At 44.5% G+C, this 1,030,404-nt stretch overlaps 5 protein-coding genes, 4 long non-coding RNA genes, 1 other non-coding gene and 1 pseudogene across 14 annotated transcripts; 5 read left to right on the top strand and 6 right to left on the bottom strand.

Moving 5' to 3' along the window:
* Positions 1-538: 538 nt before the first annotated feature.
* Positions 539-5,564, top strand: LOC128776317 (uncharacterized). Its single transcript, XR_008421398.1, has 2 exons — positions 539-1,383; positions 4,264-5,564. It is a non-coding gene; the product is annotated as an uncharacterized LOC128776317 (long non-coding RNA).
* Positions 5,565-13,802: 8,238 nt separating this feature from the next.
* On the top strand, positions 13,803-16,066 carry LOC109266111 (uncharacterized). Its single transcript, XR_008421409.1, has 2 exons — positions 13,803-14,081; positions 14,689-16,066. It is a non-coding gene; the product is annotated as an uncharacterized LOC109266111 (long non-coding RNA).
* Positions 16,067-96,113: 80,047 nt separating this feature from the next.
* On the bottom strand, positions 96,114-98,275 carry LOC109265818 (transmembrane protein 126A-like; annotated as a pseudogene).
* A 5,580-nt stretch (positions 98,276-103,855) lies between these two features.
* SLC7A1 (solute carrier family 7 member 1) lies at positions 103,856-184,699 on the top strand. Of its 2 annotated transcripts, none has more exons than XM_053900641.1 (13): positions 103,856-104,166; positions 142,388-142,484; positions 157,952-158,335; positions 162,103-162,261; positions 164,310-164,484; positions 170,258-170,379; positions 171,035-171,257; positions 172,028-172,167; positions 174,975-175,077; positions 176,800-177,017; positions 177,276-177,442; positions 178,065-178,173; positions 179,683-184,699. In XM_053900641.1, the coding sequence occupies exons 3-13, from the start codon at positions 157,966-157,968 to the stop codon at positions 179,784-179,786; spliced, it is 1,890 nt and encodes a 629-aa protein (XP_053756616.1). In that variant the 5' UTR covers positions 103,856-104,166; positions 142,388-142,484; positions 157,952-157,965; the 3' UTR covers positions 179,787-184,699. The 2 variants fall into 2 exon arrangements, with proteins under 2 accessions (XP_053756616.1, XP_019303426.1); XM_019447881.2 differs by lacking the exon at positions 103,856-104,166 and adding an exon at positions 112,988-113,021 and having other exon boundaries at positions 142,385-142,484.
* A 5,671-nt stretch (positions 184,700-190,370) lies between these two features.
* MTUS2 (microtubule associated scaffold protein 2) lies at positions 190,371-561,589 on the bottom strand. 3 transcript variants are annotated; one of them, XM_053900643.1, is made up of 14 exons: positions 559,246-561,589; positions 550,129-550,369; positions 505,220-505,414; positions 362,250-362,411; positions 334,114-334,212; positions 322,793-323,004; positions 247,014-247,080; positions 212,458-212,672; positions 205,321-205,426; positions 202,923-202,996; positions 198,824-198,922; positions 197,572-197,691; positions 194,956-195,053; positions 190,371-190,981 (listed from the first exon to the last, which is right to left on the bottom strand). In XM_053900643.1, the coding sequence occupies exons 1-14, from the start codon at positions 561,448-561,450 to the stop codon at positions 190,768-190,770; spliced, it is 4,107 nt and encodes a 1,368-aa protein (XP_053756618.1). In that variant the 5' UTR covers positions 561,451-561,589; the 3' UTR covers positions 190,371-190,767. The 3 variants fall into 3 exon arrangements, with proteins under 3 accessions (XP_053756618.1, XP_053756617.1, XP_019303425.1); XM_053900642.1 differs by having other exon boundaries at positions 505,220-505,417; XM_019447880.2 differs by lacking the exons at positions 322,793-323,004; positions 334,114-334,212; positions 362,250-362,411; ... (1 more) ...; positions 550,129-550,369; positions 559,246-561,589 and adding an exon at positions 257,886-258,341.
* Positions 214,992-215,076, bottom strand: TRNAR-UCG (transfer RNA arginine (anticodon UCG)). Its single transcript has one exon. It is a non-coding gene; the product is annotated as a tRNA-Arg (tRNA).
* On the bottom strand, positions 561,583-756,877 carry LOC128777285 (translation initiation factor IF-2-like). Its single transcript, XM_053903668.1, has 5 exons — positions 756,849-756,877; positions 755,421-756,254; positions 733,512-733,584; positions 637,351-637,433; positions 561,583-561,693 (listed from the first exon to the last, which is right to left on the bottom strand). Exons 1-5 carry the CDS (start codon positions 756,875-756,877, stop codon positions 561,654-561,656), a joined length of 1,059 nt encoding a protein of 352 aa, XP_053759643.1. The 3' UTR covers positions 561,583-561,653.
* LOC109266115 (uncharacterized) lies at positions 569,432-571,683 on the top strand. Its single transcript, XR_002079561.2, has 2 exons — positions 569,432-569,623; positions 571,472-571,683. It is a non-coding gene; the product is annotated as an uncharacterized LOC109266115 (long non-coding RNA).
* Positions 756,878-786,618: 29,741 nt separating the features above from the next.
* On the bottom strand, positions 786,619-837,609 carry LOC128776398 (uncharacterized). The gene is made up of 4 exons (XR_008421451.1): positions 837,578-837,609; positions 822,040-822,112; positions 793,939-794,023; positions 786,619-786,979 (listed from the first exon to the last, which is right to left on the bottom strand). It is a non-coding gene; the product is annotated as an uncharacterized LOC128776398 (long non-coding RNA).
* Positions 837,610-842,070: 4,461 nt separating this feature from the next.
* Positions 842,071-862,284, top strand: SLC46A3 (solute carrier family 46 member 3). 2 transcript variants are annotated; one of them, XM_019447885.2, is made up of 6 exons: positions 842,071-842,633; positions 843,048-843,260; positions 850,106-850,976; positions 852,559-852,642; positions 857,782-857,938; positions 861,039-862,284. In XM_019447885.2, exons 2-6 carry the CDS (start codon positions 843,072-843,074, stop codon positions 861,121-861,123), a joined length of 1,386 nt encoding a protein of 461 aa, XP_019303430.1. In that variant the 5' UTR covers positions 842,071-842,633; positions 843,048-843,071; the 3' UTR covers positions 861,124-862,284. The 2 variants fall into 2 exon arrangements, with proteins under 2 accessions (XP_019303430.1, XP_019303428.1); XM_019447883.2 differs by having other exon boundaries at positions 842,072-842,332.
* Positions 862,285-873,092: 10,808 nt separating this feature from the next.
* POMP (proteasome maturation protein) lies at positions 873,093-889,642 on the bottom strand. Its single transcript, XM_019447886.2, has 6 exons — positions 889,440-889,642; positions 886,529-886,626; positions 884,078-884,138; positions 881,137-881,238; positions 877,306-877,399; positions 873,093-873,921 (listed from the first exon to the last, which is right to left on the bottom strand). Exons 1-6 carry the CDS (start codon positions 889,440-889,442, stop codon positions 873,854-873,856), a joined length of 426 nt encoding a protein of 141 aa, XP_019303431.1. The 5' UTR covers positions 889,443-889,642; the 3' UTR covers positions 873,093-873,853.
* Positions 889,643-1,030,404: the final 140,762 nt, after the last annotated feature.

The raw sequence follows: 1,030,404 nt of genomic DNA on the forward strand, positions 1-1,030,404 counted from the left end.
AAGCGTGAGAGGAGGAAGTGGGTGTCACCGCACAGCCGGTGCCTGGCCCGGGAACGCAGGCCGAGCTGTTTACAAATCGGTGCCTGCAAAAAAGTTTGCGCTGCAAAGCTCATTTCTTGCCGTCTGACCCCTCCCCTGGGGTGGGCCTTCCTTTAAACAAAGGACAGCTTCAGCAGCACTCAGAAACAAATGTTTGCTTCCCCGGAGGGAGAAGGAGGGAGAAGGAGGGAGAAGGAGGGAGAAGGAGGGAGAAGGAGGGAGAAGGAGGGAGAAGGAGGCGCCCTGCGCGATGCCAGAAATAAGCCTTTCTCCTGTCACTTAGGAGCCTGTGCCGTCTTGTCGTCTTGTCGGCAGGAGACACTGCAGCAAGGGGACAGGCACCTGGAGAGAATCAGATTCCACAGATAATTACAGGAAGGGCAACCACAGGTCCCAGTGAGGCCAGCTGTCTGTGGGCGGTTTTCATCGGGCTCTTTTTCACTCTATTGCTGATCTGCACGGAGTCAGTCTCCCCGAGGTGCCGGAAAGTATCGCACACTGGGCGCCTTACACACAGAAATCGATCGCCCCACGGTTCCGGAGGCCAGAAGCCCAAGATCGAGGCCTTGGCAGGGCTGGCTTCTTCCGAGGCCACCAGCGAGCATTTATTCCATGCCTGTCTCCTGGCTTCTGGCTTCTGCTGGCAAGATTTGACATTCCAGAAGCATCGTCCCGGTCCGTGTCTTGGTGGCCACGTGGTAGGCTCCCTGTCGGCATGTCTGTGTCCAAATCTGCCCTTTTTATGAGGACGCCGGTCATCCTGAATCACTCCGGGATGGCCTCGCCGTAACCAATGGCACCTGTAATGACCCTATTTCCAATATGGCGACCTTCTGAGGCTCTGGGAGTTAGGTCCTGAACGTGTACGTTTGTGGGGGATACAATTCAACTCCTAACACCTGCTGTGTGGCACACCTTTGCTAGAAGCTGAGGGAGAGAAAGAGGTGGTGACACACAGCCTGTGCTTGGCTTACCCACAAGCCAGCCTGGAACACGGCCAGCAGGGCATTCTGCAGCCCGGGATACGGTTGATGAGCGGGACAGTGGAGATACGAGCCAAGTTCCATGGGAGCAGGAAGGAGGGCACCTTACAGAAATGGCATTTGAGGACTGCGTTGAGACGTACAATCTTTAAGTTGCTCTTTAGTGTGACGCTGAGGGGGGCTGTAGTATCTGAGACTTGGTTTACCAGGACACAAGTTCAAAGTCCTCCCTGGTATATGTCTGGTCTCTCTCTGGTGCAGAACTGCATGGCCGTTGTTAAAGCCAATATGCTGTGGAATATACACAGGCCGGTCTGGAGTATGAAGTGGAAATACTTGAAGTTTCAAATAATCAGTCACGGTGAGCCTATAATTGTAATTTAAATTGTTTGGGAAATGCATTGAAGTAAGCGCGTAACCAATGTTCAGGTGTTCATGAAGAATTGTACTCCTCATGTGGTTTATTAAAATGGTTTAGTATTTGGGGCACCTGGGTGGCTCAGTCGGTTAAGTGTCCGACCTTTTTTCTTTTTTTTTTTGGGGGGGGGGCAGGAGGCACATGCAAACAGGGGAGGAGCAGAGAGAGAGGGAGACAGGGAACCTCAAGCATGGGTGCAAAGCCCCCATGCAAGGCTTGATCCCACGACGGTGAGATCATGACCTGAGAGGAGATCAAGAGTCAGACGCTTAGCCAACTGAGCCACCCAGATGCCCCGAGCGTCTGACTCTTGATCTCAGCTCACGTCCTGATCCCAGGGTCGTGAGTTCCAACTGCACGTTGGGCTCCACGCTGGGTATGAAACCTCCTTAAAAAAATAAAAATAAAAATCGCGTTGCATTTGATAGAAGCAGGCTTAATTCCCATAACAACAAATGAAATAAAACGAACACCCTGTGTTATGGGCCGAATTGTGTCACCCGCCAAAGTCATGTGTTGAAGTCCTCAGCCCCGGTACCTCAGGACGTTGACTGGACGCAGGTAGGATCTTCAAAGACGTGATCCAAGCTACTGTGGAGCCTTTAGGGCAGGCCCTGGTCCAATATGGCTGGTGTTCTCAGCAAAGGATATGAGTCCATAGAGGGAGAGTCCCCCGGGGGACGAGCACCCATCTGGAGAAAAGGCCACGGGGGACACAGGGAGGAAGGGCCACCTGCGAGCCGGGGGAGAGGCCTCCGGAGAAAGCAAGCCTGCCGACACCTTGGTCTCCGACTCCCAGCCTCCAGAACCGTGCGAAGCCAGATCTCTGTTGTTTCGGCCCCTCCATCTGTGCTATTTCGTTACGGCCGCACTAGCAAACTAATACACGCTGCGACTCGTTCAGAAGCCTCGGGGTTCTCGGTTATTTGTTGGCCTGTTTGCACCTGGTTTTGCTCTGCTCCTTAATGTCTACCTTCAAAATAAGACCCAGACACGTCCCCTTTGCGCCCCGTTGCGATCTCCTCTTCCCGCGGGGTCCTTGTTACAGTCTGGAGTACGTGAATGCATGCCTCTAGAGGATTCTTTTTCTAGAAATATTATACGTATCATTCGGCAATTTTGCTTTTACTTAATCAGACGGCGCCGAGGTCTTCTGTACTTTATGAGCATTTCCTTTATTGATATGCTTTTAAATTGTTTCCGGCGTTTGCTGAGAAAGACTTTATGTCACAAAATAGCTCTTTGGGTCGAGCTGGTAGCTTACATAGTCCAGTTTCCTTAAACTTGTCAGGGAACAGGAGCGGTGATAGCAGCCTGAATAAACTGTCGTGCCTTTGGAAAAAGCAAAAAGAACCAAAGCCCTCAGTTTAAGAAGTCAGCAGAGCCATATTCCTTAATGTCACGGTTTCGACGATAAAAGACAAAAACCCGAAACTCCAATACAGCAGTGCTACTTTTCTTCCATGTGTACAACTTAAACCCAAACCTAAATCGATCTCTGATTTATTGGCACTTAATTCCCTAAAATGTTGACTGAGTGTTGCCAGGAAGGCCTGGTGGGACTCCACTTAAGTCTTTAGCTACAAACCCGGAAACACACAAGGCCTGACAATCATTTGCATTTTACTGCAACTTGGTATGGAGCTGAATTGCTTTGCTAAAATCAACCCCTAGATTAAGAAAGGCTGATATCATTTATTGCAGGCATTGAGTGACATACAAGAGGCGACAGCCTCTCTGATTTGCCATTACCTTGGAGAGATTTAACTGTGTTTTACGATACTTTTCGGCGCATACTATTGTTTTATTCTATTTCCAAAGGATTTTTACTTCAACGAGCCATGAGTGTTTTGTCAATTATTCCTGGTACGTTTTAGCCATTCAATTTAGCAGCGACTAACTTCTATTGGAAGTCTACAACAAAAGCGAACACAATAACCTGAAAGAATGCGTGCTGATTGAAACAAACCTGTGAGTTGTATTGAAAAATCAATTTGAGGCAAAGAGCATACAGCATGTCCCAAGGCAAGTTGATAGTAAGTTCCTGCTAGGTTAGAACCCACAACTTTAATGAAATACAGTGATCATTTCAATTTAATTATTTTAAATATTCACAGTACCCACTAAAGTGTGACCTCTGTGGTGCCGAACACTGAAAACAGAAAGCTTTCATTTTCAGTTGTCATCAACACTGCCACACCAGAGGTGTCTCGAACACCCTGCCACGTTCGCGGCAGATCACGAATCCACCAGGAAGCCCCAATCAAGGGCGGTTGAGTTAGGTATCTGAAAACCACACCCCATAGTAGCAATAATTGTGGTAGTATTAGCAGGAAGAGCAGGAGTACTTGTTATCCAACTTAATTTTTTTTTTAAGTTTATTTATTTTTTTGAGACAGACAGCGACAGAGCATGAGCGGGGGGAGGGTCAGAGAGAAAGGGAGACACAGAATCTGAAACAGGCTCCAAGCTCCGAGCTGTGGGCACAGAGCCCGACACAGGGCTCGAACTCACGGACCGTGAGATCATGACCTGAGCCGAAGTCGGACGCTCAACCGACTGAGCCACCCAGGCGCCCCACTTGTTATCCAACTTAATAACTGGACCACCTGCAGTTAAAATTTTACAGGAATTTGAACTTGAGGAAAGCCTCCCCAGATGTTCCTATAGACAAGGTTCTCCTCATTCTCCTAGTGGGTTAACCAGCCTTGGAAGCAAGAGTGAAAAAAAGAAGACCGTTCTCCATTTTATTTGTGCTTTGTTGTTGTTGTTGTTGTTTTTTTTGGGGGGGGGCTTTTAAAATACAGTTTATTTATTTTTGAGAGAGAGAGCGCGAGAGAACGCGTGCGTATGAGCCGAGGAGCAGAGAGAGAAGGAGAGAGAGAATCACCGACTGTGAGACCATGATGTAAGCTGAAACCAAGAGTCGGACGCCTAACCGACTGAGCCAGCCCAGTGCCCCACGTCTCCATTCTATATGGGGCTCGCAACGCCCTGCAGAAGGTAGGGTACCTCTGCACGGTGGCCAGTTCGGTTGTTTCACCCTCTGCAGCTGGGGACTTGGCTCAGAAATTCCATCGCCGTGTTCTGGCACAACACAAAACCACTTCAACCCTTCTTCCTTTTCTCTTAGAAAGGCTGGGGCTGTGTTCTTGCAAAAACACAATTTCGGGTGGTTCCTGCCATGAGCTAGGGAGGCAGAGCCAAAAAGGCTTCGGTGTCAGACTGGTGTGGGCTCAGCTCTTGGTTCCCACACTCAGTGGCTTTGGGATCTTGGGGATGCTACTTAACCTCTTGAAGGCCTAGTGTCCTCAGCTGAAACATGGTACCAGTGCCACCCGCACCATAGGGTGACGTAGTGATTGAGAGAGACACTTGCCATATGCCATGCAAACGTCTGTCCTCTTCCTCTGGGTGAAAAGCCACATGGCCTCAGTTTGGCTCAGGTACACCAGCCCGGTCAAGATCGCAGCAAGTAAGCTAGGAACACTGTGGTCAACAAACCCGATAAAGGTCAAACTTTCCAATCGGCGCAAAGCATCACATAACAGAGAGTGCCTGAGGGCTGGCCTGTCTCCCCCTCTGGCCACTGCTGGTTTCTGGAGCCAGGCAACAATAGTGATCACAGAACTGAAACAAAACAACAACGTGGGCATGTTGTCCATATCGCTTTCGATTTACAATAAAGTATTGGCACTGACACTAATATTTTTATGACTGCAAAATTTATTAAATAAAAAAAAACAGTGAAAACAGAAATTTTATATCTTACACATCAGAGGAAATATGCTTGTAAGCATATTACAAATAGCAAGAAAAGCACTTATAATTGTTATGTTTTGGTTGTTCAGACATTCAATTATTAGGAAACCTCACTAAAAATTGAAGTGTTTGGAAACTGAGCAAAAACGACATAAAATGAGGAACACTTAATCCTCAGTAATGGATCTTTCTTTTCCCCAGGGTTCGGTCCTAAGAAACAAAATGGCCCGATGATATCATTGGTGAATGGTGAACATATTTGTGTGGAAAATTTTGCTGCCACTGGAAAAGTTTATTTTCATCTTACACCAGTTTAGAAGTTGTCGGGAGATAGTAATAAACCAGATTCCATCTTCAAATAATCTTTTCCCCTGTTTGATGACTCCCAGAGTTCTTTCAAAGTAACTTTTGGGGGGTTTTGGGTGGAGAATGGTGGTCAGAAACTGGAAGTTTTCACTGATAGCGACTTGTAGTTTTATTCCTCGAAAGAGCACTTCAGTCTTATCTTTATCCTTGTTGCTTTGTCGCCAATAGAGAGTCAATTCAGTTTCCGTGTTACTCTCAAAGATATTCCATTTATATCCTGCTTGCGAGAAAATGTTTTCACTGGGGTAAGAGTCTTCCCATAGAAATTGTCCTGCTCCAATGTCTTCTAAAGGAATGTAGCTTTGTTCTATTTGAAAATTAATGCAGCATGGAATTCTCTGAGTACCTCTTAAGAAAATGCAGGATGTCAATTGCAGATTATTTAAGTATTTCCCAAAAAGGTTTTACCAACAAAAGTATCTATAGGTCAGTAATCAAGACTAGAGCCCTTACTGACAGAGTATTAGTTATTGATGCTATCCTTATGCATTCATGCAAAAACCATTCTTTGAGCACGGGTTATCTGCAGGGTGTTTTGCTAGGCATGAAGGATAAGTGACAGATGTTTATTATCCCTGTCCTTGGGATGCTTATGGTCTAATGGGAGCTGCGATAAACAAATGAATAAACGATTGCAAATGGTGATTTGTGCATGAAGGAAAATAAGGGCTACGGCAGAGAATAGGGTGGCCAGCGAAGGTCTTTCTGAGGAGGCGACATTTTGACTGAGTCACAACTCAAAGACAACACCGGGCAATAGAGGAAAGTGATCTAGGCAGAGGGAAAAGTGGGTGCCAAGGCCCTGGGGCAGAAAAGAGTTTTGTGTATTCCAAGAACTTAGGGATGGCCTTTGTGCCTGGGACAAAGTGAGAGACAGGAGACAAACACGGATGAGGTCATAAAGTCAAGAGGGGCTAGAAGAGGCAGTACCTGGGGGACTGGGAGAAGACATTGGCCTTTATCTATCGGGCAACGGAACATCATTGAAAGATTTTAAGTAGCGAAGCAGCGTAAATAATTTGCCTTTCAAAGAATACTCTGTGGAAAATTTCTGTTGTGAGAAGAAGAGAGAAAGCAAGAGAGACAGTAGTGGGACCAGTTAGGAGACCGCTTGGTCAACCACAAGAAACATGATGGTAGCTTTGACCCAGATGGTTGTGGTGGAGGCCACAGGGAGACAGGCTCATCCCAGATGTATCTGAAGGAAAGCAAATAGAACTGGCTATTGGGTTAGAGGAGAACAGAAATGCAAGGGGCCAAGGATGGTCCCCAGTAACCCGGGGACATTGCTAATCAGGTGCGTGACGGCGGAGGAGTAGGAGAGGGCCAGAAGAGACTGACAGACGGGCTGGTGCAATAGGACAAACAAGGACAGTGGGGTGTCTTCCATGACGAGGCAACGGAGCTTCAAGATGGAAAAGGTGGTCGAGTGTGTCTGACAAAGCGACGTAAAGACCCAAGAGCCTATTAGACTGGCCAACGTGGAGGTTGTCGGTAACCTGGCCACACGGTTTCAGAGCAAAGGTGGGTATGGGGAGAGGCTGGTGAGGAAGCACGTAGAGCGTGTGTAAGCGGCTCTTTTGAAAGCTTGTCCTTTTTGCCAGGCAGGGGAGCCCAGGACGGAGCTCGGGACCACTGGGCAAGAGGACAGTCATTTCTCTCAGTAAACCACCCTCAACCCTTTAGCCCAGACACCTTTCCCAGAGAGTAAGAGACTCCTTCTCCACCTCTCTACCTTCATCCCCATAATCCTCATAATTACCCTGGCGAGGGCAGGCGTGACAAAGAACCACTCGCTTTTGACCTCTTAGGTGGACGTCTGCCCAGTTTTTGGCTCCGGGACCCTTCTCCCCTCCTGTCAATGAGCCCCAGGCCTCCCTCCACACCATTCTCACGTCGGCCAGCTCAAGGTGAGCTTCTGACTCACACACGCTTTCCTCTTAAATTTTCTCGGCTTTCTCACTTAGCCAACGATGAGGTAGGACATGAAAAAGTCTAAGAAATGTCGGAGGGCAGGAGATTAAGGAGGACTTGTAAGGACGCAGTTGTTCTCACGTTTTTGTTTTTCAAATTGCATTTTGTTAAACTAACCACGTTAGGGGAAATTGCCAATGGAGGAATATTGATCTTTCAAAGCGACGCACGCTTTAGGAGGAGATGACATGGCTTTTACTGAAATTGCAGAATGGCTTTACTCTGTACGTGCCCTCTGTGATGGCCTACGGGGAAGGATGTGTGATATGTGTAAGAAAAGGAGTAGAAGGAATTTCATTAAGGGTAGGATGCTAGAAAGTGAAGGTTCCAGCTCTTACGTAATTGACGAAGGGTAGAAGTTGCATTTCAGGGAATAAAGGAAATCAGGTGCCACAAATTTAACTGATTCTCATCACCAGCCAGTTAAACTCTCTTTTGCAGATCAGACATCTTTCCTCTATTTGCAGCAAAGCTTCAAAGCTGCGGGCTGGGCATCAGGCCATCAGAGTCACTCAAACCACAATGATGACATTTCCTGGAGTCCAGCATCCAGCCCTCATCCCTCTCTCCCCTCATCGTCCTCTGTCCTGTCACCAAAACAGAAAGAGATGGGAAAGGAGAATATTGTTTCCTTCCTGCCTCAAAGCTCCCTGGGCCTCCTAAGAATACAATATAACCCCCAACTTTCCCCAAATCTCCACATCCTAACATTTCCAGGAAGTTATAAGCCATGGGAGTCCGGGCAGACCCAGAAGAACATGTGTCTTTTTCTCTAAAAGCCCTTGTGGAAAGTCCCCACTATTCTGTGGGGGAGAAACAGTGTCTGCTTTGTTCATTCTGTCTCTAACGCCTAGTACAGTGCCCGGTCCAGGATCAACAATAGTGTTTCTTTAATGAATAAACAGGCGAATGAGTGAAGCTTTCCAAGTGGATATATTCAAATGCTAAACACTTGGGCTCTACGTCTATGTGCTTCCATTTACCCCGAAAGAAGTTTCTCCTATTTGTTTTTGTATCTTTATTCCCTGGGAACAAGAAAATCAAAACAGTGAAATGACTTTTTGCTGGGTCACAAAGCATGAAAGTAAAAGCATTAGAGCCTGGCAAGTCCGTGAGGCTGATGACAGCTTTGATGTGTTGACTTCTCTTCCAGGGTCCCGTTCACGATCTCCGTGTCCCTCCTCACCTCTCCGTTTCTCTTGATCCCCCTCCCACTCTCCCTGATTTCCCCGGGCTCAGCTGTGAATTCAGCTGCCTACCATAGAGTTCATGAAGACTGGACTCACCTAGGGTTATCTGAATTTTGGTAGAAGATCCTTGAACTCAAAGGAATAACACTGAGCGTTAAAATTTCCGAGGGGTGGAGGCAGGTGGTTTAGAGGGACTTAATTTTCCCATCTCAAATTATTCCAAATAGGCCGTTATATATTCTGGCCATTCATAAGGCCAGGTCTGCTCATTGTTCACTCTGCTGGACCAAACTGGATTAGGACCCAGACTAGGGTTGCAAGATCATCTTTTAAGAGTAACTACAATCCCTGTTGTCCATCCATTCATCCATCTACTTCATTCATTCGTTTGTTCTCTGGAGACCAATGGTGAGAAAGGCAAGGACGTGTCAGTTTTCTAGCAACTTACAGACTCAGGGAGAGAGATAGTGATCTCATAATCCTGCAACTGAAAGAAACACCTTGGATAAAAGGAGTCAAGCTCAGGGAGTTTACAGAGGAGCCACAGAGGCTGGGCGGGTCTAGAGGTGCTTCCCAGAGGAAGGAGGAGTGGGAGCCAAGGGTGGATAGACAGAAGACCCAATGGGAGAGGGAGCTCCCTGAAGGTATAGAAAGCAGGCTGGAGTGGCTGGTGTTCAAACCTCCAGGTGGACAATCTGCCGGGGAGGAAGGCAAAAGCCAGAGCATTTAGTCTCTTTGGGACCAGATTTAAGGTCGTATTCTTCATCTTAAGGTCGATAGGGAGCTCTTGAATAGTTTTAAGTGGGAGAGGAGCCTGGGAGGAGCCTGGGCATTATCCTGCCTTGAGCTACTTGCAAATATATTCGTGTATTGCTGTACTTTTCTTCTTGTGCATGTCTAACTCAGCACATCTCTTCCTGGGGAGAATTAAGACTGGTGCTTTCCTGGGTAGCAGAAACAAAGACAGGGTCAAGGTTCAACCATTGGCTTTCACTCCAGAGATAACAGTTGTAAAAGCCCAAGCTTTGTTTTGTAAGAGCAGAGCTCTCAGTGAATCAAAAGGCAATGGCCAGAAGAGATCGAGGGGATAAAGTTCCCCTAAAATGAGTAGATAATAAACTGGCCCCCGTGTGGGGAGGAGGGAAGTCATGAGAAGAAGCAGGAGGGCTGAGGCCAGAGAGACTTCTTGGCTGGTGGAAACCACGTAGAGGGAAGCGTCCTCGGCGTGGAGACACTGCCCCACCTCTGCCCCAGCAGGCATCAGAGAGCCAGCTGGGAACCTCGCAGTCCCTGCAGACTGCACCTGTTGGGGAACACGCTGAAGTGTGTGTGTGAAGGTGGCCCGGGCTGAGGAGCCGGTCTTTCTCACTGCACTTCGCCCATCATTTACTCAGCAGGAGTGAGAATCACCTCTCAACACACACAAACTATCCCCCCACCCTCCCTCCTCAAAGGCTCAGGACCCGCTTTCTCCCCTGAGAGCTAACAGTGAAATAGTTAACCTGGATAGAGTCAAAGGCGGTACAGTGACGCTGTGGATGGGCAGGCCCCCTCGTTATCTGTGCCGAGGTGAGAACAATAGAGTCACTCGGGTCAAGATCGTGGTGAAACCCAGCCCAGTTGTAAAATGAGGTTGGCCATTTTCAAAGGTTAATCTGGCTGCGGGGTGGAGAGCTGAATGCCAAGGGGCCAGAGCTGAGGTCGTGTGACCAGACAGGAGCTTATGTCAGCGGTCCGGGCAAAAAGTCGCCATGGCTTGGGTTAACATGGTGGCCCTGGGGATGGAGAGGAGTGACTGGATTCGAGAGATATGACTGAGGTAAACAGACAGGACTTGAAGGAGCAGGTAAGGCAGTGTAAGAGAGCTTCGTTAATTGGGTTTCTATAATAGATCCAAATAGCTTCGATGGTTTCCACCACAATGTTGAAAGCAAACAACCCCAAGTTCTCAGTGGCTTACGGTAATCTTTTTGTCTTGTTATATAGGTCTGCAGATTGGTTGGACATTTCTGTGTCAGGTCATAGTAGGTCCATGTGTCTCTTACTCTAGGACCTATGGTTACACGGGGGTGAGCTCTTCCAAGGCGGGTGGCAGGAGGCCAAGGGCCCAAGCCAAAACACACAAGTATGTTGCAATCCTCTAGCTGGACAGGGCCTAGGAAACGTCTACTCATATACCATCGGTTGAAGGATACTAGGAGACAAAGCCCAGAGACAGCGGGGCAGCGAACTAAACTGCCCCAGAGAAGCCATGGCAAGACTGAATTGTAAACAAATAATGTTCTCTGTCTTAAGAATCAAGGGTGGCCCCTAGGTTTCTGGCTTACCCAGCTGGATATATTGGGGTGCCCTTCCCTGAGAAAGGAAACCTAAGAAATGAATCAGGCTTGGGAGACCCCCTGGGCTCAGTCTTGGATATTTGGTTTGGGATGTCTTTGGATAGCAAAGTGGCAGGAGCTACGGAGAAGCGTGGCCTGGAGGTATGTACTTGGGAGATTATGGCAAAGACTGCCAGTTGTACCCAAATATCCGTCCACTTACCCCTTCTTCTTCAGTCGAACCTTGAGTTTTTCTTTTCTTTTCCAACCTCTCTTGAATGGAGTAGTTGCCTGACTACATTTTAACCAATGAAATACAGGAAGTGTCAATTTTGACTTCTAAAAACTATCCTAAAAGGAAAGAGTACGTCCTTCCGCCTGTTTTATCGGTCCCTCCTGGCAGAAATGTGGTTGCGATGGTTTAAGCCCAAGGGGTCAACCTGGGCCGTGAGGTAAAAGTCCGATGTTGAGAACAGCAGAGCAACGGCAGAGAAAGACTAGTTCCCTGAAAAGAAAAATCACTTTTATAGTATTTAAGTTACTGCCACTTGTAGTCAAACCCAGTCCTAACTGTCACAAGTCATGGGAGCGAGGAAGTGTGAGACACCGCTCAATTTAACACCAGGTTTTCTTTTTTTTTTTTTTAATTTTTTTTTTTTTAACGTTTATTTATTTCTGAGACAGAGAGAGACAGAGCATGAACGGGGGAGGGGCAGAGAGAGAGGGAGACACAGAATCGGAAGCAGGCTCCAGGCTCCGAGCCGTCAGCCCAGAGCCCGACGTGGGGCTCGAACTCACGGACCGTGAGATCGTGACCTGAGCTGAAGTCGGACGCTTAACCGACTGAGCCACCCAGGCGCCCCAACACCAGGTTTTCAAGAAGAGAATGTGGAACGAGAGGTGAGGAGGGCCCAGGACTGAGCTTCCGGGAGCTCTAAGTGCCAAGTAGAGGAGGGGACCACCCACAAACAGAGACAGAAGCAGCTGAGGGGTAGAAAGAAAGTGAAACTTGGTTGTTCTGGACAGGAAAGAAGGAGAGCATGTCAAGGAAGAGGAAGTGGCCAAAAGTGGGAGACCATCCAACAAGTGAACAGCAGAGGAGATGAACTAAGTTCAGAAGATGACAAGGACGTGGGGGAACGCGGCCTTTGATTCGCAAGAGTATCCTCTGAAAGACTTAGGAACAAAATAAGGCTGTATTGGGGCTATTAAAACATGATTCCTAAAAAAAAAAAAAAAAAAAAAAATACCCATAATTCCAAATATTTCTAAACCACCAATGGCCCAGAGTACCGTCCAGGATGCTTTAAGAGGAAAACGACTCCATTCTAGACTTCTATTAGAAGGTAAGCGGAAGTGATGGAGAAGACAGATGAGCCTCAACATGACTTTCTGTCCTTACACGTCAGGTTTTCCTCTCCACTCCTCTCCTTTGCCCCCACCTCTGCCTTCTGCACAGCTTCCGGCAAAAGCCTCCACCTCTCTGGCCTGTCCTTTGTCCTGTCCCCACACTGCTTCTCATTGTTTTCTTAGGAAAGACATGATAACTTCACTCTCTTGCCCCAAATCCTTTCAGGACTTTCCACTGACTACGTTTTCAAGTTTCAGTTCCTTAGTCAGGCATATTAGTCTTTCAAGATACAACCCTGACTTTTCTCTCTCATCTATCCATATATTCTGCCTCGACCATATCAAAGGACAAGCTCCAGTCAAAATCTAACTGTAGTCACGTGGGAAACCCCAAGGAGTACCACTCGTCTGTGACCAGTCAGAACGAGAAAACATTAAATATTGCTGTTTTAAGACACTAAGTTTGGGGGGGGGGTGTGTGCTACACAGCAATAGATAAGCAGAACAGAAGTGGGTACCGGAGGGGGGGGGTCTGGCATTAAAAACTTAAACCATACGGCATTGGCTACTTTATAAAGTAGGATGACCAAAGAGCCTCTCAAGGATGTGGCTCTACTTTAGGACTTCAGAAATACTTAGGGGTGTGCCTCCTACCTAGAACCCTCAGCTAGGCAAAAGATTTCTGAGAGTTTTAACAGCATTGCCCCACAGAATCCTAACCTCAAGCCCAAAACCAGACAGGGTCCTATCTCAAAACCACTTGTGAGTGTGGCTTTTGTAAACTGCAAGATTCCTAGGAACCCCACGATGTGTTTATGAGTTTGAGTGGATGGGTGCACCATCAGCCAGCGTGAACTAAAAGGGGCAGAATGACTCAAAACTGAAAAGAAGCCTCTCGACCTTCGAACTTCTATGGGCAGGAAGCCGGCTAAGGGAGCTATTCGGTGGCAAAGGCGAGCCATCTCCGGATTTCAGAAATGCTACCGACAAGTGACTGCTCTACGTGCCTCCCATTCTTCCTGCCCCCTCTGAGCAGGAGTGTCTCCTACAGGTATTTGTACACCCCAGTGTATATTGGGTGCTTGTGTGTAGGGGTGCAGGTAGCCCGTCTTTTTCGTTCACAGGTAGTTCTATTGACAGGAAACTGTTTGAGGAACACCACCGGAAGAGGAAGCCATTCGCGCCTGGACTGTATTTAGATGACAAGTTCCAGGTTTTTCCATCTGATTCTTACGCGCTTTGGGGGCAGGTGCAAAAGGGTGTGAACATTTTTGCTTGAGGGAAGGATGTGAATTATCGTGCCTGGAGGGCAGACGGGATTTTCTGAAGACAGCCACCACAGAGTCTCCATCCCCCAAGCTCTTCCGCACTGGTGGGAACTCGCCACTTCCTCATATGCTTCTACTGGGAAGGGCCTGTGTCTGCCGTGACCAGTAGAATATGGCAGCATCACTGCTGGGCCCACCGTGCCCGCTGTGTCCACACAGTGTTTCACTGGCCTGGCAGTTTTCACTTCCTGCCTTTTAGAACACTCCCTCTGGAGCCCAGACTCCATGCTGTGAGGGCCCCAAGCTACACAGAGGGGCCACAGCCAACAGCCCGCATAAGCTGTCAGCGCCATCTTGAATGTCCGGGTCCCGCTGTGGCCAACATCTGACCAAGACCACGTAAAGGACTCCTGGTGAGAACTACTCACCGAACCCAGTCAACCCTCAGAGCCACGAGAGGATTATTAACGTTGTGATTTTTATGTTACTAGGTTTCGGAGTGGTTTGTAAGGTCCTCAATACTTGTTCGTTGAATTTGTGACCCAATTCACTGCACCCTGGAATTTTTAAAGCAAGTAATACCACAGAGGACAAAGACAAATATTTATACCACATGCTAACTTGCAAGGTTATCAATTTTTTGGTGTGAGGTGATAGATGACCCACCTGTAAATGGCTTAAATTGGGGATTGGCAAACATTTTTATAATGGGCTAGATAGAAAATATCTTAGGTTTTGCCTCTGTCACAACTCTACAACTCTGCCATTGTAGCTGTAGTCAGTAAGTAAAGGAATAAGCGTGCCTGTTTCCTAATAAACGATTTTACTTACAAAAGCAGGCCGCAGGGTGCTTTGGCCCACGGGCCATAGTTCGCTGACTCCTGCCTTTAAACATAGGGACTCATTATTTTGTAACAAGAATTGAGAGTTAATTCAAATAGATCAACAATATAAGCACGAACGTGGGTTCTCTCCACCTTTCTGCTCTGTCATCCTCAATTCTGTGAATTTTGTTCTCAGGCTGGTCCCTTCACGCGGTTGTAAAATGGCTGCCACCTCCTCGTGCCTCCGGGCATCACATCCTGACACGCACGTCCCCAGTGGAGAGAGAGGACTGCTTCTCTGCATCCTGTTTAAGAGCTAAGAGAACTTTTCCAGAGGTCCTCCAGCAGACTGTCACGCCCCATGGGCTACAAGTGCATCTCACATCCGTTCGTAAACCATGAGTTACCATTATCTTGACCTCAGACTACTCCAGCTTCCCCCCATCGGAAGCTTTGCCCAATACGGGAACAAGATGGGGTTCCGTTAGCAAGGAGTCTAGCTACTGGGTAGGCGATAACCCAGAAAACCAAGCAGAAGCCCAGAGGCATTGGCGATAGGGCGCGCAGAAGATTCGAGGGCCAGATCCTGATGCCCAGCTTGGTTGGTTAGGGGAACAACAAGGAAACAAAGCACGTGTCGTCCAGTGGCTTCCGGAAGTTCCTAGTCCACAGCGTCAAGGAGCTTGAAGTGCTGCCGGTGCCCGACAGATCTTACTGTGCAGAGATTTCTCACGATGTCTCCTCCAAGAAGCGCAAAGCCCGTCTACAGATTGCAGGTGGCAAGAGGCATGAGGCTCTCTGCGAATGCCAGGCGGCCAGGCCCAGCCGAGGCCATGGAAACAAAAAGCCCCAGCCTTTCGGCGTGTACTGCTTGAGGTCGCTTTCTCCATGGAGATTTTCCTGAGCCCCCCCTCAGGAGACACTGCCGGCTCCCTCCTTCGGTCCTCAACCCACACAGCATGCCTTCGGCCCCCTACTTGTCTATGCCCCCCTGAACTGGGACTTCCTTACTTTGATATCAAAGTGGCCACTGCCATTCCTGGCCCACAGAAGGCCATCACCCATGTGTGATGGCGGGCGGAGGAGGGTGCAGAGGAAGTCAGCCCCCCCCAGTTCCGTGGGTCATTAACGTTAACACTGTGGAATTATCTCTGCCTTGCTCTTCTTTTCGGAGCGGTGGCCTCAAGCTTGCAGACTTGTGCCCTTGAGCCAGGATCCCGTCAAGCTGAGAAACCCAGTTTGCTTGTTTTCCTTTTAGTTGGGGCCGGATAGGAACCCCGTGGGCAGTGTTGGGCCATAGACTTTTGGCAAGTGGTGCCATGGGCTTGACTCTTAACTTTTCCCACATTCCTTCAAACGGACCCTCTGCCCTGCAGGATGGCTTTTAGTGGAATGTCACATGTCCTCGGCACTCGTCTGTGGTCCCTGGGACGGCACCTACCACACTATTTAGGCTGCGTGTCTTTGGTCTGTCTCTCCTGCACGATGACCAGCTTTGGGAGGACAGGCGTGCTCTTAGGATCATTTCTGAACCCAGTGCCTGGAAAACGCAGAAGAGATGTTTAACGAATGGATGAATGTCAGTGATGTTTCTGTAAGCACACACACACACACACACACACCCCTTTCTTTTTTCTTTTCTTTTTTTAATGTTTATTTATTTTGAGAGAGAGACACAGCATGAGCAGGGGAGGTGCAGAGAGAGAGAGGGAGAGAGAGAATCCCGAGCGGGCTTCCCACTCAGTGCAGAGCCCGACTCGGGGCTTAATCCTTGGAACCATGACCTGAGCAGAAATCAAGAGTCCGATGCTTAACCGGCTGAGCCACCCAGGCGCCCCTCGCGCACACACCTTCCAACGGCCCCAGAATCAGATGTGTTGGCGAATGCTGGCGCCTTCATCCTTTAACCTGGCTACCTCCCAAGCACCTCTGCTCAAAGCCATGGAACCGCCACTGCCACAGGGAAGCTCTGAACTGAGAGTCCTTGCCAGTGATGGCCTGTTGATCTACCCCAGTGCCTCTGTGTCCCCTGCAGCCCCAGCCAGCCAATGCTCGCCTGGCCAGCACTGCCCGGATGTGTGCTGACCTGGGGATGCGCTGCGGGTCGAGGGAGGCGCCCACGCAGAGCTCACTCCGGGGGTGGCCGCCCTCCTTTCATCCTGCAACTCGGGCAGAATGGGGAGACCCAGCAACCTGAAATTCACAGAAATCCTGGAGTGGACCAAGGAAGGGTGGGAACAGGAGAGGAGGCACACGTGGCAGCTTGTCCTGAAGGCGACAAGATGTCTATTTGCATATAATAATTACCGGGCTCCTAGCTGCACCAGCCGCTGCCGAGCCCGGCTTGCACCGGTGCACTTAATGCCGCAGCTGTGACGGGAGAATTTCAGCTGAGTCATATCCCCGCCTTAGGGGGCGAGGGGGAGAGTTGAGCCTGGGGGAAGGTAGCTGACTTGTCAAAAGTCACACGCAGCTAGGAAGCGGGGGTGGGGGTCAAGATCAGAGCCAGGCCGGCTTGCCCCAAAGTCCATCTTCCTGATCACTGGAGCACACTGCTCGCGAAGAAGCAATCGATCAGCAGCTTTGAACGTTTCCGTCTGTGGACACAGTCTGGTTGACGCACTGCCTCTCTCAGGAGGCCTGATCTCCGGGGCCTGATCCTTGTCGCGCCCCACGTCATGAGAAGGGGGAGGCCCAAGGCCACGGGCAGACCCCTGCCAACATCTTTATGTCCCCCCTGTGTCTTTATGTGGGAGGAGAATGTGCCTGGAAATACAAGCAGATGAGCCTCCCCTCCCGCATCCATCTGGTCCCCCCATCCTCAAATACACCCAATCTGAGCCCCACACCCCCGTCACCTCCGTGGCCCAGCTGGGTGACTCAGCGCCAGGCCCTTTATGGCCCCGAAGTCACACACAGTGCCGGCCCGGACCAGCCAAGCACCTTCAGCCCCACACCCACTCTTCCCTCTCTCTTCGGGTATCTGTGAAGGAAGGTTCCCGAATCCCAGATCATAGGCTCCCCCGACGGTGCAGCTGTACTCCTCACGTCCAAGTAGTCGTGGACAAGCTCCCTAACCATCTGTGGGCCTCCATTTTCTCAGCTGAACAAGGAGGATGAAAACAACAGCTTCTCTTCGCTAGACTGTGGCAAAGACCAGATGACGGAACACACGAGAGCCCTCTGCACACTGCCTGGTACCTTCCCCACCACGAGGGCACGGTCGGGGCGGCCAGCCCTCAGGACCGTGTGCACGAGCCGGCTCCTAAGCCACGCGGCTGAGAAACAGCAGGGCTCATTTCCTCTGCTGGCCTAGGACTTCCCTCAGGGTCCCCGCGTCTCTGGTGTCTGAGTCCCCGTCTCCTAGGCGAGTGTGACCTCCCTCCCTCTTTCTGCAGAGGCTCCCTTGGGAAAGTGGTATTTCGCAGAGTCTCAGGACACTGAGCTCTGCTTATCTCCGGGACTTGAGTAGTTGCAGAAATGAGACTTGTGCTTCCAGCCTGCATCGGTCCCAGCCCATGACCTTCAGGGAAGGTCATGCTTAAGCAGAAAATTTCAGCAGGTTTCCTATACAGCCGTGCTCACCTACAACTGCCTTTAACTGTGTTAACTAACATCTGTCTCCACGCAGCCACCCTCCCCCCTCCGCCCCACGGCCACCGCATATAGGGACCTCGAGAGGCTGCCCGAAACGCATATTCAAACACAGCTTCTCTGTTTTCCGTTGGGCAAGTCCGTTTTCTCAACTATAAAATGAGACTGTGATGCCCCGTCGATCTCGCAAAGCTATTGAGTGGAACAGATGAGATCCATGAGAGGGTTTTTCCCTAAACCATGAAGTCTGCATAAATGTGCATTATGGTAATAGTAAAACTCTGGAAACTTGGCTCACCTGGGTGGCTCAGTTGGTTGAATGGCCGACTCTTGACTTCCGCTCAGGTCATGATCCCAGGGTCAGGGGATCGGGTCTTACAACGGGCTTCGTACCAAGCTGCATGGAGCCTCCTTGAGATTCTCTCTCTCCCCGCCTTCTCTCTTTCTGCACCTCCCCCACTCTCTCTCTCTCTCTCTCTCTGAAATAAACTTAAAAACAATACATAAAAACAAAAAAGTCAATCTCAAAAGGTAACTACCTTCGGCTGGCATTGATTTAACACTATGGACGTTACAAATCAGAAGTTGGGGAGTGAGTGAGGGCTGTGCAAGGGCAACATGGGGGACCCCCGTGGGGGCAGAAGTCTTCTGGGTCTTGATTGTATCAGTGTCAATAGTCTGGTTGTGATCTGGTTTTTTAGAATATCACTGGGGAAAACTAAGTCATCTCTCCGGATTACTTCTTTGCAGCTGCATGTGAATCTATAATTATCTCAAAATTAAAACTTTAATTTAAAAATGTGCTGCAGAGTTATCTAGTTGGATCCAAAGTTTATAAAATAGCGACTGTATTTACTGATCTTGCATCATGTGACTTTATCTGTTTGGCTCACTTACTTGTGCAATGTACCGTTGTTGGCCTACTTTGCAGATATTAAAACTGGGCGCTGGAAATAGTAAGGCCATAAAAATAGTGCGTCACATTGTTGGGGTTCGGAGCCCTGAGCCACTCTGCACTACGGTCAATTCTAATAAGACATTAGGCACACTCGGGATTTGAACCAAGCGGGGCTGAATCCTCAAACCAGTTCTGGGTATATTTACTTAAGTACAAGAATCACCAGCAATGGGAAGACTAAATTCAAAGGTCATTCTTTAGGGTTCCTTTGGGGGATGATGACAGTGTTCTGGCTTAGATCCTGGTTGTGGTTGTACATGTCTAAGGATATACTAAAAACCACACACAGAATTACACACTTTAAAAGAATAAATTTCATGGTATGTGAATTATCTCTCAATTTTTAAAATCAACCCCACTCCCCACCCCCTCCCCACCCCCCCCACCCCCCGGCAGAAAAAGTTCTTGTGGTCTGGAAGTAAAAAAAGTTGACCTCTAGTGATAGTGGTGGTAGTAAGGAAATCTCCAAGGAAGAATTAACTTCTGAAATAAAATGGGGATAGGGGCGCCTGGGTGGCTTAGTCGGTTGAGCGTCCGACTTCGGCCCAGGTCATGATCTCACGGTTTGCGAGTTCGAGCTCCACGTCGGGCTCTGTGCTGACAGCTCAGAGCCTGCAGCCTGCTTTGGATTCTGTGTCTCCCTGTCTTTCTGGCCCTCCCCAGCTCATGCTCACACTCTATCCCTGTCAAAAATAAATAAACTTAAAAAAAAATAAATTGGGGACCATGGCAAAGACATAGAAAGTGTCTAAGATCCTGCCTCTGGTGACAAGAAGGAGAAGGGGGCACAGGAGGTCATAGAGGTGTGCTGAACTTGAGATGGCTTGAGCAGCCTCTCCTAGGGACCTCTAGTGGACTGATTAGGGGTGGAAGCAAAGACGCAGAGGTTTGGGATCCGGAAGTAGATGAGATATCTCAGGGAGACAGGATGAACCCGGACGGTCATTTATTAGGAGGAGTCAAAGTGGAAGGCATTGATTTCCAACAGAAAAATAGAGCTCAGCACGCAAAATCTGTCGTCTCTAATCACGCACCAAATTCACAATTTTTCTTTCCTCCTTCAAAGGGCAAAACCAGATCCAGTGACAGAACATGACTCATAAGAGCAGAGTAAGAAAAATCATGTTCGCCTGGGAAAGCACATCACCTGGTGCCTCTGGTTATCCTGGTTATTGTAAGGTTTCTGTTGTTCCAGAGGAGACTCTGAGCACAGAGAAGACGGCTTCGGTGTCGAAAATTAATATGCAACTTTTTTAGGGTAACATATTCTAAAATCCAGGTTTTCACAAGCTTTCAAGTTAAATTTAACAAAGCTTATTATTTTACTTCTAAGTCTATTCAAAGTCCCGTGACTGTTTTCAAGAAGACTTCGGAACTTGGTTAATTAAATTCCCCTGACCAGTTCAGAGTCCATTTATAGTCTAAATATGCTTAATTTTCTTGTAAAGCACTTTAGGCATCAAATAAACAAAACTCTCCCAAATACTTAAATAACGCTCGCAAACTGAATAAGCCAACCCTTACACACATGGTGAGAATGAAATGCTCTGAAACAGGGGGCCACTGGCTGCATTGGATGATGCCCCAGACCCTAGCGGCCTAGGAGCGGCCTGGCGTGGACCACTTGTAGGAGAAGGTAGGCCCGAGAGGACAGCTGTTCCCTACAAAGAGCAGGAGAACTGGTCTGGAGGACCAAGGATGTGGTACAAACCCGCCCCTGGAAAAATCTAAAGTTGTCCATGCCTTCCAACAGGAAGACCTTCTTGTGCCCGATCCACATGTCAAATTTGGAGCATCATCCCTCTCTCACCCTCTGTCTGTCCAGATTCTACCCACCACCCAAGACATATTCAAGGCCTCTGTCCTTTGACTACCCAGGTCTCCAGGAACAGCCCCATCTCCTCAACTCTGGTTTGTATATTCTCTCTCTCACTCTTCTCTAAGTATTCCAGCTGTAAACATCTTTTCAACGTATTCACACATTTCTTCAAGCAATTCTTACCAGTTTTTAAAGCCCCAAGGGGCTTATCACAAAGCCTGCCACATGGCTCTACTCTTCGGTAGAGAATCTGTAATTCACTTTAAAACAGTTCAGTTGAAACTGTATGGTATTATGTGGTCACTGGTTAGTTCAAGCTACAATGCTAGAGAAGTCGGTTGCCAGTTTTGAGGATTCACACTCCAGAAATATTGGATTGATAACCAACCGTTGATACCCAAAGCTCTGATACCCAAATCCTTAGCAATATTAAGGCTTTATGAATGTGTACAGTAAATGTCTGAAAAGGGTATTGATTAGCAATTAGTCACTAATAAATTAATATAATGAATATTGGAATGGATCTCATTGATAAAAATAAAGGTGCTCAAAAATACGAGTTGGCTAAAATATTTAAAGGACACATTCCCACCCTGAACAGAGAGTCTAAGTCTAGGGGTATCTGTGGCCTGTATTCTTCAGGACGACACTCAGGCCTTGATCTGTGAACAGCCCTGTGTCCAGCCACGGCTTTAGGAGCGTCCCTGTGCCTAATGCTGACCGTGAAAGTGACAGAGCCTGTGTCAGAACACTGTTCTAGGTACCTTGGGATCCTTCACAAGGTGGGGGGGAGGGGCGGTCAGAACACCTAAAATATGGGGATCTGGGACCTCTGCAAATTTACAAAACAGACTGGGGGTACGATTTTGGCCTTTTTTAGTGGAAATACGTCTGTCTTTATTAGCGAACAAAGTAAAGGGAAAATACATAAATTCACAGGTTAGAGTCACAATATTTCTCTCAATCTAGGAGTATGGAAAGCACATAACAACAATTTATATGCCACCCTGCTATTCATAAGTTGTATTTTTAAAAATAGAGAAAAAAACAAGTGACAAAATACTGTAAATGGGTTCAGTGGATCTGATTCACTGGCAAAATGTTTCAGATTCACAGAAGCATTTCAAGTATTTTACCACTGTGTAGTTACTCTAAGTCAATACCTGATCTTTATAATCTGTAAGTTCCTGAGGAGTCCAGATTGCCATTTTTTTTTCCCTATTTCAAAATAAAAGTTCACATAAGAATTTAATTTCTAATTGTTTTTATCTTTTTTTTTTTTTCCAACGTTTTTTATTTATTTTTGGGACAGAGAGAGACAGAGCATGAACGGGGGAGGGGCAGAGAGAGAGGGAGACACAGAATCGGAAACAGGCTCCAGGCTCCGAGCCATCAGCCCAGCGCCTGACGCGGGGCTCAGAGCCTGACGCGGGGCTCGAACTCACGGACCGTGAGATCGTGACCTGGCTGAAGTCGGACGCTTAACCGACTGCGCCACCCAGGCGCCCCTTGTTTTTAATAATAAAGTATGGTAACACACTAATTTTACATAAGGCATTTACTTCATGTTCATCTCTTTTTATGTGAACTTTAGAAGTTGAATTATAAATTAACTAGAATCCTAGCTTGCTACAGAAAAAAAATGGGACCCCAACTGGGAATTTGGCTTGGTTTTGTCCCTCAAGCTTATGTTAGTTGTATGTTCGTATTAATTTTAAATTTTAAGAAACTTAACTGAACAATTAATTTCATCATTAATAGTTTAAGTACCCTACCGCAAGGATCCTATCCTTAGCCTATCCTTTTTAAAAAAAATTTTTAAACTTCATTTAAATCAAATTTAGTTAACATATAGTGTAATAATGATTTCGGGGGCAGAATTTAGTGACTCATCACTTATATACAACACCCAGTGCTCATCCCAACAAGTGACTTCCTTAATTCCCATCATCCATTTAGCCCATCCCCCACTGAACACCCCTCCAGCAACCCTCAGTTTGTTCTCTGGACTCAGAGTCTCTTACAGTTTGTCTCCTCTCGGTTTTTATCATATTTTCCTTCCCTTCCCTTCTGTTCACCTGTTTTGTGCTTTCTTATTAATAAGTGTTTGTTTGTTTCCTTAAATGAATGTGACAGAATTTGATTTGAGACTTCTTTTAATTACAACCTGGTTAGGAAGGTTGTGGAGAGGACTAACTCTCTCCCATCAACATCTTCCAAAAAGGCCCTAAGAGCTGTGTGTGGTCAACAGGCTGCCCTCTAGTGTTTCTGTGAGCCCACTGTTGGGAGGGTCAGACAGATGAAGGGAGTTCTGTGTTCAAAAAAAGCTTGGCAGGAAAGAATTCATATTGTTCCTCTTGGGTTTCCACAAGTGTCCTGATGTATCTCTGAGGTAGCTTGGGAGCTGTCTTGCATTATGATCCCCTGTAAATATAGCCGAACTCCACCTCCGTGAACATGAATGCCTTTTGGGCCAAATTGCCTTCAAATGGTACCCATGCAGCATTCTAGGAAACCAACTCTTGGGGATTGACTTCAAAATGGGTTTTCCATTTTCCGTATTCTAAAATTTGTTTTAACGTTCATTTAGTTTTGAGAGAGAGAGAGAGAGACCAAGCATGAGCAGGGAAGGGACAGAGAGAGTGGGAGACACAGAGAGAGTGGGAGACACAGAATCAATCCAAAGCAGGCTCCAGACTCTGAGCTGTCAGCACAGAGCTCAAACTCATGAACCATGAGATCATGACCTGAGCTGAAGTCGGACACGTAACCAACTGAGCCACCTCGGAGCCCGTCCACATTCTAGTCAGTAGTGAATAGCAAGAGTCCAGATCCTAAGAACATTTACCGAATACCTAATATGCGTAAAGCAATTTCATTTATGGTTTCTCGTTTGTTCCTCAAAAAATCTTGCGAGAGAGTTCATATTGTCACCAGTTTGCAGCTGAGCAAACAGAGGACTGAACAAAGAATTTTTCTTTGCAGCGATTTCTGCAGCTGATGTTGATTTGTCGACAAGCCTCCTTCTTCCCTGTCACCTCTTAGCAATAACTTATAATATTGATTTGTCCAGCCACCAAAGGAAACCCAGACGGCATCTCTTAGAACTTATGAATTTGGCCCAAGCCACGGGGAACTCTGAAATCCAGTCCATAGGGTTCTGTATTCTTTGGGAGAACAGCTGGAGGTTCTGGAAGATGCCACCAGTGTGGACAGATGGTTAAGGCACAATAGCACCAGCTCTGAGGCCAACACGGAAGCCGTCTCCCTGCCAGCTCGTGACTCGAACTCCAACTAATTAGCCACACTTAATTTGACTGTTACTCAAGGAGGTGGTGAAAACTCATGCCTGCTTTATTCTGGATGAAATGCTGGACCAGAAGTCTGGGAGACCAGAACTGTGTCAGCGCTCAGCGGATGGCTCCATCCCGGGTGCTCATCCCATGCCAGCCTTCAACACTCCAGCGGAAAGAAGCAGACGTGTGGAGCAGTGCACACGGCTGGGTCCCTGAGCGCCCACGTTGTCTCTGGCTCTCCTCGCGGATGAGGCCCCGCCCACAGTCTCAGCAAACACAGGCCCTGTGGCTCTATGGCTGGGGTTTGGGAACATCCATTTAACAAGGGGGTACACTTGGCCATTTAGAAAATGCATCTCTAAGACTGTGCTTCATTGGATTCCTGCCATGGAGTGGGGGGAGGAAATGAGCCAAGTCTAGTCCCTGCTGCCAATGGGCTTACTGCACGGGGGAGGACAGAGGGCAAGAAGAGTCACGGCCTCCTCCCACGGTGACTCTGGGGGACGCAAGGAGCTGAGAACAAAAAGACCCAGGCACACAGAACTGGAGAGGCTGCTTCCAGTTGGGCCAGTGAGGGAGGTGGCAGGAGGCCCTCGGGTCCGTGTAGGAACTCCGGTCCCGAGGAAAGGCCCCACGAATTGCCCTTGAACTCCCTGAGCCCTCGTTCCCACTTCAGCCAAGCCCAGGCAGTGGGGGCAGAACCATCTTCCGCCTTTGACTCCTCCACCGTGGCCAAAGCCTGAAAACACAGCGGCCGCTCTCAAGTGGCTCTTGCTACGGAGCAGGGAGGCCTGTGTGGCGAAGGCTGACGTACCTGAGACGTATATACTCTCACGAGTGGTGGAGCTCAGAGGGAAGCCAAATGCTTGTGCCCCAAGACTGCGTTAGGAAACGCTGGCCATGACTCTTGGTGTGGTCTGGGTATTCACGTTGATCAGTGAGTAGCTCAGGTCTTAAAGCCCTTTTATTAACATGGACCCGGGTTGGGTGTGAGGGGTGAGAGGTGTGAGAAGTGTGTCTATCATGTTGAAAGCCTCCCCTTGAGGAGTCAGGGTGGCTGGGCTAACAGGACACGTGGGCAATCCCTTCTGACCTGCTGGGGGAGTCAGCACAATTGGAATAGCTCCCCTCTCCCATCGGAGCACAGAGATGCCTGGTCAGCTCTGCCTTCAGAAATCACTTATTTGGAGTCCATTTATTATTAGGAACCTGCACTCATGCCTTTAAAAGAGAAAAAAAAAAAAAGGCACGGGCTGAGGCACATTGATTTGTTAAGACAAAAACCATAAGGCTGTTACTCATGGCGAGATAAGGGTAAGTTATTTAAGTCTTTGGCGCCTCTGTGAATCCTCGCTCGCAGGGGTTTGATTGGGGGCAGAACAGTGCCTCTCAATTTTTAATGCACTTACAACTCATCTGGAGATCAGATTAAAATGCAGATTCTGGGGCGCCTGGGTGGCGCAGTCGGTTAAGCGTCCGACTTCAGCCAGGTCACGATCTCGCGGTCCGTGAGTTCGAGCCCCGCGTCAGGCTCTGGGCTGATGGCTCGGAGCCTGGAGCCTGTTTCCGATTCTGTGTCTCCCTCTCTCTCTGCCCCTCCCCCGTTCATGCTCTGTCTCTCTCTCTGTCCCAAAAATAAATAAAAAAAAAAATTAAAAAAAAAAAAGAAAAAAAAAATGCAGATTCTGTTTCGGGGCGTCTGGGGCGGCGGCAGGGGTTCCTGAGAGTCTGTATTTCTAACACATTCCCCAGTGTCGTTGCTGCTGCCAGTCCGTGGACCGCACTTTGAGGAGGCAGCGACCAGACCACGGTCTCATGCGGGGTCTTCACAAATGCTGTTCCCTCCCACAGGAAGGATCCCTACCTTGTGGCAGAGTAAATGTTCATTCGGTAATATCAAATGGATCATATGTATACCCCAATGAGCTATATCGTAGTTCATGGTCATGTTGACAATTGATCCATGAGAGCTAGTTTTATGTTAGAAGTCTTGACCTTCAGGGGTAATCTATAGCGTTGGGACGGGTGCTGGTGATATCCGATCCCTCTCTTTTCCTTAGACCCTTGAACCAGTGGCTCCTCTGGTGACTTGGGTCAGGGTGAGACGGCCTTTCACTGCCTTCAGATTTGCACAGGGGCTTTTCAGGCCGCCTGCATGTTGCATACGGAGTGCTCTATCTGGTTCCCTCGGCCCCAATACCCCGGACTCTGACTGGATTTGTCATACCTGGGCGGCAGGGGGAACATTCTACATGCGGCCTATGAGGAAGCATGAAGTGCACCTGTGTTGGGAGCTCAGCATTCTGGGACATAAAGGGAGGTCATGCCTTTTGTGGTTGCTGACTCCTGCACCAAATTCACCTAGATGCTCATTTAAAATACAGATTCCTGGGGCGCCTGGGTGGCTCAGTCGGTTAAGCGTCTGACTTCAGCTCAGGTCACGATCTCGCGGTTCGTGAGTTCGAGCCCCGCGTCAGGCTCTGGGCTGACGGCTCGGAGCCTGGAGCCTGCTTCTGATTCTGTGTCTCCCTCTCTCTCTGCCCCTCCCCTGTTCATGCTCTGTCTCTCTCTGTCCCCAAAATAAATAAACGTTAAAAAAAAATTTTTTTAAATACAGATTCCTGGGGCACCTGGGTGGCTTAGTCAGTTAAGTGTCTGACTCCATTTCAGTTCAGGTCATGACCTCCTGGTTCATGAGTTCAAGTCCCACATCAGGATCCTCTCTCTCTCTCTCTCTGCCCCTCCCCTGCTCGTGCTGTCTCTCTCTCAAAAATAAATTAAAAAATAATAAGAATAAAATAAAATGCAGGTTCCTGGGCCTCACCTCAGATCCACCTAATTGAGGTCCCTGGGAGCAGATTGGAGTCCTTTTGCGTGTTGGATTTTGAGACTCGCTTCACCGCCCAAGGCCGGCGCGGAGCAGGCCGGGTGTGGGGGGAGCATTTGTGTGAGTGTGAGAGCTGTAGGCAGCTCTCCTCGGAGCAAGGAATTCTGGAGCATCTGTAGGTTTCCCCCAGGGACACGAACACCCGTTCCGCAAGCACTCCCCTGAGCCCAGTTAAGGAAGTGGTTTCCTTCCCTGGTGATAGGGTGACAGAACCTTTTTCTCCTTGGAATGCCACCATACCCATTTCACGGGCAACCCCTTTCCTGGAGCTTCAAGGTGAGGCCGGAGATGTTGGTCTTAACTTACACACACAACAACGTACCTCGAGAATATGGAGAAATCGGTACAAACACACCCGAATAATCCACAAAGTGGGGAACCTGGTGCTCACAAGAAAGCCCCAGCTTCCCAGGCTCGAGGAGTCAGGTGGGCAAATGCGAAGCGACCCCCTCCGCAGTGGCTTAGCTTTCCCAGAAGGTGTGTGACAGAGCTGGCAAGGAATATCGTACCAGGAAAGAACTGTTCCGCTTCGTCTAGGCCAGGTCTTCTGGCTGGGTGAGAGGCCAGGCGCTCTGACCAACATTTAAGCTGTTTTCCACACTTCGTAGGAAATCAATGCCTGTCCCCCGCCCCCCCACCCCCACCCCCCGGATGAATGAATTTGGAGATGGTGCCAGAATCAGAAACATTTCTGTGGAGTTCTCCTAGAATTTTAAGGGTCTGTAAATCCTACGGCTGGCTGGGAGCCTACTTTGATTATTTTTAATGCAAAAGAGGATGTATTTGAGCATCTGGCCTAGAAATCGACTAAATCTGTCTATAGCATAATTGGTTCGGAAAGAGCTGGAAGACAAATGGAGACTGGTGGTTGTAAATAGGAGAAGAGGTGGCAGAAGGGGAGCCAGATGGATGGGCTCAGACATAAAACACACACAAACAAAAGCTGCCTGAGAGACCGGGGGAGCACATTTGCATCTGGGGTCTGGAACTCGACTGGCATGAGGGGGCCTCGCGGGCTTGCAAGTGTTCAGACCCAAAGCCTGGCTCCCAGGACAGAGCCTGCGCTTGGCTAGCGGGACTCAAAGTCGGCGTCGCTGTGACGGGTGGTCCCAGATCGGCCTCAGTGGGGAATTCGGAACACAAATCATAGAGAAACCACTCGGTTCTTTAGAGAATGGAGGCTCAAGGCTGAGGCAGGGGTATGATCAGAGCCAAAGATGAGGGGAGGTGACTTTTTGGTTACTTTGTGCAGCTTTCCCTTTTAGGTGGCATCTTTCCGAGGCGGCACGTAGCAGAGCGTCTTGCACGTGGTGGGCCATCAGTGCTCGTGTGAAGATGGCGATGACTTCCGTTTGGCGATAAAGAGAGGTCCTGGTTTGATCAAGCCTTGTCGCGGCAAGGAGGGACAAACATCTATCAAAACATCTATCTGCCGAGCGCCATCCCCGGCTCGTTCATCAGTGGCGACGGTGAGAGCATCCTGTCCAACAGGCACAACTTGTACCTCTACCCAACAGATACGTGTAATTGAAAAATAACACAGGTTTTGTTTGCTGGCAAACACTGAAAACCCTTTCCAAGAGGACCAGGAAGAGCCTGGCAGGGACGGTAGCTGTATCACTGTAGTTAAAGAGCACATCAAATAACGAGCAAAAGCTTGTTTTGAGCAAGACACCAGATGCAAAAGGCCCCACGTCCCATGATTCCATGTATGCATTTATACATTCCATGATCCGTGAATTGTTAGAACAGGCAAATCGGTAGAGACAGAGAGTAGATGAGTGGTGGCCAGGGGCTGGGGGCGGGGGTGGGGGCGCGGGGAGAAATGGGAGTGACTGCTAATGGGTGAGGGGTTTCTTTCTGGGGTGAGGAAAATCTTCTCCAGCTGATCGTGATGCTGGTTGGGAGACTCTGGCAATATACTAAAAACCACCAAGTTGTATACTTTAAATGGGCGAATTGTACCCTATATGAGTTATATAGCTCAGTAAAGCTGCTCTATTAAAACAAAAGTTAATAAAGACTTAACCCACAGAAATGCTAGAAGGGAAAAACAAAAAAGGTCGTGCTCGGTCTTTCTGCCAGCGAGCACTCTCTGTACTTTCAGGGCCCTTCACAAGAGGCCGGTTATTCATTCTGGAAGGATGTGGTAACTCCTGTTGGCCTCTGGAGGGCCCCTTGCACACAACTCCTGCATTTTCACGAGGCTCGTAGGATCAAGAGAAGGAGTATGAGGTTCTTCACAGTCATTGCTGAGAATCAAGGTGTGTGGGTTGGCCTTTAAGGGGTGGGAGGTGTCAGTGGGGACCCACATCCTGAAGGCAGAGATGAGCCTAGTAACGTTTAAGCCCAGTAACAATGGCTGTTGGCTGGAGGGAATATGGCAGAAGATTCTGAGTGGGACTTGCCCTTCTTCATTCGTGCCCCTTGCTAGTGGCTTCCCAGTTAGGAAGGGGGAGGGAAGAGTTACAGGTGGTGGTGGAGATAGGTATGGGGACAGGAGTTATTCTCCCCGTAGGAATTCAGTCCATTATTCCTCATGCAGCACAGGGTCAGAGTGGGAACAGACCTGCTCATTTAGGCACCTCTAGGAAGCAAAGGACAATGATGAAGGGTCCACTTGACAGGAGGACCCCTCAGCCCCAGGTCCTTTGAAAGAGATTATGGGACCTGTAATATACCCCGCTCCCAATCCACCTATCGGAATTGGGTCCCTCATTCAAGGGAAGGGAGTTGAGCTTGAAATCTATAAGAAGATTGAAAATTTACATTGCGCATTTTTATATCCTCAACCCCTGCCACAGGGCTTGGCACTTAGCAGTGGTTGTTTGGGTGCACGGGTGGACAACAGGGTTCACGTGAGCAGAAAAGGCTACAGATACAGCCTGGTGTCTTGGCCCAAGGCTAGGGTGCTGGGTCCAGGCCTCCAACAGAGGGCGCTATACGCCTGAAAGAGGAAGCGTGGGTCCAGCGCCAGAAGCCTGGTTGGCACGTTAGGGCGACGGAGCTGTCGGCTGAGTGCAGACCGGAGGCGGAGATGGGGCGTTGAGCATAGGAGCTGGGGAAGGCAGTGAACCCAGTGACCACACGCTCAGGGCAGGGAGGAGACAGACCCGTTCTCCTGCCTGGGCATTTCCTCAGCATCAGGGAAGGAAAGCCAATCGCTCCGGGGGAGGATAGGATCCATGTCAGTTTTGTTCATCAGTCAATCCACAGGTGTCCAGCATGATGCCTGGTACAAGGAAGGCTCACAAAACACACTTCTCAAATGGAATGAATGAACACATGAGTCTAGGGAAACTAATTCATGCTGGACCGTATTATTCTTGGACTAGATCTAAATACATATGTTCTTAGGCTACATCTCTGGCCTTTGCCTCGTCTGTCTCAGAAACCAGAGTTATACATAAATTCCTGTAAACTGCCCAGTGGGGTCAGTAACCTGGCTGGTCTTCGCACTGCATAGAGCTGAGTGCTGGCAAGACCAATGGTGAGTCTAATTAATTTTGCAAGATCAATCCCTATTCCCCTGCCTTTCCTACCCCCCAAACCATGCGTGTAACGGAAACTAGGACAAAGCCCTCCCACTGGGGCTACAACGTCTTCAGGTGAGAGTGTTTGAAGAGTCTGAGACACAGCTGTTGGGTGAATCCAGGAGGTGAATCCAGGAATGAACACGGTGGAGTTGAATATGCCTTTTGCGGAGAGCCCCGGCATATTAATTCCTGCTCTTCCACACTAGTGTCCATTTCTTCCTCAATTTTCCTGTCTGTCTTTACCATGGTCAAGGAAATCTGCAAAGAGCGCAGTCAGGAATGGATGGGAGGGCCACAAAATGAAGAAACGGAAGGCCCCTCTTCCCCAACCCGGGGCCAGTGGCAAAGCACATCCATCCCAGGCAAATCCTCTGGGCGGCAGTCTTGTCTCTGGGAAGGTCACTCAAGGGCAAAGTTCATGAAAACAGGAACAATGAGTCCCTCATAGCCAGCACCTTCTACCTGAAAAGGTGGGTTATTGCGGACTGAAATTCTTGTGGATTTGGAGTTCTCTGTAAGCTTGAGTGGTTGAAAGCATCTGTGAACTCCTTATTTCTTCCCTTAAATTCTCCTGGGACAAATTCCACTGAATCTTAAGATGTTAGAGCTAAAGAGGAAAAAGAGTAAGACTTTCAAAGCTTCTCCCTTTATTTATAGTTAGAGGAAGACAAGAACTTTGGTGGCCAGTGACTGACTCCCACCTCAATGCACACACATTCGGTCTCTCTCTCTCTCTCTCTCACACACACACACACACACACACACACACACACACACAGAAGGGGGGTGGGAAAGAATAGCAAGAAAGACTCTGCCATATGTTAAGCACCAACTAAAGATCATCACTTTGGCACCTTGCTTATGGCTACCCAGCTCACATCAGGAGGGCCAGTTGTGTCCCATGGTTGTAGACCCCAGTACAGCCCCATTAGCCATCTTGCCAATGAGTGTGGAGTCCCAACCACACAGTGCCTCCCCTACTTCTGGAGAACATGGAAATTGTCCTTAAGTGAAACTGGTTGAAATAAAGGAGATTTTCCACAACTGTGGAAACCGTCGGCAAACATGACTAAAGAAATTGGAACCATCCAAACGCAAGGTGACCCAGAGAGGAAAACTGGCCTCCGGTCATAATGTAGTAAGTGGGGTCCTGGTCATGCCTTGTTCAGGGGAAGGCAGTGAGAATCCCCGGGGTGAGTCTGTGGGCCTCAGGGCAGCACAAAGAGAGGAGGTTAGCGAAGCCATACTGGCCACGCGACCTCAGGAGGGAGAGAGGGTGCCGGTTAGTGCCTGGCAAGGTGGCCCCCAGAGCCGGGCTGGACCTGAGCCGGGAGGCTTTTCTTTCTAAAGATGGAGCACAGCCTACGTTTGATTTTCTGGCCTGGGGCTCTGCCCACACGGGGAGAAGGCACTGGGCAGACGGTGACCTCCCTTTCTCCATTGTGTTTCTCTGTAAATAGGTGACCCCTTATTCTGGGGGTGGACAGGATGCGTGTAACTAGTGAATCAGGCCCCAAGAGCAGGAGTGGTGGTCGCCTGTTAGTTTCTCGTGGCTGTCTTCCCAAACGAACACAAACTTCGTGGCTCACAACAACAGAAATTTCTCCTCTCGCACTTCTGGAGGCCAAGAGTCCAAAATCAAGGGGTCGGCAGGGCCAACACATGCTCTGAAGGCTCTGGAGGACCATCCTTGCTTTCTTCTTCCAGCTTCTGGTGGCCCCGGGTGTTCCTTGGCTCATGGCGGCACCACTGTGTTTCTGGGTCCGTCATCATGTGGCCTTCTCCCCTGCGTTTGTGTCTCAAACCTTCCTCTGCTTTTTTGTCTAAGGACAACTGTCATTGGATTTATGACCCACCTGAGATTCAACGTGATTTCATCTCAAGATCCTAAAACTAATTACATCTGCAAAGATGCCTCTCCAAATAAGTCACGCTCACAGGTTCTGGGAGTTAGGACTTGGGCATGTCTTTTGGAGGGGGCACAGTTGAACCAACTGTATACCTCAGGGCCCTGGGCCTGCCATGTAGTGCCAGCCTCTGAAGGGCACAGACTTTCACAGGGAGAGCCAACCTACGGGACCATCTGGGGGCGAACTGCTTTCACTGAAGATGCCCCTTCAAAATGCTGTTGCATTTTGTGCCCTTATGTTAAGCCGACTTCACCACCGGCTCTGAAAAAGCACCTGTGAGGACCTGGCTGGCCCAGGGCCTCCCCTTGGGCCAAACGCTCAGCCTTGAGGGTCATATCACCTGAGACCAAAGGGTGTGGGGAATTCTTCCCTCTGCAGTTGATGTCTCAGCAACTACCCAGAAAGGAGCTTCTAAAGAGGGTTGCGTGTGCTTGGGTGTGCGGTCAACAAGAAGCTAGGCTAAGCCCGTCCATAAAGCACACAATTTCCTCATCTCTCCCCCCCGCGGGATCATAAAGAGAATTTGGCCCGGGTCTGCCAATCCTAGACCGTCCCTGTGCTTTGGCCCCTCAGTCCTGAATATGCAGGCCAGCTCCTCAGGGAGGGCGGCTGAGAGTCTGACAGACGGTGATGGGGCACAGCCTAAACTTACAGGCCGTGGGTAAGTCCCTAGACTCCACAGTCAGCCTGGATTTGAAGCCTAGACCTGCCACTGACCAGCTATGTCACTACCCCCTAATCATCCTGCTTTTCTTTCCCTCAAATGTCCAAGTTGTTCCCACCTCAGGGCCTTTGCACAGGTCGTGCCTCTTGCCAAATACATTCTTCCTGGGGTCTTTGCAAGGCTGGCCCCACTGCATCACTCAGGTCTCAACTCAGATGTCACTTCCTCAGGGGTGATGCCATCTAAACACTCCCCACCCTTCATTTGGAAGTCACGTAGCTAGTTTTATTTTCTTCCGTCAAGAAGCAAGAATTTCCTGTCCCTTTCAAGGTCCTTCTCATAGGACTAAGTATCAAATTGACAAGAGCCAGATTAACAGGAGAAAAGAAAATTTAATTTTGTATGTACAGGGAATCCACACAGACATGGGGATTCCAAAGAGTCAAGGAAAAATGAGGTATCTATGTCATCCTGAACAAGGAGAAGGGACTAGAGGGGTTCAAAGGGAAGGAACGCAATTCACAGGGAGATGAAAAAGAGCAAATGTTTGGTCAACGAACGTTTCCTGGGCCACTAAGAAACAACGGGACAAAGAGGACTTTGGTCAAACAGGTCTTGCTGGATTCCTCCCTGTTCACTGTATGTAGTTCATAGTATAAAGAGTTATCTGCGGAGATAGCTCTCTTCCTGGAGTGAGTCCTCTAAATTCTTTTTAGGTACCTGTAGGGGAGGGTCCTGAATCTGCTGGGTTTTGATTGCTTTTTAACTTCAAATAATCTTCATGACAAAGTAGTCCATCTTGGGGCAGCCTGACCTTGGCCCCTACACTTCACAGTGCTCTGTATTTTGTCTTTTTTTTCTACGTTTGCCAATTTACTGTCTGCCTTCTCCTCTGTGGAGGGCAAGGGCATCTGTCCTGGCAAGAGGTATGTACTGTGAAGCTTCCTGAGTGCTGAGGGTAAAGAAGAGGGGAAACGCGGGGAAGATTTAATGGGTGTGGTGGCTACTGAACAGCGAATACTGTTTGGAGAGCTGAAGAATGGAACAGCATTGCAAGGGAGGGTCCCAGCAGAAACGAAGGCTCTGGGGCCAGGATGATGGTGCAAGTTCTGTAAGCACAGTGGGTTCATCCTGAGGTTGAGCAAATGACATCTACCATTGTCACTCTAGCCTCATCAAATGCTGCCCAGGACCGGGACGGGAAGAGCGGAGAGGAATGTACCCAGGAGGGGTACAGGAGGGGCTGGAGCCCTGGAAGCCAGGGAGAGGTCGGGACCAGTAGGGGCTGAGAAGCAGAGCATGAAACACAGGACCCCGGGGTCCTCGCTCTGTGTGCTAGAGCAAGCCTGGGAGCAGGAAATGAGTCACCAGAGGCCCCCAGGGCAGACGGCAAGGTGCACCTCTGAAGTGAGAGGCCACAGTCAAGCTACAAGCCCTGACTCTCACAGAGAGGGAGGCATTCTTTAATAGCTATCTGCTGAGTGAGCGGTGGGTGAGTCAATTTAGAAAGGGTGGGAGAGGCAAGCGCTTGCAGTGCTGATCGCTGCTCCCTGGCTCATCTCACGGAGCGCATCTGTCCGTCTGCCAGGAGCCCAGGTCGCTGCGGCTCAGCAACAGGCAGTCCGTGGCTCTCTCTCTGTGGGATTAGGCGGAACTGTCCACTCCCCACCTGTCTCTTCAGGAAGCTGGGAGGATCATCCGGTTAATCTTTCCAAAGCTCTTTGTAGACCTTTTGTGCAGAATGTCCCAAAGATTTCTGGAATAGTGATACTGTACTTTGAATTCATGTGGCTATTTTCTTTTGAAAGCCTTAGACGGCCTTATTGGCGGTGGAGTGGATTTTCTTACAGTATCGTTCGGCTTCTGTTTCTTCACCTCTAGAGACATAAAAGGTGAACTTTGCCTTCAGGATCTTAATCAGGACCACGTACTTACTCGTTTATTGGATGGTTAACCCGTTTATTATTGAGTTATAAGAGTTCTTACTATATTCTAAATACAAATCCTGTGTCAGTTATATAGTATCAATATATAGTATAGATATAGTAAAATTTTTCCCAATCTGTGATTTATCTATTAACTTTCTTTCTTGTCTTTTTTTTTTTTTTTAAGAGAGAGAGAGAGAAAGAGAGAGAGCACGAGTGGAGGAGAGGGGCAGAGGGAGAGAGAGAGAATCTTAAGCAGGCTCCACACTCAGCACAGAGCCCGACGTGGGGCTTGATCCCAAGACCTAGGATCATGACCTGAGCCAAAATCAAGAGTCAGACACTCAGCTGATTAAGCCACCCAGATGCCCTAATCTACTAACTTTTTGATGGTGTTTTTTGATGGGCAGAACTTTTTAATACTGTGAAGTCCAACTTATCAACATTTTCTTTTATGCTTGGTGTTCTCTGTGTCTTAGGTAAGTAATTTTTGCCTCCTATGTGCTTGCAAATGTAATCTCCTATGTATTCTAGAAGCTTGATAGTTTTGGCTGTTACATTTAGGTTTATAATCTATCCAGAATTAATTTGGAGGTAGGGTGTAAGGTAAGGTCAAGATTGATTCTTTCTACATGGACATCCAGTTGCTCTGGTACCAGATGTTGAAAAGATTTTCCTTTACTCCATCGAATTGCTTTGGCAGTTGTGGTAAATACAAATTGACAATTTAACTATGGGTCCGTTTCTAGACTCCACTGATGTACAGGTATATCCTTATTCCAATACCATATCTTCTTGATTAATGTACCTTATAGTAACCCTTGAAATTTTGTTTAAAAATTATTATTTCATCATTTATAGTTATTTAACGGTAACTTTTGGAGCTTGTTCAAAATTAAGTATTCTAAGTCCTTTTTACTTCTTTATAAATTTTAGAATCTGCTTGCAAGTTTCTATAATAAAAGCCTTCTTGGACTTGATTGGGATTGCATTGAATCTATAGATCAATATGGGGGAAAATGACATCAGGTAACAATATTGCTTTCCAGTCTATGGACATGGTATACCTTCCTATTTATTTGGATCTTCTTTAATTTCTCAACATATGGGTCTTGATCATATTTGTTAAATTTATCTCTAAATATTTCCTGATTTTGATGCAACTGTAGTGTTTTATTAAATTTCATTTACAACTGCTCATTGTTAATATATAAAAATACATCTAATTTTTGTATATTAACTTTCTATCTTGCAACCTTACTGAATTTGCTTATTATTCCTAAGATTTGGGGGGAGGGAGTTGGAGGGTTAGATTCCTTGGGATTTTCTATGTATGCAACCATGTCAACTGTGAATAAAGACATTTTTACTTCTTTCTTAAAATTTTTTTAATGTTTACTTATTTTTGAGAGAGAGAGACAGAGTGCAAGCAGGGGAGGGGCAGAGAGAGAGGGAGACACAGAAACTGAAGCAGGCTCTAGGCTCTGAGCTGTCAGCACAGAGCCTGACACGGGGCTCCAACTCACAAACTGTGAGATCATGACCAGGCCGAAGTCGGCCACTGAACGAATCAGCCACTCAGGCGCCCCTTTGCTTCTTTCTTTACACTCTTTATGTTTTTCTTTATTGCACTAAGCCCTTCAGTACTATGTTGGAAAGAAGTGGTAAGGGTGGAAATCCTTGCCTTATCCTCAACTTTAAGGGGATACACTCAGTTTTGCATCAGTATGATATTAGTTGTAAATTTTCACAGGTGTCTTTTACTGTTGTTATGAGCTGAACAGCGTTCCCCCACCTTATTCATATGTTGCAGTCCTAATCCACAGTACCTCAGATGGAACCATATCTGGAGACAGGGTCTGTACGGAAGTGATACAGCTGAAATGAGGTCATTAGAATACACTCTATAATAATTGGACTGGGATAAAAAGATGGATAAAGACCATGTAAGAATATAGAGAAAAGACAGCCATCTACCAACTGAAGAGAGAGGCCTCTGAAGAGACCAAGCCTGCTGGGACCTTCATCTTAGACTTCTGGCTCTCAAAATTGTGAGAAAATAAGTCACTACTGATTAAGCCACCCAGTCTATGACAGCCCGAGCAAACTGACACAGACATTGAGGAAGTGCTTCTTATTCCAAGTTTGCTGAGAATTTTTTTTTTTTAATTATAAACAAAGCGTTGAATTTCTCAATGCTTTTTCTTTTTTGTTTTGGCTTCAACTGAAATGATTTTTTTTTTAAGTTTATTTATTTTGAGAGAGACAGAAACAGCACAAGTTGGGGAGGGGCAGAGAGGGAGAGAGAGAGAATCCCAAGCAGGTTCAGAGCCCAATGCTGGGCTTGAACTCATGAACTGTGAGATCATGACCTGAGCTGAAACCAAGATTCAGATGGTCAACTGACTGAGCCATGCAGGCGCCCCTGAAATGCGTTTTAAAAAATTTTGTTAATGAGGCAAATTACAATGATTCATTAAATTAACTAAAATAACTCTAATTTGCATTCCTGGGATAAATTCTTTTTTTTTAATTTTTTTTAATGTTTATTTTTGAGAGAGAGAGAGAGCGAGCGAGCAGGGGAGGGGCAGAGAGAGAGGGAGACACCGAATCCGAAACAGGCTCCAGGCTCTGAGTTGTCAGCACAGAGCCGGATGCGGGGCTCCAACCCATGAACCATGAGATGACCTGAGCTGAAGCTGGAGCTTAACCAACTGAGCCACCCAGGCACCCTTTGGGATAAATTCTAATTGGTCATAGTATGTTGTACCTTGTATATATTGCTGAGTTTGACTGGCTCAAATAAACATTGTCTCAAGGATTTTTGTGTCTATGTTTATGAGGAATATTAGTCCGGTTTTTATTTTTGGTCATACATATTCTTTCCTGGTTTTGCTCTCAGTCTCAACCTTGAGAAATTGAATCAGAGAAATAGGTTGAATCAGAGAAATAGAACCAGGAGGAGATGCATTAAGGAACTTATTGTGAGGAATATGTGATCGTGGGGGCAGACGAGGCAGGTCTGAAATCCCTAAGGCCATCAGGAGGGGCAGGCCAGGACTCCCAGGCATGAGCTGAAGCTGCTGTCCACAGGCAGAATTTCTTCCCGGAAGCACAAACTCTGCTCTGGATTAGCCTCACCCAGAGCATCTGGGATAATCCCCCTTGAGTAAAGTCAACTGATGATGGACTTTAATCACATCTGCAAAACACCTGCACAGCAAACTCAGCGTTCCGTAACAGGGGCGGTGGTACAGCCAAGTTGATGTGTCCAGAAGACCATCACGGTGTGATGCTGGCCTCATGACATGAGTTGGAAAGCATTTCCTCTTTCCATACTTTTTTTTTTTTTGAGATATAATTCATATACCATAAATTCACCATTTTAAAGCGTACAGTTCTGTGGTTTACTAAAGATTTACATGACACTGTGCAACCATCAGCACCGTCTAATTCCAAAAAAGAAACCCTGTCATTCACGAGCATTTTCCATTTACTCCTTCCCTCAGCCCTTGGCAACCACTAAGCTACTTTCCGTCTCTACGGATGTGCCTGTTGGGGACATTTCGTGTTAATGGAATCATACAACAGGGGGTCTTTCGTGTTGGGCTTCTCCCACTGAGCTGACATTTTCCAGGTTCGTTCCTGCCGCGGCAAGTACAAGGACTTCACTCCTTTTTAAGGCTGAACAATATTCCATTGTATGGATGTAGTGCTTTTGTTTATTCATTCAACAGGTGACGGACATTTGGACTGTTGCCACTTTTTGACTATTAAGAAGAACGCTGCTGGAAATATTTGCATACAAGTTTACGTGTGAATACGCATCTTCAGATCTCGGGGGTACATACTGGGAGTGGAATTAGTGGGTCACATGCTAATTCCATGTTTAACATTTTGAAAAAAATACCAACCTGTTTCCTGGCAGCGATGTTCCAATTTCACCACATCCTCACCAAACTTCTCCTTTTCTGTTGTTTTTTTTATAATAGCTGTGCTGGTGGGTGTGAATTCACATCTCATTTTGATTTTGACTTGCGTTTCCCTAATGACTAATGTCGTTGAACATCTTTGCTTGGGCTTAATGGTCATTTTTATATCTACTTTGGAGACACGTCTACTAAAATCCTTGGCCCCTTTTTAAAAAATGTCCTTTCTAATGCTGAGTTGTAATAGTTTTTTTTCCCCAAGTTCTAGCAGAGACATGATTCGTGAAGTTTTTCTCTTATTTTCTCTTCACTTCTCACTTTCACTTTCTCGAGAGTACACTTTGAAGCGCAAAGCTTTACATTTTGCTGAAGTCTAATTTACACAATTTTTCTTTTGTTACTTGTACTTCTGGTATCATATCTAAGAAATTGCTACCTAATCTCAGGTCCCAAACCTAAGAGTTTTACATTTAGCTCTTTGATCCGCTTTAAGTTCGTTTCTGTATATGCTGTGAGGGAGGGATTCAACTTACTGTTTTGCATGTGGACATCAATTGCCCCAGTGCCATTTGTTGAAAAACCTGTTCTTTTTTCTCTATGGGTGGTCTTGGCATTCTTGTCAACAATTGGTTGGCTGTATGCGTATGGGTTTGTTTCTGGCCACTCTGTTCTATTTATGGACTTTTTAACTCCCCATTCCATTGATTAATAGGTCTGTCCTTAGGCTAGCACCACACTGTCTTGATTACTGTAGCTTTGTAATAAATTTTGAATACAATAAATGTGAGTTCTCTCAATTTGATCTTCCTTTTTAAAACTCAATGTATTTAAACTAAAAACAAAAGCAGTTCACTCATTTCTCCCACCCTTCCCCCCACCCCATCTCTGGTAACCGTCCATCTGTTCTCCGTATCTATGAGCTTCACTTTTTTTATTCATTTTTAAGATTCCACTTATAACAGAGATCATATGGTATTCATCTTTCTCTGACTTATTTAGCATATTGCCCTTGACATCAATCTATGTTGTCACAGATGGCAAAATTTCATTCTCGGTCTTATTTAATCTCTCTCTCTCTTTTTTTTTTTTTTTTTTTTTTGCCTTTCCTGACTTCTTGTGATTACCTCAACGTTTCTTAGCACTCAGTTTTTCTTCCTTTATTTAACTGTACCTCTTTGTTTCATTTTATTCACTTATTTATAATATATTAATTGAATACCTGACATCTTCATGTCTTTGATTTCTTGAATCTCCACACCAGCCATTAGCTTCCTTGAGGTGGCAAGAGTGAAATTAATACAGGGAAGGTCAAAGACCTGACTTGAAAGAACTCTACCACAATACGATGAGAAGCTTAGAGGAAGAAGAAAGAAAGAAAGTAGAAGGTGAGCAGAGGGATGGAGGGGAGAGCTAGAGGAAGTAAAGGCAGACAAGAATTTCAAGAAAGAAGTGATGGTCGAGAGGGGAATTGAATAGAAAATTCCCCCCAAAAGATATGCAAATGGCCAATAAGTACATGAAAAAGATGCTCAACAACATTGATCATCAAAATCAAGATCACAGTAAGATACCACCTCACACTAATTAGAACTGCTATTATCAAACTCCTCTCTACTGCCCCCCTCCAAGCCTCAGAAAATAAATACTGGCAAGAATGTGGAGAAATTGGAACCCACGTGCATTGCTGGTAGGAATGTAAAATGGTCCAACCACTGTTGAAGACATACGTATGGCCGTTCTCCCAAAAATTCATAAAATTACATACGATCCAACAATTCCACTTCTAGGTATATACCCCAAAGAACTGAAAGCAGAGATTCAAACAGATATTTATGCACCAATGTTCATAGCAGCATTATTCACAATAGCCAAAAGGTGGAAACGACTCAAAAGGCTATCATCAGAAGACTGAATAAATAAAATGTGGTATATACATACAAGAGAATTTTAGCCTTAAGAAAGAATGAAATTTGGATATGTGCTACAACATAGTTGGACCTTGAAGACATACTAAGTAAAATAAGCCAGACACAAAAGGACAAATATTGTACCGAGAATAGCCAAGTCCACAGAGACATAAAGTGGAACGGAGGCTAAGTGTAGGAGAGAATGTGGAGTTAGTGTTTAGCTGATGCGGAGTTTCAGTTTAGGATAATGAACAAGTTCTAGAGATGGATGGTGGTGATGGTCACACAACAATGTGAATGTACTCAATGCCACTGAACTTAAAAATGCTTAAAATGGGGGGCGCCTGGGTGGCTCAGTCGGTTAAGCGGCCGACTCCGGCTCAGGTCATGATCTCACGGTCCGTGAGTTAGACCCCCGCGTCGGGCTCTGTGCTGACAGCTCAGAGCCTAGCCTGTTTCAGATTCTGTGTCTCCCTCTCTCTCTGCTCCTCCCTATTCATGCTCTGTCTCTCTCTGTCTCAAAAATAAATAAAAAAGTTAAAAAAATGCTTAAAATGGAAACTTGTGTATATTTTAGTTCAATAAAAAAGTAAGAAGACGTGCCCGCAAAAGCACTGCATTTCTTATTTTATAGATCAAGGAAACAGCACAGACTAAGGAACTTATTCAAAGTTGCACTAGGGAAGGGCAGAACTAGAATTTGCATACAGAGAATTCAAAGGCTGTGGTCTTGACAATTCGCCACATTGTCTCTTTCCAAAGTAGTTACTGTGTTAGTGTTTATAATAGCAGAAATATGGAAACAACTTAAATGTCCCAAAATAAAGCTCCATTGTGAACTGTTATAAAGCCATGAAACTTACGTTTCGAAAGACTTTTCTACTGACATGGATATCTATTTACGCATTAAGTGGGGAAATGGCAGTATACAAAAATGAACGTACGTTATGAACCAAGTTATATTTTTTTAAAACGACATGCATTGAGCTTAAGTATGTTTGAGCATAAAAAGAAGGAATTCTGGGGCTCCTGAGTGGCTCAGTCGGTTGAGCATCCAACCAGTTCAGGTCATGATCTCACAGTTGTGAGTCTGAGCCCCACATGGGGCTCACTGCTGTCAGCGCAGAGCCCATTTTGGAGTCTCTGTTCCCTTCTCTTTCTGCTCCTCCCCTACTTACACTTTCTCAGAAATAAATAAAACATTAAAAAAAATTTTAATTGGAATCTTACGATCGGAATTGTAAGATTCGAAGTGATTTCTTTTTCACACTTTTCTGAGTGTTTTCTGTACTAGTTATCCAATTGCTGTGTAACAAATTGTCCCCAGACTTAGCAACTCGAATGCACAACAAATATGTATTTTCTCTCACAGTTACCATGGGTCAAGAATTTTGGAGCAGCTTCATTGGGTAGTTTGGGCTCGCAATTTCTCGTTAGGATCAGTCAGATGTCAGCAGAGGCCGTGCTCACTTAAAGCTTAATTGGGTTTGGAGCTTTTGCTTCCAATGTGCCTCATTTACATGGCTGCCAGGTGGGTTCCTTCTCCACAATTACCCTTGAGTGTCTACACAACATAGCGCTGACCTCCCCCAGAGTCAGTGCTACCCTCGAGACCCAGGGGAATCGCCGCAATGCCTTTTGTGACCTGGCCTCAGATGTCACACACGGTCACTTCCACGATGTTCTATCGGACACGCAGACTAATCCTGATTCGTGGAAGGGGACTACACAAGGGGATGAATTCCAGGAGGTGAGTACCATTTTGGAGCTGGCTTCCACAGGCTCACACTTTGCAAATGAATTCATGGGGCACAGCTGTAGTGTCATGATTAGAAGTGTGGGCTCTGAAGCGACACAATCTAGTTCAAATCCTAGTTCCTCCACATCAAGTGTTTTTATCAAATAGCGAAATGTATATAATCCTGAGAAAGATACGTGACTAATTTGTGCCTCACTTTCTTCATCTGTAAAACAAGAATGAATACGGTAACCAGCTTACGGGATTGTTGTGAGAATTTAACGAGTTAGTATATGTAAAGCCCTAGAATACCACCTGGCCCATAGGAAGTGCTACATTGACTAGTATTGACTAATATTATTTACCATTTTTAAAATCATAAAACTGATTAATGGAACAATCATTTAAAAAAATGTACAGTATGGGGGCGCCTAGGTGGCTTAGTCGGTCAAACAGCCGACTTCAGCTCAGGTTATGATCTCGTGGTTCAGGAGTTCCAGCCCCCCATCGGGCTCTGTGCTGACAGCTCAGAGCCTGGAGCCTGTTCAGATTCTGTGTCTCCCTCTCTCTCTCTGCCCCTCCCCTGCTTGCCCTCTGTCTCTCTCCCTCCTCTTGCACTTAAAATAAAGGCCCCAAAGCCAACATCAGCAGAAAGAGCTCAGTTTCATATCCACTTTGGAGTTGGTTTTTTTGTTGTTGTTGTTTCTACCTCCCATCAGAGTAAGTGGGCAACTCTGAACTGGGCCATGGTAACATAAAGCCAGCAAATATTTCCGATATACCAATAGTGTGCCAAGTCCTGCGGGAGGCACTTGACGGAGTAGGTCTCGATGCTTAATACTCATTAGAAGAAAGGAATGTGACGCTGTGATGTTTGTGATTCGCTATGCCTTTAGCTTTGCAGACGCAGCCCTGAAGAGGTTTATTCCACTTCTCCCAAAGTCGATCGTACACGATAGCCAGCCATCTATCCTTAACAAAGCCACGCAGATTAACCAAGTGGAAACAAGATTCTAACTGAAAAGCTGGTAGGACCTCCGTGGCGAGTGGTCAGGATCAGACCCAGCCTAGCAGGTGGCTCTTCCTGGAATCCATGACTTACCTTTAAATGTTCGACTTCATTAGTGTCAAAAGCTAGATTCCTCTTTTTTCTACAATTGTCATTCAAATATCTACCTTATTTTACAACTTCTTTTTTAAATGACCTTTTTATCTTAGAATAATGATAGGTGCACCGAAAAGTGATGAATACAGTTTCCAGATATCCTTCATGCAGTTTCCACTAATATTAACATCTGTCATTACCTATGGTACACTTGTCAAAACTAAGAAATTAACATTGGTACAGTGCCATCAGTTAAACTCCAGACATATCTGGATTTTATCCATTTTCCCACTAATGTCTTTTTTCTGTTCTGAGATGTCATCCAGGATCCTACACTGTACTTAGGATTTCTCTTTATAGGCTCCTTTGATCTTGACAGTTTCTCAGTCTTCCCCTGTTTATCATGAACTTGACAGTTTTGAAGAGTGCTGGCCAGACATTTTGTAAAATGTTGCTTAACTTGGGTTAGAGGGATGTTTTCTCTTGATTAGACTAAGGCCTCAGGTTTGAGGAAGAATAGCCAGAGGTGAAGTGCCTGAGGAGGATTTACTTTTTGAGAACATTCTTCAACACCTTTAATGTGAAGGTGATGCTATGTATCATGAATTCTCAAGAGGGAAAGCGGTTTCTTAGAGAATTTCAAGGAAGGTGTATCAAAGGGTTCCTTTCTCGTGTATCCTTCGTTTTTTTCTGTGTTTTCACCCTGATCATATTTGCTAATTGGATGTCTGATTCTGTCTCAACGTTTTCAAGCTGGCTCTGCAATAAGGGTCTTTCAAGGGTCCTGTCACCCCTTCCATACTGAGCACCTCCTGCTGGGCCAGCTGCAGGGGGAGGGGCTGGAGTGAAACACTACTAACACAGGTCCCGACTCTCGAGCTCACCTTCGGTTGGAGAGACAAAGCGTTGCAAACTGAACTAAACCAATTTGGTTTCGTGATCATCGAGTCCCTTTTGGTGGATGACAGTGGCCTCCAACGCGTAGGGTACAAGAAAGGATACAGATGTCCCTTGTCCCACCCCCCTCCCTACCAGGTGGTATAGCACGATGAGGGCACATCTTAGCCCACTTTCCACACGGTGAGCCAACTTTTATTAGCAAGCAAGTGAAAAAAAAAAAAAAAACAGCTCTCAATCTGTTCTGTAATTCTGGTGAAGTCCTTGCTCTCTGTTCTTTCAGACTCTCCAACACCTTGCGCTGAAAGTTTCACTAGAGGCAAATGCATCTGTATCCTGACAATTGATGAAATCAATCAAATCAGATGGGAGAAGCCTCCAGTAAGTGCAACACCCAGGGCTGTGTGCGGTTTAGATCTTGGCTTTTCTCTGTTCTGCCCACGACAGGACAAGTTGAAGTCCTTCTGCTCTACTGTATATTTTGAATACCACCCATTCTGTAAGTGAGAAATTACTTCCACACCCCTTACTCAAAGAGCAAGTCCTCTGGTGCGGACTTAAATAAGAATATTTGAAGTCGGGCAGCTTTTTAAATGTTCACCTATCACCCTTGGTATAGGAGTTCCTGATTAAGAGACTTCAGACAGTAACTAAAAGCACCAGATCGTGGATTAACATTAATTCACACACACACATTATACTGTTAAGGAAAATATCACACAAAGAGTGAAACAAGTTTGCTACAGCGAGACAGGGACAGATAAAGGTCTGTATAAAGTGCTGTGAAGGGGCTCACGAGGGGAGGCTCGGAGCAGAGAAGTCCACAGAGGGGCAGTCTTAAGTACAGCTACCCTGGGCTAGTGGCTTCTCATCAGGGCGCTCACGAGAAAGGGATTCTGGGTAGAGGCAGCTGCCAAGAAAGGGAGCAGAGGCAGGACATGGTTGGGTGTAGGCTCGGCATGGAATCACAGAGGGGAGGGGCAGTGGTAATGGAGACTGGGAAGACAAGGGGGGAGGTGCAAGTCTTGAAAGGCCCCCCCCCGCCCCCCACCACGACTGAGGAATGTGGATTTGATCCTATGGGTAACACGCTCTGAGCCGGGGCCCATTCTAAGTCCTCTCCGCATATTTAATTATTTCAGCCTCACAATCTGATGAGACTGGTACCTCATTTTAGCAACAAAGAAGGCGAGTCCCAGATAATTTTGCCGATTCAAATACTGCGTGCCCAATTACAAACTGAATTTCAGATAAACAAGGACTCTATCTTCAGTATATGTCCACGCGGTATTCGGTTGAAAGCTGGCGCTCCTAGGTCCAGAAAGGCGAAGTAAGTTGCTCAGGGAGTCACAGCCGCTGAGCGGGAGGGCCACAATTGGGACGGGTGGGCAGGTGGGGGCACGTGCTGGGCTGCACCCTCCCTGCACCCGCCAGCCTCCGCAGGTACATGCACAGGGTGCAACAGGGCCACGGAGAAGATTCCCAACGGGCAGGAACCCTGGCCAGGCTGTTAGTCACCAGCCAGCCCTGCGTTTGCCCTTTCAATCTTTCTCAGAGGGCCTATGTTCTCACAACAGGTCTACAAACCGCCCATAAACCATCTTGATGCTTAGAACAAAATCCATGCCCTGTGACTAAGCAACGAAAATCCCCTGGATCTCCAAAGCTCTCTCTGCCCTAAGGGTTCTGAAACTTTTTAAGGGTTTCCAGTTCCCCTCTCCAGTTGAGCACCGTAATTAGGAACCTATTCAGACCGGATCTGCACACACTATGCATTTACCGCTCTGCCTACCTGTTGCTACTGGCCTGGGATATAAAACACAGAAACGTTTGAACAGATTTAATAAGGTTTCACCAGAGGTGCAACAGGCAATTGTATTTTTAACATTGGAACGTTTCAAATATTTCAGCGAGGGAATGCTAGGTGCTGGCCATGCAGTGAGGCCCCGGGCAGGATTACTACCCTTACGAGATGACTACTTTTCAGAGTGTCATGAAAAAGGTTGGATATAAAAAACAGACCGAGAGCAACGCAATGGATGTTATAATAAGGGATGTAGAGGAGGCTATGGAAATCTGGAGCCGGGAGCTTCTAACTACCCAAGAAGAAGGGTCTGGCTACTATAGTGTGATTCTGACCTGTGCCACCATTGGCATTACCTGAGAGCTTATTAGCAAGGCAGAACGGGGGCCCCCACCCAAACCCGCGGAATCAGAACCTGCATTTTAATAAGATCTAAGGCTGACTCCTATGCACGTTGAAGCTTGAGAAGCATTTCCTTGGAGAAAACCAGAGATAGATGAATAGAAAATGAATCTGGAAGGATGGAGTTTTCCACGTGGGGTCTAGAATAGAAGACCTTGGGGGGGTGGGTGGGGAAGAGCATAAGCAAAAGCATGCAGCTGTGCAAAGGAATGTATTCAGGAAACAACAGGATTCTTTGGTATCTCTGGAGCCCAGTAGTACACAGGAGTGATGGACGGGGGGACTGGAAGGATCCGCAAAGACAACCTCAGAGGGGGCAAGACCGTGGGTGACTTTGTTGCCATGGTGAAGGGCTTGAGTTTTTAAAAATTTTTTTAAACGTTTTTTAATTTATTTTTGAGACAGAGAGAGACAGACCATGAACGGGGGAGGGGGAGAGAGAGAGGCAGACACAGAATCTGAAACAGGCTCCAGGCTCTGAGCAGTCAGCACAGAGCCCGACGCGGGGCTCGAACTCACGGACCGCGAGATCGTGACCTGAGCTGAAGTCGGACGCTTAACCGACTGAGCCACCCAGGCGCCCCGGGCTTGAGTTTTTAAATATAATTATTCAAGCATATAAAGCCGTGTAAATAAAAAGCATAAAATAGGATAATGAGTGTAAGATAGAAACAAGACATTACAGATACAGCCTTCTGTGTATTCCCACCCTCCTCCATTGCATTCACCTCCCCTTTTTTTTTTTTTTTTTTTTTTTTTGAGAGAGAGAGAGAGAGGGGCAAAGAGAGGAGACAGAGAAAGAGAATCCCAAGCAGGCTCTGTGCTGTCAGCGCAGAGCCTGATGCAGGGCTCAATCCCACAAATTGTGAGATTATGACCTGAGCTGAAACCAAGACTTGGATGCTTAACCAACCGAGCCCCCCAGGTGCCCCTCCACCTTTCTTAAACCTAACTACTATTCTGAGTTTGGGGCTTACCATTTTGATATTTGTTTTATAATTTTCATACGTATGTTTGTGCACACAAAAAATAGCGTTTTTCATGCTATGTTCCTACACTTATTTCACTACAACTTGATTTTCTGCTTCAACATTATGTTGTCGGGATTTATCTGCGGAGATATACAAGGCTCCGGTTACTTCCTTCTTAGCTATCATACAGAGTACCTCCTTGGGTGACTAAGTCACTATTTATTTGCCTGGTCTCCTAATGATGGATATTTTGTTTCCAGTATAAATGATACTTGAATGATGCTTGGGTCCTGGGTCCATGCCTTAGTTTCTCCAGGAAACATTGCTAGGAATGGAGTTTCAGGTCGTCAACTTTGCACCTCTTCTTCAAGGTCACTAGATACCATCAGAGTGTTCTCTAAAATGCTTGTACCAGGCGGTGCCCCGGTGGCTCAGCCGGTTGAGCCTCTGGCTTCGGCTCAGGTCATGATCTCGTGGTTTGTGATTTCAATCCCCGTGTCAAAATGCTTTGGATTCTCTGTCCCTTTCTCTCTGCCCCTCCCTCACTCGCACTCAATCTCTCAAAAATAAATGTAATAAAGAAAGAAAGAAAGAAATTACTTGTACCAGTTTGTTCTCCTACCAGGAAAGTATGAAGGTGCTTTTTTTTTTCTCTACATCCTCTCCAACACCTGATAGGGCCACATTTTAAAGCCGTTGCCACTTTGGTGAGAGTGGGAATCTCATTTTTGTTTTCATTTCCTCACTGACGAGTGAAGTGGAACATGCCATTGCATATTCACTGGTGGCTCAGGTTTTCTCTCTTGTGAATTGCCAATAAATATCCATCGCCTGCTTACCTACTGGGTTGGCTGACTCCTACTGATGTGTAGAATTATTAACATATCCTGGATTCTGCTCCTTTATTAGTTACCTGTATACACCATTTTCCTCCCAGGCTTCGTTTACATTTTCATGTTGCTTATGGTGTCTTTGGTTGTACTCAAAGGTTTTAAATTTTAGCGTAATCGAACGAATCTGTGTTTTCCTTTTTGTTGTGTGTATGTGTGTGCCTTCGACTTTATTTCCTTCCTCGATGTGAAAAGATGATTCTACTCTATCTTCCTTTTAAAAGTTTTAGGTTTTGCTTTCTCTATCCGAGTCCAGTTTTTATGTTTTCTCCTATAGATAATCATTTGTCTCATGGCCGTTTATTGAAGAGTCCATCCTTTCCCTCTGAGTTGTGGGGTCCTTCTGTCATTGACCATGGTTACGTGGGTACATGATCTGTTGCTGTTCTGTCCCACTAGCCTGTGTGTCTTTTCCTGCTCCTGTACCGCACAGTCCTGTTTGACACAGCCTAATAACAAGGAATGACATCTGGGAGGGCGAAACTGCCAACAGCCCCAGAGATTCTCGACTCTTTGTTCTTACACCTGCACCTTAGGGTTATCATGTTAAGTTCCCCACACGTGTGCATGGACACGAGCACATAGTGGACTGAAGTATGACTTTTCTTGCCCTGTGCTTCTAGAACAATTTGGGAGATCTGGCATCTTTAAGACCGTCCTGCCATCCACAAACATGGAATAGCTTTTCATGTATTAGAGCTTGTTATGTCTTTCTATAATGTTTTATCATTTTCTATGTAAAAGTATTGCTCATAGTTAGATTTTTAGACACCTTATTTTATGTTTTCTACTGCTACTGTAAATGATTTATTTTAAAGTATGCTTTCTAGTTTTTGTTAGATTTTTTTCAGACGGTCTGTGCGTTCACAAGTAACTTATAAATGCAAATTGATTGTTTATATAAGCTGATCATTACCAGATCCTGTTGCTGACTTTCCTGCCCTGCGTCCAACTATTGATACAAGCACCTTGCACAGACTCATGTGGTGATCTGCCCATTTACAAATCATTCACCTTCAAGCCCCACTGTGTGGCTGATGGCCTCTTCCATACTGGAGCACTTTCTTCTTTCGATTTCTAGAAAAATCAACATTACTTGCTTGGCTTTGTGAGTTCTACATACATCCAAGAGTCATCTGTGAGAGCGAAGGCTAGTCAGTTAAAAAGACACCATCCAGGTGGCTCTTTCCACCTTCCAGATCAGCTCACAGGTTGACAGCACAATGTCTTGAGCTGCCCTGAATCCCTACACTCACCCCACGAAAACAGAGTTTTAAAACAGATTTTTTTTTTGCCCCGGTAAGTCTTTGACATTCATTTGAATCCTCCTGCAAAGGTCAAACGCTAGAGGAAGAAAAACTGTGATTTGTCCTGTGGCCCTCCACCCTAAGAGAGAACCTGGACTCCACATTTAAAGGTCCTACTAGAATATCCAGTCCTCTCCTCTCCATCCATCCCCCCTGACACTGCCTCATTCCGACTCTCACCATCTGCCCCTGGGTACCAGTTTCTCATCGTCGCTGTAATGAATCGCCACAAACTCTACAGCTTAAGACACCACACAGCGGTGAGAGACCTATGGGTGTCACTGCGGAAAATCAAGGCGTCATTCTTTGAAGCCTCCGGGGGAAAATCCTACTCCTTATCTTTCCTACCTTCTAGAGGAATACACTCCTTGGCTCATGGCCAAGGATCTTCAAAACCAGCAATGGCCAGCTGTACCACCCTGACGCTGCTTCCTTCAACAACCCTTTCTCCTTCCTTGTTCCTTTATAAGGACCTTGTAATTACCCTGGACCCACCTGGATAATCCAGCATAGCCTCCCATCTCAAAGTCCTCAATGAAATAAATTCTGCTAAATCCCTCTTGCTATGTAAACTCGCATATTCCCAGGGTCTGGGGATTAGGATACGAACAAACACCTTTGCGGGCTATTAGTTTACTTTTGTACTCTCAGACCTAGGTTTTTCAAGCTAAAAGCTGTGGCTCTTAATCAACATGGTGGCTTGGAAGCAATATTTTTTCCACCTTTATTGAAAAATAATTGACATATATTACATAAAAGTTAAAGGCGTACAATATGATGGTTTGATTTTCATACACTGTGAAAGGATGATTGTAATATGCAACCAGCATTTTTTAACGAAATCAGAGTACTCTGCTTCTAGTAAAGTGAAGCATTGTTGCACTAAGGCTTTGTGTTTTGTGGACTCTGGGTTTCATATAGATATACGCACATGTATACATGTGTTTGTGTGTGTTATTTGGCCGGCGTTATAAATATAAAATCTGTTCCTTCCTGGGAGTTTGATATTTAAAAAAAAAAAAGAGAAGGCAACTCTGGAACTTACATAATAGCCTTCTAATTGGTCTTTCTGCCTCCAGGCTCTCCAATCCATCCTCCACACTGCTGCCAAAAAGTTGTTCCTAAAAACTAATTGGACACGTCACTCTGCTGAAAAAAATCTCTAATGGCCCTCCAGAGCTGAGCTGGATATTCTCTGCTTGTTTCCAGATTCACGCTATCCATTTTCTCCCCCAGGGCCGACCGCCACGGACTGCCTCACCCCAACACTTTTGCTTCGACTTCCATTTGGGTATGGACAGTGAGAGGCACTGGAAAAGGTCAGGGGGCTGGAAGAGAGAGAAGTCTGGGGGGCACTCGTCCTTGGCTATTTCTCCGCCGGGCAAATCCAGCTTCACAGATGTTTGACCTGTACAGATAGATGCACAGGGCCCTGTGCTCGGAAGGGCAGCATGCTTGCTTTAATGCCCTGCTGGCATCATCTTGGAGTTCTCAGCAGTGTCTGAACGAGTGGCCCTTTTGTTTCATGTTGCACCGGGCCTGGCAAATTATATCACCAAGTTCCACTTTCGGGCTTCATGTTGTGGCGGCGAGGTCCCTCTACCAAAAGCACAGCTCCTGTCCGAGACCCCTTTCCTACGACTACAGCTGCAGGGTTCCGGTACCTGTTTATCCACTTGCCTCGGCAGTACTAGAAATGATTCCTGCAGTTGCTGGCCCTGGGGTGCTTCGCCAGCCCACGTTAGTCTTCTTTGGCCCTGCCCACCTCTTGTAGAGTCCCTTCATTGAACTCGCGCCACCCTTTCAAGAGTGCTGTCTGTTTCCTCTCAGGACCCTCGCTAATAAAGAGTCTATAGGAGTATATCCATGGTCTTGGCTGTCTGAGACTTCACATGTCAGGCCCTCCTTTTCTCGTAGCCGACCTCCCATGCTACCTCATTCACCCTACGGCCCGGCTCCCATCTTCTTGCGATTTCCGCAAGGAGCCTGTTCCTTCTCAGGTCTTCAGGGTTCTTCCATAGAATACAATTTGGGTTGGACACACAGCTATCCAGATTAGCACATCTCAGCTTCTCTTGTGGGAAGAATGGCTGTGTGACCGAATTCCGGCTAACGCCGTGCAAGTAGAAGCATTTGTGTGCATGGCAGATTCCAGGAACCTTCCGGCACAGACTCCTGGAACACTCCTCCGGCTGGTTCTTCTTTGTTCTTTCTTCCATCTTGGGGTCTGAGATGTGGACTCTCTTGGACCACGAGGATAAGGAACACACTCTAGAAATGGCAGAACAGTGGTTTAGAAGGAACTGGGAAATTCCGCGGAACAAAGCCTTCCTACCAGCTCTGCATTAAACGCCTAAGGGCTTAAGAATTTTACAAAAGGGAGAGATAGACTCATTTTTAAGGCACTGATATTTGGGTTTTATTACCAATGAACCTGACCCTAGCTAATGCTAGACTTATCACTCACTAAACATTTATCGAAGAGCCTCCGGGGTTCTGGGCACGGTTGCCGGCTCTGGGGCCGCAATTTTGAATTAGCAGGTGGCAGTGGGGCCACGTGCAGGTGAAAGTAGTGTAGTTTCAAGTGGGCAGAGAGAGAGTATTCGTGGGAGCACTAGTGAAGAAGATGTGGAAGAGTACAGATAAGACTTCAGGCAGAGCAGGGATAGTGACATAGGTGCTAAAGTCCCAGGAAACACAAGAAGTCACAACCTGCAAAAGCCAAAATTCAACCACATGCTGCCCCAAAGGAACAGTACCAGACCAAGTGACCAGGAAAGGTAAAAAGGAAAACAAGGAATAGATAAGTTGTGCAAATACAAGCAAAATCAGAGTAGGAACTGAGTTATTAATATCAAATGGAGGCTTCTAAGGGGAAGTATTAAAAGGACATGGCGAGTGACCTTTTCTTGAAGGAGAATACAAAAGACAAAGAAAATTGCCAGCATAAATAATTATGTGCCCGATTACTGACACAAAAATGCAGAAACCCAAAACGGTTACATGTATAAAATTTCAGAAAAGCAATAATATTGAGAAAATGTTAATAACCCTCTTACTTAGTCCTTTAAAGGTTAGGCAGATAAAAAATATTTTGGATATAAAAGACGTGAACACCGTATTTGTAAAATGACTTACTCTATACCATTTGTAAAATGCCAACTCTATACCATAAAACAGATATTAAATCTTTGTAAATGCCCATGTGCTATGTGTGTGAGGAGACAGAGGGTATATTGGAAATCTCTGTACCTTCCCCTCAATTTTGCTGTGAACCTAAAACTGTTCTAAAAAAGTCTTGATTTTTTAAAAAAACATTTATTTTGAATCTTTTTCAAATTTTAGACACAAGAAAGGCCTTAATAAGTGTACAAAAAACAGGTACAAATAACAATCTAATCAAGATAAAACTAGAAATCGGTACCACAAAAAATCTCTACTTCTCTTAAATAATACACACACACGCACACGCACACGCGCACACGCGCACACACACACACACACACACACACACGCACCAACATATACACTGTACATATTTCTGGGGTTAAAGGGGAAACCAAAACTGCATCAATGTAACATTAAAAAAATAATCACAGGGTGCCTGGGTGGCTCAGTCGGTTAAGCATCCGACTTTGGCTCAGGTCGTAATCTCAACATTCGTGGGTTTGAGCCCTGCATTGGGCTCTGTGCTGACAGTTCTGGGCCTGGAGCCTGCTTCACATTTTGTGTCTTCCCTTCTCTCTCTGCCCCTCCCCTGCTCATGCTCTGTGTCTCTCTGTCTCTCAAAAATAAATTAAAAATGTTAAAAAATTTTTAAAAAGTTTTCTTTTTAATGTTTATTTATTTTGAGAGAGAGAGAGAGAGCGGGGGAGGGGCAGAGAGAGAGGGAGAGAGACAATCCCAAGCAGGCTCTGTGCTGTCAGCGCAGAGCCCAACATGGGGCTCAAACCCACAAACCATGCGATCATGACCTGAGCTGAAAGAAAGAGTTGGACACTTAACTGACTGAGCCACCCAGGCATCCCTAGAGAAGCCTTAAATTGACAGTATAAGCTTCCACCTTAAGAAATTAAGAAATAAAGATCAAATTAAACCCAATCCAAGCAGAAGAAAGGAAATAACAAAAAAGAAATTAACGTAATCGAAAACAGAAAAATTCCAGGGAAAATCAGTGAAATAAAAAACAGATTCCCTGAAAATATCAGTAAAGTTGATAAACTCCTAGACATACTAAGAAAAAAAAAAGAAGGTATTGATATTAGGAATGAAAGAGGTGATATCACTATATATCTTGCAGATATTAAAAGAATAATAAAATTAGGAACAATGCTATCCCAATTCATTTCATGACTTACATGAAATGGACAAACTCCTTGAAAGACATAAACTCTCAAAACTCACTTAAGGAGAAATAGCTCATTGATTAGCCCTATGTTTATTAAATAAATTAAATTTATAGTTCACATCCTTCCTACAACCACCATTTGGTCCCAGATAACTTCCCTGATGACTTCCACCAAATATTTAAGGAAGAAATAATACCAATTCTACTCAAGTTCTTTCATAAAGATGGAGGAGGAGGGATCACTTCTCAATTCATATTGTAAGGACACTATTCTGATACCAAAACATGACAAGAATATTGCAAGGAAACTGCAGACCAATATCCCTCATGAACACTGATGCAAAAACCTTTTTTTTTAAAGTTTATTTATTTGAGAGACAGAGAGAGAGAGAGAGAGAGAGCAGGGAAGGGACAGAGAGAAGGAAAGAGAGAGAGTTCCAAGCAGGCTCTGCACTGTCAGCACAGAGCCCTATGCAGGGCTCAAACCTGAGAGCCTTGAGATCATGACCTGAGCAGAAAGCAAGAGCTGGGCGCTTAACAGACTGAGCCACTCAGATGCCCCAATGCAAAAATCTTTAACAAAATACTAGTCAATGCAATCCAGCAAGAGAGAATGCCTTACACTGCTAAAGACAAAGAAATGCTTTAAGACGAAAGAGGGTGCCACAGAGCTCAGTCAGTTAAGTCACTAGATGTTCACATGGTCTTGAAGCATCATTCTGCAGATTACTTATAATTACAAAGATTAAAAAGAACTTTAACAATGGAGAGATAATAGATAACAACACCAAACAAGTGGCCAAACTTATCAACTATTGCTTCCAAAATATCATATCATGCATCATCCCCAAACTCAATGACTTCCAAATGACGGTCATTTATCTTTGTAATTCACCTATCTGTGAGTTGGCCGAGTTTTGGCTGATCTAGGCTGGGCTTGGCTAGGTGGTTCTGCTGATCTTGGCTGGGCTCACTCAATTACCTGCAGAGCGGTTGAGGAGCTCTGCTCTCAACCAGAGCTCTGCTCAGAGCTTTGCTCTGCTCTTTTCCTCCTCCTGGACCCAGCAGGCTGGTCCGGACATATTATTCTCATGGCAAGAGCAGAAGTACAAGACAGCGGGTCCAACTGCATAAGCACTCTTCAAGGTTGTTGTGTCATATCTGTTAACATCCCACTGGCCAGAGGAAATCACATGGCTGAGCCTAGGAGCAGGAAATTAATTACACCTTTGTCTCAGTGGGACAGTGCCGGAAAATTATGTTTGATTTTGCTTTAATTAAAAGCCGAGGAAAACAGAGGGGATTGAATTCAGAGATGCTAAGATCTCTTTGGGATCTGACATTTTAGAATTAAACCGTACAGCTCCCATTCCCAGAAATGGGGCAAAGAGGAGGGAGATGGGCAAAGAGCGTGGGCCATTTTGACTGATTCAGGTCACTGGAGTGGCCAGGGCCTGTCGACAACGCATCAGAAGTGCCCCTAACTGGAGGCTTAATTCCACCTAAGTTACCGAAGAAAAAAATATTCATTGCATTTTATAAGTACATAACCATTCCCAGCCTTCTTCATTCAGTTTGTCATTTACAATTCAGAGTAATCGTAGTGGCACATTTTAAATCAAGCTGAGGAAGATATATAATAAATGCATGTATTTTTAGAAGCCTGCTTCAGTTTCATGGAAAAAAAATACACAGCCAAGGAACATAATCGGAAAAGAGATAAAATTCATAGTCTAGGCCAGAACATTTAATTCGTTGTAATATGCATAAGAGAACAATGTGGCAGCGGGAGATTTCTGACTTCATCTTGAGTGATTCATAGACTCACTCATTTCAGTGCGTTGCCAGTTACATCAGGGATGGATTCTGAGGCAGCGAGCTGCGCCCTGTAACATCAGAATGAATAAAATTCACATCACAGATTCTATTATGAGGCTGCTGGCCTCTATGGGGCTTTGTAGGTGACCACGAAGGAGACATCTGGGCAGTAGGGGAGGGGGAAGCCGCCTGCTTAGAATGAAGCCTCATATGTCTGAAATGGAATATTATGGACTCTAAAAATAGGTGCTAAGTAACCACTCTTTCAGGAAATAATAGATCACACAGTTGAGCTTTCCACTTAGGAAATGTGAAAGGACTTTTCTTTTTCTCTGCTGTGATCTGTCACAGTGGGGAAGAAGAAAGCACCCTTCAGAAACAGAACTCAGAATCTGGACACAGGGGTATTCTGTACCTTCTCCATCTAGGTCACTTTTTTTAATTTTCTTCATGTAATGTTGAGTGGTGAGAGTTTTTCCAGATCCTTTTGCTAAGAGTAGAGTCTCTGTTACATTCTTGGACCAGGGTTCTGGGGACTGGATGGCTAGGAAGCTGCTGCCTTCAGCAAAATACCCACACCCTGTCCTCACTCTCACCTTCAATCGGTGCTTTTCTCAAATGAGTATTGTAAAGTTATTCCTTTGAGTTACAGATAGTTCAAACACAAGCCATGGCTGACGGCGACAGGAAAGGGAAGGAGTGTAGGGAAAAACGATTGGGTGAAGGGAAGGGTTATGAATCAGATTGCGTCCCCCCAAAATGCATACATGACGCCTTCACCCCCAGTGTGACTGTTTTTAGAGATGGGGCCTTTAAAGAGGTAGTTGAGGTTAAAGGAGGTTGTAAGGGTGGGGCCCTAACCCAACAGAGCTGACGTCCTTACATGAAGAGGAAGAGACACCAGGATGCTGGTGCAGACAAGAAGCCATGCGAGGACACGGCAAGATGGCGCCATCTGGGAGCCAAGGAGAATGGCCTCCGGAGAACCGGGCCTACCAACAGCTTGATCTGGGACTTCCAAGAACTGGGAGAAAATGAATGCCTCTTGTTTAAGCCCCCCAGTCTGTGCTATTTTGCGATGGCTTCCAGGGCTGACTAATACAAGGACTAACACGTATTAATCATGCGCTGGGTGGCCAGCATTGGGATCAACTCTCAGCACGTGCCATTAACTTAATCCTCCCTACAGCCCCGCAAGCGAGGTAAACGCGCAGACGGCGTTAGCCTGCTCACGGTCACAGAATGGTGGCCTCTTAGTCTGAACTCATGCCTGCTGGATTTCAAAGCTCAAACCGTTTTCACCGTATTAGAGGTTCTCAAATATTGATGTGCTTCAGAATCGTCGAGGGAGCTTGTTAAAATTTCAGAGGCCTCTATCCCACCCAAGATCTACTGAATGAGCTCAAGGCAGGGGACCCAGGCCTCTGTATTTTTAATAAGCTCCCCCGGGTATGTCGATTCACACCCCTGCCTAGTTCATGAGGCTGTGGGAGGAAAAGTTTGCTGTCTGGTGGTTTTTCAATGCTGCATGGGTAGACAAGCAGCAAAGACCAGGAAAGCTAATTTAGTATCTTTCTCAACCTCTCAACTTCACAGGAACTCCGGAGGCTATAATTTTCATGAGCTTTTATAGAGGGAAGCGTCCAGCAACGTCAATTTCAAATGTAAAAATCGACTCTGCACTGGCACATGATCTTGGGTGATCATGTAGTACCCACGCCCTTGGTTTGGTGAGACGGCTTTCTTACTCTACAGTCTGGGCTATTCACGTGATGACGCTGAGAATTTTCAGCATGGAAATTTCTGTGTTCTCTGACCTATGTTGCTGTCAGCCATATCCAATGCGACAAAGTTTCAAGCAGGACAAAAAAGCCAAATTGTTTGGGAAAGCTAGTAACTACTCCTTAATTCTTAATGTTTTGTGAATTCAGAATTGCTATTGTATTCTCATACAATTATGAGCACCCATGGTTATTTCTGGCCACGGGATTATTAATTTGCATGGGCAACCAGACAAATATCACCTATTCCTTCCCTGACAAGGCTTCCTGAACTGTCTAATTAGTTTCAAGGAGAAAGATACTCACTTGTACAAGCCAGCCCATTATTTTCTTAACATCAAGGAGTATCCTGTCTCGGCAAATGTCATCCCTGAAGCTATGGATTTGCTGGGCTGCCTCGCAATCAGACAGGAACGTAATTTGCTTTTACGTGATATTTTTGAGGCTCCATTTTTTATTTCTTTCCCCCTGTTTTAAGAATGCGATGAATTCAGGAGCTCAGTTTGGCTTCAAGGATTGTTAGCTACTTCCTAACTGTCCCTCTAGGGAAAGAGGGAGGAAGGGGGGGGACCAAGGAGATAGCAAAAATCAATAGAGTCTGCTTGAATTCTCTGTCTCCCTCCATCCGACGCCAAGAACCTGAGTGAAGTGTGCTCTCAGCGTAGGGGAAGCCAGCCTGAGTGCCAATCAACCACAGGCAGGAGGCTATGTCAGCTCGGACAGAGGCGGCTGTAGGGGAGAGCAGACCTCCTATTTTCTTGCAGCTCTTTTTTTTTTTTTTTGCCAGGGGGAAACAAATACAGGAAGAACGTTGCTTCTCAAAAGAGCCTCTACAGAGAACAACCCGCAAGCACCCGGAAGAAAAACAGACCCCAGTGAAAAAGTCTCTGCTAAGGCCACAGAATTGTGCACCTTAAAAGGGGTGAATGTTATGGTATGCAGATTATTATACCCAGCTAAAAAAAAAAAAAAGGTTGTACGAGAAAATAAAATACGCCAAGGGATTCTGTTTTACATCCCGAAAGGAGGAAGAGAAACGTGTGACGAAGAGTGAGGAAACACACACATGCACAAAGAACCTGGAAGTCCCAACAGACAGGGCACCTGGCTCTGTGCTCACCATGTGCACACGGTATGTGTTTACAGGTCTCCTGTCACGGGGGGCAAGTCTCACTTTACGTCAGAAGAGTCCCATGCCCGTGGAGTCAAAGGGAAAAGAGTTTGGGGGCACCTGGGTGGCTCAGTCGGTTAAGCGTCCGACTTCGGCTCAGGTCGTGATCTCGCGGTTTGTGAGTTCGAGCCCCGCGTCGGGCACTGTGCTGACAGCTCGGAGCCTGGAGCCTGCTTCGGATTCTGTGTCTCCCTCCCTGTCTCTGTCTCTGCCCCTCCCCTGCTCATACTCTGTCTCTCTCTCAAAAATAAACATTAAAAAAATTGTTTAAAAAAAGGGAAAAGAGGTTTTCTCCCAAAGTAGCAACAAAATGGCAGAGGCCCCAAGATTATATACTTATTTATTTGACTTAGATTTATCACTTAGTTGACTTATATCTCCCAGTACTACCCATGAGATAAAAGGAGACCCCTCTTTAGGTTGGACTCTAGGACCATGGCCTTGTTCTTCCTCTGTGACCCACGCTTTCCCTCAGCAGTGACTCACCCCACTCTTGACTCTTACGAGAAGCTACTTCATCTCAATTATAAACTATTCACAAGCATAGCATCTCTGGAGGCAGCTTCGGTCATAAAACTGGCGTCTTTGCTCAGCTTTGACCTATGTGTGCTAGGTCATAGAGGGTCCACCTCTCAGCCACCAGCCCTCGAGCCAAGGGACATCCTGGTTCTCCAGGCACAACTGACTGAAAAGGTTCTAACGACCCCAGCTTGGGACCGTTGCTCCTCTGTTCCCTCACTTTGAATGTCCCGGACAAGTGTCTGGGCACACAGTCTAGGGCAAGTTTAACCACTAAGATCATAGCTGTCCTTCTCTTATTCAAGTTCTCCTTTCAGTCATTCCTTGGCCTTGTAACCCAGGCCAAGAGTTCTTTCTTCTTGCTGACCTTAAATGATCAGTGCCCAAGAAAGATGCATAGGTGAAAACTGACACTATATTTACATTATATTATGTTCATATATGTGTAAATACATGTATATATAGATATAGAGTATGGTCTGGAAGGATATACACTGAACCAGAGAGAGCGGGTATCTTTGGAGAGGGGAGTGAGGCTAGAACAGGGGCCCAAGAGGAACCACTGCTTTGTCTCTGCTATTTGTTTCTGTGTATGTCTTTACAATTTTTAAAATAGCAAGAAATGTTTGATGAGTGGAGAAAATTTTAATTGCATGAAATAACTCTTGCTGGAACAATCAAAGGGTACCCAGACATAGATTGCGTAAGAGGATCGAATTAGTTCCCCAAGTCCTCGTGTGTGAGTCCACTTTTCTTAAAAATAACCTACTAGGCAGGTGCACCTGGGTGGCTCAGTCGGTTAAGAATCCGACTTTGGCTCAGGTCTTGATCTCGTGGTTTGTGAGTTCGAGCCCCTCACCGAGCTCTGTGCTGACAGCTCGGAGCCTGGAGCCTGCTTCAGACTCTGGGTCTCCTGTTCTCTTTTCCCCTCTCTGGCTTGCGCTCTGTCTGTCTCTCTCTCTCTTTCAAAAATGAATAAATGTTTAATAAAAAATAAAAAAGTTTAAAATTAAATAAACTTAAAAAATATATACTATGTGATAGTTGGGATATGTCAAAAAAAAAAAAAAGGGATAAAGAATAATACAAGGACACTCATGTCCTCCTCACCTAAGAAATCAAACATTGCTAATACAATAAAGTGCCCCCCACCCGCCCCCCCTTGTCATTTCTACTCAACAATTCCAAGAGAATCGAGAACTACTCATCATTCTGTGACCAACATAGTAACTGCTGTTGGAGTTGCCCTAAGTTTTCCAGATGGGAATTCCAGAAAATGCCTCTCAGGAAACAGAGAGAAGGGATTTGAGGAAAGCCTTGGGCTTTTTTTTTTTTTTTAAACCTTTTTGTGTTATCTGCATAATGCTCTCTTCCTTTGGCAAGAAGGTATTCGTTGAGAGGATGCCCGAATCAAAGTCAGCAACAAACTCTGGGGGCAGCAGCCCCTTGTGCAATGACCGGCCGGCTCCCCGTGAACATGCTCTCCACGACCCTGTGTCCGCTGTGCCCCCCGGTAATGAAGAATTGGCTGTCAGCCACTCATTTTGCGTGTACGTCGGGGCAGGCCATCAGATCAGCATTCTACCGGAAGGCGGCTCTGTGACCCTGCAGCTGAACGACACTGTTGCTTTCTGAAAACTAATAGGAAATAGAGGAAGTAGAGATTGCTGGTGAATGAAACCTTTTGTGTCCTCGTTTTATTAGCACTTGAAATTGGGTTTCCTCCAATATATTTATTTCCATTCTGCAAGCTCAAGTGTGATGGATATGCCTTTGGAAATTAATGACGCAATTAAAGAATCTGTCCCCTCTGGATCACTTGCTGGGGGTTACAGGTGTTTTTCATCTTCTTCTTTCAGCAGATCTGATGAAGCCCCAGTTGATTTTACATAAATAGACGAAAGAATGCTTGCAAAGATTGCCTATAAATAGGAACCACGAACTGAACTTTTCCTAACGGCAAAGATTCTGTTTTTGATCATTCTAACCCCTGCTTTTGGGGGGGGGGCACGTTATTATTTCCAGTTATTGTTATTTGTTTTCCTGAAAGAAATACAATTTAAATAATGCTAACTATATTGATTTACCTGTATGTTAGTGCCTGGTGATAAGGCTTGGAGTTCCCCTCGATTTGATAATTGTACCCAGGACGTGACACATACATTGTCTCTGAAAATACCTAGTGCTCTGCCAATTAGCAGCATCGGCTTTCATGTCAATTTGAAAAGGTCTAGATGTGAAGGGATGGCATACCCCTACCAGAATGATCCCTCTTAGGTTCCCATAATTAAAGAGAGGTGCTCACTGGGTCTGCCTCATGCATCCGTCACGGAGCCAGAATAGGGAATGGAAATGGTTCACTGATCAAAATACCAGAATTAGCTCCATCTGATTCGAATCTCTTTCCTTAACACCATCCAGAGTTCCTCTAACTTGGAAAATTAAAAAGACAAAAAAAAAAAAATCAATTGAGAGTAACTGAAACATCAAGTTTCTCTCTCTCTTCCTTTCTTGGGATAATATAGAACACATATAAGCATTTACACCATAATGTGTTATGTATTATAACTTAGTAAAAGTTAACTTAAATAGAGCCAAATACACTACAATGTCAAATAGCCGTTACGAAGGGTGGTCCTGCCCCCAGTCTCTGCCCCTGCCCCCTGCACGCTGGGGAAGCCCTTCCAGAGACGGCAGTGAGGTCCTGCTGTGATCACCCTCTCCCTTCACCTTCCTGATTAAGTGTATCTGATCCTGATCTTGATCCTGATTAAGTGTACCTTCTTAGTGTCGGTCTCATCCAAATTTTATGCTGATGTGGTCATGACATTTGTCCTAACAAATCAGATAATATGAATGAGCCGTAATTATTTTACCCTCATTTTATGGACAAAAAGTGAGGCCAGAGATGCTCTGACTTGCCCAAGATCCTGTTAGTCAGTGGTGAAGTCAGAGGTAGAATTCTGAATTCCTAGCCCCCAGTGTACCATGCTTCGGCCCGAATGCTCTTGACTTATAAGACTGAAGGATACTAATTAAGGAAAAGCTAATTAATGCCGCACCTTGGGAAACTTGCAACATTACATACAGGAAGGTCAAGAGAAAACATTCGTTTGAGTAGGCCTCATCTTTGACATCATGTGTCTTCTTAGAGACAGTAAAATTCTTAGGATACTTTTACTGAGGTTTGAGGATTGACACGTGCTTAAAAAGACTGTTTCAAAGAATGTCAGAAACCCTGACGTTCTGTGGATTTGTACTATGTTTGGATTTGCCATCAATTTCTCAGTGATTGTGTTAGCATTTCAAGCCAACTGGGGCTAGGCCAGAGAATGAGAAAATTAGCTGGAAGAATCCAATGCCCTTGATTTAATAGCTGCTTTCATGGAGTTAACATCAGGCTCTTTTTTGGCCAGTAATGATTAATTCTTGTAATGATTCACTTTTCTTCTGCCATGGCTTGTCTAAAATACTTGTCTTACATAACCATCTGTCAGAACTTTTTTCGTTAAAAAAGACACTGAGGCAACTAACAGATCTAAAGGACATTTTTTAGCTATCTCCACAGAACGAAGTTAAAAGCTCAGGACCCGGTGTCACCTTCAACTTGAGTTGGACTAGTGCCAGCGAGGCACAACCCTGCCAGCAAAGCAGAGAAGTGTGATCCCATCAGAAGGAAGCGGACTGTCCTTTCCCAGTTGAGACACGGTACTCAGGACGCAGTTACGATATCCTACATTTGCCATCGCTCCAAGGGCAATGGGTTGATGGGTCCCCATGACCAGCAGATTCATGGCTCACGCTTTGGTAAAGTCTCTCAAAGCTGCACTTGGCAAGATAACTCATGAGACGGACGTGTTACTCCTCTACTTCAACACAATAGGGTTTTCGATGGAACAGAGTGGGTGCACCCTCTTTTGGTTTATTCGCACTGCATCTAAACCTAGTCCTAATTATATCTGGGCTCCAGGCAGCGATCAGGGCTATACCTTCCATCTCTTGCGGGCTAACAGGGCTCTGCATGACCTGTGAGGTGCCGCATCCTGGGCTGCATGGCCGCTTCCCTGAAATACAACGTGGGTACCTGGTGTTGGCATTTTCCACGGCACTGCAGCAGTGCCCGCGTATCTTCAGAAGAGGACCAAAGGCTGCCGGAGAAGAGGCCTCAAGTTGACAGACTCCCACTCGGAGTCCACAGCGCTCACGGAGATGAAGGGGTTTACATAAACATCTTGCATGAGACAGACAGGCCACACTGTCCTGTGGCCTCAAGAATAAATCTAGTCATTTTCAGCCCCCAAGATTTATCTGTCACTCATGCTTCATGTGCATCAAAGGTTGGCTGTCACTCTCCTGCATACGTCCTCCCTTTGGGATCCCAACTGCCATTGCAACCTCTTCTCGGGACATTGCTAGTTATCACAGCAGAGGGCAAACAGGACATGGAATACCATGCATCGGCTCTCTGCACTTTTGCTCATGTTTCATTGGCCAGACCAAGCCAGATGGCCATGCCAGCATAAGCCTCCCCAAGGCAAGCTAGTGGATATTTATGAACAATACAACAATCCGTAATGCTAATTAAATGCTAGATTCATAGTTTTCAACATCTTTCATTCACAGGCCTTTTGGTAGGCTGGGGACTGCCAAGCCCGCCCATGCCTAGTCGTCATCAAAACCACTATTTACTTGGTGCAGGATGTCCTTTTTTTTTTTTTAATGTTTATTTTTATTTTTTTTAACGTTTATTTATTTTTGAGACAGAGAGAGACAGAGCATGAATGGGGGAGGGTCAGAGAGAAGGAGACACAGAATCTGAAACAGGCTCCAGGCTCTGAGCGGTCAGTACAGAGCCCGATGCGGGGCTCGAACTCACGGACCGCGAGATGATGACCTGAGCCAAAGTCAGCCGCTTAACCAACTGAGCCACCCAGGTGCCCCATTTAATGTTTATTTTTGAGTGAGTGAGACACAAAGCACAAGCAGGGAGGGGTAGAGACAGAGGCAGACACAGAATCCAAAGCAGGCTCCAGCTCTGAGCTGTCAGCAAGGGAGCCCAATGCAGGGCTCAAATTCAAGATCTGTGAGATCATGACCTGAGCGAAGTCGGATGCTTAACAGACAGCCACCCAGGCACCCAGGGCACCCAGGCACCTGGTGCTTGAAGTCCTTTGAACTAAGCTTGCCTAAACTAATTTTTTGCTTTACCTTTAATTACATAAAATACACATAAATATATTCTTGTTGTGAGATATTTAGGTGATAAAAATACAACAAGAACCATAAGGTGGTTCCTCAAAAAATTGAAAACATCTACCAAATGGTCCATCAATCCCACTTCTGGAATATATTCAACGGAAAGGAGAACAGGGTCTCAAAGAGATATTCACACATCCATGTTCATAGCAGCACTATTCACCATGGCCAAAAGACAGAAGCAACCCAAGCATCCAACTATGAATAAAGGAATAAATGAAATGTGGTTTTATACACACACACACACACACACACACACACACGAATATTATTCAGCCTTAAAAAGGAAGGAAATTCTGACACATGCTATAACATGGATGAACCTTGAAGGCATTCTAAGTGAAATAAACCAATCACAAAAAGACAAATACTCAGTGATTTCTCTGAAACGAAGTATCTAAAGTAGTCAAATTCATAGTAACAGAAAGTAGAATGGTGATGGCCAGGAGCTGGGAGGAGGCGAAGTGGGGAGTTGGGTGTTTAACAGGGACAGAGTTTCTACTCTGCAAGATGAAAAACTTCTGGAGATCCGTTGCACAACAATGGGAGTATATTCAGCGCTCCTGAACTGTATACTTGAAAATGGTGAAGATGATTAATTTTATTTTTTTTTTTAACCACGATTAAACTTTAAAAATTAAGGATACATTGAAAATAAAGCAAAAGCCTCCTGGATGACCACGTTCCAATCTCATTTACCTCTACAGAGGTGACATCTGCTTATTAATTTGATGTGTATGCTTACAATAATTTTTCTATAGGTTTACATAATACATAGATAAAAATAGAATTTGTGTGGATTTTTGGTTTAACACATACTACATAGTATATTTTAATGCTGGTGTATATTCATCCCGTTTTTTTTTTTTTTTAAAACGGCCACACTGACGCACAGTATTAAGAGTATAACAGATGATTTAATGATACTACTTCTAATAGACGTTTCCGATGTTTGTACTATAACAATCAATATCTCTTTGAGCTCACGTGAGAGTATTTCTTTATATTAGATAGCTAGAGACGCATTTTGGGATCATACGGTGTGCATATTAACATTCTATCTCCTACTGCCATGTTGCTCTCCAAGAGGGCTGAACCATCCGCGAGGCAGGAAAATAACCATTTGCCTACTTCCTCATTAACACTTGCTATTATCAGTCTCTTCAGTTATTTCCAGACTGATGGTTGGAAATGATAGCTCATTCCTGTTTGATTTTCATTTCCCTGATTGCTGTTGAAATTGAGGATCTTGTCATTGAGTGGTTGGCCATTTGGATGTTTTTCTCTCAATCGCCTTTCCACATTCTTTGCCCACTGCCCACTTTTCTTTGGTGCTTTCTCTCACTGATGTGTAGGGATTACTTAGACAGTCTGTGTATTTATGCCTTGTCTTTTGTTATATATGTTGTAAATTCCTTTGGCACCATTTATTTTCTAAAATCATTCACTGAATTTTTTACTTAGTGGTTCAAAGGATCACCTTTGTCATTTACACAATGCCTGTATATACATAGGCCTGTTTCTGGACTCCATTTTCTGAACTCTGTATTTAAGGGATCTATTATTCCCTTTATGTCATATTCTAAGAGTGACTAGAACTATAACGTACTTTGATGCCCTCATTAGTCTCCTTTTGCTGGTCTGGTGCATACTCTGCTCCTAATGAATTTTTGAAAACATTTGACATGGGTTGGAAGATTTGGGCTGTGGAAGTAGGGGCTTTGGCTCGTATTGCAATGAATGTACAGATTACTTTGGGGACAAGTGACATTTAAAATATATTGAGTCATGCAAACTAGGAACCTGATGCTCTTCTTTGTTCTTTAACACGTTTTATTTTCTGTTCTCACAAGTGTTACATTTTGCTTGTTGGGTTTATTCCTAGGAATTGTAGAGGCTTTGTTGCTGTCGTGAATGGAATTGTTTGTTTGTTTGTTTGTTTTTTTCAATTACATTTTCTAATTGCTTTGCGTTAGCATACAGGGAAGCTATTACTTTTGATATGTCAATTTTACACCCGGCCACACTGATACACTTCTATTGGTCAAATAGGTTTCAGTGTAATCGAATTGGATTTTATGGGTGGATAATCATGTCATCCTATGTCAAAGACATTTTTTGTCTTTCCTGCCCAATATTACATCTTATTTCGTTTTCTTATCACACTGGCTGAAGATTTCTAGCACAATGAATGCCATAGCAGCCTTTCCTTGTTCTTTTAATAGGAATACTTCTAATTTTTCATCATTTGATGTGGCACTTGCAGGAGATCTCTGGCATATACGTCTATAAAATCAGACTTCCAGTAAGAAACCCATGGCATTTTGAAATATCATGATCTGAGAAGGATTTGTGTATAAAGGGACTAGAGTCAATCCTCATTGTTCATGAGTCATATTTGCAAATCCGCCTGCTTGTTAAAATGTATTTGTAACCCGTGCTTTCGCACGTCTACACACGTGTAGAGTGGCAAAAAATGTGTAACTGACATGCACCCTTCCAGCGGAAGCTGGCAAGGCCACACTGCCTTTTTTGTTTCAGCTCTCATACTGCAAACAAATGACATCTTTTTTTTAAAAAATATAATTTATTGTCACATTGGCTAACGTACAGTGTGTGAAGTGTGCTCTTGGTTTTGGGGGTAGATTCCTGTGATTCATCGCTTACATGCAACACCCAGTGCTCATCCCGACAAGTGCCCCCCTCAGTGCCCATTGCCCATTTCCCCCCTCTCTCCCACCTCTCATCAACCCTCAGTTTGTTCTCTGTATTTAAGAGTCTCTTATGGTTCACCTCCCTCTCTGTAAATAATTTTTTCCCTTCCCTTCCCCCATGGTCTTCTGTTAAGTTTCTCAAGATCCACATATGAGTGAAAACTCGTATGATATGATATCTGTCCTTCTCTGACTGACTTATTTCACCTAGCATAATACTCTCCAGTTCCATCCACGTCGCTGCAAATGGCAGGATTTCATTCTTTCTCCAGGCAGTATTCCATTGTATATATAAACCACATCTTCTTTATCCATTCATCAGTTGACGGACATTTTGGCTCTTTCCGTAATTTGGCTATTGTTGAAAGTGCTGCTATAAATATTGGGGTACACGTGCCCCTCTGCATCAGCACTCTTGGGTATCCCTTGGGTAAATGCCTAGCAGTGCTATTGCTGGGTCGTAGGGTAGATTTATTTTTAATTTTTGGAGGAACCTCCACGTTGTTTTCCAGAGCGGCTGCACCAGTTTGCATTCCCACCAACAGTGCAAGAGGGTTCCCGTTCCTCCACATCCTCGCCAACATCTGTTGTTTCCTGAGTTGTTCATTTTAGCCACTCTGACCAGTGTGAGGTGGCATCTCAGTGTGGTTTTGATATGTATTTCCCTGATGATGAGTGACGGCGACACCTTTTTTGTATTTTTGTACTTTTGTCGACAACTTTGCTGTTTAAAATGGCCCCCAAGCATAGTGTTGAAGTGCTGTCTGGTGTTCTGAAACCCACAACAGCTGCAACGTGCCTTATAGAGAAAATCTGTGCGTGAGATAAGCTTCATTCAGGCACACGTTATAGTGCTGCTGGCCCTGAGTTCAATGTTCGCGCATCAATGGCATATATTCAATAAGGTGCCTTTAAACAGAAAACAGGTAAAACACGGTTCTGTGTTGACCAGTTGACAAAAATGTTGTGAGCAAAGTCTTCCTGGAAACTAACCCTGTCCTTCCCCTAGGACCAACGGGTCAGTATTCCCTAATTCAGTGTTCTTGGTGACTTTATAGAACCGCGAATAAAGAGAATCTGTATTTACAAAGATTTGGGTGCCAGAGTACCGCAAAGAGAAATGTACCTACCCAGGGCTTAGGAGAGAGGCACGTTCAGCAACTCAAAGTCAGTCAAAAAACAGTGGAGGGAGCAATTATGGGAACCCAAAGAGTCCTGGGGAGTCCACTGCCCTGAGAGGCACAGTGACAGTTCCAATGACCTAGGGGGGATGGAGACTGAGGAACAGATACCTTGAACTCACTCCTCTCCTCCCCTCAGTCTTCTTGCTGAGGTTCCTGCTAGTCATTCTCAGCATGGAAGCAGAGGATGCAGCCGAGGAGAGGAAGTGCTTGTCCTGTCTACACAGATGAGTGAAGACTGGACTTCAGGGCACAAGCAATAGAGCAGCACGATGGGATCACCTGCTGGCAAGATCCTTACATTCCTAATTTACTAACAAGCTTTTTTTTTTTTTTTTTCTAATAGGTATTACTGCCACATTTTATCTAATTATTTTTCAGTACCTATAGTTTCTTCCGTTCATCTGTTAAGGTTGTGAATTACATTAACAGATTTTCTCCTGTTAAGCTACCTTCTGTTACCAGCATAATTCAACTCGATCACCTTGCCTTACCCTTCCAATATACCGATTCAATTTGCAAATGCTTCAGATTTTTGCATGAATAATCAGTCTAATTTTCTTTTTCAGTTTTGTTATTTTGGTAAATCTAGCGTCTAAAAATTAAATCGGAAGGTTTCCATTTTTCCTATGCTCTATCGCTTTTATAACATGGGAATTATCTCTTCCTGGAAGATTTTTTAGAACGCATAACGTTTTCTGGGTGCCTTCTTCTTATAGTTTGTGCTTCATATTTCAGTTCTCTTCCTCTAATTTTTCTTTATGACATCACTCTTTAATGGCCAGATTATATATGCTTGCATAATACGCAAAACGATTTAACATATTTTCAAAATGATGACGCTCCCCCCTTCTTGCTGTCATTATCACCCACTAAGGTGGCCATTCTTAATACTTTATTTGCCCTTCTCCACCCTCCTCTACACTCACACAGACATATACAAATGACTAGTGTTTCTTCAAAAACGAAACACACTATATACATCACTCTGAAACCTCCTTTATTCCCCACAAATAATAGAGAATATATATCCCTTCAGATAATGAGAGAGTATAACTCATTATTTTTAATGGATATATAGTATTCCATCAAACAAACATATTGTGATTTTTTTTTTCAGACGGGGGGGAGAGAGGGAGGGGGATAGAGAGAGAGGGAGAGAGAGAGAGAGGGAGAATGTGCACGCACACTTGAGTGGGAGAGGGGCAGAGAGAGAGGGAGAGAGAGAATCTTAAGCAGGCTCCACATGGGGCTCAATCGCACGACCATGAGATCATGACCTGAGCCAAAATCAAGAGTCGGATGCTTAACTGACTGAGCCACGCAAGTGCCCTAAACATACTGGGTTCAATCAAGCATTTCCCCATTCCTTTACAGACGGAGGTTAAGTTTTCTTTCCTTTTCCTCCCTCCCTCCCTCTTTCTCTTTTTTCCACTATAAACGCTGCCCTTGTAAATATCTTTGTACATCAGTACTTCTATTTCTATAGACTAGATTCCCTAAAAGGGCTAAGGCAAAGGGGATGTAAATTGACAAGAGGTAAAACAGGACTCGATTTTAACCAGAGGCCCCAAGAGTCTGAGAAAAAGAGATGGTGGGCCTTTTCATATTTCACAGAGGTCCTACCAATGTATGTACAGGAATTGCAAAGGTGGTGGTCAAATTCGTTTGGCCAACACTCACTTAAGAGTCAAGAGTGATGGGGCACCTGGGTGGCTCAGCTGGCTAAGCATCCAACTCTTGGTGTCAGCTCAGGTCATGATCTCGCAGTTTTGTGAGTTCGAGCCCAGCATCGGGCTCCGTGCTGGGAGTGTGGAGCCAGCTTGGGATTCTCTGTCTCCTTCTCATTCTGCCCCTTCCCCATTCGTGCTATCTCTGAGAAAAAAAAAAAAAGAGTCAGGAGTGGGGATAGAAGAAGCCGGGCTGAGAGACACTTTCTGTGCAGAGAGTTCTTGGACAGCTGTGGCACTGTCCTTCTTGTCACCCCAAGGGGAACACTGCAGGATGTGTCTCCCCCACCTCAAGCTAGTGACGGGTTTCAGGGGACCACCATGAGAACTCCGTATGTGTCCCTTGGAATATGAGGTCATGATGAGCTGGTTTCGGACTCTGCAGTCAAGAGGCTGACGGCAGTCGCCTGAGACAGCAAAGTAGTAAGTTGCCTCTGCCCTGCGCCTCCCTTCCACCGTCAGCAGAGACAAAAGAGTGTGGGTGTTTCCCGTGGACTAGATGAGGCACGTGCAGGACAGGGGGAGCCTCGAGGAAGTTTGAATCCTGCTCAGAGAGGTGCCTGGGGGAGCGATGGGCATCTACGAACACGGAGTAAATGTGGAAGACAGTGCCCAGGCAGAGGAGGACACTTAAAGTGGCCCAGGCAGGTGGCACTCTGCACATCGCAGAAGTAGCAGTTGGGGGTTCCTAGTGGCCAAACCTCGAGGAAAGTGCTCCATGGGAAGAGAAACATCACCTCTAAGGATCTACCAAGCCCAAAGAGCATCCCCCTCACCACCCCCCCCCCCCCCACAAGGCTAGCAGACAAGCAACGCCTTGCCTGGCCTCCTCATCCTTACCTCCCCTTCCCTACCTCCAGCCTGGGCCAGGGGTGGAGGCGGGCAGGAAGAAGACCAGCAGCCCGCCCACCCCTCCTCTCCCTCTGCCGCACCTGCCTGGCGCAGGGAGAAGCTGCACGCAAAATCCAGAATTTTGACTTTTACACAGGACTGAACGTTTTAAATGTTGTGAATAAAAGCGACCAGAGAATTTTTTTTGCAAGGGACGGAAAAAGGTATGCCTGCAAATTTAGCCAGGGAGGAGGAAAAAGAATCACGCCAGAGGCTTGAAGGGCCATTGAGGAGAGAGAAATGAGTTGCTTTCTGCTTGCTTCCGTCGGTGCCCTGCTTCTTCAAGATTAGGGACGTGTGAGTTATCCAGTGTACCAGATGTTGTCTCACTGCTGTGCAAAACAAATTGTAGCAATGCACGCACCTAGTGGCAATACATGAGAATGCTTCTTCCTCTGAACCTTTGCCAGGGCTACATATTCTCATAATTGCAGCCCTGCTGAATAATATTCTGTTGTGTTCATTTGCTGCCCTGGGCTCAGAGACAAGGTCAGGTCTATCACAGAAGGACAGCATTTGGAAGCTGGATTGGACATTGGAAATGACTGAAACTTAAGAGGCGGGGGGGGGGGGCCTGTCAAAACCTCAAAGTGAATCATTACTACCACTTGGTAGAAGAGTTCTCAGGTCCATGCCATTGACTAGACTCAAAATTCTTCCTGAAAATTCACCTTTTAAAAGGAAAGACTGTCTGAGGTGCCTGGGGGGCTCAGTCGGTTAAGCGTCCAACTTCGGCTCAGGTCATGATCTCGCGCTTTGTGAGTTCGAGCCCCACGTCGGGCTCTGTGCCGACCCTTCAGAGCCTGGAGCCTCCTTCGGATTCTGTGTCTCCCGCTCTCTCTGCCCCTTCCCCACTCACACTCTGTCTCTCTCTGTCTCTCAGAAATAAATAAACATTAAAAAATTTAAATGAATAAATAAATAAGTAAATATTTATAATAAGTAAATAAGTAAATAAATAAATAAATAAATAAAAGGAAAGACCATCTGGGGCACCTGGGTGGCTCAGCCGGTTAAGCGTCCGCCTTAGGCTCAGGTCATGATCTCACGGCTAGTGGGTTCGAGCCCTCCGTCGGGCTCTGTGCCTACAGCTCAGAGCCTGGAGCCTGCTTCGGATTCTGTGCCTCCCTCTCTCTCTGACCCCTCCCCCCCCCCCCCCGTTTGTGTACTCTCTCTGTCTCAAATATAAATAAACATTAAAAAAATTAGAAAAAAAAGAAAGATCATCTGCCATGACCCCAAAATTTCTGGCAATATGATCGCATCATATGAAGATCATTGGTTATATTTACCGGTTCTCACAGGAGGCATCTCAAATATCTGGTGCTTTGATGTGAACTAACATCCAGATATATTTAATGAAATCTCACTGACTTCTTCTCATGTCGGTTTTATTTTTTAGCTTTCCCTATTATATTTTTTAGATGTTTATTTATTATTGATTTTGAGACAGAGTGACAGAGAGGGAGGGGCAGACAGACAGGGAGAGGGAGAGTCCCGAGAGTCCCAAGCAGGCTCCACAGCAGAGCCCCACACAGGGCTTGAGCTCACAAACCGTGAGATCATGACCTGAGCTGAAATCAAGAGCCGACTGCTTAACCAACTGAGCCACCAACCGAGCCACCCAATTTATTTTATTTAAAAAAAATTTTTTTTTAACGTTTATTTATTTTTGAGACAGAGAGAGACAGAGCATGAATGGGGGAGGGTCAGAGAGAGGGAGACACAGGATCTGAAACGGGCTCCAGGCTCTGAACTGTCAGCACACAGCCCGACGCGGGGCTCGAACTCACGGACCGCGAGATCATGACCTGAGCCGAAGTCAGACGCTTAACCGACCGAGCCACCCAGGCGCCCCTCGAGCCACCCAATTTAAAACCGCAAATTGTTCACTTTGAGAAGCAAGGTAGGACTGTTTATGGTTGGACAGGATGACAGGTGCGAGAGCAAAATGGTCCCCAAACCACACAGCTGTGTGTAAAAGCCAGCCACCTAAGAAGCTGCCATAACATACGTCTCTTCCGAGAAATATGTCTAGCTTAGTGAGCTTTATGACCTCGTGGCCCGGAACTTCAAAGCCACTCACCTGTGCGGAGAAGGCAGTGGGAAAGGAAGACGTGGCCCCCAGTATCGCTTTCTGTGGATCAGAATATGCTGGCCAGCTGCCCCAGAAAAAAAGAACAACCAGAGAGGAATTTTGAAGAGCAGAGAATGTAATTATTTAATCTTACTCAAGGGGAATAAGAAGCGACACAGCACAATAGATACCACATGTGTCTCCTTCGGCAAGAGCCTGGCTGTTCTCAAGTCCAAGGTATATGACGTCTCTCTCCCCCCAAACACAAATTCCTTCCAGTTTACTTGGTTTTAACTCAGCACGCATCCTTGCGATTTTTTTCTGTGTCACGTCCAGAGAGGCTGTACAGATTTTGTATGGGGTTTTAAGGGTATTTTACACAAATAGCATGCTGACCAGGCGATTTTCTCACGACAGTCTCCTTCAAAGTAATATCACGTTAATATCACAGTTGAATTTATCAGATACACATTTCTCTTCTCTCACACCGTCCGCTCTGTCCTCTGGCAAACGTTAGATCCCCAGCCCTGTGGCAGAACTATAAACTACCAGAGATAAAGAGATCCAACGGCCTCCAAGGGTCATTCATTAGGAATCACACAGGAGCCGAGGCATAGGTGGCAGGCCTAGGGGCAGGGTGTAAAGAACGTTTCTTTTCTTTCTTAAAAAATTTATTTTTGAGAAGAGAGCGACGAGAGCACGAGCGGGGGAGGGGCAGACAGAGGCGGAGACACAGACTCTGAAGCAGGCTCCAGGGTCTGAGCCATCAGCACAGAGCCCAAGGCAGGGCTCGAACTCACACACCGTGAGATCACGACCTAAGCCCAAGTCGGACACTTAACCCACTGAGCCACCCAGGCGCCCCTAAAGAATGTTTCCAACTGAAGAACGCTGTTCTGTTTTTCACAGAAGTAGAATCACCCACATAGTTTAGGGGTACACGCCTAAAAATGAGAACACCTTCACCCCCCGGTGGTATTTATTCAGTACCTGCTCCGCGTTCTTCCAGCGGGAAGCCAACTTTTGTCTCCCGTTTCCCGGACACACCATGTCACGCTCTGCCTCGTCGATCACGTCTCTTCCTCGACGTCTGCCCACCCCCCCCCTCCTCCCGGGACCTTGAGCGCATGCCCTGCCCGCGCTCGTAGACGGAGCTCCGCGCCCCCTGCGTCATCACGTCATCACGTCACCATGCTCTCTGCGGCCTTTGCGGTCACGCCTGCCTGCTCACGCTTCCCCGGTCTTGAAAGACCTCCTGGCCTTCCTTCTGAGCTTGGGGGCGACCGCCATTCCCTTTGTGGCCGTGTGTTTGTTATTTTATTCGTTTTCCTTTTTTTTTTTTTAATTTCAGCAGTGAAACACACCTCGTGGAAACGTCCGCCGGAAGTGCAGCCCATGTGCGCAAAGCCCTCTGCTCTGTCGCCCGCCACCTCCCCACCCTCCCAGGAGGCAGCCACCGGTAACGCTTGTGTGTTTTTCTCAGACAGGTGTAGGAGAACAAATGTGTATCTGTTTCCGCGGAGTTCTTTTTACCCCATTGGGAATCTATACGCAGCTCTGTAGCTTGCTATTTTGTTGTTTTCAAATCACTTGAAAAATGTAAATCACATAGGAGTATATTCGATGCAAGATAGAAGTCTCTCTCGTGGTATAGTTGCCCATGATGCCAAATCGTTATGTCATCATTCTGGGTCACCAAAAAAAAAAAAAAGGTAATAGAGAAAAAAAGTTCATTGCCCCAAAACACGGTAAAGCCATTTGAATCTTTATTGAAGTCTCTTTTTTGTTTTCTTTCTGTAACTCCTTCCCTCTCTCCCGCTCTACACACAGTACTGATGGACATTCAAGTTCCCTGCTGGTGACTGTCACAAGCAGTACTGAATAAACAGCTTCATGCATATCCACCTTTGTGCACATGTGAATATTCTGCAGCACAGAATATTCGGTGCAAATGTGGGTTAGCATTCAAGTGACACGCATTTAAGATTATATTAGATCGTGCAAATTGCCCCCCCCCCCAACAATGTGCACTCTCGCTAGCAGTGAAAGAGACGGATTGTCTTCACGTCCACATTAACACGGCACTGCCAATCTCTGAAATTTTTTCTTTTGCCGATCTAACGTGTTCAAAGTAGGATCCAATTATTTCATTTGAATTTCTGTTGCATATTTTACAAGAATTGCCACTCAGCCTGTTGTCTTTAATGTCATTTGTGATGCCCTTTGGTATAAAAAAAAGTGCTTAACTTTTATATAGTCAACTTGTCAAGATTTGTCTTTATGTTTTCTTGTTTTCCTTTTGTCCTCAAAAAATTCCTTCCCCCGGCTAAGCTTATTAAATACCTTTATAGTTTTACATAAATACGATTTAAAATATACAAAATGTGTGTGTGTGTGTGTGTGTGTGTGTGTGTGTGTATTTCTGGGCTTTTTTTTCCCCATTATGCTCCGTATGTCAGCAATAATGGCACCCTATTGTAGTTACTGTAGTTTTAAAGTCTTTTGATGTCTGACATAGAAAATCCACTTTGCTGTTCTTTTTGGCCAATTTCAGGAAACAACTCATCAGAGTCCATTTTTAAAGTCATAGAAATTTTTAGTGAAATCTCCTTGCATAAAGATTATTTAAAATAAAGTCCGTGGGCGGCGGGGGTGGGGAGCGGCATTGACAAGCTCCTACCTGTTCACCTTGAGAATCAAGGCTAAAAGGCAACATGCACGTGTACGTGGCTGTGTACAGGCCTAGGGTTGTGTACATTCTTAGGAGCACCTGAGAAGGCCATATATTCTCACCTCTCGCTGACCTTTAAGCTCTGCACAAGCAAGAAGCAAGAACTAAGGTAGAGTTATCAACTGCTTGCAGGAGCTTTGAAGATACGTGTCCACACACACCAGAGCCAAAGGACGAGAAACATACGGCATATTCGCTTTAAAGGCATAAAGGTTAAGATAGCTTTCCCAGAAATCCAACCCAATGACTTCCACTTGAATCCCAATGATCTGATCTAGGTCATATGCCCACATTTAACCATAAAGACACCTGGGAGAGTGAGGGCCTTAGCTCCACACGTTGCTACTATCCAGGAAATCAGTGTTCCGTGCCTACGAATGGCAGGCTGATCATTGATAAGGCAACTAGCAGCACCTTCCTCAATGTGTTCAATTTCTACTTCTTGAAATTATCTTGGAAACTAATGGATTTTTTTTTAAGTCTCTGTGGTAGGAGTTCGGTGGGTACAAAGTTTTGCAATGAATCAATTAAAACAAGATTGTCGATAGTATTTTTATATTCTTGATTATTGCTGTCAGTAGAGGTGTGTTAGTCTCTCATCATGATTGTGCTTTTTTACCTGGCAATACGAGGACCTTAGAATGCTTTATTGAGAATCATGGCCAATATACTTGCTCTATATCAAGCATTGTCCTAAGTGGTTTACATGTATTAACTAATTTAAGCATCACAATAACCTGATGAGCTCAATACTGATACTACCTTCATATTAAGAGAAGTATAGAGACATACAGAGATGTGGGTTAGTTGTCCAAAGCAAATTAGTAAGTACTAGATAATAAGTACCAGAGTCAAGATTCCAACTGAGGCAGTCTGGCCCTAATATCTGTTCTCTAACCCAAGCACCACTCACACCTGACCACCCATCCAGTTGTTCAGTATTTTAGTTCTAGTCTGTTACACTCATCCCCAAATTGGGTATTACTTTTTTTTTTTTTTATTGTATGCCATCTATATTTATGTATATTTAGCAGTATCTGTTCTCACAATTTCTTCTGGTCCTAGACATTACAATTCCATCTGGGGCACGTTTTCCATATTTCCTTAAAAGTTGCCTCTGTGGATGCTTCTTTATTGTCTCTTAATACAATGAAAATAATTCACTATGTTACTGTCACTGAAAAATAAGCTTTTACTCTCATTGACATTTCTTTGTAGGTAATCTGGCTTTTTTCCTGGTTGTTTTCCAGAGCTGCTTTTGATCTTTTATGACCTACAGTGCCTCTATGTTTTATCTAGTTGTAGACCTTTTTTGCTACAATGAGTTGGATAGAGGCAGAGAGAGAGGGGAGACAGAGAATCCCAAGCAGGCTCTGTGCTCTCAGCACAGAGCCCAATGCTGGGCTCAAACTCACAAACTGTGAGATCATGACCTGAGCCGAAACCAAGAGCCAGAGGCTTAACCGACTGAGCCACTCAGGTGTCCCAGAAGTCTTTTGTTTAATAGTATTCATCGATCAGGAGACAATAGCTTTGCAGAGATAATGCTCTCTCTTATTATGAATGCAGCTTCCAGAACAGGGAATTAAGGACCTCTGAACCTTTACTCCTCCAGAAAAACAAAGAACAGTGGCAAAAACTGTCAAAATCAACTTTTCCCCAGAACTCGGGAAATTAAAATCTTCAGCAATCTTATGAGTGCTTTTTCAAGAAAAACGGCTGAATCTCAGTAAATGGAGTGACCTTGTGACATTTCAACTTGACCTAATCCCATTTGCATCTCCCTAGCTGTTCAGTGGCCTTGAAAACTAAATAAAATAGCTCTGAAAAACAGCAGCCTAGCAGCTACTAGAGGGGACAAAATGAGCCCCCAAAAGGACCATCCCCTAAGAACTGCCACTATTTGATGTGTTTCTCAGCTTGCTGAAAAGTTCTGCCCTTAAGGCTTCTTTTTCCTTGTCTTGTTCCTGATTTTAGAGGAAAAGCTTTTAGCTTTTCACCATTAAGTATGATGTTATCTGTGGATTTGTCATTTATGGTCTTTATTATGTTGACGTATGTTCCCTCTAAAAATCCACTTTATTGAGAGTTTTTATCATAAATAGATGTTGAATTTTGTCAAATGCTTTTTTTGCATCTATTGAGATCTTACGAATTTTTATCTTTCATTTTGTTAACATGTTGTACCACATTGATTGATTTGCAGATATTGAACCATCCTTGCATATCTGGAATAATCCCATTTAATTATGGAGTATGGTCCTTTTAATGTATTTTTGAATTTGGTTTGCTAATATTTTGTTGCAGACTTTTGCATCTATGCTCATCAGGGATATTGACCTGTAATATTTTTTTGTGGTATCTGTTTAGTTTTAGTATCAGGGTAATTCTGGCCTTGTAGAATGAGTTTAGAAGCATTCCTTCTATTTATTTGGAATAGTTTGAGAAGGATAGGCATTAAGTATTTAAATTTTTGGTAGGATTCACTTGTGAAAAGTCCTGGACTTTTGTTTGTTGAGAGTTTTTTTAAATTACTGATTCAATTTCATTGCTAGTAATCAGTCTGTTCAAATTTTCTCTTTCTTCCTGATTCAGTCTTGGAAGACTATGTTTCTAAGAATTTATCTATTTCTTGTAGGTTTTCCAATTCGTTGGCATATAATCATTCATAGTCATCTCTTATCCTTTGTATTTCTGGGGTATCAATTGTAACTTCTCTTTCATTTCTGATTTTATTTACTTTGGCCCTCTCTCTTTCTTGATGAGTCTGGCTAAAGGTTTATCAAATTTTTGTCTTTTCAAAGAACCATCTTTTAGTTTCATCGATTTTTTTCTACTTTTTTAGTCTCTGTTTCATTTATTCCTATTTTAATCTTTATTATTTCCTTCCTTCTACTAATTTTGGGCTTTGTTTTTCTTTTTTAGTTCCTTTAGGTATAAGGTTAGATCATTTGAGATTTTTCTTGTGGTGGGTATGTATTGCTATAAACTTCCCTCTTAGAACTGCTCTTGCTGGGTCCCATAGGTTTTGAACTGTTGTATTTTCATTTTAATTTGTCTTGCGGTGTTTTTCTTTATTTCTTCATTGACTTATTAGTTGTTTAGTATCAGACTTTCCTTCCTTTTTATGGCTGATGAATATTCTATTATATGTACGTACTGCATTTTATTTATCTTGTTGGATATTGGATACTTGGCTTGTTATTGGATACTTGGCTTATTTCTACCTTTTGGCTACTGACAATAATGCTGCTATGAACATTTGTGTACAAATATCTGCTTGAGTCCCTAGTTATCATTTTTGCGGGTTATATACCCAGAAATTGAATTGCTGGATCATATGGTAATTATTTTTTTTGATTTTTTAAAAGTTTATTTGTTATTTATTTTTGAGAGAGAAAGTGTGCACAAGTGAGGCAGGGGGAGAGAGAGAAAAGGAGAGAAAGAATTCCAAGCAGGTCCCGCACTGTCAGCACAGAGCCCGATGTGGGACTTGAACTCATAAACCATAAGATCATGACCTGGGCCAAAATCAGGAATTCAATGCTTAACTGACTGAGCCACCCAGGCGCCCCTCGTATGGTAAGTCTATGTCTCATATTTTGAGGAACTATCAGTCTGTTTTCTAGAGCAGCTGCATCGTGTTACATTCCTACCAACAGTACAAGACGGTTTCAATTTCTTTATCCTTGCCAACACTTGTTATTTGCTCCTTTTTTTTTTTTAAGTTTATTTATTTATTTGGCAGGGGGGGAGGGAGAGTGCATGGGGGAGGGTCAGAGAGAGGGAGAATCCCAAGTAGGCTCCACACTGCCAGCACGTAGCCCAATATGGGGCTTGAACTCACAAACCGTGGGATCTTGACCTGAGCTGATAACCAAGAGTTGGACGCTTAACCAACTGAGCCACCCAGGTGCCCCATGTTTGTTTGTTTTTAATAATAGTCATCCTATGGATACAATCAATTGAGTCTTTAGTTTCAGTGATTACGTTTTTCATTTTTAGAGTTTCCATGTTTTTCAAACTTTTATTTCATTTTATTTAATAACATTAAATATGACTATTTGTTATTCTGAATGTGATATTTCTGTATTTGAAGTTTTCGTATATCAGGTTCAATCATCACTTTTACTACTCCTTTCACTAATGGTGGCTTTCTTCTCTGCTTAGTTTTTAAATTATTATTATGAATTTCTTATTTTCCTTATACACTTGTCTGTGGGAATTATTTGGGTTTTTGGCTGAGTTCCTTCGGAAAGGATTTGTGTTGACTTTTACCAGCACCTGGAAGGCACTGCTAATTTGGGACTACTTTAAATTTATTTCTGGCTTGAGGTTGTTCAGACTCATAGGTAGTATAAACTTGTACCGAAATTTATGTGGGGAGTAGACTAAGATTATGAATTCTCAAGAGAGACTTTTACCCCTCCAGTGAACAGCAAGGTCAAGGTTTCTCCATTGTTTCTTAATGCATGTTGGTTTTTATTTCTTTTTCACCTTAACACAGACAGAATATTTCCCTTGGGTTCCATTTGAATGCAGGAGGGAGTGTCTCCTTTTATATTTGCTCATTTTAGCAGGCTCTCAGCTTTATTTCATTGCCTGAGCCTTAATTAAGATAAGAGATATTTTACATTCCTAGTGGTAAAATGGACCACAGCAAAGGTACAAATTCTTCTCAAATTAATTTGTAGTTTAAAAGAAATTCCATTCAACATTCCAGAGTTATGTGTGTGGCAGGAAAGAAGTGTGGTGAAATAATTCTAAGAATAAATTCATGTGAAGAGGAAGCAATTGAGAAATAGGAAGAGGGAAGAATTTACCTGCTTGATATTGAGCTATATCATAAAGCTGTCCAAAGGAAATGGTATATAGATAATTAATAATAAATAAATGTAAGAGCCTGAATGGCTCAGAAGTAGACCCTATAAAACATAAGCTTAATATATAACGGAGAACTTGTCATGAGTCAATGGTAAAGGGGTGCATTATTCAACAAATGTAAACAGATTATGCGGTGGGCGAGGTCTATATTCTCCCTTTATTGCACACATTTGATAAATCTTGGATAAGTGAAATAATTGTCTATAAAAGCAGTTGTAAAATCATATATTGTGTGAGTGACTCACAGTCCCTGGTCAAGAAAACCTTTCTGAAAACAAAAGCAACTGGAGACATAACATAAGGAAAAATAATTAGATAAAAATAGAAAGTGTGTATGGCAAAAGTCATAGAATTAGAAAACTATCACCTAGGGAAAAATCCTCAACAGTATAAAAAAGAGAAAAGATTCCTCTGTCCTTATGACATGTGACATTGCTTTGTAACTCTAAAATATTTTAGTTTCTGCTTTTTTCCCCCGACTCACTTATTTCCCCACTCAAAATGCTACCTCCAGGTATCAGAAATGTGTCTAATAACCTGGTAAAAGCATTATGACAGGATGCTTTCCTTCCTGTAGATTCAGGCCTCAATCCATTATAATTTCCCTTCAGCCCAAAGAACATCTTTAGTGCTAAGAAATGCTAGGGCAAGTCTGCTGGCAACAAATTCTTTCAATTCTCATTCATTAGAAAATTGTCTTTCTTTCAACCCTAGGATATTTTTTGCTGAATACAGAATTCTGGATTGGCTATTTTGGGGGCGGGGTTGTTTATTTATTTGTTTACTAAAATGTCACCCATTGCGTTCTGGCCTCCAATGTTTCTGATGAAAATCCATGTTTTTTTCTTGTGTTTGTGAGCTTTCTTCCCGCATCCCCTCTGGCTGCCTTAAAGAATTTCTCTTTGAATTTCTGCAGTTTGACTAGGTAGTGTGTTTTTCTTTGTATTTGTCCCATTTCTGGTTTGCTGGGCCTCTTGGACCTATAAATAAGTATTTTTCATCAAATTTAGGGATTTTTTTGCCATTATTTCTTCAAATACCTTTTTCTGCCAAGTATGTGATTACAGGCAGCAGCAAGTTTCTCTTAGGGCCACATAGTGTGGAGAAGGAGCTGGGGTGAGGCTGTGAGGCCTTTTGGACAAACCATTTAAACATTTAGTTTTCTCTTCTTCAGGAGAGAAAATTATAATCTTCACCTTGTGGGATTTCTTTGACACTTAAATAGCATGGTGCTTATATAAATCGTGCTTAGAAGGTATAAGTAAACAGTGAGCCTTATTTTGTTTAAAGCATTTCTCGAGGAGGCCCCAGCTAAAATGCACATATAATCAATTATCTTCTATTGGTATCCTAAGAGACTTCTTTGTTGAATTACTTGGCAAAGAACAAGGAAACTATATGTCCTTTTGCTGTTTTTAGAGTGGAAAAAACACAGGAAAAGTTTCCAGCATGGGCGTCAGGGTTCTGGGACACTATGAAGGCAAGCGGACACACACATTCCAGCTTGCATCGATCAGCAACCCACCTTTCCCCAGGCACTAGCCTGTGGCCAGGAGAACCGGTCCATTGTTAGGAAGTATGTACCACACACGAAGGAATGTGCAAAACTGGAGATGTCCGTATTGTTATACTCTCTGCTACCCAAGACAAAGCAGTAGGACAGATTTACTGTCACAATTAATGTCGTCCATTTCTCTCAGTTAGCGTCGGTGTAATCTGACAAGTGTTTGCGTTAGACCTTGATTCTTTGCCTATAGGTAATTTTTTTTTTTTAATATATGGAATTTACTGTCAAATTGGTTTCCATACAACACCCAGTGCTCATCCCAAAAGGTGCCCTCCTCAATACCCATCACCCACCCTGCCCTCCCTCCCACCCCCCATCAACCCTCAGTTTGTTCTCAGTTTTTAACAGTCTCTTATGCTTTGGCTCTCTCCCATTCTAACCTCTTTTTTTTTTTTTTTTTTTTCCTTCCCCTCCCCCATGGGTTTCTGTTATGTTTCTCAGGATCCACGTAAGAGTGAAACCATATGGTATCTGTCTTTCTCTGTATGGCTTATTTCACTTAGCATCACACTCTCCAGTTCCATCCATGTTGCTACAAAAGGCCATATTTCATTTTTTCTCATTGCCACGTAGTATTCCATTGTGTATATAAACCACAATTTCTTTATCCATTCATCAGTTGATGGACATTTAGGCTCTTTCCATAATTTGGCTATTGTTGAGAGTGCCGCTATAAACATTGGGGTACAGGTGCCCCTATGCATCAGTACTCCTGTATCCCTTGGATAAATTCCTAGCAGTGCTATTGCTGGGTCATAGGGTAGGTCTATTTTTAATTTTCTGAGGAACCTCCACACTGCTTTCCAGAGCGGCTGCACCAATTTGCATTCCCACCAACAGTGCAAGAGGGTTCCTGTTTCTCCACATCCTCTCCAGCATCTATAGTCTCCTGATTTCTTCATTTTGGCCACTCTGACTGGCGTGAGGTGGTATCTGAGTGTGGTTTTGATTTGTATTTCCCTGATAAGGAGCGACGTTGAACATCTTTTCATGTGCCTGTTGGCCATCCGGATGTCTTCTTTAGAGAAGTGTCTATTCATGTTTTCTGCCCATTTCTTCACTGGGTTATTTGTTTTTCGGGTGTGGAGTTTGATGAGCTCTTTATAGATTTTGGATACTAGCCCTTTGTCCGATGTGTCATTTGCAAATATCTTTTCCCATTCTGTTGGTTGCCTTTTAGTTTTGTTGGTTGTTTCCTTTGCTGTGCAGAAGCTTTTTATCTTCATAAGGTCCCAGTAATTCACTTTTGCTTTTAATTCCCTTGCCTTTGGGGATGTGCCGAGTAAGAGATTGCTACGGCTGAGGTCAGAGAGGTCTTTTCCTGCTTTCTCCTCTAAGGTTTTGATGGTTTCCTGTCTCACATTCAGGTCCTTTATCCATTTTGAGTTTATTTTTGTGAATGGTGTGAGAAAGTGGTCTAGTTTCAACCTTCTGCATGTTGCTGTCCAGTTCTCCCAGCACCATTTGTTAAAGAGACTGTCTTTTTTCCATTGGATGTTCTTTCCTGCTTTGTCAAAGATGAGTTGGCCATACGTTTGTGGGTCTAGTTCTGGGGTTTCTATTCTATTCCATTGGTCTATGTGTCTGTTTTTATGCCAATACCATGCTGTCTTGATGATGACAGCTTTGTAGTAGAGGCTAAAGTCTGGGATTGTGATGCCTCCTGCTTTGGTCTTCTTCTTCAAAATTACTTTGGCTATTCGGGGCCTTTTGTGGTTCCATATGAATTTTAGGATTGCTTGTTCTAGTTTCGAGAAGAATGCGGGTGCAATTTTGATTGGGATTGCATTGAATGTGTAGATAGCTTTGGGTAGTATTGACATTTTGACAATATTTATTCTTCCAATCCATGAGCAGGGAATGTCTTTCCATTTCTTTATATCTTCTTCAATTACCTGCATAAGCTTTCTATAGTTTTCAGCATACAGATCTTTTACATCTTTGGTTAGATTTATTCCTAGGTATTTTATGCTTCTTGGTGCAATTGTGAATGGGATCAGTTTCTTCATTTGTCTTTCTGTTGCTTCATTGTTAGTGTATAAGAATGCAACTGATTTCTGCACATTGATTTTGTATCCTGCAACTTTGCTGAATTCATGTATCAGTTCTAGCAGACTTTTGGTGGAGTCTATCGGATTTTCCATGTATCATATCATGTCATCTGCAAAAAGCGAAAGCTTGACTTCATCTTTGCCAATTTTGATGCCTTTGATTTCCTTTTGTTGTCTGATTGCTGATGCTAGAACTTCCAGCACTATATTAAACAACAGCTGTGACAGTGGGCATCCCTGTCGTGTTCCTGATCTCAGGGAAAAAGCTCTCAGTTTTTCCCCGTTGAGGATGATGTTAGCTGTGGGCTTTTCATAAATGGCCTTTATGATCTTTAAGTATGTTCCTTCTATCCCGACTTTCTCAAGGGTTTTTATTAAGAAAGGGTGCTGGATTTTGTCAAAGGCCTTTTCTGCATCGATTGACAGGATCATATGGTTCTTCTCTTTTTTTTTGTTAATGTGATGTATCACGTTGATCGATTTGCGAATGTTGAACCAGCCCTGCATCCCAGGAATGAATCCCACTTGATCATGGTGAATAATTCTTTTTATATGCTGTTGAATTCGATTTGCTAGTATCTTATTGAGAATTTTTGCATCCATATTCATCAGGGATATTGGCCTGTAGTTCTCTTTTTTTACTGGGTCTCTGTCTGGTTTAGGAATCAAAGTTATACTGGCTTCATAGAATGAGTCTGGAAGTTTTCCTTCCCTTTCTATTTCTTGGAATAGCTTGAGAAGGATCGGTATTATCTCTGCTTTAAATGTCTGGTAGAACTCCCCTGGGAAGCCATCTGGTCCTGGACTCTTATTTGTTGGGAGATTTTTGATAACCGATTCAATTTCTTCGCTGGTTATGGGTCTGTTCAAGCTTTCTATTTCCTCCTGATTGAGTTTTGGAAGAGTGTGGGTGTTTAGAAATTTGTCCATTTCTTCCAGGTTGTCCAATTTGCTGGCATATAATTTTTCATAGTATTCCCTGATAATTGTTTGTATTTCTGAGAGATTGGTTGTAATCATTCCATTTTCATTCATGATTTTATCTATTTGGGTCATCTCCCTTTTCTTTTTGAGAAGCCTGGCTAGAGGTTTGTCAATTTTGTTTATTTTTTCAAAAAACCAACTCTTGGTTTCGTTGATCTGCTCTACAGTTTTTTTAGATTCTATATTGTTTATTTCTGCTCTGATCTTTATTATTTCTCTTCTTCTGCTGGGTTTAGGCTGCCTTTGCTGTTCTGCTTCTATTTCCTTTAGGTGTGCTGTTAGATTTTGTATTTGGGATTTTTCTTGTTTCTTGAGATAGGCCTGGATCGCAATGTATTTTCCTCTCAGGACTGCCTTCGCTGCATCCTAAAGCGTTTGGATTGTTGTATTTTCATTTTCGTTTGTTTCCATATATATTTTAATTTCTTCTCTAATTGCCTGGTTGACCCACTCATTCGTTAGTAGGGTGTTCTTTAACCTCCATGCTTTTGGAGGTTTTCCAGACTTTTTCCTGTGGTTGATTTCAAGCTTCATAGCATTGTGGTCTGAAAGTATGCATGGTATAATTTCAATTCTTGTGAACTTATGAAGGGCTGTTTTGTGACCCAGTCTATGATCTATCTTGGAGAATGTTCCATGTGCACTCGAGAAGAAAGTATATTCTGTTGCTTTGGGATGCAGAGTTCTAAATATATCTGTCAAGTCCATCTGATCCAATGTATCATTCAGGGCCCTTGTTTCTTTATTGACTGTGTGTCTAGATGATCTATCCATTTCTGTAAGTGGGGTGTTAAAGTCCCCTGCAATGACCACATTCTTATCAATAAGGTTGCTTATGTTTATGAGTAATTGTTATATATATCTGGGGGCTCGGGTATTTGGCGCATAGACATTTATAATAGTTAGCTCTTCCTGGTGGATAGACCCTGTGATTATTATATAATGCCCTTCTTCATCTCTTGTTACAGCCTTTAATTTAAAGTCTAGTTTGTCTGATATAAGTATGGCTACTCCAGCTTTCTTTTGGCTTCCAGGAGCATGATAAATAGTTCTCCATCCCCTCACTCTCAATCTAAAGGTGTCCTCAGATCTAAAATGAGTCTCTTGTAGACAGCAAATAGATGGGTCTTGTTTTTTTATCCATTCTGATACCCTATGTCTTTTAGTTGGCGCATTTAATCCATTTACATTCAGTGTTATTATAGAAAGATATGGGTTTAGAGTCATTGTGATGGCTGTATGTTTTATGCTTGTAGTGATGTCTCTGGTACTTTGTCTCACAGGATCCCCCTTAGGATCTCTTGTAGGGCTGGTTTCGTGGTGACAAATTCCTTCAGTTTTTGTTTGTTTGGGAAGACCTTTATCTCTCCTTCTATTCTAAATGACAGACTTGCTGGATAAAGGATTCTCGGCTGCATATTTTTTCTGTTTAGCACACTGTAGATATCGTGCCAAGCCTTTCTGGCCTGCCAAGTTTCAAAGGAGAGATCAGTCACGAGTCTTATAGGTCTCCCTTTATATGTGAGGGCACGTTTATCCCTTGCTGCTTTCAGAATTTTCTCTTTATGCTTGTATTTTGCCAGTTTCACTATGATATGTCGTGCAGAAGATCGATTCAAGTTACGTCTGAAGGGAGTTCTCTGTGCCTCTTGGATTTCAATGCCTTTTTCCTTCCCCAGTTCAGGGAAGTTCTCAGCTATAATTTGTTCAAGTACCCCTTCAGCACCTTTCCCTCTCTCTTCCTCCTCTGGGATACCAATTATGCGTATATTATTTTTTTTTAGTGTATCACTTAGTTCTCTAATTTTCCCCTCATACTCCTGGATTTTTTTATCTCTCTTTCTTTCAGCTTCCTCTTTCTCCATAACTTTATCTTCTAGTTCACCTATTCTCTCCTCTGCCTCTTCAAGCCGAGCCATCGTGGTTTCCATTTTGTTTTGCATTTCGTTTAAAGCGTTTTTCAACTCCTCGTGACTGTTCCTTAGTCCCTCGATCTTTGTGGCAAGAGATTCTCTGCTGTCCTGTATACTGTTTTCAAGCCCAGCGATTAATTTTATGACTATTATTCTAAATTCACTTTCTGTTATATTATTTAAATCCTTTTTGATCAGTTCATTAGCTGTTGTTATTTCCTGGAGATTCTTCTGAGGGGAATTCTTCCGTTTGGTCATTTTGGAGAGTCCCTTGTGTGGTGAGGACCTGCAGTGCACTTCCCCTGTGCTGTGGTGTATAACTGGAGTTAGTGGGTGGGGCCGCAGTCCGACCCGATGTCTGCCCCCAGCCCACCGCTGGGGCCACAGTCAGACTGGTGTGTGCCTTCTCTTCCCCTCTCCTAGGGGCGGGATTCACTGTGGGGTGGCGTGGCCCGTCTGGGCTACTTGCACACTGCCAGGCTCGTGTTGCTGGGGATCTGGCGTATTAGCTGGGGTGGGTAGGCAAGGTGCACGGGGGCTGGAGGGGCAGGCTTAGCTCGCTTCTCCTTAGGTGATCCACTTCAGGAGGAGCCCTGTGGCAGCGGGAGGGAGTCAGATCCGCTGCCGGAGGTTTGGCTCCGCAGAAGCACAGAGTTGGGTGTTTGCGCGGAGCGAGCAAGTTCCCTGGCAGGAACTGGTTCCCTTTGGGATTTTGGCTGGGGGATGGGCGGGGGAGATGGCGCTGGCGCCTTTGTTCCCCGCCAAGCTGAGCTCTGCCGTCCGGGGGCTCAGCAGCTCTCCCTCCCTTTGTCCTCCAGCCTTCCCGCTTTCCGAGCAGAGCTGTTAACTTATGACCTCCCAGACACTAAGTCGCGCTTGCTGTCGGAACACAGTCCGTCCGGCCCCTCCGCTTTTGCCAGCCAGACTCGGGGGCTCTGCTTGGCCGGCGAGCCGCCCCTCCGCCCCGGCTCCCTCCCGCCAGTCCGTGGAGCGCGCACCGCCTCGCCGCCCTTCCTACCCTCTTCCGTGGGCCTCTAGTCTGCGCTTGACTCCGGAGACTCCCTTCTGCTAATCCTCTGGCGGTTTTCTGGGTTCTTTAGGCAGCTGTAGGTGGAATCTAAGTGATCGGCAGGACGCGCTGTGAGCCCCGCGTCCTCCTACGCCGCCATCTTCCGGAACCCCCCTGCCTATAGGTAATTTTCAACACCAGAAAAACAACGGGTTGTAATTGCAAGAGATGAACAAGGATTTTTAAATTACCTGTTTCATTTCCTTATGTTGGTTACAACGCTAATGTCAGTCTGGAAAGGTTGGCTCATTGTGAGGGAATGTGTGTGTACGTTGGAGGGCAGGGCTCCCGAGTTGCTGTTTCCTGACTGGTTATTTGCGATGGGCAGATAGATGGAAATCAATGCTGGAAATGAGTGGCACTGAATGAGGTCTACTGGGAGGAAAGATGCACAGATTAGGGGGTAGTGATGACATATGTTGGAAGCCAGGAAAAGAGAACGCATGTTAGGTGGGAGAATGGGCACCTGGCCACAACGTGAGTCTACATGCTCGTTTGCTCATTATGGGTGCAAGAGTGTAAAAGCGTACTGAAATACTGCCCAGAGTGTCTGCCAACATCTAATTGCATATTATCGTTCCCTTTCATTGACAGTATGTCCCATGAACGGGAAGAAAGTTTTGGTAGAGACAGGTCAGGCACCACTGCAAACATACTTTGGTCACTGTAGAGTCAATCAAAGTATTTCTCTTTGGCTTGAACACAGTTCTGCCCATAGTCCATTAGTAAGTCAACAGTTACATTAACTGTGACATCAATTGTTTTATGGACAGGGTTTTAAAAACTTAAGATTATTACATGGGAACAGAGATATACAAATCAAAACATCCCTGCTACCCCCCTCCTCCCCAAGGAAAGCAAATTCCAAGAAGAGACATGGATGCTTTTTGTTTCTGTGACAACGGATTAGAACACCGCCCAGCCAATCTGACAGTTGCTCAATGGTGGGGTAAAAGCTGTTCAGGATAACTAACAAATAAATCTGTCTAGTGACACTTAAATAGGAAATCTAGTAAGAATAAGATATTCTTCTGGAAATTCCTCTTTAAAAAAACAAAAACAAAAGACAAAAGCACAGCAGTGATCCCAGCTTTATGCTATGCTCAGTGACCCAGCTTGATCTAGTGGGAGTGTGGGGTTGGTCCGCCTGAAGCCTATTGGCATGAGAGACGAAGGAAGCTTCTGGAATGGAGCTCAGACTAAGGAGAGAAAGTGCACGTTCACAAGTTTGGTCCAAAGCCAGTATGAAAGAAGGAGGACGTTTCTCATGATAGGCGGGTTGCTCATATTGTATCCTTCCGTCTCATTCCCGGGGTCTCATGGAAGAAGAGACTAATTAAAAGAAGGGGTAACACATGACAGGTCTGTCCATGCAGTGGCAGCACAGGGCAGCACTGGTGTGTGGTTTGTGCAGCTGTGTGTCAGAATTAGCGCAACCGGACGTTAGGCATATTGTCTCCACCCGGGACAAGCTTGGAGCACAGGACAGATGTGGCTGGGGAGCTCCCGGGGGCCAGATGGGAGATGTGGCAATTAAGAACGCAAGGTATAGACCCCTCTGGGCACTCTGGGAATGGGTTGGGACACATCTGAGCAAGTAGGGGAGCGGGAACAGACAGTGGACACCGGTTTCTTTTTTGTCTGCTCACATTCCTTTCCTTTGGGAACTAGTGATCCTAGTTATTTCTGTGATGCTAGTGGAACCACCGATCGGCCTTCTCCCCGCATTGTCCCCCGGGCCACAGAGAGGTATTCGTGTGACCCAGGCTAGCCCACAAGAGAATGCCACTCCACTGCAGTCAGTGAAAGGGGCATACGTTCGGGCAAGTGATGCGAGCAGACCCTACGAGAGTCCTCTTGAAGGAGAGATGTGGCAGAAAACACAGCCGGGAGAAAACCTGTGAGGCAGAGAGAACAAGACAGGCTTCGAGGACCTAGCTTCAGCCCTATGTACACCTGGCAGATCCTAAACTTCTCAGTTACATGACAACGACAGGTAGGACGGAGCCTTGCCTTTATGGAATTTCAGCCTAGCTGGGGGAAGATAGACAACTCAACAATTACTTAAGATGAAATGTAATATGTGTCACGAATGGAGAAATATGCAGTGTTAATCAAGACTCTTAACAAATGAGAGAAACCACGTTGAAGCTAGTTGAGGTAAAAAGAGGCTGTTTACGTCTTTTTACAACCCCGGGCGCATGTCTTCAGGCTTGGCTGGATCCAGGGTCCCAAAAATGTAACCCAGTCTCTCTGGCCCTATTGCCCTCCTTCTCCTATCTCGATCTCCCTCTGACCTTTGCTTTTCTTCTGCATCATCCTCATTCTCAGGCAGCCTCTCTTGCTGGCGGGTTAACTCCCAAAAAACATCATCCTCAGTACATGAGATCTTGTAAAAAGAGATCTCCTTTTCTCTCCGTCCTCACAGCAATCTCCTCAATTATTCAGATAGCCTTTTTTGTTTTTTATTTTTTTGGTTCATCCCTACCGCTGTATCAATAATTGTGCCCAGAATTTTGAGGTTTTATTCATGGCAGGTCTTGTTTGTGGGTACATCCTGAGGCTGCACTAAGAATCTGTGAGCTATACTTTTTTTTTTTTTTCTGAGAAGGAGAGAAGAGAGAGCGTACGAGCAGGCAGGGGCAGAGAGAAGGTGGGGAGAGTCCCAGATAGACTCCAGGCCCAGCACACAGCCTGATGCGGGGCTCAATCCCACTATCCTGGGATCACAACCCGAGCTGAAATCAAGAGTTGGACACTCAACCAACTGGGCCACCCAGGTGCCCCCGTGAGGTGTCCTCGTGAACGCTTTTTGGCAGCCCCTGAAGATAACATGTGTACCTAATTAGGAGCATCAAGACAGGTTTATTGGAGGATATGGACATGTGAAGGATGAATAACAAGTCTCGTAACAATAGGTAACATTTATTGCAGGCTTGCTATGTGCCAGGCTCTTCACGCATGTATTCTCATTTGATATTCACCACGTGCCGAAGCAGGAATGATTATTCTCCCAAATCAGAGGAAATGAAATCGAGGCACAGAGAAGTTAAGTAACGCCCTCCAAGCCCGGCAGGTAGTAAATGAGTAGAGTGTTGGGTAGGTGGGCCGGGAGGGAAGCTGTCCCAGGTGGGGACGCGCAGGTGGGCAGACCCAGAAGCGCCTCTGAGAAGTGGACTTGGTGGTAGACATGAGCGAATTGGGGACTTTAGTACCCCTGTTTCTCCACTCCCTTTAACATTCTTTTAGAGCTTTGTTTCTAGAGACTGATAAGCCTGTTCAGCAACAAAGGGGCTGGATGATAAATGACATTGAATCCCCTACTCACATCCAGAACCGTGGTCCAGCGCTCTTACCGAAAACCATGCCTCGAGGCGCCTGGGTGGCTCAGTGGGTTAAGCGTCCGACTTCAGCTCAGGTCACGATCTTGCGGTCCGCGAGTTCGAGCCCCGCGTCGGGCTCTGGGCTGATGACTCAGAGCCTGGAGCTTGCTTCCGATTCTGTGTCTCCCTCTCTCTCGGCCCCTCCCCCGTTCATGCTGTGTCTCTCTCTGCCTCAAAAATAAATAAACGTTAAAAAAAGAAATTAAAAAAAACAAAAAACAAAAAAAAAAAACCCATGCCTCTATGTAAACTGGTCTTTTGGGGAAGGTTCACATGGGTAGCCCATTATTCCAATGGTTTTAACAGCATTGCAGCGATTGTGTGGTTGCCTGTGGCAATTGTGTGATTTTATTTGGCAAATGGGCTGGTCTCGGGGAGTCCCTCGACCTAATTGATCTTTTATCTTCCCCTTGGTCCTGAATTCATTAGTACTGCTGTTCCCTGTGTTCCCCCTCTCCCTTGCCCCACATTGGAGAACTGCCTGGACATGGGTCAAAACCGGTGGCAACGTTTCCGGACGTCTTTCGTTTTATAGCAGGGTCACCATCTCCACTGCAAGCTCCCTGGGACCCAAAGTCTGAAACCATCCTGTAGAGAAACATGGTATGCCTGTGTCACCCAAGAGCCTAAGGATATATCATCAGAAATGGTATATCTCTGTTTCCAGAGACATTTGGAGGACAGTCGTCTCCTAACACCTGCTCTGCAAAACTCCAGAACCAGGTAAGCAGTCTGTAGTCATCATTAACGTCAAGCAGTCTGAAATGCCATTCTGTGCTGTGGTTGGGAAAGATGAGGAAGAAGACAGCAATGAGTGAAAAGACCATACTGAGGCATTGTTGGAAGGCTTTGAGGTAGAATAACAACCATCTGAGTACTTCTAGCCACCACGATGCTCTTTGAATGAACTCTGTCTTTAGTACATGAACAGCTAGGATCTCCTTTAACCTTTACTTCTTTTTTTAAAAAATTTTTAATGTTTATTTATTTTGAGAGAGAGAGAGAGAGAGAGAGAGCACAAGCAGGGAAGGGGCAGAGGGAGAGGGAGACGCAGAATCTGAAGCAGGCTCCAGGCTCTGAGCTGTCAGCACAGAGCCCGATGTGGGGCTCGAACCCACGAACCGGGAGACCATGACCTGAGCCGAAGTCAGAGGCTTAACCGACTGAGCCACCCAGGTGCTCCTAACCTTTACTCCTTTAGAGAAACCTCAACCTAAGGTTCACTACAATGTAGGAATTATATTAAGCATGTTTGCTAACCAGTATGGCACAAACACCAATCAATCAATAAGGATTGGACTATAAACAGTGGTTCAGTTGAACTGGCACCAGCCAGCTGAATCTCAGCCCTGCTTGTTGCAATCATGTATTCTCTTTCCACCAAGAGACAATATTCACCACCCTGTGAAAGACCATCAGAGTTCCTCTATGCCAGTGGCTCTCAAAGCCGGGAGGGTTGGGGGGCGGTGATTTTGCCTTCCAGAGGCCATTTGGCAATGTCTGGAAACATTCTGGGTTGTGGGAGGGTGCGATTGGCATCTAGTGGGTAGAGGCCGGGGATCCTGCTGACTTTTGTACGATACAGTGTGCAAGGCGACAAAGAATTATCTGGCCCCAAATGTCAACGGTGGAGAGAGTGAGGAGCCCTGCTCCAGTTAACATCCTCAGCTGCCCCAGAGCTACCCATGCTGTGAATTATAACAATTCTGCAGATGGTCGTGTTGGCGACTCCTTTCAGCTTGTCAACTTGGGGGTACACCACTGGTTCGTATGGAAAAGGCCTTTATAAGTACTACTGCCCCTGTGGCTTTTTTTCCTCCACTTAAGCCTCTTAGTGGTCAGATAATAAAATAAGCAGGGACTAATCAAGGTATTCCATTTGTATTTCCTTTTATCAGCGAAGCATGTGTTAGGTGAAAAATATTAATGATAGTAGTAACAATGATGGGTAGCCTTTATGGAGTCATTATTATTATGTACTAGGCACTGCATAGGGGCTTTTTAGGCTTTATCTCCACTCTTACAGCAGCTCATTAGCTTTCCTATTTTTTTTTTTTTTAAGAGGAGGGAACTAAGTTCTAGAGAGGGCAATTACCTACTGAAAGTCCCACAAGTAACTCTGTCTCTACCACCCACTACACTGGGTTTGTTACCTTGATAGCCCACTCTCCTAGATGGAATGTTCAGTGTGAGATGCAAACATAGAGACCTAATTCCGAGATTGTGAGGTGAGGGTAGCTTAAGCCTGGAATGGGATGGCTAGGGTTATGGGCAAGCTATTTAGAAGCTGAAAATGTCTTCGCATCAAGTTCTACTTTTGCTGTATCAAGTAGAGACTTCTGGGGTGTTTGGGTGTTTGAGATCTCATAATTTTTTATCTTAATGCGGCGAGAAAGCTTTATCAGCAATAAACATTTCCAGAGTGCAAGAACCACACTGTGCTAGGCTTGGCTGAAGCCGGCCTATCACCCGATGGCATGCCTTCCTAGAAATCCAGAGAAAGAGATGGCTTCTGCCAGATCAAATTCCTGCAGACATTAGCTAAGCCTCGCAAACAGTGATGATCTGGTGAACTGCCCTCAGGTGCCATGCAGAACCCTAAGATCTATAGGGAGACCTTCGCTGCTTGAGTAGACAGATGGAAAGGGCAGCGGAAGAGAGTCAGAAATCTGGGTACGAGGGTGCGTGACCTTTTTTTGATTCCTTTTCTTCAGGTCAGAAGGCAAGAGGAAGGAAGAGTAGGAGGATAGAGGAGAGGACACTGGATAGGGGTGAGCTAGTGTCTGTGGACCATCGCCTGCCTTTCCCACATCATCTCATTCAATCCTCACGATATCAGTCAAGGGTAGACAGTGTTGCCCTCATTTAAGGGAACCCTGAGACACGAAAGAACTTGATCAAAGTCACAAGTTGACTAACAACGGAGTCACAGTTTTCTGAAGCTCATAGCATAGTGCTCACATCCACTGAGAGAAAATGGACTGCTCGTGTGGGCAGCACAGCTATGAGACTGCAAGTTATATAGACAAGGAGGACGGGGAGAACCTTGAAGGTTTACCTGTCATCCACACTGGGCTCAGGAGCCAAGTGGGAGAGAGCAGTTGTGGGAAACACTTTACTAGCAATGAATTGACCAGTGAGCAAATGGAGACATCGGTCTTAGGTGGAGAAGAGCCCTCAGGGGCCCTGGCTCTGCCTCTACTTGGTCCCAGGACCACAGGGACTCTAGGGTGTCGCCCTGTTTCTGTAAAACCAGATGTGTGCTCTGGTGGAGCTTAGGTCTTGTGTTTTTCAGCTCTGACAGTCAGTCTCCATTTAAAATATGATTTCCACTGGGGAGCCTGGGCGGCTCAGTCGGCTAAGCGTTTGACTCTTGATTTCAGCTCTGGTCATGATCTCGCGGTTTGTAAGATTGAGCCCTACATTGGGCTCTGTGCTGACGGTGCAGAGCCTGCTTGGGATTCTCTCTCTCTCCCTCTCTTTCTGCCCCCCCCCACTCTTTCTCTCTCTCTCTCTCTCTTTTTCTCTCCCTCTCTCAAAATAAACAAACTTAAAAAAAATAAAAATAAAATATGATTTCCACCATATGTTAATTTGCTAGGGCTTCCATAATTAAATACCATAGGCTGGGTGGCTTAAACAGCAGAGATTTTTTCTCTCACGGTTCTGGAGCCTGAGAGTCCAGAGGGTTTAGTCTTTTTTCTTTCTTTCTTTCTTTCTTTCTTTCTTTCTTTCTTTCTTTCTTTCTTTCAACATTTTATTTATTTGATAAAGAGAGAGAGAGAGAGAGAGAGAGAATGAGTGGGGGAGGGGAAGAGAGAGAGACACACACACAGAATCCGAAGCAGGTTCTAGGCTCTGAGCCCGACGTGGGGCTTGAACTCACAGACCGCGAGATCATGACCTGAGCTGCAGTCGGACACTCAACGGTCTGAGCCACCCAGGTGCCCCTGTTCTTTTTTTTTTTTCCCCATACATTACAATTTTATTTTCATGTACACGTTTATTTAACCGTCACTGAATCTCTAAGCCAGGGCCAGGTAACTGAAGAGGCTTTATACTTCGCTTGTATCGTCTAGACCCAGGGTCTGCTGCAAACGAAGTCTGGAGCAAAACGGGAAATAACACCTTTCTAAAGCCAGGCTTAGAAATTCTAATCTAGTAAGTTGTTTCCTGTCTCTGGTGTCAGGGCTGATTCCTACCTGGCCGCTAGGCCTCCATTCACAGGTATAGCCAAGAAAATAGAGTACAGACCGCCAAAAACAAGACCAACCAATCACCCTGTGTTGTGGTACCAGCTTGACAGCTCAAGTCCCCTGTATTCAAAGGTAGACTTACAAAGCCTTCATCAGCTGTGTGCGCAGTCAAAAAGGGGATCGCTGCCACGGGTAAGCCAGCAGCTACAGGAGCCTGTGTCACACTTAAGAGGTGTCAAATAACTATTTGCTATTTGACCACAGGAAGCAGCATTGTGTCCAATATACGATCTTCCATGTTCAAGTAGATTCCTTTCTGCTTCTGGGAGTTGGTTAATTTTTCTGGTTATGATATAGAAAGTTAAGTTTTCCTTGACAGTATCATCTGGTTCATGATTTTCCACCTGGGGCCTTATATTCTCCTCACAACAGCCGGTGCCTCCATTGGGCTTCCTCGGCCACGCTGGGGCTCACTCCAACCTTTGCTTGACTAGCCTGAGTGCAGCCATCTTTGGCCGACATGTGACTTGGGTCCAAGTTTAGTTTCTTTTGAAGCTTGTAGATGGCCGTCTTCTCACTGTGTCCTTAAATGGCCCCTCCTCTGGGCTCACACTTCCCTGGTGTCTCTCCGTATTCTCTGATCTCCTTTTCTTATAAATATACCAGTCATATTGGATTAGGACCTCATTTACTTTAATCGCCTCCTTAAAGGCCCATCTCCAAATACGGGCTACAATCCAAATTTTGAGGATTTGTAGTTTAGGGCTTCAACTCAAGAATTTTAGGGGGGCCCAATTTGTCCATAACACTGTATAATGCAGAATGTCCTCATGTGTTTCCCAAGTTTAGATGTCAAAGGATATAGCATTTGTATGTTAAAGGACACAGCAAAAGTATGGAAGATTAGTTAAAAACTCTTTCACGGAGCACAAAAAAACTTCCAAACACTTTGGAAACCCGATAGGAAATATGTACCATTGGCCTCCACATTTGAAACAAATTTAAACTGGGAAGGTGAGTGAGGAAGATTCCTCTCTCAGTGGTGACCTCGCCAGGGCTCAGATTAGAGCTTACGTCAGTACTGGAGGGCTGGCCTGGCAAAGCGAGCCCAAGCCTAGGGCTCTAGTTAAACAGGGGCTCCAAAAGGTTTTCATTTGAAAAAAAATGTGATGTTAAGGAAAAAAAAAAAAATTGAAGGGAATCACAGCAGTAGGGGGAAAGATGGAAATGGTTAGACTTCCTCAAATTTATTTCAATATTTTTATTTTAATATGTATGGAGAAGACAAGGCATCATCAACGTCTCAGAGCTCCTGCTCTGGTTCCCTGGTTCCCCAGCACTAAATGCCTGCAACGCGTGTCAGTAGCTGAATGGCAGGCCCGCGCTGGTTTCTAGACAAACCACAAAGATGAGTGAGAGCTGAGAATGAAAGCGTGCGTGTTCTTTGACTATCTAGATTTGGGGGTGAAAAATGGGGCTGGGGGCAGAATCTTATCTTATGTCTGGGCGACAGTTCTGATTTTTAATAACAGCTATTGAGTTTCTTATAAATTTTCGATGTGGAATATTGAGGGAAGTAAGTATACAAAACAATTAAAACTCTTAGGGACCACATTTTTATGTTTCCATCTTGATTATCTATGATATGTATGTATAACAGGTTTACATATGTGAATATAGGTGCATGTGTGTGTATATACAGTTTTTCAGACAAAAACATTCTATCCCATTCTCCTAATCTGAGTACTTCCCGCACCATTAACTACCATTTGAAAACATGATACTTAATGGCAGCTTAATAGTCTGTTTCATTTTATGAATGGAACAGGGTGTATTTAACCAATTATTTGTATTTGGACCTCTGTGCACTTTCTTCTTTTGCTGTTGCCAATAACCCCATGATAAATATACATGGGCATAAACCTGTGTGGCATCTCTCACCATTTTCTTACAGCTGCATATTCTTACAAAGATGTACATTGTGCGAAAGACAACGCGTCTGCTTGAGGGTAGGCACACTGTGTTTGTGGTGGAACAGAAGCACTTTCTGCCATAACACAGTGGTGCGTATAGCTGGTTTCAAAGGTCTCCTGGAAATTTGGCAGAGTTCTGATTTCATTCTCTGTCAGCTAACCAGCAGTCAGATCCTCTAAGCCCAAAGGCCTGACTTTTCCATGCTAACGGGCGTCAGGCATGTCTCTGTCTTTTCTGGAGGGGCAATATTTTGCCAAGGTGTCTCTAAATTCTTCCCATGTGGCCCAGGGTAGACAGCCCCGAGGATAGGAAAGCTGTATTAATTGGGAATCTTTTGCGTATAAGTGACAGAGACCCAACACAAATGGCTTTGGCAAAAAGGAGCATCTCTACCCAGGTGGGCAGCCCCAGTGAGCACCGGGACGGGGACTGTTAGCACTCACTTCGTCCCTCACCTTAGACTTCTTTGTGTCCACTTCATCATCTCAGACCGGCTAATTCCACACAGCTGCTGTGGCTGCTGGTGCCACCTGGCTGACCCCTGTCTAGCTCTGCTGACAAGGAGGAAAGAGACTTCTCTTTCTTCTAATTCCTCAAGGGCTTGGGACGGCTTCTAAGGTGATCTCAATTCATGTCATCTGTCCCCCACGCTACGAGTCCTCACTGAAGCCAGGGAGGAATTGATCGGCTGGGATCAGGGGCCTCCCCACCCCAACAACATTTCTGTGCTGACAGAGGTGAACCCCGTGAGATGGTAGTGCCCGTTGAAGACACAATAGCAGGGGAGGTTGGGAGGGACAAGAGCAGAATCTCCCAGAAAAGGAGATAATGCTGGTTCCAGAAGTCCAGAAAGGAGCTGGCCAGGCAACAGTAGAGGTCCTCTGAAGTAATAACTGTGTCCTTTCCCTCCCCACCCGGGCCCCCAGGGAACCAGGGCGGTGACAGTTTGCCCCTCAGTTCTTGAAGGGCCAGCTGACAGCCTTTTCCTGCAAAGTGTCTGGTTGTAAGAATAGTCCTTTATTATAGAAGATGAAACGCTCCAATTTAGTATTTTGCCCGACCCCACAAATCAGTCTAGTTGTTGAAGTGAATCGCGATGTTCTCTGGGCATTCGTTATGGGCCGGCTGTGCTGCTAAATGCTTTGCGTGCATATCATCGTTTATTCATTACCAGAACCATAATCCTTATTTTAGAAATGAGGAAGGCGGAACTGGGAGACAAGGAACTAATTTGCCTAAGTATATGTAACTTAGCAGTTGCACAGCCAGGATTCGAAGCCATGTTCTCTGACTGCCGAGCCCGCGTGCTTAACCTGTCCATTACACAGTCTTGAAACACTAGAAAACGAACGGGCTCTGTTTCCTTGATCTGCTTAATAATAATTATTAACTGAATACTTTCTATGTGTAGACCTATACCAGGTGCTTTACATATAGTCTGTCTATCTATCTATCTATCTATCTATCTATCTATCTATCTATCCTTAATTATATTTTATATAAATGTACATAATATACAGTTGATCCTTCAGCAACGCAGGTTTGAATAGTGCAGATCGACACATAATGGATATTTTACAGTGCCCATAACATGTATTTCCTCTTCCTTATGATTTTCTTCATAACATTTCTATCTAGCTTACTTTAAGTGTCAGCTAACCAATAGTCAGATCTCTAGCTTACTTTATTGTAAGCTAGAGAAAACAGGGCATACAAAATATATGTTAATTGACTGTTGATGCTATGGGTAAGGCTTCTAGTCAATAGTAGGCTATAAGTAGTTAAGTTTTTGGGGGAGGCAAAAGTTATACACATATCTTAGACTGTGTGGGGGTACAGTGGGTGGGGGAGGAGGGAGTTTGGTGCCCCAACCCCTATTTTGTTCAAGGGTCAACGGTAGAGTCTAATTATATGTATAATAAATAATATATATAACTATACTACACAATATCATACTGTATATAATACATGGTGTTTATATAAATTTCCTTTTATATACACACACTGTGTACAGTATTTCTATATATACTACAGTTTTAGGTTTACAAAAATCTGAGGGGAATATATGGAGAATTCCCATATACTCCCTTACCCCCCATTCAGTTTTTTATTATTAACATCTTGAATTAGTGTGGGACTTTTGCTATAGTTGATGGGCCAATATTTGAACTCTTATTATTAGCTAAATTTCATAGTTTATATTAAGGTTTACCCTTTGTGTTGTACATTCTAGGGATTTTGACAAATGTATAATAACATGTATCCACAACTACAGTAGCCTTTAAAGTAGTTTCACTGCCCTAAAATACCCTGTGCTTCACCTATTCACCCCTCTCCCCTCTTCCCCCCACAAGCCCTTGGCAACTAATGATCTTATTATTGTCACCATAATTTTGCTTTTTCCAGAAGTTGGAATCATACAGCATGTTGCTTTTCAAACTGGCTTCTTTTACTTAGCAATATACCTTTAATGTTCCTCCTTGTCCTTTTTATGCCTTGCTAGCTCATTTCTTTTTGTCAAGAAGTATTATTCCATTGACTGGATGTACCACAGTTTATTTATCCAGTCACTTATTGAAGGGCATCTTGGGTGCTTCCAAGTTGTAGCAATTACGAATAAAGCTGCTATAAACATTCATATGTAGGTTTTTGTGTAGACACAACTCACTTGGGTAAATACCAAGGAATGCAATTACTGGCCTGTGTGACAGGGCTATGTGTAGTTTTGTGAGAAATTGCCAAAGTGTCTTCCAAAGTAGCTATTCCAGTTGTCCCTTGCCAGCATTTGGTGGTTTGGCATTTGGGGTTTTTGCTAGTCAATGACTGTGCAGTGGTATCTCATTGTTGTTTTAATTTTCAGTTCCCTAACAACGTATAATGTTAAGTATCTTTTCATATGCTTATTTGCCATCTGTATATCTTCTTCAGTGAGGTGTCTGTTCAGATCTTTTGCCCATTTTTAAAATTGGGTTGTTTTCTCATTGTTGAGTTTTAAGAGTTTTAAGAGTTCATTTAAGAGTTTAAGAGTTCTTAAGGCCAGTACTTTATCAGGTATGTGTTTTACGAAGATTTTCTCCCAGTCCATGGCTTGTCTCTTCATTCTCTTAACAGTGGCTTTTACAGAGCAGAGGGTTTTAATTTTAACGAAGTCCAACTTACCAATTTTTTCTTTTGTGAATTACGCTTTTGGCATTGTACCTAAAAAGTCATCACTGAACCTAAAGATCACTTAGATTGTCTCCTCTGTTATGTTCTAGCAGTTTTACAGTTTTGCATTTTACACTTAGGTCTATGATTTATCCTGAGTTAACTTTTGTGAAAGGTGTAAGGTCTGTGTCTAGATTGTTGTTGTTGTTGTTTTTTGTTTTTTGTTTTTTTTTTTTGCATGCGGCTGTCCAGTTGTTCAGTACCATTCGTTGGAGAGACTATCCTCTCTCCATTGGATTGCGTTTGCCTCTTTGTCAAAGATCAGTTGACTGTTCTGTGGATCTATTTCTGGGATCTCTTTTCCGTTCCACCTTTATACGTATTTTTCTTTCTCCCCCCCAGCTTTCCTGAATACATATTTTTCATTCTCACCACGAAGTTGCACGTATCCAGCAGGTAGTAAAATCCTTACTTTGAAGTTGGGGAAACTGAGGCCGAGAGAGGACAGCAGCTAGCAGGAAGCAGAGGTAGACGTGAAAACCCCATCTGTCTGACTCTGATTCTCTGCACTTTCTATATCTCCATGCTGCCTGATGGTGCTAGGCTGGGACCTGGTCTGTCAAGCTTAACTTTCTAAGATGCTTTGCAGGGCCTAAATTCAAGCATCTCCTTTCCTTAATGGTCTCTGAAATCATGGCTTATTTGCTCCTTGATTCTAATCAAGGTTGCCTGTCACTCATTGGTCCCTCTGGGCCTGCTGTGTGAATCCTAACCTGCCTGAAATTTAGCTTTACTGAAAACATTCAGCCAGTTTGTTTTTTTTTTTAAAGCTTTTCCCCTTTTTGCTGAGACCTTGAGCATATTTGTTCTTTCCCTGGTTCACACTGAATCCTTTTTGCCAGGAAGTTGCTTGCTTATGGGCCTTGTCATTGAGGGTCTCCTATTGTCCTCCTGATGACAAAGCCTGCTGGGTTGGATTGCTAAACTGAGCACAGTGCTAAAAATCCCCTTGGATAAGTTCTCCCCCATCAGGGCCTGAAATACTTGCTTTTAGAATGTACACATCTTAACTGTATGTACCCTCTCTGTGTTGTCCAAGCAGGGCACCTCTACAGCCTTCTAAATTCTATTTTACTGCCAAGAGTCTTAAAAAAAAATCCCACAGTCATATTTCAAACACTAAGGGATGGACTTCTGATAAGAATATAGGGTTTAAAAAAAAAAAAAAAGAACATAAGGTTTAGATGCTCCAAACAGAGGTGGAATAGCTCAAAGAAGACCACACAGCAAATGGTAGAATTCAGATTCAAATCCAGATCTGGTGCAAAGGCAAAGAGGATGGTCCCTGAATCACACCAGGCTTCCTTCGGTGGGAAGGGGACATCCTTTGATGGCATTATCAGCAAGTGAAGGAAGCTGTGTGGGATTCAGGAAGAGCTCCAGCACGGGAGACCTCCATAATGCAACCCCAGCAGATGGTTTCAGCACCGTACAGCTGAAACTGAAATTCGTTTTGAAACAACACACACCTAGTTGCTTATTAGGACACCAAACACTGTTCACAGTGCATTACCAGTATTAGCCCATTTCTGTGTGTTCATTAAAACCTTTCTGAAGGGGGTGTGTTTAGAAGGTGTGGAAAGGATTCCAAGGTCATGAACACTGTGCTATCGTTTTTCTGTTTTCTTACAAAGTTAGGAGGCTGGCGGGATTCTCTGACCCGTTCATGTCTCCCGTGTCACAGATTACTGGATCTTTATAGGCTGTGATTCTTGCGTGGGTTTTTGCAGCAAAGAGAGACAGTAAACAGGGAGCTTGTTAGGTGAGCACTGTGGGGTTCGGTTCTAAAGTTTTTGCCATCTCCGGAAGAGTAACTCTGGAAGTAAGCCGCTGGGATCAAGCCACCCGGTCAGGTGTGCTTGTCCTACTGCTAAGGGACCCAGGCAGATTCAGGCTTCCTGGCAAAGGGTGAGGATAAGTTACTCATTAAAAACACAGGAATAGCAAATGATAAAACAATCCAATGACAAAGAAATGAAGATTTATTAAGAACAAAACAAAACGAAACCTTGAAGCGCCTCTCACACGTTTCATTTCTGGAAAAGGAACACTGGACTCGAGCTCGGTGTCAGCTCCGCTCGGGGTGGCACTGCAGAGCCCGCGGCACTGGCCCTGGCCCGCGCGGACGGGCTGTCAGAGGACGGGAGGATGCGGTCGCGCCGCGGGCTCCGATTGGCTGGGCTATGGCAACAAGAGGGCGGGGCAGCCGCGAAAGCTCCGGGAGGCACCGCCCGGCCGGCCCGCCCGCCGGGGGAACCCCAGGTCCGGGCGCAGGGCGCGAAGACGCCCCGCCCCGCCCCCCGCCCCGCCCCGGCCGCCGCCCCGGGCCCGCCGCCGCCACCGCGCCGCACTCCCATTGGTGCCCGGCGGTGACGCGCGCGAGCGGGCCCGAGGCTGCCAGGGCCCGGGGGCGGGCGCTAGGGGCGGGGGGCCGGGCGCACGGCTGATGAAACCCGGCGCCGGAGCCCGCCCGCCCTCCACGCTCCATTCAGTCAGCGCGGGCAGGTGTGAGCCTCCGGTCATCTGCGGCGCGGGGCGCGAGGCCAGCCGGCATCCGCTCCCCGCAGCTCCCGCTCCCCGCGCGCCGCGCCTCCGTCCGAGCCTCCGTCGTCCGGCCGCGCGTGCCTGAGTCCCTCGGAGGACCGGTCCGCATCCTGCCACCGGCAGTCCGCCCGCCCGCCGCCGCCGCGGTGAGTGCCCGGCCCCCGCCGGCGCCAGGGCGGCTGCCCGGGTCCGGGTCACCTTGGAGGGGCCCCCGGCGCCGCGTGGGGCCGCGGGAGGGCGGCGCGGGGAGCGGGGAGGGGCGGGCGCCCGGGGCGCCGGCATCCTCCGGGGTGGGCGAGGGCAGGGCGGGCGCGGGGCTGTGCACGCGGGGCCGGTGCCCATGCGGCTGTCTCCGCCACCGGAGTCCATTTTGGTTCCCTGAAGGCGCGGTGTGGTGCATGATGCAACACCGAGTGAGTAAGCGTGGACGACCCGGCGCCGCCGTGATGCCGGCCGCGCGCGCGCGCCGGCCAGCGACCCCGCGCCGGGACGCTCGGGGTGGTCGCGGTGGGCAGGGGGCGAGAGCCGGAGCGGGCACGCGGGCCGGCCCGGGAGGCATCCGGAGGCCTGCCCTTACATGGCGCGGAGCGGAGCACCCCGCCCCGCCACGAGGTCCGCGATGTGTCATCGCAGCGGTGGGAGCCCGCCCTGCGGCCGCGGTGGGGGGGGGGGGGGTGGTCCCGCGGCAGGTGGCCCGCCTGGGGATAGCGGTTCACCCCCGCACCCTGCCTGCGGCGCCCACCTCTCTTCCCTAGAACTCGTGTCACTCCCCGGCCCGTCGACACCTCTTGTCTGAGTCTCCAGGGTTATTTCGGGCAAGTTCCGCCCCCCCTGGGTGGGCTTCCTCGTGACTAGATTTGACCTGCGAAGGCTGAGTTCTTCAAGCCTTCCAGATGGTCTGGAGCGAGAGGAAGTTCTTCCGGCTTAATAAAGACAACCTATTCGCAGTGTGTTCCTTTCTGCGTAGTAGGAAACGTCCCAGACTGAGCAGGTCAGGCAGGCGTTCTAAACCCGTGTGTACACAGAGCAGCCGTGAGGCTGTAGTACTACAGCAGCGTGCTATTTTATTTTAGCTCCTTCCTCTTTTCAGCGAGTGTGGGAGATAGGAGTGCTGTTTGAGTTGTTAAGATTAGGATACAGACATGTGCCTTCAGCAAGAAAACTACACCTCCCAATACACAGGGTCAGGCTCTCCTATAGAATTAACCTACGGTTGTGTTTTATTGCAGGTTTAGGTACAGGAGGAGGGGGTTGGGATTTCAGTCCCTGGTGTATTTCCCTAAAAATGTGCTCTTTAAAATTTGACCGGGCAGAACTGTGTACGTTTGGCCTGTGGTTGAATTTCCTCGTTGTCTTTAATTGGAATTATAATTTATTAGGGAGTTATCGTAACATTTCTTGTCCTTTATGTTTGGTTCAGATAATAGGAAACCATGATACATTTATTCCCCTGATATTTTTAGTTGGTCTCAGTGGAAATTATCGTTATTTTTATATGAACACACCCTCTGTCATTAAAACAAAAGGTCTCATTTAAGTCACACACAATCAGAATAGAAGTTAGGGAACAAAGTCAACAATGGCTTAAAATAGTTTCTAAAGGTTTAGCATATTAAGATCAGATTTGGTCATTATAAAGAAATCTAAAGAGTGTTGAGGGGGTTCTGACTAACAGGACAAAACTTCATAGAGATCAGAAATGTACACGGTTGTTTGAATCTGGTTTTGAGCCACCTGAGTGCTCTTATGTGTATAACTATTTGCTGTAGCGGAAAAGGCTTGGAAGACAAGATTGCTGACCTTGGGGAGCTTGAATTCTAAGACGCGTATTAATTATATTCGGTAAAAATACATGTTTATTGATTGTTCTAGTCTGGAGTTTCTTTTTGCCTAAGGCAAGTAAAAATAATGTAACTATGTTGGAGAGGCCAGCATTGTGTCTAACTGGATTCATCCCTTTCCATTACTATGTATTTGGAGGTACTGGTTTATTAATCCTAGGGAGGAATTTGAAATAGGAATAAGTCCGTCCTTGTTATAGAGAGAAACATTTTCCTCTAACCCGTAGGCATCACGTAGTTATTCATCATTCCACCTGGTTCTTGGTCCTCACTCCAAGCAGGACCTGTGGACGGGACCCTCGTGTTTTTCTGTGTCATTGGCTTCTTTGGGCCTGGGGGCTGTCTCTACCACTGCCTTGTTCCAGTCGAGGGCAGATCTCATGGACCGTGAGCACTCTGCTTTTACTTTAGATGAAGCGGAGAACCATCAGAGGATTACCTGAAGTGTTTGTGAAGAAGAGACAGAGGTGGGGGGGAAGTAGGCAGGCATAGAAGCCTGGAGACCAGTTCAGAGACTTGTGTAACTTAAGTCTGGAATAAAATCCAGCTCCAGGTTATTTGTGCAGAAGAGAGAGTGGCCATGTGTCGTTTCCTTGAGAGGTGGTGGCGACTTGGACCGGGGTGGAGGTGGTAGAAACCGGAGGTGGTTGAGTTCTGCCCCAGCTCTAGACTTAGCTCCTTGTTCCATCTGTAGATTTTAAAGGGAGACTCAACAGGCTTGGCCAGTGGATTCCATGTGTGGCGTGAAAGAAGTTAAATACAGTTCCAAGGAGTAGAACTGCCGTATTAACGGGATGGGGAAGGTAGAGGAAAGAGCATGTTGGGAAGGACCTTTTTTTTTTTTTTTTTTTCCTTAAGTCACAACTGACTGTTTTTAGGTGTTTCCATCCTCAAGGGGCAGAGCTGAACTAGATCTGTCCTCTTGGGGCCCCTTCTCACAAATGCATGACTGTGTCACAGCCACCTCTCCCAGGTTGCTGACCATCTTCCTTTTCACCTAGCTTTCTTGCTGGCTCACACCTAACTGGGGGATCTCTTTGTGCTTGCAGACTCCCTGTGCTTCCCTACCACCCTCCAGTGGACTCCTTGGCCGTGGGTTCGTCCCACTGCCGGGATGGGGACCTCTGCCACGTGGGGTGTGCCTCCTTTTTCATTCTTGGGTCTTCAGGGCACCTGCCTTCCGGGGGTTTCTTGTGCCTTGGGTCGCTGGCATCGGATCCCCGGCCAAGGTTCTATCCAGCACAACGATTTAGGTCAAACTTTAGGGGCTTTTCTTTTCTCTTTCTCCATAATCCACCCTCCCCCCCCCATCCCCAATGCTGACTCCAAAGAAGCTTTGAATATAAGCACCCCTGCAGTTGTTCAAACTGCGCCCTGATTTATCACGGGAGGTTTAGTGCATTTGCCACCTGTGGGTCAGAAGAATGGGCAACAGATTGGTAAAACGATTTGGTGGACTGCTAAATGTGTTCATTCCATTCTAAAGGCGTTCCTTCAGATACGCATTGGCAGCGCTGTGAGTGAAGCCCTTTACGTTACCCATTGGTCTGGATTCATTCCTCCCAGAAGCATAGGCTGTAGGAAAGACCTTTCTGGACATTAGGATTGATTCTGGCATAGAGTTGACCCATCCTGCCACACCCAGTGTCTGTTCTTTGTCTTTCCCCCTCTGTTGATTGTCAGTAACTGTTCGGACTACCAGATCGTACATTTGGTGAACAAACTGTAAACAAGTTAGAGCCGTGTGTGGTTAGAGGCCTTTACAGCTTCAGTGGAGCCTGAGATGATGTGCCCTGAAGGAGGTTGCTTTGGGGAGCCCAGGACGAGTAGTACCAACCCTAGGCTTCTGGAGTACTCGCTTTGCTACTCTGCGTGCAGCTCCCAGAGCATTTAGACTCTCCCAACTCAGTAGACCTGCTCCATCCACAGACTGGGGAAGCCTTCCCTCGGCCTCACAGTAAAGAAGCTCACAAACTATGACTTCCATAGTGTACTTTAGAAGAGTCAAGGTCCCAAATCAGTACATTTAGATTTCTTCCGTGGAGTAAGTTCTTTCTATTACCAGTCTGTTATTCTGATTATGGGAACCAGAAGTCAAGCTCAGGGAAGCCTTCAAAGGCTGCTGCCAGGTGGACTTTTCTGGAGGTAGAAGAGCGTCCCTTAGTTGGGCCGTGTGTAGTTCTGTATCCTCTCTCCCTTTTTCCTGAGCGGATTGTCAGCCTTTTCTCCCTTTTTCTGGAGGCGCAGAGGGCATGGGCGGTTGTGTTCCCTTAACATTCCATATTTCTGCTATAGTGCTTTCTCCAGAATATTTGTTCAGATAACGTTCTTGACTGTGAGAACAACTAAATATTTTCCCGTTTGTTTAGGAATGGGACCTGCATGCTGTGTTCTCCATGCGTAGCGAGTTCTCCATTGTAGAGACCACTTAGCAGGTGGTCTAGAGACTCTGGCTGCAGGGGGGTAGCCTCTGCTCTGCGTGGCCACCCTGAGTTCCCCACGGGGCCATGCACTGCGGGGTCAAAGGAGATGCCATGGATCTTGTCATGCAGAAAGTTCTGGGTCCTGGAGTGCGGTCTGCTTACAGGATAAGTGCCTTTCCTATCGTATTTTTCATACTTGAAGTCTTTTCCATATTGTTGGCATAATAATCGGCTCTTAGTGCCAACCTTGTAGGATTGAGAGGATTTAAATGAGCTAATCTATGTTATGTACTTGACACGGCTTCTGGTACATACCAAGTGCTTCAAATAAATGGTAACTATTATACTGGAAAGAAAGCTCAGTTCTTTGATTTAGGTGTGGAGAAAAGTAATTCCTAGGACAAGTTTGTTTCAGTCTCCCATTTTGCCAGGGGGTTAAAACACAGTCCCTTTCCCTTGCAATTGTGTCTGTATTGCGGGGCTCGGACATAGTGCCAAGGTTTTGGGGGGACATTGAGCTTTTGAGGCATCTGCTGACCCAGGTCTAGGATCTGTGGATATGACCTTAGTTCCTGTATCATTGTCCCCTTTAGACCTGGAGGGCGGTCTCTACCACTGTCCTTTTACAGTTGGGGTCATTCTGTGGCCTTTTTGCTACAATGGGGAAGGGAGATATGGCGGGGAGGAACCACGGTCTCTGGGGCTGTGTTGGCTCTGACTGCCTCGGTGACCTTGCAACCATAAGCCCTCTGGGGATCAGGGACTGCTCTGGGTGTGTTGGAGGTCAGGTTCCTTTAGATGTCAGATCCACGCACTTTGGGTTTAGCCACTCCTTGTCCCTCTGGAAAGCGGAGCTCACAGCCTCATTCTCGGTGCTTGCTGGTGTGTGTCCGTGTGTGCACGCGTATGTGAGTAACAGGGTGGGGGTGTGTGCGCGTGCGTGCTGGGGTGATCTGCCCTCGTCAGTCATCCTGATCCCCCACATACTTTGTCCAAATTACCCTGACGGCTTTGAGTTTGAAAACCGTAGCCACACAGTTAGAGCCATCTCTGTTTTCCACCTTATTTCCTCTCTTCCTTGAGGTGGCAACGTGGGATCCCCTAAGTGCCTTGGGGTGGAGGTGGTGGACGCTTCGGGGCGGGGGGCAGCAGTGGGAGGGAAGGGCGCAAACCCGCTCTTAGCCGCTCTTACTGTTGCTTCATCGCGGTGTTGTAACTGTTGTCTTCCCATCTTAAGGTCAGCTTGGAAATGTTCTTTTCTTCTGTGTCTTCTTATCTGTCTACCAAGTACCATTAGCCAGAGTCTGTTACATCAAATAGGAAGGAAGGGAGAGGCCCAGGGCAGGGTAAGATGAAGAATCACAAGCGCGTGGTGAGTACTCACTGTGTACTTGGCATTCTGTGTCTTCACGGAATCCTCATAGCCGCCCAGTGAGGTTGATGCCACTATTTTGAGAGATGGGAAACGGAAGCCCTGAGAAGTGGTGCAAGTTGCCCACAGGCACGCGCTCGGGCAGTCGGTGGCAGAGCGAGGATTGGACCCCTAGGGGCCCGGCTCAGAGTCCCGACCGTCAGTGTGCCTTAGGGCTGTTTGCGGCAGCCTGTACGGGCCCCGGCCTCTCCTGGGACCGCGTTCTGGCACGCACACGCAGCAGGCAGTGCCAGGCCTGAGGTTTCAGCCCGTGCACCCGCGGCCGCTCAGCCCCACGCCCCCCTTGTTTCTGAGCGAGTCCCGGAGCTGCGGAGCCCGCCGTGCCACTGGACGGTGCCCTGCTTTTCCTCCACTCCCGCTGGCCTGGAACACAGCGCTTCCCCCCCTCTGTGCCCAGAGCGGAGCCCTGTGTTCGTGGCACGGCTGGAGCTCTGGTGCCCCGGACAGCTGTGCAGGGAGGTGTCCAGACGGGGAGCCGGCGTGGGTGTCGGACGTCAGGAGGGCCGCAGTCTCCCTGGGTCGCAGTTTGGCATCCTCGTCACTGGAGCAGAATGGATATGGGACTTGCCGCCCAGGCCACGGGAGAGCCCTGTTTTACTCCTGCACGTCCAGCCGTCTTGGCTCGAGGAGAGCCCTCTGCAGGGAGGAGAGCCCTCTGTGGGAACCAGGGACGGCGTGTGGGACGAAGTCGGCCGCCCTCTGGAGACCCAGGTCTTGACTCTGTTGATCAGTGTGCTGAGGCTGGCTGTCCCAGGCAGGGTAGCAGCCAGGGCCATGAAGCTGGCAGGTGGAGGGAGGGAAGTGTTCCAACCCCCTCCTGCCTTTCTCCATTTCTCCTGTGCTCTCCCCACCTTGTTTGTATAACGTTTCAAACTTAAAAGTTGCAGTAGTACAAGGAAGCCCTGTGTACCCCTTTCTTAACCCATTCTTTAACTTTTTCCTTCTATTCTTCTATGTAGGTATCTATGGCTTTATCTCCATTGATCTGTCTGCACACACCTATATGCGTTTTTTTTTCCCTGAGTGATTTGAGAGTAAGCTGAAGACATCATGCCTTTTATTTACCCTACCCCTACATCCTTCAGTGTGTATTTCCTAAGAATAAGGATGTTTTCTTGCATGACCACGGTATGTTATCTGAATCAGGAAACTGAACATTGATACACATTTGATATACGTTGCTATCTAGTCTACGGTCCGTATTCAACTTTCACTTGTCCAGATAATGTCCTTTATAGCCATCTCTCTCTACATATAATTAATGTGTAGATGCATAAAAATATATATGACTTTAGTGTGTATGGGAGGGGATCTTTCAGAGGAACTGTGGTCTAAATTTCTCATAAGCCTCTTTTTAGAAAATGTTTATTTCTGGGGCGCCTGGGTGGCTCAGTCGGTTAAGCGTCCGACTTCAGCTCAGGTCACGATCTCGCGGTCCGTGAGTTCGAGCCCCGCGTCAGGCTCTGGCCTGATGGCTCAGAGCCTGGAGCCTGCTTCCGATTCTGTGTCTCCCTCTCTCTCTGCCCCTCCCCCGTTCATGCTCTGTCTCTCTCTGTCTCAAAAATAAAACGTTAAAAAAAAAAATTAAAAAAAAAAAATGTTTATTTTTGAGAGAGAGAGAGTGCACACAGGACAGGCCTGGGGTGGGGGGGGGGGAACAGGGGATCCTAAGCGGGCTCTTGCTGACAGCAGAGAGCCTGATGCGGGGCTCGAACTCACCGGCCATGAGATCATGACCTGAGCCAAAGTCTGACCCTTAGTCGACTGAGCCACACAGGCACTCCAATCTCATAAGGGTCTTTAAGAAAAATTGTTTCTGAGTGTTAGAATGCTCATTGTGAAAAATTTGGAAACCAGAAAAATAGAAGAGAACGGGAAAACAAAAACCATTTGTTATTCCAGTGCAGGAGCTTAGCGCCAGGCTAGGTAAGGGGCTTGCAGAAAGGTGAGTGGAAGACTTCCACTCAGGGTGACCTGGTCACCCAGACCTACACCCCAAACACCCAGGGCAGGAGCCCATGGCATCCTTGGGCTGTGAGGAGGAGCGGGCTCCCTGTCTGGAGCTGGGCAGAGTGGAATCTTTCCTGCTCCTGCCCACTTCTTGGGCGGTCGCCCCCCTGAGCAGCTGAACTGAACCACCTCGGGGCAGGCGAGAGTGGAGATCCTTAGTACCCAGAACTTGTTCAAGACTTGAAAAGAAATGTTGCAGGTCCTCTCTTGTCCGCTATGTACCCCTGACTTCCTAGACTTGGCAGAAGGGGAGGTTGGGCACGGGGCCTCGATCCAAGAAATGGCACTGGCCGCTTGGCAGATAATTTGTGGTTATTTAACATGGTTGTTAGGCTTGCCTGTTGTTGAACCTCTTGGGCCCCCACGAGTGGGCCAGTGGAGAAATCGGGCCAAATTCTTCTTCTTTTTTATTTTTTAATTTATTTTAGAGAGAGTGCACGGACAGGGGAGAGGGCAGAGGCGGGGGAGAGAGAATCTTAAGCAGGCTCTGTGCTCAGTGTGGAGCCTGATGCAGGGCTTGATCTCACGACCCTGGCATCATGACCTGAGCCAAAATCAAGAGTTGGACACTCAACCCACTGAGCCACCTAGGCTCCCAGAGGTGAAATTCCACATTGTGAATTTTGCTCTTTGTTAGTAACTGTGCTGCCCTCAAGTTTCTAGGGGAAAGTTCCAAAACTTCCATGTGAAGGGTGGATCTTGCTCCCGCATTTCATTTATCCAGGCCACGCCCTTAGTCATTACCAGCAGTAACTGAAAGGGGCTCACTTTTTCCTGGCCCCGAAGGGGACTTTGCTGAGTGGTTTTGTTCCAAGAAGCTGCGATGTCCACGGCTTCCCATCCTTTGGACCTCAGTTTCCCTGAGCTGTAGTCCTACATTATGTGTGAAAAAGGGCTTCTGAAGGGCGTGATCAAAAGCCTCAAGTGTTTTTCCATGTGTTTATTTTTTCTTCTCCTGCACCAGACCCTCTCCTTGAAGGAGCTGGCCTTGAGAGTGACACGGTGGGCAGACGCCCAGATGGTGGACGCCCCGCTGAGGCCACGGAACTCCTAACCTGGATGGGCCAGGACCCGGAGGGCTGCTCTTCAAAGAAACCCTTTGAAGTGCAAACATTTCCTTTCCTGAAAAGAAGGGAAATTGAAATGAAAACGTATTGTTCTGTGCAGACAATGTTCTCTTGGATCAAAGAGGGAGTGAGGCTTATAAAGGGAGATTCACAAATTAGACCTTCATGTGGTGCAAGGTGAGGAAGGTGTCGCCGTGTTGACGTCCGCTGCCCGGGGTCTGTGAGTTGGTAAGATTGTATTGGTCTCCCCTACCTAAGGTCCTAAATCTAGGTTTTACATGCTATATTTGACTGTGTCTCTTGTTTGTATTTTTGTCTTGTGGTAAGCATTTAGAAATGTCTTTTGGTAAATTATGACACCATGTAGAATGGAATATTATGTAGCCATTGAAAATGTGTGTGTTTTTTTTTTTATGTATTTATGTATTTTGAGAGAGAGAGAGAGAGCACAGGAGAGAGGGAGAGGTAGAGAGAAAGGGAGACAGAATCCCAGGCAGGCTCTGCACTGTCAGCGCAGAGCCCGATGCAGGGCTCGAATTCATGAACCGTGAGATCATGACCTGAGCCGAAATCAAGAGTTGGACGCTTAACCGACTGAGCCGTCTACGCGCCCCCAAAATGGTATTTTCTTTCTTTCTTTCTTTTTTTAATGTTTACTTCTGAGAGAGAGACAGAGACAGAGAGACAGAGGGTGAGCAGGGGAGGGGCAGAGAGAGAGCGAGACAAAGAATCCGAAGCAGGCTCCAGGCTCTGAGCTGTCAGCACAGAGCCCGATGTGGGGCTCGAACTCACCAACCGGGAGATCATGACCTGAGCTGAAGTCAGACGCTGAACTGACTGAGCCATCCAGGTGCTCCCAAAAATGGTATTTTCAAAGAATATTTGATGTTATGGAAAAACTTTGCTGTCGAAAGTGAAAGTGAAGTCTGGATACAATTTTCTGTGTTCAGCGTTATCTTATCTGAGGTCTATGTATTTGCGCAGAAAGAAAACACTATTAAAATTGGACTTTGGTTTGTTCACTGCTCTGTACGTAGCACCTAAAGTGGTGCTCCACAAGTATTTGTTAAATAAATATTTTCATAATTAGTGAAACAGTAGTGTTCTAAAGGAGGAAATGTCTTTGGGCTAAATAGTAACATTTTGGCAGGTGGAAAGAATAATAAATATTTTAGATTTTTATTGTACTTTTGCCCTGGCATCTCTGTTTGGGGTTTATTTTGGGGTTTTTTTTGGTACAAATATGTGCCACATTTTGTGCTTCAGTACCAATCAGGCTACGAATGAGTGACTTTGACATTTCTAGTTTTCAAATAATCCTGTTGTGTTGAAATTAGAGTATCAGAATATTAAATTTTTCCTGGGTTGGCTATTAGGCACTTTCACAGATGGGGTAAAATTACAACATCTTTTTACATACTCTGTAGCTGATGTACCATCAGAGTGGCTTGTCCTGTCCTGTTGAGAATTTTTACCTGATTTGTCTAGGATGTCTCATCTTTAAGCATCAGTCCTACCAAGAGACACCTACACGATGTCCTGATTTCTAATTTATAAGTTCTGTAACGACACAGCGTCGCATTCTTACCTGCAAGGTAGGTTAGCTTTGAAAATGGCCCTGATGTCGTGATTTTTTTGCAGGGAGGATGCATGTTCCAGCTGCCCATACCGCTCTCTGGTGATATCGTTTCGTTCATATCAGAAGGACACAGGTACTTAGTTTTCAGAGCTGTGCTGGCTGCCTTTCCACCTGCCCTCCACACAGGGTTCTGGAAACCTGGTCTTTGGGAAGGCTTCCTTCAGGCTGTGTTTGGGATAGGGCTGGTCGTGCCCGCACAGTGGTTCTCCTGAGGGTGGAGGCTTTCAGACTCCTCTGGCTGCAATCCACAGTAAGAAATCAGTGTATCCTGTGATCAAGTACACACACAGGCACATACACGTCTGTAGATTTAAATGAAAGTTTTTGTGAAACAGCACCCATTCTTGTACCTGCGGTGCACTCCGATACTTTTTGTTTCTCTTGCGTGAAAAAAAAATGCTGGTGGCAACTTGCAGTTTGCAAACACTGTTAGGCTTGGGCACGCTAGCCCTCGAACCCACCTGCCGCTCCGCCTTGATGTCCTGAATTTCAGGTTCCCTGGGCTTGGGCCTGGGCGTAATTCTCTGTCCAGACTGGTTTGGACAGAGACAGCCAGAGGGTAGAGGTTTCTTTTCGTGGTGGCGTGGGAGTTTCTAACCGAAGTGGACATTTCTTGTTTGTGACGATTCCCAACAAGGTGAATGGGGACACAGGGCAAGACCTGTATGAATTCCTCCTGTGGTTTCCTGCTGATGCAAACTAGATGGCTCTTGCCTTCGCTGACCTCACATGCTGGTGGTTTTGAAGGTGGCCCGGTCAGGCTGTGTGTGAATTTTCAGAGATGGCTCAGAGTTTGTTAGTTTCAGCACTTTGAAAAGCCTTTTTTTTTTTTTTTAATTTATTGTATTCATTATGAGTTGAGGAAGAACCTATCTGAACAATGAGCCTTTTAGAGTTAAGGATTTATAGGAAGAAGAGGGAGAAAAGATACTCTAATAGAAATATTAATTTTTGGACTCCTAAGTCTGGTGGATTAAAATTGAACAGTGTGTTATAACATTAGCAATAGCAATGGTGCCATTAGTTTTCCTTGAAAAGTTAGAATGGGTTTTACATAAACGTACATCTTACCTGAGAATTGTTTGAATTTTTTTTTTTTTTTTTTTGCCTAGAAAATAAATATTTTTTAAGGACAAGCCTGTGTATATAATCCTTAAAACAATTGTAAATCAAGGGAATTGATTGTAGGAACAAAAGCATGGTAAAAGAACAGAACCAGAAGAAGATAAATTGCCTACTTTGTTGAAACATTGTACAAATATCTGTCCTTGTTTCTTGTAAACTTCTTTTATTTATTATGCTCCTCTATAAAAGCATATAGAGCACTTAGTTTACAGTCTTTTAAAAACTCTTCGGCACGATGCAGATATTACCACCACTGTTGATACTATTTGAGAAGAATCATCATGAACTTGATTTTATGATCTTAGATATGTTAGTATTATGCGAATTAGGGGATAATCTATGATTTTAATGGCTTAACACATCCCCCATAAATCTATAATCTCAAATTTGTAGCAGCTAGTTTTGCTTTAAAAAAATACTTTTGTTGGAAGACATTTCTTTCTTTCTAGAGGGCAATTTTGGATGATATTAGGCAAGACCATTCATTAATTCTTTGGGTTATCTGAATTGAACTGGGAAGAAAGTCTTCCTACTGTCAGAGTTGGGTACAATCAGAATTTTGGAAAGTTATCAGGTGTAGTTTGTGGTAGGATTCTCTCAGGTCTATGTCTGGTGAGTCAAGGCAGGGGGATTGCCATTCTGGATTTCTTGGGTGACTTCGAATGGGGGCAGAGGCTGGGGAGGAGAACATACTCCGCACAAAGTCCCAGCACTTTCCCGTTGCTCCCGGCTGCCTGTTGACTGTTTTGCCTTGAGGATCTGCAAGGGAGCTCTTGCTGAATCACCCTGGAGAGCCTTTGAGCTGGTGGGAGATTTGGGGCCTCTTAAGGGCTTAGGGGTGTTGGCACCTCAGGAGGGGTCTCTTTCCAGCTAGGTATGTGGCTGTGCACAGGAAGGAAATACCATTTGCCCTGGAGAGACGACGGGAGCAAGGAGAGAGGGATGGGAGTGATCCCTCCATCCTGATGCGTTGTGGGAACAAGCAATGCAGCCCCAAATTCAAAGGAGCAGTGATTCAGAAACTGTGGTTCCCTCCCCTTCTCCCTAGAATTGTTCTTGCTGCCAGACAACAGCTGCTCTTGAGCTAGCAGGACCGCGTGGTCCACTTTGTTACGTGTGTGGGCATGGATGTAGGCTCCTTTAAAATTCCACAGCCTGGAGGCTCACTTGGTTGAACGTCAGACGTCAGCTCAGGTCATGATCTCACGGTTTGTGAGTTCGAGGCCCGCGTTGGGCTCTGTGCTGTCAGCCGAGAGCCTGAAACCTGCTTCAGATTCTGTGTCTCACCCCCCCCCCCCCCCCGCCCTCTCTGCCCCTCCCCTGCTCATGCTCTGTCTCTCTCTCTCTCTGTCAAAAATAAATAAACATTAAAAAAAAATTTTCATTCCCTGGTCTGAGGCCATAGCCCTGCTAGGCCTAGACTTCACCAACGGCCTGCACCTACAGATGCGGTTGTACACTAATAAAATAGAAATGTGAACCTGGGGTTGAGACTAAGCATGTAGTATTTTGTTTCTGGAAATGTAGTACCCAAAGCAAGAGACTTCCACTGTCACTGGATTTTGCGATACGCTCCTTCATTATTACTTTTACTCCTCCGTCACTATCTAGAAAGCATGGAGTAGGTACACACATATGGATTGGGCAGATGTAATGGGGCAGGCATTAAAGACAGAAAAGGAATACGTTTCAGCAAGCGTGTAAGTGAAATAAAATAGAGGCTTTCATAGCCTAAAGTCAAACTTCAGGTGTCCTTTAACCACCCGGCCCAGTACGTGCACAGAGATCCTCCCCTGGGGAGCCTCCCTGAAAAGCAGGTCCGGGGTGGGCGTGTCTAACCAGCTCCTGGGATCTCTTGGACTAGCAGGCATCCATAAAACTGCCGGAACCTGGAATGAAGCGAGGAGACCTCCAGCTCCCCGGGACAGGGCCCGGGCACATGTGGCTCCAGAACCTGGAAGCGGTCCCTGGTGTGGAGCAGATGCTCAGAAGACACCTTTTCAAGAACTGAGGCGCCTGTCACAGAGCTGCATGCTTCAGTGCCCTTGGGGCGGGAGGGGTGTACTCAGGTCTGACTGGCCTGGTTATCTGTTGACAGCCGACTGCAGGTAGGAAGTGGTAATCGTCAGCAGAGGTGGGGCTCCTCACCATGGGACAAGTGGCAGCTGAGGCCCTGGCAGCAGGAGAGGGACGGCACAACATGAAAGGAGATGCAAGAACTAAATAACAGGGGCGCCTGGGTGGCTCAGTCGGTTGAGCGTCCGACTTCGGCTCAGGTCCCAGTGTCGCGGTTCGTGAGTTCGAGCCCTGCGTCGGGCTCTGTGCTGACAGCTCAGAGCCTGGAGCCGGCTTCAGATTCTGTGTCTCCCTCTCTCTCTGCCCCTCCCCTGCTCATGCTCTGTCTCTCTCTGTCTCAAAAATAAATACAAACATTAAAAAAAATAATTTAAAAAAGCCCACTATGGTTTAGGATGCTTCCGCAAGGTGGCCAGCAACCCGACCCCATTTCAGGAGGTCTGTGTGCACGACCGTCTGCAGCTCCGTGCCTCAGTTTCCCCATTCGAAAAATGGTGAAAGTGACAGTCCCCACGTCGTAGGCTGTGTTGAGGATCAAAGAGATAAAGTGAGTTTAGAACATTGCCCGGTATTGAATAAATGTGAGCTATGTATTTTATATCAGGGTTGCCTGGCCTATAAAGGGTTAAGCTGCAGTAGGCGTGGGAGGGTCCTGCCAAGTGAAACATCCAGTTCCTGAGGTTGCACATACATGTGTTGTTACTTTGCTGGTGGAGGAGGAGGTGTAAATTAACACTCAAAAGTGATTCCTCCAGAAGGCTGGGGAGTGGTGCACGTGGGCTCAGGAGAGGTTGCTACTTGTTTTCTCTTAGTCAGGAAATTCTTCATGCAAGAGATGGATGTCAGGCGCTTTCTAATTAAGGGGTGGGGGGAGACGTGCCAACGGACGGGGCATGGCGGTGCCAGAGCGGCTGCAGGCGGCGAGGTTCTGCGTCCCCTGCTCGGAAGACCTTCAACCAGGATGCCACTTGGCAAAGGAGGGCCCGTGTCTGGGCGGACGCTCAGGGGTTTAAGCCCCCTTGCGGTTCGGTGTGTTTGGTTTTAGGCAGTCGTAGGAATGGATGGCTGAAGGTAAAAGGGGTGCTTGTCCGTGAATCCTGTCCGCCTTCGGCCTCCCAGGGGCGCTGGCTTGGCCAAGGGGAGAGACTTGGAATAGTTGGGGGAGAACTTACCTGCTTTTGACAGTCTTTCAGTTAGAAGGTTTGTGCTTAGTACACGTATTTGCACTGGGACATTGAAAGTAGGGAAGAAAGCAAGGCAGAACGGTTCCTCCAAAAGCTCTGATATGGTCCTGTTTCCCCATGTTTCACTGCAGATGGGGTGAAAACATCCAGAAGCCCTCCAAAATGTGTTGATACCTTTTCACAAGGTTACAAAAGCCGGGGGGGGGGGGGGGAGGCGTGAGGAAGAAGCAACAGGAATTAAATGGTATTAAATTCAGTGAGTGTGAGTTTTATTTTTGCTGTGTTGTCTGGTTCATTAATTCATATGCTCATTAGAAATCTTTCTGTCAAATGGTATATAAAAGCATCATTTACATTTTTTTTCCTCTAAATTTGGGCTTGTAATCGCTTCTGTAAAAACTCGTGAGCCAAGACCGGACTCTGTAGGGAGGTCCGGGAACGGCGGTGGTGATGGTGCGGTCAGGGTGTGGAGGGGACGGACCGCTGCCCCGCACTCCATGCCCTCTCGTACCTTCTGCATTTTGCCTTCTGCATGAAATCCCATGACGGCATCGTTTCTTTGCGAAAACCAGCCTTAATTTATGGCATCTCATACGGGGGTGTAGAGGGCGGTTTACACTTCCCAGTCTGTAGAAACCTGCACGTTGCTTATTTGTCTCACCAGGCCTTCAGATGAGCAATGAATTACCCCGGGGGAAACTTTGCAGTTGGGCCTGGGAATAGTCAATCGGCTCTGTAGCACTCTCGCCTTGGCAGAGACAGGGCTTTATAGTTCAGCAAAGCGGCCAGGTAAGGAAATTAAGACCTGTTTTAAGGTATAAAAACGCCTTGTAAAGGAGAAGGCTGTGTATACCATCCAGCGCATGTTCTCTCCATGCCCGTCTGTGTGTTGTCTGAATACGAGGGGTAACTTGTAGAATACGGGTTTTGGTTTGTTTTTTTTTTAAATTTTTTTAATGTTTATTCATTATTGAGAGATAGAGACTGAGCATGAACAGGGGAGGGGCAGAGAGAGGGGGAAACAGAATCCAGCAGGCTCCAGGATGCAGGCTGTCAGCACAGAGCCCGATGCGGGGCTCGAACTCACAAACTGTGAGATCATGACCTGAGCCGAAGTCGGACGCCCAACCGACTGAGCCACCCAGGCGCCCCAGAATACGGGTTTTTTCTCTGAATGTGCAAGGACGTCAGACGCAGAGAGGAAGCACGGGCTCTAAACATGGCTTGATGAGAGGTGGTTAGCGCCGAAGGTCCTTTGTCTTTTGCTGCCCAGCCGCAGGGTCCCCCTGGGGATTTATCACGTCTTCCTCTCCAAGGAAGGCCACATTTTCTGCTTTCGCATTCAGATGAGATTGGACCAGGAGACTGTCTTTGGGGTTTCCGGCCCTAAGCAGGAAGTTGGTGACGTTCCATGATTATGGAGCTGCTAAAGAGCTCCGTGCGGCTTGGTGTCCATACCATAAAAGTGGGTGTGGAGTGGGAACGGTAGTAATCTGATGTAGTGGAAAACAGATGGTTTGGTGTTAGGTTGGCGCAAAGGTCTTCACTAAGAAGCGTCCCCTTGTCTGTGTTAGTCCAGAAATGATGAGCCGGGTGACTACTGCAGCCAGGGGGAACACAATGGCTCCTGTAAGAAAAAAAACAGAAGGACCTGGCAACCAGCATCCCCACGGTCCACCACACTCTCACCCCTTCCCCCTTAGCAGTCTTCCAGAAGAGCCCGTGCTGGTCCGAATTGTGCGTTCCCTAAGTGCATCTCAGGGAAGAGTGAGGAGTTTGGACCAAGTGTTTCGAGGTCCCGCACGGCACTTGTGGATGTTTACCCTTGGGCAAGGGCAAGAACTTTCCAGCAGGGGCAGCTGGCCACCGGTGTCAGGCCCTTGGCAGCAGTGTCCTCTTGTGCGGGGCGTCTCCTGCGGAGGTTCTGGAATGTCGGGATAGGTCATGAGCAGCCCAGTCCCACGCTATCTCACCAGGGAGGAAGCTCGAGAGACGTGATTTTTCCCAGGACTCGCCAGCCATACACGTCAAAATATATACAGCCCCCATCAAAGGAAACAGAAAGCAAACTCGCCCGTGAAGCCACCCTGCCTGACTTTAGGGTGAGCCCTTCAGCAGCAGCAGCGGGCGCAGAGCCCCTCCGAGGCTCCGTGTTGTCGTCTCCAGACAGTGGTCTTCTGCTGCGGAAACGGTGTTTACGGAAAACCCTTCACCGTGTTCTTGCTTCTGCTTCTCCCCCACCTCCTCTGAGAGACTTATTTCTCCTTAGTGGAATGAAGAAAAAAGCCTGAAAGAGAAGGGACAGGTTCTTGCCTGCTTCCTCGCATCACATGCAGAGAAAAGGGCACGCGTGACTCTTTTTCATGCTGCTTTTGACAGGCTGTGACAGGGAGCCAGTATGGGGGGTATCGAAGGGTCACCGCTTCTCCGGCGGTGGGTCTTCAGACTGCACGGAGCACCTGACGTCCAGGGAGAAATAGCAGTGGAGGGCGGAGGGTCCCGGACTCGCCTTTGTCTCCGCTTGGGGCAGCATTCCCTTGGTGGCTGCTTCCTGGGGCAGACCCGCCTGGGGACAGATGGCGGGACATTGGGCACCTTTCGCGGGCTTCAACTTCAAGGACTCCCCCCCCGCCCCCCTCTTCTTAAGGGCGTTCTGTCCAAGGTCCTTTAGATTTGCCTTAGTGGACGTGATCCGGCTGATGATCGAGCTTTCTGATTTAGATATGCAGATGTGCGTATATAAAAATAACACACCGGTGTATCAAACAGCACACTCCGCTGTGCCACCGGGTTCATATAAGGTTCAAAGGAGGACAAAGGATGGCAAAGAGTCAAATTTGCAAAAAAAGATTTCACTTGTACAGCTGAAGTTCAGAAGTCTTAAATATCTGCCCTCTGGACAGAAATCCGATAAGGGTTGTATTACAGAAGAGGGGAAATTTTTAGTCTTTGAGTTCCAGAGGCTTTGGCCTTGTTTGAGAATGGAGGAGAGTTTGTGGGAGGGTTTACTGGAAGATTTGGGACTGCCCAGTGTGGCAATACCAGGAAAAAGAGGTGTGACCAGAGTTTGAAGCTCCCGTAGGCCAGGGCAAGGTGAGCCTGCAGATTTATCGGCCATTTCTGGAAGTCAGAGGCTGTCCCTTGTCAGGACTTCAAAATGTCTTAGGATAAATACAAAGCAAATAGTGCTTGGGGCTCTTGGGTGCCTCAGTCGGCTGAGCGTCCAACTCTTGATCTCAGCTCAGGTCTTGATCTCAGGGTCGTGAGTTTGAGCCCCACGTTGGGCTCCGTGCTGGGTGCGAAGTTTACTTAAAAAAATAAATTAAAAAATAAATTAAAAAATTATTCTTCAGTAAGAAAATTTAAAAGAAAAATAGTGCTTTCTGCCGCTGGTAACAAATGGACAGAACCAGAGGTAGTAGAGGCAGAAAAGGGCAGCGGGCTCAAGAAGAATGTCCTTCTTGATAGTTGGATGGAGCCAGGGATGCTTGGGGTTTATCACCGATCTTTTGCAAATGCTATCGTGGGACGTGCCTGCTTACAAAGCTTGCTTTGTGAGCTTCTCTGAAGACAGGACTCTTGTCCAGAGCACGCCAAGTTTGACTGAGATGTTATTTCTTAACGTTCTCGGTTCTCCAGATCTGGGCTGCCTGGCATTTTGGACAGGAGCAGGACAGACTTTGTACCTGGGAGGCCCATCTGAGTTGTCTTTTTTTTTTTTTTTAATAAATATAATTTTCTGTCAATTTGGTTTCCATACAACACCTAGTGCTCATCCCAACAGGTGCCCTCCTCAATGCCCATCACCCAGTTTCCCTTCTCCCCCACCCCCCATCAACCCTCAGTTTGTTCTCAGTATTTAAAAATAGAGTCTCTTACAGTTTGCCTCCTTCCCTCTCTGTAATTTTCTTCCCCCCTTGAGTTGTCTTACTTACATTCTGTGGTTCTTGTAAAGTGAGTTGCAGCCCCAAGATGGACACAGCCCCCTCTTGGAACCAAATTCCAGGAGATTCCTTGGCTCTCTCCTGGGTGTTCTCCACCTTGCCCTCCCTTACCTGGGACCGCAGAAGGCCACCCCCATGCAGGCACCGCTGCCCTGCAGTTAGTGCCTGTTCCTCACTCCTCTGGCTGCTCCGTGCCCTCCACACCCTCTCCCACCCCCAGTGGGGTACTTGCTGCTGGCTCCTGCATTTGGCTCTGACCGTGGGAGCCATTGAGAGAGGTGCCCTGCTCCGACTAACCCTGACCCAGTTGGGTGGCAGCATGGAGTTAGAGCTGGAGTGCAGCCAGCTCACTGGCCAGAGCTGCGGAGAAAGCCCAGGATGCCATCAGGAGTGGTCTGCCCTGGAGGGAGGGTGGCCTCAGAGAAGAGGCACAGGCAAAGGGGAGCCTTCAAGCCTTCAGCCCCATCTGACTGTCGAGGTCGCTGTACCTTTAACCAAAGCAGACTTGAAAAAAAAAAAAAAGAAAGAAAGAAAAGAAAAAGGCTACATTATGTTTGGAACTTTATTCGAATTCTAGAATTGACCGGTGTTTCACTGTTGATAGTTTATAAAGTTTCATGTTGGCATTTAAATTTAGGTCATTAATTTAAAAGATCAGCTGTGGATACAAGGGCAGGGACTCTTCTGACCTAGAGCTCCCTGGATGACTTTGGGTCCCAGACAGACCTGGGTTTCGACTTTCGCTCCAGACACGGCGACCTGTACCCAGCCTCGTTCTGCTCATCCTTCAGGCAGCTCCCAGCTCCCAGGGTGTCTGAGAGCCCAGGCAGTGGCTGACCCGTGCTCTCGGCTGCACACTTAGCAGTCGGGCAGTAGATGTTCATTCCCGGTGTAGATCACTCCCTATTTTTCTGTTTGCCTTCTAATGGTGGTAGAGATGATGCATTTGTTGTCCAGGAAAACCCCAGCCCACTCCTCCAACAAGGTTCCCCAGCAGATGAACGGGTACGGCAGCCCGTCGGTGCAGGTGTGTGGCAGACGGCCCTGAGCAGCTCAGCTCCCTTCCAGCGTGGACACTGTGCAGGTCCACAAAGTACAGGTTTGTCGAAGGTGGTATTGTTGGTGTGCCCTTGGGAAGGAGGGAGAGTTTGGGACCCTGGGAAGCACGTCAGTTGCATGAATTCCCAGCTGTGAGAGAACTGGTCCGTCTTATCTGTCGGAGGCAGTTGGCGGTGCTTTCCACCTGCAGAATGCATAGCGTTTCCTGCCTCTGCCGGGCTCACGAGTTAATGCTCTCATTTACGGCTGCAGTAGGCAACGTTAAGCGTCAGTGATGTTTGGTGAAGAGGATACCAGAAAGCGTACCTTCAGCTCTGCCTGGGGAGCTCTGGAGCCCTTGCTTGGAAGTCGCAAGGCAGTGGCGGGCGGCCAGAGCTGGCACCAGTGTCCTCCGTGTCGGGACGCAGATCTATTCCTTGGGACCAACTTGGAAAAATTAGTACTGAGAACGTAGACTCCGTCTGGCATTTAAACCTTTCAGGTGCTGGTACGAAAAACCTTTGGTTTAATTTGTACATAAACTTCCTTCGAGCCTACGTCTTCTAACTCTGTCATTAAATAACTGAAGTCTGGCGGCAGAGCTATTGAGCGTTTGTTTTATGCCAGGAGTTAGCATATCCATAAGCTAAGTACAGCTTTCACTTTGTCCAGGCAAGGTTTGTTTGTAAATTCTAAATTTGGGGCCTTTTAGCAGAATGGAAAGTTCCACAGTAGCAAAGCAAATAAAGCGTTCTTTTTAAAAATTCAGAATATACTGGGGATTTATCCCAAGTTAGAAGCAGTATACATACAGTACTCTTTATGAAAATATATGTCATTTTTTTTTTTAAGTTTATTGTTTTGGTAAGGCGTCCCTGGGATTCCTTCCAACACAGATCAAGGGAAATTGGTGCAGGGTTGAAAATACTTTTATGTTTAAATAAGAAAATTGTGCTGTTTTTAGATGTTTGTTTGATTAAGCGCTCCTGTAACTGAAGAAAACAGTTGCAACGGTTACACAAAGGGGCCTAGAAAAAAAAATTGCGCTCTGAACCAGATTCACTTCAGTTTGGGAGGTGGTGGCCTTTCTTCTCTGCTTGATTCATGTGAATCTTAACATGTGCTTCATCAGGTGGAGTAGCAGGTGTTTTTGTTCATTTGTTTGGTGTAGGCCCAGCACAGACCCTTGTGATTCCTAGTACAGATAATCCTCGGCTGACCAATCAAAGAGCAAAGAATATTAGCTGGCCACTGTGGTGACACTGCCATGAAACGTTCAGATTTACCCTAGACTCGCGTTTTCGATAAACGTAAGATTTCCAAATTTAGAACAAGCTTTTTGAGAAGTGTAGAGTTTATGCTTGCATGCATTCATTCATTCATTCATTCAGCAAGCGCTGTTTGCGTGCCTGTGGGTGCTAACACCGAGTGACCCAAGTGCTTGCCCGTCTGGGGCGTGATTTCTTGGGGTTCTCTGCAGATGCTGTGAAGGTGGAAGCAGTTGGCTGACACCCCTTTTTTTTTTAATGATGAAGCTAACTAGAGTGAATGTCATGTCATGTTCTCACCACCTGCTTTCACCTGAAAAGTAGGCTCTTATTATTATACTAAAACTGCTTTCCGTTGCCTCTTTTTTCCAGTTAGATTCTGTGATCGGTCGTCAGTGCTCACGCCATGTTGTCTCTCTGAAATGTATAATATGGTTGGTCATTCCTTTTTCCTGCAGAATCTCTCCTTTTCTGGGTCTGTTGCAGCAGGCTCCCTGCACTCACAGTGTGTAAGGGGGAGTCCCCCCTCTCTGCTAGGGCTGGGGAAGAGCCTTTGCAGAGAGGTAGTCTGGAAATCAGGGCTGATGGCTGAAGGCAACAAGGTGAGGAGCTCAGACCCGAGCCGTCATCACCAAGCTAGGCTTCCTGGATTTAGCAAATAAAAATACTGGCCGCCCAGTTAAATTTGGGTTATACATAAGCACTGGCTACTTTTTTAGTATCCCGTTTTTTTTAACCGCAAAAAGTATTTGTTGGCATATTTGGGACACAATTATGATACATTTGGGACATACTTCTACTAAAGCATTATTCTTTCTTCGCATGAAATTCAGATTTAACTGGATGTCCTATGTTTGATCTAGTAACTCTCTGCCAGGCTGGCATGAATACCCTCCTCTGTGTTGTGGCTTCTGGCCACAAGGTGATGGTGTGGCCGGCAGAGAGATGCACGGAGCCGCACCCCTTCCTCCTAGAGGGTCCGTAACTCTTTCTGGAATTGCTCTTTTCCTATTCACTAGTGTGATGCTCCCTCCTTGTCTCCCAGGGACAAGGCCTCTCCCTGTCAACACTCACCTCTCACAGGGAGGCCTCCATTTCGGACTTGCACACATCCAGCTGTTTGCAGGTAGGCCTCTGGGCTCTGCTGGACACACAGGTTTGATCTGAGGTTATTTTGACTCTGTGAATGTACACATTTTATCAGCAGTATCATCCCAGGTAAATTTTTGATGAAAATTTTTCCCTGAGTGCGCTTCAGCTCAAGTCAGTTAGGTTTTTTTGGAGCGCAGATAAGCCACCTAAGTTTTGCAGTTTTCAGAAATTATTCTCATCAGGGTAAATTATTTTCCATTTCCATTTTCAGGAAAGGTTTTTCTGCACACGTCAGCCCTTATCTATAGCAGATTTCACTCCATTTAGCTTCCGCCCCTCTTTGTTCTGTGCATCTCGTTCCATCCACGTCTGACTTTTCCTAGATCATGGTTTGCAGAGTTGAAGTTTCACTGAGTTGGCTTCTGTGTGTCCGTGTCAGTTGTTTCTAGGTGGTATCCTCGGTCTATTGTGTTGCTAATTCTCTTCCCTCATATGCTTCTAACCCCTTAGTATATTATGAACCAGAGCAAAGAGAGAGTGGCAGACTCAGACCGTCAGGGCCACCTCATCTCACCTCACCTTGGTGCTTCCAAACCCAGACTTGGGATTCACTGCCCACTTTTGTCTCTGGACATCACTTCTCGAGGAATCCTCAGTCTCCCTGTCAAGCAGGCTTGCGGTTCTAGAGTTCACTCTATCTTGCTCTCACCTCCTGCCTCTACGTTCAGTGTTTCGTTGCATCCCGTTGGCCCTTCCTTCCCCCCCACCACCTGCAACTTCCTTCCTTTCTAGTCCCACTCTCCTTTGGCAGTCCCCTCCATAGGGGTGGCTCTCAGCTCCCCAACCCTCTGTCCTTCTGAAATCCACCTTCGCGTTCTCTCTCTACGCTTCTTCATATGTCCTTTGTTCCCTGTTAAATTACAGGCCCCCCTAGCGCAGGGACCCCGTAGCTTTCTCTGTACCGTGCCGTTCCTAACAGAGTGCACGTGTGATGGAACGCTCAGGAAGTGCCTCTTGGATGAAGGGTCCTACTCTGCCCTGAGGGCCGGGGGCCAGGGCTGGAGGACAGGGCTTTCTGGGGCGTTAGATGAGGTGGTCCAGCTGTGGTGCCTCTTTCCCTGCCTTTGGCACCTCGTTGCACACCCCACAGGTAACCTCAGCGCCGGGAGCCGGTGCCCGCCTGGCCTCTGGCCATCTGGCATCCTTCCCGGTGACATTTCACTTTGACCTTTCCTTTGAAGAAGGGTTTTGAAGCAACATTGTACACGTAAAGGTCAACAAAGAAGAGTGGATGATGTGCCGACAGAATGTGAGTTAAAAGGCAGGAAGCGAGGCTGCTTGATACAACCAGGTTGGAGGGGATGAGCAAAAAAAAAGCGTCCCTGAAATATTCTTTAATCATTTGTCTTTAGAGACGTAAAGTGGGACATGGAAAACAAACATTTCCATTCAATGTATACACAGTTTGGCAAAACAAATAACTGGGCTTTGTGAGTGTCCAGACCTCCTGGAAGGAGGAAAGTGGCCTCTTGACTGGGCATTCTTTCCCGCCTGAGTTCAGAGTGGAAGAAGTCACAGGAGCCGCCCCTGTGGTAGAGCAGGTGAAGGAAAGCATTTTATTTTTCTAAATGGAGGCGAAAACTTCCAGGTTTGGCCCAAGAGCCAAACCGACGAAAAGGTCTCTGGCTGGTGTGGCGTTGTCCAGGGGGAGTGACACACGGCCTGAAGCATGTGACCTGCTCACTCCTCAAGGGGCACTCACTGAGCATTTCCTGGCACCTCAATGACGCAACTGAGATCTAGAACGGCTACGGTCACTGCCAGCCCCCAACACACACGCTGCAGAGAACATCAGTCTTAGTGCTGCAGAAACCGGGATATTGAAGTATTTTAAAATAAAAGCGAGTGGCTAAAGACCCAGTCATTGTTAATTATATTGTTTATACATATATAGTTAATATATTTATATATAAATATTTAAAAGAATTTTTTTTAATGTTTTCTTTATTTTTGAGACCGAGAGAAACAGAGCATTAATGGGAGGGTCAGAGAGAGTGGGAGACACAGAATCTGAAACAGGCTCCAGGCTCTGAGCTGTCAGCACCGAGCCCGACGCGGGGCTCGAACTCACAGACTGTGAAATCATGACCTGACCCGAAGTCGGACGCTCAACCGACTGAGCCACCCAGGTGCCCCAATATATTTATATTTTTAATAGTTTTAAGTCAATTTACATATTTCTAAGCAATAGCTCTGGAGTCTTTTAGCATCTGAATTAGAGGGTAGATAGAAATAAATCAGACTGTCAACCTATGTTTTAGGTTTCAACCTATGTTAAACCTAAACATACATATGTTAAACCTTAACAAACCTATGTTAAACCTAAACCTAAACATACATAGGTTTAACCTATGTATGTTTTAACCTATATGTTTGTTTTTGTTTTTTAATTTTTAAAAAATGTTTTTATTTGTTTTTGAGACAGAGAGAGACAGAGCATGAGCAGGGGAGGGGCAGAGAGAGAGGGGGACACAGAATCCGAAGCAGGCTCCAGGCTCCAAGCTGTCAGCACAGAGCCCGATGCGGGGCTCGAACTCACAGACTGTGAGTCATGACCTGAGCTGACGTCGGACGCTTAACCGACTGAGCCACGCAGGCACCCCTTACCTATATATTTGAATAGTGCTTTGTCAATTACCAAATGCCTTCATATAATAAATGCACAGTTATTCTGAGTACTTAATCTTCACATCGCTTCACGAGTTGGCTCTTAATGAGACCTCTTGTAAATTAAGGAGCTCATAATAATAGCAAAGATACAGCACTTACTATGTGCCAGGTGCTCTTGTGTGCATTGTACGTTTTAATGCATTTGAGCCTCCTCAAACTCTGAAGTAGCTATTATTACTATTCTCTTCATCTTGCAGAGGGGAGGAAGGAAGCTCAGAGAAGTGACTTGCCTACCAAATTTTGAATCCAGTTTCATCTGAGATTTTCATTTCTATCTTGCCTCTGTCTTCCTTGATTTTGCACAGTAGAGAAGAGGCAGCGATGGGGTGAGGTGTAGGTGAGGTAAGTAGTATCCTTATCCCAGTTTTCGGGTGATAAGACTGAAACAGAGAAGTCAAGTGACTTGCCCAAGATCACACAGCTAGGGCCAGGCAGGCCTTCTGATTCCTCAGATCAGTGAGCAGATATAAAATCGGACATAGGAAAATTACCTTCCACTCGGTGTGACTTAAAGTCAGTAATGTAGCTTGATAGGAGTTGCCAGGCCTTCCCACCCAGGTGCACGGAGTCCTGGCATTGTCTTCCAAGCCCAGTTTGTGGGCAGAGAATGTTCAGAAGAGGGACCTCTGCACACAGCAGCCATTTCATTTTATACCACAGAGACATTGTGAAGGCACCTGCCTAGGGATTCACACTCAGGTTGGAGGTACCAGATATTTTCACCTGTTGGCTGGCCCAGGGAATGTGATTGTATATATGAGGCTGTGAGGGAGCTTCCCTGTTAGGTCAGAAAACTTGCTGACCCTGGTCCTGACCTTGTCTTTCTTGTAACCTGATTTGTGTAATGTGACTGGGCTGGCTGTGGATAGACTGGAGGGTGGCCTTGCTGTGTTTCCTGGTGTGGGCAGGGATGGTGGGAGGGCGGGGAGGGGATTGCTGGCCAGCCAAGAGGTGGGTTTAGGTCGGGGCCTGGCTGAGTGAAGAAGGTGGGGACGACTCTCACATCAGCCACTTAGAGCTCTGGTAAGTACCACAGACTCCCTTTGAGGCTCAGTTTTCTCATTTATAACATGAGGATTGATTGTTGATCTTCTGTGTGTGTGAAACGCCGAGGACAGTGTCTGTGACATAGCAGCTGCTCAGATTTTATTAAATTAAGTTGAAGACTTTAAAGAAAAAAGCCTTTTTATAGTGCAGCATGTTGTTGGAACTAATCACTAGAATCTCTCTGGGCATTTTTGAGATCACGCAAGGTCTTGGACAGCTCGGGTCCAGCTCGCTTTGGAGGTGGAGGGTGAATCCGCAGGTGGTCCGTGACTCCGTCCAGCTGTGCAGTTCTAGAACAGAGGCATTGTGCTCGGAGTAGGCCTGGATGGCCACATTCCCGAGGTGGCAGAAGCAGCTGTAGGCGCCCGGAGTTCACTGCCCGTAAGGCTGGCGTCATCAGGGCTCCTGCAGGGAGCAGATGGCCATCTCAAGCTGGGTAATTGGCGGCGAGTGTGGTAAAGCCACTGTTTACAAAGGCAAGGCCAGGGTTACGGGTGGTCCGACGGGTTTAGTGGCCTGGGATTGTGAGGGGGCCCTGAGTGGCCCAGCACCCTGGGCTTGGAGGGGCAGGAGAGGGTTTGGTGAGCACAGCTGGCTGTGTGGGGGGGAATGTTCCATCACAGAGCCGCCCGCCTCCTGCTGGCCCCAGAGAGCTCAGGGTGCACCCAGGTGGGCTCCCAGGGTGTGGTGGAGGAGGGTGGAGGGTGGCTCTGGGGCAAACAGAAGAGGAAGTGATTCAGGCACTGGAGGACAGAGACCATTTAGGTCAGCTGTGCATCCTTACATTTTAGTTTGCTTTAGGCGAGGCTCAGTTCTTAAAATACAGTTGAAGTGATCGGACAGAGGCCCATTTTGAAAGGGTCTACACTCATGGCTTCTTTGGGAAGATTCCTTCAGTTACATAGAATCCTGAAGACCCGCATGCAGGTGCTTCTAAGTCATTCAGATGTGGTATTTTGAATAATAATCTTTCTCTTCCTCTTCCTCTTCCTCCTCCTTAAAAAGAGGGGGGTGGGGGAGAGAATGACAGACTTACCAGTGAAAACCATTTTTAATTTGGGATTGATACAAAAGTGGGCCAAGTGCCATAGTTTGCCAAGTCATAGATTTGGGCCGCTGTTTTTCGAAGTGCAGCATGTTTGTGCCCTGTGTGCAATTTTAGGGAGTGCACAGACATTTTTATATTAATAGGTATGTTAAATGGTAACATAGATTAGAAAAACTAGAGACCTGATGTGTCCAGAGCTCACTACCTGTACGGCTGTAGCCATCAGGGACCCTGCAGGAAACAGATGGCACTTTTCATTGGGTAATGGAGCTGAGTTTAATGTTTGAGTTCAGATCATTTTTGGTGGTATTCCATTTGGGAGTAATACAAAGCTTTCTACAAAATAATATTTGATTTATAAAGAGGTGGATTCCTTAAAAAAAAAAATTTTTTTAACGTTTACTTATTTTTGAGACAGAGAGAGACAGAGCATGAATGGGGGAGGGGCAGAGAGAGAGGGAGACACAGAATCGGAAGCAGGCTCCAGGCTCTGAGCCATCAGCCCAGAGCCTGACGCGGGGCTCGAACTCATGAACTGTGAGATCGTGACCCGAGCTGAAGTCGGATGCTCAAACGACTGAGCCACCCAGGTGCCCCTGGATTCCTTTAACAAACAATGTTATAAGTAACAATATGCATGCTACAAAGATACAGCAAAAACTCCCAAAGCAGGTGTGAGAATAGACTGGTTTGGATGTATTAGATGGTCCTGTGACTCTTTCCCAGCACTGGCATTCCTTGATGGTTTCTTATTTGGGGACCATCTTACACAGATGAAAACGTTTTCAAGAAGTGCCTCAAGAAATTTTGTCTAAGTTTATGGGAGGAAAGAGAACAGAGCCATTTTTAAGTGGAGTCCCAACTGATACATGGCAGGTGTGTCTCGTGACCCGTCTGCCCGTCTGCCTGGCCCCCGCTTCTCCTGGGGAGAACGGTTTCCTGGGTGGGAACCCCGTGGAGTCATAAATCATTCCCTGCACATTAGGTTTCCCTAACTGTGCTCCTGTGTAGGATTGCAGCGACACAGCCAGCTATTTAGCCCCAGGACAACAAATTAAGTCTATCAAAGTACAGAAATTCAGAGGCCGAGGCTTGCAAGTGCTTGCTTAATTCCTTCTGGTAATCACTGGGCTGGCGCAGGCAGGCTCTTCTCTCCTGGATGTGGGCCGCCCTCCTGGCCACATGCAAGGCTCATTTGTCTTCATACGCTTCTTCAGCGCTGCCGTAGGGTTGGGGACACATCCGTGGGAGGGTAGGGGCGGGCTGACACCTGCCTGCAGGGAGTTGTGTACCCAGGGCTTGTAAATGCCCCGGAGAGTAGCATGAACTCACCTGTCAGGTGTGCCTGGGCAGACAAAAGGCCGCCACCAAGCCTCGAGTGCATTCCGAACATTCAGTGCAGAAAGTATCCCGAAATTTGCTTCCCAGACAGTTTTCCTTCCAGCTCCCCAAGTTGGGCATGTCTTCTCCCTGCCTCACTGGTGATTTCTCTGTCCTGGGAGTGCACCTTGATGATCTTTGGAAATTCTTTGCTAGTGCTAAGAGACCTTCTTAATTTTTTACCGCCTGATGATCTTTTACTTCTGATTACCTACTAAAGCCTTCCTATTTTCTTGAGATCCTGCGCACAGAGAGGCATTTCCTGTCTCCTGTATCTTGAGTTAAAAGCTTTAAGTATGTCATTTAAACCAACAAATGCTGCGCTCTTCCTCGGCTTTATTATTCTGTGCCCTGTCACGATGAAGGATCTTTGCTGTGTGTTAAACCTGGAACTTATGTTTGCAGTGGAACAGAACAAGAAAAGACCCAGAGCTTGCAGGGAGGGTGTATTAAATAGGAGTCACTTTCACCTTGGTGAAACGCTCAAAGCAAAATGATGTTACATATAATAAGTGGCTTGTGCAAGGAGGTGGAGCTCCTCTCACAACTGCAGCCGGAGCTACAATTATTGATTTCCGGGGCGGGGGGGAGAATTTTGACTTGAAGCGGAATTAAAGTACACGGAGAACATGCTGCTGTTGCACAGAACTTGTGTAGAGGTCCTGGAATCGGCCCAGGTGCCGTTAATAGAAAACCGTGCTGCGGTCTCTGGCGGATTGGGCTCTTCTTAGCTTTTATTATTTTTTAACGGCTTTATTGAATATACTTTAATACCATAAAGTTAATCCATTTAAAGTATAAATTCCGTGGTTTTGATTATATCCACAGAGTTAAGCAACCATTAGCACATTACGCAACATTTTATTCACCCCTACACGGAAACCCATATGCAGGAACAGTGACTCCGCATTCCCTCCTCCATCCTTAGCCCAGCCCTAGGCAACCAGTAATACACTTTCTGCCTTTATCTGAGACGTTTCATACAAATGGAAGAGCACAATACGTGGCCTCTTGTGCCCGGTTTCTTTCCCTTAGCATGGTGTTTTCAAGGTTCATCCATGTGGTGGCTGGTGTCAGTGCTTCACTCCTTCTAAGGGCTGAATAATATTCCATTGTATAGATATTCTGTGTTCTGTTTATTCATCATTTGATGGACATTTTGGTGGTTTAAGCATTTTGGGGCTATTCTCAGTCATGCTGCTGTGAACATTTGTGTACACATTTATCTTGGTTATAGATCTAGGGGTGAGTTGCCAGGTCATATGGTAAGTGTGTTGTTTTTTGAGGAATTTTGTTGGTTTTAAAAAAATTATGAAAATTTTTTTATTGTACGTTTCAGTGGCATTAAGTACATTCACAATGCTGTGCGGCCATCGCCACATTCCTCCTCCTAGGTTTTTAGGAAACAAGCAACACCATTTCTTGGCCCCCTGAAGAGAAGTAACTTTAACTTTGATTTGGCAAAGGGAGGGGGACAGATTAGTAAGAAGCCTAGTCACTGTTACTTCCTTTTGAGGGCTAGAACGGGTGAAGGGTCCTTGGCCCCAAACCGTAGGGTCTGTCTCTGCATGGGTGCTGCCGCTTTAAAAAATGTTGGTTAAGACCAGCAGCAGGGGAGGGGGTGTGTAACTTGAAGAAGCTGCCCAAGAACTGGGAGTAGGGGGCTAGAGAGGTGGGCTGCTGCCTGCATTCTTGGGGTGCCTCCCGGGTACCTCTCCAGGGCACACAGCAGGAGTACAAGAGGCTTATTTTCCTAGTGGATCAACAGGTCTACCTGGGCTCTGACAGGTGGCCTCAGGGAATCCTGAACGTAAGCGATCACGAGTTCTATTCACCGAGTCTCAGGAAAGTGTACCAATGTAGGGCCAAAATATATGCGTGTGTGTGTTTCCGGGGATCCATCATGGAACTAGAAGAGATCTTGGAGAAGCTTTGTGTAGGCCGTGGGCAGCAGAGCCCCGACATCCTTCTGCCCACGCCCTGGCAGGCCTGCCCCCTTGCTCTCTCGGGACCCCCTTGTGCTCGTCCATGACTCCAGCTTGCGTGTTGCTCACCCCCTGTCTGAGGAGTGCCTGCCTTCTTCCCTCAGCCTTGTCACGCCTTCACCTTGGCCGCTGCCTCCCCTGACCACTCCCTCCTGGGTCTGTTGCTCCGAAATTCCCCCATGCCTCCTTTCTCGGCTGCCCATTTGGAGAATGCCCTGTAGTGTTTGTATTGTATTCGTATGTTTCACCTCTTTTTTTTTTTTTTTTTAAATAATATGTCACTTGCTCACTGGCAAAGACTATTTTATTAAACTCTTAAGGTTCAGTTACTGGCAGACAGAAACATCGAATGACCAAAGTCAGGGTAGGTGCCACAGCCTACCCCCTCAGCTTGTTAACGAGATGATTCTTTTAAAATATTGACAAACCATGTAATTAAGAGCCGATTATTCACACATCAAACAATTGTTCACTTGAACTGGAGAATTTCTTAAAATAGCAGCTCCCCCTGGCTGCATTTATCTATTTGTGTAGCTCATTAGCTGTTTGGCAGAGAAATTTCAAAATGCCACGTAGGACCCAGTGCATTTGAAGAACAGTATGAAATGAAGAGGAAGTATTTCTGAAATATGTCACTTACTCAGAGACAGTCTCCCAGGAATGTATTTACGTTCAAAAGTGCATGATACATTTATGTGGGTAAATATATTTATTGTTGTTTTTAAACAATTGCATGAGCCTCACAGTAGTTTCCTCTTTGGAGAAGTGAGGAAACTAAGATTCAGAATGATTTGCCCCAACTCATTCACCTGGTCAGCATTTGAGCAGAGATTCAAACCAAAGTCTGTCTCCTTGGAAACCTCTGTGCCCTCATTCCTTTGCATGTCACTGTTAAGTGGGGGATCCTCCTCGTGTCTAATTAAAGTCTTGCTGTAATTACGTTATGGCCCATTGCCCTGGGGGACCTATTATAATCTCATGTAGCGTTTCAGTAGCATTAAACATAATGGAGCATCCAGGTGGGTCTAGAGTCGGATGCGCCAAGGTTTGCACCAAGGCTCCGCTTTATAACTACTTTACACAGCTGGCTTGCCCTAAGTGAAGGGGGTGTGACAGCTGTGTAAACTTCAAGGCCTGGTTTGAGTGTTAGATGAGGTTGTACACATACATACAGTGCCTTCCACGGGGGCGTCGGCACATGGTAGACGTTCAGCATGAACGTTAGCCATTCTTACTGTTGTTACTGCTTATGAGGGGTATGGCTGGCTTCAGACGCGTGTTTATTACTCCAGACTCAGAGGCAGAATTCAGAGGCTGGTGGGTGACAACTGGGAAGGGGGCGGGGGGGAGTGGCTGCCTGGAGCGTCACTTCTTCACGCCTGCCTTCAGTAGCCTGGCTCTTCCTCCCTCCCCCACTCTCCCCTCTCTTTCCTGCCCTGATCAGTGTTTCCTGTGACAGCCTGGGAGGATTTCTGCATCAGATGTTGGATTGGTCCCTTCCGACTCTTAGAACTCGTGATTTCATTTTTTGAATCTCGGGCATTAAAAAATAGATGTCCATGGCTCCTTGGAGGGCAGAACGTTTCTGGGAGAGGGAGAACGACCTTCCTCATAGGCTGGACGCTGCCTCATCTCTGTGCTTTCTCGGAACCACAGAGTGGAGATGTCCTTCCCACTCAGACACTGAAACAGTGTGTTTGGCGTAACAAGAGGACTTTTTAGTAAAGTGGCCGTGGGCTCTTTCTGTTGTCCTGGTCACTGCTGTTCGGAGCTTCTGTGCCTGCCCCGTGACCTGGGGATGAGGCATTCTCCCTGGGGCACCTTGTGAGCGTGGTGGGGCTTAGCTGGTTGGCTCCTTTCCCTCACAGGGGCCCTGCCTGGCCGTCCCATCAGCCCTTCAAGGTTTGACCTTCACCTTCCAGGCAGAGTCATCAGAGGGCGAGGGTCTCAAGCCTTCTACAAGATACCAATTCACCCTCAGAAGTGAGAACTCACTTCTGATTAATAACTCAGATTAATGTCTTAGTCCACACGGCGTTTTTTAATCGTTTACTTTTTCCCTTCGTCTCCTTGCCTCTTAGTTATTCTCAATCCTGGTTTGGGTACCCTGGAGGGTTCTCCAGGGATATGGTGACAAGGTTTTGCTCTCTTGTGAATATGTGCTTGTTTTCAGACACTGTACCTTTTGGTTTTTTTTGATAGAATTATTAAACCAGTTCACTTAAAAAAGAAAATCTATGGAACACTTTGCGGTCTGCAGTTTCACATGTAAGGCAGGCTTTCTCCACCCCAGTGCTCCCGAGCCTCTCTGTTGGAAGGCTGTCCGTGCGGCAGTCCTGGCCTCTGAGCAGTAGATGGCAACACCTGCTTCCCTCGGCTGTGGCCACCGGAAATGTCTCCAGGCACTGCCTGATGCCCCTTGGTGGGAGCAGAGTCACCCCTGCTTGAGAACTGCATCCCGCAACCTCTGACTGGCCCCCGCTAGCTTCTCCTGCCACCCCTCCTCTTCCCTTGGCATCACCAGGAGACACGGGCCGATGGGGAAGAGCGCCCTTCACTGGCCCGTTGCAGCGCAGAGCAAAGAAGGGGTTTGTGGCCTTTTCCCGGAGTATTTTGCATCTCAGAGGAAGGTTGAATCATCAAATTGTGAGCCCAGCGGTCTTTTCCTTGGTGCAGAATGGCTGGAGTAATTTTAGTTATCAAAGGATAGGGGGTAGGATAAATGTCTTGCTGTTACTTCCTTGACCATGTTTCCTTTAGAGTTTGTCATTTTTTCCCCCAGTAAGTTTTGTAGAACCCCAGTGTGCGGTCTTTCGAACAGCATTTATGCTTAAATGCTATTGCCGTCTCAGGGAGTAGACAGAAACTGGTATAGGTCCCAAATACAGGCGGGATTAGGACGGACGTTGGAAATTGGAAGAAGAGGTGAGTTACTCACATTCTGAGATGGACGCTGGAATCTATTCTGCGAGTTTTCCTGGGGAGCTGCTGAGTAGCAGCTGTAAATCCCATGGTCACGGGTAGAAGACACCCCCCTACCGTTGAGGAGCTGGTAAGCCAGTGTGTGTTGTGCTCCCGTGGAGCTGTGGAAGTCAGGAAGTGTGGGTCCAGTGGAAACGTAGGAGAACATAGTATTTTGGATGCTGGTACCCTCCAGATCTGCCCCTTGAGGGTATGTTGTTTCAGTTAATAAGGGTCTGATCATTTCTGGGTAGATCTGAAGTGCGGGGTTAAGGCTGGGAGGCCGAAGGAGAGAAGGGATCACTCCCATATTCCTGTGGTTCTCTCAGCGGGTTGCAGGTGCAGCTGGGACAGTCTGGACTGTTCTTGATGCGGTTCCTACAGTGCCCACGCAGCAGGCTCCCCAGGGACCAGGAGAGCCTCTGAGCTCAGTTCTGGATCCTTTCGTGATGCCCGGAAGCCTGCCCTGCTGGTTCTGGGGACACTGCAGGCTCCTTCCTGTACTTGCGGCTTTGGTTCCATCCTCCCTGTCTTTCCTGGAGCAGAAAAGTGGTTTCTGTTTAACTACTCAGCCTCTTAGCCTGTGCTCCCTTTTAACCGACAGAAATCTTATGCTGAAATTTGAAAACTATTCATGCCAAAGAAAACAATTAATTATGATTTGCTTTTTTCAACCACAGATGCTCCCCTTTCAGGATTCTGACAGCCCACACATCCGCTGGGGAACTGCCTTGGGCGTCCCATAGGTTGCTGGGCCTTCCCAGAGGAGCTCCGTTCTTGCCAGCATTCTCGGCGAGAGTCCGTGGACTTAACAGAAATCCCCCGATCGCCTTGTACTGTGCTGTCTGTAGCTTTGTTCCTTACAGTAACCATAACATCTGACCTTCCCGTGTGTAGTTGGGCTCATCTTACTTCTGGTAATTTCATGCAGTTGCTTTAGGAAACCAGAAGCGTTCTTCCTCCAGTGAATATTTCGTCCATCCTTAGTTTTCAAAGAGGGATTTCCAGCGATAGACTTTAAGAAGTCAGAGATTTTGGTCCAATAAAGGTCACTGCCGCCTCTCTGGTTTCTGAAACTGTATCTGGCGCCCAAGACATTTGTGGAATGAATGGAATAAAATCACATTCTCAGGCAAAGCAGGTACTTAAGTTGCCAAAGAGCTGGGGGTTGTGTCTCATAAATGGGAAAGCATTTTTAGTGGTTCATCAGTGTACTTAATGAAAAGACCTGATTCCCTTTGATGTGTAAATTACTCAGTGGAAGTATGTTTGCTGGTGTTTCCATGTTATTTTACGTACATATTTCCTGTCAGTGTGCCAGGTGCTCCCCGTTACCCAGAGCCACATAGTGTCATAGCCACACCCTTTCAGTGAAGCTTGTCAGGGGCGGTGTTGAAATGTTGCTTGCTGTGTTTATGACACAAGTGAAATTGAATCCTTAAGGTCTGAAGTGTATGTAGCATTCTCCTTCCTTGGTAAAAAGTGAGTCGCCAGATCTGTAGGAGTAGAATGGTCGGTTGGAACATTCTTGGATTAAAGAAAAGCAGTTATAATGAGTTTATTTGCTATGCATTCCAACCCCATTAATCCTGATGAGTTCGGCCTGGATTAACGTATGGCATGCTTTTCTTCCGGACTTCCAGCTTGAGCATTAACTGCTTGTATACCGTGCCAGGAGAATGGGAGCAGAGTGGGGATCCCCTTTAGGCTGCTTCATCATGCCCAAAGAAGCAGGAGAGGACCTTGTGTGATGTGAGCATATACCCAGCTTGGTGCTGTGTTCACTTGATTGGGCGGCCCATAAGGGAGCGGTTCTCAAGCTGTTCGGTCCCAGAACCGCCTTGTGCTCTTACAGACTATTGAGGACTCGAAGGAACTCTTGCTTATGTGGGTGGTATGTATCTACATTTATCATCTTACAAATTTGAGTTTGGATCAGCTTCAAATATTTACGTACTAATCCATCTAAAAATAACAATAAACCATTTTCTGTTAATGTATCATTTCTATGAAAAATAACTAGTTGCTAAATAATTTAATAGGAGTAGTGTCATTTTACATATTTACAAATCTCTTTAATGCTCAGCTTAATAGAAGGCAGCTTGATTGTTATGTCTAATTATGCATCAGTCGGTTTTGATGTCTGTTTTAGTTGAAATATATAAAGAAAATAGCCCTCAGGTAGATACTTGGAAAAGGATAGTAGCCTTTTTGGATAATTATGAGTGTTCTTTTTTTTTTTTTTTAATGTTTATTTATTTTTGAGAGAGAAAGACAGAGTGTGAGCGGGGGAGGGGCAGAGAGAGAGGGAGACACAGAATCCGAAGCGGGCTCCAGGCTCTGAGCTGTCCGCACAGAGCCCGACGCGGGGCTCGAACTTATGAACCTCGATATTATGACCTGAGCCGAAGTCAGACACTTAACCGACTGAGCCACCCAGGCGCCCCTGAGTGTTCTTTTTCGATACTGCACAAAAACTTGAAAGGAGGTAGTTGGTTCCACAGTGGAATCTAAAACCATATTGACAGGCTTTTTGTACTTGAAAATGTGTCTGTTTTGTACTTTTTTCAAAAATTCCGCTTTGTACTTTGAATCAGTCGTTTGTCCATGTTTCAGTGAAATACTGTCTTACTGAATTATGCAGATCTTCAAACGTTGACAGATTTCATCATGTAATTGTTTTCTAAAAATCGCATTTGTTAACATCGCCACCAGTGTCATCAGGAAACTGTTTTAAGTTTTGGGAATCTTTTGAGTTCTTGGTGACGGATGCAAGTTTTCCAAAATTCTATTTTTTTTTTTTTTGTTTTTTTGTTTGAAAGCTCAAATTTTATCGTTGGCAACAAGCATTGTTAGTTATTTTCCTTCTAGCTTCTGCTCCTTTTATTTCAGAGTTTTATTCCTAAGATACAGATCCGATCATGGCTCTTGGCTGTCTCTCCCTTCCCGGAAGAACAAAGTGTAGTTTTCTTGGCTTGGCCACAAGGACTTGGATGAATTTGCCCCCATCTCCCAGCACTTTGATAGTTTCCAGCCTTGTTTCCAGCCTCTGTGTTTTTTTGTTTTTGTTTTTTCATTGGCTTAAAACAGCACACATTTATTGCCTGATGGTTCTCGATGGAGGTCAGAAGTCCGAAATACATCTCACCAGGCTCAAGTCAAGGTGGTGGCAGGGATGTGTTCCTTTCTGAGGACTCTTGAGAGACAGTCTAGTTCCTTGTCCCTCCCAGCCTGCCTGCCTTCCTTGGCTCCTGGTCCCCTGACACATTCAAAGCCAGCAGTGGCTGATGGTGTCTTTGTCACATTGCATCCCTCTGACACTGACTCTCCCGCCCCCTCTTCCACCTGGTGGACCCTCGTGACTACATCAGGCTCGCCACAGGAAAATCTTCCCATCTCAAGGTCAGCTGATTAGCATCTTTATTCCTCTTGCAACCTTAATTCGTCCTTGCCATGTAACCTAACATATTCACCAATTCCTGGAATTGGGATTTGGATGTTTGGTGGGGGGACTGTATTATTCTGGCAGCCACATTCAAGCCTGTCTAGTTTCACAGTTAGTTCCTGCTGTGTATATGTTGGCTAGACTTGTCCTTTAGGGCTTCGCTGCAAAGGCCTTTCCTCACGTCTTCAGGTGGGGCCAACCACTTTCTCTTCAGCCAAGACAGAGACTCACATATGAGCCACACCACCTCAGTGCCCTTGTCCCCAGTAAGGCATCTGTAGGTCAGTCTCCCCTCCGGGGCTGTGACCCTCTCAGTGCCCTTGTGGTACCTGGCATATGGTAGAGAAAGAGCAACATGCTGTCAATTTGGGGCATTTGATTATGGGCCGTGTTTTAGATGCCATCGACTGCATTTCAGTTTCTTCGGTGTGATAATGGCATTGCAGTTTTGCCGGAGACGTTGTTCTTAGGAGTTACCAAAATAGAGGTCAAGTGTCACGGTAGCTATTATAGCTCACTATCAAATGGTTCACGAGAAAAGTTTATATAAAAATAAAACGAACATGGCAAAATGAGAAATGTCGGTAAATGTAGATGAAGGGTATGTAAACGTTCCTTTCGTGTTTCTGTAGGTTTGCACATTTTGCAAATAGAAAGCGGAAAAGAACGAAGCCTTGAGTACAATGAGCATACAAAAGGTGTGGGTCGGGATAGAGTAGGATCTCCGTGGCTGGAAATCTGGTTTGCTGCTGTGGAAGTTCCAAAACTCTGTTGATTAACGTCTTGACGTGCATCTTTGGTGTGATGATAATCCGCTCTGGGTTTCATTAGCGCAGATCACGTCAGGAGACTTTAATTAAACCTCTCCAGCTCCTGGGTGAGCGCGTGAGTGTGTGCAGAGTAGAAGTGGTAGGATTGAGGAGACAGAGGACTTTATATCAGCAGAGGTAACTTGCTTTCGGATGGGGGGGCTCCGGCCACTCGATCCCATTCCTTGTGGGACTGCAGGCCACTCCGCTAGGCTCATGGTGACAGCGTGCGTTCTACATTTAGAGCACCCTGGCCCATCCTGAAGTCTCCAGGGCAGGCGTACGTTTGTGCCCATCTGTCAGCCGGTCCAGAGTCTTTGGCAAGATGGCCACTCACAGGTGGAGTCTGTTTCCTGAGGGACCCAGATAAGACTTTCTGCCCCCGCCACTTTCAGTTCTCAGTGCGGTCGTCAGAGGTGGGGGGGCGGGGTGGATTCTCTCCCCACACGGCTTTGTGCCTTCCCATCTACCACCCATCTACCTTTGTGCCCTAGGTCTGTGGAGGGAGTCTGTCTGGGTGATGCTTGTTTGAGATTTGGTCCTCGTTGGTGGAGGTCACATGGTAAGATCTCTGGTTCGGAGGACATCTCGTCCAGTTTCGTCCCCTGCCCAGTGGTGCTTCACCATATGCGTGTTCAGTCCCCGTGAAGGGCCCCTTACCTGCCTGGCCTCTGATGCCACCTACCTTTGCTTGGTGTTATAGGTCGGGTGTCTTTTCTGACTCCGAGCTGAACAGAATCATCCCTCGCCTCACAGCCACAGGCATGGAGGTTCTGGGGCCCAGGTGGGTGGCGCCTAACGTCTCTTCTTTGCTTCCCAGGAGCCGGAGGTGCCCATCCCATCCCTCCTGAGACGTCTTTGCTCCAGGACCCAGGCGATCCTCGGGTGACGAGTTGACAAGTCCTCACATCCTGTTCCAGGTACAGTCTGCCCATCTGCACGCTGGCAGGGCGGTCTCTTGGGCACTAGAATGGATTGTCCGTTTAGACCTTCAGTTGGCTGTTGACTTTATAAATTAACTGACAGCTACACCCTGCGTCATCATCTTTTAAAGCTTATCTATCACTGCTCTGCCTCTTCAGAGCCCTTAGCAGTTCAGGCCCATCCCCTCGTCAGAAAACGCGAGTGCCCTTTCACTTTTGCGGGCTGATTAAATTTCTGCATTTCCTTGAGACAGAACTCCCAATACCCTGCCCAATGCAAGGCTTGGGAACTGGGCGGGGGAAAGACCGACATCCCAGGTGAAATCTATGTCCATCAGGGCAGCTGTGGAGAGAGGATCTGCCGAAGCCTGCCGCTCACTCCCGGTGTGGATGCAGGGCTGCTGCGTGGTGTGTAGCCCTTGGTGGCCCTCGCTCTGGGCAGTGGCCCCTGGCCTGTCCGTGCTGGTGTGCAATGCCGTGACACTGATGGTTTGCACTGCGGTGCTGCCTTTGACTCTTGGAGCCTTGGTGCTTCTCAGGGTCAAGGGCTGGCTCCAGTTTCCTTCCTGCTCTCAAGCCTTTCCTCCTGCTCCTATCTCTTTATTCCTCTGCTTTCCCCCCTTTTACCTAGGGATTCTCCCGTAGCTTATTCTTAGGTTCAGGTGCTGTAGAGATCTGCTATAGGCCAGTGCATTTCAGGCTGGGCCTTGGAGCCGCAGAGTCCTGAGGGGGGGCCGAGGAGCCAGGCAGGGAGGGCGGGGGGCGGGTCAGGGCTAGCCAGCGGGGCTCAGTGGCTCCCATCTCTCTGTGTAAGAGAGGCTCCACTTTTATTTGATTCTTACATTTGGGTTTGGCAGATGTGGTTTGGGAAAGATGGGTTCCACTATTAAAATACTTGAAAGCTATTACTCCTGTTAGCTTTTGATTAAAATAACAAGTTCACTGAGTATGGGCACTTCATTGTTATTGTTGCTATTTTATGCATCATCAAAAGGAGGCAGTTTTTTCAGGTGTGTGTGTTTACAAAAGAACCTCCCCTGACTTCTCTCCCTCCCTCTCACATTCTTAATGTCCTTTGCGGCCATTCATATTCTTAATTCCAAAAATAGCTGTATTAAGAATGCACACGTAGGGGCGCCTGGGTGGCTCAGTCAGTTAAGCGTCCGACTTCGGCTCAGGTCATGATCTCATGGTTTGTGAGTTCAAGCCCTGTGTCGGGCTCTGTGCTGACAGTGCAGAGCCTGGAGCCTGCTTTGAGTTCTGTGTCTCCCTCTCTCTGCCCCTCCCCGCCCCCCAAAAATGAATAAACATTAAAAAAAATTTTTCTTTTAATGTTGAAAAAAAAGAATGCACACATAATTAGGGTCAGCAGCCCATGCTATCCTTCATAAGAGGAACTTTGTGGGGGATATGGCCAGCGGCCCCTGCCACAGGTAGGCGTCTTTGAGCAGTGACCTTGAAATAAGAAGGAGGGGCCAGACTCCCCCAAGCTCCTACCGCATAGTTCATAGGGAGGCTCACGGCTGGAAGTACACCGCGTGTTTATGAGGCCCTTGCAACTGTGTAAATGTCAGAAACAAAGGTGCACAGTTACCAGGTGTACTTTCCCAAAAGACGGTAAAACTGGATCCTTGCCGGCAGGGAAGTGCGGCCGGGGAGGGGGGAACATCCTGTGTGGTGCCAGAAGCCATGGTGAACCTTGAGTGTCCTTTTCTTTCCTCCTCTTTTCAGGGCCTGTTTAGTAAGAGTGCTTAGAGTGAATTCATTCTGCATTCTTCCTCCCCTTCCTGCAGTCGTCAGATGTGTCTCTGCTATCTCAACAGACTATTTTAGAAACCCTTCCTGTTACCTAATACCAGGGCTTGGCACGTGGTGCTGAGTGTTCACATCGGAATGAAAAGTCTATATCAGATCTGTTTCTCAGGATCAGGATGCTGTGACCGAATGTGTGGGGAAGCCATCGATGGTTCTTAGGTCCTCCGGCACAAGTCCTGAACTGCAGCTAAATCGGGGGAATTCACGACCTACTGGAAACCACCGTGAGGTTGCCCCTTCTTGAGTGAAGAGATACAGACCAGGTGCCAGGCGGCGGCAGAGGTGGTGCGTCCCCTGGAGGCTTTTTGGTCTCTGCCATACTTGTTTGTGCGCTTCAGTTTATCATCTTGTCTTCCTGCCCAGAGGGCGGACAGCTTTGTTCCTTTCCCTGCTGTTTCATCGGCACTTCTTCGAAGCGGGGGAGGCGTAGAGTAGGCTTAAGGGAAGTATTTGTCGAATGGGTAGATGGTTGCTTTAGTCTTTCTTTCCAGACAGTGCGCAGTCTGAGCACAGGCACGGTGCGCTGCTCATCTGTGTAGCTCCCGTAACTCCCAGAAGAGTGACACGGGGCAAATACGCAATTTTGTAAACAATGAAATAATAGTCATTTAGTGCATACCATGCTTCCAGAGGAGGAAATTGCTTTCAAATCGTTCATCCTTAACCAAGAAAAAATAGTTTCAGGTCCAGAAAAGGTTAACTCCACCATTAAAACAGAGGAGGAGAAATGTTGGGCTCTGGTTTTAAGTCCTTGAAGGTGTAAGAGAGAACGGATGCAGACCCACTCACTGTCTCGTGACGGGGCCACGGAGGAGTACTCGGTCACCGCACAACGATCACCACAAACGTAGAGGCCTAAACAACACGCATCTATCGTTCCATTGCTCCTGTGGTCAGAAGTCAGGGCCCGGCCTGGCTCACGAGGCTGCAGTCAACGTGTTGACTAGGGTTTGGTTCTCCTCTGGAAGCATGGCTGGGGTAGAATCTGCTGCTACGCTCCCTCAGGTTGTTGGGCAGATCCATGTCCTCATGATTGTACGACCCGGGGCCCTGGCCTCTCTCTGGCCGACCCGGAGGCCACATTCATTGCCATATGGGTTTTCCTGGCGTGGCCGCCGGGTTCATTAAGCCGACGAGGAGGACGCTAGCAAGATGGAGCTCACGTCACGTAAGCTCCGCGGAGTGACGGCCAGCACCGTCGCCATGTTCTGTTGACTGGAAGCAAGTCCCAGCTCTACACACACTCCAGGAGATACCGGGAGTGGATCACGGGGCCACCTTAGAGGCCGCGTACCCCTGAATGCCTTTCCTTGCTCCTTGAGGAGTGGTTCCCGTCTGCTATCCATTTTTGTGGGAAACTGTTTTGCTCCTTTCTTTTTTCCACGGTGATCCACGATTTTAAATCTGTTAAAGGATCACGACCCTAAAGCGTCCATTTATTCTTCTAACCAATTTGGGTATTCTCCTGCCCTCACTGTCCCTGCCGGGCGGTGGATGCCCAGAGTGCGTGGTTCTACATCAGGAATGTTGGCTTAAGTTGCTGCTGTCTGTGACCCGCCTCGGAACCCAGCTGCAGTTTTCTGGCGTTGTTTGTAAAGGAGAATGTGGTCCTGGATAATTGGATGCTGTCGTATTGACAGGCGCCGGGGTTGAATTCGGGTAGCGTTCTGTAGGACAGTGCGGTTACGGTATTGCACTGGGGTCTTGCGTTACAACACAGCAGGTGGCACTGCCTGTGACGGACGATGCACCTGTGGTCTGACCTGCTAAAAGAGCCCCTGCACACCTAATGCTGCCGTCCAGCTCTCTTGCCCAGTGGGAGTAACTCCATTGGTCCGACTTTGCGGGCTGCTTTGTCCACCTCTGACTTTGGCCTGACCCTCTGTCAGGCCTCCCCTGGCTTTGACCGTTCAGTCCGGCGTTCTGGTACGCACACACCCTTGCGGCACTGGCCATTTGCTTCTGGTGCCTCAGAGTCATTTCAGGCCACGAGAAGCACATTCTCGGCTGTGCTGTCTGTGCTGAGACTGTCCTGTCACCACGCACTAGGGTGTTTCCTCCCAGCATATGACATAAAAAAAATACCTCGTGGTCGAAAAGCGCGGCAGGTAGTTGTTTGGACCCAAGACAGGTGAGGTGGCAAATGACACGAGAAGGCTATGGTGTTTCTTTCAACTTTTACATGCTTTTCTTTGGGGACGAATGCCTGAAATTTTGGCTGCCTGTGAGATATGGGTATAGGAAGCCATTTCCTGCTTAGGGATTATTTGTGCATGATACACCACATAGATAATTCCCATGGTAACTTTGGGTGTGAGGAGCGTGTGTATTTCAGGGCTCTTTGAGGAAAAAACAGGGAGCAAACGGCAGGTAAATATCAAAGATTATAGCATTTGTTTGCTCAAAAGTGCTTTATTAGTTGGATTAAAATATCATGCTCAAAAGACAAATATAATTGAATTTGTCCCCCAAAGAAAGAAGGCTGAGCCACGAGCAGTGAGCTCTCCTGGTGCTGTTTCCCGCTCTGGTCTGTCCTTCACAATAAGACCAGATCAAGCCTCCCAAGAAAATATTTTTTTGATGTCCTTCTTTTGCTTAAAATTTTTAGGTCTGAGTATAAATCCCTCAGCTGGCCATGCAAGACTCCTGTAAATGGACCGTCCTGCCCTGCCCTCCCGCTCTGCTCCGCACAGCCAGCCTCACCTGTGTGCTCCCGGCGGTTCTGCAGGCCTGTGCCTTACCTCCCCTGTGGGGCCACAGCCCGCCCAGTGGTGACAGATGAACTACAACACTGTGCTTGTGTCCCTCATAGCGTGTAGCACAAACATAGGCGTGCCTACAAGCCTCTCTCTTTCCCTACAGGTGTCTCTGTTTCAGCAGCTGCCTGCCAGCTTCTGAATAACCTACGAATCACTCCTTTTTTCTTGGAACTGTTCTTTGGAACTCGTGCTACCTTTTCTGATTTCAGTCTAATTCCCCGTGTATGATACAGACCCAAGTCTGTATAGGAATGAGACTGCTAAGAGGTAAGACCAGGCCTGCCGATTACGGATTCTTTGCTCTAGGCTGTTTTTATGTAAAACATAGCTGAATACTGACGATTTTATATGTTTCAACCTAATCCTACATAAAAGACTATTTAACTAATATGTGGCCATGGCTAACAGTGATGAGGGGCTATCCTGGCCCTGATACAGGTTGTTGAAGAATTTCCTCTTTGTTTTCTGGGTCAGCCCTGGATGAATTCCTTTCTTTTCACATTCACTTCTGGAAATTTCCAAATGTGCACAGATGTAGAGAGAAAGCATAATGAAACCCCATGTACTCAATTGTCCACATCTCCAGATAGACTCCTGACATGGTTCAACTTGTCTTTGGACCTTATGCCTTCCTTTTTTTCCACTTATTTGTTGGTTTTATTAGAATATTTCCTTCTCCTTAACTCAGAAGCAGTACCACACTTCTAGAGAAAATTGTCAAAATGCAGAATCTAAAAAAATGCCCTAAGTCCCCTGTTGAGAAACACCTATTTCAGTTTTCTTTCTAGACCATTCTTTATAAAAACTCATATTCAGTATGTTATTATTTCTCAGGGATGCTATACATGGGTTTTTTGGGGCTTTTTTTGACACTTTCTCTCCACTTTTATCAGGATGTAATATCTCCAGCATAAGCTTAATCCATCTTCTTTGGCTGGTTGTTTCCTTTCATACTTTTCTAAGCCTTGCTGTCTGTGTGCTTTCCGGAATGCTGCCTGAAGCCCTGGTTGGGCCCTGCAACCCAAATTACTCACTTTTCCTTAGATAAAGCTCCTTATTGACTCGAAGCCAGTGGGTCTTGGCCAATGGGTGGAGTCCGTTGATTCACTCCACCATGTGAATAACTGACTTAATTTTTGCAGAGGAATTATCATTCAGGAAGAGGGTGTCCCTTAACTCTTGTGAATCTTTTATTTGTAGGACCAGGTGACACATGAAGAATCGTCGACAGCAGGGGGGAATAGGCCTGGTCAAAGTGGAATCCGTTTGGCAGCTGGCATAGAGTAGGGCTTCTGGAATCTGGTGACCTAGGCCAAATCCTGGCTCTACCGCATGCAGGTTAGGTGACTGTGGGCAACAGGACCTGCCGCCTGAACTCCACTCTTACTCTCATGAGAGGAGTAACAATTGCTATTGATGGTCTCTGATGTGGATTAAATGAACTCGTATGTGTCTTTTGAGGAGCTGGTGTAGAATGTTGGTTGCTTCCGGCGGACCCCAGCCCCCTGTGCGGCTGCTCTCCAGCTCAGTTCAGGGAGCTGGACCTGGTTTTTCACCGCTTCTTTGTCTATTTTGGAACCAGTGCGTTTTCTAGAAATTCCAGGTTATTTCCACACAATTGCTTGTGACCATGGGAAGATGGGGGAGGGCGGAAATTACAGGAGCTTGGAGTCTAAATCAGTGAACTGCCTGGCTTTGTCGGGTGAATGCATTAGTAAACGGAAAACTATTGGTCTGGGTGAACATGCAGTGAAAGATGAGTTTTGCGTAGGATCCTCTGCCTTGTGGTGGTTCCAGATGCCAGTTTTCCTTGTGCTTTTGGAAACAGAGGATGCTTCTGGAAAGAGCCATGGAAAACTGTTGTCTTTCAGGATACCTTAGGGGCCTAGAGAATTAAAGAGGCAATGTTGTGGTAGTAAGTCTGAATTCTAATCTGAGGGGAACTTTCTTTAAGATATTTCTTTTCCATTCGAGAGCCAAATGTACAACAGTTTTTAAGGCCCAAATGAAGTGCTTTACAGCTCATATAAAGCCGATTTTATGAAATCTCCTGCTCCTTAGGACCAGGCTTCTGTTTAGTTCTGGTTAATCAACACTGTACTAGACAGGCAATGGCAGGTCTCCCCCTGGACCTGCCCACAGAGTTTGTAGGTCACCTGGCTTCAGATTGCAGATCCAGAACACTTTCGTTACACACTACAGAAGTAAGTGTGATTAAAGGCATGTGGCAAAGAAGCTCTGACCTCCCGAGAGAACACATGTTTTTGTTGTAACGCAGTTCTGTACACAGGGTCAGGGCATCTCTCCTGATACAGCACAACCTTCCTGAGTGATGGAAACACCGTCCAGAGACCCAAATACTGTCTAATCACATCCTGCCGGCTTAAGAAGGAGCATTTCTAGATCGTGTCTGGGTTTTGTGAAAATATCCCTAACAGTTCTCCCATTGGCTTCTTGTTTTTTATGTCCTTCTTCAAGTTGAGTGGACAATGTTGAAAAGATTTGAGCCTAGTGAAGAAGACAACAGCATCTGTGGCACAGCCTCCGCTCAAGAGGGACAACAGCTGTCGTGACGGGAGCCCTTCACTGATAGGGTTGTCTGCTTCTGCTTTCGGAGGCAGAGACAGCTGACAGACCGAGATGTTGAAGAAAGATTAGAAATATGAGGAATTAGGGCCTACCAGCGTGGCAAAAACAGGAGCTCTTGGCATTCGAAGAAGAATGAATTTGGCCTTCCAGTGTGTTCCCTAATGCATCATCTCATTTGACCCTCATTAGCACCCTGCGATGGTAGGACAGCAGTACTGCCTCACCTTTAGATGTGGAAACAGAGACCCCAAATCCTGACTTAAAGATATGAATTTGGACCTCAGAAAACCCTAGGCAGAGGGTGTCACGGGTACTCAAGCTGTCCCCCAGTGGAGTGGGAAAGCTGTCCTCAGCTGGGGCGAGAAGGAAGGTGGGAGATAGAATACACCCCATAGCAGAAAGTATCTGTGAAGAAAACGGGAACTGTTTCAAATTAGTAGACAGCTGGCAGCTGGCAGCTTTTTACATTTATATTCGTTTAGAGAAACAGAAAGGTGCTCTTTAGCAAGTGAAACCATGAACTCTTCAGCCAACAAAATCTCCTTTGATTGAGAGACCCTCATAAGCTATTGATAGTTATGGTGGTGATTACCTACGATGAAGTTTCCTGTCAGTTTCTTACCATTTAAGTCAGCCGATGCTTCCCGCGTGTCCCCTGCGGGTGCTCTGCACGTCATGACGCCTCCTGGGTGCTGGGGGACGGAGGCGGGTTAGGATGCGGCCCTTCAGGTGGGACGCATCGGGGGCTCTCCTGTCCGCCGGTCAGCTGGGCCATCTGTCCCCACTTGTCTACAACCTCGCCACGCCCTCCACGCCCCTCCCCTACACCCGGAGAGCCCGCTTCAGAGGACAGTGCGGGGCTTTGGGGCAGAAAGACTTGGGTTCGAGCCCCGGCTCCATCTTTCGCTGACTACGTGCCCTTGGGCCAGTTACCTGGGGGAATGTGACAGAAGTGACTTGATCTGTGGTAGGCCAGGCGTCGTGGTTTATTTAAAAAACCTCCCCACGTGATCCTCCTGTGCAGCCAGGGTTGAGAATTCCTGAGTCTGGTAATGCTGGGTTCCCTTTTTTCTGGAATGCAGAGTATTGCTGGCCAGATAAAGTGGTGTGAAGGTGAAATACGTGAATTTATGGAAGGGACCTTTCGTTTGGCCAGTGCCCCAAACGTTAGTCGTTATTACTATTGTTATTTTCTGCTTTAAAAAAGTAGCACATCTCATTACAGATAGTATGGCAAATACAGAAAAGAAGAAAACAACCCATAATCTGAAAGGTAATCTCAGTAATTTGGTACTTTACACATACACCTCTCCCCCCCAACATACTCACTGGGACAATATACATAATAATATACTTGTTTGCTTGATGTTTTCCCAGGACATTAAAGCTATTGAAAACACTTCTCTGCCTGCACACCATTTCGGCAACAGTTTTGTACTTGACAGATCTTGTTTTAGTTCTTTAACAGCATTGTCCATTCTCAGCCCCAAGGGTTATCTGCTTGGTCCTCTGCGAGGTGCGAGCTCGTGGGGTGGTGACACCACTTATGGCCACCGTGGAGCCAGGTTCCTCGCTCCTTAGTGCTTCCTGGCGGGCTGCGAGGCTGGTGCTGTGCTCACGGTCAGTCTCTCCATCCTCGTTTGCCTTGTTCTTTGCCGTTTCTGCACTGGAAGCTCCTTGAGTAGTGTGCTGTTCCCTGGCTGCCTCCCGCCCTGTGCCTGGAAGCTGTCCTGCCCGGATCGGCATGCGCCTGAGCGGGGTCCCCGTGGCCTCCTCCTTCTGGGCCTGTCCCCCTGTTGCCTGGAAGTCGGCACTGAGGCAGAACCTCTGCCTTCCTGCCTCCCCGCCACCCCTCTGTCCAGCAGCTCCGCTCTGCAGACTTAGAGCTTATGGCCGTGTGTCGGGCTGTGTACATTGCTGTTGACGGGGCCTCTGGCAGCTTTCTGCATTTAGCCCTGTTGCATCAGTAGAAGGAGGTAGGCCATGGGCGGCAGGGCTGCTGGGGCTTTTTCTGAGATGGCCAAGGTGTTAAAGTCACCAAGGTCTGGAGGACTGTTGGGCACCGTGAGATTCGGCGATCACCTTGGATCTTGTGCCCGCCCGTGCCAGTGAGAAGCCACGTTAGCTGTGGGTTGTGATAGAAAAGCATAAAGCATCTTTCTGACTGAGCTTCTGATGGAAGCAAGCACACTCGTAGGCGGACCTGTGGACTTTATGCCTCTGTCCTTGCTTGATGAGACCACGCCTCTTTTCCCGTGAAAGCACAGGTGTCCCACACTCTTTGAAGGTTTGCATTGTGCATACGCTTCGCCGTTACGAGGACCTACCTGGTTTTTGTTAACCGTAATTGGAAGAGTTTTGCTCATACAAAAGAAGGCGAAAAGCCAGAACAGCATTCAGCATTTGTTTTGCAGCGAGCTGTTACAGAGGCTGCTCAGATCCAGAGTGCCCAGAGCCACGCTCTTTCCCCAGGAATTGTCCCCTGCATCAAGCCTCACCAGAGCTCTGAACTGTGTCTGTGAGCATCTCTGCTTTATCTCGACCTACTTTGTGCATCTGTTAACAAGATGTGTCCTAGCCAGGGTGTCAGAAAAGCCTAACAGAGGTGATTCTTTTGGGTGTGGGAATGCTCAAAAATTTTTCCATAAAGATTAATGGTTATTGTTTCTTTGCTTTAACCCATTTCACTCACGAAAGATTCCATAGGAACGGATAGCAGGGGAAACCTGAAGTGGCCTTTGAGGTACATTTCTGCCTCCTCTGGAGTCCCGTCACCCTGTGGGCCCAGCTCCCGGAGCCATCGTGTGTGCTCATTTCTTCCCGCCCCCACACTCTGCTTCCTGGGGTAGGACTGTGGCTTTCTGCATTTCCATAAACCCTGACTGGGTCGAGCACAGGGCATCAAAACAGTGTGAGATCAGTGATCTTTGGTGGAATTCAGTTAGATCCCCAGCATGTCCCTTGTTTGCCTGGGGGCTTTAGAAGAGTCCAGGTTCTGAAGTCATCTCTCACCGCAGGCTGATGGACTCCCACTTCCCCCAGGAGGACGCGTGGTTGTGAGTCAGCCCCTACGGCAAACCCTGACCGTCGCCTGCTTGCTGCATCGCCCTTGACCCGCCACCCGGCCCCATGCTTCTGGTTCGGTTCTGTCATTTGCACCTCGTTTCATGGCTCCTTGCGTGCTTCTTCACATCTCCATCTTTAGTGGTCTGCTGGTCCTGTTTACACTCTGGTTTTGTTTTGTTTTGTTTTGTTTTGTTTTGTTTTGTTTTGTTTTAATTTAACTTCTTGTTTCTGGGTCTCCTAACGTCTGGGGGATGTGGATCCGACGTTGAAAGCAAGAGTACTTCCTCCAAAGCAGGTTGTTTTCCTCCCTGGGAGCCTCGTCTTCTCCCACCACAGCCCGCGTCCTAGAACGCTCTTTTCTTGGACCTCTTCTGCTGCCTGGTTGCAGGTCATGGTTTTGAGCAGTCCGTTCCCTTCCGTGTTGGACTTGCAGGCCCTCTGTGGCCCTCCAGGTGCCTTGGGGCAGCCACACCCCCCGCCGCGTGATGGGCCAGCTGCTCACGCTTTAGGGAAGCTGAAGCCACTTAATAGGCTCTGTGTGCCCACCCGTTAGTGGTGCCCCACAAGGCCAGCACCTGGCAAGGACCTTCTGCCTCTTGCCTGCTATGGAGGCAGGCCCCAGTGTGTGTAGGTGGTGTGGGAGTGGTAGATTTCACATGGATTTCACTCTGGATGGCTCCCCCTGGCAGGGGCGGGGGGGAAGCAGATCATCTGGGGCCCGGGCCATTCTGAAGACCACTGAAAAGGGGCAGTGAAAGCATTAACCTAGTAAAGATTTCAGTGCTAAGATTTTCTTCAAAGGACGGCATTTACGAACTTAGTATAAAGGCCTATATCTTATCCCTTCCCTCCCTACCTCAAGCCTTAATTAAGTTTGAGACTGAAAAAAGTCATACATTCCCATCTTCCCACCTTTATCGGACCTCTTCAAAACAGCGTTTATGTCCACAATCCTGACCCACTGGATCATTTTACTCCTATTGCTACACGGTGATTACTAGAATACAACTCGGAGTGAGAATTTCCATGGGAAAGAGACACATTTTCTTTGCTTTTATTAGGGGATGTACCACCTGAGGTAAGTGCTCTTTAGTAACAAGTGAGCAGGGGGTAAGACAGATCTGAGACTCTCGCTGTTGCAAGATTTCTGTCAAAACCTCAAATAAAAGTGTAGGTGTTGACCATTGTGCAGATTCCTCCCCGCAAGAAAGGATAGCCTAATTTTCAGGTAATGCTTTCCAAGCACTGTGGCAACTTTCTGTCTAAGCCCCCACAGCAGGAAGGCCATGACAACCCCCATTGCAGGGAGTTGAATGGCTAGATTCGTTTTGTACAGATAAGTATTATTTAGTCTCACTGTTGGTTGGATGATGAGCTTTAGGGTCTCAGCACGAACATAAGTGGTAGCATAATGTGTACAAAATCCTGACAGATGATGCCACTTAGAGAATGTAATTTTATGCTACTTCTAAGGAGATAGGAAGGATATTTCTTAAAAATAAACATGGACATGGTGGGTATCTCATTTTCAGCTACCCTGGAAAGTAGAAACTAACTGGAGACCCTTCCTTCCCTGGGCTATCAACTCTGGGCCCCCCAGCAGCATTTGACTGCATTTTTATTCCAGTGTCTTCCCTGAGCTTACTACCCTTTCCCCAGATAACCAAGCAGTAAGTACTTCCAGTGATAACCAAGGTCCTGATAGAACATTGCGTGTCAACTGTCCTTCAGTAATAAAGACTGAAAAAGAAGAAAAGCAAAGCAAAGTAACCAAGGTAAAAATGGTGGGAGGTTGGTGTCCTGTCAGGGTCCACGCTGTGCTCCCCACGCGGTGGTTCACAGACCACTTTCTCCAGGACTGCTGGGGGCGAGGAACAGCTGAGGACTGTCCCCAGAGAAAAGAGCCACTGCGTGCCTATTTAAAAGAAAAGAACTGCGTCTGTCTGGTCACGTTTTGTACTCTCAACAGAGTTCTCTTTCCACGTTGTGTTTGAAAACCAATGTCTGTGTCTAAATTTCTGTGTGCAGTAACCTGCCCCCTTTGTTTTGAAGACGGTGCTGAGCTCCCAGCATTAGGAAGTGAGTTCTTGGAGCGGGTGTTCGGCTGGCGGACGCGCCCCCCCCCCCCTCCCCCCCACCGGGTGCTGGCGACACACAGGCACCCGGGGCCCCGGGCGCAGCTCCGCACGTCTTGGTGGGTCACTTCGGCCTGAGGTGATCACTGGGCTCTCGTTCGCCTTCCGTCCTAAGGAGGTGCAGAGTGTGTTCCTGGCTTGTGTCTGGGCTCCAGCAGCCTTTCCTTCTGCCCCAGACAACAAGCTTCGGAGAAAGGAGTGTAAATTACAGAGACAGATGTGTCTGTCCTTCAGGGGAAGGCAGGCTCGTCATAGCCCTCTGGGCCCCCGGGTTGCTTTGCGAGGCCGAGGAAAGAGGATGCTGTTTAAGTACGTCTTTGCCTCGCACTGGCTTTTATTGTTTGGGGGAGAGAATCTACTTATTATTAACCAGACTACATCTAGGAGGGGGTGGGGAGCAGGGAGGCGCTCTCTACATGTCAGTTGCGTTTACCGATCAGCTTGAAAACCGCGCAAGTGCACAGCAGTCCAGGACCTTTCACACTCCGCTTCCGTTTGAGATTCCTGTCTACCTCACATACTCCCCGCCCTGCCAAAAATGATGGCGAGAAGTTATTTTACAGGCATTCTGCACAGCCCCAAGCGCTGCTTTTTCTGCCAGCGGTGGTGTTGAAATGGTGCATCTTTAGTTCATTTTCCGAGCAATTGCTTCCTAAAAGCTTTGCTGTGATTTACAATCCGAGTTGAGTAAATCCAGCTAAATCCTATAAGGAGGAAAAGAAAAGGTGGGTCGGGAGGAATCACGCCCTGGGCTCTCTCAGCAGAGCTGGGGCCTTCTCTCGGACCTGAGGTCACTGAGGGCCTCATCTTGACTGTCTGGGAAACCTGTCTTGCCCGGGTATCGCTCGCTGCTGTCCTGGGGCACCTCAGAAGCAGCATGTGGCCTGAAACAGACTGGTGAGCCACTGGTCTCTGTGCCTGCTCTTCCCTTGTTCGCAGCCCCTGCCCTTTTCAGCTCCTGTCACACCCTGGTGTCTGGGGTCTTCCTGCCCCACTGTGGCTCCACAAATAATGTCGTCTTTCCTCATTTCCTCCCCACATCCTCCCCACCTCACTGCACAGTGATGTCATTTCCTTCCCACCTGGAATGCTGGAGCCCTAGATGAGCACTTGGGCCACTGTGCCTTCCCAGCGCCATGACCCTGTTCGACCCTTGGCTCTCTGAGTCATTTTTCTTCATCTTTAGAACAAGGGGATCAGAACACGTGACTGTTACTCCTCATCCTACCTGAAAACTTCCTGAGTCCTGAGATCAACATTTTTTTTTTTTTACTCTCGGTCGGTCAGATGAAGTATGGAGAGGCCCACCCCTGTTCCTGTGTGACGACACAGAGGGTCCTGGCTGGGGCCGGGAGGGTGCCAGACCAAACTGCGTCCGGAGGCTGAGGTCACAGGGTGTGGGTGAGCAGGTCAGGTCTTCTAGGTGGTTAGGTGTGGACTTTGCTAGGTCTGCCATTTTCTGTTTAGGTTATTTTGTTTTCCGGTGACTTCATTGTAGCAAGGTTGGGTCAATAAACGGCAGTTGATGATAAAGATGAAAAAGCAGTGATATTTTTTTTGTACCTCGGTAGCTAAAAGTCATGGTGATAGCTTCTCTCTGCACATGGTGTTTTTTAAAAATAAACTCTCCAGTTTAGAACAGTTTTAGATTTATAGAAAAATTGTGAGTATAGAAAAAAGAGTTCCCATATACTCCACACCTCTGTTTGTTTCCTCTGTTGTTAGCACCTTGCCTTCATGTGGATGATCGGTTATAACTAATGACCCGATATTGATACTTGTACTTTATTTAGATTTCCTTAGTTTACCCCTTACCCTTTTCCTACTTCAGGATCGCACATTACATTTAGTTGTCATGTCTCCCTTAGGGCTCCTCTTGGCTGTGACAGTTTCTTGGCCTTCCCTTGTTCTTAAGGACCTGACAGTTACGAGGAACACTGGTCAGGTGTTTTATAGAACGTATCTGTCATTGTTCTGATATTATTCTCATGATTAGACTGGGGTGATGGGTTTGGGGAGAAAGATCAGAGAGATCAAGTGCCCTTCCCGTCACATCACCTAATCAAATGTTTATCATTGTTTACCATGGCCCCCTGGCTGAGGTAGTGTTGGTTAGGTTTCTCCACTCTTTTCTGCCCTTTCCAGACTGCCTTCTATGGAGGGAAGTCATGTGGGCAATCCCCTTAAGTCTGGGGGGTTACGTTCCATGTGTTTGAGGGTGGGCGCTAATATCCTGGCCAAGTGCCCGCTGGCCCTCTTCGCCCCCTTGGGATGAGCTGCCCAGGCAGGATTGGCCTGTGTGTTATAGGAGAGGGATTGGAATGCTGGCCTGGGATGCTGTCCATGATGTGCACTCATCCTGGGGCCCCACACTGGGCTTGTTCCGGGTGAAATAGGTTGGGGGACATAAGCCATTGGTGAGCACGTGCCCTCTCTTGATTTGTGCTCAGAAGCGTATCATGTAGTACATTTGGCTAATATTTTGGCCCAGAAGAAAAGGGCTTCTTGGAGTGGTAACAGTTACAAAAAAACCCTAACTTGTAATAATTCAACAATTTTTTCTGCTCTGTACCTAACTCTGTGTTAACTTAAAAGTGGAAGCAGCTTGGTTCTTGCCCTCGGGATCTCAGAAAGGTCTGAAAAGGCATCGTCATTGCTATTCAAGGCCTCTGGGTTTGGATCGGTTTGCCTTCCGTAGCATTCCACTTGGAATACTATCTTCTTTTTCATGGTGCATTGTGTGATTAGTGAGGAAAAGAACAATGCCATTAATTTGTGTTTCTCATACTGTGTAATTTCTGTCCATAGAAGGCTGTCAATTGAGAACTGAAGTAAATGTGGAAGGAAGCTCAGAGACCTCAAAGTCCAGGCAGCTGGGTAGACTGGCCTCCGGGGCATTTCTATCCATGCTGGGTAAGCCTGAGACTGGGCCAAGTTGCCGGTGGATGTTCTGACAGCCAGCTGTGGAATTCTGAGATTTACAACATTTTAGCAGTAAATGAGAGTGAAGGACATGGTGGCCGTCTGTGTTGTGATAAGATGAGGTTAACGGGTGGAATGAAAGGCAGTAACGAGCGCTTCCATTCTCTTTCTCCCGCAGATTTGATCAGCACAATGGGGTGCAAAGTTCTGCTCGGCATTGGCCATCAGATGCTGCGCCGGAAGGTTGTGGACTGCAGCCGGGAAGAGAGCCGGCTCTCTCGCTGCCTGAACACTTTTGACCTGGTGGCGCTCGGGGTGGGCAGCACGCTGGGTGCCGGCGTGTATGTCCTGGCCGGAGCTGTGGCCCGTGAGGACGCGGGCCCTGCCATCGTCATCTCCTTCCTGATCGCAGCGCTGGCCTCAGTGCTGGCCGGCCTCTGCTATGGAGAGTTTGGGGCTCGGGTCCCCAAGACAGGCTCGGCCTACCTCTACAGCTACGTCACCGTCGGGGAGCTCTGGGCCTTCATCACTGGTTGGAACTTAATCCTCTCCTACATCATTGGTACGTCCCAGGAGGCCTGGAGCCCGCTCCCTTACCCCTCTGCTGTTTTCACCTCCAAACGGCGGGCCATACTCTGCTTTGCTCTCCAAATGGACTGAGTCTAACTCCTCTCGAAGAGTCTAGCATCCTCCCTTGACTGTTGTTGTTGTACATGTTCCCTTTCCCTTTTATGAAAGGAGGGGGCAGCCTTTGGGTATCGCTGCTCTTTCTGGTCTGTGCCCCTGTTTTTAACTATCAGGCGCATCGGACTGTTAGTGACGATAAGCCAGACCAACCAGGAGGTCAGTCCTGTTAACACAAGAGATGTAGAATCAATGGGAAGCTGTTGTTACTGAAAAGAGCGTAGTCCCTTTTAGTATTTTTGATTACAATTACTAGCGTAAACATACCACTGATAGAGAAAACTTGGGAAATATAGAAAAGCGCAATGCAGAAGGTAGACATTGCCCAGTGTAACAACCCAGAGAAATTAATTCTTATTCATTCATTCTTTCAACAAATATTCATTGAGTCCATCCCCTGTGCCAGACATTATGCTAGATATTAGGGACCCAAGGGAGGAATAAGACAATCTCTGTTCATAAGAGTTTAGGGATCTAGCTGTTGTTAATATTTTTGTAAACAGAAATGTATTTTTTTTGTCCAGTATATCTCTTGACTGATAAAGCAATGTATAGTAAGCATTTCTTACAGTATTAAGGATTTTTCTGCAGTATTATTCCAAATGAGTGTATATCCTTATATAGTTTTCTCTATATAGCATAATTTTTTAGATGTCTTTGTAGGGTATTTAGATTGTTTCCAGTTGTGTTATTATTGTTGTAAACAGTTAATCACTTAATGTCTTCGGGCATAGACATGATTTCTTTTTCTTTTAAAATGGTCTTAAGAAGCAGAATGTCTAGGTCAGTGGGCTGCATATTTTAAAAAAATGTTTATTTATTTTGAGAAAGAGAACACAAAGAGGTGAGGGGCAGAGAGAGACGGAGAGAGAGAATCCCAAGCAAGCTCTGTGCTACCAGGGCAGATCCCGACACAGGGCTTGAACCCAGAAACCATGAGATCATGACCTGAGCTGACTCGACTGAGCCACCCAGGTGCCCCAGGCCTGTGTATGTTTTTTTGGTGTTGAGCATGTCAGCCGTTCTTTTTTTCCTTTAAGTTAATTTATTTAGTTTTAAGAGAGAGAGAGTGTAAGTGGGGCAGGGGCAGAGAGAGAGGGGGACAGAGGATCAGAAGTGGGCTCTGCTCAGAGAGCCCAATGTAGGGCTCGAACTCACAAACCCTAAGATCGTGACCTGAGCCAAAGGCTGGCGCTTAACCAACTGAGCCACCCATGCGCCCCTTAGGCTTATATATATATATATATATTTTTTTTTTTTTTTTAATTTTTTTTAACGTTTATTTATTTTTGAGACAGAGAGAGACAGAGCATGAACAGGGGAGGGGCAGAGAGAGAGGGAGACACAGAATCGGAAGCAGGCTCCAGGCTCTGAGCCATCAGCCCAGAGCCCGACGTGGGGCTCGAACTCACGGACCGCGAGCTCGTGACCTGAGCTGAAGTCGGACGCTTAACCGACTGAGCCACCCAGGCGCCCCAGGCTTATATACTTTTAAGGCCCGTGTTATCTGTGATCCTCCAGATGGCCAGGGGCCCCTTTCCTCACGTACTTGCTGACTCTGGGCACTGACATTAGAAACAAGAAACCAACAAAGACACTAAAAATATAAAGTCTTCTCAATTTGGTAGGTGAGAAGGTGTTTCTCTTTATGTTGTTTGTATTTTGAATACAACCAGAGTTGAACATATCAACTTAAAAGAGACAAACACCTGAATATAAGAATAACCAAAGGATATGAATGGCCAGTTCCTAAAAGTAGAAATATAAATAGCCACTAAACATTCCACCTGTATTTCAGCAAGCTTTCTGTAATATCATCAAAACACAGGAGGATGTGGTGAGCGGGTCCTGGCTCGCTCCTGCGTCCCCCGCACTGGGAATGTTGTAGGGGGCCGTGTGCTGCCCTCTGGGTGCTCCCCTCGGCCCCCACTGCCACTTGCCCAGGCCAGCTGGCAGAGGGCTCCCCCCGGGCTCTCTGAGCAGCACCTTCCCTTTCTTTTCAGTGACTGTGGTACCTAACGACAGCCACAATAGCTCACGCTTCTAAGTTCAAAAATAAAATTCCTAATAATGTGGGTTTTTTTTTTTTTCTTCAGTACAACAGCACAACTTACAACTGCAAATGCTCGTACAAGCTCAAGTCTCTGAGTGGGAACATAGCTGTCTGAAATGGGCTGTTATGCTCCCAGAGGATTTACCTGGGCCTAAAGCAGAACCACGGGCATGAATTGTCCACGGCTTCCACACTGACAAATGAAAGATTATTTGCCAGAGTGCTGTTTGCTTGTAGGGGACTGACTCATGCATGCGAACTTGTGGGTGATTCTCAGCTTTAGCTTTTAGGGAAGGGCCGTTTTTCCTAGCAAATGTGTGTGTGTGTGTGTGTGTGTGTGTGTGTGTGTGTGTGTGTGTGTCTCTCTCTCTCTCTCTCTCTCTCTCTTTCTCTTTTTTTTTCAGCCGTGTTTCAGAGATAGGGAGTGGGGTAGGCCAGGAAGGAAGGCTGGGCAACCCCTCACCCTGCACAGCAGGCTTCAGAGTCTGATCAGCAGAGAGCTGGCCTCTGTCGGGGAGGTGGTGGGGAGACCAGTTTTCTTCACTGGGGCTGTGGCCTTGATGGACAGAAGTCATAATAGACTAGATGCTGAGGATGAAGAAACATGGTTAAATTTTTGAGTCGATGGAAAAATACTCGGCAAGATAGCAAATGACAACATCGCGTCTCTGTAGTTCCCTTTAGCCAAATCCTCTGGGTGATCCAGACCACAGTCACCAATAAGGCCCCCTTTGAAAACAAAGGAAAATGCTCTATGTGAGTACTGGAATTTTAGTGACATTTCCTGGAAAAGCGGTGACTTTACTCAGGTTGATAGGAGGAGAGCGCAGTCAACAGTCGTTGGCATTTGTGGGGCCGCATCTGATTGTGGTCTTCATGGCGGGGGCGTGGAGCTGGCGTTGTCTGTGGTCAGACACCTGGGGACCCGTGGCCCCCGAGTCAGGCGGTGCGAGTCCAGTCTGGGCACACAAGTGGCAGAGGCGGGTTGACGCCCGCTCCGGGGTGAGCCGGTGACTTTGTCGCTGAGCGTGAGGGTCAGCCTGGGTGGGTCCCCTCCTGCTGGGAGAACAGTGTTCACCTGTGGATGGGGACCATCAGCTCTGTTGTCCCAGGGTCTTGGAAAAGGAGCTTCCTGAGCCGGGTGTCCCCGGCTGCCGACCGCACCCCGTGAGTGGATCTCAAAATCGATGCTATGGTTTGCCACCAGTATTTCTTTCAGTAACAAAATAAAGTATGTAGAGTTGAATACATACCATCAGAGCGTGTCTCGGGCGATAAGGGTCATAACGCCGTTTTGTAAAACGTTTGTTAGTCAGTCGTAGATTTGGGACACAGTATACGTGCTCACATTGGGTTGTGATGGGAAGTCGTGTTTCTTTCCAGGCCCGTGAAGCCTGCCCTTAAAGCTTCTCACTTCACTGCAAACACTAATCGAGTCTCATTTCCGAGCTAGCACAGACCGGGGTCCGGCTGCCACCGCCAAGTTCCAGCGCGTCATCTGTGACCCCCGCGCGGAGGCGGAGCTGAGCTCGATGACAAATACTGTTAATCGTTCTTCTTCAGTTTCCTCTGGTACCTGTGTTTCGTGGCAGGTACTTCAAGCGTGGCGAGGGCCTGGAGTGCGACGTTCGACGAGCTGATTGGCAATCCCATCAGGGAGTTCTCACGGATGTACATGGCTCTGAATGCCCCCGGAGTGCTGGCCGAAAACCCAGACATATTTGCTGTGATCATAATTCTTATCTTAACAGGTAAAGCTCCACAGTCACCCACACGTCAGGTTGCAGTGAGGGGCCTGAGGGGTAAGACAGGCTCCCATTAGGTCTGTTTCTTCCCTTTCTCTTTCTCCTTTTCCCTCATTTTCTGTTTTTCTTTCTATAACGAATACAGACATCTTTTTTGTCTTAATGGCTTCTGGTCCACACAAGGTACTTTAATAGCTGTCAAGGCCACATGTCATTTAATTAAAGGGGCGTCTCGGGTGTTTGTGTAGTGGTTTGTGGAGTAAGATTTTGTGAGGGCCGCAAGCTTTTTGTACAAGTGACCCAGGAGTGCAAATTCCCTTGATTCAGTGGATGAGCATCTGGAAAGGAAAGTGGCATTCTTCAGCCCGGAAGATGTAGGGGGTGAGGTCGGTGTGGAGCACCACCGTGTGCCTGGGGTGTTGGAGAAGTCTTAGATGGTTTTACACCTAACAGCTGTCAAAACGCCCTTTAAATGGGTAAGTCTCCTGACAGAATTGTGGGTGCAGAATTTTAAAATTCCAAATATTGCTTGAACGCAGCGGATGGCAGCTTGTTCTTAGTGATGTTTGTCTGTGTCTCAGCCTTGAGGATGGGAGTTTTGTTCTATGTGGCATTTACGGTGTAAGCATTAGACTGAATGCAGATAAATTCCCCTTTGAGGTTAGAAAATCTTGGATGGGTTTTATTTTATTTTTTTCAATTTTTTTTTTTAGTTTATTTTTGAGACAGAGAGAGACAGAGCATGAACGGGGGAGGGTCAGAGAGGGAGACACAGAATCTGAAACAGGCTCCAGGCTCTGAGCGGTCAGCACAGAGCCTGACGCGGGGCTCGAACTCACGGACCGTGAGATCACGACCTGAGCCGAAGCCGGATGCTTAAGCGACCGAGCCACCCAGGCGCCCCTTGGGTGGGTTTTAAAAACAACATGCCTTATTTTACGCACCATGTAATTGAAATCATCTTGCACAGGCCAGTCTCAGCAGTATTCTGGTCCAGCTGGCAGAAACACGTATCAGACATCAAGTTCACACTAGTGAGATTTTCATAAACATGAGAGGGAGGGACGCCAAAGAGAAAACAGGGCAGAACACGATGAGGTATTCGCTGTGATTAATTGCTCACTTCCCTCCTATTGCCTTCACTTCAGAATTCAATCTATCGTGAAATGCATTTTGTATTTTAAGTGTAAAAGGTGTACATGGCAGGGCAACAGTTTTAAGTCATAAGTGGTGGTCACCTGTCGCCTGGACGCCTTTCCAGGCTTTTCTTAGCTAGCCAGGAGTTTAACCACAGAAGTCCCCAAATGGCACGTTCACCCCAAGGTGATCCTGTGGCCTATAAGCCTCAGAGACAGTGTTGTCATATGGTTCCTGTGTATTGTTATCACTTACCTTTTTTTTTTAATGTGCGTTTATGAGCTATAATTAGTCTAGCTTAGACGTTGTTTTACATGCACTGAGTCTGATGATGAACCACATGATCCGTGGTTCCCTAATCATCAAGAGTTGTCATTGCTAACATTCCAAAGTGAGTCTGAATAATTTTCTCATCTGAAGAACTCCCTTCATTCTACCAAGAAACTGAGCAAAGTGTCTCCTCCTTGGAGAAAAAAAATCCTGCCCCACTGAGGCGAGTCCCAGGAAAGTACATTAGTGAGGAGGAGAGGGTGCCAGGAGAGGCCTTCTCTTCTTCCCTGGGTGGGGGGCTTGCTCTCCAGGGTGGTTGGCCGTGGTGCTCCCCATCTCTGCAGTCCTTTGGTGCCCCCTGGGTGACATCCTCAACTCCAGAGGGGAGTTGACCTGGAAGGCCAACTTTGACAGCTTTATGAACCACCCATAAAATAACTTGGGTTATTTTGATACCTACCTCTAGAAAGATTACTGACTCAGCCCCATTCCCAGAGGATCACAGAAATCTTGGGAGGTTTGGTGCCACTTAGATTCTTCTTATAAGTCACCTTCTCGTCCGATCCCCGTTCCTGTCCCAGGAAGGACTTGCCTGGCCCAAAGTCAACACCCTCAGGCAAAATGTTCTTGTTTGTGTGGTTTTTCAGGACTTTTAACTCTCGGTGTGAAGGAGTCAGCCATGGTCAACAAAATATTCACTTGTATCAATGTTCTGGTCCTGGGCTTCATAATGGTGTCAGGATTCGTGAAAGGATCGATTAAAAACTGGCAGCTCACGGAGGAGGATTTCAAGAACACATCCCATCATCTCTGCCTGAACAAGTGAGTTGTTCGTCTTCCTCTCAGCATGTGACAACTGATTCGTACTTAACAATACACACGTGCATTGGGGGCATGTAATCGGCTAGAACATATATATGCCTTTTCAGCAAATATAATTTGAATTTGAATTAATTTTTTTTTTTTTGCAGTAAAATAGCTGAGAATGTTTTATTTGTTTGACATTTGTGTTAGGTTTCATTTCTCTGAACTCGACAGAACATTGTATGATGAGGCTATTCAGGAAAACAAATTTCATTCTAATTCTAAAATTACACATAGTTGGGGATCTTTGTCAGACTCCGTAAGTTATCTGTTTTTCCTCACATTCTGTTTCATGACCAACCTCTAAGTTTTACATTCAGAGAAGATTTTCTCTGCAAAACCATGGTGATGTCACTTGACCCTGAAATGTCTTCCTATTAATAATGCAGAGGGAAGAAATATGTGAAACTTTTATCACAGGCTTTTATCAGAGGTTTTCGGAATGACTAAAGTGTTGAAATGTGATTATAATGGTCTCTTTCTCCCACCCTCGACTTGGGGTACACCAGCCCTGAAAGCCAGTGGCCCCATCTCCCTTACAGTCTCTGACTCAAGATGCCCGGGATGGGAGGCAGGTGACAGGCCTGCTCTCGGACCTGTGCTCTTTCAGGGCCCTCATTGAAGCCTCGTCAGCAAGCTCAGATTACCTAGGAAAGAAAAGCCAGCCAATTAGAATGTTCTCTTTTTGATCTTTTTTTGTCAGATTTTTCAGGTAAATCTTAGGGCTCTAGGATGGACAAGGGGGGAGTGAGGTTTTCTCTGTGATTCTACTTTAATTATGACCAAAGGTTGAACTGCTCTGACAAGGAGACCCTCTTGAAATGCAGTGGCTTTAAAAGGATGTCTCAGATCCTGACATGAGCACACCAAGTTGACTGGCCATCCTGTCTGCACACAGGCTTTCAGGAACCCTGGTCGTCGACCTGATTGTTCCGTCATGCCCTAGGATGTTGTCCTCTTCTGCATGGTCAGACCTGGGCTGTGGGCACAGGCAAGCTCCAGCTGTCCCAGAGGAGGAAGGGGGTGAAAGAGAGCATGCCCAGGGCTCTCAAGGGCAGATCCGGAAGATCCGTGTCCCCTCTGCCAACATTCCACTGGTGGGAATCCAGTAGGTGGCCACATCTAGCTGCAAGGGAGGCTGAGAAACAAGGTCCCATGCTGGGGATCCGAGCGGTCATGGGGAACTTGGTCTCCGGTTAGGGCCCGGTCATATCTTCCAGTGGTCCGGTCACTGGACAGGCATTGATGCATGACTAGTTCACTACAGGAAACTATTGAATTGAATGCATGAAATACTATGTGGTTAATGGTTCAAATCGATTACAGAGATATGAGGATTTTTAATTGTTTTTTAAGTGTGCTCTCTGCCCGCTGTGGGGCTTGAACTCATGACCCCAAGATCCAGAGTCACATGCTGTACTGACTGAGCCAGCCGTGCACCCCTGAGAAATGAGGATTTCTAATGTAGCATTCCTGAGCCGCATTTATGCCACATTTATTGGTGCTCATTAACTCAGCCTGGAGTGAAGCCAGTTCCAAATAGGCTTGGAAGTAACAGTAGATTTCTGAGACGTGGGGGACTATCTTTCTGGTTGCTATTTACAGATCAGGAATTAAATATAGATGGCAGGTCTTATTTCCTGGCTGTCGATCGAGATGTAATTTTATTGTGTTTACGAAGAGATGGTTTGCGCCAGCTGATGGTATTTATTAGCATTGGTTGTCCTCACACACTTTGTGTCCTGGTGGTGATGAACTGTGCTGGCCCCAGCCTCGGGAACACTGCCTCTGCAGTAGAGTGCTGCGGGTCTCGGGTGTAGCTTGCTCTTTTATTTTATTAAAACCTCTAAACTGCTTTCTCTTCCCCCCCCCCCACCCCCCAGCCGTAGATTTGTACTTCTGACCATGGCCATGAAATTGCTTGTCTCTCTGAAACAATAGGGTTTTTCCCGACCAAACCACTGAGCATGGCGGAGCTTCAGCCTGCGTGGCTTTGGTGGCCGTTTGACCACATCGGGTTGTGATTTTATGATGCTTTCTCCGTGACTGGCTGTAAAGGCCCCCGTGAACCTGGAGTCTGTCTCTTGGTCTGAAATAGGAATGTCATGCGACAGTCTGGCTGGTTCCCTATTGCCTTCGCCACGTGCTCCCTCTGGCTTTCTTCTCCAGAGTCCGGTAGATGGATAACAGATGTAGTAAGTGTAAAGATACAGCACTGCATAGAAACCTACTGAGAAGGTTTGGTTGGATAGTCTGTCTTCAGTTGGGATGAAAACCCCAAAATAACATTGGCTTCCACAAGATAAAGGCGTACTTCTCTTAGGTGAACGTCTGCAGGCAGTCCGGCATACTGCTTTGGTGGTTCTTCCATCTGATGGCTCTGTCCGCGGCCCACATTCCCAAGATCACCCCAGGGTCCAAGATGGCTCCCACCAGCAGAAAGAAAATGGGAAAAGTAGAAGAGCGGCCTTGCTCTCCACTTCACCTGCCTGATGTTTCTCAGGACTTGAACACACCAGGCCTGCTTACATCAGGTGGCTCCACCTTGTAGCTGGAGAATCTGAGAAGCATGTTGTCTTTGTTCTTGGTGTTCCCATGTCTGCCTAGAATAATTCAGTTTTAGGACTGTGGAGAAGAAGGGGGTGTGGCTTCTGGGGACAACCAGCAGTTTATGTCAGGGTTGGTGGGTGGAAGTGACAGCGGTTGAGTCTTGGTGAAGGATGTTTTCCACTGATGTCGTGGGAAAAGGCCACACAGGGGGAGGACCCCCCCTCACCACCATGGAGGCTCCGTCTCAAGTCCTCACCCCAGGCTCAGGGATGTTTCTGAACACGAGACGTTTCTTCCTTCCTTCCTCTGCCAGTTATTTGCTAACGACTGGGTAACCGGTTGAGTGGGATGCACAGGAGCCGGTCACCCTGGCTGCAGGGGAGGGGACACCGATCTGAGATCTGGCTTCAGCCTGCTCTGTCGCCAGGCGACGTTCGCCACGTGGTGGCACGATCCTGCCTCCCCATTTCTTCGTGTGTAAGTTGCCAGATGCCGAGCGGGCACGACCACCGCCTGCAGATCACGGGTTAATTATTGATCTATATAAAGAGCCTTTGCAAAATGTTTTGGTTCGAGGCAAAGTAGAATGGGCTCTTTGGTGGTTTCCCAGCCATACGCTGCCACCGAGAGCAGAATCCCCACACTGTTCTTAAACGTTGAACTTAATTTTTTGAGTAGATAATGTTTTCACGTGGTTCGTATGTCGTGATGTTATAAAAAGGTTTACACTGAGAAATTCTGTCCCATTCCTTCATCTACCTCACTGTCCCCCTGCCATAGGTGATCATTTTTACTATTTTTTGTGTAAGCTTTTATTTGTATAAATACAAGCAATTGTAAGTATACATTTACATTTATTTTGAAACTCATATACGTAATTTATATGTATATTCCCCTCTCTTTTCACATAAAGAGAGGTACATTCTGCACCTCGCGTGCTTCCCTTGCTAGCATATCCCGCAGGGCTTTTCGTACGCGAGGACCTTGTCCTTTGTTGTCGATACGTGGTGTCCGAGCCCGTGTGGCCAGTGAGTCGAGAAGGGCCCCGGCTGGAGGGGACACACAGTCGGTGGCAACCTGGTTACTCTTGCTGGTGGCCCCGGGAGTTTATGCAGGGACAGACTTTCTGTGTCGCTCCCCTTCCATCGGAGTCCTGCCCCGCTGCGGTCCTGAGGGGGGAGGGAGGATGCCGTTCTTGTGCTCTGCTAGGCATCCCCAGCTCCGCACTCGGTGGTCACCGCTTCGCCTGTTCGCGTGACAAAGGCACGTTCTGGCCCTAGCCCTCTTCTGCGAGGCCTCTTTCCAGGGTTTGATGTTTGTAATGTCCTGCACTTTCCTCTTCCCTTCAAATGGAATTCTTAAAACCTTTGTGGATGCCTCTGCCTTACGGTTGTTAAAGCAAACCCGTCAGTCCTAGCGCTCATTTATTCTTATTCGCGGCTGTTCCATAGCCCTTGATGTTAGAGGGCTCCGCGGAGGCGGGTAGGCATCTGGAGGCCTTCCACGCCTGTCTGTCTGTCCTGGCAGTTACAGGGAAGCTGGGTCTTGACGAAGACCTGAGGTTCTAGCCATGTTTGGAAGTCGAAAGAGTCTTCCAGGAGCCCCCCAGAAGCCCTCTCGATGGCGAGTGCCCCTCGTTTATCTTCTCATCCCTCTCTCCTGAGGGATTTGGCTGTCAGCGGTTTTGTTCTGGGCTTTGGCCTAAAATTTTTTATAATAGGCATCAGCCCACCAGGGCATTCTATGTTCTTTGTGATGTGTGGATACAGTGGGTGCGTCCTGTGGCTTCTGACTGACTTGTCCTGGGCTGCCGTTTTTGTACTTGGGTCGTGGGTTTATTTTAGTGCTAGCTTAAACTGACAACTTCCCTTTGAGTCTGGCAGCAACAATTTTTCCTGCGTCTATCACTTGTGTGTTTCTTGGGGTTTCCCTCACGTTGCTACTTACTGAACGGTAGTAGGTGCCAGATTGAGGACTGGCTTCACGCTCTGACTTCCAGTGTCTCAGTGGCAGGTTGTTACCAGGAACCCTCTAGGAATCCGTACCAGGCTCAGTCTTTATTAGGAAATATTGGGCCCAAAGTGGCTGTCTGTTTTATTAGTTGATAAATCCCTCTGAAAGCAAATTTGGCCAACAATTTGCTAACCCAACTCTAACATCTGTAGGACTGGAATATTCTATATTCCTCTTCTTATGTTTGGAAGTCAAGTGGTCTGGGGCAGCTTGCTCTGCAGAGCTGGACAGTTGTCCTCTGGGACTCTGTATTAGGTGACCATGTGACAGAAAGCCTGCAGCCTGGCAGCCAGCTATAAATGTATGGCTGATGAAGGGGGCTGGGAGTTCTGCTGATGTTCAGGCGGTGGCAGAGGACCAGGGCGAATGAGGCTTAGAATCACTTGGTGACAGGCAGGGCCTGGAGGAGCCATCCAGGATGATTTGAGTGATGGCCAGCCCCGGGCTCCGTGCGGCTGTTCTGGGCCTGGACACACTATTTAGAGACTCACGTTTCACTTCCTTGGAACTATTTTCTGAATCTTAAAGGACTTACAACATGTGTTGGACTGGGTATTTGTTACCTTGGCAGATATGTCCCGAGCCCCACCCATGTGCCCGAGCCATGTAGGCGCTGGTCCGCACCCACGTAGGCATCCCTGCTTACCATGTGCGTGTGGGGGCTTAGGAGGCGCTTTCGTCGACTAATAACACAGTTGATTTTTTTTTTTTTTAACCTCAGTATCTCTGCTGCTTTTGAGACCTGAGTTACTGGTAAATATGGGAAACTTTTCACATTTGGTTCCTGGGGTGGGGGGCCCTGCACCCAGTTGGCAGCTCTGTGTTCTAAAGTATATGTTGTTCGTTTGAGTGTCCTGGGGGAGAGGCCTCACTTACTGGTTTCTTCCCGCTTTCCCGTTGGACACCCCCATCTCGTAGTCCCTACCCCCTCCCCGAAGCTGACATTTAGAAGGTGCTTCTGGAAAGGGCTTAGCGACTGCACCTGTGGCTGGGCCTCACAAAGCAGAGGCCCGTGGCCCACCGGGTGACCGGTGGGGTGACAGCTGTCTCGGGAATCATTCACTAAGGGTCTGGAGTGCCCCTGCCCAGCAGCGGGTGGGGTGACCGGAATGGCTTCTCTTCAGGACCGTGAAGTGGGTGTTCATGGTCTTTGGCTCTTTTCTTCCAGTGACACGAAAGTAGGGAAACCTGGTGATGGTGGATTCATGCCCTTCGGATTCTCTGGCGTCCTCTCGGGTGCAGCAACCTGCTTCTACGCCTTCGTGGGCTTTGACTGCATTGCCACCACAGGTACGCCGCCCGCCGTCCGGAGCCCGGGCGGAGGGTCCTCCTTTCTCGTCAGATGGGCTGGACTGACTTTACCCACAGGTTGCTGTTTTCCTTCCTGCGGGCATGTGCCGGCTGCAGCTCTTTCACACATGAGTACCGTGTAGATTTGTAGCTTCCTGCTAATCTTCCCCCCCCTTTATCACTTCCCCAAGCGGCAGCGCCTGACAGGAAAGTCTGCATCATGAACGTGACTAACGTTCAGAATGGGATCATGACAGCCGTAGCTGCAGCCTGATTTCATATCTGTGCATCATCCGGGAGAAATGAGGCCATTAAAAATATTGTTCTTCTTGTGATTGAATAGGCTGGGCTCTATCAGGCCTCCTGAATTTTCTCTGCCAAAGAAAACAAGTCTTTTCCTTGGCTGAACCACGGAGTAAAGGCCTAGAACGCCATCCCTGGGCGTCTGGGTCTTCTGGCCTGTGTTGGGAGAGCCCCCCCCGTGGGTCCCAGAAGCCCGAAAGACCGTGTTTCCCACTGGGCCGAGCACTGCGGGGTAGTCATTCATGGGGGGCACGGGCTCTCTGGACACTGAAAGTCTTCAGGCGTCTTCTGGGTTCGTGGGGATGCCCCTCGCTGGCTCGCCCTCCTGGGCCTGACTCCTTGCTGCTTCCAGGTGAAGAAGTCAAGAACCCTCAGAAGGCCATCCCCGTGGGGATTGTCGCTTCCCTCCTGATTTGCTTTATTGCTTACTTCGGGGTGTCTGCCGCCCTCACACTCATGATGCCGTACTTCTGCCTGGACAAGGACAGCCCCCTGCCCGATGCCTTCAAGCACGTGGGCTGGGAAGGTGCCAAGTATGCGGTGGCTGTCGGCTCCCTCTGTGCTCTCTCTACCAGGTGAGGCCTCTGAAGCTCTTGGGAAGGTAAGCTGTAGCGGGCCGTGTGAGGCCTGACGCACAGGGGGTGCTGTTCACGTCACTCTTTGCCCTTGAAGTCGAACCAGCACCCCAACCCTGATGATGTGGTTTCTCCCCTTGTTGTTATCAACCAAACCGCGAGCTGTTACTGATCTTTCATTCTGGAGAGTCGGGGGCCCACTTTCTAACATCATCTGCTCAGCAAGGCTGGCTTTCTGTCCCCAGCTTTGGCCTCTGGACCAGGCCACCTCTTTGAACACCGTAATTTGGCCATAGAGGAGAGGCTCCCTTGAGAAAGGGAATTGCCTTTTAATAAGAAACATTTTGCCCCTGGAATTCCTATTAGCCTGTATATATAGGGAATATTTGGTAAACATTGATTAACCACAGAGAGATCCTCGTGAACGCAGCAGTCCTTTTATTTTCTGTTTGAGCTAGAGTTATCGTGGGAATGAATACAGAATTTCCCTTTCATAAAAATTATGACTAGACCCTACCCTTGTTTACGTTAGACATTTGCCATTCACTGACTCACAGCCACCGTAAGTGCTTTTTTCGGGGTTGATGTATTGAAATTTGTCTTGTAGCCGTGGACTTCACCTGGCTTGGAGGGTGGCAGCTCTTGGCGAGAAGTTCAGGGCTCCCTCTCGGTGGTGTGCATCATGGCAAACCACACAGTGGTCACATTTGGTGCCTTTTTTCCCGAGGAGTTGGTGTCACAGGTGCACTTTGCCTCTTCCTCCCGTCTAGTCTTTTAGGTTCCATGTTCCCCATGCCTCGAGTTATCTATGCCATGGCTGAAGATGGACTGCTGTTTAAATTTTTGGCCAAAATCAACGATAGGACCAAAACACCAATAATCGCCACGTTGACCTCAGGTGCCATTGCTGGTAAGAATTCCACATGCCAGTATTTTAACTGTTGAGTCCTCAGGGAAATATCTTGAGTTGTATTGGTCTGTGAGAAGTTGGAGCTGGCCCTTTTCATGTTTGGTTTTCACCATCGGAACCTGGATTACTGCCAGATAACTGCCCTTTTGACTTAAGGGGGAGGCCGGTTGTACAGAGGATGTGATGGAATTCTCAAAAAGTTGAATTATTTTATTATTATTGCCCTCTGATTGGGCAGGGCGTGGAACACGTACTGTTTCTTCAGAGCTGTTCACATTGCCCCTTTTCTGAATGTCCCTGAGTAGACTTGGGTGGGGTGACATCTTCGTGCGTGGTATAAGCCAGGTGACTTTCTTAGTCCTGGAGATTCATTGTCCGGGTATCTTCGCCTGGGAATTCTCGGGGAAATGAGAATCCCTTAGTATCAGTGTCTTATGAAGTGTGCTCCTATTTTCCAGGAGATATCGAGGGTGTTGCTGGGGTCAAGTGCCGTATGAGTTTATAAATATTGCAGCCTCAGAGGCTCAGAGGAGATTATCAGGTTATCTTCTCAAATATCAGGTTCCTCACCAAGAGGACAGTTTTGAAGCTGAAATCAGTGCCCACAGAACCTTTGGAGTGATGTGATATTCCAGGGGCTCCTGATAAAGAAAAGGGGAGCCTCGAAGGAAACTTACATGCATATACACCGTGCTGTTGGTTTTCTGTATTTTCTCCTTTAATAATGGCCCCTCCTAGCCCCATGGGGCAGGCACTATCCCATTGCACAGAGATGCGAAGTGAGGAGGTACACCCACACCCAGTAGATCTGGCTCTTGGTTCCTGGTTTGTCTTTCTGCCAAAGTGGCTGGCTCCTTCCAGGGTGTGAGTGGCGCAGTGGGTCTTTTTGGTATAGTAGGACACGTTCAGTCTGTACCGCGGGGATTGCCATATAGCCATTGGTAAGACATTTGACCACCTTACATGAACGAATTGTTGTTAGTAGTATTTATGCCCTTAGCAAAGTGTGCTTAGTCGTGTGGATTAATGTTATCTAATGAAAGAAAGCTGGTGTTTCATTATTTAACACATTTGTTGTGTCATTGTACAATCTTGACAGTGACCTCAGTGGTTAGGTTAAGGGACACCGTATGTCAGGATGTGACCAGGATATTTAAGAGGTTAAGGAATTGGAAATAGCAAATGTTTTTTCAGTATTTACATGCAATTTGATTATATTGAAGACTGGCCTTTAATTTCCTTCCTGTGCTGATCAAGGGAGATCAAATTACAATCTTTAAAGTGACTGGAAAGCACACACGTTCACCAAACCGGGGATTTGCTCCTTCTTTTCATTTGGCGGGGGTGGGAAATAAGTGTGTGGTTTTCGAAAACCACCCCACGTGGGAACAGTGTGGCTTGAGTTTCTGTGTGAGTGGGAATGTTGGCATCTGCGGCATGCACGGTCGGGTACTATTCTCGTTGTCCATCAGGCCCAGCATTGCCCTTTGATCCTGTTGTTGAGCCCCGGTTTAAATTTCTTGTAGTCGGAGTGATCTATAGGGGCTTGAGAAGCATTTGTGGAAAAGTCATGGCTTTGTGTTGATGTTTTAACTTGCGTTGTTTGCATGTGATATTTGAAAATATCCCAAAGTAGATATATCCAAGTTTGTTTTTTTTGTTTGTTTGTTTTTTTTTTTAACGTTTATTTATTTTTGAGACAGAGAGAGACAGAGCATGAACGGGGGAGGGTCAGAGAGAGGGAGACACAGAATCCGAAACAGGCTCCAGGCTCCGAGCCGTCAGCACAGAGCCCGACGTGGGGCTCGAACTCACGGACCGTGAGATCATGACCTGAGCCGAAGTCGGCCGCTCAACCGACTGAGCCACCCAGGCGCCCCTCCAAGTTATTTTTTAAATGGGAAACTTTCCATGTATACCCACATAAATAGAGATATATACTCTCATAAAAATTACAAAAGATTTTCAAATAATCATGCATGTTGTATTTTTTTTAAGTGGGGGTCATGGTAAAGCTAATGCTATCGTTTGTGGAAGTAACACTGCTTTCCATGCTCATCTGTCTGGGTTAGGAGCCCCTGTGAGTCCTCCCAGAGCACTGGACTGGACGTCACCCACCTGCTCATTACTGTTGCCTGCTGATGCCTAAGTCTTAGATGATTCACTCAGGGAGGCCAGAGGCTATCTGGTCTGCCCTGTTTGTTGGTGTACATGTAGTGCTCATTGACTGGCACACCCTCAATGAGTGCTGGGTGGATGGATGATGGATAAGTGGTTGGATGGCTGGCCGGATGGATAGGTGATGGGGGATGGATGGATGGATGGATGGATGGATGGTGGGTAGATAGATGGATAGATACACCTGACCGTGAGTCTGCTTGGTACAGAGAAAGACACCCTGGACTCAGAGCCACAAGCACCTAGCTGAGATCCTGACTTTTCCACTTCCTGGCTGTGTGACCTTAGACAAGTCTCCCGACGTCTTTGACTTCAGTTTCTCCCATCTGTAGAGTAGGGATAGCTTGCAAAGTCGCCGTAAGGATCAATAAAGGTCATGTTGATCAAAGTACTCTCTCTATAAATGTTAACTATCATCACCGTCTGCTGAGGACTGTGTGTGTGATTTAATTCTGAGCTTTTCTTCCTTTTAAGCAATATCACCATGTCTTTGCATGGAAAGGGCTGGGGTGAGAAAGCAAGTGAAAGCAACATCCCCTGTGTGGCCTGGATCACGGATGGGTGGTGGTTCTGGCTGTAAGTGTGCGTAGAGGGCCATCCACGGATCCTGATGTTTGTCTCCTCCCCAGCTGTGATGGCCTTTCTCTTTGACCTGAAGGACTTGGTGGACCTCATGTCAATTGGCACTCTCCTGGCTTACTCTTTGGTGGCTGCCTGTGTGTTGGTCTTACGGTACGTATGGCTCTTCTGGGTTCCGTGGCAGAAAGGTGCCCCCTGTTAGCCTTTTAAAAGATCAAGTGAATGGTTTATACAGTGTAAATTTTAGGTTGTTGGTAGCTCCTTTGGGAACTCTCCTGGAGAGGGTGGGATTTGGTGGTTGAGAGCCTAGTTACGGAGAACGTCGTTGAAGAGGAAGAGTCAGGGCACCCGCCTCTCACTACTACGTGCCCTCATTTTTCTGGTGAGATATTGGGAGGATAGAGACAGGTTCTCCGCCCAACTGTCGGGCCTGGATCCAGGGAACAGAGTTTTTGCAGGCTTAGGGGAATGGTTTCGGTTCGGTCCAGGTTCTTAGTTCGGAGGGCACTGGCACGGGGGACTAGTCTTGGTGGGAATGGGAGGAATCCAAGTTGTGTGGAGCTGAGGTCAGTGTGGTGCTTCTCCAGCAGCATTGCACTACCACTGGAGGAGTGAGCTGCTGTGTGGGGCGCGGAGCGGCCAAGGTTGATGACGTTCAACAAGACTTTCCAGGTTCTGGCTGCTTTAGCCTTGTGTGGTCCAGACCAGCCCCAAGGATGCCCATAATAAAGCAGCTCTGGGCCTGGGCTTGGTGTCCCCTTCCCAGCTGCTGCAGTGCCCTGCTCCCAGAGCACCCCCCCCCCTCCCCGACTCCGATTTTCCTTGCTCTGAAAGGACAGGGCTCTCCTTCCTCACTACCAGGAGTGGCTCAAGGGAGCACTTAGCACGGGAATATGGAGTCATGGAGACTCTCAATGGTGGTCACCTGGAGTACTTGCAAGATCCTTAATCCCATTTCTAACGTGCTTAGCATCACCATGTATGTCAGGCCTCAGTTGAGCCTCAACAGGGGCTGTGTGGAATCAGCTAAAACTAGTTTGCTAGTTTTCTGACCACGTATTCCTTCCTAAGGGCTCAACACTGGCGTCTTTTCCGAGGTCCCCTCACATTCTTAATTGACTGGTGTTAACATAAGTGAATCAGTGAAAAACTGGTTAAGTATCTTTATGTTCACTCTTACATTATATGCAAAATAATTCCGCAAGCACTCTGGTTTTTCACAGCTGGTAGAAACGATTTGAGCTCTGTTGTTTTGGGTGGAAGATAAGGAGCCTCATTTAATATGAATGCTTTACTTGCAGGAAGCTCGTGTCTTGGAAATCAGGCCACAGGCTCAGTCCTTCAGCCAGCTGTATAAAGTTATTTATTCTAAGGCATTTGGAGTTTTAAAATAAATTGATCCAATTAAGTCTCACAAACAGAATTTCTCAAATCCGTCAGCATGCAGACACGTTTCTCTGGCTCTCTAGACCAAGTGGGATCCTAATGTTACTGCGTTCTATTTCCGTTTGTATTTTTAGTTCCCTTCAGCCATGGTTCTGTTGGAAGTGGCCTAATATCTTAAGCATCCAAGGGCCAGTGCTACTTCTCAGAGCAAGAGAAACCACGTCAGGACATTCCTCTGGGCTGGTTCACGGGGGAGGTCAAATTGTCTCAAATCCGAGACGCCAAGGAGGGTGTTGCCCAGAAGCGGGAACAGAAGGCGGGGACTCAGCTCCCCTCCTCTGGATCTGCTTTGTCAGAGAATGCGTCATCCTGACCATCTTCTTCCCATTTTATGCTTCGTGTCCTGGGCAACTTAGGACTTGAGTTAGTGTGTGTCCTCCTGCCCTTCTAAAGCACATTTTGGCGGTCATGCACTGCGTTTCTTTACAGGTATCAGCCAGAGCAGCCTAACATGGTATACCAGATGGCCAGAACCACCGATGAACTAGATCACGTGGACCAGAATGAATTGGTGAGCACCAGTGATTCCCAGACAGGCTTTTTACCAGAAGCAGAAAGGTTTTCTTTGAAAACCATACTTTCACCCAGAAATATGGAGCCTTCCAAATTCTCCGGGCTAATTGTGAACATTTCAACCAGCCTCATAGGTAAGAGCCTGCCCTTCCCGTAAGGTGTTTGGGGTCTTGCTCGTCGGCATTGTATGGTTTCTTGTCGCTGGTGGTGGAGGCAAGTGCAGGAAAGGATAAGCCTGTGTCTTGCTGCTGGACCGTGGTGGTGGTTGATGGCTGCAGAAGTACAGCCTCCCTCTCCATAGGTTTTGGGGAAACTGAGGATATCTGTGGGGATTTGAAACAAGATTGAATTGCGCCTCTCTCTCTCTCTCCCTCCCTCTCCCCCCTCCTTAGCAATTCTTATCCTCACCTTCTGCATTGTGGCTGTGCTTGGAAAGGAGGCACTGACAAAAGGGGACCTGTGGGCAATCTTTATGCTCACCATATCTGCCCTTCTCTGCTCAGTGGTGACAATCATCATCTGGAGGCAGCCTGAGAGCAAGACCAAGCTCTCCTTTAAGGTGAGCAGCCCTAAGGGGCCCCTAGGGAGCCACCTGGCAGGTTCCCGCACATGTGCCACGGACCGCGGGCTCTGCCAGGCTCGGGTATCTGCGGGGGGGCTTGCCGGCCAGCCTCCGAAAACATGAGACGCAGACAGTACCTGCTGAGGGGGGCCGGTCCTGAAGGAAGGCACCCTTCCCTGCCCTGCCTCTCAGGTGTCACAGCACACCTCTCCGCGGGGGCTTTTCATCCATGGATCCAGGGGGATCACGTGGCGTCACCAAGCCTTGGAGGTGACACAAATAATAAAGCAGTCCACTGTTGGAGATAAGTGGAAGTCCCTCTTCTAGCCCTTTCTTTAGCAGGAGAATAGGAAGGGGGGGGGAATCAGAATAGAGCTCACTTCGGCACTTAGTAGCTTAGAACCAGACTCCCACCAGCGCTGCCCGCGTGTGGGCACGTCTGTGTGTGTGCATGTGGGCTGGGCTACGCTCACTCCCTCCTCCCCATGTAAATCGCACAGTCCGTCCGAATCTCGGGGACCCTATTGTTTCCTAGGTAGTTTCGCTAAAGGATTCAAAAGGCATCGTCCCCACGCGCCCCTCTCCCTGCAGACTTGACACTCACCTGGTATCTTTGCAGGTGCCTTTCTTGCCCGTACTTCCCGTCCTGAGTATCTTTGTGAACGTCTATCTCATGATGCAGCTGGACCAGGGCACGTGGGTCCGGTTCGCAGTGTGGATGCTAATAGGTACGTGAGATCTTGGATTGCACTGTGACGGCGTCTCTCAGAGCCCCCCCCGCCCCCCCACCAGTCCCCAGAGCCGGTGCTGTGCTGCTCAGTCCTCTTTCCTGCAACTTGGCTGGGTGCCTCTTGTCATTGAGCCTCCTTCCCTTCAGATTTCAAAACGTAGTGAAAACACGTCGTCCGCGGTTTTCTCTCAAAAAGGACCTCCTAGTAGATTGTGGGTCCTCCTCTCCCCTTCAGATGCTTTTCATTTTAATAGCTCTTGCCTGAACTAGTTATGTCACTGGGCGCAAGTGGAAGGTAACAAGAGCGAGGCTGTGAGTCTGCTGTTGACAAAGCACCGATTCACCTCCCCTGACACGAGAAGGCCTGGACCGTGCCTCCCCCGGCCCGGCCAGTAGCTGCCCACTGGCCCACGTGGGCTGTGCGTGTTGGTGGGGTCTGCGGGAGGCTTGGGGGTGACCGTGTGGTTGCTGGCCCTGCTGGGGGCTGACCGTGGCCCTCCCCCTCCCTGAGCCTCCGACACCAGGGACTACGGAAAATGGACTCAGACTCCATCCTTGGCACTGATACCTGGGGAGCGGGCCTCGTCTCTCGCCCCTCGGCGTCCCCGGCAAGAGCAAGGACTCCAGGCCTGTGTTTTCTGCCAAAGCCCTCGGCCCTGCGTCACCACACTTAGGGGCAGATAGCTGCCGCCTCACGGTCGTGCTCTGCAGGCCCCACGTCCGCACGGTGTAGCCTGAGCTGGTTCCACAGATGCCCCCACAGAGCCTTCCTGGGAGAGAGCCGGCTCGGGGGGAGCCGCTCATTCCCGCGTCCCAGACGTGAGCTCCCGGGATGTGCTCCAAGCCGTTGGCTTCTTTCCAGGGCTTTTGGTGGCTGAGCCCTTCCTTTAAGGCCCGCTCTCCTTGCGTCCCTGACATGGGCCCGAGTCCTTAGGTGGCTAGTTAGAAGCTCAGATCTCTGGGCCCCACCACAGACCTTTGGAGCCCCCGACACTGGAATGGACTGAGAAAACAGAGGCAGTCAGGGCCGTGGAGGCCACACGAATAGCCTGGGGAGCCCTGGTTGGAACAGTCCCACCCCTGTTGGAAATCCCACCCTTGCGGGAAACAGTATGACTGCTGGAGCGTCCGTCCTGTCCCCTCCAGTGGCCACGGGGCACCAACTAGGTGGTCAGTGGATGAAGCTGAGGGACCAGCACCCCTCCGGGGACCCCCAGCTGCTCCCCCTGCTCAGGAACTGCTCCAGTGTGAGGCTGCCCCTGGAGCGTGCCTTCGCTGCCTGGAGGGGCGAGACCGAAACCTTTGCAGGCTGGAGCGGAGGAGTCCCGTGTGTCTCCAGATACAGAAAGTGAGCCCACAAGGGCTGCTTGCTGTGGGCGCAGGCCTGGGTCCGGCAGCACGGAGAGACTTTCCCATGGGGCCACGTGACTCCCCCAGAGCTGCTCTGCCCTCTGCCCTTGAGCGCTGCCTGCCCTGTTCACTCCCGGTCTCTGCTCTCGGCCCGCAGGCTTCATCATCTACTTTGGCTACGGTCTGTGGCACAGCGAGGAGGCGTCCCTGGCCGCCGAGCAAGCAAGGACTCCTGACGGCAATCTGGACCATTGCAAGTGACACACAGCCCCGCCCCCAGAGGTGGCAGCAGCCCTGAGGGATGCCCGCAGAGGTCCGGGAGCACCTCGCTCTCTCCACCAGTGCATCAGGACCCCCCCCCCCCCCACATCCAAGCCCCACCGCAGCAGAAGGTGCAGCTACTTGAAACGCAGCCTCGGCCCACAGCCCGTGTGTCTTGCACAGACTTGCCCCGTGGCTGGTGGCACCAGGTCCCAGTCACCTCTCTCAGCAACCCGGCTGGGGCCATTTGGCTGTGGTTTCCACTGTGTCTCCTGACGTCCCTCTGAACAAAGAGAACAGCTCCCGTCCTCGCCGGCTCTGTGTCCGTGCTGCTGCGGCCGCAGAACGGCGGCCACCTTTTCTCGTCACCTTGGGAGTCCAGGCCCCCCCACCCAGGACCGCTCTGGCACTGAACACGTGCATACTCCACACTTTCCGCAGCCACCTCCCTGCTCAACCCTGATGGCCGACCGTACACGCAGGATGAGTCACCCAGACAGTGCGTCCCCAGTAGTGCTCCCCCCGGAGCCAAAGGACAGCTTAGAAAGGAGAAGCAGGACTGGTTTCCTTCTCCCACTCCTGTCCTCTGTGCTTCCAGAAGGGGTCGTGAGGAACGTGAGCCCTCCCTCACTTCCTCTTCCTGGCACCGGCTCTGCCCCGACAGCTGACGGAACCCGGCCCGCTCCATGGTGGCACCGAGGCCACCGCGGGAACCAGGCGGAAGGACCGAGGGCTGGCCGGCTCCGTTCCTCACGCCTGAGCACAGGGCCCTCCGCCAGCTGTGCTCCCTCCGGGCCCAGGCCAGTTCTTGCTGCTTCTGGCGTCTTGCACGAAGGCGGCGTGTCCCGAGCAACCAGAACGTGACGCTGCGTTTACGTGGGCCTGGCCTGAGATCAGCAGAGCTTAGAGCGCTGTTCTCTGTGGGTCTCTGCCAAGCGCTGACTCCCTCCCTCTGGCGCGTGCGGGTCAGTTTCTCGAGTGTTGCCAGGCTCCCAAGGCAGGCGTCTGCTCCTCCTGACGCGATGGTGGCCGGTTCTCCCAGCTGCTTCTGGCCCCTGAGGTGATCTCTTTGGCCCTTCTCTTCTCTGTAATCAAGCTGAGTCCCGTCAGCATCTGTGAATCGCTCCAAATTAAGTTGGCGCTTAGTATTAACTTGGAAAATGGCCAAATATTTACTCGGTGTGGGGTCCGCGCGTAAGAATTTGGGGTCCTGTTGCTGTCCCTGTCGTGTATCTGTTGTCCACAAGCTGCAGGTTTGTATATGGGTTTGTAGCCCGGGCGCGGACCTCCTGTCTCCATAAGTTTTAAGCTGGAGAGCCAGCTGGGGTCCCTGTACACAGCGTGCCCCCTCCCACGCACCGGAGCACTCCATGGCTCACACACTTCTTGCCGATAGGAGCCTGAGGAAACACGAGCACTGATTCCATCTTCCTTCCCATTCGAGTGTGGCTCAGGAGCCAGAAGGGCCCCCTGTTGATGGCAGGTGAGGGACACGGGCCTGTGGATCCCCCGGAAAATGTAAATGCTGCTTTTGAAGCCCAGACTCCCATTTCTTCCCCTTCTGGCCTTTGACACAAATATGGTAGAACGAAGCCTGATAAATCGGCGGCACTTGTTTCATCTCCCTCGGTGGCTCCTTGGAGAGAATTGCAGGAATTCACGAAGTGGCCAGGTGGCAGGGTCAGTCGGTGGGGGGTGGCGGCCCGCCTCTGCTCTAGGCCCCGGTCGCCTTGCCGGAAGCTTTATTCTAAATTATCGTTTGTGAATGTTACAGAGGGAGGGGCCTAAGAGCCCAAAGTGTGGGTTTCCAAAGAAAGATATTTAAATTTATGTAGATTGGTGCTGTACAATATTTTGATAAATATTAACTTATTTTGTTGGGGTTCTTCTTGTCTGCTGTCTTTTAGGGTTTGTTAGCTATTTGTTTGCTTGATTCGTCTGTTGTTTTTCCACATAGGCAAAGAGAACTTGAGGGAAAGAGAGTGCCCAAGACGGAAGGCGGAGGGAAGAGAAAAAAATTTTTTTTTAACTTTAATTTCTCTTTCTGAAATGTCTGTGCAAGAGAGCACACAACAGACTGTGTATACAGTTGACGTTTCAGCTGGCATCGTGGATCGTTCTAGCAACCGACAAGGTGTGTTTGCCTGATAACAGACAACATGCCGCGGGGTGAGGGCCTCCTGGCGCGTGAGTCTCCCCCTTCCTCACCCCAAAGCCGGAAAGTGCCTCAGCAAGGCTCACCCGCGCGGTGGTGAAAAGCCCCCGCTGCCTCCCTGTCAGGGCCAGGAGCCTCCCGTTTAGGACAGGACACCTGAGGGGGCATGGATAAATAGTTGGCGAGGTCACCGCGCTTCTGTTGAGAGTAGCTTCTGTGCGGTTGCCAGAGCTTTCCTCTCCTGTACACGAGGACGGTGATGTCGCGAGCGCCGTTTGGGGTAAGCCTCCCCCGTGTGGACAGGCTTTTTCTTACCCCAGCCTTCATGCCTTCTCCGCAAATACACACACATACACACACACACACAGGCAAGAAATAACCACCAGAAGCGCCCGACAGTTGGCGCTTCCCCCCCCACCCCTGCCTCCCCAGTCCAAGCAAGACTGATTCTCGGTGTCATGGCTTGGCCACTATTTTCCTACATCATCAGAAATCCCACACTTCTAGAGATGCCCTTCAGGGACGTTGTGTCTGCTTTTCTCTGTGGCCCAGCCCCAAACAACCCACGTTGGAAAGACCCTTTTGTGTTGAGTAAGCAGCCCTTCCTGCCTCCCGTGGTCCCCCCGCCCTACGTGTTCTCACGACCCCGTGAAGACTCACAAGAAGCGAGCCGTGGAGCCCCAGGACCTCTGCTGAAGAGCGAGGGGTCGCCGGGGAGGCAGTCGGGCTCCGTGGGTGGGGGAGGCCGAGCCTGCTTCCAGGAGGACCGTCAGCAGAAGATTGGGCCTCTGCACACGCCTCAGCCTGCCCCACCGGCTCACACCCCTCGGCCCAACTCTGGGCCCCGTTTGTTTTTCCGAGCCAATAGCGGGGAGCCATAGGGCCATCTTTCCCAAGCTGTTTCGGAAGGACTGCTGAACTGATACTGTTGCCAGAGCCCCTCGGCCCCCTGACTCGTGGTTTTGCTCCACTGAGTCACCTCTGTCAGGACATGGTCCCAGGTGCTGGTGCTGTGGTTCGGGTATCACAGCCCCCCTGCCTGCCACGTGTCCACAGGTGACCGCACCGCAGTGGGGGCTTCACCCACCCCGAGCTCCTCAGGCCCTGGCCCGCTCCCGTGTGCACACCCGGACGAGGCACCTGGCGGTCGTTCGTGGGGCTTCCTGCGTGGCCGTGGCCGCGACCTGGGCTCTGCTGTCTCCCTGCCCCTCCGTCCCTGCCATCCCCACCACTGAGCGGGCGTTCTGAATTGACTGAGGTTTGCAGTCTGCCCAGGATGACCCCGAGCCTGACACCGGCATAGCACAGGGGCAGAATCTGGGCTCTTTGGGGGCGTGTGGGCATGCCTTGTAAAGGCCCCACCCGACTAGGTGGGCTTGTGGGCATTTCAGGGGCCTCGCCAACCTGTTGGCTCTGTGCCAGGGCCCATCTTCTGGATTCACATGTCCTGCTTTCACACATCTAGTATGAGCCGATTGCTCTGTCGGCTCCCTAGGGCCATCTCCGTGCCAGGCCCCGTCCCCGAGGAGTCCTGGCACGGACGGAGAAGTGTTTCCAGGCACGTCGGCACTCTGCCGGACACAGGTGTGTGACGCTTGTGTGCGGAACTGTTACAGAGTTACCGGCAGATGGAACTGAATATGTGTTACATATATTTGTCACGTATAATTTAAGATCGGTGTTTGCCATCATCACGAGAGTATTGTAAGGCTCCTTAGGGAGAGTGAGAGACCTTTTGTTGGACTCTTGTGGACTTTTTTTTGGTATGAAGTGCTTTATCCAGTGGTGCAAGAGGATGCACTCCGTATTTCATCATCAGAGTTATGATGCCTAATGGGTTTGTAAGGCAAAAAAAAAAAAAACAAAAAAAGTCAACTGACTTCGATACTATATTCATCACTAGAAGCCAGAGTGTTTATGTGCCCGTCGCTTCATTGAGCGGCAGTGCTCTCTTTCAAGAGGGACGGGGACCAGCCAAGGGTCTCAGGGCACAGTTATCAAGGACCCCTACTGGATCACCCTGTAAGTGTGTTGAACTGCTGGCTGAAAAACCCACATGAAATAAAGACCTTGGCTGTGAAGTCCAGATTGAATTTCTCAGGGTATGAGCATGTCCCACAGGGTCAGGAAGACGCGCTAAGACTTTGTTAAATTATTAACAAGGTATATGACTTTGTGTTTCTTGATGACAGACTTTTTTCTTTTTTAAAGTTTGGGATTTATTTTCCCGTTTGAGAAGTTGTAATATATGTATTTAAAATAAGTTTCCCGCTTAAGTTGTGCCTTTCAGCGTCGATGGATCTAAGAAGCACAGAGGGTGATGATCCTGGTGAGGGCTGGTTTATTATCAAACCTGAAGAGCTGTGGTTTCTCCAGTAAACTTTTTCTTCTCCTGAACGTGCAGCCGTTGTTAAAAGAATTGTGTTTCTCATTCTGTAAATTGTATAATGTTTTTTGCTTGTTTGATGTTCTATTTTTCTAATAGTTTTCTTATAGTTTCTTACAATTGTGATACTAGATTAAGATTCTGACACCCAACTGCAAAGCAGCCTGTCTCTGCTGGCCCCTCCTGGTTTTATTTTAAGGACAAGCGTATAGGTCATCCATCACCTTTAAAAAAAATGTGAAACTGCTCTGTATCCCATTTTTGCTGACAACACTGTATGTTGACAACCTCCTACTATATGTTGTAAAATCAAACTATTTTGTGGTACATTATCTCATGCTTCTGCAAACTCTAATAAATTCTGTCTCAAGCATTGTGGCCGCTCACAGCGTGTTCTCAAGCATTGTGGCCGCTCTTGGCTGGGTCCCCAAGCCTGGCAGTGCCCCATAGAGAGTTCCAGATCTCGCCCTTTGCTTCTTGAGTCTTTTCCCGGTTCCCTACAGCCGGATGTTGTAATGCCCTGTTTTCCTTCGGCCATTTGGTGGAAACCCTCATTCCATGAAATAGCACCTCAACCAGGGAATCCACCCCCGCCCCCCGCACTCATTTAGGATCCCCTGCGGCTATCTCCCCAGCTCCCACTCTTTCCAGACTTGGCTTGCGTTTGGGTGGGGAAGGCTTCCCACCAAGGTTTCCGCCAGCCAGGGCGTAAAGCCGCTCATCAGCCCAAGCACTTGGCGCCAATGTGGCCCAACCGCCTTGCATTGCGCACCTTAGCCCGGCACTTCCCAGGAACTGCCCCTTTCCCCCCGTTCCCCCGCTGAGGAAGGAAGCATTTGCTTGCACAGGAGACAGATTCGGTCCACTGGCCTTAACTCTAAGACACTACGATGCAATCAATGATTTGGTGATCACGCTGGGAGGTGTGTTGCCCGGGGAAGACAAGGCCCGACCTTGGCATCTTCTCAGCGGACACCCTGCACCCTAGGAGAGGAAGGGCCAGGGGGCCGCTGCTGGTTTCACATTCGTATCTGGCCGCAAGACCCCCGGACCGTCTCGGGCCCCATCCGCCACACGGCGCACCAGGCCACGGAGCTTGGACCTTGCGCGGCATCCCCGCTCCGCACCCGGGGGTGTGCAGTGTGGCCCGGCCGCGGGCAGGCGGGAGTCCCCTTGGTCGTCCCCCGGGCGACTCCCGGCGAGCGATCTCTCCGTCAAAGGCTCTGCTGACAGCTTGCGGACGCCGGGGAGCGCCGCGCGGGAGCGCCCCGCGGTCCCGCACCCGGCGAAGGCCACGTGGGCCGGTCCCTTCCGGCTCCTTTACGCCGCCGCCGCCGCCGCCGAGAGGCCGCCCCCGGGAGCGCCAGGCGGAGCCCCGTTCCCGCGGCGCCGCAGCGCCACCTAGCGGCCGGCACGGCGCGGGGCGAGCGGCCCGAGGAGTCCCCAGCCGGGCGTCAGTCGTTTCGCAGGGAAGCCTGAGCCCACAGGGGATTCCAACTCGGGACGCCTGAGGGGGAGCCCCCTGGAGCAAGCCGTGCCTCGCACGGTTTGGTTACGAGACGCTTCCGGCGAATCAAAAGCCGCCTCCGAACAGCTGGGCACCGGCAGCCACGAGGAAGCCTCCCGAACTCCTCGCCGGCCTCCAGCCTGCGGCGGGGGGGGGCGCGGCCGCCTATTCCAGCGCGGCCCTGCTCGGCCACCGAACAGAGCCGGCGACGGCTGGGCCACCAACCATGGGCCGCCCTGTCCGCCCCTCTTCCGAAGGGAATAGTTTCGTCTTACAGAATGCGGCTGCCCCGCGAGCCGGAGACGCCGCTGTTGACGACAGTGCCACGTGGCGGGGGGCGGGGGGGGGGGGTGGTGGCGGAAGTGTCGCTGCGTCCGGCACCTAAATCGCGGTGGCTCCGTGGAGGTTTCAGATTCTACTCCTTGGAACGATGACGTTCCGAGCGCCTGCTTAGATGGCAGCCCCCTGCAGGGTGGCGGGAGAGGGGGGACCGGGACACGACCCTGCCACATTAGTGTGGGTGCAGTTAACCCAAGAGACCACTGTGCGCACAGCAGGGGGGGGGGGGCGTGCAGGGGCAGCGTGCTGTGCTCGGGGATCTGGCAGTGTGGGTGCTCCTGGCAGGCGGCCGGGGGGGGGGGGGCGGGGGGGGGCAGGACGCACAGAACGCCGGACGGGGTCCCTCGGTCACGTGCAGCCCGGTGGTCCCCGCTGAGAGCCGCGCATCACCCGACCCCCCGCCCCCCACCTCGTGGTGCCCACACTGGCAAAACTTGCGGATGTGGTGGTGAGGGAGGCCAAATGCACCTGCCCTTCCCCAGCACGTCTAACCCCCAGGCTGAGCGGGAAGAATGGGCCCCCGGCTGTCCTGCCGTTGCCTCCAGGAGTTTAAGAGAAGCCACCCGGCTTTTAAATAAGTGACTCAGCAAACCTCAGTGAATTAACTCCGTCTTCACAACGGGGACAGCTTACCAGCCTTTCATGATTTTTTTTTTTTTTTTTTAAGTATTGGACCCAAAGTCTCCGGGACTCTGACTCTCGATGATCCCAGAGGCAATGACAGGGTGTGGTCCTCGAGTCGTCGCTTGGTGGCCGGCCACTGATGCTGCACGATGCGGCACCAGGCGCGGAAACAGCGTGCAGCTCCCACCGGCAGGTGCGAAGTATCCAGCTCTGAGGTTTCTACCCGACGTGAGCTCTTCCATCCCTCCCTTCTCTGAGATGATCCATTTTTCCTTTGCTTACCTCATGTGTAGGGGCAAGGACACTGGGGAAGTGGTTATTCTGAAAGGGGAGGACCCAAGACCCCCGGGAGGAAATTAACAGGTTAGGACCGGTTGACAAGTACCATCATTAATAAATAGGCAGTTGTCCTCAACAGTCTGGAAGCACGGGTGACCCCGAGGGGACCTGTGGTGTCCCTCTCAGGTCTCTGAGTGACTCGGGATGGATCACTGCAAAAAGTCTCTGGTTCAGCAACTGTTCGGGAGAGCAGACTCGAAGTCTCTCTAAATAGCTGTCCCTGCCACATGCCCTGCAAAGCCTCCACGGGGAGCTGGCCTACCCGGGGGGCTCCCTTGTAACCCCAAGAAGGGGGAGGCCCCCGTGGACGCTCCGGGGTCCGGCTGGCCAGCCTGAGGCCGGGGGATGGTGGGGGCAGGCGCTTTCAGGTTGAGATGAGAGTGTCCTGGCTGCCCTCGGGATGTTGCAGGGAGAGCTGCAGAACTTTCCGGGGTCCTGTGTCCCGCCCCCACCCCCTTGGGGGAAGAAAGCCCAGGATAGGGAATTGCTGTAGCTGTGGACATTGCCACTCAAGGGAAAGGTCAGTGATGATCCAGATAAAACTGGTTGGGATTTAGGACACATCAGACCGTCTGTGGGGTGGAAACATACCCCTGTCTGGGTCTGAATTTGAAATCGATGCTGAGGGGGACTATATACTCAATTTTTTGTGTCCCTTTCCAACCCACTCCAGCACCCCCCCCCCCCCCCCAGCCCACCGAAGATGGCCTTGCAGAGCAGAGCCTCCGAGCTCTCTCAAGTCCAGGGCAGGGCTGCTGGAGATCGGGGCTGGGAGACAGCTGTGGGCACCCTGCACCTGCTGCGTCCGGGGAGAGGGGCTCTCGGTGACGGTCAGCTGACCCTGGCACACGCCGAAAAGGAACCCGGCCTGCGAAACACCGCCCTGCCTCCCTGCCTTGGGTCCCCGGCCTGAATCTCCTGGAGCCTGAGAGGGCGAACGGTCACATCAAGTGCATGTCACAGAAGGTCCCTCAAGTTAATTTTAATATGCTTCAAACACAAATATGCAACACAGAAACGGGAGGGGCCAGATAAATAGCGTGTGGCCCCATCAACTACTCAGCAAGTGTGCCAGCCCGTCAGCCCCCTCCCCTCCCCTGACACCGCACCCCCCCCCCCCCCAGAACCTCATCCCGCTTGTGGTGGGCGGGGGTGGGTGCAAGGGCACGGACATGTCTCCTGAACACCGGGAAGAGGCTGGTGAGGTTTGGTGGGTATGAGGCAGGCGGGGAAGGCTGCAGCATCCGTATGTGGAAACCATTCCAGCCTGGGAGGGGGCGCCAGGGGGACTTCCATGTCAGAGGTCCAAGTCCTAATGGGGTGGGAGGGATGGGGTGGGGGGGGGACGGGGCACAGCGGCTGCCGCCCCCCGCGTTTCAGGATAGGAGCGACACGTGACGGGCGTCCAGGATGAAGGAAGGAGGCCAGAGCAACGTGGGAATTCGCTCAAGTACCCGAGGTCGGGGCCGGTTAGGGCAAAGCTCTAGTACACCTAGCGAGGGATTACTTAGTTCTAACGTCTCTACAACTTTGCAATAGGCTACCACGCCGTCCGTCGCACGTTCTAATGGAACACTGAAACGCGTGTTGCCGTGTAACTGCGTTTAGCAGGTGTCGTGATGGAAGCAGTTCCTGACTGGCAGCGCGGGGCTGCTGAACCGTCCTCTGCAGGTGGCGCCTGCTAACAGAATAAATAATTGTGTCTTTCGTCAACGTGGCAGGATCTACTCTAACGGAATGCCCAACTCAATATCACAACATCATGCAGAGCCACCAAAGGAAAAAAGAAATGTTTCTTCAAGGGGGATCCAATGTGTGGGTCCCTAGGATGGGCAGAGACCCTTGGAGGTTTGCGAGAAATGAGATGTAGCCGAGGCCAGCCAGCCTCGACTCACGCAAGGACCGCGACGGGCCTGTCTTCAGGCTGGCCGCGTGCGTGCCGAGCAGGTCCCCCCACCCCCACCCCGCAGGCCATTTCTTCGGGGCCCGGAGCATCCCTGCGTGAGTCTGTTGGCCTGGGGCAGGCTCAGAGGCAGCCCTGTGCTCGGGACGATTTTGAGGGGCCATCGGGAGAAAGCGCAGGGTCTTTGTCACCAACGGGAACCAAAGGCATCAGTGCCGTCACCGTATCGACCGTCAAAACTACATCTTTCTTTGTGTATTCTGCTCCTATACCTCCAAAGCACTTACGGGGACAGCTTGCACGGTCTAAGTCTACCGATTCCGAGATGCATGCCAGTCCAGGAGCCAGGACCGCTGGCTGGCGGTTTCATGGGCTCCTCCATTGGGAAGAACCTCCTGGGCCTAAGAAGGGACCGCCGTCGGCTGTGGTACTGCTTGGTCGTCCGGCAGAAAACACGCCTGGCTTTGCGGGAGGTCATGTGACGGTCTAGCACAGCTTGGAACGGATCCCCCAGGATGGAAGGGCTGGCTTTCTGGAAGCTCCTGCCAGAACCCCTGAGCCACCTCAATGAACAGTGAGGGGGTTGAGTTACAGAACCGAAGGTTGCCTATGACGTGGGGGCCCAGGGTCCCGTTTCGGTGGGTTGACCCTTTATGGAATCGCATGAGAGCAAACGACACGGGGTGCCAGAGGACGCTTTCCTACTCTGTGCTCAGTCAAGATACAGATCGTACTAGCGGTGCTCCTTCCTGAGGATGGAGTGCGGATGGTCTTGGCCAACTCCAAGGCCATCCTCCCCCTCACTCTAGAAGGTCAGGCTCTTCCACATTTTCCCAAGGGTGCAAGAGCGCGACGACGGATTCCAAGATGCCGCTTGGGTAAAAAGCCAAACTCGTGTTTACGAGACTGTAGATGAGCCACTGTCATGAGCGCCGTCCACGAGAAAAGCCAAACCCCCGAGGGGCTCCCCCCACCCCAACCCTTCGCCACTCACGACAGGAGTAGTGATAGTTAAAACTTGTGAATGGGATAATAGTGACCTCACATCATGTTGACTACGAAGCTGACTGTTCCGAAGGCAGTTACCGCTCACAGATCGCTGGTGTTTGTGTTAGAGGACCACTTGGTGGTAGGTTGCAAGGCGCTTCTTCTCTGTATCTTTTTTTTTTTTTTTTTTTTCCTTTTTCTATTTTGGGTAGAAATATTCCTGGGAAGCTAGATAGAAATGCATTTTCATTTCCCAATAATTCTTAGGCACAAGTTAGAAAACTGCTGACCTTCACCAAAATATGTCAGCACTTCGTGTTATAAAAAATGCAATTCAGAACCGCTGCATGTGTATATACGTGTATCTAAATATACACACAGGTCGGTGCAGTACACAAGGATTATTCAATGTATATTCAAAACTGAGCTATTTGTAGCTAACCTGAAATTCTGCAGTGAGAGTTCATTGCTCGGGAACAACTGGAGTTTCTTTCTTTCTTTTGGCTCTAACTACGGTCAAACGTTTGCACATCAGACACTACCGTTTACGCTTTCCTAAGCGCCAACGCCAGGACAGTCTTACACGAGGATCGGAAGAGGACTTGGCTTAGAATGCAGCTAGGCAGCTACGGAGCATGCGTGCAGGGCCAGCCCCGGGCCGGCCCCTGGTCAATTCTCCCTCCAGGTAGGAGCCCTGGGTGGACGGGAGCCACGGCTCCCGCAGGCGGCGTGGCGGCGGCGTCATCTGGGCGTCGTGCTGACTCTGGCGGGAGAGGAGGGCCCCGAGGAGGAGCCGCGGTAAACAGGGGATGTGGGGGACAGTTTAACCGGGCTGGTCGGGTCCCCGGTTTGGAGCTTCCACAGCAGCTCTTCGTTGGTTCGGCTCAGTCTCTTCTTCTCCTGGGTTTCTTTCTCCACGTATTCCTGGAGATTGGCATTTTCCTCCGACAGTTGTCTGCGGGAAGAGAGTAGGAAACGATCAAGTGGCGATCACGCCGGAAGGCACCTACCTGGAGATCCGCCAGGCCAGTGGGTTTGAGGCAAGCGAGGGGGCTGTATGCGGGGGGACAGGGACAAGGGGGACCACGGTGACCAAGAACCTCGGGTTGAAACGTGAGTTCCGCTCATCCCACGGACACGTCTGTTCCCAGAGTCTCTCCGTCGGCACCGGGTCAGCTCCCAGTCCCTCTGCCCGGTCAGGGGGTGGCGCTGGCTGTCCGGCGGACAGAGCAGGTGCCAGGCAGAAGAGGACGGGAGAGGAGTGGGGGGCTGGTGTGGGCGTGCCGCCCAGGAGGCTCACAGACAGTGGCGACCGACAGGGACAGCACAGGGACGGTGCTGTCGGCCTCGGGGCAAATCTCGGCCTCCCCGCCCCTGGCCTGGGTCTCCAGGAGAGCAACCTGCCTTCCCTTGCTGCAAACGCTCGGTGCGTCGGCCTGCCTGCTGGGCTAGGCGCCCTCGAGGACACGGGCCACAGCCTTCTTGAGTCCCTGGCGTCCAGCCTGGGGCCCGGCCACAGCAGACGCTCCGTGAACGTCTGCTGACGAGGGACGCCTGATGGAGAATGAATGGATGCCGTCTGTGCCGTCTGCCAGGAAGCGTGAGTTGCTTGCTCTGTGGCATTAAAAACTGACGGTGCCTCTGAGGACCTGACCGGGATAAGGACCCAGCTGTTTTGCAGCTGGCTGGACTGAGCCTGGGAAGTCACCTCGCTCGCGTAAGGCCCGGACTTGCTCTTTGGACCGGGGTGCCTTTGTGATTTGCAGGGGAGGCACGGGGTTGCCCCGGGCGGGGAGGAGGCTCTGGCTCCCCCCACCCCCGCCCCTCCCCTGCTCAGGCTGTCAGCAGTGGGGTCTTGCCGCCCCTGCTGGAGGGGAGGTCACAGACCTGCTCCCTGCACAGTCTCCCCCGTGAGCTTCTGCGGTGGTAACGAAATGCCAGCACCAGGAGCTCAGCTGTGGACGCTGTGTGTGCGTGCATGTGTGTGTGTGTTTCATGTGTTCTTTTCTTTTCTTTTTTAATGTTTTTATTTTTGAGACAGAGAGAGAGCGTGAGCAGGGGAGGGGCAGAGAGAGAGAGGGAGACACAGGATCCGAAGCAGGCTCCAGGCTCTGAGCCGTCAGCACAGAGCCCGACGCGGGGCTCGAACCCACGGACGGTGAGATCATGACCTGAGCCGAAGTCGGACGCTCAACCGACTGAGCCACCCAGGCGCCCCAATGTTTCGTGTGTACTGACTGTTCTGTCCACCAGCCAGACACTCCCCTGTCTCCCTCCCTCTCCTTGGGCCTCCCTGTCCCCCAGGACACGCCAATATTGAAATTAGACCAGAGAACGACCCTACAATGGCCTCTAAGTGTTCAAGCGAAAGGGAGAGTAACACATTTCTCACTTGAAGTCAAAAGGGTAGCGAGGAAGGCACGTTGAAAGCCTCGACAGGCTGAGAGCTGGGGCCTCTTGCGTCAAACGGGCAGCCAAGTTGTGAGGGCAAAGGGAAGGTTCTTGAAGGGACATTAGAAGGGACACCCCAGTGAACACACAAACGATAGGAAAGTGAAACGGCCTTCTTGCTGATGCGGAGAAAGTGTGGGTGGTCCGAATAAAAGATCAAACCAGCCGCAGCATCCCCTTAAGCCAAAGCCTACTCCAGAGCAAGGCCCTAACTCCCTTCAATTCTGTGAAAGCAGAGAGACGTGAGAAAGCTGTAGAAGAAGAGTCTGAAGCTATGGAGGTGGGTTCATGAGGCTTATGAAGGAAGCCATCGCCATAACCTAGAAGTTCAAGGTGAAGCAGCAAGTGTTGGTGCAGCAAGTTACCCAGAAGGTCTGGCTAAGATAATTCATGAAGGTGGCTACACTGCACAACAGGTTTTCAGTGTAGAGAAAAGAGCCTTCTGTTGGCAGAAGATGCCATCGAGGACTTTCACAGCCAGAGAGGGGAAGTCAGTGCCTGGCTTCAAAGCTTCAAAGAACAGATGACGTGCTCGTAAGAGGCTAACGCAGCTGACGACCCAAGTTGAAGCCAGCGCTCACGGACCAACCCGAAAATCCTGGGGCCCTTCAGAATCATGCTAAATCCACTCTGTGCTTTATAAATGGAACAGCAAAGCCTGGATGACAGCACATCTGTTTACAACACGGTTTACTGAATATTTGAAGCCCACTATTGAGATCTGCCCCTCAGAAAAATGATTCCTTTCAAAATATTACTGCTCGTTGACGATGCGCTTGGTCACCCAAGAGCTCTGATGGAGATGTCGAACAAGATTAATGTTGTTTCCGTGCCTGCTACCACAACATCCATTCTGCAGCCCATGGATCAAGAAGTCATTTTGACTTTCAAGTCTTATTCTTGAAGAAATGCGTTTGGTAAGCCTATAGCTGCCATAGGGAGTGATTCCTCTGACAGATCTGGGCAAAATCAGTTGAAAACCTTCTGGAAAGGATTCACCATTCTAGATGTCATTAAGAACATTCACGAGTCATGGGAAGGGGTCAAAATGTCAACATTTGCAGGCGTTTGGAAGAAGTTGATTCCCACCCTCGGGATGACTTTGGCGGGGGGGTCAGGACGTCAGTGGAGGCAGTCGCTGCGGATGTGGTGGAAACAGCGAGAGAACCAGAACTAGAAGCGGGGCCTGAACGTGGACGGCATTGCCGCGATCTCGTGATAGGACGTGATCGGGTGAGGACTGCTTCTCGAGGCTAAGAATCGTGGTTTCTCGAGATGGACTCTACTTCTGCCGAAGATGCTGTGAAGCTTATTGAAGCGACAAGGGATTTGGAATATTACACAAACTTGGTAGATAAAGCAGCAGCAGGATTTGAGAGGACTAACTCCAGTTCTGAAAGAAGTTCTACTGTAGGTGAAATGCTATCAAACAGCATCACAGGCTACAGAGCAGTCGTTCGTGAAAGGAAGAGTCCATCAAGGAGGCAAAATTCACTGTCGTCTTAAGAAACTGCCCCGGCCACCCCAGCCTCCAGGAAGCCCACCCTGATCGGTCAGCGGCCATCAACATTGAGGCAAGACCCTCCGCCAGCAAAAAGATTCTGAGTCACTGAAACTTTAGATGATGGTTTGCATTTTTTGGCAATAAAGTATTTTTAAGGTAAGGCATGTCCGTTGGGTTTTTAGACACAATGGTATTTCACACTTAACAGATTACAGGGGAGTGTAAACTTCCCTTTTATACGGACCGGGAAACCACTCATTTGGGGAAAATTCATCTGGCTGCTTCCCTGCGACACTTGCTGCCTTGGGGTGGTCTGGAGCTGAAACTACAGTATCTCCGAGGTATGCCTATAACCTCCCGTTGGCCGACCGAGCCCCAACCCTGCTTTACTCCACATCCTTCCTTGAGAGTTGGAGCACCTCCGAGCAGGGGACTGAGAGGGGAACGCTATTACCCACAATAGCTAGCTGCATTCGGCTACACGGCTTCCCTCTGGCTTCTGCACCCCCCGCTGTCCGCTGGCCGGGCGGCCCAGGAGAACGGCTCAGCGGCCGAGGGCCCCCCACGGGTCTGCCCAGCTCGGCTCAGGGGCTGCTTAGGTGGTTCTTCTCCTTTGCCTGGGGACGCTCAGCTGGCAGGTCTCTCCAAAACGCCCAGAAAGGAACCTTCCACCTCCCAGCTGCGTTGGAGACCCCTGCCACACATTTCTGCCGATTTCGCTCGTTTCCCCCAAGGTGGGGACAACCGAGATGCAGACCCAGGGCACGGGCCGGGTGGCCGACGTGGTGGTGTGTTTTGTCCTTCTCTTCATACGGGAAAGGCCGAGAGCCTGCGTGGGGAAGGCCTCACAGCTCGGAGGAGTGAGGCAAATTGGATGCTGGGACAAAAACAGAGCCCCCAAAGAAGTGCTACGGCAAAGCCACTTTGTAGGTGACACATGCTTTAGGAAGCTCACACAGCCGGACCCCCCCTACCTTGTGACAACGGTGTTCTGGTCGATCCTTGCTTTGAGGTCTTCGTTCTGCTGCTGGAGAACCTGGATCTTTTCTTCTAGAATGATGTTCTTTTCCGCCTATAAAAGACGCAGTGTTAAGAGGTTCTCAGCAAGGCTTCTGGGCTTTGGTTGTCAAGAACAGTGCTTGGCAGACGGCAGTTTGCGATGCCTTAGTGATTACAGAATCAAGTTAGAGGGATGTGAGCAGCCTGTGCCTTTTAAACAGAACAGGACAGAAAATACCAGAGTGCAAACCATACGTAGTAATAAAACTATTATTGTTACACATATTTTAGATATAAACATTTTTTTACCTCTACTGTGCACGTGTGTGCGTACATCAGGTTCCCGTGTAGAATACATTTCTCGTGGGGAGTGTCCCTGCTGTCAGAGGGGAGCTGCGAACACCGCTGGGACCTAGGGTGGCTGACGGGTCCCCGGGTTCTTCCTGACGGGTCAACTGCAATACATCACAATCCCTGGCCCGGCGTGTTTGCACAGTATGACATTCTGAATTAACGGAGGGGTGGGAATACAAATGGCGCGGACGCATTTTTTCCTTCTGAGGGTCCGGGCAGCCAGGAACCCAAAGCCCGAGACTGGCTCGGTACATTATCAGAAACTAACGCCATCGATGGTCAGTATCACCCTGCAACTTACGCCTTTTTCTCTGTCCGTGTGTCCCCCCAGGGCCCTGCTGAAGCACAGTTCCATTCTAAGATAAATTCAGAAATAAATTTTGTTTTGAAAAGAAAATGACAAATTCACCGCTGGGTAGTTGATCTCGGAAGAGAACTGTCACCCTCCCACGAACAGGGCTGGGCGTCAGAGCCAACGGGCCGGGCTCTGTCGTAGCTCTTTAGTCAGGCCCTTGCCTTCAGCCTGCATCTGTGCTCCCAAGGAATGGGAAGTGACTAAACTGGTCTTTTTTTTTTTTTAATGCTGAAAGGTTTCTGCAAGGAGAAGTCACGCATGCTGGCAGAATGCCTGGCACATGGCTAAGAACAGCCAAATAAACCCCGAGGCTTGCGGGTGACCAGACAACTGAATGCGGATGGCCCAGCCTGGGGGCGGAGGGTCGTGGGTCTCCGCGTGGGCCGGGCTGCATGGCACGGCTCGGAAGGGCAGGGCTCTGACATTGCTGGGAAGCTCCGTGTGGTCACCATCACCCAGGATGCTGGCTGTGGACAGTCCCACCCCAGTCTGCCCCCGTCCTACGCCATACAGCGAGAGACGCCTCACAAAGCAGAGGTGCTAGAAAGAGAGGACATGATGGCCGAATACGGCACGTGGTCCTAGATCAGCCCCTGGTGTGGGAAAAGCGGCGGCAAGGGATATCTCAGAGACAGACAGGGACAAACGTTCAAAGGTAAGATGAGATGATCCATCACCGAGACGGCAAGTTAAAGGTCTGCTCGCTGGAAGAGAGCAGGATACGACCATCTGCACGTGGGGGGGGGGGCACACCGTACAGAGCAAAAACTCTGGAAAGCGTTAGCCGTGGTTGGAAAGACATCCTAATCTCCTTACTTGCGTCTATCTTATAATTTTTTATAATGCACGTATTTTCTTTCTGCAGCGTCAAAGTTAATTTTGAATATAGCAATCAAAAAGGAAGAACAGCGATCTGAGACCCCGAGGCCAACCTCCACCTCCAGACGGTGTCTCCTTGGAAGCACGCTGCTCTGCTTAGTGACTCTGACGACTGTCTCCAGCTCCAGCCCTTGTATGACCCTTGTGCCTGCAGGGGAGGGGAGTGAGCTCTGGGGCGCTCTGTTTCTCCAGCGGGCCCCTTTGCCAGTTCCATGGCAACCGGGCTGAAGGGGGAGGCAGAGGGCCGCGAGGGCAGGGATGGGAGCCCTGGGGCCAGGGCTCCCGCCCGGGCAGGCCACTTACGGGCTCTGGGTGAGATACACCCCCTTCCTATACGTCTGCATATACGTCTGTGAAATGAGGCTCCTGACAACACCCGCTCCAGTGGGTCGCTCCAGTGGGTGGAAGAACCAACATATGGAAAGTGCTCTGCTCAGTGTGGCCACCCATCCCCCCAGGGAGGAGGGAGGAAGCAGCACTCCCCCAGGGCAGGAAGGCCGGATGGGGGGCTGGAGACAGGCCATCAGGAGGGCTCCCAGTTGCACAGGATGAAGCCGCTTCAGTTCCCTTATTAGAACTCCCGGCTTTCCAGGGGTGCCTGGGTGGCTCGGACGGTTGAGCGTCCGACTTCGGCTCAGGGTATATGATCTCGCGGTTTGTGAGTTTGAGCCCCAAGTCGGGCTCACCGCTATCAGCACAGAGCCTGCTTTGGATTCTCTGTTCCCCTCTCTCTCTGCCCCTGCCCGCCCCCTCAAAAAAAAAAATACATATTTACATATACATATGTACATACACACACACACACACACACACACACACACACATTAAATAAAAGAAACTCCTGGCTTCCTAAGAAAGGCCTGGAGACCAACCGTGGCATTTCTGCTCAGGTGTAAGCAATGGACAGGGAAGGGCCCACCGTCTGCAGGCTGTGAATCCATGATGCCAGTAAGGCATACCATTCAGGTGACTGGAACTCTCCCAAGGACGCAGGCCGACTCACCAGTTTTTCTAGCTCAATGATCTTCTTTTCCTGCTGGTGTATTTGCTGATTCTTCATCTCTAATACCTGCTTCAAACTCTTCATGTCTTCTTCCAAGTGCTGATAGGGAGCCAGTGCAATCTACAGCGGCAGAGAGCGAGAGCCGGTCACCGGCGGTCCCAGCACAGCCCAGTATGCACCGGTGCCGTGAATCCGGTTAAATCTGGCCTTCCATAACAAGCTTCCCAGGAGGCCCCGGAGTGTCAGCATGGGCGCATTCACGGCCTTGCCTGATACAGACGCCCGCTGCTCTCCCCCTGGAAATGCCAGGAGAGACCCAGCTCCCCCGGGGAATGAGAGAGGTAAGGCCATCATCCACTGACCAGCCCGGAGGCTGGGATGGCTGGAGGCTGCCAGCCCATTCCCCAAAGGGAGCTCATGGAGGAAAAAGAGCAAACTCGACATTGACTTTTAACATTGGCCCAGACCACTTCATTCAGCAGACAGGTCAGGAGTCACAGGTCTCCCCTGTGTCCACGGGGAGTTGGGGGTGTGTGTGAGGGAGGGATTCTTGCATAGGAAGTCAGCAAAGTGGTTCTGAAAGCAGAAAAGGCGTTTCAGAAAAACAAATGCTAGAGTAAGGTTGCCAAGAGGTAATAACTCAACAACAAAATACCGGACATTGAGTTAAGGTTGAATTCCAGATACACCGCCTTTTTTTTTTTTTTTTTAAAGTGTCAGTATCACATGGGACGTATTTATGCTAAAAAAAAATTCACTTATTTATAATTCACACTACACTGGGCGTCATGTATGTTATCTGGCGACCCTCCATCAGAGGGAAGGAGTTTTGCCAGCTTTTCTGGAAAAAACTCCCCTCAAGTTACCAACGCAGCCATCGGGGGTACCTCCTGTGCGGGCCTAAAGGACACCTGGGGGCGAACGAGTGGAGGGGTGGGTCCCAGCCGGGGGGCGGGGGGGGGGGGTGGCGGAGAGCTCCCAGGCGGGGTGGAGCCCAGCTCAGGGACAGTGGCTGGGGAGTGGAATCTGGCAAAAAAATCATGCCAACGGAGAACCCCACGGCCGTCCCCTGTGTCAGGACAGAGGCGTTGACGGGGACGTGTCCTGGCCAGCTGTCGCTCCAGCAGTGGATCAACACAGAGGTCCTGTCACCGGGGGAGACTGCAGAGGTGACTCCTGGGGGGGGGGGGGGGCGCGCCCTGTGGGAGCCACAAGGCCGGGTCGGCGGGGGGAGGGGGGAGGGTATGACTACCTCCAGCTGCTCTTCGGTGTTCTTCCTCAGGGCCTCCTCAAAGCGTCTGGCCCGGTCCCGCAGAGACTGGCTCTGGAAGGTCAGCATGTGTACCTGGTCCTGCAAGGCATGACAAGAAGGCCAGCTTGGTCCGCCGCAGGCACTGTGGCCCGGGGAAGCCGTGAGGCAACGGCCACCCCGCCGGGCCGCAAGGTGGAGGCCGCTTGGATTGCCTGTCCCACGTGGTAAGAGGGGGTCACGTGGCACCCATGCTGCACATGAAGGGTCCCGACCCCGGGGGAGAACTTGGGGGCCGGCAGCCTGACTCCGAGCACTTCCCAAGATGAGAACACTGCCCCTCGTCCCCAAATAAGGAGCCTGCTGGCGGGAGGCATTTCGTGATTTAATATCTGAATTCATTATTAAACTATTATTAATTACTTAATATCTGATTCAATGATCTGATTTAGTATCACAGAGGCAAACTACCGCCAGAGGGAGGCATCTAGTCCCTGACTTTAGGAAGAACAAGATACCTACCTCAACGGAGAGCTGCCCTCGTTTCTACACCATTGAACCATCCTTGACCTTCACCATCTGCCTGAGACCCCTCTTCCCACCACCAAACGCACTAATTTCGGGGTCAAGTCTCGAGTCCCGCCAGTTCCACCCGCGTGATGTTCCTGGGGTCCGCAAGCTCTCCTGGTCCCTCTCCCTGAAGTTTAGCCATGCGCTTGGCCCTTTCCTGCACCCGGCGTCTGGGGTAGGACCCTTCTGCCCTCAAGGTGGAGTCAGGGGGAGCCTTCGAAAGCACAAACCCAACCCCGTCACCCCCTCCGTGTAAAACCCCACTGGCATCAAGATGAAGCACGGACTTTACACAGTGTCCGTGCATCTTCCGAACGGCCTCTCTTGTCTCCCGGCTCGCTCAGATCTCACTGTCCCCTCCAGCCCCGCCTTTCGTTCCAGCTCTCCCACCAGCGGTGCCTCCACTGGCCAGCCCCCTCTCCTGCTCTGCTCGCTTCTGGCCTCCTCCCCTTGGCCTTCCTGGGCCTCAGGGCCGGATTGCACGTCCCTGGCGTGGGCTGCTGTGTGGGCGGAGTCTTTTCCCCTGTGGAGAGCCTCTCCCTGGCTGGACCAAGGCTCCCGGCCCCCGGCTGTCAGGGCAGATGCGACTACACTCAACCTCGCTTGCAACCCCAGCCTGAGCACGGCAGGCGAGCAAAGGGTGCAGGGCAGTGGGCTTTCTCGCGGTGCCCCAGCGCAGCGAGCGACGGGGCCTCGTCCACGCAGCGTGTCCCAAGATACTCTGCCCAGTGACGCCACTTCTGTAACATTAAAACACAGGGACTAGGGTCTCCCCAGGAACTCTGCCAGCATGAGAAGTGACCTCACCCCACTGATACGAAGAGCTAGGTATCGTAAATGATATAATTCCACATGAAAATACCGTAACGTATGAAACGCTGGCTTGACTGCTTTCTTCATTTCGCCAGAGGACCCTGTTTTACAAACCATCTTTGGCGGCTTCCTTTTCCATTTTTTGTTGTTTTTTTTTTGGTTTCCAGTTATTTCCAATTTCATTTTTAAGGCATAAAAGCCCCCACGGTGCCATTAAATGCAAATGCTGGTACATTCGAGCAATATAGTTATCAGTGGGAGTCTGTACCCACAGGAGCTGGTGAGTGGAGATCACAGCCCCGGGCAAACCCGGCTGGGCCCTGGCACACAGCCATTGGGCAGCCCGGTCACCTTCTAGAACATGACTCTAAAAATGTACCGCTACGTGGCTCCTATCCCAAACCCGTCCGCGCTGTCGGAGGAAGCATTTCTTTCAAGTCTCTCCCCGTCCGTTAAAAAAACAAAACCGTGAAGACGCATCAGGCAAATGCCACTTAGGATAGATCTAAAATGTCAAACTGTGTATTTTCTGCCTTCTTCACCATTACTCAAAACAGATCGCCAGGCACACAACGGTGCCACAGCAATCAGACAGAACGGACTATCTTTCAACTTGGGTTCGCTCCTTTTTGTCCAGCTAAGAGGCAGAAAGGCCCAGCACGGTGACCTGGTGACCTGGCCCAGCACGGGCCACTCAGGAGTTAACCAATGGCATGATAATAATAACAGTAAATGGAGCAATGCTTTAAACTATTATAATAGCAATAGCCACTATTGTTTTTGTATTTTATTTTTTTTAACGCTTATTTATTTTTGAGAGACAGAGCACGAGAAGGAGAGGGAGACACAGAATCCGAAGCAGGCTCCAGGCTCCGAGCTGTCGGCACAGAGACCGACGCGGGACTCGAACTCACAAACTGTGAGATCGTGACCTGAGCCGAAGTCAGACACTCAACTGACTAAGCCACCCGGGCGCCCCTAATAGCTGCTACTTTTTAGCATTTACCTTGAACCCACCTCATGTTAGACACTTTACATACATCATTTCCCTTAATCTGCTCACACCTTGGGGGAGGTCCCATTATCATCCCCATTTTACAGATGAGGAAAGTAAGGTTTACAGAGCTCATGTAACTGTCCACAATTTCAAAGCTAGTAAGAGGGGGTACAGTGGGGATTTAAACTGAAAGCTCCAATCTCTTGCCCCAGACCTGTTTCTCTAGCCACCAGTAGCCCAAAAAGGGAGTCTCGACAATTCCATCCTCTTTGCACCAAATAATCTCCAGCCCAAATGAAATCTGCCCGTGGAGAATCACAAGTAAAATACGCGTAATTCATGACGGTTTAATGTCAGCAGCAGCGTGAGGACCCACATATGAAACTAAACTCTCAATTCTTTTTGGTTGTGGACTGGATGGGGTTTTTGTTACATCACAGTATGGTCCTGGTTTGTGCACCTTAGGGGGCGTGCACCTGATGGTGTGGGATGCGGGGTACCCGAAGGCAGTCTGGGGTTCACGTGCCGAGGATAAGCCGTGTGATGACCGCGCAGGCGACCATCGATGGATCGATGAGTCGGGGGTCGGCTTGCAGCAGGCGGTTTCCCATTTTAACTTCTGAACAGAATGCTCAGTAGTTGTGAGACTGGCTAGCTGCACAATCCTGGGTGCTCTTCTTGGGGGGCAGGCTCTGGTCAACGAACATTGCCAGGGGAAAGCGCGCCATCAAGGAAGCAAAATCCCCACCTTTGTGTTGCGGTTTTGGTAATCACCTCCCACAATTTCCCCACGTGAGCGTCCCTGATATTTAACGAGTAATCTGGTTGTGATGGTTGGGAAGGGAAGCAGGGCCACCGACCTCACCCCCGCTTCCCAGGCAGCTCTGCCCTAGGGCCGGGGGTGGCCGGGGTCTCTAGAAGGCAGGAGGGAGATGCACGTAGTCTGGGAGACCCTTCATTCTCCCGCAGAGGTCAGCAGGAAGCCAGGCGGCTCCCTGGCCTCGGAGACCCACACTTTCTGCGGGTTGGTGGTGGAAGGCAAAGAAGGTTCTTTTCATCTCACCCACTTCCAGCTGATTAAAGTCCCTTCGATAATTCCCAGAACATGTCCTATGACACCTATCCTTCACAACGGGATACCGTCACCCCATTCCCACTGCCTGGAATACCGTCCTCAAGCACTCCCTCCTCCTCAGACACAGCTCAGGTCAGACCATGGCAAGTGGGGACCATCATCTCAGAACTTCTGTGGCGCTCACTAACGGTAGTATTCACTGGGCGTAAGTATTTACCTTTTGTGTTGTCTGTCACTGTTCGGGTCACAGCTGTCTGAGTGGACAGTGACTTCCCAAAGGGCAGGGCATATGTCTCATTTACTTCTACATCCCGATGCTTAGCACAGGATCCTGTACACAGTAGGTGCTAGATAAATGTCTGTGGACAGGCATAATGACACCGCCATCATCGTGAGACCAGAGTGAAGAGAATGAATACTGGGGCACCCGGGTGGCTCAGCTGGTTAAGGGTCCGACTCTTGACTTCGGCTCACGTCATGATCTCACGGTTCATGAGATCTGCGCTGACGGCGTGGAGCCTGTTTGGGATTCTCTCTCTCTCTCTCTCTCTCTCTCTCTCTGTCCCTCCCCTTACTCCCTCACACTCTCTCTCTCAAAACAAATAAACTTTAAGAACAAATGCACCTTTAAGAGAATGAATATTAACCTGTAGTGACAGCCGCAGCTTTTCAAAATTTTCTTCCAATTCTTTCTTTTCAAGCTCATGGGCAGACATCAGTTCTGGAGAGAAGAGGTCAAACAGTTAATGTGGTCTCTTGAAAAAGATCAAACAAGACCCCGACAGACTCAGGTAAATAAGGGACACTGGTATATAGCAGGCTGAAGCCTAAACAGACTTCTCCATTATTTTGAAACGATATGCAGTCCCATTTAGAAGACAGTGAAAGAAGGAGCAGGGGAATAGGACAAAGAAAGACAAAGAGGGAAAGAGCAAAGAAACGAGCGAGGGAAGCAAACAGCACAGTCGTGCTCGTGAACACACGTCCCCATACACGTGCGTGCACACATGCACCATAAACGCACGTGCGCATGAAACACACACACACACACACACACACACACACACACACACACGATTCCTACAACCTGCTTTACCACCACCCTGGCCAAGTTGGATTCTCCACGCACAGTACTCATTGATTCTCCAAGCTTTCCTGGGCCATACTCTGGAAACCACCGATCTCTAGGATTTGCTTGAGCAAAGATTCAACATTAAGAAGCTCAGACAGAAGGAAGGACTAATTGGACTGGTTCCTGTCAGACAGTATGGAACAATTCTGTCCCGTGAAAAGTGTCATTCTGGTAATAATTTGCAAGTTAGGCAGAAAGAGATGTCGTGTAAGAGTTATTAAGTGAATGGATTCTATTTTCCTCCAGATGGAAAGAATCTTATTGGCTGGGTGAAGCGCATCTCATTCTGGCCACACAAGCAATTTGTTTTCATGTTAGAACTGCAGTGAGGAAAGGTCTCATTAATCAGCCAGGAGCACATGCTCAGAACAGGAGAGCACTGGAGGCCAGCAATTATCATTCGGGCTGGCATGAGCTGCAATTAGGAAAGACTTTGTGGTTTCCATTGACCCAAATCTTTTAAGTAATGATGGCGAAAGCCTCTAAGAAATCTAGTTGTTTATAGCTGAAATTTGCATTCGGGGGCGGGGGGGGGGAAGTCTGTGCTGATTTCATTGATATAAAGCCATGTGGCCTTCTGGTCTACCTGGCTCTGTCTACATGATTAGTTTTAATAGTCATTGAAAGTATCATCCTGACCATAGTAATGCATTTTTGGCTATCATTAAATACATTTACATTGCCTCCACATTTATATATAATTCAAAGGTCTTGGATATGGTGTCTAAGTGAGATTTCATTCATCACAAAAACCTACCAGGTCTATTTTTTATGAAAATACAGAAACAAAAGGCAACCCAATAGCCTTAAATAATTTTAAGGGGCGCCTGGGTGGCTCAGCCCGTTAAGCATCCCACTCTTGATTTTGGCTCAGGTCACGATCTCATGGTTCGTGAGATTGGGCCCCACGTGGGGTTCCATGCTGACAGCATAGAGCCTGCTTGGGATTCTTTCTCTCCCTCTCCCCCCGACCCCTTGCTCTCTCTCTCTCTCTCCCTCTCTCCCTCAAAATAAATAAATATTTTTTAAAAATTAAAAAAAGTTTAAACTCTAATGTTTAACTTTCAAATTCTTAAAATTCATTAACCTATGTATTACATTTCATTGTTTTTAATACACTTTTCACAGTCAGCGGACTAGGAGAAAAAAAGGGAGGGGGGTTGAAATCGAAAAAGAAGTTGTAAATATTAATGTACACGCACGTCAAAAAAAAGGTTCCTTGGCAAAGTCAAAATCCTGGCAGTAATGAGTAAATGTTGTTACTGTTGTTACGACCCACAAAAACCTCTACGTATTGGAAGATCATTCAAGTTACAAAAATGTAGAAAGAAATCCCACCGTCTGGAACTCTGTTTAGCCCACGGGGCATACGGTGCGTGGCTATGAGGTGTGGAGACGCAGATCCACAGGGGCGCTGCTGTGGCCCTGAGCACACCACAAACGTGGGCAAGTGCACGGACCTACGGCGGCTTGCCATTTTGTGTTGAGAGGCGACGAGACAAGGTAAAGCCCAGGATTTCCAGGCGTACTTGGGAATAGTGCTTCTCAAGATTCGAGACCCCATCAGAACCATCTCAGGAGCTCTGAGCCATCGTGACGGCCAGCAGCAGCACCCCAGAGCAGCCACCGAGGAGCCCCAGCTGGGACCCGGGCTGGGCGTGAGCCCCTGGGACGGCTCCCTAGGGTTCTCGTATCCAGGCAGGGCTGAGGGGGGGCTGCTTCTGAGGAACGAAGTGGTTACCTGGATGGATCCTGGATTTCTAGCTCTTCTTGCCACAGGAAGCGACACGGAAGACGGACCGGAAGGAAAGGAAGGGAAAATGGGAAGAGGAGCACGAGGAGAAGGATGGCAGGAAAGGTTGGGCTCACACGACCCACCCCGAAGGGCCGCACATATGGCGGCCGGTAGCTACCTTGGACCTTGTGGTGGTGGTCATCCTGCAGGATCGCGATGGCTACTGTGTGGTTATTCTCCATCTCCAGGACAGCAGCCTCATGGCTGGCCGTGATGTCTTCTACCTGAAGGAGGCCACGGCTATGGTTACACACAGAGTGGGGGGGGGGGGGGGGTTGTGGCAGCAGTGTCCTTGCTGCCTGGAGGACAGAGGTGGAATCCCAACTGGAAAGGTCCGTGGCCCGAAACGCCAAGGACAGGTCATTCTGCCGAGATGACGGCTATCTCGGCCTTGTGCCGAGGCAGGAGAGCCAGGGTCTGGTGATGACGTGGCAGTCCCGGAATCGGGGGAGGTCACAGGGGAGTCACTGCCACAGCCCGGCTGTCCGCAGGAAGATGGCGGACGGCTGCCCGAGTCATCTCTTCACTGCCCTGGGCCTGGCTTCCGGCCCATCCCCTTCCTCCTCCCATTCCTCCCCCTTCGCCAATCACTATGAGGTAATGGTGCCTAAGGAAAAGAAGAGGGTCCTCTACTGGATGCTCTGCTCTCTGTTGCCCAGTGACAGGCGGGAGCGTGAAGGCACAAGGTACGTTAAGTGAACCGACCTCTATTAACGCACCTGCTATTGGTTACTGCACTTGGCTCTCACAGCAGCATCACGAACCAGGTATTTTCACGCCCATTTAACAGACAAGGAGACCGAGGCTTAGGGAGGTCTGAAGTGTTTTGCCAAGGGCTCGTAAACGGCAGAGCCGGCAGTCGGCGCAGGTCCGTCCGACGCCACAGGCGAAACTCTCTCCAACACACCGTGTCGCCTCCCCCAGCAAGACCGCAGCGAATGCGTCGGGATCCTGTCACCGGCACCGAGGCAGGCCGGCAGATCTGTGCGTGCTCGCTGCACCTGCTTCCCCGTAACCGTGCCCTCCAGATTACCACCTGGGCCTCCCGCCCAGGCAACGTGCAGCTGCTCCGGTTTCTCCGGCTGAAGGCCCATTTCCAGAACGTAATCACAGGCGGTGCAGCTGGTTCAGGATTCTTATTTTCACGCTTCCCGATCGCTGCAACCCAGCACTCCCCACACGTTTACTGTGTTTGTTATTGGTGTGGCTGTTGCTTTAACTTCAAATACATGGCTTTCAGGAGCGATTGCAAAAAACCCCCCGCCTCTCCTCCTAGTAGCACACCAGGAGAACCTTCTTCTAAATTCTTGGTCCGTGACCCACCGGTAGAAAACACCACAGTGTGTTACATCACGCATGGGCGAAACCAAAGTTCCACAAAACAGCACGTTCTCTTCCTATTTGCAATAATCTGGCTTTAACATTTCTGCCTTACTTTGTGTTCCAAAATGCCAGTTGCAAACCACTAAATTCATTTCACAACCTACTGTGTCAAAACCTGGCATTTGAAAAACACTGGACCGGGAAATGGGCCCGGGTCCTAAAGCTCTTCGGTGGACCGGTGGCGAATATGTTGCTTCTAGCCAGTCATATTCAGCCACCCGCTTAGAGGGGAGTCTAGCTCCCTCATGTGTCTGCGGATAATTCACAAGCCGACCTCTGCTCTGAAGGGAGGAAGGGTTCTGCACAAGAAAGGAAGCCCACTCGTGAAGTGGAGGCATTGGAGTATTTTTAGTTTTAAATGGGGCCGATTCCTGTTCTGGATACGATAATCGCATAGGAGAATTTGCCTGACTTCTCTCTCCTGCGGAAAATGAAAACTTCATCCGCTGGAAAAGAAATATCTCTGGCAAAACCAACAGTGAACTCCGCTGTGTGAGGAAAGCTGCCTTATCATAGGAAAACGGACATGGTGTGCAACGATTCTCTTTTATTTACTGGCCATTCTTGGTTAAACGATATTTTCCTTAAGGCTCAGAGCTCTGAAGCCAATCAGCACAAAGGCTGATTACCACAGTGTTTAATTGTCCAATTCCTGTTTATATGAGGTTTTTATGGCATCATTGTCCAAAGCCTTTTAGTCTCTTGGAAAAATAAATCCCTGACTTAAAAAAAAAAAATGGAAATATCTTTTCTTTCTGCTTTATTACTGATGTCAGTGAAGCCCATAGCACACTGTAGAAACAAGTACCCACACATTATTTGGAGTGATGTGACCCGCTTCGGTATAAAGAAAAATCTTTCATCAGACCTTGGTATGATTCAAATGTATCGGGCTCTTCCAGAAACTGCCATGGGTCGTTTCAGGAAAGAGAGATGGATGGAAGGGCTGACTTCCAGAAGAGTCCCATGCATCCCTGGAGGGGGATGTGCCCTGACTGGCAATGCTACATTATGTGTGTGGCCAGATACATGGCCCTCTGGTCAGGTGGAAGGCAGGTCTTTGACTTAGTGGTGATAAAACACTGCCCCCAACATGTTAGGAACGGTGGAAGGGCATGATCTAACTGCTACGGCCCCTCAGAGGTGCTTTTACGAATGAATTAGTAAGTCCCTAACTCTGAAAGCCCATATGCAATGAGAGGAAAGCCCAGTAGGTCTTGAAAGAACCCAAGGAGAGCCATTGAGCCCAAATGTGGGCACAGTAATCCTTACTCTTCAGTAATTTAGGTTTCTGTGTGTCTTTATGGGTTTTGAAGAATACGAGGGAGGGGCTGCCCGCTTTTGGCATCCTCCCTCTTGTCATATTAATCCCTGTGACATTTCCCATGGCTGCTGGCTGCCTTCTGGAGCACGGGCTCACGGTCCCAAGGAGCCAGTAGGGGCTCTCAGCCTGAGAAGATGCGAAAACTTCTCAAGGCACGCGAGCAGGTTCAGCCCAGCTGAACCGAGGGAAACGCAAGCTCCTTTCACGCACCGGCCTCCCAGTCAGAGGCAAAAGGCGCTAAACTAGACAGCCCACGGCACACTTGGGCTGGGTGAGGCATCCTTCTTCTCCTTTTAGAACCCCGGGGTAGGGCCCCCTTGAACCGCTGCTGGACCGCCCTCCTCCCTTCTCCAGGGAGAGGGGGCTGAGGGCTGTGCCACAGGGGCGTCTGTCATCGTGTCCGTCCAACAGTCGCCGTCATGCAGAAATGCCATGTTTACTGTTCTCCAGGGCTCTCTTAATGTTCCTCCCTAGGTAACGAGGAGCCCCCTCCTTCCCTTCCCTTCCATCGCTGCCACAGTGTCCTGGGCATCGACTCAGGGCAGCCTCACGTTCACGGGTGCGCCTCTGTCCCTCTGCAGCTCAGCACGTGGGCACCTGTTCACAGAAGCCCCTATCTTCCTGGTTCCACCCCCCCCCCCGGCGTGTGGGGGCTCTGGTGCTGGAAGAACAGAGGGCCCCCGGGGACCTCATTCTGTCTGATTAGGGAGAGTGTACTTTCCGCTGATGGGAGCTGAATGCCTGCCGAGCAGGACCAAAGAGACATAATGCAAGATGATGGACAAAGCGGCCTCTGTACGTTCTGATTAAGCGTGGGGACACTGAGCCTGCCAGCAAGCCTATGAGGATGATTTCTTCAGGAAAGGGCGGAAGGCATGTCCTGGACACGAGACAGAGCGGGTGGAAACTCCAAAGGGCGAGCACCACTGCTCCTCAAGGAGGGCTCTGCTCCCCCTTTGTGGAGCGCAACCCATAACGCAGGTAGGAGCCAGCAGCCCCGGACTCGAGACTTCCGGGCCGGGTCAGGGAGTAAGACAGACTGCCAAAGGGTCTTGGAGCAAGGGGGTCCACGGTCACAAATCCGATCCCTGAACACCGGACTGTGTGGCGAAGTATCCTTGGGCGACAGCCACAGGCAGCCCAGAGAGGACGGCTGCAAGCTGGGCAAAGAAGGAACTACATCTGGGGCGGAAAGGGAAAAAGCACGTGTGTTTACAGTGAAAATCGGTTTTGCGTGCTTCGGGAAAGCTCTGGCAAGCTGGCTTCTGTTAATGTGTAGCTGGCCACACATAACAGAATGAGAGGTGATGTTAATGAAACACCTTTCAGTCCCACGTGAAAAGTAAAAGTCGTGCCGTGTCTTGAAGTCATAGAAGAAAGCCAAGGGGTGAGGCCATGCCCCCTGCTCGTGCCCCGAAGCAGAGACCGCAGGACAGGGCCCTGCACGTCCCAGGACACGTGCGGTGCTGGGCCCCGGGGAGCCTTCACAAACCACCCCGTGGCAGGACCCACTCAGCAATTCTGATTCAGTTCACGTGGGCCAAGGACGATGAGGTGTGTTTTGTCCCAAGTCGTCCCACGTGATTCCCATGTGTAGGCAGGGACAGTCTTTGCCCCTCCAGGTGACGGAAGGGCTGGATGTGTCCTACGGGAGACCCTGCGGTGAACTGAGAGGTCGGCCTGCCTTAACAGTGAGCTCCCGACCTGAGTAAAGCCTCTGAAAACCCCGCACGTCAAAGCTGACGCCGCCTCCCCCCTGCCCGCCGTGGGGCACGGGGGCACGAGGAGAAGGCAGATGGGCTAGCTTGATTTTGAAGGCTCCAGAAGCCCAGAGATGCCGCTACCTGTGGAGATAGCCCTGCCAAACGCAATCGTCCCTGATAAGGAAGACCCACAGAGCGCGGAGATTCCCGCACGGGTAACTGACACGGGGAGTGGACCATCCAAATCTGTCGCACTCATACACTTGACTCTCGCCCTGCCCTGAACACATGAGCGTTTTTTCTGTCCGGAAATTGGAATCACAGGACTGAGGCGCGTTTCGCCTTCTTCCTCGCCGCCTGCATTGCTCTCTGCTGGGGAAGGGATATGCAGTAGCAGAATCGGGGACCCGAATCATTCACAGATTTAAATCACCACCCATCCCCCCCCCACCAGTGGAATTTCATAGGCAGGGTTTGCTCACACAGGAAGTCTCGAGACGCTATTTCCACCATAAAGCGTTCCCTTATCTTCACAGCTGGAAGTAATCTAAATTCCTCAACACATCCTCCTACTTCTCACCCAGTATTACAGCTTCTCGGGCACTTCTGTCGGGACTTTCCTGATCTGTAACCTGAGGGAGTAAATCCACACCTCCCACATCTTGGCATCTCTCGCGGTGGCCTGCCATAATGCCTTGCGGACCGTGGCATTCGCTAAATATCCTCTGCCTAGATGAATAAATAAATGAATCACTAGCTGTTTATTCTGAAGGATCAAGGACAGAACTCAGAGCCTTCATAAGACAGAGCACTTCTTAAATACACATAGGTAGCTTACGTAACTCGTCCTCAAGTGGGAAAGTCAGGGCCTTTCTTTCTTTCCAGTAATTCCCAGCATAAAATCTCTACAAGGCTGCTATGTCCCAGCTTAGAAGCCAGGCGAGAGCACATCTCCCGGCATGTGTCTCTGCACCAGTGACACTCGAGTGAGGCCCCAGGTGGCGCCCTGCTGGTGGACGGGCCCGCTAGGCTGTGGCTTGTGCTCCGTGGTTTCCATTCATCACACCCCAACACGAGCTTTTGCTCAGAGGGCTCCCTCCAAGCACCTTCTCCTGCTGGTGACCACAGATCTTCAGACCAGAAGTCTTTTAGTGGATATGGAGGAAAAGGCACCCTGCGTAAAAGTGGGAATGAGCCGCCCACACAGAGGCACAGAACTAGTTGATATCTGCACACGTTTGAGATGTATTGAGGGGCCGGGAGATCGGTAAGGCTACAGCAGGTGCAAACGTCGACTCACGGGAGCTCTGCTCTGCAAGCTTAGGAGGAAAGACGCTGGGGCTCAGTTTTTAATCTTAGCAGCAGCAGGGTAACTCTAGCTGTAAGCTATTCTGTTTCCTGATCTCAAGGTCTACAGCACCGCAAGCAGGCAGGTGTGTCCGGTTTCCACAGGCCTCTAGAAAAGGAGAATGCTAACCTGAGAAGCTGAATAAAGTGCTGTCCAAGAGGAGAGTCTAAAGGACAACAACAGTACTTATCATTACTCTGACTTGGGCCTGGTGCCTCCTGAGTTCCCAAGCCCCCGGGGACCGCCACCATCCAGGATGTTTATTTGGAAGCAGTCCGAGGAGGGCAGCCTGAATGTTCATGATCATGAACGTTCGCAATAATGGAGGGCCACTCAGCGCTCGCCCGAGATTGAAAGAGCGCTCTTCACAAATGCCAGCTTGCTTTTGGGATGTCACAAGCAGACGACGTGAAATAACACACCCGTTAGAAGGTGGGCATTGGGGCATCAGAGCCTTGGGGACTTGGAAAGAAGAGCCAAGAATGGGGCTGTGCAGGTGCTCCCAGAAGCACAGCGGACCCCCGTCTCCTTGCATGAAAGGCAGCCCTGGGAGCGGGGAGGGGAGGGCAATGGCTGGGACGGGGGGGCAGCACAACCCTGGGAATCCTCTCTAGTTGCTCCGGGATGCACTGCCCTCTCTGATAAGACGGCTGGGCTGAGGTTAACCAGCGGGATTCATGCCTTCATTCAGCAGGTGCGCGGAGGGCAGGCACGGTCAGGCAGACATCTACCGCTGCCTAAGCAGCCTGGAAGACAATTCTAATTTCGCGCTGGAGAGCATGCACTCTGGAGCCAGACCGGGTTCCACCCTGGCTTTTCTGTGACCAGCTCTGTGGCCTCTGGGTCTCGGTTTTCTCACCCGTAAGATGGGGACGATAATGGGACCCACCTCGGAGGGCCGGTGTGAGGACTAAATGAGTTAGTAGAGGTAGAGGGTTAAGAGCAGTCCCTGGAGCCTCACGAGGGCTGGACGTGCGTCTGCTTGTGATTATCGCTGCCCTCGCGGAATACGCAGATGAGAAAGAGAAGACCCGAGGAAAATTAGTATGTTCGACAGTGATAAGCGCTGAGGGAACCCTAGAGCAAGGAGGGGACACGAAGAGTGGGTAGGTGGGGGGAGGGGGGGGTGGGAAGGGGCTGTAATTTTAGACAAGGCAAGGCCTCACTGAGAAAGCGACTGGAGGAAAATCTGGCTGAGACGGAAAGAGGGAGCCACGGAAGGTCCAGAGGGAGACCATTCCAGGCAGAGGGCACAGCAAGTGCGCCAGCGCCCGGAGCGGGGGGAGCCCGCCTGAGAAGAAGGGAGAGGGAGGCCAGGGCGGCCGGAGGAGAGGGAGAGAGAGGACGGCAGGACGAAACGAGGTCGGAGGGTGAACCGCGCAGGGAAGCTCACCTACGGAGCGGGACTTCTCGCGGGGGGGGCAGCGCCGGCTCCCCTCCACCTTCCACCTGCGGGTCCCAACAGCACAGCCAGAGCCCCGAGCCCGAGACACTGACCTGCTCCTGGTGCTGACACTTGATCCGCAGCAGCTGGGCGTGGTGCCCCTCCTGCAGGCGCATGGCCTCCGCCTGGAACTGCACCTGCAGCCTCTCCTCCAGGTCCTGGAGCTCCGCCTGCTGCCGCCAGCCCAGCTCGCGCACCTGCTCCTCAAACCTCCACTCCAGGTCCTCCTTCTCCTTTTGTAGTTTCTCACACTTGGCCGCGTTGAAGGCTGGTGCGGAGGGGGGGAGAATGACATCTTTGTGACAGCTGGTTCGGGGGCACCCAAAAGGATCGACCCCGAGGGTCTTTAATACCCGCCGGGCGGATCACCGAGGTCAACGTCTGCAGAGCTCCGCGGTTTGCAAAGCGCTTCGCCTCCTACCCCGCTGGATCCTTGCCCCAAACCCTGGGGGTTGAGGTCGAACGTGAGCCCCGGGGAGCTCTGGTGACTTACCCGAGGGCCTTCGGGGTGCGGAGACAGAGCTGCGGAGGCAAACCTGGGCTTTCCGACCGCAAGCACCGGGTTCCCGCACTAGAGCCGGCTTCCTCTGAGGGTCCGTGGACCCGAGGCATCAAAACATTGGGCATTTGTTCAAAGTGCTAGGTGCACCCTCAAAATATTGGGCATTTTGCTAGGCGCACCCTGAGTGGATTAGAACCCCGAGGGGGAGGGGCTCAGGATGTCAACTTTTCACAAGGTCCCAGGCGACTCTCCTGCCCATCAAGGTTTGGGACCAGGGTGTACCTGGGGGCTGGAGACAGGACAGGACGGGAAGGGGGCGGTGGGGTGAGGGCAGGGGCGAGGGAGGACACGGATCCTGAAGGCTGTTCCCTCCAGGCCGCATTGCCCGATGGGACTATCTCAAGGCAAGATCGAGGTGGGGACAGTGACGCAGTTTCACGGACACCATTCTTCTCCACCGGAGGGACTAACCGCCCAGAACCCCTCTGCATGGGCTGCCCCTGCAGCCGCTCTGGCTTAGCGTCTATGCCTCCTCCGGGCTGCAGGCAGGCGTGACTGCTTCCGTTTTAAAGACGGCTGCCTCGACTACGAACGGCTTCCAAGAAGGAGAAAACACCTGGACAACCCACCATGGTCAGTTCAAGTGGAGTCGCTAACACCCAGCTCGTGCACACAGATGCCAGGGTGCACGTGCACCCCATGTGCCTTCCACAAAGACTGGGTGCGACCGTGCCCTCCGCTCCGCGCTGCAAGCTGGGGAAACACTGCCATTTACTTTGTAACTGAGTGAGTGGGTATGTGTGCTGGTTAACTGGGAGGGTGGGTTAGGATCAGGAATATACACCCAAGGTTGGTCACACAGTATTTGAAAACGCCCGAATCAGAAGTCCCTCCCCGCCCTGACAAGGGAGCTCATTCAAGGGCTTCTTTGTCGCATTTGGCTCTTAAAAAATTATTTAATTAGCATGGAGATGTTTATTTATTTTTTTGAAACAGAGAGTGAGCACAAGTTGGGGAGGGGCAGAGAGAGAGGATCCCAAGCAGAGCCGGACGCAGGGCTTGAACTCACAAGACCACGAGATCATGACCTGAACTGGAACCGAGAGTCAGATGCTTAACCAAAGGAGCCACCCAGGTGCCCCTAGCACGGAGATGTTTCAAAACGTGTTTTCCCTGGTAAAATGAGTGGCGGTTGGCTGGAGGTCACATAGGCACATTGTCCTGGGTAAACCATGTGTAAGAATCTGGCCAGCCCCGCAGCCTAACACCGTCCCCATGGCCTTCCTGTTCTAGTGTTTTCCCACATCCCACCATCTGATGGAGGGTTCCAGTGCGCAATCTGGAGAGGCTGTCTGCGCGATTTACCAATGTAATCAGGGTATACCAAGGGTAGGTCGGTGGGTGCCATCGTGTAAGCTGTCTTAGAGAATTTAAAAGCAATAACCGAATCAACTTTGAAAGCCTTCTCCTTTTTGTTACCTTATACCAGCAATTCTGAAGAATGCCTGTGAAAAATAATCCTCCTCAAAAAAGTCTTTTGTTGGCCTAAGTTCTAAACAATTGCTACAATTACTGTGGAGGTTTTTTTTTTTTTTTTTTTCATTTTGTTTTGAACGTTTATTTATTTTTGAGAGACAGAGAGGGACACAGCATGAGCAGGGGAGGGGCAGAGAGAGAGGGAGACACAGAATCCGAAGCAGGGTCCAGGCTCCGAGCTGTCAGCACAGAGCCTGACGTGGGGCTCAAACTCACGAACTGTGAGATCATGACCTGGGACGAAGTCGGACGCTTAACCAACTGAGCCACTCAGGTGCCTCACTGTTGAGGTTTTTAAAAATAGTTTTTGTATTTAAAAAAAAATTACAGACAAAACTTGGCTGTACAGTACAAGTTATTATACATTATTATATAAATGACTTTTTCCTGCTGAACCATTTGAAGTTTATTTTAAAGTTTTAAAAAATATTTTATTTATTTTTGAGAGAGAGAGAGGGAGAGAGGGAATGAGTGGGGGAGGGGCAGAGAGAGTGAGAGAGGGAGACACAAAATCCAAAGCAGGCTCCAGGTTCCGAGCTGCCAGCACAGAGCCTGAGGTGGGGCTTGAACCCACAAACCCTGAGATCATGACCTGAGCCGAAGTCAGACACTCAACCGACTGAGCCACCCAGGCGCCCCTTCTGGCTGAACCATTTGAAAGTAAGACACTGACCTGCTGTCACCAACCCTGAATTCCTTAATGTATATTCCCTACAAACAGGATATTCTCCTCCATAACCACAATAGAATCACTAAAATCGGGACATCAACACAGATCTGATAGTGTTATCCAATGCTCAGACCCATTTAAATTTCACCAACTGTCCCACTAATAACCCTTTCCAGAAAAAAAGGATCTGGGTGTAAAACACGAGTTACATTTAGCTGTATGGTCTCCTTACTCTCCTTCCGTCTGGGGAACTCCTTGGTCTGTTCTGGTCTTTCAGGACCTTGACACTTTTAAAGACGAAAGGCCACTTCTGTTGTAGAATGTCTCTCCATCTGGTTTGTCTGAGGATTCCTCACTACTAGATTTGGGTCACGCGTGTTTGGCAGAAATAGCACAGAAGTGGCACTGTGTTCTTCGCGAAAATTAATAATGTGGATCATCTTTAAAACGAAATTTCTTTTTAAAATGTTTACGTAGTGAGTCAGGGAAAGAATGCTTATTACTGATTATCGCAAGGTTACGTTGCAAGTGATTCTGCAGGAGGCCGTACTCCAAATGGCCCATCTAGAGTGTCAAATATGCTAGCGATGCCCCCGAGTATTGTTGTGAGTATATATTTTAGGTGAGGTTTACCTAAGGGACAGATTGCTGGGGGTGCACTGGGCTGACCATCGGGTAGGAAGACAGCCTTTGACTGCTTGCTGATAAATAAGAGAATGAATAGACTCAGTGTGAGGCTTTCTGGTGCCTGGCAGTGAGGTTGTGGTGGAAAAAGGCCGAGGGTTCACTGGAGGCGACGGTCCCTGAATGTGACACTAACTAACAGCCACAGGGGCTCAGCAGCAGTGGGACAATGCCTGCGCCCACAAGGTCTGGCTCCCTGGCTTTAGCAAAGCTCCAGCTTTTCCCAAAGACCCTCCAGCCAGGGAAAAGTTGTTAGGGGTCTCACCGGGGACCGTAGCTGGTGAAAAAAGCTATCAGGATCCACAGGCTAGGTAAGAGGTGCGTATATAACGACAGGTTTACCCGGGGTGACTGGATTTTAATAGCACAGGATGAAGACCATGGAATGTGCATTTAATAAGAGTTAGTAGCTGGTAGATTGAGACAAAGTCAAACTGAGGCAAGCAGAGGGGCAATAATTTTACCTAACGCCCGGGGAGCCCCCCAGTAATGAGCCCCAGGGTGGGTGTCCGGGTGCACGAGGCCTCTCTGGAGGCTTCTCTTGTTTCTGTAATTTGGATGAACTGACTTCACGGTGGTCTTTGCCCCAGGTACCACGCACCCGTGGATGAGGTCAAATGAGGCAATGACCATACGCTGCTTGTATTTAAAGTAGGTCTACAGAGCAGGGCACACGTAGGTGATCCAAATGACCAAAAAAAATATATAAATAGATGGCCAGCACCATTCAGGATTAAATACGTGCACACCAAAGTAAAATGCAATTTTTCATCTATGAGGCTGAGAAAGGTGAAATATTTTGATAACACAGGATGGGTATGAGAAAAATGGCACCCAAAGGACCATTCGTGGGAATATAATCGATTAGCCATTTTGGAGGGCGAACATAGCTTTCAGCTTTACATGAGAGGGACAGGAGCATTCAGGGGTGACAGCTAAAGAACACGGCATTTCTTTTTGGGGTGATAAAAGTGTTCTAAATAGACCGTGGTGACAGGTGCACAACTCTGTACCAAAACCACTGAATTATACACTTTACATGCTGAACTGTGTGGTATGAAAATTATATCTTGATAAAATTTTTACAAAAAAAGGGAAAAAATTAAAATATAACATGGGGCGCCTGTGTTGCTCGGTCCATTAAGCATCCAACTCTTGGTTTTGGCTCAGGTCATGATCTCACGGTTCCTGGGTTCAAGCCCCACGTCGGGCTCTGTGCTGACAGTGCAGAGTCTGCTTGGGATTCTCTCTCTCTCTCTGCCCCTCCCCTGTCTCTCTCTCTCAAAAAAAAAAAAAAAAAAAAAATATATATATATATATTATGGCAGGGAAAACACCTTAGAGGATAAATGTAGATGTCTTTATAGAAGGAAAGGTCATACTCTGATTTGAACACTCTTTATAACAATAATGAGGATATATGCTGGCAAAATAAAATGAAAATGAAAACCCCACCACTATGCTGTCCTATACACACATACACACATACCCGGATACATGTGGAATATAATAACTTCACCATTTTCACCACTTCTTAACTAGAGATAGATTGAGCATATAAAACTCAAATGAAAATAATAAGAAATGCTAATCATGTATTTTGGCCTTGATAAAGTACTACTTTCTTTGAGAAAAAGTTTATATATTACATAGTCATATCAGTATCATTAATTCCAGAAAATCAAGGCAGTAAGTTGACTCTACAGATTGTGTCGACGGAATGAAACAGATCAAAAAGTAAAGAAATAAATAAAAGGAGGGGTGCCTGAGTGGGTCCCTCGGTTAAATGTCCGGCTTTGGCTGAGGTCATGATCTCACAGTTCATGAGTTTGAGCCCCGCTCTGGGCTCCATGCTGGCACTGCAGAGCTGGCTTGGGATTCTCTCCCTCTTCCTTTCTCTCTGTGCCTCCCCCACTCGCACTTTCTCTCTCTCTCAAAAGAAATACACTTAAAAAAAATTTTTTTTTTTCCCGCACTTAAAAATTTTTTAAAAAGAAACAGAAGCCCCTTAGTTACGTTGGAAAAAAGAAATTAAATAGAGCATGTCTTTGAACCCAACAATTTCACAAGTGCAGAAAAGAAGTTGATCAAGGAAGATTACCACCACGTGATTTGCCTTAGGAGGAAGTGTGGGCTAGTTAGATAAGTGATAAATCCGATACGCATGAACAGTGGGGTATAGGTAACCAGCAAAAAGATAAGGTAAATCGTTTTGTGCCATTACGGAAGGATATCTGCAACGTGTTGTTAAACAAACAAACAAAGGCAAGATGCAGAAATAATGTGAGAGTGTAATCCTACTTGTAATGAAACTGTATCTATATTTCCACCTCTCTTCCCTCGGGAGGTTGTGTGCTTAATCATAGGGCTCACTGTCCAATATGCATTTAATAAACAGCTTTATGATGTGTTTGCGTGTTTTTTTTTTTAAATGTTTATTTATTTTTGACAGAGAGAGAGACAGAGCATGAGCGGGGGAGGAGCAAGAGAGAGAGGAAGACACAGATTCGGAAGCAGACTCCAGGCTCCGAGCTGTCAGCACAGAGCCCGACGCGGGGCTCGAACTCACACACCGCGAGATCATGACCTGAGCCGAAGTCGGAAGCTCAACCGACTGAGCCACCCAGGCGCCCCTGTGTTTGCATGTTTTAAGAGTTAAAAAAATGTTGAAAAAATTACTATCATAATTAACGAAAAGACGGGGTTTGAAAAGGTTATGGTATCCAGTGGTCAGAACTGACAAGACTCTGATCTTACTTGCTATTTCATTTATATTAGTGACAGGATGATTCACGGGCCTGGCAATCTGCCTGGGGGCTCAGAAACGATTGTTTTCATCCCAGGGCTGTCCCTGACCTGCACTGTTGCCTTAAATAAATGAGCTGTGAAGGCCTCGGTTTTGCTGTCTATAAAGTGGCAAGGTAATTTTTTTTTTTTTTTTCACAGCTCCAATCCCCAAATTCCTGGTTGTTATCACATACAAGAGGTGAGACTTCTGTTCTTTCCATGCCTCCATGTTGTAAGGCCCAGGCCTGCAGAAGATAATTTACTCGGAGGAACAGCTGGGGCCCCAAGGGGGACAGCTCCAATAATGGAGTCTCTAAAGAAATAAATAGCCTCTCTCTTCTGGTAAATCTTCAAAAATGTACCTATTCGGGCATTCTGCAGACAGATGAATGCCGGCTAATTTAGCAGCCTTAGACAACATCTGGAATCTCACTCTCCTTCCTTCCTTCTTACTATTCGTGTGGAAGCAGTTGGTACTTTAGAGCGAGACGCAAACACCGTAATAATCAATCCACAGAACCTAGGAGGATAAGAAAATAATTTCAAAAATATCAGGATTTTGGTTGGCCAAGAACATGTAACGCTTGTAATTCATGAAGCAATAGTTTGAAAGCAAAAGCAGGATTAGAGTCTGTTGTGCAGCTTTAAATAATTGAACATATGTATGTAAGAATATATATAGTGGTGTGTACGTATATACTATATTATTAAAGCTGAATTTAGCACATCCTGAGACATACATAATACACAGATACCCATCTATCAACCTATGAGCGTAACACATGAAGATATGGTGATCTCCGGGACACTGGCAGAGTAAAATTGCCGTGGAACCATTTGTAAAACGAGCATCATCTTTACCACAGTTCATAAATCCACCGAGAGGGGAAAAACTCAGTGAGGAAGATCAGTTTTTATCTTTATTTTTTTGCAAGAGAGAGAGAGAGAGAGAGAGAGCACGAGAGCGCTCATGCACGTGTGAGTGGGGAGGGGCAGAGAGGGAGAGAGAAAATCTTAAGCAGACTCCACGTCCAACGTGGCGCTCAACGTGGGGCTCGATCCCATGACTGTGAGATCATGACCTGAGCGGAAATCAAGAGTCAGACGCTTAACCGACTGAGCCACGCGGCCTCCCCAAGATCAATTTTCTTTAAATAATTGCCCCGAACGTCATTGGACTCGTTACAACTTTTACTGGTTTGCCAAAGAGGGAGCAAACGTGTAGTTACGGCACTGGCTCTGTAGATCATGAGAAAAGCTTAAGGGAAAATAGGATACTGCCTTTTGCATCATAAGGAGTGCTTTCGTTAGAACAATTTGTAAAATCATCTAAATATAAAGAGGCAATGCTCTATATAAATAAATGCTCCTATTATAATAGTCACCGAATTCATATGTTGAAGTGTTAACCCCCCAGGACCTCAGGATGTGGCCATGTTTGGAGACAGGATATTTACAGAGGTAATTCGGTTACAACGATGTCATTAGGGCTGGCGCTAATCTAATATGACTGGTGTCTTCATAGGACACAGACGCCTATGGAAAGAAGATGATGTGACAGGGGAAGCCAAGAGGGCAGGGGCCTCGGAACCGACTCTGCCAACACCTTGATCTTGGCCTGCTAGCCCCCACAGCTGTGAGAAAATTGATCTCGGTTGTTTGAGCCACTCAGCCTACAGGCCTTGGTCACTGCCTAGGAAACTAACGTAGTCACTATCGTTACGTATAGATGGAGGGAGATCCCACAGTCACACAGAAGGTGGGGAATAATTAAACGGACATAATAACTTCCAAGGAAAAAACTGAAAAATTGCCCGTCCTCTCGCTACACAGAAAAGATGAAATTTTCAACTGCATGATCGCTTCATAGCTGTTGCACTGGTGTGGATTCTTCGTATTCTGTTAGGCGCTTTCCTTGTCTTTGTGCTCAACATTTTTATGGCTACCTCAGATTCTCATGTTGATGTACCATAATTTACACGCCCTTATTGCTGGAAATTTGGTTCACGTCACCCGTACACTATTTTGATTTTTTCACCGGGATAAATCCCCAGGAGGGCAGTTACAGGGGGTTAAAGTTTCTGAGCATCGTTAAGCTAGGAAGTTTTTGTTTTTTGTTGTTGTTGGTTTTTAATGGCAGTGATTCTGTAACAAACCAGTGCCCGCCAGGGGGAGCTATAATGCCTGAAAAATGCCCTTCGGTGGCAACTGCCTTTGTCCACACTTGTCAGATCACCGTGACAAGCAGGAGGCAAACAGGGTCCGTCCACAAACATGGTGCCTCGGATTTGGCCACACTGTCCTCCACAGCCCTGCCCTCGGTTTCTCTCTAAGATCTTCCTTTTGATGAAAATGTCATGGAGAAAGAAAAGGCGGGGCTGGAAACGGAACGTGAAGGGTTCAGGTACTGAGTAGAAATGAGAGAGGAGACAAGGGAGAGAGTCCTGGGTCCCCTGTCATCTCTGCAGGTCCGGCAGCATCTCCAGGGCCTGGGGACAAAATGGGCATTTGTGCAGTTACGGAGTGCCTCCTAGGTGCCAACCACCTGATGCACCTGCCCCACCTGGGTAGGTTCTGGTAGGAGCCTGATCTCCATTTGCAAGGGACCAGGCTGGGGCTGAGAAAGGTCAAGGACCGGATCCAAGGCCACCGTGTGAGTGGGCCAGGCCACACAGAGCAGGCGCTGGAGCCCTGGCCGGTGCCTCCCCATTCCCACTGTCCCTCTGGAGGGGGCCTCCCCGGGGGGCCAGGGTTGTAAGATCTGGGCTGTAAGGCAAGCCCCTGGCATTGCACCCTTCAAGCACTCACTGTTTTGAATTGCAGTACATCTCTTGACCTGTCTGTGTCCCTCACCCGGGGGATAGAATCCTGTCCACAGGCAGACCCACAGTCAAGAGGCAGTAACGGAACTTACTGAGCACCTGCCGTTTGCCACACCCGGAAGTAGACACACTGTGGACAAGACACACTGTCATGGGGGGCAAACAAATGAGCAAGACTTTTACATAGAACTTTAGAGAGCTAAAGCTTTCTTCCAATAGCTGCAGAGAAGTGGAAGAAGGGCCATGCTGGCAAAGGACCAGGGAAAGGGCAGGTTAGTTTGAGCTGCTATGGACAAGGGAGGTCCCTTTAGGAAGACAGCACCCAAACAGCAGTGAATGATAAGAAAGAGCAGTGCATAGAGAGCTGGAGGGAGGGAGTCGCATGCAGAAGGCACCGCCAGTGCAAAGGTCCTGAGCCTGGACCCTTTCGGAGCACAGAAGGAACAGAAAGACTGCCACAGGGTTCGAGTGTCTGTGACGGAGAGCATGGGGGAAGGTGAAGTTCAAGAGACAGCCGGGGTCAGCTCACTTAGGGCCCACGGTCCCTGGGGAGGAGTTAGGGTTCTACTCTGGTACACGGGGATGTCCAGATAGTACCAAACAGGGGATAACAAGAGCAAAGTAAGCTTTTGCAAGATCCCTCTGGCGGCTGCATGGACGACAGACTGTAGGAAGCAAGAACCGGGACAAGAACAGCAGTGAGGAGGATGTATTTGGAGCCCAGGAAAACCTCATGGTGCCTGGGACTAAGGCTATAATAGGCTGAGGAACGATGGATGTGCGCTGTATTTGGGAAGCAAAGCCACCTTGACGCGCTCGTGGATTGGAGGAGGGAGAGGAAGGAAGTCAGGAAGCATGACTCAGGATACTGGTCTGAGCAACGGCGGGGGGTGGGGGTGGGTCTGCCATTTAAGGAAACGGGAACATAGAGTTAGGAGTTCCACTGGGGAGAAATGCTACGCATTAGGCACCGAACAAACCTCTACTGAACTCACACGTGAATTTATACACATATGAGGGTCCACAGTTCACAGATGCTATGGGGGGATTCTCCTCTGGTCCATGGTACTCAGGAAGGGCTTTCCCGGATGTTGTTGAAAAACACAAAACTCGGGACTCCTGAATTTTGACAAACCCACTTAGTGATTGATGATGGTCCTCCGTATGGCATTGGTTCCTATGCCGTGATCTATTTTATTAAAGTGTTGAGGTGTTAGAAGCCTGAGACCTTAGGATAGACTCTAGTTATTAAGTCTCTCCCAGCAAAGCAGGGGCAGTTTGACAGACGTGTTTTTCTCCCTGCGGGTGTGTAAATGGTTTCTGGAAGAATGCACAAGGTCTGGCTGCGGTAAGGTAAAGATTTTCCAGATGCTAGGAGTTTTGACTGCTACGTGACAGATCCAGAAAGATTTCTTGTCTAGGAGTGTTTTAAAGTGCATGAACATTTTACTTAGCTGTTCGTCAAATTTTGGGAACACAGCCCCCCAGACTGGATGACCATATATAGGAGACTTCAAAAGAGGTTGACCAACAGAGGTCATTATGTGCTAAAGATGCTTTCGCCCAGGCCGATATTAAATAACTCTTTCCACACCCTGATTCCTGAATAGTACAGTTTCCACATGACAGAAGAAGAGAATGGTGGGGGCTGCAGGAGGTGGGGGGAGATATGAAAGTCCAGGGGGAAGGAGAGAGGACACAGGTAGCAAGGAGCCCTCGAGGTGAGGCGGAGCGGGGAGGAACACTGGTCTCCAGGCAGGCCTCTGCTCCAGCCCGTTGACACGGGCTGTGGGAGTTTTAGTATGTCACTCAACCTCTCTGGGCCTCAACAGTCTCATCTATAAAATGAGGAGGAATGGGCCCTGTTCTGCGCTGAATTGGGTCCTGACCCCAAAATAGTATGTTGAAATCTTAACCCCCAGTACCTCAGGATGTAACTGTTTTGGGAGAAAGGGGCCTTGAAGAGGTGACTGAGTTAAACCAGGGCCATTAGGGTGGGCCTTAATCCAGTGGGACTGCTGTCCTTATAAGAAGAGGAAGAGAGGGGTGCCTGGGTGGCTCAGTCAGTCAAGTGTCTGACTCTTGGTTTCCGCTCAGGTCACGATCTCACGGTTCGCGGGATCAAGCCCCGCAGCAGGCTCTGTGCTGACAGCGTGGAGCCTGCTTGGGATTCTCTCTCTCCCCCTCCCTCTGCCTCTCCCCTGCTCACATTTGCTCTCTCTTTCTCTCTCAAAATAAATAAATAAAAACTTAAAAAAACCCTGTTTACTAAGAGGAAGAGACATTAGGGATACATGCTCAGAGAGGACACGGGGAGAAGATGTCTGTCTACCTTCAAGCCAAGGAGAGAGGCCTCAGCAGAAGGCAACCCCGAGGCACTCTGCCCTTGACTTCCGGCCTCCGGAAGTGTGAGAAAATAAGCTTCTGTTGTCTAAGCCCCCACGTCCGTGGCGTTTTCCTACAGCAGCCTAACAGACTGATTACTACAGGCACTTTGAGCGCTACGTCCCCTTCGTGTCCTAGCCTTCTAGAATGCTATGGATGTTGTAATGGCGGCACAGGTCGTCAAGAAGAATCTTCCCTTGAAGAAGACAGGGAAGCGTATGTCATTTGTGTAATTACAATCCCCCTCCCACCCCAAATGGTCCCCTAAAGAGGTCAGTTTCGTCTGCGGAGAAAATGTGCACCATCGGTCATCCCCATGACCTGAGACATGCATAGTGAAATCAGTGCTTGGCATTGGTATGTGCTTTCACGATAAAGTTCTCTAACACACAATACTACCTTGTTTAATCTGCCCAGCACATTTCCAAGTGGGGCAAAATGGGCATTTTTGCTCTGACTTTATAGAACGGAGACAGAGGCTCGGGGGGTGAAGTCACTTGTCCGAGTGGACACAGGCAGAGAGGGACAGCCAGGATTCAGTCCATGTGAATCTTGGTAGTGTTCTTTCCCATAATAATAGGGCTGCCATTCTGCTTTACATTTTGGAAGGGAAACAAAAAAATATAAGGAAAAAAAAACCCATAAAAATCCCAACCCGTGAGGTTCCTTCACGGTAGTAAATACTTGGTACCATTTTCATGTGTTCTTTAAGACAAAGGACAAGCATTTCAACCAATGGATAATGACTGATCCTGCATGTGAATATAATGTGCAATGCTTGTAAGGAAGCTGGGTGTGAGAGGAGAAAAACACAAGGATGATTTATGGAGGCGAGAGACGAAATGGAATTAAGAGGATGCTTAGAATCATAAGGTTTGCAAAGCAAAACAATGTGGTCCACACGAGAACTAATAACATCACTGCCCAGATTGAGGAAACGGCTTGATGGGGAAATGGTTTTGCACAGTCGTGCTTCCTTTCCTCCGGGTTAATTTGGGCTTGCGGAGCTTAAAATGCATCTCCACGGCACATGCTCATCTCAGATTCCATTGGGACCATCCTGAAGGCCCAGGCTTCGGACAGCACAGAGAGCATGGCTTCGTGGGGGTTGCAGTGAGTACTGATTGCTTTTAATTTTTTTTTTTCTCCTTGCAAAATGGCATTGAGAAGATGACCCTTTAATTTTATCTGAACTTAGCACCTGTTACCTAATTGGTACAAGTAATATCCTCTCCGTGTTGAGCATCCCTTCTAGAAGGAGCTTAAGGGGCTTTTAATAACATTCTGAAAAACGTTTCAATAGAGCATAAGCTGAAGTTCTGGGCTGCCGTTCATGGTGGAGAATTTGCCTTACGGAGAGTTCTAGAAAACGAATTCCCAGGACCCCATCATTTAGGAAGCTCCACCGCACGGAGTGGCCCTATTCCACAGCATGGTGCTAGTTTCAATCCTCTGTCCCAGAGTGTGGGTGGCCCGGTCCCCCTTATTTGATCCTAGGTGGGTATGGAGACCAACCGACTGCTAGATAATACATTTTAATGCATTCGGTGGTAGGAGGTTTAAATATATTCCTTCCTTCCTTCAGGTTGTCACATGCAGGCATGCCTTGTGTATTCTGTGTTCTCCACAGGATTCGGGAGATAGCTCTCTGAGGCTTTCCCAGACCTATGATTACCTTCATTTCCTGTGCAAGGATTTACTGCTTTTAATTTTTCACGGGAAAGGAGGATTCATGTTTTAGATCTTTAGGAGCTGATGTTTTCAAAGTTGTGCGTTTCCCTATCAACTCCTCTCAGCCTCTCTCCATTACTACCAAACCCATCCAATCAATTCCAAGGAACAATTCCAAGGAACAGTTGTGCCCCAATGCAGGAGCGAACCCTATTGAATTAGTAGCAGTGTCCCCTGGGCCGTGTCTCCAATAGAATAGCCACCTCACCGCTTCCGGGGGAATCATTACTTCCATGGCGGTGGCTTCCTGCCCACATGCAGACTATCGTAATTTATTTATACAGTCGCCAAAACTGAGAGAACATTCGGAGAAGTGAACTTCGACTGAAAAATAAAGACAACTCTACCTCACAGAGTAGAGCCAGGATTAAATATGTGTTTACGTGTATGAAGCACCAGCACGGTGTCTGGCTGGCTTGAGGCCAGCCCTCACTGGCTGTGTGCGGAGGCCTTCCTGCTCACGGTGTGGTCCATACACTCGGGGCTTGTTAGAAATGCAGGAGCCCAGGCCCAGCTCAGACCGACTGAATCAGAAACTGCATGTTAACGAGATCCCAGGAGCTTCCTGTACGGAGTCTGAAATCCATGGGGTACCTGACAGCACGGGGGAGGCGAGATGTCACCCTCAGTGGCTCTCCTCTCTCTGAGCACACAACCGCTAGGGGGGTGAGGAACTGGCTTCAAGACTACTAATAAAATCAAAATTCTCAGGGCTGAAGGCCTACAAGCACATCCTTTGCTCACAGTTAGCCTTCAGTGAGGCTGTGTGGTGCGAAAGCAGCCAGGCTAAACCAATACACCTGCACCGGGGCTGGAGGATGGGAGGTGGGCTGGGGGATCAGCATGGAGGGTGGGGTGGATCTGGCTTCACGAGCTGGTCAGGTAAAAGGAGGAGCGACTGATGAGCTTCTGAGTATGAGGATGGAAAGACAGCAAGTTAGAGAAAATCAAATCTGCGACCAGATGATGAATCACACTGACCCCTTCTCGGGGCAGGAAATAGGGGCTGGGTGTGCAATCCCAAAAAAGAGCCAAACAGAACCGTGAGAAGGTTACAGGTTTAAGGGTAGCCGACCTGTTTGCAGGTATGAAATGTACAAACAGAGACACCTGCCCCTCAGGTGACATTTCATAGTATAATGCAGAAAATACCAAGACAGCGGTGTTGCTGGACAATGTGATGTGAAGGGGGTTACTTTTACCTTGACTTCTTGCCCTGCTTCCCTCTGCTGCTCGGAGACTGTGGAGGACCCTTGTGCATGGGCACAGTCCCTCCTATTAGAGAAAGACAGAAGACTCCTTGATGAGCGCGATTCGAAGGGGTTACTACCTCTGGCAATAAATAAGGAGCGAGTCGGGTTGTAGCAGCCTGCGCAGTGCTGACGATACACGACAGGCCTCAGTGGGATTCATCTGCTAGCTGCAGGTGGTTCTTAAAGTGACTTAGAGCAAATTCAAACTCAGAGAGAGCACTGAAGGGACCCTGGAAGAGACAGGAGACCTGGCACACACTGGTACAGGGATGGACAGTGTGGGGCTGAGCACTGGGTCAGCAGGATCCCAGCTGGATTGGGGGGGGGGGGGGTCAATAAGACTACAGGTGTTTTCAGTAGGGGACATCTGGTGATTCATATTACATTCCACCTTGTAGCTCTTAAGACAGGTTATAAGATATCTGTAGTTAAGGAAGCTCTTCAGTTTTTTCACAGAAGAGACTCAGTCATTCTTGGTTAATCCCATTATTCTTTACACAGCGCTGAGTTAAAGACCTCCTCCAAGTGCGGTGGCAAGAACATGCACCGTAGTGTCCACCAGACTTGGGGCTGAGCTTCTTGGTTGATGCTCACGTGCAGGGGACGAACCCCATTAAGCCTCAGTTTCCTCATCTGTAAAATGGGGATCGCACAGAGATGACGTCTTAGGGTTAGTGTGAGGTTGCGGTGGGCGAATTCTGAGTAGGTGCCTAGCGTCGTGCCTGGTCTCTATCAATCACTGGATAAACACTAGCCATTTATTGTTTTCGAGGGGGGTCGCAGAATCATCGCAATATTACAAATGGGAGTATTTTCCACCCTTCATGAATGTTAGGCTCGGACAAAGCATAAAAAATGCACGTATCTAAATGGAGTGGACGCAGTTTAGCCATGGAAGCTAAGACTTGGGTACTCAATGAGGCTGTGGAAGGTAACCTAGCTACATACTATTTTCTTGGAGTTTATTACTGTTTTGGTTTGCTGCCACGTCCATAAGCACATATTGTCTGAAGACACAGGTGTCAGATAAGGACCTGGGGCCACTGTCCTGTGTCTCACAAGAGGCTGGGAAGTGACTGCTTAGGTCCAAGCCAAAGTCCGAGATGGTCATGTCCACCTTACGTAACGGACAAGGGTGGACAAAGGCGGTCCTATCATGCAAAGGCCAGCGTGAAAGTGATCTTCATTAGAACTCCCAAGAAGACAAGTTTCCCCTTTTGTTACTGGCTGGTTAAAATATTACATGTCTTTTTTAAAAAATATAATCACACAGGGGCACCTGGGTTAAGTCGGTTAAGCGTCCGACTTTGGCTCAGGTCATGATCTTACAGTTTGAGTTCAAGCCCCACATCGGGTTCTGTGCTGACAGCAAAGACAGACCCCCCCTTCAGATCCTCTGTCCTCCATCTCTCTCTGCCCCCCTCCCATGCTCGCACTCTCTCTCCCTCTCTCTCTCTCTCTCAAAAACATTTAAAAAATATAATCGCATGGAAAGCAAGAGGGGGCTCTTATCACACTAGGTACCAGAAGATGCAACGATTTCTTTCTCTTCCAGTTTTTCAGAAAAAGGTCTCGGGCAGAAAGGAAGGAAAAGCACACCTGAAAAGAGGGGGCCTGAGGCAGTCGCTGTCGGTGGCGTCACAGCTCACAGGGACTGGGCACTCTTCCTGGGCTGAGGCGCCGAGTACTCTACACGGGAAGGGTTACCGATCTTCACCAAGTCTCTCCGAACCGGGTGGGTCCAAGTTGGTGGCAACGTCGAGGCCATGCTACCTCGTGATGGTGCCAGCGAGATCGTCACCATCGCAGGCAGGGCTTGGGATTCAGTGGGGCTGGGGTGGGGCCTGAGAATCTGCATTTCTATCACGGTTCCCCGGTGATGGAGACCCTGCTGGTCCGAGCACTGTAAGCAGACGGTGCTTCTGTATTCAACGTTAATACAAATCACCTGAGGAGCTGTCAAAATGCATACACTGATTCAAGGTCGGGGTGGAGCTTGAGAGTTTGCATTTCAACCAAGCCACACCAGGTGGTCTAGGATGCTGCTGGTCTAGGGACCACCCTTTGGGTAGCGAGGCCCCGGTCGGTGCTCAACACTCAGGTCCACAGAGCCCTGCCTCCGCTGGTGCACAGAAGACCCACAGCCTTTACCACCTGCCTGGAATCTACCTCTGGCTGTGGGACCTGCCCCTTGCTGCCATTCTGAGCCGTCCGCCTGTGTGAATTCACACCTACCTGTTCTCTCTTACCTGGCCCGAGCAACCAATGCTGACTCTGAACCTGTGTGTTCAAACTTAGCTCTGAGGCGGTGCCCTCCTGGCTAGTCTGGGTCTGACGCTGACTTTCCTTCAAAGTTCCTGCCTGTGGCTTCCCATCCTCCTCACTTTGGAGTTGGAATCATAGAGTGACACCCGCCCCCTCCTCCCCGTCATGCACCCCGGGCAGTATGGAGCCCGGCACCCGCTCGTAGCCTCCTCTCAACACCTGTTCCAGCCTCTCGCCATTTACCTGTGACATACCCATGAATGGCCCGTCCGATGCCATGACCTTCGGGTCTCTCCCAGACCCAGCAGCCCCAGCCTCCACCGGCACTCCGCCACGGTGGTCACTGCTGTGCCCTTCACTGGGGTCTGGAGTCCCAGAAATGGCTCCGACGTACCTTTGTCACTGGCCAACACTGTCCCCTTCCAACGCTCTCAGTTCTTTGCTCAGAAGAGGCTACGTGGGGAGGTAGTCAAGAAGGCGGGCTCTGGGGTCACACTGCCTGGGTTCGAATCCAGCCTCTGCTATTTGGGGCTGTGCGAAGTAGGGCAAGTTACCTAACTCTGTGCTTCCTTCCGCTGCCTCATCCATAAAAGGCCCTAACTGGGCGTACGGCCTTGACTTCTACTTTGCTGAGGAAACGGAAGTCAATGGGCACGGAGCCCTACTGTTTCTTATTCTGAAACTTAAAAGACAAACCTTTACTTTGGAAGCTATGTCTTTTCGGAGGTAATACTCCTTGATGACTAGTTCCCTCACTCTCCTGTCTATACCCCCTGCATTAATTTCCTGTAGCTGCTGTAGGAAATCACTACAAAATGAATGGCTTGAAACAACTCAAATTTATTATCTTACTGTTCCGTGAATCGAAAATGGGTCTGACGGGGCTAAAAACAAGGGTGTCGGTAGGTCTGTGGTCCTTTATGGAGACTCCAGGGGACAGTCCGTGTCCCTGTCTTTCCCAGCTTCTAGAGGCTGCCTGCGTTCCTTGACTAGTGGCCCCTTCTTCCATCTTCAAAGCCAATGGCACGGTATCTTCAAATCTCTCTCTGACCCCCGCTCTCATGTCACATCTTTTCTACCTCCCTCTTCTAAGGACCCTCATGATCACATTGGGGCCCCAAAGGACAACGCCCCCCCCCCAACTCAGGTTCCTTAATCACACTTGCAAAGTCCCTTTACCACTTGAGGGACATACAGGCTCTGGGCTTTAGGACGGGGACATCTCTGGGGGCATCACTGGGACTGCCACACACTCTTGGCTTCTCCTGACCTTGTTTCTGCTATTGTCTCTCTCCCTAGGGTTTCCCCTCTCTGGCTCCACACACACAGCCTCTACAAATGTCTGTCTCTTACCTTTAACAAACAGAACAAATGCACGATCATCCTTCCTATGCTGTCCTCTGGCTCCCTACCCTCCGTTTCTTACTCTTCAGAGTCCAGCTCGCCACAGAACAGAGGAAAATCTCCCGTCCCTGCCTCCAATCCCTTTTCTCCCGTTTGCTTTTCCAATCACCGCAATCAGGCAACGTGGGCTCTCCCTCCCGCATATGTCTGGGAATTTGGCTACTTCTGTCCTCCTCCCTGCTGCTGGCTTGGCTGCAGTCCCCGTCATCCAGGTAACTGGAAAATCCCTGCACTGTTCTTGCCGCACCAGTGCCTGTCCCTGAACCATTTTGTCTCACGGCGGCAGCCAGAGGGAATCCTCGAAGACTGTACCTCAGGACTCGCTCCTCTGCATGAAGCCCTCATCTCGCTCAGGGTACAGGCGGGGCCCCCATGCCGGCTCACCAGGTCTGGCAGCATCTGGGCCCCACAGCCTCCTGACTTCTCTCTCACTCTTCTCTCCCTTGTTGAGTCTGTTCCAGCTATACTTGCCTCTTTGCTATTCCTTGAACACTTTTAAAACTGTGGTTCTCAAAGAGTGATCCCCAAACCAGCAGTCAGCAGCACCTGAACACTTGTTGAAATGCAAATTATCGGGCCCCACCCCCTGCCTGTGACTCAGAAACGCTGGGGGCGGGGCCCTACAATCTGTTTCCCAAGGCTTCTCCGCGGTTCCAATGCCTAAGATTGAGGACTGCTGGTCCAGGCACATTCCCACCTCGGGGCCTTTGCACTGGCAGTTCCCTATGCATGGAAACCTCTTCTCAGCTCCTCCCCAGATATCCGGCGCTCTCTCTTTGGTCTGGATCTCAGCCCAGGAGCTCCTCCTCCAACTCAGAGACCAGTGGCCCCCATCAGAGGTCTGAGACTCAGCTCTGTGAAGTGCCTTTTCCAAGCTTCTAAGTTTTCATCATTTTAACCTGAATGCCCGCAGCTTTTCCTACAGCTGCTACCTCCATGACACCTCAGAGTTCTTGTTTTACCTTTTTGGTTGCCTACCTAACAATCCTTTATGTTAAATTCTCACTGGTAAAATAACTGGAGTGGTTTCTGCCTGCTGGCTGTGCCCTGACTGGCAGTCAGGTGAACTCAGGGATCTAACTCCTTGCAAACATGGCCAAATGCAATCATCCTGCTCTCCCCAAAATGAACAGTGAAGGGAACGAAGGGAAAACCATTGTCATTCCAACAGGTCTCTGCTGAATGTATTTTGATGTGCACTTTATGTCTGGATATGTGTGGGCTCTGTGTGTGTGTGTGTGTGTGTGTGTACACTGTGAGGCTGCTTACTGAGATTAAATGATTTATTATCTAAAGTAAAGTGCTTTACTGTTGGTGGGAATGCAAACTGGTGCAGCCACTCCGGAAAACAGTGTAGAGGTTCCTCAAAAACTTAAAAATGGAACGACCCTACAACCCAGCAATAGCATTACTAGGAATTTATCCAAAGGATACAGGAGTGCTGACGCAGAGGGGCACTTGTACCCCAATGTTTATAGCAGCGCTTTCAACAATAGCCAAATTGTGGAAGGAGCCTAAATGTCCATCAACTGACGAATGGATAAAGATGTGGTTTATATATACAATGAAATACTACTTGGCCATGAGAAAGAATGAAATCTGGCCATTTGCAGCAACGTGGATGGAACTGGAAGGTATTATGCTGAGTGAAATAAGTCAGTCAGAGAAGGACAGATATCATATGTTTTCACTCATATGTGGATCTTGAGAAACTTAGCAGAAGACCATGGGGGAAGGGAAGGGGAAAAAATAGTTTCAAACAGAGAGGGAGGGAGGCAAACCACAAGAGACTCTCAAACACAGAGAACAAACTGAGGGTTGATGGGGGGTGGGGGAGAGGGGAAAGTGGGTGATGGGCATGGAGGAGGGCACCTGTTGGGATGAGCACTGGGTGTTGTGTGTAAGCAATGAACCGTGGGAATCTACCCCAGAAACCAAGAGCACACTTTACACACCGTATGTTAGCCAATTTGACAATAAATTCTATTTTAAAAAAATAAACAAAATAACAGGACAGAACATAAAAAAAAATAAAGTGCTTCACAAAAAAATTTTTTTTAAGTTGATTTGAGAGAGAGAGAGAGAGAGACAGTGTGAGTGGGGGAGGGGCAGAGAGCGAGGGAGAGAGAGAGAATCCCAAGCAGGCTCTGCACTGTTAGCACAGAGCCTGATGTGGGGCTTGAGCTCACAAAACCATGAGATCCTGACCTGAGCAGAAACCGAGTCTGACGCTTAACCGATTGAGCCACCCCGGGGCCCCTAAAGTGCTTTAAAATGGCCCCTAAGAAGCAATCTGAGTTAGAACATCACAGAAGAGAATAATGTTACAGCCAAGCAGGAAACACCGTTCTCAGTTTTTGTTCAGATCGTTGACTTGAAGAAAAGGCAGTGGAATTACATTACGTACGATGGATGTTCTGGTGAACAGTTTTTATTAAGAAAAAATCAGTTTATCCCCTGATCTGACTCTACAAATGTTGAATACATGTCAGGAAGGAGTCCCACACTTTTAGCCTTTCCCAGGCACTGTGTGTATCCATCTAGCACCTTCTGGTCCCTCTCGCTGCCGTTTCTGCCATGACACCGCATCCACGTGACAGGGGAAGCCCTTTGCGAACTCACCCCTGCTGGGAACAACTGCAGAAGAAGACAGCACTTTAAAATGCTTTATATCTTAGCAATAGATTTGTGTTCCGTTTTTCCTATTCATGACGGTAGACCATCCTGAGTCAACCTGGAAGGGTTGCAATTTAGAAGACAGGTCACAAACACAAATGAGGGGTGGGCCAGGAGGGCCGTGGTAACCTTGAGAGGGCCCGTGTGCCCCGGCCAAGGGGGTGGCTGCCATTCGGTAAGAAGACAGCTCGCTACAAAATGGGCAACCAGCACCCCAGGAAAGATATCCCAATAGCCGATTAGCGCACAAAAAGTGCTCAACATCATTGGTGATGGGGAAATGGAAATTACGACCATGATGAGAGAGTCTTCCCGTCTATTGCAATGACTCAACCAACAACAGGATCACTCAGAATTAGTAAGAAGATCAAATGTTGGCAGGTGGCGGGGGAATTGGAACTCACACACTGCTGAGTGTAGCGCAAAATGGCACAAGCATCTGGAGAACTGCTTGGCACTTTCTCCCAAAGTTACACGCACATCTGTCCTATGACCCAGTAATTTAGAACGTAGGAACTTATCTGAGAAAACGACAACAAAAGATCGTGCCGGGATCTTCCTAACAGCCTTATTTGTAAGAGCGAAAGTCAACCCAAATGTCCTTCAGCAGACAAAAGGGCAGATTCGTTGTGGCGTGCTCCTGCAAATGAAACACGGCAAACAACAGAAAGGAACACACTACCGATTCACTCAGCCATGTGGGTGCATCTCTCGTGTGGAGCAAAAGCCCCCGGATACACGGTAGGGTATAAAATGTCTCGTCTCATTTGTGTGAAATCCCAGAGCAAACGACACTAATCTATGCCGACAGAAATGACTGAGTGGTTGCTGTAGAGGGGAGGGGTGGACTGAGTGGCAAGAGCCATGGAGAAACTTTCTGGAAGGAGGGTAAATGTCCTAGATCTCGTTTTGAGTCTGTGAACGTATTCATAGCAAGACGTCATCAAACTGAACATTTGAAAATAAAAAGTTTAAAAACAACGAAATGAACGGTCTTCTACGTTTCTCCACATATTTACCCTCTTGATAGCCTGACTTCAGGCGTGTACATCCAAATTTCTATGATTTTTAAAGGACGATTTCTCTGGATATAAAATTCTGGGTTGAATGGGTTTCTGCCCCTCCCCCCCCCCCCCCCCCCCGCCTTTTTCTGGCACTTTATAAATGTCAGTCCAGTGCCTTCTGGCCTCTGTGTGTTTCTGATGAGGTTACCTGTTGTTCGTAACCTCGTTCCCCTGTATGTAACGTGTGCCTTTATCTGATTGCCTTCAACATTTTCTTTTTATCCCTGGTGTTCAGTAGATGACTAGTATGTGCTTAGGTGTGATTTATTTGTATTGATCCCGTCTGGGGTTCAGTGAGCTTCTTGGGTCCGTGGGTTTATATATAATATAAAATATATATATATATATATATATATATATATATATATATATATATATATAAATGTTTATTTATTTTTGACAGAGAGAGAGAGAGACAGAGCATGAGCGGGGGAGGGTCAGAGAGAGAGGGAGACACAGAATCCAAAGCAGGCATCAGGCTCTGAGTTGTCAGCACAGAGCCCGACACAAGGCTCGAACCCACAGACCACAAGATCATGACCTGAGCCGAAGTCGGACACTTAACCGACTGAGCCACCCAGGAGCCCTGTGGGTTGCTCTTTAAAATCAAATTTAGGATGTCTACGCCCACCATTTCTTCAAGTATTTTTTCTTCCCAATTTCTCTCTTTCTCTATTCCCTTTTGCCAATCCAACTACACACCTGTTACCCACTTGTCATGCACATTCTGTTCTTAGTTTCAATCTTTCTCTCTGTTCTTCTGACTCGATAATATCTCCTGATTCTCTTGATAATATCTCCTGATTCTCTTCAATTTACTGACACTTTTTCCTGCAGTCTCCAATGTGCTGTGAGGCCTATCCAGTGACTTTTTCATTTCAGAGCTTATACTTTTGGGTTCTAATGTTTCCATTTGGTTCTTTTTTTTTTTTTTTTTTTTAATGTTCATTTATTTTTGAGAGACAGAGCATGGGCAGGGGAGGGGCAGAGAGAGAGGGAGACAGAATCTGAAGCAGGCTCCAAGCTCTGAGCTGTCAGCACAGAGCCTGACGTGGGGCTCAAACTCATGGACCATAAGATCATGACCTGAGCCAAAGTCGGATGCTTAACTGACTGAGTCACCCAGGCGCCCCTCCGTTTGGTTCTTTTTTATCATTTTCATTTCTCTGTTATGTTTCCCTACCAGTTTACTTATTACATTCTTCTTTTTCTAGAAATGCTTGAATACGTTTATAATAGTTTTTAAAATTTCTTATCTGCTAGATCTGCTAATTCTAACACCTGAGTTATTTCAATGCCCATTTCTATTGACTAGTATTTTCCTTGATTATGGGTCCTGCTTCTTTGTATGTCTAATTTAAAAATATATATATGTTCAACATAATGGATAATATGTTCTAAGGAGCTTCCTTGATGATGTTGAGCTTTGTTTGCCGGCAGGTAAACTACCAGACTCCATTGATTCTGTCAGGCTCGTTTTCACTCTTGTTAGTGTGGGTCAATTTCAGTCTGTCTTTGGTCCTAGAGAGACCCTTACTCCAACTAGGTCATGGCCCTTACTCCTAACGCCTGGCTGTTCTCAGGGATCAACGGATTGCTCAAGAGATCTCCCCACCCTCTCTGGGCTGGAGCTCCAATGTCTCCCAGCACCCCGCAGCCTCTGGTACCCCCATTCAGCTCCCAGCCCTGTAGTAGCCGTCCTCTGCCAGACTTCCCTGTGCACACAGCCCACCCTTCATCTAAAAACACAAGGGAAATCCGGCACAAATTCCTGGGGCCCTCCTCCGCTCAGCTTACTCCTCACCAGGCTCAGCTTACTCCTCACCAGGCTCAGCCCCACAATTTCCAACCCCTTCAATTTTGGCATCTGCTCGTTCAGCTTAGCAAGATGGTGGCCGCGACCTGGAGCACCTCTCTGTGCCGTGGTCTGGGAAGTGGCCCCAGGCAGAAAGCTGGGGCTAATGTGGGGTCCACTTAGTATGCTTCCCTTTTCCCAAGGACCACAGGTCTGTAGCGTCTATTGCTCAATGTTTGGAAACAGGTGCCTCATATATTTTGTCTGTCCTATAGCTGTGTATAGTGGGAAGCCCAGTACCGTACTGTGGCTGGAGGCAAAAGTCCAGACAAGCACCCAAGGGATGCTAAGAGGCTCCGTCTGCTCCCACGGGAAGAGGTTCTAAGAACTGAGGTCCCAGAAAAGCGCAAGTCATGGAGATGACTGCCCAAGGCTATCTCAGCCAAGACGCCATTATTATCTACAGCACATCGAGTTTGGTCCAGCATGCAGTGTTCTGATTAGAATTTTAGCTTTCTAGATAGATCTGCCTGTGGGGGGATAGATTTGTCATCGTCAACTGACAAATTGGCATTTTTATTTTCGTATCAAGCTCTAGTGAACTTAGTTAAAAGCACTTCCTTGAAAGTCAGAGCCCTTCTTGGTGTACTAACAAAGGAAACAAAACAACTGTGCCAAGTAGATCCACCAAGGTAACCGCCCGGACTCAGCTGCCAGCCGGGTCCCTCCGCCTGGAACCATCATTCTGATTAGCGAAACTCCGACCACATTCCTTATCACTAGCTGTTGTTGGTTGTTTTGTTTTGTTATTTATTTACTTACTTATTATTTTATTTTAGGGAGAGAGAGAGAGCACAAGTAGGAGAGAAGGGCGGGGGGAGGGGGGAGAGAGAATCTTAAACAAGCTCTATGCTCAGTGTGGAGCTCTACACGGGGCTTAATCCAACAACCCTGGGATCATGACCTGAGCCGAAATCAAGAGTCAGACACTCAACCAAATGAGCCAGCCAGGCACCCCTGTTTTGTTTTGTTTTGTTTTGTTTTGTTTTTTAAAGACTGTTGTGTTAAGGAGATCTGAGATCAGGATCTGGTTCATTATTACTGAAACCTAGTAAGTCTTTACATGGTTGCTTGTAGGGCTGAATTGGTCTGGCTTTCCTCTTCTTCACCAAAATTAACTTCCCCAAAACCTGGCTGAAAAAGTGCAATTCTGATCAAAAAGAGTGACCTGAATCATAAGTATGCAATATACTGCAATGTATATATTACTTTGTTTATTTTTTTTTAATTTTTATTTTTAACGTTTATTTATTTTTGAGACAGAGAGAGACAGAGCATGAATGGGGGAGGGTCAGAGAGAGAGGGAGACACAGAATGTGAAACAGGCTCCAGGCTCTGAGCTGTCAGCACAGAACCCGATGTGGGGCTTGAACTCAAGGACCGCGAGATCGTGACCTGAGCCGAAGTCGGCCGCTTAACCGACTGAGCCACCCAGGCGCCCCTATCTTACTTTGTTTAAATAAACTGCCAAATTAAGCAAATAGATTGACAGTACTCTTGAATACCTGAAGGTTGCCCTGGTGACATTTGTGGTTATTTGAATAAATGAGAATTCATTGTGGCACTAGACAAGAAAAATCAAACGTTAAAAAAAAAATCTGTGAAAGGCAAATCACTTGAGTTTTATATCCCAAACAAACACTTTTTACACAAATAACTTTAAGAGTTTCATAAACACAAACTCATTCCTTTTCTTGGGGATGGCCACATGGAAAACCTAACTGTCTTCACTATTTTTCCCATTTCCCAAAGGAGAGACCGAGTGAATGGTGCATTAATGCTGTTCCTGTAATTGATTAGGTATATGGAAGAATCACTTCTTCACTGACTCCTTCATTTCCTTTAACACAGCTCAGCTGTTTTACCCCTAAAAGCCTTTCCTGGATCCCTGCCCGGGTTACAACCCCTGTTCTGAGTTCCCACACCTCGAGCACCTTACTCATTACACTGGATTTTAATTAGCTGCTTATGTCTGTCTTTCCAATGCACAGGGGTTCCCCAAAGTCAGAGACCTCGCCACATTCCTCTTCTACTCCTGGCACGCTAATGGGCACCTCTCCTGGGTACAGTCAAATTCATAAAATGAAGCAGTGAATGGTCCACACTGACCATGCTAAGCCCTGAGCCAGGGTACAAGACACAAAGAAAAAGAAGAGAGAGTCCATGTATGAGAAATTCACAAGTGGGAAGCGATTATGATCACCCAATTTGTATGTGACTATCATTTAAAACACATATTTTGCAAAATGCTCTTCAGCAATTTTCAGGTTAAAGCTACAGCAGGTCATGTCTTTCTCTTGGTTTTTTTTTTTGCTGTTGTTGTTGTCTTTTAAATTATCTTCCCTCGATATCAGTTGAGATCTTACAACACAAAGCCAGCGTGCTATCATCATGATAAGACAAGAGGACCCAGCTCTGTTATTCTGCACAGTTATGGGATTGGGGTTGCTTTTACTTTGTATAGGCAATGTTTACTCACTGTTAAAACAGTGGTGGGATTATCTACCTTACTACCTCCTAGTCAGGATCAAATTAAATAATAAATGAAAGGGCTTTGTAAACCATACCCCACCTTAAATATTAGATTTCTAAATATTAGCTTTCTCTTACATTTTACATTTACAGACACATGGCAACAGCAGATTCTGAATTTCAAGAAGCCGCTTGCCCACAGGGTCGTTTACGGTATCCTGATCTATTTGAGTCAGTCAGTTCAGCTTAGCTGAGGATGACGCCCACAGATTGAAAAATATTAGCACATACCAGGAAAGAAAATTACCTTTATTCATAAAATAGTATACATTTTAGGGAGTCACAAACAGACTGTGCATCGGTAAGGCACCTGTCTGGGATAGAAAACTACAATGACATTCACTGGAATAAAATCTAACCATGGCAGCTGGCATTACTGGTCTGAATTTTTCCCAGCTCAGAACTAATGTCATCTCCCTATAGGAGGGGTGTGTAATTCCAGAACCCAGTCATGCTGAGTGGGGTCCAACTTGCAGACAAGGTAGTACATGCGAAGCTAGACGGTCATGCTCAAATTTCTGACAGCAGATTAAATTTACTAGATCAAACCTTCTTTCAAATACACTCATCTCCCCACCAGAGAGCTGAGGACAGTGACAGCACACACCGGGTCTCCTCCAAGTTGTCAAGCAAATTTAACAAGATCCCAACCCTGCGGTTCAGAGGGAACTTTGCATCCCAAAGATTTTCATATGTTGGATTTTTATTTTCATTCGGTTCAACACATTTTCTAATTTACTCTGTGGCTTTCTCTCTGACCCGTGGGTTGTTTCGAAGTACGCTGTTTAATTTCTAAATGTTTGGAGTTTTCCTGGATATCTTCGTGTTTGGTTCACAGTCTGCTTCAGTTATAGTCCAGAACATTTTGTGTGGTTTCGATTCTACTTGTTAAGGCTTTGTTTATGGTTCTACTTGTTAAGGTTGTTTATGTTAACATTTTGAATATATTCTATGTTGCTCAGTATTCCATGTGAATTTGAAAAGAACGTATATTCTGCTTGTCAGATGGAATGTGCTATTAAGGTCAGTTAGGTCAAGGTGGTTGACAGCGTTATTCAGGTTTTCTGTATCCCTACTGATTTTCTGCCTCCTTGTTCTAATGATACTGAGAGAAGAGGGAAGTCTCTAAGCTTACATGTGGATTTGTTTCTGTCTCCTTTCAGTTTTACCCATGTTGGTTGCATGTTATTTGAAGCTCTATTGTTAAGTACATAGATATTTACTATTATTATGTGTTCTTGGTGAGCTAACTCCCTTATCACTATCTCCTGATAATACTATTGGTCTGAAGGTTACTTTGTGTGATATTAAGATAGATACTTCAACACTCTAATTTTCTCTTCATTGGTGTTAGCGGAGCCTATCTTTCCCCCATCCTTTTACTTTCATTTTTAAAGTTTATTTATTTATTTTTGGGAAAGACAGAGAGAGAGGCAGAGAGAGAGAGAGAGAGAGAGAGAGAGAGAGAGAGAGAGAGAAAATCCTAAGCAGACCCCATGTTTGGCATGGGGCCAGACACAGGGCTTGATCCTACGACCCTGGGATCATGACCTGAGCCAAAATCAAGACGCAGGTGCTCAACAGACTGAGCCACCCAGGCGCTCCTCCCGTTTTTCTTTGAAGTCATTTATGTCTTTATATTTGAAGGTTTCTTTTAAGCCGCACGTATCTGCGCCTTACTTTTTTCTTTTTATCCAATCTGACAAAACTGTCTTTTAATTGGTGTACTTAGAAGAGATATTTTTATAAATCAGAAAGTGTGCATTATATTTTTGTGATCCCGAGATTAGTTATTTTTTCTGAGATATCTTCTTGGTTTTGCATTTTGACTTGGGTCTTTTTAAAGCTGTGCGAGGAAGGCAGACAGAATCCAATCTGACATGTAAGGTAATTATAACACACTGAGCCCCCACTATTCTGCCAAATACTATGCTAGATTCCTCTGTTCTCACTCGCCTGCTGTGACAGGACTGTTCTCTCCATCTTCTTGACGGAGGCAATGGGGGTCCCATAGCACAGGCTGGCTAACAACCCCCAATATACACTCTCCCCTTCTTTCGTAGTGATAGAGTAATATTTGGGCAAGGTCACCAAGAAAAAATAAAGAGCACATTTCCCAGTCTGTGTCATGGCAAGGTTTGCCTTGGAACTTCGTTCTGGCCAATGAGATATAAACCGAAGTGTAAATCCTGGGACTTTCCCCCAAAGAGAGCTGACCCACCTGTCCCTGGGTGCCCACCTCTCTTCTACATGAGAGAAATAAAACTCTACTTTGATTAAGTTATAATTTGGGGGGCGGGGGCGGAATCTGTTATTTGTCCTGAACTCAATCCTAACGGATATAGCCTAGGGCCAATTACCATCACACTGTGTTATGTAATTAATTACACTGTCATCCATGTTTAGACAGATTCATACTAACGTCTATCATGGTTTTGTGGGAAAGTACGGAATTGGGAGAAGCAGCTATTTTACTTTATCTGATTTTTCAAATTAGAAATTACCAGAAAAAAAAAAGAAAAGAAAAGAAATGGTGGTGGGGGTGGGGAAGCCATGGTGAACTTACACACTGTATGTAGAATTCCAGGTTTGGGCCTAAGACCTGACTCTGCCCAAACCAGCTGTATGCACTTAGGGGAGTCCCTTAATCCTTCAGAACCCCAATTTCCTGTAAAATAAAGATACCAACACCTACTTCATTCAGTCATCTGAATAAATAAATAAGACATATCATATAACAGAGCTTGGTAGGTACAAGTACTATATAAACATAAGGTCTTATGGTCATAAAACTAGAAGCCATTTTATATATAACCTTGAAAGGTAAAATCATCTCACAAATACCCTTCCAGTGGTGTGTATATGTATGTGTGTGTTGCTAGTTATAAATGAGATGAAATTGAACATTTTATTCTAGTGAGGAACTTAAGAGCATAATAAATAACAATTTAGTGCTTACTGTCACAAACATATATATATAGAGATAGATAGATATATATCTCAAAGTTCTCACAATTCTTTAGTATCTCTTTTTGGATATTATAGAAAATATCCAGGTTTTTGGGTTTTCTTTGCTTTGTTTCAATAAGCTGAATGTGATTTGATTTCAACAATATTTGATTTCAATACTCAAAATGTGGATTTAATAATTTAGCTTTCTGTATAATACCTGAGAAACTCTGCCAGAATGATTGCCTTGTTAAATGCCGCTCGCTGTCTTAAGACTTTATTTCATGTTAAGTATTTTTTAAAGAGTTCGAGAGAGAGAAAAAAGCAAAGCCCATCGCAAGTCTGAGGTTTGCAGAAAGATAAAATGCGTGCGTCTGGCTTGGGACGGGTCTGGCTGGGAGAGCATCAGTGCACCTGGGAGTGTGAACCAGAAGGCTCCATTTAGATACAGCTATGCACTGCATATGTTTTTTTCCTCTGCTGGAGCTCATCTAATTCAGATTTAAATTCATACATTATTATTTATGAATTATGAATTATTTTTTTAAATTCATACATTTTTAAGGCTCAGTGTTCCTAATAAGGCAGCTTTGCTGGACAGAGAACCATAAACATCCACTTGATGGTCATCAACAACTCGAAGCCTAAGGTCTCAAAAGAAAATAACCTGCGTCTAGGAGGAGGAACGTCATATAAACCCATTTCAGCATTTACAGATATAAGCAGGACCCTTCAATAATTCAATACCTGACTTCCAAATTTGGAGAATGTCACTCTATCCAAAAGTTGAGGCTCATATTTTCAGAACTACATTTTCTGGAAATTTTTAAAAAACGTGATTAAAAAATCAAATATTATATCTATTTCTAGCATCTTGACTCCTCCTCCCCGTGGATGTGGTGGTTTCTGGTCCCCTGGGGATCTAAAATGCCCTTCATCCCACAATCATTGTAGCTTGGCTTTTCCAAGGACAGACCCAATTAAGGCCAACTCCAAACACAAGGTAAGAGTCAACTCCAAACACAAGGTAAGAGTCAAGCATGAGAAGCTTTCAAGAGGATGACCAGAGATCCCTGTCTCCACATCCACATATGGTGTAACACAGATGATGGCAATTTTAGCCACTCCCCAAGGACTTGACTCCTGGACCACAAAACGCTCTATCCCAAACTGCACCCTGGTACATAATTGGGTATTATGTGTCTCTTCTCAGGTGCGTGTGTGTGTGTGTGTGTGTGTGTGTGTGTGTGTGAGAGAGAGAGAGAGAGAGAGAGAGAGAGAGATAGAAAGGGATGGGAAGGGAGGAAGGGAGAGAGGAATAGTGATGGAATTTCTTCTTTGTCTACACTGAGATGAAAGCCACCATCATCTTGTGTCTTGATTTATAGAGTAAAAATCAAGGATCTTTCACATACAGATGAATTTAGAACAAATGTGAATTTCTATCCAAAATCTGTCCACACTCTGAGACTAGATTTCCAAGAAAATGACACAAGAGGAAAAAAGCAATTTGCATAATACTGCAAATAATAGCAAAAAACTGGGGCAAATCTAAGTGCTCAAAGGAGAGGAGTGGCTTATTCTAGTGTGCCGCCATGGTTAAATGTTTTATCACTATTAAATGACCATTGTGAATTGTTTTTCTGATACGTGGAGAGGGGAAAAAAAAAATAGTTTTCCTTCCACAGATGTGCAGAACGGTTAATGCCGGAAGACAGTCACGGCATCTGTTGGCCCAGTGCACGTGCGGTGGGCCAACAGGCATCAGTAGGTGCTCGGTAGGAGATGGTCTCAGAGTTTACCTTGAAATCAACTGCCAGCAAGTTCTACTTAAAAATGATTATAATCAGAATCCTCTGTCGGCGTGGGTAACACACATCAAAATCTCTGACTGGGGTAATACACCTTCTACAAGATTCTGCTATAGCTCCTTCACCAGACATGTCCCAGTTGGGAACGTATTGTAAATATGAAGTGTGTCAGCAAATACACCAGGGGATTAGTTTCTGTGGTCGGTTCCCGAAAGCCCGTCTAACCCAGCTGGGAGCGGACTCAGAGACTGACAGCCCTACAGCCTGACAGGCCGAGGTGAAGGAAGGAAGATGATATTCCTTCCCTTCTTCTGGGAGCCAGGCCAACTCCATGGGGAATGTCAGAGCAGGTGGGATATGTCCTCTGCATCTTTCCTTTCTGCACCCTTTCCCCTCCCTCCTGGGCTTCTCTCCCGAGGCCCTCAGGCTGCCCACAGAGCTCGACTAGGGGACCCCATCCTCCCAGACCTACCCCAAATTCCCTACCGCCCCCCTCCCTGTCCTTGACCCAAATCCAAATCCTCACTCCTTCAATGTAGTTCATTGGTTCTCAAATTTCACTGTACTTCATGAACATCTGGGAAATAAATTTAAAAAAAGCCTAGTGGCTCCAGTCCGTTGAGTGTCTGACTTCAGCTCAGGTCATGATCTCATGGTTCGTGAGTTCAAGCCCCGCATAGGGCTGGCTGTTGTCAGCACAGAGCCCGCTTCAGATCCTCTGTCCCCCTCTCTCTGCCCCTCCCTCGCTCATGCTCTCTTCTCTCAAAAATGAACAAACACTTAGAAGAAGAAGAAGAAAAGCCTAGGCCCCAACCTCAAATATTTTGATTCTGTTGCCTTAGAGGTCCTGGGAACTGTTAGTTTAAAAAGCACTGCAGGTGATTCTAATATGCACCAGGGCTGAGAACCCCCGGTCAAGGTGATTCTGGCTAGATGCTAGAAGCCTTTGATTGCATTTCTTCATAGCAAGGATGTAAACAACGGATGGCTGCCTACCAGCAGATACGGGTAGATTCCAGGGCAGCATTTTAACACATATGAAAAGTTTGAGCAGTAGGTTTTAGATTTGGGGAACTGGCCAGCCCTGTTCTGGGGATATACAGTAAATGCTGCTAAACTCTTCTGATTTTCGCAGCGTCTTCCTCTTCCATGTCTGAATTCACATGTGCAAATTCTAGCTCCCCCCACCCCCACCCTGCCCCTCACGGCCCCTCATAGCTCCCAGCTCCAGAAGCCCTCATCTGACTCCGATGACAGGGGTCTAAATGAGGGTAGGGATGCTGGGAAGGAGATAGGATCGCCCATCTCTCTTTCTAGACAATCACTCAAAAGTCAGCTTTATAAGCTTAATTCTCTTTTCCCTTTAAGGGTGTTCCTTGCCGGCCACGCTAAGCCGGGCAGAACTTGTGGCCTTTACAGTTAATAGTAGATCCCCCCACAGTGTAGTGTCGCCTTCTCCCAAACGAAGGCTCTGCAGTGGCTCAGGTGCTCACTGCTAAAACATCCGCTGGGCTCAGTGCTGGGCGTCATGGCCCCGGCCCTGGGGCTACCAAGGCCTTCCGCCCTCTCCCCTCACCCCGCGGTTTATTCATTTGGCAAATGACTTCTGGTTCTATTCTTAGCACGAATGCAGACCTCAAATAACACCGAAACACAAAAACTCAGCGCAATCCTTGCGTGGTTCCTGCTGCGTTCAGAAGCTTCAGGAAAGGGCAGAGGGAAGCGGGGTTGGATTCGGCATGCCCTACCTAGTTGGGTCAGGGTGCACACCCCAGATCCAAAGCTTGCCCACGGGGGTGCAGACATCCCTCCGGGGAGGAATTCAGGCTACAATGGAAGATTTTGTCCTCTATTTTCTGATTCAAGGTGCTGCACACCTTACTAGGAGAGTCTCCTCCTCGGGCTGCGTTATCAGCATTATCTTCTTTAACCGACTTTCCTTTTTAAGAAAGGACACCTGAGGGACAGAGAGGTTAGCCAACTGGCCCTACCTGAACCCGTGTCATTGGTCTGCAAAGTCCATGCTCAGAACCATTCACTCTCAGAACAATCTAAAAACTCATCCATTTGGGATGCCTGGGTGGCTCAGTCGGTTAAGCGTCTGATGCTTGATTTCAGTTCAGGTCACGATCTCACGGACATGAGATCAAGCCCCACATTGGGCTCCGCACTGAGCACGGAGCCTGCTTAAGATTCTGTCTCCCTCTCCCTCTGCCTGCATTTGTGCTCTCTCAAAAAAAAAAAAAAAAAAACAAAAAAAAAACAAAACCAGCTTAAAAACCCATTCATTTCACGCACACTTGTGGCCCTCGGCTTCCCAAGAGCTTCTCTATAAGTTCTGCCATTGCTGCTCTTGGCAGACCTCTCTCGGGAAACCTACACCTGGGTTCATGCACTGGGTTCCTCATCCGGGGATGGCCAGGGGCACGGGGCCACCTTGCTGCTCCGGACCACTCACAGGTGAGGCTGGGAAGGAGGGACCGTTATTTACTGCTTTCCCCCAGGGGCCTTAGAGGGGAGAAAAGCCCACTGTTGACCTACCTCAGTGATGAAAGAAGTCACAAAACTCGCAGGGAAGGAAAAAAAACAACAACTCAGTTAAACAAAAAGGAAAAAATAGAGAGGGGTGATGGGGGTACCGTGTCTGGAAATCACTCTGCAGTTCGCTGCACATCCTCGGCACTCATGTTCCCCAGGGAAGTCTGGTCTTCAGCTTCCACGCCTATTCGCACGGCTATTTGCCGGAAGGACCAGCCACAGCCTCTCTGCGTGGCTGGCCGGAACGAAAGGTGCTGTGCCACCTGCCAAGGATGGCCGGGACCGTCCAAGTCCCCTCACTCATGGAGGGAGCCCCACCGGCACTTGGCAGGCTGCCCCCAGGACCCCAATGGATGGAGGAGATACACTCATTGTAAAGAGAAGACAGCAGGCCGAGGGGAATAGGCCAGGCTGACGTTCCCTTTGCTGACTGATTCCTGAGGAAACACAGTAACGGAACCTCAAGAGAGAACTGAGATCGAGAAATTGGAACGTGGAGAATACGTGCTCTGATCTTTGGCCTAGAGTGTGGAAGCCCACCCGTCTCCATGACACCCCCCGGTCTGGGGATCATCCCATCACTTGCCAGGTCTCCATGTTCAGACTGAGCTCTACCATTTCATTGGCCAAAGGTGAGTGGGAATTTCAACACAGACCCCAGCATATTTAATCCACCCAGGCTTGTGTTTCTGGTCTTGTTCTATATCACAGAGTGTTTCATGGCGAGGCCTGTGGTGGCAGGAAGCCTTGGAATGTCTGCAGAGATCTAGTGCAGAGAGCGCCTCATGTTACCCAGCAAAGCTGTGCTGCTTCCTTGGGAGCTCTGCCTGCCCGGGGGTACCGAGACGGAGGGGCTGTGGTCACAGCTCACAACGCAGACGGATGTATGTGCCGCCATCTGCGAAGAGCGGAGTCGAGGCCAGATTAGTGAACTGTTACGAAGCTGTCTTTGTAACAACAGAGCTGTAAAAATTATGGCTCCCTGCAAGGCCACACCAACGCACCACTGTGCTGGGTGAGATGCTTCATTTTTCCAGGCAGCTCTGCCCTGGCTGATTACGTGAGACGTAACTGCTTTTGTTGCACATTCACAGGTATCAGGAAAAGACATTCTTGGCGTTCCTCATTTTCCATGCCCTACTTACCAACTTCATCCCTGACGTTTGCAAGTTCGATTGACAGCTCTTTTTCTTTCACAAGGGCACTTTCATTCTGAAAAAAAACAAAACGGATACCGAGAGTCCCCTAGTTTTACGCCAGATAAGCCCCTGTGACATGTTTAATTAATGAATCATATTAAGCAAATATTTATGAGTCTAGCCCTTAAGGAGATAATTTTCTCATTATATAAGCATAGAAAAAAAAATTACAAAGCCAAGTCCGACTCATTCATTTGTATCACACTCAAATCACAAAGCTCGCAATCTAATAATAACACCCCGCTCGCGCTTTTCACTCTACTGCACCGTTTACACATCAACCTACAATCCCTTCTTTGCACGTCTATGCCCTGCATGGTAATCAGCTGTTACGTATTATTACACACCGTTAATTATTATCACTAGTATGAGATTTTTGAGCATGAAAACATCCACACCACCTTCTTCTGACGGGCGAATGCTAATTTTACCAACTGTCTCCTTACACGTAGCCTTCTGTCCATATGTACGTGGTCGGCTACCGAATAAGTAACGAGCAGAAAGCTTAACGTGAAACATTTTTTTTTTTTTTGTAATGAGATCAACACCAAAACTTAAGGTTTCCAAGTTTTTTTGTTCCACTGTGTGCATCACTAGAAGGAACAAGACGAAAAGTCCCACGTGAGGTACTATTAAGGGCAAAGGACACCCTTTGTAACCACACGGCCCCTGAGTTGTTTTCAGATCATATGTATTCTATGACATGAAACCAAGAGGTACCTGAAGATATGCTGACTTTGTAATCTGGGTTGAGTCACCAGAAATAGCTACATTTGTTATGATTTTATTGTGACTAATAATAACTAGAAAAGGTGTGCTGTATCAGTTCTCTTCCCATTAGAGATACCAAAAATGTAGGCCTTCAAAGAAAGTCTCTTCATTTGGTTAGAATGTGCTCCCAAAGCAAACATTTCCAAAAAGGGAGTTGAAGCTAAAAATTGTACCAGATCTCTAGCGTGAATATCATCAGGGTCTTGTGAATGTTCTTTCTTGATTAACCTCCTTTGACTTTGATTACAGCACCTCCAAAGAACCTGTTAACCTACCTCAAGGATGAAAGAAGTCACGAAACTCGCCATGAAGAGAAAAAACTCAATTAAAAAAAAGGAAAAAATGGGGGCGGGGTGGTGGTAACACGCAGATCTAGGTAACACGTGTGCTACTTTGGGTTGATGGGACGGACGGTCTCAGGTCATCCAACGGGCATTTGCTACACAATGTCATAATTTCATCGTACCCAAATAAAACTCTATTTGTGTGATACACTGACAGCTATTTTAGTCACAGGCATCAACAAGGATTAGCTCATGGTTCTTTTAAGAATAATGTAGCAATAACGCATCCTTTGAGGGATGGTGGGCCCCCATTTTATTCATAAAGCTCTCTCCTTCCATCCCAGCCCTCCGCATCCTTGCCTTCCCTAAATCTGAAGTCTAGCAATCACACCCGAGAATAGATAGTTTCCTAATCACTAAGGGATGCTGCCTCTATGCCAGGCCCGCTGCACAGGGTTATAAAGAGGGTTGAAGAAATTAATATATGCAAAGCAATTAGTAATTAGAAGTAATATATGCAGCCTGGCACTTGGCAAGCTCTTTATAAGTGTTAGTCGTTCTTAGAAGTCTTTTCTTTCATTTTATTTGCAACTGACTAATATCCTATAGATACTAGGGTCTTATCCACATTAACGATCTAAATGTGTTTAGGAATATGGCATATTCTTATGCTCTATTCTTTGCTTTGTTTTGCTTTTTGAAAATACCTTCCTGGCTCTGCCCTGATTCTGTTCTCAGTTCGAAGTCTAGATACCTGGGGAAGCGTTCTAATCAGATAGACCACAGGGATTCCCTGCTTGCTCTAACACAGCATAATGTGGCCGGCTGACTTTCAACGTGTTACTACAAATTAAGAAAGCCTGGAATTCCAGAGTGGCTAGCTTTCTGTATTCACCCTGAAAGGATCTTAAACTAGTGAAAAAATTAACTTGTTTCTCCTATCAAGAAACACCTGGCTGGCTCAGTTGGTAGAGCATGAAACTCTTGATCTCGAGGTTAAGTTCAAGCCCCACGTTGGGTGTAGAGATTACTTAAAAAAAAAAAATATATATATATATATATATATATATGAATAATAATTTTTAATCCTCAGTTCCTAAGCACAGCCAGAGAAGTGAAGTAAAGCTGACCCTTGACCAACATTGATTTGAACTGGGTGTGTCCACTCCCACTCCAATTTTTTTTCTTTTTTAAAAATTGTTTTAAATTTTATTTATTTTAGAGAGACAGACAGCAAGAGTGGGGGGGGGGGAGAGAGAGAGAGAGAGAGAGAGAGAGAGAGAGAGAGAGAGTGCCTCAAGCAGGTTCCATGCCCGGCACAGAGCCCGATGTAAGGCTTCATCCTCCCTTAACCCTGGGATCATGACCTGAGCTGAAATCAAGAGTCGGACGCTCAACCGACTGAGCCACCCAGGCGCCCCTCGAATTGTTTTCAATAAATACAGTATAGTACTGTAAATGTATCTTCTCTTCCTTGTGATTTTTTAAATAAGAATTTATTTTCCCTAGTTTATTATAAGAACATAGCACATAATACGATATACAACACGTGTTAATCAACTGTTCTTAGTAAGGCTTCTGGTCCACAGTGGGTTATTCGCGGTCAAGTTTTTGGGGAGTCACAAGTTATTCACAGATTTTCTACTGTGCAGGAGTTGAGCACCCCAATCCCTGGTTCTTCAAGGGTTAACTGTACTGTACTTATCAGTCTCAAAATAGCATTATTAAAGTATTCACAGTCAGAGTGCTGACAGATGCAAAGACTTAGATGAGGGTAGGCAGTGAACAACCAGAACTTAACAAAACCCCACAAACCAACTCTGATTTCTAACATGAGCCAACGCTTCCCTCAGCTCCCAACACCCACCACCCCCACCCCGGAAAGAAGCCCTGGGCAGATGTGAACGGTGTCCTACCCAGGGATCTCCCAGATCACAGTAAATCACTCTACACTTTCCGGCCACAGGAGAATGAGACATTTGGGGAAGGAGTGGCTTGGAGGCCCAGTGAGGAGACCGTGCTGATTCTGGTAAAGATTATGGGCAACCTTCAGACCTGAATCACTGTTGTGAAAAGCTACCATTAATACTGACAGCCAGGCTGGACCCACCCATCTTCGCTTTAGGGGAGACACAAGTGAGAGAATAAAAGAAAAGGACCAAGAAAAGAAAGGGAGCAGATGGGAAGAGAAGAGAGATGGAAGGGGAGATAGGAAGGGGACGGGTGAGACCATAGGCCCTGCACCCTCTCCATTTGGGGAGACAGTGACGGGGAAAGAGTGAAGGAAGATAACCCAACTCGACCTCAACCTTTTGCAAGCATAGCCTATAAGCCAACTGCAGTTTCAAACTACGGTCATCAGATGGCTTACCGAGGAAAGACTGGCTGTTAAACATTAGCAACAAACCTGAAGGCTTAAGTGTCAAGGTAAACAACGAAACTCTGGTAAGGTCTAGCTAATGACAGCATTAATATTAGTGTGAACATTTCCAAACACTTCGCGAACGTGAGGCACAGCGCTGGGTAGGCCCTTTCCCTCACTTAGTCCTCCAGGTGAGGCTGTCAGGTGGGTGCTGGGTTCTATTTCCCTGCGTGGAGGATGAAACAGAAGCTCCAGGCTAAGCAAGCCGCCCGTGCACGACTGGCTGGGAAGCGGTGAAGCCAGAGTCTATTACAGACACAGCCTCAGGATCCAAACTGCACCAGTTCTCAGACTGGATAGGAGCACTGATCGGTGGTCAGTGTCAGCTCCTCACCACTTTTTCAATAAAAAAAATTCCCTGGCTGCATTCACACCCCATCCCACCGTTGGAACTACCTGCCTTTGCCCATGGTATGGATTTGTTGGCCGCACGCCAGTACATTTCCAGCATGGCCTGCCTGAGGCTGTAACTTCTGAGAGGGTAGCTGTTCAGCTTTCCCCATCAGCGATCCCTAACCCCTGTGAATCCGTTCCTCCTCCTGAAGATGCTGGCTCAGCCCAGCTCTGCTCGCTAAGGCCAGCCTGTGTGGGTTGGCGACAGTCCTTTCTTCTTAAGTGCTTCTTTTTGAAATGATACCAACCCTTCTGATTTACGAATTTTCTGCCTCAATTAAGTTACTCTTTGTTTCCTGAAAGCTAAACCAGAATGACTAGTGCTGCCCTGCAGTGGAGTGAGTCAACAACGACAGGACTGCAGGAACTCTCTTCCTTAACACAAGAAGTGAACTTCAAGGAACCTTCCATCTCTCCTCCTGCCTCAAGTTACTCTGCCATCCATCATGGCTCAACAGATTCCAAAGGTGATCTCGCAAGGCCGTTAGGTTCCGTTGAACACACAGGAGGAAGGCGGCCCCAAAGACTCCCTCTGAAAGGGTCTCAGGCCACGATTCCCCTTCGCTCCCCAACCTAAGCCAGTCCCGCGCGATGACGTGTTGGGATGACTGAAATATGAGCACGGCCCCCTCTGACGGCCCAGTGTGAGATCAGTGCTTCCCTACATGGGGAATGAGTGGAAAATTCCTAACTGGTGCCAAGCACGAGCTCCTGCTTTCACTCTAAAGGTCTAAAAATAGAACTCAGTATTAACCATCCAAACGATCCCGGTGATACAGCAGTCCAGAAATCGCAAAGTCTAAAAGGCCATTCCTCTAAAATTACTGTTTACTCTATGACAGGCTTAACTGGAAATGGACCCTTGGAGAACATTCATCCAAGCCCCATACCAACAGCTGTGTCTTCTTATGCACCTCTTTTATTTGGTCACGTACCTCTCTTTTGCACACTGAGTTCTCTACTCTTTTTAGCACGATACGCTGTATTCACAGATGGAATCCGAGATGAGCTATCCCCATGAAACATCCAAACTCTCCCCCTCTACCTCTAGCCCTAAACACACCGCTGCAAGTCTGGCACAGTGAAGCCTGTACTTCTCACATACGGCTCTCCACGCTAAGGTGCTCAGCGACTCTTGGCGAATGCCACCATGAATCTCTCCCAGCTACACAAACCTGGCAAAGCCTACAAACCGCTAATCATGCCATTGACTTCAAGTAACTGGATGTGTGTGGCCAAGCCCGAAGCCGGCCTGCCACACTCTGTCATTTTAACATGCTTCGTCAATGGGAGTTACCTGTTCAGCTGGTTGATGCCACCCATGAGAACTTGGTGGTAATAGGGAGTGAAAATGCCACTCTTTGTTAGCGTCACCCACGTGATTCTACACTTGGACATGAGCTCCCTAAGCTCCCCCTCAAATCGGAAACCAAAGGAACAGACTAGTTACTATGAGACCAGAGGAAGAAGGAGCAGGAGGAAAGTGGGAGCACCCAAGGCAAGAGCCAAGAGAACTGTGACCCTAAAAAGCACCTGAGGCTATTTCCGGGAACCTGTGTCACCCCCATCATATGGGCCCTTCTCTTTTCCTTGCCATGCTGCTGCCTCTGGTCTGTGATTCACCCTGAAGGGGCACTTGATCAGCTACAAGGGGGACTGATGACAATTTTGTAAACTTCACTGCAGTTTCTAAGTGTTTTGATCAGCTCCTGCTTCCCCCACCACATTTTTCTTTAAAAAGACACAGATATGCCCAAGATGATGTGACTTTGATATGATGAGTCAGAAGAAAGAGTGTTTGTACTGGGCCCTCAAATATTTGTTGAAAAGAAATGAATTGATAAATGGAACAGTACTCTACCGTCAAAATAGTAATTTGGCAATAAATTAATTAATTGTAATAAATAAATAAATAGACACACACACACACACATTACAAAATATATACATGTAAGTCCACAGACTCCCAACAAATTTCTAATTTTTCCTATCTTTTTAGTCTGCCCTGGAGTCAATGCAGATAAAAAAAAAAATTCAACTGTGCAAAGCTAGGTTTGCTTAGCTAGGCTAAGCAAAAGAACCATACAGGGAATTAAAGACGAAACCTACAGAATTCTGCTATTTGAAGAAACTTCCAGATCCTTTTTATTGTGAATTTTGGAAATTCAAAGTGAGATACATACGTGCACATGAAATCACAAAGGGGTTAAGGAATTTTTCATTCTTCCTAGAAACAATATTGCTTTTCACTCATGGCTCTGTGAGTTCAGGTGAGGGTTTAATGCTACATGGCAGAACCCTGTTTTAATACGGAAATACGTTCTTTTGTATTTCAAGATGAACCAGCCACAAGGTGACACCTCCAAGGCTTCTGTGTTGTTTTCATACCACCGTTTGTGAATGCTGCGTTCAATTTCAGTATTAATACTGTGAAGCTTGGCTAGATTCATAATATAGCTCCGTGGAAAATTCCTCTGGGAGGTGGACTGACCTTTTGTTTTTCATTTCAGTTATTATGGCTTTAAGGCAGTGCTGATGGCATGCTTTGACTTCTTCAATAAGTATTATTTCTTTCACATATAATTAACACAGGCCACTGTGTTTTTCTACCAGCTTTTCTCCTCTGCAGTACAATTTAATAGAGACTGGTCAAGGCAAGTATCATTCACATTTAATATTCTTAAATACATGTCATTGTCTACTTGTATGAAAGATAAGCAGAACCACGTCTTGTTTTAAAAGAAATCAGAAGGAATAAACTCAGAGTGCATCATTCTGATCTTTTTCCTGTGCTTTTGTGATCGCAAAACATCTAGCTGCCTAAGAAGCCGCACTTAATAACTCAATGCCATAACCCACCCGGATTTTCAACTGACAACTAGAAAGGACAGAGTCTTATGGGGCCCAAGGTGAAGGAATGTGAATCCAAAGACGCAATGCTGGGAAATTCTGGATCTCAGAGTAAGCAAAACAAAGGAAGATTAGCCAGTGCCATGATTTTCAATCCATTTATTTATCACTTCAGAGGTTCTTTGACCTTCTCGGATTTTCTCTTATTACCTTCCCAAATCTATTACTGTCAGATGCCAGATGCCTGGGAGGAACAGTGAGGTGCCTTCTCCTAACTGCCACCCCCACCAAGAATTTAGAGGAAAGGTAAATAAAACCAGCCTTCGAGATTAACATCAATGCAGGTAAGGTTAGGGTGGAGATATGCAAAGTAACCCCTAAAGGGACGAGCAAGACTAAGTGACTTGTAGTCCAGGGAGAAAAAGGAGCCTTAGAAGACACCAAGGCAAGTGACAATCATACAGGCCTTCTCAAGTGCATTTCTAGCTAGAGGGGTGATGGGACGTGGACATATAGGCTCTGAGGCCACCGAATGCCTAAAGACCATAACTTGCTGGCTCAGATTCCATTCTTATCAAAGCCTCTTACGAAGCTAGACTTTTGACTCTGAAAAGAGATACGTATTTATCAGCCTTGTTACCATTTGTTTGTCAGTTGCATTTCTCACTGTTAAAAAACAAGTTGGCGTTCTAGTTTACATCTAATTTATTTCTCTCAATAACTCAACATTCCTAAGAATGACTAGCTCTGGAAGGTTAAGGGCAAGGAGTTTCTGTGTGTGCAGAGCGGCCGGCTTGATCCTGGACCAGCCGAGTCCACAGGTGAACAGACTCTGAAATCCATCGGGGTGTTCCAATGGCCTCTCTGGGTCACACTTTTCCTTTCCGAAATACCTACAGAGTGAGTCTTTCCACAGATTGCCTCTCTGTTCAAATCCCAAGATGGATTTCTACTTTCTTGCAACTCAAGTTAAAAAACGTGGGTCTGGCTTTCAGCCTGGAAAATATTTCCCCACACTCCCTCTATGCTTGGATTTCCTACTGTGTTTATGCTCATCTTTCATCAAACTGGGCTAAAGTACCTTTCCTCATGCACTCCCTGCTCAGAATTGCATTCCCGCTCCTCACACAGTTCATTAAAACTCCACCCCCTTCCTCAAAGTGCGGTTCATGTTCCATTTTTTCCAAGAAACCTTGCCTAGGATTCCAGCAGGGATTTCTGCTTTCACTAGATTCCAGAAACAGGTCCGGCCAGTCCCACGTAACTTTCACACTCCAGGCTTGCACTAATGTGTTAATTGCTGTACATGTGTTATTGTTGCCTACCCCGTTCGTAATTTCTCTGGAAAAGGTGAAAGTACAACCCAAGGAATAACTGGTAACTCCACAGGTCAGGTTGTGCCCTTCGGAGAATTCTTTGATAGCCCCCATCATAACGGGGCGATAGATATTATAAATACTGTGAGTCGGCAAGAAATGTTGTCAATGAACAGGTTTTTTGAAGAGGTGAAAATACATAAAGCACAATCGCCTTTTAAAAACCATTTATTCACCTAACACATTTTCATTCATTGAATAACCCTAGACAAGATTCTGTAGTTTCCCCCAGTGAATGAATATGCTAAGAAAGCATCTCAGGTTTATATCTCTTAGCCCTATCTCTGAAACTAGTACTTAAAAGTATCTTTAATTGTCCGTTGACTCTTTTCAGAACATCTTTAGCTGCACTAGAATTAGGAATGTTTTAACAGTTCACAATTAGGGTCTCAAAATTGAGTTTTTAAATCCTGTATCCATATAAACTTCTAAGGAATTCTTTTTTTTTTTTTTTTTTTCTTTTCTTTTAAGGTTTATGAGGCTGGTCTGAAGTAAGCAGAAACAACTTTATCAACAATTTTATCAGGCCTCTTTCAACGTTGATGTTGGGATTGTTAGAGCTCATGAACAGACTGATGGATTTTACCGTGGGATTTAAAGGGGCTGGAGACTGGAGCGGAATCCCGTAACACTCTCCGCATCCCACGCCTGGCCCAATAGGTGACCGCTGAATAAACAAGTGATTTTGGCATACTGCCTGTGAAGGTACCCTGAAAAGCAGACGGCTAAATAAAATAATGACTTTTTTCAATCTTAAAAAAGGAAATCCTCAATTCCTCACATGAGCACCTGTGAATTTACAGTCTCAAAACCTCCCAGGGGAATAGACTCTGAACTATGGCAAAAGACAAGTCAAGAAATGTGGGGGTACACATAATGAGAAAGTTAATATGTACACTAAATTTTCATCAGGAGAGACGAGTCTGTATTATGTTTGGAGTTTTAAAGTTGAAACATTTGAAAGTTACTTAAACATCACTCTGGCTGGAGAGATGAAGTATTACTTAGTTGTCTCCCAACATTTCCACATTCAAACATGACACAGGGATAGATAGTTACTTTCAAGAAATTGATTTGAAACAAAAAAGGAGGAGGAGTTCACTTTAAACTATATTTTCTCAAAGGTCTGCAGATTACAGCTATTTCTAAAACTTCTGTACCACGACTCAGGAAGAGGAACATTATAATATTGTCGTGCATGGAGCAAATCCTTCCTTTTTATTGTAACTATGGTTACAAAGCTTCCTTCAACACCTTTTTGTGACCACTTCTCTTGAAAGAAGGCTTCATCGCTTCAGTATTGGATTTGTAGACAATTGAGTGCAAATGTTTTTTATTTCTGTTTGGTAAAAGCTCATAAATGTACATATAAATATTTTAGTTCGCACTCATGGTAGTCGAAGCCAAACCCATTGAAATAGTTACTCTTATTGGAACAAAAGTACTGGGTGGGTAACTTTTAAAATATCAGTGCAATTTTCCTAGGTCAAAGTTCACAAACAGAACTGATAAGAAAGATGTTTCCAAGTGGCCTCCTTGTAATGAGCTTTATATTAAGCTATTTATTTTCCTTCACCTGGTCACATATGATACCTCAAGCTATCTATGTAGCTGCGGCCCACGTGGGTAGAAAAGAGACAATTTCAACCCCTTATTAAATCCCATTTCATGCGTCTTGGAACAATCCAAATGTGTGTGAGAAAAAAAAAATCACAGAGACAAGATTTCCTGCCAACATATTTCTAGTAGTGAAATTAGAAGCATCCCCCAGGGGCACCTGGGTGGCTCACTGGGTGAAGCGCCCGGCTTCCGCCCAGGTCATGATCTCAGTTTGTGAGTTCGAGCCCCGCGTCTGGCTCTTGTGCGGACAGTTGGGAGCCTGGAGCCTGTTTCGGATTCTGTGTCTTCCCCTCTCTCTGCCCCTTCCCTGCTCATGCTCAGTGTCTCTCTGTCTCTCAATAAATAAATGTTAAAAAAACAACAACAACAACACATCATTCCCCCATCTCTCCTGTGAGCTCACAGGCAAATGTCAAAAGCAAAGAAAGGCTTTGTGTTGGAATTGCCACACAGCTCTGGCTTGCTCCTTCCTGCTCTAGCCTCCGTTCCCTGGCTGTGAATCTTCCTTCCAGTGAAGACTTGAACACACCCTTGGCCTCTCCGGCTCCTTAAGGTTTCACCTCTCTGGGATACCCCCCTATGCCACGCAAAGAAGCGCCGCGAAGACAAGCCTACCGGTGCTTTCTTCTCTGACCCTAAGAATGTAAATGGCAAGCATGGATGCCGCTGGTAGAAACGAGTGGTAAACTTTCAGAGTTAGCAGTTGGCCAGCAGAAGCCTGCCTAGCTAAGAGAAATTCCCCGCCGGAACGTCTGGGGTTTCACGGGTACATTAAAACGCACTAAGAATATTCCAAGGCTTGCTCGGCGTTCCGGATCTCAAGACGTTTGCGCGGAGCCCTACGGGTTTCGGGAATATGCAACAGCTGCCTGTGCGACTGGAGGGACAGGGAATTATGTAAGGCACTGCAGGGTAGGTGAGGCCGACCGTGTCTGCGGACCGCACTCACACCTCAGCACACGGGAACCAGCAAGGGCAGCCTGGGGCTCACCAACAAAGCGCACACACACGCGAGGGAAGAGGGACAGAGGCGGCCGGCTCAGGCTTCCTCTCTGCCCTTGCAAAGGAAGGGGGGAGGAGGAGGAGAGGGAAGGCAAAGTACCGTCTTGTCCAGGCACTGAAGGCAGTTATAAGGCTTGCAGCAACCGTGGCCCATCCCGGCAGGCTGGCTGGCAACGGGCCCTCCTTCATTCAGCGTGTCAGCGGGTGACTCCTAAGGCGAGGTGACGGCTCTGGCGAGAGGGGTGCGCCGCCGGGAGCTGTCACAACTTCCATGTGGCCCCCTCGGCTACCTTATTTCTCCTAATAACTTCAGGAAGCCGCAGCCCGAGGGAACGGGAGGAGGAGCGCGGCGCGGCGGCCGCGTTAGGATCCCGCTGCGGGGAGGGGCAGGGCGGCAGCCGGGAAGGGAGGGTCACTTTGCCACTGGAATCCTCCGATGGAGGCAAATCAGTTGCCGCAGAGCAATCGAGCATTTCCCGGGGCCAGCTCCCCCGGAGGCCGGCGAGCCCGCCCTTCCCGGGAGCCGCGCCGCTCCCACCCGCCCCGGGCGCGGCCGCGCCTCTGCGCGCCGCAGACACGCCTGGAGAGGACGCAGCAAACACAAAAGAAGAGCCCGGTCTTCCAGGAGTACCCAGGGCTGAGCACTACGGCAGGGGCCCGGGGGACTCGGCTCTGCGCGAATAGCGGCTCTCTGCGTTCCCGGCAAGTACAGACATCTACAGGGTGCAGGGCGCGGTCTTCCCTCCAGCGACTCCTGGTCTCCGGGACCGGTCGCCGCCGGGAACCCCCCCCCCCCCCACCCCCCCACATGGCTCAGTTTCAGATTCGTGGGCCACGAACAAATTTGCCGGATTCGATGAAATCTTTGTAACTGAGATAGACTCGTGAAGTCGCTGGCCCAGGCCGACACTCACAAACCACGCGAGTGGCTTAAGTAATTAAAATCGGGGTTTGGGGCACGTCTGTCTCCTGGGCGTATCAGCATAAAAGCCTTAGAGGACCTGATCTTTCCAGGCAATTCGGAATTTTTCAAACCGTTAAAAATCAAAAAGAGAAGGGGATGGAGACAAAGGTTTGTTTTTCAGAAGAGACGTGGTATCTAAAAATATATTTATGTAATCTTTTTTTTTTAATTTTTTTATGTAATCTTAAAAGAACAAGATGCAAACGTTTAGGAGGTAACTTTGTATTTCCTGGTAACTCAAAGGAGAACTCCTGATCCTGAAATGTACCATCTGCAGAAATAAACAATCACATCTTTGCCCACGAAATTTGCCTAAGACTATGAGCAGGCAATAATTGTAACATTAGATAATTTTACTAACTTGAGATTTCCCAAGGAGATTTTAATTAAGGAGCACAGGCTATTTCAATTTGCCTGGACAGATGACAAGGATGTCGGGTGATCAAACGTGAACAGACTGAAATGTCTTCCTGAAACTTGAAACAGTAAGCTTAAACCTTTCTTCAAAGCTGGCAGGTAAACATTGTATATCAATGATACTAAAAAAAAAAAAAAAAAAAAGCTAACAGGTAACTTGGAGCAATTCTTTGTTAAGGCAATATAGCTGTCCTTACCAAAATTGTATGTTTGTGTTTATTTATTTAAATTAAATTCCTATCAGAAATTTAAAGTACATCTATCTTGGGGCCCCTGGATGGCTCAGTCCACTGTATGGAAAGATGATACATTGTTGAGCGAGAACATAAAGTTTTATAAAACACAAAGCAAAACTATACCCATGTACATATTTGTATATGTCTAGAAGAAAGCTTTTGGGAAAATGCACAGTGTTCATATAAGAACATCCTACCCTTGGGGAATGGGAAATAGAAGTGAGAGAGCAAATTTCCACTTCTTTTTTTATCTTTTAAAATTTTTTAACGTTTATTTACTTTTAAGAGATAGAATGCGAGTGGGGGAGGAGCAGAGAGAGAGAAGGAGACGCAGAATCTGAAGCAGGCTCCAGGCTCTGAGCTGCCAGCACAGAGCCTGATGTGGGACTCGAACTCACAGACCTGAGCTGAAGTCGGACCTTCATCAGGCTGAGCCGGCCAGGTGCCCCTCTGCTTTTTTTTTTTTTTTTTTTTTTTAACCCTCTTTCGAGCATGCATTACTTTTGTTGTTTGAAAACAAAGTGTACTGGTGGAAGGCAGCGGGCACCGCCCAGCTCTGTCATGTCAGAGGCACTCAGCTCCCTCCCTCTCACACAGGCTTGTCCTCCTCAGCAGGGAGCCTGGGCACTCCTCTCAGAGGGAGAGAAATTCTGGGTACCCTGAGCTGAAACACCGACTGAGAGCTATTCCTGGGACTTTTGCAACCTTGGAAGAAAACCTCTATATTGCAAAACCTCCTCTATATTGTGAACCCACGTTCACAGCAGCACTGCTCACAGTGACCAAAGGTGGAAATAACCCATGTGTCCACTGACTGGTGAAGGGACAAACTAAATGTGGTACATCCATACAATGGAATATTATTCAGCCTTACAAAAGGAAGGAAATTCTGACCACATGAGCCTCGTGGACGTTAAATGAAATAAGCCAGTCACAGACAAATACTGTATGATCCTGCTTAGACGAGGTACCCAGAGCAGTCTGATCCATACAGACAGAAAGTAGGATGGTGATTACCAGGGACGGGGTGGGGTGGGGGGGGGGGGTAGTAGGGAGGAATGGGGAATTGTTTCATGGGTACAGTTTTGGTGTTGCAAGATAAAAAGAATTGTAGAGATTGGCTGCACATAATGTGAATGTGCCGATGCCCCTGAACTTCCACTTAAATGGTTAAAATGGTCAATTTTATGTTAGGTGTATTTTAACTACAATTATACATTAAAAAAAAAAAAAAAAGTGGTGGCTTGCATTCTCCCTGGAAACAGAAAGTCCTGGCAGTATAGGTATCTGATCTAGAAGGAACCAGGGCTCCTAGAGGGGATGCCTGGTCCCAGATCTGAAGCAGGAAATATCCTAGATGAGCCGGGGATACTGTGTTGTGTACTGTACTTTAATGATAAAGCAAAGTTCCTATTGTAGAAGGAGCCAGCAGGACTGGGGAGGCTCTACGAAGCTAAACGTCTCCCCCACAGTGATGTAAAGCATGCTTTCTTTGGCACAATTGTCTTTCTGCACCACAAGAAAAGGTTTCTTTCTCAATTAGAATTTAGATCGCACCGTACTAGAACATTACTTCTTGTTCTTGGATGATGCATGAGCCTACTTGCTTATACAGTGGCCCACAAGAGATTAGGATGGGACTCGGGAGGCTGTACAAGAAGGCCAGGACTCTGCTTCCCTTCTTGTGCAGAAGGCACTAAGGGCTGGAGAGTGGGGGTGGCCCTGCCCATCCGCTACAGTGTTGCTGAAATCTCACATGTGGTAAAGCCCTCGGTACAGATAACCCAGATGTCGAGAGAGGCACCAATGTCCTAGAGTTGTGCCATATCTCTTTCTGCGTAAGTTAAAAAGCTTCAAACATACTCAAGAAGAGAGGGATAAACACAAAGGACCTTCACATACCCATTTCCAGTTTCTTTTTTCTTTTTTTTTTTTTAACGTTTATTTATTTTTGAGACAGACAGAGACAGAGCATGAACGGGGGAGGGTCAGAGAGAGAGGGAGACACAGATTCTGAAACAGGCTCCGGGCTCTGAGCGGTCAGCACAGAGCCCGATGCGGGGCTCGAACTCACGGACCGCGAGATCATGACCTGAGCCGAAGTCGGACGCTTAACCGACTGAGCCACCCAGGCGCCCCCCATTTCCAGTTTCAATAGTTGTCAAGATTTGGGGATGCTTCCTCCAAGCCCTTTTTTTCCTTTCCATCCATCCATCACCCAGAGTTAGCAATCATGGGGATTTTATCACTTTATTTCCACCTATGCCTTTTATGTTCTTTGTTAAACTATTTTGAAGCAAAATGCGAACACTTCAGTGTGCATTGCTAAAAATTACGAACACTTTTATACAATCCCAATGCCATTGAAACACCGAACAAAACTGACAGTATATATTGGCATCTAATGCCTCGTTCATAACAAAATCTTCCTGGTTTCTCAAAGAAAAAAAATATCTTACAGTAGGTTTTCTTGAGTCAAGACTCAAACTAGGTCCACATATTACATTTGATGTTGCCTCTGAAGCCTCATTTATCAATTTTAGTATATGTGCTGCCGAAGCGAGCACTGAAGCCTCATTTATCAAAGGCAATGCCCACTTCTGCCCTCCCTCCCTCCCCCCTGCCGTTGACTTGTTCAGAAACTCGGTTGACTGGCTTGTAGAACGTCCCACACTCTGGTTTTGCCTCTTTGTTTCCTCATGATACCATTCGACTCATTCCTCCATGCCTGTAAGTGAAATGTAGTTCTCGTGGCTGGATGAGACTCAGGTTTGATTTATTTGGGCAACGGTACCTGAGCTGTGATGTGCGCATACTGTGACATCCCCTCGGGAAGCACGCCATGTTCCATTTTTAGTGACGCTGTATGGCTCAGAGGTGACGGCCTCGCCTCCTCCTCTATAATGTTCCCCATCAACCTTTCATCTGATGGTTTCATCTGTTAATGATGACTCCTGAATCGATTATTTCACTGGGACTTACAACGGGATGTTCTGGTGCCATCATCCTTCTCCATTTATCAGCTGGCATTTCCACGCAAGAAAAAAAATTTTCATCATCAACCAGGGTGATTTCGTTTCCCTGCAATACAGTTTATACAGGAACGATAGGATTAATGCTGAATCCTTTCGCTTAAAGTGCCAATGTTTTGAATGGAGGCTTGGCGTTGGGATGATACCGAAGGAGGTTTTTGCTTTCTCTCGCTTTTACGAAACATTATAAACATGTTTTTACGTGACTGTACACAATGTGTCTTAGTCGACTGCATTTATTACCCTTTTTATTTTATTCTACTTTTAAAAATATTTTTAATATTTATTTTTGAGAGAGAGAGAGAGAGAGGCGGACAGAGGACCCAAAGCGGGCTCAGTGCTGACAACAGAGAGCCCAATGCAGGACTCGAACCCACAAACCGCAAGATCATGACCTGAGCCAAAATCAAGAGTTGGAGGCTCAACTGACTAAGCCACTCAGGCGCCCCCAATATGCTTTTTAGATGCTACATTTATTTCCTCTCTGGCTAATGGGAGCACCTTTTTGTTGGCCCCTGGGTCCTTTGGATGTAAGTCTATCTTCCTTTCTGACACAACACAGTATCCCCGGCTCATCTAGGGTATTTCCTGCTTCAGATCTGGGACCAGGCATCCCCTCCAGGAGCCCTGGTTCCTTCTAGTTGGGAATGAGAATTAGGGGCCTAATCTGGGACCTGTTTGTTGTCTTTTAAGGGCCACCTGGTGGGAGGGAGATTTCCCTTGAAGGAAGTGGTCCCTCCTATAGACAAAATGTCCTTTGAAGAGGTCACTGAAGATATCGGCATGGAGCCCTGGGCTAGGGCGAGAAAAATGACAGCTCCTTCCTTTGGGGCATTTAGAAGTGGAAAAATGCTCAGTGAAACTCACTTTGAGGGAGATAAACTGGACTCTATAACACAAGGGCAAGCCAAGGGCTAGGTAGGGAGGTTCTCTTCCCCTGAAAATTTTCTAAGGAGTCTACAATGTGTCTGAATATCTGAAAAACAAGACTGAACTTATTGAAGGCATATATAACGGGGGTTTAGACTACTGTGATTTGGCATAAAAGGAAGCTGTGACCTCACAAGCTGATGAAATCTGGGGCATTTTAATGGTTCTCAATGTTTTAAACAGTTTGAGATGGTTTTAATTCCCTGCATATTTTCTTGCACTGGAATAGGAATGAACATTTAGATATGTTAGAAGTCCTACTGATATGTGTCTCCAGAGAAAATCTTACAAACACTCTACGTTTTGGAGCCATAACTAATAACGAATCTTCCCTGATCATTAACAGATGCCAGGCACTGTGCTTAGGACTTTGTGTGCAATAGCTTGTGTAACCTTCGAGTAACAATGTAAGATAAGCCCTAATACTGCCTGCATTTTGCAGATAAGAAATATCAAGGATCACCCAACCTAACCTGTCAGGTGAACATAAAGTTAGGAAATGATAGAGCGGGGTCTTCAACTCAGATCTGACTCCAAAGCTTATGTCTTCAGCCACTGAGTCGTACTAATTGCTTTGTATTTGTTGGGCCTTTATTATCTGTAAGCCCTACACCATTGCAAGTTTGTGCGATGTAAAACTATAAAAAGCTATTCAAACATATTTATGAAATAAATATTTTCAGAACTTGGGACAAGAGCCTCTATTGTAGTTTTGTTTTTTTGTTTTGTTTTGTTTTTTTTAACATACATTTACAAACCAATGTGCAAATAACCTTAAACTGACAGTAGAAGGTCTCTTGGGTGGCTCAGTTGGTTAAGCGACCGACATCAGCTCAGGTCCTGATCTCACGAGTTTGAGCCTCGCATCAGGCTCTGTACTGATGGCTCAGAGCCTGGAACGTGCCTGAGATTCTGTGTTTCCCCCTCTCTCTCCCCTACCCCTGCTTGCGCTCTCTCTCAAAAATAAATAAACATTAAAAAAAATTTTTTTTTGAAAAAGTAAATTTAAACTGACAAAGTAGAAACCATGTGCCTAAGTCAATGTTACAATGTTCAATTTTATTATTTCTGTTCATCTTCCTGGAAGTTGGACTTCCTGACCCATCTCCCACTCACAATCACCCCCGTCCGACCCAAGTCTTCTGCTCAAACTTGGCTCCCTTGTCCCCGTCAGTGCCACTTTCCTTCTTCTTCCTGATTCTACCACTGAGAGGGAATTTTCTCCCTCTCTGTGCCATCATGTCATTCTGTATCCTTGCTCTTGCTAATGACATTCTGCTTCACGTGATGATAATTGTTCTTCTCTGTCTTCCCCCCAAATATCACGGCCCCCTTGCTGTGCCTCACTCGCGTTCATACCCACAACACCTGCCCGGAGAACAGGTCCCAGAGACATTTCTTGAGGGATTTGGGATGGGACTCGAAGGAGTCAAGCTAAGCAAAGGTGACTTCCTGGCAGAGGCATTTTGGTACTTTGTGGAGTTTGAAAGCCATGGGGCCATTTGCAGGAGGTCGACGAGATAAAAATTGTATCACTGTCTCACTGTTTATTTCAAAAGAAAACCATGAAAAATGCTCATGAAAGAGCCTCTTACAGATTGTCAAGGCAACCATCTGTTTATTTTGGTTCCACCGTCTCTGCCCCTCCTTTGCCCATGCATTGAAAATATGAGCCTTTGCACTGGCTTATAGCAAAGGGGATGGCCAGGAAAATATGCGTAGCTTTTACTGAACACAATCCATCTAGAGATTTTAATGCGGTGAGAATGGGCTGGAAACGGAAAATACAAAACAGAAATCTTTAAACTGCTAGTGGTAGGTGGTTACAATCATCTGCATACAGACAATAGATGCTCTGAAACACCTTTGATGTAAGATCCAGGATCTAGAATATTAAAGGAATAATAGTAAAAAAGAAACAAATGACATATGTACTATTCCCTTCTTAGAGACTTAGAAAAAGAGAACCGTAAAAACGGCATTTTTCTGTAATAACCCAAGTAGGAAGGTCGCTACTTATGCAGGACAATCTTGTGTTTTTTTGGTTTTTTTTTTATTTCTAGTCTGTCTTTTTTTTTTTTTCTAGTCTGTCTTTGACAGTAACTTTATTATTCTTTTTTCTGTTAAATCAGTGAGGGGGATGACTCCAAGCGAGGCATCCTCCTTTAAATTTCTGCGTTATATTCAGAAGCAGTGACAACTCTCCTAAAAGCAGTGAAATCCAAAATGAGCTCTACTAGCTGGATACAGAGGTTGGACACGAGTGGAGAACTGGTGGGTAGAAGCAGATACAGAGATGGATAGTAGCTGGCGAAGCTCCAAAGCACATCTGATTATTTGACACGCATTAGATGAGAAGGCTGATCACAGCGGACATTGAGCTGAACCAACAATGTAACAGCCATTATAAAAAAACGGGTGAAAGAAACTGGACACTGGAGTGATGTCTGTGACCGATCTAGTATCCATTCCAGCCCCCTAATCCTCTAATCCGCCTCACTATACTGTGGGGAACCAGCAATCTCCCCAAGAACAGACTGGGATCATTGCATAAAGGGGAGTAATGTGTCACTGCTCTCAGCATACGGCCTCTTACCTTTGGTAAGACTGGTCCCCTACCCTTCAACCAGGTTGAGGTTCTCAGAGAAACCTCTGTTTCTCCTTTGTAGCATTTCTCACCAGGGAAATTCAATAGTTATGCGATCTGTTACATGTCTGTCTTCCTACTAGGTCATTAACTTCATGAGAACAGTGACCGCATCTGCCCGTAAAGATACGGCTGTATCCTTATCACTTAGCACAGTGCCAGATACACAGTAAGTACCATTAAATGTTGAAATAAACACAAGATTGAATGGATTTACCCTAGTTAAGTTACTCTTCTTTTGCTTTGGCGCTCTGAGAAGTACAAGATTTTAAGGGTGCGGCTTTCCATTATTACTTTCACGATATAAGAGCGGAAGAAAGATGTCACAGCCACTTTACCATTTTTCTTCTTTTTCCCACTGATGATAAGACCCTGGCCATTTATCTGTGTGTGTCTATCACCAAATAACACCGTTAGCAATGCTTGCTTTAGATTGCCCCACGGCCTCAAACCAATGATACCACATAACTTTTATTCCGCACCATATACCCAGATTCCCGAATCCGCTGCCACTTCAGGGAAGGAAATGTTAGGTGTCCCCCTACTAGTGATTACATCTGGTGTTTACAAAGAGCCTACGCTTACAGTGAAGGTGGCCACGGTTCTTTGCAAATAGTGTAACGAACCGTAATCTCACGTATAATCCAGCGGCAAATCTTGTTTGCTATACCTTAAAAGTAGGTCAGTCATGTGACCACCTCCTACACTTCTAAGTATCCTGGTCTAGGCTGCCAACGTATTTCACTTGGATCATGGCAACAGCCTCCCAACTGGCGTTCCTGTATCTATTGTTGCCCCTTCTTCCAGTCTGTTCTCAACAAATTAGACTAAAAGGAGTATCAGAAATAAAAGTCATAGTATGTCTCCTCTCCATCCTCTGTCCTCCAAATACTTCTATTCTCACTCAGAATGAAAGCCAAAGTCTTTTCAGTGGCCCTTCATGGCCCTTCTCTTACCTCTCTGATCTCATTATGTAGCCCTCTCCCCATCAGCTACCATACTCCAGCCATGCTGGCCTCTTCTAAGTATCCTGGTCTAGGCTGCCAACATATTTCACTTGGATCATGGCAACAGCCTCCCAATTGGCATTCCTGTATCTATTGTTGCCCCTTCTTCCAGTCTGTTCTCAACAAATTAGACTAAAAGAAATATCAGAAATAAATGTCATAGTATGTCTCCTCTCCATCCTCTGTCCTCCAAATACTTCTATTCTCACTCAGAATGAAAGCCAAAGTCTTTTCAATGGCCCTTCATGGCCCTTCTCTTACCTCTCTGATCTCATTATGTAGCCCTCTCCCCATCAGCTACCATACTCCAGCCATGCTGGCCTCCCTGCTGTATTTTCCCATGCTGGGCATTTTGTCCCCATTGATCCTTCTGCCTGGAAAACCATTTCCCCAGATAGCCACACCTTGTTCCCTAACCACTGTCGCCGTGTTGGTAAGCCCTTTCTTAACTACCTATGTACATTCACAACACACCCTCACCTACCCCAGGACTCCCTATGCTCTTTTTCCTGATTTTTTTCTTCTCCAAGGTGCTGACCACAACATGCTTATTGATTCGTTTATCTCCTTCTACTAGAACGTGCTCCCAGTTAGGTTGGGATTTTGATATTCTGTCACTGTTGCACTCGCCACTTTGAGCAGTGCCTAGTACAGAGTACTACTGAATAAATATTTACTGGGTTAACGCATAAATGGTTAAAGGCCAAAAATGGACTCACGTCCAAGAGAGAAGAGGTAAAAAGTACAAACAAATATCTTTAGGAAAAGCAAGGGGGTATATTCTACCAATACAATAAAGATATATAAAGGGGAGATAGAAGAAAGACAACAGAATCTGCCTATGTCCGTATCTCTGAATGTTTCTTCAAAATGGACAAGGCGTAACAAGAAGAACAGAATACGTCAAAACCGCATTCTCAGCATAACTTAAGAATACAGAGCCAAGTGTAGCCTAACGAGAAGAGACCTGAAGGTATGTGCGATCTGAACCGGCAGGTCTTTGCAGCGAAGCAAGGCTGGGGAAGCAGAAAGGCACAAAGGAGAGAGGGCGCTACGGAAACTGGGTGTTGAAGGGGAAAAGAAATTTAAGGGGAAATTCAGGGCCCTGCAAGATGAAGAGTATTCAGAAACCAGAGGACACAAATCCCTGGCTCCACTCACTCCCCCCAAACCATGAAAGAATCCAGACTTGGCTACACTGACGGAAGAAGGCGCTAGACCGGCCATCTTGAAAAGCAGCCCGATATGACAAAAATGAACAGAAAGCAATGAATAAGCAAATACAAAGATCTCACAAATGATCATAATAACGATCCTTACTACACGTTCACTAGATGGAACTAGAAGGTATCATGCTGAGTGAAATAAGTCAGTCAGAGGAAGACAGATACCATATGTTTTCACTCATATGTGGATCTTGAGAAATTTAACCGAAGACCATGTAGGAAGGGAAGGGGGGAAAAAGCTACAAATAGAGAGGGAGGGAGGCAAACCATAAAAGACTCTCAAATACAGAGAACAAACTGAGGGTGGGGGGTGGAGGAGAGGGGAGGAGAATGGATGATGGGCATTGAGGAGGGCACTTGTTGGGATGAGCACGGGTGTTGTATGTAAGCGATGAGCCACGGGAATCGACCCCAAAAACCAAGAGCGCACTTTACACACTGTATGTTAGCCAACTTGACAATAAATTATATTAAAAAAAAAATGGCCTCCAAGAAAGCAGCCACGAAACAGAAAAAATCTATAAAAGAACACTCAAAGCTGTATTAAATATCCAAAAAATAGTATTTGGAAATATGAAAGCAAAGATTTTGAACGAGAAATACATGCCCTAAGAACATAAATGGACAAAGAACAGGAAATAATAAAAAGACAGTGAATTTCAAAACGGAAGAAAAGATAATTATTTCAGAAATGAAGATTAAATTACATGGTGCTCAAGATAAGAAAAAGTAAAATGAAAATTTAACAAGAAATATTTCAAGAAGTAGAAAAACTAAGAAAAGAAAAATGAGAAAAGAAAAGAAGTAAAGTGGGTCATAGAGAAAATACTGAAATGAAAACCAGATCATGAAGAATTAAGACTCACAGTATGAGACTCCTTGAAGAGGGAAAACAAAACAATGGAACAGGTCTAATACTTTAACATTGTAGTGTAAGAAAATTTTCCAGAGAATTGAATCTTCATATTGAAAGGGGCCACTGGGTCCTGGGAAAACGAACCCAGATTTAGCAGTTCTAAGCTGTATCCTATTAAACCTGTTACAATTTAGAGATAAAAAAAAAAAAAAATCAAGACCTCTAGGTAAAAAGATGACCCAATTACAAGGGCAAAAGTATAAATAAATAAATATTCAAAGCAAGACAGCAATAGAATAGCACTTAAAAATAAATAAACAGAAACATCTTAATTAAAAAAATATATGAGGGGCGCCTGGGTGGCTCAGTCGGTTAAGTGTCCAACTTCGGCTCAGGTCATGATCTCACGGTTTGTGAGTTCAAGCCCTGTGTCCGTCGGGCTCTGGGCTGACAGCTCGGAGCCTGGAGCCTGCTTCCGATTCTGTGTCTCCCTCTCTCTCCGCCCCTCCCCCGCTCATGTTCTGTATCTCTCTGTCTCAAAAATAAATATAAACATTAAAAAAAATTTTTTCATCAAAAAATATATATATGAAACAAGGATTTTCTACAAATTTGAAATCAAAGCTATAGGATAACATGGAAACACACAGGACATGAATCTTTCTTTAGGAACAGCCTAGGGTATGAGCTTCATTGGACTAAGAGGTAATTGGAAAATTTTAGCAGAAGGACTGATGTGAGCATTTATAAAGTGGACTGTAGATCTAAGTCAAAAACAAAGGAGACAATGAGGGTGGAAGACGGATATACAAATGCTGTACATCATCACAAATAGAAATAATGCAACTAAAAACTGGTAAGGGGCAGAAGAGAGAATAAAGAAAGTAAAAGAATCTCATTGGTTGCCAGGTAGAAAATAGGTGGGAGTTAAGGATCTAATTTTAAATTGGCAAACCAGATGGTCAAAGGGTAACTAAGAAAACAAGGAAGGTGTGAGTACAAAGGTAACAGCTAGAACAAAAATAAAATGTCCCTAAATTCTGTTCGTTAAAATGAAAGAACCGGCAACATGAATAGACCTTGAGGGTGTCAGGCTAAGGGAAATAAGTCAGACAGAAAAAGACAAATATTGTATGATTTCACTTATATGTGGAATCTGTAACACAAAACAAAATAGAAACAGACTCAGAGATACAGGAAACAAATGGGTGGTCACCACAGGGTGGAGGGGGTTGGATGTGCACAAAATAGGTGAAGGGGATTAAGAGGTGCAAACTTCCACTCATAAAATAAGTAAGTCATGGGGATGCAATGCATGGCATATGAAATATAGTCAGTAATATTATAATAAGTTTTTATGATTATAGATGGCAACTAAACTTACTGTGGAGGCCGTAAATTAAATTCAAGGGCAAATAATACACATCTTTAGAAAAAGAAACACAGACTAAATAACATAATACATGCAATTATAAAACATGATAGAAATGAGATCTAACATATCAACCGTATCAGTAAGTGTAATGGACTGAATTTACCAATTAAAAGCAAAAAGATCCTCAATTATGCTCACAATGGAAGGCCCAGTTATATGCTATCTCCATGAAATATATAAAAAAAGATTAAAAAAACAAAATACAAATGGATGGATAAAGGTATTTCAGGAAAATGGAAACATTAAGAAAGCAGCAGCAGCAACCCTGATTCAAGCCTAAAAGTGTTAAACACAACAAAGAAGGGCACCTTTTATTGCTGAAAGCCAAATCTCCAATGAAGATATAATACTTATGAATATCTATGCTCCAATAAAATTTATATCCAAGATTTACCACTCTTAATTCAAGACAGATTGAATGGACAAACAAAACAAAACATAATCAGTTAGGTAGGTCTTATGGATATATATTGAACTTTATATTTTGATAATATAAGTGAACACACCTTTTTTATCAAGGGCTTTTGAACCATTCATAAAAACTGGTCACAAAGAAAATGTCAGTAGGTTCCATGAATTAAAAATATGATGAACAAAACTATCTGATCACAATGCAGTGAAAGTAGAAATTATTAACTAATGAAATAAAAATAGAAATCCTTAACCAAACCAAAAACAAAAGGGTCATCCACCTGAAAAATTTAAAAAGCCTCCTCCTACATGACAACTCTTGGATAACAGTAAAGACATAAAGTGAAATCAAAGGATTTTTTTTAAGCCATTAAAACAAAATACAAAAACACTAACACATGGGATACATTTAAAGTAGTTTTTGGAGAAAAACTCATAGCAGGAGATGCTTTCATAAGTAATAAATAAAAGGATGTAAATGAATGACTCAAATACTTAGCTGAAAAAAAAACCTAGCAAACAACAACAAAGCAGACTGAAAGAAAGCACTAAGAAGAAAATGACAAAGACAAAAGCAGAAATTAATGAAATACAGAATAGGAAACCAGTAGACTTAATTGAAAAAAATTAACAAAATAGCAAACCACTAGCTAACTTAACAATAAAAAAGAGGGAAAGCACAAATAAAATAAGGAATGACAAAAAGTGAATGGAAAAAAGAATTAAAAGTCTTAAGAGGCTTTGTTTGCCCACCTCTATACAAATAAATTTGAAATCTTACATTAAATTGATAATTTTCTAAAGAAACATAGATTACCAAAATTGAGCCTAAGAGAGGGAAAAGATTTAAATGCACCAAATTTCCACAGAGGATACAGACACAATTATTATTTTTTCAAATGTTTATTTATTTTTGAGACAGAGCAAGTGAGTGGAGGAGGGACAGAGAGAGGGAGACAGAGAATCTCAAGCAGGCTCCACCCTGTAGGTGCAGAACCTGACATGAGGCTTTAACTCATGAACTATGAGATCATGACCTGAGCCAAAATCAAGAGTCGGATGCTTAACGGCCTTGAGCCACCCAGGTGCCCCTACAGAGCAATTATTAAAGATACCACACAAAAAAAGCATCAGACCCATGAGCGTCTACCAAACCCGCAATAATCAAATATTCTAGTGCCCTGTAAATTGCTCTGGAGCATGAAGATTATGGCAGGCAGAATACTGCCTCTCTTCCCACAAAAGGTGTCTGTATCTAAATCCCCAGTACCTATGACTATGCCATATACATGGCAAAGAGGAATTAAGGTTGTAAGTAGAAATAAAATCTGCTAATCAGCTGGCCTTGAAGTAGGGAGATTATCCTGGATTATGGGAAGGGCCAATGTAATTACAAGAGTCCTTAAATGTGGAAGAGGGAGACAGGACAGTCAGCAACAGGGAGATGGGATAAAAGAAAAACTAGATCCCTATTGGCTTTGGAAATGGAAGGAAGCCATGAACCAAGGAACATGAGTGGCCTCGAGAAGCAGGCAAAGGCAACAAAACAGATTTTCCCTGAGAGCCTCCAGAAATGAATGCAGCCTGCCAATATCTCAGTTTAGGTCATTGAGACTCACTTTGGACTTTTGACCTCAAGACCTGTTAGATAGTAAATTTGTACTGTTTTAAGCCACTAAGTTTGTGATGATTACAGCAGTAAATAGAAAACTAGTATAAAATACTAATACAAAAATAAAAACTTCCTTATTCTTTTAATAAATTGAGTATAACCCAATTTTGATACCTAAGCCTGATGAAGACTCTCTCAAAAAAGTAGAAGAAAAAGAAGGCTGCAGACCATTGTCACTCATGAATATTGATGCAAAAAGATTAGCTAAAATATCAGCAAACAGAATCTAATACCACATAAAGAAAATAACATACCATGACGAATTGGGATCTATTCTAGTAATTTAATGTAGTTTCTATATTAGTAAATCCATATTGATAGATCTCAGGAAACAAAATATGGTTATCTCCATAGATGTTCAAAAAGCCTTGGACAAAAATTCAATACCCATTCCAAGTAGCAGCACTCAAGAAAACAGGAATTGAAGGACACTTTCTTAATGTGTTAAAACACCTTAACATGATAAAAAATATATATATTAGTCCTAAAGCTATTATTTTACTTAAATGTGGAAACACAACAAGAATTTCCATACAAATCAGGAACAAGGCAAAAATGTGTACCTCCACGACTATTCAACACTGTCCTAATGGTATTAGCCAATGCAATTAGAGACGATAAAATAATCAGAGGCAAAATATTTGGTAAAGAAGTAAAACCGTCTCTGTCTTTACCGACACAACAGTATAACTGGAAAGCTCTAGAACATCGATGGTCAATGATAAAACGGACTCAAACAGTATAAGAATTCAGTAAGGTAGCAAGATACAAAATTAACAGACAAGTTAATATAGCTTTCCTATACACAAACACTATCTAGAGAAAATATGAAAGAGAAACCCCAATCTACATTGGCAACAAAGAAGATCAAATACACAGGAATAAATTTATCAAATAATATGTAAAACTTATATGAGGAAAACTTCAAATTACTCTAGGAAGACATAAAAATAGACAAGTGGAGAGAATCTCATGTGATTGAAAGGGTGTTTCAGCATCGTAAGGATGTCAGCTCTCACTTGGTTAATTGATGCAATCCCATTAAAAATACCAACAAGCCTTTGTTTTATGGAGTTAGACACATTGGTACAAAGATTATTTGGCAAAACAAACATGCAAGGATACCCAGAAAAATACTAAAAAAAGGAAATCTGCTCCGGGGGACTAGACATATCAGACATTAAAAGATACTACAAAGCTTCTATAATTAAACCGTGTGGCACTACCATAGGACTAGACCATAGATCATAGACCAGTGGAACAGAATAGAAACCCCAGAAATAGCCCTAAGGAGGTATAGAAATTTAGTGGATGATGAAGATGACATCTCAAATCATTGGGACAATGATAGACCTTTAATAAAGGAGGCTGGGTAGCCATTTTGAAAAAGATACAATTAGATCTATACCTCATGTCATACCCAAGAATAAACTTCAAATGTATCAGGGGTCTAAATTTAAAAGAAAGATCAAGCATACAAGTTCTGAAAGAAAAAAAAAAAGAGTGGGTTTCTCTATAACAGTAGTGTGGGACAGTCTTTCTAACCATGATTAAATTTACAGAGGAAATAAAATAATAAGTTTGCATGAATTTTTTTATAAGTTTGAGTGGTAAAAACTACCATAGACATAGTCAAAAAACAGTAACAAACCAGAAGAAAACATTTTTGCATGTGTCACAAGGGTTAATATCCCCAGTATGCAAAGAACACTTCGAAAATGCAAAACCAAAGGCAAAAAACCCAAAAGGAAAACAGGAAGTCAATGATTTATGAAGAGTAAAAAATAGCCCTTAAACATATGCAAATTGTTCCAAGTTTCTCATAATCAGAGAAGTGCAAACTAACACAATATTGGGATACTATTTCTCATCTATTGGGTTGGTTCAAATGAAAACTATCATGGCATATGTGATTGGCAAAGCTTTGGGAAGTACTCTCCTATGGGGCTGGTTGGGAAGTACTCTCCTATGAGGCTGGTGGGAATGCAAACTGGTGCAAATATTTTATTTTTTCATTTATTTAAAAATTTTTTGATGTATTTCGTTTTGAGAGAGAGAGAGAGAGAGTGAGCACAAGCAAGGAAGGGACAGAGAGAGGGAGACACAGAATCTTAAGCAGACTCCAGGCTCTGAGCTGTCAGCACTGAGCCTGACATGGGACTCGAACCCACAAACCATGAGATCATGACCTGAGCTGAAGTTGGATGCTTAACCAACTGAGCTACCCAGGTGCCCCATGGTGCAAATATTTTATAGGAGGACTTGGTAAAACCTAACAAAACTGTATATGTTCTTACTTTTTGACCTAGAAATTGTACATCTGGGATTTTACTTTGAAGATACATTTCTAACAATACACTGCGTTCATTATAGCATTGTTTGTAGTTGAAAGATATTAAAAAAATAAGCTAAGTGCCCATATATAGGAAAGTCATTTCATAAATTATGATACACAATGGAGTTCTATACAATTATTTTTTTATAAAAGGAATGAAAATTTATATAAATTTATTGAATGAGCTCTAGAATACATTGCTAAATGAAGAAAAAAAAAAACAAGGAGCAAAAGAATATCTATACTGGTAGTGTGCTCTCTTCCAGGTAAGAAAGAAAAGGAAACAAACCTGTACCTGTTCTTTTGTAACAAGAAGAATGGACCGGAAACTAATCTCACCCCTCCCAGGGGACTGATGGGAATGAAGTAGACAGAATGAGGAAAAGGAATGGGATAGGAGGAACAAAGGGAGAGTGACACTTCTCTCTAAGTATACTTTCTCACGTATTCTTTTCAAGCCATGTCAATATACCACACACTCATTAAAGCAAAGAAATAATTGAAACCAACTGGGATGCATAGGCAATTCAAAATGGAATACAAACAATGAGCCTGGTTTCTCTTTTGTTGTTTTGTTTGTTTTTTGTTTTTGTTTTTTTTTTCCAAATGAGTAACATACCCACACTGAAGCAAAGGGAGAAGAAGAAAATATAGTAACTGGTAAACAGTATCTTGACTATATAGTAAAAGGCTAACGACAGCACTGTACAGAAGTGGGTGAACAACTGAAACTATTTATACTAGGAAAGGGCAAAAAAAGTAAATATACTGTAGAAAATGAGAGCCATGTTTGTCCCTGTTGGGGGCAGGCCAGAATAAACTCTAGGGTGTTGGGCTGGAATTGGAGGTCTCAGAACTAACTCATGCCTTTAAATATATGTAAGTACACAGATACACACATATAGATACTTGATAAATGACTTCGATTTCATTGCAAACAAGTGAGAAAAGGATGGACTTTTTGAGGGGGGATGGTGTTCTGTTGTTGTTGTTTGTTTGTTTTGGTTTTGGTTTTTTACCAAGACATACAAAGGTACAAACAATACAGAAAAATGATAAATCTGACTCCCATTAAAACTAGAAATTTGAGGGGTACCTGGGTGGCTCAGTCGGACGCTTAGGCGTTCGACTCCGGCTCAGGTCATGATCTAACATTCATGGGTTCTAGCCCAGCATCAGGCTCTGTGCTGACAGCTCAGAGCCTAGAGCCTGCTTTGGAGTCTGTGTCTCCCTCTCTCTCTGCCCCTCCCCCAACTTGCACTCTGGTCTCTCTTCAGCTCTCAAAAAATAAAACCAAACATAAAAAAAAAAAAAAAACCCTTTAAAAAAACTGAGAAATTTGATTCATCAAAAGAAACTAAAAACAAAATGATAATCACGTCGGAAGCTGAAGAAAATTATTGTAATACATATAAACCAGGAATGATTGGTATTCAGAACACATAAAACTTCCATCTGATCGGTAAGAATACGACAAATAACACAATAGAAAACAGAACAAAGAATGTGAAGAGGAAATTCAAGTGATCAATAAACATAAAGAATAGACTCCACAAATAATTACTGAATGCAAATAAAAAAATAAATATCAAAAGCAACAATTCACACCAACAGACTGACAAAAACTCAGGTCTGATAGATCTCTGTTGGTCAGCGTGCGGAATCAAGGGACCCCTCATCGTAGCTGGTAGAAAACAACCACTTCGGACAACAATGCAACTATGTAAGAGAGCTGAAGATACATACACATTGTGACTCAGTCTTTTCACTTCCAAATATATATACCTTAGAAAGTTTTGCACATATACATAAGTTGGCATGCTCCAGAACGTTCAGTGCATTCTCAATAGTGAAAAATGAAAACAATCTTTTCATTAAATACTCGATCTCTAAATCATGGTATTCCACACAGCGGAATGCCATACAACGGAGAAAACAGATGAGTAAGACCATATCAACATAGGAACAGCTCAAAAACGTAAGTGCGTGTGTAGGATGATATACACAGTAAGATGTTTATACGATCAAAAACATGCAAAAAAGCAGTGTTACATATTTCTTATGCTATAGATATTTGTGATAAGAATATAAAAACATTTTTGGAGTTGTAGTAGCCAGCCATCAAGATGGCCCCCAATGATTCCCCCTTCTGGTATTCAGAGCATTGTGGAGTCCTGTCCCATACTGGATCAGGGTTGGTCTCTGTCATCAATAGTACATGGCAGAAATGATGGTGAGTCACCTCCAAATTAGGATGTAAACAACTGTGGCTTCCATATTTAGCAACCCATTTTCGATTTCTCTCTGACTTGCTGCTGATGGGGAAAAGCAAGCTGCCATATTGTGAGCGGTCCTAGGGAAAGGCCCACGTGGTGAGGACTCAAGTCTCCAGCCAGCGAGGAGCTGAGGTCTGCCAACACGTGAGTGAGTGTGGAGGAGGATTGTCAGCCCCAGTAGGACCCTGAGAAGTTTCAGACAACAGCTTGACAGCAACCTTGTGAGACAGCTGGTCTCTCTACCAGCTAAGTCTATCCTGGACACCTGACCCTCAGGAACTGTGTGAGGTAATAAATGTCTACTGTCTTAAGTCACTAGGTTTTGTGGTAATTTGTTATGCAACAAGAGTTAACACAGAGTAGGTTTCTTATTGAGAGGGAAGGTCATCGGGTCATAGAGAGGTAAAAAGAAGTCTTCGCTTTTAGCTGAAATATTTTATTATTATTTTTTTAATGTTTATTTTTGAGAGAGACAGAGACAGAGACAGAGACAGGGTGCAAACGAAGGTGGGGCAAAGAGAGAGACACACACAGAATCTGAAGCAGGCCCCAGGTTCCGAGCTGTCAGCACAGAACCCGACGCGGGGCTCGAACTCACGGACCGCGAGATCATGACCTGAGCTGAAGTCGGACACTTCACCTACTGAGCCACCCAGGCGCCCCTGAAATATTTTATTTTTAAAATAAAATATCAAAAGCAAACATGGCAAGATGTTAATGTTTATTCAACTAAGATAACTAGCAAGCCGTTTTCATCATGAAATTCTTTGTACATTCTGAATGTCTGGAGTATTTCACGTGCAGAAGAACAGTGCTTTGCAGGGTTGTATCTCAGGGGCAGCAAGATATCGCCCCTGCCGTGGGTGATCATTCTGCTGTCTTGTAACTAAATATGCAGAGTCTTTCCTGAAAGCTTTTTTTTTTTTAAAGCTTATTTATTTTGAAAGAGAGAGAGACAGAGACAGAGAACAGGGGAGGGGCAGAGGGAGAGAGAGAATCCCAAGTAGGTTCCACACTGTCAGCATGGAGCCCGACATGGGGTTCGATCCCACAAACCATGAGATAATGACCCGAGCCGAAATCAAGAGTCGCACTCTCAGTGAACTGAGTTACCCAGACATCCCTGAAAGCTTTTATAAATCACTTACACCCTGCAGGACTAAAATACAGAACTTCAGGAGCTAATATTTTGGGGTGGGTTGTGCTATATAATTTGGGTTTCTGTTATGACAAACGAGAAACAGTATTCGATTGGAAATATTTATTTAAAAAATTGTGATGCTCATACACTTTCTAAAAGCCCTCATATTTGGATAATAAATACATCAAGAACAGGTTGTCAATATGATTTAAAGCTGAAAAATCTTATATAGGTTCTGGTGAAATTATTTAATTAAGAAGCAAATCAAAATGCTTAAGCCATAGCTATTTAACATGATTATAAAGTGCTGATTATTCAAATGAAATTAATTAGTCACAAATTCCCCAAGAACATTAAATTACTCCCCAATGGCAGAAACACTGGCAATTTTACTCTTTCATTAAATCTATGCTTGGTTATTTTCTTTTCCTGGAAATATGGACAGCAATCAGATGTTTACTAGTCAGTTTATAAAGAAAAATCAGAAACCCTTTAGTTCCACAACCAATACAGGAATGGTGAACAATAAGAAAAGCTTCTTGAGGCTTAATAACTGTATGTAAAATTTAATAAAAAGGAAAAAAAAAAAGAACCTGTCATGACTGAGCTTGTCTCCAGTGCCCTCCCCCCCTCCCCCCCCCCCAACACACTCTGGAATTAAGTAAGGATTCCAGGAGAATGGGCTTTCCAGAAGGAGGAAGAAAACCTACATTTTTGATTTACTAGAAGTTTAGTTTTTTTTTTAATATGAAATTTATTGTCAAATTGGTATCCATACAACACCCAGTGCTCATCCCAACAGGTGCCCTCCTCCATGCCCATCGCCCACTTTCCCCTGTCCCCCACCCCCCCATCAACCCTCAGTTTGTTCTCAGTATTTAAGAGTCTCTTATGGTTTGCCCCTTCCCTCTCTGTAACTTTTTTCCCCCCTTCCCCTCCCCCCTAGTCTTCTGTTGAGTTTCTCAGGATCCACATAGGAGTGAAAACATATGGTATCTGTCTTTCTCTGCCTGACTTATTTCACTTAGCATAACACTCTCCAGTTCCATCCACGTTGCTGCAAATGGCCAGATTTCATTCTTTCTCATGGCCAAGTAGTATTCCATTGTATATATAAACCACATCTTCTTTATCCATTTGTCAGTTGATGGACATTTAGGCTCTTTCCATCATTTGGCTATTGTTGAGAGTGCTGCTATAAACATTGGGGTACAAGTGCCCCTATGCATCAGCACTCCTGTATCCCTTGGGTCAATTCCTAGCAGTGCTATTGCTGGGTCATAGGGTAGATGTATTTTTAATTTTTTGAGGAACCTCCACACTGTTTTCCAGAGCGGCTGCACCAGTGTGCATTCCCACCAACAGTGCGAGAGGGTTCCCGTTTCTCCACATCCTCGCCAGCATCTATAGTCTCCTGATTTGTTCATTTCAGCCACTCTGATTGGCGTGAGGTGGTATCTCAGGGTGGTTTTGATTTGTATTTCCCTGATGAGGAGTGACATTGAGCATCTTTTCATGTGCCTGTTGGCCTAGAAGTTTAGTTTAAAATACAATTTGAGCACACCTGCTTTCGGGGGGTGGCCCTGCTATTTATCCTCGCCTATTCTGTTTTGTTGTGAAGGCAAGTCCTGAGGGGAAGAGGAGAAAGCATATCTTTCCCTGACCCCATCTTTTCCTTTTGTTCACTTTGTTCATAATCTAGGTTTACTCTGTAGAAGCAGTTCTGGAAGGCTGAGATGATATGGGGCTAACACAGGTGTTAGCAGAGAACTGAATCGATCTCCCAGTTGGGTGGCCTCAGTTTGGGGAAAATAAACCATGGAAGCCTCCTGTGGCTGTAAGGGCAATGTTAAAATGGTATCTCTTGGAAAGGAATGAAGCTGGAATCTTAAATCAAGGAGACGGCCCTTTCTTTTGTTGATCCTGTTATCCCAGAGGGCTGCGAGAAGGTTTTGAATAGGGAAAGAGACGCAAGGCTGGCGTTTGAGGTAGCTCCCTGTGGGAAGCAGTCAAGACTTGAGACAGTTAATACACTAGATAGAGGACGGATCGAGTGTCCTGGAAAGATAAATATACACGTAAGAATATATATAGTTATATAGATAATGTATAATATATTATATATATATATATAATATATATAGTTATATATATATTTCACACAGTTATATAGATAATGTATAATATATGTGTATACTGTTACACAGTAAAAAAAAAACCTGCTTTATGTACATAAAGAGATTCATTATGAGGAGTTGGTTAATGCAAATATGGAGGCTAAAATGTCTCATGATCAGCTGTCTGCTAGCTGGAGACTCGGGAGAGCTGATGGTGTGGTTCCCATCTGAGTCTGGGGGCCTGAGAACCAGGAGGGCCAACGTTTCCACTGAGTCTATGGGCAGGAAAAAGCCAGTGTCTCAGCTTGAAGGCAGTTAGGCAGAAGGAATCCTCTCTTACTCAGCCTTTTTTGGGTGAAAGGCTGTTTTGAATCAACTGATTGCACAAGGCCCACCTACTTTGGAGAGGGCATGCTGCCTTACTTAGTCGACTCTTTCAAATGTTAACCTCATCCGGAAACATCCCCACACATACACCAGAATATTCTTTGAGCGAACATCTGGGCACTCCACGGCTTAGGAAGGTTGACACATAAAATGAGCCATCCCAGAGGGCTGCCAGTCTCCTGGTTTCAATGACTGTAGTGCCAAAATGAACCAGAAGAAACAAGGTTAGGAGAAGGGATGGCAGGAAACCGATGAGCACCATTTAGGATCTGCTGAATCGATGCTCCCAGCAACAGGTGGAAACAACACGGAGGGAGGTGGATGTACAAACCGGGAGGCTCAGGGCTGGAGTCTGGGGAGCCTTTAGCACACCCGTGCAGCAACCAGGACAGGATTATCCAGGGATGGAAAGAGGAACCCAGTTTAAAAAGAGAGGAAGAGAAGAAATGGTAGAAAACAAGGAAAATCAGAAGAGTGTTGTATCAGAAGCTAAGGAAGTAGAGTTTCCACAATTAAGGAGTGACCACAATGGTCAGCAAAGTGATTCAACTTAGGGGCTGAAAAATATCCTTCAGCACTGGCCACCAAGGCCCTCAACGGGGACGCCCTCAGTGAAAGCAGGGCCCACAGGGAGGAGGCAACAGAAGCTGACAGTGGGTAGAAGGCAGATGGGGGGCAGGGTGTGGAGTGCAGGGGCTGTATTACAGGGAGGTGAGCCTGTTTGGAGCATGAGAGCAGTTCGGAATGAAGGAGAAGGTAAAGAAATAAGCGAGCGGGGGTGATGAATGGAGCAGGGCCCAAAGCAGTAGCTGTGGACTCTGACCAAGAGCACAGGCATGTGTCCGGGGCCAAAGGGGAGAGGAATGTAATTAGAAACAAAGGAGGGTGCCCATCCTCTGAGATGGGTGAGAAACAAACAAGGGTTCACAGAGATGTATATAATTTTGTAGGGGAGCAGGGGTGTGAGAAATTGGGGGAGATCATGCTTAATAGTCTTATCCTTCATGATGAAGTAGAGGGCAATGTTTTCTGCTGAGAGAGAGGTGGGGCCCTCATTTAAGAACGGGGGTGGAGGCCATACAGCTAACTCCTTTCCCTTCCCACCCCCCCTAAAGTTCAGGCTTAAGTTTTTAAGTATTTATTGGAAGGAAATACAGAGAAGTGAAAGAACAGTATCACAGACCAACTTCACAGAGGACTGGGATATGTAGAAGACTAGACAGCTCTGAATGGCTCAATAATATAAATTATTCAAGAGGTTGCCCTGGCGATCTTATCATCCCTCAGTAACAGGTGTTTCTTGCTTCCTGCTTTGCAAGTGGGCCATATGCACGATTCAGCATTTTCCTACGTTTTCTATTTGTTTTTCTGCAACTGCTGCCCCCTTGTATGTGTATTCATTTCTCTCTCTCATGTTTTATACTTACTCATGAATTGTACTGCTTCTTGGCTTTTGCTTACGGCTTTCTCGTTTGCAGCTTCTGATTCTACTATCATCTGCTGGCTTGATTATTACATCTCAAAAACAAAGTCTTTCAGAGGGAGCCTCTGGCTGGTTCAAGCAGACATGCTCCAGTACAGAACATGCCATTCATTGGGTACGGTTCTTTTTTCAGGTGATGGTGAAATTTCTTGGGGCTACGGTGGGGTTTTGGTACCAAGCATAGCGACATAATCAAAAAGCACTCCAATATCACAGGTAAGTAACTTACATAGGTAGTTGTGGGCAGAAGTTGAAAGGAATAACAAATCCACGCATGTGCAGAACTAACATGAAAAAGGTATGGATATTTACACACACAACACACACACAAACACAATTACTTAAGTCCTGAATAAATGAGGTCAGGCTATGTCTTATTCTTATGTAAATGACCCTATACTGTAAAGATGTCAATTTCTTGCAAATTAATCTATAAATCCAGTGCAATTAAAACTTTAATCCCAAACTTGATAGGGTTTGGGAAATTGAATTGTTTTAACAATTCAGCTGGTAGAGAAAATGTATGAGAATAGCCATGAAAATTAATTCAAAAATAATAATGATGAGGAGAAAATGCTTGAGATCTCTTTCTATCTGTATGTATATACATATGTATATATAGATATAAGTGTGTGTGTGTGTGCGTGCGTGTGTGTGTGTGTGTGTGTGTGTGTGTGTGTGGTGTCCTGGCCCAGATGCAGATGTGAATCAACGGAATAAAAAGATAACCAGAAACAGAGCCAAGTGTCTTTTAGAACTCAATAATACAAATGGCAATTCAAATCCATGTAAATGATTGAGTAATTCAATCACTGGTGTTGAATCAATGGGCTACTTATATGGAAAAACAGAAAGGTAAATCTTCTCCCTCAAATCATGTACCAAAATAAATTGCACAAGGATTTAAAATCTAAACATTAAAATTAAAACTGTCAAGGTATCAGTGGCAAGTATTTAACGGTATCATTGTAACTTGGGGAAGGAGGGGCTTCCTAAGTATAAATCAGACTCATAAGACATAAAAGGAATGGTCTTAGATTTGACTACATAAAAAGCACAATCTTACATACGTTAAAAGACAGCATAACCAAGTAAAAAGAATCTATAGATTGAAGAAAATATTTGCAACACATAAGATAGGAAATGCTAATATCTCTAAAAAGGGAAAAAGAGGGGCAGAGGATGTAGACATGCCCTGTCTCCTTTGAATAACGGCAAAGAGTATAAGATTTGAAATGTTAAAAAGGCATACCCATGCCTACTCTGCTGGCATATGTACCTCTAAACTACCAAACATGCTATTTCCTGGGGAGAGGGTTTACTTAACACATGACATTTTAGCCTTCATCCTGGCTATTGTTGACAAAGGGCCATCCTATGACCCTTCATTCAGTCCGTGAAAGAAAAAAGGCCAGATTTCAGATTCTGGGACAGATCATTATCTGCTCTGATTAGATAGTAAGTCTTCTCAGTGTATTAAACAAATGTCACAGTAATTACATCACACGATCTGCTCTTTCCCAGAATGCTGGGTGTTCACCATTTCATAATTTCTGTGTTGCCCAGAGATATTTTAAGGACTCAACCACAGTCGTATGTCCTTCAAATGCAAAGACCACACCCTTATTTCTTCTTTTTTGCCCCCCCCCACCCCCACCGTTTTACTGGAGTTCCTCATTCATACTTCATACATGCTGACTGCTTGCTTATAAACACATCCATTTCCAGACACAACGTTCCTTCTTCCATCTCAGACCTCTCTTTCTGAGACTGATTGTCTTATTTGGAAGTTCCTTTATTGAGAGCCAGTAGGTGGGTAAATCTTTCAGTGTTTGTCTACAAAAGTCCTTATTTTCCCCACATTTTTGAAAGACAATTTTACTGGGAGTACTATAGTAGACTGACGGGTAATTTTCCCAGGATTTTCCATTCCATTGTCCTCTGCTCTCCATTGCTTCTAAGGAGTTAACTCTTAGCCCACGTTGCTCTGTTAGTAGATATTCCTTTTCCCCCATGATTGCTACAAAAATCTTCTGTTTGTTTTTTATGTTTAGCAATTACACCACATACTATTTAGGGAGTGAATTTCTTTTTATTTACTGCGATTCATTTTTTTCTCAGTCTGAGGATTCATGTCACTTATTAATTCTGAAAAATTCTTGGTCATTATCATTTTCAATAATGCCTCTCCCAATTCTCCCTATTCCTTCTTTGTGGAATTCTCATGACATATGTTGGCCTATTTCATTCTATTCTCCATGGCTCTTAACCTCTTTGATATTTTCCATTTCTTTATCCTGCTGGGCTACATCCTGGGTAATTTTTTCAAATCTGCAGTTCATGAATTACCTATTGCATCATTGAACTCCTCTATTAAGTTTTAGGTTTAATTGTTCTCAAGTTTGAGAATTTCTACTTGATTCTTTAATCGTTTTTGACAGTCTCTGAATCATATTTTGGATTCCGTCTCTTCTAAAACCACATTAATATGCATGCTTTTTTGGAACACTGTTGATGACAACTTTAATATTGGAAGTCTTCTGGATGAGGGTCTGCTGTTTTGTTGTTTCTGCTGACTCTATCATGAGACTTTGTGTGTACGTGTTTTGTGATTTTTAAAAATATTGTGTGCTCCTGTTTCTGGAACTCTATCTGTGAGAATTCTTTGAGGCCTTTGCTTTTATTCAGACCCCAGGTCATTTCAAACTCAAATTCTTGGCTTACAGTTTTTAAGATTAGGCAAATAGTATAATGAGAAACATGTGGGCTGGCCAGTGGCCACAAATGATCGGGGAAAGCTTTAAAACTTTTCTTTGTACTGGCATGATCTTTAAATTTCATTTTAAAAGTATACAAAAAGCCAAACACACAGAGAAGTATGAGAAGTAATGCAACAGGTATATGGACATATAATACCAAGATCAAAGCAATGGTTTTTGTTTTACTCGTGCCACTTTTCTAATTTCAAACTGTTTCACAATTCTCTTCCTTTCTTGGAAAGATGTATCAATTCATATCAACCAAATATAACAATTATGTTCAAAGTGATTGAAAACAAGAGCGAATACGATGATTTCACTCTTAATACATGGGAACCAAAACTAGTTTAAGAGTAGGATTTGAATCCACGCTGGAAGGAAACGGTAAGCATTCGGAATAGTTGTTGAGAGAAGTTGGAGGAGATGATGAAAACGAGAGGGTTGATAAGCAACAGCCCTGTGAGCTCCACTGTGGCTGGAGGCTTACAACCATGAGCATCCATGTTGCAGTGTCCACGTATGACCGGGGTTCTGCGTGGTGAGTCTGGTAGAAGGACAAAGAGCCAGGGAACTCACAAGTAGAGTAGTTTACAGAAGTGCTTCTCAGATTTAATGCGCATATAAATCCTGGTATCTTGCTGAAATGCAGGTTCTGATTCAGCGGGTCCGGGATAGGACCTGAGGCTCCACAGTGCTGAAATTTCCCAGGCACTGCTATTCCTGCAGTTTGGGGTCTACTCTTTCAGTAGCCGACTGGGCCCAAGTGGGCCTCTTCACCGAAGGAGAGTTACAGGAGGAGTGAGAGATGAGCACTGGGCAAGGTGAGGGCGCTTGTCGGAGTGAGATCACGGCTTAGAGCTCACGTTGTGGAGCAGTTCTGGTTTAAGTCGGAAGCTAGGGTGTAATTCCTGGAGCAGGTGGACGAAGGGTAAAGGTACGTGGAGTTGAGAAGGTCCAGGAATTAGAGGTCTGGTTGTTAGTTCTCGGTTGCACTGTCAGCCTAGGGAAAACTCCAGTGGTTACAAGGGGAGCTGGGATGGAGAAGAGGGGAAACTGCCTGCAGGTCTTTAGTTAACGGGGCTGGATGGGATGGTCGTGAGAGCGTTTGAGAAGCTGGCACTAGCAAGGAGGAGCAGAGGGCAGACGTGATCTCAAAACAGGGTGAACTTTGAGGTCTGGGTGGGAGCACAATGAACAGCTGGTGTGTGCACAGCTGGGAGGGCCGGTTAAGCAAAGGACGTAGGCAACATCTTTGGAAAAGGTTGACCAGTAGGAGATTTTGTTTAAAATGGAATGGAGTCACTAGGGGGGAAGAGGCAAGTGTTAACAGTGAAGGGGTGAGTCTGCAGGAGACGCTTCGGTGCCTTGTCCACCCCCAGCTGCTGTGAGAGCTTATGTCTGTGACCTTCTTTAGCGGAGAAAGGCCATTGGCTGGGAAGAGCTGCATGGGAGGTGACACTCCTACTCCCCAAAGTAGCCAGTAACCTAACTGATGTGGGAGTATGAAAGCTCTCTGCCTCTGCACAGGTTGACTCTGTGGGGTGATTTATGCTCTAGAGGCTCTTTGTGAGTGAGACCAATACTAGCCTTCACTGAGACCACACTCCCGTTCAGTTGCTTCCCTCTCCTTGCCCTGCTTCCCTAGTGGGTTCTTCCTGAAGAGCACTCCCTCCACAAATCACGTGCTCCTGAGTATCTGTCTCAGCTCTGCTTTGGGGAACCTGACGCAAGCCAGGTAGCCCAGAAGTAGTCCTGGGAAGCAGACTCCAAGGATGGATTCTGGAGCTGAATCATCCACTAGCCACTGGCAATGGTGGACTGGAAGAGTAGCAATGGTCGCGGAATGTTACAGCACGGGTGGTGACCTGGGATAGGGTACTTGTGGAAAGCAATACAAAGGCTTGTGCGCTGTTTCTGTCCTTTATGCGGCATGAAGGGAAATGGGAATTTTAAGGACTATGGAACTGGGCAGCCATGCTGAGCAGCATGGATGCTTTGAAGAGAAAATGATAGATCAAGGCAATCAGATATCAACCAAAGCAAAGTGTGAAAACCAGAAGGTCTCCTTGGCAGAACGTAAAGAATATAAAGAATCCATCAACCAGGCTCAGGACCTAGTCTAAGCATAGTAGGCATGTCCTTTAAGAGAAGAAAGATTCTCAGTTCTGGCAAGTCTTCTACACTATAGCCATATCTCTGAGCGGGAGGGAGTCGGATCTTGAGGCTCAGGATGCAGATATCTGGGTAGAAGTGCTTGAAAATATAAATGCTCCCATTTCCTAAGTCCTATGGCCTGCAGAAGTGATTATCACCCCTTTGTTGGTGAAGAGTACAGCCTCCACTCCCTCTCAAATGAAGCAGGTGCCTTATTGGACCATACTTGTCTTCTTCATGATCTACCTTATCTCCCCTTTATCAACCAGACTGTTAGTCACTAGGGTCAAATCTTGGCACGACCCAATCAGAAAGTGCTGGGCCTGCTAAGGGAGGAGAGAGGTTAAAAGCCAAAGGAACTGAAGGAGCTGGCTAACCTTTCATGGCAGGAAAGGGAGAACATGCCTGGAAACGGATGGTTATAATTGGCTACCAGCTCACAGCAGCTTGGAAGAAGTGATGGCCCACAATGAATGAAGTAGGGACATCAAAACTGCCATGGCAGACCATGGAGAAAGGGACAAAAAGTTAGATAAGTGGGCACGCTAGAATGGACCTTGTATATAAGATCAGAAGACCCACCCAGCTGACTGTATTCCTCAGGAGGGCCTTTTACCAAGGTGATGAGGGTTATATCAGTGTCACTGAGAAACTCAGTCGAGGCTCACTGCTGTAGACCAGGGTTGATAGCAGGAGACATTGTTATAAAACAGGACTTTCCAGTGGCGATGGGAATAAGAGGATCCCAGAATGCCTAAGGCCATGTAGCAGCACTTCACCATCGGCCAGATTGGGATGACAGTATGATGGGATCCCATCGGCCAGATCCCATCCCATTGGCCAGATTGGGATGACGGTATGACAGATGATCTGTGGGGATCTATGGAATAGAACATGGTTCCCCTAAAGGTAAGACATACGGGCATCCAACTGCTTAATATGTATAACCAAAGGAAATCTGGAATGGGGGAGCACCTATGGCTTTGACTTGGATAACTGTATTTTGTAAAAAGGGAAATACCCAGATTTTCTGAGGGACATCGGACACAAGGCCATAGTAGACACTGATACCCACTGTCCAGGTGTAAGCACTATTGTGTACCCCCTGTTAGATCAGGATCATATGGGAGTCAAGTATAATTAATAGAATTGTGACCCAGGTTCAAATAGATGTGAGTCCCCTGAATCCACAGATCTCAGCGATTATTTCCTTAATTTATAAATGTATGATCAGAATGGATGTCCTTAGCAAAAGACCCCTCATATTGGCTCCTTTGCATGTAGAGTAAGACCTATCGAAGTGACGGTCCATGGAACTGTCTAACCCGTGGTGAGATGGCAAATTATGAACACTACCGTATCCTGGCAGGAATGACAGAGGTTAATGCCATTCTCAAAGACTTAAAGAATGCAAGGCTAATGTTCCTTATTATATTCCCCCATTTACTTTGCTAGGCTGGTCCCTGGGGTGGGGAAGGTGGATCCTGGTGAAAGACACTGTCTCACCCCAAACCTAACCACAGGAGGCTGAATATGCCTGGTGTGGTAATATTTACTAGAGCAGATGAACACAGACTCTGGTGTGCGACATGTGGCCATTAAGTTGGTAAAGGCAGTCTTCATGCCCGTCAAAGTGAAGGATCTGAAGCAATTAACCCCATAGGGGATGAACAACATCACTCAGTGAAACCCTGCCCCAGGGCCATGTTAATTTTTCTGCTCACTGTCATAGTAAGGTCTGAAAGGACTTAGACCATGTGAACATGCACAGGATTGGTCACTAAATTGACGAAATAATCTTAATCCAACGGGATGAGCAAAAAGTGGCAAGCACAGTGAAGATCTCGGGAAGACAGAAGTGCTCCAGAAGGAAGTGATAAACTCTTCAAAGACACAGAGGGCCAACACATCGATAGTGTTTCTAGTGGCCCAGTGGTCTGTGGCAAGGCAGAACATGTCTTCCCTGCTTCTAGAGAACTCAACCTAACACAAATTCATAGAAGGAATGAGGTAGTCACAGGTAAGGGGGGGGGCGGGCTGGGTTTTATTTGATGGCCAAGGATTACAGGAATGAAGACAAACCATGGCTACATGTGACCGGCCTCTAGTAGCCTGACTGGATGTAGGTCCTGGACAGAGGCTGCCCCCACGGGCCTCGGTGAGGACTGCCTCACGGTGAGTGAACAAGGATCAAACATCTCATTCCATTTCTCAGGCACTGGCTTGTCATCTCCCCAGAAGTGTTTGGGTCTGGGAACTGCAGACACACAGTACACATATTTGGAGAAAATATTTCTGAACAGAGGTGTTACAGTCCTTCCAGCCCCACCCGCTGACGTGGATTTCTGATGGTAGAAACCCAAGCTGATGGTATAGCTACGCAAGGAATCCCTCCTGAATTTAACGAATTTCATTTAAAAAGTGTATGTCTACCAAGCACTGTGATGGTCACAATCTTAATTCCCAACATTTCATTTTTAAATGTATGTTACAAATTGCATGGCACTTTGTAGTACTTCTTTTCATGTCATTTATTCAACAAATATTGGTGAATGCTTTCTATACATCAGGCACTATTCTAGGCTAAGCTAATAGTGACTCTTAGATTTTTTTTTCCCCCCACAGCATTTTCCTATACAGATTTAAATGCCAGAGAATTGGGGTGCCTGGGTGGTTCAGTTGGATGAGTGTCTGACTCTTGATTTCAGCTCAGGTCATGATCCCAGGGTCATAGGATAGAGCCTGATAGAGCCATGCACTGGGCTTCACGTTGAGTGTGAGGCCTGCTTAAGATTCTCTCCCTCTCCCCCACCCCCCCACTCTGCCCTTCTCTCCCACTCATTCACTCTCTCTCTAAAATTAAAAAAAATGTCAGAGAACTGAAACATATACACCAGAAGTTATTATATATTGATTATATGTTCTCTGTGTTTCTGTTTTTGAGTGTTTGGGGAAGTTGGTACTCTTTCCTTCTTTGGATTATATGCTTCTAGATAATACAAACCATGTGATTATTCTTTAAGAAAGTCTTTCATCATGTCTGGCAGTGTTCTGTCCCCAGTGGGTGACTGAGTGACATCTTAACCACCACTGAGTATAAGTTCATGAGTTCACAAACAATTGTTATTCGTTTTACAGAGTTTGTAGAAACAAGACCCCGAACTGTCTCAGTGTAGCTGGATGTCATTTATTTCATTTCAAATCTGACAGCAAGAGAGGCAGACAAAGACTTTTTTCTTGTCTTCTCAGCTTTCTGCTGCTGAATTCTGCAGGGCACCAATTTTAAAAAGATCTGAAAGACACCATATTTTGAAAGCACGGCATGACAATGTTTCCCCTACATAATGAATATATTAATGAATTCTGACAAAAAGACTTATGTTCCTGTCTTCTTAAAACAGCCACTTAAGCAAAACAAGTAGCATCCCTGAAGGGTTTGTTAAGTTGCAGTACAGCATAGCCTAATGGACTGGTAATAAATATGGGTTTTGGGCATCCTGATTAATAATCCTGGCTCTGCCGTGCATAAATGCTATGGATTTTCTTAATAAAGCAAAAACTCAGCTGGAAGTCCTATAGGTACCTTGAGAGCGAGGACATCCCACCTTTTCCACTGGCCCCTCCCCTGGTTTTCCTCATCTCCGTTAACAGCACCACAGATCACTCACTATCCACACCAAGAACCCAGGAGACATCTCTGATTTCTCTCTTTCCCTTCACCGCCTCTCCGAAATCCAATCCACCCACACTGTCTGCTCCACCTTCAAAATATATCCAAGTTCACCTTTCGCCACCTCCTCCACTGTCATCCTGGTCCAAGCCATCAGACCTTGTACCTGGGTTCTGTTCACGGTCTCTAACCTGACCTTCCTGCCTCTGCTCTGGTCTCTCCACAATCCATTCTCCACAGAGAGGCCAGGGTGGTCTTTGAAACACATAAATCCGGTCATACAGGATCCAGGTCAAAACCTCCCAACAGCACTTACCACAGATAGATGAGCTGAGTCCTGCCTAATGCTTGAGCTTTATTTCCTTCTATCTGCCCCCTTATTCCTGGCATCCCAGCCACACGTACTTGCAGTTTCTCGAACACCTCAAACCCGTTACTGTCTCCAGACCTGTGCATTTCACGCTTCCTCTGGCTGGAACGTTCTTCCCTCCACATTTTCACAAGGCTGGCTCCTTCACAGCATTCAAGTCACCTCTTCCCTGATTACCCCAAAGTAACCCACCCCCAGATACCCCCAGATACCCCTTATGCCATTATCCTGGCTTTACTGTCTTTGTAGCATTCATAATTATATGAAATTACGTTATATTGTACATGTGTTTATGTCTTTCCCGCTACAATACAAGGTCATGAAGACAGAAACTCTACTTTGGATCTCCAGAGCCTAGAATAGTGCTGTTATATTGTAAGCATTCAGTAATACTTGTTGAATGAATTCATGATATGAAAAGAATCATTACAAAGTGTTATATAACTTGTAACATACTTTTAAAAACGTAACATTAAAAATAAGATTGTAACTTTCACAGTGCTTAAAGGAGCTCTGTTTTTTAAATGCAATTGAATTCAGGAAGGATTGATTTCCCGGCTATGTGTGCTCAGCATGGTATTGACCATGTGGACAAAATCTAATGGAGACACAGCCTGAATCCCGCCTTCAGCGTCATCCAAGAACTGTGGCCCTTACCCCAGGTGCCTCCTGAGTCTTGGTGACTAATTGGCTACGTGATAAGGGGAGAAAGAACTCAACATCTCACTGAGATTCTGAGCATAGCTAACAGGGAGGACACCAGGCCCACCAGTACTAATTAGGAAGTTACCGGTTGCATGAGTACCTGTTTTGGGAGAGAGGCTAAGGCAAAAGTTTTCAAAGGTGATAGTTCCACTTGGTATCCAGGAAACAGAAATAAGATTTGCTCAAGGTCCTATCAGGTCACAAAAGGAACAACAAAGGGTCACGGCCTTGGGACTCTGCTATTCTCCAGATTGAAGTTTGCGAGGCTGGGCAGTATTCTGGGCAGCTCTAGGGATCAGTAGAGACTGCAACGTATCGAAACAATAATAAAGAGATCAGGAAGTGTGGGTTGACTGCAAGCTTGTTATCTTGCCTTCTTCCTGGCTTTGCTCACCAGCTGGCCCTAGAAAGGAGGGCTGTGCAGTTATGTTACCATCATTCATGCTTCCTCGAGCGATCCTGTGATTGTCTCATGTATGGATTTCTCTAGTTCAGTCCATGAAAAGGAATAGACTTCTTTTCTTTTTTTGGTTAAAGCCATTCTGGATTCCCAAATACCAGATATCGCTGCACAGATGATACACTTAAAACCATTTTTAAGTGTACAATTCAGCACCATTAAGCGTGTTCACCTTATCGTACAGCCACCAGCATCCATCTCCAGAACTTTCTCATCTTCTCAGAATGAAACTCTGCCCCCATTAAACACTAACTCCCTATCCTCTTCTCCCACCCCCAGTCCCTACTTTCTATCTCTATGAACCTCATATATACACTTTGAGTTTTATCAATTGCTGAGCTGGGAGCCCTTAAAAGCATCACTCCATCAAGGGGAGCCTAGGTGGCTGAGTCGGCTAAGCGTCTGACTTCAGCTCAGGTCATGATTTCATAGCTCGTGAGTTCGAGCCTCACAGAGGGTTCTGTGCTGACAGCTCAGAGCCTAGAGCCTGCTTCCAATTCTGTGTCTTCCTCCATCCCTGTGTCTCCCTCTCTCTGTGTATGCCTCCCTCTCTCTCTCTGCCCCTCCCCTGCTTGTGTTCTCTCTCTCTCTGTCTCAAAAATAAACATTAAAAAAAATTAAAAAGCATCACGGCATCAAAACTCATATAAAGTGTACACCCAAAAGTGTGAAATTTTCTGTGTGTAAAGGATTCTCCAACATATTCCTGACTTAATCAAGATTATTGCTTAATTTCCTCAGAACCAGGGTGGTCCGTCCAGAGACAATGTGAGGGGAGTTGAGGACTCTTGCCTCAGCTGGGTGTCCCCATGGTGCTGGGACTCAGCTCTGTTTTCCCAGCACTCTGCACAGATCTCCAAGACCGAAAGTGCACATGTGACAACAGGGATGAACCTGGGGGGCATTATGCTAAGTGAAATGAACTGGACACAAAAGGATAAATACTGTGGGATTCCACTGCTTTGAGGTACCTGGAATAGTCAAATTCACAGGGACAGAGAGCAGAATGGTGGGTGCCAGGGACTAGGGGGAGGGGAAATGGGGAGTCAGTGTTTAATGGGGATAGAGTTTCTGCTGAGGAAAATGAAAAAGTGACGGATGGTGATGAAGGCTGCACAACCATAAGAATGTACTTAACGCAACTGAATTGTACACTTAAAAATGGTCAAATGCTAAATTTTATTTTTATTATTTACTATATTTATATTTCACCACAATAAAAGAGATTGAAAGAACGAATTTAAAAAAAAAACTGATGGAGGGGTGCCTGAGTGGCTGGGTCGGTTAGGTGGCCAACTCTCGATCTCGACTCAGGTCACAATCTCACCTTTCGTGAGCTTGAGCCTCACATCGGGCTCTTGTTGATGGTGTGGAGACTGCCTGGGATTCTGTCTCTCCTTCTCTCTGCCCCCCTCTCCCCAACCCCGCTTATGCATGCTCTCTCTCTCCCTCTCTCAAAATAAATAAATAAACTTAAAAAAAATGTATAAAAGAAAACTGATGGAAGTGTGAAGAAGGTCCCTAAAGCTCTCAAGGGTACCCTCATTCTAGGCTATTTCCCCGAAGCTGTCTGAAGGAAGGAATCAGACCTGTCTAACTTAACACTCCTGCTCACTTCATACTGTACGTTATCACAGTAGAGTCCGGTCACATCATCACCCCAGCAGAGGGCTCGAGAGGGAGGCAGCACTGGTATTGGGACACCTGCTCAGGTGTAACCAAAGCCCTTGGGGTTCCACTGAGCCTGAAACCAACTACAAATATGAATAGCCCTTTAGGAATTTCTCAAAAAGTAATGTAGTGGAACCATCTGCAGGGGCGCTGCTCCCAGCCAACCTATTTCAGCCCAATAGGGACCCCCAAATATCTGATTAGGCTCAATGCAAATGCATCTCACAAATCCATTGTTTGTCTAATACATCAGCTACTCTCCACGGTCTTATAAACCCCTAACCCTGCAAACTTTGGGCTTCATGATTCCTTCCAGTAGTTTCTCTTTGTTAAAAAAAAAAAAAAAAAGATTATCATTAAAAGAACCTTTGTTTTCTCCTTTCTGCCAGTAAAAGGAAACTATGATTAAAACTCCGATCAATTTCAATGAGAACAGAGGCATTGAGTATGTAACTGTGTCTATGAGAGTTTTAATAAGCTTAATTGATAGGTTGTCACTGCTATAAGAAAAAGAAGGGGGTGCATAGACGCAGGGGGCCCTTTGTAATGGCAGTTCCACTAGGAAGTACTTCCGGGGGCAAGACAACAAATGGCTTTGAGCAAGCTATATACAGCAAGACCTAAAATGTTGACCTGGCTTTTTCAGTTCAAACGGATACAAGAGCTGAGAATGTACCCATCAAAACTCCTAAACCAATGGAACCAAACTCAGATTCTACTCAGAGGTGATAATCCCATATAAGTCATTCATAAATCATGTGTCCTAAAACATTTCCCCTACTTGCACTGCCTGCAAAGGTGGCTTAATTATTTTTTCAGTTTTAAAATAAAATGATCTGCAGTGGGAAAGTCAAAATTGACTTTGATGATTATAAACAACCACCTTTGGGAAAATGTCTATTCACGTCTTCTGCCCATTTTTAATCGGATTATTCATATTTTGGGTGTTGAGTTTTATAAGTTCTTTTATATTTTGGATACTAACCCTTTATCAGATATGCTATTTGCAAATATCTTCTTCCATTCCATAGGCTGTCTTTTAGTTTTGTTGATCGTTTCCTTTGCTGTGCAGAAGCTTTTTATTTTGAGGAAGTCCTAATAGTGTATTTTGCTTTTGTTTCCCTTGCCTCAGGAGACATATCTAGTTAAGAAGTTGCTCTGGCTGATGTCAAAGAGGTTACTATCTGTGTTCTCCAGGATTTTAATCGTTTCCTATCTCACATTTAGGTCTTTCATCCATTTTTAAATTTTTTATTATTTTTTTGAAGTTTATTTATTTTGAGAGGGAGAGAGTTGGGGGGGGGGCGGCAGAGAGCAAGGTAGAGACAGAAGCCCAAGCAGGCTCTGCACTGTCAGTGCAGAGCCCGATGTGGGGCTTGAACTCACGAACTCATGACTTGAGCCAAGGTCGGACGCTTAACCAACTGAGCCACCCAGGCACCCAGGTCCGTCATCTGTTTTGAATTTATTTTTGTGTGTAGTGTTAAGAAAGTGGTCCATTTTCATTCTTTTGCATGTTGCTGTCCAGTTTTCCGAACACCACTTATTGAAGAGACCTTTTCCCATCGGATATTCTTTTCTGGGTTGTTGAAGATTAATTGACTATATAGTTGTGGGTTCATCTCTGGGTTTTCTATTCTGTCCCATTGATCTATGTGTCTATATTTGTGCCAGCACCATACTGTTTTGATCACAACAGCTTTGTAACATAACTCGAAGTCTGAAATCATGATACCCCCAGCTTTGCTTTGCTTTTTCAAGATTGCTTTGGCTATTCAGGGTCTTTTCTGGTTCCATATAAATTTTAGTTGTGCAAAATTCTATACAAATTTTCTTCTCACTCTGTGAAAAACGCTGGTGTTATTTTGATAGGGATGGCATTAAATGTGTAGGTTGCTTTGGGTAGTGTAGACACTTTAACAATACGTTTTCTTCTGATCCATGAGAATACAAGGTCTTTCCATTTCTTGGTTCATCTTCAATTTCTTTCACCAGTGCTTTATAGTTTTCAGAGGACAGGTCTTTCACTTCTTTGTTTGGGTTTATTCCCCGGTATCTTATTATTTTTGGTGCAAGTGTGCATGGGATTGATTCCTTAATTTCTCTTTCTGCTGCTTCGTTGTTGGTGTGCAGAAACGCAACAGACTTCTGTACCATGACTTTGTACCCTCTCACTTCACTGAATTCATTTAACAGTTCTAGCAATGTTTTATAGAGGCGTTGAATGACTAAACTATACACCTGAAACGAATATGACACTGTATGTTAAGTAACTGGAATTTAAATAAACACTTAAAAAAATAAACAACGACTTCAGCTTTGTAGCTGGTTTGATAACTAGGAAGCCAAAATAAAATAAGAATTAAATTCAAGCTCTGTGTGTGTAGACGGACGCCAGACTTTGGATCCCAGAGAACAAAGATTGGTTTCAGTAATCTCTTTTCCTGGGTAGATTACCACGGAAGGGAACTAGATGTCATTTTGCTAGACTTCCATGTGTAGATATGCTGCATTTTACCAAATGCCCCTTCATGTTACCCACAAGATTAACCGAGTAAACTATAAAAAAAATAATGAGAAGAGAACAAAGCCAACCTTCCTGATCTTAATTTTTCCACTTGTGGTAACAGCGACTTCACAGTCACCTGTCATGATGCTACTGACGAAGGGAAATACACTGGGGCTGAGAACAGACCCGGAATGAGTTGTAACCTCCCCATCCTGGCTGTCTGCCCAACCAGCGGGTTAATTTCACATAGGCTGGTGGATTTGGGGTCAACTCATCTTGGGCGTTGTGTCCTCAGAGCCCCATGGCTGTAACTCCACAGGAGAGTATGACAAAGTTCTGTGCTCCAGTAAACGCATGCTCAGAGTGAAGTACCATGATACAGATATGACATGTATGTGCTCTATTTCTAGGTGTGACAGACTAAGAGAGTTTCTAGTGTTTATATTGATAGCTGGGAATATCACTCACAGGATTTTAAAATGCTGACTGCCACGGATAGGCATATGCACTATATCAGTCTCAGTAAACGGTACCATCAACCACCCGGCTAAGCGATCTGAAGCCAAGCTCCTTAAACACGTCTCCTAAGCAGCCCCATAGCCAGTCCTACCCCCAGTCCTACTGACTGCTGTCGCCCAAGTATCTCCTCATGTCACCTTCTGCCTTCCACTATTACCCAGGATGTTGTCACCTTTTGGATCCTCACTCCAACAGCCCCCCACCAGGGATCTCCTTGAATTCACTCTGGCCTTTCCGTCCTCTACTCACCCTCTGCAAGAGCAATCTTCATGGGTACACAAAGCGGACGGTTACACATCCCCCCCAAAAGCTTAATCTGCTCTCTAGTGTTCTTAGGATGGAACACCACACCTTAACCTGCTCTGCCTGTCATGTCTCCACGACGCTCCTCTCTCCAGAGTCTCGTGGCCTCTTCTCCATCCATCCCTCATGCTTATGGTTCTGCCAGCCTTCTCCCATTACAGGTGCTTTGTGTTGACACTCCTGTTGTTTGGGATACTCATTCTTTTTCCTCCTCATCTGCTAAAAGGACCCTTGAGTTCTCAGCTCAATCGTTATTTCCTTAGAAGTCCCTCCCTCACCTCCCATGAGAGGTCAGCTCTGCTTTTATATGCCCTCCCTATACCATGTGCCACTCCACACACCCACTCGTTACAGTTCTGATCTTACACGTTACCTGTAAGTTCAACGGGTTTATATACAACCTGTTACCCCCTCCCCACCAAGTCCACCCCTTGTGCCTAACCATCCTGCCTAGCACATAGCAAGCTCTCAGTAAATATTTGTGGAGTGGAGAAATGAAAACTTCAAGATTCTAGGGCTTTAAGTCTTTAAGCTCTTGGAATGCAAGATCTACCAGGACACAAATGGCAAGACTTACTAACGAAAGGACTGTCCCAGGGCCCCTTCCCTTGGTGTATGGAGAGAATGGTCCTATCAGGGGACAGTGAGACTGCTTTCCATAAAGTTCTAAGCTCTGCCATGCAAGCAGGAAAAAGGTGCCATGCCTTTTCCGTTTCCAAAATCTCTATTTAGAGTGCAGGCTTACCGGAGTTATTCTCTTTTAGGGGAGTAATTGGTCCTGTCTTCAGCCTGCCTACAACCGTCTGGCCAGCAAGAATCCTACTTCGTCAGTTTACCAAGAACCTCTCCTATCTTTCCCACATTATTGGGGATCCCCTGCAACAACAGGCTTCTTTATAAAATGTGCTGCATGTACTCAAGTGGGGTACCCTGTTGGAGACAGCATATACCTTTCCCAGTGTAGAAAGAATGCTGGGAAAGGTTTGATCAGAAAGCTACAATAATCATGACTTCCTCTCAACTGGTGGGAGTCTTTCTTCTACTCTGGCAAACAAAAAAATGTCTCACTTTGGTTCACATCTGGATGGGATGGTGTTGTGAGTGTTGGCGATTCTACCACTGGCTGACCTGGCACACAGCAGCTCTGTCCTATAGTTCAGTTGCCTCTAAACTGTATGAAAGGACAAACCAGGGAAGGAAGGACTCCAGCAGTGGCAGGCGACAGGCAACCTGCACTAGAGATTTCAGTATCGGGGGACACTGGAGACCACTGCCACGTGTTTACGTGACGGGGCAGGGGGTAAAGGAATTCTCCATCTCCCCTTTTCTGAAGTGTAGGTAAGAAAAGGCCTGTAGAAGGACATAATCGAAACCCTCTTGGTTATCCTTGACATCTCTACTTTCTGCCCACTCCCTACCTGGGCACCTGGGCACCAAGGTCAGGGCAACTCAGTCATCTGTGAGTGCGGCATGGCCAGCACCCAGGGCTGCCCCACCATCCTCAGAGGACAGGGATGGGCCGAAGGAGGGGGCCACAGGGACAGTGAAACCAGAAATGATCTTCTGGCTGGACTATAAAAGAACATGTGTTGGGAAGGTATTTTGATAGAAGGACCTTGCATTTCTAACAAATGTTGACTCATTTTCAGCCTGCCTTATCATGCTCCTAAACCTTTATCTCATACTGATAAACTGTAGCCTGGAAGCCAGTGTTGGCCTTATTCCCCGCTGGATGTTGCAGCCCTAAGAGCACATCTGGCATTCTGTAGACAGAAGAAACAAGTAAGGAATGCACGAATGTAACTGGGATTGGGATTAAACTCTGGCCCTAACACTAGTGTTACAAACTGATATAGTGGTCCCCCCAATGATGTTTTAAAAACTACAGCTAGATGTCTCTAGGCCACCAGCCCTGCTTCAGCAGGAGCTAGAACCTGTTCTCAGCTGGAAATAACTACGGTTAAATGGCTTAAATTAAGACAGGTTGGACACAGCAGCAGGGCTAGGAGTGTTGCTGGCTGGGGTCCAACGCTGGGGCTGCCATGTTTGAATGATTTCCAGACTGAGAAGATGAGGCCGTGTCTTGTGCAGGCCTTGGCTGCCTGAGGTATGTGTCCCTGGAGCGATGTCAGCAGCTGTGGCTGGACAGGCGTCATGTACCCGAGCTGTTGTCTCGACGGAGATAAGAGAAAAACCATATAGAACATGACACTTTGCAATCACAAGTGGCAGAGGCCGTTAGTTTAATCCTGGGGCTCTCAAGGGACCTAGACTATTAATGGACATGGGAATCCAGACTACAGTTTGGACTGAGCTCTTGCCATTGACCGTTTGGATTCCCTCTCGGTGGGCTGAAACGGTACCCAGAGTGCGAATGCACATGCAAATTCTGCATCCCAAGCAGACCTTGGGTTACAAAAAGCTGGTACTTTTGTTGAGTGTGGACATAAATCATGGTTACTTCAGAGATTTCAGATAGTATCAGGAGTCTGATGAACACAGGATTTCCACTGGGCTTGGATAAGGAAATGGACGCCATCGTTACTCTATTTTGTTATTTAAAAAAAAAAAAAGTCTCTTCCATTGGAAGAGATGATTCTTCATTTAGCTGACATTTTCCCCTGCTGTCTAGGTCTCATAAAATATGTTCATGCAAAGAGATGCTTTATAAATACACAAAGGGTTTTTTTTTTTTCTCTTTCTTTGGGAATTTTGCTGTAGTGCACTACAGAAAGTATTCATTAGCTTCAAAGCAATTTTCAAAATGCAACCCCAACTCCACGTTTAATTATATACAATATAGGTCAACTTATTTTAAATGGGCCCCAAAGTGGCTGTCCCTGAACTACTTTGAATGTTCTGCACAAGTTTCCCTATGACTGAGAAAAAGCGGACAGTTAGAAATTAACAAACGCTCCCTCTTTGCAAGTGGCCGGGGGAGGGAAGCCGTCCTTCAGCAAAGGCCATGCCCGAGGCTGCCCTCCCGCTCTGTTCCACGCACAGACCTTCTCGTGGGCTCTACAACCGCAGGGGCCACACCGCTTCTGAGTCCTGAAAGAGGGGACGAAAGATGGCAGGCCTGATGTGGCGGGAGTACAAAGCTGAATTGCCCAGAATGAGAAATCTTCTTTCTCCTGACATACTTTTTATTCAAGTCGGAAGACGTTTTTCCACGTGTATGAAAATTTGAAAAGGGCCTTGGTTCTGTACGGCTGTCCATTCCCTCCCACTGCAGGGCCCCCACGTTAGGTTACAGGGTCGCCCCCAGCAGCCCCCCAATAGCAGGGATCGTGCAGAAATAGACATCGTCTCCTTCAGGTCCTCTTGTCTATTTTAAAGCATCATTTCTGCTAACTGTCTAAAGCCTTGCATGAGGGAAAAAAAAAAAACATCTAAATATATACACACACTTTACTTTCAGGTCATCTGAACTCCTGTTGGCCATTTGCAGTGAGTGATCTGTCGTTTCACGAGACCAGAAGCCAGTGAGATAGAAAGCTGACAATTCAAAGAATGCCCGTCTCATCCTCAAAGACTGCTCTAAGTGCCGGACTCCGTGACCCAGAAGCATCTAAACGCACACACTGCAAACCACAGCCAGCTGGTCACCCCACCACTTCCTGCCTCAGCCCTGTGCTTATTCTCTCTTCTCTTGCTCACCTTGCTGCAGCACTTTCTTCTCTGCCACCTGTCCTTCAGCCTGTCGGGGGTCTCCCACGTGGGCCTCGCTTCTTCCAGGAAGCTGCCCCACTCGTTTCCAGCAGGCCCCAATGCTTGATAATTCATCACACGCTGACTTACGTTTTCTCACTGTCATGTGTTCACGCAACGTCACAGATGAGGCCAGCTCTCTGAGGGAAGGCTCTGGGTCTTAGGCGAAAGAAGAGTCTGTTTGGGTCCAGACAGTGAATGCCTACAGCAGGGGCTGGGTCGCTTCCTCGCAAAGTGAGTCAGTCAGACAAAATGTCCCAGCCAGGGGTCTTAAGAGTGCCAGTTCTATTTAGCCTACTTGACACCTTCGCCTGATGTCTCAGAAGAACCTCAAACTCTCCATGTCTAGCGGCCCAATTCGTGAACCTCGGCAGAGTATGCTCATCTCTTCGTTTTTACTTCAGTAAGCGGTACCCCCGTTCACCTGGCTCCCCAGACAGACACCTAGACCTCGTCCTGGCAGCCGCTTTTTCTGTACCCCTATTCCAACACATCACCACTTCCTACTCAACTTCCTCCTAAATACCTCTCCAACCAACCATCCATAGACTTCTGTCACCACACCCGCCATGCTGGACCCAGGCACTACCATGCGGTCCCATTTGGATTACTTCCATAACCTCCTGTTTGGTCTCCCCGCCCATCTGTTCTTGGAATATGAGTCTTCTCAGATCACTCTCTAGGCAGAGACTTCCTCTTACTCTTAGATAAGGACAGGATCTCCATCACCACTTAGGATCTGCGTGGTGTGGCCTGTCAACCACTTTCCCAGCCTAGCGCTCGACTGGCCTCCCCTGGCCTCCTTCTACTCTACGGACCTGCCGTGTCCCCTCCCCTCCATGGTGATTTTTTTCGTGCAGCTACACTCCCCTCCGACCGCACCCCTATCTGCTGGCAATATTATTCCCTGACCTCCTTTTTCGATCTCAGGCCACATCCCTGACCCCCCAGACTACGCCACAGCCTCCCCTGCTGCTTTTTATATTTATTTTTCTGGCAACTTGATCATTCCTTCTGCCGGAATCTGAGCTCTAGGACGACACAGACCACGTCCGTTTTGTGCCCTATCGTATTCCCAGTACTGAGCGCAGTTCCGGTCCAGAGCAAGCACTTGATGGTTATTGTTTGAATAAACAGTCATTGTCACCAAGTGTTGAGGCCACTTTTACGTGTATCGTTATGGTCTCGGTCCATCCTCGTAAGAGCCTCCTTTTACGGATGAAGAAACGGAAAGAGAGAGGGGTTCTGTGAGTCTTCCAGGCCACAGTGCTGTTAAGGAGCAGAGCTGAGTCAGGTTTTCTGATCCCCAATTTTCCTCACCCTATTGTACTAAGTATCATTCCAAATGTAAACTACTGGGAGGCAGCAGAGTGCAGTGATGAACCAGGCTTTACCGTTCCAGCCGCCTTGCTTCAGATCTCAGCCCTTCTCTGATTTACTTGTGTGACTTCGGGCAAAGCAACTCACCGCTCAGTAATGACAGGGCCCACTGCAGGGTTGCCGGAAGAATTAAACGGGACTAGGTGCGGGGGGGCCTGCACCCAAGTCCTCCAGCACCACCTGCATCTGGGCAGAAGCCCAGAAATCTGCCCCTTCAGGACCCTCGCGACAGTTTCCCAGCAGCAGCAGAAAGGTTTCCAGCCAGCTGCAGGTTCTAATTTGGGTTGCGCTACCTCTTTCTTCCCTCGCCAAGTTCAATCCTCCTAAAATCAAGGCAGATGTTCCTAGAAGGGAATGCGAGAGCAGCTCTCCCCCGCAGCATGGGATTTATTCTGTAGCAGCCTAAGCTGACCTCCGTGTTTTCTTTGCTGATAAAGGCAGAGCGCCCCACAAGCCCATCTCGGATGCATTCCTTCTAGCAGAACAATTTAAAGTATTACAAGTAGAGGTTGATGATGTCACCAACACAATATACTCACTGGTTATGCCAGATCTAAACCCACGGAGAGATGAGTGTGTGTAGACTGTTAGAGTTCTGGGATCTCATCTGGAGCTCGGGACAAAGAAACACTAATGCCATCATTCTTTCCTGTTTTTTCAGTTGTAACAGTTTTTTTAAAAAGGTATGTTACAGATATGAACTTCAAAAATTCAGAAGTATTAAAAAAAAGTTCCTTATTCTCTTAATCTCTATCCTTGAGCCCCCATTTTTCCTAAGCATTGGGAAATGTAATTTACTTGCTTTTAGGTGAGAGCTAATCCCATCATTTCTCAAGGTAGGTTTACATAAATCAGTCACTTTCTAGTTTAACCCCCACCCCACCCCCCACCCCCACCCCTGCCCCGTGCGTTTTTCTCTACTCCACTCCACCCTGGATTGATCCCAGGGGACTCATGTCACTGATCATGGTAGGAGCAAGGGCTTGGTGGCTTCTGCTTCTCCTCCCATCTACGTCCTGGGCTGGCAGCCTTCGAGTGATGACTCTTCTGGAAGGATCCTGGGAGTGTCAGCTTTCACATCATACCCGCTGCTGAGTAAAACCATACCCGAAGGGCTGTGGTCCCTGGCTTTGTCCTCATGACATCCCAGGAGGACTGTGCCCTCTGGGGGTTGGATTCACACAGGTCCCCTGCTCCATCTTGTATTGGTGGTGTTTTCTACCCTCTGAAGCTTGCAGGAGACTTGCTCTGCCCCTTAGCACTCTTCAGCAACCTCTGCTCCTCCTCCCTCCATCCACTATGGCTTGAGAGAAGTCCGTCAAGTTTGTAACTGCCAGGAGTCCAAGTGGGCTGAACAAGATAAGGGTCCCCACCCCTCTGCGATCCTCCAAATTATGGTGGGGGTTCCACTTATTTAAGTCCCTCCTCTAGGACTAAACCCGAGGCAGGTGCAAACAGACTAAGGCTGAATCTTGAGATTCTTTTGGAACATTCTTTCCCCTTTCCAGCTCGGCTCCTCTAAGGAAGAATGGGAGTCTACACATTAATTTCTACCCAGATTAACTTACTCTGTCAAATCTTTTTTTTTTTTTTTTTTTTTTTTTTGTCTCTCAGGGTTTTCAAGGTGAAGTTGAGAGTCTGAGTCCTCACTGAGCTCTGTGGCATGCTATGGGGAGGGTGCCTGTGTGCCTGGAAGCCCAAATCAGAGGGAACAAATGCTTTGACTATAATTCACCACAAATTAACACTTCACACAGTGTCCTACTGCAGAGGCGACCTATTCCCATAAAGAAGTGAAAATTCACCCCACCAAACACGAAATAGATTTGCCTTCCCTGCAAGTTTCAAATGAGTAAGACCCAAAGGACAATAGGAAAGTGATCACATGAGTTGTCACCTTTTTCTGCTTTAACAAAATTTATTTTAAAAATCAACACAGGGTAATGCTGACTGGGTTATGTGTGCATGTGTGGCTTTTTTGTGTATGGTTCTATACGGCATAAGACATTTATAGATTTATGTAACTACCACCACAACCAGAACACAGAAGTTTCATTACTCAAAAAAAAGAAAAGAAAAAAAGAAAAAAAATCCATTCACAACAACTCCCCACCCCCGACACACACACACACCTGACCCTTGGCTACTACTAATCTACCTTCTATCACTATAGCTTTATCTTTTGGAAAGTGTCACATACATGGAATCACAGAGTATGTAATTTTTTGAGACGAGCTTAGTTCACTCAGCAGAATGCCTCTGAGAATCACCCAAGCTGTCCCATGTATCAATAGCTTATTCCTTTTTAGTATCTGTGTGGTCTATGAGAATATCCCCTCTCTTCATTCCTGGTGCTGGTAAGTTTCTTTCTTTTCTTTCTCTCTTTCTTTCTTTCTTTTTCTTTTCTCTTCCTTCCTTCCTTCCTTCCCCCCTCTTTTCTTTCTTTCTTTCTTTCTTTCTTTCTTTCTTTCTTTCTTTCTTTCTTTCTTCTCTTCCCTTTCTTTCTCTTTTCTTCTCTTTCTTTCTCTTTTCTTTTCTTCTCTTCCCTTTCTTTCTCTTTCTTTCTCTTTTCTTCTCTTCCCTTTCTTTCTCTTTCTTTCTTTCTTCCTTCCTTCCTTCCCCCCACCTCTTTTCTTTCTTCTCTTCTCTTTCCTTTCTTTTTCTCCCTTCCTTTCTTTCTTTTCTTTCTTTCTTTCTTTCTTTCTTTCTTTCTTTCTTTCTTTCTTTCTTTCTACCTTACAACAGGTTTATCCATTTTATTGACTGTTTCAAGGAATCAGTTTGGGATTTCACTGATTCTCTCTTAATTTTTCTATTTTTAATTTCATTGATTTCTCTTCCTACCTTTATTATTTCATTTGCTTGAAGTATGTTTGTGTGATAATTATGCTATATGCTATAAGTATACATTGTTTTCATTCAGTCTTCAGGTGGAAGCTTAGATTACTGATTTGAGACCTTTCTTCTCTTCTGAGAACTTAATGCTACAAATATCACTCTAAGCACTATGTTAGCCATGTTCCACAAATTTCTGAATGTTGTGTTATTTTCCTTCAATTTAAAATACTTTCTAATTTCCCTTGAGACTTCTCTTTGATCTATGGACTATTCAGAAGTATGTTAATTTCCAAATGTTTTAAAATTCTGTTATCTTTCTCACACTGATTTTTGTCTAATTGCATCAAGGTCAGACAACATACTTTGTATCATTCCAATTATTTTTAATCTGTTCATTTTATGATCCAGAATATGGTCTATCTTGGCAATGTTCCATTTTTGTCCACTTGAAAAGAATGTGTATTTTGCTATTGTTGAGTGGAGTATTGTTTCTGTTTGTTCCTTCTGTTCTGGTTCTCCTTTCTCTGCCTTCCTGCCTTCTTTAGGGTTATTTGAACATTTTTTAGTGCTCCATTTTAATTAAAAATTTTTTTTAAATGTCTTTTTTTATTTTGAGAGAGAGACACAGAGTGTGAGCAGGGGGAGGGGCAGAGAGAGAGGGAGACACAGAATCGGAAGCAGGCTCCAGGCTCTGAGCTGTCAGCACAGAGCCCGATGCGGGGCTCGAACCCACGAACTGCGAGATGACCTGAGCTCAAGTCAGACGCTCAACCGACTGAGCCACCCAGGTGCCCCTTTGTTAATTTTTTTTATTGCATTTTTGGCCACATCTTGCATAATTTTTCAGTTGTTGATTTGGAAACTACAATATACAAATTTAACTTCTCACAGACTAATTAAAAGCAGTATTTTACTACCATGAGTGGAATTAAGAAATCATACTGCCACATAGAAACTTCTACCCAATGTCCTCTGTGTAGTAATCTTGTGAACCACATCTCCCTGTGCTGAAAACCCCGTTAGACAACATTATAATTTTGGCTTCCAGCTTTTGCTGTATTTTGAGGCCCTCACTAGGAAAAGTATGGTCCGTTATACACCCAGATATTTATTATTTCTGTTGCCCCTCATTCCTGTTACTCTAATTCCTTCTGGAACTTGGAGGGGTGTCATCTCTCATCTGTCTGGAGAACTTCCTTTAACCATTCTCTTAGACCAGGTCTGCGGACAAAGGATTCTTTTGGTTTTCCTTCATCTGAGATTTTCTTTCACCTTTATTTCTAAAGGATCATCTCACTGGGTATAAAATCCTAAGTTGACGGTTGTTTCTTCCCGTACTTTGAAAATGTTCCACTGTCTTGCGGCCTCCATGGTTTATGATGGCAAATATGCAGACATCTGAATTGTCCCTTACAGGTAATGTGAAATTTTCCTCTGAGTGCTTTCATTATTTTTTTCTTTATCTCTAGTTTTCAGCAATTTGATTATGGTATATATGGGCATGGATTTCTTTGGGCTTATTCTGTTTGAAGTTCACTGAGCTTCTAGAATCTGTAGGTTTATGTCTTTCACCGATTTGGGAAGTTTGGGGCCATTATTTCTTCAAATACTTTCTTCTGCACACACTATCTCCTCTTCTTCTGGGATTCCTGTGATGGAAATATTAGGCCTTTTAATATTGTCTCACAGGCCCCCAAGTCTGTTCTTTTGTTTTGTTTTGAATCGATTTTCTTTCTCTTGTTCAGATTGGGTAATTTCTATTGATCTATCTTCAATTTCACTGAGTCTTTCCTCTGTTTTCTCTCTTTACTGAGTTTCTTATCTTGGTTCTTCTATTTTTAAGTTCTAAAGTTTCCATTTAATTCTTCTTTCCATCTCCTATTTCTTTGATAAGACTGCCTATCTTTCCGTTAATTTTATGAGGACTTGGCTTTACTTCTTGGAGCATTTTAGAAATGGTTGAATTTAATGTCTGCCAGTTAAATCCAATATATGTGTCATCCTGACTTGACTGCCTATTTGTTGACTTTTCTCAGACATGTTGACATTTTCCTGGTTTCTTTTATGCTAATCTTCGATGGTGTCCTGGGGACTTTGGGTATTATGACGTAGGACTCTGGGTCCTGTTTGGACCCTATGGAGACTCGTCGGCAGGCAAGTGGACAAGTAAAGTCCGGGCTACTCGTCCCATCTGGCCTTCTGTGGGCCGTGCCTCTAGCATCACTTCAGTTTGCAAAGACTTTGAAGTGCTGTGAGGATCTGCCCCACGTGTACACCAACAATGGCCAGTCGGGCGCTTGGGTAGTGGCCTATCCTGAGTGCATTTCTCAGAGTCGATGTCTGCCTTTAAGGTGACACTCACAAATGCAGCTGAGGGGTGAGCCCAGGGGTTTATAAACCAATGTTAAAGGGTCATTTTCTTTCCCAAGTCCCTACTTCTTCCCAACCCCTGCCATTCCTTCAGTTCCCTGGGGCTCCCCCTTTTCATCCTGTGGCCAGAGAGCTGGGACCTTGGTTATCCCACTCTGCTGTGCACCTCTCACCCTGCGCTCATATCTGTGGCTAAACGACAGATACACAGGGCAGAAAAGCAATCCGGGTTTGCCTCACCCTCTTGGAATACAACTCCTCCAAGCAGAGAGGAAAGCTCCCCTCCCTCGGGGTCTGGCCGTGGCAAGCTTCTGTCACCACCATTGCTGCAGGCAAGACCACAAGCCACGTACAGATTGGGGGTAGGAGAAAATGAGGTTAAAAAAAAAAGATTTACTTATCCTTCTCTGAGCGCAAGGAGTTCCGTATCTCACTTCTCATAGAACCTTCTGGGCTCATGTCCAGGTCTCCTTCCAGGTCTGCACTGAGGGTAGGCCAGGGAGCACTGGAGGGAAGAGCTTGGCAACCCACTACCAGTTCTGTGATACTTCAAATTCTGGTCTTCGTTCCAACCTGCCTGCTACGTCTTGCTTTTCAGGGTCCTCAAATAGCTTCGTGCATTCTGCTCAGCTCCTATGGCTGCATCAGTGGGAGAGAGGGGATGGGGTCTGTTTTCTCCATCTCATCCAGAAGCAGAATTCAGTTTTGAATCTTCTGGATCCCCTGCTTAGGTTCTGCATTGGGTCTTCAGGTAAGAAACGGTCATTCTGAAGGGTTGCTCATTGTCAAAAGTAGAACTAAAGACCTGAAGAAGAAAAAAACTCTGACCATACAAAGAAGAAAAAATTCTGAATATCTCAGGTCTGAAAAATTGCTCAGGCCTTTCCTTTTGTGAGGGAGGAAATAGAGCATCTTGTGGTTTTCACTTAACAGCCATCTGAATCTGTTTCATAGTTTGCCTTGGGCATGGTGGACAGCCTTCCAGTGGATGGGTATTTGTCTCCAGGGGTGAAGCATAGCACTGACCCTCGGGCCAACCTCGTAACTTAATTTAGGGCAGTAAGACACCAGAAAGGTACTAGTGTTCCTTCACTCATAGTGCCGGATCGCTGAATGAAGCGTACCTTATCACTGCAGCCACGGACCACTGTTCTCCATTGATTCATCTCAGCATGAAATCAAGATGCTGTTTTGCGCTGAGATTTTGTTCTGTTGGCAGTGCTCGTCATACAGGGATAAGGAAAATCAAGGCAGAAACGCTCTCACCGCTGCCTGCGAAAAGCTTATGTGTTAATACTCCAGTGGTATTCCAGAGAATTGTCACTGTCCACGCAGCCCTGGTCAGAGGCAGGGGCCGCAATAAATGTCCCACTATAAATGTCCTCCTGCTATGATGCTGACAGATAAGACTCCCCTCTGTGTCATTCTGACCACCGTAAATCAATTTCACGTCTTTGTCAATAAAATATCATGGTTAAAACAGTGCAAGGTGCACTGGGATTGGAGGCGGGAGACCTGCACGAAGTCTTAATTCTACTGCTTACCAGCCATCAGACCCTAAGCCCAGAAACAACTTCTCTTCCTCTGTTTCTTTATCCGGAAAGTGGGAATGCTCTCCTGAGCTCTCCTGCCTGTCTTCCTGCAATGCTAAGAGGATGAAATGAGGTGACACGGGATATCTGACTGGGATTTTCTTAAGGGAACACCCTGTGTCATAGCCACTCTATGATTTTGAGACTTACCGGGTGCTCCTTAAATATTTCATACATGAAATGATACACAAAACATTATGTGATCCAAGCAACCTGAGTTATCTATAAGATGGGCATCGAAACACCTGCATCGAAAGGTTAATGTGAGAATTAAATGAAACAATGCACGTAAAAATTGTAAAGGGCACAGCAGCACCCGGGGCACATGAGATGTTTATAATTCTTCCTCTCCACCCCCCCCCCCCCCCCAAATCCTGGAGGCTTTTTAGGAGATTTCTGAGATTAAAGCAACAAGGTTCTCAGGACTGCAACAGCTGAGCATTACCTGAATGTAAAAGTCACTGGACCCAAACAGAGTCAGCCTAAAATGCCAACGACTACTTTAATGGTTTACACGTCTTTGGAGAACTGACCTCTTTATCATTATGTAGCGTTCCTATCTCCAAGAAACTTCCTTGTTCTGGAGTCTCTGTCTCAAATTAATACAGCTCTTCTTTATTTCTCTTGATTAGGGTTAGCGCGGTATATCTTTACCTTTAATCTGGGTCTTTATATTTAAACTGGGTTTCTTGTGAGGGGGTGGGACCTCGGCGGGCCAGTGGCCATCCCACACTCCTGCCGACTCTGTGCAAGCTCCTCAGAACTGGGGTGGGGGGGGGGGTCAAGTGCTTCCACACTGGTCTCAGGGACACCTGTCATGCCTGGTCACACACCGGAAGGGCCCTCCATGCTGCCCAGCAATCCCCTGTGGCTTGGGCCCCCTGAAAGTCCTTCTGCCCCACCAGCTCAACCCCAACTCTGCACTCCATGACCCACCCATCTCTACACTCTTACAGGGGGGCCCCTCACCACTGGAAAAGCAGAGACAGGTGGCACAGGGCACCCCTATCTTAGCTCCCTGCCATTAAATTCACAAACAGAAAAAAAAAAAAAAAAAAGAAAAAAAAAATAAATTGGGTTTCTTGTGGACAACATATAGTTAAGTTTTAAAACATCATTTTTTTAAACTATCTTTCTTTTTAAAAAATGTTTATTTCTGAGAGAGAGAGAGAGAGAGAGAGAGAGAGAGAGTAGGGGAGGGGCAGAGAGAGGGAGACACAGAATCTGAAGCAAGCTCCAGGCTCTGAGCTGTCAGCACCGAGCCCAACGTGGGGCTTGAACTCGGTCAACTGCGAGATCGTGACCTGAGCTGAAGTCAGACGCTTAACCTACTGAGCCACCCAGGCGCCCTATCTCTGTCTTTTAATTGGTGTATTTAGACCACTCACTTTTAATGTGATTATTGATAGGCCTGGATTAGTATCTACGATCTTTGTAACTTTTCTATTAATTGCATTCTTTCTTCGGCCTCTGTTTTGTTTATAACGTAAATCTATCATTCTGTCTCTGTGTTTCTTTTAAACTCAGCCAAAAATTAGGGAGATGCGATTGAAGGAAAACGTGAGCAGTTACGTCACCCCCCGTCTATTTTGTTAGCACAGTACTTAGGGTAAGTCTTTGTTTTCAAGAGAACATTGTTACCCGATAAAGTCTCAATGCTTTTGAGTTTTCAATGTTCCTCTTTCTGTTCCTGGTAGAGCGGAAGTGATGGGCTTTCTCTCTCTCTGGGTACTGAATGACAGATACAGAGTGTGTGACTCTTAGGTTTCTGAGATGCGTAATTGCTTTCATGAATTATAGGCAAACTGCTTGCGGTGTATAACATGAATCCTTTTCTTGCTGTCTTAGCGATCGGATTGGCAGGAATCAAATGAAAAATAACAGCTGCTGTGTGCTTTTAAGTTCAAACCTAGTCTCAATTAAGTTTGTGGAATGGGCAGGCCTGTAGTTCACGTGTTAGAACCGCGGGAGGAGAGCAGTATTTGCTTTTTGAGACATTGTCTGGGATGTAACGCATCCCACACATGTAACGTGTGGGGCACGCGCCCTCCTCTCCAGGCACAGAGTTTCACTTCCGGACGATGTCCTGTAGATGTCACCATTGCCACTTCTCACAGGGGAAAGTGCCAGGTTCCTGGGTGGAATGAAGAAACACGTCCGACCGCTACACCATTGGATCCTTGAGAAACCAGGACGACCTGTGTCCAGACTCTTCTCTGAAACGGCCAAACTCATTCTGTATCACTTTCACCCTCAGGCTGGCACCTGCTGTTATAAATCACTCTCCCCTTTCAGAAATTCCTCCCTCATTTGGCTTCTGTGAGGGGATTCTCCTGTTTTCCCACCACGTCTTCTCTTTCCTTTCTCTCCTTTTCCTCTGGCCCCACAGCAGCTGTCTTCTTTGCCCCTCTGTACACAGTCTCCTGCCTCTCTCATCCCCTATGTCACTTCCGTATAAATGGCTCCCACGTTTTCTAGCGCTTCCTTTTTCTCTCCTGACATCGAAACCCATGTTTCCCTCCCTAAGGAAGACCCCAGCATCAGAAAGCAGAATCTTGAAAATCAACCAAGGGGGTGAGGCGAGGGCTATGCTGGGTGTGGACGGACGCTGCAGGGAACAGCATCAGCACAGGCGGAATGGTAGTAACCCATAAACTGAGTTGATTTAGGAGAAGCAGAGATTCAGAGCCACAGGTAACTATAAAAACAGAAGCTCCCCCGACCTGAAATTCCTGAGATTGTGGGAGAGACCTAGGATGTTCCCGAAATGTGGAATGGAGTTCTGGACAAGTTCTTCTCAATTTCAAAGGGACAGGTGATATTAGTCTGCAAAGTATACTTTTTGGGGGAAAATGCCCATCCCTACAGGTCCAATGGACCTGGATCCTAAGGGTTCACTGATACACAAAGTGTGCAGTTCCAAAGACACATGAAAAGACAACCTGTGGCCCCTTTAAACGTGTCTGAGCCCCAAACACACATGCGTCTGAAGTTGTTAACACTTAACACGTCACGGTTCTGTGATTCTTGTTTGTGTTATCAGGGCTGGGGTGGGGGGTTGTCACTCATCCTCTGGAGCATCTCGTCCTAGTTAAAGCCTCACGAGCCCCCACCCCGGAATTGGCTCACCACCTTGGTCCTCGGTCCTCTACCTCCCCTCTCCTTCCCACCAAGACTTCTGGTCCTTCTTCTGGCCCTTCTCACCTCTTGCCTAGATTATTAGTTACACCAGCAGAGCCTCCTAACTGTTTTCTCTGCCTGGAATTTTCTTTCTACCGTCCATCCCTTATGCTGCTACCATAATGATCTTCCTAAAATGCAGCTTCGAACGCTTCAGTACCCTATCCAGGACACCCAGGGCCTCCCGACTGCCTCAAGGAGAGTCCCCAAACCCTTCCTCCTCATGGTGGTCATCATCAGTCCCACACTCCAAGCTTTAGGCAAAGGAGACTCACCCCTTTCCACAGAACCGTCTTGTCCTTTCCCAAGGCTGTGCCTCCCGCAGCACAGGATCTCTCCACCTCTGCCTGATGAAATCTTATTGCTGTCGGAGGCCACTTCGCAAGCATCCGTCCTCTCCGAAGGGCCCCGGTGACCCCGGCTGGAGGAAGACCCTCAGTGCCACACGGCACCCTGCACATCGTGGTTGGAACGAGTGTGCCGCCTCAGGAATGGGAAGTCAGGGTGTGAGCCTTAGTTTTGAAATGCTCCAGTTAACAAGCAGGTGTTGGTTTCAATGGAACGGTTAGGGTGGACAGCGACGTGCCCCTGGGAGCAGACATAATTCAGACTGTACGTGTGTTGACAAGGAGGCAGCGTGGGAGCCGTGGAGGGAGGCTCTCAGCATAACTCACTCCAGGAAACAAACGTCTTATTCAAGTCTGTGCTCTCCCTCTCTCGTGGGAGAGACCTAGGTGGAAAGGCGCAAAACGACCCATCATGGCACTCGCCCCCTTTCAGGAAGCAGATGCCAAAAGGGGGGCGAGGCGAGGGCTCAGCCTCATTAAGCAGCTTTCTCTCTCCGTCTCTTTGTGCTGACCCTGTCCCTGAGAAGCTACAGGAGACAGTGATATCCTGAGACATTCGCTCATGCCTCAAATGTTCCATAGAAGCTGCTTACTTAAAAATGATTTTCCCAAAGAGAAGGCGGATTTGAAGGGGCACATGCACCCCAATGTTTACAGAGGCGCTACCAGCAATAGCCAAACTATGGAAGAAGCTCAAATGTCCATCGACTGACGAATAGATAAGGAAGACTGGTATACACATACAATGGAATATTCCTCAGCCATCAGAAGGAATGAAGTCGTGCCATTTGCAACAACGTGGATGGAACTCGAGTGCATTACAATAAGCAAAATAGTCAGAGAAAGACAGATATAGGATTTCACTCCTATGTGGAATCTGAGAAACACAACAGATGAACATAGGGGAAAGGAAGGAAAAATAAGACAAAAACAGAGACAAAAACCACCAGGGAGGGAAACCATAAGAGACTCTTACTGTTTGTTTATTTTTGAGAGAGACAGAGAGACAGACAGAGCATGAGCAGCGGAAGGGCAGAGAGAGAGGGAGACACAGAATCTGAAACAGGCTTCAGGCTCTGAGCTGTCAGCACAGAGCCCGACGCGGGGCTCGAACCCAGGAACCGTGAGATCATGACCTGGGCCGAAGTCGGACGCTTAACCGACTGAGCCACTCAGGTGCCCCCATAAGAGACTCTTAAATACAGAGAACAAACTGAGGGCCGCTTGCAGGGGGTTGGTTGGGGGGGATGGGGTACATGGGTGATGGGCATTAAGGAGGGCACCTGTGGGGATGAGCACTGGGTGTTATATGCAAGTGATGAATCACTAAATTCTACTCCTGAAACCATTATTACGCCATATGTTAACTAACTTGGATTTAAATTAAAAAATAAATTAAACACGAAAACATAAAACATAAACAAAACACCTCCTGTTTTCTAGACTGTGATTGTCGCCTAGCGACAGATGAACATAGGGGAAAGGAAGGACGCACTTAACGTGCATCACCCATCACCCGAGGAAGGGCTGAGGATGTTCTGGTATTCAAATTATGCCTCACAGAGTTAGAGGGACCCAGTGAAATCCCAGACCCCGGAGCACGAGAGCCCCTTCACGCCAGTCTTGTCTCCGAAGTGGCACCATCGATGTCCCCATTTGCTAGAAAAGCCAAGGTCTGGGAGAGTGAACAAACTCGTCTCTCGGAGGAAAGAGGGTCTGGTGCGGAGGCGGCCATACCTCCCATCTCCCCACTGCTGCTTCTTGAAAGTTATCATTGCTTCGACTCCCTTTTACTTGGAGGGGAGTTAGCAGCAATTCATTTATTTTAAAATCAACTTCCAGTGACTCTGAAACAGAGACTTCCTTATCTGTCGGAGGGCGTGGGTCTAAATAGGACGAGTCGCCTGGTCTCGCTCTGTGCCACCTTCCCTACGCTGGCTGCCTCCCTGGCCTGGAGGAAAACTGCACTAAATTCTGCATCTTAACATATTATAGAGGCAAGCGCTTTTACTAAAAAGCTTTTAACTGGCCGCCAACCAGGGTCTGGGGAAAGCCTGAGGGCTTCCTTTCAAAAGCAGCAAATGAAACTCCCCTTTCTTGTTCCTTGGCATCCATCTGTATTCAAAAGAGGTATCATCTAATTTTAAAACAGAAACTATTTGTGACAAAGTGTTAAGAGAGGGGAGTTGAATGGGGGCGATTTCTACCTTCGTTAAATATCTCTTCCTATTCTTTTATTATGAAAGTTATATTATCATCAGTGAAGATGGCTCTTATCAGGAACCAGTACTGGGGATCTTCCAGAAAAGTTGAGAAGGCTTTGCAATTTTAAGTTTTCTTTTCTTTTCTTTTTTTTTTTTTTAACGTTTATTTATTTTTGAGACAGAGAGAGACAGAGCATGAATGGGGGAGGGTCAGAGAGAGGGAGACACAGAATCTGAAACAGGCTCCGGGCTCTGAGCTGTCAGCACAGGGGCCCGATGCGGGGCTCGAACCCACGGACCACGAGATCGTGACCTGAGCCGAAGTCGGCGCTCAACCGACTGAGCCACCCAGGCGCCCCTTAAGTTTTATTTTCTACATACCTCAATGCTGTCCATTACTGACACCCTAGGCCCCTGGGGTTCTTATGACTTCAAAGAGCTGCTTGGCATGGTTGGGGGTAAGGGGGGATTTCTACCTCTTGATATTGGGAATATTTTGGTATTTGGGGGTTATGCTAAAACTGTCTTAGGCTAGAGCCTTAAGAGAAAAAGCAAACACTCGCTGTAGTCCCAGCAAGGTACTGTGACCACGTTTACTTTTGTGACATATAACTTTCTTCCAGAACAGCAATCACTGCTCTCAATTCACTACATCACCAACATTTCCCACTAGATTAGAGGCAGAAGAACTGTCAGAAGAGCTCACATTTTCTCTAAGCCCTTAGTTACTCAAGGCAAAATTAAGGGAAGAGATGATAGTCACAGGCGTTGTTTATAAGGTGGGGAGGGAGGGCACAAAACACTATTTAAATGGCCATTTCTTTAGGATTTAAGGAGCAACGAAGCTTGCTGTTTTCTGTTTTCGATCAGGTGTAATTCCTGCTCTGAGAGCTCCACTCGATGGAAAAGTCCCTGAAATACAAAATCCCCGGGCTGGTGGACACGATGGTTTCTCTACTGCTTTTGGAGCTCTAGGGCAGACGGTTATCCTGATGAATCCCTGAGTTTAAAATCTGAGCGCAAGAAGTGGCTAGATCAAGAAAGCATTTACTTCACAGAGCGATTCGACCTCTGTCTTTTCTCTCTCCTCTCCTTTAGCACATACCCTACTCTGACCAAACAACAAAGCCAAGCGCTCTGACGCAAGAAGTTGAATCTGGGTCGTCCTCACCATGAGGAGGCTCCAACTGTTACAGAGGGATCACTGTACTTTTAGAAACAGCTACCAAGTGCCCAGGTCTCTATCCACAAATCATTAATACACCAAGAGCTTAAAGAGAGGCAAGAGGACACCGCTTGGCGGACAATTAACCCTTCCCACGGGTGCGTATGCTCTCCCTTCCCCTTTACTCATCCAGAATCCCGCCTCTGTCCAGTGTGGCTCCTCTAAGTCTCAGACCATTCCCTTCCCATTCAAAGAACTGGGCTTTCACCTGAGCACATACCACTTTTTTATGGCAACAGGTTGAATATTACCTCAGACGGTTTTCTGTTAACATCTGTACATGTGTTAACTTTTTGACAATTGTTTTACTTTCTGTTTTGTCCAATTCTGTATTTTTTCTCCTTAACGACATTAAAGTACCTTGAGGGTTAGAGGGCAGAGGGAGAGGTGATGCATCATCTTGTGGAAAAACATGGGTGTTGAATATGGACTAACCTGTTTTTGTATCATGGCTCCATCCGTCTCTAATTATGCTGTCTTTAGAAGGGCTATACAGTCTCCCTAGGCTCAGTTTCTTCAACTGTCATGTGAAAATAATATCTATACCAGGTAAGGGTGTTGTGAGGCTTACAAGAATATCTATTTATAAATAAATACATATACTATACATATAATTATATATATTCTCTATTTTACATAGAATATATTACATATATATTTTAGATAGAATATATTATACATACTATTATATATATGGTATATACTATTCTACACACACACACACACACATACACACACACACACACACAAAATATATCTAAAGTGCCTAGGACATCGGAGATGGTCAATAAGCAGGAATGATACCGTTATGAAGAGTTCTGCCTGTTACTTTTTTGAAATCTCCATAGAAACTTTCTTTTTTTTAATCAGAAATGTTTTTAATGGAATGAAAATTAAAACAGAGCATCTCAAAATTTGTGGGTTTTGTGGATACAATTCCTGAAGGGGATTTATAGCTCTACATGGCTTCTAGCAGGAAGAAGAAAATGTTAAAATCAATGATAAAAACTTTCTCCTCAAAAAACAAAAAATCCAATTAAACAAAAAAAATTGTAAGGACCTAAATAAGGATAAGAGTAAATACCGATGAAATAGAAAACAATCAATGGAGAAAATCAATGAAGACACAAGTTACTTCTTTGAAAAGATTAGTAAAGTTGATAAGCCTGTGGCCAGACTGATCACGAAAATTAGACCAAAGTCACACATTACAAATACTGTGATCTGTGATTTTGGTCTAATTTTCTTCATGGGGAGAGGCTGCGTTGATAAAAATCTTCCACTCACGTAAGTGACTTGAAAAGTTGAAGTTGCAATATATAAACTATATTGAAAAACTTAACTAACAACAAAAACATAGAAGAGTGAATATGATGTGGGAAACAAAGGCAGAAGGAAATGGCGGATAAAATTAAATTTCCTTATAACCTGCAGCCCATTGACAAATACTTGAGTCAGGCAGAGCAAAACGTTTCTCCAGGAACTCCCTACCATTTTAATGCTAATACTTTGCTACAGGGAAAAACCACCTTAGCTTGACAATAGCTAGGCCTCCAGTATCCCGAGTGCGTCTTCTTTAGCATATGAAAATCTCACCGGAAACTTCCCCTGGACTTGACCTACCCCAGCTCCATAGTATATAACCAGTCTCTGCTCTTGGTTCCGGGCAGCTCTTCCTGCCCACGGGTCCTGTCCCCGCACTTTAATGAAATCACCTTTTTGCACCAAAGACGTCTTCAAGGATTTGTTCTTGGCCATTGGCTCTGGACCCCGCGAACGACATTATCACCCCCCACAACCTCATTAAATATAGCAAAATGTTAATAAGTATTAAATATAGATGATGGGTGTTTGGATGTTACACTTTCTACATGTTTGTTTTTAAAATTTTTGTGTGATAGAAGGTCAAATAGTAAAAGCAATATATATATATATATATTATATACACACACATATGTATATATACATATATACATATACGTATATACACATATATACATACGTATATGCATGTGTGTGTGTGTATATATATATATATATAGGAAAAAAGGAGGCGGATGCATTATTAATTTTTAATAGGCTTATATAGTACACAAATGTTTGGTGATGATTTTCAAGTCTTTTGTATCTATTTAATAAAAAATTAAAAAAAATTAAAAACCATCGTGTACTATCACATTCATAGAGCTAATGATAAAAATGACACAAATCAATATGAAAAATATTGAACAAATGTAATAAATCTTAGTAAACATAAGATGAAAATAAATACACTCTCAGATATAAATTGTATAAAACTTGCTGCTACAGAGCAAGGCACGCTACTTAATACGGGACCCATGTCCGGACTGTTTCCCGGATTGGCCGCCAGGGGATGCTAAAGAGTAATATTCCCCGGAACAAGACAAAGATAAAAAAAAATCATTCAACTCGACTCGAAAAAGTTCAGAGTCATGCTCATTTCGACACCACCCGGAGGCCTGGGACCACAGATTTCAGCAGGTCTGTTTGTCCTGTGGTGAGGACCATGCCTTGCCACAGGGGTGGAGCTCTCTGGAACCAGCACAAGTGAGAGGCTGATGTTAGCACCTCAGTGTGGCATCTTGGAATCCCTGGACACTGGGCTCAGGCTGTGTCACAGCTGACAGTTTTCACAACTGCTCTCCCAGGAGCTGTACAGCATGGGGCAGCAATGGAAGATTCTTATCTAGGCTTCTAATTCCTTTTTTTCTGGTGACTTCCCATACACTGAGACTTACTTCCAATACATACTTAAAAGCATCAGCACATTCTGGGAAAAATATGGAGTAGCAGCTGAATAGCTAGCCTAGAAAATTATTTCTAGCCTTAAAGTACACCCCAGGCCACACTCTTTATGTACATATATAATGCAATAAGGGTGGTTTGCACTGTGTTTTAACTCTGTATGCCTCGTCTATTCATACGTTCATCCTGCTTGAGAGTAAAATATCTGAGGGCAGGGCTTTGTCAGATCTCCTCGTACTCAAAAAGAATGTCTTTTTTTTTTTTTTTTTCAGGGCACCTAGGTGGCTCAGTTGGTTAAGCGTCCAACTTCTACTCAGGTCATGATCTCACGGTTCATGAGATCGAGCCCCACATGGGGCTCTGTGTTCACAGCTCAGGGCCTGGAGCCTGTTTCTGATTCTGTGTCTCCCTGTCTCTCTGCCCCTCTCTGTCTCGTGCTCTGTCTCTCTCAAAAATAAATAAATAAATGTTAAATTTTTTTTAAAAAAAGAATGTTTTTCTTCAATAATTGTTTGAAGTACTTTAACCCATTAATTTAATACATTCTCACAACAACCTTGCGAAGCACTATTATTAATCCTATTTAAAAATTGCTTTTAACGTTTATTCATCTCTGAGAGACAGAGCATGAGCGGGAAAGGGGCAGAGAGAGGGAGACACAGAATCTGAAGCAGGCTCCAGGCTCTGAGCTGTCAGTACAGAGCCCGACGCGGGGCTTGAACTCATGAGCTGCGAGATCACGACCTGAGCTGAAGTTGGACGCTCAACCGACTGAGTCACCCAGGCGCCCCAATCATTAACCCTATTTAAAACTGAGAAAACCAAGACTCAAGGACGATTGGTCAGAGGGGACTAGCGGAGACCAAGCAAGGGCTGGGATGTTACTCTTTGCAGTGATGGGACAAGGCTCAGAGAGGGGCAGCTACTTGCTCAAGGTCTTGTTCATAGACGGAGGCAAAGAGGGGCTGACTCCTGCTGGCCCTGTACCCCCGCCACGCTTTGCAGGTGGATATGCTCCAGCGTGGAAACCACACGTGTGTCAAGGTCCAAGAAACACGGTAGAGTCTTCTAACCAGACAAGAAAAGAGATACCGCCTTTTCACGCTGGCTCTAGGGGTCACACGCTTCACAGCTGGCACGATCTGCTCTGAACATTCCCACGCATAACAACGCGCTGGCCTCCCACGAGAGTGACACAGAGCATCTCAGGATCACCAGACCGTGTGACAGAGGGCTCCATCACTGGAGACTGCCTGGTGGCCGTGCTTCTATTTCCCCGGGTGCCCCACCCCACATCACACCTCCTGGTCGAATCTGGTTGTTACTGGCAAACTCTCCGATCAACCGTCCTTGGGACACACGGTAGCCTGTGTGAAAGCCACTTATGCTCAGTTACAGACTTTTTTTTTTTTTTTTTTTTTTTTTAAACATGCTCATTTTTAGTTCTGGGGTTTATCTGGAGAGAGAACTGAGATCAGAAAGACAGAAAAGCACACAATGTGTGGGAGGTGAAATGCCACGGTCGTTTGCGAGGCCTGTCTGGAGCTGCTGGTTGTGATTTACTGAAAAGAAAATGAAATTCATGTCGGTCATCCGTCTTGCTGAAATGTCACGCCGAGTGCAACTCGAGTAGTAGGGAGGTCTGAAGGAGGTGCCTACAAATCACCTGCTAGACCTTTTTGGTCTCTGATTTAAGAGCCATGTGTATGCTACAGACAAACAAAACCCTTGGTCCGTGGGCCAACGGGGAATATGCTGGGGGCACAGAAATACATAACTCCAGGGAACCAACCCTTGATTTCTGCACAGGAACTAACTCCCTTCTCTGCCACAGTGCCATGAATGGGGTCCAAGCGTTCCAAATCGGACACACAGCACATGTTACCAAAATGTCGTATCAACGTCTGTTGCCATGCCTACCCATAGGAAACCTTTATCAAGGATTTGTTATGGGATGAGCATCCGGTGATGTATGGACTAGGTGAATCATTACATTGTACCCCAGAAACTAATATCACACCGTATGTTAACTGCAGTGGAATTAAAATGAAAAACAAACAAACAAACAAAAAGATTTGTTATGACACCGGATGATGGATGGGAAGGGTGATCCAAGAAGGGCGCCGTAACCACGTAAATGTTATCAGAACCTCGGTGAATAACTCTGTGTTCCTCTCTTTATTAAAGATTTGCCAGTCAGTGCGAAAACGCACCTCTAGCTGAAGAACAACAACAACGACAAAAACCCATGCCACTCTTTCTCTAATAAGGAAACTGCTCAGTATTTACAACGGTGAGTCAGGCCTCTTTGGCACCTCAAAACCGTGGAGGTAATTTTAATTCTCACAGGGTCGGGTCTACAGTTACTTGAGCGGTTCACGGTTGACATCGAGAGCAGCAGACCAGAAAGGAAGGTATAAAATACAAATGGGTCATTCGTTGTCAACGTTTTGGTGGGCAAAGAGGCTGAAACTTGAGAAAACTGCCATCTGTTTTTCTTGTCTTTCCTTACACCAACAAATTGGTAATAGGCTCTTTCTGCTGAAAGCGTTAAGGGAAGCAGGAAACACCAACAACAAAAGACGGCTCAGACTGGTACACTAGGGGCACGTCGTGTAGGATATCCTTAAAAGCCAGAGTCCTTCACGCTTTTGCGTGCAGAAGACAAACAAAACCAGTGGGCATGGGGCTACTTCACGTTCTTTGGATTTTCTTCTTTAAATTGGCCATGGCCAGGCATTTAGTTAGTTCATCTTCTTATCTAGAGAGCATTTAGATAGCATTTGTACTTCCTCCCATTTATAGGTACCTGAAGGTCCATATACGAAACTCAAAATGCCCTGTGCGTTCTTAAAATGCAGACTCAATGTTTGAACCTTGAAGGTGAATGTTCATTTCCCCCCCCCCCCCCCCCCCACAAACGTGGCTTGGCCACTTCTTGCTGGAGCACAAATGCATTGAAATCAGATACCAGGCTCCCTCTAACCTCTGTTCCATGCCGAGAGGTGGGAAAGCTTAGCTACACGATGGCTAATAACAGACACAGTGTCTGGATGGCCCCAGGAGCCTCTGGACAACTTATGCGCTGAGAAGAAGCCAGCCCCTTTTTGCATTTTCAGGAAGGCCAAGGGAGCAGAGAGGACGCCCTCCACCCCATGCTGCTCTGTGAACACTGGGCTTGGCCGTGACTCCACGGGCCGGATGCCCCCAGGCCTGGCACACTGAATTTCCCATCAAGGGCCAAAGTGGAACAGCGCTGTGGCCCTGCCTCCCTCTTATCTGAAACGTGCAGAAATTTCAGAATTCGGCCATTTCATCCCTAAAATGCAAACAATCTCCCATTCTCTTCAAAGCGCTCCCCTTCAAAATGTTCCTTTAGGTCATTTTCTATCTCTTTTACATAACTTTCCCTTTTGAAATCAAGGTTACTAAATCACTCTTCCCAGACTGATTTCTTTCACGCCTAAAAAAAAAAAGTATCCGCTTGGCTCCCAGAGCATTAGATGCTGCTGCTGGAGACTGTGCAGGATCTTCTGAAAATCGAACGAAATCTCTAACCCCAGACCCAAACTTAAACGCGCACATATACCCACCCACACACCCACACACCCACACACACACACACACACACACACCCCGATCACCACTACCGCCCTCCCCTCCAGCAAGAAGCCCCTGGACATTCACCAGACGTGGCCTCACCTTTCTGGAGAAATACTGGGTAGACACGGCAAGGGCCTGGAAGCCGCACACGGCCCTCCGCAGCTCCGCCTGGACCAGGACCAGCTGCCTGGCCTGCTGCTGGCACCTGTCTTTCAGCCGCTGCACCAGCTGCCGCTCGGCTTCGCGCACCTGCAGGTCCGGCTTGGGGGAAAAGCCATTTCGGGGAGCCGCTGTCCTCTGTTTGGGGTATCCTGCAGGGGAAAAACAGTCACTTGTGGAAGAACATCCACCCCCCAGCGTGACAACAGCTCTTCGGTGCCGAAGGATTTCATTAAGGGCAAGTGGCCGAGAGGGCACCGCTCACGGTTTGTCATTTCAGGCGCTGAAAGGGAAAAAAAAAAACCGGACGGGGACTTAAAACATTTGCTCTGTTTACGAGGTTCTCAGTGCAGAGTTTCATCTCAGGAAAAGAATGACAGACAACATTGCCAGATTCCTTCCAGCTCCCTGCATTTCTTCTAGGTTTGCTTAGAGAGACTGATGCAGGGTTTTTTCTTTTCTTTTTTTTTTTTTTCTTCAAGGGATTACTCTGTGAAAATGTCTCATGGGAAATAAATCAGTCAATCTAGGTTGAACTCAGAGTTATAAGCTGGCACCCTTCTAATTGGGCATCCAGGAGCAATGCCTACATGCCCCTTCTTTCCCTTACTGTGGTTGCTTTCTTTGGTGGCAGGGTCAATGACCTCTGCTCCAGGGATTTCTGGCTTTAAATTCCTATGGCATCAATGTTCCCCAAAATACTCCCCCCATGTGACCACTCATGCCACCTCCAGAGCTAAAAGGTCCAGTCCAAGCCACCAGAACCTCTCAGCTTTTTTTTTCTTTAATTTTTTTTTTAACGTTTATTTATTTTTGAGACAGAGAGAGACAGAGCATGAACGGGGGAGGGTCAGAGAGAGGGAGACACAGAATCTGAAATAGGCTCCAGGCTCTGAGCCGTCAGCCCAGAGCCCGACGCGGGGCTCGAACCCACGGACAGTGAGATCGTGACCTGAGCCGAAGTCGGACGCTTAACCGACTGAGCCACCCAGGCGCCCCAGCACCTCTTAGCTTTTAACGCAAAGCCCTTCTTCTTTTACTTCTTCTTCTTCTTCTTTTTTTTTACTTCTTTGACTGCACAACAGCCAGAATGATCTTTGTGACTACAAAACAGCTCTTGACCGGCATGGACCCCTCTCTGCGGTGGTGCTCCACTGTGGTATAAAAAAAGTGCTCATTTCTTCCCCTGGCCCACAAACCCTCCGAGATCCCGCTCCTGGATCCAGGCAAACACTGTGTGTGGGGAGGCCACTGAAGAAGGAACCAGAAACTCCACCTGGAGCTGGGAACGGGGTGGGGGAGGCTTTCAGGACAATAACTATTAGGTTGACGCTTCGGGGAGTAAAGGCAAGGCTCCAGGGAAGGGCTCAGAGACAGGCACTGCATCATGGTCTAGACCCAAGGGTAAGCGGGTGTCTTCCTCAGAACCCCCATGCTTCCTGGGTGAGCTGCAGACCAGCATGGCGGTGGTGGACGGTGGGCCTGGGTCCCCTAAGCACATTCTTCCCTCTGCTCGGGGAGAGAACGTGACACAGACCCTGAGCACACAATCGTGAATAAGCTTCAACATTTCAAAAGTTCTTTCGTCTCCCCCCTCCCCTCCAAAATATCAGGGAGTAACACAGAAGACACATCAGAAAACGGTCGTCTCCTCAGTCCCCACTACACTGAGGCACAGCAGGTAACAGGCTTACTCTACCGAACACCCAAGTGGCCTCATCTTTCAAGGGGAAAAGACGGTTAACTGATCTAAATGCTTCTGATTGTTGATGTAACGGTAACCACGCTAATTTTAATGAAATCTTACCCCTTAAGAAATCATCTGAGATCACAATGCAACCTCACATACATCTTAGACTATTATGGCTTAATGGAGTAGTAGAACGTGAAATTAATGCTCCCTTAAAACGGTCTTTATGACAGTGCTGTACAGAATAATCCAGGAAAGTCACTTGCTTGTTGGAGGCACATCAATCTTAACATGTGCTTAATCCTAACATTCTCAGTACTGATAACAAAAGAAAAATAATTACTAACAACACGTGGGAGGTTTTACTGCTGCCTGAATTAAACTCTAAGACACAGCCTAAGACCCAGGGTAGATTTTTTTCATGATGACTGTTTACCATTTTATTGGTGTGGACGGTGATTTTATTGAAAAAAATTGTTTTCGTGTTTATTTATTTTTGAGAGACAGATAGACAGAGAGTGAGCAGGGGAGGGGCAGAGGGAGAGGGAGACACAGAATCCGAAGCAGGCTCCAGACTCTGAGCTGTCAGCACAGAGCTGGATGCGGGGCTCAAACTCATGAACTGTGAGATCACGACCCGAGTGGAAGTCAGACGCTCAGCTGACTGAGCCACCCAGGCGCCCCACGTGTGGCTGGTTGATTTTCTAAAACCCTCCAGTGTTTCATGGGACCACCCAACTGATGTTCTGAGCCCAGACAGAGGTCCCCCTAAGAACATCAGCACCTGGGATCAACACACAAGTGTGAAATCTGTGGCTTTCAGATGCCCAACTACCTTATGGAACCAAACTTCCTTTGGGATTCTTGGTCAGCTGTCCATCTGGCACCCAACAAAAACCAGTATCGTTTCTTGGGCTGTAGTTTCTATTAAGTATGTCGATAGTTAGCTCCCTGAAGTATTGTTCTGTCGCGTACTTTCCCGTCCACCCACGTGTCACACCGTCCCCAGGACCGTGCGTGAGGACAGCCGCACGGGCTCATCTACCATCTTGGAGACGGAGAGCTTATGTCGAAATGAAATGACTGCACGCAGCCAGCGTCGCCTGTCTCGCAAAAAAACAAAAAACAAAAAACAAAAGAAAAACGACTGAGGGTTCTGTTTGCTTCTACTATCTTCTTCTAAAAGCCAGCACGTAATGGAGCTAGAATACCAATCGGCTTAGGAAGTAAGGGGGTAAGGGAGCATGAGGGAAAACTTCCGGAAGGCAGCGATCACGTGTTGCTCATGGAGAACACGCTTGGCACTGACAGGAGGTGTGCTGAGGTGCCTCACTTCTGACCTCTTACACCCGTGTTTTTCTGGAGGAGCCAGAGAAATGCTTTAAATGGGGGAGGAGGGGCATGCCATGTCCCCTGAGGACACCTCCAGGTGCCGGAAGGTTTTGTTATCACCTCCTTCCCTACTCCTTGCAGTATTTATATATAGCTTCTATGGTGGTCGGAGCTTCCAAGCAGGCAGATATGCCACTGGCCTCTCTCCGCAGTCAGGCGGAGCCTCGTGGTGTGTTCGGCCTCTTTCCCCCGAAATCTGTCTCCTACCATAGCCTTCCGATTTCCACTCCATTGAACTAGGAAGCTGATTAATGAATAAAGACTTTCAAATGAGGCTTATTGATGGTTTTGGAGTCTTTAAAAGAAGTGGAAAAGAGAGTAGCAATAACCAGTCTTTTAAGGAGTGCCCCTTATACACTTCCCAACTGTTAGTGAGCCTTGTCCCCAAGGCCACTCTTCCATACGAAGTCTGTGAACAGAAAAACTAGACCAGTGTCTTGCCACGACCTACAGACAGAGATGATTTCACATGCACACTTCGTGTCGTATGTTTTGTGGGGATCCAAAATGTCTGACAGCTTTTACTGAGCACCTACTCTGTGAGGGACATAGGCAAAGTCCAGCGGGGAGGGCAAAGGAATGAGGCCCCGTCTGTGACGTGAGGCAATCCATTGTCCAGGGGCCCAGCCTGGATTTCAAGCTTCTGAGTCCTTGTCCAGGCCTCCTACCACTTCAGCAAGCCGCTGGCCCACTCCACAGCATCTCTGACAGATCTCACAGGTTTGGGGCACATTCTAAATCCAGAACACTCTCCCATTATCGTAATCTTGCCCCAATCACAATTTCTTTTCAGCCACCTAAGGGCCGGACAGAATCTGTGATCATCCCAGTGACATCTGGCAGCTCAGGGGAAAAAGCCAGTAACCTTCTATTCTCACAAAGGTGAATGCAAGCCGCTTGCGTGCAAAGGCAGAGCACTGGGGAGAATGCAGCCCTTAAAAATGGAAAGAGAATATTAAAAATTCATCCGCAGCCATCCGCTCACTATCTAGAGGATTCTAATGGATGGAAAAGCTTGGTTTAATTTTAAAGCTGGAAGCTTAACTGACGTGATAAACAGTACAGCACTGGAATCTGTGTATTTACAACATCAGAGAAGGCCCATGGCCTTAATCCCTGTAAATAAGAAGGACAGGACACAGCTTAGATAGATAGCCTTCTGACTTAGGGAAAAGCACTTCATGAGTTTGGCCAACATCCTAGCAGAAAGGAAATCTGTTTCTTGCACACTGGCACCAGCAGGACCCCCTAGGTAGCACATCTGCCCACTTCTTTGTGGTCTTGGATAGGCATTATGTTCCTGAAGCAGATCTAAATTTATTCCAGAAAATTCTGCCACATAACACAGTATTTTCCGACTTAGTCCTGGCACTTGCTGGCCTGAGGTTGGCTAAGGACGGGGAAGGTGAAGAACAAATGACAGGAGGGTGGTAGGACATTTCCTTCGAGCCAGTCCTGAGCACGGGTGAGGGCAGGAATTACTAAACTGGGTACCGACCTGCTATGCTCTAGAAAGGAGAGGTTTCCATCTCCCATTCCAAGGAAGGAGTGGATTCTTTTCTATATTGATGGATAAGTGAACAACAACAAAAAAATCCCCAGAAGTTATAATCAGGGTTTCTAAAGCCAACTATAAAAATTTGTTACTATAATCCCTTCTTCTAGACAAAATAAAGAGTGACATAAAAATATTCTCATCTTCGGGAAATTTCTTAGTACTTATAAGAGGTATAGGTAGCAAGGTAAACCTGAACTTCTTTCTCCAAGGGTGAAAATATCATGGTTTAATAGTACTATAGCAATTGCTAAATTTTGATATTCAAAAATGTAACTACTTTCGGCCAAGATGGAGTGAGAAGGATCAGACTTACCTTCTGATCTAAAACAAACCCAAAAAACTCAGCCCAAATATATAAGACAATGGTTTTTAAGACGTCAACATTAGGCAATGAAGTACGGGGATCCTGAGCCAGAAAGCAAAGGAGGTGATCCCTATAATTGCCTCAGCCTATTTCCTGGAATGACTTTCCAGGCTGTGGTATGAGTCAGGGAGCCCATGTGGGGCCTGGTGGTTACCCCAAGTTGAGAGAACGGAGCTGGGGGTTCAGGGAGCTGAGGGCTCAGAGGTCACAAGGCAGATTTAGCAGAGAGAATGTCACTCCACAGAGAGAGCACTCTGGACACGCGCAGAGGGTCCCCTCGAGTCTTTGGCCAAGTTCTGATCATTGCATGCCTGGGAAGAGAGGGTCCAAGACCAGGGAAAGAATTCCCCAAATGACTGCGGGAAACGAGTCCTCAGAGCTCATGGAGGCTCAGAATTTGTTCCTGTTCCCATCAGCCAGAATGGAAAACCTTGTAATTCAGGGGGCAATGGATAGTATACCCAAAAGGGTCTTGGCTGTAATACGGTAAAATTAGCTCTGGACTGATCACTAGTTGGGACCGGCATAACGAAGCCAACAACCAAGCCCCAAAATAACTGAACTCTTTGCAAGTAACATACTTTTATTTAAGAACAAAGCTTAAGAATATTCATAGGAATTAAAAATCCACTACCCAACAAGGAAAAATTTACAATGTCTGGCATCTAAAAAAACTCTCAGGCACGGAAATAAGCAGGGACATATAACCCATAAGGAGGAGAAACGCAATGAAGTGAGGCCCACAAGAAATGATGCAGATGATTAACAGTTATTTGTGACTGCATTCCATATGTTCAAGAAGCGAGTGGAACGACTGAATATGTCAAGTAGAAACAAAGCGATTTAGGAAAAAAAAGGCCTAAATAAAAATTCTTGAGATTGGAAACTCAAATGTCTGAAGACAAAAAATACACAGAATGGGATTAAGAGTAGATTTAGACATGACATAAGGAAAGATTGTAACATGAATGTTCATAGCAGCATTATCACAGCAGCCCCAACACTGGATACAACCCAAATGTCCATCAATTGATGAATGTAAATTATCGAATGTGATATATCCATGTAATGGAATATTATTCAGCCGAAACTAAGAATAAAATACCGCCTCATGCTTTAACATGAATGAGCCTCAAAAACATTTATGCAAAGTCAAAGAAGCCAATACAAAAGGTCACACACATGTTGTACGATTCCATTTATATGAACTGTCCAGAATAAGCAAACCCATAAAACAGAAAGTACACTGATGGCTGTCAGGGGCCCTACGAGCTGAAAGTGGTCCCCGACTCTAAACAGGAACCTCAGTCTTATAACTACAGTGAACTGGTTCTACCGACAACCTGAATGCATTTGAAAGTGGCTTTTTCCTCCAGAGCCTCTGGTCAAGAACTGAGCCCCGCTGACATATGATTTCAGCCTTGTGATACTTTGAACGGAGAACCCACGGAAGCCACACCTGGACGTCTAACCTACAGAACTGTGACCAGTAGAACAAACAAATGGGTGCTATTTAAAAAAAAAAAAAAAAAGAAAGAAAGAAAAAGGAAAGGAAAATTAGTAAGAGAAACTATCCAAAATGAAACACTCAGAAAAAAAAGAGTGAAAGAAACAAACAATGTTATCCGTTTGGACAGGAGCTGTGAATCAACTTCAAGTGGCCTGATGTGTATACAGTTGGAGTCCCTGAAGAGGAGGGGTCAGGCCTGAACGTGTCTGAGGAAATGATAGGCAACCCACTTTCAAACCGTATGAAAACTGTACACCCACAGATCTAAGATTCACAGCAAACCTCAAGTGCAAAAACCATGAAGGGAAGGACACCAAGGTATAGCGTAATCATGTTGCTCACAACCGGTGCTGAAGAGAACAGCTCTCAAACAGCCAGAGAAGATGCCTTATGTACAGAGAAACAAAGATAAGGAGAGCCGTGGAAACACATCTTTAAATACTTCAGAGGGGGGAAAATGCCAACTTGAATTCTGAACACAATAAAAGTATCTATGAAAAATGAAGGTACACAAACACAGAAAGATTCCACCACCAGAAAAGCTCTGCCACCAAGAAGGTCAGAGAAAATCCTTTAGGTAGAAGAACAATGGGACCAGCTGGGAATCTGGGTCTGCAGAGAGAATGGCAACTACAGGGATAAGTCTAAAAGACTTTTTTCTTATTTAAATCTCCTAGAAAGAAAACAGCATCGACTGTCAACAGGAACAGTGCAGTGCTGGTTTAGGACACACGTGGAAGGAAAGTGTTGGAATACAGGAGCACACATGTCAGGAGAGGGACGTAAGTATACAGTTGGGAGATTCTTACATAGTTGAGCCTTGAACAACGCAGGGGTGAGGGGTAACAGCCCCCTGTGCAGTTGAAAATCCACATATAACTTTTGACTCCCCCCCCCTCCAAACTTAACTACTGAGAGCCTACTGTTGACTGGAAGCCTTTCTGATGTCACAGTCAACTGATTAACACATAGTTTGTGTGCTGTATGTATCCAACATTGTAGTCTTACGATACAGTAAGCTAGAGAAAAGAAAATGTCATTAAGAAAATGATAAGGAAGAGGAAATATACTTATAATACTGTACTGTATCTACCGAAGAAAATTCGTGTGTAAGGGGACCTGCACAGTTCTAACCCATGTTGTTCAAGGATCAACTGCATTATATGTGAAGCGACATGACATTGCCTCAAGGCAGAATGTGAAAAGTTAAAGACAAAAACTAGGAACCCTAAAGCAACCACTAAAATAACCCAATAAGATACAGATCTCTAAGACATCAATAAAGGGGACGGATGGAATAATAAAAAATTAATTAATATAAAAGAAGGCAGCAAAATAGGGAAAAAACGAAAAAACAATATGTGAGATGGCTAGGAAATAATAGGCAGACCGCAGAGTTAATCCCAATCAAATCCGTAACATTAAATGTCCATCAAAGGCAAAGCTTTCAGATTAGAGAAGAATACAAGAGCCAATTATATGCTGCCTGTAAGAAACCCACTTAAAAATAGAGAGACACACAGGTGACAGGGAGAAGTGTGCAAGGAGGTACAACCATGTTGAACTAATGGAAGGCTGGAGTGGGACAACTAATACTTAATAAAGTGGATTTCAGGGAAAAGCATATTACCAGGAATAAACAGGGTCATTTCCTAATAATAAAGTGGGCAATTCATCAAAATGATAAATGGCCCTAAAGGTTTAAGTACCTAATAGCAGAGCTTCAAAATGCAGGAAGCAAATAATGATAGAACCGAAAGGAGAAATGGACAAGTCCACAATTATACTCTGAGATTTCAACAGCCTTCTCTCAATTCCGAAGAGAACATGTAGACAGAAAATCAGTAAGGATATAGAATACTTGAATTATGCTATCAGCCAACTTGACCCATGACATCTGTAGAATGCTTCACACAGATACGGTGGACTAGACATTTTCTCAAGTGTGTGTGAGTCATTTAGCGAGACAGACCTTGTTGTGAGTCATAAAACACGTCTCAGTTCATTTAGAAGGATCCAGATAATCCAAAGTATATTCTCCAACCACGATGGGATTAAATTAGAAGTCAAATCAGAGAGATCTGGAAAGTCCCAGATATCTGCAAACACACTTCAAAATAATCATGCGTTAAGAAGAAGTCACAGAAGGAAATTTAAAAATAGTTTGAACCCAATGAAGATGAAACCCAGCACATCAAAATTTGTGCACTATAACTGAAGCAATGCATAAAGGGAAATTTATTGTACTAAATACACACATTAGAAAACAAAGAAAGATTTTATTTTTTATTTTTTTATATTAAATTTTTTCAATGTTTATTTATTTTTGAGACAGAGAGCGTGAACAGGAGAGGGGCAGAAAGAGAGGGAGACAGAATCTGAAACAGGCTCCAGGCTCTGAGCTGGCAACTCAAAGCCCAACGCGGGGCTCGAACTCATGAACCGTGAGATCGTGACCTGAGCCGGAGTCGGACGCCTAACTGACTGAGCCATCCAGGCACCCCTAAAAAGAAGAAAGATTTTAAACTAATGATATTAGCTAGTTAAACCCCACATAAACAGAGTAAAATAAATCATAAAGATCAGAGTAGAAATTTGTTGCATGTTACTCTGCAAAAAAAAAAAAAGTGAAGCCACACCTCCCTCACACAGTGTACGAAAGCTAACGCAAATGGATCACAGGCTTAAATATAAAGCCTAGAACTCTAAACCTTTCAGAAGAAAATGTAGGAGAAAATCTTCGTGGTCTAGGGTGATGCAAAGATTTTTTGAAGATAACCCCAAAAGCATAGTCCATAAAAGAAAAAATTGGACTTCGCGAAACTTAAGAATGTGTATTTTTCAAAAGCTCTTCTGGGAGGACGCAAAATAAGTCACAGATTGTGGGGGGAATGTATACGTATACACATATATACATATAAAACCCTTCAAAATTCAATAAGATGAAAAACCAATAAAAACTATAAATTTTTGAATATTTTACCGAAGAGTGTGTACAGATGTCAAATAAACATAAAAAGATGCTCCACATCATAACATCATTCGTTATTAGGGAAATGCAGATTAAAACCGCGTAAGATACGGGGTGCCTGGGTAACTCAGTCAGTTGAGTCTGACTCCTGATTTCAGCTCAGGTTATGATCTTGTGGTTCATGAGATCAAGCCCTGCACTGGGCTCTGTGCTGACAGCGCAGACACTGCTTGGGATTCTCTCTCTCCCCCTCTCTCTCTCTCTCTCTGCCCCTCCCCGCCTCTCAAAATAAATAAATAAACTTTAAATCTACACAAGATACCATTATACACCTATTACAGTGTCTATGATTTAAAAAAATGGCCATACCACCTATTGGCAAAAAAAAAAAAAAAAAAAAAAAAATGTGAAGGAACTGGGTCTCTCGCACACACTACCACTGGGAATATAAAACGGTACGACCACCTCGAAAAACAGTTTGGAAAGCCTTTTAACATTTTTAGAAGGTTAAACAAATAACTACCATATGACTCAGGCATTCCACTCCTAGATACTTCCCAAGAAAATCAGAAGCAGAGGTCCATACCAAGACTTGTACCAACATGCATAGCAGTTTTGTTTACAAGGGCCAAATCCTTGGAGGAAAAGCCCAAAGATGCATGGATAGGTAATGGATCAACCGTGGTATCCACGCACTGGAACTTTACTCAAAGTAATCAAGCCGAGTAAAAGCAGCCAGAGAAAAGTAGAGTGCATACGACATGATTCCATTTATAGAAAGTTTTAGAAAATGCAAACTCATCTATATAGGGACAGAACGGGGACTGGGGTGGGGTGCAGAGGGCTTAGGGGGTTAGGATTCCCAAGGGGCACCGGGATGGTGGACATATTTGCTATCTGGATTGTGGTGATGGTCTCTCGTGTGCATACGTGTCAAAATGTATCAAAATGTTTGCTTTACAAATGTGTGTTTTCCCATTTATTAGTATTACGGTAACACCACAAATTTCCTTTTGTTTCCTATTTATTTCGTATAAATATTTCCTTTCATGTTTAACCTTTTAGTATTCTTACATTTAGATGTGTGCTTTGTAAGCAGTCTAAAGCTAGATTTCACAGCATCTCACATGCATCTAATAAATGTTCTTTGACTGTTCAATAGGTGCCCGTTTCACAGTCATTGCAGGCATTTAAATAAATTAATACATTTAAAGAGGTTAGGACAGTACCTGGTACCCCGGTTTACAGAAAGAACTCAAACAGTAACTCCTATGACTGCTACAATTTTTGTGCTTACAGAAAATCTTGTGAGGTTACACTCCATTCTGTTCTACAAAGGGGTTAATGCCTACCGTATCAACTTCCATGATAAATGGTTTTCGACTCTCAAGTGATGTTACCTCGTTTCTTCATATCTGAAGGTAAATAAATGTCTCCCTCATTGACAAAATTGCAAGTATTTGATGGCTGTTGGTTTTCTATCTTTCTCTTTTTAGAAGCTATTATTATCTCTTGAGGTCAGATCTTCAAAGGCTGTGTCAATTATAAATTACTTCTACGCAGAGAAGACTCTACCTCTTCAGAGCCCGATAACATTTCATTTTTTAACATAAAATGATGCCAACGGCTGGTTCATTTCGTCTAGAGTCAGAACACATCGGTGTACAATCACGCGTATCACAGGGGCACTGCTCATCAACGACATTTGAACAAAATGAATGACAAGTTCAAGCCTACTCCCTGAATGAACGAACACCCTTCGCGCTTCTTAAATACCTGGTGAATGAAGCTTGGTGGTTGCAGCCACTGTTCTCTTAGGAGACGAGACAGCGGGTTTATTAGCATCTTGATCTTTTTGTACTTCTTTCTTGGACCCTAATCAGAGTTTAAAAGGAGAAAAAAAAGAAAAAGAGCAAGTTACAACTCAAACAGTAACACCAGTCGTTTGTCGAAAGGGAGGTTTAACAAAAGGCAAACGGAACAAAATAACATTTCGGTGGTTTGTCGCTATGGTCACCACCCCCTGTGCTTCGGGGATGATGCTCGTTTATAGCACAGGGAATTTAGTAGTGGTGGTCAGGGGAAGAAGCACACTGCTGTCTCTGATGGGATGAAAAACGCCCCTGCCTCTGGAGGTCACTGCACCCCAGTGACTCTGACAAACTATCTAGGAATTAAAGTTGTACTGTCCCTAGCGGCCACCTCGGTCTGCCCGCCTCTTCCTGCCAAAACAAATTTTCAGAAGACAGAGATGGAAGCTGCAGCTGAGCACAACTGCTAATGACCTCAGCATCACCGAGACCTGAGCCACAGGGGACATGGTCTGCCTCTAATTAATTTCCATGCAGCTGGTCCACAGAGGTGACCTAGAGAGCCTTTTAGCTCTCGCGGCTGCAGCTGAGCCTTCCTGGAACCTGTTGTCAGAGCTGGCCCCAGCAGGATGGAATAGCCTGAGCGCGAGCAATAACTAAGAACAGCAGGTGCACGCTCCTCAAATTATGTCCAGGAGCACAGTGCAGTTCCCCTTGTGTGCTGGCCACAGACACTCACCTTCACCAGAAAGTCAAAGAACAATGGATGGCAGATTAGAGAAATAACACAGACATGGACGTACCTAGACCTGCCTCCACTTTAGCAAGCTTGGGGATAGCAAAAAAAAAAAAAAAAAAAAAAAGAGAGAGAGAGACAGAGACAGACACACACACACACACACACACACAGTGAGAGACACACAGAGAGAGAGGACCCAAATAAATAAAATTACAAATGAAAGAGCAGAGGTCACAACCAACACCACAGAAATACAAACAGATATAAGAGAATACTATGAAAAATTATATGCCAACAAACTGGGCAATCTGGAAGAAATGGACAAATACCTAGAAACTCACAAATTACCATAACAGAAACAGGAAGAAATAGAACATTTGAACAGGCTCATAACCAGCAAAGAAATTGAATCAGTTATCAAAAACCTCCCAACAAAGAGTCTTGGGCCAGATAGCTTCCTGGGGGAATTTTCCCAGACATTTAAGGAAGAGTTAACACTTATTCTTTTCAAATTGTTCCAAAAAATACGAATGGAAGGAAAGCTTCCAAACTCATCTATGAAGCCAGCATTACCTTGATTCCAAAACCAAAGACCCCACCTATAAAGGAGAATTACAGGCCATTATCTCTGATGTACCTGGATGCAAAAACTCTCAACAGTACATTAAAAGAATTATTCACCATGATCAAGTGGGATTCATTCCAGGGCTGCAGGGCTCATTCAATATTCACAAATCAATCAACACGATACACATTAATACAAGAAAGGATAAGAACCATGATCCTCTCAATAGATGCAGAAAAAGCATTTGACAAAACATAGCATCCTTTTTAAATAAAAACCCTCAAAAAGGAGGGATAGGAGGAACATCCTCAACATCATAAAGACCATATAAGAAAGACCCACAGCTAATATCATTCTCAATGAGGAAAAACTGAGAGCTTTCCCCCTGAGATCAGGAACCTGACAGGGATCCACTCTCACCAGTTTTGCAACATGGTATTAGAAGTCCTAGCCTCAGCAATCAGACAAGAAGAAGAAATAAAAGGCATATAAATTGGCAAAGAAGGCAAACTTTCACTCTTCACAGATGACGTGATACTCTACATGGAAAAACTCGAAAGTTTCCACCAGAATACTGCTGGATGAATTCAGCAAAGTCACAAGATATAAAATCAATGTACAGAAATAGGTTGCATTTCTATATACCAATAATGAAGCAGCAGAAAGAGAAATTAAGGAATTGATCCCATTTATAAGTGCGCCCAAACCATAAGATACCTAGGAATAAACCTAAACAAAGAGGTAAAAGATCCGTATGCTGAAAACTATAGAAAGCTTATGAAGGAAATCGAAGAAGACACAAAGAAGTGGAAAAACATTCCATGTTCATAGAACAAATATTGTTAAAATGTCAATACTATCCAAAGCAATCTACACATTCAATGCAGTCTCTATCAAAATAACACCAGCATTCTCCACAGAGCTAGCTAGCTAGCTAGCTAGCTAGCTAGCTAGCATTCTCCACTCTCCAAACAATTCTAAAATTTGTATGGAACATAAAAGGCCCCGAATTGCCAAAGCAATCCTGAAAAAGAAAATCAAAGTTGGAAGCGTCACAATTCTGGACTTCAAGCTGTATTACAAAGCTGTAATCATCAAGATAGTATGGTACTGGCACAACAACAGACACAGAGATCAATGGAACAGGATAGAGAACCCAGAAATGGACCCACAAATGTATGGTCAACTAATCTTTGACAAAGCAAGAAAGAGTATCCCATGGAAAAAAGACAGTCTCTTTAGCAAATGGTGCTGGGAGGACTGGACAGCAACATGCAGATGAATGAAACTAGACCACTTTCTTTCTTACATCATACACAAAAATAAATTCAGAATGGATGAAAGACCTAAATGTGAGACAGGAAACCATCAAAATTCTAGAGGAGAACACAGGCAGCAACCTCTTTAACCTCGGCCATAGCAACTTCTTACTAGACAGGTCTCAGAGGCAAGGGAAATGAAAGCAAAATGAAGTCCTGGGACCTCATCAAGACAAAAGGCTTCTACACAGTGAAGGAAACAATCAATAAAACTAAAAGGCAACCAATGGAATAGGAGAAGATATTTGCAAATGACAAGTCAGTTAAAGGGTTAGTATCCAAAATCTGTAAAGAACTTATCAAACTCACCACCCCAAAACAAATAATCCAGTGAAGAAATGGGTAGAAGACATGAATAGGCACTTTTCCAAAGAAGACATCCAGATGGCCAACTGACACATGAAAAGAGACTCAACGTCATTCATCATCAGGGAAATACAAATCAAAACCACAATTAGGTACTACCTCTCACCTGTCAGAACGGCTAAAATTAACAACTCAGGAAACAACAGATGTTGGCGAGGATGCGGAGAAAGAGGAACCCTTTTGCACCGTTGGTGGAAATGCAAACTGGTGCAGCCACTCTGGAAAACAGTATGGAGGGTCCTCAAAATATTAAAAATAGAACTACCCTACAACTCAGCAATTGCACTACTAGGTATTTATCCAAAGGATACAAAAATGCTAATTCAAAGGGGCACAAGCACCCCAATCTTCTTAGCAGTGCTATCAACAGTAGCCAGATTGTGGAAAGAGCCCAAATGTCCATTGACTGATGAATGGATAAAGATGTGATATGGTGTGTGTGTGTGTGTGTGTGTGTGTGTGTGTGTGTGTGCATATGCGTATAAGCGTGTGTGTGTGCGTGTGTATATATATACATATATACACGCATATACACACACACATATATGTATGGGCATATATACACACACACACAATGGAATATTACTCGGTGATCAAAAAGACTGAAATCTTGCCATTTGCAACAATATGGACGGAACTAGAGTGTATTATGCTAAGCAAAATAAGTCAGTCAGAGAAAGACAAATATCATATGACTTCACTTATGTGGAATTTAAGAAACAAAACAGATGAACATAGAGGAAGGGAAGGAAAAACAAGATAAAAATGGAGAGGGAGGCAAACCATAAGAGACTCTCAAAGACAGAGAACAAACAAGGTTGCTGGAGGGGAGGTGTGTAGGATTGGCCAAATGGATGATGGGCATTAAGGAGGACACTTGTTGGGATGAGCACTGGGTGTTGTAAGTGATGAATCACTGGGTTCTACTCCTGAAACCATTACTACATTGTATGTTAACCAATTTGAATTTAAACAAATAAATTATTTACTCTTAAAAAAAAAAGAATAAAAGCGAGTTTTCCTATTGAAGGGGGGGAAAAAAAGTAAATCTTGGGGATGGCTCCTTAGATAGAGAGCATACGTCCAGTTTCTACTCCCCAAAGCCTACAGGCCACTCCTCTCCCGCAGGTAAACTGCTGATGGCCATTTGGTGGTTCTTCTTCCAGACCTCTTTCTAGGTATTTATAAATACTGTCTACCCAAATACAAATACAGATATTGGTTCGCTAAATGAATCCTATATTGCAATTTCGTTTTACCTACCCACATTTTTAAATATCTTTCTCCTATCAGTGTATTTATAGATCTTTTTTAAGTGCCACATATTAATAGGCAAAAATGTACCATAGTTCATTTACCCATCCTCCTGTTGATGAACATGTAGACAGTTTGCAAGTTTTAGCCATTAAAATAGCTAATGTGCTACAATACGCATTCTTCTACTTGTTTCTTTGCACACAGGTACCAGTGTCTTGTGCTTTTGCTGGATTAAGAGACTGCTCGTTTGTTGTATTGCTAGACACAGTCCAACCATCTTCCATGAAGAGTCACTATTTACACTCCCAACCAACAGTGCATGAGGGCAACTCTCTCTACGTGCCCCACACCCTACTGATATCAGGGTCTCAGTCATCTTAATGTTTTCCAGACACGTAGCGTCTTTTCCGATTGGTCACGTGCATTTCTTTGCTTGAAAATGACCTAATTAAACCCTTTGCCTATTTTTCTTACTGATGTATTGAGAACTCTTCATTTATTCTGGATATTAATCCTTTCTTGGCCTGCCATATAAATTAGATTTTCCCAGCCTTCCGCTTTTTAAAATTTATTTATAGTATATTTCATTGTACTATGATTTTCAATTTTAGCGTGTTCAAATATGCCAATTTTCCCCTTTACAGTTTTAAAAGCACTATGACAGATTATTCATATGTATGTGAGCATGCATGGGTACATGTGTGTGTGTGTATATATATATATATATATATATATATATATATATATATATATGATGGTGGGGAGAGATCATTCCGGGAGTCTGGAGGGAGAGGCAGGTATTTGGATCCACCCTCCCCATCTTTCGTTCTCTCCTGGTCTGACTGGGCTCTCACTTTCCCTGCACGAGTGGACCTACCTCACCGCCTCTCTGTCCTTACTCTTCAGCCTTCTGTTCTTCCACCCACAGACCTATCATCATCTCCTCTGCTTTACCGCTTTTGGAAAGACTCCTTTAGTCTCCTTGATGGAACCCTTCTAAAAGCTGAATTCTCTCTTGTATTTCTCCCCTGCTTTTTTTTTTTTTTTCTTCTCACTGTCAATACGCTTCACGCGTTTAGTTAACATACCCCGCCCCATCTTTCACATCTCAGTAGGTGGCACCATCATTCACTCACTGGGCTCAGGTCCCAATAGTAGGCGTCCTCTTGATTTGTGTCTGCCCCCTGCGTCCATTTGGCCCATCAGCAAAGCTTGTGGGCTCTCCTCTGAGTCCATCCCAGGAGCACCCACTTTCCTCCCTTCTGCTGCCTCTGCAGAGCCCAAAGCCACCAATTCTTCTTCCCCTTCTACAGCTTCCGACCCAATCTGTGGCTCCCACTCCTGCTCCCCTACACCTTATTCTTCCACAGGAGCAGATGAATTCCTTCAAGTCTAAATCAGAACAAGTTATTCTCAATCTTGAAACCCTCCAGTCACCGCCCAAGATACTCATAGGGAACTACAGACCCCTTGTCACATCCCTGAGGCCCTACAGAGCAGCACGAGCCAAGAGAACTATAATATGAGCTACTTGTGTCATTCAAAATTGCCTAGCGGCCACATTTAACAAGTCAAAGGTATAATGCAATTAATTGTAACAACATCTTTGATTTAATCCAACATATTCAGTTATCACTTCAACAGCTGGCCGCCATATTTGAGTTCTCAACAATGGCTCATGGGCCACTGGCCACCATACTGAGCAGCAGCACAGCCCCAGATGATCTGTCCCCTGGCTACTTCACAGGCACACTATGATAGCTAACTTTATGTGTCAGCTTGACTGGGCCATGGGGTGCCCAAACATTTGGTCAAACATTATTCTGGGTGTTTCTAGATGAGATGAAATTTAAATTGGTAGATTTGAGTAAAGCAGACTGCCCTCCCCAATGTGAGTAGGTCTCACAGAAGCTGCCAAAGGCCTGAGCAGAACAAAAGGCTGACTACGAAGGAACTAGGACGGAACTTCACATTATATAATTTATGTTATATATTATATAATGTAGAAGATATATACAACATATACATATTTTCTATATATTTGATCCCTCTGTCTCTATAAAATGTATTACATGTCCAGGTATGTATATCCTATCGGTTCTGTTTCTCTGGAGAACCCTAATACACACGTGGCACCATTGTGCCCTCTGTCTACACACTCCAGCCACACTAGGCCACCAGCTGTGCGGTGCTCAAGTAAGCCACACCTCCTCCCTTTCTGGGCTCTTTAGCTTGAGTTCCTCCTGCCCAGAACATGCTTCCCCAAGACCTTGAGCACGGTTCACTCATGCGTTCATTCAAGTCCGCACAACCGATAATCTTCAGAGAGGCCGTGCCTGACACGACAGGTGAAATAGCCTTCCTGCCACCTGCCACTCTCCGGTTCCCTGGCTTCATTCTTCTTCATAGCATTTATCATACTCAGAAATATATGATGTCCTTCTCTGTTTGTGGACGGGCCACCTTCCCCACTAGGTCATCAGCTTCAACCACAGGGCCACACTCATCCCTGGAAAGCGTGGCCATTCAGTCAATGCCGCCTCCTCCCGCCTGGGGTCCCCAAAGTGCACCCACCACTTTACTCCATGGAAGCCAGGCCCACCCTTCAGAGTATCCAACGTGTGGCTCATCCATTCTTCTCATCCCTCCTACCACTCTGATTTTAGGCATCAACAAATATGGAAGGTACTGAGACTCATGGGAGCTGAGACACGTTAGAGGCCCAAAGCCTGCATTAAACACGATGCTTTAAAAGAAAACGCAACATGAATATTTATTCCACGTTTCCACATTTTCCTTTCAGCCTTCATGGAGTGCAATTCGGCAGCTTCTATCAAAAACTTAAATATTGATGTACTTGACCTAGCAATGCTGTCTCTACAGATCTCTCTTTGGAAGGCCACCACAAGTATGAAAGGCTTAGGTACAAAGAGACTTTGTACATTATTCACAATAATAAATGAGAGTAAATAATCAAAATGCACCCTGCGGAGTGGTTAAATAAATTATGTTATATCTATTCTATGTAGTTTTCTGTAGCCATTAAAAAGACTGAAGTAGCTCTCTATTGTACTGGCACAGAAGATGTCCATGATGAATAAAAAAGCTAGTTGTTGAACACTGTGCATTGTACTATCCCATTAAAAAAATTCTTTTTTTAACTTTTACTCAGTTTTGAGAGACAGAGACAGAGCGTGAATGGGGGAAGGGCAGAGAGAGAGGTAGATGCAGAATCCAAAGCAGGCTCCAGGCTCCGAGCTGTCAGCACAGAGCCCGATGCAGGGCTCGAACTCATGAACTGTGAGATCATGATCTGAGCCGAAGTCAGACGCTTAACCCATGAGCCACCCAGGCGCCCCAAATATTATCCCATTTTTTATAACACAAAATGCTATCTGTACTATAGTTTTTAACTATGTAAGCAGATTTGAAAGACACCAAGTTGTTCATAATGGTTACTTCCGAGCAGTAGGATTGGAGGGAATTTTACTTTTTATTTTACTATGCTTCTGCATTACTTTCATTTTTCCATGATGATCACTTATTACTTTTATAATAAGAAAGAAACAATAAGAGGAGTGAAACCAAAACCAAATGAAAATAATTTGTCTGATCCATGAAAGGATTAAGGAGAGAAACCAGCCCAGTGCAACCAATTCTACAAGAACAACTTTGATGGAAGGTTTCACGGTCCCTCCCCCAGGAATGCAACGCTGCCTAGAAAATGCTTGGGTGGTTCTGGGAATTCTTGATGGCATGGAAAATTACAGCAATCAGTCAAGACTTTCAGGACTTTTTGCAGTTTTCTTATAGTCCAGCCTCAGCCTAAATGTTTTCTAAGTATACGATATGCTTTCATATAACTCTGTGAGAACTCTGAGTACGAAGAGATGGCAGAGTGGGTTGTGGTCTCATGGTTTTCCTCCTGTCCCTCTGGCCGCTCTCTCCCTCCTTCGCTGTGCCTTCCCCCATTGCCTGCACCTGAATAAAGCTGTCCCAGGCTTCTGCTTCGGCTTCCTCCCGTCCACTCTTCTGGCTGTTCCCGCCCCTCACTATGCTCGCACCAAGCGGCACACACCGATGACTACCAACTCTGTCATTTCCAAACCAGATGGGCCCAGACATCCTTCCAGAGATCCAGACCTGGTTTTCACTGCCAATTAGACATGAGCATAGCCTACGAGACAACCAGATCGCCACGCCCCAAATGGAACGGATCCTCTTCCTCTCAAATGACCCTTCTTCCTGTATTTTCTTTCCTGGCCGGTTGTTCCCCTGGTCGCTGAAACCAGAAGCCAGCGAGACTTCTTTCTGCCTCCATATCTGATCAGCTACTACCTGCTGCCTTGTAAAGCAGCTCCTCGATCTGGCTGTGTACCCATTATCACTTTTAGCCTCGGCTCAGTTCTCACTAGGCCAGTTAGAAAACGCTCCTAGGTGCTTCCTCTGTCCTGTCTCACCTTCTTCATGTTTACGTAACTCATCCTTCTTGACGGGTGCTAGGATGACTGACCTTTCTTAATCATTCATGGGTCACATGATTTTACTTCTGAAGCCTTTCCAAAGCTTTCCGAGGACTTCAGTAGCAAGCCCCAACTCTGTGGCATGGGATGTGTAACCTCCGGGGTCCCGCTTCCTCAGCCACCTGCCCCTGCGGTGACAGTGCAGCATCCATGTGACATTCTGTGTCTTCACCTAGGCTGTTGTCCTAGGCTGGCGTGCTCCATTTCTCCTTGGTCTGGCCGGTCCGCTTCTGATCGTCCTCAAATTCAGCTCACCGCTCTTTGCTGAAGGCTTCTGTATCATTCCCTGTGGCTGCTAGGACAAGGGACCCCAAACGAGTGGTTTAAAAACAACACAAATGCGCTCCAATTCTGGGAGGCCAGAAGCATGAGGTCGGTCTCACTGGGCTAAAATCAATGTGTCAGCTGGGCTGATTTCTTCTGGAAGTTTCAGGGGAGAATCTGTTTCCTTGCCTTTTTCAGCTTCTAGCGTTCCTTGGCGTGTAGCCCCCTCGTTCACTGTCGAGACACATCCCTCAGATCTTTGCTTTTGTCCTCACATCTCCTCTAACTGCTCCTGCCTTTCTCGTACAGGGACCCTTGTGATTACACCGGGTCCATCCCGCTAATTCACGATGATCTCCCCATCTCAAGACCCTTCACTTAAGCACACAGCTGCAAAGTCCCTGTGGTCATGGAGGGTTAACACACAGCAGTTCCAATGATTTGGGGGCCGTTATTCAGCCTCTTTGTCTAACCAAGTGAGTAAGTGAGGAAACTCTTTTTACTCACCAAAAAGGCACTACTTTCTTGGTCTGTATTAGTCCCTTGAATCCCTATCACTTATTTATGAAGATTTTACTAATTTCCCCAAGTCTTCTTGAATAGCTGTCTTTCCTTAAACCCCACTCAGCCTCCCCTATTTCTTTCCCCCCAGTGCAGACGGCACACCTCCACGGACGTCTCTTTGGCCTGTTCAGCTTCTTTTAACAGCAGCCGTGCTCACTTGGGCGAACTAACCTTTCCTTCCCCATGGTTCATGTGTCTTGGGGGGCGGGGGGGCTGACCCCACCTGGATCTGGAGGTGGGCATGTGACCAGCCCTGCCCAATCAGAGCTCTGCATCACGCCGGTGGGACAGAGCATCCTAGTTGGAGAGTAAAAACAAAATCCAGGTGGGGATAATGAGAGCCTTCTCTCGCAAATTTTGCTGGAATTACTAGAAAAGAATTCCTTTTCTGACGGATGTGTAAACTGGTGGGATGTAAGCCTGAACTGCCATTGACTGTCCCTGTCTCTGCGTGGGGAGGGCCTCTGTAAAGCCGCCAAGCCAGTGGAAAGTAGAGACTGGAGACGAAGAACATTCCCGATGTCGCTATTTCAGGACCTGGGTACAGTCCTACTTCACGGTAGCAATATCACCTGGGCTTTTCAGTTACACGATCCAAAAATCCTTCTGACCTTTTGCATTCTTTTGTACCTAAGGCGGTTTGATTAGGTTTCTGTGAGTTGCAACCAGACAAAGCCTGAAAATGCCAGTCAGAGAAAGTAGCTCCTTCATAAATATATACACATGCTCATGCCTTATGCGTTCTTAATTAGTCAAAACTACTCATGTACCTCCGTGTGGACCTTCTGTACGTGGAGATTCAGAGCTCTACAAAGGAACGCATGTGTATAAAATTCAAAGCCCTACTGGGGGAGCTTTTAGGGTGGGAGGGAGAAGGGGCTGGGAGGGGGAAGAAATACCAGCCTCACTGGTATCAGAGGATAAGTTCAAAGTCTTTTTTTTTTTTTTAAAGTGGAATCCACACCCAACGTGGGGCTTGAACTTACGACCCGAAGATCAAGAGTCAGATATTGTACCAACTGAGCCACGGTGGCGCCCCATAAGTTCATAGGTTTTTAAAAAAATTTAGTTATTTATTTATTTTGAAAGAGAAAGTGTGAGTTGGGGAAGAACAGAGAGAGAGAGAGAGAGAGAGAGAGAGAGAATCCCAAGCAGGCTCCACACCGTAAGCATGGAGCCTGATGCAGGGCTTGAACCCATGAACCGTGAGATCATGACCTCAGCCGAAGTCAGACACTTAATCAACTGAGCCATCGAGGCACCCCAAAGGTTCATAGTTTTAATTCGAGACTCTGTTACTGATAATATCCACCCCAGTGCAGGCAATTATTGGAAGTTCAAAGAGTCCTAAAGTGTTTCGCTATGTATAAAGCAGCCAAAAACATCACAAAGGTCTTAAGTTGAAAGGTTCTGCCTAGAAATCCATACACAGTTGCTCAGCAAAAGAAAAAAAAAACAAGAATAGTGTAAAAGGTCAGTTTCTCATGTGGACAGGGCCTTCCACAGTGACACGAGTGAGTGTGACGACTGCCAGGAGAAGACCCACTTCGTGTTTTGCCCCTGAACTGGACATGGTAAAGTGACTAACACCCCGTTCATTACAGGTACTTGAGGCGGAGGTCATGTGCCTGGGAGCTGTGAGAATATGAGGAAAGCTGCCCAATCGAGAATGATGGGATCGCTCTGAGGGTGAGGCTGTCATCCTAAAAACAGAATGAAATGACAAGTGACAGCGGGTCATTCGGGGTCCTGACTGAGCACTTCAGAATGGGGGAAAAATCAGATTTAAGTTAATGGTCACCGGGATGCTATATACTTGTTTCATAAAATAAATTTTAAAAAATGTCAAAAAATGTCAAAAAAAACAAAGGGAACTTTTTTATAGGCTCTTAACATGCATGCAAGTAGATCTCAGTATAATTCAGAAAAGAAACAAAAAGGATAAAGAAATATACACAGCAATAGACTTTATCCCCCATCTGTCCAATATTCTTACGCCAGGCACCTGTCAAAGCCGAGGTGATGGGACTGATCCTTTCCCGGCCCCATGGACCCGCTCCCAGACAAGGAACATGAAAAGCCATGGAAGGAAGACAGAGAGGAGACAGAAGAAAAATGAAATGCGAATGTGGCAACAGTGCAAGTAATTGTTATTGTGCCAACGTCACTGAAAGGAGGTAAAGCGGAAAAAATGAATGATGTAACCAGGAAGTGGGGATTGTGATGTCACTTACGAGACAAATGGAATGTGGGGACATTTCAAGGGAAGATTCACAGAGTTTGAATAGAATGAAGCACAGAAACGTTATCTGGATAGGAACGCGTCAAAAAATATATCCCCCCCGTGACGTGCTCTCGCTCATCCGTTAGAAAACACCAAATAGGCAGCAGGTACTATTCCAGGGAAAGAGAGCGGTGTGAGCTGTCACAAAGGTTATGCTTTTGTTGAACGTCTACATCTTTAGCATTTATGCATGCTGGGAACTAGGGGCGCCTAGTTGGATGGCTCAGTCGGCTAAGCATCTGACTTCAGCTCAGGTCACGATCTCCTGGTCTGTGGGTTCGAGCCCTGCGTCAAGCTCTTGCACTGACAGCTCAGAGCCTGGAGCCCGCTTGGGATTTTGTGTCTCGCTCTCTCTCTGCCCTTTCCCCCCACCTCGGAAAACTAAGTAAACATTACAAGGATTATTAAAAAAATAATAAACACCGGGAACTAGCTTGCAGCTGCTTCTGTGTATATTGTCTCACTTTACCCCACTCCTAATGAATGAATTAGGAATGAATTCAGGTGAATTCAGGTGAATCGGACCCCTTATGAGGGTCTGAAAGGAAGTAGGATGGGGCCAGGGTGAGAACGCTCAAAGTGGAGTCAGGGGAGAGGGCAGGAGGACGAAGAGGCTGAAGATCTTCTGTTTTGGGCTGGGAGACCAGAGAACGGCTCAAGCTATTTGTTTTCTAAATGTGGAGGTCAGTGAATCCTTACCTCCTTTCTATCTGTAATGCAACCTTCCTTTCTCTGACCCTCAGTCCACACTGTGTGGAACTCCTTACCCTTTGGAAAATAATGCCCCTCTTCCACTTTCATGGTCAATCTCTCCCCAGAGCAAACTTCTCAAATGGTCACCCCTTGTCCTTGCCCTCCTCACCCAATTTATCTTTGAGTTTGGAGGTCCCCTTCAAACTATTGAATATCCCACCAGAACTTGAAGCGTCCACACTCACTTTAAAGCCCTTTTCCTTTGAGGTTCTACAGTTCTGCCTGGTCAACACTAACACTGTTCCCTGTTGTCATCTGCAGCAAGGTTACTGTCTCTCACTCACCCCCAGGTATGGGCTTCCTCCTTACCCCAGGTCCTGCCATCATCCTAGAAATGTCAACGACCTCTTGCATGACTCATCTGCCATCCCAGTTTTTCATTCCTTTGACATCCGATACTCCTGCCAGGCGCCTTTGATCAGGAACTCTGGGTATCACCCTGGACCCTGTCATCAACCAGAACTTCACCTCTGAAATTCACATACCCCACTTCTACCCTCCAGTCGTCTCACTTTTCTATTGCCACTCCAAGCTGTTCATTTCTCTAATCTAGACTGTGAATCCCTTTACCCCCAGCTAGCAGGCTCTTTCTGTCTTCAACCTCCTTTCCTATCCAATCTAAAGTTGATCCCAGTGCCCTTCACTTCTACTATCCTCCCCTTCACACTCTTGCTCTAATAGCACAGAAACCACCAATGGTCACAACTGTATCCAGAATCTAACCCTAGCTTAACTGAGCTGTCACCTTCCACTAGTCTAGCTGAAGACATAATGACACAGATAGGGCCATCAAATTTATAGTCACCAACTGTAACTGCAGCCACAACACAGGCCAGTAATTCAATTTTTTCTCATTTTTTCTTTCTCCTCTTTTTAACCTATTTAAAAAAAAAACAAAGTTCAACATCTGAGCCTTTCAAAAAGAACATTTCACAGGCTTTAAAAAAAACCCCAGTATCCCACTCTCCATATGCCCAATTCATATTCGTTACTTTCAATTTTTCAGCTATTTTTGCTAGTAGTTATCGCCATATACCTAAGTAAAGGTTTATACTGCTATTTCTTTTTTTAATTAATTAATATTTATTTTTGAAAAGATTTTATTTTTCAGTAATCTCTACACCCAATGTGGTGCTCAAACTCACAAGCCAGAGATCAAGAGTTGCATGCTCTACCTACCGAGCCAGCCAGGCATTTCTTGATATTTACATTTGAGACAATATTGTAATATCTTCCTATTACAGAAAATAATAATTTTGATATTTATAGGTTTGCTTCTAGACTACCTCCCTCATCAATACAGTTGTACCATAATTTTTGGTTAAGTCAAAATTTACTGTTCATCTTGTTACAATTACATAAATATTATTCACAACTGAGTGATTTTCTTACTTGTATGACTTTTTGTTTTTCCTGGATTTAACAGCTGCCTTGGTTTTTGTTTACTTAGATTTCCATATATATTTTGCTAATTCTCCACCAAAACTCTCTATCAGAGCATGAGTCTCTTCTCACAATTATGTAAAAAGTTTCATTTTATTTTCCTGGAGCCCTCAATTCCCCATTTTGTTCTAGCTGGTAATTTCTATGATTATTGCAGGACTGTCATCCTAAAACCTCCCTTCGTCATAATTCTGGAAATTCCTTTGCCTCTTTCCTAAATCTTTTTTTAATGTTTATTTATTTTTGAGAGAGAGAGAAGAAGAGAGAGAAAGATAGAGAGAGAGAAAGAGAAGTGTGAGTAGGGGAGGGGCAGAGAGAGAGGGAGACACAGAATCTGAAGCAGGCCCCAGGTCTTAGGCTGTCAGCACAGAGCCTGATGTGGGGCTCAAACTTGCAAACTGCGAGATTATGACCTGAGTTGAAGTTGGACACTTAACCAACTGAGCCACCCAGGCACCCTTCCTTTGCCTCTTTCCTATATTGGGTCCCTTTTTTTCTGGACCTCATGTCTTCCTTTTTCTTGGTCTGCTTCCTTATTCTGGTAAAGCACATTTTGTTTTCGATTCCAGAGAAATGTACATAGGAGGTAAATTATCTCACATCATTCATGGCTAAAGATTTCTTCATACAAATGACTGGCTTAATGCAGAATTCTAATGTGATAATCATCTTCCCCAGAACTGTGAATGCATTTCTCCTTCAGCTTGCAGGGTTGTTACTGAGGAGCTGGATGCCTTTCTAGTTCCAACCTTTTGTATGTGATCTGTTTGTTCTCTCGGGAAGGTCTTGGTGCCTCTTCCTTTTCCCAGTACAACTTCATACTGATGGATCCTGGTGTGGGTCATTTTGCATTAATTGTACTGGGCACTTGGTAGGTTCTTTTAGTCTGCAGATTGTCATCCTATGAATTCTAGGAAATTTCTTGAAGTATTACTTTGTTAATTCCCTCCCCTCTGACTTCTTTGTTTCCTTTTTATGGAACTCCTACTATTTGTCCTCCATATATATGTATGTGTGTGTGTGTGTGTGTGTGTGTGTGTGTGTGTGTATGTATATGTGTACGTATATATATATATATGTATATATATATGTATATATATATATATGTATGTATATATTTGTACTCCATATATATTCTATATATAAATGTCTTTTTTTGGATATCTCCCATGCACATGACACTCGATATAGCCAAAATCGAACTCCTTGTCACCCAACAAAACTTCTTTCCAGTCCTGCCTTCTCTCAGTAAATATGTTTTTTGCCTAAACCAGAAATGTTGATTTCATCCTTGTCCCCTCCCTCTTTCTCACTTCTTCACATGTAATAAAACATCAAATCCTGTGAAACATAATCATGTAGCTCTCTTAAATTTAGTCCGCCTCCCTTCTCATAGTTACCGCGACTTAATTCAGACTAGTGTCACGTCTCTTGCGGAATTCTGAAGCAGCTTCCTTCATTCTTTTGTCTCCAGATAGCTCTGCTCCAACTTATCCTTTAGATCTCAACCTAGAGGTTTCTAGATGCTGCTATCATGCTCTGTGGCTACAACTTTATTATACTATAGACCTTCTACCTGTTTATATTTCCCACTAGACAATGCATTGTAGGAGAACTGCCCACTCAGTAAACATTTATGAGCAAATGAGTTAGTTGTTCTTCCTAATTATGTTCTTCCTCTGTGGGAAATGAAATCAGCCTTGAGATTAGATGAATTCCTGACATTTTGAAACCTCTCCTTATTGTCTCCTTCTTATTTGTTCTCCAACACCTCCCTCTCCCTACATAATAAACAGGCAAGCCCTGAGTGAGTAATGAGAAATCACTTTACACACTGTTAGAAACAAAATGAGGAAAGCTCTGAAGGTGATGGATTGTGAGAAGAAAACAAGCAGCTCTCCAGGGGAATCAAGACACCGCATGACCTATTGGGTACTGAGAAAATGTGAATACGTAAGTGGTGGTGGGAAAAATACTTTATATTTTGGAAATTATACAAACAGACATAAGGGTTTTATTTATCGTGGCAGTTTTAGTGAGGTGAGCCTAAATGAAAGAAATGGTCTGGATTGTTGGTCTCATTCGACCCAATAATTTGCTTTCACATTAATTCGAGATAACTACAAAATTGTGCTTTTAAGCGCTAACATTTTCCACATATAAATAAAAATCCCTAGCTCGGTCTATTTAGTATTAAACATCGCCCTCATGTTAGTATTCTGCAGTTTTACTCCACAGGCTGTGTCAGCCCTTCCTGATGTTCTGAACTATTCGTTCCTTAAAAGGTCCTCTGCATTCCTTCCTTCATTCATTCATCATACATTTACTGGGTGGCTCCGCTGTACTTTGCATGATATCAGCTAGTGCTGATTTCAAGGTGAAAAGACAAAATCCTCCTTCTGAAATCCACCAATTAGCGGGACATGTGAATAAGTAATGACAAGATGGCCTAGCAAGTGGCAGCTGGGGGCCTGAGGAAAGCTTGCTCTCTGGAAGCTCCAAGAAGGAACGAGGTAGGGCTTCTCCCAAGAAGGTTACTCTTGAGCTAAGATGTGAAGTATGCAGAAGAATCGGCAAGAAGGAAAGGGTACAGTCGGGTGGGGGATCATGTGCAAAGGTTCAAGGGGTACAGGGCCAGCCCACGCAGGACCAGCAGGGAGGAGTATGACACCAGAGGGTTTGTTTGCTTCTTGGGTCCAGCCTAACTCGTCTCTGGCCCTTCACTAGCAAGGTGAATATTCTTACTGTTTCCCTCCAGCATTTCTGAATTCCCCTGAAAAACCCAATGTGAGGCTAAAAAAATACCACTGTTCAGTTAAATACTTAATGTGCTACTTTTCTGTTTTCTTTTCTTTTTTTTTTTTTAATAAATGGGAAACCATACATGAGATCGAGGTTGCCAATGAATGGAATGATGACTACTGAAAAAAATAGAAAGTACACAGGAAGTAAAACTGTTATGGGCCATTGCATACAGCTTAAGTTGGCTGGCTCATAAGGTGACAGATCAAGACTCAGTCATGACATGTAAGTAAATATTTAAGTAAGTCATTTCCTTTTTCATAAAATGACACATGTCCATTGTAGAAAAATGAGAAAATACATGTCTTCTTCATTTTTGCCATTTCCTTACCTAGGAATAACCACTATGAACCCACTGAAATGCATTACTTCAGACCATGTTGTGTGTGTGTGTGTGTGTGTGTGTGTGTGTGTGTGTGTGTGTGTATTTCTTTTCTTAATAAAGTACTATAATACAGTTTTAAACACTTTTTGTTGTGAAAAATACTGCTTAAAACTTAGTTGCACAGTTTTACAAGTAATTGAAAGCCAACACTCACGAAGTTGCTACTCAGGTCAAGAACTAGAACATTCAAACATTACTGGCACCCAGAGCTTATCATGTCTCAAGCTTCCTCCTTCCCACTTGGGAAAGCCACTGTCATGCTTTAGCCATTATTCCTTGCTTTTCCTTGCTATTCCACATAAGCAATATCCTTAAGTCTATTTATAAACTTTATTTTTACTTTTGAAAGGGGGAGGGGCAGATGGGGGGGGGAGAGAGAGAGAGAGAGAGAGAGAGAGAGAGAGAGAGAGAGAGTGAGTGAGTCTTAAGCAGGCTTCATGCCCATCACGGAGCCAGATGTGGGGCTCAATATCAAGACTGTGAGATCATGACCTGAGCCAAAATCAAGAGTCAGACGCTTAACTGACTGAGCCACCCAGGCGCCCTTCTTTATTAACTGTGTAATCAGTCACTATGCTGTGTCTTGCAATTTTTACTAAACACTGTAACATTCATGCAGCCCTAGTCCACGGTCACTGCCAAATAGGGATCCGTGGTGTGTATGTATCACAGCATAGCTGTTCCGACGGAAGCTTGAGGAACTTTTAGCAATGCTGTTTTGAACATACTTGTATGTGTCTCCTGATACACGTGTGTATGCATTTCTCATACACGTACATGCAGAAGCCCTAACTTAAGGCAGGTGCAAACATTGTAAGACAATGTCACACTGTTTTCCAAAGAGGCTGGGTCCATTTCCCTGTCTCCTGGCAGGACTGTGGCAATTTGTCATGCTCTATATCTTCACCAACAGTAGAGAAGGTCAGATTTTTTTTTAACTCTTTTCTTTTGAAGTTAGGTACAAGACCTATGGGGAGGTTGCTTAGCATATGTGGGCTTATCTGTCTGGGGTCCAGACACTTAACTCTATTGTTTGCTTCGTTGTATGACTTCCGGCAGGTTACTTAAACTCTCTGAGCTCCGTTTCCTCAGGTGTAAAATGGAAAAGACTAACAGTAGCTACCCCACAGGCTGCTGTGAGGGTACAACAGAATATACTAAAAGTGCTTTGCACAATGCCAGGCACTTATCAAGCCTGCAAAAAAATGTACTTACGAGCGGCATTAACTTATTATAAATACTTGTTTAGAACCTATAGATTATAAGCACTGTACTAGTGTATGAAATCATCACTGAACAAGGTTGTTATATTGTCCTTTTTCCAATGAGACATCCGAGGTCAGAAAGGTTAAGTAATCAGATCAGGGTCACAGAGCCATTAGCGGGGTGACCACAACTGGAATCTGCATGTAACTTCAAAGCTATTTCTGGGGCGCCTGGGTGGCTCAGTCGGTTAAGCGTCCGACTTCGGCTCAGGTCACGATCTCGCGGTATGTGAGTTCGAGCCCCGCGTCGGGGTCTGTGCTGACTGCTCAGAGCCTGGAGCCTGTTTCAGATTCTGTGTCTCCCTCTCTCTCTGACCCTCCCCCGTTCGTGCTCTGTCTCTCTCTGTCTCAAAAATAAATAAACGTTAAAAAAAAATTTTAAAAAAAAAGCTATTTCCTCTGCCATCCGAATTCTACGTGACAGAAATTCAACGCAGCTTACTGATCAAGTCGCTCCATTCACTGGAATAAAAATCACGTGGAGACAGAAAGATGTCCACGGTGGCTTTTGTTTTTTAAAACCTAAAGGGGTGTAGCCAATTTTTTTTTTTTTTTAAAGGATCCATTTAAAAAAAAAAAAAATTTAAATACAGGTCCGATAACTTGTCATTTTTCCCAGGTCACGGACACAAAAGTGCCCATGCTGGCAGCCGGAGCAGGCTGGTCCTCTGCTGCGTGACACTGGCCACAGCTGCTGGGTGAGGAGGGCCATCACCGTCAGGACCACCCGGTGCCAGGGCTACGAGACGGGCCCTGGGTGCACGTGGGAGCTCTGCAGTCAGTTACCCAGGCTTGAGTCCAACCCCGACATCTGGTTCTGTTACCTGGGGCTAATTATTTGCTTTCTCGAACCCAGCTTCCTCGTCGATAAAAGGGGGTTAAGAAGAGTTACGAGCGACAAAGCAAGGCGATGAGGGGTCTGCCTGAGCATACAGTAAGGACTCAATAAGTGCTATTATGACTTGCGGCAGATAAAGTTTACTTTGTGCGACAGCTCCTCCTGGTGTTGTCCCTGCCTGGATTCACCTCGTGTTACAGTTACATGGAGTCTGTGTCTGTGGTTAAGGAGAAGCCACTAAGACGTCCCAAGCGGGGGCGGAACAGGACTAGATTTGCGTTCAGACGGTGAAGTGCGGCTGCCAACTGTGGGGAAGGGCGGGAGGGAGGGATGTGGACTCTTGTCGGCCAGGCTGGCGGGCTGATTACCGATTAGTAACACGGGGCAGTGTTGAGTCGTTCTCAACACAAATAGGCTGATGAAGGGATGAAAAACGAAAGACAGGAAGGCTCTGCAATGTCCAAGAAATGTGCTACTCTTCTTCGTAGAAAATGGAGCACCGGCATTTGTCTCTTTCTTATATTTGCATTTTAGACGGTCCCCACGAAGACCGTAATTAGGAGCAGGCGTTTCATCAGTGTAAGTGAGCTAGTAGGATACGTGAATCTGGAAGGAAATGAAAAGTTTTAAACGCTGACATGTAATTAAAAGTTCCATGTTCATCATGCTAAGAGACCGCGCTACATCATGATAGCAATTTGCATAACAATGCATTTACGGCACAGTAGGCAGAGTGCTGAAACACATAAATGTCAGAAATCACAATGGAAAACACAGCTCTAAAGACCATTTGCATTAATTACGGCTGGGCCGGCTCCCATAGCTCCTCGAGGCTGACAAACGGAGTGGGCAAAATACCAGGTGTGTAACCTTTCAGATCCGTGGATATACTCTTAAACGGAAGTTGGGTTTTTGTGCCTTACTTTTGAGGAGTTGCCACAAAACAAAAGGTTTCACACCCTGCGGGTCGCTGAATAGCAAGGTGAGTCACTGCATTTTATAAATTCTCCTCTGGTACTATGGGTTGTCCCAGGCGCTTCTCAAATCACCCAAAATATTTTTTTAAGCTTTTATTTATTTATTTTGAGAGAGAGAGAGAGAGAGAGAGTGAGCGAGATCAAGTGGGGCAGGGACAGAGAGAGAGAGAAAGAGAGAGAGAGAGAGAAAATCCTAAACAGGCTCTGAACTGTCAGTGCAGGGCCTAATGTGGGGCTCGAACTCATGAACCATGAGATCATGACCTGAGCTGAAGTCAGATGCTCGACTGAGCCACCCAGGTGCCCCTCTTGTTGTTTTAATGAAAGAATTTGAGACATAGCAGGGAAAGAGAAATGTATCTTCTCCCTTACTTAGATCATTCTGGAGCATTTAATTATAATTGTTAAATAGCACATCACAAAACCGGAAATAGAGGATCAGGTTATTAAGAGTTTAAAACTCAAGTGTCCTAAAAACCAACAACATAAAAAATCAAACTCCCCATGAGCTCCTGAAGGGACAACTTTTATGTAATCATTAAAGTCAAGGTGGACTCACCAATAACATCAGAAACTGATGAAGCAGCTACAGATTTTCTATGCAATTTCTTTTTCGCATATGCTGTCTTTTGACTATTTCACAGCTAGCAAGTTCCTCCATAAAAAGGTTAGAAGGGAAAAGTAGGGAGTACGTATTTTCAATTTCAGATCTAATCGTTAGCAGCCCCGATCCAAGATTTTAAGGGGAGGGAGACTTGGGAACCTCTAATATTTACAAAGAGGAAGTTCCCATGGTTCACCCGCATGGAACGCTGTTCCCCACCATTGCGGTCTGGCAACTTCTACTGATCATTTAGATCTGGGCCTATGTGTTTTCTGCACACTACATTATGTCTGTGTAATATACCTTCATTGTATACTCATTTCCCTTTCACAGCACTTAGCATGACTGTAATTAAATAATTAATCATGTACTGATAATTCTATGTTTTTCTCTCCTGTTATACCCTCGGATCCACAGGGGCAAAAACCGTCTGTCTCATACATCATGACTTCCCCAACTACCCAGCACAGGGCTCAACTCAAAGAAGGGGCTCAGTCAACATTTGCTGAAGGAGCTGATGCTCACGCAATCAAATTCCACCCGTCCTCACTCCCCAGGACGACTAAGGGTTGACTCTCGTGTCACAGCTGGTGAATCACAGCACTTCCTGGCTGCTGGGAGGCGCTAGGAACCTCCCCACTGGTGGCCAGAAAGAACAGCAAACAGGTCTTCCGGGACACCCAGGAACACGACTTTTAGAATGATGAAGTGGACAGATCCTCCTTCCAGACATTCCATACATCATCCCCATGATATTTCCCTGTCTCCGTGACCTCACGCAAAGGAACGGTCTCCAATTTATTGCTTTTATCTTTCTCCAACAGAGATTCTTTCTAAACGCTTCTACTCTACTGTCGGCTCCCCTGTCCCCCACCTATTGCTGGTTCCCCTGTTGGCTTCACGGTGACAAATAAGGGATTGCAACGGAGACTCAGCCTCAGGGAGAACGCAGTCGACACAAAGCAATAACACCTTCCATACTGAAGAGCCCAGCGTAGCCTAATTGCTTCCAACTTGCTTCCTTCAGGTGCCACTCCTGGAGGTTTGTGAACACACGTGAGTCCACAGTGTGGGATGCCATGACTCTTGTCATTAGAAAACAACACGATCTTGGAGCTATTTAGGTTAAAAGGGCATATATTACAGGCTACAGTAACAACAACCCCCCAAATCATCTAGAGCCAAGATTCCAATAGCACTTAAAGCAATCCTTTTACCTGCCCTGTCTTTTCCTGAAGCAGAATATTTTACTTCAGCAAGCTCTTCCTCAACTTTCGTCATTTAAGGTGTGCTCAGAGAGGGGCGACGGTGTCTGGCCGGACCGGAGGGAAGGTGGGAGTATCTGTTTCGGCAGCTCATTGTACATGCCGAAGGGCTCGGTAGACACACTTTAATAATGTTGACCAGATACTTGTAGTTTTAAATTACACTATGCTCAGAAATACCGACATTTGTGGAATTTAATTCAGGAATAAGAATCTACTTTTAAATTAGTCAAACAATTTTTATAATACAAGTGGAGTGACAGCCTTCCTATTCCCAGAGGTTTTTCTTTTTCCCTCTGACAAGTTACCAACTGTTCATTTTCTATATAACCGTAGGAAATCCTTCCATACCGTAGGGTGAATCAAGTAATTGTATTTTCTATAATCCATCACGTCAACATGACAGAATCAGAGGGCATATTGACCCGGATCTATCTTCAGATCAATATTTTCAACGGAAAATATTTTCCTATTTGCTACAACAACTGCAAACAAGTATGAAGAGGCAAGGGGTAAAGCCGAAATTCACGTAGAATTACAGGGATCAAGGCACCATTGAGATTTTGTATTTGACATGAACAGCAGAAAAACTTTTCATGAAAATTTTGAGAAAAAGGACTATTGAAAGACCAAGGCTAAGCTTCTAAAATTCTTGGCAACAGCCATGGACAGGATGTTCAGTATATATCTTTTAACTAACTAGTGTTAGTTTAGCACTAAACACTAGAACTTTCTGTTGTTGCCACACCGAGATCTATGAGGTAATGATCATTATTTAAAAAAATTTTTTTAATGTTTACTTATTCTTGAGAGAGAGAGAGAGAGAGAGAGAGAGAGAGATATAGTGTGTGTGTGTGTGTGTGTGAGCAGGGGAGGGGCAGAGAGAGAGACAGACACAGAATCGGAAGCAGGTTCCAGGCTCCGAGCTGTCAGCACACAGCCCGACGCGGGGCTCGAACCCACGAACTGCGAGATCATGACCTGAGCCGAAGTCAGATGCTTAACTGACTGAGCCACCCAGGTGCCCCCATCATTCTTTTTGAAAGACTAAACAGCAGTCTAGTGAATAGATGTATCATAGCTTATTTAAATATCTCCATATTGATGCATATTTAGATTGTTTCCAATTTTTTAATATTATAATCATTGTTGCCAAAAAAGTTGTACTTGGATGTCATTGCTGTCTAAGCAAGAATTTTTGTAAGAGAGATTCCCAGAAGCAGAAACGCTGGATTACACATTATACACGCTTAAATTTTTGTTGGTGACCAACTGTCCTCTACAAGCTTGTGCAGATTTATATTCTTGTTAACGAACACTGTAGTGTTCGTTTGCAGTGTTCTCACTAATGCCGGCTGTGATAAACCTTTTTAATTTTTTCTAATCTGAATGAAAAAGATGGTATCTCATTTAAAAAGCTAAATGTATTTAGTTATTAGTGCATTTGAACATCTTTTCATATGTTTATGACCATTGACTACTTTGTACTTCTGTGTGAATTACCCATTCATCTCTTCTACCTGTTTTTCCAATTAAGTTGTATCTTTCCTATTTATTTTCATGGAACGCTTTGTTGCAGCATTTTCATTCAGTCTATCTCCTTAATTCTATGTCTTTCATTGTGGAAAATTATAAATTTTTACATAGCTATTTTTATCAGTTTTTAAGCATTTCAAGGTTTCATATCATGTTTAGAAAAGCCTTCCCTATTCCAAAATCTTTTAAAAATTTTTTTAATGTTTATTTTTGAGAGAGAGAGAGTGCAAGCAGGGGAGGGGCAGAGAGAGGGAGACACAGGATCCGAAGCGGGCTCCAGGCTCCGAGCTGTCAGCACAGAGCCCGACATGGAGCTCGAACCCATGAACCATGAGATCGTGACCTGTGCCGAAGTTGGACGCTTAACCCACTGGGGCACCCAGGCGCCCCTCCCTATTCCGAAATTTTAAACTCTTTTCTAATTATTTTATTATCACAATAGATAGGTTTACAACAAAGTTGTTGTCCACTATGTTGTTCAACATATGTCTTTTTTAATCCACAGAATTAAATCTTAAAAGTGTGCGCTAGGAAATAAGTTTCTCTCTTCCGAAGAAATGACATGCTCTTTTTCCAAACTCTGATTGTATTTCTTCTTTTGCTCCTGAGCCAGGAAACTGAGCCTAGTTTCATCAGGATTTTCCTGTTTTTATTGGAATTTTATCTTTGCAACTGTGTTATTTTGTGCCCTTTACTGCATGCTCCTTTGGATCTTTTCTGAAGTCAGAAAGCAACTAAATAATGAATAAGTTAGACAATGATTAAATAAACAACAAAGGGAAAGTGATTAAATAAATAATAAAAACCTATCATATTTAATTTAAACTTTTTCAGGTCATTTTTTTCTTAATCCACTTTACTCTGAATGTTTGGTCTGCTAGAATTAACTAGAATCCAGCTGTTAAGACTATAGATCTCTTGCACTCCCTCCATTTATTGGTTTATAACTCGGTGTACCATAGTGTAAGCTTCTTAAAAGCAAGAACTTTTCTAATTATCCTTGAATCCAAGTCACCCTATGGCTGAAAATAAGTACTTAGCTGTTTCCTGAATGAATGAACCAGGATGAAATCTAGGTTAAAGGCAACAGCCCAAGCACTCCCAGGGTATTTCTGTTGGGAAACGTGTTGCATCTGCAATTATGGATGACAGTAATTGAGCAGAGGACCCAAAGATACAAGAGCTCTGCCATCATTAGCCTGGAATCACCAAGGGAAAGAAGCAGAGCACTGCAGTTCAGAAATGTTCCCAACAACACGGGTTGAAAAAAAACAAGGGTTGGCATTATCTAAGTAATTCACATACCCAGACACCTTACAGTCCCAAGAAATCCAATGATTTGGGATTCGGTGGTAATCTGCATGCCTACCTTCTCATTTTTAAGAAGCTTTGATGACACAAGGCAATGTGAAAGCTGATTTTATTTCTGAAACTAGATTTTATTTAACTTAGAAATTCCAACCCATGGGATAAATGCAAAGCTAACGTGCAGTGATAAAATTCATCTTTTAGCAATAACTTTGAAATGCAAGAAAGCCTTAGGTGTTAGAATTAGATAAAAGTTGGAAGACAAAGTCCTGACATCTTTAAAATGAGCTTTTGGCTTCATTTTCCCAATCCATACCTTTCCCTGACATCTCAATTCCATTTTCTCTGGGATTTTAAGCAATGTGTGTGGTCTCCTTACCCTAGCTGGGCAACAAAGCAAATATGGCTTCTCCCTCACTGATCTTATTCTCTTGATGCATGGGATGGATGGGGAAAGGAAAGAACATATCTTTCTTTTTCCTTCCTTTTTAATTTTAGTTGGGGGGGCACGAGCTGGGAGAGGGTCAGAGGGGGACAGAGGGAGAGAGGGAGAGAGAGAGAGAGAGAGAGAGAGAGAGAGAGAGAGAGAGAGAGAGAGAATCTTAAGCAGGTTCCACACTCTGTGTGGGGGCTCAACGTGGAGCTCAATCCCATGACCTTAGGATCATGACTTGAGCTGAAATCAAGAGTTGCATGCTCAACCAACTGAGCCCCCCAGGCATCCTATGACAGAACATACCTTAGACCAGCTAGCACTGCAACATAAACCACTCCATGAGGTTGGCTGGGCTGAGGCCAAGCAAGATGATCAACATTAGACTGTATAATAATAGTTCATTATAACACTTAACAATGTTTCTGCAACTATTTTTTTGTGCTTCTCTACCACCAGCCTGTGAACCTTTTTGGGACAGGAACTGTGTCTCACTCATCTTTCTATCTCCAGACTATTCTATCCCCAGCACAGATACTCAGGAACCCAGCAACTGAACTGGTCAAGGAAGAGCAACAATACAACGTATGTGGGTCTGGAATAAGGAAGAAAGCAATTATCATCATCATGTTTTTAACTTAGAAGAGCAGGTCCAGTAGATCCACTGGATGCCTCGTAGGTCAGCTTGAAAGAAGGTACACTTGAATTTTTGACAAAGAAAGTGATGGCTCATCCTAAGAAGGAACCAAGAAAGTACAGACTTAAATTTTGCCTCTGGAGAAAATCACACACACGTCTCCACTCAGGGAGGGCTAGGTGAGTGTTTTCACACACACACACACACACACACACACACACACACACACACACACGATTTCAGCTTCTATGAAAAGGCTCCTACTTCTCTTAAAGGCATTATTTGGAATTTTAAGGAAAACCTGCAGATTGTGTATCAGGGTGCTGAGCTACGAGCCAGGAGTAACAAAAGCCAACACAGTGGTCATGGCATCACCCCGAACCCTATACCAGGCCATCTCCAGGAGGACCTAGCCTGAGGCAAGAAGTCCTTGGTGCCATTCTCTTACTACTACCTTCGTGGTAACACGAAACTTGACGTTAATAGACACACTGTGGATGACAGAATTCTGATAGCCCCCATCTGATACTGATAATATTACGGAAAAGGCGCTGGAAACATACACAACATGTGTTTATTTCCGGATGCCATCAGATGACCTTGGACAAGTGTTTCACACTCCGAGTTGTGGTCTGTCCTTCTCTCTTTTGTAAAAGAAAGCTTTCTGCCTGCCTCTCAGAGTTTCTGTGAGGACCAAATTAGATTCAGTGCATTACAATGTTTTATGAAGTAATGCAAAGTGGAAGAGAATTCCTGTTATCAAGATCACATGGCTTTCAGAAATCTCTTATGTAGCCGAACTATTTGAAAAAATAATGAAAATTTAAAAAAATGTTATGTATTTATTTTGAGAGAGAGGGAGCGAGCACAGGAGCAGGGTAGGGGCACGGAGAGAGGGAGAGAGAGAATCCCAAGGAGGCTCTGCGCTGTCAGGGCAGAGCCAGAGGCAGGGCTCGATCCCATGAATGGAGAGATCATGAATTGAGCTGAAATCAAGAGTCAGACGCTTAACCAACTGAGCCACCCAGCTGGCCCGATATTGAAATTCTCATGGGCCTACCATGAGATTGGCACAACCACATGAGATTGGGTTGCTACCACACCTGACATACCTGATTTCCATTTAACCTTCCTTCAACTAAAGCAGCCACTCTGTTGACACAGTTTACCATATTATTATGAAACACTTTATGTATATGCTAGAGCAGAGAGAGCAGTCTAGTTAGTGGAATCTATTCTTATTGACCAACTTCAACAACGAGCGATCTGTGGTCAGTGTTGTTTCATCACCGGTAAACTGACTCCACCTGCCATCATCCCAAGTGCCTCTGCAGCAAATCCCAGACAGCGTATCATTTCACGTGTGAATGGCCAAAATAAGACTCTTATAAAAATATAATCACAACGGCCACATCACGCTTAAAATATCAGTACTATGTTCACATTTTCTCAGTTATCTTCCAAAAAAAAGTTTGCGGGTGGTGGGGGCGGGGGGCGGTATATTCGTTTGGATTCCAGCTTTGGTGGCATGAGCCTGGAGCCAGAGGGGAAGGGAGCTCTCAGATCCTTCTGGAGGCAGCGGCTCCCGTAGGGTCCCATGACTCACTCCCGAAGGAGTAGTCAGAAGTTTGGTCCTATGGGCCTCCAGAGCCAAATGCCAATCGGCTTAAAATAGCTTGATTCTTGTTTTTTGTTGTTGTTGTTTTGGGTTTTTTTTCCCCCCACACAAAACTGCGTGATTCAATGGGTTAAGAGTCTGGGGAGGAGCGAGAGGAAGCTGTGAGAATTTAAACACAGGAATGCGTGAAAGTACCTTGAAAATAGCGGTATTGTTGTTATTATTAATTTTAAATGCCATTTGAAACTCGTCCGTCATCCCATCTAAATAAGTGATGTACATGGGGAGTCTGAAAAGACTTTTTAAGGCAGAAAAGGCACTCCACTGTAGAGCTTCTCCGAGGCACACAGTCTTACCAGCCGGTATAGATGTGGATTTGGGCGCTGGAAGCAAACTCCGGCGGGGGGTTGTCAAACTGGAGGACGCTGGAGGGGTCGCCCGGCTGGCCCCCTTGGGTGCGTCTTTGGAAGGCAGAGCCGCCTTCGGAGCTGGCTGGTCTTCATTCCCAAAGGTTGACCCTGTGGGAGGCAGACAGGATGTTAATTATAACTTCATGAAAAATGGATTGGGCCCTCCTTGCCATTTGCACTTGCCAACCAATCGTAACGCCGTCATCTGCTTTAGAATTTGACCTGACTCTTCGTGAGTGGCCTTGAAAAGCCTTTCTCTGGGACCGGATGTGGAAAAGAGCTCCCTTTAGGCTCCGAGAAAAGTCTGTCATTCCAATGCTCTGTGCAAGGGACTCCATAAAAGACAAGGGCAGCCTTTGAAGATTTTACACCTGTGTGCAGACACACACAATTTGCTTATGTGGATGTATAGTTGTATAATGTGCATACGACACACGTTTATTTAGTGAGTCACAGAGGATAAAACCAGTGTGAGTGACCCAGGAGAGGTGAGAATCAGACCCGTACGTGCACGGCTGGTCCAAGGAGCTTGTGCAGAACTCCCTGCTACCCAAGTTATTTTACCTTCGGAACCAGAGGCTTGGGGTGAAGACAGAGGGGTGAGGACCATGGGCACAGAGAATCTCCTCAAAATCCACAAAGCTTTTTTCTTTTTTTTTTTTTTTTTCTGGAAAGCCGAGGCCTCATCGAAATACAAAGCCCCTGAATTAGAGCCTAGTTGACGGCAAAGGCAGAAGACGCTTATTGATCATTTCAGTTTGCCATCCAATACAGAAATACAGAGACTCTGTGTCTACGGGACAGTTTGTTTATGAATGACTGCTCTGACATTGTGAGCCTATGGCATATGGGGACATGTGTCAGGTTTAAATACGCAAGGTGGTTGTGGCCCCACGCTTTCTTCTAGATCTTCCCCCAAACTGCTATGGTTTATGCATTTGTAATCTCTTAAAGACAATGACCACCACCATCCAATCCTTGTGAAAGCATCAGTCCTTTAAATACGCCTCTGAGTATAGCTGTGAGCCCTAATCCACGAAACAGAGCCTGAATGTACTGGAACTATAGCTCGTTTGGAATTAAGCTATCCGGTTAGAAACGTGACCATCTACCATGGAAAATATGCAATGACAGCTGGAAGAAGTATACAGAATTTTAGTAGATTGAATTTTTTGTTTTCATCATTTTAAAAGGATAGGCATAACATTCTATTTAGATAGGGCCTGCATAAAAATGATAACATTATTCAAATGGCTTCAGTGTTCGAAACACCCAGGAATTGTATTCACCCACTTAGGGTAAGAGATTGCTGCTTTCCTCCCTCTGAAGACCCGAACGTCTCTTTAAAATTCGTGAGACTTGCTTTGTTTCTAAAGAAAAGTGTATCCGAGAAGGAAAGATAAAGAATGTGCTATTTCCCAGCACAAAACCTACGTCCTATAGCTCTTTTAAGGTCGGCACAAGGTTTTAAATAGTTCTAAACAGGGCTAGGAGAATGCTTTTGATCTACGCAAACAACAAATGCATCGAAACTTCACCAAAAGGATCTGCACTGTATCCTGAATATCAGATAGAAAAGGAAGCATATGATTAATCCAGAAACTTCATCAGGAAAAGGGATGCCACACACCTATAAGACAAGAAGTCTTAGCTTCTGAACCATACGATGAGCTCACCAGTCCAATTGTAGAAAGGATGTCTGGAGGTTTGTAGGACATTTCAGATGGAAGGAGGGGGCTCAGCCACTGGATATATTTCACCTGGAATCATCTACTGTTTAGCCTACTGCTGACATACTGCCCGAATAATCTATCACTAAAACGTGTACTGGAAGCCGAATTGAACATAAAAAGTTTCACAGGGTCTTTTCCTCATTAAAGTTTCTTAAGAAGGGAAATATTTTGTATCTTTGGTAAAGTTCAAATGTCCTTTCATCAAACCCTCTTACACCTGGCATCATCCTCTTATGTGAAATTTATCATTCAGAGAACATGTCAACTTAGAGATTCGGCGGCCTTCCAGGCTGGGAAGTAATTCATCTGTTTGAAGAACAAAGTGTCAAGGAAGCTACGTGGGTGATGTACTCTCCTCTGCGTGAGGTCTTGAATGAACGAAAAAAAAAAAAGAAAAGAAAAGAAAGTAAAATAAAATAAAATAGAACACTATTCTTATCCACCATTGTGGGATACAGCTGGCAGTTAACAGCATCACTCTTTGAAAACCAGCTTAAGTCAGCCAGTAATTAAAGACTCATTATTTAGTAAGCGAAAAGTACGCAGAATTTGGGAATTACTGCTGAATTCTATAAATGCTCTGGGTACTTCACAATGCAGGCCACATTAAACCACTGCTTGCTAAGAGGAAGGAAACACGTGGAAATAAACAAACGGCTTGTGTAAGCCAGAACAGTGTTCCGAAGGATTCAGTCAGTGGAAGTGGTTCATGTGTCTAATCCAGTCCTCTCGTTGCCAACCAGCCCGAATCTGGCCTGAACCGTCGAGGTTATCACCTGGATAAATGGTGCAGACCGGGAAGCAGAACAACCAGGGGGGTGGATATTATCTCCTCCCCTTCCACCTCCCTGCACCTCAGTTTCTTCATCTATAAGTGGGGATACTGAGCATGGACCTCATAGGGCTATTGTGGGAAGTGAGAGAGCTAAGAAAATGAATTTGTAAACGTTAATGCCAAGAGTGGGCACAAGAAAACAGAATGGTGTCTGTGCATGCTGAACCCTCCTGTGTCAGTTATGAACACACACAGGTTAGTTTTCAACTCAGCGGCCGGTCCTTACAGCCAATCAGTTTTTCTTAGGACTTGGCCAAGTATCCAGAGACTGCTATCAGATGGGCTGCTCTCTGTGAGAAGGAAGGAAAGGACTGAAATAAATCTGACAGCAACAGCAGGATGTAAGACTAAAGAGATCCGGTATGATTGTCCTTAAAACATATGTTGAGCGACTTGAGACCCAGGAAACGGTGAGAATAAGAACAGAAAGGAACACCACGCTTAAGAGATACCGACTATCGCTGGTTCCATCATGACTGAAACTGTTAGGGGGGGGTGACTGGGTGGCTCAGTCGGTGAAGCGGCCGACTTCGGCTCAGGTCACGATCTCGCGGTCCGTGAGTTCGAGCCCCGCGTCGGGCTCTGTGCTGACAGCTCAGAGCCCGGAGCCTGTTTCAGATTCTGTGTCTCCCTCTCCCTGACCCTCCCCCGTTCATGCTCTGTCTCTCTCTGTCTCAAAAAATAAATAAGCGTTAAAAAAACAAAAAGAAACTGTTAGGACACAGGGCATAAGCACGTTCAACTTTCCTAGATGTTCAAAGTGGCTTCTACAGGTCGTGACTGTCAGACTTTCATTAGTTGATGACATAGGTTTTAATTTATAGGTCTTGGGCAGGCAGGGAGGTGGAACATGTTTTTCATATAGTTATTAGCTATTCAAGTTTTTTCTTCTATAAGACGCCCACTCATTCTTCTACTATTTTGCCTTTCTAAATGACATAGAGGAGGTTGTTTTTTTTTTTTTTTTTAATATTCTGGATACTGATCCTTTATTGGTATATATTTTAAATTTTCTCCGTCTTTCTTTCTCCACTTGATTGGTACCTTATGAATCGTAGCTTTTCCTTCTCCATGTGAGATAATAAAGACGTTCTTCTGTGTATTCTTCTAAATGGCTTAAAACTTTTTTTTTAACTTTAGATCAATTCATCTGGGATGAAGCATGGGGTAGGGATGGAATTTGTTGCTGCTGTTCCTATATAGACAGCCAGTTATCCCAGCCCCGTGCATTGGGCAGTCCCTTCACTGCCAGCTGTTGAGTATCAAGCTTCCATACAGACCTGATTGTTAGACTAAGCTAACAACCCCCAAATTTCAGTCATTTAACATAACAGAAGTTTCTCTGTCAACCGTGAATCATCTCATACAGGTAATCCGGATGATCTGCTGTGCTGGGGAGCTCTATTCCAGACAGGGACTCGGGCTCCTTCCATCTCCTGCTTTTGCCCTACCCTGGGTCTCTCAAGAGACATTAACACGCAGCTGGGGAGAAAATGAAATGTTCATGGAAGGATTTTATGGGTCAGGCCTAGAAGTGGAGTGCATCACTTCTGCCATGGGCCCACTGGCTGGGGAACGTAAGCTCCGTTTACGCCTAGGAGAAAAGGGAAATCATCTGGTGAACGCCTATCCACTCTGCCTCACGAGGCTCCATTTCTGAACCCTATATTCTGTTTCATTGATCTCTTTGTCTCTCACGATCCCAATACTACACTGATTTACCATCGCGTGAGACAAGGCTGGCACGCTGAACCGGTACAAGACAAGTACCTCCGATTCTGCTCGTTCACTTTACAACGGTCTTGACCCAAATATTCTTGACTCTTTCTCTTGCATATCAATTCTAGAATCTACTTGTCAAGTTCCAAGAAAAGCGGTCAGAATTTCCAACAGATACAATTAAATCTTTTTTTCTGAACTGCAACCAGATCAAAGGAAGAATGCGCACAGATTTCACTCAAGATCAGCAGACATACGCTGAGCTCCGAGTCTACCGTGGGTGGCATGTTAGATGAGAGAGATACAGAGAAGGCAGAGTTCCGTGAAAAAGCAAATACCACATCAGTGGCAGTACTCCTTAAGGGGCAAAATTTGTGGGGATATTTGGAGTTGCAGCAACATCGGCATTTAGCGGGTAGGGCTGTCAATACCTCCGTTCAGGAGACATGTAGAAATGTAGGAGACCACGGAGAGCAAGGGCTAATAAATGCCAGGTGAGGGGTACGACGCAGGGAGAAAAGGTAACGTTGTTCGTAAACAATCACACGTCATCAAGGGAATCTCCCTATGCCATTCTTAACTTTGTTATGTTATCACCACTGAAGTCTGCAGGTGTTCCCCTGATTGCAGTAACTAAAGGACAAAAGCCTGCTATTTCACTGCTGGATGGTGGCCATCTTTTGCAGATATCCAAATCATCATATCATCCACTTCCTGCTTGGAAGGCAAGATCGCCTTCATCAGAGTGTGAGAATTTGCAAGGTGTATGTTCTGCATGGTTACAGGATCGAGCTGGGTCCAGTTGCATTTATAAACCTAATTGCACTGTATTTTTCTCTTTAAACCACCAGGACAACTATGCTTGGTCAGCACTAAATCCTAGAAGAAAGTGATTGCTCTCTTCTCCCTCCAGGACGGCTCCTAGAGTTCATTACCCACAGTGCTTACATCCTTGAGCTGGTGGATCAAGTCCATCAAACCTTCATGGAGTTGGATGCCTACCTCACACCATATGCAAAACCTAATTTAAAATGGATCAGGGCACCTGGGTGGCTCAGCCGGTTCAGCATCCGACTTCAGCTCAGGTTGTGATCTGGTAGTTCATGGATTCAAGTTTCACATCGGGCTCTGTGTTGAGAGTTCAGAGCCTGCTTCGGATTCTGTGTCTTCCTGTGTCTCTGCCCTCCCCCGCTCACACTCTGTCTCTGTCTCTCTCAAAAATAAATAAACGTTAAAAAAAATTAAATGGATTGAAGACCCAATGTATGCACTAAAATTATACATTTTTTAGAAGAAAACACAGATGTAAATCTTAATGACCTTGGGACTAGATAATAATTTCTTAGATATAACATCTAAAGCACAAGTAACTCAAGAAAAAAATAGATAATAAGATTTCATCAAAATAAAAGCCTTAGTGCATCAAAGGACACTATGAGTAAAGAGGAAAGACAGCCTACAGAATTGAAGAAAATATTTTCAAATCACTTATCCGATAAAGGTCTAGGATCCAGAATAAAGATCTATAGCTCAACAATGAAAAGACAAATAATTCAATTAAAAATGAACACAGAATTTGAGTAGACATTTCTCCGAAGAACATATATAAATAGCCAATAAGCACATGAAAAGATGCCCGACGTCTTTAGACACTAGGGAAACGCAAACCAAAGAAACCACTGTAAACCCACTAGGGTGGCTATAATAAAAAGCACAGACAATAGCCAAGTCGGGGGAGACGTGGGGAAACTGGAACCTTCCACACATCACTGGTGGGATTGCAATGTGGTGTAGATGCTCCGGGTGATATACTCTTGTACAAGTTCCCACACGAGGAGGATGATACCTAATCCCTCCCTAACCCCCTTCACACTTCTCATCTACTCTCACAAAATCGGGCGTACATCTGATCTACTCCGGTCCTACAGGACAGACAGTGGAAGACACATGCAATTCAGGCCAGAAGAGGCTGCACTAAAGGCAGGCACTGGGAGGAGGAAGTGTGAATGTTTAGGATACCTGACGCGCCCCTGCCAAGTAACGGGTGGTACCTATTCAACCTTCTCGAAAGGGTGACTCTGGCTACGACTGAGGTCAGGCTGAGATGTTAGAGTTTCTGATCCATATTCCAATGTGCTCTTTCACTACTTCACCCATTGGAATGCCAAGAAGTTAACCTGAATCTTAAAAAGAAGAAAGGACGGCAATGAGGGACAGACACTAACCAGACCGGAATGAGGTTGTTAAAAGGAAGGCTGTAGAAGGAAAGCAAAGTCGTTATTAATACTATCAGGGCATTACAGCCAAACTTTAAGTGACATGTTTCATTGATTTTGAATATTTATACATATTATAATGATTATACTACTCTCTTCACTGATTTTTTTTTTTTTTTTTTTTTTTTTTTTAACAATCCCAGGCAATCAAGTTGTATCATGTTCTGGCTGCATGATTGCCTAATTGATGCATATCTGATTGATTTAGCAGCAGTTATCACCTGGTGGCAAAATTTAGTTTAATTATTAACGTACCAACTGAATGTTTTATTTCCCACCTCCTGCATATTTTAACCCAGGTGTATGTTTCATTTTGTGCGTTAAAGAGCTAAAGGAAACCCGCTCTCTTGCGATTTCAGCAAGGCTATTTCTTTGTCAAAAGGAAGTAGACTAAGCCTTCCAGGCTCTACACTAGGCAGGGGTCCCAGGACAAGCATGGTCCGGCCCTCATATACCTTCCGGTGGGGGGGGGAGGGAATGACACTCACACCCCAAACACATGCCCAGACAGAAACGCCAAGGGGCAGAGCTAGAGGGAATCTCAAGGGTGAAGGAGAATGGGTGCTTGGGGACAGCCTCCTGGAAGGGGTGACACTTAATCACTTCCCTCAGCTGCACACTAGCACCTCACCTCTTTTATTCTTTCTTATGAACAACATCATCATTATTCTAGAAACTTAGGATGGGGTGCCACAGTCACCTTTGAATCTCTCTTTCCCTTTTATCAACCAATGCAAGTCACTGTGCTTCCGTTTCCATTCTGGACTTCAGATTTAAATCCCCTCTCTGCTCCTGTGCCTTCCCTCCCCCCCCCCCCCCCGCCCTACCCCCAGCGTCTGTCCCTTGGCACTTCTTGGAGAGACAATAGTGTCAGGTCTCCTCCCCCCCCATCACCCCCACTCAGTTCACCCTCCTCACTGTGCCTTGTTATTCTTCCCAAAGCACAAGCATTTCAATGCAGTCTTCCAAGTAAGTACCAATGCTCTCTGGCATTCAAGCTCTTCCACTATCTGGTTCCAGCTAGCTTTCCCGCCTTACCTCCCGCATCAAGAACAGTATAAACTGCAGGCAGGATTCCCCAGGGCACTTCCTGCTCTGCCATAATCAAGGCTGTGCTCGAGAAACGCTGTATGAATGAAGAAAGTGCTCGGTGCCGATGTGTCCCATGGCCAGGGCTTCCTGTCATAGACGCTTCTTTTTCCCGACTTCTGAGCCCGCAGCCTCTCAAAAAGTTCCATGCTCGCCCCAACGGCTCCTGCGAATGTAGTCGCACTGAGCATGGCCACGTTGGGCATTTGTTGCTTAAAGGGTGGGGGTTGTCTATGGTGTGGTATGGTGGGCTTTGAGCATTTTTGAAAACAATAAACAGAAAGACAAAAATCGGAGCTTAGGCAAAATGGGTGAAGGGGAGTAGGGGGTACAGGCTTCCAGGTGTGGAATGATCAAGTCACGGGGATGAAAGGCACAACGCAGGGGATAAGCCAATGGTACTGGAATAACGTGGTGTGGGGACAGGTGGTGGTGGCACTTGTGGTGAGCAAGCACAGCAAAATGTATAAACTTGTCAAATCACTGTGTTGTGCACCTGTAACTAATGTGGACCATATTCAAATGGAAACACTTTCCTTTAAGTTAACATTGTCTTTCTGCCTAAGCACCACTACCCTTCTCCCCAAGAGAGGGTACCGTTTACCTAATACTTCTCTAGATCGCATTGCAAATTTTGTTTTAGTCTCACCTTAAGCGTTAATCTCTGGGTTTGATCAGGTTTGAGAGGCTGACAGTTAAGTGGTTAAGACCACCTGGGTTCAAATGCTGGAGCCACTTCTTACCAGTTGTCTGACTTTGGACAAGTTGTTTACCCTCTCTGTGCCTCATTTCTTCATCTTTAAATTGGGGGGGGGGCGGGGATAACAGCAGTACCTACTAATTAGAGTTGTCATATTATGACAGTTATTACATGTTTAGAACAAGGTGTTCAGAATAGCATGTGGCACATATAAGCACTCGGTGAATGGTATCACTGAGGTCTGCCCACTAACCCAACACGGAGCCTCATTTGAAGCCCATCAGCCCCATCAGCCTATCCCCTCCTCCCTCTTTTTCCAGCCACCCATCCCTTGCGGCTTCCTATCTTTCCAAGGCTTTAACTGGGATCACTTCTGGGGGTCTGGCTCTAACGAGGAAGCTCTAGAGAACGATGGTTCCTTCTATATCCATCTTTCCCCAGGAGCCTAAGTCCTAAGGAAAGAAAGACACATAGGGTACATTTCACTACTCCCTATTGACCTAGAGCAAGTGCTTACTTCTTACTAAGCCAGGAGGTGGCCTCAGACTCTTTCTCAACACAGCGCTCCAGGAGGCCAGTAACTTATTCCAGCCCTAGACCAGAGGACACATCCTCATACACTCAGCATCCTTATGAGGGCGTAGGACACACTTCTGGAGGTCAGGGGCTAGGTGGGAAAGGATTCCTCTGGGTCCACAGGAACTTCCTGGATTCCTGCTGCAGGGACCTCAGCTCCCGAGCTCTTCCGGCTGGGCTTTGGCAGTAAGATAACAGGAAGAAGAAGGAGGGGGAGGAGGAGGAGGAGGAGGAGGAGGAGGAGGGGAAGGGGAAGGGGAAGGGGAAGGGGAAGGGGAAGGGGAAGGGGAAGGGGAAGGGGAAGGAGAAGGAGAAGGAGAAGGAGAAGGAGAAGGAGAAGAAGAGTACCATATATAGCCTAGTCATGACACCACAGGCTCTTCCCAAATTCAATACCAGATTTGAAACTTACTAGTAATAATCTCTTTGCAAATTTAATTAAGCCTCTTTTATGAAATGGCTTATTTATTTGTTGGCCCTCTGTGAATCTGAGAATTAAATGAGAAAGTGCACAGAAAGCCCTTTGCAAAGTGTCTCGTACCCAGTAAACGTTAGTTGTCGTCAACAGCGGGAGCATCAGCATCTGTAGAAGAAGCTCTCTTATCAGCGGATTTCTTCGAGCTCCCCATCTAGCCCACGTGACACCAAATGGCACCGCTTTTTAGGAGATCCTGTTCCATGCGAGCCCTGTGGAAATACCCTTGAGACTTCCCTAACCCTCCCTCTCACCTGCAGAAGCAGATGGCATCTGTAAGTCGTGAATGCGGACATCGATGGCTAACCTCCACCTTCACACATTCCTAAGGCTCCAGCAGTCTCCCCAGGGCCCCGGGACCAGGCATAATCCCCCATGTTTTCTTCTTTGGACAGCCGTCACGACTAAGTCATCACAGGAGAAGAAACATACCTCTGTCCCCCCAATTCTCTATCCCCCCGCTGTCCCCAGGCATTCCAGAAAAGCTTCACCTTGTCCTTCTGGAGTCCATACTAATACACAGCAGAGAGGGTCCTCTTTCCTATTTCTTCTCAGGAAGTAGGGGGAATATGGGTGCAGGTAAGCTGATAAAATGAGATGCATAGTTTTACAAACGTAGGCCTGGTGAATGTGACCCCTGGGTCCCCATCTGAGCGATCTGCGACAGTCTGGAATGTGGGCAAGTCTGTCGGTCCTTCAAAGCCTGGTTAAGTGCCACCTTCTGTATAGTATCTTTTCAACTCCCTTCTAGGTAACAGAGCTACTCTACAAAAGACCCAGCTGGTTAACAAAGAAAGCAAAGGTCAGGGGTAATAAAACCATCTCTCTTAAAATCACAAAAGTAACCAAGGAAGGTGAAAGCCAGCACCACCCAGCCTAGGACTTCTGAGCTCCCAGCACATAAATGACTCAAAGCTTACTTTTAATTTGAGAAATTCTCTTTAATATTTACCAAGGCACATTCGCAAAGGAGAGGACATCGTCAAATATTGATGGAGGTTAGTTACTTAAAAGACCGAGGGCTAATATATGACATATCGAGAGACTTTTGGGTAATTAAAAGCAACTTTTTCCATTCCTTTTTTTATATCAATTAGTCCAGTTGTAACAAATCCCTTTTCCCTATCTGAAGTGCTTAAAAGCTTGAGCCACCGCCCCTGAACGCCCTGGTTCATCACTGTGTGAATCTTTTAGTAGTTAATACCTTGGGGAAAATATTTAAACTGGAGCATTTTAATTATATACTTAATATGGGAGTTGTTAAAAGATAAGCGCATCTGATTTGAACTCAATTTAAATTCTGCTGAAGTTATTAGTACGGTATAAGAAATGATAGAAATGATCAAGGGCTTCTGTATCAGCTTTTATTAATAGAGCAATAAGAAAGTTTAGGTGTTCCATTTCTACAGCTCAGATTTTGTGCTCTATTGTAGTCGCCTTTTTTGTGTCACGGATTTAATTAGCTGCTTCGAGGCACCTGAGGGCCTCATGGATTATTCCATGTCAAACACTGCTTTAGTGAGCCCCAGTTTGGCAGCAACCCAAGTTCAAACCAGGAGAGACCGAGTCCAATGCCGAAAAGTGGCTCACTGCAACTGAGACCCAACCTCCTCTCCCATATATTTACAAACACTGTAGGGACTGCTGGAAGGAGCCGGATTGTTCCATCTAGCCAGGAGTTTTTGCGCTCTTCAAAAGAACCATTTCTTTTTTTTTTTTCTTTTTTTTTTTAACATTTATTTATTTTTGAGAGAGAGAGAGAGAGACAGAGCATGAACGGGGGAGGGGCAGAGAGAGAGGGAGACACAGAATCGGAAGCAGGCTCCAGGCTCCGAGCCATCAGCCCAGAGCCCGATGCGGGGCTCCAACTCACGGACGCAAGATCGTGACCTGAGCTGAAGTCGGACGCTTAACCGACTGAGCCACCCAGGCACCCCCAAAAGAACCATTTCTACCTAGTAGCATCTGGGGAATATGAAACCTTTCAGGGAGAAGTAACTGAAGAGCCTCTTGGGAAATGAACAGCAGAGTGGCTTTAAGGAGGTGTGTTGGCAAGCACCATAATATTCAACACCTGGACTCCAAGAATTTTCTCCCTCCTCCTTAGAGCTAGAAAACTCCCTCTCTCCCTTCAGGGTCCGTGAGGATAGCCATCTTCCTTTTTTTTCCCCCTCTTTCAACATGCCGGTTGTGTCTCTCAACAACTTCAGGGCACTTTCTGTTTAGCCCAGAGTTTTCAACAGAACTGTCCACATCTTAGACCAGGGGAGTCTTTGCTGTGCATTGATTGTAGGATGCTTAGCAATATTCCTGGTCTCTACCCACTGGATCCAATAGCACTTTCTCTCCCTGCCCATCCCTGTACTGTGACAATCAAAAATTGTCTGCAGACATCGCCACATACCCTCCAGGGACAAAAACCATCTCCAGTTGAGAACCACTGCTCTAGCTGAAAGACTAAAACATTTAGGCAAAATATACTACTTACCTGTCTTGGTGGAAGACGAAATCAGTAATATCTAAAATCCTGCTGGGTTAGCGTGATAACTAATTCTTTAATAATTTTTGATTGGAAATTTCTGGTTAACCCTTTAGGCCAATGAGAACTGTATGAATACACTGTCTTTGATATTTAAGAGTATTTTAACAAAGCTCACCTGCTTTTCATGTATATTACTCTGATCAATTGCATTCAAGATTGAGAAGCTGGACTGAAATCTTCCTGATGCTGAAGGCCTCAGTCCAAAACCTTGAATCCCCAGTTGCTGTACTAAAGTCCAAATAAAAATATCTTGAGAACATAAATAGCAACTGATTTCAAATGAAATTGCATGGGGAGGGGCACCTGGGTGGCTCAGTCGGTTAAGCGTCTGACTCTTGATTTCAGGTCATGCCATGATCTCATGGTTCATGGGTTTGAGGCCCACATCAGGCTCTGCACATGGAACGTGCCTGGAGTTCTCTCTTTCTCCTCTCTCTCTGCCCTTCCCTCCCCCCCCCCCCCACCCCGGTCACACGTGCATTCTCTCTCTCTCAAAATAAATTAAAAAACTTAAAAAATTTATTTTCTTGGGGGCACCTGGGTGGCTCAGTTAAGCATCTGACTTCAGCTCAGGTCATGATCTTGCGGTTTGTGGGTTCAAGCCCCGCGTTGGGCTCTGTGCTGACAGCTCAGAGCCTGGAGCCTGCTTCAGATTCTGTTTCCCTCTCTCTCTCTCTCTCTCTCTGTCCCTCCCCTGTCCACACTCTATCTCTCTCAAAAATAAATATTTAAAAAAAAGTATTTTCTTAAAAAAAGAAATTGCATGGGGGAAACCCCAATAGGAGACAAATGGTGATGCTCTTTGAGGAGTTTAAATCATCATGGTTATTGAATAGAGAGGACGTCACTCCTTATAAGAATCCCACTAAGAAATAAACACTTTTTAAAGCACTAAAATTGCTGGACTTACAGAACAAAACAAAAGAAAGAGAGTTCTCCTTTTCTTTCCTATGGCTGCCTGTGTGTTTCTGGCTATTGCCTTGGATGAAAGGGGACTACGGTCACTGAACCCCAGGGGAGGTGCTGCTACAGCATTGAGAACATGGCAGTCCTGAGTCAGCCATTACCTTTTTTCATCTGTGTCCTCCTTTGTAACATCAGAGGAACAACCACCACTGGGACCATCAGACCATGTGTATCATATCTCATGCACCGTAAGCACTAAATAAATGGCAGACTCCCCTCTCCATGGTTCTGAAAAACATTATGCTCATTCCTTAGTTTAGGAACACAATCCTCTTCCTGAAAGTCTTTTCTAATACAAAATTTCAAAAGTTGAAAGAGTCCTAGTTCCATTCTTTTTTATGGGTTAAGCTATGTCTGGTTCCTGCTGTCCCCACCATCATTCATGACAAAAAAAATCTCCGCTATTTAAAAACTTATCATAAGATCATTCAAGCAAACATCATCCAAACTGTTTTTGCAAATTATCATAAACAACCTAATAAATGTACTTTATAACCCCTTTAAAGCCTTCAAATCTTGTGAGATGCAAGCAAAGATTTAAGTTGGCCACTTTCCACAGGGAAATCCCTTGTGGAAGGTGCCAGCAGCCTCCACACTAGACCCCAAGGCAGGGAAGCCAGGCCTGTCTCTTGCTTTCTGGATTTTAGGAATCTCTGACATTCAGCTTGTGCCCCCATGAGCTTCAACTCTTGTGCATACTCCTATCCCCCTCTTTGGGTCCTCCAACAGAGGACTTGTGCTACTGTGTTGTAGCACAACAGTCTTGTGCTACAGAATGGTGAGGGTGCCCGCCAGGCACAGACAAACACCCAGGGTCTCCCTGCATCTCTGGGGGGCTGGGCATCCCACCATCTGCGCTGGGTCCCGCTGTCAGCACACAATCATGCCTTCTCTCCATATCAGCCCCCAACCGAGCAAGGACCAGCTGATGAGTTCCCTTAAACTTTTTGTTTTTGTGGTTAAAAAAAGATCTAGAAAACCGAAGAATGTTTGTAAATAGAAGACCAAGTATAAATATTATTCATGGAGCTTAAAGTTCATAAATTAAAGTTTATAAGAGGAAACATTTTAACCAACAGTAAAAGCTGGATTCTTCATTAGTCATAACATACAGCTGAAGAAAACAGAATCCTGAGAAAGCTTCACCTTAATTAAGGGTCAGTAGCCGTGGGCCAGGTAGGTATGGGGAATAATGGCTGGAACCTTCTTTGTTTTCCAGCCTGAATGGTAAGACACCATAGGCTGTGCACTCAGAAAGGAAAGGATGGGCCGGTCTGCAGCCTTGGGGCTTAAGCCAGATATGGAATAAATTGTTCCCTAAAATATTTATGAAATTCAACACCTGTCAAGGTCTCCTTCCCTAAGGAGGCTTCTGGGGAAGTGCTAGACAGCAGATAGGGACAAAACCCTGGGCCACTCCATTTTTTTTTTTTAAATAGTGGCAAATTCTGACCATAAATTTAATCAAGGTGTGCATGGTGAGCAGGATTCTAAGACGTTTCTCAAGACCTCTGGTCCCTGGAGTGCATTCCCTGCATAATCCCCAGGATGGTGAATGTGATAGATTCTACTCCCATGACTAGGTTATGTTATACGGCACATTGGCCATTAGGAAATGGAGATCATCTCGGTGTGCCCGACCTAATCACACGAGCCCTTTAAAAGCACAGTGTTTTCTCCAGCTGGAGGCAGAAGAAAAAGTCAGAGACTCAAAGCATGACAAGGGCTCAATACATGGTTGATGGCTTGGAGGTGGAGTGAACCTGTAGCAAGGAATGAGGGCAGCCTCTGGTTGCTGAGGGTAGTTCCTGACTGAGAGCTGGCAACAAGAGGGGGACCTTAGTCCTATACCTGCAAAGAAGTAAGTTCTGTCAACAATTGCATGAGTTGGGAAGTGGATTCTTTGCCAGAGCTGGGAGATGAGAACTCAGCTCTCTGCATACTTTTTTTAAAAAATATTTTTTAGTGTTTATTTATTTTAGAGAGAGAGAGAAAGAGAAAGAGAGAGAGGTGGGGGGCGGGGGGGCGTGGCGCACAGAGGATCCGAAGCAGGCTCTGCACTGATAGCCGTGAGCCCCAGGGCAGGCTTGAACTCACGAACTGTGGGATCATGACCTGAGCCGAAGTTGGATGCTCAAGTGACTGAGCCACCACCCAGGTGCCCCCGGACACTTTGATTTCAGTCTTTGAGACCTTGAGCAGAGAACTCCACTCTGTCATATGAGAGCTAATAAGTAGGTATTTTTTTAAGCGGGTAGGTTGGTGGTAAGGTGGCAACAGGCAAACCCCTACAGACTACTAGTGTATCCGCTGGTCCAGCCTGCTACAGAGTGGAGGTGGCCTCAGGAGAAGAGGCAGGGACAGAGCAGGACCACCTCGGCCACGGTGCCCCACATGGACTTGCGGAGGCAACGCTGACCCCCTGAAGCTGGCAATCCTAGTAGAGAGCACACATAGACCAGACAGTCTCAGAGAAACGTCTCAATCTTTCCGAACGTATGTTTCCTCATCTGTAAAATGGGTTCTAGCACAAACTTAAATAATCTAGATAAAGCATCTAGCAGACTTCCTGACACACAGCAGATATCCAGTGAAGGCTATCTTCTTTCTCTCTTCCAGTCTCTTTGCCATCCTCCTCGTTGTAAAACACAAAGCTAACCATTCCCCAGTTTCCAACCATTCAATGATTCCTCACCTCTTACAAAGTAAAATCCAAGCTCCTCAGGAGTTCAAGGGCCACCCCCTCCTTGCATCTTATGGCCCAACAACACTGGACTAGTTATCATGCTGTGAATATGCCATGCTGGGTTGTTTTTTGGCCTTGTTGCCTTGAAATAAGTGGTTCTTTCTATCCAGAATGCCTTTCCCACTCCCTCCCACCAGGTGAACTCTGCTTCATTCTTGAAAACGCAGCTCGGGCATTACAACTGTAGTAAAGCATTCTGGGCAGGCTGCAGACAATGGTCCTACCAACTTGCTCTGACGTACTAAAGCCCTCTGCACACCTATCTACACTTGGACTTGCTACATGGTAGTGTTAAGGAGTTTGACAACAGAAAGCCACCGAAGGGTTTCATCAAAGGAATGACATGGTCGGGTGTTCATTTTTGGAAAGATCACCACAGTAGTGGAGCCGGAACATGGGTTTGACCGGGACAAGACCAGAGGCAAGAAGCTAATGTGTAGCTGTTTCAGTACATCAGTGAGATGGACTCAGGGTCACAGTGAAGTAACACCCATTGTAAATACTACTAGGGTACGTCAACTGTTCTGGAATAATGACCGGAGAGCCTCGTGGGAAGAAGGCAACTTCAGGGAGGAAACGTTTAGAAGCAGGTGAGAGATGTGGAAGTAGGATCACTGGCCTGAAAATACCGGCTGGCATAAGTCTTTTTTTTTTTTTTTTTAATTTTTTTTTTAACGTTTTTTTTTTTAATTTATTTTTGAGACAGAGAGAGACAGAGCATGAACGGGGGAGGGTCAGAGAGAGGGAGACACAGAATCCGAAGCAGGATCCGGGCTCTGAGTCGTTAGCACAGAGCCCGACGTGGGGCTCGAACTCACGGACCGTGAGATCGTGACCTGAGCCGAAGTTGGACGCCCAACCGACTGAGCCACCCAGGCGCCCCTGGCAAAATCTTTAATGGGCTGCCATGTGCTCAGGAGCCCTGATTTGGACCGACGCTAAGTCGCGATAGGATCCTGAGTGAGTGTGAGGGAAGTTCATTTCGCTATAGACAAAGCCAATTTAGAATCGATTAAGACTGGAGCAGATCATGGCAATCACAAATGACCTACACATCCTTCCACAGTGGAGGTACTGTTTGTTTTTTGCAAAGTGTCACACATTTTGAAACACCGGAATTCAGTCTTCTCTTTCTTTCCTTCTCTGGTGTTAGCAAATGAAATACCGGTCTATTCTGTTCAAGACATTCTCAGAGCCACATACGAGTACAGATCTGAAAAAGACCTCGGTAAGGAAAATATAATGGTGACAATAAAAGGTACTTCCTTCTTCACCCCCTGTCCAGGCCCAGCGGTGGCCCTCGCGGCAGTCCCTCCTACCCTGAGCCGTCAGCGCTGGGGCTCAGGCTCACCGACCTCCTCCTTCAAGAGCTGGCACCAAGGTCCACTTCAATGCCTCAATACCGACCACTGTGCCTCCCAGGGAAGCTGGCTCAGGACCAGATATCCCAGTGTTGGCCACCAGATTCCTGCTCCAGAGTCGCTGTCTGGCAGACACAAAGACACAGCCCTACTATCACTTGGCTCTCCCTTGTTCACTGCCCCTGACTACCACCTTGATAAACTCTGTAGACAGCTGGGACACCCAACAAGAACATTTCGTTTCTGATTTATGGCTTGATACTATGCTAATGCTCCAGTCCCCTTCCAAGAGAAGGCCTGTCACTGCCCAGCCACCAAAGCCTGGAAGAAACAGGAGCCAATATTAACTGAAGAGCTAATGCCTGTCACACACTCTTATGAAGCACCTACATGGATAAACTCAACACGTCATCTGCTCATTTTGCAAAAAGAGAAACTAAGGCTGGGTAGTTTGAACCACGTCACATTACAAAGGTAATAAATGTGGGGGCTCCTGGGTGGCTCAGTCGGTTAAGCGCCTGACTTTGGCTCAGGTTGTGATCTCACAGTCTACAGTCTGTGGGTTCGAGCCCTGCATCAGGCTCCATGCTGACAGCTCAGAGCCTGGAGCCTGCTTCGGATTCTGTGATTCCTCCTCTCTGCCTCTCCCCTGCTTGCGCTCTGTCTCTCTCTCTCTCTCTCTCAAAAATAAATAAAAAAAACAAAGGCCATATATGCAGATTTAGCATTCACGTTCAGGTCTGTCTGACCCCAAAGTCCCAGTTCTTTGAACAGTTCAACACAGCCTGCACAGAAACTGAAGGTGGCTGGGCCTGGCAGCTATGGGTTCTCCATCCGGCTATCACTGCCCGCACCTGGAGTTCTCCTCCTCTCCCGCCGGCTCTGGGCTCAGGCTGACAGCTAACAGATGCTCTGCCTCCCAGACAGCAGTTGTGATTCCAACACATCGTGGACCTGTGCTCCTCTGTCTTCTTCAGATCCCAAAGGGTAAATCTTAGGATTTTAAAAATTTGGTCCTTAGAGATGTCTTGAATTTCTTACAGTGTCACTTGGCCTTTGATCTGATCTTCTAGACAAAGTGTGTAGCCATCACAGAACCATGTCGTCAAATGAGCCAGAAGAAATTTAGAACCAATGATGAATATGGGTGCATTCTTTTTTACCCATGTGTGGAAACAGTCAGAATTCCAATTCTGGGATGACAGTTTGACAGATGGACCGGAGGGGGGCTGCAGGCAATCCTAATAAAACTCATCTAACAGAGGAAGGAAATCCTGACTTAATCTTGTCGGAAATGAAAAAGCCCCAGGATTAATCCCCCAAACAAAGGCCCGGGGTGGGGGTGGGGGGCTTATCCCCTATCCTTGCCCCACCCCGTCCCTTCTGTCTCCACTCCGCTCCAGAGATGTGGTTCCCTTTACCGGTTCTGCTTACGTGTGCCTCCAGGTATGTGTGCAATTATGGTGGTTGCATTCAGAATATATTCACCTGGGAATAGCTTAATGCCAATGCAAGGGTACACAGGGAACAGAAATTATTTCGTTGGTAAGCTAGGGGACACTCAGAACTTGGCATCTCACAGGGGGGGAAAAAAAAAGCAAAGACCATATTTAATTCAAGTAAGCAATTTTGTGGAACAAAACCCCACAACTTTTCAAGTGGAGGCATGGGCCATGGGTATTATAACTTTAAAACCACTGAGCAGGGGAGAGAGGGAGCAACAGGAAAGCAAGTAGCCTGTGATTACGTGGTCTGACTCCTGGCTCAGCGGGCAGTTTTAGGTTTCGGGATCAACGGTACAAAAAGTTGAAAACATGGCACAGTGAGCGGACGTGGAGGTAATACGAGCTGGCAGTGTTTTCATATTCCGCGAAGTGCTCCTCTATTTTCTTGTCACAGGGAAGGAATCACTGGTGCAAACACAGAAAGCTAAATGGACTGGATGTTTAGAAGAGGTAAGAGGCACTTACTTTCAAACCAGGACTGGAAAATTCTTCTCAGAAGGAAAATCCCACCGCCCCTGTTAATGAAGTGCGGAGAAGGCTAAGCACTTTCGACGTGTCTAGTGTCCCCAAAGCAGCAGCCAGTGGGCACGTGGCCCCAGTCTTCCAGAGAGGAACCCTCAGTGCCACCAAGACTTAACCACAGCACGTCAAGTCAACCGGACTGCCAAATACTTCTGCCCGTTCCTGCATAAAATAGTTCTCGAATCCGTTCTTCCCTTCCATCCCACAGTCCGGGTCTGGGTCCAAGCCATTCTATCTCTGGCTTCATGTTTGCTGTTTGTTTACTCATTCATTTGCTCCCTCGTTCATCTCATTCCATAGACCCTCCTCTGTGTCTGGGGAAGACCACAGAATACAAGACTCGGGGGAACCAAACATACAGCAAGGAAGACATTCCACATACAAGAACGCTTGAAATTACTCCCAGGTGGACACAATTACATTACAACCCCCCCCCCACCCCCAACTTTGTCTCCACCCAAATTCCCTATGTGCTCTGTTTCTTTTCTAGAGCCTGGCTCGCCTTCTAACAGGTGATAGCATTTCTGGGTTTATATGTTTATTTACTTATTTGGGGGTGGGGTGGGGCTCATCCTGTTAGAATGTAAGTCTGCAGGGATGTTGTCTGTTTTGCTCACTGATACATCTCAAGCACCTAGAACCTGGCCTGGCTCATAGAAGACATCTGTTAAATATCTCTTGAATGGATGAATGAAATGGTAAAGCCTATGGAGTAAAAGTACAAGAGATTTTGGAAAAGAGTAACTATAAATTCTAGCCTAATCTGGGGGTGGGGAAGGTCTGGAAAGACTCTGCAAGAGCCACATTTACACTGAAATGTGAGGGATGAGGTTAGCTAAGTGAATAGGCTGGGAAGCATTCACGCAGATAGGGGAGCATGTGCAAAGGGGTGGGGTTAGGGTTTAATGAGGACAGAGTTTCAGTTCTGGAAGATGAAAAAGTTCTGGAGATGGACGGTGGTGATGGTTGTAGAACAGTATGAATATAATTAATTTTACTGAACTGTACATTTAAAAATGGCTACAATGGTAAGTTTTATGTTATGCATATTTTACAATTAAAAACATACAAGCAAACCAAAAAGCCTCAGCACACCCCAGGTGGTAGGCGTCATTATCCCAGTTTCACAGGTGAGAAAGCCAAGGCTGAGTGATATTAAGAGACTCACCCGAGTTAAGTGCAGAGCTTGGGTGTTAATTTTATGCCGAATCGTGTGGTTCGTACTAACTGGGCCAAAAGATCTGGTGTTCTCTCTGCAATTTCTGACACAGCCTCACACACACCTTTAAATTATAAATCACCATCTGGTCACTTTCTTCTTTTTCCTCACTTAGAATGGTCAGTGAAAAGAGGGAGCATCTCATGAAGTTCAAGAGAATCCGTGACCGCATGTCTGATGAACACACACCGTGAGACACACGCTGACGTTATCTGTGCTGCCCTGGAGATTAAAGCTCGGTCCACACAGACCGTCTGCTAGGTCTATAGGGCTCTCACATCATCTCAGCACTGAGGATTTTTTTTTTTTTTCCACAAGCAGGTGTGAAACTGGAATTCATGGACAATAAAACAATTAGAGGGGGTACCTGGGTGGCTCAGTCGGTTGAGCATCCGACTTCGGCTCAGGTCATGATCTCACAGTTCGTGGGTTTGAGCCCTGCATCGGGCTGTGCTGACAGCTCAGAGCCTAAAGCCTGCTTCAGATTCTGTGTCTCCCTCTTTCTCTGTGCCCTTCCCCTGCTTGTGTGCTCTCTCTCTCTAAATAAACTTAAAAAAACATTAAAAAAATTAGAATTTCTTGGTATTAGAATTTCTTTCACTAAGAAATTTTCCAACATCATCTCCAACTTGTTCATCTGGAGACTAGCGAGGCCAACGCTGACCAATAGTTTTTCAAACTAGGAAGACACAGTCAAACGAAATGTAAACTACAATTTCTGAAAACCACCATCATCCCCTGCCCTCGGGAAGGGAGCGGGAGGAGAGAAAAGAGAGAGCCTCCACATTACTGAACACCATGCCCTCCCTCTAGCCGGTTGCATTGCCTCCCTGGGGAGTGGATCCCAGTGAGAGGCTCACAGATGATTTGGATGCAAAGTTCAGCCAATGCGGGAAAGAGAAAATGACTGCACGATTTCCAAAGACGGATGAAAACAATGGGACAACTCTTCATTTTTCGAGTAAATGAAAAGTATATTGTTCCAAACAGCTGTAATCAACAGCACTGTTCTGAGGCCATGAGGTAGGCGTGCGGGTAGGGAAGCCCACTGACTCTCCTGTTCGAAGTCACCCAACCAAATTCTCTGGGATTTTGGTGACGGAATACAATGCGCCCTGGGCAAGAGCTGATGTCCCACAACATATTCCAAGCGTTTCTACGTAAACATTTTTTCCTCTTCCACTGTGTAGAGTACTATTTTGCCACCTGTTTTCCCCTCTCCGTTTCTGTAACAACCTCACCATTGCTCTTGCCCAATTTCACCGCTGGCAAACCCAAGGGCCCTTCAGCAACACTCACTCAGAAACTTGTTCCTGATGAAATGAGTGTTGGGAGGGAAGAAAGCCATAGCCAGGTGCTGGGTGGGTTCAGCGTGGTTATGTCTGTGGTTCTCTCTCTCTTAAGAGAACACAAGAGATGCTCGCTCACTGCTTGGCGGCACAGCCTGGAGAAGTCCCGGATTAGCCGGCTCTTACCTTGTCCCTGGGTCCCAAGGAGTGTGCAGTGTGAGACTGGAGCTGACAGAGCCCTGGGGGCTTCTGGCTCCGGAGACTCTCTTTTGGGGGATGCTGGAGGACCTAAAGGACCTAGGGCCAAGCAATGCTAGTCTCAGGGCACTCCCAGGCCGGTCCTTTCTCTTCCCAGTTTCCATTCTCAGCCTTTCGTTCCGCCATACGTCCCCGCCTACCAGACCCTTCCCTGCACCTTGTCCTCTGTCAGCCACCCAATGGGTCAATACTTGCAAAATCTCGGTCATTCCTGTACCATCTCTCTTTGCTGCACTATTATTTACTGAATATTCAAAAAACTCATGTTTTAAGAACTTAAATACATTGTTATAATGGATCTTAGATCACCACATAAGCATACCACTATTGTTTTCCATAAATAGAAGGTAACTGCTCAGGGAAATGCTAATAAGACTATATTAAAATCGAGCTCTATGCCTGAGGCGCTCTCTCTCTCTCTCTCTCTCTTTGCTGAAAAGATTATCAAGTGTTACAGGGGTCTTTAGAGAATGGCAGCAGAAATGAGGACTTTCTCCTTGATTAATGATAAGGACAGAAGGAGAACTGACACAGGGATCAAGTTCTCACAGTTGAGAGTCCCTGTGATCTAACGCAGTCGGCGGTTACTCAAGGCCAAGCTTTGAGAAACACTTCCCTTCCGCACCAGCTCTGCTTAGAACACACTTTGCTTACCCCAAACTGATCTCTTCCAAGGATTCCTTTTTCCCTGCAGCCTTCTCCACCTAAGTGCCTACTCTTCTGCACCCAGACTCTAGGGAGTGGAGCTGGAACACAGATTCGTCATCTCTGCTGTCCTCATTCCAACCTAACCTCCACCGACGTCCTATAAATTCTCCCCTCACCTGAGGCTCATGACTGAGGGGCCACCTTTCCTTGTCCCAATAATCCTGTCCCACTACGATGACTATTCCCGCTTATTCATCAGAACATTGGCATCTGGCTCATCTTTTAATCCCAAATGAAGCCCTTAACAGGATGTTTCAATCTCCAAATGAATAATACACCCAATACTCTAACCTAGTAGTTCCTTTCCATCTCTAATCCCACTGACTTTTACTTTTAATCTACCTCATTCAACTTAACCACAGTCAAGCACCACACCCTGGAACTAATCCATATCAGATTCCATAAATCCCAATATCCTACACCCACAAATTTCCACCCTTGCGACTTTTTCCTGCCCCTAACCTCGCAAGAGTTTCAATGGAATCTCAGGGTCCCGTTCAGTCTCCCTACCCTTACATTTTCGCGCAATCAGCCTCTTCCCGTTTTTACCGGCTTTCCTGCTTATCCTAGAATCCGTGGCTGAAAACAAGAACTGTTCCATCGGGAGGGTCTTCTGCTCCACCATCCCATCGTCACTGAGCCCCTCCTCGGCAAAATCCGGCCCTAGATCATGAATGTGATTCTCCCTCTCTGCTCTTAGGCTGCCGGAGGAAATGGCCCGGCCATGTCTGTATCTTTATTAGAGCCGCATTAACACTGTGTGTCTCCGACTGTAGGAGGGCTGTCAGCACTGGTCATCTGCCCATCCACCGCCTTCAGCACGTATTCCAAAGTTTTGCCTCTTTCCTCAAGCCATCTAACCTCAACAACCCTCATCGTGCTGTGAGACTCACCCGTCAATTGGGAAGTTGAGGTGAGTAGGCACATAGGACTTCAGCAAGCGTAAACCTGTCTGTGACTACACCCATCCTCAAGTCTGGTCTCAGAGATTCAGAAACCCTTTCTTGGAATCAAGGCCAAACCGTCCACATTGTTATTAATCCCAACCGCTATCACCTCCTTTAGAATAGCATTCCATCAATCATCCCAGGGCTTTTCAACCCTGCTGTAAATTAGGATCACCTCGGGAGCTATAAAAATTTTATGGATGTCTGAGCCCTACTACCAGACCAGCTGAATGTGAGTTTATGTTTTTCTTAAGCAGCATCCTCCCCACCTCCCCCAGCCCAGGTGGTTCCAATAAGCAGCCACAGCTGAGAACCTCTGGTTCGTTCCTCACTCTTGTATGGTCAGCACGCTCCCTTCCCTGGCTTCCTGCCCCAAGCTTATAAATATTCTCAAGTCTGGTTTATTGAAAAGAACATCTTTCCTTGATGTTGAGACTTCAAGGCTTTAGTTCTTAAATCTCTTGAAAGAGTGGCCCCTATTTCTGCTCCTACCAATCACAGCCTGGTGGTTTCCCACGTGTCCAAAGCTCTGAAAACGTAAGCAATCAACAGCCTCCGCATCCCCAAACTCAGGAGACACGTCTGTGTTCATCCTCCTGGGTCTCTATGCTGCATTTGCTGCTGTCACCCCCCTTGATGCTCTGTCTGCCCAGGGACCTCTGTGGCTCCACTCTGCAGGGCAGAAAAAAGAATTCTTCAGAGACAGGGATGATGATTTATTCATTTTTGCATCTTCAGGGCCTGGCACAAAGGTGCCCAATAAATGTTGATATGAACAGAAAGAGAACCAGCATGGCTTCCTAAGGGGTCTCTACACTGGAAACCATGCAGGGACAGGTTGGACGATAACCAGGATAACGGTATCAACCAAACAGATAATTCAGAGACAGAAAAGGACACTAAAATAATTATACGGTGTTCTTGAAATATTTATTACCAAAGAATCAGTTTTAAATTATCACATAGCCCTATTAACAGGATAGATTAAATGTGATATACCCGTAAATCTGAATACTACTCAGCAAAAAAAGGAATGAAGTACCAACACATACTATGACACAGACAGACCTCAAAAACATTATCCTTGGTGAAAGAAGCCAGACAGAAGAGATGATATATGGCATGGGTTCACTTATATGAAATTTTCAGAAGTGGAAAATTTATAGAGACAAAAAAGTAGATACCTGGCTGGGGGTATAAGTGGGCACGGGCGATCTTATGAGGGTGACGAAAATATGCCAAAAGTGGATATAGTGATGACTGAACCACACCGTAAATTTACTAAAAAAAAAATTACTGAATTGTACATTTGAAATGGGTAAATTTCATGATATGTGAAATACACCCTAATAAAGCTCTTGAAATTAGGTATATTTTTTTATATTTATAAAAGTTAGAACTGTTTTATCAAAAACTACTTTCAAAAATGAAATGATTTATTATCAAAATGACATATATCTAAGATATGTTATCTAAGATGACCACCACATCGAATGGGGCACTGATGTGAGCAGACGTGAACCGCAGAACGCCTCGCAGACCAACACCCCCTTCCAACTCAGAACTGGGCTGGTCTCTGGGATTAATGCAGCTCCAGAGCATAAGGCTACCATGCCAGCCCAACACCCACAGTTTTTCCTTCACTTAAAAAGTAAACATCTATTATATACTAGGCACCATTCTAGCTGCTAAGGATATGAAGATGAGTAAGAAAGAGTCCTTGTTCTACAGAGGCTTGATAACTTGCAGGACAGAAGAGCCCTAAAACAAATGCAATCAGAGGCAAGATGTGCTGTTTTAGAAATATGTACTGAGCAGGTAGGGGTTTGAAGAGAGACCGAAATGTCAACTCTACCTATTCATCCAAGGGGATGTGACCCCAGAAGGACAAGAGGGTAGGCGCTTGTTAGGCATTGGGCATGTAAATCCCTGTCCCTGCAAAGTGAATAGATCTACCCTATGACCCAGCAATAGCACTGCTAGGAATTTACCCAAAGGATACAGGAGTGCTGATGCATAGGGGCACGTGTACCCCAATGTTTACAGCAGCACTTTCAACAATAGCCAAATTATGGAAAGAGCCTAAATGTCCATCAACTGATGAATGGATAAAGAAATCGTGGTTTATATACACAATGGAATACTACTTGCCAATGAGAAAGAATGAAATATGGCCTTTTGTAGCAAAGTGGGTGGAACAGGAGCATGTTATGCTAAGTGAAATTAGTCATAAGAGAAAGACAGATATCATATGTTTTCACTCTAATGTGGATCCTGAGAAACTCAACAGAAGACCAGGGGGGAGAGGAAGGGGGGAAAAAAGTTACAGAGAGGGAAGGAAGCAAACCATAAGAGACTCTTAAAAACTGAGAATAAACTGAGGGTTGAGGTGGGGGGGGTGAGAGGGAGGGGAAAATGGGTGATGGGCATTGAGGCATCCTGTTGATGGGCATCCTGTTGGGATGAGGAGGGCACACTGGGTGTTGTATGGAAACCAATTTGACAATAAATTTCATATTAGAAAGGAAGAAAGAAAGAAAGAAAGAAAGAAAGAAAGAAAGAAAGAAAGAAGCCACACCCAAGTAAAGGACAAATTAATAGATCTTTACAAATGAGCCATTTGTTGACAAAAGAGAAGATTAAGGTGTTGAATGCATCTCATTTTCGTTTAAAGTTGCTATAGAAATATGTCAATTATATAGACTAGAAAAGAGAAACTGACAGTGGGAAGTGGTTTGCTTAAGGTCGCACAGAAGGTGGCAAAGCCCAGAGCTGGGAACAGCCTCCAGATATTCTAACCCAGGTCTGGGGCTCTTTCAACTTGGTGAAAGTTCTTCTCCTTTTCATAATTTCAGATTAGGGCAACTGCATTTATGTTAAGTTTAAAACTATTTTCACTTTTTCTTCTCTCTTTTGCCAATAATTATAATTTTAAAAAATGCAGTGTCTTTTCAAAAGCTGGTAAGAAGAGAAAACGGAGTTGTGAGGCATCCCTTGTGATTTAAAAGAATTACAATTTTCTTTTCTGTAAGTTTCGATTTTTTTTTTTAATTTTTTTTTTTTAACGTTTATTTATTTTTGAGACAGAGAGGGACAGAGCATGAATGGGGGAGGGGCAGAGAGAGAGGGAGACACAGAATCGGAAGCAGGCTCCAGGCTCTGAGCCATCAGCCCAGAGCCCGATGCGGGGCTCGAACTCACGGACCGTGAGATCGTGACCTGAGCTGAAGTCGGACGCTTAACCGACTGAGCCACCCAGGCGCCCCTGTAAGTTTCGATTTTTTATATAAAAGTTCTCATAAAACTGTCATCCCTACTGACTCTTAATTAAAAAAAAAATCAAATCAAAGGGAAAAGGACAGATTAGAGATAAAAACAAATTCAGCTCGTGGAAAATACTCTTCATAAAATAAAATCCTCAGAAAGGTAAAAATTGCATTTGTTTGCTGAGAATGTTCCTCCCACAGTCAGAGCCTCACCAGTTGGGAATTTTAATCCTACAAGATCACTCAGCGCCAAATCACCTACAGATAACAAGACACTGAAATTTTTACAGTACATTGAGAATCCAATTAAAGAAAAACCTAATCTTTTATTTATTTTTACCTTCCACTGACAAAGGCTTCCTTCTTAGCATTACAATTGTGATTCATGCCATGCAAAGGCAATTAAAAAAAGCAAAAGTGGGAGCAGGCGTTCTCAGACACCGAAAACAAAGATCGGATGCTCGATATCATGCTAAGATTTCTTCCATCATCATTACAACAGCATGAAGTTTGCAGATGGCTTCCGCGGCCTCGCAGCAGGTAGCTGGGATTTTATAGGCTAGAATCCTTACCGTTGACAAGAATGCTAATTAGGCCAAAGTTGTCAGCACACTCTGCCCGCGGGGGGGACTGAGTTTACAAACACCTCTGCAGTTTGTCAGTAATGCTTGTGACTGGATTTAGACAGTGTTAGGAATAGTAACACATATCCCGATGAAACGCTGGTCAGGTTGCCTACAATCCTCACGGCACCTAGGTGTCTGTTCCCCTAGGGAACACCCTGTGTCACCTAGGTGTGCCGCTGACACAAAATTGCTTCTCTTCCCAGAAGGACTTGCCATCCAAACCTGACAGGTTTACTTTTCCTTGACTTCAAGACCTTCCCGACCCTAGGAGGTCCACAGAGGGGCTTTGGAAATCCAGAAGGCACGTGCAAAATGACTATTTTTCTGAGAATAAGGTCCATAGGTATTTTGTTTGTCTTTCAGATTTTCAAAGGAGTCAACTGTCTCTCTCCTCTGGTGAGTTCAACCCCAATAATCCAACAAGTGGCCTGGTCCCTGAGTTACCCCAAGTAGCACAGAAGGAAATGTGTACTCTCGCTATTCTGCGTTCTGTCTGTCCCCATCCACTGGATCATGAATCACCGATTGAACTGTTTCTTGTATAGCATCCAATGCAGGGACTGCCCTGTAATAGGTTCTCACTAAGTATTCGTTTGATTTAGCTGAAGTGAATTAATGGAAGAAGGAGTTATGCCATTGTAGGTCATACAGCTATATAAAAACTGAGGCCCCAAACTGAACCATTAACCATGAAATGAGTGTAATCGTCAGTCTAGGCTCCCCGACAATGGTGCGCACAGGCCCGGCATGTAGGGATGCTCTTCTGCCTCTGCCCCTCTGCTTCTTGCATGTGAAACGTCTGGATAAAACGGAGCAAAATAATTCTTAAATCACATATGTGAGTTGAAACCAAGAAAGGGAAATTTCCAGCTATAAAAAGTCAAGAAGGAGTCAGTGTCCCAGAAGCGAGTAGGAGCCGAAGCCAAACAACTCACCCACCGGGCATGCCGTTAATGTCTGGGGTCCCGGCAGCTCTGTGGGGGCGGAGTCCAGACCACAGAACATAGGGACCTGGACTGTGCTCCTTGGCTACAACAGGATACGCAAGGACCAGAGAATTCTACCCTCCGTTTGGAGAAACAGCAAAGAAGCCTGCCATGTGCGTGGGGCCTGAGTAGCAGGGTTGCTCAAAGAAACAGGAGCCCCCTTGGCCTGGGATGGGATGGGTATTGGAGAACAGGAAAACCTGACCGAGAAATGATCATAAAAATGGATCCAGACCTAGTGAAAGCCCCTGGGGCCCTTTTAGAGACAAAAAAAATCACAGACAATTTCTATGGGAGCACACAGGACTGTTCTGGAAAGCCACTCCACGGAACATGAGCTCACAGTCAATAAATTACAAAATGATAAAAACCTTTTAAATCACCTCCAGTGTTCACAGTGCTGTATAACCGGACATAGATACCTAAAATAGAAGCAAACCGGATCCACTGGCAAGTTTTTAAATGGTTTTCTAAACAACTCTTGGATCAAGTAATCATCAAAACCACAACTGCAGAAAATAACTAAATTAAACGACTACAAATGAAGACAGCTGGCCTCTAGGAGGAATGCGTTGGTTTTGGTTTCGGTTTTGATGTTCTGTGTTCATCTTCCTACCCTTTTTCCACCCTCCCCAACACAGAACAAGAATTGGCAATTTTCTTGCTTAACAACACAGTTCTCTGTTTCCATTTCTCACGGTGCCGGTGATCAGGTACGAGACTTTTCTAATATTGTATGGGATTTGGGTTTGTATTTTGAAAGAAGTAACACAGAATAGGCCTCACTATTGCCATTTATCAGAAGCTATGTATGCCTCTTCTGGCTAGGAAAATTAGTGCTCTAAACATAGGAGTTTCCCAGGTTCTTTATACTGGGGCTTGACTCCTTAGGAACCTTGTGGGAAAAGATGATTGGCTGAGGTCAGGATTCTGTGTCTTGGCAGTTTTAGACAATGATATGATTAAATAGCCCCAAACTCACCCTCAGTGTTTAACAAAGTCTACACTCAAAGATATATGCAGGGTCAAATACATCTGTGCAGAGAGAGAATAAAATAAATACACAATCAACATAGAACACTATAAAAATGCAAGAAAACATGCCTATAGAAAGCCAAAAGGCTGATTGATTTTTTTTTATTAAAAAAATTTTTTTTTGAACGTTTATTTATTATTGAGAGACAGAGAGACACAGAGCATGAGCAGGGGAGGGGGCGAGAGATGGAGAGACACAGAATCTGAAGCAGGCTCTAGGCTCCCAGCTGTCAGCACAGAGCCCGACACAGGGCTCGAGCTCACAAACAGTGAGATCATGACCTGAGCCGAAGTTGGACGCTCAACTGACTGAGCCACCCAGGCGCCCCTGATTGAAAGATTTTTTTAAAAAAATAATAAACTAGGAAAAAGAAAAAAATGTACAGATTAATAAATTAGAGGTTTTTTTTTTAAGAGAAACTTCAACATACCCTACAAAACTCTAGTTAGCATGAAAAAATGCAAATATATAATATTGGCTATGAGAAGGGAAGACACACAGATAACGCCTAAAGAACTGTATGCTAACAGGCTAGGAAATTTGAGTGACGTGGCGCATTTCGTAGGAAAATATGTTATAGAAATTAACTGGAACACCTAAATAGGCCAAAAAGCAAAGGAATCATCGAAGAAGCTGGAAATCACTGATTTATAATAAGTTCCAGGCCAAGACAGTTTCATGAGTGAATTAGAAAGAAAGAATCAGTATGCCAATTAATTAGTTCCAGAATATAGAGAAAAATAACTCAATATTAGAAAATCTAAAAAATTAATGATATCACCAAATCAAGGAGAAAAACCACAGGAGTCAATTATTATTAGTGTTGTTATTATAACACTTGACAAAATTCAACATTTATTCCTGATTTAAAAAGAAAGACTGAAGAAAAATGGAATGGAGATAATTCCTCAAAATGGTAAAAGCATGCATTTCACACCATTAGTTTGAACCATTAAGAATACTAAAGGCATTCCCAACAAAGCCCAAAATGACATAAAAGTATTCATTAACGTCATCATTATTTAATATTATTTAAAAACTGAAGCTAAAACGAGAATAAAGGCAAAGTTTTGAATATCAGAAATAAAAATTAATTATTCTTTGCAAAAGATACACCAACATACCTAGCAGACCCCAAACTAGTGGATTGAAAATATTATAATCAATGAGCATTCCATAAGACGGCCAGGTAAAAATTCAAGCAGCAATGACTCTCTTCGTTTAAGAAGGAACGTAAAAAGATCTCCTTCAAATTGCTGACAGATAAATTTTAAAAATTATATACAAATTTAACTGAAAATGCGTGAGACTAATAACAAAAAGAAGTACTAACTCCTATTTTTTCGGGAGAACTGACCTTGAAAAATGATTTTGAAAGCCCATCTTGAAGAATACATTTGTGAGAATAGCCGGGGGCGTGAGGAATAGAAGACAAAGCGTAAAGGGGGCACCACCACCAGAGATAAATGCTACAGTATTATTCGGTGTGAAACAGGCAAATCCATGAAACAGAGAATCCAGAAGGAGACCCCAGCAGGTGATAACAGTGGCATTGCACATCGATAAAATAAGGGCCTAGTCCGTAGGTGTGCAACTGGCTAGTTGTTTGCCTCCAGATCAAGCTCGCTCGACCCCATTCTCAGGCTTTCCACAAAAACAAATCCCAGCTGAACCAAAGATTTCTATTTTAAAGACTAGAAGAAAATATGGCTGAACAAAAACCAAGATCCAAATCAAAATACGTAACCGAATATGCCAGGAATGGGGAAAATCTTTGTTAGCAATATTTAAAAAAACAACCACAAAAACAGAATTAACCATAAACGTGTATACTTTTTACTACAAAAAATTAAAAAAACTTAAAAATCCTACTGTGAATGAAATTAAAAATATAAACAATATACATGCAGGAAAAACTTTTACAAAGTATCAAGATCCACAGTTTTAATAACCCTAAAATATATTTTCTATAAATTAATAGGACAAAAGATGAACATCCAAATAGAGAAACAGGTGAAAATACAAAGGTAATTTATAAAAGAAGAAATACAAGGGGTGAGGGGCACCTGGGTCGCTCAGTCGGTTGGGCATCGGACTTCAGCTTGGGTCATGATCTCATGGGTCATGGGTTCAGGCCCCACGGGTTCAGGCTTTATGCTGATAGCTCAGAGCCTGGAGCCTGGTTCTTGGATTCTGTGTCTCCCTCTCTTTGCTCCCTCACTCATGCTCTCTCTCCCTCTCACTCAAAAATAAATAAATGTTACAAAAATTAATTAAAAAATTAGAAATACAAGGGGGTCAATAAATATGAAAAGATAAGACTCATGGTTAATCAAAAAATGCAGGTAAAATTACGCGTAATCACTTTCGGCTTATCCGACGTGCCAAGATACAAAAGTCTGACAATACTGAGTATTGGGTGGGCGGGGGGTGGGGTGGGGGGCGGGGGGGTGGGGTGGGGGGCGGGTGGTACATGGAAACAGGAGAACTCATCCATGCTGGTGGGAGTACAGTGACTTTATTGTAAGGCAATTTGGCTTATCATATCAATTAGCATTTTGTCTAATCTTTGATCCACTTAAAAGAATCAATCTGTAGAAGGCAACTGGTCATATATGCAGAGTTGTAGTGTTGTTAATAGTGTAAAAATCCCTAACAAACCACCTGCTCCCCCCATCCCTACACAAAATTGACAGACATGCATTAAACAGACTTTAGTCCAGAACATAAGGAACTTGGAAGTCCTCATTCCCACCCACAAAGCAAGAAAAAGTTGAACAAACTTAAGATCAACGACTCTTCTTAGATCCATCCGAAAACTGAGGTCACAGGGCAAGCAACATCCCCCCAAATTGGAGATGACAGGCAGATACAGAGAATCATAGTATCACAGAGAATCCTGGAGCAGAAGCCTACACACCAGAAATGTTGGTCGAAACCAGCGTGAAAACCTATAACGTAATTGAGAAGTTACTGGAAGCTTAGTGGGGACACGTTTGAGAGTTAAAAACTCCAAGGATACTCTTTCTTAGGGGGCCTCCTATGCTTTTGTGAGTTTTACATCCAGGAGCCCTAGCAAGTTTTCACACTGAAGATCAGAGGAAAATTCCACTGTCCCTCTGGCAGAGGGAGGGGGAAAGTGGGCAATTTCGAATAAGTCCAGAGCATTCCATTCTTGTTAACAAGGCCTGCCCTCAAGAGAAAGGTTTCACCAGAGACGAACCACCTGTTAGAAGTATGAATATTAAAGGTGTACCTGGTAGGTCTCAGATGGGAATGAGGAACATGTTACTGGAAATTGGAGGAAAAGCGATCCTCGTTATAAAGTGGCAGAGAACTTGGCTTAATCGGGCTCTGCAGTGGGGTGGGCGGGAGAACTTGTGAGTGATGAATCTGGATATTTGGCTGAGATGATTTCTAAGCAAAGTGTGGAAGGTGAGGGCTGGTTTCTCTTTGCTGCTTATAGCAAAATACAAGGGGAGAGACAGATAATGAAGAAAGAAGTGCCAAGCAAAAAGGAGCCTAGAACTTGAAGATTTGGAAGATTCTCGGCCGGTCCATGTTGCCACAAATGAGAAAGCATGATCTGGAGGGAACACCATAGGGGCAGCTGGATGACCACTGGCTGAAAGGAGTCGGCATGCAACTTATAGATCCAATCAACCATCTGAGGAGAAGCCTATTGGTTTAAAAAATAGCAAAAGGACAGGGTACGTGGGTGGCTCAGTCAGTTAAGTGTCAGACTTCAGCTCAGGTCATGATCTCGCGGTCTGTGAGTTCAAGCCCCGCGTCGGGCTCTGTGCTGACAGCTCAGAGCCTGGAGCCTGCTTCGGATTCTGTGTCTCCCTCTCTCTCTGCCCCTCCCCTGTTCGTACTCTCTCTCTCTCTCACTCTCAAAAATGAATAAATGTTAATTAAAAGTTTTTTTTAAATAGCAAAAGGAGTAAAGTAAAAATCGTAACTCTAGAAACAATCTAAATGTTTTTAAATTGGAGACTGCTCTACCTGAACAACGGTGAAATCACACAGGTGAACACTATGTTGTCATTATAGAGTGTGATACGTGGTTATATTCATCAATAAAGGATCTCCTATCAGATCGTGTCATGCCGTAAAACTGCTCACTTTGGGGAGACAATCTTTTACAAAATTAATTCTCCATCAATCTATGTGCATATATCAGTAGAGAGCAATTGATTCTGGTTCCAGAAGAACCAGGCAGTGAAATGCTCAGGCAGTGGCCAGAGATGCCTGTCTTATATCACAGAATCCCCAACACCCAATCTGCACACAGTAATGGTACTCAAATAGACACTTCTGAAGTGAAAAATTAAAACCAATTCTTTTGTATAATTTTCTATGTTGTTTTGACTTTTTCTTTGAACATGAAATCATATTATCATTATTATTTAGACAAAATTTTTTAACATTTATTTATTTTTGAGAGACAGAGCGCGAGCAGGGGAGGGGCAGAGAGAGAGGGAGACACAGAATCGGAAGCAGGCTCCAGGCTCTGAGCTGTCAGCACAGAGCCCGATGGGGGTGGAGGGGGTGGGGGGGGTGAGCTCCAACTCACCGGCTGTGAGATCCTGACCTGAGCCTGAGCCAAGTCAGACGCTTAACCTACTGAGCCACCCAGCTGGCCCCAAACCGTATTATCATTATAAAGGAACAGGGACTGAGAGCTATTTTCATTGCAGAAAAGCCAATCTACATACTTCAGGGCCAAACTCATGACTGGCTCCTGACACTGTTTGAAATTCAATGGATAACTGCTCCATTCTGTATCTTACCAATGAATGTAGGTCCGGTCCTAAGTAGCTTTTCTTTCAAGCAGCACCTCACAAAAATAATTGCCTATTACCTCTTTTCAGCATGCGCGGTACAGCGGTGGCAATGTTCCATTTCAACCTTTCAAGTGTCTTTTTCAGATGAGAATAACCTTCTGAAATGGGGATGATAAAATGGCTCATTTTTTTTTTTCCTTCCAAAGCATTCAAAGGACTTGCTTTCCTTCTCTTCTGTCAACCTCCAGGCGATATGGCAGATTTACCTCTCCCTTTCCAAATGATGGTGGAAATGTTTCCCTGGAAATGGCAACTTCGTAGAATGAAAGAGCTGAGATTAGATCACCACGACTACAAAATGTCTGTGGGCAAGTGAAAATACAAAGTCCCATTTCTCCCGGCATCAGGCATCATGCTTTGAATTATAGCTTGTCACGGCATTTCCAGCAGACAATTGCTGTTAACCATTAGCAGTCATAAAATTGTTTAGCTTTGTGCTCCAGACGATCAAATTTTTACAAAAATATCTATAATGACATCAATGTTGACTGCAATATTACCTATTTTACTTCTGGGAAAATACACGTAGGGCGCATTTACTGGCTGGGTCCTAAGACGACAGTGGGGTCATATGTCACCATCTCTGCTGGTGGCTTCATGTCTGTACCTCTCAGGACCCTGCCTGGGCAAAGTCCACTGCTTATTCACCTGCTTCCCACCGCGCCAGGCTCAGGATGCTTCCAAATCACCAAAACCTTTTTAAAAAAATTTTTTTTTAACGTTTTATTTTATTTTTGAGACAGAGAGAGACAGAGCATGAACGGGGGAGGAGCAGAGAGAGAGGGAAACACAGAATCTGAAACAGGCTCCAGGCTCTGAGCTGTCAGCACAGAGCCCGATGCGGGGCTCGAACTCACAGACCGTGAGATCATGACCTGAGCTGAACTCGGACGCTTAACCGACCAAGCCTCCCAGGCGCCCCACCAAAACCTTTTTTAAAAAAGTGTTGAAACCGAACTGCTCGCCCCAGGCAATTGTTGAGCCATATCCCGATTGGAAAGAACAGAGTTAGAAAGAAAGGTTAAACCTTGCCAACCAACATAATCGAGCACATATTTCACGGGATATTTGTTAGCTCTGCTGCGAAACAATCTCAGAGTCTGCCCGGCCCAATGCCTTCATGTCCCTCTGGAAAGGAGCCTCTGAACCATTAGGGACATTCACTGTCAAATCCCTCCAGATTCAGTTGAACAACAATGTTAATAGGAATAAGAGGGGCGCCTGGGTGGCTCAGTCGGTTAAGCGTCCGACTTCGACTCAGGTCACGATCTCGCGGTCCGTGAGTTCGAGCCCCGCTTCAGGCTCTGGGCTGATGGCTCAGAGCCTGGAGCCTGCTTCCGATTCTGTGTCTCCCTCTCTCTCTGCCCCTCCCCCGTTCATGCTCTGTCTCTCTCTGTCTCAAAAATAAATAAATGTTAAAAAATTTTTTTTTAAAAAAAAGGAATAAGAACAAAAAGGAATTCTAAATTCAAACACTTTAACTCTTGTGAGGAATGCTGTACTCCCACAACATGTAGTGTGGACATTTCTCTTGGAATAGTTAATGCCGCATGTTATTAAAAAAAAAAAAATTAGCTACTTGAAAGAAAGCAGACAGTAATTATTCTGATTAATTCTAGTCCTGATAATGTGTGGGAAACCCAGGCAGTACTCACTCCCTTTTGCCTCCCAGAGTTGTTATCTATTGAGGTAAAATGGAGCAAAACATTAACAGAACTGTTCAGTTAATTCAGGTAAAAAGCAATTCACTTGCAGCCATCAACCACCGACCCTTGAACTTTTTCTGCTTTGACTATCTGGTCATAGCAGGGTTTTGCATGAATGGTACAGGTCAAAACTACTTTCTACTAAACAAATTAGGCACCTGTAGTGTCCTGAAATGGGACACTACACTAAGTTCTGGTCTCAATTATTTTCCTTATCAGCTGCTTATTTTTAAGGAGCCCTCAGGTTCCTTCCAGCTCCAACATTCTTGGAGTCTATGATCATACAATACTAAGGTTCCAAACAAACACCTGCAAGCCAAACCAGCCCAACAGACACATTCTGTTTGGCCCACACATTGTTTTTGGAGATCATGGAATTAATTAGCAATATTCAAAATTGAGGGATTTCACCCCAAAGCTGAATTTCTGGCTTTAAAAAACATGTTTATTTTTTGAAAGAGACAGAGTACGAGCGGGGTAGGGGTGCAGAGAGAGGAGACACAGAATCTGAAGCAGGTTCCAGGTTCTGAGCTGTCAGCACAGAGCCCGACGCGGGGCTTGAACTCATCAACGGGGCGATCGTGACCTGGGCTACAAGCTGGATGCTCAACCGACTGAGCCACCTAGACGCCCCAGACTTGCATCCGAACAGGCACTGCCTCTTCAGTTTGCCACAGTGCCACTCTTCTCTACTGTCCACACAAATCAAAGGTCAAAGTTAGGTGACATCCGTCATCAAGCTATGATGTTTCTCTTACCCTTGAATGAAAAGAAAATGAAGTATTTCCTGTATCCATATTAAAAGCAGGGAAACGAAAGGTTCAGAGAGCTGAATGTGTCATAAAAAATGTGAGAAAGGAATATTCTTCACTTCCACATAGAAATATGGTAGGTGTTTACTATGCACATAAGCACGTCTGCACCGAAAGAACACAACATAAGCTGCCACTCTGAAATAAACCACAATAAATGCTGGCATAAGGAAAGATTTGTGATGAAAACTTAATAGAATGAGAAAAAGAACTGTTTCATTTCTTTCTATTAGAAACCATGAGGTCTGTTTCTGAATGTGAACAAAATAGCTACTACAACTGTGGAAGTGATGGATTAAGTGAAAAAGCAGCTGGGCATTCAACCTCTTAGGGATGGTGAGATTACAAAAATATGGATTGAATGTAGCTATAATTATGTATCCTGAACAGATAGAAATAAGTGTAAATATAAGTGGACTGTGAAACAGTTGTTCAGGGTATTAAAGAATTAATGGGAAACTTACAGGACAAGTTGCATGAAAAAGATAAATCATTATCTGTGACATTTTCTAGTGCTGCTGATGAGAGCATCAGCAGCTACATTTATCTGTGGGACGAAGGGTGCTTTGATGCGATTGGACTGTTGGGCATGGTACTCGTGAAATATCAACAGGAAATTATTTACTTTTCTGGGTTGAAAAAAGTTTTTAAGTGTTATGGGTTTTGTTTTTTTAGAAGTTTAGTGTAGTAAAGCACGTTTAAAGACAGTCCTTCTGTGGATGGTAATTTCATACATTATAAAACATAACATATTTTAAAAATATTTATTTACTTATTTTGAGAGAGAGAGAGAGCAAGAGAGAGAGAGAGCATGTGCACAAGCAGGGGAGGGGCAGAGAGAGAAAGAGAGAGAAAGAGACACAGAGAGAGAGAGAGAGAGAGAGAGAGAGAGAGAGAGAGAGAATCCCAAGCAGGCTCCATGCTGTCAGCACAGAGCTAGATACGGGGCTCAATCTCACGAACTGGGAGATACAACCTGAGCCAAAATCAAGAGTCAGATGCTTAACCGACTGAGCCACCCAGGTGCCCTAACATTTAATAATATTTTTAAGAACAATTTAAGTCATTTCATTGACTCATTCACCAAGAAAGGCTTTGCACTAGAAAGTTAAAAACAGAACATAATAAAATTATAAATTGGAAACACTTCTATGGCTTGAACCACAGCAATTCAATGTTCGGCTGGATGAACTGGACATAGGACATGGTATTTAACTATATAAAGTCAGGTGGTAGTGCTGGAGAATTTTTTTCAGTGTTGAAAGGAATAAATTTGCTTTTATCATGCATGCAAAATTGTCAAGGTAAAAAAGTAGATCAAAGACTTGGCATTCTTGGTGATGCGGTAATCCATCTAAATACTTTGATACTCTTCTGCTTAGATATTCACAAGCAGTACATGCATATAGGAACTGATTGGTAAAGTCATCTGGTATGAATGATTCAGTGCACTTTCCTATTTGGAAATCAGTCCCCAGAAATGAAAATGAGGGCCTGAACTCTAGACCCCAAATTAGGAAGTTGAAAACAATTCCTCCAAATCATTGCCTGATTTCACAGTTCATGAGAACAAATTACCACTGTTTAGTTGATATTTTTCATTATCATATGTATTCAGTATGCTTCTGCCTTCACACTGAAAATACCAACAACCGACACAAAATCTACAAAATGCAAAATTTAGCTTCTTGAAGCATCAGAGAGCAACCAAAGCAGCTAGCATTTGAGCAGCCACCATACCAGCATGAAGAAAAACATACTAAGATGTGAGCTTGACCTTCCCTGCTCCTTTTCCCTCTGGGAGACTTTGCTGATTTGCAGCACAGGAGACTGAGGCAGGGCACAAAGCAGCAACCTAAGCTTCCAAGCCTCATAAAGTGATATTATCTGATTTTTTTTTTCCTCTCTGTTTTCAGTTATTTGGTCCTCTCTTTTGGACTGCCTGGTAATTTTTAAATCTAATGCCACTTTTTGTGTATGAGACATTTTAGAGGCTCTAGATATTGTTGTCATCAAGAAAGGATCTAGTTTTTACCTGGCTGCTAGTAAGAGCATGGGCAGATGAATGGTTGGATTCAGACTTTATATAAATAAAGAAGAAATGACCATTGATGAAAATGAGTCACCTCTGCAGAAGTGTTTCATAAAGGATTGTGGTCAGTGAAGTATGGTTGGATTAAATAACCTTTGAGATTCCCTTACATAAAAGATTTTGAGTTTTTGAGGCAAAGAAACTAATATGCTAAAATGAGACAGAGTCCAACCCAAACATCCAAATTCAACTCTAGGTTTAATGTTTCTAAAGCAACAGATTCATCTGAATCTCTGTTGTTAGCCATTATATAGCTGTTTCAGAAAAGTCAAGGGGAAGACAAACTGCATTTAATATAGTACATATTAAAAGTATGCTTGATCTTGGACCAGAGTAAGGTGGATCAAGAAGACAGGCTGTTCTAAATAATGGCCCAGAAGAGAATGAAGGAAAATGTTGAGAATAAAGCACTTTACAACAAAAAAATGGATGGCTTGAATGCAGAAATGACATGAAAGCTAGAGGTCAAGACAGATTAGAGCCAATAGCCAAGGTGGAACGGCAGAGAGAACCAGGAATCACTGCCAAAATCTAAAGGTCAAATCAAGGGGTGCCTGGGTGGCTCAGTCATCTGGCTTTGGCTCAGGTCATGATCTCACGGTTTGTGAGTTCGAGCCCTGTGTCGGGCTCTGTGCTGACACCTCAGAGCTTGGAGCCTGTTTCAGATTGTGTGTCTCCCTCTCTCTCTGTTCCTCCCCTGCTCATGCTCTGTCTCTGTCTCTCTCTCAAAAATAAATAAACATAAAAAAAAATTTAAAGGTCAAATCAAGTGATGCATCAAAGGTAGGAGAACCAATAGACGTCAAGCCGCAGAACCAAGGTACCTGTCTAGGGATCCCTAAAAATGACCACAGCCTGCCTTCGCCAAGAAGCCCCTTTATGTTCACATCATGGCAGGACCCACCAGGACCTCCCAAGAGTACAGGCACTCTAGAAGCTGGAGGCAGTGTGGTGGCTTACAGCCCTCATATCTTCACAGTTTGGATGCTGTCATGTCCATGTTTCTCAAGCCATTGTACAAGGGCTCACAGGCTCATATTGTAATGAGACAGTGAGCCTGAACCTGTGCATTTTCCAAATTCACAAGAAGGAAGGCAAGGTGCTTATTTAAAACTTGTATGACATATTATCCTATATACATTTCTATTTCCACATAATGGTATAAGTGAAATATTTTTTTCTTTTTTTCCTGTTTCTATGTGTCTGCTTCTCTCTTTTTGGCTTCCCTTGTCCCCTTCTCTCCCTGTACCCCTTCTACTGCAGGTAACCTGGTGAGTTACCTAGCTCCTCGTGCAGACGTCATTATTTATAAAACGTATAGAAACACATGGGGTTATTCTGTCGTTGGCTGTTTTATAAATATAGGCTCTTAAATGCACTTTACTCATAGATAGCTCTTCAAGTCATTTGGTAGAGTTCTAATTCATTCTCTTTAGTGGCTCACAACTCCATGATGAAGTGGCTCCATGATTTATAATGTATTCTTCCACTTCTCTGTTGAATGGAATTCATTAGTCCAATTTTTGCCATGACATATGGTCATAAATATCATTATACATATATCTTATGTACTGATGTTTTTACTTCTATGAGCCAAATTGCCAGGAGTAAGATTGCTGGGGGAAAGGGTACATATATTTTCAATGTTAACAGCTATTGCCAAATTGCCGACCAGAAAGGCTGTAACAGTTTACAAAGGTAGCAGTACAATTCTATTAACCTAAAACTGGATTTATTTTGGAATAAAATGCAAAATTGACATTATTTTTCGGAAAACATAGAAGCCTTCAATGAACCATGGCATGGGACTTTGAGCCACCCGCACCACGGTATTCCCCAGGGAGTAGGTTTTCTCTTCCCTGACGAGTTTGAGAAGTCCCAGATTACACGACCAAAACCACACTTTAACCGGCAGGAGTTGTACTTAAGTCTGGTTCTGGTGGAGTGTACGACAGAAAAGCCTGACACATTCCCTTCCAAGGATAAAATAACTTCTCTCTCGGAGATATTAAAGTAATAGCAGCCCTGCCTGTCATTTTATCCTCCTGTTTTTCACAGAAGGGAAGAATCTTGTGCCCACGTAGCACAAGAGAGTCCTCAAATTCTCCTGAGCATGATGGAGAGGAAGCTGTCGAGAAACAACTTCAGGATTGGACACTTAGTTCCTCTGTGGCTGGAACAGAAGTCAAAAGGCTCAGGTCTCTTGCTGCAGCTCCAGGGAACAGGGCCACAGGTCACCTGTCCCTAACAGTACAGATATATCCACTGTGAAAAGGAGACAGTCAACAGACATTCAACCCCCCCCAACCGTCAGCAGATCTCTCTCACCGTTTCATGACGTAATGGGGATTTTTCTACTTGGGACGGAGCCACCTCTGTTACCTCCAGATTAGGGTCTGAGGCACAAGTGAGGAGGAAAGAGGACTCAGGAATCCTGCTATGGTTCTAAAACCTGTAAGTTCTCTCCTTGAAAGCATTCTAAGATCCAACATCATCTATACAATGCCTTAGTTTTACCATTCAGGTAAACCTTTAAAAGTCACGACACTTAAAAAAATAATAAAAGTCACAAAGCTTATCTGTGTGGTTGTTGATTATCTCCATATAGTCAAATGACTTTCTTAGGCTATTCAAAGTCATAGAGAAATCCCTTTTCCTCAGCAAAGGTTTTGATATCAAAGAGGCTTCAGGTGTAAATAAAGGCAATTCAAGTTTTTAAGAATTTGCTTCCGCATTCTATGACCCCCGAGGATCCCTACTGGATTCTACAGTCTTGAAAGAAGCTTTGGAGAAAAAAATAATTAATGTTTATTTCAGGCTTAAAATTTAAGGACATTAAAGAAAAAGAATGTAGATCCTGTTTGGGGAATTCAAATGGAGCTTCCTTGAAGTTATCAAGCGATGGTGGCCTTCAACAGTGTGTCCAGTGCTCAGAATTCTTCATATAAAAAAGCTTTGTTATTTTAATATTTAAAACCTAATGCTGTCATCTTCTCTCCGTGGCATAAATGAGAACATGAAAAACCACTTAAGAAGTTTAGCGGTTAAATTCAGCCATAACGTCAAATATTATTCGGCAGAACCCGTAATGAATTATCTCCAAGTACTTCTCATCTTTTAAACGTGCAACTTTTTATTTGAGCTAAAAATGAACATAAATCTGAAAGATCTGTGAAGAATCTGTAATGTTATCTTTTTAATCTGAGAGGGACTGTTTCATTAGCATTTTCTGAGATAGCATGACATGATGATGGAGACACAGGCTAATATTAACTCGGCGAAACACTGGAAAAGTACAGCCAGCAATAACCTAAGACTTACTATGGCATTCGGGGAGACACAACCTTAATTCTAAAGGACATACCAATTCCAGGTTGATTTCTATTGTTACACTAGAATCGTGGAGTGATAAATACAGAGAGTTTATTAAAGAGAAGAACAATTTCTTATTTACTCAGACTGTTCATGTGCTGTTAAAAACAATTACCCAGAATATAGGACATCCCAGATATTAATTATTCTTCATTATAAATGTTATATTATCATTCTTGTTCCAAAAGGTAAACCAGGTATTTTAGCCATAGGAAGTATTCTCTCAATCGGCAAATGAACACGGTGATAATTTATGACCAGCACAGCAGTTGGACTTTTCTGACATCACCTTACCTAAACTGGTAAAAACATTTTGATGCTAATTTGGTAAGACAAGAGAACTAAAGAGAATTCATTTCAGTTATTTAAATCCTGTCACTGATGTCCGTGCCTTATGGCCCAGATAAACTATTCAGATGTCTCTTTCTAATCATGTTTCCTGAATTAATCTTTCAGCTGGTGGATCATGATATGATTCACTGAAAGAATGCCACCCTCAATTCTATGCTCATAAAGACAGACGGGAGCAGGGGTTGAAAGGTACAAAATTGTACTGTTGTGATAGACAAATGTTAGGATAGCACCACACAACTTTGAAAATTATTATTATTTTTTAAAATCGGGTCTGAGGACTAGTCAAGAAGGCAAAATATGATCACAGTTTGATGTATATCCTCTGCTCCAAACATATGCCAATGGCAGATTTCAAATAGAATAAATAAATAGAAGTAACAGTGGTCCATCAGAGGAGAATCTGGCCTTGTAAAGAACGCGGAACAAACCTGCTGCTCACTGGAGACCTAGAGAAGTTGGAGGAAGCAGACGCAGCCTGATGACCAGGAACCACAGCAGCCCTCTCACCTCCCACTACATCCTGGTATGATGATTGGGTCAGAGATAATATTATCATGGCGCAGGGGCCCATGTCACCCGTGCAAATCTTGTTCTGCACTGGAGAATCCAGAGTTTGGCAGACACAACCATAAAGGGGGAAGGCAAACATGGTAGAAAAAAGTAAAACCACAGCAACAACTAAATGAGTTGTAAACCAAAGCTGCAAAACACAGTAACACATTTAACGCTAAGAAAGACAGCCGATCAAATCTACATGAATTTACTGTGAACGAATTCATTTTATGGTCTAGTCTGACAAAGATTTAAAATGAGTACGTTCAAGGGCACCTGGGTGGCCCAGTTGGTTGAGTGTCTGACTTTTGCTCAGGTTGTGATCTCGTGGTTTGTGGGTTCTATCTCCACATCGGGGGCTCTCTACTATCAGTCCAGAACCCACTTTGGATCCTCTATCCCCCTCTCTCTGCCCCTCCCCCATCTGTGCTCACTCTCTCTCTCTCAAAAATAAACATTAAAAAAATAATAGGGGCACCTGGGTGGCTCAGTTGGTTAAGTGTCTGACTTTGGCTCAGGTCATGATCTCGCAGTTCGTGGGTTTGAGCCCCACTTCGGGCTCTGTGCTGACAGCTCAGAGTCTAAAGCCTGCTTTGGATTCTGTGTCTCCCTCTCTCTCTCTTCCTCCCCCATTCATGCTCTGTCTCTCTCTGTCTCTTAAAAATAAATAAAAGTTTAAAAAAATTAAAAAAAATAAAATGAGTATGTTCAGAGAAATAAGTTAAAGCATATCCATTAAAAAAATAAACAATAACAAGACATCATGGACTAAAAGGAGGCAAAAATGAAACAACATATGGATACAGAAGAGAATTAACTGGAATTTTTAGAAATGGAAAGTTTATTCATTTAAATAAATAAATCCAGTACAGGTGGGATTAACTCTAGTCTGGACAGTGGAAGTGAGATCTGGTGAATTAGAAGAGTTCTGAGGAATTCACCACAGTGAAAAAGACAAAGAGGTAATGAGAATAGTTAAGCAACCTGAAAGAGATGAGACATAGGAGAAATATTTGAAGAAATAGCAGCTGGGAAATTTTAAGTCACCCTAGACTAAATCATATAAAGGATCTGAAGGATCTTTTTGAAGTGAATTACAAAATGCTACTGAGAGACACCAAAGTATATTTGAATATAGGAAACGATATACCATATTCATGGAAAAGAAACTTAATACCATAAATACCAGGTGTCCCAAATCATTCTATTAACTGGAAGAATAATTGTGATAAAAATCCTAATAGTTTTATTGTTTAGCTGAACAAGTTAATCCTGGAAATCACGAAACAAACAAAGATCTAAGCACAGGCAAATGATAGTCAAGAAAAAAGAGTGAAAGAAATTTCCTTGCCATCTCTCAAAACTTAGCGTAGAGCTATAGTAATTAAGAGAGTGTGGTATTAGACACAGACAAACGGAATGCAGCCAGGTAGAGGCTCAGAAACAATCCTACACACATGTAAAAACCAATGACATGGTGGTGAACCATGGGCATGTGAAAAGACAGACTACTTAATAAATTGTTCCTGGACCACCGGCTATTTCTAAAAAGGAAAAGGAACGAGACCTCTGCCTCACCAATTGATAAGTTGCAGGAGAAATAAAAACTATAATATGAAAAGTGAAACTTCAAACTTTATAGAAAAACATACTGGGAAAAAAAAAAGCATGCATGGCCAGAGAAGAATTTCTTTTTTTTTTTTTTTTAATTTTTTTTTGGTAACATTTATTTATTTTTGCGACAGCGAGAGACAGAGCATGAACGGGGGAGGGTCAGAGAGAGGGAGAAACAGAATCTGAAACAGGCTCCAGGCTCTGAGCTGTCAGCACAGAGCCCGACACTGGGCTCGGACTCACGGACTGCGAGATCACGACCTGAGCCGAAGTCGGCCGCTTAACCGACTGAGCCACCCAGGCGCCCCCAGAGAAGAATTTCTAAAGAAACACAAAAAGCACAGGCCACAAAGGAAAAGATTGATAAATTTGATTAAAATTAAAATTAAAAACTTCTATCCAAAAAGACACCATAAATACATTTAAAACATATTTGATATCCATACAACCAACATAGGATTAGCAATCAGAATATATAAAGAAGCCTAAAGTGAGAAAGAAAAAGACAAAACCTGAATAGAAAAATGGGAAGCATACAAATTATCAATTTATAGAAGAAATCCTAATCACAAAAACTATATATGAAAAAGATGCTCACACAGAGAAATAACCAGAAAAATGAAAATTGAAACAAGATAGTATTTGCCCTCAGCTAGCAAAAACAGAAAAATCTAACAGTAGCAACTATCGGCAAAAATGGGGAACAACGCCTGGGTGGCGCAGTCGGTTAAGCGTCCGACTTCAGCCAGGTCACGATCTCGCGGTCCGTGAGTTCGAGCCCCGCGTCAGGCTCTGGGCTGATGGCTCGGAGCCTGGAGCCTGTTTCCGATTCTGTGTCTCCCTCTCTCTCTGTCCCTCCCCCGTTCATGCTCTGTCTCTCTCTGTCCCAAAAATAAATAAAAAACGTTGAAAAAATGGGGAACAAACTGCTTATCCAGTGCTAGGAAATGTCAACGGACTGGAACGTCCCTTTGAATGGCATTTGGCCATAGCTGGTTGAAAGAAGACCTATGTATGTATCCCCCTACTGATCTAGAGATTGTATCCTTTTTTTCTTAACAAGTGGTTCTCATCTGAACCATGAAACAGAAAATAATTTGCAGGATTATTTTCTCAAATCTCCCAAGGATGCTGCATAACTAGCACCATTATTTTTTTTTAATTTTCTTAATGTTTATTTATTTTTGAGAGAGAGAGAGAGAGAGAGAGTGCAAGGGAGGGGCAGAGAGAGAGGGAGACACAGAATCGGAAGCAGGCTCCAGGCTCTGAGCTGTCAGCACAGAGCCCGACACGGGGCTCGAACACACTGTGAGATCACGACCTGAGCCGAAGTCAGATGCGTAACCAACTGAACCACCCAGGCGTCCTTAACTAGCACCATTCTTGATGCACAAGTGAGAAGCTAATTCATACATATAATGGGTGACATGGGGCATTAAGACTAAATCTCCAGGAAACCCTGGGTAAAGACAGGCTTTGAAGGATGCTCACATCGCCCTTGCTGGTAACAGTCTAGGTGAAATCAACTATGTGTCCATCAGCAGGAGAATGGATATACATCTTGTAGTGTACATCAGGAAATGTGCAATAGTCATCAGGAAAAACTCAAGCTCTATATGGATCTGGATAAAATAATAGAGAAATTTTTAAAAGCAAGTTACGAAAATTACATTTAGTCTGATACTGTTGGTGTAAAAGTTTGAGGTATGTTAAAAATATATACATTTTAAGAATAGGTACAGATAAGTGTAGCAAAATATAAAACACATGTGAGGGAATGATAAGCAGCAAATTCACGATGGGAGAGACTGGGGCTGACGAGACTTTCACAGGAAAGTTGAGCTGAACTAAAATGTTTCATCTCCTTAAAAATCAAATTATGGAAGATATTAATACCTCCTCAAGTGTTTCAGTTGGAACATGGGTGTTTGTATTATTTTCTATACTTTTCTGCATGTTTAAGACAGCTCTTACTTCACGGGCTGGGGCGGGGGGGTGGGGGCGGGAACAGACTGTAAAGAAATCCACAAGACGTTGGTCTTCACATTTTCTGGTCTGTAACAGCACAGTAGTTTGGTTTGTGTTATGTCACCTTGATTATTTTGACAGCCTCTAGGATTCTGCGCTTGTACCTCTCAAATTCATCTTCCTCCCTTCCTTGCGGCCAGAGTGATCTCTTTAAAATGTTAACTCTGCTCACACAGGTCGGCCTGTAGAGGCACCACCATCAGGATCCACGGCAAGCATGCAGGCCTTGGATACAGCCCAGGAATCCTTGTCCAGCCTGATCTCCAAGGTTCCCCCTCATGCAAAGCTTCCAAAATGTCAATTTCTCTTAGTGCCTTTGAACACATCACACTGTCGTGCTATTGTCCTTTTTGCTTTAGGCTGTTTCCCCTCCTGAAACATGGCTCAGACTTTGCCTTCACAAGGATGAACTGCTTGACTGGTTCAGGCTGGGTTGGGTGCCCTCCTCCAGCCTCCATGGAGCCTTCGACATTCCTGTATGTTGGAATTTTCCACCGTAAGTGTCTTTCAACACCAATCTGAAGGACTCTGACTTACTGGCTACTGTAAAGTCTTGAGACTTTCTACAATGCCTGGCCCAGAATTGGGCCATTCAACTGAATTATCCATTCGACTGAACTGAATGGTATTAATAGAATTTCCATAGTTAGAATGCTGGAAATGATCCCTTTCCAATGTTCCTAAAATTGACTCAGTCTCCCGAAAGAGCTAATCCTGGAAGAAAATGCGGAACGTGTTGTCTGATGACATCCTCTCTTCCAGCTCTTCCCCGTGGCTCTTTCCACCCCTTCCCCTCACCCCTGGTGTGCCCAACTGCCATTCTCTTACCTTTCAGTTTACCATACCTCCTTTCATTCACTCTGGGCCTAACATAATAAACTTAAACTGCAGAGTGCTGTTCCCAGACATACTGTAGGCAGCTTGACTATGGCCACAGAGATGATGCACCAGTTTGGGTTTAAAAAGAAAAGACTGAAATGTCAAGTGATGCGTGGGAAATGTGACACACTTAGCATTTTTACCTAGCAGGTTTCATACCCTGAACAGTCACACACCTATTATTCTGTCTACTTACTAACCCAGACCTTTTCCAAAACAAACGTCTCACTAAATCTCCAACGTCTCAGAAAATCGGACCAAAATATTTAAGACCGAGATGAAGTTTATGAGCACACACACAAACTGTAATTACTTAATTTGACTGATTTACTACTCAGGAAACTTCGCCCAAGTACCACCAATGCTATAATAAAATATTTCGGCACAAAGCAAATTTGAGATTTATGGCATCCTTACGGACTTCTTTGCTATTAACATCTCCTTCCAGCTTATTTACCACTTGGGAAATAACTCACTCATTATATGCACCACCCCACTGACAAATACGTTTTTACAGGTTGCATGAAACGTCTTATTCTCATTGTACTGGGGACTTCACTACGTTAAAGGAGAAGATGTAGAAATCGATGATTATGTAATTTTGTAGTCATTGCCAGCTAGTAAACAACCATAGCCATTCAGAAAACTCAGAGAAGGCACTCAGGGAAAATATACCCTGGGGTATTTCTCTTTCTTTCTAGGTCTGAATATGAAGGCTCTTGTGAGCAGGGAATTATGGGTTGACAATTAGCTCCATCTCTAGAATTTCCCAGGACTGTCATCTGGTGAGAAGTATGGGGGTTCAATGCCAGCTTGGTCCAGCTGTGGCCTCTTGGGCATAGCAGCCCAGGCACCCCATAACCCCAGCTCATCATTTGTACTTTGGGTAGCCCACCCTCACAAGCACTGCAGAAGAGCTTCCAGAAGCATAGAGAACACAAACATAGATCCTAGCTGCCAAGATATCAAAATCTCAGTTATGCTGGTACCCAGGGGGACAGTCTTTAATGATCACCTTTCTACCTTAACAACTACTGCTCATCACTGTTTGTATACCTGTAATTCTCTTCCTTCCTAAATCAGAGTTCCCTGTGAGCCAATCATGCAAAAAGAGAAAGAAAGAAAGAAAGAAAGAAAGAAAGAAAGAAAGAAAGAGAAAGAAAGAAAGAGGAAGAAAAAGAAAGAAAGAAAGAGGAAGAAAAAGAGGAAGAAAGAAAGAGAAAGAAAGAAAGAAAAGAAAGAAAGTAAGAAAGAAAGAAAGAAAGAGGAAGAAAGAAAGGAAGAAAGAAAGAGAAAGAAAGACAGAAAAGAAAGAAAGAACAAAAGAAAGAAAGAAAAAGAAAAAAAAAAGAAAGAAAGAGGAAGAAAAAGAGGAAGAAAGAAAGGAAGAAAGAAAGAGAAAGAAAGAAAGAAAGTAAGAAAGAAAGAAAGAAAGAGGAAGAAAGAAAGGAAGAAAGAGAAAGAAAGAAAGAAAGAAAAGAAAGAACAAAAGAAAGAAAGAAAGAAAAAGAGAAAAAGAAAGAAAGAAAGAAAGAGGAAGAAAAAGAGGAAGAAAGAAAGGAAGAAAGAGGGGTGCCTGGGTGGCGCAGTCGGTTAAGCGTCCGACTTCAGCCAGGTCACGATCTCGCGGTCCGTGAGTTCGAGCCCCGCGTCGGGCTCTGGGCTGATGGCTCGGAGCCTGGAGCCTGTTTCCGATTCTGTGTCTCCCTCTCTCACTGCCCCTCCCCCGTTCATGCTCTGTCTCTCTTGTCCCAAAAATAAGTAAAAAACGTTGAAAAAAAATTAAAAAAGAAAGAGAAAGGAAGAAAGAAAGAGGAAGAAAGAAAGGAAGAAAGAAGAAAGAACAAAAGAAAGAAAGAAAGAACAAGAGAAAGAAAGAAAGGAAGGAAGAAAGGGAGGAAGAAAGGCAGGCACATTTATATATTGGAAATGCTAGCAGCGGCTATGTAATGTAAAGCCACCAAGGCACTGAGATTCTTCGGACCTTTTCCCATTTTCTATAGCTTATAGTTGTCTACACAGTTGCCCACAAACTCCAACTGGATTTCTCAAGTCCCTACAACAGCATGGCTAATAAAGAACATAACGAGGGCAAGCTGAAGCAGTCTAAAATTCTGCAAGGCACATCCTTCACAGGTCACGCCTGGGACCACACCCTTCTGGGCTTCTCCACATCCAGCTGTATGGTAACCGTAGGGCACGGGATTCCCAGCCAGCTCTGCATCAATAAGCACACCTACGTTGGTAGGCTGGCAGCAAGGTATCTTCTGGGGTAGATCATCTGAATGTGGTTGTTCTTATTAAAAGGGAAACATGCGGAATGACCCAAGCCCACTACGGTGATGATGCAGGTCGCAGTAAATGCCCCCAGGGCCAACCAGTAGTCAAGGTTTCGCAGTCCAGAAATGCCTGGAAAGCAGCCCTTTGTTGACCGATTGCCACAATACGGTCACCCTGGAATGACGATACGCTAAGTTATACACAGGAAATGCTCTGGACTAAGAATGACAGCGTGGAGGCAATTAGGAAACACTGCGAAAGCAAGACATTTCTCCCCAGGCGACACCAAACTGCTGCACCAGAAGCTACAGCAGTGCCGTTCCCTGTGCTCAGCTGCGCCTACCACCCACAGGCCCCTGAGCTCTCCCGGGAGTCACGGCCGGCCGTGGCCACAGTGAGGCCAAACCAAGTTCAAGACAGGCAAGTTCCCCAACCGACTCTTTGGCACAGGGCTGGGCGAGGGCGGCAGAGCAAGTGGAGCATGGATTCTGGAACTGGGTGAGCTACATTTGAATCCCAGCTCCACGGCTTCCTAGCTGGACACACCCAACAGGTTACTTTCGCTTTCTTGGCCTCAGTTTTTCCATCCGATTAATGGGGTTCAATAGTGTGTAACCTCTGGGTGGCAGAGGGACTGAATGAAGATGTGAAAAGCACTTGGTATTATAAGTGCCATATAAATGTCAGCTACCACGAGGTTCTTTTTCTTCTTACTAGAGCATATGAGAGAAGAGAAAACGGGTAGACCCTCTGAGGTCTTGGCACTGAAGAAACTTTCTCCTCCCCGCTCCATAAGCCTGACCGCCTAGGGTCCATTTCAGCTGTGAAATGGAACTTCCCAACTTAACTCAAAGGGCAATGAATTACGGCTTAAGTAAAAAAAAAAAAAAAAAGCAAAAAGACATGTGGTTGGGCTACATAAAAGAGCGAAAGGTTAGTAAAAAATTGGCAAGTTAAATAATTAGAGGTGAAATATCTCTTTTTCTTTTCTTTTCTTTTTTTTTTTTCTTTTTTCTTTTTTTTTTACCTCCAGTGACTTTTCTTTTTAACTGTCTTCCTTGCCTGGGCTAGAGAAAATTATTCTCATCCTAGGTGGATATTACCAGCTTTAATGGCTTAACTAAAACAAGAATAGCTTTATAGCCTTAATATTATGAGAAGAACATGGAGAGCTGTTATGATAGTTTAACACATGGGAGCAGGTCTATGATGTGATATAAATATTAGAAATCATAATGGTCTCTTTCCTGAGGAACAAAAAAGATCTCCATAATAAAAAAATTTTTTACTTTTGGTTTTCTATCCGCTGAAGAAATTTCTCAAAGTTCCCCCAAATGAATTCTGGAATCTAACGTTTGTGAAAGTCCTGAACATTCTTTCCCATTATCCTGCCCTATGTGCCACACCTTCTAGAAATGAGATAAACACATGATTTACAGACGCAGCCCAGCAGCCAGGCTTGTGTGAGGGTCCCTGGGGACCCTCTGCACAGTGACCCCCTCCCTCCTCCCATTTCCTGGTGAGATCCTGAGTTCCAGCCTGCTGGACACGGAGGTGCTTCCCCAGGGTCAGAGCTGACCTGCCTCTTATCTGGCCACTGGTGTTTCTCAATCTAATGTTTTCTGACTTCCAGAATCTACACATGGTCCCTTTACCCCTATGGTGCCTTTGTAGGGGGATCGAGGGATTTCAGGGCTGAGCAAGGAGAAAGATACGACCACTAGGTGGGAGTAGCACACACATGTGTCACGGGATGATGTTCCGACAGGCTTGTGTGCAGGGCAAGTGTCTCAGCACAACCGTCCAGAGGCCGTTGCACAGGGTTGCTACGCGGAATGGAAAGAAGGCAGGCACGCTCTTCCGGGAGAGAGGGATGGGAGAGGGTCCTTGTGTGAGGGCGTGGAGGGGCGGCGGCAGCTTGGAGTCCTTACAGCCCATGGCTTTTCTGTGGCTTGTAGGTGTTGGGTACAATTTTGCAGGGTATGCCAAGCAGGCAGGCTCTGAATGGCTAAAAGTCTGCGTATCTGGGTTATGTTTAAAACAATTAGATGTGGGGGCACCTGGGGGGGGGGTGCTCAGTCGGTTGAGCGTCTGACCCTTGATTTCAGTCAGGTCACGATCTCAGGGTCGTGGGATTGAGCCCCGCATCTGGCTTCGCGCTGAACATGGAGCCTGCAGAAGATTCTTTCTCTCTCTCTGCCCCTCTCCCCTGCTCGTGCTCGCTGACTCTCTCAAATAAGAAATAACAATATAATACAAAAAATTTGATGTGTAAAAATTTAAGTTTGGTGGTGTTGGCCTGCTGTGAAGAAATAGGGTATATATCCCAAGGCCATTTTTGGCTCATCTTCCTGGCCAGTATAATTTATACTGAATGGCTAAGTCATTTAACCTAGACACTTATTGGCAATTTCTGATTCTTTGGCCTTCATCACTTATTCCTCTGATTAAAGCCTTAGCCTCCATGTCTGAAAAGCCTATTTATTACCTATTAGTGTTTATTCCGCTTGTCCTCGATGCCTTGACGTTGATTGGAGTCCTAGAGAAGACACACGAGAAGCATGTGAGTTGCCCGATAAAAATGGGGTTTCCTGGACCCCAGCTGCCCTACCAAATCTGTATTCCTGCGAGGCGACAATCAGTAATCGGTAATTTTCTAAAGTTCTCCAGGTCTGATGGGAAGTCAGACTGGACGCCAAGACTCAAAAAGCCTCTTTGGGGAAATGAAAGATGTGACCTCTGCCCTGAAGAAATTTTCTTATTGTTTCACTGAAACAAGACAAATGCACTTCGGGAACAGGAGTGAGAGGTTCAGGCAATGGAAAATCATGAATAAAGCCAGAGAAGTCGGCACAGACTACCCATGGGGTAATGAGGAAAGGGTCATAACCTCTATCAGAGGTGTATATTGGGGGGCGATGAGATGCGCAGGTTGGGTAAGTAGGCTGGGCCGGAGTCATATTATAAAGAGTCAGTCAGAAATATAAAGCCGCTCACCATGACCAGCAGGTGCACAGAAATGAAACGGAAGACATGCTGAAGCTGTGGATTAGAAGAGGTGTTTTTCGTTTTCGTGTGAAATCTATAGTTTTGCGATACTGTACATCTTAAAAATAGACAAAATACCTATACAACCAATGTGCTATGTGTATGATTATAGACCATATCTGAAATATTAGAGTACCTGTGGAAGAAGCAAGCACATTGTTCGGTACTTGAAATGTGGCTACTCCAAGTGGAGATGTGCTACGCGAGGAAAATATGAAAACAATAACGTACAGTGTCATATGAATGAGTTTTATATTGAGGACATGTCAAAACGGTAATATGTTAGATCTACTGAACTCAATACACTGTATTATTAAATTAACTGCACCCGTTCCTTTTTTTTTTTTTAACGTGACTACCAGAAAATTAAAAGTTATATGTGTGTGACACACATATTTCTACCAGGAGGTGCTGTCCTAGAAGTTCCCTGTCTTGATTCTGTGCCACCCCGAGCATACTGAAAATTTTCTACTGAAACGTCTTTCAGATGGTAAGACTCTAAAGTCATAATGAGATGTTGTGGTAGTAATTTTGGCTCGTGTGGTCCTTCCCTCTGGGTATTTAAGAAAGTTGAGGCACGAGTACTTGTTCCATCCGCATCATTACTGAGTGATGCATTTGTAATAATTACAGGACTTGGAAGCATCCTATGTTCCCAGGAGAGATTAGGATTATACTCTTCCCACATGACCAGAATTCAAAACATACGCAATTTAAAAATGTCCATTACTGCTATTTGGTGAATGCAAGTGAGAATGTTTATCTTTTGGGGTGCCCGGGTGGCTTAGTCAGTTGAGAGCCCAACTCTTGATTTCGGCTCAAGTCATGATCTCATGGTCATGAGATTGAACCCTGCTTCAGTCACACTCAGCATGGAGCCTGCTTAAGATTCTCTTTCTCCCTCTCCCCCTTTCCTGTTGGCTCGCTCACTCTCTCCCACTCTCTCTCTCTCTCTCTCAAAAAAAGTTTATCTTTTAATATCTAGCAGCCAACTGGGAGGTGTTTTTCCTTTAAAACAAAGCTCTATAAGACTTATTATCAGTTTATATCTTAACAAATCATTGTTTGCTTGACTCCTTCATTATTTTGCTTTTTCATCCTTGCTGCAAAAGATTTTTAAAACATCACACTGAGCAAATGAAAAGTTCTCTCACTTTCTCAGAGTAATATAATCAGCTTTCTCACCTTTCACTGCTTTGTTTAGTTGAGGATATTACTATTAAAGACAAAGCACTTAATTCCAACTTCGTGCACTATTCTCAAGACTTGTGGTCAAACGTTAACCTGGGGTTTAAATAGAAGCGTTATATTATCTGGAGGATAGATATCCTGAAATTCTTTTCCTTATATGATTATATACCACCTGTCCTTCATCCAGTAGAATAAGGAATTGCATTGTTACAGATACCTACATACAATGAGTATTTAATTCTCTCTGAACAAAGTATATTACGTAGTCAAAATATCAACAAAGAAGACATTCCAACAACAAAAAAGGGGAATAATTGTATCTTACGTTGGCAGGATACATCAATTACTTCGAATATTTCATCTCTTCAAAACCTATGAGGTTTGTAATCTAATTTTATTGATGAAGAATTGACTTGCTCAAGGAAAAGGAAATAAACACTTGTTGAAGTGGAGTAAGCACTTTCATAAAATTATTTTGTTTAATCATATCTAATTCCAACAGCTTTGAGACAGGTGCAACTGCCAATTTCTAGTTGACAATACAGAATCTCAGATGGCTAAGTAACTTGTCAACAGCCACATAATGGTGAGGAAGAAATTACAGATATCAACTCAATTCTCTTTGTTCCAAATCCAGTGCTATTCCCAATGTAACGAAACTGAATACATACAAGAATTACATTAACTCTTTTAAGTACAATAAAACTACTGCGAAAAGGAAAGTAGTCAAAAGTAGAAGATAGAAATGAACCAATTTGGAAATGAATCTATATATGCATATCAGGGTCTTTAAAACCTTTTTTTTTTTTTTTGACGGAGAGCAGTAAGATTATTTATTCGGTGACTCAATGGTTCCAAAGGAATAAAATGATAAGAAACAAAGAAACAGATGTAGCAGAAAAGCATAAAGAAGAAAAATGCATAATAAAACCTTGGAGGGTTATCAATACATTCAAAACAGGACATATAGAAAGGGGGACCATTTCTGTTCCAGTTTGTTATAATCCAAACGGGAATTATACCAAACAGGGTTCAGATGTCAAATGCAATCTTGAAATGGGGTAGAAGGCGGGTTAAGTTCTAGTTTCTTCCAGTTATTAGTAAGCCCGTCATTAATGATTTTAGGGGAAAAAACTTTCAACACAGATTTTTAATCTTTATACAACCAGGTCTAGAAATGGAACTAAATTAAATCAATTTTGGTAACAGGTAAAGCAATCTGTAATGGGAACTAAAGTATCTTTATGGAAATGTGTTTCTGAAGTTGTGGTATGAAGATGGCCAGAAATGAAGAAGCCTGTGTATAATACTATAATATAGCTAACATTCATTTAGCAATAAGCATGAGCCAGTACCTATAACAATAGCATTATAAACATCTAATTTAATGCTCAATGCAGTTTTCTTTCTAGGAATTTGTCCATTTCATCGACATTACCTAATTCCTGGTATACAATTGGTTATAGTATGCCCTTATAATCCTTTTTATTTCTCTGAGGTTGGTAGTAATGTTCCTCCCTTCTTTCAAATCAGATTTTAGTAACTTGAGTCTTCTCTCTTTTTTTCCCCTTGTTTGCCAATTTTGTTGATTTTTTTTCGAAGAATCCACTTTTGGTTTAACTGACATTATTGTTTTTTTTTTTTCTGTTCTCTGTTTCATTTACTTTGTCACGGAGGCTTAATTATTTTTTTATTTTTAATTTTTTTAATGCTTTGTGTTTTTGTCTGCTCTTCTTTTCTTAACTTCTAAGCACAGAAGATTATAGGTTTGAGATTTTTCTCGTATGTTAATAGAAGCACCCACAGCTACAAATTTCCCTCTAAGCACGCTTTAGCTGTATTCTATAAGTTCTGGCATGTTTTCATTTCTATTCATCACAAAGTCTTTTCTAATTTTCCCCTTGTGATTCTTTTTTAACTCATTGGTTATTTACAGGTGTTTTTTTTTTAATTCCTCAAATTTCTTTCAGTTACTTACCCTAATTTTATTCCCTCATAACTGAATAAAATGCTTTGTATTAATTTTATAACTAAAAATACCTAATGTTAAATCCATTTTTTATTTTTATTTTTATTTTTTTTAATTTTTTTTTTAACGTTAATTTATTTTTGAGACAGAGAGAGACAGAGCATGAACGGGGGAGGGTCAGAGAGAGGGAGACACAGATTCTGAAACAGGCTCCAGGCTCTGAGCTGTTAGCACAGAGCCCGACGCGGCGCTTGAACTCACTGACCGCGAGATCATGACCTGAGCTGAAGTTGGCCGCTTAACCGAGTGAGCCACCCAGGCGCCCCTTAAATCCATTTTTTAAATGTTTATTTGAGAGAGAGAGAGGTGGGGGGAGGGGCAGAGAGAGAGGGAGAGCAAGCCTCCCACGCAGGCTCCACACTATCAGCACAGAGCTTAATGTAGGGCTCAAAACCCAGGAAGCGTGAGATTATGACCTAAGCTGAAATCAAGAGTTGGACACTTAACTGAATGAGCCACGCAGGTGTCCCCATTGGGGCTTGTTTTATAGTTGAACATATGGTATGTCCTGAAGAATGTTCCATGTACCTTTGGGGAAAAAATATGTTCTTCTACTGTTTAGGACAGTGTCCTACAGAGTTCTATTAGGTCTAGCAGACTTCCAGTGTTATCAAAAGTTTTCCATTTCCTTATTGATCTGCTCTCCAGGGGCTCCATCGATTATTCCAAGTTGAGTATTGAAGCTTTCAACTATTCTTGTTCAATTCCCTATTTCTCTCTTCAATTTTGTCAGTTGTGGTTTCATGTATTTCAGGGCTCAAGTCATTTGGTGCACATATGTTTATGAATTGCGATATATTCTCAATACGTTGACCTTTTTATCATTTTATTCTTCTTTCTCTCTCGTAACAATTTTTTATCTTAAAATCTATTTTTGTCTGATATTAGCATAGACACTCCAGTTCTCTTTTAGTATAGTTTGTTTGTACAGCATACCTTTGTCTATCCTTTTATTTTCATCTGTTTGTGCCTAGGTTAAATCTAAAGTCTTTTGTAGATGGCATATAGTTGGATCATGTTTTGTTTTTGTTTTAAAGTTTCTTTTATTTATTTTAAGAGGCAGAGATGGGGGGGGGGCGGGGAGAGGGAGAATCCCAAGCAGGCTCCACACTGTCAGCCCAGAGCCTGACACAGGGCTCCAGCCCATGAACTGCGAGATCATGACCTGAGCTGAAACCAAGAGTCAGACACTTAACTGACCGGGCTTCCCAGGGGCCCCTGTTTTTTTTTTTTTGTTTGTTTGTTTTGTTTTAATCCAGTGTTCATTTCTCTGCCTTTTAATTAGGGTGTATAATTAATTTACATTTATTGTGATTATTGATAAGGCAGAATTCATCTTTGCTGTTACTATTTGTTTTCTATATTTTTAGGTCCTCTTTATTCCTCTCTTCATAATTGACTGCTCTCTTTTGTGTTAAATAGGTATTTTCCAGTTTACAATATTAATTGCCTTATCATTTCTTTTACTAAAGGATTTTTTTAGTTTTGTGGGGAAGATATATAATATGACAAATTCAGTTTTTACCAATGTGGCAATATTTAATTTCTCCTTTATTATTGAAGAATAGATCTGCTGGATATAGAATTTTGGTTTATAACTTTTTATTGGAGAACTTTGACTCTTTCACCCACTGCCTTCTAGCTTCCATGGTTTTTGATGAGAAATAAGCTGTTAATATACCTAGGATCCCTTGAATTTGTAATGAATTGCTTCTCTTTTCAAGATTCTTTCTCTTTGGGTTTTGGCAATTTAATTATGATGCCGTCTAGGATAATTCTCTGAGCTTATCCTATTTGGATTAGAGTTTGTTAAGTTTCCTTGGTGTGCAGATTAATGCTTTGAATCAAATTTGGGAAGTGTTTAGCCATTGTTTCATTAAGTACTCTTTATCCTCCTTTTTTCTCCTCTCTTTCTGGGCTCCTATTATGTACATATCGTTATGCCTGATGATGTCCCAAGGTCTGAGACTCTCCACTTTTCTTCAAGTTAGTGATTGTTTGACTTGCTCATATCTGCTCTTGAGCCCTTCTAGTGATTTTTCATTCTTTAAGTGCCTCTAAAACATCTGCTTTAAAGTCTTTGTCTAATGCATCCAATGTATGGCTTCCTCAGGAAGTTTCTACTGACTGCCTCCTCTCTGGTGCAACCCCCTCACACTGTGACTGGCCTTACTTTCCTCATTCTTTGTGTATCTCATTTTTTGTTGAACACTGAACATCTTAAACGATGTAATTTGGCAAACTGGAAATCAGACTTTCCTCTTTCCCCAGGGTTTATTTTTGTTGTGGTTTGTTTAGAGACTTTTCTGAGCAAATTCTGTAAAGTCTGTATTCATTGTCATGTGTAGCCACTGAAGTCTTTGATCTGTCAGCTTAGCAGGTAGCTAATTATGGAACAGAGATTGCCTTCAATGCCTGAAACTAACAGGTCTCTCAGTCTGTGTGTTACTGGTGCATTTCTCAACTACTCAGCCAGGCAGATTGCACAGCTCCACCTTGGTCTCTACTTCCTGCTTGTCCAATGCCTCAAGCCTATCCAGAAGTGAGCACTTAGGGCCTCCGCAGATCTTCCTTGACCATGTACACCACTCTGGGAAGATGCATAGACCTAAATACGAGCATGGCCTTTTGGATTCCCAGAAACATATCAGAGCTTTTCAAAGCCTCTTATGCAAACGTCATTCCCCAACTTTGCTACTTTAAGCACTTTGGTTAGCCCACTGTTCGTGGGGCTGTTCTCGCCTAACTCAAAGAGTCACAATGCCTAACAACTGCCTTGGCCTGATTTCAATTAATGTCTCCAAGGGGAAAAAAGCAACACTGGCAAGTTCTCAGTCAGGTCTTGCACAGAACTACCAGAGGGGTTAAATAATGACAATTCTCTGAGAATGCAGCTCTAAACAGCCTTGTTTTGCTCTCTCCAGTGGCTGACAGGCTGCTAGGTTTTACCAAGCCTACAGCTGGCGGGGGGAGGAGATTGAAATAGAGCAAGTAAAAATGCCAGAAAATTCACTGTTCTTACTGAGATTTGGCTGTTTTTCTTGAATAAACACTCCCCAGATTGTGGTAAGCCTTTGGTCAATTTACATAATTCTGAACATGTGGACTGTGATCATTTTTGCCAGTGTTCTCATTGCATTTATGAAGGGGAATATTTTCAGTGATCGCTCCTCTACTATTTTTGTTCACATTACCTGGTCGGTTTTTCACAAAAGTACCAAAGCAATTCAATGGGAAAAGGAAAGCATTTCCAAATGTAACGATAAATCAATCAACTGGATATTTCTTTAAAAAAACCCCTTCATCCTTAATATCCACCATAGACAAAAATGAAGTAACTGAAGAGTTTAAAATATAAAGTTTATAAAAGAAAACATTAGAGAATGTCTTTGCAATGGAAATGGCAGAGGTTTCTTAGACTTGATACAGAAAACAACCAAGGAAATAAAAAATATATATATTTCACTCAAAATTTTAAAATTCTGTCATCAAAAGACACTTGTGAGAAACTGAAGAGACAAACCACAGACTAGGAGAAAATATTTATAAAACATTTATCTGACAGTTTGTTTCTAGAATGTATAAAGAACTCTTACAACTCAGTAGTAAACACAAACCGCCAAATAACAATGGAAAAATGTTTTGACCAGATATTTCACAGAAGAATATATACGGAAAGTCAACACACACAAGAAAAAGTGCTCCATTTTAGCCACCAAGGAAATGCACATTAAAACCAGAAGATAGGGGCACCTGGGTGGCTCAGTCGGTTGAGCATCTGACTCTTGATTTTAGCCTAGGTCATGATTCCAGGGTTGTGGGTTTGAGCCCCCTCTCTCTCTACCTCTGCCTCTCTCCCCCACTCATGCTCGCTCACTCTCAATAAATAAATAAATAAATAAGAAATAAATAAGATAAAACCACAGGATAATACCATAAACTCAACAAAATGGCCAACACTAAAAAGACTGACAACGACAAATGTTGGCAAGGGTCTGGAGCTACTAGAACTCTCATACAGCATCACTCTGAGTATACATGATAAAATGGCCGCAAAAAGTCTGGAGGTTTCTTCTAAAACTAAATATGCACCTATCTAGCAATTCAACTCTCATGGATTTACCCTAAAGAGATAAAAGCAAACGTCTACCAAAAGGTATTAATTAATCACTCATATTAAATAAACATCCTTAAAACCACTAAATTCTAATGCCCAAAGCAAGTGAACTAAGGACCTCTTGGCCCAAAGTCATTTGTTTGGGGATTATAAAGAGCAACACTTTGTCTAGAAGACCTATGGAGCGTTGGCATTAAGAACCCACCTTTCTGCATTTACAGTCTGCTAATACCCAGGCTGGGGTCTGATGTGGTAATAATGGGTAGGCTCAGGGGTCCCCAGGAACTCAGGTGTGATATAGCCCATGCAGTAGCCGGCCTCCCTTCCCTTCACACCATTCCAACCAGCTTGTCAGTTTAGTGGGTTCCTGAAGAAAATCACTTACACTTATCACCTGTGGAGATGATGGACACATCTGTGGGGCCCCCTCTGCCCACTGCGACTGACAGGGGTACACAGGTAGTCATGAGGACCAAAGTGCAAATGTACTACTGTGACTGCTGGGCTGGTCAGGAGAATGAGGCTGTGGTAATCATGGCATCTAGGCCTCACTCTCTGATACCAGGTCTCCAAAGTTTTTGAAATGATGAAAGGGGATAGAATCGCCCTATTGTTATTCCTGGAAGATTTTAACACCTTCTGGATCTGGCCTGTGAAAATGCTGATTCAAAAGGGCACATGCACCCCACTATTTATAGCAGCTCTTTCAACAATAGCCAAAGTATGGAAAGAGCCCAAATGTCCATCAACTGATGAATGGATAAAGAAGATGTGGGGTGTGTGTATACACACACACACACACACACACACACACACACACAATGGAATACTACTCGGCGATCAAAAAGAATGAAATCCTGCCATTTGCAATAATGTGGATGGAACTAGACTGTATTAGGCTAAAGCCAAATGTCAGCAAAAGATAAATATATGATCTCACTCATAAGTGGAATTTAAGAAACACAACAGATGAACACAGGGGAAGGGAAGGAAAAATAAGATAAAAACAGAGACAGAGGCAAACTATAGGAGACTCTTAAGTACAGAGAATAAACTGAGGGTTGCTAGAAGGGAGGTGGGTGGAGGGATGGGCTAAATGGGTGACGGGCATTAAGGAGGGCACTTGTTGGGATGAGCACTGGGTATCACGTAAGTGATGAATCACTGGGTTCTACTCCTGAAACCAATACTATATTGTATGTTAATTAACTTGAATTTAAATAAATAAATTTTAAAAGCAAACAACAAAGAAAAAAGAGGAGAGAGTGCAGTTAGAGGTAAGGTAAGGAGTTTTCAAGGAGCTACTAAGATGGGTAGACTTAAAAATCAAGTGGATATATATAAGATCACTTTTCAATTAGGCTCTTAAGTCTTGTTATGAATATCTATGTAATAAAGGAGAACATGATTTACGGAAAGTTATACTGTTATCAGAAGACAGGGGCTTCAGTGTCAGAAGGCCTACCCTGAGACATCCCCTCTCACAGAGCACTGTCCTACTAACAGTAGCCAAATTTGATGTCACGTGACCAATCCTGCCTCCCTGTTCATAATGAACCGGACCAGAGGTGGTCGCAATACTCAAGGGAAGCCAGCCTAGAGGCTGGCCAGTGACTTGTAACCAGAACAAAATGACGAGTTGGGATAATCGGAAGCTTGAAGAAAATAGAAAATAGATGAGGAACCACTGTGTCAAAGCTGCAGATTTGTCTAAAGATATGAACATAAGCCCATGGATGCCCATGAAAGTCCAGTCTCTCAGGAAAAAGTGCAGGCACTTTGTTTCCCAAATGTGTGGTCTTAACTACTTAAGATCTGCCAAGGTAGGTCCGCAACTTAATTTGCTCTTAGTGAAACACAGCCTCTATCTTTGCTCTACATCCTACTTTTCTTTCTCTACCTTAGGGATGTTTGTTTCTTTATAAAACTTTTGTGTGGCAGTCAAAATCAATACTGTGTATCTGTGTTCTGTGGCCTACTTTTTATGTGCTTGGAGGTCCCAGGGCTCAGTGGCCCACTGAGTGTGTGTTTCATGGAGGCGTATCATGATTAAGTGGAAAGATCGATCAGCCCTGGCAAAGTGGTTATGAAAAACTAGACTTCAAGGAATAACCTCTTTCTCCAATATTAAAGATGCATGAATTATTCAACCCCATTGAAGAAGGTTTTACAGAGAAGTATTCACAGTTATTACAAATCACTTTTCATTTTTAAAGAACATCTCCATTTGGAAACCAACCAAAGACAAAATAGTTAATCAGCCAAACTTAGGACTGAAAAAGCTTTTTTGTCACTAAACACATTTTGTGTTCTGGTTTCTGGATAAAGTTTGTTCACCTCAAACGCCTACATGGTATTGATGCCCAAGAACACAACTGTTACTAGTTTTTAAAGAGTTTATTTATAGCCCATCCATAAAATTTCTCCTCAGTCTGAGGGAAAAAATCCCTACAGATATTTTTATATACCGAGTGACATAAACCAGAAAATCTGGAAACCTAAAGAACTTGGTCAAAGATCATGGACACAAGTTTTAAGCAAGGTCACGCACACTGGAATCACACTGCAAATCGGCAAAGGAATTTTCAGATTTTCCAAATAAGAATAAAAAAATCACTAAATTTTGAGTTTGTTTTAAATTATTTAAAGAAGATATTTACATTCTGTGGTTTTCATTTTTCTGGAAAAATCCTAAGGGTTGAGAACTCATAGCATCATTGTACAATATTTAGTTTGCTGAGAGTAGGGATAGGAATTTCAGAGCACCTAACTGAACCCCCCCCCCCTCAGTCATCCAGATAGACGCCTTCCTTCTCTCCTCTAAGGAGGAGCCCTCCATGGTTATTACCCTAGCTGCTGCTAAAAATTTCCAGTGTCACTGCCCCAAATCACATTTGTTGACAAAATGTAGGCCAGTAATTGATCTGTTGAAATCTTAACTCTCTTTATATACAGGTTGGCTCATTTCTTTTCAGTCCTAAACAACTACTTTGCATCGTACTACACTAACCTATGCTTATCAATCCTTTGTGTGTGCTTAACATGGAAATAATTTTTGACAGCAAGAAGAGGTTTCTTCCTAACTGTTCGAGTCTTTTCTTTTGGGGCCATCAATACCCATGTGTTATTTTTTCTTTTGAGCTTTGGCCTACGGTATAATGAACCAACACATGCACATACACTACAGAAGTTTCAGACCTTGTGAGTCAAGATTCTCAATCAATAGCATGGTTCTCTGTAAATAAACAGTGATGTAGGAAGCCAGAATCCACTTCTGTGACTGATACCCAATTTGTTTCAAGTCTGTTGCTCTTGCCTAATTGACCCAACCTCATTAAACCTTATTCCACGAGTACAACCCCCTGCCACATAGTCCTAAAAGGCTACCAGATTTTCTTACCATTATGTCAACGGTGATTTGGTCAACCAAAGTCCCCAGTCCATGGTGCTTCTCACATAGCAGGGAAAAGATAAAGCATTTGAGAGCCTTAAAATATATACATATAAATTAGAATGTCTTAAATATATCTCCTATAGAGATAAGAAGTCATTTTTTTCCCATGACACCAGTGGTTCTCAACTAGAAATGATTTTGCCTTGCAGGGCAATGTCTGGAGATATTTTCCACTGTCAAACATGGGGTAAAGGTAACACTAGCCCTTGGAGGGTGGAGGCTAGGGATATTGTTAACAATCCTACAATACACAGGGCAATGCCCCACAGCAATAGTCAATAGCACCAAGCTTTAGAAACCTTGCTTTTACACAATAATTTTCTAACTCTAGTTTTGCAATTCTTAGAATATCTGAGAGTTCAAGAATTTTTAGATGATATTTTATTTTATTTTATTTTATCATATTTTTTAACATTTATTTATTTTTGAGACAGAGAGAGACAGAGCATGAACGGGGGAGGGTCAGAGAGAGGGAGACGCAGAATCTGAAACAGGCTCCAGGCTCTGAGCTGTCAGCACAGAGCCCGGCGCGGGGCTCGAACTCACGGACCGTGAGATCATGACCTGAGCCGAAGTCGGCCGCTTAACTGACTGAGCCACCCAGGCACCCCTAGATGATTTTTAAAAAATTAATCACAATTTATCCTACTTTGGAAAAGAATTTAAGCAATATGATCATTTGGGTGGGCATCACCAAACAGAAGTTGGCAAGGGAACAAAATTTAACAAGTTTGAATTTCATGGATATAAATGTTTTAGCCAAGTTAATTTAAAATTCTATAGGATTTATGTTGCTCAGCATTCAGTGCAGTTTGACCCATAAACCAAATGTCCCATAGTTCATTGTACAGTTCTATAAATATAAAGCAAACCAAGTGATTAGAATGTGCTCTCAAATGAAGGACCACAGCCTACCATCTGGACTCTCCAGATAAGAATACAGCTCTAAGACTGAGACCTTCTATGTGTTGCCAAGAGTGGATCCTAGAGGATTCACTGTCATGTTCAAGACTGTGGATCTCTTTTAGTTCCAGAAAGAATGGAAAGAAAGCAGTGTGTAAGAGGATTTAAAAGATTCTGGGAGATCATGGTTGAAGGTCCCCTTGCCTCTAGATCCTTCCATTGATGTATCTCAGGGTCCTTTTCTGAGAACACATTGGGGATTCTCTATGATGCCATAGGCAGTCTCGTGACCAGAACCATACTGATTGAATCTTAGACTAACAAGGACCCATTCCAGTCTGTGGGTCATGGTTGGGTGTTTTAAAGTGTCTTAGGACCAGAAATCTCCAGGAAGGAAAGAGGTTTACTTTTTAATTGAAACCAATTGCTGCTCTTCCCACTCTAGAATCTATTTCAGAGTCGGCAAATAAGTTTCATTATAAGTGTCAGTTTCAATTAATTGAAAGCCTCGTGTAGAGTAGTATAAGATTCCAGGCCCCGTAGGAAAGAGTCCTGAGATCAGTCAGTGAAGGCTGGTAAGGACAAATGGCTGCCCTGTTAGATCTATTTCCTATAATTTCCAAGAATGAGAATTTAACATCCCACCCAGCTCTTCAGCCTAGAATGATTTTCTTTAAATTATGATTATTATTTACAGTGGCTTCTCAGTTTTTCCCCCTCCTTTTAATCAGTCCATCTCTTCCCTTTTCTATCTACACTTACTCTCCTTGTGATCTCATCCAGGCTCTTACCTGGAAGAATGACTTAAAGGCTAATGACTTCTGAATTCTGCTCTCTAGCCCAGACCTCTCTCCTACACTCTAGACTTGTATATTCAATTGCCTACTCCACCAGTATGCCTACCAGGCATCTCAAATGTAAGATGTTTAAAAGTGGACTTCTGATTTTCCCCTTACAGTTGTTCCCTGTCCCAACATGGTGGCCATAAGGAGAGAGGATGATATCGGGGCAAATCACTGGGGGAGATGACCCACAGCCAAATGCCAATGTACTGGGGCATGGAAGAAATCTGAAAAATCTTTCTACAATCTCTCTAAGGTAAACAGGAGACAGGTGAGAGTAAGGAGTCACCATGCCTGCCAACAGCCATGACACAGGTATGGGAATGGAGGGTCTCAGGGCAGCAGTGGTGACAATGAAAACCACGATACAGAGATGGTCCAGCCAACCTAGAGAGCTGGTCAAGCCCTGGGAGCAGCACTGTGTACCACTTGCACCAAGAGAATGGAGAATGGATGCCACAGTGGGGGATGTTCCGACGATAAATGCTGATATGAAACACCAAGCAAGACAAGACTATTCACTGAGGTAAGTCCTGGAGGTCAGAACGTAAACCAGACACTTTTGCCTTCTATCATGATGCCACATAACCCACTCCTCTAGCCAGGTGCCAATAGGGCAGGGAGCAACTGGGAGAAAAACTTTTAGAGGAAAAAGCAGTATAGTTAAAGACTTTTAAATCTGCACTGCAAAAAAAAAAAAAAAAAAGGAGGGAGAGAAAAAACTGAATGAATTGAGTATTATCCAAAAGACAATATTTTCAACCTGCAAAAAGAGCTATTTGAAGTTACAAAATCATATTCTGTGTTATCCGCATAAATGGTGGTTCATGACCGAGCTGAGTTCAGCTATAGAAAAATGAAGAAAAATAGGACTTTCTTTATGACCAAGTTGGGACTGTAAATTTCGAACCCATTAAATATATAAAGGGAATATATAAACACATGTGGCTTTGGGTAAAAAGGCCAATCTGTCTCTGTTACAGTTGAATTTTAACGTTTACATAAGTTATAAACTGAAAATATGTATAATATTAAACAAATACTCATCAGCCACAACAGGATGCAACCAAATCTTTGTTGTAAGTTTCAAGGAAAAAAAATACGTAAAGCGTATTATTGAGACCCTGCATAATCGAGCTTTGTACTCACAGAAAGCATTTGTTGGTCACGTGCACATAAAGCCAAAGGTCTATTTCTGTTAGCAACACCCTATTGTCTTGTTCAAAGACAATCATTAGCGAGTTCAATATATCCAGCAATCTCATAAAACACTAGAAATATCATAACCCTCTAATGCCACACCACCTCCCAAAGTCATCGACGTCTGCACAAAGCAGCAACGACAGATATCTACACAGGCTGCTTTCTTTGTTACCATCCTACAGCAATTTTTTTTCCCAGCATACATATCAAGTGGAGAACATACATTGTCTAATGGCTATTGCAATGAAGTATTGTCATTTTCTCTTCTGTTACTGCCTATGAAAGTTTCAAATGGAAATGACTATAATTATGAAGGAAGGGACAGCAAATCCACCTCCCTGGGGGAAGGCAGAATCAAACCTCTTTCCTTTATAATTATCCATAAATATTTATGTTTCACTGCCCATTAGTGTTCCCATTCCAAAAATAAGAGGCATATTCTTATAATATGCCTTTTTTATTCAAAGAAAAAATTAAGCTTTATGTTTGTAACATACAAATAATATTGGACTTCCGTGTCAATATTTATGTTTTAAATTGTTTACAGCTTACAATAAAAGAAGGTAAATTTGTTAAGAACAGAATTAAACAAGGATATGTTAAGAATATGAAAAGTATGATTCTCAGGTCCTGGATATATATACGACTTACATATTCCACTAAGACTGAAACTACCCATTTGATTTATGAGCATGTTATTGACTGAAAATATAATTGAGGCACGAGGAGGTTGAATGATTGTCAGCAAAAGGAGTACTGGGCTGCTCTAATTTAAGTGCTAGAAAGACACTGGCCAGTCACAGTTCAGCATTTTACATTTACTCTGCAAATAGTTAACACTCAGAAAACATAAATCTTAGGGAACTTAATTTTCATGAAACACTGACCATAAATAATCACCATTTGCCCCACGGAGACAAAGGAACAATTCCTTCGAATTATTCCACCCAAGTTCTGCAATCCCATGCAGAGGGGAAATTCTTGTCCACATGACCACTGGGTGGTATGAGAAAACGGTGATTTGCTGCAAAACAAATTAGGGAACAAGTCCTTAATCAATGAAGGGCAATATGTTTATTAGGCAAACTCAGGGTAATTTTAGAATGCAAAACAGAATGAAGTTTGGCTAATCTGTGATTCATGTATCACTCATTTCTGCAGTGCAAATCCAACCCTGTTCCATGGAATGAAATACTTTCAAATTCCATAATTCAATATGGACAACCATGACAAACACTAATGAATAGAGCATACAAGCCACTGTTGTGCTTCTGATGGCTCACTGGCTTTTTTAAACGCCGAGGCTTCAACAGTGTGAAGGATTTCTCAAGGGTAAAACAGTAAATAGAAATGTGCAAGCTACCATGGGACCCTCTTTTCTTTTGTCATCAGGAAATTGGTTTCTTGATCATCTCAGAGGTAAACAGCACACATTAAGAGTGCACCCAAACACGCACTGTGTCACATTATGCAAAATAAATGGGGGAGGCATATGGCTGCATGTCTAGGTAGCATGGAAACATCTGGGATCAACGAAGCGCACTTGCCCATAAAGTAAAGAAAAGCTGATTTAAGGGGGAATGAGGGTGTGATAACTCGTAGGCATGTTGTTTCAAGTCAGTATGAAATCAAATGAAACCAGGCCACCTTTGCTGGCCCAACGTCACCGAGTACAACATGTCTCAGAGGGAAAGGAGAACAGAAGTCTGTATTCCCTTAAGAAAACAAGGAAGTATCATCTAAATATCCACATAGGAAGGCAAGATTAAAAACATCTCAATTAAAATCTGAGTTTAGGTGTAAGAGGCTACCAGAGGGTAATACACACTAACGATATGGTTTTGCAATTTTAATTTCAGGAAATAAAATAAACAAAGGGGGGGGCTCTTTTTAAAACAGAAGTTTATTTGAGGCACAAAATAAAAGTGAGAAGAGCGATATAATCTCTTTGGATGTAGTACCTACGCACTCATAATTTTCTCAGAAGGTTTCGAATAATTCATCATCTTGACCTTCCCTAGGAGAGAATCAATATGCTATTTCCATTCTAATCATTCACCCTGAGCTATATTCCCCCCACACCCCCAAGGAAATGGAAGATGTTTAGCACAGTACCAAAGGCCCTGATATCTCAGACTGCTAAGCCTTTCCACTCATGTACAAAAAGTGTAGATAGCCAGGAAACAGACCAAAAACTGGAGCTTTATACGCAAATATAGAAATTAAAATGAGAGGTAAAACACAACACCTAAATATTTAGTGTCACACAGATTTCCGAATTTTACTTATTTTCCACATTTTATTTATTTCGTTAAGACCACTAACCTGTAAGGCCTACAGAGAAAACAAAATAAACTCTAAACTTGAAGCAAGTAATTGGAGAATTCAAGCCAACAAACCCTTCTGGCTTACTTACTTACTTACTTACATATCCTGGGGCTGGAAATGGCTAAGTAACAGCATCCTTTCTCATTTTCTATTCGCAAACCTACAAACGCTGAGAGGAGAATGTCTCACTCCAAGAAGTAAAGATTGAGGACACAGAGATACTGACTTTAACGCATCATGCCAAATCTCAACAAAGAAAAGAAAAATAAGTTACTGGAAAAAAGTATAATAAAAAAAAATAAACAGGTGTAATTATTTGGCCACCAACGTAAGTCCCAGAGAAAAGAATTAGCCGCCTAGAAGGGCACCTGGCACATGGATAGAAGAATGAACGAAAGAATGTCATCCAGTAATCTATATGCTCTGTGACTGTGATGTAATTTGCAAGCCCTGTGCAAGCCCCCTTGTTTAAACATTATTAAAAATTCCAAGATGGTGAGAACAGGACACTGAACCAAGCAGGACAACCTTCTAAATACGGGGCTCTGCGTAGCTGCATGGGGTGTAACCCCACCAGGCTGGTCCTACTCCTACCCGTATCATCTAAGCTGCCTTCTGCTTCTAGACCACCACGGTTCTGAGTTCAGACACAGCTCTCTCCTCTTCCTCCCCCTCAGGTTCTAAACACACACAGGCTTCATGTCTTAACATGCTCTTTCGGATGTGGTCCTCAAACCTCCTGCCTTCCTTTCTCCCCGCAGAAGAGCGTGATCATGCCAATCCTACTCTCAAACCCTGACCCCCAGATGGCTGCCCCACCCTCCACAACTGCAGCACCCTGCAATTTCTAAATCCAATGAATACTGTTTATTCCTTGCTCATGTGTATATGCATTAATTTGCTCACCACATATTCATTCAACATACACTTCGTAAGGGCCGCTACGCCCCAGATAGACACTAGCCACTTTACGGTGTTTATGGAGGTCAAAAACAATAGTGCACACACACAAACTTGCACGGGCAGCTCCTGGTGGAGGCACTTCACCCTGAAGTCTACAAAGTGTTCATCTCCTGAATTCCCACCTCCCTGCCAGCCCTCCTCAACTCTCTACCCTGCTTCTTCTCTACCCTAAATGTTGTTGTCATCCTGATTCCCCCGTCTAGGCCATCTTCCTGGGGCTCGGACGTTCCCACAACTTACACAGCAATGGCTTCTACGTCTCCATATTTACCCAGAACGTGACCCAGTTCTCTGCTTACATATCCACTTGCCTGCTGCGTATTTTCATTTAGATGGCCCACAAACAGCCTGTTCTGATCTGAACTCAGTTGTGCTCCATTTTTCTTCCCTGTGTACCTTCTCTAATCGCTGCCTGGATCACACCTTAATGTGATTTTTGTGCTTGTCTGTGACCCCACACTAGCCTGGAAATGTCTCTTTGGCCCTAATACAGTGCCTGATATTTGGTAGATGCTCAAATTTCTGTTGAGATAAACAATCCCATTGCCTAGGGCTCTTTTTTCAAGCTTCAGTGTGCAACTGAATCTTATTATAATAAATTATAATGCTAATTTCAGTCAGAGCCAAGAATCCTAAATTGAAGAAGACATGAAGTGGACATCGCCAACATTTAATTCTCCATGAAATATCAGGTCTGACTAATCCTTTAATTCATTACACCATTTTATTCAGTTTATTAAATGCTTCAATTTACTGGGTGACTTTTCTCTTCACAGGCCAAAGTGCATTTGCATGGATAATCGTAAATCCTCGATGTATTGGACCCTAAATAACTAGTCACGAATCATTTTTGTCTCGTTTTGACAAACCACTTTCTGGAGGATAGCATACGGCATGTCTGAGGGGGAAGTGACCTCAGAGATCACTGGGTTCTGCACATAAACTTCAAAGATGACAGAACTAAGGCTCAGTAAAGTGAATTGGCCTGCCAATGTCACGCAGGGAGTCAATAGCAAAGCAGTCATGAGATTCTAGACACAGATTCCTACTAGACCTACTAGGTGGTGTTCTCATGACCCCCAAATCATCCTTTGTCTCCAAACCTCATGGCAGAGACTGCTGGCTCCTTCTCCGTGTGCATTTTCTCCTTCCACTTAGTAATACATCTCCATAATTTTAGTGTGGCACATCGCCATCTAGAAAAAGAGGACATTTCTCAGTCTCCCTTGCAGCTAAGTAGGACCAAGTGGCTAAATTCTGATCCATGAAATGTAGATGGAACTGTGGTGTGCCTCTTTTGGAAACTGCTATTAAAAGAAAGGGACTAGAGCATGTCTGACTTATCTTCCTTCCTACTAACTGGAATGCTGCCATGACTAGGGGTCAGGCAGCCATCTTGGACCATGAGGTAGAAGCATTGAACTGAAGTTGGCAAAGAAATATAGTAGAAGGAGTTTGGGTTTCTAACACCAGCCAGTCAAGCCTCCCAGATGTCTCTAGATCCTTTTACATTAGTTAAAAATTCTATCTAGTTTGAGCCCTCATTATAATGGATTTTGTGTCACACGCAGACATACCGAATCCTGACATAACCCATATACCTTCTCTGTCCCTCCCACCACATAAGTCTATCACTGCTCACTCAAAAAAGGAAGGTCTAATACAAATCCTTTTTCAGCCTAATCACCTGCGCTTTCTATGTAAATAGCACACAAAGTCTACTGGTATTGAGAATAAGTACCCTCAGGTCCTGCAAGGTTCTTATTCACTAAGTTAAGATTTAATTGTGCTCAATGTTCTACATTTAAAGAGCACAATGAAACACCGCAGAAAGGTTTTTGACTCTGAACAAAAAAAGAGTCCTGTTGGCTCTATGTTAACTAGAAAATCTAAATACCTAGAAACCACCCCGGTCCCCCTCAAGCCTTCCAGTGAAATGAAAATCCTGTGTCACCAAATTATCCTAGTAAGAATATGCACAATGACCCACCATTTACATATGGAAAGAGGAAATTGGAAAGCACATTTCTAAGAGTCAAACCACCAGTCACCGAACATGTTATCTCTTGATATAAAGACTAGTAAAATAGTAATCTTTCTCCCTTCCGGTCCAAGCCTGGGAGAGCTGCCACGCTTTAGAAAGATTTTTTTTTTAACGTTTATTTATTTTTGAGACAGAGAGAGACAGAGCATGAACAGGGGAGGGGCAGAGAGAGGGAGACACAGAATCTGAAACAGGCTCCAGGCTCTGAGCTGTCAGCATAGAGCCCGACGCGGGGCTCGAACTCACGGACCGTGAGATCATGACCTGAGCCGAAGTCAGACGCTTACCCGACTGAGCCACCCAGGCGCCCCAAGAAAGATTTTTTTTAAACCAATGGCCTCTAAATAGAGAAAGCTGTTTCAAAGAACTACTCTAATTGAACAACAAAACAAAAGACACACACTTAATGAGAAGGAGAACATCCCTCATCGTCTGGGGGCTGGCGAGAAAACTGGGGTCTTCAAGCATTTCTCCAAGCTGCCTGTTAGTCCTAACGTGAGCTGAGAGCCCCACAAGACCCACCAGGACCTGAGAGCAAATGCCCAGCCCCATTTGGGAGACCTCAGGGTTCAGGGGCATCGAGGAAACCACATGGGTGAACTCTGTTGGAAATGAACTTAAAATTACTAGTATTTGTCCTCAGCTTGATAGACAAGGCATTTCTACATACATTCTGTCCTTTGATTGAAAAAGTTCAGCCCCAGAGTTTTTTCTGGAACGATCACTAGCAGCACGGGACTGATGAACCTCGAGTGGAGATTCAGCTCTAATTCAGCAGGGCTCAATTTTGTGTCAGGGTGTCAGTCCCATTTGGGCAGAGTTCATAAAACACTAACAGTGATAAGAGTAATAAAGTCATCCTGCAAACTCCCTTGTATTTTGGAAGCTCTCATTATCCTACGTTGTTCTCTTCTCAGGTTCGTTGCATTCTTGTAGGTTTTCCTCAGCCTTTTCTAAATTAGTTGGTCTCCTCATGCACCCTAGCATCTAGTATCCCCCTCGCATCATCTTCCTCCCCAAGGCTATCTGTCTCTCCCTCACGGTTCTCATTTCTACAGGCAGTTTGTATCAAGCCTTTCCATGTTTCTCCATGCTTTCCCCAATCACTGCATTGGCTCCCTTTCTACCTTTCCTAATATATCGACATGCTCCTCACAATGAAAGGTCCAGGGGTCTCCTGGCAGGAAAATGCTCAGAGTTGACAGGCTTGGAGGATTTAGCTACAAATGAAAGGCGAGGCAATATGAAAGCCATACACAGTATGTCTGATCTTTGTCTGGGCGTGTCCGCAACCTGCTTAGCATCACCTTTACTTCCCGCAGATTTGGCCTGGACAGTCCTTGTGATGGTCAGCGCATGAGAAATGGATGGGAAGATCCTCAACTCCTTGCCAAAGTGCAGGAGGATAACAGAAAATTAAATACGTATACAGTGAAGAAGTAGAAAAAGTGAGGAATGTGTCTAAGTGCAGAACATGCAATTGTATTTTTATGCATAAAACATGCACACGTTATCGATCTAATAATTCTGCCCCAGCCCCAGCCCCAGCATAGTCTCCTGTAAAACAATGCGCAGATATTTTACTAACACTTCTGACATACGTATAAATCAAAAGCCTGTCTTATGGTTCTAGGAGGCAGAAGCTCACTGCTCAAGTACTGCCTCTTATATTCCAATATCCAATACGAAAGGATGAATCACACACTCAAGGACTATTTATTTTACTTTCAAATGCCAAGAAACTGTTAACGTGGAGGTACATACGCTTTCTACGTGCTTCACTTTCTCCCTGTGAAACAGAAGGACGTTTTACTAGAGGACCTATGAAACACCCCATCCTCGGGTTAATATTCCACTTTACTATGAAAGCTCGCTTCTAGAAAATGCCAAGCAATATACTTCCTTCTCTTTGACATCCATGCAATTTCATGAGAATTAGCGAGGTCCACTTTGGATTTCATCTGCTGTTTCCCTCCCTGCCCCCACCCCCCAGCCCCGGCCAACAAGCCTGGGGCACAGAATCAGAACCGAGGCAGCTGTCCTGTCAAAAGCTTTGGGCAGACACATCACAAGCCTAACAGGAAAGTCACCTCATTGGTGAGTACTCCATATATGTATGTTCGAGCTGCTAGGATCAGGGCAGGATTGACATGCGCGTGACCTAGAAATGATACTGACGATACAACATATTCTTTTCACATACACACATGGATTAATCAAATGAGAAGAGCCAAATGCGTGTGATGGTGTATGCAAAACATAAGCATTGTCCCCCCGAGGCAAGGCTTCAATTGCAGAATCAGGATTTCCCAGCTTGAATTCCTCCTCCTGCTTTGAACTTTAATGTAGTGATCCAGGAATAACGGTAATAAAGATTTAGGGAGGAATGAAGAAGGGGCCATTTGTTCACAAGCCTGGAAATAAAATATTTTGGCTGTCAGTTCTGTTACATCTGAATGCCTAGCCTATCTTCCTGCCTGAAAATGAAGCTTCCTTGTTTGTTCTGGAAATTAGCAGATAAACGTGGGTAAAATTAAGTAAGCAAAGGTACACGCAGACATTTCTGAATTGTGAATTCCTACCCTTGCCCTGGCACTGCCTATGTACTGATAGGTGATTTAACCTCTTCGACTATAGGATGAAAAGCGAAGGGCAATTATGTTCCTTTAAAGAGTGCTGAGGGACAGAATGCACAAAAGAACACACTGGCTGTTGGACTGTCAAAGCCGAAGCTTTTTATAAGAACAGAGCATCATCTAACATTATTTATTGAGGGGCTATGGAACAAGGTCCTTTTCTAAGCGCCCATACATGCAGCACTCAGCTGAAGTCTAAAAGGTCATCAACGTCCACAATATGCACAAGTCGTATTCTAGGGCTCTGGGGTTTGGAAAGTCAGCAGTTTCTTGTTTAGTGACCTAAAGTCAAGGACAGTCATTTGTGTAACAAAAAAATATTCAGATAATGTTCAGAATAAACCCTCCTGTCCATTTTCTGGGATTTAGAAGGTGTTTTGGCTTCTTTCAACATTTGCTAATTAATATAAACATCAAATAAATTTGTCATAATAGATACACTCAGTGTTAGTTGATATAATTGAAAATGAAATTAGCTCAACAAAATGATACTTTTCAGCCTGTCTCTTTTGTTTTAACTGAAGTATAATTAATACACAGTGCTATATTAGTTTCAGCTGTACAATGTAATGATTCAACAATTGTATACGTTTCTCAGTGCTCATCATGATAAGTGGACTCTTACTCCCCGTCATCTAATTCACCCACCCCCCGACCTACCCCTCCCCCCCCCTCCCCCCCCCCCCCCCCCCCCCCCCCCGCCTCTGGTAACTACCGTTTGTTCTCTCTATTTAAGAGTCTGTTGGTTTGGTTTTCTTTGTCTCTTTTTCTTTGTTGATTGGCTTTGCTTCTTAAATTCTACACATGAGTGAAATCAAATGGTATTTGTTTTTCTCTGACTTATCTCACTTAGCATTAGATCCATCCATGTCGTTGCAAATGGCAAGATTTCATTCTTTTTGATGGCTGAGTAATTTTCCATTGTGTGTATATACCACTTCTTCGCCCATTCATTTGTCAACCGACACCTGGGTTGCTTCCATATCTTGGCTATTGTAAATAACACTACAATAAACATAGGAGTGCGTGCATCTTTTTGAATTCGTGCTTTCATTTTCTTTGGATAAAGACCTAGTAGTGGAATTACTGGATCATATGGTAATTTTATTTTTAATGTTTTTTGGTTTTATTTTTCATTTTTGTTATGTTTTTATTTTATTTTTGAGAGAGAGAGAGAGAGACAGAGTGCTAGTTGGGGGAGGGGCAAGGGAGAAAAGGAGACACAGAATCCAAAGCACGCTCCAGGCTCCGAGCTGTCAGCAGAGAGCCCGATGCGGGACTCAAACTCACGGATGGTGAGATCATGACCTGAGCCAAAGTCGGACACCCAACCGACTGAGCCACCCAGGCGCCCTTATTTTTAATGTTTTGACGAACCTCCATACTGTTTTCCATAATGGCTGCACAAATTTGCATTCTCACCGACAGTGCATGAGGGTTCCTTTTTCTTAATACCTGTTATTTCCTGTATTTTTGATTTTAGCCATTCTGACAGGGGTAGAGTGATCTTGTGGTTTTAATTTGCATTTCCTTGATAATTAGTGATGTTGAACACCTTTTCACATGTCTGTTAGCCATTGGAATGTCTTCTTTTGAAAATTGCCTGTTCAAATCCTCTGCCCACTTTTAATTAGATTATTGTGTGTGTGTGTGTGTGTGTGTGTGTGTGTGTTGAATTGGGTAAGTTTTTTTATATATTTTGGATATTAACCCCCATCAGATATATCATTTGCAAATGTTTTCTTCCATTCAGCAGTGGCCTTTTTGTCTTCTCAATAGTTTCCTTCACTGTGCAAAAACTTTCTATTTTGATGTAGTCCCAATAGTTTAATTTTGCTTTTGTTTCCCTTGCCTGAGGAGACATATTTAGAAAAATGTTTCTATGGTCAATGTCAAAGAAATTACTGCCCATGTTTCCTTCTAGGAGTCTTATGGTTTTAGGTCTCACATTTAGGTCTTTAATCCATTTGAGTTTATTTATGTGTATGGTGTAAGAAAGTGGTCCAGTTTCATTCTTTGGCATATAGCTGTTCACTTCTCCCAGCACCATTTATTGAAGAGACTGTCTTTTCCCCATCACACGTTATTGTCTCTTTTGCCATAGATTAATTGACCATATATCACCATGCCCCCTTTGTACTTTGGTAAAAAGGACCCAAAAGCATTGGTTTGTCTCTCTGTTCATGTAACCCTTCTATTTCAGTATTATACATGCATGAATTTGAGACAGCAAATGTAATTATCACTTAATTAGGTCCTTTATTGTGGTTTCCACCTAAAATACATTCTAATTTTAACTTTCCTGGTTAAATAAGAAATTTTAAAAGGCTGAATTATTTTATAATGGTCAAATTTAGAAGCCATGCAGATGTTCTTAGTTATCACTACTGGGGGACATTACAGTACAGTTCAACTTATATAAAGAACTTACCTAGTTTGATTTTGAAAATAATTTCTTTGAGAAAAAAAAAGGCTACATTATTAGAAATACTTTATTTTTAAAAAGCCTAATAATTTGTTCTGGAGAATACTGGAGAATAAAATCTTAAGAACACAAGAACCCATCTGTGGTACTAAATGTAAGATATATGGCCTGATAGATGCTCTTGTTTTTCCACAAAGCCACACACATTACATTGTTAGCAAAACTGAATTAAATGTATATAGAAGCATACTAAACAGAAAGTGAAATTCATTTACTTTTCATCATTAATTGAGCTGGTTTATGAACAGTAAATTAAATATTATGGTTAATAATGGTAGGCTCTTGATCTGTTAAGTATTTAAATGTCAAACTGTCAAAACTTTTTATACAAGTAAGATCTTAAAAGATATCTGCATAAAGGCTATCTGTTTTGGAAGTCTATATGTAAATACCTATTAAAAACCACTGCCGTAATGGCTACTATTCTGACTTCCCCAATGAAAGCCTATCTATGTAAGTATGCGTTAAACACAGGAAAAAAATAATAAATTTTTGGACATTTATTGCTGAGAATTTGTAGTGGATGAAGAAAACTTCAGGAAGTTGGAGGTGGATAATGGGCATAGAGCTGACGCTCATCAACAGCAGTAGGAAGACACACGTGTCATTCCGTGTCTAGAACTACAAGAGCAAGGAAGCCCACAGTATATATTTAGTAAGAAATGACATCTCAGGAAGGTTTGTTGAAAGGTTCATTGGCTATAAGATTACTATATGGAATTCTAATACCGACTTCCTGTCAGTCTTCCACATCACCCCGTTTTTCTTCTTCAATTCTATGCATCAATAAAATTGTGTTTCAAAGTTCCTATAACGTAAGTTTTCAATCCAGAAGTATCGTTATTTACACATAAAATCCTGGTCCTAGAGAAACAGATATTGCATGAAACTTAAAACTCTGTGTCCTCATTCTAATTAGGTGAGTGGCCAGGCCATTCTTTTGACAGAGCAGCATTCTGTTTTGTCCGGTAGCTGTATGAGTATTTTGGTAAAAGACATGCTTTCTCACTGCATCAATTTTGTGGAAATTCAATTTATCATGGTATTTAACTATTCCCTGCTGTCCTTAGTAGAAAAACAAATGCATCAGAGCAGTAGGAATGGCATCTTTCACCCAGAACACAGTGTTATTGTTACATGGATAGCTTAAATGTAATGGCAGCCAAATAAATACAGAAGAAAAGATTCTGCAGTTAGAAGATGAAAGAGATCTAATGCACAGCACAATGATTATAGTCAATAATACTATATTATGTACTTTAAATTGGCAAGAGACTAGATCTTAAATGTTCTCACCACAAAAAAGAAAAGATAATTCTATGATGTGCTAGAGGTGTTAGCTGTATTGAATCAACACATTGTGTACCTTAAAAAACACACAATGTTATATGTCAGTTATATCTCAAAAAAACTGTCTCTGCAACAGGGTCTACTCATCAAAATGCAAAACCTTTATCTGAAATACAGCAAGGGTTTTAAAAGAAATTTCTTTATATTAATAAATTAGCCACTGAAGAAGGATTGGTTGCACACTGATTGGCTTCACTTTCCTTCCAAAATTTTTATTAAGGCATCAGGATAGACAAAAGAGAGTGTCATGATAAGAAAACCAGGCCGAGTTCCAGCTCTTAAGTGACCTTTGGAGTACACAGAGGTTGAGAGAGATTATTAAACAATCTCAAATGTTTAGAACATTTGAGCTCTGATAAGAGCTACAAAGGAAAGAATGTAAAGGGGATATTGTGTGTGTGGCTGGGTTTGGAGGCATGAGGACTAATCTAGTGAAGAAGGTCAGAACGGGCTTCCCTAAAGATGAGATGCTTTAGCTGAGATCTGTCAGCTTGTGTGAAGGATGAAAAGAAACATAAGCCTGGGGTGGGAGCAGAGTATACAAAGGCCCTGGGTGGGCCAGGGGCACACAAGCACCTGAAGGTTGGTCAGGGCTACGTTGGTGGATGGACAGAGGGAGAGCAGCCTGGGGGGAAATGGCACTTGAGAGCAGAGAGGAAAGAGAGCTCATGCTACCTCAGAGCTCCTGCTACACAGAGTAGTTTTTATTCTAGGAGCCATGGCAAGCCATCTAGGTTCAAGCTTTTCAATACTTTCCTGATTACAGAGAAATAGTCATCCCTGTTCTTAAAGGCAAACCTTTAAGAAATTTTTCAGTACTCTGTAATGACACATTTCTACCTTAAGTGAAATTTCTTTTCCATAATTTCAATGCTTATGTAGAAAATATCTATATAATTATTTTAATCTTTTCTTCTGTTTAAAAAAAATTTTGTTTTCACATTTTTTGTTTATTTTTGAGAGCGAGAGAGAGAGCACAAGTGGAGGAGGGGCAGACAGAGAGGCACAGAATCCGAAGCAGGCTCCAGGCTCTGAGCTAACAGTACAGAGCCCGACGTGGGGCCTAAACTCACAAACTGCGAGATCATGAACTGAGCTGAAGTTGGGCGCTTAACCGACTGAGCTACCCAGGCACCCCTCTTTTCATCTATTATTTATAGTAGAGTACCTAACTTTAAATTATTTTTATGTAAGTTGAACAAAAATTATTTCCTCTTTGAAATTATTTCATAAGACTAATACATAATTATTTGTGGTGGTAGGATTTCCTCAGAAAAATTTTTCTCATGGAAGTACTCTTTCTTTTAAATATTCTGTGAAAGAATCTTGTCTTTATTCATTTTCTCCTTGTGATTATGTTACAAAAATACTGTGAATCACACTCACATGCATGTTATCTCTAGACGAAGGATAGGAATTCCTCAAACTGTAGTACATGATAGACTGACACTAGAAAGGCTCTTCTCCAAAAATGCTGTCGATAACCAACTTTAGAGCGATCATCCTTGAGTGCCCCCGTAGTTTATAATCATGGAAATAACATTAAGATTTATGTAAAGCACCTGTCTTCCCACCACAGTGCACATTAGCCAAAATAGCTGTCAAAAATGCAGGCTCAGTGCACGGTGGTGCTAAATTTAAGACTGAAATAGTGATGCAAACAATATGAGCAAAGAGGGAAAATGCCACGAAGTGCTGAATGGAGCCTGGAAGGCAAAGAAAGAAGGGACCCTGCATTCTACCATGGGCATAGGGTCCTTTCTGGTTGGGATTTGCAGGGCAGTGTGTCTGTCTTATGTGCTGTTAAATCCTGCTCTCCATTTCATCTTCCAGTTACCTTGTCGAACCACCGATAAGACATTTGGGTAGATTTTATGGCATTGAGAAGGAGAAATGCTGCATAACAACTCTTTTTTCTTTCCCTATTCTCTTGGGGATGGGAGGACCGGCCCTGCAGACTTGTTCTGGCTTCTCAGAGTCACTTTCAGATCAGTTAAGAAAAAGGGAGAACTGGAGTAATCAGCAACATTCAGTGAAAGGGTGCTTGAGCTCCTGGCACACAAAGTCAAGACAAAGGTGTCCCCATCCACGTAAGGATTCAGGACTCATGACTCCTGGGGTGCAGGGAAAGATCACGGAGATTAGTCTCAAACCATTTCCCTAATATGAATGACTGCATTCACTGTGACGTCCAAGAAGTCCCCCAGGTGGATTGCAATATTGGTTATAATAAGCTAGAGAGACTGGGCTGCACGTCCCTGTGTGTGCCTGCTCTGGGACACCCTGGACCACCTTGGGGTCATCCAGGGTTAATCGGCTGTTGCGGAGCCGCTGAGATGAGGTCAAACCTTGGGCGTCCTCCTAACTTAATCTGACCAACCACCGCATTTGGAGATGTGTCAGAGCCAAACCCAGCATGGGACGTGAACACATAAACACACACACAAGCACACGTGCAAGGACACACACGGACTCTGGTGTGCTGACCCACAGAGAGTGTGAGGCAGAAGGAAATATCTGTGCTCCTTTAGACATTTACCAAAACGTCCTCCCACATTCTGAGCCAAGTGGAAAAAGTTAAAAACTCTACAACAAAGGAATAACTGCACATGATACCTGCTGTGTTCAATCTGTGCCTATACAACTGTCAACCCCCATGAACGTACCTAACAGGGGACAGAACGACTGGCCACATGGACCAGGTAAAACGACACAGGGTCATAGACCAAACTAACAGCTTGTTTGAGTTTAAAAATTTGGTACTGTTTTTGTGTGCATTTTTTAGATTATTTTTGGTTTTCAAAAATATTGCATTAAAATATTAGTTACTTGATTACTCTTGGTGCCCAAGGTGAAGCCTTCACTCGTGCCACCCTAATCCTGGCCTGGTGACGTGCACTCTGTACTCACACATCACCACACACACATCCACATGCACCCCACATACACAAAGGCTGGACTGGACAAGATCTAACTTGTAGGGAGTGGGAGAGACAAGACATAAAGTACTTTATTCATGGCCTTCAGAATCCATTTGGCTCTCCATACTCCTGCCTAGCCCCCAGCAGATGAAGATCAAACCCTTCAGCTGCATTAAGGACCAACAGCCAGCCTCAGGCACACTGAGGTTTGATGGGCTCCAGGAACTCAATGGTCCACTGGAGAGTAGAATATAAGGAAGCTGTCACTTGAAACCCCTTGTTGACAAGCCTCTCTACACTCTGGTTTAGACTCACACTGTCCCTTGTCACCCAGAATTTTAATGAGTAACCGTGAAATTTTCACTTGAAAGGAATAATACGATTTAGAAAACGTAAGCTTTATTTTAAATGGCCAAATGAGGTCTCTGTTTTAACTTGATCACTTGGTAGTTTGCATTTGTCTATTTGTTCAATTAACATTGTCAAAGGAGTTGACTGTCCACATGTAGATCACCACTGAAGGGTGTCAACAAGTCCCTTAAATTCATTACGTGATACGTAAGTGTACTGTTTAACATATTGTGAATCTACCCGTTTCTGGGCAACATACACATCCCCTGAATGTAGGATACGTTTAGGACCAAGAAGAAAAAATTCTTGTCTCTAAGGAAATTAAATCCCGGAACAGGGGTCCACACAGTAACAAAATAAATCAATTATAGAGTTATATGGTATGTGTACTGGTTGCATTGTGTCCTCCCAAAATTTATGACCATTGGGAACCTGTGAATGTGACCTCATTTGGGTGTAGGGTCTTGGCAGGTGCAATCAAGCTAAGCTAGCGTCATACTGGATTAATGCGGACCCTAAATTCGGTAAGACTGATGTCCTTATAAGATGAGGGAAATTTGTAGACAGAGAGACACGCAGGGGAGATAAATGATGCCGTTCGGTCAAAGGAAGTAGGGGCATCATGTTAATATCATGTAGCTCACTGGTCGTCTCGGTATCTTTTGGTAAAATTTGGTAGATGAAACCCTAATTAAAGTGGGTTCGAAAAAGAATGGAAGAATATGGTACCAAGAGTACAGACAATGCTTTCATAGAGTTTTGCTGAAATGAGGAGCAAATTATTAATTTTATCTTGTAACAGAGTACTGGAAAATTTCAAGTTGGTTGAGACCTTCAGTGATCATATTAGTAGTTAATCTATGTCTTATAAATACCAAGCTATAACAAAATACATATACTATAATAATGTTAGATTGTCTTTTTTTTTGAGGGGGGGCGGAGAGAGAGAGAGAGAGAGAGAGAGAGAGAGAGAGAGAGAGCAGGGGAGGGGCAGAGAGAAAGGGAGAGAAAGAATCCCAAGCAGGCTCCACACCCAGCGCAGAATCTGCCACGGGGCTCGATCTCAGGACTGTGAGATCACAGCCTCAACCGAAATCAAGAGTTGGATGCTTAACCAACTGAGCCACACAGGTGCACCATTTTAAATTACTTTTTTTTTTGATGGAGAGTATACTATAATAATGTTATATATAAATAATAGATGCTATATAATTATATAAATATATGCTATATAGTTTATACGAACATAAAAATTATATAATTTTTTAAGTTAAACTTTTTATTTTAAGATAATTACAGACTCACATGCAGTCATAGGAAAGAATATGGAGAGATCCTGTTTATCAAACACAGTTTCCCTCCATGGTAATGTCTTAGAAAATTATAGTACAATATCACAACCAGAATATCAGCATTGATATAATCTACCAATATTGTTCAGATTTCCCTAGTTTTACCTATACTCATTCATGTGTGTGTGTTTGTATGCAATTATATGACCACCACAATCAAGATACAGAATGACTCCATTACCACAAAGACCTCTAACATTGGCCTTGTGTGGTTATAACCATACCCACTTTCTTCCCACCACCCCATCTCCTATCCATACCCCTTGACCTGCTAACTGACTGCTAATCTATTCTCCATTTCTATTATTTTGTCAACTTAAGAAGCTTATATAAAGGGAGTCATACAGCATGTAACCTTTGGGGATTGGCCTTGGTCACTCCGCATAATCTCTGAAGATTTACCCGGGTTGCTGTGTATATCAACAGTATGTCCCTTTTTGACTGCTGAGTAGTATTCTATGGTACGGATGCACCCTGTTGCTTCATCATTTACCTACGAAGGACTTCTGGGTTGTTTCCAGTTGGGGGCTATTACAAATAAAGCTGCCATGAATGTTTGTGTGCTCTATTTTCTGCATGAACATAAACCTTCACTATTGGATAAATGCCCGGGAGTACACCTGCCGGGCTGTATGGAAACTGAATGCCTGGTCTCATAGGAAACCACCAAACTGTTTCCCAGAGTGGTCATACACTTCGCGTTCCCTCCAACAGTTTGTAAGTTACCCAGATTTTCTGCATTCACCAGCATGGGGTGTCGTGACTATCTTTTGTTCTAGTTGTCTTGGTTGGTGTGGACAGTGATGTTAGTTACACTGTTGTTTTAATTTGCATTTCCATAATGGCTAATGAATTTGAATGTGTTTTTTCACATGCTTATACACCATCTGTATATCTTCTTCGGCGAGATGGTTATTCATGGTTTTTTGCCTGTATTCTAACTGTTTGGGTCCTTTTACTATTGAGTTTTAAGAGCTCTTTATGCATACTAGTCCCTTGTTGGACATGTGGTTCACAAATATCTCCTACCAGTCTGTAGCTTGTCTTTCTACCCTCTTAACAGGGTGTTTTGTAAAGCAGAAATGTTTCATTTTTGATGAACTCCAATTTACTAGTTTTTCCTTTTATGGATCATGCTTTTGATGTCCAATCTAAGAGTTATTTGCTTAGTCCTAGGTCCTAAAGCTCTTTCCCCATTTTTTTCTTAAAAGTTTAATAGTTGTATATTTTAAGTCTAGGGTATGTATGTGTATATGCACGTACGTGTATGTATACACACGTACATACGTATGTATACATAGATCATTAAAATGACTCCAAAGCCTATTATAAAATTACTCACTATTTTTTGGTATATGTCCTTCCACACCCGTATTTGTGTTATAAAGTTTGCATTTATAGATATATTTTTTAAAACTTTACTTATTTTGAGAGTGAGAGAAAGACAGTGCAAGCAGGGGAGGGGCAGAGAGAGAGGAGAGAGAGAATCCCAAGCAGGCTCTGCACTGATGCGGGGCTGGAACTCAGAACCGTGAGATCATGACCTGAGCTGAAATCAAGAGTCAGGTGCTCAACCGATTGAGCCACCCAGGCGTCCCTAGATGTGCTTTTTAAAAGTTCACACACACACACACACACACACACACCATGTATATGTAAACTTTTGAAACACAAAATTAGGATTATAGAGCCTGAGTTTTTCAATAACAATCATGAACAGTCTCTGGGACATTTTTTAAAGTGTCCCACCATACAACTGTTCCATGATCAGTCACTGAGGTTATTTCCAAACAGCTGCTCTACCAGGCTGAGTCTCCACATCTCCTGGGCTCTGCTGATTCCTGCCAGGGCCCTCTGGTGCTGTGCCTTCTCTGGAGGCAATGGCTTGCTGCACAGGCTGGGTGCGCGGAACAGACCCCGGTCCCTATCCTTTCTTCTCATTACTGACATCTTTGGACGTTTCCCTGAACATCTTGAAATTTAAAGAATTCAGAACTCCTTTGGTAACACACCAGGGGAAAACATGAGGAAGGCTGGGGGCAAGGACACCGGGGCAAATTTGGGAACCAGTCAGCTAGCTGGAAGGAGTTGTTTTTTTTTCTCTTCTCCCACACATTCTTGAGAGGTGGGCACAGTGTGTCGGTGAATGGACCGAGACGGAAGAGACAGAAACATGTGTACTCCTTATTTCCTTCAGACTCCCTGAGTGTGACTGAAGCCAAGGAAGTGGTTTTTTCCTTCGATGCCTTCCCTGATTGACAGAAAACAGCTCGCCTGAATTGCTAGACTTTTCTCTCCTAGTGTTCCTGGTGCCACCAGGATCTGGTGAGAGAGCAGTGATTTCAAGCTCGCTGGACTAACCTGGGCTGATCCCTGGCTCTGCCATTTCCTACTTCTTAACTGGCAAAAATGAAGTAATAACTCACTTCATGGAATCATCCTGAGGATTAAATAAGCAACTAGGCGAAAAGCACCAGTGCCCAGCATTTAGCAGGTCCCCTAGAATTGGCAGTGTTTTGGTTCATCCTGTGGGGGATTGATTCCTTCCAGGGATGAACATGTTCAACCTCCTGGGAGCAGAGACACTTGGGGGGAGACCAGGAGGGCCAGCCCCCTGGAGTGAAGCATTTTGACTGCACCCGCTGATGGTATTTGCTCACCAGTGAGACTGTGATGCTAAAATCCACCAGGAGGAGGTGCTCACACCACAAATCAGGGTTTAGTTTCAAAAAGTCAGCCGTTCAACCCTGCTTCCACGTCTCCTTAGAACTTCTAGCTATTTTTATTTGGTCTCTCAGAACTCTTTTAAATTTTTTTTTTTTTTTCAACGTTTTTTTTTTTTTATTTATTTTTGGGACAGAGAGAGACAGAGCATGAATGGGGGAGGGGCAGAGAGAGAGGGAGACACAGAATCGGAAACAGGCTCCAGGCTCCGAGCCATCAGCCCAGAGCCTGACGCGGGGCTCGAACCCACGGACCGCGAGATCGTGACCTGGCTGAAGTCGGACGCTTAACCGACTGCGCCACCCAGGCGCCCCATCTCAGAACTCTTTTAACAACTTTTTGGAAGTAACACTGATTGACATTATGTCCAGCACGGATCTTTTCTACCTCATTTAAAGAGCCCATGATTGATTTACATATGCTAACCTAGGCGTGGAGATTCACCCCGGGGAGTGTGTTGGAGATGCAGATTCCAGGCTTTAGCTTTGGTGATTCCGACTGGTGGCCGCACACAGTATTTCATGTATTCCTCCTGGTTTTGGTAAGGCAACCTCTCTACGACAGAGAGAGACGGCTGAAGCCCACAGTGATCGTGGTCAGGAGAGACAGTGGTGGGGCTTCAATCAGCCTCCGAACTCACTGTTGTACCGAGTTTGGCCAACGTGGCTCAATGTTGAAACAAAACCGTTACCGTTGTCTAAATCACATAAGATTTGAGTATCTATCTGTGAGTTCCAGTTTTCACTTCAAGATGTTAAAAAGTCAAAAACACCAACGGGGGGTGAGTATGTGGAGACACTGGAACTCATATACACTGACGGAGGGAGTGGGGCAAATTGTCAGAGCTACTTGAGAGCATTCTGCTAAATCAAGGAAGAGATTTAGCATCTCATGGGGAGATTCGCACATGACCGCACAATTCCACCTCCAGACCTACAGAGACAGTCACATGCACGCACAAGGAGATATGTGCAGGTACGCACAATACAGCACGGTTTCTAACAGCCCCACGCTGGGCATAGACCTAAACGTCCGCGGGCATGAGGCGAAATATACACAATGGGGTTTGTCGAGTTTCACTGCAGTAGTAAAAATGAGCGGATTGCAACTGTGCGTAGGTACAGGCATGAATCTTGCAAAGGAACAGAATACAGAGCACTTTGATGCCTTTATCTAGTGTTTAAAGATACAACGCTCTGTGTCACGTGCTGATACAGGTTATTTCCATCACATGCGCGGGAAGTACACGCAGCGGTGTGAGACTCCAGGGTGCCCCTGGGGAGAGGCCGAGGGGAGTGGGACCGGGAGAACACGAGGGCTTTCCGCTGTGTCTGTGCTGCTGTATTTGTTTCAAAGGGGATCTGAAACAAAGTTGGCAAAAATTAAGATTTGCTCATTTTGACTGCTGAGTAGATGGATGTTTGCCTTGCTACTCTCTAGTTTTCGATGTTTCAGAATAATTTTTGTAAGTGATCCACACAGATATTTTGCACTAAGTCATAATTCTTCCCGTTCCAAAGTGCTCTGGACTTTATGGGACCCTCCGCCCGTATCCTCAGAGTAACCCCACAGTAGGCGGGGGAAATGCCTCCCTTTGAAGCTCACAGCAGCTAGTGATTTGCTTCAGATCACGCACCCAGCAAAAGGTAAAGCCAGGATTCAGACCCAGGTTCCAAACCTGCAGCTCTTCTCCCCCTCCATCCAACAAGCTTCTTGACCTCTTTATTTGTAACGCGCGCTTCAGCGCCTTGGTATTGTGTCACTTGAGAACCTTCTGTCAACGGTAGGTACGATTTTCATTTGGCAGGCAGAGAAACCAAAGTTCCGGATTATACAGTAAAGCAGTGTTGGAACCTGTAACTGCAACCCATCGACACGCAATTCACTTATGATTCTTTTGAACCACTGTCAACTTCCAGTTTTCAGGACTACAAACCAAGCTGATGACCATTTACAATCTAATCCTGAAAAACGCTTTAACACAATTTGTTTGTTACATGATTATCTAATACTAAAAAATGGCACCACCCTAAATTGTTAACAGTAGGGCACCCTACTGTTACTAATACTAAAAATGGCACCCTAAATTGTTAACAGTAGGGCAATGGTTAGGTAATTGTCATGGAAACTGTAGCACTGGGTAAGAACAGCATTTAGCCAGGGTGTCTGCGTACTATTTGTGGCTAGGGTCCATTCTGATTAGCTACTGCCCATGCCTCCCGAGTCAGAATCTGTGCCCTACCGGCTGTTAAGTATCTTTAATATCACCCTTCTTATGAGGTAATGCTAAGTGGGGAAAAGCAGAAGCCCAACGATATTATACTATGATGACAATCACAGAGATATGTATACGTATAAGAAATATATGTACCCACGCATATCTGAGTCAGGTGCCGGAAAAACTGGACAGATACATGCCGGAGAATGAAACTGGACCCCTCTCTTACACCAAACACAAAATAAATTCAGAAGGATTAAAGGCCTAAATGTGAGCCCTGAAACCATAAAACTCGTAAAAGAACACATAGGCAATAATCTCTTGCAACATATTTCTAGATATGTCTCCTCAGGCAGAGGAAACAGAAGTAAAAACAAACTATTGGGATGGCACTAAAATAAAGAGCTTTTGCACACAGCAAAAGAAACGGGACACGTACCAAATGCAAGAAGACATTTGCAAGGGAACATGTCTGATAAAGAGTTAATATCTAAGATAAAAAACTATACAACTCAGCACCAACAAAAAAGCACCCACAAAACACAAAAAATAGGTTACCTGCTTAAAAAAAAAAACATAGGCAGAAGGTGTTCCAAGAAGACACACACAAAAGGCTAACCGATACATGAAAAGATGCTCAGCATCACTCATCATCAGGGAAATACAGATCAAAAGCAACCTGAGATATCACCTCCCTCCTGTCAGGATGGCTAAAACTAAACACACAAGAAACAACGGGTGTTGGCAAGGATGTGGAGAAAAAGGACCCTCTTGTACTGTTGGTAGGAATGCAAACTGGTGCAGCCGCTCTGGAAAACAGTGTGGAGGTTCCTCAAAAAAATTACAAACAGAAATACCAGATGATCCAGTAATTCAACTACCGGGTACTTACCCAAAAACACAAGCACACGCGTGCACGCGCACACACGCGCACACACACACACACACACACACACACACACACACACACACACTGGAATATTACTCAGCCAGCCATAAAAGAATGAGATCTTGCCATTTGCAACAACACAGATGGACCTAGAGGATATTATGTTGAGTGAAGTTAAGTCAGACAGAGAAAGACAAATACCATATGATCTCAACTAAACCTCAATCAAAAAAAAAAAAAAAGAAGAGTAACGTTCTGAAAGCAAAATACGTATACACACATAATTGAGTGGGGGTGCTGGGAGTGCTGGTGGTTTTCCCTCCACCTTGCAAATTTTCCACAATCTTAATACTGATTGTATAATTTGAAGATGGAATACTGGAGTCTTTTTTTGGAGGGTATCTATCCTGAGTCTGCTGCTTTATGATCCTGTCCTTCACTTCCCACTCCGTTGTGCTTGTCCCACGAGGGCGCAGTTCGTGTGCTGAGGCGGTGACACGTGATTGCTTGCTGGAAGCGGGCAGACAATAGGTTGACTTTGTTTCCAGCGATAAGATCGAACGAACTGGACTTAGTTTATGTGTTTCTATTTTGCTGAGGGCACTACAAATTATATAGAGATATGGAAAGACCAAATGCTATCAGCCCCTTTTAATGAAATTCTGATCCTCTTAAACCCCACAGTTCACTCAAGTCTTATTTTCCCTATTGGGGTGTGACAGAAACCCACACATCTCTTCAAGACCGAAAAGGCGTACTTTGTGCTATTGGAGAAAATAAAGTTTCATCAAACGTAGGTAAACCTTTCAAATCTTCTAAACCCTTGTGGTGGTATTATATTTTATCTTTATCAACCTTCCTAACCATGAGAATTCATCCTTACAGTTCAGGGAAATGAAACTGGAAGTTTAAAATCTAGGTCCAGGTTTCTTGTTACAGACCCATCGTGTTCCGGATGCCATTCTCCTGGCATTTTATTCCATCGACAGGAGAAGCCGGCATCAGTTAAACTTAGATTCTTTTTCACTTACCGTGTTGATAGGGGCTTTGTAATGTGATTTACATCTTTGTGCCCATGATTTTTTCTTCTCTTTTTGAAATGATCAGTGTCTTAAAAATTATAGACTCAAGATATAGGGGAAAGCTAAAAGGTTATGAGTTGTTAATAGGTAATACGTAAAATTCAATCCAGCTCAGCGATATTAAATAATTTGCAGTGGGATAAATCTGTCAGACAATTAAATTTATTAGCAAAAGCTGTAGCATATGGCATGATGATAGGTAATTTGAATTCGTTTCATGCATTGCTTTTCCTGCAGAAGTGTATCTAGTAACGTCCAGACACTTGGCTTTTTATCTGGCATTCTAATATTAGCTATGCAGAAATCCCATTCTGCACTATCACTGCAAAAGTATATTATTTATGACATCGATTCCTGGCACATTGTGTTGTGAGAAGGTTAATGGTTAATTGATTTAGCCAGTGGTAGGATTTGCTATGTTTAATAATGCATGAGATGATGGCCTTTTAATTCATTTATATTTCTAGTAAGACTATAAACTTCTGCAATATCATAAGAAAGATAAGTAAAATGATTATATAGATTAGCTCATGTTGCTTTTAAATATTTGAAAAGCATCTACAAATTGGAAGAGTAACCAAACAAATGAATTCAGCTATTAAACGATGATATAATTCATGACGAAAATCCATCGTCTAACACTTGTCTTCCCATAAATCTTAAACGTGTTCAACTAAGAATTTATTTTCTACTAAATTGGTCTACAAAACATGATTTTTTTTGTGTAATTTTGGTAGTTAGAACCAGTGAGTGATGTGACAGCAAAGCCACAGTCGGAAGGACAGTCATAATGAAGGACCATCAACATTCTAAATGTTACTTTGATTTGCCACCCACCCTTCAAGCCCTTTTGAATGAGGAAGATTAGAATCTTTTACATGCCCCGAGGCCAGTTTTTCTTCCTGCCACCTGGGTACACTTTTGACTCTTAAAACAACTTCTTGGCTGAGAAACAGAGAGTACTGGTCCGTATCAGTAACACGACTCTATTTTCCTTCCAACCAAATAAAACCCAGAGTCTCTAAAATGTTAAAATCACCTAAGTCTTTTTCAACCCAAGTGAAACACTGTTAAATGAAACCCAAGCGGAGGAGAACTGGGGAGGACAGGCAGGGGGATACAAGGCTCACTCAGCAAGAGCTGAGCCAGACAAAGGGCAGAACGGGGTCAAGTCCGTGGCATGTGGGTAGCCGGAACCACGTGGGGTGGTCCTAGAGCTGGAGGCAGTGCTGTGAAGGGGAACCGGGTTCCAGGCACTCTTCTCCCCCAGGAGACGGAAGCACACAGTGGGAGAGTGTTGAGGGCCAGGAACCTCCTGACACCCTGTTTAAGCATTTGCAGTTGTAACACACTGTGAGGAGAGGCTCCCACAGGATGGTGGAGAGACTCTGACAGAGTGGCTGCAAGGGTGTGTGTGTGTGTGTGTGTGTGTGTGTGTGTGTGTGTGTGTGAGTGTTGGGGGCGAATGGAATCGGCTAATTTGTTTCCAAAGGAGATAAATTATTGTGTTTGAGGGTGGTTTGTTAAAATGTATCAGTTAAATTCCACCACGCAGAACTGGAAAATGTGTTTTTAAACTACGGAGGCGTCTTAGGCTGGTAACAGGTTAACGGTAATGACACGACAATCGCCCTGTTCTGTCTAACCAGACAACCTGGCTTCAGTTGGGACCGCTACAGTTCCCTGAAGGGTCAAGAGCCACTTTAACTGGGGATTTGTCCAGATCGGCCGACTTACAAAGAACTTTGGGCTACTTAAGTGGAAAGCATTATGGAAGTCATCTGGTACAACCCAAGCGTTGTGTACGTAGACTTGAAATTCAGGAAGCTGGGGGATTCTTCCGAGGTCATAGTCTCCTAAGCCCACCAAGCCTCCTACATAAGAAAAATGAAAGCATCTTGAGCATCGTTTTTAGGACACCTCTCTCGATCCTAATGCCTCGTAAGATATTTATTATGGCACTTAGTTAGTACGAGTCTTTAAAAAGAAAATTCATTGGAAGCAATTAATTGGATCAAAGTGAATATTAGCATTGCGCTATAAAATCCTCCTTTCACATACTCTGGTCTGGGATACACGAAGCTCCTGGTTGCAGACTGTGGCTCTAACAGACACTTGTAACTGCAGACGTGAGACAGAATCCACTCGCTGCTGGTTCCCATTTCATCAGCTAAGGGAGTTTTCTAAGGAGAAGGTCGGAATGTGGACATTATAAGGTGCCGACTATGAACATAACCTAAATGCTATCACAGGCTTGTCAGACGAACATTACTCCCTCCTAAATGTACTTCGCTGATGGTTTAATGCCTTAGAATCGACTGAGTAGCAGAGTCAGTTTTGATCTCACGACATACAGGCTTTATTTGGATTTCGTTTACAATGGGTATTACTATAGCCATCTTGGTAAAGTGAACCAGGGTATGTCCTTGGTTAGTCACCAGTATTTCCATCCTGACTGGAAACTGCCACCCAAGAATAATTCACCAGTGTATCTGTTCATTTGCTCCTTCACTCATTCGTTCTTTCAACAAACATATATTGCATACTTAATCTATCCTATACTGCCCTAGGCACTCTGCACAAATTATCTTTCATTCTCAAAACAATCCCGCAACACGGATAAAATTGTGCTTCCCAAGTTACAGATGGGAGACCCGTGACCTCAGGTCTGCGTAGAACAGTGCACCCCGTGTGCGTCACCAAGAAATGTGAAGACCATAAGCCAAACATCATTAGTCTTCCTACCGGCACTGAGTCGTACCTGCATAGGTAGTAAGGAGCCTCTCTTGTTGGATAAATTACTTGTGTCAGTTGCCAAGTAAACACTGGACTCTTAGCATGTTTGCCAAACATCAATAAGGAGGTCTGATCTGGAGTTCAGAATGGCAAACACCATACGATCCACAACAGTGATGGCAGCTGCCAATGTTGGTTGCACGACGACCTAGAATATGAATTCCTTGGTGATTTACAACATCTGTGTAAAGAGCTGGTATCTTTGGATCAAGAAATGGGAGTGTAATTCTGTGGTGACTATCGTAGCTGCTTCTCAAAGATTCCATTCCCATATTTGTTCTTAAAAGTATCTCGTTCCAGGAGCACCTCGGTGGCTCAGTCGGTTAAGCGTCCGACTTCGGTTTGGGTCATGATCTCACGGTTCATGAGTTCGAGCCCCGCGTCGGGCTCTGTGCTGGCGGCTCGGAGCCTGGAGCCCGCTTCGGATTCTGTGTCTCCCTCTCTGTCTCTTTGCCCCTCCCCCAAGTGCACTCCGTCTCTGTCTCTTAAGAATGAATAAATGTTAACAAAAAAAAAAGTATCTTGTTCCAAATTGCATAAGCAAACCACATATTGGTATCAGTAGTAAACATCAAAGGCCCGGCACCCCAGGGTCTAAAGTGGTGCTTTGTCCCGAATATCTGCATCTCACGTTGTGGCCGCACACTTCAGCCAGGCCAAAGGAGAGACTCTCAGAAGTTATGGTGCTCTCTTTATTACAAAGGCACTGGTATCCTATGAGTAAAGATTTACTTGACACTTTAACATAAATTTTTATGAAGAGCGTCGTGTAATTAATGGAGAGCTGTAACAACCAACAGCAACAACAAAGTTTCACAACAAATGCAGAAGTAATATTTCAGAGGACGGCGGGAGGAACAGGGGCTGAGAGCATTACCCCCTTGAGTCAGGGGGGCCAGTTTGCCACTTGGGGACAGACCTTTCGCCCTGGTGTCTGAATCAACCGTGTGATGGTGTATTCTTTGTGCTACCGTGAATTGGTTATTTTTGCTTCTGAAACTATTTAGGCCAATCACACGTGCCATTGTGGCTGACCTACAAGCACGCGAAGAGAGAGATTTCTACGAAGAGATTGACTGCTCTGACAAAAATGAGAGAGGCGAAGTGCCTAAAAATTCTGTGAGGCTCTGAGAAGGCAATGAGATGGCAGGGGTGGGGGACGGTGCCTGGTGTTAACACTCGAGACGTATTCTTCACTCGGTTTACTTCAAACCTGTTTTTAGGAGCTTGTTCAGTTGAAGAGAAAGCTAAACTGAAGATTATTATTAACTTTTATCAAAGTTCACAGAAGAAAGCCACAGGAGGGGGAGTAAGCCGCACTAGTACAACAGTAAGTTTTCTTTTTGCTATTATGTGAACTTTGATGGAAGTTAATAGCACGGCAGTGAAGTACAACTTAACAGAGACAGTCCCACCAGGTGCAACAATAAAGCCATCCAGTAACTTTAAGTATCAGGATGCAACCAAAAGGGCCAAGGAAGGCAGATGAATCATGTATCTGACAACCTTCTGAATATATTTGCTTCAGACGTACTCTTTGCTAAGAAGCCTCTAGTATATTATGGTAGCAGACAGACCCCCAACGTGACCACACCCCATAATTCCACCTCCCGTTGTTTACGCCCCGTGTAGTCGCTTTCTCTTGAGTGCAGGTGGGACCTGTGACTTGTTTATAACAAATACAATGCGGCGAAGGCACGGGAGGGGAGCTGTCTGAAGATGAGGTGAGATTACAGAAGTATCCACCTTAGAGGGGGGCAAGAGATTCTCCTTGCTAATTTGAGGAAGTGAGTGGTTAAGTTGGGCAGGGCCACATGGCGAAGAATTGCCGATCGCTTGTAGGAACAGCAGGTGAGCTCTAAAATTGCAGGTGGGCTCTAGACAGCAGCAAACAAAAAGCCAAGACCCCCAGCTGTACAGCCTCGGGAAGTAAATCCTGCCAGCAGCCTAAGTCAGCACGGGAATGAATTCTCCACTCGGGTGTCAAATGGGGAAACGGCCGGGCGACACCTGCAGTGTGGCCCTCTGAGACCCTGAGCAGGAGGGGGGGCCCACTCGGCTGTGCCAACACCCCTGACCCATAGGAATTGAGAGAAAAGGTGTGTTGTTTTAAGCCACTAAGTTTGTATGATTTGTTACACAGTGATAGAAAATGAATACAATTAATATTTGGTGGTTTTATAGCCACATTCTGTTTAGTTTTCTATCCCTCTCACCAGACCGTGAGCTAGTTTAAAAATAGGGGCTGTGGGGTGCCCGGGTTGGGGGGTCCGTCGGTTGAGTGTCCGACTTCGGCTCAGGTCGTGATCTCCCGGTTTCTGGGTTCAAGCCCCGCCTCAGGCGCAGTGCTGACAAGCTCGGAGCCTGGAACCTGCTTCTGATTCTCTGTCTCCCTCTCTCTCTGCCCCTCTCCCACTAGTGCATGCTCTCTCTCAAAAATAAACATTTTTAAAAATTAAAAAAAAAAAGGGGGGTGCCTGGGTGGCTCAGTTGGTTAAGCATCTGACGACAGCTCAGGTCATGATCTCACGGTCCGTGAGTTCGAGCCCCGCGTCGGGCTCTGTGCTGACGGCTCAGAGCCTGGAGCCTGTTTCAGATTCTGTGTCTCCCTCTCTCTGACCCTCCCCCATTCATGCTCTGTCTCTCTCTGTCTCAAAAATAAATAAATGTTAAAAAAAAATCTTTAAAAAGAAAAAGGAGGGGGTATGCTAAACGAATAATCCACTGAACAGGCAGATGAATGAACAAACGAATGCACACCGTGCTTTGGCCTTTCAGGGCATGTGCTGGCCACCATGACAGGCTGCCTTTCCCTCCCTTACCTCTTGATCCTCTTGATTCATCAACATGCAGAGAACACTGAACCTATTTCTGTTTCTAAGCAAGCCATTTATCTTCATTAAAATGGAGCTGCTGTCCTATTTTCTGGTCATACCGTTTGATTAGATCCTTCTGGAATGTTTTGTGGAATTCTCTGTGGTTCTCAGCAGCCTACATAACTTTGTGTCATCCGTTATTTCAAGGAGCTAGCTACTTTTCTCCAGCTAATTATTTCAAATGTTAGGCACCAATTCCTGAGGCACCCCATTAAATCCTCTCTGTGCAGGGGATCTGCACAAATTTCCTTTCTCTGAGCCAATTTAAATCCACACGAGAGCTTGATTTCTCATTCTGTCATTAGCGGTGATAATCGTATTCAGACTTTTGGAGGATGAAAGTAATTTATACCAATTATTTTGTTTATTTGTGTTATGCCCAGAGATAGACTTGCTACGTAATCCCCGTATTTTGGATAAGAGAGGCAGAAAATGTCCTTGCGGTTAGCCTGTAAGTCATTTATCTGTTCAGTGAACAATTTATTAAGCAATGACGATATGTGGAACACCGTACTTAGAAACAAAATGAAAGGAAGTAAGGAAGGCTGACTGATCTGTCTTGTCTGTCTTATTAAATTATAAGCTCTCCCTAGTTTTATCTGTTTTTCTCGATTTCATTTTGTTTCTGTTAATATTTCCGCACACAAAAGTTAGACCCGAGTCTTCACCACCTTACGTCTAGAAAAATACAACAGCTTTCTGCTTGTGTTACTGCTTCTGGTTTATCCTGACTTTTGTTCATCTAACTCAGGACCTAGAGAATGTCTTGCTAAGCACAACTGGAATGCTTCTGAGGACCCGGCAGTGACTTCCTAAAAGCCTATTATTCGAGACACAAATATTTTGGCTTTGTGAGAGACCCATGTGGACGCTTCACTCACCATTCCTTCCCGGCCTAATGTTCTCTGTTAATGTTTTCATTATTTCATAACCCAGAATTCTCTGCATCAGCCAAGACAACTAGCTTACTGGCCCTTGAAGCAAAACTTCTTTACTCGCTTGGCAGTGTGGTCCCTTCAAGCTAACACGGCCCCCTGGCTCATGCTTGAAAATCTGACTTTTCTCTCCTCCTCTAAAAACAGGTACAATACTCACCCGTGACCCACCCTATCCTATTCGGACTGTGCCGTGACTCTTTTTCTCTCAGACAGCTGAACGTTTACAATTTGCAAGGATTTGTGTCAGTGGTCCCTGGGCCACCAACATTTCGTATCACCCAGGAACTCACTACTGGAAACACAGATTCTTGGGCTCCACCTCCAATACTCTGAATCACAGACACTAAGGGTAGGTCCCAGAAAATTGTTTTAAGAAGCCCTCCACGTGATTCTGGGGCACTTTAAAGGCTGAGAACCACTGACTGATACATGTCTGTGTAAAAATATCGGTCAAAATACATATATGCACACATACACATACACATACAGTTTCCCAAATGGCATGTCCACTTAAGAAAACTGGATACCCATTTATATTGGGAGCTGTGTCGGATGGCAGGAAGCGTATACCAAAATTTAACTAGCAATGTGGTTGTTTTCTTTAATCCTCCTAGCACCTAGCACAGTTTCGTACACAAATTCAATACGCATTACGTATTTGGCTAACTACCACTTGACTCTTGATCTTGATTCATTAACACATAAGCATCCTTGACCAAAAGGGTGCAAAGGAAAGAAAATAAATGAAGCACATTACTCCTATTAAGTATGTATCTGCAGCTCCGATTAGGGCTGAGAAGAGCACAATTCGTACTGCACACAAAGCTCTTTGTCACGGGGATCCTACGTGCTCGCGTAACTACACCTTCTTCCCAAGGCCCCAGTCACACTGAACTGTTTGGCACCTTCCCCAGTAGCATCTCTAGGCATACCTTCTACCTGGAATGTGCTTCTCTGTCCTTTGTCTGCCTGGCTAATTCTTCCATACTCTTCAAGGCCCATGTCAGGAAGCTTCTCCGCACCCCGTTCCATCATAGTGAGGCATCCTTCCCTCTGCCTCCGGGATACCTTCTATTTACCCCTATCCGGTCACTAACCATACCCTATCATGAAAAAACTTCCCATTTGTTCCACTACACTGTACCGGAAGCACCTTGAAGCCAGGGTCTTCACAGTCGTATTCCAGTGCTGGTCATGCAGTTGGTGCTCGACATTCAGTGGCTGAGAGAAAAACAACTGGTGAAGATTTGCTATGAGGTGTAATTAAGTTTGCTATGCTTTAACGTCCTCAAGAGCCAAACATGAATATATTTTATTCCAGCAACCAGTTTAGTCCAGAATTAGGACGGGATTCAATTTTTTTTTAGGTCCCTGAAGGGGTTGGGGAACCCCAAGGCTGTTTCCGTTCCCCTCCTGATACCTAGTGCCCATGGACACTGACCTGTTCCAGCAGGTATACCAGTAGTCCAGAAGCATAATGTCAGGCTTGGGATAAGCACGAACACAGGTTAGGTTGTATTGTCAAGTACGACCTGCGGCCACCATGGGAATGCTTGCGAATGGCTGGTTCCCATGACGAAAGCCTCCCTGACGGTCCGAAGCATGGGCTCTACTTAAAATTGTGCAGATGATGCGTCATCAAGTTCAGCAGAGCATTTTCGATTGATTGGTGGTCTCTAATCCTCTAACAGGGCACACAGGCAGGCAGAGGCAAACAATCAAACACCTTTGGGTGATCATCTTCCACTCTGGTGATCGTCCCATCACTTAGGACAGAGAACAATTTGTTCAGAACACCACCAAGCACTAACAAGTTGGTTTCCTACAAAAGGAAGCCATTCCAAAATTAGCCACGGCATTTAGGACTAATTCCTGTTCTCTTTCACTATCTCTGGCATGCTGTCTGACAGGACATGGGACTGCAGAGAGGTCAACCTCACAGCAAAGTCATGTTTTCCTTGGCTCACAACAGTCTGCGAGCAGGGCCAGAAAATACAGTGGTGCTCAGAACAGCCCAGAGAGTCTTCAGGAGCTGGCACCCCTGGGAGAAGATTACCTTCCCATTATGTGGGCATCAATCTCTTCTTGGCTTATTCCTAACAGTCTGAAGACTCTAAATTTAACATGTTCCCTCATTTATTCTTAAGTGAGGTTATTGTCATCATTTAGGGAAGAGGCGCATACTCATAAATAAATTCAATCTCTATTTTGATGGGGAAAAGTTTAAATGAGGATTTAAAATGGCATCTGGTTAGCAGCCCCAGATCTGTGGCGTTTCATCTGTGAAAACTCAAGAGAAAGAAGCAAACCCTCTGCACTGACACCATGAGTGCGGACAACCTAACATTTCAACCAAATGTTTGGGAAAGCAGTTGCTAATTACAGAGCAAGTGATGCTTGATAGAGAAAAGCCAGCCTCGAGAATGCTGACTGATGGAGAGAGGGCCCAAGGTAAGGGGGGGATTGCTATTCCTCTGCCCCATCCGTTCACTGTGTCAGAGACGCAGGACCCACACTAGTCAGAGACTGTGGAGGACAAGAATGAGGAAATCATGACGCAAAAAACACAAGTGCTAAGTGTTGAAACCAAAGAAAACAGACACGAGTCTAAATGATTGTCTTATATATTTGCAACACAGGCAGAGTTTTTCTTTAAAAGTAATTATTACCGAGGGGCACTTGGGTGGCTCAGTCAGTTAAGTGGTTAAGTGTCTGACTTCAGCTCAGGTCATGATCTCAAGGTTTGTGAGTTTGAGCCCTGCATCGGGTTCTGTGCTGACAGCTCAGAGCCTGGAGCGTGCTTGGGATTCTGTGTCTCCCTCTCTCTGCCTCTCCCCCATTTGCCCTCTGTCTCTCCCTTTCTCTGTCTCAAAAATAAACATTAAAAAAATAAAAAATAAACAAAAGTAATTATTACCTAGATCTTAAACCACAAAGACCAAGACATGGAGTGAAGAGAACAAGAAAATAGAAGTGTACAAATATCCTTGCCTCAATTCAAGTAAGACTAACTCAGTAAGAACACCACAGTCAGAGGGGAGGAAGATGGGGGGATGGGTAGAATAGGTGATGGGGATTAAGGAGAGCACCTGCTGTGATGACCACTAGGTGATATGTGGAAGGGTTGAATCACTATATTGTTTGTATACCTGAAACTAGCATAACACTATGTTAACCAATGGAATTAAAATAAAAACTAAAAGAGAAAAAAAACATTGCCACCTTATCTGCTAGTAAAATTTAAACACAATCTGGAATAATGTGAAATATAATATTAGGTTAATAAAAATTACCAAACTTTTTCTGTTTTTTTTTTAAATATTTATTTATTTTTGAGAGAGAGAGAGAGAGAGAGAAAGAGAGAGAGAGCGCGCGCGCAAGCAGGGGAGGGGCAGAGAGAGAGAGAGAGACACAGAATTCAAAGCAGGCTCCAGGCTCTGAGCTGTCAGCACAGAGCCCGATGCAGGGCTCAAACTCATGAACAGTGAGATCATGACCTGAGCCTAAGTCGGATGCTTAACCAACTGAGCCACCCAGGTGCCACTTAAGAAATAAAAAAATATGTTACTAAAACAAGAACATCATAATCAATAAGTACGTGTTACTGGATGTAAGAATATAGTCATAATGATGATGATAACATCTTGAATCGGTAGAGGAGGAACAGATTATTTTACATACTGTTTTAGAACCACTGGCCAATCATTTATTATAAATTAAAGTTAGAGTCTTGCCTAATTGTGCTCTGACATTCTAGAGAGCTTGGAATTTTAAATGTAAAGAATGCAAAATGCTAGAAGAAAACAGAGGTGAATGATTTAGAAAAGAGCTTTCTGAGCATTACCCCACCATGAAATCCAAGAAGGAAAAAATATTAATGTATGGTCATGGGCTTTGTGCTTGGGTTTTCTCACTTGCAAGATGGGTTATAATAAAAGAATCTCTCTCAGTAGGATTGTCTGTGTATGCAGCTTATATGAGACAACACACAGGAAGTACCAGCATAAGAGCAGGGACATAGGAATCACTCAATAAATATCAGCAAAAAAAGAGCAGGAAGAAATTGGATATGGCCTAAATCTACAACTAGAATGGCTCCATCTACTTGGTAAATATTATGCATCTGTTAAAAGTTCTTTGGTAGTTGGGGTGCCTGGGTGACTCAGTCGGTTAAGCAACCGACTTCAGCTCAGGTCATGATCTCACAGGTTCATGAATTTGAGCCCCCCATCAGGCTCTGTGCTGACGGCTCAGAGCCTGGAGCCTGCTTTGGATTCTGTGTCTCCCTCTCTCTCTGCTCCTCCCCCGCTCACACTCTGTCTCTATCTCTCAAAAATGAATAAATGTTAAAAAAAATATTTTTTAAAGTTCTTTGGTAGCTATATATTTATTCATATGGATAAATATTTTACTACATTATCAATGTGGTTGAAAGGAAGGAGAAAATCAATTTCCAAAATAGTTGGGGTGCCCTTTTTCTATTTGATAAATTAAATGGCTCTGACACTTATTATTATCATCTTACTACCACCTTAATCTTCACTTTTTACATGACTTTGATCATTTTTCAATCTTATTCCAAAATATTATTCATAGGCTTTTGGCTCATTTCCAGAAAAATTGCTATGCATTTAGTTTTTAAGGGATTTGTGCTGACTTGGCTGAGTTTTTTTTTAAACACCTTTATTGAGATACAATTTATATACCATAAACTTTACCCACTTAAATAGAAAAATTCAATGGTTTTTAGTATATTTTCAGAGTTTCACGGTTATCACCATAACCTACTTTTAGAACATTTCATGGTCCTGAAAAGAAACCCTGCATTCATTAGTCACTGCCCACAGCCACCCACCAATTCATTTTTGTTAGTCCTGCTAGTCTTGTGTTTAAATTATGAAGTTTACATTTATAGATTTGTACTTTTTTAATTAAAAAAAAATTTTTTAATGTTTTATTTATTTTCGAGAGAGAGAGAGAGAGAGAGAGCGAGCTTGAGATGGGAAGGGCCAGAGAGAGAGGGAGACACAGAATCCAAAGCAGTCTCCAGGCTCCGAGCTGTCAGCACAGAGCCCGATGTGGGGCTCGTCCTCATGAACCACGAGATCATGACCTGAGCCAAAGTCGGACGCTTAACCGAGTGAGCCACCCAGGCACCCCTACAGATTTGTATTTTTAAAGTATCCACACACATGTACATACAAAATACATGTTCTGGAGTCACTTTAAGATTTGGTTGAAACCTTGCTGTACGACTTACCAGGAGTGTAGTCTTGGGAGGTCACATAACTGCTCCTTGCCTCATTTTCTCAGCAGTAAAATGGAGGAAATGATTCCTACCTCACAGGCTTGTGGGGAGGATTTTTAAAATGAGAAAATCTGCATCCGGTGCTCGGTGCAGCATTTAGAACACAGTAAGCGCTCCACAAATATTAGCTGTAATCATTCTGTTCATCATCAACATCTCTGGATCGGAGAACTATGGAGGATTTTATTTTGTACTGGGCGCACACTGGTATTTTCCAAAGTCTCTACGTGAACATGTATTGCTTTTGTGGTGAAATAAGAAAAATAAACTTTGTTTACAGTCATGGAGAGGGATGGTCAAGCAAGTGGGAGGTGAGTGGGGAGCCAGGCTTCTCTGGCTAAAGAGTGAAGACAGGCAACTTTCAGAGCAACTCCCTCCCACCCCCACCCCACTCCCTGGAGCTCCCAGAGAGTTTGGACCCCACCCCTGAGGCTATGTGTCCTACAGATGCCTCAAGATGGCTTAGGTCCCTTGGAAAGATCCCTCTCTGCCCTGCTGCCATGGCCATGGAGGCAGTGGGTCCAGCCACATCAGGTCATCCTGACCTGAGCGAGCATCTGTGCCCCTATCTTGCTAGTTGAGCTCCACCCGCAGCACTGCCTGCTGACTCAGGGGTAACATCAACCCAGGGCAGGAGGCATATACTGGTCAAAACTGGGCTTTCGAGTCCATACGACTTGGGTTCAAAACCATACTCTGTTAATTTTCTGAACATTATAGGCCTCAGCTTCCCTTGTGTATAAAATAGGGATAACAATAGCTACTTCCACGACTGGAAAGTGATTAGAGCTCAATGCCAATGTTACTATCAACTGTGCTGCTATTGTTACTATTACTTAATCTGTAAGATTATAACCTGGGGCTTTGAGGGCTCTGAAATAACACCATGCTTTTCTGTTCATGGCATCCCCATGAAACATGCAAGGAATATCATAAGTCCTTAAGTCCATAAGGACATCGAGTCCTTAGTGAATTCCATTCAGCATCTATTTGAGGGCCCAGTACGTGCCACATGCTGTCACAGGCCCTTGGGATACATCAGTAATTTGACAATTTGACAAAGGCTGGAAATAGGAACTGAAGGTCTGGGGGGAAGAGCCTGGGAGGCTTCAAGCAGGGACGAACCTGATATGTGGGCAAAACAAACAGCAAGGAGGCTGAATGGTAAAAAGCAGAGTGAGCAAGAAAGACACTCAGGGAGGAGGAGGGCCCCATAACATGGCGGCCATTTCAACTGGGACTCTGGCTTGACTCTGAATGAAGAAATTCTTGGTATCTGAGAGTGGAGGAGAACTTGATCTGACTCAAATGCATTAAAAATGATCACTCTGGCTGCTATGATCCTTGTCCAAGAGCTTGACGTCTGCCTTTTTACTGAAAACCAAAGTGCAGCTTCTTCCCCAGGAGTGTTCTGTGATCTGTCTGCCAAACACGGGTATTCTAGGGCGAGAGACCGTGGACACACGGACTACATACAGGCATGCTTCGTTTTATTGCGTTTCATTTTTTTTTTTAATTGTGCTTTGCAGATACTGCATTTTTTTGGTCTGTTTTGTTTTTGTTTGTTTGTTTGTTTTACAATTGAAGGTCTGTGACAACCCTCCATAGAGCAAGTCTATCGGTGCCATGTAATCGAACCGCATTTATTTGCTCACTCTGTGTCTCTGTGTCACATTTTGGTAATTCTTGCAATGTTTCAGACTCTTCCGTTATGATTTGTAATGGTGATCTGTGATTAGTGATCTCTGATGTTACCTAACTGCTTTGGGGGCACCACGAAAGCATCAATATAAGAAGGTGAAATTAGGCAATAAATGATGTGTGGGTTCTGACTGCTCCATCAACTGGCTGTTCCCCCTTTTCTCTCCCTCTCCTCAGGCCTCCCTGTTCGCTGAGACACAATATTGAAATTAGGCCAATGAATAACCCTACAATGACCTCTAAGTGCTCAAGTGAAAAAAAAAAAGAGGGGCACCTTTCTTACTTTAAATGAAAAGCTAGAAACGACTGAGCTTAGTGAGGAAGGCAGGTTGAAAGCCAAGATAGGCTGAAAGCTAAGTCTCTTGCACCAAACATCAGCCAAGTTGTGAATGGAAGAAAAAAGTTATTAAGGATATTTTAAAAAATCAACAGTATCGAGAGTTCATGTACATGCAATGATACCTGTTTTTATCCCGACATTCTAGGATACTCTACAACTGAGAAAGTGTGCTAACACCAAAGTCCTCTTAGACCCCGCCCTTCTGCATCCGGCCACTGCCCAGTAATGGCACCTGCCACCCATCCCTGGCTCCCTTCTGGTCTCCTCTCCTGTAGTTTCACCTTCCCCAACCCACTCCCCAAACTGTCACTCCTGTGCTCTTCTTTAACTCACAACTCTGAGTCACCCCATGCAGAACCTTCCATGGTCTCCACTGCCCCCTTTCGTTGCCTCTAGTACTGAATGCCTTGCACGGCAGTGAGCCCTTCAGGATCTAGTCCTTCTGGCTTCCCACACATCAGGCCTCTGTGAATTCACACTGCTGTTCTCTCTGTCCCATCTGATAAATGTTGCTGTTCTTTCAAGCTTGTCTCCTCTTCTTCCACTACCTTTCTGACATCCCAAGCAAACTACGTACTTTTCCAACAGGCTCACTTTCTCAGTACAGACTTCCATTATAGTATCTTACAGACGTCTGCTTCATTGTTGATCTCCCCACCAGACTGCAGTTCTCAGAAAGTGGGGATAAGGCCTCTTCAGGTTGCTATCTCTAGCTGGGCAAAGCATATGGCATATAGCAAATAGCTCCTAAAAGAATTTGTTGAATATATTAATGTTTTTCCCCCAGTTTCATTGAGGAATAAATGACAAATATAATTGTATATAAAGGGTATAATGCAATGATGGGATGTATGTATACATCATGGAATGATTACCAAGACCAAGATTATTAGCACATCTGTCCCCTCACACAGTTAACTTTTTCTTTTCTTTTTTCTTTTTCTTTTCCTTTTCTCTTCTTTCTCTTTTTCTTTTTCTCTCTTTCCTTTTTTCTTTCTTTCCTTCCTTCCTTCCTTCTTTCTTTCTGTGGTTGAGGATGCTTAAGATCTACTCTCAGCAACTTTGAAGCATACAATATCATATTAATAACTACAGTCACTCTTTAGATTCTCAGAACTTATTCTTCTTATAACTGAGAGTTTGTACCCTGTGACCTGCATCTCCCCATATCCCCCCTCTCCCAAGTCCCTGGCAACTACCATTCTATTCTGTTTTTATGAAATTGACATTCTCCGTTCTCTTAGATTCCACATATAAGTAAAATCATACGGTATTTGTCTTTCTCTGTCTGGCATATTTTACTTAGCATAATGTCGGCCATACTTATCCATGTTGTCAAAAATGGCAGAATTTCCTTCCTTTTTGTGGGTGAAACATTCCATTGTTGGGGGTGTGTGTATGTGTGTGAATATCACATTTCTTTATCCGTTCATCTGTTGATGGACACTTAGGTTGTTTCCATATCTTGGCTATTGTAAATGGTTCTCTAATGAACATGGGAGTGCAGATACCTCTTTGATATTCTGTTTTCACTTCCTTTGACTATATACCCAAAGTAGGATTGTTAAATCAAATGATAGTTCTATTTTTAATTTCTTGAGGAACATCTATACTTTTTCCTTAGTGGCTGTTACCAGTTTATATTCCCATCAATAGCCCACAAGGGATCCTTTTTCTCCACATGCTCACCAGCATTAGTCATCTCTTACCCCTTTTTAGAAATGTTTATTTATTTTGAGGGGGGAGTACAGAGAGGGAGGGAGGGAGAATCCCAAGCAGGCTCTGGGCTGTCAGCACACAGCCAGACACAGGGCTCGATACCACAAACTGTGAGATCATGACCTGAGCTTAACCAACTGAGCCACCCAGGTGCCCCTCTTGTCTTATTTGATAATAGTCATCCTGATAGGTGTGAGGTGATATCTCATTGTGGTTCTGGTTGTATTAACCTGATTAATGATGTTAACCACCTTTTCGTGTACCTGTTGGTCAGCTCTATGTCTTCTTTACAAAAATGTCTGCTCAGATTCTTTGTCCATTTTTCAATTGGGTTTCTGTTTTTTTGCGATTGAGTTGTAGGAGTTCCATACATATTTTGGATATTAACTCCTCATCAGACATGCAGTTCCAAATACGTTCCGTAGGCTGACTTTTAATTTTGTTGATAGTTCCCTCTGCTATGCAGAAGTTTTTTTTTTAGTTTGATATATAACCACTTGTTTATTTTTTTCTTTTGTTGTCTTACACTTAAGACAGTCATAAAACTCAAGTCTTTAATCCACGCTGAGTTTTGTGTATAGTGTAAGATAGGGGTCCAATTTCTCCAACACCATTTATTGAAGAAACTATCCTTTCCCCATTGTATATTCTTGGCTCCTATGCCCTAAATTAACTGATAATATATGCATGAGTGTCTGTTTTATGCCATTAACATACTATGTTTATTGCTGCTATAGCTTTGTAATGTAGCTTGAAATCAGGAAGCGTAAAGCCTCCAGCTTTGTTCTTCTCTCTCAACACTGCATTGGCTATTTGGGGTCTTTTGTGGTTCCATACAAGTTTTAGGGTAGTTTTTTCTGTTTCTAACAAAAATGTCATTGGATTTTGATAGAGATTAGATTAAATCTATGGATCGCTTTGGGTAGCATGGACATTTTCATAATATTCTTCAAATCCACGAACATGGAATATCTTTCCATTTATTTGTGTCTTCTTCAATTTCTTTCATCAATGTCTTGTAAGTTTTCAGTGTACAGTTCTTTCATCTCCTTGGTTAAATAAATTGGTTACATTTCATTTAAAAAGTGTTTCACTGGTTTTGGTGGTGTTGTAAATGGGTTTGGTTTCTTAGTTTTTCTTTGAGGAATAGTTTGTTCTTAGTTTGTAAAAATGCACCTGGTTTTTCTATGTTGATTTTGTATATGGTAATTTTACTAAATTCATTCATTAGTTCTAACAGTTTTTTAGTGAAGTCTTCAGGGCTTTCTATACGAGCCCTGCAAATAGATCATTTTACTTCTTCCTTTCTAATTTGGATACCTTTTATTTCTTTTTCTTGCCTAATTACCATGGCTAGGACTTTCAGTACTAAGTTGAATAGAAATGGCAACAGGGGGCATCCTTGTCTTGTTCGTGATCTTAAAGGAAAGGCTTTTAACTTTGCATCACTGAGTATGATGTCAGCTGTGGGCTTGCCAAACACGGCCTTTATTATGTTGAGGTACATTCCTTTTATAATTTGTTGAGAGTTTTAAATCACACAAGAATGTTGAATTTTTCAAATGCTTTTTCTGCATCTATTGAAATAATCTTGTAATTTTTATTCTTCATTATGTTAATGTAGTATATCTCATTTATTGATTTGGGTATGTTGAACCATATGTTGGGTATGTTGATCATGCTGTATGATCTTTTTATATGCTCTTGAATTCCATTTGCTAGTATTTTGTTAAGGATTTTTGCATCTATCATCATCAGGGTATTGGCTCCTAGTTTTCTTTTCTTGTAGTGCCCATTTTTTTCTTTTTAATTCAACAATAATTAACATACAGTGTTATATTAGTTTCAGGTGTACAATGCTCATCATGATGTGTATTCTTAATCCCCATCAACTATTTCACCTATCCCCTTACCCAACTCTTCTCTGGCAACCACCAGTTTGTTCTCTATATTTAAATCTGTTTTTTTCTCTTTGTTTCTTTGTTCGTTTGTTTTAGTTCTTAAATTCCATATATAAGTTGAAATTATATGGCATTTGTCCTTCGTTGACTGACTTGTTTCAGTTAGCATTATACCGTCTAGGTCCATCCATATCATTGCAAATGGCAAGATTTTATTCTTTAATGACCAAGTAATATTCCACTGTGTACATGTACATGTATATGTATATATTCCACACCTTCTGTATCCATTTATCTATCAAGAGACCTTTGGGTTGCTTCCACATCTTGGCTATTGTAAATAATGCTGCAATAAACAGAGGGGTGCATATATCTTTTCAAATTAGTGTTTTTGTTTCTTTAAAAAATTTTTTTTAATGTTTTTCTTTATTTTTGAGAGACAGAGAGAGAAAGAATATGCGTGGGGGAGACAGAGACAGAATCCAAAGCAGGATCTAGGCTCTGAGGTGTCAGCACAGAGCCCGATGCAGGGCTTGAACCCATGAACTGTGAGATCATGACCTGAGCTGAAGTTGGCTGCTCAACAGACTGGGCCACCCAGGTGCCCCAGTGGTTTTGTTTTCTTTGGGTGAATACCTAGCACTGGAATTACTGGATCATATGATAATTCTGTTTATTTTTTGAGGAACATCCATACTCTTTTCCACAGTGGCTGTAAGAGCCGTATTCCCACCAACAGTGCACACACTGTACTTTTTCTCCACATCCCCACCAACACTTGTTGTTTCTTGTGTTTTGGGTTTTGGCCATTTGGACAGGTGTGAGGTGATATCTCATTGTGGTTATGACCTGGATTTGCCTGATGGTTAGTGATGTTGAGCATCTTTTCATGTGTCTGTTGGCCACCTGTATAACTTCCTCTGAAAAATGCCTATTCAGGTCCTCTGCCCATCTTTTAATTGGATTATTTGTTGGTGTTGAGTTGTAGAAGTTTTTCATATATTCTGGGTACTAACCCCTTACCAAATATATCATGTGCAAATATCTTCTCCCATTCAGTAGATTGTTTTGTTGACGGTTTCCTTCACTGTGAAAAATTTTTCATTTTGGTGTAATCCCAATAGGTTGAATTTACAGTACCCATCTTTAAATTTTATTTGTTTTGAGAAAGAGAGAGAGAGATAGAGAGAGAGGGAGAGAGAGCGAATCCCAAGCAGGCTCTGTGCTGTCAGCGTAGAGCCCACTGCAGGGCTCAATCCCATGAACCATGAGATCATGACCTGAACTAAAATCAAGAGTTGGACAGTTAACAGTATGAGCCACCCAGGCACCCCTGTAATTAGCCCATCTTTAAAACTACATTGCATAGGGGTGCCTGGTGGCTCAGTCAGTTAAGCATCCAACTTTGGCTCAGGTCATGATCTCGCGGTTCGTGAGTTCAAGCCCTGTGTCGGGCTCTGTACTGACAGCTCAGAGCCTGGAGCCCGCTTCGGATTCTGCGTCTCCCTCTCTCTCTGTTCCTCCCCTGCTCGCACTCTGTATCTCTCTCTCAAAAATAAATAAAGATTAAAAAATTTTAAACTATACTGCATAACAGGAAAAATTACATTATTATTCCCATTTTCCACTTGGAATGACTAAAGTACAAGGTGATTTCATAGGCCTTATTTTACAAAGTTGGGATTAACATCCACAATGCCTAGCTCCAAGCTCAGATCTTTCTATGAGACCAAAGCCAGCCTAAGCTGTTGTTAGGATGGGGAAACTCAACATAATATCCTGGCTCTCTTCTAGGCTTTGTGTGGGAATCACATCCCTCCCTGTTTAACCTGCATGGGGCGATTAGTGCACAAAGCTTACATTCTAGTGGGGGATAAAATTGCTTAATGTCCCATTAGATGACTGAAGGTCAAACCCAGGCCACCTTCATGTCCTAAGCCTCTCTTTTGCCCTCATCTGTGTAGCTATAACCACCTCCTGCCTTCTCAGTCCTATGTTGAGGATATCCCACTAAAGCTATAATGATCCCCTTTGGTTCAGCTCCCTACACCCTTTTTTAGTGCCGAGCCCTTCTCTCTTAGGGCCAGGGAAGCACAAGGACTGGACAGGATCCTTGGAAGAGAGAACATTGGGCTCCACGTTCTGAGCCCTCACACCGGGCTCCCCTGGGACTAGAACCAGACACACTGTTTCCCAAAAATCAGGAGACAGAATGAATAGAGCTCCTTCCAAAAGAAGAAATGCCTGATATATTTCTCGCCCTGTGAAGTTATTTTTAGTTCTTCAAGTGTCTCTGAATCCAAACAATTCAAGGAACTGCCCAAGTTCATAGTTTCAACGTGTTCCAACTTTGACAAAAATACATTACATCATGCAGAAAGAGATTCAACCAGTCCTAATTGTCTCACAATGGACCCACAATGCCAGCTCAGAAATAGGATCTTTATCAGTGCTGGCAGTGTCTACATATGATTTCTAAGTATTGGTGGCCCCCTCAGCAATAAATATCACAAACAACAACGGGGTTTGAGATTGTACTAGACAGATCAATCAACTAAGAAATATCAGGAACAATAATCAGGTTAACTTCCAAACTGAAAATAAAAATGTCATACAATAACATTAAAGAGAAATCTGAACCTTTGAGTAAATACACATCGCAAATCTACACCAGCATCCTCATGAACTAATCTGGCCTCAGCCTGGGTTTCAAAACAAACCTCTTGCCAAAATTTTCAAATAATCCTATTATAGAAAGAGAAAGATTCTTATGAAGGATGAAGTAGGAAAAAAGTCATCCAGCTCTTAACAGTTGTTTATAAACTGTTCTTATCCAAAAGATGCATATGTAGGAAAATTAAAGAGCTAAATCCTGCCATGAGTCATACAGAAGGGAAAAGGATAAATCATGATCTCAAATATCTTTGAGGCCAAAAGGCAAAGCGGAAGGTGAATGCACCAGCTTCAGCCCATAATGACTAAGACAAGGAGTAAGAGAGACATCATTCTCTGTGGACTCCATCTATAGGAGTGATGAGAAATCATCTGCCAATTAGAAGAGTTACTCCCTTCACATATTCTTTCTTTTTTAATATGAAATTTATTGTCAAACTGGTTTCCGTACAACACCCAGTGCTCATCCCAACAGGTGCCCTCCTCAATGTCCATCACCCACTTTCCCCTCCCTCCCACCCCTGATCAACCCTCAGTTTATTCTCAGTTTTTAAGAGTCTCTTACGGTTTGGCTCCCTCCCTCTCTAACTTTTTTCCCCCATGGTCTTCTGTTAAGTTTCTCAGGATCCACATAAGCGTGAAAACATTTGGTATCTGTCTTTCTCTGGATGACTTACTTCACTTAGCGTAACACTCTCCAGTTCCATCCACATTTCTACAAAAGGCCATATTTCATTCTTTCTCATTGCCAAGTAGTATTCCATTGTGTATATAAACCACAATTTCTTTATCCATTCATCAGTTGATGGACATTTAAGCTCTTTCCATAATTTGGCTATTGTTTAAAGTGCTGCTATAAACATTGGGGTACAAGTGCCCCTATGCATCAGCCCTCCTGTATCCCTTGGGTAAATTCCTAGAAGTGCTATTGCTGGGTCATAGGGTAGATCGATTTTTAATTTTTTGAGGAACCTCCACACTGTTTTCCAGAGTGGCTGCATCAGTTTGCATTCCCACCAACAGTGTGAGAGGGTTCCCGTTTCTCCACATCCTCTCCAGCATCTATAGTCTCCTGATTTGTTCATTTTGGCCACTCTGGCTGGTGTGAGTTGTTACCTGTGTGGTTTTGAATTGTAGTTCGCTAATGAGGAGTGACGTTGAGCATCTTTTCATGTGCCTGTTGGCCATCTGGATGTCTCCTTTAGAGAAGTGTCTATTCATGTCTTCTGCCCATTTCTTCACTGGATCATTTGTTTTTCGGGTGTGGAGTTTGGTGAGTTCTTTATAGAGTTTGGATACTAGCCCTTTGTCCGATATGTCATTTGCAAATATCTTTTCCCATTCCATCAGTTGCCTTTTAGTTTCGTTGATTGTTTCCTTTGCAGTGCAGAAGGTTTTTATCTTAATGAGGTCCCAATAGTTCATTTTTGCTTTTAATTCCCTTGCCTTTGGAGATGTGTCCAGTAAGAAATTGCTGCGGCTGAGGTCAGAGAGGTTTTTTTCCTGCTTTCTCCTCTAGGGTTTTGATGGTTTCCTGTCTCACATTCAGGTACTTTATCCATTTTGAGTTTGTTTTTGTGAATGGTGTGAGAAAGTGGTCTAGTTTCAATCTTCTGCATGTTGCTGTCCAGTTCTCCCAGCACCATTTGCTAAAGAGACTGTCTTTTTTCCATTGGATGTTCTTTCCTGCTTTGTCAAAGATTAGTTGGCCATACTTTTGTGGGTCCAATTCTGGAGTCTCTATTCTATTCCACTGGTCTATGTGTCTGTTTTTGTGCCAATACCATGCTGTCTTGATGATGAAAGCTTTGTAGTAGAGGCTAAAGTCTGGGATTGTGATGCCTCCTGCTTTGGTCTTCTTCTTCAATATTACTTTGGCTATTTGGGGTCTTTTGTGGTTCCATACAAATTTTAGGATTGTGTGTTCTAGCTTTAAGAAGAATACTGGTGCAATTTTGATTGGGATTGCATTGAATGTGTAGATTGCTTTGGGTAGTATTGACATTTTAACAATATTTATTCTTCCAATCCATGAGCATGGAATGTTTTTCCATTTCTTTGTATCTTCTTCAGTTTCCTTCATAAGCTTCCTATAGTTCTCAGCACACAGATCTTTTACATCTTTGGTTAGGTTTATTCCTAGGTATTTTATGATTCTTGGTGCAATTATGAATGGGATCAGTTTATTTGTCTTTCTGTTGCTTCATTATTAGTCTGTAAGAATGCAACTGATTTCTGTACATTAATTTTGTATCCTGCGACTTTGCTGAATTCATGTATCAGTTCTAGCAGACTTTTGGTGGAGTCTATCGGATTTTCCATGTATAATATCATGTCATCTGCAAAAAGTGAAAGCTTGATTTCATCTTTGCCAATTTGGATGACTGACTTCCTTTTGTTGTCTGATTGCTGATGCTAGAACTTCCAACACTATGTTAAACAACAGCGGTAAGAGTGGACATCCCTGTCGTGTTCCTGATCTCAGGGGGAAAGCTCTCAGTTTTTCCCCATTGAGGATGATATTAGCTGTGGGCTTTTCATAAATGGCTTTTATGATGTTTAAGCATGTTCCTTCTATCCTGACTCTCTCAAGGGTTTTTCTTAAGAAAGGATGCTGAATTTTGTCAAATGCTTTTTCTGCATTGATTGACAGGATCATATGGTTCTTATCTTTTCTTTTATTAATGTGATGTATCACATTGATCAATTTGTGAATATTGAACCAACCCTACAACCCAGGAATGAATCCCACTTGATCATGGTGAATAATTCTTTTTATATGCTGTTGAATTCGATTTGCTAGTATCTTATTGAGAATTTTTGCATCCATATTCATCAGGGATATTGGCCCATAGTTCTCTTTTTTTGCTGGGTCTCTGTCTGGTTTGGGAATCAAAGTAATGCTGGCTTCATAGAATGAGTCTGGAAGTTTTCCTTCCCTTTCTATTTTTTGGAACAGCTTGAAAAGGATAGGTATTAACTCTGCTTTAAATGTCTGGTTGAATTCCTCAGGGAAGCCATCTGGTCCTGGACTCTTATCTGTTGGGAGATTTTTGATAACTGATTCAATTTCTTTGCTGGGTATGGGTCTGTTCAAGTTTTCTGTTTCTTCCTGTTTGAGTTTTGGAAGTGGGTGGGTGCTTAGGAATTTGTCCATTTCTTCCAGGTTGTCCAGTTTGTTGGCATATAATTTTTCATAGTATTCCCTGATAACTGCTTGTATTTCGGAGGGATTGGTTGTAATAATTCCATTTTCATTCATGATTTTATCTATTTGGGTCATCTCCCTTTTCTTTTTGAGAAGCCTGGCTAGAGGTTTATCAATTTTATTTTTTCAAAAAACCAACTCTTGGTTTCATTGATCTGCTCTATAGTTTTTTTAGATACTATATTGTTTATTTCTGCTCCAATCTTTATTATTTCTCTTCTTCTGCTGGGTTTGGGATGTCTTTGCTGCTCTGCTTCTATTTCCTTTAGGTGTGCTGTTAGACTTTGTATTTGGGATTTTTCTTGTTTCTTGAGATAGGCCTGGATTGCAATGTATTTTCCCTCCCAGGACTGCCTTTGCTGCATCCCAAAGTGTTTGGATGGTTGTATTTTCATCTTCATTTGTTTCCATATATTTTTAAATTTCTTCTCTAATTGCCTGGTTGACCCATTTACTCTTTAGTAGGGTGTTCTTTAACCTCCATGCTTTTGGAGGTTTTCCAGACTTTTTCCTGTGGTTGATTTCAAGTTTCAGATTTCTGAAAGTAGGCATGGTATGATCACAATTCTTTCATACTTATGAAGAGCTGTTTTGTGACCCAGTATATGATCTAACTTGGAGAATGTTCCGTGTGCACTCGAGAAGAAAGTATATTCTGTGGCTTTGGGATGCAGAGTTCTAAATATATCTGTCAAGTCCATCTGACCCAATGTATCATTCAGGGCCCTTGTTTCTTTATTGATCCTGTGTCCAGATGATCTATCCATTGTTGTAAGTGGGGTATTAAAGTCCCCTGAAATTACCACATTCTTATCCATAAGGTTGCTTATGTTTGTGAGTAATTGTTTTATATATTTGGGGGCTCCCATATTCGGTGCATAGACATTTATAATTGTTAGCTCTTCCTGATGGATAGACCCTGTAATTACTATATAATGCCCTTCTTCATCTCTTGTTACAGCCTTTAATTTAAAGTCTAGTTTGTCTGATGTAAGTATGGCTACTCCAGCTTTCTTTTGACTTCCAGTGGCATGATAGATAGTTCTCTATCCCCTCACTTTCAATCTGAAGGTGTCCTCAGGTCTAAAACGAGTCTCTTGTGGACAGCAAATAGATGGGTCTTGTTTTTTTTTTTATCCATTCTGATACCCTATGTCTTTTGGTTGGAGCATTTAGTCTGTTTACATTCAGTGTTATTATTGAAAGATATGGGTTTAGAGTCATTGTGATGTCTGTAGGTTTCATGCTTGTAGTGATGTCTCTGGTACTTTGTGGTCCTTGCAACACTTCAGTCATGGAATCCCCCTTAGGATCTCTTGTAGGGCTGGTTTAGTGGTGATGAATTCCTTCAGTTTTTGTTTGGGAAAACCTTTATCTCTCCTATTCTGAATGACAGACTTGCTGGATAAAAGGATTCTCGGCTGCATATTTTTCCTGTTCATCACACTGAAGATTACATATTCATTTTTATTATGCTCAATGATAGCATACATTCTAACTTTCCCCAGCATTCATTCATTCAATACAAATTGAGTTGTGGGTCCGGCATGTGGACGAATGTGGCTCCTGCCCGCATGTTGGCTGTCAGAGCAGAGGAGATTCAGAAAGGAAACGGGGTGCAATGCAGTCTGTGCAAGTGAGGAGAGGCGGAAACAGTCAGGCTTCTTCCAGGAAACAGAAGCAGTAGAAAGCGAACACGTGTATACGTGTGTGTACATCAATACATATGTATTCATACAAACGCATATATGTATATCTGTCCCTACACGTACACACAGAGATACACACACACAGATTTCAAGAAACTGCCCGACACAGTTATGCGGGCTGGAAAGTTCAAAATCCACAGCGCAGGCCTGCAGGGCAGAAACTCGGAGGCAGGAGTCTGTGTTGTAGCCTTGGGGCAGAATGTCTTCTCCCTCAGGGAACCCTCAGCTTTGCTCCTATGGCCACTGAAATGATTCAATGAGGCCCATCCAGATTAGAGGGGATAACCTCCTTTACTTAAAGTCAACGGATTACAGATGTCAACCGCGTCTACACAATACCTCCAGAGCAACACCTCGAGTGGTGTTTGACGGAGTAACTGGGTGCTACGGCTGTAGCCACACGGACACACAAAACTATTACAGAAAGGAAGTCTAGGGAGCTATGGGAAGATGGGGGCAACCTCTCACACTTGGGCTAGTGTTGGGGGGACGTATAAAAATCAAGTAAGGCTTCCCTGTAGGAAGAGCTATCGAAGACTGAAAGGCTGGAAAGCAAGTGTGGGGAAAGCCCACAACTGCTGAAGTCGCGGGCAGGAAGCAAGTGGGCACATGAATGGGATCCCAGGGGCCCAGAACCAGCACCGAAGACAGGAGCTAAGATGCTAACACTGAGCATCAGAGCATCGAACACTGATTGAAAACTACATGCCAGGCACTGCTCAATGTGCTTTACACACATTATCTCTTTGACTCCTCATAATGTAGGACGTGGGTACACTACTCACCACCTTCTGCTGGCAAGAAGCTGCTGTACAGAGAGGCCGATTGACTTGCCAAGGTCACACCGCATCTAAGCAGGATCCTAAACCAGGCTTTCTAACTCAAGAAAGGGTCTGTGGGTTGCAGAAGGAGCTAGAGTCAAGGGCACAGGTGGAAAAAGTACTTTAGCTTTGGACAGAAACAGGAAAGGAAGAGCTAACGATGAGCGCAGAGAGAGGGGTGGAAAGCAGCTCAAGAGAAATTCCAGACAGCGGTGGAGGTTTGGAGTAGCCACTGTGGGAAAGGGAGTGCAAGAGGCAAGGAGGGGAAGGACAGCCACAGATCAGAATAGGGAGCAGAGAATTCAGTGGCCCACCCCCTTCTTGGCACGCCCATAGGTGGGAGCCATTAGTGTGGAACTGAAGTTGAGTTCAATTCACAGAGGCAAGGAACCCAGAAGGTGGGGTGCTGGATGGGTCAACCACATGGGCTCCCGGGAAAGGGCAGAATTAAGGTTGAAGAAGAAGTCCCAGTGCTAGGACTTCCCACCAACCCGATTTTTGGCATTAAGAGAAAACAGGTGAGGGTCAAAATTATTCATGTGCTTAACGATACCCCTCACCGCTCTGCTCTATATAGTCGGTTAAATAAAGACTATAGTCAGAGCAAAACACACACGTCTTACTGTATAAGGAAAAAGAATCTCCCTTCTTCTTTAGGTATCCCTTGGCCAATCCAGTTGAGTAACGTCAACTTTGTACATTTCTCACAGGCTCTACTTGTGTGGATCACAGGCATTAGTTCTCTCATTTATTCTGGTGCTCTGCACAAAAGTACAATGAGTAATCTAACCATTGTCCTTTTTTTCCCCCTAAGCTTACCCAAAAAGAAGTCTTCTGGATTTAAAAAATCCATTCTTAAAGAAAACGTTTGCCATTTAGTGGCTTTATTTTGCTGGGTGACTTAAGAGCTTCTCCTATAATGATATTAGTCCTCACAGCGTCGAGTCCACATGTTGCCCCCGGTCTCCTGAAAGACTGAGTGTGTTTTGGCAAAGAAAACAAAACACGGGAGCAGCTGCACGAAACACTCTCGTCTTGTAGCAACAGCACGGCACTGCTCTGGACGATCCACGTGTTTGTATTTTTAAAGAGAGTAGGTAGGAATGAAAACATTTAGATTCAACATTTCTTCTAGCATTTTAAGAGATATAAAATTAATGTCAGATTTGCCCCTCTTGACAGCAGTGATCTGTTGCCTGGCAACCCCAAGTGCTTCTTGGGTTGAAACGCCAACTAATGGAGCAGCTACTCATTTTTAAACCAATGAAGCTGCTTAAGAAGCTGAGTGTGATGCCTGTCACATACCCAGATCTCACATTAAATAGCATATTTATATGTTAAGATACTCCCACTATTAGATGTAACAATGATGCCCCATTGGCCCTACAAGCTGTTCCAAAGTTATTGAAATGACGTACTGGTCCAGTTGGTCTAGTTTTCTATTTCCTTAGTAGCTGCTATAGCATTGGCTTTCACCAGATCCCCTCCCCTTTTCTTTTGTAATTGCAGTAAAATACACATAACATTTACCATCTTAACCCTTTTTAAGTGTAGTGAGTGGTATTCAATACGTTCACACTGTCCTGCAACCATCACCATTATCCATCCACAGAACCCTTCTCCTGTTGCAAAACTGAAACTTTGTATCCATTCAATAAGGACTCCCCTTTCCCCCTCTTCTCAATTCCTGGCAGTCACCATTCTAATTTCTAGAAGTTTGACGACTCTAGGTGAATCACATGGTATGTGATTTTGTCTGGCTTATTTCATTTGGTATAACGTCCTCAAGACTGACCCATGTTGTAGCATATTGCAGAATTTCTTCTCTTTTTAAGGCTGAAAAATATTTCAGTGTATGTATGTGCAACATTTTGCTTCTCCGTTCCATCATCAGTGGACATTTGGGTTGCTTCCACTTTTTGGCTACTGTGAATAATGGTCTATGAACAGAAACACCCAAATCTCTCTTCAAAACCATGCTTTCAATTCTTTGGGATATATGCCCAGAACTGGAATTAATGAATCACAGGGTAATTCTATTATTAATTTTGAGGGGAACAGCCATATTGTTTTCCACAATGGCTGCACCATTTTACATTCCCACTAGCAGTGCGTGAGGGTTCCAATTTTTCTACGTCCTCACCAATGCTTACTTTCTGGTTTTTTTTTTTTTTCTTTTTTTGGGGGGGGGGTTGTTTGTTTTGTTTTGTTTTTAAAGAGTTTTCTTTTTTATTATTATTTTTTAAACGTTTTTATTTATTTTTATTTTTTTGAGAGACAGAGACAGAGCGCTAGTTGGGGAGGGGCAGAGAGAGAGGGAGACACAGAATCTGAAGCCGGCTCCAGGCTCTGAGCTGTCAGCACAGAGCCCGACGTGGGGCTCGAACCCTCGAACTGTGAGATCATGACCTGAGCTGAAGTCGGACGCTTCACTGACTGAGCCACCCAGGCGCCCCATGTTTTGTTTTGTTAAGTAGTCATCCTACTGGGTGGAAGTTGGCTACTGCATTTTCTATATGCTTTATCTTTCATAACTCTACCTCTGCAGGCATTGTACTCTATTGCAAGAATTTACATTAAATGGAGTATCTGTCTCCTCTTCCACTAATCTATGACCTCTTCAATTACAGGAACCAAATCTTTTTTATCCTAAATATGCCTCATTCAACACAGAAAGCCAACCACAAGACTGGCTCTGAATTAGAAATTTCCTGAACATCTTCCCCACTCCTCATTACCAATAGAACATAGTTTTGAGTAATAAATTCACAGGAGATTGAGGAAGATCTTGAATTCCAGGCTAAGATGTTTACTCTATTAATAAGCACAAGCAACTAGCTGTTATTTCCGTAAGAGGTTGTTATAATCAACTGTTTGGAGAAGGTGTGGTGACCAGAGCACCTGGAGTCAAGAAGCCTAATTACCTGTCTATGCAGTCACATCTAGGGTGGGGGCAATGGGTGTCTTCATGCGGATGGCAGCTTAGGGAATGGAGCAGAAGGGTCCATATGGGGGAGGATTGAGGCTGTGTTCTGAGAAATGATGGTTTTATTCTCTAGGGAAACTCCCAGTTTAAGACAGAGGGTCTCAGTTCATGATTCAAAACAAGTCTTTCCTTCCCATTTTTAGTTTTTGAATATTTAAAGTAGGAATAACAATGTGGTAAGTTAATAAATGATGATAAAACCTCAAAGTGAGAAGAAAAAATGGAAATTCAAATTAAGAACATGATGCATCACAGAGTAATTAAACTATCCATGAAAAATAACACCACGAAATCAGTAAATGATATAAACAAGAAATGATCATTAAATATTAAGTACAGCAAAAGGAAACTAAAGAGATACTTAGTAGAGAAACAAAATCAATGAATGCTTATTGGAAACTTGAATATTTCAGGTATGGACAGAATATTAACATAAAACAGGAGGCTTTAAAAACTGAGCCATATTAAGGATCAAAGATCAAGAAAACAGACATGGAACGAGGCACTGGGGACACTGCTGACCAGTGACAGAGAAACTGACAGTCTAGCCAGAGGACAAGTATCCGCCACAAAAGCCACATATGACCAATCCCTCCAACAGAGTTTAAAGGGATTCAAGGAAAGGGACAGAGATATGGGGTGGTGGTGGGGCGGGGGGGGGGGGGGGGGGACTGTGGATTTGTTTAGATGAAGTCTCATCATCTAGTTTCTTGTCTCTGTTTCTCATGGTTAGTTAGGCAGGTAGATGTTTCAACTGCTATAAACACCTCTAAGAGGTAATTCAGCAGCTGTGTTCTGGGCCTGATTCTTTACCTATCTATCCATCTCCCTTCCTCAGCCAGCCAGAGATTAACACAAGTGGAGATACATGAAGTCTATTCTGGACATAATAAAAACATGACTTCTAGTTTTAAGTAACAGATGCCACTGAGAAGGGATTTAAAAGCAACCTAGATCTTTCCAAAGGAGCTGCAAATTCAGGTGGGCCATCAACTCAGAGCCCATTGTCCTCTAAGACCCTGGGTGGGTCAGCACCCTCTAACTCCAAGAAGCTTCAACTACTTACCTGGGACAGGTGCCCCACACTCAGAGGCAGGGACTCAATCCAGGGGCAGGTTTTGCATCAATTGAGTGAAAATTTCTGCCCAGAACGTAGTTGTATAATTTAGTTGTATTTGTACTACATTTTATTTTTATTTTTTATATTAAATATAATTTATTGTCAAATTGGTTTCCATACAACACCCAGTGTTCATCCCAACAGGTGCCCTCCTCCATGCCCATCACCCACTTTCCCCTCTCCCCACCCCCATCAACCCTCAGTTTGTTTTCAGTATTTAAGAGTCTCTTATGGTTTGCTTCCCTCTCTCTCTGTTTGTAACTTTTTCCCCCCTTCCCTTCCCCGCTGGTCTTCTGTTAAGTTTCTCAGGATTCACATATGAGTGAAAACATACGGTATCTGTCTTTCTCTGCCTGACTTGTTTCATTTAGCATAATACCCTCCAGTTCCATCCACATTGCTATAAGTGGCTACATTTTATATTGTTTAGCCCTCAAAGAGCCCCCAATTCATGCTCTCATTCCCACAATGCAGTGGAGCAGGTTTCTGAGTAGGATCTTCTCAATGGAAGTTTCGTGTTCTCTCCACACTGCTACATTAGCATGAACTACACCTTGTACGGAATTTAAGATTATTACTGCAGTTCTTTATAAGCTTTCCCATATTTATCTAAATGATGCACCTGTACAAAGTCAATACATATACTTCCTTACATAAAATTAATGCTGTAGAGAGAAATATTTTTTTTTAAAGAAATGCAACAGAAACATAAACTCTTTAATACCCAGATGGTCAACTTCTACATATATTTCTGCCTTGTTGCTCAAACACCCAGCACAGAATAAACGCACTGGACTCTTAATATTTCCAGAGTTGTTTTTTTCTTCTTAAAATTTTTAAAAACTCTTTGTTTATTTTTGAGAGGGAGACAGAGTGTGAGCAGGGGAGGAGCAGAGAGAGAGGGAGACACAGAATGCAAAACGGGCTCCAGGCTCTGAGCTGTCAGCACAGAGCCCGACGCGGGGCTCAAACTCACCAACCGTGAGATCATGGCTCGAGCCGAAGTCAGATGCTTAACCAAGTGAGCGACCCAGGCGCCCCTGTTGTTTCTTTTTTTTTTTCATATGAGGGCGATCAAAGACATTTTCAGGGATCCATCCCTGACGATATCTGTCAAACCTGTACTGAGGTAGCTTTCTCAGGGATAAGTGAGAGTTATTTCTTATAGGTGTCTCATAAAACACCTACAGTGTCACCTCTTGAGAAGTACTAAGGAATCATGGGGAATTTTATCATCACTGAAATAACGTTCTCTCGAGAAACAGAGAAAGATGCGAAAATTTCAGATACGCTTACATTTTGCTAGGGAAGTAATGTAGCATTTTGTTCCATAGAAGATGGCATAACCTATACAAGAAGCTTTTTATCAAAGTCTTTTCTCGACACAAGCAGGTTCTGCTTTTTTCTTGCTGTATTAATTATTTTATACAGGTTTCTTTCATCTTTTAATTTTTGTCAGAATGTCATACAGAATATTTCTGCCCTACTTTGATCTCTACCGCCAGAAGTAAGTGAATTCAATCCGAGAGGGAATCCTAATGCACACCAGACTCAGGGGTATCAGCCATCCTTACGTGGTAAAGACCCCCTCACTGCACACTAAAATATAACTCCTTCTCAGATCACTGCGAATGAGGGGTCAATTTGCCATTTTTTTTTGGTAGGGGGATTTCTTTTTCTACCTTCTTTTAAACAGGGGGTATATTTCTCTCTTTTATCGTTGTTCTTTGCTTCTCCTCACTTCACTCCCCCATGTTTAGAAAATAGAAGGGAACAAATATTTTTAAACGTTTCCAATAATCCTAACTATTAACAGTAAAGTAGAAGTGAATCCAGGCATTTAATTTTCTTATTGCCATATAATGGACATATAACATTGTATTCGTTTTTGGTGTACAATGTAATGATTTCACAAACGTATATATCATGAAATAACCACCACAACAAGCCCAGGTCACATCCATCACCCCATATAATTACAGCTTTTTTCCTTGTGATGAGAACTTTTAAGATTTACTCTTCTAGAGACTTACAAAACAAACAACCCCAGGTTCATTCCTACATACTGATTTGATTTTTTCCATTGAAATAATCTTGGACATTTATGAATAAATATGCATCTACCATTTTTAAAGTTTTCATGGTATTCAACCATATGATGTGGATGCTTTGTACAACCAAATACTCTCCTAGTTGTTATAATATTTTGCTGTTATAACAAGAATGAATGGGTATTGCTTTGGATACATCTGTTGGTTTACCTCCTTAAAATAATGCCTTAAGTGGAATTGCTTGCAAAAAGGTATTCATGATATTAAATATTTTAAATTTTATGAAAAGTACCCTCCTTATATATTACACCAACTTGTGAATTCAACATCAGCGTATACGACACAGTTTCCCATGTACTTATCATCACTCTGTATATCATCATTCTTTTCAATCGACATCAGCCTAACAATTGGGGAAAATGATATTGTGTTTAACTTGTTTTATTATATATCAATAGTAGGGTTCAAAAAACACTGTAGGTTTGTTGGCTACTGGCTTCACTTTTTGATAAATGTCCTCTGCTCATTTTGCTATTGAGCATGGTTTATGTATTTATTTATTTTTACTAATTTACAAGAGTTCTTTAAATATTAGGGATAATAATTATTGTTCACAGTGGTTAAGTGTTTCCCACTTTATTGCTTGCCTTATAATTTTTTTTTATCATCTATAGAGGTTCTTAATTTTATCTGCACTAAAAAAATTGAAAAGAACTCTCTTTTTATATAGGTCAAGGTGACTGAAATGCTCTTTCAATCTTTTCTTTTATGGCTCCTGCTTTTGCTGTCATGATTAGAAAGAACTTTGTCCACCTTAGAATTACACAAGGGGCACCTGGGTGGCTCAGTCGGTTAAGCGTCAGACTCTTGGTTTTGGCTCAGGTCATGATCTCACAGTTCGTGAGTTCAAGCCCCTCATCGGGCTTCTCGCTGACAGTGCAGAGCCTGCTTAAGTTTGCCTTTCTCTCTCTCTCTCTCTCTCTCTCTCTCTCTCTGGCCCTCCCCCACTTGCTCTCTATCAAAATAAATAAACTTAAAAAAATTTAGAATTACACAAACATTCACCTATATTCTCTTCCAATGTTTTATTTTTGTTTTTATTTTTATACTTGGGATTCATCTTGAAGTTATTTTTCCCAATTCTATTTCTTTAAAATCCTGCTTTTTCTATACCAAATACATAACATATAAAATGTGTATAGATACAACATATCTATTACATGTAATTGAAGGGATTGACTGATTAACTGAATGAGTGGCCTCGGCTCATTTATGGATCTGCTGTTTCATTCCACTGAGATGACTGTTTATATTTTAATAATTTCACATCTTTCAAAACATTTTAAGCTGGAAGGGCAAGTGCCTTTTCATTACTTTTTATTTTTAAATATTTTCTGGTGATTCTGGTACACTTTTTCTTAGAGATGAATATTAGAACGTTTTTGTTAAGAAGCTTTTGTTGAGCCTGGGTGGCTCAGTCGGTTAAACATCCAACTTTGGCTCAGGTCATGATCTCATGGCTCATGAGTTCGAGCCCCACGTCGGGCTCTGTGCTGACAGCTCAGAACCTGGAGCCTGCGTCCGATTCTGTGTCTCCCTCTCTCTCTGCCCCTCTCCTGCTCACACTCTGTCTCTCTCAAAAATAAACATTAAAAAATGTTCATTTATTTTATTTTATTTTATTTTATTTTATTTTATTTTATTTTATTTTATTTTATTTTATTTTTGAGAGACAGAGAGAGACGACATGAGTGGGGGAGGGGCATAGAGGGAGGGAGACACAGAATCCGAAGCAGGCTCCAGGCTCCGAGCTGTCGGCACAGAGCCCGACGCGGGGCTCGAACTCACAAGCTGTGAGATCATGACCTGAGCTGAAGTCGGACGCCTAACTGACTGAGCCACCCAGGCGCCCCCCAAAAATTTTTTTAAAAGAATGGTTTTGTGAAGTCCTACTGGGAATTGTGGTTGCTACTGTAGTCAACACATCCTTCGGTTTAATGGAGGGGGAGCTTTGTACAGTATCTTTCCAGTATTAAGTGTTCCCGTCCAGGAACAAGATATGTGCCTGCATTTATTCAAATCTTCTTCTCCATCCCTCAGCGCAGTTGTGCATTTTCCTTCACATATCCTACTGTCGTGCTCTTTGGAGTTTTGCCTCCTTTGGTGCTGAACTCCATGGCTCTTTTTTCCACCTTACGTTTTCAGCACTGACAGAGGAACACTGTTACTTTTTTCACCCTGAACGTTGTAACTGGCCCCTTTGCTAATTGGTTCTGAAAATTTTTCAGTTCTTTGCTTTTCCATGAACAGGACTGTTATCATCAAAATGATTATTTGTCTCCTCCTTTGCAGTATTTCCAGCATGTGCCTCTTCCTTGACTAATTGGCGATGGCCCACATTGTAAAAACAAAAGAAACCAACATCAGTAAGAGATTTCCTTGCCTCAGTTTAACCTTCATAGGAAGGATCTGGCCCTCTTCTGACATTTGCTAATTGCATGTTTTCATGAACTTGTTTCATCTCCTGGGGCTATAACCATAGACAGATTTTTTGGATAAAATTTTACACAACCATATGCTTAACAACTAGACAAGACACAACAGTGGCAAGCCTGAGGGTACTTTATGGTATCAGACACTGATCTATCACCAGTCACAGAGGCAAGTGAGGGCTCTAGGGGAAACAACACTGAATTAGAAATAATGAAATTTCTTGCTGTTTCTGATTTTCCTACAGATTTCACTTAAGTTTTTACCTTAATAAGAGCATAATTTCTATGTGTCAAACATGTAAATTTATAAAACTTAATGAAACAAAGTGTTAAAGCTACTAAATATCACAAAATAGGTATTTTTCAAAATGCCAATAAAAGAATATAAGAAAACTTTTTGTCACGTGTGTTTCTGGAATTCAAACTTGTAACATTAGATCTTTAAGTACTTTCAGTATGTATGAGACGATCCCCACACCTTTTTTTATGAAATACATACAAATTACAGCAAGAAAGAAAGCTATCAACATAACCCTGCCAATATTTATTTTTAAGTTGTTTTTTTTTTTAATTTTATTTATTTATTTTGAGAGAGAGAGAGACCGAGCGTGAGCATGCATGCACGGGGGATGGGCAGAGGGAGAGAGAATCCCAAGCAGGCTCCACATTGTCAGCACAGAGCCCAATGTGGGACTCGATCTCGCGAACATTGAGATCACGACCTGAGCCGAAACCAAGAGTCCAACGCTTAACCGACTAAGCCACCGAGGCGTCCCGAAAGTTAGTTTTTGAGCAATTTTTCTCTCAGTTAAACTGGCCTGTTGTATACTCATTTACTGAGACTCGGGACTTTATCCTCTTAGCAATATTACCAAAAGAACTTGGATTTTCTTATGTAGGAAAATGCAACATTAGTGCTTTAAGTGTATAGTTCTGTAATTATTTTTACTGACAGTTTTTATATAGAGACAACACAAGTTGCATGGCCTCCTAGTGGGATAAAGGAACATGTATTACGGTTTCTGAACGAAAATGTGAAAAGGAGCAAACCTGTTCTAGGGGCACGGGAACCCTGAGAACTGTCTCTGGGTCTTGGGACCAGAGACACAGAACCCAGAAGGCATTTCAGAAGCCACAGTCCTACTTCTCACTTTATAGGCAGGACACGGGGCACCCACAGGGATCCTGTGGTTTGTCCGAGGGGAACAGCCCAGGTCCATACCTAGATCTGCGTTCTCCTAAACCCGTTACCTTTCATTCCACCTCACTGCCTCCCCAGAAGTCTTTGAGGAGCACAGAGTCCCCGCAATTTCTGTGCTCGGCACACAACGCTCACCCCCCTCCCCCTCACTGGCCTCTGAGAGTTGCTCACAGGGAACCTCAACCAGTAGGTACACGGTGCCGGTGGGGTCCCATGCATTGAGGACAGCTGCACTCAGCTAGCTTCCTGCTGATACCTGGCAAAGGGACCATCACAGGCAATGGGAGATTCTAGTCGCTGCCAATTCCTGTGGTAGGACCTCAATGCTGGAATCTCCTGATCCTTGGGCTCAAGCTCTTCCTGGAACAAGTACACTTTTCTCCAGAAGGTCCCGGGGCAGCATTCAGTGCCTTTTGCCCTGGTGTGCATCACGGGATGAGGACATCAAAGCTAAGCTCCAGCCCTCGGCCCATGACTAACTCACGCTGGGATGGTGATAAAAGTCATCTCTCCTGTCCCGACATCCATATCCTCCTCTGAGGAGTGATGACCGCATGAACGATACCTAAGGGGCCAGTGTGGACGTTCTAGGCTTCTGTGATGGTAAACAAGGAACAGACAACTAAAGACACGTGGAGAAGGAAGACAGTGCCAGGTACAAAGGTGCACAAGGCATATGCCAAGGACTAACCAAAGGGAACCCGCACTTCCTGTACAAGTAACCAGCCTCTAGCCAGTGAGCACATCCTTCCTCAACTGTAATAAAAACCCGAAAAACATGGCACATTTCTCATGCACTTCCGGAGCCACTGTTAGACCCAACGCAGCAGCAACTGCTTGAAACACCGCTCCTTGACCTCTGGCTGAATTAGCCTATCTGTTCAGTGAAGCCGTTTCGACAGGACCCATCCAGGCTCGTTTGCCTTTAAGAACATACCTTCCCGGTGGCAAAGGAAGTCTCCTGCGTCAGCGCCAACGTTCGAGTCCCACCTTGGGGCTGCCAGGGCCCGAGATGCGCTGGCATTTTCTGTTTTCTAATCAAAGGGGCCAAGGGAAACAGGTGCTGGCAGATGACAGCTGAGGCTGTCTGTGCTGTGAACTCCCTGCCACACACAGTTTCTAATGAAGAGGGCTAGGAAAAAGATGGGAGCCTCAGATTTCTGTCACAGTGGCTGTGGTAGGAGATGCTGGGGTGGCTGCTTTCCTGTCACTCTTACATGTGGCAAGGGCGGGAGGTGGGGGTGGGGGGAGACTTCACTAGGGCTTTTGGCAAACCTGTAGTGAGGTATCTGTGTATACTCGTATGTCCATCTATGCACACACGCGCGCGCACACACACACACACACACACACACACACATTCAAGAAAACAAGTGAGGATCTCTGCGTTAGTGCGGTCACATGTTTTGGAACCAACCCTAAAAACCCAGCGCGGGGAAGGAGAAACACCAGTATCTGCCAATACTTACCTTCCCCGCCCCCCCCCCCCACCACCCCCAGCCCCATCTCCCCACCATACCACCGGGGCAGTTATGCACAGATGTGGAGGAGAGCAGGGCAACCCTCCCCTCTGCTCTTGGAGCTGCTGGTGGCCCTCTATTGCCACACACGGGGGGTAAGAGTGACGAGGCCCTGTACCTGCTCAGGCCGGGCAGGGCGTGCTTAACCAGAAGGCCCCCCGAGTGGCAGCAGGGAGATGCAACATGCAGCGGCCGCATCATCCATGTTTCTGTCAGAGGAATCCATCCATCCTTACCGCAGACCCATATTAAAAAGCTCCATGAGAAAAAGATTAGAAAATGTTCCATTCTTCGCCCACAGGAAGCGCAATACACAGAAAGGGAAAAAGCACTCAAATTAGAGAAAATGTCATGGACACAGTCAAGAAATGCTGCCATGTGGAAGAGAACAGGAAGAGAGGGAGTTTTCCAGAACTTACTGGGGAAGTAACCCTCCTTAGCAATACTGCAACAGAGCACTTTGCTTTGAGTCAACTTCGAATAGGTACCTAAATAAACCACAGACTACGGGCCTTGACGTAAGAAACCAAAATTGCAATGCCTTCGCTCTACTGGGAGTGGGTTCTCACCAGCTCCTTAGGGAGGAAGAGCTAGACATTTATATCAAAACCTTCTCCATCTCATCTAAATGTATTATGTGTATTTGGGGTAAAAAGAATACAAAGGGAACGCATCTAATACTATCTTGTGTGTTTAATTATTCTCAATGTATCTCTGCTGTCGTCACAAAGTTCTGAGTTGCTTGAAAAGCTGGTATCTGAACTGAACCCCCCGCAGCCCTCATGCAGCAGAGAGATGCTGGGGTCAGCCAGCCACGTGTGGAAGCAGACTTATGGGAGGCTGGCTCACCTCTGATCTATGCCTCGGTGTGCTCCAAGTTCAAGAGAGCACATCATGCATGGGCACCTGCACATTAAAACAGTAATGACTCCGTAGCAACTCCGGATCCGGTGGAGATCACATTCTGTTATGGCCCTACAACCACCGAGTAGAACAAACACACACATCCCATTGTTCCACTCAACATGATGAGACTTTTTTTAGAATCTGTATATCCCTGGCTACCAGTTCAGGCCTCTTTACACGTCACTGCTTTGCTAATTACAGGGGATGAGAAAACCACAATGAACTACATTTGCCTGCCTATCTAGTTATGAAAGACAGATTAGATAAACAAGATGCAAAAGATACGTTATCTTCAGCGTATACAAACAATCTTTCCAAGGCTTCCATCAGTTCTCCTTTTGTGAGTGTGATTTTTGACAAGACCAACTAAATTTAAAGGAAAACAAAGAACAATACTTAGTCTTATGACTCCGGTGATTGGTTACCCTGAAGCGTGTGCCTGGTAGGCTCGCAGCCTGGTCAAAATCATCCTTACGTAACACGGTCAGAAAAGAACTTTCAATGCCAATGTCAAATTCACAAGCGCATACACTGCACAATGATATTCAAACCCCAGCTAGTGAACCTATTTTACTGAAACCACCAAAGGAAGCAAAACTGTCTCCTATAAAACCCGCATACATTCAACTATGTAAAGAACATTCAACAGAATATGTCAGGTTAGCACCCAAAAGTTCTCACACGCACCAGATAGAAATTTTGATGTCTGCTGGCTGAATAGACACATAATAACAGCGGTAATAGCATTAATGGGATCTAGACATTCTTAATAATGTCTACAATATTCCATTTCAGTTCGTGACTTGCTAGCAGATAAAAATCTATATTTCAATTCATTTATACTGTATGTTTCTCTCACATTTTGTCTTTTTCTTTTTTTTTTTTTCAATTCAGGCTGCTCTTGTCCAAGAATGTACATCGTAAGGTACCTAACGTAATTTTTTTTTAAATTTTTTTTTTTAACGTTTATTTATTTTTGAGACAGAGAGAGACAGAGCATGAATGGGGGAGGGTCAGAGAGAGGGAGACACAGAATCCGAAACAGGCCCCGGGCTCTGAGCTGTCAGCACAGGGGCCCGATGCGGGGCTCGAACTCACGGACCGCGAGATTGTGATCCGAGCCGAAGTCGGCGCTCAACCGACTGAGCCACCCAGGCGCCCCAGTACCTAACGTGATTTAACAGTCCTATCATCTGCACAGAAAATTCCACAGGGTGAGATCTGCATTTCACAAAAATGAAGTTTTCTTTTTATCTCATAAGCACCCACTTAAGAATGTCTTCTGACCATCTGAACAGTATTTCACTAGTCCAGCATCTCCCCGGCTTGAAAATACACATTTCTGCATCTCGAGACCTCCAAAACACTGTCTGGACCTTGGCCTTTTGGGTTAGCTCTCTCTGGGTCTCCACCTCACGGGGAGGCAGGACAGGAGAGCGGCAGAACAGGAAGCCTTCGCGGAAACCAGAAAGAGGCTGATGGAGTACTGACAGCTCTGGAACCCTTAACCAAGGTTATTTCCCACCACAGATATATTACTATCCGTACTCCACTCCCCTCACCTTTCTTCCTTACCCCCCCCCCCTCCAGCTTTCCTTTGACTTAATATATTTCTCTCCCATTTTTTCCCCTTCTAGTTTGGATACCATCCAACCCTGTCTGGATATAGTGGGATTAAGTTAATATGTCTACATTCTGAGAAAGTATCTTAAGCAAAATGTTAAATTATGCATACTCTTATATTTGTACATTAATATAATGACTCTGATCCCCATCACTATGGGTGATTTATTCCACTTTCTATGACCTAGTCTTATGGTCAGTTGTACGAACTTATGAAACAACTAGTCAGAGGTAGAGGCAGCATCTATGGTTTGAGAAAAGTCTCCTCAGCCCTCACTTCTTTTTAACTTCTTATAACTTCTATACAAGACTAAAGGGATCAAGTAGGAGATCTTCATTAGTCATTATGAATCTGAAGGATGCTATGATCAGAAATATTATTATATTGGGGCACTGGGGTAGCTCAGTCGGTTAAGCATCTGACTCTTGATTTTAGCTTAGGTCGTGATCTCATAGTTCGTGAGTTCGAGTCTCACATGGGGCTCCCTGCTGACGGTGCGAAGCCTGCTTGAGAGTCTTTCTCTCTCTCTCTCTCAAAATAAATAAGTAAACTTAAAAAATAATTGTTATATCTTTTAGAAAATCCAAACTGATAATATAATCTAGAATTTCACTAACAGGAGAGCCACTAGCTACAAGTGGCTATTTAAAGTCATTAAAATTAAATACAATTTAGAAGTCAGCTCTTCAGTTACACTAGCCATATTACAACGGCTCAGGAGCACAGACATTGAACATTCCATCATCACAGGAAGTTCTACTGGACGGCCATGTTCTAGGGACACATGAGGATCCTATTACAAACCTACAAATAAGAAAATGCCTTTCTTGGCAACAATAATTAGGATTTTTAATTTTAGAAAAAAAAATGTTACCCTTTTTCATCACAGTAGTGAATTTTGTCTCCAGTTCCTGAGCCAACTGGACACCTACGCCATAAAACGAGTGATTTCCAACTGTCGTCCGTGGAATCTCTTAGGGTTGGTACAGCAAGACTGGACAGGGAAGGGGAAAGGCACAGATGGTTTGAGGCTCCCTGCAACCCTTTCCAACCAGCACCTCTGTTTCCAGGGAGTTGTATTTGTTTGTTTGTTTGTTTGTTTGTTTTTAAATGTTTATTTATTTTCAGAGAGTGAGGACACCTGTGTGCACACGCACACGAGCGGGAGGGATGCAGGGAGGGAGAGAGAGAATCCCAAACAGGCCCGGCACCCAGCACGGAGCCCAGTGCAGGGCTTGATCCCACAACCATCAGCACACGACCTGAGCTGAAACCAAGAGGTGGACATTCAACCGACTGAGCCACCCAGGTGCCCTCGAGGAATTGTATTTAAATATTAGTTTGCAACTCAAAGAAAGCTCCCGAGAAACAGTATATGCTCACTCTGGAATCTGAGCTGCTCTCACTTACAGTATAACACGGACGAGGCGCTGGAGAGAAGCGTGATCCACCATATCACTGGAGACAGGCCTAACATCTGGTAGATCGTTTCCAGTATAAAGTCATGTTTTCCAGCCTCAAGTTGGCCTTTATGCAGCCCTGCAATTCTCCCTTCACTTCTTACGGACTCATACTGTATTGCTCTAGGTAACCATTATATGCCTTTCTGCTTTATGAAACCCAATTCCATCGTGTTTAATCTTTGTAAAAACCCTACTTTTTAATGACCTCAGACCCATCAAGCTACCTAATGTGAATTCCCTGGAGTTCTTTCCTCCTGCCCAGTATTTCTCTGTACTCATCCTTTACCCCTTTCTTTCTCTCTTCTCCACTTGTGTTTGACGTCATTCTTTCCCGTTTCTTCCAGGAAGCGCTCCATCTATCACCCCCACTTATTTTTATCTTCAATGGCTTCTTCATCACTGGATCCTCCCTCTTGGATCATAAACATTCTTATCTGTGTTTTTTAAAAAGCAGGGGAGGGGGCGCCTGGGTGGCTCAGTCGGTTGAGCATCCGACTTTGGCTCAGGTCATGATCTCACAGTCTGTGAGTTCGAGCCCCGCGTCGGGTTCTGTGCTGATGACTCAGAGCCTGGAACCTGCTTCCGATTCTGTGTCTCCCTCTCTCTCTGCCCCTCCCCTGCTCACGCTCTGTCTGTCTCTGTCTCAAAAATAAATTAAAAAAAAACATTAAAAAAAGAAAAAGAAAAAAGTGGGGGAGGTATGAAACCAAATACAAAACAACTTTCTCTGTTCCTCTACTGAGTCCTTTCTTTTAAAAAAAAAAAAAGTGTATGTATTTATTTGGAGAGAGAGAGAGAGACAATGTGAGTGGGGGAGGGACAGAGAGAGAGGGAGAGACAGAATCCCAAGCAGGCTCCCCACTGTCAGTGCAGAGCCCGAGACACGGGGCTCGAACTCACCAATCGTGAGATCATGACCCGAGCAGAAATTAAGAGTCAGACGCTTAACTGACGGAGCCATCCAGGTACCCCGAGTCCCTTCTTTTTCCTCCACTAAGCATCCTAACATTCACCTCTTTCCTCCATTCTCACCTGCCTTACCCCCTGATAACCCGATTCCTGCCTTCATACATCTTGTTCAAACTGACATCGAAGCTCCCAGTGAGCTCCTAATCATTAAGTCTGCATTTCCATTCTTCCTCATGTTGAGATGTCCCCCTCTGCAGCACAGACTGCATTGACTGACCAGGCGCTTTCGGTGAATTCTGTCCTCCCTGGCCTCTCCTGATGTTCCTCCCTCCTCGCTAACCACGCCTTCTCTGGTTGTGCTCCCTGCTCCTGATCCAGAGACAGGCCCTGCTCGTGTCACATCCCTCCTCTCATCTTGTCCTACTCGCGCTCACCAGTGAGGTCAGTCAAGGCTCCTCCCCTTAATGTCAGAATGTCAGCCCAGTATGTGTATAAATCCACCGGATGAGTTTCTGTGAATGCTTTTCTGGGACTTTGACATGACTCGAGACCCTCAGATTCCGGTCCTGAGCCCACAATTCTGAGAGTGGTACCCTCACCCCCCCCTTCCAGGCACTCCACCCTCGCAGGTGCTCTTGACCTGTCAGCTCTGACTCGTTCAGATTTGGCCCTTTCTTTCCCTCCCTACTGCTGACCCCTTACTTCAGGCTCCCACTAAGCCTCTCCTCCAAGCTCCTGCCTGTGATGGGAGCCAAAGAACCCATGGACTTCATGAAATGTATTCTTTCTCCCTGAAAGTGGAAGATATTATCAATCTGTGGCCCCTGTCCACTGCCTTAAGGAAGATATTGCAAGGATCTTTATGAACCTTCCCAGCAGACGGCCCCGTGCGTGTTATGGCAACGCAAGAAAGCGTGCACTGTTGGCAAAGTTCCTGTAAGAAGTCAAGATGATTCTAGGAGTTAGGCTCAGTTGCTGTTTACTACTTCTTCTCTGTCATCATCCCCAGTGGTGTTAGTGTCGTGATGGAAGGTCACCCCTGACCTGTCATTTCTGCTACAGCTGAAAGCAATAAAAGGTATGAAAACACCCTCCCCCACACTTCCCATCTCTCATAGCCCAATAATCTGAGATGTGTGGCATCAGGCAGAGCGCAGGGGTGCGAGCGGGACTTCCAAGAACCTCACAGCCCTACATTTTACAGATAAAAAGCAGGCCAGCAAAACCTCCGAGCTGCTGTTTGTTAGTGTTCTGAAATTTCGATCTCCCATGGCAGGGTAAAAATAACAAAAGTAAGGTCTGGCCAGAAGGAAAGCAACTCTAATTTTGGCAGAGCTGAGGTCGCTCATCCCTGGTCTCCCCTATCCAAATGACTTGGCTCACAAATATCATAGTGATTGTTCTCAAATACAGTTCTTTTTTTTTTTTTTTAACGTTTATTTATTTTCTTGAGACAGAGAGAGAGCATGAACGGGGGAGGGTCAGAGAGACAGGGAGACACGGAATCTGAAACAGGCTCCAGGCTCGGAGCTGTCAGCATGGAGCCTGACGCAGGGCTCAAACTCATGGACCGTGAGATCATGACCTGAGCCGAAGTCGGACGCTTAACCGACTGAGCCACCCAGGTGCCCCCAAATACACTTCTGATTATTCACCACTTCAGAATCATAAATGGCTGCATAATTTTAACAGAAGAAAGCCACAGGATCCTAGCTCCTGAGAGCCAAAAGTGGGCAATTTATTTAATTCGATCTCTTCCAAGTTTATAACAAAAATCGAAGTCCAGTGAGGTTAACTGACCTTCCTCAGAACTGTCCTATTACCGTAAATGCTGATTTTGATGCATATCTTGCACACAAGTATGGCATATTTCTTATCTTGACCCCTTCCCACAGTCCAAGGATCCTTTCTTCATTAAATATCTTGAATAAGCTAGAACACGCTAGACTATGGCACTTAGAAACCTCTTGAGGGACAATATGATTTCCAACAGTTCTGTCCACATAGCTGAGTCTAGGTGGATAAATTAGATGTTACTTAAGCAATAAAGAAAATGTTTTCACTTACAGGCAATGCTGCATAGTACTCAGAAGAACCATGTTCTCCTTTGTAAATGAGTGTGAAGGAAGCAAAGAAAGAAGAAAAAAGAACTGAGTGGGAAGAATCTGGAAAATTAACAGCAAGAGTCAGTGAACACGATTCTATTTTTTCCTTATAAAGAATATTTTAAATTACATAATTACAGATTCCAGGGAAATAGGTATTTAAATCCATCAGTGACATGTGTTTGACTTCCTCATTTGCAGAGAAAATCAGAAGCTTATTTTGGTTTTTGTTCTCACTCTTCTCTTTTCCCCGCCCACCTAAATCGGATTGAGATATTTGACAAAGTAAGACCCTAGTACAATGGAAATTAGACTCTAGCGAAACGAGAGGCTGCGTGAAGCTCTTTACACACTGCAAAATCCAATGTTCCCACTTTTTCCTACAGACATTAGAAAGGCACAGAAATAAAATCAGATCCAACTCCCAGTTTCTATTTTGAGCACAGGTTTTAAATGCCATCGGCTTAGATTAATGTGCTATGAATTAGTCACCTTGCATAAATATGTTTCATTTAAAGGAAACCCAAATGAATGTGTTTCCTTAAATGATAACATGCTAAGGGCATGGCAGAACCCTTTTAGATAAAGAAAACAAAACAAGACTTTCCTTGCCTGTATTTTATAAATTTCCAAACAGCGTGAAGCTTAAAGCCCAAAAGAGATACCCATGAAAATCTACCGATCGGCTTCTAGAACTGCCACCTTTAATGTTGCATAAATGATAAATGTTTCATCTTAATGTTCAGAGAGGTATTCACCGTACATGACAGAGGGGATTATAAAAATTTAGAAATGAAATAGACATCATCTCCCTGACTTATATGTTATCATTACCACTTTCCCATGCCAGACACAGTTAATCCATCAGGGCCATTTTTCCAAATGAGCTTTTAAATCCTTCTCAACATAGAACTTTATGCACACGGCCAATGAATGGAAATGGTCATTGAACCATTATCGTTATTAATATGCAAGGCCCTTTTCTGAGCACTTTGCCTTTCATCCATTCCATTTAATATTCCCAATCCTATGGTGGTTGTTTACACTTATTTCTATCTATTCTTATTTTACAATGGGAAAACAGAGGCCCTGAGAGATTAAGTAACTGGCCCCAAGTCACGGAGCTAGTGAATGGTGGAGACGGGACACAAACCCAAGCAGCCTACTTCCTTCACCACTATGCTATCTGGTGTCTTCAGAAATGAAAGCCAATGCAGGGGGGAGATGAGATTTTAACCTTCTTTTATGGAAAAAAAGTAAAGTAAAGTAAATAGTGCAATAAGCCTTCATAGTTCCATCATCCAGCTTCAAGGAATATGAACAATTTACCTATCTTTTTTTAGCTTTTTTCGGAGGTTTTTTTTTTTTTGCCAGATTATTTCATAGCAAAGCCAGAACACTGTCATAACCTAAAATGTGGAATAATGAGATCTGAAGATACAATGCAGTGGTGCTGAGACAGGCGGCGGGGGGGTGGGGGGCAGGGGAGGGGATAAAGGGCGTGAGGACTTTCCTTACCCTTACCCCCAACTCAGGAGGGTTAGGTGTTCCCCCTTTTATATGCCTCCTCCCCACCCACCACCCACCCACCAAACGCTATGCAGTCTTCAGCCATGGTCACACTCTCAGTTCCCTATGTGGATTTATTTTCACACTCCTGTCTCTCTGCTGGATTCTAACTTTGCTAGAATAAGATCATGGTGTCTCAGTCACAAGAGCTGCAGTGCTGAGCTCTGGGCTTATCCCACAACAGACGCTGAAAGAGGGCTGGTTTGGGGAAGGGAAAGTGGACAATCTGACAGTCACAAAACCAGACAGCCAAGAAAAATGGGGCAGCTCAACTAGACATGATAAAAATATCATCCCCGAAATTTCAGTTTACGTTTCTTACAACGAAAAATGGTCAACTTTTTAAAAAACAAAATGGGATACATTCACGCTCTAATCCGATCTCCAGGTGGACCTGATAATTATTTGAGTGTTTTGAAAAGGAAGTACAAAGATGTCAATAAGGCTTAATCTCAAATAGGCAAGAGCTTCTCTGAAATCTGACCTCACAGGTCCCTTTCAGCTCCTTTCTCCATGAATAAAAAATGACTCCCTCCTTGCCAATGGAACATGAAATAGATTAATGACTGTTTTAGTAGGAGTTATTAATAATACTTCTTGGCAACTCTGAACTTATTTTGAATTCATGTCAGATACAGAAAATCAGAAGTGTTATTTATGTAAATGTAGTTTATGGTATTCATGAGCATAAATGCTGAAGTTAACATTACAAAAAGCTTTCCTATTAACCCTTAGTTTCATTGATTAATCTTCCAAAAAGGCTAGTGATTTTCCAGTTTAGAATATTATCTCCAGAACCCAAATCCTATTTGATAATTAAAAGAACATCTACTGACTTAAGTACTTCAATAAAAAATAAACGCTAAAACGTAATGAAAATATCTAACCTCTCCAATTAAGATATTTAATTTTGAAGACTCTTAAATTCTCCCATGAAAAGCCTCAATGGTAGGGTTTTATGCCAATTCTTTTAAAGTGCCTAATTATATGCAAGGAGATATATAGGTTATTAGAGATCTATGAAACTATTAAGTCAGTCTACATGATGATTTATCTCTGAATATAATTATACATTAAATGACCTATTATCTTTTCTACTCTTTGAGTTGTACAGATTATCCATAAGTACGCCATGGTCCATAGAAGTAACATTTTAGAGATTCCAGAAAACTATGAAACCCACACTGATGAAGAACTTCGCCAACTGTCAAAACCCATGAAAGTCTTAATGAAGTGAAAATAAGTTCCCAGTACAAGATACTTCTGAAAGCTGCTCAGGTTCCTCTAAGGGATCTCTCTTGCTCCATACTCTTACATAAGAGAAAATGATAGAGAATTTTCACTGGGAAAGAATTTCTCTTGACACTGTACTATTGTCAAGGCCATGTTAGGTATAACACGAAGGATACTAAAATTATCAAAGACCTAGCTGCTATCCTCAGGGAGCTGACAATCCGTAGGGGAGACAGGACATAGAAACAAGTAAGTACCACCAGCCGGTGTGTGATAATCCACAGAAGTGATCCAAGCAAGGGGCCACGGGAGTTCTCAGGAGAAAAGATGGTTTCTGGTTCACAGATGAAGGAAGACTTTTGAGAGGAAGTGGTATTTGAATTACGCCTGAAAAACTTACAGAGAAACTTGGTTGGGAGTAGGGGGAGAGCATTATGCGGATGAATGGTTTACACCAACACCACAAAGGAAAGCACAAAACCCTCAGAGAAAAAAGTGAACGATTCTGGTTGGCCAGCTGAGGGTGCACACGAGGGGATGGTGTGTGGGATCTGCCAGAGCAGATCATGGAGGACCTAGAACGTCCAGGAAGGAACTGTAGCAAGCGCAGGGGCACCATGGAGCAATCATAACAGGGGGGGAAGGGAAAATGATCTAGGACCACATGCGCTAAGGATTACAGAGTGACGACGCAGCGGGAATGGCTTAGGTGAGAGGTGCTACAGATTTAAAGTAAGGTGAGCAGACGAAAGAGGATGGAGTACATGAGAGAGTGAGAATGGACCAGATGTGACCACTGAATAGAAAGGACGACAAAAAGAAGGTGAGAGGAAATGCTGATCCCGAAATTTCCAGCCTCAGTAGCCCGATCACAGATATCATTAACAGAGTGACCGTGAGAGAAGGTACCGGTCTGGAAACGATAATAAAAGATTCATTTGGGGGAAATGTTCAGTTTGAGGCAATTTGGGTCGGCCTGTTGGAGGTGTTCGGCGTTGTGTGAAATGTGGGTCAGTGGTTCCAGAGAGAGGTTGAGGCGGCAGATCAGAGTCGGCAGAGTGTTCAAAGTGCTAAGAGCTGATAGTATGGATAAGATGAACACGGGGAAGCCTAAAGAATTGGCAGAGGGGTGCCTGGGTGACAGCTCAGGTCATGATCTCACAGTTTGTGAGTCTGAGCCCCGCATCGGGCTCTGCGCTGATGGTGCGAAGCCTGCTTGGGATTTTCTCTCTCCTTCCCTCTCTCTCTGCCCCTCCCCTGCTCTCTCTTGCTCTCTCAAAAATAAATAAACTTAAAAAAAAAAAAAAACAATTGGAAGAGATGCCTCGTGAGAACAACTTTGGGGAGCTCAAGCACATAAGGCCTCGGGGTACGGAACACAGATGACTCTACGAGGAACTAACTGGCAGGCACATGAGGAGATATGCCAGATATCGCAACCCCTCAAATTCAGGGGGTTTTCTCGATGCACCAATAGCTCTCCTACAAAAGATCTCCCAGAGCCCATCTCCGCCTCCCAAAATACAACCCCTCTGAGAAACTCCCCGATCACCCCAATCAGAAATTAACCCTCCACCCCAAGCCAGGAACAATCACCCAACTTTGTATCATTTTGAAGGCTGTAGGCACATATACGCTTGTGTCGTGATCATTTATACAATGCCAGCCTCTCTGTCCACCTCGCCAGCTGTATTCCTACTTCCCCAAACGCTACTACCTCTCTGCCCCAGGGAAAGAAACAAGAAGAAAGCCCTCATTTTTCTTTTTTTACTTTTTAAGTTCTTTGTCTCGTGAGCTCTGGTCTTCGCTCACCCCATGGAGAACATGTGGCAGATTCGAATGGAGACGACGTGGGAGGGAAACCATAAGGGGCCACTGCAAATACCACCATCTACATCATATTCTTTTTAGATAGAGATTTTCTTCTTTCTTGAGCACTCAACACGTTAGGTGCTACTCAGAATACACAATGAGATAAGATCCTCTACAGAAATTATTCTATCTTTCGGTGATACGAACTATTTTCATTAATGGTTAATTCATGAAATCCTCAAGTTTCCCTACTCCCCTCCATACCCTCCAAAAGTTTAACTTTAAATTGTACCTATCCACTGGGAAAATCAAGTCTACAGCTAATTGCTGATAGATCTGACAACTAGATACAGTTTAGGCTCTAATACATTACCAGCACTAAATTCCACGGTAATTTTTCTTCTCTAAGATTTTTTTTTTTGGTTTGGTCTCTGAAAACTATTAAAAAAAAATTATGAGCTACACACTGGGTCAGACCTGCTCAAATATATGATTTAAAGTTTAAGCTTAAGTTAGGGAATTACTTTGTCTCTCTTCAGTTTAAATCTTTAAAAAAGCCGTGAGTTGCTAACTAGGGTAATTTGGTATTTTATTTGAGGTTCTAAAGGTACCAGCCTCACAATCTTCACGTGATGAACCTATAAAGGAGTGAAGGGGGCTGGGAGGGCTGTCACCTGCAATACAATGAATGTCAAGGTTCTGTACCAGTCCACAGGAACTGAGTGACTAGTTGGCAATTACAGGGAGGCAGCCTGAACCCACACAGAGCACTGCCTCGTGACGAGAGCTATCCCGTCTCAAAGGCAGCTTCTTCACAAGATGGAATGTTCTCTATCATTCAGTGTTTACACAGGGGCTGGCTGACAACCCAGGAAGTGGGGGAAAGGTGAGTTCAGTCTACAGGGTCCCTCCAGGCCACTCTGACTCTAACTTGCTTCACGAACAGGAAGAAAAGACTTTAAATCATGAGTGGTTCTTCACCTTATGTGGCAACTTTAAGGACTACATAGAAGAAGAACACTGGCCCAGGAGCCAGAATGAGTCACTTTGATCTCAGTTTGCTAGCTTTAAAATGAGGGGGTGGACTGGGTCCCAAGATACCCTGATTTCAGGGTCTCTTCAAAGGGCTTCATGATAGAAGTAATATGATCTAAGTACATACAGGCATAATTCATTTCTCTGTGTCTGCTCCATTTGTCAAAACTTTGTGGAAAAGATTAAAAGACACGGAAGGGCCCTTGACTTAGTGCCCAGTGGGTCTGAAGACACGGTAAAGAACCAGAGCCCAGGGTGGAGAGTAGATTCCACACCCAACAGCCGAGACCCAGGTCCAGGGGAGCCCAGGGGTCTCTCCTCTCCACTCTCATTGTCACCTGCCCCTCAGGACCCTTTAGAAAAGCTGCAGGGAGAGCGAGCTGTAGCTAAGCCAAAGTCATCCAGGAAACACTAAGTTCATAATGAATCACTGTAAAGTGTCCTAAATATAGCATGCTTCGGTCATCGTGGACACTGTTCGGACTGTTTATAGGCACATGAGTATCTAAAAATATGAGCTGCGCACTTTCAAACAGTTCCTTATTAGAGTCATGTTTCAGATTTTGAGACATCTACTGTGCCATAATATAATTCCTAATTACTGTGGTATTCCTAAATGCAATTCTATGTGAATGTACTGTTTGAAGAAAGACCAATGTTCCAAGAAGGAAAAAGGAACCAGCTCTGATATGCTAGCTGTTTCCATGAGCTAAACCAACAAAGCTTTGCTCCTGTGGTTTGATCTAAGGACTTTTGGCTCTTTTGAGTGCCTCATATTTTACTTAATCCTTGTCATCAAAGCATCATCCCTCCACTAAAGAACAGAAACAAAATTTTTGACATTACATCTAACAACAAGTATTAGCAGGTGGTTAATGGCACTCAGATATCAATTCAAATAAGTGAGAAATTTTTCTGTGGTTTATTGGTGAAGTATAAATTTTACACATGGTTAGGTGGCAAATCAATTCTAATGCTGCTTTTTTAAAAACTGGAAAAGAATTCTAAATGCATATCTATTATGTATTAATAACTAATGCATTACATATTCATAATTATGTGTTAATAATTAATTTATTATTTTACTATGAAGTCTTTAAAGTAGGAGTTATTTTCCTTGGCACATAATGGCTCTTGCCTCCCTGGGTGCTCAGGGTGTCCCTCTCTAGCATCCGTTCAAGCAGATGTGAGAAGAAATGACGTAAGCACACCTGGAATTATTCTGTCCACACCTATCAGCTCTCCTTTAGCAAAAACTGCTACCATGGGAACGAAGCTCAATCATCCCGAGACGATTCTTATTTTTTAAAGAAACCAAGGCCTTAACTACTTCCTCGGAAAGATATATACCGAAAAATACTTTTTTTTTTTTTTATAATTACTCACTCATGCTGCTTCCTCTAAAAGAGAAACATGCCACCAGGGATTTTACTACTAAAAAAGATGACAAATAGTTGCTCCTATACTTAAAAATCTTCAGATTGTCAATACGCACACACGTGGGAAAATATGAGTTACACATTTGCAAAGAGCTCTTTCAGATTTTGAGAATCTGGTGAAATCCCTAATGACAAGTGTATTCCTGTGTGAAAGCAGTTCTGAGATACAGCACCTTTAGCAAACCAAGTGAGCAAAAAACCTCTCAGAAACTGCTTACAAACACATCAAGATAAAGGAAAAGGTAATGCATTATTTTTAGGAATAACTAGGTAGACCAAAATTTAGAACTTTGCAGGTATGAATGTGCCACGCATCATCTCTGTGAACCCAAGAAAGGATAGAGAAAGAGCAAGCTCGGAGAAAAGAAATTTAGAAAATAATATAAATCAATCTTGTTCTCCACCTCTCCCCTCCCATATACCCCGTCTTGTCCTCTGTTTCTTTCTCTTGCTACTTACTTCAGCACGATTCAACTACTGTAATCCCTCCCGAACAGCACTCCACATGAAAACCTCTAAGACTTCCCTGGTCCTCTGGCCAGTTCTTGCTAACCAATGTCCGAGATGTCATGGTTTCAGATCTAATAACAATGACTTTGAAGTTGACAGGCTGAGACGGGCTTTGGTCATCAAAGGCTCAGGTCAGTGGGGCGGCCTCCAGGTCTCCTTTAGAACGGTGGCTGTTTGTGACTTGCTCTGAGACTATTAATTCATACTTTAAAACACAGCTTCCAACATCAGTCTCGGGAGCCAGGCCTAGAGTAGCATCACTCAGCCAATGGGGACCTTTCTGGGCAGAACTGAAGAAGCTCAGCTCTACTTTTCTATTTTTCACACTGTTTAGGTAACTTTGAGAAATCCAGCCAAGTGCTCCACCAAAATGAAGCCATGACAGGTAATCCCAGGTGACTAAAAGGATTCTCACCACTAATATCTAATACATAATATGCTTCATGATAGCACAACATGGGAACACCTGTGTTGGATCTTTCTTTGACTTCTTACATAGAATCCATGAGCAAAGGGCTCCTGGAATCAGTACCTGGTTAAGTCATTTTCTAGATTTAAGTCTTTTTCTGGCACTCTAATTCCTCATAATTGAAAAAAATGATAGTGCCAAACAGGCCTTTTTTCCTTCAGTAGATCATTTTCTAAAGTCCTAACAATGGTAGATTAAGGAAGTAAATAATATAATATAATATAATATAATATAATATAATATAATATAATAGGAAGTCAAATCAAGTCTTTCAAACGCAAAGAAATGAAGCCGTTATACCCATATGCCCATATTGAAGAAATGCCCATATTGAAGAAATGAAGATATGGCCATTCACCTGCCCCGGTGTGGTCCTAGGGGCGTGTCCCACAGGGAACAACGCAGCCGGCCCCGCCCACCCGCCCCGCCCACTTACGGTTGGCCAGTCTGCTCTGCTCCGGCTGCGCGCTGTCCGCGGACTGGGTGCTGGAGACCGAGGACACGCTGGAGCTCCGCACGAAGCCAAACGCCGCCAGCTTGGCTGCTGGGAGACGTGAGTATCCAGGAGGACGAAGTCCAGATTTTGGTAGATTGGATTTTGCAGCATTTGAACCGGAGGCTTTCTTTAAATCTGCTATAACGAACCCAAACCAAACAAACAAACGAAAAAAATCAGTTGACAACGAGACAGAGGAATACACAGACTATGAATAGTAATCTAACTCTATCATAAACTGAACACAATTGATGTTGTACAGTGCGGTTCAGCATAGTCACAAATACGTCTTTATGAGAAAAGCTCCTCGCTGTGGGCTGGGAGCTTCAGAGAACTTACACAGGAGGAGAGGCAGCAGGCAGATGAGAAAAGAATAGACAACTAGCCCTATTATACGGCCATAAATAAAGGTAGACAGTGCTTAGGACGCTGAACGGAATGAACTTGTACTGTTGCAAGCTACCCTAGAATTGCGAAAGTGACATACACCTTAGAGTCTGACATGCAATGGGTAAAGAGCCCTTGTGGTAAATATTCATCAGTAATTATAAACACTTGGTGAGAAACCAGAGAAGCATGTACAAAAGAGTTGTTTGCTAGCATTCCGTTCATTGTAGGAATGAGGTGAGCATAAACTGGGGAACTGGCCAGGTTGAAATCCAGTCTGTATGATTTACGGGCTGTGTAACCTTGGGCACTTGACCCAACACTTCAGAACCAATGGAAGGGACTGGTGGTGATAAAACTGGCCTCAAAGATATATTACAAATATTACTGCTTGTAAGAGAACTTGATGGATGCTCTAGTTAACACTACTAGGCTTTTTTTATTCTTTTTCCACGATGTGTTTTTATGTTAAACTAAAATTCGAAAATTAAACTAAGCTTAAAATTAGTTCCCAAATATGTGCAAAGCCGGCTAATTTTGAAATAATACAACATCATGTTATAAATTTACCATCTCAGCATGATGATGTCTGAATCAGGCTCTGTTCATAGCCGCTGCAATGATCATCTCCACACTAAAAGAGCCTTTCAATACCAGATAGAACCAGAATGTTATCACACACAAATGCCCTTTAATAGTCCTTAAAAGGAAAAAGGGGCGGGGCGCATGGGTGGCTCAGTCGGTTGAGCATCCAACTTCAGCTCAGGTCATGATCTCGCGGTCCATGAGTTCGAGCCCCGCGTCGGGCCCTGTGCTGACAGCTCGGAGCCTGGAGCCTGTTTCAGATTCTGTATCTCCCCCTCTCTCTCTGGCCCTCCCCTGTTCATGCTCTGTCTCTCTCTGTCTCAAAAATAAACGTTAAAAGAAAAAAAGATTAAAAATAAATAAATAAAAAAATAATAATAATAAAAAGGAAAAAGGGGCAAGTGTCCTAATATTCTATATAAATTTCTAGTCAAGCCATTTAGGAACTTTCAGCTGCAGCCATATGCAGACCGTTCAGCAGTGTTCCTCACTCTTTATTATCTACTAAAAGATTAACCAGGTTGCAAACTAATAATAAAAGAAGCCATTTATTTTTTTTAACGACATCTAAAAATCAATGAAGAATCTACATTAGAAACAGATCTATGTGTGGAAATCTTTTTTTTTTCAATATATGAAATTTATTGTCAAATTGGTTTCCATACAACACCCAGTGCTCATCCCAAAAGGTGCCCTCCTCAATACCCATCACCCACCCTTCCCTCCCTCTCACTCCCCATCAACCCTCAGTTTGTTCTCAGTTTTTAAGAGTCTCTTATGCTTTGGCTCTCTCCCACTCTAACCTCTTTTTTTTTTTTTTTCCCCTTCCCCTCCTCCATGGGTTTCTGTTAAGTTTCTCGGGATCCTATGTGTGGAAATCTTTAGAGAACCAACAGATGCCATGGTGGACCACTGGTGTCTCTTCCTCTACCGGGAGCTCTCCCTAAGAGTGAGTCTGTAGTCAGTTGCACATCCATGTGAAAACAGAATACGCACAACTCTGGTTTCTTGATTTCTGGGTCAGGAGGAGGAGGAGGAGGAGGAGGAGGAGGAGGAGGAGGAGGAGGAAAAATTGGGTGAGTGCAGAGAGCTGGGGCTGCAGTATTCCTGATTCAGTTCTGTCCTAATGCTTGGGGGAAAAACGTTCAACTATGATGAGAAATAATCACTGCTTAATAAGTAATAATGGCCCTTCTGTATCAGCAATTAAATGCCATGTCAACACCTCCAACTGTTCTCCTATCCTTTTGCGTACTTTTAGGTGATATCCCCAGAACAATGAAAGTATCCCCATGTATCAGATGCCATCTTCACAGTAAGTTTATGCCAACTCAATTTTGAACAGTGCCTGTAAAACAGTAAAAGAGTTGCTAAAAAATCAGATGCAATTTCAACAGTAAGTATACACTAAACCCACTACATTTGGATACTAGTTTTGGTTATATATAACCTCTTTCCCAGCCCAGTTAATCAATAACTGACCTAAGGTTACATCAAATCACATGAGAAGAACGTGGACTAATTTTTTTCCCAAGAAAACAAACCCATATTTGGGAATGAAGGAAAGTTCAAAATTTCTAACAGAGAACCTTGGCACGTAGTAAACATTCATTTAATATTTAAGAATGAAAACATAGTTTCTTAAATCATTATGTAAGGCAATAAAGGCATGGGAAATGCTCAAGGAGGAATTTGTTCTACCCTACCCTTACCCATATTCAATGATTGTTCGTGCCGTTGGAAGAAAGGTAGCGGCAGAACGTGTAGAGAGAGGACTCAACAACGCAGGGACCCAAGTACACACGAAGTAAGGCTCTAAGTGACTTCCAGGCTTTCACTTTCCCTTAGTCCAGTCCAGCTCTCCCTTCCAATAAAGGCACATGGGGTGTGTGTGTGTGTGTGTGTGTGTGTGTGTGTGTGTGTGTAGGCTACTTGTCGGAGTATGTCTTGCCCCAACTCTCAGTATACATAATTTTTCTAAATTTTATATAATCTATACATCAAGCTACTATCCAACGGTCTCTCTTTCTACCAGATAAATCTCACAAATAGTTTACATACCTCTGGGGTTTGGAAGAGCAGGTCTTATTGTTCTTGAGAAACCACCAGTGTCTAGCACGGTGGTTTTGACGTTATTATTCAATCAAGTTTAGCTGAAGTTTGCAGTAATCAAGCTTGCACACATTAATGCAGCCTGTGTGTGAGCTGACCTGCACTGGTCTCTGCATGAGAATTAGGCTGGGCTGGGGCTCAAAACTCAGTCTTCTAAACAAGCACCTCAGCGATCCTCATTCAGTAGTGCCTGGACCACACTTTGAAAAGGTCAACAGAAGATGACATGCCCACTTGCCCTGTGAAAGGTGCTCTTGTGCATTACATTCAGCTGCTCTGAGTGAATGTGCCTTAGGTTAATCTTAGTTTCTCAAAAAAGGAATTTAATTAGAAAAATGTGCACTCCTTACTATTTTTCAAGTGCAGCATGTCAGGGGAATATGTTTTTGCAATTATTCAGTGTCCTTGGGCTATTTAAGAATATTGACAGAAATAACCTATCAAGGTGCATAATAAGCCCTCGGTAAACAAATGATAACAATTAATGTTAAATAAAACTGAGCACACATAAGAGAGACCTCTTCCACAATGGTGGCACAAGCTCCCTGGACACTTTCTCCAGTGAAACAACCATTATTAGTAAAAATTATTTTATTTTTTATTAAAAAAATGTTAATGTTTATTTTTTGAGAGACAGGGTGCGAGTGGGGGAGGGGCAGAGAGAGAGAGAGAGAGAGAGAGAGAGAGCGCCTGATGCGGGGGTCGAACCCGTGAATCATGAGATCATGACCTGAGCCAAAGTGGGATGCTTCACCGACTTAGCCACTCAGGTGCCCCAGTAAAAATTATTTTTAAAAAACAACAATCACTTGCAGTTTCCAGAAATTGTTCCAAAGGCATACAGTGAATAAAGAAACATTTACATATGGAAATCTACTAAATCCAGTAAAAATAGATTGGATGGCACTTGAGCCTAATGCACTCCTTTCCTCCTCTGCAACCCTGTCCATCTCAGCATGATGACAGCTCTCATGTGGGTGGCTGTGGCCAAGGCAACAGGTTTCCTCTCCCCCTGGCAAGAGGTACCACATCTCACCGGGAGAGGCAGGCTACCACCATTTCTCACCCTTATCCCTCCCCTAGGTCCATGTTGCAGAGGCTAAATTACATGCAAGCAAGAGGCTAAGAGGTCAGAGGACCCTTCACCCAGTCCCAAGTAAAAAGGCAGAGGCACTACCCCAGGCACAAAAGGCCAAAAATCACTGTTGTCCTGGCTTACTTGTAGGCTAGAGGTTCAATATCAGGAGACGTAAAGGGAGAAGACCAGAAGCTACTGCCCCCCCCCCCACCCCTGCCTAGCACCCATTTGTAAATCAGGAGTGCCACTCCTAGAGGGACAGACCACTGTCCCTACCACACCCCCCAGCAGAGTCATGACTAAGAGATTTGCCCAATGGTAGAGATTGGCCATAAGAATGAATATCACTGAAGCACTCTGCAATGCTCACATTAAAAAAGAATGATGGGGCTTCTAGGTGGTTTAATCAGTTGAGTGTCTGACTCTTGGTATCAGCTCAGGTCATGATCTCATGGTTTGTGAGGTTCTGCACTGTCAGCGCAGAGCCTGCTTGGGATTCTCTCTCTCTCTCTCTCTCTCTCTCTCTCTCTCTTTCTCAAAATATATAAACTTTAAAAAAAAGAAGAAAGATGTCGCAGCAACAAAGTAAATCTAAATGGACTAAATGGACTAAAAGTCCATCTAAAGACATTGAAAAAAGATAAGCAAACGAAGTCTGAGCAGAAGGAAGGAAATAATAAATACTAGGATGGTAATAAATATAACAAAATGGAAAAATAAAAGAGAAAGTCAACAAAATCAAAAGTTGGTTTTTAGAAAGATCAACAAAGTCGACAAACCTTTAATTACACTGACCAAGGAAAAAACAGAGAAGACTCAATTTGTAAAATTAAGAATGAAAGAGGGGACATCACTGCTAATCTTGCAAAAATAAAAAGAATTATAAGGGAATATTATGAACAACTATATCTCAACAAATCAGACAACCTAGTGAAAGGAACAAATTCCAGAAAAACACAAAGGAAAAAAAAATAGAAAATCTCAATATACTTACAACAAAGAAATTGAATTAGTAATCCAAAAACTTCCCACAAAGAAAAGCCCAGCACAAATGTCTTTGAGAGAGAATTCTATCAAGCATTTAAATAAGAATTAACACCAGTTCTTCACAAATTATTCCAGAGAAACAGAAAGAGAGAGGGAGAGAGAGAGAGGACACTTCTACACTCATTCTATAGGTCAGCGTTACCTTGATAACAAAACCAGACAAAAACATCATGAGAAAAGAAAATAATTTCTTCCATATGCAAAATTCTCACCAAATAAATAGCTAACTAAAACCAGCTACATATAAAAAGTATTACATACTGTAACCAAGTGCGATTGATTTATCCCAGGAATGGAAGATTGGGTTAACATGGAAATCAATGTATAGTACCACAGGAAGAAAAACGACATGGCCTTCTCAATAGATGCAGAAAAATCTCTTGACCAATAACAAGATCATCTCATGATAAAACACCTAACAAACCAGAAACAATAGAAAGATGTCCTCAACCTGATGAGTGGATGAAAACAAAATGCATAGCTAACACCATACTCATGGAAAAAGACTAAATGCTTCTCCCATAGATCAAGAACTAGGCCAAGATGTCTGCTTTCACCACTTCTACTCAATATTTTACGGAAGGTTCTAGCCAGGGCAATTGGACAAGAAAATTAAAAGCCACGCAGGTTGGGAACAAGAAGCAAATCTTTCTCGTTTTGTAGATCACACAATCTTGTATGTAGAAAATCCTGTGAAATTTCTGAAAACGATTAGAATAAACGAGTTCAATGTATAAAAGTCAATTGTATTTCTTATATACTTGCAATAAATAATCCAAAAGTGAAATTAATAAAGTTTCATTTACAACATCAACAAGATAAAATATTTAGGACTGTCAGATTCCCCTTTTTTATGTTTAACTGCGAAGAGTTATCAGGTTTCAAAACCCACGCCCCTCTTATACTCCCTGCCCCCTTGCACCCCACATCCGGGAAAGCTGATAGGAAAGCCCAGGGCTGCCCCCTGAGGCCAAAGAGTGAAACTACACAAGCCCCCATCCACTTCCAAGGGCACTCTCCCCCCCTGCCCCAACCCCTGACAATACGATAGGCTGAGCCAGGATCCTTCCCTCGCTCATTCAAGTCATTTCACACCTGCGGGAGAGGCCAGCACTGCTCTCCCCAGACACCTCAATTAGTAAGTAAGAAACTCCCTCGTAAACTGCTTTGCGTCTGGCATCGTCAGTCTTGACACCTAAACCAAATCTGGGGTGGGGTCCACCCTGTCTCTTCAGGGTGACCACAACAACAGGTGGCGTGACCAGGATGCGGAGACGGAGACCACCATCACGGGGGGCCTTTCTTCGTGGTTTGCTTGCAAGCTGGCTCTGCTGCCTAACAGAAAACATGCCCTTGGAGTTGCTGCTGGCTGGCTAGCTCGTGCTTTGAGGTATGCTGCTCTGTTCCGCGTTAGAGAGTCCTGCGGAGCCTCTGTCAGGGACTAACCTGACCCCAGGGGGAAGTTGCAATAATTACCTGGTTTTTTGGAGACAGGAATATGTGACTGGGGCGGGGTCCTTGGCATGGCCTTGGGACATGTATCTTAGCCTGGACCTCTCTGCACGTCTTACAGCGGAGTCGTAACTGACGCCAGACTCGGGGAAAAGACCACCTTGTGCTGCATACAGGTCCACTGGGTGATCACTCATGAGAAAAGCAGTCATTAGGGGTAAAAAACAAAAAAGAGAAAAAGCCATTATGTGAAGTGCTGAGGTCAGCACTCCTAACAGCAAATGGCTCAGCAGGACTCTGTTGCTGCTGCTGCCGCCTATGCCTCTGTTGCAACAAAAATCCTGATTCTCAGGGTTATAGAGAAAAATACCCATGGCATCTCTTCAGTATAGTGAAAGGGGTTAATTCGAATCCTCTTTAAGCCTGGGGTCCTTAAATCCTACAAAGTAACCCCAGCCATGGGGGAGGCCTCCAACCCTGATGATACTGATGTGAAGCTCTCTGGAGGAAATCTAGAAATACAGGCGGAGAAGAGAGAATCCTTAGTAAAAACAAAGGGGAAAGAAAAGAATAGGGTGGTGGGGGAAGGAAGAAGAGAAGAAGTCCAGATTTGGCAGAATAAACAAAAAACGGAAACAGAGGGCTACAGCTGGACCCAAATGGAAATCCAAAATTTACTAAAAGAATTTATCCACCAAAAGATACAAGGGCACTGACTTTCGCACCTTGACAACATAGCTTCTGAATTAATCTTAACATCTCCTTAAATGTACCAACTGGCAAAACTTTGTGCCTCTAATCAATACTGGGGCTCAAACTACAGCTCTACCTGGGGATCTCCTTAAATTTAAAAAATGTATCCCCTATAACATTGTATCATCTTAAGGGAATTACTGAACAAGACATGAAGGAAACTCAGATATGCTTCACCCTAACCATAAGAATTACCATCTTGCCCAAATTCCCCAGCGTCAGAGCACCCACTGCCCTACGCTATCCCACAGCGGGCATGAACGCTCTATGACTGATACGTTTGAAGAGAGGTAAGTTTTTGACCCATAAAAACTTGGCTTGACAAAATGGGACGCTGCAGGCCATCCCTACAGTTAAGGCAGTGATATGACTTGGTGTACATTAAAGCGAGGCCCGCAAGAATTGAAACCCTTCCTACAGGACCACTGCCGTTCATTTAACAAGCCAATCTGGCCCATTCTTGGCCCCTCAGTCACTGTTTTCCTTCACTTCTGAAGAGACACAGCAGATCTTCATGCAGCGGCTACCCATGGGCTAGCTCAACAGCCTAGCCACCACACAATCTCTGCAGGCTAGATCTCGACTGGATCCAACCTTTCTCTGGGAGCGTAGGTGCACACACATTACAGTGATAACATCTCCCTTTGAGGACACTCATCTGACACACTCATTCAGAACATATAAATACAAACAGGCTCACTGAAAAGGGATAGGCTACTGTCTTACACACAGCTCAAGGCCCTGCCACTTTAATTAAATTCCTAAAAATTATTTGGTAAACTGGGGGGTACTCCATCCCTGAGACTGTCAAGAAACAGCTAGTGATGTTGTCAGCATCCAAAAAATGAAAAGAAGCCCAGGATCTTTTAGACTCTTTTGGGTTCAGGAGGCAAAATATTCTTCATCTGCAAATTTTACTTAAGCACATTTATGCTGTTACTTGCAAACTGGCTCACCTTCGGTGGGATCCCCTCCAATAAAAGGTTCTAGGGGCGCCTGGGTGGCTCAGTCGGTTAAGCGTCCGACTTCAGCTCAGGTCAGGATCTCGCGGTCCGTGAGTTCGAGCCCCGCGTCAGGCTCCGGGCTGACGGCTCAGAGCCTGGAGCCTGATTCTATGTCTCCCTCTCTCTGCCCCTCCCCTGTTCATGCTCTGTCTCTCTCTGTCTCAAACATAAATAAACGTTAAAAAAAAAAATTTAAAAAAAAAGGCTCTAGAATCTGCTCAAATAGCAATCAACACACACTTTCATTAGTGCCCTTGGAGATGCTCTCACTGTGGAGCTTTAGCAACCTCCTCTCATGCCTTCTGGAGTCCCTAGACGACCAATAATGGCTATAAGTTGCTCATGGGATTCCGTGTAAGAAACTGCCCTCATCGGTCCTGCAAGACACCATATTAGAGTGGCACTTGCTAGGTACATACTGTCTCCCCTAAAAAGTAAAGCTCTCATCTGCCCTGAACATGTGGCCCTCCACACCAAGGTCCCCGATATGCCTTAGGTTATAGAAGTAGAAGCTCACAAACTCAGCAGAGGTAGCTTGGCCTTCTTGCTACAGGGTGGAACCAAACCTGGGTCCTATGGCATAGCCCACCTGCAGAAGGGGGTGGCCTCCTTGTCCTCAGTCCCTTATCTGATGTCACAGTGTGAGAGGAGATCACTACTCCCCCAGACCCACTGGCTACCTGGGGAGCCCGCTAGGATCAACTGATGAACAGCAATGCGAAGTCTGTGCATTTTCCAGGTGGGAACATAACTGACACACACACGACTGAGCTTGTTAAGAGCTACTGCTTTTAATCCTTTAACCAAGATGTTCCTGAACAGGATACAACCCAACGGTCAGCACACTTAGACAAACCTCAGAGAGTCTTCGAACACAGGATGCTCTGGTCAAAGTCAGTCCCATGTGAACATTTGTATACTCTTGAGCCATTGCCATTGGCCTGGCTGTCTGGTCTAGCCAGTGGCAGCAACGGTTGCCCTTTTTAAGGTTAAAAAACCCTCTGAGAATCTTTCTGCACTACAGAGACCCAAAACATAAAATTAAGGTGACACGTGTTTCTGCACTTCCTACAGCCACAATACAAGCTCCCACTATGACAGTCCTTATCCACTTTTGGAGTTCTAAACATGACTAATAGTAAACAAGGCAATCATTTTGTTTCTCGGAAAACATAAAGCTGGGCGCTTGAACAAGGCATTCGATGGAACTTTCACCTTCCTTAATGGCCTCAGGCTGCAAGCCTCAGACGGCACTATAGTGGCTTACTCAACAAGTTCAAATTCAACTAACTATAGTACATTTTAATCATCAAACATCAGGGCTCTCCCTCTCTCCCCATCTAAGAAAGCTCAGAAGCAAGCCTGGTGTCCTCCCCTCGGTGCCTATGACAAAGTCAAACCACACAAGCACCTGCCTGAGTACAGACCACTCACCCTGCCTACTCCCTAACCACAAAAACTTCAAGTGAAGCTCCTTTCCTTGCTCTCTCTCAATCCATATGGACCTGCTTCGAAGGCCTGCTCTGCTCTCTCCAGAAACATGAAATATGTAGATAACCAAGCTTTTTACACACTCTTGAGGTATGTATGCGGCATCATCAATCCCCACTAGGAAAGAGAAGCAAATGAGGGCCTTCCATTTCATTGTCTAAGGTAGCTATGCAATCCCTTCATTGGCAAAGTTCCAATGACAGCTGACCCTTGAACGATAGAGGTTTGAACTGTGTGGAGCCACTTATACGTGTTTTCTAATAAATGCAGTACAGTACTGTAAAAGTATTTTCTCTTCCTTATGATTTTGTATAACATTTTTCTTGTCTCTAGCTTAACTTACCATAGGAATACAGTATATACTATGTATAACATACAAAATATGTGTTAATCAACTGTATGTTATCAATAAGGCTTCTGGCCAATAGTAAGACTTCGGGTTAACAGCTATCAGTAGTGAAATAGTTGGGGAGACAAAAGTCACACACAGATTTTCGACTGCACAGGGGGATCGGTGCTCTTAACCCCCACATTGTTCAAAGGTCAACTGTATGGCAGAACCAAAGTAGAGGGTTTTTGGGTTTTGCTTCGTATTAATTTTCCTTACACCAAAGTGCTTGAAAAGTATGAAATACACTGCCTCTAGACTATAAAGCTATTTCATGAAAAGCCCACTCTGTAATATTTCATTTTGCTTTACTATAAATCCAAATTACCTGCCTACTTTCCTAATCCTAAATGAGAATCTAAATAAATTTGGGGGTTCAGGTATATTTTCAAGGTAGCTACATCAGGAATAAATTTAATACGCAAAGTGTAAAACATATTTTCTGAAAACTACAAAACATTATCAAAAGAAATTAGAGAATACACAAAAAAGTAGAAAGCAATCATGGATTAGAACACTCAATGTTGTTAAGATGGTGCTACTCCCCACATTGATCTACAGATGTAGTGCAATCCCTATCAAAATCCTAGCTGGCTTCTTTTCAGAAACTGACAAGTTGATCCTAAAATTCAGATGGAAATTCAAAAAACACAGAATAGTGCAAATCTTGAGAACACAAACAAAAAGTCCCTGATCTTGAAAAAAAAAAAAGAAGATTCACACTTCCCATTTTCAAAACTCAGTACAAAGCTAGAATAATCAAGACTGTGCGGGACTAGCGTAAGGACAGACACAGCTTAAAAGAGAACTGAGTTCCCAGAAATAAACTCAACATGTGTGGTCAGCTGAATTTCGACAAAGCTGCCAAAACCATTCAATGGGGGGAAAGAAATCGTTTGTCGACCAAAGGTGCTGGGACAACTGGATACATATGTGTGTAAGAAGGATGTTAGACTACTACCTCTCGGCATATTAAAAACATTTCAAAAATGGATTAAAGACTTCAATGGAGATGCCAAAACTATAAAACTCTTAGAAGAAAACATAGCTATAAATCCTCATGATGCTAAAACTATAAAACTCATAGGGAAAAAAAACATAGCTATAAATCCCCATGACCTCAGATCAGGCAATAATTTCTTATATGTGACACAAAAATCATAAGCAACAAATGAAAAAACTGAGTTTCATTCAAGGTGAAAGCTTTCACAATTAAACCACAATGAGATAGCACCTCGTGCCTGTTAGAATGGCCACCATCAAAAAAGGTAAGAGAGAAATGCTGGTGTGGAAGGGGAGAGAAAGGAACCCTTGTGCACTGCCCCTGGGCTTGGAAATTCGTACAACAACAATGGGAGACAACACTGACAACCTTCAAAAAATTAAAATAACCCAGCAATTCCACTTCTAGGAATATATCCAAAGGCAAAGGACATAAAGAAGATATGTGCACCCCCATATTTATAGCAGCATTATTTACAATGGCCAAGACATGGAAACAAGGGTCTATCAATGGATGAATGGATAAAGAAGTTATTTTACATACACACACACACACACACACACACACGAATATCATTCAGCCATTAAAAATGAGAAAAAAAGTGAAAGGCAAATACTGTATGATCTCAAATCGAGGATCTTAAAACAAAGAACAACAAAAAACCCCAAAACAAACTCACAGAACAAAGAGATCAGACTTGTGGTTACCAGAGGCAGGAGGTTGGGAGAGGGGGAACTGGAGACAGACGGTCAAAAGGTACAAGCTTTTAGTTATAAGATAAATAGGCACTGGAGGTGTAAAGTACAATGCGATGACTAAAGCTAACACCTGCTGCACAATAACCAGGAAAGTTGTCAAGAGTAGATCCGAAAAGTTCTTATCACAAGGAGATGATATTTTCCTGTATTCTTCCTTCTTTTGTTTTGATTGTATCCATATGGAAGATGGATGTTAGCTGAACCTCTTGTGGTAACCATTTCACAATATATGTAAATCAAACCATCATGCCATAAGCCTTTAACTTATGCAGTGATATATGTCAATCATTTCTCAGTAAAACGGAGAAAAAATGTGAAAAGCTTTTAGGTTGAAAAGACACTACCAAGAAAGTAGTGGGGGGAGGGGCCCCTGGGTGGCTCAGTAGTTAAGCTTCTGACTCTTGACTTCAGCTCAGGTCATGATCTCATGGTCCGTGAGTTTGAGCCCCACTTTGGGCTCTGTACTGACAGTGCAGAGCCTGCTTGGGATTCTCTCTCTCTCTCTCTCTCTCTCTCTCTCTCTCTCCCTCTCCCTCTCCCATGTGTTTTCTATCTCTCTCTCAAAATAAATAGATAGATAGATAGATAGATAGATAGATAGATAGATAGATAGTAGTGGGGGGGAAACAACCTAAGAATGGGAGAACACATTTGCAAAATATATATCTGATGGCTTTCAAGTAAACAAAATGTATGGATAACTATATAACTCAACAATGAGAAGAAAAGTAACCAAATTTTAAAATGAGCCAGGATTTGAGTGGACATTTCTCCAAAGAAAATATACAGAGTGCCAACAAGCATATGGTAGGATGAATAATATCCTTAGGCATCAGGAAAATGCAAATCAAAACCTTAATGAGACACCACATCACGCCCACTAGAATAACTATGACAAAAAAGACGGACATTACCAAGTATTGGCAAGATAGGGAGAGAATGGTACCTCATACGCTGATGGTAGGAATGTAAAATGGTGCAGCCACTTTGGAAAACAATCCAGCAGTTCCTCAAAAGGTTAAACACAGAGGTACCATATGACAGAACAGTTCTACTTCCAGGTATATTCCCCAGAGAAATGAAAACATATGTCCATCCACACAAAAACTTGCACATGAATATTCATAGCGGCATGACACATAAGAGACAAAGGCAGAAGAATGCAAATATATATCAGCTAATGAATAGATAACCGAAGCATGGAATGCCAATGCCAATACACTGGAATATTTTTTAGTCATTAAAAGGAATTAAGTACTGATACGTGCTACAATATGGATGAACCTTGAAAACATTAACTCAAGTGAAAGAAGTTAGACACGAAAGACCACATATTGTATGATTCTACTATATGAAATGTCCACAACAGGAAGTTCTGTAGACATAGAAAGAAGTTTACTGGTTGCCAGGGGCTGGGGCTTGGGGAAATGAGCAGTGCCTGACAATGGGTACAGGGTTTCTTTCTTTTTGGGGTCATGTAAATATTCTAAAATTGATTGTGGGGGTGGGTGCACAATTCTGCGGGTGTGTGTGTGTGTGTGTGTGTGTATGTGTGTATCCTTCTAAAGGGTGAATTCTATGTAGCATATGAATACATCTCAATAAAGCTGTTGCATCAAAATAGAAGGCTTTCAAAAAGAACATATAATTCTTGTCTTTGGTTGAGTAACAGGCTTACACTAAGGTAGAGCAACGCTATCATTCCAATCTCTGTCAGCATCACCATTGTCAAAGGGCCTGTATCAGAGAGAATTTGGTCTATCATTGTGTGTCCTCCACAAAAAAAAACCCTTCTGAGAGACAGGTGAATGACACACTGTGTACAGCAGATCAAAGTCCCTTCCAAATGGATTTAATGGTAATGGAGAAATTAATGAAAATAACTTCAAAATTAATAAACATCTATGGAAAAAATCCCCTCTGGGATCAAATATTCAAGTCCCACGCACAGAAGCTGAAGTATACTCGCTTATTTTTATTAAGGCTTTATATTCTTGCAAAATTTTGTCCAAGAAAACCCCATAAAAATAAATTTCTGTTTGAACAACAAAGGAGGTTTTGCTGCTACTGGATGTTTCAATGATGTGTCGCTCTTTCAAAGTGATGCTATTTTTTCTTCCGAGACAGAAATCTCTTGAAGAGTGCAAATCTTCACATTTCAATGAAACTTGAAGAAGTAGGTTTGTTCTTGCCTGTTTCCTTTTTGTATTGATTGTCCTTTGAATATATATTTAAATAAATATTTCTGCTCAAACTATCTCGATCAACTAGGACCAACTGTAGTGCTTTTAAGGTTCAGTACTATATTGATAAAGGTCCATGCATCACTGTCCAACCTTCTTGTCATCCAGGCAGTAAAACAGACTTTAAGAAAGGAAATGGATCTTAGTCCAATCCAATATCCATTCACGGACACCCACCACTGGCAAGCACTTCACGAGGTACTGTGGGAAATTCACAAACGAAGAAAAAGCATCCCCAAGTAGGGCTTACAGCCTACCGAAGTAGAAAGGGGGGAGCAAGGCCAGAACAGAGGCAGGACCTCGTGCTGGAGGAATAAAAGACCTAAAACGAAGGCAAAATCAAGTAGAGTGGTTCAGAGTTTTTATGCGAGGCCCATTTTTTTTCCTTGTAATTTTATGTCGGAGAGGTGGTTTTCTTCCTGGCATATTTATATGTACAAGGCAAGGTATTATTTGAAGCCATTTTTTTAGATCTTCCTAGATCTTCCTAGTTGCTCTGATAAAGTTTCTTCTTTTGCAGACATTCTGCAGAGAGGCGGTTTGCTTTTTCAAACCGCTGAGAAGCAACTCCTCTTTCACCTTGCTCAGGACTATGCACAAACAGCAACTCTTTTAACCAAGTGTCCTTCACACCGGGAAACCGTAAACAAAATTCTTTAATAACAAGGCCACAACTCTCCCGCGGGAGAAAAGAAGGACACAATTAAACAAAGCAAGGGAAGGGGCATCTTTCAGGGTTGTTACCAAAGACGTGGGCTTGATACAATTACCATCAAGGGTATAATCTCAGGCCAGACTCCAAGTCTTTGAGCTTCCAAGATGCCCTCCCCTGCAATGATCTTCACCTCCTCCTATCCATACCCTCCACAGTGAATCCCCTCCTACTGCCTTGTGTGACAAGTAGAACACTGAGGGTGTGAAACTCCTCGGGCTATACTGTAAAAGACATTACAGCTTCCTCCTTGGTCTCTTGATCTCTTTGGGGGAAGCCGAGCACCATGTCACAACATTCAAGCAGCCTTGTGTGGAGACCCACAGACAGGGAACTGAGGCCTCCTGCCAGTAGACAGCACCAACTTCGCAGGTGTGTGTGAGTCAGACACCCGGGAAATGGGTCCTCTAGCCTCCAGTTTTCAGATGACTGCAGATTAGCTAACATCTGACCCTCTGCAATTTGAGGACAAGGCTCAGTTCAGCGGGGCATTCTCTCCACCAGCTCAGTGATGCCTCAGCTTTACACAGGGACTGTCCCGGTTTCAGCTGTAGAAGTCCCACATCTTGGGAAACCCCTGAGCACCACCAGGAACACCAGGATGGCTGATCACGCGGGATTTATGGCACCCAGGCTTAACTAGCAACTTCAACATTTATAGAACAGCTGTGAATCTGGATATAAGTGGAGTTCCGGAGCGTGAAGAAGGATGAAAAGGAGGGAGACGCACCAACAGGAGTGACATGGAATGAGCTGCCAGCCAGAAGGTAGGGTAAATTCTCTAATCCGGAGATGATTCCATCATCTTAGCAAAGCCAAATCATCAACACTGAAAAGAAAAGCTCCAGTGCTGGGAAAACTTGTTAGCCACACGCAAAGGGGTGTAGCTGGACCCTCACCTCCCACCACATGCAAAACTGAACTTACATTTAAGAGATAAAACCATAAAACTCTTAGAAGAAAACACAGACAGAAGTCTTCATGAACTTGAGTTAGACAAAGACTTACAACAAAAGGCAAAACAGAGAAACTGGACGTTATCAAGACTGAACACTTTTTTATTTCAAATAAGTCAATCAAGAAAGTCAAAACCACCGAATGGGGGGAAAGAAACATATTGCAAAGCATGTACATGATAAGGGACTTGTATTGAAGTTATTCAAAGAACTCTGGAAACTCAATCCAATTTAAAAACAGGCAAAGGGGGAAGCTGGGTGGCTCAATCGGTTGAGCATCTGACTGTTGGTTTGGGCTCAGGTCATGATCTCACAGTTGGTGAAATCAAGTTCAGCACTGGGCCTTGCGCTAACGGTGTGGGTGGAGCCTGCTTGGGATTCTCTCTCTCCTCCTCTCTCTCTGCCCCTCCCTTGCTCATGTGCCCTCTCTCTCTCAAAATAAATAAAGAAACTTAACAAAATGGGCAAAGAATCCAAGTAGACAACTCTCCAAAGAAGATACACAAATAGCTTATATGCATGGAAATTTTCCAACAAACACATAATCACATGCTCAACATCTCCAGTCACTGAAGAATGTAAATCAAAACTGTAATGAGACACTACTTCACATGAAGAGGAGAGTTAGAATTTAAAGAGCTGATAATACCGAGTGTAGGGGAGGCTACAGAGAAATCAGAATCAAGCCCTGACGGAGGGACTATAAAATGGTACGATGGCTTTGGAAAACAGTCTGGCCGTCCCCCCAAATTTAAATACGGAGTTACCTACAATATCTCAGCAATCCCACTCGTAGGGGCACATCCAAAAGTAAAGACAAATATTAACACAAAAACCTGTACGCACATGCTTACGGTGGCATTATGGATAACAACCAAAAGTGGCCAAAAGAAGCCAAATATCCGTGCCCCTGATGAATTTACAAATCAATTGTGACATGTCCATTCAATGAAGTATCCTTCAGCAATAAAAAGGAATTGTTAGGAACGGAACTGTGTTCTTCCACCCTGTGTACGTTGAAGCCCTAACCCTCAACGTGAGTATATGTGGAGACAGACCTTTAAGGAGGTAATTAAGGTTAAATGAGGTCAGAGGGATGGGGCCCTAATCCAGTAGGACTGGTGTCCTTAAACAAAGAGGAAGAGACACTAGCGATCTCTCTCTGTACATACACACAGAGAACAGACCATGTGAGGACACAGTGAGAAGGTGGCCATCTGCAAACCAAGAGGAAAGCCCTGGCCAGCAGCTAATCCTGCTGGCACCTTGGTCTTGGGCTTCCAGCCTCCAAAACTGTGAGAAAACACGTTTCTGCTGTTTAAACCACCCAGGCTGTGATTTTCTATTATGACAGCTCAAGCAGACCAATATAGGACGGAGGTAAAACATTAGGGCAAATGAAAGAAGCCAGACACAAAGGGCCACATCTTATAAGACTGCAGTATATGGAATGCCCACAACAAACAGATCCATAGAGGCAGAGAGTAGATGATTGGTTGTCAGGGGCTGGGGCTTAGGGAAAATGAGGAGTGCCTGATAATGAGTATAGGGTTTCTTTCTTTTTAGAGTCACGAAAATGTTCTAAAATTGATGGTGGTGATGGTTGCACAACTCTGTGAACAGACTTAGAACCACCAGATTTACAATTTAAATGAGTGCATTGTATGGTATGTGAATGCTGTTGCAATAAAGCTGTTACTTAAGCTGTTATTAAGAGAGACAGAGAGCACAAGGGCTGGCCAGCTAGTTAACTAGCTTCTGGAAAGGAAAATAAAGAGGCAGGACGGAAGATACAGAAAATCAGGCAGAAGACGGATGACGCGATCAGACCTTGCTCAACCCAAAAGAGAGATGACTAAAGCAGAGGCACCTGTCTCAGCGAGCCACAGAGCCACCTGAGACCAGCACGGAGGGCCAGGGAATGAAAACCGCCTTGAGGAGGGTAAAACGGGGAAAGCAGGAGAAGGAAGACAAAGAAAAGAGCACAAGGGCACTCAGTTCAGCTGAGCTCAGGAAACACCCACAGAACACACACCGGGTGTCACGCTAGCTCTCGCAAAATAAAAATACATGAGGCCTGGGCCCCGCTAACCCCAATAACACTGGCCTGACACTCACGTGCAGAAAATCCCAATGAAATAGGCACAGTCGTACAACAGACGCAACAGCCCAGAGCCGGGTGGGGGGGGCACAAAGGGAACGAGCCCAGCCTGGGCTCCCTGACAACGGGCTGCCGTTCGAGGGAAGCTTGAGCCGGCTCACAAAGGGTAAACAGGAGAGAGCTGAGTCAGGTACAAGAGAAGGGAAGAGGGTGTCTCAGGGAGGAAGCTGCTTGAGCAAGGCGGGCAGAACCAGGTCTGCTCATGGAGAGGGAGGTTGGAGGAACCTGACTGATATCAAGGCGCTTGGTCTTTCCCCTGACAGCAAGGGAGAGCCAGGAAAGAACTGTAAAGGCAGAAGAATGGGTTTGACTTGCTGTGTGGAGGGTGGGGTCGAGAAGGTCAAAACTGGGGGTAGGGAATTCAGCCGGGAGGTGTAACTGAGGGGACAGATTGTGATGTTCTGAGAGCGGGAAGGGAGTGGAGTGGATAGATTCAAGTTAAAACCCAATCAGGTCTTACTGATTGATTAGTAGGGGGGGGGGGGAAGAGGGGAGGACAAGGAGAAATTAATCCTCTGCTACAGGAACAAGAAGAGGCACGCATACCTGCAAAATCTCAACGGGAGCCACTGTAGTGAAGCCAGGCCCCACTGAGATCATGTGCACCTGAAAATACAACGTGTGGGGACTTTAGGAAAATCCTTCTCACTTCAAAAAGAGTATTAGCAAGCTTTGGCCAGAAGGGTCCCCTGGAAGGCTTTCTTGTAGAGTGGTTGGGCAGCCTGTGGGGTGACTCTCTGTGCTCAGCAAAGCAAAGCCCAGAAAGGCACGTAAGGAAGAGCAGGTAGGTACATGATGCCTGAAGAGGCAAGGGTGTGGACACGGCGGGGGCAGGGGAGAGGCTCAGATCCCAGACATTGCACAGAAACTCTGTCCGGCCAGAGGTAAAGGGTAAAAGCGTGCGCGCGCGCGCGCACACACACACACACACACACACACACACACACACAAGCTTTTGCTAACCTCATTACAGACGTGTCCATAATCTAGGAACGGTGAGATGAAAAACTGAACTGACAGTGGTGATTTACTGGCATTGTTTCTTACACAGAGCAGAAAGCGAAACTAGTCCAAGTCGCTTGGTCTGGTTTTGTGCATGTTTTGGGAATTATGAAGAGATTGGTCGGAGGCAAAAACAGAACGCTGTGCTAAATGAGCAATATATCATCTGCAGAACCAAACGGTCTCTCCTAGTTATGCAGTGTGTCTTTAACTGAGGTCCAAATCTCAAGATTTAATTTCTTATGATAATCTAAAAACTGAGATTGAGCATTTTTGGATTGTTAGGATCCCCAGGATCTGAGTATCTGCATTTGCATTTCTGTCTGGATCTTGTTCTGTGACTAAAGTGACTGCCTTTACACAATTATCCAGCGATATACTTTCTACCGTACCGGAATGAAAAAACCACCAGGGAGAGTTAACCTACGTACACGTGTTTGGCGAACGGATAAATGAATCAGAGCCTCCACATAAGAGAAGGGACTTAGAAAGGGGTGGTAGGGTCAGGAACAGGCATAAAAGAGTGCTAGAAACAGGAAGCAAATAAGCACAAGGGACAAGTAATATGAATACTTCCAATGTCATGCTTTTATTGCTGGACAGATCTGCTTATAAACAGAAGCTGCTTAAAAAGATAGGTCAAATACAGGTGACCTTGTACTAGCCCACTTCACAGAGTTAGAAGAATTCATTGTTTTTAAGTGATTCCAAATCTGAAGTTACCCAAATGCTGGGTTATAAACATGGACAATTGGTAATGTCCTTGGATCCTGTTCCCATTAGTGAGTCTCAGGGAAATCGGCAGAGGCTTAAAGCTAATTAAAAGGCACAACGTTTTTATGAGCAAGTGCAGTTGAATCATCTGTGTCCTGATGAAAGGCTTTAGCGTTTCAGAAGAGGAAAAATGAAAGCACTTCCTCTATGTGCTAAGGAAAAAACTCAGAAAATTATACTGTGATGACGTAACACGTCTTCCACGGAGTGCCTTTAAAAATACAGTTGTCATGATGCTTTTACCAGGCTGATGAAGCGGATTGTTTTTGCAGTGCTGGACAGCACCCTGAGAAGCGCAGGTCCCCAGCTCTGACTAGGTTTAAGGAGACCGCCAGCTCGAGATGGCAGGCAGAACGGGGGTATGTTTCCCCCTGTTAATCAGAGATGCCTTAAAATAGGAGTAATTCAATGTTAAGAGGTACAGTGAATCAGAGTAGCCGACGTTTACTGAATTCCTTCTCCTAAGCACTTTGCATACTGCAGCCTAGAATGACGGAGAGAACAGAGACAGGTACTTACTGAGCCAGATAGGTCAACAATTCTGGAACACAGGCACAGAAAGATGGAAGTCCCTGGCTGACGGGCAGACGAGGAGGGTTGCAGCCTGCAGCAGACGGAAAGGCAGTGCCGCAGTGGAGGAAGCAGCCTGCTGGCCTCTTGGCCCGGGCTGCCAGGGGCACAAAGATGCAGATCCCAGCACCACGGGAGTACAGCGGACACAGAATGAGCTGCCTCACGGGGGCACGCAGTGTCCAGGACCCAGGTATCTACCCCCCACCTCCCCACCCCTGCCAAGCCCCAGAGGAAGGGCAAAAAGACTTCCAAGGAGTTTGAGCAAATGAACTTCAAGTTCATCTGACTCGGCGAGTGAATGATCACAATGAATTTGAGGAAAGCTTCCAGCGTAAAACAAGAAAAATGAACAAACCAAGGAAAAAAAAAAACTGGCCCTAAGGATACAGGGAGAACTCAAGCAACAAAATATATCTTTTAAGAAAGATCTAATTAGCATCCTCAGAGAAATTTGGGAAGATATTACAACAATAAAACAAAGAACAATATGCTGTGAAGGCGGCAATCATGAAACCATGAAAGCGTTCTCGGAAATTAAAAATACCAGAACAGTTCAATAGCAGGGTTAGAAAATACATCCAGTAAGCTTGTCTAAAATGAAGAACGAAAGCATGAGGTACGAGAAAACAGGTAAGAAAAAGTTGACTCAAGTTATCACTTTGGGAGGTCCCCAAACCAAATAATAGAAATTCCAGGAAGAAAGAGAAAACGGGGCAGCAGAAATGAACAAAAACAAGACGATTGCCCAAAGTTGAAGGGAGACACAGGTCTTCAAACTGGCAGTTTAAGTGCTTTGCAAGACATATCAATCAAGTCCTCTTTGTCTCCCTTTCTCTGCGCCTGTCTCTCCATCTGTCTCTGTCTTCCTCCCTCCCTCCTTCTCTCCACACACACACCCGGAAATTTCTTAAACACCGAGGACAAGAGAAGATTCTAAAGCTTTCAGAGAGGGGAGAAAACATCAGGTCTGCTACAAGAACGTATTTCTCAGACTGGCATTGGGTTTCTTTTGAGGAACACTGGAAGTCTTTATATTTTGAAAGAAAATCATTTTCAACCGAGGAAATAAATTTTAATGTAGTGAATGCAAACTAAAGGTGGTTTCAAAATGCAAAAACACTGCTGCTTTGCCTTTCTTTAACTCTCTTAAGAAATTACTGAGGGCATATTCCAGCAAAACAGGCAAAGAAACCAGAGGGATGGGGCCACTAGATCCATACCAGGGGGAAAAAAATGAAGGGACGTTCCAGAAGAACAACATCTAGTTGAGAAGGCAAACAGAGCTGCAGGATTCAAAGTCCCAGAGGGAGGAGACCAGGAGAAACAGACAAAGACATGCTGAAATAGAAAGACTTCAGGGCACCAGGGTGGCTCAGTCAATTAAGCAGCCGAATTCGGCTCAGGTCATGATCTCATGGTTTGTGGGTTGGAGCCCCACGTAGGGCTCTGTGCTGACGGCTCAGAGCCTGGAGCCTGCTTCGGATTCTGTGTCTCCCTCTGTCTCTCTGCCCTTCCCCCACTCATGCTCTCTCTCCCCCTCTCTCAGAAACAAATAAACATTAAAACATTTTTTTTTTTTTTAGAAAGACTAGGACACAGTGGGTGTCCAGAAAATACTTATTGTATGATTCCTTCTCTTACTCCAGTTTTGAGATTCTACCTACCCATACCACTCAATGCTCTCCAATTTCTGAACCTGTGCTTTCAAGTCATGTTTTCATATTGTTTTGGATTAAGATAAGGGCACAGCCCCTTGCCACACTATATAAAATCTAGGAAGACAAGCTCTGTGCTAGGAGCTCATACACAATGATGAATCAGACACACGTCTCGAGATTCCACATCAGCAAAGGTCGAAGATCGCGGACCAGTCAAATCTAGATTATGCATCCTCGTTTTCAACATCAGTTTCAAAAGCAAAAACAGATGAACCAGGTAATCACAAGGGCCATACACTTCAGCTGAGTCCCTTTAGAATCCGTAGTGGAGTTTTTTTTGCCTCTAGAGGTGAGCCAGGGCTGGCATTACTGTCCCTTGCTTTTTATTCTTTAGTTATTTCCCCTCCCAGTCTATTCGGGTGCGAACTTGGCTCACAAGTCAGGGAGTCCGTCAAAAGCCACCTCCTAAAACCCATCTACTTCTTTCCATCCTCCACCTGCCACCACCTGGGATGGGCTACCGTTTCTGGTGCCACAGTCTCCTCAAACAGTCTCCCTCTTGCCCCAGTGCGTCCCTTCCTGTCCCTAAATCCAGTCTCCAAACTTCGGTCCAACGGATATTTTTAAAAATGAAACAGAATCCTATCAAGCCATTGGTTAATACCCTTTATGGCACCACGTTTGCTCTTAGGATAAAAGGAAGAATTCCTTAACACAGCTCGCCAGGTTTGCACCAACGTCTTTTTTCTCATCCTTGCCCGACACTCCACCTTCAGTCACACCCATGTGCACACGTCCCACTCTCTCTGCCTCAAAGATCCTTTCTTCTACGCCCACGATTGCCACATCCCTCACCCCACACCCTTCCTACCATACTACATCTGAGACTCTTTCCCACACCTCAATTTAGGCTTAGATTCCCTTCCTGTATTGTGAGCTCAGAGCACTGTCATCACGATATTCATTCGCACTGTATCATAACTGCCTGTGGGATCTCTTCTGACTTGTGCAGGGCTGTATCCTCAGTGCCAAAAGCAACCTGACACAGAGTAAGTGCTCAATAAATGTTTACTAAATATACATGCAGCGTTTGTCCAAATACATAGAAAAAAATAATTGTTATGCTTATGCTCCAACCCAGAGTCACTGAAGTTGACTTTTTGGGTCTGGGTGGAGGAAACCTGAAGTTTGAATAAATGTCTCCAGGGCATTATTAGGCACGCTCAGTTGCAATGAAAGTAAGCCAAAGATAGGACAGCTTTGTTTGCTGAATGACTGCACAATGAAAATACAGCCATTGTCAGCGTCCGTTTCAGTAGTAAGTACAAATGGATAATGCTGAGAGATATACGAAGACAAATACCAGAACAAATCGAATGGTTCAAGACACATGGCTCTTCTGCAGTCTCCGAGAGAAGTCCCAGGGTCAGCCGGTGTCATTAAGACACCAAAGAACTATATTTAGACCACATTCTCTTGTACCATCTCAGTAACTTACCAGTTTGTCCTGTGGGGATGTTTTCCCATCTGACATAAACCTTCCTTGGTAGATGATATGGTTCTCATGAAATTAAGTAAAACAGTGATTAAAAAAAAAAACAAAACAGTGAAATGGTGGGGCACCTGCCTGGCTCAGTCGGTTAAGCATCTGATTCTCAATTTTGGCTCAGGTCATGATCCCATAATCACGCGATCCAACCCCATGTTGGGCTCCACGCTGGGGGCGGAACCTGCTTAAGACTCTCCCTCCCTCTCCCTCTGCCCCTCCCCCACTCGAGTGCACACTCTCCTCCTTCCAAAAAAAAAAAGTGCACTTAGGTGATGTCAATAAACTGTTCTCATTCTTAACAGAGGAATCAACACTTCTCCCTCTCTGTTCTTCATTCACCTAGTCCTCTTCTCCTTTGTCTTGGACGAATCAATGTCCTACTTCTATTCCAAGATGTACCCATATGCAGGAGACCTTGATATCATTCTTAACCACTCTGGGGGGATCCTGTTCTCACAGTCACCACCAGCTCTCTCCAACTTCCCTCTGCAGGCCACTCCCTCACATTTCAAACTAGCTACAATCTCTTCCACCACACTCTAAAAAACCAAACAAAACCCGACTCTGCTCCCCCCCCTCCAGCTAGCACCTATGGCTCTTTTCTCCACCTGCACACTTTTAGAAACAGCAGAGTCTATTCTCAATGCTTCCATTTCCTCAGTTTTCATTCACTTCTCAGCCTACAAATAGGTGACTTCCACCCCCAGATTTTACTAAAATTGCTCATTCAAAACTAGGTCACCAACTGCTTCCTAATTTCCAATCCCAACAACCTCTTTGCATTTTTACTTATCCTGTCTTCCATGAGACAGTTTTGATCACTTTCTCTTTTGGAAACTCCCTCTTCCTTAGACTCAAACACTACATTTTCCGGGTGCTCCCCTCCATACTTCCCACAGTGTTCTGTCTCTTGTAGGCTTCTTTTGTCAGTTACTCTTTAAATTGGGTAGAAAGTTCCCTTTTTGACTTTTTCCTCACTCCGCCCTCCCTGTCTCTTTCCCTGAATCTGCTTATCCATTCTCATGGCTTCAACTCCCACATTTATCTTTGGCTCAGACTTCTCTCCTGCCCCAATTTATGCCTTTTGTAATTTTCAACCTAAATGCCCCCCTAAGAACCTGAAATACTGCCTGTGTCACCTAACTGCCCACTACCACTCCTGATTCTACAAGCCATCCCCGGGTGCTCCATACTAAGCAACTGGTCCCTACAAAGGATCTGAGTCACCCCAACTGATGACCTGGAATGGGTATTCATTCTACCTTTACCCCTTCTCAGCCTGGCAAACTCTGATTTATCCTTCAAAATTCAGGTCAACCCACCTCATTTAAAAAATCTTTTCAGAGCCCCTATCTGCATGAACAGAGTTGGATACCCATCCTTATATGCATTCTATACACGTCCCCATCAAGCATTCCTCACCTCCTACTAGAATTACAGATTCATCCCTCTGTATCCTCACGAAGTCATGGGCTATACATCTAATCTGCACATCCCGAATACACACAGACCAGCAGCCCAATCCATAAGAGGCCCTCAGAAAATTTCTGAATAGGCGCATAGTTGAATGAATAATAGAGTGAATATAGGAATGAATCTGGTCACCTCAAAGACTGGCAATGCTCTAAAACAGCTGTCCATTGCTCAGCAAACTACCATCACCACCATCACCACCACCAAAGGCTAGTCATTTGTTTTTGCAAAGAGTTTTATTGAAACACAGCCATGCTCATTCATTTACATGTTGTCCGTGGCTGCTTTTGCGCTACATTGGCAGAATTCAGTGGTTCTAACAGAGACGGTATGGCTTACAAAGTTTAAAATATTGACTAACCATGTTCTACTTCTATGAGTGCTGGAACACGTTTGCTGAGTTCTTCCCATTACTGACATCTGCTAGAATGAGAAGAGACATGGAGGGCTCTGGTGCTCTCCGGGGTGTCCTAAGGACGTCACGCTAATAATCCTTCACAGACACTTAAATTCATTAAAAATGAAAACTTGCCTTCTAACACAAGAAGATTCAGAATATGCTTTGGCAACAAAAAGGCAAAAACCATACAGGAAAATAATGCCATCACCTTAGAACTCTTACCTTAAAAATACTGAGAATATGACTGAATTTGGCCAAGTACCTGGCATTCTATGACCATTCAGACTTTTCAACAATATTAACTGTGCTTGTGTTTTAAATTGTTCTGACCAAGTTCACTCAATCATTAAGATATGTTACATTAGCTTCATTATCTGCATTTTAGAATTTGGTAGAATTCATCCTGCCTTTAAAAAAATTAAAGAGGAAAGCTTATACAGTAGGTTGAACTCCAAAATAAAATTTATTTTAATGAGGAGAATTCATAACAAAACTGTATATAAGCTGAGAAAACTTGTCCCAACTCCTCTTATCTGATTGACCTCTTCTGTTTATTTATAGAATAAAGTAGTCTCATCTAGTCTTTTAAAAACTTCTACTCTGACACTTTAACTATTCCTATCAAAAATTATTATAGTTCTTTCAGGTCGCCTTGGCTGACACAAAAATGTCAGGCCCCCAGCAACACTGGGTATATTTATTTCCATGAGCACAAATTATATCCTGACCTGCTGTATACTGTACAGGTTATCATTTTTTACATAATGTTGTCGGCCACGAGAGATGTTTTTTCTGAGGAAAGAACATAAAATATATGGAGATCTACCAAAAAGGCAGTGTAGAAAAGTACTGCCTTTTTTATTCCTTAGAAGTGAGGGATCTAATAACAAATTGTTTTTATATATGATCTTAGGTTTTCCTAAGACAGATGTATGCCCACCTGAAGGGAGGTAACAGTCCTGCTGTACTTTGAGCACTTAAACAGTACCCTGAGTTTCATTCCCAGGCCCGATGACAGTAAAACTTGGTAGTCTCATGCGTGACCGTGAAGTGAGCAAATACCCTATCCGAAAACACAGAAATGATGAGGAAGTGCTTAGGTTCATTTATCCTTCAGCAGACAGAGTCACATCAAGATCTGTAAGACTCAAGAGTCTTAGGAAATACCGTTAACTTACGATATTGAAAACCTGAAAGAATGTGTACTATGGAGTAGTATGTATTTATTGTGTGTCCAATTGTCAGGCCACTTTAAAGCCACGGTGCACCTGATGGTACCCAGAGAGCCAATGCAGGAGTGGAAACATCAGGAAATCTTCCCGAAGTCTAAGTAACAGCTTACTGGTCCATTAGAGATCTAAGAGTTTTCCTACCTGAGAACTGAATAAATGTATATTTAATAAATGCAATTCCTGTATCAAACCAGGTCTTAGCATTCAGAATAAAGGAAATCACTTGAGGTTGGAAAAGTACAAATACTAAATTTACAGGGTGCAGCATTAGGGCTCTCCCTATCTCCAATTCTCATTTGCCAGCGTGATAGTGCTCAGAGCCTTGAGTGACCACGTCAAATAAAGATACGAGAAGAACCAAAGTAAGAGTGGCAGGGAATCCTGACCTGTTGAATATATGATTTCAAGTAAACACAAAATATAACCGCCTATAGACACATTTTGAAACTACTCTCAAAATACCAACCTAAAAATCCAAAAAGAACCACTACATAAATACCCTGGAACTAAAAAAAAAGTAGACACAAAAAGAAAAGAAAGTTTTTATTAGATGCAACACATACCATCTGATGCTAACAATCTTTGGTGAATACGTAAAAAAAAATCCACCCGTGAAATTTTAATTGATATGGAAATCACCATAAAAAAACTAGAAAATAAAACAAAATATATGAAACGAACATTTTCAGGAATTGTACAAGAGATAGCACAGGACTATGATCCCTTAGAAAAGGAAAACAAGTGAGGTAAGCCTTATCATTGCTGACCTCGCCGCCTAGAGGAGGAGAAACTCAAAGAGAGTCTGTCCACGACAGTGACCTGAAGACACAGAGATCAAAGTTTGGAAACTCCAAGGTAGTAAGAATATGTGGGGCAGGGGCGCCTGGGTGGCTCAGTCGGTTAAGTGTCCGACTCCGGCTCAGGTCACCATCTCGCGGTCCGTGAGTTCGAGCCCCACGTCAGGCTCTGGGCTGATGGCTCAGAGCCTGGAGCCTGCTTCCGATTCTGTGTCTCCCTCTCTCTCTGCCCCTGCCCTGTTCATGCTCTGTCTCTCTCTGTCTCAAAAATAAATAAAAACGTTAAAAAAAAAATATGTGGGGCAAAGAGGAGTGAGATAAGCAAACAAAATGTTCCAAAATCTGCATTAGAGCCTTCCCTTGAGTGTTTGGATAAATACCAACTTGTGCATGCGTAAAGCGAGACCGAGTGAGAACAGCTTTTGAGCAAAGAACAATTACTAGGGACGTATAAGAAAAACAATTCCCAGAATTTACACAAGCTGGAAATTGTTCCACTTCCCTAAAGGTAGAGTGGAGAGACCCTGTTGAACACATGAGTACTCAAGAGACCCCAGAAATTAGCTCTAGAATAAAGATGACTTTATAGCTACTCAGAAGAACCTAAAGCAAGCCTTAATGGATCACACTAATCAATAAGTAACCAAATTGCCTGCCAGAAAAAACTTCAATACTCTTTAAGAAAATGGAACAAAATGCAACATCGAACAAGGCAAGATCCAAATGTCCAGAATCAAATAAAATTACTAGAAATAATAATAAAAAGAAATGTTACCCATAAACAAATAAAAGTCAGACTAAAAAAATGACACAGATGATGAGATATCAGAAAACGACATGTCAAGTTATTAAAAATAGGCTGCATATAATTAAGAGGTAGAATCAAACCTGATGGGGAAAGAAGGGAATTATATTTAAAATACCTAGAAGAGAATGCTTAGAGAAGAAATAAAAAATATTTGAAGGAAGCCTGGGTGGCTCAGTTGGTTAAGTGTCCAACTCTTGATTTTAGCTCAGATCACGACCTCATGGTTGTGAGATCGAGCCCTGTGTTGGGCTCCATGCCAGGCATGGAGCCTACTTAAGATTCTCTCTCTTCCTCTCCCTCTGTACCTCCCCAACTTGTGCTCTCTCTCTCTCTTAAAAAAAAAAAACCTGAAATGAAAAAACAGACTGGAAGAAATCAGAAGCAGATTAGACATTGCAAAAGAAAAGATCAGTAAACCTGAAGACATAGCAACAAAAACTATCAAAAAGGAAGCATGGAGAGAAAAAAGAATGACAATAAATTGTCAGAGCTGTAGCAACTTATCAAGCCAACTTATACATTATAAATCTATATCTAAAATATATAACAATATAATAAATAATATGTAATATATTATAACAGTATAAGATATGTAAGATACATTTAATATGTTTACATTATATATATTTTATATTTTCAACATTTGATAACCATAAATATACATATCAAAGAAACCTGATATATACCAAAGAGAATAAACAAAGGAAACTAACCCATTGCCTATGATAAGCAAACTGCTGAAAACCAGTGATAAAGAGAACTAGAAAAAAAGAAATACAGAAGCCGTCTTGTCTGCCACTATGTAAACCAAAAGAATGTAATAAAATCTTCAAAGTGTTGAGAAAAAATTTTCAATCTAGATTTCAATACCCATTGAAAATGTTTAAAAAAAGAACATGGAAGAGTTCAGTAGACTTATAAGTAATGAAAGAACTAATCACTACAAGTCTGCACAACAAGAAATGTTAAAGGAAGCTCTTAAGGTAGATCAAAAATGGTACCAGACAGGGGCACTTGGGTGGCTCAGTCAGTTGAGTGTCTGCCTTCAGCTCAGGTCATGATCTCACAGTTTGTGGGTTCGAGCCCCGCATCAGGCTCTGTGCTGACGGCTCAGAGCCTGGAGCCTGCTTCAGATTCTGTGTCTCCTCCTCTCTCTGCCCCTCCCCCGCTCATGCTTTGTCTCACTCTGTTTCTCAAAAATAAATAAATGTAAAAAAAAAATTTTAACAAAAAATGGAACCAGATAGAAACAGGGACCAAAGAAATGAAGAACAGACGCAGTAAATTAGGTAAAAATAAGCAATATTTTTCCCATTTTGAAATCTTTTAATAAGATAATAGCTGTTTAAGGCAAAGTTTATTAACAATACATATGTTGGGGATTATAATATATTTGGAAATAAAATGTATAAAAATAGTAACACAAAGAACAGGAGGGGAAATGGAAGTATACTGTAGTGAGGCTCTTAATTATATACATGAAATGGCATAATATTTAAAGATAGACTATGGTAAGTTCCAGATGTATTTCAAGCTCCGAGAGTATGGATTGATAAACTTTTTCTATAAATAGCAAGATAGTAAATATTTTAGGCTTTTGGAGTCAAACGTCCATGTTGCAACCACTGAAATCTGTCATTGTAGTATACAAGCAGCCAGGAATAATATGAAAATGAAAAAGCATGGCTATGTTCCAATAAATCTTTATTTACCAGTAAATAAAGCCTAATAACGGGTAACACTGTAACAGCGAAACAAGTAACAAGCTTGATTTAACCTATCAAACAGTAGGTCAACAGATGGCTTAAGGCAGTCACTAAAAGAAAATAAAAGACAGAACTGTGTCTAATAAGCCAAAAATGGAGACAAAATGGAATCTAAAAAATAATCAATCTAAATGAAGGCAGTAAAAGAAGAAAAAATGAATGATAAAGAAAAGGGTCAAATAAAAAAACCAATAGCAAGATGATATATTTAAACCCAAACATATTGATAATTTCCTTAAATGTAAATGATTTAGAAGACTTCAATTCAAAGGCAGAGGTTAGCACACTGAATTTTTAAAAGCCTACTTTAAATATAAAATATAAATATATTAAAAATAAAATAATGGAAAAAGATTTACCAGGTAAATACTAATCAAAAGAAAGCTAGAGTGCTATGCTATCAGAGAAAATAGACTTCAGAACAAGGAATATTATCAGGGATAAAGACGTGTATTTCATAATGAAAAGGGGAAGTTTAATAAAAAGACATGAAAATCCCAAATGAGTTCATACAAATAATAGCAAAGCTTTAAAATATGAAGCAAAAATTGGTATCACTGAAAGGAGAATTTTTAAAATGCACAATTACATTTATTAATTTCACCTTTCCTAAGTAATTGCTAGGATAAAATATAGTAAAAATATAAAAGTCTTAAATGACATTATCTGCTAACTAGACCTTCTTAGTATGTATAGAACAATATACCAAGTATAAGCCTATTTTGGTCATCAAATGAACCTCAAGAGTATATAAGGACTCAAATCAAACAAAGGATGTCCCCTGACCACAATGGAACTAAACAGATAACCAACAGAAGGGTATCTGAAAAATCTCTTAATTTGGGGGAATAAGCAATACAACCAAATATAACCTATAGGTCAAAAAAGTCATAAGAGAAATTTAACAATCTTTCTAACTGCATAATAACAAATATGAATACTCTAAATCCATAGGACATAGCTAGAAACTGAAACTTAAAAAAAAAAAAAAACACACAAAACACCTTGGCAGTAATATAAAAGAACATAAAATACATTGAAGATTTTTACTTGTAGTAAGATACACATGACATAAAGTTTATCATCTTAACCATTTTTAATGTTTATTTCTTTATTTTGAGAGAAAGAGAGCAAGCAGGGGAGAGAGGAAGAATCCCAAGCAGGCTCCGCACTGCCAGCACAGAGCCCGATGTGGGGCCCCAAATCACAAATTGTGGGATCATGACCTGAGCCAAAATCAGAAGTTGGATGCTTCACTGACTGAGCCACCCAGGTGCACCAAGTAGAATCCTATAGTGATTTTCTTTTTATGATAGCTTTACTTCACTTAATATAATGTCTTCAAGGCTCATGCGTGTTGTAGCATGTGTCCAAATTTTTTTCCTTTTCGAGGTTGAAAAATATTCTATTGTATGTATACACTACATCTTGTTTATCCATTCATACACAGACACATGGACACTTGGGTTGCTTCTTGGCTATTGTGAATAATGCTGCTGTTAATACATAGAGATTCTTTTAAACAATAAACTGAAAAGTCATGCTGAGAGAAATTAATGGAGGTCCAAATAATTAAGAGATATACTGTGCTTATGGATTGGAAATCTTAATGTTAAAAATCTCAGTTCTTCCCAAATCAATCTGTACATCCAACACAATCTCAATCAAAACTACGGCAAGTATATTTTTTAGAAGTTGGCAAGCTGACTCCAAAATATGTATGGAAGTTTAGATGATCTAGAAGAGTCAATTACGAGAAAGAAGAACAAGTTGTGAAATTTACACAACCTGATTTCAAGACCTACTACAAATCTACAGTCTCTGGGAGAGTGTGGTATTGGCATGAGGAGAGACATGTAGATCAATGGAACAGAATGCAGGATCCAGAAATAGTCTGAAATGTATATGGTCAATTGATTTTCAATGGAAAAAGGATAATACTTTCAAGAAACAGTGTTGGAAAAATTGGACACTATATGCACCCCCCCCCAAAAAAAATGAGCCTTAGTCCATACTTCACACCACCTATAAAGTTAATTCAAAATGGATCACAGGCCTCAAAATAAGAAATCAAACAATGGAACTTCTATAAAATATAGAAAACAAAATCTTTGAGACCTTGGGTTAGGCAAAGTTTCTTAGATAGGAAGCAAAAACCAAAAATCATAAAAAAAGTCTTATAAACTGGAATTTATCAAAATTAAAAGCCTATGTTTTAAAAGACATTGTGAAGGGAATTAAAAGTCAAGACAACTTCTTACTAGACATGTCTCCAGAGGCAAGGGAAATAAAAACAAAAATGAGCTATTAGGATCTCATCCCGATAAAAAGCTTCTGTACTGCAAAGGAAACAATCAACAAAACTAAAAGGCAACTGATGGAATGGGAGAAGATATTTGCAAATGACATATCGAATAAAGGGTCAGTATCCGAAATCTGTAAAGAACTTATCAAACTCAATACCCAAAAAAACAAATAAACCAGTGAAGAAAAGGAAAGGAGACATGAATATACACATATCCGAATAAGACATCCAGATGGCTAGTAGACACATGAAAAGATGCCCAACCTCACTCATAACAGAGAAATACAAATCCAAAGCACAGTGAGATACCACCTCACACCTGTGAGAATGGCTAAAATGAACGAGTCAGGAAACAACAGGTGTTGGAAAGGATGTGGAGAAAGTAGAACCCTCTTGCACGCTTGGTGAGAATGCAAACTGGTACAGCCACTCTGGAGGACAGTGTGGAGGGTCCTCAAAAACTTAAAAATAGAATTACCCTACGACCTAGCAATTGCACTACTAGGTATTTATCCAAAGGATAGAAAAATGCTGATTTGAAGGGGCACATGCACCCCCAACGTTTATAGCAGCACTATCAACAATAGCCAGATTATGGAAAAAGCTCAAATGTCATCAACTGATGAATGGATAAAGAAGATGTGATGGGGCGCCTGGGTGGCTCAGTCGGTTAAGCGTCCGACTTCAGCTCAGGTCACGATCTCGCGGTCCGCGAGTTCGAGCCCCGCGTCGGGCTCTGGGCTGACGGCTCAGAGCCTGGAGCCTGCTTCCGCTTCTGTGTCTCCCTCTCTCTCTGCCCTTCCCCAATTCATGCTGTGTCTCTCTCTGTCTCAAAAATAAATAAACATTAAAAAAAATTAAAAAAAAAAAGAAAATGTGATATACACACAAAACGGAATAGTACTCAGTGATCAAAAAGAATGAAATCTTGCCATTTGCAACAACACGGATGGAACTAGAGTGTATTGTGCTAAGCAAAATATGCCAGAGAAAGATGAATTTCGTATGACTTCACTCATATGTGGAATTTAAGAAACACAACAGATGAACATGGGGGAAGGGAAGGAAAAACAAGATAAAAACAGAGAGGTAGGCAAACCATAAGAGACTCTTAACTACAGAGAACAAACTGAGTGTTGCTGGAGGGGTGCTGGGTGATGGGATGGGCTAAATGGGTGATGGGCATTAAGGAGGGCACTCGTCAGGATGGGCGCTGGGTATTATATGTAAGCAATGAATTACTGGGTTCTACTCCTGGAACCAATGCTACACTGTAGGTTAACTAACTTGAATTTAAATAAATAATTTTGTTTGAACGTCAAGGCAAACAGCAGAAGAAAATATTTTTGAAAGGCACATGTCAAAGAAAACTTGTATTCGGAATATATAAAAACATTTTATAACTGAATAAAAAAATAATCAAATAAAAAAACAATCAAGTAACAATCAAATTTTTTAAATGGTCAAAAGATGGGAACAAATACTTCAAAAAAAGATCTATGAATGCAAATAAACACATGAAAAGATGGCCAGCATCATTAGGTGTTAGCGAAATGGAAATTAAAACTGATTATAATTTTATATAGCTGCATGCCCATCAGAATGACGAATATTAAGAAGACTAATAATAGCAAATGTTGGTGAGGATATGAAACAACTGGAACTCACACAGAGTCCGCATGGCAATGTGGGATGGGTAAGCCACTTTGGAAAATAGTTTGACATTTGCATCTAAATTAAACATACTATGAAAACCTGCAATTCCGCTTCTAGGTATTTGCTTAAGAGAAGTGAAACGATAGATGTCCACAAAAAGACCTACGTACGAACATTCCTAGTATTTCCATTTGTTACAGCCGAAAACCGACAAAGTCCAGCAACAGGTGAATGGATATTCAAACTGTGGTACAGCCATCCATCCAATACTCAGCAATAAAAGTAACGCACTATGGATGAAGGCACCATCCCGGGTGGATCTCAAAAACACGCTGAGCGACAGGCGCCAGATACAAAAAGAGTACATACTGTGTGATTCCGCTTACATGGAAGTCTAGAAAACATAATCTACAACGGCAGAAGGCAGATCGCTGTTTGCCTGGGGTGGGGCAGTAGGAGGGGAGATTGCCTGGTAAGGGGCAGAAGAGAAGTCTGGGGGACACCGGAAAGATTCTGGGTCGTCGCTGTGGTGACAAAGGTCTATAACAGGTTTGTAAAGGTATATTGACTTTGACACGCAAACCTCCCCAAACTGGATCCTGGCATTTGCCCCGGGGAAAGAGTGATTTGAGACCACCAGGTGCAGCTCATTGGCAAGGCTCTGTCCACCTGCTGATCGGTGATGGGAACTGTTTACTACACAGATCTCGATTTGGATACAGGTAGCATTACTCTGCATTACTAGCTTTTGACCTTGTGAATGCTGAGCCTTATCTGAAAAACACAAAAAGATAATGGAAAAAAAAAACCTACCTCATAAGTTTGTTTGCACAGTAAATACTGTTTTATATTATAATCACTCCTCAGTTGTAATCATCACCTTTGTCATCATTATCCTTAGGTTGTCAAAATAACTCTGTATACGAGCTCAGCCTTAAAACAAGCCATTACTTTCACTAAGGCATGACAGAGTAACTTTTCTCCCCACAGCTTTGCAATAGGCATCTTTCACTGTTCAGACAACGGCTTCCTGAACTTTCATTTATCTTCTGAAGTTCTGTGGCAGTAAGGCATTCAGATGCTTTACTCAATTGTCTGGGCCATTTTCATTTAACTTTCTTATCTAGGCCTTCCTTTCCCAGCTGTTTTGAGTTTCTCAAAGCTGAGGAAATAGACCTCAACAAAATGACCCCAGATACCATTTTGCATGTTAACAGCAATAAGACAGAAGTATCGATGATCTGCAAAGTTAATAGATTTTTTTGTGTGTGACTCATAACACATTTGAGGTCAGGTGACAGTGTTGTTTCGGTTTGGGTCATATGAGAGGCAGTTTTCTGGGAAATTCTGCACATCAGTGCAGTCATTCCAAATTATCACAAGTATTTTTCAGAAACCCTGATTTTGTTTGGTGAACAAAACAAAATCACTCTGATCTCCTCAAATTATGAAATAACTCCAAGTTTCATCTAGCATTTCTGCTATTTGCTTCTTACATTCCGTAAGCGTGAGTTGGTTACACTTGAGGGTCAACTTCCTTTTGTCTGTCTGGCTAATCAGTCTTTTGTCCCCATGATTCCATTTATACTGGATAATCAATGACCTCCATGCTGTCAAATTCACTGATCCCTTCTCTGTCCCTATTCATACTACATGGTTCCTCAGTGGCAATCAAACTTATTGGCCATTCCTTGCTTCTTTGATGTATTGTCTTCTCTTGGCTTTCAGGATACCACATTCTCCTGGACTTCCACTTTGTACCCTGGCTGCTGCTTCCCAGGCTAAATGTTGGGATGTAAGGGCCCATGCTGGGACATCTTCTGTTCTCCAGCTATATTCCCTTGGCTATTACCTTTTTTTTTTTTTTTTAATTTTTTTTTTTAATGTTTATTTATTTTTGAGACAGAGACAGAGCATGAATGGGGGAGGGTCAGAGAGAGGGAGACACAGAATCTGAAACAGACTCTGGGCTCTGAGCTGTCAGCACAGAGCCCGACGCGGGGCTCGAACTCACGGACCACAAGATCATGACCTGAGCCGAAGTCGGCCGCTTAACCGACTGAGCCACCCAGGCGCCCCAACTTTTTTTTTTTAATTGAGGTATAATTGACATAACATTATAAGAGTTTCAGGTATACAGTGTAATGTCTCAATATCTGTATGGGTTGCAAAATGCTCACTACAGTAAGTCCCATTAACATCTGTCACTTGACTCCCTTGACTTTAGTAGTATCTGCTGAAGTCCAAATTTTAACCTTTAGCCTTGACTTCTCCTGGGGCTCGGACTCATATATCTAATCGCCTCTGTGACTGCTCCACCAGAATTTCCAGAACAGAACTCTTTGTACTGCCTCCCTGGCCCAGCCCTTCCCCCACTCCCCTGGCTAGTCAATGTCTCTTAATAAATGGTATCACCATCCACCCTGTTGCTCCTGCCAAAATTCTAGAAGTCCTCATTGGCTCCGCTCTTTCCCCATCACCCACCCTCAATGTCCAATCCTACGGTCCTATCTCCAACATATATCTCAACAATTCCATCCCTTTCTTCCTCTATGCCACCAGCTACCAGGATCTCACATCTGTACAAGTGTACCAGCTTTTGGCTGGTCTCCCACTCCAGTCTTCCCTCTTCTGTTCTACAGAGACCCCCAAGATGATCTTTGTAAGCCATAAGTCAGATCATGTTTAAAGCTTTTGGGGGCTACTCATCACACTTGGATTCGAACCCAAACTCCCTGCCAGGGCCTCCAAGGTCCGGTGTGATCTGGTCATCGCCTACCTCCCGACTTCTCTCCTCCTAGGCACCTGCCACTTACTCCAGCTCATGCTGAGTTTACTCCTGTTCTCTGACCAAACTAAGCTCATTCCTACCCTAGTGCCTTCATTTGTGCTTTTCTTCTGCTTGGAACACACTTCTCATGCAAGCAGCTAGACAGGAAGACATCACCTCATGAGAGGATGAGTGAGAGTCCAGAAAGAAACAAAACATCCTCAAGAAAGTCCAGAGCTTCCCCATCTTTCCCCTGAGGGGACTCAGGACATGGGTAGAACCAGAAAGGAGGGCCTGGCAGTTACTCTGGGTCCTGCGGTGTTGAGGCTGCATATGGGGCAGGGGGAGTGGAAAATAATTCTGTTCCCAGTGACTGGGGTGGACATCAGGGAGACCGGGAGCACTCCTGAGGGATATTTGAGAATTGGGGAGAAAGAGAGGAAATCGAGAAAAGTTGTAGAGTAAGAGAGACTGGGAGAGAAAAGGGAAGCAAGATTGTTCAAGTGGTTAGGGACTAGTCTTTAAATGGCTGTACCAAGATTGGTCCGTCTGGGGCCCAGAGCTTACTTAAGGGAGAGACCTAGACTCTGCAGTGCTCTTGAACCAGAACAGGTGGAACTGGGAAACTAATTATGGTCATGAGAGGAATAAGAGGAATAATGGTAATAAGAAGGAGGGAGATAAACGGCAAAAGAAGATACTTTCTCTGTTTCCTAGGGTTCCAGGCTCGACAGCCGGGGCCCGGGAAGTGTATGCTGGTGAGAAGCAGAGGTGAACTCATAAGGTGAGTTCTTTCTATCTGCCTAGCTCTCTGCATGAGGTTCATGTAGGGAAAGACTGGAAAGCTGGGTTCAAAACTGGCAAGAATTCTCTTTGGTCCACAGCAAGGTGCTTCGGGACCTGAGGTCGTGTGTGTGAGCACAGGCTTGTGTCTTAACTTATTTCTCTCCCGACAGAGAAGGTTGGCAGCTGTAGGGTTACTTGTAGACTCTCCTGACACCCAACCTCACAGACTGATCATTGCAAAGATGCGTGTGTCCTTCCTCAGCTCTGCCTCCCTGCTGTTTTATGGTAAAAAACAGAGCCGTGGACATTCTTGACTCCTGCCTACGTACCCCACACCACTGCTCCAAGCACAGGTGACCCAAGGAGAGCCCCCTGCTCTGTGGGCTCCGCTGACCTGTCCCCGCCTGCCACTAAAGGCATCCTCTTTAGAGGTTTTCTGCACTTCACAGCCCCTCCTCACTTATTGTGGTTTGGATACGCAGATGTTTCTACATGTGCTTCAGACAGTAACTACACTGTCCTCCTGTCGTTTGAGGGGAAACTTGCGAGAAAAGAAAATGGACTGCAAGAATCTATTTCACATCAGTTGACTGCAAATCAAACACTTTAATTGAGCTAAGCCCAGACTTCTCAAGTCCGCCATTTTAAAGTCATCTCCAGAAAACTAGGGTTGTTGAAACAGAGAGAAGAGTAGATTCTTTGCCAAGCATCTCAGCCAAAAACTGTGTAAGACTGACACCTGCACAGCACAGGGGGGCCTGGGTGGCTCAGTCGGTTGAGCGTCCGACTTCGGCTCAGGTCATGATCTCACGGTTCGTGGGTTCAAGCCCCGCGTTGGGCTCCGTGCTGACAGCCCAGAGCCTGGAGCCTGCGTCAGATTCTGTGTCTCCCTCTCATTCTGTCCCTCCCCCTCCCCCGCTTGCACTCTGTCTCTCAAAATGAATAAATGTTAAAAAAAAAAAAAAAAAAAAAAAAGCCTGACATCTACACAGCTTTGATCCTGTGGCTCTGCAGACGTGCATGAACTTCAGATTCTCCAAAGTTTACAGTCCCTGCAACACCCACTGTCCCCTCTTGGAGCATCCCTGACACCAGTACTCCACGATCGTCCCCATTGCCTCATGCAGTGTCAGCTAACTTCTCCAGGGAGGAAAAAAAACAAAAAAACAAAAATAAAATCAGAAAAAAACAATGGATGTCCTTGGAAATTAGTTAAATTTTGGTAAAATCCATTAATAAAATTTAAATTCCCCATGCCTCCCAGATCTAGGCTTTCAGTGTCCAAAGAGTTTCAAAACCTTCTATACTCTTTCATATACTTCTTCAGCCTGAACCTACAGTGACCACTGTAATCCGTCACTGGCATTATACTAAGGCAGAGGGCAACAAACTTTTTTCTTAAAGGGCCAGAGAGTAAATATTTCAGGCTCATGGGCAATATCTTGTCTCAGCTCTGAAAGCAGCCATAAGCAAAAGGTTGAGCAAATGGGTGTGGCTGCATTCCAGTAACATTGACTGACAAAAACAGCTGTCCAGCCCGTAGGCCATGGTCTGCCAGAAAATCAACAAACACTGGTCCTAAGCTTGTGTTCGAAAATAAAGATACTTCAGAGTAGTATGATTTAACACAGGCAGTTCAAGTACGTAGTCTAGCAGAGGGGTTAAGAACATGAACACGGAGACAGGCTTGAGGTCAACTCTCTGCACTGTGGTTTATAAACTGCAGGGAGATAAGTTATTTTGCCTAAGTTTCACTCATTTCACTTTTAATACAAAAACAAGGATCGCACCTAAGTCAAGGTGGGCGCAGCACGCCCCAAACTCTCTTACTCAAACTCTCTGGCCACATTCCTTAACCCCACTAACACCTCTGCAGCAGGAAGATGGATATTCACATGAAGCATTAGGAAGGAACACACAAATGTTCACGATGATTACAGCCAGGCAGTGCCACCAAATGAATGAAAACCTTTTGTTTTCATAGGTTTTTGGATTTTAGAATTACATAGTTGGGGACTCTTGACTCTTCTTTATTTATCAGTTATATTTTCTTGTTTGTAAACTAATTGTGTATGCCCTTTCACGGTCAATCTGTTGGAATCTGGATGGTTTCCTTCCTCATTTAGCTGACTGCTTCAAAACAAAGAGAAGTCAATTATTTTTAAGTTTATATATTTATTTTTAGAGAGAGACCGGGGGGAGGGGTGGCAGAGAGAGAGAGAGAATCCCAAAGAGGCTCTGCACTGGCAGCACAGAAGCCGATGTGGGGCTCGAACTCACGGACTGTGAGATCATGACCTGAGCCGAAAACGAGAGTCGGCCGCTCAACCGACTGAGCCACCCAGGCGCCCCAGAAGTCACTTTTAACGTAGCCAGATCTGTCCATGTTTACCTTTGTGATTTGGGATGACACGTAGTAAATGTGCATCCAGGGATTACTGAACAAATGAATACGTTTTCTTTTTCTCCACAGCCCTGTGAATTATAGTCTTGGGTGAACCGCACTCTCCCCAGCTGAAAGACTTCTTGCAGTGAAGGAACAAACGGAGAGACTCCCTACCGAGGTGGTCAGCAGGAAGTCATGGCAGGAGTGAGCATTCAGACCGCTTTAATGTGGTATCCTAGCTGTCTGGCTTTTCTTTGTCCTTTTTCCTCCAGAAGGATGGTATGCAGATATTTGCCTTCATTTCCTGGGAGAGTCTGACGGGTAAGCCCTCCTAGCTCTCAAATGAAGAGACACTATTAACAGTTTTTTACTGGATCATGACTTTGGTTCTGCATGTAATGGACCCTCATGAAATTAAAGAAAAAAAAAAGATTGTGTTTGATGAAAAGGGGAGTATCTCCTAGGAAAACATGAAGAAAGATGGAAGGATTTTTGCAGAAAGAAAAGAAATAATTGGGGGGGGGGGCACATGGGTGGCTCAGTCGGTTAAGCAACCAACTTCAGCTCAAGTCATGATCTCGTGGTTTGTGAGTTCAAACCCCGTGTCCGGCTCTGCACTGACAGCTCAGACCCTGGAGCCCCCTTCGGATTCTGTGTCTCCCTCTCTCTCTGCCCCTCTCTCATTCGCTATTTGTGTCTTCCTCTATTTCTCTCTCAAAACTAAATAAACATTAGGGGGAAAAAAGAAATAAATCAATCAGGCATATTGCCAGAACAGGTCCTGGTAGCCTGGGGGGGACTCTAGCCAAGTTGCCCAAGACAGGAGAGGGTCTGCTGCCTGGAATGAGCCAGCCAGGCCAAGCAAAGGGCCACTGGCCTGGCTCCGGGGCCCCGGGGCCAATGGGAACACGGCCATCCCCCAAAAGCTCTGGAGCAAGGACTCCTGATTGTCTGCCCCTGAGCCTATGCTGGGCGGTCCTCCCAACAGCACTAAGAAAGGATTTCACATTTTCAGTGTCCCATAGGAGTGACACTCATCATTGTCGCAAGGCTTTGTTGGGTCCCTAATGATGACCCATGTGGACACAATCTCTCTAAATTAAGACCAGATGCCCATGAGAAAGGACTGGAGTCTTGAAGGAGCTGGGACAGAAGAGTCCCTTGTAGGTATGTGCACTTCTGGGGGCCGAGCTGACCTCTGAGGAAGTGTCACCCTCACCACAAAGGTGTGAACACAAATAAGTCATCCTCAGAGGGAACTCAGAATGCCTGTCTCTCTTCCTGGTAGTTGTATTTTTGTGCCACTGGTACATTCTTAAAGACCTTTCATGCCTCAAAACTTGACTGTTGTTAGATAAATCTCAACTAAGTTTATTTTTTAGCACTTTTCAGTTTTTCCAAATTTTATGTGTGAAGTAAAACCATTAATATGTGTTAGATCATGCAATTTCTTTTTTTTTTTCGTTTTTTCTTTAATGTTTTTATTTATTTTCGAGACAGAGAGAGACAGAGCATGAGCAGGGGAGGGACAGGGAGAGAGGGAGACACAGAATCTGAAACAGGCTCCAGGCTCTGAGCCGTCAGCACAGAGCCCGATGCGGGGCTCGAACCCACGGACCGTGAGATCATGACCTGAGCCGAAGTCGGCTGCTTACCCGACTGAGCCACCCAGGCGGCCCTAGATCCTGCTATTTCAAAGCGCATAATTCAAACCCACATCAAGTGTTTAAGTCACCTGGGAAGGTGAAGGTGAGATGGCACCGGAGAGTGGCAGCCCAGCGGAGGGGGCGTCAGAGCTTTGCACACCATCCATCCACGGACAAACGAACACTTTGGCATCTCCAGCCGGTCCTGTCCTCTCAACGCTGGCCTCCTAGATGCAATGCTTTAGGCTCTAGGACGGCTAAAGGCATGTCAACCACGACACGCCCTGAATTAGCTCCCACCCTCCCCTTCCTCACCAGCTTCAATCCCACTCTCCGAATGGCAACTCCGCTCTCCAGGAGTCACCTTACACTGCGCTTTCTCTCTCACCTCCTGTGTGCAGTCAGTCAGGAACCCCGTTGTGCTCTACCTTCTCATTGTGCCCCGTCACTGCCTGGACCACTGTGCCACCTCCTGTCTGTTCACCCTGCGTCACCCTCTGTCCTTGTAGAGCGTGCCTTCAACACAGGATTCAGAGAGATCCTGGGTCCACAAAAGCCAGACCACGCTGCCCTGACTCCAAAGCCTCCAATGGTTTTCTCACTCAGGGTAAATAAGAGTTCAATCCTTCTAATGGCTCTTAGGCCTTAAGCATCCCCCTCCCAAAATCCCTCCCGCCCCCCAAGACCCCCCCCCCCCCCACACACACACAGTGCCAACCCCCTCACTTCCCTCCTCTCCTACTCACTCTGCTCTAGCCTCCTGGCCTTCTTGCCACCTCAGGCCTGGACACAGGCTCCTCCCTCTGCCTGGATGCTCTACCCCAGATAGCCACATGCTTCCTTCCCTCACCTCCTTTGGGGACTGGTTGAAGGGTCTGAGGATCTTCTCAGAGGCCTTTTCCAACTACCCTGTTGAAAATTGTAATTCCCCTTCTCTAAAGTTTCATTTCCTTCAGTACCAGCTAGTTCTCCCAACAGACCATGTAAATTATCTGCAATTATTTAAAAAAAAAAAAAATGGCTGCCCCCATTGTAAAACTCAAGTTCCACACGGGCAAGGATTTTTGTCTGTTGTCACTGTTCTATCCCCCACACCTAGGACCGTGCTGCATGTAACAGTCCCTCAATAATAGTTCTTGAGTGAGGGACTGAATCACATAATTAACTTGCAGCAGGTCTGATAATAACAGATAGTCCCATCACAATGTACATCTATCATGAGAACAATCAAACATAATTTGACCTTTATAGAGGTGTTTGTAAAAAAAACTATTAAGAAAAGCTACTTAAAAATTATAATGCAACAATAATTACCTGAGTAAATGATGATTCATGAAGTAATATAATGGAAAATAGCTTTAAAAATGTTCCCTTCCACTGATAATAAAAGAAATGCAATAATAATGCAAGGAGGAGGCGTAGTGGTGGTAATTCTCAATACCGGCAAGGGGATGGCAAGAAGAAGCACTTCCAAGAAACACTAGTGAGAAAATCGTTGTTACAGGTTTTCTAGAAAATTCCTTGGCCTTAAAAAAAATGTTTGGATATGCTTTTATCCAATCATTACACTTCAAATCACCTATCCTAAGAAAACAATAGGGAAGAAGACACATAAGTATGTACAAAGACACAAATCACAACATTATTGGAAACAGTTGTAAGTAAGCAGAACTCAACTGCCAGGAATTGGACGTTCTGACATTATTCCCCACCTTCCCCCATTCTTCCCACTTCCTCAAAGAGGCTGTCCCTGCAGTACCTCTGTCCCATGCATATCATTCTTCTGGGTGTAATTTCTCAAAACGGTATATTCCTTGCTTTCATACTTACAGGTATGTATTTATTTTGTGCTTTTTTTTGGTCTATTTCATCCATTAGACTGTAAGATGCATAAAGGCAGGAACTCTCTGATTTGTTCGCCAGTGCAATTCTAAATTTACAACTTCTGGCACGAAATAAGCACCCAAGACTTGTTGAATAAATGGATAAATGAACAAAGCAGAATATTACGTTGCCACCAAAATATTTCTGAAACACCAATGGCCTAGGAAATGCCTACAATACGATTATTAGTAGAAAGAAACAAAAGTCACATTCAGCATCATTTCAACTATCGGAAAATGGACAGAAAAAAATCACACTGGAAGAAAACGAAAACAAAAAAACCCCGTAATAGTAAGTCTGGCTGGGTGCTAAAAATACAGAAGTATGATGCATTCCTTTTCTATATTTTTCTATATTCACAATGTTTCACCGTGTTACACAACTAGTAAGATAATACAGAAAGCCTAGAGGAAACCACACGAGCAGAAGCACGGTGAGGGCAAACAAGTGCGTGCAGAGAGCTTCAGGGGGTGGCACCTGCCTGCACCTGCTGAGCAGGGGCAGGATTATGGGCCGGTCCTGACTTGTGGACAGACGAAGAGGGACGTGGTCAGCGCTGGACTGTAGGAAGGTCTCCCTGACAAACTACAGCCTACTATCTGTTTTTGTGAATTAAGCTGTAGTGGAACACAGCTACGTTCATTCACTGGGGTACTGTCTGTGGTTGCTCTCATGCCAAGTAGTTACAACCCACACCATTACGGCCCGGAAAGCCTAAAACACTTACTGTATGGCCCCTTACAGAAAATCTCCCTCGGCCCCTGGTCTAGAGGATCTACTGGAGAAAGGAGAAATTACAAGAAGTAAGGAGGTGGCTGCAAAGGCCATCATTTTCTCTTTTTTTTTTCTTAAAAAAAAAATTTAATGTTTATTTTTGAGAGACAGAGAGAGAGACAGAGCATGAGCAGGGGAGGGGCAGAGAGAGAGGGAGACACAGAATCCAGGCTCCGAGCTGTCAGCACAGAGCCCAACACAGGGCTCGAACTCACGGACCGTGAGATCATGACCTGAGCTGAAGTCGGACGCCCAACCAACCACCCTGGCGCCCCAAAGCCCATCATTTTCAAGGTAACATGGAATGTGATGGTGGCAGACAGAGGAGTCTTGACAAGTATCTGTATGGACAGTCAGATAGGCAGAAGAAGACTCCTCTCAAAGGGTGAGAGGCGTTCCTATTTTAGGCAGTTACTGCCATTTTATATAATTACTATTTAATCGTGCTGCAGGAAAAGCAGTGGCCGTTGGATCGCTTACCTGCCGAATCGGGACTGTAGAGGCCAGCAGCTGCCGCGATGGGTCCTGGTGGGTGGATGGCACTCGCTGAGGACCTCTGACTCGCGATCAGGATCCTGCTCTTTGCAGATGGTAAACGGGACATTGCACCCAATCCCAACTGGGGCTTAAGGAGCATGGCCGATCGGTAGAAAGTTGGAGGAACTTCATAATGAGTATAGGACGGACTGCAAAATTCTTCTTTTCCGGGGCGTTCCGTCACCTACAATGAATGACCAGAAGCTTCGTGAAAGGAGCGCACATCATTGGATGAGGACGGAACATGGTCAGGAGACCAAGGCTCCAGCAAAGGCCACTCTGGCACCACTGAGTTGCCCCACCACTGACCACTTAGCTTCTCTGGACCCCAGACTCTTCATCTCTAAGTTAACAACACAACTGGATGACCTCTTAGGTCTCTTCCAGTTCTAACACTCTATGAATCCAAATTTCACTGGGGGGGGGGGGGGGGGGAAGAACTCACTGTATAAGACTTTTTAAATTTGATTGCTTCAAAATCATTAGAATCTGTGCAAGTAGCCAATCTATAAATACATAGTCTCAATGAAACAGGGAAAGAGTTTAGTCTGTGCAAGTAGCCAATCTATACACAATCTCAATGAAACAGAGAAAGAGTTTAGCAAATGTGCATAGAATTATGAAAGTTTCATTATTCCTTTTTAAAAAAAATTTTTTAACGTTTATTTATTACTGAGAGAGAGAGAGAGAGAGAGAGAGAGACAGAGTATGAACAGGGGAGGGACAGAGAGAAGCAGAGACACAGAATCCGAAGCAAGCTCCAGGCTCTGAGCTGTCAGCACAGAGTCCGACGCGGGGCTTGAACCCACGGACTGTGAGATCATGAGCCGGAGTCTCATGAGCCGAAGTCGGACGCTTAACCGACTGAGCCACCCAGGCACCCTGAAAGTTTCATTATTCCTAAGGAGAAAAGGCACAACAATGTTTACGGTAACCTACTCTTAACATAAGCAGGTGAACTTTACCAATTTATATATTAGGGCTACTTAGGAAATAAAACATGCATTGTTAATGTGGGAGAAAAGGCTTTTTGCAAGAATAGAGCAACTGACAGAAAAGTGTGTTTTCAGGCCTCTACAATCTGTTCACATCATTAAAAACGAGAGACTGTGAACCACCTTCTCTGTCTTCCCTAGTAAGGTGCAGTGTCCAGGAATGTTCGACAAGGTTCACTAGAGCGAAGTTCTAGGACAGTCTTGCTGACTGCTGGACCCAAAGCACCTAGAATGGTGTCTATTATGTAGCTAAAGGCAATAAATATTTATTCATTAAAGGAATCATGTTTCCATTCTTACCTAAGTATTTTTTGGCAGGGGGAGGGGGGCAGAGCACAAGCGGCCCGGGGAGGGGGGCGCAGAGAGAGGGGGACAGAGGATCCAAAGCAGGCTCTGCACGGACAGCAGCGAGCCCGACGTGGGGCTCGAACTCATAGCCTGTGAGATCATGACCTGAGCCAAAGTTGGCCTCTCGACCGACTGAGCCACCCAGATGCCCCCTTGCCTAGATTTCATAACATAACAATCCCATTACTTTTCCTATAGTTAACAGTTTGGGCTAGAATACAGACTATATAGCTATATGCATATATGCATATTCTGTACTATATGCAATTCTGTACTCACAAAGCCTATTCATGTTATTAGTGTTTCTTCATACTAAAAATTAAGAAAATGGGGCACCTGGGTGGCTCAGTTAGTTAAGCGTCTGACTCTGGATTTCAGCTCAGGTCATGATCTCACAGTCTGTGGGATTGAGTCCTGCGTTGGGCTGTCAGCATGGGGCCTGCTTGGGATTCTCTCTCTCTCCCCCTCTCTCTCTGCCCCTCCCTTGCTCTCTCTCAAAATTAAATAAACTTAAAAATATCTATATATTAAAAAATGAAAAAAAATAAGGCAAATAATCTTATTTCCTTTAAGTTAAAAAAAAAAAAACAGTGCCAGAGGCGATGTGTGAAAAGATACATCTGTTAATTAATTCTGCTTTAAATCACAATATATTTCATGTGTCAAACATTGATCTATTCCTGAATCATAAGTAGTTAACAAAATTCTTTAATAGGGACTTAAAGCTTTGATCCAAGCTGTTGAAGAGAAAAACTCTTAATGTGATACCCTTTTAATGGTGAAAACAGATACAAAGTTTTCCTTAAACTGACATTATTGAAACAAAAGATTAGACCTTTAAAGTTTTATCATAATCACACTGTAACATATACTCGATTGCTATAGCAGACAGACTGAATTCAGGCCCCAACAAATTATATTCTTGCAAAAGACATCCTACCCATGTCTTTTATTCTTGCAAAAGACATATATTCTTGCAAAAGACATCCTGCTCTCCAATAAAATTTTGACCATTCCCTACTTACCCTCTTACTATCAACCTTTGGCTTTTCTTTTTTTTTCTTTCTTTTTTTTTTTTTTACTGCTTATTTTTAAGACAGACAGAGACAGTGCATGAGTGGGGGTGGGGCAGAGAGAGAAGGGGGACACAGAATCTGAAGCAGGCTCCAGGCTCCGAGCTGTCAGCATAGAGCCCGACGTGGGGCTCGAACCCACGAACTGTGAGATCATGACCTGAGCCAAAGTCGGCCGCTTACCCGACTGAGCCACCCAGGCGCCCTACGGCTTTTCTATTATACTTACATCTCCTCTATTTTTCATTGTAATTTCTCGAAGTTTGGTGCCACTACTCTTTGCTTCTAGCAGGTGCTGTCACGAAGAAATGATTTCTAACCCACATCTGTCAGGATTGCAATATGCTGATCTCGGTAATTACTCAGTTCTCTGAAACTGGAGAGTTTTCGGGGGTCAAAACCCCTCAAGCTGCCGCTCAAAAACGACCTTATGATTTCAGTAACTTCAATGCCTGTCACTTTGCTGGGTAGTTTGTCTCTGGTAAGATTTAACAAATTTGTTAAGAAGGTGAAAAGTATGCCTACTTTGTGCATTTTTGATAAAAACAAAGGAATCTATAAAACACTTCCCACTTGTTTCTTTCATCTTTGTTGACAGAACAGAATATGTGTCACTGCACAGTCATGAACACATAGAGCTTGGTTTTATTCCTTCTTCTCTGAGTATTTTTTAGAGAAATAATATTGAAGCAAACTAAAAAATCCTTGTGATTTCAAACTCCCCAAATCAATCAAGGTACACAAACAAGTTAAGTTCTTACTAGAAATATGCCCCTTTTCATATTTTCCCCGTCCTGTTTTCAGCAGGTTGGGCTGGTCTGGGCCGACATAGGGCACATGTGGATGCTTCAAGAACCCCTGGGATAGATACAGGGAGACGTGTGATGGCTAACCTTGACAACTTGGCTAGGCCACGGTACCCAGATACTTGGTCAAAGATTATTCTACATGTTTCTCCGAAGGTATTTTAAAGGTGAGATCAACATTAAAATCAGTAAACCCTGAATAAAGCAGATTATTCTTCACCATGTGGGTGGGCCTCACCTAATCAGTTGAATGCCTTAATGGACCTCCCTCAAAGGACAGGGAATTTTACCAGAAGATGGCCTTTGGAATTTCACTGCAGCATTATCTCCTCCCTAGGTGTCCAGCCTGTGGGCCCATGCTGCATACTTTGGACTTCCCAGTCTCCACAGTTGCACAGACAAATCCCTTCAAGTCTGGGTAGATACTTATATGATACATACATACATACCTGTATTATGGGAGTAGGAAGGGGAACCAGCCCTGATCATATATCTGTATACTGCAAATACACTACCTCGCCCCGTCTTCTCACCGTTGCTCCTTTCTTCCCACCTCCTTACACCAAAAATTAAAAGAGTTCCCCCAAGGCATCAGTAGCAAGAAATTCCCCAGAGTCCTTAGGATGGGTGAAAGCAGAAAACCGTCTACACAAGTAAGCATATTTTATCATCGTGTCATGACCAGATCCAAGATGATCTTCAGAGCTGCTTCTGAAAGCTCTAAAAGTCTGTATTGTTCCAGACAACCAAGAAGAGCTGCCCTCTCTCAGGAGAGCCCTTACTCTTGACTTGTCCATGTCTACTAATGTTATCTAACCAGCAGGAGTCTGTCAATAATGATGAAAGAGTCTGAAGTCATTGGGGTTTGTACTGTAAACACGTTCTCATTTTATTAAAAAGATACGTGATTCTAAAATTTGTATGGCACCAGAAAAGACCTTGAGTAGCCAAAATAATGTTGAAAAAGAAAAGCAAAGTGGGAGGCATCGTAATTCCGGACTTCAAGTCATATTACAAAGCTGCAATCGTCAGGACAGTATGGTACTGGCACACGCGCACACACACACACACACACACACACACACACACACACAAAGACACACAGATCAATGGAACAGAACAGAAAATGCAGAAATGGACCCACAACTATATGGTCAACTCATCTTCAACAAAGCAGGAGAGTATACCAACGGAAAAAAAGTCCCTTTAACAGATAGTGTTGGGAAAACTAGACAGAGACATGCAGAAAAATGAAACTGGACCACTTTCTTACACCATACACAAAAATAAAGTCAAGATGGATAAAAGATCTAAATGTGAGATGGGAAGCCATCAATACCCTAGAGGAGGAAACAGGCAGCAACCTCTTTGACCTTGGCCCTAGCAAGTTCTTACTAGACATGTCTCCGGAGGCAAGGGAAGCAAAAGCAAAAATGAACTATTGGAACCTCATCAAGATAAAAAGCTTCTGCACGACAAAAGACACAACCAACAAAACTAACAGGCAGTCTATGGAACGGGAAAGATAGTTGCAAATGACATATCTGATAAAGGGTTAGTATCCAACATTTATAAAGAACTTCTCAAACTCAACACCCAAAAGGTAAATAATCCCACTAAGAAAGGGCAGACAACATGAACAGACATTTTCCAAAGACGACATACAAATGGCCAACAGAAGCATGAAGAGATGCTCAACATCACTCATCATCAGGGAAGCACAAACAAACACCACAATGAGATGCCATCTTATACCCGTCAGAATGGCTAAAATTAACAAGTCAGGAAACAACAGATGTTGGTGAGGATGCAGAGAAACGGGAACCCTCTTGCACTGTTGGTGGGAATGCAAACTGGTGCAGCCGCTCCGGAGAATGGTGTGGAGGTTCCTCACAAAATTAAAAACAGAACTACCCTACGACCCAGCAATTGCGCTACTGGGTATTTATTCAAGGATACTAAAATTCTGATTCGAAAGGGCACATGCACCCCAATGTTTATAGCAGCGCTATCGACAAGAGCCAAAGTATGGAAAGAGCCCAAATGTCCATCGACTGATGAATGGATAAAGAAGATGTGGTGTATATATATAATGGAATATAACTCAGCCACCAAAAAGAATGAAATTTTGCCATTTGCAACAACGTGCATGGAACTAGAATGTATTATGCTAAGCGAAATAAGTCAGTCAGAGACAAATACCATATGATTTCACTCCTATGTGGAATTTAAGACACAAAGCAGATGAACATATGGGAAGGGAAGGAAAAATAAGACAAAGGCAGAGAGGGAGGCAAACCATAAAAGACTCTTAAATACAGAGAACAAACAGGGTGCTGGAGGGGTGTTGGGTGCGGGGATGGGCTAAATGGATGAGGGGCATTAAGAAGGGCACCTGTTGTGATGAGCACTCGGTATCGTATGTAAGTGATGAACACTGAATTCTACTCTTGAAATCAATAGTACACTATACGTTAACTAACTTAAATGTAAATAAAATCTTGAGGGGGGAGAAAAGATATATGGCTTCTACAACTGAAAAATTGTTCCATTGCAATTGGTCAGAACTGTGTTCTTTCCCTGGAGACTGGCTGAGGCCATCCTGTGGCAAGGTGGGACACAGGGCCGGGGAGGTGGCTTGGGGGCCTCCCTGCACCAAGCCTGAACACACGAGGGGGGCCTGCTGGGTTGCACCCACTGGCGACACTTGACAGCAGGTCCCAGCTCTAGGAGCAAAGGCCAAGGGCCAGCCTATTGATGCAAGGAAGGTTACGGCAGAAATTAGCCCAGTGCAACACCCGAGGCTCCTCTGCTCTGTCTTACAGCCTGAAGAAAGGGCCTAAGACACTCTGATTATAGCAGGAGACAGTCCCCAGACAGAGTGGCTGGTGGTGCACGGGGGCATTGCTGTCCCCCTACCAGTGAGGTCTCTCCAAACCCCTCGAATTACTAACACCACACAAACACCCGTACTATCCCATTTCCTTGAGACTCAGGGTGGCTTCTAGAGGATTAAGAATAGAAAAAATAGGGGCGCCTGGGTGGCGCAGTCGGTTAAGCGTCCGACTTCAGCCAGGTCACGATCTCGCGGTCCGTGAGTTCGAGCCCCGCGTCGGGCTCTGGGCTGATGGCTCGGAGCCTGGAGCCTGTTTCCGATTCTGTGTCTCCCTCTCTCTCTGCCCCTCCCCCATTCATGCTCTGTCTCTCTCTGTCCCAAAAATAAATTAAAAACGTTGAAAAAAAAAGATTTAAAAAAAAAGAATAGAAAAAATATTTGGGGGAAAAACATGCATGTAACTTAGAAATTATTTATATTTTACGGAAGGAGCAGAAGCGATACAGAAAAGAAATACACGAGACCAAAATTAACAAGGCTCACGGAGAAAGAACTACAGAAGGTAACAGGATGTTTGCCTACGTCTACAAATGAAATTTCTCTCATGAACGTGTTTTTCAGAGAAAAATCTAGGGGATCTTTTTTTTTTGGAGCTCCCCCCTCCAAAAAATTTACTTAATTGAAGAAATGGTTCAAATGAAGAACTTAAGTGGATGGGTTGATACAACTTATAGAATGGGTAAAGGTAACCCCCAACATGCTGGCTGACCAGGGAAGTCATCCCAGGGGTCACAGAGAAGCCACCTAAGGGTTAGCTCTCTCTCGTCACAGTTTCCTAGGGTGCGCTTGTCAAAGAGCTACTCTGCCATGCCAGCTTTAAGGGCGCCACCTTGCACAGGTTGGTTTCTTCTGCAGTGATTCGATGAGAAGAAGGGTCTTTGGTTATTTAACCAGCTTTGGTGCCCACAGCCCCCAGGGAGGGTCAGAGGGCTGCCTTTCAAGGTCCTCACGAGGAGCATCCATGTGTCAGCAAAGAGCCTAAGGTCAGAGCCTCATCCTGAGCCTGGGAGGCCCAGGTAGATAAGATTTTAAAACTCTGAGCAAGACTCATTAACCAGCCCAGAGACTGATGTAGGAGACCGAAGCGGCAACCTGTTAACTGTTACTGAAATGCCACTGCCCAGGGCCAGGCTCTTAGCGTCCTCTGGCCAGAATGTTCTCTCCCTGCAGGCCTCTATTTGAGAGGCCCACTTAAAACAGGACGGCATGAAGCCCTGCACAGTGAAATGAGCCCCTACCAAAAAGAATGGACCCCTGACCTCTCAGGTCAGTATTCTCTCTGCAGAGAAGGGAATTGGGAAGCCACTCCGGCGGGCCCAGAGTTAGAGACAGCGAGCGAGCTGTGTGATGTGAAGCAAACAGCCTGCCCCAGGGGCAGGACAAACGGTCAGCTTTCTGGGGCGCCCGGTCAGGGCTAACCTTGGTCAAGCCTTGCTGCTTAGAATCGATTCACCCGCGTTGCTGTGCCAGAGCTGACAACGTCTGCTGTGATCAGTACATCCTGGAAATATGTCAAAATGTTCCATCAACCTAAGGTCCAAACCTGGACTTCACCTTTCTGTCTCTAAGAAGCTTTGGTTGACTTTTGTCTGCATCCAATACGTAGGAGTTCATAATCCAGCTTTCAACATTTTCTGATCAAATATCTATATCAGCACTGATCCAAACTCTGGGAACCCAGTAGGGAACAAAAATAGAAAAAGCCCCTGCTCTTGTGGATTTTACATTCTAGTTGGTGAGGCAAAAACAAAAGAGTATGTATACCAAATGGAATAAGCACTAAGAAAAAATAAATCAGAGAAAGCGTTCTCAGGGAAAGCGAGGCATCTCTCCAACGAAATGACATTTGGACAGAGACAGAAAGTAAAGGAGAGAGCCATTCAGATATCGGGGAGAAGAACAGGCCAAGAAGAGAGAGGTGCAAAGGCCCTGAGACAGCAGAGGGAGAGGGGGGTGAGCAGAGGAGGGAGAGGAGATCGGGTAGGTTATGGATCCAGACTGAGTACATCCTAAAAGCTGAGCCATCCTATATGCATTATCCTGTGTTCCGAGTGGACTGGGAAGACTTGAAGGGCATTAGGGAGAGGAGTGATCTCCTTTTAACTGATCACTCTGGCCTGAAATTATTTCGGGAGACAAATCTACTTTCTGAGCTCTGGGAGGACAACTCACCATAGCACCCAGAAGTGAAAACGGCAGCACAGTGAAGAACCCGGGAGGGTGTAGGCAAACATCTTAGCACTGTCCTTGTTCTGTGACTCAAACTGAGTTATTCAAACCCTTCCGGATCTGTTTCTTCATCTACACAGTGATAAAAACTGTAATCCCAACCTTCAGAAAATCACTATAAGGATCCGTGAAGATTGGTGAAGATGAAATATTGTGTTGTGTGGGCTTAAGACATAGTAGGTGCTCAACTAAATGTTAGTTGTAATTATTATTTTACTTCAAAATAAAGAGCCCATGCCTAATGCGTTCTTTGCTAGTCGCTGTGTTTTTCATATGCGTGTACATGAGATTCTCTCATAAGGAAAATATCCCTCCTGAGAGGATGAAGCCAGGCCAATTTGAACGATACATTTATTTTGGATTTTTGCCCCATTGATCTGGCTTATAAAACACGCATGCTCATTTATTTAAACAGGGAAGCCAATTTAAATGCATACTTACCTAACCTCACATATATTACGCAGAGTGGGAACTTAAATAAGCCTCCTTAGATGTTAGCTACGTCTCATCATATCATCAAATTCTTCTAGTCAAAAATGCCCATTTGTCTACACGCTCCTCTAGATAAAGACCTCCATTTCTGTACAAATATACCCATCAAAATCTGCGATTTGCTAAGAGAGGATATTCTATTCTGACAATTCACACTGGAAATCCATAATAAACTTTGTGATGTTCAACTTACAGATCGGGTCGCGGTGACAGTCTCTTACCTCCTGCAAAAACTTCTCACTCATCTGACTGAAATGGTGTCCTGGGGGCTTGATCCCAGACACCATCAACCCAGAACTGAAGACCCGTGGCTTCTGCAAGTCCGGCTTGAATTTCTCGTACAGGTCACCACCTGCTGCCTTCTCCTCTTTGGGAAGAGGCATGGGACACGTGGGCGGAGCGTAAGGAAGCCCCACTGGCACCAGCGAAGTGTCCACCTGGCCGAGGGCCTGAGGACTCCTCCTGATGTAGGTGATGATCTTGGGCCTCACGTGCTTGGGCTTGGGCAGAACGATGGGCTTGGGTTCTGTCCTTTCTTCCGCTTTTTCAACCTGGTGGTTCTCCATTCCATCCTGTGAGGGAGGGGTGTCTTCAGAAGGTGGGAGGACAGGCTCGGGGACCCCGCTGGGGCAGGTGCTCTTGTCAGGCACTTTTGGGGGGGGGTTCGACAACCGCGCGCTATCGGTGGGGGGGACGGCGGCCGAGGGGGGCCTCGCATCCGCACCCGACGCGCCTGAGTCCTGAAAGCTGCTGCTACTAGCTGGTGTCGGCCGGTGGGTCACATTCGCGGTCGTCTCTGGATGGAGGGGTGCCGGGACGCTGCGAAGGGCGCCCGCTCCCCCCGGGGCGCTTTCAGTCTCAGCTGCACTTTCCAGAAGGTTCCTACTTCCTGCAACAGCTGCCGTGACCTCTTTGCCGGCCCCTCCTTTGGAGCTGTTGCTTTGAGGGTCAAAGGGCTCGGGGACCCCGGCGTTGCTCTCTCCAACAGAAGGATCCGAAGTACAAGCCGCAGCACTGCCCACGTGCCCGCCGTCCAGCGCTCTCGCCTCACTGACCTCTGAGGGCCTCCTGTCAGGTGGATCATAAAGGATAAGAGGTACCTGGCCATCTCCCGACGAGACGGCACTGGATGCCATTTCGCCGGGCTTCCTGGCTGCACCTGCCGAAACTTTACCTGCGGGCTGCTTATCAGCGGCTGCCAAGGAAGCAAGGCCCTGGGTGAGCGTGGGCTGAAGAGCACCCTCCTCAGGTAGGCTGCCCGCTCTCTTGTCCTGCTCGCCCCTGCCTCTTCCCGCCCCGACGTGCTGGAGACCGTTAGGTGACAGGCTAGGTGTGCCACCGGGGGCAGTTTCCTGCTGTGCTTTCCCACCAGGCCCCTTCCGTTCCAGGGACAACACAGCCCCTTCCTTCGAGCATCCCACACACTCCGCCGGGGTTGACTTCAATTCCTGCATGGCCTTGGGGTGGACGACCCTCGGCTCCGGCTGGGGCTCTCCCTTTCCCTGACCTAATTGTGCTTCTGGCTTACCCGGGATTCCCTTCGGGGCTGAAGCCGAATGGGGACCGGGCTCTGCGGGGGCAGAACGTGATGTGCTCTCGTCGCTAACTCTCGGTGCACGTCCCATCTGGGTCTCCGAGGGGGTGGTCTCCTTGGCTGCTGAGGTAGATGGTTTAGGATGACGCACACTCTTTCCCTCTGAGGTACAGTCAGCCGGAAGAAAGGCCGCCCCTAGAGAGGGGGCCGTGGACATCGTCTGCGGCCCGTCCCCGCCACCGGGCTCAGGACGCGGGGCCTCGGGGGAGTCCAGCGGTGTGGGCTGCGGACTCTGCCCGCTGAGGCTCCCACCGTGCTCCCTCGGGGGCACATCCACAACAGCAGCGCCTCCAGCCCTTTCCAGAGAATGCCTTCTCAATTCCTCGTTGTCAAGGGTCTTTGCCAACTTATCCTTAGGAGCCTGCCGGGGCGGGTCAGCGTCCCTTTTGGCCGAAACCTCTGGACCGGCCTCAGCCATGACATGCCTCCAACTTGACAGACTTGCTCCCTGAATACTCCAAGGGGTCTGGAGGGTATCTGTGCCTCTCTCCGTTGTGTGCTCTTCGTCCGGTCCTCCGTGAACGGTGGAAGAAAATTTAAAATCTTTCAGGCCGGTGGGGCCAGCCTGCAGTCCCTTCCCAAAGCCCTGAAGTTGGTGGAATTCCTTACAGAAGCGGGTACTGTTTTCTGGCTCCCTTGAATTTGCGTTTCTAATTTCATCTGTCGGGTCACCTGTCCCAGACCCATCATGAGAGGAACGGACCTCCAACATGATCTGATTGGCATTTGTATCTCCCAGACTTAGGATACTCTCGTTATTATTTTTCACTCCATTTCTGTTGTCCCGCAACGGAGCGTAACACGATTTCTTCGGAGCCACCGGGACGCTCATTTTCAGCCCTTCAGTGGGGGCGGCTGGCCATGCAGTCCTACTTAATGGAAAGGTGCTTCCTCCGAGCTGCTATTTGTTTCGTGGGAAATTCTCAAGCTGCTTGCTGCCTCCCGACAATGTCACATTGCAATACTACCTGAACCATTTTCAGAGCGGTTTTAAAACCAAGCATCGTCTTGACATACGGCAGGATGACTTATCTGTTAGGTTCCTGCTGAATGAGGGCCAATTAGTCCGTGAGACCTAGAGAGAAGTAAAAATAAAACCATGTTATTGGCATCGACAAACAGAGAGTCTCGGGAGAAAAAGGCATGGAGAATACAGCTTTATTCATCACGTTTGTATTATTAATTCATTCACTCAGCCCATAAATTTCTCAAAAAGCCTTTCTGATAGGTGCCTGCTGGCCAAATTGGGGGAAATTAAAACATAAAAATTATTAATGTTAGGGATTGTGAAATACGTTAAATCTTAAATTCAAATTTTAAAAATCCACAGGTTCATACGGATGACGATTTAAAGGCTGGAAGAGAAGGGAAAGCTTGTCTTCACCGAATAATACCCAGACATATAAGAAAAATCATACAGTTAGAAAAATCGCCATTTTGGAATTACACAAGGCAATTCATTATCTTGGGTGTGGGACCCCAACGGTTGCCAACAATATCAGGTGAAAGATTACTGGGGACCAGGATATTCATTCACAGAATCTAAAGGTACCAGTCTCCAAATTACTCTATTTCTTACAAAAGGAAACCTTTATCTTTACAATGGAGATATCTGGTGGACACACCTTAACCAAGTGGTCACGTTTAACGCCAATAATGGAAACTGACACCACGTGTTCCTGCTGTTAGGCAGTTCTCAGTGCCTTGTCACTTAGATCGTATTCTTGCTATACATGTTCAACCTGAAGTTAACCACGAGGAAATAATCAGGCACATTTAAATTGGCGGACAGTTGACAAAATAACCGGCCTAAACCTGCCCCCCAAATGCCAACGGATATCTACATACAATGCATGAACCTTGGCCAGATCTCGGATTCTAAAAAAATAGTTAGCGAGTGACGTTATTTGGGCAATTAGACATTTAAAATGGGTTGTATATTGGGTCAAGGTATTTTGTCAATGTTAACTTTCCTAGGTGTATAACAGTATGGTGACTATATCTGAGACAGTCTTTTTTCTTGGAAGATCCAAGCTTTTAAACATGATGTGCTTTTTGACATGACACGTGGTAACTTACTCTCCAATGGTTCAGCAAAGTGTGTGTGTGTGTGTGTGTGTGTGTGTGTGTGTGTGTGTGTGAGAGAGAGAGAGAGAGAGAGAGAGTCTGAAAAAGAGAGAGAAAACAGAACTGTGCCAAATGATAATAATTTGAAAATCTAGGCGATCCACTCGACAACACCTGTAACTGTTCTATAGGTTTGAAAATTTCCAAAATAAGAAGTTGGAGGAAATTCTACCCCAGCCTTCAGGGCCTGCGTGATCCAGTCCCTACGCACCTTTCCAGCCTCACCCCCACCACTCATCCTCTTACTCTCCAGGCTGCAGGCACACTGTCCTCATCCTCCACATTACCGTGCACCTCCTTCCTGCTTCGGGGCCTTGGCACAAAGTCTACCATCTACACAGAACATGGGTTCTTCTCCCAGCATTACCTAACTCCTTTGTAATCTTCAGTTTGCAGCATAAATACCTCTTCCCCCGGGAAGCCTTCCTCACCCACTAAAATAGATTAGGTCCTTCTATGATGACCTTTCACAACATCCTGTACTTTTACTTAAAAAAAAAAAAAAAAACTCTTCAAATGTGCCAGACACTGAAGAAAATATTGTTCAATACCTAGCATATGCATTAGGCACTTAACATGTATTTGTAACACAAATGAGTAATGAATGAATGATGAAGACCTTCTCCATGATGCTATTTCTGCCCTCAAAGAGCTTAAAATCTAATACAGTGTTTCAATTTCTATTAGGGAGATTCACAGATCATCAGGAAACCACTCATTTCAAGGTTAACATTGGTTTATCCACTGCTGGGAGTGCATTTTATTAGGCATGCGGGGGGGTGGCAGCGTTTCAAAGGAACAAGGTTCTGCTCCATCCCCAATCCCCCCGTGGGGATTCAAAGTTAACAGCCTTCTACACCTTCCTCCTCGTCCATACAAGTACACATGTACACGTTTTCCTGAGAAGCCGTTGTTACGTTTCTGCTGAAGTAAGTTACAAGGCAACCCCCCCCCGTCTCCCTTCGTTACTCTTTACTCTGTAATTTCATCTGTTCAAAAGATTACGTGCACATGCATACGTACAGATAATCGTGTATATATACACACATACATACATTTGGATGGATGCTACACAGCCGGATGACAGGATGAACACCTGAGAACAACCACCAATAACACGCGGCCACTTCCACCTTCCTCTCCAGCCCAGCCCCCTCCCCTCCCAACTTTAAAACAAAATTTTTTAAATTATTTATTTTTTGAGAGAGAGAGAGAGGGGACGAGCAGGGGAGAGGCAGAGAGAGAGGGAGACACAGAATCTGCAGCAGGCTCCAGGCTCCGAGCTGTCAGCACAGAGCCCGATGTGGGGCTTGAACCCACGGGCCGCGAGATCATGACCTGAGCCGAAGTTGGCCGCTTAACCGACTGAGCCACCCAGGCGCCCCATCCCCTCCTAACTTGTCACTTGGCTACCTGCCACTGGCATCCCGAAAACCTCAGGTGATAAAACTCTCTTTGTTTCTTTCGCATCTATTACAGTCGCACGTATTTTTTACATAAATGAGATCATTTCCTAGAAGCTGAGGTTTTTGTGTGTTTTATTTGTCCCTTCTCCCTCGCCCCAAGACACATTAACACCCTGGTCTAGGTCTTGCCATTCCTTCCAACTTATCCTGCCCAAATACACACACCCGTACGTGTGTGGGCACTCTCGTTCCCTGGCATTCCGCCCTTCTGTTCTTCCCATCGGTGCTCACTGTCTTCCTCTCCCCACCCCACCCTCCCCTGCCTCCATCCCTATCTCCCACGTTCCTCTTCTCCCTCTTTGCCTCCTTCCAGGCCTGTCTTCAGTAAGCCACTGATGCTCCGGGTCCAGCTTCACCCCAAGAGAGCCCTCAGGCTTCATCAAGATGCTCACACTCTGATCCCTGACACAGAGGGGATTCTCAGTGAATCCATCTTTATTTCTTTATTCAAGTTAAAACACGTTTTCCTTGAAGACACACATATCCTCTGGGCACAGATACAAAAAGCATGTAGACAAATCAGTAAGACAGCAGTTTAAAAGAACACCGTGCTCTCTGGGTCAGAAAGCAGGCGTCCCAGAAAGCCAAGGAGAGCAAGAAATCCCACAAATATGGGCCGTCCACAGAAAGTGAGTGCCTCTAATTCTCTGTGGACAGAATTATAAGGATGAAGCCAAGAGCCCTCTGGTTTGAATCGTCAAGGCCGGGAGAAAGAAAGAAAGGAATTATTTTCACCAATGACGGACAAATCCAGAGGGTCATACACAGCAATCCACACGTGATCGTTAGAGACTGACAAACAGGTAGGTGTCAAATCAGTGTCTTGCTAGAAAAGAGCTGTATTTTAATTTTTAAAGAATTACATAATAAATATCTTTTTCTTTCTCAGTAAGCAATAAAGGTCACTCACTGGTAAGGGAATGGAAAGCTAGGACTTTCTACAGGCCAAGTATTGTTCTTAGCACGAATTCATATTCATAAAATTTAACTTAACTTCTAAATTATAACTCATTTTGTTTAATCTTTAACTTTAGTTCAAGTTAAGCTATTTAATATTTGTGATGGCCTCCAGAGACAGATCTTAACATCCCCTTGCTTTTTCTCTGCTCTCCGAGTAAGGAAGTGAAAGCACAGGGAGGGCAACATTCCCAAGGTCACACAGCCAAGAACTGGCAGAGCAGAAACAGATAGGTAAGTATAATCTGTGCAGAAAGTGGAAGCTTTACAAGGAAAAGCTGCCTTTCGGTGAAGTGGTATAGATCCCAAAGAAAGAATAAAAGGAAAAGATACTATCATAAGCCCAAGAATAGAGAAGCAAAACCAGAATCCAAAAAAAGGAGAGAAAGCTCACATAACAAGAGGAAAGCATTTAAGAACCTTCTTCAGGGGCGCCTGGGTGGCTCAGTCGGTTAAGCGTTTGCCTCTTGATTTTGGCTCAGGTCAGGATGTCATGGTTCTTGAGATGGAGCCAGCTTGGGATTTTCTCTCTCCCTCTCTCTCTCTGCCCCTTCCTCGTGCTCCCTCCCTCCCAAAACAAACAAACAAACAAACAAACAAACAATTTCAAAAGAAGAAGAAAAACAACCCTTCAGTTCTAGAAGGCAAAATGTCGTACAGGAGGTAATGTTTCCTCTTTCCTTTCTTGCCAAGACTCGACATCTCCCCCCTAGAGCTGCATCACATGGCCACAAGTCAATCACAGGGTCAATATGAGCAAAAGTTTTTGTTTTTGTCTTTTTCTGGATCTGGACTTCAATCCAAGGCACCCAACTAAGATAAACATGTTTTCCCCAATATGAAACGTGATCATACAAATTCAGACTCCTAATACAGGATTGTACGATTACACAAGAAACAAAAATATGTTGACCAACCGTGCTAACCGCCCCCACGTGAGGTCCATTTTCCCAGAGCGAGGCATGCAATTTTCATGTACTTCACATGTTACTATAGAAAGTTATGAATGATGACCTGAGAGGTCAGTGAGATTTTATCTAGGAAAAAAAATCCATTAATTAACTCCTGGGTCCAAAAGGAATTTAATGATTTTATAGGTTCCTAGTCTCTCTGATGCTTAATGGTCTTCCAAGGGATCACCCCTGGTGCTAAGGTGAAAACGCCCGTGTTAGGAGATCCACCAGCTTTCTTGGCAGCCTATCAGCCCTCCAGGCAAGGCCACTGTCAAACTAGCCCAGAGTGGAGATCTGCCTCTTTAGAGCAATACAAGGCAATCCTTCTTCCACCAGGAACAACACTTCAGGTCTCTCCGAAGAGCTATTATGCCCCCTTTCTCATCCAAACCTATTCTCTTTGTGAAAGAACTCAGATTCTCCCAATTGTTGGCGCAGGTTTAAGAAACTCCCACCATCTAAGCCCATACCCCAGGCAGCCTATAGTCCCTCCTGAACAGCATACAACTGCACACAATACTCTAGCTCTGGGTGCATCATCCAGGGTCCTGTGAAAGCAAGACTTGCATTCACTTAGTTATACCTCTAACCACACGATCTAAAAGAGTGGCCTCTCCATGGATACATGAATAACCCTGTTGATTCCACATCATCAAATAAAATGCCAAAGTCCTATATGAGTCACTCCTAAACGACAGGGACTCAATCCTAGAAATCTGTAACCGGCTTGTAGCATCCACGGGTAGGACCATAAAAGTGTACCTGTGGAGCTTCATCTTGTTGGTCCACTGTTGTCCATTGTTCAATTGTCCCTTGTCCATTGAAGTCCATTGTTCTATGCTGTTTAAAACTTTTTGGGCCCATCCTTAATTTTTCATCCAAAATCTTTGCAATCCATTCTATTTCCGTACCGTCTTCGCAGAGGTAAGTGTGCCTTCCTTATTATCATTTCGCTGTTTTGTCAGCGAAACAGGGTAGGAGGCAAAGCAGCAGGTTCTCATCTGCTGATCAACACTCCATGGGCACATTCACGTAGGCACCCCTCCACCCTCTGGGCCCTGCAGCTACTGTACATGTCCCCACGTGGTCCATGAGAACATTGTAAGAGGAGAAACTTCTGTTGGATGTGTTGCTGAAATAATTATAATACTGCCTCTCTTCCAACAGAGGATGAGAGAAAATCAAAGTAAAGAAAGAAAATGAAACTGTCTCCCTTGGTCTGGTCTACACACTCCCCAAAATTCTCCTAAGGACCACTGTTTATTTTTCTCAGTATTCATAATTTATCCATCACCAACGCTTTTTAAAATTCAACATGGGCTCAGCATCAGGTTCACTAGCATGTAGTTTGAGGACCACATCATCTCCTTGCCAACAGACAAAATGTTTTTGCCCGTCTTTATCAATGAGGCACCGCTTCAGCTCTCCCCAACTCACCGTCTCTGATGATGGGACCTTCTCATCTAGAACTCCTTCAGTTGAATGCATACACATTTCTGAATCAGTAAGTGGACTGATAACATCTACATGCTCAAATACAATCTCTTCATTCATCTTGCACATCAATTTCTCAGTACCGTGTTAGTTCTGTCCAGTACGGCATGAAAGGCATTCTCAGATAAACAGAAACCCCCAGCCGATCGACCGTCTCTGTGCCACCTACTACTATGACAATCGTGAACTAACCTGGCTGAATGACAGGTGAAAGCCAAATGTCTCAGCCTGACATTCACGGTCTGATGAATGCTGAGCCCACATGTGCTTCCAGACTTCTCAATCCCCCTCACTCTTCTGTTTAAAATTGCCCCTGCTACCCAACAGCTTCACCTTCTGAACTCAAAGGCCACCTCCTCCATGAAGACTGCTAAATTTTCTCCCCTCTTCCCTCACAAAAAGGTGGAGAAGGGGCTGGATATTGTCTCTCTATGCCTTGAATCCCCAGATGTTTCCTTTTAGCACTATTAAACTATGCCTTTTGTGTTTTATTTTTTAAGTTTATTTATTTTGAGAGAGAGGGAGTGAGCATTAGCAGGTGAGGGGCAGAGAGAGACAGGGAGAGAGAGAACCCAAGCAGGCCCTGCACTGTCAGAGTAGAGCCCGACATGGGGCTCGATCTCAAGAACCACGAGATCATGACCTGAGCTGAAATCAAGAGTCAGACACTTAACCAACTGAGCCACCCAGGAACACCATGCTTTTTAAATTATAGTTATGTATATCCTACCTTATTATAGCTAAGTGTACCTTTTGATTACAGTCATCTATGTCTTATATTTATTATACACACATTATACATGTGTGTCTTCTTTCTTTTTTTTTTCTGGCTATATTTACTTATTTAATTTTTTTTTAAGTTACATCCAAATTAGTTAGCATACAGTGCAACAATGATTTCAGGAGTAGACTCTTTAATGCCCCCTACGCATTTAGCCCATCCCCGCTCCCACAACTCCTCTTTATTAAACTATAAGCTCACTAGGTTGGAGTCTAACAGCTCAGACACTTCTGTTTCCCATGCAGGGTCTGGGACAGGACTTTACATGCAGTAGGCACTTGTGATGAAGCAATCTCCTTTCACCTTGAGCTCAAAATGGCCAATGTTTACATCACTTTCAGTGCAGCACAGGCTCTACTTTTTTTCTTTTTAGTCTTTTAACACCGACATTCTAAAGCCACCCTTCCCAGCTGATTAGGCAGCCTCACTCCAGGAGGGTTGTACCAGAATATTCAACAGAGATGATGTAAGAAAAAAAAAGTACATTCTGATCGTCATGATTTGATTTATACTTGCTATAATATTTAATTCAAAAATAAATGAAGTTTGGGGGGATTTTTATGTTATTAAAAAGAGCACTGGGTTTTAAAAGATTGAAAAACAATATTCCACAGCCTTCCTTAGCTGCCAGGTCTGCTGTGGAATGCTTTGCCAGTATGTGACTTTTCATATAAATGCTCAAGCACCGTGCCTTTGAATATAAATGCAATTCTACCCAACTTAATAAAATGTGTCTGCCGAAGAAGTTCCAGCTGCAACTCCTACCATGCGATAAATTATCCTTTGCAACTTTAGCATACAGACAAGTGTGTAAGATACGAGCCCGAAATATAATCTATAATAATATTGCAAATATTGTAAATATAAGAGTAATGCAAAAAAGTCAACATCCCAAATTTCACATTTTAGTTGACATTTTTACGGACCATATATTTGGGGTCTATCATGTTCCACCACATTTAATAAGATAATTTTATATGAAGTTTCTTGCAAATATTTACGTAAAAGTCACTGTATCCATCCGCTTTAGGAAGTTCCACGGTAATCATTCCTCCGTATTTTCTGCAGCAGAATAGCCACGTTCTTGGTCCTCTTTTCTAACGCTATGTTTATTTGCAACAGGTACAAGCACAGGTATCCTAAAACTTGAGGCACTGCAGACCCAATGAATGTTTCAAGTCGTTTCACTACAGTATGGTTACGAGTGGTATTGCTGGGTGAGGAACGGTAAATATTGGGGATGCTGTAGCTATCTGTGGTGCTGAATTCTGTGAAAGCTGCAAAATCGTGTAGAAATATAACAGCTCTCTGGAGCCTGCTTTACTCTCCTTATCGATGTACGTGACATGAGTTGTACATCACATTTTATTCCAATATAGAAACAGGACAGTGCTCAGAAGGAATATACACATATATGTTTTAGGTAGCAGAGGCTATTTTGGTTTTATTTTACTCTGGTAAAAAGAGTGAAGAACAATATATACATAAATGGAATGCTGCTATGTGCCCCTTCACAGAGCCAAGAAAAGCGGCAAGTTGACTCTTCACAGGTTACACCTATGAAAAACATTAAGTTGATGTCTAAAGTGTCTTCAGTAAAAATGCTGCATGTTTCTCTGCAATGAGCTTCATTTGCATCTGTCAACAAAAAGCACTTCCCTTTAAAAAATGCATCCCTCCCTTCCAGGGCAGAATTTCACCCAGAAAATATAGGGTGTTCATTGCATGCATATTATGCTGAATAATTACTTTTTTAGTGTTTATTTACTTTTGAAAGAGAGAGAGAAAGAGCACGAGCAGGGGAAGGGCAAAGAGAGAGAAGGAGACACAGAATCCGAAGCAGGCTCCAGGCTCTGAGCTGTCAGCACAGAGCCTGGCGTGGGGCTCGAACTCACAAACTGTGAGATCATGACCTGAGCCAAAGTTGGATGCTTAACTGATTGAGCCACCAGGCACCCCACTTTCTTTTGTTTTTGTCTCGAATGATTTTTTTTTCCAAAATGGAAATACTGACATAGCCAATTATTTAAAAAATGGATCTTGAATATTAAAAAAAAAGGTAAATATACCAAAGTCCCTTACTCTCCCCCCAAGAACAGAGTTGAGTATCCCAGATTTTTTTTTTTTACACTTAGAGAATGAGTTCCATAACTCCAATTTTTCACTTTGCATGTCACGGGCACCTCCTCACATAAATACATGTAATAAATAGCCTATCATTTTTTTAAATGGTCATTTTTTACCATAATTTACCCATCTATTCTCCTACTGTTTAGATTTTAAGTTGTTCTGATTTTGCCTTTTTAAATAATTTTTTCACAGAAAACTGCTGAATGCTTATCTTTACTGAACCTCTTATTTCCTTAGTATCTATTCCTAAAGGCAGAACCACTGTGTAAACAGGTGGACGTGTTTGCACGTTCATACGCAACTCTGGGCTCTGTGGGAGGCTTGGTTTTGTTTACAGGTGCACGTCCTGTGCTTAGACTATATGCCGGGGCCTGGCACATAAAGGATGCCCGTTCGTTACACGAATACGTATTGCTCTCAAGAAAAAAGTCTCCGGCTTCATTCTATCTCCCTATTTCCTGCGCTATCTCCTCTCTCTTGAAACTTTGTAACTAGAACGACCAGATCATTTACCATTCAAATAGGGACACTTTTAAGTTCCTGCTAAGTTTCTCAGGATCCACAGATGAGTGCAAACATAGGGTATCTGTCTTTCTCTGCCTGACTTACTTCATTCAGCGTAACACTTAACAGAAGACCATGGGGGAGGGGAAGGGGGAAAAAAAGTTACAGAGAGGGAGGGAGGCAAACCATCAGAGACTCTTGAGTACTGAAAACAAACTGAGGGTTGTTGGGGGGTGGGGAGAGGGGAAAGTGGGTGATGGGCATGGAGGAGGGCACCTGTTGGGATGAGCACTGGGTGTTGTATGGAAACCAACTGGACAATAAATTATATTTAATCAGAAAAAACCAAATAGGGACATTTTTTTCTTGCTTAGGAATTTTTTCCAATTTTTTAAGTCAGAGTCTAAGTATCCGGCAAAATTCACTCTTTCCTCTGTGCAGTTCTGCAAATTTGGCAAACGTATGCTGTCCTATGACCACCACCAGCACAGTCAAACAAAACGAACACTTCCATGAACTCCAAAAATTGCCCCAAGCCGTTTTGTAGATCAACCATTCCCTGATCCCTAGTCCCTGCCAACCAATAATCCGGTCTCTGTTCCTAGGTTTTGCCTTTTCCAGAATGTCAATTAAATGTAACTACACAGTGTGAAGCCTTTGTATCCAGCTTCTTTCGGCACCGTGCATCCGAGATTCATCACGGTGTTGTGTCTATCCGTAGTTGTTCCCTTTTATGGCTAAATAAGGCTCTGTGCTACGAACCACAGTTTATGTAGCTGTCTTCCAGTTGAGGGACACTGAGTTACTTCCAGGTTTGGGCAACTATAAAGAAAGATACTAGAACATTCACGTACCAGTGTTTGCATGAAACTGGGCCACTCTGGGGAGTTCCAAAACGCTAAACCAGACAGAATGCCATGACACCAAGCATGAACTGTACATATGGTCACTCTGCTTAGAACACACTTCTCACCACCCAAGGTTATCTGATCCTTGTACCCATTTATTATCTGCCTTTCCGCATCCCATATAAGCTCTGGGAGGGCAGGCACCTCCTCCTCTGTTCGCCACTCTATTCTAGAGCCTAGAACAGTAGCTGGCCTGTGGTAGGAACTCAAAAGCATTTTTTAACTGAACACCGTTCGTTCAACCCTAGGAATTTGTTTTCAACACCAAAATGACACTTTCTCTTACCAGGTGCTGTTTTCAGTGTTTTGTTGCACTTAATCCATAACAATCCCAGGGCTAGATGTTATCGCTGTGTTTTACACAGCGAGGCAGAGAGAAGTGAAATAACTTCTGAGCGTAAGTGCAAGGGCTGGACTCTGAACCCCCATGCGGGCTCTTAAGCCACCAGGCCAAGCTTCGGTGGAATCGTCAGCTTTTAAACTTGATACGGTGTAAAAAGCCTTATTATTTTGTTGCTTTGCCTCTAGTCAAGTTACATTTCATACGCTGTTTGGCCATCTGCATTTCTTCTCTCACACTGTGTGTCTCTGAAGTGAAAATATTTTTAACGGTAGACATGGGAGACAAGCTATTTCCAGAATGCAGGTGATATCGAGACAGAATGAGATAATCGTGTTTAAGGACCTGTTCCAGAGAATGAGGGCCAGACAGGAGACCTCTTGGCCACGCAATGCCCCTCGCATTGCCCCTCGCAATGCCCATCCCAGCTCTCCCAAGGCTCCCCTTTTTGGATTATTGGTTCTGTCATCTACCTCACCACCAAAGCCGAAACTAAGAGCTTCCTTGGCCCTTTTAACTCACACCCCACCCACCGGTGAGGGCTATCGGATGGGCTTCCCAAGGGCATCACCAGCCCGTCCGCTTTTCTCCCTCTCTGCCTCCACATCATCTCCCACATAAGCCACGTATAAGTCTCCTCCCAGATCTCCTGGCTTCCAATCTTGCTTCTCTAATGAGCCATTTCCCCTTCACAAGGCGTCTAGAGTGGTATCTTGGCATGTTAACGGTCACTTCACGGCCACAGACCCTCCCATGGCCTCCTTGCTGGGACCTGTGTGGCCCTGCGAAATCTCCCCTCACCCCCTCCTCCCCTAGCAGCCTGCCCACTGACTCTGCATTGTTCTTCACTGCTTGCACACTCCATGCCTGGCTCTTCACACGGATGGACCCATCTTACATATCAGGGGTCATCTTGAACGTGCCCTCCCCAGACAGACTTTCCTTGAGGTGCATCGTCTTTCCCCGGCCACAGTCTGTGCTTCTTCCCCAGCCTTCTTCCGTTATTCTCTATGTTTATTTGTTCATTGTCTTCCTCTTCCAATAGGACATGAGCTCCGTGAGGCTAAGCAAGGGTCGCATCCGCCCTGCTCACCATCGATCCCCGGTGAGCGGAACGGTGTCCAACAACTTCAGGCACTCACTAGATATTGTTGAATTAATACAGTAGCACACAGAATCTCTCCTAACTTACTTGGCTCTCTGGGTAACGTCTTGCTGACCATATATCCGTCACAGAATATCACTGAGTATTTGAGATGGAAAGGAACCGAGACGTGAATTATGTCAAGCCTCTCGTTTTACACGAGGAGGATGAAGCCCAGGGAGACTCGGGCCAAGTCCGCCAGCTGAGACCTGTCACAGCCACACAGGGGCCGGGCGCCCATGCCAAGACTAGCACCTGGCCCCTTCCGCAGACCGCGGACTCCCCCAGACAGCCTCCCATGTTAGGAAGATGAGAGAAAAAAAGGTTACGTGGAGACAGGACTCAAAGGGCTCTGAGACAGACCCAACTGAGCATCAACTGATACAAAACACAGTACAGGAACAATTAAAAGATGAGTAAAAGAAAAGTCTGGGGGCGCCTGGGTGGCTCAGTCAGTTGAGTGTCTGACTTCGGCTCAGGTCATGATCTCACGGTCCGTGAGTTCGAGCCCCGCGTCGGGCTCTGTGCTGACAGCTCAGAGCCTGGAGCCCGCTTCAGATTCTGTGTCTCCCTCTCTCTCTGCCCCTCCGCTGCTCATGGTCTGTCTCTGTCTCAAAAATAAATAAAAACATTAAAAAATTTAAGGGGCGCCTGAGTGGCCCAGTCGGTTGAGCATCCGACTTTGGCTCAGGTCGTGATCTCACGGTTCATGGGTTCGAGCCCCACATCGGGCTCTGTGCTGACGGCTCAGAGCCCGGAGCCTGCTTCCGATTCTGTGTCTCCCTCTCTCTCTGCCCCTCCCCCGTTCATGCTCTGTCTGTCCCTGTCTCAAAAATAAATAATCATTAAAAAAAATTTTTTTTTACAAGAAAAGTCTGAATCCTTAGGGAAACTGCAATCTCCTGAGGGGAAGGGGATATAACGTGCAGACAGCTAGTAACTGTGGTAACAATAGCAAGGCAGGGTGTGATAAAACATGCAGTTAAGGAGAAATTCTAAGTACCACGTAATGACAAGAAGGAAGCAGAAATTACATCGGAGGGGCCGGGGCAAATTAGATCTTTGCCCCTTCTTGCAACACATGAATTTGCGCCCCTGCGTTGTGGGTAGGGGTGCGTCTGTCTGTGTGTCTGTGTTTGTGGGTAGGGGTGCGTCTGCCTGTGTGTCCGTGTTGGTAGATAGTTTTACAAAGACCACCACTGTGTACCAGACACACATACACCAGAATTATTGTGGCATTCAAGGCCTGGGTATTGGATTTGTAGGTGATGCTGGGGCCACACGTCTCCCTTTCCTCCCCCAGTGACCCACTTCCTCGCTGTCTCTATACCTGTATTTCCCCCAGTGGCGAAGAGGTAAGAAAAAAAGCCTCTGTGAAACTCAAATCTGTCAAACGCTGCTTGCTCCAAAAAAAGGATTTCGTGATGAAAGGGGACAAAATAATAGCTGAAATGAGGCATGGGGACTATCTATGGATTGCACATCTGCTTACCAGAAAAACTGGGAGTTATCTGATCTGGTGAAGGAAGAAAATGCCTGGCATTTTCAAAAGGCAGCAAGAACAACTGAATTTGTCAAGAGCTGGTGATAAATCCTCTGCCATTCTTTGAGACCACTGAGAAAGGCTGATACGTTAAAGACTAATATTCCATCTACAAAATACCAGATAAGATCCAAAGTCTTCCAACAACATTTCTCTGTGCTTGTATTTATTAATAAGAGGCTAAAGAGAGAGAGAGACAAGGACTTCAAATCTCGATGAAATCAAACACTTTTCGATCTATGAAAAAGAAAATATATGTAGGCATTTCACGTGGCCTCCCAGGGGCTGAGTCAGACAAGGTTTCTGTTATGGTCTTGTTGGAGGAGAAGGCAGCGGTGTCTTAAAAGTGGAGTTCAAGTGTATGTTTGCAAGGCAGGCACTTTCTCCTTCTCTAGTGGCTATCTGGCCTTTTAACTCACACCTGGTTGCTTCACTCCCTACGCTACCTGCCCGGCACCTAAACGCAACTGAGGCCCCACTCCCAGAGCACTCTTCCTATCTACCTGCCCAAGTATTGAGATAACACTGATATTCATTAAGTATTTCCTGCTTTGTTTCTAACCACAAATGCCTTATGTGAGTATTCTCCACAAACCCACTCCCTCCTTTCTTTCCTACCACTGGTCTTAGGGCCCAAACCATTTCTATAATGTGGATAATGGGTCAAACAGTTCTAGGGGAATCCTTAAATCTACCCGAGCAGGTGGGCCAGGAGGCCGATTCCTGGGGAGGGTACGGGGGTGACTTCATGGAAGCAGAGAGGGCCGTGCAGACACGTCCGCAAACTCCTCTGCTAGGTCCCACTCGACCCAGCTTCTCCCAGTGGGTTCATTTCAACGCGGTAGGCACGCTTGATCTATACATCCCTGACTCTCTGCTGTGTGTTAGGCCCCGAGAATGGACATCAGCACTCACAACAGGGATGGCACATGACCTTCATTTATCTGCAGGACCGCAGGCTGTAAACCTCGGGATTCTCTGCTACCTGAAGAGAAGCAGGAACTCTTTGTAACGTCATCAGGGATAAAGCGAGAATCACCCCCAGCTCACACGCCTGTACCGGGTCACTCAAATCGGGGATCTTTCAGCTCATTCTCTTTCGGGAAGGTGCGTTTCTTTTTTTTCTCTCATCACAAGCAGACAACCTGTCTTCTGTCAAACGAACGAGACAGCTCACACGATGAAGATAAACATTTAACACCACGATGCAGCCCAAGCAGAGGAAGTTTGCAAACAACCAGAAAGCAGTAAAATCTACTGCATGGTGACTGCAGAAACCAGCGACTCAACGAAAAGGTACAAAGCTCATGTCCCAGAGACCGGAAGTCTCTGTATTGTCATTAATTATACCACGTAATGAGCTAGGCATTTTGGAACACCATGCTTGGAATGTCTTTATCTTTAAGGAACAGATAAAGAAATGACGATAAACAGAAAAGGAAAGAACACAGCACTTGGTTTGGAACCAATTTGCCCTAGAAACGTGCAAGAGAAACAGATGATCTATGCAGGGGAGAATGAGTCATGTTTCTATACAATTGAGATAAAGGAATAATATCACTTTAGTTAACTTGTAGGAAGCCTCACTTCACCAGAGCTTGAATAGTTAAAAAAAAAAATCTTATATTCCCCCCAAAATTCAAGATGGCTTCCTTAAAGAGTAACATGTCGGTATGTATTTGAATAGCACCCAGCCTATAATCCCAGGGTGGAAAACTGGCTTGCCAGCATTTCCGGGATAGGGCACAGGCTGCGTGCATCTTGATTATCAAAACAGACACATTTCATAAGCAACAGAAATCAAACGTTCCCAGAAAGCACAGACTTGAGTGAGCAGGGCTTTTAATGGGCATGCTTTAAAGATCTAAACTCACAGTTTAGAACTTCACGGTTAAATAACACGAGATACCCCCGAATCTATTTTAATCAAAGACTCTCAAAGAAAGGCTGTGAGTCTCATGCTCATTTTTCAAATAAAACTGCCAAGAAGTTGGTTATTGATCCACAATCACATCCTCTCACATGTATGATCTGTGTAGCATGAGGGAAAAAGAAAAAGAGCAATGCGTTCATTTCCCCTCCCTGACGTATGGTCCTGACAGCTTCCAATAAGGGTCCTGACACCGTGTCCCTGGGTACTTCTCCTCTGACCTGGGCAGCTCTCCTGCAGGAGCAAGCCGGACTGCCTTCCATCCAATTTCTGGGACTCGCACATTTACCCACGGACTACCCTCCTCCCAACCAGGGAAATTTGTTCCAGCTTTATTCGTAAGGGCCCTTCCCAATTAAAGTGTGAAGACAGCTCTGAGGGGGAGGAGAAAACCAGAAATCTGTTTGACGTTGCTCTTCACAGGAGCACTCTCTGACCTCAATAGGAGTCGTGCAGCAGCGAGCAAATCACAAGAAAACCTCTCCCCAGCAGCTTCCTGACCACACAGACAGGCTGGGCACAGGACTCCTGAGAGCATGCCCAACCCCAAGGAAAGGAAGTTAGAGTAGCATTAGCCCAAGGAGGCCGAGGGCTAGAGCCTGAGAATGTGTCAGGAAGGAGGGAGGGACAGAGGTACCCCCGAATGACAGGTCCTCTGATTAATGAGAAAAAAATAAAGTAATAGTGGAAAATTAATACAAATTCTCTATTTTCTGCTCTCAACACGCCAGCTGCAGCAAAGGAACACAACACATAAGGCATGGCTCCAGATTCCGATCTCATTCCCAAATGTGAATGAGCAGTTAAGAACTACCAAATAGATAAGAAAGCTTATGATAAAAAAAGACAAGGCATTAAAAAATGCCAAAAATGGGGCTCCTGGGTGGCTCAGTCGGTTAAGCGTCCAACTTCAGCTCAGGTCGTGATCTCAGGTCCATGAGTTCGAGCCCCGCGTCAGGCTCTGGGCTGACGGCTCGGAGCCTGGAGCCTGTTTCAGATTCTGTGTCTCCCTCTCTCTCTGCCCCTCCCCTGTTCATGCTCTGTCTCTCTCTGCCTCAAAAATAAATAATCATTAAAAAAAAATTTTAATAAAAGAATGCCGAAAATGGAAGAACACCTTTTAGAAATTTGTTTTGATTTACATAAATAAAATACACTTGTTGGCACGCACTTATGAGTTTTGACGGGTGCACAGAGTAACCACCAACACAAGCAAAGTACACAACACGCGCATCACCTCAAAAGCCTCTCGTGTCACTCCCTTGGATTCAGCCCCTCCCCCACCAACACTGGTCTATTCTCCATCCCTGCAGTTTTGTTTTTTCCAAAATCTTACACAAATGTAGTTATAAAGCATGCAGCCTTTGAAGTCTTGCTTCTTTTACTTTTCATACAGATGAGTGTAGATAACAGCATCATTACTACATTATTTTATTCATGTGATTTGTTGTGATTATGTTAATATTGTTAATATTCATACAGAATGCATGTTGCATTCTAGATCTATCCGTATTATTACATATATCAGTAGTTTGCTCCTTTTTATTCGCAAGTGGTAGTCCACTGTATGGCTGTACCACGATTTGTTTATCCATTCAGTGGGTGGAAAACAGAAGAAAACATCTCAAAATTCTAATTAATTCCCTCAGAGATAGGAGGGTCCATAAAACAAGAAAGGGACAGTCAGAAAATACATAAGAGCTCAGAGAAATTAAAAATATGATCATTAAAATGTAAAAATCGATAGAAGGCTTTAAAGATAAAATCTAAGGAAACCATCAAAACCCTAGAGGAGAAAACAAGAAAAGACCTCTCTGACCTCAGCCGTAGCAATTTCTTACTTGACACATCCCCAAAGGCAAGGGAATTAAAAGCAAAAATGAACTATTGGGACCTCATGAAGATAAAAAGCTTCTGCACAGCAAAGGAAACAATCAACAAAACTAAAAGGCAACCAACGGAATGGGAAAAGATATTTGCAAATGACGTATCAGACAAAGGGCTAGTATCCAAAATCTAAAAAGAGCTCACCAAACTCCACACCTGAAAAACAAATATCCAGTGAAGAAATGGGCAGAAAACATGGACACTTCTCTAAAGAAGACATCTGGATGGCCAACAGGCACATGAAAAGATGCTCAATGTCACTCCTCATCAGGGAAATACAAATCAAAACCACACTCAGATATCACCTCACGCCAGTCAGAGTGGCCAAAATGAACAAATCAGGAGACAATAAATGCTGGAGAGGATGTGGAGAAACAGGAACCCTTTTACACTGTTGGTGGGAATGCAAACTGGTGCAGCCGCTCTGGAAAACAGTGTGGAGGTTCCACAAAAAATTAAAAATAGACCTACCCTATGACCCAGCAATAGCACTGCTAGGAATTTACCCAAGGGATCCAGGAGTACTGATGCATAAGGGCACCTGCACCCCAATGTTTATAGCAGCACTCTCAACAATAGCCAAATTTGGAAAGAGCCTAAATGTCCATCAACTGATGAATGGATAAAGAAATTGTGGTTTCTATACACAATGGAGTACTACGTGGCAATGAGAAAGAATGAAATATGGCCCTTTGTAGCAACGTGGATGGAACTGGAGAGTGTGATGTTAAGTGAAATAAGCCATACAGAGAAAGACAGATACCATATGTTTTCACACTTATGTGGATCCTGAGAAACTTAACAGGAACCCATGGGGGAGGGGAAGGAAAAAAGAGAGAGAGAGAGAGAGAGGCTAGAGTGGGAGAGAGCCAAAGCATAAGAGACTCTTTAAAACTGAGAACAAACTGAGGGCTGATGGGGGGTAGGAGGGAGGGGAGGGTGGGTGATGGGTATTGAAGAGGGCATCTTTTGGGATGAGCACTGGGTGTTGTATGGAAACCAATTTGACAATAAATTTCATATATTAAAAAAAAATTAAAAAAAATAAAAAAAATAAAGATAAAATCTAGGCAATCTCTCTGAAACTAGAACCCAGAAAGGAAAAACTAACCAAGATAGAATAATTAGTGCACAGTGTGGAAGCTCTAAATTCTAACAGAATTGCAGAAAGATGGAAAAAGTGAAGAATACAAAAAACACAAGGAGAAAATTACCAAAGGAACAGAACAAGAAAATTCTCAGCACTGAAGAACACAAGTTTACAAAGACCCACCAACAGCCTAGAAAATAAAAACTGCATATTGCAAGGCATAGCATCATGCAATTTTAGTGCCCCACGAGTAAAGAGAAGTTTCAGAGAGATAAACTAGATCACAGATAAAAGGAGTCATTCTGGAAACAGATTTCTAAGCAGTAATAATAAATACTTAAAGTCAGGGGAGCAATGTTAACAGTCCAAGCAATAATGATTTTACTTAGAATTCTATATCCTGCTAAACTATCAACTGAAGTGTGAGTACAGAATAAATTCATTTTCAAACACACAATAATTCAAATAGATAATTTCCCAAACCTCTAAAGGATATGTTTTTGAAAAATGAATACATAAGTGAAGAATAGAGGGGATACAGGACAAGAGGACCAAAAGAAAGCCCTAGGAAGACAAGGGTGCCAGGCCCAGAGATAAACCAGCTCAGGTGTGGGAGGCAGAGCGATCGAGAAAAATGCAACGGGTGGCCCTGTGCCATTTGGATATTTGTGTTTAGTAAGCGTTCTGCTGGTTCTTGGAACTCTTTTCTCCAACTGATAGGAGAGGCCGTTTCTTCTTTGTTTGCCTAAGAACAAAGAAACCTTCCCCACAAACAACCCGTACAGGCTACCCCTTGCAGGGCAGGGGAACTGGGCCATGGTGACTGGCTTGGCATTGAAATGACTGAGTTAAGTGCAAAGGGGTGGACATCAGAACAAAATCAGGCTCCAGCCAGTAAGGAGGAAGAGGAAGTCATTGTTGGATGGCAACAGGCAATGCCCCCATGTCACAGGTATTAACCTTAGAGAGGAAAAAGTTACATGAGAAAATAAACGAATCATCGTAGTACACCAATGGGATCATCAGTGAATTACATGTAATCATGGAAACAGTGTGACCTACCCAAATTTTGGAAGGCTGGGGAAAGGGAAAACATGGGAGTCTGTAGTAGGACAGCTGAACTCCCCACTGCTTTGAGGAGAAACCAATGGATGATACCCCAAAAAAGACACAGAAGTACAGCATATTAGGACAGCTGTGGGGCTGGTGATCAGAAGAAATCCCCAAATTATCTGAAATCTGTTGCCTCTGTGGAGTAAGTTTTGAAATAGAGAAGGTGGGCAGAGGACCGCAGTTTCTTGTTATAAGCTTTTTATCATGATAAAAGAAGTTAAAAAGATGAAAACCACAATTTCCTTATGGAATATTTAAAGAAAACTGAATCAGAGTGTGAAGATTTAGATCATTTTAATAAAGGACTAAAGTTATACACTCACCAAAAAAATCCACAGAGTGACTTTTCAGTTTTAATCTAAATTTAAAATTAAGGGCTCTAAGACGATCGCTCTATTGGATGCCCAGAAACCAACAGATTGGCTGTTCTTCCTGGAACGACAAGACAGCTGACACTGAAGCTGAGTCAGCAGGACGAAAAACACTCCTAGTTCTGGTTTGTTCAGAGAAGAGCAGACCCCAGAGTCCCCAGTGACCTGAGCAGGTGAATGGAGATGGCATTCCTTCTGCCCCTGAGCTCAACAGGAGGGTTTGGAGGGAACGCTCAGCTTGAATAAGGAAGTCACAGTTTTGGAAGAGAGCCATAGATTTTGATATATCTGAATCAAATTTTAAGATTTTCCAGCTGCCTGTGGAATGGCAACGCAGAATGTCTCTGAATTTCCAGCATGTTCTATCAGAATGCATCATGCTACCTAGAAGACACAGTCCCCCTGTGTCATTCCTTAGCAAGAGAACAAATATTTGCCTAGCGTCAGAATGCCACGTGAGCATCACACAAGTAACTCAGGTCCTCCGGAATAAGGAATAAGGTCCCCTGCAGACAGGAACCCTGCGCTCTGAGTGGCTTCTGCCATCCCCTGGCTATGTTATCACTCACCAACCTCACTCAGCCTGTTTCCTCATCGGCATTGGAAGGCGGCCGAAAATAGCAGCTTGTAGTAGCAGGTTCTTGGGCGGCCAGAAGTAAGACGTGTAGCATGTGTGGTGGGTATGAAACAAATGACGGAAATGCTGCCCTGCATTAAAGAAGCACGTCCAGCCTCACGGCTACACGGTTGACGGGGCAACAGAAAAGGTACGAGAACAAGTTTTGGTGCTGTTTGCTCCCCCTTGTTCCTATCAGCACCTGGCCGAGCGCCCGGTTCCCACCTAACTTCTGCAGCAGCTCCGCACGGCCTCCGCGTTCCCCTTGCTCTCCCCCCCCCCTCTGCTCATTCCAGAAGCCAGATCTAGAGCTGCGCTCCCACCCCCACCTACCTACCCTCTGCTCCCCGCTCTAGAACTTGCGCAGCCCGTAACACAGAATGAACAGTCTCCGTTCCAGAGACTCACACCCTGTATAGAAAGGCCCTGGTGAAAGTGTCCCCTATGCAGGAGCTGCTCTTGAAAATAATTGGCCACAGGGGGCACGCGCGTGGGTGGCTCAGTCGGCTGAGCGTCCGACTTTGGCTCGGGTCGTGATCTCGCGGGTTCTCGCGTGATCACATCGCGCTCTGTGCTAACGGGCTCTGTGATCACGTCGGGCACGCGCGTGGGTGGCTCCGTCGGCTGAGTGTCCCGACTTTGGCTCGGGTCGTGATCTCGCGGGTTCTCGCGTGATCACGTCGGGCTCTGTGCTAACGGGCTCTGTGATCACGTCGGGCACGCGCGTGTGTGGCTCGGTCGGCTGAGCGTCCGACTTTGGCTCGGGTCGTGATCTCGCGGGTTCGAGCCCCACGTCGGGCTCTGTGCTAACGGGTTCAGAGCCTGAAGCCTGCTTCAGACTCCATCTCCGTCTCTCTCTCCGCCCCTCCCTCCCTCTCTCTCTCAAAAATAAATAGAAACATTTCTAAAAAATAAAATTAAATAATTGGCTGTTATCAGATAATCCAAGAACTGCTACTACGGGCCATCTGCCAGGACACAGAAGTAGTTTCATTTTGAAAGAACAGATGACATAATACCACTCCTTTCCCACATGATCTCCATGTGCACGTTTCTAGAGACCAGATTCTGTGCCTAGCAGAGTCTCAACAGCACACGGAAGCACCCTGATGAGTACTGCGTACTACGTTACTAGGTTAACTTTGGTTAGGAAAGAAGCAGGGTGGCAACTGTAACATGAGGACCATAAGATGCCTCATTGCCAAAGCCAAGTTCCTTGCTTGGTTGTGGCCAGAGGCCACGGGCCTACATTTTGTGGCTGTGCCTTGCTCAGGGCACTTAGCCCTTTCTGTCCTTGTTGTGCATCCTGATTGCTGTGTGTGCCCCACCTCCTGCCCCTCCCCGCCCTGCTTTGTTCACAAGACCTGGATGCCGGGTAGGGCAGGGTCCTTGCCTTTCAGCATCTGTGGATCCCTTCACCAGACCTGTCGAGTAATTCAGGCCCTGGATCAAACTTGGCTGAATCGCAGATAAAACTTGTGATTTCTGATGGGGGGGACGGACAACCACTGCCCCCCAAGCCATGTTTGTGAACTGTAGCCCCTCCCCTCTGACTGCTGGGCTTGGCACTCTTCCCTCCCCCAGAGCTCCTGCACCCCTCTTGGTCCACACAAGGCTGTGAGGGGACCCTCCGCCATCATGCTCCAGAGCTGGTGCCCCTGTCTATATTCATTACATATGCAGTGAGCACCTACTTTGTGTCAGAGGTGACAACACTGGGAACAAAGAGGTACAAAGACAGGAATCCTCACTGCGGAAAGGCCCTTCCAGTCTGTAAGCCTGTGCCATCCCCATGGCCTCATCGGCTGCACCAGGGTGCAGGCCAGGTGACAGGGAAATTCCCCCCCCCACCCCACCCGCCCTCTGAACCCCTCCTCCTTTGTTCTTCAGGACCTCTATCAGGAACCAGGCACTCCCGTTCCTCTGAAAGTCTACGCATTTCCTTTACTCCTTTCTCATGATCCATATCAGTTTCTATCTGGTACAACTATTTTCTACACCCTTATCGTTTCTTCTCTCCTAGAGTTTCATCTCCTTGAGACCAGGATCCCAGCCTAGTTCACCTCTGTACCCTTCAAACACCCAGAAAATGACCTCATCCAGGGCCAGTCCCCAGGCATATTTGCTGAAATTCTTGCTTGATGGGCATGAGAAATTAAAACCCTGTTACTTTCTAACAACTGTTGTGGACTTAAACTTTACTAGAGAGCTATGTAAACAAACATTCTGGACTATTATATTGGGTACTGTCTGATGATACAATTGGATATTCTGTGTTCAGATGATACAATTGGATATATTGTGTTCATTACACAACAGATTCATACTTTCTTCTTTTTTGCTTATTTTGATGCCAAGGACTACGTGCTATTCTTCTAGGATCTACTTTACAAACAGTCATTTAAAGGCCAGAATTGCAGAAAGGTTTGTCTGGTATATAAATAAAGCATTTCGTGCATAAAAGCGACTCATTGGGAGTATTTTGAATATACTGCACAGAAAACACTGTAGGGCAAGGTTTTCAAAGTGGAATTAATTTAGTAAGTCATGACCCACATTAAAAAAAAATGAGAGGGGAAACGATGAGTTTATCATAGCCATAAGTAAAGTACTGTTTCCTAGATACTTTTTCTTTTTTTTTTTTAATTTTTTTTTTTAACGTTTTATTTATTTTTGAGACAGAGAGAGACAGAGCATGAACGGGGGAGGGGCAGAGAGAGAGGGAGACACAGAATCAGAAGCAGGCTCCAGGCTCTGAGCCATCAGCCCAGAGCCCGACGCGGGGCTCGAACTCACGAACTGTGAGATCGTGACCCGAGCTGAAGTCGGATGCCCAACCGACTGAGCCACCCAGGCGCCCCATCCTAGATACTTTTTCAATTAAGAGCGTGTGTATGTGTGTGTGCACGTGCATATATCCCTTGCACATCACAGACAAAAATGTTTGAGCAACACCGTCGACAGGATATCTGTCATGGTTTCTGGCTGCTGGGAGTCAAACCAGGTTCCTATTTTTACATAATTCTCAATGCCGTCCGTCTTGGTGGAGGCAGGGAATCTCCATCTCATTCAGGAGGCTCATCCCCGCTCCCCCCAGGAAAGTGAGGCAGCCTCAGGCAAATGGACACTCTCACCGGTGACTTTGAATCTCAGCACAATACACAAAGAGGGGACAGCAAGATCAGATGTGAGACAGACCTGTGAGCATCAGAGATGGGACTTGGAGCACAGGCACCCTCTGCCCCTGCTCACTGGCCCCTGCCCGCCCCGCCCAGGCTTCCCCCACGCCCTTCCTGTGCTGCTCAGTTACCACAGTGGGCGTCCCTTGCTCGCAACCAAGCGTCTAGAATGATACAAATATCGTGCTAAGGAGTTAAGCCCTTTATTCTGTAGGAGATGGGAAAGTCTGGCATAATTTTAAACCAGAAGAACGAAACCAAGTGAGGCAGTCCTACAGAAACTGGATTAGAGCCTAGAAACACGGGGGGCAGAATAGACAGTTGGCCTAGATCAGGCAAAGGTTGGGGACCTGAACCCACAAACGGCACTGAAGGCAAATCCCATTAATACCTTCTGCGTGAAATTCACAGCAGCGGAGCAGAAGTGTATGAGACAGGCAATCCAAAAGCACAGTTGACAAGATCTAGTAAGGCCAGCACATAGAAAAGTTAAGAGCATGGACTCTGGAGCCAGACTCTCTAGATTTGGGTCTAGACTGACCAGCTGGGTGAACCTGAGTTACTTGATCTTTCTGCGCCTCAGTTCTGTCATCTGTAAAACGGGAACGATGATAGTGCTTAACTCAAGAGTTGCTACGAGAATTCAATTAGAAAATATCTGCAAAGGGCTTTTAAAAAATGCTGGGTACCCAGTAAGCAGAGAATGATTGTTGAAGAAATTTAAAGAAAAAAACCTTTTTTTTTTTAAGCATCTGACTCTTGATATAGGCTCAAGTCATGATCTCATGATTGGCAAGATCAAATCCCGCATCAGGCACTGTGCTGACAGCATGGAAACTGCTTGGGATTCTCTCTCTGCCCCTCCTCTGCTTGGGATTTTCTCGGTCTCATTCTCAAAATAAATAAATAAACTTAAAAAAAAAAAAAAAATCCTCTCTCCAATCCATTGTTATAGCAAAGCTGTTGCTTTGGGTCTAATTTGGGAAGTGAACTTCTAGTAGATTGCTCTTTTTTGGGCTACCCTTATCCTACTTTTAGTTATTTGAAATTCTGTAGGGAAAGGCTTTCACAACAGGGTCTATGCACAATTAGAACCTAATTGTCAACCAATGGTTTGTGAATTTATCCAGAGCCAAAGTTCAATGATACCTATTACCTGGCATCACTGGGGAACTAGGGGTTCCACATAAGTTAATTTTCTAGCAATGAAATCATATCTAAGAGCCAGTCTGAATTACATTAACAGTTTATAAGATATGTTGTATGGCTTCCTATTTTCTTAAAGTAGTACATCAAAAATAATTTAGTATTTCCACGTGGACTTGGGTTGATCATTTTAAATGAACATCAGTCATCGGGCTAATGCTGTATTACAGTGATGGTGTTAAGGATTAACCACTATGGTTTAAAGATCCTTTTACCCCTCGGGGCACCTGGGTGTCTGTCTCAGTTGGGTAAGCATCCAACTGCTGATTTCAGCCCAGGTCATGATCTCACGGTTCCTGAGATCGAGCCCCATGTCAGGCTCTGTGCTGACAGCATGGAGCCTGCTTGGGACTCTTTCTCTCCCTCTCTCTGCTCCTCCTCCACTCGTGCTGCCTCTCTCAAAATAAATAAATAAATTTTTAAAAAAATTTTTTAAAAAAGATCCTTTTTGCCCCTAGACTATGAGCTCAAATACAATGGCCTCCCTTTTACTTCAATTTTTCTGCATCTTTCCCTGCTATGACTTAAATATTATGTCTTTGCAGCTCTATTTCTGTTTCAGAATATAACTTTTCCTATTTTTCTATAATCTGAAACCACATTGCTATAGACATTAAAGTTACGTATGAAGAAATATGGGTACATTGTCTGTGGACTATGGTGTGGGCATGAGACTCCAATAATAGGCAGGAAATTTACACTGCGTTATTTTCTGAAATCTATTCAGCACACTTGCTAAAAACTCTTCCTGGGTTTTTACTGTTCAGGGTAGCTGCGGATGCCAAAAGGGCATGTTGGTTTGACTTGTGAAGAGTGAGAGCAGAATGCAGGGGAGGCTAGCATTCCCAAGCCCCAGATGCGTACAGAAGGCCACGTACTCCATACCTCCACTGTATTAGTTTCGTGTTGCTTCTGAAGCAAAGCACCACAGCTTAATGGCTTAAAATGAAACAAATTTATTATCTTGTGGTTCTAGAGGTCAGAGTCTTATGGTCTAAAATCAAAGTGTCAGCAGAGCTTGGGGCACCCGGGTGACTCAGTCGGTTGAGCACCCGACTTCAGCTCAGGTCGTATCTTGCGGTTCATGGGTTCGAGCCCCGTGTTGGGCTCTCTGCTGACAGCTCAGAGCCTGGAGTCTGCTTCAGGTTCTGCGTCAGCCTTGCTGTCTGCCCCTCCCCCGCTCATGCTCACTTGCTCGCTCTCTCTCAAAAATAAAAATTTAAAAAAAATTCAAAGTGTCGGTAGAGGTATACTCCTTCTGGAGACGCCAGGAGAGAATCTACTTCCTTGCCTTCTCCAGCTAGAAGCTGGAAAAATGGATTCTGGAAAATGCACAAAGGCCACCCACATGGCTTGGCTCATGGCACCTTTCTTCATCGCCAAATCACTTCACTCGACCCCTGCTCTGGTCATCATGGCTCCTTCCCTGACTTTGGCGTGCCTGCCCCCTCCTATATGGACCCTTGTGATGGCACTGGGTCCACCTGCATAACCCAGGATAGGCTCCCACCTCAACATTCTTGACTTTATCACATCTACAAAGCGCCTTTGGACATAAGCATCGTTGGGGCCATTACTCTGCCTGCCACACTTACAGAGGCACTGAATGCATCTCGAATTCAGCACACACAAAACTAAGCTGCTTCTTTTCCCATCCAATCCCACCACCTCCGTCCACATCTGCCTCACCCACAGTCTGCCTGCATTTTGACTGACAGCATGTCCATCCATCCAGTTGGCTTGGGACAGAGAACTTGCAGACATCTGTGACATCAAGTTCTGTCAGGTATCCTTTCAAACACAGTCCCAGCATCTGCCCACCTCTTCCCACCTCCAAGGCCACCATCGGCCCAAACCACCAACTTCTCTCAATGAGATCCCTGGAACAGCTTCCTACAAGGTCTCCAACATCCCGCCCTACATTCTAATCTCAACCCTGCAGACAGAGGGAGACTTTTAGAGCACAAATTAGATGGGATGCCTGGGTGACTCAGTCAGTTAAGCGTCTGACTCTTGATTTCAGCTCAAGTCATGATCCCAGGGTCCTGAGATTGAGCCCTGCGTCAGGCTTCATGCTGAGCATGGAGACTGCTTAAGTCTCTCTCTCTCTCTCTCTCTCTCTCCCCCTCTCTCTCTCTCTCTCTCTCCCCCCCCCTCTGCCCCTCTCCCATTCATCTCTCTCTCTCTCTCTCAAAATAAACATTAAAAAATCATAGTAAAATAAATTAAAATACAAATTAGGTCACATCATCCCTCTCTTCAAACCTGTCCAGTGGGTCTCCATCCCACTCAGAATAAAAGCCTTATGACAAGTATCCCAGGAAGAAAGAAAAGCTGGGGCAAAGTGAGATCAAAAGTGAGAAAGTGGAGTTTTCCAGGAATTGAAACCCATTCAGTGTCCCGGGCAAGGACTATAAAAGGAAATGAGGAGATGACTATGTGCACATGGGCAAGGGTCTGGTCCCCCCATTAAGTGGCCTGACCCTACCCTAACGGCCATGGGAGCTGGTGATGGGTGTTCAGCAGAGCTGTGGCACAGCCACGTCTACACTTCAGGAAGGCAGTTCTCCTGCAGCCTGAGATGGGACAGAATAGAGCGGGGCAGGAAGGATGGAGGTGTTTGGAGGAGCACAGCAGAGGACAGTGGGGATAGAGGAAAGGGGGACAGGGAAGATTCATGGCCATTTAGGAGGCCAAATGTCAAAAATTGGGTCCTGACGTGACTGGACGGGTATCCAATATGGCGGCACTCATCAGCCTGATGGGACACTCAGCAGCAGGACGGACTGGGCGTGACATGGGGAGACTATGTGCGGAAGGTGTTCAAGCCAAAACGCGGGAAGGGGATTGGCCATATGGAATCTGGTGACGAGAAATACTGGCTGGAAATGTGTATTTGGAAGCCTTCGGTTTGGAGAAGGTTATTTATATATGGAAATAGATAAAAGCACCGAGGATGAGCCTTAGAAGGAAAAGAGAAGAGGGCTCAGGGCTGACCTCCTGTAGGGGAAGAGAAGTCTACAAAAGAGACTGAGGAAGAACAGCTGGAGGGCGAGGGGGAAATAGTAGAATCCGGTGGTGTAGACCGTATGTAAAGAAAATCAGAGTTTGTAAGAGGAGCGTTCGCCAGTCTCAGATTCTGCCCACAAGCTAAATTAAAAAGTCCCCCAAATGTTCCACTGGCTCTAGCATCAAGTATACTGTTAGGGGCCCTAACAAAAGCAGTTTCTGCAGAGTTCCAGCCAGACTCCAAGGGATGGAAGGAGAAGGGAAGAAAGCAAGAGAGGACAACTTCACTGGGCATGGCCGGGAGGGGGGAGGGGTCCAAGGAGGTTTTTGCTTCTTGCATTTTCTCTTTCCTTCCTTTCTTCCTTCCTTACTTCTGAGGGGTCAGTGCTACACATGTGAAATTCTGATCGGGGGAGGCTGTCAAGGAGAAAACAGATCGTCAATGTGTGAGGTCTCTGAGGAGGGGAGAGAATCTGGCACGCAGAACACAGGCCGACAAAGTCACCTTCAGGCCTCTCCTCAAGTGCCACCTTGTCAGAAAACCACTCCCTGACACTGTAAAAGAGCTCACCCACCTCTGTGCAAGGCACTGGGAATAAAATGGAAAACAAGATACCTCTCCCCACTCCACTCTCTCAAGGAGCTTCCAGCCATCAAGGGGAGTAGAGGCCACTAACCAAGTAACGCTGACATTTCACACACAGTGTGGTAAGTGCTCTGCTGGGGCAACGGGGGTGTGATAAAAGCAGCCAGGACTGGAGTCTTCCAGAGGCCCAGAGGGGCATGGGGCAGGGGGAAGGGTGGTGACAGCCAGAGTTCTAGAACCTTCCAGGACGAGCCAAGCTATGCGGGGGACTATGAACTACTGAAAATACAAGTATGAAAGAAATACCCATTAGCGCCTTCCTGGAAATGTGACAGGCGTGAAATCTGTTTACAGCTTTCGATGCCGCTAACGTCCAGTTTTCATCACTCCCCGTGTATGGGGGAGGCTGAGCTAAGGCCTGCTCTCCTCTCCTGCCCCCCGTGAGAGCTCACGACCCGTGCTCCTCACCCTGAAGCAAAGAGGCAGCGCTCACAGCTACAAACACTGTCCTCCAGGGCTGGGCACAAGCCCTCCCACAAGCCCTGGGTGGGTGAAGGGGGTAGATCTCCTAACTGGGGCGGCAGCCCGGGACACCAATGCTCCCAAGGAGCACCCGTGCCCAAGGCCAAATGTCCCCATTCTTGTGTGGGTGCAGCAGGTGGAAACCATCCCCTTCCTCCTCTGCTGCTCCCTTCCCCTCCCACCTGCTGGCACAGGCTGCTTAGCCAGGCAGGTCCTGAATCCCCCTCCTCCTCTCCCTCCTCTCCCACAGTCCTCATATCTGCTCCCTTTTGGGTCTGAAGCCAACGGTTACATTCATGTGCCACTGAAAACACATGGGTCGAAATAATCATTTCTTTCCTGTTTCCCCTTTCTCTGCCTGCTTCCCCAGGGCAGCTCGCTGGCTCTACACTGCCCGTCTCAGCAGAGGTCTGTGACTCAGAAGGAGGAGAGCAGGAGCGGCCTGTAAGACGCTTCCCTGCCTAGCTTTTGTTTCGAAATCCTAAACCCACAGAGGGGAAAAGGTTTCAGGCGGAGGAGGAGCCCCCCGCCCCAATCCCCAGTGAGAACTACAGTACAGACAAGCGGGGGGGTGGGGGGGTGGGATTCCCCAAAGTCAATTCCAAGGCCTGAGAAGGAGAGAGAGTTGGGTTCCTGGAGGAGGCTGGGCTCTGTGCTGGCCTTGCCTCAAAGCCAGCAGAGCCTGGGAAGGAAGGGCTTCAATGGGGCCTGGGCTGGGCCCTTAGGATGCCTGGTTCCCAGGACAGAAGACGGAGAGGAGAGTGGCTAGGCCAGAGGGACTCTGAGGCATGTCGGAGGGAACTGCTTGGACCCGGGACCCATGACCAGAGGGGTGTCCCTCCTGCCTGGGTGCCGCCTCCAACCCCAGGACATTTGCACTAAGAGGAAGGAGGGAAGACAAAATGTAAAATCTGAGCTCAAAAGAGGCAGAGCTGAGTTTCATAACTGATATACCACCTGGAAGGACATAAACCAGAGAAAACACACTCAGAGGTCAGGTAAAACACCTGTCTGCTTGTGCTGGACAGCACAGTCAAGTGTCCTCGCACACGTGGTTCTGCAGAGTTCACATATATCCTCTCCTACATCACCCACAGCCCCACGGAACCCCACTGCACGTGTTAACATAGCTGCGGTCTTAAATGAACCAAAATCTAGTGTAGTTTTTTTTTTAATGTTTATTTTTCAGAGACAGAGAGAGAGAGACAGAGTGTGAGCAAGGGAGGGACAGAGAGAGAGGGAGACACAGAATCCGAAGCAGGCGCCAGGCTCTGAGCTGTCGGCAAGAACCCGACGCGGGGCTCAAACCCACGAACCGTGAGATCATGACCTGAGCTGAAGCCGGACACTTAACCGACTGAGCCACCCAGGTGCCCCTCTAGTTTCATTTTTAAGTTTTGGATTTTTAAACTTTCAATCTAGCCCTTAAGCTGAGGATGCGCCAGCCCACGTCCCTCCTCTGCCCAGCACCAGCCAGAGGCTTCTTTTTAAATATGTGAATGTGATGTCACCTCTCTATCAAGGGCTCCCTTTTGTTCACACAGCACAACCCTAACCATAAAGCCCTCGGCTCTCAAGTTAAAATGTAACTTGCCAATATCATGCCCCTCCTCCCCACCCCCGTTCTCCCACGTGGGCTTTCTCTAATCACATAGAAACACATCACGCCATGAACATATCAACTCCTTCCAAAGCCCCAGAATGAACTCCAAGATCTCCTTGCCTGGAAGCCCCATGCCCCTGACCCCCAACCCACCTTGCGCCTGGCACAGAGCACGTTTGTTAGTCAACCAATGTCACCCGAATGAATCACTCAGTGATGCCCCAAACCACCAGACGTCTCCCAGTGAGTTCACAGTGCCTCACGGGGAAGAAGGTTCTGGTGTGCTCCTTCCACACAAACCCCTGGTAAAGAGGCAGTGGCGGGGGCCGAGATGCAGGCCAGGGGCCAATTCTGCCCTACAGAGGCATTTTTATTTGGTTCTCACGGTGTAATGATGTGACCTCATTATCAGCCAGCCTAAATTAGGGAATTCTCTGTAAGTCATCCGGGTTTCTGACTTCCATTGGAAATGAGGCAACCTGGCAAAGGGGGCCCAGCGACTCTGCACGGCAGCCCTCTTGAGTAGTGTCAGTCCTCAGCCTGCCCCACCTCCCCGTCACACTGGCCCCCAACAGAAGGTACAAGGCGGCAACCGCCCATCCTGGTCCTCCCAGCAGGCCTCCCACAGGCGGACCCCCATCTGCGGGCACCCAAACAGGGGCCTCTGGAGCAGGTGAGCCAACCCTCATTCCCTGACTTCCTCCGTTCATTCCCATCACCAACAGCCAAATCTAAGCCTCATTCACCTCTTCGAGTTTGCTGCAGGGTATTTTCCTGGGCGCGGGAACCTGAGTATGGATTCTGTTAATGAGGCCAATTTTTTTTTTTAACATTTTTATTTTATTTTTGAGACAGAGAGAGACAGAGCATGAACGGGGGAGGGTCAGAGAGAGAGGGAGACACAGAATCGGAAGCAGGCTCCAGGCTCTGAGCCGTCAGCCCAGAGCCCGACGCGGGGCTCGAACTCACGGACCGCGAGATCGTGACCTGAGCCGAAGTCGGATGCTCAACCGACTGAGCCACCCAGGTGCCTTTTTTTTTAATTTCTTAGCTGTACACCTGAACTGCGTACGTTTCCCTAAAACTGCCTCCTACATTGATCCCTTCTCTGAAAAGGTGTCACTGTCACGGCCTCATTTCTTTAAGCTTCTTGCCCCGGTTAGGTCTTGGGCAAGATGAGAATTCATCCCCGGAGGCCCCGATGATCAAGCAGGGATTTTCCTGCGCTGCTGAGGCTCCCTGACTCCTTCTCCAACCAGCAGCCGACTCAGCCGGCAGAATCCCAGCTCCCCGTACTCTCCGGCCTTAAGAATTTTATAATGCGTGCCCGACAGAGCATCTTAAACTACAGGGAATCAATATAAATCTCCCTCGCAGACGCGTCTAAGCCGATGCAACCGTTGACAAGAAAGCATTTGCATCCTTTGATTGGAATCTGGTCCAAGCCCAATTGAATCCAACTACTGCAAAGCTGTTCTGCAAACAATTGCTTTTGATTACCAGGCGAGCGACAGTTTCGTGCTGCAAAGGGGCTTTCTCATCTTAAACCAATATTTTAGGCATGAGCTTCTATCAAACTACATTCCATCCAGGGGGTAAACGCAACTCCGTCCCCTCCCCCACCGAATTATCCAAAACCTTCCCTAATTTTTAGTACACATAAACACACTCCCCTTTAATAAAAAGCGCTTTCTCTGAGGAACACCTCAGGTCTTTGCCGACACCTAATGCACCTCTCTGAAAGTTCGATAATTAACGGACGTTTCACGTGTTTGCACCTCAAGGGAGAATTATATATTTTTTGAAATAACTGTCCAAATTCGGTAAGTACCTTGGACTCGGTCCATTCGCTAAAAGCTCTGTCAGTGGCCCTGTATGTTTAGACTTTCATCTTTTTCCTGACTCGTCTCTCTGCTCACAAATCCCTTTCTCTGATTCTCTGTTTTCCCCAAAGTGAATTCGTAGCTGCTTTAGCAGAGGAGCGGGGATAGACAGCGAAAGACATAGTGAGACTCCTAAAAGGGTGTCACTAAGAGCTGTGACACTTCTGCTTTACAACGCGTGTGTCCAAAACCGGCATCCGAGGTGTAGACGAACGTGGTGGGCTGGACGGGGCGTCTGTCATCTCACCTCACAACTGGGGAAGCCAAGCACGGATTCGACTCCCAAACGGACACAACAGAAGCCTCTGTCCTCTTACAGCAAGAGCCCCGTGCTGCAAATCGGATGCGTACTCCGCACGTATCTTCGCTCTTGTCCCCGCTGTGCTAGAAGCTGGGGGGTCCCCTATACCCGGGTTCTGAGGATACCCCTTCCTGTCTATTCCGGGTCTTTACCCTCCCATTATTTCCTCCTCTACGCCAGAGGCTCTTAACGCCGGTTGTACACAGAAAGCACCTGCTCATGGCTGATGGATGGTCTGAGTCCCACCCCAGACGCTCTGACTTCACTGTCTCAGGGCCTGGCCTGGGCTTTAGGATTTTACTGTTCGGCCAAGAGACAGAGCTCCTGCTCTTCACCGACCTATCCCGCTGGCCCATGAGTTACAAACTCCAGCCTATGTGCCAAAATGGCCCAGGGACGTGGTGGGGAAGAGGGGCGTCAAATACACAGCACATCAAATTTACCACCTTGACCATTTTCAAGGTGGTATGGGTGGGGTGTATGTTTTTTATGGAAAAAAACCTGTTACATTTTTTTACGGGCTTATAATTAGGGACGCTTCACATAAAAATCCAGATGTCCAGAATGTGGCAACAGAAAGTCACCATGGCCTCCCAGCAAGAGTCACCGGGGACAGTGTGATGGCTGCCCCTTCGGGGCACGTGTCTCGGGGTCACCAGCATCCCCACTGCTCCCCTCGAAGTTACTCCTAGCCTGGTTCCTACAGACAGGCTTAGCTTAGTCCACCAACCATGTCCAACCTGCTCAGCCCTAAAAATGTCCTGTGTCCTTTGACCCCGTGTCTCTCCCTAGCTCCCCTGTCTCTTTCTCCTCTCTCCCTTGTCCCGCATTCGCTCCTCGGAGCCCTGGGATCCAGCTTGTTTCCTCTCCCCTGCACTGAGCCCACCTTGGCGAAGATTAACGACCTCATGGCACCAATCCCAGGGACACTGTGATTCCCTGTGCCGCACTGGACAGTCTCAGCTCCTGTGTCCTTCTGGAACTGTGTCCTCCCCCCTCAGTCTCTCCCCTCTCCTCTACCTTTCCATCCAGGCATCCATCCTTGGCCCAGGGCAAGGGAAGACTCCTTGCACACGTGGGGCTCACCACAACCCACAGGCTGACAAGTCCAGACACAGCGGACTCAGGGGCTCCAGGGGAGTCTGACAGACCAGGTTTGAGTTCCCAGCTCGGTCACTTTGGAGCTGTCATTCTGGGCCAGTTATTCAGCTCAAGCCCCATCTTTAAAAAAAAAAATGGGGATAATAATTCTCACTCCAAAACGCATGAGAGAATGTGTGCAAAGCCCCAGAGCAGAAAACATCACTGTCCGATAGAACTTTCTCTGACGATGGGAATGTCCCCCATCTGTGTCGTCTGGAAGTCACTTGCTGCGTGTGTCTACTGAACACCTGACACGTGGACACTGTGACTAAAGAATTACATTTTTAATTTTACGTAACGTGAGTTCATTTTAAATTTAATAGCGTCCTGGGCCAGTGGTCCTCTGGGGACAAGTGGGGCGCTGCAGGGACAAACACTGAACAAACATCAGTGAACACAGACTATTATTGCCACTACTGGCAAAGGGCAAGGTGACAATAAGCCTCTCCAGCTCAGACCTCCCACCTGAGTGTCGGGCTGTGCGAGAACAGGCCTCAGGCCACTTGAGGCTGGTCCTGTTCGAAGAGCCTATGCTCAGGAAAGTGACCAACGTTCAGCAGGGGACACAGTGAACATTCAGGAGACGTGGTGTCCCGGTTACTCCCATCTGGTAAGGGGGCAGGCGTGCGGTCTCTAGGACACTTAGGACGGCATCCTCACTATGACCCACTGGGTGGAGGCCCCAGCTGCCGGGCTCCCCTATGGGGCCCGAGGCTGGCGACCCAGCTCCTCCCACACCAGGGACCCCGCCTGTGTCAGTTAACGGCCCTCTGTGACTCACTGTCCTCCTGTGATAACCATAATCCAAGTGCCCTCTGGATACCTCCCCGTGGCTTCTCCTCGGGCCATCGCCAGCTGTCAGCCGAGCTCAGTGTCTCCGTCCCCCTGCCGAGGCCCGCCCCCTCTCCTGCCCCAGCCTCCCATCTGATGGCCTGAGCCATCTTGGACACCTTCCGAACACCAAATCCAGCTGCTGTGGATCCAGATATCTTCTCGCGCTGTCAAACAAAACCTTGGAGATAGTTTTCCATCGTCTCATTGGGCAAATTTAGAAACCAAATGAGGTTAAGAACCAAATGTTCTTCAGAGATCTCTAGAGACACAGAACCAATAGGACAACAGGGTGTGTGGGTGCGTGCTCATGCATGGGGGGTGGGTGAGGAGGGAGAACAAGGGAGACTGGTTGACTGATTTCAATGAATTGGCTCACGCAATTCTGGAGGCTCGCAAGTCCAAAACCTACAGGACAGGCCAGCAGGCCAGAGACCCAGGGAAGAGCCAGTGTTGCAACATAAGTCCAAAAACCATCTGCTGACGGAATTCCTTCTTGCCAGGGCTTAGGGGTGGGGAGGGAGGGAGGGAAATGAGAGAGGGCAGCCTTTTGGTCTATCCAGACCTTCAGCTGATTGGACGAGGCCCACCCACATTAGGGAAGGCACTCTGCTTCACCCCAAGTCAACTAATTTAAACATTAATCTCATCCAAAAACATCCTCCTTGAAATACCCATAATACTGTTTGACCAAGTATGTGGGTACCAAGGCCCAGCCTTGGTTGGGCCATAAAATTAACCCTCATTACCTCATTACCAAGGTCACGGAGTTAAAATCGAGGGCAAAGTCTAAAATAAGCTTTAAGAAATACAAAAATATCATTTCCTCCATTGCTAAAAGCATTTTAAACCATAAGCAAATCTTGATAAAAAAAATAATTTTATTTGGCAAAGGAGTAAGCCGTGTGACTGATTGACATCTACTATTATATAACAAAATAATACACAGTTAACGTTTACTGAGTTACTAAGGACCACACACTGTGCTACGTGCTCTATATCCAACCATCGCAGCAAACCTATAACATTGTTGTGTGGTTTTGCAATAACTTTGGATTACTTTTTTAAATAAGTAAAACTTTGCATAGCTTGTATGTATAGCCAGATTCAAGGATACATTCAAGTGCTTGCTTTTTTCCCTGTCTAAAAATGGAAACCACATTAGTCACCCATATCTGGGAATGTCCACCTCTCCTTCTGCACGCTCAAGTACAGTATTCTAAGGTTGCAGGCATCAGTATCAGCTATTAAAGGTTGCCATATGCCTCAGCTCTTTGGAATCCCCCCTCAATCCAGGGCATGGCTCAACCATTCCAAAATAAACCAAAGCTGTGCATTTGCTAATCTGAACGTATTCCATTATTTCAGACAACAGAGTCACTACCAAAGTCCACAACCCCTTATCCGCAATCCTGAATGCCAAGAGATCTGAGAACTGAAAGGTTGTTTTTACAAATCGTTTGACAGCGAAACATTACCTAAGCTGATATGAAGCTATACATGGTGTTTTTAAAATCCCATGTAGCGTGGATGTCCACATGCTTTATTTTGGAAATATTAATGCATTTGATTGCAGGATGTTACCCGAAGCCCTACTGGAATGTCATGTTCTGTATGGTAGAAACACAATCCAGAAACCTGAAAGAGTGCAAATTCCTGCGCATTTTTGGCCTCAAGGGTCTTCTAGAAAGTATTAAGGACCTATATTATCCCCATTTTACAAATGAGGTCACCAAGGTTCAGGAAAGAACCCAAATACAGCTTCATTAGATGTCAAAGGCAGCATGGGAACTTTTCATCACTGTACCCTACATATGTATGACGCATTTCTACATACAATACAGGAAGTGAGCTTATACGTATGATGCATTTCTACATACAATACAGGAAGTGAGCTCATACGTATGACGCATTTCTACATACAATACAGGAAGTGAGCTCATACGTATGACGCATTTCTACATACAATACAGGAAGTGAGCTCATACGTTTGATGCATTTCTACATACAATACAGGAAGTGAGCTGCAAAGCCGCGTGTAACACTGGACACCACGGAGTATGTTTGGTGGACTGAGAGTTAGCAGCACTGAAGAGGCAAAAGATTTGTTCAAATACGTGGGGTCTCATCAAAACCAGATGCAGAACTCTCATAAAGACCCTTTTCATCATTAGGAAGAAATCAGATTTTCCCCATTAGAAATAAAGGGAGGGGGAGAGGCTGGGGGGCTCAGTTGGTTAAGCGTCTGACTTTTGATTTCAGTTCAGGTCATGATGTCACAGTTCATGAGATCAAGCCTTGTGTCAGGCTCTGCACTGTCAGATTCTCTCTCTCCCCCTCTCTCTCTCTGCCCCTCCCCTACTCATGCTGTTTCTCACTCTTTCTCTCTCAAAATAAATACAAACTTAAAAAAAAAAAAAGAAATAAAGGGAGGGAGAGACATTTAGGGGCAGTCTGATTGTCCCCAAGAGACTACATAAGATTTCAAAACTCACTGCAAACTCCCGCCCTTTCCCCGACACAGTCTTCCGAACATCTTCCCCTCCTTTCTGTCTAAGCAGGATGAAGACACCACTCAGAATCTAGCAAATTCACGTGACTCCTCAGCAATCACCTCCTCAAGTACATCAAGCGGCAGGAACAGCCCAGGATGAGCGCGAGCCTTTTGATCTCAGTGAGTTTGACTACTCCAGGCTCTCACGTAAGTGGAATCATACTGGCTTATCTTTGCGACTGGCTTTTATTTCGCTTAGCATAACATCCTCAAGTTTATCCAGGGAAGGATCTCCTTCCTTTCCAAAGCTGAACACTATTCCCCTGTATGGATATGCCACATTCTGTGTATCCCTTCATCTGGATCTTGGGTAGCGTCCACCTTTTGGCTAGCGTGAATAACACCTTCTGGTTATTGTGACTAACACCGCTCTGAACGTGGGTGTGCAAGTATCTGCTTGAATCCCGGCTTTTTTATACTGATGTATAGTTGACAATGTTACATTAGTTTCAGGCGTACAACACAGTGATTCAACAAGTCTACACATTTTTATGCTGTGCTCTTCACAAGCGCAGACAACACATGTCACCAGACAACACAATTACGGTACCATTGACCAGCGCCCTATGGTCACACAGACGCACAGCATACCATGCTTTCCTTCTTGTGACTTAGTCATTACATAATTGGAATCCTGTGTCTCCCACTCACCTTAACCCAATCCTGCCCATCCTTCCAACACCCTCCCCTCTGGCAACCACCAGTCTGTTGCTCTGTATTTAAGAGTCTGTTTCCGCTTTTGTTTGTTTTATTGTTCAGATTTCACAGAGAAGCAAAATCATATGCTATTTGTCTTTCTCTGACTTGTTTCACTTAGCATTATACCCTCTAGGTCCAGCCATGTTGTTGCAAATGGCAAGATCTCATTCTTTTTTATGGCCAAGTAGTATTCCATTATACACGTATTTATAGAAATGATGTGTGTCACATCATTTTTATCCATTCATCTGTGGATGAACACCCAGGCTGCTTCCGTATCCTGGCTATTGTAAATAATGCTGCAATAAACATAGGGGTGCATGTATCTTTTTGAACGAGTGTTTTTGTTTTCTTTGGGTAAATACCCAGAAGTGGAATTATGGGATCCTATGGTAGTTCTATTTTTAATTTTTTGAGGAACCTCCATACTGTTCTCCACAGTGGCTGCACCAGTTTGCATTCCCACCAACCCTGCACAAGAGTTCCTTTTTCTCCATGTCCTTACCGACACTTGTTGTTTCTTGTGCTTTTGATTCAAGCCGTGCTCTTGGGTTTAAGGTATTATCTTATGGTTTTCATTTTCATCTCGATTAAAAAAAAATGCTCCACATCACAAATCATGTGTCTACTGGCCATGTGTAAGTCTTCCTCTGCTCAGCTCCTCTGCCCCTTTTTTATTTGTTTTAAGAGAGAGGGTACAAGCAGGGGAGGGGCAGGGAAAGAGGGAGAGAGAGAATTCCCCAGAAGGCTCCACATTGTCAGTGCACAGCCTGACACGGGGCCCAATACCACAAAGCATGAGATCATGACCTGAGCCGAAATCGAGAGTCAGACACTCAACTGACTGAGCCACCCAGGTGCCCTATAATGTGCCCATTTTTAATTGGATTGGGTTTTTTGGCACTGAAGTGGTATAAGTTCTTTATATATTTGGGATATTAACCCCTTATCAAATATATCATTTGCATATAGCTTCTCACATTCAGTAGGTTGTCTTTTTGGGTTTTTTAATGTTTATTTGTTTTTGAGAGAGGGAGAGCGAGTGAGCGAGAGAGAGAGAGAGAAAACAGGCAGAGAGAGAGGAGAGAGAGAATCCCAAGCAGGCTCTACACTGTCAGCGCAGAGCCTGACTCATGGCTCAGTCTCACGAACCATGACATCAGGACCTGGGCCAAAATCGAGAGCAGATGCTTAACGGACAGAACCACCCGGGAGCCCCTGTCTTTTTGTTTTGTTGATGGTTTCCTTTGCTGTGCAAAAGCTTTCTACTTTGATATAGTCCCAATAGTTTATTTTTGCCTTTGTTTCCCTTGCCTGAGGGGATATATCTTGAAAAATTTTGCTAAGGCTGATGTCAAAGACAGTAGTGCCTACCTTTTCTTCTAGTAATTTTCTGGTTTCAAGTCTCCCATTTAGGTCTTTAATCCATTTTGAGTTTATTTTTGTGTATGGTAAAAGAAAGTGGTCCAGTTGCATTCTTTTGAATATAGCTGACCAGTTTTCCCAACACTGTTTACTGAATAGAGTGTCTCTTCCCCATTGTATATTCTTGTCTTCTTTGTCATAGATTAATTGATCATACAAGGGTGGGTTTATTTCTGGGTTCTCTGTTCTGTTCCATTGATCTATGTGTCTATTTCCATGCCAGTTCCATAGGGTTTTGATTACTACTGCTTAAGGAATGTGGGATTGTGATACCTCCAGCTTTGTTCTTTCTCAAGACTGTTCTGGCTTTGAGTCCCTGCTTTCAAGTCTTTTGGGTATAAACCCAGAAGTGGAACTGCTGGATCATATGGCGGTTTGTTCAATTTGTGAGCAACCCCCATACTGTCTTCCCTGGCAGCCGTACTATTTTCCATTCTTGCCAACAGTGCACAAGGATTCCGATTTCTCCACAACCTCACCAACCCTTAGTTTCTGTCCCCTTCTGTTTCCTTTTCTTAAGTAATGAGCATGAAGTCGCATCTCTCTGTGGTTTGATTCACATTTCTCTAGTGATTAGTGATGTCAGGCACTCCTCTGAATTTTATTCGATTTCTTCTGACTTTGGCGTCTGCCCCCTAGCCTGGGCCCCAGAACCTGCCTTTTTCCATCTGCCTTCACTGTCTTCATTACCGTGGACTCTACTCAACTGTGGGACGTCCTGTTCCCCCATCTAAATGGCCATTCACCCTGACACAGTAGTCTCCCTGACCATCAACAGGCACCCTCTGTCACAGCCTAGATGGATTTGCTGTGTAAGAATCCTTTCCCTACCCCAAAAGAAATGAGATAGAATCCTCAGATCGTGGGATGGGCGGGGGGCGGGGGGAGGTTGAGCACTGGGAAGCAGTCCTCTGATTTCCTCATTCCTTCCAGGTGGAACAGAGAATGAGATCTGTTCGTACCCACTTGAGCCTTGCAAAGATACCAGTAGCCAGACCAGCCCCAGACTCCCAACACTGCCATCTGCAAGATCCCTGAGCAGGCCGGACAAATCCTCCCGAAGCCAGACTTTCTTGAGGCAGCAGGACCACCACCAACTAGAAAAATCCGAGTGACACAAGTGGTCCCTGGGCAGGAGGCCCAGTGGCAGATGCCCCTCAGGTCACACTACGCTTGCCCAGAACGGAATGCCAAATCAGGCCTGACATCTTTCCCAAAGCTCAGGGGAAACAGTACAGAGCAGCTTTGCTTTTTAAATTCCATTTCTTTTTACATTTTTTATTAAGGTATACTTTGCATACAGTAAAATGTACCCCTTTGAGTATAAAGTTCAGCAGTTTTAACAAAAACATACAGCATACATGTAATGACTACTACGGTCAAGATAGAGAATAGCGGGGTGCCTGGGTGGCTTGCTCGGGTAAGCGTCCAACTTCAGCTAGATCATGATCTCGTGGTTCACGAGTTTGAGCCCTGCATCGGGCTGTGTGCTGACAGCTCAGAGCCTGGAGCCTTCTTTGGATTCTGTCTGTCAATCTGTCTGTCTCTCTCTCTCTCTCTCTCTCTCTCTCTCTCTCTCTGCCCTTCCCCTACTCACTCCATGTCTCTCAAAACTAAATAAACATTAAAAAAAATTTGTTTTAAGATAGAGAATAGCTCCATCATCCTGCTCCTTTATAGTCCACCCTGCTTACGCCCCCAGATCCCAGAAACCACTGATCCATTTTCTGTTTCTATAGCTTCACCTTTTCCAGAATGTCTTATGAATCAAATCATACAACATGTAGCCTTTTGAAACTGCCTTTTGTTATGCATAAGTGCTCAACGTAGATCCACGTGATCTCAGGCAACAGTAGATTGTTCTTTTTACTTAGGATTATTTTGTTGTGGCAAAACATACATAAAATTTACCATTTTAACCACATGTAAGTGCACAGTTCAGTGGCATTAAGCACATTCCCCTTGTTGCCCAGCCGTCATCGGCAACTTCACTTTTAAAGGCTAATCTCATTAAATGATTATTTTTGAACTTTAATTGCATTCAAGGTCCCTGGAGAAAAATGTGAAAGTTTCACGGCACATTCTGTTGGTGACACTGTGAGTAAATCAAGACACATCCCAGGTTGCCAGCAAAGTCTGGCTCATGCCTGTTGCCCCAGTGTGATTATTAATAGACCCACTTTCACTCTTAAAAGTTTGGACGATAAGCTACAATGCCCACCCTTGCCACAGGAAAATAATTCCCCTCAGAGATTGCTCGTGAGAGACTGAAAGAAAAAAAAATTAAATAACAACATCATGATCTATCAAATTAGGGCTGTCAAAATTACAAATACGCTTACCTTCAACCCAACAATCTCATTTCTGAGATTTGACCCTACAGATGCACATGCAGTATTGTCAATAAGGAACATCAGAAACAATCCGAGGAGCAGTCCGTAGAAAGCTGGTCACGCGAACTATGATGAGTCTATCCCCCACCCAGCTGTAAAAAGAATGTGGAAACTCTCTGTGTTCTGATACGGGAAGAGCTCTAGGATGCACCCTCACGTGAGGAAAACGAGGAAGTAAAGAGTGTATGGTGTGCTACCTTTAGGGTATAGAGGAGAATGGGAAATATACATGTGTATTTGTTTGCATATGCATAAAGGAACTCCCCCAAAGATACTGGGAATATACACAGACACTGACCCATCTGTCTACAGCGTGCAGGGGAATGACAAGACGGGGGTGGCAGGAAGGCTTCTAACATCTCTTTAAACTCTTACGAATCATTAAATAAAAGGGAAAAAGAAGAAAAAACCAAAAACGACAGAAGGTAAAATGTCCCTTGGGAGAACTACTAAGTGTGATGGCCTGAACTGTTTCTTATAATTAATTTATTTCCAATATTCACAAAATCAGTATATTCACTGGTCAAACGCTGAATATACCCCCCAAAGGCCTCAAATAACCTAAAAATTACTTCCTTTTCAAAATCCATCATGTAGTTGAACTAAGCACGAGAAGGTTCCTTCTGCTGATATGCTTGAAGTTTAAACACATCCCCACAAAAGAAAAAGGGCGCCTCCGTAACTTACTTCTGGATGCCACGTTCCATTCCTTTGAAGTATCAATGCTTCTTGATAAGTAGAATCAGTTTAAAGCCCTCTAATGAGTTTGCTCCAAACTAAAAAACACTTCCTTAATTTGTTTCAGTTTGTTCATTAAATATTACCATGAAAGCAATTCCTAATATCATGAAGGTTCTATGAAGAGATGAGTACAATACGTTTTTGATGTCTGATAACACCTGAGCTCATTTTTAAGTATGTATTAATACACAAATGTATTAATTTTCTATGGCTATTTTAACAACAACAATCCCCCCACACACACAAACTTAGCAACTTAACACACACACACACACACACACACACACACACACACACACACACGTTCGTTACCTCACAGTTCTGTAGGACTGTAGTGACAGAAGCCCAGGGATACCACAGCCCGGCCCATTGAGGTCCTCTGCTTACAGTCTCACAGGGCCTAAGTCAAGGGTTGATTTCCTTATTAGAAACCCTGGAGAAGAATCAGCTTCCAAGCTCATTTGCTTGATTATTGGACAAATTAAATTCCTGGCAGTTACAGGACTCAAGTCCTATTTCCTCGCTGGCTGTCAGTAGGCGGCTGGCCTCTACTCCTACCGAGTGCCCATATTCCTTCTCATCCTTTCCGTGTGGCACTCAGTCCCTCGCTTGCATTAAATCTCTGATTTCTCCTCCTTCTGCGTCTCTGACTCCATCCAGAGGGAGGTCTCTGCTTGTAAGGGCTTGTGTGATTGGCCTGGGCTCGCTTCGATAATCCCCCTAACTTAAGGTGCAGAACGTTAATCACATCTGCAACAAATTCACAACAAATTCACAGACACCTCTTCGAGGGGCCATTCGACTTCCCACAATGAATTTTTTTAAATGCAGATGTGATGAAAACCTCTAAGTATAATGAATAATACAAGGTGGGACATAGGGTGCCACTAACACACTCTAAATATGTGTGTGGTATATATACGTGTCAACCAGACATAAATGGGTTGTGGACATACATGTGTATGCTTCCACATGGGTGGTACTTTTTCATGTGTCCAGTATGTCAAAACCATCTGACAACTCTACAGGTGACCCCAGCCCAGCAGAGAGAGTGCAAAGAAGAGAAGGAAGAGAGGAGACCTCACAAACCAGAGCTAGACCAAGTCAACTAGTCAAGAAAATAGTTATGGGATGAAAATGAATCCCAAGAGGTAAGTCACCACAGCTGTCTAGAATAAAATAAGGTCAAGAGAATCAAGGCAGGAATTGTGAAGCTGAAGCCAAAATCGAAGCCCCCAGTTCAAAAGCCGTCTGCTGACGAGGCCACTGGAAGACATGCATCCCCAGGCCATTATGCCATAGATCTTGGGAAATTGGGCATTTTCTAAGGCACTAAACTCAAAGCCTTATGCATGCCTGCTACTCGTACAGATTCCTTTTCCATTTTGTTTTTTTAAAATTTTTTAAGGCTTATTTATTTTTGAGAGAGAGACAGAGAGAGAGAGAGAGAGAGAGAGAGAGAGAGAGAGAGCGAGCACGGGGGGAGGGGCAGAGTGAGAGGGATACACAGAATCCGAAGCAGTCTCCAGGCTCTGAGCTATCAGCATGGAGTCCGACCTGGGGCTGGAACCCATGAACCATAAGATCATGACCTGACCCAACCGACTGAGCCCCTGAGGCACCCCTGCATTTTGAATCCAGGAATCACTTTGGACCCAACAGGATTGACCCCAAGATCACCACAAAAAAAAAGTAAATTAATGGTGACTACATGTTTCACCTAAATTAAACTCTTAACTTCCAACGTTTTATTTCTGAATCTTGTCCTCAAGGTAATAGAACTAAATCTCCTTTAAAAAATTTTTAAAAAGATTGTTTTCTTAGAAAAACCAGTACACCTTAAAGAAATTCAGTGTGTTCGTCCCCCACCCAGCTGTAATGTTTTCAGGACAAAAAAGTACTATTAATTTTCAACTGTAATTCTTGCTTATAATAGTGATTTTTGGAAAAGGATTAGGCAATATTCTGGTTGAATTTATAAAAATAAATATAAGCCAATAACCAGTTGGCCATGAAAGGCATACCTCTCAATTTAGAGTACTTAACAAAGGTTTTAAGTCCTCAACTAGGTTGGTCATGCTACCTCCCTAAAAAAGGCCCTCTCAATTAAGTTTTCTTCAAACCTTCAATTTCTGGGATCTGGAGTCATCCCACATACCCACTGGTGCTCTTCGCGATGTCTGATCCAGCATCTACAGAAGCTCTGAGGGACAAGGGGAGAAGGGACTTGCCACCTTTCTGAATGATTCATGGACTGATGAGCAGGTTGACTTGCACAGCCCAGAGGAAAAGCGGTCACATCGGAAAGGTCATATTGACTGAAATCAGGTGGTAGATCCCAGGAATAGTGCCACCCTGGCTGGCCGGCCTCCAGTGATCTCAGCTGTCAGAGCCTAACAGCCTTTGCTAATGTCCCTGGCAAAGACCTTGGCAGATGGTACAGAGTCCATGTGGCCAGTCATGGGGTGGGGGGGGGGGTGGGGGGTAGTGGTAAACAAGGCTGTAGAGCCAGGAACACAGCCCATTAGGTCACTGGGGCCAGAGGATGTGCTGCTATCTTACAACAAAAGGATACGACCATGAGTAATTATACTTTGCGGGACACACATTCATACAATACATCTGAATTTCCATTTTAAAACAGACTATATTCACAACCTTCCTATCACAGTAATTTCCATTAGATAAGAGTGATAATTCTTTAAAAAAATTTTTTTAATGTTTATTTATTTTTGAGAGAGAAAGAGACAGAGCATAAGTGGGGGAGGAGCAGAGAGAGAGGGAGACACAGAGTCCAAAGTAGGCTCCAGGCTCTGAGCTGTCAGCACAGAACCTGACATGGGGCTCGAACCCATGAGCCGTGAGATCATGACCCGAGCCAAAGTCGGATGCTTAACCGACTGAGCCACCCAGGTGCCCCAAGAGTGATAATTCTCCATCAAGTTCCAAAGTAAGAATGCCATAAGGATTCACATAAGCCCAGGTATCTTATTTCTATATTTTAAGGGGGAAACAAAGGTATAAATTATGCTCCCCTTCCCACTATTTCTTCCTACAAATAATGTTAAGCTGTTTTTTTTTTAATTTAATGTTTACTTATTTATTTTGAGAGAGAGTGAGAGCATGAGCAGGGGAAGGGCAGAAAGAGAGGGAGAGAGAGAATCCAAGCAGGTTCCATTCTGTCAGTGCAGAGTCCAATGCGGGGCTCACATTCACCAGCCATGAGATCACGACCTGAGCCGAGATCAAGAGTTAGATGCTGAACCAACTGAGCCACCCAGGCGCCCCTGTAAATTAGTATTTTTGAACTAAACACAGTAAGCGGGCAAAGATGATAACTTCCTGGATGTGTAATGTTTGCATGTACCATGAATAAAAAATAGATAAATCCTTCATCTGCTCAGAAACCGAACCAGGAAAGGACTGTTTTAATGATCGTTGTCCCTGCCTGCCTCCCAGTGAAGGGGAGTAAGCTTTGATTATAGTAAAGGTTTTCATCTCTACCTGATAATACAGCAAAACAACATCATGATGAGTAATGTTCATGTGAAGCCATGTACAGTCCATAAATGTCTATCAGTCACAAAATTCTGTTCTGTCGAGTAACCACTTAACAGGAAGCAAGTAAAGATAGCCGCCATTTTGCCAATAAAAATTTGGATATAAGATGTTAGGAACTAAGAAAATATTCTCCCATTAAAAAACAAAAAGAAAAACAAAAACGAACAAACAAAAAAACAACATAATGGAGGGGCACCCGGGTAGCTCAGTCCATTAAGCGTCTGACTCTTGGTTTCGGCTCAGGTCACGATCTCCCATTTTGTGGGTTCAAGCCACGTGTAGGGCTCCATGCCGACAGCACAGAGCCTGCTTGGGATTCTCGTTCTCCCCCTCTCTCTGCCCATACCCCACTTGCACTCTCTCAAAACAAAACACAGAATAGACAGTGTTTATGTTTCCAGATTAATTCCCCAGAGTCAATTTAACTCATTAATACTTTATTGATTATAATAACTGCTTGAGTTCTGGTCATTAAGATTTTCCTCCCCTTCTCCTAAAAAGACTGTTAGCCTTGGACAAAATTTTTAGAAATGCATCAAGTTTCTTTGCTTTCATCTGAGCTCATTTTTTTTTTAATGTTTGTTTTTTATTTTTGAGAGAGAAAGAGCGCCAGCAGGAGAGGAGCGGGGGCGGGGGGCGGTGATCAGAGGATCCAAAGAAGCTGGCTCTGTGCTGACAGCAGAGAGCCCAACGCAGGGCTCGAACCCACGAGCTGTGAGATAATGACCTGAGCCGAAGTCAGACGGTCAAGTGACTGAGCCGCCCAGACACCTCCCTCTGTGGCTCACTTTTAAGTACGCCTCCCAGCTCTCCATTCCTGGTGCTGTCACCGACCACCCACCACAGACCACCTTCCCCAAACGGGTCCATGTGCCAAACGGATGTGTGTGCCATTTCTTGATCCCAACCCTCAGGAACCGGTTCCACAGCACCTTGGACCTGGACAACCTCTGATCCCCTCTTTCCTCCAACCTCACTCCCCTGGAAGTAATCCATACTGGTGTAAGCGTGCCTAATCGATTCAGAATCCATCCAATTCAAGACAACGGCATTTTTTAAAAGTTGACTATTAACCCAAAGGATGATGTAATTTATAGAATTCCAGGAAGTGGAAGCAATAAACAAATTCTAAGAACATCTCAGCCATCCACAATATGACATTTGGAACCCAGGACCCCCACAATAGCAGGCCGCCAGGGCCTTAGGATGCCCCCAGCTTCAGGGGAAGGACTTCCAAGGAAGCACCGTTTCTCACAGCTTCTACTTCTCCCCACTCGTGAACTCACAGACCACGTAAGAACTTTCCCGGGTTTCACAGGAGCCTACATGGCAGCACAGGTCCTCTGGAAGAAGGGGGCGGAGAGGGAAGGTGGCAAGCAGGGAGTTTAATTCTGGAGTTTACGGAGAGGGCAGGGTGGGAGAGGGGAGGGGCGGATGTTGGTTCTGTTACTGCAGCTAATAGAGCAGCCCTCCTGGCTGTCTCCTGTCCCGCCAAAAAAAGGAAATCTCTCTAAGCTGAAGCTCCTACTCTCATCAAACTGGTCTGAAACAAGGTTAATTTGCTGGGTTGAAATATCTGAAAATAATACATTAGATAATTTTAATTTTTTTCTTACAGTTTATTTGTTTATTTTGAGAGAGAGAGAGAGAAAGAGAGAGCACAAGCAAGGGAGGGGCAGAGGGAGAGAGAGAGAATCCCAAGCAGGCTCTGTGCTGACCGCGCAGAGCCTGATGCAGGGCTTGAACTCACAAACCCCAAGATCATGACCTGAGCTGAAATCTGGGTATTTATCCAAACGATACAAAAATGCTGATTTGAAGGGGCACATGCACCCCAGTGTTTATAACAGCACTATCAACAACAAATTATGGAAAGAGCCCAAATGCCCATCGATTGATGAATGGATAAAGAAGATGTGGTATATATATCATATATATATGATATATATACATATATATGATATATGATATATATATGATATATGATATATATATATGATATATGATATATATATATATGATATATGATATATATATATGATATATGATATATATATATGATATATGATATATATATGATATATGATATATATATATGATATATGATATATATATATATGTGGTATATATATATATATATCACATTCAAGTTCTTCCTCTCCCTCATGCCTCTGACTCTTCATAAGCAGAGATTTGGTAAGAATAAGAAACGTACACCCAGGGCACAAAATTCAAAACATGGAAGGATCCATTGGGCACTGATGAAGTCCAAGTCGCCCCCTCCTTCCCTTCCCCCAACCACACACTTGTCCTCAAAGAGGCAGGTACTTCCTTCCAGAGTTAGTCTGTGCTTACTCTTTCTACATGATCAGGATAGCACTGTATGCAAATAGTTTCTACACCTTTCTTCTCATACCCTCTTCCAATATCTTGGAAACTGGTCCCTGCTAGTCCACGCGAAGCTGCTGTTTACTTTGTAACAGCCAGATGTAAGCCCTTGTAGATACATAATGTAATCTAATCACTCCTTCACCAAGAGTCATTCAGATTCAATTCAACAGGCATTCATTTCCAATCTGTTGCCCTTAACACGCCCTGCAGATTTTAACTTCTAAATGTTTCTCATACCCACTCTTTCCGGTATCATCCTACCATGTACACTTCCACTGACTTTATCCCGTGCCTCACCAGTCCCCTGTCCCCAAAATCACAACAGCCATGTAACTGATGCCCCTCGATTCTTACCTTCCCCAGCCACCATTCATCCTCCAAAATGAACTACAATCTACCAAACTACAGTGCTGTCCATTTCTGTCCCCAGCTTAAGATTCTTCCACAGCCACCACTATGTCCTCCACAAGGCCCAGCGAACAGCACATTCTACAAGGCCTCTTCCATGTCCCACCCATCGTAGCCCTATCAACTTAGTAATACCAAACCGTATTGACACATACAGCATAAGGATGCTCTGTACCTCTCTGCCTTTGCCTACGCTGTGCCCTCATCCCGGAGCACGCGCCCATCTTACGTCCTGAGCCTCCAAGACAGCCGTACCACCCCCCACCCCTTCCAGGAAGACGTCTCTAAACCTCAGAATGGGCGATGAGCTTCCACAGCTGCCTGCACCTTCCTGTCTTCTGCTGTGTGACGTCACGGTGAAATCTCTCCCCGCCCACCTGCCTTTCCACTGTCAGGTGCAGGAAGGAACCCTGCACCTTATAACCGAACGGCCACCGGTGCTGAAACGTTCACTGCAATGAACCGGTATGGAAACAAAAAAGGAGCTGAGTTTCAAAATGGCAAAGGTGATCAGAATGTCACCGGGCCTCAGTTTTCTCACTGCAACAACTGGGGATAGTGACATTTTCCCCATAGGGCTGTGATAAAGATTAAATGAGGTGATATGTATCAACTCTGTGGGACAGTCCCTGGCCCACAGAGAGCGCTCGATAGATGTGGTTATGGTGTCAAGAAGGAGAAGAACGATTGGAGAAAGACCTTCGGGTTGGTTGGCCAAGCTGTGACCATGGTCCTCTGAAGAATTTTCCCAGCCTAAAGGCAAGCCTGGAGGGGATGCCCGTGGTGCTGGACATGGGACAAGACATTCCTGCTGAGGGACGGCCCAAAGAAGCCACGGTGGAGGAGCGTCGGGGAAGGAGCCAGAAGGAGACCGCCAGGACGTCTGGACTGTGACGCCAAGGGTCCCGCTGCCACACCATGGGGACGCGTCTGTGGCCCAGGCCAGCAAGGAATCAAGGTAACAGAAGTGGCTGGAGGCTGCCCAGGAGGAGGGTCAGGTCTTGGCGGGGGAGGGGGGTGGGGTGGGAGGCCTGGGGAATGAAGAAGAAAGCACGGAAACCGGCTCTGAAGCCATTTTAGAATCAGGACACTTTCGTGTCATAATTGGGTGGCGCTCGCTGCCAGGGTTGGAAAGACCGTGGCTAACATTCCCAACTCAACAGGAAGGGTTCCAGTGACATCCTGCTGCCACCAAACCCGTGGGGCTGCCTACTGAGTTAAGTGCGGAAGAGTGTTAATTGTTCTAGAATTTCCTCAGCACTGCAATTTCCTGGGCTTGATCAAATGCCCCATATGGAACTTCATTTTCTCCTTTTATGACTGAAGGATTATCACTTAGTCCCCTCGTTTCCCCTAGGGAAGCAAAGGCTCCAGATGGGCCAGCCCCCGTTCTACGATTTTCCAAGAGCTTTGCATATTTTCTTTGTATACGTAGCTCTGTCATTTATTATTCATTCTACCGACTATCTAATCTATTAATGTGCTGAGCTCTCTTTATAAATCATGAATTAGCTATGTGGCATTTTGGTGAACAGTAAAACTGTCAGGGTGCGACGTGTGGAGAGTCTTGTGCGGCAGAAATTTCTTTATGCCGTTAGACCTCAGAAAATAACGCAGACCCGACAAACAGTAACTACATCTTCTTTTAACTTTAAGAGTGTCAGTTCTAAAAGAACACAGGAGCTGTATGTTTTCATTATTCATTTATTCATCTGTTCAACAAGCATTTATTACGAACCTACTACCTAACAAGACCGCGTTAGCTGCTACAGAACAAAGACAAACGGTACTCGTGTTTCACAGATCCTTCGACACCCATCTATCTACCTAGGAACAAGGAAAATGACAAACTGGGCCATAAGCCATCAACCTTACTTTTCACAATTTGTAAAATTTAGGTCATTTCGCAACTCTGTTCACGTAGCACAGAAACTGCACCTTGGTAGCCCACAGACTGAATTCAGATGCGGTCTGCTGGGCCTAATCTGTGTGTGTGCTTTTTTTTTTAAACGTGGGTCAGTATCTTAAAAACATAATCAGGAGACTTCACAAGATGAACTGTTAAAAATATTTCCACTTTCTCTAGGAAAACACATGAGACGCTCTAGCAAGCCTGGGTTCACGTTCCCACACAAAAGTCCCGTACAGCGGGGGCACAGCTGTCCCGCCCTCTCCAGAACCCTCCACTGCCCATCACCGCTCAGCCCGGAAACCTAGTGTCAGCCACCACTCGCCCCCCTCAGGCGTTCCCTGCAGTCACACAGGTGTCACACGTGGAAACTAAAGACAGACCGAGAGGGCAACCTGACTCAGGAACACCGGATCACTTCACTTTCCATCAGTGAAGAAGCGGCCTATGTGTTACATGTGCAAATACACCCGACACGCTTTACTCTGTTATACAAAACCGCAGGCTACTGAGGGCACCTGTTTTCACCAAGGGTAACCAGTGCTTATAACACCGTTCCCATAACGTGCTAGACAACGGAGGACACCAGCATCCGAGTCCCTTTCTGTTCCAAGACTGAGGTCCTCAACATCAGATAAAACGCCTTCTTCCCTGTCAAACTAGCAGGAACCCCAACCTCCGCTCTTCACTCGCCTTGGTTCTTTTTCTCATGGCTCTCTAATACTGTGCTAAAATAAAATATACAAACCTGTTCCCTGTTCAGCTCTAACACTTAGAAACAACTTGTTCTCAGTCGCGCCAGTGATCAGGAAAAGCAAGCTAAAATTACAATTAGAAACCCCTGTCACAACAACCCGTGGCTAGAATGTGGTCGAACGGGAAAGAACACTGAAGAGAAAGTCACTTTCAAGAGGAACGTGGCAATAATCAGTAAAGTTGAAGATGTACGTACTCTGTGACCCAGCAGTGGGACTTGTCACGCATGCCCTAGAGGGGTGAGTTTCAACCTTTTCTTACTGTTTTATTTCTTTATTTTGAGAGAGAGAGGGAGGGAGAGAGAGAGAGTGTGTGCACACACACAAGCGGGGTAGGGGCAGAGAGGCAGGGAGAGAGAGAATCCCGAGCAGGCTACATGCTGTCAGCACAGAGCCAGACTCCAGGGCTCGACCGCACGAACCGTGAGACCATGACTTGAGCCAAAATCAAGAGACAGATGCTTAACCGACTGAGCCACCCGGTGCCTCACTTTTTCTTACGATTATCCTCAGTGAGAAAAACGGCTGACATCACAACCCAGTGCAACCTGCATACGTGCACACCAAATGAAAAGCTGAACAAAAAAATGTGCCCTTATAATGTGTGGTGAAATTTTATTTTATATAATATATCATTTATAACTCACCTTGATTGTTCTCACTACTTAATGTTGGTTACAATCCACTACATTGATCTCATAACCTCTTAATATGTGATAGTTTGAACACAGACCAGCCTAGAGGGTACCTACTGTATGTGTCCATAAAAGTTGTGTGCATTGGAAATCCTGTTGCATTACTTTTGCTAAAAGTGAAGAGTTAATCTCGATGTTCATCCAAGTAGATGGACAAAATAAGATTCCATATTCCTATCATGTTCGTATCACAGAGCAGTGGAAAGGAATGCGGTAAAATCCAGGTATCTATTTTAATAGAACTTAAAACAAGTATTAGGTTTTCTTCTGAAAAAAACCAAAAAGCAAATTACATGTACAGAGTGCAGGCTGACTTTAAACACAAAAAATAGAACTGATATTTCTTTGGATACACACATATTAGTCAGAGGATAAAACCATGCATGGAGAGGATTCATATCTAGTTCTGAATAGCAGTTTTTGTGTGGAGAGGGGTGTAGGGAAGGGATAAAGATAAGAATTTGAGGCTAGAGCTATATCTGAAACATTTCTTTTAAAGCCTTCAGCAGATGCAAAAATCATAAAAAAAAATTACAGCAGCTCTTAAATGTGGGTGTGCATACAAGTGAAATGATTTTCTGTCTTTTTACGTGTTTAAAAATTTTTGTAAAATAAATTTAAAAATAATTTTTACAGAATTACCTTTTTAGGGCACATATTTCTCCCATAAGACAGGAAACAAACCTCAAAGGATGAGAAAGTCATTCCCTGACTGACACACTGAAGCTCTCAAAATTTGGGGCATCAACAAAAGGTCTGACTTGAGGATAATCAGGTCTTCGTGCACCATGAACTAGAAAGTAAAACTAACCAAAGTACTTGTGCTTTTAGAATTATTTACAATTATGGGGCTCTTGGGGGGCTCAGTCCGTTAAGCGTCCAACTTCGGCTCAGGTCGTGATCTCACAGTCCGTGAGTTCAAGTCCCAGGTCGGGTTCTGAGCTGTCAGCACAGAGCCTGGAGCCTGCTTCAGATTCTGTGTCTCCCTCTCTCTCTCTCTCTGCCCCCCACCCCCCTTGCGCTCTGTCTCTCCCTCAAAAATAAGTAAACATTAAAAAAAATTTTCTCTAGAAATATTTACAATTAGACCCTTGAAAAACCTAAGACCATGTGGGATTTTTGAACATTGAAGTGTTCCACTCTCAAATGCATGCTGCTTATTCTGAAGCTTTGGTGGTTGAAATGCTGCCTGGTGCTGAATACGCATGATTTTAGCTGACTCCTCGCAAGGCCACCTGCTAAAATAATGTAGAAGGACTTTGTGGGGACCAATTCCTCTGCAGATTAATAATGCTGACTGTTTTCTGTGGTGCAGGGTCCTGGAACACTGGGAGGGTCACTTCATCGGAGAAGCCATTCTGGATCATACCTGTGATGGCCCTGATCCCAAGGGCTGGCATCCCCCTCCACATCCCCATCTGTAGACACCATCCACAGACAGCTTTGTTTGTGCAGATCTAAGATGCTGAAAAGTATTCAAAATCAGTTGGATCTAAGCAAATATTCCTTTCTCCTCCACAGGCCATCTGTATGTAGAGTTCTGACACTGCCCAGATTCAATCCTGTCTATATCTTGTGAAATTCAGGAGTTCTCATGAATACTAAAGCCACAATTCATATGTTGGACTTCACCTTGGCTACTAACGCTTGGTACTGGTGTTACCATGAATTGTCTAAGCGTAAAGCACACAAATTTCATCCATTACTTTATTTGCAAAGGAAGCTTTAGTGTCACAGCAAGAAGACGACACCTAAATACATGTCCCATTTCGGTCACATGGAGGCTCTCCAATCTTGGGCAGTCCCTTCACTGCTTGGGACCTCAGTTTCTTTGTCTACACTTTCTTGAATGCTTAATGAGAACTAAATGAGCCCAAGTATGTGGGAAGTTCTGTGTGAAATAGAAAGCATCATAAAAACATAAGGTGGTGGGGCGCCCGGGGTGGCTCAGTTGGCTAAGCGTCCGACCTTGGCTCAGGTCATGATCTCATGGCTCATGAGTTTGAGCCCCACGTCGGCCTCTGTGCTGACGGCTCAGAGCCTGGAGCCTGCTTCAGATTCTGTGTCTCCCTCTCTCTCTGCCCCTCCCCTGCTTGTACTCTGTCTCTCTCAAAAATAAATTTAAAAAGCATTTAAAAAAGCATAAGGCGGTGTTGTGATTAATGGTAGTAGCAGTAAGTGTAATGTCTGTACCCCATTATATAATGCAAATATACATTTGAGATTGTTATTACTATATTTGTACCTTGTGGCTCATTCCATTTTTCTATAGCTCCTATGGTGAGAATATCCTAACGGGTTTAACATTTCTCTCAACTGTTAATTGGAATTCATTAAAATTTCTGTTTCAGCTTGAGAGAATGGTGCACTCCGTTTATTTTTTAGAACAAAACCCTAAGGATTCCTTTGCACATTCCTTTTTTGTATTATTTAAATTCACGTTAGTTAACATGCAGTGCTGTCACGGCTTCAGGAGTAGAACCCAGTGATTCATCCATATCTTACATAGGACGCCCAGTGCCCATCCCAACAAGCGCCCTCCAAAGCCCATGTTTCTAAGTCCCTGGCTCATCAAAGACTACGCACGGAGGGCCATGCCAAAATCAGAGGCTTGTTTTCCTCAAGAAACAGCTCATTTTGGTGTTTTCAGTGGCCCTGGACCCTGTGCCTGACCTCAATTCACCCATACTGAATCACTATAATATTTTTATGATTTAAAACAACAACAACAACAAAACACTCTAAATCCAAATTTCTTTAAAATGTTCAAATGACTGAAATCGAGCTCTCCCAAAGCATTTTTTAAATTCCAAATCCAACGCTAATCTCTACTCTCTGATAGTGGGGGCGGGGGGAGTGGTAAGGAACGTACGATACGGATCTGCGAGCAAAGTCTGGATTAAAACACCAGCGATTTAACAAAGTAAATGCGGGGTACTGCTCTTACACCCGTTTGCACGAGCTACCCTTGCAAATCACAGAGCCACATGGGCACGCTCACTCTGGGCCCTGCCCTCAGCACGGGCACACTGGGACCCATAAGCATCGCCTGTGGTCAGTAACGCCAGTGGGGCCCCAGAGAAACGGGTTGTCACACAGCTCTTGCCTCAAATTAAAGCCTCAGGATACAGTGCAGGTGTGGGGGACACACTACCAGCATGGGGGGGCAGGGTGGGTACTGCGTCACAGGGCAGGGACGTTCCCCGGGCAGGGACGCTGGGATAGATAGAGAAAAGACGGAGTTTTCAAATCCCTTCTCTCAGATAACACAAATATAATCATGCCATGAATAACAGATTTCCCAGCAGGGTCGAGCCTCCATTGTCTTGCTTCTCTTCACATTCTACTTCATTGTTCTGAAGCAGAGGCAGGCAATTTTCTCCTGCAAAGTATGTATATTATAGTAATGTTTTCTAGTATATACAGTAAATATGTTTACTGAGAGTCAATACTGTAGGCTTTGCCGGCCACATAGTCTCTGTCATGACTATTCTGCTGCTTTGCTGAAGAATAATTTTATTTAGAAATCTGGTATCGTGAACCGTAATCCGTATTTTGCCTTTTTTCGCTCTGTTTGGCGCTCTCCAATGCTTTTTTTCTCCCACCCGAATTTACTGAAATATAATTGGAATATAACATTGTGTAGGTTTAAGGTGTACAACATGATGATTTGATATATCTGTGTGCTGTGGAACTGTGTGTGTGTGTGTGTATGTGTGTGTGTGTGAAGAACAGTTAAGATCTACTCTCTCAGCAACTTTCAAGTATACAATACGGTGTTGTTAACTCCAATCACCCTGCTAGACATTAGATCCCCAAAACTTGCTCATCCTAGAAATGAAAGTTTGTACCCTTTGACCAACATCTCCCCATTTTCCCCAGCCCAACCCCAGCCCCTGGCAACCACCACTGAACTCTGTTTCTGTAAGTTTGGATTTTTTTTTTTAAGTTTAGTTTATTTATTTTGACGGAGAGAAAGCGTGCGTGCACGCACGTGTCAGCAGGGGAGGGGCAGAGAGAGAGGGAGGCAGAGAATCCCAAGCAGGCTCCAGGCTGTCAGCGCAGAGCCCGATACGGGGCCCAGTCCCACAAACTGGGAGATCATGACCTGAGCCGAAATCAAGAGTCAGACGCAACTGAATGAGCCACCCAGGTGCCCCCAGATTGCCCATTTTTAACTGAATTACTATACCACGACTGCCATTGCTATTATTTTGCTATGAGTAACAGGAGTCCCTTACGTATTTTGGATATTAACCCCTTCTCAGATACGTGGTTTGCAAATACTGTCTCCCATTCTGTAGGTTGCTTTTTCATTTTGTTTCTTTTACTGTGCAGAAGTTTCTAGTTTGATATAGTCCTACCGGTCTCTTTTTGCTCTTTGCTGCTTGTGATCTTTTTTTAAGTTTATTTATTTATTTTGAGAGAGAGATAGCACAAGTGGGGAAAGGCAGACACAGAGGGAGAGAGAGTCCCAAGCAGGCTCTGCTCTGTCAGCACAGAGCCCGACGCGGGGCTGAACTCACAGACCGCGAGATCGTGACCTGAGCCGAAGTCGGACGCTTCACCGACGGAGCCACCCAGGCGCCCTATTTAATGAATATTTAAAGTCTGAATTTTGAACTGGTAAGATGAAATCCCAGGAACTTTATGCTCTTTACTGAATCAAGATTTAATTATATCACTGGCCCATTATTCTGCATGAAATAGTAACAGTACAAAATAATAAATTCAGTCAAATTTGCTATTTTTTTGACATTCATTCATATAAAAAATTATACCATTACATATTTTTATGTTGCCATTGCAACAACATATTTCTCAAAGTAAGGGAATAAAATATATTTTATTTAACAGGTTGTTACCTGAATTTTTTAAATGCTTAAGTACATAGTATGAATTTTCCATTCATGCTTTGCCCCAGTTTCATGGTATAAAATATGCTTTGGTTCATCCAGATAATGAAAAATATATAAACATTAGTAACTGATTTTTGAATACCATTTTTTATAGAGAAAGATATTCAAGATACAAAGTGGTAGCTTAAAATATTAAGAATCATTACTTTATATATAACTATGCGAGAAGAAGACACCTGAAGAGACTTGAAGGTCTCACACCTTAACGTTAGCAGGGATAGTCTTGCAAGGAGGCATCACGGTTAATTTTTATTTACTGAATATTCCGGTTGTGTACACAATAAGCCATTATTTAGATAACCAAAAAAATAAAGCAATAAATGTTATTAAAATAAATAACACAGTAAAGTTTAGTTCTTCCCAGGTCTTCAACATTATCATGTTCATACATGTTTTTATATGATGTTTATAACATACAGGAATCATGACCATATACAGTTGACCTTTGAACAACACAGGGTAAGGGGTACCGACCACCCTGCCACCCGCACAGTCAAAAATCCAAGCATGGTTTCTGATTTCCCAAAAACTTAACTACTACTAATTGCCTACTGTTGACTGGAAGCCTTACCAATAAAAAGTCGATTAACATATATTTTGTATGTTACATGTATTATAAACTGTATTCTTACAATAAAGTAAGCTGGAGAAAAGAAAATATTACTAAGAAAATCATAAGAAGAGAAAATGCGCTCACAGTACTGTGCTGCATTTATTGGAAAAATTCCTCATCTAAGCAGACCTGAGCAGTTCCAACCCATGTGGTTCAAGGATCAACTGTGCTTCCTTTGAAACAAATTGCTCTCTCCGTATACACAGACTCCTGAGTCCTGGAACGTGTGCTGAGCTACTTTTTCCAGTGATGATGAAAGTCTTGCACAGACCAGGTCCTCAGGTGTCAGGGGTAAATGTGGGTAGCTTGGGCAAAGGGAAATGAAATGGCTTCGGGGCTCTATTTCAAGATCCCACCTCCATTTTCACCGATTTCCAATGGAGCCAACCAGCCATGGCAGTGCTTCTGGTGAGGACGAGCTAGAGCGTCACCCAAAACACAAAAGAGACTTTTTCACGACAACGAGGGTGATGGTAACGTGGATGACACGAACAGTGGTGCTTTAATCCCTCCACCCTTTCTTCTACTGGGTAAAATCAAGAGTTTCGTAAGAGTCCTAGGAGGGTAAAAGTGGGGTAGAATATGGTTTATTCGATAAACCATAATTACACTTTGTTCCTTTAACCCTCCTGGAAAGTTCCTGGCAACGAATAGACAGTTTCAGCAAACGCCTCCCCTGCCCCGTTATAAACGGCACCTGTTGAAGATATGATATTAATAGAGCAATCAGGCTCCGTCCAAGGCAAAAGAAGTTAAATTCATTTGTATAACAATCAACTTAATGACCAAGGACACTACTGATTCCTGCCCTTGATAGGATTAATGCAGTAGCAATTTACTTGAACTACGTAGGCCACGCATGGTAAACACAGTGTCTGGTATGTCTCATATGGAATTTCATGATGCAGTTAATGTTTTCTAGCACATGCAATGCTATTGCCCTGCCAGCCCACAGTAATGAGTGTTCAGGACTTACGCACATTTACCACACCTCATCAAAGGGAATTTTGCTACTGTTCTCAAAAAATTCAGCTTGTATAGGTTTCCTCTGAAGAAGGTCATCCCCCCGCATCAAGAAACGCTGTGCAATTTGTAAACTTCCTAAATATTTCAGAATGGATATTATTCCCCTAGGGTTATGTGTCCACATTTGTGATGCCAAGCACTGACCAACTTCTGAACTTGAGAAATGTTCAAAAGAGGGTAATCAATTCTTGAGTCAAGAATTAATTACAACACCAAGGGCAAACTAAAGTTGTTTTTTTTTTTAATCTAGTAATTTTCAAATCAAAGATGTGCAAGGAAACTGAACATCTCCTCCAAGCAAGCTTCTAAAATAAGCAGTTTTGACCATTAGAATCCGCTCTTCTAAGCAACTACAGAATTTTCTAGGAATTGGTAGCTTTTTGCTATTTTGGTGCTGATACAAAAAGGGTGAGGTCATCACTTTAATTGACTAAGTACCATTTGTAGGGTGTCATAAATACAACTATAGGATTAAAGGCTCTTGCTTTTAGCTATTACTTTATTTCACCATTACTGTCTGGTTAACAATGCCAGGACAAGTATAAACATTTTGTTTTTACCAAACATACTAGAATTCTCTTTGTCAAGATACCATATTTGAGCACTGTCTGGTAAGCCAATGTAATGGTTAATTTTATGTGTCACCTAGGCTGGGTCATGGTACCCAGATTTGGTCAAATACTAGTCTAAACGTTGCTACAAAGACATTTTTAGATGAGATTAATACTGAAATCAGGAGACAGTTGAGTAAACAGATTATCCTCTATAATGCGTGGGCCCCACCCAATCGGATGACGGTCTTAAGGGAAAAAACTGAGGTTTCCTAAGACAGAATTCTGCCCAGTCTGCCATCAGATTCAAGCTCCAACATTATCTCTTCCTTGCATCTCCAGCCCGCTGGCCTGCCTATGGATTTCAGACTTGTTCACTTCCATAGTTCCGTGAGTTAATTCCTTAAATAAATTTCTCTCCCTTTCTCCTTCCCTCTGTGCTCCGCCCCCGCCATATATATATATACCCAGACACATACACACGTATACATATATATACATTTACACACACATCCTATGGATTCTATTTTTCTAGAAAACTCCAGAATTATAGAGGCATGCAGTTCTGAACTGTGGACATTTGATGCAAAGAGGCTTCGAAGTGTCCTTTTTCATAACCAATGTTATGAGCCATTTCATACCATAGATGGGAATCAGTGCACACCTAAAGAGAGCAAAAACTCACTTTAAAGTCCGAACATGGAGACTCTGATGACTGATCACGAATGACAGAACCTGAACAGATGATTTCATGGCCACATCGTAGTTTCCCCGTGCACTGAATGGGGCACCTGCTGCCACTTCTGCTTACCTCCCTCTGGAGGCTCTAAATAGGATGAGGTTTACTAAACGAACTTTGTAAACTAGAAGGAAGTGGAACATTGACAGGAAGGGCTAGAAGAGTACAGACGATAAATCACAATCACCCACCTGAACTTCATTACGATGATGTGGTTATAACAAGAGACTCTTCCTACTTTGTTACCAAAATGGAAAGTGACACACATATGCCACAGGGTGACTGCAATTACTGTGCTGCTCATCAGCTAAAGGGAGCAATCACACACAGACCACATGTTTCTAAAATGGGAGCCACATCGAAACTGAGAGAACATATGGGACTCTCGGATATACATGCAGAGCATGAGACCCTGCCAACACGAAGTGGATCTGAGCTCAGGGGTATAGTGATTCTGTTCACAAGTGTACAATCACGAAAGGCCAGCCATTACTATGAGGTATGGGACTTTGGGCATTTGGGTTCTCCCAACCCCAAAACAGGTGTTAAAAACACAGAAAACCTTCCTGTACATTCCTTAATTATTTTTTAACGTTTATTTATTTTTGAGACAGAGAGAGACAGAGCCTGAACGGGGGAGGGTCAGAGAGAGAAAGAGACACAGAATCTGAAGCAGGCTCCAGGCTCCGAGCTGTCAGCACAGAGCCCGGCGCGGGGCTCGAACTCATGGACCGCGAGATCATGACCGAAGCGTCCGAAGTCGGACGCTTAACCGACTGAGCCACCCAGGCGCCCCCCTTCCTGTACATTACTAAAGCTCAGACAGACGAGGATACAAACCCCACTCACTTGAGGTCCCCTAAAGCAATGCACAGAAGGTGGCAACAGAATTGTTCATCTTCAACATCAATTGTAACTCTGTAGACATACTTGCAGTCACTGTTCTTTATAATTCATTTATAAAACTATTTGAGTACCTCCTAGATGCCAAAAACTGCTTAGGTATGGTGGCCTCAACGGTGACCAAGACAAGACTGGCAGGTTCGAGGACATTTCCCCAAAGAAGCCAAACAAAAGGCCAACGGATACATGAAAAGATGCTCAAACATCACTAATCATCAGGGAAATGCAAATCAAAACCACAGTGAGATGTCGCCCCACACCTGTTAAGATGGGTATGATCAAAAACAAAAAGAAGAGAAGTATTGTCAAGGATGTGGCGAAACTAGAACCCTGGTACACTATTGGTAAGATTGTTCAATAGTGCGACCTCGATGGAAAACAGCATGGAGTCTCCTCAAAAGATTAAAAATAGAACTCCCGTGTGATCCAACAAGCCCACTATCTTGGTATTCATCCAGGAGAACTGGAAGCAGGATTCACAGAGATATCTGCATTCCTGTGTTAATTACAGCACTATTCACAATAGCGAAGATGTAGAAGCGACCTAAAAATCCATCAATGGATGAGTGGATACAGAAAATATGATCTATACACACAATGGGATGTTATTCAGGCTTAAAAGAAAGGAAACCCTGCTTCATGCGACAACACAGACGACCCTTAAGGACGTATTTCTAAGTGAGATGAGCGAGTCACAGAAAGACGAATACTGCGTGATTCCATGTATTTCAGCTAGCAAAAACAGACAAACGCATAGAGGCAGAAAGGAGAACTGTGGTAGCCAGGGGTAGGGGGTGAGGAGAAAAGGGGAGTTCCTAGTCAACGGGTATCCAGTTTCAGTTAGGGACCTCAATTTCCGGTTCCACCTGTAAGGAGCTTGGAAGTCCCCACTCTGTCCTAACAACGAGTAAAAGCTGAACAGACTGAAACAGCCACAGCTCTTCCTGGACCCAGGGAAAACGTCAGCCCCGAGACTGGAGAGGCAGCCAGGCAAACACCCCCTCCCTGAGCAGGGTCTCAAGAGCAGAAACCACCTCAGGAGCCAGTGCTTGGGTAGGAAACCCTGAACTGTAGTTGACGGCCGCTGGAGGCTCAGTGTGCGACTCCCAGAGTTAAAGACGACAGGAGGCTCCAGCTTGGGGGGTGCCCCACAATACTGTGAGATTTTTACCTCTAGGAGCTCAATCGATCGGGTTCCCACAGAAAATACCGGAGGGAAAAAAAAAATCCCCTCAGGTTTCCGGTGGGGGAGGCGAAAAAGAAGGATTCTGAATTAAGCCTGAGCACTCTGTTCTTGGCAAGGCTTGTCCTCGGGAAGCTAAGCTAACCAGAGCCCAAGGGACTGGGGCATTAAGGGAGTTGAATTAACCTGGGGAAAGGGAAGTACCCAAGTCCAGCCTTCTCTAGCCAACCTGTCCCACCTAAGAGGGTAAAAATAAAGTAACAAATACTTGTGAGGCTCACAGTGGAGAGGCACAGGCTCACTAAAGGACTGAGGCCTGATGCCAGGATGACGGAACGCTTCCCCTCCCCCACACCTCACCACCCCAACACCAGAGGCCGATTTCCCGCAGCTCTTTTCACCGGGGACATCACGTCTGGCTATCAAGAAGACAATCACAAGGCACACCGAAAGGCAGGAAACACAACTTGAAGAGACAGACCAAGCATCAGAACCAGACATGGCTGGGATGCTGGAATGATCACACCAGGCATTCGAAACGGCTATGATTAATATGCTAAGGGCTCTAACGGATAAAGCTGCAGCCGGCAAGAACAGATGGACGATGTAAGCAGAGGGATGGAAACCCGAAGGGAAAAAAATAAGAAATGCTAGAGATCAAAAACACTGTAACAGAAATGAAGAGTGCCTTTGATGGGCTCATTAGTAGACTGGACACGGCTGAGGAAAGAATCTCTGAGCTTAACATTTAAATCAGGAAGTTCAACAACTGAAAAGCAAAGAGAAAAAGTTTCACTAATGCAAGATGAAGAAATTCCACAGATGCACCGTAAGACACGACACGTACAGTAAACAATGTGGGGTTGGAAGCTGGGTTCCTTTGGGTTGCTCTTATTTAGGGTTCGCTCAGCTTCTTGAATCTGTACATTATGTCTTGTGACAAATTTAGGAAGTTTTCAGCCATGATTTCGTTAAGTGCTTCTTCAGCCCACTCTTACTTCTTTTCCTTTTGGGACTCTGACCTCAATGTCAGATCTTTTGTTAAGAATCCCACAGGTCTCTGAGGTTCTGCTCATTTATCTATTTTCTCTCTGTTGTTTAGATTAGAGAATTCCTACTATTCTTTTTTTTTAACATTTATTCATTTTTGAGAGGCAGAGAGACAGAGCATGAACAGGGGATAGACAGAGAGAAAGGGAGACACCGAATCCAAAGCAGACTCCAGGCTCTGAGCTGTCAGCACAGAGCCCGACATGGGGCTCGAACTCACGGACCATGAGATCATGACCTGAGCTGAAGTCGGACGCTTAACCGACTGAGCCACCCTGGTGCCCCTATGTTCCTATTATTCCAGCTTCCAAATTCACTTATTTTTTTTTTTCCTCTGTCACCTCCATTCTTCTGTTGAGCCCATCCACTGAGTTTTTTACTTCAGTTATATTTTCAGTTCTAAACTCTCCATTTGGTTCTTCTCCATATCTTCTGTTTCTTTGGGTTTTTTTTTCTTTTTCCCCCACTTTTGTGTGTAATTGTTCTTTGAAACACTGCATGTGTTTGTTGAGATATAATTCACACACCATAAAATTCCCCCCTTTGAAACTAGAAAATCGGTAGTTCTCCTACGTTCAAAGTTCTGCAGCCATCAACTGTTACCTGACTCCAAAACATTTGTAGCACTCCAAAATGAAACCTCCTGCTGATTAGCAACCATTCCTCATACCCCTTTCTCTCTTGTCTCCAGACACTGTTAATCTTTCTGCCCTTATAGATTTGCTTGTTCTATGCATTCCATATAAATGGAGTCAAACAATATGGGGCTTTTTGTGACTGGTTTCTTTCCCTTAGAGCTTAATGTTTTCAAAGTTCATCCATGTTGTAGCATGCGTCAGTCCTTTATTCCTTTTTATGGCTGAATAATCTTCCATTATACGGACATAAGACACTGTTTATCCATTCATACTGTTTCCAATTTTTAACTACTATGAATATAAGAGCTGCTATGAACATCCACGTACAATTTTATGTGTGGACTCTATGTTCTCAATTCTCTCGGGTGCATAGCTTTGGGTGGAGTTACTGAGTCGTATGGTAATTCTTTTTCACTTTTTAAAGAACTGCTAAACTGCTTTCCAAAGTGGTTACATTTTGGGGCGCCTGGGTGGCTCAGTCGGTTAGGCATCCGACTTCGGCTCGGGTCATGATCTCACGGTTCGTGGTTTGAGCCCTGCATCAGGCTCTGTGCTGACAGCTCGGAGCCTGGAGCCTGCTTCAGATTCTGTGTCTCCTTCTCTCTGCTCCTCCCCTGCTTGTGCTCTCTCTCTCAAAAAAAAAAAAAAAACAAACAAACAAACATTAAAAATTTACAGGGCACCCGGGTGGCTCAGTCAGCTAAGTATCTGACTTCGGCTCAGGTCATGATCTCGCGGTTCGTGAGTGTGAGCCCCGCGTCGGGCTCTGTGCTGATGGCTCAGAGCCTGGAGCCTGCTTTGGATTCTGTGTCTCTCTCTCTGCCCCTCCCCCACTTGTGTTCTGTCTCTGTCTCTCAAAAATAAGTAAACATTAAAGAAGATTTTTTTTACTGCATTTTCCATTCCTACCAGCAAGGCATGAGGGTTCTAATTTCTTTGCATTCTTGCCAACAGTCTTTCCTGTCTGTCTCTTAGATTACAGCATCTTAGTGGGTGCAAAGGGGTATCTCACTGCAGTTCTGATTTACCTTTCCCTAATAGTATTGAACACCCTTCCATGTGCTGATGAGGCATTTTTATGATAGCTGCTTTAAAGTCCTTCTCCGATAATTCTAACATCTCTGTCATCTCAATAGTGGCATCTCTGATTCTTTTTCCTCTCAGTTTGAGATCTTCCTAGTTCTTGACGTGACAACACCTTGTCACTGAAACCTGGACATTTGGGGTATTGTGTCATGAGAACCTCTCATTTAAACCTTCTAACATTGCTCTGGCAGAAGGGGGGGGGGGGACACTTCCTCATTATTTCACTGATAGGCTGGGCTATGAGTCAGGTTTCCCGTGAACCGTGGAAGGGGCGCGTGGCCCCATTACCGCTGGGAGGTGGTGAAAGCCCTGACTCTCCCCCAGGCCTTCACTGACACCACCACAGTCGGGAAGCAAAGCGGGGCCTTGTTACTGTCAGGTGAAGTCCAGGCTCCCTACTGAATCTTCTCTGACACCACCCCGGCAGAGGCGTTGGGACACATCAGTACAGCCTCCCCAGGGAAGGTCGAGGCTCCCCACCGGGTCTCTGCTGGCGGGGATGGGGGCGGGGCCACAAGGTCGTCTGTGATGCCTGGCTACAGCAGAGTGACCACTGCCTAATGGTTTTCCGTCTTGCTGATCTGCTCCCCTCCCGGCCCTTTGGCTACAGAAAGCCAGCTTTTGTCCGGGGCTTTTTAATCAGGGCCCACTGATCGTTCTGGGTTGTTGGCTTCTACTGCTCCAAGTCTGGGGTATAGGAAGGAACAAATGAAGACAACCCAGGAAACTCCCCCCTGCCTCATTCCTCAATATCTGTAGCTGACGTGCTGCCTTCCCTCCATCTTTGAGACCCTTCTCCTGTCTGTTTTTTACATAAAGCACAGAGTTTTAAGTTGTGCTTGGGAAGAATATGGAGAAGTATGCCTGTGTCATCTTCCCAGGGGCAGAAGTCTTTTCAAAACTTCCCAGCCTGTCTTTTCAAACCCCAATTTAAAACAAATTTTTAAAAATAATATCTTAAGCCTAGAAATAGCTTTCAAGTGAACTATGCATTCCCTTATCCCTCTGCAACACAGGCACTAAAATGAATTTAACCTTCCTCACAAAGCTCAACAACACAAACATCCATGGCTATGTATTTATTCCCCGAGACTCACTTCGAGCTTACTATTCAATAAGCACTCTCCCGTCACATGAAATAGGACCTGTTGACCCAATTTTGGAAGTTCCTGTGACTGCCTGTTCCTTTTTCTATTTCTTGCTTTTGTCAGTGTAACTGCCTCCAGAGAATCCCCACACCTTTTAATCTGCTACTTCTAACAGTGCGCGGGCTGAGAAACCAGACCGTCAAATCTTGGAGAGATATTTTTAAACAGTAGTAAACAGACTAAGAATAACAGGCTCTCCACCTCATACACAAATTTCCCAACATCTATTCGGGCCACTCTGATGTCCTTTTGGCTTACGCACCGCCACCACATTATATCCCAGTTAGCTGAAGTTGGACAATATTTCAAATATCACACGGTGCTGCTCCATGTATAGACCCAGGTCACCTTCACCGAGATCAGACCAAGCAAGCAGTGAGCCTAGGGAAAACAGGAGACCCTTGCCAACTACAGCATGCTGAGGAAAGGTTCTCCGGGTGCCTCTAAAACCCACCACTCTGGGCGGGCAGCCTGAAAGCATGGACAAGCTGGAAACTGAGGATTCTAAACTATCTTCACTAAGCAGGAGGAACAAGTTATATGTGGATATCTAATAAGCACGCTGACATTTTTTCTCTTCCGTTATTACTGTTAGAGCATAACCAAAGCTGACAATTCCAGCCCAATGGGTCAGAGGGCCTGTTAGTATCTGGAAATGTGCTATGCTCAAAAACATGTCCCAGAAGCATGTTTTTTTCAGGAAGGTGCATTTTCACCAAGGTGAATAGTCTCATGGCTTCTCCCACGTGCATATCACAAAATATAGACAGACCCCTATGTTCATGAATTCCATGACACATAGAATCAGTTCTCGACATCAGACTTCAGGCCCCATGCCCACCTATGCTCCTGAGAGAGACCACTTGGTCCCGAAGAAAGAGTGTGAAGGTTAAAGTCAGAGGTCTACATTCACCTGCGTAGCCTTGGCAAGTTACCCGAAATAAAGAAAATAACCTAGTTTTACTGAGTTTTGATGAACCACTTGCAAAAGAAACATGGATGGTCAATGAATGGCAAATACCACTACTGATAATGATTTTTATGCATAAGGAAAAGACTATCTCTATAAAGGGAAAGATACCAGATGCTATGCCCCAGTTACCAGCATCTGTGGACCCAAGTGCTGAACTGATTTTTGATCGAGTTAGAATCAACCCAGTGTCTCCAAACCCAGAGTTCTTTGTGCCCATGTGGTGCTACCTTTTGGCACGCACAAAAAAGCAGATGCAAAGCCCCAGATCATGGCAATCATCACATCTTCTCTAAGGTGGCCTTCTTCCCACCAGCTCATCTACCCAGTTTCCCATGACTGCCTCCTACACTCCCTCCCTCATTCCCTCTCTCTCCCTTTAATCTTCTAACTTACGGGGTCCAGTTTCTTAGTAGTGTTGTTTTCTAATCATGTACACTCTTCCTAGAGTTTGGGTCTTTATTCCACATGTTTTCTACCCATCAGTCCCTCTCCTTTCAGTGTAATCATCTGGCCTTTCCAATCTCCAATTCTACTAGATTCCATTTTCTTTGAAAAGAGAGCCTCTGATGAGAAAACCTACCAAGTCTTGGTGGGATGCTCCACACAAAGGTGGAAAACCAACATATAGCAGGGGTGGGGCACGGAGAAAACCAGAAGGAGCAGTGGGTTGCTGCAACCATTCTGAGCTCGTGTGTTAGGACTTACAACCTGTGCAGGGAGAGGAAAGTCAAGGGGAATTACTGCTTGGGGGCTGGGGGTATGGGTTGCCGAAGGCTAGTAAGAACTATATCAGGGATGATCTAGTGATTGAATCAAGACAATCACCTCAAGAGATGCAGAAAAAGTATTTGACAAGGTACAACATCCATTCATGATAAACACTCTCAACAAAGTAAATTTGGAGGGAATATACTTCAACATAATAAAGGCCATATGTGAAAAACCCACAGCTGATACCACACTCCATCGTGAAAAAAATGATCAGAAACATGACAAGGACGTCCATGCTCACCACTTTTATCCAACACAGTACCGGAAGTCCTAGTTGCAGCAACGAGACAAGAAAAAGAAACAAAAGGCATCCAATGTGGTAAGAAAGTAAAACTTCCACCATTTGCAGATGACACGATACTACACACAGTAAAACCTTGGATTGTGAGTAACTTGTTCTGTGAGCGTTCCACAAGACGAGCAAATATTGCTAATAAGTTTTACCTTGATAAATGAGCGAGGTCTTACAACGTGAGTAGTACGTGATGCCAAACATCACATGATCACAACTGATCCAATGGTTCTTGAAATTTGCTTTGATATACACGTGCTTTGGATTACAAGCATGTTTCTGGAATGAATTATGCTTGCAAACCAAGGCTTTACTGTATACAGAATACCCTAAAGACTCCACCAAAAAAACTACTAGAGTTGATATATAAACTCAGTAAAGTCAGAGATACAAAATCAATGTACAGAAATCTGCTGCACTTCTATGCACTAATAATGAAGTAGCAGAAAAAGAAATTAAGAAATCTCATATACAATCGCACCAAAAAGAATAAAATACCTAGGAATAAACTTAACCAAGGAGGAGAAAGACCAATGCCCCCAAAACTATAAAACACTGATGGAAGAAACTGACGATGACACAAACAAATGGAAAGATATTCCATGCTCGTGGATTAAAAGAACCAGTATTTTTTAAATGTCCATACTACCCAAAGCAATCTACAGATTTAATGCAATCCCCATCAAAATACCAATAACACTTTTCACAAAACTAGAACAAAAAAATCCTAAAAATTGTATGGAACCACAAAAGACCCCAAATAGCCACAGCAATATTGAAAAAGAAGAACAAAGCTGGAGGTATCACAATCCCAGATTTCAAGATATACTACAAAGCTATAGTAAACAAGACAGTGTGGTTCTAGCACAAAATAGACACACAGATGAATAGAACAGAATAGAGAGTCCAGAAGTAAAGCCACGGTTTTATGGTCAATTAATCTCTGACAAAGCAGGCAAGAGCATACAGTGGGAGAAAAAAGCAGTCTCTTCAGCAAATAGTGCTGGGAAAACTGAACAGCTATATGCCAAAGAGTGAACCTGGACCACTTTCTTACACCATACACAAAAATAAACTCAAAACAGATTAGAGACCTAAATAGGAGACATAAAACCAGAAAATTCCTGAAACCAGTAATTTCTTTGACATCACTGCAGAAACATCTTTCTAGATATGCGTGCTCTGGAAAGGGAAACAAAAGCAAAATTAAACTATTAGGACTACCTCAAAATAGAAAGCTTTCGTACACTGAAGAAAACCATCAACAAAATCCTAAGGCCACCTACTGAATGGGAAGAGATATTTGCAAATCATACATCCGGTAAAGGGTTAGTATCCAAAATATATAAAGAACTTCTACGACTCAACACACGCAACAAAAATAATCCAATTAAAAAATGGGCAGAGGACCTAAATAGGCATTTTTCCAAAGAAGACACGCAGATGGCCAAGAGACACATGAAAACATGGTCAACATCACTATCACCAAGTTTATTGCAGCTTTATTTACAACAGCCAAGATATGGAAGCAACCCAGCTGTCCATTGGTAGATGAATGAGTACAGAAGGTGTGCTATACAACTGACTATTACTCAGCCATAGAAATGAATGAGATCTTGTGATTTGCAACAACATGGAGAGAGCTAGAGGGTATAATGCTAAGTGAGATAAGTCAGTCAGAGAAAGACAAATACCATATGATTTCACTCATATGTGGAATTTAAGAAACAAAACAAGGGAAGAAAAGACAAAAAACCAGACTCCTAAATACAGAGAACTGGTGATTATCAGAGAGGAGGCAGGCGGAGGGATGGGTGAAATAAAGGGGATTAAGAGCACACTTATCTTTTTTTTTTTTAATATGAAATTTATTGTCAAGTTGGTTTCCATACAGCACCCAGTGCTCATCCCAAAAGGTGCCCTCCTCAATGCCCATCACCCACCCTCCCCTCCCTCCCACCTCCCATCAACCCTCAGTCTGTTCTCAGTTTTTAAGAGTAAGAGCACACTTCTCTTGATGAGCACTGGGAAATGTATAGAATTGTTGAATCATTACATTGTACCCCTGAAACGGATATAACACCGTATGTTAATTACACTTGAATTAAAAAAGAAATCATCGATGTCTAGAACAAAGCAAGACATCCAGGTTCCCATGACTGCCAGACATCGCAGGGAACATGCCATAAAAGCCTGCGGGAGTCCTCTTATGGGCATCAGACTGGGCTCTGGCAGGCACTTCTCTTCCAGTCCCAGGTCAAGCGTACTGAGTCTGTGGCTGAGATGTGAGAGACACAGTGTGCCAGCTACGATCTCACCACAGAGGAGGGCAAAAAGGAATGAGGGAGAGAATGGAATCTGAGGAGAGGTGCGGGTAAGAAATGAAACGGCCTTGAAATTAGGCCTTCATTTCAGCGGAGAAAACCATCTCCTACAGGCGCATCAGTTTTCCCAGACACCTAGAAAACATCACATATATGGGTCACTCTGAGCTCCTCAGTTACATCAGTCTTTTTATGGCAGTGCCATTAAGCTATTTATAGCGAGCAATTAAAGATAGCCTAAGTGGGCCACCACATTCCCATCTGGCTGGCTCTGGCCGGTGCAGCGTAATGCTAACAAGATAAAGGCTTTCCTCAAATGCCATGCCACACAAAAGCCTGCTCTAGATACTTATAAATCTGCCTTAAGTTTGTATTTATACTTTTAATTCAATTTAATTGTTCCTGGGAGGCATTATCCATGAAGTAAGCTACATTATGGGAAACTTCAGAAAAACGGTTCGATGCCAGGTAGGTGGCTGGCATGTGGATGTGACTCACATGAAGCAGATAGTGTGACAGGGCATAGAGAGCATAGTCTTTGGACCCAAGCAGACCGGAGTCTGGATCATACCTCTGCGAATACACACGACATTGGGAAGTTCAGTCTTTCCAACCTCCATTTTCTCACATGTAAAACCGGGACCTACTGACGGACTTTCCAGGGCTTTTGTATAGAAAGTGCCTAATGAATTCTGGCACCTGTCATTGTTCAGTGAATGATGGCTGTTTTAGGGCCAGTCAAGAGAGCACATGACAAATGAAGTCAGGGTTGTGAAGAGACTCCTGGATTATGCCACTTCAAACACCCTCGAGGTGAACTTTCAGAAACCAACTCAGTCTCATGCGGGAGTCCCCAACTCTGATCACTTCTTCCAACCCGATCACTCCCTCCCCAGCCTCACGGAACTGATCCACCAAAGGATCCCACATACACATCTGCTTCCATCATTCATGTCCCTGGAAGGGTGATTTCCCCCAAGCCCCAAATATCTATCTACATGTTCAGACCGATACCTATGCTTCGTGGCACCACTCAAATGAGATCTTCAGTCTTCAAGGAAATGGCCACCATGATACCCTACAACCCCAAAACTCTCAGAACCGACCACACCCCCCCCATAGGGGTCACTATGAATACAACAATAACAAAATGAATAAATCCTCTCTCCTAAGTCAGTCTAGTTGTGTTCACTTAGGATATGCTACCAAAGGCTCCAGGAATACAGAATCCCGGGTGGAGAAACTAATGGAAGCCAACGATTTTGTTTTGTTTTTAGCACGGAAAACTTGAGCAGTCTGTATCATCCGCAATGCTTTGATATTGAAAAGTGACGCACTGGGATCTTAACTCAGACTTGTCAGCGCTCACGGTGTGAAGCCTGAAAACAAGCTGATTTTCACTAACGTGTTCACTGGAGTACATTTAAGCCGCTGAGAATTTCTTGACTAAAGGCTCTATGTTTTTCTATGGAACTTACTGGCAAATGACATAAAAATTTATCTGTATAATTAGTAAAGATGAACACACTCTGAAAACTCTACCTTTTTTCTCTGATATTTTAAGAAAATGATACAACTTAAACACCTTCCCAACAGAATTTAAATTTGTCATATATTAAAATTTTACGTATACTGGAATATCTCTGGAGTCTCCATTCTGTCCTAGTGGTGTATTTGCCTATCACTGATTTTATTAGGAAAGCTATTCATAGCCTTTATAGTACGTTTTAATGTCTGGTAAGAGAAGTCTCAACTTTCCCTTCAGTATACTTTTTGGACTTTAACAATCGGCACTGGTACTTTCAACTACTTGGGGTTTTCTAAATTATGTTTATGTATTTTGAGAAAGAGACTGAGATCAGGGGAGGGGCAGAGAGAGAGAGGGGGAGAGAGAGAATCCCAAACAGGCTCTGTGCTGTCAGCGCAGGGCCCAGCGCGGGGCTTGATCTCACAAATCCTGAGATCATGACCTGAACTGAAATCAAGAGCCAGATGCTTAACACACGGAGCCACCCGGGCGCCCCTCAACTATCTGTTTGGAACAAAATAAATTTCTCGCACCACATATAAAAATAAATTACAGATAAAGTAAAGGCTAGATGCCAAAAATAAAGCAATAAACTCTTAAAATAAAATCTAGGATACGGTGTGTATAACCTAAAGATGCACAGAGATCTTCTTATTCAAGAAAATAAAGAAACATAAAACAAAAGATATATTTTACTACATGAAAATTTAAAACTCATGCACAGCAAAAGCTATCATAAGCAAGGTCTAGATACAATAAATTTGGAAAAAAATATTTGCGATAAACATTTTAAATTCTAACATCAATTTTATTTGAAACCCTCTTAGAAACTGATACAAAAAGGAAAATAATCCAATAGAAAAATGTGCAAAAAGATGTGAATAGGCAATTTGCAGAGAAGCTAAGAGCCAAAAGACCAAATATATGGAAAACTACTCAGACTCTTTCAAACCAGACTACCAAAAATTACAGGGAAGATTAACACCTATTGCTAACAGAAATGTCAAGAAAAGGACACTCTTTTAAGTTGCTGGTGGCAGTGTAAATTGTTACAGAAATCCTAGAAGCAATCTAGCAGCATCTATTGCTAAAAATATACTTTGATGAGAGTCCAACTACTATAACGTTTTCCTAAAAATAAAAACAGTGCAAAAGAATAGATATATAAATGATGTTTGTCACAGGAGAAGGAAACAAAATCAATGTTTATTAAATAAGTAATTTGGGGTCTATGCCATGGAATATTATACAGCTATAAAAGAAAAAATAGAGCCATCCTAGTTGAATTGGAGGTACTTCTATGAGGTTCTGTTAAATAAGAAAATTAAGTGTGTCAAATATTATACTAAGTTAATAAAGGAAACTACTAGTCCCAAATCCTCATATATTCGCATGTTGTATGTTCATATATGGTTATCTGGGCATAGTGGAAAGCCCAGGATGATACGTACCAGGTAATTAACATGGGTTACCTACAGTGGTGGAGGGAGAGTAAGGACAAACAGAAAAAAAAATCCCAAAGAACACCCAACGTGTATATGATCATATGGATATATACACATACAAGTTGCTCTCATAATTAAAAACAGTTTTGAACATATATATCCTACTACTTAGATCTGTGTTCTTCTATATCCTATAAAACACACACACACACACACACACACACACACACACACACACACACACACACACTGCAAGGTGAAAAAGAAAATGAAGCTCAGGCATGTTGAGCAACTCCTAAGATTTAAGAGTTGATAGCACAACAGGGTGGTTGGGGAGGAGCCCCAATCTGTACTTGGACTCCGCACTGAGCTTATGATACAAAAGCTCCAACGAGGGCAGTGGAGAGTGGACATCTGTCACAATACAGAGAGCTGTACACGGGCCCAGAAAAAGCTGGTTCCTTTCCTTCCCCCAACACCTGTGAAACGAGCAACGGCTGACATTATCATGATGAAAGTTACGTGTTACATGTCCACCACAGTGCTCCAAAATATGTTGCCAACGGAGTTATAAAGCCTACTCTGACATTTAAACAGATTGGAAGCAGCGATTTTATGAGATTTATAGGAATAAACAATATTGAAATGAGGAAAAAAGTCTGAGAAGCCAACAAGACTAATTTCCTACCTAATAGTGAATCCCACCCACAGAATCTCTGGCAGGTAGGTGCCTGCCATCTGCTTGAGCACTTCTAATTGAAGGGAATGTCACTATCTAACAAGACAGCCCCTTTTATTTTTGAACAGCCCCGACGAGTTATAAAGTTCCCTCCTCTCTAGAACCAAAAATTGCCTCCCTGTAACTTCTACCTTTTGACCTGAGCCTTGCCTTCTTAAAATAGAGAGATTATTTAAAATTATTTAAGTTATTTAGAACCATCTGAAAACATTCCTATCCACCAGGAGGTAACATTATTTGTGTGGAGGTATGTGTAAAGTCACAAAAGTCAGTAGACAGTCTTTTAGTGAGTATCTGGGCACAAAGGTCCCACTCTGAAGGAGTTTAGAGGTCAGAGTACAGTAAAATTCTCTTGCTAACGAAAACAAGTTAACATCATGCTCAATAATTTTCCTTGCATCCATAGTCTGTGAAAATGAACCGTTATCTTGAAACAAGAAAACGATGGCCTGTAAATTCGGTTCGAATTTCTAAAGAAAAGTTCCCTTAAGGCATAAACAATAATTTCAACCAACTCACTGAAACATACAACTGCCGAGAACAATAACGTGTTTCTCTCTCCCGCTGTCCTCAACAAATTAGTATTAGGAAGGTGTCTTTAAATCCTGTGTAAAACTTTAACCTTGTAGCCAACTCCATCCCATTTTTTTAAAAAAGATTTAATGGGTTAGAGTTCTAAACATCCCCTCCAAACCTTTCTTGAAGGAAGAGTGGCATACAATTATTTACTATTCTCCTTTCTGATGAAGGATATGCAAAGCACAATCAAACAAAAAATGGACTTCTCACGTGTTCCTTAAATATAACGCTTGAAATGTCCATTAACTAGCACAGGCAGGACGGGAGAGGTGATGATAACGGGTGCTATGGGCTAGATTCTTTACACACTAAGAGTGTACTTCAAAACATGCTTTTTACTAGACGGCTGCTGTGGGGCCACAGTAACATCTCACTCATTTGTTTCCATTAACAGTTACAAACATTTTTCTTTCTTTCTTTTTTTTTTTTTTTTTTTTGGCAAAACCCAAAAGATCCCACGTAACTTTGGTGGATGCCTTGGAGACTCCCCTTTTCAATGAATACATCACTCACAAACATGTTGGATGTGCAATTTTTTGGTACTTCATCAAAATGAAATTATAAAATTACATCCACAATTTTTTTTTTTCTCAACACTACCTGTCCATAAAATCAACACTGACCTGTGCGTTCCGAAGCAAGAGTCCAGCCCCGATCTTTAACTCCCTCCCTGGTTGCACGTATTTGGCACCTAGGGGCAGAGTGCCAGGCCTTCAAAGCACCCCCTCCTTTCAAGAAGCAGGCAGTCCCTCTGTAGCCACATCGCTTAATACCCGAAACATTAAATTCCAGCGAAATTTTAATTAACCAATTCAGGGCTCACATCAGGATGCTCATATAAAGTAATGTTAAGCTGTATGTAAGCCACGGTAATGAGAGTGAACTCGAGCACAATAAAGAAACATATTTAGTGAAGTATTTTAATTATTGCTTATTCAGAGATGTATATACGTGGCATCAAAGGCAATTAAAATTCTCCATGAACAGAAAAAACAGCCCCACCATGTCTCTCCACTTACCATCCTGTAGCCTCCAGTTAATTCTATTTCCCCAAATAGTTGCTCACAACCTGCTCACATAAATGCTGCTCCCTCTTGAAAGAAGTCTGGTCCTTTGGCTCCACCAACATCCCAGCCAAAACAGGACCAAGTGAGCCACACCTGCCCAGGGCATGAGAGGTGGACGCGTGATACAAGACTAGTCCTGGAGCCTATTGGAAATGCAGACCCATCACCTACCCTCTCCTCCCTCCCACCCCCCATCAACCCTCAGATTGTTCTCAGTTTTTAGGAGTCTTTTATGGTTTGGCTCCCTCCCTCTCTAACTTTTTTTTTCCCTTCCCCTCCCCCATGGTCTTCTAAGTTTCTCAGGATCCACATAAGAGTGAAAACATATGGTAACATATGGGATCTGTCTTTCTCTGTGTGACTTATTTCACTTAGCATAACCCTCTCCAGTTCCATCCACGTTGCTACAAAAGGCCAGATTTCATTCTTTCTCATTGCCACGTAGTATTCCATTGTGTATAGATGAGGAGGGCACCTGTTGGGATGAGCACTGGGTGTTGTATGGAAACCAATTTGACAACAAATTTCATATAAAAAAAATAAAATAAAAATATAAGACAAACAAACAAAAAAAGAAATGCAGACTCTTAGACTTGATGAATCAAAACCTGCATTTTAACAATATCGCCAAGTGATTCCCAAGCATGTCAAAGTTTAAGTGGCTTCTGCTTTAGACCAGCAGGTCTCAGAGGTGGTCCCAGGACCAGCAGCAGCAGCATCACCTAGGAATTGCTAGAAATGCAAATTCTTGAGCCCTACCCTCTGGAATTAAAATCTCTGGGGGGTGGAGCCTAGCAACTGGTGTTTTAACAAGATGGGTGCCTGGGTGGCTCAGTCAGTTAGGTGGCTGAGTCTTGATTTCAGTTCAGGTCATGATCTCCTGGATCTTGAGATCAAGCCCTGAGTCAGGCTCCACCCTGAGCACAGAGCCTGCCTTGGATTCTCTTTTCCCCTCTGTCCCCTCTTGCTCTCTATCTCTAAAATAAAAAATAAATTAAAACAGGCATAGACAATATATAAACAAATGACCTTGGCTGTACTCCAATAAAACTTCACTTCTTTGGGGAGCCTGGGTGGCTCAGCTGGTTGAGCGTCTCACTTTGGCTCAGGTCATGATCTCAGGGTCATGATCTCGAGCCCCGTGTTGGGTTCTCTGCTGACAGCTCAGAGCCTGGAGCCTGCTTAGGATTCTGTGTCTCCCTCTCTCTCTGTCCCTCCCCCGCTCATGCTCCGTCTCTCTCTCTCTCAAAAATAAACATTAAAAAAATTATTTTAAAAAACTTTATTTATGGACACTGGAATTTGAATTGTATATAATTTTCACTTCTCATAGCATATGATTCTTTTGATCTTTTTTCCAACCATTTAAAAATGTAAAACCATTCTTAGTTAACAGGCCACACAAAGACCAGTAGTGAGCCAGACTGGCCTATGGGCCCTAATGCGCTGACCCTTGCTTTAGACCATGAGATGACTGTCCCTAGTTTCTGCTGACCAGAGTCCTTAGGTCATCCCACAGGGTCAAGGCAAATCAGAAAGGTAAAGCAACCTTGCCTCTCAACAAAACATTAAGACTTAAACCACATTCTGCAATCTTGCAGAAACCTGGCCGAGGGGGGCTGTCTCAACCCCCCCCCCCCTTACTAATAAGGCTCAGGAAATAGAGAGTCTGCTGAGGAAAGGTAATGATACTTGTGAGCTTTTCAAAACTTAATTACAAATGTTCACAGGGCTGAAAAAGCAAATGAAAGAATCCAACAGATTCCAGAATCTGAGTCCAGCCCATCTATCTAATCTTATCTCTGTGTCCTAGGCTCCAATTGAGGGCAAACCTCTGTACCCAAACCACAGTCTGAGCAGGCCATTGGATCTCTCCCCTCACCCCCCATCCCCATCGGAAGTGCCCTGCTCCCCCAGCGCCATGTCGAAATCCCAGCCATTCCTTAACGTCCAGCATCAATACAGTTCCTCCACGAAGCTCTCCCAATCCCCCAGCTAAAAATAATCCCTCTACAGTCTCGTCTCTCCATTATCCTGATGACCACATCCTGCACTTCACGTGCATACTTTATTTATTCACTAAATTATAAGGGCCTTGAGGGCAGGGATATCCGATTCACCTTCTCCTTTATTAAGCATATTAGGCCCCTAGCAGAGGCACACAGTAGTTACTTACATCTTTCCTGACACGATTGGTATTTAGGGAAAACGTTAGCAATTATCACAGCAACAGTAGCACCAGCTACTCTCACTGTGTCCCCACGCCTGCCACTTTACCTCCAACTTCTAACAAAACTTCCTCAAGGTGGGAAACTTTGAGCCTACCGGGCAGAGTTGACACGGGGGGACTGAGCGCTTAAGTGGGTTGTTCAGTTCACAAGTTCTCAAGGTTTCGACACCAGCAGAACAACACCAGCAGCGGCTGGAAACCTGCCGGGAATGTGAATCCACAAGGCCCACACCCCACTCGGGTGTTTCTTCTTACTTCGGAAACAATACGGAACTCGGCAAGATCCTGCCACTGCCTGTGAGTGAAAATTCAGATAGATAATTGCTTCATATAGTTTCTTTTAGAGACTGTCTTGTTCCACGAATCCTTCTAAAATTCTGAGTTCACCCAGTGCTCACCTATCATCCCAACGCGACCCAACCATCTGGGCACAGACCTTGTAGGTGAGCAATCCAGCGACCTCCATCAGGTAAATGGTCTAAATGAGCACAGACGTTAGGGAGACTTTTCATTATCTCAGAATGCAGTGATGGAATGAAATGTCAATAAAGCACAGAAAGCAAAAAGTAAAGACAAAGAGATCAGATCACAGAATTATCGATTCCAACTGGTGCCAGTTGAGAAGCCATTATCTGGGAGGGCAAAAGTATTTCCTAGGTCCTGCTTGGGGGGCGGAAAAAAGTTTACTTAGGCTAAGGGTAAAATGCCAGGCTTGAATATCAACAAGATTTTCACCAAAGAGCTATTTAATTGGGGCACAGTGGTTCTGGCACATCGAGGGGGGACGCTTACTGTGTATTTATGAGTCGCTTTGTTTACCATTTGACCAACAGTAAATGTTAGTAAGAAAAATAGTAAGGATTTCCCTCTTTTTAAAAAAATTTTTTAAAGCTCATTTATTTTGAGAGGGAGTGCATGCCTGTGCGTGAGCAGGGGTGGGCCAGAGAGAGAGGGAGTGAGAGAGAGAGAATCTCAACCAGGCTCCACACTGTGAGTGAGGAGCCAGACACGGGGCTCAAACCCACGAACTGTGAGATCATAACTGTGAGGCAAAACCAAGAGTTGGAAGCTTAACTGACTGAGCCACCCAGGAGCCCCAAGGATCTCCCTCTGAGAGAGATTTTACCATGTGTTTTTATTCTCTTTTCCCTAGCCATGCATCTCCCTTCACGGTTATGGTGTGCACGCGTATTTTAAATTTAGTTAACTGTAAGCTCGATCTAAACCCTTTCAGTCACTATTTACCAAAGATATGAAAGAAACATGTCCATATTCATGGACTTTGAGCTATCTTCGTTTGAGACCCGCTTTGCAAAGTCCAAAAGCAAATCCCACCATTACACAACACGAGAGCATCAAAACGAATATTCAGTCATGTAGAAGAGCCCTCGTGAGAGCCACACGGTGAGTGCAGCCCTTCTGGAAAGGACAACTGTAAGAGGTGGTGACATTAAGTGGTGAATGCCTGAAATTTTCTAAAGGCGGGAAAATGGAGCAGCCTCATCTATAAAATCATGGGTTCTCTTTCGTGCAGCTGATCCAAATGGGCCCGGGGCCCCTTTTCCACGGCCATCTCTAATAAGCAGACAGCAATGGGAAGGCTACGTACGACCAAATTCAAGAGGCTGGCCCCAGGACAGAATCTAAGGGAAAGCTCATCTATATGAATAAAGGGTCCCAAGGAGTGTTCACTACAGTTGTGTGTTTGCAATGCATTTATAATCGCTAATCATTAATGAAAATAAATACGGTCCGCAAAGGGGCAATTTTAAATACAGTTACATCACCAATCTTTATAAACAGGAATAATGGCAACAGATGGGTCACCATTATAATTACAGTGATTCTGTCTGCTTTCATTTTAGAGAAAACCCTGAGGAATAGCTCTGGGGCAACGCTGACAAATCTGAGACATATGGTGGGCAAGAAAGGGAAACTACTCTTGCTTGGGGATGCCTCTTACTCCCTGTCAACCTGGGTTTCCTCCCTTGTAAAACGTACTTAATTTTAATACCCACCTCACAGGTGTGCTGTAAGCATCGACTAGGATAAGGTGAGAAAGGTGCTCTAAGAACGCTAAAGCTCTCTACAAATGAGAGCGATTTCCCCCTGGGAATCGTTCACGTCAAATGAATGAAGGGCAACAATTTAGAACAGTTGGAGGGGCGCCCGGGTGGCTCAGTTGGTTAAGCACTTGACTCTTGATTTCGGCTCGGGTCATGATCTCACATTCTTGGCATCGAGCCCCGCGTTGGGCGCTCAGCACGGAGCTTGTTTGGGATCTTTCTCTCTCTCTCTCTCTCTCCCTTTCTCTCTCTCCCTCTCTCTCTCTCTCTCCATCCCCTGCTCACAGGTGCTGCTCTACTTCTCTCTCAAAATAAATAAACTTAGGGGCACCTGGGTGGCTCGGTCGGTTAAGCGTCCGACTTCGGCTCAGGTCACGATCTCGCGGTCTGTGAGTTCGAGCCCTGCGTAGGGCTCTGTGCTGACAGCTCAGAGCCTGGAGCCTGTTTCAGATTCTGTGTCTCCCTCTCTCTCTGCTCCTCCCCTGTTCATGCTCTGTCTCTCTCGGTCTCAAAAATAAATAAAGGTTAAAAAAAATAAAAAAATAAATAAACTTAAAAAAATAAAGCAGTTGACTAATTTTTGTAAATGCTATTCCATTTAAACTAAGTGATAATATCTGAATATCTGAGAAAATAATCTTAAGAGCAACCTCCAAAACATGGACACACCTTCTCGTTATGTGAATGACCTGCCCAAAGGCACACCGTAGACACGTGATACTCAACAGGTGCTGCTATTGGCCACGTTTAAGGGGTGCTTCGAACGCTGCTCAAGCCACCCGCCTCAAGACCCATGCCGTGGTCCCCTTATGACCCACTGAAGAGTTACATTTGTGGATTACCACAGCTTCCACAAGCTCTATTCCTCTGCACCCCTCAACCCCACTCCTCAGCGTGTGCCTGTGCGCATACAGGGGCACGCACACAAATGCCAGGGGAAGGGAAAGCACTGAGGGCAATTCTAGCTAGGCTAGTTCGTGTAAAGCACCCTCCACCTGCCAGGTATTTTTAACTGAGTCTTCCAATCGATAAAACGTCAATAATAAAACTTTTTCTGGATAGCTGACACTGCAGGTTAACATGGTGACAGTGAACTATACAAACGTGAATCTCAAAGGATAACACAGTTACAGAAGATCCTCTCCACTCTCTGTAGCTGGGCACTAAATGCGCCCAAGGAATCACCGTCCATGAGGTGCGGCTGGCTTTTACCAAAAGTCCAGCAGACACATTTTGTAAGATCGACATACCATAAGTGAATGCAGTTCATAGTAAATACCATGCCAGCGTGGACTGCAGGAACACGCTGTAGGATGTAGCCAGCTCAGACCAGTCACTAGGGCTGTGTAATCATGAGTTTCAATTTTCTTTTTTTTTTTTATGGACGTGTAATTGACATACAATATTAGTTTCAGGTATCCAACCTAGGGATTTATACCCATTACATTTATACCCATTACAAAATGACCACCTTCGGTCCAGTTACCATCTGTCACCATGCAAAGGTAATATATCGTCTGATTCTCCATGCTGTGCGTTATGCCACCATGACTCAGTTATGTAAGTGGAAGTTGGTGCTTCTGACCCTCTGTACCCATTTCGCCCACCCCCTCGGCCTTTCTCTCTTCGGATAATCAGCAGTCTGTTCTCTGGGTCTATGAGTCTGGTTTTTATTTCTTTTGTTTTTTAGGTTCCACATAAGTGAAATCATCCGGTATTGTCTTTCTTTGATTTATTTCACTTAGCAAAATAGCCTCAAGAACCGTCTACACTGTTGCAAATGGCAAGATCTCATTCTTTTCTACGGCTGAGTAATATCCCATTGTGTGTGTTTGTGTGTGCGGTATACAATGTATATAATACACATATACATACATATATATACACACATATATGTATACATATATATATACACATATATATGCATACATGTATATAAACCACACACCTTCTTAATCCATTCACCTACAAAGGACACTTAAGTTACCTCTGTATCTTATAAATAATTGTAAATCATGTTGCAATAAATATGGGAATGCATAGATCTTCACAAGTTAGCGTTATTGTTTTCTTCAGCTAGATCCTGAAAAGTGAAATGACTGGATCATATGGTAATTCTATTTTTAGTTTTTTGAGGAACCTCCATTACGTTTTCCACAGTGGCTCTATCAGTTTGTGTTCCCACCAACAGTGCACAAAGGTCCCTTCTTCTCCGCATCCTTACCGACACTTGTTATTTCTTGCCTTTTTTGATTATAACCGTCCTGACAGGAGTGAGGTGATATATCTCATTGTGGTTTTGATTTGCATTACTTTGAGGATTAGTGATGTTGACTGTCGTTTCATGTACCTGTTGGCCATCTATAGGTCTCCTTTGCAAAAAATGTCTATTCAGATCTTGTGCCCATTTTTTAACTGGACTGTTTGTAGTTTCGCTGTTGAGTTGCATGAGCCCTGTATATATTTTGCATTTTCGCCCCTTATCAGATAAATGATTTGCAAATATTTTCTCCCATTCAGTAGGTTGCCTTTTCACTTTACGGATGGCTTCCTTTGCTAAGACCGATGTCAAGAAGCTAACTGCGTATGTTTTCTTCTAAGAGTCTTACAGTTTCAGGGGCACCTGGGTGGCTCAGCTGGTTAAGTGTCTGACTTTGGCTCAGGTCATGATCTGGCAGTTTGTGGGTTCGAGCCCCGCACTGGGGTGTCTGCTGCCAGCACAGAGCCCACTTCGGATCCTCTGTCCTCCCCTCTCTCTGTCCGTCCCTCCCCGCTCATGCACATGCACGTGCGTACTCTCTCTCTCTCTCAAAAAAAGAGTTTTATGGTTTCAGTTCTTAAATTCAAGTCTTTAATATATTTTAGATGAGTTTCAATTTTCAAACAAACATAGAAAGAGAAACTAAATGATCATGATTTTTCATTTATACACACAGATATTTAATAAATCTTGTGGCATAAATAAACAATGTTACTTACACTGACACAAGAAAGAGTAATAGAACAGAATAACTCAGAAATAAACCTCATTATACACAAAAATGTGATACATGACAAAGAATCCATCACCGAGAAGGGAAACATTATTTAATAAATGGTGTAGGGAGTACTAGGCTAGCATTTATATGCATAAGTAACACAAATGTATATACATAATATGTATGTATGCATATGTATTTATATATGTATTTATATATCCTTATCATATATATATATAAACTTATGTAGATACATAGTATCTATGTATGTATATAAAACTTAGACGCCCTATTCCAGATATACAAAAATTATTTGACACCATTTTATATTTAAAACTAAAAAAAATAAAACCACGGGAAAACAAAAATAAAACACAATTAAAAATATCTCAGTCTCTAGAAGGGACACTTTGTTTGCTTAGAAACGACAAAGAAAAAGCAGCACAGACTTGCCAACATAAAAATTTACTGCCACCATGTTTTTAAAAAAAGAAAGAAAGAAAAAAGAAAGACTAGGAAGAGTATTTTTTCTCAATAGGACAGTTTTATTTTTGTTAGGTAAATTGATAAAAGAAACATTAACTCTCAAGACGTAAGCAAAGTAATAGATACAGCGCTCCTAAGTGTCCTGTAGAAAAACTCCTGACTTGGGCGTCCTCCCCACCCTTCAGAACTGAGTCTGTACCTTCTCTTCCTGTCACATCTCCAAGCCACCACCCTTTGCATTCTGTGTTCCTGGCACCCTGGACTACTTCGGATCTCCAGGCGAGTCAAAGGTCTCTCGAAGCCCCGTGACTTTGCTTTCACTGTACAGAGTGGCCTTCTCCCTGTTCTTCCACCTGAAAATCATTTTTCAAAACGGCTCATCTCGCCTTTACCAGAACACCTGTCAGTAGCCACTTCTATCACCATACGATGACCTGCTCTGTCCACACCATTCAGCAGAACCTTCTGCAATGGTGGAAATGTTCCTATCTGTGCGAATATGGTAGCCAGTAGCCACGTATGGCTACAAAAGCGCTTGAAGTGTAGCTAGTACAACTGAGAAATCGAACTTCTAATGTAATTTAATTTTAATCCGAATCGCCATATCTGGATAGCTTCCACGTTGGACAGCACATACAGCTAGACGGAGGCCTCCAGGAGTTCACTTTGTCTTATTTATTTCTGTGTCTCCATCACCAGCCCAATGCCAGGCACATTATTAGAAACTTGGCAAGTGTTTGTCAAATGAATAACTTTAGCCGCTAATTACGAACCACTCTGAGCACACTAAATACATTATCTACCTGACCCTAAAGACAACAGTATGAAATAGGCCCTATTATAACTCTTGTTTTACCAATGAGAAAATGAAGGAACTAAGAGAGCTAAGCAATGTATGCACTAAATACGTCCCCCCAAAATTCATATGTTGACGCCCTAATCCCAATGTGATGGTATTTGGAGGGGGGGGTCTTTGGAGGGGGGGGGTAACTAGGTCTAGATGAAGTCATGAGGGTGGGGCTCCCATGACGGGGTTAATGTCCTTATAAGAAGAAGAGACCAGAAGCCACCATATAAAGACACAGTAAGAAGGTGGCCCTCTCCAACCCAAGAAGAGAGCCCTCACCAGGGAACTGAAACTACTCGCACCTTGATCTTGGGCTTCTCAGCCTCTGGACTGTGAGACAATAAATGTTTATTGTTTAGGCCACCCATTATGTTGTAGCAGCCTTATTTGTAAATGTTTGGGAAGGGATTCTAAACAATATGCCAAAAGAATGACTGTGGGTATCATGTTTAGCTATCTTTGTGAGCTTCCTGCAATATGCATATGGTAACTTTCTAATTTGTACTTCTTTCTTAACTGTTAATGTCTCTTTAGGTAAACTAATTAAAGTATAACATATATAGAAGGGTACAAATAATTAAATCAACCCCAAGTGAATATCCCAGTGCATCCCCGAGTGAAGTCTCCTTATGTGCCCTCCCACACTCTTCCCCCACCCTTATACCACCTTCCCTACACTATAACCACTATTTTATATATATATATATATATATATATATATATATATTATATAATATAATTATATATATATTATATAATAGTTATGACCACTATTATAACTTGCTACACTATAGGTGATTAGTTTTTCATATTTTTGACCTTTTTTAGTTTATTTATTTATTTTGACAGAGAGAGAGAGAACGAGCAGGGGAGGAGCAGAGATAGCGGGGGACAGAGGATCCGAGGTGGGCTCTGGGCTGACAGCCAGGCTCAAATGCATGAACCATGAGATCATGACCTGAGCTGAAGTCGGATGCTTAGCCAACTGAGCCACCCAAGGCGCCCCTCTTTTTGACTTTGATAAACCGTGAAATCATACATTACGTACTCTTCTGTGCCTGGCTTTATTCAATCAACACTGGTTGTGAGATGTATCCGTATCACTGCGTCTGACAATAGTTCTGATTGCTACATGAGATTCCACTGTAAGAATACCCCATGGATTGCTCATCTGTTCTCTTACCGAAGGACATCGGAGTTGTTTCCAGCTTGGAGCTGTTGGGAATAAGGGTGCCATGGACATTCTTACATACGTCTTTTGACACATAGACAGCAGTCCCCTCCTCCTTACCCACGGTTTCACTTTGCGCGATTTCAGTTTCCCTTGGTCATTCTGGAAGCAGATGACCCTCCTTCTGACATCTCGGCAGAAGGCCAGGGGCAGCCCAACGCCCCATCACAGTGCCTGTGCCATCACCCCACTCATCGCATCCCGGTGGCATCGCATCATCTCACATCATCACAAAAAGCGTGAGTACAACACAATAAGATATTCTGAAACACCACGTTCACATAACTGTTATTACATTATATTATTGTAACTGTTCTATTACTGTTGCTCATCTCTTACAGTGCCTAATTTATGAATTAAACTTCATCAGAGGTACGTATGTATAGGAAAAACATAGCATACATTGGGTCCAGTAGTATCTGTGGTTTCAGCATCCACTGAGGATCTGGAATGTATCTGCCCTGGATACCAGGAGACTGCTGCACCTGCCATATTTATGTTATTATTATTATGTTAACAATAACATAATGTTAACCATTATGTTATTATAATGGTTATATATATGCCATTATACTCTCAAGAATGGAATCACTGCATGCAAATATTCAGCATCTAACAGTTTTACATATTGGTGTACCAATTTACACTCCCACCAGCAGAGTATAAGTCCTAATATTCTCCCCTGCTGTCAGTAATGATATTTTTATCCCTTTAATTCTGGGGTATGTGTGAGTTAGTATCTCATTGCGCTTTGTTGCATTTTCCTGACGACTAATGAGGCTGAGCATCTTTTCTTTCTTTCTTGGCCATTTGGATATCCTATTTTGTGAAGTGCAACGTCACGTCTTTTGCCTACATTTCTAGTGAGATGTTGGTATTATGGTTGTTGATGTCAAGGAGTTTTTTTTTAATATCGTGAATATTATATGTCAGTTGCATGTATTACAAATATCTTCTTGTGGCTTGCCATTTCAAACTCAATGATCTTTTCCTGATAAATAGAATGTCATTTTAATGTGGCCCAGTATTTTCTGATAAGACTGACAGTGATGAGAAGTGTCAATATTTGAAAAATCTGCCTGTCTCACTGGACGAATATTGTACAAACAACCCAATGCACGGTGTTAAAAAAAATCACGCGTGAATAAAAGATCATTCAAAATACAAGACAGACAAATGAATTTCATAGTATACTATGAAAAGTTCATTGAAATGGTTTCAGATTCCACTTTGCAACTAAGCTTTAAGAAATTACAACTTGTCTGGGGAGCCTTGGTGGCTCTGGTGGCTGAGCGTCCAACGTTTTTTGTTTTCAATTTCTTAACTTTTTAAAATTTATTTCTGAGAGACAGAGATAGAGTGTAAGATAGAGAGAGAGGAAGACACAGAACCTAAAGCAGGCTCCAGGCTCTGAGCTTGTCAGCACAGAGTCTGATGTGGGACTCGAACCCACAAGCTGTGAGATCATGACCTGAGCCCAAGTTGGACATTTAACCGACCGAGCCACCACCCAGGTGCTGCCTGAGTGTCCAAATCTTGATTTCAGCTCTGGTCATGATGGCAGGGTTGTGGTGGGATCAAGCCCCATGTCAGGCTCCACGCTGAGCATAGAGCCTGACTGAGATTCTCTCTTCCCCGCTCTGCCCTTATACCCCACTCATGCTCTCTCTCAAATTTGAAAAAGAAAAAAAATTAAAAAAAAAAAAGAAATTAGCACTTGTCAAGTTGGGGTATAAAAGAATACTCACAATAATGGGAAAAGCCATTAAAACAGCCCTCCCTTTTCCAACTATACATCTTTGTAAAGCTGGATTTTCTTTATATACTTCAACCAAAACAATGCCTTAGAACAGACATGTTGTCTTCTGTTTCCATATCTTCTATTCTTCTATGTCCTCTATGAAGCTGGACATTAATAAAATTTTCAAAAATATAAAGTAATGGCACTTCACATTAAAGTTTTGTTTGGAAAATATAGTTAGTTTCCATAAAAATGTATTATTTATATGAACATGCATTGTGTTTACTATTTTTTTATTTGAGAGAGAGAGAGAGAATGTGTGCACGAGTGGGGTAGGGGGCACAGGAACAAAGAGAGAATCTTAAGCAGGCTCCACACTCAGCACAGAGCCCAATGAGGGGCTCGAGCCCATGACCCTGGGATCATGACCTGAGCCGAAATCAAGAGTTGGACACTCAACCAGCTGAGCCACCCAGGAGCCCCTACTGTTTAAAATACGTTTACATACGTTCATAAATATTTTTAAGAGTGTAAAAGGGACCCAAGACCAAAATACTGGGGGACTGCTGGTATAGCTGTTCTATCAATTATTGAGAGGGGTATTAAAATTTTTCAACGATGATGATGAATTTATCAATTTCTTCTTTTAGTTCTGATTTTTTATAGCTATTTATTAATTAACTGTATATTTAGAATAACTATCCTTCTCTCTTTATCTCTAGTAATGATCCTTGTCTCAGGTCTACTTAGATGACAGTAACTTACACTAGCTTTTCTTTTGGCTCATGTTTTCATAGTAAACAATTTTAGCCATTATTATTCACAAGTGCCTTCCCTCTCTCTGTCTCTCCATTTTCTGGGACTATAGGTACACTTACAGTAGACATTTTTACCATGTTCCATATGTCTCTTCTGCTCTTTTCTGTTTGGCATTGTTTTTTTTTTTTAATTTTTTTAATGTTTTTATTTATTTTTGAGACAGAGAGAGGCGGAGCATGAGCAGGGGAGGGGGAGAGAGAGAGGGAGACACAGAATCCGAAGCAGGCTCCAGGCTCTGAGCTGTCAGCACAGAGCCCGACGCGGGGCTTGAACTCACAGACCGTGAGATCACGACCTGAGCCGAAGTCGGACACTCAACCGACTGAGCCACCCAGGCGCCCCAGTTTGGCATTGTTTTAATCCTAATTCATTTTCATCTCCATGCTTCAGCTGGACATTATTTTACTCTCTTTTCCAATGTACCATTTCTCTTTCCTTGTATCGAACCTGTCTGTAAGCCCACTGCTGAGGTCTTAATTTTACTTAATTTTTTACAGCCAGATTTTTTATACTTTCAGTTTCAGTTCTATTCTCTGATAGTCCTAATTCTAATCCAATTTTCCATATTATTTACTTGCTTGAATACGGTAGTCATAGTTAAAGCCTGGTTCTGATAACACCAATAACAGTGTAACCCCAAAATGGGGTCTGTTTCTCTTGTCTGTTTTCTCTCCGTTTTCAGCCAATTCTTACATTTTCCATACTTAACTTTTTTTAAATGTTTATTTTTCAGAGACAGAGAGAGAGAAAGTGTGAGCAAGGCAGGGGCAGAGAGAGAGGGAGAGACAGAATCCCAAGCAGGCTCCAAGCTGTCAGCACAGAACCTGATGTGGGGTTTTATCTCAGAGAGATCATGATCTGAGCCGAAATCAAGAGTCAGATTCCCAACCAACTGAGCCACCCAGGCACCCCTATTTTTTTATTGAAGTCTAGAAACTGGGCATGAAAACTTGTAAAGATAATCGGAGACTCTGAGGAACTGTTATCTTTCTCCAGAGAGAAGTTTACTTTTGCTTCTGGCAGGCAGCTCAGGTAGGGAAGCCTGACCGACTGAATAAGGGATTGTGCCAGGCTTCTGTTCTTGCCACTGTTGGCCTATTTCCTGCTCACTCATATTTCTAGATCATAATCTTTTAGGTAACCCCAATAAAAGCATGTGTTTATCAGAACCGCTCGTTTTTGGTGGGATCTGAACTGCATTTCTATGTTCTGCCACCCATGAGTCTTCTAGAAGCTTTACTCAGTGTTAAAGGAATATGCCTCAAGGGGAAACGCAGGGCCAATAGTCAGGCTCACTCCTCTGGGATCTTGAGTCCACGGCGCTCCAAAGCACTTCAAAAATCGTTGTTTCTTTAAGTCATTTCAGAGGTAGAATTCAATAAAATGAACCATTTTAAACAACTTAGTGGCATTTACAATGTTGTAAAACCACCACTTTTACCTCGTTCTAAAACACTCCTATCGCTGCAAAAGGAAACCTCATCCCCGTTAAGCAGTTCCTCCTACCACCAACCTGCTGTCTCTACGGATTCACCCACTATTTCATGGGTGAAATATGGCTATTTCATACCAATGAACTCACACAACATGTGACATCTTGTGTCTGGCTTCTTTCACTTAGCATAACGTCTATGAGGTTCACCCACACTGTAACATGCATCAGTGCTCTATTCCTTTTCTGGCTGAATAATATTCCGTTGTGCGTGTGTGTGTGCGTGTGTGTGTGTATCTCCATGCGTATGCATATATACCACAATTTGTTTATCCATTCATGCAATCATGGACATTTGCATTGTTTCACCTTCTGGCTACTGTGAACAGCACTATGAAGATGCATGTACAAACACAAGTTTTTGTTTAGATTTGGCCTATTTTTTTTTTTTTAGCTTTTCTAATGCTTATCAGGTGAATTCGTTTGCAGCAAATCAGTCTGCCACTGCCAGAAGTATAAATCAAATTTAAATTTTATTTAAATTATCAAATAAATGTTATTTATTATAAATTTATATATTTACATATGATATATAAGATATATGATTATTATATAAATATATGCTTAAGTAATTATATAATATATATCAACAAATATTATATTAATTAATTATAAATAAATGTATTGATTAATATGATTATTTAATAGGATATTAATATTAATCATGAATAATTAAGTATATATTTAAATTACTATATGATCTATATTTATTATTATATTTAATTATATTTATTATATTTTATGTATTTGTTATATATAAATATATTTACATACTTATATGTAAATCTTCATTATATATATTTTATTTATTATTAAATAAATTTTGAATAAAATTAAATTTTATTTTGAACAGTTACAATATAAAAGAAATCGATCTTCAACTAGTCATTAATAGAAAGACATTCTTTGGAGTATAAAACACATGTTCAATTCTAAATAATTTGATAAACATTTGGAAGCTGCTTTGTTGATGCTTTTAAAGACTATCTAAACTTTCCTTAGGCCTAAATGCAGAAACAATTAGCAGCATAAGCAACTCAGCCCCAGAGACATATGCTACGTGAATTAAAATAGGAAAATTCCCTTTTACACAAAAAGATATTCTTGAGGACTTCTCCCTTTATTTCTCGAGTTAAAAATGTGTAGTTTTCAACTGTTGCTCCCACACTAAAAAAGTACTATACTGGCTACAAGATATTGACTTGTAAAAATTAACATCTGACAGAAAAGAAACAATGCGATAATGCACAGAACAGCAGTTGGACACAAGCCGCCCAGACGCTCAGCCCAGCTGAGGCTCAGCCCAGGTTGAGAAGCGCAGGCTTAAAGACTGTGAAAACCAAACCTACAGTGCGAGACATTATAAAGTTTGAGAGGGAGAAAAAATGCAAATACACAAACAGATGTGCTCAACAAAGAAGACAGAGATGGGCAAGGGCTGTACCACATTACTTTGGTTAACTCCTCACGAAGTCTAGAAACATGAAATAGAAGGAAAAAAAAAATCACAAGTGTAGAAATCGGATTTCACACGATTACTGTATAATAATGTAGATTATTGCAATAAGTAAAGAGTTAACTTGAAAAGCACAGCAGTAAACTATGTGTTCACTTTTAGGATTCCCATTTTAAAGTAAATAAAACTATCTTGTGTGCCTTTCAACGTCCGAAATGAAAGTTTTAGTGGCCCCAAAGCATTTAACCCACTGGCTAATTTAGTCTCCAGTGATACAGGTGATGATGCAGTTAAGCAAAAACACCTGGTCGTTTTGTGGCTCTCTGTGCCTCAATTTCTCCAATAATGAATTCCTTCCTATTTCTAGAACTGAAGATCTCGTAGGAGTTTGGGGAGGATCTCATGGTTTTGTAAGCACATCTACTAGTAAGAAAGGGAAATGAGGAAAAACTATCTTTAATATAAAATTTTTGATGTTTTTGTTTCCTCCAGACCATGCCCCTTAAAAATTCTAACCCTCTTTGTGATAGACCAACTACTCATTTTAAAGAGAGCAAGAAAACACGGTTATTGTTCTCATATCATAATAATCAAAAGAAGAGAGAAATCCTTCTCTTGCTAAATCCTTTAGGAAAACCCAAATGCATTTTTAATGAATTCAGTCATGTTTCACAACAAATTAAACTTTAATTTTCCTATTTTTAGTGGCCTGCCTGCCCAAGGGGTTGGGCTAGGGAAACATCTTTCTTCCTGCACATATAGAACCGTTGGATAAACAGGGAGATGGGGGGCAGTGGTTGGTCATCTACAAGAGTGGCCCTTGTTTTGAAAGGAGTCAGGTGGCTGAGGCCCCTGGTCTATCCCAACTCGGTGTCTTCTCCCCAAAACATATCACAAGCCCCTGCCTTTGGTCCTAGAGATTCGCAGTCCCACGTACTGGCACGTCTGGTCACAGCAAACTCCGCGGCCCGTCACTCAGAAAGCATGCCACGGGGAAAGCAACTGGTTCTTGCACCCAAGCTCACTCCCTCTCGGCCACGCTCCCGGGGCACACGGTGGTTCACCTTCGCTGGCCCAGAACAGCTGGAAGATTGGGCCCGGTGCCAGGGTGGTGTCCACGGTGGAGAGCTGGGGAGTCCGTCGCGTGGCTTTCTCCTCCTAGGTACCCACTTAGTTTTTGTGGTCTAAAACCACAAGACATTGCTCCCTTCAATTCTCCTTCAACTCAAGCTATTCCCTCCACTACCATAACAGCTCCCTGAAGGGGAAACAAACTGCATCATATATGGAAGGTCACAATATATTCTTACAGTACATACGAACAGTACCAAGAAAGTGAAGTCAAATACCATTTGAAAGTATTAACAGATGGGCTCTCCCACCCACCCTTGCTCCAGCACAGGGTCTCACTCAAGCAGCCAGGCATCCTGTATCATCTCCCCAGGATCAAGATCTCTGAAAAAAACAGAGACGGTCCAGTCCATTCTCAGCCTTTGGGTTTGCAAAGCCTCGGGTGCACAAGACGATGCCTGACGAGGAAGAGACTAGCTTACCACATGCACACACTCTTTCCACCAATGCTGCGTGCCAGACGATCTAGATCCTCTTGCACTGACAGACTTGGAGGGGAACCCAGGAGGGAGTAGATGCCCTGGTCCCTGATGGGGGCATGGGTGCTCCACACCCTTCCCGCAGGCCACGCTCGGCACTCTAGGCCTCCGGCAAACAAACTCACTGAAAGGCACAGACAGGTGCCTGTGGAAAGAAGTCTGAGCACCACCTTCTTAGCCACGAGCCCCAGACACCCCTAAAGGCTCCTGGTGATAGTCGCAATTGGAGGCAAAAACGAGGTCAGGACAAAAGTCAGAGAAATCATTTCTATCTCCAAGTAACATACGTAGCCAAGGGAGACCTGTATTACAATCCTAAAAGGAAAAAAAAGGTTACAAATCAAGTTGACTTTCAGGCTTGTTAGAGGGGCTGGGGCTGCTAAAGGCGTGGCGATGCCATGGGCTCCGCCTACTCCCCTGCTATCTTCGCAGAACCCCGCCAGCATCACCTTCGCCGCAGCCTGCAAAGTCTCCCTCGGGCTGTAAAGGAACACGGTGGGACGTAATGTCAAGTCAGAGGAGCTCTCTCTATTTCCCTAGCACAAAATCTGGCCTAAAAACTCACGCCTGGTCTTGGGGCACTTCCCAGACGGCCAGCAAATGCAATTACAAGCACAGTGACTCCACCTCAACATCCAAACATCTGGGGGCATTCGAAGAGAAGATCACCAGAAAATAATCCGTGGGAGCTTAAGGACAGGGCTTGCCAGGAAACGGACAAAATTCAAGAACCTAATCTTAAGGGGACAGCACGTGATAATGACTACTGTCAGCAGAGTAACTGATACAACTCCATACGTGTCTTCAAGAGAACTTATCCACACAGTTTTTAAACCAGATGAAAAACAAGTGTTGATGAGGATGAAGAACTGGCAGAACTAACTTATATGCTGCTGGGAAGGGTTCAAATTTGAATAGCCGTTTTCAAAACCCGTTTGTCAGTATCTCCTAAAACTAAACATACGTGCACCCTAGGATCAAGCAATCTCACTCCTGATCATATTCTAAGAGGTATAGATACTTACGTTCATCAAAAAAAAAAAAAATGCATGCAAAAACATTTTTAACAACTTTACCCAAAATTACCAAAAAACTAGAAACCATCCAAATGTCCCTCAACAGCAGCACAGGTAAAGTGCATACCACGCTGCTTCACAGTAATGAAGGAAAACAAACAAACAAACAAACAAACAAAACCAAATGCCATATGCTGCTGACACAATGTTCCACAAAAGAAGCTAGTCACATAAGAAAGTGCTGGGAATATTCTAGATCTTGATGTGAATACTAGTTACAGAATCACGCATATGGAAAAATGCACTGTGCCATGCATTCAAGCTCTGTGCTTTACCGTGTTATTTATGACTCAAGACCAAAGTATACTTTTAAAAAAGCAAATCACACAACGTAGTCACCACAAAGATGGCCTGCTACCAGCAACATTTAAACAATACCTGTGTCTTTCCAGTACAATGGTAAGTGAATCAGAAAGGGCCCTTCCTCTAGATACATGAACTAAAGACACAAGAACATGGGCATCTGAAACCAGTTAATGAGGACACAAAAGGGAGGGAACATGTGAAAACAGGATGCAAACGGGGGGGGGGGGGGGGGGGGGGGGGGGGATAAACTTTAACAATCAATATCTCCATTTTGCACACGAGGCTGACTTTTCTACTGCAGCGCCCAATTAATCTACTGTTCACAGGCACGTGCAATAGATTTATTTTGGTTTCTGGCAAGAACCTTAACTTAATTATGGTATACGGTAGAAGAGCGAGGTCTGACTCTGTTAACTCCACTCCTGGGAAATGTCATCTGATAATATAAAATGAGCACACAGAAAAGCCTTCAGCATTTGCTGCATTTAAAACTGATATCAATAAATTCCCATTTCATTAATCTAATTGACTAACAGCTACCCAGGCATGAAGTCAAGGAATCCTGAGTCCATTTCTGCCAGGGAATCCCACAGAAGTGGCATCTCACAGAACGGTGGTGATGCTCATCGGGGGAACATCTCTCCAGAGGGGCGGCACAGGGAACGGAGACAGTAAAAAGGTCCCTGGATCAGACAAACGCGTGGCCTTAGCTAAGTGACTTCCTACCCTGAATCTGGGTTTCTCATTTGGTAAACGGTGGGAAATAAACAATGCACGTCTTTAGAGTTACTTTAGGTTACAGTCCCAGGACTATGACTCCCTGCCAGCAGGCACCAGAGGTCTATTTGGCTTAATCTCTGTGTGTCCAGTCCAGTAACACAACAGAAAGCCTACAAACACTTGTCATGACGGTTCATTTTGTGTGTCAACCTCGCTAGGCTACTGCACCTCGTTGCTTGGTCCGACACCAGTCTAGTTGTTGCTGTGAAGGAGTTTTTTAGACGTAATTCACATTCATTATCGGGTGACTTTAAGGAAAGCAGCTTACCCACATCCGCGTGGGCTTCATGTAACCAGTTGAAAGCCTCAAGGGCAAAGACAGGTTTCCTAGCAAGGAAGGGACTCCACCTCCAGAATGCCATAGAAGCCCGGCCCTACAGATTTCAGACTTGCCAGTCTCCATTGTCCAGAGCCAGCTTTTTAAAACAAGGAAACCAATCCATCCATCAATCGTGAGAAAAAGAGACAGGAGAGGAGAGAAGATACCTATATCTCTCGCCGGCTCTCTTTCTCTGGAGGACCCTTGACTAATACACACATGGAATGAATAAACATTAAGCACCCGGGACCAAAGCGAGCTTACGGTACAGAGACAATTCAATGTCACAGCCCTACCTTTCTTCTCTTTACTAGGTGATGCCCCACCGCGCAGACCGTGTGCCCTTACTTTGCATGTAGATCTCACCTTTTCATTATTAAACACAGTTGCAATGTATTTGTCGCCTGCTTACTAGGAGGTGAGCACTGTACGGACAGGATTGTTTTATTTTAGGCACAGAACAATGGCGCGAAAGGCAGGCAATACTATTCCTGTTTTGTAGATGTGGGCACAGCGCTGTTAGCTCTGCCCCGGTGATACTACAGCTCGAGCCCACAAATCACAGCGGCTTAGGACCGCCACTGATTTTCTCACATGTGTGTCTGTAGCTGCAGTGGCTCCCCTGGTCCACGGGGCTCCAGGTTCGGACGGGTTGGGTCCATCGTGTGTCTCACCCCACTCCGTGTTCTCAGCGCACGTCACCCGACCGCAAGCCCAAACGCACAAGTCTCCGCCTGTATCCCATTTGCTAATATTTCACTAGCCAAGGCCAAGTCATGCGGCCGTGCCCAAGATCAAGGCCCAGAGGACTGTGCTCCAACTCGACATGTGGCCACGGCACCAAAGTTTAACGCTGGGTAACAGCAGGTGCAACGGTGGGCTCAATTACTCCATCTACCACAATCACTTTGTCCAAAGTCATACAGCAGCCACGTGAAAGCAGGACCCAGATCCGCCGGACTCCAGGTCTGCCTACCTGATGGTTATACTTCTTCTGAGACACAAAGCTCTATCAAGGCAGTGATTTTCGACCCCACTGACAGGAGCTGTTGCAACTACCTGTGTACTTTTTTCAATGAGCCATGGCCCATCAGTCATCTTCCATCCGGCAATCCCGTGACCCCACAGGGTCCCTTACGGTCACTACTAGGCGTGCCATCATCCCACAGGTGTGCTAACATTGCTGCTAAACACCATTAACTATACCCAACCAATTAAAAATGTTCCCATTCTACTCTACTACGGTCCGTGTTCCAGGGGGAATTCTATCAGGGGACAAGGCAGGTAGTCAAAAGCCAGTGACTGAACTAAACTAAAAATCACTGGTCTTCGTAAAACCTATCAGTGCATGAAGAGGTTTAAAAAAAAAAACAAAACTCAGGGCGCCTGGGTGGCTCAGTCGGTTAAGTGTCCGACTTCAGCTCAGGTCACGATCTCACGGTCTGTGAGTTCGAGCCCCGCGTCGGGTTCTGGGCTGATGGCCCAGAGCCTGGAGCCTGCTTCCGGTTCTGTGTCTCCCTCTCTCTCTGCCCCTCCCCCGTTCATGCTCTGTCTCTATCTCAAAAATAAATAAAAACGTTAAAAAAAATTTTTTTTAAATAACAAAAAAAAATAAAAAATAAAAAAAAACAAAACTCCTTAGATACGTATTACGTTCGTCTCGGGCAAGTCGCCACCCATGTCCCTGTACAGTGACTTTTTCCATATTCTTCTGCTTCCCTTTTGTTGTTACCAAACAGAAGGACCCCACACTCCAAACCCGCCCAGTAAGGAAACAGAAGTGCTATGGAAGGATCATGACGGGCTTCCATTCCCAGCCCCAAAGGGAGAGAGCAAGGCACGCAGGGCTGCACCCCACCACACAATACCCTCCATGTTCCCAAGCCAGCCCGGCAATAAGCGTATGGATCCACCCAGGTAACAGGGAAGGCCCTCCCTCTACCTACACGATAACTGATAGCTGTCTCAGTGCTGCTGTTGCCTTATTGTGCCCAGACGACCACGTTTTAGAGGATAAAACACAATACCGGTTTGCTCAAAGACCACCTTCTATTTCACAGATAACTGGTCGCAAACGCACCTACTTTTATTACATCAGACGGAAAAGAAGTTAATCTGAAGATGAGAAAATTGGAGACCACAGCTCACAAACATTTTTTTTCCCCCTCGAAAAGGTTCTCGTACTAAAAAGAGATGGCTCGTGACTGACCTAGACCTTCCGGATCTCCGCACCGTGGGCGATTCTGCTCCCTCCCTGCTCTACCCCCTGGCCTGCTCCCTAAATCTCCTCACCTCAGGCTTCTCTTTCCCTCCTCGCTGCGTCTGCTGCCTCTTCCTCTGTCCTACCTTCCCCGACTCAGCTCACCAGACCTTTCCTCACGAGGCCCTCGTCAGATCGTACGACTCTCATCCTCAAAAGTACATGATAGCCCCCTAATTCTCACGTCTCCCTCCTGGCCAGACCCTGCACTTCCCCCAGCTCAGCGCCCCAGAGGGCAGGGGTGCGTCCACCGTGACTGTCGCCGCGGCCCATGCAGCCGGCTCCTGGCACCCAGCAGGTGCTGAGAAGTGTCTGAGTGACCGAGCCTGGGTCTCCAGACTCAGCTCCTAATAACCGAAGCTCCCGCTCGAATGCCCTGTACTATACCAAAGTTCCACTGCTCCCGAACTGGGGCCCTCACTTACACCTTTCTTCACACTGTGCTCTCAGCCTGGAAGGGCCCTGCCAACCTACTTTCTGTGCATCAAAATCCTTCTTTCAGGTCAAGCTCCTAGGTCAAGTTTCAGCAGCTCTCAGTTTTTTCCACCGAAATCATTTTATCTCTGTCCGGAACTAATCTCCTCGTGCTTTGTACTATTGTTTCTCTGTCTGCCTCTTCCATTATTGACAAGTTAAAAGCAAGGCCTTTAAAAATAAAAATGCATCTTTCTATCTTGCTTGTGTTTTGCAGAGCAATTCAAAGACAGTAATCTATACAAAATGTTCATTAAAACTCACAGGCTGCTGCAGAATTCATAAGTTACGCTTTTATGGACATCAACCAAAGAATAGCCACATGCTACACATGCTGTATATTTAAGTGGAAGAAAATTTCAACAAAATCTTAATTATCAGGTACCTCCCAGCCCCCAATATCCTAGTAAAACAAGAATCTAATGAAGTAACAAAGATCAGAATCCCATTTATCCCCACACTGCAGCAACCAAAAAACGAACAACAAACAGCACATGTAAAACTAAAAAAGCTTTAATGGGCTACAGAAATCATATTCTAGAATACACTATATTGTTAGGTCAGCATCTAAACAATTTCACTGATATAAATCCCTTACAACAGATTTCATTTTGCATTGCAAATTATACTATAAAATTTTCAGTACATGTTTGTAAAGATGATTTGTGTTTGAAACAAAATTTCAAACACTGAAAAGATGACAAACTATTTTCATTAAAGAGGTTAATTCAGAATGCATAATCAAATACAAAAGTTAATTCTATGGGATTTTTTTTATATAACTTAGAAAAAGAAACCAGCATGAGACAATGAGATGCCTGGCCTCTAGCTTCTACACCATCCATGACTGAGTTTATGGGATTAAAACGTGAAGGGGAATTTACCTAATTAAAATTAAGTACGACTTGTCTTATTTGATTAGCTCTCTCCTTCACACTCACGGGCCCCGTGACGAAATGCCTTGGTGATGGCTCTTATACACAGCTGTCATTTTAATGGAAATATACTTCAGTAAATTCAGCAAATTTCTGTCCACTACCAACTGTTAATCCATGTCAATCTCATTTAACAACCAGAAAAGCCATTACGAACTTGTCGGCACTTTAATTTCCCTAAATGAATTTAATTGATTTTTTATTACTCTTTTGGCATTAACATCATCTTCCCTTAATAACAAAGTACAACAAAATTAGCTGTCATAAATGCCCACTATTTTTAAACCATACCTTTTAGAAACAGATTAGATAGGGATTTGTGTCTTCCATAGTTTGTCTCTGACTTGATTGTTATGAAGAACATAATAATGAGGATCGGAGAATTCCCACCCCTGGGGAAGGAAGGGGGAAGGTAGGGTATCAGATGTGGGGAAGACAGCAACCAAAGCGAGGTGCTATCAACGGAGGCAGGGCAACAAGACATCAAGCTAAATATTAGTACGCAGCATTTTTAGTACTCGTCCAGAGCATCAAGATCCTGGTGACGAATAACGATGCCAAGGTGGCTTTCTCTTTGGTATCTTAATTCCCACAACCATAGCTACTTTCTTTTGGTTTCATAATACCCATAACCATGCACCACAAGAAAAACGCCTAGTATGTGTTTGCTATTAGCATGATATTGTTCTAAGTACTTTGCATACATAGTTTCATTTAAGGCTCAAAATACCTCTGTATTTCCACACACTATATATGAGGAAACTGAGGAACCAGAAGTGAGGTACCTTACCCAAGGCCTGAAATTTGTAAAGGGTGGACATAGGATTCAATGCCATGCCATCGAATCAGATCGGGGTCCTTAACGGCACGTTACAGCCTCCCTCACCGGTGTGAGAGGCCCTCAGTGTGGGAAGAGCAAGACCCACCACAGAAAAACCGAGTCCCAGGAAGTTGCCCAGATGGCAGTTAGGATTTACAAAACAGTGCTAAATATTTCATGAATGTTTAAGTAGCTTAAAAGTAGCCTACCATTAGTATTTCTTCATGAAGGACAATCAAACGTCAGTTCTTAAAATATTTTAAATGATTGTATGTGTTTACACACCTTAGTATCAAACTCGTTCTCATTTATTCAATGAAAATATTAGTCTTACCTAAAACAGGAAATACAGGACCTTCACCAGGAATTCAGTAACTGTTTAATCATTCAATGAGTAGAGCCAGGGTCAATATATTTCCAATTCTTTTCTTAAGGAATCTTCAATCCCACTGACTTCTGCATTAGGGATGGTCAATAGCTTCTTGTGTCAGAGTAATTACGCACAACGTTCTGATTCTGGGTAAAAAGCAAAACTGATCCCAAACTGCCTTGCTTGACCAAATTGTGCTATGACCCAGAGGCAACCAACGCGTCTCTTGTCTCCTCCTCTCAGCATTATAAAGAGGATCTAAGATAAGGAGCAGAAATGAAATCCTTTCCTTTGCAATAAAGTATCCAATGAAATAAATCTTACTCATGGAACATGTCTTGTCTAACAAGACAAAGTTGATGCTGGTTTATCTTTCCAAGCAGAAGGCAACATATGTGCCCTATTCTACAGGAAAGACAGCCATCAGGTAGGGCTCTCATCTGCTCCGGTACTAATTCCCACTAATCTTAAAGTGATTTCCCCACTTTTTCCATTCCTTTTCGGTGCCCCCAAATATAAGAATTACCTCCAGATAATCTAAAGATAGTCGCCTGACTGAGGGCTACAGGTAGTTCACTGACTGAGTCAAGTGATTGGAACTGGGAGACCAGATGGCCACAACACTCCCCTTGATCTAGGACAAGCACTGACCACATTATGGTGCCACAGAGGAAAAGGTGGTGCCAACTCAGCCCCGCTGCACAGACGCAGTAGCACCTCCCTCTCCTTTATTGCCCAAGCTTGTGGACTTAAACTTTTGCTTTTATCTTTTTAGAAAGAAACGACTCTACACCGGCAAAATAAAGTCAGTCTACTGGAGTTGTCACCGTGGTCAGATACAGCCGGGCTCCATACATTTGTACCCAAGAATGAGAGGACACTGCTTGATTGCAGGGTTGCTCTCACAGCTTTTCAAGCAAAAAAAAAAAAAAAAGGAGGAGAAAACAAAACAGAAAAGAAATGCAAGCTACGCGAAAAATACGAGTCTGGACAAGATGGCATAGACTCGTTTCTCCTTGCCCCTCCCCACTAAATATGAGCAGTGCTTGCAAGGACTTCATAATTTCCAAGAGTTAAAAAAAAAAAATAAAGGAAAAAAGAAAAAAAATCCATTTGATCAACTTAATTTCTTTTCTTTATCTTCCTTCCCTTCCACGTTCTTTTCCAAGCTGTTTTGCTTTACAACATGTTACTGGTAATGAACCCTGGAAATAAAGCAAGAGTGACCCAAAGCAGAATGCTGAAAGGTGTTCAACGGATGGTTAGGGACCCTAGGACTGAAGGAACAACAGAACAGCAGGGTGCCTTAGGATGTCCCACCCAGAAGCAGAAGGCAACACAGACCTGGCATTTCCAGATTCTCAACCGAGCAACAGAGGGCATCTCAACCGAGCAACAGAGGTCCATTCCTCCCCTGAATCACAAGGCTGTCCTGTAGACAACGCCATGAGAGCCAAGCAAGGGGGACTGAGAGACCCTTGCTGACAGTAAGTGGCCAGTGGAGGGATTCTCCTCCCCGTTAGGCAAGAATACTAGCTTCCACTGAGAAACATGGTGGGGCGGGGAGGGGGGAGGGGGAGAGGGAGGTGGGTCCACCAAGGTTAATTCCACTGCAGAAAGTACTTAGGAAGCATCTTTGTCCCCTGAGGGCCTAAGATTCCCCTCTCCACCTAGTGGCACAGGGGGCCATGCAGCAGAGGCAAGAGGGATCCCCCCACAACAATATCAATATCCATCCACACAGGCTGGAATCCTGTCACCACAAGTCATCTGGCATGAAAAGCTGCTTTGTTACCATGGGCTGGAGACTCCCTCCCTCATCCAGAGACACTGCATACCTGGGAAGCACTAGTAAAAGGGATCTCAACACAACCAACAGCCAGTCAGAGGAAGCACCATTGTCCCCATGAACCAGAGACACTCTTCCCCTATGGAGAGGCACAAAGTGTCCTGGTCTTTGTAAGCAACTTCCGCCCCCCCGCAAGCATCACAGCAGGGACCAGTGCAAGTCTCCATGGCACTGGATACACCAAGCACGCTTAAGAATTAAATTACCATTAGAACGTGGCCCACAAAAGTAGGTCAGGTTCTGTATACGAAGCCTGAAAAGCACGACTGCCTTCCAAAATAAAATATTTAAATAGAATTCAGAGACTCATAACAAAAGAGCCAAAACATCCAAAATACAATTGAAAATCACTCATCATTCCAAGAGCCAAGAAAATCACAACTTGATTTGAGAAAATACAACCAACTGGCACTAACACGGAGGTAAATAATATGTTGCAATTATCTGTCAAGAATTATAAAGCAGCCATGATGAAAATGCCTCAGCAAGAAACTACACGTTTTCTTTAGAAAAATGAAAAAACAGCACTGAAAAATTTAGTAACAGAAATAAAAAACTCAGTGGATGGGATCAATAATAAAGTGGGATGACAGAGGAAAGAAACGGTGAACTTGAGGACAGAACAATAAAATCTACACAATCTCAACACAGAAAAAGTGGACTGAAGAAAATCAACAGCACCTGAGGACAATAAGAAAGGGTCCAACAGTCATATCCATTGGAGTCCCAGAAGGAAAGGAGAAAGAGAGTGGGCTAAAAGAGCGTTTTAAGAAATAATGGCTGGGGGCACCTGGGTGGCTCAGTCAGTTAAGCACCGACTTCAGCTCAGGTCAATGATCTCACAGTTCATGAGTTCAAACCCTGCATCTGGAGCCTGCTTCGGATTCTGTGTGTGTGTCTATCTCTCTCTCCGCTCCTTCCCTACTCGTGCTCTGTCTCTCTCTGTCTCTCAAAAATAAATAAACATTAAAAAATTTTAAGAAAGAAAGAAATAATGGCTGAAAACATCCCAAATTTAGTGAAAAACATAAATCCATCATTCGTTTTCGTTGAAGAGAGGATACTTGCAATCAGGAGGGATGAAGGGGTTGCTTCACACAGCCATGTTTTTCATCAATTCTAGAAAAATAACACTATCCTCAGTGTCGTGCTTAGGATGGAAGGACAAGTCACTGGGTGAAGGGCAGGGCTCTGGCCCCCAACATCGACCCATGATGAATATTCCACACCACAGGATGGCAAAGCTAGTACAGAGAACAAAATTTTTTTAAGTTTATTTATTTTGAGAGAAACAGAAACAGTGTGAGAGGGAGGGGCAGAGAGAGAGAGAGAGAGAGACAGAGAGAGAGAGAGAGAGAGAATGAATCCCAAGCAGGTTCCAAGCTGCTACTGCAGAGCCTGATGCAAGGCTCAAACCCACGAAACCGTGAGATCATGACCTGAGCCAAAATCAAGACTGAGCCACCCAGGCGCCCCAAGAACAAATAAAAGTTTTAACTTTTGCTAGAGCTTCTGGTAACATCTCTTAATACTCATCTCTGAGGCGCCTGGGTGGCTCAGTCGGTAAAGCATCCGACTTCGGCTCAGGTCATGATCTCACAGCTGGTGAGTTCAAGGCCCACATCGGGTTCTGTGCTGACAGCTCGGAGCCTGGAGCCGTGCTTTGGATTCCGTGTCTCCCTCTCTCTCTGTCCCTCCCCCGCTCTCTTTCGCTCTCAAAAATAAATAAACATTTAAAAAATGTATAAAAAAATACTCATCTTCAGATGTCATTAGAACCTAGTCAATTTAGCATACGCACCACCCCTCAAGCCAGGGTCAGCTTCACAGGCCACAACCAATTCCGGGGCCCCAAGTTTGGCTTAATGCTCTGCTGTCATGGCCTGGAAATTCTTAATAATTTTATAACAAGAGACCCCACGTTTTCATTTTGCCCCAATTCCCAGAAATGATTCAACTGTTCCTGCCTCAAACACATCTTAGAGTGTCACCCCTTGAACCCCTCCCCCACAAAACTTTCAATCCATTCTCGTAGAATGCCTCCCATTTCATCCCTGCCTACCAGAATCTAACCAGTTACTTTAACACCCAATAAAAATCTCCACTCTTCCCCGATCACCTCCGTCTCACATCGTGTGTCATTTATCACCTATAAATTACTCCAGTACTCAATCACACACCACACTGAACACTGCTGATAAAATGTTAATTACATTTTCTTTTGTCATCTCCTTTTCACATTTTTTTTTTTTTGTTCTGGATCTCAAATAGATTAAAATTCGGCGAGGGCAGAGAAAATGGTCTTGCACAGCACTGTCGGGACTTAACCGCGGTGATGAGAAATGTTCCACGGCCGTGCTGTCTCATGGTCACCGGCTACTGTAGTTAAGGAGCACTTGAAATGTGGCTGTTGCAACTTAAGCAACTGGATTGTGTGTTGTAGTTAAACTGTAATGAATGAAATTTAAGTTTGCATGTGAGCTAGCGGCTAGCGTCCTGGACTGCACAGGTCTGACGCTCCTCGTCGCTTGGGTAAGACCCGCCGCGGAAATGCCTACAGACTGAGCAGCTCGGCTGTTTTGACGATTTCTCGAGAACCTAACGCTCGCCTTCACGGAAAGCACAGCAAAGTTTTTAAGGAGACGAGGTTTGGGTAGGTTGTGTCCTAAATTCCCCTACCGCTTAAAATATTCCCAGTAGGTAGATGCTATCTGTTAATATTATTTAATCTTAAAAAAAAAAAAAGAATGTAACTCTCTAACGGCTTGAATTGCTGTGGGGGAGTTGTGTGGTTTCAAATTGAAGATACCTACGGATAATTTTCTTTTGATTACAGAATTCCTCAATATGTCTTTCTATATCCTAAAATGCCACAGAAGCACAGCTCATTATTGTACAAATTAGGGGAAAAAAAAAAGTGCAATAAAACCCATGAAATGCTGCCTGGTACTGTATCAGCCTAGGACAGTGAAAGGCTGATGATGTGTTCTCTTCCGAGAGGCCTGTGGCGTCAGAGACCCTTGAAACCACCTGCTGGGGACTCCCGCTGTATTTCAGAGCTGGGAGGTACGAGAACGCAGCTGGGACCACCTCCGCATACAGATACGAGCTGCTTTCTCCCTCCACCAGCCCCTCCACCCATTTGCTAAACAGAACTTGGTACACGCAAGGCTGGGCTTCAGACATTGGGAATAGAGGATTTTTAGGAGAGCTAAAACTGACAGCTGGATTTGTGCCTCTTTGAAACACTTCCAAACTTCTCTTGAGCTTTTCTCTGTTTTGAATGGTTTTATCTTGGGTACTTCTTTTATTGCTACGGGACTCTGGCCTCTGAACCTGGTAAATAATCACAAAGCGACCAATGTGTCAATCTTACGGTATATTTAAACATTAAGCTAGTTACGTTAGTTAAGTGAGTTAAGCTGGTTAAATACCCAAATGGCTGGGAGAATCCATACCTAAAGCATACAGTGCCCCAGGTTCCAAGGACTTGTTTTAATTCTTAAGCAAAGTATGCCCTCCCTTTTACTAGAATTTGTCACACAAACAGACCCCGGTTTTCACCCTCAGCCTGTCTCTAGCTGACATTTATATGCCAAAATTGCATCATTAACACAGCCTCAAAAAGAAATGGTGTAGCATTTCTATGTACTAACCACACGATCCAGAACCCTCCATTGTACTTTTCACAAATCCTGCTTATGTTGGGACCGTATTAGTCAGCTCAGGCTGCCATGACAAAACACCCACACACAGGGTGGCTTAAACACCAGAAATGCGTTTTCTCACAATTCCGGAGGCTGGAGGTCCAAGCCCAAGGTGCCAGCTGATTTGGTTTCTAGCAAGAACTCTCATCCTGACTTGCAGATGGCCTCCCTCTCACTATGTCCTCACGTGGCACACAGAGAAAGAGCAAGGTCTCTGGTGCCCTTTGAATAAGGGCACTAATCCCATCCTGAGGGCCCCATCTTCATCACCTCCTCTAAACCTAAGTACCTCCCAAAGCCCCCATCTCCAAATACCACCCCACTGGGGCTTGGGGCTTCATATGAATGGGGGACACAATTCAGCCCATGGAAAAGACGGTAATGAAGACAGAAGTTACACAGTGAAGAATGGCCCTAAAAAAGCAATTGAAAAGCCCTAAAAGCTCCCAACAACACCTCACTCTATGTGCCTTTTGCCCATCACTGGAAAACAAACTGTGACTTACTTGCTGCACATGCAAAATCCTAAGTCTTTAGCAAAGGCAAAATCACGTCTCTCTGGATCCTCACTCTGTAATATATTTCTCTGAGTCATAAAAATTTGCAAATCTGCACATGGCAGAAACTAAGCCTCAACTTGAGGCTATAAATAATTACAATCATGTTCTATTCATACGGGAAGCCTGTTTAACCTGTCTTCTCATTTAGCCAGCTGTAGTGTTCAAAGCCATTTGGAGGGTATCTCAATACTCGTGCAGTCTCTCTCTGATGCTTCTGAACTCTGAGCTCCTCCCGGGAACCGGCAACACCCAGTGTCTTGGGAGGCCCTGTGCTTCGTGGGGCACTTGTAGTGCTGCATTTCAGAAAGTTTCAGAATCGCTTGTTATGAAAACCATAGCAAAATCACCAGGTATACCGAAACGAATAGAAATGTACATAATGACTCAGCCCCCACCTGGGAACAACACGACTCTTCTAACCATAGATCAGGTTAGTTAACCGAAGGCTTTGCCTTCAGGTCTTGGGAACAGATTCCCATTCTTACTGTTGTCTTGGTGCTCCCCCATCTATACCTGCCCTATGCCACTTTCTACGCTGAACTGGGCACAGAAGGAAACCTGAAAGATGTCATCAAAGCATCACGGGGCCAGGAAGAAGCTCCTTCCTGCCTCTGTCCGTTCTTTTTCCCGACACAGAACACCTCTTCCCAGCTGACTCACTGAGTAGCTTTCCAAACTAATTTTTTTTTTGTCTAGTTTGGATACTTGACCCTGACGATAGTTCTGATACATCGATGCCTAAACATCTGCAGTGGCTCCCCACTGCCCGAAGAAGAAAGTCCAACTCCTCACCTGGCATTCAAGAACGTCCACAGCCACCCACTGATTCCCCCTCCAAGGGTGCCACTCATTCTCCTCTGCGGCCATATGGAATGCTGTTGGTCCCCCAGGACATTCCAGGCTATCCTGCCTTCAGACATTTGCTTGTGCGGTTTTCTGTTCTGGGAATGCCCACCACCCCCACCCACTTACTTTACAACCACGAGCACAAGTAAGCACCCAGCTAAATTCCACCTGTGGAATAAAGGGGTTCCCCACCATGAAGCTGTCCCTGCTTTTCTCTAGATGGAAGTCCTCCACCCTGTGAATCCTCCTAGAACCCAGCGAGCGTTCTCCTGTGGCTTTTCGCACTCTCTGTATTGCAGTCCTGAACACAAGGTTCATCTCAAGACCCTAAGCTCCTGGGTTAGGTCCCCCGAATGTCTGGATAATGTCTTTTACATAATAGATTCTTACAGAACAAAGGAGAAAAGGAAAAGAGGAAGGTGAGAAGGCGGGAAAGAGGTGGGTGGGGAAGGAAAAAATGCCCCACCCCGTGAATTTCTCATCCATCCACATCAGATGATTCAAAATGTAATTTCAAAGAGATGAACTAAAGAATGAACTCGGGGTAGAACTTAGGTATGATCTGCTATAAAAGATAGGCTTTGGATTAAAATGTTATTACTTTAGGATTGGCAGTTGTTCTAGAAGGATGACATCAGCCAGGCCTCAGTGCCCTTGAACTTGCTGTTCCCTTGGCCTAGAGGGCTCTAAATACTGGTGAGACAGCCCCTCCCTCAAGGAGTTTCGGGTACGGAGTTTGAGGGGTAACGAGATGATTATGATAGGCTACGATTCATGAGTCTGGAAGTCTGTACAGGATGTTCAGGGAAGAGGAAGGGAGACCTTGGCTCCAACCTGGTGGAGAGAGTTAGCAGCTAAGAAAGGTTTTCCAGGGAAAATAACACCTGACCTGGATCTTAGAGAAAAAGTAAGAATCCACCAGACCAAATGGGGTACGCAGACGGCTGAGGGAGGGTACCTGCCAGAGATGAGCTTTTCTTGTTACTTGTATTTCCTGCCCTGATTACCTTTCCATTCCCTTAGTCAGGAGCTTAGCATTTACAAAAACTCATATTATGTTATATGAGTTCATATATACACATTTAAAGATACCTTCCAGTGCCAATAGCCTATGATTCTGCTCTTCTGTATGTGCAGGCAGAGTTTTTTAATAGGTAACACGCTGTACTCTATAAAACTTGAGAGACGAGAGAGTGCACAATAAAAAGTTGACCTGCCTCTCAGTTCCCTTTCACAGAGGCAACCGCATGTACAGTTCTCCAAGATCTCTTTAAACTCCCGTGTCTGCCTCTTAATGGAAATATTGGCTCTATCCCCTTCTCACCTGCAACTTTGGCATCTGATGAGACACTGGAGGCTTCCAGGCTCCAGGTGCTTGCAGAATTTACGAACACTAATTAGTAACAGCAAAATGTGTGCCATGTGTCCTAGGACAAATCTCTTCTCCCACAGCGTCTTTCCAGGCAAAGGGATAGCACGGGCTGGTTCAGAGGAAAAGCTGACACTTTATAGGGATGAAAATGAGAAGACTCCGAGAGATGGGGCGGCTTCCTTCAATTATGCGAGAGACTATAATGGAGAAGAGAGGTCAGAGGTGGCTTCTGTGATGTCAACGGGTAAACTGGAAGAGACGGGAGGAAGCTCCGGGGCCCCGCGGAGGCGGGATGTTCCAACAATCGTGGCTCGCGAAGATGGGGTGGATTTCCCCCGTGGCCTCAGTCCAGGGTCACGAGGGAGAGAATCAAGCACAAAAAATGTAGGAGACCAGATGACAAGATCGGTGCTTCTCAAAGCAAAACACATACCCCCCACCCCCCCCACCCCCGTTAGTAGAATGTGATCTAACCTTAATTGGCATAAAAGCGATTTTTTAAATAAGTATTTTCATGGTTGTTACAAAAACACATCATAAAGACAGATACACTGCGTGCGCTTACGTGCAAGGTACTATTGTAACTGCTTTTCACTCTTTTTTTTTTTTTCCACTGACTCTTCCTAAAAACCGTTTAAGACCAATAATATTATTGTCTCCATTTTGCCCTTGGGAAACAGAGAAACAGAGAGATTTCCATCCTGCTCCGGGTCACTATGACCACAATCAGAACCCGGGCAATCTGGCTCCAGAGTCCAAGCAGCACCATCATCAAATCGAGATATTTATGCTTAGGATGAAGCTAAACCAAACATAGGATTTAATCTGGAGAAAAGCTATTAAGTAACTAATAGTGCAAGTCGTTCTCAGATATAGCAGATAGAGCAAAAATCATGAATACAGTCTCATCGCTGATGTCTGAAATATACTTGTCTAGATGTATCAGTAAGGTCTCCTCCAATCCATCTTCTAGAATTACAATATAACCACTAAGAGCTCCTATAATTTAGGCCATTGGGTGGTTACAGAGTATAAATCACTAGGAGTGAAGCTGCATGGCCAAAACAGACGCTGTTCCAGGGACGCTACGATGCTTTATAGTCTAATAAATAAAAAGTTGCTACATTGCACAGAAACTGTTTTTGCTAAGTCCTCTGAACCAAACACCGGAACGCAGGTGTGGACAAATTTAGCCAAGACCCTGGTCGAGTATCATCCCTTCCATCCTGCATCCCCTGCCCCCAACCTCATCCATTCCCACTACAATACGCAGAATACAGACGCCTTCTCCTGCTCAAACTCCACTTAAGAGCAGAAAACACACGCATACACTAAAGGGAGTATTTTCATGTGTTCGTGCCAACTTTCCATTTGCTATTCCTTGAGGCTATGGTCCATTTTGCTACTGGTTATGGAAACGCTGAGAATCCTAAGTTAGAGCGTTTTTGAGTCTGATGTTTTTTCCCACATCTCTCCAGGCATGGCTACCCTTCCTTCCAAGAGAAAAACAAAAAAACAAAACAAAACAAAAAAACCCACACCCCTTTGTCTTGAAATACAAATCCCAACACGCAGCACAAAGCACTGTTCTGTGTTTAACACATGGTTGCAACACACACATAAACTGGGGGAAAAGGAAAACCGTGGAAGTCTTAACAACACACACCCATACACCTTGCACACTTCAGCTTTATTACAACTTCAGACGCCCTACAACACAGTGAGAGTAATTACCTAATAACTAGGCAGCTCCCCCAAATCTGTGATGATTTAGTTATAATTAGAAAGTCAGAAATAATGAGCATGTACCTGCAAGCCCAATGCTAGCACAACGCTACGAGAAAACGCCACTGTGCAAATGAGTCTAAGTTCTCCAGGGCAGGCAATGCATGTCTTAATTCAATCATCTGTGCAAGTCAAGGGAACCCCTAAATGCCACGTTTCTCCCCCTTGAATGGAACGCTACCATCACGAAATCCTTTCTGGTTTTTCTGAAGCCTGTCACAGAATGGGGAGCATGTGAGAAGCTACCCTCCTGGGAAGAGCTGAGAACAAGTGAACAATGAGCCTGTCACCTCCATCATCACAAAGAATTAAAAAGAAATTAAAATAAATGGATTATATGAAGCACCCTTGGTAAACACTAATTACTTCCAAGTGGATTCTTGGGTATCGGACTTCACAATCAATTACTTTTTTTCTTGGTGGGTGGGGGGGGGGAGGTCAATTTAGCATACAATTTTATTTTTCTTTAATTGATCTTTTCAAATAATGTGGTTTATCCCTTACCCTTTGCCCTAGACATTGACAATGCAATCTTAAAAGCAAAGGATGGGACGCAAAGGTTGATTGTAGTATCTCAAGGGACCAATTCTCTCTTGCGATATCTCTTGCTTTTCAGATTTCATGAGAACTATGCAGGGCCTCCAACCAGAATAACGATCGACAGCATTTCTGATTAAGATGCCAAAGGGAAAATCAGATAGATGGTTTTCTTCATCTGACATGCCCTCATTCTGTATCAGACGCTACTCCTGCCTTTCCACTTTCATTGTCCTATTTAGAGCATTTTCATCAGTGTTTCAATATCTATTTTTGTATTGCTCATAAAAGTTATTTAGTACAATTATAAGTCCAAATATCACGCAAGGCACGGGGATTTAAGCTTTAGAAAGACTCAATCCACTCAGAGCACAAACACACAACGGTCAATAGTACAGACCAACAATGTCAACAGAAGAATGGACAGTGTTCTGTAGGGTCACAGGATTAATCCGTTCTGCCACAGATGACAGGTAAGGATATACGGGCAGGGAAGGTTTTGCAGAAGAGGAACACCTGAGCTGTGTTTTGATAGGAAAGAGAGGGTGGAAAGGTGTGTAGGGACAAGGAGAAAAACATGAAGATAAGCAGATCCCCAAGTACATATGCGGTCCCTGAGCAGACACTTCACACAGTTTGGCACATGTAAGTTACTCATGCCTTTCGCACATGAGTAGAGCTACCTGGTGAGGAAGTCTGGAGGTGATGAGGGAAGGAAGAAGGTGGAAATAAGGGCCCAGATGACAGCCCTGAGAGGGAGTGGTGTGAGAGAAGAGGTTAGGGACAGACCTCAGAGAATGCTCCCTCATATCTCTGCGGCCACACCAGACATTGCTTCCTCTCCTCGTGCATGAAGCTCGTTCCCATCATTCGGCCTCAGCACATGCCCCCTTGGTCCAGAATGCTTCCGACTTCCTTTTGCCCAACATCACTCTGGTCTCAGGCAGCCCAGCCCCAAACCCTCTTCCTCAGTGCTCTGTGAGTTTCCCTCACAGGACATAACAAAATTGAAATATAATGCAGGGGTGTGTGTGATTCTTTATTTCATGCCTGCTCCCCAAAGCCTGGCTTTGTCAGCGTGAGGTCTGCCACAGAACAGGCTCTCAGTAAATATTTCCTGAGTAAATGAGAAAAGAGCTGTGGCCAGAGAGACTGGAGGCAACTTAGGAATTCGTAGTGTCCAGGGGGCCAAAAGGGGCAAATGTACCAAAGGGGCAAGTGTACCAGGAAGTATATATAGTCAATAATGAGAAGGTGACCCAGAGAATAAGCACAGCTAAGACAACAAAAAGGCCTACTTCTAGAAAACCTAATGGGAATGATTAAACTTCCCAAGGCAACTATCCAACCAGGTCAACTACATAAATCAAATCCCTTCAGTCATGGTTTATCATCTACGAAATGAAAGCCAAACTCCCTAGCAGGAACCCAAGGCCCTCCTCAACTCACTGACCTCCAACTCAAACCCTCGTGTCCCGACTTCTATACCTTGGACCCACCAGACTAGCTTCCTGGGTCTCTAACCTGCCGCACCCTGCAGACTTCAAAGCCAAGGGAAATGTCAGTTCCTCACCCAAGCTCACCTACTCCTAACCTGTTCTGGCCCATGGTGATTATTCATCTAAAGTCCTAAAAACCAGTCTATGTCTCTCATAAACTTCACATGCTTTTTCCTTCCTCAACATATCTACAAGCCTCGCTCTTCATCATGTTCAGGTGACTCTGGGAGGCTCTCCCTAATGACCTTACTCGAAATATATACCTGTCCCAACACATCCTATCACCCTTCCCTTCTAGATGTGTTTTCATAACCCCTACCACTATCTACATATAGTTTTACTTATACAGATAGTTTACTTATTTTCCTTGACTTTGGTCTGGTTTGTCCACTGCTATATCCCCACTGCCCAAAATACAGCCTGGGACCAATTAAGGTCTCAAAAACTATTTATTGAATGTATGTCAAATAAACAGATATTTATCTCCTCTGAAATATAGTATTTACTATTCATCTTTAAAAGGGATCCACGCAGGTATGTTCTGTACATACTTCCTGTTTATAAATCAGGGCCATCCACAGCCAAAGAAGAGTAAAGATGGTTAAGACTGTCATAGTCCTAAACTTGACCCAAAGCCTGCTTATGGTCCACACTTTGTTGCCTCTCCGAAGCAAGTCTGGATCCCAGTTCAGGAACTCATCAGCTGTCGAACCTTGGGAAACCACTAAATGTTCCTGAGCCTCAATGTCTTCTTCTGGAGGACACTTAACCCCTAGAAAGAGGGCAGATATGAGACTATCTGGCACAGTAATTGGAGCACAGGCTTCAAAAATGTCGACAATCAGTGTTAGCTCACTGTTCTCGCCTTTATCCACAGAGGTAAATACCATGAACATTCTCCTTGTCAGCCTCATGGCATCATTCGGTTGCCAAGAACATTTTTCAATCCAGTTAAACACAAAAGTCTATGTCTCACTAAATTTTCTGACTAATGTTTACCAGATGACATATCTATCTATCTATATCTATCTATCTATCTATCTATCTATCTATCTATCTATCTAGAATCACTGCAAAACAAGATAAAAAGTAAAATATGAATGATGCTTTTATTAAAACACCCAAACCAAAACTGTTAAAATAAATCCTACTATACAGAAATTTACCCATTCATTCATTCATTTAAAAACATATAATGACTAGAGACATCTGGTTGGCTCACTAGGTAGAGCACGTGACTCTCAAATCTCAGGATCATGAGTTTGAGGCCCACGTTGGGCATAGAGGTCACTTAAAAAAGGGGGAGGGGGGAATCTATCACAGGAAAGGCAAAGAATTCTCCCAAATATATAATGACTAAAGTCAAAATTCAATCACTGATGGTAAATCAATGTAGTCATTCCAAGCAAACCCTTACCTAAAAAAGCAAAAGGTGCAAATGGAAAATTCTACTAGATCTTAGAATTTTAATTCATATATATATATATATATGGGGAAAGAATCTAACAAAATGGCATACCTTCCAATAATCACAGCAGGTTTTGTGTATTTCCTGCACATCAGGAAAATCGGTGGGTTGTCTTTACAGACAACCGTATTCTTCACCCAGTTTCCCCCTTGGGGAAACTTATTTCAAGAATGTTGTATTAATAGAATATTTAACCTTTGGAGATCCAGCTAAGTTGTTGCAGGTACTGATAGTTTGTTCCTGTCCATTGCTGTATACCATTCCATGGTGTGGCCCTATTACTACACCATTCACCCACGAAGGACGTGTGGGTGGTTTTTACTTTTTTGCTCTTCTCAATAAAACGGCTATGAACATTTGTGTACAGGTTTATGGGTGAACAGAAGATTTCATTTCTCTGGGGTCAATACCCAAGCGCGCAACTGTGGAGCTGTGTGGTGAACGCACGCTATTTTACAGGAAACTGCACTGGGTTCTGGAGTGGCTATACCATTTCACATTCCCACCGGTGGTACATCGGTGACCCAGCTTTTGTGCAGTCTCAGAAGCATCCAGTATGGTTACTGTTTTGACGTTAGCCATTCTGATAGGTGTAGAGAGGTATCTCACGGCGGCTTTAATGTGCACTTCCCGTGTGGCTAATGATCTGACCATCTTTTCGCGTGCTTACTTGCCACCTGGATAGTCTCTGTATCGTCTATACAGTCTGTTCACGTCCCTGTCCTTTGCCCATTTTCAAATTGGATTATGTGTTCATCACTGTTGGGTTTTGAGGGTTCTTTATGTATTCCAGATGTTGTCCACTTTTTGATATGTGGTCTAGAAATATTTTCTCCTAGACTGGAGCTTGTCTTTTCAGCCTCTTAAAAAAAAATCTTTTGCAAAGCAAAAGCGTTTAATTGTGGCTTGCCTTTTCATTTTCTAATGCTATCTTTTGAAAAGCAGAAGCTTTGGGGGCACTGGGTGGCTCAGTCGGTTAAGCGTCAGACTTTGGCTCGGGTCACGATCTCACGGTTTGTGGGTTCAAGCCCTGCATCAGGCTCTGTGCTGACAGCTCAGAGCCTGGAGCCTCCTTGAGATTCTATCTCCCTCTCTCGCTGCCTCTTCCCCACTTGCACTCTGTCTCTCTCTCAAAAACAAACATTAAAAAATAAATTTAAAAAAACAGAAAGCAGAAGTTTTTAATTTTAGTGAAGTCTAATATATTAATATTTTCTTTGATGGGTCATGCTTTTGAACGTCATATCTAAGAAATGTTTTCTAGTACAAGGTCACACATGAAAAGCAACCTTCTAGGAGTTCTACAGTTTTAACTCTTATGCTGAAGTCCATGATTCACTTTGAGATAATCTTTGTGTTTGGTATGAAATAACAGTCTCAGTTCACCGTTTTGCATACGGATATCCAATCGTTTCAGCAATGTCTGTTAAAAAGATTACCCTTCCCTCATTGAAATACTCTGGCCTCTTTGTCAAAAATCAATTGATCACAAATGTAGAGGTTCTTCTCTGAACTTTTTATTGTGTTCTATTGATCTTTATGTCCATCCTTAAGCCAATACCAAATTTAGTGGTAGAAGTCCTCAAATTATATTCTTTTTCAAAATCACCTTGGCTATGCTAGATCCTTTCCATTTCCAAAAGCACTTGTTCTTTCAAAAACATTTAATTCTAAAAACAAATATGTAACTACAGTCTATTCTAGAACTCAACCTTTCTCATAAGATTTCTCTCAACAACAGACCATACTGTACCATTAACCATGTGAAATTATCATCTTTCTCGCCTTCAACTGTCTACCTAATCTTTTCAAGTAATATAAATGGATGAAACTTACTAAAATTTTCCCCCATAATAAAAGGAAAAATAGGTACAGAAAACCAAAATCTGGAATAAAATATTCAAAACATAATAATAATATTTATAAGAATTATATACTAATAAAACATAATCTGTGATTATTGCTGAGTAGTATAACCAATGGCAACTAGTTTTTCTTCCCCTTTTTATATACTTACCCAAATTTTCTAAAATATGCATGTTACATTAAAGTTTATTTTTTCCTATTATAAAATACATGGACCTTCGATATTTGATTTTCCTTTTTCTTCTAACCTTTGCTTTTTGGTGGATAAATACAGTGTTACGATCTGAGTTGTTAGCATGAATATTGTCAGAGTCCGTGACTCCTGGACGTTGCTTTTCCATTTCACAAAATCCAAGATAGAACAACAAACTTTATTAATGCTTTACTTTATTCATTTACTGCTCTGTTTCATAAATATTCAAGGATCAACCTTGCTAGATTTATCCTGATCTTGATAAAATGTGTTTTATATTTTCACATTATCCTGGAGTAATATGCAAGTAGGAAACAATAATAATCAGACAGGAGGGAAATGAGAACTCCATTTCACCAACAGTAAATGCTTTTTTCATATTTTTCCGAGTCGGTATGAATTAAACACAATGAATACAGATTTCTTCCTTAAATCATATTATTAACCAAAATGTGTTGAACAAAAATGTTAACACCAAATGTTGGTGTAATAAAATTTCAGCAGAAGATGCCTAAGTGTTTGATGAAAACGGTGGAGTCTTTCAGTAGCTGAAGAAGTTTCTGTCTTCTTCCAATAAGTTGTAGCCTTCCTGGGTTTCATTTCTTTACCTCAACCCCAAGATCTAGCACTTCAGATAGAAGAGCGTGTATTTATTTTTATTTTTATTTTGTTTTTGTTTTTATTTTATTTATCAGTACAAATGCCTTCACCTTCTTGCCCTCTTGCCTCCCTGACCTGAATCGATTCATCCACCTCTACTTTCTCTGTCCTCTCATGGGTTTTTGAGCACTGACCCTGAAAACCACAAAGCAATGTCAATGGTGTTTAGATACATCCCTGCCGTCAATGTCCATGGGGCACTCAACACTGAAAGGAAGTTCTTTCACTTCAATTTATAGAGTTCTCACTATAAGTTTCAACTTCTGCTAGACCATCCAGGGACTTTATTATTTAACGAAGATCATTAAAAATCCTCTCTTAAAGCACACAGGGCCACACAGCCTGTCTAGGAGACACTCGCTCTCTCAAATTTGCAGCGATGACGTTTCAAGAATATATGCAAATAAGGGGAGCCCCCAGGTCAAGTTTTTAACATCAATGTTTCCTATCACCCGTACATGAAATAACGGTCCAGGAGAAGTCTGGTGGAAACCAATGAAATGTACATTCTAAGAGATAAAATGGTATTCCACAGACCCTTCCCTGCCTTTAACACTAGGTGTGGCTCTACATTCAGATTCTAAACTTTGAACTTCTAAATGGGATTAATTCTAAATTAATTCTAAATGGTATTAATAACACAGAGGAGCATGAAAGTGAGGGGGAAGAAAAGCAGGTTTTAAATAGTAATTAAACTTTATTCCCTGCCGTTGCCAGAAGTGACCTGGGGAAAGGCCATTCCACCCAAGTTCTCCTATCTGCCACCAGCCACGTGAAGAATATATATTATTTTTTAAGCCACCACTCCAGTGTTTGAAAGCATTCTGAGCCACTGTGCTAAAGCCCACCAAATAGTAAGTTTGATCCTCGCATATATCAATTAAACTCTTCCAGAGCCACACAGCACGTACCCTAATCCGCCAGTCATTCCTCAAAGGATCAAGTGCAAATCTTGCGCCATAACATAGAGAAAACACAGAGGCCATGTCTATACTCAGGAGGTCAGTAACTTCACTTCCAAATGCAAAGGAAACACATTTTGAGATGTGGTGAAACAAAGGAGCCAGCATCTCTGAGGCCCACACTGCCTAGCAAACAACGAGCACCAGGGTAGAGAATCAGCCAATGAATCTATTACCTGGAGACGAAATTTATTTTAAGTAAACCAACAACGGCATCAGCAATATAAGACTTTACCTACAGTTTATGACATCAGGAGATAAAATATACATATGCTACACACTACAAATCAGTGGGGAAGCTCCTGTGTATCTTCTTACGGATTCGTTTACCAAAGCAACAGCATCACGACATCAGTTACAGGATTTATAGTAATCTCACACTAAACTCACTTCTTTTAACTGAACAAGTGTCAACGAGTACTGTGAGATTTTATGGTTCCTACCATATGCCATCATTAGAATAGGACAGTCTCTGTTGTACTTCCTCTGGCTTACAAGTTATAAAGAATGGATCAGATCTGCTTTCTTAGCTTTACTAAAAATGAGCCCCTACACTAGGATATGCTGACAAAATTATGTAAACACATACCTATCAAATTGTTTTAATTATAAGTTATTTTTAATAATTCTATTAATTAGGAAATAGCAACAGGCTATATAAATTAGTTTTTAATAGCATTTACTTATTTTTTAAGTTTATTTATTTTTGAGAGAGACAGAGAGGATAAAGTACAAGTTGGGGAGGGAGGGAGGGAGAGAGAGAGAGAGAGAGAGAGAGAGAGAGAGAGAGGCAGAGGCACAGAATCCAAAACAAACTCCAGGCTCTGAGCTGTCAGCACGGAGCCCGACATGAGGCTCAGACCCATGAACCGTGAGATCATGACCTGAGCCAAAGTCGGACGCTTAACCAACTGAGCCACCCAGGCACCCCTAAATAGCATTTAAAAGTGAGACAATTTTTTTAAAAAGACAATAACAAGCAACGTATAAATGTTTACCACCCAGGAAACAAAAGCAAATATATAAGTGTCAACTATATTTCAATAAAAAATTAATTAATTAATGTGAGAGTAATTAATTTTAAAAAGCAAACATAGTTTGATGAAGAGAAGATAAAAGAGAAAATTCATTTGACAAATGTTTACTGATGACCTATTACGTGCCAGGCATTGTTCCAGGTACTGGGGACATAACAGGAAGCGTATGGGTACTGTTTTGGTCATCCACCCAGCACGTATTACCTCCTTCCTAATAAAATTTTGATTTTGCTCAGGTCTTCACCTCTCCTCCAATGCATCCCTGGCCCCACTCCTAGCTCCACACATGGGCCTGACTGATCCAAAGGTAATCTCATTCCTATCACCAAAGATGAGTTCAGGAATGAGCCTACGACTCAACCTAGACCAAAGACACCCACAGAGCGCCTTCCAGGGGATTTCTGAAAAAGACTTCCCTCAATCTTATGGTACCTCAAAGAAATAGCTCTCCTCTTATCTGGACAGTGTGTTGAGATGACAGGCTGGGAACCACTACAGCCATCCGTAGGATGGCCAGAGGATCCGGAGGACAGTAGAGCCAAGATGTCCACATGGAAACGTAGCTTGAACCTCTAGATGACGTTACCCTCAATCCTGCCCTCCCTTTAGGCTTCCATATTGATGTGGGCAAATCCAAATTTCATTATTTAACCACTCTTAACTAGATGGTCTTATGAAAGCATATGAGGGCAACTCTTTGAAGGACAGACATAGCCTCTTTGCTTCAGAATGTATAATCTAGGGGGAAACACAGACCCTGATCAGAATTAGGCTCCTTAATTCTGAAAGAAGGCAGAGATGGAGCAAAAGATTAGAAGTGCTAAAATCCTCCTGGGAGAGAATCATGTTTCAGCTGTTAGCTAAAACGGTTCAATAACAGCATCTCAGAATAACAGTATGCAGGCAACTGTAGGAATTGGGGCCTTCCTGGCATTCTGCCACCCATCCAAGTCTCATCAATTTTTAAATTAAAAAACATTTTAAACAGGTTTTAGCAGGCAAAACAAGTGATGAATAAAACATTCTAGAACATTACAATAAGCAAACCTACAAAATAATCCCTTAAAAAATTGCTGTAAATCTTTACTGATAGATTCTTAACCTCAATGAATAGAAACCTGTTTTTTTTTTTCATTTAAACATACAGCTTTATCTTTCTTACTAACCCCAAATTGTTGAAATGATCATCAATATTCTTGAGTGACGTCAAGTGATCAATTACATAATCAGCTGAACAATTTTCTCCCGGGGAACATGCTAAATCCATATAAACCCAGTAGCATAAATCTACATATGGTGTATATTTTCCTTCCACAGTAGTGCAGATTAAGTTAATCCTTTAAAAATTAAACAGTAACATGAATACAGAACACTCAACACATAGGATTAGTAAAGCGGCAATTAAGGGCATACCCTGGATAATAAAAACAAAAAAGAACCGAATCTGTTTAATCTAAGTTTGGAATTTCTCCAACAGAGAACAAACAAGTCCAACTGGATTCATTTATTCATTTATTTAATACATTTTTACTAAGCACCTACTATATGTGCTAGGTACTGTACTATTATGCTGGTTGGTGGGGTACACTGAATCCTTCCTTCATAAAACATTGTCTTGAGGGGGGACACAATAATATAACCTCATAAATACATGTGAATTACAATTATGGTAAGAACTTCTACAAAAGAAGAGTTTGGGAGACCTTACTTTTCTTAGGATAACTGATACTAAACCAAGACCCTCAGAGTGAATCCATTTAAAACAAACTTTTCATAGTATATTGTAAAAAAAAAGAAAAGGATAATTCGTGTGGTTTCCAGCCCCCCAAAAAGCCTACAATGATCCATGACTCCTGGTATTCCTGTCCTTCTATAGTTTCATCCCACAGTGACGCAGCATTGGTCTTGTGTGACTAACATCAGTGGCGGTCACAGTATGGGACTTCTGATGTCATAAAAAGGCACTGTAGCTTCTACCTTGGCTTCTTGGAACATTTGCTCTTGAGAGGGCTGGGTACCATGCCATGAAGACATTCAAGCACCCCCATAAAAAGACCCCCATGGGGGGGGCAACTGAGGCCTCAGATAAATGGCCAGGCACACTAATGAGCCACTCCAGCCTAGTCATGGCTATAGAGCATGCAGCCTCAGAGAAGATATGATCACCACAATCTAAGAGACACCAAAAAAGACCTAGCCACGCCCTTCCTGAATTCCTAACAGACACCATAGGACATAACAAAGGATTCCTCTGTTTTAAGCCATTATGTTTTATATGATTTATTACACAACATAAATTAAATGACTTATCTTAAAAATGATAAGAAAAATAAAAATAAGTTTATTTCATCTAATATTTAAGAATATTTAAGAAAGTAATTCTTAAAACAAAAAATATGAGTCAAGTGTTGATCAGAGAGATGGATAATTCCCCCCAAATACCATATAATAAACAACATAGTACAAAACCCTATTTTCATTCTGAACTTTTACAGGGTGACAATAAAGAAAGTGATTTTATAAAAAGAATTTTCTTAGAGTCTTTTTTTTAGCTCCTTGATGTCCAAAATTAGCATCTATTAAAGGTCATTCATTGTCCATTGTATCTTCCTCAATTATGAACTCATATAACTCTACTGGACAGTTACTGGTCAATACCATTACATATGGTTCTATAATTCAACATCACTGTCATCAAGTTCATAAAGTTCTGCATAGATGGTGACATGAGTGATTTTACTTTAGAACCGACTGGCTCTGCATAGTTGTAAACATCCAACTATCAACTAGAGGTTAATACAAGACACTGACAGGATGAATGAGGATCAATGTCAGTGTTAAGGCAACAGGTTTAAGTGTGAACTAATTTAAATGTTATCAGTTCACAAATATTTTTATGTTATGACGATAACTTCCCTACTGAACATGGTAGAGAAGTCCAATAATTAACATTTGAGTACTCATGATACCCTTTATAGGGGGACTTAATCTAGCTTTCAAGGGGTATCAAAGAAGGCTTTCAGAGAAATGCCCTTTGTGAGTCTATCTAAATGAGCAGAGTGGGTTAACTTAACAAAGATGAGAAAAACACCAGGCAGAGAACACAGGATACGTTTAAAGACTATTTGAAGGGAGTAAATGCTCCCTCGTGGCATGTTCAAGAATCTCAAAGATGTGTCACTGAAATATATTGTTTCTTCCTGTATCTCCATACTTCCATTTTGGTCTGCTGGCAATGCGTTTTTTTGTGTTTTTGCCGGGGCGGGGGGTGGGGCGGGGGAGGGCAATACATTTGCCCAAAAATTCTTTATTTTGTCTTTGAAAGATGTTTTCACTGTATCTAGAATTTTAGGTCGGCAGTTACTTTCCTTTAGTTTTTTAAGCACATAAGTGCATCATCTTCTGGTTCTATTGATTCTCTCATAAAGCCACCAAGTCGGTTTTACCGTCGTTACTCCGTCAAAGACAGGACTATTTGGAGTTTGTGGAGTGTCTTGAATCTGTGATGTCTTTCATCAGACTTGGAAAATTCACAGCCATTCACTCTTCAAGTATTGCTTATGCCCCTCAGGTTTCCCATTGGATGGTCTATATGGATCTCAAACTTAACATAACCAAAATAAAACTTTTGGTTTTCTCTTCAAAACCTACAATTCTCCAAGCCCTCCCCAACTAAGTAAGGAGTATCACATCTACACAATAATTGTTCAGGACAAAAACCTAAGAATGCCCCTTAATTCCTCTCTTTCCTCTACACCCCTCCTGGAATCCATCAACATATCTCTCAAAACATATTCTAAACTTACCCAGTCTTCCTCAGCTGCCCACCATCACCCATCTTGCATCAGACTCTTTGTCCGACAGCCTCCTCACTGGACTTTCTATGGTCTACTGTCCACACATCACCGCAGTCATCTTTTAAAGTATGAATCAGGCCACCTGCTTCCTTCCCTTCCTGAAAATCTCCATGTCTTGTCACCCTACAATCTCTCTCATGTGCTGCTCCGACAAACTCCTGTTGTCTTTCTAGCCACTATCCTTGATCAATTGCAAATCAAACCAAACTTGATAAACCCCAACTAATCTACAAGCTTAATCACTACCACAGGCATGGATACCGATAACTGAGGGCAACCAACATGAGATGGTGAACAGCCCAGCAGAGAACTTGACTGAAGAGAAGACGAGGGGCTGTGATGTGCAGTTCTGATCCAGCGGACCTTCCTTCCTCCTCCTACAGTCTGTCATCTGCCTGCTTCTCCCAGTGAGGCCATTTGTCCAACCATTTGGACAATGGAAATAATATCAAGACTGTCTTATTATTATTATTATTCAAACAATAAGAGGTATTTGATTTGGATTCCTCTTCTTTTAAGACCTAAGTTTCTTTTGAAAGTAAAAATTTCAATCTAGTAATATTCCACATACCTTTTTACTAGTGTGCACAAGGAAATCAGAATCTACGTCAGCCCAAGAGTGAACATTTTACAGTAATTCAAATATCTGATAATAACCAAAACAGTGCCTCTACTGCACAGGAAACAGTCCCATAAAATACAGGAAACTGCCCCATCGCTTTTTTGTTTCACTACTACTTTTTAAGGAAACTCTATGAATGGCACTGAAAGAGAAGAGAGTCTTTCTTTACGATAATAATTGATTTACAAATGGACCAGTGAAAGTCCAGCGATTGTAAAAGTACTTTAAGGAACAATTAAAATGAACTGGAATTTAAAAGCTTTGAGAGGGCCCTAAGATGAACACCAATGTGAAATCATCGGAAGAATGGGCTATCCAGCTAGGCTCATTGGATGCTAGGAGAGTCAGCTTTAATCAGTTACCTTTGAGGTCTGAGAAACCCAGAGCAAGTTAAGTGAGCGAGAGCCAGCCAGGGTTGGACTTGGGAGCCAAGGTCAAGATTCTAAAGAGCTCTTCAACAGCTTTGAACGTGTCTGCCCTTTGAGAAGGATTTGCAGTGGATCTGTAGATAATCAAATCAACCCTGTGTAAACACTACAGCTACGCGGTTTTGAAAGAGAAATTTCTGGCAACTGTCCTGCACTCATGTTGACCAACCTTCTCTTTTCTGCCTGTACCCAAGAGCATCCTGCACACATGTAAGCCATGGAATGGGGACACTGAGAGGAGTCCTAAAGATCAGGCAGCCCAGTGCTTCCCAAACTCTGGTCTGAAATAAAGTTTTTATCAATCAGTCTATGGTGAATTTTATTTATTTATTTATTTATTTATTTATTTATTTATTTATTTATTTTTAATTTTTTTTAACGTTTTATTTTATTTTTGAGACAGAGACAGAGCATGAACGGGGGAGGGTCAGAGAGAGGGAGACACAGAATCTGAAACAGGCTCCAGGCTCTGAGCTGTCAGCACAGAGCCCGACGCGGGGCTCAAACTCACGGACCACGAGATCATGACCTCAGCCGAAGTCGGCCGCTCAACCGACTGAGCCACCCAGGAGCCCCTATTTTTTATTTTTTTAATGTTTCTTTTTGAGGGGGGAGAGACAGAGAAAGGGGACAGAGGATCCCAAGTGGGGCTCTGTGCTGACAGCAGTGAGCCTGATGTGGGGCCTAAACTCACGAACAATGAGATCATGACCTGAGCAGAAGTTGGATGCTCAACCGACTGAGCCACCCAGGTGTCCTGGTGAATTTTTTTTCAAAAAAGACACATAGTGAACTCTTTATAAAGCTGAATTCGATTCATCTCTAGAGGACTGACAGTCTGAGATTACAACATTCCTACTTTTCTGACGTTAACATGTCCTTTCTTTCACGAACTCTCTAGAAGGCAACAAAACCAAGGAGACGATGACCGTATTGGTGGGAGATGATGACTGAGTATTTCTTTTTAACTTACCTGGTTGGCGAAAATAAAAATTGGAATATCTTCTCCTGGACTATCTAGTCCCTAAAATCCAAAAGGTTTAAGATCTATCCCAATTCTTCCCTTTATAATGTCTGAGTCCTACTAGTGACTGGAAGTCTCACACCAGGCACCATATACACAGTAGCAAACTGATCAGAACGCCCTGGGCAGATGGAACCCAGGGCCAACAGCACAACACCGTGGGTGAGTCACCTCCTTCTTCCCCCCGAAGCTCTAACACCGAAAGATGAGAAAAGAGCTTACTAAAATTCCAGCACGAGCTGACAGGAAACCGTCACTGCCGTCACTGATCACAGTACCTCTTGATGACTCTGGGTGAACGTTCAACCACCACAGAAATACAGGTTCCATGGCAAGAAACGGATGAATCTGTCATACGGGATAACACGACTATAAGCCAATATATTACCCATTATTGCAGTGCAGCGTGGATTTCCACCCGAGTGAGCTAAAATGAGCATCTAAAACGGACGAGGTTCTGAATTTGGGAGAAAATGCTGTTTTTCCGACATCCGTTTCCTCCTCCTGTTTTCCTTTAAAGTAGCCCTGTGGTTCCTCCACCTCTGTTACAGACAGACAAAGATGAATCACAAGAATCATGACCTGAGCAGAAGTTGGATGTTGGAAAAGTGCTTTGAATTCCTTAGAAGCAGGTACAAAAATTACGCGGTCGACTCTTCGTGTTGGGTCTTCCTGGGATTCCCTCCGAAGGATCCTAACTGTCCCAGGATGCCACACCACCAGGGCCCCGGAGTCTGACTGAGCGAACGGTACCTGTCTTGGCAATGACCGCTGTGCCGAAAAAGCTTGGCACTTGCAGCTGCTCCCCGGGGCCCTTGTGCTAGCATTTCAGGAGAAAGGAAAAGAAGCTGCCACAGTCAATCACCGTGGCGAAACAGTAAGCACGGGACACAGGTGCTGTTGGTGACAGCTGCACAGAACCGCACTCCCGGAACGCCAGCGACCGGCTTACAAGGAAACCTCACGCCCTGCCCAATACAGTGGCTCCCAATATTCTTCACCTCGTTACTGAAGGAAGCCCACACACACGCATTAAGAGTTACAAAAGAACTGAGGGGCGCCTGGGTGGCTCAGTCGGTTGAGCGTCTGACTTCGGCTCAGGTCATGATCTCACAGTTCATAGGTTCGGGCCCCGCGTCGGGCTCTGTGCTGACAACTGGGAGCCGGGAGCCTGCTTCGGACTCTGGGTCTCCCTCTCTCTCTCTCTGCCCCTCCCCTCCTCACACACACTCTCTCTCTCTGTCCCTCAAAACTAAATAAAAACGTTAAAAAGTTTTTTTAAATATAACCCAAGTATTCTAGTATGAAAAACACTAACCCTTCCTCCCACTAAATATTTTCTAAGCAATACGAAATGGTATTTGGCAGAAAAGACAAGAAAATGAGAGGTGAAACTTTGCATAAGAGATTTACTGGAATTCTGAATGACATTTCTCTTTGTCCAGAAGCACCTGATCACATCTAGGCAAGTCCAGAACTTTCTCTTTGCATTGTTGGTCAATATAGTGCCTCCCCACGTTTTTCTTCTAATTTTCTCTTAAACTTTTAAATCTATATTAAATGAAATACAAGGGGGAGAATAGGAAGAAAAGGAAAAGAGCTTTGCTTACACACCACAAAGGGTTAGAGACACAAGCAACTTTTATTTAATAGTAATAAAGGGGGGCATAGTTGCTTAACATGAAGAGCAAAGGTCTTTTAGAAGCTAAACATTTGGCCATTCTTGGTAACTGCCTTGTGTAAGATCAGACCGACACATTCTCTCACTATCCATCTGCCCTCCACATATACCATCTACCACTAAAGTACAGTAGGCAAGACTTAAGACTTTCACCTATGTTTCCAAGGGCTTGGAGGGATGTAGAGGTAATTTATGTAACTTGAACATTTGCTCAGGAAGCAGGTGTAATGCTGCATTTTGATTCATTCATGATCCTGTTACTGTCCTTAAAAAATTTTACCTGCATTTTAAAATTCATTTTACAGTTTCAATCAATCCTCAATTACAGATATGTTTTAAAAGGAGGATTTAGAAACTTTCAAATGCAGGCATGGGAGTCATATACAGGATAGCCAGTAATCCTTCTATCAATCATTGTATCAAATAATACCAGGCAGAAAAACATGTCTAGGACTCAACCAAAAATAAAGGCTAAATCAAAACTGCTACACGTTAAAATGAAAATTACAGTTTGTCTAAAAACCATTCTTTGCAGCCGTTCTCCAAATTGTACATAAAACTCTCTTTAAAATGAGAAACAGGTGAGGGAAGTTTACAATAAATTTAAGTATCTACTTCAAACCATTTAAAAATAAATTTCAAAACTCAGCTGAGGGGTGCCCGGGTGGCTCAGGTCAGTTAAGCGTCCGACTTCGGCTCAGGTCATGATCTCACGGTTTGTGGGTTCGAGCCCCGTGTTGAGCTCTGCACTGACAGCTCGGAGGCTGGAGCCCGCTTCGGATTCTGTGTCTCCCTCTGTCTCTCTCTCTCTCTCTCTCTCTCTCTCTCTGCCCGTCCCCCGCTCGCACTCTGTTTTTCTCTCTCTCTCAAGAATAAACATTAAAAATAAACAAAAAAAACCCCTCAGCTGAAAACCATTATCAGTCATTTTAGTATTTTAATACAGAATGTTTCCGCCCCATAGGGTCCAGCAGTCAAGAGGCACAGATGCCACGAGGATCAATAATAAAAACCATCAAAAGCTCTGTGCCAAGAGGCAGGAGGCAGCACACGGCTCTTTGTTCCCATCACGCCCTTACCTGCAACTGCTCTCGTCACTTGTGCCTCCCGACTGTCGGAAGTTCAGGAAAATGACGATCCGCACATCTGAATTTCCGCAGAAGGAAAAAACCCAAACGGCCACCCGGCTTCCGAGGAGCTGTGGCCAAAGGACCACGGTAGCTCAACCACGACGAAAGCAACGAAAGTGTGCGGGAAGTGGCACCGGCAGGAGCAGCCACCCTCTCGTACACGAGCACAAAACCCAGCGCGCACACCTGCTCCCGTGCAGATAGGGAACATCTTCGTGCTGACGAGCCTCAGAAGCACCGCACGGGGGAAGCGCGAAAATGCACTCCTCGTGAAAAATTAAACGCGCCGTCGCTGGACGCCCCTCCTCCTGCGTGGATACTTGTCAGAAACAACCACAAACCACAGCAGCAGCAGCAGCATCTCGCTAGCATCTGAAACGGAGAAGAGTAAGGAATCCGGACTCCAAGCAGAGTTCTCCCAGGGCCTCACACGGTTTGTTTCCAGTTCTGCTTTCAGGAAAAAACACTTTGGCTCACGCATCAAGGAAATCGCAGGAGAAAACGAACGACAAAGAGCTACAGCAGCTGAGCCTCCAAGAGGCCACCACCCCAGTGCCCCCGTCCTCCCCAGAATGTCACCATGGGGAAAACCCGAGGTCTGTTGCCGATGACGCTACTCTTCGCACGCCAGACCGATCAATACGCTTACTTTAAGTGGCTCACCTTAGAAATACCATAACCCATCTCCTGGTACAGGGGACTCCACCACGGGCCCAAATCCTCAGGGTTCCACAGCACAGGTTCCACTTTCTCCCCATTTAAAGTGTGGATACTTGGGGCTCAAACAATCTGCATGACTAAGCTCGGCCCCTCGTTATCGAGCACTTACAGAGGAATCGTAAAGTCGCGGCTGGAAGCACAAATGGCTGGGAACGCCATGGCAGTCCGCCAACTTAAGATGAAGATTTCATATTTTCTGAGACTTTCATCGCTTTCATTGGATTCTGACACACGAGTGAGGTTCTGACCCAGAGGACTGGGGAAAGAGCTAGAACCAGAATGCAAACGAAAGGGACTCCGTTAGCTTGGTCTTCAAGACGCCAGAGCAAGCAACGTTTCTTCAAATCACGGGCCTTTGTGTCACCTGCAGCCCAGTCTTTAACAGTAGTTATTAGAAATGCAGATTCCTGAACCCCGAGCCAGAGCCTTGGGGGACGGGCCCTGGAATCTGTACTTAACATTTCTTATGCACATTAAAATCTGCTGCATGAACAACCAACTGTTTCACACAGAGTCTGAACTGGTGAACATACACACACAATGCACCCATATTCACTGGAAAGAATTTTAAGCGAAGCACATGACTATGTTTCACATTCTTTTTCTTTAAAGACATTTATTATTTTTGAGAGAGAGACAGAAAGCACACAAGCAGGGGAGGGGCAGAGAGAGAGAGAAGGGAGACACAGAACCCGAAGCAGGCTCCAGGCTCCGAGCTGTCAGCACAGAGCCCGACGTGGGGCTCGAACCCACAAACCGTGCGATCATGACCTGAGCTTAACTGACTGAGCCACCCAGCCCCTGGTTTCGTATTCTTCAAGAGTTGCTAAGTCTGTACTGACCAAAAACTTCAATTACTGGCAGCTGTATGTGCATGGGGGGAAAAATTTTTTTAATAATAATAAAAGGACAATACAATGAAAAGACACTGTTGATCAGATTTACAACCATGGTTCCTATTTGCCTATCACTAACTCACACTTCTCCCTCCCTGAGCAATCAGCCAATTTCTGCCCGCCGCCCCCCCCCCCCTCCTCCTCAAAGGGAGGACTGCAATGAAAATAGCTGATACTAAAGTATCAGGGGCACCTGGGTGGCTCAGTCACTTAAGTGTCTGACTCCTGGTTTTGGCTCAGGTCATGATTTCACAGTTCGTGAGTTTGAGCCCTGAGTGGGGCTCTGTGCTGATAGTGTGAGGTCTGCTTGGGATTCTCTCTCTCCCTCTCTCTCTCTTCCCCTTCCCTGCTCTCTCTCAAAATAAATAAATAAACTTAAAAAAAAAAAAGGAACTCAAGCCTCTCAGGTGTGAGGAATCTGAGCACAGTATTTTTGTTCAGTGAGTTTAAAACCGTGCAACTTCTTGAATCAAGCACAACTTCAGACCCACAACTTTTCATTTAATTTAGTCATCACCACTATCATCACTGGCTTTTGAAAGGCATGGTCTTTAGCTATTAACTTAATGAGCATTAACTTGGGTTTTGCCAATTAGGACTTGTTTGAAATATATTCAACGGTGAAAAATAATACACCAGAAAAGCCTTTTCAAAGTTTTTGTTTGGTGGGTTTTGCTCCACAGCAATTATTATTAGGCTTTTCACATGAGACTAAGAACAAAAATCTCCTAATTCCTTACAGGTAACAAAAAAAAAACAAAAAAAAACTGGAGTATAAATTATAGAACAGTCTAGGCTTCTGGATTCTGGATTCCATGCTGTAAATCCTAAAACATCAGTTGAGCCCCGCCCCCCCCAAAAAAAACTTTCTCACCTCCTTTCCTTCCCCCAAACTCCTCCTAGGAATCTACAGAACACAGTTTGACACGCTGACATCTTGGAATTGACATCTTGGGTATTCGTTCATTTTTACCTCATTCCAAAAAAGGGGACTGAGACAGTCTAAGATCAGAATAAACACTGTCACTTCAAATAGACAATAAGCTCAAATAATGCCCAGAGCTCTCGCGTTTATTTTGGCTCAACATATTTTACCAAACCCCTAGAATATTCTGTTGCTTCTAATTCCTGCCCTCCTATACCCAGCATTGCAGGAAACAGGGTTTTATTTTTAGAAGCAATTTTAAAAGGAGAAGAACACCTTTCCCTGTGTCCTTTTTGAACTGAAGCCCTCTGCTGGGTTGATGACTGGCACCGTCGACTTGCTTAATTCTGGGGATGCGACAAAGGACTGCTTACTCCTCTCAGCGTCTTCACGGAACACTCCCTAAGGCCGTTTGACTTTCGACGACTCAGATAATAAATTCTCACAGAAATGAACCCAACAGAATATAAAGCCTTCATTCCATTGTATTATTCTGAAATGGAATACTAAATCAAGTAGCCACCCTTCCTTGGCAAAAAAAAAAAAAAAGAGAGAGAGAGAAAGAAAGAAAATTTAAAAAGACAACAGAAACGTCACATCTACTCTCCAGAGATGGGGGTTAATTGCACTAAGCCACCCACAGTCTAACTTGGGTCACTTGGTGCCCAACAGTATTCACTGACAAGATAGCTATCGGGAGTCAGAGATACTGCCTGGGAGCAAGAGACTCCCAGTGGCTTTAACACGGTCCATATGAGCGCTGAATACAGTTCGACGTTAACCAATCCCCTTCTCTGGCTAATCAGGTTGGCCTGCCTATAGCTAGGTTCAAGATACTGATGAAATTTGTCGGTGATGACAAATAATGAGAACACAATAAATATATAAATGAATAAATGAAGGAAATGAAGGAAATCAGTGTCTCAGAGACCTGACTCTCCTTCAGGTGCCTCCTGTGCCCACATCTACTCTCTCAGCCTTTCAGGGCCACCAAACCACTCAGGTGCTGAGTAGGACCTAGTCAGCAATGACAATGATAGAAACCTGGTAAGTCACAGCAGCTGTTCCCGGCCTCACCAACCTGAACAGCCCCGTGAGCCAGGAAGCCTGGGAAGTCCCAAAGCTACAGGTGCCATCCACTTGCCATGATACATTCTTTTTTTTAAGTATTTATTTATTTAGAGAGAGAAAGAGAGCGTGCACAGGAGGGGCAGAGAGAGAGAGAGAGAGAGAGAGAGAGAGAGGGAGGGAGGGAGGGAGGGAGGGAGAGAGAGAATCCTGAGCAGGCTCCTCACTGTCAGTGCAGCGACCAAGGTGGGGCTCAAACCCACAAACTGTGACAATATGAACTGAGCTGAAACCAAGAGTTGGAGGCTTAACCGACTCAGCCACCCAGGCACCCCACCCCATGATATATTCTTGGAAGCACGGGACTCTCCTGTCCAGATGTGATCACAGCTCAAATTTTGACCTAAGTGGGTTAATCTGATAACCTGAAATCAGGTTAATCTTGCCTTCCCCATAAAATAGTGTAGAAAACTATCCCACTTCCCTTTCCCCTTCATGGTCGCTTATAACATACTTGCTATGGTTACTAGGTAGCTAGCAGTTGTTATATAGTGAACTCGTAATTGGTATACGTTTATAAGACAGCTTCTTGCATTTGTGAATACCCAGTGCAGGAAGGTGTGGATGGTTAGACATTCACCAAAATCAAAAGTGGATGCAGGGCGCCTGGGTGGCTCAGTCGGTTGAGCATCCAACTTTGGGTCGGGTCATGATCTCACGGTTTGTGGGTTCCAGCCCCACGTTGGGCTCTGTGCTGACAGCTCAGAGCCTGGATCCTGCTTCTGATTCTGTGTCTCCCTCTCTCTCTGTCCCCCCTTCTCTCTCTCTCCCTCTCTCTCTCTCGAAAATAAACATTTATATATTTTTTTAAAAAGTGGACAAAGTGGCAAAAGATAAAAACCAGAGGCACGGGGATATAATTCGTAATTCCTAACCCACAACTTCTCCAGATAAGGAACTATAGGGGGCCTGGAAGCTGAACTTCAACTTTATCTTAAAACACATCTGTTTTCAGCAGACCCATGGCGCTTGTGGCACCTGTGAGACATTCTTCTGCTAAAATGAGCTGTCTTTCCCTCACTGGCAAGCCCGCTCCAGGCGAACAGACACGTGCACAAGGGTTATGCTGGTCCCGCTGCAGAGGAGCAGAAACAGCTGCCTGTTAATATCAACCTTTTCTGTCCAAGGTCAAAGTCCCTCAGCCTCAGGCTCTGCGGGAACGCTTGCAGGGCTCAGCACCAGGACGCTGGCAGGAAGGACTCTGTGGGTCTCTGGTGACGGCTCAGGGAGGGAACCTCGGCCGGATCACGACCGGGGGCCACCTCGCCAGTTGCCCAGCAGGCTGGGTGGTCCTTCAGACCAACACACTGCGAGTGAGTGGGAGGGCTGCAGACGACCAGCACCTGATGCGGGAAGGGAGTGAATTTTAGTGAGGCATCATCTGCCGGTCTGTGGGGCAAACGGCCGGCAGAGCAGCTCTTGGAGAGTCACGGAAGCCAACTGCTCAGGAGACAAAGGCTGGAAGGAGGAGGAAAAGGGGCAAAAAGTTGAATTCGATGAGCTTGGGACACCCCCCCCCCCCCCCGATAAAGATGAAGCTTTGTTACCAGCACACCCTCCCACACAGTGCTGTCCTGTTCAGGAACAGAGAGGAGACCGCATGTGAAAGACGGCCTTTTATGGGTCTGTCTTTTCTGCCATTTCTTCTTCTCTTTGATCACCCTTAGAAATGGTAATCACTTAAATAGATGGTTTGAAATTATAAATCAAACAACAAAACGCTAGCACCATCCCCTAGTATGAGATATTACTATGTATCTGTTTAATTCATACATGTTTAGCTGAAGTCACTTTGTATAGAAGAGTTTTATTCCCATTTTTCAGTTCATATCACATTAAATTTTTCCATGTTACCATGATCTTCAGAATCACTTTTAATGATTTTATAATTCATCCAGGAGATGGATCCCACTCTCTTGGCTTTTAAGAAGTTTCCAATTTTCACTGTTACAAATAATCCCACAACAAACATCCTGTGCATAGATGGGCTTCTTTTTTGCACTGGCTCCTTAGGACAAAGTCCCAGAAGTGGGACGCCGAATCACCAGACGGTCACACGCTGATTGATCTGGGGATCGCCTGTCAAATTGCTCTCCAAGAGTTTTACACGAACTAACCGTGCAACCGAAAATGTGCAAGAGTTTATCTTTGCCAGCCCAAGTACTGTTTTCATTGATTTTTTTTTTCAAGTTCAGTACCTAAAAATAGAAGCTTCTCTCTGGTTGCACATATTTAGTTCTTCTTGAGATCGACCTATTTCCACACATTTACCAGCGCGACTTCTTCCAAATTGTCTATTCATATTTTGTTTGCCATTTATCTACTATGTATCAACTTGAATATGCTCTTTACATAAAAGACATATTAATACTTGATCACACTGGCTGCAGATATGTTCTCCACTCTGGCTACATTCTGTTTTCACCTGAGATTATTTTAGGTACTCAAGTCCCATGATCACTCCTAGTCCTGGAAAGTCATCTGTCGTCCAGGGGGTTCATAAATACTACCTTCTATTTTCTTCCAGCTTTTCTACTGTTGGATTGTATTGTGTTGGATTGTATTGTTGTTCTTTATTATTTAATCATATGGAATTTGGGTACATTCTATCAGGTGCCACCCTAAATAAATATTTTGCAAATTTCAAACCAGCTATGTCAACAACACTGTTGAATAATCCAGTTCAGATTGATTTGGGATATGCCCTTTCATACACACACATTAAAATCATGTATGGGCTGAGGAGGGTGTGTGTGTGTGTTTGTGTGTTGGCGTCTACTTCTGATGAAGTTGTTTTGTAAATATTAGCCTCTCTCTCCTATGTCAAGGATAAAAATAAAAAGAGTTTTCTTTCCCACATACTTGGGAAGCTGGGTGTGTTGGGGGGGAAGAGGGTTGCAGCAAAACTCTAAGCCAGAGAACCTATGGGGAGTTCTCTGGGAATCTCTGGGAACTGGGTCAGGGAAAACCAGGCATAGGCGTTCCAAGTGGCCACCCCTCCGTTCAAACCACGAGAGCAGTTCCCTTCCACACACGCGCTCCTCGGGTCACTAAACAGGGAGAATATTTGCCTTCTGAGTGTCCCCTGATCTTTCCATACATTGGTAAGTGCTGAGTGCCTACTATGTGCCAGGTGCTCCTCTAGGTTCAGCAAAAAGAAAAAAAAAAAAAAAAAAAACAATGCATGAAGAAAAGATCCAAGACTCCTGATTTGTGAAGAGTATTCCCAAAGATGTTATTTTGGCCTTAATGCAATCGCAGACACTGCCTGCTGACTGCCTACTAAGTGCCAGACATTTTAAAATGTATTAATATATGCAGAGATCTCCTTTAATCTTGAAAGCAACCCTTGGGGTGACTGTCGTCACCATTTTAGAGTAAAAGAAACCGAGGCTTAGAAGAGCCAAATGCTTACACAGAGCTAATAAGCGACAGAAGTACACCCACACCAGGCCTGGCTGGCCTCACAGCCTCCCCCCCCACATGCAGAACAGTCGTCGTGTGGGGCTCTCTGTGGGTGGACAGGCTACCTGCATGAATTCTCTAACACAAGTCTGGCAACCATTTCTTCAATAGGCAATTAATCTACAGAATCTCACATGCACATTCTAAAAGTACAAATGCACCCCACTCCCCCCCCCCCCCCGCCCCATATTACTTTCCATTCTATGTAGCATCCTAACCCCAGGGACCACTTGCTCTGTTTATGCTGTGGCACCGAGAAAACGTCCCCCACCCCATCCCCCGTGAGGGCGGACAGAGACACTCTCCAGCTAAGAGCACCACCCTCGACAGGCCCTGGCCCTGAGCAGCAGAGCTTCAACTCTCTCTGCCGGAGGCTCTCGGAGACTGATAAGACTCTGCAATAGACTGTTTACCTGATAAGAACAGTACCCGTTACTGATGGAACTAGCAAGGGACAGTATGCCTGCCGCAGACAGGAGGACGGCTATGACCCGGGCCACGCTTCGGCTGTCCAGCAGAGCCACGGCCAACACCAAACGTGACACGCACGGCCTGGGTCACTGACACACCTCCCCCCACTGTGTGTAACAACAATGTCTGGCAAGACTGAGCTTGTACGGGATGAGATTTCACAGGTGCACCGAGAAGGTTTCTCCTAAGGCAGCACAAGAACGGTCTGTCCTAATTCCTCCTGCATACACACACACACACACACACACACACACACACACACACACAGACACGGAGCAGGGGGGAGGGGGCCGTCGACCCCAACAGCAACCTAGGGCCACAGGGACCAGCCAAGCACACGCCCCATTTTATGCCGAAACGGGCAGCCCGTGGCAATGTTTCCCTAAGGTGGTCTCTCCTGCTTGCTTTCTCCTTGGGACTGAAGGCAGCACAGCCCAGACAGAGTCAAGGGTCCCAGGCTCTCACAATTACCCTCCTTTCTCCGCTGCTTTCACGTGGGGCGTCTCAAAGTGTCAAGACCTACATCCCTATTCCAAACCTCTCCTTCTCGCCTCTCAGCTCAAGGGCTGGCACATAAATCCTCAGGCGTTCCCCGCTCTCCTCTTTTCAGATGCTATCCTTTTAGGAGGAAGCGAATCAAATTCCCCGATGCCTGTGAAAAGCTGGCAAAGGGACGGCTGCAAGGAATGCTGACTCATTTCTCCTCCAAGAGAAAAACGAGGTGTTCGCTTGTTTTCACGGCAAGTGAAAATAGTTATCTGGAGAGCAGAAACAACAGTATTTGGTTATGGGAGGAGGGCCCTCAATAAAACCTAGAAGTATTATTTTGATGGCGTCTCCAGATGGAAGCTTTCCTTGCGGATGGCAGGAGCCCTAAACCCATCCTGTCAAATATCTGCATCGCTTTGTCTAAGTGATCACAGCTCAGTGCCAGTTAAATCCCGCCGCCTGCCTCTGCCTCCCCCCACCCGCTCCCCCAAGGCTCAAGGTTTTGCAACACGACTAGGCAGAATGGAGTTCGTTGATCAGCAAGATTAATTCTGAAACAAAACCCTGAAGTCTGCCTCTTACGGAGCTTCAGGGGAAACGTGTTACAAGAAAGGATTCTGCCCTCTCTCCCCACCTGATCAGGGGGCTGCTCCCACGAGCCCTGACCATCCCACAGGAACATTTCTCCTGAAGCAACATGCACGTTGCCCACACTCGATCTTTTCTGTACGTATGCTGCTGATCTGTGAAACTCCTTAGGTAAACGCAGTCTCCCTTACATTGGTTACAGGATGATTTACCCCCTGCCTTTCCAAATTGAGTGTGTTTTCTGAAAACGAAGTTTGACTCCAGGACTTAAGTCTAACAGTAGCTACTTGTACTCCGCATTACGTTTGAGTCTTGCTAACGCATAAAAGCCTTAATTGCTATAGTTCAGAAAGTTGGCAGACATCCATACACATCGGGCCTGCGGAAGCCAGCATATGCCTAATGAACACCAAGTCCTAGAAAGCAAAACACCACCCCGACGGGCCCGGCTTACAAATGGGTCTGTAAACGCGTTTTACCATAGAAATGACTATGCTGGAGGGATGACGTCCCCGAGCGGTCCCCAGAGTCTGTATGTTCAGCGTGTCTGTGAAGAATCCAGCCATGCTTGACAACTGTAGGGACGGCCTGCAGGCGTCCAGCCCAGGACAATGCCAAGGGCAGCGCACAGCCCCCCACACCAGACCCAGCCCTGAGGCACTGACCACCAAATCAGGGCAATGCAGGGTGAAGCTCAACCCGCGTACCGACCCCCTGGCTCAGCTCCTCCCTCTGTGACATGGAGGCACTAACACCGAATTCAGAGCTACAAGGGGCACAACGCCAAACGTGAGACGCACAGGCTGTGTCCCCGTCCCACCTCTCCCCGTGTGTAACAACAGTGCCTGCAAAGGCTGAGTGTGCACAGGATGAGATTTCACAGGGGCACCGGTGTGAAGGGCAAATGCGACCACGGCACAGGGCTCGGCTCTGCACCTGGGCTTGATAAAGGCTCCATAAAGGACAACTTAAAACACCACACACTGGGGCGCCTGGGTGGCTCAGGCGGCTGAGCGTCTGATTGCAGCTCAGGTCATGATCTCGTGGTTCGTGAGTTCAAGCTCCACAGGGGGCTTACTGCTGTCAGCACACAGCCCATTTTGGATCCTCTGTTCCCCTCTCTCTTTCTTCACCTCCCCCCCCCCCCCCCCCCGTTGCACTGTCTCTCAAAAACAAACATTTTTTAAAATCACATACTGTCTACATTCCCCCATTCCCCAAAAGCCTTTGATATCAGTTTAAAGAAGGCTCTCTTGCTTCCTGGTTTCCTACTCCACCTGCGGGGTCTTTATCTTCTCCCACCAGCTTCCCCCCCCCACCCCCCAAAGGCAGCTTCGTTCAGGAAATGAGCACTGGAGACAGATCAGAAGATCTGGTTTCAACTCTCACCTCCTCATCCAGCAGGGCTCAACTTCGTCTGAGCTTGCTTCCCACCCACTCTGTCCTTTTCCGGCCAAATCTCACCCATTCTTCAAAATTCTGCAGAAAGCTCCCCCACACATGCTGAGTTAGGGGTTCCCTGCCTCATCTTCTGATGTCCTTTGCGCATGCCTCAAGAGAAATTAACACACTACATTTGAAAGTTATCGGTCTCCCTCTCTATAGGTGGTGGGCACACATTATAATTTTGTTTCTAATGTCCAATGCAGCAAATCTTCAAAACCATTTTGATAATAATGGCACAGTGGTAATAATAATGATGCGTAATGATAATAATGCATTACAATAATGGATGCATAATACTGTCCTGCCTATCCTACCTGCATGGGAGGTAGGTGAATGAGAGGAAGGAAAGGGGGCTGGGGACAGAGATACAGTCAAAATAACTACAAAGTACTCAGCCAACTATTAATTGCTGTGTGTTAGTGTCAATATCATTTCATAAAGCAGGTCAGTGCAAAAGACAAATTTGCAATTCAATGTTCCTGCCTTTAGCTACAACTGTGGTATAACTGACCCATTGTAAACGTGGGGCAGGGGGATGATGCAAAGTAGAAAAGGCTCTGGGTCCCTGCACACCTTCATTCAAGAATCCTTCCTACATCAGGGTGCCTGGGTGGCTCAGTTGGTTGAGTGTCTGACTTTGGCTCAGGTCATGATCTCACAGTTTGTGGGTTCGAGCCCTGAGTCGGGCTCTGTGCTGACAGCTCAGAGCCTGGAGCCTGCTTCGGATTCTGGGTCTTCCTCTCTCTTTTCCCCTCCCCTGCTCATGCTCTGTCTCTCTCTCTCAAAAATAAACAAACATTAAAAAAAATTTTTTTTTTTAAAGAATCCTTCCTATAAAAGAATTCCAACCTTAGGGTCGATGCACACATCCTTACATTCCTAAGCAAGGGAGGACCCTGCCTCCCAGGGAAACAGCACACCGTCCCTCACTGGCTTCTTTCTTCTCGTTCTTTGATTACGTTGATCCCTCTATCGGCCATCCAGGACGCCACAGGGCTCTCCTGCTTGGGACCTGGTGCTGCTGTAATTGTTCACTGGCGCTTTTAATAAGATAGCACAGCGGGGACCATGTGCGGCTTTGTGCTCCTCTGTGTCCTTAGTGTCCAGCCCAGACCCTGGCACACAGCAGGGCCTCAAAGGTACTTACGGAAAAAATGGACTGATGGGTGAGGAAGCGCCAAAGTGAAACTCTAAGGTTAGACTCTGTGCAGAAGCAAACGAACTGGAGTAGGAATCGTCCCTGACCTTCATTTGTCTATGTTCTCTCGTTCCCTTTCTACTTTCTTACCTACTGATCATCAAAGTCCGTTAACAAGTCCCTCACTTGTTGCTCCCACGGTACTATATCAAGTGTATTTTCATTCCCGGCGCTCAGTCGGTTGAGCGTCCGACTTCGGCTCAGGTTGTGATCTCGCTGTCTGTGGGTTCGAGCCCCGCGTCGGGCTCTGGGCTGACAGCTCGGAGCCTGGGGCCTGCTTCGGATCCTGTGTCTCCCTCTCTCTCTGCCCCTGCCCCACCCGTGCTCTGTCTCTCCGTCTCTCAAAAATAAACTTTTAAAAAAAAGTATTTTCATTCTTTATTTACAAAACAAAACAAAGCTTCCAAAAGGGCTGCTCTGGAGTTTGACTTTCAAAAGTAGTATCAGTCTCTCCCTGTTCCCCACAAGACAGCCCTGGTACCTGCTGCCTCCCGGGATCAGGTTAAAGCCCTCTAGCTTCCTCTTTCCTCTACTCCACCCCTACTCCAGGAAGCGGGATACTCCAATTCCTAAGGTTGGAATTCTTTTATAGGAAGGATTCTTTAAAAAAAAAAAGATTTTTTTAATGTTTATTTATTTTTCAGAGAGACAGACAGAGCATGAGCAGGGGAGGGGAAAAGAGAGAGGAAGACACAGAATCTGAAGCAGACTCCAGGCTCTGAGCTGTCAGCACAGAGCCCGACGTGGGGCTTAAACCCACAAACTGTGATATCTTTACCTTCTCTTTCTTTTTTTATTTTTTCAGTTTACTTACTTATTTTGAAATAGAGAGAGAGCCAGCATGAGCAGGGGTGGGGAGGAACGGGAGGGAGAGAGAGAATCCCAAGCAGGCTCCTCGCTGTCAGCACAGGGCCCCACCCAGGGCTCGAACCCACGAACCACTGTGAGATCATGACCTGAGCCGAAATCAAGAGTCGGACGCTCAACCTACTGAGCCACCCTGGCGCCCCTGCCTTCTCTTTCAAGAGCCGACTTTGTTCCCACATGACACCTTCCAGAAAACTTATCTCCATGATCTTTATTGCCTCCAAAAAGCTCACAGACCGCGTACGACTTTAATCTTTTGGATTTTTGAAAGGGTTATTAGTTGCAAAGTGAACCTTCCGAGTTTAAGAAGGCTTGTCTTTGCCATTCAGAGCTTTTACCTTCCCAAATGTTCTCCTTGGTTCTACACCCCATGTGAGAAACCCCCAATTCCACACCCAGGGTGGCTCTCTGCGACGGCATTAATCGCTATGCATTAAAGGTAGCCTTGTCTCAGTACACAAGGCCCTGCCCTCCCAGATAAGCCAGGCAAACAGGCCACCAGCCCGCTCAGAGACATCCACACCTCCTTCAAGATTCGGTGGCTAACGTACTCGGCCGCTTGGAGGTTCTGATTCAGTGGCTGAGGACGTGCGTCTGGAGCCAGAATGGCTGGTTCAGGGTCAGCTGTGCCTCCGAGAGCTGTGTGGCTCAGCAACTTTCCTTGGGTCTCGGCTTCCCCGTCAGTGAAGTGGACGTGACGACAACATCCAGCCGATGCGTTCACGGTGAGGACTAAGTGCGCTGGACACGTGGGCAGTGGGCGCCCAGCCCAGCCCCGTTAGCAGTCTGGAAACGACAGGAGTCTCCTTCTGCAAGAGCGCGGGTTTGGGTTTGGGCTCTGCTTTTGCTTCCATCGCCTTCACCCGTGTGGTTTCTGAACTCCCTCATTCCACTTCCGTGCGGATTAAAGTTCAGGACGTGTGTGCCACGGCAGCAGGCAATCCTCGATGCCAAATCGTGTGCTCTTTACAGGGAGAAACTCTGTTCTGGGAGCAATGAAAGTAGCCCTTTTATAAATCCTCCTCAGGCTATTTTCAGATTAGTCAGCTAGCCAATGAATGCACAATTTGATATTCTGTAAACAAATTTGTCAAAGACATTTCTCCGGATGGGCGGCAGAGTTCCAAGGGCGGGAGGCAGATGTACTCAACTGCAGACATCAGCAGCGGCAGAGTGGGGAGCGCAGCAGGGTGGGGGGCGCAGAGGGGTGGGGGACACAGTGGGGTACGGGGGTGCAGCAGGGTGGGGGGGCACAGAGAAGTGGGGGCACAGTGGGGTACGGGGGCCGCAGCAGGGTGGGGGGCACAGAGAAGTGGGGGCACAGCAGGGTGGGGGGCACAGAGAAGTGGGGGGCACAGTGGGGTACAGGGGCACAGCAGGGTGGGGGGCACAGAGGAGTGGGGGACACAGTGGGGTACGGGGGCGCAGCAGGGTGGGGGGCACAGCAGGGTGGGGGGGCAGAGAGAAGTGGGGAGCACAGTGGGGTACAGGGGCACAGCAGGGTGGGGGGGCACAGAGAAGTGGGGGGCACAGTGGGGTACAGGGGTGCAGCAGGGTGGGGGGCACAGAGGAGTGGGGGACACAGTGGGGTATGGGGGCGCAGCAAGGTGGGGGGCACAGTGGGGAACAGGGGCGCAGCAGGGTGGGGGGGCGCAGAGGAGTGGGGGACACAGTGGGGTATGGGGGCACAGCAAGGTGGGGGGCACAGTGGGGTACAGGGGCGCAGCAGGGTGGGGGGCACAGAGGAGTGGGGGACACAGTGGGGTACGGGGGTGCAGCAGGGTGGGGGGCACAGAGGAGTGGGGGGCACAGTGGGATATGGGGGCGCAGCAGGGTGGGGGGCACAGAGGAGTGGGGGACACAGTGGGGTACGGGGGCGCAGCAGGGTGGGGGACACAGTGGGGTACGGTGGCGCAGCAGGGTGGGGGAGTGCAGAGGAGTGGGGGACACAGTGGGGTACGGGGCGCAGCAGGGTGGGGGGACACAGTGGGGTATGGGGGCACAGCAGGGTGGGGGTGTGCAGAGAAGTGGGGGGCACAGTGGGGGTACAGGGGCGCAGCAGGGTGGGGGGGGGCGCAGAGGAGTGGGGGGGCACAGTGGGATATGGGGGCACAGCAGGGTGGGGGGAGCGCAGAGGAGTGAGGGACACAGTGGGGTACGGGGCGCAGCAGGGTGGGGGACACAGTGGGGTATGGGGGCACAGCAGGGTGGGGGGGGTGCAGAGAAGTGGGGGGCACAGTGGGGTACAGGGGCGCAGCAGGGTGTGGGGGGGGCGCAGAGGAGTGGGGGGCACAGTGGGATATGGGGGCACAGCAGGGTGGGGGGGGCACAGAGGAGTGGGGGACACAGTGGGGTACGGGGGCGCAGCAGGGGTGGGGGACACAGTGGGGTACGGGGGCGCAGCAGGGTGGGGGGAGCGCAGAGGAGTGGGGGACACAGTGGGTACGGGGGCACAGCAGGGTGGGGGGGGCACAGAGGAGTGGGGGACACAGTGGGGTATGGGGGGCACAGCAGGGTGGGGGACACAGTGGAGTACGGGGGGCACAGCAGGGTGGGGGGGCACAGAGGAGTGGGGGGACACAGTGGAGTACGGGGGGCACAGCAGGGTGGGGGGGGCACAGAGGGAGCTGGGGGTGCAGCCGCCTGCAGCTGCTGGCTGTTACTGCTCTCGCTTCCTCCACGCCGCCAGTCCTGCCTGTGGCTTCACCTGCCCTGCCAACTGCCGGCCCCTGGGAGACGTCCAGTCCGGCTCTGTGCTGCTGCCCCAGGGCGCAGCAGATTCCATACACATTCCGCTCAGTGGGGGTTTCTGGCCATCTGGGATGGTGGTACATACTCAGTCACCCATTTACTCGACCGGCGTTTCGTGTGCCCGCTGCATGCGACGTGCCTGACTTTGCAAGGCAGCAGTCTCCAAACAGGGGCACACGACGACTTTCCAGGGGTTCTCATCGAGGGGAATCGGTTTATACATCCTTATCTTGTATCTGTACTCCCCCCCCACCAGGTTGTTCTGCCTGGGAACAACTTTCCCTCCTCACAAGTGTCCTTTGTTCTGCTTTTTTATTATCATTATTTTTTATTTATTTATTTTGAGACAGACAGAGGGAGCATGAGCAGTCAGCGGCAGAGACAGAGAATCCCAAGCAGGCTCCACACTGTCAGCACAGAGCCCGATGCAGGGCTCGAACTCGTGAAACTGTGAGATCATGACCTGAGCCAAAATCAAGAGCTAGATGCTTAACCGACTGAGTCCCCCAAGTGCCCCATCCTTGTTCCATTTTTTAAAGAAAAGCACATCCCTCACACATCCTGAAATTCTCTATAGTGCACTGACTGGGGCTCTAAAATCTTCCAGTGACAGCGGGACACTTCTAAATACCGGCATATCAGTAAAGACTAGAATATCGGTCAGAATCTCACCAGGAAAACAGAATCCACTGGAAGTATTTGCTGCAGAGGGAATCAATTCAGGGACTGGTCGCACAAATACAAGACGAGCTGAGCTACTAAGAGAAACTGTGGAGGAGGACAGAGAAGCCACTGTTGGAAGGTGCCCACCAGCCTGCACTGAAGAAACAGAAGAAGCCTTGGCCAGACCACAGCCCTGGGCCAGCAACCCCAGAGGGAGCCGAGCTGTGAGCCCGTTCAGTGGGGACTGGAACCACCAAGGGATGCCACCCAAGTCTGTGAGGGAGAGAGGCAGGAGGAGAGAGGAAGAGAGATGGAGGGAAAGAAGAGAGAGAGAGGAGAAAGAGAGAGAGAGAGAGAGAGAGAGAGAGAGAGAGAGAGATGAAATAAACCCAGGCTCTTCCCATTCACCAGCCCCCATTGGGAATCTACCAAATCACTTGGTAATTTTATTCTAGTAGCTAGACTGAAAAGAGTGATGGAACCACCTGTAAAATATCAATATTTACAAGAACCTAGGAATTACTTTGCAACTTTTTAAACTTACGATAAAACTTTTGTATGTTCACTTTTAAAAATGTGAGGGTATATGTGGTTTTCCCAAATTCCTTTAGGAGGTACGTGAGTAAAAAGTTCCTAAAGACCTCTGTGCTGGGAAATATGAAGATAGGCTTTCCCTCCTTCAAAGGGTTCCCAGACCAAGGAGCAGAGGAGGAGGGACTGAACCAAGGATAACTAGGTTCATCCTCACTATGCCTCATAGACACGCGATCCTTACAAACACCTACGAGGCCACATCTACTTTCCAGACTTAGAACAGGGGCTCAGGGGCTCAGTAAGCTGCCTAAAGTCAAGTCTGAAGTGATAGAACAAAGTTTACAACCAGACGTGTGGTGTTTAGCATCACTCATCGTCACGGAAATGGACATCAAAACCACAAAGAGGCAGCCCCTCACTTCCGTTAGAATGGCTGTCACTAGAAAGACAAAACATAACAAGTGTTTTTGAGGATGTGGAGGAAAGGGGACCCTCGGGCACCCCTGGCGGGGATGTGAATTGGTGCAGCCACTATGGAAAACAGGACGGAAGTTCCTCAAAAAATTAAAAATGGAGTCAACTGTACTTCATTTTAAAAAGAGAGAAATTAAAACTAGACCTACCATATGACCCGGTAATTCCACTTCCGGGTGTTTAAACGAAGGAAACAAAAATACTAACCCCAACAAGATTAATGTACCTCCATGCTCACTGCAGCATTATTTACAACAGCCAAAGCATGGAAGCATCCTAAGTGTCCACCGATAGAGGAGTGGATAAAGAAGATGTGGTCTATACGTATCCTGAAATATCATTCAGCATTAAAAAGAAGGAAATCTTGCGATCTGCGACAACATGGGTGAATCTTGAGGGCATTATGCGAAGTGATGTAAGGCAGGGAAAGACAAATTATCATATGATCCCACTTCCATGGGGCATATTTTTTTTAATCTCACAAATACAGAGAATATATTGGTGGTTGCCAGAAGCAGGGGCAAGGGGGTAGGCAAAATGGGTAAATATGGTCAAAAGGTACAAACTTCCAGGTAAGTCAGTCTTGGGAATGGAACGTACAGGGTGGTGACTGCAGTTAACAATGCTGTATTGCATATTTGAAAATTTCTAGGAGAGCAGATCTTAAAAGTTCCGATCACAAAGGAAAAAAATAACTCTGTGTGACGATGGATGTTAAATAGACTTGCTGTGGTGATCGTTTCACACAATACACAAATATGGAATCATTATGTTGTGCACCTGAAACCAATATAATGCTCTATGTCAATTACATCTTTTTCAAAAAAAACTCAGAATTTCCTAACTCTACAATTTCTTGTGTAGGGCAATCACTCCCTGATTTCAAAAGCACAGAAGCAGTATGGTATAAAATATGCCCTTGACCAGCATTTCCCAAACGATAACATACATACAAATCACCTGAGACTCTTGTTAAAAAGCACATTCTGATTCCGAAAGTCTGATGTGGAGGTCTGAGATGCTGCGTTTCAAAAACGTTCCCATGTTTAGGGACCACACTTTGAATGGCAAGCCCCTTAAACTGTGGGCAGGAAACGTTCTTGGGTGGACACCCCCTAAGAGAAAGACACTTTGATCAGGCATCCCCCAACAGGTATATACTTGTTTACTTACAAACTGTATATACACACACATATGCTATTATATACAGTTACACCGTATATAACTGTATACACTGTATATAAACTGTATACACGTATTCCGACCAGCAACTAATGTGACTAGACACACTATCCAGTTAGGCCAAACTACACTGTCGCAATAACAGCTATAAATCCTCATTTGAATAATTTTCTTGGTGATCTCGAATTTCTGGGCCAATCTCTTGTCCAACAGGATTAGGTCATCACTACTTTTTTACTCAGCTAAGAAAATTCGCATACACGGAGTAGTAGAAACAGTATCAATTCTACTGTTTTCTTAATGTTCATTCACACTTTCATTTCTTAGTATAATGGTTGATTTCGGTTTTTTAACCCACTTATCTATTTTGTGAAGGTTAATTTAGTTAAAACTAGATAACGTAAAAAACTTGAAGATGGTGGCGTAGGAGGACGCTGGGCTCACCTCGTCCTGATCGCTTAGATTCCACCCACATCTGCCTAAATAACCCAGAAAACCGCCGGAAGACTAGCAGAACAGACTCTCTGGAGCCAAGCGTAGACCAGAGGCCCACGGAAGAGGGTAGGAAGGGCGGAGAGGCGGTGCGCGCTCCACGGACTGGCGGGAGGGAGCCGGGGCGGTGGAGGGGCAGCCAGCCCACCCGGCAAGGCAGAGCCCCCCGAGTCTGGCTTGCAAAAGCGGAGGGGCCGGACGGAGTGTGTTCCGACAGCAAGCGGGACTTGACATCTGGAAGGTTATAAGCTAACAGCTCTGCTCGGAGAACGGGAGGGCTGGAGGACAACGGGAGGGAGAGTTGTTGAGCCCCCGGACGACAGAGCTCAGCTTGGCGGGGAACAAAGGCGCTCGCCAGCGCCATCTCCCTCGCCCATCCCCCAGCCAAAATCCCAAAGGGAACCAGTTCCCGCCAGGGAACTTGCTTGCTCTGCACAAACACCCAACGCTGTGCTTCTCTGGAGCCACCCCTCCGGCAGCGGGTCTGACTCCCTCCCGCTGCCACAGGGCCCCTCCTGAAGTGGATCACCTAAGGAGAAGCGAGCTAAGCCTGCCCCTCCTGCCCCCGTGCACCTTGCCTACCCACCCCAGCTAATACGCCAGATCCCCAACACCACAAGCCTGGCAGTGTGCAAGTAGCCCAGACGGGCCACGCCACCCCACAGTGAATCCCGCCCCTAGGAGAGGGGAAGAGAAGGCACACACCAGTCTGACTGTGGCCCCAGCGGTGGGCTGGGGGCAGACATCGGGTCGGACTGCGGCCCCGCCCACCAACTCCAGTTATACACCACAGCACGGGGGAAGTGCCCTGCAGGTCCTCACCACTCCAGGGACTATCCAAAATGACCAAACGGAAGAATTCCCCTCAGAAGAATCTCCAGGAAATAACAACAGCTAATGAACTGATCAAAAAGGATTTAAATAATATAACAGAAAGTGAATTTAGAATAATAGTCATAAAATTAATCGCTGGGATTGAAAACAGTATAGAGGACAGCGGAGAATCTCTTGCTACAGAGATCAAGGGACTCAGGAACAGCCAGGAGGAGCTAAAAAATGCTATTAATGAGCTGCAAAATAAAATGGAGACGACCACAGCTCGGATAGAATAGGTGAACTAGAAGATAAAATTATGGAAAAAGAGGAAGCTGAGAAAAAGAGAAAAAAATCAAGGAGTATGAGGGGAAAATTAGAGAACTAAGTGATGCACTAAAGAGAAATAATATACGCATAATTGGTATTCCAGAGGAGGAAGAGAGAGGGAAAGGTGCTGAAGGTGTACTTGAAGAAATCATAACTGAGAACTTCCCTGATCTGGGGAAGGAAAAAGGCATTGAAATCCAAGAGGCACAGAGAACTCCCTTCAGACGTAACTTGAATCGATCTTCTGCACGACATATCATGGTGAAACTGGAAAAATACAAGGATAAAGAGAAAATTCTGAAAGCAGCTAAGGATAAACGTGCTCTAACATATAAAGGGAGACCAATAAGACTAGTGACCGATCTCTCTTCTGAAACTTGGCAGGCCAGAAAGGAATGGCAGGAAATCTTCAATGTGATGAACAGAAAAAATATGCAGCCGAGAATCCTTTATCCAGCAAATCTGTCATTTAGAATAGAAGGAGAGATAAAGGTCTTCCCAAACAAACAAAAACTGAAGGAATTCATCACCACTAAACCAGCCCTACAAGAGATCCTAAGGGGTTCCTATGAGACAAAGTACCAGAGACATCGCTACAAGCATGAAACCTACAGACCTCACAATGACTCTAAACCCATCTTTCTATAATAATGCTGAATGTAAATGGACTAAATGTGCCAACCAAAAGACACAGGGTATCAGAATGGATAAAAAAACAAGACCCATCTATTTGCTGTCTACAAGAGACTCATTTTAGACCTGAAGACACTTTCAGATTGAAAGTGAGGGGTTGGAGAACTATTTATCATGCCACTGGAAGTCAAAAGAAAGCTGGAGTAGCCATACTTATATCAGACAAACTAGGCTTTAAATTAAAGGCTGTAACAAGAGATGAAGAAGGGCATTATATAATAATTACAGGGTCTATCCATCAAGAAGAAGTAACAATTATAAATGTCTATGTGCCGAATACGGGACCCCCCCCAAATATATAAAACAATTACTCACAAACATAAGCAACCGTATTTATAAGAATGTGGTAATTTCAGGGGACTTTAATACCCCACTTACAACAATGGATAGATCACCTAGACACATGGTCAATAAACAAACGAGACCCCTGAATGATACATTGGATCAGATGGACTTGACAGATATATTTAGAACTCTGCATCCCAAAGCAACAGAATATACTTTCTTCTCGAGTGCACATGGAACATTCTCCAAGATAGATCACATACTGGGTCACAAAACAGCCCTTCATAAGTATACAGGAATTGAGATCATACCATGCATACTTTCCAACCACAATGCTATGAAGCTTGAAATCAACCACAGGAAAAGTCTGGAAAACCTCCAAAACCACGGAGGTTAAAGAACACCCTACTAAAGAATGAATGGGCCAACCAGGCAATTAGAGAAGAAATTAAAAAACATATGGAAACAAACGAAGATGAAAATACAACAATCCAAATGCTTTGGGATGCAGCGAAGGCAGTCCTGAGAGGAAAATACATTGCAATCCAGGCCTATCTCAAGAAACAAGAAAAATCCCAAATACAAAATCTAACAGCACACCTAAAGGAAATACAAGCAGAGCAGCAAAGACACCCCAAACCCAGCAGAAGAAGAGAAATAATAAAGATTGGAGCAGAAATAAACAATATAGAATCTAAAAAAACTATAGAGCAGATCAATGAAACCAAGAGTTGGTTTTCTGAAAAAATAAACGAAATTGATAAACCTTTAGCCAGGCTTCTCAAAAAGAAAAGGGAGATGACCCAAATGGATAAAATCATGAATGAAAATCGAATTATTACAACCAATCCCTCCGAAATACAAGCAATTATCAGGGAATACTATGAAAAATTATATGCCAACAAACTGGACAACCTGGAAGAAATGGACAAATTCCTAAACACCCACACGCTTCCAAAACTCAAACAGGAGGAAATAGAAAGCTTGAACAGATCCATAACCAGTGAAAAAATTGAATCAGTTATCAAAAATCTCCCAACAAATAAGAGTTCAGGACCAGATGGCTTCCCTGGGGAATTCTACCAGACATTTAAAGCAGAGATAATACCTATCCTTCTCAAGCTATTCCAAAAAATAGAAAGGGAAGGAAAACTTCCAGACTCATTCTATGAAGCCAGTATTACTTTGATTCCTAAACCAGACAGAGACCCAGTAAAAAAAGAGAACTACCAGCCAATATCCCTGATGAATATGGATGCAAAAATTCTCAATAAGATACAAGCAAATCAAATTCAACAGCTTATAAAAAGAATTATTCACCATGATCAAGTGGGATTCATTCCTGGGCTGCAGGGCTGGTTCAACATTCACAAATCGACCAACGTGATACATCACATTAATAAAAGAAAAGATAAGAACCATATGATCCTGTCAATTGATGCAGAAAAAGCATTTGACAAAATTCAGCATCCTTTCTTAAGAAAAACCCTTGAGAAAGTCGGGATACAAGGAACATACTTAAACATCATAAAAGCCATTTATGAAAAGCCCACAGCTAATATCATCCTCAGTGGGGAAAAACTGAGAGCTTTTTCCCTGAGATCAGGAACACGACAGGGATGTCCACTCTCACCGCTGTTGTTTAACATAGTGTTGGAAGTTCTAGCATCAGCAATCAGACAACAAAAGGAAATCAAAGGCATCAAAACTGGCAAAGATGAAGTCAAGCTTTCACTTTTTGCAGATGACATGATATTATACATGGAAAATCCGATAGACTCCACCAAAAGTCTGCTAGAACTGATACATGAATTCAGCAAAGTCGCAGGATACAAAATCAATGTACAGAAATCAGTTGCATTCTTATACACTAATAATGAAGCAACAGAAAGACAAATAAAGAAACTGATCCCATTCACAATTGCACCAAGAAGCATAAAATACCTAGCAATAAATCTAACCAAAGATGTACAAGAGCTGTATGCTGAAAACAATAGAAAGCTTATGAAGGAAACTGAAGAAGACACAAAGAAATGGAAAAACATTCCGTGCTCATGGGTTGGAAGAATAAATACTGTTAAAATGTCAATACTACCCAAAGCTATCTACACATTCAATGCAATCCCAATCAAAATTGTACCAGCATTCTTCTCGAAGCTAGAACAAGCAATCCTAAAATTCATATGGAACCACAAAAGGCCCCGAATAGCCAAAGTAATTTTGAAGAAGAAGACCAAAGCAGGAGGCATCACAATCCCAGACTTTAGCCTCTACTACAAAGCTGTAATCATCAAGACAGCATGGTATTGGCACAAAAACAGACACATAGGCCAATGGAACATAATAGAAACCCCAGAACTAGACCCACAAACGTATGGCCAACTAATCTTTGACAAAGCAGGAAAGAACATCCAATGGAAAAAAGACAGTCTCATTAACAAGTGGTGCTGGGAGAACTGGACAGCAACATGCAGAAGAATGAAACTAGACCACTTTCTCACACCATTCACAAAAATAAACTCAAAATGGATAAAGGACCTGAATGTGAGACAGGTAACCATCAAAACCCTAGAGGAGAAAGCAGGAAAAGACCTCTCTGACCTCAGCCGTAGCAATTTCTTACTTGACACATCCCCAAAGGCAAGGGAATTAAAAGCAAAAATGAACTATTGGGGCCTCATGAAGGTAAAAAGCTTCTGCACAGCAAAGGAAACAATCAACAAAACTAAAAGGCAACTGATGGAATGGGAAAAGATATTTGCAAATGACATATCGGACAAAGGGCTAGTATTCAAAATCTATAAAGAACTCACCAAGCTCCACACCTGAAAAACAAATAATCCAATGAAGAAATGGGCAGAAAACATGAATAGACACTTCTCTAAAGAAGACATCCAGATGGCCAAAGGCACATGAAAAGATGCTCAACGTCACTCCTCATCAGGGAAATACAAATCAAAACCACACTCAGATATCACCTCACGCCAGTCAGAGTGGCCAAAATGAACAAATCAGGAGACTATAGATGCTGGAGAGGATGTGGAGAAACGGGAACCCTCTTGCACTGTTGGTGGGAATGCAAACTGGTGCAGCCGCTCTGGAAAACAGTGTGGAGGTTCCACAAAAAATTAAAAATAGACCTACCCTATGACCCAGCAATAGCACTGCTAGGAATTTACCCAAGGGATACAGGAGTACTGATGCACAGGGGCACTTGTACCCCAATGTTTATAGCAGCACTGTCAACAATAGCCAAATTGTAGAAAGAGCCTAAATGTCCATCAACTGATGAATGGGTAAAGAAATTGTGGTTTATATACACAATGGAGTACTACGTGGCAATGAGAAAGAATGAAATATGGCCCTTTGTAGCAACGTGGATGGAACTGGAGAGTGTGATGCTAAGTGAAATAAGCCATACAGAGAAAGATAGATACCATATGTTTTCACTCTTATGTGGATCCTGAGAAACTTAACAGAAACCCATGGGGGAGGGGAAGGGAAAAAAAAAGAGGTTAGAGTGGGAGAGAGCCAAAGCATGAGACTCTTAAAAACTGAGAACAAACTGAGGGTTGATTGGGGTGGGGGGGGGGGGGGGGTTGGGTATTGAAGAGAGCATCTTTAGGGATGAGCACTGGGTGTTGTATGGAAACCAATTTGACAATACATTTCATATATTTAAAAAAAGAATGACAGAAAAAAAATATATATGGATATACATACACACACACACACACACACACACACACATAAAGACGCTCTCATGAAAATATGTAATCATGGGGCACCTGGGTGGCTCAGTTGGTTGAGCGTCCGACTTCGGCTCAGGTCATGATCTCACGGTCCGTGAGTTCCAGCCCCGCATCGGGCTCTGTGCTGATGGCTCAGAGCCTGGAGCCTGTTTCAGATTCTGTGTCTCCCTCCCTCTGCCCCTCCCCCGTTCATGCTCTGTCTCTCTCTGTCTCAAAAATAAATAAACGTTAAAAAAATTAAAAAAAAAAAAAGAAAGAAAATATGTAATCAGGGAAATGCAAATTAAAATAACAATGAGATACCACTCAACACTACTGGAATGGCCCAAATCCAGAACACTGTCGATACTAAATACTATCAGGGATGTGGAGCAACGGAAATAGAAATTGTCTCATTCATTGCTGGTAAGAATGCAAAATAATACAGCCACTTTGGAAGACAGTTCAATGGTTTTTATACAATTAAACATACTTTAACCATATGATCCATCAGTCATGGTCCTCAGTATTTACCAAAAGGAACTGAAAACTTATATTCACCCAAAAACTTGCTCACAGATATTTATAGCAGCTTTATTCATAACTGCCAAAAGCTGGAAGCAACCAAGATGCCCTTCAGTAGGCGAATGGATAAATAAACTGTGGGACATCCACACAATACATTACTATTCAGCTTTAAAACGAATGGACTACCAAGCCACGAAAAAGAGGTGGAGGGCCCTCATATGCACCAAGTGAAAGAAGCCAATCTGAAAAGGCTACATACCGCATAATTCCAACCGTATGCCGTTCTGGAAAAAGCAAAACTATTGGTACAGTAAAAGGATCAGTGGTGGCCACACACAGAAGTGGGAAGAGAGATAAATAGGCAAAGCACAGAGGACTTTTCAGGCAGTGAAAATACTCTAAGATTACAGTGATGGATATACATCATTACACATTTGTCCAAACCCATAGAATCTACACCAAGAGTGAACCTTAAGGTTAACAATGGACTTTGGGTGATTATGACGTATCAGGGTAGGTTCATCCTTGGTAACAATGTACCCTTCTGGTAGGGGATGCTGATAATAGGAGACGCTATGTGTGTGTGAGGAAAGAGAACATTTAGGAAACATCTGTACCTGTGTCTCAATTTTACTGTAAACTGAAAGCAGTTCTTAAAACCATAAAGCTAAATAAAACTTAAACTAAAAAAAAAGTAAAACGAAATAAAAAAGAAATAAATAAAACTAGATAATGTAATCTGCAAATCTACTTAACGCTGCACACAGACCGCAAAAGGGACAGGGGTGTGGGGGGGGTCTCTCTTCCCCCTCCCACTGCTGCCCCTGAGTATCTCAGTCCAGAACACTACAGTAGACCAAGTGAAGTTGCGTGTGGCTACCCTTTAAGCAAAATTACAAAAGCTTCGTTTCTGTCCCATCCTCTACCCTCAAAGGAATTTTATGGGCCTCCCCAGGGCACCCACTCTGGACACAGCCCACGAGAAAAGAGGCTCCACATATCCTGCAGGAACATAAAAAACAAGAGATCGTTTTCACAGTCAAAGTGCTGCTGCCTTCATGATCAAATGCATGTTCAAACAGTTTAACAAATGCATAATTAGTAAAAGAAAAGATTTTATATGGGATTTTTTAACTTTTTTTTAACGTTTATTTGTTTAGAGAAAGAGAGAGAGCACATGTCTGAGTAGGGGTGGGGCAGAGAGAGAGAGGGAGAGAGAATCCCGAGCAGGCTCCACGCTGCCAGCGTGGAGCCCAAGGCGGGGCTCAACGTGGGGCTGGAACCAGGGCTCAGACTCAAGAACCATGAGATTATGACCTGAGCCGAAATTAAGAGTCAGATGCTGAACCAGTTGAGCCAGCCAGGCGCCCCAGGAACATAAAAAACAAGAGATCGTTTTCACAGTCAACATGCTGCTGCCTTCATGACCAAATGCATGTTCAAATGCAAAATCAGTAGAAGAAAATAATTTATATGGGATTTGTTTAACCCTTTAAAACTACACTGCACACAAACACACACTGAACTTCTCCCTCTCTCTCCCACTGTGCAAACTTCCAACTGAATCCAAATGAAGTACTATATTTGAAACGACAGAACATTTAGTATAGGTGTTAATTACAACACAAAATCAGACCTATTTCAGATAATCTGCCACTGCCTGTCCATAGATATCTGGCAGGGAAATGTTTTCCAACAGTTTAGAAATCCTCTGAATGTATGTTGCTCAAAACTAATATATTTTACAGAAGACCATTTTGATTTCTCTTTTCGCGAGCCAGCGAGGACAACGCTCCCAGTTACCATCCCCGAACTATGTTTCTCCACTGCCTTCATTCACTTTTTCATCTAGCGGGTACTCACCGAGCGTCTCCCATGTGCCAGACGCCACTCTAGGTGCGGGAACACAGCAGAGAACAAGGCTTCCTCCCCGAGTTTACACTGCAGTCGAGACGGACGAACAAATGACCATGTAACGGAGTGATGATGTTCAGAAGGACAGAAGTCAGAATAAAGAGGGCAGAGCGTGCAGGGGTGCTACGGATGCGTGGGCAGACAGCGCCCTTCCGAGGGCCCCCTGGAGCAAGCTGCACACCACACACAGGGGGCGTCCTGCAAGCAGAGGGGACACAGGCAAACGGGGACGGGAAGACGGCAGATACGCCTGAGGAACAGCAAGGAGGCCAGCGGTCGGCACGTGAGGAGCTAGGGGGCGAAGCACTGGGGTGATGGGAGCCGGTGGAGAATTGTGAGCAGAGCAGCAATGCTGTCCGAATGAGCTTCCAAAGGCTCCCCCTGGCTGCTGTGTGGAGAAGACGCTTGGAGGGGCAGAGTACGATGTCACCGGCAGTCTGGCCCGTTGGGGAAATGGGCCCAAGGCCCAACGGTGGATCGCAGGCTCTTCCCAGGAGCTCCCTCGCCCTGCACACTTCCCATGGGCTCCTCGCCTGCACAAGCCTCTTGCAAATAAACATTCACTTCTCTACCAGATTCCCTTTCTAGAATGCGCAGTTCTAAGAAGGGCCCCCAGAACTAAAGGCACGTCATGCCCCTGCTCAGAGCCCTTTTCACCTGTACCACAGCTGCTACTCACTGTATCTCCTCGCAGACTCAAAGCGCCTGGAAGGCAAGCACTGTACTATATACATCACGTTTATCTCTGCAACCATGACAGACGCAGAGTACCTGATGCATAATGGTCACTCAAAATATATTTTCCAAATTATTTAATGCACACACGTACACACACACACGCACGCGCGCACACACGTGTGTGTGTTGGGGGTGGGTGGGTGGGTGGGTGAAGGGTGATAATGTTTTTGAAACAAGTAGTCTCATTTCCTTACTTGTAGACCAGAACCAACCCCAGGGCTTCAGGTACATTTGGGTCATCTAAGATGACTTCCATCAATGTCAGTATCCAAATGCATGCGCTCGCACGATGGTATTTAAAAATACAATTCGGAAGATTTCAGAATCACCAGCCCTGCATGTAAATTACACACAAGTGTTGCAGGTTTCTTATTTCTCACAGGTCCACTCCAGATTCATTTCCTCACTTTCCTCTACTCCCAGTACCAACATGAGTAAAGGAGTTTGCTGGAATAGGAATAGACCGTACTGCTAAGACACAGGAACAAACACAGCACAGAAACAACCCTCAGAGGCACCTCGCAGCTCTCACAGAACAAACAAGCTTCAGGCAAGAATAAGCTCTCATCCTTTTCAGAATATGTTTTAACTTGCAAATAAATGATCATTGCATTTAACAGCGATATTCCTCTCCTCTTTGGCAACTGATAAACCCGGCTGCACACAAAAAGGGGAAATTTACATCCAAAACTAAATGAAACCACATTAAACAGGCAACTGAATATTCTGATTACAAAAATCAAGGTAAGTTTTCTCTACCCAGTGGTCTCGTATGAATAGAAAACAAGTACTTGTAATAAGGACAGGTTTGATAATGAAATTTTAACACCCAGCAGGAGGTTTAATTTTAATGTATCTGTCTGAGATTTTGCTGTAAAATGAATCAACTGGCTAAAGACCGACCTCAGGGGTGGTTCAGATATCCTCAAGAAATGCCGCACAAAGAATGAAAGTTCTCTGTAGCAAAATTAAACTTCATTTTTACAAGTCTCTTCTCCCTACCACTGCTTCGCATTTTAATGTTAAGCATACCCTCTGGGCAATTTATGTTTTTAATATTGCTCTTCTCAACAGAGGTGATCAAACCCACTGCTTTGGGGAATTCTATCCAATATTGCTAAACTCCCAGATACGCTTTCTGGGAAGAGGGTCCCTGGTGATCCTGACAGGAGTACTTAGCCCCGTGGGGTTGGCTCTGGCCAATTAGCAGAACAAGCCTCACTCCCTGAGCTTAGAGCCAAGACCAGGGCACAGCAAGAGCCACACATTCCTCCCATGTTGTACCTGGACCCCAAGGAAACAAGGGCCGGCTAATTTCCACCTGTATCCAAAAACCGGAATGGCGTCCTGCGCACGGGGGAACCTCTGCCTAACGTTAGGTTAGCATGTACATTTTTGTCTGGAGTTTGAAGACCAGTTAAAAGCACTTCCCATCCCTTCTTTGTCCAGGTAGGGACTGCCAAAACCTTCACGCAGATTTTAAGCCAGAAGGCAGGGTGCTGTGCACAGACTCTGGCCAAACGTCGCTGCCTGTGGGCATTCATCCAATGGGTCCCTGCTGGACAGAAGGGGGATGCTCTCCTGTTCTTAATGCCCGCTTCGATGACCATAAAAAGATGAATTTCTCTCCAGTTAATTTTCTGTAAACACCTGAGGTTTCCATAGAATGGAGTCCTCCTGGTGCTCTCCTTACCTCTACCCACCTCCTCGCTCTGGGATTCGCATTCCACATGCAATGTGCTGACTGCTGTCCTCTTTAAGTCCTGCTCATAAACCATGACTGCACGTCGTTTCCTGAATTCGGTGGAATGGGAAGGATGCAGGCCTCACTTAAAATTTTCTGATGCGGAAACATTTAGAAAAGGTTTCGCAGAGGGCGCAGAACTTGAACTGGGTCTTGGAAACAAATCAAGGATAGAGAGGAGAATGAAAATGGCATTCCGGAGAGAAGAGCATGGGGAGCAAAACCGGGTCGAGGCAGCATGAGGCACGGTTAGAAAATAAGCAGGGAAATCTGGCTGGAGCAAAGGGTTCATACATGGAAACGAGTGAGGGAGAAACTGGGAAGAACTGATCCCGGTGGAACCGGCACAGAAGCATCCCTGAGGCAGCGCAGGGTTTTCTGAGCTTGCTCTCATTCCAACAGTCTGTGTCCCTGGCTGATGGCAGCATGACCGTTAAGCTGAGTTTCTGTTTCCTCTATGGACTCTGTATTATGCCCACTTGTTTTCCTACTAGAGGCTCTGTGTTGAGCTGGCTTTTTGGTACAGCTGTTTGCTTGTACCATATTCCTCTGTGGCTCTGGACCAAGCGGGCTTCTGTGAACTTCTGCCGTACTTTCTGCCTGTTCAGCTTTCCAAACAAGCTGATATTAGAGACAATGAATTCCTAGCTTCTCCCTTTGGGAGAGCCAGGTGTCTTATTTTACTGACTTAACACTCTCTTTGAATCTTTCAAATGACTTTCGTCAACTTTGGCAGCATATTTTCCATTTAGTTAACCATCAAAGGTCAAAAGAAGTATTTGGAAAACAAATAAAATGCTATTATCTCCAGGAATATATGCATTTATGCAGTCACCCAAAATGCATATTAATTGTGCACTATGTTACAGGGTCTGTGCTAGAGACTAGGGATACACGTGTAACATTCTCCAAAATACACTAATCAATAATCAATTTATCTTATTAATTAATAAAAACAAACTTGTTAAGGCCTTAAATGTCCCATAATAGGTAACGTAACATTTCATCCTAAAGCAGCAAAATACACACTCTTCTCAAGTGCACATGGGACATTCTCCAGGATAGATCATGTTAGGTCACAAAACAAATCTTAACAAATTGAAAAATATTTACATCATATAAAGCATCTTTTCCAACTACGATGGTATGAAACTAGAAATCAATTATAAGAAGAAACCCAGAAAAACCACAAATGCATGGAGATTAAACAACATGTTACAGAACAAACTACTGGGACATAGAATAAGCCAAAGAAGAAATCAAAAAACACCTAGAGACAAATGAAAACAGAAATAACACATACCAAACTCTGTGGGAAGCAGCAAGAGTGGTTCTAAGAAGGAAGTTCATAGCAATAGAGGCCTACCTCAAGGAACAAGAAAAATCTCAAACAATTTAACTGTATACCTAAAGAAACTATAAAAAAAGAAAAAGAAAAAGAAAAACAAAGCCCAAGTTAGTAGAAGGAAGAAAATAATAAAGATGAGAGCAGAAATAAATGAAATAGAGACTAAAAAGACAATAGAAAAGATCAATGAAACTAAGAACTGGTTCATTGAAAAAACACACAAAATAAGTAAACCTTTAGCTAGATTCAACAAGCAGAAAACAGAGAGGGCTAAAATAAATAAAGTGAGAATGAAAGAGAAGTTATAGTTGATACCACAGAAATACAAAAAATCATAGGAGACTGCTATGAAAAATTATACATCAACAAACTGGACAACCTAAAAGAAATGGATAAATTCCTAGAAACATACCATCTTCCAAGACTGAATCATGAAGAAATAGACAATCTGAATAGACTGGTTACTAGTAAGGAGACTGAGTAAGTAATCAAAAACCTGCCAACAAACAAAAGTCCAGGGCCAGATGACTTCACTGGTGAATTTTCTCAAACATTCTGAGAAGATGGAAACTCTTGAAGAAAAAAGAAGAGAGAAAGCATCCAAACTCATTTTACAAAGCCAGCATTTCCCTGATATCAAAAACAGACAAGGACACCACAAAAAAAGAAAATTACAGACCAACATCCCCAATGAACACAGATGCAAAACCTTCCACAAAATATTCACAAACCAAATTCAATAATACATTTAGAGAATCATACACCATGATCACGTGGGATTTATTCCAGGGATAGAAGGATGGTTCAACATCTGCAAACCAATCAGTGTGATATACCACATTAACAAAATAAAGATAAAAATAATATGATCATCTTAATAGATGCAGAAAAAGCATTTGACAAAATCCATTCATCTATGATAAAAACCCTCAACAAACTGGGTATAGACAGAATGTACCTTAACATTATAAAGGCCATGTATGAAAAAGTCCACAGCTAATATACTCAATAGTGAAAAGCTGAAAGCTTTTCCTCTAAAATCAGAAACAAGACAAGGATGCCCACTCTCCTCACTTTTATTCAACATATTACCAGAAGGCCTGGCCACTGCAAGTAGGAAGAAGAAGAAAGGAAAGGCATCCAAATTGGAAAGGAAGAAATAAGATTATCACTATTTGTAGATATAATACTATATATATAGGATATCCTGAACACTCCACCAAAAAAACCGTTAAAACTAATAAATGAACTCAGTGAAACTGCAAGATACATAGTTAATTTGCAAAAATCTGCTGCATTTTTATATACTAATAATGAACTATCAGAAAAGGAAATAATCCCATTTACAATTGCATCAGAAAAAAATAGGAATAAACTTAACCAAGGATATGAAAGACCTGTACAATAAAAAACTATAAGACATTAATGAAAGGAACTGAAGAAGACACAAATAAATGGGAAGATATTCTGTGCTCATGGACTAGAGCAATTAGTATTGTTCAAATGTCCATACTACCCAAAGCAATCTATACATTTAATGCAATCCCTTTGATAGGGAATTTTGATAAATTCCAATGTCATTTTTCATAAAAAATGAACATATAATTCTAAAATTTCTATGGAACCACAAAAAGACCACAAATAGGCAAAACAATCTTGAGAAAGAAAAACAAAGCCAAAGGTATCATGCTCCCCGATTTCAAATTATACTATAAAGCTATACTAATCAAAATAGTGTGGTACTAGCATGAAAACAGACACATAGATCAATGGAACAGATGAGACAGCCTAGAAATAAACCCATATATATATGATCATTTAATTTTCAACAAAGGAAAAAAGAATACAAAACGGAGAAAAGAATCTCTTCAATGAATGGTATGAGGAAAACTAGACAGCTACATGCAAAAGAAAGACTGGACCGTTATCTTATGCCATATGTACAAATTAACTCAAAGATTTGAATGTAAGATGTGAAACCATAAAACTCTGAAGAAAACATAGGCACTTAACTCCTTGACCTTAGTCATTTTTTGATTACTAAATGTTTTTTGATTACTAAGTAACGGATCTTAGTAATTTTTTTTATTTGATTCCAAAGGCAAGGGAAACAAATGCAGAAATAAACAAATAGGATTGCATCTAATTAAAAGCATCCACATGGTGAAGGAAACCACCAACAAATTAGGAGACAGCCTACTTACTAGAAGACATTTGCAAGTCATATATCAAATAAGGGTTTTAACATTCAAAATATACAAATAACTCCTACAACTCAGTAACAAAAAGTAAACAATCCAATTTAAAAATGTACAGAATATCTGAATGGACATTTTTCCCAAAAAAGGCATACAGTCAACAGGCATATGAAAAGATGATCAACACCACTAATCATTAGGGAAATGCAAATCAAAACCAGTCCCATGGTGGGACTGCCCTTCTCAATCAAGTGTGCCTCAGTCCCAGTGTGGTATGCCCCCTCCCCAGAAGACCAACAAAGGTCCCTGCCCACATCTCCCAGCCAGAGAGTTCTGCAGGGCCTCAGTTCTGGTGGACGTGGTGTCAGGTCTCATTTCACATGCAGACCAGAGCACACCTAGTTAAAACTCACCACATTCAGGCCAGGGACCAAACAGTTCCCATAGAAGGCAAGGAGAGCCTCTGCAGACCACTAGCCTGAAGGATAGAGCAACCAAAACACAACAGCAGAGCACACACCAGAGACACTCCCTGAAGTGCCAGGCCCTGGGCACTACATGCCCTCTTCTTCATTAAGCCATTGCTTTCAGGAGCAGAAGACATAACTGGCTTTTGTAACACAGAGAAGGAAGCAGAGACTAATAAAAAATGCCAAGATGGAGGAATTTATCCCAAATGAAAGAACAAAATAAGGCCAAAGCCAGAGATCTAAGCAAAATGGATATAAGTAACATACCTGATGGAGAATTTAAAGAAACAACCCTAAGGATGCTCACTGGGCTTGAGAAAAGAATAGGAGACATCAGGGAGACTCTTACAATAGAGATAGAAGAGTTAAAAAAGAATCAGAGATGAAGAAAGAGTACAATAAACAAGACTAGAAACAGGCTTGATTCAATGAACAGCAGGCTGGAAGAATCAGAGGAACGAATAAGTGATACAGAAGACAAAATAATGGAAAATAAAGAAGCCGAACAAAAGAATTATGCAACACGAGAATAGACTTGGAGAACTCAGTGTCTCGATCAAACATAATAACATTCATATTATAGGAGTCCCAGAAGAAGAAGAGAGAGAAAATGGGGCAAAAAAATTTATTTCCAGAAATAATAGCAGAAAATTTCCCTAATTTGGGGGAGAAAACAGACATCCAGATCCAGGAGGCACAAAGAAAAAAATCTTAAAAGCTGTGAGACAGAAGAAGTCCTTAACTTACAAGGGAAAACCCATAAGGCTAGCTGGAGATTTCTCAACAGAAACTTGGCAAGCCAGAAAGGCCTGGCATGCTATGTTCAAAGTGCTGAATGGGAAAAAATCTGTAGCCAAGAGTACTCTATTCAGAAGAGAAGAGATAAAGAGTTTCCCAAACAAAGACTAAAGGAGGTCATGACCACTAAGCCAGAAATATTAAAGGGGACTCTTTGAGTGCAAAGGAGAGACCAAAAGTGACAAAGACAAGAAAGGATCAGAGAAAATCTCCAGAAACAATGACAAAACAAGTAATAAAATGGCAATAAATACCTATCTATCAATAATGACTTTGAAAGTAAGTGGACTAAACATTCCAATCAAAAGACATACAGTGTCAGAGTAGATTAACAAAAAACCAGACCTATCTATGTGCTGCTGACAAGAGGCTCATTTTAGACCTAAAGACACCTGCATATTGAAAGTGAAAGGACGGAGAAACATTCATCACACAAACGGATGTCAAAAGAAAGCTGGAACAGTGATACTTGTATCAGACAAACCAGACTTTATTCTTCTCATATTGCTTTTATCTTACTTTGGTGTCAGGGTAGCACTGGCCTCATGGGAAGATTTTGAATGAGTTCCACCTATTCTGTTATTTGTAAGATTTTGATAAAGACCGTCATTAATTATTTTTTTTTAATGTTTGGTAGAACTTGCCAATGAAACCATGTGGTCTTAGGCTTTTCTGGGCTGGAAGATTTTTTTATTTCTAATTTAACTTCCGCTGGTCTAAGAATATTTCCTATTTCTTGGAGTCCAGATTCATGATTTAATCATGGTAACTTGTGAGCTTTTAAGAATTAGCTGATTTTTTCCCCAAGTTATCTGATTTGTTTGTTAGTATATGATTGTTTAAAGTAATCTATTATCACACTATGTATTTCTGTGGTTACCTGTTGTATTCTCTCTTCCATTTCTCATTTTGGTTTTTGAGTCTTCTCTCTCTTTTTCTTAATGTAGTTAAAGCACTGCCAAAAATTTTTTTTGAAAAGCTGGTCATTTCTTTCCATATCATGTTATTGTTTATTCTGGTCTCTCTCCTATTTACTTCTGATTCTTCTTTTTTATGCCTTCCTCTACTAAGTTTCAGCTATGTTTGTTCTTTTTCCAATTGCTGTGGTGCAATGTTGTTTATTTGAACGTGTTTCTCTTAATAGAAGCATTTACAGCATTAATTTCACTCTAACATCTGCTTTTGCTGCATCGCATAGGTTTCGTAATATTGTATTTTCTTTTTCTTTTGTTTTGAGACATACTTTGATTTGCTGTTTGATTTCTTATTCGGCCTGTTGCTTGTGCAGTAGTGTGTTGTTTAATGCTTACATGTTAAATATTTACCAAAAAAATGTAAATTGATACAGCTACTATGAATAACAGTATGGAGGTTCCTCAAAAACTTAAAAATAGAACTACCACATGATCCAGCAACTCCACTACTGGGTGTCTATCCAAGGAAAATGAGAATACTAATTCAAAAAGATATATGCTCCCCTATGTTCACTGCAGCATTATTTACTAAAGCCAAAATTTACAGACAACCCAAGAATCCATTGATAGATGAATGGATAAAGAAGAGGAATGAATAAAGAAGCCATAAAAAGAATGGAATCTTGCCATTTGCAGCAACATGGTTGGATCCTGAAGGTATTATACTAAGCAAAATAATTCAGAGGAAGACAAAAACCATATGATTTCACTCATATGTGGAATCTAAGCAACAAAACAAAGCAAAATCAGACTCATAGATACAGTGAACAGACCGGGGGTTGTCAGAGGGGAGGGGAGTGAGGGGTGGACACAAAATGGGTAAAGGGGATCAAGAAATACAAAATTCCAGTTATAAAATAATTAAGTCACAGAGATTCATGTACAGCATGGAGAATACAGTCAATAATTGTGTTAACTTTGTAGGGTGACAGGTAGGGTGACAGCTAGATGTATCAGGGTGATCATTTTGCGATGGATAAAAATATCAAACCACAATGTCGTGCACCTGAAACTCACAAAATATTGTATGTCGATGATGCCTCGATTTTTAAGAGAGCTTGTTAAAAAAATAAAAAAGACATGTAGCAAAGGCCAAAATAAAAGAGGGTCACCATCACCAATGAAAAATTGCTACGAATCACTCCGCCTGTAATCTAGCCCTCCAACCCTCTTTGGTTCAAAATCATCTTTTTAAATATCTTTATGGGCACACTTGATTTGAGACCTTATAAAATTCTCTAGTGAATATGAGCAACATAGGTCAGGCATCCAGACCAGAGCTTTGCCAACTCTGACACAACTGATATTTTAGGTCAGAAAATCCTTTGTGGGAGACTGGCCTTTGCCTGGGTTTGACTAGGCCCACTATACGTGGGTTTTTCCCAGCATAGTACTATTAATGTGTTTTCCTCATGATTTCCTCAATAACGTTTTCTTTTCTCTGGCTTATTTTATCGTAAGAATACAGTGCACGGCACACATAACACACAAAATATAACCTAACCGTTTATGTTGTCGGTAAAGCTTCTGGTCTACTGCAGGCTATTAGTAGTTAAGTTTGGGGAAATCAAAAGTCACAGATGACTTTTCAGCTGCACTGGGGGATGACAGGCCCCCAATCCCCACAAGTTCAAGGGTCAACGGTATGTATTAGTCTCTTGCCAGACTAGACACCACTGAGTATAATTTATTTCTTTTGACTCTGACAGCTCTTACGGTAGCTAAAATTAGTTTCCGGTACAGCAACTGTTGTCATTCAGTACTATAGATATAAAACACCAATATCAAATCAATACTGACTGATCCCCAGACATACTAACCATGAGTGGCTTAGGAAGGATGGAGCCTCACCTCCATGCTTCCCATGTAACATCGCTTTAAACCACTGTTTACGTACTAGTCTATCCCATCAGGTGGTAATTTCTTGGAAAACATGAAACCAAATTGTATTTGGTAAATATCACAAAGCTCACATTTAATACATACTTCCACAGCTGAACTAAAAAAGGAGCAGGCAGCAGGAAATGCAGATCGAAGATAGAGTGTGCAAAGGAACACTCTGCTGAGGTATCTGAGCATTATCCTGCGGGGTTATATAGGGGGCTGTCAAATATACGAGGGCTGAGCCCAGCCAAGGCAGAAGGCCCAGGTAAGTAAATGCCAGTGTGTGTCCGACGAGAAGGCCTAGATGAACCTTCCCCTCCCGCTCTCCCAAGGCTGAGCGGAGCTGACAGCGGACGCCCAGGTGCAGGAGCTATACGGGGCCCGGCTGGCCTTAGGAAGCATAACTCCAAAGTGGCATCGATCTTCAGGGCAGTTGCCTGGTTTCCTCGGACAGTGCAGGTGGAGGAATCAGGCCACGTAGGGAGGGCAACGAGGCCTGCCCTGTGAGACCACCCTACCAACTGCTTATCAATTCCCTGGCATTGGCCAGAGCAGTAATGAGACCGAGGACACGGTGCAAATAATAAACAAGGAAGACAGTGACACAATCAAAAGAAGTTTTAAAAGTCTCAAGTTATCTTTAATGTCTTCTAGAATCTAACCGAGGCCTGATATCCCACTGAGTCCTTCTCCTGACTCCTTCTCGGAAGTGGGTCCTTTTGCCTTTTCTTTGGGACCAGTCACTATCACTCTTCCCTCTCAGGGCTCCTGTGCCCCCTGTCTCTTCCTTCTGGCAGAAAAAAAAAAAAAAAAAAACCTGTAGATTCCACCCCCATCCCCATTTCTCCAACAAGGAGAATGAAAATGCCACCAAAAAAACCTCAAATGACACTCACTCTATTTACAGAAACACCAAACCGTTCATGACTATTTCAATATATTCCCACTTTACAAAGGAAGTTACCCTAGGTGAGTTTCTGGCAGGTTCCTCTTGCCATCCTAAAGACAGCCCAGTGCGATGGCTTGAACAGGATCTAAGACAGACATCAACCCTTCCACACCATTCCCATCTTAAATAATTAGAACCATAATGAATCCGGCCCTCCGTGTTTGGGCAGACAACATTTTCATTCACCAAATACTTACTAAGCCCCATTACATGCAAGGCATTTTGTCAAATAATTCTGAAGTAAATGAGACACGGATCACCCCACCGAAGAAGCATAATGTCCAATATGGAAGAGGCACAATGTCCAATATGGGAATAACGTGTGTTTGTAAATAACCCCACCGCAAGGTAAAAGGACGAATCCCCTGCAAGGCATTGATGGGGTGCTATGGAGCTAGGAGCTTCACAGACTATCATTTCGATTACGTCTGCCTTTTAGGAAGATGATGAGTCCTAATACCCTTTTCCTATTAAAATTCATTGGTTTTGTTAAGTATGCATTTTCTTAATAAATGAAAGACTGCTTTGTTTTCTGAATGCATAACAAGAACCGCTTCTATGTGAAGCGGAAGAAGACATGAGTTCTTCTGACAAGGAGTCTATTAAAAATCCACCGTAAGTGGCATATTATTTGCACATTTATAATAGTCTGTGGAGATGAATCTGCCCAGATAATTTAATTTCTTTTAAAGAGAGAGGGAAAAAAAAGAGAACAGAACTAAAATATTGAAAAGACACATACAGCTTTTGACTCGATGGAGTCAGAAGTGTATCCGTGCATTTTGGTTGATGTTAAACCTCTCCAGTGACCCGAAATACATCTTAGAACTTACAATTGGCCAAGCGTTTCCGATCTAATTCTTTCATGCATTGCAGTCATTACAGAGAATCACTATTCCTCTAAATTAAACTCTGAGGAGAAGGATACCCTGGATTGACAGACCTCAAAACTTAGCTTAGATTTCCCCATGGTCTGCTCTCATGTGGCTTCCACATGGAAGAATGTTGGTTCATTAGCAAACGAGCTCAGATTGGCGCAGTTATGTGAATGCCTAAACAGACTCCTCGGCCAAACCACAACTTTTCAGCAGCCCTACTTCCTGTATAGGACCCTTTAATATACCCTATTTTGAGAAAGAAGGGGCGGGGGGACTATATACGCTTTTTTAAGAAGTTTAGCAAGTCTAGAAATGTCAGCTTCTCAAAGGAGACTTTTTAAATTTTTTTATTTATTTTTTTAGAGAGAGACAGAGCATAAGTGGGGGAGGTGCAGAGAAAGAAGGAGACACAGAATCCGAAGCAGGCTTCAGGCTCCGAGCTGCCAGCACAGAGCCCGACGTGGGGCTTGAACCCACGAACCATGAGATCGCGACCTGAGCCAAAGTCAAACGCTTAACCCACTGAGCCCTCCAGGTGCCCCTCAATTTTAAACATGGCCTTACTTGGAAGGGAAAGCAATATTTCCTTTGTGCCCAGCACTGTAACATTATTGGGTGCCCTACCTTATCATGTCATTGGATCCTTCTGGAACTACAGGACAAGTGCTATCCCGTTTCAAAGGAAGGGAACTGTAATGCAATTCAGGTCACATACTCCAAAATGCCAAGATATGACCCAGAGTGTCACCACCAAATGCCACACCATCCTTCGTCATGCCTTTCTCATGACCTTTCTGGTTCAGACTGACAAACGTAACAAGCTGCCTATATATAAAAAAGCATAAAGAGAAAGCCAACATATCAGGGACTCGCCTGCAAAGCCAGGACTTGAACTGAGTACGTTCTATGCCATGAATAAAAGATTGCTTCTCCCCAGTTTCTTAAATGAAGCGTAAATCTTGCCATGATCTCTCGCTATGTCTCTGATGCAGAAAGAATAACAGAAGGCCTACACACATCTTCTTGGTTTCCTCCAGTTGAGATGGAAAAAAAAGGCATCCCACTCCCCAGAGCCACCAGCTTCCAGGGGGCCTCCCCCATCCTACAAATGTCCACGGGGCACCCAGCAAGTGTCAGGCGTTCGGTGGCCACGGTGGCAGGAAACAGCAGTGAATGAACAAATGCCAGCCCCCATGGAGCTTACTTTCCAATGATGAGCTGGCCCTACAGGAACAAGATGAGAAGATGCTGTGGACCCCCGTGACCCCCCGACCCGCAGGCCGAGGCTGCTCTGCAACCTGCACAAGGTCAACAACCACTTCTGGGAAGGTCATCCTGCCCATCCTGGCATCGAAGCGGAGTATCCTCACCCTAAGAGCACATCAAACGCACACACGCACGCACACACGCGTGCACACAGCATTTTAAAAGGTCAGGACGGCAAGTACAATGAATAATGACTATAAAAATACGATGAAAAGCTAAACACAAAATCCTTTTCAGGCAAAAGCAAATCTTAAAAAGTCGTATTTTAAAAGCCATTTAACTCATTCTCCTATAGTTGGAACCAAACTCAACCTTCAAAAGAAGAACATGAAATGGATCTCCAACTGATCTCTCTGCACAAAGGTCCCAGGCTGCTGCCCCGGGAAGTCCCGCCAAATGGCTATGTCAGCTCGGGTTCTCAGTGCTTCCAAGAGGAAAGGGGCGGGCGGAGTCTACATTATTCTAAGATGTCCTCAAAGTGACTCATAAAACATCTGAATAACCCATCCATTTTTAATTCTTCTGTGATTTCTGTGCTAACTTGAACTACAGTGAACTCATCTGACTTAACATGAGACTCGCAGGAGCCCTTCCAGGATTCCCGTCGTAATTCATCATCAACTGGACGCGTGTACAAGTATCACACGGCTGCCTGCTATCTGCCTCGAAGAGCGAGAGTGAAGCCATCGCGTGTGCTGCTGGCATGCTTACCCATTTAATTACCAAAGACGACACAGTGCCAGTGCGATCCAGGCCCCCGTGCGTGTGCCCCGATGACCTGGTTGAATAAAATCTGGCCTCGCCTCAGACAGAACACGGGTTTCTTTCCTAGCTACGGAGGCCAGATAATAATACGTGTCTAACAGTACGAGAGAGCAGCGCATGGAAAATTGTACAGTCTTGGACACACGGAGAAACAGACAACAAAGAAACCTACGTGGTGTCCATCATCTTAACGGGATCAGCCATGTGACACTTATTCGCTCTGCCTGCCCTCCCCCAACAACCAATTTCTTAAAATCCTGGGCTCTGCATCTATGGATTTAAATATTAAAATGTGTTTGGGCTCTTCTCCTGGGTTTTCTAAGGAAAAGGCAGATGTGGAAGAATATTAACCTCACCTTCCCTGAAATAATGGGACTGTGAGACCCTAGAGTTTCTAATCTATTCCTCAAGATAATGCTAAAGCAGAAAACAAGACACACACACACTGCTGAGTTTCTTCCAATCCTCAAAAATCTGAGAATATTTCGGTCCTATTTGACATTTAGATATTTTCAAATCACAGGACCTTCTTTAGTGGTGAAAAAAAAAACCCAACATATTCTTCAAAAATCTCTAAGGTCTCTGGGAAACAAATTGTAACCGACAATTCCCTCACATCTCATTATGTGGTGCAAATTTATTTTTAGGATTCCTCTGGCCTTATTCAGCAGGTGCCCTCTAATGATAGAATTATTTGCTCAATTTTAAAGCAATTCCATGTGTGAAGCTATCAGGCTTCATATTATGAGGACTGAGCCAGGCTGGTCTGAAATGCATAGAGTTTGAGAAATGAAAAACACTTTCAGGAGTCTACAAGATTTCATCCAGTGTCCAAAGGGGCAGCAGACCTAGTGGGTAAGGGCAAGGCTGGCTACGAGCCCCAGCTGCAAACCGAGGGCCATGGCACCATCTGCCTCGCAGGGTGTTTAAGGAACAGAGGAGACAAAGGAGTGTGGTCAGCTCAGCACAGCACTGGAGTAAGTGAGCACTTGCTCTGAGTCAGACATTATTGGCATTTAAACACTGTAAAGTGATTCCATTCCATTGAGCATGCATTAATACAGGGCGCTATATGCCTAATCGAACAACCTCTAGCGTATGACACCCCGCTAAGACTCCTTTTTAAAAGCTACTCTTTCTACATCTCTCTTACGTCAGAGTGTGTACGTACATCTTTATATAATCAACATAAAGGGTCTCTTATCAAAAATAATCAAGACGATTATTTGGACCTCGTAGCAATAAAATGTTTTAATCCAAAAGTATGAAGATTAATGACAATGAGAATGCCAGACTGTTGTTATGTACCTTATTCTGTGCCATTTTAACATTTGTTAAGCTAGTGTTTTCACAAAGACTTCCTCAGCATTTTCTAACTGCAAATATCCTTCTCCCTACTGAAAGGTAAGGAAAATGGAACACGAACTTATCAGCTCAGTATCACAGGTGCCAAATATCAGACCCCAGAACATCTTCCTATTGTTGTTCTTTCCTTGGTATTCCGACAGCAGAGAAAAAAAATCAGACTTAATATCCACAAAGCAAAACAACATCTAAGCAATTATCCGAGGGTGGGAGGGAATTGATTTATATAAGCCTCCCTTACCCGCTTTCCCATTTCCTTCTGCACCCTCCACTCATTAAAAACAAATACATCCACAAAATACCTTTCTTTAAAACATAGATCATGTAGGGGCGCCTGGGTGGCTCAGTCAGTTGAGCGTCCAACTTTGGCTCAGGTCATGATCTCATGCCTCATGAGTTCGAGCCCCGTGTTGGCCTCTGTGCTGACAGCTCGGAGCCTGGAGCCTGCTTCTGATTCTGTGTCTCCCTCTCTCTCTGCCCCTAACCCACTCGCATTCTGTCTCTGTCTCTCTCAAACATAAATAAACATTTAAAAAATATTTTAAAACATAGATCATGTATATGTGGCAGGGGCGGGGGAGAGAGGTTTCACATGTAAACAACACCAGGGCCTCTCCCCTAAATCACCTAAATGGTTCTCTGAATTGACCATGTGTTCCTCTGCTTCGGTACCCAGATTATCAACCCCACCACATACACACACACACACACACACACACACACACACACACACACGAAAGCAATGAGGGCCATGAGCTGGGGTATGGGAGATAAACATCAACATTCACTGGAATTAGAACTACTCTCTATGGTCTCTTTATTGTCATTCTTAATGTAAGGTGGTGTCCTTTGGGAGAGGAGGGGACGGATAAGTGATACAATAAGAAAACTAACTTGGCATTCCACAAAGAGGAGCTCCTTGAATTTCCCTCTAATCAATTCTGTCATCAGCATTAAGGATGCCGAAGCTTCTTCTTAGGCCACATGTTTTGTTTCCATGGCCTGGCATCCTTTCCTTCCATGTCCTCCCTCACAGGAGTCATCAACATTATGGCGGCTGTCACCACCACCCTGACCACTCCTGCAACCACTGCCACCTATCAGCACTGCATTAAGTTTTTTTCCCGGATCTGTTCTTTAACACATCAGTCATCAGCCCCATTCTCCACCTGCTGTCCTAAAATACTGCTGCATCCTCCTTACCCTGTATTTATCAATCGCTATCTACCCATTAATATCAACGTCACAGCTTTTTGTCTCATCGGCAGATTAATTTAAAAATCGGTTAAGCAGAAAAAATAATAATAAAAAAATTGTTAGGCAGGGAAGAGCCATCCATCCATTTTGAACACCCTCAACATCTTTTTAAAGTTTATTTACTTATTTGGAGGGTGGGGGAGGAGGGCAGAGAGAAGGCAAGAGAGAATCCCAAGCAGGCTCCACAGTCAGTACAGAGCCTGATGTGGGGCTCAAACTCAAGAAACCATGAGATCATGACCTGAGTCAAAATCGAGAATTGGCTGCCCAACTGACTGAGCCACCCAGGTGCTCCATGAACACCCTCAACATTTTGAAAGCAGCTCCCTTTTACTGGGACAAAACACTCAAGTTTAAATAGTCTTTCAGAATAAGCCCATCACAGAGGTGATGATCTACAGAATAAAGCCCGCTTGAGTAAGGTTGGCACTCTGAAAATACACACTCTATATCACTAAGTCTCAGGAACTCAGGCATAAATTTGATTTAAAACATAAAAGTTGAGGTTTTCCTTTCCTAGTTTTACCCCTAGAAAGCTCAGGCTACCCCTTCTGGCCTCCAAACCTATAGAAGCTACTGTCCTTCTAACAAGTTTCTTTCATGCTACCCAAGTGTCCAGTGAAAGCCATACCCCACACTGTTGTTTCTATCCTCTGCCCCAATGACCAGACTTAATAAAAAGTTTCCCTTCCTTAGAGTGCACCCTGAATTAAATCCCAACAAAGCAAAGCCAGCCTGGCATCTGTTCAAGTTGTGTACTGTGCAAGTTCACCACGTTTAAGAGGCCACCGATCACATCATTAGCATCTCTACGATTTCAAAAACTGTGCATCTTTGTTGCAACACCGATGGTTTAAAGATGGGTAATTTGATTATTTATATTGCAATTTTCCAGCATATGGCAAGAAAGTGTCTTGTTGTAAAAATCAGTGTAGTTCGACAATTTTCCGTCACATGGAAGTAAAATGTCTGCGGAAGAGGTGCCATTGTCTAATTTGCACAAAATGCCATATGGGCCAGCAGCAGCCCTCGGAATAGCTCCTCTCAAACGTTTTAAACTTTCTGTGGTCTTGGCTGTTCACTAAAGCATCTGCTCTTGGTTTCATAAACTCTGTTTGCACTGCATTAACTTTCTCCCCCGCCCCCAATCTGGGCTTTCTCTCTCGATAACCTCAGCGATCAAGCATATCCTCCCCTCAAAGCAAGCCCCTAAGTACCAACTGCATCCCCTTGTCCTACTTCTGTCAACTGATATTACTAAACACATGTTAACAATAACACGATAACCTTTTGTGCTAGATTAATTACCGCTAGGAAAAAGATACCCGTTGTAAGCACGTGCCACAAATTTAATAACGTTAACAAAACATGTTGCTTGAACTTGAGTTTCATCAATGTCTGAATAGATTCCTCACATTTTAAAAAAAAAGCAAAATTAAGCTTTCATATCAGAATTCATTTTAATTGACTTTTGTCATTAATAATATCCACCAAAAACTTATCACTGTTACTTTGAGTGCCAGGAACCCAAGCTGAATGAAATACTAAATCAAGTAGAGAGCCACAGAAACTCACCTTGACCTCCAGAAAACGAGTTTTACTGCCATTGGTGACAAGCTCCCTTAGTTGACGGTCCAGGTGTGGAAACCTTAAAAAAGCAAAAGAAAGGTGAACACTTAGAAGAAAGGACACAGAAATAGAAAAGCATAACCAGTTACTTCGTTATAATACTTCTTCTCCCTGAAAAATAAAGTTAGGTCAGGAGGGCTTGATCCATGCAGTAATTGTACCACTAACAAAACTCTTCATAAGTGGAGCTGTTTCATGAACTTAACCATTTTTCCATTGGCTGGGTCTGGGATTTTAGAGATACTTAACCTTATTTTCAGATTAATCCTCAGTGAATTACATTACTTCAATTTTCCTTCTATCTTAACCCCTCAAGTAGTTAATGATCTAAAAACTGATTCTTAAATACACCATATAAATGAAGTATCTTACAGACTTAAGACTTGGCTTTTGTCAGGGGAAGAATACCTCTGATACATGAATAATTATGTCTGTTTGGTAGTTCCTAATTTTCTTAAATGGCACCAAATTTATACTTTGTGATTCTTACTTTGTTCTTATTCAGAAAAAAAAACACAGAACTAGAGGAACTATGAATCCCACAATATTAACAGTATTAATTAAATCTAATAAAACTGTATTTTTAAAAAAAAAAAACAGCAAAAATTACTTTCCTCTCTAGATTATCCAGCAAGATTAGTTTTAGGTGGTAGAAAAAATACAAATTTTCCTCCCAGATGCTACTTCAGTAGATGCCACAGAGTGCCCGCTATTATAAGCTTCAGCCATAGAAAGTTGGTGATGTCCAACCACCGTTTACCTCAAAAATGACGTCATCATTTTTCTAAGTCAAAAAAAAAAAGGACCGGAAAACAACTAAATCTTCAAAACTACCTTTTGCTCGGCACACATCATTTTCCTAAGCAGCGTCCATGGTTTGGGTATTAACTGTTTCCACTCCAACTTAACACCTTCATGGCACCAGAGAGGTAACAAGTGAATTGCCTCCAGCATTTGGAAGGGCCTGAGCGAACCTCCTCGATTCTTTCTTCCCACCCAGTCTATTTACTTACTGCCGACTCCCTCTCAGCTTCCTCCTTGCAACATCAAGAGTCTTTTCCAAGAGTGTGTGGCAGAGAGGACAGCTGAGGGCTAGAAGGCCAAGGGAGACAGTAAGAACGCAGATCTCTAAGAAGGGCAGGCCAAAGGGCAAGTCAGAGTAAGTGAGGAACAAGGTGGGGAGGAAAGCAGAGGGCTGCCCACTCACTGATCCAGCCCTGACATGGCAGCAAGCATCACACGAGACTGAGAAAATTAAACAGGTCCACGTCAGGATGGAATGAAGGAGACGTTCACTCGTCTAATATATTCAGCAACCCATCTATCTCAGGAGCTGCCACAACCACCACTCCCACCACTGCTACGAACACCAGCACCCAATCACCACAAGCGACCCCCGACACTAGGGACGTAATGTAGGGCCCGCACGACACCATTGGAACTAAAACCCAACAGAAGAGAGGCCACGTGGATACCCCCCATACAAAAAGTTTCCCGTTCATACGATGTATTTTCTTCTGAGATGGAGCAGAAATGGTTTAACTGATTTTCCCTCCTACGGGGAGACCTGTTAATGAGCAGCCTACCATAAACTGCTTTGTTTTGTTTTGTTGCATGAACAAGCAGCCGGTTGCAAAATAAACTTTTTAACCTCTTCTTAGTACCGTTTATCCATTTCACATTCCCTTGCTTTTGAAAATTAATTATCTGAAGAAAAGATATAAGGTCAAGACCAGCATTCTTGGGGCACCTGGGTGGCTGAGTTGATTAAGCGTCTGACCCTTGATTTCGGGCTGAGTTGATTAAGTGTCTGACTTGATTTCGGCTCACATCATGATCTCAGGGTCATGAGCTCAAGCTCCATGTTGGGCTCTGCACTGATAGCACGGAGCCTGCTTGGGATTCTCTCCTTCTCTTTCTGCCAATCTCTCTCTCTCAAAATAAATAAATAAACAACCAAACATTTTTTAAAACTCAGCATTCTTACTACAGAGTCCCAGATGACATGCCAGGTGGAGCCCATTGTTTTGTTCATATCCAATCAGAATTTCAAAACACGTAAGACCAGGAGAGAAAATGCATGGAGAGTCTATCCTACATTCAGAGGCACTGTTCACTGTTCTAGCACTGACTTTCCCTTTGAAACAAGAGATATGCAATCTACTGTGGACCACTATAATGTTGAAGGCAAACGTGTTAATGATGGCAATAGCTAAATGACAGCACCAACAATAACAGAGAAAGGGAATCATTATTATTATAATAGGTACGGCTACAGATAAAGAGCTACCGCAAGTATCACAGCCTGGAATTAATAAACCAGTTGGAACGGCACTGCCCATTATGAAAGACGGTTAGAAAACAACATTACGTTAACAAAGCGATCGAGCAAGAGTGTGAACGTAGGTAAGGAGAGCTAGCAAAGGTATGTGGAAACTATACACACATGTGTGGAAGCTGCCCAGTAATAACTAAGCAAAGCCACTCCGTGAAGTCAGAGGCTGCCTAAGAACCAACTGGTCAACCTCACACAGAGGAGCCTAGGCCACTGGTAACGATCGCTGAGATCAGAGCAACGTCTGCAGAACATCACCAGGCAGCAAAACTGGGAAGCTGACACAAAAGGCAAGGGGAGCAGGTGTTACCTAAGGCCTTAGAGTCCTATGTTAAAGGACTCTGTATACAGCTCAACACCAAAAAATAAACAAAGAATCCAATTTAAAAACGGGCAGAGGACATGAAGAGAAGACGTTTTTCTAAAGACACACACAGATGGCCAACAGACACATAAAAAGATGCTTAACCACACTAATCATCAGGGAAATGCAAATCAAAGCCAGGATGAGATATCACCCCACACCTCTCAGAATGGCTAAAACAAAAAACACAAGAGACAACAAGTGTTGGCAAGGAAGCAGAGAAAAGGGAACTCGTGCACTGTTGGTGGGAATGCAAACTGGTACAGCCACTGTGGAAAACAGCATCGAGGTTCCCCAAAAAATTAAAAAAAGAATTACCATATGATCGAGTAACTCTACTACTGGGTATTTACCCGAAGAAAACGGGAACACTAATTTGAAAAGATATATGCATTTCTATGTTTACTGCAGCAGTATTTACAATAGCCAAGATATTGAAACAACCCAGGGTCCATCGATAGATAAATGAGTAAAGAAAATGTGATAAGTATATATATATGTGTATACACACACACACACACACACACACGGGAATATTACTCAGCCATAAAAAAGGAATAAAATCTTGCCATTTGCAACAACATGGAAGGAACTCCAGGGTATAATGCTAAGTGAAACGAGTCAATCAGAGAAAGAAATACCATGTGATTTCACTCATATGTGGAATTTAAGAAACAAAAAAAAAAAAAGAATGAAAGCAAAAAGAGACAGAAAAAGACTCTGAAATACAGAAAACTTATTGGTGGTTGCCAGAGGGGAGGTTATTGAGGGGACGGTGGGATGGGTGAAACATCTGAAAGGGATTAAGAGGACATTCATTTTGGGGCACCTGGGTGTCTCAGTCAGTTAAGCGCCCAACTCTTGATTTCAGCTCAGGCCATGATCTCATCATGGTCATGAGCTCGAGCCCCATATTGTGTTCCACACCTGGTGTGGAGCCTACTTAAAATTCTCTCTCCCCCTCTCCCTGCTCATGCTCTCTTGTATGCTCTCTCTCTCTCTCTCTCTCCAAAATAATTTTTAAAAAGAGTACATTCATCTTGATGAGCACTGAGAAATGTATAGAATTGTTGAATCATTATATTGTACACCTGAAACTGATATAACACTGTATGCTAATTATACCTGAATAAAAACTTTTAAAAAGAGAGTGAATGCTAAACTTAGTTAGAATGGTAGGTAAAAATAACAGAGAAATATTTTTTGAATTCATATAAAAGGACAAAATGAACACAAAAGTTGCAAACAACCATACCCTCCCCACACAAAATGATTCGTTTTTAGAGTGAGCAAAGAACACAAAACCCTGGAGCACAGTTTTCAAATTAAGAAAGTACATCGATTTGATCTTGACTTTTGAGGTACAGACGGTATTTTTAAACAAAGGACATAAAGTTGAGGAGCGGGTGTACATATCTATTATCAGACAGATGCTTCTAAATTTGGTTTCAGTCAGAACAGTATTCTTGGAAAAACCAACTGTGTTCAACTCATAACTGATACAACCAAGTATTTATTGCAGTTTGGCACACAATGGAATACTACATGGCAATGAGAACGTTTGACCAAAACCACATCCAAAACTATGGAGGAACACATGAAATAACCATTAACTAAGATACACCCTATTCAAAGCACAAAAACAATCACAACAAACTGGCTGGGAAAGTAAACTCTGCACACTAGTGTGCAAAACAGGAACAGGTGGTTACACAATAATCACTGAGGGAATTTGTTACACACAGAAATTCCTGGACAGCACCCGGAGACTTACTCTTGAATTTCAAGAATTTGTTTTTTTGGAAAGCTTTCCCTGGGTACACTGGAGCACAGCCACTTCATGTGCTGGGGCAACAGATGGAAACTACCAGAGAGGCAGTCTCTCAATTCAAGAGTCTGGGCTGGACCATCAGACATGTTACATTTAATCTTCATGGCAACTCTCTAAATTTCAGTATCCCAGTTTTGCAAAGAGGTGACTGAGGGGCAGGTCTGAAAGGTCAAGTGATAAAGAACAAATGTCACCTGTGACTTCCTTTTTCAAGCTCTTTGGTGGTGCCCACTGCCTAATATGGAATGTATTCTAAACTCCTTTTCAGGTACCCTCCAAAAACATGGTCCCTAACTCTACCCCAACCACACCACTCCTTCAGCCACCCATTTACAGCCACACTCTAGCTGAACCAATTGCTTAGAAGTAAGCAATTTCCTGGGCAGTGCTATCTTAAGCCTCCCCGACTCTGCCTTTGCCCTTCATCTACCTCATGTTCCAAGATGAAGCTCAACCTTCACCTCTTTATGAAGCCCTTCCTGACCACCACCGGCCCCTACCCAAGTAGAACTGACTACTTCCTTCAATGTAGCAGTCATAACAATAAAGTAAGACTTTACTTCTCCCCACTATTACATGTAGCTCATGGATATGGGCTATATAACTTTATGAGAACAGATATCAATAAATGTTTTAGGAATAAATACAGTGTTAGAGCCAAAACCAGAATTTGAACCTGGATGCAACTCAAAGCCAGTACACCACACTGTGTCTCTTGAATCTGATTTTATAAAAACAACTCCATAACTGTTAACACAGTAGCCACTTAGCCACGTGTTTCTACTGGACACTTGAAATATGGCTAGTCTGAACTGGAACGTGCTATAAGTTTAAAACACACACTTGACCTTAAAGATTCGGTATGACAAAAAGAACGTAAGATATTCAACATGTTAAAATAATATTTTGAATGTATCTGGCTAAATGTGTTAAAATTAATTTCATGTGTTTCTTTTCATCTTTTTAATGTGGCTACTGGAAAATGTAAAATACATATGTAGCTCACATTACATTTCCATTGAACAGTGCTACTCTAGGAAGTACAGCCTCTCTCTTCCTTACTAATAAATCTGTTAAGAGGATGCTAACTTTTCCCAGTGATTACAGAGCACAGACATCCAAGACCACACTGCAGTGTCACATAGCCTGGCCCTGCTGGACATAAAGAGGTTTCTCCTACATTAAAAGACTCACAGAATGTTGCTTTCAGAATTCTGTCAACTCATTGGAGTTCGCCTCCACCATCAACTGTTGGTTCTCCACGTGCAACTCCTAAGGTCTTTAATCTTCCAATATGGCTATCTTATGTATTCCGAGGCAAAGGCCAGTAGAGAAAAGTGGGGCCAGGACTAGGCAGAGGCAAAACATTTGCCTCGGGCACATAATTTAAGGGAAACTGAAAAACTCAGTAATCAAGATGAATCATCGTTTAAGTAACGGCTTTGTGGTCATGTAATTCACGTACCACAAAATTCACCATTTTAAAGGCCACAATTCAGTAGTGTTAATACATTCATAAGTTGTTTAACTATTGCCACTATCAAATTCTAGGACATTTTCATTACCCCCCAAGAAACCCCGACCCCATCAGCAGATATACCACCTTCCTTATGCCCACCCCTCACAACCATCTATTTTCTGTGTAAATTTGCCCATTATGGATATTTGATACAAATGGAATCACAAAATATGTGGCCTTTTGTGTCTGTCTTCTGCCAGTTAAACGTTTTCAAAATTCACCCATGTTGTACTGTCTATCAGTATTTCATTCCTTTTTATGGATGAATAATATTCTATTATATGAATATGCCCTATTTATCAATTCATCAGTTAACGGGTACTGGAATTGTATCCAGTTGGAGATATTAGGTACACATTGATATACACATTTCTATGTGGATATAAATTTTTAATTCTCTTGAGTATATGCTTAGGATGGAATTGCTAGGTCATATTGCAGCTCTGTGTCTATAATTTGAGTAACTAGCAACTGTTTCCCAAAGTGGCGGCACCATTTCACTGTCCTACCAGCAGCGTATCAGGATTCCAAAGTTTTCATATCTTTACCAGCACTTGTTACTTGTATTTTTTGTTAGCCATGTTATTGAGTGCATAGTGATATCTCATTGTGCTTTCTTTTTCTATCTTCCTAAACCCATAATGCTGACCACCTTTTCATATGCTTATTAGCCATTAGTATGACTTCTTTGGAGAAATGTCAACTCAAGTCCTTTGCTCAACTTTTTAGTTATTTGTCTTTATGTTATCAAGTTGTAAACATTCTTTATATATTTCATATACAAGTTCCTTATTGGGTATATGTTTTGCAAAATTTTTGTCCCATTCTATGGGCTGTATTTTTTCTTCCTTAATGATATTCTCTAAAGCACAAAAGTTTTTAATTTTTATGAAGCCCAACTTATATATTTCTTCTTTTGTCACTTGTGCTTTTGATGTTGTATCCAAGAAACCATTCATTGCCTAATCCAAGATCATGAAGATTTACTCCTCTTTTCTTCCAAGAGTTTTTGTTGGTCTGTTTTAGCTCTGGCATTTAGGTCAATGATCTATTTCGGGTTAATTCTTGTATGTAGCGTAAAACAGAGTCCAACTCCATTCTTTTGAATGTGGATATATAGTCATTCCAGCACCATTTGTTAAAACGACTATTCTTTTTCCACTAAATCGTCCTGACACCCTTGTTGAAAATCAATGATCACTGTAAAGGCTTATTCTGGGACTCTCAATTTTATACCACTGATCTATAAGATGGTATTAATGTCAATACCACATTATCTTTATCACCGTAACTTTGTAGTAACTTTTAAAAACAGGAAATGCAAGTCCTTGAACTTTGTTTTGCTTTTTCAAGATTGTTCTGATTCTTCTGAGTCTCTTATATTTCCATATAAATTTCAGGATCAGCTTGTCAATTTCTGCTCAAAAGGCAACTGGGATTTTGACATGAGTTGCACTGAAGCTATGGATGGGGAGCACTGCCATCTTGACAATATTGTCTTCCAATCCATGAAGAGAGGATGTCTTTCCACTTATTTATCTTTTACTTCTTTTAGTGATGTTTTGTAGTTTTGGGTGTACAAGTTTTGAATGCCTTTTGTTAAATTTATCCCTAAGTATTTTATTTTTTGATGCTACTGTAAAGGGAATTTTATTTCATTTTCAAATTGCTCACTGCAAACATATGAAACTGATTTTTGTTTATTGATCTTATATGCTGCAACCTTGCTGAACTTATTAGCTCTAAGTGTGTGTGTGTGTGTGTGTGTGTGTGTAGTCCTTAGGATTTTCTATGTATAAGATCATGTCATCTACTCAATGACAGAGAACAAACTGAGGGTTTATGGAGGGAGGTGGGTGGAAGATGGGCTAGATGGGTGATGGGTATTAAGGAGGGCATTTACTCTGATGAGCCCTGGTGTTGAATGTGATGAATCACTGAATTCTACTCTTGAAACCGTTATTGCACTGCATGTTCAATAACTAAATTTAGATGAAAGAGAAACATAAAATATTTTTTAAAAATCATGTCATCTGCAAACCAAAATAGTTTTACCTCTTCCTTTCTAATCTGAATGCCTTTTATTTCTTTTCCTTGCCTAATTCCCTTGGCTAGAACCTCTGATAAAATATTGAATAAATGCAAAAAAATGGGAGGTGCCTGGGTGGCTCAATCGGTTGAACCTCCAACTCTTGATTTCAGCTCAGATAGTGATGCCAGGGTGATGGGATCAAGTCCTGTGTTGGGCTCTGCACTGAGCATGGAGCCTGCTTAGGATTTTCTCCCTCTCTCTCTCTCTCTCTCTCTCTCTCTCTCTCTCCCTCTCTCTCTCTCTCTCTCCCCCTCCATGGGCCACTCCCCTAATAGCATTCTCCTCTCTCCCTAAAATTAAAAAGAAAAAAGAAGGAATCCTCATCTTGTTCCTTATCTTAGGGGGATGCATTCAGTCTCTCACCATTAAGTATTGTTAGTTATGGGGTTTTGGTAAATGCCTTTCATCAGCTCAAGGAAGTTTCCTTCTCCTCCTAGTTTTGTGAATGCTTTTATCATGAAGTGCTTTTGGCATTTGTTAGGTGCTTCTGCTATGTCTATCAAGATGATTACGAAGTTTTTGCACTTATTCTATTAATAAGGTACATTGCAGTGGTTTTCATACGTTAAGCCCATCTTGGATACCTCAGATAAAGCCCACTTGGTCAGGGCATGTAAACCTTTCTATATGTTGCTGGCCTCAGTTTGCTAGTATTTTGTTACAGATTTGTGCATCTATATTCATAAGAAATATCAGCGTATACAGTTGACCCTTGAACAACATGGGTTTGCCCTGTGTGGGTCCACTCATATACAATTTTTTTTCAATAGAGTACAGTACTGTAAATGTATTTTCCTTACGATTTTCTTCATAAAATTTTCTGTTCTCTAGCTTATTTTATTGTACATAACACATATAAATAATAAATATACAAAATATGCAGTAGTTCTTATCAGTAAGGCTTCTAGTCAATGGTAGGCTATTTGTTAACTTTTTGGGGAGTCAAGTAATATGTGGATTTTCAACTGCATGGGGGATTAATGCCCCTCACTCCTGCACTGTTCCAGAGTCAGCTGTACTTTTGTTGTGATCTCTTTGTCTGGTTTTAGTATCAAAGTAATACTGGCCTTAAACAATGAGTTGGGAAATGGTCCTTCCTTTCCCATTTTCTGGAGGAGATTGTGCTATACCATCAAGTCTTCTTCAAATATTTAGTAGACTTTAGCAAGGGAGCCACACACGCCTGGGCTTTGCCTTGTGAGCATTTCTTTCATTACTAAATCTCTCTACTTACAATAGGTCACGTCAAAGTCTCTGTTTCTTTTTGGGTAGTTTGGTAGTCATGTGTCTTCCTAGGGATTTTCCACTTCACCTAGGTTATCGTAACTCGTTGACATAAAATTATTCATAATATGATCCTTTTTATTTCTCCAGGGCGGGTAGTGATGTTCCTTCTTTTAGTCCTGATTGCAGGAATTGAGCTTTTTCTATTTTTCTGTTGGTCAGCCAGCTAATGGTTTGTCGATTTTGTTGATTTTTTTTCAGCAGACTAATTTTTGGTTTCATTGATTTTCTCTACTGTTCTCTATTCTCTATTTTATTTACTTCTGCTCTAGTCTTTATTATTTCCTACCTTCTACTTGTTTGGGGTTTCATTTGCTCTTTTTCTACCTCCTTAAGGCAAAAGGTTATGTTACTGATTTGTGATCTCTCCTCTTTCATTTCCGCCCATTTTATTGTGATACAACTGACACAGTACTGTGTGTTTAAAATGCACAACATAATGACTTGACTTACCTATACTGTGAACTGATTATCACAATGAGTTAACATCCATCATCTCACACAGATTTAAAAAAAAGTTTTCTTTCCTTCTGATAAAACCTCTTAGGATTCACTCTCTTAACGACTTTCATATATACCATACTGCATCGCTAACTGCACTCATCATATTGTACATTATGTCCACAATACTTACTTATAACCGGAAGTCTGTACATTCTGTATATTTTGACCACCTTCATCTAATTCCCCCACCCCTCACCACCACCCCACCTCCAATAACCACAAATCGAATCTCTTTTTCTATGAATTTGGATTGTTCTTATGTTCCACAGATAAGTGAAATCATACAGTATTCGTCTTTCTCCATCTGACTTATTTCACACAACATAATGCCCTCAAGGTCCATCCATGTTGTTGCAAATGGCAGAATGTCATTTGATGGCTTAATAATATTCTTGTGTATCACAATTTCTTTATTTATTCTAATAGGCACTTAGATAGTTTCCATGTCTTAGATATTGTATGCAATGCTGCTATCAACATTGGAGTGCGGGTATCTCTCCAATATAGTGTTTTCATTTTCTTTGGAATTGTTTCCTATGTATATATTCCCAGAATTGGAACCGCTAGATCCTATGGTTTATCTATTTTTAACTTGGGGGGAAACCTCAATACTGTTTTCCATAGTGGCTGCACCAATTTACCTTCCCACCAACACTGCACATGTGTTCCCTTCTCTCCACATTCTTGCATTCATCCTTTTATTTTTTTTTTTAATGTCAGCCATTCCAAAAGGATTCAGTGATATTTCACCATGGTTTTGATTTGCCAATGAACTGTGATGCGAGGCATCTTTTCATGTGTCTGTTGGCCATGCATATATCTTCTTTGGAAAAATGTTTATTCAGGTCCTTCACCTATTTTTAAAATCGGATTATTTGCTTTTTATGTTGAGTTGCATGAGTTCTTTACATATTTTACATATTAACCCCTTCTCAGATATACGGTTTGTAAAGATTTTTTTCCCATTCCAAATGTTGTCTTTTCATTTTGTTGACTCTCTTCTTTTAGAAGTATAGGCATTAACAGCTATAAATTTCCCTCTAAGCACTGATTCAGTGGCATCCCTTAGGTTTTAGTATGTTATGTTTCTGTTTTCATTCACCTCAAAATATGTTCTAATTTCCCTTATTATTTCTTCCTTGACCCAGGAGCTATTTAGGAGTGTGTTAATTTCCACATTTATGTGAATTTCTGAATTTCCTTCTACTATTGGTTTCTTACACCATTCCACTGTGATCAGAAAGCACTTTGTATGATTTCAATAATTTTAAATTCATCAAAACTTGTTGTATGGCCTAATATATGTTCTATGGCCTAATATAGTCTATTCTGAAGAATTTCTGTATGCGATTAAGAACAATGTGTATTCTGCTATGGTTAAATGTAGTGTTCTTTGGATGTCTGTTCTAGTTTATTTATAATGTTCAAATCTACTTCCTTATTGAACTTCTGCCCAGTTTCAATCCATTATTCAAAGTGGGATATTAAAATCTCCAGTGGTTATTGCTGAACTTTGTATTTCTCCCTTCAATTCTGTTCATTTTTGCTTCATGTATTTTGGGATCTGATGTTATTTGCACATGTTTGTAATTATAATGTCTTCCTGATAAATTGACCTATCAATATATAATGACTCTCTTTACCCTTGTAATAATATTTTTCTTAAAGTCAATTTCTCCAGTATTAGGACAGCCACTCCAGCTCTCTTTTGGTTACTTTTTGCATGGTGTGTCTTTTCAGTTTATTTGTTTCTTGAGAGAGAGTGTGTGCATGCAAGTAGCAGAAGGGCAGAGAGGGAGTCCCAAGCAGGCTCCACACTGTCAGCATGGAGACCGACATGCGGCTCAAAGTCATGAATCTCAAGATCATGACCTGAGCCAAAGTTGGACGCTTAACTGACCAAGCCACCCAGGCACCCCACACAGTACATCTTGTTATATTCTTTTACTTTTGAACTATTTGTGTTTAAATATAACGTGGGTCTGTTGTAGAGAGACTATAGTTAGGTCATGCTTATTTAATTCATTCTGCCCATCTCTGCTTTTTCATGGGAGTGTTTAGTCCATTTACATTTAACATAATTACTGGTAAAATTTAAATCTGCCATTTTATTGTTTTCTATATATCTTAGGCCTTTTTGTTCCTCTATTCCTCCATTACTGCCTTATTTTTTGTTATTTTAGTATCCCATTTTAATAACCTTGTTTCTTTTATTATATGTTTTTTAGTTATTTTCTTAGTTGGTTACACCATCTTTTACATTTACCTATGGAGTTGCCTTTACTGATACTCTTTTTTTTTCTCCTATGGATTTGAATTACTGTCTAGTTTCTTTTTGTTACAACTAGAAAGATTCCCTTTTTTTGTAGGATACGTCTGCTCGTGACAAACTGGTTTCTCTGAGATGTCTTGATTTTTTTTTATTTTGAAGGACAGTTTTGCTGCATATAGAATTCTTGATTGTTCTTTCTTTCAGCACTTTAAATGTGTCATCTTACTACTTCTGGCATCCACGATTTCAGATGAAAAGCTAGCTGTTAATCTTATTGAGGATCCCTTTAACACCATGATTCACTTCTCTCTTGCTATTTTTTTTTTTTTTTTTTTTTTTTTTTTTTGGCTTTTGATAGCTTGACTGTGTAAGTGTACATTTCTGTGTTTATCCTACTTGGAATGTACTAACATTCCTGGGTATTCAGGTTGATATTTTAAATGAAATTTGTCAAGTTTTAGGCTATTGTTTCTTTTTTTTTTTTAATTTTTTTTAACGTTTATTTATTTTTGAGACAGAGACAGAGCATGAACGGGGGAGGGTCAGAGAGAGGAAGACACAGAATCTGAAACAGGCTCCAGGCTCTGAGCTGTCAGCACAGAGCCCAACGCGGGGCTCAAACTCATGGACCATGAGATCATGACCTGAGCCGAAGTCGGCCGCTTAACCGACTGAGCCACCCAGGCGCCCTGGCTATTGTTTCTTCAAGTATTCTTTCTGTCTCTTTCTCTCTCCTGCTTCCGGGACTTCCATTATGGGGCGGGGGAAGCCTGTGTAATTTCAATTGACTTCCAAGTCCACTAATTCTTAGTTCTGCAAATTTAAATCTGTTGTTGACCCCATCTAGTCATTTTTTTCATTTCAGTCATTGTGCTTTACAACTCTAGAATTTCTATTTTGTCCTTTATTATCTCTCTCTCTTCACTGATATTCTCTATTAGGTAAGACATAATTTTCATACTTTAATGCTTTAAATGTGAATTCCTTTCACTCTTTGAACCCATTTATAATCACTGATTTAAAATGTTTGTCTAAATCAAAACCACACTCAGATATCACCTCACGCCAGTCAGAGTGGCCAAAATAAACAAATCAGGAGACTACAGATGCTGGAGAGGAAACGGGAACCCTCTTGCACTGTTGGTGGGAATGCAAATTGGTGCAGCCACTCTGGAAAACAGTGTGGAGGTTCCACAAAAAATTAAAAATAGACCTACCCTATGACCCAGCAATAGCACTGTTAGGAATTTACCCAAGGGATACAGGAGTACTGATGCATAGGGGCACTTGTACCCCAATGTTTATAGCAGCACTCTCAACAATAGCCAAATTGTGGAAAGAGCCTAAATGTCCATCAACTGATGAATGGATAAAGAAATTGTGGTTTCTATACACAATGGAGTACTACGTGGCAATGAGAAAGAACGAAATATGGCCCTTTGTAGCAACGTGGATGGAACTGGAGAGTGTGATGCTAAGTGAAATAAGCCATACAGAGAAAGACAGATACCATATGTTTTCACTCTTATGTGGATCCTGAGAAACTTAACAGAAACCCATGGGGGAGGGGAAGGGAAAAAAAAAAAAAGGAGGCTAGAGTGGGAGAGAGCCAAAGCATAAGAGACTCTTAAAAAAATGAGAACTGAGGGTTGATGAGGGGTGGGAGGGAGGGGAGGGTGGGTGATGGGTATTGAGGAGGGCACCTGTTGGGATGAGCACTGGGCATTGTATGGGAACCAATTTCACAATAAACTTCATATATTGAAAAAATAAAAAATAAAAAATAAAAAAAATAAAATGTTTGTCTACTAAGTCCAATATCTGGACTCTCAGGGACACTTTTGGATTTTCCCTGTCCCTTCTTTCTTTGTGTGTGTTGAAAACTGGATTTTCAATAAACTCAGATTTCACTCTCCATCAAAGGTTTATTGTTGTTGCTGCCTGTTGTTTTTGTTGATACTAATGCTGTGTATCCATTTCCAGGACTAATTCTATAAAGTCTGTTTTATCATATGTAGCTGCTTAAGTCTTTGTTTAGTTGCCTTTAGTGGCCAACTAATGACAAAACAGAAATTCCCTGGGGCACCTGGGTGGCTCAGTCAGTCAAACCTCTGACTCTTAATTTCAGCTCGGATCATGATCACACATCATTCGTGAGTCAGAGCCCCACATCAGGCTCTGTGCAGACAGCGTGGGGCCCACTTGGAATTCTCTCTCTCCTCCTCCCTCTCTGCCCCTCCCCCACTCCCTCCCTCTCTCTCTCTCAAAATAAATAAGCATTGTTTCTAAACCAAAAATTTCTTTAAATGCGTTGAACTAATATGTCTCTCAGCCTTCATTGAGGAATTGTGTGTGTGTAGTCACATTCTTTCTATGCTCTGATAGGCAGTTTACAACTCTCCCTTAGCCTTTTCTTCCTGCTTGTAGAGAGAGCCTCAGTGTCACCCAGGGTAACAGATTAGGGCCTTCACAAGTCCTCGGCAAATGTATAAATTTTCACATGCGCAGGGGCCTTGTAGATTCTAAAACATATGTCAAAGCGTTTCAAATCCCACAGATACCTCCTATCCCAATTATTCTTTTTAAGGTTTTTTTGATCAACCTCTTTCTTGTCAACCTCAACAGGTGTAGCCACCTCAGGCACCTGCAATGTTAAGTGTGCTGCTGAGTGTCTTTAAAAAATGCCCTAAAGCTGTTCACACAAAATGAGTTCTGAATCAGGTGAAATATAAACAAGCTCTGCGGTGCCTGGGGGGCTCAGCCCGTGAAGTATCTGACTCTTGATTTTGGCTCAGGTCATGATCTCACAGTTTGTGGGATCGAGCCCTGCATCAGGCTCTGGGCTGACAGCACAGAGAATGCTTGGGATTTTCTTGCTCTCTCTCTCTCTGCCCCTCCCCTGCTAATGTGCTCGCTCCCTCCCTTTCTCTCTCAAAATAAACTTTAAAAAAAAAAAAAACAAGCTCTGAGGATAGAGCTTTTCAACATTTGCCAGACAGGTCATATAGTGACAATTTGCCGAGAGTGGGGACTTTTGAAGAGCTCAGAACTTGTTCTTACCCCTCCAATAGCATTTAGTTTTCAAGGCTACTGTACTAGGAGTTCACTGTTTTGAAATTCAGTCTTTTCTCTTGAATAAATGCTCCTTGAATTGTTGCAACTCTCTGATTTAATCCCAGAGTTCTAAAATAGTTTATTATGCCAATATTTGCCTCCATGAAATTTTGTTCTCTGGGCTGTTTTGCAGGGGAATATTTACTGAAAGTCCTTACTCTAACATTCCAGATGTGGTTCCAAGATAAGGGTTTTTTTTTTTTAATAAAAATGCATGATGAATAAAATATCAAAATTTTAAGCTAAGACACAATCAGTGACAGTGCTGTGCTGCTTCATCCTGGAGGCTGACACCACAGGAAAAAATCAATACTGATTTTTTTTTTAATTTGGTATTTTGCTCATCATGAACTTTTTGCACTAATCTTCTTTTATTCTTTTTTAACGTTTATTTATTATTGAGAGACAGAGAGACACAGAGCGTGAGCAGGGGAGGGGCAGAGAGAGGGGGAGACACAGAATCCGAAGCAGGCTCCAGGCTCCGAGCTGTCAGCACAGAGCCCGATGTGGGGCCCGAACTCATGAACTGTGAGATCATGACCTGAGCCGAAGTCAGTCGCCCAACCGACTGAGCCACCCCGGCACCCCTGATTTTCATTTTTAAATTACATTGAGAGATCATTTATTTTTGTTGTTTGGTTTTTGATACCTCTTTAAATTCCGCACCTGAGACGAGTGTCTGACCAGCCTCTCTCTGGTCCCAACCTTAGACAAATGCAATTTTCAGACCACATCTCTGCTTTAAAAAAAAAAAAAAAAGTTCTCCAAACTGAGATATTAGCTCTAATTCACTTTTATATTCCGTTACAATATCTTGGGTTGTTGTCAAAATGATAATCCAAAAATCTAGCAGAAAATTTTTAGTGGGAAGCCGAGGAGCAGAGGATAACGAAGTTCTAATACGCTAACTTCCAAGTCTTCTAGGAGAGGTGTATTAGCTCGCTCAGTACAAAGCTGATCAGGAGCCGCCAGTTAAACTAAAACAATACAGACCGTTGCACAGAAACACTGGCTAGAGTCTGTAGAATTTAAATATAACGTGTCGCATATCTGCCATACAAATTTCCTAAGATATCAGGCAACACTAACAGAAAATGCATCAGCCTTACAAATATCAATTCCAACCAAAATTTTTTTGAGAGAGAGAGAGAGAGAGACAAAGAGCGAGTGAGCGTATGCAAATGGAGAAGGAGCAGAGGGACAGAGGCTCCAAACCCAGCCGGGGGCCCAGTGTGGGGCTCAATCCCACAAACCCGTGAGATCGTGACCTGAGCAGAAATCAAGAGCTGGACAACTCACTGACCGAGCCACCCAGGTGCCCCCCAAAATCATTCTTGTACATGATTTTAGTTCTCGGGTTGGCATTCCCGGAAAATGAACTAATGGAAATCGAAGAATTAGGGGCAAAAAAATGTGTTTGGCTTAGTCTGTGGCAACATTTCCAACCTGAGAAGACAATTATTTGTAGGGAGCGAAAGACTGTCTTGAGAAGCTATGTTGAGTGGGTCATTTCAAACAGCTTAGTATAGAGATAATTCTGGATGATTTGAGATTACTTCTCCTATACTGCATCGAGCAGAGATAGTGTTCACGTTAGCTTTTTAGATCAGTACTTTGCAGCAACAGTCTGGTGAAGTGTGGAAATTTAACTTCCCTATTAAGTGCTCATTATTTGCTTCTGCTGTTTCATTATCATTTCTTGTAATCCACGGCTCTATACTTGATGCTTTTTCCACCGTGCTTTTGGAAAGCATTTAAAATCACGGTATCAATATCAGCCTGTTTCTGGACAAATGTATTTCCCTTACTATAGTCTTTATAGAAGCTAATACACCCTGTTGGCTTTTCACTGCTGCGGGTGAGTCAAAGTTCCCAAAGTCAGTATCAACCTGTCATTGATACTGGCTTCGCCCTCATCACATACACCGCTGACTTACCTTTAATGACTGTGTGTCTACACACGGCTACACATCGGCAGCCAAAGAGCAGATTCCCCTCCTCCAACCCTAGCTAACTCCAGGTGCCTTCAGGTCACTGGGTTCCCTCCAGCTCACTCTCCACCTCCACGTTCCCCAAGAAAGAGCAGTGTGGCTTCCACTGCCAACATCCTGATTTAGCACAGTTCTATTTGTTCCTGGGGGACCGCAGGGAACCGAGGCACAAGTGCCAACTTCCTCCTGCAACGAGCCGATGGGAACTGTCATGAGGACACACAACCTCCCTCCAACTCCCAGTTCATGTAATGGTGTAGACTGGATTCCACGTCCCCGAAAGGCCCTCGGTCGCAACTGGTCCCAAGCCACCATGCCACCCAGGGTCCCAAGAGAAACACCACCACCCGCTCGCCTGACACAGCCTCAGGTTGCTGCAGAAGAGAGTCCAAGGGGAGGCCCAAGAAACCGCTACAGCCGTCGTGGGGAGTCGCTGGCCATCGCCATCTGGCCTCCCTGATGGTCCTGCCATGTGCCAGTGGAGCTCTGGTCTGAGGGCCCTGTACTAGCCGTTCCCCAGGGAGCAAAATGCTCCTCCCCCTTATGGCTCCTCCCCGATGGCTCTTTCTTCCATCTCGTTTAGGGCTCCACTCAATGTTCCCCTCAGAGAGGCCTTCCCCGACCCCCCTACTTGACACAACATTTCCTTGCCCTACATTCCTACTATGATTTACTTGTCTCTGTACCACTGCCCCTACCTGATCTACCGAACATCTATTTAAATGTACCTATTACGCTCACTGTAAGTTCCTCAGGGGCACAGTTTTGGTCTGTTTTGCTCACTGCTCTGTAAGAAGACCTAATGCTGAGAACAGCGCGTGTCTCGAGCTTCGGGCGGATGCTGTTAAAGCAAAACAAAGCCGGACACTAAGGGCACTACAGGCAGCTTGTATTCGGTATATACTGCAAAAGTGGAAAGAGACTTCAGGAGAGAACTGAGCTCACCTGCAATCCGGGTGACTGGGTGTTTGAAAAGAAGAACGGGGGAATAAGGAGGGGGAACAAGCAGAGTCAAGGAAGCGGGCAGGGTGGCTGTTGCCCGTCAAGGCGATTAGGCCATCTGTGTCTGCTAAGTGGCACCTGTCAGAGTTAGGCTCCCACACAGACTGGGAGACAGAGGCTCTACCCTCCCTCGGGATTACATGTCAAAGGAATGGCTTTCAGGTCTTTGAGAAAGACACTCCTGGGTTGTAGGATATACGTCTACATCTCGAAGGGGCAGGGAAAGGATTACGATTGTAAGTTTTTCTAATAAATACTTAACGAAAGGGAAGTCAGGGCCCCCACGATCAGGTGTCGGCCAGGACAAAAGGTAAATCCTTTCTGGCAGCCTTGGACTTTTCCAAACCGGAACTCCAGGTGGGTGGGGCTGGGTCATCCCAGAGAGGAGGCCTTAGGCTGCTAGAAGCCAAGTCAGAGTTTTTCAAGAAGAGTCTTAGTGTGTGCGTGGGAGGGGTGGGGCTGGGGTGGGTGCACAGGGGGAAGTGTGTCCCAGGCTGCAGTTCTTATAGGCCAAGGCTGAGGTCAAGAAGGGTCCTCAGAGGAGCCTCGCTACAGTTTGGTCAAAGAGAGGGTCTGTGCCGGGGGGGAGGGGGGGATGCTGGATGGATGGGGCACAAGGGTTGGAGGGAAAGGGGTCGAGATGTTAAGCTCTGAAGGCACCCAAACTCAGATAGGAAGTAGCAATCGTGTCAGAAAAAAAGGGAAAAGCCTCCTCTCTTCTCAGCAGCTCCCTTTCAAACATTCCTGCCATGGGCCCAATCAGGCTGCTAATGGGGACAAGTCAACAGTCCACGCGAGTCCTTCCCGACATGCACTGGTTTCCCTCAGAATATTTTCCAGGCCTGAGTTTGTTCCCTGTTTAAAATTCATATTAGAGACAGATCCTAAGGAGTTTACAAAAAGATCTCCTAATGGAGCTGATGCTATCTGTTCCCATTAACTTTCTAGTAATGAAGCATCTCTTAGTAGTTAATTTTTTTTTCCTTCCTTCTCCCTTGGCAGCCCGCCTCTGAGATGTGGAAGGGCTTTAACCCACTTTCTTCCCTTCCCCACCCCCGGCTCAGCTTTTCTCCACCTCCAACTCACACCCCCGGGGCCAGAAAAGCCCCGGTTCTGGTTCGTGCAAAATCACCAGGCAAAGAGTCGGTTCTCCGGGTACCCGCCTGATCTCAGTAGCTGCACGTGGCCCGAGGTCACAGCACCCTGCACTATTTGAGCAGGTCAACTGCAACACTGGCCCGATTTCGGGTTTTGTCTTTTCGTAAGACTGGGGATGTTAAAATAAGAAAAAGCATTTTTATAAGTTAGCTTAACATTCAAACACCATTGAGAGCCAGAGCAGACTGAGACTTTGTAGAGCGTTACATTTACATGAGGGAGGTAGGGGGGAGGCGGGAGCGTCCACCTCGTCTAAAAAGAATTCAAAACGCAAATATAAAATTAGGCAGGACCAGGCGAACGCACGGCCAGTGGCCTTCCCAGGGGCTTGGAAGAAGCCGAATGAGGGGCCCCGAAGCTTAAGGTTCATTAGCTTCCCGGTAAATCCGCCTCTGCTGGGAGAAATAAAAGACTAGAGCGGTTTATACCGCGGCATTAAAATCTCTAGAAAACCGCTAAGCATAACAGCGTTCTATTACCTCAGTCCTCTAGATGCTGTTCTTATCTCTCTCTCACAAACCTCCGTCCCTTCCGTTCCCTCTAATTTGGCCCCAGCAGTTCATTATAAAAAGTACATGTGCCGGGCTGGGGTTGCGCGTCCTTCCCCTATTTGGGCTCTAAGAATCCAGTAATGTGTCAATTACGTAATAGCCCAAACAGGGAGTTTAACAGAGTACAAAAAGCATAGTCGTGGTTCTTACATAAGCCTTCATAAACCATCCATAAGATCCGAGTATCTGTAATATCTGGAATTACATAAGGCAGACAAAAAACACTGACTCAGCAGCCAGGCCTATTGCCAACCTTAGAAACAATAAAAAGCGTCTTGCACCTAATTTGCTTCTCTATAGTAAGTTTTTAATGAGACGAAGATGACCTTTAATAAGACTTGATTATCTTTTCACGTACGCATAAGGAATACCCTGACACTACGACTCAACTTCACTGTTACCTCTGCACAAAGAAATGTCCCACTTTGGACTCCTCTACACCTGTCACACGGAATTACGGGGCTCTGAAAAGCAACAGCGATTTCTGCAGGTTTAGAAAAATAACCGAGGAAGATCTCTGGATACGATACAAAAGTGCACGTGCTATAATTTTTCTTTCCAATGCCATTTTTTTTCTCTCCGAATTTTTAACCACTTATTTTTTTTGACCTACCTTAAGCCACTGTAGCCACACGTTGAGCTACGAAGTGGCAAATTAAAAGAAACAGTGCTACCCAATGGGTCTCACCCCCCCGCCACCAGCTGCACATCAGAATCACCGAGAGAGCTTTGACCATTACAAATGCCTCAGCACCACCCAAAACCATGATCTATAAATTGAAAATAGAAAGGAATACTTGGGGTGAGGCACAAGAGGGGGTCCCCAGACATCAGAATTTCTGATGTTTTCTACCTCTGTCTTCTTACCTGAAAAAAATAACCATATATATGAGCAGAGGTTTTCTTAAGAGGGAATGTTTAAGAACAGATAGCTCATAATTACTAAGTTTCCATCAGCTATACAAATAAAATCATCCCGTAGTTTGAAAGCCATAAAGGAGATCTGTGGGATCTTTTTATTTCTATCAATAAGGAGTCAAAATATTTTCACCAACTGTCTTAACAGTCTTTACAAAACCCATTTTATTTTTTAATGTTTTGCAATTCTACCTAATGAATTCAAAGAAGGAGCCCTATATTACCTCAAAGGGTACCTCAAGTTATGACCAGGCTTCCCTTCAAGTAAAGTTTTGGTCTGAAAACCTAGTTCTGACTTATCTTCAACCGTTCTCCTCAGATGATCTGGCAATCACTTCTATAACTTCACCAATGAGCAAATATTTTTTAAAGCACTTCTAGAACGGAGAGTACAGGCGCCTTTGGTACCCTGCCAGGAGTTCTTCTTTCCATGTTTGTATTTAAAATAGATTGGTAGTAACATCACTTGTGTGCCTGAAATTCCTTCTGTGCAGAGGCTCAGAATGAGAAAAAACAAAAAACAAAACAAAAAAAAAGCACCACTTCACTGCTTTGCCATTATAAAGCTCAAAGGAAATAACACATTCATACTAAATTAAGACGAAGACATAGAACAAATTTCTCTGAAGCGGGGGGTGGGGGGGGAAGGACTCGGCTCCCCTAACCCACCCTCCCTCCTGAAACAGGGGGTGCGGGCAAGGGTGCCACACGAGCTGCAAGACCGCGGCCCAAGCAGGTGACGCGAGCAGGAAAGAAGCAGCGCTGTGATGACCAGAAAAGCCAAATAAAATGCTGCGCTGCCCGGGGCCGGTTGCAATCACTCCCCAACTCCGCGCACCTGCCTGCGAGCGGGTTCCAGAAGCCAGGCTCCCGGAGCCCAGCGCGACCCCGTCGGGCTGCGCGGAAGAGGATTCGCTCACCTGGGTGGGAAAGGGCCAAGGAAGATGTCCCAGAAGCCACCACTGCCCTCAACGAGACTCGCATCCCGGACCGGGTGCGGACGCGCTTCCTCCGCGTCTTCCTCCTCCTCCTCCTCCTCCTCCAGCTCGAGTTCTCTATTTACCGACGGGCGTGTACTCCGCTGACCGGCCACGGAGATCCCCGAAGCGGGGACCCCGACAAACTTGCCGGGAGAGGCCAGCGGAGGCGGCGCGGCCAGGGACGCCCCCGCACCTGCGGCGCGCTCTCCGCCACCGTCGCCTCGGCGGCCGCCCACGCCCGCCGGCAGCGCCGGCTCCGCGCCCCCGCACTCACCTCGCGCCGGCACCGCCCAGGCCGCCGCCGCCGCCCCCCTCCCGGCTCCGGCCGCTCCGAGGCCACCGGGGCCCGTCGACAGCGCGCCCGGGCGCGCCCCGCCTCGGCCGCCGCTCCTCCGGCCGCGTCGCCCGGACAAAGACGGGCGGCGGGGCGGGCGGCGGCGAAGCCCGAGGCTCGGAGCGCGCCGCGCCACCCGCGCGCCTCGCTCGCGAGGTGCGGTCGGCGGTGACAGCCCCCGGGGAGGCGAGCGGGCCCGCGCGGGAGGGCGGCGCGGGGCGGCAGAGGCGCGCACCCCCTCCCGGCCGCCCCGAGACGCGCACGCCGGGGCCCGGGCGCCTCCTCCCGGCCCGGCGCCCCGCAGACCGCAGCCGCGCCGCCGGGGAGCCGCAGCGCCCTCTGCCGGCCGCGGGGCCTCGGTGCGCGCGCCGTCCCGCTGCAGCTCCGCGCGGGCCCGGGGGGAGGCGGCCCTTCCGCGCCGCCGCGCTCCGCGGGCGACCCTGCGACCCCCGGGCCCCGCCCCCCGGGGCAGGAAGGACTAAGACTGAGGGGGGCGGGGGGGGCGGGGGGGGGCTTCGAGGAGCGGGATCTGCTGGATTTCTCTTAGGACGGACGAGGGGGCAGCTTCCCGTTCTAGGCAGCAGGAGGAATTCGGGGTCAGCGGAGGGGAAAAGCTTGGGAGGGCGGTGGCATTCCTGATGCACGAGGAACCCGAAGTTGATCTCGGGAAATGGCTGTAGAAAAAAGGCAGGCGTTTCCTTCTAGACTCAGGTTTGTGTCTGTGCCCAACACTGTTCGAGGGGTTCTGGAGAACTTGACGGATAACATCCTGACTTATGAACAAGTACACGGGCTCCTCAAAGATTGTCCCAGTCCTGCCTGAAATGCTCTTGGCCTCCCTCAGCAGTGCACCTAGAAGGTTTAAAAAGGCAATGGAGATCGGGGAGCTACTCCCTGTGGTTCAAGCGCAGAGGAATAAACGTTTCCCAGCATAAAAATGAAATGGTGTCGTTTTCCCTGTTAAGCAGTGTTTTATGCAAGTCAACTTTTTAACAAGCTGCACTGCTTGGTGAGGGGAAATCATGAAGCAGCACCTTTTTTCCACGCGGCCTTTTGAAATCATTCTATCAGATCTCCCTTCTCCTCTGGAAGAATCTGGGGCAGATTTCATAGCTTTTTCTGTCGCTTTCAAGTGTTAACAAACAGGCTGATTCCCCAGTATTCCAAAGTCCAGTCCAATGGAAATCAAAACTGTAGTCTCATTCCACCTAAGCCTTCCCCATTCCCCCCGCAGCACCCGCCAGCTGGGTATGACCCCAGCTCAGAAGCCTGCGTCTAGGGAATGGAAACATCTTTTCCTTCTTTGTCCTACAATCCTCCAGCCGGCTCTGTGAAGGCTGGTTCTGCCAGGATGGCAAGGCGGGGGACGTCCCCTGAACCCTGCCCTGGTCCTCCCTTCCAGGTCAGCTTCTCTGGTGGTCCTCCTCGCACAGACCTTCTGCGGAGTCCCCAAGCTCCTGCAGGCTGACCTGGCTAGCTTCCACCACGGCCGCGCTGACCCACAGAGGACAGGTGGTGTGTTTGCCAATCCAGCTAGAAGGGCAGGTCACGGCACTGCGCTGCACCCCCGCCCTCTTTCTCTGGTCACAGGCTCCGGTGAGTCTCTCTCCTTGAAGTTTCTAATGTGGGATTCAAGCGGCCATCTCTGGGTTTGTGCACGTCCTCGAGCCCTAAGTGAAACATGCCAGGCTCTCCCCAAGTCGTTCCCCAGAAGCATGTCTGTCTTTGAATGAAGTGGCTGCGGTCTCCCCCCGTCCCTCAAAGCACCCCGTAATTCTCACTGCCAATCTTCTCCCTGGATCACTGTCCCCTTTTCCTTAAATTTGGGCTGAAAATGGCAGAACCTTTACTCAGTAATCACAGCGTCCAGCTCTTACCCCTTCCAGTCTACCACAGCACTCACGCCAAGGTCATACGTCCCCCTGCGTGGCTGGGCATGAGGGCATCACTAGCACTGGGCCATTGCTGCCTGATGGAGGACTGATCTGATGCTCCGCCTTTGTTCCAGAACTCCCGACCACCCTGCGAATGCTCTCTCAAGATATGGCTACACTCTGAAGCTCCTCGCACCCAATCTTCCCCCCTTCCCGCTCTCCCTTCGCAGGTGCCAGCCTTGAACAGTCTGAAGGCTGTCCTCACTTACATGCCAGCCTCCCCCTCCTGCCCGCACCACCCCGGGCAGGTGTTTTCTCAACATTTCTTTCCCACATCTAATCCTTCTTGGCATCTGCCTCTCAGAGGTCCCAAACTGTCACAGCCACCTATTGTTCCCAGCAGTTTATTCCAAGACAAGTCCCATTTTGACATGCGGTCATGCTTGTATTTAGAAGCTATGAACAGAAGAGTAGAGTGTTCTCTTGAGGAAAAAAAAAAAAAATGATCAGCAGGTGTCTTAGCATAGGTTTCCTCCACCCCTCTCCCAAAGCAGAACCTGATAGAAGGACTTGGATGCAGAGAGATTATTTCGGTAGCTAAGCCAAGGAGCAGGAGTGTTGACATTGAAAAACCAAGCCAGGGAAGTATGAAGAGACAACAGAAAGGTGTGCCATCTCACTGTGTCATCAAGGTCACCACTTGAGGGCAATACCAATGCGATGTCTGAGAAGCTTTCACGGTTCTCCCAGATTTGCCACCTCAAAGACGTGGGCTGAACACTTACCATCTGGCTCCTGTTGTCCGTGAACTGGAATTGTCTTTGGGGCTTGCTTTAACTCCCACACACTTCCGGGCACCCAGGGCTTTAGCAGCGATCTTGAGGCCGAAACACAGAGCGACTCACGGCAGACGTACAGAGTGAGTGGGACACGGTCAACTGGACTCCCGGCTCGCAAGGCACGTCCGTCAGAGCTGTGGGTCAGGGGAGCCGAGGAGACGTGGGCAAGGGCATCAAAAGTGCCTGCCCTTGCAGGTGTCAGGGGCATCTTCCCCGTTGCCTCGCCATGCTGAGGGGCACGTGGGTCAGCCAGGGGCATCTGCCTGCTGCAATTCCACATTGCTGAAACGCCAGTGGAAAAAGACGAAGGAAGGAAGGGTAGAGTGGTGTTTGCAAGTCAGAACGACACTCGGCAGGAGACCGGTGTCCTAGTTCAGGCTGCTGCAACAATACCATACGCCGGGTGGTTTATATACAACACGCGTTTATCTCTTCGGTGTCTGGTAAGGGCCCGCTTCCTAGAGAGCCACCCTTTTGCGGTCACCTCACAGGATGGGAAGGGTAAGGGAGCCCTCTGGAGTCTCTCGCAGAAGGGCTCACGGAATCCCTAGAAATGGAACAGTTTGCGCTTGAGGCTGGTACAGGCGGGCTCCAGCACCCCCACTCTGTCGCTGCTCCAGAGCTCCCCCCCTCATGACCTAATCACCCCCCAGGGGCTCCACCTCCAAATACCAGTACATCGGAAGTTAGGTTCCAACACATGACTTCCGGGGGACGTAAACATTCAGACCACCGCAATCCGTTTACCGTCCAGCAGGACGTTATTAGGGTTCGGTGCCTGCGAGGAGGGCAGGGAACCAGGATTATTGGACAAAGAGAGTAATCGGATTGAGTTGCGCCCAACAAAGCCTCAGCCAAACCCTCGGGGAGCTCTGAGCACATACAGAGTGGTGTGCTAGAGCCTCCTGGTTCCGGCCCGGAAGCACAAATTGTTCCATTCCTAGAAATTCTGTGAGCCAGTTGTTAAACACAGCCATTACTAAAGATTAAATGATAGGAGCGCCTGGGTGGCCCCGTCGGTTGAGCGTCCGACTTCGGCTCAGGTCACGATCTCACGGTTTGTGAGTCCGAGCCCCGCGTCGGGCTCTGTGCCGACGGCTCGGAGCCTGGAGCCTGCTTCGGATCCTGTGTCTCCCTCTCTCTCTGCCCCTCCCCTGCTCATGCTCTGTCTCTCTCTCGCTCAAAAAGTAAAATGAACATTAAAAAAATTTTTTTAAGATTAAGTTATATAAACTTACAGTGTTTTATCTATCTGTAGCTACATATATATACATTATATACAATATATAATATTAAAAACGAAGTTAATAAACGCTCGTCACTTCCATTACTTTGCTCCTTGTGCAGTGTTCTTGAGTTTAATTATAGCCAGCCTATCCGTATGGTGGCACGACTATCTGATAGCGTGCTGTTAGGGATCCCTTTCCAACTCCACATTTAGTGCTATTCCTCTGGAAGCTTGAACTCATGGAGGGTGATATTTACACCACAGAAGTTGGGTTTCCCACCCAGCCCGGAGAAGCCCAGCACTTAAGAGCACACTACTGCGTATATGACACGGGCAGAGTTGTCCCAGACTAGGCTAAATGGCCAGATCTTCATGTCCCCGCCCATGTCAGTCACTGGCTGTGGGACTCTCTGAGGAAGGTGGGCTCTTGGGCCAGGAGGCTCTCTCCAGGCGCTGAAGGGGCCAGCCGGAGGTAGCTGCTCACTGCGTTCCTAGCAGCTGGGGCAACAGGGCCTTCAGGGAAGGGGAGCCGGGGCCACACTTCTCTGTATCCCCCATAACTGATATAAGGTCAGAGTAGTTTCTTATTAATTTTAAATACTTGCTATTTCTGAAGTTGCATCCATTTTGTTTCCAATATTGTGCCTTTTTTTTTTTTCCTTCGGTTCATTCTGCCTAAGGTCTGTCTCCCCTTTGTCTTTTTTTTTTTTTTTTTAATTCTTTAAGTTCATTTACTTATTTTGAGAGAGACAGCGACAGCACGAGCAGGGGAGCAGCAGAGAGGGAGAGGGAGAGAGAGAATCTGTGCCACCAGCACAGAGCCCAATGCGGGGCTCAAACCCACGAAACTGCGAGATCATGACCTGAGTGGAAACCAAGAATCAGACGCTTAACCCACTGAGCCACCCGGGTGCCCCTCCCTTTTGTCTTTTGAAAGACATCTTTTGACTTTATTGATTCTACTGTATTTTATTTACAATTTTATTAATTTCTGCTCTGATTATCATTATTTCCTCTCCTCTGTGTTCTTTGGGTTTATTCTGTGGTTCTTTTTCTAACTTCTCAGTTGAAAGCTTAGCCCATTAATTTTTTTCAGTCTTTCTTTTTTCAAATAAACTCCCCACACATTTTTATATGTGGTGCTTTTGAGGTCATTAAATCATAATTTCTTAATTGCCATTTCAATCACTTTTTGACCCGTGGGTTTTTCAGAAGTATCTTTTTACTTTCTAAACATATGAGGGGGAGGAGCCAAGATGGCAGAACAGCATGGAAGTTTTTTGTGTCTCGTGTCCATGAAATACAACCAGACCAACACTAAACCATCCTGCACACCTAGAAAACCGATCAGAGGATTAACACAACAATCTGCACAACCTGAACCACAGAATTCAGCAGGTACACGGTGTGGAGAGGTGAACTTGGGGAGCGAGAAGCCGTGGTGGGCAGGGAGCTGCTTTTGCGCGCAGAGAGAAGATGGAGAAGGGGGCGGGGGAGAATATGGGAAAAGCACCCCTTCCCAAAAGCAGCTGGAGAGAAAGTGGAAAATAACAAACAGCCACAGGGACTAAACTAAAAAAGGAGACAGGAGAAAGGAGAGGGTTTAAATTCCATTAAGACTATAAACAAGGAAAGCACAGAGTCTGCAACTCCACAGCTCGATGCCTGGTGATGCTCTGGGGGGAAGGGCGAATCCCCAGGAGCAGAGTGGGGTCCAGGAGGTTCTCAGGCCACACGGGGAAAAGGGGTTCCACTGCTGGAAGGAGTGGTAGAAACTGTTGAAGCCATCTGGTCCCAGCAGACCCCAGAAGGCGGTCACACTCACTGGTGCTGGAACAAGGTCATTAAGGGTGAAGCCTGGTGCCAGGTGTGTGTTGTGATTTTTCATAATCTCTGAGGTGCTTCTGCTACACTGTCTCGTGAATGTTTTCTGGGGCGGGTTGGCATCCCGCCGCAGCCTCTGGGCATCGGCAGCAGCACGGTCCCACAAGCATTCCTGGGTGCAGCAGGCACCCAGCCATTGCTCGGTGAGACCTTCCACAGAGGGACGGAGCGGGTCAAAGTCACAGTCCCTCAGAAGCGGGGGACCAGGGAAGGCAGCCGCATCTGAGACAAAACTTGGGAGGGAGGTGCTGCCTGGGGCTTGGTCACAGACGGTGTGGAAATGGGGAGTGGACGGAAGCCAAAGACAAAGGACGGGTGCGTGATTGCTGATCGGGGAGAATGGAGTTCTGATACTAGAGACTGGGTAGCTGGGTGACGCCATTTTCACCGCTCCCACACATGTGCATATGCACCTATGAGCACCACAACAATACACCCCAGTAGGCTAGCAGCACCATCTAGTGGAGTACAGAGCCATTACGCTAAGCCCCGCCCAGGTCTCACTGCCTGCTTAGTTTATGGACTATAAAGCACTTCATAGTTTGACTTCTAGGGGAAAATGAAGTAATTTCAGTCATATTTCAGTCTGTTAGCTGGTCCAGCTCTTCAATTTTCTCTTTTTTTAAATCTTTGTTGTTTCTTTTCTTTTTCTTGAATACAGAAAGAGAAAAAATTCATTTTTATTTTCAATTTTTATTAAAAATATTTTTCTTTAATTTTTAATTTTTTCTACTATATTTTTTACTTTTGTGTAAATTTTTTCAAATTCTATTTTACTTCCATCATTTCATTTTCGTCTACTTCATTCAGTGTATTCATTTTTTCACATTTTCAAACGATTTCCTTTTTTTTTTTCTATTCTTCCCCTTTTTTACTCTAATCTATCAAACCACTTTCAATACCCAGACCAAAACACACCTAGGATCTAGCATCATTTATTCAATTTTGTGTGTGTGTGTTTTTAATTTTTTAATTTTAATATTTTTTTAATTTTATTTTTTTATTTTAATTTTTTCTACCTCATAAATCCCTTTTCTCCCTTCAAAATGACAAAGTGAAAGAATTCACCCCCAAAATAAGAGTGGGAAGAAACGACAGCCAGGGACTTAACCAACACAGATACAAGCAAGATGTCTGAGCCAGAATTTAGAATCACGATAATAAGAATACTAGCTGGAGTTGAAAATAGATTAGAATCCCTTTCTGCAGAGATAAAAGAAGTAAAAGCTAGTCAGGATGAAATAAAAAATGCTATAACTGAGCTTCAATCTCGAATGGATGCCACAGAGGCAAGGATGGATGAGGCAGAACAGAGGATCAGCGATATAGAGGACAAACTTATGGAGAATAATGAAGCAGAAAAAAAGAGGGAGATTAAGGCAAAGAGCACGACTTAAGAATTAGAGAAATCAGTGACTCATTAAAAAGGAACAACATCAGAATCATAGGGGTCCCAGAAGAGGAAAAGAGAGAAATAGGGGTAGAAGGGTTATGTGAGAAAATCATAGCGGAAAACTGTCCTAACCTGGGGAAAGACATGGACATCAAAATCCAGGAAGCACAGAGGACTCCCATTAGATTCAACAAAAACCGACCATCAACAAGGCACATCATTGTCAAATTCACAAAATACGCAGGCAAGGAGAGAATCATGAAAGCAGCAAGGGAAAAAAAGTCCTTAACCTACAAGGGAAGAGAGATCAGGTTTGCAGCAGACCTATCCACAGAAACTTGGCAGGCCAGAAAGGAGTGGCAGGATATATTCAATGTGCTGAATCAGAAAAATATGCAGCCAAGAATTCTTAATCCAGCAAGGCTGTCATTCAAAACAGAAGGAGAGATAAAAGTTTTCCCAGAGAAACAAAAATTAAAGGAGTTTGTGACCACTAAACCAGCCCTGCAAGAAGTTTTAAGGGAGACTCTCTGAGGAGAGAAAAGATGAAAAAATAAATACATAAATAAATAAAGACCAAAAGAAACAAAGATTAGAAAGGACCAGAGAACACCACCAGAAACTCCAACTCTACAAGCAACATAATGGCAATAAATTCATATCTTTCAGTACTCACTCTAAACATCAATGGACTCAATGCTCCAATCAAAAGACATAGGGTAACAGAATGGATAAGAAAACAAGATCTATCTATATGCTGTTTACAAGAGACCCACTTTAGACCTAAAGACACCTTCAGATTGAAAGTAAGGGGATGGAGAACCATCTATCATGCTAATGGTCACCAAAAGAAAGCCGGAGTAGCCATACTTATATCAGACAATCTAGACCTTAAAATAAAGACTGTATCAAGAGATGAAGAAGGGCATTATATTATAATCAAGGGGTCTATCCACCAAGAAGCCCTAACAATTATAAACATTTATGCTCCAAATGTGAAAGCACCCAAATATATAAATCAATTAATCACAAACAGAAAGAAACTCATTGATAGTAAACATAAGAAGCTTTTTTAGATATCTTTTAGACATTCGCTTCTAGTTTATTTACACCGTGGCCAGAAAACATGGTCTGTTTGATACAGACTCTTTGAAGTTGATGGAGACTTGCTTTGTACCCTTTTCATAAATACGCCATGCTCTTCAGAACAATGTGTATCTTCTAATTTTTAGGTTCAGGTTTCCAAGTGTGTTCACCAGGTCGAGCTTTTAAATTTGCAGTCCAAATATTCTGTATCTTCTCTAATATTTTGTCTCCAACAGCTCTCAGTTACTGATGGGGAATGTTGAAATCTCCAGCTATAATGCTGAATTTGTCCATTTCTCTTTACAGCTGCTGCTCTGTGTACACAGAAGCTATGTTATTAGGGGCAAACAAGTACCCAAATGTTAGACAGCCCTAGTAACTCATATATTTTTACACTATGCAGTGGCTCTCTTTCTCGCTAATGCTTTTTACCTTATATTTTCTTCTGATATAAATATTGCCAGAGAAGCTTCCTCTGGGTTAATAATAGCCATATATCTATCTTTTTCTGTCTTTTACCCTCTCGGTGTTGTATTGGGTGTGTTCCCTATAAATTTGCAATCTCTGGTTATTTCTAGTCAGCCTAACGACATCTGTCTTTTCATTTGTGAATATACCTCATTTAATTACTTATGTAATTACTTATATAATTACTTTGGAATTGTATCATTTTTTATGTAATTGAACCATATAATTTGTGCTTTCTATTGGTCTTTGCTTATTTCGCATCTTCTTTTTTTCTTTTCTGTCTCCATTAGATTGAGAGAAAATCTTCATTGTTTTATATTTCCTGTTATAGAAGTTATACACTCTATTTTCTTTCTTCCAGTAGTTAGCCTTAAACTATTAACATGGATAGGTAACTGGAAATTCTAATTCTTTATGTCTCTGTGCTTCTAATGAACAATAAAGGACTTTTGAGCAATTAAACTCCATTTACTCCCTGCCCATATGATCTCATGCAATATGTCAGTGGATTTTTTACAATGCAAATTAGACAGTGTTATTATTATTTTATAGTCAGTGTTTGCTTACCAGTCCTTCTCGAAGCTCAGATCTTCCTTCTGGGATCCATTTCCTTCTTTCTGGAGTACATCATCAAGAATTCCTTTGTGAATGCTTACCGGCAACAAACACCTCCCAGTCTGATTCCCTGAAGACATCTTTATTTCATTTCCATGTCTGCACAGTTGTCATCCATGCCTACGATTCTAGGTTAACAATTACTTTCTCTCCCGGCTTCCATTGCTGCTTTGGTGAAGTTGGCTACCAGTCCAGGTGCTATTCCTTTGGGCGTGACCTGTCTCCTCTCCATCTGCTTTGAAGATCTTCCCATCGTCTTCATTGTTCTGCAATTCGCTTCTTCCCATCTAGGTGCGGGTTTTGTTTTATTCCTCCTGTTTGTGATTTACTGTGCCTCCTGTGTCTAAGAATTCTTGTCTTTTATCGATTTGGGGAAGTTCTGCAATACTATCTCCTCATGCTGGTTTTCCCCATTCTATCCTTCTGGAATTCCAACTGAATGCACATTGTACTTTCTTATTCTAGTATCTCTTGGTCTGTTTTTCTTATTAACCATTTCTTTTTCTCTCTGCCCTCTCCTCTCTGTCTTGATCCTTTACAATTCTTTCACACCTCCACTCCACCTCACACATTTCTCGTTAACAGTGTCTGTTCACATTAGTTTCATTCCTTAAACCTTTCTTAATGTTCTCTTTGATGCTTCTTCATTTCTTAATGTTTCTGTTTTCATTTCTTCACATTCTAGTTGGTTCTTTCAAATGTATGTGTTTTTTTCATATTTTTTCATATTTTATTCTTTTCTCATATTTTTGATGCTCTGCTTAATTTTAGCAAACCTGTTAGGGATACTTCGAACTTTTTTACATTTGATCATTCCAATACCTGAAGTCCTTGGGGGGGTCTAGTAATATTATTTGTTTTTCCTGCTCACTCTCACTGGTTGTGGGTGCTTTCCTCCTATATTTGATAATTTTTTATTTAGAAATTGTATTTGGTTTCCTTCTGGACTTCTTTTATTGATGGGTGGGTCTTTTTGTAATTAGGTAGCCCTTAGAGCCTTAATTAACTAAGAGGTCTTAGTTCCAATATCTCCTCCTGTCTGAACCAGGATCTAACCTACCATTCCCAAAGCAACCCAAACCCTAGTTTGTGGGCAGCCTACTCACTAACTTATCATTGAGCATTTGCTTACCATTCTGGCTTTGGTCTTTTTGTCTCTCTCTCTTGACTAGTCCCTAGTCAATTCCTGTTACTCTCTTGTGAGCTTAACTATGCACTGAATTTATGTTATTATGGCCTGGGTTCTCCTAAATGCAAGACATGAGAGTCTTGTTTGCAGGTAGCTTATTTGGGAGGTGATCCCAGGGCACAGCAAAAAAGAGACCAAAGAAGAAAGAAAACCAACATTAAAAGCCGTTGTTAAACAACAACAGAAGGGCTCATAGACAGAACAGATTGTGGTTGCCAGAGGTAAGGGGTGGAGGGGTGGGGGAAACGGGGAAAGGGGATTGAAAGGTACAACTTCCAGTTATAAACTAAATACGTCCTGGGCATGTAATATACAGCATGGTGACTACAGTCAATAATACTGTGGTGCATATTTGAAAGGTGCTAAGAGAGTAGATCTTAAAAGTATTCATCACAAGAAAAATAAGGTTTGTAGATATGTGTGGTGATGGATGTGACCTAGACTTATTGTGGTGATCATTTCACAATCTATACAAATACTGAATTTTAAAAGACTTATTATAGAGTTAGTCACTGCTCCAGATGACTTATGCTCAAACTTTCTGGGTTCTGATAAAATGCATCTGAGATACGTCCCAGTGCACCACTCGCATCTCTTACACTTTCCATTAAGTCCAGTCGATCACAGGATTCCCTTTATGGCGGTGGCCGGCAGTCATTTCTATGAAGAGTTAATACACAGTCAGTTAGTGGAACAAGCTACGGTCTCTTCTGTGGCATCTGTTCCCTAGAAGGTCACTGAGAATCAGCATCTTCTTCCTCTAATTCTCATTCTAGATTTTCTTTACCTCTGCTGGGACTCTGACCAGGCTAGGTTGCTGGGGTAACCTGACCTTCCTCCCTAGGGTCCTGACTCTTAGTCGTTTTGCCCGGGTTAAGCCATGACCGCTACAATTGCCCACTCGTTGCTACGTTGCTGGGCATGGAAGCCCCAAAAGGTGCCCAGTGAGTCCCAGGCATACTATCTTTTTTGTCTCCACTGTATAGCAACAATTCTAGCTCCTTGTGATAACCAGGATCAATATCTCCTGCCAGAACAGTAACTCCTCCCCTTGCCTGTTGGCCTATGGCCATGGGAATCTCAGAGTGACCAGATAGTAGTTGTAGCTTCAAGCTCAGTGGAATTATTACAGTGAGTCAGGGCCTCTAATCCCACAAAGTTCAAGGTTTCACAGGAAGCATGAGTGGGTCACTGAGAGTGTTGGTAAGAGGGTCTAGTTCTACCAAATGGTTCCTGGACCAATATACTTTGGCTATTGATTACACAGTACCACCCACCTAAACCAATAGCACACATACCACTGTGAAAAACTACAAAATCAATGTGTGTGTGTGTGTGTGTGTGTGTGTGTGTGTGTGTGTGTGTAAGCTATTTTTCTGCTCAGGCTGAGCTGAGAGCTGACTCTGGATACCAGCCTGGGGGCAGTGGAGGGATGGTGTGAGTGGACTTCGAGGAGAACAGCATAATTTTGTGAGGCATTTTATAGTCAGTGAAATTTTAACAGGCAATCAAGCCAGCAGAAACTTCTGTCCTCTAGCAAGAGGGACGGGGCTGCTTCTACCAGTCCCGATGGTTCTAGGAAGTCTGGAGGTTCTAAAGAGTCAATCTTGCCAATGCAAATATCTCTATCTCAGATTCCAGACCCCACTTGTTTCACATCAGGGCCCGACTTTGATATGAGAGACCCGCTGAGGCTATGCTTCAGTCTCCCTGTCACTCTGCCACAGTCCTCGTAATTATTTTTGCCCCTAACTGGTAAGCCCTAAATTTACCCCATTTCTCACGGTTGTCCTCTGCATATCAGAATCCTAGTTATTTTGATGCTAACGCATGCCAAGATTGTCATTCTCAATTTAGACTAGCAAAGGAGTCCTTATTGCTGTCTAATGAAATAGGGACGCAGTCAAAATCCCATCCTGAGGATCTGCTTACTTCTAGAACTGCATGGAATCCTCTGAAAGCAGAGTCTGGAAAGGAAGAAACAAACAAAAAAACCTTGTGTTCAGGGAGCTTATTGGACAAGTGATCCCAAGAATCCGTTATTTGGAAGGGAGTTGTAGAATACGAAAGGATGGAAAACTAATGATGGAAGCATTACTGAGTTGGCTACTACTAAGGGTGAATGGTATTAGATCCTACTAAGTCTTTTTGAAAAGGCTTTTATGGAATGCATCTCAGATATGTCCTCCTGGAAGAAGAAAGGGAGAACCTCTTTATGCACTGGCTTCCATTTCCTTTTGGCCAAAGGTGGTCTCATGAGTTTTAATTCACCCACTCTTCCAGAGTTCCTATAGGTACTCCATGCCACGCTATCCAATGTTCCTTCAGGAAGGAAAACAAGAGACACCCAGGGCAGAATCAAGGTGAGGTCGTGTCTGGTTATACTGAAGTAAAGCTGGTCTAAGCCTCATGAAGTTGGTAGCTGCCACAACAGCTGGAGCAAACGGTGACACCAAGAGGATCCACAGATGTCCACAAGCAGATATTAGCTCTGTATTTCAAAGCAGTTTTAAGTGTTTGAGTCAGGAGCTGTTTTTGTCTTAGAATAATCAGTCCTTCATATATCTGGAATGGGAACAATCACACTGGTCTCTGTGCCCATAGAGTGGACTGGAGAAATCTCAAAATGTGATGGGAAAAGCACTGAATGTGTCAGAAATCAGCAGGTGGTGTTTCCAGCCCAATGTTGGGTCTACAACCTACACAGCAGCTCCTGTGAGCCCCGTTTCTCCAACTATGAAGGGGAATAATAGCAAATGCATTACCCCTCTTCTGGAGCAGGAATCAAAGAGATTATGAATATAAAAGCGTTTTATAAGCTGTAAAGTGCCACAGCAATATAATTTGTGATGAGTGTGAACATTAATGCCTATTCTTGGTGGCCTGGCTGGTCTCTGCACCCATCCCCCCAAACCATAACTATGCTGAGCCCTGAGCTTTTGATAAGAAAATAAGATGACGTGGGATAAACGCTTGAGAGCAAGAAATAAAAAATTAATGAACCAGCTATGATGGTATTCTTTAAAGTGAAGCAGATACGTTGTGGTGGTATGCTTTGTCACATAAAATGTAACCAGGGGCAAGGATGTGGAAAAATTGGAACCCTGTGCACTGTTGGTGGGAATGGAAAATAGGGCAGCTGCTATAGAAAACAGTACGGCAACTCCTCAACAACAACAACAACAAATAGAATTACCATATGATTTAGTGATTCTATTTCCAAGTATATACCCAAAGAATTGAAAGCAGGGACTGGACGAGGTCTTTGTACACCCCTGTTCATAGCAACAATATTCAAAATAATAAAAAGGCAGAAACAATCCAAGTATGAGCTGACAGATGAATAGATACACCAAATGTAGTGCATACCTATAAAAGATCATTATTCAGGCCTTAGAAGGAAGGAAATTCTAGGGGCGCCTGGGTGGCTCAGTCGGTTAAGCGTCCGACGTCAGCTCAGGTTGTGATCTCGTGGTCTGTGTGTTCAAGCCCCGCTTTGGGCTCTGTGCTGACAGCTCAGAATGTGGAGCCTGCTTTGGATTCTGTGTCTCCCTCTCTCTGCCCTTCCCCTCATACTCTGTCTCTCAAAAATGAATAAATGTTAAAAAAATTTTTTTAAAAAGGAAGGAAATTCTGACACATGCCATAACATGGAAGAACCTGGAAAACATTATACGTGAAATCATTCAGTCACCAAAGGACAAATACTGTATGGTTCCACTTAATGGTTCCACTGTATATGGTTCCAAATACTATATGGTTCCACCCAGAGAAGGCAGACTCATAAAGACCGAAAGTGGGAATGGTGGTTGCCAAAGGCTGGGGGGAGGGGAAATGAGGTGTTGTTTTTTTTGGTTTGGTTTTTGGTTTTTTTGTTTTGTTTTGTTTGTTTTTCCATGATTATTTTTATGTTTGTTTGTTTGTTTCAATATGAAATTTATTGTCCAATTGGCTTCCATACAACACCCTGTGCTCATCCCAACAGGTGCCCTCCTCCATGCCCACCATCCACCCTCCCCGCCCTCCCACCCCCCATCAACCCTCAGTCTATTCTCAGTTTTTAAGAGCCTCTTATGGTTTGGCTCCCTCCCTCTCTAACTTTTTGAGGCATTGTTATTTAATGGGGACAGAGTTTTGGTTTCGCGGGATGAAGAGAGTTCTGAGATGGATGGTGGTGACGGTTGCATAACAAGTGAGTGTACTTACTGCCATAAAACTATACACTTAAAAATGGTGAAGATGCCAAGTTTTATGTCATGCATATTTTACCACAATTTTTTTTAATGTAGCCAATGACCCAAATAGTACCAGAAGCAAAGGGACGGTCTTCATGGCAAGAGCACCCACTGCATCAAGGATCAGTGAGATCCTCTGTGTCTCCTTCCCAGGTCAAGGGACCTAAGTCTTGGTTCTTTGGCCTGGTCCTGCGAAAGGCTTGGGTGGTGTGTGCAGACACCGTCACCTCAGTGACAGGGACCCTACCTCCCTTTCTGAACACACTGCCCAGCTCCTAGGCCGGTGACCACACAAAGCCTAAGGGCATGTTTCCCATAACTCCTGGTCCCCATGCCCGAGGCTCTGGACCTCCCAGCTGCCCCTCGTCACTCTGCCATTGCTGTGCAATGCCAACCTGACTCTGGGGAAAGGGGAGTCAGGGGTGAAAGGGGTGAAAGGGGAAACCTTTCACCACAGCAGGGACAGCAGAGCCGGAAGACGAGAGGCAGACTTCCCAGTCTTCTGACAGAGTGTCCCCGTACTGGCCTGAACTCGCCCATCTTCCTCTTCCTTAGCATGGCTCATTGAGCACCGGCTGTGGTTTTTAAACACTACCAACAACACCTCCCTTCAGGGTAGATCACAGAGTTGGCTGCTGTTCTTGAAACCCGCTATGATGTACACTTGGCTGCAAGGTCCAGGAGTTTAAAGACTTCGTGTTTTCTTCTAAAATTTGATTAGAATTTACTGCAGTTGATATCCTAAAACTCAGTGATTGGGTTTTGCCCCAACTATGCAACTTCTCTTCTTACGTTCTCCCTGAAAGTCCATTTTTCCTTGAATCCGGACTGTTCAAATGATACAAATGGTACAAAAATCATAATTTCTGTCCCTAGACCCAAGATAAATTCCCCCGGGCAATTATATTTGAAATGGCTAAAACAGCAATAAAATATAAATGGCCATGGTTGTCTTAATGCTATTGGAATTCCTAATGCATTATGAATCTCCTGAGAATTTGACATTCATTTAGGGTTATAACTAAAATATATCGAAAGATGTGTTTTTTGTTTCCCTTTGCTTGTTTTATGTACTTATGGTGGAATAAACTTCAATTATCATGGTAAAGCCTACTGAAAAATGTATGCATAAATTTTAACACAATCTACAGCATACAAAGAATCCTTCTCAGAGATTGTTATTTTGTGCCAGAGGGTCAGAAACCCTGATCAGGGGCACCTGGGTGGCTCAGTCGGTTAAGCGTCCAACTTAGGCTCAGGTCATGATCTCACGGTTCGTGGGTTCGAGCCCCGCATCGGGCTCTGTGCTGACAGCTCAGAGCCCAGAGCCTGTTTCAGATTCTGTGTCTCCCTCTCTCTATGCCCCTCCCCAACTCATGTTCTGTCTCCCTCTGTCTCAAAAATAAATAAACATTAAAAAAATTAAAAAAAAACAAAAAAAAAACCCTGATCATAGAAGACCTTGCAAGAGGCATTTTTAGGAGAAGAATCCAGCATTTTACGTTGGAACTCAGAAAGGCATTTCTCTGGAGACCAGAAAATATTAACCAAAAAAGTCAATCGTGATTATAAAATCTGCACAATGCTGGTACACAAATCACTTATACTCCTTCAGCTCGACCAGTTTGGTCCTTGAAAGTCCTTTTCTTCTTTTATGAAGCATTAATTTCTCCACAGATGGTTACTGAGCACGTATTTTTGCCACAGCACAATGGAGGACCACACGACATGGTCTCTTCTCTCATGGAATTTACACTGTAGGAAATTAAAGATTGGGCCAGGACTGTGGAGGAAATACATAGTACAGCATGACAGAATCTCAGAGGGGGTGGGGTGTCTACTGTGGATATGAGAGTGTCCTCCACTGGTCCCTTGCCCACTGAGCCTCAAGTTACAGGTCTCAGAAGAAAGGAAAAGCGAAAGGTCCCCAGGTGTAAAAGAGGTAACTGTACCTTTGTGTTCATAATTTTTTTCTAATTTCAGGGGTTCATTTTAAGCTTTAATTTTAGGGGAGGGGGTTAGCCTTTATTTCCCAGAACTGAATTTTTGGAGAATATTAACAAGTTTATGGCAACATATAAATAATACAGAACATATACATAACATATACATATGTATGTTATATATACATACATATATATAACATACATTATATGTGTTATATATAATCTATATAACAGATTATATATGTTATATATACATATAACATACATTATATATGTTATATATATAATCTGCATATACATATGTGTGTATATATAACATATATACACATATACATATATACATATATGTACACATATACATATGTGTGTATATATAACATATATACACATATACATATGTGTGCACAACATACATGGGGTATACATACATGTGTGTACATATACATATATATGTTGTGATATATACATAATTATAGAGAGAGACAGAGATACAACTAAAAAGAGTCTGTGCCAATTTATACTTCTACTCTCAATGTACAAGAAAAGCTATTTCACTTTCTTTAATCTCCTTTAGAATATTCACAATTTTGATAAATATAAATAGTATCTAATTTATTTATTTTCTTTATCATATTTTTAAATATAACTTTGGAAAATACAAAAGAATATATGGAATATGTGCATATGTTATAAAACAAAATAGCACACATGAACCCATAACCCAGCCAATAACTTGCATGCATATACAAGCAACTCCACTGTCCCCTTCCCTCAGCCTCACTGCACCCCCCAGGTAAACTGTATCCTGAATTTTAGATCTATTATTCTCTTGTCTTTCTTTTAAAATAATTGTAATCAAATCAGTGTATATACCTGAATATTGTATCAGTGAGTTTGGGTTTTTAGTTTTATAAAAATAGTATCATACTTAATGGGGTTCTGCAACTTTCTATCTTCACTCAACATTATGTTCTTAAGATTCATCTATGTTATGGCACATCATTGAGTTCATTCATTTTCACTGTTAATAATATTCCATTCTTTTCGATTGGATCGTTTTCAGCTTTGTTATTATGATTTCATGTGAGCATATCATAAAAATCACTTCATATATCAAAAACCATTCAAGATAATTCCAAATATTTTTCCAATGCAACAGTGGAGATACTGGCTGTCCCAGGATACTTTTCCACCAGCATTATATAAGATACCCTATTTATCCTCATTCTCTCTAACACTTGACATGGTCAAATTTCATTGTTGGCAAGATAGTGTTTGTAAACTAGTATCTAACTGTGTTTCTACATGGTATTTCCCTGATTACTAATCAGGCAGATTATTTCTTCTTACAGTTATGTACCTTACATATTTTCTCTTCTGTGAAGTATCAGTTCACATCTTTTGCCCATTTTTCAATTGTATTTAATTATCTAACATATTTGTAGAAGTTCATTGCATATTCTGGGTATGAATCCTTTGTAGATTATTTTTTGTTAATTTTTATTTTTGAGGGAGATAGGGTCAGAGCATGAGCAAGGGAAGGGCAGAGAGAGGGGGAGACACAGAATTCAAAGCAGGCTCCAGGCTCTGAGCTGTGACGCGGGGTTCAGACTCATGAACCGTGAGATCATGACCTGAGCCGAGGTCAGCCGCTTAACCGACTGAGCCCCCCAGGTGTCCCAACCCCTTCTCGATTATATGTATTATAATATATTCTCCCAATTAATGACTTGATTTTTATTTGCTTTATGGTATTTGTTGGAGAAGTCTTAATTGTAAAGTAGTCAAATTTATCAACTCTCTTTTCATGAGTTTCTGTGTCTTGTTTTAAAAATTCCAAGGTTAGAAAGATTTTCTTCGATATCTTGTTCTAAAATATTCAAGTTCTCTGCCTTTCACATTTTAAGTACTGGAATTGATTTTTGTATGGGATGAGAATCAAGTTTCAATTTTAGCCATGTGGATACTAAGCTGTTCAACAACTATTTATTAAATAGTTCCTTCTTCCCCCAATCATCTGCAATGCCACTTCTGCTATATATCAAAGTTCCACGAGTATGTGGGCTTCTTTCTAAAGTCCCTATTTTGTTCTACTGGTCAATTTGTCTTTCCCTATACCAACAGCCAATGCATCAATGCTACAGATTTACAATAAATTTTTCTATCAGCCAGAGCAAGTCCATCTACTTTATGCTTCCTAACTATTTTTGACCCTTTTCTCTTCCACGTAAATTTTAATACCAACCTCTCAATTTCAGTGGAAATCCCATTTGGCTTTTATTTGGACTGTGGAGAGAACAAGCGACTTCATGATAGTGAGTACTCCTCTCCAAAACCATGACCATCATTCCATTTTCTTGGGTGTTCTTTAATATCCTCCGGTAAGATCTTATGATATTCTGAATGTAGATCTTACACATCGCTTATTAGAGTTATTCCTCATATTGCAGGTTGCCAATTGCCTCCAGAAAATTTCATCCTCCTCTTCCTGGGCATAGAGCAACTCAACGATTCTATTCACGCCCAGGAGTAATGATGCAGCTCCTAGGTAGCTCCTCCTTAAGGAAACATTGCTTTTGCCCTGAATTCAGCTTTTCCTCACTCTTGACCGCAACATTGATGCGGGAGTGGCCCATCTTTGACCATTCCGGTGCGTACAGGGCTCTTGGGAATGACCTGGCAACAAAGTGGAAGGAACCTAGGTCTCTTGGTGACCTGTTGAAGCAGAGCAGTCTGACCAGCCTAGACGAGCCAAGCTAGAAACTTCTCTCTTATTTAAGCCATGCTTTTGGGGGGTATTTATTATGGTGTACTATTGTTTTATACACTGTTAGATTCTGTTTGGAACATTTTATTTCGGGGGTGCCGGGGTGGCTCAGTCAGTTGAGCGCCCGACTTTAGCTCAGGTCATGATCTCGCAGTTCATGGGTTCGAGCCCTGTGTCGGGGCTACTGATAGCTCAGAGCTGGAGCCTGCTACGGATTCTGCATCTCCCTGTCTCTACCCCTCCCTTACTCACTCGCGCTCTCTCTCAAAAATAAATAAATGTTAAAAAAAATTAGGATACTTTATTTCGGATTTTTACATCTATCCTTAGAATGAAAATGAACAATAATTTCCCTTTATTCTAATGTTCTTTTCTTGTCTTGATGCCATAAAATGCATTAAAAATATTTCCACTCTTCCCATCCTCTGGAGGAGTTTACATCAGATGGAATGACCTGTTTCTGGAAAATTTAGTTGAACTCATCTGGATCTCCTGTTGTTCTTGTTGGGAAGAATTTTTACTATGAGTAATTGGATTTCTTTAATATTTTTCTTATTGGTGGGTAATAAGTACTATTTCAATGCAGTTTTAACTTCCATTTTTATGCTACTAAAGAGATTTGTCATCTTTCCATAGTTTATTAATTATGGGGTTCCTATTTTGCGGGCTTCCAGTTTATTTCCTTTTCCCTCTATGATCATTTAGATTAATTTTACTTCCCCTCCCACTATGGATACAATACTATCCCCTACCCCAATGATGTTGGCGCTTGGCCATATGAGTTGCTTTGCCCAAGGGATTGTTGGCAGGCGTGACATAAGCAAAAAGCTCTGTGGCTCAGTCAGGAGAGCATGCAACGCTTGACCTCAGGATCATAAGTTCGAGCCCTATGTTGGGTGTAGAGATTACTAAAAATAAACAAACTTCCGAAAAAATAAAAATAAACAAAGACGGGGAGAAACGTAAAACTAAAAAAGGGGCTTGGTGTTAATACAGAAGATTTTTTTAAGTATATTTATTTAGTTTTGAGAGAGGGAGAGAGGGAGAGCGTGAGCAGGGGCGCAGGGCAGAGAGAGAAGGAGACAAAGCATCCCAAGCAGGTGCCACACTGTCAGCAGCAGAACCCAATGTGGGGCTTGAACTCACAAACCTTGAGATCATGACTTGAGCCAAGGGAAATCATTTGTCTGAGAGTGATGACAGACCTTTGGAATAGACCTGTACCCATACTGCATCCTGGAGACAAGCCCCATGAACTTGCACCCTGAAGCAGAGTCACCTAGCCCAGTCCAACTTAACCAGTCAAATCAGAGTTGATTTAGGTGATAATAAATGCTATCATTAGCCACTGAGTTTTAAGGGGATTTGTTATGCAGCATTATTAGAGGAATAGTGGACTGCCACATCTATTTATCTATCAGGATGTTAGACAATTTATTATCAAATTTTGTGAATTTCTTATCAATTTTTCTCACCAATTTTATTAATCTATATAATCTTTATATATAATTATAATTAATTTTATATAATTATTAGTTTATTGCTATAACTATTCCTCCTGTGCTAGAGTTTTTCTGGCATTTTTATTTAGTTTATTTATTTAATTTGAGAGAGAGAGAGAGAGAGAGAGAGCGCTTGCAAGCAGGGGAGGAGCAGAGAGAGAGAGGGAGAGAGAGAATCCCAGGCAGGCTCCTTGCTGTCAGCAGGGAACCCAACATAGGGCTCTATCACACAGACCATGAGATCATGACCTGAGCTGAAATCAAGAGTCAAACACTTAACAGACTGAGCCACCCAGGCGCCCCTGGTGTTTATTTTACATCAGGAAAATCTCATGTTTAGTTAATTTCGTACACCGTGTACAATTTTGTACATTTTCCTCTGCGAGCTTATGCTACTTTTGAACCTAAACAGTCTTTCCCAGTTCTGAGATTTAATAAATAATCAATTCCATTTTCTGTTTTTCTAAAATTTAAGAGATATATAATTCTGAAATCTATCTGGAATGAGAGAGGTATATTAATAATTCGTGGGTCCTTTTATTTTTTTCCCTGAGTTCAATGTAATGTGTCTGGGAGCCCCAAAAATTAATCCTATTTTTAATTGGAAAAATATTTAAATTGAAAACTCATTAAGATTATATAATAGTCACCCTTTTAGCTAACATGTTTGTTTTTGCTTTAAATTTTTAATTAAATTAGCATACCAATTTAACAACTCCCAATTATTCTGTGTTTAACCAAGCTGAAATTAGGCTTTCATTTGCTGTTCAATCCCTCTAGACAATTTAAATGCACCACAGTGTTCTAGTTAGTCCACATCTCTGTTCCTTATTAACCAAAATAATTTAACTGCTTCCAAAAAACTTTTACTACTTCCAGTTCCTGGATTATTGTACGATCCTCTTGTCTGTCCAAGCTGGAAGGGAAGGGTGCCCATTTCATTGTTAGAAGGACCGGAAAAATGCTGTGTGAATAGCAGTACCGTAGTGAAGGTATCCTGGTGAGTGGATGTCTGTCCCTTGGTGACCGTGATTCTCCCCGATGGGAATCACCGCTCTCCCTGCAGTCCACTAGCAGCGTGTTTGTGGGATCGACATTGCAATGTACTTTTGTTTAAATGTTTGTTCATCCCATTTGACTGTGAGACCCCCCCATTGGTCGTTACTCATTTCTAGTTTTCTAGCCCCTCCCTTGGTACTTGGCTCACAGAAGATGCTCGGTAAATGTTGATTTTTTTTTTTATTTTTTTTAATGTTTCTTTATTTTTGAGACAGAGAGAGACAGAGCATGAACGGGAGAGGGTCAGAGAGAGAGGGAGACACAGAATCCGAAGCAGGCTCCAGGCTCCGAGCTGTCGGCACAGAGCCCGACGCAAGGCTCGAACTCATCAACCACAAGATCACGACCTGAGCCGAAGCCGGACGCTTAACCGACTGAGCCACCCAGGAGCCCCAAATGTTGGTTGATTGATCAACTGACTGGAAGTTTGCACTGCGTGACACTTGCGTGACAATGAGATGCCTATTTGATTAGCTTCTTTTCTCATTCCTTTCTCAGTTAGACCATGACTAGTATTTAATCCATTTACAATCTTGTACCAGCTCATTCTTTTATCTCTCTCGCTCCCGGTGGTTACCGGAGGGCCCAAATACCACCGCATAAGAGACAGAAAAGTGGAAATAAATTAGATTATCCCCAATTCCTTAACTAAGTTATTCCAGCAATGTGATATATTGGAAAGAGCACTGAACTAGGGCTAAGGTGACTTGAGGACCCAAGGCCAGGTGTTCTCCTTGTGCCCAGCTCCGGAAGGATCACTTGATTCCTCAGGGCTACAATTTTCCATCTGCAACTTACAATGTGCCATTTGTATTACACAATCTTCCTAGTAGTTCTCTGAAAAACTAATCAGGATTAGAGTCGTTCGTTAGGCGGCCACATTGCATAGTGAAGTACTCGGGGCTTTGGAGTCAGACGGCTCTGGCATTGATTCCAGACTGTCGGTTACCAGATTAACAAATCTTGGGTAAGTTATTTAACCTCAGTGATGCTCAGTTTTCTGTAGGAAGTATGACATCCCTCGTGCAAAGTTGCTGTGAAATTTAAATGGGATAAATCAGATGAAGTTTGGGCCAGTTCACACATGGTAGAGTCTAGATGGGCCTTCAGTTGTGTTAATGACACCCGTCCTTACACACAAGACACAGAGGATGCTCATCTTTTACCTTCCACTTATGCTCCACATCTCTCTCCGCCCCCCACACCCCAAAGACAACAGAGGTCCACTGATTTTAATGATGTTCTTTCCTATGGTTTTGGGACCACCATTGCCGAAAAGAGAGTCTATCTTAGAAGCACTGATTTAATGGTTAAATATCAATTTCTTGATGTATTACAAACGTTAAAGAAATATTCCCTAGGTCCTCCCTATGTCCAATGAAATGAAAAATTGCCAGATATGCAGAGCTGGGAAACTGGAGCGATGAGGTTCTTTAAATTCTGAACACAGGTGCTATTGATGTGTAGGCTCATTCCAATAATTGTTTGAATGGTAAGGAATGTTTCATACACAGTACGTAAGATTACATGAAGGCACAATAAAACAGAATCACAAAATCTTCAAAACGTGGTTTACATCTCGTTCCTAGACCCTAAGGTTTTATGATAGCCCGTTTTAAAACAAAACTCACCTGCCGACAAAGCAATTCACTTGGGAATTGGCTATTCGAACCTGCAACAGCCTTCAAAAGCCCAGAAGAACATCGATGATCATTTAAACTGTTTTGTCAAAGGGGTTTTGAATTTCTTGGTTTGGGAGCTTTTTCTTCGGATTTTGAGGCAGAGCTAATGCCTAAGCTGTCCAGCAGAGGGCAACAGGACCCGCAGGAAAGCACCCAGCTGTCTACTGTGTTTTAAAACAAGGCCCCGGCCCAGGGGGAGGACACCCTATTCCCACCAAGAAGTGCGCCAGCGGCCGTTGCAAAATGAAAATAGGGGTCCCTTGTCCAAAGGCCAAGAAGAAAGCTTTTCTTTCTACCTGTCATGCTGCGTTTTGTTATTTAATATCAGCTCCTTCTGGCCGAGGGACACCGGCAGGGTGGTGCAGGCCTCGGTGCCCCGACCACTGACAGTGTGCACGGGTTTTGGCCTTCCTGTCACCCTGACACAGACCCCACTGGCCTGTCAGGCTTCACACGAACACCACAAACACAAAGAGAACACTGTTAAGCATTTCAAGATGACTACCACGGAGACTTAAAGCCAGATGGGAGCCCCTTCAGATTGTCAGCCCTTTGGGACTGCACTGGCCGCACACCCATCCAGTGCACTCTCTGCGCTCTGAGTCCAGCCAATGCTAACAACCCAGGGGCCCCTAAATCCAGACTGTGCCGTTACCTGGATGCTTTCCAGCTTCTGGAAGCACGGAGGCAACAGCTCCCCCATTATCCTTCCCCCAACAGGACAGAAACCTCACCACTGTCCAATCTCTCTGCCTCTCATTCCAGCCGCATTGGTCTCTTTGATGTTCCTCGAACACCCCCACGCTTACTCTCCCCTCAGGACCTTTCCCCTTAACTTCCGCTTCCCTGGACTGCTCTTGTCCCAGACTGGGGACGCTCTCCCCCTTCATTCAGAACTCAGTTCAGATGTCACCTTATCAGGAAGGCCTTCCCCAGCTAAAAGAGTAATCCCCCCCACCCCCCCCCACCTGAGGTGGGCCTGACCCTTTAACCAGCTTTATTTTTCCTCAGCACTATCACCTACACCTGATGTATTATATATTATCTGACTAGCATATCCACAGGAGCGGGATTTTTGTGGGATTCTCGGTCCATGACTGTATCCCCAGCTCTCAGAACAGTGCCTCATGCGTATAAACACTCCAACATTGAAAGGAAAATAAATCTCTTGACAACCCACTGTCTGATGGCCGCAGTGCCCACTGACGAGACAAAAGTCAAGACCAAATAGCAACGTGGGCAGGGCCCACAGGGTGCACCTGTCAGATGAGCAGAGGGGATGGGAAAGGAGATCTCTTCACCTGTATACAGATTTGCTCTGAAAGAAGGATGCAGACTTTGCGTCGTACCTTTACATTTTCCCATTGCCAAACCTGTGACGTATTTCCAATACCCTTGGAGAGCGACTGCTTCATTCCGCTTACAGGTAAAATAAATAAGGCCCAGAGACGTAAACAGTCTTCCTTAAAGTTACACACCTCATAGTGGCAGAGCCAGATCTACAAGACCAGAACCCGAGATTCTTGACTTTCATCCCCGGGTTCTTTTCCAAGACCATGCTGTTCTGAGCATGTGGTCCCTGACCCGAGTTTTTCATTCTATCCCAGGGTCAGGAGGCTAGCCTCTCTGCCCCTAAGAACCCTTCTTAGTGGCCCACAGCACCTCGTGACTTCTTTGCAAGCCACACTCAGCTTGTTCGCAGAGACAAGTCAGCTTTGCCTTGGATTCAGTTCAGGAACAATATGTCAACAATTCTTTATTAATAAGCCCAAGTATATGATGTTTGTAAGCAACTGCAAATCGAATGTCCAGAGGAAACATAGGGGAGTGCATGGTGTGTTGTGAAATATTGCAGCAGACGGGCATAGTCTAGGTTTTGTGATTCGGAGTGTTTGCTTCCTAAAGGAGCACTGATTTCCCGCCCCTGAGGAGTTCGTTGTTTAGCCCTGAGCAAAGCACTGGTTCTAGACCCATCTACTTTAGCTAATTAGCCTCAGCTACATCTCACATGGGGGTTTCCTCAGTGGCGCACTTTAATATTCAGCAGGAGAATAGACACTCTTTATTCCTTTAATTGTGTTTTCCTAATTAAATCACAAACGGTAATTGCCTCTTACTCTTGAAAGGAAGATCTTAGATTTCATTATTGAGCGCCTATGTTCACATTTTATCTAAACTATTTTTAAAACCTTGGCACAACTGAGTAACCAAATAGACCTTACGCCACAGACATATTTTCCATAAATATAAAATTGCTTCTTTGATGGCAACCCTCACAACATGGCTGTGTTTGTTTATTCTCTCTCTCTCTCTCTCTCTCTCTCCCTCTCTGCCCCTCCCTGGCTTGCGTGCTTGCTCTCTCTCTCAATAAACAAACAAACATCTAATAGTGTTTGATGTCTGGTTATTGTAAAAAGGGTGAGAATAGTACCCTTTAGTCTAACTAGATAAAATGAAATGTACCGTACCCTTATCTATGAACCACTATGTTTCTTGTTTCCTAATATTTATTTATTTTTTATTGTTTTAAAGGTCTATTCATTTATTTTGAGAGAGAGAGAGAAAGAGAGCATAGGAAGGGCAGAGAGAGAGAGAGAGAATCCTAAGCAGCCTCCACACTGTCATTTCAGAACCCGACGTGGGGCTCAATGTCACAAAGCATGAGATCATGACCTGAGCCAAAATCAAGAGTTGGATGCCTAACCGACTGAGCCACCCAGGCACCCCATTTCCTAATCTTTTTAAAATAGAGGAAATTTCAACTAGTCTTCTATACTTAAAGGAAGATGATGAAGATTAATTTAACACTCTTGGAATAAACAAAAATAGTATAGAATAAACTTTGACAAGTTACAGTACCATATTAATATTATTTACAACGTAGCTGTCTCATAACATATTGGTAAAGATGATGAGATTTGTAGAATGTAGAATTTTAAAAGTGGAGGAGACCTCAAAGGTGATCTGGTTCAAATTCATTTTATTTTTTTTAAAGGTATTTTAATTTTTTTAACGTTTATTCATTTTTGAGGGAGAGAGAGAGACAGGGCAAGCAGAGGAGGGGCAGAGAGAGAGGGAGACACAGAACTTGAAGCAGGCTCCAGGGTAGAGCCCGATGTGGGGCTCAAACTCACGAACCGTGAGATCATGACCTGAGCTGAAGTAGGATGCTAAACCGACTGAGCCACGCAGGCGCCCCTCAAATTCGTTTTAAAGAAGGATAAGCAAAACTGCAGAAACAGAAGATTGTACCTGTTTAAAAGTTTTCCTTTGATAGACTAAGATTTTTTGCTCTGTTTTTTTTTTGTTTTTTCTTTTTTTTTTAGGTTTCAAGTTTTTATTTATATGCTAATGAGTTAGCACAGTGTAATGTTAGTTTCAGGTGTAGCATTCTGTGATTCATCATTTACATATAATAGCCAGTGTTCATCAGAACAGGTGCCCTCTTTTATATCCATCACCCACTTAACCCATCCCCTCAGTTTGTTCTTTAGAGTTAAGAGTCTCTCTTACAGCTTGCCTGCCTTGCCTCTTTTTTCTTCCTTCCTCTGTATTAATCTGTTTTGTTTCTTAAACTCCCCATGTGCATGAGATCATATGGCATTTGTCTTTCTCTGACCGACCTACTTAACATTATATTTCTAGCTCCATCCACATCGTTGCAAATGGCAAGATTTCATTCTTTTTTATGGCTGAGTAATATTGCCTTGTGTGTGTTTTGTATGTGTGTGTGTGTGTGTGTGTGTGTGTGTATAAAATAAATGGTATAAAAAAAAAAATATATATATATATATATATATCAATCACATCTTCTTTATCCATTCGTCAGTCGATGGACATTTGGGCTCTTTCCATAGTTTGACTATTGTTGATAATGCTATAAACATTGGGGTGCCATGTATCCCTTCGAATCTGTTCTTTTTGTATCCTTTGGGTAAATACCTAGCAGTGCAATTGTTGGGTCATAGAGTAGTTCTATTTTTAAGTTGCTAAGAAGCCTCCATACTGTTTTCCAGAGCGGCTGCACCAGTTTGCATTTCCAAAAGACGAAGATTTTATAATAAAGTATCATTTAAAAGGAAGTGAAACTAGCTATTTACCTCATTTGGAACACAAGAGTGAGACAACCAGCATCTCTTAGGGGCTCCAGACTATTTACAGCAGCTTCTTTAATTATCCATGATAGATCAGGCTTTCCAGATCCTCTGCCATCCCGACTGTCCTTGATAAATTTGTAACTGTCAGTATCCTCAAAATCCTAAATCCTCTGTCCCGTTTTCACCACCGTAGGGACTGTGGGCTTGGCGCCCCCTTGAGATCTTGGTGGATCCAGTTAATGCAAACCAAACATACATCCAAGACTGTGGGTTTGGCGCCCCCTTGAGACCTAGGTGGATCTAAAATACATCCATTTTTTGAACGCCTGTGTAACTGAAGGCCCTAGGCCTCGCCTGTGTAAACAGCTTTACAATCAGAGACCTCTGCTCTTTTTGTCTGCTCAGTGCTCAACTCTCCTTCTTCTACAACAGCACCCCGGTTTTCCCTTGGGGAGTTGACCCTGCGGACTGTCAATCCAGACAGCCGGCCCTCCACTGGCCAAGAGGCCGGGCATGTGGCTCAAGCTGGACTGGCTGGCCACCTCTCTGGCATTTTGACCCAGAAGGAGACACCAGCAGGAGCTGATTGTGACAGAATGGGATGCTGAAAAGACACTTCTCGTTTCCTACATTCTCCAGGTGCCTCTGGTTTGGGAGGTCCCAAACCTTGGTTCTTCTGCCTTTCCTATTCTACAAGGACCCATATGTCTTCCCAGTAAAATCCTTCTTTTGGTTAAAACAAAGTTTCCGTTGTGATTAACCCAAATCTCTACCTGGCCTCCGGGCTATTGGCTGTTTTGTTTCCTTATATGTTTTCTGCCCTCATTCTCTTCTATCAGAGAAGGGATTTTTGTCTGTCCCGTTCATTGCCGGATCTCCAGAACCGAGAATTCTGTCCGTAACATGAGAAGCTCTCAACAAATAGATCCTGGATGCATGACTGGTACACAATTCCCTAACTAATCCGTTTGTCGAACCCAAGTATCTTGGGATGATAAACTGAAAAAACAGTATCTCTTTTTTTAGTCTATTTCTTTATTTAAAAAAAGGGGAGCTCTGCATCAGGCTCTGAGCTGACAGGGTGGAGCCTGCTTGGGATTCTCTCTCTCTCTCTCCCTCTCTCTCTCTTTCTCCCTCTCTGCCCCTCCCTGGCTTGCGTGCATGCTCTCTCTCTCTCTCTCAATAAACAAACAAACAAACAAACATTTAAAAAAAGAAAGGATGGAAAAAAGAGTATTTAAGGCCCGGTCCTCATTAACTAAATGCAAGTCCCGTTTTCTGCCAAATTAGCCTCAGAATCGAGCAGCAGGGCAAAGTGTGGAGCGGACCTTGTGACCCGGTGAGTGGATGGTTCAGCTCACTCTGCTGTGGGGGAGCTGAGCCCTGAGGCAGGCTGCAGCTGTTGTGGCCAGAAGCACCCCAGGCTCCCAGCCGGACCAGCCAGGGAGAAAGTGGCTCAGCAGAAATGATCCATATAGAAATGGCTTCGCGTGTCTGAACTTGCTTTGTAACCCATGCTGAATTCACGGTGGGCCCTACAGCGGGTCTTGGTTTAAGACGAATGAGGAGAAACGGTAAGAAAGGAAAGAGATGGGCTCATAGGATTGGTGTGGCCGGTGTTTGCAGACGACGAGAATCAGATGGACACTGAAGACACAGGCACAGTGAGAAGCTGCTCGCGGACTTCCCACCCCCGGATATGATACCAAACAAAATGTGAATGGGTAGTGCGGTGGATGCCTTTAAAAAACTACAGAGATGACACAGGGTACAAGCCCTCTGTTAGAGAACGAGTGTCATTTGGCTCTTCTCCCTCGCGGAGGCCTTTACCAGAGAGGCTCACTGAGAATGGCTAATGTGAAGTGAGTCTGTTGTGTACCAGACTCGGACTGTGCTGGGTAATTGGCTTGCATTTCCTTGCGTGATTGCACCATCTCCTGCCCCCACCATCTCCCATTTTACGAGTGGGGAAAGGAGGTTTGGAGTGGTGCCCAAGGCCACACAGCTAGCAAGATTTCAACTGGAGAGCAAGAGATACTAGTTCGGAGAAAGAGATTAAGGAGAGAGGCTAGTGAGTCCACGTACCAGCCCACATTATGGGCGTGACGGAGAAATTTCTGGAAAAGATCAGGCAAGGAGAAAACCAGAGTGGGGTCTAACAGGACTCAAAGTGCCCAGCTTTAGTGGGGACCCAGATGTGTCCCGAGCCCTCCCAAGGGGCTGCTCCCCATTCACCACCTGGTTCCCTCTCTCCCAGTTGCTTCCGAATCATTCCCCCTCCACCCTCACCAATAACACCTGCCGTCCCTCTGTAGCAGATTGATCTGGCTGAGAAACTCACTGCCATGGTTTCTGCGGATGTCTCACTAAAAAAGAACGAGCAGTGTTTTTTTTCACCCTGTTCTCAGAAAGTAATCATGCCTTTGAGTCTCGGAAACTTGACTTTATTCTTAAAAGCAGGAACAGGTCTTTGTAAGAACCCTAAGTTTTGAGGAAGAGGGAGTATGACCCCTCCAGCCCCAGGAAGAGCTGGATCCTCTAAAGAGAGGGTCCCAAAATGCCGTCCCCTGAAGTTCCCCAAGACCCCTTCAGTGGTTCCGGGAGATCAAAACTACTTTCACGATAACACAAGATTCTTTGCCTTTTTTACTTTCCTGCTCTCCCCAGTGTACATGGAATTGTCCAGAGGCCACCCCGTGTGCGATATCACAGCAGATCGAATGCAGAAGCAGATGTGAGAATCCAGATATGAAAGTGACTTACAAAAACTGTAAAAAAAAAAATTCTCATTCATTTTGTGGTTTGGAAAAATTAATTCTACCTAAAGAACGTTACTTGGTTCAGTGTATACTGGGCTTAATAATACTTTTTGATGACTTAATAAAGATTTTGAACATTTCTCAGTTTTAATTTCTGGTAAATATTGCAGCCCACCTGGGGAGCACGGCTGGGCTGGACAACCACATTGCACAATGGAAGCACAATGTGTGATACAATGGCAGCCACCACCCTATGACCAGGTAAACCCTGGGATTCTGTTAAAGGACTCAGTACAGGAGGGCACTAGGAGTCCCAGTAATCACCAACATCAACTGTGCCACCAACCAGGAAGTGGGGTCTTAGAGCCGGATTTGATTTGTCATCCAACATAAAAGCCATGTTTCGTGTTCCTGAACATCATGAAACAAATTTCTATCTGCTGCACACTTCCTTTCCACATTGCTGTTATCTTCCAAACTTCCTGTCTTGCTTCATCATTTACTGAAGGCTCCACAATCTGGCTCAGTCTTCCTTTCTATTTCTGGGCTAAGGAAATGAAACATTTTTGAGAATGACCTCAAAAACCTAAGTTTTCTATCGCTGGCCTCCTCTCAGCAGCAACCTTCTCCACAGTGGCCCTTCCATTCCCTCCCTCAGCCATGACCTGGATCTACTTGTCCCCTGGAATCCTAGCTCCACACCACCCTCCTTCTCCCAGCTGGATCATCCACTTACTTCCTCTGCATCAGTTCTTCCCCTTTGTCCAGCCCTCTAGTCTCTTCACCCTTCTCCCTCACCCCTAACTACCCATGCTGTCAACACTCCCTTCCCTCCCTAGCTTCTACCCAATGTTTCACCCTGTCCAACTTCTCTTGGCATTCTCAACAAGCTCACCTCATCGTCTTTCCATCATACCCACCTGATGAAACCTAAACCCTGGATTACTCCAACTATTGGCCTTCTTGATACTCTTAAGTGCTGAGGAAGAAATCCACACCACCTCACAGACTGTATTAGATAAACTCATGGTGTCTGACCCAAACGGGACTCACAATCTTTCCAGCCAACTCTGCCAGGTTGCTTTAATTGATTCTCCTTCCCACTCTCCATACTGGTTACTTCAAGCCCCCTCCTCTTTCCTCAAACCACTAACCCCATCGCTGTCCTCTTCACTCTTGGGTGATGACCTGGCCTCTCACTTTTCAGAGAAAATAAAAGATAGTAGAAAGGAATCTTGTAAACTTTCTGCACTACTCTCACAGACTTAGCTCCAATCTTATCCACCTCCTTCCCTCAGTTACAGTAGAGATCTTCTGATGTTTAAGATCCCATCTCTTTCTTCACAGACATGTTTCCATCAGTTACCCACTCTCTGTCCTATATCTTCAGCCTCTGCCTCCACCAACACATAGATCCCCTCAATATCTGAAAATAAAGAGAAAGGAAACCTCTCCTAAGCTACACCCTCCTCCCGCCATTATACCATCTTTCTCTTTGTCTGCACTCCTTTTCTTCCTATATATTATACTCTTCAATAAGTCATAATCTGGCTGAAGGCCAACAGATGCCTATGTTAATTACAAGTCTTTCTTAAGTTTATTTATTTATTTTGAGACAGAGAGAGCATGAGCAGGGGAGGGGACAGAGAGAGAGAGAGAGAGAGAGAGAGAGAGAGAGAGAATCCCAAACAGACTCCACACTGTCAGCACAGAGCCCGATGAGGGGATTGAACTCATGAACCATGAGATCACGGCCTGAGCCGAAATCAAGAGTTGGACGCATAACCCACTGAGCCACCCAGGCTCCCCACAGGTCTTTCTTTTCAAGTAAGAGAAAGCTAATTGCCTTAGGTAGACAAGGATTCATTAAGGAAGAAATAGAGCAGGGAATCAGCAGGTACCTAGATAACCAGGGTCAGAAGAAATGCAGAAACCGGGGCAGCCCTAGGGGGTGGGTAGTAACAACTATTCAACAGCCTGGTCAGGGCCCCGCTTTCGGAGCAAATGAACTTTGGCTCTGTCTCCCATTCTTGTACCTAGGCTTAAAATCTGAAGTCCCAGGAGACTACTGAGAGTGCACACGATGGGGAAGGAAGTTTCCTAAAAGGAAATGCAGGTGTTATAATCAAAAGAAAGGTGAAAGAATAACGGGTGGCAAAAATAGAAAGCAAATGCCCACCACAACTCTTTTCAGCTTTTCTAATTGACACCTTTGCCACAATGAGCAACTGCTGGTTCATTGTTAGGAAACTTTTTTTTTTTTTTTTTTTTGCTGATAAATACATTTTATTTTTATTTTTTTTATATTAAATATAATGTATCGTCAAGTTGGTTTCCATACAACACCCAGTGTTCATCCCAACAGGAAACGCTAGAATGGAAGCTCCCTGAGGACAGCATCTCCAGCATCTTGGATAGGACTTCCTACATAGGATGCACTTAATAACTATTTGTTAAATGTTGACCACTCATCCTCTTGAAATCCTTTCTCCCTTGGCTTCCATGATATCTTGCTTTCCTGATTTCTCTCTGAGGTAGTCTCCTAGAACCGATGTACCAAATCACCACAAACTAGGTGACTTAAAACAACAGAAATTTATTCTCTCTTAGTCTGGAAGCCAGAAATCTGACATCAAGTTGTCAACAGGGCCACGCTCCCTCTGGGCTCTAGAGGAGAATCTATTCCTGGCCTCTTACAGCTTCTGGTGGCTCCAGGAATTCCATGGCTTGTGGCCACATCACTTCCCTCTGTGCCACCACCCTCACACCATTTTCTCTGCATCCTCCAATCTCCTTCTGCCTCCTTTCTAAGGACCCTTGCAATGGCATTTGGGGTTCAAGTAGACAGTCCAGAATAATCTCAGCGCCCTTCTACCTCTGTGGCCATTCCTTAGCCTTGTTTGAAGGCTCCTTTGCCTGAACCTGAAACTTTGATTCTCCCCAGAATTCAGTTGAGCGGTGTTTTTTTTTTTCTTTTCCATTCCACACATTCTCCCTGGTATTTCACATTTCCCCCAAGATCTCAATTACCAACTGCACCCTTGATGATTTTTAAATCAGCATCTTTAGCCCAGAAATTTTTCCTGAAAACTGAACCCATATAACCAACTACTAGAAAACTCTGCTTGGATCTTGGATGTTTCGCAGAAACCCCAAGTGCAAACATCCAAGAGTGAGCCCATTGTCTTCCCCCAAATTTACCCTGCTCCTGTGTGCCTGTGTCAGTTAATGGCACCAGTTACGAGCAGAAGGAGCTGTCAGCCGCTGTGCCTGCCAGAACTCCTGACTCAGAGAATCTGTGTCCATAACAAGATGGTCATTATTTCAAGCCACTAAATTGAGGGTGGTTTGTTACACAACAATAGATAACTGAGACATCTCCCACTGTCTCCAAGGTAAAATCCAAACTTATTAATCTGTCCTTCATGACTCCCCACCTTCTCCCGCTTCACGTCTTGCCATTTCCCCACAGCACTTCATCCTCCAACTCTACCAACCACTGTGAGTTCTCTGAACAAGCCACGTTCCCCCACCCCCAGGCTTTGTGTGCTTATGGCCACACTGACTGGCTGACGCATCCCCTCTCAGCCTCCACCTCTCTTCCACTTCCACACAGAGGCCAGGGTAGAAAACACTCCCATTCCCAGCCTTCTTTGCAGCCAGGGGCGGTCATTTGTGACCTTGTCTGACTCACGGAAGATGGGCCGTAGTCTGCTGGGAGCTTCTAGGAAAGCTGTTGCTTTCCTGATTGAAAGGATAGACGTTGCTAACAACATTCCCTCACCTGTTGTGTCTTTGACACAGAAATGATGCTAATGGGGCAACAGCGATCTTGTGACCATAAGAAAAGGCCAAGAGAATAGCGGAGACACCTACAGATCATCAAGCTGCAGAACCAATGTCAGCAGCTGCCTACTCCCACTCCTTGTGATGTGACAGAAAATAAACGCCTACTGCTTCGAGCCAGCCTTAATCAGTACCTCTTCCTTGAAACCAAAATCGTTCCTAACCAACACAATGTGACTCCTTCTGCTTGGACACTCTACCCCTTCCCTCTTGGTCCTTTGGACGCTTCCTGTCTAAGCCTAGATTTCGGCATTTCCAGGAAGACTTCCCTGTCGAGCCCAGGCCTGATCACTGTCCCAGGAATTTCCCCACAGCATCCTGTGTTTCCCTTGCTCTAGCATTTATCACATTTTTTTTTTCTTTTTTGGTGTATCCCACATCCCACTATGTTCTGGGCTGAATTGTGTCTTCCCACCCACCTAAATTTATATGTTGAAATCCTAAGCCCTAGAACCTCCGAATGTGACTCTATTTGCAGATAGGCCCTTTAAAGAGTTAATTAGGGTTAAAGGAAGTCGTGTGGGTGGGCCCTGATCCAATATGACTGGTGTCCTTAGAAGAAGGAGAAATTTGGACCCAGACACAGAAAGAGAAAAGAGGTTGTGAACACACCCCAAGAAAATGGCCATCTACAAGCCAAGAAAAGAGGCTTCAGAAGAAATCAAGCCTGCTGACACCTTGATCTTGGACTTGACAATCCAGAACGGGGAGGAAATTAATCTTTGTTGTTTAAACCACCCAGTCCATGATACTTTGTTAGGGCAGCCCTAGTAAACTAATAGACTAGCCAATATGGCAGCAATGAGACATCAAGGCAGTGATGGCCAGACATCAAGGCAGCCTCCTGGTCTCTAAGATGCAAACAGCCATGTTATTATCCCGCCCTGTCCATGGGTCAGGAGTCCAAGCATGGCTTAGTAGAACCTTCTGGACTGCCTCTGGAGAAATCCATGTGGTGGGAAACTGCAAGCACCTCTAGGAACTGAAGATGGCCTCCGACCAAAAGCAAAGAAGAAGCCAGGACCCTCTGGTCTGTAACCACTAGGAAGTGAATTCTACCAATAACCATGAAAGCCTGGAATAGAACTCTGAGCTCTGGATCAGAACACAGCCTGGCTGGTTCCTTGATTACAACCTTAGGGAGCAGAAGGTTCTGTTAAGCCATGCTTGGACTCCTGACCCATGGAGAAGGCGGAGTCATAAACGAGTGTTACTTTAAGCTGCTGAGTCTGTGGTAATTTGTTACACAGCATAGAAAACTAATATGTGCCTGATGGGACGAGATTTCCATTTTCTGGTAGAGGAGACGGGGAGCAGGTGATACCCATATGACTCCATGCTAGGAATGTTCATTGGAAATTCAGGAATCACGCTGAGCCTGAGAGGAGAAAGGGGAAAGAGAAATATAATGCAACTCGCTACCACCCCCGAAGTATGTTTTCCTCTCAAGGTGCGATGGGGTAAATAGCAACTAGTATCGTGTAATTTGAGGAACACGAACAAGCGATTCGTCCAAAAATATTTGCCCCCCACCGACCTGTCCTGACATCTAAGATGTCCATCTGCAAGGGGAGGGGATCTTTATGTAATAAGAAGCTTTCGGAATCCTGGTTTAAAATGCACAAGGCTGAGCCCCAGCCCACCTCTAAATCTCTAAGTCTACATTTTTACCAAGAACATCATCCGACAGGACCTCTGGGAACTATCCTTTGAGGACACTGCTTTACACACCTTGAGGAGACACATCCTGGAATGATGCGGTCAGTCTCCCGGACACGTAATTTGCCTGAACAGTCTTGAGGAGAAAGCCACCCTCCCTCCTCTGTCTCAGGGCCCGTCCAGGAGCTGCATTTGGCTCTACGTCCCCTATCGGGACTTGTTCCCAGGTTTTCAGGCTGCTGCCCAGCCCGGGCACAGTGGGCATGCTGCGTCCACCCGGAACGATTCTCAGCCATGGTCTTGGTCTCCGCACTGGACTCCTTATGCCTGGGAGCGCCCCGCCTGACACACACAGATCAGTCCCTCCAGCTCCAGGAGCAGAAGCTTTGAGCGACAGGCTGCAGTTCTCGGGGTTCCAGAACCAGAGACATTGCCCCAGAGAAGGCCTGGGTGTCTGAGCCAGTAAGGAGAGTCCGTGAATGCCAGGAACTGGGAAAAACTCTCTGACTGGTCAGTTTGCCTCGATAGGCCTGGCCCCCCACTGACCTGCTTTTATCACAGCCCCTCCTAGTGACTTACAATAACACACCCCCCGGGAGGTCCCATGCAGCTGGTGCTGCCCTGAGGGGACAACCCAGGATGCCGAGGACATCAGAGGAGTGTTAGTGACTTATCCCACCCAGACTCACCTCCTTCGTCCTCACCTTCCCTGTTGTACCTGTATTTCAGGGGTCTGTCCAGTGTTTTCTGGAGACAGAGGCGTTCCAACTGACAACTGTTTTTAGTATTTCAAACTAAACACAACGGAAATACCATCGATGCTGTCTGGCAAAGCGAACCAGACTGGGCTGAGGATTATATTTGGCACCTGCTCACGAGTCTGTTCTATTTTTCATCCAGAAAACTTGAAACTGCTTCCTCCAAATATCATGACTTGGGATTAATCAGCACTTTGGGGAGAGTCCAAAATTCTAACTGAAAGATATTTTTTTTTCTTGCTTTGAGTTATTTTGTGTAATAATAGGCATAGAGTCCTTAGGAAAATACCATTTGAAAACAGTGGTTGTGAGATGGGGGTATAGACTTAGCTTGATCTCCCCCTGGCCCCAAAGATGAAATTAACTGGGCGCTAAAGAGGAGACGAAATTTTTTGCTTCTGAAAATTAATTTACATTTTGGACAAGTGTTAATTTTGCTGATGATACGACCAAACCATATGGAAAACTTTGTGGTTCTGTTACTGATTTAAGAAAAAAATAATAGGGGCACCTGGGTGGCTGAGTCTATTGAGAGTCCAACTTTGGCTCAGGTCATGATCTCATGGTTCATGGGTTAGAGCCCCACGTGGGGCTTTGTGCTGACAGTGCAGAGCCTGCTTTGGATTCTCTGGCCCTCCCCTGCTTGAACTCTCTCCCTCTCAAAAATAAGTAAACATTAAAAATTTTTTAAAAGATAAATTTTTTAAAAGAGATATATTTTTAAAAAGAAAAAAAAACCCAATAATTTAAACCTTTGCGTCTTATTACTAGACCCAGAGAGTCTTCTATAGAAAATCGCCACTCCAATCAAAAATTATATGTGACAGGTATAATTCTCATTTATCGCAAGATCCAAGTCTATGGAATATTCTGTACTAACAATAAAAGCAACGGTGTCTTACGTTTTTGTTCTACTTTATAGTTCACGGAACCATTTTATGTATCCTCATGGTAATCCAGTGAGGCAAATAGTATTTGACAAATAAGGAACCAAACAAGTGAAAAAAACGCCTCCAATTTAGACCTCTCTCCTTGTCCCACATGCTTCCACTCTTTTATATCTATTCTTGGGCTCCTGGAAATGACCCTGAGGATAGTTTCATCTGGCCCTAACTTTATTTTGTTGCCAGGAAGAAATAACAATTTCGAGACAAAGCAACACATTTATCTTCAGAAGGAGAATTCTTTTCTTTCACGTCTTTTTCCAAAAAAAGTCATGTAATTTACGACTAAGTTACCCTGTTTGTGTTGTTGTTGCTTTGTTTTGCTTTGGTCTCTTTTCCTTCCTCCCGAGCCTCCCCAACCCCTACAGTCCACGGTACTCTGGAACAGAATGAACCATTGACACGTAAATGTCAGGCCACTAATGAGCAGTTCTAGTCAACAACTGCCCCGAAGTCATGAAACCTATTCACTAGAAAGGTTAACAGTATGTTTTATTGTCAAGTATCTAAAATATCACTGCCCATTCACTTCATGCCTGGTGGAGCTTACCTGGAGTGTGGTTAAGTTCTTCCAGATTGAGAAGAACAGCCTTTGGCCCCACAGGGCCTAGTGAAGTACCTGGCACACAGTAGACACTCAATAAATGTGTGGCAAATCTAACTGGGCTGGGTTGCAAAGTCCTAGGCCCTGCCAATCCAGGAATAACCAAGGAGACCAGATGAGGTATGACATATTGCCAAGTCAACCAGGCATCCCCAGCCGGTACTCCAACTTCGGCTGGTGCTCCTCACAGACCCCCAGTAAATTCTTTTGCCTAGGGTACCCCCCACAACTGCCCTGCCCTACCCACTTCCCTCTTCTCCTGACTAGACTACGAGAAGATGGGAGGCCAGAGAGGGGATGGGAGTACCCAAAGAGGTTTCCACCACCATTAAAATGGCTCATCCTGGCCTGTCTGTGTCCAGAACTGGCCTTCTGGTATCCAGACCTGAATATTCTTGCAGTGATTGTCTATCATTTATAAATATCAACGTGCATACAACCACTTTATAGGAAAACAACATACTCAACTAAATTATTTCTATTTCTGGTCGATATTGAAACCTGAATTTTTATAGAGCTATAATCAATGGTTTATACTATAAACTAGGCAGGGACTCATTTTTTACTGACTGTAATCTACATACTTGCCACATAAGTCATCACAGAGAGTTTTATTATGTCGATGTACCATTGTTTGGTTAACATTTGCTATGCATTGGTTATTTTTTTAATATGAAATTTATTGTCAAATTGGTTTCCATAAAACACCCAGTGCTCATCCCAACAGGTGCCCTCCTTGCTATGCATTGGTTAATTAGGCTGCTTCAAGTTTTTACCACCATGAATTGTGCTATGATAGACATATTTGCATAAATTGCCTTTTTGTATTTTATTATTCCTTAGAATCTTTTTCTGCAGACTATATTCCTAGTAATAAGATTAACAGGACAAAGAACGAATGGGTACGCACACACACACATACAGCCATGTTGTTTTACAGAAGGATGAGAACAAGTTGTTGGTTTCTATTTGGCAACTTTTTTTAGGCAAGACTTTAAAATATCTTGCTTTAAAAAAGTTGAGGTCTTAGAATTTAGGGACTGAAATGGAAGACTTTTTAGAGGTCATTTAGACCAACTCCTCAAAGAGCACAAAGATGCCTTCTTCATCACAATTTTTTGTTGTCACAATCTGTTGTGATATTTAGTTTTGGTTGAGGTATATGAAGAAAATCCAGACTCATACAAATATGTAGTAATAAAATGATGAGTATTTTGATCATCTTTTCAGATAGTAATTGACATTTTCTTTGACACTACAGCAAAACATGACAAAGGATTAGTTACACTGTAGAGTTTGAAACTACTCAGTGAAATTTTCATACTGTTACATTAAAATCCATTAGTCTGTCTTACACTTTGAATGGCACTTTTACTCAGGCATGATTTTATAACATCATGCATTGGTCAGTGGAAATTTTGGGTTCACTAGTAATAGAGATCCTTCAAATGTAGACATATTTATTAAATAATTTAAAAAAATCACACTGAGGGGCGCCTGGTGGCTTAGATAGTTGAGTGATTGACTCTTGATTCCGGCTCAGGTCATGATCCCAGGGTCTTGGGATTGAGACATCTCTGTGCTGACAGTGTGGAGCATGCTTGGGGATCTCTATCTCCCCCTCTCTCTGCCCCTCCCCTGCTCTCTCTCTCTCTCTCTGTCTCAAAATAAAATAAACTTTTAAAAAAATCTCTAAAATCACATTGGCCCAGGGCCAGATGGCTTCACTAGAGGATTCCATCAAACACTTAAAGAAAAATTAACACCAGTCCTTCTCAAAAAAAATAAATAAATAAAAAGGAGAGAATATTTCCAAACTAATTTTATGAGGCCAGCATTACCATAACAAGATCCAACAAAGATACTACAATAAGGAAACTACAGATCAGTATCTATGACGAATATTGATGCAAAAATCCTCAACAAAATACTAGCAAAACAAATTCAACACACATTTAAAAGATAATATACCATGACCAAGTGGGATTTATTCCTGGAATGCAAAGACGGTAAAATCAATCACTGTAGCACACCACATTATCAGAATGAAGAACAAAAACCACACAAACATCTCAATTGATACAGAAAAAGCATATGACAAAATCCAACAGCCTTTCATGATAAAAACACTCAACAAACTCTGAAGAGAGGAAGTTACCTCCACATAATAAATAACCTCCACATAATTCCATTCCATATATGGAAATCCCACAGGTAATGTCATACTCATTGGCAAAAAACTAAAAGCTTTCTCTCTAAGATCATGAACGAGGCAAAGATGCTCATTCTTGCTGCTTCTATTCAACACAATACTAGATGTCCTTGCCAAAGCAATTAGACAAGAAAAAGAAGTAAAAATCATCCAAGGTAGAAAGGAAAAAGTAAAATCATCTGTGTTTGCAAATAATATGACCTTAACATAGGAAACCCACAATACACCTGTTAAAAGTAATAAACAGGGGCACCTGTGTGGCTCAGTCAGTTAAGCATCTGACTTTGGCTCAGGTCATGATCTCATGGCTCATGAGTTCGAGTCCTTCATCAGTCTCTGTGCTGACAGCTCAAAGCCTGGAGCCTGCTTCAGATTCTGTGTCTCCCTCTCTCTCTGACCCTCCCCCTCTCATGCTCTGACTCTCTCTGTGTCTCTCAAAAATAAACATTTTTAAAAAACTAATAAACAGATTCAGCAAAGTTGCAGGATACAAAATCAACACGCAAAAATTCCTTGGATTTCTATACACTAACATTTCTATACATTTGTACACACTAATGAACAACTCAAACAGAAATTAAGAAAACAATCCCATTTACAATAGCATCAAAAAGAATAAAACATTTATGAGTAAATTTAAACAAGGACATAAAAGACTCATATACTAAAAAGTGAAAACAATACTGGAAGAAATTTAAAAAGACATGAATAAATGGAAATACATTCTATGTTCCTGGATTAGATAACTTAATATTATTAAAATGTCTGTACTACCCAAAGCAATCTACAGTTCAATCCAATCCTTATCAAAATCTAAATGGTTTTTTTTTTTTGCAGAAATAGGAAAAAAATTCCTAAAATTCATATGGAATCTCAAAGGATCCCAAATAACAAAAACAATCTTGAGGGTAAAAAATAAAAGCAGGAGGACTCATACTTCCTGATTTCAAAATATTACAAAGATACAGTAATCAAAATAGTATGGAGTTGACATAAAGACAGACATATAGACTAATAGAATAGAATAGAGAGCCCAGAAATCAGCCCACATATATCTGATCTTCAACAATGCAGAAAGGATAGTTTCTTCAACAAATGATGTTGAGGAAATTGGACACTCACATGCCAAAAAATTAAAATAAATAAAGCTGGATCCTTAGCTTATATCATCCACAAAAATTAACTCAAGATTGATTAAGGAACTAAATATAAAATCTGAAACTAAAAAACTCCCAGAAGAAAACACAGGGTAAAGAAAACAAATTTAAAAAGACTCATGACATTGGACTTGGATATGAAACCAAAAGCATGAGCAATAAAAGCAAAAAAAAAAAACAGAAACAAAAAAAACCAAAGGTAAATGGAACTACATCAAACTTTAAAGCTTCTGGGTGTCAAAAGCAGCAATCAACAATCAACAGAGTGAAAAGACAACTTGTTGAATGGGAGAAAATATTTGCAAACCATGTATCTGACAAGGGGTTAACAACCAGAACACATAAAAGAACTCCTACAATTCAACAACATAAAAACAAGAGACCAAATTTTAAAATGTGCAAAGGACTTGAGTAGACATTTCTCCAAAGATAATATACAAATGGCCAACAAGCCTATGAAAAAGCACTCAACATCACTCATCATCAGGAAAATGCAAATCAAAACCACAATGAGATACCACCTCGCATCCATTAGGATGGTTACTATCAAAAACATAAATGGAAAATAAGTGTTGGCCAAGAATGTGAAGACACTGGAACCCTTGTTCAGGCTGGCAGGAATGCAAAATGGTGCAACCACGATGTAAAATAGTATAGTGGCTCCTCAAGAAATTAAACACAGAATTACCATGTCATCCAGCATTCCATTTCTGGGTATACCTCCAAAAAAATTGAAATTAAGATTTTGAAAAAATATATTCATTGCAGCACTATTCACACTACAAATACTGCCCGTTGTTTGCTTTGAGATGAAAGGCTCACTATCCCTTTTCAAGCATATGAAATATTCTGGGGCGCCTGGGTGGCTCAGTCGGTTGAGCATCTGACTCTTAATTTCGGATCACGTCATGATCCCAGGGCTGTGGAATCAAGCCCATGCTCAGCATGGAGCCTCCTTAAGATTCTCTTTCTCTCTTCCTCTGTCCCTCCCCTTCTCTCTGTCTCTGTCTCTGTCTCTGTCTCTCTCAAAGAAAAAAAAAGAATACGAACTATTCTGGTATTCAATTAGACTGTTAAGCTTTCTTCAAATAACACTGGTATCCCCCAGGGAAAAAAAGTAGCTGGTTGAGCTCATATCTCAAACAATTGAAGCACTTCACCATCACACTTCAGCGCACAGTAGAAAGGCTTTACGTGTACTTCTGTTTCATCACAGGGAATATTAAAAAGACAGGTAGTCAAGGGCTGATGTTTAATAAATTTAACTTTTGCTGCTCCGCTGAGGACATCCTCAAGTGAAACGGGCATTTTTTGTGTCGGAAGTATATGGTAGTGAAGAAGACAATGGCTACTAGTAAGGTTGGATGCTACTGCCTCATTTCAGAGAGTGAGCTGCTTAACCATTGGTCAGTGTTCTACGAGATCATAACCATAGTCCTTTAGAATTTATAAAGTCAGTTTTTCCATGATTCCCATGTCATGCTGACCATAAGTAACACTCATCATCACCCATCATTGACAGATCAGAAACTAAGGGATACAGACCTTGAGAAACTTCCCCCAAAGCCTTCAAGGTTATCATCTGGCAGTGTCCGTTCTTCTGACATAAAATCCCACGCTTGTTTTCGCTGGGAAACATCACCTCTCACCGCCCCTGACTTGACCCCTCAGACCCATATACCGTGCAGAGTTGTGAAGTAAGCTAGTCTGCCTCGGGGTCTCCTCAGTTCTTTTCCCACCTTTCCTGACAGTGGGGGTGCTCACCCATCCAGACACTTGCCCCACCCCTCAGCCCACCTGCATCCTCCTCTCCTGCAGCCTCTTTTCCTCTGCCTCCGTCAAAACCGTAACAGTTCCATGCATGTGAGTTTTATAAAGCACGGTCTCATTAACCATCTCCTTTGAATTTTTTAAAAAAATGTTAAGTTTTTTAATTCCAGTAGAGTTAATTTGTTTCTCATCTCCTTTGGATTTTGATCTTCATACTACCGGCTGAAACAGTTTCTCCTTCCCACTTCCCACAAGGAAAACGATACCCTGAGGCCCGAGGTCACGTGCATTTGCCCAAGTTCACGTGGCTCAGCTGCCTTGCGTCTCCTTTCCTTAAGATCTTTCCTATCTCTAATAGACTGATTTATAAGGAGGTTTAAATGATGGATAACTCCTTTACATGTTCCTTCCAAGAACATGTATTAGTTTTATAAAAGAGAGTTTTGTTTTGTTTTGTTTTTAAAGAGAAAGAAAACAACATCTGTGTCTAAGAAATAACACCCTGATCTTAACACTCTTACACGTCCTATCGTCTGCACCTCTCCGGGAGAGTAACTACACAGAGCACTTAAGCTGAGCCGTGGAGAAAGAGAACTAATGATAAGTTTGCACGCGAAGGTGAAGCGTTTTTGCAAATTTAAATAAATAAACCTAAATATTTACACTTAAAAGTGACAGCATCATCCACTGCATAGCTTTCACCTCATGATGACATCTGAACGAGGTGTGCGTCCTCCTAGGAGGCCCCAAGCCCCAAGAACAATATAAGGTGTACGTGTGGTCGGATACACGCAACCGCATTAACAGGAGCTGGTTGCACAGAATTTAACGATCAAGTTCCCTCAATAACCACAGACCAATCTGTAGGATAACTAAATGCCCGATTCCTAGTAAACCACGAAGAGTTCAAAGAAAAAAAGCCTATGAGCCTAAACCTGGAAGGCCAGAGCCTTTGAAGTTCTTTTACAAGGCTATGGCCAGGGGAAGGAGTACTTTAAACTGAGGAAGCAGGAAGTACCTAGATAAAAAAGTTTGTGACATTTCCTAGGGGGGTGGTCTTTCTAGAAGCACTCTTCCAGGAAACCAGTCCTTTCCCACCTAGATGTTGAGGTTTCCTGAGAAAAAATAAATAACTTCTCCCTGTCGCAGCAAGGAGGGTCAGCCAGTCAGTAAAAAGCTAAAATAGAATTTGACCCACTAGATGTTATCAGCGCAAAGGAAGGGGAGGGGCGACTTTGAAGAAAGGGCATGGGGAGAGGAGGGAGTGCAGGCCAGCCATTTGGAGACCAAGAAGCAGATGGCAGGGATGAGGCAGGTGGCCAAGGGTATTCACTCGTGCCTGTGCGTGCTTCACCACTGGGCTCCGCTCTCCCGCGGAAAAGCACAGCTGGGCCCTGCAGACACTGCAGGAGACGCCTCCTCGGGGCACGGGAGAGGACTTCCAGGGAAGCCACTGAGCCCTGTGGCCCCAGCCCTTGAAGTCAAGCCACTCTCACACGATTCCGTCCAGTTCGGAGCCGCACCGGAAGGACCGGGGCCAGAGTAGAGTGGTTTTGCGTGGACCACAGTGCCCCCTGGTGGAAGTGTGCTTGAACAGCAACCCTCTGGGCAGGCCCCTGTGGGCAGCAGGCTGGGCAAGGGGGGTTGGGGGTGGGGTACAGCTCCAACGCGGTTGCAAAGAGATGTGGCTTCCTTTCCAGGCACAATGTTTCCATCTTCCCAAACACCAAATTACTCAGTTAAAATACGCTAGCTGCAACTATATATACACTATGCTTCCTTTTTAAGATTACCTCCTCCTTCCCCTCGTGTTCAGCTAAAGCGGACTTCCCATGGCATTTAAGGGGTTCCACCCTTCCCCTGGATGTAGATCACTCGGACGTCTCTCTTTCTCCATGTTTTACCCGTATGCTCCTTACATAGATATCCGTTCCCCTTGAGTCCCCAGCATGCCCCGCCTATTCCGATCCCAATAAACCCGGCTTGTCTGGTACCTTCTCTTCCCCGGCCCCCTTCTGACGAATCCTGCCAGGCCTGCGACAGAGGCGATGTCTCGCCGGGAAACCATCAAGCTTTCTTCGTGATTTTTATATATTTGTCCGAAGCTTTGAATACGTTGCTGGTATTGCAAAGGGGCCCTGTCCAGTCACTAGCGAGGTCGCCCGTGGCCAGAGGGTCCATGCTGATCTTTTGCCAGCACGGGGCTCTCTTCTAAACTCTAGGCAAATGGGTGCAGCCAGGCAATGGCTCAGCTCTTCCCTGAAAGTGAGAAGAACGAGTAAACGCCTTCCCATGTAGGAGTGTTGGTTTCTGAATATACCTGAGATTCAGCATTCTTCCTGAATAGACTTAGCGCTAGTATTTTGAGAGAAGTAAAATTAGTACTCACCTTAAACCAAGAAATTTGATTTTATGTTTGTGATAGTTAAGAGATTAAAAAAAAAAAGATGCTATTTTCCTCCTAATAATTTTATTTCCATACCTGTAGATATTTTTAGAGACCTTTTCCATAGAAGAAGTGAGACAAAGGTGGAGTTTCTCCGAGGTGTGAAGGAATGGTTAATAATGCCTGCCAAATTCGGAAACATTTGGAGGTTTCACAAAAGAAACCTTGCAATGTGCTTTTGATAACTGTAAAATAAAGTAGGAAACAGACCTTTATAAATACATAGGATAGAAAAACAAGTCACTGTAGTCTAAATACAAGATACAAGATAATTTTTTTAAACTTCCAGTGTAAAATATACCTCGGAACAACAACAACAAAAAATGTACTGAATTAACCCAAACAATTCTCGTCTTAGATGTCAGAGCCATGCGACTTCTGGCAGAGGGTCAGGGCGTGCAGGAAAATGTTAGCATCTGCGAGATGGGTTATAAGGTCTGTGAAAGAACCAATGGCCGCCTCAAATGTATTTTGCCCCGAAAAATGTTTGTTTTTTGGAGAATTTCTGGAAACTACATTAGATCATTCTAAAAAATAATTCCTGGGCGTTGCCCTGTGGACAGCCAGCATAAACACTGCACCCCCTGGATCAAAGAAACTACCCCATCAAAGAAAAACTAGGCAATACCAGGAATTCAATCTTCTCAGGCTATTAAATAAATGCCACCAAAAGAAGAGGGAAGCATAGAATGTTTGGGAAGGAGGTGGCAAATTTGTTTTTAATGCTAAGAATTAAAAAGAATTTTTAAAAATAACAATAATAGTAGTGAACTAACTAGTATTTATTGAGCATTTTGGATGTCCCAGAACCATTGGCAAGGACCTTTACCTGTACTGTTTCATTTTAGTCTCACAAAAGTGCTCTATGGTAGGTACTACTTTTTTTTTATGTGTAATTTTTATTTCTTCTGAGAGAGAGAGAGAGAGAGCAAGCGGGAGAGGGGCAGAAGGAGAGAGGGAGAAAGAACCCCAAGCAGGCTCTGTGTGCTCACAGAGTCCTGATGCAGGGCTCAAACTCATGAACCATGAGATCATGGCCTGAGCTGAAGTCAAGAGTCAGACACGTAACCAACTGAGCCACCCAGGTGCCCCTCCGGTCGGTCCTACGATAGCCCCACTTGACAGTTGAGAAAACTGAAGCACAGAGAGGTCACTACCTTGTCTAAGACCACAGAGGTGGTCTCCATCACGGCCTGCAATCAGCTGGGCCACGTTACCTCCTTTCTGGGCCGTCGAGGGTGCTGGCGCTTGTAAGCACTTGCTAAGAAGCACTCTTAAGGTGTTAACTCATTTAATGCTCACAACACTAGCCAATGAAAGCGGCAAGGTTGTAATCCCATATTACAGATGGGACACTAGGGCACAGAGAGGCCCAGTAAGCTGCCCAAGGCCACCCAGCTAGTTGAGGGCCACAGTGGAATTGAGACCCAGGCAATCTGAGCTCAGAAGCCCAAATCGTAATCACTTCTTAACACTACCTCTCGTGTAGAAAAAGAAATTGTTTTCAAAGAATTGCGTTTCGGAATTGCACCCCGTAGAAATAAGTCAACGACTGAAAGCACAGGAAGAATGCTTTCTTCGTTCACATTCATTTCAAACTCAGGAAGGACTGAAGAAAAACGTGGCAGGGAATGCCCATAAGATGAGGTTTTGCATTATCAGCTACTGGTAATGCCAGCCCAAATGACGTGATGAAAGATTCGGGGCGGGGGGGGGGGGGCGGTCATGAAGTCAAAGAAGTGCCAGGCCGTTGGTAAGAGAGAAGCAAACCGGGACCTGAGCTTCTGTGCCGACCAGGGCCCCCAAATTAATTACTGAGTGGAATAGAAACAGTAAAATAATCAGGTGGTAATACCTAATTCCTCCCACCACAAAAGAAAAAAAAGAAGAAATTTACTCCAGGGCACTTGACTTCATCTTCCTTCGAGAGAAGAGTGTATCTGACCCTATGATTTACTACATGTGTCTGTCCTTCAACAGCTGCATCCATTACAGATGTGACCTTGAGAGAGGTATTGGAAGAATGAACAGGAGTGCATTGTAGACAGTGAAAGCTAATTTTTTTGATAAACGCATATTCATGAAGTCCTTACAAGTCATCTCGGCTCTTGGCTGAACTGGGAGCCAGCTGTCGGTGCCAGCGATCGGAGCCAGTGGTTCCGGGTGGCGGTTGTGAGAACGGTTTCCTTCAGCTTGAAGGAACTGGCCCCTCCTTCCCACCTCCTATCTTACAACAGAAAATGAAGACCATCCCCGGAAGTTGCTTTGCTACAGTTGTGCACTTGTGGGTGATGTATTACACTATCAGCTGAATGCCAGTGGATCAATCAGGATAGAATGGGTTAGGCCTACTGGAGCAATCACGTTCCCCCCTCCCAAATACACACAGACAGACACACACACACACACACACACACACACACACACACACCCCTCAGTGGCCTAGCACAGCAAAGGTCTATTTGTAGCTCATACTACATGTGCAGTATGGATTACAGGATGTGGTGATGGGGGTGTTCTTCTTAGTGTAACCATCCAGGGGCCCAGCCTGCTGGGTTGCTGGAGGATCCCTCCAGGGAAATGCTTCCGTGATGCTAGCAGAATGGGAACAGAATTGTGCACAAACTCTTAACGTCGCCTCCTGGGAGTGGCATACAACCTCCACCCACATTTCATTGGCCAGCACAGGTCCCGCGATGTGCCTAACTTTAAAAGAGATAACAAACTTACCACGGGCCCAGAAAGGGAGAGGACTGGACTGTTTATTTAGGTACAGCCCACCTGCCCACCAGGTCCAGGTCAGAATCAGCACCTCGTGACTACCAAAAAGGGTCCCCTTGAACTTTGAGATCTCAGACTAAAGGCCTGTGATAGGTTCAGTGGGTTGGTGTCTACACAGAACAGACTGGTAGTCGCCAATGAAGAGAGAGAGAGAGAGAGAGAGAGACAAGGACAACGGAAACATACTGTGCAGCTCTAGGTTGAAGAACTTGCAACTGAACCCCGGGGGTGCCGGAAGTTTGTGGGCCCTGAGGTCTCAGAGGGAGGGGACTTGAGGCTGAGGAGAAACTTGAATCTATTTTGCAAACAACGCTGTGACACTTAATAAAACATGATTCTTAATGATAATAGCAATGATAATAATAATAATAATAATAATAATAATAATAAAACGTGGTCCTTAATGAAAATAACCAGGTGAAAGGCAAAAACTCAGCCCTGGCAGAAGTTAGCATTTGGCTGACGAGGACTGAATGACTTCGGCCTCCATCTTTGACTCGCTGAATTTCCCACAGCCCTGGTGTTCTCTGTGCCAGAACGCTGGGGCAAAACGAACTTTCACTCCTGATAAAGTTTAACTAGCACTTTTTGTGAAATTCAACACCCGGCAGGCCCAGGAAGATGGGGAGAAAAATGAGAGCTCGTCACGAGAGGGACAGACTCGTGACACCGTCCATCCCCGAAAGGAGGAAGTCGTCCGTCGGGCCTGGATTTCTGACCACTGGGAACACGGTTGTCTCCGATGAAACTCTTGAGTTATGCACTATCTATGCCGATCTCTTTTGCCTTCTATAACCCCACGAGAAAGGATAAAGCACACTTTTAGACCTCAAAGCGAGGATTCAGTCTGACTGATGACAATGCCAAACAGGTTGCCGGCTGAAAGGGTAAGGTGATCAGCTCAGGCCGACTTCCTGTGGCTCAGGGCTCTCTGCTCTGCGGCCAGGAGCCAATGTTTGCTTCTCTCCTCGCTCTAATCTCTCTCACCATTCCCGTGCTCCTCAGACCGCCACTATCAGCATCACCTCTGACCTTCTTCGAAATAGAGCCTCAGGCTCCGCCCGGACACCCTAAACCACAATCTGCATTTTAACAGTCCCCAGATGATACATAGGCGCTTTGAAGTTTGAGAAGCTTTGTTCTCCAGAGTTTTAAACCGTTCCTGAGAGAAGCCTTTGCTACTTACTGTTCTCAGTCGAACAGAAGAAAGAGGAGGGGCCGACTTTCCCCAGATTGCCTTCTTTCCCATCTTGTCAAATGGTCAAATTAACCCCAAACACTCAGTTAAGGATTCTCCTGCCTCAGAGCCTTTAAAAACCTGTGAAAGGCAAATACCCATGTGAATTCACTTATATGTGGAGTCTTAAAAACAAAACAAGTGTATAAATAAGCAAACAAAAAGCAGAATCAGACCCATGAGTACAGAGAACAAACGGATGGTTGCCAGAGGGAGACCGGGATGGGCAAAACCGCTGAAGTGGGAGGGGGGGTACAGGCTTCCACTTAGGGAGTGAATGAGTCACAAGGATAAAGGCACAGCATAGGGAATATAGTTACTGATATTGTAATAACGTTACATGGTGACGGATGGTAGCTACATTTGCAAGCACGGCATAATGTATACAGTTGTTCAATCGCTATGTTGTACCACTGAAACCAATGTAACGTTGTGCATCAACTGTACTCAAATTAAAAGTATAGTTGTCTTTGCGTGAGTAGAACAGCATGAACAGAACTGCACTTAACTGTAGACAACTTCACCTCAGTATGCCCCCGTAGAAACGAATAGTAGGATTTTCCCCTTTAAATATGTCGCCTCCATAAACAGCGTGCTTACTTCTCCCATTAGGCGCACACATCTGGCCATCTTATTTGGAACTATATTCTCTCCCTCCACCAACATTTGCCAAGTACAAACAAGCATAAGTGACAGTTTACATAACACGTATTTCTATCTACAGGGATTCAATGGAATGTTGTCTTTTTTTTTTTTTTTAATTGCATTGTTTGTTTTGCTTGAGACTAGCTGGGCAGTCTGGACTATGTCCTGCTTCACTGTTATACCCATCTGGTCTGGTCTCGTATCCATGTCTGAAGGCTGAGAGACACCACCGGGAAAGAAAGCTCAAGTGGCCCATTCTCCATTTTTAAAAAGTTAGGAACTGTCACGCTTCACTTTAAAATATTAATGCTCGGTGCCAGCGCAGTTTAAATTGAAAATAAGGTTTTAGCGTGCTAAGGAAAGCGTTGGCATGCTGCGCGTGTCCGTTACATCTCCACCTGCTTTGGGACTTTAAATGAAGCAAGAAAATAGATGCTGTGCTCAAACTCAAGAAGCCTGCATTTAAAAAGGTGTTTTGCCTGTCTTTGCCATTTGCTTCCAAATGCAAGACTCCACTTTCTGCCCTCAAGAGATGAAGTTGGTCCGGTCGATGCACATGTGTATTTCAACATTACCGGTGGCGACCCAGAAACTGTGTTGCCTGGTGGCTTTCCATGACATACTGTTCTCGAAAGCCTTTAAATAATCCCTAGTAAAACTGAGAGACTACTTGCAGGTGACAATAGGGCTGGAAGTGATATGACGTTTGTACGTGATGAGCCACTCATTTTTGTGAAATAAAGAATCTTGTGAAAAGAGGAATTATGACTCGTATTTACAACAACTTTTCGTAAACATCCCCAAATTCCAGGCACAAGACAAAAGGCATGACTCATATCACAGTAGGCATTACAGCCAGGGAAGTGGCCCTTGTGAAGATTGCTTCCCTAATGCCTGAGAATGGCTCTGAGGAGATCTGTAGGAAGCTGATAATAGGTACTTCGTCGAGCATCACCAGTCAAAATCTGCTTTTTGATCAAGAGCATTTCCTCAGCTAAAAATGTCCTGTTTCCAGACCTTAATGTGATTTTTTTTTTAGTGGATTACCATTGAAAAGCCTGAAAACTGGAAAAAAAAAAAACCCAGTATGAATGATCATCATTCTTCCACTTGTGCTGTCACTGGAATCCTGGCGATGAGACGATCCCGATGGAGTTCTCCTGCATACTGTGGTTTTCAGGGGGCTGGAGGGTGCTCTCCCTCTAAATCTCTCCTCAAGGGCTTGTCAGCTGGCCAAGACCTCACCTGCCGGAGGCGTTCCTGTGAATAAAGGCGACAGGTGCACACAGCACTTGGCTTCAGAAGTCACGTTCAGAGGCCCTACTCGGTGGAGGGGATGAGGAATGTGCATTTTTACAAGTGTTCCAGATGGTTCTGGGGAGGTGATCCTCCTATAAGTTTAGAGAAACACTGGATAAAACCTAGATAATTCTTCATCTTAAAAAAAAATGTGTATCAAACCCCAGAATATAAGTGGTGATGAGAATGGGGAGAAACTGGAACCCTTGTTCACTGTGGGTGAAAACGTAAAATAGGACAATGGCTATGGAAAGTGGGAGGGTGGTTCCTCGAAAAGTTGAATGCCAAATTACCGTATGATCCAGCAATCCCACTTCTGGGTAAAGACCCAAAGAATCGAAAGCAGGGTCTCAAAGAGATATTTGTATGCTCACGTTCATAGTGTTATTTGCAATAGCCAAGAGGTGGAATCAACCCAACTGTCCACTGACGGGATGAACGGATAAACAAAAGATCACACACACACACACACACACACACACACACACACACACCGGAATTTTATTCAGCTTTAAAAAGTTTGGAAATTCTGATTCATGTGACAACGTAGGGCATTGTGCTAAATGAAATAAGCCAGACACAAAAGGATAAATATTATAAGATGCTACTTTTACATAGGTACCTAGAGGAGTCACAATCAGAGACAGGAAGTAGAACGGTGGTTGCCAGGGGCTAGAGGGGAGGGGGAAATCGGGAATCACTGTTTTCAGTTCTGCAGAATGGATGGTGGTGATGATCGCACCACAATGTGGGTGTACTTATTACCACAACTGCACACTTACAAATGCTAAAGATGATAAGCTTAACGGTGTGTGTATTTTACCACAATTAACTATTATAATTAAAAATATTCCAAGCCTCTGAGAGAGAAAGAACATTATGCAAATAATAAATTACTGGCTCTGTGAGTTTGTATTTCGGGTGGGTCAAAACGCACTTAAGGACTCCAGGATTTAGAGAGCATCAAGAAATTAGTACACGGCACAGCCAGGATCTGAATCCAGAGTCCCCTGGCCCCGAAACCCCCACGCCCATCCCCTCCGCCCCCTCTGGCTCATTTCTGTTTAGACGTAGGGGAGGATGAGAGTCATCTTTGGGGCCCATGTCTGAGGCCTATGTTCGGATCACTGAAACACAGGGCAGAGGTTGCAAAAGTGGGAAACTGGGAGGAGAATATTACGGAGAAGAGGATTTGTTGGAAATGTTGGCCTGGCACTGGAGAGGGTGGGTTTGGGAACTGTTGTTGGGCTAATTAAAAGTAGAAACAGAAAGTAAATGAGCTCAGCAGAGATGAGGGGGGAAAAAAGCAGCACTGGGGAGAGAGAAGCCAAGAGTCAGAGCCAGAACCTGCAGAAATGACAGCACTGTGTTTAGGAAGCAGACCAGGAAGCAGGGTCCAGTGATGGGGAGAGAAAAGAGGTAGGGGGAGCCTCACGGCCAGATTCTTCCACGGCAAACCACAACTCCAGGGGCTAGTTGTGCAAACTGGTATTTGTGTACAGATATCACAGGCTCCACATGTATGGAATCTTCACAACGGCTATGCAAGGTCACATAGAGAAGTGCTGTTATTTTAATGTTATTTATTTATTTATTTATTTATTAAATGTTTATTTTTGAAAGATAGTGAGAGAGACTGAGTGTGAGCGGGGGAGGGGCAGAGAGAGAGGGAGACCCAGAATCCAAAGCAGGCTCCAGGTTCTGAGCTGTCGGCACAGAGCCTGACGTGGGGCTCGAACTCACGGACCGCGAGATCGTGACCTGAGCCGAAGTCGGTCGCTCAATCGACCAAGCCGCCCAGGCGCACCTGTTCTTTTCATTGTATAGACAAGCAAAGGGAACCACAACAATATTGGCGTTTCTCAAGGTCATAGGCCAACACCCATGGCAAAATCTTCGAAGTTCAGAAGCCCTTTTCTTTGCATTATGAAGAGGCCGGGGCACAACAGCCAGGTGCTGGTAATAATGGGATGTGTCACTGGCAGGAACAAAAATGTTGATAAGGAAAACAAACTGGGGGCTCCTGGGTGGCTCAGTCGCTTAAACATCCGACTTTGGCTCAGGTCATGATCTCGCGGTCTGTGAGTTCGAGCCCCGCGTCGGGCTCTGTGCTGACGGCTCAGAGCCTGGAGCCTGCCTCGGATTCTGTGTTTCCCTCTGTCTCTGACCCTCCCCCATTCATGCTCTGTCTCTCTCTGTCTCTCAAAAATAAATAAACGTTAAAAAAATTTTTTTAAAAAGAAAAACTGTAAGTCAATCTGCTTTTCACATCAACACACACCAACAATTCGCATTATGCACCTCTGCAAAAAATCTTTTTGTACGACAGGCTATAAACAGCTGCCACCGGTGTTGGTGACTTTTACTAATTCAGGTGAGCTGCACATGAGCACACTTGAATTACTTATCTCTCCATAATCACTGTATTCTCTATGGAAGTTAATTGGGAGGATCCCCAGTTATTCCAACTTACGTGGACTCATCAACATGCAGCCATTCTGACGATAAACTGGTAACAGCATGGCCTCACTCAAGTTCGCTTTGGGCCAGTTTTTGTCTCCAGCCCTGTACCATGGCATGCGGCTGTGATTCAACAGCAGACTCAAAATAAACAACGACAGGACAATGACTGTGAAGACGAAAAGCCAGAACTTGCGTCCCTTCAGTTTCATTATTTTATATGACCACGCGGAATTTTTCTTTGTGCTTAAAACGTGGAAGAGTGAAAAAGTGCAGTGCAATATTTTTTGTCTGATACATGCACATTTTAGTTCAGAACCCAAAGAGTTTACTACAGTTGGGTATCTTTGAAATTAAAATATATTATTTTTAATAGAGAGAATAACGATTGCTACTTATTACTGACCAGTAGAGGAAGTAATTTTGTCCGGTAGAGAACACCAATGTTGGTGGCAAATGCTCCAAACCACCGCACTGCCCAAGCTAGACCACAGCACCACCCTCCCACCCTCCCCATGCCTCCATGCCCAGGCCCCGAGGTGGGGGGTGGTAGGGATGCCTGGCTGCACTAAAAGGTGGGGGCCGCGGTCAGGCTCCGCTCTTTTCCCCTCTGCTCCTCTAGTCAGTCTGCAGAGACCCCCAGCAAGGAGGCCCTCTAGCTGCCAGGGCTCCCAGGCATCTGCCCCTGATATGTCACCAGCCGCCTTTTACCAGAAGGACACAGTGCAGAAGGCTTTGGGAAATGAAAAATAGCTGCTTCTCTCAAACAGCCCAGAGATCCATACTCTGGGATGGTTAAAAATAACCCCAAGGTCCAGGGGGAGACGTGGATCTCAGAGAAGCATTTGTCCCAGGGAGCACACACAGACAGCAGTCCATTTCCTCAGATGTAGCTTAAAATAGTAATGGAGCAAGCCAGCAGTTTTAAATTCATCACTGAAAATTTTCCATATGCGGGCCGCCTGGGTGGCTCAGCCAGTTAAGCATCTGACTTCAGCTCAGGTCATGATCTCGCAGTCCATGAGTTCAAGCCCTGCATCAGGCTCGTGCCCACAGCTCAGAGCCTGAAGCCTGCTTCGGATTCTGTGTCTCCTCCTCTCTCTGCCCCTCCCCCACTCATGCTCTCTCTCTCTCTCTCTCTCTCTCTTAAAAAATGAATAAATATTAAAAAAATTTTTTTCATATGCTGTCACAAACACCTTTTTTGGTCTTAGACAAAATTGACACTTATGTTCCCATACTATACTTTGCTTAAGTTCTATAATTACCTATAACACACACACACACACACACACACACACACACACACACAACGCACATACACAAATACCCTTATATATACCCACTGATGTACATACATATATCCACATACACAATATTAATACTACATTGTTCAGATGTATATAAACACATGTTTAATAACTATATATTTATATGTGCATATTAATCTGGTCTCATGTATATCTACATACATGTCTATTTATATCTATAAAATCAAGCAGATGATGGTTGGGAATAGTCTTTGGAAGAAAATCCGATATGTAAACGCAATGTATTTTTATTATACATCACTGGGCAAATTTGCAGAAATGCAGAAAAGGATCCACTTTCTCCTAGAAGTTAAAAATGTTGGGGCACCTGGGTGGCTCAGTCGGTTAAGCGTCCGACTTCAGCTCAGGTCAAGATCTCGCAGTCCGTGAGTCTGTGAGTTCGAGCCCCACGTGGGGCTCTGGGCTGATGGCTCAGAGCCTGGAGCCTGCCTCTGATTCTGTGTCTCCCTCTCTCTCTGCCCCTCCCCCGTTCATGCTCTGTCTCTCTCTGTCTCAAAAATAAATAAATGTTAAAAAAAAAAATTAAAAAAAAATGTTTTTTTAAAAGGTTCATTTTCAAAAAAAATTAGAAGAAAATAATTCCTAGTAACAGAGGACATACAGATGAATATAAGTCATGAAAAAGAATGTATTTTGATATTATCATCAACTGAGTAGTAAACTGTCAAAGGTATGGGGTAAGTATAGACCAAGTAAAGGTGCAAACACTGCCTAGTGACCACCGAGGGAATGTTCTAGTAGTGCACGTGGATCAAAAGTTTCTAGATAAGTTCCGCATCCCCAAGGACGGTTCTGAACCTGGTAATCCCTGACCAGTCAGCCAGTCCTGGGTTTGCAGGACAAATCTAGTTCAGACTTTGAATCCCAAAACAGGATTGGAGTTGCTTTAGGGAATCCTAGAGAGAGGGCAATTTAGTCTCTGTAGAATCTCTTCAGGTTTTTAAACTGATTTCATACCATAAATCCTAATTCAGCCCAAATCTGTGCTGGCTCCCATAAGATGCCCCCAGTGGGCTTCTAGAACTTCCCCGATACCCCAAAGCCTTGAACCTTGATCAAAGCCAGAGAAAACGGTAGTCGGTTCAGGCAGCCTGGTCTTGCCTAGTGAAAATTCCAGAGTGTTGGCTTCAGAGCTATCTCACAATTCATGTCAAGCCTCCCTGTGGTCTTTCACTGGACCTAGTACCAACCTCGGCAGGATGCTTAATTCCTTCATGGCATCTTATTGCAGATAATAGTCCCAGAGGGGGTAGGGAAAATGCACCCTGCTCTGCCAGCTCTCCACTGTGAGGCGACAGAAGCCAGGAGATGGATCTGACAGTGGAATTCTGCTGCTTTCTCCCTAACTCTGGAAAGGTTTTCTTCCAAATCTTTGAGAGTTTCCTGTGCCTGTTAGGTAGGTTACGTATTTGGCTCAATGTGACTTTTTTCTTAGGCACATATACAGGACTCCTAGAGGAAACGGTACAGACATAAATATACTAACTTCTTGTTGAGGCTATAGGTTCTGTGAACAATAACAGCTGCCAGTATGAACAGCACAACTGAGACAAGTTACCCTTTTTGTATTAATATTACAAACATAATCATTATGTTTACTCCGTATCTGCTTCCAAGGTGTTCAAAAGACTTTTCAGATGATTTGTAAGAGGTTCTCAACCCGCTGGCTGTACCAAGATTGTTTTGGGGGAACTTGGTCCAAGGCAGCTGGAGATTTAGCCTCCTTTCCACATCTTCCTCCAAAGTCGCCGTCTTGCAAAACCAGGACCAATAAGCGGAAATCTTTAACTGGTGCCTGTCAGAGGCCACGTTGCCTTTAATGACAAGACAAAGAGAGATAAAGAGATTCCCACAGCTGGGGTCGCCCTTGGTAGCTGGGCCTACATTTTGCTTTGATTTCCAGAAGCAAGGCTTCCATCATCCGGTCCTCCCTAATGTGACTGATGGTCTCCTTTCTGGATATATCTCCCACGATAATGACAAGTTTTAGTCTGAATATAACTCATCTCTCCATCTGCCTTGTCATGGCTTTAGACCCAGATTTTCTTCCCTTTTACTTCTTTCCTATTCCCCATGGTAGAGTGCTCTGCTGAGAACAGATGCTCAATAAAGAGTAAATTCTTAAATTCACCCCACTGTAATTTTTCATTTCTGTGATTTTGATGACCTGAAATCCTTTCTTGGTTTGTACAAGAAGGGTAGGCAGAGAGAAAGTGAAACCGTTTCAGGTCTCTGGGAGCTGGGGCAAAGAGCTAAGTTGGGCCTAAGAACAGCAAAATCAGGCACATGATGTGTAACTTTCACTTTTATTTGAGCCCCTGCACCCTTTGACTATTTAAGGAAGAGCTGTCAGGTGACAATGAATTAGTACAGGCAAGTCCTATAAAAGGAACCTTAGAGACCACCTAGTCATGCCATTTACCTCCACTGAATATCCTCCAGTGGTAGTCACTGTTAATCGTACAAATCTATGCATTTTGAGGAAGCTTTACTTAAAGACTACATGTTAGGCCACAAAATAGGTCTCGATCAATTCAAGATTAAAATCATACCAAGCATCTTTTCTGACCACAATGGCTAAAACTAGAAATTAATTATAAGAAGAAAACTGAAAAAAACACAAACATGCAGGGACAAACAACATGCTACTAAACAATCAACGAGTAAATGAAGAAATCAAAGAGGAAATCAAAATATAATTCAAGACAAATGAAAATGGAAACACAACTTTCCAAAATCTATGGGACATGACAAAGGCAGTTCTAAGAAGAAAGTTCAAAGTGGCACAGGCCTACCTCAAAAAAACAAGAAAAATCCAAATAAACAATTTAACCTTGCACCTAAAGGAACTACAAAAAGAACAAATAAAACCTAAAGTTAGTAGAAGGAAGGAAATAATAAAGATAAGAGCGGAAGTAAATGAAATAGAAACCAAAAACAAAACAAAAAAAAACAACAATAGAAAAGATCAATGAATCTAAAAGCTGGCTTTTTAAAAAGATAACCAAAATTGATAAACCTCTTGCCAGACTCATAAAGAGAGAGAGAGAGAGAGAGAAAGAGAGAGAACCCAAATAAATAAGATCAGAAATGAAAGGAAGAAGTTACCCACAGAAATACAAAGAATCTTAAGACTATGAATATTATGAATAATGTATGCTAAAAAATTAGAAAACATAGAAGAAAGGGATAAATTCCTAAAAAATACCTTCTAATACTGAATCACAAAGAAACAGAAAATCTGAATAGATTGATTATATGTAACAAAATTGAACCTATTTTAATTTTTAAACTCTCCAAAAAGAAAAGTCCAGGACCAGAGAGCATCACAGGCAAGTTCTACCAAGTTTTTAAGAAGAGCTAACACCTATCTTTCTCAAGTTATTGCAAAAAATTGAAGAGGGAGGAACACTTTGAAACTCATTTTACAAGGCCAGCATTACCCTGATACTGAACCCAGGCAGACACCGCACAGAAGAAAATTATAGGCCAATATCCTTAATGAACACAGATGCAAAAATCCTCAACAAAATATTAGTGAAACAAATTCAACAATATATTAAAAGTATCATACACTATGATCTAGTGGGATCTATTCCAGGGAAGCAAGAATCTTGGTTCAACATCTGCAAATCAATCAACATGATACACCACATTAACAAAATAAAGAATAAAAATAATATGATCACTTCAATAGATGCAGAAAAAGCATTTGACAAAATTTAACATCCATTTATGATAAAAACTCTCATCAAGGTAAATATAGAAGCAACATACCTCAACATAAGAAAGGCCAGATGTGACAAACCCACAGCTAACATCATACTCAACAGTGAAAAGTTGAAGTCTTTCCCTCTCAAATCAGTAACACAAGGACGTCCACTCTCACCACTTTCATTTAACATAGTATTGAAAGTCCTAGCCACAGCAATTAGGCAAGAAAAGGAAATACAAGTCATTGGAAAAGAAAAATTGGAAATTGGAAAAGAAAAAGTAAAATTGTCACTATTCGCAGATGGCATGATATTATATATAGAAAACCATAAGGACTTCACTTCAAAACTGTTAGAACTAATAAATAAATTCAATAAAATCACAAGATACAAAATTAATACACAGAAAGAGTAATTTTTCTATATGCTTATAATGAGCTATCAGGAAGAAAAATCAAGGCTATAATCCCATTTACAATTGCATCAAAAAGAATAAAACACCTAGGAATAAAGTTAATCAAGATGAAAGACCTGTATTCTAAAAACCATAAGACATTGATTAAAGAAATAGAAGATGACACAAATAAATGGAAAGACATTCCATGCTCATAGACTGGAAGAATTAATATTATTAGAATGTCCATACTATCCAAAGAAATATACAGATTCAATGCAATCCCAATCAAAATTCCACTGGCATTTTTCATAGAACTAGAACAAAGAGTCCTAAAGTTTATGTAGAAACACAAAAGATCCCAAAAAACCAAAGTAATCTTGAGAAAGAAGAACAAAGCTGGAGGTATCATGCTCCCTGATTTCAAACTATACTTCAGAGTTATAGTCATCAAAACAGTATGGTACTGGCATGAAAATATACATATAGATCAATGGAACAGAATAGAGAGGCCTGACATAAACCCACATATATATGTCAGTTAATCTATAACAAGCTGCAAGAGTATACAATGGGGAAAAGATGGTCCCTTCAATAAATGATGTTGGGAAAATAGGACAGCTACATGCAAAAGAATGAACCTGGACCAATATCTTACACAATATACAAAAATAAATTCAATGTGGATTAAAGACTCGATGTAAAACCTGAAACCATAAAACTCCTAAAAGAAAACATAGGCAGTAAGCTCTTTGACATCAGTCTTAGCAATATTTTGAGGGGTCAGTCTCCTCAGGCAAGGGCAACAAAAGCTAAAATAAACAAATAATATTACATCAAACTACAAAGTTTTGCACAGCAGAGGAAACCATCAACAAAGTGAAAAGGCACACTACTAAATGGAAGAAGATATTTGCAAATTATACATCCAACAAGGGGCTCATGTTTAGAATATATTTTAAAACTTACACAACTCTTATCACAATGAGCACTAAATAATCTACAGATTATTGCTGAATCACTAGATTCTACACCCGAAGCTAATATAACACTGTATGTTAACTATACTGGAATTAAAATTTAAAACTTAATAAAAAAAAAAAAACTAAGCTGAGAAATCCATGGCCGAGTATTGTGACATTTCTCCTCAGCCAAGTAACCAAGTGAGTAATAACAGAATGATGAACACCTACGGGGAAAGATGTCTCATAATTAACAAGCCACTCTACCATATTAAAATAACAAAAGTAAGGCAAACATATTTGGGATTTTCAAAATTGCCATAAAATAAACAGAAATAATTCTGACCAAAAAAAAAAAAAAAAAAAAAGGATACAACTTAATATCAAAAAAGCAAACAACCTGATTATTACATGGGCAGCAGATATGAATAGACATGTTTTGCAAAGAAGATACAGATGGCCAACAGGCACATGGAAAGATGCTCAACATTACTAACGGTCAAGGAAATGCACATGGAAACCACAATGAGGTGTCACACCTGTCAGATTAGCTAGAATCAAAAAGACAAAAAATAACAAATATTGGTGAGCATGAGGAGAAAAGGGAACTCTTATGCACAGTTGGTGGGGAAATAAATTGGTGCAGCCGCTGTGGAAAACAGTATGGAGGTTCCTCAAAAAATTAAAAATAGACTATCAGCAATTCCACTCCTGGGTATTTATCCAAAGAAAACATAAACACCAATTTGAAGAGATCTATACACACCTGAGTTCACTTAAGATTTATGGCCAAGATTTGGAAGCAACCTAAGTGTCTGTCAACAGATGAATGGATAGGGGCACCTGGGTGGCTCAGTCAGTTATGCATCTGACTCTTGATTTCTGCTCAGGTCATGATCTCACAGTTTATGGGATAGAGACCCACGTCAGGCCCTGTGTTGACAGCATGGAGACTGCTTAGGATTCTTTCTCCTTCTCTCTCTGCCCCACCCCCACTTTCTTTCTTTCTTCCTTTCTTTTTTTCTTTCTTGCTTCCTTTCTTTCTATCTCTCTCTCTCTTTCTCTCTTTGTCTCTTTCTTTCTCAAAATAAATAAACTTTAAAAAATAGATGAATGAGGGGTGCCTGGGGGCTCAGTTGGTTGAGTGTCCAACTTCGGCTCAGGTCATGATCTCACGGCTGGTGAGTTCGAGTCCCACATCGGGCTCTGTGCTGACAGCTCAGGGTCTGGAGCCTGCTTCAGATTCTGTGTCTCCCTCTCTCTCTTCTCCTCCCCCACTCATGCTCTGTCTCTCTCTCTCTCAAAAACAAATAAACATTAAAAAAAATTTTAAATAGATGAATGGATATAGAAGATGTGATAGGAATATTATTCATCCATTAATATAAATGAAATCTTGCCATTTGCAATAACATGGATGGACCTAGAGGGTATTAGGCTAAGTGAAATAAGCCAGACAGAGAAAGACAAAAGACAAATACCATATGATTTCCCTTATATGTGGAATCTAAAAAACAAACAAACAAAAAACCAAATACATAAAACAGACATAGACTCATAAATACAGGAAACAAACTGTTGAGTACAGAGTGGGTAATGGTTGGGGGCAGGCAAAATAAATGAAGCAGATTAAGAGATACAAACTTGCAGTTATAAAATAAATAAGTCACTGGGATGTAATATACAGCACAAAGAACATGGTCAATAATATTGTAATAACTTTGATGGTGATAGATGGTAACTACACTTATTGTGGGTATCATTTTATAATGTATAAAATTATCAAGTCACTACGATACACAGCTGAAATTAATAGGATATTATACATCAATTATACTCCAATTAAAAAAAAAAATCTTGGGGCGCCTGGGTGGCTCAGTCGGTTGAGTGTCCGACTTCGGCTCAGGTCGTGATCTCGCGGTCCATGAGTTCGACCCCCACGTCGGGCTCTGTGCTGACAGCTCAGAGCCTGGAGCCTGCTTCAGATTCTGTGTCTCCCTCTCTCTCTGCCCCTCCCCCGTTCATGCTCTGTCTCTTCTCTGTCTCAAAAATAAATAAACATTTAAAAAAAATTTTTAAAAAATCTTGACAAAACTGGAAGAGGACTTCAACTCTCTCCATTTGACCTCCATCTGTACCTTCTTTATTTTTTTTAAGTTTATTTATTTATTTTGAGAGAGACAGAGACAGAGTGAGCGGGGTAGGGGCAGAGAGAGACTCCCAAGCAGGATCCATGCTGCCAGCCCAGAGCCCAACATGCGGCTCGAATACACAAAATCGTGAGATCATGACCTGAGCCAAAACCAAGGGTTGGATGTTTAACTGACTGAGCCACCCAGGAAACCCTGTACTTTGTAACTGATTAAGTTCTTTCCAGCTTCTCTCTTAACTCAGGCAATAGACCCTGGAAGCAAAGCATCCACGATGGGAACTGAAAATGCCCCCTCGAGCAATATGACTGCCTCCATGTGACTGACCCCAGGACAAGGACTAACCTGACCTTCACTGCCCACCTACATGTACACACTGTCCCACATTTTCCTTACGTAAACCTGGAAGGACTTTCAGCACTTTGGAGACGGTCTTCGAGACGTCAACGCACTGTCTTCCTGGTGTTGGCCTCACTGAAATAAATTCCTTTCTTGTTTCACCACCGCTCATCTCTCTGCTTTTGGATTTTGTCAGCGGTGAGTGGCTGGACCTGGTCTGTTTGCCCCCCCCCCCCCGCCCCGAGCCAGGTGCTCTTCACCCCTGCACCCTGTTTGTAAGACAACAACAACTACAACAGAAGCTCTAGGAGAGCCGGGCCCTTGTCTGTCCATCCTCCACACTGCTGCGTCCCTAAGTCCTGGCACAGTGTTTGTGCCCACTATATAGTAGGAGCTCAATAAATACTGGGGAGAAAAAAAAGAAAATAAAAAGGTAGATAGAGAAAGAGACGCCAGGGATGGGCAATTAGAAAGAAGGCCATGTGACGACACAGCAAGAAGACATCCATCCATAAGCCATAGAAATGGGTCTCAGAAGAAACCAGTGACCCCACTGGCACCCTGATCTTGGACTTCCAGCCCCAGATAAGAAAAGAAATGTCCGTTGCTTAAGCCCCCCAGTTTGTGGTATTCTGTTAGGGCCACCTAGACCCACTAGGCCAGTGTTGGGACTTGAGTTGTCCCCTAGGAAGGAACATCCTGTTGGGTGAGGCAGCTCCCTTCACTTGAGGCACTTATTTCCCAGGCAGGGTGTGAGCAGGCAGCCCAGCGGCCGGGGCTGGGTCCTGCAGGGTCTGAGCTGTACCCCACGGCATCCTCCACAGCAAAGCCCCGTGACAGTGCAGTGACCCACGAGGACCGGGATGGCTATAAGGGAAATAGAGCAAGGAGAAGGACAGTATTAAATCAACTTGGTGACTTGCCATCAAATACAGGCTTTAAAATCTTAAATAAATCTGGATTGATAGAGCAGCGTGTCAGAATCTGAATCTTAAAGATCATCGTGTCGAACCCCTTATCTAAACGATAGGGGCCAAGAGGCTCAGAGAAGTCGAGATTCTCTCAAGATCTAGAGGCAACGTGAAAACCAAGGTGGACCCAAGATTCCGGCTTCCTGATGTTTTCTAAGATATCCTGTCTAGCTAAAATTGGTTTTATAGTCACTGCACCTACGTGGCTCTAAATATAATTTAAAGCTTCCAGCTTGAAAACAAAGCCAAACGTAAACCATACTGTGTGTAAACTTGGCAGGGTCACGGCTATGACTGTGTCCCAGTGAGGAAGCCTCCCAAGACCTCAGGACTCATGGCACAGTATGATCTGACCGACCCAAAACAGCAGAAAACATGGGAGTGAACCATTTTTTTGCTTCCAGGTGGGAACAGGATAGAACACATCTCTCTCCCCTTATTTCCTTCCCTCCCTCCTCCTATTATTCCCCCTCCTCCGCTCCTCCTTCCCTTTGTTCTCCCTCTCAATTCTGTCATGTTATCTGCACATCTTGAGTAATAGAATCTCATTGTTTAATCTAAGGGACCAGAGTTTTAGTCCAGAGATGATAAAGCTCAAGAGTTGAATAGCTATCAGCCCTCCATAATAAATGTTACTTTTCTTTTTTGCTGTCGTATTTGTGCCACATCTCCTTTACAAGTCAATTTTTTTTCTCCTATACACGTTTTCCCAGAACAACTAAGAAATCCTTATTGAGGCAGTGCATCCCAAATCCTACTATTAAAGGCTTTGGGCTTCTTTTAGACATCCTGACAGAATTTTCTCCAGAATGCCGTTAGGGTGTCCAGAGTGGACTCAGTTGCCTGAAAGCAACAGAAACTCCTGACCCAAGTGACTGAAACAGTAATGAATGAATCTTCTCACACAAAACTAATGACAGAGGGGGAGTAACTCTCTCAATGAAAAGGGTATGTTGCTAGATGAGATACGAAGAGCAATGCTGGAAAAAAATGAAAGAACTGATAAGTTGGGGGCAAATGCTTGGGCCAAAGTTGAGGCAAAGCCTGAATCCAGAGAAGGAATGCTCAGCCACTTTGCTCCAGGGCATAAGAACTCGGGTTCTGAGGCCTCCCCTAGGGAGAGGGAGAAATTAACGCCCAGGCAGGGGTCTTACTGGGGTGCTTCCTATGGCTGATACCCCCAAAAGTCCCCTGTCAAGGAAAGTGTGAACCAGAAACAAACCTTCCCATCCCCTACGATCCTAGGGGAACTTGGAGAAGGTTGCTGGGCTCTGACTACAGAAAAGGAAAGAAAAAGAAGAAAGAGAAAGAAACTGTCCTGGAGGGGTCTTGACTGCAGCCCCATCCTTGTTGCCTGGGGCAGATTTGCAGGCCTAGTTCCCTTCTGGAATCTCAAGCCAGGAATTGGGTTTAAGGTGTCACTGACCAGTAGAGCCCCCAGGTATCTGGCAGAAGCAAATATAAATCCTCTATGGAGGAAGTACCTCTATCCCGACCACCCAGAAGCCCTGGATACCATTTTTCTAAGGCCCACGGTCCCTGCAGAGATAAATGGCAAATCGGGAAACAAGGTTCTGGGAGAAAAGGCCAGCAGAAGCAAGGAAGAGCAGACACAGACCTGCACAAACTTTTAGAAATCTATCAGATACAAATTGTAAACCAACTATACTACTGAGTTTCAAGACATAAGCCAAGTCCACAGGAGAGGCTGTTCCACTGTTGCAGCTGAACTCCACAGTTCAGCACCTCAACAATTATGTCAGGCATCTTAATACTTCCTGTCTTTCTACCTTGGCCTCCAGCCTGAGCAACCTGTTTGTCCTCCACCAGCTCTCCTCATGATCACAAGATGGCTGCAGCTGCTCCCGGTTTCACAACCACACAACCTCCCGAGGCAAAAAAGAGAGGATATGTTTCCACGTACCTCTTTTTAAGACTGAATCTTTACAGCTGGCTTCAAACACTTCATGGGCCAGGATTTCATCACACATGCATGACTAAGGGAATTACAGGGAAGGAGAATAACTGCATTAGATCAATAATGAGTCAGTTGCTGGGACGAGGGATGGTGGGCCCACCCTAGAGCTGCTGTGGGGGAGGATAAATCCATACACAAAACGCAAGCTTTAACAGCAAGGTTAAAAAAATGTGGTGGGGAGGGGTGTGGACAGAGGTAGGAACCTATCTTCAGCAGCCTCCCCTTCCCAGGTTTTCAAATGTGCAGTCTGCTGATAACATTTTCCAACTCTAGGACTTTTGGCCTCTAATCATCTGACAGTTGCTCAGCTGGAGATTATTACCTCTGCTCCCCCCACCCCCACCCTGCCAAAGAAGCTACTTTAGCACATGTAGGATGAGTGCATGGCTTTTGCCACCCTTGGGCTGATCGTTAACATTTAATATGAGGGGCGATTGGCTGGCTCAGTAAGTGAAGCACATGACTCTTGATCTCAGGGTCGTGAGTTCGAGACTCACACCGGATGCACAGATTACTTTAAAAAAAGTTGCGAAACATTTAATATGATACTCCACTAGTTCTGTTTTCCAGATTCTATGTTATGTTTTGTGAGGAAATGACACTTTGCATAATCTACTGCCAAGGCACGGAATTTGCTGACAGGTTTCAATTCTGTATGAATCTGCAGTAAGAAGGTATTGTCGGGTATTGAGTTTTGACTATTGAAAGGTTAAAATATACATCTGAAAGCTGAGAAAGAGTTAAAAATCAACGTGCGGAAGTTAAAGAAAGGGAAGGGGCACTTCGTGGCCTTTCTGGGGTTGCCAGCGTAGTACAGAGATTGACGTTTCAGAGGTGTAGCTCGTTAACCTTCTTGGGCCCCAGCTTGGCCACAGGGAACAGTTACGGAGTTTCATGCAGAATGCCACTTCTCAGAGGTCCGGGAGGATCACACGTCCCCAGGGCCCACATCCACACTGATCCACTGAGCCTCCCCTGGCGACAGTCCTGTAAATATTAGAGTGACCACACATCCCGGTTCTTGCTGTGCACCTGTCATCTGGCATCCCTGTCACTCTAAGCAATGCCCGTGTTTGGAAGAGAAAATATATGGTCATCTTCCCCAGAATCGTGACATTTTCTACATCCTATAACTCTGTTTGCACATTATTCCTGATCCCCGTCTCCACTACTGACCTACCCCACACAACTTCCTGCGGGCGGTGGGCACCTCCGTGGGGAAGCCAGGGTATGGAGATTAGACAGCCCCCGGGATCCTTGCCCCAAACTCAGGGCTACACTTACTTTTCTGGGCCCTGCTTTTAAAGTGTTATCATTTCTACTTGCGTTATCATTGCTTCCTCCGACAGATCCCTTTTATTACTACGGATAGATTTGCCTTGGAATTCAAAATGCCTGCCTGCACACCTCCCCCACACTCCTCTCCCTTTACGTTTATCTGCTATACATTATTAACCCTATATATCAGACTTGCCAACCAGAAAAGTTCAGCTCCCCGGTGAAATAATAACTATTTTCCAGGGATTCTGACTTTGCGGGAAAGTTAAATTTGAACACTTCTAGTAACCCTTTCAACTCCAAAATGTTCTGGCCCTAAATGCCTAAAAGAACACAGGGCACTACCCCACAAGGTACCATATACAGCTACGGACTGAAGTGTGTTCCCCTCAGATTCGTACGTGAAGCCCTAACCCCCAATGTCACGAGTTGAGGATAGGGTCTTTAAGGGAGTAATTACAGTTAAAGTCATAGGGATGAGACCCTAATCCAATATGACCGGTATCCTTGTAAAAAGAGGAAGAAACACGAGCAATGTTGCCACTCAGGGGAAAGACCATGTGAGGACAGGGTGAGAACAGGGTGTCTACAAGCCACGCACAGGGGTCTCAGCAGAAACCAAACCTGCTGATACTTTGACCTTGACCTTGCAGCCTTCAGAACTGTGAGAAAACAGATGTCTGCCGTGCAAGCCTTCCAGTCTGTGGGATTTTGTTACAGCAGCCTGAGCAGACTGATATACACACAAAAGAAGGGTGAGATCTACTTCTTTCTTACTTACAGCTTACTATCCAGTCACGGTGCTCAGACATAGAAAGAAACAAAGTACAGCAAACACTTCAAGTGTTTTGTAATTTCCCTGGTGGATGACTTTCATCTTCTTTAAAGTATTCTTTAGCCCCTATCTTGGTCTGATCTATGCAAAACTGCTGTATGTCAATTTTGTGTCTTTGAATGCTGTCACTGTCAGTCAACTAAGTGCCTTGGGATTGCATGGATAGCTCCCAATATGCTAACCTCGGATTCCCCTTGACTTTGGTTGTTTTCAACCCAAGTTAGTTAAAATATAGTGTCGTATTGGTTTCAGGAGTAGAATTTAGTGATTCATCACTTACATATAACACCCAGTGCTCGGCAATCACAAAGAATGAAATCTTGCCATTTGCAACTACGTGGATGGAATGAGAAGGTATTATGCTAAGCGAAATTGGTCAGTCAGAGAAAGACAAATATATGACTTCACTCATATGAGGACTTTAAGACACAGAACAGAGGAACACAAGGGAAGGGAAGCAAAAATCATGTAAAAACAGGAAGGGGCACAAAACCTAAGAGACTCTTAAACATGGAGAACAAACAGAGGGTCACTGGAGGGGTTGTGGGAGGGGGGATGGGCTCAATGGGTAAGGGGCACTAAGGAATCTATTCCTGAAATCATTGTTGCACTATATGCTAATTTGGATGTAAATTAAAAAAATAAAATTAAAATTAAAAAAATAACACCCAGTGCTCATCACAACAAATGCCCTCCTTAATGCCCATCATACATTTAGCCCATCCCCACTACCACCTCCCCTCTAGAAACTCTCAATTTGTTCTCTGTATTTAAGAGTCTCTTATGGCTTGTCTTCTTCTGTTTTTTTTAATCTTATTTTTCCTTCCCTTCCCTATTTTCATCTGTTTTGTTTCTTAAATTCCACATAATAAGTGAAATCCTATGATATTTGTCTTTCTCTAACTTATTTTGCTTAGCATCATATTTAGATCACATCTTCTTTCTCCATTCATCAGTTGATGGGCATTTGGGCTCTTTCCATACTTTGGCTATTGTTGATATTGCTGCTATAAATATTGGGGTACATGTGCCCCTTCAAATCAGCATTTTTTTTATCCTTTGGAAAAACGCCTAGTAATGCAATTGCTTGGCCATAGGGTAGTTCTATTTTTTTTATTTTTTGAGGACCCTGCCTACTGTTTCCCAGAGTGGCTATACCAGTTTGCATTACCACCAAGAGTGCAAAAGTGTTCGCCTTTCTCTGCATTCTTGCCAACATCTGTTGTTGCCTGAGTTGTTAATTTTAGCCATTCTGACTGGTGTGAGGTGGTATCTCATTGTGGTTTTGATTTCTATTTCCCTGATGATGAGTGATGTTGAGCATCTTTTCATGTGTCTGTTAGCCATATGGATGTCTTCTTTGGAAAAGTGGGTCCATTCATGTCTTCTGCCCATTTCTTCACTGTATTATTTGTTTTTTGGGTGTTGGGTTTGGTAAGTTTTGTATAGATTTTGGATACTAGCCTTTTATCTGATATGTCATTTGCAAATATCTTTTCCCATTCCGTTGGTGGCCTTTTAGTTTTGTTGATTGTTTCCTTCGTCATGCAGAAGTTTTTATCTTAATGAGGTCCCAATAGTTCATTTTTGCTTTTGTTTCCATTGCCTCTGGAGACATGTCTAGTAAGAAGTTGCTGCAGCCAAGGTCAAAGAAGTTGCTGCCTGTTTTCACCTCTCGGATTTTGATGGCTTCCTATCTTACATTTAAGTCTTTCCTCCATTTTGAATCTATTTTGTGTATGTTGCTGTCCAGTTCCCCCAGCACCATTTGCTGAAGAGATGGTCTTTTTTCCATTGCATACTCTTTCCTGCTTTGTTGAAGATTGGTTGGCCATATATTTGTAGGTCCATTTCTTGGTTCTGTTCCATTGATCTATGTGTCTTTTTTTGTGTTGGTACCATACTGTCTTGATGACTACAGCTTTGTAATACAGCTTAAAGTCTGGGATTGTGATGCCTCCAGCTTTGGTTTTCTTTTTCAAGAATGCTTTGGCTCTTTGGGGTCTTTTCTGGTTCCATACAAATTTTAGAATTATTTGTTCTAGCTTGTGAAGAATACTGGTGTTATTTTGATAGGAACTGCATCAAATGTGTAGGTTGTTTGGGGTAGTATATTTATTTTAACAATATTTGTCCTTCCAATCCATGAACATGAAATGTGTTCCCATATCTTTGTGTCTTCTTCAATTTCTTTCACAAGCTTCCTATAGTTTTCAGTGTACAGACCTTTTGCTTCTTCGGTTAGGTTTATTCTGAGGTTTCTTATGGTTTTGGGTACGATTGCAAATGGGATCAATTCCTTAAGTTCTCTTTCTGCTGCTTCATTATTGGTGTATAGAAATGCAACTGATTTCTGTACATTGATCTTATATCCTGCAACTTTGCTGAATTCATGTATCAGTTCAAGCAGTGTTTCAGTGGAGTCTCTTGGTTTTTCCACATAGAATATACGATTCCCCCTTAAAACCCTGTCCACATGAAATGACTCAATCCCTGTAGATCCTGCTCTGTGGGGGCTGCTAGGAGTCCTGCCCAGACCTCCTTCAAGTGTGAAGCCCTTGTTCCCCAGCTGCTGGCATGTTGGCAGTTCAGGCTTTCTCCTTCAGAAGAGAGCTTCCTCACTCAAGGTACATCCCACCCCAGGGGCAGCCTCAGCTCCCTTCCCCTTCTACTCCCATGGCCTTCCAATAGGCTAGGTACACATCCACGCAGGCCCTTGCCTTAGATGGTCCCTTTGTGGGAATGTTCTCCAGCTACCCACATGCCAAACTTCCTCCCTTCCTCCAAGTCTCTGGTCCTATGTCTCTTCTCAGTGAGGCCTGCCCCCATCCACCTGCACAATCCTACAATCTGCCCCACTCCACTCCACCCCAGTAGGCCCAGCTCTCCTTCCTGCCCTATTGTTTCCCCCCACTTCTAACCTACTATATACATTTCATGTTTGCTGTTCCCTCCAGTCGCAAGGCAAGGGTCTATTTTGTTCACAGATGTATTCCAAGCACATAGTGGGTACACAGGAAACCTTTGTCAAATTTGTTTGATAAACTTTTCATCAGCTTAAGTAGGGATATGACTTCACTCTTCATAGGATCCAACTCCCTGACATCAAAAAAAGCCTTAATGAAGAAAATGCAGTCTTCTTTACACAATGGAGAACTTATGCTGCCTCAAACAATTCTGAGTCTCAGGGTCACATGCCATAAAAGCAGCACCATAATACCTAGCATATTTGACAACTATGACAAGTCATTTTTTCATATTTTCTTAACTGTAAACAAAATTATTTTCAGTAATTACCAAAACTAATTTTATTTTTATACTTAATTATATATTTTTTGCTTGATTCCTTTAGTTTTACAACAACTAGCTAAAGGTTTTTAAAGGAGTCAACATGGCAGAGAAGTAGGGGGGCCCAAAGTTCCCTTACCCCTCAAACACAGCAGTACTGAGGCCAGAAGACTTGGAATTCCAGGAATCCGGGCTACAGAGTGACAGAAATGTCTCCAGGGGCCCACAGGGACAATGTGGCAAAGCCATAGGTGCATGATTGCAAACTGTGAGAGATAAAACAGTGTAAGAATGGAGACGAGGGATCCCCTTCTTTGAAGAGACAAAAGGAAGAGAAAGAGTGGTTGTGGAAGTGAGGATTGTATTTGGACAAGAGAAAAACCACAGACCAGGGATCGAAAAAAAATGGAAGAAGATCCAATCTCTCTCTAACTGCGAGGCTTTCTCCGGACTGGGGCCACTACACTGTTCACGCACCTGGGGAGGAGGGGAGCCAGCACCTGGCTTGGCAGTTAGCTTCCAGGTGCAGTCAGAGAGAGCAATTCTCTCCCTTGAGTGCTGTGGGAAGAAGGCAAATTTCCTTAGTGGGACAAAGACCCCACTAAAAAGGAGAACTATAGACCAATTTCCCTGATGAACATGGATGCAAAAATTCTCAATGAGATACTAGCAAATCGAATTCAACAGTATATCAAAAGAATTATTCACCACGATCAAGTGGGATTCATTCCTGGGCTGCAGAGCTGGTTCAATATTCGCAAACCAGTCGATGTGATACATCACATTAATAGAAGAAAGGATAAATACCATATTTATCTATTGACCATCCTGTCAATAGATGCAGAAAAAGCATTTAACAAAATACGGAATCCTTTCTTAATAAAAACCCTCAAGAAAGTCGGGATAGAAGGATCATACCTAAACATCATAAAAGCCATTTATGAAAAGCCCACAGCTAATATCTTTCTCAATGGGGAAAAACTGAGAACCTTCCCCTGAGATCAGGAACACGACAGGGATTTCCACTCTCAACACTGTTGTTTAACATAGTGTTGGAAGTCCTAGCCTCAGCAATCAGACAACAAAATGAAATGAAAGGCATCCAAATTGACAAAGAAGAAATCAAACTTTCACTTTTCGCAGATGACATGATACTCTACATGGAAAACCCAAAAGATTCCTCCAAAAAACTGCTAGAACTGATACATGAATTCAGCAAAGTTGCAGGATACAAAATCAACGTACAGAAATCAGTTGCATTTCCATATACCAGTAATGAAGCAGCAGAAAGAGAAACCAAGAAATCAATCCCATTTATAGTTTCACCAAGAACCATAAAATACCTAGGAATAAGCTCAGCCAAAGATGTAAAAGATCTGTATGCTGAAAACTATGGAAAACTTATGAAGGAAATTGAAGAAGACACAAAGAAATGGAAAAACATTCCATGCTCATGGATTGGAAGAAGAAACATTGTTAAAATGTCAATATTACCCAAAGCAATCCCAATCAAAATTTCACCATCATTCTTCTCAAATCTAGAATAAACAATCCTAAAATTTGTATAGAACCACAAAACACCCCGAATAGCCAAATTTATGTTGAAAAAGAAAACCAAAGCAGGCAGCATCACAATCCTGGACTTCAGCCTCTACTACAAAGCTATAATCATTAAGACAGTATGGTACCTGCACAAGAACAGACATATAGACCAATGGAATAGAATAGAGAACCGGAACTGGACCCACAAATGTACAGCCAACTAATCTTTGACAAAGCAGGAAAGAGCATCCAATGGAAAAAAAGACAGTCTCTTTAGTAAATGGTGCTGGGAGAACTGGATGGCAACATACAGAAGAATGAAACTGGACCACTTTCTTACACCATTCACAAAAATAAACTCAAAATAAAAGACTGAAGATAAAAGACTGAAATATGAGACAGGAAACCATCAAAACCCTAGAGGAGAAAACAGGCAACAACCTCTTTGACCTCAGCCGCAGCAATTTCTTGCTCAACACATCTCTGAAGGCAAGAGAAATAAAAGCAAAAATGAACTATTGGGAACCTCATCAAGATAAAAAGCTTCTGCACTGCAAAGGAAAAAAATCAACAAAACTAAAAGGCAACTGATGGAATGGGAGAAGATATTTGCAAATGACATATCGGATAAAGGATTAGCATCCAAAATCTATAAAGAACTTACCAAACCCAACTCCCAAAAAACAAATAATCCAGTGAAGAAATGGGCAGAAAACATGAATAGACACTTTTCCAAAGAAAACATCCAGATGGCCAACAGACACATGAAAAGATGCTCAACGTCCCTCATCATCAGGGAAATACAAATCAAAACCACATTGAGATACCACCTCACACTGGTAAGAGGGGCTAAAATCAACAACTCAGGAAAGAACAGATGCTGGCATGGATGTGGAGAAACAGGAACCCTCTTGCACTGTTGGGGGGAATGCAAACTGGTGCAGCCGCTCTGGAAAACAGTGTTGAGGTTCCTCAAAAAATTAAAAATAGAACTACCCTATGACCCAGAAATTGCACTGCTGGGGATTTATCCAAAGGATACAGGAGTGCTGATTCATAGGGGCACATGTACCCCAATGTTTATAGCAGTGCTTTCAACAATAGCCAAATTATGGAAAGAGCCTAAATGTCCATCAACTGATGAATGGATAAGCAAGATGTGGTTTATATATACAATGGAATACTACTTGACAATGAGAAAGAATGAAATCCTGCCATTTGCAACAACATGGATGGAACTGGAGGGTATTATGCTAAGTGAAATAAGTCAGTCAGAGAAAGACAGACATCATATGTTTTCACTCATATATGGAACTTGAGAAACTTAACAGAAGACCATGGGGAAAGGGAAGGGGGAAAAATAGTTTCAAACATAGAGGGAGGCAAACCATAAGAGACTCTTAAATATTGAGAACAAACTGAGGGTTGATGGGGAAGAGGGTCAAGGGAGAGAGGAGATGGGTGTTGGGCATTGAGGAGGGCATTTGTTGGGATGACACTGGGTGTTGTGTGTGAGTGATCAATCATGGGAATCTACCCCCAAAACCAAGAGCACACTGTATACACTGTATGTTAGCTAACTTGACAATAAATTATATATAAAAAAATTTAAAAAATAAAATATAAAACTAGCAAAAAAAAAGAATAAATTTCCATTTAAAGATAGATTTCGGGGCGCCTGGGTGGCGCAGTCGGTTAAGCGTCTGACTTCAGCCAGGTCACGATCTCGCGGTCTGTGAGTTCGAGCCCCGCGTCAGGCTCTGAGCTGATGGCTCGGAGCCTGGAGCCTGTTTCCGATTCTGTGTCTCCATCTCTCTCTGCCCCTCCCCCGTTCATGCTCTGTCTCTCTCTGTCCCAAAAATAAATAAAAAATGTTGAAAAAAAAAAATTAAAAAAAAAAAAAAAAAAAGATAGATTTCAAACTCTGTAAATACACCATGGATGAACCAAACAAAAATATTAAGTCCAGCCCACATTCAGGAGAGAAGAAGTGGGCTCCACAGGTCAAAGGGAGGCATATTGAAGAATTTGTGGACATAGTTTTACCACATACTGAAATTATTTAGAACCAACACACAGATGTGGGAGAGAAAAGTATTTTATCACTGATGTTGTTTAGAACCCCTGACCCAAGTCGAGAACAAAAAGTAACCATCTTTTAGTCATTTTTATTATATCTTTACATCCTTCACATTGTACCCCCCGTCTACACTTGGGGCAGAAGACTCCCCCTTCACTGCTCTTGGGAAACCATGGGATAGAGGAAAACATTGATGTAGAAGGTGTAGGACGTTATGGTTGAACCGCGTCCTCCAAAAAGGCATGTTGAAGTCCTAACTCCCAGTACCTCAGAATGTAACCTTATTTGGAAATAGGGTCACTGCGGAGGTCATGGTGGAGTAGGTGCCCCCTTAATCCAATACGGCTGGTGTCCTTATAAGAAGAAGAGGCACAGAAACACAGACACACAGGGGAAACACCACTTGATGTTCTTGTAGTGATACGTCTGGAAGCCACAATGCCAAGGATTTCCAGTAAGCACCAGAAGCTAAGACAAAGGCACTCTCTGGAAGGAATCAACCCTGCTGACACCTTGATTTCAGATTTCTAGCTTCTAGAATTGTGAGGAAATAAATTTTTGTTGTTGTAAGTCATCCAGTTTGTAGTCCTTTGTTATGACAGCCCTAGGAAATTGACACATAGCTCTTCGGGAAAATCTGCACGGTCGCCATTTTGTCCCTTTGGCTACTTAGCATGTGAACACCATTCCTTTGAAACTGAAGAGAAGCTATTCCCTTTTCCCACCCCCAGCAATTACATCACAGACACCTCACCCAAGCACGGCAAGTCAGAGTCTCCCTGTGGAGATTTTGAATCTTGAAAGAGGGACTAAGCAACCAAATTGTGACTCTAGGCAGTGGCTCTGGCAGGTAGAGAAGTCCTGCAGCAAATGTGCCAAGACAGCTACACCAGCCTCAGTTCTCAGCAGGCCATTCCTATGCCAAGTTCTTGGTTATGTCTTTTCCATGACTCTCCAGCCTTTCTATTGATTCCATGAGCTACCTAATACCCCTCTAGAAAATTCCAACTCTGCTTAAGTGAACCCAGAGTCAACTTTGTAACCACAAACCCTAACTATTACACCCTAGAAGTTGGCTTTTAAGCCAGATGCCTGTTGTAGTTTCGTTTCTTATATTTACCTATTTCTCGCCTACTGTAAACCTTCTGCATTCATCTATACATGCATTTATCCATCAAACATGTACTGGTTGCCTTTAATTGTCAAAGTACTAGGTGTCTGGAAAACATTGCCTATTAAGAATGACACATACCCTTAAAGAACCACAGCCTAGTCCAGGGCAGAACAGTCAAGAAAACAGATGGTTATGACACAGAGTGGTGACTGCTATGATAAACAGAAAATGTACCTAACTGATATGCTATGGGAGAAGGGAAGGAAGGCTTCCTGTGGCCAACTGATTCCAAAACTGTGTCCTGAAGGATACATTACATGCCTAGGCAAGGTAGAACAGGGAAGGGGACAGACATTCCACTAGTGGAAGAAATTTAGCAGGTCAGAATATTAAGTTACTGAACCAGAGTTCGGTGTGTCTGTGCATAAAATTCTAGGTAGGGGTTGGCAAAAGTTGAAGCTATAAAAGAAGTAGGTTGAAGTCAATGCTGCATGTCTCGCTTAGGGATTCAGACTTTATCCGGACAGCAACCTATAACCACCAAAGCAGGGAGAAAGCAGCCCGTTTTATATCTGAAATTGATTTTTCCAGCAACAGTGCCAAGAATTAATTGGAATGGGGCAGGTACTGGAAGGTAAGAAGACCAGATGTGAAAGTGTTAAGAGTCATCTGGGAGGTTTCAAAGAGGCAAAGGTCAGGATGGGGATGGTAGTAGATAGCAAAGATGGGAAGGATAGGACAGATTGGAGATGAATGGATGTATTCTGAATTCTCTGCTTGCAGGAAGGCACTTCTAGAAGGACACAGGCCATCCACCTTGTTCACTATGGCCCAACACAGTGTCTGGCACACAGAGGCACTGAGGACATTTTTATCTGTCTTCGAGCGTAATGCTTCTTTTCTTGGCCATGTCCAGTCTACTGCGGGGCCCATCAGAGGCACTCTTTGTTTCTGTTACAGTGTTTACCTCTGGCATTTCCTTTTACTGCTTTCTTAAAGTTTCCATCTTGCTGCTTACCTGACTCAACTGTTCTTACAAGTTGTCCACTTTTCCCAAAATAGCTCTTAAAATATTTATCATAGCTATTTTAGCTGCTTGCCCCATAATTCCCAAATCTCTGCCATACCGCCACCTGGTGCGGATGCTACTCGGATTGTGGTTTTGCTTGCCTGTTACCTTGCGTTGCAATTTTTTGCTGGAAGCCAGACATGACATGTCAGGTAATAGGACCTGAGGTATGTGGCCCCTTAGTCTCAGCTTCTGTTCTAATGTAACCAGGGTGCTGAGCCGTCTTTAATCTCTGAAGCTGCAGGTGCCAGAGGCCTCAAGTAACTAGGGCCTGTGCCTTTCAGTTACAACCCGCTGCTATTTCACCGAGGTTTGCAGGTACTGCTAAAGTGTGGGCATGTGATCTTATAATTAAATATGTCTTTAAGTGGGCTTGTCTTCCTGGGCTATGACTTTCACAAGTATTTATTAGCTCTTTTCCCCCCCTTCCCTCAGGTGAGACAGGAAGGCTGGAGGGGGCTGGAGGCAGGGAAATGCCCTTCCCCAGGTAGGACAGTCCTTTCCCTTAGCAAGTAGGCCTTTGTTACAAGAATGCTCCAGGCATATTTTTGAATGTAAATATTCCCCTTCCTGTGCCAGAGCCACATGGGGATCACTCTGGGCTCTTCATCGTGAAAACCCTGGTGAGGTTCCTGGAGGTAAGACCCCAAAAAAGAAGGCAGACTCCAGGAGTTTCTTACCCTCAGGCTGGTCCACACTCAGCCTCCAGCGGTTTATCAAAACTGTCATCTAAGTGTTCCCACCAGCGTGGGGCTGCAGCACCTTCTGGACAGGTAAGGAGATCTTGGCCGTGACTCTGGTTTGGCCTCTCTCTCCAGACCATGGGATGCAGCTCTGCCCTGGGACCTCAGTCTCTGATGGGTTCAAGGGAATGTATTGATTTTCAGCTTGTTCAGCTTTTTTTTGCTCTGAGGACGGGATTAATGACCTGCAAGTTCTTTACACAGTGGAACCGAGATCAGAACTGCCTCAGTACATGCTGTTGAATGAATAAAGCACAGTAAGCAGGTCTGAATGAACACTTCTGGAGAGAAGGTATCAGAGAGGAGTCAGGGAGGACACCAGGGTCTGGCTGGGGTGAGAAGTAAGATAGGGAACACAGTGGGATAGCAGATATTTGGGGAAGGACAATTAAAAAGAAAAAAAAAAACATTAGTGGAGACTTCTGCTTAGTTATGTTTTGCATACTTGCAAATCTTGCTCTGATGACCTGAAGGTTTTCTTTATGGAGGGGCGGGGGGCAGGGGGAGGGGGATAGAAATAAAATAAACCATAATCCAATGGTTCAGGATTGGTGTGAACGTGGCGACACAAGTTATGTCTCCTTTCATTTAAAGATACGCAGGGGTGCGGCTCCCATCAGTGTCAGCCACGGTGGTGTGAGTGCCCTGTTTTCATAACCTCAGAGAGTGCAAGGGCCTGGAGGTCACAGTAGCAGCGACTGAGTGACATGGGAGCCACGTAGGAGTGGCAAGATAAGAGAGTACACTTTACCTTCCTGGGGCACCGGGATGGGTAAGAGACTCCTGCTTAAAACCCCTTCTTAAACCTCTTAACTGCCTTCTTACACTTCTCCTTAAAAACTCCATTCATTTTTTGTTACAAATAGTAATAATAATAATAATAATAATAATAATGGAAGAATTGGCAGCCGGCATTCCAAGGAGGATCCTTTCCCTATCTTTGTGAGCACAGTGCTATCAAAGAGCAAACAAACACAGAAAGTGAAGAATAACACAATGATTCCTTCCTGCTTCTTTCGAAACTAGAGGGTTTGTATGTTCTTTGAGCCTCCACTGTTGTGTGACCCTGGTTTTAAAGAGGCTGGGCCACACAATCCAAAAGTTCACACTGGCTCCTCTGTTCATTTCAGAACAGTCATTTCTCCGTTGTCAAGGCACCTGTCTAGAGAAAGAACTCTTGCTTGTCAGGAGTTGGCTTCCGTCCTGTCTTATCTTGGGCCACCTGGGACAGGCCACGGATGTCAGTTTGTCATGTGGTTGCTGACTAAACTTTGAAGCTTGTAGTGCCACTTGGAAAAGAATCAACCTTTGAGAAGTTCCAAGGGTTTCTTTCTTTCTTTTTTTTTTTTTTACTCAAGCTTTGTAACAAATATAGATGATTTTGCATGTATTTTTTTTTATCATTTCCCTCTCTCATTTCTTTTTAGATAAGCACTTTTTCTGATTATAAATTAACATATGTTCATTGCTACAAATATGGAGAATACAGAAAATTATACTGTCTATGGTATTCAATAATAAAAATTGTTAGTAATCCCATCACTCAAAGATAATTGCTATCAACATTTGTTATTTTGGGGGGGGGGCTTTTTTCTCTGCATTCATACGTATACTCATACTTTTTTAAGAAAATTGCAATATACTTTTCATTCGCTCTTTGTCTCACTTAATGCCACAGTATGAAAAATTTTCCATGTAACTATTCTGTGAAAACACAGTATAATAGCCTTTTATGTAATTAAATATTCTGTGAAAACACAGTACAATAGCCTTTCTCAATATGCAATTATATATGCACTATTCCTCTATTATTTTACTCATACAACAGTTATAGTTACATAGTGTTGTATATTGAGGACTTTTCAAATTATAAACAACCTTGTAAAAAATCCAAGTAGCTAAAGTTTTCTATTATTACTTTACTAATAGGACTTGTTGGGAAGACAATGTGGATCGAAAACATTAATGACTTTAGTGCATATTGTTAAATTACTTTTCTGAAAAAACTTTTGCCGGCTGACTTTTCACCGGCAGTATACTACAGCGTGTTCATTCCAAATAAATTTTATCTTAAAAACAAAACCTTTGCCTATTTTGAATGTGGAAGATGACACCTAAATCATTATCCGAATGCACGTTTATTTGATTACTAGTGAGACTGAACATTTTCCCCTCTTTTTCTGGTAAAGAGTAACATTTCAGATAAAATTATAATTAGTTTTGAAGTTACACATTTTAGACTGGTGATATGAATACAACCTTCTCATTTCTGCCATTATCACATAGTATGTTAGAATACTGTTGGTAACCATTGTTTGCTAAATACTCTGGTACGTACATCTTTTAAGGGATTCAGCGAGAATGCACGTAGTCATAAACTTAGTCCCTTATAGGGACTATATATATATAGTTATTCTCTGTGGTTCACAAGGGCAGATTTTGTATACAATTCTATAACTTGGGAGCACTGGACAAAATCATCTCCTTTCATCCATTTAACAAAGATTTATTGAGTTCCAACCACTACTGTAGATATGGACAGTCTTGCTCGAGTCAGCCATGGTTTTGTGCTTACAATTCTAGTGCAGGGAAAAGACCAAAAAAAAGGGGGGAGGAAACATACAAATAAATAAAATAATATAGAATGTGAAGTCTTAAACAAGAAGCCGTTGAGCTAGAGAACAGCAGAAGAGAACACATTTGCTAGTTTGGCAAGATGCTCAGAAAAGACTTCTCTAAGGCGACGTTCAAGTTGACACCTAAAGGAGAAGTGTGGCAACCCTGATGGTGGGAGGGAGTTCAGGGGTGAGTGGTGGATAGTAGCCAGGTTGTTTAGGGTCTTTCAGGCCACAGCAAGGAGGTTGACCTTTATTCAGAATACAATGGGGAAGCCACGGAAGGGTTTCAGGCAAGAGAATGATGTGATCCTACATCTATATGAAGATGATCATGCTTTGCTGTTGTTGGAGAATAAAGAGTAGAAGCAGAGCACCCAAGTAAGAAACTGTGGCAGGACTGCAGACAAGAGACTATGGTGGCCTGGGGTAAGGAACTGCACACGGAAGGAGGGGGACTAATCCTATAAACATGGTCTATATTGTGGAATCACATGTGCATGCATTTAACTGACTCAGCTGACTCCAAATCCTTCCGCTAACCAACCTCACTGTAAATGGGACGGAATCCTCTTAAGAAAGGAAGATGACTATTGTTCTGCGGAGTCACAAAAGGAAATGCCAACTTGAAGCCATGACCAGGTTCTTCTCTGTAATTTCTCAAACACAGTAGTATGTATGTCTTATTAAACAAGATTTCGACTCAAATCCAAACATCACTGAATACCCACCAAGTGTCAGATCTTGTTCTGGGAGCTTTCACATACATCCTATCTCACTTGCTGTGGTTGAAAATAAAGCCATACTTAAGTTACCACACAAATAGAGCAAATTTATGCTTCTATCCTGATTATGAGAGGTCCATTCACCATTCCCTGAGCCCTCCCTTCCTCGGAAAGTAAGACCCCTTCAGTGCTCACCTTATCCAATGAGTCAATCTTGTTTATTTCTGTTATTCAGAAAAGAAATTGAGAAGTCTGATCTGACTGCCTAAGGTTCTCACTTCTGCTTTTGTGAGACTGGTTCAGAAAACAGGAAGTCCAGCTCCCATGTCTAAAGGTTGGAGACTTAACCCACTGCAGATAGTGCTGCACAGACTGGAGGGAGAGAGGTTACTGATGGTTACTCCACACTATAGGAGACTGGGTTCCCAATTACAACTCTAGTGACAAATATTTTCATGTACAGATAATCAACTATTTCTCTTAAGGAACCCCAAGGTCCAAGATGGTGGGTCAGGACAGGATGTAACATCATCACTTTGTGAGCAACTGACCTTCCCCTTAAGACCAGACAGGCCCTGGTGTTGACCTGGCTTACCAGCCCAGCCCTTTCACTCCACCACCATCATCACCACCACTGCCGTCATGATGGTGGATTTCTTCTTGAGGGCCATTATTGTATATTTCTGGCCACTTAACTTAGGTAGGACCATCCCAGCACATCAGAAGGGTTATAACCCATCGGAAGGGTTATAACCTTCCCTTTGGTTTGAAACTCTAAAGGGAAAGAGCCAGGATTTCTGATTTGCTAGGGAAATCCTTGGTCCCTTTGCAAGATTTACAAGAAGAGAATATCTGTTTGGGACATTTAAAACTATGCAGTGGCTTTTTTAAATACTCAGGTGGAAGTTCTGGGTGTCAAGTTCAAGAGTAGCAGGTGAGCTTGAGATTTGGAAGTGATGGCTGCATTGGTAGTTGAATCACAGTGAGGTTGTGATTGACTCCAGAGAGGAAGACAGCTGAGAAGGAACCTGAGGAATAGTACCATTTGGGAAGCAAGCCCAGCGAGGAAGCAAAGGAGCTCTTCAAGTAGGAGAAAAATAGAGACGTGTCATGGACCCCAAAGAGAGAAAACATTTCAAGGAGAAAGAATTTGTTCAACAGCGTTCAAGGTAACAGAGGTCAAGAAAGCCAGGGACTGAAGTCAGGTTATGAATTTCTCACACAGATAAAGGTCTGTTTTGGCATATTATTGATTAAGGTCATATGATCAGATTAACATTCCCTTTCAACAATTTGTGCTTGGAGTTGTATAATTAGACTCTTATCAGCACACTATTGACCATCACTTGCTAAGTAGTAATTGGTATAACTAAGGTCTTTTCATCACATCTTACTCTGCTGATTTTATCAGAAGCAAAAAAGCTTCTTTCCTCTTGACATCAATGAAATCTAGTAACTACTATATGGTGTTTTGTCTTTGCCACTTGACTATGGCACTGCCCCTGTATAGCATGGGTTCTTTTGAGTTCGGTATGTCTATTCACATGTGAGGTAATGATTCAATTCCCCTACACTTTTTCCTGGAATGCTCTGGAAACATTTTGAACACCATGATAGGACACTGTCTTCACTTAGCTTGGGCATCTCATTTATATATCTAGTCCACTTCTTTTTAGTCTGAAATATTAAAGTATTTCTACTCAGCACCAATGTACCATAAACAGAAATACAAATACAGGGGAAATCAAGTGGCAATACAATTTCAGGATATGCTTACATGAGAATTTCTGGATCCTGAACTGAAACCATGAAAATTCAAAGTCCTCCTGGGGACCTGTTGACTCATGTTTCAGAAACACTGCCAGGGAGACTATGCCCAGTGGATGGGCACTCCTCTCTCATGCCTACCCTTTACTTTTGATTTCTGTCTTTAAGGGAAGAGGGTTTGAATTAGAACCTGTGAGGAGTAACAATAGCAGTGGGTGAATGACAATCTCTGGCCTGTGATGACATCCAGAGACTTCGGTTTAGAATCATTTTTACTCCTTTCATATATTTTTATCTTTTCCTAAAAAAAAAAAATGGATGTTTCTTTGATAATTAACTGTGGTGTGTTAACTTTCTTTGTTGCATCGACAGCCCCTAGTACAGTGACAGATTCCAATTGATAGTTGGTTAAGGCCTCTTTAATACATACTCAAGCATTTAATATTATTTGGCAAGGGGAAGGTTGCATAATGATTATCATCACATAGAGATACACAGCAGAGAGTAAATTAAAAAGCCTGGCTTTCTCCAAGTGGAAGAGTAGGAACACCAAAGCATGCAAGTATATTGGATACTAACTGTTCCTGCCCATAAGAAAGAGCATCTCTTAAATGCCTTTTCCTTTCTCTTGATCTTTGTGAGAAACCATGGCCTTGGCGACACGGAGGTCATTAGAGCTATTTGCTGATATTTCTTCCTCTTTCTAAGCACATGAAATTTTTCATTTTCAATTTTTTCAATTTTTCATGTGGCCCTGTGGCTTGTTTTGGCCCGTCAAATGTGAGCAGAAGTGGTATGTATCATTTCTATGGGGGAACCTTTAAAAGCTGGTGTCAGATTCACCACATTCTGTTTTCTCTGCTTTGATGCCAGTGATAGTATTCAGATGATGGCTCCATTCGTCTGTGTCTGTGAGTGAAAATGATAAGAGAGTAAAGCTCTCCAGTGACGCAATGGACAGGTAGATCAAGAGGTAAATAAACCTTTGCTGTTTTAAGATACTGAGATTTGGGGCATGACCTTGGCCTTCTTGATTTTACAGGGGCCAAGCACCTGAAGTGATCATTTGACTCCTATCTCAACAAGAGGGTCTAAGCCGGCTAAAACATTTAGAAAGTGGATGTACCTAGCACAAAAATAAATGTTATTGCGGCCCCTGGGTGGCTCAGTCAGTTGAGCGTCCAACTCTTGATTTTGACTCAGGTCATGATCTCGCCACTTGTGGGAATGAGCCCTGCATCGGGTTCGGTGCTGACAGTGAGGAGCCTGCTTGGGATTCTCTGTCTTCCTCTCTCTATCTGCCCTTCCCCCATGCACATGCACACATTCTCTGTCTCAAAATAAATAAACTTAAAAAAATAGATGTTATTTTAGTGAGAATAAGATTATGCCATGCTTTACAATTCTCAAAAGCATTCTTCATTAATTATTTCATTTCTTTTCCCTTGTGGTCTTGGGAAGTGGTCAGATCTCTCTACCTCTCCCTTCCAGACCAACACTCGTTGGTCAGTCGACTGCTCTCACTGCCCATCCCACTTCTAATGTGCCCCTAATTCAGCACTTGGTACAGTGTCCTGCCGTTTTAAAATAAGATCCGTCTTCCTAGGAAACTGTGTCCTGTTCATTTTTGTATACCTTCTTTCCAACCGACAGCCAAGCTCTACTGTTTCAGACGCATAACAAGTGCTTTAAAAACGCTCATTTGAAGAAGTTGAGAAGTAAGGTAAGTGGCAAGTCCAAAGTTATAAGCAGCACTTCAGTAGCAAAGTTACAAGTTGGATTCTAAGACTTCTGACTCAACCTTCCATGATTTCACTATCATTTATTGAGCACTGAGGAAGAGAAAGCAGCTCAGACATCTAGGTACTGACCTTGATGTTGCTATGAGCTCGTCTGGACCATGTTCTGTGGAATAAAAACAATTTCACAAGATAACATCAGACAAGGCCATTCTTTGACCATGGTCGAGACAAAAACCAGACCGCTCCACAGTCTTGTTGGAACACAGAACGTGAACATGGTCTAAACCACAAAAATGACAAAAAAAATGTCTACCGTAAGCTACTTCTTTATCAGTTATGGCTTTAACCTCCACTTATGTTCACTCCTTCTTACTAAGAATTAAGACACCCAATCATAGAATTACCCCTACTTCCTGACAGCATCCAATACGGGGGGGGGGGGGGGGGGGGAAGGGGGGGCTTGCTTTCTTGAACCCTTCCCACACATCACTTATGCCCAAATCCCATGACAAATTCTAACACTTCTACTGAAATACCCCATTGCTCCCCATTTATGTGTTCCTCCTCCTTACAAGAAGTCATAAACCTAACTTCAGGTGTGGTCCTGGCGGGCTTGTTGGAAGGCACTGGTACAGTCCCTCCTTTGTCCCAAGGCTACGCTGTATATACATGCTGAGGGTTCATTAGAACAATCCTGTAGGGCTGTTACGCCCACTTGACAAAGAAAGGTTCATAGAGATTAAATAATTTGCCCAAGGTCACACCGCCAGGAAGAGCCAGAGACCACATTTCAGACCCTTTGCCAGGAGCACTCTCTTTCCCTGCACGGGCGCCCCCTACCCCGTCCCCCTTTTCTGCGTTTCTTAGGGCACTTGCCCTGCCGACCCGGACGCTACAGGGAACTGCATCCCACACACGTTACTTTTGCAACAGATCTCCGTGTGCTTCTGCGAAAAACGATGCTCAGACCCAGAAATGTTCTTCCACTGCAGAGCCCTAAAGCGAGACCTCCGCGCTGCCCTACAAACAGCTCGGGCTGGCGGACGGCTGCGCGGCGCCAGGTTTAGCCTGGGGCCTCTGGGGGCGGGTTCACGGGAGCGACGTCGAGCGGACCAATCCCCGCGAGGGAGCCAGACACCGGGCCCAATCGCAGAAGAGCCAGGCAGGACAGGGACAGCCACGCCGGCGGCGACCCCGGCAGCCCGCGGCCCCGCCCTCTCGGCCGGCTGCGGTGCTCCGCGGGCGGGGGCTAAGCCTCTGTCTGGAGCGGACCGGCAGCGGGCCCACAGGCCCACCCACCGACCCGCGGACAGGCTGCCCACCGCGTAGGGAGCAGCCGCCCGTGCTCCCTGGGGCCGAGTCCGCAGGGCCACCGAGGAGCCGAGCGGGGGCTGCGCAGTGACCTGTCGCCGTCGTCACTCTGGACGCCGGAGTGCGCTCGGTTGGTTTGCTTTAAAATGAGAGCTTGAGTTTCCCCGACAGGTGCATTTGGTCGAATTCAACGGAAATTCCCCTCCCCGTCCCAGCGCGGCGGCCGGCGCAGACCCGGCCCCCGACCCAGGCGGCGGTCAGTGTCCCCGGCGCGTCCCGGGCCGCCCCAGCCTCGGGAGCACTTGCTGCTCGGCAGGCGCCCGGAGAGCGCAGGGCACCCCCTCCCCCCCAAAGAAGACAGCCCCCGGGGATTCCGGCCCCGAAAATGATCAGACCTGCGCCTAGCCTGGCAGGAAGACTGTAACCGTGGGGTGAGTTTAAACGAGAAAAAAATCCCTTTATGATCGGCAGCTGCTTTTTAAAGGCCCCCTTCCTGTCCTTGTTAACGAGCAGCAAAATAACAATAACAAACAGTTGCGCAATTATCGCGTTCCCGGAGGAACCTCATTGTTTGCCTTTTGAAAACCGGTTGGCAGTATGTACAATGTGGGGACTGTGGTGAGATGATTCTAAACGAAAATGGGTGACAACTTACTAAGATTATTTTAAGGCGGTTTGAGCCCTGAAAGGTCATACTTACTCTTAAAAATAGTTAAGTAAGATAGTCACCGGTTTACTGCGTACCCTATTCCAAAGTGAAAATTAATCTCTTACGAACTGCTTACTGCTTTCTGTTCCCCAGTTACTCCACAAAACTCCTCTAACTTCCCCGTTCTTTTTAACAGAATTCAACTACCTACCCAGGCAACATGAAGATTTTCTTTGTAGAACCTGCCATTTGCCTGAGTGCATTTGCTCTGACTTTGACTGCCCCACTGACAACACAGTATGTGTATAGGAGAATATGGGAAGAAACCAGCAACTACAGTTTTGTGTCGGATAGCAATATTTCTGAGTGTGGAAAAAATACAAGCAGCCCGATTTTTGCATTCCAGGAGGTAAGACATTAAAATATCCCTAAAATGTCATAAAAGGGGAATGTGTAAAGGCGTTTTTGATGAAAGAGGGCATTGCACTCATCATACGTTGATCTCTCAAGGGTCACCTTAAATGCTCCGAAATCCCAGGTCAAGAGCCTTTATTCAGTTCTCCTGTTTGAAGTTTCCTGACACCTTTAATCTGCCTCTTCTTTTTTTTCTTTTTTTTTTAATTTTTTAATGTTTATTTTTGAGAGAGAGACACAGAGTATGAGCAGGGAAGGGCAGAGATACAGGGAGACACAGAATCCCAAGCAGGCCCCAGGCTCTGAACTGTCAGCACAGAGCTAGACCCCGGGCTGGAACCCATGATCTGTGAGATCATGACCTGAGCTGAAGTCAGTTACCCCAACCGACTGAGCCACCCAGGTGTCCCTAATCTGCCTCTTCTAAGTAAAAGCCCCTTCTTCTGTGACATTGGTGCTTCTCCTTTCTTAGAAAATTTCCGCCTAGTCTCACCTCCCCAGGGGCTCTTTCCTCCCCCTCCCCCACCCCCATCCCAAAGCCTGAAAGTTGGACCACAGCCAACTGGAATGAGTACTCGATGGTCCCAGCGGCCGGGGGAAACAGTGTTTCTGCCTTTCCCCGGCTTGCTTCCTTCCACCACCCCTCCTTCTGCCTGTACATGACCCAGTTTTCAGTGACCCCCTAAGTAGCCCATCACTGAAGACTGTGGACCTTGGGGCCCGTGTCCTTCATGGACTTGTAGGGGGCAGGGGGCAGCATTTGTCATTCATCATTCGGTGTTAGCAGATCAGCTTTGACTCCCAAGTGCCCAGGGGCAGCCGTGGGAGGCTGTCTGCGGAGGGGAGCACTCACTTTGGTTCTGAGGACACTGAAAGTGTTGAGCCAGATATTACAGAGCCTTACCTTCTCCCTCTCTGGCCTCCTCCCCCAATTTTTGATTTGTTTCAAACAGGAGGTACATCACCATCCGCAGGCTCCCTCAGACAGTTTTTAGCAAAGTCTACCAACGTCCAGATGCGAAGGAGATAGCATTTAGATGTGGAATTGTTCCCCCAGACGGCGGTTCTACACCTTGAACTCTTCCCCTAGGGGATACTTTGTGATGGCAAAGAGTGGCACTGCCTCACCTCTCAAAGGACCAGAAGAGTTTGGAGGAATGCAAGTCACTTGCCTAGCCGGCTCTCAGATTTTCTCCTCAGGAGAAGGGGATTCGGGTGTGACTGGGCGAGGAGTCTGAGGCCTAGAAGAAATGGCCAAGGGCCCAGAAGGAAGGCTGTGGCGCTTCTGGAGGTGGCTCCCCAGGTGTCAGGTAGAACCTTGCTGGGCTGAGGCCTGGCCTTTGGACACAGCTTCTGCCGTTCCTCATTTCCATGGGAGAAATTTTCTTGGAACTGATAATTGCTGGGAAGCCATGCAGACATCAGGGTTCTGGCCTAGAGTGGGGTCGTAAAAATAGAAGGGCCAAGGGTCTCACCTGGTGGTTTTGTCTCCTGACTTTAAGAATGTTCCTTGGGGTGCCTGGGTGGCTCGGTCGGTTGAGCGTCCGACTTCGGCTCAGGTCATGATCTCACGGTCCGTGAGTTCGAGCCCCGCGTCGGGCTCTGTGCCGACAGCTGGGAGCCTGGAGCGTGCTTCGGATTCTGTGTCTCCCTCTCTCTCTGCCCCTCCCCTGTTCATGCTCTGTCTCTCTCTGTCTCAAAAATAAATAAACGTTAAAAAAAAATTTTTTTTAAATAAAAAAAAAGAATGTTCCTATATATATTATATATCTTATATATAATAAATATATAAATAAATATATATAAATATTTTATAAATATTATATATCTATATTAATAAATATATGAATATATAATTCTATATATTTATATATTATATATATAAACTCCCAGGGAGTGAAAAGGTTCAGTAGGCTCATCAGTTTCTATATTGGATTCCATGCTTTCCTACAGCAGACACCTGGGAGCAGTGGGAGGGACAGAGGGGGAGAGGGCTTGAATGTGTGGAAAAGTCTGCTGCCCTTGCCCTCCCAGAGTGAGGGGAGACAGGCCGTGGTTCAGTCACCTTGGTGGCCTCTGTGACTGTGCAGGTGATGAGTACTGGCCGCCTCTGGCCTTACCCAGCTGCTGAGAGGCCCCCACTGCCCAGAGCAGTGGTCTCATTTTGAAAATTTCTGCCCAGTGTTTAATTGTTGTTTCATTAATTGTTTTTTAATGAGATTAATATTCAAGAAAACATAGTGCCCTAGATCCCTTCTCTTAAAGTTGGTACTCTAGAGCTACAGATCCTTTTTCTCAGATTGGGGAACTAGAAAGCATGACTGTCCCCACCCACAATTGGGACAGGGCGGGCAGGCCACTCGCTTTTTGCTCCTTAGGTCACAGGAGCATTTTTGCTTCCCAGGAGGCACCCCCATCTCCTTCAGCATTTCCCTCTGGCCCCTTTTCTGGATACTGTTCCTGCTCAATATAAGAATATTCTCTTACCTTTATTTTTATTTTTTTAATGTTTCTTTATTTTTGAGAGAGAGACACACGCAAAGTGCAAGTGAGGGAGGGGCAGAGAGAGGGAAACAGAGAATCCGAAGCAGGCTCCAGGCTCCGAGCTGTTGGCCCAGAGCCTGACGTGGGGCTCGAATTCACAAACGGTGAGATGGTGATCTGAGCTGAAGGCGGACACTTCACTGACTGAGCCACCCAGGCGCCCCTCTCTTACCTTGAAATCCAAGGACAAATGTTCCCTGTTTCAGGACCTTCCTTCTCAATTCCCAGCTCTGCTGGGGGTGGGTGCTGGGCACTTGCTGACTTAAAGAAATTGAGGGGTTTGAGAATTGTTCTTGTAACCCTAAAAATAAAATGTCATAGGACACACAGAGTCAGTCCTGAATAAAACAAAGGATTTTTTTCAGTTCAAATTTTTCTTTGCCACCCCCCCAAAAGACCAATTATTTGTAAGAAGAGTGCATAATACAATAGTGTATTGAACTTCTTACTGTGATACCATATTTATTTATCCTTCTATATAACAAATACACAGACACAGACACATGTATTGGAATGCAAGATAATAATACGAATTTCAGGGTATAGATAGAAGAATAAACTAAGCTATTTCACTTATACTTAACATTTTGAAACTCTATATGAATGAAAAGTCTTATTTTTCAACCTAGTAGGGTCAAATATATATAGACATATAAATATAAATACATATAAATATTCATCTAACCTACTTTCCAAATCTTTGAGTTTTCTGAGTCTTGTGACTATAAGATGCACCTACATACTTCTCTTGAGCAAGATTAATCTCTAAAGGGCCTCTTAACAAAATGGCAAGGCTGTGGGAAGGACACTCTTGGCTAAAGCAGAAGAGGTAGGGAATTCTAAGCATGTTTGTTGACTTGTGTGGAGGAAGGAATTTTGAAGCCCCTTGCCATCCTCTCCTTCCCAGGTGAAACGACTGGTTTTGAGGTGCTAAACTGGCCACTTTGGTCTCTTCTCTTCAAGTGCTATCAAGACAGGGACCCTGCTAGTTGAGGGGGCAAGTTGGTGGCAACCAGATGGTGAAATTGTTCTTATTCAGTAATTTACTTATAACCCTTTTAATAACTAACACAGTCCCTTATTACCAGCAGATAGAGAATGTCTTCTACTCAATTGTAATTACTATATATACTACAGCCTATGGAATTGTGACTTTTTGAAAATTGATATTCCTTTCCTTAATGTAATTTACACTTGTCTCAGTACATTGTCCTTCTGTTCGGTCTTTTTTTTTTTTTTTTTTTTTTTAGTTTTATTTCAAAGTTTATTCTGAGAGAGAGTGTGCGAGTGTGTGTGCACGAGTGAATGGGTGGGAGAGAGAGAGGACCCCAAGCAGGCTCCCCGCTGTCGGTGCAGAGTCAGGCGCAGGGCTCGAACTCATGAACTGAACCGTGAGATCATAACCTGAGCTGAAGAGTCGGATGCTTGAGCCACCCTGTTCAGTCTTGTAGAAGACATAGCCCTTTTTATTCTGATTTCTTCCATTTGCCCTTATCTAATTATGATTCTCCAGAGTTTAAAAGGAACAGATTGCAGATGAGGAGAGAAGTCTGCGTAAGAGGTTGGGTTAGAAAGAAGACCAGATGTGGGGGAGGGGTGGGAATGGGAAGAGGAATCCCAAACTGGAATAGCTTGTTGAGAAGCGGATTAGAAAATGATTGTTTGATTTACTTCTTTATTCGGTAAATATTTACTTGATGGCTTTTATAACCGTGGAGCTACAACAGTGTGCACAAGAAGCCTGCCCTAGGGGCGCCTGGGTGGCTCAGTCGGTTAAGCGTCCGAGTTCGACTCAGGTCACGATCTCGCGGTCCATGAGTTCGAGCCCCGCGTCGGGCTCTGGGCTGATGGCTCAGAGCCTGGAGCCTGCTTCCGATTCTGTGTCTCCCTCTCTCTCTGCCCCTCCCCCGTTCATGCTGTGTCTCTCTCTGTCTCAAAAATAATAAAATAAACATTTAAAAAAAATTTTTTTTAAAAAGAAGCCTGCCCTAGTAAAAATGAAACTACCAGAGTTGATTAAGCATGAACTTATAGTAGGGTCTCTGCGGTGTGCCTTATGTTGCCATGCTGACTTTAAATCTCACACTCACAACAGCCTGCAAGACAGGGACTCTTCATACCCCCCTCTTGTCAGATGAAGCTATAGGGATAAATAATTCGGTCGGCATCACACGCAGCTAGCGCGTCGCCTGTTTTATTTGCTTATTCACTGGTACAACCAGTATCTGTGGGGCACCCTGTGAAGCACTTGGTTGGAATCCGTGACGATGTGGCAAAGAAGACCGCGTGCCCGCCCTCCCAGAGCTTAGTGGTAGTGGACAGGGCACACGGTGAGCAGCTCCATTAAAGTAACCCACCCTGTGGGGGTGGGGCAAGTCTCTAAAGAAAACTATAGCCAGATAAGGGCATGGAGCCCTGGGTGGGGGTTGATGGGGTTGCTCTGGATGGCTCACAGAAGGCTTCTGAGGAAGTGACTTTCGAACTGAGGAAGTGAGCCGTGTGGTCATCGCAAAAGGAACAGCACGTACAAAACAAGCGAATGAGCGTGGAGTGTCTGAGGAATGCATGTGGCTGAGGGGAGCCGAGAGGCAGACCTGAAATCAGAGAAGTCATGATATCGCCGCCCACACTGTGGCAAGGAATTCGGATTTATTCCACTGTCAGGAAAGCCACCGAGGGATTTTGGGTGGAGGAGTAACATGAGCTGGTTGGTGTGTGTTTTTAAAAATCACTCTAATTGCTACGTAAAGAACGGGCTCCTTCTGAATCTAGATCCATCTGACTCCAGAGCTCTTAATCGCTACACAAAAAAGTGCAACTGAAGAATGATAATGGCCAGATGAGAAGGTTCAACGGGAGAGATTACATCTGTTTGGGCATTTCAGGCAAATCCAAGTTGGACTTGACTAAGGCCTGTGCCTGTAACACGGCGTATTTGGGGAGGGAGTGGAGATCATGCTGAAGAGTGGGGTCGGACCGCCTCTGGGTGGCCTAACATAACGGACACGGAAAGCGTGAGCTTTCTCTGGCAGGCAGAGGGCTAATAAGCAGGTGCGAGACGTGCCACTAGTGTGTTTTGGCAAGCCGCTCCCACCATTAGGGTGTGTGATCCACCAAGTGACGAGGCTGGGTCATAGACCGAGTTGAAGAGAGGGAAAGCAAGGTGCCCGGGGAGTCCTGGTGAGCGCTAGGAGCCCTGTGCTTCCGGTGGCAGCGATGGGACCGGAAAGAGGCAGAGGTCACGAGAAGCACCGGGTGCTGGCAGGCATGGGTGAAGGGAAAGGCCAGAAACAGAGATGACTGGAGCTTTGAGCCTTAGTGACGACAACACTTCCTGGTAACGGGAAGTTACTTGCGTTATATGGATATATAAAAACCAACACGGGCTCACTCTTTTAAAACATCATTAATTTCAGTACTTGATTTTTCTGTGTGGTTCATCAGTTGTTCTAGGGTGCTTTCTAAATATTACGTGAATCCGTCTGTTTTTAAAAATGAGTTTACTAATCCCTGTTACAAAAATGGCACATACTCTGTATAAAACTTGGAAAATACAGAGAGAGGTGGCAAACAGAAATCACCCCAAATGCTCTCCCCCGAACAACCGGTGCAGCGACTGTAACATCTTCCAGCCTGTGTGTGCCCCCGGGTGTGTTGGCTTGGAGAAGCTGGATTTACCTTCCTCCTCAGTTCATGGCGTGCCACCATCCGTCTTCGTCAGTGCAAAGCTTCTCTTGGGGTTTTATCTTCTTTTTTAGTAAGGAAAGAAAGAAACTGGAAGAAACGTATTTGTGGAGACACATGTGAAAAAAGCAACTGAGTGCCTCCTAAATAAAGGTCTATCGAGTATGACATTTACACGTGATATTCATTGCCTTTTAAGTAGACAGAAGGATCTGTCACGGGAAAGGGTGTTGCTCTTGCTTGACAACAGTGGTCATGATCTCCGTGCTAGCTGTTCACAGAAGAAAGAAATATCCTTATATGGCCAGTCCCAGATGTCTTGGGGTCTGTGGATCCTGTATATAAGACAGACACACCGCGATTCCCAATTTTCTTTTTATGAGTGAAAGTCCCCACCACGGTACTTGAATATTATGACTGAGCTTTGATTCCTGCGTCACCTCTTGTTATTTGCGTTGTGAACTGGATGAAGATTCAGGCTGTATCAAACCCATGCTGCAGAGATTCCTTGTTGGCGACGTACTGGAAAAAAGAAAAGCACGCACTGTGATATTTTCATGCATGTTGTCTATATCTCTGTGAACACATCGTCTTCTTTTTGTTTCTTTGCAGGAAGTTCAGAAGAAGGTGTCTCTCTTTAATCTGCAGATGGACATAAGTGGGCTAATTCCTGGTCTAGTGTCTACGTTCATACTTCTGTCTCATAGTGATCACCGAGGACGGAAATTCCCTTTGATTTTGTCTTCCGTTGGCGCTCTTGCAACCAGTGTTTGGCTCTGTGTGCTCTCCTACTTTGCTTTTCCAGTCCAGCTTCTGATTGCATCTACCTTTATCGGTGCACTGTGTGGCAATTATACCACATTTTTAGGGGCCTGTTTTGCCTACGTAGTTGATCAATGTGTAGAACAGAAACAAAGAACAATTCGAATAGCCATAATTGACTTCATACTTGGACTTGTCACTGGATTAACGGGACTGTCTTCTGGCTATTTTATCAGAGAACTAGGTTTTGTGTGGTCCTTTTTCATTATTAGTATGGCTCTCGCTGTTAACTTGATTTATATTTTATTTTTTCTTGGCGATTCATTGAAAGAATCTTCGTCTCCGAATGTTGCCATATCATGTAGTGAAGGCTTTAAAAACCTATTTTACCGAACTTACATGCTTTTTAAAAATGCTTCCGGTAAGCGACGGTATTTTCTCTGTTTGTTACTTTTTACAATGATCACTTATTTTTTCGTGACAATTGGCATTTCCCCCATTTTTATCCTTTATGAATTGGATTCCCCACTCTGCTGGAATGAAGTCTTTATAGGTTATGGATCGGCTCTGGGTAGCATTACCTTTTTCAGTAGTTTCCTAGGAATATGGCTTTTTTCTTACTGTATGGAAGACATTCACATGGCCTTCATTGGAATCTTTACCACCATGGCAGGAATGGTCATGACTGCTTTTGCCAGAACGACATTAATGATGTTTTTAGGTAAGATACAAAATGTAGCCTTAGAACTAACCGTGTATTTGATGTTTATATAAAACGAATTTAGTCTGCTGGGTGAGAAACTTTTAGTTTAACATTCTCTATTTAACGCATTCTAGTTCAATTAAGGCACTTTGCCAGGAAGTGAAAGCCAATTGGTTTAAAAAACACTAATGATTAACCACAATTTTCTAAATTTGCATACTTGCCAAAAAATTGTTTTGAGAAGCATTCTTCTTGTGAGTCAATTCCTCAATAGAGCTTTTTGCCAACTTGAATATTTCTTAAAGTGCTGCTAAGAAGACTACTTTCCATAAAACTTTTTAAAAATTATTTTTTAAGATTTTATTTTTAAGTAATCTCCACATCCAACGTGGGGCTCACTCACAACCCCAAGATCAAGAGTCATACGCTCCACTGGCTGAGCCACCAGGCGTCCCATAAGAATTAAAGATCATTACATAAAATAAACTCAAAAGATTTATAGAATTCACATTTGTTGAATATATTCAAGAAGAAAATTCTTTAAGACAGGGTTTTGCAAATTGGTCATTCCGTCAATTGGCTTTTGATAAATCATTTTTTGGCAAACTGGACTACCTCCTCAACTACCTACCCCACAGGTGGTTTCTGTAGGGCTTGAGTGAGATGCTGCCTTTGAAAGAGCTAAGGGATCTGTCAAGTGGGACCTTAGGAAAGGTCTGATTTCATCTTTTTCTACAAAGCCACTGCCAACCTCTTGCTACCTTGCAGGGAAGCAGGGTGACCAAAGAGAATCAGGTTTAATGTCCATCTATATGGCACCAGGTGATCTTAAGCAAATTACTTAAGTACTCAGGGCCTTCATTTATTCAAATGTAAAATGGGCACAGTAGTACCTAATTCAGAGGGTTACAAGAATATTAGAAGAGATCACTGTAAAGCACTTAGCACAAGGCCTTGTGTTCAGTAAATGTCGGTTCTCCCTGTCTCCCTTAGAATTGCCAAGGTCAAGTAAGTTGATATATGTGTGAAAACTTTAACATCATCTGCAAAAATAATCTATTACTGTTTTGTCAAAGAACTAGAAATGCTACTATTAGGGGTCATAATTTAAGAGGAGAGGTGATCTGGGCTCATAAAATGATTCAGCACAAAGATGAACAAGCAGAAAGATAACCACTTTCTCGATAAGTGAGTCAATATACTAAAAGCATGCTAACACTAAGAATGTCAAGTCTAAGGAAGCAAAACCAGAAAATACATGAAGAAAGCTAAGTCACAACTTGCTGAACGAGAGGTCACTGTAATAATCAGGGAAATAGCACATCAGTCCCAATCGCAGTTCTAATCCCAAGGACCTAAAACCTCCATGAACTCTTATTCTTACTCCCGTAATAACAAAGTAAAGTAACCTTTAGCTGACCCATCTATAGTGTATCTTAAGTCATGAGACAGAAGTCTACAATTAATTAATTCAGTCCTTGGATGCAATGAGGTAGGATGCTTATAGAAAAGGACATAGTCAGAAAGAAAGTATTTCACATTTAAAATTGGCCATTCGTTTTCTGACTTGGCCAGTGATTTCCCACCATTTCTCTTACAGTCAGGTTGCCATTCCTTTTCACGATCGTGCCGCTCTCTGTTCTACGGTCCATGATATCAAAAGTGGTTCGTTCTACTGAACAAGGTGAGTTTAATTTGCTTAATGAATATAATGAGTTTACAGTCTGTTTCAACTGAAATCTATGGACAACCAATGTTTGATTCTTCTGAATATTCTACAACACTTTTTTTTGTTCAGAACGCCTTTTGAATTAAGTGGTAAGCAAATTCTGTGTTCGGTAGAGGCTTATGTTCAGGCAGGGGTGCCCTGCCCAGGGTCTCCCGCTTTAGAAGGCTTGCATCTAGCCAGGCCTTGCCTCAAGAGGAGAGGAGTGCTCAGGGCCCAGGCAGATGCCCGCCCGGGAGCTCACAACACCTCCCCCTTCTAGACTATATTCTGGGTATCCGGGACCCATAATTCCCAGCCAAACAGTTTTGGGTTCGTGTCTTTGAGTGCCTGGGTGGTCCTCTTCCTCAGACCCTTTCTCCTGAGGGTAGACCGTGTGTTCCCCTCTAGACCAAAGGGGTAGCCAAGCCATCACTCTTCATAGAACTAGCCCAACCTTGGCATTGCAGAGTGGGGTGTGTACAGCCATGTGTAAATGATCCTTTCTGAGCAGGATGGAGCTAGAGAGAGAACACAGCGTGGGCGGACTGCACCCTGCAGCTGGGGACTGAGGGCCAAGGGCCAGCTAGCTCGGCCAGTGCTGCCATGTTCCTCCACAGAACTCCAAAGAGTCTGAGAATTCGGAGTCTGTGTCTGACCTTCCAAATCATCGTGAAGGTACAGAAGGCATATTTCTCAGAGCGGGGAGTTGAAACATAGCTTACTGAACAGTTTGTTCATTAGAACTGTAACTCACAAATACTTACAATATAATATATAGGCTTCTAAGTGTATTCTTACACTGGACCCCACAAATGTTAGGGCTGGGCCTGAATTAGAATCCTAGCAAAAACAGGATCCCACTCAGCTGGTTCCATAGCGACTTTCATGAAGTCCAAGCAATATGGCGGAGTGGGCAGTGGAGAAGGCACCCAGAGAAGGTGGCCCAAAGAGGGAGCAGAGACAACACACTACAAGCTTTCTCTCCACCTTCATCTCGTTGACCAAGTGCAACAGAAAGTCAGATTAGCAAGGAAATCCACGTCATTCGATAGGAGCAAATCTATCAGCCTCCCAAGCACAGAGCAGGACACAGGAGATCAAACAGCTGAAGTGGGAGGGCAGAGAATAACCAATACAAAAGGACAACAAAATTAAATTCCTAGTTAGAACTAGTTACTAGTTAGATATTAGGCATATCTGTACCATGTGAATATTGTTAGATTTTGGAGCTTTCTTTTGTTTCATGCCTCAGCCTGGTGCAGATATTCATATTAATTGTTGATGGACCATTCATATCTAGGCTGCTGTATTTATGGCAGTTTAGTCAACACTAAACTGCTAATTCAGTGCCTTTAAAAATATATTTCTTGATTCTCTTCCACCCATGTCACTGTATATGCACACAGCTGTTTATAGATTATGTAATGATGATTGACTGGAAAACCACTTAGGAATATAAAAATCTGTAACTGTAATATGTAAAAATATACCTGCTTCTTTGGGTTACAATGGTTTCTTAGGTATGACACCAAAAGCACAACAACAAAAGAAAAATAGATAAATTAGACTTTATCCAAATTAAGAGCTTTTGCACTTTAAAGGACACCATCCAGAGAGTGAAAAGACAAGCTACAGAGTGTGAGAACATATGAGTAAATCACATGTCTAATAAGGAACTTGGGAGGTGGGGGAGGGGAATGGATGAAATAGGTAAGGAGGATTAAGAATACACTTATCTGGATGGGCACTGAGTAGTATATGGAACCTACTGGATCACTGTATTGTACACCTGGGACTATTATAACACTGTGTGTTAACTACACTGGAATTAAAAAAAAAAAAAACAAAACCAAAAGACAACCCAACTATATAGGCAACAGATTTGAACAGACATCTCTCCAAAAAGCTGTACAAATGGCCAAGAATTATATGAATAAATGCTCAACATCATTAGCCTTCAGGGAAATGCAAACCAAACCCACAGTGAGACCCACCGGGATGGCTGAAATGGAAAGACCACAACAAGAGATGGTCAGGATGTGGAGAACCTGGAACCCTTCTACACCGCTGGTGGGAACATAAAATGATGCACCCGTTTTGCCAAAACAGTTTGGTAGCTCCTCAGAAAGTTAAATAAAATTCCCTTAGGACTCGGCAATTCCATTCCTAGAAATAGAATGGAATTGAAATCCCAAAAGAAATGAAAACATATGCCCACAAAAAACCCTGCACACAAATGTTCACAGCAGCATTATTTATAGTAGCCAAAAAGTAAAGACAAATGTAAACGTCCATGAACTGATGAATGGATCGATGCCATGTGGTATATCGGCCCAATGAAATATTATTTGGCAATAAAAATAAAGTACTGATGATACCCAACTACCCCATGGATGAACCTTGAAATCATTGTGGAAAATGAAGAAGCCCGACACAAAAGGCCACACATTGTCGTATAAATACTCCATTTATATGAAACGTTCAGAAAAGGCAAACCCGTGGAGACAGAAATCAGGTAAGTGCTGTCCAGGGCTGGAGAGAGAGGGAGCACTTGCTAATGGGTACGGTTTCTTCTGGGGCGAGGCTGCGCAGCTCCGTTAACTGTGCAGTTTAAAGGGGTGAGTTCTAGGGCGTGTGAATTATACCTCGGTAGAGCTGTTCAGGAGAAAAAGAAACATCTACCTGCTTCACAACTTGGAGCTAAAAGAGACTTCTCAGAGTGCCTGGTTTGTTTTGGTTTTTATTTGGTGTAGTCTCCTTTACAAAGGCTATTTAAAGTGACACTTTAAAATGTTTTGTTTTTTGGATTTTCACTGAGGATGCCTTTTGCTGATGTCAGAGTTTCCCTGGTGAATATATTCTGGTCCTGCATTACTTTTTTAAAAACGGGATATCTTCGTGAAAATGTTATGTGCTTTAAGGTAATCGGAGGAGAAAGGAAGTGCCACAGAGGTTTTCATGAGTCTCTCAGTATCCCCATCATCTTGAATGAGAAAGGAGAGGAAACTGGATTGTTTCGGAATCTCTGTGCTCCATACGGCCGTGAAACTCCCAGCTAAAGCCACCCTGGACTACCTCTTGCCTCGCTGCTCCCTGCGCACTCTTTGTGATTACTTGGAACACTGGAAAAACACACTCGACTTTTGAAACCTACCGGATTAAGAAAAGTATAGATACGAAACAATGGGCTGATGACTTAATCCAGTTTATCTCTGGTGACTGTGACACAAGTTGAACTGCTCGAGAAAGTTGAGCGACAAGTGAACCCTACTGTGTCGTAGGATGGCTGTTTACGCCAGACACACGTACCACCTGGCCAGCTTTCTGTCAAGAATCGAGTTAGGTCATTGCAAAACAGGACTACCTCTGTCCAGTCTGTCCTCCATGGCACTGCGCCTGGCTGTAGCAAGGGATCAGAAATATAAGAAGATAATCGCATAGACAGGTAGGAGAACTTCCTCCCAAGTGAACTGACTTCATGTTTTATCATAAATCATGGAGGCAGCAGGTCTGTGTACTACTTGCTGATTGGTAACTGGGCTGTTGAATGAAGCTTTTTTTCATTCGACAAATACGGGTTAAACATCTTCCATGTGCCAGGACAGACAGGCCCTGGGACACAGCAGTAAACAGAGTAGATGTGCACTTGGCATGAACAGAGCTTTCGTTTTAGTCAAAAGAAGACATGTACGTGAAAACACAGTATTCTTCAGAGATATGTTTATGTTTTATGAACACGTGACCTGTCATTCAGTGAAGAATTAGAAGCCACGTACGAGAAGATGTATACCGGGGTAAAAAGTCTCAGTAGATAAAAACCCATACGCCACACGGTCTACAAGACTAAGACCACGGGGAAAATTAAAACACAGACAGCGTAAGCCATAATCTGGTTACGAAAGGTGACCCTCATGCTTGCCTTTTCCTTCTCACCAGTCCATCAAATACAGTTATTTACATGATTTGCATTGTTTGTAGAAAAAATACATCACAACTTCTCATGGAAAAGTAAACTTGGCAAAGCAGGGAACAAGCACAATGGCTTAATGATAGAGTCCGCCAAAGCCACGTAGGGACTTCTACTGGGGACATCAAGAAGAGCGGGAAAACCAGGACAAAGTTTTTCATCTGGTGATGCCAAATAGGGCAAAGAGGAAGACAAGTACATCAAGATGACCCGCCTGTCCTTTAGAGGTTTAACTGCTCAGTCAGCGTGGTCTTGGATTGCAGACAGAACGAAACATTGGCAGAATTTGTGCCCCCTTTTCTCGGATTATGAACTTGGACTGACCACGCAGCCACCCTACGCTCCTCGAACGATGCTCCAGGGCCTGCCCTCGACCAACCGTGGTAGGCGGGCAGGGGTGCCGGGCAGTGGCGGGATCCCCGCTCACTCAGTCTTGTGAGCCACCTCAGCGTGGAAGCCGTTTCAGGCAGGGAAGGCAGAAAAGACTCACTTCGCATCAAACCATGGCATAACTAGAGCACAGACAGTTACTTGAGGAGTCACACAAAGGAACCTTGTGGCTGCTCAATTTGCCGGCACTTCAGAGGGAGGGATCCAGTCCACGCTGCAGAAAGCGTATGCCATCCTCTGTCTTTGTCTGCAGCTGTCACTTTTGCCAGATCTGAGAAGCAGATGAAGAGGATTGCTTTAACTCAAAAGGCTCCTCGGGTGGGACCTTTGCTGGTAGGAGCCACCTGCACATAGGAGGTGTGTCACAGATGTCCCCAGCTTGGGGACTGAGAGTGGGAAATAAGCTTGAATGTCAGGGCTATGTAGTTGTGGCTATGCCTGCGGCTGTTCAGGGACAGGAGACTGTGGGTTTCAAATGTGTCAGCTGTCGTTGCCTTTTACCTTTGCCCTACCGACATCGGAACTATTGTGTTTTCACCTTCCGTCACATCAAGTCCAGGCGGACCTCATGATCTCAGTTTCTCCACCTGCAAAAATGGGTTACTGACTTCTCAGGGATTTGGAGGAAATAGCTTTCATTCACCAAGCAGTGCCCCATGTTTGTTTTTTCCAGGGAGTAAGTTTTCTCCCTTTGTTCTGTTCGGTGTTTTGTCACGAAGTCATTTCTTTTTCTCCTTCCACACCCTGACCCCAAACAGGTACCCTGTTTGCTTGCATCGCCTTCTTAGAAACGCTTGGTGGTGTCACTGCAGTTTCTACTTTTAATGGAATTTATTCAGCCACTGTCGCCTGGTACCCAGGCTTCACCTTTCTGCTGTCTGCCGTTCTCTTACTAATTCCAGCCATCAGTCTATGGTAGGTAATTATTTTCAACCGTTTTGTCAGAGGATAGCTGGATTAAATGAATTCCCTAACCTCACTAGTAAAATTACATAGATCTGTTAAAGTTGTTTAAAAAAAAAAAAAATTCAACTGGGTAGCTTTTAAAGATCTAATTGGCTCCACTGGTTGATTCACGAACCGGGCGGCCTCCCATCTAAGTAGAGTGGGGCTCTGAGGAGCTGTGCCAACTGGAAGGTTTTCATAGGAAAGAGGGTGGGTCGTGAAGTTATTAGCAGAGGAGAAGAAATAATTATTTCAGGCAGAGTCACCTTCCCTTAGGGAGAAGGGCAGGGGTCTTATTAGGGTGGATGACCTCATCGTTCTCTGGGGGATGGAAAGGGCCCAAGTAGCAGGCTCACCGGTGCTGATCAGAGAACTCCTGGCTTGACTGGTGAAGACGAGCCTCTGGGGGAGGCTGGGAGTGCAGGTAAGTTACATGTGAAGTCCAGGTTTGATGAGGTGGCCTAATGGAAACCACGTGGGGCCTGTGGTTTTCTTTTGAACGAAGTTTTGTCCCAGAATGTACTTTTCTCAGTAATTTTTAGACATGAGGACATCTATTGATAATGTTGAAGACTTAAGAAGAAAGAGACAATGACAAGGCTCACCATTACTAAGAGAAAGAAAGATTGGGTCAGACTCTGAATAGCCACCCCCTGTCTCTTTAGATATGAACCGATTAAATCAGCATCCAAGAATATGCATGTGTATGCGAATGTGTGTGTATGTATATATATTCATATTCAACTATGATTTCCTAGAGTATAATATCCCCTGGGGGGTCAAAGATTCCTATAAGAAGACAGACTTTAATATGGAGTCTTGGGCTGATGACAAGAGCAAATAGTGTGCACTGAACATCAAGAATTTTCTTTGAAGAATGTTGGCTTATTTAGTGACTCCCTTTTTTAAAAAAGTGTTTTTTTTAACGTTTATTTATTATTGAGAGACAGAGAGACACAGAGCGTGAGCAGGGGAGGGGTTGGGAGAGGGGGAGACACAGAATCCGAAGCAGGCTGCAGACTCCATGCTGTCAGCACAGAGCCCGACGCGGGGCTCGAACCCACGGACTGTGAGATCATGACCTGAGCCGAAGTCAGTTGCCCAACCAGCTGAGCCACCCAGGTGCCCCCAATGACTCCCTTTTTAAATGTAAATATCCAAATAAATACAAAGTACCAAATTCTATTTATGAATAGTACATAGAATAAAAAGACCAGAGTCATACACATAACAAGTGTTTCTTTCTTCCTTTGCCTTTCAGTTAACAAAAAGTGTAATCTAACTAGACAAGCGGTTGCCAAAATGGCCAAGCAAAGAGAGTGAACACATTCTATGGGGCCAGCGCACTGGGCCGAGAGCTCTTTGCCCTTTCCTTGCTGGGCTTTGCCCAGTCTACACGGCTGAGAGCACAGTGCAGTGACAGTGCAGTGACAGTGCAGTGACAGGGGTCAGTAGGACGTGGAGCACAACACATCTCTGCTTTCTCCTGAGCACTGGGCGGGGGGGAGGGGGGGTTCGGGGTGAGTAAGGAAAGTACCTACGTGCACAGGCCTTACCCGTTCTACCAAGACTGTGACCTCCTTGAAGGGCTGCCCTACGTCTTAATCATAGTAGGACCTCATTACATAATGTCTCTCTATGTAATTTTCATACCTAGATCTGTGTAAGACAGACTACAGTACTATTTACAGTTCCTCTGTGATTCTGATGAAAAGTGATTTTTACTAGATGTCTTTTTAAAAAGAGACTCCACCTGTTGAACCAGCAAAATTAAAAATACATGCTGTGCTATATAGTAAATGATGAGACAGTCTTCCGCATTGCTTGCAGGAGTGTCATTTGGCAGGATCATCTTTGGAAAGCAATTCATAAACATGTATCAAAAGCTTTTTTAAGAAGTTCGTAGTATTTGACCCAGTGATTCCTTTTAGAAGCACATCCTAAGGAAATGATCGGTAATATCAAAAATTTATGTACAGTTAACTCTGAACAGCACAGGTCTGAACTGCATGGATTCACTTACATGCAGATTTTTTTTCTATATATGCAGTACTATAATATACTTTCTCTTATGACTTTAATGCCATTTTCTTTTCTCTGGCTTTATTATAAAAATACAGCATATAATCCTTATGACATGCCAAATATGTGTTGATAGACTGTTTTATGTTACTGGTAAAGCTTCTGGTCAATGGTAGACTATTAGTAGTTAAGTTTTTAGGGAGTCAAAAGTTATATGCGCATTTCCAACTACATGGGGAGTTCAAAGGTCAACTGATACAAAGTTTATGAAGACAAAAACATTTTTTAAATGACCAAAAGAGAATGATTAAATAAATGATCGTGCATCCATACCATATCATGAAAAATAAAAAGAATTAGGGAGTAGAAAATGGGTAATTTGTATTCTTCATATATTCATACATATCTGTTAATGAACATATACACAGCTAGATAAAAGATAGTTTTGCTTTCAATAATGCTTCTAATGTAAATGTAGATGGTCTCCTGAGATTTTTTAACCCTATACCGTTCAATATTTTTAAAAAGTTAAATGCTTATTTTTTATTAAAGTTTATTTATTTGAGAGAGGCAGAGACAGTGCGAGTGGGGGAGAGGCAGAGAGAGAGGGAGAGAATCCCAAGCAGGCTCTGCACTGCCAGCACCTGAGCCGAAACCAAGAGTCGGACTGAGCTACCCCAAGCACCCCCAAATTAACATGTTTTTTAAGTTCCAGGTGTCTTCTTGTCCCAGCTTCAGTTATAGGTATTGGACATGAACTTCAGCCACACCTACAGTTATAACTACTTTTTTGTGGACTATAGAAACTAAACAGTGGGATGGATGGACATTTCAGGGATCCGGAAGAGAAAAGAACTGTAGATTGTTTATTATTTTCAGAATGCTCTGCCTAGCAAGTCAGCTGGACTCGAAGTGCCAGTATGTTCCTTCTGTGTATAATTTGCACAATTTATTGCAAGCCATGTAACCAGGGGGAAGTTGGAATATAGATTATTTATTTATGTATTGCTTTGGTCACAATTGCAGAATGTCTTGTTTGCTTTTGCAGCATCGTCAAGTGCACCAGCTGGAACGAGGGAAGCTATGTACTTCTTACACAAGAGGAACCCAGTGAAGACACTTCAGACAGCTGATCGTGATTTAAAAAAAATAATTGGACACACACATTATACACTCGGACTTCCGAGGACTGTAAACTAGTTCCGTAATCAATAGTTCATAAATAATCAATGCTACATGCCCTTTCTTCTCAACTGAACAGTGAGAGAAACGGCCCCTGGCTCTAGCTTCTTACAGTACCATGCACTTTGAGCACTTTATGAATATTCTGCGATGGAGTCCCATAGATAGAACAAATCTCAAAACACTTCCCACTTCTGGATTTGGGAAAGAAACGGAAACGTCACAGTCTAAAGGGATTAAGAAACTTAACACAATCAAAAGCAATAATCTCCCTGACATACTCTAGCCTCTCACCCTGGGACCAAGGAGAACTCTATACCTCAGTTTCTTCATCTGCAAAATGGGTTTCTGACCTCTCAAAGATTCTGAAGGCATCACTGTTCAAAATTATGATGAATCATTCTCTGATAGGAAAATAACGGTAGAAGCTTCAAACAATTCTAGTACAGTCACACCTCTGCTTGGATAATGCTTTGTTTTACAGAGCCCATCAAGGTGCTAGGGACCGTGAAAGTTTCTAAGAGATGCAAAAACCTTAAAACGGAAGCACTTTAGAGGAGACATATTTTCACTTTTCCTAATACGTGTCATCAGTGACAGGTATGTTAGTGTTTATATAGGTGACACAGGGGTGACTGGAAAAACACTGTAAATAAAATTTTTTATAAAGAAACGTAAACACTGAGCAAGCAGCCAATCATGAGGTAATGTTACAGAGCCAATATTCATTCCTTATTTTTATCCAGGGATATCCATATCTTACTGCCTTAAACTTATCCTGAGACCCACCCTGGTCCCTGAGAACACATTCTCTCATGCCTCCTATCTTTCTATACACTGTTCCATTTGCCTTTCCTCCTTTGAGACATTGGACCTTTCAACTGTCAGCCAAATCCTGCTTCCTCTGTGTAGCCTCCTTGACATTTCTTCCCTACTCCTATGCTCCCCCCGCCCCTGCAGGGCACCCACAGCACTGGGTGCATACTTCCTCGCATTTTCCACCGTCTCCTAATGTTTGTTTTCCTTACTTGACAATGGGCACCTTGAGGACAGGGACAGTCTTGGATTCCTCATTATATCCTCAATAAATGTTTGTTGAACTAAATACAAAATTTTGCTTTTCCTTGTAAAAATAATTTAAAGTTACATATTTAAGTAGCCACATGCCACAGCCATTAAGCCAACCTTGCAAGTCAACTGAAAAAATATGCCAGCACTTTTTAAATTGGTTTATGGTATTTTCACTGGTCCTTCAATATCTCTGGTTTTTTTTTTTCATTGTTTTAAATGTTTATTTATTATTGAGAGAGAGAGAGAGAGAGAGACAGAGCTCAAGCAGGGGAGGGGCAGAATCCGAAGCAGGCTCCGGGCTCCAAGCTGTCAGCACAGAGCCCGACACAAGGATCAAACCCACGAACCGTGAGATCATGACCCAAGCCGAAGTCGGATGCCTAACCAACTCAGACACCCAGATGCCCCAGTATCTCTGATTTTCTAAGTTACGATACGTAATATCGCAAATGCCTTCAAGTACAACTAGATGACTGACTTCTCTGTGATCTCTTGAACACAGACAGTTTTCCATTTGACAGCACTGCTTACAGTAGATCTCCCTGTAGGGTAATCAATGACCGCTGAACTAGCGAACAGCACTCGGTGTAAAATATTAGAAGTTTTTATTTCCAAGACCATTTGTTTTAAGTCTACCGAATGCCTTCTGGGCCAGAAGCCCACGTAAGAACTGGGTGATTTCCATAGTTACTTAGTTTTGTTTTTCTTCCTGTTCAATAATTTTCCCAAACCAAAAAGGACTTCATGGTTTACAGAGGGATCTTCTATATCAACTTACTGTATACTCCCTTAATAACCCTGCAAAGTAGATACTCATTTTCCTCAGTACACTCAAGGAGGGTAAGTCTCGGAGAGACCTGACCCTGGTTATTCGGCTCCCTCCAGGCATCAGCATCACACACAGATGGACTTGGCGTGGTTCAGATTCTTCATGGCTAAGGTGCCCATGTTACAGGCTGTAAACCCAGTATCAACACTTGTACAAGGCAGAGTATGAAGTACCCCCCAACTGTACCCGCCTAGACTGCCTACAGTACTGCCCTTTTTAATGGTAGACATAATGGCCTCTAAAGACCCTTTCAGCTCAGCTTTCCAAGCTTTTACAATTTTCATCCCAAGTGAAGAGAGCACAAATGGTATTGTTTCATACAGTTAAGACACGAAAAGATGGGTTTCATCTTTGAGCAAAAACTATTGGGAGATCCAGTAAGTACATCAGGGCACTGGATTGAGATGGCTCAGGGTAGAAACAGAGCATGAAGGAGTTTAGCCATCTTTAAAGTATCTATCCTAAGATACAATCAGTAAATGTGATACGGAAGAGACTAGAAAAATAAATGCACAAGCTGATGGGGTTACAGTCGAGACAGAAGTGAGGAAAAAATGTTACCGCTTAATCTCCCATAATGTGACCTAATTATCTGATTATCTGAAGAAAGAATATTGGTGGAATGATTTGTCTCTGTGGAGTCCATACAAAAGGAACAAAGAGGAAAGACATGTTCCTTTTTATCCAGCACAGTACAAGAGGGGCTAGATATACCCAGATCTCGAAGAAATGGTTACTCTTATCGCTACACAGCGGGTATTTCTATGAGGCTGGACTATTCAATAAGATCATTTACATCCTGCATCGCACAGCCTCAAGAAACCCCTTTTCTCCACTCCTACACTGACCAAATAATCCCTCAATGTCCAAAAATCCTGCTGATGAGAATAAGGTATCCTAGGTTCAGTTCTCTTTTAATGAAATGCCTGCATATCAGAACCACCCAAGGAATTTTTTTTTTTTAATCCCTGGAGATTCTGATCCAGTCAGTCTGGAGTGAGGTCTCAGAATCTGTTTTTTGTTTTTTTTTTTGTTTTTTTTTTTTTTTGTTTTAATAAAAAAACAGATTCCCTATCTGTTCCCTATCATCCTCTGAAGGTGACCAACTCTTTTTTTTTTAATTCTTTTTTTAATGTTTGTTTATTTTTGAGAGAGAGAGAGAGAAATAGAGTGTGAGTGGGGGAGAGGCAGAGAGAGAGGGAGGGAGACACAGAATCTGAAGCAGGCTCCAGGCTCCGAGCTGTCAGCACAGAGCCCGATGTGGGGCTCGAACTCACGAACCGCGAGATCATGACCTGAGCCGAAGTCAGACGCTTAACCGGCTGAGCCACCCAGGCGCCCCTCAGAATCTGTTTTTAAAACTTTTCACGTGACTGATACACATCCAGATCTGGAAACTACTGGCCAAGTGAATTCTTCTCAGCCCTCTTCTAAATGCACATTAGAATAATCAGTGTGGGATGGGCAGTAAAATAAATACAAGTAAGCCTTTTCATGGGCCAGTGGTTTTCAGTCTTAGCTGCCATGGAGAATCACCTAGGGGGCTTTCAACATTGCCAATCTCCAGGCCAACTAAATCGGAAAATTTCTAGGAGGGGAGGGCGGACATTGGTATTTTTTCAAATCGCCTGATGTTATCCAGGTGATTCCAGTATGTCCAGTATGTGGCCAAGGTTGAGAATCACTGCTTTCGATGAAGGGTCAGCAAACTCTTTTTATCAATGGCCAGAGAATAAGTATTTTAGGCTTTGTGGGTTATACAGTCTGTCACAATTACTTACCTGCCATTGAAGCACAAAGCAACCATAGACCATATACTAACGAACGTGCACAGCGGTCCTCCAAAAAACAAAACAAGCAGCCAGCTGAATTTGGCAGGACTTTGCTGAAGCCCTGCTCTAGACAGAGAACACACACATTGTGGTTACTGGAGAGCTACGTCCTTCACTGTTAATATTGGCATTTTAAATCACAGAATGCATAAAATAATGTAAATATATAACTCTTGGTACAGTTCCTGACTCAGTGGGGGCTTGAAAAAGCAGTCTCATTTGATTAGCTCAAGATAGTCCCGGGAGCCAGAATGATCTGGTTGTGCTCACAGGAATAAGTTTCTGGACCTACATAGCTTCAGATGGTTACTTAGGGACCGCTTTCTTGGGGATGATATACAGCTAGAATATGATCAAGATGGGACCTAGCCCAAATGGTTTCACTGCCAAATATTTAAGGAACAAATAAATCAACTCTACACAAGTGTTTCCAGAAGACAGAAGCAAGGAACACTTCCCAACTCATTTTATGAAGTCAGCATTATCCTGATGCAAAACCAGACCAAGAAATTACAGGTCTTCCTTGAGTTATACCCCAAGAAAGCCATCGTAAGTTGAAAGTATCCTAAGTCGAAAATCCTAACCTACCAAACATCACAGCTTACTTAGCCCAGCCCACTTAACTGTTCTCAGGGCTCTTATATTAACCTACAGTTGGACGAAGTCATCTAACACAAAGCCTGTTTTATAATAAAGTGTTGAATATCTCATGTAATGTACTGAATAGTGTACTGAAAGTGGAAAACAGAATGGTTGTCAGCGTGTCGGCCGTTTACTCTCACGGTCGCACAGCTACCTGGGAGCTGCCAATGCCCAGCATCGCGAGAGGATCCTACTACATATCACAGCCTAGGGAAAGGTCAAAATTCCAAGTGCAGTTTCTATGGAACGTGTATCCCTTTCACATCATCATAAAGTCAAAAAATCATAAGTCTAATATCCTAAGGTGGGGACTGTCTGTGCATGAAAAGTGAACTACTGTTAAATAAAGAAGACAAGGTAGGGGACACTCTTTATTTAACACTTCATGAAAATAGGACTCCATCTGGAGAATACCAAACTGGGCCAGAAGGCAGGAAGCTTTTACCAGAAAAAAGAGTATGGAACAAGGAAGTAAGTAGAAAGCTCAGAGATGGCTTGGCATTTGGGGACAGGTTGACTGGATATGCTGCATTTCTGGTCAAATGGGGCATTTACAGAGACACATTGCAACACTACAGACTAATATCTCTCATGAACGTAAAAAAGTCACAATAAAATATGAACAAATCAAGCAATATATGAAAAAGATAATACGTCTGTCCAAGTGGAATTTATCTAGAGAACGCCAAGTCTGGCTCAGCATCTGAAAATTACTTAATGCACTATACTAACAGATTAAGGGGGGGTGGGGTGGGGAACACATGACTATCTCAATAGATACAAAAGAAAATAGTAACTAAATTCAAAATTGCATTCATGATAAAAATTCTCAAAAAACTAGAATCAAGCTGATAAAGGGCATCTACCTACCAAAGAAACACACACACACACACACACACACACACACACACGCAAAACTGTACAGCTAACACAATACATAACAGTAAAAAGACTGGACACTTGTCCCATAAGATTGGGAATAGGGCAAGGATATCCATCAACTTTATGTAGATTTTGCCTCAATAACCTTCAGTTAAAAAGCCTGTATTGATGCTGTGAAGCCAGCACTAATATATGCTTGAAGCCCTTGATAAAGGTATAATAGTTACCTAGCTTATCTTGGGAAAGCCAGTTAGGTGGACAGTAAACAGATTTATACAAGCAAACCAAAAGTCCCAAGGCTCCTGTCTCTCAAAAGTATTTGACTTCCTCCTTCTACACCTGCTGTGCTCAGAGTGTGATCCCTGGATTCTCATCATCACCTCAGAATTTGTGGGAAATGCAAATTCTCAGGCTTCAGCTCAAACCTCCAGAATCACACACTCTGGGGGGGTTGGGGGAGGCGTTGCAGTCTGTGTTTCTAAAAGCCCTCCCATGAGCCCGATGCACGAAAAAGCTTAAGAAACACTGCTTTACACAATACTAACAACCTCTGGCCTCTCAGCTTCATTTAGTGCGGGCCTGTGTTAAATGCAATTTTGCAAACAATTAAAACCGCATCCATCTTCTTGAGTTAAACGTGTCTAGAAGTATCTTGTATAAGGGGATCGTACTAAGACTCGAAAAGCACATTCAACCTCTATTCTTTCGCACGTTCCTGAAATTCTTGGCATATAAAAATTAGCAGTCCCCGAATTCCTCCTCCGCGCTAGATTTCTTTGGATTTGGCCTCCAGGGGGCATGCTAGGCTCTTAACACTAGCTCCGGGTTTGGGAATAGAGCACAGTGACAAGTAATTGGTTTTCTCTGGTAAACTGACCCCCTCAGGTGAAAATGCCTTAAGAAAGAAACGCCCTCTGTCTAAGTGCAGAAATTGCTTCCTTGCTAAATCACATTCCTACTTAATTCTCAGGGCTCTAATCAGTGCTCCGATTTTCATACATTAGATCTGGTAAGGCAGTGACTTCAACAACCGGGCCAACTCTGGAGCCTCACACTGGTTTTTGCTACAGTACTATGCCTGTAAGACTACATTCTTTAGGCTTCGATAGGTTGGCTTGTGGATTTGAACTTGGTATTTACCTACTTTAAACTTTCCGGTACAGCCAGAAGCAGCCACTCCACCATCCTGACTTTTCCACATCCTGGTTGCCCAGAGCTTTGCTATGAATTGGGCATATGATTTCATGTGACCAGAGAACCACTGGAAAGACAGCTAGACTTCCTACCAGATTCACTGCCTAACCTATCCCAGTCAGATAACTAACCCCTGCTTCCCACAAGTCTCTGGGGATGTGCTCCCCATAACACCAACTATCTGATGCCAATTTCCACAGCATCCAGAGATCCTGACCGGAAACAACAAAATGTACTGTTTATCTTAAGCACAGTGAATTTACTGGAATGATAGCGATGTGGGAAACAAAGGTAAAAGATAAAAATTAAGTTTCCTTACAACTTACAGCCCGTTGACAAGTCCTTGAGACCCAGAGTGACATTCCTCTGGGAGCTCAGTTGCCTCCTTGATGACACTTTGCTAAGGACAAAAGGCAATCTTAGCTTCACGTTATCCCAACCTCCAGGATCCTGTTAAGTCTACTTTAACACATAAAAATTCCTTTGGAAACTTTCTTTCTCTCTACCCACCCCACAAATGTAAACAATCGTCCTCCAAGCATATAGCCCACTGATACACATCTGAAGGGTGTCATGACTGAGTTTTTACTAAACAGTAATAAATTGCCTTTTCCTGACAAAGCTAGTCTCCTCGGATCCTGGAAACCTTGTTTCCAAAATACCTTGGAGACTTGTGCTATCCCTAACCCCCTCCCAATCTGAAGGTATATAATCAGTCACTCTTCACAACCCCAGCACAGCTTTCTGCCCACGGTCCTGTCCCCATGCTTTAATAAAACCACCTTTTTGCACCGAAGACATCTCAAGAATTCTTTCTTGGCCATTGGCTCCGAACCCCAACATTTTCTACATCAGTAGTAGCTTCAATAAAAAGCCAAAGAACAGGTAAGAAAATAATAGGGAGCCAACGGAGCTCCAGAGATAAAGCAGCAGCGACACAGCAATAATCACGCGGCACCAAAGGGCGTTATTTCTGCCAGTGATGAGCCACCTCACTGTCTTCCTCACGCCCTTGTTCTCTGGAGTCCAAGTCCAGGCAAGAGGTTGATTGGTTGACTCAGGTCACAGACCTGCCCCACGAGGCACCAGGAGCAGAGAGGCAGAGAGGCATGCCTTTACAGAATTCTACAGAGGCAGGTATGCGTGATCTTCCCCCAAGGAAACACGCAATAGAGGAAAGGTGATTTGCCCTAAAGAATTCTGAATGTTCAGAAAGTGAGAGTGGATGCCAGACAGCCAAAGTAAGACAAATGAATTCTACAAAGCGGAAGGTGAAATGAAGGGTATGGTGGGATAAAGCTAGTCTTGCCTATCTTTGCCCAAAGCTAAACCCTGTTACAGAATATTTAAAAAACAAAAAATCACCTTATTTTGAAAATGGCTAAAAACAAAGTAAAGAAGAAAGCGTATTTTCCCTGCCTTTTCTAGATCAACTCTACCCTCAGGTAACCAAGTGGTAGATCACAGTAAGTTTCCTTCCAAGGGAGTAGTCCGGATAAAAAAGTGAAGAGGGAATGAATGACAGATTTAGAAGTTTGCAACCCCTAATAAATAAATGAGCGCATGCATTGGGCATCGGTGGCCACCAATAACACAAAATGAGAGCCCACTAGCCATTAGGTGTCTTTTTATGGAACACTATTAATCGATCTCTTCCAAAATAATGAGCCTGAATGCGAGTAAATCTGTAGATCCAACTAGCAATTTATAGGAAATGCAGAGGTGAGAAGAACATGTGAAATTGTATCACAAGGACACAAACAACAAAAGCTAGACTGTGAGAAGTTCTACAGAACAACTTGGTCTTTTTAACAAATAGCAAGTGAAAGAAAAGAGAAATAGATGGAGGGTGAACCCATGAATCAAAAGACAACTGCCACAAAAGCCAATCACAATGTGAGTTACTTGGATCCTGATTCAAACAAAACAGTTGCAAAAAAAGAAGTTTATAACACTTATTGGACTATCAGAAATCTGAATACTGACTAGACACTGAATTATAAGAAATTATTGTCCACTTAGGTATAATACTGTGGTTATGGTTAGCTTTATATAATGAAATAGTTCAGCATGGAATTGATGAACGAAATTTCTTTCCAAAAATATTGAGGGGGAAAGTGGATAAAAAAATGTCAATGAAATAAGGCTGGTCATGAGTATATTATGGAACATGAGATTGTATGGTCTTTTTCTACCTACGTTTGGATGTCTGAAATTTCCAAGAAAAAGTTTAAAAAGAAGAACAATACAGCATTTCTTGTGCCTTATCAGTTCCTTTTATCTTCTCAAATTTTCCTAATATACTGCCTACTTGGAAGCCACAGCGTATAATGGACCAAGACTATGGCTGCCCTTCCTTGTATTGATCTCATGACTTTCCCATGTGATCAGGCAAAACATCAAAACATCAGTAGTATTAAGTTCAGGAGTGTTTCCCCTATGACTGACACAATATTTCTTTGGTCATAACTTCTCTAATAACTATGATTATGATAACTATGGTAACTGAAGTATCTCAAGTACATTCAAAACTCTGTGAAATAACATTAAATTAGGAATGCTAAAAATTAAATCCAGTACTTGAACCCCCATGGAATTTTCTTTTCAAATTAAAGGTCTATGTATTCACTAGAATGGTTAGGTTTAGGGCATCAGAGAGTGATGATAGAGAGGGATTATAAAATATAATACATATAATTATATAAAATATAATACAGAAAACAAATAAAAAGGGTGGTCTAAGTCTTGGGTTAAAATCAATCCATCTCACCAAAAGTAAAACAGCCTAAGTGAAGTTGAAGCAGAATTTCACCTGGTCCTTCACTGACCCAAAGCCATACCCTCTGTGACCCCTATTCTGTCACAGAGATGAACAACATAGACTCTTCCTGTCTCCACTAGTTCAAGATGCTAAAGAAAAGCAAAATGACAAAGTACGACTGGCAAAGCAGGTCTACTGGCTCCAGAAATAAACTCGAGATCTGAAAGCAAACTCTAAGTTTTCTAAACTTGATTTATCTTTAAAAGAGGGGCGCCGGTTGGTTAAGCATCAGACTTCGGCTCAGGTCATGATCTCATGGTTCCTGAGTTCAAGCCCCGCATCAGGCCCTGTGCTGACAGCTCGGAGCCAGGAGCCTGCGTCAGATTCTGTCTCTATCTCTCTGCCGCTCCCCTGCTCGTGCTCTCTTATATTAAACATTATATATATATATATATATATATATATATATATACACACACACACACACACACACACACACACGTATATATATACATATTATATACATGTATATATATGTGTGTGTATATATATATATGTACATATACGTGTATATATATATTAAAGTCCCTTTTACTTTTTTCAATCAGAAAAAAATAACTGCTGAAATTCGACTCAAAAACTAACAGTATATTCTTATTCTTTAACATAAGGATCTATAATAAAACAAACTAAACATATACATTCTTAAACATTCATTGTACATGAAGGAATCTAAATTTGTTTTGAAATCATGAGCTAAACAGGTCCAAAAAGTGTCACAACATTCTTAGTTTTGCTTTATTCAAATAGCAAGTCAAAATTTAGTTAATATATAGATTTTTAGGTGCTTGATAAAAAAAAATTTAATCGATGGTAAATTTCAGCGGAAGATGATACACAACACAGTCTGTTTTTCAAAACTTCATCATCTATTTGTTCAGATCACCTTTTACATTCTTGCATGTCTGCGTTTGAAGGAGTAACGAAACACAGGCGAGCACTGGGTTGTACACTGGTTATGTGTACTCCTGAAAGAGGGATAACACTGCAAAGGGCACAATTAAGGAAACATGGTACACCTATCAGCTGTATTTTGCACAGAGGGTAGGAAAGAGCCATCCCGTGGCGTGTATGCCAAATAGTGCTTAATTTTTTGCCAACCGCCCCCAACACTTCCAGACAATAAAACCCACAAATTCCTTTATCCTCATATATATTGAGAGGCTTAATAAAGAATTAGATTGCACCTCGTTAGGCATGCTTCCATCTTTTAATGTGAATTTTATCATTTTAATGTGAATAAAATGAATTTCAATTAGCCACCAACCTATGAAGTTCCTCTTGAACCCAAAGATAGTTCACAAGCAAAAAAAAAAAAAAAAAAAAAAAAAAGACCAGGAAAATACTAAACTAATTCTTCAATAAAGTCACAGCCTCTGAAAGAAAAAATGCCTAATTAGAGTTGGACACCTAGACAGGTAACTCAGACAGCCCTGCAATGGACTCTAATGCAGGAACCCAAATAATTCAACTCCAAGCACATAGTAAAGATTGCAGGAATTAAGAAATGGCAAGCTTTTCAGCAGTGAGGTAGGCCAGAAGAATTAACCAATTAATGCCAATGACTCTTGCTAATACAAAGGCAAAAGTGAACATAGAGGAAAGCAAGCATACAAATCAAAGGTTCTCAAGCCTGGAGAGCTTTTCAAAAGTACATTTCCTAGGATCCATTCTGGTCTTATTGGAATTTCTGAGATTCAGACCCAGTACCAAAATTCCTTCACAAGATCCCCAGGTGATTTTTTGTGTATCCAGCAATCAGGATCACTGGTATTCTTTACAAAGAAGGTGAAAGAGGAAAAGGAGAGAGAGGGGAAGTGAAAAGACCTTCAGAAAGTATTCCCATTTGTTTAAAGCATCAGCTTTCCATTTAAACTATGCTCATTAATTTCATAGTACCCTCTCCTGGTCGGGAAGGGTATGTAGTATTCTTAGAACTACGGTAAAGAAGAAATTTCCCATTTTCTTAGTTGAAAGAATATATCTAGAAGCAATTCGTGAACCTTCATTAATTCTGTATTTCCTCATAATTTAAGTGTAAAATGGTTTGGCAAATATTGTGGTAGCAAAGGTGTTTCTAAACCTAACCTCAACAGTCAGGAGTAATTTTAGAGGTTTGTTGTTGTTGTTGTTGTTTAATGTTTATTTTATTTGAGAAAGAGCATGCAAGCAGGGGAGGGGCAGAGTGAGAGGGGGAGAGAGGATCTAAAGTGGGTTCCGCGTTGACAGCAGCCAGCCCAATGTGGGGCTCAAACTCATGAACCGTGAGATTATGACCTAAGCTGAAGTCAGACACTCAACTGACTAAGCCACCCAGGCACCCCAAGAGCAATTTTAAAAAATGTGTCATCTGCTTTATTTCAAGGTTTGTCATCGCTGACACTACTGACATATTGAACCAAATGATTTGGGATATTGCAGGGAGCAAACTCTGAATATAAGCAGTTTTACAATATTCAGTAATAACTTTTTTTGTGACATAGAAGGCTACTGTTTCAATATAAATTATGAGTTTTTAAAATCATCTTCATTTGGTACTTTTATTATCAAAATATATTTCTTATTAGTGAAAGATGACTCATTTACTAATTAAATCTAAAATTCTTTAATTTTTGTATACCAAGTTCATAAAGAATACCTCATAAGAAAGAACAACCATAGTGAAGGTTTATTTTTAAATAAATTATTATGGGATTTGTTCATGGATACATAGTATGTGTGTACATGAATATTCTGATTATTTTTCAATTTAAGCATCTTGTGATATATAAGTCTATGTGGTACAACAGTTTAATCAGCATATCCTGGTTGCTTTATTTAATTTTTCACGTTAAACACAAGACCGAAATCAAAACCTTTGAACTTGTACTTTTCAACCTCAAAGAATAGCTATAATTCTAAAATAGCATCAATACAGCCAATATTATTCTTCTGAATATTAATGAGCTATACTGAAACAAGGTAAAATATAAATACCTTGCTTTGTACTTAATTTGAAGTGTTGCCACTAAAATCAATTACAGATGTTTATTCTGAAAGACATTACTATGAAGGTTGCAGACTCAAATGCTGATAATGGTTTCAGAACCAAATTTATGGAACACCCAAACAACAGGTTGCACTGTAGACCTGTAGACAGTTTTAAAATACTCATTAGCAACATTTTTTTAAAGACATAGAAGGCTACTGTTTTCATATAAATTGGGAGTTTTAAAATCATCTCCCTTTAGTGCTTTCAACTGTCACATGGCAATAAACCAAAGACCCAAATAATTTCAAATGATCACAGATACTATTTAGGCAAGAATTCTCAGATGTCAGTACTTTTAATGTCGTGTACATCAAATTATAGTAAAAAGAGGACTATAAACAAGATGCAGCCCCTCTATTTTCATGCACAGCACAAGAGATTACAGTAAACCCAGTTTATATTCCACCATCAAGTGTGGCTCTCCCATTAGTTCACTTTGTGACGGGTCTGAAAACAAACAAAAACAAACATATTAAAGATTCTCAGAAAAAGATAAATTCAATGATTCCACTCACATGAAAATCTAGAACAGGCAAAACTAACATGAAAGAAGACAGACGAGCAGTTGCCTGGGGCCAAAGGTGAGGGACTGACCGCAAAAGGAGCAAGCAAACTTTCTGGGGTGATAAACATTTTATATCTTGACTGGGGGGACACTTACACAGCAGTACACATTTGCTAAAATTCACAGAATATACACTTAAAATGAGAGCATTCTATTGTATGTCAATTATACCTCAATACAGTTGACTGTAAAACAAACAAACAAAAACAACAACACACTGAAAACGTTCTTCTTTTTCAAAGCTCTGAAGTTTTCCAGAGGCTTCCCAGAAACAATCTTTAATCAAGAAATTGAGCAGTCTCTTAATCTAGTTTGCAAAAACGCTTTATTTCTATTGTTTTGTACTCTCTTCCATACACAAACATAAATCAGAATCCTAGACCAAGAAAATTTTTTAAATCTTCACTCATTTTTAGAGATGAGTCAGACAAAAGACTTATTTTAACCATACAATACACCTAGAAGAGCTTTTAAAATTAATACTAACAGTAAGTTGCAAAATAACAAAGCCTTTTTCCATTTCTGTCCCCTACTCCACAAACAGGATAAAAAAACCCAATGAACTAGACTGTAAAATCAGTTTGTAAAAATAAATAACCACCCACATTAAAATAATGATTACAGGTCTGGATGTTTCCTCGCTGGATCTCCTAAGAGACTAGAGGTTACTGTGTCACATCAGTTCGGTCATCTATATACTCTCTGCACTCATCGCACCATAAAGCAGCCTTAACAACAACTGACGCTGCTGTAATTATTAATAACAGAGTAAACTGCTATGTATGTAACAGGCATTCAAAATCTAAACTTATAAAAAAAAAATGCCTGCACATGAGTACAAATGATAGGCAAAGATGTTTGCCTACAGCACTGTTTCATGTGAATAAGTGAAAAAAGCAACCATCAATAAATGCAGTGAGGATCACGCATACCGTTAAGATAGACCCAGTATACCTGTTGTGTTAAAAAAAACAAAACACTAAGCAATGCCAAATATTTCTGGTTATATATATATCTGTATGAAGACATACAGGAAAAAGTCTGGAAGGGAATACACTAAATATAAATAGCAAGTAAATGAAGAATAAAAGAGAAATGGGTTTGGGGGTAATCATGGAGGACTTGAGTTTCAGCTGTAATGTTTTAAACTGTTAAAGAATACGTTAATTTGTATAATGACAACTTTCTTTTAAACCGTTTTAAGCTTTGAGTTTAATAAAGTACATGCTTATTAAATAAGTCACTTCCACCAGAAAACAGCACGCCACATAAGCAGGGCGATGGCCTGTGACTCCAACGCCTGCTGTGAGACCATGAGGGAGGACTGAGCCTCTCCATCAGGCTGTTTAACCACCGTCCAGTGAGGGAACCAGAGTAAACAGAAATCCCTTTCAGCATTAAAAGTCTTGTTTTGACTTTACTACTGCCCTCCTCATATTCCCTTCCCTTCCTCGTAAAATGTGCAGAATTTTCTTGGCCAAGTACTCCCTGATGAGCAAGCAAAACTTCATCACTTCCAACACTGAACTCAAAACCCTCCAGTCACATAGGTCTTCTTAACACACTCTTATGTGTGTTGAGACAATTCTCCATGCGTCTCTCATGCTTCTGTAAGCCTTGGATACACTTCCTGCCTTTGTTCTAGGCTCTCTGTCCAAAGTTGTTACTAAAGTGAACAGACTAAGAAGAAGACAAAGATCGTGTCTCCTCTGGAGCACAGAACAGGAAGCCTTACTGCCTATTGTAAAAGATTCAGATGCCCTTACCTGGGGGTTCCTCTACCTGTAATAAAATACATAACATATGCAGCATCACCTGACCTTCTTCTGGCTGCTCCGTGGGAGCTGGGGCTCAGGGAACCAACCAGAAAGCTGACACTCCAGCTACTACTACTGCTCGTAGTAATAAACTGTGGTCTCTAGGAATCTTGTCTTCTGCCCGGATTCATGAAACCATGGCAGGCTAACCTGTTAGCTTCTAGACAGGACAACATCAGAGTTCTTCAGCTGTTCTCTCAGGTTACAGACCCTGAACACACTGCTTCTACCTCTACTGTATCAACTAATTCACACATCTTCTAGGAATCAGGTTATGTGTCATATTCCCAAAAGTGCCTCTCTCTCCTACTCAACAACAAACTATACCCCTATCCCTTTTTATTCCTAGAATTTATCACAATTTGCAATTATATGTCTGTGTTTAACTGGTGAACGTTTACCTCCTGCCTTAGAAAGCACAGTTTGTTTTTTTACCATTGTAGATTCAGACCCTAGCTCAGTGCCTGATACATAGTAAATATATAACTGAGTAAATGCTCAATAAGCATCTCTCACTTTCTTTACACAAACTTACAGGAGGTGATTTTTAAGGAAATGTGTTCTTATAACTAATTTAAAATGCAAGATAGAAACATACAGACATGAACTATCACCTTGCTGATTTAAAATGAGGTGTAAGTTCAATGTAAAAAGCTTAGGGATTCCAGGTTTTCCTGCATTCAAAAAGTTCCCTCAGGAAAGATTCTCGAAGGGCAGGCTCACTAGACTTCTGTTGTGTCCACAGCATTTCCTCACCGGACATTAGCAGCCAAGCAAAACTAGTATAATTTAATCCTGTTGGGTTTTTTCTGTTTCTCCTGAACCGCCGGGGCAAAACGAGAAGAAACAACACTAGACAGAATTATATTTGTTTATCTTCCTCAGAAGCAAAAAAATAGGGGATGCTGCATGTATTGTTCTTACTTAAAAGTCATTTATCTCATACATGATACAATTATCCAAGGAATTTTGTTAAAAATGACAGATTCTTCTTTCTTATTCACCACCTATAGTAGCACAAAAATTCTTTGGGGGTGGGAGGCAATTTTTAAGGAAAAATTCTCTTATTTTTTCTAGTTCTTTTAAAAACTAGTCGTGTCCCACAAATATTTTAAATACTGAAACAACAATCATTGTTCAAGCTACCCTAACAATACTATGTTAGACTCACACATTAGTCTATGTCTGCAGGACATGAAATGAAAGACTATCATTAGTTGATTGGCAGTAACTATAACCTTGAAACTCCACAAAGAACTTTCACCTTTAAAAACCAGTTAAAGAACAGTTATTACCATTAAATTTTGTCTCATTGCAATGAATAAACACAAGTGAATCCAATGAGCTGTAAGGGCCATATGGATGAGGACAGGACGCTGTGGGTTTTGTTTGCTACCATTGCCTTGTACATTATTAGGGCTCCATAAAAAGGTGCTGAATGACACTTACCATTAAGAATATCTTCAAATCCAATAGTCTCATCATTACCCCTCAAAATATCCAGTGAAAGGTTTGAGCTTGGAAGAAATGGAAGACGCTGAACCTTCAGGAAAAATATGAAAGGGCAAGATTAGAGAAAACCAAAGGGGGGGGGGGGGGACAATAAATAATCTAACTTCTTGTTCTTCATTCTTTATTTGTAAAATTCACAAAACTAAATAAACAGTTTAACCAGTGGGGGAAAAAAACCAAACAGCAGTTCATATTTTACACCCAAACCAAATTTTTTAAAATTCCTCAAAACTTTACTCAAAATATGTAAAGACCCTGAAAATTAGAGTTTTTATTAACACTTAATAATCCCATCAGGTTTGCACATATTTTGGGGCTTTGCTTCTGTCATACACATGACGACGTGCAAAAATCCCAGAGCCTAACGCCATAATCTAGTTCCAAATAAAGGTGGGATGATCAAACTCCTGAAGAAATTCCAGCTTAGTAAGAGTACTACTCTACTTAGCAAACTGATGACCTCACTCTGTATGTTGTTTCATATTGCTCATAGTAAAAATATAAGTTATGGCCCTTTAAAACAGTACTGGTAACCAGAAAGGAAGGTCAAAGTCACTTGTGAGGTCTTTGAAAAACACAGTAACATCAGGCACTGGGGTGGCTGAGTAGGCTAAGCCCCCCGCTCTTGATTTTGGCTCAGATCATAATCTCACGGTTCATGAGTTCGAGCCCCACATTGGGCTCCGTGCTGGCAGTGCAGAGCCTGCTTGGATTCTCCCTCCCTCCCTCTCCCACTCTCGCTCTCAAAATAAATGAATGAACTTTAAAACAAAACAAAACAAAAAAACCCACAATACCATTCTGAACTAGCAGTATCTACTTTTTTCAAGTACCGTATTTTTTTTAACTTTTTTTTTTTTTTTAAGGTTTATTTATTTTGAGACAGAGAGAGAGCAGGAGAAGGGCAGAGAGAGAGCGAGAGACAGAGAATCCCAAGCAGGCTCCGTGCTGTCAGCACAGAGCCTGACACAGGGCTTGAACTCACAAACCGTGCAATCGTGACCTGAGCTGAAATCAAGAGTCGAATGCTTAACCGACTGAGCCACCCAGGCGCCCCTTCAAGTAAAGTATCAAGCATAGGATCTGCACCCTGGTTTGTAAGCGTAGCAGAGAAAGCACGGGTTGTAGAGCCAGTGGTATCTGGATGCAGACTGTTTTAGGACTCACCATTACTTTGGCTTCGTAGAAGTACCTGCTCTGTCTCACTCTCGGTTTCCTCATCTGGGAAACAGGATTCTATCACCTTCCTCTCAAACTGGCGGAACGGTGTGGTGTAAAATATGTATATAGTATAGTCGTTGGCACATACTTGGTATTCGATGAACTTTTATATAAGCAAACCAAATTTTCAAGTTTTGTGTTCTCTGTTAGTCGTAAGATTAGTTTGGATATTAACACAAGAATACCAAGAGTGATGGTCCGTGACCATACGATACCAGTATTTTAAAGTAATCATGACTTTGAAATCTCAGGGCGTTAAGATTATCTCCCCCAAGAAAATATAACCGACTAAAACTATTTTTAATTACTAATGGCTTATAGAATTTAGGATGAAAAAATCTCTAGGTTGACAAATGTATGTATGTATGTATTTTTTGTTTGTTTGTTTTTGTTTTTTAAAGGAAAGTAGGGAAGACAGAGGAAGAGACAAAAATGGACCTGTAAGTTAAATCAGAGAGTAAGGGGCCTGGTAGGTACAGTTTGATCAGACACAGTCCTGAGAAAGCACCAAAAGCAGGAAGGAGCAGGCAGTTGTTACATATCCCAATAAGCAAGAACCACAACAGCACAAGGATAAGGGAAAAAGGCGGGGCGGGGGACAGAACTCTGGACGACGATTTTTGGATTAAATGGAATTAAAAGTTTAGGCCCAAAATATGAGCAATATGTAACTGGAATCTGAGTAGCAGGAAAATAAAAGGGAAACGAACAATTCTGTGCCAAACATATGTTGTATTTAATCTTCAGAGTTACCCTAATAACCTGACAGTGTTGTTCCTGTTAACTCCATTTCACATTAAAAACAAACACAAGATCTGGGGCTCAGAAAGGTCTCTAACTTGTTTAAGTTCTTAAGACTGGTAGGCAGTGGAGCCAAGATTCACATCCAGGTTACTGTTAGAGCCACACATGCTCTTTCGGAGCTTGATCCTTGGAAAAAAGTTCTAAAACAGCTTCCAGGACGACTCAGCCAACACAGTTGCTGGCATTAACAGAATTTATTGAAAAAGACACAGTAGTAGGAAGAACACGTGCAAAAGCCAAAAGGCCAGAAAAAAAACTAGGACGCTGAAAGTAGTTTCAGGAGGCTACGAAGTACACTGAAGAACAAAGAGAGGCAGTTCAGGAGCACAGCCACGTTACAGAGTCAGGGTATTATTCTGAGGGCAAAGTGAGGGGAGTGCCACAATCAACTCTGTATTTTACAAAAATTACGTGGCTACAGCATGTACAATGGACTGGAGGGCAGCAGGGGTGGGTGTCGTCGCACTGATCCAGACGAAGCACAGTAGGGGATCAAAACCAATGCAGAAGCGATGGTGTCAACATGTAATTGACTGGACGGTGGGAGGCAGGGTGGCGGGTGGGGACAGGTGCCGCTTGAGATAACCAAGGTTAATGCTGCAATTGCTGCCTTAGGTGGCAACCTAGTCACACGTGACACAGAGTATGTGCGGCATAAGGAGTTCTTCTGTACTCACACATGTGAAATGTGAAGTGCCCGTGGGACTTACAACTGGAGAAGCCTACAGGTTTACAGCTCATGAGAATTAAAACTTGGGAGTCATCAACATATACATGATACCTAAAGTCACAGGAATAGGTAGGAAATAATAGGATGAGAAGAGGACTGGAGACGGGAACTAACAAACCCGGTATTGCAAGATGCAGAAGAAAAAAGCAAAAGGAACCTACACAGAAATACCTGAGAAGGCGATTTCAGACAGGAAGGAGTATCAGGAAAAGTGTGGTGTCCTAAAAGCCAGGGGAAGAAGGAAGGAGTCATCACCACAGGGAGACCAAACAAAAGGGGGGTATCCAGACGTCCACACTGTTCAGGAGCAGTTTCACTGGTGATGGAAGCCAGGAAACGGTGGGTTGAGTGGACAAGAGGCAAAGGCACATACGCAGCAAACAGAGGCAAGTCTAAGACACTAACCTGGCAAAAGCACATTTAGTGAGCGAGAAGTTGCTATAAAGGGACTGATACAACATTTGGGTTGTTTTTAAAGACAGAAAAGGTCGGGATGCACATAAACACTGCCGAGGAGTCTGAGCAAGTAGACGGAGAGGATGAAGACATCAGCTACAGAAAGGATCCACGAAAAGGGAATTCTCTGACGTGGTGTGAGAGGGCAGAACCTAGAACACAGGTCGAGGACAGTTCTTACACCTGGAAGGACATTTCTAAAGATCTTATTCTTTAGCAACAGGGGTACCCAGCTATATGCAAACTGCCTGCCACGCACCACACGTGGATATTTCTAGAGGCATTTCAAATTCAATGTAACCCTCCAAAAAGAAAAACATGAAAGCAGATGCAGGTAAGTTTTGGCACTGAGCTCTTAAATTTGAAGTCTTCCGCTTAATGTCTTCTTTTTTTTCTGTATAAAGTAGGACTCGGGGTCCTATCCTAAAAGGGGACAAAGTAGAATAGGCTGTAGAGAAGAGAAAGTAAGGTTTATAGGGCTATGACTAGGGAAGAGTCCTTCCAGTCCATAGCAACACCCAGGTGGAATGTATCACAGCTGACATGCACAAACTCACCTGCTGCACTGCCTTGAATTCCATTTGTAATTTGAGTGGAGCAAACAGACCCTGGATGTTTCTCAGTGTGGAAAAATTCATTTTATCTTGGTTGAGCTGGAACTACACAGGACAACAATGGAAGTTGAAAGGTTACACTCAACACTCTGCTTTCAAAACTTCATTGATACATGTATAACACAACACTTAGACAAAGCATTTTACTATCCATAACTGAAATAAAAACAAAACACTTTTGTCAATAAAATAAAGTTTAGAGTACGTACGTCTGTTTTATCCAGCATGCAGGTATAGGGTACTTCACTAACATAAAATTACCCCTAAAACTTGGATTTACAAAACTTTAGATAAAGAATGTTTTTCACATTGCAAAAATACATTTACAAAACATTTCAGTGCTTTTGATTAGAATTACCGCAAAACTGGTAAAACACAGAAAGGTATAAATAACCTGAGATCCAGAAACAGTTACATAAAAGTGACAAAAATGGTGAATTTCTCAGTATGAAAATATACAATTCAAAGGATTTCACAAAAGAAATAATCACACCCATTATACCACCCTGTTAATTAGGCTATAATGTTTAAACTCCACTCTTTGGAGTAGTAGATTCCTGGGGGGTAGGGATCCAAAACTCTAAAGTCTGTCCAGTTTGCACTGGGTGCTAATAAGGAATTTTTTTTTTTCTGGAATCATATTTTTACTAAACATTGATATTACTTGTAAAAAACTTGTACAATTTAATGTACTTCAGGCAAAATGAATCAACTCCATTCATGGATTCTAATCATACAGTTTCCTAAAATGGCTCTTAGGGGTAGCGGATATGATTTGCAGACAGACTGCTACAAAGGTCTGTGTAAGTTAACTATAGTAAGGTAAAGTGACCTGTGTGATCATTTTTTATTATACTACATTCTCTTGATAAGATTTTAAGTCATGGCAGGGGCAGGCTAAGGAATTTTAATCAAATACTTACTGAGAGATTAGTGCCCACTGAGACACAACCTGGGGCCATATACATGAAGTCTAAAGGATATGAAGCAATATGGTTTTTAACTACTGTAGCTGGAGTGCAAAATTTTAACAGACGGTCCTTAGAGAAAATATGCAACATTTCATTATGGGTATATAATCTGAAGTTCTCACTGAAGGGTTTCCTTTAAATACTGAATTAAGTAAATACAGTTTTATGTAAAAGATTCAATTTTATAAACTTTGACGAATGTATCCACCTTATGATATGCTGTCATACTGCAATTATCAGTCAACATATACTTAACCACTAACAACCACATGCAAAATTAGAATTAGGCTCTGTGGCAAAGTACGACAACCAGTCTACCACGGAGAAGGTTGTACGATCGAACTGGGAAAACATCACATACAGATCAGGACTTCTCAACCCCTGGAGCTACTGACATCTTGGGCTACACAATTATCTGTCGTGGTGCACGGGGACAGTCCTGTACACTGTAAGAGGTTTAGCAGCATCCCTGGCCTCCGTCCAACTGACGCCACTACCGAAGATCCTTCTTCCCCAACCACTTGTGACAATTAGACCTTTTCAAACGTCCCCTGGAGGAGGCAAAATCATTCCTAGTTGAGAACCACTGGTATGAATAACGATGGCCATCTTCCCTATCGTTACTATAGCTCCCAATCACGGAGAGCTACTTTAAGTCAGCACGTGCCAAGTCATGGGCTATTACTAACTCCATTATACAGATGAAGAAACTAAGACTTAAAGAGAAATTAAGAAACGTGCCCAAGTTCACTTAGCTGCTAAGTATGGTACCAAGAATTCAAACCTAGATAGTTCAATTACACAACCTGTGCTGAAGGATTTATAACAGAAAGTGCCAGAGAATTTCAAGAGACTCCCACTACCTGGCTAAGTGATTAAGGAGACTACACAGAGGTGGCAGATAGAAGCTGAGTCTCAAAACAACTGTATGATTTTTTAACTCTTCATCTGGGCCAGTCTCACTCAGATTTGTCCAAGTTTCTCTTAACATGTATTGCCCAGAAGTGAACCAATATTCCAAATAATACTTGGGAAAGTGAGACTGTCTCCTCCCTTGATCTGAGTGAGCCCCATCTTATTAATAATAACATTGCACCATCTTCCTGAAGTAATAAGACACCTCTTTATTCTTGCTCTGAACGTGTGTTTAGAAACCCTGTAAGCTGCCTTACAACATCCATCCAGGCTATACCCGCTTTGGGAGTGACTGATCTAAAACTATTCAAATGTCTGCTCTCTGAAGCCTTCCACTAGCCATATGCACAAGTGGTCGCTCCGTCTTCGTCCTCTATAGCATTTCATATAGCCCCTATCCACTGCCTGTCCTCCCGTTAAATTCTCAGCCCCTCCAGGATGGGGATTATGTCATATTCATCTATGTACCTACTATACCACATAAGAGGATATGTCCCTCAGTACCTTGGAGGTGCAGGGCTTGAGAAAGAGGTCAAGGCTAGAGATGAGGATTTGGAGATCGATAGCAAAAATGGCAGAGGAAAAATATGAAAGAAAACAGGATCATCAAATGAGGAAATATTATGAGAGGAATGGTGGATTGGCTGTCAGAAATGTCCATAAAGGGGCACCTGGCTCAGCTGGTAGAGCATGCGACTCTTAATCTCAGGGTCATGAGTTCAAGCCCCAGGCTGGGCGTGGAGCCTAGTTAAAATTTAAAAAAGAAAAAAAAAGAAACATCCATAAAAAAGACAAAAGAAGGAATGTGTAGAGCTTTAGTGAAGCAGTATAATGATAATTTGAAGCCTACTCTACAAGGATACTGAAAATAAGTCCTCATATTCTTCATGGTCAAATGCTCAAAATCAAAAATGTCCTAATAAATGAAACCACATAAGTATTACTAAAACTATTCTTCTACTAGAGAAGAAAAGTAAAAATACAAGTAACATACTTACATTTTTTTCTGATAATTCAAGAGGATGACTAGGCAAAAGTTCATTTTTCACACAAGGCAGGCTGAAAATAAACATTTAAAAGGTAGATGATAAATCACTCAATCCCTAAAGCTCAAAATCACATCTATCAATACGTTTATCTATAACAGAATGCCACAAGGGACTTTTGGGGGACGATGACACTCTGCGTCCTGACTGTGACAGTGGTTACAGAAACTGATACATGTGTTAAAATTCATATAACTATGAATTGTAACATAATGAATTATAACGAGTTATATAACATTAAGAGGAAAAAAGTCAAATCTACTATATAACTATTTTAAAATGTACCAATTATAGATACTAGTAGTCAATTAACTAGGGAGAGCCCTTCAAAAAACAGTGTTTGAACGATGCCCTATTATCTAGAAGAAATTTAATAAAGTATGTTTAAAACTACTATTATTTGATGACGTGCTTCCTTTACTATACAAAATATCTACACCCCTTCTGTTTAGGTCCAATACATATTCAATATTTAACGTATCTTTAATAATACATGTTGAACAATGTGTTTCACATTTACTGAACACCTAGTATGTAAGGTCACATGCTGCTAGAACCAGACCACTGGTCTTTATCACTCTAGATATATAAAGATAACTATTCTTATTGCCAAAACAGGATTTGAAAGCTGAAAGAAGCCACAGAAATCCTGCAACAACCATTTATTGAATACTGTCTTTGTACAGAAGTATCCTACAAGTGGAATTTGAAAATGGTTCTGTCCACAGCAATCTTATAGTCTAACCAGGAAGAAAAAGGAGCATTTTATGTGAAAATAAATAAATAACAAATCATCAGAACTTGGTTACTGACTAGCTCGTGAATTTGATTACACTATGCCATAAATCAAATTATATTCTCTAATTCCAAAGACTATAAACTGCATCTTTCACTATAAAATGGAAAGACAATAATAACAAGGCATCCTATCTGTCCCCAGACACCAGTATTAGAACAACATTCTGTTATAGCAAGACCTAAATATCTTAAAGTTACATATAGAATTCAAAATTCAGATGCTACTCTTATTGGATTAAGCAGAAAGGCAACCTGCCAAGAAGTACTAGAAATCGAGACCTAAACATATAGAAACATGGAAGAAATCAAGGGTACAACTGTGCACTGAGGGTAGAGAAGAAAAATAACAACGGCTAACACTTACTGGGAACTTACTAATGTCAGGGACTGTTCTATTTTTCATGTACTAACTCATTTATTCCTCAAAATAAGATTTATACTATTAACAGCCCTATTTCACATATAAAGACTCTGAGAAATAGAGCAATTAAGTAACCTGCTCAAAGTCATACATCTAGTAAAGAGCGGATCAAAACCCAGGCGGCCTAGTCCAGAGTTAATGCTGTATCTGCTGTGTTCTAGTGTCTCCCAGAGAATTACTCCAGTAGGAAATAAGATAAGGACACAATGGCTTTCCAAGTTAGCAGTAGCAAAAAGGAGAATCCTAGCAAATCATGCTCGTGGGTGACAGCTCCTAGAAGGAGGCCCTAACCTGGGAACCCACTACCGTTAAAACATTTCTTCATTACAGAAAACATCCACTGAATGGATAAAGAAGATGTGGTACACAAACACACACACTCACACACACACTGGAGTATTACTCGGCAATCAAAAAGAATGAAATCTGGCCATGGATCACTAGTGATGGAACTAGGGGGTATTACAGTAAGCAAAGTCAGTCAGAGAGAGATAAATATCACAGGACTTCACTTATATGAGGACTCTAAGATACAAAACAGATGAACACAAGGGAAGGGAAGCAAAAATAATATAAAAACAGGGAGGGGGACAAAACATAAGAGACTCTTATTTTTTTTTTTTTAACATTTATTTATTTTTGAGACAGAGAGAGATAGAGCATGAACGGGGGAGGGTCAGAGAGAGAGGGAGACAAAGAATCTGAAACAGGCCCCAGGCTCTGAGCTATCAGCACAGAACCCGACGTGGGGCTCGAACTCATGAACTGCAAGATCGTGCCCTGAGCTGAAGTCGGACGCTTAGCCGACTGAGCCACCCAGGCGCCCCAAGAGACTCTTAAATATGGAGAACAAACAGAGGGTTACTGGAGAGGTTGTGGGAGGGGGGATGGGCTAAATGGGAAGGGGCATTAAGGAATCTACTCCTGAAATCACTGTTGCACTATATGCTAGCTAACTTGGATATAAATTAAAGAAGTAAATTAAATAAAAATTAAAGAAAAACAAAAAACATCCATGCCCACACTCACCCAGTCTAAGGTATATTACTTGCTATGTCCCAAATTAAATATATATTTATGGCCTATCAAAATATTTAAAGAATACTGTGAAAAAGAATTCACAGGAACATTTTATTACAACAAAGTCAAAGTCACAATTCCACCCCTCCCCCCCACCCATATACCCTTTTCGAAGAAGATCATGACTTTCAAAAGGTCCACTTGCTGAAAGTTCAGTAACTGGAATACTGTCCTTTAGCTGAGATCCAAGTCCTCTGGCATTCTACAACACAACCAAAAACACCATTAAATACAAAAAACTTTTTAAAACTTACACTGAACATTTATGTAAAAAACTCTGTTTAAGCACTAAACAAAAAAATAAAGTCTCTGCCCTCAAAGAGCCCATAGTCTAGACAATTATGATGAGACTTAGCATTACGGTAGGGTGATTATACATGGTACACTAAATAATATCAAACTTGGGAGTAGATAGGATCCCGGAGTTGATCTCTGAATACTGTCATATTGAAAGGCATTCTCGGACAAAAGAACACGGGTAAAAGAAAGAGACATAGGGGCGCCTGGGTGGCTCAGTCGGTTAAGTGTCCGACTTCCGCTCAGGTCACGATCTCGCGGTATGTGAGTTCGAGCCCCGCGTCGGGCTCTGTGCTGACTGCTCAGAGCCTGGAGCCTGTCTCAGATTCTGTGTCTCCCTCTCTCTGACCCTCCCCTGTTCATGCTCTGTCTCTCTCTGTCTCAAAAATAAACGTTTAAAAAAAAAAAAAAGAGACATAAATGAATACGCTACAAGTAGTTTGAGATGACCAGCTAACTCCATGTCTCAGTGAGGCAGAGGTAAAGGCAGGCCGGCAAAATGAAAAAAAGGCTCGAACATGCGAAGAAATTCAGGTTTTATTCTGAAATTGAGAGAGCCTCTGAAGGTTCTGGCATGATCAGAATTACTTTCATCGGAAAGATTCTTCCCCTAGGTTGGAATGATTAGCACAGAATGAAAAAAAGTCGAGGGCAGAATCCTGGAAACCACTATTCCTTAAAAAATAAAAAAGCACAAGGAAACGGGGTTAAGAATGAATAGAATGGCTAGAAGAATGAAGTCACAGAAGCTAAGAAAAAAAGGGACGTTGAGAAAGTATTTGGTTTCTGAAAGAGGGTACACCCTACGAAAAATAAATCTAATCGGCATAATGTAAACAAAACCGAAGACTCACAGTACATTGGGCACTACTGTATTATCACATCTATGCTATAAAACATTTAATCAAAAAAATTCAATAATTATATTTAAATATAAAAACCATTTAATAATCAGCAGGTGATTTATTAAACACCCATTATGTGTCAGGTGTTCTGGTAGATGCTGAATGTACACCTTCCCCAGGGTTGAGTCTAACGAAGATAAATTAGACAAGCAAATAAAATGCAATAAATGTTACAACAGGGAACACACAAGAGCTAACTTTTAATCACGTGTTGCTCACATACAATAACCCTGTAATTCTGCAGAAAAATGTACAACAGCTACAGGTAGCTTGGTGAGCAGCCTTACACTACTCTAGGAGAAGCTACTCTGAGAAACCAGCGTTTTATGTCGACTGTTGGGTTCACCCGTGTATTTTATTTGGTCAGGTACTTTATCCTGTCCAGGGTTTCTTCAATCTACCGCCCTACTTCAAGACCTCACACCTGGGTAACCTTAACAGCACTCTGCTGGGTACTGCTGTCTCTAGACTCTTCCACTTTCCAATTCTGCATCTCAAGGTTTTCCTAACACATATAATCTTCCCCACCAACCTGTTAAAAAAAAAAAAAAAAAAACCAAAAAAAAAAAAACCTTTCACCGATTCACCAATGTCCAGTCTGAAAAACAAAGCCCAATATCCTCATCCTGGAACTCAAGAACCTACACAACAGGTTCCCCAACACAGAAGTCAAGGTTGATCAGGAAACGAATCTGGAATCTATGCAGTGTGGCCTGTCTCTAACCTACTACGTGACTATGATCAAGGCATACAATGTCTCTGGCCCCATTTACTTATCCTCCCAGGCACCTGAACTCTTGCCAGGACCAGAGTGGTATGATTCTACCTTACCAAATGTATCTCCTGGTACTTTCCCACCAGGAAAGGAACACTCTCCTCCTCCCACATTGCTTTATTGTAAAGTAACAGAAGGAAAGCTTCTTCTATGCACAAAGAAAAGGAGAATTCTGATCTCTGGGTTCTACTATTACCATTCCCCCCAATTTCCTTCTGTACAACATCAGGATAGGCACCCGATGTTTCTGCTAAAGCAGCAGACAAAACCAAATCTATGAAAAGTATCACTAGTTACACCGCAGAGAGTTTATACAACATCTTCACAATAATCAGCAATATTACCAACACAAGCTTTCTAGATTTAGATGGCCTAGTATCAGAATCAGGGGCCAGGGCGGTTCAGGAGTCTTTCCCAAGCATCACTACTTTTACGTTACAAGGAGGGAAAGGGAGTGGAGGGCGGAGGGGATGCACTAAAGACACAGACACACGGGGAGTAACAACTGCCTTGATTTTTACCCCCTCCAACGTCTGGCACACTACAAGCCCCCAGAAATGTCTGTAAAGGTAAGAGATGAAAAGGAGACTTTCAGCTGTGGGTCTGTTCGCAAAGCAGTTCCGAGGTCGGGGGTGGGCGAGGAGTTCGAGGGCTCTGGGCCCCCAAGGGTCGCCCCTCTGGGGCCCCTCAGCGCCGCATCACAGGCTGCACTCTCGGATGTGCCAGCTCGGCGCCAACCACGAGGAAGGAGCCGGGGGGTACTGGGGACTTGGGGACGAGGGGGCGCACACCGAGAGAAGAGAACCAAGCGAAGGGGATGAAGCCCAAGCGCTACTCGCGGGACCCGCGCCGAGCCCAGCCCGGACGACAGCCACGAAACCCCCAACCCCGTGACTCGACAGATCATGGCGCCCGAGGCCGGCCTCATCCTCCCGCCGCCGCCGCCACCCCGGGACGAGCCAGGGGGAGGCGGCCTGTTCCTGCCGGGCCAGGGTCCCGAACCCGCCGGGAACTCAGGTCGCCCGGGGGCTCACTCACCATCTTCAACTTGCTCAGTGAACAGCCTCTCAGCCCCGTTACCGTCAGCCGGCCCCACTGCTCACTTCCGTTTCCGGGGTTGCCCCCCCCCACATCCGCCGGAAGTGCGTCCGTCCGGGCGAGGAAGGAAGGAGGGCGCGGGGCGCCGGGAGGGAGCCGCGCGGGGCCGAGGCTCCCACGCCTGAAGTCCCGAGGGACCCGGGGCCAAGGGCGCAGTAAGGGTGTGGGCTGGGGGGAGGGTGGGGTCGGGACGAGATGTGCCGGAGGGGAGGGAAGACGCGGACCTCCGCTTAATGATAAACATCCACCGTTGGTAACGGTATTTGAAGATGTGCAGTGCGCTTTGGTAGATGCATCCCCTTAGTGAATACAAAACCTCGTCGAAGAGGAGACTACATTTTTCGTGAGGGCAAACGAGGCACAGGTGCAATGAATAATTTGCAGCGTTTCAGCTAGAAAAAGGCAAAAGTAGAACACGAGGCTTTGCCAGTTTATTCTTTAAAACCATAGAACGAAGGTCTGCTATGTTCAGAACCCTGTGCGGAGGCTAAGAATATAGAAATGAATCGGGCTGATGTGGTTCCTAGGCAAGAGGAGCAGCGGAACTGCTGGGGGTGGGGCGGGTGACCTGGAGCGAAGGAGGGATGATAATTGCCAACATATATTGGGGCTCTTCTCGCGATAGAATTCTAAGCCCTTTACGTGAATTATCCCCTTTAATCTCTTCAATAATCTTATGAAGTAGGCTCTATGGTTATCTCAACTTTATAGTCAAGGAAAGCAAGACAAAAGAGTTTAAATATGCCCAAGGACCCAATCATCCGTTTTCAAAGCATTATACTGTGTTGCCTTCCAAATATAACGCGATAAAATGGACTCCTACTCTGTTACCATATAATGGGGATAACTTAAAGAATCCTTGGGCTGATACTGAAAGGTAGGAGAGTATGGGAAAGAACATTACTGGCAAATTTGCTTGCGCAAAAACTGAGCTGGGAAAGGAGGTCTGTGTGGCTAAAGTTCAGAGAGTATGGAGAGAGTTGTGGGAGATGAGGCTGTAAATAGATGGAGGCAAGTTTATTTTGGAGGCCTCTGTGCCAATTAAGGGTGAGGCTTTATCTTTAAAAACCATTGGAGGATTTCTGGGCGCCTGGGTGGCTCAGACGGTTAAGCGTCGGAGGGATCTCACAGTCCGTGAGTTCAAGCCCCGCGTGGGGCTCTGTGCTGACAGCTCAGAGCCTGGAGCCTGCTTCCAATTCTGTGTCTCCCTCTCTCTGCCCCTCCCCTGCTCATGCTCTGTCTCTCTCTGTCTCAAAAATAAATAAAAACATTAAAAAAAATTTTTTTTAAACCATTGGAGGACTTCTGTCACCTCTAAGGGAGGTGATAAAGTCATATACGTTATGTATACCCACTTGCCATGGTCCTACAACCTTGAAGTTCCAGGTTTTGAATATTCTGCACTGCTGCCTTTATGTGTCTTCTTCTGGCTCTTCCATGTTTTCCTTGAGATTTGAGTTTGAATGTTTCATTTGCATTTTTTCCTTTCACTCAGTTCCACCTAAGGAGAAATTTTAAAACTGCAGCTCTTAAAAAGAAATTGTTTTAATGTTGTTGATTGTTCACAGTTCAGTCATTACATTTTTGTTGAGCAATTGATTCTGGAGCCGAAGAGAAGAGCCATTTCCCTATACTTGAGATACTTTTATTTTACTGGGGGGTATAAGTATGGTGAATAAATGTAAATGCGTAGTAGAGAAAGGAGCTGGATCAGAGAGTGGCTGGGAACAGGGAAAACCGGCTTTTGAGGAAGAGAAATGTGGAAAGGCAGAGATTTGCAAAAGGGCATGTTGTAATAAGAACAATGAAGAATATTCCCATGCAGTTGGGAGTTCAGGGGGAGCAGGTGGAACAACATGAAATGAAATTGGAGGGATTGGTTGAGGATAAAATAAAGGGCCCTGTATGGTATCCTGGGGTTTTAGGCTTTGTCTTGCAGGGAATAGGCAATAATGGAGGTCTTCTCACAAGACACTTGACATTAAAAAGAATTATTCTGGTGGCAGCCTGAGGACTGTACTGGAATTAGGAGAAACTAGGAACCAAGGTACCCTTTGGAGTGTTGCAGTAGAGTCCACAGGGGAAGGAAGGGATGAGAGATTGAAAAGTAGTTCAGGTTTAAAAGTAGCTTTAAAATCGCTTTAAAAAGATGATGAAGTGTCAAAAATAAGTCTCCGGTGACTGATAGGATAATATCAGGAGGGCAGCAAGGAGAAAAATCGCCTTACCTTGAGCCGTACACACACCTATATTTATATCCTTTTAGAAGGTTTGTTACAGCATTAACTAATACAAGTCAGTGTTCAGTATGCTCAAGTAGCTTGAAGAATTCAATTAGACTGGACATTAGAATGGTTTAATGTTTACTTAGACTTTATGTAATATCATTTGGAGGACAGACTATTAGTAATTGTTAACGTCTGCTGAGTAGCTGGCCCTGTTCTTAGTTCTTTACATACATTGTTTCAGTTAATCCTCAATTACTCTGTGAGGTAGGCACTACTATTATCCCCGTTTTCCGTAAGAAACAGGCTCATTGCGTACATTGTGAGAGAACAAGTACTCTGTTTCACATTTTGTCGTCTTCCCTGACTTTACTCTTCAGGCTCTCTGGCAAAAATATTTGTTTAGTGCGCACTGTTGGACATAGCAGAAGAAACCCATCTAGAGTGCAGCCTGCTGAACATGGGTGAGCACAGGTGAACGGATACGGCTCGGGTTGGTGTAAAAGCACGCCAAGTTGAAATGTGCCCTTGGCTTTGGCTGAGTCCTCATCCCTTCAAAAGAAAGGATGGTATAAAGCAAGCACATGCATCTCAAAGAAGAGGTAGTCAGTTGAGTGATAAAGTCAATGATCAAGCAGTACAGTGGGGAGCAGGAGGCCGTGCTGACATTTTTCTTACCCTGTGAGTTAGGGAAAGTGGGAGAAGGATGAGACTCCACGGGATAGACTTGAGGAAAGTGGCATCATTTATGAGAAAGCTAGGTTTTAGTTGGGGCCAAGATGTGGGAAGAGAACTTGTGGCCAAGTAAACAATACTGGGAAATGTAGTCACAATAAACTGGGGAAGTCTAATTGTATGTTCCAAGGGACATGGTGGCAGGGGTTTATGAAGGAAAGACCAGTGAGTAGCAGGTTCAGGGGCCAAACAGGTGATGGTACCAGAGGAATACATGGGGTAGAGAAGTCAAGGTCCTTTCCCTTATGACCTGATACAACCTATACACCCTTGGCCATAACCTTTAGCTGTTAATCTATTAATTGTGTTCATCTATTTTCAGATCTCTCTGTTCCTTCTCTCTGACAGGCTTCTGCAGTCAGGGGCTATGCCTTACACATTATTGTATCTGTGTCTGGCACACAGCACCAGTAAATGCTTATTGAATGAAAAGTGTAGGAAAGAACAGATGAATGGATCGTTGCGCCTAGTAGGCAAGACTAGACTAACATGGTTGGGAAATAGGTGGGGGTAGACAAGGGTGGTCCAAGATAACTTATTTGGAGAAGTTTCCAGAAGCATCTTCTTGGGCCTGAAACCCAACCTTAAAGCTTAGCACTGTAAGCCAAGGCCCGTAATCCTTGCCTGGCTCCAATGATCCCCTTTCCCCCAGAGCTAGATTCAACAAAATCTGGCACCTCACCAAAAAGTCAACAGTTCTGACATCCGCTGACCTTAAGAGCCACGGATGTGTGTGTGTGTGTGATATGCCCACCTTTCCCCCTCCCCCTTCCAGCTACAAATTCTGGCCAGTCCTGGTTGGTCTTTTGTCCTCCCAGTCTCTGACAGTTCTTAGCCACATGGATTCTTTTGAGCTCTGAAAGCAGAATGGGGGGATTGGCGATGAGGGTTGGTGACAGTGACTTTTCCCTCAGAGTTTAGAGTAGGAGAAGCACAAGAGCTCCATTGTTTGAGAGACACAGGAGGGAAAAATAGTGTAAAAATTTTGTAAAACATGTACTCTGGCTGCGTCAGTTTCAGAAATGGTGCTCCCCTATGAGGTTGGGGAGGGAGTTTTTGTGAAGGGGCGGTCCAAATCTCAATGATAAGAAAGTTACGATGCTTCAGAGGACCTGAAAAGAATCTATATAAATCATAAATAGTACACCCAACTCTTCCTTTAAATGATCTAAATTCTTGTAGTGGTGGGGAAGATTCAGTGTGCTTAATTTCAGACAAATGACACCGACACATCTCTCTTTGCAAGTCCCTTCGTAAGTGTTACGGGACGGAGAAATACGTTACACCAACTGTATTTGACAGACCATTTTCTTTAACCCTAAGAGATGAAAGTTTCATATTTCTTCTGAAATACTTGCTGGCTGTGATTTCAGATGGAGATGCTCTTGGAAGAGTGTCCTCTGAATATGAAAGGCTGGGTTTTGAGAATAAGGACTAGAGTGGACTCTGGAATCCAGGTGTCTCGTTTTGCTATTTTCCATCTGCGTTGCATCAGACGGCAGAGGTTAGCATTTCATTTTTCATGCTCTCATCGCCCTACTTCGGGTCTGTGCTTTTGAAAAAGTGGTGGATATTTTTATCATAGAGAGTCTTTATTTGTCTGTGGAGCGTACAGTTTGTAGGTTATATGCAAGGAAGTTTAAATTCTAGACTTGTTTCTGTTACCCTTCATTTGCCAGCCCACACGTAGAAGCACAGAGTCGTGTTAATATCAGCTAAAGAAAAATTTAATTCGGAAGGCATATCTGCCAAAAGCATTATACAGCTGCATATAGATCCTCATAGAATATACATGTACAATGGTGTTTTCAATTCGGATGATAGTTTTGGATACTAGGGTCCGTATTCTTCTCCACTGGTATGAATACTTGAGGGGAAGTTTTTGTATTTTTGAAAATCAAAATTTTGCTCCTTGAAGCCCATTCAAAACTGGAGGAGAGAAAATTTGCCTATATTCATTCAAAACATAGTAGAAGGCTACCTCAAAAACAGCTTACACGCATCTTTTTCAGAATCAGAAAGCTGATTTCGAATTTAAAAGCTGAGACAGCAGCCTAAGTCATTCTGATCGTATGATTGGTCTGTCTGAGGTTTTCCGTTTTTAATTATGGAAGCAATGCACAGTCATTGTAGAAAATTAGAAAACGCCAAAGGACAAAAAGAAGGGAATGGAGAGCAGAAATGACCACCGGGAACATACTGGCTTGCAGATATTCTTTTATATGACAGAATATATCTATTTATCTTTTTTACAAAAATAGATTGACCCCGTCTTCTAAGTGAGTTGGGAAGTTTTCTCTTGGCTTTTGTCATGACCATGTTTTTATTTTACAAAAGATGTCATTCTGAAGCTTTAGAAAACATCCTTTCTTTACTTAAAGAATGGTGAACTACACGTAGGCTATTTACTCAGTATTTTTCATTCTGTCAGCATGGTTGGATGCCAAATGGCTGTTCTGAATAATTTTCAAAGGTATGTTTTTTTGATACTTTGCCAGGGAAATCATAACTCTTAAAGTGCTCCATAACCCTAACCATACAATTGGATTTATGGATAGATATTACGTTCCATGTTTTGTTGTTTTCTCACTGTTTTAGTATCTGGGATTGATGCCAAAGGCTATTCAGCCTCACTCTATTTATTAAATCAGAGTGTGCAACTAAGTTTACACAATAGAGTCTAGAAGAAAAAAAAAAAAGACCTTTTTTTTTTTTTTATCGTTGTAGTTAGAGGTGTTTACATCAGTGAGGAAGGAAAGCATTATTTCTCAGATACCTCAGTGAAATTGCCTGACAAATAGGGTATTATGGTTAACAGAATTAATTGCCTGATGCCTGGGTCATAAGAAGAGCTCCTGCCTTGTTCCAAACCATCTTCCATGGTGCTGCTAAAGATGTTTTGTCCCCTCAAATTCAAACCTGTTACTTCCCTCCTTAAAGCCCTTCAATAGCTCCCTGTTGTCTGCCCTCCAGGATTAATTCCAGACTCTTCAGAATGGCAAACAGGCCTTCTGTGATCTGACTGCCAACCTCATTCTTAAATCCTTTACTCTGGTCATATTAAATTACTTGGAATTCTCGGAAAATGTCACACGTTTCATGCCCCTGTACTTTTACTCCTGTCCTCCCCTTTTTGTGGAAGACTCTGTTGCATGGTCTCAAGGTCAAGCATCACTTCCTCTCTGAAGCCTTTCCTGGCTTGTGCTGTCCTGCTTTCCCCCTTCCAAAGGGAATAGATTTGTGCCCCGTTGCATGTACTTCCAGGAATGGTATCACAGCATCGGTAACACATAGTTCCATTTCTTGTTTTCAAATGTGCCTCTCCTTGTTACACTGTAAGTTCCATTCCCATCCTTTCGGAGCTGACGGTATCCTTTTGTAGCCCTTTCATTAGGGCACATCCTGATAGCCTTTCAGCTGGCCTGCCTGCCTCTCTCCTCACCTGTTCCCCAGTCCATTCTCCACACCATGACCACAGTAAGTAGACTTAAGAAACAATGGCTGCGGGTTTCACAGGTCTGGTGAAATTAGCCCCCGGGCACAGTTAGCACTGAGTCTGATTTATTTCCTTCAGTAAATATTAAGACCGCCGTGACCCTAGCACCCTGCTGAGAGATTCCAGCAAACTGTGGGAGAGGAGTGAGGAGTTCAGTAGAAAAAGTAAGGGCTGTGAGAAACTAGGTGAAGAATCAGGTGTGGACAGCCATACAAAGCACAGATCTAAAAAGGTATAGGTAGCCAGAGTTCAGAACTTGCACAAGTGGGGCTCTCGGCAGTACCAGGACTAGGTCTTGGGTCAGAATGGTAATGAAGTAAAAAACGAACAAACAAAAAAAAAACTGTGCGGAGGAGGGGGAATGGGTTAAATAGGTGATGGGGATTAAGGAGTGCACTTGTCATGACGAGCACAGGGTTTGGTATAGAAGTGTTAAATTATGATATTGTACATCTGAAATTAATATAACACTATGTTAAGCAACTGGAATTAAAATGTAAAAATTAAAAAACAAAGCAAGACAACAAAACAACACTGTCCAGTGACCATAAGTAATTGCAAAATTCTTTGGAGCTGAGAGGGATCTTACAGGGTGGGGAAAATAACAAAGAGCGACGTAAGTCAACGTCTTGTCAAAATATATTCCAAGAGAACCTGAAGTTTCAAAATAGTGTAGTTTCTGTATGACTAATTGCAATACAAAATAATTTCTTCCTTTACCATTATATTTATTAAAGGATTGTTCTGAGACATCCTTTTTTTAAATAGATGCACAAAGTGATTCAGAATGTGTAAGTGCACATTGCTGTCAACAAATTTCTGTTGATCTGATGAATGAGAAGTCATGGCTTATTGTTACTTCAGTTTGATTCTTCCTGATTGCTAGTAAGATAAAGCATTTTTTTTCACATTTATTTATTGTTTAAATATGCTTTCCTGGAAATGCCTATTCACTCATCCTTTGCTCATTTTTCTATGGAATTTTTCATCTTCCTATAAGTTTGTGGGTGCTCATATATTATAGACGTTGACCTTTGTCTCATCACAAATATTTCTCATAATCTGTAATATTTTTCTTCTGTTCTGGTATCTTTGACCTATACATTTTTAATAAACGTTTCTTTTCCTTTGCAACTTCCTGGCTGTTTCAGTTGACAATATTTCCCTAGCCCCTAGTTTATGAATTTATTCTCAAATTTTATTCTAAAATGCTATTTTTCATACTTTGTTTCTAAATCATGTGGAATTTATTTTTAAATATGGAGTAAGCGAGGGGTTTAAGTTTATTTTCCTCTAGAGGCTATATTAAAATCCCATTTACACTAAGATACATTTTGAGACTCTCCATTCTAATGATCTCAGTAGTTTTCCAAACAGAAAAACTAGCTAACATTTTTTTATGCCTGTATTTTAGCCCATTTAATCCTGGCCGCAACATTATAGGTCAGTTCTAGTATTCCCCATGAACTTTAAAATGCTTTTATCTAATTAAAAAGAAACCATTAGGATTATGGTTGGAATTACATTAAATTTGTACGTGATTATGGGAAAACTTTACATGCCGTATATCCTTCAATAATATTTTACGATTTTCCTCATATGCCTTAAGCCTGTCGTGTTGAATTTAGCCTTAGTCTTCTGTACTTTTATCACTATCACAAATGGAATATGTTTTTCCATTTTTATTTCTATCTGGCTGTTCCCATCAGCATTCTTACCAGTAACATAAGGATGGTGTGCGTATTAGTCAGGTTAGGGTAAATCATGCCGCAGGGATGACCCGGAGTTCTCAGTGGCTTGTAACAACTTCCTGCTCTTACTACATGGTGGGCACAAGATGGCAGTGGCTCAGGTTCATCTCGTCTCTACTCTGGGACCCAGGCTAACGGAGTAGCTGCTAAGCACACTGCAGCCTTGTAGTGGCGGGAGGGAAACCAAGGTAAAGCATCTCCCGGCTCATAAAGCTTCTACAAAGAAGTGTCCCACATCCCCAGCCTCACATTTTATAAGCCAGAGCAGGACATATACTCATCCCTGGCATTAAAGTATCAGAGATCCATCCATAATCCTTTTGTAAGAAAGGGCCCTCTGAGTCACAGTGCCACTGGGATGGAAATTAATATTCCAACATGAAGGACAGCGAATATTTTGATCAGTCATAACAGTCTGTCACAGTGTTATGTGTTTAAGTGAGCAAGATTGAGTAGTCTTAGAAAATACTACGTGCGTGATAGACATCACTGTTCAACAACATCCTGTTCTTCTCTACTTCTAAGTATGCAAGAAGATAATACTTTCTTATCTCTTAGATATGGCTGTGTGACAAATCCTGGCCATGGCAATGAGAGTGGTAATGATATTTTTCACTTCTGCATGGAAGCATTGAGGAGTCATAGCGTGATTCTCCATAATATCTTCCCTGTCTTGATTATGGAAGTGTCTGTTGATATGGAAGTACCAAAAGACTTCAAAGTAGCTAGACTGCTGGGCAGTAATGTAGAAGACGGTTGCCCTGGATGCTATCCAAGTGAAGGGTCTTTGTGGTTTTAAATCACTGAGATTTAAGGGGTTTGGGGGTTTTCTTTTTGGTTTCACTACAGCATAACCTAGCCTATTCTGACTAATGCAATACATATTTTAACCAAAAAAAACGCCATATGCATGTGTGTATGTATGTACATACATATGTTCATTTATGCATATTGTTACATAGGACAAAGTCTTTTTCTTTATGGGTCCACTGATTTGCAGCATCATGATATTTTTCTTGCATCCACCTCGTTCATTACTCATCCTCTACAGTTTGCATTTTTGATTTCTCTACCGTGGGTCAAGAGCTACACTTGTAGAAAAATGTAAATATAGAATCTTAAAACTTCCCTCTCATGTTTTATAACTGTCACACCAAAACCAACAGCATTGTTCGAAGTTGCCTTTATTGAGTCTTTCTAAAGCAGACAACTTAGTTTTCATAAAACAGTTAATTCTTTTCACATGATTATGAGATTCAGTAATATTTATTTAAATCACTTAGTTTTAATAACAGTACAACTGTCAAAAAAGTTTAGGAGGAAGCACAACTGGATAATAGTAAGCATGCAACTCAACTGGTGAATGTGGAATACGTGGTTATCTCACGAGGTGAGGGTATTGATCCTTCCATACATAATAGTCTGTACATATTGACAATTGTCAATGACTATAGTCATATTGACTACTGTGCAGTTGAGAACTTGTGTAGATCCCACATTTATATAGAAGTGAATCAGGAGACCTTCTACCATATAGAGAACAACGTGCACACACACATACATTTGTATTTCTATCTACATATGTGTAGGTCTCTGTGTTATATTTATCTTGTGTCCAGCCACATTGCCAATTATCTTGTTAATTCTAGTAGGCCCTTTTTAAAACCATATCTTGGGGGCTATAAATATGTAATCCTATTATCATGAAAACAATAATTTCTCCTTTTCCAAATTTATATTATTTCCTTTCCTTATCTTACTGCACTTGCTACAACCTCCAAAATAATGTTGAATAAATAATGATAGTGGGTATTCCTGTCTTTTTCTTGATTCAGTAAATTTTATAGTATTCTACATGAAGTTTCTTAAGTATTTTTGTTAGATTTATTACTAGATATTTTATTTTTGAGCTATTATAAATGGTATATTTCCAAATTAAAATTTCTAGCCACTTTTTGCTGGTATAAAGAAATGCAATTAGCTTTCATTTATTGATCCTATTTCTAGAAATCTTGATAAAATGTTTTATTATAATTTGTGGTAGATTCTATGAGTGTTTTACATAAACAATTATTTAATTTGTAAATAGTGACAGTTTAGTCTCTTTCTCTCCCATCCTTGTACTCCTTTGCTATTTTTCTTGATGCTCTGTGATGGCTAAAACTCCAGCATAAAGTAACTAGGAATGATAATAGTTTGTCTCTTTGTATTAGTTTGTGGGGTTTTTTTGTTGTTTTTATTTTTTTTAAGAGAGAGAGAGTGTGTGTGTGTGCACGAGCAGGAGAGAGGGGCAGGAGAGAGAGAGGGAATCTTAAGTGCGGAGCCCTGCAGGGCTTGATCCCAGGACTCTGGGATCATGACCTGAGCAGAAATCAAGAGTTGGTTGCTCACCACCCAGGTGCCCCTTAGTCTTTATTTTTAAAGGAAATGCTTTTAACTTTTTTTTTAGTGGAGTATTATGTTTGTTGGAGGTGTTTTTGCAGATACCCTTTATTAGGTAGGCTAAGGATGTTCTTTTCCTTTTTGACTACAAGTTTTTTATTCGTTTTTATTGTAAATGGCTTGTGACATTTTTTGGAATGTTCTTCTACCTCTTTTGAAATGACCATACGATTTTTCTCTTTTAATCTGTTAATGGGGTAAATTGCATTAGTAAATCTCTAATGGTGTAACAACCTTCTACTCCTGGAGGAGACTCAGTTGGTCATTATCTTTGTATATATATCACTTGATACAGTTGCTAAAATTTTATAGATTTTTGCATCCATGATGAAGAGTGAAGTTGGAGTATAGTTTTTTCTTGTCCAGTTTTTGTATAAAGTTATAGTAGCCCCATAAAATCAGTTAGAGGACGTTCTTCCTTTTATACTCCCTAAAAGAGTTAATGATTGGAATTATCTCTTCCTTGAATCTTGGTAAACTTGCCTGTAAAACTTCCTGGACCTGGTGTTTTCTTTGTGGGAAAATTTTTATTAATGGTTATAGGCTGGGTGGTAATCAAATTGTTTAACAACCGATTAGAATGGTCATATCAATCAATCGGAACTGACCCTGGCCCTAGGCAAACAGAATGGCTGTGCAATTGCAGTAAAACTAAATATCAAGCCTGATATTTTAAATGTAAGATTTTAAATTTCTTAAGCCAGTTTTGTAAATTTATGTTTTCAGAACTTTGTCTATTGTACTTGTTTTAAATTTATTGAGAAATTGCTTGTAATAGTTTAACTGTGTAACTGCTGTTGTATTTATTATTTCCTTTTCCATTCTTAAAGTTGTATCTGTTCTCTCTCTCCATCAGTTGCTAAAGTTTTGTCAATTTTCTTATTTTCTTCTCATTGAATCAACATTTTCTTTGTTCATCCTTTCTACTGAATGTTTGTTTCATTAATTTTTGCTTTTTATTATTTTCTGCATTCTATTTAGATTTTTTATTCTTTTTGTAATCTGAACTGTTCTTTTTTTATTAATGTAAATATTATAAGGCGACTCACTTCCTCCATCTACCACTTTAGCTGTATCTCACAAGCTGTCCTCAGAATTGTTACTGTTGGTTCTAATTTTCTTATTTCTTTTTGCTTTTTTGACCCATGAACAATTTAGAATTATGCTTAAATGTCCAAGGTTTTTTGGTTATTTTTTGTTATTAATTGCACTGTGGTCAGAGAATGTGTTCTACATGATAGAGATTCTTTGACATTTGTTGACACTTACTTTATAGGCTAGTAAATTGTCAATTTTTAGAACTGTTCCTATTGTGTTATTGTGCATGGACATTATTGTGTTCTTGTGTATGGGCATCTGTGTATGTTTATTAGACCTGGTTTGTTTATTGTGATGGTCCAACCATTCATATTATTACTGATTTTTTTTTTCTTGTCAATTTCTGGCCAAGATTCGTTAAAGTCTACCTCAATTATAGTGTATTTGTCAATTTCTTTTTCTTGTTTTGTCATTTTTTTGCTTGACATTTTTGAAGCTATCTTGTTAGAATCGCTTATGTTTTTTACTGATTTGGACCTTCCTTAGTAGGTAATAAACCCCTGTCTCTAGTAATGCTGTTTGCTTTTACTTGTAACTCTTCATGAACTTGTTTTACATATGTCTCATGTAAAGAACATGTAGCAAGATTTTGCTTTTTATCTAATCCGATAAGAAGTTTGGCTTCCTTACCCTTATTTTAATTATTTGAATTTCATTTTTACCACTTTATATTATGCATTTTATTGTTCTGCCTTCTCTATATTCTTTTCTTTAATTTTTTTATTGTTTTGTGTTTTTCTTAATCTGTTTTTACCTTTAGTAGTTTGGAGCTTATACTTTGTTTTTTTAATATTGTACGTGGTGTCCTATAATTTTAATAATTTTTTTAAAGTGTATTTATTTTGAGAGAGAGAAAGAGGGAGGGGCAGAGAGAGAGAAAGGGAGAGAGAATCCCAAGCAGACTCCACACTGTCAGCACAGAGCCTGATGTGGGGTTCATACCCACTAACTGTGAGATCATGACCTGAGTCAAAATCAAGAGTCAGATGCTTAACTGACTGAGCCACCCAGGCACCCCTGTGTTATCCTATAATTTTAACATACATATGTGTATGCATAATTTAATAAAGTATGGAACTAATAATGTGTGTCATTTAATAAGCCTTGAGGTTAGTGTTTTACTCCCTGAACAAAGTACAGACCTTTGAATGCCTTATTCCTTTTTTCTGAGTTTATTTATTTATTTTGAGAGAGAGACTGGGGAAGGGGCAGAGAGAACGGGAGAGAGAGAATCCCAAGCATGCTCTGTGCTGTGAGGCAGAGCCTGATGTGGGACCTGATGTCTTGAACCATGATATCATGACTTGAGCCAAAAGCACGAATCAGATGCTTAATTGACTGAGCCACCCAGGTGCCCCCTGAATGCCTTATTCCTGATTATCTCCTCTCAATTTACATGCCATTTTTACCAGCATTTTAGTTCTATATAATTTTATGACTTTGTAATTAAAACATTAGTATTGTTGTTTACCACAACGATTGTTTAGATTTACCCATGTGTTTATTATTTTCTTTGCTATCTGCTTTGGATCTGAGACCTTCTTTCTGGGATGAGTTTTCTTCATCCTGGAGTACGTCCTATAGAAATTCCTCTAGTGAGTAATAGTAAACTTTCATATTGTGTTTGTTGGAAAATGTTTTCATTTTGCCCTCATAAAGATAGTTTTTCTGGGCAGAGAATCTAGGCTGTCAATTATTTTCTCTCTGCATTTTGAAGATATTATTCCATTGCCTTCTAGCATCCACTATTGCTGTTGATAAGTATACCATAAGTCTGTTTTTTCTCTTGTGGGTAATCTGTATTTTTCTCCCTGACTGCTTTAAGACTTTTTCTTTGTCTGCATTTGACTACAGTGTGTCTTGATGTGAATGCCTTTTTATTTCTCCTACCTTGAATTTTTGGGGTATATGGATTCTTTCATGATAGAACACTTTTTAGAGGACCACTTAAAAAGGTCACCTTTTACTTTTGCCTGTCCTTACCCTTTGCCACCACCACCTCCTTTGAATGCAGTCATGGGATTATGAAGTGACATAAACAAGAATCGGGAAATGGAACCCATGTCCTTGATAACCTCACTGAGCACTAGATTGCCTACCTCTAGACTTCATGCTATAGGAGAAAAATAATTGCCCTTTTAGCTTAATGTATCCTCTTTAGTCAGATATCCTGGGGCCCCAAAATAATCTTAAAACATAATACTTTATCTTTTCCTGTGAAATGCAACAGAACATTGTAACAAAGTGCGCAATGGTTTTCAAATGACTACTGATCATTTTGTATCATGTACAGGAAGAAATCTGTTTTGTTTTTGCACATATGCCTAAATTAATGACTAGTAAGAAAAGATTAATCACTTATTAAAGACAACTTATAGGATTTCTCCTTCCACTGAAAATTTATTTGGAAATCAGTATATATTGAGATTACTTGTTAAACTTAGTGTTGTGACTTATATTGTCATTTAAACAGAAGTCTTAAGTCTTACAAGTAAAAGGAGTATCATTATAAAGTTATTTCTGTTGCTGGCATTCCCATGTCATGCCATTAATTCTTAAGGAGATTTGTTTTAGTGGGGAACACTGTGAAAATGAGTTTGTCTCATTAGGACAAAAGTCATGCAAATGCAGGAAAGTAATTTTATATAGTTAAGAGATATGGAGAGCCTGGTTTATGGATATGTACAAAAACTGCTCCTTTGTTTGAATGCCCTAGTGTAGCAACCATTGAAAGATTGGAAATACTGTTACAAGATCTAAGTACCTGACTCCAAATGCTTACTTACATTTTGTCTTTATAAATCTGCACACTATATTTCAAGTGATCCACACTTAATGTTTGAAAAATAACATCCCAACTACTCCCTCCAAACAGAATTTAATAATTGAACAGTTTAGATTCACACAATTCTTCTGTGTGTATTAACTCATTGTTATTGATGACATTTATCAATACTTCCCATTCCTTTGTTAACAAATAGCTATTTTATTCCTTCATTCACCAAATATTTACCTATTACAGTGTCTACTATGTGGGCTTGTCAGGTCACAATGCCTGTCAGATATGGTTCCTGTCCTTAAGGAGTTCCAGTCCTGGGGGGAAGCACCTATCTGTCAAATAACCAAAGAAACAAAAACTTGTAGCTTCAGCGAGTGCCACAAAAAGACAAATAAGTGGTCCTAATAAAGGAGATTTGAACTCGTCAGCAAGGTCAGAAAAGGCTTTTCGGTTGTGATAAGTAGAAATTAACTGAAGATTAAAGGATGAGTTAACTGAGTAAAGAAGGGAGGAAGTAAGGATAAACATAGGCAAGGTACTATGATCAGAGGTAGCCTGGTATATATGAGGGAATAAAAGAAGGCCAGAGTGGCTGGAGCAGGAAATGAGGATATTACAAATGGGTACAGGCGGGAACATGCAGGGTCTTACACATGGAGGGGCCACAATAGGATGTGGCATAGAACAGTAAGGAGGCTAAAACAAGGGATGAGAGTAGTTTGAAAATGGAGGGAAGGTGGGTCTGAGAGCTATTTAGAAGTCGGTGATTACCGGTTTGATTGACTGGCTGTAGGGAATAAGGTAGCAGAAGGTGTCAAGAATGCCACAAGTTTCTAACTTGTGCAATTTAATGAATGTAGTGGCATTTACTTAGGTATGGAACATTTAAGGGCACCAGATTTGGCGGTGGGGGCAGGGCGTGCAGAATCGTGCATCCTGCATTAGACATGTTGGGTGTGAGATATCCAGAAAGAAATCCCAAGTAGACAACTGGATATACAGGCTTTTGGTGGCCAGAGGAGATCTCTAAATGAGAGATATAAGTGGCAGTCTAAGTGCAGGGCACAGGGGAGATCCTTCCAAGAGACAGAAGAAGAAACAGGACCTAAAAGGGAGAATACCTGTCCCCTGATAGTACTTCTCAGAGTTCTCCACTGAAGAACTTCTAAAAGCAGAGGAAAGTGTGTATGAATAAGAGGCAATCTGGTCAAGACCCAAAGCTTCTGGCTACAGGCATGAAATTTGGGCACACTTTACATTTCGGGAATACCTAACATACCCTTGTTTCATTTCTTAGAATAACAGAAAACAAAACTTTCAGGTATTTACCCTTAAGTGTAATTGCTACCTTTCTAAAGGTATTTCTCTTCTGGCCATGTACATCCTGTGATGTAACCCTAAACTCTTCTGTCCGGGAACATGGTTGCCCCATTTCAAGAATCATGAAAGGACAGTTCCTTCTTAGGAAGCCAGCAAGTTGTAAACCCAGAGAGGATGAGGGGCTGTCAGAGTGTCCTATCAGAATAGGAGCACAATGCTGACAGCACGTGGCTCTCATGGTTCCTAACCAGTGCGCAGCCCATCAGCAAACATCAAATATCAAACAAGAGTTCATAGTTACCAAATACCTATCAAGGTACCAGGTGGTGTTGCCTTCCACTACACCATACCCATGTCAGACTTAGCTAGAGTTTTTGGGACCCAGCAATGCAGTTTAAGGCATGTGAAATACACAAGTATCGTGTCATTAGGTTTGGTCTGTACTCACTGAGACAAATCATGGATTCTTAGGGAGAAGAAGACGAATCAAGATTAATCGGATCTAGCTCGAGAGAGTTGCAGGTGTAAGTGGGAAGGAGGAGGAGAGAGTAGGGTAGAGAGAGACACACAAAAAAGGAGAAACTGTAGAATGGGAAGGAAACGTAAATAGTCCCCACTGGGGTACCTGAGTGGCTCACCAGTCAATTAAGCGGGCCGGCTCTTGATTTCAGCTCCGGTAATGACCTCACAGTTTTTGAGATTCAGCCCAGCATCAGGAGCCTGCTTGGGATTCTCTTTCTCTCCCAGCCCCCCCTCTGCCCCCATGTGCGCATGCATGCACATGCTCTCTCTTGCTCTCTCAAACTAAAAAGAGAGAGAAGAAAAGGAAGGCAATCTGGCAAAGACTTCCAAATTCTCCCTCCCAATCAGCTCAGGTGTCTTTTTGAAAGTAGGCCCATCTTTTCAAGAAGGTACAATCCACAAGTGAGCTTGGAGACAGACGTGCCATTGGGCGATCTGTGGAAAGCTCTCATGATCATCTACTGCTAACTGCATTCTGGGAATACCAAATGCAGTTATTAAGGTGAGTTTGCTGAGACAGAATGCGATTGTGTCCTGCAGTGGGACCCATACTGCCACTGTGCCAGGGAAGCTTGGAAAGCATAGGTTAACCTCCTTTCCATAGCACAGAGACACGCTCTCAGAGAACTTAAGGAGCTGGATTACTGCAGAAGTTTGTTTCTCTAGTTGAACACTGCTGGATTTTCCCCTCGTTCAGTGTAGGAAATCCCACTTCAAGTTCTGCATAAAAAGAAGAGTTCCAACGGCCAGGACAGTCACTGTGGACTCCATAGTGTTCCTATAACAGAGATATGGAGATAGAGAAACCCGCAGTTTGCTTGGGGTTTGCAAGCTGATTCTACAGTTGACCAGATTTCCCTGCAATCCCCATGACAGACGCATGAGTAAGAGGATTCCACCGGTCCGTCTACCTCACGATCCTTGATTGATGCAGCCCAGCCTTCTTAATGGGTCAAAATGTCACACCCACTTTGAAACAATGAAAGTCCTATCTTAAGACAGGAGAAACAGGAGCCCAGTTGAACATTCCCCCTCGCAGCCATTTCTGTCGTGCAGAAGATTGCAGCTTGACCTGCCGGTGAGGAGAGCGGCCACAGTGCGGGGTTTGGATTTCCTTCTATTTCCACTATGGCCCTGATCATTAAAATGGGGGATCTCCGCAGAGTTAAAGGTTATTTTACACAGGAAGCACATTCAGTATTAGCACAACAAATGTTTTCCTTTCTCCAGCTATGGAAGAACTCTACTCACAGAGAGTCGTGATAAAGCAGAGTATCAGCCCTTTCCGCTCGGATACCAATAAGTCTTGCCCTTCAAAATTGCTGACCTAAAAAGGATACTTGAGAAGGAGCAGATCTTTTTTTTTCTCTCTCTCTCTCTTAAAGAAAGCAACACCAGACGCAGCCCGATTTCCTTGTACACTTAGATGCACACAAAAAAGAAAAGTGAGTCACTCTGAGTTTCTAACTTTAGTTTATAGAAACAAAGCACTGAATCATGTAACTTGTCAGTTAGGACAGAGACATAGTTTTATCTAGATAACGTTCATATTAAAGGAACCTGAGATTCTATTTTTGTGGTAGAGTGATAGGACGGGAGCTACAACTGTCTACTCGCCAATGACTTTGCGGATGAGGATATGTTACTCTAAAGAGTTTTCCAGTAGAGATACCGTAGGACCAGCTCAGCACAGTCTACCTTCATTCAGAATCAGCCATCCTCAGGTCAAAGCTGCTTCACATCCAGAACTGAACACAAGTATGCAGCTAACATTGGGAAAAGCACTGTAGACTCAGTCCAGATATTAATGTTAATCACCTGTGGATGGAGTGAAGGGTTTTAAAAAATCACTTATTCAGTCAGCTGGAGAGCGAATGAAAATGTGTATGTAAAACATACTGAGCAGATATGATCGGAACTCAAGTCTTCCTGCAAATTGAAACAACACTCTTAGAAACCTGAAATAATGGAATGAGTCTACCTAAAATAATTAGTCCTATTTCCTGAATCCTTCCTTCTAAAACAAGCCCCCCCCCCCCACCATGTCTCTGATACTTTTAAACTCACCATTATTATCTCTAATACATACAAAGTACCTTCTCAGCTCTTCTATTGGGTATGTAATTATAAAATGCCAATCAACCATGACAAGCAATTATTGATAACACTACTATGAAATAATTTTTAAAACAGGAATAACACTCAAGCTGCCACATTTCACCACTCTGCCTCAGGTCCCTACCACTGCCCATTAAAGTAAATCAAGCAAAACAAAGTAATTTGCTGATTCAATGCATTCCAAAGCCATGAGTTGGGGAGGATCTGGTGTTTGGAATATTTGCACTACTGTTCTCCCAACCATAAGAGGTTTTATTGTTTGTTTGTTTTCTGTGAGATTTCCTGAAGTCATGGTATATCATTTATCACACACTGCAATTAAATCCAGTCCCACGTAGAGTTTTCAAGAATGATTGATTCAACAAAACCCTGCCAGCATGAATTCTGTCATGTCTATATTTATCAGGGTCACTCTCTTTGCTTCATGACCTTCCTCCTCACAGCATGAGCCTGTAGACCGCTTACAGATGAGCATTCTGCTAAGAACTTCCACATCATTCCATGAGACTATCACAGAAAGGAACCAAGTTCAAAAGAGAGGTAGTATTAGACTTCCCTCAACAACTGCCTAACATCCTTAGGTTAATTGATTTAAGGTGTTGGATGCATACCCTTACGTATAAGAACAGTTGTCGCTTCATGCCAATTCCTGTGCTGAGCTGCTTACATGTGTTCAATTCTCACAACCACCTTTCAAGGTAAATACCATTACTACTTGCCATTTTACAAATGAGCAAATCTGGTCCCCATGGACTTGCACAGATCTCACAAGTAAGTGACACGATCAGCCAGTCAAACTCGAGCGCTCAAGCTCTTAGCCATTTACTATACGAACTGGGCAGAAAACTCAGCAACGATGCCATAAATACACAAATCACTATCTGGCCATACACAAAACAAATACTTGTTGAAAGCTCTCAGGGGCGCCTGGGTGGCTCAGTCGGTTCAGCGTCCGACTTCGGCTCAGGTCACGATCTTGCGCTCCGTGAGTTCGAGTCCCGCGTCAGGCTCTGGGCTGATGGCTTGGAGCCTGGAGCCTGCTTCGGATTCTGTCTCCCTCTCTCTCTGCCCCTCCCCCGTTCATGCTCTGTCTCTCTCTGTCTCAAAAATAAATAAACGTTAAAAAAAAAGTATATATATATATATATATATATATATATATATATATAAAGAAAGCTCTCATAAAAATTAAGCATATTTTGAAGCTGTTTGCAGGCAACACGTACAAGATGAATAAAAAGAGCCATTGTTTCTCTTTCAATAGTGTTTTGGTAGGACTTGATAGGGCTCCTGAGATAGCTGTAGAATGCAGAGGACCAGAAATTACACCAGCCAAAGCTGTTCTGGGTGATTACAATGGTCGCATAAAGAGGGGAACCACCACTACTCAAACTCATGTCTTACAGGCCACCATTAACTAAACTGGGGATGTATTTCCATCTTGTCCTATTCTGATGTGTTAGCCCATAACTGACTTAACTAACCACTGGCTTCAAGAAAACCCAAATCGGTGGGTACTTAGGGGAAAAAAGACTTTCAGTCTTGAAAAGCCCGTTTCCTCCCTTCTTTATGAAAAGTAGCATTGGAATCAGCTCAACGTGAAGAGTGGATGGAGCTCAGAAACAGTTATTTACATTTAATGATATGGCAGCCGGCACAGCCAGCCCCCACTCAGTGTTGCGCTGATTAGTTACTGCCCATTCACAAAATAAGGCTAGGCCCAAGGTGTCATCTCTTCCTCCCACAATTTTAAATATAATCGAAAGACATCCTCAGAAAAGCCATTGGCTTGAGTCCCATGCTGTCTTCAATCAAATCCCAGCATCCTTTTCGAAACACAAAGTGTATCTTTTTAGCATCAATAACTAAATTTTCCAGCTCTGTGAATATGAGGGGTAGGAAGCCTTTGTCTTGATGGGGGAGGGGAATACAAGCTTCTCCTCCTTCCATAGCCATCAGAATCCCTTAAAGTGAAAGTACTTGTTATTTGTCCTTAGCAAATAAAACAAACAAGGATCCTTTGATTCTTAGGAAGCCCTTTCTTGTTAAGGTAACATTCTGTCTGACTTTTATGTTTCAGCGTTCATTGTATATTTAAGTATTTTAAAAAGTTTTGTTTCAAACCATTACACTTTTTCATAACTGAAGATAAACATGGGCAGGCTTTGTTAAAGATTAAAAATAAATTTCACACAAAACTGCAAAATGTGACAAAGATAATACCACGTGGGGTCAGTATGTTCCAAAACACGATTCTCAGGGGGCCCCTCTAAACACACTGCATCGTTAGAATTCTTGTTCTGAAAAGTTTCAGGAAGCCCCTGACTCCAACCCACCCTTTCCTGAAACTGGTGAAAGTATTAAAAAAAAAAAAAATTACCACTGAAGTGAAAAACAAAAAAAAAAAAAAAAAAAGAATTTCACCGCATCAGGCAGGCATGTTTTGTCTCTTTTTAGACTGTTAACCATGTTCAAAAATGCATGGATGCTAACTCTGTGATAGCCTTCAAACAGAGAACACACTGGGATAATATTATAAAAAGAAATGTATTTACATCTCTCAATAGAAATGTTATCAAATGACTGCCATTAAGTCAACTTGAGAATAATTAAGTAGATCTTATTACTAAATGGAAAACATCATTTCTCTGGGCGCCTGGGTGACTCAGTCTGTTGAGCATCCTACTCTTGACTTCGGCTCAGGTCATGATCCCAGAGTCGTGGGATCGAGCCCAGTGTTGGGCCCCATGCTGAGCATGGAGCCTGCTTAAGATTCTCTCTCTCTCTCTTTCTCTCTCCCTGTCTCTCTTGAAAAAAGAAAAAAGAAGAAAAAGAAAACATAATTTCTCTTTAAGCTATTACAGCCTGGTTGTAATCTCTTATAAATAAGAGATTATAGTTAATCTCTTATATAAATAAGTGTTCCCTCTTGGAAATACAAAACAGAGATAGATACAGGCTTCCCTTTGTGCCTGATTTTTCAAGCTTATTCCACCGAATCTTTGCATGTTTACTTGCTCTTCCATTTTACCCTTTCTTCCTATTCCAATACATTTCCTCCTTCCACCTTTGGGAGAGCCCTCTCCCCTCTTGGATTTGGGACTGGGGTGTCTGAAATACTAATGCAGTTCTTGGAACAGACGGTAGGTGGAGTTGAAAAGCCATGCCTCTGAGCCAGCCATCATTTCTGGAAGTCCCAAGTCGAAGTGCGGCAAACTCTGATATAATGGGATAGGGGAGAGGAGGCTGCCTGGGAGAGAGGTGGGGAGCAGACCGGAATCAGAACACATGGGTGTCTACCCCTCCCTGAGATACCCATGCTTATGAATAGGACCCAGCCTCCTCGCTTTCGAATGAAAACGATTCCACCCCAATTTAGGAATTCTACCCCAGTTGAAGAAAGTCAGTATTTCAGACCCAACTGACACTTTGCACAAGGATTATACATATTCAAGGCCAATGATATTACATCTAATATGCTGGCGCCATTTGCTAAAACTATGCAAAGATGTACACATGCGAATTCAATAAAGTCTAAAAAGTTTAGAATTATAAGAGTCCTTTTACAGATTCTATCCTAGCCTCGGGTTCTTGGAAGGAAATATTTTCCATAAGGAATAATGAAATACAAAGGTTTTCTAGGGTTTCTCTAAGTGAAAGGCTAGAAAATGGATCACCCAAAGATGTAAAACGCAGCTGAAACTATTATGGTACTTTGCTCAGAATGGAGTGTGATAGGCTATCGGGAAGGAATGCAATTTGTTCTCCCTGGAATGAAGTGGGGTTTATTAGTTATTCTTTCCCAGGACCAGAAATTGACAACTGGTTGGCCTAGATGAAATTGTTGCTATTTGGACAGGGTTGTGGGAATTTGCAAAAAGACCTAGAAAGTTGCAAGTTTAAGTACATAGTGGTTCTGGCATCAGGCCACTGCAGTCTGTGAAAAGTAGGACCAAAAACAAATTAATTCAGGGTGAAATCCTCATAAAAACTGGAATTATATAATCTTGGAATTACAGATCATGTGTTCTGCCTTCTCTTTAAAAGCAAAATTCCGGGACACCTGGGTGGCTCAGTCGGTTGAGTGTCCGACTTTAGCTCGGGTCATGATCTCACAGTCTGTGAGTTCGAGTCCCGCGTCGGGCTCTGTGCTCACAGCTCAGAGCCTGGAGCCTGTTTCAGATTCTGTGTCTTCCTCTCTCTCTGCCCCTCCCCCACTCATGCCCTGTCTCTCTCTCTCTCTGTCAAAAATAAACATTAAAAAAAATTTTTTTTAATAAATAAATAAAAGCAACATTCCCCAGAAGAACATCTCTGAAGGATGACCTTCCAGACATTTCTGGAACACTTTGAGGAAAAGGTGCTAACAGCTTTTCAGAATGCCCCATTCCATTCTTGAACCCTTGATTTCAGCATTTCTTAAACTGTGGTGGGGAACCTGGAATACACAGACATACTCTTAGAGGTCTAGCAGTTGTATACGAGACCGATAAATTTTGTCTTTTCATTTGGACAATGAGCTAGAAAGAACTAATATGTAAGCATGTTATGGTAACCACTTTTTACAAATTAGACTTTTTGATTCTTGACCAGTTTCAGGTTTACAGCGAAATTGAGCAAAAAATATTATAGAGTTCCCACATGCCCCCTGACCTCTGTACCTCCAATTTCCCCATTATTAATGTCTTGTATTAGTGTGGTGCTTTTGCTGAAATTGAGGAACCAATATCAATGCATTATTTTTTTAAGGTTATTTATTTAAGTAATCTCTACACGCGCTGTGGGGCTCAAACTCACAATCCCCCAAGATCAAGAGTTGCATGCTCTTTTGACTGAGTCAGAGGCACCCCTTGTTACCGTAATTTTTAAACTCTATGCCCAATGTGGGGCTCGAACTCACGACCCTGAGATCAAGAGTCATATGCTCTACCGGCTCACTATTCATTGAAGTTCATACTTTATATACTTTATATTAGAGTTCATGCTTTGTGTTGTACATTCTATGAACTTTGATAAATGTAGTGACATCTTTTTATCCGAGGACCACCAGAATATATTTTTCAGTGCTGACTTTTGCTTGTGGGTTATGAGAGTAGTTCTACTTTAATTGTTTGGGATTAATAAGGAAAGAACAGTGTCAGACTCGACAGGCAGCAAATGGTGTCAATTTTCGTGAAAGAGAGTGACATAACATCATGCCTCCTAAATGACTCTGGTTTAGAAAAAGAAATATGTTTGGTTTGGGTTATCACAGTTTATGCAGTGGTCGACACCCGCCCACGACAAAAGCCATTGGTTCCATATTCATGTTCTGAATGGTGATTTTGTTTCAGCAAAATAAAATAATCTGTCACATTAAAATCAGTTCATTTAAATATTGTTGCCTTGCTTTGCATTTAATTTATACATTTGCAAATGTAGTTTATAACTTGAATTTGGAAATTTGCATAACTGGAAGCATAATGACTTTATGCCTAGCTTTATGCCTAGCTTTATGCCAACAATTAACATGATAGAAAAAATATTTGTAGGAGCTCCTAAGTGGCTCAGTCGGTTAAGCATCCGACTTCAGCTCAGGTCATGATCTCAGGGTTCTGAGTTTGAGCCCCGTGTTGGGCTCTGTGCTGACAGCTCAGAGCCTGGAGCCTGCTTCAGATTCTGTGTCTCCCTCTCTCTGCCCCTCCCCTGCTCACACTCTGTCTCTCTCTCAAAAATCAATAAACATTAAAAAAAAAAAAAACTTTTAAAAAAAGGAAAAATATTTGTAAATCCTGGGAATTTGCAAGAGTATTTTTTCTCTATCAGAAGGTCCATACATGATTCAGGTTTAAGAAACTCTTTTCTAAGCGTTAGTTTTTCCCTATAGGGAGCACAGAACTACCTCCTTGTGATTTGCACCCACCTATCCTGCTTCTGCCCTCTGAAATCTAATGCTTCTACACAACAGCCCTCTAAGTATTTAAGTAGAACAATTGCTCAGTTTGTAGCTTTCTTTTTTATAGTTTAAGGGGCTGCAACAGGTTAACACAGATTGAATATATGCAGAATTCCTGGAGCGCGAGTTATAACCCTACTCCTCCCCCTTCCACCGATTGTCCCAGATCAGGGTATTGAGAGCTGAGGCTAAGATCCGCTTCTCTCATTTACCAGCTCTCTCGAAAGTGAAAACAAGCTTAGCCTGAGCTGATTTGTTCTTAGTGAGTTCATATCAACTCTTAAGGGTGCTTCCTTTTCTGAATGCTCATGGTCATGTTCAGGGTGGATTAAGCTTGAAGGCTGATAGTTTCTGTAATAGAGCCTTCTCCTATATGAAGACCAGGACAATGTTTTCCTATAACTGGTGTTCTTCTGGAAACTCCATCATTGTCTATGATTTCTCAGGGAGAGCCGAGAGAGTAACTCTTCAAGCAAAACCTCATGTTATTTTTCCCACCTGGAATGAAGGGTGAGCAGGGCTTGCTGGAAAATACTGAGTCACTGACACCTAAAAGCGTTACGAAGTTACTGCCTGGGGTCCTTGAAGCTCTAGATGAAGGTACGACTTTGGGGTTGGGGTCAAGGTAAGCAGGACGTAAAGGCTCCGTGAAATTGGGAGAGGTGTTAGCTGGTTGCTAAAACAAAATAAGGACTCTGACAAGAATCCGTTCTTCTTCTAGCATGGAAGATGACAGTGCGTCTCAGGTCAAAAGGAGAGTCAACAGAAAAACCAAAGAAAAGGTTGAAGTCAGTGACCTCAAGAACTGAGAGCAAGTTGGCATGAGATTTGAGGAAAGGTTTCTTCAAATAGGAAGTTAAGGAATGAGCACATAGGAGAGCCTATCCTGAAGCACCATATATATGGATGCCCATATGAAGGTGTGAGTGTGTGTGTGTGTGTGTGTGTGTGTGTGCACGCACACGTGTGTGTGTGCACGCGCACGTATGTGTGACACAGAGCAGAAGTGGAGGTGAGGCAATTTTGCAAGCAGTCTAACCTACACAGCCTACCCCTAAAAGGATAGGAAAAAGAGGGAATTGAGCATTCTAACCTGCTACCTTTCAGTCATGTGATTTGGACTAATGTTTACATTTACTGATAAGACCATTAAGAGGAAACTACAAATTCTGATTATTCAAAGCCAGAGGCAACTCCTGTTGGAATCGGTGGTGATGAGGAAGGCTGTATAGGAAAGCCAATGTTTCCCAAGCCAACCTTTGCTAGTGTAGGTGTAATTCTTGGATATACTCCTGGTTGCATAAAGACAAGCCTAGGTATTCTGCAGGTAACAAAGGGGCATAGACCGTGAGACAAGCAAGACTGGATAAGAGTCTTCGCTCCACCATTTACTAGCCTCATGACCTTAACAAATTTACTTCACTTCTCTGTTGCACATTTGATCTCTGGTAAAATAGGATGTCAATGGTGATCCTTAGCTACAGGGCTGTTGAGAGAATTAAATGAGTTCATGTATATGCGAAGTACTTAAAGAGGAGCCCACGGAAAGTGTTACATTGTGTAAGAATTATTAGTTTACTTTGGCCTTCCCCGCAAAGGAAGCTGGGAAGGGGGCTCTGTGGCCAAGGGAAAAGGAATTACTGCACGTGGCTTCAACCAGTCATGACTATCCCCTGGTATTATCACAGGGGTGAGGACTCCTTCCCTGGCAGCTGTATAAAATCTGAGTTGTGTCAGCAAGGAAAAAGAAGGAAGGTGGTAATGGCTCTTGGAGTAGCTACCGAGCCCGTCTGCCACACACCTGATTTACAGGTGAAGCACAGGGACGCACGAAGCCTCCCCAAGATGGCACAGGTCCTTGGCAGTTAAGCACAGCAAAATCCAGGTCTCCTGATTCGCAGTTACTTTTTTGGTACAAGATGATTGGATAGCTACATGCTTCCTAACTCTCATGGCCCTGGTACCAAGTTTTGATACACAATGTACAGGTCCTAGAAATTCTGGACAACAAAATACAGCCATTGCCTGAACATACACCAGCGACTTAACGGTACGTCCGATTCGGAGCACCCTCCATAGGTTACTCGGTCATGATTCTTCATATGAGATATTCTGCTTGGCTCATTTGCTGACAGATCTTCCAATATTTTTAAGAACAGAGAACACTTCCATTCCCGGGCATACACTCCCTGCTTTTAGAGTTTAGACAGAAACGAACCAGCTATTTATCGAACAACCCACTCCCTCCATTTTGAAGCAATGTAAATATCCAGTATCAGAGGGATAGTTAAATCCTGATTCCATTATGAAATATGATGCAGAAATTCATCTCATCAGTTTAAAAACTGTGTAGCAACAAGGAAGTGTTGGTGTTGCAATTAATGTTAAGTAAACAGAGCAGTATAGCAGACGCTCTGGGTCCGCCCATGTCACTCAGGACTCTCAGCTGTTCCAGCCAAGTTCCCGCTGCCAGATTGAGCATCTCTGAACCTGGGGGCTCTTTCCCAACCACCCCCATCTGGGAACACACACCCAGCCGAGGAATTAGCTCTCCTTCCCCACCACCCCGCACCAATCCTCAAACAACGACTCTGGGGAGTTGATGTAAAAATGGCCCTGCTCCTTCACCCTAGAGAGTAGAATGATTTTGAGGCGTGTGTTTTGTATCACGGCCCCAAATGTTCTGGAGAACAAGCTTCTATCACCTCACAAGTTCACTTTTTATTGGCTGTTACCCTTCCCTTTAGTGCTTCCCCACTACCCTGTATTGCCTGTATTTCCCAAAGAATTCCTGTTTCTCAGGGTCTGCTTCTGGGAAAATCCCAAGCTAAGATGTGCAGAAAAAGGAAGTGAAGACCATCCCTCTTTGCCATTAGAGATGATGTGTATACACACAGGCCAGTTTGAAAAGGAAATACACGGTGGCAGGCATTGGATGGGGATGGTGAGAGCACATTCGATTGTTTTCCCTCTATTTTCTAAACTTTCTGTAAAGCTGTTATATGAGTTTTTAAATGTTTTTTGTTTCATATTTTAAAACAACTCTATGCCCCCAATCCGCATGCCCGGAAGCCTGGAAACAAGAAGGGAGAAATAGCTGTGGAAAAATGGGCTGCCCCCAGAACAGTCTGCTGTTGGGGAAAGCAGGAGGCACTGAGGTTTCAGGAGCAGGTCAAAGGTGGAAGGACATAGCCTTCTAGAAACCAGACCTCAATCTGGTCCACATCTAACATCTACATAAACCCAAAGTTTATATTGTTTAGCACCCTAAGTACAAAAATGTCTGTTTTTTCAAAAAGCAAACTGTAGAATGGCAAACACATAATGCATTCATTCCTGTTTTTCTTCCTCTAAATTCCAAATAAGCACTTTCTGTGGAAAATTCTTTCGCAGATAAGTGAAATCATTTCTGTTTTAAAGTTGTGATCTACAGTTTATATGATCAGAGCTGCTTTTCTTTTACTAAGCTATCTTCCATGTAAAACCTATTTTTAATCTGAACAGGTGAATTTGATTATCTTGCTTCTAGAAAAAATTTTAATAGGCTGTAGAAACTAACATTTATTTTTTCATTGTTTTCTTCTTTAGAACATTTGATTGAAATTCACACACACACACACACACACACACACACACACACACACACGATTCTATTGCAAAGGGAATTTAGGTCCCAAACTGAGAGCTAAACAAATTATAGATGCAAAGCCAAAGTATTTGGGACATGTGGTCTCTGAGAAAATATTGTACCCAACAGTGTCACTTTTGAAATGGAAAGGAGTGGATAGCTACTGCATCCAAGAGGGTAAGTGATTTTATTTGAAAGGCTAATTAACCCAACTTACAAGTTTTTCTTCTTCTCTAGACAAAGAGGGTGGCGTAACTTTCTACCACTAAAATAAGGAAGGAAAATGTGCTCTTTACCTCCTATTATCTTTTTCTCATGGGAAGACTGATAAAGGCTGCATAGTATAGTAGTGAGAGACCATCGAGTTTCAAATCCTGATTCAGCCACTTTTTGTCTGGGAGACCTTGGGTGAGTTTCTCAACTCCTCGGTGCCTCAGTTTCTTTCTCTTTAAAATTGGCATTACACCCAAAAGAAACTGAGCAACTCTATGCCAATCAGCGGAAGAATGAATGGGAAAATTACATGGCAGAGAAAAAGGGCAGCTTCTTGTGAAAACATCAGTGAATGTGAGGGATAGGATGCCGAGGGAACAAAAGAGTGTGCCACGCTTTATAAAGTCCAAAAATGAAGAAAAGTCAGCAGTAAAGTATCAGGCAAACAATAGAATAAGAAATACAAAATTCTGGATACAAAGTTACATGTAGGGAGAGCAAGAGAATGAAATGGGAGGAACACAGAGATGGACCTAAGTCAATGTTAATATTCTCCTTCTTGGGTTGGGCGGGAAGTTCATTGGCAAGTTCGTTTTATTACTTATAATACGAGTAAAGGTTTTGACGCAACATGGATAGACCTTGAGGGTATTATGCTAAACCAAATAAGTCAGACAGAGAAAGACAAATACCATAGGATTTCACTTATCAGTGGAATCTAAAAAACAAAGCAAAACAAAGCAAAGGAATAAACAAACAAAGAGCAGAATCAGATCCAACAATAGAGAACCAACTGATGGCTGGCAGAGGAGAGGGTAATGGGAGGGGATGGGCAAAGTGAGTGAAGGACAGGGGGAGAAACAGGCTTCCGGTTGTGGGATGAATAAGTTACTGGGAGAAAAGGCACAGCACAGGGAATATAGTCAATGGTAATTGTGTGGTGACAGATGGTAGCTACACTTTTGGTGAGCACAGCAGAATGTGTGAACTTGTTGAATCACTATGTTGTGCACTTGAAACGGATGTAACATTGTGTCAACTTTACTCAGAAAATATATGAATGCATGACTAAAAGATGAATGACAGAGGGCCATGGCTGGAACAATGACGGCGCGCTCTGAAAGAAAGATTACGATGAACCCAAGGTTGTGCTCGTGCATCTGAAATTGACAAAAACCAACACAGATACGATCGTACCTACGTCATAGAGCTGTTACAAGAAGGAAATGAGAAAATGCCTGTCAAATGCTTGAAGTATCGCCTAGAAACTAGCACATCTTTGATAGATGTTGCATCAAATCGCTCTTTTGCAAAACCCTAGTTTTTAGACTATTTCAGACTTTGGAAGTGTCTCATATATTTAGGGTGTATCCGTTTCAAACAAACAAGATTGATTACATAACTGTTGGTGTTGTCAGCTCAGTTTTGCACCATTATCACAGAGGAATAGAACGGACCCTTGCACTCAGCCATTCCTTCTCCAGGGCCTACCATGTGCTAGGTACTGCTTTGGGTCCTGAAGACTGCCGTTGAGTGTAGAAGATCTAGTCTTCACCACTGTGGAGTGCACAGGATGGTGATGGAGAAGGCCAATCACCACGTGGTTGTCAAGGTGACGGGGCCCAGGAAGGAGAGGAGCACAGGGTCAGATGTGACCTCGTACTATCGAACCACAGAGAAACAGCATGGCAGCGTGCGGGGCACGGGCTGGCACCAACCACCGAGGGTCTACGGTCCCAGCTCTATCTCCCTGGCCAAATAACCTGCCTCAAGATTGTTTCGAGGAGCAATCCAGTTAGCCTGAGCCAAGCATTTAGAAGAGTGCCTGGCACACACTGAGTATTGTGTTGGTATCATAAATAAAGCCGGTGTATTTCCTTAGAAGTTCAGCTCCCCACTTCCCTTTTTATACAACACACACAAGGCCTCCATCTGTAAAAAGGGGTTGTCTTATCCATTCAGGCTGCTGTAGCAAATTGCCATAGGACTGGGTGGCTTACAAACTGCAGAAACTTACTTCTCACGGTTCTGGAGGCCACGAAATCCAAGATCAAGTGAGCAACAGATCAGTCTCTGGTGAGAGTCTGTTTCCTGCTCCGTAGACAGCACCCTCTCACGTGCCCTCACATGGCGGAAGTGGGGGGGGAGGGCTCTCCGGGGTCTCTTTTATCAGGGCGACAGTCCCGTTTATGGGGGCACCATCCCAATGATCGCATCACCCCTCAAAGACCCCACCTCCTAATACCATCACCTTGTGGATTAGGTTTCAACATGTGAATTTTGGAGAGACACAAACGTTCATTCTGTAGCAGTGGTGAATCGTACCTCCTTCCCGTGGCACTTTGGAGCATCGAGCTGGTGTGTGTGTGAAGGGCTAAGCACAGCCGTGACACTCCCAAGGTCTTTGAGCCACAATTACCTTTGACTCGCGGACGAGATAATCTTGGAGAATGATTAGCTATTCTTTATTTAACATGCGGTGCAAGGATATGGTGCTGGGGACCACATCTGCTTAAATGCCACGTCACCTGGGGGTTTGTAAGCAGAAAGGACAGCCAACTTCCACCTTGGCTCTTTTGTCCTCAGCTTCACGCGCGAGTGTATAAAACCACCAAACGTGGACCCCTTTGTGCTCCCGGGGCCTGATGATTCAGGATTCATTTTTGACTGTTCATTGTGGACATAAGCCAAGGCTTAGGGTCACCCCGCCGCCAAAGGCCCCAAGGGTCTCCATCACCCTCTTTCCTCTCTCCCCACCCCCACGGTCACCCCTAAAAAGTCAGCGAGAAACAATTTGGGTGAATGAGGTTCACAAACCTGAGAACTCGCCTTACAATGTAAGCACAGTATTACACTGGATAGAAATGTCAGATGCTCTTGACATAAGCCTCGACTATATTCCAGCCAGTGAAATTGATAGTGGCATTTGCCTGTGATCACTGGGACACTTCTCATTCAAGAACACTTCTTAAACATCGCGGTGCTTATCTAGACACTATATAAAGACATATTTGCTTTCACTCGCTTAGAATAAGTGTACTCATAATAAGCTTAAGAGATTACTCATAATAAGCTTTTAAATACATTTCTCTGCTTCTGTGCAGAGAAATACACAGAGCTGATTCCATGGGGGAAATGAAGCGTTAACATATGGAAGATGAGTCCTTAATCATCGGAGAATGATGATCCGTGACTCCTTAATTCAACACGAGCATATTCCACTCTTGGCTTAGACGCTGAGAGGGAGTTGGGACAGGTCTGTACTCTCAAGCAAGTTAAAAAGAAGTTGGCTTTGCTTCTTCTTTGTGACCGTGGAAAAGTGTTAGATAAGTGTAAAAGCGGGTATACATTTTTGGAACGCACCTTCCCTATAAAAGGTCAAGCAAATTGTATTGAGCAAGGAATGGTTGGAGGTTAACTCTCTCGCTGCAGAAGGTCCCAGCAAGGGACCTGCCACTTCGAGCCTCTCGGGATGATGGCTCCACATACCCCATCTTCAACCCCAGGTCACCCAGGCCTGGGGCCTGGCATGGACAGCAAGCTGCCTTAGCCTTCCCACTCTTCAAACCCTGCAGGCTGTCTGTACTGTCCCTGTCTGTACAAACCCTGTCTGTACTGTCCCACTGAGCTTAATTACCTTCCTTGTTACCCTCAGAGTGACATCTCCTGCATTACGGACACAGAGTCGAGCAGGCAGCGAGGGTGGTGGGAAGGGCTAGCCCCCCGAGGCAGGGGCACGGACACATGGGTCCTGGGTGCTTGTCACTAACGTGATAGGTTCCGCCTAAGTCCCCTCCAAAGCCCCTGCCAAGCCCAGAGGAGCTAATTAGATTAGGAGCTGATGAATTCACCAGCCATCCGTTCCGGCGGCTGTTTTCTGGGTGCACATTCTGTGTAGAAGAGACGAATCCCACAGATTTTGTAATGGAGCCGGCTCAGCTGATCAGTCCCGCTTCCTCTCCGTGGGGGAAGCCCGGATCTGGCCAATCTGAGTAAACTCAGTCACTTCCAGCTGAAATTCTGTCGCTTGGGGGTAGCCCCTCAGTTCAGGATCCTCCCTTTGGTCTTTTCATTTCCTTCTCTCGGGATAGGATCTGGATTAGGAAGTCTTATTTAACATTTTGTCAAGTCTGTGACGGGGTAGGGGACGAGAAAAAGTTCTGTCTGTTCTGAGGTTAGCTTTGGCTTCCAATGAGCTGGGACTGGCCTCTCGGGTCCAGAATGTGGCCCTCGGTCCCGGCTTACGGTGAGGCTTCCCTTGGTTGTGATGTCCGCACGTGGCATCTTCTTGCCTTTGGCCCTTCTGTGTAACCCAAGCCGGGGGGGCAGGTGGTGCTGTGGAACTCTAAAATGCCCCCTTGGTGTCATGCAGAAGTGAGGGGCTGTGCCAGAGTGCCCAGGGGTTGTGCAGGTTGCTCTTGGCTCAGAAGGCAGGCCTGAATGCCAACATCAGACCCCACACCCCCGCCTTACAGGAATCTCTCTCAGGGCTTGCTTTGCTAAAAAATGCTGCACCTTTCTCCAGAGCTCACCTGCATCTTGACCCAAGCCCCATTTCCTCCAGTTCTCCATCGCTGAACCCATTAAACTCACCTTGGCTGGAAAGACAACTGCGGTGTTATCCTGAACCCCCTCTCTCTGATGTTTATGGTATAATTTATTTATGGCATATAACATATGCTGGGAGGGTGAAGGAGCCATTTGGGCATAGGACAAGCAGGCCGGGCGGATTCTCAGAGGAACTTACGTGAAAAGATACGTATCCATATATCGTGTTAGATATATACAAGTCCGTGTAGAGTTCTTAAAAATATTTATAAGGAAACATTAATTACATCGAAATCTGAGACGGGTCAGAAAAGACAAATGACCCAACGGGGTGGGATTCATCTGAACTGCAAAGGGCAATCCGAAGAGCCTGAGGGAGAAGAGAGTGGGGGTTCACGGGGAAGAGAAAGGAGCCCCGGGTCTGGGGTTGATGCACGTGAATAATGCCCACAGGTTGGAGGTGAGTGTGAAGGGCGCGGACTGGGGGTGGGGCTGGGGGCCGAAAATACTCTTGACCAGAGCAGAGCCAACGAGGAGGGCCGAGATGAGGAGAGAGAAGTGGGCAGGCAGGAGGGGAAGGGCTTGAGCAGGGCGGGGTTGAGTCTGATTTGATTCGATGACACGAAGGAGGTTCTACTATGTGGCCGAGCTGGGAGGAATGGATATAAGCGGTTCAAGACCACTCCCGGTGGGGAGCCGTGGAGGGGTGGCTCGTGGAGGGTGGGAATGTGCTGGAAGTGGATACAGAAAGCAGCGAGGCAGCTTGCTGAGCCAGCAGGGCTTGGTCCAAGGATTTGGAGGGGATCCTGGAAAAGGGGAAGCTCAGGGCTTGGTCCAAGGATTTGGAGGGGATCCTGGAAAAGGGGAAGCTCCGAGGGGATGTGAGGTGGGCCGGAAAGACGGAAGCCGCTGTCCTGGGCAGCTGCAGGGGGGCCGATGAGGCTGGAGAGGCGGGCGAAGATGACTGAGGCGTTAGACTCGCACGAGCAGCAGGACACTGGCACAGCCCACAGGATGAGCTTGGGCAACAGGGAAGGCTGGGTGAGGAAGGGTGGGGAGTTTGAGGTCTCAGGGCTATTTACATTCAGCTGGAGACGTCCTGGAGCCCTTGGTACGTGACTTAGAGGAGAGGAAAGGCCCAGGGTGTGTGCTGGGGTGGGAGGGTGGTGGGAGGCAGGAATGGGTGGTGCACAGCGAGCAGAGGAGTGGGGAGCCGGGCTCTCTCTGGTGAGAAAGACGGGGGCTCCACTTAGCCGTGTGCCCTGTTTCACTCCATCTCTGAGCTTGGAAGGCTAAGAAGAGAGCCGGGACGCGACCATCTCATTTGGCTTTCGTGTTATGTAGAATGTGAGGTTTGCCAATCTCCTTAACCTTTGGGGCTGACACGTTAACACGGTTTACTCACAAGGAAAGAGCGTGGGATCTGCAGCCTGGATTAAAATCCCAGACACGAAAGAGGGTATAGCATACACATGCAAGGGACTATTATTGAGCCCCTAAAAAAGACGGGAATTCTGACATGTGCTACAGCGTGGGAGAACATCATGCTCAGTGAAATAAACCAGCCCCGGAAAGATAAAGGCCATACGATTCCGCTTATATGAGGTGCCCAGAGTAGTCAACTCGTAGAAACAGAAAGTTGAATGGTAGTTTCCAGGGGCTGGAGGAAGGCGGGGTGGGAAGTTCTTGCTCAACGGGTGTAGAGCTGCAGTTTTTCAAGATGAAAGACTTCTAGAGATCTCTTGCACAATATGCTATAAATAGTTGGAATCCAGTTAACCCTCTTATATGCTAATCCTAAAAATGGTTAAGGTGGTAAATTTTATCTTTTTTACTTACCACCATCAAAAAAAAAAAAAATCCTGTAAGATGGACATAGATCATGCACCTCGTAGAGATAGTCTAAGGATTAAATGAAAACAGGTGCGTGGGGGCGGGGGCGGGGGGCGCCTGGGTGGCTCAGTCGGTGAAGCATCCGACACTTGATCTTGGCTCAGGTCACCATCTCATGGTTCGTGAGTTCCAGGCTCCACGCTGACAATGCAGAGCCTGCCTGGGATTCTCTCACTCCCTTTTTCTCTGCCCTTCCCGCTCTCTCCCTCTCCCTCTCTCTCTCTCTCTCTGTCTGTGCCGACAGTGAGGAACCTGCTTGGGATTTCTATCTCTCTCTCGAAATAAATAAACAAACTTGGGGGGAAAAAAAAAAAGAAAGTATGTGAAGCTCCTAACATAAAACATACCATTTTGATTAAATTAAATACACTACATTTAGCTCCCTGTTTTAATACCTGAGTGGTATTCTTTCAAGGATCTAGACCTATTTCAGCCTTTAGCAGCAAATCATAGTGCAGCCCACACAATCCTGAGAATGAAACAGTTAATAGGAACACCCCTGAGCTGCTTTACCCAAAAGATTTGCAATAAAATTAAACAAGAAAATCTCAGCATCTCTGTTTTTGATCAGAGAAGGGCTCCAAATAAAGATGTCACTATTACTGTCAAGAGAAACTGAATGTAGTCTCTTCTGACCACAAGAACGGGCAGAATTAAAATGCAACTGGCCAGAACACTGGGATTTCAGGCTTTGCAGGGCCTCAAAAATATAGAGAAGTCCTTTGCAGAGCAGAAGTTACGAGCAACAGGCATTTGGGCCGGCCTATGGGAGAGAACAAACCTTCTTAGGAATCTATTCGATTAGCTACCTATTTAGGGCATAAAGTGGAACTTGAACAAGTCCCAGTGTCGAGACATCGACTTTATTGGAGGTAGATGACAAGATCACCGCGGAATATGCTTAGGAGAATCACTGGGACTTGGAAACCCAAAAGGTAGAAGGATTCAGACCAGACTGGAACATTCTCTTAGCCACCCCTGGCTAAGATTTTTTTTCTTACTCCTTAGAAGAATTTGGAGGTTCATGCCAAAGTGCTTTTCTGGATTTTTAAAAAATTTTATTTATTTTGAGAGAGGGAAAGAACACGTGTGCGTGCGGGGGAGGGGCAGGGAACGAGGAAGAGGGAGAATCCCAAGCTGACAGCACGGAGCCTGACACAGGGCTCAAACCCACGAACCGTGAGGTCATGACCTGATCCAAAATCAAGAACCAGACCCGGATGGGCCACCGAGGCGGCCCCTCAAAGCGTCTTTCTCTATCACTTACAGTTTGCTGCGTAAAATTATAAGTTAACCGGAAGTAACTAGATGGGTCTCATTTCATAGTAGGGGGCCGAGCTCTCTCGACACTTCCTTTTGTCACCTGCATCAAGTCCTGGGTTACGGACAGCTGCCAGCTATTGTCATTGCAAGATACCTGTACAGGGTGGACCCATTCTGACTCTCGCAGTTAAAACCCTGGTGCCCGGAGTTTCCAGGTAAGCAGCAGCTCTCACACAATGTTGTCTGGGTGTGCGGCCTGTAACAATAGTACACCACACCCAGAAAGACAATATGCCAAAATATCGAAACAGCCTACTCAGGCCCTATGTCACGTAGAACACGCATGGCCTGGCACGAGCCGGTCCCTCTTAAGATGTCCGCGTCCTTGGGAGGGTCAGGCAGACTGATCTGGTACCTTCCTAGCGCTCTCCGCCTTTCTTCGGTAGTTTTTAAAGGTATTCTGTGGTCTGTCCCACCTTGAAGGACAACACGGGGGAGGGGATGGGGCAAGGGGCTGGGGGCATCAGGCAGAAGTGCGTTGAAATCCCACCTCTCTTCCTTCAGCGGCCATGCGAGCTGAGAGCTGATCGTGGTGTTACTTCCTCGGGACTCCTGTCCGTGGAGGAGAAGCGTAGCGGCCCCTCAAGTTCACGGGGAGAAGGGAGATGATGCAGCGGCAGGGTCTGGGACACTGCCTGAGCCACAGGAGCTGCTCCCTAAGTGTCACCCCACGTCACCCTCTCACTTCCCCTGACTCTGAGTCTTGCTTCGTTCTTTCTAATCCCAAGAACCTGCTCTTGGGCCTTGACCCCGTCCTGCGATGAGCATTTCTGTTCACGGGCGCTCCTGTTCTCACGCACACTCACAGGCTCTCGGATCGACGGCCTCCCGTGTTCACGAAAATTTCACCTCCCTTGCTTGCACGCACGGGCCCCTTACCCAGGTCTTTTCCTCTCTTTGAAAGAAAACCACCCGGCCCCTGCAGTTCACGGCTGTCCCAAATGCCCGAAGCGTATGGGACTGGATTGCCCATGTTGTCAGCATTTTCCGATCTGGCTCCTGTGGGGTCAGAGATCTCTTGCCCTCACGTTTCCTACCATTGAAGTATCTGGTCTGCGGGGAAGGACCCTTTGTTTTGTGTCCCCGTCCTCTGTGTGTGTGAGAGGGAAAGCACGTGTGTTGTCTCGAACGGGCCTGTTTTTCCCTCTTAAATGCCGGAACCACTTTTGAATCTCGGCCCCTGCCTCCCATCTGTCGTCAGTGACCCAGCGGGACGGTGCAGCCCTACGTGCTCCGGCAGGCCACTCCTTCCACCTCGGTATCCTGCACCGTGAGTGACCTCGGACTCAAGCCCCGTCCCCACCGCTACGTGTTCAAAGAAAGGGGAATTGAGACACTGAGGCTCTCCCTGCTTCCCGTGGAGGGAAGCGCAGTCCCTCCTTCCCCCTTCGCTGACAGCCCACTTCCTCCCGGAAGGGCAGAAGTGCCCGTGAAATGTTGGCTTTTTCATTTGAGAAGCTGCAACATTTTAACAGGTCTTCCACCGGAGGTACGTTTCTTCCAGTCCGGCCCCTGGAGTTAGTCTGGCTCAGGGAGATCCCGTTAGTTTAAAAGGGGTCTGCTGGGGGGGTTTGCAATTCTCCACCCCGCCCCCTGCAGTATCCCGGAGGACAGAGTGGTCTGCAGACCTTATTTGTTATCTCTCTGGGGAAAAACAAAAACATGTTGTGGACCGAGGCCTGCCCTGCCCTTCAGAGACTGTAAGGGGGGCTATTGGTCCCCTGCAGTGAGCTCTGATAGAACCAAGGGGGTAGATGAGGAAGGTTGAGAAAGGAGATTTGATAAAACCTGGGCCTTGGCCCCCTGCGGCTTTTTTTTTTTTTTTTTCATGTTCATTTATTTTTAAGAGACAGAAACAGCACGAGCTGCGGAGGGACACAGGGAGAAGGAGACACAGAATCCCAAGCAGGCTCCGGGCTCTGAGCTGTCAGCGCAGGGCCGGACGCGGGGCTCGAACCCACAAACTGTGAGATCATGGCCTGAGCCGACCGAAGTCAGACGCCCAACTGAGCCCCCTGGGTGCCTCCCCCCTCCCCCACCCTCAACTTTTCAAGAGCCCAGGAGGCAAGCTGCTGTTAGGATGTGCAGAATGGTGCTGTTTCTCTTCACGTGTTCCACAGACTTCTCTGGACCCATATGGTTGCTGTTTTTGTTTTGACTCATGCTGATTTTTTTCCATGCCCTCATGGTTCGAAGAAAAAACAAATCTTTCAAGTGACCTCATCTTCGTCCAACGTTACTTCATGGGAAATCACAAACCTCCGGGGAGCGCAGAGTCAAAGCAGGCCTGGTGCAAGGGAAGGGGGTTTGGAATTCCGGGCCTTCGGAGCTGGCTCGAATGGCCATTAAAGGATTGTGGGATTCGGGACCTCAGTTCCCCATCTGCAGAAAGGAGAGTTACCGTACGTCGGCTACTAGGTTTCAATAAGGGAGAAATCTAACAGCATTTGTGCAAGGAGGGTAAAGAATGACCGAGGTAATCCTTATTATGACGATTGCAGATAATACATTTGAGATACAGGATACATGATATTCCTTTTGTGAGAACCCTCAGCCCTCCCCCTACCTCTGAATTCAGTACTATTATGACTCCCCACTGGGCAGAGGAGGGGACAAAGGTTTAGGGAGGTCAGGTCAGGGGGAGCTGGGTGGAATAACTCAATGACGATGTCAGGGTGAAGCCAGGGATTGGCTGGAAGCAGGCAGGAAAGAAAGATAGTCATTTCCACGCGTAACTAAAGCCGGCTTATAGTAACTAGTTCTCCATCGAGAAGTCTCACCTATTACAAAACTCTTCACAAAACCTCTGGAAAAATGCACAAGCACAGGAAGAGTGGCTGCCTGCAGAGGGGAAACGTGAAGCTAGGGAGGAGAACTCGTCCTACGCCCTGTCATATCATGTTCATATCTTTTTTCTCCAAAAAGGTAAATACAGGGTTTAAAGCAATCTATTCTTTAGCACTGATAACTACTTTCTATTGTCCCTTCTCTGGGACAGGTGCTGTGTCGGGCGTGTTTATGTTTTCCCATTTGCTTTATTCCTGCATTTACCTTGTAATAATAATTGTACAAATAAACAGATAGTTCCTGACCTCTGGAAGCTTACTGATAAATCCACCCACAGCGATTCGGAGGAACCCAAGGACAAACAGCAGACAATTCACTCGATGTCAGCCACAAGGCAGGTGTATTTGAGGGAACAGGTCGTGGGAGGAACATACTTGGACAGGGCGGGGTGAAAGGGAAAGAACCTTTCCCACAGAAGAGATTCCGGGAAGGAAGGAAGATTTCCAAGATTGTTTCAATGATAGAAGAGACGTTTGTGCAGCGTGGGGGAGGAAGCATGTTCCAGACACAGGGGCAGCCTGAGAGGTAACCTCACCAGAGCAATACCACAATTGATGAGAGGGGCCATTTGTATTGGGGTCCCGTGACTGGCAGAACGTTGTCAGAGACGGTAGACCTTTAATGGATGGATATTCCACCTTTCAAGGTGGATAAATAGCTGACTGCATTTATCTGACCCCAGGAGAGGGACGCCCCCTCATTTTGGAGGGCCCTCTACCCTGCAATGCACAATCTGCGAAGATAGCACACTTATGCCTACTGTCGTAAGTGAACTAAAGGCAAAGGAACAGAGAAGTGACATTGAAAAGTAGGCTGGGACGGTTTAGGCAGCCCAGGGCTGCGAGGTGAAGGCCCTGGAGACAGAAGGGGAGGCTCTCGGAACCTCTCAGAAGGAGAATGGTCAGTGATTAGATGGAGGGGAGGAGAAGATTTAGAATAAAGTGGATGTCCCCCCCATCTCCCGCCAAAGAACCTACCAATGACAATTCTCCGGTCAGAGAATTCAAATCCTCACTGAAGTATTTCTAGGTAATTATCATCAGCACCAGGGACGAAGATGAGAGGCACAACCTTGACCATTTTTCATGGCACCCTTGACCAACCTTCACTACACATCGGTCATCTTTTTTTCAAATTTACTTTAAATTTATTCTTATTTTAGAGGGAGAGAAAGAGAGAGCATGAGTGAGGTAGAGGGACAAAGGGAGAGAGAGAGAGAGAGAGAGAGAGAGAGAGAGAGAGAGAGAGAGAGAGAAAGGGAATCTTAAGCATGCCGAACATGGGACTTGATCCCACAACCCTGGGATCATGACCTGAGCGGAAATCAAGAGCCAGATGCTAAAGTGACTGAGCCACCCAAGCGCCCCTACACCTTGTCATCTTTAATTAAGTCAACTTTGCACTGGACTCATGTCATTTTGCTGTAGGGAGGTGCCCTCAGTCTTCAGATTTTATTACAACTTGTGGTGATTTTGTCACTTTGTCTGTTTTCTTTGTTTTGTTTTTTTTTCTTCTTTCCTTCTTTTACACCCTGGACAATAAGCTCTGTGAGGGTGGGGTGTGGGTCGTATGTCCAGGTTCATTACCCCTTGAACTATACAGTGCCTGTCACATAGTAGGCATTTAATAAATATTTGATGAATTCAAAGAACAAATGGACGTTAAAGAAGAAATAAATAAGTGGAGTTTATTAGCTTAGTCTAACACAACATTAAACTACTAATCTTTCTCCTGATTTCTCCCCTTTCATTCCATTCTAGCATAGACCCATGGTTTCTATGCTCGTCCCAGCACTTCGCGTCACTACTTGGTTGTTATTTACCTGCTTCCACTGCCTCAAGAGGGAGTGATTTGGCAGGTAAGGGCCCAGGACCAGAAAGCTTGCCCCTCCAGCCCCGAGTGATCTGGTCCCTTCCGCTTTATTTCACATCCCTTCGTGACATGACATGTTCCAACCAACCTGAAGACCTTTCATACCCTTGAGTGCGCTCTGTTCACTCTCTTTTGCCTCCAGGTCTTGCACATCTGTTCCTTCTGGCTTCCTTCCTGTCCCTGCCATTGACCCCCACATCTGAGTTCAGCACCCTTCACCTGGGATATCTCCAATTCCACACTTAGTTCTTTAGCCTGCAATTGCATTTTAAGTATTTGTTTTCATTTACTCATTCACCAATAAATATTTCTTGCACATCCGCGATATCTCAGGCACTGCTTTAGGTACAAGGGAACCCAGTAGTGAACAAAATAGGCAAAATCCCTGTCCTCTGGTGCATACATTTTGGTGAAAGAGATAGCCAATTAACAAGTAGAGACGCATCTATAGAATACGTCATGCGCTAAGTGCTATAAAGATAGATGAAGCAGGGAAGACAGACATAGGGGTAGAAAGGTTATTTTAGATGAGGTGATCTTGAAGGGCATCCTGATGAGGGAACGTTTTATCATCTGCTCAAAGGAATCAGGGGAACAAGCCATGACAATTTCCTGGGGACACATGTTCCAGAAACAGATAGTGCAAAGGCGCTGAGGCAAGATTGTGCTTGACACATTGAGGACACTGAAGAAGCGGGAGGTGATGTGGCTAGAGCAGAGTGACCATATCACCGTTTAAGCCAAGCTGCAAGCTCCATAAGGGGAGAGACCACATCCACCTGACTCAGTGCCGTACTCCCCAATGTCTAGCATGGAAGCTGGCACATCCTCTCAAGGTACTGAGTGAACTCACGTCTCGGAAGAGCTTCCCCACTTGTCTAGCTTTACCCACCAGGTCCTGAGTGGATAGACAGGGAGGAAGTCATTGAGTTTGGACAAGGGCAGGTTGGGCAGTAAAGGAGCTAGGTAAATAAAACAAGAACAGAAAAGACTTGAGGGACTGAGAATCAATCTGAGGGTCCTGCTTCGTGTTCCAGTGACGAAAGCTGACTGTGGACCGGTGCTTTGGAAATGGCCTCTTGTACCACATCACGCCGTGAAAGCGGCACTCTTTAAGCCACCCGTAACTTTATACCAGATACATCCAGTATTCTCTCCTTACTACACATTTAATACTGCGCTGAATGTTTTCTGTGGATTAGTTTAGCATGATTGTTGTGGAGATTATTTGAGAGGACATCTCCATTTTCCAGATGAACAAACTGGCATTTGGAGAGTCAAGTGACCTGCCCACGATCCCACAACTGATGGCAGAGACAAGCAGTGAACTTGAGCGATGGGATTTCAAAGGCTTCGCTCTTGAACCCTGGACTGTAAATGCCTCCCTCCTCTTCCTGCCCCCTCATGGTGAGATGATCTTCCTGTGCTATATACACATGCAGCTAAATGGAGGTACAGAGAGCAGATCTCAGAGTTGAGTTAGTGTATTTTCAGTGTATTTCAGAGTCAGCGTATTTTCAACTCAAATGGCAGAAATTGCCCCACGGTTTTGTTTGGTTTAGTTTTGGTTCATTCTGGGTTGGAGTCAAGCCTATAGTGACGAGTGCAAGAGCCAACCTCAGTGAAAGAGAAGTCTTTGACAAGGAATCTGTACTCCATGAGGCTTCAAATTGACTTCAGGACAGTACACCTCACTAGGAGGGAGCCTGGTTGGCAAAAGGAGGTTTCTCCTAACAAGGGGACGTCTGGAAATTGTCATGAAAGATGGCCGCGCAGTTCTGGAAAAACCCTGTCACGCTCTATCTCTCCAGGACGTAGATGAGATGTGAGGTGCTCCTACTGGGACAAGAACTGACAGGAATCCCGGTGCTAGGGAGGACAGCAGCACCCACCGTAGGGATCAAGACATGCCTCCAAAAACAACAGCTAATGATTCATTCACTTACAATGTAAAGGACACAATGGAGATGTTGTGGCTGTTGAAGCTGAGCCTCACACGCAGGTCCCCCAATGTGAATTAGGAAGGAAATTGTTGAGTGGAATTTCATTAGGTTTCTCCGAGGAGCCTCGAACACCACCACGACCCAACTCAAAGGGAATATGGATTCAGAACACCAGATTAAATATCCTTCCTGCCTGTTAACTTGCTTTCTGGGTCTTCTGTGAGAATGTGGATGTCTTTATCAAGAAAGAGGGGTGCATGAGCACCCATTCCTCAGAAAAGAGAGAGCCGATTAAAACCCATCAAGATTAAAACAGAACACACCGGGACAGGCTACGATGGGGAAAATGACAACATCGGCCTCTATCTGGTCTAAAGGCAGCGAGGTTAGTGCAGCGCGTGGCTCTGTAATTTGGAGCTGATTGCCAGGAATCCAGTCCCTGGTCTCCACGAACCACAGCACGCATTCTGTATGCTTGAGAGCACGAGGTCGGTTTTTCGAGTTGCAAACGTGTTGTGAGAAATTGAGAGACAGCAGTTAACGTCGCGAAGCCAGATCTCGTTTCCAAACACAACACAGTGTTTTGTTTTGCTTTGTTTTTAATGTGGTTCCTCTGCCCCTCGGCAGGAGAAAGAGTGTCTGGCAGAGAGTTAGGGAACCTGGGGCTGGTTGTGGTCTTGCCACGAACTGGATGGCGGCTGGCATTTCAAATCATTCGGGCTTCTAGAGCCTACGCTGTGGGCTAACCACAACGAAAGATAGAAAGCTGAACAACCCAGAGCATCGGTCCTGCAGGAACTTGCCTCCAAATCGAGGAGATAAAGAAACCCGAGAGCGTAAGGGGAGGCCTGATGGTTGCCACGATAAGAGTACAACACGTTGAGATGTACAAAGGAGGAGATCGGTTTCAACCAGGCAAGACGATGGACACAGAGGGAGGCCATTCTAGGTAGAGGAAAGAGCGTAAGAAAAACCCCACCATGAGATAGCACCTCACACCGAATACAATGGCTACTATAAGAAAAAAAAAAAAACTCCAGAAGATAACAAGCGATGGTGAGGCTGTGGAAAATTGGAAGTCACCCTCAGTACACTCTTGCTGGAAATAGAAAGTAGTGCAGCTGCTTTGGAAAACAGTACGGCAGCCGCTCGAAAAATTAACATAGAATTACCACGTGACCCAGGAATTCCACTTCCGGGATATATACCTGAAAGCATTTTTTTTTTTTTAACGTTTTTATTTTTGAGACAGAGAGAGACAAAGCATGAATGGGGGAGGGTCAGAGAGAGGGAGACACAGAATCCGAAACAGGCTCCAGGCTCCAAGCTGTCAGCACAGAGCCTGACATGGGGCTCGAACTCACGGACCGCGAGATCGGGACCTGAGCCGAAGTCGGCCGCTTAACCGACTGAGCCACCCAGGCGCCCCTATACCTGAAAGCATTTGAAGCAACAACCTGAACAGATATTTGTACATCTTTGTTCACAGCAGCATCACTCATGATAGTCAGAAGGCGGAAGCGAACCAACCATCCACTGACGGATGAATGGATAAATAAAATGTGGTATATCCATACGATGACAATTTATGTAGCCTAAAGAAGGAAGGAAATCCTGACACAAGCTGCAAGACGGATAAATCTTGAGGACGTTATGCTAAGGGAAACAAGCCGATCATAAAAAGACAAATTCTGCATGATTCAACTTATGTGAGATACATAGAGCGGTCAGATTCAGAGACACATTAAGCAGAATGGTGGCTGTCAGGGGCTAGAGGACAGGGGCGGGGGGTTATTATGTAGTGGGGACAGAGTTCCAGCTTTATGAGATTAAAAAAAAAAGAGCTCTGGAGATGGATGGCGGTGATGGTCCCACAACAATGTGAATGGATTTGACACCGCTGAATGGTATGCTTAAAAACGCTTATAAGGTGTTGAGTTTTATGTTGCATGTATTTTATCACAGAAAAAGCTGTCGCCCCCGCCAAAAAAAAAAAAAAAAAAAAAAAGGCAGAGTGGATTTAAAAGAAATAGAGTCTGTGAGCAAGGGGCTTAGAAGATGGATCAGCAGACAGAGGCAGATCAGGTCTTGAGTCCAGCCCAGCCAAATCTTGTGCTTCGTGTTGTATGAGATGAGCAGGGAGAGGATAGAAAGGTAGGTGGTCGATGGGGAGAAATAAACTTTGTCTTGAAAATCACGACATCATGGTCGTGTTGGGTGTAAAGAAATTGCCTGCTCTTTTGCTGTAAATATAATATTTGGAACTACCCCGGCATCATTCATGCTACTGAAGTGGAAGGTGGGGGGGGGGGGGGAGATAGATTCTTATTCCACATTTGTAAAGTCCCATAGAGCCGTGCAGCACTCCTTACTCCTCGTCAGACAACCACCTTTCTGTCTGTGGCAGGTGAGTATCTCAGGAGGCAGGTCTAATTTAGGGTAATTGGAGGAGGGCCCAACAAAGCGACCCTTTACAAAGATGTGGGTGGGGAATCTCCAAAACTAGAGCAGAATCCGGAGCGAGTAGTTGTCCAGACTGTTATCATCCCTAGACCTCCAGGGGGAGGGCAGGGATCAGTTACTGGCCCCAGAAGGAATGAGTCACGTGACTCACGGGCTCTCCACCCCACCCCTCCCCACCCCACCCCCCCACCGAGAGCTGCAGTGACCTTGGATGCACAGATGGAGATGGTCCTAGACAATCCCAACAGGGAGAGGACCTGGTTGGGGGTAAAATGCCGTCACTCCCTCCTCTTCTGTCTGGGATCTCCTGCCGGGATTCCCCGCTGGCCAAGGCCCAAATGGAAACCAGAGGTTTAAGGAACCAGCCGGATGTTATCCAGTGTCTCTAAGGAACATCAGCCTCACCTGGAAGACTTGGTAAAACACAGAGCTCTGGACCCTGCATCAACGTTTCTGATTCAGTAGGTCTGAGGTGGGGGCAGCGAATTTGCATGTTTAACAAGGTCCCAGGTGATGCTGATGTTGCTGGTCCGAGGACCGCATTTTGTGATGCAGCTCATATTAGGTCAGCCTCTCACAACAAAGAGAAGAAGACAGATGGGGAGTCGATCTGGAAAGGCAAACAGCCTGTTTAATTTAATGAAAGGTGTTGCCGAACTCATATTAACGTCGCAGCGTTTGCAGGCCCCAGATTTTCAATTATGAAGCAAGAGAGATCTGTGAGGTCCCTTCTAGCTCATTCTGTGATCCCATGGACCCCGGGGTGCCATATCTTTGAGTGACCGCCAAGGGGACACTTCTGACAGGTAAGGCAATTCTTACTACGATTGACTGTCTAGGGGTGGTCAGTAGTTCATGGAATTGGGCACAGAGTTATGTGGATTGATTCGTATCTCTGTTTTCTAATTGTTTTTCCTACTGGATTTAGAGCTATTTGGGAAAGGATGTAAACAGTTGACTTTCCTAGATTATTTCCCTACAGATGAAAGGAGGCGTTCACTGCATTGCATAAGCTATGTTCCAAACTAGGGAGGCCCCCTTTGGTTTGTGTAAAATCAGTCATCAAGGAGATCATTTTAAGTACCACAGGAGAATGTACCTAATTAACAAAAGCCCGATCGGTTTATACTAATTATGCCTGTAGAATCACCATGCGGCGTAACCTACGACATGCTCTTCTCTTTTTAAAAGCTCGTTTGTTAAAATCAAAAGACACCCCCGTCGTCCGCCCGGCAGTCGGGGGCTGTGCTCGTCTGTGAACACGTGCTTGGGCACGGAGTTTCTGTGCATCTCTTCCGGGTGTTTGTTTTTGTATGCTGTGTATTTACAGCAATGCAGATGATATATAGGCATGGCTGAAAGCTTTAAGAAAATTCCCATCTGTTCCTTGGTTCCTCTTTTGTCTTCGTTCAGTTCTGTAAAACAAAACAAAACAAACCAAAAAACCCAAACATGTCTTACATTTTTATGCAGTGGCTGGTTAAAAATAGACTCCCTCCCAGCAGTCATAATGTGCAACCTCCAGGAATCTTAAAACATCCTTTGAACAATCATTCTGCTTTCTCTTCAGGGTATCTCTGCCCCAGAAACTGAAGCCGCTTGTAAATTACCGATTTATGTATTCATTCATTCAGTTGTGACTACGAAGGCAATTCGTGGCTGAGGGACACATTAGTCAGTCAGAGGGAAAATGGCAGTTGGGAATCTGTGTCCCAGTTCTGAAAGACCGAAGAGCTTCCACTTTCTTGAGGGTCGATTTTCATTAGAAGGGTTCAGAGGCCTGGGCGCGTGGAATCGTCTGGGCTCTACCGACCTGTTTCATTTATTTGACAAGTTTTATTGCGTATCTACAGTGTCTGAGAACCAGTGTTAGTGTCCTGTGTGGGCTTCTTGCGTACCGGACCCAGACACATGCACGAGGGGCCATAATACAAGGTGATGAATTCTTCCGACAGATTTCTAAGGACCCCGTGGACAGAGGCTGAGTTGGTCGTTTCATGACTCTGGCTCCAGTTGCCTAGCACATACTGGGTACTCGATAGAGACTTGCTGGGGCACCTGGTGGCTCAGTTAGTTAAGCGTCCGACTTCGGCTCAGGTCATGATCTCGCGGTCCGTGAGTTCGAGCCCCATGTCGGGTTCTGTGCTGACGGCTCGGAGCCTGGAGCCTGCTTCCGATTCTGTGTCTCCCTCCCTCTCTCTCTCTCAAAAATAAAAATCAAAAATTTTTTGATTAAAAAAAAAAAGACTTGCTGACTGGGTGCAGTACTAGAAATAAAAACAAAAGGCTGTGGAAGCTGCGTGGGGTGGGGGGAAGGTCCAGGATGAGTCCCAGCTCGCTGGGAGAAGAGGGGACCCTCCTAGGAGGCCCTGGAGAGCACACTCTCTATCTTTAAAGGTTCCTTTCATTTTGACAAACAAACAAGCCTGGATTCTGTTCTAAACATATTACCTCAAGCTGTCAGGGCCAATGGCCCGAAAATGTCTGTAGCATTTTCCACGTGAATTCCATTCTGACGTGCTTGCGTGGACTCCAGGGTGGCCGTGGTAGGTTCGAGCCAAATCTCCGATGACTTAGAGATTCACTAATGGTGAACGGAAGAATGTCCCTAGAGCCTTACCTTTTCCCGAGAGTGTAGAGAAGGCATTAAACCGCCTGCTGTCCCCACCTGCCCTCTTGTCCCCTTGTTACTTCTTCGCGAGCACGGGCAGCATGTTGGGGGGGGAGGGGGAGGTAAATCTGGTAAACGCTGGACGTTTTATTTAAACAGGAAGAAAAAGAAAACTCCCGCTAATTATGCAAGCTTACAATGAAATAAACCGTGTAAAAAAAAGGTATTAAATGATCAAAACTCATCACGCCCTAATTCTTTTACATGCTGCTATTTGGCATGCTTTCAAGGTTATTTACATCTATCGTATTGGAATTGTGGAAATACTCTATGACGATATATGACCACCTTTCTCTTCTCCACTTTATCCTCAGTGCTACCGCGTTGGGAGCTTGAGATTGTCCATCGTGGCAATGTTCCCAGCAGGGAAACTGGCTGTGCTAGAAGTTTCTTCCCACCAGAGAGTCAGTGAGTTACTGAACATGTACTAGCACACCAGCATCAGGAACCGTCCGAAATTTCTTAGGAGTAGACTCGCTTAAGTTTCCACAGGCCTTGGGGGTGCTGTGTGCGACCCAGCTTAGTGATCTCTGAGGATAAGACAGATAGCCTGAGCAAGGTTTGCTGGACCATAATATTGGGTCTATTCCTGGCAGCCCAATTGTTCTGTCCTGGGGGACAACATCATTCTGTAGTTGGAAATATATAATTATGTGATAGAATATAATTCATATGCCGTATGACTCACCCACTTAAGTGTGCGGTTCAGTGAGTTTTAGTATTTCACAGAGTTGTGCAACTGGCACCACAATCAATTTTAGAACACACTCATCATGGGGTGCCTGGGTGGCTCCGTCACTTAAGCGTCCGACTTTAGCCCAGGTCATGATCTTGTGGTCTGTGGGTTTTATCTCCGCATCAGGCTCTGGGCCGACGGCTCAGATCCTGGAGCCTGCTTTGGATTCTATGTCTCCCTCTCTCTCTGCCCCTCCCCCGCTCTCTCTCGCTCGCTCTCTCTCTCTCTCTCTCTCTCTCAAAAATAAATAAATATTTAAAAAAAAGAACACATTCATCACTCTCAAAAAAACCATGTGCCCACTTGAAGTCAGTCTTTACTTCCCCCAGTCTTCTCTTTCCCCTCCAAACTCTAGGCAACCACCAATTTCCTTTCTGTCTCAATAGACTTATTTATCTGGACATTTCATATAAATGGCGCCATGCAACAGGTAGTCTGTTTTGACTGGCTTCTTCCACATAACATAACGGTCTCAAGGTTTATCCATGCTGTGCCGCGTATCACCACTTCATCCCTAAGTAATATTCCATTGTGTGGATATTCTACATTCATTTGTCCTTTCATTAATCGATGGATATTTGGGTCATTTCCATTTTTTGGCTATGGTAAACAATCCTGCCATGTACATTCATGTACAAGCTTTTCTGTGGACAAAAGCTTTCATTTCTCTTGGGTATACACATACCTAGGAGTAGAATTGCTGAGTCCTATGGAGACTCCGTGTTTAACCATTCGAGGAACTGCTGAACTGTTTGGCAAAGAGGCTGCACAATTTTACATTCACACCAGCCGTGTAGGAGGGTTCTACTCTCTCCATATCTTGCTAACATGCTATTGTCTGTCTTTTTTATTTTAGTCACCCTAGTGGATGTGAAATGGTATCTCATTGTGGTCTTGATTTGTATTTCCCTTATGACTAATGATTTGAACATCTCTTCCTTGCTTATTGGCCGCTTGGGTACCTTCTTCAGAGAAGTTTCTATTCAGGAGTCTTTTAAAAAGTGAATTTAAGTCTCTCCTAAGCCATCTGCTGTCCGAGTGAACCGGTCCCCAATCCCTTTGGTTTTTCCTCGTGAGAGCTTCAACACAGACAGCTCCCTTTAGAATGACTCCAAGTCCCTGCACCTGACTCTAGTTGGGCCAATACCCATGGAAACATTCTTGTGCATTTCTGAAAGACTCACTTTTGCTTCCAGCTTTTCAGAAGCCTCACCCACTGATCCCACCTGCCTCTTGTTATAGGTCAGCGACTTACTCCTTCCCTACTGATTTTGAATAATGTTGATTGTAATTGGGTATCTCCTCTCCTTTACAGCAAGATCCTCTCTGTCTGTCCTTTGAACTGTCTCCCAAGCCACACCCCGTCCCGGAAACACCCCTTCATGCCCAGCTCAAAAGCCGCCCTCCTTCCAATATTCAAATAATCCTAAAATCAGATTTCTCCAACAAAGCCTTTCCCAATAAGCTGGACCAAGATGGTGACTTCCTGCCCTTTTCCACCCCCCCACCAAAACCCATCCTGTCTGGACTTGCCATTCACACAACCACACCGAAACCTCTTGCACCACTGCTTTATTCACTTCATTTCACTAATTAACACATTGGTTATTTGTCTCAAGCTGGTTTGCCCAGTCATAGCTGTAAGTCTGAATCAGTGAGTTGCGCCTTACGTTGCAAACTTCTAGAAGAAAGGCTCTTTTCATCCTTGGTTGTGGTGAGAATAATAACATTCTGCTTTCAGACTAGAGAGATTTAATTCAGGTTCTTGCCTGTGGTCACTCGAAACATCAGAACTGAAGTGATGCCGTTAGCTCCCAGAGCACACGTCTTAAGTAGAGGAAGGGAAAGGAAAGCTGAATGAGACCAACATTCATCGAGACCCTTTATCGTGTGCCCTGCCCTGTGTTTGATGCTTTAAACGTGGCACCCTAGAGATTCTCACCTGAACCCGATGAGAAAAATATCCTTGTTGTCATTTTCTAGACAAGGCTCAAAGAGGTTAAATGGTGCACCCAAAATCAAGTCATAAATTCCGGAACCAACATGCAAATTCCTTTCTGTACAAAATTCTCTGCTGCTGTGGCCTCCCTAAGCATACATGGCAAGTATCATTATTCATCATACTTGTTTAGAACACAGAGTCTCAGAGATTTCTTGGTGCATATGTTGATCACAAGGGAGGGAGGACGGCAGTGAAAACCCATCTATTCTCTAAAATGTATTCAATATATGTACTGTACTGTACTGCTGATGGGTGAATAGTTTCATTTAGGCGTAAGAAAGAAAATACAATGAAGTGTGCATACATATTCCATCCCCCCCCCCCCGATGCTGCACCCCCATCACAGTTCTAAGTAGTATTTTCATAGAGAAAAGCCATATGGATCATAAGTTTGCAACCCAATTCTTTCCTGCATGAATGTAAGAATGGATTGCTCTGGGGAAGGATAACAGGCTACTATGTATGAACAAAAATCCTTTACAGGGTCCCTTTCTCTGCACATTTCTGGGCTTGTCAAGTTTATTGCAGCCTATAGCAATGGATCTGGGTAGTATTCAGCTGAGTAGAAAGGGTTTTAGGAAGGATTCCATCAAGGACACAGCGAAAGGCTTTTTGCCTCCTGATTATGAAAGCACCATCAGGACATGTAGGTGGAGTGTAGTCTATTGCAGATAAGACTATGTCTATCATCTGTCTCGTCTTTTCCTCCCAGGCCTATTTCCCTCTCAACCACTACTTGGGGCATAGAGAGGTAGGAGAGAGGACATGGCGAGGAAAAGAAAACAACTCTTTTGACTTATTCCTGATGATTTCACCCTTGGGTCTTCAAATCTTTGCGCATCTACTTTCTATTGTAAAATGAAAATCATAGGAAACCTTTAAGCTACCATTGAATTTTACAAGTAGCGTGAATGAATTTAGACCTTTTCTCCAGAGGCTGTTTTGATAGGAAAACAGCAGAATGGGGGCCAAGGACAGGATTATATAGTACGTGTACGTGGGGGGGGGGGTGGGGGGGGGGGTGGTGGAGTTGGGATTTAGAAAGTGGCCTTGAGGTCTGGAGCTTCTGTTTCCCTTGATTTGTGGGAACAGAGCTTGGCACAGAACAATGGTCGTGGTTGAAAGTTCTCCTGGTAGCCAGGAAGGACACAGTCCGATGGGCATATAATATGAGCCATAAACATGAGCCATATATGTAATTTCAAGTTTTCTAGGAGCCATATTTTTAAATTGTGTGTTTATATTTTATTCCCATTTTTATTATTGTTATTATTTGTTTTATTTTAGAGAGAGAGAGCGAGAGTGCACGCGTGAGTCGGGGAGAGGGTCAGGGGCTCTAGCTCAGCGTGAGCCCCATGTGGGGCTCGATCCCCAGGGATCATGACCTGAGCTGAAATCAAGAGTTAGATCCTCAACCAACTGAGCCACCCAGGCACCCCTAGGAGCCATATTTTTGAAACATATTTAACATTGTTAAAAAGAAACAGGTGAAACTAATTTTAATAATATACTTGACTTAATCTCCTATAACCCCAAATAATATCATTTCGACATGTACTCAATTTTTTACATTAATGAGATATTTTATGTTTCCTTTTTCCATGTGAAGTCTTCAAAACCCAGTGTGTGTTTTACAGTTATAGCACATCTTAATTCAGATTAGCCACACTCCGAGAGCTCGAGAGCTACCCGTGACTAGTGGTTACCTTATTACCACAGTTCTGAAGAGTTATTTCTTCTGTGGCTTTATGACTTGTGTGCTTTCTCCCAAGCCAAAATTGGAAGGATCATTGCATTCCAAATGTGTCAGATATATATTGCTGCATAATAAACTACTCAGAACTTAGTCGCTTAAAACAACTATCTATTCACTATTTATAGGTTGGTAATTTGGGCTGCGCTCAGCCGGGAGACCTTGTCTATGCTCTGAGGGCCATTGGTAGTGTTTATTCATGTCAATGGGCCTTGGCCAAGATGGCTGATCTGGCTGGTCTCTCTCCATGTGTTCTTTCGCCCCCAGAGGGCTAGCTTGGGCTTGTTAACGTGGTGAAGGAAGAATCTCCGGTGGCATAAAAGGGCAAGTCCAAATGTACATTTGCTTTTCGTACCATTGCTTGCATTACATTGCCAATATCCCATTGGCCAAAGCAAGTTGTATGGCCAGTCCCAGAGTCGTATGAGAGAGAACTATGCAAGAACATGGATGTAGGGAGACGTGATTCTTTGGGGGCTATTTCTGTAACAATGTACCATACCATACTTTATAGAATATGTGCTACATCGTGTTTCATGCTCCCCATATGAGCGACTTTTTTATTTTGGAGCTATGGGTTCCCAATGTGCCTTGATTACTGTCTTAGCCAGCCTGGAAAATGGTCTCCAGGGATTCTTGCTACCTGGTTTTTATGTCCCTATGTACTCTCCTCCTGCTGAATAGGGTGACCCATGTAACCGATAGGTTATTGTGAAAATGACATTGTGTAACTTTGGAGGCAAGGTCATACAGGACATTAGGGCTTTTGTCTTGCTTACTTGGACCACTTGCTTTGGGAAAGTCGGCCACTGTGTGAGGACACTCCATCAGCTGTATAAAGGGGGACATGATGAGGGATTGAGGTGTCCTACCAACAGCCAATATTGACTTACCAGTCACGTGAGTGAATCATCCTAGAAGCAGACCCTCCAGCCCCACTCAAGTCTTCAGGTGTAACTGCAGCCCCCGCCACCCTCTTCACTTCAACCTGTAGAGAGACCCTGAACCAGAACTACCACCTAAGCCTTTCCCAAATTTCTGACCCTCATCAAGTCTGAGCTAATATTTACTGTTGGTTTAAGCCACTGAGCTTTGAGATAATATGTAATGTAACAGTAAGTGACTGATACAATTACCTACCAACTTTACTTAGGAAAGAGAAAAAAGGCCTGAATTAATCTCTGTCATATTTTGGTTACATAGAAAAATTAAATACATTTGTCTTAGATACCAAACCTAATTTTTCCCTAAAGATGAAATTTAATTTGCCTTCAACATAAACAATTTTTAAATAAGAAATAAATAACCAACTTTTATATCTTGAGCCAAATATAGGCCGGCATTATGAAGTGTCCCTATAGCGGATGAAACCAGCAAATCTTCACTTTGATTTTTATGCAAGAGAGATATAGTTCTAAATATTGTAAAGTATAGTGAGCTAAGGGATTTAGCTGAACAGCATGTCCAAGGGGACTTCTAAATTTTCTTCAAACAAATCCTAGATATAAAAATGACTCTTGGAGATTCCCTTGGGAATTCCCCTAAATCCTACTTTACTGCTTGGTACATGATGTGCTCTGATTAAATAGCATTGAGTCATTCGAGATTTAAGCAAACAGTGTTGTGTTGTTTTTCCTTCCACCTCTGTCTGCCTTCTTTTATAAGGTCAAGAAACGCATACAAATGCAATGGTCTTCACAATGATAATATCTGTGCACATATTAAAAATTTAGGCTTTCAAAGCTAATTATCATAGCTATTGAAACATAGCCTAACTTCACATACCCTCACCCTGACTTTAACCCTTGACCTAGGAGGGTTGGGTTCCTAAAAACACAATAAGAACGTTGAGGAACAGCCTAGTGATTCTGGAGAAGACACCAAATATTTAAGAAGTGGTGATATCTCAACAAGGGGGTGTGAAGGTAGAGATAAAAAAAAGGAACAACTGAATATCTATTTAAACAGTATTTAGAGCCGCAAATCTCCTCTTTATGTCTACATGGTAGATGGCAGCCATGTTAATTCTCACCCCAGCAGAACTCTGGGGTCTTATTCTCTGGAGATATTTCTGAACGGCAGGCACATACCCTCACCCTAACCCTAACCCCTAACCCTAACCCTCACCCGAGCCCTAGATATGAGAAAGAAAAAAAAAAAGATGTGAGATATATATATATATATATATATATATATATATATATATATATATATGATTATTAGCCATAAAAAAGAATGAAATCTTGCCATTTGTAACAACATAAGACTGTTAAGTGAAATAAGTCAGTCTGAGAAAGACCAATTCCATATGACTTCACTCATATGTGAAATTTTAAAAAAATGAGCAAAGGTAAAGAGAGAGACAGAGGCAAAACAGGAAGCTGACTCTTAACGGTAGAGAACAATCTTGGGGCGCCTGGGTGGCTCAGTCGGTTGGGCGTCCGACTTCGGCTCAGGTCACAATCTCGTGGTTTGTGGGTTCCAGCCCCGAGTCGGGCTCTGTGCCAGCAGCTTGGAGCCTGGAGCCTGTTTCAGATTCTGTGTCTCCCCCTCTCTCTGCCCCTCCCTTATTCATGCTCTGTCTCTGTCTCTCAAAAATAAGTAAAAGTTTAAAAAAAACTTTAACTATAGAAAACAATCTGATGGTTACCAGATGGGGGATGGTTTAAAATAGGTGGTGAGGGTTAAGTGTTGCACTTGTGATGAACACAGGGTGATGTGTGAAAGTGTTGAATCACTATATTTTACACCTGAAACTAATATTACACTGTATGTTAACTAACTGGAATTTAAGTAAAAACTTAAAAAAGAACCATAGTTTAACCTTGGAGTTTATATCAATTGCCAGCAATAGAATTTATACCATAGGCTTCCTTTGAAGGTACTATTAATTGTATAACCTATTCTTTTCACTTTGTGTCCCTTTTTTTTCTTCATGCTTCCTTTTTGCTTGTAAGAGGGATCCATGTTTTATATGTCCCGTATCCTCTTTCCTCTTTAGTAAAGACTTCTAAATCTTGAGAAATTAAAAATCGGGTGAAAACGTTTGTGGCTATGTAATGAATGGAATGTAACTTTATCCATTCCTAACCTGAAAGTAGTCCTACCTTCATTTTCTCTGGGGCATTTCTGACGCTTCTTTTTAAAATGTTGTTTTCCTGGGGGGCACCTGGGTGGCTCGGTTGGTTAAGCGTCCGACTTCGGCACAGGTCATGATCTCACGGGTCGTGGGTTCGAGCCCCGGGTTGGGCTCTGTGCTGACGACTCAGAGCCTGGAGCCCGCTTCAGATTCTGTGCCTCCCTCTCTCTTTTGGCCCCTCCCCCGCCCATGCTCTGTTTCTTTCTGTCTCAAAAATAAATAAATATAAAGAAAAAAAAATTTAATGTTTTTCTGGACCATTTTCTTTATTTTTGACTGGGAGGGGGCATTCTGCATCTGCAAAGGTATTTCTCTTCTTCCCTTTCCATTCTGACTTCAGGTAAGCTGGCTACTTGAACTCTTTCCCATTTTTGTTTTTGCTTTTTGCTTTGAGGATGTCTTTACAGGAGCTCTGGCTGCTTGTGTCCTTTTTCAACTCTGGCCCCAACATATTCATCGTTCCTTCATATCCCCCTTCATTCAGGCTTTCTTCTTCTTTTTCTTTTCTCCTGCAAGAGTGCCATCACGAGTTTCATTTCACTCCAGCTACATCTACTTAAATGTCAAGCAAATAACTCACTAGTTCCTTTCAGGGCATGAAAGGGTTTATTTTTACTGTCTTCGGGGATACATCAAGTTTTCTTGGTGCCTCTGCCAGTGGATGAAGTAACTGAAATGGTTACCAAAAAGTTTCTTACTATTTAGAACATTCGCTAATTTTTTTCCTCTTTTTAGAATCTGGGCTTACCTCAATAGGTTTCGCTTCTTGTTCTTTTGTTTCAAATTCCACAAAGGCAGATCCCACTGGGTCTCCGGTAGACTTACCACATGGAACACCTCTACAAACAACATTGGCACATTTCCCAAATGTTCTTCCAGTCCAGCTGAGATTAACATTTTTTGGCAACTAGTTTCTATGATAATTTAGAAGCAGTGTTAAATATGTAAGGATTTAATGACTATACAGATTAAACTTTTCACAAGCCCTGTATCTCAGAAGGTCAATGAATTTTAACTTGAAAATTAAATATATATAATCTATATCTACCTATATGATATCTATATCTACATCTATATCTATCTATCTATCTATCTATCATCTCCTAACCAGGTAAATGTTTTTAGTGTTTTATTATAGGTAGTACATGGAGATTAAGAACTCAGCTCCTAGGGGTGCCTGGGTGGCTCAGTCGGTTGAGCATCGGACTCTTGATTTTGGCTTGGGTCATGATCCCAGAGTTGTGAGATTGAGTCCCGCATTAGACTCCACACTCAGCATGGAGCCTTCTTAAGATTTTCTCTCTCTCTCCCTCTCTGCCCCTCTCCCTGACTTGTGCTCTCTCTCTCTCTCTCTCTTTCTCTCTCAAATTAAAAAAGAAAAACAAAAAACACAGAGTCATTTTAAAAAATCAACAAGCTTAGGGGCGCCTGGGTGGCTTAGTCGTTAAGCGCTCGACTTTGGCTCAGGTCATGATCTCACAGTTCGTGGGTTCGAGCCCCGCGTCCGGCTCTGTGGAGCCTGGAGCCTGCTTCGGATTCTGTGTCTCCCCCTCTCTCCGCCCCTCCCCAGCTTGCACTGTGTCTCTATCTCTCTCAAATATGAACAAACATCAAAGAAACATTTTAAAAAAATCAACAAGCTTATTCCAGTTGCCAATTCTATATTTCACACGAAATTCAGACCTTTCCCTATTTGGAATACTTGAGCTAGTAGAACTTACCTTGCAGGCTCAGCCTGGCCATGGGAGCTTCTCGTCAAGGAGAAAGGCCCCCAAGGAATCAGTTGTAAAGGGTGAATGGGCCCAACTCGACCCCCATCCCAGCCCCAGTTCTGTCTGTTACCTACAAGTTGCCAGACATTGTCTGATGCCTCCCGGATGTGGGAAGAGTAGTGGAAGAGACAGACACATGGATTTCCTACGCGTTTTGTACACGGCTCGGAAAATGGCTGGGCTTGAGCTATATTCAAGTACCCCGCCCAGAGTTGCGTCCTCCAGGCAGGGGCAACCCGAGGAGCTGTGCTGGGGCCTGAGGGTGGGACGAGCTGAAGCTTGAGGCGGGGTCAGACCTCCACGCCAGGGGACTGCAGAGCAAAGATGGCCATCCGAAGACTCATCCAGAACCCCCGGACATGCTGCGGGAGACATCCGGCATGCCGACCCTGCCACACGCAAGTCAGAGTGGGTGAGAGGCTCTGGCAGTCCAGAGAGAGGGGACCGGCTCTCATCTGGACAGCTCAACGAGAAGGTGCCGCCACCCGCTCTACCCCACCTCTTGTCGGCTGGGTAGGCCAAGTCACTGGGCGAGGGAGAGTGACCGTTTTTGCAGGCCGTGCTCCCATCCCCTTTGCTGAACATTCTATGAAGAGAACGTTGAACTGTGCAGGATAAGAGGCAAAAAGGTAGAACAAAAAGAGCGTAGTGGCTTCTACCAATCGGCCTCAGTAATGATGACTCACAGCCAAGCACATTGCATCAATTTCCTCGAACTTTCCCAACCCCAATTCTTATGAAGCAAATCTTAGATATTATACTATTCCACCCATAAATATTCTAGTGTGAGTCTCCAGAAGATAAGGACCTAAAAACAACCAGAAGATCCCTGAATATGATCACATATTCCCTGAGTATGTCATACTTTTGTGTGTGTGTGTGTGGTTTATTTGAATCAGGACCCAAATAATTCCATATATTACAACTGGTTTTTATGCCTTCTAAGACTCTTAATCTATGGTTTCCTCCTCCTACTGTTTTCTCTTGCAACTTATTTATTGAAGAAACTCGGTTGTTTTCCTGCAGTTTCCCACAGTCTGGATTCTGCTGATTGCTTCCATGTGACGTTGTTTAACATGTTCCTCTGTCCCTGCATTTTCTGTAAACTGGTAGTGAGATCCAGCGGCCTGATCAAATGTCAATGGTTTTGATTTTGGGGGAACACTATTTCATAGGTGATGCTACGTTCCTCCCCAGGAGGAACGTAATATCCCATTGTCTGGTCTCTATCTTTTTTTCTTGCAGTAAAAGCATACGTATGACATTTACCATCTTACCATGTTCAAGTGTAAAGTTTAGTGGTGTTAAGGGCATTCGCATTGTTATGTGGCCAACCTTCAAGACTTTTTCATCGTCCAGATCTGAAACCCCATGTCCGTGAAACAACAACTCCCCGCTTCTCCCTCCCCTAAGCTAATAGTAATCGTCTCTACAGATCTGAATACCCTGGATACCTCCTAGAAGTGGAACCAGATACTCTTTGTGTGTTTGTGGCTATCTTATTTCTCTTAGCATAATGTCTTCATACTGTTTTCCATAGTGACTGCACGATTTTACATTCCCACCAACGGTACATAAGAATTCTGATTTCTCCATACCCTTGCCCACACTTGCCATTTTCCGGTTTTCCTTTCTTTTCTTTTCTTTTCTTTTCTTTTCTTTTCTTTTCTTTTCTTTTCTTTTCTTTTCCTTTCTTTTTTCTTTTCTTTTCTTTTCCTTTCTTTTTTCTTTTCTTTTCTTTTCTTTTCTTTTCTTTTCTTTTCTTTTCCTTTCTCTTCTTTTCTTTTCTTTCTTTCTCCTCATCAACTACTTTGTTACCCTGAGCCTCATTTTAAACATGAAAATTTACTATTTCTCCCTGCTTACAAGTTGTCAAAATGATGTCTTGGTTCCCTAGCATTTTCCAAATAGGAAAAATGAGTTGAGATTTTTTTTGAGAGAGAGAGAACAAGCGAGTGAGGGGCAGAGAGGCAATCCCATGAAGAGCAGAGAGAGAGAGAGAGAAGTAGGCTCACCTAATCGAGGCCCGAGCTCACCGATGCAGGACTCAGACTCACAAACCACGAGATCATGACTGAGCCGAAGTCAAATAACCAACGGAGCCACCCAGGCACCCTGTGATTTTTTTTTTAAGTTTCATTATGAACTATATATATAGTTAATCATTTTTAATATGTTTAATTCACCACAGTTATTATTTTTATACTGTTGCTCAAGTATTTCCACTTTTAGATAGAGGGAGACTCTTCAAGTTGGCTCCTGAATTATTTGGGAATGGCTCCAAAATTCTTTGATTGAGTCCTTGTTTTCTGGTGTTCTAAGATGTTTCTGGTGTTTGTACACATTTCCTGTCCTAGACAGAGAATTGGACATCAAAATAATATTTAAATACGCTCAGTACTGAGATTTTAAAATCTGGAATGAGGGGCACCTGGGTGGCTCGGTCGGTTGAGTGTCCGACTCTTGATTTCAGTTCAGGTTATGATCCCAGGGTCGTGGCACTGAGTCCCACATTGGGCTCTGTGCTGAACAGCATGAAGCCTGCTTGAGATTCTCTCTCTCCCTCTGCCTCTCTCCCCGACTCATGCTCTCTCTCTAAAAAAAAAAAAAAAAAAATTAAATCTGTAATGAGACAGCTTTAATAATCTCAGCACTATACAATTGGACTGAACTATCCCAAGATTCTTGACCATCCAGAGCAGCATAATTGGGTAGCCATAGGAAAACACAGAATGACTTCATGTGTATACCCCTCCCCCAATGAATTGAAAATTCTCCATGAACGTAATAGACATCCAAGTGGAGTGGTCGAGGAGGCAGCTGGAGGCATAATTTTAGAGCTTAGGGAGAAAGCCCAAGCCGAATGAATGCACAAATTTGGGAGTTGTCCACAGAGACTTGTATGTAAATCTAAGGCTGGATGAGATGATCTAGAAAGAAAATGCTGAGAGAAGAGAGAAAGTCAATGACGGAGCCTGGGGTATGCTGGTGCTTAACCGTTGAGAAGAGGTAGAGACAGCAAACGAATCTAAAATCTTTAGTGAATCAGGAGGAAACCGGGTAGTCCGGAAACCAAGAGAAGAGTGCGTTTCAAGGAGGTCGGCTGTGTCGAAGATAGAGAAGGGCAAGAAAGTGACCCGTGGATTTGGAAAAGTGAAAAGCATCGTGACTTTGACAAGAAGGGCTGCTGGGGATTGGTGTGGATGAAGGCATCGATGGGGTAGGGTAAGGAAATGGTCCTTGTCCTCAGACTGTGGAGTAGTGGGCTCTCAGCCATGCCACCGGACGAGAGGCCGAGGAGTCTCATTACCAAAGGCCAGGCCTCCGCTCGGAAGCAGAGCTCTGTCTTTGAGCGGACCGCTCAGAGGAGAAGGGAGCAGCAGTCCGTGAGCATACCAGGCTCATTGCTTATCTGCTTTTTCCCCCCCAAACTGTGGTCAAAATGACCCTCTTGGTCATTTTTAAGCATACGATTCAGTAGTATTAAGTGTATCCACGTTGTTGGGCAACAGATTTTCAGAATTATTTCGTCTTGCGAAACTAAAACTCTGTCCCTAGTAAACAACAACTCCTCATTCCCCCCCTCCCCCCAGCCCCTGGCAACATCAGTCTACTTTCTGTTTGCAGGAGTTTAACTGTTCTAGATATCTCATCAGCTGCCTGCTTGTTTAAGAAGGCCGAATTCAGATCCCAGACAGCTACGTGGGTGAAGGGCCCTACAGAAGGCTATCCGGACTGCACAGAGAAAATGCAAGCACGGGCTGGCACGTCCCAGCTGAGGGACCGTCCAGTTAACCAAGAGCAGCACTCTGGGGACCCAGAGATAAAACAGAGACCACCGAGTGGGTGGGATGCTTCCTCAGCCTGCAGCTGCCTGAGGGATGAGCCGGGCCAGCCGAGGAAGGACTGGGAGAGGTGTCAGATGTTGCAACCCAAGTCTCAGATTTTCCAGTCGTGGTGCAATCACATAGGGTGACACAGACTGAGTTCCTTAGTTACTTCCTTAAAAGCCTGTACCAGGGGGAGGTGGCCCCAGGAGAGTTCGTGTGTCCGTTGGATTCAGTCATATGGTGAGGGTAATGTATGAATTGTAGACTACTGTTTGCTTTCCTTGCAAGTAAATTACCCGGGATGCAGGAGCCCCTGGTTCCCCTCCCAACCATGCCGCCTACGAGCTATACGGTCGCGCAACTTCTCTGAGTCTCTGTAGCGGGTCTATAATGAGACGAAATAACACCTACCCCACAGAATTGTTTTATGAAATAAAAGTGTGTATATTACCAAACATTTGCGCTTTATTTGTTATCTTTAAAAGATACATCTTATCAAACTGTCAACAAATTGAAGTCCTCCAATGGCTTCCCATTGTCATGGACTAAAATTAAACTTCCATACCTGGCCGAAGAGTCACTGTGATTTCGTCCCTGCCTAATTCTCTGACCTCGTTTCTTACCACCCCGCTTGCTGTCTTTCATACGGATTCTTTTTTTTTTAATTTTTTTTCAACGTTTTTATTTATTTTTGGGACAGAGAGAGACAGAGCATGAACGGGGGAGGGGCAGAGAGAGAGGGAGACACAGAATCGGAAACAGGCTCCAGGCTCCGAGCCATCAGCCCAGAGCCTGACGCGGGGCTCGAACTCACGGACCGCGAGATCGTGACCTGGCTGAAGTCGGATGCTTAACCGACTGCGCCACCCAGGCGCCCCTCATACGGATTCTTACCACACTGAACTCTGCTCCTTAAGCATTCCGGTATCGTACCCACCTCAGGACCTTTGCACTTATTCTCCCTCATGCCTGTAATGCTTCTCACATGGCTCAGTCCTTCTCCCCACCCTGGTCTCAACTCAAATATAATTCAGATTGGTCATCATAGCTAACGTTGTTCTCTGACCTGTTTACAGTCTCTATTACAGTAAGCTATTTTCTTTTTTTTTTTTTTTAGTTTATTTATTTATTTTGAGAGGGAGAGAGAGAATGAGTGAGTGCAAGTGGGGGAGGGGCAGAGAGAGAGAGAGAGGGAGAGAGAGAGAATCCCAAGCGGGCTCCATGCTGTGTGGAGCCCAGCATGGGGCCTGAACCCACGAACCACAAGATTATGACCTGAGCCGAAGTCGGACATTTAATCGACCGTGCCACCCAGGCGCCCTCCATTTTATTTTCTTTATGAAATTATCACTTTCTTATTTATGTATGCTTTAAATATTGTCTATGTTCCCTGCCAAAAGGGACATCAAAAATAGAATTTTGTCTTATATACTGTATCTCTCACCTTAGAATAGTGTCTGGCTCATAGGGGGAGTTTAATAAATATTTGTAGAACAAACCACTGCTAGAGAAATTCTTAACGTTAGATTTTCGAGGAGCTACACTCATGGAAGCAAAAGCAATTTGAAACAATAATTTTATATCGTAAAGAATCTTGGGGCACCTGGGTGGCTCAGTCGGTTGAGCATCCGACTTCGGCTCAGGTCACGATCTCGCGGTTCGTGAGTTCGAGCCCCGCGTCGGGCTCTGGGCTGATGGCTCAGAGCCTGGAGCCTGCTTCGGATTCTGTGTCTCCCTCTCTCTCCGCCCCTCCCCCACTTGCACGCTATCTGTCTGTCTCTCAAAAACAAATAAACGTTAAAAAAAAAAAAGAATCTAGGGACCATCAGTTTGTTCTCTGTATTACGGGTCTGTTTCTGTTTTTGGTTTCTTTATTCACTTGTTTTGTTTTTTAGATTCCACAGACAAGGGAAATCATTTGGCATGTGTCTTTCTCTGACTTACTTCACTCAGCGTTCTACCCTCCAGGTTCATCCATGTCGTTGCCAGTGACAAGATCTCGGGCTTTTATACGGCCGAGTAACATTCGATCGTATACACATAGCACATCTTGATCCATTCATCTCTGGGTGGACACGGGGGTTGTTTCCGTATCTTGGCTCTTGCAAGTAAGACCTCGATAGATAAAGGGGTACATATGTCTTTTGAAATTCGTGTTTTTGACCTCGATAGATAAAGGGGTACATATGTCTTTTGAAATTCGTGTTTTTATTTTCTTTAGGTAAATAGCCAGTAGTGCCATTACTGGGCCATATGGTAGTTCTATGTTTAATTTTTTGAGGAAGCTTCCATACTGTTTTCCACAGTGGCACTCCCACCAGCAGTGCATGAGGGGTCCCTTTTCTCTACATCCTTCACATTCATGGAAACAAGCTACATTTCAAACTTAAAAATGTTGTAGAATTATGAAGTAATTATAATGTACATTACTTAGATTTACATTATATTATAGTGATAATTTTATATAAATTTGGTAAGTACATTCTATATAATTTTATATTTAATAATTATATCACAAATAATCTGGTTCTTCACACCGATATTTTTTAAATTAAATTGCTCATTTATTTATTTTTGAGAGAGACAGAGAGAGAGAGAGAGTGCATGCACGGGAGTAGGAGAGGTTCAGAGAGAGACGGCAGGAGAGACGATCCCAAGCAGAGCCTGCCCTGTCAGCACGGAGCCCGATGCGGGGCTCGAACTCACCAACTGTGAGATCATGACCTGAGGTGAAATCAAGAGTTGGACGCTTAACCAACCGAGCCACCCAGGTGCCTCTTTAACATCATTTTAAATGGTGACATGTGTGGGGCGCCTGGGTGGCTCAGTCAGTTAAGCGTCCGACTTTGGCTCAGGTCATGGTCTTGTGGTTTGTGGGTTCAAGCCCCGCGTCGGGCTCTGGGCTGACAGCTCAGAGCTCAGAGCCTGGAGCGTGTTTCAGAGTCTGTGTCTCCTCATCTCTCTGCCCCTCCCATGCTCACACTCTATCTCTCAATAATAAATAAGCGTTTTAAAAATTTTTTTTAATGGTGAAATGTGGATGTACCATATTCTATTTAACCAATTTCCTGAGGAATGCTGGGTCTTGATAAATATCCCAAGTTTCCCTCCAGAAGGCCTGCCAATTTACACTCCTACCAACAGTCTCAAAAAGATACATTTTCCTGAACCCTGCCAATACTGACTTTTATCACTAGTAAAACAAAACAAAACTTTTTCTAAGTTGCTAAGTGTAAAGCTATCTCGTTACTTTATTTTGCATTCCTTTGATTTCTTATAAATGTGAACCGTTTTTCTTTGCTTTTCTATCACGTTGTATTTCTTCCCTTGTGAATGTTCTCCACATTTTTTTGTTGGGTCTCTTTGCTTGTTTTTGTTGCTGATATTCTATTGTAGTATTTACCTTTCATTGATTTTCAAAAGCTCTTTTTATAGTAAAGCGATTAACCTTTGTCACAAACTGCAAATATTTTCCCGCTATGTTGTTTGCTTTTTAATTTTGTTTTAGGGCCTGAGGCCCTGTAACTCTCCAGCCAGGCTCATGACTTAGAACCTAAGCCAACCAGAAGGGAAAGTTCAGCTCAGTGAAATCTAAGTCCCAGCATGGCAGGCCTGGGGCTCCGGAAGATACAGATCCAGGCCAGGGTGTCTGAGGTATCCAAATAATTCAGAGGTAAAGACTCCCAAGACAACTTGTACAAGCAACTACTTATTACTTACCGATGGGCTTATAGAGTACCCTTCTATTCTGATCCAAGGGTGTTTACATTTTAAATAGGAACTTGAAAGATCCAAAGGAATGAAGCTATAATGGTGAAATGATAGGCATTAGAAATTTTTTTAATGATATTATTTACTTTCTTCCATAAAGCAGTCTTCCTCTGCCTTCTCAAAAGGCCACTATGCAATGAGGGCTAGACCTATGGGGAGAGATTCTCAGGGAGGAATATTTAGTGTGTGTGTGTGTGTGTGTGTGTGTGTGTGTGTGTGTGTGTGTGTTAGGAGGAAGGGGAGTGCATCATATTACCTTCCATCTCCAAATGATCATTTGTGATAAAATGCTTTTCAACTAAATTCACAAACAGATGTCCTCAAACAGGTGAGGCTGCCTTTCAACGTAACATGACTGCTAGAACCTTTTGCTTGTCTCTTGCCAAAGACTTCCAGAAGATGGGTGAGCCTTTCCTTGGTCGAATCTCACTCCTCTTAGAATGTACATCCAGCTCTCTTGTTCCCTTACCTGTGGGCAACGCTCCCTGTGCCACATTTTCAGCCCTTGGGACCGTCATCAGCTGCCCCCCTCAGCCATCCCACCTCTGGACTAAAGAAAGTGGCTGCTGCTTTGACCTTTCCGCCTAGTGGAGGGCTGATTTCCCAAACCTTCCCTCAGCCCGTTTCATCTGTAACTTTCTATTACTTTCTGCTGGTTCTGCTTTGTATCAAAAGTGTCAGAGAAGAGGGAAGACGATGAGTTATTAGGTGGTGGGCAGGAGGAATGTGAAAATAAACAGGTAAGGCCCCGGGAGTGATTATTCCACTGCGTCAGATTCTTGTTTTCTCCTACTCCCCGAGGTGGGGCACCGGTTGACGTCCCCGGGAATCCCCAGGTGCCCTGCAGGGGCCTTTCTAAGGCCAGAAACCCCGATGGTATCAGCAACACGGAATCTAGTGCAGGGAGGGACCGTGGCATTTTCCAGCTGTGCAAAAAGCACAGTATCTCATGCTCAACATGGTTCCCTTCGTGTAACCAGAGTCACCAGAGAGCTTCATAAACGCAGCGTGACATAAATACTCCATATGAGCATCTTAATCGGAATGAGTGTGTTGACAGCGGCTGAAGTTTAATGTGCCAAATATTCCCACATAAATCCCCCCACCGACGCCGTTCCGCTAATATCCTGGTGCATCCGACTCTCAAAGGCTTACCGTAAGATCTGAGTGAGTGTGTCCACAGAGCTTTTGCAGAGCTTCAGAAAGCCAGACGTTGTCATTAACCTACCTTTCCTTACCCACCCGTTCCTTGCTGTCCGTGTTCCGTTTTGTCCTCTTACTATTTCCGATAGAACCCAGGTCACGCGCCCTTGTTTATTAGACGTAAATATGTTTCCATCTGTGTACCAGCAGCCGTTCATTAGTGTTTGCTATTTTATTCTCTGCCATTTGTGCCCTGGGCCCCTGGGGCATGAAGGCCTTTTTTTTTTTTTTTTTTTTTTTTTGTAAGGCTAAATGAGCAAAATTGTGTCTGTTCATAGTTCTCTTTCAGCAGACGTGTAGCAAGTCGACCGGAAGAGACACCCAATGGGCTGTTGGAACCCCTCCACAGCTGGGGATCCTCTCTCCCCCTCTCCCTCTCTGCCCTCCTGGCCCAGTTCGTGCTCACGTGCTCTCTCTCTCTCTCTCTCAAAGTAAATAAACTTTTTTAAAGTATTTTATTGAGAAACTACTATGTGCCGTCCCTCCAAATCTCAATTAATAGAGACTGAGATTAGTAGAAACCGGCAGGAAAGGGAAACCCTTTGCTGATGTTAATCCTTCTTTAGATCAGCAGGTCTGACCTTTTCCAAATTCTTTAAGAATAATGTCACAAGAGGGTGGTCCACAAATATCTCTCCAGCCAGTCTGCTCCACATCCTACATGTTTCCTGTCACCTGCCCATCTTTAGGGTCTGTCAAGGCCGGGAGTAAAGAGAGAGAGAGAGAGAGACACCAAAAAAAAAAAAAAGAGAGAGAGAGAGAGAGAGACACCAAGAGGAAGAAGGACCTCAGGCCAGGACAGAGCACTGCTCCACCAAAACCTCAATCCAGTTTTCCACTTTGACTATCCTTTCCTCATTTCCTCTGTACATTTTTCCTTAGTCTCGAGTGTCTTGTCCCACCCCAAGGCATTGCTAACAATTCCCGCCATCTCCCCTGCCAACAACATCCTTGGTGTTTATAAAGTTTGCTGCTAAGGCCACAGGTGAAATTAGCTTATCATGGTGTCTATTCAACAAACCAAGAGATTTCTAAACCCTAACCAGCCAGCTTCTCTTGTTGGAAGCAATCTTTGTTATTATGTATTTTATGATCTCTTAGAGTTTGTAGTTTTGGGTTTTGTGTTTATTTTTATGTTGAGAGACAGACAGACAGAAAGAGAGAGCACAAGCGGGGCAAGGGCAGGGAAAGAGAGGGAGACGCAGAATCCGAAGCAGGCTCCAGGCTCCGAGCTGTCAGCACCGAGCCCGACACGGGGCTCGAACTCACAAATTGCGAGATCATGACCTGAGCCGAAGTCGGAGGCTTAACCGACTGAGCCACCCAGGTGCCCCTGTAGTATTGGGATCTGAATTGCAATAGCCCTGGAATGCAGCATCAGGTTCCATTTCCTATTCTAAATTCCAGAAAACCGAAGACCACAACGTATGGTTTCGGTAGCCTGCTTAGAAGAGTGGCCTGGGCACATAAGTGCTGGCTACGTGCTATCTGGGGATACCATCCACGGGAGACTGGCTTCGGTAACCTTTATTCACCCACCTCTTGGAACCCTGTAGGGTAAAGGTATTTTGATTCCTTTGTGAACATAGTCAGCATCTGCTGACTGTTGTTGTTGTTGTTGTTTAGTTAACCTCCATACACAAAGAGCACATAGGACACAGGGCAATCTGTAGGTGCTGAATGGGAACCAGTCAAAACGGCCTTGTCTCTACACTCAGGGCGCCTGGTCCAGTACAGAGTCAGTGGCAGGTGCTGGGACGCCTCGCTTCCAGACGGCATATGTCAGAATATGTACGAAGCGTGCGTACGACAGGCGGTAGTGGGCTCGGGGTGTAAGAGGCCCCCCTTCGGCTGGTGAGGCAGCCGGGGGGAGGCAGGGGGGAATGGGGAGAGATGCCACCAGAAGGGAGAGGACGCGAAGCACAGAGAAGGGAGTTTACAAAGGACTTGTCTAGGATCCCGTGCAGAATGAGAAGAAGGGTCGGGGGGCAGAACTCACTCAGCTCAGCTCTCAGTGCTAATAACTATCCTAACAACAGCCGTTCGTTGAACACTTAACATGTAGCAGGTACTTTGCTTTTCACGCGTGAGTTCTAAGGAACCCCTCACACCCGCCCTGGCTCACAGATTAGGACGTCGAGGCCCACCTACTGCACTCAGAACCGGGGCTGAACCCGGCTCGTCTGACCCCAGGTCGTGTTTTCTTCCCTCCGTCGTGTTGCCAAGTGACCGCGAGAATGGTGATTTCGGAGGGTTTTACAGAGCTGCTGTGGTATTATATCTGTTTATTTACACGTCTAGCCCGTTCATTCTTTTGTGAATCCTCCTCAGTATTTTGGTTTCTGCAGCGTTGCTGGGCTGCAGAGTCTGGGTCCTCCAGATTGCCTGGCGAGCACATCTGAGTGTAGAACAGCCTCTCCCCCGGGGCCAAGTCCAAGGCCGGGACCGTGTTTACTTGACTGCGAGTGCTGCCTACCACGTGTCCCTGTGCCCACTGCCGATCCCTTGGGGGGGCGGGGGGGGGGTTGTCCGTCCCCAAGACCTTCCCTTCTTTTCCCCAGCAGGTGTGGGAGCCCTTGAGGTGCCCCGGATTCCGCACCGTGCTTCCCACATTTCATGAGCGCTGGACTGCGGTCAAAGGCAGCGCCCTGGCCAGTTCCGCCCTGGTGGGGAACGTTCTCCTTCCTAGTCGGCCTCTCAGGCTGTGTGATTGCTTCACTTGCCGCCTGCCGAGCGGACAGGGCCGCCAGGAATCCCCAGTGGCCTCACCACCCAGGCAGGCCCTGTGATGTGGCCAAGGCCCCCAGAGGCCCTCAGCAGGTGGGGTGCGGCATTTTCTCCCGGATGGCCTTTCCTTGGGTTCTCAGGCAGAGCCCGGCCTGCTCTGTGTCCCAGGTACCTGGAATGTAGCACGTCCTGTCCGGTATTTTCATCATTGCATAATCCGCCTCTCCCCCTGGAGGGGAACTCCTTGAGGGGCAAACTGTTTCTAATTTAGCTGAAAACAAGGACCCCCCCCCCCCCCCCCCCCCCCCCCCCCCCCCCCGGCACCCCCCCTCCCCCACCACAGGACTTGGCACTTGGCTACATTCCATACATACCTTCTGGAAAAACAAACAAGAAGTGTTGATGAGGTAAAGGCAAGCCCTCCAAGGGGACATGCCCGCAGGCTCTTTGGATCCAGGCCACTGGAACTTTGGAGAAAATGCGGGCCTAGGGATGGAACTTCGCAAGTTCCAAGGGCAAATACTGAGAGAATACCCGAACCACTGAGGGGAGGGTGGGTGAGAAAAACAGCTAGGACAACCCAGGCCAGTGCAGAGGGAGAAGTGCACACCAAGTGTTTTTTATTTATTTCTTTTTAAATTAAATCCGAAGCAGGCTCCAGGCTCTGAGCTGTCAGCACAGAGCCTGACACGGGGCTGGAACCCACGAACTGCAAGATCATGACCCGAGCCAGAGTCAGACGCCCAACCGACCAGCCACCCAGACGCCCTCACCCCGAACGTTTCTGAGTCTCTAGGGTTAGAGGGTACCAAGTAGATTATATCGCGACAGCTGCCCTGCAAGGAGAGGCTTTGTTTTCCAGCGAAATGAAGTCGCTCGGGCTGCGCTGCACGCATCTGCTGGAGATCGAGAAGTAGAAAACGAATCTGAAACCCCGTTACCGAGCGCCGGGGAGAAGAAGAGACAACGCGCGTGGGGTTCGCATTCCAGCCTTTACCACTTTCTGCCGTCGTCCTGCCAGCTCGGTGAGGTCGTTTTGTCGTCCTCGTTCTAAAGACGAGGGAATTCAGTCTCCGGGAAGTTAAACACTTACCCAGCGTCCCTCGAATGTCAAGTCTGGTACGTCTGACTCCAAAGAGCTGGACCGACTTCGTCCTCCGCTCTGAGCGAGGCCCTCCCCTCGGCGTCTGATCTTCCCGTTTTGCCTGCACATCTCTGCGAGCTGCTGGAGAAATCCCAGCTCGTTTCAGCTCAGGAAAGAGACACAACTTTCAACGTCCCTGGGGGATGTTACCTCATCTGCTCTCAGGTCAAATACTTTCCTCTCGTTGTCCAAGCAGCCTCTGCTCGTGAGTCCGTTTTTCCAGCCCTGGCTCTCAGCTCTGTCTACGGCCAGAGGTAGCGTCTCCACCGACTTCCCTGAATGTCCCCGGCTCGGCTCCGGGAGGCGCTTGGACGGCATATCCTGCTGGTGATCTGGTGCTCTTTGCAGGTGGCCCCTTGGCCTGTCTCCGCTTCTCTTGCTTCTGGAGACTGAAGCTATGAAAAAGCAAACACACAAATAAAAAACAGCATTGATTTGAGGTTACGTTGAAACCGCTAGAGTCTCTCAAATGCCTCTGATGAGTAGTCATGCACAAAAAAGGGAGTTAAGGGGCGCCTGGGTGGCTCAGTCGGTTAAGCGTCCGACTTTAGCTCAGGTCACGATCTCACGGTCCGTGAGTTCGAGCCCCGCGTCGGGCTCTGGGCTGATGGCCCAGAGCCTGGAGCCTGTTTCGGATTCTGTGTCTCCCTCTCTCTCTGCCCCTCCCCCATTCGTGCTCTGTCTCTCTCTGTCTCAAAAATAAATAAACGTTAAAAAAAAAAATTTAGGGGCGCCTGGGTGGCTCAGTTGGCTGAACGTCCGACTTCGGCCCAGGTCACGATCTCGCGGTCCGTGAGTTTGAGGCCCGCGTCAGGCTCTGGGCTGACGGCTCAGAGCCTGGAGCCTGCTTCCGATTCTGTGTCTCCCTCTCTCTCTGCCCCTCCCCCATTCGTGCTCTGTCTCTCTCTGTCTCAAAAATAAATAAACGTTAAAAAAAAAAATTTAGGGGCGCCTGGGTGGCTCAGTTGGCTGAACGTCCGACTTCGGCCCAGGTCACGATCTCGCGGTCCGTGAGTTTGAGGCCCGCGTCAGGCTCTGGGCTGACGGCTCAGAGCCTGGAGCCTGCTTCCGATTCTGTGTCTCCCTCTCTCTCTGCCCCTCCCCCATTCATGCTCTGTCTCTCTCTGTGTCAAAAATAAACATAAAGATTTTTTTTTTTTTTTAAAGGGAGTTAATTTTATGGTATAATGAGCACTAACGTTGCTGGCCTGGGGATAACAGGTGACTGAGGCTGGCACGTCCAAAGCACACTCCATCACGGAGAGGGACCCTGGCGGAGAGGCTCGGGGCATCTCACATGCGGGGGAGGAAAGAGTGTGGGCTCCCTCTGCCCCGCTCCTCCCTGGCTTAGGACTTCGCACCAGCCTGTAACCTCACAGAACTGTAAGCCTCCAGAACTTACAGGATCAGAGGGACGGCTCTTTGTAAATGTTAATAATTTTTCCTTTCTAGACCTACCCATTGTTGTTTTTAACCAATTCCGCCAGGCCTCTCTGTCTTTTAACGGGCGACTTGAATATATCCGCATGTATTTTGGTAACTGTTGTATTTGGACTTGTTTCTACGGCGTTGTTCTTGTTTTCTGTTTGCCACGCTTCTGCCCTGGCTCTGTCCCTCTGCTTTTAAATAATCAATTAATTAATTCGGGTGTTTTGGTTAACTCAGAAAAGCTGTTGTATTCACAGTTACGGTCTTTATGGAGAGAGGGTACGGATCAAAATCAGCCGTGGTAAAAGGCACCTAAGCGGAGTCCCGGAGGACCAAATACAGGCCTCCAGCTGTCTTCTCCCAGAGGATTGCCGCCCACGGCACTCTTTTCTCCCAGCAACAATGCGTGACACAAGCCGAGAGTATTGCTAACCAGGGAGGCTCACATGAGCCTCAGTGTCCAGGGTTTTTGTTGGGTATGAGTCACTTGGATGCTTTCGTTACCTGGGCCTTTGGTGTCATAACCAACAAATCACTGCCAAGTTTGATGTTGCAAAGCTTTTGTCCTATGTTTGCTTCTAAGAGTTTTAGGTCCTCGATCCACTGTGAGTTAATTTTTGCATGTGATGTTAAGTAAGGGTCCAGCCTTCATTCTTTTGCATGGATGGATGGATATCCAATTTTCCCGACACCATCTGTTGAAAAGACTGTCTTTTCCCCATTGAATGGTCTTGACTCTCTTGTCAAAAATTATTTGACGATATACACAAGGGCTTATTTCTGGGCTCTCTCTCCCCGCTTTTTACCCCTGCAAATTTGGGAACACAACATTCTACTTCCAATTCTTCAGTGGCTCTCAGACTTGAATGTGCACCAGAATCTCCTGGAAGACTTCCCAACACTGGACTCCTCACCCCGCGCTTCTGATTCAGCACGTCTGAGGGGGGGCCTCAGAATCTGCATTTCTAACAGAGTCTCCAAACGACGCCGACGGTCCACACTTCAGGAACCACTGCTTCAGAGCAAAGATGTGTTAACTTTGGGAAGACAGATACTTTGAGTTTCTGATAAAAATATAGATAGGTAGATAGATCATCTCCCTCCCACAATTACACGTACCCGTAAAATTTTGCATTTACTCTTCAGGATCCACAGTCCTTCCACCCCAGGCTAATCCATGGATGCTTTGGGAACCCCTGAGGACCCCCAATAAAGGTCCTCTACCTTTGAAGCTGGTTGCGTTATTTGGGGGAAACATAAGTATTAAAATGCAGGATTTACAGTCTTGGGATGCTACGGTAACCTGAGAATGCAAATCCAATTCTTTCATTCATTGTTTCAGCCAGCGAATATTTCCTGACCTCTCAGCAGGTGGCAAGCATTGGATGAGGAGAGGAGGATAAAATCCCAGCCTCCACAGAGGCCATGCATGGCAAGTAACAGAAACGTGGGCCTGTAGGCCATCGCACCCTTCATGACACGTGCAATCTCCTGGAGAAGAACAGGTTAATAATGGCAGAGTCATAAAGCCTTCCACTCTGGGCCCTGCCAAGTCCAAGGGGCAACCCCACCCATTTTTGAGTCAAGGCCTATAGTCCTACTTCCAAGTTGTGTGCATATTTCAGTCCTCGTTTTATGACATGTGTGACTGGTCTTTGCAGGGGAAGTCCTTCCATGTTTGATCTTGGTGCTGCGAGGTCAAGCAAATGAAGCACTTAAACAAGAGGGTGGTGGAAAGTTTCACAGAGAAAGTGGTATTAAAACCAAGCTCTCATTAATGAACAAGACTTAGTGAGGCCGAGGGACATGGGAAGGGACTAAATGTGTTCCAAACCGTGAGAACGGTATGTCAGAAGGCCTAATGATAAAATCCAGGTTAAAACACTCAGACATTTCTTCCTTAAAAAAAGGGGTGGGGGGATGTGAGCTACTGAAGGATTTTGAGGAGAGGAGGGAAGAGACAGAGCTGGCATCATGGACAGACGTGGCCAGGGCAGTTGCACAGGATGTGCACTTGGACGGTTGGGGTTTGATGCTCCTGTAATTGCTGAAGATGCTTAAATTTCTAAAGAATTTTCTCTTTGAATTTGTTTCCTGTGCCTAGAGTTGCATGGGACAGTGGAATGTGTCAGGAGCTTGGAGCCCCTGCTCATGTGTGGTCCACCTCTTACACCCTCCTGCCTCCTAGGGTATGTTCTCAGCCACCTACTTCCTATCTCCTGGTCTGTGGCCCTGCCTAACTCCCCTTCCCTTCTCTTGCCCCGCTGTGGCTCCTGCCCTCTGCCCAGGGAGATGAAAGCAGGAGGCCCATGTTTTGTCATGATCTTCCAGTCTTGGGAGGGGCCCAGGTGCACACCCGTGGAAGGTTGGATAAGGCCTCGTGGCATCTGGGGCAGAGAAAGACTGGAGCCATCCCCACCCCAAGCTGGCACCCCCATGGCACACTCAGTGGGCAACCCAAGCAACCCAGGGTACCAAGCACATCCCGGTGTGGAGGTTGTAACCCTTTGGGGGTCACCATCGGTCGTGGGTCGGGGCAGTGGAGTCTGCCGAGCGAGGACGTTAACGTCCCAGTCCCGAGCGGGGCCCTGTGTTTCCCTGGTCCTGGCAAGAGCTTTTAACTTCATAAAGATGAACACAGTTGCGATGTCGACAACGTGACTGCGGGCAGCAGTGGGAGCACCACGGGAGAGCAGGAGGGCAGCTAGGATGTTGTACGTGAGTGACCACGCTGAGGGGAGTGCCGAGAAGAGGAGGAGGGCTGGAGGAACTCAACGGAGCCGGATGAAAACCAAAGGGTTTGGAGAGCAAGGAGTCAGATGGTCCCACACATCCAACGTGAGCACCGAGGAAAGAGTGTTACAGTTCACCATCATGGGGAAGAAACATAATAGGTCGTGAGTAGGGGGAAGGGGGGCCTGCTGGGGAAGGTGGGAACTCAGTTTTGGACACAAGTGTTTGAGTCGTCTATTGACATGCAGGTAGAGATGGCCAGATGCCATCGCATCTAAGATGTGACTCTTAGAAGTGAGGTCTGCATAGAAGCCTGGATCCGGGAATCCAGCATAGAGAGGAAGCGAGGAAAATGCAGAAGGCCTTCTTGACAAGAGGCTTTCTCCAGGTTGCTGTTTTACGACAAGAGATGGGCCTTCTTTCCTCTTCTCAAATGGGGACTGCTCACTCCCACCCCGTCCATTTACCAGGAAGAGGAGGGAGAAGTATCAGGATTTTCCTACCACCCTCTTGCCATTTCAAACCACTGTCCTCGACCTTCCCATAAAGAGGCCAACGCCCTGAACGTGGGCCATTCCTCACCCCTGGCTGTTGTCATTTCCCATCCCAGTAGCTTTCACACTCATAAACGGAGGTTTGGCTTCTGAGCTCCCGGCATGCCCTCCACCACTGTGTTCTTGTGAATGAGTCCGTCAACACTCCAGCCTTGCAACTTCTTCATTTCTCATTACTTCAAAGACCTTCGCGATCACTGTGCTTGAGCTACCACACCCGAGACCAGCTCGCCGTAACCCTGAACAACCGTGCCACGGAACCCACGGACCTCCTAATCTTTCCCTTCCACCCCCTAATCTTTCCATCCGTCCCACTCTCTCGTTCCCGATACCCTTGTGTCTTGACTGAAGTAAAACCTGTGTCCTGCTGTCTACTCCATTCTCTCCAAACCATTGGCTCTCCCCACCCCGCCCCCCGCCACCTTTTTTTTTTTTTTCAAGTACATGGTTGCTAAGTTTAATTCAACGGTTTACCCAATCCTGCTTGGTCAAAACAACAAAATGCCCCTATCAAAAACTACGCTAGGGTGTGAGTACCGGCTTCTTGTTTTGGATCCAGTTCTGGGAAAAAAAAAAAAAAAAAAGTTGGCACCGATCGCACATGAAAAAAAAGTTTTAAGGCTTAATAAAAACACAGACTAATAATTTCTCAGTGCCGCTTAGAGGTTGAAAACAGGATGCCGAGCTAATGAATCTTTCGAATACAGGCAGTCCCCGGTGTGTAGGGCATTTCCAAATATAAATGGCCGCCCCCCTCGGGCCCACAAGCAGCAAGTCCTCTCCTGCTTCTGCCAGTGACACTACCAGGCACTCTGAACCCACCTCTACAGCCTTAGGGAGAGAAGGATGGGGAGAGAAGTTAAGGCAGGGCATCCCTCTCTACTCCGCAGAGCCTCTTGCTACGTTCTCATCTGCCTCTATCCCTACCTCGACTCCCCCATCTCCACCAGACATCCCGCTGATGGACAGAACTAGAAGGCTCTTCCTCCTGCTGGGTGGACAGGGAGGGGAGGGGCGGAGCCATGGGCGCCTTTCTTCCCTTTTCTCTCCAGCCTCTACCAAGTGTACTCATTCCATCAAACTTTCTCCCCTGGCTGTCTGCTCCACCCACCCTGTTCACCTCCAGTCTACCCACTGGGTTGCCGGAGGCATTCAGGGTGCCTTCGTCACTTCGCCACCGAGCGCAGCTAAGTAGAAATCCCACTACGGCCCTCGACGTCATGCCTTCAATGTAGCCCAATCTCCCTGGGTCCAGCCAGCGTTCCACGTATCCTGTCAGTTCCTTCTCTTGTTCTCGTTAGTGGTGAGGTGCTAATGCTAGGTGAGCACGGGGTGCTTGAGGACCGACGTGAGAGAGAGGGAGCCCCATGAACTCAATCTGAGCAGAGCAGAGAGGTCCGCGGAAGGGGCTGGGAGGAGGGCCGAGAGACGGAAGGCCGGGGAGGAGTGCAGAGCTCCAGTCACGCAGGGCTTTTGATGGCCCGCCAAGGAGTCCAGACTTCATCCAGAAGGTTATCAGAGCCACCTAGTGACGTTCAGCCAAAGAGCCACACGATCGGATCTGTGTTGTTAGCAGACGCCTCACTTGCTTGGGAAGTTGAGTCACCAGGCTTGGGAACACTGGATTAAGGTGACAGGCGGTATGGAGAACACAGGAGGTGTCACGGGATCCCAAGGGAACAGAGTCGGCGGGACTCGGGAACTGACCGAATATGTGATACGAGGAGGAGCCAGGAGTTGGATGAAGACCGCCCAGTTTCGGTGGGGCTCTTCACCAAGAGAGGGGTGCGTCAGAGGGAAGAAGCTCGGTTTGAGGGAGGACACTAGCTTCACTTTCTCACCCGCCACCCCTCAATTCACCGCAAATGGGCTTTGCGCTCAACAGGCTGTTATGAAGGTTGCCACCGACTGTCAAGCGGCCAAGCCCAACGATGAGCCCAAGCCCTCGGGGGCATCGAATATCACTGCCCACTCCAATACTGGACAGACCCCCTTGGGGGTCTGGTGCCACCACAGACGTATCGATCACACCCCCGCCCGACTCGCCATCGGCCTCCTCAAACCCGCTGTTGGTTTGCCTTCCCGTTGGGGCACGGGCGCTCCCGTCCCGTCAGAATTCTGCAAGTTCCTCTCGTTCCCCTCCCTCATTCCCTCGGTTATAAAATCCATCCTCCCAAGCGTGTCTTCAGTCCGGCCCTGCCCTTCATTCGCAAAGCCACGATTCAGGTTCAGGCCCTCGTTATTTCTCACCAGGTTACTGCAAGTGTCACTTCCCTGGTCTCGCCTGTCCCTTTCTCCTTTCCTTGTCTTCCGCCCTGCCACCTGAGTGAATCATCCTTTTCAAACGAGAGTCCGATTCTGTCTTATTCCCGGTTAGAACCTTTCAATGATCCGGATAGCATTCAAGACCAAAGTCAAAAGGCTTAGCACGGCACACCGGGCTCTTCCCGACTGGACTCTTACCTTGTTAGCATCATCTCCTGACTCTGCCTCACATCCCACTACATGGAATCCTCTCCCTCCCCTGACCTCATCACACATTTCCCACCTCCGTGTCTCTCTGTTACTCTTCTCTGGGCTCGGAAAGTGCTTCCCTCCCTGATATCTTCATCTAGAACTTAAATGTCACTTAAGACCTACTTGTCCTTCCAAATTCAGCTCATTTCAACAACCCGGGGGCCTTTCTGAGTCCTTATTCTGAATTAAATGCCTCTCTCCTGGACCTCTATATCACCGAGGTAGTCCTCTGTCATAGGGCTTACCAACAATGCTGTGTAATGATCTCTTTGCCATCTGCTTCTCTCTTAAACTAGATTTTGCCCACCCCTTACCCCCCACCCCCCACACGTCGAGTATAGTATCTGGCTTGTAATAGATGTGTAACAGGGTTGCTAACTCATGCGTGGTACCCTTTGATGTGTAGGCAAAAATGTAATGACTTTGGTCTCTAAGTAACCTCATCATGTTCTCCCATTGAATGGCTACTGGGAAATTTTTTATTAAATGCCTGATCTCACGTAAAGCTCAGTCCACCTGACACTTTAACGTTTTTCTTCAGGTAGCGTTTTGCTTCTCTTATGTAATTGCTCATTCTCTCAGACAGCCCTCTCTTCCCCCTGCTTCTTTTTCCAAGATGGTACCCGATGTTTGGGGGAGAGATGGGTGGCTTCCTTGTCCTGTGGTTCCTGGAACTTCCGCAGGCACTAGGGTACTTGTTCTGTGGTACCTGTTGGCCTCTGGCGTAAGGTCCCTCTCTGCTTGGTTGCCGCATGCCCAGATTATCCTGAGTCTGAAGTCTGTCGCTGGTGAGTTCACAATGTGCCTTTCTGCCATGGGCAGCAATCCTAGTGGTGCCTCCAGCTGATTCTATCCCCCCTTATTTCTCATTGACTGCAGATACCTTAGTGTTCCCCCAATAGTACAAAATCGATGATTGCAGGTTCCAAGATTCCGTCATTAAGCTTTCTGTCAACACCCCCCCTGTCCTTTCTTACTCAGATTCTCTTTGAAGAATTCACGACAGGAAACATTTTGTCCAGGCTTACTTACCTTCTGTGGATTTGGATTATTAAACCAGTACTAACGTGAAATATACCCACCCCCCCGGGAAACATTGCTCTGTTGATCCTAACTGACCATCCCCGACAGAAAGTCAGCCCATTGACAGTGTGTGTGCTATTATGCCCGCAATGGTGTTTAACCTACACAAGAAACACCAAAAACTTCCTGTTCCCAGGGGAAAGGATTTCTCCTAACATTCCCAATAAAATCTAGTAAACAGAGGTGTGAGTCATTTCATTGAGTCCTCTGAAGAAAGAGTCAATGAATAAAGACTCTTGTATGAGTCATCTGGTTATGGTGCTAGACAAGAGCCATCTCAAAGCAGTCACCACAAAGGCCATCTGAGAGATGTGTCAAACATTTCCCCTTCCTCTACAGCATGTGTTAGAGGAAGTTCATGGCCCTGGTACGCAGGGTTCTGTGGTTGAACGTTTGCCCCTGGGCCCATCATTGTGTCTTCGTCTTCAGGTTTCCCATCTCACTGTGGGTCCAGAATCGCCTCAGCAAGGGCTCCAAGCAGGATTGGATCCCAGTCCAAGCAGATTGGAAGAATGAGACCAGGAGAAATGACAGGAGGTTGGACATGTGGAGAACCGAGGAATACAAGACAAAATCAAGGGGTCAGTAGCAAAGAGGAAAAGTGAAGGGGGTGGTTGGGAGCATCGTTTTATTCTTTGACTCCTTCTTGGCCCTCTAAGTAAGCCCAGATGATCCCCTGGCACCCACCTCCCACATGTCCACTTCATCACCCTTGTGTGACACTTGCTTTGGGACTTGACAATTCAAATCCAATTTGGCATCAAAAAGAAGAAGACCGGGAGGGTACCAGGGCAAGTCTGAAACCCAGATGTGCCCGGAACTAGAACTAATCTTGGAGTAGGCTTTCGACTTGCATCTGAAGATTGGATAGACCATATCTCGAAGCATCAAAATGCTGGAGGTAGGAAGAAAAGAAAGCTGGGGTTGGGGGGAGGGGAGACAGACAGACAGACAGAGAGGGATGTTACTCAAGATAGGAGAATACACTGGGATGAGGAGAATTGAGTCAGAGCCCAGGAGTCGAGCGGAAGCAGAGCTCAGGGCGTGGAGCAAGGAAGAGAATGTATCTATTGTCCCTCGAACCTCTTTGGGTATCCAGGTGGGTACAGGGCTGGTGGCTTCACGGGCAGGCAGAGCCCTGCACTCTGAACGGCCTGCATGTGCTTTCATGCTCTGCTGTCACCTTATTGAAATTCTCAATTATTTTTGAACGGGGGGCTTGTCGATTTCATTCTGCGCTGGACCCCACAACTAACCTAGTCAGTCCTGGCTGGGCGTGTTGAGGACTTTATCTGCAGAGCAAACAGCCCTCTGACTCAGGATGGACTCGTGCCCCCACCCCCACCTGTCCAGCAGGCAAGGGAAGGGAAGTTCCTTCATTGCTACCATTCAAGCAATTTCAAATGCCCTCATACATGTTCAGTTAGCAAAAACGAGGCTTAAGAAGGATGCCTCTTGGGGCGCCTGCGTGGCTCAGTCGGTTAAGCGTCCGACTTCGGCTCAGGTCATGATCTCACGGTCCGTGAGTTCGAGCCCCGCGTCGGGCTCTGTGCTGACGGCTCAGAGCCTGGAGCCTGTTTCAGATTCTGTGTCTCCCTCTCTCTCTGACCCTCCCCTGTTCATGCTCTGTCTCTCTCTGTCTCAAAAAAATAAATAAACGTTAAAAAAAATTAAAAAGAAAGATGCCTCTTAAGTTTTATGTAATATCAAGGGCCTTCTGGCCATAAAGGATGCCCGTGTTGACAACAGAAGCCATCTTTAGACTTGAATGAGCCCACTTCTAAGAATTCTCAGTAAGTGCATCCTTTGTAGAAAAACCCTCCAAAGAAATATCAGTAGGGTTGCTTTTAGTGTTTGGCTTTAGATACTTAATAAATAAATATAAAAGCATATATTTGTGCTCTACTTATTTTTCTGTGTTTTTTGTTATGAAACGTTGGCATTTTTATTGCATGAACTGGTTTTCCAGGATTTATTCTCTATTTATAACGTTATGAGCATAAGAAACAAGGAGGTAAAGGATCGTTCAAGGTAACAGAAATTTTCAAAAAAATTAGAAATATATAGAGAAAAACCGAAAAGACTCACTGATGTCCTTATCCCTTCAACGTCTCAGACTTGCAAACACACACACACACACGCTAACATACACATGAACACACACAAACACACACCATTCTAACACACGCGCAAACGCACGAAACACACACACCAACGCACACACACACACATTTCCATCAGCCTAAACCAGACAGGCATGTTTCGTTTTCCTTCCAAAGCACCGTCCAGCTAAACAAAAGGCACACAGATTTTCGCTGTACAGTTGGGAAAAACAATGCAACTGTCCTGTTCATTTCTGTATCCCCTTTGCTCAGCGCAGTGTTAACCTGATAACTGTGTTTGTTGAATAAATGAATGAAAATGCCGTCGATTTTCCATAGTTTTAATGCCAAGCAGTGACACGGTTTCAGAGGATCCGTCCACATTGTGCGGTGTTGGTATGCCTACGGGAACACAGAGGAATACCCTCCACACACTCACCAAGGACAGCAATAATATCTGAGAGACAGAAGGCCAAGGAGGACACTGGGAAAAAATAGGAAAGAAGAAAGAATAGGAAAGAAAAAAGAAGAAAGAAGAAAGTTTTCTCTCTTTGCTTCATTTTTTCTGTAACTCCCCTTCCCCTCTTTATACCCCCCATTGCTCAGGGCCCCTGCTTCCATCTGCCTCTTTTCCAGTGACATCTATAAATGGAGTATCTGCTAAACTCACTCATACTAAAGTATGAATGGCTGCTACCATTTTTCTGAAAGAGCTTTCTGAATGAGTGTGTTTATATGTTAACAGAGGAGAAAGGAATGAGGTGCAACCTGTGACCCTTCCAGGAATCTAAGGGATTCCTTAGAAATGTAAGGCGCTTGGGGGAGGGGCGGGGGTTTTAGGTAGAAGTGAGCCTCTTTAAAAAAAAAAAAACAACCCTTGTTCCTCTTGCATTAGAATGCCTTCCCAGGCGGAGGGCATCCTCGTAGAACTCCCTTACCTTTTCTTCCTTTTTCTGTGCCCCCAACAAGCTCAATGCACAGTAAGCGAGAAACCGAGACAGAAAAAGAGAGACAGACAGACAGACAGAAAGAGAAGCAAGTAATACCGGAGTAAGAGGTGACTGACCCAACTGAAAAATCATGTCTGAATTTCAAATCCTCAGCGGGGGCTCTGGTCTCTTTTCAAAGGCAGAAGCAGCCAGTCCTGGATGAGTCAAGGCGGGACAAGCGCCCGGGGCTGTCTGACCACAGGGCTGGACTCTCTCAGGCCAGGCTCAGCACATTTTGCCCCACCTCGGGCTGCTTGGACAGCCAGACCCGCTACGGTTTAAATCAGTCTTTGGCTTGTCTTTCATCCTCAAAGTACGAACTGCCAAGACAAGACGTCCTCCTGGTTTTGAAGGAAATTGCCTGGTCCAGCTGGCCATCAGCCCACCAAGCAGCATTTACCGAGCCTGTCCTACACGTGGGGTCCCAGAGCAGGGTCTGTGCGGCGTGCAAAGGTATAGAAAAGGAGCTAGGAGTCCAGCTGGGGAGGTAAGACCCAAGCACATCAAAAGTAATAAAGAGGAACAGAGAGGACTCTCGCCTCTGTTGAGAAAGAGATCTCATCCCCATCTTTGTCTTTAGAACATGGTTTGCCTTTAGACAAATCTTTGTCTTTAGAACACAATTGCGTCAGGGCTTGTGCGAAATGGCTGAAGAGAAATGGTTGCAAATTTCATTCATCCTCAACTCAGTTTGCATCCTACCTCAGGAAGTGCCACAAATGTACTTTCCAGCTATCCAAACGAGGAAGTCACTTGGATGCACGAGACAACCTATGTACGTCGCGCGCGTGTGTGTGTCCATGAGAAATGCCTCCTTACCCTCATCAAGGATTTTGGGGGTTTTTTGGCTGACATTACCTCTTAAGATGTTAAGAATCTTTGCTTCCTAACGTTTAAGTTTCTCATCCACAGTTATCCACATCTCTCTTGAATATACACACCCATGTGCAATGCAGAGCAATTATTGTTCAATCGAGGCAGTGACCGTTTTTATTATTATTTTATATATCCCTCCTTTTCCACCAAGAGGGGCGTGATCTCCCCTTAGGAGAAGGCAGCAGCTGCATTAAAATCCCTCGCAGCAGCACCTAAGTGGAGTTTCAGTAATATCCCCCTATTTTCTTCCCCTTCGTGTTTATTTCTTTTTTTTTTTTTTTAGCTTTATTTATTTAGTTTTGAGAAAGAGAGAGGGGGAGGGGCAGAGAGAGAGACAGACAGACAGAGGCAGAGACAGAGAGACAGAGAATCCCAAGCAGGCTCTGTGCTATCAGCGGGGACCCCAACACAGGACTCGAACTCACGTACTAGGAGATCATGACCTGAGCCGAAGTCTGACGCTCAACCGACTGAGCCACCCGGGCGCCCCTAAACTTTCGTTTTCTTAAGGTGGCCAGCAGTACCGGGGGCATCAAGCGAAGACGGAATGAGAGTTTCAGCTGGACGAAGGAGGTCAAGTGTATCTGGCAGATGCGTTCGGCGGCAAACAGGGTTTCTTTCAAACTCTGCGTGATCGTGTTACTACTCTCTCAGCCTGATCTCCAGTACTCGAGGTTTCCACCTCTCTAGCCCCCTTCTTTCCTAAACCCGCAGCAGTCGCTGCATTTCTCGTGAGCTAACCGGTGACGACAGAGTCAGCGGAGGGGGACGAGCCCTGCCCTTTCTCATTACCGTTTCTCGAACAGGCACCGTGGGTTTCGACGTTTCAGTAACGCCGAGCAGCAGGAGGAGCTGGGCGATGCTTTGCCCCACATCCTTTTGGACAATTCAATTGCCGAGTAACTCTGTGCGTGGTTTAGACCAGTAACAAACAACCTCTCTGGTCTCCAGTTGTGTCACCTGTAACGCGAGAGGCCAGAATATACTCCGCCTGGCCTCCCTCATGGCTGTAACAACGCTCTCCCTCCCGTGCAGTGGCACAGGTGATCGGTTCTGCTGTAAGCCAAAAGTTGGGGACACGTACCCGGAGATGTGAGTTTGAGAGCCAGGGCCGTGAAACAATGTTGATGCTTGGGAGGGGTGATAAAGACCCGGGCCGGAAGACCCTAAAATATGGATAAAGATCGCACCGGGGGTGGGGAATGGAAGACGATGGAAGGTGCGAAGGAGAAGCGGGCAAATGAAGGGCCTCCACCCACGGGAGCGGGGCAGGAACCGCACGCTAGAAGGGGAAAGAAGCATGTGAAACAAAGGTCATGCACGGCTTGGGAACTTGGGAGTGAGAACCAGGAGAGACCAACCTCTGGGCCGCCGCTAAGAGGGCCAGCCCAAATCGCTGAAGCCGCGGGCCCCCAACACTACAAAGTTCAGGCTGCAGGAGATGCTGTTGGGCCCGAGGACTCTCTCGCCTCAGCTCAAGTTCCTTCCGCACCGGCTTCACTCTCAGACACACCCTTTCTGCACGGTGGCCGGGGGCAGCCTCGGGACCGCATCCCTCGGTGGGGCGATCCCAGGGAGAAGGGCCCCCCCCCCCACTGTTTTGGAAGAGGCTCTAGGAAGGAGGCGTAGTGGACCAGGTGGTTGACTCTTGTGCTGTCCCCGAGCCAGTCGCGGTGGGGCTGCAATGAAACAGAACTGACCCCACCAGTTCTCGGCTGGAATGACAGCGGCGAAGCGTGGTTCCCTGCAGGAGCTGTTATCAGAAGGGAGAACTGGGTACCGGGCAGGTAGCAGCACGCGGATCCAGCGTGTACCCATAAGTAGCCTTATCTGCAAGTAGCAGACACCCAGAAATTTCTGTCAGGACAAATGGTTATTTCTGCGCAGTCACTGGCTGCATCCGCATTGTGTATCTTCAAAGCCGTAAACCCTCCCAGAGTGATTTCTGTGTCTATACTAAAAGTCAGCTCCGGGGGAGGCACAATCCCCCTGTAGCCTACTGTCTTGCTTAAAACCTTTTCTTTCCCCTGGGGATAAAGATTTAATCTTTATCATGGCCTACCAGGTCCAGCCTCATCCTGGGCCACACTCCAGGTTATCCTCAGCCATTCTGGCCCCTTTCTGTCCTTCTTGGTCCTTCACCATGCTGCCTCAGACCACAGGACCTTTGCATGTGCTATTCTTTTGCCTGAAATGCCCTACTCCCTACAGATCTTCCCTCTTCCATCTTTACCTGGTTAACACCTCATCTTTCTTTAGACTCGGCCCAGTCTTAACCTCTTCAAGTGACCTCTCTGCATATAATTATGAATTCTCATAACACCAGGTACCCCTTCCGGGTACCGGGCATCACAGTTATAATTTTTGTTTGTTTTTGTTTTTTGGGTTTGTTTTGTTTTGTTTGTTTTTTGTTAATTTTGTTTCTTTGTTTTGATTAACAGTTGTAATTTCACATTTATTTAAAAAAAATTTTTTTAATGTTAGTTATTTTCGAGAGAGATAGAGCATGAGCAAGGGAGGGGCAGACAGAGAGAGAGAGGGAGACACAGAATCTGAAAAAGGCTCCAGGCTCTGAGCTGTCAGCACAGAGACTGACACAGGGCTCAAACCCACAAACCACAAGATCACGACCTGGGCCAAAGTCAGATGCTTAACCAACTGAGCCACCCAGGCACCCCTAACATTATTTTTTTGATTCTTAAATTCTATCTCTGCTACTAGACTGTAAGGCCCACGATGGCAGAAACTGTTATTTTTCTCTTCCTTTCACCATTAAGTTGCTAGAATAGTTGCTGGCATTTGGAAGGAATTTAAATATTTCTCAAATGAATAAATGAATAAAGATATTTATAATAGAAATGAGACACACTGACCCCAAACACAGCAACTATGCACATTAGGAGACATTCAATTTCAGGGTAATTTCAAAATATTTAATAACCAGTATGGCAAAATCGTCAGCCAATCGGATCCCGGTATGACTGTCCCGGTGAGTGCCCGTGGAGCATTAGCCCTGACTTAACGACATGTGAAAGTGCTCTGAATCATCAACAGGTGAGAGAACAATGTATTTTAGTAGTCACAAAGTCTTAATCCACAAAACTCAGAGGTTCAAAACTGTGTAACTTTATTTTCTTTGACAGAATATAATACTGTTTCTTGAATCCCCATTCTTCTCGTGGTAAAAACTCAGCCACTTCAGAATAAACTCAGTCAGGAGGTTCTTGACTGGTTCAGAGTTTTCCCTCCCTGCCCATGTACCTGGGGAGAGGTCCAAGTTCTAGCTAACATGCCACAGCTTCAAGGGCTCAGATCCCTCTTATCATCATCTACCCATTCTGGCATCAGCCAAGATGTTCCCCCTTCCACCAGGTCCCTGGTCCTTGTCAACTCCCTACCTTGGCATTGGCTGTGATGATCCCCTTTCTTCTGGTGTGTTATTGGATCCCTACGGGTCATGCTTAGCCCTCCTCTGAAGGTTTATTGACTGTCTCTCAGTAAGGGAAGGAGAGATGGCTAACTTTTGAATGCTTCACACTGGGGACAGAACAATCTGGTGGGGCTGTCTCAGACGTTCCCTACATGGGTTGACCCGGCCGCCATTTTTTACCCTACTGATGCTCTGGCCCACCAGCATGAGAGAGCCCTGCCACCCAATCCGTCTCTCCCGAGATGGAAGTAAGGCTCTCCTCTACAATACCCTGTCTCCCCCCGATGCCTTCTCCCCTGCCCACCCCATTTGGTCTGGATGACTCTCTCGGACTGCAAAAAGCTGTTCTCATCTGATCATTCATTCTCCTGACTATGTTGTTGATGGCACCTCTATGCCCTAAATCCTTTCAGACCCTATTTTTTGTGACTCAAAAACTTTCTCTTTTATCTTATCTCTGCTATGAGACTCAAAGTCTATTTTGACATCCGAAAACCGAGCGGGGCTTTATTTGTTCTCTCTACATTTCTGCTCTCACCTCTCAGGCACGAAGTCCGGGAAAACAGAACCTCTGACTGTTGTCTGGTTGGAGTGAAGGTTACAGGAAATATCAGGGAGAGAAAAACGCAGATAAACTCATTTAACAAGATGGAACTACCATACCGTGATGATGCTGATAACTGCTTGCCACGTGAGTCTATAAACAGTGTGAACCAAAAGGGAAACATTGAAATTAGTATATGAAAAGGGCCAGCAGTGCTTTGAAGCGACATTGGCAGAAAACTCTCGTTTTGTTGCTCTGTACCAAAGGCAAGAGTTTCCACGTGTTTTCTCATCTAATCTCCTTTAATCTCCTTTTCAATCTGATATTTTTAGATGAGGAACACTGAAGCCCAGAGGAGTTAAATAACCTGCCCAAGTGGCCATGCGGGGAAGGGGCAGAATCAGAATAAAAACCCGATTTCCCGCCTTCCAATCCAGAACACTTCCGTGACAACGCAAAACTGGAGAGGGGCAGGAGATAAGACGGGCGGGAGTTGAAAGTTACTACACTGGGGCAATGCACACGGCTGGGGCTTAGGGAAGGCCCATTAGAGCAGCAGTGTTGGAAGGGGATATTTTTGTATTTTGGCTGCAGGGTCACTTGCATTTGTCCGGGTTCTTTGCGAGAGCTTTGGTGTTGCAACACCATTTCATTAATAGAGCTTGGTCTATAATCGAGCCGTGTCTGAATTCCAATTCACATCAAAACGACGCCTCCTGGATGGGAAAGGGTGAGGTTATAGAGGCCTGAGCCGGGTGGCCAGCCTGCCAGAAGACAGTCCTGGAGCCTCCAACCTCCTCCATGCCGGCCTGGCCGATGGCAGTCAGCCACGTTTGGTAGGCAAGTCCTCGGAGTTGCAGGGTCCAGAAGGAAACTCGAGATCTAATTCAGTCCTAAACTTAACTTCTCTGATTGTCGACTAAAATTAGCTGTTTCTGTGATCTTCTGATTGGCCCAGAATCCAGCCATCTTCTCGCAGGCTCAGCCCAGTCTCAGAGGGTAGAGAGAGGCCAATACAGAAGAGTCTTTTCTTTTCTTTTCTTTTTTTTTAAGTTTATGTATTTATTTTGAGAGAGAGAAAGAAAGCACGCGTAAGCAGGGGAGGGGAAGAGAGAGAGGGAGAGAAAATAGCCGAAGCAGTCTCCGTGTTGTCAGCGTAGAGCCCGATGCGGGGCTCAATCCCACGAACTGTAAGATTATGACCTGAGCTGATACCAAGAGTCAGATACTTAAGCCACGGAGCTACCCAGGCGCCCCCTGAAGAGTCCTTCTTGGTACAACTAGGGTCTGAGCAGGGGGCACTGAGGAGATTCTGGGAGTTGCTCTAGCTCCATGGCAGGGTGGCCCCAAGCCCTTCTTCTGCTGACCCCAAGATGGTCCCGATCACCTTAAATTCCTGCTAAAAGACCAGAGTGTGCCTTCTGTCAGGGCAGACCTCAGAAAAAAGCAGATGCGCTGGAATATTTAAGCTAAATCCGCCAGCCCCGGGCAGAGCTGACCCCACATGGGCTCCGCACAAAACAGACCAGCTGGGAGCGTGAGTTAAGATAACGGGGGTAGTGGCTTCTTGGCTAGGATGGGGTGTCTTGCCCCAGGAAGGGGAAGAACGTGTTTGCCTGGAGGGTAGGTGATTCCATCAGGGAAGCTTTGGCTGGAGGAGCGGAGGAAAGAGAAGAATGCTGAGAAAAACTGGTGGAACCAGTTGCTGGGGAGTGTGGTGGGAGTGACTGGTGGGGAGGGAGAATAGGAGGCACTTGGTGATTCCCGGGGGAAAGGGAGCCAGAACCACACCTTGGACGCTCAGCTGATGCTCTGCCAGTGCCCAGAGCAAGTGAAAGAAACGAACGGATTCCAGTCCGTACCACTGGATGGCTGCTGCGGTCTCATGGGTGTCGCTGGCAATTGCAGGAGAGTGCCAGGCTTGCGATCCTGGGGTCCCTTTCAGTGAACCGTGGGAGGGGCCAACCACAGCATGACAAGAGCTCCCCTCAAAACGATCCCTTCCCGATGTCCTTATAATCCCTATTGGGAACAGCACCAACATAGGCCCAGTCATTGAGCCAGAACTCAGCCCTCCCCCTTTTCCCCTGATCCCCGAAGCTGATAAGTCGCTGTGATCCACGGACATCCCTTTAATCTCTCTCTCCTCTTCACCCCCACAGCCACGCCCTTGGCTCAGGACCTCATCGTCTTTCGCCTGGCCATTGTCCTAGCCTCCCGGTAAGCCAATCCCGTCCGCGGTTCTCCATACTATTCTAGAGCAATCTCGCCTAAATGTAAAATCATGCCACTCACTCCCCACTTAAAGTCCTTCGGGCACTCCTCATTGCCTTCAGGGTGAAACCCAAAAGGCCTTGGCAGGGCATTCAAGGCCTCTCACAATTCTATCCCTGCCTCTCCCTCCATCCTCACTTCCTACCGGGTCCGTGGCAGAGGCTTTGTGCTCCGGTCATCCTAAACGGCATGCCACGTCCTTTCCCGCCTCGGCATTTTCCCTCACCCCTGCCTGGAGCATCCTACCACCCCCTCCCTACCCCTCAAGGTCTAAATTGCCTGTGGGCCTCCAGAACTGCAGTTCATATACCTTATCCCACAGTCCGTGCTGGGAACCCCTGCTCTGGGCTCCCTAGCCTACCTTTGTGGGCACTTGTATGCTACATACAAGACCCTTGGCCTTTGGCAATTGTTGAGGATGTAGGAATGTCGGGACAGATGCCCAGCTTTTCCCAAGTCATGTGTTTTCAGTGTAGATTCACGGGGAGACAAGTCTTTTCTCATTCCCGGCGGTTGTTGCCAGTGACGATAAGCCCAGTTACGCCGGATACTCGGCTTGGGGCCAGGCCCCTCAGTAACTGAGTGGCCGGTACAGCTTCCAGGACGGCGGTGAACTGGCCAGACTTCCCCCACGGTCATCGGCACCACTACAAACGACCCCCTCCCGAGGAGAAACACCAGGACCCCCACTGCTTGCTTGGCCCACCAGGTTGCTTCTTCCAAAGCGCCAGCCATCTGCTCATAGTGGGTAGGGGGACAGAGAGAAGCTGAATGTACTCCTCCTTCCTGGGAAACATGGGAGGTGGGAGAGATAAGTATGTCTCCATATCACCCAGGCATCAAGGGCCCAGGTTTCACACCCCCTGGGGTCCATCGCAGCACCTAGCACACAGTAGCTGCTTAAGAACTGCTTGCGGAATAATGTAATACATGAACATCCGACTACATGCGCGGTAAACGGGTTAGGAATGCAGGATTCTGAAATCAGATTGCCGGGGTTCAAACTCAGGCTCCATCACTCACTGCGTGACCTGAGGCGAATTGCTCAACCCCTTGTGATCTGTTTCTTCACCTGAAAAATGAACATAATAAGCACTGCCCACGTTTTAGGGTTGTGGGAATGAAGCGAGTTCATATATGTAACGGAACTAGACAAGTGCTTGGCATATAGTAAGTGCTCGATTAGTGTCAGCTTCTTGGAAGGAACACTGCAGACAGGATCCAAGTCATTCCCAAAGCCAGGCAGTCCAAGAAGAACTTTCCTTCGTCAAAGGGCAAAAACAAAGATGATGAAATATGTATGTATACGTAGGTATGTGCATATGTACATGTAATCAGATTTTTAATACTCTCTGATTACGTCCTTCCTGTTCTCCCGATATTAAAATGTCCTTCATTTCATGAAATAATGGCTGTTTTTACTATCTTGACAAATCAAAGGATATATGGCTCTCCCAAGTGCTTTTTGAAATGTTGCTGCTCTGTGAATACAAAAGCCTGGGAACGACTTGCTTATGGCGTGGAGACCCCCGCGGGAGTCTCTCACTCATGAGGTCATATCATCCAGGACAGTGGTTCTCAGGCTGGGCTGCATATTAGCATCACCTGGGGAGCTTAAAAAACAAAAAACAAAACAAAACAAAACCCCTGATGCCTGGGTCTGACCCCCCCCCCCCCCGGGGGTTCTAATGTAATAGGTCTGGATGTTAGGACATAAAATTTGGCCAAGGGGAGACAGGTAAGTGATGTGCAACAGGGAGCCAGACGGTGGCCATTTGTTTTCTTTTTTTAGTTCTCTAATCAAATGCACGTTCCTTTTTCTTTATGATTCTCAGGGTGGAAAAGGGACCAAATAAAAACAAATAGGAGTGTTGAAGGGCCGGGAATGGAAAGAAGTAACAGAACATTTGGCTTCTCTTTGTAACATTTAGGTGCAGGAATCCCTCCATCCCTCATTGTGTTCGATAAAGTCTCCTTCTCTTTCTTCTGATTTGATTTGTAAATGACTTCTCGCAAAGATAATAAAACAACATAAGGAAAACAATTCCTCAAAATCTTGCCAAAGAGTCTTTGGTATTGCTCTTCATGCCATGACTGTGACATCATCCAAAACATTTAGTCACCCAGAAACGTTGTTCCTCTCAGCTCTTAAAATTCCTTATATATTAAGATACATTTCTAATTATATTTCAAATAAGAACCAGATGTTTTGAACACTTCACTTTGAAACCTCTTCCTGAATCTTATTTAAAAACTATTAGGAGGGGGTGGGTGGCATTTTGGCTCACTCTTTCCCCGCTCTTCCTGTGTATTTCCCAAAGATTTAACATTCTCAGATCTTTTTCCTGGGAATTTATAAGTTTGCCTCTAACGGCAAATTGTTTATTATCTTTCGACTTTCCACAAGGCTCAATCGGCTGTGTGTTAAGCAAAGTGAAGGGTTAAGCTTGCAGATAGTGGTATTACCAGGGTTTTCTGTAACATTCTTAGAATTAGAGAGTTGCTCGCCAGCTGAATACTCCCTTCTCTTTGTCAACCCATGGCCTTCACCTTCCTTGCAAATGGAACACATTTGCTTCTTTTTTTTAAAGCTCACTTTAACTCATGCTGTATCTTGCCTCAAGCATGCTTACGGCTCATATAATAGGGAAGTGCAAAATAATACGGGAACAATTAGCTGTAACTTAGAATACAAATCTCTTTTCCTCCTGGGATCTTGCCAAATCACTACTGGTTGGAGATCATATATGAGCCTAGATTAAGTTCCCACTTGAACTATACCGAGCATGAGATTTCTCACTCCTCTTGGGGGCAATTTGCTGGGGTCTTGGTGTGAAAGGTGTCCAGCTAAGGTAGAAAGAATAGAAACAGAGACTTCCGTGTTTTCCAAGGTCAAGACCACTGCTGTGTTTCTTACTCCCAACCAAGGTTGCTGAAAAGGAAAAGTGAGGCTGACTTCAGTGGCCAGTTATTCCAGCCAGAAGTGGCTTCACTGGGAGTCGGGCCTGGAAAAGATATCTCTAGTTTGGTCTTTTTCCTACCCCCTGTGTACAAAGAGTACATACGACTCAAGACTATTTGCTCTTCTGGCTGCTGTACAGAGAGTGGGGTGAGCCGTTTAAGTCTGGCATTATTTTTCTCATACAACGTGCCAGTACAAAGTCAAGTTTGGTCCCCAGCTTACTTTCTGACTTCATTTTCTGTCTTTGCTCCCCATTCCCTCCACCTCTTGCTGTGCCCTTCCAGGCCTCCCTCAGACAGGCTTCCCTCCCCTTCTGGACCCTGTAAATTCACAGCCAACCCTGGAAACCCAGGTCAAATGTCACCTCTCCCGCACAACTTTACCCGGCACCCCCACTCAGCTAGTGGTGGCCACCTCTGTGTCCCCGTACCGTTTTGACGCGTCTCTCTTTGCGTTTCACCTTGTCGTACTGTAAAGTTTGGTTCGCAGCTGTGAACCTCATGAGGCTGTGGACTCTGCAAGGAGTGAGGATCCCTGGGTCCCCCGCAGTGACTGGCTCCTAGGCGAGGGAACCTATGTCTGCTCAGGGAGGGGGATGGGGACAGAGAACACGTGGCGTCCTGGCGAGTCTGCTCGTCACTGAGTGACCATCCTGTGCTGAGACAGGACAAACACAGTGCTCTCACTCTCACTCGCTGTGACCCTCGGAAGATGGGAGGGTTTTTCTCCAGTGTGACCCCTACATCACGGACCCCAAGCAGACAGCCAGCTACACCTTTCGATGGCAACTGAAGTCGTGGTGATCCCTTCCAGAGCCGAGGCCAAATCGGCTGGAAGGCTACACGAGAATAGACCGCTATCCTTTACGGGCAACTTAAAAGACTTGCCAGGGTAGTTCTGACCGTACATGAGTTTGACCTTGCAGGCTTCTCTGGGAACCCAAACCCACTATAAATAGTTACTGAATGAAAGCCTCTTTCCCTTTTTAGATTTAATGAGCTGCTGGAAGGTAGGGGTGAGGGAACAGACCAGAGAACTGTTTAGCACCCTCATTCTCTCGGGGGAGCACACCAGAAATAAAAACAATACTCTCAATACACAAACGTGGTTTATTTAAAACCTAAGGGCACCTGGGGGGCTGGGTCGCTAAGCGGCGAACTCTTGATTTTGGCTCAGGTTTGTGAAATCGAGCCCCACGTAGGGCTAAGTGCTGATAGCACGGAGCCTGCTCGGGATTCTCTCTCCCCCTCCCCTGCCACCCCCCTCTGCTCTCCCCTCAAAATAAACAAATAAGCATTTTTTAAAAAGCACAGAACACTGCACAGTATGGCACTTGCCCAGATGTGGGAGGGCATGACGGTGATGAAAACAATCAGAACACATCCTTGCTACCTCCCAATGGGAGTCTTCCTTTTTTAGGGGGGCGGGGAGGGGACAGATGCTGCCTCAAGCTGATAGGTACACAGGACAGGACACCAGCCAGAGCCCAGGGACCACACCCCGGGATCACAGCAGTTCTTCCGTCGTCACACTGGCACACAGAGGCCTCTGTTCTAGAGCCTTCCTGAGGAGCTGGGCGGCTTAGGGAGCCGGAGCCAGAACCACAGCCTGGACCACGGTTTGAGCCTCGCTCTCGGACCTGCTGGCAGAGCCTGAGACCCGCGGTGACGCAGGCATGAGCACATCTCCCGAGCTTGGCGTGGGCAATGTAGGCAAGTCGATTACGCTTGTGGTTGACACCCGGTGGGAACTTGGGTCTGACCCTCTGGGCTGCGCATGAGCCTTGATAGCCTTCGTGGTGCATGTTCCTCGGGAACTTGGGGTCCACTCCCTCGAGAGAGTCATATCTTTGTGACCGGGGTTCCTCGATGCTGTTTCTGTGCCGTTTTTGGGACTAGTTGTGCATGGCGTGGATTTTGGACTTGGCCATGTGTGCACTGAAATCCAAGGCTCCCAAAGTGCCTGGGACCTGAAGAGAAAGAGGGAGGCCACCCCAACCCTAAACGTGCACTCTTAGAAGAGCAATTTGTTCTGTGAACTTGTTAATGGAGCCAAAGGCATTTAGTGGATTTCGGGTATGCCCCCATAATCAATCATTTCCAACTTCTTAGAGATGCTAATTTAAGAAGAGTGAGGATCAGGGCACCCGGATGGCTCAGTCGGCTGAACACCCAACTCTTGATTTCGGCTCAGGGCATGATCCCAGGGTCATGGGATACAGCCCCACATCGGGCTCCGTGGTGAATGTGGAGCCTGCTTGAGACTCTCTCTCTCTCTCTCTGCCCCTCTCCCTGTTCATGCTCTCTCCCTCTCTCTCTCTCTTTCTAAAAAAGAAGAAAGAAAGAAAGAAAGAAAGAAAGAAAGAAAGAAAGAAAGAAAGAAAGACAAGAAGGAATGAAGGAAGGAAGGAAGAAAGAAAGAAAGGGAATAAGAATTGTAGGGATTAGTGCCAGGACATTTACCCCCAAAATAAGGACCTTACCAAACTATCTTTTCCACTAACAAACTTGTTTCCTTTGACTCAGTTGCCTTTTCTTCATTTGTAGTCTTTCCGTTCTTTCTTTGGTCCAACCAGTGTTTTACTAAACACCCAATGTGTACTTCGATTGGCCCTGTGTAGGCAGGTGTAAACAAATCTACTATGGTTCCTGCAGGAGAAGAAAATCTTAAACCAATGATTACCATAAAGGATGCGGAGGATAGTGTGAGGAAAACAGGTGTTCCGCATGGGTCTCATGGAGCCCACCTTCTCTCACTAAGCCTGTTTCCATCATGGTAGGCAAATGGTATTTACCTTACAAGGTTTGTTTTTTGGGTTGTTTTTGTTTTGTTTTGTCCGTAAGGCTTATTTAGCTTCAGATGTAAAGCTCAGAGGTTAGAGGTAAAGCACTGAACAGGTGCCAATCAATGGTCCTAACAAAGGCCACTTTTTTAAAGCTTTTTCTCTCTTCCCAAACTGAAAATAGAGCAAACATTTGTAATACGGAGTTCCGCTGGCTGCCGATAAATCAATGCACGAAACAGCTTCTCAGAAAATAGTCCTACTAACTTTCTTTTTCTCTTCTGCCTTATTAAGTAATTAACAGCCAGCCAGTGGGAAATATCGGACAGGACCCTTGGTTCTCTATGCCTCCGCTGGAGGCGTAATAACATTCTGCCACAAACCAATGCGTGGAGACATCCATCCTAGGTGACCAGAATGATGGCCACCCCTCCAGTCAGGTCACCTCTCAGACGCTGTGCTGGCCAGCCACCTTCGTAGGGAATCATGCTAAGAAGGAAGCGGCTACCTCCGTGCCACACACAGAGTCCACTGTTTCAGAGGATTGTATTATTTACCATGGAGGGTGTCCATCCAATATGGTGGGGGTGTGGCTGCAGGTTTCTCTCTCTGGCTTTGCTGCCCGATCACGTCAGTCTCAAGGCTGGTCTCCCAACTTCCTAATCCCACGGCTGCTGCACCCTTTAATGGGGGGAGTGGGGGATTTACCCTAAGTGAAGAGGCCCCCTGATGACTGGGTGTCCTCGGAGGTTTCGTCTCTCGGATTTGTCCACACTGAGCCTCCAGCCCCTCCCTGGTTCCCCGAAGTGTCTGCTGGGAGCTTCCTGCTCTGGTAAGTGGTGACTCTCTGCCTGTGTGTCTCTCCATTTTGGGGCCTAGGGGGCGGCGGCCTGCCTGTGTCCTCACGTCCCCTACAGATTTAGGAAGAGTTGTTGACTTTCCAGCTCGTTCGGGTTTTTACTTGTTAGCGTGGAGTATCAGCTTCTAAGCTTACGGGCTGGATCCAAAACCAAGTCTTATTTTTCTTCTGCCTGCCTACAGAGCACTCTGAATAGATAGGAGAATTTGCATAACTGAAACTCTGGTCGTTCATTTCAGATAGTCTCTGTGAGTTTCAACTCGGAAGAACTTTCTAGAACAAGTTAATTGTGTATTTGAAGAGGAGCTAAGTCCTCCCTGGTTTGGGCAGAGGTGCGGCCTCAGATCACAGGGGTGGGACGGCTCGCTTCTGGTTGAGCCTTACTCACGTTTACTCATAGTCTAATTCTGACTCTGTGTGGTAAGAATGCTTTATTTCCAGTCCCTCAGGGTGAGAAGGGGGGCAAGGATTTTTCCCTCTTACCCCTCTGGTCCATCAAATCCCAAAATGCAGGTTCTTCTGGATTGGGTTTGTCCTCAGGATAAAAGGAGGTCAAGACTCACTTGACTCTGAGCTCCACTTTCCTGGAGATCTTAACCTAGTAAATTCCTTACTATCTTATCTGAGATTTTAAGAAAGTTTTTTTTTTTAATGCATTTCACACAGCATTTTTAGTGATTTTCAGGGGGAGCGCTGTTCCAAATAACCTACCCAAACCTGCTGCTAGAAAGGGAAAGATACTCTATTTTCTTAATAGAATGTATTAATCTGAAATTTCCCTCCTTACTCTCATTATCTGACACCTCCAACGAGATTATACATTCCATTATATTCTGTCTTGATCACTCACGTATCCGCAAGGCTTGACTAGTGCCTGGCACATGGCAGGCATCTAACAAAGGGTTGCGACAACAACAACGACAATAATAATAATGCCGTCACGGTAAAATATCTTTTATATTTTATATTTTTATTAATTTAATGATTATTAATCAAATAATTATTGATTATTAATTACTTTAATCTTTTCTATTTTTGAAATATAATCTCCACCCCCTCACGGGGCTCGAACTCATGACCCCGCGATCAAGCGTCACACGCTCCACTGACTGAGCCAGCTAGGCGCCCCATAACAGTAAACGATGTTAAGCATGGGATGCACCTAGTGTCTTAGTTGACGGCTCTGCTCTAGTCCCCCCTTCTCCAAGTCATCTTACGTGCGGTGGGAGATTTAACTTTGGAGAAGCTCATGCTCTCAACTTCCAGTAGTCTCCCATTGCTTTTCCCATAGAGACCATATTTCTTAGCCTGGTATCCATACAAATCTGACCGTAAACTAATTTCCTATTCTTTTTGCATCCCGTGTTATCCCCCAAACCAGCCTACTTGGCATTTTCCGAACACGCAACACAACTTTGCGATCCCTAATTCCCTTGCCTTGGTTGTTCTTCCCATTAGCTCTTTTTTTTTTTAATATGAAATTTATTGTCAAATTGGTTTCCATACAACACCCGGTGCTCCTCCCAGAAGGTGCCCTCCTCTTCCCCATCCCATGAGCTCTTCCTTCTGTTCCAAACCTTCTAATCCTTTGACACACTGCTCCCATTCCATTTCCTCTACGATTCCTTCTCTCATTCCCTGGCAAGAATTAGTGCTCCTTTCTTTAAACTCCCAGAGTGTGTTGGGCTTCCTTATATATCTCTTATCGCATGTGCTTTGCATCATAACTACTTCTCCACATGGACTGATGCTTCCCCAAAAAACTTGAGCGTGCCTTGCACATCGCACATCGTAACAAATATGAATAGAAAAATGGATCATCGAAACAGGCTTCGACTGTGAACCTCAAATAATGCCAGACAAGGGAATGTTTGTCTACTACAGCCAGAAATACCTTACCTTTCAGGCTTTTGGAGATTTCTGAATATACTAAGTGGGGTCAGGCAGTACCCATGCCAATGGACACTTATGTATTTTTATTGAAATTATTATTTAAAATTATATCCAGGTGTTTGACACCTTTCACAGAATGGTTGGGGGCCAACATGTTGTTCTTCCTTTCTTAATTTTCTTTTAAATTCTAAAGCACATGGAAATTTTTTCATCAGAGGACTCAAAGAATCTAGGGCTAAAAGTTAATTCTAACGACACCCACACCATTTTGAGTCTGACTCACATTTCCTATCAGCAGTTCCTGTAACCTTGTTGAATTTCTCATTTGTACTATTACTTCACCGAATGCCACAACCCTGAAAAACAGAAACCCAAGACAGCATTTCTCTTGTTTCCGGAGGCTAGGTCCTGCAGGTGGGAAAGTCCAAGTTCTAAAACTGGACATTGGAAATCCTGGGTCTTCAGCCTAAGGTGCTGGCTTTTTGTTTTGTTTTGCTCTGCTGTCTTTGACATTAGGAACTGGCAGCTATCATGTTACCAGTTATATTAACGCAATAAACAGACAGCATCATCATGTTTTGTTGACTACTAAGAATCTTCTAAGTTCTACGGAACAACACTCGTGGCCAAGGTATTCCCTCTGATACTCTTTCAAAGGATTTGGAGCAGGACCATTACTGGATGTATGACCACTGATGCTACCGCTAGAAAAACTCTCTAAGGCGGGAGTGTCACGGGCCAGGAAATCTAAACTGGATGCCAGCAATCTGAACAAGAACCCAGGAGGGCCCAACTGAGGGAAGCAAGGGTTCGGTGACGGGGGATGCCAAATGACGCTTGATACAGTTTCAGTCTGCTTAAAGGTTAAATCGGGTCATGCCTCATAAGATCTTAAGTCTGACATCTCGTCGATAATGTTGGAGGCACATTGGTGTGGAATGTCTTGTATCCCAACCAGGTTACGTGCCTCAAATCGATTCTTAACACAATCGCTGCCATAAATCCAAGCTTCTCTATCCCCCCACCCCACGTCACTCTTCCACATTCTTCTGTTCATCCCCATGTGGACCCAATCCCCGGCCCAACCTCTCCTCCAACCCCCCTGCTGCCCCTCCCAGTGGAACCTCCCCTTTGTAATCGGCAACCCCCTCCAGTTCCACCTTCCGGAGCCCCCTGCTCACCCTGAGAACGTTTTACTGCAGCCAGAGCAGTTGGGTTGGCTCACTCCCGCTCTCCGTCTCTCTCTCTCTCTCTCTCTCTCTCTCTCCCTCTCTCTCTCACACCTCTTAGACCTCAGGACCAGAAGCAAAAGCCATGCTTTCCTGGGTTGCCCTTACGCTTTGCAGGCCATGTCTCTCCCTCTCTGTTGCGCAAACCCCTGCTTTTTGAGACTCTCATCATTCACCTGCCACCTTCACGCACCGACTTCCGGAACACGCACTTCGCGCGCACACACGACCCCTCACATGCTCAAGGCTTTGGTTCCTGGCTGGCTGTCTTCTTCCCACCTTACCCCCTGCAGGATTTTTGGCCATTTCAATGCACATGGTGATGATACGTCCGCCATGCTGGCCTCTTAGAACTTTGACCACTCACGTGCGGGTCACATGTGGCTTAGGTCAGCTGCACCTGGTTCCTTCCTGCCTTACCTGTCTTGTTTATGCCCTGAAACGGTGTTCTCTGTTTCTCCTCAGGACCATTCCAATAGCTTACCGGTATGCTTCGGTATCTACATTCTGAGAAAGAACTTCTCTCTGAGGCACCGGCGGACTGGAGTTGGGTCGCGCTGCCTCCTAAGAGACAAATGTGAAATTTTCAGGGATTTTACCAGCTCTTTGACATTAATTACGCTGGGGACTTGGAATTGGCCGTGCTGGGAGTGTTTATAACCACTACAAGGCTTTGGTTTTCCAAAAGGGGTTTTGTTAAACATTTACCGGCACGTTCCTGTCTTATCCTTCATTCTCCTGCTGCTACCAGTGGGTTCTCTGCTGCTCCCCTCACCTTTGTCCCTGTCGAGGCAGAACTTCTCAAGAGCTGTCTCAGCCCTGAGTTCCCGTCCCCTGTTCACCCCTCACACCCACGCCAATCTAACTTCCGTCTCTGTCAAAGTCACTTAACACCCGCACGTTACCAGACCCGAAAAACACCTTCTTGGTTACCTCACTTGAGTTTTGCCTTCAACTTCCCTACCCATGTCCTCCTCCTGAAAACACATTCTTCTCCTAGAAGTGTGAGACCACGCTTCTAGGTTTTCTCCTGCCTCTCTTGCTGGTCTTGTTTCAGGATCTGTTGTAGGCTTCTCTCTGCCTCCCTCAGACACACACACAACTTCCAAATGTTGGCTCCCTCACTTCCCCAACACCTTCTTCTCACGTGACCGCATCCTGTCTCCCTGTTTACACACTAAAGATGCCTAAAGGGATACCTCATACCTCTCTGATCGCCACACTCCCCCAGATAACTGCCTATTTGACAACACTGTGCGGATGCACACTTTGCTCTAAATGTAACATGTCCTGGGGCACCTGGGAGGCCCAGTCGGTTAAGCGTCCGACTTCGGCTCGGGTCAGGATCTCACGGTTCGTGGGTTCGAGCCCCGCGTCGGGCTCTGGGCTGACTGCTCGGAGCCTGGGACCTGCTTCGTGTCTCCCTCTCTCTCTGCCCCTCCCCTGCTCATGCTCTTTCTTTCTCTCACTCAAAAATAAAAATAAAACATTGGAAAAAAAAAAAAAGGTTACATGTCCTGGGGTACCTGGGAGGCTCAGTAGTAGAGCATCTGACTTCAGCTTAGGTCACGATCTCCTGGCTCCTGAGTTCGAGCCCCACATCAGACTCGCTGCCGTCAGCCTGGGATCCTCCGTCCCCTTCTCTCTCTGCCCCTCCCCCACTGAGGCTCTCCCCCAAATAAATAAATATTAAAAAAAAAAGCAACATAACCTGATTCCTTCACAACCTGGCCAGCTACCTCCTCCCCCCAGCTTCCCCACCTCAGCAAGTGGTGGCACCAGTCAGTCATTTGCCCAGGCTGGAAACTTGGGCCATCCAAGATTACTACTCGGTCATCATCGTTCCCCACCCTCAAGGCATCCGCAAGGTCTCTGTGTCTACCTCCTGGATATACATGCGTCTCACCTCCCCCTGCCTCTGCCCGGGGCCAAAACCACACAGTCGTCCGAGTCACCCTCAAGCTCAGCCTCGCCTGTGTTTTCCCAGCAGCCTCCTCACTGGTGTTCACACTTCCACTGCTGCCCCTGATTTACCCCTCCCCCACCACCAACAGCCAGAGGGGACCGTTCAGAAAGAAGATCCTAGAAATTAAAATGGCTTTCACAAACTTTGAGAATGCGTGGAAGAGTCATCATTCCACTGTTAAAATGGCCAGTGCCAAGAACGCAAATATAGAATAAACTACCAATAAAACAGTCTTGCAAACTGCATAGAAATAAATTCATAGAAGAGTTCAAGAGGGCAGGTGTGAAGGAAAAATTAGACGGAAATTATTCATCTTGTGATGGATCAGTTTGATGGAAATTCTTTACATTTTATTTCTCTTTTTTAATGTTGATTGACTTTTTTTTTTTTTTTTTACCATTTATTTACTTTTTTGAGAGACAGAGCAGGAGCAAGGGAGGGGCAGAGAGAGAGGGGGAGACACAGAATCCGAAACAGGCTCCAGGCTCCGAGCCGTCAGCACAGAGCCCGATGTGGGGCTTGAACTCACGAACCGTGAGATCATGACCTGAGCCAAAGTCAGATGCTTGACTGACTGAGCCACCCAGGCGCCCCTATTGATTTATTTTTGAGAGAGAGAGAGAGAGAAAACACACAAGTTGGGGAAGAGCTGAGAAAGAGAAGGAGACACAGAATCTGAAGTAGGCTCCAGGCTTCGACGTGGGGCTCAAACCCACACACCGTGAGATCATGACCTGAGCCAAAGTCAGATGCTTAACCGACTGAGCCACCCAGGTGCCCCTTTGTATTTTAAATTTATAAAATTCTCATAGGCATCATCTTATCCCCTTTTGTTTGAAGAAATAATTTTTTTGTTACATGCATTTAAGCTTTGAAATAGTAGCTGTCATTTTATTCACTTATTTTAAAGATTTTATTTTTAAGTCATCTCTACACCCACCGTGGGGCTTGTACTTACCACCCCGAGATCAAGAGTCACACGTTCCATTGCTTGAGTCAGCCAGGTGCCCCTGAAAATAACAGTTATCACTTTAAAAACAGCAAAACATGCAAGAGGAATTTTAAAATTCAAAGGTGTGGGGGTGAAATAGGTGAAGGGACTTAAAAGCATCCTTATCTTGATGAGCACTGAGTAGCCTATGGAATTGTTGAATCACTATGTTGTACACCTAAAACTGATTTAACGCTGTGTTAACTCTACTGGAATTACAGTAAAATAGAAAAAAAAAAAACATTCAAAGTTTAACAATATCCTTGAAGGGGCGCCTGGGTGGCTCAGTCGGCTGGGCGTCCGACTTCGGCTCAGGTCACGATCTCGTGGTCCGTGAGTTCGAGCCCCGCGTCGGGCTCTGGGCTGCCGGCTCAGAGCCTGGAGCCTGCTTCCGATTCTGTGTCTCCCTCTCTCTGCCCCTCCCCCATTTATGCTCTGTCTCTCTCTGTCTCAAAAATAAATAAAACGTTAAAAAAAAAAAAAAAAAAAAACAATATCCTTGAAAATGACGGCCAAAACCTTTTGCATACAAGCTACCAAAAGAAAGCTGCTGCATGTAAGGTCTGCCTAAAATTATCTAATCAAACAAAAATCACTCAACTAATGTTCATCCTTCGCTATGGTATAAACAGATAATGGGAGTCTTACAAAGTTTTCATATACCTATGGACTTTTGTGAAATTACTTTTTTTTTTTGGAAAATTTTTTTTGAGAGAGAGAGAGAGGGACAGACAGACAGAGCATGAGTGGGGGAGGGGCAGAGAGAGAGGGAGACACAGAATCGGAAGCAGGCTCCAGGCTCCGAGCTGTCAGCGCAGAGCCCGATGCGGGGCTCGAACTCACGGACCGCGAGATCATGACCTGAGCCGAAGTTGGACACGCACCCGACTGAGCTACTCAGGTGCCCCCAATTTACCTGTTAAAACGAAATCAGCTACCCCCCTTAACCTTTCCTGTGCTAGGCTGGAAATTAAAACGGCTTTTAAGGATTCCAAGGATATGTGGAAAAGTGATTCTCTCACCCTTAAACTTGCCAGTAATTTTTTTTTTTGAAATTATAGTAGTTTTCCAATTGACCCAGAAGACTCCCGAGTCAGATCACCCTTTTTAAAATGGAAAACAGATGGTTTTAACACGCTGCCTAAAACCTTCGCATCACATCTAATCTAAGATCCACATACCTTTCCTACGGGCCCTGCATAGCCTGGCCTTTACCTTTCTCTCGGCTTTATCCTGTGTCCCTTGTTCTCGAACTCCACCAGCATCACGGACACCGGCTTCCTCTCAGTCCCTGGGACACCTTCTTCCTTCAAAATTAGTGGTGTTGGTGGAGGTGGTAAGGGTTTTGTCTTTCCCCTCCGGGCGTTTGCACAAGCTCTTCCCTCTGTCCAGGGACACTTTCCCTTTCACTTTCTGCTGACTTCATCTCATCTTTCAGGGCTTGTCTCAAACACCATGTTCCAGAAAAGCGTGGCAGGCCGGGGGTCCAGCGGCGCATTATGGACAGAATGGACAGATCAGGCAAACAGCAAGTTGCCTCTCTTTCAAGTAAGTAAATTCGTATCTTAAATTGACTGCGTGGTTGGTAAAGTAACACCGCCTTGAATTTGTTGTGTATGCTTCGGTTTCTTGAGAGGTGGCTTTGGCTGAGCCCCCTGGGACCAGGAGGCGACGGCAGAGATGCTCTATAGGGCAGGACCACGTTCCTCCAGCTGCCAAGGGCTTCAGAGTGACCGCTGGTCTTTTCCAAGCTCTCCTTTGTGCCTTGACAAATGTCAGCCAGCCCCATGTCTTGGGTCCATTCGCCAGAAGCAGAGGCGAGGTGGGGGTTCTTGTACAAGTGGCGAGCTGGGCACGTGCTCTCAGCAGGAATCTGCGGGAAGGTGGGAGAAGCCGGGAAGGGCAGGGAGGCAGCTAAGAAAAGCCGGGCCTCAGCCTGATCCCCGAGATGCAACACGAATGGCACCACGGAGCGGTTCCTCTTTGAAGCAGAGGGTCTGGGCTGTGTCCCTGCACCTGTCAGTCACTGGCTGAGGACACCTCGATGGTGGGGCGTACAGGTAACCTCACAGAGACTGAGGAGGCCGTTGGGAACCCTCAACAGCCAACACCCAGCAGTCCGTTGCATCCTCCAGGTAAAAGGGACCCGGGTTGGGAACCAGACGCTATGGATCATCTCAGGACAGGATTGTTCAGCCACGGTGCTATTCACATTTGGGGCTGGACAATTCTTTGTTGCAGCGGGGGCGGGGGGCGGGGAGCTGTCCTGTGCATTGTAGTGTGCTTACCAGCATCTCTGGCCCCCACCCACCAGATACGAGTAGCACACCCCCACCCCAGTCTCTAGATCTTGCCAGATGTCCCCTGGAGTGTGGAACTGCCTTCTCCTCCCCAGCCATCCCAGGATATTCTGTGGGAGGGAGCTCCTAGCCATTGCACTGCCCGTTCACCGAGGATAGAGCATCCTACACACACATTCCACTGTGTGTAAGCGTGTGTGTTCGTGCACATGCGCGCGCAAGGTGAGGAGCCTGAGCTTCTCCGAATACGACTTGCTAAATGAAGGCTGGGGCAAGCCGGAATGAAAGGAATCATCCGGGAAAAGATCTACAAATGGCCAATCAGCACACGAAAAGGTGCTCAACATTACCAACCATTAGGGAAAGGCAAATCAAAACCACAATAGGATCCCACCTCATACCCGTCTGGACGGCTACTATTAAAAAAACACAAAACACAGAAAAGGACAAGTGTTGGGAAGGATGCGGACAAAGGGAAACCCTCGTGCGACTCTTGGTGGGAAAGTAAAATGGTGAAACCACTCTGGAAATGACAGTTCCTCAAATAATTAGAAGTAGTATTACCATACAATCCAACAATCCCACTTCTGGATATCTGGATAAATATATATATCCCACGGAACCGGAAGCAGGGTCTTAGAGTGAAATTCATACAGGCATATTTATAGCAACATTATTCACGAGAGCCAAAAGGTAGAAGCAATCCAAACTTCCATCGATGGATGAATGGATAAAGAAATTGTACATACAGTTGGCTATCACTGAGACTTGGAAGGAAATTCTGACACATGCCGTAACGTGGATGAACCTTGAGGACATCATGCTCAGTGACAGGAGCCAGTCACCAAAGGGCAAATATGGTGTGATCCCACTTCTATGAGGTATCTGGAAGAGTCAAGTTCATGGAGACAGAAAGTGGAACAGTGGTTGCCAGGGACTAGGGCAAGGGGGGGAGTGGGGTGTTGCTTAACGCAGAGCATAGTTTCGCTTTTGCAAGATGAATCGAGTTCTGGAGGTTAGTTGCATAAGCAAGTGAATGGACTCAACACTGCTTGAACGGTACACTTAAAATGATTTAAATGATTTTTTTTTATTTTTATATATATTTGTAATTTTAGAGAGCACGTGAGCAGGGGAGAGGGAGAGAGAGAACCTCAAGCAGGCTCCAAGTTGAGCACAGAGCCCAACACGGGGCTCGATCCCACAACGCTGGGATCATGACCTGAGTCAAGATCAAGAGTCGAACGCTCAAGCGACTGAGCCACCCAGGTGCCCCTAAATGATTTTTTGAAAATCCTACGATAGTTGTGGCGGGGGGAAAAAAAATGACAAAATAAAAGTAAGGTAACCGGTCTATAAATTCAAACTGGTGTATTTCCACAGCTTCCTAGAGCCCAGCTACGCTCTTACAGTAATTAGTGGTAGCATATTATTTAAATTTGGGAGGGCGTTGTTTTACGACCTCTTCGCTCTATAATCAATTTTAAACGACAACTGCTAGATTCGAAAGTTGGAAAGAGAGATTGATCCTGTGGAGTGGCACTTTGCGTTTAGAATCCCCTGGTCCCCCAGGATGGGGATTTCTCCCGCAGGCAGGGTTCCCAGCCAGGCCTTCCCACTGCAGACTCCCCCCTCCCGCAGATGACATCCAGTGTTTCAATATTGAGTCGTCTACTGGGTGTTTCCTGAATGAAGTTCTCAATTCCAGATGAATAAGACTTCCCCAGAAACCCGACGTGATGGTCAGGGCACTGCCTCTTCCCGGCAGAAGCATGCCCTCCCACACCACCGCAATGTCATGAGGGATTACGAAGGGCGGGTTCCTCAGACAGAGAGTAGAGCGTGTTTGTACAACGGGACTTCATGGGAAAGCAAAACTTCCATGCAGATTCATTCATTCGTTCGTTCGTTCGTTCGTTCATTCTACAAATATGTACCGTGTGCCAATGTTAGGAAGGCACTGGAAAACCACTATTAAAAATGAAGACAGGGGCACCTGGGTGGCTCCGTCAGTTGGGCATCTGACTCTTGATTCGGGCTCAGGTCACGATCTCACGGTTCTGAGCTGGCAGCGTGGAGCCTGGGTGGGACTCACTCATTCTCTCTCTCTCTTTCTCTCTCTCTCTCCCCCCTCTCTCCCTCTCTCACTGCCCCTTCCCTGCATGCTCTCTCTCTTTCTCTCTCTCTCTCCCCCCTCTCTCCCTCTCTCACTGCCCCTTCCCTGCATGCTCTCTCTCTTTCTCTCTCTCAAAATAAATAAACATTTAAATAAAAAAATGAAGACAGGGCTTTACTAAAGCCATTTTATTGAGGCGTAATTTACACACAATACAATGCACCCTTTCAGGTGTACAGCTCTATAAGCTGACAATGTACATAGTATAACGACCACCACAATCAAGATGCAGAATATTTCTGGGGCGCCTGGGTGGCTCAGTCGGGTGAGCGTCTGACTTCATCTCACGTCATGACCTCACAGTTTGTGGGTACAAGCCCCGCATCGGGCTCTGGGCTGACAGCTCAGAGCCTGGAGCCTGCTTCGGACTCTGTGTCTCCCTCTCTCTCTGTCCTTCCCCCACACACACTGTCTCTCTCTCTCTCTCTCTCAAAAAAGGAATAAATGTTTAAAAAAATTTTTTTTAAAGATGCAGAATATTTGTCACCCCGAAAGTTCTCTTGTGCCCCCTTGTAGCCAAGCCCTCCCCCTCCCCACAGCCCCTGGCAACCACCAAGTTGATTTTTGTCCCTATAGTTCTGCCTTTTCCAAATGTCAGATAAATGAAATCACAGTGTGTAGCTTTTGTGTCGGGCTCCTTTCGCTTAGCATAATCCTGTTGAGATGCCTCCATACTGTTGCCTGTATCAGTAACGCATTCCTTTTCATTACTGAGTAGTATTCCACTTTGTGTACGTAACACAATTTATTTACCCATTCTCCAGTTGATGAACATTCAGGCTGTCTCCAGTTTCCAGCATTACGAATAAAGCTGTTACAAACATTAGCATATAGGCCACTGCGTGGGCAGAAGTTTTCGTTGCTTTCGGATTAATACTTCGGAGTGGCATTGCTGGATCATTTGGACAGTGTCTGTTTAAGTGAATAAGAAACTGCCCAACTGGTTTCTTTTTTTTTTTTTTTTCATATAAAATTTATTGTCAAATTGGTTTCCATACAGCACCCAGTGCTCACCCCAACAGGTGCCCTCCTCAATGCCCATCACCCACCCTGCCCTCCCTCCCACCCCCCATCAACCCTCAGTTTATTCTCAGTTTTTAAGAGTCTCTTATGGTTTGGCTCTCTCCCTCATTTTTTTTTTTTTCCAACTGGTTTCTAAAATAGCTCCACCTCTTTGCATTCCTACCAGCAACATATACCATCTGGATCCTCACCAGGCAGACAAAGCTTTTCACAAATATCAGCCTCTTATTTATTTCACACCTGCAGTAATCATGGTCATTATATCCTCAGCAAAGTGTGGCCACGTCTTTAAGCTTCTCGCTCTATAAGCTGGGGCTCAAAAGTCTGCACTGCTTGGTTGTTTCGACTAGGCACACTTCTCCTTATATAAAAATGCCTTCATGATCTCATTAGGTTTAAGAAATTACAGCAGGGCAGAATTAGCCCTTAGCAAAATAGAAACAGACACAGGATAGAATAGTATATGCTTAGTGTTGGAAGGAATCGTAAAAGCCTTCTCTGTCCCACCCCCCTGGGATGCTCGAATCTCATCTTACTATGTCCCCGGAGAAAGGACTTCCAGGTTCTGCCGCAATCAGTTCTCTTTCAGGGATCTCGTTTCCTCCTGAGGCAGTGTAGTAATCAGCAGTCTGTTGCTCAAAGACACAGTCCTCACGAATTGCGTGAGCTATGGACAGTCACTCCAGTTTGAGGGTTCACTGGTCTCCATTTGGGGCACGGGGGCCCACGTAATTCCAATCCCTATTTTTATCTGGCATCTCTCCGAATATTTGAAAACAGCTCTCCCGTCTCCTGAAGTACCTCCTCCCTCCTAGACTAAGCATCGCTAGTTCTCTTGACCATCCTCACCCAACTTTTGAGTTCCTTCTCCATGCTGTCCCCCTCCTCTCGACAGATACAGCCATGTCTAATCTTCCCAAACCGGGAGCTCAGTACTGATCCCCAAACGAATAGGTCTAGAAAACATGGCGTGGATTCTGGTCTAGAAAACATGGCGTGGATTCTGCTCTAGAAAACATGGCGTAGGTTCTGCTCCAGGGCCTCATAGTCACTTTTTTGACAGATGTTCTGGGTGCCTCACACTGAGCTTGCTGTCAGCTATTATTATCTGTTAGCCTGGCTACTTAGTCCTATCTTCCCCCATCTGTATGTGTAGACTTAAATTTTGGGGGACTCAAGAGAAGGACCAAAAATGTTCTCATTATAGATTCATCCAATGCTCCAAGTTTCCAGGGCTTTGGGTGACCCTGATTTGTTTACTATCTCAACTTTGCATCACCTCCAATTTTTTTTAATTTTTTTTAACGTTTATTCATTTTTGAGAGAGAGAGAGAGAGAGAGAAAGTGGGGGAGGAGCAGAGAGAGAGGGAGACCCAGAATCCGAAGCAGGCTCCAGGCTCTGAGCCGTCAGCACAGAGCCCGACACGGGGCTCGAACTCACGAACCGCGAGATCGTGACCTGAGCCGAAGTCGGACGTTTAACCGACTGAGTCACCCAGGTGCCCTGTCACCTCCAAATTTGATAAGAGCAAGTCTACAAAACCTTTGTTCAGCAATGAATATTTGTTGAGCACCTCCTATGTCCTATGCTCTTGGCCAGGCCCTGTGAATACCGAGATGGATGTGGCTATTTCTGGAGGAGCTCACAGCGGTCGGGTGAGTTTTGAGCTACACTGAAAGCCTCGCACAGGATTCCACGAGTGTGAGCATCAGAACACCATGGGCTCTGTCTTCTGATGAGTCACTAACCCACCTACTTGCACAGCATCCAGCCCAGATGTCTCCATTTTGCCCACACGGCTGGCATGAGAAAGCCTGAAGACCACGCAGCAATGTCCACACGCCCTGTCCTACGTCGCTGCTGAGCTAGGGGTCAGAGCATTCAGAGGGGTGAGGACCACAGTCTTCTGTGAACTGTGTTTAGCAAGTGGCCAGCCCACACTCTGACCACATCCCCACTGTGCTCACCCCGCTTCCCTTAATCTCAAAACATTACATAAACTTATTCACATGCACATAAGGATTACTGAAAAAATACCATGGTTTGAAGTAGATAATGAGCTCCCGGGGTGGCGCAGCTTACAGGAACAGGTAACTAACTAGAGCGTAAATAATGAAAGAATACCCTACACAGGGGAAATTGTATCTTAGGGGGTAAGCCTCCTTTCAGAGTAATAAGTCTTGTGTCGGACAATTTGGGCAGTGGCCAAGAGGCTTCTTGGGCTGTGGAGATTGGCAGTCTAGGTGCATAGTGATTTTTTGCAAGAGGAGAGGAGAGAAGAGGCCCAGCACTGACCCCCACCCCCCTCACCCCACCCAGAGGCCTGGGCCCAGCTCCCTCCAAGAAGGGAAAAGACTGCCTTGGGCGCTCCAACTCCACATGGGAGAAAGGCAAGCTGGGTAAGTGTGCACACTTAACCACTGTTTGACAGCCGTTTTATTGGCCCCATGGAGCATTTATAGATCTCTGGTTTGGATTGTTTCCCTCTCCCCCCAGACCACCCCCATCGGGGAAAGTGTTTCCAGAGGTGAGACCTCCTTTACAGGAAGAAATCAGCATAGAACCGCAGATTGTACCGGTGAGGGTGGTTTGGGTCACTGACGACTATGATCCCAAGGAGCAAACCTTTGGAAAAGGGTGGCTTCCTCAGGAAGTTCTTCTTCGACCTGCAGGGAGAAGGGCTTCCAGAAAGCCCCCTCCTCTCCACCCCTGCTCCAGAAAGGTCTCCTACAACGCCCAGGAAACAGGCTTCTAAACCAGAACGTGACAGGTGCCGACCAGTTTAAAGGACAAAGTCCGAACCGTGTGTGGTTTGTTTCTCCCTCATTTCCACGGGAAGAACTAACCCACCCCCACCCCCTCAGGGACAGGACACCCCCCCCCCTCCCCCGCATCTGATTCTGCGGCCAAAGCTCAGTGAACTCTTCCCCGTTCTGTTGTTTACTCACTTCTCGCAGGGTCTCTGCTCAGCCCGGGGAAGCCGAGCCGCGGCTCCTCAGATGTTATTTATCTTTTCCTGCGAGGGATCTGTGACAGTCCAGGGTGTCGTGTATCCTGTGAGATTGTTTATCACCCAGCCCCGCCGCGGCCCGGAGCGGCCGCCTCGCCAGCACTTGACGTCCCGAAACCCCGGACTACGTGAGCCAGCGGAGGGCGGGGAGGTCCCCCCTTGGGCGCTGGGGTGAACCCGCGTCCTCTGGAGCCTGCTGCGACGTGTCCTCAGGCCAGGGCCCTGACCCCGGGCGCCCAGGTGAAATTGACCAGACAGCCGCGCGCTGCGCCCGCGCCCCCCTCCCCCGCCGGCTCCGCGGAAGTCCCCGCCGAGCGCCACCGGCTCGGACGCCGGGCCCCGCGGGGACCCCCCAGGCGCAGCGCCCCCTCCCCCCCCCCCCCCCGGCCGGTCCCGCACGGCCCGGCGCCGCCGCGGCCAGGCGTGGGGTCAGGGCGCCCCGGGCGCTCTCCGTGCGGAGTCACCGGCGGGTCAGCCCGGCGCAGCGGCCTGGCTCTCCAGGGAACCCTGGGGGGAGAGGCTGCCCCGCGGCCCCCTCCCCCTGCGGGCGCGCGGAGAGCGCTCCCGCCGCCGAGTCCCGCCAGGAGCCGGGCACCGCCGGGCGCGGGGGCCGCCGTCCGCTCGGGCTCACCGCAGGAGCGGGGCTGGCGCCCGGGCGGGCGTGGGGCGGGAGACGCGCGGCTCCCGTAGGACCGAGGCCGGGGGACGCCGTGAAAGCGGCCCCTAGGGGGACTCTGGGCTGAGGCGTGTCTCTCTCCCTCGCCTTTGCCTTTCCGTTCTTTGCGTTTGCAGCCTTTCCCCTTGGTTTTCCTGCCCTTCCCTTTCTCTTTTGGTCTTCTGGACGCTTTTGGAGGGCTCGGTCTCCCTGGCCAGCTTTAGGAGCGCGCCCGGGGAGCGGAGGCAGGACGGGAAGGGGCTGCGCCCCCGCGCTGCCAGCGCATCCTCGCACCACACGCGCGCACACGCACATGCACACTCACACGCTTAGGGGGAAAGATCAAACGCTCTCGGCGGCCCGAGGTCTGTTTTCTCAGGCGTCCTCCCCCCATCGCCGCATTGTTAGCGGGACAATGGGCTCCTGTGTCCGTCTTGTTGGCACCGGTTTCGTACGATGCAGGAAACAGCATTTCCTCTCGGCGCTGGAAAATTAACTTGGATCGTGCTTTTCCCTTTTTATTGAGAATCCGCACACACCCCGGGAAACCCGAGCTCCCGGAGAGGGGAAGGAGCGGCAGCAAGTAGACGTCCCAAAGTCCTGCCCCGGCCCGTCCCCTTCCCGCTCAGCTCACGGCTCCAGGGGCTCTGCCAGAGGAGGAAACTCCCGGCGCTGAACAATGAGATGGGGCTGGGTGTCTCAACGGTGACCCTCCCAGTGGGGCCGACGGGACCGACTGTGCCAAGCGTCGGTCAGAGCCCCCGCGCGGCCCTGGGGCAGAGGAACTTGGCGCAAAGACCACCCCCGCTGCGCAAAGACCACCCCCCCCTCCCCCGCACACACCTCGGAAGGCACCAGCCGTGGGTTCCCAGTTGGCTGCCTCTGCGCCTCGCCACGAGTTTGCCTAGGTGGTCCTAAAATGCACGGATATGAGTGAACCGTTAGGCCCACAAAGTTGCTAGTAAGTATTCTTGCACTCCGCTTCTGCTTTGGTGTTGATCTCACTTTGCCCTGGCTCTTGTCTCCGGAACTAACACCAGATGCCAAAATCAGAGAAGCAGAGAGGGGTCTTCTCTGTCTGCATTTGTCACTGCAAATGTTTCCCCAAAATGTAGACATCTGTGCCTCTCCGAGCTAGTCCCCCGTCTCCTACTGTTCACATCTGTAGGCTGGGCGTCCAAACAGCCCAGCGCGGAAAGTGCCGAAACGTGTATGCGTGTATGTAATTTACATGCTATTCTCTGTGCCTTACAAGAGTGTGTGCACACTTCTCCTGCAGAATGTGTTTAGTGACTGCAATACCACCGCCACCCCCCGTGTCCTCTGCCCAGCTTCTGATGGCCGCCTGCGGAGAAGACAGGGCTTGGTGTCAAATCCACCGTAGGCGTCCCTCTGCTTCTCATGCATCTTTTGCAACAAACTCTTCAAACATTTCAATGGAAACTCTTCCCAGATACCTCTCCCCCCACATATGCGGAACTTCTCCTGCTATCAACACCCCCCCACTCCCGCTAGAGAGGCACATCTGTTAAAATCCATGAACCTACAGGGACACATCATTACACCCAAGTCCATAATGCACATTAGGGTTCACATATGGTGCCCTACATTCCGTGGGTTTGGAAAAATGTATAGGGACACGTACCCATTATTATAGTGTCCTACAGAGGATGATACCATACTCCACTCTAAAAATCCTGTGTTCCATCTGTTCATCCATCTAAACCCTCAGTTTTTTAGTTTATCATCATGCCTGACATTAAGATCAAAACAGGAGACTATCAAAAGGGACTTGGAGGGCTTTCTATCCTACATGAGTAAGATATAAATCAGAATTGCAAGGATCATTGATCTGTTGCTGCCACTGGCTTCCAACACTCCAGGTTTAAAATCTCCCTTTTTCTGAGGTACCTGGGTTACCTGGGTACCTGGGTTAGTTGGTTAAGCCTCCGACTTCAGTTCAGGTCACGATCTCATAGTTCGAGCCCTGCGTCAGGCTCTGGAGCCTTCTTCCAGTTCTGTGTGTGTCTCTCTCTCCCTCTCTCTGCCCCTCCCCCACTCATGCTCTGTCTCAGAAATAAATAAACATAAAAAAATTTTTTTTAATCTCCTTTTTTCCTGACCACCCACATTTATCCCGTCTTCCTTTTCCAACTGCCAGAGTTAGTGGTCTGTAAAACAAATGCTTAAATATTTAAATCCTCTAGGGAAGCACTAAAATGAATGAATGAATGAATGATCATATTCTGTCTTTTTGTTTACACGTTATTTTATTTATAACCTTAGAAAAGAGATTATAGCTTTGTGGTGATAGAAATAAATTGGGGGGAAACAGGCAGAGGAATCTCAAAGAAGGTATAAATTGGGTGCCTCCTAATGGCTCAACAAATATTTTGTAATGGTGAAAAAGTTGACTGGCTCCGATGGTTAGTTGAGATGCATTGAGACTTATCCAACAGACTGTGCAAAATCCTGTCGCTGTGAGTGTGCTTCTTAGGAGGGTCCTCCTTTCTTTTGCAAAAATACTGCCTCTGAAAACACTGTTGCTCTTATCTTGCCAGGGCCTTTTGATAGAGCATGCAACTCTGATTTGAACCTACTGTAGTTTTTACTGATCTTTTTAAGGTTTTTTTGTTTTTTTGGTTTTTTTGGTGCTTATTTATTTTTGAAGAGGGGGAGGGGCAGAGAGAAAGGGAGACACAGAATCCAAAGCAGGCTCCAGGCTCCGAGCTGTCAGCACAGAGCCCGATGAGGGGCTCGAACCCACAGATCGTGAGATCATAACCTGAGCCGAAGTCGGACACTTAACCGACTGAGCCACCCAAGCACCCTGGTTTACTTATCTTTTTATATATTTGTTCCAACTGGACAATGAGCCCCTTAGAGCATTGCCTTGGATCTCCTGGCCTATCATCATTTCCTGCACCTAGAAGCAGATCAATAAATGTCGGATGGTGGTAATATACTAGTAACTAGGTAGATATACTAGTAACCTGTGTGAAATGAATGCAGAGGTCAAAAGTCATCATGTAGCAAATTAAATGATGTCTAATGCCCTCCAGTGGCAGTTTTCCAATGGCATACGTGGATGTGCTTCCAGGAACCAGTGGCGAAGGACCTTTTACCAGAGTGATTTTTATATTTGCGGTCCCGCAGCCTAGGACCATTTTGCAAACATCTCTCCCAGAGGAATGACAGCAACAGACGAAGGCAGATTGCTATCCCAAACCTACTAATGGGGAAAAGGATCGAAGATTCAACTTTCCCTGTCACCCTCCCTTGAAGGAACACCTTTCTGAACATGCTCTTTGCTCTCTGAACTAGAAAGAAAAGAAAACCCTTTGGAAAAGAAATGCTCAGAGCTGGGGAAGATGATGGGAGGTTTGAATCCTCTGTTCTCTTCAGTGGAAATGGCGGTCTGCACCCATAGCTCCAGATTCCTAAGGCTCCCATCTGTCCACACATCCCGTTGGTGTTTCCACCTATTTCATTGCTGCCAGCATCTGAGAGGCAGGTAATGTCCCCCACCCCACCCCCCACCCCATAGCCTTCTCACAAAAGGATTGGCCCAAATTTAAGCTAAATAAGTCAGGGGCTTATGGAGCTGGGTAGCTTCTTTGATAACCTTCAGCCAGGGGGATGTTAGCAGCTCACAGATGCAAAATGGCCACGTTTCCACTTGCTTTCCAATGGACTGTTCGTGTTGGCTTCACTTGCGTGGGTGACCAGAGAGAAGTCTTTTCTTTCCTCCAAGGATTGCTAAAACCTATCAGTAAAACTGCTCCTTGGCTCCATAACGTGGAAGTCTATATGAAAGAAATTCATTCAGGGAGCTATAAGGTGCCCTCGCTTGCTTTGTGAGGGATCCCACCTCTGCCCTCCGTCTCCGGGTGTCTTCCTGGGCTTCTGATCTGGTTCTTCCCCTGCCCCCACCCTCCTAGTTCCTATCCCAGTTTCCTGCCTAGTAATCTTTTCCTTCTAGGACTGTTGCTCAGTCTCTCTTCGAGAACTCTGGTCCTGAGGCTGAGGCTTGGTTGAGAGCCCTATCAGACTCCCCTTGCCTCCTCCCTTCCTGTGAAATCGGTCCACCCTGACTTCTTACTGTGGCGTTCTGCCTGTATTTTCAAGAGTTCTTTTCCTTCATTTTCGTCTCGTGTCCCCACCGCTGATTAATTTCTTGGGCCTGGACTAAAGAGTATGATGATCTGTGGGCATCCCTCCGACATGAACATCCATCCTGGGCAGGGACAGATTGTCTCGGCCTCAGCTTTCTTCCTTTCTGGGCTTTACTTTCCTTCGTTGGCTTCAGCTTATCGAGAGTGTCTGACCATTTCCCTATTGGACCCGGTGACAGCTCGAACCCTTTCTGCAAAGGAGGCACGTTTAAATGAAAACACAAAAATCAATAGACGGTCAGAGTTAGGGCACCTGAAAAAAATAGCAGCATGTGCCTCGCACCAAGACTTGAAATACTGTTTGAGTTGCAAGCACCTTGCAGGTTTCAGTCTGCAAGGCCAGATTCCAAGCCTGTTTACTTCCTCCTGGGTAATCTGTTCACATTTTAGGCAGGCTGCCATCTGGAGAGCAGCGGTACCTTAGATTTTTCAAATGGCTGGATTCTCCCACAAGTTTGATTCAGCGAGTCCAAGAATGACTCAGCCTTTACGAGCCACATGCCTTTAATGAATTACACCATATAAAAGAAAAGTCATCTAATGGAGAAACGCTTGGTGTAGTAAATACTCTTTAAAAATCTTAAACGTGAATAGTAAAGAGCAGTACGCAGACCTCCTAGTGTCAGTAGCTTATAATATTTTAAATTTTCATCTAAATGACTCTACCCTGTCCTAAGCAGTTTGTGTTCCATGAGTAGATTTCAACTTATTTTATGACTTAGGACATGATTTAATTAAGACATCTGGATAAATAAAATTCTATGACTTTGTCACCAGTCTCCAGTTGTATTTAGTGCCTGGCCCTATGTGTATGTATTTGAGTGGAAAACATCTTTTTTTTAAAAAAATGTGTATTTATTTTTGAGAGAGAGTGGGCAGGGGAGAGGCAGAGAGAGAGAGGGAATAGAAGATCTGAAGCGGGCTCTGCGCTGACAGCAGTGAGCTTGATACGGGGCTCGAACTTATGAACCATGACCTGCGCTGAAGTCCTACGTTCAACCAACTGAGCCCCCCAGGTGTCCCTGGAAAACATCTTTTTAACTCACTTCAAACTTTTCAGGCCCTATTTCCACCTCTCCCACCAGCCTTTTTCCTGTATTAACTCTGGGTTCATAGTAACGGAAAGCCTGTCCTTCACCAATGGAAATGGAACCTTTTTATTAAAATGCCTGCTTTGCCTCTCGCCCTCTTTGTTTCCCTCCCAAGGGCCCTGAATGAAGGAGAAAAAGTGAAATGACAGGTGACCCACCAGCATCAGGAACGCTGTTGGTCACCTTTCTTCTTTGTAATCAGAAGAATTTACATTTTGGCCATCTTTGTTAACTAGGCTCTTTGCCCGTTGAAGTCAGAGTTCATGTTCAGACATCAGACACGCTGGCATACCTCTCCACTCACGTGCATGCATACACACACACACTCACGTTCGCACATGCACATCTATGCATACACACCTCGTCACCCCGTCCAGGGCAAACCAATCCACAGGGTACACTGGGCCAGCAAGACTGAATCTCCTAGAAATTTAAATCATTAAGAGATACAGGCAGAATAAGTAGGTTGACAAATGAATCATTTTAATGGGGAAGCCCTACCGAGCACTTAGCATGGGCTGAGAACCGTGTTAAGTACAAACATGCCCTTTCCTTGCGACAGCCCTAGGAGGTACGTAACTGTTTTTAAATGTAAATCTAAATCCCTGCCACCCCCACCTCCTCTGCCACTTTTGTACCTGACCCAGTTGTTTCAGTTCTTAGAACCTTTCAGCGCTGTCCTACAGAATCCGAAGCCTACTCTGTGTCTCAAGAACTAAAAAGTCTTTTACACTTTCCTATATATAGAGATGAAAACATTAAGGCGAATTTAGGAAAAAAGCATATGAAATGAAGGACATTCAGTAAAGGAAGCTCCCGAGATGAATGAAAAGTAACTATTGTCACACAATGGAATTGACAGGAAAAAGATTAGGGATCAGGATTACTTAAATGTTACAGTACCTGTAATCTACAAATAGTGACAACTGTATATATGATGTAGTTTTCCTTAAATTGCTAGATTAATCACTGCTTTTTTTTTGGTTTGTTTTTGAAAGAGAGGGAGAGTGCACACTCATGAGAGTGAGGGAGGAACTAAAGGGAAGGGAGAGAGAGAATCTTAAGCAGGCTCCATGCTGAGCTCGATCCCAGGATCCCGAGATGATGGCCTGAGCTGAAATCAAGATGCTTAAGTGACTTGAGTCACCAGGGCGCCCCAATCACCACTTTAAGGCTAATGTTTTCCTGTTTTCACTCATGTACCTTCCCACCTATGCTTCAAATTTTTTTCTAAACATATAACGACATCATGTAACTTTCATGGTAGTAATACCTAGTTGTACCTGACAGGCAGACACTGGGAAATAGTGAACAAAATTAGGATTCGGATTTCTGTGAATGCTAAACATAGTAAAGAGCCAAGTTTACAATACCCACAATTAGTGAACCAAGAATCTGAAGATTCTTGGGGCGCCTGGGTGGCTCAGTCGGTTAAGTGTCCGACTTCAGCTCAGGTCATGATCTCACGGTTCATGAGTTCGAGCCCCACATCAGGTTCTGTGCTGGCAGCTCAGAGCCCTGGAGCCTGCTTCAGATTCTGTGTCTTCCTCTCTCTCTGACCCTTCCCCGCTCTTGCTCTGTCTCCCCACCCCCCCTCAAGAATAAACATTAAAAATTTACAAAAAAGAATCTGAAGGTTTATTTGTAAAAAATAGGTTAAAAAATTTTCTAATAGATTTTAATTTTTTTAATGTTTTAAGTTGATGTATCCTTGACACACAGTTGTTATATTAGTTCCGGGTGTACAACATAGTGATGCAACAAGTTTATACATTACGCTGTGCTCACCACAAGTGTAGGTACCATCCGTGACCACACAACGCTATGACAGGATCACAGATTGTATTCCCTTTGCTGTACTTTTCATCCGTATGGCTTATTCACTCCATAACTGGAAACCTGTGTCTCCCACTGTTCACCCATCTTGCCTATCCCACCACCCCGTGTGACAAACATCAGTTTGTTCTTTGTGTTTGTGGGCCTGTTGCTGCTTTTTATTTATTTGTTCTGTTTTTGGATTCCACATATAAGTGAAATTATATGGTATTTTTCTTTCTCCGACTTATTTCACTTAGCACCGTACCTTCTAGGTCCATCCATGTTGTCACAAATGGCAAAATCTCATCCTTTCTTATGGCTGAGTAGTAGTCCATTTGTGCGTGTGTGTGTGTGTGTGTGTGTGTGCGTGACATCTTCTTTATCCTTTCATCTATCTATGGATATACTTCGGTTGCTTCCATATCTTGGCTATTGTAAATAATGCCGCAATAAATATATGTGTAGGGGGGCACATATCTTTTGGAATTACTGTTTTCATTTTCTTTGGGTAAATACCCAGAGCGGAATTTCTGGATCCTATGGTATTTCTATTTTTCATTGTTTGAGGCAGCTCCATACTGTCTTCCACAGTGACTGTAGCAGTTTGCATTCCCACCAACTGTGCAGGAGGATTCCTTTTTCTCCACATCCTCGCCAGCACTTGTTTCTTGTCTTTTTAATTCTACACATTCTGGCAGGTGGAAGGCTGTATCTCATTGTGATTTTGATTTGCGCTTCCCTGATGATGATGCTAGGCATCTTTGCATGTGGCTGTTGGGCGGCTGTATGCCTTCTTGGGAAAAAATGTCTATTCAGGTCGTCTGCCCATCTTTAAACTGGATTATTTTTCTTTTGGTCGTTGAGTTGTTGTATAAGTTCTTTATATAATTTGAATATGAACCCCTTATCAGATGTATCAATTACAAGTACTTCTCTCATTCCATAGGTTACCTTTTTATTTTGTTGATGATTTCTTTGGCTGTGCAAAAGTTATTTATTTTGGTGTAGTCCCAGTAGTTTATTTTTGCTTTTGTCTCCCTTGCCGGAGGAGACATATCTAGAAACATGTTGCTATGGCGGATATCAAAGACTTCAGTGCCTTCGTTTTTTTCTAGGAATTTTATGGTTTCAGGTCTCCCATTTAGGTCTTTAGTCCATTATGAGTTTATTTTTGTGAATGGTGTAAGAAAGTGGTCTGGGTTCATTCTTTTGCGTATAGCTGTTCAGTTTTCCCAGCACCATTTATTAAAGAGACTGTCTTTTTCCCATTGTATACTCTTGCCTCCTTTGTCGCAGATTAATTGACCATATAATTGTGGGTTTATTTCTGGGCTCTCCATTCTGTTCCATTGATTTATGTGTCTATTTTTGTGCCAATACCATACTGTTTTGATAACTGTGGCTTTGTAGTATATCTTCAAATCTGGAATTGTGACACCTCCAGCTTTGTTCTTTTTCAAGATTGCTTTGGCTATCCGGGGTCTCTTGTAGTTTCATACAAATGTTAGTATTATTTGCTCTAGTTCTGTGAAATAACGCTGTTGGTATTTTGATAGGGATTGCATTGAATCTATAGATTCAATGGATATTTTAGCAATATTAGTTCTTCCAAAATCCATGAGCATTTTTCTATTTATGTCATCTTCAGTTTCTTTCATCAGTATTTTATAGTTTTCAGAGTACAGGTTTTTCACCTCCTTCATTAAATAGGTATTTTATTCTTTTTGGTGCAGTTGTAAATGCAATTGTTCTCTTCATTTCTCTTTCTTCTACTTCTTATTATTATATAGAAATACAACTGATTTCTGTGAATTAATTTCGTATCCTGCAACTTTACTGAATTCGTTCATTACTTCTGATTGCTTTTTTGGTGGAGTAGAGTTTTCTATGAATAGCATCATGTTGACAGTTTAACTTCTTCCTTACCAATATGGATGGTGTTTATTGCTTTTTCTTCTCTGATTGCTATGGCAAGGACTTCTGCTACTATGTTGAAAATTAGTGAGAGTTGAAACCCTTGTCTTGTTCCTGAACTTAGAGGAAAAAGTCTAATAGACTTTATTTTTAAGAACAGTTTTAGGTTCACAGCAAAATCAAGCAGAAATGATAGAGAGGTCCTATGGACCTCCTAACACACGTGTGCGCGCGCACACACACACACACACACACACACAGAGTCTCTTCTATTATCTACGTTAGTAGATCGTGTGGACCTACTACCTACCAAAGTGATACGTTCGTTATAATTGATGAACATACACTGACATCAAAATTACCCCAAATCCACAACTTATAATAAGGTTCACCCTTGGTGTTATACATACCATGGGTTTGAACAGATAATGATACATCGCTACCATTATGGTTTCACTACCCCCAGAATCCTCTCTTCTCTGTGATTCATTCCTCCCTCCCAGCTAACACCTGGCAACAGCTGATCTTTTTACTGTCTCCATAGTTTTGCCTTTTCCAGAATGCAATATAGTTGGAACCATACAGTATATAGCCTTTTCAGAATGGCTTCTTTTACTGTGTAAAGGTTAACTCTTCTTTTTAATGTTCATTTATATTTGAGAGACAGAGAGACAGAGTGCCAGCAGGGATGGGGCAGAGAGAGAGGGAGACATAGAATCCAAAGCAGGCTCCAGGCTCTGAGATGTCAGCACAGAGCCCCATGTGGGGCTTGAACTCACAAACTGAGAGATGGTAAACTGAGCCGAAGTCACATGCTTAACTGACTGAGCCACCCAGGTGCCCCTAATGTTTACTTATTTTTGAGAGACAGACAGACAGAGTGTGAGTGTGGGAGGGGCAGTGAGAGGGAGACACAGAATCTGAAGCAGGCTCCAGGCCCCGAGCTGTCAGCACAGAGCCTGATGCAGGGCTTGAACTCATGAACCGTGAGATGATGACCCGAGCTGAAGTCTGATGCTTAACCGGCTGAGCCACCCAGGCACTGCTAAAAAATTTTAAATAGAAAAAAAAATTAAATACAGAAAAAGATTCCATTAATTTTGGTATTTTCTGAAAATTTCTTCTCAAGCCTCAGTCCAACTCCAGAGCACCAGAGTTTCACAAAGTGTTGTTAATAACTTTTGGGCTAAACTCTAGAAAGAAAAAAAAATACTTCCTACTCATTTTCTAATGTCCAAATAACTATATATATTTTTTGGGTTATACTCTCCCATTGAAAAATATTTTTAAATTCCCTAAATGTTGTCATTTTCTATTTAAGTGTACAACTCTAATATAGAGTAATTTGGACATTGTAAAACACGATTTAAATTGAATACCAATTTAAATTGAACACCTAGTTCAATAAAGTGTACTATGGCAGAAGAGAGTGATAAAAAGAAGGGAGAGGGAGGAGCGCCTGGGTGGCTCAGTCAGTTGAGTGTCTGACTCTAGATTTAGGCTCAGATCATGATCTCATGGTTCTGAGTTCAAGCCCTGTGTCGGGCTCTGCAATGATGGCGTGGAACCTGCTTGAGATTCTCTCTCCCTCTCTCTCTGCCCCTCCCCCTGCTGTCTCGCTGTCTCTCTCTCAAAAATAAATAAATAAATAGACGTTTTTTAAAAAGGAGAAAGGAAATGAAATTGGGAAGATTTTTTAAGTGAATAGTATGCAGATAGATGCTCATTACGTTGTTCCTTTTACGCTTACTTTGATCATTTTTTGATGATTAACATACAGTGTTATATTAGTTTCAGGTGTGCTATAGAGTGATTCAAGTCCGTGCATCACTCAGTGCTCATCAAGGTAAGTGTACTCTTAATCCCCTTCACCTGTTTCCGGTTTCCCCCTCCCCCCCAACGCGCCCCTCCCCCCCTCCTCTGGTAACCATGTTTGTTCCCTGTATTTAAGAGTCTGTTTTGGGGGCACGTGGGTGGCTCAGTCAGTTAAGCAACCAACTCTTCATTTGGGCTTGGGTCGCGAATCCCAGGGTCATGGGTTCAAGCCCCACATCAGACTCCATGCTCTTAGTGTGCTTGGGATTCTCCCCCTCCCTCTCTCTCTGCCCCCTCCCTTGCTCTCTCTCTCTCTCTCTCTCTCTCTGCTCCTCCCCTGCTCTCTCCCTCTCTCCAAATAAGTAAATAAACTTTAAAAAAATGTCTGCTTTTGGTTTCTCTCTTTTTTCCTTTGTTATCTGTTTTGGGGTTTTTTCTTTTTTTTAGAGAGAGAGGGCGTGCAAGTAGGGGAGAGAGGCAAAGCGAGAGACAGAGAATCCTAAGCAGACTCCACGTTCAGCGTGGAGCCCGATGTGGGGCTCGATCCCACGACTCTGGGACTTATTTATTTTATAGCTGGAAGTTTGTACCTTTTGGCCCTCCTCACCCACTTCACCCACCTACCACTGCCTCTGGCGACTACCAATTTGTTCTTGGTATCTGTGAGCTTGGTTTTTTGTTGTTTTTGTTGTTGTTTAGATTCCCTATGTACGTGACATCTTACAGCATTTGTCTTTCTCCGTCTGACTTATTTCATTTAGCAGAATGCCCTCAAGGTCCATCTGTGTTGTTGCAAATGGCAGGTTTTCCCTTTTGATGGCTGAGTGATATTCCATTGTTTTCTTTATTCATTCATCCATCCGTGCCCTTAGGTTGTTTCCATGTCTTGGCTGTTATAATAATGCTGCAGGAAACATAGGGGCACGGATATCTTTTCACGTTAGTCTTTTCTTCCCCCCCCCCCCCCCCCCCCCCCGCCTTGGATAAATACCCAGAAGTGGAATTGTTTGGATAATATGATAGTTCTATTTTTCATTTTTTGAGGATGATGATGTTTGAATTTTGGAACTTTAATTTCTGTGTGAGACCAAAGGAGAAGAGATGTATTGTGTTCAACTTGAAATGTTCTATAACATACTATCTGATGCATCCTATCTGCTCAGTCTGTTTGGACAACGGACTCAGCTTTATCTGGCATCGAACCTAATATGGGAGAAAAGATCTTGGTAGTCTGTACAAGTTGATATAATACCCTGGTGCATTTCAGGGGACTCTGGAACATAAAGTGAAAAAGGCATGTGCAGAGGCCTTTGAGGGGCTTGGGAAAGAAAGCAAGGTCTGTCTTCACTGGATCCTAAGGTGGACAGCAACTAGGGATCTTCAAGGTTCCTAAGCTGTCCAGCTACAAGCTCATTTGAGGAGCAGACCTGACCGGCGTTTGAGGTCAGAGCCTTACCCTGTGTAAACAAAACAAATGTTTATCATGTTAATACAAGTATGCATTTGCTTGAAAAAAAAAAACAAAAACCAGAAAGAAAACAAAACAAAAGAAGAGGAGACGAAAAAAGAGGAAGATAGACTCAGTTTTCTTTATCCATGAATTATGCCTAGAGAGTTCCTAGTTTGGTAGTAAGTTCTCTTTTTTTATCCCAAATACCCTCTGATATCAAAATACCTTTGAAAATATGCCTATACAACCTTTCAGGGCAAGGCATTCCATATGCTTACTGTTAATTCGGAGTATTGATGTTTTATTTAGCAGACAGAGCCATCCATAGGGTGGATTGGATTGATTTGGGCTCTCTCTGCTTCTTTCCTCATCGTTGAGGACTGGGCACTGAAGAGTCTGGGTGTGGGGGGAGTTGGTGTTGTGGGAACATAACATGGTTGGTTCAGACGTGCCTTGTGTCCTCATCCCTCAATCACGTGGTTCATCTTTATAACGTGTTCCTCTTCAAGTTAATGCTTCATAGTGTGTGTAGCTTGATTTGGGGTTAAAATATTGAGAGTAGGAATAGTTTGAGTTGCTCAAGGGCATATAGTCTCAGAGGAATAGCCTTCTAGCCTCTATGCTGCCGGACAAGTCTTCGTCATAAAATTTCCACCTCCAAGTTTCATGGTAGAGACAAGATGGTAAAAAGTCTATGGGCACACCGACTACGCTCTTCACGTCTTAATGGATTTGAATCATGTCCTTATTGTCTTCTTTCCAGCTTGAGGAACGCTCATTGTCTCAGTACACTTCCCAGGCCAATAGAGCTCATTGGTTGACTGCTTTAGTTACCCTTCTGTACAGCGTCAGCTATAGAATTTGCAAGGCCCAATGCAGAGTGAAAATGTGGAGCCCCTTCTCCAAAAAGTGTTAGGGATTTCAGGATGGCAACAGCAGGGAATTAAACCAGGTATGTGGCCCTTCTGGGCATGGGGACTCAGGTTGCATGCCCCTACAGCGAGCCCCAGTCCTCAGGACTTCCCTTTGCTGCCTATGCCTTTTGGGGGCTTGTCAACAGAATTACTGATGATGATATTTTGAATGAAAGGTAATGTGTTTGGTTTTTTAACGATAATAAACCCATACTTTCTGTTACTTTTTTCCTTTTTTTTTTTTAATTTTTTTAATGTTTATTCATTTTTTGAGAGACTGAGCATGAGCGGGGGAGGGGCAGAGAGAGAGGGAGTCACAGAATCCGAAGCAGGCTCCAGGCTCTGAGCTGCCAGCACAGAGCCCGGCGTGGGGCTTGAACTTACTCACGAGCGGTGAGATCATGACCTGAGCCGAAGTCGGATGCTTAACCGACTGAGCCACCCAGGCGCCCCTTACTTTTTTCTTTTTAATTCAAATATATCCTCTTATATTAAGAGGATATCAAATAATCCTCTGGTATTTTGTCTTTTTGAGTCAGTAAATGGCCTTTAAAAAAAAATCAGAGCACATATTTTTCTATCCTCTTAATCATTTTACAGTGGAAGAGTCTCTAAATTATCTCTAATAATCTACATGTTTTAAAATGATAAAAACCAAAATTAGAGACAGTATTCAGGTATACCACGAAGCCTGACAAGGGCTCAGGACAGTAGAAACAATCAATCCATAGGAGTGCAACACCAAACTATGTGATTTTTCTTTCTTTGACTTGCTAATATTTCATTTCGAATTTCTGCATCTAACGGAGAAAGGCAAATGCTCTTGCACTGATGGTGGGCATGCAAACTGGTGCAGCCACTGGAAAACAGTATGGAGGTTCCTCAAACGTTAAAAATAGAACTACGCCATGATCCAGCAATTGCACTACTAGGTATTTACCCAAAGGATCCAAAAAAACCAGATTCGAAGGGATACATGGCACCCCAATGTTTATAGCATTAGCAACAATTGTCAAACTATGGAAAGAGCCCATATGTCCATCGACTGATGAATGGATAAAGAAGATGGGGTATATATCTACAATGGAGTATTACTCAACCATCAAAAGGGATGAAATCGTGCCATTTGCAACAATGTGAATGGAGGCAAAGCGTATTGTGCTGAGTGGAGTTAAGTCAGGCAGAGAAAGACCTCATAGATTGCAACTCATCTGTGGAATTTAAGAAACGAGACAGATAAACACATGGGAAGGGGAGGGAAAAAAGAAGTAAGAGGGAAACAAACCGTAAGAGGTTCTTGACAGTAGAGAACACACTGAGGGTTGATGGAGGGAGGTCCGTGGGGGATGGGCTAAATGGGCAACGGGCATTAAGGGAGGGCACTTGTTTTGTTGAGCACTGGGTGTTATATGTAAGTGATGAATCACTAAATTGTACTCCTGAAAACAATATTCCCTGCATGTTAACTAACTAGAATTTAAAAGAAAGAAACTTGAAGAAAAAAAGAATTTCTGCTTGCAATATTCATAAGTGAAATCAGTTTATAGCTTAAATTCTTGCACTTTCTTTGTTTGGCTTTGGAATCAAGGCTATGGTAACCTTATAAAACAAATTAGTTAGCTTTTTCTTCTTTAGGTCAGCTTTATGAGGCAGATGAGCTGACATTGGAATATGTATCAAAACATACCTGGGAAACTATGTGTGATACATATTTTGGGTAGGGGAGTGGGTGGGAAGGAGATGATTTGGGGCGAGGCATTAATTCAATCTCTTTAATGGTTATTGATCTATTTGAGTTTTCTGATTTCTCTTGAGTCACAAAGTTTTAGTTTCAGTTTTTAAATTAAAAGGAAAGTAGGCAGAAATTACAATAATTCCCATTTCACCATTTTAAATACTCCGATATATACGCTCAACTGTTTTTGAGGGAAAAAAGCATCATGTCAATTTTGTCAAGGTAATATATGCACAAAGTATAAGAGTGGAAGTCTTTTGACTTTTTTTACTGCTTTATTTATTTATTAAGTTTTTAATTTTTATTATTTTTAATGTTTGTTTATTTTTGAGAGAGAGCAAGAGGGGGACGGGCAGAGAGAGAGGGAGACACGGAATCCAAAGCAGGCTCCAGGCTCCGAGCTGTCAGCACAGAGCCGGATGCAGGGCTGGAACCCACGAACTACAAGATCGTGACCTGAGCCAAAATCGGTCACTCTACCGACTGAGCCACCCAGGCTCCGCTTGGGTTTTTCTATTTTAATTCCAGTGTAGTTCACGTACAGTGTTATATTAGTTTCAGGTGTACAATATAGTGATTCAACAATTCTATATATTACTTGGTGCTCATTATAATAACTGTACCCTTAATCCCCTTCACCTGTTTCCCCCACCCCCCCCCCCCGCCCCCACCTCCCATCTGGTAACTATCAGTTTGTTCTCTCCAGTTAAGAGTCTGTTTCTTTGTTTCTTTCTCCTTCTCTCTTTTTCCCCATGTTCCTTTGTTTTGTTTCTTACCTTCCGCATATGAGTGAAATCATGGGGTATTTGTCTTTCTCTGACTGACTTATTTCACTTAGCATTATACTCTCTAGCTCTGTCCAGGTTGTGGCAAATGGCAATATTTCATTCCTTTTTATGGCTGAATAATATTCCAGTGTGTGTGTGTGTGTGTGTGTGTGTGTGTGCGTGTGTGTGTGTGTGTGTGTACCACCTCTTCTTTATCCGTTCATTTGTCGATGGACCCTCGGGCTGCTTCCATAATTTAGCTATTGTAAATAATGCTGCAATAAACATAGGGGTGCACGTATCCCTTTGAATTAGTGTTTTGCTTTCTTCGGGGAAAAAACCCGGTAGTGCAATTGCTGGATCGTAGACTAGTTCTATTTTTAACTTTTTGAGGAATCTGTACACTGTCTTCCACAATGGCTGTACCAGTTTGCATTCCCACCAACAGTGCACGAGGCTTTCTTTATTTTCTTTATCTCTTTATCTCTAGTGCAAGATCTAGACCTTGCCAACACTTGTTTCTTGTGTTTTTGATTTTAGCCATTCTGGCTGGCTTGAGGTAATATCTCATTGTAGTTTTGATTTGCATTTTCCAGATGATGAGTGATGTTGAGCATCTTTTTATGTGTAAAAATGAAAGTTTTTTTTAAGTTACTCCAAACCTCACCTTTAAGAAAAAAAAAATGACTAACTAAATCAACCTTTATTCCAGACCATGTTTAATGCATTCATACAAATAAAATGCAGGTAGAAAGATGGATGAATGATGGAGGAACGAATATTTATAAATCTATTTTAGATAGATAGATAGGAATATTTATAAATACTGTTCATTTTATTTGAATTTATCCAAGAAAAAAGTTAAAGTGAAACTGAACTGCAGATAAATGAGAGAGATAATTCCTTTAAGTTTTCTCTATAGGTTAAGAAGAAAAAAAATTTTTTCAGGTTTTATTTTTAAGTAATCTCTACACACTTAGGGTTGAACTCACAACCCTAAATCAAGAGTCATATGCTCTGACTAAACCAGCCAATGGCCCCTAGAAGAAAATTTAAAAATTTTTTTTTTTTTTTTTTTTAGAAGAGAGGGAGCGTGAGCAGAGAAGAGGGGCAGAGGGAAAGAGAGAGTCGTAAGCAGGCTCCACTCTCAACAGTAAGCCTGATGCAGGGTTTGATCTCATGACCCTGGGATCATGACCTACACAGAAATCAACATCACTCAAGTGACTGAGCCACCCAGGCACCCCAAGAAGAAATTTTTTAAAAATTAAGCTATTACATCCATTGCAATCTTTAAAAATTACCTCTTTTTTTTTTTTTTTTTTTTTCAAATTTTAGGCAGTATTACTCCCTGCCGTGAGAGCAGAGGACGGTAGTATTTTATTTCCTCCCATTTTCTTCCCCTCCTGCTCTTTGCCCCAATTTACAATATGTACATTCTAGTAAGTAACATACACCCAGGAGTTGTTTACTACACGTTTATATATATTTGTGTCTTCAGATGGATTTAGTGTTCATCTTAAATCCTTTACCATGGCTTCCTCATTCCTGAGTTCTTATATTTGATAAATTTTTTTAATTGGCTGGAATTTGTTGTTGAGTCATCTAGCTTTTCCATGAAGGGCCAGAGCATTGTATTCCCCAAATTCCGCGATTTTTGAGAAATATCCACCAGGACATCCTGGCCTGGTCCAATATCCCTTTCCTCAGAGCCTTGAAGGCAGCACCCCTGAAGGTCACGAGGAGAACCCTGTGGCCAGTCTAATTTCTCTCTTTGTAGGTAATTTGCTTTTCTGCCCTAATACCTGATAAATCCTTCCTTTATCCTTAGCGTTCAATAGTTTAATTAGAATATATCTCTTTGGTATTGTGCTATCTTAAAATCTCCTGAAATAGGATTTGTTATTTTGGTCTGTGGAGTCAGTTTTTTTTATTTTTTTTTTTTATAGAATTTGTCTCGCAAAAATTTGAATAAATATTCTCTTTAATTTTAGTTTTTTAAGTTTCTTTGTTGATTTTTGAGAGAGAGAGAGAGAGAGAAAGAATGAGTGGAGGAGGGGCAGAGAAAGCAGGAGAGAGAGAATCCCAAACAGACTCTGTACTGTCAGCACAGAGCCCAACGTGAGGCTTGATCTCATAAACTGTGAGATCGTGACCTGAGCCGAAGTCACGAGGCAGACGGCCACTTAACCGACTGGGCCACCCAGGTGCCCCTCTTTAATTTTTAAAGATTACTTTAATTTTTAATCTTTCAAACACTTTCTACTTCAGGGACATCAACTGTCTTACGTTGGAATCGGTTAATCTTTTCACTTCCCTGTGTTCTCATTAGTTGCTTTCATATGGTTGTCCTTTTGCGTATTTTTTCCCACTATTTCAAGACTTTCCTTTATGTTAACAATTAGGTTTTCAATGGTATCGGTCTGTTCTTTTCGTTCCTAATGTATATACCTATTTATGTGATGATGTTGTTGGTTTTCTTGTGTGGGCAGATTCTTTTTAAATTTCATTCTGTTGTTTCAAGAATATTAGGCTGGGCTAGGTTACACTACTGACTAACTAATTAACTAAGTAACTAACTGGCCACAGCTTCTCCTAAATTGATCACATACAGGTTTCTTTCTTTCTCATGCAAAGTTAGCTGAAGGCTGACAGCTTTCCAGGGTGGTTCCTTTCGGAGAGAACTCAGAGCCCTAGATATTCTGCATCTCAGAAGCCTTGTCCTAGGCTAAGTTGCTGTGGCCAGAGAAATGACAGCATGAAGAACTCATATCTGCTGACCTCCAATTCTCTGCAATTGGCCTGGAATGGACACATGTCGTTTACATTTGCTATTTAGAATGTACACTTCTCACCCAGAACTTGTCAGATGGCCCGTAGTGGCTACAAGAAAGGCAAAGGAATGCGAAACGCCTCTGTGCTGGGAAGAAGGAAATGACCCGAGATTTGGTGAACATCTAGCATTATCTTTTCCACGCTTCCCGTATGATCTGTGAGCCCTTGTTTTATTGATTCACGGGCTTAAAAAAGAATTATTCCCTTGTGTAAAGAGATCAGGAAGAGTTTTCTTCTATTTGAGGGAAGTTTTCTCCTAATTTTAGTTCTTTGCTGGTCTTGTGCCTGCTTGTTGCCTCTCTTCCTCTTGCTTTTTTTTCTTTCCTTCCCTCATGCAGCAAATTTGCATAGTGGTCACGCTGGTTTTGTTGTTGTTGTTTTTTTAATCTTGAGCGATTCTGTCCAGACCTTGTATTTTCTCTGTTACAAAGTGGGTGACTTTTTTGCTCCTTCTCCACTGTATCTAAAAACAGTTTTTCTCCTCCAAATTATAGTTTGACGGTGAGCTTTGCATATTTGTTTGTTTGTTTGTTTGTTTAACAGGAATGAGAGGAGAGTGGGAAAGGAAGAGTTTCTCTGGGGTGCTAAATAGTATTTGTTAGGCTATGAGATCGGTTCCTCTCTTCTGAGCTCTTGTTAAAATGCCGGTACCAGGAATCCCAAGGCCCATGAGGAGAATGTTCTCAGATTTGAGACTGTTTCTTGCGATGTGCTCACTTGTTTCTCCATTGTCGCTGTTTGTCAGACAGAAGGGGGGAAAGGTGAAGGTGTTTGCGTAGCTTGTCCTCCCCGGTGGGTATTCACGGGGGTTATCAGTAAGAATTCTTAGGGTTTCTCTACTCACTGGTTTGGTTTTGCACTTGATCTTAGCCAAAAGGCCGAGAAGCGATCACTGGTATGGTTTTGGGTGGAGGGGTGGAATTAGAAGTCTAGGCTTGCTGTGCGTCTCTGTCATGCTCCAGAAGGTCCCGCCTCCCCCACCTTACTGATAGTTGAAGTGTATTTCAGTAAGTTGTAATTCTGTCCTTGCCTGTCTGCTGTTACCACATATTTTGGGGATGGTTTTCATGGTTTTTTTCCTCTTTAGGTATTAAAGGAGGGACATGCTTTGCTATAAATCTCACCTCTCATTTTAACCAAGACATCACCACGCAAAACCGGTCCAAGTTTGTATTTTTTTCCTGCAAGTAATTGCTTAATCACTTAAAAGCTTAAGCTTTCAAAATGATTTGCATACTGTAGTTCAGAATTTTCTTATGATTTTTTTTTTTAATTTTTTTTTTTCAACATTTTTTATTTATTTTTGGGACAGAGAGAGACAGAGCATGAACGGGGGAGGGGCAGAGAGAGAGGGAGACACAGAATCGGAAACAGGCTCCAGGCTCCGAGCCATCAGCCCAGAGCCTGACGCGGGGCTCGAACTCACGGACCGCGAGATCGTGACCTGGCTGAAGTCGGACGCTTAACCGACTGCGCCACCCAGGCGCCCCTCTTATGATTTTTTTTTAAAACTCCGGACTGTACCTGTATATTTAGCCACTTTGTGGAGCCCCTTGTCATTACTAATATATATATTAAATTATTATTATTTATTTAATAATAATAAATTATTTAAAACGTTTAAAAAATAATATAATATATAAATATATAAAAATAAATATATTACATATATAATATATATATATATTTGTCCTGTCTTTTTTTTCCTTACCAATTCTGCTAAAGGATTGTCTAGTTTTTAGTTTCAAAATTACAATAACAACAGAAGGTCTATAAAAGTTTAAGGTATGTTCCCTACCCTTAGTGAAATTTTAACAAAGGTGTGAACATTAGAAAATTAAGATTTATGTTGTGTGTTATTAACTAGAAGATAAAATTGTAGTTTTAAGAATTAAGAAAGAGTCAGGGAAGAGTAGTATTAGTCTAGTGGGGCCCCCGTAACAAGGTAACACAGACTGGGTGGCTTAAACAACCGACATTTATTTTCTCATAGCTCTGGAGGTCAGAAGTTCAAGATCAAGGTTTTCTTGGAAAACCTTCGGTTGGTTTCTTCCTCTCTCATTGGCTCGTAGTTGGCCATCTTCTCTCCTTGTGTCTTTGCATGGTCTTGCTTCTGTGTCCAATCCTTTTTTTTCTTCTAAGGACACCTGTTGTATTGTTTCGGGCTACCCTAATAACCTCATTTAACTTTAGTTACCTCTTTAAAGACCTTATCTTCCAGTATAATCACATGCTGAGATACTGGAAGTCAGGATTTCAACATATGAATGTTGAGGGACCGCCATTCAGCCTGTGACAAGTAATCTGGAGAGACTTTTATAGTAGTTAGGGCCTAGGCTAAGAGATTCAAAAATACAGTGGCTCAATAAAAGAAAAACAGGTATGTTATTTTTTCTCATGAAACAATCTAGAAGAAGTAGATGGTTCAGGGCTTCCTTTGTGTCGTCCAGAGACAGGTCTCTCTTGGTTGTTGCTCTACCATTTTCTTTCTTTTTTTTTTTTTTTTTTTTTTTTAGTTTATTTATTTACTTTGAGAGAGACAGAGACAGCTTGAACAGGGAAGGGGCAGAGAGAAAGAGAGAGAGAGAGAATCCCAAGCAGACTCTGTGCTGCCAGCACAGATCCAGATGTGGGGCTCGAACTCACGGAAACTGTGAGGTCATGACCTGAGCCAAAACCAAGAGTCAGACGCTTAACCAGCTGAGCCACCCGGGTGCCCTTGCGCTACCATTTTCTAGAGAATAGCTCTCATCTAATGCCCAGAGCTTGACAGGCGTTCAATGAATGCTCATGGAATGCCTATGGAATAAATGAATGAACGACATAGTGTGTTCTGGGGCAATGAATGGGCTAGCATAGAGGAAGTAAGAATCTTGATGGAAGTAAATAAACAGGAGATACGATGACATATGTATGTCTGGCTAGATTTGAGGAAGGCTTGAAAGTCAAAAGGCATTCACAGGGGTTAGGAAGGTCAGTTGTACGGCTCTCATGTGTCATATATCAGTAGCTATCCATGTACTTACTCTAGCTGAGGTTGATGCTTACACAAAAGATAATTTGTCTCCCTCCTGGTTACTAAGAGATCTCTGATCTTGGTCTAGTTGGTGGCAGCGTAAAGGAGATCCTTTGTTCTAGGAGAGGGACAGAGCCCTACGCAGAGCTCGAACTCCCCAACCCTGAGATCGTGACCTGAGCTGAAGGCTTAAGCGACTGAGCCACCCAAGCACCCCCTGACCAGTAGTTTTTGTTGGGCAGACAGGGGTGAGGGTGGTAATTAATCTTGATTGGCCAAAGCCAGTGAAGTGAACGCTATTCCCCGTTGCCAATGATCGGTCTAAATGTTGACATATGACCCAGTTCTGGCCAATGAGACATAAAGGGGATTCTTCTGGGTAGCTGATGGGAGATTGTTTCTTAATTGCTAAAAGCCTAGCAAGGAGAAGACTGCTTTGCCCCACTGCCTGCTTTGACTATAGTTTAACAAATCAATTTATAACCATCAAGCAACATCAGAGATAGCAGGGCAGAAAGACAGAGGCAGCTTGCTTGGGTACTTTGTAGCATTGTGGACTATCACATCCAACTGCCTTCCCCAGACTCCTTGCTCTGTGAGATAAATAAATTTTGCCTTCATCTCATTAACGTTAGTCAGGTACATTGTTTCTTGCAACCAAAGCATGCCTAACCGTATATCCATTATATTTGCTTTTTATTTATTTATTTTTATTTTATTTATTTATTTTTAATTTCCTTCAATGCTTATTTTTTGAGAGAAAGAGACAGAGTGTGAGCAGGGAGGAGCAGAGAGAGGGAGACGCAGAATCCGAAGCAGGCTCCAGGCTCCGAGCCGTCAGCACAGGGCCCGATGCGGGGCTCGAGCTTACCAACCGTGAGATCGTGACCTGAGCCGAAGTCAGACGCTTAACCGACTGAGCCACCCAGGCACCTCTATTTTTTTTTTTAATATTTTTTATTTTTTTTAATATTTTATTTTTAAGCAATCTCTACGCCCAATGTGGGGCTCGAGCTCACCACCCCGAGATCAAAAGTCACCTGCTCCTCCATCTGAGCCAGCCAGGAACCCCTATATTTGCTTTTTAAACAAGCATTTAAATCCTAAAACCATCCCCTTGTCGTTTCCCTATGGTCTCTAAACAAGAAGGTGAAAGATAAAAGCTCAGAGCTGGGCGTTCTAGGGGGGGAGCGGGGCCCAGCTGACTGGGGTGCTCGGGAAAGTCTTCAGAGTACAGATGACACTTGGGCCACGAACTGTCTAGGGGGTGAGAGCTTAACAGGCAGATGGGGATTGTCAGGGCGTGTCACACGCAGGTGGAAGGTCCCAGCGTGAGGAAATAATGCCAAGTCCTTTGGACACACTAGAGGACCTGAGGGTTACACGTCTCGTCTCGGGGATCGCACCGAAACCCTGTCGTCCAGCACTCCCTGAGGTTGAGTCGCAGTTAAGCCAAGCACCTGTGGAGGTAGGGGGCCGCACATCAGCAGTCCTCAGGGACTCCAACTCTAGGCTGGGGTGTGTGCCTTTGCTCTTGGTGGGGTGGGTCCCCTGCCTCCCTACTATACCTTCCTCCTAAGACTGAGATCTTCGTGTCCTCCTTTGCGGTCAGAGGCGGTCTTCCCTTTTTTTTTTTTTGAAGTTTTTAAATTTATTTTTGAGAGAGAGAAAGAGTGCATGGGCAAGTGGGGGAGGGGCAGAGAGAGAGAGAGAGAGAGAGAGAATTCCAAGCAGGCTCCACATCGCCAGCACAGGGCCGGATGTGGTGTGCGAACTCATGAACCATGAGATCATGACCCGAGCCCAAGTCAAGAGCCGACGCTCAACCGAATGAGCCCCCCGGGCGCCCCAGAGTTGGCTTCCTTTTGGTGTCAAGGGACCAGACCGGCAGTCTGGAAATTTCCTGCATGGTCCTAGAGGGTTCTCCTACGCAGCGAATGGTGCTCCTAGGGGCCTGTTGTACACTTTCTGACTTTTAGGTGTGGTCAGGCTCCTTGAATTGCCTAACACTATTAATGTTGACAAATACCATACAGGACAAAATACAAAACCTTCTTTTTTAAGTGACTCCTTATCTGCAAAGCTGCACACCATGGCTGTAGAGGAAAACCCGGTGTCTCCTACTGATGTGCCACTAACTTGGTGACGTGGCTTTAGTCACGCCAAATATAAAATATAAAATCACTTAATATTTTGGGACTTCGTTTTCTTCATTTATAAGAGATGAGTCATTGGGGCTTTTCTAAACTCAAATCATACTTTAAGTGGTTGTTTATAATCGCTGCTCCTTCTAGACACTGAAGTCACAGGATTCCAACTCTTTCCTCCTATACTACCATTTTTAAAGTGGGAGAACATTTTAAGCACAGAGAACCAAATAAACAAAAGCAAAAGCAAGTTGCAGCCTGCCCAGCTCAGCAAGAGGGATTGTGGCCACGGAGGTCCAGGCAGGTCAGCAGCCCGTCACCTTCTGCCCTATCTGGATTTTTTACTGAAGCCTTTTACCTGTGGATTCCCTCTGGTCCCAGAGCTCAGTCGGATCACGTGGGGTGATTGAACGGGGGGCAGGAGGAGAGTACCCCATGGGTTCTGGAGGGGCAGGCCATATCCACCGCTGGCCTGCCTGAGCCTTCCCGAGGGTCCTCATAATGATTCCGGTCAGTTTCCGCTCTGCTGAAGGAAGTTAAAGGAAGCTTGCTTCCCCACTCGTGGAGTGCTACAGGGCAGCACTGGGCCCTCGAGGACCAGCTCCATGGTGGTGGTGGCGATTTGTAGAAAACCCAAGGAAAGAAGATCTCAGGACGAGAGGAGAATGGGGGTGGGGGTGGGAGTTTCTCCCAGATGAGATTCTCCCTTCACGGTCGACTGTGGTGGGTGAAGGTTTTTGCTTATTAAAGGAGCTGGTGGGTTTTCTTACAGAAAGCTTAGGATTTTATGCTGGGACTTCAGTAGCAGAGGCCCGTGGAGAAAGGATGGGCAGCCAGACCAGGACAGGATGGAAAGGAAAGGAGGCAGGGAAACAGTGTGACCTGATCCCTGCAGGGATGGCCATGAAATGGAACAGTTATTGGGGTCAGATCCCCGCAGACAGCCAGCCAAGGGCTCCCAGTCCAGAGGATGAGGCCAGCTACTGGAGGCTCTAAGCATCAAGGGACACTTGAAGTTGGACAGGAAGCAGGCTCTCCAATACCGTCTTGGAGTAAGGAGAAGAGAGACTACCTTTAAGGACAAAGCTAGTAAGTCTAAACAATGGGTTGGGCCATTCAAGGCCCAGGCCCAAGGGAGACCTGGAATTTGAGGCCAAAAGTACAGTCAACCTCCATGGAGACAGGTGTGGGAGGATTAGGGAAGGAACTTGCAAAGAGGCATGCCAAACAAACATTACTAAGGTAATGACAGCTAACATCTACTCGGTATTTATTTCAATCCGGGCACTATTATCAATTCTTTTCTGGATTCCTCTTTTAACCTTCCCAACAGCCATATTATGTCATCCCTGCTATGCAGAGTAAGGCCGGGGCCCAAAGACGTTAAGTTCTTTGCTCAAGGTCATATCTCCAGCAAGGGGCAGGGAACCCCGGGCAGGTGGCCCCGGGAAGCCGCACGCAACATACCCCCCCCCATACGAGTAGGAGCTCTTTGCTCTCGCTTAGTTTTATGTTGCTGTCTGAGTTAGGGTGACCTTCATCTGACTGACATATGAACTTGCAGGCAGAATCATTCTTCCTTTCACTGGGTTGTCAGATCATCTCACACTGACCCGGTGGATGAAGCCATGGGTCTTCTCTCCTTCTGTCTGACAGGCTTGGTTTTACGAGACCAGAACAGTGAGGTGAGTGTCAGGGGACTGTCCGAGCCCATCACCTCTCTGCCTATTTCCTCACCATCAGATCAGACAGCTGGAGTAAATCACCTGTCCGTTTGTACCTTAATATTTTATGTTAAGTTTATTGTAAAATTACAATTTTATGTTTTCTCTCCAGCAGTCAGTCTTGTGGGGTTCCTTTCTCCATTGGAACCTCTTTTTTTTTTCATACATTCTAGAACAAATGGCCAATTGTCTTGCAATATTGTCTTCCTGTTTCTAAAATTGTCTCGGATGCTTGCCAACAGATCCTTTTCTTTAAAAACATAGTGTTAAATGTCTTTTCAATAATATCACTATCCACAATTTTTAATAAATATCAGGAGGAAAAGGGATTTTGTCAAAGCGTGTGCATCTCCTCTCTGTCATTTGACGGTATTTTCCTTTTAAAGTAATGTTCCTATTTTCTTTCTTCTTTTTTCACTTTTGACCTTGTTTCTACTTATCTGTTACTTCTTAACACCGCACTACCTTTCAAATTAAGTGGATTTTTTTTTTCAACGTTTTTTATTTATTTTTGGGACAGAGAGAGACAGAGCATGAACGGGGGAGGGGCAGAGAGAGAGGGAGACACAGAATCGGAAACAGGCTCCAGGCTCCGAGCCATCAGCCCAGAGCCTGACGCGGGGCTCGAACTCACGGACCGCGAGATCGTGACCTGGCTGAAGTCGGACGCTTAACCGACTGCGCCACCCAGGCGCCCCAAATTAAGTGGATTTTTAAAACTGTGAGTTGTCTCCCCCGTGATTGCTTTCCACTCATTCATACCTCTTCATCAGCAAACTTTGGATTTGCTGAAAATTCATGCGAAGGACACAGGTCCTCACGGCTAGCCATGAAACCTAGCCTCAGGTCCCGGCAATATTTCACTGTCCCTCTTTTCCCTCTAGCTTCACTTTTTTCCTAGGCTCAGATCCTAAAACTTACTTTGGGCCGAGAGTTTGGGTTTTCAATTTCAGACAAAGAAAGAAAAAGGTGTTTTATTGAGAAACATTTATCAAGAAACATTTAAGAAAGGTACCCGGGTGGCTGAGTCGTTTAAGCATCCTGCCCTTGATTGCGGCTCAGGTCACGGATCTCACGGTTCTTGGGGCTTTGGACACTGACGAGCTTTAAGTCCAAAACCCAAGATTTGTTTGTCATATGTTGACACTAACGTTTTTCTTCTCTTCTGTTGACAGAGTTGTACTCCAAAATACAGAAACTGTGAGAGCGAGGAAATTTTTCATATAGAAGTCTAGACACAAAGTTATCTAGCAATCTGAAAATTACCGAAGGCCGTTCCTGATGTGTCTTTCAGGTACTAATTGGAAGCTGTGTTCTCAATTTAGCTAGAACTCGATTTTAGGGACCATTCTTTCTGTCAACAGAAAGAGCCTGAAGCCACTGACGACACTCAATTCTTCCCTCCACAGTAGGGTTAGGTGAGATGGGGGGGATCTCACTGTCTCACAAACGGCCGATTTGCCAGATTTTGCCTCTGATGATGACTTAGGAAACTGCAGAGTTTCTGCATTCCAGCCGACTGGTTCACATGGGCCCGTGGGCTGGGGCAGGGTGGCCCGGCGTCCTGGGCTGCAGCTGAGACTGAAGTATGGCTGGGAGGAGCCTGGAAGAGACGCAGGAAGGAAAGGGATGGTCTTCCACTGGCGACGCCAGCAGACCTGCCCCGAGGCTGTGCCTGGGGTTAGGAGAACTTTTGAAAAATGGAAGGCTTGAAGACCTGTAACTCTGCCCATCACCCCTACGCGCCCACAAGTGGACGTTAGATTCGTGGCTTTCAGTAAACTCCCTAGCCGTAGCCCAGCCACTAGATGAACCTCAGACATTACGTTTAGATAGAAGAGATTTTTGTTCAGTGTTAGGGCACAGCAATCTGATGATGAATTCCACTTCCTTCAAAGGTCTGGCCCCGAGCCAGACTATCACTTCAAACCCTGCCTTGGCTCAGGAGGAAATGAAGTACGTTGCTTTCAATTGCCCACTCACCTCAGCCTGGCTAAAGTCAAGTCCTCTCCACCCCTCCCCTCCTTCCTCTGCCTCTTCTCCCCCTCCCTTTCTTTCCCCTCCCCTCTTCTCTCCTTTATCCCCACCCCTCCCCTTCCTCCTTCCTTCCTCTTTTCTCCCCCTAGCCTCCTTCTCCTTTCCCCCTTCTCTCCTTTAACCTTCCTCCTCCCCTCTTCCCTCCTTCCCCTCCTCTCCTTTACCCCTGCCCCTCGCCTTCCTCTCTCCTCCCCCTCCCCTCCCTCTGTCTCTCCTTCCCCTCCTCGTCCCCTTCTTTCTCCTCCCCACTCCTCTCGGTTACCCTCCCCTCTTGCTCTCCCTCTTTCCGTCCTCCTCCCCCCAGCACCCTCCCAATGTCCCATCCTGGCAAGGCTCAGCCACTGCCAAGTCCTCCTGGAAGCCCTGGAGTTCTCTTTGGCCCCTCCGTCTCCCTCACCTCCACCCCAAAGTTAATCTCCCTCTGCATCCCTTCTCTGAACTGTTAACCAGCCTCAAAAAGAAGCAGAAACCCTGAGTAAATCAAAAGGAGAAAAACAGCAGCAGCATCAACCTACGTGAGGAGCAGGTGATCAGGAAGAGAGTGAAGCAAGGGTAGTGGAAAGGAGAGGAGCCAGGATGTTGGCCTCGGCCAGTGTCCCCCGGGGAACTCCGTCAGAACTTAGAAGCATCTGTCAAATCAAACCCTAAATGTGCCTGCCTGGTGTGCTTAGCCAAGGAGCTTGCTACGTGCGGTGTGTGAGTATGTGCTTCTTAGACCCAGCAAACTGGAGTGAATATGCCCTGTGAGGTGGGGCGGGGCCGGGGGGGGGTTCATATAACACAGAGGGTTTTATAAGATCATTTGGTCCTTGTAGCCAACCATACCCGTTGCTGCTGTGCAGTGTGCAGCCGAGGAATATCATTTCTCTTTGCTCTGAAGCTACCTAGCACAGGTAAGGATGAAATTCCTGATGGAGCCCCGGTGCCGATAAGCTGAGCAGCTCCACACTTGGTCCCCTACGAGAAGATGAGGCCTTGGCTACCGTCCTGCCACTCACACTGGTGCCACCACACTCTTATGCAGTCTTGAATATTAAAGCTGTTGGTTTTACCAACACTGAGCCTCTGAATAGGGACTGGAAAGAATCCTCAAGAGAATGTTTGTAGCTGATAACGAGAGAGAGTGTCTGGTTTTGCAGGAGGTGAAATGTTCTTTTGTGTGTGAGCAGGAAGCAAGCAGATCGCCCACTTCAATAGCTTTTTATACCCACCAGGCATGTTGAAATTGATCTTCTCCATCCCGATTATCTAGAAAACCGCTTTCGTTACTGGTTTAGTTAGAAGAGTGCCGGTAACCCATCCTCCTTCAAAGGCATTATCTCTTTGGAGGGAGGGGGAGCTGAGAGCCATACCTTTATTCCCCATCATTTTTGCTTTTGTCTAAATGTTAAAATGTGAGCTGAAATGAAATCATGAACAAACCCTTGTCGTGTCTTGAATTCTTTGTGAGGAGGCTAGCCCAGCTACCAAAATAAAGAAGCAGGGGGGAGAAAAATTGCCGACTACAATTAAAAGCCTGCAACTTTCCCAAAGAACAGTTGAGGCATTTGTGGAGGACCACTTTTCAGGCAGAATGATTTTGGTCCACATGAAGGTAGATTGAGTTGACCAGGACTCCCTTAACTTTAAATAATTATGCAACGTGTCTTAAGATGACGAAGGTAATTTCGGCTGTCCAACCAACACCTGTTCTGGCTTCACAAATAAACTTGATATAAACTTATTTCTGGCTGCAGGCGTGTAGAGTGCTGTCTCTCTGGGTGTGTAAAGAACCAAATGGCATTTTTAAAGCTGAACGAAAGGTTCGCAGGTTGTACTACGGACTACTCTGCTCCAGAGTCAGCTCAGTGTCTGTCCCGGAGAAGCTCTCCTGAACTCTCAGGACAGACCACCGCTTCTCTGTGCCCCCGTGGAGGATCCCCGCACAGGGTGATCCCTGCACTGTATTGTCATGGCCTCTTTATCTATCAACCTCCTCTCCGAGTTCTAAGCTCCTTAGAAGGCAGAGATGACATCTTCCCATCTGGATGTTTTTTGCCTCAGCACGATGCCTGAGCTCTGGGAGGTGCTGCAGAAGGGGGTCAAGGCTGAATGCTTCTCCTCGGGAGGGGGCCTGGGAGTGACCAGCAGATCTGAAGTGGGGCAGAGGGACACCTTGGCTCTCCCAGTGTGTCCAGGACTGGGACCAGGGCTGGGAGACTTGTTGCAGAAGGATCAGGGGTCAACTTCCAGCAATCCGTATTTATTAACTGCTCACGCAATGAATAATCCGTGGTTTTCCAGGAGTCGGGCTTGGGTGAGGCAGAGGGGAAAAAAAAAAAAAAAAAAGGAGCCGGGGAGAGCGGTGAGGAACATTGGAAACACAGAAGGGGCTGGTGAGGCTGGCACCGAGCTGTGACTCCACGCCGTCTTTCTTTCTTCCGAACCACCAGGGACTGCGGCTCGCCAGGTGCGGCTTTGAGCGATTTCTGCACCCAGGGCGGCGGGTGTCCGGGGACCTGTCCTCGCTCGGCCGCCCGTAGGTGTGGCAACCTCGGCTTGCCCAACCTTCCCAGGAGGGGAGGTAGTCCAGTCCTACTGAAGGAGTCGCTGGTCCCCGTTTAGGAGCCACCACAGTCCCTTTTACCAAGACCGGCTCTCTGGCAGGTTCCGATAGAACCAACCAGAACCAACCAGCGGCATCTACAAAGACAAGACCCGGCCGTTCCGTAGAGTGTGGGGCGATTTCGGCCGGCCTTGGAGGTAATGGGGACATAATTGGTGTCATGGCAAATGATCTGGTGCCTCGAGTTAATGTCGGGTTTTGCTCCAAAAGCCGCAGTCACTCATCTGGCGGAGCAAGCTGCCATCAGAAAGATTTTTTTTTTTTTTTTTCTCGAGCGTTTAGGAAATAAAGCCCAAGTGCTCGGCCCACACGGGTTGCAGGAGCAGTTTCACGCCTCAGCTTTTAAAAAGGTGCCATGATGTTATTCCTTGTTTTGCTTCTAGGAAGCGAGGGGTTTAGGAAATGACTTGGGCGGGTGCATCCCTGCGGCCGAAAAAGACACAGACGCACTCCCCAGGGATCGGAGAGGGCTCTCCGTCTTCCCGAAGATGCCGGGCCAGCGTCCGGTCTCCTCGGATGCTCCCGGTCCAGTCCCTCGGGCCCGAGGGTCTCCGGCGCCTTCCTAGACGCCTGGGGACATGCAGGG

Source organism: Panthera pardus, unplaced genomic scaffold (assembly GCF_024362965.1).
Source record: "Panthera pardus isolate Hobbes unplaced genomic scaffold, ASM2436296v1 HiC_scaffold_1, whole genome shotgun sequence".
NCBI classification, from domain to species: domain Eukaryota; kingdom Metazoa; phylum Chordata; class Mammalia; order Carnivora; family Felidae; genus Panthera; species Panthera pardus.

Coding starts and splice junctions, on each gene's coding strand:
- SLC7A1 (XM_053900641.1), top strand. CDS start 157,966: ATGGGGTGCAAAGTTCTGCTCGGCATTGGCCATCAGATGCTGCGCCGG. Junction 162,262..164,309: donor CATAATTCTTATCTTAACAG/GTAAAGCTCCAC, acceptor GTGGTTTTTCAG/GACTTTTAACTCTCGGTGTG. Junction 175,078..176,799: donor GCCTGTGTGTTGGTCTTACG/GTACGTATGGCT, acceptor GTTTCTTTACAG/GTATCAGCCAGAGCAGCCTA.
- SLC46A3 (XM_019447885.2), top strand. CDS start 843,072: ATGAAGATTTTCTTTGTAGAACCTGCCATTTGCCTGAGTGCATTTGCT. Junction 843,261..850,105: donor CGATTTTTGCATTCCAGGAG/GTAAGACATTAA, acceptor GTTTCTTTGCAG/GAAGTTCAGAAGAAGGTGTC. Junction 850,977..852,558: donor GACATTAATGATGTTTTTAG/GTAAGATACAAA, acceptor TTTCTCTTACAG/TCAGGTTGCCATTCCTTTTC.
- LOC128777285 (XM_053903668.1), bottom strand. CDS start 756,877: ATGATTTCAAAAGGCCGCGTGGAAAAAAG. Junction 756,255..756,848: donor AAAGGCCGCGTGGAAAAAAG/GTGCTGCTTCAT, acceptor CGGGGGTCGCAG/GGTCGCCCGCGGAGCGCGGC. Junction 637,434..733,511: donor CTCGTTTTCTGGAGGTCAAG/GTGAGTTTCTGT, acceptor TGCCCTGGGCAG/GTGTGGCTCACTTGGTCCTG.
- POMP (XM_019447886.2), bottom strand. Junction 884,139..886,528: donor CATGATCTTCTTCGAAAAGG/GTATATGGGTGG, acceptor GTTTATTTTCAG/CCTGCCTTGTGTGAAAAATG. Junction 877,400..881,136: donor AATTCAAGGCAGTGCAGCAG/GTGAGTTTGTGC, acceptor TTTTTCCTGAAG/GTTCAGCGTCTTCCATTTCT.
- MTUS2 (XM_053900642.1), bottom strand. CDS start 561,450: ATGAGCGTCCCGGTGGCTCCGAAGAAATCGTGTTACGCTCCGTTGCGG. Junction 362,412..505,219: donor GCAGAGCAGACTGGCCAACC/GTAAGTGGGCGG, acceptor TGCCTCCCACAG/GGTCAACCTTTGGGAATGAA. Junction 205,427..212,457: donor AGTGTCAGCACCAGGAGCAG/GTCAGTGTCTCG, acceptor GGCCTCCTTCAG/GTAGAAGACATCACGGCCAG.